This window comes from Pogoniulus pusillus, chromosome 16 (genome assembly GCF_015220805.1).
Source record: "Pogoniulus pusillus isolate bPogPus1 chromosome 16, bPogPus1.pri, whole genome shotgun sequence".
NCBI classification, from domain to species: domain Eukaryota; kingdom Metazoa; phylum Chordata; class Aves; order Piciformes; family Lybiidae; genus Pogoniulus; species Pogoniulus pusillus.
Window position 1 is genome coordinate 20,743,760 of NC_087279.1, and position 1,022,130 is coordinate 21,765,889.

General features: G+C 45.6%; 1 protein-coding gene across 7 annotated transcripts; it reads right to left on the reverse strand.

Annotated features, from left to right (window-relative positions):
• Nucleotides 1–18,645: 18,645 nt before the first annotated feature.
• On the reverse strand, nt 18,646–940,355 carry FHIT (fragile histidine triad diadenosine triphosphatase). Of its 7 annotated transcripts, XM_064156966.1 has the most exons (9): nt 940,261–940,355; nt 831,041–831,089; nt 712,631–712,706; nt 683,811–684,013; nt 253,162–253,307; nt 250,419–250,448; nt 169,761–169,829; nt 31,077–31,177; nt 18,646–18,895 (listed from the first exon to the last, which is right to left on the reverse strand). In XM_064156966.1, exons 4-8 carry the CDS (start codon nt 683,989–683,991, stop codon nt 31,079–31,081), a joined length of 525 nt encoding a protein of 174 aa, XP_064013036.1. In that variant the 5' UTR covers nt 683,992–684,013; nt 712,631–712,706; nt 831,041–831,089; nt 940,261–940,355; the 3' UTR covers nt 18,646–18,895; nt 31,077–31,078. The 7 variants fall into 7 exon arrangements, with proteins under 7 accessions (XP_064013036.1, XP_064013035.1, XP_064013037.1 ...); XM_064156965.1 differs by lacking the exon at nt 712,631–712,706; XM_064156967.1 differs by lacking the exons at nt 831,041–831,089; nt 940,261–940,355 and adding an exon at nt 733,427–733,511.
• Between the last annotated feature and the right edge of the window lie 81,775 nt (nt 940,356–1,022,130).

Here is a 1,022,130-nt window from a genome sequence, read left to right on the forward strand (position 1 = left end):
TCCTCACCAGCTCAGAAAGCAGATGAGAAATCACTAAGCAAAGAACCAAGCTTGAATGAGTAGAAGTTAGAGAAATAAAGCCATGCCTTGCTGGCCCTTCGGTAAGTAATGCACAATGTTCTGCTGAGGCAGAGCTCTTTGTGCACATAATAAGTAATGTTCCACTGAGATGAAACCTCAGGCTCCTGATTCAGCTGATATTTCTGGCAAATTGTTGACCTATTGCAGTTTATCCAGGCTTATTTTTTTCCTAGTCTTGGTAGAGTGGCTCTAGCAGTGGTAGATTTGTCACACTGTGTCTAACAGATATGCAGCTTTTGTCACTCTGAAAGTTCTAATATCTTGGAGCACCCCAGATAGTAATTGCCTCTGTGCTCTGCAGCAGCACTCTGTGTTTGTAGGCAAGGAAAAGAATTAATTATTAATTAATAGGATTTCATATAGCCAGTGCTAGCTGGTGTCATGGAATAAGTCATAGGGACAATTTTAATTTCACCTGACATATGTATATTGATGATTTCTCTCCTGGGCTGGAACCAGAGGATGGTGTGGCTGTGCTGTGGGCAGGGAGAAGGGCAGCCCAGCTAATGAAAGGTGGCTATGGGGAGTGGGTTCAGCAGAGCTGTTTGCCACCTGGAAAGAGGTATAAAGGAGCAAACATTGCTTGCACTGTTGTAATACTTCCCCTGACAGCAGAGGGATGGTCTCAGAGTGCAAGGGGAAATTGCTTTCACTATTGTGATGCTTTGCCCAACAGCAGAGGGATGCTCTCAGAGTGCAGGGGAAAATTGCTTTCACTGTTGTGATGCTTTCCCAACAGCAGAGGGATGCTCTCAGAGTGCAAGGGGAAAATTGCTTTCACTATTGTGATGCTTTGCCCAACAGCAGAGGGATGCTCTCAGAGTGCAAGGGGAAATTGCTTTCACTGCTGTAATTCTTCCCCCAACAGCAGAGGGATGCTCTCAGAGTGCAAGGGGAGATTGCTTTCACTGTTGTGATGCTTTGCCCAACAGCAGAGGGATGCTCTCAAAGTGAAAGGGGAAATTGCTTTCACTGTTGTGATACTTTGCCCAACAGCAGAGGGATGCTTTCAAAGTGAAAGGGGAAATTGCTTTCACTGCTGTAATTCTTCCCCCAACAGCAGGGGGATGCTCTCAGAGTGAAAGGGGAGTAGGAAATCAAGAGCTTATCATTTGGGAAGAGGCTAAAAGAACTTGACATTTGAAATGGCCTTTCCTTCTGTTGGCCTTGGGAGGGAACAAAAGCAGAAAGTGCCTCTTTGCCTCCCTGAAGGGAGGCTGTAGCCAGGTGGGGTTGGGCTCTTCTCCCAGGCAACCAGCAACAGAACAAGGGGACACAGCCTCAGGCTGTGCCAGGGGAGGTCTAGGCTGGATGTTAGGAGGAAGTTGTTGTCAGAGAGAGTGATTGGCATTGGAATGGGCTGCCCAGGGAGGTGGTGGAGTCACCATCCCTTGAGGTGTTCAAGCAAAGCCTGGCTGAGGCACTTAGTGCCATGGTCTAGTTGACTGGCTAGGGCTGGGTGCTAGGTTGGACTGGATGATCTTGGAGGTCTCTTCCAGCCTGGTTGATTCTATGATTCTATAGCTCACTGCTCAGGCAGTGCACAGCTCCCCCTTGTCTGCTGTTGGGAGGATCTCTGGTGTTGCCCAGCCTGTGTGGGTGAGGATGCTTGCAGACAGCTGTGGTCTTGGGAATTGCTAATGAAACATACCACTCTGCCAGCAAACTATTCTGGCTCCCCCACTGGCTGTGTAATTAAAATGGGGACTGTAGGATGTGGAGTTAATGCTGTATATGTAATGTATCTGTCCCAAGGTGAGCCTCCATATCTGTTCTCTGTAAAGCTGTTAAGTGCAGGATATAACTGAGAGAGTGAGAAGAGTCTGAGCAGAACATAGTGTTGTCCACCAGCAGCTCAAAGCACCTCAGCAGCACGCTGAGTCTAACCAGGCTGAGTTAGGGCTGCCATCAAAACCAGGCTGCTGGTTAAAAGCATTCATGGGGCTGGGGGCTTTTATATCTTCTTGCCCTTTATTGTCATTGAGCACAAGGAGAAACTTCACTTGTTAATGCCACCAGCTCTCCATTTCACACTGATGGTCTCAGGGACAGTGAAACTGCCTGTAAAGTGTCTGTCACCCGAGGAAAATTGGAGGGGGGGGGGGGGAATAATCTTTCAAGCCTCTGCATGTCCCAGGCACTCGTAAATAAGCTGTCACTTAACCCTTGCCTGCCTTCCTCTTCCTGCTGCTGAAGCCAAAGCTGGTTGAATGCCAGCCTCAAAGTAGCCACACTTTTGGGTGCAGGCAGTGCTGGGAGAGATGCTAATGAGACAAAATGAGAAATACTTTCTGTGGCATTTTGGGAACGTGTCTGGAAGTGTTTTGTTATGCTGGGGAGGCAGAAAGGCTCACCCAATGCTAAACTACCCACCCAGGCTCTTCTTCCCACCTCCCCTGGTTTTGTTGTTGTTAAATGTCAGTTAGCTTGTCAGCCTCTGGCTGGGGTTTTGATGTTACTGCCTCCCTTCTTTCAGCAGAACTCCTTAGCTGGAGAAGGAGAGAAATGCCACAGCATGACAGCTTGTCCTTCCTGGATGGGGTTTCGTGGGTGTGCAGGGAGCTCTGTCAGCGACCAGGCACATGGGCTGGACAGACAGACATCACATCTGGTTGTGCTGGATGCAGGAGAGGGAAGGAAAGGTGTCAAGGCACATGTCAGGTCTCCAAGCAGCAGACAGGAGATTTAAAAGTAAAATGTGCAGGCTGGATGCACACTCTCAGGTGGTTTCTCCTGGCACAAAGCAGGAGGATGGCACGCACAAACCGGCCACTTTTCTCACCCACCATCAGCCCCAGTGCTGGCTCCTTGGCCCCTGCCTTGCCAGGGCTGCTCAGAAGTCACTGGTTTGTGCTGTATACACATTGCAGTCTTAGCCACTTATGCCTCACTTCATTTACAGTGCACACTCACTTCTCATGTATAGACCTCTGCAGAACTACAGAGAGCAGCATTATTCCTCTTCTCCTTCGGCACAGGTAATCTTGATGGCTTGATGGCCACACCCAAAGAGTGGCTGTCAATGGCTCCATGTCCAGGTGGAGGGCAATGACAAGAGAAGTCCCTCAGGGATCAGTTCTGGGACCACTCTAGCCCAGCATCTTCATAAGTGGCATGGACAGAGGCATTGAGTGCACCCTCATCAGGTTTGTTGACCACACCAAGCTGTGTGGTATGGTTGACAGCTGGAGGGCAGGGATCCATCCAGAGAGACCTGGACAGGCTGGAGAGGTGGGCACAAGCCAACCTCAGGAGGTTCAACAAGACCAAGTGCAAGGTCCTGCATCTGAGTGGAGCCAATCCCAAGCACAACTCCAGGCTGGGCAGTGAGTGGCTGGAGGGAGAGCAGCCCTGAGGAGAGGGACTTGGGGGTGCTGGTGGATGAGAAACTCAACAGGAGCCAGCAGTGTGCACTTGCAGCCCAGAAAGCCAAGCAGAGCCTGAGCTGCATCAGGAGAAGTGTGGCCATCAGGGCCAGGGAGGTGATTCTCCCTCTCTGCTCTGCTGAGACCCCACCTGGAGCACTGTATCCAGTTCTGGAGCCCCCATTACAAGAGGGGTGTGGAGATGCTGGAATGTGTCCAGAGAAGGGCCACTGGGATGCTCAGAGGGCTGCAGCAGCTCTGCTGTGAGCACAGACTGAAAGAGTTGGGGCTGTGCAGGCTGCAGAAGAGGAGGCTCCCAGGTGACCTTCTTGTGGCCTTCCAGGATCTGAAGGGGGCTACAAAAAATCTGGGGAGGGACTTTGAGGCTCTCAGGGAGTGCCAGGACTGGGGGGAGTGGAGCAAAGCTGGAGGTGGGGAGATTCAGAGTGGAGGTGAGGAGGAAGTTGTTGAGCATGAGAGTGGTGAGAGGCTGGAATGGGTTGCCCAGGGAGGTGGTTGAGGCCCCATGGCTGGAGGTGTTTAAGGCCAGGCTGGGTGAGGCTGTGCCCAGCCTGATGTAGGGTAGGGTGTCCCTGCCTATGGCAGGGGGTTTGGAACTGGCTGCTCCTTGTGGTCCCTTCCAATCCTGACTGATTCTATGGCCATACAAATACATTTTAGGCATTAACAAATCACAATGTCTTTATTAGGCATACAAGCACCTTTATATGTACATGCTTGAACACTTTAGGTCTCTTCCAACCAGGCTGATTCTATGATTCTATATTGTCTAATCTATATCTGTGCCTATATCACCTCTATCTATAGCTATCTAATGTGTGTGTTTTGCTGGGAGGGCTGTGGCCTTGGTGCCTGGCTCAGCTGTGCTCAGCACTGCCTACATCACCTGCCAGAGGGTCTGGGGTAAGCTGCTGCTGCTGCCCCTGCTCTCCAGCAGCAAAGTGTAACTAAAATGTGCATGGATGCTTGATCCAAGCTTGTTCCTGATTGTTTGTGTTTGATTCTCTGTCCTTTCATTCCACTCTACAGGGAAAAGATGGGATTTCCATTCTCCCCCATCCCTCCACTCCCCCTTCCCTCCCTTATTTGCAGGCATCTGTCTGTGTTCAGACCTGACAAGCAGGAGCTGTGCCAAGGTGTGTCCTATGGGGGACACACAGATGTGCACACGCTCCCGGGGCTCGCTGTCTTGTGGCTGTTAATTCTCCTCTCTTGTGTTACTGACAATTGTTGCCTCAACCTAATCAAAAAGTCACTGCAGAGAGCTGCTGAGGATGACACAGAGCCACAGCCCTTCTCCAGGGTCAGCAGTCATGGCTAGGTCTTTGCAGAGGAGACCAGTGGGTGGAAAGAGAGGTTTTCTTTCCTCTTGGCTGCTGGATTTCACTAGAAATCGTCTCTCTGGTCTTTTTGCACAGATACTGAGGGGCTGCTAATGATCTGCAGCCTGGTTTCTGCCAGGAGAGGTTTGGGATTCGGTGGTCCCTTCCCTTCTGGTGATGGGGCTCAGAGGGGCTGGTGATTGCTGCTGGAGGAGAGCAGCGCTGCAAGCAGGAGCTGGGAAACTCCATGTAGCTCGGGCACAAACAGCTGTGCAGGCTCCAGGCACTGCAGCATTTCTGCCTGCATGCAGCTAGCTGAAGTTCGTCTGTTGATTTTGTGCTCCCTGGAAAGATCTCTCTCTCTCTCTTTTTTTTTTTTTTTCTTTTCCTTGGCCACTTTTGTACATCTCTGGCTTGGAATTCATAAAGTGCTTGATCACCCAAGGAGCTCCACCATCTGTATTGCCTCATGGGGAGCAGGCAGGGACAGGCCACCTGCTTCAGCTCTGGAAAGTGCCTCTTAGTATGAGGAGAAAAAAACTTTTAGGAAAGGAGTTGGCCACAGAACTGGATGAAAAATGCCTCCTTGGAAAGACTAATTAGCAGAATCTAAGTGGTACAGAGAGGGAAATGCTGGGACCTGGACAGCCAGGATGAGCAGGCAGAGGCCAATGGGATGAGACTGAACAAGGCCAAGTGCAGGGCTCTACACTTTGACCACAACAACCCCAAGCAGCACTACAGGCTGGGGACATAGTATCATAGAATGGTCTAGGTTGGAAGGGAACTCAAGGATCATCCAGTTCCAATCCCCTGCCATAGGCAGGGACACCTCCCACTAGAACAGGTTGCTCAAGGCCTCATCCAGCCTGGCCTTGAACACCTCCAGGCAGGGAGCAGCCACAACCTCCCTGGGCATCCTGTGCCAGTGTCTCACCACCCTCACTGCAAACAACTTCCTCCTAACATCCAGTCTAAATCTCCTCTCTGCCAGTTTAAACCCATTCCCCCTTGTCCTGTCACTACAAGACCTTGTCAATAGTCCCTTCCCAGCCTTTCTGTAGCCCCCTTCAGATACTGGAAGGCCACTCCAAGGTCTCCTCAAAGCCTTCTCCAAGCTGCAGAGCCCCAACTCTCTCAGCCTGTCCTCATAACAGAGCTGCTGCAGCCCTCTGAGCATCTTCATGACCTTTCTCTGGACTGGCTCCAACAGTTCCATGTCCTTCTTGTGCTGGGGGCTCCAGAACTGCACAGAGTACTCTAGGTGGGGTCTGAGGAGAGCAGAGCCAAGGGGCAGAATCCCCTCCCTTGCCCTGCTGCCCACTCTGCTCTTGCTGCAGCCCAGAGAGATGCATTTACAGAGACATGAAGGCAAATGGGATAAAATGCAAGATCATTTATCAAGCAAGATTAACCTGAAATCCCTAACTGATCTCACAGATAAAGGAAATCCAACACTTCTCTTCCTCTGGGATTTCAGTGAATCCCTTACCTTCGTGCTCTGACTAGCCAACAATATGAACCCTGCTGGAGCAGAGAGTGATTAATTGAATCCCTCAGAAGTGGGTGGGGAGGTGGCTAATAGGGCCCAGCAATGGTGAAAGAAGAGGTTTTGCAAGGAGTGGGCTGAATCTTACTTGGATTGCTATCTATCTTCATTAAGGCCCTCAGCAGAGAAACACAGGCATTTGCTGATGGTATCTGGTGAGGATGGCACAAACTCACAAGGAGCTTCAGGACATTTCAGTGAAAGAGCCCAGGAGACCAAAACTCTCTGCTACAGGATGGTTGGGTCATCCTCTTGTCCTCCAAAAGTCCCATTGCAAGAAGGAACACGGTCAGCTCATCACACGTGGTGAGGTATCATGTAGGCATGCACCAAGGTGCTGGCTGTCTTAGTGCCCTGCTCCAGCCTTCTATCTGGAGGCAGTCAGAGCTGCACATTAGATGCCACCAGCTGTGTAAAGCTATGCAATCATCAAGCACTGCTGAGACTACCCACTCGCAGGCAGCTGTCGCCTCCGTGGGGTGGACCACTTTGTGGTGCACATGCACCTGGTGCTGGAGAGCAGCCTGGGGAAAGCTGCACATTGACAGGCAGGGTACGTACAGGAGACTAACCTGACTGATGGGAGCGTGGCTCTTGGGAAAGGCATGGGCTGTGGGAAGGTGTCTGGGGAGAAGCAGTGGTGCTGGTGCCATCACACCTGACTTAGCATCCTCTTGTTCACAGCCACAACCACAGGCTGGGTTTCCCTGCTATGTTCCTCCTTGCTGTCACCCTTCTCTCTGCATGACTGATGTCTGACTAAAGCAAATACTCCCTTCTGTAGATTAATGAATACTAATTCCTTAATGTGAGTTATTTTCTACTGTATCTCCATTTTCCTGCTACCTATCTTAAGAGCACCAACAATTGTTAATCACCATTTGTCTGCTGTCTGCATATAATTAGAACAGTTGGCTCAAGTAATTACTTTTTACTTCCTTTGGTTCCTCCCTCTGCTGTACTCTAGTCTGCCTTGTTGGGGTTTTTCTTCATTTCAGGCTTTCTGGAAGGTGTTTTCAAAGCAGGGTGTGTGGCTTTTAAACTCTACCAGCCACTGGACTGAAGACCACCAGCTGCTAAACCCTCTAAAACCTCTGAGTTTGCTAAAAACTCCTGAGCAGTCCAATCTTGTTCTCCATTTCTTATCCCTGAGGGTCTAGGTGGAATTTGGTAAATGAGATTTCTGCAGGTGTATTGCCTGGCTGAGAAAATTGTCCAGCTGGTTTCATTCCTCCAGGGGTGCCGAGCATCCAGCACTGCTAGTGCTCAGCTCACCCTCACTGTGTCCAGAGAAGGAATGTGAAGAAGGCCAGCCTCTGGCTTTCTGTTGGCATGCCCTACCTGCACGGAAATCAGAAGGCTGTCCTCACTCCAGCAGCAGGGCAGGGAAAACTCCAGCTAAACAAACCCATTCTGCAGACCTGGGAAATTCCTTCTCTCCTCTGCCACCACATCAAAATCTGTGTTGAAAGATTTCCTTTCACAGGTAAGTATCTGTTTAATTACAGCTATTGCAAAGACAGTTAATAACTGATGAACATGCCAGTATATTTTAATTGAATATATTGAGCACACTGAACAAAACCTCAGCTCTTGACTTTCCTGGCAAGTGAAAGCTTCTCTGTACTCAAAGCCTAGAGAAAACAGAGGGGGCCCATCCGTTGCTGCTAATGGGAGCCACCCCTGTAAGTCCTCTTTGTGTCAGCACAAAACCAAGGTGCTTGATGTCCAAACAGTTTAGTTTTGTACAGTTATTTTTCTTGTTGGAGGGCAAAAAAAGTGGGGAGGAATGGTCTCTCCAAAGCAGAGTGCTGCAGGTTGCACCACCTCTGGCTACTGCAACCTCAGTCATGCCACAGGAACACATTGGTCACTGACTTGAAGCCCTCGGGTGATTTAATGCTGGTGATTACAGTTTGTCATTAAAATGGGACAGATCTGTGAACTAATCACCCTCCTCCTGCCTTCCAGGATCATGACAGGACAAACCCAGATGTATCCTGGATGCTGACAACTGTTAGTCTTCTCACAGAATGGCTTAGATTGGAGGAGCCCTTCAAGCTCACTGAGTGAAACTAATGTTTTGCACTGACAAGTCCTTGACTAAACCAAATCCCTCAGCACAGCATCTGAGCACTGTGAATCACTGTGCTTGGAGAGGACCACCAGGATCCTTGCCTGCCTGAGTGCAACCACTGCAAGGATGCAGAACCTACACCCCTCGTTGTCCCCTTGTCCCACACAGCTTGTGTCTTTGATTCCTAAGGAGCATGAGCCTGTGATTACAGTTTGCTTGGGCTTAGCTACTTTCCTGAATTGGTGCTTGCATCCTTACTCCAGCAGAAACTCCCCCTGAGGTCCTCCCCTGGGGACCAGCTGTACATTTATTTACAGCATGGTGGTCTTCAGACACACAACCAATTTCAGGGCAGTTTCATAACACTAAGCCAGCATTGCTGGGGTGTCTTTAACTGGCCATAAATACGAGCCTTGACTTGTCTGTAGTGACTCGATATTCCAAGCTAGCAGCAGTGCTCAGTCCTGGCTCACAATCTCTTTCAGACTTGATATTCCAAGCTAGGCAGCAGTGCTCAGTCCTGGCTCACAATCTCTTTCAGACTCGATATTCCAAGCTAGCAGCAGTGCTCAGTCCTGGCTCACAATCTCAGACTTGATATTCCAAGCTAGCAGCAGTGCTCAGTCCTGGCTCACAATCTCTTTCAGACTCAATATTCCAAGCTAGCAGCAGTGCTCAGTCCTGGCTCACAATCTCTTTCAGACTCGATATTCCAAGCTAGCAGCAGTGCTCAGTCCTGGCTCACAATCTCTTTCAGACTCAATATTCCAAGCTAGCAGCAGTGCTCAGTCCTGGCTCACAATCTCTTTCAGACTCGATATTCCAAGCTAGCAGCAGTGCTCAGTCCTGGCTCACAATCTCTTTCAGACTCAATATTCCAAGCTAGCAGCAGTGCTCAGTCCTGGCTCACAATCTCTTTCAGACTCGATATTCCAAGCTAGCAGCAGTGTTCAGTCCTGGCTCACAATCTCAGACTCGATATTCCAAGCTAGCAGCAGTGCTCAGTCCTGGCTCACAATCTCAGACTCGATATTCCAAGCTAGCAGCAGTGCTCAGTCCTGGCTCACAATCTCAGACTCAATATTCCAAGCTAGCAGCAGTGCTCAGTCCTGGCTCACAATCTCAGACTCGATATTCCAAGCTAGCAGCAGTGCTCAGTCCTGGCTCACAATCTCTTTCACCACCAAAAAGGAATGTTTTGCAGGTAAGAGAAGTCAAGAGCTCACTCTTGCAAAACTTCAGCCTGTGTCTGTGAGTTGAGGGAGGCTGCAGCCAGGCTCAAGTGCAGGAAGAAGGGGGAAGGCTCTTTATTAGGCTTGTTAGAGATAGTGAAAAGATACAAAAAGGACCAACTGCATTTTGCACTTGTAAAAATACCCCAGCAGGTTCCTATCTTTTAATCTTCAGCACAAAAGCCTCATAACTGCAGCAAGGCATTAGTTTTCCATGACTAGCTACCTTTTTTTTTTCTCCCTATAGCCTCTGGCATTAAAGCTCTCAGTGAAGAGACACTTTAGAGCTAGTTGAGGCAGTTCATTTTCTGTCAATCAGCTCTCAGGCTGGAAGCAGAAAGGCAGTAACATGACATGACTTCTATTTTAATATCTTTACTCTTGATAAGCTAATCCTAGAGGAACGGTGCTGATCAAATATTTACAGGCAGTGCTTGCTGGCACAGGCTTTTGTAAAATTAAATACACAAAATTAAGTGGGGGTAATATTAATGTTGTGACAGGAGGACAAAAGGCAGCATGCCTGGAATGAAGCTTGACTCTTCTTAACGCCTCTTCCATTGTGGCAGGACCCAGTGCTGATGGAGTGGAGAGCAGAAGTCCTGCTGGAATCACAGAATCATAGAATCACCCAGGTTGGTAGAGACCTCCAAGATCATCCAGTCCAACCTAGCACCCAGCCCTGTGCAATCAATTAGACCTTGGCACTAAGTGCCTCATCCAGGCTTTGCTTCAACACCTCCAGTGATGGCGACTCCACCACAAGCCCTGGAGCACAGCCCTGTGAGGAGAGGCTGAGGGAGCTGGGGGTGTGCAGCCTGCAGAGGAGGAGGCTCAGGGCAGAGCTCATTGCTGTCTGCAGCTACCTGAAGGGAGGCTGTAGCCAGGTGGGGTTGGGCTCTTCTGCCAGGTAAGCAGCAACAGAAGAAGGGGACACAGTCTCAAGCTGTGCCAGGGGAGGTCTAGGCTGGATGTTAGGAGGAAGTTGTTATCAGAGAGAGTGATTGGCATTGGAATGGGCTGCCCAGGGAGGTGGTGGATGGAGACTCACAGCGAATATACTCAGGGAGAAGACTTTGCAGAAGTAGCTCTTTGGGTTCCCCTTTTCTCTGCACTGCTCTAGTGTGCATGTTGGGACATATGCTGGCCTGAAGACCCTGTCCCTACCCAGGCTGTCTCAGATGAGCTCCAGCAGCACCGTGATGCACTGAGGACCCTTCACCTCTGCCTTTTCATGCTGCTGTGCTAGGGCTCAGCTGGAGCCCAGGGAAGAGGAAGCACTGATTCAGGCTGAAAGGCCAACACTAGCTAATATGGGAAATTACTCCAGCAATCATCACTCTTTTCCTGTCACTATGGTGACAAAAGAAATGACAAAAGCCTGAGCAGATAGAGATAGAGTGACACAAGTAAAGAGGGTCAGAGTAAATGCTCAGCAGCTGCAGCTCAGTCAGGGGCAGAGCCAAGGAGGGGGCAGGCAGTGCTCAAAAACTGTGCTGAAGCCACCTCCCACTGATAGATGCAATTGTGTCCTGCCTGGGCATGCAGGGACTGGAAATTGGCACAGGTACTACAGCTGTGTCACACTAAATGCCACAGTCAGTGCAGCTACTGCAGGCCTGAAGCCATAAAAGAGAAGTTTGGTCATCCTGATGAAAGGTTAGAGATTAAAACAAGAAGAATTGGCTCATGAAAGGTGGCTTTGAGAGGGGACACACAAAGGTTGTCAGAGCCCTGCAACACAAAGACATAAGAAACAAGTGGAACAAGGCAACCCCCCTTGGCCGTGCTGTTGTGGAAAGAAAAGAGTTACTGGTGCCAAAAGTTCCAGGTTTCACCTTAGGCAAGGAGACAGCATAGAAACATAGAATCAACCAGGCTGGAGGAGACCTCCAAGATCAGCCAGTCCAACCTGGCACCCAGCCTTATCCAGTCAACCAGACCATGGCACTAAGTGCCTCATCCAGGCTTTGCTTCAACACCTCCAGGGACAGCAACTCCACCACCTCCCTGGGCAGCCCATTCCAATGCCAATCACTCTCTCTGCCAACAACTTCCTCCTAACACATCCAGCCTAGACCTCCCCTGGCACAGCTTGAGGCTGTGTCTCCTTCTTCTGTTGCTGCTTGCCTGGGAGAGCTGAATTTTCACTTTCACTCTTAAATGATAATGATTTTTTTACCCCTCTAAAGTGGCAGCACGAGGCTGCCATGCTGCACTTTTAATCCCAGTGCACTAATGGCTGGTTTTTTTTCCACATCCTTCCTCCACAGCTCTTCTTCCTTGTGAACTGCCATAAGGACAGGGCTTACAGCCAGCCTGGTCTCCTCTCCATGTTCCAGCTCTGGGCATCACCAGAGGACACAATGAGGATGTTTGCTCTTTCCAGCCAAAGCAAAGATCAGCTGTGACTGAGAAACACAAGTCCAAAAGAAAGAAGGAAGTCTGAGGGATGTGTCTGGAGGCAACCCAACACCAAGACCAGCAGCTGAAGCCAGGTCAGCAACTCTTGCTTTTTGCCCCCTTGTCTCTGCAGTGCTACTGGTTTGGTTTACTTTGAGGCACTTCCAGCACTTACCATCTCCTTGTGACAGATACAGGGTCACAGATGCCTAAACAGCAGGGGTTTGAGCTGCTCAAGGAGGGGAATATCTCAAAGAAACTCCAAAGAGCAAACTGGGCAGTGGCAGTAAAAACTGCAAGTCCAAGTACAACTTGCTCAGGAGTCTCAGATGGAGAAGGTCCCAGCAGGCTGATGCCCACCCCACAGTGAGACCCCTAGCTCTGGGGGCTGGGAGGAGGTCACCAGCAGATCAGAAGCATCCACTGCCTATGCCACTTTGAGCAGGGCTTTTTACTTCCATAGGTCACCTTCCAAAAGATGGGGTTGAGAGGAAAATGGGTGGAGTGCTGGAGGGAGCAGTGGAGAGATGCCAAACCAAACATCCCCTCCCACCCCACCCCACCCCACCCCACCAATTTTTAAGGTGCTTTTTCATCCTAGAAGGAAAATTGTGTTTTCCAGCCAGCTCTATTCAGGACTGATTGTGTAGAGCTCTGCTAATGGGCTATGCCAAGCTGTGGTCACCCTACAGAGCTATTGGCAGGAGAGGTGGCAAGTTGGAGAGGACTACAAGGGAACTCTGCATGATATTTTTTGATGAGCTGATTATTCAGGAATTTCACAAGAGCTGAAATACATCACTCTGCTCTGAAACTCACAGCCCTGCCAGCACACAGGACAGCTTGCATGAGCAGCAGCAGGGTTTTTTTTCCACTTCACAGTGCTGTTGGCCTCCGTTAAGAATCAGATGCAGGGATGGGATGAGGGTTTTCAGCAGCCATTGACTGCAGTGACAGAAGAGATGGAGAGTGGATAGGAGGACACACAAAGCTGAGACAGAAATTGTTTGGGTACTTTCATGATGTGCACTGTGTGTGTGTTTGGGCTGGAAAGCTTTTCATTAGCTCCCTCAGTACCAGGGCATTGTGATTTTTATTGCTTTACAGCTAGGATGTGAGCTTTTGCCCAAATACCAGAGGCATTTTGATTTCAGGGGGGGTCTCAGTCTCCAGTTGCATTTCAGGATGCAGTCACAAGCCAGGAGCCGACCTTGACTTCCCCCATTACAGCCAGGAGCCTCCAGTTAGATGTTGTCCTGAGTCTGCAGCCAAGTTAGACTCCCATAGAGACCAAACAATCATTTTCCTTTCTCTGCAACATTAATTAAACCCACAGCACCGTGTTATTTGTGCAGGGGATCAGATAAGAGCCTGAGACCTGAGGGGTGGGGGTCCATGTGTGCTGGGGGAGGTTGCAAGCAATGCAGAGATCACCTGTGGAATACTGCCCAAAGACTTCCAGGACCTGATGTGGCACATCCTGAGCACATTGATCTGCTCCACACACAAGCCCCTTTGAGCTGCCTGGGGTGGCAGTGGCTGTGCATCTGCATCTGGGGCAAGAATGATGCAGAACTGCTGAAAGTCAATAGGGAAAAAAGTCTCCTCTCAGGCTTCATTGAAGGCACTGTAGAATACCTGAGTGCCTTAGGGCAGCAGATTTGCTGCAGGACAATTCACCACCTAAGCTGCCTTTCTGCACAAGCAGATTTGTGTCCAGATGAGCACTCTGGAAAACCAAACAGGAATGTGCAGAAGCTGGGTACCTGGGACCTTGCACAGGAGGCCCATGCTAGTGCTAAAGCCTTCAGAGCTCATCTCTAGTGCTTTTTGCCTGGCCTTAAACACCTCCAGCCATGGGGCCTCAACCACCTCCCTGGGCAGCCCATTCCAGCCTCTCACCACTCTCATGCTGGACAACCTCCTCCTCATGTCCACTCTTCTGCAGTTTCTCTTTCAAGGCAGGCAGGGGAAAGAGGCCATGTGGAACCACATTGTACTCCCAGCCTAATCCTACTCAGGTCACTGGAGAGCACTGTGGCTGAACCACAGCTGTTTTGCTAATGCACAGTTGGAGGAACTGCTTGTGTCTGCCAACTAAACTTCTAGTAAGCAAAAAAGCCTGGGGAACTTACTTGCAGGTAAGGACAGTGTGCCCAGGTGGCCAAGAGAGCCAGTGGCATCCTGGCCTGCATCAGGAATGGTGTGGCCAGCAGGAGCAGGGAGGTCATTCTGCCCCTGTACTCTGCACTGCTTAGACCACACCTTGAGTGCTGTGTTCAGTTCTGGGCCCCCCAGTTTAGGAGGGACATTGAGATGCTTGAGCATGTCCAGAGAAGGGCGACGAGGCTGGGGAGAGGCCTTGAGCACAGCCCTACGAGGAGAGGCTGAGGGAGCTGGGATTGGTTAGCCTGGAGAAGAGGAGGCTCAGGGGAGACCTTATTGCTGTCTACAACTACCTGAGGGGAGGTTGTGGCCAGGAGGAGGTTGCTCTCTTCTCTCAGGAGGCCAGCTCCAGAACGAGAGGACACAGCCTGAGGCTGTGCCAGGGGAGATTTAGGCTGGAGGTGAGGAGAAAGTTCTTCCCTGAGAGAGTCATTGGACACTGGAATGGGCTGCCTGGGGAGGTGGTGGAGTCGCCGTCCCTGGAGCTGTTCAAGGCAGGACTGGACGTGGCACTTGGTGCCATGGTCTGGCCTTGAGCTCTGTGGTAAAGGGTTGGACTTGATGATCTGTGAGGTCTCTTCCAACCTTGGTGATACTGTGGTACTGTGATACACATGAAATCTTCCACGCAGCTCAGCACTCAGCCGTTTGGCAGCCCCCATGCCAAAGGGCTGGCGCTGAGCCCACCCGGTGCAGGCTGCGGAATTAAGAGAGGATATTCCACACTTAACAGGAAGCCATCGAGCACCAGGTTGGGAAACACTTTGCAAACACAACTGATGCTCAGCTTTTTCTTGCAATGCCACCATTGTCTTCCTTCTGTGTCAAGTTATAGCTGCTGGCAATACTGCAGGGCAAAAGGACAACCACTGCCCCTCTACGCTGCCCTTCCGAGACTCCATCTTCAGCACTGCATTCAGGTTTGGGCTCTCCAGTTTAAGAGGGACAGGGATTTGCTGGAGAAGGTCCAGCAGAGGGAACAAGGATGATGAGGGGACTGGAGCACTGCCTGGTGAGGAGAGGCTGAGGGACCTGGGGCTGCTTAGTCTGGAGAAGAGAAGACTGAGAGAGGCTTTAATACATGTTTATAAGCATCTGAGGGCTGGGGGTCAGGAGTGGGGGACAGGCTCTGCTTACTGCTCCCTAGGATAGGACAAGGAGCAGTGGACATAAGCTGCAGCACAGGAGGTTCTGCCTCAACACAAGGGGAAACTTCTTTAGTGTAAGGGTCCCAGAGCACTGGCACAGGCTCCCCAGAGAGGTTGTGGGGTCTCCTCTGGAGACTTCCAAGGCCTGTCTGGATGTGTTTCTCTGTGCCCTGAGCTAGATTGTATATTCCTGCTCTGGCAGGAGGGTTTGACTTGATGATCCATGGAGGTCCCTTCCAACCCCTGACATCCTGTGATTTGTGTTGGCCCATTTGCCAGCATCTTTGACCATCCTGTCACCCTGCTTACCCTCTCCTCTCTGTTGCTTCTTGTCCTCAACCTTAATTTCCTGTTTATTCAGCCCTTGTTTAGGGTGTAAAAAGTGCAGACACTATCAAAGTAGACTTTTCATTTTCTCTGCATGGAAAAAGAAACGGCATTACAATCTCCACAGCTTTTAAGAGGGCTAGTGGAGGATATTGGTAATCACACAGGGTTAGAGTAAATCTTTGATCAAACTGGCTTTTAGAATTTTAACAGCACTACAGTAAAATCTGGACTCAAACATCAGTGATTTCTGCTCCAGTGTTTATATTTGACCAGCACAAAGGATTCACTTCATTGGTTTGAAGTCCTCTGAAGTATACAGTAGAGACTTAGAGATAATTATGGGGTCATCCACTGCACATTTGCACACTTCTCAGGTCAGGTTGTAACTCTATGGGACAGACTATGATGGAGCATTTTCATTTAGAATAGAATCATAGAATCACAGAATCAGTCAGGGTTGGAAGGGACCACAAGGATCATCTAGTTCCAACCCCCTGCCATGGGCAGGGACACCCTACCCTAGATCAGGCTGGCCACAGCCTCACCCAGCCTGGCCTTAAACACCTCCAGCCATGGAGCCTCAACCACCTCCCTGGGCAACCCATTCCAGGCTCTCACCACTCTCCTGCTCAACAACTTCCTCCTCACATCCACTCTGAATCTCCCCACCTCCAGCTTTGCTCCATTCCCCCCAGTCCTGTCACTCCCTGAGAACCTAAGAAGTCCTTCCCCAGCTTCTTTGTAGGTCCCCTTCAGATCCTGGAAGGCCACAAGAAGGTCACCTGGGAGCCTCCTCTTCTCCAGACTGCACAGCCCCAACTCTTTCAGTCTGTCCTCATAGGAGAGGTGTTCTGGACAGCAACCATACTGCGCTGCCAGACATGCAAACCACTGTAGGCTGCGGTGTGGACCTGACCTTGACCTCCTCAAGCTTTCAGGTAGACTTTGCACTCTCTGGCTCCCCCTCAGTGTGGCTGTTACTGGAAGACTTGCCACGCTCTGCTTTCCATCCCAAGTTCAAGGGACACAGAAAGCTTCAGCTGTCACTTCCCCACAGTTCAAGAGCAAGCTTCTGGGTGCTTTTTTTCCCCACGCTTATCTGGCAGAGTTATTTCTTCTCTGTCCCATCTGTTGTTTGAGTTCTTTTCCTTCATTACATGTTGGCAATCCACAGCTAACCCATGGCAGGCTTCTTCCTGTGCAGGGCTCCAAACACAGCATTTCTTGCTGCCGGTGCCTTCCGCGCGGGCGGCTCCTACTCGTGTTGTTTGCTGCTGTGAGCAGCACATTTGTGCCTGGTTGTGTCTAACCTTCCTGTGGTTACTAACCCACGAGCAGCTTTACATGTTCATTGACTTGCAGAAGTGTTCTGCAACACTTTTAAGCTCCAGAAGCATCGTGACAATGCATTAAAAGGAACAGAGGAAGGGGAGGTCTTAAGAAGCATTGTATTTCTGGTTCCACTACCTTACCTGACAAAACAGTTGCTCTCTCCAGGTTTCTCTTGGCTGGTCTGTGGGAAGGATTATCCAGAAGGAATAATCTGTGTTAATTTTGATATCCAGGTGATGATTGTTACTATGAAAGCTGTTTATGAACGTTAAAACTCGACAGAAACTTATTTACAGGTTCAAAAAACATTACACAGGTTGGAAATTTATCCAGGCAGGGCACAGGCAGAATTAGAGCACTTATTTCTTAAAGTGGCAAAAGCAAATATTATACTGGAAGAGGCTTTTAAGTGTTTACTCACCAAGGATAAATCAGGCAGTGCCCAGAGCAGGTGGAGCTCTGTCTGATTGGCTGCTGAGACTTGATTTCTCCCAGGCTTCTGGGGAAAGGAGGCAGACAGTCTCTGACCTGGTCCCTGGCTCCTCTGGATGATCTGTGTCTCTCCAGGACTTGCAGCCTTAGCAGGAAGACTTTCAGAGGCAGGTAAGATGTCTTGAGGTGTGCATGGTCTCAGCACAGTGTCACGCTGGGGGCTATGCAAGGCGACCGCCTGCAGGCATTTGGAGCCTGTTCCTGGTCAGCTCTCCAGGCAAATTTGGGATGCAAAATGAGGCAGCAGCAGCCTCGTGCTACCTGCTCACCTCTTCATCAATAGCCACTAGTGGGGGAACTAGTGGGGCATTGGACATTGATTAGGCAATTGGAATGGCATTTTGCCAGGCCTCACCATGTTAAGCAAAGCCAAGGCTTTTGCCCTCCCCTCCCAAGGCTGCTTCCCCAGCACAGACAGAGCAGGGGGCAGGCAAACATGTCTGGGCATGGATAAGCCCATGTTTGCCCCATCAGGCTTACCACCACAGTCTGTGCCAAAGCCTGGGGCTTTGTGCATTGTCACAGTATCACAGTATCATCAGGGTTGGAAGAGACCTCACAGATCATCAAGTCCAACCCTTTACCACAGAGCTCAAGGCCAGACCATGGCACCAAGTGTCACATCCAGTCCTGCCTTGAACAGCTCCAGGGACGGCGACTCCACCACCTCCCCGGGCAGCCCATTCCAGTGTCCAATGACTCTCTCAGGGAAGAACTTTCTCCTCACCTCCAGCCTAAATTTCCCCTGGTGCAGCCTGAGGCTGTGTCCTCTTGTTCTGGTGCTGGCCACCTGAGAGAAGAGAGCAACCTCCTCCTGGCCACAACCACCCCTCAAGTAGTTGAAGACAGCAATAAGGTCACTTCTGAGCCTCCTCTTCTCCAGGCTAACCAATCCCAGCTCCCTCAGCCTCTCCTCGTAGGGCTGTGCTCAAGGCCTCTCCCCAGCCTCGTTGCCCTTCTCTGGACACGCTCAAGCATCTCAATGTCCCTCCTAAACTGGGGGGCCCAGAACTGTACTGCTAAAAGATCTAATTCTTCTCTGACACAATAGCCCACGTACAATAACCACATCAAAAAGCACAACATGCAGTAAACACTTTGTAATGCACCTAAAGACAGAACCAACCTGATTTTGCCAGCACTTTATTTCAATTTAGGCCAAGGGACGATTTAAAAAGATTCATTCCCAAGCAGACACTTCAGCAATAGATGAGATACTACTCAGAGCAATGTTTTGAATCAGTGCTGTTAGTTGTTGTCTTAGCTGAAATTCAACCTTGATGATCTCCAGAGGTCCAATAAAATTTTTCATGGAAGAATCCCATTTTTGCAGAGGGTAATAAAATTGTCCAGCTGCAGCTCCAGGGCCACTGAGCACTGCAGAGAGAGAGAGAGAGAGAGAGGTTTAGTGTTTGTTTTTTTTGCTTTCTGAGGAGTTTCATATGCCATGGGATGTGTTTCAAACACTTTGCTACCTGGGAAAGATCAAACAGAGCAGACAGTGACACATAATGGGATGTCTGATCTTTGTTAGCAGTGCAAAACGCCAGGCTGTTTATTGCTAATGAGTGAGGTGCTCATTAGTGCCTTCCAACAGGAAACACTGACAGCGACAGGCAGAAGGGAACCTTGGGTGTTGAATCCACACACAGCACATTTCAGCTCCTGTTACAGCCTGTCTGACAGAGAGAGGAGGAAACTCTTGCATACAACTTTTTGACTTCTCTAGCAGAGCAAGAAAGAGGAGCATTGGACTATTATCTGCCTTTGCACTAAAGTCCCCTTCCAAATTATCCTAGTGCCCGCATTTCACACTCTGCTTTTCATTCCTAACTCACAAAGCACCCTCCAAAGGAGATCAGGATCATTTTACAGCAACCAAACATAAAGCAAAGCCACCTCTGTGATGCTCCTGAGTGAGACAGTGTGGTCCCTGCTCTGCTGACAGCTACTCATAGGAACAAAAGATGAGAAAGGGCATCTTGTGTCATCAAATCGAGCTTCTTCCTCTTCAAATCAATTTTGCTATAATCATCTCGTGCAAGAGTCTTTGGGGCACACGATGGCTTATATAAGCTACTGCAAATGCTCTTTCAAAATCACCATCTTCTGTATAGCCTCATCCACCCTGCCCCTGCAGTGGGAGTCTACCTAATGCCACACACCAGTGATTTGTGACTGCTGCTCCCAATGTGCCACCAGCCTCACAGCCTGCAAAATGAACCTGATATTTCTTCCCATGTCTGCTCCAATTTTTTTGCATCTCATGGTGGTCCATCCTAGTAAAAGACCTGTAATTGGTACCATGACAGACCTAGTAGGTGTTTCTGAAGCAGAGGAATAGGAATCACAGAATCAGTGAGTCTGGAAAAGACCTTCAAGATCATCAAGTCCAACCAGTATCCAACTCCACCAAGGCCACCACTATCCCATGTCCCTGAGCACCATACCTAGATGGCTTTTAAATACACCCAGGGATGGGGATTCAACCACTGCCCTGGACAGCCTGTTCTGGTCTTCGAGGACCCTTTAGGTATGGAAGCCTTTCCTAATGTTCAACTCAAACCCAAAATGCTGCGAGCCTGACAGCTGCAGCCGACTGCAAGTGGGCAGACTTTGTGTCAAATGCCTGCACAAACTCACTGTATAGCTGTTACTGCAGAGTTCACTGCAGGTTTGTAGCTGCCCCACGTGCCAACCAAATAGGGCATTTAAGTTTACCCTTGCTCATACCTGTCCTTTTGTATAGGCACTGACATCCTGGCAAACAACAAAGCCAAAGGATTGCTCATTCCTCTACGTTTCCAACGTCCATCACCCCCTTCTTTTTTCAAGTGACTACTTAGTGGAGTTTTTATTAATGCCTTTCCACCTACACAGCCCAGATACTGAAACTCACACAAAGGCAGCTTTTAAGCTTGGAGGTCACGTTTGAGTTGCTGGTTAGAGTCTCTCTGGGCAGTTCTATTATGCAGCAGCTATAGCAATAGGATATCAGGATACAAACCTTTGCTAATAATTGAGCGTGAAGTGGCCTTTTTGCTTGGCAGCTCCAGTTTTGTACCTTCACTTCAGAGCATGTTTAGAGCTGGCTTCAATACCCAGAAAATTATATCAGCTTATTAAACACAAAGCTGTTACCCAACTGCTAGACGAGGGCACAGCCTCTGACCTTGTTTCCTGGGGCTGTGTGAGGCTTGGAGCCTCTCTGCTGCCGTGGCTTTAACTCCCCAGCCACCCACCTCTGTGTTTGATTGTCTTTTCTCACTGAAGCATATGCTGCCTCTTTCCATGGCATTTGTGCAACAGTTTCCATTGTATGCCCCTCTTGACTGACAGTTTGATGGCAGCCTGTAAACAGCTTGGCACATGTGTTGGGAATCTGCTCGAAGGAGGGTCTGTCTGCTTAGTAAGTGCATCCTTCTGCAGCTTTAGGGGCAAGAGATTAGCACCATTTCAGCACAGGTTTGGGCATAAAAGTGCTTGGCAAGAGCTGAAACCATCCTAATTTGAAGCTCTGCACTGTCCTCTACCTCAGCTCTTTAATCCCTTGTCCTGGGACACAACGTCCATCCGTGACACTCAGCTTTGCCCGTACTGATCTCCCGCAGAGTGACACACATAAAGCTTAAGGATGAATCAGGAATGGATCAGACTGAAAATACTTTGACAGACAGCCCAGGCAAGCACTCAGGCTGCTGGGTGTGCAAGTTAAGAGAACATCTGGCCCTCTGTCAGCTTTTTTTTTTTGCTAACAGTAACACGTTTGATGCTTTGCCTTTATACAGTACAATCTTGTCTGTGTCTCTGGCCGTGATGGTTCTGCTGTGGCTCTAATTACAGGATCCAAGCAGTGCTGTATGGAATTCCTGTGCTCTTTACAGCTGAATTAAATGACCACCTATAGGGAATGGAAGTCCGGAGAATGAGGGGTATGACTTTCAGCAGAAGTAGAATCATAGATAGTGATAACCAATAATGCAGCAGATGCACAACCAAGGCATAAAATCAAATTCTGTTTGTGGCAATGATCATACAAAACATCCAATGAGAATATGTTAACTTGCCCCAAACTTACACTTGCTAGAAATTAGGCAGCTAACAGACTTCCCTGCAGACCATTGTTCAACTGCATCAGGAATGGTGTGGCCAGCAGGAGCAGGGAGGTCATTCTGCCCCTGTACTCTGCACTGGTTAGACCACACCTTGAGTGCTGTGTTCAGTTCTGGGCCCCCCAGTTTAGGAGGGACATTGAGATGCTTGAGCGTGTCCAGAGAAGGGCGACGAGGCTGGGGAGAGGCCTTGAGCACAGCCCTACGAGGAGAGGCTGAGGGAGCTGGGATTGGTTAGCCTGGAGAAGAGGAGGCTCAGGGGAGACCTTATTGCTGTCTACAACTACCTGAGGGGAGGTTGTGGCCAGGAGGAGGTTGCTCTCTTCTCTCAGGTGGCCAGCACCAGAACGAGAGGACACAGCCTCAAGCTATGCCAGGGGAAATTTAGGCTGGAGGTGAGGAGAAAGTTCTTCCCTGAGAGAGTCATTGGACACTGGAATGGGCTGCCCAGGGAGGTGGTGGAGTCGCCGTCCCTGGAGCTGTTCAAGGCAGGATTGGACGTGGCACTTGGTGCCATGGTCTGGCCTTGAGCTCTGTGGTAAAGGGTTGGACTTGATGATCTGTGAGGTCTCTTCCAACCCTGATGATACTGTGATACTGTGATACTGTAACTTCTCAATCTGCCAATTTCATTGAATCATAGAATCAAGCAGGTTGGAAGAGACCTCCAAGATCATCCAGGCCAATCTAGCACCCAGCCCTATCCAGTCACCTAGACCAGGGCATTAAGTGCCCCGACCAGGCTTTGCTTGAACACCTCCAGGCACAGTGACTCCACCACCTCCCTGGGCAGCCCATTCCAATGCCAATTACTCTCTCTGTGCTACTCACAGCTTCAAAATAGAGCCCTGAAATAGGTGTGAGGTGGGCATGATATTTGTGCTGGCCACCTCCAAGAGGAAGACGTTTCACTCATGGGCATAGCTAATGCTATTGCAGCTTTGTTCTCATAAGAGTAATCATATGCCTGAACCAGAAAAACAATCACCCTTGATGCTGCTGCTGCTGTGCATTAGCACATCACATTTATTTGGAGAAGCCTTTTGCCCCAAGCCTTCTAGGGTGGGTATTACTGCTCTACACAGTCACTGCCCTTCTCCTGGCTGTTTCTATCTTCCCTTGAAGAGATAATTTAATTCCCATGCATAAACCTCCTTCCTGCTGCAGAGGTGGTGTGCCTGGGTGCTTTGCACTTCAAAAACACCAGGAAGGGCCAGATTATGTTTGTCTGTGGGATTTCTGTTGATATTAACTTCCCTTGCCTTCTGTTGAAATGACAGAAAGATCAGTTTATATGTACTTACTGCAGGAAAAATAAAGAGAGGTTTGGGTGAAAAGCATAGACCCCATGAGCTGATTCATCTTTTCTTTGCTATTTCCAACTACTTAAAGCATAATGTCACACCAAAATGCACACTTTGAGCACTGAGTTCCCTTCTGACAGACTGTTATGATGTTTTCCAAGGTGACCTTCACAAAACATGTTTCTTTTGAAGCTCATATTTCTCTCTCAGGTCATAATAGTTTCACACAGACAAGCGAAACATTAGGTCCTGCCTTCTAATTAATGGTTCTTGGAGACTTCTGAGTGGAGGATGTAATTAATAGCACTTAAATCTGGAGTGCAGAGAGATCTATAGTTGATTACTAGGATGTGTATTTACTTAGGTATCATGTGTGAACAGCTCTTGCATGCAGCCATGAACAGCTCTTGACAATGCTGTTTGGGAAGCCCCCAGGATGAGGCAGCACCTCATCCCTGGTTACAAAGTGAGGCTCTGCACCTGAGGAGTCCCTGTTTGCCTGCTGAACCTCTTTCCTCTGCTCCCATTCTCCACACCAGAGTTGTATTTTCTGTGACTGCATAGTGATCCTGCCCACAGTGAGTGGAGCAGCATCTATGGCAGAGAATCTCTCTGACTGTCTGTGTTGTCACTATGGCACCCACCTAGAATACCATCTAGACTGTGCTCCACACAGGCACAAGATCTGAGACAGGTTATCCACACTGCATGGCATGTGTCCCAGATCCACTCTAAGGCACAGCCATTACTCTGTGCTTTTATCCCATTTAAAGCACCAGAACCAACAGAAGGGCTTCTCTTACAGCAAAGCAACCAAAGCAGGGTGTTGTCCTACTTATCTATATTTAAGGGAAGGGATGAGATTGCTCTGGGGCTCACTCTCATACACTGCAAGCTTAAATACATTCAGAGGTGCAAGCTTAAATTCCCTGCAGTCATCTGCTGCTAGCAGTGGTAGTTTTCACAGTGTCACAGTATCACCAAGGTTGGAAGAGACCTCACAGATCATCAAGTCCAACCCTTTACCACAGAGCTCAAGGCCAGACCATGGCACCAAGTGCCATGTCCAATCCTGCCTTGAACAGCTCCAGGGATGGCGACTCCACCACCTCCCCGGGCAGCCCATTCCAGTGTCCAATGACTCTCTCAGTGAAGAACTTTCTCCTCACCTCCAGCCTAAATTTCCCCTGGCACAGCCTGAGGCTGTGTCCTCTTGTTCTGGTGCTGGCCACCTGAGAGAAGAGAGCAACCTCCTCCTGGCCACAACCACCCCTCAGGTAGTTGTAGACTACCTGAGGGGAGGTTCCTTGCTGAAGTCAAAGGTTTTCACACATGCTGAGATTTTGGTGTAGAATAGGCAGCTGTAAAGTAGAATAGGCAGCTGTAAGGCAGGATGAGTGCTCTCAAAGCATGAGATCATCTCTCTTTCTGCAGTGGGGGTGAAAACAAACGAATACCTTTCATATCCTCTGACAAATCTGAAGAGACTGCACTGCCAGACTGGGGATGAAAGGGAGAGCTGACATCAGAAACCCTGCACGACTGTACAGCCTGCATTATTTGGAGAGGTTTGTAAATGAATTTTGCATGTTGAATGGCACAAAATATTCAGCTGGTTAAGCAATTAGAAGCTATTGAATATGTGTAACTCAAAAAGCACTAGGCAACAGAACATCACTGCCAAGCCCTTTATGCAAAGGGGCATTTTGACACTGTACTTGAGGCTGACTACTTTTCTAATGGCATGAAAAGTATTACTTCAGTTATAAATAAACCAGGAGAACTTCTGCTGGAACATGTGCAGCCTGGTTCTTCCTCCAGAAACAACAACACAGAGTCAAACTGCCTTTGAAGGGGGAAAACTCTTCCTATACTATCTGAAGGTTAGCAACTCTTTTAATCTTTAGCCTTTTTTTGCAGGCATGTGTCATTTCAAATGCACAAACCAGACTATCAAAACATCCAGCTAGTTAGGAAGTTTAAAAGGTGCATCTGAAAATAGGTTTGGAAGTTAAGATGATGCACCAAATCTTGCTCTTTGAGGAAGGAATCTCCCCGTGGATCCACCTCAAAGAGCAACCAGCTATCAAACACAGCTGACCATATGAAAGCCAATGCTGAATGAAAAATGGCTCCTCAAGAGGTTTAATCTCAATATTGCTAAGCAAAAGAGTGACTAACTGGGGCAATTAAATAGACATGGAGAGGTTTTTTCCCGTTTCTTCTTTGCCTCAAGAGCCACTTGAAGCTCTACTGAACTTGGAGTCTGCAGAAAGCAGAGCCTGCACCTGCTGGGGTTGTTCAAGAAGTGCCAAGTCCCTCTGATGAGTTGGGACACAGTGGTGTGGTTGACATACAGGGAAAGACCAGAAACAGGTGCAAAACACAGACCACAGAATCACAGAATTAACCAGGTTGGAAAAGATTTTTGAGATCATTGAGTCCAAATCTGGAAGACTGTGTCCAATTTTGGGCTCCCCAGTTCAAGAGAGACAGGGACCTGCTGGAAAGAGTCCAACAGAGAGCCATGAGGATGACTGGGGGGCTTGAGCATTTGCCTACAAAGAGAGGCTGAGAAACATGGGGCAGTTTAGTCTGGAGAAGAGAAGGCTGAGAGGAGATCTCATCCATGTCTACAAATATCTGAGAGGTGGGTGTCAAGTGGCTGGGGCCAATCTCTTTTCAGTGGTCAGCAGCAATAAGTCAAGGAGCAACAGCTACAAACTGGAGCACAGAAGATTTCAGTTCAACATGAGGAGAAACTTCTTTACAGTGAGGGTAACAGAGCCCTGGAACAGGCTGCCCAGAGAGGTTGTGGAGTTTCCTTCTCTGGAGACTTTCAAAACCTGCCTGGATGCATTCCTGTGCAAACTACCCCAGGGGATCCTGCCTTGGCAGGAGGTTGGACTTGAAGATCTCTGGAGGTCCCTTCCAACCTCTAAAGTTCTGTGATTCTGTGTGTCCAATCTATCACCCAATCCCTTCTAATTAAACTATGGCACTAAGTGCCTCAGCCAGTCTGCTTTCAAACACCTCCGGGGATGGTGACTCCACCACCTCCCTGGGCAGCCCATTCCAATGCCAATCACTCTCTCTGGCAACAACTTCCTCCTAACATCCAGCCTATACTTCCCACAGCACAACTTGAGGCTGTGTCCCCTTGTTCTGTTGCTGCTTGCCTGGCAGAAGAGCCCAACCCCACCTGGCTACAGACTCCCTTCAGGTAGTTGTAGACAGCAATGAGGTCTGCCCTGAGCCTCCTCTTCTGCAGGCTGCACACCCCCAGCTCCCTCAGCCTCTCCTCATAGGGTTTGTGTTCCAGGCCTCTCACCAGCTTTGTTGCTGTTCTCTGGACACATTCCAGCACCTCAACATCTCTCTTGAATTGAGGGGCCCAGAACTGGACACAGCACTCAAGGTGTGGCCTGAGCAGTGCTGATCACAGGGGCAGAATAACCTCCCTTGTCCTGCTGGCCACACTGCTCCTGAGCCAGGCCAGGATGCCACTGGCTCTGCTGCCCACCTGGGCACACTGCTGGCTCATGTTCAGCTGCTATCTACCAGTACCTCCAAGTCCCTTTCTGCCTTGTTTCTTGCCTTGTTCATGTATTTCTTAGGGAAAAGAAAAGTCATTGATTTTTTTTTCCTAATCAGATGGTCTATAAATAGAGGCAAAAGGTAAGACATACAGGATTTGTGACAGTTGGTAAAGAGCTTGTCATAAATATAGAATAGAATAGAATAGAATAGAATAGAATAGAATAGAATAGAATAGAATAGAATAGAATAGAATAGAATCAACCAGGTTGGAAGAGACCTCCAAGATCATCCAGTCCAACCTAGCACCCAGCCCTAGACAATCAACCAGACCATGGCACTAAGTGCCTCAGCCAGGCTTTGGTTGAGCACCTCCAGAGATGGTGACTCCAGCACCTCCCTGGGCAGCCCATTCCAATGCCAATCACTCTCTCTGCCAACAACTTCCTCCTAACATCCAGCCTAGACTTCCAGGGTGTCTGGGAAAACTCCTAAACACAGCTCAGTCTGTCCAGGCTAATCCAGCTGAGCTGGGCTTCTCTGAACAAAACACTTAAGCATAATGCATAAAGCCTTAAAAATGGGCAGTTACTGGCCCCAGAATGACATTCAGCTCTTTTTGACTTTCTCTGTGCTGCATAAAAAATCCCCCACAAAACAACCACCTCGAGTCAAATAGCATCCAGGTAAACTTACAAATGGCAAAATAAAGCCTTTGTAGGTGAAAATCAAAAACAGCTTCAAAAAAGGATGCACAGAGCCTTGCTAATTTGCCAAAAGTTTTCAATCTTCATCTCTTCAGAAGCAAGGTTAAGAGAGTAGATAAAAGTTGAGAGATTCAGCAGGTGCTCAGATATATACCTTTATCTCAGGTTCAGAGCTTTATACTTCAGAAGAAAAACAATGTCAGGGAGAAGAGATTGGCAGTGATGTCTTGGGAATCAAAGGTTGGAAGGACTACCTGTACTAGGCAAAACACTCACATGATAATGATGGCAGTGAGATTTAATTTAGCAGTCTGTTCTAGGAAAGGTAATGACCTTACTGCCATGGAGAACTTATCAAGAGGTCACCCATGCAGACCCAGGCTGATTTATTTTCATAATAAATGGAAATAAAAGTCCAGCCACAGGAATTTGCTTGCAGGAATGAATTCATCCCATCTATCCAGCTTGGTGTTTCGTATTGGAAGGGCCTAAGAGCACTTTGCTGATGTGTGGGGATTTTCTTCCAACCCCTTTGAGAACCTCTGCAGAAATGCATTTCAAATTCAATTCTAAACAGCCAAAAAAACCTCACCTCCCAAATCTTACCAGATATATACAGGGGAACAACAGCACATTGGAAATAGGGTGCATGGTTGGATCCCCATTAGTGTTCATCTGCTGCTGTGCCATAGATGAAGCACTGGCTAATGCCTCTGCCAGCAGAGAAGAGTGCTTACATGTGCAGTACCTAAGGATATGCCCTTTCTGCATGAGGAATTCATTTTGAGAAGCATATTTCTGAGCTGAAAAGGGAGTGTCTAAATCCAAATCCACAAGTCACTGTGGAAACTTGACTGTATAGCCTAAACTCTGCTGCTCCTGCTGGTCCCCAGGTCCCAGATACCAAGGATGATTTCCTTCACAGATGGGAATGATGTGTGGTTGCACAGCATTCTCTGTGCCTGTCCACAGAAGGCTTGGCACAGCTAACTTGACTGGAGAAGACAAGAGCATGGTCATCGTGGAAGGGGAAATGGAAAGTGTCATGGCTTAGATTCACTCCATGCTGGGTCAAGAACTGGCTGGATGGCAGAGCCCAGAGAGTGGTGGTGAATGGTGCCACATCCAGTTGGCAGCTGTCACTGGTGGTGTTCCCCAGGGGTCAGTGCTGAGCTCAGTCCTGTTCAACATCTTTATCGATGATCTGGATGAGGGGATTGAGTCCTGCATCAGTAAGTGTGCAGATGACACCAAGCTAGGAGCAGGTGTGGATCTGTTGGCGGGGAGGAGAGCCCTGCAGAGGGACCTGGACAGGCTGCATGGGTGGGCAGAGGCCAATGGGATGAGACTGAACAAGGCCAAGTGCAGGGTTCTGCACTTTGGCCACAACAACCCCAAGCAGCACTACAGGCTGGGGACAGAGTGGCTGGAGAGCAGCCAGGAAGAAAGAGACCTTGGGGTACTGGTGAACAATAGCTGAAGATGAGCCAGCAGTGTGCCCAGGTGACCAAGAGAGCCAATGGCATCCTGGCCAGTATCAGCATTGTGGCCAGCAGGACAAGGGAGGTTATTCTGCCCCTGTACTCAGCACTGCTCAGGCCACTCCTTGAGTCCTGTGTCCAGTTCTGGGCTCCTCAATTAAAGAGAGATGTTCAGGTGCTGGAACATGTCCAGAGAAGGGCAGCAAGGCTGGTGAGGGGCCTGGAGCACAGCCCTGTGAGGAGAGGCTGAGGGAGCTGGGGGTGTGCAGCCTGCAGAAGAGGAGGCTCAGGGGCAGACCTCATTGCTGTCTGCAGCTACCTGAAGGGAGGCTGTAGCCAGGTGGGGTTGGTCTCTTCTGCCAGGCAAGCAGCAACAGAACAAGGGGACACAGTCTCAAGTTGTGCAGAGCAATTAAAGGCTGGATGTTTGGAGGAAGTTGTTGTCAGAGAGAGTGATTGGCATTGGAATGGGCTGCCCAGGGAGGTGGTGGAGTCGCTGTGCCTGGAGGTGCTCAAGAAAAGCCTGGATGAGGCACTTAGTGCCATGGTCTGGTTGACTGGATAGGGCTGGGTGCTAGGTTGGCCTGGCTGATCTTGGAGGTCTCTTCCAACCTGCTTGATTCTCTGATTGTATGAAAAACTTTGATGGACCAGCCCAAGTGGAGATGAGAGGACGGCACAGGCGATGTGAGCTGCCACCTAACTGTGCCATGTGCACACTGTGTACTTTAGCGCAAGATTTCTCAAGCTGGGCTGCAAGCAGTGAGTCACAGCAGAGAGGAAGGATATTTATGGGATTTCAGCTCTTCAGAGCAAAAAAATATAGAAGTCAGAGATGACAGAGAAATGAGAATGCTGGATGATGGCAAACAACATATGGGGAGTAGGGGAGAGGGAGCTTTTGGCATCATTGCTGCAGCACACATCGCAGCCTAACTCATATTGATCTCCAGGGACCACTTCATTTCTGCTGGAAGAATCTGGCTTCTGGGACTCCAGGTACAAAATGAAAACCTCTCAATTCCTAGAGCACCAATGTCAGTGTTTGCCAAGCATTTTCTCTTCTCTATTCCTTCCTTTCTTTTAGGGCCAGTGGAATATTTGGCAGAAGAGGCATTTTTGCAGCAGGCTTAATTTTGAAAGTTGAACTGATCAGATTATTTAAGTTCTGACAGATGAAGTTAGCATTTGCTTATCCACTCTAGAAGCCTGAATTCTGCTGGGTATATATAGGTGCATATGTATATCTGAGTGTACATAGGCATAGCAGTTTTTAGCTCTTCACAGAGGTTCCTCTGTTCTAAAACCAGAGGAAGAGTATAGGATGTTAAACACACCTCTTAAGATGCTGATGACCTGGGTCAGTGCAATCCCAAGCACAAATCCAGGCTGGGTGGGGAATGGCTGAGAGCAGCCCTGAGGAAAAAGGACCTGGGGGTCTGGGGTGATGCAAAGCTCAACAGGAGCCTGCAGTGTGAGTGCAGCCCAGACACAACCCTGTGCTGGGCTGCAGCAAGAGCAGTGTGGGCAGCAGGGCAAGGGAGAGGATTCTGCCCCTTGGCTCTGCTCTCCTCAGACCCCACCTGCAGTCCTGCGTGCAGTTCTGGAGACCCCAGCACAAGAAGAACATGGAACTGTTGGGGCCAGTCCAGAGGAGGCCACCAAGAAGCTCAGAGGGCTGCAGCAGCTCTGCTATGAGGACAGGCTGAGAGAGTTGCAGCCTGGAGAAGAGAAGGCTTCGAGGAGACCTTATAGTGGCCTTCCAGTATCTGAAGAGGGCTGCAGGAAGGCTGGGGAGGGACTACTGACAAAGTCTTGTAATGACAGGACAAGGGGGGATGGGTTTAAACTGGCAGAGAGGAGATTCAGTTCTTTGCAGTGAGGGTGGTCAGACACTGGCACAGGTTGCCCAGGGAGGCTGTGGCTGCTCCCTCCCTGGAGGTGCTCAAGGCCAGGTTGGATGAGGCCTTCAGCAACCTGCTCTAGTGAGAGATGTCCCTGCCTATGGCAGGGGGTTGGAACTGGATGATCCTTGAGGTCCCTTCCAACCTAAACCATTCTATGGTTCTATGATTCTGATTTCCAGATATGTTCTTTTTCAGTGTGTAAACTAAAACCCTGCTCTAGGGTAGGGTGTCCCTGGCTATGGCATGGGGGGTTGGAACTAGATGATCCTTGTGGTCCCTTCCAATCCTGCCTGATTCTATGATTCTAAATGCTGTAGGGCAATGCTGATCTGTTCAAAAAAGCAACATCTTATCTCAGGCACTGCTGGAATGCCTTCTGGAAACAATGCAAACCTAAGTCTTTCATTTCTTTTGTTCCATTCTATATGCTCCACCTCAGTCCTCAAGAAGCCTGTGGGGCTTTGAACAGTTTTGGGTGCTGCAGGAGTAAGTCAAGGTGTAAATTGTTACCTCTAATCTTGAAAATACTTCTTCAGAATTGCTGCTTCAGCTGCCATTTCTTCTTCTGTCCTCCACTTGTCAGGGGACTCCTCTTTGTCATGGTGTTGCAACTTTTTTGAGGGAAGAAGAAGAAGAAAAAAGTATCTTGATTATTTTCCCCCTCACTTTTATTGTCAAATTCAGGGCATGGCTGTATGGAACTGTGATGGTTTGGGTGTTCCCCCCCACACACACTTAAGAAAATCACCCAGACTAGATTCAGTCAGTCTGGAAGTTGAAGAGTGAAGCTTTATATTTACAGTTGAGCACAATAGGCAAGCAGAGAGTTACAACCCATGTAGAAATATGCAAGTTTAAAAGGTAATACAGAAACACAACAGCCCTGCCAGAAGCCAGTCCCCAGGAGGGGCTCCCAACCACCCTTCCACCTTCTCCCCACCCCTCTACCTTACCCCAGACTTTGCCTTACAGTCAAAGTGAGTTTGGAGGGTCAGCCAGGGGGGTTAGGAAGCAGATGGATTAGTCAAGGAGGTTAGAGAGAGAAGTGCAGCCCCAAAGACAGAGAGCAAACAATTGCCTTATCTATATTTATGCTCTTGTTCTTATCCATCTCAGCAAGCCTATGAGAGCAGCAGACATGACCACTGTTTCCTTTTCACAGCCTAGCATCTCATTCTTCTCACCACAATACCCCAGCTAGGCTCAAACTAGCACAGGAACCAACCTAACTATTCTACATGCCTGTGGGACAGAGGAACCACGGCATGAAGAGATGAAGGGTGAAGGTTACTAGTTTAAAGTGGCAACAGTGCTTATTGGCTCCAATGGATTGATGAGGATAATTCAAGGTGCCAGGCAGTGACAGAGTTCACCTCTGTGAGCTGATGGTCAGATTCCTTGCAAGCCTTTGATGCAAAGCTGGTAGGTAAGATAATAGGTTACCAGACACGCTCAGGTGTTTTGGAGTGCCCATTACATCAACACTGGTCAGGCCACACCTTGAGTGCTGTGTCCAGTTCTGGGACCCTCAATTCAAGAGAGATGTTGAGGTGCTGGAAGGTGTCCAGAGAAGGGCAACAAGGCTGGTGAGGGGACTGGAACACAAACCCTATGAGGTGAGGCTGAGGATGCTGGGGGTGTGCAGCCTGGAGAAGAGGAGGCTCAGGGCAGAGCTCATTGCTGTCTACAACTACCTGAAGGGAGGCTGTAGCCAGGTGGGGTTGGGCTCTTCTGCCAGACAAGCAGCAATAGAACAAGGGGACACAGTCTCAAGTTGCACCAGGGCAGGTCTAGGCTGGATGTTAGGAGGAAGTTGTTGTCAGAGAGAGTGATTGGCATTGGAATGGGCTGCCCAGGGAGGTGGTGGAGTCACCATCCCTGCAGGTGTTCAAGCAAAGCCTGGATGTGGCACTCAGTGCCATGGTCTGGTTGATTGGCTAGGGCTGGGTGCTAGGTTGGCCTGGATGATCTTGGAGGTCTCTTCCAACCTGGTTGATTCCATGATTCTATGATTCTATGATCAATGAAGTGAGCTAGACAGAAGCTGCCTGGGCACAAACTGATGTAAAATTTTCCTTCTGGCTTTTCCTCTGCCCATGGTTCCACCTTTCCATCAAAGACCTATTGTGATAACAAGGCCCTGCTTCAGCTGCTTCCCACTGTCAGTTTCTATCAGTAGATTTCAGAAGAGACACATTCCGTCCCTGCATGCAAGTGATTAGTCCTTCCTTGCCCTTCTTGAAAGTGAAATGCATCCCTGCTCTAGGAACAAAATCTGCTACTTTAATGCATGCCATTGATGAGCTACCCAGGAAGAAAGAGGAAAAAACACATGAACTGTTTAATTTTTGAATCTAGTTTGCTCAATATGCCCTCCCCCCCCCCAAAGAAGTTATCACAGACATGAGTGTCTCAAATACATCCTTTGCCTCTCCAAAAGATGGGAGAAATGGATAGTTTTGCTGCTTTCCAGCAGGGAGTTCTATTTTAATGGCAAATACAATGTGCCAGCAGTTGGATGACTATAGGTGCACTTGTCCATGTGCCAAAGAATGCCTGATACTCATCAAGGGAAACCTACATTTACAAACAGGAAAAAACCCATTTGCATTAATGACTTAAATATTGAGATTTGCAGGATGCCTCCAGGTAGAGAGCACAGCACAGACTGTACTAACAGCATGGGTGCTTCTCAGGGACATTACAGTATTGACTATTTTGTTAATGCCACAAAGTTGGGAATGAATGAATTTATACCTTTTAGTCCTGGACAAATTTTAGCACCAAAATGAAGTGGTGAAAAAGCAGAGATGAATCAATACTGAACCTGCTATGCAAGCTGCAGTGCTGTACAGGGCATGCTTAGCAATAAAATAGGATTGTTAGCATACATCCAACTCACAAATGCTTTTATTTGTGCTGTGCTTTCCCTACTCTGAATTTTGCTGCCAGCTACAGTCCTATGCAGTTTCACATTCTGCAGCACAGATTTCTTCCTGCTCAGCAGATGAAGCTGCATTAGAAAGCTATTGCCTTTCATGCCAATACAATACAGTAGCTGTAGGCAAATTGAAGTGCATTACTGTGTTCAGTTCTGGGCCCTCCAGTTTAGGAGGGACATTGAGATGCTTGAGCGTGTCCAGAGAAGGGCAACGAGGCTGGGGAGAGGCCTTGAGCACAGCCCTACGAGGAGAGGCTGAGGGAGCTGGGATTGGTTAGCCTGGAGAAGAGGAGGCTCAGGGGAGACCTTATTGCTGTCTACAACTACCTGAGGGGAGGTTGTGGCCAGGAGGAGGTTGCTCTCTTCTCTCAGGTGGCCAGCACCAGAACAAGAGGACACAGCCTCAGGCTGCACCAGGGGAGTTTTTGGCTGGAGGTGAGGAGAAAGTTCTTCCCTGAGAGAGTCATTGGACACTGGAATGGGTCCTTCTTAAGCTGGGGGGCCCAGAACTGGACACAGTACTCCAGATGTGGCCTCACCAGGGCAGAGTAGAGGGGAAGGAGAACCTCTCTCAACCTACTAGCCACAGCCTTCCTAATCCACCTCAGGAAGGGCTCCAGCAGGCAACAGCTCAAAGGCAAAAGAAGGCAGCCCCTCTTCCTTGCTGCTTAGCCTGCAAGAAGTGCTTTTAGTGATGTGATTTGCCTGCTGTTGTCCCTTGCTGTTCTGTTTCTGCCCAAGTCAGACCTGCCTCCAGGAAGAGAGTAGTCAAGTGAGGATTTGGTTTGCAGTTTTTCTTTTCCCTGTTCAAAGAAACTGAAGTGAACAGTAATAAGGAATCAAATCTTGAAATGGCTGCTCTTGTTTCCTAAATTAAAGCTGTGTGAAGTCGCAGAACCAAAGCCGGCAAAGGAGGAGGTTTCTTTAGCTACACAACTGCTAACCTTTAAAAATAATCAATCCTTGACTTAAGGTTAAAACAGTTATATGTGGAACAGTAATGATTTCTGAAACTTGCCTGGAAGCCAAACCTACCCTAGCCCTGGCTGCTGACTATACAGCCCCCAGTCCCACACGGCGAGAGCCAGCCCGGCACCAAAGTGCTCAGGACAGCCTTGCCCTGCTCTGCCACAGCAGGTGCTCACAGCCTCTCATGCCCAAAGGATGCTTCACATTTTGTGGGCACAAGCCCAACATGTCCAGAGAAGAGTGATGAAGATGGTGAGGGGCTTGCAGCACAGCCCTGTGAGGAGAGGCTGAGGGAGCTGGGGGTGTGCAGCCTGCAGAAGAGGAGGCTCAGGGCAGACCTCATTGCTGTCTGCAACTACCTGAAGGGAGGCTGTAGCCAGGTGAGGATTGTTCTCTTCTGCCAGGCAAGCAGCAACAGAAGAAGGGGATGCAGTCTCAAGTTGTGCCAGGGGAGGTCTAGGCTGGATGTTAGGAGGAAGTTGTTGGCAGAGAGAGTGATTGGCATTGGAATGGGCTACCCAGGGAGGTGGTGGAGTCACTGTCCCTGGAGGTGTTCAAGCAAAGCCTGGCTGAGGCACTTAGTGCCATGGTCTGGTTGACTGCCTAGGGCTGGGTGCTAGGTTGGATTGGCTGAACTTGGAGGTCTCTCTCCAAGCTGGTTGATTCTATGATTCTATGCAGCAGCAAAAGTGCTGATCTCCCCTGCAGACATCCCCACAGCAGTGATGGTTTGTCCCAGCACAAGTGGCCATCGTGATCATTCTCCTTCTGAACTGCAAGGCCAGGTTACAGGAACCATCCTTACCCTGGGTGGAACTTCAGTATGCAGTTAACATAAAGCTTGTGCTGCTATCATGACTGGGGAAATGGAGCAAAGCTGGAGGTGGGGAGATTCAGACTGGATGTTAGGAAGAAGTTCTTCACCATGAGGGTGGTGAGAGCCTGGAACAAGTTTCCCAGGCCAGGACTGAGTGATAGGTTGGACTGGATGATCTTGGAGGACTCTTCCAACCTGTTTGATTCTATGAGTCTATGATTTTGTGGTATGGAAAACAACAGACTGTGGTGTTACATCACTGCCAGAGTCAACATATTCATTGTTCACCTGACTCAGAAAATCTATTGCAGCATAAAATTGCCATCTCTACCAAAACCAGCTCCCAGGACTACTTCAAAACCTCTTCAGACTGTATCAGTAACTCCTGAAGGGCAGTAAGCAATTATCAACCCAACACCACTTAGCTTCTGATATTATCCAACCACTGCTGCAGAGATTTGGAACTCTGTCTCTGGTGGCTCTCTTCTCCACTACCAGCACCCAGCAGCTCCAGTACCAGCCAAACCATTTAACAACCCACTCTGAAGCATGACAGTTAAAATATGGATAACCTGGCTAGATGATGCTCTGGCTGCTATGTGCCTTATGTGCCTTCAAGATCAGTGGTAGCAATCCAAAGGAAAACAAATAAACCAAGGGCTGCTGCTATCATCTCTAGCTCAGGCATTCTGCATGCTGCAAATTAAAGGAGGTTGGAAAGCACAATGGAGGCACAAATTTGTGACTAATCCTGCCCAGTTCTTTGAATCTCATAGCATCTGCTAGCAGCCTCCAATGGTGCCAAGATATTTTGGTCCCTCATCTGTGGTCTGGTCTCACCTGGTTATTTCCTGTGTGTGGTTCTATTCAATGGACTTCAGCAAAGCCTTTGACACTGTCTGCCACAAGAAGCTCCTAGTCAAGCTGGCAGCTCATGGTTTGGACAGATTCACTCTGATATGGGTCAAGAACTGGCTGGATGGCAGAGCTCAGAGAGTGGTGGTGAATGGTGCCACAGCCAGTTGGCAGCTGTCACTAGTGGTGTTCCCCAGGGATCAGTGCTGGGCCCAGTCCTGTTCAATATCTTTATTGATGACCTGGACGAGGGGATTGAGTCCAGCATCAGTGAGTTTGCAGATGACACCAAGCTAGGAGCAGGTGTTGATCTGTTGGAAGGTAGGAGAGCCCTGCAGAGGGACCTGGCCAGGCTGGATGGGTGGGCAGAGGCCAATGGGATGAGATTTAACAAGGCGAAGTGCAGGGTTCTGCACTTTAGCCACAACAACCCCAAGCAGCACTACAGGCTGGGGACTGAGTGGCTGGAGAGCAGTCAGGAGGAAAGGGACGTGGGGGTACTGATAGAGAGTAAGCTGAAGATGAGCCAGCAGTGTGCCCAGGTGGCCAAGAGAGCCAATAGCATCCTGGCCTGCATCAGGAGCAGTGTGGCCAGCAGGACAAGGGAGGTTATTCTGCCCCTGTACTCAGCACTGGTCAGACCACACCTTGAGTACTGTGTCCAGTTCTGGGCCCCTCAATTCAAGAGAGATGTTGAGGTGCTGGAACATGTCCAGAGAAGGACAACAAAGCTGGTGAGGGGCCTGGAGCACAAATCCTATGAGGAGAGGCTGAGGGAGCTGGACTTGTTTAGCCTGGAGAAGAGGAGGCTCAGGGGTGATCTTATTACTGTCTACAACTACCTGAAGGGGCATTGTAGCCAGGTGGGGGGTGGCCTCTTCTCCCAGGTAACCAGCAATAGAACAAGGGGACACAGTCTCAAGTTGTGCCAGGGTAGGTATAGGCTGGATGTTAGGAAGAAGTTCTTCACAGAGAGAGTGATTGGCATTGGAATGGGCTGCCCAGGGAGGTGGTGGAGGCACCGTCCCTGGAGGTGTTCAAGCAAAGCCTGGCTGAGGCACTTAGTGCCATGGTCTGGTTGACTGGCTAGGGCTGGGTGCTAGGTTGGACTGGATGATCTTGGAGGTCTCTTCCAACCTGGTTGATTCTATGATTCTAATGAGGTTCAGATCTCAGTGTGAGTGCCTCTATAAGCAAAAGCTGCTTTACTCACACTTGGACAAATCATTCCTTATAAAGAGGCTAAGGGAGCCTCCATAGGTTCTTGGCTGGGCTGTAAAGCTGCTCTCAGGAAAGAATACCACACATATTTGAGTATCAAATGGTATTGATTTAGAACCCAGGTGGGAAACAAACATAGCAGTCGATAGTTGTTTCTAAGGGACTGCTGTGCCTTGGGGTGTGTTCACATTCACATGCACATCCAAATCCCAGCTCTGCATCTTTACAAACATCTGTTTAGATTTGTCCCAGGTTGAGGCTATAGGGTTATTTTTTTTTTTTTCTGGGACTAGAAGATTGTTATTCAATCCCATAATTCTGCTATCTCTTTATAGACTGACAACAAGGTCAGTTCGTTCTCCTTTCCTCCTCCTCCTGCCCTGAGTGTGTGGTGGGAGCCACTTTATCAGGAACATGTAAGCAGTAGGCCTTTTGGATGGTGGAGGCATTGGAGGCAGGGGGAGGATTGGAGCACTGGGGAAATGTAGATTTAGTTTTTTGGGGATGGGGGAAACTTCAAGGGGGTTTGCCATGGTAATTGCTTCTGTAATGTCTATTGCTGTTCTCTCTCTAAATATAATTCTGTGTTTTCTCTCCAATTTGATTTAAGAGTTTAATCTCTGTCATGCTCTCTTTAAAAAACCCACGACAAGATTATACAGGGGAAGCAACACACTCTTGCAGAGAGAGTGATTGGCATTGGAACGGGCTGCCCAGGGAGGTGGTGGAGTCACCATCCCTAAGGGTGTTTAAGAGGAGACTGGATGAGGCACTTAGTGCCATGGTTTAGTTAATTAGAAGGGTTAGGTGACAGGCTGGACTGGATGATCCTAGAGGTCTTTTCCAGCCTGGTTGATTCTGTGATTGATTCAACTCTTGGGCATGGATTGGTCTCAGAAAGCCTGCACAGCCCTGCAGGTCTCCCTGGTAGCAGAAGGTACCTACTAGATCAAACTCAAGAGTTCCAAGTTCTGCAATCCTGCAGGTGTTTTAAGACCTTTGAGCTTTCAGTGGGTTGAGAGGGTGAAGACTTTCAGTCCCACTGTGCAACTGGAGGTGTTGAAGCAAAGCCTGGATGAGGCACTTAGTGCCATGGTCTGGTTGATTGTCTAGGACTGGGTGCTAGGTTGGACTGGCTGATCTTGGAGGTCTCTTCCAACCTGGTTGACTATCTGATTCTATGATCCTGTAGCTCAGCTAACTCTGGAAGGAGAGGACAGGCTGAGCCAGCAGGAACATTTCTTTTAGCCAGTCTCCATGCTGTTTGTTTTGTTAGCATTCTGAGCAAGCACCGAGGCTCACATTAGTCAAGTCTCTAATCGCCCCTGCCCAGCAAATTACACACTGTAGCTGCTCAACATTCTTCAAGCACTAAGACCCTTGTTTATAACTTAGTACATCTTCCTGCCTTGCAGTACAAATACATGCACTGCTTCTAAGATATGCCCTTCTTTAAGCAGATCATTACTGATGTCTGACTTCTTGGGCTTCCTGATAAATTATCCTCTTCTTTCACCTCAAGCAGAAAACGCTCTCCCACCAATAATCTGTGACTGTCAGTCTTGATTACTCCTAAACAGTGGAGCTCTTTGAATATTTCTGCTTGTGGAAAGTCCTCATTTTCTCACTCATGTCTGCCAGTGTGAGATGCTGGCAGACCTGACAGCTGTGCTTTATGTTACTTTATTAAAGTTGTTAGTGCTGCAGAACGCTCCACGTTTTTACCATTGCATCTCTGCAGGGAAACTCAATATTGGTTCATAGCACACGTGCACTGGGGAGCCTCTGCTCCTTGCCCTTCGTGGAGGAGTCCAGAATTCTCAGGGCAACAGCCTGCAGGGGACCTGGGTCTGTGGCTGGATATTAGGAAGAAGTTCTTCACAGAGAGAGTGATTTCCCATTGGAATGGGCTGCCCAGGGAGGTGGTGGAGGCACCGTCCCTGGGGGTCTTCAAGAAAAGCCTGGATGAGGCACTTAGTGCCATGGTCTGGTTGATTGGATAGGCTGGGGGATAGGTTGGACTGGATGATCTTGGAGGTCTCTTCCAACCTGGTTGATTCTATGATTCTATGATTCTCTGTTATGGTTTGTTCTTCTTATGCTGCAGAAAAGCAACTTGTGTTAATAGAGAAGGCTAGCCAGAAGTGCTGGGGAAAAAAGCTTTTGTGATAGCACTATTTTCACTCCCCATGAATGTTTACTCTTGTTGGTTATGTTTATAACCTCCAATGCATTTAACTGAAAGAAAAATTATAGTGATGCAGAGTACTCGTTCAGTCTGCAGAAGAGGAGGCTCCCAGGTGACCTTCTTGTGGCCTGCCAGGATCTGAAGGGGGCCTACAAAAAAGCTGGGGAGGCACTTTTGAGGCTCTCAGGGAGTGATAGGACTGGGGGGAATGGAGCAAAGATGGAGGTGGGGAGAGTCAGAGTGGAGGTGAGGAGGAAGTTGTTGAGCATGAGAGTGGTGAGAGGCTGGAATGGGGTGCCCAGGGAGGTGTTTGAGGCTCCATGGCTGGAGGTGTTTCAGGCCAGGCTGGCTGAGGAATGGGCTGCACAGGGAGGTGGTGGAGTCACCATCCCTGGAGGTGTTCAGGAAAAGCCTGGATGAGGCACTTGGTGCCATGGTCTGGTTGACTGGATAGGGCTGGGTGCTAGGTTGGATTGGATGATGGTGGAGGTCTCTTCCAACCTGATTGATTCTGTGATTCTATGGATTCTATGATTCTATGAATGATCTGCTGGTCCCAATGGTGACTTCCAGCTTTTACACCAATTTAACTCCTGTGTTGCCACCTTTGTCCTCTTTACCCTGGTTTGTTCTCTTTGCTCCTTTTACCCAGTGCTTTCTTTCCTTCCACTTGTCTTTATATTTAGCTTTATCCTCATAGTAAGACTTCATTTCTACCCCTCCTCATGATGTGATTAGATGTGACATTCACTGCTATTATCTGTACCTCCTGCTATGCTCTATCCTTTCTTCACCCTCTGCTGTCGTGCTAAAGTGAGCTTATTGGTGGGCAGCCTCCTCTGCTAGTCCATGCCTCCTGTCTCCATCCCATTTGCTTTCAGTTGTGGTCAGAATCTCTACTTGATCAGCAATGCAAAGTGAAGGATTAATGGATGAAGCACAGTGGTTTTCTGAGGCAGCACCTCGCAGATGCTGCAGCCACCTGGCCCTAAAGCCCATTTTACTTGTCATTTACACAGCCATTGCAGGAGCCACAAGCCCTGGCTGTGCCCCAGCTGGGATCCCCCCTGCAACTGCTACAGGCAGGGCCACACGACAGGCAAACCCACGGGCAGAGAACACGTGTGGCATGCTCCCCCCTGCTCACCTAAGAGATCACCTGCAAGATACTGTGTTAAAAAGGGTGCAAAAGGTCTGCCTGCCTCCAGGACTCATTTCCAAGTCTTTCTCCCATTGCTCCCACCCTGCAGCTGAGCTGCTCAGGCACTTTAGTGCTTTCCACATTCAGTCCTGGTTAGCTGCTGCAGGACCAGGACTCATTTCCAAGTCACAGTATCACAGTATCACTGTATCATCAGGGTTGGAAGAGACCTCACAGATCATCAAGTCCAACCCTTTACCACAGAGCTCAAGGCCAGACCATGGCACCAAGTGCCACGTCCAGTCCTGCCTTGAACAGCTCCAGGGACGGCAACTCCACCACCTCCCCGGGCAGCCCATTCCAGTGTCCAATGACTCTCTCAGTGAAGAACTTTCTCCTCACCTCCAGCCTAAATCTCCCCTGGCGCAGCCTGAGGCTGTGTCCTCTTGTTCTGGTGCTGGCCACCTGAGAGAAGAGAGCAACCTCCTCCTGGCCACAACCACCCCTCAGGTAGTTGTAGACAGCAATAAGGTCTCCCCTGAGCCTCCTCTTCTCCAGGCTAACCAATCCCAGCTCCCTCAGCCTCTCCTCGTAGGGCTGTGCTCAAGGCCTCTCCCCAGCCTCGTCGCCCTTCTCTGGACACGCTCAAGCATCTCAATGTCCCTCCTAAACTGGGGGGCCCAGAACTGAACACAGCACTCAAGGTGAGGTCTAAGCAGTGCAGAGTACAGGGGCAGAATGACCTCCCTGCTCCTGCTGACCACATCATTCCTGATGCAGGCCAGGATGCCACTGGCTCTCTTGGCCACCTGGGCACACTGCTGGCTCATGTTCAGGCGGGTATCAATCAGCACCCCCAGATCCCTCTCTGTCTGGCTGCTCTCAGCCACTCCGACCCCAGCCTGTATCTCTGCATGGGGTTGTTGTGGCCAAAGTGCAGCACCCTGCACTTGGAGCTATTGAACCCCATCCCATTGGACTCTACCCATCTGTCAAGGCGGTCAAGGTCCCACTGCAGAGCCCTTCTGCCTTCCAACTCGCTCCCACCCTGCAGCTGAGCTGCTCAGGCACTTTAGTGCTTTCCACATTGAGTCCTGGTTAGCTGCTGCAGGACCAGGACTCATTTCCAAGTCTTTCTGCCATTGCTCCCACCCTGCAGCTGAGCTGCTCAGGCACTTCAAGGCTTTCCACATTGAGTCCTGGTTAGCTGCTGCAGGACCAGGACTCATTTCCAAGTCTTTCTGCCATTGCTCCCACCCTGCAGCTGAGCTGCTCCAGCAGTTCAATGCTTTCAGCATCTCTGGGCCTGTCTCCATATTTAATTGGAGCTACAAGGCTGCAGTAATTTAATTGCACTCATTTACAGTGAATGCTGCAGAAAAGAAACCTCACATCAGACTATTTGCTCATCTGCTGATGTTGCTTCAGGTGCTGCATCATTCCAATATCTGCATTTGCATGAATCAGAACTCCCTGATTTGGGAGTGGGTTTTAACTCACTGCATTAAATATCATATATATATATCATAGAATCAGGCAGGTTGGAAGAGACCTCCAAGATCATCCAGTCCAATCTAGCACCCAGCCCTATCCAGTCAACCAGACCATGGCACTAAGTGCCTCAGCCAGGCTTTGCTTCAACACCTCCAGGGACTGTGACTCCACCACCTCCCTGGGCAGCCCATTCCAATGCCAATCACTCTCTCTGACAACAACTTCCTCCTAACATCCAGCCTAGACCTCCCCTGGCACAACTTCACACTGTGTCCCCTTGTTCTACTGGTGGTTGCCTGGCAGAAGAGACCAACCCCACCTGGCCACAGCCTCCCTTCAGGTAGTTGTAGACAGCAATGAGGTCACCCCTGAGCCTCCTCTTCTGCAGGCTGCACACCCCCAGCTCCCTCAGCCTCTCCTCATAGGGTTTGTGTTCCAGGGCCCTCATCAGCTTCTTTGCCCTTCTCTGGACACCTTCCAGCACCTCAACATCTCTCTTGAATTGAGGAGCCCAGAACTGGACACAGCACTCAAGGTGTGGCCTGACCAGTGCTGAGTACAGGGGAAGGAGAAGCAGCCCAACTTTCCTGTGTACTATATGAAAGGTGACAATGAGAGACAACGACCCACTGGAAAAATCCTTCTCCAGTTGCTCCCCAACTTCTACCCAAAATATGCTGCCACCTCACAGCTGTTGGTATTGCTGCTGCAGAGCAGAGCTTCCACTGGAAATCTCAGTTTCTCAAAGCTGTGTTTTAGCAAGCAGTGGGTTGGGTTTGTTGTTGCTTTTACTTTGTCTCTTGACTGTCACAGTGACTGCAAATACTTCTTTTCAGTTTCATTGTGGTGCTTTGGGGAAAGACATGAAGCTCATGCTTTACATGGATGTAGGAAGAACTGCATCCTTTTCATCAAAGCACTCAGATGAAGAGGATTTTGTGTAAACTCACATGGAGGTTAAGTAAAACCCTTTAAGCGTATGTGTTTAAGTGCTCTGCTAAAAGAACCTCTACAAATGCTGGTTTCTAGCCACTCTGCATACAAAAATGATAAAGAATGATTCTAAACTCACAGGCTCACAGGATGTCAGGGGTTGGAAGGGATCCAAAAAGATCGAGTCAACCCCTCCCTGCAAGAGCAGGACCATACAATCTAGCTCAGGTCAGCTGTTGCGCTGTTGCAGCTCCATCTACAGCAGTAGCTTTGAACACCTCCAGAAGTTCCTCAACTGGAAACCAGCAGGGTTCAGCATCTCTGTGAACACAGCACTACATCTCTTCTTAATGTGTTAGGGAGATGAGAGCCTGCAGAAGCAAATGTCCCCACTGAGGGAAGGCAAAGTGGTTGCCTCATGACTTGGCAGAACACTGACAGCTCCCAGATGGGTGCAGGCAAACTGCAGCAAGATCCTCAGCCAGCAGTGACCCCCTCACACACATGGAAAGTGCTTTAAAGTGATACCTTCGGCACAACTCTTCCCCACCATCCCTCTGCCTCTACCTGAAGGGAGGCTGTAGCCAGGTGGGGTTGGTCTCTTCTGCCAGGCAACCAGCAGCAGAAGAAGGGGACACAGTCTCAAGTTGTGCCAGGGGAGGTCTAGACTTGATACTTAGGAGGAAGCTGTTGGCAGAGAGAGTGATTGGCATTGGAATGGGCTGCCCAGGGAGGTGGTGGAGTCACCATGCCTGGAGGTGTTGAAGCAAAGCCTGGCTGAGGCACTTAGTGCCATGGTCTGGTTGACTGGCCAGGGCTGGGTGCTAGGTTGGACTGGATAAGCCTGGAGGTCTCTTCCAACCTGGTTGATTCTAATGATTCCATAATCCTGTGCTGCCTGTGCACTGTGAGCACCTGTGTTTCGCCAGAGGATGCACTGGACAGGTCAGATGGTGCTAATCAACTGCCTGAGGTGGGAGCTCTTTTCCTAAAAAAGCAATGTCTTGCTCATTTGAGCTGGCATCAGAATCACAGCATGTCAGGGGATGGAAGGGACCTTGAAAGCTCATCCAGTCCAACCTCCCTGCAGAGTAGAATCTCCTATACCAGATCATACAGGAGCACATCCAGGCAGGTTTGAGTATCTCCAGAGAGGGAGACTCCACAACCCCCCATGGCAGCCTGTGCCAGGGTTCTGACACGCTCACAGGAAAAAATATCCTCCTCCTATTTCCATGAAAATTGGACTGGATGATCTTGGAGGTCTCTTCCAATCTGGTCAATTCTATAAGACATCCTAAGACATTTACTTTTGAAAGTATAGAAGACAAACACTATTTTCACTCCCCATGAACATTTACTCATGATAGTCATGTTTATAACCTCCAATACATTTAACTCAAAGAAAAATTATAGTGATGCAGAGTAATTGTCCAGTCTGAAGAAGAGAAGGCTCCCAGGTGACCTTAGAATCATAGAATCAACCCGGTTGGAAGAGATCTCCAAGCTCATCCAGGCCAACTTAGCACCCAGCCCTAGCCAGTCAACCAGACCATGGCACTAAGTGCCTCAGCCAGGCTTTGCTTCAACACCTCCAGGGATGATGACTCCACCACCTCCCTGGGCAGCACATTCCAATGCCAATCACTCTCTTTGACAACAACTTCCTAACAACATCCAGCCTAGACCTCCCCTGGCACAACTTGAGACTGTGTCCCCTTCTTCTGTTGCTGGTTGTCTGGCAGAAGAGCCCAACCCCACCTGGCTACAGCCTCCCTTCAGGTAGTTGCAGACAGCAATGAGGTCACCCCTGAGCCTCCTCTTCTGCAGGCTGCACACCCCCAGCTCCCTCAGCCTCTCCTCATAGGATGTGTGTTCCAGGCCCTTCATCAGCCTTGTTACCCTTCTCTGGACACCTTCCAGCACCTCAGCATCTCTCTTGAATTGAGGAGCCCAGAACTGGACACAGCACTCAAGGTGTGGCCTGAGCAGTGATGAGTACAGGGGCAGAATAACCTCCCTTGTCCTACTGGCCACACTGTTCCTGATCCAGCCCAGGATGCCATTGGCTCTCTGGGCCACCTGGGCACACTGCTGGCTCATCTTCAGCCTACTATCCACCAGTACCCCCAGGTCCCTTTCTTCCTGGCTGCTCTCCAGCCACTCCAGCTCTCCACAAGAAGGTGGCCTTCCAGTATCTGGAGGGGGCCTATAAAAAAGCTGGGGAGGGACTATTTAGGCTATGAGGTAGTGCTCCCACGAGCAGGATGATGGTCATACAGAAACCACATTTGCCATTCCATGGAATATGTAGATCACACTGTGAGGAGCTCAGATTTTGACAGAACTCCAGTTTGGCTCCAACTGAGACAAAATGCTTGGAAAGTGAGCACATTACAAAGAAGGTACTTGAAGGAACATCCACTGGGATAGGAAGCCCTGCCAAAGACATAAGGAATTGGTATTTACAACCTGATATGAATCCATACAAGAATCTATAAAGAATCATAGAATCAGCCAGGTTGGAAGAGACCTCCAAGCTCATCCAGTCCAATCTATCACCCAGCCCTAACCAATCAACTAGACCATGGCACTAAGTGCCTCATCCAGTCTTTTCTTGAAGACCCCCAGGGATGATGCCTCCACCACCTCCCTGGGCAGCCCATTCCAATGGGAAATGTGCTAGTTTGAAGCAAGCTGGAATGTTTTGGTAACAGAACTAGATAACGGGCAGTGAAATGAAAACAATTGATGTCAACTTCTCTCACAGTCTCGCTGAGAACTCTGGGAAGAAGAAAGACTTTTTCTCCATTTTTGTTTCTCTCTCTTGCTTTTGCCTTAGACCTGGTCACATCTCATTAACCCTGCTCCTACTAACCTTGCTCCCTAACCTCTTGGCTGCACCTCTCTTCTTCCTGAGAACTGGGGTAAGGTTGAGAGGGGCCGGGGGGAGGTGTTGGGGTGGTTTGAAAGCCCCTCCTGGGGACTCAGGTTTCTGGGAGGGGAGTTGTGCTTTTATATTGTTTATCCTTTGTATATTTCTGTATATAATTGTATATAACTGTATAGATTGTAAATAGCTGCTTGTAAATTCTGCTAGCTGTAAATAAATTGCTTCATCTATATTCCCAGGGTCCGTCTGAGTTAGCTGGGGCAAATACAAAGTGTGGGGGGGCGGGGTAACCCCCAAACCATCACACCATGGCACTAAGTGCCTCATCCAGTCTTTTCTTGAAGACCCCCAGGGATGATGCCTCCACCACCTCCCTGGGCAGCCCATTCCAATGGGAAATTCTCCCCATGCCCATTAGCTGCCTAGTTAACAGATAATGCTACAAACACCTCTGCAGTCTTCCTCCTTCAAAAAGCAAAGGATTGCAGGGAGCTGCCTAATGGCACCAACTAGAGAGGGCTGCCTGCACGAGAGAAATGTGTTGCACAGAGAGGTGGGGATGAAAGAGCAATGTCATCAATGTGCTAATGCTGGAGGAAACGTTATCCTGTGTGCACAGCCTGCCCTGCAACATCACTCATTTGGAATCAGGCTATTTTTAATCAGGGAAAAGCACTTTAATCAAGGATAGAGTCACTGATTCAAAAATTTCATGCAAGTGCATGTATCACTTGGCTGAAAGCCTTTCCCCCAAAGGTCAGAGCTGCAGAGCATGTCCCACTCCAAGAGCAGAGATAACCTCAAGGTGCCTGTATCAGGCTGATGTATTCTGGCTCCTGATGGGGAGTCTCAAAGTCAGAAGTACCCCTGCTAATCTTCTTAACTTTAGGTAAATATTTGCCATCCCATAAGCACACTCAATAAGATTCATGATGTGCCAAGGAAGACAGGTGTGTTAAGGAGGTGGAGTTGATTTGTTTTCTTTGTACTTTTCTGCCAGCACAAAGAGTATCAGATGCAGGTCATAGAATCATAGACTCAACCAGGCTAGAAAGACCTCCAAGATCATCCAGTCCAACCTAGCACCCAGCCCTATCCAGTCAACTAGACCATGGTTCTATGGCATCTGCACACAGCCAATTCATAAGCAGGGCAATGGGAGCCCACCACATCCAGCAGGAGCAGGGAGGTGATTGTCCCCTTGGACTCAGCTCTGGTGAGTATTGTGTTCAGTTTTGGATACCTCATTACAAGAGGGATGTGGAGGTGCTGAAGCCAGTGCAGAGGAGGGCAAGGAAGATGGGGAAGGGCCTGGAGAATAAATCATATGAGGACTGACTGAAGGAGCTAGAGATGACTAGTGTGGGAAAGAGAAGGCTGAAGGGAGACCTCATGGCTGTCTACAGCTTCCTGAAAGGATGTTGTGGAGAGGCTGCTGCTGGTCTCTTCTGACAGATAAATAGTGACAGAACAAGAGGGAATGGCCTCAAGCTGTGACTGGGGAGGTTTAGGCTGGGTATTAGGAAACATTTCCCCAGCAAAAGTGGTCAGGCATTGGAATGAGCTGCCCAGGGAGATGGTGGAGTCACCAACCCTGGATGTGTTTAAAAGTCATTTGGTTGTGGTGCTTGGGAATTAGGAGGTTTAGGGTGGACCTTGTAGAGTAGGGATATGGTGGTCCTGAGGGGCTTTCCCAACCTGAATGTTTCTGTGATTCTGTGGTCTCTGGGAGCTGCAGGAAGAGCCTGCAATGGTCAGAGCAGAGAGCAGATCTCTTCTCTGGGGAATCAGCTCATTCCTTATTAGCTTCTCTTCCCATTAATCGAATTCCACCCCCTGCCCCTGCAACACTTTCTGAAATTCAGAGGAAAGCTTTCACTCAATGTGTCCTGGAGTAAGTCATGTTCTGAGTCACTCTCTCCACTGACTGTAGGATGTCAGGGAGCCTTCAGATGTCTAAAATGACACATCCCTCATGCTTGAGGCAAACCACTGGGGTTTCACAGCCTGCTTTTGTGTGTGCCTCTCAGGGGACCCCTCACTCACCAACTGACCTTCCCAGGATAGCCCTGTCTGTGTTTCTCACAGCACTCAGGATCATGGCACTCCTGGATGAAGCTACACCCCCAGGGCAGCCTTTTTGTCCTCAGGCACCCTTCAAATAGTTCTTTAGCTTGCAGCCTTGCACATGCAAAGCTACCTCACCTCTGAGATTGCCAGCCCGGGATCTAAGCAGCCAATACCCTCTAGTAAGTAGGCACTAAAATAGGTTGAGGAATAAATTGCTCTCATTTAACATTCACTCCTAAAAATATGGCTGCATTTATGATGTAGCATATTGTTTTATATACTGTTTTGCTATAATAAGTCATGTTTAAAATGTCATGACATTTAAATCAACAGCAGTAAGAAGGAAAGGCTGAAAAAAAAGAGCAAGATGATCAAAAAAAAGGATTGGAAAAAATCCTGGTGAAATGTTATGGGCCAAATCCCCTCATTATGGTAAAAAAATGAAGTCACAAAGGAGCTGGAAACTCCTCTTAGAGGAGTAAAGAAGCTCAGGCCACCCCTTCAAGTTTCAGCATCAGTGTGGTTGTCCCTGCTAAGCAGTGGGTGTCGCATCCAGGCTGGGGCTGGCTGTGCTCCAGGGACTCTGGCACCCCTAGCAAAGCTGTCTCAGTGCTCTGCAGCCCCCTTACAGGTTTAGCCCCTCTCTGTGCTGCCCTTTGCCACTGAGCCACCACAATACTCAGGAAGACTCTGCTGAATGTGTCCTTGGAACTTGTTAATGCCACTTGTCTCAGTGAGGAGCTTCATTTCAATGCCTGTGCTAAGTTATACGAATGAACTTTACATGTAATATAAAAGTCTACTTTAATGTGGCTTCATAGCCTTTGAGGAGACACAGAGACTATCTCCCAGTGATGATCTACATGCATAATGGCAGGTTTGCACCAGAAAGACTTTTAATGTTAAGAAGAACCTAGCTTGGATCAGAGAAGCTACTCCTTCCCTGCAGATTCAGCACTCATCTTTTATATCAGGTCTGGACCCATATGCCAGCATCCCTCACTGCTGCCTCCATGCTCCCTCACCCCCTCCACCAAGGGAAAACAACCACCACCACCAACTGCAACAAGAAAACAGATGGTGATGCAACGAAACATTAACCCCAGTCCCAATACCTGAGCCATACCATGAATATTTCACTGAGGCATGGGGTAGAAAAGACACCAAAATGACCTTTTCTAGCATCTTGAGGGATATCTAACCTGGTAACTGCTACAGACACACTGAAGGCACACAAGAGGGAGACCAAGACTATTTAAAAGAAGCTGTGTATCTATTTTTTTTTCCCATTAGCATCTCAATGTTCCCATTATAAGCTGCCAATATGAATGACATTTACTCTTGCTCTGAGAAATGAAAAACTCTAAAAGACAGACTGCATTAAGAGACTATTGATATTCCACTGACCTAGTGGCAAAAGAACCAGACGAGTTTTGTCAAGGGCAAATGCCCCAGAGCCTGCAAATTCACCTCTTAAAGTAGCAGGAAAGGGGAAAAAATATCTTCAGTGCCTAGAATATTTGTAAAACTGAGTGGAGGTTCAAACTTCCTGATGCTATGAGGGCAGGGGATGGCACCAGACCCAGCTATGGGAGCAGAACAGGAGATTTCAGATGGTCAATCACCTCTGCCAGCTTCTTCCAGACAGTTAAAGCTGCAGGAAGTTCTCTTGAGAGACACCATATGGGGTTTTACCCAATTAGCTTTTTTCCTGGTTTGCAAACTTCACAAATGTGTGTTACCCACAGCAGAATATGGCCCAAGATTCTCTTTGGGATGAGTGGATGCGGGAGGCATAAGCTATGCAAGAGCTCCTGCAAAGCTGGCAGCTCGTGGCTTGGGTAGATTCACTCTGATATGGGACAAGAACTGGCTGGAGGGCTGGGCCCAGAGAGTGGTGGTGAATGGTGCCACATCCAGTTGGCAGCTGTCACTAGTGGTGTCCCCCAGGGAACAGTACTGGGACCAGACCTGTTCAATATCTTTTTTGATGGTCTGGATGAGCAGATTGAGTCCAGCATCAGTAAGTTTGCAGATGACACCAAGATAGGAGCAGGTGTGGATCTGTTGGAAGGTAGAAGAGCTCTGCAGAGGGACCTAGACAGGCTGGATGGGTGGGCAGAGGCCAATGGGATGAGACTGAACAAGGCCAAGGGCAGGGTTCTGCACTTTGCCCACAACAACCCCAAGCAGTGCTACAGGCTGGGGACAGAGTGGCTGGAGAGCAGCCAGGAAGAAAGAGACCTGGGGGTGCTGGGAGAGAGTAGCTGAAGCTGAGGCAGCAGTGTGCCCAGGTGGGCAGGAGAGCCAATGGCATCCTGGGCTGGCTCAGGAGCAGTGTGGCCAGCAGGACAAGGGAGGTTATTCTGCCCCTGTGATCAGCACTGGTCAGCCCACAGCTTGAGTGCTGTGTCCAGTTCTGGGCTCCTCAAATCAAGAGAGATGTTGAGGTGCTGGAACATGTCCAGAGAAGCTGGTGAGGGGCCTGGAGCACAGCCCTGTGAGGAGAGGCTGAGGGAGCTGGGGGTGTGCAGCCTGCAGCAGAGCAGGCTCAGGGCAGAGCTCATTGCTGTCTGCAACTACCTGAAGGGAGGCTGTAGCCAGGTGGGGGTTGGTCTCTTCTCCCAGGCAACCACCAGTAGAACAAGGGGACACAGTGTGAAGTTGTGCCAGGGGAGGTCTAGGCTGGATGCTAGGAGGAAGTTGTTAGCAGAGAGAGTGATTGGCATTGGAATGGGCTGCCCAGGGAGGTGGTGGAGTCTCTGTGCCTGGAGGTGCTCAAGAAAAGCCTGGCTGAGGCACTTAATGCCATGGTCTGGTTGACTGGATAGGGCTGGGTGCTAGGTTGGACTGGATGATCTTGGAGGTCTCTTCCAACCTGGTTGATTCTATTCTATTCTATTCTCTCTTGAGGAAGAGGAATCAATTTGTTCCTTTTCCAAGATGCAGCATTGGCAAAGTTGTTTTTCTGGGGAATAGGACCACAGTTGTACCCACAATGCCCATGTGGAAGAATAGGGATGGCAGAACAGCCTGGGAATGAAAGCCTTTGCAATTAATCTCAGTGAAGGGGCTGTGAATTTGGGGAGAATTCATTTTAGCTGGATACATGTTGCAGTTAATTAAGGCTGATAGCTGCTGCTAGTAGGAAGGTGGTTTTGATGAAAACACATTGAAGCTCTTATTAAAGTGCCTTGGAAAAAGCCAGTTGCCACTGCCCATGCTACAACCTGCCAGACTTCCCCACGTTGCTGTACAGGACTTATGCACTGAGAGCATTTGCATAACAATTGTTGGTTAATATGTAGACTTCAGTAGTGCTGCTTTTGGACAGAATTAGTATTCAAACTTTGGAGCACAGATGAGGTAGAAAGATTAATCTGGAAAAAAAAAACCCTGGAAGCCTTTTTTTTGTCTACAGTAGTTGTGCAGCTTCTGCTCCTGTGATATCACCTGAGAGTGACAAAAAGCTCTCCATGGCACACCAATGTGCTCTTGTGGCCAAGAAGGCCAATGGGATCCTGGGGTGCATTAAGAGGAGGTGCCCCTGCCTATGGCAGGGGGGCTGGAACTAGATGTTCTTTGGGGTCCTTTCCAACCTAAACCATCCTATGATTCTGTGAGAGTGGCCAGCAGATCAAGGGAGGTTCTTCTCTCCCTCTACTCTGCCCTGCTGAAACCTCACCTGGAATATTAGGTTCAGTTTTGGGCTCCCCAGTTCAGGAGGGAAAGGGATCTATTCAAAAGAGTCCAAGGGAGGGCTACGAAGATGATGAAGGTGCTGGAGCACTGCCCTGTGAGGAGAGGCTGAGTGACCTGGGGCTGTTTGGTCTGGTAAAGAGAAGACTATCAACCCACATCTGTACATGACCCTTGGAAAGAAAGAGTCTTTGAAAGATTAAGAGATGTAAAAGGCTCTATAATTAATTCTGACATCCCAAACTACTACTTTCTCTGTAAGCACCAACCAGCTCACTGTCCTGTAACTATAGTTTATCTAGGAACTTACTATAATCTTCTTTCCCCATACACATATTCTACCAATCTCTTGGGAATGTGATAAAATTGGACTTGAGCTCAAACATTGGCAACTTCAAGGTAAAATCCATATGGAAATAGTATGTGGGGAACAGGAAAAAAAAGGAGAGAATCAAAGTGCCATGGTCTGGTTGATTGGCTAGGGCTGGGTGCTAGGTTAGACTGGCTGAGCTTGGAGGTCTCTTCCAACCTGCTTGATTCTGTGATTCTATGAATATTGTCTATTTCTGTCTATAACTGTACATACTGTAAATATATGCTTGTATATTGTGCCAGCTGTAAATATAGGCTTCATTCATATTTCCAGAGCTGGTTGAGTCTAGTCTGGGCACTGGTCAGGCCACACCTTGAGTACTGTGTCCAGTTTGGGGCTCCTCAATTCAAGAGAGATGTTGAGATGCTGAAAGGTGTCCAGAGAAGGGCAACAAAGCTGGTGAGGGGCCTGGAGCACAGCCCTGTGACGAGAGGCTGAGGGAGCTGGGGGTGTGCAGCCTGCAGCAGAGGAGGCTCAGGGCAGAGCTCATTGCTGTCTACAGCTACCTGAAGGGAGGCTGTAGCCAGGTGGGGTTGGTCTCTTCTGCCAGGCAACCAGCAACAGAACAAGGGGACACAGTCTCAAGTTGTGCCAGGGGAGGTGTAGGCTGGATGTTAGGAGGAAGTTGTTGTCAGAGAGAGTGATTGGCATTGGAATGGGCTGCCCAGGGAGGTGGTGGAGTTGCTGTCTCTGGAGGTGTTGAAGCAAAGCCTGGCTGAGGCACTTAGTGCCATGGTCTGGTTGATTGGATAGGGCTGGGTGCTAGGTTGGACACTGGATGCTCTTGGAAGTCTCTTCCAACCTGCTTGATTCTATGATTCTATGATTTCTGAAGTTGGGGGGGCAGGGAACACCCAAACCATCACATCAGTGGTTGTAACTATATAAAGCTGAGGGTCAAGATAAAGGACAGAAACTCTTCTCAGCTGTGCCCTGTGATAGGACAAGGGGCAATGGGTATAAACTATAGTACAGCAAGCGCCACCTCACCATGAGGGCAAACTTCTTTCCTGTAAGGATGACAAAGCACTGGAACAGGCTGCCCAGAGAGGTTGTGGAGTCTTCTTCTCTGCAGACTTTCAAGCCCTGTCTGGGTGCATTCCTGTGTGACCTGAGTTAGAGTCTATGGTCCTGCTCTGGCAGGGAGGTTGGACTCGATCTATGGAGGTCCCTTCCAACCTCTGACCTCCTGTGATGCTCCAACCTTCTCTCACCATGATTCAGAGCACATACTCCAGAGCTATGGAAAATCCCACACTGTGTGGATCACATGGACATTGGGGGATGGAGGGCAAGAAGGGTATGAAGACCTAAAAAAGCAACCCAAACATTTCCAATTTTCAGAGACAAAAGAAGTAATTTTGTTTGCTTTCAGTTCAATCAGTTTGTTCATGCCTTAGGAAACAATGAGATCAACAGAAATGAAAGCAATTTCCAGCAGGTATGAATAAAACACATGGCTCAGCTAAGAAGAGGTTAGGCATTACTCCAGAAGCTCAGCCAAATACTAGTGCATTAAGTGCTCTGAGAATGGATCTAGCATAGGTTTGCTTCATCTCAATTTGCCAGAGCAGGAATTTGCAGGTTTCCCACTCATCCTTTAGGAGGCAGTTGATTGAGGGATAGGTTATAGAGTCACAAACTCTGTGCTGGACTTGCAAAATAATTTGATTTATTTAGATACAATTTGAAGTCAGAACAGGGTACCTTGCAAGCAGGACTTCCACAGAAGGTTTGTTACATTTTCCTTTCCTTTCTTTAGGTAATTTTGTTTGTTTCTTTGCTTTTCCCCTTTTCAAAAAGGCAAAAACTCCACAAAACTCATCACCTTCTCAACCTGTGCTTGCAGGCTTTGCCTGTGCATGCACTTCACAGGCTCACAGGAGGTTAGGGGTTGGAAAGGACCCAAAGAAATCATTAAGTCCAATCCCCCTGCCAGAGCAGGACAATACTATCTGACACAGATCACTGAGGAACACATCATAGAATCAGTCAGGGTTGGAAGGGACCACAAGGATCAGCCAGTTCCAACCCCCCTGCCATGGGCAGGGACACCCTACTCTAGATCAGGCTGGCCACAGCCTCATCCAGCCTGGTCTTAAACACCTCCAGGGATGGGGCCTCAACCACCTCCCTGGGCAACCCATTCCAGGCTCTCATCACTCTCATGCTGAACAACTTCCTCCTCATGGCCAGGCTGAACCTACCCATCTCCAGCTTTGCTTCATTCCCCCCAGTCCTGCCACTCTCTGAGAGCCTGAAAAGTCCTTCTCTGGCTTTTTTGTAGCCCCCCTTCAGATCCTGGAAGGTCACAAGAAGGTCAACTGGGAGCCTCCTCTTCTCCAGACTGAACAGCCCCAATATCCAGACAGGCCTTGAAATTCTCTGGGCAGCCTGTTCCAGTGCTCTGGGACCCTTACAGTAAAGCAGTTCCCCCTTGTATTGAGGCAGAACTTCTTTTGCTGCAACTTACACCCATTGCTCCTTGTCCTATCCCAGGGAGCAGTGAGCAGAGCCTGTCCCCTCCTGGCAGCCCTCAGATACTTATAAACATTTATCAAATCCCCTCTAAGTCTTCTCTTCTCCAGACTATACAGCCCAGGGTCCCTCAGCCTCTCCTTATAAGCCATGCCCTCCAGTCCCCTAATCATCCTCCTAGCCCTCTGCTGGACCCTCTCCAGCAGATCTCTGTCCATCTTCAACTGAGGAGCCCAAAACTGAACACAGTATTCAAGATGAAGTCTCAGCAGGGCAGAGTAGAGGGGGAGGAGAAACTCCCTTGATCTGCTGGACACACTCTTCCTAATACACCCCAGGATCCCATTGGCCTTCTTGGCCCCAGGGGCCCATTGCATTCAAGATAGGGTCTGAAGACCTAACAAGCAACCCAAACATTTCCAATTTTTGAGAGACACTTGGGTGTACAAAGGCTCCCTCTGACCCGTAAGCACCCTTAGGTTCCATTTAACTGCAGAAGACCACTGTCTTCACAGCTTCACTTCTCATGTGGCACCTTGTGAATTGCCTTTAAGAAAAGCCATTTACACGACTCCTATATATATGTAAACTAGAGCCCTAATGTCACATTCCTGTTTGCACATAGCCTGCTACTCCTGTCAGCTAAATCCTAATGCAAACCACAAAAGCCAGTGGCCCTTCATGCGCCTCACTTAGGGACCAGCGGCGTGGATGGTCACAAAACAAAGGTTTGATAGCTCCAAGTGCAGGGTGCTGCACTTTGGCCACAGCAACCCCATGCAGAGATACAGGCTGGGGTCAGAGTGGCTGAGAGCAGCCAGACAGAGAGGGATCTGGGGGCACTGATTGATACCCGCCTGAACATGAGCCAGCAGTGTGCCCAGGTGGCCAAGAGAGCCAGTGGCATCCTGGCCTGCATCAGGAATGGTGTGGTCAGCAGGAGCAGGGAGGTCATTCTGCCCCTGTATTCTGCACTGGTTAGACCTCACCTTGAGTGCTGTGTTCAGTTCTGGGCCCCCCAGTTTAGGAGGGACATTGAGATGCTTGAGTGTGTCCAGAGAAGGGCGACGAGGCTGGGGAGAGGCCTTGAGCACAGCCCTACGAGGAGAGGCTGAGGGAGCTGGGATTGGTTAGCCTGGAGAAGAGGAGGCTCAGGGGAGACCTTATTGCTGTCTACAACTACCTGAGGGGAGGTTGTGGCCAGGAGGAGGTTGCTCTCTTCTCTCAGGTGGCCAGCACCAGAACAAGAGGACACAGCCTCAAGCTGTGCCAGGGGAAATTTAGGCTGGAGGTGAGGAGAAAGTTCTTCACTGAGAGAGTCATTGGACACTGGAATGGGCTGCCCGGGGAGGTGGTGGAGTCGCCGTCCCTGGAGCTGTTCAAGGCAGGATTGGACGTGGCACTTGGTGCCATGGTCTGGCCTTGAGCTCTGTGGTAAAGGGTTGGACTTGATGATCTGTGAGGTCTCTTCCAACCCTGATGATACTGTGATACTGTGTGAATCTATTCCACTGGAAAGCTGGCACCTTGCCCATCATCTTCCACAAAGTTCAGTGTCTCTGTCAGTGCTCATCTACTTGACTTCTTAATTGTCTCTGCTCACTGGCTGTATCCAATGGAGCTTCCTTTTTGCTTTTGCTCACTGTGTATTACATCTTTTAATCGGTCTATTTAATTACTTGCCACAATCTGCCATGCCAGATTTTCTAAGCATTAGTCTAATTAACTTAAGCTTGATAATTATGTTTCAGATATCCTAACAGTACGCACAGAACTTGCATATTCTGCTCTTGGCTGAGCTGCTTCTGATAACATTTTTCTTCTACTCGTTCTTTTCACTTCTTCCTTTTGCCTTTTCTCTTTACGTGTGGGGTAGCAGGGCAAGAAGTTAGAGGGATTGCTGCTCTGGTTCAGAGACTGAAAGGTTCTCCAAAAGCAAAAGCCAGCTGTTTCTAATAAGAACTCACCAAGGAAGTCAATGCAAATTAGAACAGATCCACAAGGCAAGGATTTTCTCTTTCTAAAGGAGTGAAATGAAAATATGTTGAAGAAAGGAAGTTGAGCTTCTGCTAGCAGAAATCATGGAGAAGTCAAGTACAGAGCACTTAGTGGACAGCTGTGAAAGTACTCAGACTTTCTGCAGGTCTCCAGCCTGAGCTATTGTAATTATATGCCTGTTGGTGACAGTGTGTCACCAGGGAGGCAATAAATAAGTGCTAAGATGCATGGGACCTGGCACACAAACCTCAGCACAGAAAGATCCTCCCTCACAAAGCAATGCAGGCCATGGCTGGGGTAGGAGTGGCTGGAGAGCAGCCAAACAGAAAGAGATCTGGGGGTGCTGATTGATACCTGCCTGAACATGAGCCAGCAGTGTGCCCAGGTGGCCAAGAGAGCCAGTGGCATCCTGGCCTGCATCAGGAATGGTGTGGCCAGCAGGACAAGGGAGGTTATTCTGCCTCTGTGCTCAGCACTGCTCAGGCCACACCTTGAGTGCTGTGTCCAGTTCTGGGCCCCTCAATTCAAGAGAGATGTTGAGGTGCTGGAAGGTGTCCAGAGAAGGGCAACAAAGCTGGTGAGGGGCCTGGAGCACAGCCCTGTGAGGAGAGGCTGAGGGAGCTGGGGGTGTGCAGCCTGCAGCAGAGGAGGCTCAGAGGCTCAGGGCAGACCTCATTGCTGTCTGCAACTCCCTGAAGGGAGGCTGTAGCCAGGTGGGGTTGGGCTCTTCTGCCAGGCAACCAGCAATAGAACAAGGGGACACAGTCTCAAGTTGTGCTGGGGGAGGTCTAGGCTGGATGTTAGGAGGAAGTTGTTGTCAGAGAGAGTGATTGGCATTGGAATTAGCTGCCCAGGGAGGTGGTGGAGTCACCATCCTTGGAGGTGTTGAAGCAAAGCCTGGGGGTGGCACTCAGTGCCATGGTCTGGTTGACTGGCTAGGGCTGGGTGCTAGGTTGGCCTGGATGAGCTTGGAGGTCTCTTCCAACCTGGTTGATTCCATGATTCTATGATATGGAGACATGGACAGGCAGCTCCTCTTGTCAAAATCACCCTCATTCAAGCCCTTATTTTCAAGTGACTGTCACCCTTGACAGAAAACATTACCAGCAGCCAGGGATGCAATCAGGGTGGCCAGTACATAAATAAGCATAACATAAATCTGAATATTAGCAATTAGCATTTGATTCAATCAGACTAAAACGTTAGACCACTGTAGCAGTGATTCCTTATGGGAAACTATTTAACATTCCTGTTACCTTTAATGAATTAACCTCAAAGGATGGCTGAGGTGCAACACCCTAAGAATCCCTTTGCTCATCTGCAAGTTCACTTGCAACTAATTTCACTCCATGAGCCTACCTTAATTAGCATTTTTCTGCATTTCACACATGAGTAACTGCAGTACTGAAAAATGCAATCCTTCACTAAATTCCTAAGCTCAGCTGCCTCATTTTTTGTTTTGATTCTAGAAATGAAGGAAAAGAATTTCCTGCCACTATCTCAAACCAATTAAAATGCCTTTTTTTAAATATGGGCTTCATATCTCTTCCATGAAAGAACCAAAAAGATCCTAATTTTTTTTTCCCCACAATAATTGGAATTGATCTGCCATGTCCAGGGTGGTAGTGGAGTCACCATCCCTGGAGGTGTTCAAGAAAAGCCTGGATGAGGCACTTGGTGCCATGGTCTAGTTGACTGGCTAGGGCTGGGTACTAGGTTGGACTGGATGATCTTGGAGGTCTCTTCCAACCTGGTTGATTCTATGTCCAGATCCAAAGACAAAGGGGTTTACAATCAGCAGATCTGAAAGCTTAGTTCACATTTTTCATTGCTAGAGTTTTCAAAGAGTGGGTTTGGTTGAGTGTTTTGTATTAAGCAAGGAAACTCCATCAGTGGAAGTGAACCACCTGAACTTGAACGAGGGATTTTAAAAGGTGCAAATGTGTAGGTAGGCTTGGAAAGAAAAAAACCCACCATCAACCCACATAACCTTATTGGCAACTGATGCTGAGGTACTGGAACCTGTCCAGAGAAGGGTGACAAAGCTGGTGAGGGACCTGGAGCACAGCCCTGTGAGGAGAGGCTGAGGGAGCTGGGGGTGTGCAGCCTGCAGAAGAGGAGGCTCAGGGCAGACCTCGTTGCTGTCTCCAACTACCTGAAGGGACATTGTAGCCAGGTGGGGTTGGTCTCTTCTCCCAGGCAACCAGCAACAGAACAAGGGGACACAGTGTGAAGTTGTGCCAGGGGAAGTATAGGCTGGAGGAAGTTGTTGTCAGAGAGAGTGATTAGCATTGGAATGGGCTGCCCAGGGAGGTGGTGGAGGCACTGTCCCTGGGGGTCTTCAAGAAAAGACTGGATGAGGCACTTAGTGCCATGGTCTGGTTGACTGGCTAGGGCTGGGTGCTAGGTTGGCCTGGATGAGCTTGGAGGTCTCTTCTAACCTGGTTGATTCTATGATTCTATGCTAAAACAAAGAGCACATTTGTATAACAGGCTTTGTGTATCAAGTAGCATGGATAGAATGGCACATGTCTAACTGTATGATCTCAGAATGTCACCAAATGTCTCTGAGATAGCTTAGACAGGTCAAAGGCTTTCTTATTTCACAGAATCACAGAAATATCCAGGTTGGCAAAGCCCCTCAGGATCACCAAGACCAACCTAGATCTCTACTCTACAAGATTCACCGTAAACCATAGCTCTAAGCACCACATCCAAATGATCCTTAAACACATCCAGGGTCAGCAACTCCACCACCTCCCTTAGCAGCTCATTCCAGTCCCTGACCACTCTGCCCATGAACTTTTTCCTAATGTCCAATCAAAACCTCCCCAGTCTCAGCTTGAGGCCATTCCTCCTTCTACTGTCTCCAATTACCTGTGAGCAGAGCCCAGCAGAAGCCCCTCCACGATGTCCCTTCAGTGTGCTAGTTTGAAGCTAGCTAGAATGTTTTGGGGAGAAGAACTAGATTACAGGCTGTGAGAGAGAAAACAAGGGTGATGTCTACTTCACTCATAGGCTTGCTGAGCAGTATAAGAACAAGAATCCAAACACAGATAAGGCACTTCTTCTTCCTGGGGCATTGCCTGAGCTGCACTGCTCTCTAGCCTCTCTGCCATCTCTCTGATTAGTCCACTTTGCTTCCTATCCTCCCTGGCTGAACCTGCATTCTTCCTTGGGATTGGGGTAAGGTTCAGATGGGTGGGGGAAGGTGGAAGGGTGGTTGGGAGCCCCTCCTGGGGACTCAGGTTTCTGGGAGGGTTGTTGTGTTTCTGTGTTACCTTTTACCTTGTCTATTTCTGTCTATAACTGTATATCACAGTATCACAGTATCATCAGGGTTGGAAGAGACCACACAGATCATCAAGTCCAACCCTTTACCACAGAGCTCAAGGCTAGACCATGGCACCAAGTGCCACGTCCAGCTGTAACTATCTGCTTGTCTATTGAGCTAAGCTGTAAATATAAGCTCCATTCCATTTCCAGAGCTGCCTGAGTCTAGTCTGGGTGATTTCCAAACCATCACATTCAGGTAGCTGTAAACACTAATGAGGTCTCCCCTCAGCCTCCTCTTCCTCAAACTAAACAACCCCAGCTGCATAGCAGGGCAGCTGCTGGAGCTGACTCTTTCCCTCTCTTTGTAAAAGACAGTGCCACCTCGTACAGTGCCTGCTTTAACTGGGAAGGGTGGTGAGGCAGCGTTCGCTTTGCGCGGTGGTCGTGGTAAAAGGAGCAGCATTCCTGAACAGATCAGAACTCTGATGTTATTTTCCTTTCCCTTGCATGTTTGCAGCATTATTTAGCGTGAAGAGAAATGAACACACATGCAGATAACAGCATGCATGCAGCAATATGGCATAGCTGGTATTCTTCTCACAAGCATCCAATTTCATTTGAGCAGTAAACACCACACATTACAAATTCCTCTGTTCTATTCCTTACTGATTTTAACCTCACTTTCATAGAATCAGCCAGGTTGGAAGAGACCTCCAAGATCATCCAGGCCAACCTAGCACCCAGCCCTAGCCAATCAACCAGACCATGGCACCAAGTGCCTCACCCAGGCTTTGCTTCAACACCTCCAGGGACAGTGACTCCACCACCTCCCTGGGCAGCCCATTCCAATGCCAATCACTCTCTCTGACAACAACTTCCTCCTAACATCCAGCCTAGACCTCCCCTGGCACAACTTGAGACTGTGTCCCCTTGTCCTGTTGCTGGTTGCCTGGCAGAAGAGCCCAACCCCACCTGGCTACAGCCTCCCTTCAGATAGTTGTAGACAGCAATGAGGTTACCTCTGAGCCTCCTCTTCTGCAGGCTGCACATCCCCAACTCCCTCAGTCTCTCCTCACAGGGTTGTGCTCCAGGACCCTCACCAGCTCTGTCACCCTTCTCTGGACACCTTCCAGCATCTCAACATCTCTCTTGAATTGAGGGTCCCAGAACTGGACACAGCAGTCAAGGTGTGGCCTGACCAGTGCTGAGTCCAGGGGCAGAATAACCTCCCTTGTCCTGCTGCCCACACAGTTCCTGATCCAGGCCAGGATGCCATTGGCTCTCCTGCCCACCTGGGCACACTGCTGCCTCAGCTTCAGCTACTGTCTACCAGCACTCCCACGTCCCTCTCTGCCTGGCTGCTCTCAGCCACTCTGTCCCCAGCCTGTAGACCTGCCTGGAGTTGTTGTGGCCAAAGTGCAGAACCCTGCACTTGGCCTTGTTCAATCTCATCCCATTGGCCTCTGCCTACCCATCCAGCCTGTCTAGGTCACTCTGCAGGGCTCTCCTACCCGCTAACAGCTCCACACCTGCTCCTAGATTGGTGTCACCTGCAAACTTACTGATGCTGGACTAAATCCCCTCGTCCAGATCATCAATAAAATTTGGATCTCAGCACTCTGTGCTGTGCATATCAGCTAGAGTTTGCTGCAGAGGAGAGTGTTACCAGTAGAGAGAGGTGGGGATACAACACATGAGCCCTTCTCATATATTGGGACCTGGATTTTTCCCTCTCCATCTAAAATACTCACATGGTGCCACTGAGTTTCTCTGTTGTTTCTTCCCCCTGCTACCAAATAGTCACAGAATCACAGATTGGAATTCTTAGATTGGAAAAGCCCTTCAAAATCTTTGAGTCCAAGCATTAGTTTCACACTGACAAGTCCTTGACCAAACCAAGTCCCTCAGCACAACATCTAAGCACTATGAATCACTATGGTTAGAGAGGACCACCAGCATCATCCAGTCCAACCTTCATCCCAGCATCCTTCATCACCAGATCATAGGCTCAAGTGCCACAGCCACTCTCCTTTTAAACACCTCCAGGGATGATAACTCCACCACCTCCCTGGGCAGCCTGTTCCAGTGCCTGACCACCCACTCAGTAAAGAACTTCCTCCCAACATCCAACCTAAACCTCTCCTGATCCAATTTGAGTGTTACACAGATAGGGACCGGATACAACTCGCCCATATAGCTACATAAACAGAGTTTACTTTCTCTCTCTCTGATTTTTAATAACAAATAGGGCTATGCATGGCCTATGTGGTTCCATGAGCAAATCCGTGCCCTGAAAGCTGATGTTCTCATTAAGTGAAGCTGCAAGTGCAAATCTTATCTAAAGTGCTGTTTACTGCTAGCAGCCAGCATGCCACGGAGCATAAATCTTTCACTGTTGCCACTCAAACTGAGAGCACCCCACAGCAAATTCCAGCAGCTGAAAAGATATTAAATAATAAGGCAAGAGGAGAACATATATTAATAACCAATATCTGCTTAATTTAGCTAACATTAGAAGCAAACTTTTTTAGACAGAGTAAGTTCTTTCTTATCACACCCTTTCTCTCAGAGAATACTCAATATTGTAACACAAACCCTATGAGGAGAGGCTGAGGGAGCTGGGGGTGTGCAGCCTGCAGAAGAGGAGGCTCAGGGCAGAGCTCATTGCTGTCTGCAGCTCCCTGAAGGGAGGCTGTAGCCAGGTGGGGTTGGGCTCTTCTGCCAGGCAACCAGCAACAGAACAAGGGGACACAGTGTGAAGTTGTGCCAGGGGAGGTCTAGGCTGGATGTTAGGAGGAAGTTGTTGGCAGAGAGTGATTGGCATTGGAATGGGCTGCCCAGGGAGGTGGTGGAGTCTCTGTCCCTGGAGGTGTTGAAGCAAAGCCTGGCTGAGGCACTTAATGACATGGTCTGGTTGATTGGCCAGGGCTGGGTGCTAGGTTGGACTGCATGGGCTTGAAGACCTCTTCCACCCTGGTTGTTTCTATGACTTTATGATTTCACCCTCACCTGAATTTTTACCAGCCCTTGGTTTTCATCGCGTCCTACACTTGGCAGAGTCTAAATAGCAGTTAAAAATAAACTCTTTGCTATCATCCTATTTCCACTACTTCCATATATAACCAACACCACACTACATTTATGCATGAATCTGTTCTTCTTTCAAAACCTGTTTCAAGCCTGATTTTACTGGTGCTCTTTGTCAAATGTCACTGAGCTCCTGGAATGGATTTGGACCACACAGCGAAATCAGAGAGAAATTCTTTACATCAGGTGGGCACTTTTAATCCACAGCAAGTGTCCAGGGCAGCAGTTCACTACTTCCTATCATGGCTTAGTGGCACTTCCATATGAACTGATGCCCTCTGCCCCCCTCTTTTTTCTTATTTATGTTTGTAAAGTTTGCTTTAGATGCCAGGATGACAGTGCCAGTCACCCAGAGACATTTCAGGAGGTAGTGTCATCTCAAGACTGGATGTCATAACAGGACCTTGTAAATATCACAGTAGCACCAAGGTTGGAAGCGACCGCACAGACCATAAGCCCAACCCTTTACCACAGAGCTCAAGGCCAGACCATGGCACCAAGTGCCACGTCCAATCCTGCCTTGAACTGCCCCAGGGACAGCGACTCCACCACCTCCCCGGGCAGCCCATTCCAGTGTCCAATGACTCTCTCAGGGAAGAATTTTCTCCTCACCTCCAGCCTAAATTTCCCCTGGTGCAGCCTGAGGCTGTGTCCTTTTGTTCTGGTGCTGGCCACCTGAGAGAAGAGAGCAACCTCCTCCTGGCCACAACCTCCCCTCAGGTAGTTGTAGACAGCAATGAGGTCTCCCCTGAGCCTCCTCTTCTCCAGGCTAACCAATCCCAGCTCCCTCAGCCTCTCCTCGTAGGGCTGTGCTCAAGGCCTCTCCCCAGCCTCGTTGCCCTTCTCTGGACACGCTCAAGCATCTCAATGTCCCTCCTAAACTGGGGGGCCCAGAACTGAACACAGGACTCAAGGTGTGGTCTAAGTAGTGCAGAGTACAGGGGCAGAATGACCTCCCTGCTCCTGCTGACCACACCATTCCTGATGCAGGCCAGGATGCCACTGGCTCTCTTGGCCACCTGGGCACACTGCTGGCTCATGTTCAGGTGGGTATCAATCAGCACCCCCAGATCCCTCTCTGTCTGGCTGCTCTCCAGCCACTCCAACCACAGACTTCCTCTAGGCCCCTGCAGATACTGGAAGGCTGCTACAAGGTCTCCTTGAAGCCTTTGCCTCTTTCAAGCAAAGCCTGGATGAGGCACTTAGTGCCATGGTCTGGTTGACTGGACCGGGCTGGGTGCTAGGTTGAACTGGATGATCTTGGAGGTCTCTTCCAACCTGCTTGATTCTATGATTAGGAAAGCTAAGTATTTCTGTGACACAGATCAACTCAAGAGTGTCCATTCTTTCAGCTCATCTCTGGAGTTTTGGAGCATCAGTAAAAATTTGGCTGAATTCATTATTACAAAAGAAAACAAACAAACAAACAAACAAAATCCAGTTCACAGTTAAAAAAAAGCCTCCTGAACAATAACATTGCCAAGCATCTTATGTCCAGTGCTCAATAAAGGGGGAGGGAGAGGCTGAGAACAAACTAAAGAAAGCAAAACAGTTTGTACCAGCCTGCTTACCACATGAAGACAGACCTTGTGCTGATTTTGGCAGCAGTAGGGAAAGCCTATTATCTCCAGCTCATCTAATAAGACCCTACAAAGGAAGGACCTTTTCTCTGGATAACAATTTTGTCAGTAAATCAGAAGCTGATTCATGTCCCCATTCAGCAGCGCATTTAAGTTCTCTTTTAATACTCAGTGCATACTTAAATCCTGCTTGAACTCACTTAAACTGATCCCTTGCTGAAATGCTGAAGTGAGATTGCACTGAATATCAGTAGGCATAGATATATAATTAAATAAAACCCCTTCTGAGCCTAACAAGCATAGCTGGCTGTGTGTTACTCATTGTCCACATCTGAGGGTAAGGACTCTTGCTTTAATTAAAGAGATAGAGCAAAGACATCTCAGTATTCACTTACTGAGGCAGTGAGCACAGTGCAGCATGAGAAATTAAGCCATAGTGTGAGCCAGAAAACTCCATGCAGAGCTGGATTAAAGCAGGGGAAAATGATGACAAATTAGTTTAAATTCTTCTGGAAGATGTTATCTGCTAGTCCAAAATAAAGCATTCTGAGAAATGTTAGGAAAGCAACACTCATTCTTAGCATCTCTTCCACCTTCAGAAGCTTCTCCTCTTATCACACTATTCCTTTGTTGGGTTCCAGACTCCTGCATCTGGGGGGGGGGGGGGGGGGGGGGGGAATAATAAACTCCACCAGTACAGGCTGGGAGGTGATCTGCTGGAAAGCAGTCCAGTGGAGAGGGACCTGGGGGTCCTGGTGGATAACAAGTTACCCATGGCACAGCAATGTGCCCTTGTGGCCAAGAAGGCCAATGGGATCCTGGGGTGTATTAGGAAGAGCAGATCAAGGGAGGCTTAGGAGGAGTGTGTCCAGCAGCTCAAGGGAGGTTCTTCTCCCCCTCTACTCTGCCCTGCTGAGACCTCCTCTTGAATACTGTGTTCAATTTTGGGCTGCCCAGTTTAAGAGGGACAGAGATCTGCTGGAGAGGGTCAGCAGAGGGCTGCGAGGATGATGAGGGGACTGGAGGGCATGGCTGATGAGAACAGGCTGAGGGACATGGGGCTGCTTAGTCTGGAAAAGAGAAGACTTAGAGGGGATTTGATAAATGTTTATAAATAACTGAGGGCTGATCAGGAGTGGGGGGACAGGCTCTGCTCACTGCTCCATGGGATAGGACAAGGAGCAATGGGTGGAAGCTGCAGCAAAAGAAGTTCTGCCTCAGCACAAGGGGGAATTTCTTTACTGTAAGGGTCCCAGAGCACTGAAACTCCCAGAGAGGTTGTGGAGTTTCCTTCTCTGGATGTGTTCCTCTGTGATCTGTGTTAGATAGGATTGTCCTGCTCTGTCAGGGGGGATGGACTTGATGATCTCCTTGGGTCCCTTCCAACCCCTAACATCCTGTGAGCTGTGATGTTTCCATTGTAGCTAATGAACAATTACTACCACTTATTGTCTTCTTCTGCCTCAGCATCAAAAAAAGATGCATGGCACTTAAGGAGTGAAACAGAGACCCAGACAGGGAGGACCACATCTTGCAGTGTTTACTCATAAGCACTGTCCATATTCACCAGCATGTCCTCTGACCCACTGTGATAATTGGGGTCTGCAGGTCTTCCCTAATTGTGAGCTCAGCACAGGAGAAGGTGAGGTTTCACACAATAATCTGTAAGGCTGTAATGATCACTGTTGATAGAAACAGCACATAAAGGAAGGAGCCTGCATCCATCCAAACGAGATAGGTCTGTATGTAAACTCAGAACAGTAATTAACACAGAATAAATGAGGAGTGGCTCATAATTGGCACACCCACATTTACACTGAATTTGTGAAAAAAAAAAGCATAAGGTGAATTACCTACTCTAATATTTCCACCTGACTTTGGAGCTTCAGAAAGTAGTGTGAGGACAAAAGGGGTGAAACAGGCTCCAGTGAAAGCAGGGAGAAAGCTCCAATTTGCTCCAGCTACTTGATTTCTGTCCCAGCTATGCTGAGGCCAGCACACTCATCAGGGCTTTTATCTGTTGCACTTCAAAGAGGTACACCACCAGCCTGGCCATCCTCCCCTTCCTTTCTGTGTGTTCTCCTTCCATTGTGCTCTTCTTTTTCTCTCCTCTTAATCTGATCATAGAATCAAGCAGGTTGGAAGAGACCTCCAAGATCATCCAGTCCAACCTAGTACCCAGCCCTATCCAATCAACCAGACCAACCTGATGCTGTGCAGCATGACTGAAGGAGGTGCCTAACCCAACAACCACTTCCAATGCAGTTTGAGAGTTTCCCACCCCCTCCATGAACACACCAGAGCATATAGACACAATATATATTATATCAGCACTGCTCAGGCCACACCTTGAGTGCTGTGTCCAGTTCTGGGCTAATCAATACAAGAGAGATATTGAGGTACTGGAAGGTGTCCAGAGAAGGGCAACAAAGCTGGTGAGGGGCCTGGAGCACAGCCCTGTGAGGAGAGGCTGAGGGAGCTGGGGGTGTGCAGCCTGCAGAAGAGGAGGCTCAGAGCAGACCTCATTGCTGCCTAACAACTATCTGAAGGGAGGCTGTAGCCAGGTGGGGTTGGTCTCTTCTCCCAAGAAACTGACCTGTGAAATGAACCCCAAAACTCCTGCAGAGCTCTGCAGTAGGTATGTTTTATTACAGCACTGGGTGCAGGCAGGATGGCTGCATCAATCCTGCACAGCCCATGCTGGCACAAGCCACAGTTTATGGCACAAGAGCAGGCACACTGATAACAGGAGGTAGGGTTATTACAATTACTTCTTGCAGTTCATTAACAAAAGTATTTTCCCATTCTCCACCCCAATTCCAACCATTCCAACCCTGGTGGTCTGGAATGGTTATCTGTGATGAACATCCCACTCAGACTTCCTTCCAGGGTCTTTCTCATCTCTGGTCAAGCAGACCCTTCTTTGTTGCTGATGTCAGGACACCCCTGCTTCTCTTTTATCTCCTTCCTGCTTTCCTTAGTCACTGCAGGCCTGGGTCTTTCCAAGATTGCTTCTCAGAGATCTCCAACGAGTAGCTGCAGACACTCCTACAGTAGCCCTTGTGTAGGTTTGCAGATTATCAACTGATTGCTATAAGCAAACATCTCTACAGAGTTTGGTACCTTATGGTTTGTCACAGACAACCTCAAAATGAGGTCTATGAGACCTTTTTACCAGCATCCCTTGATTTTCCTTATGTCAGAACCAGCACAGTCTCAAGTTGTGTCAGGAGAGGTCTAGGCTGGATGTTAGGAGGAAGTTGTTGGCAGAGAGAGTGATTGGCATTGGAATGGGCTGCCCAGGGAGGTGGTGGCATCACCATCCCTGGAGGTGTTGAAGAAAAGCCTGGATGAGGCACTTAGTGCCACGATCTGGTTGATTGGGCAGGGCTGGGTGCTAGGTTGGACCAGATGATCTTGGAGGTCTTTGCCAACCTGCTTGATTCTATGAATGTATTTAGAACTATGTACAATTATATACAAGTTAAAAGTAGTACAGAAATACAACCCTCCTCCCAAACAGGAGAGCCACCCAGGAGGGATTCCAAACTAACTCCCTTCTTTCTTTCCACCCCTCCTCCCTTATCTCAGAATGTCTTATGTGCAAGGGGTGAGATGCAGGAAGCCAGATAAGGAGTGTGATTAATTGAGGTTGTACAGGTCCAGGCAGAAGAATTAGTGAAGTAGGAGGCAGCCAGCCAGAGACTTTTGTTTATGTTTCTTGGTTTATATCTCTCAGCAGAAGAAATGAGTGATATAGACATCACTATTATTTTCTTTTCACAGGCAATGATGTCATTTCTCTCATTAAAATATTCCAATTAGCTCCAAACCCAGCACAAAAGCAAGAGCTGGGAAGAACCAATTCACAATCCAGTCTTGGTGTCCACAGGATTGTTTCTTCTATCAGACATTTGAAAGCATATTCAAATTAATACCTCCATACATCATTTACCACTGCTGTCAGAAGGGACATGGAGTGAATGTGATGCATTTGTCTGTGAGGGGAGGTGTACTGCTTCCATTTCTACTGCAAACCCAGATGAATAAGTCCTGCTGTTTCTCCGTGCCTACAGAGATACTATTCAATATTCACAGGCTCTTTCCTTTAAAGGCTCAATTTTAGTAAAAACTGAATCAAAACACCAAAATTACATATTTGCATGCTTTCCCCAGCAGCCACTTTTGTATTAGATCAGCCTTTGGCTGCCTTGCCAAATAATAAAATCATAATGGGGCTGATCGTGCAAACAAACCCTGTCCTGCCAGGCAGCTGCTGCTGCTCACAGCTGAGCTGCTGCTAGCAGAAGTGTGCAGGGCACCTCTTGCTGCAGTGTGGAACTTCAGACAAAGCAAACAAACCCTGTCCTGCCAGGCAGCTGCTGCTGCTCACAGCTGAGCTGCTGCTAGCAGAAGTGTGCAGGGCACCTCTTGCTGCAGTGTGGAACTGCAGACAAAGCAAACAAACCCTGTCCTGCCAGGCAGCTGCTGCTGCTCACAGCTGAGCTGCTGCTAGCAGAAGTGCAGGGCACCTCTTGCTGCAGTGTGGAACTGCAGACAAAGCAAACAAACCCTGTCCTGCCAGGCAGATCCTGCTGCTCACAGCTGAGGTGCTGCTAGCAGAAGTGCAGGGCACCTCTTGCTGCAGTATGGAACTGCAAATAAGGCAAACAAACCCTGCCCTGCCAGGCAGATGCTACTGCTCACAGCTGAGGTGCTGCTAGCAGAAGTGCAGGGCACCTCTTGCTGCAGTGTGTAACTGCAGACAAAGCAAACAAACCCTGTCCTGCCAGGCAGATGCTGCTGCTCACAGCTGAGCTGCTGCTAGCAGAAGTGCAGGGCACCTCTTGCTGCAGTGTGGAACTGCAGACAAAGCAAACAAACCCTGTCCTGCCAGGCAGATGCTACTGCTCACAGCTGAGCTGCTGCTAGCAGAAGTGCAGGGCACCTCTTGCTGCAGTGTGGAACTGCAGACAAAGCAAACAAACTCTGTCCTGCCAGGCAGATGCTGCTGCTCGCAGGGCACCTGCAGGGCACCTCTTGCTGCAGTGTGGAACTGCAGACAAAGCAAACAAACCCTGTCCTGCCAGGCAGATGCTGCTGCTCACAGCTGAGCTGCTGCTAGCAGAAGTGCAGGGCACCTCTTGCTGCAGTATGGAACTGCAAATAAGGCAAACAAACCCTGTCCTGCCAGGCAGCTGCTGCTGCTCACATCTGAGGTGCTGCTAGCAGAAGTGCAGGGCACCTCTTGCTGCAGTGTGGAACTGCAAATAAGGCAAACAAACCCTGCCCTGCCAGGCAGCTGCTGCTGCTCACAGCTGAGGTGCTGCTAGCAGAAGTGCAGGGCACCTCTTGCTGCTGGTTACTCTGCGTTATCTGGGATAAGCCCTGGAGCCAGCAGGGAAACTCTGGATTTGCAGAGATGTAATGGAGCTTTGATCTAATGCCACAACAGGCACAGACAGCAAGTCAGGCCCCACTGGTGGCAGAACTGGACCCAGCCAGGGTCAGTGGAAAAACACCCACTGGCTTCACCAGAAGCTCGTTCAGCATTTCAGTGCCAGCAGGGGGGAGAAAGCTCAGAAGGTCACACAGAGAAAACACAAAGGAGAAATTGTTCCAAAGCACAAGGAGCTGCTTCAATTTCTGCTTCTATTTTTTGCTCAGGCTGGCCTAGCAGTTTGATTTTCAGCAGATGTGCAGCCTCCCCTAAGTAACTAAACTGAGCAGGAGCATGATCAGCTTTAAAGACAGTCCCAGGCTAGTCTGCAGACGGCTCAATATTGCACTGCATCAGGCCCTGTTCTCTCATACCATTTTTTATTGATCAGAATACCTCAGGCTATTAAGTTTATTAATTAAATGATAATTTTTTTTTTCCTGGTGAGTATACAAGGAGACAAATGTCTTGCAAATAAACTCAGAGCTTGCAGGCTGAGTCATGTGGTGAATTTGAAGTCATTTATCTTTTACTCTCCCCCTCAGCAAAAAAAAATACTCAGTGCCACGATGCTCTGCAAGTCTAATGCTGCTGTGAAATGTGCCACATGAAGAGATGTTTTTTCATTCCCAGCACAATTATACCAAGCTTTTATGTTACCCTAATTTGTAATTGCAATGCTAACAAGAGGATATGGATAGCTGCTAATCCATTTAAGCTCAAATTGCCACCCTTCTGAAGTAGAGTCATCTGACCTCACTGGCTGAAGCCAACCTTTGTAGAGGTTGCATTCAGATTCAAATGTCTCTGTACTTCAAAGACATGCAAGTTTGAATGGGTCTGATTTTTCATTTCTCTCCTGAACCAGGCCTGAGGTTGATAGGTGATGCTTTAAATCTGAGAGAACTTACCCTCAGTGCTGTTTTTCCTGCACTAAGCTGCTGGAAACCATTCCCATGAGAAACAAGTGCCTTCCACCACCCACCTCAGGGTGGTCAGGTGCCTGCTAAGCTCATATGGAAACTGCCCAGTTATTGGACCAAAGCCTCAAGCAAACTGGGCATGTCAACTGAAACCAAGTAGAAGGGCCAACTAAGAGCAGAAACTCAAACAGCAAGTGTTCAGATGAACAGAAAAGGGTGTAGGTACAGTCTGGAAATGATAGGAAATGTGCCCAGGTGGCCAGGAGAGCCAATGGCATCCTGCAACAGTGTGGCCAGTAGGACAAGGGAAGTTATTCTTCCCCTGTACTCAGCACTGGTCAGGCCACACCTTGAGTGCTGTGTACAGTTCTGGGCTCCTCTATTCAAGAGAGATGTTGAGATACTGGAACATGTCCAGAGAAGGGTGACAAAGCTGGTGAGGGGCCTGGAGCACAGCCCTGTGAGGAGAGACTGAAGGAGCTGGGGGTGTGCAGCCTGCAGAAGAGGAGGCTCATTGCTGTCTACAACTACCTGAAGGGAGGTTGTAGCCAGGTGGGGTTGATCTCTTCTGCAGGCAACCAGCAACAGAAGAAGGGGACACAGTCTCAAATTGTGCCAGGGGAGGTCTAAGCTGGGTGTTAGAAGGAAGTTGTTGTCAGAGAGAGTGATTGGCATTGGAATGGGCTGCCCAGGGAGGTGGTGGAGTCGCTGTCCCTGGAGGTGTTCAAGCAAAGCCTGGATGGGGCACTTAGTGCCATGGTCTGGTTGATCGGATAGGGCTGGGTGCTAGGTTAGACTGGATGAGCTTGGAGGTCTCTTCCAACCTGGTTGATTCTATGTGAGGACATGTTCAGATACAGCAGTGAATGCAATTCAACAGCATGGACACTCAACCTAAACAAAACCTCTAGACAGTAAAAAGGCTGCATGAAGCTCCCACTCACAAGTAGTTTTAACACACAGTAGCATAGCTATGCTTTAGGCATTCATAACTGTATGCACAGTGAAGCTGAACCCATTCCAACATCCCTTATTTTCTTCTTGCTTCAATAGTGCCTTTATTTCAAAAAGGTGATGATTAGGAGAAGTACACAGTGTGCAGGGTGACAGCTGGAAGCTTGGGCAGTCAGAAGAATGCTGGCAGAGGGGAAAATTGTATGAACTGAGAGCAGCTTAAATAATTAGTCTGAAGCAGTACAGATTGGGAGGTGATCTGTTGGAGAACAGCCCTATGGAGAGGGACCTGGGAGTGCTGGTGGAGAATCACAGTATCACAGTATCATCAGGGTTGGAAGAGACCTCACAGATCATCAGGTCCAACCCTTTACCACAGAGCTCAAGGCCAGACCATGGCACCAAGTGCCACATCCAGTCCTGCCTTGAACAGCTCCAGGGACGGCGACTCCACCACCTCCCCGGGCAGCCCATTCCAGTGTCCAATGACTCTCTCAGTGAAGAACTTTCTCCTCACCTCCAGCCTAAATCTCCCCTGGTGCAGCCTGAGGCTGTGTCCTCTTGTTCTGGTGCTGGCCACCTGAGAGAAGAGAGCAACCTCCTCCTGGCCACACCTCCCCTCAGGTAGTTGTAGACAGCAATAAGGTCACCCTGAGCCTCCTCTTCTCCAGGCTAACCAATCCCAGCTCCCTCAGCCTCTCCTCGTAGGGCTGTGCTCAAGGCCTCTCCCCAGCCTCATTGCCCTTCTCTGGACACGCTCAAGCATCTCAATGTCCCTCCTAAACTGGGGGGCCCAGAACTGAACACAGGACTCAAGGTGTGGTCTAACCAGGTCAGAGTATAGGGGCAGAATGACCTCCCTGCTCCTGCTGACCACACCATTCCTGATGCAGGCCAGGATGCCACTGGCTCTCTTGGCCACCTGGGCACACTGCTGGCTCATGTTCAGGTGGGTATCAATCAGCACCCCCAGATCCCTCTCTGTTTGGCTGCTCTCAGCCACTCCGACCCCAGCCTGTATCTCTGCATGGGGTTGTTGTGGCCAAAGTGCAGCACCCTGCACTTGGAGCTATTGAACTCCATCCCCTTGGACTCTGCCCATCTGTCCAGGCGGTCAAGGTCCCGCTGCAGAGCCCTTCTGCCCTCCAACCCAGCCACATCTGCCCCCAGCTTGGTGTCATCTGCAAACTTGCTGATGACTGACTCGAGCATTGTTTCTCATTGATGGTACTCATGGTTTTGGGAAGTAGTTTGGAGTAAGATAGGCTGATTTGCAATGTCTCATTCAAAGCCAATAAGAGCCAATTTCTCCTGCATTTGCGGTGTCGCTCTACTGGTTCAGAGCGGGGAGATGGACTTAGCAGAAAGAAGCATAAAGAGGCAATGAAAGCAGTGTTCACAGGGATACACTTTAAAAGAAATGGCACAGGAATATAAGGTGAAGGCCTCTAATTTTCCATCCTCCTTTCTGCAAGGAAGCAGCTGCCACAGCACCAGCCTACAGGCAGCTAAGGGACATCTGCAATTCCTTGGGGGTGACTTTGGATGTTGTTCTGATAACACGTTTGACAGTAAGTGCAAGAGGCCTTCCTGACATCCTCCAGCTAGAAAGTAGGGCATGGTGTTAGCATCGTGCACATGTGCACTACACACAAGTCCTTTGGCCTTGAGCACAGGGACCACGTTCTCCACAAGTCCACAGCCATCCTCCCTGTGCCAGTAGCACACAGGTCAGACAGCTCCTCACGCTCTAAACCAGGATTCTTCCATCGAAGCTGCTGGAGTGGGGGGGGGTATTTTTACAGTCACCCATCCTGCTCTCCAGAGCTGTCTGCTTACTGTTCCAAGTCAACTACAGCTTAAAAGAAGCAGAAAGTGTTTAAAGAAATCAAGGCCATGAAGATCCTGTGAGAGGGCTGCTAAGAAACAGCGACGCTGCGCTGAGTGCTAGTTTGTCAACCTTTGCTACTTACGCAATTCACAGCCAATTTAATTAAAGCCATCACAGATCTGAAAGCTGCTAAAAGACTTGCAATGACAATCAGTCATTTGATAATGGTTCAAAAGAGCTCTTCAAAGAGAACTAAGTAAGCAAAGGGTTTTTTTTTTCTCTCCAGGCCGAATATAACAAGGGCATTACAGCTCCAGCCATTAATGTCATGGGGTTGAAAAACTTAGCTGTCCAACTCCACTTAGAAACTAAGTATTTTTATTCCCCTCCCCCCCCATTTACAATCAAAATATATTTAGAAAAGGTACAGTTAATGTCATGTTTATGAGCTGCACATTTTGCATTCCAAACACTAAAACAGCCTCTGCTGGCTCACTTCATCATTTAGTTGATTTAATGCAGAACTTTTTGTCCTCCTCTTTTTCTGCTTGTTACTAAGATGAATATTCTGTATTCATTAGCAATGAAATGCAATGGAAAATGGGGTACTGTTGCACAGATGAACTCCTCTTATTACCACTTAATCACAGATTCATTTTGGTCAGAAAACACCTTTAAGATCATCCAGTCCAACCATTACATAAGTCTGCCAAGTCTGGTCCCTCAGCACTGCATCTCTGCCTCTTTGAAACACCTCCAGGGCTGAGGATTCAACCATCTCCTTGGAGAACCTGTTCCAGTCTTTGAGAACACTTTCTTCTACTCTCCAACCTAAACCTTCCCTGGTGCAACTTGAAGTAATTTCCACTTGTCCTAGCACTAGTTACTTGTAGAAGAGATTGACTCCCACCTCACTCCCACCTCAGTTACTTGTAGAACAGATTGACTCCCACCTCACTCCAACCTCCTTTCAGGGAGTTGTAGAGATCTCCTCTCAGCCTCCTTTTCTCTAGAATATAATAAAGTTGCAGCCACTTTATTATGCACATTTTACTTGGCCATTGTGGGGTTTCAGTGTGTTGCTTCACCTGGCTTTTCCACATGCATCAAGGTGAACTTAACAGTGCTGTTGTGAGGTTCAAACTGCTGCTCTACCACTCAGACTCCATAGAATCATAGAATCAAGCAGGTTGGAAGAGACCTCCAAGATCATCTAGTCCAACCTAGCACCCAGCCCTAGCCAATCAACCAGACCATGGCACTAAGTGCCCCCTGCAGGCTTTGTGCAGCCTGGAGAAGAGGAGGCTCAGGGCAGACCTCATTGCTCTCTATAACTACCTGAAAGGGAGGCTGTAGCCAGGTGGGGTTGACTTCTTCTCCCAGGCACCCAGTGACAGAACAAGAGGACACATCCTCAAACTGCACCAGAGCAGGTTCAGGATGGATGTTAGGAGGAAGTTGTTGCCAGAGAGAGTGATTGGCATTGGAATGGGCTGCCCAGGGAGGTGGTGGAGTCACCATCCCTAGGGGTGTTTAAGAGGAGGCTGGATGAGGCACTTAGTGCCATGGTTTAGTTAATTAGAAGGGTTAGGTGACAGGCTGGACTGGATGATCCTAGAGGTCTTTTCCAGCCTGGCTGATTCTGTGATTGATTCAACTCTTGGGCATGGATTGGTCTCAGAAAGCCTGCACAGCCCTGCAGGTCTCCCTGGTAGCAGAAGGTACCTACTAGATCAAACTCAAGAGTTCCAAGTTCTGCAATCCTGCAGGTGTTTTAAGACCTTTGAGCTTAAGGTTGAGAGGGTGAAGACTTTCAGTCCCACTGTGCAACTGGGAGGTCAGAACATTATGAGCAGTGTTATCTGCCTGATCAGAATTCTGAAGACTGAACTGTGCACATAACTTTCATGTGAGCAAACAAAGCCAGAGAGATTTGTTTTATGAGAAACATTTCTCAAGTCTGTCTTCTGACTCCAGGACCTCACATTATCTGCAAAGCCAGAGAGGAAAGGAGCTTTGGTTCAAAGAAGCCCAGGTGTTGTGCCCACAGCAAACTGCCAGTACACGAGCACACAACTGCAGATGTAAAAGGCAGCTTGCACTCCTATGAGCCAGGACAGCTGGAAACAAAGCATCCCTACTGAGAGCTCAAATCTTCAACATTGACAGAAAAGATGAAGCAGAGGAAGAAAAAAAAAGAAAGCAGCAACTTCCTTTGATCACTTAGCTCCAAGGATGGAGATTTTTAACAGTAGACTATTACACATGAAGCATGAACATACACAAACAGACGTGCACAAATACATATTTGCATGACAGAAGAGTTAATATAAACCTGGTGCTGGAGATTAAGCCCTACTCATAAATGCTCTGATATCTGTTTTCAGGTTAGCTTTATATCTCTGATCAGAGGGAGTTTATTCTGTTTAAAACTAGCCCAGATAATAGAATCATAGAATCATAGAATCAACCAGGTTGGAAGAGACCTCCAAAATCATCCAGTCCAACCTATCACTCAGCCTTGTCCAATCAACTTGACCATGGCACTAAGTCCCTCTCCAGTCCAACCTATCACTCAGCCCTAGCCAATCAACCAAATCATGGCATTAAGTGCCTCAGTCAGGCTTTGCTTCAACACCTCCACCACCTCCCTGGGCAGCCCATTCCAATGCCAATCACTCTCTCTGACAACAACTTCCTCCTAACATCCAGCCTAGACCTCCCCTGGCACAACTTGAGACTGTGTTGTCCCCTTGTTCTGTTGCTGCTTACCTGGCAGAAGAGCCCAACCCCACCTGGCTACAGCCTCCCTTCAGATAGTTGCAGACAGCAATGAGCTCTGCCCTGAGCCTCCTCTTCTGCAGGCTGCACACCCCCAGCTCCCTCAGCCTCTCCTCATAGGGTTTGTGCTCCAGGCCCCTCACCAGCCTTGCTGCCCTTCTCTGGACACCTTCCAGCACCTCAACATCTCTCTTGAATTGAGGAGCCCACAACTGGACACAGCACTCAAGGTGTGGCCTGAACAGTGCTGAGTCCAGGGGCAGAATAACCTCCCTTGTCCTGCTGGCCACACTGCTCCTGAGCCAGCCCAGGAGCTTGTTGTGGCAGGCAGTGCCAAAGGCTTTGCTGAAGTCCAGGTAGATGACTTGCTTTACTCAAGTGCTGCAAAGTTATGATATTTACACATGTAACAGCAGATGCTACTGTATCTTTACACTATATAATAACATTTTATATCATATATTGTCTTGATTTTCTGTTGTATTCCAAAGCACTGAACAGAATTTAACACCATGAAGCAGTGGATGCAGGCAGTATGCTGTATAAATTAGAGAAACCAGTGGTGTAGAGACACTGTATGATGAATAAATTAAGGCTCTGAGCCATAAGGCCAACAAAAGTGTGAGAAAAAAATTAAGAGGCATATGCAGATGAGAAAATCTACTTTGAAAAAAATAGAAAGTTGAAGAGACAGAGAGTTGATGAGGCAGAAAGGTACATGGAGGCTGCTCCAGATGGTAGAAACAACAGCAAAGGTTTCTATACCAGAGTGGCAAGACTCTGTACGAAGCAGCACGGGGTGCTTGCAGAGTCTGCAAAAAGACAGCAAGCAAAAAAGGGGCTGCATGCATTGCTGGAACGAGTCACTCCTGTTGGAAACCATGAGGGAAACTGAAAAGACCTAAGAACTTTTTCTGAGCATGGCCACAGTGCTTCAAGCACACATGAAGGCACCTGAGACTACGGCTGCGAAAGCTCTGGCCCTTGGAGAGCCTCTGCTGCCCTGCCAGGGAGAACTGCAGACATAAGGGAACATATAACTATGTAGTCTCATAACCACTGATTGAAAACTAGGACAGACATCTGCACAAACCCATGCACTGAGCACAAGGAATCACTGAGCTGCATCACAAACGTTGTCTCAAAGGTATTTGCCCAGATGTGTGTCTGACTGACATCCCTGTAGTACTCACTGCATACACAGAACAGACACACTAGACACGTAGGACATGGAATCACAGAATGGTTTAGGTTGTAAGGGACCTCAAGGATCATCCAGCTCCAACCCCCTGCCAGAGGCAGGGACACCTCCCACTTGAACAGGTCACTCAAAGCCTCATTCAGTCTGGCCTTGAACACCTCCAGGGAGGGAGCAGCCACAACCTTTCTGGGCAACCTGTGCCAGTGTCTCACCACCCTCACTTTTAACCCATTCCTAACATCTAGTCTGAGTCTCCCCTCTGCCAGTTTAAACCCATTCCCCCTTGTCCTGTCATTGTCAATAGTCCCTCCCCAGCCCTCCTGTAGGCCCCTTCAGATACTGGAAGGCCATTATAGCTCTCCTTGAAGCCTTTTCTTCAGGCTGTAGCCTGTCCTCATAGCAGATGCAGCCCTCTGAGCATCTTCATGGCCCTCCTCTGGACTGGCTCTAACAGTTCCATGTCCTTGCACTGGGGGCTCCAGAACTGCACACAGGACTCCTGGTGGGGTCTGATGAGAGCAGAGTAAAGGGGCAGAACCTCTTCCCTTGCCCTGCTGCCCACACTGCTCTTGCTGCAGCCCAGCACAGGGTTGCTGTCTGGGCTGCATGTGTCAGCCAGGTTGGAAGAGACCTCCAAGATCATCCAGTCCAACCTAGCACCCAGCCCTAGACAATCAACCAGACCATGGCACTAAGTGCCTCAGCCAGGCTTGGATTCAACACCTCCAGGGACAGCAACTCCACCACCTCCCTGGGCAGCCCATTCCAATGCCAATCTCTCTCTCTGACAACAACTTCCTCCTAACATCCAGCCTGAACCTCCCCTGGCATAACTTGAGACTGTGTCCCCTTCTTCTGTTGCTGGTTGCCTGGGAGAAGAGACCAACCCCACCTGGCTACAGCTTACTGGCTTCAGGTAGTTGTAGACAGCAAAGAGCTCTGTCCTGAGCCTCCTCTGCTGCAGGCTGCACACCCCCAGCTCCCTCAGCCTCTCCTCACAGGGCTCTGCTCCAGGCCCCACACCATCCTTGTTGCCCTTCTCTGGACACTTTGAGGCACGCTAGACACATTACATGCACACTGGGTTCTCCTTATGGGCCTCACATATTTTATGTGCAATAAATTGAAGTCAATCCCTCAAAATCTCCTGCTCCCTGAACAGTTTTTAGCAGAGACCCCCAAGGATGCCCCAGTGCCCCCATGTTGCTCACCGCTCACACGAGTGTGCTCTGCTACACTGTTTGAAAAGATCAATAAACAAACATTCAACATTTTCAGATGCAGCTCTCAGGCCCCAAGCTATGCTACACGAGTGGCAAACTGGCATAGATGTGTGGGCCAGAATTTACTCAGCTCTGAACTAAGTGGCAAAAGTGAAATCACCAAGCATACACATTCGTGAATCCACTGCACCCTGAAGTCATCCGTGTGAGAACAGCGCTGAAAATAAACACTCCTCCCTCAACCTCCACCAAGAAGCCTGCAGAACCTTTAGGCTTTCAGACTAGCAAGGTCTAGTGCTCATACATAGTTTCCTCAGAGGCATTTTCAAGCAGAAAACTACAGCAGTGACACATTTAAATCTCCTTTCTATAGCCAGCTTTATTTCCTTGCTCGTCATCTGGAGCCTCTGCCAGCTGACTCCCCAAGTGGTGCTGGCCTATCAAAAGAGGATTTAGTTGCAATGCTTGCACACGTGGTCTTGCACACCTCAGAAGGCCCAAATATATAAATGCTGTGCTTAACATTCATCAGACAGATCCAATAAAGCTGTAAATGAAAAGAAATGGAAGGGGCTATGTGCCTAGGAATACAACTAAATTAAGTAGCAAGCGTTTATAAGATCAAGACCTAAACCACTAGCTCCTGCAACATGGAATCAGTCACTTTGGCACATCTGGGCATTCAGTGGCCAGAAACGAGCTCTGTTCCTACACAGAAACTCAGTAAATAACCTGCAGGTAATTTAAAGGCCCTCAAGAGGGCACACAGAAAAAGACTTAGTGAATTAGTGGGGGGACTATATCTGATAGCTAAGCATCCATCTCTCCGGTGTCAGCTATGGAAAGCAGTCGATGTAAAGCATCCAGTGCACTCCAAACAGCATGCAAAGAATTGGTAGCAATAGAGATTCACTTCCCTCCTAGCTTTTGAAGTTGGGCATTTCATTTTAACTACAGATGCTTTTGGTGTTCCCCAAGGATCAGTGCTGGGCCCAGTCCTGTTCAGCATCTTTATTGATGATCTGGACGAGGGGATTGAGTCCAGCATCAGCAAGTTTGCAGATGCCACCAAGCTAGGAGCAGGTGTGGATCTCATGGAGAATAGGAGAGCCCTGCAGAGGGACCTAGATATGCTGGATGGGTGGGCATAGGCCAATGGAATGAGATTGAACAAGGCCAAGTGCAGGGTTCTGCACTTTGGCCACAATAACCCCAAGCAGCACTACAGGCTGGGGACTGAGTGGCTGAGAGCAGCCAGGCAGAGAGGGACCTGGGGGTGCTCGTAGACAGTAGATGAAGATGAGCCAGCAGTGTGCCCAGGTGGCCAAGAGAGCCAATGGCATCCTGGCCTGGCTCAGGAGCAGTGTGGCCAGTAGGACAAGGGAGGTTATTCTGCCCCTGGACTCGGCACTGCTCAGACCACACCTTGAGTGCTGTGTTCAGTTCTGGGCTCCTCCATTCAAGAGAGATGTTGAGGTGCTGGAAGGTGTCCAGAGAAGGGCAACAAAGCTGGTGAGGAGCCTGGAGCACAGCCCTGTGAGGAGAGGCTGAGGGAGCTGGGGGTGTGCAGCCTGCAGAAGAGGAGGCTCAGGGCAGACCTCATTGATGTCTACAACTACCTGAAGGGAGGCTGTAGCCAGGTGGGGTTGGTCTCTTCCCCAAGGGAAGCAGCAACAGAAGAAGGGGACACAGCCTCAAGTTGTGCCAGGGGAGGTGTAGGCTGGATGTTAGGAGGAAGTTGTTGTCAGAGAGAGTGATTGGCATTGGAATGGGCTGCCCAGGGAGGTGGTGGAGTCACCGTCCCTGGAGGTGTTGAAGGAAAGCCTGGCTGAGGCACTTAGTGCCATGGTCTGGTTGACTGGCTAGGGCTGGGTGCTAGGTTGGACTGGATGATCTTGGAGGTCTCTTCCAACCTGGTTGATTCTCTGATTCTCTGATTCTCTGATTCTTTAGCTCTCTTGGTGTTATCACCTATGGGGAGCCAACTTGGCTAGGCAAGTAAATAACTCCTAAGGATTCTATTTATTTCCAGTTTGGAGAAACAGGTCATTACAAGGGGCATGCATTAAACAAATGCTGTTTGATGTGCTACTGGGTCATATCAACATGACAGCACAGGATACAAACCAGGATATGAATCAGTGCACTGAAAACCAACTCAAACATAAATAATCAGACTTCACATTGAAGACAGGATGGAGCTTGGCTTAGATGAAACAGCCCTTGGGAGAAGAAAAAAGTTACATTATTAATCCAGAACCTAACTTGGTGTTTAAATAAACCTGATACCTATTAACACTCAGACATTATTGAGTTGTTTTGCTTTAACTCTTCAAATAAATTTCTCATTAGTAGACTATTTCATGGCAGAGTGCTTTAAGGAGCATGGAAATGTCATGTGTGTCCAGTGCCTCTGCACTAGAAATATGAATCACCCCCTGACCAGAAGAATTGTATGTTTTCATAATGAATTTAGGATACTGTCAGTCACATTCCTGGGGTAGTAACACCATGCTGAGATGCCAGCTGAGATCCTCAGACTCAGCAGGAGCTTGGGCTGTCAGAACAGTCCACATCTGAACACTGGAAATTATTAGGTCATCTCCTGACTCACAAGCAAGAAGGCAATGTAGTTCCTTACAAAATTCAGAGTAATCTCTAGCCAAAACTACAGGGAAAATGTAATCTTTAACAAATCCAGAAGGAAGATGCAAACAAGGCAGGATTGGACATGGCACTTGGTGCCATGGTCTAGCCTTGAGCTCTGTGGTAAAGGGTTGGACTTGATGATCTGTGAGGTCTCTTCCAACCCTGATGATACTGTGATACTGTAACCTGGGCTCCTCATACACCCTGAGTGCTGTGTCCAGTTCTGGGCTCCTCAATTCAAGAGAGATGTTGAGGTACTAAAACGTGTCCAGAGAAGAGCAATGAAGCTGGTGAGGGGCCTGGAGCACAGCCCTGTGAGTAGAGGCTGAGGGAGCTGGGGGTGTGCAGCCTGCAGAAGAGGAGGCTCAGGGCTGACCTCATTGCTGTCTACAACTAGCTGAAGGGAGGCTGTAGCCAGGTGGGGTTGGGCTCTTCTGCCAGGCAACCAGCAACAGAACAAGGGGACACAGTGTCAAGTTGGTGCTGGGGGAGGTCTAGGCTGGATGTTAGGAGGAAGTTGTTGTCAGAGATAGTGATTGGCATTGGAATGGGCTGCCCAGGGAGGTGGTGGAGTTGCTGTCTCTGGAGGTGTTCAAACAAAGCCTGGATGAGGCACTTAGTGCCATGGTCTAGTTGACTGGCTAGGGCTGGGTGCTAGGTTGGCCTGGATGATCTTGGAGGTCTCTTCCAACCTTCTTGATTCTATGATTCTATGGTTTTATTCTACAGCTAGTTGCACATATAATCTGGAAAAAAGAAATCATCAGGCACACATAATGCACTGGGTAGATAACTCAGCTGCATTTATTCAATCTGATTGAGCAGAAAAAGCATTATTAAAAGAATTAATACATCCCATCCTGAGATTTATGTGCATGGAAACAACTGGTGAGTGAGATCATGTACGAATCGATTCTCCTGCCCTACTTAAAAAATAAGGTTATGTAGAGACTAAAAATCATTACCTAAGGTGCTTAGAAAGTCTTAAACAAAACTAAATCATACCTATAATTCACCAAGTGCATGCAAACGTCTGATGAAGGGGTGGTAAAAGTTACAGGAACTGAGAAATTACTAAATACTTTTAAGTCTTAAAGTACAGCACAGATTTTGAAGACACTGGGACTACCATGAATTTATTTATTAACTAGGTCAATAAAAATGGCTGTAGCCAAGAGCTCTATTAAAAGTCCATAATGTTACCTTAATGGAGGAAAACTAAGAGAAGTCTTTTGGAAGCCCTCCATAAAATGAATACTGTAGAATTTTAGTGGGTGTCCTGAATAGTTTAAATAGACATTTTTATTAGTGGACCTAAGAGCAGAATTAAGACATATTAAAAGCTTTTCTTTCTCTAACAGGAAGCATAGGCTGGATGTGAGGAGGAAGTTTCTTCATAGAGAGAGGGATTTGCCATTGGAATGGGCTGCCCAGGGAGGTGGTGGAGACACCATCCCTGGAGGTGTTGAAGCAAAGCTAGGATGAGGCACTTAGTGCCATGGTCTAGATGACTGAATAGGGCTGGGTGCTAGGTTGGACTGGATGATCTTGGAGATCTCTTCCAACCTGATTGATTCCATGGTTCTATGATTCTATGTCTGGCACCACTAATGCTGTCTGTAGCCAGTCCAACTGAAATATAAAGGTTTCATTCAGCTGCAAATATGCATAGACTAACAGCAAGCAGTTAGCCCCAGAATTAAGGGATAAAGCATAGCCTGGGATAAAACAAGGGCATAAATATAACAGACCCAATCAAAGTATTGACTTTGATTGAACCAGCAATGTGGCCTTGTGGCCAAGAGAGCCAATGGCAGCCCAGGTTGCATCAAGAAATGTGTGGCTAGCAGGTCTAGGGAGGTTCTTCTCCTGGATGAGGCACTTAGTGCCATGGTCTAGACGACTGGATAGGGCTGGGTGCTAGGTTGGACTGGATGATCTTGGAGGTCTGTTCCAATCTGGTTGATTCTATGATTCTATTTACATTCCAAGCATCTTAATGGAATTTAGTCTTTAAAGAGTTTAGAAACAATGCTCATGATTCAACACTGTGAAGTGGGAATTGGCTACCTGGCTTTCAGGCACAGAAGATCTGCCAACTCACAACTACTGTAGCACTGACTCGGAGCCTCTCTGTCTAAATCACTTTGCATGGCAGGCATCCAGAACCCCAACCAGCAACATAATCTATTGCCTTGTCAAGAGGTCTCCTTGTTGGAAAGCATAAAACTTGCCCAATAAACAAATAACATTTTTTTTAAAGCCTAACCCAACCCAAACCCCCAAACCCTGAGTAATCCACAAGGCAGGTAACTGAGAATCACAGAACTTTAGAGGTTGGAAGGGACCTCCAGAGATCATTGAGTCCAACCTTCCTGCTAAGGCAGGATATCCTAGGGTAGTCTGCACAGGAATTCATCCAGACAGGTTTTGAAAGTCTCCAGAGAAGGAGACCCCACAACCTCTCTGGGCAGCCTCACTCAAGGTGTGGCCTGACCAGTGCTGAGTCCAGGGGCAGAAGAACCTCCCTTGTCCTACTGGCCACACTGTTCCTGAGCCAGGCCAGGATGCCATTGGCTCTCTTGGCCACCTGGACACACTGCTGGCTGACATTCAGCACCAGAAACAGTAGGGCACAGTTCTTTGTCATCACGTAGGCAACAGTGACAACCACATTTTGCTGCTTCTTCCCAAAGTCAGGTTGGAAGAGATATTGGCAGAGGTATAATAGCACATAATAATTGTTGACAACCCTGGGAAATGATTTCATTTTCCCCTCTGAGGCAGCTTGCCAGGCAGTTCAAGCCCTTCCCCAGAAACTGGCAGCACTACAACATTAGGAGAACAGACCACAGCACTGGAAATTATTTCAACCATTACCTTAGCAGCCACACGAAAGAACCAGACCCAAAGGCCCTCGAAGCTGCAGGAAACTTTTTGTAGTCTATAGCAAGGTTTGTATCAGGCTCCAGGTCCCCAGTGGCCTTTCCTAGTTTTGGTATTCATGTTTGCTAAAATTACAAAATGTCTTTCATTCCCCAGCATCTTATCAGAAAATTGATCTCTTTATATATAAAGTCCTCAGCCAAGGTAAAGTCCTTTCAGGAGTTTTACAGTTTCCTATCATTCTTTTCCAAAGCCTCTGGAAACTGGAAAATATGCTGATACTGTCTCTATGCTAAAAAGAATGCTTAAAGGAAAAGAAAACTATGCTTCTCAAGTGTTTGCAGCTACCCAGCCTTTTCTTGCTTCTCTGGCAAAACTGGCAAAGGTCATAGAATCATAGAAGCAACCAGCTTGGAAGAGACCTCCAAGATCATCCAGGCCAACCTAGCACCCAGCCCTAACCAGTCAACCAGACCATGGCACTAAGTGCCTCAGCCAGTCTTTGCTTCAACATCTCCAGGGATGGTGACTCCACCACCTCCCTGGGCAGCCCATTCCAATGCCAATCACTCTCTCTGCCAACAACTTCCTCCTAACATCCAGCCTAGACCTCCCCCAGCACAACTTGAGACTGTGTCCCCTTGTTCTGTTGCTGATTGCCTGGCAGAAGAGACCAACCCCACCTGGCTACAGCCTCCCTTCAGGTAGTGGTATACAGCAATGAGGTCACCTCTGAGCCTCCTCTTCTCAGGCTCTTTTATTACCAAAGACACATAGCATGGCACGCCACAAAGATTTCTAGGTATGCTTTATGCAGTGAAACTAACTGAACAGATCACTTGGTTCAAAAAGTTCCTAGAATTCACAAGCTCTGGAGAGGGGAAAAACAATTTTGTCAGGACCACTGGAGGAAGAAAGCAACCACAAAGCTCAATTTTACAATTCTGAACATGGCAAAGCTTTCACTGTAGACAAGGAGAGCTTTGCCTAAGGATAGCCTTAGCCTGTAATATATGATGTCCAGGTAAGCTCAAGAACTCCTGAAGGGAGAAATAAAACCACTGTGTTGGTTATTCCATCCTCACGGCTCATTTTTCAGCAATGAGCATCCCACAACACAATAAAGCCTGGAGCACTATTAGAAAGCTTGGGCACAGCTACCTTTTACTTACAGATCTTCTTCTACACAAATGTATTGGGCAGGCAGCACTCTGGGCTTGCCAGCTCTTCTCACTCATTCCTCTAGCCCAGAAGCTCTAGTGCTCATCAATCTTCCTTTACACCTAATGTCTTGTGTTGTTTTGGGGTTTTGGGGGGTTCTTCCTTTGTTTTGAGGGTTTTTTAGGGAGTGTTTTTGTTTGTTTGGGGGTTTGGTGGGGTTTGTTTTTTGTTTGGTTTGGGGGTTTTGAGGTTTGGGGTTTTTTCACAGTATCACAGTATCACCAAGGTTGGAAGAGACCTCACAGATCATCAAGTCCAACCCTTTACCACAGAGCTCAAGGCCAGACCATGGCACCAAGTGCCACGTCCAGTCCTGCCTTGAACAGCTCCAGGGATGGCGACTCCACCACCTCCCCGGGCAGCCCATTCCAGTGTCCAATGACTCTCTCAGGGAAGAACTTTCTCCTCACCTCCAGCCTAAATCTCCCCTGGTGCAGCTTGAGGCTGTGTCCTCTTGTTCTGGTGCTGGCCACCTGAGAGAAGAGAGCAACCTCCTCCTGGCCACAACCATCCCTCAGGTAGTTGTAGACAGCAATAAAGTCTCCCCTGAGCCTCCTCTTCTCCAGGCTAACCAATCCCAGCTCCCTCAGCCTCTCCTGGAGCAGCCAGGAGGAAAGGGACCTTGGAGTACTGATAGACAGTAAGCTGAAGATGAGGCAGCAGTGTGCCCAGGTGGCCAAGAGAGCCAATGGCATCCTGGCCTGCATCAGGAACAGTGTGGCCAGCAGGACAAGGGAGGTTATTCTTCCCCTGTACTCAGCACTGCTCAGGCCACACCTTGAGTGCTGTGTCCAGTTCTGGGCCCCTCAATTCAAGAAAGATGTTGAGGTGCTGGAACATGTCCAGAGAAGGGCAACAAAGCTGGCGAGGGGCCTGGAGCACAAATCCTATGAGGAGAGGTTGAGGGAGCTGGGGTTGTTTAGCCTGGAGAAGAGGAGGCTCAGGGGTGATCTTATTACTGTCTACAACTACCTGAAGGGACATTGTAGCCAGGTGGGGGGTGGCCTCTTCTCCCAGGTAACAGCAATAGAACAAGGGGACACAGTCTCAAGTGGTGCCAGGGTAGGTATAGGCTGGATATTAGGAAGAAGTTCTTCACAGAGAGAGTGATTGGCATTGGAATGGGCTGCCCAGGGAGGTGGTGGAGGCACCGTCCCTGGGAGTCTTCAAGAAAAGCCTGGCTGAGGCACTTAGTGCCATGGTCTGGTTGACTGGATAGGGCTGGGTGCTAGGTTGGACTGGATGATCTCGGAGGTCTCTTCCAACCTGCTTGATTCTATGATTCTATGATTCTAAGTGCTGCAGAGAGCTGTGGGCTCTGTGAACCTCTCCCAGATCTCAAAGCAGATCTTCCAGGCAAGTGTCAGAAAAGAATCAAAGGGTGATTGATACCATGAATGATAGAGAAAACAACCTTCAGCATCACTGAAACTGTCACAGATCTACCTCTTTACCTGAAACAGTTGGGCATGACTGCTCTACCACCTCAGCAGCAAATAGTCCTCACTGTGAACTCTTTCCCATGGGAAGCAGATTTCTTAAAAGCTCCAAAATGCCATAGCTAAGGTTTGGATGAGACTCAGTATCTCTGTCCTCTAGACCCTAACATATGCATATATTAATTGAAGAGACATATCTTTTAAGCAACCAGTTAATTGAACAGAGCTAAGCTGCAACATGTAAGAAATATGCAACATTTATATACAGAGTAATGAGATCAATTACTTGCAGCTCATGTAGACATAGAGAGAACTAATGAGGTACTTAAAACATAGCATGGAGAAAGTCTACTTTCCATTTCCATGCTGTAAGTTAGAGCTTGTTAGGGATTTAGCTCTTTATCAGTTTGAGCTATGGCACTTACACTGATAGAAGGTCTGTTAGCTGTGGCTCCTGACTGCATTAAAAAGTCCTTTAATGCAGTTTTGTGGTGGCAGACGTCTCATTACAGCGCAAAACCAGGCAAACACTGAAGGCTATGTTGTTGAAAATACTTTGTCTGAGAACACAGTGAGCAGAAAGCTCATCCTTTGAAGGATAACATCCACCTCACTCATAATTTAGATAAGTAATCCAAAGACCTTTATAATGAGATAGCCTTTATCATTTTTTTAAAGCTATTTAAAAAGACCTGCAAAGGTAAAGTGCCAAATTCTAGAACTGTTATCTTTATGGGTCACTTTTAACAGCAAAACACTCTTTCTCCCCATCCAAAACACAGCAGTAATATATTTCTTCAAAGAAATTGCACTGAGAGAACATCTACAACACGCTACACTTCATACACTGAGCTCCAGGTTATTACCTGGGAAGCCAATTTTCAGGCACCGATTTCAACATCTGAGCGCAGCCTTGGATACAGCTCCAGGCACATCCAAAGTTTCTCATTAAGTTAGACATGCAATGAAAATGTTGAAAGTTGTTTAAAGGGTGAGGAGAAAGGGGATACAGATATTGTAAAGGTACAAGAAAGAACAGAAAGAAGTGGAGAAATCTTCAAATTCAGCATGAGGAGTTACAGGGGAAGTCAGCCCTAGACAGCCTCACCACACAGCAGGTCTGCGGGTCCACTTTCTGCACAAGCATCCTGGCCAAGCCAGAGCAAAGATTCAAATCATAGAATCAACCAGGTTGGAAGAGACCTCCAAGATCATCCAGACCAACCTATCACACAGATGGGTTTAAATGGGCAGAGGGAAGATTCAACTAGATGTTAGAAGAAGTTAGTTGCAGTGAGTTTGGTGAGACACTAGCACAGGTTGCCCAGGGAGGCTGTGGCTGCTCCCTCCCTGGAGGTGTTCAAGACCAGGTTGGATGAAGCCTTGAGTGACCTGTTCTAGTGGGAGGTGCCCCTGCCTCTGGCAGGGGGTTGGAGCTGGATGATCTTTGAGGTCCTTTCTAACCTAAACCATTCTATGATTCTATAACCTACAACATAAGTTGAGAGAGTGATTGGCATTGGAATGGGCTGCCCAGGGAGGTGGTGGAGTTACTGTTCCTGCAGGTGTTCAAGCAAAGCCTGCATGAGGCACTTAGTGCCATGGTCTAGTTGACTGGATCAGGCAGGGTGATAGGTTGGACTAGATGATCTTGGAGGTCTCTTCCAATCTGTTTGATTCTATTATTCTATGATTCTATGACTTTATGAACACAGGGGAGAAGGAGACAGCTATGTAGGCTCTGCCTGGCTCTGATTTCCCTTATGCTCAGTATGCATATGTTCATATACAGTATGTTCAGCCTGAATATACTGCTTTCTGTTGCACTGATCATACATTTTCTTGTCATTACAGTGCCTACAAGTAAATACAGAGAAATAAATAAGAACACTTAGCACTTTAAGCCCATTAAAGCATTGGCAAAGTTTCACACGAGATGGTCTTTAAAGCTTGATGTATGGCAATAAAATGAGTTCAGAAAGAGACAGCTGCATAAAAACAATGTATGCCTACACATAAAACTGGGAGAAATATTTTGACTGGCACAGATTTTAAGGTAGGCTTATTTATTGGAGCTATGCTTGGGTAATTTAGAAAACACAGAATCTGATAAACAGGAGTGTTGGATGCTCGCAGAGGAGAAGTCCAACATGTCCTCATTTCAGCCCATGGGTTTGCAAGCACATTAGGCTCACATCAAAGATTTATACCCAGCGTTGGGCAATCATCACACTTTACAGAAACTGACAGCTAACAAAGTGAAATTAAAAGTAAGTGGAGTAGCAGGCTGAAAAGATTATCTCAAAATATGATATGGAATGAATCTCTAATAACTAAAGATTAATTATTCCTCCCCCCCCCAAAAAAAAAAAATAACCCTCACCTCTAGGAGCTTTGAGTTTGAATTAAAACCAATATATATATTTTAAATTGTGCTTCTGGACTACGTGTGTCACAAACCCCATCCAATCTGTGTCTTTGATCCAGTTAGCAGTAATAGAAAACACTTTCCCAGAGAGTGGTGCAAAGGGAAAACAGATTCATGAGAGCCTCCGTTCCTTTTTATAGCTTTATGCAATTTTTATCTCGTATGCTGCCTCCTGTCCTTTAATTGAAAAGCAAAATTTATACCTAAGAGCAACAGTGCAATGAGAGATGGTGCCTGTAGATTGGATCTGAGTCTCTAAAGTGAACTGACTCACATGAATGATGCAGTGTTCTAGTTTTGGTGTGCTCTTTGCTATCTGGTTAATGATGTCAAGGCAAAGACACAGGACCAGCAGCAGTAGGCTCAGCTGGCTTTTTTTTTTTAACCCTGTTTTAAAGTGGTGACTACAGAGACTCAGTCCATGCAGCACAAAGGGAAATCACAGAATCATAGAATCAAGCAGGTTGAAAGAGACATCCAAGATCATCCAGTCCAACCTAGCACCCAGCCCTGGCCAATCAACCAGACCATGGCACTAAGTGCCTCAGCCAGGCTTGGCTTCAACACCTCCAGGGACAGCGACTCCACCACCTCCCTGGGCAGCCCATTCCAATGCCAATCACTCTCTCTGACAACAACTTCCTCCTAACATCCAGCCTAGACCTCCCCTGGCACAACTTCACACTGTGTCCCCTTCTTCTGTTGCTGCTTGCCTGGCAGAAGAGCCCAACCCCACCTGGCTACAGCCTCCCTTCAGGTAGTTGTAGACAGCAATGAGGTTACCTCTGACCCTCCTCTTCTGCAGGCTGCACACCCCCAGCTCCCTCAGCCTCTCCTCACAGGGCTGTGCTCCAGGCCCCTCACCAGCCTTGCTGCCCTTCTCTGGACACATTCCAGCACCTCAACATCTCTCTTGAATTGAGGAGCCCAGAACTGGACACAGCACTCAAGGCCTGACCAGTGCTGAGTCCAGGGTCAGAATAACCTCCCTTGTCCTGCTGGCCACACTGTTCCTGGTCCAGGCCAGGATGCCATTGGTTCTCCTGCCCACCTGGACACACTGCTGGCTCATGTTTAGCTAGTCTCTACCAGTACTCCCAGGTCCCTTCCTTCCTGTCTGCTGAGGGTATCTTACTCTCTGGAAGCTGTATCACAAGCCAGAAACTTCATATTTTGAATTAAATATTTAAGTTTTATGTCTTTTGATGAGATCTTTGGCTCAAGAAAATAGATTTCTCTCCTTTTCATATCAGATAAGAAATGTCAAGTATCTGATGATAATTTATACTGGTTTACCAGTCACCAGGGCCACCACTGGAGCCAGTCTTGCACAAGAAAAGTCCTACTTATGCATCCTCTTTGCTGCTCATCCAATGAATCCTCATTACAATCCCAAGTCTGTGCAGTCACATGAAAGTCCATTTATGTTCTGCTACGTATATATGTGTTAACTCAGGCTACATTCCTCTAATTGCACAAATTAATTGCTCTCTGATGAATTTTACACCACCTCATTTCTAAGGGCTTCTCCTGAAAGCACACTGAGAAGGTCAACAAGAAGATCACGCACCACCCCGCTCAACATGCTTTGAAGATCATAATTACATCTAATTAGAAGGTTTTGCAATTAGCACATATTGTAATTTTCCCATTCTCTGCATTGATAAGATTCTTTTGTATTTATTTACCCTGCCTGTGTGCATTTCCCACCCAGCTGCTGCTGTCAGTGGGTTACTTCAGCTCAGTGAAGACAACGGGATGTCACCTTTGTTTGGTATCGTTCTCAGACAAGGATCTCCTGCCTGAAAATTTGCTCCCAGTCTCTGTAACCTGGCCAGGGCTCCTGGGACTGAAAAAGGATTACACAAATGAGCTGACATTTAATGTCACTGATATTAGCAGCAGTCTATGCCTTTGTGTAATTTCGTTTTCCCATGGAAAAATGCTAATGCAAGGAGAAAACACTGAGGTGTCAGGGGCTCAGTGGTGACCGCTGTGCCTAGCCACTAAGTGAAGGAGAGGCAAGAAACCAATGCCTGTCTGAGTCTGCCAGGAGGCATATTTTTCTCACTCAGAAGGGCACAGAGAACAGATTAGTATTCCAGATACTGGTTGATTTTCAGCTCTTCTCTGAAAGCTACACATGCACTTGTACCCCAGAGAGCAATAGAAGAGGAAGACTGTCAAGCTTCATCTTTGCTGTAGACTAATTACCCAAGCTAGGAGCCTAGTTTGCAAACCCAGGCTTCCTTTGCTGCCTATCCCTGTTAGTTTATGTATCTTAACAACATGGGGGATATTTTATTATCATAGCAGATGTGCTCAGTTTCTGAGTATCTTTAAAACCAGTCAAACAGAACAGTGACAGTATCAGCAGAAGGAAAAGCTGGCAGCGTCGTAAGTTCACCTCACATTAACTACCTGTTGAAAGCACAACAGCAATTAGTTTGATCATTTGATTTGTGTCTAGGATAGAAACATTAAAAATAAAACAAAATAAAACAAAATAAAACAAAATAAAATAAAATAAAATAAAATAAAATAAAATAAAATAAAATAAAATAAAATAAAAATAAAATAAAATAAAATGAAATATTTAAACAGTGAAAAGCAGTCATGGTGAAATTGAGGCTTGATTTTTATCTCCCAGGACAGGATCTCTCACTAACACTCCAACAAAACCATACATGGCTATGATTGAAAGCCCATTGCTCTCAAGGAGATTTGATTACTTTCCAAACACAGGGAGGAAGCATCATTCCTCAAAAACCTGTCTGCCAGAGTATACCTGGGGCTTTCACATCGCCATCCATTTAGAGTAGCAACTCACAACATAGTCTGTCCCACAGCAACATCATATCAAACTTCATTTAGAGAATGGCTCATCTGTAAACCTGTCTGCTGCTGCAGCATGCCTAAGACTTCCCAGAGAGCTAATGACTACTTTAACGATCAGATTTTAACATTCCTGAGTTGCCACAGCACTTCCCTTTCACTGGAACGCATTCACAGGTAGCCTACAGAGCCATTTGGGTATCTGCTTTTATATCCTCAGGCATGTTCTGTGCTGAGTTGCTCATTGTCTTGGATGTAGTATCTCTTTGGAACAGAAAATGTTCATAGAATCATAGAATCAACCATCTTGGAAGAGACCTACAAGCTCAGCCAGTCCAACCTAGCACCCAGCCCTAGCCAGTCAACCAGACCATGGCACTAAGTGCCTCAGCCAGGCTTTGCTTCAACACCTCCAGGGACAGTGACTCCACCACCTCCCTGGGCAGCCCATTCCAATGCCAATCACTCTCTCTGACAACAACTTCCTCCTAACATCCAGCCTAGACCTCCTCCAGCACAACTAGAGACTGTGTCCCCTTCTTTTGTTGCTGGTTGCCTGGCAGAAGAGACCAATCCCTACCTGGCTGGAAGAAGAGACTAAGATCATCCAGTCCAACCTATCATCCAGCCCTATCCAACCAACTAGACCATGGCACTATGTGCCTCATCCAGTCTTGTCTTGAAAGAGGTGAAGACTTCGAGGAGACCTTGTAGTGGCCTTCCAGTATCTGAAGAGGGCCTACAGAAAGGCTGGGGAGGGACTTTTTACAAGGTCTTGTAAGGACAGGACAATGAGGGGAGACTCAAACTGGATGTTAGGAAGAAGTTCTTTACAGTGAGAGTGGTGAGACACTGGCACAGGTTGCCCAGGGAGGCTGTGGAGCACAGAATCACCCAATGTGATCAAAGAACGTGATCACATTCTGTGATTCTGTGCTCCACAACCTCCTTGGAGGTGCTCAAGGCCAGGTTGGATGAGGCCTTGAGTGACCTGTTCTAGTGGGAGGTGTCCCTGCCTCTGGCAAGGTGTTGGAATGAGATGATCTTTGAGGTCCCTTCCATTTCTCTCTCTAACCTAACCTGATTAATCCACCTGCTTCCTAACCGTCCTGGACAAACCTCCATTCTTCCTTGGGCACAAGGCAACATCAGGGGTAAGGTAGAGGGGTGGGAGAAGGCGGGAGGGTGGTTGGGAGCCCCTCCTGGGGACTCAGGTTTCTGGGAGGGTTGTTGTGTTTCTGTATTACCTTTTACCATGTCTATTGCTGTCTATAACTGTATATACTGTAACTATCTGCTTGTCTATTGAGCTAAGCTGTAAATATAAGCTTCATTCCATTTCCAGGGCTGGCTGAGTCTAGTCTGGGTGATTTCCAAAGTGTTGGGGGGGCAGGGAACACCCAAACTACCACACATAAAGTAGTCACTCTCTGTCTGGGCTTTGAGCTGCATTTCTCTCTCTAACCTAACCTGATTAATCCACCTGCTTCCTAACCTCCCTGGCCAAACCTCCATTCTTCCTTGGGCACAAGGCAACGTCAGGGGTAATGCAGAGAGGTGGGAGAAGGTGGAAGGGTGGTTGAGAGCCCCTCCTGGGGACTCAGGTTTCTGGGAGGGCTGCTGTGTTTCTGTATTACCTTTTAACCAGTATATTGCTGTCTATAACTGTATATACTGTAACTATCTGCTTGTCTATTGAGCTAAGCTGTAAACATAAACCTCATTCAATTTCCAGAGCTGCCTGAGTCTAGTCTGGGTGATTTCCAAAGTGTTGGGGGCGGGGGGGGAACACCCAAACCACCCCACCCAGAAAATTTAGGCTAAAGTGGAATTTCATCCATTGCCCAGCTACAGCCAGCTGTGACATGACTTCTAATTGGCCTTGACATTCAAGAACTTCACAAGATGGAAAATTATTAAGAGGACCTCTAAGTCAGGCAGGTTAAGAGAAGTCAAATAGCAAACAGCAAGAAGGGCAGTGCAGCCAATGGTATGTAACTTAGGAATTGCATTTAAGCTAACACACTGCATTATGCATGAAAAGGTGAGAAATAGCAAACAGTTTAAGAAATCTGTCTGCAATTAATGAATCCTAAATAGCTTTATTAATGTAGGTCAAATTCTGGCTCCTCGTGGGAATTTGACATTTACTAATATGCCCCATATGAATTATTCAAAGAAGAGATATTGAATATATATATATATATACACACACCCAAATTGTATTGAGAATGGTCTTCAAAAAGGCTGCATTACAAAAGCTGCAGGGGCTACTTAATTTCTAATCCAGTCATCATTAATTAAAATATATGCAAATCATACTCTGACATATAGAGCTGTGCAGAACTCTGCAAAGCTGCTTTCTCTTTCAGTTGTAGCCTGCAGCTCAATGTCATCACCCATCCTAGGGCAGGTGTTCAAGTTCTGTCTTTTGTTCTGGTAAAATATAAACCCAGTATCAATTCCTACTGTGAAGAAAAACTATGATTAGTAATTAAATTACAGTGCATTAAACTTACTTAACTTAAGTTCACCAGCTGGGAAAATTTGATGCCTCTGGGCTTAACAGTAAAGTCCTAATCTTGCTGTTGCCTCTGCAAGTTGCATTATAATTTGCTTTATTGGAATTCCATTAAAAATGGAAATGGCATTGCTCCTGCTAATGCTTAAAACCAACACCATAAGCCTGAATTCTAATTAGTAATTATAATTAATCATTATTTCATTAATTAAATGTTTAGTTGCTAATTGTCTTTGAGCACCCCGGTCCCTAGGCTTATAAGCATTTCATAACATCTAATGTCTCACCGTTTCTGATTAAGTGGAACCATCAACCTTGTTCACATTTAACACATTCATCTGATGCAGTTCTTTGGGCCTTTTTTTTGCTGTTTACACATGTTTAAATGGATGGCTTCAAGCCCTGATTAGGGTTTTGTTAGTGGAGAAACAAATAACTCAGGCATGCAGCAGAAAACATAGATATGTGGGAGGTAAAAGTAGTTCATCTGGGTTCTTTCCACTCAACTTTGTTTTAACTGGAGCTATAGATCTTAATTTGCTCCTATCCCAACATAGAATCATAGAATCAACCAGGTTGGAAGAGACCGCCAAGATCATCTAGTCCAGCCTAGCACCCAGCCCTATCCAGTCAACCAGACCATGGCACTAAATGCCTCATCCAGGCTTTTCTTGAAGACCTCAAGGGACAGTGCCTCCACCACCTCCCTGGGCAGCCCATTCCAATGCCAATCACTCTCGCTGACAACAACTTCCTCCTAACATTCAGCCTAGCACCCCCCCCCCCAGCACAGTTTGAGACTGTGTCCCCTTGTTCTATTGCTGGTTGCCTGGGAGAAGAGGCCACCCCCCACCTGGCTACAATGTCCCTTCAGGGAGTTGTAGACAGCAATGAGGTCTGCCCTGAGCCTCCTCTTCTGCAGGCTGCACACCCCCAGCTCCCTCAGCATCTCCTCATAGGGTTCGTGTTCCAGGCCCTTCACCAGCTTTGTTGCCCTTCTCTGGACACCTTCCAGCACCTCAACATCACACAGGGCCACACTAGTGTCAGATCTCCAGCTTGTTCTGCCTGGAGAAGAGGAGGCTTAGAGGTGACCTCACTGCTGTCCACAACTACATGGAGGAAGGTGTATCCAAGTGGGGGGACTGGTCTCTTCTCCCACGCAAGCAGCAACAGAACAAGGGGACACAGTCTCAAACTGTGCCAGAGGGGGGCTAGGCTGGATGTTAGGAGGAAGTTGTTGTCAGAGAGAGTGATTGGCATTGGAATGGGCTGCCCAGGGAGGTGGCGGAGTCGCTGTCCCTGGAGGCGTTCAAGCAAAGCCTGGCTGAGGCACTTAGTGCCATGGTCTTGTTGATTGGACAGGGCTGGGTGCTAGGTTGGACTGGCTGAGCTTGGAGGTCTCTTTCCACCTGCTTGATTCTATGATTCTATGATCATTTCCAACCCAGCACTGACAGCTTTAGAGATGATCACAAGTCACGCCGATAATTACTTTCTGAAGCGGCAGGGTTGTACAGCAGTTGGCTCACTGATGAACAAATATATCACTGCTAACACTAATTTATTAACCTTCAATTTATAAATGGAGCTCAGTATGGAGTACAGCCAGTTTGATCTGCAAAAGGGGCTGTGAATCTTAGGAGGAATGACTGATATTCTGCATCGCCATTTCCTGAGTTAAGGTTACTGACAAGCTGTGCAGCCCTTGCTGGAAGCCTTATCTGATCCACAGAGGTGTAATGTCTTTGGGTATTTTTAGTTTGGCAGTCTTTGACGAGGCTGGAAAGCTGAGGTTCTTAGGTAAGCATAAACCACGAGAATGATTTGGAGATTGAGCATCTCCCCTGCAAAGAGAAACTGAGAAATCTGGGGCTGTTTAGTCTGGAGAAGAGAAGACTGAGAGGAGATCTCATCCATGTGAACAAATAGCTGAGGGGTGGCTGTCAAACGGATGGGGCCAATCTCTTTTTGGTGGTCAGCAGCAATAAGACAAGGAGCAACAGCTACAAAATGGAACAGAGAAGGTTTCACCTCAACACAAGGAGAAACTTCTTTATAGTGAAGGTCTCAGAGCCCTGGCACAGGCTGCCCAGAGAGGTTGTGGAGTCTCCTTCATTGGAGACTTTCAAAACCTGCCTGGATGCATTCCTGTGTGAACTACCCTAGGGGATCCTGCTTTGGCAGGGAAGTCAGACTTGATGATCTCTGGAGGTGCCTTCCTACCTCTAAGGTTCTGTGGTATAACTCTGACGGAAGCATAGACCCCAAGCACCAGCTTCCCAGCCTTTAGGATCAGTATTTGGAAGTGGTGGAGTCACCTTCCCTGTCTGTGTTCAAGCAAAGCCTGGATGAGGCACTTGGTGCCATGGTCTAGTTGACTGGACAGGGCTGGGTGCTAGGTTGGACTGGATGACCTCAGAGGTCTCTTCCAACCTGGTTGATTCTATGATTCTATTCATTTTTTAGCCAACATTCACTGCATAAAACCTTGGAAATTCAAGTAAGGATAACCTAAAATTTTGGTGAAAAACTAATATTATTGTTTTTTCACAGGAGAACTAAAACAACAGAAATATCTACTATTTTAAAGTCTAAGTTTTGGTACAACAAAAAAGTAGCATTCCTTTCACTTACACCACTTCAGTGTCTACTTACCTCGTGAATGCAGGCAGGCAGAACATTTGCAGTGGGAAGAGATGCTTCTGTAAATTAGTTTCTGCATATTTTATACTGCCTTTAATACATTTAATAATATGCAGTCTAATACAATGAAACACAAAGGACTTGCTTTCTCCTTTTCTGAATATGACACAAGATATTTGATGGCTACCCAAGAGAAGGTCAGCAAAAGTGTCTAGGATTGTGGTGAGATTTACATATAAAGAAGGGATGGATTTTGAAAGAGGCATATTGTGCACCTCAGCTGGTGCTCGAGTCTATTGGCACAAGCTAAACTTGGAGGATTTGTCTTAAGGCTGAAGGTTCAGAATACAAATCTTGGCCCCAGTGGGTTCAGGGACTCAGAACTGCACGAAATACAGTAACAGAAAACAGACTCCTTCATGGTTCACCATCTGCATATTATCTAATTATTAATTAGGAGACTCACAGAATCATAGAATGGTTTAGAGTGGAAGACCTTTAATATCACAGAGTCCAACTGTTTACCCAGCATTGCCAAGTTCACCATTAAACCACGTCTCTGAGCACTGCATCTACACATCTTTTAAACACCTCCAAGGATGGTGACACAACCACAGAAAAGAAGAAGATACAAAGATACAAAATACCTCTCCACAAAATGCAGTCTGAAGCCAGTAATATCTGACAACACACCCCCAAACCCATGATATTTGCAGACAAGGGGATTTAATTGAGAGTTATACCATATCTTCTTCTTCTCACAGGAAAGAAACATGCAGAAGTGCAAGGTCCTGCATCTGGATCGAGGCAATGCCAAGCATACAGGTGGGCAGTGAGTGGCTTGAGAGCAGCCCTGAGGAGAGGGACTTGGAGGTGCTGCTAGATGAGAAGCTCAACAGGAGCCAGCAGTGTGCACTTGCAGCCCAGAGGGCCAAACAGAGCCTGGGCTGCAGCAGCAGAAGTGTGGCCAGCAGTGAGAGGGAGGTGATTCTCCCTCTCCACTCCACTCTGCTGAGACTCCACCTGGAGTACTGCATCCAGTTCTGCAGCACTCATTACAAGAGAGATGTGGAGATGCTGGAGAGTGTCCAGAGAAGGGCCACGAGGATGCTCAGAGGGCTGCAGCAGCTCTGCTGTGAGGACAGAGTGAAAGAGTTGGGGCTGTGCAGTCTGGAGAAGAGGAGGCTCCCAGGTGACCTTCTTGCGGCCTTCCAGGATCTGAAGTGGTCTCCAAAAAAGCTGGGGAGGGACTTCTTAGGCTGTCAGGGAGTGCCAGGACTGGGGAGAGTGGAGCAAAGCTGGAGGTGGGGAGATTCAGCCTGGATGTGAGGAGGAAGTTGTTGAGCATGAGAGTGGTGAGAGCCTGGAATGGGTTGTGGAGGGAGGTGGTTGAGGCCCCATCCCTGGAGGTGTTTAAGGCCAGGCTGGCTGAGGCTGTGTGCAGCCTGCTCTAGGGTAGGGTGTCCCTGACCATGGCAGGGGGCTTGGAACTAGATGGTCCTTGTGGTCCCTTCCAACCCTGACTGATTCTATGAGAAAGCCAAGAGCAATTCTCCATTTTATGGAGGAAGACACATTTCTGTTTAGTGCACCTCCACGATGGGATGCAACTAGGATGCTGCTCTCTGTACAATGCTGTGTTACTAATGTAGTACTTGATTCAGTGAGAGAAATTCTTGAAAGATCACTTCGAAGCAGATGGGGGATCAATAGTTTCCTGTACAGTCTGTACTCTCTATAGACCAAATAGTATTCATACATCTGAAGTTTAGCAGATGGTGTTTTTGCATTAATTTTCTCAACTACCAACTGCAGGATACTCTGTTTTCAGAAAACCAGTTGCCTAAAGGCTTGAATTTTAAAGAGTATTTCAAATGTTTTCATCTGTTGTAAGCACACCTCTTGCTCAGGTTTTCTCTCTCAAAGGTGCTGTTCTGATTTTGGACCTGAAACCAACCCCCAAAAAAGAACTGGCAATGGGTTCAGGCATGTGGGCTCACACTAGGGTTGTAACAGGAGGGTGGAATTATGCAGCAGCCTTTCACTGGAGGGCATTTGCTCCACTTTGGCCACAGAGCCGTTCCCTCTGTCACTGCGCTCTTTGCTGCTTAGAAGGAAGAAAAGCAAATTGGTTGGTGGAAAGTACAATGAACCCGTTCCACACAGGATGCCAGGACTGTTTGCTTCTGTTTCAAATCAGTCTCCAAAGCCCTCTTCACATTTGGAGCACCTGTGTGGGAATGCAATGTGAGAAGGAATAATAACAAGCGGACTGAGCATTTTGACCTTGGTTCCCATGGCTTTGGGATGCCTCCCACAGGGGAGAAGAGATAGTGGACACCTGGTTAACGAGAAAAGCAAGGCATGATGTATGCAAAAGACTGGGTTGTGCTTGCCTAGATTATGCTAATGTGTAGGTGTGTGCTCCATGCTCAAGACTATATAAGTGGAGTCAGAACAAACAATAAAGGTCTCAGGTGGAACTTACATTGAATTGTGTGGAGTCCATTGTGGCATCCCTCACCAACAGGTGGTGACCTACACCACGTTCCTAAAGCAAAACTAGCAGCCAACACACCTGTTTTCATCTACCTGCCCCTCTTTTCTGATTTAATTTTATTTATGTAAACAAAAGAAAACTTAGAATCATAGAATCATGGGCACACCATGGAAGCACAGCCTTAGCCTCCACCGTGGTAGCTGAAGTGACCAGAGTAAGACAACATGAAGTGATGCCCTATAAATCATGGAATCATAGGATCATAGAATATAGAATCAACCAGACTGGAAGAGACCTCCACGATCATCCAGTCCAATCTAGCACCCAGTCCTATTCAATCAACTAGACCATGGCACTAAGTGCCCCATTTGGAAAAGACCTCCAAGATCATCCAGTCCAACCTAGCACCCAGCCCTAGCCAAACAACCAGACCATGGCACTAAGTGCCTCATTCAGTCTTCTCTTGAACACCTCCAGGGACAGCAACTCCACCACCTCCCTGGGCAGCCCATTCCAATGCCAATCATTCTCTCTGTGAAGAACTTCTCCCTAATATCAAGGTTATACCTCACTTGAGGATTTATGAGAAGGCAGAGCACCTCTGAATATTTTAAGGAGGATGGATTCTATTTTTTTTGCCAGCTACTGCAAGCAACACTTGCAATTTGACTATATCTATCAGTGGCATGAAGGTCACCATCTCACAGGCTTTCTCAGTTCCTAAAGAAGCCCCCAAAATTGGGAAGTCTGTGATCCACAACAAAGGGGGAGAAGAAGCAAACTTCAAAGAAGAATCAAAACCCTCCTACTTTTCACCTGCTTTAACTGCAGACAGTTTGTATTATTTATCATCCCCACCTCACTTCTGCATTGCTCTAAGCATGCCCAAGTCATTCAATTTAGCTTTTCAGTTTGGTCAGCCTGCCAGGAAGGAGTAATCTTGCCTTCACCTTCTCTAGCCCTCTTCTGAACGTAAATATAGTGTGACTGCTAATTTGTTGATTTATACAAGGTTTAATCCACTAGAGTCATAAAATATTAAAGGAATCTTTCTTCAGTAAATTTACAGCTAAATAAAATCGGAGCTCTCAAGACTTGCAAGAAACTGGAGTGACATTTTATTTGCTTGAAATGCATTTTCTGATTCAGTGAGGTGGACTGACAGGGGCAGCTTGATTATTTAAACCACAGCTTATGCAGTGTGTTCGGGTAGAATCTTCTTGAGAGAGGAAGAATTGTTTCTTCATTTCACAGCCCAATGCAGCTAATGCCTCCATCTCCTCATTTACTGTTGCTGCTAAATAATAGTGATGAAAAAAAAGCAGAGAGTTTCTGCTATAATTAATGTGAGTGAAATAAGAGAAACCCCTCAATTAGTGCAAGATGGAAGCCTGGCTGACTTTGGCTGAAAATGCATTCCCAAGCACTCTGGAAAACCTCAAAATAAGATCTCTCCTTTCTCTTCCCAATTAACAGCTAATGAAGTGGGTATCCATGCCTACTGCAAAGGGAAGACTGTGGTGGAAATACCCAAAAGATAACATAAGGGAGATCAAGTTCCCTGCAGCACAACTCCAAACATGATTTCTATCAATGTCTTCTTTTGCAATCACCAACATTTTAGGCAGAACATAATGAAATAGAATTTAACCTCCTGTTTACTTCAGATTGGAGGGAGAGCAGGCAAAGCATGGGAGAAACAGTCTGATTTTAAACCCATCATTTTAAAATCAAACCTGTGTAAATTTCATCCCCAGAGTGGCCCTGTCCATTTTTTATTTCCATGCTTTGTTTTATTTTTCAGCAAGGTCAGGCTATTCCTTTTGGCTTTCTTGGGTACAGCACAGGAGGTCAAATGCAGCATTTGTAGCTGTGTATATCCAGCACTGGATTTCCATTACACAGGGTAATATGCAATGACTGCACAAAAAGAATCACAGAATTAAGCAGGTTGGAAGAGACCTCCAAGATCATCCACTCCAACCTAGCACCCAGCCCTAGCCAGTCAACCAGACCATGGCACTAAGTGCCTCATCCAGGCTTTGCTTGAACACCCCCAGGGACAGTGACTCCACCACCTCCCTGGGCAGCCCATTCCAATGCCAATCACTCTCTCTAGCAACCAATCTTACAAATCCTCTATTTCCTATGCAGTTTCCAGAATCTAGCAGTTTCTGAATCCCCAGACCTTGCAGTACTGCAGAGAATCTGTTCAAAGTATGTCTGCATTGCTCAGGATAACCTCTTTGATACAACAAAACCAAACCACAAAATAGAAAAAAACAAACTCAAACTCTCCTCTCTCTGTTTTGTTTGTTTTTTGGTTTTTTTTTTTAAGGGATTTAAAACATTATCATCTTTAGCTGTTCTTCTAATAGCAAGCCTGCATCAGAAGGAATAATCTTCCTTGCCTCTTCATCACAGAAACAAGAGTGTTTTCTCAAGGATATAATCAGATTTACAACCGAGATCACTCAGAACTTTAAGGTTTCAGAACTTGCTGCAGATGAAGAGCATTGGCATCCTCCTGCAGGGACTGAAAGCCCTGGCACTGTCCCTGTTGCAACTGAACTGCAGCCACTCCCTGGAGTCCCTCACCACTCTTATCTCTACATAAAAGCATAGAATCAGGCACGTTGGAAGAGACCTCCAAGATCATTCAGTCCAACCTAGCACCCAGTCCTGGCCAATCAACCAGACCATGGCACTAAGTGCCTCAGCCAGTCTCATCCTGAGCACCTCCAGGGACAGTGACTCCACCACCTCCCTGGGCAGCCCATTCCAATGCCAATCACTCTCTCTGGCAACAACTTCCTCCTAACATCTAGCCTAGACTTGCCCCAGCACAACTTGAGACTGTGTCCTCTTGTTCTGTTGCTGGTTCCCTGGCAGAAAAGCCTAACCCCACCTGGCTACAGCCTCCCTTCAGGTAGATGTAGACAGCAATGGGATCTGCCCTGAGCCTCCTCTTCTGCAGGCTGCACACCCCCAGCTCCCTCAGCCTCCTGGCCCTTCTCTGGACACTCTCCAGCATCTCCACATCCCTCTTGTCCCAGGGGCTCCAGAATTGGATGCAGTACTCCAGGTGGGGTCTCAGCAGAGCAGAGCAGAGTAGAGGGGGAGAATCGCCTCCCTCGCCCTGCTGGCCACACTTCTCCTGATGTAGCCCAGGCTCTGCTTGGCTTTCTGGGCTGCTAGTGCACACTGCTGGCTCATGTTCAGCTTCTCGTCCAGCAGCAGCCCCAAGTCCCTCTCCTCAGGGCTCCTCTCCAGCCACTCACTGCCCAGCCTGGAGTTGTGCTTGGGATTGCCTCGACCCAGATGCAGGACCTTGGACTTGCTCTTGTTTAACCTCCTGAGGTTGGCTTGTGCCCACCTCTCCAGCCTGCCCAGGTCCCTCTGGATGGATCCCTGCCCTCCAGCCTGTCTGCTGCACCACACAGCTTGGTGTCATCAGCAAACTTGCTGAGGCTGCACTCAATGCCTCTGTCCATGGCATCCACAAAGATGTTGAGCAAGACTGGTCCCAGGACCAATCCCTGAGGGACTCCACTTGTCACTGGCCTGCACTTGGCCATGGAGCCATTGACAGCCACTCTGGGTATGGCTATGAAGCCAGTTCTATATCCATCTCGTGGTCCACCCATCAAACCATGTGCAACCAGCTTGGAGACCAGGATGTGTTGCAGGACAGTGTCAAAGGCCTTGCTCAGGTCCAGGTTGGGGTTGTAGTGCACTCTCTGTCTCTCTCTCACGATTCACACTGTTCATACAAACACACATGACTGCAAAAAAGCTTTAAGGCAGCACCACAGATAAATCACAGTTATCAAAGCTCCTCTTTTAAACCAGGAAGCAACAAAGCATACACACACAAACACTGCAGTTAAAATTTAAACTACAGTACTTTTCCCATTTATATATAAATTATGCATCCAAACAGAAGCATTAAGAGTTTAAGAGAGTTGCTCAGCTAGCATCAGAGCTTAATTAGTCTTCAGTATATCTGTAAAGTATAAATAGGTTGATTAGAAGATGAAAATTTATTACATGTTGTGCTGGTTTGAGCCTAGCTGGGATGTTTTGGTGAGAAGCATTAGATGCTAGGCTGTGAAAAGGAAACAATGCTGATGTCTGCTGCACTCATAGGCTTGCTGAGATGGATAAGAACAAGAACACAAATATAGATAACTCAGTTGCTCTCTGGCTCTGGCTGCCTGCACTTCTCTCCCTAACCTACTGTCTGTGTAACTAATCCTTCTGCTACCTAACTCCCTTGGCCAGTTCTCTAAACTTACCTTGAATGTAGGGCAAAGTCTGGGATAAGAACAAGAACATAAACACAGATAACACAGCTGTTTGCTCCCTGTCTTTGGGGCTGCACTTCCCTCTCTAACCTAACTTACTGCCTGACTAGTCCTTCTGCTTCCTAAGCTAACTTGCTGCCTGACTAATCCTTCTGCTTCCTAAGCCAACTTACTGCCTGACTAATCCTTCTGCTTCCTAACCCCCCTGGCTGACCTTCCAAACTCACCTTGAACATAAGGCAAAGTCTAGGGTAAGGCAGAGGAATGGGGAGGAGGTGGAAGGGTAGTTGGGAGCCCCTGCTGGGGACTCTGGTTTCTGAGTGGGCTGTTGTGTTTCTGTATTGCTTTTTAATTTGTATCTATTGTAAATATCTGCTTGTGTCTTGTGCTAAACTGTGAATACAAAGCTGCATTCCATTTTCCAGAGTGGCTGAGTCTAGTCTGAGTGATTTTCTTAAGTGTGTGTGGGGTGGCTAACACCCAAACCATCACACATGTCTTTTCAGCTCTTGGGACAAGTGAAAATTGGGGGTTTTTTTGGCTTGTTTGGGGAGTTTCGATATCCCAATCACCAGGTACACTCCACATTCTGTTGTTATTTTCTCTGACAGGCAGCAAACAGTGAGGAACTGAAAGAAATACTTAAATTTGGAATTTTCCTTGTTAGAGGCTTAGGCCATGCCTGAAACTTTCACTGTAAAACACGCTCGGAGAGAATGAAGTAAAGATTTACTGCCATGGAACTAGCTGCAAGCAAATATTGTGGTGCAAAAGAGTGTACCACAGTCGAATCAGAAACAGGACCTCAGGTTCAACAACCCTGGGGAAATAATGATGGGGGGGGGGGGGGGGGGGGGAGGGAAAATCACTGATTTGAAAAATGGAAAAGCCTTTTGAAAGCTCCTTCCCTCGCCTTGAAAAATACAGCGAAGCCAATAGTCACATGTTAGATCTTTGACCACCAAGAGATGCCACTTGCTTGGTTGCTTGCAGTAGACCTTTCTTTATTTGCATATCAACTATTTCTAAGTGATGCTTATTCAGCTTTGGGTTCTACCTGGGGGTGGAGAGAGCATTAATTTAAGTACAAATGTGGAAATGCTTTGATTATGCTGGTTTGAGGCTAATTGGAATGTTTTAATGAGAGAAATTAGATCATTGGTTGTAAAAAGAAAATAATCATGAACTCCACAGCATTCATTGCTTTGCTGAGGGGGATAAAAAGCCAGAAAGGAAACAATTTGTGTCACTCTGCTCTGCAACGCTCCTATTCGCTTCCTCTTTGTTCTGTTCTAATATCTCCCCTCTGATCTTGGCTAGCAGAAAAGAACAAGCAATGTAAGCTTTGCTGGGTGTTTATCTTTAACCAACCAGGTTAGAAGAGACCTCCAAGATGATCTAGTCCAACCTAGCACCCAGCCCTAGCCAATCAACCAGACCATGGCACTAAGTGCCTCAGCCAGTCTCATCCTGAGCACCTCCAGGGACGGTGACTCCACCACCTCCCTGGGCAGCCCATTCCAATGCCAATCACTCTCTCTGACAACAACTTCCTAACAACATCCAGCCTAGACCTCCCCTGGCACAACTTCACACTGTGTCTCCTTCTCTTGCTGGCTGCCTGGGAGAAGAGGCCAACCCCACCTGGCTACAGCCTCCCTTCAGGTAGCTGTAGACAGCAATGAGCTCTGCCCTGAGCCTCCTCTGCTGCAGGCTGCACACCCCCAGCTCCCTCAGCCTCTCCTCACAGGGCTGTGCTCCAGGCCCCTCACCAGCTTCATTGCCCTTCTCTGGACACCTTCCAGCACCTCAACATCTCTCTTGAATTGAGGAGCCCAGAACTGGACACAGGAACATGAGCCTAGTGCAAAGTGCAAAGGCATGAGTGCACCTTGCCCGTGCAGCACCTGATGCTCAGCACCTCCAGCCACGTGCCCTGTGGAGCAGTGAGCTGCCATTCAAAGGCACCACTGCTGTCTGCAGAAAAATGAAAGCTATGAAGAACCTCCACAGTGTCATGGATGGGCTCAGCTGGCACTGTTCATCAACTGCTGGGAATCATCAACCCCCTAAGCTGTGACACTGGTGATTCTGAACAGACTCTAATGTCGATAGCTCTCTCAGCTGAACCACTTCAGCCTGTTCCTGTGTCCCTGCAGATGAGGCACAGACCTGCATCTCATTTTCTTTTTCCTTTTCACTTGGACTAGGTCCTTTGTCACTCTCCTTCTAGGTAGGACTATAGCTCTGCAAGACTTGGGTCCATTTGCTGTCAATCCTGAAGGTTCCCTGCCCACCCCTTGCAAGAAGCCACCTCACAGCATCCAGAAATATAGGTGGAGGTTTGTTGTCTTTTTTCCCTTCCTACATCTAAGTCATTTTCTTGGACATGAGAGTTGTATTCTTCAGTACAAAGTCCTTCTGGGTGAACTGTAAGAGCCTTGCTTCACTCACTACTGCTACTACTACAGTTTCAGATTCATTTTTCATCCTCTGCTTTCAGTACCTTTTATTTTTTGCCAGTAGTTTTGAAAAGCCATGACTATGGAAGGCTTCTAGATACTGCTCTGTCAGCTTAAAGGTATATTTCATCTCTTTAGTGCTTGATTTTCTTTTCAGGATGTGATAATTACACACCCCCCCTCTCCCAAACCCCCAACCCAGTAAACAACAGTCTGTGTACCTCTGCAGAAGAATGCATATGTGTATGTGCACAAATATATCTGCAACTCAAGGAATAAACTCCACTCAGTCCATAGGGATGATATTTTCTAAACTACATGATCTTTGACAGAAGTCCAGCTTTAGGGGGAGGAAAAAAAAGCAAACAAAAAAAAAAAAACATTAAGAGTTCTCCCACCTGGAGTACTGTGTACACTTCTGGAGCCCCCAACACAAGAAGGGCATAGAATTGTTGGAGCCAGCCCAGAGGAGGCCAGAAAGGTGATCAGAGGGATGGAGCAGCTTTGCTATGTGGACAGGCTACAAGAGTTGGGGCTCTTTAGCCTGAAGAAAGGAAGGTTTCAAGGAGACCTTGTAGCAGCCTTCCAGTATCTGAAGGAGCCTACAGGAAGGCTGAGGAGGGACTATTGACAAGGTCTTGTAATGACAGGACAAGGGGGAATGAGTTTGAACTGGCAGAGGGGAGATTCAAACTAGATGTTAGGAGGAAGTTCTTTGCAGTGAGGGTGGTGAGCCACTGGCACAGGTTGCCCAGGGAGGTTGTGGAGCACAGAATCACCCAATGTGATCAAAGATCTTTGCAGTGAGGGTGGTGAGCCACTGGCACAGGTTGCCCAGGGAGGTTGTGGAGCACAGAATCACCCAATGTGATCAAAGATCTTTGCAGTGAGGGTGGTGAGACACTGGCACAGGTTGCCCAGGGAGGTTGTGGAGCACAGAATCACGCAATGTGATCAAAGATCTTTGCAGTGAGGGTGGTGAGACACTGGCACAGGTTGCCCAGGGAGGTTGTGGAGCACAGAATCACGCAATGTGATCAAAGATCTTTGCAGTGAGGGTGGTGAGACACTGGCACAGGTTGCCCAGGGAGGTTGTGGAGCACAGAATCACCCAATGTGATCAAAGATCACATTGGGTGATTCTGTGCTCCACAACCTCCCTGGAGGTGTTCAAGGCCAGGTTGGATGAGGCCTTGAGCGACCTGTTCTAGCAGGAGGTGTCCCTGCCTATGGCAGAGGGTTGGAACTGGATGATCCTTGAGGTCCCTTCCAACCTAAACCATCCTGTGACTAACTGATAACACAAGGTGGTCAGCCTTTACATGCCAGTTCTAGAGAGTAACACCCTCCATAGCAGAGAAATCTATCAACCTTCATTACATGTAGGCAAATGACTTCATGCTAAAGTTGTGCAAGGAACTTTTCAAACAACAACTAAGTCCCTTCATCAATTTTCACCTTCATTCCTGATGCTGAGCTTCACAAATACACTCCCTGAAGCCATCAGATACCAATCACCCCACAAGCAAAGTCCTGCGACTGCTGAGCTACTGCATTACTGTGAAATTCAAACTCCAGAGGACCTTGGCCCTCAGATTAAAAATGATGTACATATCTCCTCCTAAATTACAGGAAAGATGTGATATCTGCCTCATCAAACAGTGAGGAGATCCTAGAGGGTGAGCTACTGCAGCTAATGAGGCAGTCCCAGATGAAGCACACTAACCTAAGAGGTCAGAAACTGAGAATGTGCCCATCATTTGCAAAGTTTTTAATTTAGCATTTCAATTAAATTCCCTCCCTCACAGACCTCTTGCTGATCAGGGCACTTTGATCCATTCAGGAAACATGAGTGGGGCATCTCTGCTGCCAACGAGCAGGTTCTAAGTGCAGTGTTGCTGAGCCCAAGGCCCAGCCGCAGCAGCCAGGCTGATGCTGGCAGTGCCAGCTGGGAACAACTCAGCTACAGACAGGCTTCAGAAAAGGGAGTGAACCTCTGCTTGCCAGGGCTGACAAATGTCTGAAGCAAAAGTTCCTCTGGCAGACTGCTTTGCTTCCTCTCCCAAACTTAATAGAGGTTAGCAACAAAAAGTACTTTCTATTGCTTTTGGTCCTCACATCTAACCCTTTGCTTCCGAGATAAGACTCCTTATTCAGGGGTCAGGGATTTCCACTCAAACCTAGGCACAAGACCTGTGGTATGGAATAATCCTAACCCAGCACACACTCATTTGGGTATCAGTCTGTAATCACAGTATCACAGTACCACCAAGGTTGGAAGAGACCTCACAGATCATCAAGTCCAACCCTTTACCACAGAGCTCAAGGCCAGACCATGGCACCAAGTGCCACGTCCAATCCTGCCTTGAACAGCTCCAGGGACGGCGACTCCACCACCTCCCCGGGCAGCCCATTCCAGTGTCCAATGACTCTCTCAGGGAAGAACTTTCTCCTCACCTCCAGCCTAAATCTCCCCTGGTGCAGCTTGAGGCTGTGTCCTCTCGTTCTGGTGCTGGCCACCTGAGAGAAGAGAGCAACCTCCTCCTGGCCACAACCACCCCTCAGGTAGTTGTAGACAGCAATAAGATCACCCCTGAGCCTCCTCTTCTCCAGGCTAACCAATCCCAGCTCCCTCAGCCTCTCCTCGTAGGGCTGTGCTCAAGGCCTCTCCCCAGCCTCGTCGCCCTTCTCTGGACACGCTCAAGCATCTCAATGTCCCTCCTAAACTGGGGGGCCTAGAACTGAACACAGCACTCCAGGTGTGGTCTAAGCAGTGCAGAGTCCAGGGGCAGAATGACCTCCCTGCTCCTGCTGACCACACCATTCCTGATGCAGGCCAGGATGCCACTGCTAATCCAGAGAGGCCCAAATGCTCACTCTCCAGAAGACAGTGAGACCCCAATGTGGCTGCCCCCTGTGCTCTGCTGAAGCTGCTCACCTCCACGGGGTGAGAAACGTGAGCCCTCACCTACATGAAAGTCACAGTTCTCCACTGCTGCCATTTCCCACTGGCCAGGAGAGCCATCACAGCTCCGAAACTGCTTCCAGTCTCCATGGTTCAACTTTGCATCCCCTAAATCTACTGCTTGTCTCAAATACAGTGCTTCCAAGTTTCACTACAAGTCCCTTTCTGCCCTTTCTTTGGAGGAACAGTCAATAATCACCTCCTGGTCACCATCTCCATGTTATGAGGAGAGGCTGAGGGAGCTGGGGTTGTTTAGCTTGGAGGAGGCTCAGGGGTGACCTCATTGCTGTCTACAACTACCTGAAGGGAGGTTGCAGCCAGGTGGGGTTGGTCTCCTCTGCCAAGTAACCAGTAACAGAACAAGGGGATGCAGTCTCAAGTTGTGCAAGGGGAGGTCTAGGCTGGATGTTAGGAGGAAGTTGTTTGCAGACAGAGTGATTGGCATTGGAATGGGCTGCCCAGGGAGGTGGAGGAGTTGCTGTCCCTGGAGGTGTTAATGAAAAACCTGGATGCCATTACAGGACCTTGTCAAGAGTCGCCCCCCCCAGCCTTCCTGTAGGCCCCCTGCAGATACTGGAAGGCTATGACAAGATCTCCTCAAAGCCTTAGCCCCTTTCAAGCAAAGCCTGGCTGAGGCACTTAGTGCCATGTTCTGGGTGATTGGACAGGGCTGGGCACTAGGTTGGCCTGGATGAGCTTGGAGGTCTCTTCCAACCTGGTTGATTCTATGGTTCTACAATTCTACTATTCTATGATTCTGAGACCTGTGCATTTAATTCCTCCTGTGCCTCTTTTCCAGCTGGAGAACCTTATCCTGCTTAGCCTGCCTTCCCAGAGAAGTCGAGTGGATTCTTCTGAGGCTGTTTAGTTGCATGGATTCCACTGAAATCTCCTTGCAACCAAAAAATTCAATTCTGTTCTTGAACCCATGTATAAGCACAATATGCCCAAGAGGAGGTTTTGTTTACAGAAAGCTGGGAGCTCAGGGAAGGAAACTTCTAATGGATGCTGCATTTCAACATTAATTGCATCAAAAACGTTTCCGGTTTCCTCTGCCATTCCACATCTTTGCTGTGTTTTCATTTATTCTGCAGTTCAAATGCAGATCTCTCTCCACAGGCCTTTTTTAATTAGCAGGAGTGGTTTTTTTTCCAGCAAACTATTACCTCTTGCAGTGAACTCAGGCAGCTACCCCCTCACCAAAACACAGGCTCAGAGCAGGAACTCTGCTTTAGCTAAAGGCAGAATCTAATTTGCAAGCCCGATGTGGGGCACAGCAGTTATATTTTGAATCATTTCAGAGGCAGAGTTCTTGCTAGCCATAGCTGATGAGAAAAATCATCCATTTTTAAAGTTAATTTGGAGGGATGGAAACAGCTCAAAGAGTCAAATTCAGGCTCAGGCAGCAAACACGTACCTAGGTGACAGATTGTAATTTACACCTTCCAATTGGTTTAATAAATATGTAATGCTAAAAGAGGGATACTTTTGCTAGGCTTTTAAAAGTTTCATATCTTGAATAAGTTATTTCAATAATTTACTTAAATTTCCAGCAACTGAGCTATGTTTTCTTCACACATGGTTTCAAAACTTAGGACCTTACAAGGGAAATTGGATCTAGAGAGGGAGGGGAGGAGATTTGAGGACAGAAAGTGAGACAGAGAGTGGCTGGAGAGCAGCCAGGAAGAAAGGGACCTGGGGGACTGGTAGATAGTAGCTGAAGATGAGCCAGCAGTGTGCCCAGGTGGCCAAGAGAGCCAATGGCATCCTGGGCTGGATCAGGAACAGTGTGGCCAGTAGGACAAGGGAGGTTATTCTGCCTCTGTGCTCAGAACTGGTGAGGCCACATCTTGAGTGCTGTGTCCAGTTCTGGGCCCCTCAATTCAAAAGAGATGTTGAGGTGCTGGAAGGTGTCCAGAGAAGGGCAACAAAGCTGGAGAGGGGCCTGGAGCACAGCCCTGTGAGGAGAGGCTGAGGGAGCTGGGGGTGTGCAGCCTGCAGAAGAGGAGGCTCAGGGCAGAGCTCATTGCTGCCTACAAGTACCTGCAGGGAGGCTGTAGCCAGGTGGGGTTGGGCTCTTCTGCAGGCAACCAGCAACAGAACAAGGGGACACAGTCTCAAGTTGTGCTGGGGGAGGTCTAGGCTGGATGTTAGGAGGAAGTTGTTGTCAGAGAGAGTGATTGGCATTGGAATGGGCTGCCCAGGGAGGTGATGGAGTCACTGTCCCTGGAGGTGTTGAAGCAAAGCCTGGCTGAGGCACTTAGTGCCATGGTCTGGTTGATTGGCTAGGGCTGGGTGCTAGGCTGGACTGGATGCTCTTGGAGGTCTCTTCCAACCTGCTTGATTCTAGGATTGATCTGATTTTAGGCATCTAATTCAAATGCCACTGCCCAGCAGCCCTCCTCCTGCAATCAGGACAAGCTGAGATCCTTGCCATCCAGGAGGGCACTTACCCAACTTGAAGAGATCTGCAGGGATTAATAGCACTGTGACACAGCACTCAGCCCCATGAAACACTCACAGATAGATAGATGAGAAACAAATATTAGGGAGAAACTGAGTCCCTTGCTTATTTCCCCTGCATTGTATTAATGAATCTGTTGCTCTGCAGTCGTGCCAGCTATTGTTCTCAGGCAAAAGGGGAGCTTGCCCTGGTGGTCTGCATGTCACATGCTACAACGAATCATAGAATCAGTCAGGGTTGAAAAGGACCTCAAAGGTCATCTAGTTCCAACCCCCCTGCCATGCCCAGGGACACCCTACCCTAGAGCAGGCTGGCCACAGCCTCAGCCAGCCTGACCTTAAACACATCCAGCCATGGGGACTCAACCACCTCCCTCCACAACCCATTCCAGGCTCTCACCACTCTCCTGCTCAACAACTTCATTCTCACGTGCAGCCTGAACCTACCTATCTCCAGCTTTGCTCCATTCCCCCCAGTCCTGTCACTCCCTGAGAGCCTAAAAAGTCCCTCCCCAGCTTTTTTGTAGCCCCCTTGAGAACCTGGAAGGCCACAAGAAGGTCACCTGGGAGCCTCCTCTTCTCCAGCCTGCACAGCTCCAACTCTTTCAGTCTGTGCTCACAGCAGAGCTGCTGCAGCCCTCTGAGCATCCTCATGGCCCTTCTCTGGACACTCTCCAGCACATCCACATCCCTCTTGTCCCAGGGGCTCCAGAACTGGATGCAGTACTCCAGGTGAGGTCACACCAGAGCAGAGTAGAGAGGGAGAATCACCTCCTTCAATCTGCTGGCCACACTTCTCCTAATGCAGCCCAGTGAGACCGGAGCAAGTAAACCTTGCAGCCAGATCCTCCGGGCAGGTCCCTTCCACCACTGCCACAGGACTTGCTGCAGCTTCAAAATGATTTCTGAAGTGCATTAATGGAGCTCATTTTGCCTCAGAACACTCTTAGGAGGTTAGCATGCCACTGACTTCATTTTCTGGGCAGAGTGGATTAATTGCCATTGTTAAGCTATCATTACTGAGGAAAAAAAATTACTTTCACTGGGAATAACTCCCCCAGGCACCACCAAGTTGTCTTATGATCTCCTAAGTTGTTCACTTACTGGTAGAAACTTCATCACTTGCCCCTAATTTATACACACTCACATATATTATATATATATATATGTATTCTAGAGCAGTGACAGGTATCTTCTCCAACACCTAGCAGCCCATCAGGGTTAGTAAGAGAGGCTTTAAGACATGGAAAACTACCTATCTCATTTTCCCCAGTGGAATATGGCTTTATTTCTAGCCTTGAAAGGCCATGAAATGATAGGCTATAAATTGCAAGTTTTAATATCTATTTATAGGCACTTCAGTGGAGCACATCTATGTGTATAACAAAAAAAAAAGAGACCCAAAACTTTCTGATGTCTAAAGTCCTAAAAATATATTACTGTCCTCTACTTCCAAGGTCTTTTTGGTAGATCTAAAGCAGAAAGGGTTTGCAAATGGGAGAGATTCATAAGACATAGGTAAGTTTGTGCCAAAGTGCACCTCTCCAGACACCACACTCAGTTAGAGACCTTGCACACACCAGCATCATTTTAAGACTACCTATCCCACCAGTATCTGATAAACAGTGAAAAGGAAACACAGAGCAAGTGGCCAGGACAGATGATGTAGTGAGCACCAGACACTACACTCTGTTAGAGATCTTGCCCACACCAGCATCATTTTAAGACTACCTATCCCACCAGTATCTGATAAACAGTGAAAAGGAAACACAGAGCAAGTGGCCAGGACAGATGATGTAGTGAGCACCAGACACTACACTCTGTTAGAGATCTTGCCCACACCAGCATCATTTTAAGACTACCTATCCCACCAGTATCTGATAAACAGTGAAAAGGAAACACAGAGCAAGTGGCCAGGACAGATGATGTAGTGAGCACCAGACACAACACTCTGTTAGAGATGTTGCCCACACAGCATCATTTTAAGACTACCTATCCCACCAGTATCTGATAAACAGTGAAAAAGAAACACAGAGCAAGTGGCCAGGACAGATGATGTAAAGAGCACCAGACACCAGTATCTGAAGGAAGCCTACAGGAAAGCTGGGGAGGGACTTTTTATGGCATCAGGCAGTGACAGGGCTGGGGGGAATGGAGCAAAGCTGGAGATGGGTAGGTTCAGGCTGGACAGGAGGAGGAAGTTCTTCACCATGAGAGTGATGAGACCCTGAAACAGGTTGCCCAAGGAGGTGGTGGAAGCCTCATCTCTGGAAGTCTTTAAGGTGAGGCTGGATGTGACTCTGAGCAACCTGACCTAGTGTGAGGTGTCCCTGCCCATGTCAGGGGGGTTGCAGCTAGATGATGCTTGAGGTCCCTTCCAGCTCTGACAGTTCTATGATTCTATGATGCATCAGGGATAAACAATGAGAAGACATTGTGCCAGAGTCTGGGGCATCATCCCAGCTGGGCAGCTACTCTCCACTGCACATTTCCATCTCTGTTTCTCTCATGCAGCAGTACAATAATTTCATAGAATCATAGAACCAAGCAGGTTGGAAGAGACCTCCAAGATCATCCAGGCCAACCTAGCACCCAGCCCTGGCCAAGCAACCAGACCATGGCACTAAGTGCCTCAGCCAGGCTTTGCTTGAACACCTCCAGGGATGGAGACTCCACCACCTCCCTTGGGCAGCCCATTCCAATGCCAATCACTCTCTCTGACAACAACTTCCTCGTAACATTCAGCCTAGACCTCCCCTGCCACAACTTGAGACTGTGTCCCCTTGTTCTGTTGCTGGTTACTTGGCAGAAAAGACCAACCCCACCTGGCTACAGCCTCCCTTCAGGTAGTTGTAGGCAGCAATGAGGTCTGCCCTGAGCCTTCTCTTCTGCAGGCTGCACACCCCCAGCTCCCTCAGCCTCTCCTCACAGGGCTGTGCTCCAGGCCCCTCACCAGCTTCATTGCCCTTCTCTGGGCACATTCCAGCACCTCAACATCTCTCTTGAATTAAGGAGTCCAGAACTGGACACAGTACTCAAGGTGTGGCCTGACCAGTGCTACTGGGGAAGAATAACCTCCCTTGTCCTGCTGGCCACACTGTTCCTGAGCCAGCCCAGGATGCCATTGGCTCTCCTGCCCACCTGGGCACTCTGCTGCCTCATCTTCAGCTACTCTCTACCAGCACCCCCAGGTCCCTCTCTGCCTGGCTGCTCTCAGCCACTCTGGCCCCAGCCTGTAGCACTGCTTGGGGTTGTTGTGGCCAAAGTGCAGAATCCTGCACTTGGCCTTGTTCAGTCTCATCCCATTGGCCTCTGCCCACCCATCCAGCATGCCAGGTCCCTCTGCAGGGCTCTCGTATCCTCCAACAGATAAACACTTGCTCCTAGCTTGGTGTCACACTGAAACCACCCTCTTCACAGAAGCCATTGTGCTACCCAGAAGCAGGGGTTTCAATAGGCCACTTCAGCCTTCACAGGAAGTCCAAAATGTGTCAGAAACAAGACCTGACTCCAATATCAGCTAATGAGAAAGGTGGACTGGACTTATTCCTCTCTGCCTCATGGAAATCAAGGGAGCTATTCCAGGTCTGTGTCCATGCATCAAATTGAGGGGCTAACCAGCAGCACCTTTAGGCAGGACCTGCTGTAGCAGCGCACCAGGAGACGACAGCTGCAGAGCTGATTTGAGAACTTCAAATTATTCCTCCCCCCCTTCCTTTTTTTTTATGTCAGCACAGGCCTGAGCAGAATGCTTAATGCTGGTGCACACAGCTCCCACAGCATAAGATTTATGATTATTTTCATAACATAGGCCTTCTCAGGGATTTCTGATTTGATTTTGGTCGGATTATCTATTGCAATGCCAATAACATGTTTCACAGGGTTTTTAGGATGCAATGCAGTCAAGGCTGGTGGAAAGCAGGCACAGACTCACTTAAATGCAATTTGTTGCTGTCCTCAATTCCAGGAGCTTGCTCCCTATGGGCAGTGAAGTTTGCAATGCTCTACAAAGGAGTTTCTTTTTTCTTTTTCTCCCCCACCCCCAAGTATTTCCATTAATTATTTGAATAAGATTTAACTGAGATGAAAGGCTCTGCTCTGCCTTTGATGTGAAAGCAAAACTATCATTAGCATTTTATTATTAATGGGAGTTAGGCACATACAGGGGGAAGAATAGATCCCTTCCTATTTTAAGCTCAAGCTTTTCAGGCTTGGCATTTCTTCCTCCCTCCCCATTCTTTTTACCTCTAATGAGTAAACCAAAGGATGAACAGCTGGACACACACCTCACTCATGTCAATAGTTCACAACACACCCTTGGTGTAATGGGAAGCATTTGCCAGCCTCCCATGCAAAGCAGGCAGAGTGACTAGCAGCATGGTATCAGCTTGTGCTGGTTTGAAGCTAGCTAGAATGTTTTGGTGAGAAGAATTACATTGCAGGCTGCAGAAGGAAAACAAGGGTGACATCTACTTCACTCATAGGCTTGCTGAAATGTATAAAAATATGAATCAAAGCATAGATAAAGCACTTCTGCTGGGGAACTGGCTGAGCTGCATTTCGCTCTAGCCTCTCTGCCATCTCTCTGGTTAATCCACTCTGCTTCCTAAACCCCAGGCTGAGCCTCCATCCTTCCTTGGGACTGGGGTAAGGTTGAGAGGGGTAGGGGGAAGTTGAAGGGGTGGTTGGGAGCCCCTCCTGGGGATTCAGGTTTCTGGGAGGGTTGTTGTGTTCCTGCATTACTTTTATCTTATCTATTTCTGTCTATACCTGTATATACTGTAACTATCTGCCTGTATATTGAGCTAAGCTGTAAATATAAGCTTCATTCAATTTCCAGAGCCTGCTGAGTCTAGTCTGGGTGATTTCCTAAGCATAGGGGGGTGGGGAACACCCAAACCATCACACAGCTTTTGAGTAACATCCTCATATGCTCACTGGAAGGTCACAGCTGGCTGACTCCTGCCCCACTAGCTACCTTTTGCTGGCAAATTTAGGCAGTAATTTGGTTGTTATTTTTATGTTGCAGGACAACAAAAGAATCCCAGACCTCTTTGTTAGAGTTAGGTACAAGCTGCCACCTGAACCCTAGAAAGCATTTATCTCCTGCAAAGACCTTACCTGCAGAAGGAAATTGCACTATAACCATGACAGTGAAATTTGCTGCATGAGAAAACTAATTCAAGGGGAAAAAAAGTGTAGTCTAGGAAGAGTTACATTATAATGGTTTAACAATAGCAATGCAAGTATTTTACTACACTATTACTGACTGGTCTACAATGGACAGACTTTGTACTGGAGACATTCATTACCCTTTAGGAAAGACTTTAAAGGGTATAAACACTGGGAAGAATTACTCTGGCATAAGTAGGGTTGACAACTCTTAGGAGTTTGATCAAGCCTTAAGACCCAGCTTCCTCCTAATAAAATGTGTGTTCTCCTGCTCATCTATTACAGGATCACAGGATTTTAGGGGTTGGAAGGGACCTCCAGGGATTATTCAGTCCAACCCCCCTGCTAGGGGAGAGCCACAGAATCTATCACAGGCCACACAGCAATGCAACCAGACAGGGCTGGAAAGTCTGCAGAGAAGGAGACTCCACGACCTCTCTGGGCAGCCTGTTCCAATGCTCTATCACCCTTGCAGTAAAGAAGTTCTTCCTCATGTTGAGGTGGAACTTTCTGTGCTGTAGTTTACACCCACTGCTCCTTTTCCTATCAGAGTGCAACTGAGAAGAGTTTGTCCCTTCCTCTTGACTACCAGCCCTCAGCTACTTATAACCACTGATTAGATCCCTTCCCAGTCTTCTCTTCACCACACCAAACACCCCAGGTCCCTCACCCTCTCCTCATAGGGCAATGCTCCAGCCCCTTCATAGAATCATAGAATCAACCAGGTTGGAAGAGACCTCCAAGATCATCCAGTCCAACCTAGCACCCAGCCCTAACCAATCAACCAGACCATGGCACTAAGTGCCTCATCCAGTCTTTTCTTGAAGACCCCCAGGGACGGTGCCTCCACCACCTCCCTGGGCAGCCCATTCCAATGCCAATCACTCTCTCTATGAAGAACTTCCTCCTAACATCCAGCCTATACCTACCCTGGCACAACTTGAGACTGTGTCCCCTTGTTCTATTGCTGGTTGCCTGGGAGAAGAGGCCACCCCCCACCTGGCTGCAATGCCCCTTCAGGTCGTTGTAGACAGTAATAAGATCACCCCTGAGCCTCCTCTTCTCCAGGCTAAACAGGCCCAGCTCCCTCAACCTCTCCTCATAGGATTTGTGCTCCAGGCCCCTCACCAGCTTTGTTGCCCTTCTCTGGACATGTTCCAGCACCTCAACATCTTTCTTGAATTGAGGGGCCCAGAACTGGACACAGTACTCAAGGTGTGGCCTGACCAGTGCTGAGTACAGGGGAAGAATAACCTCCCTTGTCCTACTGGCCACACTGCTCCTGATGCAGGCCAGGATGCAGAAGGGGAGGAGAACCTCCCTCCATCTGCTTTGACTTTAGAGGAGGAGATTGTGCTTCCTCCTCAGAAGCACAGCCTGAGCAAACGAACAAAGCTACCAGCAAGTTAACTTTTTCATTGCCAGGCTATATCATGTGAACTGTGCTGGTTTGATGGTGCAGCAATGTCATTGCTGGCATTTATACGGCATATTAATTGCGCCGCACTCCGTTATTTTCTCTGCTAGACTTAAAAGGTCATCTCCTTTGTGGATACTTTTCTATATGGAAATTCGATTTCTTTAGCATATCAAATAGAAGATAAATCATGGAAATAATGCATTTTCTGTGAAATGAGTAAACAGTATTCAGTGAAAGGACAGTTAATCTACAGGCTTCTTGGGAATGCTTGAGCAATAGGATTAATGTTTCATTCCATTTCCTGCAGCAGAGGATCTGTGCCACTCCTCTGCAGCACTGCACACGTTCTGCCAGTGCCTCACCAGCAGGTTGAGGGAGGTGATTCTCCCCCTCTACTCTGCTCAGACCTCACCTGGAGTACTGCATCAAGTTCTAGAGCTCCCATTACAAAAAGGATAGGGAGATGCTGGAGTGTGTCCAGAGCAGGGCCATGAGGATGCTCAGAGGCTGCAGCAGCTCTGCTGTGAGCACAGACTGAAAGAGTTGGGGCTGTGCAGGCAGGAGAAGAGGAGGCTCCCAGGTGACCTTCTTGTGGCCTCCCAGGATCTGAAGGGGGCTACAAAAAAGCTGGGGAGGGACTTTTTAGCCTATCAAGGAGTGACAGGACTGGGGGGAATGGAGCAAAGCTGGAGGTGGGGAGGTTCAGGCTGGACATGAGGAGGAAGTTGTTGAGCATGAGAGTGGTGAGAGGCTGGAATGGGTTGCCCAGGGAGGTGATTGAGGCCCCATGCCTGGAGATGTTCAAAGCCAGTCTGGCTGAGGCTATGGCCAGCCTGATATAGGGTAGGATGTCCCTGCTCATGGTAGGGGGGTTGAAAATGTATGATCCTTGTGGTCCCTTCCAAGCTTGACTGATTCTATGATTCTATGTTTCTATGAATGCTCACACCTGAGAAAGAAAAGGAGGCAGTGTATACAGTTTTATACGTGGTATAGAAATACCTTCCCCAGGAAGATGGCAGCATAGAAGACATCTGATATAGTACAAGCTATTAAGTTGTCACTAAGTCTACTCTGTGTATCTTCCCTGGAGTACAATTCTTGGATGTTTACCTTTTTTTTAAAGAAAAAAAAAGGTTCTATTTCACCCCCCAAAACATTCCCTGCACAAAGATCAATGTGGTGAGGGGAGAAGTGTAAATATTGTCTAGTGGAAAAGCAGTCAATGCATAAAAATTATTGACAACAGCTGGAGCAACCCAGCGATTTTCTACAGAGGTGAGACCATTTCATCATGAAAAGTTGGTGTAACAGGAAAAGAATATTCACTCTGCTTGAGCCCTGCTACACAGCATTTTTCACAGATTTCCAGCCTGCCCCAAGCTGACAGGCAGGGCATGGGTGATAACTGCAACATTTATGTGCATTTGGAGTCTTACAGGTCAGGAGTAGGCATGGTTGGTGGTGTTCTGCTCCTGTGCTTGGCATCACATAGGGAGCTTGCAAGCTACAGAGGCCCTGTGGTCTTTAGAAGCATGACCTTAAATCCATAGAAATTGTGTCTGAGGGAAGCAGCAGGGTGCAGGATGCCAGCAACTGCTGGCAGCTTCAAAGAGATGCCACCTGTGATCACAGGTGCTCTGACCTTGATTTCTCAGCTAGAGAAATGGCTCTGAGCTAATCAGAGAATCACAGAATCACTCAGGTTGGAAGAGACCTCCAAGCTCATCCAGTCCAACCTAGCACCCAGCCCTAGCCAGTCAACTAAACCATAGCACTAAGTGCCTTATCCACTCTTTTCTTGAACACCTCCAGGGCTGGCGACTCCACTACATCCCTGGGCAGCCCATTCCAATGCCAATCACTCTCTCTGCAAACAGCTTCCTTCTCATATCAAGCCTAGACCTCCCTTGGCACAGCTTGAGACTGTGTCCCCTTGTTCTGTGGCTGGGCAGCCTCCCTGGGCAATCTATGCCAGTGTCTCACTACGCACACTGCAAAGAACTTCTTCCCAACATCTAGTTTGAATCTCCCCTCTGCCAGTTTAAACCCATTACTCTTTGTCCTGTCATTGCAAGACCTTGTCAATAGTCCCTCCCCAGCCTTTCTGTAGGTCCCCTTCAGATACTGGAAGTCCACTCCTAGGTCTCCTGCAAGCCTTCCCTTCTCCAGGCTGCAGAGCCCCAACTCTCTCATCCTGTCCTCACATCAGAGCTGCTCCAGCCCTCTGAGCATGTAGTTTCCCCAAGCCATATCTGTTTTCCATCTTACAATAGGCTAAGCAGAATGTTTTTTCTCTGTTTCTGCTAAAATGCAGAGAGAGTTATGGCTGCAATTAGAAAAAAACAACAAGCAAACAAATATGAATTAGAAAAGCAAACAGAAAATAATGAGATATACTGAAACACCCAGGCAAGCACACTGAGCTACAGCGCTCCTTCAGCAGCTTAGGCTTTGAAAAGATATTTCCTTTGAAGAGGGTGGATCCCTCCTATCACAACAAATAGCTTGAAGGGCAGGAAACTGCCAGCAGTGGCAAGAGCAATATATGAAATTGCTTCTCAATTCTTCCTATCTCCAGTATGCCAGCAATTGTAAATCTAGCAGTGGGAAAGCAGTATGAACCCACTGGGCTCCAGTGGTGCTTATTGTAGTGTGCAATGGCCAGAAACAAGAAGTGAACTTAGAATCCAGTGACCATACTTGTGCCACACTTCTCTACTCCAAGTAACTCAAATCAGAATTAGGAAAGGGTAAGAGGAATTGTTTGATCCTTTTCATTCAGTTTGCAAGTTTCTCCTTTGTTACAAGGCTACCTGCTCCTCCATAAGGAAGTGATAGGGCAGGAGAGGTCTAGAGGCTCCTGATGCTTAAGAGTGGGTGCATGCAGCAGGGTTTTGAGGAGTTCCTCTTTGGCAATGCAGTATTGACTTGGCTCTTGTCCCAGATTTTGGTCATAGGGCAGGAATGCCACACCCCTCTGCTGCATTGAAGCAGGCAACTGTGGTAGTTTGAGGAATCCCAGGTTCCCTTAAGAAAAGTATAGGGATGGAAGCCCTATAGCAAAGGCATCTCCCCTTTCATTACATCCAGTTCTCATACATCCTCTTCAGGATGTGCCAGAGGATGTTTCTTCCAGCTGAGGAAGTATCATAGAATCCTAGAATCAACTAGATTGGAAGAGACCTCCAAGATCATCCAGTCCAGCCTAGCACACAGCCTAGCCAGTCAACCAGACCATGGCACTAAGTGCCTCATCCAGGCTTTGCTTCAACACCTCCAGGGACTGTGACTCCACCACCTCCCTGTGCAGCCCATTCCAATGCCAATCACTCTCTCTGTGAACAACTTCCTAACAACATCCACCCTAGACCTCCCTTGGCACAGCTTCACAGTGTTTCCCCTTCTTCTCTTGCTGGCTGCCTGGCAGAAGAGACCAACCTCACCAAGCTACAGCCTCCCTTCAGGTAGTTGTAGACAGCAATGTGCTCTGCCCTGAGTCTCCTCTTCTGCAGGCTGCACACCCCCAGCTCTCTCAGCCTCTCCTCATAGGGCTGTGTTCCAGGCCCCTCACCAGCTTCATTCACCCTTCTCTGGACAAGGAGGGGATACCTCTTTCCCAGCTGCTAAAACAGGGCTGTGATATTTAGGGGAGAAGGAAGATGAGGGAGGTCAGCTCTCTCAGTGTGTAGTGCTCCCTCCTCCCTCCCTGGCACACAGCAGCAGTGCAGACTGTGCTTTGGGGGCTGAACGACTTGCTGGAGATTAATACCCCAACCTGCCTGGAGCAAGTAAAGCTGGGCTCTGAACACACCAGGACTAGGTCAGCAAGGTGCATGATAGTTTACATTTTGGAATGGGCTGAAACTCTGTTGGAAGCAGTGAGACTTGGGCACAGAGCTGAAAGCTTTGCTGCATCACTGACTGGATGATTCTGTGATCAAAGAAAGGCAGGCTCAAAATTCAGGGAGCTCACTCAGGCACTCATTCTGCCCCCAAGATGCTGCATCCAGAGCTCTTAAGCAGCATTCCCTGCTCTAAACCCAGCCAGCTGTTCCCATGTCACCACTTCCCAAAACTTCAGCTTTCCTAAAGAGATAAAGAGGAGGCTTGGAAATCAGAAAGGGCATTTTCTTCTCACATGTCCAGCAGGCTACCAACATGAGAAACTTAAGGTAAATTAATAATATCAGATTAGTACTACAACAGAGAATTAATTCAGTCTTTATTTTTTCAAGCAAAATTCCTTTTATGCTGCCTGTGTCACTGTGATATTAACAGTGTTGGAGCATAAATCCTTCCCTCCATGAAGCCAGCATAATTGCACTCTGCATGCAAGCTATTCCGTTCACATCAGAAACGCATCCTTAAAACATTTCAGCTTAAGCCTTGTCAGTACTAATCCTAATGCCTGATGCTGAGATGTGTATTTTATTACTGTGCCTAAATGAAAACAGAAAACCTTCATGGAGGATTACAGGGTGCAGTAATGACCTCCACAGCATTACAGCACGGGGATGCTCCTAGGCGCCAAATGGGATTCTGGGCTAGAAGTGACATGTGTCTATATAACCTTGGCACTCGCTCCCGGTACACATGTACCTACCAGCTGTGGGATTGTAAACATATGTCCCTTCCAGTGAGCTGAATTTTCATTTATGAGGAGGCTAAAAACGAGGAGTGAGCAGGGGAGATGAATCTTGTCTGAGGCAGCTAATGGGCTCTTGCTTGCCCCTAGCTGGGAACAACGCTGTTGTTGTTGCGTGCTGTCGTGAGAGTGTGGACTGAGGGATGGCAGTGAAAACAAAGAGCAATGGCAGGAGAAACTGAAAAAAGGGAGGAGGACAAAGCTGGAGGGGTAGAAGAGAGAAGGAGGGGTAGAAGAGAGGAGAAGGGAAGGAAGTGGAGGAAGGTGCAGGAAGAGGAGAGAAAGAAGCAAAGGTTTGGGGTGGAGGATGCATCTTTCTGCTTTCATGTCCCACTGCTCCAAGAGGACTATCCCTCACGTGCATTTTTAGGGGTGCTTTGGAGAGGAGCTATGATTGGTCCACCCTATGCTGGGTTGCTCCAGCCTGAGTAACAATTGTGCTTGGAATTACCCCCAAAAAGGAGGGGGAACCACACATGGAGAAGGGGAGATGGGAAAGCAGTGATAGAGGCAAGGTTTATGTCATAGAATCATAGAATCAACCAGGTTGGAAGAGACCTCCAAGAGCATCCAGTCCAACCTAGCACCCAGCCCTAGCCAGTCAACCAGACCATGGCACTAAGTGCCTCAGCCAGGCTTCTCTTGAACACCTCCAAGGATGGAGACTCCACCACCTCCCTTGGCAGCCAATTCCAATGGCAAATCACTCTCTCTGTGAAGAACTTCCTCCTAACATCCAGCCTGTACTTCCTTTACTGCCTTTTCCAACAGCAGTGAAATGGAAGTGAGATGCTTTGAAGTCTCATTTTATTTGGTCTAGTTTTCCTCTAATCTAACCTGGGCCCAGAAACACAGCTTTTCAATCTGTCAGAAAGTTGTTCTGCTGACCCTGAAATGTCAAACAGTTATAGGGGGCTGAATCCAAAATTGATTACTTGAGAGGTCAGGCAGTAGCCAGTTTCATAGTGATTTTTTTCTGAAGTCTTTCCTATGAACAAAAATAAAAAGGAAGAAACACTTTTGAAATAAGAATAAGTAACCAGAAGTACAAAGGAGGGAAAGGATGTGCAGACTGATGCTGTAAGCTGACCTTAGGGAAGACCAAGATCCCAGAGATATAGCATACTGGGTGGTGTTGTCAGCCCAATAATGGTACACAGACACAGATTTAGGGCCAGCTGGCTGCCTTGACTGCCTCCCTTTCCATCACAAGCTTACCCCTTACAGGCTTTGCAAAGAGCAGTGTGGCTTTTCCCTCCAGCCCACAGCTATCCCTGTCATTTCAGGATTCATCCCTGTTCCAAGTTATTGTGCTAGTTTGAAGCTAGCTGGAGTATTTTGGTGAGAATTATTAGATGCTAGGCTGTGAAAAGGAAACAGTGGTGATGTCTACTTCACTCATAGGCTTGCTGAGATGTATAAAACCAAGAACATAAATATAGATAACAGAGTTCCTCTCTGGCTCTGGCTGTCTGCTCTTCTCTCCCTAACTTACTGTCTAACTAATCCTTCTGCTTCCTAACCCCCCTGGCCGACTCCCCAAACTCACATTGAATGTAAGGCAAATCTGGGATAAGGTAGAGGGGTGGAAGTGAAGTGGAAGGGGGGTTGGGAGCCCCTCCTGGGGACTCTGTTTTCTGGGGGGGCTGTTGTGTTTCTGTATTACTTTTAAGTTGCAGCTGTATATACTGTAAATACCTGCTTGTGTATTGTGCTAAGCTGTAAATATAAAGCTTCATTCTAATTTCCAGCTCAGCTGAGTCTAGTCTGGGTGATTTTCACAAGAGTGGAGGGGCAGGGAACACCCAAACCATCACAATTATGCAACAAGAATAATCTGTATTAATTGTGATATCCAGGTGAAGATTGTTAATAACCATGAAAGCTGTTTATTAACATTAAATCTCACCAGAAAAACTTATTCACAAGGTTCAAAACTGCAGGGTTTGGAAATCTCTACACACAGGGAACAGGCAAAACTAGAGCACTTATTTCTTAAAGTGGCAAATGCAAACATTGTACTGGAAGAGAAGGTTCTTGCAGTTAATTATGCTGCTTATCACCCAGATGGACACAGGAAGCTCCTTTGTGTTTATGGCAAAAGGCAATTAGTGAATTACAAGAGGCTTTAGGTATTTACCCACAAAATATTATCAGACAGTATCCAAAGCATTTGGAGGGGTTGCTGTCAATGGTCTCAAAGCCACTAGAGGCTTTGTTGTTTCTCAGGCTCTCCTCTTAGGAAGCTGGGAGTCTATACCATAATCTCTGACCTGGTTCCTCTTGATACCCAATTCAGCAGAAGCCTTGCAGAGGGCAGGCAGGATGCATGTGCAGTCTTGGCACAATGTTATGCTGGCTATGCAGGCTGACCACGTGCAGGCATTTAGAGCCTGTTCCTGGTAAGCTTGAGGCAGTGGAGTTTCCAGACAGTTCAGGATGCAGTGAAGCAGCAGCACACACTGTGCTACCTGCTCATCCCTTTTTATCAATACAGCCCAAGACAAATCATAGAATCAACCAGGTTGGAAGAGACCTCCAAGCTCAGCCAGTCCAACCTAGCACCCAGCCCTAACCAGTCAACCAGACCATGGCACTAAGTGCCTCAGCCAGGCTTTGCTTCAACACCTCCAGGGATGGCAACTCCACCACCTTCCTGGGCAGCCCATTCCAATGCCAATCACTCTCTCTGCCAACAGCTTCCTCCTAAAATCCAGCCTATACTTTCCCTGGCACAACTTGAGACTGTGTCCCCTTGTTCTGTTGCTGGTTGCCTGGGAGAAGAGTCCACCCCCCACCTGGTTACAATGTCCCTTCAGGTAGTTGTAGACAGCAATGAGGTCTGCCCTGAGCCTCCTCTTCTGCAGGCTGCACACCCCCAGCTCCCTCAGCCTCTCCTCATAGGGTTTGTGTTCCAGGCCCCTCACCAGCCTTGTTGCCATTCTCTGGACACATTCCAGCACCTCAACATCTCTCTTTTGAATTGAGGGGCCCAGAACTGGACACAGTACTCAAGGTGTGGTCTGATCAGTGCTGAGTCCAGGGGCAGAATAACCTCCCTTGTCCTACTGGCCACACTGTTCCTGATGCAGGCCAGGATGCCACCCTTGGACATAGATGAGCCAATCAGAATGGCACTTAGCCAAGCTTGACTATATCAGGTGAAGCCAGGGCTTCCGTTTTCCCTTCCTGCAGTTGCTTCCCCCAGCACAGAAGGAAGGGGAGCAGGGGAACATGTCTGGACAAGCCAGAGTCCTTAAACTCAGTGGCTCCAGGTTCTTTGTCCTGTTTCCTGTGGTTGCTTCTCTCCACAGCAAAAGGAGGGAGAGCAGAACAACATGCCTGGGCAAGCCAGGACATGGATAAGCCCATTTTTGACCTATCAGGCATACCACGACAATCCTGCAAGATCCAGACCTGCCAGAGCCATTGCTAAGCTACTGCACTCACTGTGCCCTACAAAATTCCCTCTGCCAAAGACCCTTACTCAAGTTCCTCTCGAGAGGTGAGAAATGCCCAGAGGAAGCATTTGGATTACTGTCTCCTGCTATTAGACCATCCCAAATACTGTCATCTGTATGTTCATGCTCTGCAGTAAATATGTGCTCTTGCTAAATATCTGCAATTACAAGTGCCTCATCCTTTTCTTTAGCCAGCCAGCAATATAAATACATTTAATTAGTTCCCACCCCTTGCCAGTTACAACATCTGAGGAAAGTATTGCTGAGATTGTTGGCCCTAATTATTTTAATATTCAGGAGAACCACTTTAACATAACAAGATAATTACTCACGGATAAGGGTTTATGAGAGCTTCAATCCTTTATTTTACACACTGCAAGCCTGGGCCTAGTTAAATTTCTGGACACACTTTCAATTTGAGATTAAAAATCATAATTTCTGAGAAATCATCAAAGCACCACATGTTGGAAGCAAAAGAACTATGTGCAATCTCTGCTAACACTAGAGCAGAATCAATTCATTGTGTATTACATGTGATTAACAGCAGAACCTAGGGGAACTGGCTTATTTCTCTTTAAAAAGAGCATTTTACATGAACTGAATTGATCAGCTAGGAGAAAAACCCAGGCTGTTCCTCATTTTAGACGGAATGGGAGTTGTCCTTTATCAAGGTATATTGCATCCTTTTGTCACTCCTCCTTCCCTGCTCGAGTTCAGCAGAAAACCTGGGCTGCCTTCTCTACTGCATAGCCAAGAAATATTTAACTTGCTTTTCTGTTGTTTGCAGCATGCTCATGAGTGGAAGAGCTAGCCAGCTGAGAAAAGGTTGGTTTCAGTACCTGTTATATGTTAATACCAGTGTGTACCCAAGAGATAGCCCACAAGGATGTTTTGCATGCCAAAGCCCAGAACTGTATGCATGTATTCATTTAAAACTAGTTTGGCCAGGGCTGTCGAAAAATAATTGTGTGCTGTTGCCTTCCTGTGCATCCAGAAGGGAGCTTTCTTCCATGCCCTTAAAGACAGCTTTGAAATGTATCTGGTGAAATGCTTCAACGTTTCTGTTTCTCTTTCTGCCTTTGTACTCATGGAAGTGCAGCCTGTTTACAGCAGAAGCACATTTTCAAAGGAGTTTTTCTGTTAAGAAAGTAATTTGCCTGTAACTCCCATGTTATGCATTTGATTGGTCTCTGTACAATGCACTAGTGGGAAAACAGGAAGATGGGAAATCAGCACCACCATTAAATATCTCCATTTGCTCTGTGTGTATAGAAGGCACCTGATGACACAGCCCTTGCTCAGGACATGCTGCACTGGCTTTTGTGTTTTCCCTACCTGACTGTTTGTCTTTAGACTCAGGAGGTGAACAGGATCACAGAATGTCAGAGGTTGGATGGGACCTTCAAAGCTCATCCAGCCCAATTCCCCCTGCCAGAGTGGGACCACCTATAGGAAATCACACAGGAATGCATCCAGGCAGGTTTTGAATATCTCCAAAGGAGGAGACTCCACAACAACCCTGGGCAGCCTGTTCCACTGTTCTGTCACCTGCCACGATGAGAGACAGGGAGCAGCTGAGTTCCATTTATTGTACTTTCAGCACTTGGTTATATACCTTAACATACAAGCTAAAAGATCATGCCAAATCCTAACTGGTCATTAAGACAGACCTCAGTATATACCTGGTACCTTAGCAACTAGATGAGCAAGGATTAACAAAACCACAGGTTCATGCTTCACCTAGTTTCATCTGTTGCAACATTCTCTAAGGTCATTTTGACCCTCTATTTTACTTAACTCAGTACTTTTCCACTTAGACATTCTGAACCCAGGGCTTATGTTCCAGTGTGTCAAGATCAAGCAGCTGTACAGCACTGAAAGTCCTACCATTCCCAACAATCACTCTCATAGGTTAAAAAATCCTCCTCCTGTTTCCATGAAAATTCCTATGTCTCACATTCCACCCTTGCCCCTTGTCCTGTCAGTGGGCATCACCCAGCAGAGCCTGGCTCCAGCCTCCTGGCACTCACCTTTACATATTTATAAATACTGATGAGATCACCTCTCAGTCTCCTCCCCTCCAAGCAGCACAGCCCCAGCTCCCTCAGGCTCTCATAAAGATGATGTTCCATTCCCTTTAACATCTTTCTGGCTCTGCACTGAACTCTCTCAAGCAGTTCTATGTCCTTCTTGAACTGGGAGGAGGGGGGCAAAACTGGACACATCCAGATGCACCAGAATAGGCACCAACAAGAAACACAGGCCCATCATCAGCTGTACCTTCACTACTGCCACCACCATTTGAGCTAACATTAGGTGAAAGAGGTTGGCTTCCAGTTAGGTATTTAAATAATCAGGTTGGAAGAGACCTCCAAGATCATCTAGTCCAACCTAGCACCCAATCCTAGCCAGTCATCTAGACCATGGAACCAAGTGCCTCATCCAGTCTTTTCTTGAACACCTCCAGGGACAGAGACTCAATCACCTCCCTGGGCAGGCCATTCCAATGGGAAATTTAGAATTTGACACCCACCCCCCACCCCAACAATGAAAAACACAGCATTACCCATTGCTTTTATTCTATAATCACAACAATCTGAATTTATCTAGCACAATATTTGCCGTTTTTACAGTGAACTACCAGAGCATGCAAGAAAAAGGCTGTCTGAATAAATATAGAATCATAGAATCAACCAGATTGGAAGAGACCTCCAAGATCATCCAGTCCAACCTAGCACCCAGCCCTAGCCAGTCAACTAGACCATGGCACTAAGTGCCTCACTCAGGCTTTTCTTCAACACCTCCAGGGACAGTGACTCCACCACCTCCCTGGGCAAGGAAACTTTGCCTTTGATGTAACAAGTGTGCTCCAACTCAGTTTCAAATGTTCCATAAGCAATGCACAACTAAACAGGGGTGATAAATTAGTGAAATCAATCCAGATAATAGGCAAAGGTTAGGAGCAGCATGTGTAAAGTTGGATTAATTTAAAATGAACCCTGGAGTTAAGTAACCAATTACAAAAATTGCATTTAGCAGTAAAAGAGCAGCAAAAACAAACAAAAAAATGCCCTAACTGAGAGAGTCATTGGACACTGGAATGGGCTGCCAGGGGAGGTGGTGGAGTTGCTGTCCCTGGAGCTGTTCAAGGCAGGATTGGACGTGGCACTTGGTGCCATGGTCTGGCCTTGAGCTCTGTGGGAAAGGGTTGGACTTGATGATCTGTGAGGTCTCTTCCAACCCTGATGATACTGTGATACAGTGATATTATGTGCTCAGAGAACTTGGAGGTGGGCTGGAAAAGCAACTGAACAGAAAGTCAGTCTGGGTTTACCGTGTTATGGAACCAAAGTGCTCAGATACAGCCTCATAATGCCCAGATGAAAGGCTTCTTTCTCCCCAGATGGGGCTCAGTAATCAGATATAGAAACAGCTATTTTTAATGAAGACCTGCAAAATCATCAAGGCTTAGATGTTGCTGGCTGGGATGAAACAACGGGAGGCAGACGAAGCAATTTGCTAATCTGCCTGGTGGCACTAAGTCAAGCCCCATCAACACATTTTTCATAGCAAATCACATTCCTTCAGCAGGGCTGGCCCAGAAAGGCAGCCATGCCAAGCAAGAGGGGAGTCTTGTGCCAACTGGCACATGTGCCCCTCAGGTGGGAGAGTCCAAGCTGCATTACAGCCTTATATGTTAAAAGACAGAAAACACCTGCTGTATTTTTCAGTCCATCATCCTGACAAAGTGTTCACATCAGTTCTGTTTTTTTTAAAGGCTCTAGTCCAGTCTGTTTAAACTTTCTCCAGTTGAGGGTATTCCTTTGGTATGCAGGTAGATATCCTGGTAGCTACAGCAAGAGGAAACATCTCTGCCTTAACTCTTTATTTTCCATTGCATGCACTGCATATCCTTTAAATTCAACATGCTCTGATGTGCAAAACAACATCACAGAATCATAGAACCATAGACTCAACCAGGTTGGAAGAGACCTCCAAGCTCATCCAGTCCAACCTAGCACCCAGCCCTGTCCAATCAACTAGACCATGGCACTAAGTGCCTCATCTTTTAACACAAGAGTTCTATCTTTTTTGTGGCAAGTATTTTGAAAGGTAGTGCCAGGAAAGATCTCTTTCTCTTTGTAGTACACCAGAATGCTTGCCCTGAAGTGTAAAGGCACCAAAGAAACAAGCACTGAGTTCCTAATAACAAAATCTTTGTGAAACAAATAGAGTCTCAGGCAAGCCAAATAAATAATTACCACACTAAGCAAATACATCCTTAAATTGCTGTCCAAACCAAGCTGAAGTTTTATAGGTACAGTTTTATACAGCTGAAGTTTTATAGGTATAGGCTCAGGAAGTGTGGGATATAAGAGCAGACAGTGAGGTGGATTAGGAACTGGTTACAAGACAGAGCTCAAAGAGTGGTGATCAATGGTGCCAGGTCCAGCTGGAGAGCTGTAACCAGTGGAATTCCCCAAGGATTGTTGCTGGTCCAACATTTTCATCAATGACACTGAGGGGACAGACAGACAGACAGAGTCTGCTCAGCAAGTTCGTTGATGACACCAAACAGGGAGGCTTGACTGATACAGTTGAAAGCTGTGTGGCCATCCATCAAACTTTAGACAGACTGAGGGCTGGGCATAGAGGAACCAAATGAGGTTCAGCAAGGACAAGTGCAGAGTCCTGCACCTGGGGAGGAAGAATAAACTGCACCGGTACAGGCTGGGAGGTGATCTGCTGGAGAGCAGCCCTGTGGAGAGGGACCTGGGAGTGCTGGTGGATACTAAGTTACTCATTAGACAGCAATGTGCCCTTGTGGCCAAGAAGGCCAATGGGATGCTGGGGTGTATTAGGAAGAGTGTGTCCAGCAGATCAAGGGAGGTTCTCCTGCCCCTCTACTCTGCCCTGCTGAGACCTCATCTTAAGTACTGCATTCAGTTTTGAGCTCCTCAGTTTAAGAGGGACAGGGATCTGCTGGAGAGAGTCCAGTGGAGGGCTATGAGGATGATGAAGGGACTGGAGCACTGCCTGATGAGAAGAGGCTGAGGGACCTGGGGCTGCTTAGTCTGGAGAAGAGAAGACTGAGAGGGGATTTGATAAGTGTTTATAAATATCTGAGGGCTGAGGGACAGGCTCTGCTCACTGCTCCCTGGGATAGAACAAGGACCAATGGGTGTAAGCTGCAGCACAGGAGGTTTCAGCTCAACACAAGAGGAAACTGTAAGGGTCCCAGAGCACTGGAACAGGCTCCCCAGGGAGGTTGTGGAGTCTCCTTCCCTGAAGACTTTCAAGGCCTGTCTGGATGTGTTCCTCTGTGACCTAGGCTAAATTGTAGAGTCCTGCTCGGGCAGGGGGGTTGGACTCAATGATCTCTTTGGGTCCCTTCCAACCGCTGATAACCTGTGAGCCTGTAAAGACTTGCAATGTGCAGGTTCTCTGTGGCACCCATGGACACAATGCATGGACCAGGAACCAAAGATTCACCACCATTCCCCACCTGTTGCAAATAAAACAACTCAAAAAACAGCTCCACGAGAAAGAAGTGGTGTCAGATTCCTGGCAGTAGTGACATACATTGTTCTTGGCAAAACAAAGTCAGGCTGATCCTGCCAGAATAGAAAGGGAAGCGTGAGCATCAGATCCTGGCAAAGCAAAGCTAGCAGGATGAACTTTTGTTCTGGAAGAAACAACAAAACAAACACAAACAAACAAACAAACAAAAAAAAACCCTAACTAATAAAATGAAGCAAAGAGAACTTTACATAATTCTTGGCAATGAAAGCATATCGTGTGGGTTTGATTTCCTGACAAGACAATCTGGCACTTGCAGACAAATAATACTACATAGACATGCTACAGAGTTGCCAGCCCACCACAAAGGCAAAAAAGCAGCAGCAGTTCTGCAAAAGCATTTTCATTTCTTTGGGAATCCTGGCCAAGTTATGTATCTGATGCCCACCACAAAGTCAGTCCATCTTTCCCATGTGGAGGGTTTCTTAGGAGGGGAAATTGAGGGAGGTGTGCTAGTTTGAACCCAACTAGAATGTTTTGGTGAGAAGAACTAGATTACAGGCTGTGAAAAGGAAGCAATGGTGATGTCTGCTGCACTCATAGGCTTGCTGAGATGTATAAGAACAAGAACATAAATATTGATAACAGAGTTGCTCTCTAGGCTGTGTGGGCTGCAGCTCTAACCTAACCTGACGTCTGTGTGACTAATCCATCTGCTTCCTAAGCCCTCTGGCCAACCCTCCAAGCTACCTTGAGCATAAGGCAAAGACTTAGGTAAGGTGGAGGGGTGGGAGGAAGGTGGAAGGGTGGTTGGGAGCCTCTGCTGGGAACTCAGGTTTCTGGGAGGGCTGCTGTGTTTCTGTATTACCTTTTGCCTTGTGTATTTCTGTCTATAGCTGTATATACTGTAACTATCTGCTTGTCTATTGAGCTAAGCTGTAAATATAAGCTTCATTCATTTTCCAGAGCCACTGAGTCTAGTCTGTGTGATTTCCAAAGTGGAGGTGGGGGGGGAGCCTGGGACACCCAAATCATCACAGGAGGAGTGGGCAGAAGGGACTAAGGTATTCCAAAGCCATGGCTGTAACGTTCCTGTATAAAGAAATGAAGAACCATGGCTAAGCTTCATAAAAAATAATTCTATGCACTATGAGCAAGAAATCAATGTATGGACTTAGCCACAGCAACCTCAAATCCATTACAAAATAAAGTCATGGCTATCAGAGATACAGGACATTACCAAATGCCCATTAGCAAAGGCCAGTGAACTCCTGTACGTGGGCTGTCAAGCTTACAGTGAGCAAAGCTCAGGATCTGCCTATAACCTCATTTGAGTTCAGGGTGCTGCTGACTCACTTGGGTACAACTGGCTTTCACATGCCTTGTTCAGCCTTTTTCTCTCTCAGATTAAAAATATCTTCTTCCTGATGTTGTATGCCAGCAATAAAAGAAATGAAGTAAAAAAGAAAAAAGCAAACAGACAAAAATATTGGTTTGATGATAGTTCACCTTACTGCTGGCAAGATGGACTGTTTTCACACTTGCTGCTGCTTCTTTGTCAGATATCTATTAATAAGGCTGTGTGGAGGAAGAGAAATCATGGAAATGCAGCAAATTACACTTTTGTGCTGAAATATCTTTAACTTTCAATTCTTGGTAAAGCATACACATTATAAAGAAGGTCACAGCATTTCTGGCATACAGATAGAATCATAGAATCAAGCAGGTTGGAAGAGACCTTCAAGATCATCCACTCCAACCTAGCACCCAGCCCTATCCAGTCAACCAGATCATGGCACTAAGTGCCTCAGCCAGGCTTTTACTGAACACCTCCAGGGACAGCAACTCCACCACCTCCCTGGGCAGCCCATTCCAATGCCAATCTCTCTCTCTGCCAACAACTTCCTCCTGACATCCAGCCTAGACCTCCCTGGGCACAACTTGAGACTGTGTCCCCTTGTTCTGTTGCTGCTTGCCTGGGAGAAGAGACCAACCCCACCTGGGTACAGCCTCCCTTCAGGTAGTTGTAGAGGGCAAAAGGTCAGCCCTGAGCCTCCTCTTTTCTAGGCTAAACACATCCAGTTCTCTCAGCCTCTCCTCATAGGGCCATTAGATGAAATCTGCCTTTACTGTGAAATAAACACTTCAGCAGCTAAAGCAGGGAAGAAGCCCTATCAGGCAGAGAGTCCAAATTCTCCCTGAGAGCTGAAGTCAAGGAACTGTCTTGGCTGATCTTTGACCTTGCTGCCTCAATGAAACCAGTGGATGAGCCTCCAGCTCACCCTCCTTTTTGCCTTGTACACACCCTGGGCTGGTTTGAGACTAACTGAAACATTTTACTGAGAGAAATTAAATCCTTAGCTGTGAGAACAAAGAAAAACAACAGTAAGTTATATCACTCATTCTTCTGCTAAGAAAGACAACTAGTCAAAAACATAGATAAGAGGAGCACTTCACACACACTGCTCATCTCTCGCTTTGGGCTGAGGGTCTCTGGCTGACTCTACCTTTAACTCTCTAATCCACCTAACCCCTTTTTCCTCTCACTTCTTTGTCATTTTTTTTTCACCATCTCACTTCAGATCTCCAGATTTATCACATGAGATATCTGTGGGTTGATCTGGTTATTTCCGAAGGGAGGGAAAGAGGGAAGGGGAAGGGGGGTTGGGAGCCCTCCTGGGTACTTGGATTGCTTCTGGGAGGGGCATTGTGTTACTCTTAATTTGTCTGTAAGTGTATATATTTGTGTCTAGCTGCTTGTACGTTGTACTAAGCTGAAAAGACAGCTTCATTCCTTAATTTCCAGCTGTCTGAGTCTAGACTGGGTGATTTTCTTAAGTGTGGAGGGGCTAACACCCTAACTATCACACACTCTCAAGGTGGGAGGATGAGGAGACATAGCAGCACAGATAGGGCTGTAGTTCTCAGACTCTGAAGTGAGAAATTGCAAGGCATTCAAGCAGACTTCTTAAATGAGCTGTGTTTAGTCTAGAGAAAGCTCTTAGCGAATGCAAAGGTTCTAGCAAGAAGCTGCTTACTGAATCATAGAATCAAGCAGGTTGGAAGAGACCTCCAAGATCATCCAGTCCAACCTAGCACCCAGCCCTAGACAATCAACCAGACCATGGCACTAAGTGCCTCAGCCAGGCTTTGCTTCAACACCTCCAGGGATGGTGCCTCCACCACCTCCCTGGGCAGCCCATTCCAATGCCAATCACTCTCTCTGCCAACAACTTCCTCCTAACATCCAGCCTAGACCTCCCCTGGCACAACTTGAGACTGTGTCCCCTTGTTCTGTTGCTGGTTGCCTGGCAGAAGAGCCCAACCCCTACCTGGCTACAGCCTTTCTTCAGGTAGTTGTAGACAGCAATGAGGTCCCCCCTGAGCCTCCTCTTCTGCAGGCTGCACACCCCCAGCTCCCTCAGCCTCTCCTCATAGGGTTTGTGTTCCAGGCCCCTCACCAGCTTTGTTGCCCTGCTCTGGACATGAACTGCTTCTTAAACTCTCAATGATTTAGATCTCTGCTTCCAAGGTGCATTGGACTGTAGCTCATCTTTATGCATATCAAATCTGCTAGTCAACAGAACGGCTATTTTGGACCATCACAGGACCAAGCCCTCACTTGCAAGCATGTTGCCAGGTTTTCCAGCAAGCATTTGCTCAAAGCCATCAGAAACCACAGATGTCCACTAAACAAGACCTCTCTTTTTGGTGGGTGGGTGTTGCTGAGTTTTCAGGTTGTTTGGTACTGGGATAGTTTTTTGGGGGGATCCTGAGGGGTGTGGGTTTCTTTGTTTTTCTGTTTGCTCAATTTTTATTGTAGCAAAATAAAATGCAAATGCAGGGAAATTTTGTGCCTGCAATTGCCTGAAAGCCTTATTTCATGGAAATTTGAGGACAGGAACATTTGCTTATTGCACTCAGCCCCAGACAAGCTGAGCTAACTGTTGAAAATTTTATTTTATATATAGGTTTATAAAGGAGGGCCACAAAGATGCTCAGAGGGCTGCAGCAGCTCTGTTATGAGGACAGGCTACAAGAGTTGAGGCTCTGCAGCCTGGAGAAGAGAAGGCTTCCAGGAGACCTTGGAGTGACCTTCCAGTATCTGAAGGGGACCTACAGAAAGGCTGGGGAGGGACTATTGACAAGGTCTTGTAATGTCAGGACAAAAAGTAATGGGTTTAAACTGGCAGAGGGGAGATTCAAACTGGATGTTAGGAAAGGGTTGTTTGCAGTGAGGGTGGTGAGACATTGGCACAGGAGATGTTCAAGGCCAGGTTGGATGGGGCCTTGAGTGACCTGTTCTAGTGGGAGGTGTCCCTGCCTATGGCAGGGGGTTGGAACTGGATGAGCTTTGAGGTTCCTTCCAACCTAAACCATTCTATGATTCTAAACACCACCAAGACTCTCACAAGAGAGAGAAGGTGCAATCTGACAGCATGCAGCACACTGTCTGATTATATGCTCTTCTGCCAAGAACTACAGAGTGAACAGGAGGGTCAAGACTCAAGCCTAGGAAATTTCTCTGTACCAATGACAGCAAAGAAGAGATGCCAAGAGCCCAAAATGAGGAGTTCCATCACTTACATAAAGAAGAAAGAAAGGGATCAGCAATGCCACTGCACTCACTGGGGAACTTATAATTCAAGAGACCAGTTTAATGCCAGCCAAGCTTAATATATCTCTGCACTGGTTTAAATAGGAACAGGACAGGACTCCAAGGAGCCTGTGTGAGCACAGATGTCCTCAGCTCCCAATGCACAGAACAGAAGCTGGTGGTCTGCATTCCTTCAATCAGGCACTAACCACCCCCATATGCTATCTCAGTCAAAAGTGTTAACCATCTTCAGAGTCTAACATTAACTCCTGACACAGCCATAAATGAGTTCCCAGGAATAATCTGCTCTGCATTATTTATTTATTTAAAGAACAACCCAAAAAACCCCATCTTACTCTAATTATCAAGGAGCAAACCACTGATGAACAACACTGATTGCATAGTCTAAAAAAAGAAGTCCCACCCTCCAGCTGCTCTTCTGGTGAATCCCCTGCTTGCTGCTTGTTGGGATTTACTCTCAGCCCGTTGCATCTCAAACTAATTACTGCAACACCATCCTCAACATGAATTCTCTTCTCCTCTCTGGAATCAGAAGCAATATGGGACATTCAGAAGATAATTTTTCATCTCTCCTCCTTAGAAGATTTTGGCTGTTCAACAGAGATAATGGGAAATGAGTCAGGAGGTGAAGCTTTCTGACATTCCTTTCACTGTCCGAAATTTCAGCTGGTGATTTAGGAAACCTTCTTATATGAATGTCACCAAGACCTAGAGAAACCTGTCAGCTCTCTGTGTGATCTTAAAGACAAATTGCAGCAATATCTTGTCAACCACCTCTCTCAAACTAATTTCACTCACCACACTGGTTTCACCATGAGTTTATCTCCCAGAATACATTTTTGTCCAACTTCCTTTAGCAACAATAGCTTGAATTAACTTTTTTTCTTCCTTTTTAATGAAATCTCTTTGTTTTCAGTTAGAAGAAGCACTTACTACGTGACCAGGCTTATCTGGCAGTTGTATGTATGGTGCACAAATATTACAAAGAAAGATTGTGCTGTTAGACTCCAACACATGACAGAATCAGAGAATCAACCAGGTTGGAAGAGACCTCCAAGATCATCCAGTCCAACCTAGCACCCAGCCCTAGACAATCAACCAGACCATGGCACTAAGTGCCTCATCCAGGCTTTGCTTGAACACCTCCAGGGACGGTGACTCCACCACCTCCCTGGGCAGCCCATTCCAATGCCAATCACTCTCTCTGCTAACAGCTTCCTCCTAAGTATCAAGTCTAGACCTCCCCTGGCACAACTTGAGACTGTGTCCCCTTGTTCTGTTGCTGGTTGCCTGGCAGAAGAGACCAACCCCACCTGGCTACAGCTTCCCTTCAGGTAGTTGTAGAGGGCAATGAGGTCACCCCTGAGCCTCCTATTTCCCAGGCTGCACACCCCCAGCTCCCTCAGCCTCTCCTCATAGGGTTTGTGTTCCAGGCCTCTCCTCAGCTTTGTTGCCCTTCGCTGGACATCGGTGAGATACCCTTCTCCAGCTGCTGTCAGGATGGAAAGCCACTCCTTGCCACTTGCCTGAGCTCAGTCCTGCCACCTTATCAGTCCTACTGCTGTCTGGTCTCTACGCGCTTGTGCACCTAAATGTCCTCTCCCGTTAGAGATTTTCAGCTTACACTTCAGCAAGCAGCAAATGTGCTGCCACCCACCTACTTTCTTGGACCAGGCATCTGAAAAGTGGCTTTTAAGATTCAGAGCCTTTAGTCTGAGAGATATTGCCATAGCAAATATGTACTCATACATTTTCTGCTCTTCAACCAGACGCTAAAAATAAGAGGAAATGAAAAATCAGTAATTCATTCATTTCAGCAAGCAGATGTAACTTGTGCCCTTCCACATAAATTTTCCTATGCTAATCATTAATCATAACAATTAGACCTTCCAGCAGATGACATTGTGCTTTCTCAAATAGCTGCAGAGCACTCAGACTCGCTGCTCCAGTTCTCTTGCACCTCGACTACTGCATTTCTATACAGAACCTAAGGAGAACTAAACAATTCTGTCCTGTTCTGACCAGAGTGACACAACCAAAGCAGCTTTCAGTTTTCATGTGCCTTCTCTGAATATGACCTGAGCCTTTCTACTAATATGTACAAAAACATTGCCAACCTGGCAATGCACTGCAGAGGAAGTTAGAAAAGCATCAAGATGAAACCAAACTCAGCTGAGGATCAGATATCTCTGGTCCTTTAGGTGGAGATGAGAACAAAAAGCTGAATCAATTCAATAAAACTGTAGTACAAGTGCTCTCAAGCTCTACTCCTCCACCACGTACAGCCAGCATTTTTTAATCTATCAGGTCACAAAGAAGAACTGCCAGCTCTCCCCCCCATTTTTTTTTCCAGTACATTGGCTGAGAAGTGACATTTGACACTTGCTACTTGTGGCTCACTGAGATTTTAAACAAGCGAGAAGTTTTCAATGGATGAGACTGAAAGAGAGTAATTGAATGGAAGCAACTTCCAGCTGCAGAATTAATGCAAGTCCTGGAAGCAGGGCTATTTTTTGGTTGTTTTGCTTTGGTCTGATGTGGTACTGATCTAATGTTCGGGTCACACACACCTCCTTTGTGATTTTGCATCATTGCTGCCCTACACAAATCCTCCCATGGACAAGCCCTTCTTAATGCCAGGCACAGAGATGGTTAACCACTGTATTGCTCCAGGAGGTAACATCCCACTTTTCGTTGCCCCCTTCATTATGTTCGTGGGCTGTGCAGATGAGTCATCGGCACCTCGAGAGGACTCTACTGCATTAGGGGCTGTAATTTCCCCCTGAGTAACCCACTTGTGTTTTGAGCAGAGCTTTTCATGCCCACGCTTTGGAATGACAGAGCTGCAGAGCTGACAGCCGAGCTGAGAGCAAGCTTTGACTGTGAGGATTAAGGGGGAAAATCGCAACGTTGTCTTTGTAGTGTGTTGTACTCCTTTGTTCCAAGAGATAATGCCTTCGCTTTTACTTGCAAGATCTTCGTGCTCCCCGCTACAATCAAGGAGAGGAGATCTGACTGTAAATCTTTGTGTTCTATATTATCATTTCTTGTTGGTTTGCTGTGTTATCAAAGCGTCGGTAATGGCTGCAAAGCGAACTCCTTCAATTCTCCAACGAAGAGAAATCTGAGCCTTCTAACCCTGGTACATTTTCCAGTGGATAAGCTCTTCCACAAAGTAATTATTCCATTTTCCAGAAAGATTACTGATTACATCACACCAGGAAAAAAAAAAACCAACAACTAAGAGAGGGGCCCTTTATCTTCCCCATGTTTCTGCAATTCTTGTACAAACTTAGACTTGTTACCATGAAAAATGACAAATTTGCCATCTGATCAAAATGTTAACAAGGTAAGTGTCAGCGAGATGGATCACTGACTGTCACTGCAAGCCAGAACATGAGGATACATTGATATTTCTCAATATATTCACTGCTTCCCCAATGTTCGCTAACAACATTTCTCCTGCGAGTGTAATAAATCACGCAGGAGTAACAAGCTGCATAGGATCTCCTGCATATGATAGATTTGTTGTAATGGCAGTATCTGCAAGGTAGGAAACAATTGGTAATGATCTATAGAAAGACCTAATCAACTGTCATTTACTATAATGTGGCAGATGAAGCGAAGATACCAAAGCCATAACACTTCCTTAGCCGCTGCCCTCCCCCTAGACATACACAGGCGTCAAGAGGGGAATAGCAAAAAGAATGAATGAGCTTTGGGGTCACAGAAGTAGAAAAGAAAGTTAATAGCATGCCCTGGATGCAATCATTAAATTATACACTGCTGAACGAGGTAAGGGATAATCACAAAAGCTGCAGTCTTGTAACAACAATAAAAGCTTTTAGCAAGCCTGCTCCTCCCTCTCCCTTGCTTTCTTTTTCATTGATTTCAGTGTTTTATAAAGTACTTGTGTCAAAGCCAAACCAAATGCAAGCAGGGCTGGATAGTCAAAGGAAAAGCCCTCTTTTTCCACAGAGAGTCTCAAAGGGCTGAAGGCAAGAGGTTCTGAGACTCTCCAGGTATTTTGTGCAGCTCCAGAGACTAAAATCAAATGCCTGTTTTACACTGGCCTGTGCCATGTCCCAGACTGGTTACTGATGCTTTAGCGCTCCTTTGCCTGCTCCCCTGTGGGAATGAGACACCAACCTTACAGCTTCAGTTTGCTGAAACTCAACAGTTTATTAGAAGTACTGTCCAAGCAGCTTGAGAGACTGAGAAACCTGGGGCTGTTCAATCTGGAGAAGACTGAGAGGAGATCTCATCAGTGCCTACAAATATCTGAGGGGTGGGGGGAAAGTGGCTGGGGCCAATCTCTTTTTGGTGGCCAGCAGCAGTAAGACAAGGAGCAACAGCTACAAACTACAACAGAGAAGGTTTCACCTCAACACAAGGAGAAACTTCTTCATAGTGAAGGTCTCAGAGCCCTGGAACAGGCTGCCCAGAGAGGTTGTGGAGTCTCTGTCTCTGGAGACTTTCAAAACCCTCCTGGATGCATTCCTGTGCAAACTACCCTAGCAGATCCTGCCTTGGCAGGAGGCTGGACTTGACCATCTCTGGAGGTCCCTTCCAACCTCAAAGGTTCTGTGATTCTGTGAATGTTGCCTATGGTTAAATCCTAAAGTCTTGCATTTCTATTCATTAAATGCCCTCCCTCATTGCCACCTGTCTGCAGTAACCTCCAGGTCAAGAACTCCTGTGATCCTGCAAACTTAACACTCATCATATAACCCACTACCTACATTTAGGCTGGATCCCTGGCTAAACTACAGCAGTCATTCCAGCATTCAATGACTCCTTCCCAGCCAAGATGGGGAATCAGGAAAAGGAGAGGAAACCCATCAGTTAAATAAGAACAAATCTAATGACAGAGCAAAACTAACATTACCACTAACCCAAATATAAAGCATACAAAGCTATACTCAGCCCATGGGATTCACTGCATGTGCTATGTTCAGTTTTGGGCTCCCCAGTTTAAGAGGGACAGGGATCTGCTGGAGAGGGACCAGCAGAGAGCTATGAGGATGATGAGGGGACAGGAGGGCATGGCTTGTGAGGAGAGGCTGAGAGACCTGGGGCTGTTTAGTCTGGAGAAGAGGACTTAGAGGGTATTTGATAAACGTTTATAAGTATCTGAGGGCTGGCCAGGAGCAGGGGCCAGGCTCTGCTGACTCGCTCCCCGAGAAAGGACAAGTTGCAGCACAAGAGGTTCCAGCTCAACACAAGGGGGAACTTCTTTACTGTAAGGGTCCCAGAGCACTGGAACAGGCTCTCCAGAGAGGTTGTGGAGTCTCCTTCTCTGGAGAATTTCAAGGCCTGTCTGGATGTGTTCCTCTGTGATCTGTGTTAGATTGTGTGGTCCTGCTCTGGCAGGCGGTTTGGACTTGGTGATCTCCTTGAGTCCCTTCCAACCCCTAATATCCTGTAAGCCTGTGAATAAATGGGAAAGCAGACCCCAGGAGCAGAATAAGCAAGATACTCTGGGATAGAGATCCTTGAGAGAAAGGGGAAGAGAAGCTCCCTTTCCCAGCAAACCTCCCCCTTCATACAGAGCATGGTGTTTATGATCTGAGATACACCAGAGAGCAGCTTGGGTCAGCTGCCCTGGCTTTTGCCATTCCCAGTTGAAGCTCCTGGTTACCTCAAACCTGCTAATGTCCTGCATTCCATGGCTGGCCAAAGGATTCTATCCCATTGAAACCAGAAATCCTCTAAGCCTCCAGGTTACCAAAACTGTTCTGCTGAGATTTTTCTTGCTAGCCACATCAGGGAACCCTCTCTGCAGAACAAGGCAGTGCAGTGCACAAAAGGGGAATTTTGGGTTTAAAACTTCAAAAGACAAAAATCCAACTCATTATTATAAGGTACAAATTAATTCTATCCCTTTCTTTTTTTTCCTTTCATTTTCCCTTTCTTCCTCTGGAAGGATGGTGGAAGAATAATGGCTGCTTTGTGTTACTTTGCTTGCAAATCACATTTTGCTAAGTGAATGCATTTTTGGGAACACAGGAATTGTCATGCTGCCTCAGCACAGCAGTGCTCTGCTTCAGCATCCTGCCTGGCAGCTGCTGCAGGGGAATGTGCAGGAAATCTCCTAGTGGGCAATTATGGGAAAACCTGTTCAGATCCAAAATATTCTCCCAGCCTCCCTATCAGTCAATAAAAATTGGCACTCCTTGAAATACAGAGGTTTGTCTTCTTCCAAGACCTTCCCAAGGTCTGTAGCTTACTATTCCCCATATCAGAGAGTTTGCTAAAAGCCATGTTTGCAAAAGTCTTCATCTCCCAGCTCAAAACTGAAAACAGCTGGACAGACTTTGGAAAGGTCTCAGCTCCTTGGTGAAAGGGAACTGCTGAATAGCTTTGCAAATCTGTTCTTAAAGGATCACCACATGAGCTGCTCTGCATTGAGCACCTTTGAAAATCTGCCCTCACTGGGAGGTGCTAAGCCTTGAGCACCAGCTTCCCAAACAGTTTTGATAATCTGGCTCCAAGTTAAGGAACAGGGGCCAAATGATGGGATTTAGAGGCAAAAAAATCCCTAGGGACAGCAGTGGAGATCTCCACTCAGCAATGAATGCCTCAACAGGGTTCTGGAATAATAGAGCCATGAAAAATGGATAATGCAATAAACATCAAAGAGTAGGACTTTCCTTTTCAATCATGTTCCCTCACATTCTACATAAAAGGGCTGAAATACTCTGACATGAAAGAAGGAGAAGGGATGGTTAACTGTACAGCCCTGCACTTTGAAGATAAAAACACTTTTAGGAAGACTATATTCATATAACCAGTAGTTTACATGACATAGAAGACACTGGTGCTACATGGACTAGCCTCTTCTACGTACACAGGATGTGCACCAAAGAGACTTGCTTTTCTCCAGTGGGAGCGAAGTTATCTCATTCAACTCATCTCTCTTCTGCTTCTCTGCAAATCACAGAATGGTCCAAGCTGGAAGGGACCTCAAGAGGTCAGCCTATGAGGAGAGGCTGAGGGAGCTGGAGGTGTTTAGCTCAAAGAAGAGGAGGCTCAGGGCTTACCTCACTGCTGTCTCTAACTAACTGAAGGGAGGCTGTAGCCAGGTGGGGTTGGGCTCTTATCCCAGGCAAGCAGCAACAGAACAAGCTTCAAGTAGTGCTGGGGGAGGTGTAGGCTGGATGTTAGGAGGAAGTTGTTGGCAGAGAGAGTGATTGGCATTGGAATGGGCTGCCCAGGGAGGTGGTGGAGTCACCATCCCTGGAGGTGTTCAAGCAAAGGCTGGATGAGGCACTTAATACCATGGTCTACTTGATTGGACAGGTCTGGGTGCTGGGTTGGACTGGATGATCTTGGAGGTCTCTTCCAACCTGGTTGATTCTATGATTCTATGATCTAGTCTGCTCCAAAACGGAATGGGCAGTTCTGAACCCAGGACCTTAGGTGCTGCTGCTGCCTGTTTTGACCCCCTAGGCCACTGCAGTTGGTTCAGAAGATCTTCTCTCTCTTTTTGATATTTTGAACATTCATCTACTTCCTTCAACAACTCTGATTAAAAAATGAGGTATGCACACAATCGCTTTATGATTGCTGGTGACATTGCATTTTTTAGCTGAGAATTTTAGGGATGCTTGCTGGTACCCACAGCAGTTTGGCCATCACTGACCTTGAACCTCAGGCAATTTCCTCACATTCACATGGCAGTTTTGTCCCTACTTACTATTATAATTAAGATCTAGGGAGGTTCTTCTCCCTCTCTACTCTGCCCTAGTGAGACCACACCTGTAATACTGTGTCTAGTTCTGGGCTCCCCAGTTCAAGAGAGACAGGGACCTGCTGAAAAGAGTCCAGCAGGAAGCCACGAGGATGATTTGGGGAATTGAGCAACTCCCCAGCAAAAAGAGACTGAGAAACCTGGGGCTCTTTAGTCTGGAGAAGAAAACTCATCAATGTGTACAAATACCTGAGGAGTGGATGTCAAGTGGCTGGGGCCAATTTCTTTTTAGTTGTTAGCAGCAATAAGACAAGGAGCAACACTACAAACTAGAACAGAGAAGGTTTCATCTCAACATGAGGAGAAACTTCTTTATAATGGGGGTGATAGAGCCCTGGAGCAGGCTGCCCAGAGAGATTGTGAAGTCTCCTTCTCTGGAGACTTTCCAAACCTGCCTGGATGTATTTCTGTGGGAACTCCCCTAGAGGATTCTGCCTTGACAGAGGGGTTGGACTTGATCTCTGGATCTCCCTTCCAATCTCTAAAGTTCTGTGGTTCTGTGACCTCTGTCCTTCAGTTCTGCTGAAGTACCCAGTTAACAGGTTGCTTGTGCCTTTAGAGGGGTAGGCTTGAGCATGGAGCTAAGAAAGGTATGTGTGTTGTGGGCTGGATGGGAGTATATCACACTTGCTCATATTAGGATGGACTGGAGAGGAAAGTTGAGCATTGGACTAGCTATCATAAAACCATAGAATCAGTCAGGGTTGGAAGGGACCACAAGGATCATCTAGTCCCAACCCCCATGCCATGGGCAGGGACACCTCACCCTAGAGCAGGCTGGCCACAGCCTCATCCAACCTGGCCATAAACGCCTCCAGGGATGGGGCCTAAACCACCTCCCTGGGCAACCCATTCCAGGCCCACACCACTCTCATGCTCAACAACTTCCTCCTCATGTCCAGCCTGAACCTCCCCACCTCCAGCTTTGCTCCATTCCCCCCAGTTCTGTCACTCCCTGACAGCCTAAAAAGTCCCTCCACAGCTTTTTGGAGGCCCCCTTCAGATACTGGAAGGTCACAAGAAGGTCACTTGGGAGCCTTCTCTTCTCCAGCCTGCACAGCCCCAACTCTTTCAGTCTGTCCTCACAGGAGAGGACAGAAAAAGATTCTTTAGCAATTGCTAATGGCAGCTTTCTGTTGCAGAATTCCCTTGCCTTGGTGAGACCATGGGGTAAGGCAGAAGTGACGGAGATGTGGAAGACACTGTGCACCCCTTCCCCGAAGCAAGGCAGCATGGCAGAGGACTGATATTTCTTTCCACCAAAGGAGAGCCCATTCTCAAGATGTAATTTGCTAATAAATGCTGTTCCATGTAATCAAAAGGAAACAACAACAACCAAAAATGCCTGTGGACCAGCAGGAAACAAGAAACCCTCCATGGAGAGTGGCAGTTCAGAGAACACCCACCAGGCAGCCCACCTTCCCCACGCTCTCTCCCTCTAGAAACAGACCCATTCTGTACATGGTGATTAAGGCACTACAGAAAAAAGTATTAACATGGTTCACATGTAGAAAACAAGGTTATTAGGAGTGGGGATCATTTCAGCATATTGTTCTGCCTAATAAGCATAGCAACAAGTAATTGAGTCTGAGGCAATCTCCAAGGTGGCGCTTTGTAGGAGAAGACAGAACTTGGCATGATGTCTACTTTTCCTTTAATTACATTGCCCTAATGAGCAACTTTCTTTACTCTCAGCAAATTTATTTCTTCAGAAGAAGCAACAGTAATAAATGCATTCAAAGGATCACCAGGTAATACCAGAGAAGAAATATCAGCGGCTTAAAATGACAAGAGGTTGGTAAAGTCAGGGGAAGCCTCTAGGTTTTTCTTAGCTTCATTATGTTTACTGCATTTAAAAGTGCAGTAAAGGATGTTAATCAATGGAGCACATTATCTAGCATGCAATTGCCTTTGTTTTACTCTTACTTTCCTTCTGCACGTGTTAGAATCATAGAATGGTTTAGGTTGGAAGGGACCTCAAGGATCATGCAGCTCCAACCCCCTGCTGCAGGCAGGGACACCTCCCACTAGAGCAGGTTGCTCAAGGCTTCACCCAACTTGGCCTTAAACACCTCCTGGGAGGGAGCAGCCACAACCTCCCTGGGCAACCTGTGCCAATGTCTCACCACCCTCACTGCAAAGAATTTCCTCCTAACATCTAGTCTAAATTCCCCCTCTGCCAGTTTAAACCCATTCCCCCTTGTCCTGCCATTACAAGACCTTGTCAATAGTCCCTCCCCAGCTTTCCTGGAAGCCCTCTTCAGATACTGTAAGGCCACTATAAGGTCTCCTCAAGTCCTTCTCCTCTCCAAACTGAAGAGCCCCAACTCTCTCAGCCTGTCCTCATAGCAGAGGTGCTCCAGCCTTTTGATCAACCCAGTGGCCCTTGTCTAGACTGGCTCCAACAGTTCCATGTCCTTCTTGTGTTGGGGGCTCCAGAACTGCACACAGTACTCCATGTGGGGCCTGATGAGAGCAGAGTAAAGGAGGACAGTCATCTCCCTTACCTTGCTGGCCACACTTCTCTTGCTGCAGCCCAGGACACAGTTGGCTGTCCGGGCTGAGCAACCCAGAAACATGAAGTGCTGATACATCAACCCAAAGTTTCTCTGCTCACACACAGCAGAGGGCAATTCCACTTCATTCCCTTGAACAAGACAGAAGAGATAGCATCTTGAGTGCCAACACTACTCCCCATAACCTAATGCAGAAGGATAAAGAGCTGGCTTTTCAAAAATCTTTAAGGCATTTAGACATCTCACTCTTGAAAGTCAATGATAGGCAAGGCCCTGGCTGATTTGCCATGCTTTCTGTAGAAAACTCCACTTGAAAATCCATTTAAGTCAAAGGACTCTCTGGATGCAAAGGACTTTCTGGAGAAGACAAAGCTGGGACACTCTATATATGTTCATTTTCATGTTTTTTTCCCACCACACCAGTGAAGGCAGGCCCACAGGCCTAGTAAAACCACTTTTATCTACAGGTGGGTGAACATGTCACCTCTTGTTAAAATATCTCAGGTGTCCAACTTCAGATAGTAGCAATTGCTGCAGCTCAGAGGTTTCAGCTGTCTACAACTACCTGAAGGGAGGCTGTAGGCAGGTGAGGGGTGGCCTGTTCTCCCAGGCACCCAGCAATAGAACAAGGGGACACAGTCTCAAGTTGTGCTGGGGGAGGTCTAGGCTGGATGTTAGGAGGAAGTTCTTCACTGAGAGAGTGATTGGCATTGGAATGGGGTGCCCAGGGAGGTGGTGGAGTCACCATCCCTGGAGGTGTTCAAGAAAAGACTGGATGAGGCACTTAGTGCCATGGTCTGGTTGGCTGGCTAGGGCTGGGTGCTAGGTTGGACTGGATGATCTTGGAGGTCTCTTCCAACCTGGTTGGTTCTATGATAAGCCAGTGTGTATTCCTGAGGGATGATGTGACTTCGTAAATGACAATAGTATTAATCTCCTGGGGAAAAAAAAAGCTAAAGCAAAGTTCTTTAGAAAGTTCTAAAGCAAACCTCTTGCTCAAAGCTGGGGAGCACATCCCAGCACATATATCAGCTGGTTTAGGGCCTGTTTCCTACAAGGAAACATGAGCTTCCCATGTTGGATTACCCCATGTAGCTGTAGAGGAGTGATCAATCCACCTCCCTCCTTTTGTTTGTTCAGATGTTAATAGATATATCTGCACTCAGCATCTTTACCTTCACTCATTCCATCATTTCACCATGTCCCTTCACCTCTTTGCATTGCACCTGCAAGTACTGTTACTTAATGCAATCACAATGCTGGTAGGAAACTCAGTTAGCATATATGAAGAAAAAAATACTCTTGAGGTCTCCAAAAACCAAGCACTTCAGATGTAAAAGTGTGAAATGAAATTATCTTCCAACAGAACATTTGAAAGTGCCAGTGGAAGCAGACACCTAAGACCTTGAGTGTTTATGCAGCTTTATGTATTGTTATTTCTTCTGTACGGCTGCCACAGAAATGGCAGGGCTATGGGAAGAAAGTATGTCAGCACTTAGAGTCTACTCATAAATGCATTAAGTGCCACTATTTTACTGAGAAAAAAATGAGGAGGAGAGCACAGTCCTTTCTCCTGGGGAGTTCATCTCAATTACTTCTCACAATCATGCCTTAGCTGAAGAAAACCCTGCATAACTCCCATGCCGTATGTGATCTGGCGGTGGTGTGCATTTGCCACTTCAAAGGCCCTAATGCAGTGAACGCGAGTAGAGTTTTTCCTCACAAAAAGGAAGAAAAAAGTGATTGTCCAAGGGGAAAAAAAATCATCTAAAAATAGGTATCCATTAAAAACTCTACTTAAAATCATAGAATCAACCAGGTTGGAAGAGACCTCCAAGATCAGTCAGGCCAACCTAGCACCCAGCCCTAGACAATCAACCAGACCATGGCACTAAGTGCCTCAGCCAGGCTTTGCTTGAACACCTCCAGGTACAGCAACTCCACCACCTCCCTGGGCAGCCCATTCCAATGGCAAATCATTCTCTCTGAGAAGAAACTTCCTCCTAACATCCATCCCACTTCTACAGAGATTACAATCCCTGGATGCATGTCATCAATAGACAGAAGTCATTTACTTAGGCAAAAGTGAGGCACAAATGTTTAGTTAGATTTACTTGTCTATTTTCCACAAGCTCACCATCAGTTTAAATGCAGAAAGGGCTTCTTGGCCAGCCCCATACATGATGCTGCTACCATCTGGGCAATATGGGACAAAGGCTGCCTTATTTTTTCTGCTTTCTCTGGTTACTGGAATACCTGCATCTAGGCAGTTATAAGTGGGTTGTAACTCAGTCATAGAATCATAGAATCAACCAGGTTGGAAGAGACCTCCAAGATCATCCAGTCCAACCTAGCACCCAGCCCTAGCCAGCCAACCAGACCATGGCCCCCCAAAAGAAACACTGCCAGCTCCTCTCTTCTGGGCATCTTGTGTTTTAAAACACAGGCTTAATTCCACAGAGAATCAGCAGTTCTGAAGATTTTGCAGTGACATGGGCATTTTACACATCACCAAGAATGGAGTGTAGGAGTTAAAGCTCTTCATTCTCTGCCCCTGATGGGGAGGTTGAAAGCTGGGAAACTTGGTCACTGTGATCTGCCGGTGGCAGGGCTGAAGCCTACCTGCTCCTGCAGCACCACACAAACCCTGTGCAGGGTTATAAGCCTATGTAATAAATTTGCTAACAGTAGGAGAGAAGGGAGCAGATTCTCACATCATCAGGAGGGAAATAGACTTTTAAAAAGCCAGTTGTGCCTGTGCACAACAATGAAGCTTTATGTCTATATAAACTGACAAGTCAAATTGTCCTCCTGGGCCCAATTCTCAACATCAGTGCCATTTGATGGTGATAGCTGCCTCCTGCCTCTGCAGCCTAATGGCTTTGTCTGCCAGGAGGGGCAGGCAGGATGATTAAAATAAGCATTAACAGAATGGTTTGGTAATTAGCTTCTTCCTCTCTTTCTCTTTGCTTTCTCTATTTATTTTTTTGTTGTTGTTGCATATAGTTTTGGTCTGCCAAAGATTGCTAAAGCCTTTTCTTCATTAGCAGTGTGCTTAACAAGTGTAAATTTAAAGTATTCATTTTCTTAAAGCCAAGGATTAAAGCAATTAAGGAAACCTGCTGCAACCTAGCACTCAAGTCAGTCCTTGACAGGAAAAGAAACAATTGTGCTTAACATATTTAAACAAAACCGAATTGTGTATCATTATCCTGACACTCTGTCAAACTAAGTTTTCACTCTGCTCCAATGGTTTCTTAAAATCTCCTTTCTGAAACTGAAAGAGCCATTTTTCTTTCCAGTATGGGAACAGGTCTGTGACTCTCTGGACTACCTCCACAGCAAAACCATTGCAATGAAAGCTAACCCTCTTGCTGAACTTATTTTGCCATTAGTCTTCCTGATATCATAGGGGCTTAATCCCTCACCAAGTCTGCCCACAGGAGAGCTCTTGCCTGTGTACTCCTATCATTGGAGCTCAAAGCAGAGGAAAATAATTCTGAGCAAATGCCTTATTCCAGCAGTATGTAGCCTAAAATAATTTTGTACCTTTGCCTTTTATGCACATTGAGTCCTTCTCAACATATGGCAACGATGGTATAGAATGGGGCCTGAGTCTATCTTTGGCAATGAATTTTTTAGCTACTGTTTTCAATGCATGAAATTAAGACTTGCCTGTGATAAACTCTACAGCATTTTTGCCAGACCAGAAGCTGTAATGTAAAGTGTTGTCTTCTACAGAAAGAGGTGAGGTGCTAACTGTGAAGCCACAGCGAGCTGGTAACAGAGGGGTGTTAACTACAGAGCCTCAAGGATGGCAATTTATATTTCAATGTTGTTAGCTGCTTGACTGATGACTTTGGTAGCAGAAATCCTGAGCAAAGGCATGACATGATCAGCTCCTGCCCAAAGATATAACTGCTCAAATTCCATTAATTTCTGTGGAAAATAGAAGGTCCACAAGTTCCCACAAACACTAAGTTTATGAACCACCTCCAAATACAGAGCTCCATCATTAGCTTGGTTTTGCCTGGGCTAGAGTTAAGGGTTTTTTTTTTCATGTTAGCTAGCATGGGGCTGTGCTTTGGATTTGTGCTGGAAACAGTGTTGATAATAGAGAGATGTCTTCATTAGTGCTGCAGTGCTTGCACAGTGTCAAGGGCTGTTCTGCTTCTTCAGACAACCCAACCAGCAAATAGGGTGGGGGTGTACAAGGAGCTGGGAGGGGACACAGCTGGTACAAATGATCTCAAATGATCAAAGGGATATTCCAGCCCATATGATGTCATGCTCAGCATATCACAGGATCACAGAATGTTAGGGGTTGGAAGGAACCCAAGGAGATCATCGAGTCTAACCCCCCTGACAGAGCAGGACCACACAATCTAGCTCAGGTCACAAAGGAACCCATCCAGACAGGCCTTGAAAGGCTCCAGAGAAGGAGACTCCACAACCTCTCTGGGGAGCCTGTTCCAGTGCTCTGGGACCCTCACAGTAAAGAAGTTCCCCCTTGTGTGGATGCAGAACCTCTTTTGCTGCAGCTTACACCCATTGCTCCTTGTCCTATCCCAGGGAGCAGTGAGCAGAGCCTGTCTCCCCCTCCCCAACCCTCAGATATTTATAAGCATTGATTAAATCCCCTCTTAGTCTTCTCCAGACTTAACAGCCCCAGGTCTCTCACTCTCTCCTCATCAGGCAGTGCTCCAGTCCCCTAATCATCCTCACATCCCTCCCTTGGACTCTCTCCAGCAGATCCCTGTCCCTCTTAAACTGGGGAGCCCAAAACTGAAGGCAATACTCATGATGAGGTCTCACCAGGGCAGAGTAGAGGCAGAGGAGAACCTCCCTTGATCCCCTGGACACATGCTTCTTAATGCACCCCAGGATCCCCTTGTCCTTCTTGGTCACAAGGGCACCTTGCTGTGCTGTGGACAACTTTTTATCCACCAGAACTCTCAGGTCATAGAATCATATAATAAAAAAAAAAAAAAAAAAATGGAGGAAGAAAAAGATATAAAGCTGGAGGAAAAAGAAGGAAAAGGAGAGGTTCACAGTGCTGGTATTTCATCTTCCCAAATCACTATCACATGTGATGGAGCCTGGCTCTCCAGGAGATAGCTGAACACCTGCCTGCTGAATGAATTCCTTGTTTTGCTTTGCTTGCCTGAGTAGCTTGTGCTTTACCTATAGTCCTTATCTCAACCCATGAGTTTAATCACTTTCATCACTCTTCCATTTCTCTCCCCCATCCCACTGTGGGAAAGTGGCTGTGCAGAGCTGAGTAGCCATCCGGGGTTGAAGCACAACAAGTATGCTGCAGCAGAAAATGTAAACATGCAGCATTATTCCTCATCTGAGAGGGGGCCAAAATAAAGACTCCATATGCTTCTCAGACCTCTGCTCTCGCCGTGTGTGCCTGTAAGTTTATGTTCATGAAGTACAGGTCCATAAATATATATGTGCAAATGGATAAATACCTGTCTATTAAAACCAATTCTTTTTATTCAGACTTTACAGTTTTCACTTTTAATAAACACTTTCATATTTAAGAGTGCCTAAATATGAGGTTTGGGGATTTTCATTTCAACTTCAACTGTCAGCATATCATTTTGTTTCCTGAAAACCTCCAGCATTCACTTCTTTATTGTGGGATTACTCCCAGTCTTTTCTAACTCTCTTTCAGATCAGCTTCCTTCTACAGTTTTATGTCCACAGAAGGAAAAAAAAAACCCAAACACAAAACTAATAAGGAAGAGTGGCAAATCATAGAATCAACCAGGTTGGAAGAGACCTCCAAGATCATCCAGTCCAACCTAGCACCCAGCCCTGGCCAGTCAACCAGACCATGGCACTAAGTGCCTCATCCAGGCTTTGCTTGAACACCTCCAGGGATGGTGACTCCACCACCTCCCTGGGCAGCCCATTCCAATGCCAATCACTCTCTCTGACAACAACTTCCTCCTAACATCCTTCCTATACCTTCCTTGGCACAACTTGAGACTGTGTCTCCTTGTTCTGTTGCTGCTTGCCTGGGATAAGAGACCAACTCCACCTGACCACAACCTCCCTTCAGGTATATAAAGGGAGAGAAAAACAGATTGGGAGTTGGAGCTGATTTTGGGTGGTTGGTTGTGGTTTTTTTGCTTTGTTTAGTGGGTTGGGGTTTGCTTTTTGTTTGGGGTTTCTTTCTTTTGTTTTGCCTTTTTCCTCACAAAGGTAACAAAACCAGAATACAAACATATATCTGGAAAGCTTATTTATCTCTTTTTTTCCCCCCCATTCTTTTGACTCAAAAAATAGCTTAACTTGATCTTGATGGGTAAACCCATCCCATCAGATTTTTATTTACTTCCCAAATGGGAAGAAGCCTTCTGTGGAGATTTCCAAAACCTCCCTGGATGCATTCCTGTGTAGCCTGCTCTAGGTGATCCTGCTTTGGCAGGAGAGTTGGACTTGATGATCTCTAGAGGTGCCTCCCAGCTGCTGACATTCTGTGATTTTGCCATCCTGTGGAGAGCACTTGGCTTTATTAATATACCTCCACTTGCAAAAGCTTAGGAAGTGTCAGCATTGTGACTGAATCATTGAAGCTGCTGATTCTGTGCTACCTGAGCCAACAAAACTGCCAACAACAACCAGCTCACTCAGACGGTGCCTCCTATGAGATGATCACTTTCCAAGTACCTGGTACATGAACTTCCACAGGACAAAGCTGATTCCTCAAAATACTGTGCTCCACTTTTGTAAGATGGCAGATAAAGGAACTGTCCCAGAATAAAACAGAAGAGCTTTCTCCTTGTGGGATCACACCCCAAACCATAGGTGAGGGAGTTTTTAAGATGTCAGGTAGTGATAGGACTAGGGGGAATGGAGCAAAAGCAGAAGTGGGTAGATTCAGATTGGATGTTAGGAAGAAGTTCTTCACCACGAGGGTGGTGAGACCCTGGAACAAGTTGCCTAGGGAGATGGTAGAAGCCCCATCCCTGGAAGTCTTTAAGACCAGGCTGGATGTGGGTCTGAGCAACCTGATCTAGTGTGGGGTGTCCCTGCCCATAGCAGGGAGATTGGAACTGGATGATCCTTGGGGTCCCTTCCAACACTGACAATTCTATGACTTTACATGGCTGCATGTGAGTCAGAGGCTTGGCCCATTGTGAGCTACTGGTTGTATCAGAAACAGTCCTGTGGGTTGAGAAGGGACTCTCCACACTCTAGCTCTTGGTAGAACAAATTGCTGAAGTCATCTGTCACGCAGTGCATTGGATTTCAGCATGGGTTTATGACTTACCAGCTAGCTGCTCCCCCAAACCTGAACCTTAAGCCCAATGCAGAAGAGTATTTAATCTTAAATTTTTTGCAACATTTCAGTCCAGAGAAGGAAAAAAAAAAAAATCTCTGTTTGGATAATGCCAACCCCCTGATAGGTTTGTTTACTTTCCATCTCATCAATTCAATAAGAGTTGGGTATCTAGGACACTAATGGGTCACGTTCTCCCCACTAGCACGAATTCAGTTAACACTGTATCAAAAGATAAGCACAGGTCTGGAGACAGTTTTACCTGAGGGACTGGGAATACAGGAGAAGCACCTGAGCAGCCAAGTAAATCCATGCTCCGACAGAGTAAAAGGGCCTGGGAGACCTTGCTCGCTTTAATCCTCTTATCAGCAACTTGTCTTTAGTTGGAGGCTCTTTGTCACTAAGTCACTTGCCAATGAACTGCCATCAAGGACACAAAAGAGCAAATACTCCATGAGCTATACATAGCAAACATCTCGCAGAAGGGGCCAAGAGATCCTTTGTAATGGTCACAATAATTTGTCTCCGCTAGGTTATAGACCAAATGTAAGTGATTGCGGATTGGTTTTTTGCTATGAGGAAAATGATTGTAGAAACCTTGAGGCAGGAAAGGATAAGAAGCACCAGAGCAGTGATGGAATGCAGAGAGACAGCTGGGCTAGAGGGCAACGAGACTACACGATGATATGTAAAATGCCAAGTGCACATTACCTTCCAGACAAAGACTAGGTGGAAAGGGCTTGTGTGAGTGTGAGGGATGGCTGCCTTAATAGGAACCCTTCTCACCACTTCTCATTTGTTCCTGTGCTAGCTTGAGCCTAGCTGGTGATATAAGAAAAGTCAAGGGATGCTGGTAAAAAGGTCTCATGGACCAGATGCTCATTTTGAGGGTGTCTGTGACAAACCATAAGGTACCAAACTCTGTAGAGATGTTTGCTTATAGCAATCAGTTGATAATCTGCAAACCTACACAAGGGCTACTGTAGGAGTGTCTGCAGCTACTCGTTGGAGATCTCTGAGAAGCAATCTTGGAAAGAGCCAGGCCTGCAGTGACTAAGGAAAGCAGGAAGGAGATAAAGGAGAAGCAGGGATGTCCTGACATCAGCAACAAAGAAGGGTCTGCTTGACCAGAGATGAGAAAGACCCTGGAAGGAAGTCTGAGTGGGATGTTCATCACAGATAACCATTCCAGACCACCAGGGTTGGAATTGGGGTGGAGAATGGGAAAATAGTTATGCTAATGAACTGCAAGAAGTAAGTGTAATAACCCTACCTCCTGTTATCAGTGTGCCTGCTCTTGTGCCATAAACTGTGGCTTGTGCCAGCACAGGCTGTGCAGGATTGATGCAGCCATCCTGCCTGCACCCAGTGCTGTAATAAAACATACCTACTGCAGAGCTCTGCAGGAGTTTTGGGGTTCATTTTGCAGCTCACTGGGATGTTTTGGTGAGAAGAATTAGATGATAGGCTGTGAAGAGGAAACAATGGTGATGGCTGCTTCACTCATAGGCTTGCTGAGATGTATGAAAACAAGAACACAAATATAGATAAGGGCTCTCTGTCTCTTGGGGCTGCATGAACTTCTCTCTCTCCCTAACTTTCTGCCTGACTAACCCATCTGCTTCCTAACTCTCCTGACTCATCCTCCAAACTACCTTGAAGCGTAAGGCAAAGTCTGGGGTGAGGTAGAGGGGCTGGAGGAAGATGGAAGGGCAGTTGGGAGCCCCCCCTGAGGTTTCTGGGAGGGCTACTGTGTTTCTGCATTACCTTTTTAACTTGTATATTTCTGCATATATTGTAAATAGGTGCTTATATATTGTGCTAAGCTGTAAATAGAAAGCTTCAAGTTTCCAGAGCTGCTGAGTCTAATCTGGGTGATTTTCCAAAGTGTGTGTGTGGGGGGGGGGGGGGGCAGGGAACACCCAAACCATCACAGTTCCTATAGTGAAGCTGATTCTGCTTCTCTATATTTGACTGAAGATAGCAGCGAACGAAACAGCTCTCAATGAGAATCTGATTATCATATCCTGCTAGAGTAAGTGCAGCAATGTACACAGCATAGAGGAAGGTCTCAGAGATTTCAGGTGTCAAATTAAGAAATGCCTTAGAAGGTTAGAAAGGGCAGAAAATACCAGGAACAGCAGGGTTTCCATCGAGAGAGATATAGATGATGATAGAATGTCTCCCAGTATTCCTGCTGAGCCCTGCTGACAAATTTCTCAATTTGCTTTATGCAGGCTGGGCACATGCAAGGACTTGCTGGGCATGCCAGCAGGCTTCAGGGGGTTTTGAATCATAATTGGATAAAATCTCATGGTCCAGAAAACAAATTATCCTGTTTAACTGGAAAAGGAAATTTGTTTGATGGGGGGGAAAAAAAAAAAAAATATATATATATATATAGTTGTCCCAGGTCAACTCAAAATCCCTCTTTGTCTGCTCAGCTACCAAATCCAAAGCACAATTATTTGCACAGTTCTAGCTTCTCCTGCAATACTCTCAGTTGGAAATATTCATGCACAGTTAATCTGGCTTGCCCCGCTGGAGTCGCTGTAATATCATAAGACTCATGAAGCAACTGGGAAAGGCTTATGCTCCTTGGCTAGCAGAGCCTCCTCTGATGCTCTCAGTCAGAAAGAACAACATTGGCAAGGCCAGGATAAAACCCACAGCCTACTGGGAAGAATTTATTTGCTGTCACATCAGAAGAGAGGAAAATAAACTTGTACCTGGGAAAAACAGAAGTGTTTTCTTTGCAAATGAAAAATACCAGTTTAGATTCCACGATGCTTCCCTCCCTTTCCATGGTTTACACAAGCAGGGTGCAAAGAAAGCAGAGTCTGGCCCCAGGGGAGTTCAGAAGCAGCAGACTGATCTACCATCAGGCTGCAATATGTTCCCAGAAGGTGCAATAGAATTCTGAGGCCAGGGAACAGCCTATTAGCTCTGCATGCCATTAATTTTCATGAATAGTTCAATCCAGTGCTCACAGAAGCTGTTGGGCATCTTTCCATTTTGTCTAGCAGGACGTGGATTGAGACTTAGGTATCATAGGATCATAGGATGTTAGGGGTTGGAAGGGACACAAAGAGATCATCGAGTCCAACCCCCCTGCCGGAGCAGGACAATCCTATCTAACACAGATCACAGAGGAACACATCCAGACAGGCCTTGAAAGGCTCCAGAGAAGGAGACTCCACAATCTCTCTGGGGAGCCTGTTCCAGTGCTCTGTGACCCTTACAGTAAAGAAGTTCCCCCTTGTGTTGAGGTGGAACCTCTTGTGCTGCAACTTACACCCATTGCTTCCTGTCCTGTCACAGCCAGCAAGTGGGCAGAGCCTGTCCCACTACTCCTGGCCAGCCTTCAGACGCTATAAACATGCCAGCAGGTATACCTTAAAGATAAGTAGGAAGCAGCCCAAAGAGTTCAGTGCAGCAGTATACATGTCAAGCCTGGCACCAGGCACTGTGCCCAGCCAGCCTGCAGGTCAGAGTGAAGGCACGGCACAGCCAAAGCCACTCATGGAGAATTAAACTCCAGGCTTGTTTGACTAAACTTCTGAATTCAGCCCAGTTCTCCTGTGTCACCAGGCTGAAGTAGCAGCCCAGCAGGTTTTGAGTCACATGCCAAAATGTCTCCTTCATCCTCCCTGGAATTAGAAGTGATTACTAATAAGTATTCTTGCTGAAATGATTTAACATAATGTGCTGAATGAGATCACTAAGTCAAAAAATCTTCCCCTAAGTGAGTCTCTCGCAGCTTGCCTGAATGCCAGAAGGGAGGGAGGACAGTATGAAGCAAATTCTTTTGCTGGCTTCTGCACTTTACAAAATCGTTGTAGTTACTGAAGAATTCACATTAGAAAGTATCACCCAGGCTCATTACAAAGGGTCCATGATGCAGGTCTGGCAGGCAGTCAAGGGGTGAAGGCACAGGGCTTTGTAATAACCTCACTCATGCTTTCCCCTTTCACAGCATCACAGAATCAGAGAAACATTCAGGTTGGAAACACCCCTCAGCATCACCAAGTCCAATCCATGTCCCTACCCTACAAGTTGCACTCTAAACTGTATCTCCAAGCATCACAAGCAAATGCTTTTTAAACACATCCAGGGTTGGTGACTCCACCACCTCCCTGGGCAGCCCATTCCAATGCCTGACCACTCTTGCTGGGAAAAAAAAAATCCTAATATCCAGCCTAAACCTCACAGCTTGAGGCCATTCCTTCTTGTTCTGTCACTATTTACCTGTGAGAAGAGACCAGCAGCAACCTCTCCACAGCATCCTTTCAGGTAGCTGTAGACAACCAGGAGGTCTCTCCTCAGCCTCCTCTTTTCCAAACTGAAAGTATTTTCAGTGCTCTCCAGTCTAGGCTGGGAACTGAAGACAGGCCAGGACATGAGGTGGGCACAAAATCAAAGCTGGCAAGGAGATGGGCACCGTTTGCCCTGCATGCACAAACCTGGATGTGCACTGCCATTGCATCTGTTACAGCAGGCTACAACCACGAAGAGAAACACCGCATCTGGGAAGGAACAGGGGTGTGCACCACACATCACTGCATGCCAAGGATGCTCAGGGTTTTGCTGAAAAGCCAGGCTGCCCTTACCCACCTGAGTCTGTCAGCCTCAAAATTAACTTGTTGAGGTCAGTACTCATAAGAACAGCTGCAGACTTCTGGCTCAGTCCTTCCGAGCGAGCCCCATACTCTTGCCCGGTACAGCTATTACCTGCCAGCCTAAAGGATGATGAATGTTATTTATAATGCAGTAATGGCTAACCACTCAGTAGAGACCAGGGACAGGCTGTGCAATGGACTTTTCAAATACACTCTGAATGAGGACTGCCCACAGATGGCTGAGTGTATGAAACTGCTGAGACATTTCAGGATAATGCTCTCGAGCGCCTTGGACACGATGACCTCCAGCAGCTCCGCAGTAGTTGTGCTGACTGCAACAACACAGGGTGCTGTTCTACAGTAAAGACATCCACTCAGGTCAAATTCTTATCAGTTACTGTGACATGCCCTTACAAGAGCAAAAAAAACCCTGTCTACTTCATCCTTGATAGGATGGCCTTTCAGTTCCTTGATTGGTAAATGTAAAAATAACCTATTGCAAATCAAACAGAAAATATAGAGACTTTCCAAACCTGCCTGGATGCATTCCTGTGTGGACCACCCTAGGTGATCCTGCTTTGGCAGGGGGGTTGGACTCAATGATCTCTGGAGGTCTCTTTCAGCCTCTGAAGTTCTGGGATTCTGTGATTCAGGTCAACCAGACAATCAGGTCTGGATTTAGTCCTGTCGAAGGCAGGAGGCTGATGAGAGGCCAGATTGGGGTACACTTTATTAGGGCAGCACAACATCTTAAATAGTACTCAGAGAGTACTCAGAGAGGGCTTGCACAATCAGCTTGGGGCTGGTACAAGTGGACAGCACAGATTGGCTCGGAGTTATGCGTAAGGTGCAGATAGGCTGCCCTGTGTCAAAACAACCTGCGGTGTCCACCCCAGGGGGCTGGCAGGCTCAGCCCCCTGCAGGTGTGTGTGGGTTGCTCACTGTTTTCAACTTAGCTTCCTTGAGTGAGCAGTTGCTCAAGGACACTTCCCAGCACGAGTTCTCATGTTTATCAGCTCATGTCTCCCACATAGTCCCTCTCTTTTTACAAGCGAGCAGAAAAGCAGCAGTTAAACAGAGAGGAGCTCAGTCTAAGTAGGGAGGCCCACTCAGCACCTGTGGGTGATATTAAGAGTAACCATCAACTCTCTATCCTGCCACCAGGCCCCCCAGCCTTTGTCCCCTTCCCATTCATCCAGTGTTCACCATGGGCACCCACCCGTGGTGACAGAAGGAGGATCCCTCTGCCCAGTTGGGCACAGCTTGGGGTTCTGCCTTTCCTGGTGGGGGGGAATTAAAAAGGGGAGTGGGCAGGGAGGTCAAAGTGACCACACCTGGGGTAGGAGTAGACTCCAACAGAGCCCAGATGCTCTGGGATGTGGGGAGAAAATATGGTGTTCCTGTGTGATCTGGTATAGGTGATCCTGCTCTGGCAGCGGGTTTGGACTTGATGATCTTTCAAGGTCGGTTCCAGCCCCGGACATTCTGTGATTCTCTGTGATTCTGTTGCCAATTCTCCTGATATTTAGCTACTACAGTTTTGCTGTCCAAGAAATAAAGTGAACCAATGAATAAGAGCTACTCAAGATGTAGATGAGAAAAGTAATCCAGTGAGAAGGAACTGATCTTATGAAAAAAAAACAACTCTGTAACAATGCTGAGCCCAGCTGGGATATTTTGGTGAGAAGAATTAGATGATAGGCTGTGAAGAGGCAACAATGCTGATGTCTGCTGCACTCACAGGCTTGCTGAGATGTATAAAAACAAGGACACAAACACAGATAACAGAGTTTCCTCTCTGGTTTTTGGGCTGCACTTCTCTCTCTAACTTAACTTGATGCCTGACTAATCCTTCTGCTTCCTAACCCCCCTGGCTGACCCTCAAAACTCACCTTGAACATAACGAAAAGTCTGGGGTGTGATGGTTTGGGTGTTCCCTGCCCCCCCACATTTGTGAAAATCACCTAGACTAGGCTCAGTCCATCTGGAAATTGAATGTGTAAGCTGCAGCAAAAGAGGTTCTGCCTCAGCACAAAGGGGAACTTCTTTACTGTAAGGGTCCCAGAGCACTGGCACAGCCTCCCCAGAGAGGTTATGGAGTCTCCTTCTCTGGAGCCTTTCAACACTGGATGCGTTGCTGTGTGATCTGTGTTAGGTAGTATTGTCCTGCTCTGGCAGAGAGGTTGGACTGGATGATCTCCTCGGGTCCCTTCCAACCCCTAACATCCTGTGAGCCTGTGGTCCTGTGAAGCTTTATGTTTGTAGCGTAGTACAATATACAAGCAGGTATTTACAATCTATACAGAAATATACCAGTTAAAAGGCAATACAGAAACACAACAGCCCTTCCAGAACCAAAGTCCCCAGGAGGGGCTCCCAACCACCCTTCTCCCCACCCCTCTACCTTACCCCAGACTTTGCCTTATGTTTAAGGTAGTTTGGAGGGTCTGCCAGGGAGGTTAGGAAGGAGAAGCACAGAATCAAGCAGGTTGGAAGAGACCTCCAAGATCATCCAAGTCCAACTCAGCACCCAGCCCCAGTCAACCAGACCATGGCACCAAGTGCCTCATCCAGTGTTTTCTTGAACACCTCCAGGGATGGTGACTCCACCACCTCCCTGGGCAGCCCACTCCAGGATCAGGCAGGTAAGAAACAGAAGTGCAGCCCAAAAAGCCCAGAGAGAGACTCTGTTATCTATATATTTGTTTTCTTGTTCTTATACATCTCAGCAAGCCTATGAGTGCAGCAGACATCAGCATTGTTTACTTTTCACAGCCTGCCATCTAATTCTTCTCACCAAAACATTCTAGCTAGGCTCAAACTAGCACAGTAAGGTAGAGGGGTGGGAAGAACTTGGAAGGGTGGTTGAGAGCCCCTCCTGGGGACTCAGGTTTCTGGGAGGGCTGTTGTGTTTCTGCATTACCTTTTAACTGGTATATTTCTGTCTATAGCTGTATAGATTGTGAATATCTGCTTGTATATTGTGCTAAGCTGTGAATATAAAGCTTCATTCTCCCAAATCTCAGATCGACTGAGCCTGGTCTGTGTGATTTTCCTAAGTGTGTGTGTGGGGGGGGTGGGTGACACTCAAACCATCACACCAATTTAACTTTGACATGTGCACATTTGGAGGATTAGGCTTCAAGTAACTGCAGGAAAATATCAGAACTGAAAACCTACACCTTTAGCTTTCCACTAGAGAAAGCCCAGAGGGTGGATAGCTAACACTGCCTGGGAAATACTCTTCCAAGAAATAGCCTCACAAAGACACAGATTAAAACCATCTAAAACATTCAAGGCAGATCTTTTTTTTTCCCATTATTAATCACTCTCTCTGTAGCTGTGACAGTGACTTCTTTCATATGCACTGAGGTTCAGAAACCTAAAATATTAAGTGACATATTCCACTAAGAAATGCCTGAGAGGAGCTGCTGTGGAGTTAAGTGTCAGCCTTTCTTTTATCCCTTCTACAATTAATGTTCCAATGTTGAAGTTCTAAATATACATCCAGAAACCACCAGACATTAGTGTCCATCAGCAACCCTGTTAAAACCAAAGTGCTCAAGATACACCTTCCCTTCAAGTATACTCTTTACACTTAAAAGCTGCTTTAAACAAAGATATGTCAGAGCTTCAGAGACAAGACCCAGTAAACAGACTAAGCAAGCATCCTGATGGGCTGGTTTCTGCCTTTTCTATCAGATGAGTGGTCACTCCCAAACCAAGTGGGAGAAATAAAGCATAAGGCAAGAGACTGCAAGTACTTTCTAGCTGTCTCAGCTCTAGAAGTCTCCTAAGAGAACTGATGCCTCAACATCTGGGCATTCTTTTCACTGTCGAACACTCACAGAGCAATGGGATTTGTCAACAATCTGCTGAGCATATACAGATGACAACTGCTGGGCTTGGAGAGCTCAAAGGCATTTACAGATAGATAGGAGTTTGCAATAGATGTGTTGAACCAGAGCTGAGATGCAGGACCTGTGGAAAATTACACCCAGTGGCTGTAAAGTCTTTAGCTGCTGTAGCTAAAGCAGGCACCACAATATGCAGAATGTAGCCTAGATGTGCTTTACACCTACACAAATTGTTTGGGGGGGGGGGGGGGGGCTGATAAGCCTCCATGTCACAAACCAGAAAGAAAAGGTTGTTGGAATGATTTTGGAAGGTGGTCTTTGCTCTGTAAACTACAACTCCATCTATCACTCCAATGCATGCAAATGAGGCATCATTTATAAACAGGTTTTCGATTGCTCCAAGCACAAGTTTCATGGATGATGGATTTAAAGCTCTCTCCAGCTTCTCCATCTCACCCAATGGCACTCTGTCCTTCCTAGATTTTCAGCCTGTTGCCCCACCATAACCTACATATCTTCTTAAATCTCTTAAAAGATCTTGACAAAGGGCTGTGTCTTGTTGGTACAACACAGAGGTGCATTACATCAAAAGATTTTTGCTTTACTGTCATAAGCCCCAAATGATTTCCAAAGTCAGATGTACTTCCAGTAGTTTGTCCATTTTGTATTGCCCATGCTCATTGCCTATGTTCATGCCTACATTCATGTCCAATGCTGGACTATGGCACTGATTCCCTCCCCAGCAGATGGGATGGGAAATAGAGAGGGGACCCATGGGTTGTATCAGGAGCAGTGTGGCCAGCAGGACAAGGGAGGTTATTCTGCCCCTGTACTCAGCACTGCTCAGGCCACACCTTAAGTGCTGTGTCCAGTTCTGGGCCCCTCAATTCAAGAGAGATGTTGAGGTGCTGGAACACATCCAGAGAAGGGCAATGAAGCTGGTGAGAGGCCTGGAGCACAGCCCTGTGAGGACAGGCTGAGGGAACTGGGGGTGTGCAGCCTGCAGAAGAGGAGGCTCAGGGCAGAGCTCATTGCTGTCTACAACTCCCTGAAAGGAGGTTGTAGCCAGGTGGGGTTGGTCTCTTCTCCCAGACAACCAGCAACAGAAGAAGGGGACACAGTCTCAAGCTGTGCCAGGGGAGGTGTAGGCTGGATGTTAAGAGGAAGTTGCTGGCAGAGAGAGTGATTGGCATTGGAATGGACTACACAGGGAGGTGAAGGAGTTGCTGTAGGAAGTGTTCAAGCAAAGCCTGGCTGAGGTACTTAGTGCCATGGTCTGGTTGACTGGCTAGGGCTGGGTGCTAGGTTGTACTGGATGATCTTGGAGGTCTCTTCCAACCTGGTTGATTCTAGGATTCTATGAAAAAAGCACTCCACGAAACAGACAAACTAATACCTCTTCCAATATAAAGTACACAGGGAATATAGGGTGGTTACCATAAATGAGAAAGCAGTTCTTGGAAGCAGGAGGAGCTCAAGCTGAAGATAAATTAGGAGGTCCCCTGATCTTCAGCAAGCTTCCTCCTTTGTACTGGGTGTGGTGCTTATGGTCTGTGTAGCCAGCCCAGGTCAGCTGCCTTTGCTGACTCTGCATTGCTAATGGCCTGAACTGCTAATGGCCCAGGAATATGTCCCAGGCAAACCTACTCTTCAAAAACAGATCTATCCTTTCCAGGAGAGTATATTGCCTCCACTCCATCCCCCAATCAAGCCACAACTTTACATCAGGGTTTTTTTTATAGCAACAAATAAGTTGTTCTTGTTTTTTCCCTCTGGCACCCTAAAAAATTGAAATCTTTGTCTGTACAAAAGCCTAAGTTAGCTTTGTGCTACCAAAGGATAGCTCTGAAGCTATACATTCTTCTGCTACAAGATATATTACAACCTCTCTGTCTAAATATTTTTGTTCCCTGTGTGCTAAAAGCAACACCTACAATTTCTATAGCTGAAAATGACAAGATGAAATATTTTTTTCCCACCAATTTGTCACCCTTTTGCATTTAACAACACTGTATGTAAAGTCTAGTTCATTAACAGAGTTTTGTCTGTATTTACATATAACAAGGGAGAAAGAAATGTGTTAGAGAAGAAGAAAATGGAATTGTAAATGTGGCAAAAATGGCAAGGGAGTTTGTGGGCTGGCTCAGCATCCAAAAAATCACCTAACATGTTTGAAAAGGGAAAGAAGTTGTAGCATCATTGAGGATGAACCTTTAAGGTCATCGAGTTCACCACTAAAACACGTCCCTAACATTAACAAGCCTTTTAAATAGCTTCAGGAATGGCAACTCCACCACTTCCCTGGACAGCCTGTTCCAATGCTTCACAACCTTTTAGGGGCTAACTTTTAAGCTTCCTCACGTAATTGCCTTTAACTACGGCAGCACAACAGATGATGATCACATATTTTCGCAGAATCACTGGATTAACCAGGTGGGAAAAGACCTCCAGGATCATCCAATCCAACCTATCACCTAACACCTTCCAATTAACTAAACCATAGCACTAAGTCCCTCATCCAGCCTCCTTTTAAACATCTCCAGGAAAGGTGACTCCACCACGCCCCTAGCAGCCCATTCACAGTATCATCAGGGTTGGAAGAGACCTCACAGATCATCAAGTCCAACCCTTTACCACAGAGCTCAAGGCCAGACCATGGCACCAAGTGCCACGTCCAATCCTGCCTTGAACAGCCCCAGGGACGGCGACTCCACCACCTCCCCGGGCAGCCCATTCCAGTGTCCAATGACTCTCTCAGTGAAGAACTTTCTCCTCACCTCCAGCCTAAATCTCCCCTGGCACAGCCTGAGGCTGTGTCCTCTCGTTCTGGTGCTGGCCACCTGAGAGAAGAGAGCAACCTCCTCCTGGCCACAACCACCCCTCAGGTAGTTGTAGACAGCAATAAGGTCTCCCCTGAGCCTCCTCTTCTCCAGGCTGAACAATCCCAGCTCCCTCAGCCTCTCCTCGTAGGGCTTCCAATGCCAATCACTCTTTTCTAACATCCATTTCTTCCCAACATCCAGCCTAAACCTGCCCTGGTGGAGCTTGAGACTGTGTGCTTTTGTTCTGTCACTGGGTACCTGGGAGAAGAGACCAACCTCCACATGGCTACAACCTCGATGGGTGTAAGCTGCAGCACAGGAGGTTCCAGCTCAACACAAGGGGGAACTTCTTTCCTGTAAGAGTCCCAGAGCACTGGAACAGGCTCCCCAAAGAGGTTGTGAAATCTCCTTCTCTGAAGGCTTTCAAGGCCTGTCTAGATGCATTCCTCTGTGATCTGTGCTAGATTGTGTGCTCCTGCTCTGGCAGGACAGCTGGACTCAATGATCTCTTTGAGTCCCTTCCAACCCCTAACATCCTGTGAGTTGTACAGAGCAATGAGGTCTCCCCTGAGCCTCCTCTTCTCCAGGCTGGACACCCCCAGTTCCATCAGCCTCTCTTCATAGGGCTGTGCTCAACCCCCCTCACCAGCCTTGGTGCCCTTCTCTGGAAGGGCAACATTTGATCTCCTTGCTCAGCCACCTTATTTTAAGGTTTTACCCCTATATATTTGGGTTCTCAGTTTCTAGGCTTCTTGTAGCTAGTCAGTAACAAATGTTTTCCACCACTTTTGAATATTTAAACCATCATAAAACTTTCAAACACACTCCCACTTTTTTTTTTTTCCCCACAAGTGAGGAGTTGTCTCCATGTATATATCACAAAGGAAAAAAAATACAAAAGCAGAAAATGTCATGAATTCTCCTTCAAGTAGATGGTATTGCAGTAGCACTGAACAAGTTGATATTAATTACTTTCAGAAAGAAAAGGCAATGTCATATCTGAGACAGAGGATCCTACCAAACTCACGAAGAGCCATCTATAAACCTAACAATGGGGAGACTTTTTTCATTAACTCATTGTGACAGCTGTCAGGCTGGGGAAAACTTTTTGTTAATGCCAGTACAATTGTTCATTTAAACAAAAGCCTGTAATTCAGTCACACTGCAACAGCTTATGCCCCTAGCTCTGCTGTATGATCAGCATACTTGCATATATTACAAGTGTGGGATGGGGTTCAACAGCTCCAAGTGCAGGGTGCTGCACTTTGGCCACAGCAACCCCATGCAGAGATACAGGCTGGGGTCAGAGTGGCTGAAAGCAGCCAAACAGAGAGGGATCTGCGGGTGCCGATTGATACCTGCCTGAACATGAGCCAGCAGTGTGCCCAGGTGGCCAAGAGAGCCAGTGGCATCCTGGCCTGCATCAGGAATGGTGTGGCCAGCAGGAGCAGGGAGGTCATTCTGCCCCTGTACTCTGCACTGGTTAGACCACACCTTGAGTACTGTGCTCAGTTCTGGGCTCCCCAGTTTAGGAGGGACATTGAGATGCTTGAGCATGTCCAGAGAAGGGCGACGAGGCTGGGGAGAGGCCTTGAGCACAGCCCTACGAGGAGAGGCTGAGGGAGCTGGGATTGGTTAGCCTGGAGAGGAGGAGGCTCAGGGGAGACCTTATTGCTGTCTACAACTACCTGAGGGGAGGTTGTGGCCAGGAGGAGGTTGCTCTCTTCTCTCAGGTGGCCAGCACCAGAACGAGAGGACACAGCCTCAGGCTGTGCCAGGGGAAATTTAGGCTGGAGGTGAGGAGAAAGTTCTTCACTGAGAGAGTCATTGGACACTGGAATGGGCTGCCCGGGGAGGTGGTGGAGTCGCCGTCCCTGGGGCTGTTCAAGGCAAGGTTGGATGTGGCACTTGGTGCCATGGTCTGGCCTTGAGCTCTGTGGTAAAGGGTTGGACTTGATGATCTGTGAGGTCTCTTCCAACCCTGATGATACTCTGATACTGTGATCTAGACGCATAGCTGCTCTTCCATTTTCATCTTTGGTTTGTCCAGAGCCTGAAGGCAGCTCGACATAGAGCAGGCCAGAAGGCAGTTTGTGAGTGGGTTGTAATGAGCCAAGTTGTGCTAGCTTGAAGCAGGGTAGAATGTTTTGGTGAAAAGAACTAGATCATAGGCTGTGAAAGGAAAACAGTGGTGATGTCTACTTCCCTCAGAGTCTTGCTGAACAAGAAAAGTAAACAGTAGATAACACTCTTGCTATTTTGTCACTCTCTGGCTGGGCTTTGACTGAGCTGCATCTCCCTAACCTCACCTTCCACTCACCTTTGCTTCTTAACCTCTTGGCTGAACCTCTATTCTTCTTTAGGACTCAGGTAAGGTTGAGAGGGGCAGGGGGAAGGTGCAGGGGTGGTTGAGAGTCCCTCCTGGGGACTCAGGTTTCTGGAAGGGCTGCTGTGTTTCTGTATTACCTTTTACCTTGTATATTTTTGTATATTTCTGTATATACTGTAAATATCTGCTTGTATATTGTGCTAGCTGCAAATAAATAGCTTCATTTATATTCCCAGAGCTGGTTGAGTCTAGTGGGGTACTTCTAAAGTGTGAGGAGGCAGGGTACACCCAAACTCCCACACCAGTGTATTTACCCAGGGTAAGACACACTCCCTGCATGCCAGGCTAACCATGTGGTCATCCTTTTACCTGTGCCTAAGAGGAAGGAGTTGGTATGTGTTCTGATCAGAAGTAGACAACAGGTTGAATAGTTGACAGGTTACCAGAAGATAAGACTTGGAAACTACTGGGTCTTGGAGCTTGCAAATGATAAACATCCCTGTAATCAGAGGCTGGAATGCAGTGTTGGCTAAAAACAGTATGTGGAGCCAGCAATGACCTTGAAAGGCTCCACAGAGGGCAGCTGGCTGCAGAGGGAGCTGAAGAATGATGAAGGCTCCCCTTGCTAAAGGGGGTGCACAGCCACCAAAGTCAACAACGTGCATGGGCAGCAGGGATGGTTGTTTTGTAACAAGCTGTGAAACAAGGGAGCAGTTTGGTTCTCCTTGGTTCAGCCTTCTGGGATCTACTGGACACACATCACAGAATTCAGGACATATCTAAACTGAGAGTACAGATAAGGGAGCTGGAGCAGCACCAGTCTTACCACCATGCTGGTGTGCTCCCCAGTGGGGACGCCTACCTTCTGCGGTGGCAGCTGACCAGCTCTGCTTGCTACACGTCTCAGAAGCTCTGCTGACCAGGGGGATAGGGTGAGTATAACCTGTCCTCTCATCAATAGAGCTACTTGGGATTGTGTGTCATTCCTTATTCAGCATTGTAGATTCTCCCTATGGCTGTAGCAGGTGAGCCATAGGTATTGCAGTTTCCAATATACCTTTCTCATGATTGTTTCAGTGTTTAAGCTATAATAAAGTATTGAAACTGTACCCAGAGAGTGGTGCACATATGTGAGAGACTTCCTTGGCCCCAAGGACTCACTGCAACACTGTGCCTCCAAAATAAGAGAATGTAACTATTTGGAGAGGTATCATCTCCTTCTGTGAGCAGAGACAGACTGAAGTACCAAAGACGTTGGCTGCATCCTCCTTCAGGATCCTGTGTGACCACAGCTTGACCCAGAGATTACAAGGAAATTCTAGTACAGGTTTTGGTGCTATTGCAGGGTCTTTGCAAGCAACAAAGATGCAAAGATTTCATTAACTATCTCCACTCAAGGCAGAGCTTGTAGCACTGAGGTGACTTTTCTAAAAGCAAAATCAAATCCGAAACAGAAATGAATTGCAGCCCTTACCTCCTTGTAGACATCGTCATTCCTGCTGAAGTCTCCAGCCCTCCTTGGAAGCACATGGACATGAACATGCTGAAAAAGTGAAATAAAAAGAAGAATGGTGATTATTAAGCTCATAACTCTTTTTTTTTCCTTGGATTGTCAGCATTATTCTCCACACATACAAATAAGCACGCATGGGCTCCCACAGCATTATTGTCAGAGGAAAACACATTAACCTGTTCCATAAGTGTATCTCAACTCATTGCAGAAAATAAGAGATGAAAAACAGGAGAAAGCAGCTCTGCTGTATTATCTGAGCTTCTGTGTGAAATGCCTGGAAATTTAGGGGCTCTGAGGAATTATTCATAGTTGTCAGTATTTAGCCACAGCCTTGAAACGACAACGTACCTCAGAGCTGTGTGTCCTGGCTTCAAAAGTGAGAACAAAAAGGTGCCATGGCTGTAGGAAGCGTGGGCAGAGGGCTCACAAGAGCAACCCCAGGCTGTGCTGCACAGGCTGGAGGAAGGACTGAGGTACATATCTGAGACTGTGCAGGTAGAAAGCTTGTCAGAAGAGGACCCTTGCCAGGCTGCACAGCACAGCTAATACCATGTCTTTTGCAAGGCTGAAAGGATTCTAGTGTTTTTCCTTTTGCCCATAAAACATGTAGCCTTAACATAAACAGACAGAAGGCCCCAGTGATATGGGTTGTGTGCAGGGGACACACCTGCAGGGACATTGACCCCAGTCCACCAGCTGGTCCTACAACTGCAAGGCACAAGAATGACCAGCCCAGTTTTGCAGACTGAAGCGTAAGTGTCATTCTCCTGATGGCAGGGCCAGCACTTGGAGGGGCAGCAGAGCTAAGGACCATAATCTGGAGAGGCAGCTTCAGGCTCCCTGCTGTGGGAAGGAGGTGAGGGGCAATGTATTTTTGTCACTGGCGAGTTTGCTGATGAGTTACGGGGGAAAGGAGCAAAAATGTGAAAAGAAGGCAAATATATGACATGTCACTTGGCCAGCTCTTTGTGATATTGCTACTATTACTGCCTATGTTTTTCTTCTAAGAGATGATGGCAGTCTTCATATCACATAGAAAGAATAGCTTAAGATTTTTGAGACTCAAACTCCACTAGGAAATCACAAAAATGCTCATTTATCTGCTTTTCTGCACTAAGTTCTGCTACAATATTGCAAAGCATTCTTTTCTCTTTTCCCCTTTCTCATTCACTCCTCCTTGAGAAAGGAAAAAAACAAAACCAACCAAAAAAAACACCAAATCAAACCAAAGTGATACAAACTTAAGCAAAACAAAACAAAGACTCTAATCCCCTTCAAACAAACAAACACCTCAAACAAAAGGAAAAGAAACAAACCCACAACTGAGAACAATTCTTCAGGAAAAATTCCAACACCACCCCATTAAGGAGAAGCAGCAAATGATCTGAGTGACAGAGAACATTTCTGCATCTCCAGATCTTTGGGATGGTGCCTAAATCCTTCCAAAAAAAAAAAAAAAAAGGGGGGGGGGGGGAAAAGAAAAACAGGGGAAAAAAAGACTGCATCAGAAACAGCACCAAATTCTCTGCAGAGAATTTAAATAGCTTACATGTGACTCAAGTTGATGAGGTGGAAACCAGTGGAAAAGAATGCACCTAGCTGAAACAGTCTCAAAACATAGCTCAAGTCTATAATGAAGTCTATACTGGCTGGAGAGTAGTCAGGCAGAAAAGGACCTGGGGGTGCTGGTAGATAGAAGCTGAAAATGAGCCAGCAGTGTGCCCAGGTGGGCAGGAGAGCAAATGGCATCCTGGCCTGCATCAGGAACAGTGTGGCCAGCAGGACAAGGGAGGTTATTCTGCCCCTGTACTCAGCACTGCTCAGGCCACACCTTAAGTGCTGTGTCCAGTTCTGGGCCCCTCAATTCAAGAAAGATGTTGAGGTGCTGGAACACATCCAGAAAAGGGCAACAAAGCTGGTGAGAGGCCTGGAGCAGAGCCCTGTGAGGAGAGGCTGAGGGATCTGGGGGTGTGCAGCCTTCAGAAGAGGAGGCTCAGGGCAGACCTCATTGCTGTCTACAACTACATGAAGGGAGGTTGTAGCCAGGTGGGGTTGGGTTCTTCTCCCAGACAACCAGCAACAGAACAAGGGGACACAGTCTCAAGTTGTGCCAGGGGAGCTCTAGGCTGGATTTTAGGAGGAAGTTGCTGGCAGAGAGAGTGATTGGCATTGGAATGGGCTGCCCAGGGAGGTGGTGGAGTCACTGTCCCTGGAGGTGTTGAAGCAAAGCCTGGCTGAGGCACTTAGTGCCATAGTCTAGTTGACTGGCTAGGGCTGGGTGCTAGGTTGGACTGGATGAGCTTGGAGGTCTCTTCCAACCTGCTTGATTCTATGATTCTGTAAAATCCAAAATAATAATAAAAAATATTTTCTGAGGCTATTTGTAAGAAAATTCCAGCAGACCTACATTGTTTCAGCTCCCATCCATAAATCCATTTGCTCAGCGAATAAAACACAATCAAAAAGATATTTCAGCTAATGAAATATTCCAAATTCCACTCTTCTTTCTTTTTTCCCTCAGCTTGCCCTAGAGAAATCAAATATGTGATTGCTATTCCTATTATTATCCATAGCTTTCAGTGTGTTCAGCTTAGAGATGAGGATGATTCTTGAGGGTTAAACCCCTTGTTTTTTAGTACTGCATCAGTGATAGTGTTCTGATAGTGTATTATACTAATATATTATGAGAGTGATAGTGCTCTTGTGATGTATTAGTGCAATGTATCATCTGAACATCACTGCTCTCATGATGTATTGCTCAAAATCACAAGGAAGTTTAAAGATGGTCTTCAGTAGCCAGGGGCCTGCAGTTATGCTTTTGCACAAAGACAGACTTCCAAGGAAAATCAAAGTGAAAATTGAAGGCTGCAGTGGTACTGTAAGATTTCACTAGTGGGTCACATCTGTGCTCCTCATTAGATTTTAAATGTGTTCATGAAGGTAAAGAATTATCTACCAGTCAGTTTCTCTTTATTCTGCTACAAGAATTTACAATTTTGCCACAAAGAAATTTGTTGGGAATCTCTCTTGTCACAGAATCACAGAATGTCAGAGGCTGCAAGGGACCTCGAAAGCTCATCCAGTCCAAAACATCTGCAGAGCAGGATCTCCTATACCAGACCACATAGGAGCACATCCAGGTAGGTTTTGAATATCACCAGAGAGGGAGAATCCACAACCCCCCTGGGCAGCCTGTTCCAGTCTTTGCCTCACAGGCAAAAATTGCTCCTCACATTTACATGAAACTTCCTATGCCTCAACTTCCATCCACTGCCCCTTGTGCTGTCATTGGGCATCACCCAGATGCTACTGCGTACTGCCTAATTGCATCTTGCCATGCTATGCTAAGCTATAAGCTAGCTCTGCCACAGAGTAACTAACTTTGATGCTAGGAGTTTGTTTGCTTGGCAACTCCACTGCCTTGAGTTTGCTAGGAACAGGCTTTAAATGCTTCCACATGATCGGCCTGCATATCCAGCGTGACATAACACTAAGACTGCACATCACAAGACATTCTGTCTGCACCTGAGAGTCTACTGCCAAGATGGGAAGTGCTGGAGATACACAGCTCATCCAGAGAAGCCAGGATAAGGTCAGAGATTGTTTGCCTCCTTTCCAGCACTCCACAAAGCCTGGGAAGAATCAGAAGCCTCAGTAGCTGACAGTAACAGAATTCCATGAGAGCATGTGGGTACTGTCTGAAGCTGTAGCTATCCCTACAAGTTGGAAAATAATATTGTATGAGTAAATACTTAAAACCTCTTGTAATTCACCATTGCCTGCTGCCATAATCAGAAAGGGGATCCTTGAGTCCATCTAGTGGGCAAGCAGTATATTGACTGCAAGCGGCATTTGACCACAGGAACCTTCTCTTCCAGTTGCCCCTCAATTCAAGAGAGATGTTGAGCAGCTGGAACGTGTTCAGAGAAGGGCAACAAGGCTGGTGAAAGGCCTGGAACACAAACCTTATGAGGAGAGGCTGAGGGAGCTGGGGTTGTTTAGCCTGGAGAATAGGAGCTTCAGGGGGGACCTCATTGCTGTCTACAACTACCTGAAGGGAGGTTGTAGCCAGGTGGGGTTGGGCTCGTCTGCCAGGCAACCAGCAATAGAACAAGGGGACACAGTCTCAAGTTGTGCCAGGGGAGCTCTAGGCTGGATGCTAGGAGGAAGTTCTTGCCAGAAAGAGTGACTGGCATTAGAATGGGCCGCCCAGGGAGGTGGTGGAGTCACCATCCCTGGGGGTTTTCAAGAAAAGCCTGGCTGAGGCACTTGGTGCCATGACCTGGTTAACTGGCTAGGGTTGAGTGCTAGGTTGGACTGGATGAACCTGAAGGTCTCTTCCAATCTAGTTGATTCTATGATTCTAGGGACCGTTCCAGTGAGCCATAAATGATGGAGAGCAGCTTGGCCAGCTCATCTGCCATCTACTGAGAAAACTCAGTCTATCTTATTTAGAAACACTGCATGACATCAGCACTATTCAGTTCAGTTAATGTTGCTATAGTTTTACTAGTTTCTTCTAGACTTAGTTATTCCTCTCTATGTTTTCATGACCATGCAAAAAAATGATTGTTATTAAAATTAGTGGTTGGGGTGGTGAGAGTTTTGAATATCAAAATTAATAAACAATATTGACTTTGGACACATACAATCTCACATTAATTAATTATCCCTCCACTACAGCACCTACAAGTATTTTTTTCTTTTGAAATTCTGTGCATGGAACACAAACCCAAATCTGGATTGTCCCTGCTGTTTGTTTAATAGAAACTAACAGGACCAGCAGTAGTGTCTCAAGCAATTTGCTTCTCTTCAGCTTTACCAAAACCCAGGGAAACAGAAGCAACGCAGCAGCTACCACACTGTGAGAAACACTGAACAAGGGGATATCACACCCTCTCTAACCTGCCTTTCAGCTTCTGGCCTTCCCAACTGAGGGATGCTGATATTTAGATTCATTAGAAGTTATTTAATTGATCATTTTTTGCTCCATATTGCTGTTTGTTATTGCTGGAGCCTCAGTCCACCAAGGCACTTAAGCACCAGTTCAATTTTCAACCTGTGAATTGGTTCAGTGGGAGTATTCGCACCTCAGATATTATGTATATGTCTCAGTGGTTTGTGTCCACTGATGGCTACAGGGAGGTCTACCCAACTGGAGTCAGCAGAAATAACTTCAAGGTACCTGTAAATTAGAATTGCTTCCTTCTAGTTTGTTTTCCAGGCAAAACATATATCTATATGCCTCAAAAAGGTATTTGCAGTTGACTGAAACATGTCAAACCAAGACATTTGGCTGCATTTGTTTGTTTTAACCAGACAAACAGATCTAGGCAAATCTTTTCCTCAAAACACTGCTTGCAGACCAAAAAAAATAGGTAAAGAGAAGAAAAACAAAACAAAAATCAAACAAACAAAAAAACCCACCCCCAAAAATCAAATGCTGTGAATACAAAATGCCAAAACAAAGCTTTTCAATTTTCATCATGGTTATTGGGGGTATCCTCATGTCTGGGGGCTGGCAGAGAGCCCCATCACATTCCAGCAGGCTCTACTTAATCACTGTTGACTACATTTCTTTATTTTCCTCCTAAAAACTCCTCTGCCCTCATTTTTCATTCTTTTTGTTCAATAAGCACAAAAAAGCAAGATACAACAGCAGAGACATTTAAACCAGTGGACCAGTCAATATCGCCCACATCAGGGTAGAGAAAATTCAGCCATGTGCTTGTATACTGCTTGCAGTGTTAGCAATCATCCCCTCTTCCTGTCACATAGTGATGGAGAAAGCTGTGTGCCCAGACAGGAGGTGACCACACTGGGTATGACAGCATGAGTACACATGGTAATACGGTCTCAGGTGGGAGACATCAAAGATGCTTGATCTCCATCATCTGCTTCTCATTCTAGGGACAGTCACTAGTGGTGTCACTCAGGGATCAGTGCTGGGCCCCATCCTCTTTAACATCTTCATAGATGATCAGGATGAGGGCATGGAGTCAGTCATCAGCAAGTTTGCAGATGACACCAAGCTGGGGGCAGATGTGACTGGGCTGGAGGGCAGAAGGGCTCTGCAGCAGGACCTTGACTGGCTGGACAGATGGGCAGAGTCCAAGGGGATGGAGTTCAATAGCTCCAAGTGCAGGGTGCTGCACTTTGGCTACAACAACCCCATGCAGAGACACAGGCTGGGGTCGGAGTGGCTGAGAGCAGCCAAACAGAGAGGGATCTGGGGGTGCTGATTGATATCCGCCTGAACATGAGCCAGCAGTGTGCCCAGGTGGCCAAGAGAGCCAGTGGCATCCTGGCCTGCATCAGGAATGGTGTGGTCAGCAGGAGCAGGGAGGTCATTCTGCCCCTGGACTCTGCACTGCTGAGACCACACCTTGAGTGCTGTGTTCAGTTCTGGGCCCCCCAGTTTAGGAGGGACATTGAGATGCTTGAGCGTGTCCAGAGAAGGGCAACGAGGCTGGGGAGAGGCCTTGAGCACAGCCCTACGAGGAGAGGCTGAGGGAGCTGGGATTGGTTAGCCTGGAGAAGAGGAGGCTTAGGGGTGACCTTATTGCTGTCTACAACTACCTGAGGGGTGGTTGTGGCCAGGAGGAGGTTGCTCTCTTCTCTCAGGTGGCCAGCACCAGAACGAGAGGACACAGCCTCAGGCTGTGCCAGGGGAGATTTAGGCTGGAGGTGAGGAGAAAGTTCTTCACTGAGAGAGTCATTGGACACTGGAATGGGCTGCCCGGGGAGGTGGTGGAGTCGCCGTCCCTGGAGCTGTTCAAGGCAGGATTGGACGTGGCACTTGGTGCCATGGTCTGGCCTTGAGCTCTGTGGTAAAGGGTTGGACTTGATGATCTGTGAGGTCTCTTCCAACCCTGATGATACTCTGATACTGTGACAAAACTTCTGGTGTGCCAGGAATGTCTGGGGGAGGAACAGCTGGAAGGAGTCTCTGGGAACTGAATTTTACAGGAGATTCAAAATGAAAACAAGAAGTCTGACAATTTCCTAGGACTGCATCTGTAGCTTCCTCTGTTTTCACATTATAAAGGAAATCTGAGGCTGAAAAATTCCTGAAGGTGAGAATTAACAATTGATGCAAAATCACTCTGAAGAGATTCTTTCTCCAGACCTTTAAACTCATACTGACTAGAGCATTAGAAAACTTACTGCAAGCAAGAATCCATAGAGCCAAGGGGAAATTGTGAGCCAGAGCCAGCACATGCTGGCTTTCACCTCCTAATACAGTGAGAGGATCCTCCAACTTGAGCCCCCAGAATTCTCAGCATGACTGCAGGAGCACAGAGATGCTGATGGGTAGATAGATACTGTGGAGCACACCCACACCACCACTGCTGATATCTGGCAGGAGCACAGGCGTTTGTGAGATTATACATCTAAAGTCTAGTAAATGAGGGATGCAAAATGCTCACAAAAGTCTCAGCCAACAACAAAAAACCAAAACCCTGGAGCCTGTTTTGTTGGAAAAACAGCCATGCAGGTCAGGTGAGTTTTGCTTCAACACTCAAGGCCATGCAGAAAGCAATGTTCTTAGTTATGGCTGTTTTAATATACTGAATTATGGTCAAATAACCGATGTGTCACCACTGCACTGGATGTAAAGCAAAACTACAGGGTAAAAATAGGCACTGAAAGAGATTTCCCTGGTAGATCAGAACAGTGAAGAACAGATGACCCTGCCACACACCACTGGGGAGGACATGGACATTGCCTGCAATAATTCATGAACATTATGTTGTATTCACTCAGCTGCTGGGCTGGTGAGCAGAGCAACAAAGCTCAGCATCCAACAGAAAGGGAGGCAATAACCTGTACAAGAGCTCCTCAGCATGTATCCAGGGCCTATTAGTGGTAAATGTTGCTATAGGATGAGTACATAAGAACTGGCAACAGGTCATGCAACCTTGAGGAGAGGGGGGCTGCCAAAAAGTTGGCAGAGGAAGGGCTGTTCCACCCTACACCTGCAAAGGCAGTACATGGCTGAGCTGTGCCTTCATGCAGCGCAACCAGATGCCTTTCAGCAGCTTAATCCTTTCCCTCATTACTTTCCATTCTTTCTATAGAGACAAAGCTTTGCAGTTCTGGGCTTCCAAGGTCTCATGGTGCAGCAAGATTAGGAAAGGCATGGAGGGACATCAAGGCCAGGAAGAATAAACTCTGATGTCCCTACCTCTGTAGAGTTTGGGCAAGAGGAAGGGCAGGAAGGGCATTAGCAGTTGAAGGCAGCAAAACTTACTGGCTAGGAGACCCCCATAAGCCAGTTCACTGGGAAAAAGGCTTGCAGATAAGACCTTGTCTGCTGCAAAGTCCCCTGTTCATTACAGAGGCATGGGATCCTCATGGGAGGCTGTGATAATGCAGCTTCAAAAGTACCAGATTAACTGTAGAAATTCCAAACTAATAACCATTCTCCAAGTAAGACTGTTAGTGCATGATAAAGAAAATCAACCATAATACTGAGATAGCCACATGAAAAATAGGGCAATTTTGTCCTCTCTGTAAACTGGGCTTCCATGGGGCCCTTGTTTGCTATTCTTGATTAACTGCTCAATTATCCCTGTTACAAAATTATCCCGTGGAAAGCCCTGCCTGTATATCCAGAGCTCATTAACAGAAAGCACTCCCTCTGCTGTCTCTGAAAATACATCACATTACCCAGGCACAGGCTCACATGGTACAATCTCTCTTTCTGGGCATTGACAGCCTATTTGTAAGTACTTTGTCTTGCAGGCCCTGGCAAAGATGTCTCCATGGGAAAGGAGTTTGTATTCAGTGAGTATTTATAAATCCCTGAGTTTGGTTGGAATTGAGAAGTGTCCTATCCATCCAACATTAACAAAGAGTTTTGCTCAATGAAATACTCACTTTTCACAGTGTCACAGTATCCCCAAGGTTGGAAGAGACCTCACAGATCATCAGGTCCAACCCTTTACCACAGAGCTCAAGGCCAGACCATGGCACCAAGTGCCACGTCCAGTCCTGCCTTGAACAGCTCCAGGGACGGCGACTCCACCACCTCCCCGGGCAGCCCATTCCAGTGTCCAATGACTCTCTCAGGGAAGAACTTTCTCCTCACCTCCAGCCTAAATTTCCCCTGGCATAGCTTGAGGCTGTGTCCTCTTGTTCTGGCGCTGGCCACCTGAGAGAAGAGAGCAACCTCCTCCTGGCCACAACCTCCCCTCAGGTAGTTGTAGACAGCAATAAGGTCTCCCCTGAGCCTCCTCTTCTCCAGGCTAACCAATCCCAGCTCCCTCAGCCTCTCCTCGTAGGGCTGTGCTCAAGGCCTCTCCCCAGCCTCGTCGCCCTTCTCTGGACACACTCAAGCATCTCAATGTCCCTCCTAAACTGGGGGGCCCAGAACTGAACACAGGACTCAAGGTGTGGTCTAACCAGTGCAGAGTACAGGGGCAGAATCCTATTTTAATTCCCAAGAGTCATAAACCACACAAGGTAACACCACTTTAAGAGGCCTGATTCTCATAAAACACAAAAACATGGCAGGAAACTACTTGAAACAATTCCTTTCCTACAAAAATGCTCCCACTTTTAAGAATCAGTGTTTGCCCTTCCAGCTTCACTGAAATCTCATACATGAAGCCATACAGATACAGACTCTCAGCATCTCCTCACCAGATGGCAGCTCTGGCATTCTGGTAGTAAGGGCTGTGCCCCACCCAGGAAGGCACACATTAAACACGTTAAACTGAAGCTTGCTTTTCTACCATCATGAGAGATGTAAGGATGTCATATAGACTGAAAGCAATGGCACAGGCTGTCAGGCTCAAGAGCAGCACGTGCAGGGGCACAGAGAAACACTTTGGAAAGGAAAGGAAATGCTCATCTGTCTCAGAGAGCCCAGGGAATCAGCAAAGATGTGAGTGGGAATGGACCAGAAGAGCTAACAGAGAAAAGGAATGATCATAGAATCAATCAAGCTCAGCCAGTCCAACCTAGCACCCAGCCCTGTCCAGTCAACGAGACCATGGCACTAAGTGCCTCAGCCAGGCTTTGCTTCAACACCTCCAGGGACGGTGCCTCCACCACCTCCCTTGGCAGCCCATTCCAATGCCAATCACTCTCTTCCTCCTAACATCCAGCCTAGACCTCCCCTGGCAGAACCTGAGACTGTGTCCCCTTGTTCTGTTGCTGGTTGCCTGCAGAAAAGACTAATCCCACCTGACTACAACCTCCTTTCAGGTAGTTGTAGACAGCAATGAGATCACCCCTGAGCCTCCTCTTCTGTAGGCTAAACAACCCCAGCTTGCTCAGCCTCTCCTCACAGGGCTGTGCTCCAGGCCTCTCATCAGCTTCAATGACCTTCTCTGGACATGTTCCAGTATCTCAACATCTCTCTTGAATTGAGGAGCCCACATCTGGATATGGCACTCAAGGTGTGGCCTGACCAGTGTTGAGTACAGGGGCAGAATAACCTCCCTTGTCCTGCTGGCCACACTGTTCCTGATCCAGGCCAGGATGCCATTGGCTCTGCTGCCCACCTGGGCACACTGCTGCCTCATCTTCAGCTACTCTCTACCAGTACCCCCCAGGCCCCTTTCTTCCTGGCTGCTCTCCATCTACTCTGCCCCCAGCCTGTAGTGCTGCTTGGAGTTGTTGTGGCCAAATTGCAGAACCCTGCACTTGGCCTTGTTCAATCTCATCCCACTGGCCTCTGCCCACCCATCCAGCCTGTCAAGGTCCCTCTGCAGGGCTCTCCTGCCCTCCAACAGACCAACACTGGAGATGCTGGTGGGAGTTTTGTGAATTGAAAACACTGTGCAGAAAGAGGGAGCAAAGAGAGGAAACAGAGTAAACTGGAAAAGCCCTGGGAGAGGAAGCCACACAGTCTGTCCACATGCCACCAATCTTGAGTATGGCAGCCCTTTCACAAGACACTTGTGTGCACATGTACCAAACACATATTCTTGGGAGGAAAAAGAATGTTTTGCAATGGTCCCTGCCCACATTTGTGCCATGAATTTGCCTCTGGAACAGCAAGGATCAAGATACTTGCTCAGCACAGAGAACACATACTTCAGAAAGCCATGAAATGGAGAGAGTTTGCAATTATATAGGAAACCAAATGAAGTGAGGGACTTGCAGCAGAGTACATCTTCAAACACGTGGATTGAGAAATGTGCAGATTCAGCATCCTCAATAAATAATGCATCTGTCAACTGGTATAAAGTTTTAAAGAAATGAGCTGTGAAAGAGCTAGAAAAGGGATGTAGGCCTAATGAAAAAATGTGCAGAAATAATTTTAAACCCACTTGAGAGCTGCAGTTATAATTTCCACCCCAAAAGTAACTTTAGCATTTGCAGGAAAACTGCCAACCCCTTCCCCTCAACACCAGACTCAAGAAAACTGGCACAATAATGAGGGTAATTAGTCTGTTTATAGGAAGGAGTGATCCAAATGTAATTTTGACATCTCCTATGAGATTCTCTGAAAGGCAGTAAATGAATAAACTAGGCAGAAATAAGGGAGTGATTGTGCTTCTGAACTTGCACTTCCTCACTTCTAACTTGGCCCACAACTCTAGGAATGAGAGTACACCCATAGTGACCTATGCCCATCACCAGCTCCTCTCATCCGCCACTGTCCAGTGTCAGTCCCCTCCCTGGTACCCACACTGGATGGGACAAGCAGATCTACAGGAACATCAAGCATTGCTCTGTGTGAATCGTTAGAAAGAGCACCTTGCTCCCACCGAGGACCTCGATGGGGAAACTGCTATGCTGGATTGTACATCAGCAACACTGCTATGGACACTGTGAGACCTTCACAGCATCTTCTACTCCCTGAATACCAAACAACCAACCCAAAACCCTGGCACAGCCTCTACAGAATTTCTCACTTGCATTTTACAGATGGGAAGGCTAATGCACAAAGCAATGAAGCTGCTTGGGAAAGAGGTGCAGGCTTAGGGACGGCTGCAGATCACCTACCTGGAGGTTCCACAGTATCACCAAGGTTGGAAGAGACCTCATAGATCATCAAGTCCAACCCTTTACCACAGAGCTCAAGGCCAGACCATGGCACCAAGTGCCACGTCCAATCCTGCCTTGAACAGCTCCAGGGACGGCGACTCCACCACCTCCCCGGGCAGCCCATTCCAGTGTCCAATGACTCTCTCAGGGAAGAACTTTCTCCTCACCTCCAGCCTAAATTTCCCCTGGCACAGCCTGAGGCTGTGTCCTCTTGTTCTGGTGCTGGCCACCTGAGAGAAGAGAGCAACCTCCTCCTGGCCACAACCACCCCTCAGGTAGCTGTAGACAGCAATAAGGTCTCCCCTGAGCCTCCTCTTCTCCAGGCTAACCAATCCCAGCTCCCTCAGCCTCTCCTCGTAGGGCTGTGCTCAAGGCCTCTCCCCAGCCTCGTTGCCCTTCTCTGGACACACTCAAGCATCTCAATGTCCCTCCTAAACTGGGGGGCCCAGAACTGAACACAGGACTCAAGGTGTGGTCTAAGCAATGCAGAGTACAGGGGCAGAATTATCTCCCTGCTCCTGCCTTCCCTCAGGGTCACCTTGCCCAAGTGTTTTTATGCAACTTTGGTGTTACTGAGATGCAAATGAAAGCACAACTGCATTTCCTCTCACCTCTGATCTTTAGTTAAGGCTTGATAAATGCATATTGTTAGAACACTTGTGATACGTATAATTAGGGTTCTTTAATTTATGTTTCAATAAAACGTTCTATAATAAACATTTACTGCTCTGTGAATAAACATTTAAATGAAGCTCCTAATGGGGGTTACATGTTTTGAAGCAGTTCATGGCTTTACCAAAGTCTCTCCCTATATTTAATGAGAGTCATTTCCATAATCTCTGCATTATTGCTTAAGCCTCCCTTTAGGAACATTTTACAAAGTAAAATTCTGTGAAATATTATCAGCCACAAGAGAAAATGCTAAGAGGATTATCAAATTGTCCCGTTAAAGGGACAGCACAAGCTTTCAATTCCCCCCTGAGATGCTAACATTGTAATTATGGAGAATGTGCTTACTAATTATCACACCAGTGTGTTATTACTGGCTTTTTTGCCTCAGAGATCTGGTCTAAATGAAAAGGATGGGAGAATCCTAAAAGGTCTGATATGAAGGGCAATGTAATGTTAATTTACTTTTGGATATTAATAAGGATCTAACCCCTCAGGTGAATCTTGCGGCTTCCTCAGAAGGGGCTGAGTGCTGTTACATACAAAGTGGTGCACAGTTTCTCCCACAACAGCCCTGCAGCCCCATGATTAACAGCCAGAGCCTAACCCCCATTTTGCTGAAACTTCCACCCATTTTCTCACTGACTCCAATAAGGGCAGGACTTGGCACCCTCGCTGAGGGAGAAAGTACACTAAGGTTGAGGGAAAGATTATTGCAGGAATACAGAGGGATTTCAACTCTCCTGAGTATCTGCAGTGATACAAACACCTGTAAGATATTACTTCTGTGTGTCTGAGTACATTTGAGGAGAGCATAAAACTGAAATATATCTCCTCTCCACTAGCAGGGAGTAAGAGCATTACAGCAGCAATGCCCCACTCCTCCTTTAATGCAGCGGGCAGGGGAGAAGGAGAGAAGATAAATTAGGAGTGGTTGTGGCAGGGGGAAGACAAGCCCTGCATACCAGTGACTCATTCTGAGAGAGAAGTCATTATCTCTAATTTTTGTCCTTATTGTGCTTTCAGACAACTGTCGTTGCATGGAGGATGATGACAGCAGCATGAAAATGCAGTCCCTGTCTCCTGTCTCCTTAGTTGAAGACCCTCACTGTTTTGGGGGGAGGGAAACTGAAGGGCTGGGTTCTGTGAGAAGCTGTTAGAAGCTTCACCTGTGTCAGACAGAGTCAATACCAGTCAGCCCCAAGACAGACCTGGCAGTGGCCAAGGCCATGCCCATCAGTGGTGGCAGTGCCTCTCTGATAATATATATAAGAAGGGAGGGTGTGTGTGAACTCTGCAGCAACAATTTCAGCCAGAGAAAGGAGTGAGGCTACATGAGAAACAACGCTACAGACATCAAGGGCGGTGAAGAAAGAAAGGAAGGGGTGCTCCAGGTGCAGCAACAAAGACTGCCTTGTAGCCTCTGCTAAAGACCATGGTGAAGCAGCCTGTCCTCCTGCAGCCAATGGAGGTTAATGCTGGAGGTTGTGACCCCATGGGAATCCTGAAGGATTCCCTAAGACAGCAGACTCCTGGCAGGACCTCTGGAGAGAAGAATCCATGCTGGGGCATGTTTACTGGCAGGACTTGTGAGCCTACCAGGGACACCTGCAGGAGCAGTCTGTTCCTGAAGGACTGCATCCTGTAGAAGGGACCCATACAGGAACAGTTCCTGAAGGACTGCGCCCTGTGGAAAGTTCTGCATGAATAAAGTTAGAATCATAGAAAATCAAGGGCTGGAAGGGACCTTGAAAGATCATCTGGTCCAGCCCCTCTGCCAGAGCAGGTTCACCTAGAGCAGATCACACAGGAACATATCCAGACAGTTCTTGAATATCTCCAGAGAGAAAGACTCCACAACCTACCTGGACAGCCTGTTCCAGTGCTCTGTCACCCTCACAGTGAAAAAGTTCTTCATCAGGTTCACATGGAACCTCCTCTGCCTCCTCTTCATGAAGGAGGGCTCACACTGCAGAAGTTTGTGGAGGACTGCCTCCCATGGAAGGGACCTCACACTGGAGGAGCAACAGAGAATGAAGAGTTTTCTCCCTGACAAGGAAGAGGCAGCAAAACCAGTGTGATGAACTGACCACAGTCCCCCACTCCCTGTTCCTCTGTCCAGCTGCAGTGGGCAGGTAGGAAAACCCAAAAGCAAAGTTAAACCCAGGAAGAAGGGAAGGGTGGTGGTAAGGTGTTTTTAAGTTTTGGGTTCATTTCTCAATATCTTAATTTGATATGATTGGAACTAATTTCCCCAAGCTGGGTCTGTTTTGCCTGTGATGGTAATTGGTAAATAACCTCTCCTTGTCCTTATCTCGACCCACAAACGTTATGATGCATTTTTTTCCCCCTGTCTAGTTGAGCACGGGAGTGATAGAGCAGCCAGCCAGGGTCAGTCCATCATAGGATGGAAGAGAAGTGCTACTACAAGGAGAAAGAAAAGGTTTCTAATGACAGGAACATAACAGAGCCTCATAACTTTCTGTGGAGGATGAAATGCAGTCAAGCCATGGTGCTTTCCATCACAGCATCCATCAGTGCTAGGGGAGATTTCCAAGGCTCCATGTCGCTACTGAGGCACTTTAGACCCTGAATACATTTCCCAAGAAGCAGCAAATGTCTCTGTGACTACCTATAGCACTCACTGGACTGTATTTAGTTATTTATAACGTTGAAATTATATCTAGCAGCCATAGGTTCCAAAACATGGGCTGCTTCTCTGCTTTATTGCCGAATGTGCACATTCATCATTAAGGTTTAGCTGCTTCAGTTAAACCTTTTAAATGTAAATGATTTTACTGTTATAAAAAGCTGATTGTGGGAGTTTTGGTATTTCAAAGATGGTAATTTATGTGACTGGAACAAAATAAAACATTCAACAGAAACAGAATTTGACTTGATCAGAAACACTTTCATGTTGCAGTATAGTTTTCTTTTCATATTTTCCTCCTGCAGCAGTGGCTTCTGTCTTTCAATTAGCTTGAAACAGAAGATCTTAGATAAAGCCATAATTTAATGCAATTTGCATATGTGTCATTCCACAACTCCTTCACCTCACATTTAAAGTACTTTAAGATGTTTTCAACCAATGCCTGAAATTCATTAGGCAGCTGCTCAGCTGTTCAACTCTCAAAGAGTCCACGAAAGCTTCTGGGATGATGAGGAAGTAGGACCAAGTCTCCAAACACCCCACAGAACTCTCTTTCCTTATCACTCCAAAATGTTTCAATGGGATAGCCAGGGAAAGAGCTGAGAATCAAGGAACTAGATTTCCAGCACAGACTAAGTATGACTGCTGATCGATCCTATTTTTCACTTCTTTCCTGCACACCCTGATGACTTAGGGTTTTGTGGAATAAATAGGCTCCTTGAAAAACAAACTTCATAGGTCACCTACAACATCACCCACAGGTGACTGAAATCTCAGTAACGACTTCTTGGCCTTGGCAGGTATTGGATTAGGCCTTGCAGAATACCACGGAATCAGTACTGACATAAGTCACCTTTGAAGATCTTGACATCAACAACCTGTACAAGCTAATATCTTCTCTCAGGCTATCAGTGCAAAAGTACTTTTGCTCTTGCCTTCTGAAGTAACTAGGAGTTTTCTTGCCATCTTTCATAAAATGCAGCCCTGCTCCACTCCCTCTTCTCCTCAAGCCAGAGGCAATACTTATTAATGTCAGGTTAAGCCCTTCATGATTTGAAGAAATCTGCCAAGCTGATGTGCTAATAATGGCAAAGGATATACAATAATAGCTCTAAAAACTTTCAAGCAAAATAATATGCATTACATCACCTTTATTCACTGTGTATCATTTTGAAATCAGGTTAGAAAAGGCACCAATGTCCCTGTCTCAGATTGATTTTTAACTTCTTAAAGTACTTCTTCTGTAAGCCCTTGCATGGTGTTGTGGTAGGCCTGATAGGCTGAAATAGGCTTATACGTGTCCTGGCTTGCCCAGACATGTTTTTCTGCTCTCCCTCCATCTGTTTTGGAGAGAAGCAACCATGGGAAGAGGATAAAGAACCTAAAGCCACTGAGTCTAAGGACTCTGGCTTGCCCAGACTTGTTTACATCCTGCGGTAGACAAGGCACACACACTTAGCTTTTGCCTGCCTTGTGCAAGGCCTATGCTTTTCCCAATTTGGGTAAAGCAAGCCTATGGTTTCACCTGATATGGTCAAGCTTGCAGAACTGCCATTCTGATTGGCTGTTCTCTGTTCAAAGGCCCATTATTCTCAGGCTACACTGATATAAAGAGATCCGCAGGTAAATGCAACATGCTCTGCCATTGTATTCCTGCCTGCTCGTGCTTGCTACTATTGCTTACTGCCTCAGTGCATCCTGAATTGCCTGGAAACTCCATTGTCTTGAGTTTACCTGGAACAGGCTCTAAATGCCTCCATGTGATCAGCTTGCACAGCCAGCATGACATCGTGCTAAGACTGCACATCACAAGACATCCTGCCTACATCTGAAAGTCTCCTGCCAAGACAGAAAGTCCTGGAGATAGACAGATTATCCAGAGGATCAGGTCAAAGATTGTCTGCCTCCTCTCTCCAGCCTGGGAAGAATCAGAAATCTCAGCTGTTGACAAGACAGCAACAGAATTCCCTGCAAGCCTTTGGGCACTGTCTGAAGCTGTAGCTAGCCCTGTGAGTCAGGAAATAACATTTTGTGAGTAAATGCTTAAAGCCTCTTGTAAGTCACCATTGCCTTCTGCCATAAGCAGAAAGAAGCTCCCTGAGTCCACCTACTGGGCAAACAGTATTTGACTGCAGGAACCTTCTCTTCCAGTTCAATTCATGTTTATCTATTTTTGCATTCAATTTGTGTTTCTATATTTCTGCAAGTTATTTCTTTCTTTAGTTATTCCTCTGTACAATGTTTCCATGACCACGAGAAGAACTGATTATTATTATAATTAGTGGTTGGGGGTGGTGAGACTCCAGAATATCAAAATTAATAAACAATATTAATTTTGGAACATATCACCTTACTTTAATTAATTAACCCCTCCACTACCACCTTACTTTAATTAATTAACCCCTCCACTACATGTGGCAGGCAACATTTGCACATCTCTCACCACTCAGTGTACTGAGTGGCTGCGAGGCATAAGCACACAGAAATGCATCTTCCACTGACTGCTTGCTAAAACAAGAACTCAATCATTTTAGCTTACCAATTTAATTACAGAAATGTATTATTGATTCAATCTTTCTTCATATTCACAAGCTGGCTAGAGAGAAGAGTGAAGTGTTCTGCTTAGTACACTTTCACCTTGACAAGCACGAATTACCCTAATTTGGAAAGGAGTTCTTTCAAAATTGGTTAAATCCACAAAATCCTTTCAAGCAGGGAACTTTGGTGGATTTGTAATGCGCACTTGTGTTTGCCAGGAACCCAGCTGAAACCACCAGACTTGCTGTCCTGGAGACCTTTCAACAGGCAGTTTGTCCAAATGGACTTTGACTGTGACTAGCAGGGCCATATGGGCAGAAAGGTAGCAGAGGTGAACACTTTGTGATTGCATCCCTAAGTCGTTTAACCTTCAGAATTACGATTCCACACACTCTGCCACCCAACAGGAGGCTGTACAAGCAGGTGAAAAGATAGATGTCTATTCTTAATGACTGTTTAGGAGACTGCTGTGCTCTGGTCTGTGCCCATGTTGGTTCAGTTCATTAATGTAATTAACCAACAATCAATCTTTTTAAATTAGTTACACAAAAACAGCTACTGCCAGATCAACTGACATGAAAGTTAGGTCACGCTCAGTTTCTGCACGATTTAACATCCACACTGGAACACAACACAGGGCATGGAAGCATCAGAAACTGGAGCCAAATTAATTTGAGGCCCTACAACTTAATTAAAGGGTGCAAAAATCTGTGCAGCTGGCTTGGTCTTAGTTGCATGGCCTTCCACGTTTGCAGCTAAACACCTTGGCAGTGTAAAAAAGCGCTCAGAAGACAAAAGAGGGAAAGAAATAGTAGTAAAGGAATTTAAATCGTTTCAAATAGTAAAACTTTACAGCTGGAAACTAGACTTTAATGGCAGCTTACATGATTCATCAGTGTCTCTCTTCACAAAATAAAAGCACAAAAGGAGATGAAGTAGATTTTAGTCTGTCCCCTTTCTCTGGGCTAGGAAGAGACCAGCAAAGCAACCTTGCTTTTCACACAGCACAAAGGTTAGCTGTGAAGGGTTACAGCACAGTTTGTCAGCCTCAACATGCTGATCCACTGTCCCAGGATCAGAGCCGAGAGCAGCTTATAACTCAAGCCTACAATCCTCTCTCTTTCCCCTTCCTCTGGGGCTTGGAGAAAGCATTTGGTTGGCCTAAACCTGGTGCATTGTGTTCCCCAGAAGTGCCGGATGAAGGGTTGCTAAGGTGACCAAATCCTGCCCCTGCTCACCTTCCAGCCCCGTGCTGGAGGGATGAGGAGCAAACAGCAGTCCTGCAGAGTCTGGTTCAGATCTCACAGACCTCACATCATACAGACGTGCCCTGTTTGCACCAGTCTGAGCTGTCTCAGGAGCAGCATCTCTGCGACCTCTGCACAGCAGCTTGTGCAACTCCGCAAGGCTGAGCAGGGCTGCGAGGGGAAGCGCCTGCCCCACATTGCTGGCAGGTTAATGTCAGCTCTGCCTGGCGGGTGTGGAGCATCTGTGAGCTCGGTGTGGGTGCGCTGTCAGCCTGGTTTGAGACTAATAGACAATTTCTTTCTCAACCCTCTAATCTGAACCTGAACTAAACTGCTTTCAATTTCCCCAAAAGGCCAGGTTTGCAGCTTTGCCTTATGCTTGTCCATTAAGACAGCATCTGGCTTCTTTTAATCCCTTGCACTAACTGAGTTGATCCAATCGCTTCCACCAGGCATAACACAGACATTGCTGCTGGATGACTGCCATGAAACCAGGTTCCTTCTCCTAAATCCACCGCAAAATGGATGGGTAAGAGCCTCTCTGTGATGCAGTGCTGCAGGAGGGTACGGCAGTGCCCAAGCTGTGACTCTGCAAATGGCTGAGCACATCCTATAAAATCCTGCATGCCCACCCTGCCATTTGCCAGAAAAAGACACTGAAGGCTGTAGAATCAGGTGCAGAGATCCTCCTTAAGCAGAGAGTAAGTGGAACATTCACCTGGTTTTTCACTGTTGTGAAATCAGGCGATGAGACTGGTGGCACAGAAAAGGAGGAGTGGGAATCAGGGCAGATGGAGAAGGAGAGGGAGGATGCCTGATCAAGTTTCTTTTTGAAAGCTGCATGTAAATTAACATGACTAGAGGAAAAAAAAAAAGTCACTTCTAGAAGACGTAGAAGGAATGTGCAACCTGTCACTTAACACTCCCTACCCTCTGCAGGATTGCTGCCAGAAACTTACCAGAACAGGTGCCTCTGGAAATGAAACTGAAGCAGACGTAAGTGAATTTAAAACCAATATCAGCAAGAAACTTTAATGAAAGTCTCTCTGAGTAGCTAGAGCAGCTTTTCTCATAGAGGATTTTTTTCATACTTCTGCACACAAAAAGCACCCTAAAAAAGTTGCAGGCAGCATATCATCATTTTGCAGGCAGCATATCATCATTTGGTGCCTCTGTGTGAGCATACATGCACCTTTCCTGCAGCACACACATAAGGGGAAAATGGAAGGAGCCCACTGTGCATTATGTCTAATTCATTACACATTGAGGTCTGCTTTCACAGTGATTCTGAGTCACTGCTTTATGATATATACATTGCTAATTGTAAAAGTGCTGCTACTGTAACTGGGGACTAGGCTAAAGGAGCAAGAGGACTGGACATCTTGCCCCAGGAAAAGCTCTCAGTTTGGTTTGTGTCTGCTGAGCAGGGAGCCTGAGCTATTCATGATTTTAGTATCCAGCACTGCTGCCAGAGTCGAAAGCAGGCTGCAATGCACAAGGAATACAAAATCAAGACCTAGAGGGCAGGCAAAACTTTCATAAATTCAGCTCATCTACCAACATTGAAAGAATTACTAATCAGAGAAAGAAAGCCACAGAAGTGCTAACGTTAATTCTCCTCTGTTCTAAGTCACGTGGCTAACACCGTGACACCTTGCCATTTACTAAGGGAGAGCTATTTATTTATGTAACCTATAACTCTCATTTAAATAATTAGTCTGCCTGATACATTTTAGAACTTGCAATCTGTGTGCCACGTTTGTGTAGGCACAGCATATTTAATTCAGGTACAGCTGTTTAACACCTCCAGAATGGTAATAAAGAGTTTCATATCATTAGCAGAGTTAGCCCCTCCGACTTCCAGGCCAGTTGCATGGTTTAAAAGATGTGCTAGTTGTACAGGGAGAAGCTGCTGCTCCAGAAATGTAGCCTGCACTCCTAACAAGAGGTTTTCAGAAAGTGCTGCCTAGGAATAAGCAAATCAAGTCTTGATCCAAAGTTCCACACAAGCTTTATCTCCAAGAGTCTGGATGCTCCCCAGATTGCTTTGCTGTCTTTAGTTTTCTTTCAGCCCACCAGGAGCAAAGGCTGAATTTATGAGATGCTGACTACTTGTTACTCTCTTCAGCATCAGAAGCTCAATGCTTCCTTATAGACAGATGCTAGAACACCACCTGCAGGACTGTGGATCAGAGCTGAGGGATTTCCACATCACAACATCTTTGTTTTTAGGGCAGGTTTCTAGAAGATGAAGTGTAACACTCCCGGGATGCTATTCGGGATGCAGACTGACTTTTGTTCTGACTCCTTAATACACAGCAGAAGTAGGAGTTGCATAAGGATACAAATAATGAGCCATATACACTGCTGTATTCACTTCTCAGCAGAATGGTCCTCACTTCCAGCAGGTGCATCATGGATGAACTTGATCTTTGTTGCTATTATTTTGACATAGTCAAGTGAGCAGAACCTCAGCTGTGTGAATCGTATCATGGCAATCTTTTGGCAACTCAGAGGAAGAACACAATAAGTACAACCCTTGTAGTTCACATTGTAAACACAAAAATAAACCTGGATTTCAGCTTTAAAATTGAATCAGTGAAGAAACCTGAGGTGAAACCTACGCTCACAAAGAATGGATGCCATTGGCATTCCTACTATACTGGAGTTTGCTAAGCAATGTGAAGTGAACAAGCCTGTACTTTAGAACTTAGGGTGTGCACAGTGACAATTAGAGGGCAAGGTGACATGCTGAAAACCAAATCACAAATTCAGACATCAGAAATGCTCACTTAAGAGCTTTCCTTTAGGTACTTCATTTGAAAAGAAGGCCAAAATAAGTCTATTTGCTTCTTTGGTAAGTGTTGCTCTTAGGCCAGATCTTCAAACACCCAAATTTAAAGCCAGATTCTGCAACCAGCAGCAACTGTGACACTGACACTTGTTGTCAGATTTTCAAAGCACTTCAACATTCAGCACACTTCAGAGGAATTAGCCACCTGCGTTATTGCCAATCAGCTCTGAAAACTCTGCTTCGCCTGTGTTCGACTCTCACGAAAACCCTCTACCTATATGTCTTTCCCAAATGGTGTTTAGACACTTCAGAAGCTATTCTAAGTTTGATGACATGTCAAGGTCCTTTGTACAGGGAATTATTTGCTAGTTCAGTCTATATAAAAATTGTAAAGGACTGACATCAACCCCTGCCATACCTGTTTATCACAAAATCTTCTATCATCACATGACAGTCATCCCAGACAAGTAAAATGAAGCCCAATTTTAGCTTAAAAATAGCACTACACAGACTCCTACTCCAGTAATGTGGTAATGTTAGGAGCATTCACCTCTACAGCATACCAAACAAACATCCTCTTAGTTCTGCTGGAGAGAAGGAGTAAGGACCAATATGTATTGAAAGAACCTTGATATCTCTGGGAATTAAGTACTTATCAGGTGATAAGAATTATATTCTCCAAGGAGAACTGATACCAGCAACAATGACTCTCAGGAGATGAGAGAAGAACTACATGATACTATAAGGGACATCAAAGACTCTTCTAGTGGATGTGATGGTTTGGGTGTTACCTGCCCCCTCACTCTTATGAAATCACCCAGACTAGGCTCAGCTGGCTGGAAGTTAAGGAATGAAGCTTTATGTTCACAGCTTAGCACAAGATACAAGCAGACATTTACAACAGTTACAGCTACATACAGAAATATACAAGTTAAAAGTAGTACAGAAACAAAACAGCCCTCCCAGAAACCAAAGTCCCCAGCAGGGCCTCCCAACCACACTTCCACCTTCTTTTTTGGATGATCTTGGAGGTGTCTTCCAACCTGGTTGATTCTTTGATTCTACCTTATCTTAGAGTTTATCTTATGCACAAGATGAGTTTGGAGGATCAGCCAGGGGGCTTAGAAAGCAGAAGGATTAGTTACACAGAAGCAGCCCAAGGAGAAGCAGCACAAGCTCCCAGAGACCCACACCAACTGTCTTATTCATGTTTACATTCTTGTTTTTATACATCTCAGCAAGCCTATGAGTGCAGCAGACATCAGCATTGTTTCCTTTTCACAGCCTATAATCTAATTCTTCTCACTAAAATATTCCAGCTAGCCTCAAACTAGCACACTGGGAAAACAAAACCATGAGAAAATAAGTATGAGAGATTCTATATTAAGTGTGAGAAAGGAAGTAGTCTGCATTCAGACATTCAAGGGAAGAGGATGGACTTAATGGTTGGACTCAATGATCTTAAAGATCTTTTCCAACCAAAGTGGTTCTATGATTCTTTGATTCAAGCAACACAGAAAACAGAGTCTGGAAAACAGGGACACTCTTTTTCCACAGAGAAAACAAAAACAACCAACCAACCCAACTCAACAAAATTCTCACCTGAACAAGCATTTTAAAGGAGAGGGTTTTCCCCAAATTTTCTCAACGACCTGAAAATTACTTTCCTCCTGCTGCCATGTCTATGAGGAAGCAAACTGCCCATCTCCTACCTTTCCAAGCACAGAATCAGATCCCTGCCCTCTCCATAAAAGAGAAGAGGCAGGGAGACAAAGGAGGGAAACCTCTGCTTTGCCTCTTTAGAGAGCTTGCTCAACCAGAGAAACAGGTACTCTCTTGCCAAGGAAGGAGGATGATTGGAGTGGGTTGATGGTGCTGCAGCATGATAATGAGCAAGGCTGAGACCATCCAAACAGTGCGAGGTCCATCTATGTGGTGCACTTCAATGTCATGAATCATTTCTCATGTTGAATCAAAGCCAGAGTAAATATAATGGAGTAGGCAGGGAAATCATCCTTTGTAATCTGCAGCTCACAAAAATCAACCACCCAAAGGGTGCTGAAGCTGTTTGACAAAACCTGTACATTTCTGAAATGCTAATCGTGGCAGAATTAGCTAATCAGGGAAATGCCAAGTTAGACAAGGACAGGAGGCCAGCAGCAGATTACAGACTAAAAAGGTTTAAATAGAGTTGTTAACATCTGCTTAGGGTGCAACTATAATTAGAGGTCTCCCTTCTTTGGTTTGGGGTATGAGAATTTTGTTTGTTTGGGGTTTTGTCTTTGCTAGTTTTTTGCCTTTCCAGTTCTGACAACGAATTTTGTATCAGGACCCTGGGGAAGCAGAGCAGACTTTCAGCATTCACAATCAGCAGAAGGAGAAGATCATGACAACAGAGAGGCAGTTTAGTTTCAGAGTTGTTACATTCTTGCAGAAGCTTTTCTTCTTATGAATACAAATCTCTAAAAATTCTCTTTGCTCATGGATATGCTTCTTTGGACAATTGTATCAGTAAACAAAATCTGCATGTTGTCATTGTTGCTTGTTTGTCCAGAACAGCTGTTCTGCTACCTCAGTCAGAAAATAGTTAATTAGTTTCTTCCAAGTGCATAGGCAATTAAAAGCAGCTGTGCAAATTGTACAACCCTCACTTGATTTCCCATTGGAATGGGCTGCCCAGGGAGGTGGTGGAGGCACTGTCCCTGGAGGTGTTCAAGAAAAGACTGGATGAGGCACTTGGTGCCATGGTCTGATAGATTGGTTTGGGCTGGGTGCTAGGTTGGACTGGATGATCTTGGAGGTCTCTTCCAACCTGCTTGATTCTATGATTCCTTATCTCCTTCAAAAGCATAAACTTGCTTGTAAAAGTTTTTATAGTGCCCAAATACATTTCAAGGGACAGATTTTGAGAGGTAGACTTTCTTTTGACCATCCTGACCAGAGGCCATGCATTGGTGATAGCCAGAGGGCACAGCCTGGAGGTACAGTGGCTAACCACTGCATAACAGGCCACCTAGACAATGGAAAACTAGCATTTGACTTTGGTAAGATAATACACATCTTCCCAAGTAACTGTAGTGGTTTGGGTGTTCCCCACCCTCCCACACTTTGGAAATCACCCAGACTAGACTCAGGCAGCTCTGGAAATTGAATGAAGCTTATATTTACGGCTTAGCTCAATAGACAAGCAGATAGTTACAGTATATACATAAATAGACAGAGATATACAAGGTAAAAGGTAATGCAGAAACACAGCAGCCCTCCCAGAAACCTGAGTCCCCAGGAGGGGCTCCCAACCACCCTTCCACCTTCTCCCGCCTCCACCTTGCCCCAGTCCCAAGGAAGAATGGAGGTTCAGCCAGGGGGTTAGGAAGCAAAGTGGATTAATCAGAGAGACGGCAGAGAGGCTAGAGAGAAGTGCAGCTCAGGCAGTGCCCCAGGAAGAAGTGCGACTCCCTTATCTATGTTTGGATTCTTGTTCTCATACATCTCAGCAAGCCTATGAGTGAAGTAGACATCGCCTCTATTTCCCTTTTACAGCCTGTAATCTAGTTCTTCTCCCCAAAACATTCTAGCTAGCTTCAAACTAGCACAAGTGCCCAAATACATTTCAAGGGACAGATTTTGAAAGGTAGACTTTCTTTTGACCATCCTGACCAGAGGCCATGCATTGGTGATAGCCAGAGGGCACAGCCTGGAGGTATAGTAGCAAACCACTGTATAACAGGCCACCTAGACAATGGAAAACTAGCATTTGACTTTGTAAGATAATATACATCTTCCTAAGTAACTTTTTAGGGCCTACTTTTGCTTCAGGCTGCTGAACCTCATAGATTCTTTTAGCATGGGCAGTAGGATGGATCCAATTGTTAGGGGGCAACTTGATGGGATACTCAAGAGGATGTTATAACATGAATATCTAAACATAAATGCCATCTTATTTAAAATGATGATATTATTATTATTGTTGTTGTTGTTTCTGGAAGAAAAAGGAAAACACAACAGAAGTGCAAAGGGCTAGGGAAAGACTGTATGGTCTCAACTATCACTGCAGGACTCAGTGATTAAACAGAGCTGGCAAATGCAAGATACCTGCACCTAAATTTAGCTACCTAAATGATTGGCTTGATTTTCAGAGGTGATGAATGCCTGCAGCTCCTGTCGACTTCGGGTGCCCACATTTGAAATGTTTGGCCTTTAGTCTTCAACTCAAACTAATTGAAGGATTTAACATTTCAAAGCTAAGGGGATTTATCCAATCCAAAGTGCCATAAAGCTGCAGTTCCTAGGCATGAGAGATATGACACACGAGCAACTCAAAGGCAAAGCAAGAGAAGAAAGATGATTATTCCCCAAAGTGCATACACTTGAAAGACAGGCTAATGAGTTCTTAAATGAAATAATTTAATCCTGAGGCTTCTCAAATACAATGCTGGAGTTTTCCCTTCCTCAGTCATTACAGAGCACATAAGGAATTTTAACTCCTGGCCCTTGAAATGGAGGAAAAAAATGTGCCCTTAAGTTTAGTTCCCCCTGAGCTGCATAATAGATCAGATTAGGCAGACAGTCCTGCATCACAGCAGGGCAAGGAAAGCCAGCCCAAGGATCCTGCCCTCCCAAAGAGGCACATTTCCACAGAGACCTAAGGCCCAGCAACCCCTGAAAGCAACCTGTAAAAGGCCATTGCTAGGGGATGTGACAGGCTGTCAAGATGCCTTGCAGAGATTGGGACACCTCTAAAGAGGGGATACTGATACAGAGTATTGGGTCCTCAAGGTGCTCACAGAAGAGATGAGCAGGCTTTCAGGAGAGCCTTGCAGGCCATTCAGTTAGCTGTAGTGCAGGCTGTGGGGTTTCATGATGCAGCTGTTGCTAGGAGCCTCTTCCTACCCGAGTCCTCACTAGCTTTGCACCAGCTTTACTTGGGAACATTAAACTTATATTGGTCTATATGGTGATAAATAATACTGTATAGATGATTAACTATCAGTTAAAGCATTTAGTCAAATGCAAGAACAGTGAAAATGTTGTTTTTAGAGAGAGGTGTATCACCCCCTCAACAGCTCAAGAGACAGTTCTGGCAGCAGACTGAGGTCAAGTGAGGCTTTCTGCAGTATGATCCTTGCTCTACCTAGCAGAGACATTTGAGAGCACAGAGTAAATTATGCATTAAGACTGTTACAAGAAAAAAGGTGAAGGACAGACCCATGGATAAGGTAACCAAACACTGCTTTACAGACTGATCCTATCCTTTTCTCTGCCACAATTTTGTACTTCTAGATTATTTCACTTTCCGAGCATCCACATGTAACACTCTGGCCTGGACTGCAGAAATCCTGAGCAATGACAAGTGTAATGATAGTCTCCGAGTGCCATGAGCTGGATCTGTCATTTAAGTAGCTAAGTATGCAAAAGAAATCAAGCTCTAAAGCTAAGTTGTCACCCAAAGAGAATGAGCATTACTTAAAATATAAAATAGATGTATTAATGCATCAGAGACTTTCAGATACTCTGCTGAGAAGCTCTGTATGTAAGCTCAAAGGACATTAATAACCTTGCATTCAGGGCAGAGTTGGGATGGCATCTTAGCACTGGAACTTCACACTGAAAGATGCAGATTAAAATAAACACTTGATCTTGTCCACCCTCTGCACAGAATAAAGCAGCAGTCCTTAAGACTGCATCACATTTATGTTCCAAATTAAAGCTACACAGGCAGTCTTAATTCTGCCTTTTCCTAATCCTTCCCAGTTTAATTTTACAGTTCTAACTTTCTTTAAACATGGAACTTTTTCACACATCAGTAGTAGTTCACCCATCTCTGGCAAGAATGATTTACATCCAGTAGAGCAGCACAGTAAGTCCCAATGAAAGGACCTGATGAATCACAACACAGCATAACATTTAATTGCTATATTTGTTACCTAAGAACATTGCAAGTTTTTTGGGGGTGAAATTGGAAAAATCTGAGGTGCTACCAAGTAAGATGAAACTAATCAGATCTGATTTAACTGGAGATGTAACTTATATAAATAAGATTTTATGCTGTGCTCAATTCTAGCTCTATTTTAATTTGATTTAGGACAGGAGCATCAAACTCTCAGCTTTCAGATTTGTTTCAGTCAATTTCATGCTAGCTTTAAGATGGTGCAGGTTTTCTGAGCAACACCACTATCACTCTGCAGAAAACACAAGAGGTGGGTAGGATTTGTCCAGGTGCAAAAGAGGTCTGCTTATACAATGGAGAGCTTATTATATAAAAAGCATCAGATTAAATTGGTGGTGATGTTTCTGAGGCATGTAATTGCAATTCCCACCTAGGTGCAAAGCTGCTATAGGATGTAAGATCCTATGGTGACAGCAATAGTGCTGATAAGGTGGCTGCTGATGCTCATTTGTACAAAACTATTTCTGTGTTTCTTACTCCATCAGTGACTGGCTCACAGACCTACAGAGCAGAAAGGTCTGGGCACCTGTTGGAGAGAAATATCTCTCCTTTGCCCCAGGTCCTGCCTTCCACGAGTACAAAAACAACTCAGAGCCCTAACATTAGTGCAAACTATGACAATCTCCTCTGCTTTTCTGTGAGAAACACTGCTTTGAGCACCATCTACTTAGCTACTACAGAACATTAATGTGTATAGTGACTCTCACAAGCACCACAGCTTCCTTTGACCACCATCTACTTGGTTACTACAGAACATTAATGTGTATATTGATTCTCACAAGCACCACAGCTTCCTTTGACCACCATCTACTTGGTTACTACAGAACATTAATGTGTATAGTGACTCTCACAAGCATCACAGCTTCCTTTGACCACCATCTACTTGGTTACTACAGAACATTAATGTGTATAGTGACTCTCACAAGCACCACAGCTTCCTTTGACCACCATCTACTTGGTTACTACAGAACATTAATATGTATAGTGACTCTCACAAGCACCACAGCTTCCTTTGACCACCATCTACTTGGTTACTACAGAACATTAATGTGTATAATGACTCTCACAAGCACCACAGCTTCCTTTGAGCACCATCTACTTGGTTACTACAGAACATTAATGTGTGTAGTGACACACAAGCACCACAGCTTCCTTTGACCACCATCTACTTGGTTACTACAGAACATTAATGTGTATAGTGACTCTCACAAGCACCACAGCTTCCTTTGAGCACCATCTACTTGGTTACTACAGAACATTAATGTGTATAGTGATTCTCACAAGCACCACAGCTTCCTTTGAGCACCATCTACTTGGTTACTACAGAACATTAATGTGTATAGTGACTCTCACAAGCACCACAGCTTCCTTTGAGCACCATCTACTTAGCTACTACAGAACATTAATGTGTATAGTGATTCTCACAAGCACCACAGCTTCCACCCACAGCAAACGGTTGCAAGTCCATTTCAATGACTCTGGCATGCTCTTTCTGTTTTGTGGGAGAAGGTTCTGCAATGTCTATTTCTCATGTGCAGCTGAACAAAATAGATGCAGAGACTGGCAAAGAACTATGACACAAATAGAACAAATACCTGGGAACATCTAGAAGTGAGAACACAGAAAAAGGAGGTTCTGTTACCTAGTGAGTATTAAAAGTCAGCTTCAGACTGCTGAAATTAGCCTTGAGTTAAATGGGCAAACCGTGTAAATGAGTGACACTGGAGCATGTGAGCAGCACAAAAATCAGCAGTGTCAGATGAGGAGCCCAGTGGGGCATGATATAGAAAAGCAGGGAGCCTTTTGAAACAGGAATTGTAATGAGCCAATTGCGAAGAATCTGGGAATGAAACCACTTTTGTAGTTGCAGGCACTGCCACTTGACAGAGGACTTCAGAAGCATCAAGCAAATGTTATCTCCAAGTCTCAAGAACCAAGGAGGCATCAAACAACGACAAAAAAGTCACAACTGAAAGAGCCCTCAAGATCATCAGCAGCACAATGGGGGCAGAACGGCATCACAAAGAGAAACACACAGCCACTTTGCTGACTTGAAATAAAAGCTCTAGAGCTTATCTTATGTAAACTTAGATGTTTATGACTCACATCAGAAAAACGATATGCCTCTTACTAAGGCCAAGCAATTCAAAGTAAGTTCCAGGACATATTCCTACTAAATGGAACAGATGAGTGACCCTGGCCACAGCCCCACTGAGCACAGGCACCAAGGCTGTGGGGGGATTAAACCTCCTCCATCCCACTATTCCCTGGGTCAGGCTGGCTCCAAGCCACTGCATCCCATTGAGGGGACCTATGCCAAGCACATGCCCAAAGGGCTGGACATACAAATTCTGACACTGGAGTACTGCATCCAGCTCTGCTGCCCTCAGTACAAGAGAAACATAGATGTGATGGAGCAGCTCCAGAGAGGGCTGTGAAAATGATCAAAGGGTTGTTCAGCCTGGATAAGAGAAGACTCCTGGCAGGCCAGAGAGACTGAGGGAGGTGGGGATGTCTAGCTTGAAAGAGAGGAGGCTGAGGAGAGACCTCATTGCTGGCTACAGCTACCTGAAGGGACACTGTGGAGAGGCTGCTGCTGGGTTCTGCTCACAGGTAACTGGAGCCAAAACAAAGGGGAATGGCCTCAAGCTGAGGCTTTGGAGGTTTAGACTGGACATCAGGAAGAAGTTTTTCACAGAGAGAGTGGTCGTGGACTGGAATGGGCTGCCCAGGGAAGTTGTGGAGTCACCCAGCCTGGATGTCTTTAGGGATGGTTTGGATGTGGTGTTCAGGGCTATGGTTTCAGGTGAATCCTGTAGAGTAGGGTTCTAGGTTGGACTTGGTGCTCCTGAGGGGCTTTGCCAGCCTGCATGGTGCTGTGATTCTGTGAGTCTGTGATTGTAGCCCTCCTGTACCTGAAGGGGTTTAAAAGGAAGCTGCAGAGGGACTGGTTGCAAAGGCCTGCAGGGACAGAATGAGAGGCAATGGTTTGAAATCAGAGAAGAGAAGATTCAGATCGGATGTTAGGAACAAGTTCTTGACCATGGGGGTGGTGGAACACTGCAAGAGGTTGCCCGGGGAGATAGCTGAGAGCCCTTCCCTGGAGGTATGCAAGGTGAGATTCCACAGGGCAACCTGATCTAATGGAGGATGTCCCACGGGGGTTGGACTGGATGATCTTTGAGGTCTCTTCCAAACTGGTCGATTCCATGATTCAATAAATCTCGTCTGTTCACACACTCTTTGCAGGCATAGCCTGAACAGCAACATACATGTTTGGTCCTGCCAACTTCATAATTCCTTGTATTTTCAAAAGGAAAAGCACTTCCTGGGCTTTTCCTGTGCTGGAACTGCATACTCAGCCACAGACTTTTCTACATCTGCCCTTCTGAAGGGCAGATGCTCATGCTCTGCTCATGCTTCTGCCCATGCTCTACTTTTGATCCAACTATGCCTTTCTTAAATAGAAATACACAACCCCCCTATCTCAGTTTTCAATTTTCGTGCCTTGGTTTATATTTACTCAAAATATAAAATATGGAAAAGTCAAAAGACTCTACCACGAATTCTTTAATGTTGGGATCCCTGCCTTCCTGCCATTTCACTGACAGACAAGTGGAGAGTTTGGGAGGAAATACCAGTGCAGATTATGGTTTTGTTTCTAGGCTAATAAATGAAGCAACATAGCACCTCATTAACACTTACTTTGATTAATGTATTCTATAGCTTACCAACCCACTTACAACAATAAAGAAGCTTTGGAAAACAGTTCCATTTCAAAAGAGAGAAGACACCTCCTGCTGTCCACAGAAGGTCAAATGAGAGTCTCTCTCTTGGAAAACATCTCACCCTCTCTCTAGCTACAGTCTTTTGAAGACAGACAAGACCTCACTTTTTGCATGGTCAGAAGGTAAGATGCAGGCCAGCAGAGATTCAAGCATCACAACACTTACAAGGTACATGGCCCAAGCTTGCTGAGTTTATTAGCTTGTGTTCACCGTGATGCTAGCAGTGTCTCAGGGCTTTGGACCAGCGCTGCCTTGCATCCCTCTGACCTGCACCTCAGGCAGTGCTCACTTGCAGCTGTCTTAAAAATACAGGCAGCCCAAGGCCTTACATTACCTTCTGTGCTTGTGACTTTGGGCTGTTTATTTGTCAGACTATCTTTCACAAACGGCTAAGGAAAAACATGAGACAAATCACTACAGACCATTACTGTGGCTTCCTGCTTTAGAAGCAATAAACAGACCTTTCGTGCCCTGAGCAACCTTCCACATCAGCTGTGCTCTGCGATGCCAACATTATTCAAGTGTGAATCTGGTTTAAATTTTACAGGAGACAACTGGATACCATACTAGAGCTTTGTATCAGGCATTGTAACACTGAGTGGATAGGGCTGGGAGATAGGTTGGACTGGATGATCTTGGAGGTCTCTTCTAACCTGGTTGATTCTATGATTCTATAAGGTCTTTTGTTTCCACACACAAATTCATATCCATATTAGTATCCTGAAATAAGTGAACACAAAGGGGCTGTAAAACCATGATCCACCTAAAACCTAACTAATTAGGTGGAGAAATCTAAATATCTAGCTGCTTATTTTTTCATTAAACCTGCAACATTTATGGGAAGAAATAATTCCTACTAAAATGGAAATTCATTTTGCATGTATACATAATTTACATGCTACAGGAAGCTCCTCTGGAGGATAAATAGTGTGTGAAGAGGACAGACAATAACACTGTTTGATGGTCTATGACATACAGGGGTACCTTGTCATAGAAGAGATGCATATGGCTCTGATAAGAGTGAACAGTAGGTCCTATTGATATGGAAGGTTTGAGACCTCCCACAGTAGCGAGCTGTCACTTTAGGTGCTCCATACAACAGCGACTTGTGTCAGATGCACAGTCATTTCCTTCCATGAGACAACCCAACAAAGGCCAGAGAAGTCTCTGGCTGTTGGTTATGCTGATTTTACTGCTTGAGAAGGAGCTATTAGCTAACAAATTTCCTTTGTAATCTTCCATTCATATTGAGGGGAAAACCCAAAATCACCAGTCTAAGTACTCCAGCACTGCTTAGTTCACTATTTCTGTTTTCAATTAACCTGTGTTTTGCTTAGGTTTCTAAGAAAGCCCAGTATCCATATTTCAGTTTGCATGAGAAATAAACCACTAAACAACAAAAATGTTTATCTTAAGTCTTGCCTGGCATTAACATTTATCCTCTTGTCTGAATTCTGGATAAGAACGTTATCTTGCTTCCTCTCTATTGCCATGGTTATGGCTGTGCAGGTCACCAAGGGCTGTACCTGCATAATCTACACTGAAGCAGCAGCAATTCTTAATCTCTTTTGCATAACACAAAAGCATTACTAACATTTAGAGTACTTCTGTGCTACCCTCATGGGGCATTTCATTTTTTCACTGATGGCTTTATGGTAGTGCTCTCTCCAGCTGACATTCAGTTTAGTCTCCTCTTTGAGTTTATGCACAGGATTAAACTGAACAGAATTGTTTATTTAAAGGAGATCAACTTGCTATTCACCCAGGACACTCTAAAACTGAAGAGTAGCTAACTTTACAATAAGACAATCTGTAGAATAAAGCAGTACTCGGTGTTATGGTAGTAGGGTGGAATCCAGACCTTTACACTGCAGGTTTATAATGTGGCTATTTATGATCAATCCCAGCAAAATGAAAATGTAAGTGCTTCATTTTCTCTGAAGTAAAAACAGCTTCACTACAATCACTGCTCAAGTAATTTGCCACTTGGTACATTCCATTCAGGTGTACGTAGAAAGAATAAAATTACTCAAAGGTGACAGAATTCAGTGCAGATAAAAATTTCTGTAAAAGTAAAGGAGGAAGATAATAGCAATCTTTCCAGCCCAGAACCATTCTAATGTGTACAGAACAGCTTTACCTGGTCTCAACCCACATATATTTTCATTTGAATCCAGTCCTTTGCTAATTCTACCACTCTCTAAAGTTTACTGCAGGGAGCACGAAAGAGATGGGCTTTACAAACAGATGGTCTTTGCAAGGAAGTGCAGTTACACTTAAATACAGACAAATGTAGTGCAAACTAATGGTCCTGTTAGAATGCATTTCTGAAAAGGCAAAATACCAGACCACATAATATGCTAGCCCTTAATTACAGAGAGTTTCTTCCCCTTCTGAAGACAAACTAATCACTAATGAAACTTAATTAGCAGTAAACAGGTACCAGCGTGCAGCCATTCACGTACAAACAGATGTCTATTGATTTTATTTGACTGAATACAAATGTGAGTAACTGTTGCTTAGGTATTATTAGTGTAGGATGGGAAAATGTAGCACAACTGCTACCTCTTCTACGGCAGGCAACAAATTCCACCTGCCATGCATAGCTGCATTCATTCAGCTTACAACTGAACACTTGGTAGCAACCTCTTAGTCCCCAGGATGCTGCCTAGTTATATCTGAGAGCAAAAGTGGAGAGGTTTTTCCAAACTGCAGTACAAATGCAATTGGACTTGACAATCTTAGAGGTCTTTTCAAGCCTTAATGATTGAGACAGTTACAGCTGTTCAGTCTGGGGAAGAGAAGGCTCCCAGGAGACCTTCTTGTGGCCTTACAGTATATAAAGTGGGCTACAGGAAAGCTGGGGAGGGTCTTTTTATAGGGTGTCAGGTAGTGATAAGACTGGGGGGGGGGGGGGAGAGGAGCAAAACTAGAATTGGGTAAATTCAGATTAGATGTTCTTGGATTGGATGTAGGAAGAAGTTCTTCCCCATGAGGGTGGTGAGACACTGGAACAGATTGCCCAGGGAGATGGTGGAAGCCTCATCCCTGGAGGTCTTTAAGGCCAGGCTGGATGTGGGTCTGAGCAACCTGATCTAGTGTGAGGTGTCCCTGCCCATGGCATGATGATGATCCTTGAGGTGTCTTCCAGCCCTGATAATTGTATGACTCTATGAGTCTGTGACTGTAATATGCTGGGGTATTTTTACCACCTGAGACACTTCCAGTTTCCACTTTTGGGAGAGACCTTGCGATTTTGTGCACGGCATTTCGGCCAGCTGCAGTGTTGAGAGCAAAAACGAACTAATTGGAATATAAAAGCCTGGCTCAGTTTTTTTGGGGCACTGGGAATTTTTAAGGAGCTGTTCCTCCCTCAACAGGGTTCATTTATCATGTCCATCAGACCTAAATCTGTGAAAGGATACCTCAACTAAGGAGACAGATGACTTTCACAGAAGTAGAATACCTGGGAGTAAACACTGTTAGCTGAGCAACACAATCATGCTAGGGCAAAGATACAAAGAAACCTTGAAATTGAGAAGAAATTCTAATCTTTAAACCATATTGCTTTTTGTGTTCATGTGTGGCTGTTTACTGTGAAAAGCATCATGACCTCAGTGGCTGAAGTTTAGGGCAATGCCTTTCAATCCTCAGCAGCCAGAACCCACTTTCAAGTCTACGAATACAACAGAACTAAATCATGGAAAATATAACCCCACTCAGTTCTTATTTCGACTGACAGTTTCCTGTTAATTATAATGTGTTGGGATTTGGGGGCTTTTTTGGAAAACATATGAGCCAAAGTAGAACTATTTTACCTTTTTTTTTTGCTCTCTAATGAGATTGGTGAACCTTTCAGCTTGCAGAGATAAGCCCTACAGTCTTCTCTATGGGTCACGGAAAAGAGCAAAATTATGGGAGTACTAACAACAGCCAAGTTCATTCTCCTGCTGTGTTTGCAATAGGAACAGCAGCACAAACACAATTCCATACTTGCTTGGTGCCTCCTGCTGCAGGACTCCAATTTCTAGAGACGAAAAGTGAAGTACAACTTGGAGCTGCACCCCCTCCCCAGGAAACCCCACTCTCTGGTTGCAATGGCTCAAACGCACCAGGCTCTAACTGAGGGCAACAAAAGTCTGACATGATGAGGACAGAAAGGTATCAAGAGCTACTCCCACTCCTACAGTTATCCAATGTCAGGAGGCTCTCACAGTCACCAGGAGGCACTTGAGAAGTCAATACCAAAGAAGGCCATATGAAAGGTCTGAGCCACTCATTTCTTCTTCTCTAATAGCTTTTTCAAAAGTGAAAGAGGCAGTGACTCTGGAAAGGATGACAAGATGTGCAGTGTTACAGCACTGGACCAGGACTTAAAGGTATCAATTGATTTCAAGTTCTGCCTGACATTCCATCTCTAAATTTCAGCAAATCACTTCTTTCCCAGTATCCCTCCATAAATCGAGACAGCAATACCTCTTTCACCTGAGCAAGCTCAATTCTAACTCCCAAGTTGTTATGTATTTCATTAAAGTACTTCCAGATATTGGAGGGAGGCTGTGTCTGTACAGCACATACAGTCACTTCAAATGCTGCTGCAATATTAATAGGGATACCTTATTTAATAATGAAGCAAGATGTACATGATGATGCCAACAGGAATTTTAATAACTATCAGGTTTCCACTTATTACTTCTTCTAGCCTTATAATAGAGAATGAAACATTAATTTTAAAGTCACATAATGATGGAGATTTTAAAAAACAACAACAAAAAAAAAAAAAAAACAAACCAGTGATTAATATACTGAGTAAAGAAACTAACACTATAAGGCAAATCTGTAAGTTTGCAGATGACACCAAGTTAGGAGCAGGTGTGGAGTTCTTGGAGGGTAGGAGAGCCCTGCAGAGGGACCTAGACAGGCTGGACAGCTGCACAGAGGCCAGTGGGATGAGACTGAACAAGGCCAAGTGCAAGGTTCTGCACTTTGGTCACAACAACCCCAAGCAGCACTACAGGCTGGGGACTAAGTGGCTGGAGAGCATTCAGGCAAAGAGGGACCTGGGGGTACTGATAGAGAGTAGCTGAAGATGAGCCAGCAGTGTGCACAAGTGGCCAAGAGAGCCAATGGCATCCTGGCCTGCATCAGGAACAGTGTGGCCAGCAGGACAAGGAAGGTTACTCTGCCCCTGTACTCAACACTGCTCAGGCCACACCTTGAGTGTTGTGTCCAGTTCTGGGCTCCTCAATTCAAGAGAGATGTTGAGGTGCTGGAACGTGTTCAGAGGAGGGCAACAAGGCTGGTGAGGGGCCTGGGGCACAAACCTTATGAGGAGAGGCTGAGGGAGCTGGGGGTTGTTTAGCTTAGAGAAGAGGAGGCTCAGGGCTGACCTCATTGCTGTCTACAACTACCTGAAGGGAGGTTGCAGCTAGGTGGGGTTGGTCTCTTCTCCCAGACAACCAGCAATAGAACAAGGGGACACAGTCTCAAGCTGTGCTGGGGGAAGCATAGGTTGGATATTGGAAGGAAGTTGTTGTCAGAGAGAGTGATTGGCATTGGAATGGGCTGCCCAGGGAGGTGGTGGAGTCACTATCCCTTGGAGGTGTTCAAGCAAGCCTGGCTGAGGCACTTAGTGCCATGGTCTAGTTGACTGGATAGGGCTGGGTGATAGGTTGGGCTGGGTGATAGTTTGGACTGGATGATCTTGGAGGTGTCTTCCAGCCTGGTTGGTTGATTCTATGGTAGTGCACATACCAACAGCCAATGTCACAGCTGAGAGGAAGCACCTCACAAAGGAAAATATTCTGTCCTATCACAATATCTTATTTCTGTTTCTTCCCCTTTTTTTTTTTTTGAGGAAAAAGACTCACCTAAATAACAGCAATGCTGCACTCTCTTCAAAATCACATGAATGAATACACTCAAAATTGTCTTCTCTTCCCTTGGGCAAAAAAAGGGATGATATAGCTAAACTGAAAATCGGATTTGGCAAAATAGAACAAAAAACTGCAACTAAAGGACTGCCAAATCTATTAGTATGAAGAAAAAGCAACTGCAATATGCATTATAAAATAGAAAGGCTCATTTGATGCCAGTTGAACTATCCATTCTATCCTTTTAGCTGTGGCCAGTATTTCAATTGAAGTTCTAAGTGAGTGGGACAAAATTTGGTCTTGCCTCTTGGGTACATCAGTGAAAATCCAGAATAAATTGACTAAAGGATCACAATCAGTCAGGATATCCTCTGCTGTTCATAGAACACGAGGCCAGCTGTGCTTCCCTCTTTTAACTTCTGGGTTTAGTTTTAAACAAGTACAGAAAGGACTTCTTACAGTAGAGGACTATGCTCACACCATCAGTGTTCTGACTGTCCAACAACCTTATTTCACAGTATCACAGTATCACCAAGGTTGGAAGAGACCTCACAGATCATCAAGTCCAACCCTTTACCACAGAGCTCAAGGCTAGACCATGGCACCAAGTGGATCCATAGAGCCATAGGGGCCAATATGGGCCCATAGGGGTCTATAGGTGTTATAGGATCCATAGGATCGATAGGGGTCTATAGGTGTCTGTAAGATCCATACGGTCCATAGGGGTATATAGGTGTCTATAGGATCCATAGAGCCATAGGGCTCTATGGATCCTATAGACACCTATATATTCTCTCCCTCAAAACACAACTCGATCCAGAAAACATGGCACACAGACATGCAGGTGTCACATCCAAGTTCCTAGCTTGAAAAGAAATGGTGAACTAGAGTCTCATTTACAGCCATCTGGGGCTCTGCTATTGATTTCACACAGCAGTCACTCAACTTCTCTAAAGTGTGGGTCGGCTGTGTTAGGGAGACATAGGCATATCCAGTCTCCAATTCCTGTTCTCTTCCTGCATTTATCTGTTTCTCCCCACTGATGCAACAGAATGTTTACAGAAGAGTTAAAGCTTAACATCTCTACCCCTTTGATGGCTTTTGACTACAAACTTTGTGAATCATAGAATCAGCCAGGTTGTAAGAGAACTCCAAGATCATCCAGGCCAACCTAGAACCCAGCCCTGTCCAATCAACCAGACCATGGCACTAAGTGCCTCAGCCAGGCTTTGCTTCAACACCTCCAGGGATGGTGCCTCCACAACCTCCCTGGGCAGCCCAGTCCAATGCCAATCACTCTCTCTAGCAATGACTTCCTCCTAACATCCAGCCTAGACTTCCCACAGCACAACTTAACACTGTGTCCCCTTGTTCTTTGGCTGCTATTTCTGTGGAGACAAGAATGAACTCTGTGGCAGCTTTTAAAGGAATGGTAAGTACTGAACTAATTCAGTTTGTGCACTTACTACTGGAAGCTTGGCTCCAGAAATCAGCCAAGTGGACACAGGGGGATGATTAACACCGGTAAAAAACATCCTTAATTTGTATATATATACACACCAGCACCAATTCTTTGACCACTGGCCTGTTAGAAACTTAATTTTTCTCTTGATTTGGAAGTGAACATGCAGAAAGCTGACAATTTCTTTAGACTTTTCATATTTCTACTTTAAGAATTGCTTAAAAAGAAATAGCTTAGAGACTATTTAAGAGTTTCTAGCAACTTCCCATACATTTCCCCTCAGATTTTACTTTGATTCACAAATCTCATCATTTGCACTGTTTCTGAAACAGGTGACGTGTACCAGTCCTGCCCAATTTTAGGTTTACAGATCCAAGACACATTTGTAACTGATTCTGTAGCACAGCCACAGATCAAAGTGATGATTAAAATCCAAGTTCTGGTGGGAGTTCAATCACTTCAAAGCCTATACATAGCAACATTAACATCCATTCATGCATAGTTTTAAAGAGCGTATGGCTGAGTTCAGAAGTCCCAGAGGGAAATAAGGCAGTGCTTTTATGGAAGCAGATAGCACTCACAATGCTCAAAGGTTTCAATCTCAATTCCAGTTAAACCTTCCTGGACAGTAAGAAATCCTTTTTTTTTGCTTATCTCAAGAAGAGTAACATTTTGTAGGCTTTTGTTCACTCTTGCTAAAACAGTAACAACAGAATTTCCATATGTGACATTAAATGCAGTGCTGTTGCCATCCAAATGCTGCATGAAGAGCAGTCCTTGCATCAATTGCAAACAGACATCTGGCTCCACAAGTGCAAAAAGGTTCTTTTACTCTATCATTCTCTACTGTATGTTCTGGTGGGCCTGACAGGCCTAGAATAGGCTTGTGCATGTCCTGCCTTGACTAGGCATGTTTTCCTGCTTCACCGGAGAGGCAAGCATGGGAAACAGACACAAAAGAACCTGGAGCCATAGGGTCTGTAAGGTACACACACTTTGTTTGTGCCTGCCTAGTGCAAGGCCTGTGCTGTTCCCAAATTAGGGAAAAACGAGCCTGTGGCTTTGCCTGATATGGTAAGGTTTGGCTAACTGCCATCCTGATTGGCTATTCTTGTGTCCAAAGGGCAATCAATCTCAGCCCACACTGAACAACCTGCTTTTGCTTCCCTGCTATGCTTCCCTGCTCTTTGCCTGCTCTCTCTGCTGTGCCCAGCCCTGCTGCTATTGCACACTGTCTTATTGCTTGCCTGTTAAACTCCACTGCTGCCAGTTACCAGGAGAGACCTCCAAGATCATCCAGTCCAACCTAGCACCCAGCCCTAGCCAAGCAACCAGACCATGGCACTAAGTGCCTCATCCAGGCTTGGCTTCAACACCTCCAGGGACAGACACTCCACTACCTCCCTGAGCAGCCCATTCCAAAGCCAATCACTCTCTCTGGCAACAACTTCCTCCTGACATCCAGCCTAGACCTCGCCTGGCACAACTTGAGGCTGTGTCCCTTTGTTCTGTTACTGTTCAGAGTTACTGGGCTGCAGGTTTGCCTGGGCAGCACTGAAAATATATTTATTTATTCATGCCTATCTCACTGGCACAAGGAATTGCTTATGGGGATTGAGTGTGGAAGTCTTCAGCCATTAAAGAACATAGCATGGAGAAGAGCTCTATCACCTTCACCACTCCTGAAAGACTCAGCCTAGTTAGGCCCATCCGTTCATGCAGAACAATGTTAATTCACCCTAAAAAGGATGGCAGGAGAGGTGAAAGGTGGCTACATGTCCCCTGAGCTTACATATGGCACTGATAAGCTACAGCAGTCTGAAATAAAAACAACAAAACTGGAACTGAGTGTGAAAGGGCCTTGGACCACAATGTGGCTGGAGGTGAAACATCTGTCACAACCAGCTTTTACAGAACCAGAAAGATTCATTTATCACCAAGTCTTCACTTGGAGATTTACATGCACAATAACACCTAACAGATGAATGATATAAAACTTAATAGTTACAGCTAAAAATGCAGGGAGACTCAGGAAACCCTCACCAAAGCCACAAAACACAAGTGCTGACTCCTGGTCATCCCAGGTTGGATCCCAGGTCTCTGTTCCGTGGAAACAGACAGGCTGGCACCAAAGTCCTGGGCAAATAGTGGCAAATAACATCAGATTTTTCTTATCATGTTTTCACCTGCTGCTTTTAAGTGATAGCACTGTGTTTTTCCAAATAGGTGGCTCTGTCTTGTGACAGATGGAATAATTTTTATATATTGTTTTACCTCTCTCACCAGGGAGCTCTGCAGCATAATTAAAACACAGGACAGATGAAGAGGTTTACAGCACAACTACATCACTGCAACATAATGGTCACTAGAGCATCATTTATTTCTTCCTGCTTCCCAAGAGTGCAGCAGACAATGCAATGCTTGCTGGGTGCCAGGCTGTGTGACTCCTCCTGGGCAGTGACTGGAAGCTAAAAGCAAATGCAATAATTCTAGCTCACAGCTGCTTGGCACCAGCTCAGAATCAAGACCTCTGTGCAATTCCTAACCTAAAATATTACCTATATCAGAAAAAAGCTGTTCCATGAGAAGACAGGTTCTCACAATATTAGGCATGGGATAAAGAAGAAACAAAAAAGCAAAACCAACAGCACACAGAACAGCCCAGCAGAACAGCCCATACAAAGCTGTTTGGCTGCCTTGGGGCAACCATGACCCTACCATTGGTTACCTATTAGTGCTGGGATTTTCAGTGGTACTGCCCAAGGAAATGTGTGCATCTAAATCTCTCTATCTTCTTCAAAATCCCAACCTGAAGGTTGCTGTGCTGGTTTGAGGCCAATTGGAATATTTGAATGAGAGAAATGAGATTGCTGGCTGTGACAGGAAAATAATGGTGATATCTATATTACTCATTTGTTCTGCTGGGATATATATAAAAACAAGGACACAAAGATAAGGGCAGCCTGTGGCTTGCCTGCTTGCCACATTAACTTCTCTGCTTGACTCTGTGTTCCTTCTTAACACCTCCTGTCAACTTTGTACAACTCATAAGGGGGATCCTGAGATAAGGGAGAAGGTGAAAAGAAGGCAAGGACTTGGTTGGGAGCCTTCTTGGGCAGTCTGGCTGCTCGGGAAGGGGGTTTGTAACTCTGTATTACTTTTAACTTGTATAGAGCTGTAAATATTTGTAACAGATTGTATAGATATGCCTGTAAATTGTGCTAAGCTGTAAATATAGTTTCCTTAACTTCCATCTGACTCAGTCTGGTCTGGTGAATTTGGGGTGGGGAGGGCAGGTAACACCCAAACCACTACAGTTGCCTATAAGCTTAGTATTAAAACCTGTAACAGGAAGCATAAAAAAACAACAACAACTACCACTCAAACCAAAAACCAACCACCCAAGCCCACAACCCCAAACTAAAAACTATTTAGAAAGAGCTACAGTAACAACTTTCTTAGCCTCTAGAGATTATACCAACATCAAAGAGCTGTAAAGAGTGCATCCAGAGGGCTGGATATTGTATCATTATCTACAACAGGGTTTCATCCTGACACACACGAGATTAGTTGTTTGTCATGGACTGAGTTGAACCTGCAGCTGTTATCCAGGCCATGCTGCAGTCAAGCCAGCTTCAAAAATGAAAGCTCTAACTGGAGCAGGGTATGATGGGGCTTGAAGTTCAGACTGCAACATGGAAGGCTTCCTGTTCTGGTTGCTGCTTCTGGGTTCTAGGTTCTTGGGTGTTGGATCTTTTATGCTGGCATAGCAGCCAAACAGGTGGGAGTCAGGCAGCTTCTGGTTTGGGGTTTCTGCTTCATACTGGCTTGGGGTCGTTTTCAGTGTTTCACTGCACTTCTGCAAATAGGCTAAGCTAAGGTAATCATGCATTGCATTGTTAGATTAATTAGATTATTAGCTAAGGTAATTATACATAGTGATTATGACATCTCATGTTATATTAAACTCCTATTTTATCTCATTATCTCAACCCTGAATTTTGTATGTTACTTTTCCCCTCGCTTGTGTGTAGCAGGAGCAGGCAGTTTAGCTCTTGTGCTAAACCATTACACCATTATTGATGAGAAATTGTTAGAACAAAAAAGAAACACCAGAAAAAGTCACTGGTGTGAGCCAGCCATGCTGCATCTCCTAGGTTATTTCTTAATAATCTTCTCTTAGTTTCTGTCTTTCATCACTCATCGGGCATGCTGTGCATGGGACAAAGAAGCAGCAAGAAATGCCAGCAAGTTTCTGGATTGAGTGAGCTTCTAAAGCTACTATGATAAAATCAGCCCTGTTACTGCTAACAATGTACAGTTTCAAGATGTAAGCAGCAGAGAAATAAGATTCTACCGCAGGATATTAGGGTATAATCCATAAATGTGACAACTGCCCATCTCTGATAGTCTGATAGAATAAAGCTTAGCATTTTCACATGGGCTTCAGTTTTCTAATGGTCTTTTCTTCACTAGTCCACAAAGACAACATAAACCACACACAATATTAAAAATGATAAATGAACCTACAGGCAAATATCTAGGGAGTTTTGCAGTGAAGACTTCATTCCTAGAGCACTGACAAAGCAGCTTCACAACGCAGAAAAGATAGACAGAGTCTGCCTTATTTTTTTCCAAAGAAAGGAAACAACAGAAAAATTTTAGCATTTGATATTTTTTGTCTATCTTAGAAAGAAAATTAAGTCAAAGTCTTAATCAGCAAATCAGCATAAACCAGATACTTAAAGTGAAATGAGTGGTTCAAATGGACTCAAGTAGATGGCATTAACTTAAAAATCCATAAAGTGAAAAAGCAGTAGAACACAGATGAACCACAAAGGCCTTGCAGACAGATGTTATTGAGGTCAAAAAACACTTTACCTTGGCATACATTAATAACCCATTGACTACTCAGACAAAACTCTCTATCACACTTGCCTTAGAAATATCAGTGTTCTGGGAAAAAAAAATATCAAGGAATACCTGATGTTAGACAACCTACAGTGTGTCATTAATTTGGCTGGAATTTTAAGTTTCAGTGTTGGTAGTTCTAAAATAAAAGCCCCTGTAGGGAAAAATTCTGACATGATATTATTACAAAGGGCCAGGTGGGGTTGGCCTCTTCTCCCAGGCAACCAGCAACAGAACAAGGGGATGCAGTCTCAAGCTGTGCCAGGGGAGGTCTAGGCTGGATGTTAGGAGGAAGTTGTTGTCAGAGAGAGTGATTGGCATTGGAATGGGCTGCCCAGGGAGGTGGTGGAGTTGCCATCCCTGGAGGTGTTCAAGAAAAGCCTGGATGAGACACTTAGTGCCATGGTCTGGTTGATTGGCTGGGTGCCAGATTGGACTGGATGAGCTTGGAGGTCTCTTCCAGCCTGGTCGATTCTATGAAATCCTATGAATGTAAGAAACAAACAAACAAAGCAACCAAACCAAACAACAAAACAACAACCCAAACCCCAAAACCTCTTTGCAAGGCAATATGCAGAGGAAGCAGAGTAAAAAAGTGGATGGTTTCTGTATGTTAGCAAATGAAGCAAGCTCTGTTGTCAAAGAAGTTTTTTGCTATGATTTTATTTTTAAATAATTCATGCTCTTTTTTGCTCCTTCTTTTACTAACAGGCTTATGTTTCCTGGGTTTGTGTTTAGCAAAAGCAAAAAGCATATTTTCTTATGTAAAGCTAAATATATTCTGGTGTGGTTGAGTTTTCTGACATGCACCGTGACAGTTTCTCTACAAAAAGTCTTTAAGACACTAGGGGAGAAATGCAACATCTGGAGCCACATTCCTGTTCAGCTGTCTACAAAATTCACATCTCAGCAAACCTACAGAGCAACAGGATATCTAAGAAGCCCTGCTGGCCATAAACAAAGTTTACTGTTACAGAAATATGATAATGTGAAGAGTTCCTGAATGAGGAAGGCACCCTTGTACTTCTAGCCACCTATTCCTAGTAAAATCTCCTTCTCAGTCTGTGTTTCTCCTTGGAATCTTGCCCTTCTTTTACTAGTCTCAGTTAACCTTCTCTTGGGCCACCTTCTACTTAGCACAGCCTTAGAAAAACTGCCATTTCCCCTGTCATTTCTTCATCGAGGCTCTGTTGGACCTGTGGCTCCTTCCTTTTCTTTGGCAATCTTACACATGCCCAGCAGCTGTTACCTGCTCTTGTAGAGAACTCGCAGGTGTAGAGTTTTCTGCACCTGACCACAGCTACTGCTGCTTGTCCTGCTGGGTTGAGGCACTGTCTGAGACTGTGGCAAATTTAATCTCCCCATTTACATCTATTGCCAAAGCCTGGCAAAGATCTTCCCTTAGCCTGATATTTTTGCTGTTCTACCTCTTTGAGTCCCTGCATTCTCTCACTGCCTCTACTCGATTTCACCAAACATTCAAGCTTTTCCTTTCAAGAAAGATCTACTTCCATTACCAACTGCACTTTCCTGTAGCATTCTCTTCTGCTACCAAATGCTTTACTTCAAGATAACATTTGTTTGATTGCAAGTATGATTGCAAGCAAGACTTCTGCTATGACAGAGACAATTCCTGATAACCATTTTGGTTTGCTTTTTAAACAGTAACAGAGTCATCACCTGGAAGCAGTCACAAGGTAAGCAAAAGTGCTTTCCATTGAGCTGAGGTGTAGAAAAATAAAAGGTGGCACTAAACAGGTACCGCCTGATGCCATCTGAACATTTGTCATTCAATTTGAACATTTATCACCCGATTAGATGGCATAAAGCCTGAAACTCTCCCATCAACCAAGCTCTATCACTAGTCCGTTGTGCAGGGGACTGCAGAGCAGCCAAATCTCAGCAAATGAAACTACGTAGTCGCACAACAGAACACTTTAAATGAAAAGTTGTTAAGTGGTATTCAAGAGACATAAAACGAACAGAACAAGAGATGTGTTGTGATAAGAATACTCCTTTTGATCAAAGAGCTTCTCCTTTTCATCTAAGATACAGCAGAGGCAGCTCTGACTTCTATCACCTTGAACACTTTTGGGTCTACAGAAGAAAGATGAGGAGCATCAGTTAAATATTGCAGCCTGTACCAGGCATCACCTAAATCATTTTTACAGAGATGAGCACATGCAAATCCAACAGAGATTTTTGCCTTGCAGTATGTGTTGGGCTGTGGACTGTAGACAGTAACCTAATTGAATTTTGCTGTATATGCAAGCACTTTCAGCATGCCTCTTGCTTGGGGTGCTAACTTAAGCATCATTAAATTGACATAAATGCAATAAACTTCAAATAGAAAGCTGAAGCATTAGACCTAGAATAAAACTCTTAGACCGTTCTGTCTGGACCCCTACCCCTCCAGGACTGCTCACTGTGATATGTGTTGAAGCACTGTTTTACCTACTCCTGTTGTACCTTTTCTCACTCTTGTGTAACATCAGCGATTACCACCTTGTTAGCATTCCAACAAAGCAACATTCAAGGGCAATATTTAGTACACTAGCAGCACCCTTTCCCAAGGCACCACCCTGTTTGGAGACATTTGTAAACTTAAGCCTTGGTATTCACTTTTTAATTAACAAAGAAAGCTTAATATGCGATTTTTTTTTCCATCCATCTGGCACTAAAATTGCTGAGTTGCTTCTGTTGCATTTTCAGGAAGAGTTTGGGGCTATTAGAAGAAAATTACAGTGTATTTCTCTCTCTAAGGTCCACTTGCCTATTTCAAAGGCAAAGTGTTTGGAATTGAAAAAAAAAAAAAAAGGTGTTACTGACAGTAGAAAGTTCTTTTATTTGCCTATTCCTACGTTTCTAATATTTCATATCAGGTCTGCATTTTTACCTCTTGAAATCTGAACATGCAAAAAAAAAGAAAGGAAAGGGGGGGGGGGGGGAGAAGTTGCAATTAAGGCATTGTCCACAGTTTGAAAAAAAAAAAACCTTGACTCCACTGTTTCAATTTAAAGAAAGTGTTGTGGTGAGATAACCTAGAAGTAGACTATTTCTACATTGCAATGTACCACTTCCTCTCCTCAGCGACTCCTTTATCCTCATAAGGGTACTGTCAGGGACTGAATATTGAGTTTTTAAATGAAACTCTCTGAGTCTTTTCTTTCTGATACCTTCAAAATGTTCACTGAAGGATAGGCCTGTGAGCTCGACAGAGTATTCTGTAGTACTCCTCTATCCATATTCAAACCTTGACTGTTAAACTTCACCAAGTTCCAACTTAGAGAGAAATTCAAAGACAGTAGAAACAACTCTGTTTCTAACTGAAAACAGGAGACCATGCAAGGAGCATCTTAGAAGCTGCTCTTTTTCTGACTTAGTTTCATTAGATATCCCAGTGGAAATATCACAGGGAACATATGTTCATAAAGTGAACATCTGATTAATTCTGTTTCTAAGTTTTTAATTGATCCATTTCTGAAACCATAATGCACAAATTACCATATCTAGGTTGCACTGGAAAGCCCACATGAAACTCTAAAATATGCAGTGGAAATGGCTTTGGGGACTTTTTAGCACAAGGTAAGCTTTAGTTAAGTTCATTTCCCACCCAACCCCCCCTTTCTGAAAGGCATCCCGTGCAGCCCATCTTAAAAGCTCCCTGAAAGGCACCACTCTGTGACACCCTCTGTATCAGAAGTACTACCACCCCCTCCCAAGCCAGCCAAGTAATCCACCAGGGCCAGTCTCTTGCTGTGGGACGGGCAACTGCCAGATGCTGCAGTAGAAGCTGAAGTATCTCTTAGCAGTACATCTAATTATCTATATTATCCAGGGGAGGAAAAGAGATTTCTTTATATCTCCACGTGGCAATCGATAGGAGAGATCATCTTTGATTTAACTATAATTCGTAACTTGCCTAGCGCCACTGTAAATGTTATTCTTCAAACAGGAGCTACCAAACACGAGATAGAAACTTCTGAGCCCATTACTGCAGACATCGACAGTACCATCAGTGGTTGCTTCCCCTGGGAACAAAGGGCGTGTCTATATGGCTACCTCTGCAGTCCATCAAATGCTGAGTGTTAATTGCCTTCCCTCCACAGTCATTTACTGCAGGACCTAATAGCTTCTCTAAGAGCAAACACAGAGAGATGGAAAATACAGTTCTAGCTCAAGGAGGTTTTTGTCTAGTTATGTTTTCCTTCATTAATAATCTGTGTATGAAGGAACACATTTGCAAAGCTATAGAGAGCTGTCAAGGAAATCCTGAGTTTTCCAGGATGGCCTTGAGTATCAGGAAAGAAATCACAAATACCAATTTCTCTCGTGAGAATTTTCTTGCTTATGTTGCCCCGCTGTGATAGCTTGGGTGTTGCTTAACCCACCACACACACTTAAGGAAATCACCCAGACTAGATTCAGTCGATCTGGAAATTGGAAGAATGAAGCTGTATTGACAGCTTAGCACAATATACAAGCAGATATACAATCAGCTTCGCACAAGATACAAACAGATATTTACAATCAGATATACAATCAGCTTAGCACAAGATACAAGCAGATAATTGCAATCTATATAGCCATAGACAGAAATATACAAGCTAAAAAGTAATACAGAAACACAACAGCCCTCCCAGAAACCAAAGTCCCCAGGAGGGGCTCCCAACTACCCTTCCACCTTCTCCCCACCCCTCTACCTTACCCCAGACTTTGCTTTACATTCGAGTTTGGGGGGTCGGCCAGGGGGGTTAGGAAGCAGAAGGATTAGTCAGGCAGAACATTACAGAAAAAAGTGCAGCCCAAAAAGCCAGAGAGCAAACTTTGTTACCTATGTTTGTGTTCTTGTTCTTATACATCTCAGCAAGCCTATGAGTGAAGCAGACATCACCATTGTTTGCTTTTCACAGCCTGTCATCTAATTCTTCTCACCAAAATATCCCAGCTCGGCTCAAACTAGCACACCCTCAATAGGCTGTGCTCCTTTATAACACTCAGAATTCATTCTTTCATTCCTTACAAACCAGTCAGTAAGATTTGAAAAGAGTGTGAAAGCAAGTATCTTTGTCTTTTAGCCCAAAAGGCTGAAATGCAAAAGGCTGCAGATCTAGGTGTGATGGTTTGGGTGTTACCCACCCCACACACTTCAGAAAATCACCCAGACTACACTCAGCAGCTCTGGAAATAGAAAGAAGCTTTATATTCACAGCTTAGCACAATATACAAGCAGGTATTTACAGTATATACAGAAATATACAAGTTAAAAAGTAATACAGAAACACAACAGCCCTCCCAGGAGGAGTCCCCCAGTTCCACCTTCCTACCACTCCTCTACCTTACCCCAGACTTTGCCTTATGCTGAAGGTAGCTTGGAGGGTTGGCCAGAGGGGTTAGGAAGCAGATGGATTAGTCTCACAAACAGCAGGTTAGGTTAGAGAGAGAAGTGCAGCCCACGAAGCCCAGAGAGCAAGTCTGTTGTCTATATTTATGTTCTTGTTCTTATACATCTCAGCAAGCCTATGAGTGCAGCAGGCATCAGCAGTGTTTCCTTTTCACAGCCTGTAATCTAATTCTTCTCACCAAAATATCCCAGCTCTGCTCAAACTAGCACACTAGGCCTACTTCAGAGTTCACTGTAACCAGCATGAAAAAAAGGCTACAAACTGATGCAGCTTATTCCCCTGGAAACAGGAATCTGAATTTACATTCCTTTAATCTAAACACATCAAAAGGAGCATCTTAAAGCAGAGTGATGTTCTGCAGTTCATGTGGCAATTACTGTGGGGTCATGTTGTCCATTACTGTGGCTCTTTCTCCTGTACTGGAAGTTTTCATTGCTTACTAATTACAGGAATGCAGAATCAATTAAGAGAAAATAATGAAAGGGAATATATAATTTCCATAAATAGAGAGAGCCACTTTCTTTCCAAACCTTATATAAGCAAATGAAGGAAATCAGCTTTAATTTAACAGATGGCAATCCATTTGAAGACACTGCTCACCACTAAGCCTTACTTCCTAATTAGAGAGTTTTGTCTCTGTGAACCTTTACTTATTACTGCGTCATGATCTTTCCTGCCTAATCTGCTATGAAGGGCTAATTAATAATAACCCACAGTAGCCAATGCAGATAGACTAAAGTGAAAAGAGAATTAGATCTACATTATCTGGAAATAATGCTCACTCTGAAAACCAACCAAAGGACTTTATTGACCTCACTTGTTTAACAAATGACACTTAAGTAATTCATTGACAAGCCAGAACAATGGCAGGAATGAAAGCCTATTCAGTGATTTTTCTAACAGACATCACGTTGCATCAGCTGTAAATTTCTGGTGTAACTAATTAATTAAAACTTAAATATTTCAGTGATTAATATCTATGAAAAAATAATAAAGTATAATGGTGCTTAAGGGATAGAGATTAAGGTTACCAGCACTTATTGACTGGGTTATAAAAAGAAGAAAGAAAAAGATCTATTGAGAAAAAAGCCCTTCTAGTTCAGCCTCATGACACTGAGAGCATTTACTGCAAACACTGGGAAAACAAAGTGTTGATGCTGTTCTTACTTTTGGTGCATTTTCAGTTTTCATTTGAGGACTGCTTTAAGCAGATTTCATTTAGGGAATTATATTCATAGAACGGTTTAGATTGGAGGGGACCTCAAAGATCATCCAATTCTAACACCTCGCCATAAGCATGGACATCTCCCACTAGAACAGGCTACTCAAGACCTCATTCAGCCTGGCCTTGAACACCTCCAGGGAGGGAGCAGCCACAACCTCCCTGGGCAATCCGTGCCAGTGTCTCACCACCCTCATTGTAAAGAACTTCTTCCTAACATCTGCTTTGACTCTCCCCTTTGCCATTTTAAACCCGACACTCCTCATCCTGTCATTACAAGACCTTGTCAGTAGTCCCTCCCCAGCCTTCCTGTAGGCCTCCTTCAGACACTGGAAGGCTACTACAAGGTCTCCTCAAAGCCTTCAATTTGATTTAGATACACACAGCCTTCTCAAGTCGCTTCATCTCTAAGCCTGTCTGATTAAGGGTTTGTTTACAATGGCAGTGCATCCTGTCCCTATATACACCAAATATCACAGCTTCATCTCCTCTGGTCACTGCTGAGCTTGTGCCACATCCAACCTAACTGATAGACAAGAATATGCGAGGTCTTCCTACTTAACCTCATCCCTGTGTCACTCTTCACTGTATCTTGAACCTCCTCTCTTCACAGTCTCATATCTTATGTAGTTTCTGCTGTCCAATATAAATTAATCTCCTCTTTGCAGGAAGTGGAGATATGTTTTCTTTCCCCCCTCTCTTTTCCTTTACCACCTTAAAGCAAGCCACCCACCTCAGCTTACTGACTAGAAACAAAGCTTATTTGCTTTTATCCCTCTTCCACATTAAAGCCCCAGTCACACACAGAGGGACCTGGATAGCAGAGCAAAGAAGCAGCGGAGTCATGAAGGCACACAGTGTCTGCATAGATAAAATTTCCTTCCAATCCACAGGAGATACTCACAGCTTTTAAAACCAGCAGGGAACTCGAGATTACCCACGCTGACCTCTCTTTCATGGCACATTAGATTTCTCCCAATTACCATTCCACTGCGATCTGCAGGTTTAGGCCAACCAGCTGACATTGCAGGATCAGGCTAACCTCTTCCATCCCACAGGAAGAAATAACAAGAAAAAGAAACTTAGGGGAAAATGAAAAGAAAATAATTTCCTGGTATTCTAGCCTTAGCTGTTATCAATGCATATTGCATTTCACTTCATCTTCTGTAAAACTTGTAGCATATTCAGCACCTCTGATGGAAATCAGCATGGTAGAATGACAACAAACATGCCCAGGGCTCTTCAACCCTCTTGGCTGTATCATTTTTATTTATCTGTTGTCTGTCTAAGTCTCTTTATAATAGATTCTTTCTTGAGGCTAAACCTTAATGAGAGATATTGCAAACTCAAAGCTGAAGATTTCTGCAAGCACAATAGAATTTATAATAATTGTAAATGGGTTTTATATCAAAAGCTAATATTTTTGCTATTTTTCTTTCTTTTCTTTTTTCAATTAAAAGTCTCTTTCATATTTGATGTATTGACTGTATTAGCATTTGTTCTCCATGGATATGAAATCTTGATGTTTTGAGTTGGGGCTGTGCAGTCTGGAGAAGGGGAGGCTCCCAGATAACCTTCTTGTGGCCTTCCAAGATCTGAAGGGGGGCCTACAAAAGAACTGGGGAGGGACTTTTCAGGATATCAAAGAGTGACAGGATTAGAGGGAATGCAGCAAAGCTGGAGGTGGGGAGATTCAGGTTGGACATGAGGAGGAAGTTGTTCATCATGAGAGTGGTGAGAGCCTGGAATGGGTTGCCCAGGGAGGTGGTTGAGGCCCCATGGCTGGAGGTGTTTAAGGCCGGACTGGATGAAGCTGTGGCCAGCCTGATGTAGGGTAGGGTGTCCCTGCCCATGGCAGGTGGGTTGGAACTCGATGATCCTTGTGGTCCCTTCCAACCCTGACTGATTCTATGATAATTATTTGCATCTTAATGCTTATTAGTACCTTCAACTGGATGTGAACAATAAATAGGAAAAAAGGTGTGAAGTGCAAAACACTTCATATTATGTATTGCTGGAAAAGGATGGGAAGCTGTAATTACCAGTGATTGCAGCCAAGTCTGCAATAATTGGAGTGCAATCTAAGGTGAAGCTAATGTGAAAACTGCAACATAGTTTAAGGTAAGTTAGAGGGTTATGGTAGTTTATTAAATTTGGCTAGAAAATAACATAAATTCAGCTTCTGTGCATTTCCTCTGGCACAGCATTATAAATAAGATAAGCAGTTGAATAATGCTGTCCCCATAGTCTCCTTGATTCTCTTAGTAAAATTCACCTGTTCTGTGAAGCCCACAAAATACCAACAGTGCTGGAGCTGGAAAGTGGCTATAAAGGGAGCTGAAAGCTGTGCTGGTAAGCACAATGTGTGACCACACAAGCTGGGTGGCCCTGGTCACACTTCAGTTCCTCATCTTTCTGGTTTATCAGATCTGCTTTCATCTGGTTTTATGCCAGTTTAATAGTTTATTTTTGTGTTGTTGATTGTCTGTTCATTCATTTTTGTCTGATTGATTTTGGCTTGTTTTCATAAATGAATTAAAAAGTATTAATTAGGGTCAAATTAAAGGCCTAGAAGGATCTTGGTCAGCTTGTTCTTTGAGGTCATTGTACTTTTGTCTGCTTTTGCTCCTCAGGGATGTTATCTTCTCCCTCTCACAGATCACTGCAGAGTTCCCTTCTCTTTCAAGGTCAGAAGCTTCCCTCCCTGATGCTCACTAGCATGGTAGGCCACGGGCACAATGAGAAGGATACCCAGAATGCCTCCCACGGCAGGGTAAGATCAAACAGGGCTCTCTCCACCCCATCACCTGTCATTTACAACAAAATTATCAGTGCTTTGGGATAAAGCCTGTGCCTTTGTGTATAGCCTCAGATAAGAGAGGCTGGCTCTGGATCCCACAGCATATTGGGGAGCTGCTAGCGTGGGGGAAAAGATCACCCCATGCCCACTCCAAAGTGACACACCACCAGCTGCCAGGGAAAGCTGAGGATAAAGGGTTATGCCTTGCTGATTGTTTACACAGAGTGTGCTATGAGATAGTGAACATATACTTGGACTGCACCACTGTGATTTGGACTACAGTTCTTGAGGGCACTTAAAAGTCTCAGCATTGTCCTAGTCAAAGACAGCTCTGATGTAGGACTTGACACAATCTTGGCCTGAAGGCAGAAGTACCAACCAAGTAAAGCAAACTTACACCTATGCTACTACAAGATAACCTCTTCTTTCTTTGTGAAAACTGAGTTTAATTGCAGCTACATTCATGATAATGACCTGTATAATTTGAGACAATTTCTCTTTTCTTAATGAAAAAAATGGCAATTAGGAAAGAGAGAGGATATTGAAAATGCTTCTTTTGAAACCTCTGCTTTAATTATGAGGCTATATAAACACCATTTTGAGAACTGGACTTACAGAACAAGAATACAACTTTTATATATATATATATAATCATAGAATCAACCAGATTGGAAGAGACCTCCAAGATCATCCAGTCCAACCAAGCACCCAACCCTACCCAGTCCATGGCACTAAATGCCTCATCCAGTCTTATATATCATTGCTGCTTATAACTACCTGAAGGGAGGCTGTAGCCAAGTGAGGTTGGGCTCTTCTCCCAGGTAACCAGCAACAGAACAAGGGGATAGAGTCTCAAGCTGTGCCAGGGGAGGTCTAGGCTGGATGTTAGGAGGAAGTTGTTGCCAGAGAGTGATTGGCATTGGAATGGGCTGCCCAGGGAGGTGGTGGAGTCACTGTCCCTGAAGATGTTCGAGAAAAGCCTGCATAAGGCACTTAGTGCCATGGTCTGGTTGATTGGACAGGGCTGGGTGCTAGATTGGAGTGAATGACCTCAGAGGTCTCTTCCAAGCTGGTTGATTCTATATGCATATAATTTTTTTTTTCACTCTTCTGCTAAGTTTACTGTAATGGTCCATTTAAAAAGCAGCACCTACTTCTAGGGGTACTTGTCTTATTTGGGTACCATTAGCCCCACATCTGAAGTGAGTGGTAACTCCACACATCTTTTCCTGAGCAGGCAGCACAGTCACCAGTACAAACACATATGCACACTCTGAATTCACTAAATGAAGATCTTTAGGCCTTACTGACATCCTTTAAATTGGTCAGATCTTCCCAGACTCATTTAATGGGCTTTGTATCAACCAAAGAACTCTTTACATCTTTATTTCAAAATTAATTGTTACATTTCACAGCATGCACCTTATGAGTCTGACATCAGCAGGTGATGGATAAACCAAAACAAGGCTGACTTTGAAAGGAGTGCTATAGCTGTTATATTCTTGCAGATGACAATGACAAATAAAGCTCAGTGCAACACTATATCTACCAAGGCTCATTTTACGTTTGTTGACTTACCAAATTACTTTGACTATCTCCAGTTCATGTTCTGCTACTGAAGGATAACTACACAACAGATGGCAGTGTGTTTGCATAACAATATTTTTTTCCAGCAGGTCAATCTACAAGGTGGTTTTAGGGATGGAAATATATCAGTAAGCATGGGGTTGTTGGGGGTTTTTTAGCAGTATCAATCAGACAGTCAGTCAGTTGATGTGGTAATTTCTATATTGCAAAGGAGAGGCTTAGTGAGCATATATCATTATGGACAAATCTTTAAAGAGCAAACCTGTAGTACCAAGGACTATGATTAGAGTAGATCCAGCTGACAGAAAATGACATTCCTAGATAGAATCATGTTTTCCAAAGCGAGACTTGAAAGCTTTGAATCTCTCCCAAAAAAATATTAACAAAGAATGGCTATGAAATGATACTGGAATTCATTTGGTGTGTAATTAAATATCTATAGCTACATCTATTGTGTTCTTCAGCAATAAGCAATGCATAATTACAGACTATGTCATGTCAAGTGAAAATAATATCTTGCAAATAATGAAACTATCATAAAGGAAAGCGATGCTGCTCCAAGAGCCATGTTATTTATTTATCTACAAACAAAAAAGCACATCTGAAACAACTCCCAAAATCCTTGATTCTTGGAGTACATCCAAAGTCATGTGAATGAAAATTTACATTTTCCCTTACACTGCAGACTGAATCAAACTTCTCAATCAAATGGGAATTACTTCGCTTGTCTTACCTCAGCTACCACCCTTCAATGCTACATAACAGGATGGCACTGATGAACAAATCAGAATAGACTGGTCCTGTGTTAAGATGTTGCCATAGGAATGGGCTGCCCAGGTGGTGGAGTTGCCATCCCTGGAGGTGCTCAAGAAAAGCCTGGATGAGGCACTTAGTGCCATGGTCTAGTTGATTGAATAGGGCTGGGTGATAGGTTAGACTGGATGAGCTTGGAGGTCTTTTCCAACCCAATCAATTTTATGATTCTAAGACAGGATGACTGTAGAGAGGAGGTAGAAACTGAGTCATTCTGCAGCTCAGGATGCCTGGCTTCAATTTTCAGTGCCACTTTTGCACTGCTATCTGGCCCCAGACAAGCGACTTTTAACTGTTTTGCATTTCAGTGATTCATTCTCTGAAACCTAAGAATATAAAGCATTATATCAAAGCAAGCTACAGAACAAGGGGACACAGTCTCAAGTTGTGCCAGGGCAGGTCTAGGCTGGATGTGAGGAGGAAGTTCTTGTCAGAGAGAGTGATTGGCATTGGAATGGGCTGCCCAGGGAGGTGGTGGAGTTGCCATCCCTGGAAGTGTGCAAGCAAAGCCTGGATGAGGCACTTAGTGCCATGGTCTAGTTGACTGGCTAGGGCTGGGTGCTAGGTTGGACTGGATGATCTTGGAGGTCTCTTCCAATCTGCTTTATTCTATGACCTGTGTATTTTGTCTGGCTGTAACTGGTAAGTGATATTCCAATTGACTTTTCACCCAAAGAGAAAGCTACTACTAATGACTTTCTCTCCAAGTCTTGAAATGAAATACTAATAAAAGAGTTAACAAACCATTGTTATTGTGTGTTCTAGCAAGGAGCAGCACAAAGGCAAAGTTCTGATTAATTAGTACAGTTGGAAAAAAAAGTAATTCTTTTTGGCTTCCTACTCCAATCTATGGCTGCCTTTGGGGAGGGCAGGGAACAGATGTTTTCCATAAGAAATCCTAGCTTGTCTCTGTGGGTGAGTATTTCTATTTGTGATGTACCCTGCTTAGTGCCAGACCACTAATTTTTAGTAATGTAGACTCTGTCTTTGAGGCACAAGAAGGGTGAAGTGGTGTAATAATTTGGAGGTTGAAAATTCACTGCTTGATGGCTCCTGTAGTAAATTTGACCCTGGAATATTAAGGGGTGTTAAATAAATTGGACAAAGAGGTGTTTGGGGAGTAAAAGTGCCAGACACATTGCCATGAATGAGCAATTAGATGCTCATGAACCAGCTTATCACAAATTACATGCCCACAATATCTATTACTGTAATGACCTTGAGAGTTGACTCATATTCTCCCTTAACCTAATGAGCATGCTGAGTATAATCAATTACATCTGCAATTAACATTATAATTCATCTAACAAACTCTTCTTTGCTTTCAGACATTTTAAAACAAAATCTGTTACACCCTGGTAAAAGATAAATATTAATTTTCTGTTGTGTTCTCAGAGTTGGTTGTTGGTTTTTTTTCCCCCACTTACTCCATGGTTAATTTATTAAACTCCATGGTTAATTTATTAAACCATATTACCTCTCTCTATTCTTTTCTTTTTTAAGTTTCAGCTAAATTTAAGTTTCAATCCCAAATGTCATGGGATAATTATGACATTTAACAGCAATTTATCACTTCCCAATAGGGATTGCAATCTGTTTGTATGTTCCACTCAAGAGTTGCTGCAAATACTCTGCCTTTTGCTTCTACAGATACACATACATTGCTTCACTGGAGTGACCAGCAGATACTCTGCTAAACAGAGCTGACATTGATCACAAGATCACAGGATGTTAGGGGTTGGAAGGAACCCAAGGAGATCATGGAGACCCAAGTCCAACCCCTTTGCCAGAGCAGGACTACACTATCCAACACAAATCACAGAGGAACACATCCAGACAGGCCTGGAAAGGCTCCAGAGAAGGCAACCCCACAGCCTCTCTGGAAAGCCTGTTCCAGTGCTCTGGGACCCTTACAGTAAAGAAGTTCCCCCTTGTGTTGAGACAGAACCTCCTGTGCTGCAACTTACACCCATTGCTCCTTGTCCTATCATGAAAAGGCAAATGAATACATACAAATATTTTTCCATACATTAAATTGGAGGTACATAACATCCCAGACTACAGTTCCTGTTGAACTCAATTGAAAATACTGCTTATATTAATAGAAAGGACGCAATAAGACTAAAACATATAATTCTCTACACATGGTAATCACAGAGGAACACATCCAGACAGGCCTTGAAAGGCTCCAGAGAAGGAGACTCCACAACCTCTCTGGGCAGCCTGTGCCAGGGCTCTGGGACCCTTACAGTAAAGAAGTTCCCCCTTGTGTTGAGGTGGAACCTCTTTTGCTGCAGCTTACACCCATTGCTCCTTGTCCTATCCCAGGGAGCAGTGAGCAGAGCCTGCCCCCCACTCCTAGCAGCCTTCAGATACTCATAAACATTTATCAAATCCCCTCTCAGTCTTCTCTTTCCCAGACTAAAAAGTCCCAAGTCCCTCAGCTTCTCATAAGCCATGCCCTCCAGTCCCCTAATCATCCTCACAGCCCTCTGCTGCACCCTCTCCAGCAGATCCCTCTTCAACTGGGGAGCCCAAAACTGAACACAGTATTCAAGACAATCTGCCAGCCAAGACATGCTGAGGTCAAAGCCAACCCGACATAAGCAAGACACAGCCCTAACCATTAAGTAACATGGTGGCATTTCATTGCAATCTGCCACTAATTACAGAGTCAACCAAGAAGGCAGCTGCAGAATCACAGAATCAACCAGGTTGGAAGAGACCTCCAAGATCATCCAGTCCAACCTAGCACCCAGCCCTAGCCAATCAACCAGAGTAACTTTTTGCTTATGTATCCAGGTGTTCAACAAAGGTTTTGAAAGAACCACAGGGAAATTCAACGTGTTAGTGCTAAGAAACTACAGACAAGTAGAAGAGGGGTTTAAAAAATAGGTCCATGTATTTTAGTCAAAAAAACCCCAAACCTAAAGGAAGCCCTTTGAGTTCTCAAGAGTCACAGAATGTCAGGGGCTGGAAGGGACCTCGAAAGCTCATCCAGTGCAACCCCCCCTGCACAGCAGGATCACCTGCAGCAGATCACACAGAAATGCATCCAGGTGGGGTTTGAATATCTCCAGAGAGGGAGACTCCACAAACCCCCCTGGGCAGCCTGTTCCAGTGTTCTGTCGCCCTCACAGGGAAAAAAATTCCTCCTCGTGTTTCCATGGAACTTCCTATGCCTCAGCTACCACCCATTGCCCCTTGTCCTGTCCCTGGGCATCACCCAGCAGAGCCTGGCTCCAGCCTCCTGGCACTCACCTTTACGTCTGAGGTCACCTCTCAGTCTCCTCCTCTGCAAGCAGCACAGCCCCAGCTCCTGCAGGCTCTCCTCCTGACAGCCATGTTCCATGCCCGAGGTTCCCAGAGGGGGCCACCTTGTCTCTCTGAACGTGCTACAGCTCCAAAGGCCCTGCAGTGAAGGAGCCTTGCACTAAGCTCAGAGAGTTTTGAGTGAAGCCACATCTCTCTCACAGCCACCTCTCTCTGCCAGGGCCCTTACTGCACGCACTGCCTGGGAACTGCGCCCACCGCGGCCAGGCCTGGGAACTGCATCCACTACAGCAAGGCCTGGGAACAGCGCCCACACAGCAAGGCCTGGGAACTGCATCCACTACAGCAAGGCCTGGGAACAGCGCCCACACAGCAAGGCCTGGGAACTGCATCCACTACAGCAAGGCCTGGGAACTGCATTCACCACAGCAAGGCCTGGGAACTGCATTCACCACAGCAAGGCCTGGGAACTGCGCCCACACAGCAAGGCCTGGGAACTGCATTCACTACAGCAAGGCCTGGGAACTGTGCCTACCCCAGCAAGGCCTGGGAACAGCAGGGCCTGGGAATGGTGCCCACACAGCAAGGCCTGGGAACGGCATCCACCACAGCAAGGCCTGGGAGTAGCAAGGCCTGGGAGCGGCACCCACCACAGCAAGGCGTGGGAACGGCAAGGCCTGGGAACGGCAAGGCCTGGGAACGGCATTCACTACAGCAAGGCCTGGGAACAGCAAGGCCTGAGAAGAGCAAGGCCTGAGAAGAGCAAGGCCTGAGAAGAGCAAGGCCTGAGAAGAGCAAGGCCTGAGAAGAGCGCCCACCACAGCAAGGTCTGGGAGCAGCAAGGTCTGGGAGCAGCAAGGTCTGGGAATGGCACCCACCACAGCAAGGCCTGGGAGCAGCAAGGCCTGGGAGCAGCAAGGCCTGGGAGCAGCAAGGCCTGGGAGCAGCAAGGCCTGGGAGCAGCAAGGCCTGGGAGCAGCACCTGTGAGAAATATATGTTTGATCTGCTCAATTTGTGGCAAGAGGTCACAGACAGGGAGGAAGGGGAATTTTGAATGGAGCTGCATTCCTGCTTGCACCACCATCACAAAGGTACACAACAGGCTTAAGATAACAGCAATAAGTAACTAGAAAGGTTGGTGGAGGAGGGAGGCATGTGGAAGGGACAGCCTTTGTGCATGAGCAACCAGAGGAATATAAAGGACACAACTAGTTTGGAGTTCATGGAAAGGACACTTGAGGAAGATCCCTTACTTCATCACTGAAGACCCCTTACTTCATCACTGAAGACCCCTTACTTCATCACTGAAGAAGACTCCTTACTTCATCACTGAAGAAGACTCCTTACTTCATCACTGAAGACCACCAGATAAAAAGAGACATGCGTGGAAGAGACACCTCCCATTCCTAAAACTGCTAAGGAAAACCCAACCTTTTCTTAGAATTAGTAATGAATCTGTAATGGAATAGGCTATAAAAAGAGAAAACTGAAGGCAAAGGCTGTGCGTTAGGGCGGAGCGGAGTCTCCCCCCACACCCAGGCCTGTACACTGCTTGGTTCCTGCAACTCTATTAAAACCTTATTTTGCATGAATGCAAGTTTATGCCTGTTATTTGTGACAGCACCCATCACAAAGATGTTGAGGTGCTGGAAGGTGTCCAGAGAAGGGCAACAAAGCTGGTGAGGGGCCTGGAGCACAAATCCTATGAGGAGAGGCTGAGGGAGCTGGGGTGTGCAGCCTGGAGAAGAGGAGGCTCAGGGGTGATCTTATTACTGTCTACAACTACCTGAAGGGTCATTGTAGCCAGGTGGGGGTTGGCCTCTTCTCCCAGGCAACCAGCAATAGAGCAAGGGGACACAGTCTCAAGTTGTGCCAGGGTAGGTCTAGGCTGGATGTTAGGAGGAAGTTCTTCCCAGAGAGCGTGATTGGCATTGGAATGGGCTGCCCAGGGAGGTGGTGGAGGCACCGTCCCTGGGGGTCTTCAAGCAAAGCCTGGCTGAGGCACTTAGTGCCATGGTCTGGTTGACTGGCTAGGGCTGGGTGCTAGGTTGGACTGGCTGATCTTGGAGGTCTCTTCCAACCTGGTGGATTCTATGATTCTATGAATATGCTCTGCCAAACCCTGCTGCTGGCCTAGCTGCATCAGGCCAGCTCAGTGCCAGCATGTTCCCAGCATAAATGTCTGCCCAGGTCCACACAGCTGTGCAGACTCCTGCACAGGTAGACTCAGCACTTCCTACAGCAGAACCAGCAACCTGCCCCCTGCTTCGATCTGCTGCCAGGCAAACCCAGCAAATGCAAGCAAAACACAGCCCTAGCTGCTAACAAATGAGATTCTGCTGCTTGCTCTGCAAGCTGCTGTTAATTATGGAGCCAAGCAGGTAGGCAACACCTGAGCCACCGATGCCATCTGGGCATTGCTGTGACACGGTGCTGTGCTGAGGAATATCTCACCCAGTACAGCAGCATTTGCAGCATTTCTCATGCAGAAGGGAATTAACTGAAAGGCTCATTTCCTGCTCCCATTATCTGCTCTTAAAACTCCCAATTAAGTGAAAGCATGTCAAACTGGAGAGCTTTATTTGCTTACTTTCCTTCTCCAATGTGTCTTTTTCCCAGGACTTCCACACACTTAATGCTCTCTATGAAATATTGATGCCTGCCTCAGAAAAAGAGGAATGATGACATTGCTCTTTATGCAAAATGAATTAAGCTGGCCACAGAAGTGAGTTTTGTTTCCCCTGGATTTTGGATCTTTGTAATGCACTACACCTGGATGTGGCCTGGATTGATGACTGACTGCTGTGGAATACAGCATACACATTAAAAAATGGGGGGAAAAAAGGCCCCTTTAGGTCCAGAAACACCCATGAGTCACTCCTCTCAATATGCTACAGATAATGAATAAACTACCCTATCTTTGGTATTTATTTTTGCCAACAAAATCTAATCAGAGTTCATCTCTTTTAGAAACTCAATAGTTACACTAAATTAGATCACAAAGAAAATTAAATCATAAATCCATGTAACTGAGCCCTGCCTCTGTTTCTCTTGCTCAGAAGCACAACTTCACTCTTTCGAGCACCTCATTTAAATCTAAAGAGGCTGAGCTCCCAAATTAGTTATGGATTTGATCATTTAATAACACGAAACAAGTAATTGTGTGGGGGAAAAATTATTATTTAATTAGACCTTACTGGTAATCAATAGCAGTCTATTAATTCACTAATTTGCATAACCCTCATTTTTATCTGTGTCCACAAATTCTGTTAGGGCTTTTTTTTATTCTTTTCATTGATGAACTTTTTACCTTCACTATACAACAGGAGGTGCTCAAATATATTAAGCACCCTCAGCAAGTGTGCAGATGGCACCGAGCTATGTGGCACAGATGACTTGCTAGAGAGCAGGGATCCATCCAGAGAGACCTGGACTGGCCTGGGCACACCTGTGCAGTCTAACTCATGACATTCAACAAAGCCAAGTGTAAGGTCCTGCACCTGGGTCAGCACAAACCCAAGCATAAATCCAGGCTGGGTGGGGAATGGCTTAGAGCAGCCCTGAGGACGAAGCCCTGGGGATTTGGGGTGATGAAAAGCTCCACATGAGCCTGCAGTGTGAGTGCAGCCCAGACAGCAACCCTGTGCTGGGCTGCAGCAAGAGCAGTGTGGGCAGCAGGGCAAGGGAGGGGATTCTGCCCCTTGGCTCTGCTCTCCTCAGACCTCACCTGGAGTCCAGTGTGCAGTTCTGGAGCCCTCAACACAAAAAGGGCATGGAAGTGTTGGAGCCAGTCCAGAGGAGGGCACCAAGATGCTCAGGAGGGCTGCAGCAGCTCTGCTATGAGGACAGGCTGAGAGAGTTGGAGCTCTGCAGCCTGGAGAAGAGAAAGCTTCGAGGAGACCTTAGAGTGGCCTTCCAGGATCTGAAGGGGATCTACAGGAAGGCTGGGGAGGGACTACTGACAAGATCTTGTAATGACAGGACAAGGAGGAATGGATTGAAACTGGAAGAAGGGAGATTCAAACTAGATGTTAAGAGGGTGAGGGTGTTAGTGAGGGTGGTGAAACACTGGCACAGGTTGCCCAGGGAGGATATGGCTGCTCCCTCTCCGAAGGGGTTCAAGGCCAGGTTAGATGGGACCTTGAGCAACCTGTTTTGGTGGGAGGTGGGGTTGGAACTGGGTAGTCTTTGAGGCCCCTTCCAACCTAAACCATTCTATGATTCTATAAGTAGAACAAGTAATTGAACAGCAGGAATGCATGTATGCCCTAACACATGTATGCCCTACAGAGCTGACTGCTGGCCAAGATGACCCTTGTGGTCCCTTCCAACCCTGACTGATTCTGTGATTCTATGATACTGTCCTTTCCACCTGGGACTGCCACCATAGCAAAGGATCCTTTCCACAACCTGCACAAAGCCAAGGCCTAAAAGGGATGCGAGACAGAAAAGCTCAAAACAGAAGCAAGATGTGGTGCAAATACAAAACTCAAAGAAGAAAACCTCTCAGATAGTGGTGATCATCCCTGGCATGGGGAAGGCTGGGCAGTGCCCTGCCACTCTGCACTGCCTGTGAAGGACAGAGCTGCTATCAGTCCCAGCTTCTTCATCTGCTCAACAAAACAGAAATAATGACTTGGCCCTGCCTTAAATCACTTTTGCTGCAACAATTTGGTTGGTAAAATTGAATTAGCAGTCTGCTGCACCTATCAAGGGACTGAGAACTCCTCAAAGAGACCAAAGCATTTCAGGCTCCAGAAAAAAGGCAAATTGTAACAGAAAAGAAAAACGTGTGTGGAGACCTAATGGCCAAAGAACAAGCTTCAGAATGAATTTTACTCAGCTGCCTAATTATTACAGGTGAATTTTCCTCTCTGAAAGTGAGCAGCATATCTCCAAAGTAAGTAACTCTGTCAAAGTATCTAAGGCATCTAAGCTTCTCTCCTCAAATCCTTCCAGCTACAATTTCAGTTATGGGGATAGTGTAATTGTTAAAAGATTCATCTGATTTTCCCCAGTCTATGCCAGTTGTGGCATCATTCTTAGAAATCTGAAACATTACTAGATTAAAAGAAACTTAAAAAATACAGAGAAATGCTTTTATTTACAGAATTTAGAGCTTCTAATTCTATACCCTCCTCCCCCCAAATCCAGGGGCTGCAGAGTGTTTATGTACTAAAGAAAATCATGAGCAGCAGGAGGTAATCCAGGCACAGAATAATGTCTATATAAAAAATAAATCTTAATCCTGACTGACAAGTTATCTACTAGTTAAGATGGGAATTTCTCTCCAGAAAAGGCCTGGCTCTTGTGCTGAGCTGCACCCACACAGTCATAGAATAGCTCCAGCTGAAAAAGGCCATCATCTAACAACTCCGGTGCTAAACCATGGCTCTTGGCTCCACAGCTCTGTCTTTCAAAAACCTCCAGAGATAGGGAATCAGGCACCTTCCTGGACAGCCTGTTCCAGTGTTTGGGAACACTTATCAGTGAAGAGGTTTCTTCTAAAATCCAGTTGAAACCTCCTCTGGTGCTACTTGAAGCCATTGCCTTTCATCCTCACCCTTGTTACTGGGGAGGAGAGACCAACACGCACCTCACTCCAACTGCCTTGCAGAGTCATAGAATCAATCAGGCTGGAAGGGACCTCCAAGCTCATCCAGTCCAACCTATCCCCCAGCCCTATCCAGTCAACTAGACCATGGCACTGAGTGCCTCATCCAGTGAGGAGGTCTCTCCAGGGTCTCACTTTCTCCAGACTAAAGAAGCCCAGTTCTCCATGCCTCTCTAGATGCTTGTTTCTTTTATGCAATCCAAGGAGGACAAACCTACCAACCAGAATTTACCAGGCAAATGCTTACATTTAAGCAAGAAACAATCTTTGTTCAGGACTACCCCACTTTCTATTTAAAACCCATCTCTTAACATTTGGTATGTGTGTGTGTGTCTGGTGACACTGGCACTCATCCTCCTGCAAAAAGGAAAGCTGAGAGTGCTTCTCCAGCTCTTCAGGGAGTGCTATACCTGTGATGGTTTGGGTGTTAGCCACCTCTCCCACTTAAAAGTCACCCAGACTAGACTGCTGGAAATTAAATGAACTTTTACACTTGGAGCTTAGCACAATACACAAGCAGATATTTACAACAGTTACAGCTATAGACAGAAATATACCAGTTAAAAAGTAATACAGAAACACAACAGCCCTCCCAGAAACCAGAGACCCCAGGAGAGACTCTCAACCACCCTTCCACCTTCTTCCTACCAACTCTACCTTACCCTAGACTTTGCTTTACATTCAAGGGGGGTTAGGAAGCAGACAGACTAATTAGGCAGCAAGCTAGGTTAGAGAGAGAAGTTCATGCAGCCCCAGAGACAGAGAGCAACTCTGTTATCTACATGTTTTGTTCTTACACATCTCAGCAAGCCTCTGAGTGCAGCAGACATCAGCATTGTTTCATTTTCACAGCCTATCATCTAATTCTTCTCACCAAAATATTCCAGCTAGGCTCAAACTGGCACAATACCTCACCAGCCTAACAAAGCACTGCAGTGCCAGCAGCAAAGCATTGCTCAATAACTGTCACTGAAAGAGTAAAACAAAACAGCAGTGTGGAGTCATGGACATCTGAAATGCTCAGCTAGCTGAGGCACTGCCTTGTAGGGTCACCACATGAGCAGCATGGCATAAGCTGCAGGTTTTTACTCCCATCAGTATGTGAGAAAGGAACTCACTCTACAAGTTTAGTATAAAACAAAGGCAAACAGTGTTGAGTGCACAGCATATAACAAAATTGCCAGAGACACAGCCTAATGAAAGTTAATACTGCTTATACAGGGTAAGGACTAGAGAACATTGTATTAGCTTTGCACATATGCATCAATATTCCTTTACATTTTCTAAGCACTACTCCTAACCTCCTTAACCCTCAACACTGAGCCCATATGATATAAGCAAGATGAACTTCACAAAATGAACTTACCCTCTTGTCTTTCCTCTAAACATCAAGCAGAGTGGCCTCCTGGATCCTCCCAGCTTCACCTCATCACCTTATCTTATCTTCAATCAAGGCCACCCCTGGCAACTCCCAACACCTGTGGCTACCTTGTTATTTTTCTGAATAAGTCTTATGAATATCTCATTGTGTGAAAGCCAAATCTCCATAGATCACAACTACAAGCAAGCAAAAGGAAAAATGCAAAATGGGGAGCGCTACTCAGGAGGTGCACAGGCACCCATCCTCCTTCAGCCTCAGAACAAGCAATATTTCCTTCACCAGCCAGGGTGGGCTTCTCTTACCACTAACCAAAAGAGGAGAGGTGTGATGGTTTGGGTGTTCCCCACCCCCCTACACTTTGGAAATCACCCAGACTAGACTCAGCTGGCTCTGGAAATGGAATGAAGCTTATATTTACAGCTTAGCTCAATAGACAAGCAGATAGTTACAGTATAGACAGTTATAGACAGAAATAGACAAGGTAAAAGGTAATACAGAAACATAACAGCCCTCCCAGAGACCTGAGTCCCCAGGAGGGGCTCCCAACTGCCCTTCCACCTTCTCCCACTCCCCTACCTTACACCAGACATTGCCTTGTACCCCAACAAAGAATGGAGGGTCAGCCAGGGGGCTTAGGAAGCAGGTGAATTAATCAGACAGACAGAGGGTGAGGTTAGAGAGAAATGTAGCTCACAGCCTGGACAAAGAGCAACTCCCTTATCTATGCTTGGATTCTTGCTCTTATACCTCTCAGCAAGCCTATGAGTGAAGCAGACATCACCCTTGCTTCCCTTTCACAGCCTGTGATCTAATTCTCCTCACCAAAACTCTCTAGCTAGCTCCAAACTAGCACACCAGCAGGCCAGCTGCTGCTGAAGGCTATCATGCCCAGCGAGGGAAGAGCTGCATGCTGGATGTGGACAACAGAGCCACATGACTTTTAGTGTCTGTATAAGAAGAGGCTATTTGGAAAAGCTTGCAGATTCTGGGTTTTAGAGGCAAATTTCAAATTCTTTCAAACTAGAGCTTAGCTTTATGGAATGAGCAGCATGCCAGTGTATGTACAGTCGTGCCAGAGTGCACTCAAGCAGCTTTCAGGAGGAAATGGTGGAAATGAAGCTTGAGAGAGGGGTTTTACTTGGTTATGCAGGAAGCTCCTGGCTTGCCCAGCCTGGATTGCAATGAACGTGATACAAAACCCACTGCAGTACCCAGGATGATTGATCTGTATTTTTTAACCTGTAAAAGTATTACATGCTCTTTACCCTGTCACACTGTCTGGAGCTTGATGTGCAAGTTTTATTCCATTACTTTAACCATAGTTTTTCATTACTAAACCATCCCAAGCAGAGGCTCTGAAATCCCTCCATGGGCTAACACGGCGCTGCCAGAACAGGTTGGATTAGATCAGTACTCCACACCTGTATTCAAGGTCTGCTCAGAACTTCAGCAGGTTACAAGACAGTGGAACCACCTACACTTTCATGTGATAAAGGACCACAGGGCTAGGAAAGGCCTCCATTCCCCTGCTATCACATACAAAAGCTTTACATGCACCCTGTCCCTACTGACATTTTAAAGCAACAAACTCATTGAAGCTGTGCAGGCTTGTGGGAGAAGCTGCAGGGACAGGTTTAATTAGTCAGCTTTCCTCTTTTCAGAAGGGGAACTGACTTGAAGGAAAATAAAATAAAATAAATAGAGCTAACTTAATATTCTCCTTATGATTGCACTGCTAAGGCAGCCAGGACTCATTAATAAATGAGTTCTCTTTAGCTGAAAATGGGTCACTAACATGAGCAAAGCACTGTGATTCTGCCCTTCCCTGGGAGGCTCTGGATGTCACAGCATCCAGCCAGCCAGCTGAGGCACCAACACTGAACACAGATCAGTCAACTGAAAATGCCTTTGGGCAACAAACTCAACCACAAAACAGTTTAAGGGTGGGTAAATGCCTGCTTACACAAGGCACAGGTTGGCATGAAGAAGTCTGGTTTGCACATCCCTTCTAATCTGTCATCAGCACAGAAATCATGCTATGCCAGGGAAAGTTGTGCCTGGGAAAGTCTAGGCTGGATGTTAGGAGGAAGTTGTTGGCAGAGAGAGTGATTGGCATTGGAATGGGCTGCCCAGGGAGGTGGTGGAGGCACCATCCCTGGAGGTGTTCAAGCAAAGCCTGGGTGAGGCATTTAGTGCCATGATCTAGATGACTGGCTAGGGCTGGGTACTAGGTTGGCCTGGATGAGCTTGGAGGTTTCTTCCAACCTGGTTGATTCTATGATTCTATGGTGGATCACTGAAGGAAGCAAAAGCAGTAGCTGGTAGGTAAGAATGCAAAGGCAGAAGTGCAGAATCACATGAAGTCAGAGCATTCTGCTGTAAGGCACTATAGTACTTTTTAGAAAGAACTAATCAGAAGCCTATTAAACTGGCATGCAGCTTTGCAACACCTGCTTAATAAACAATTTCCACCTACTGCAAAACACTGAACACCATCGAGTTACACTTCTGGAATGATTGGGAATGCTTTTGGACATTTCTTGTTGAGTTATACTAGAATCATAGAATCAGTCAAGGTTGGAAGGGATCACAAGGTTCATCTAGTTCCAACCCCACTGCCATGGGCAGGGACACTCTAGCCTAGAGCAGGCTGCCCACAGCCTCAGCCAGCCTGGCCTTAAACACCTCCAGGGATGGGGTCTCAGCCGCCTCCCTGGGCAACCCATTCCAGGCCACTCCCATGGTGAATATTCTAGTTGGAAAAGAAAGAAAGAAAGAAAGAAAGAAAGAAAGAAAGAAAGAAAGAAAGAAAGAAAGAAAGAAAGAAAGAAAGAAAGAAAGAAAGAAAGAAAGAAAGAAAGAAAGAAAGAAAGAAAGAAAGAAAGAAAGAAAGAAAGAAAGAAAGAAAGAAAGAAAGAAAGAAAGAAAGAAAGAAAGAAAGAAAGAAAGAAAGAAGAAAGAAAGAAAGAAAGAAAGAGAGACAGAGAGAGAAAGAGAGAAAGAAAGTGATAAAGAGAGAAATGAGAGAAAGATAGAAAGAAAGATAGAAAGAAAGAAAGAAAGAAAGAAAGAAAGAAAGAAAGAAAGAAAGAAAGAAAGAAAGAAAGAAAGAAGAGAGAGAAGAAAAGAGAAGAAAAGAGAAGAAAAGAGAAGAAAAGAGAGGAAAGGAAAGGAAAGGAAAGGAAAGGAAAGGAAAGGAAAGGAAAGGAAAGGAAAGGAAAGGAAAGGAAAGGAAAGGAAAGGAAAGGAAAGGAAAGGAAAGGAAAGGAAAGGAAAGGAAAGGAAAGGAAAGGAAAGGAAAGGAAAGGAAAGGAAAGGAAAGGAAAGGAAAGGAAAGGAAAGGAAAGGAAAGGAAAGGAAAGGAAAGGAAAGGAAAGGAAAGGAAAGGAAAGGAAAGGAAAGGAAAGGAAAGGAAAGGAAAGGAAAGGAAAGGAAAGGAAAGGAAAGGAAAGGAAAGGAAAGGAAAGGAAAGGGAAAGGAAGGAAGGAAGGAAGGAAGGAAGGAAGGAAGGAAGGAAGGAAGGAAGGAAGGAAGGAAGGAAGGAAGGAAGGAAGGAAGGAAGGAAGGAAGGAAGGAAGGAAGGAAGGAAGGAAGGAAGGAAGGAAGGAAGGAAGGAAGGGAGGGAGGGAGGGAGGGAGGGAGGGAGGGAGAAAGGAAGAATTCTCTCTTAAGAGGTTTCTGATATATAAGTTTGGCAAAGGAAAGTATTATGGATGCAATGGAGCTTGGAAAGAAATTCATGCACTAACCACACAAACTAATCAGCCAGCCTTGACTATGCTATTAATTATTTTAGACCTGATGCATTGTCTGGGATTTCTAGAGGGTCTGCGTGTAGAGTACAATAGGGTATTTGTAGGACCTGTAGTCAAGAGTGGCATTTGATTGATGGTATGTACTCTGAGAGAGTGAACGACTTAAATGCAAAACATATTGCTGCCACTGGGGAACAAAGACGAGAAAGATTCTTCCTAATTAAACCATGGGATTTTTGATCCTAATCTCACTCATTGTGGGGCAAATGAAGAGCAGCAGACAGAACAATTCGTGGATTTCTCAACATCCTGCCCCACAGTGCTGGTTTGCTTTTGGGTTTGGGTTGGGTTTTTTTGTTGTTTGGTCACTTGTTTTGCTTTGTTTGCTACAATTTAGTAAACCAGAAAGCATTTCTGGAAGAGGTTTTGTTTCCATAAAGAAAAGAGTTTTGTTGTCAAAATACTCTGGCATGCCATTTTTATAAGAAAACTTTTTCACCTTGCTGCTAGGAACACTTTCTCATTTTGGAATGTAACTGTTCACTGAAAAAAAAAAACAATGAAGAGCTTTCAACCTCTTAAATAAATCTTTCTGAATGACTGATTTGTTCAAGATTCTTCTGTTGTGAAAACTGTAAATATCTGAACACGTCCCAGGAAAAAAAAAATGCATAACGTGTATTTAAAGTGCTTTTATAAAAGCAAGAGCAGGCTCTTCCAGAGAAGAGAAGAGAAGAGAAGAGAAGAGAAGAGAAGAGAAGAGAAGAGAAGAGAAGAGAAGAGAAGAGAAGAGAAGAGAAGAGAAGAGAAGAGAAGAGAAGAGAAGAGAAGAGAAGAGAAGAGAAGAGAGAAGAGAAGAGAGAAGAGAAGAGAAGAGAAGAGAAGAGAAGAGAAGAGAAGAGAAGAGAAGAGAAGAGAAGAGAAGAGAGAAGAGAAGAGAAGAGAAGAGAAGAGAAGAGAAGAGAAGAGAAGAGAAGAGAAGAGAAGAGAAGAGAAGAGAAGAGAAGAGAAGAGAAGAGAAGAGAAGAGAAGAGAAGAGAAGAGAAGAGAAGAGAAGAGAAGAGAAGAGAAGAGAGCAGGTTGGAAGAGACCTTCAAATCTAATCTAGCACTCAGCCCTAGCCAATCAACCAGACCATGGCACTAAGTGCCCCATCCAGGCTGTGCTTGAACACCTCCAGGGATGGCAACTCCACCACCTCCCTGGGCAGCCCATTCCAATGCCAATCACTCTCTCTGCCAACAACTTCCTCCTAACATCCAGCCCAGACCACCCCTGGCACAACGTGAGACTATGTCCCCTTCTTCTGTTGCTGCTTGCCTGGCAGAAGAGACCAACCCCACCTGGCTACAACTTCCCTTCAGGTAGCTGTAGAGAGCAAAAGGAGGGCAGAGTGTGGGGAGCCAGGGCAGTGTTTAACCCTTCCCTGCAGTAATCACTGTGGGCAGCAGGAATCAGCATCCCAGCATTACTACAGCTGCTGGGGTGACTGCTCTCTTCCCACATGAACTAGCTACTGGCACCACTACCCCCACACAGCCTTGGCCTCTCCAGGGCTTGCAGATCTCTGCTGGCACATCAGGTAGCTGCTGGGGACTGGGACAGACATATCCATAGCCCCACTGGCATTCCTGGAAAGTGCAAACCCTTCATGTCAGCAGCCTGCAGGCACTACCTACAGTTTAGCTCTCACCTATTGATCTTTGTGAGAACAAAAAGGCCTGCTGTGGTCTTTGGAAATCACCCAGACCAGACTCAGCTGGCTCTGGAAATGGAATGAAGCTTATATTTACAGCTTAGCTTAATAGACAAGCAGATAGTTACAGTATAGACAGTTATAGACAGAAATAGACAAGGTAAAAGGTAATACAGGAACACAACAGCCCTTCCAGAGACCTGAGTCCCCAGGAGGGGCTCCCAACTGCCCTTCCACCTTCTCCCACTCCCCTACCTTACCCCAGACATTGCCTTGTACCCCAACAAAGAATGGAGGGTCGGCCAGGGGGCTTAGGAAGCAGGTGAATTAATCAGACAGACAGAGGGTGAGGTTAGAGAGAAATACAGCCCACAGCCTGCACAAAGAGCAACTCCCTTATCTATGCTTGGATTCTTGCTCTTATACCCCTCAGCAAGCCTATGAGTGAAGCAGACATCACCCTTGCTTCCCTTTCACAGCCTGTGATCTAATTCTCCTCACCAACACTCTCTAGCTAGCTCCAAACTAGCACACCAGCAGGCCAGCTGCTGCTGAAGACTATCATGCCCAGCAAGGGAAGAGCTGGATGCTGGATGTGGACAACAGAGCCACATGACTTTCAGTGTCTGCATAGTAAGGAATTTTAAGCAAGCATGTGAGCCCACTTCCTTGCTTATTATAGTTTGATTTAGACAGTGTCAATAACTCTGACTAGCTTTAGGGGTATTTTTGGAATCAAACTACCTCAAGAGAATATTATTCTAAGAAATCCATATGGCAGGAAAGAAAGGTAGAGAATAGTGAAATCTTCCTCCTCATTGCCATTCTTCAATGATCTATTTTGCACCTTCTTTTCCTTTTCTGGCTTAGAGTTACAGGTTAAAGCTGTGTTCCATTTTTTCCCCTTTACATTCTAGTCAAACAGACTGTTCTGTGTTTGTCCAGGGACAGAGAATGATGTTACAAGTCAGGGATATACTATGCCATGACATTCACTACTGGAAATTCAAAACCAGAAATGCCATAAGTCACTGCTAAAGGAGAATCTCTCAAAAATTTCTGTCCCCATCCCTTCAGGGAACCTCACAGCCTGATATTTCTGGATCAGACTTCATTATCCAGGTCATCATTGCAATTTATCAGTGCCTTGGAGCCTTTGGTATTCTCAGTTAGGATGGTGTCATGTCCATCAATCACTAGGCTGTTTCCACATAGCCAATCTTCTTTCATCTTCTTCAGTCCTCAAAAAACCTTTATAACTTTGCATGGCTGTTTCCTGAACACAGACACCTCTTACTTTTGCCTTTCTTTTGTTACCATGCTTTAAGCACAGGAACTGACTTGTACAAATCATGGGGGCCTTAAGAATTGTTTTCATTCTAGTCCTGCATGTGATTATTTGTATTAAGGAAGCATTTTACAGATTCAGCAGTGCCTTTTTGGACTATAATCATTGCAAACAAAAAAGGCAATCTGATGCTTTTCCTAGAAAGCTGATAGTTCAATCAAAAACTAAATGTACATGGAATCAACAGAAGCAAAGAAGAACTCAGGGCCCTGAGACTGTATCTATTAATTGCATCATAGAAAATATTGGTCTAGGCAACAGCTAATTAGACCATCACAAGGTAGACTTTAAAGAGGGCCCTGAAGGACAAGGCAAGAATTATTAGAGTGAGCAGAAAACAAAGAGCTAGCAAAAGACTTTGAGGGATGTGGGCAAATTACCTGGATGTAGACTCATAAAATCATAGAATCAGACAGGGTTGGAAGGGACCACAAGGATCCAACACCCGTGCCATGGGCAAGGACATCCTACCCTAGATCAGCCTGGCCACAGCCTTATCCAGCCTGGCCTTAAACACCTCCAGGGATGGGGCCTCAACCACCTCCCTGGGCAACCCATTCCAGCCTCTCACCACTCTCATGCTCAACATCTTCCTCCTCACCTCCAGTGTGAACCTCCCCACCTCCAGCTTTGTTCCATTCCCCCCAGGCCTGGCACTCACTTGATAGCCTCAAAAGTCCCTCCTCAGCTTTTTTGTAGGCCCCTTCAGATCCTGAAAGGCTACAAGAAGGTCACCTGGGAGCCTCCCTTCTCCAGACTGAACAGCCCCAACTCTTTCAGTCTGTGCTCACAGCAGAGCTGCTGCAGCCCTCTGAGCATCCCAGTGGCCCTGCTCTGGACACTCTCCAGCATCTCCACATCCCTCTCGTAATGGGGGCTCCAGAACTGGATGCAATACTCCAGGTGGAGTCTGAGCAGAGTGCAGTAGAGGGGGAGAATCACCTCCTTCAACCTGTTGGCACAGGATATCCCTGCTGCTTCCTCCCCTCTGTAAAGTGGCTTAGAAAAGACACACCACTAAAATCACACCAAAACCCATTGCAGCCTACAGACAGAAAATCAGGAGCTCAAAACAGCCATAGCAGCCCTGAGACTGCTGAATTTGCTGCACCAATTAGCTATCCATAGCACTATGGTCTTCAACCAAATACTATTAGTGTGTTTCTCAAAGCAATTCAGAGAGACTGCTGTACTTCATCAGACCTTTTTGGACACCCCACAAGCTTTCAGCAGAATCATGGTTAGTAAGGAAACCAGACCATTTGTTCACATGCCAGTATGGGCTGGCTTTCAGAAACTCCCTTTCTTCCATTTTTTCTCTGCTTGAATTCTCATATCTCCTTAGATGTAAGAACAATCTTTACATTTCTCAGATGCCAGCTTTGTTGCTGTTTCTGTTGTTGTCTTTTAAGAGAGCAAAAGGTGGTTTCCAATAGTCCATTAAACAAGGACTCACATCTGCCAGTCTGCAGGGAAATCAGGCTGCGGCGTCGAGGGTACTGCAGTTAGTGAATTTAATCCTTCTGATGTAATCAGTCTGCAATGTGATCTGATTACATCTAGAGACTTCAAATTTGAAGTCCAGCACTTCATCTCCAGAGATAAGCAGACAAATAGTATGAAAGAGCAGTCTGCTATGGACTTAAACTCTGGATTGTGTCCAGTTCTGGGCCCCTCAGTTTAAGAGGGACAGAGAGCTGCTTGAGAGAGTTCAGTGCAGAGCTGCAAAGATGATTAAGAGAGTGGAACATCTTCCTTACAAGGAGACCCTGAGGGAGCTGGGGCTCTGCAGCTTGGAGAGGAGGAGACTGAGAGGTGACCTCAGTCGTGGTTATAAAGACGTAAAGGTGAGTGCCAGGAGGCTGGTGCCAGGCTCTGCTGGGTGATGCCCAGGGACAGGACAAGGGGCAATGGGTGAAAACTGAGGCATAGGAAGTTTCATGGAAACATGAGGAGGAATTTTTTCCCTGTGAGGGTGACAGGAGACTGGAACAGGCTGCCCAGGGGGGTTGTAGAGTCTCCCTCTCTGGAGATATTCAAAACCTGCCTGGGTGTGTTCCTGTGTGATCTGCTCTAGGTGATCCTGCTCTGGCAGAGGGGTTGGACTGGATGACCTTTTGAGTTCCTTTCCAGCCCCTGACATTCTGTGATTCTGTGACCCCACAGTTCAGGTTGAGACTCCTAAAGAATGCAAGCTAGGTAGATTGTTTTAACACAGCATTAAAAACCCATCTGGGAAATAAAAACCACGACACAGACACCGAAAAATAATCCTGAGACAATCTTCTGCAGTGTAAAATAATTAGTGCCATATAAACCAAACTTCTGCACCTGTACCCACACTGCCACCTCCAGCCTCGGGTTCTCACTTATTTAGGTGAACCTGTCATTGGCAAACAGACACTTACTCATGGATAACAGTGGAGCTGCTGAACTGCTGGAGACTTTAACACTGCTGCAGGAGAGAACATGTATTCATATGTGTTTGTGCAAGGGACACTTGCTGTGCAATATTATCTTGTCTCTGCAGATAAATTAGTTGCATCATGTTCCTGTCAGCTTGATTTGTTTAGCCTTTGCAGAGCACAGAGTACATGGAGTTTCTTGTGATTGAATCTCACATAAAAGGTAGACCTGAGAGTTTATTCTGCACTGTGCTATACATCCACCAGGGCAGCTAGACCATTTGCTGTCTTGATGTTAAAAAAAAGGCTATAAAATACACTGGAGAAATCTGAAAACATCACTCACTTGACATAGCAGCAAGAGTCCTGCATTAAGATGCAGACTTGATTTCCCTGATCCATGAAATTGCCTGGATATTTAAGGCATTCTTAAACAGAAGCTGTGTGAAACTCATAGAATCATCATAGAATCATAGAATCAAGCAGGTTGGAAGAGACCCTCAAGATCATCCAGTCCAACCTAGCACCCAGCCCTGAAGGGGGCTACAGAAGGGCTGGGGAGGGACTACTGACAAGGTCTTGTAATGATAGGATGAGTTTAAATCCAGAAGAGAGGAGATTTAGAGTAGATGTTAGGAAAGGGTTCTTTACAGTGAGGGTGGTGAGACATTGGCACAGGTTGCCCAGGGAAGTTGTGGCTGCTCCCTCCCTGGAGATGTTTAAGGCCAGGTTGGAGAAGGCCTTGAGCAACCTGTTCTAGTGGGAGGTGTCCCTGCCTATGGCAGGGGTTAGAACTGGATGATCTTTGAGGTCCCTTCCAACCTAAACCATTCTATTATTCTATACCAATCACAGACAATCTTATCCCTAATCTATATCCAAAAATCATGCCTTAAGGGCAGTCTTTACAGTTGGTACATGAAATGCACATACCATTTTCTTTGTCTCCATAGCAAAGGAAGCCCTAAGCTAATACTCAAACTGAGGTTATGCTTTTTCTTGGGCATGGATTACCATTCCTTTATTGCTGACAAAGAGAACTTCCTCATCTTTTTAAAAAAAAAAAATAAATCTCAGTCAGTTTTTGTCTTCAGCTATTTCCCAGTGAAGCTTTGTATTGCCCAGTTCAAGAACTAGTAGTCTTCCCCTGCTTCCTGTAGTCCTCTTCCTACACAGTACATACAGCAGCCTGTAGAACCATAGAACTCTTATGTGACCCCATACTCACACTTTGAAGTCACTCTCTAGCCCTATACTCATCTTCCTGTAACATAAATCCAATTCTTATTCTGGGAGACTCCAGCTATAGGTCTGATGTGCTAGTTTGAAGCTAGCTAGAATGTTCTGGTGAGAAGAACTAGATTACAGGCTGTGAAAGGGAAACAATGCTGATGTCTGCTTCACTCATAGGCTTGCTGAGAGGCATAAAAGCAAGAATCTGAACACAGATCAGGCACTTCTTCTTCCTGGGGCATTGCCTGAGCTGCACTGCTTTCTAGCCTCTCTGCCATCTCTCTGATTAATCCACTTTGCTTCCTAACCCCCTGGCTGAACCTGCATTCTTCCTTGGGACTGGGGTAAGGTTGAGAGGGGTAAGGGGAAGGTTGGGAGCCCCTCCTGGGGACTCAGGTTTCTGGAAGGGCTGTTGTGTTTCTGTATTACCTTTTACCTTGTCTATTTCTGTCTATAACTGTATATACTGTAACTATCTGCTTGTCTATTGAGCTAAGCTGTAAATATAAGCTTCATTCCATTTCCAACTGGCTGAGTCTAGTCTGGGTGATTTCCAAAGTAGGGGTGGGGGGGAACAGGGAACACCCAAACCATCACACGTTGCAGTCATTGAATTTATAAATCCTTATCTGTCTCTCTGGGATCGAATCATAGAATCAGTCAGGGTTGGAAGGGAGCACAAGGATCATCTAGTTTCAACCCCCCTGCCATGGACAGGGACACCCTACCCTAGATCAGCCTGGCCAGAATGGTGCAAAACAAAAGTGGAAGGACTCCTGAAACCATCTGGCATATGAAGCCATTCAAAGTAAGATCAGCCACACCTAATTAGCTCCTGCCATAGCTTGCCTGCCCTCCTGAAACACAGCATCCACAGACTCCCTTGGGTATTTACTGTGCAGCTTTGTTGTTCTTACTGCTAGGATGCTTTTTCTGCTGTTTAGTTTGTTCCTGGAAATTTAATTGTAAGTTCCCTTAGAGGAACACTGGATTATTGTGTGCTCTGATACATGAAGAGAACACATACAGAAACGTGGTGACAGGTTGAATTTAAGTTTCATAAGATATTTGTAGATCACAGGTGATTTTTCAAACTTCCTGTCTCAGAACAGTTTAAATGGAACCAGCTATTTGTGTGTCTCCTGTACTGTTCACTTTACAGATCTTGTTCATAGTGGAGAGGTGGGCACAAGCCAACCTCATGAAGTTCAACAAGACCAAGTGCAAGATCCTGCATCTGGGTCGAGGCAATGCCAAGCACAAATCCAGGCTGGGCAGTGAGTGGCTGGAGAGCAGCCCTGAGGAGAGAGACTTGGGGGTGCTGCTGGATGAGAAGCTCAACAGGAGCCAGCAGTGTGCACTTGCAGCCCAGAAAGCCAAGCAGAGCCTGGGCTGCACCAGGAGAAGTGTGGTCAGCAGGGCCAGGGAGGTGATTCTCTCCCTCTACTCTGCTCTGCTGAGACCCCACCTGGAGTACTGCATCCAGTTCTGGAGCCCCCATTACAAGAAGGATGTGGAGATGCTGGAGTGTGTCCAGAGAAGGACCACTGGGATGCTCAGAGGGCTGCATCAGCTCTGCTGTGAGCACAGACTGAAAGAGTTGGGGCTGTGCAGGCTGGAGAAGAGGAGGCTCCCAGGTGACCTTCTTGTGGCCTTCCAGGATCTGAAGGGAGCCCATAAAAAAGCTGAGGAGGGACTTTTGAGGCTATCAAGGGAGTGCCAGGACTGGGGGGAATGGAGCAAAGCTGGAGATGGGGAGGTTCAGACTGGAGGTGAGGAGGAAGTTGTTGAGCATGAGAGTGGTGAGAGGCTGGAATGGGTTGCCCAGGGAGGTGTTTGAGGCCAGGCTGGCTGAGGCTGTGGGCAGCCTGCTCTAGGGTAGGGTGTCCCTGCCCATGGCAGTGGGGTTGGAACTGGCTGATCCTTGTGTTCCCTTCCAACGCTGACTGATTCTATGATTTTCCCCCCCAGATTCCAGTTCTGAAAGCTCTAAGTTCTTTGAAGAAAATGGTCGTTGGCATTTGTGGATGATAAACATCCCAAAGTGATGATGATAAATTACAGTGTTGCCCAATGATGCAGAAAAGTAGAGAAATGCAAACTGCTAACCTCTGATTTATGACTACACACTCTTTATTAGAGTCCAGGGGTTCACAGCTGTAGGAAAGGGTCATTTTCATCTCATTGCTTATTAAAAGTGTGAGAAGGAAGCATGAAGGGTGGCTACAGTTTTGCAATGTACTGGACACATTATCACCTAATGCTCTTTGTCTCCAGCACAGATACAAAATGATACAGAAATTTCTTGGCTTTTTAAGGCCTGCCTAATAATTTGTAACTGTTCACATTTGCAGGCAATGGGAATTATTATGTCAAGTTTTCTCATTCATAGCAGCAAAATTTCTCACTTCTTACCATAATAATTCCTGTAAACCCTTCTTTACACAGAAAAAAACCCAACAACTTTTGCCTAAGATATTAAAAAGAATCTTATGATCTTCCTGTGAAAATATAGAATCATAGAATCAGTCAAGGTTGGAAGGGAACACAAGGATCATCTAGGTCCAACCACCCTGCCATAGGCAGGGACACCCTACCCTAGAGCAGGCTGCACACAGCCTCAGCCAGCCTGGCCTTAAACACCTCCAGGGACAGGGACTCAACCACCTCCCTGGGCAACCCAGTCCAGCCTCTCACTCTTTCATGCTCAACAACTTCCTCCTCACGTCCAGGGTGAATCTCCCCACCTCCAGCTTTGCTCCATTCCCCCTAGTCCTGGCACTCCCTGGCAGCCTTAAAAGTCCCTCCCCAGCTTTTATGTAGGCCCCTTCAGATACTGAAAAGCCACAAGAAGGTCACCTGGGAGCCTCCTCTTCTCCAGACTGCACAGTCCCAACTCTTTCAGTCTGTGCTCACAGCAGAGCTGCTGCAGCCCTCTGAGCATCCCAGTGGCCCTTCTCTGGGCACGCTCCAGCATCCTTGTTGTGATGGGGGCTGCAGAACTGGATGCAGGTGCTGGTGTTAATGACAATGATAATGTTAATGATAAATCTTACTGCAGAAAGTATTTAAACTGAGACCTTCACCCCCCAACAGGCAGGCCCAATGAAACCCACCCAATGCACTCTAAGACACAAGCCAACTGGTTTGTTGCAGTACTGAGGTGAATTGTTTTACGTTTCCTCATCGCTCCTCAGCTTTTCAAAGCTTGAGGAGTTTCTGATTTCTCTTTATCTCTCTGTGCTACCTCTCTGTTAAGCATTCAAAGCAGGCAACCAAAAGGAGTGAGGAAAATAAGGTCAAGACAGCAAATTGGAAAGAAGCAAAACGCTTCTCTACGCCCTCATTTGGTTGTTGCAGTTATCTTAATCAAGCCAAACAGCTTCTTTGAGACAGCTAATTTGATTTTACAATGTGCTAACCCAGAGCCATATTTGACTTTCCTTTGATTCCAAATGTAAAAAATATCCTTTATCTAATGTTCAGGCATATAATCTAACTACACATGCATTTGCATTTGCATTATGAGGCAGTGAAACATGGCTGGAGAGCCATCTTGGATGTTATCTATGTTATTACTCAAGTGGAGAGTACAATAATAAATCCTCTCTTCCCCTCCACCCTCCCATCTCTCTCTTTCTCTTCCCTCACCCCCCCTTTTTTTTTTATTTTTGTTTCCAGAAGCACACTTAAAACCTGGTTTGAAGCTTCACTGGCTCCATTACACTTGAACTTCAGTTACAAGAATGTGGTATGAATATGTAGAGAGGAAATATAGACAAAAGGTATATTTTTTCCTAATGTGGTTCAGTTTAACTGTTCCTATAATTAGCTACAACTCATTAGGCAATGAAAAAGGCAAACAAAGAGGCTATGAGTGGAAGGGCAATATTTTCTCCATAAACCAAACAAAAAAAAACTTAAACAGATGCCTCTTTTCTAAGGCTTTCCTTGTGTAAATACACCCAGCAGCTCAGAAAAGATATTTTCATGATTGAAAATGTTTGTCTAGGAAGCAAACCTGCAAACATCCTCTGCAGTTTCCATTGCCTGTATTCACAGCTACTGTACACTTGGGATTTTTTTTTTGATCTCAAGGATGAAATCATGATGCAGCAATGGTCTGCAGATGACTAGTTTTGATCTTTTATTAGTTCTGATAATTGTCTCTTAATTGGTATTGTGCATAATAAGCACTCACCTTCACCGTTTGTCCAGCTTCGGGGCCATCCTGTAAGCAAAGGGAGAAGCCTCTGGTTAGAGCAGCTAATGAGGAGAACAGGGGAATTCAGAACTCTTCCTCAGTAATCCAATTTCACTGTATCATAATTCCATCAGTTTTTCGTGGGGACCACTCAACACAACATTTTATTCCCCTCAGAACACGGCAAAGTGCAGAACTGCTTAGACCTGTGGGTCTTTGAGCTAGATTTCTAGCTCAGACACAGGGGAGAGGTGAACATTCTAGAGACAGGTCATAGAATGACAACCATGGATAAGTTCATATCATTGCGTTGGAGCATCAAGAGCTTTATGTCTGGAAGCACAGCCTGGACCCTCCCCTTGCTGCTTCTGCTGCTTCAGCTGCACCTACTGCTACCTTAGAATCATAGAATCATAGAATCAACCAGGTTGGAAGAGACCTCCAAGATCATCCAGGCCAACCTAGCAACCAGCCCTAGCCAGTCAACCACACCATGGCACTAAGTGCCTCATCCAGGCTTTTCTTCAACACCTCCAGGCATGGTGCCTCCACCACCTCCCTGGGCAGCCCATTCCAATGCCAATCACTCTTTCTGCCAACAACTTCCTCCTCACATCCAGCCTAGACCTCCCATGGCACAACTTCACACTGTGTCCCCTTGTTCTGTTGCTGCTTGCCTGGCAGAAGAGCCCAACCCCACCTGGCTACAGCCTCCCTTCAGGTAGTTGCAGACAGCAATGAAGTCATCCCTGAGCCTCCTCTTCTGCAGGCTGCACATCCCCAGCTGCCTCAGCCTCTCCTCATAGGGTTTGTGTTCCAGGCCCCTCACCAGCTTTGTTGCCCTTCTCTGGACATGTTCCAGTACCTCAACATCTCTCTTGAATTGAGGGGCCCAGAACTGGACACAGTACTCAAGGTGTGGCCTGAGCAGTGCTGAGCACAGGGAAAGAATCTTCCCCCGCTGCTGTTTTGGCTGCCACTTGACCCCTTCCCCATCTTCCTTAAAGCTATTCTATTTCTCTAGTAGTTTATTTCTCCTTATACTGTTATATTTAAACTACAAGAAATACAATTTCATCTTTTCCCTGACTTTCCAAAAAAACCTCTGTATTGTGGTGAGTTTATTCCACTGGGGGAGGGATCCCCCTTAACCCAGGGCAGATCATAAAACTGACTAGCTGTTATTTTTCCTTCCCTCAGATCACATTTCTGAATAGCTAGCAATAGATCCTTGTGAATATAAAATCAGACATGTAAGCAAGAATTTAATCAAAGCATGCCTGCTTAAATTCTCATCCTGCTGCGATGGGCTTAGTCTCTTGATTTGCTTTAAACAGAGCTTTTTTTTGTCTTCCTTTTTTTCCCCCCTTGGTATAAAAATATCCTGCACAAATAACAGGAAGGTCATCATTGATAACATATTTACATGGCTACATGTCTTTGCCTCAAGTAAACAGCAGGAATGATCCATTTCCATCACAAGCAGCGGGCTACCTGCTGAACGGGGAGATGTGGCTGCCTTCCCCAGGTCAATACTAGAAGAGTGTTTGCTGAAGTACTCACAAGCAATCAGTGTGCTCAGGAAAGCTCAGAGGCTTATTCCAAAGTTTTGCAGCTATTATTTACCCACACTTTTCTGCTGCTTTGTCTTTGCACTTCTTTCAGTGGCAAACCTGCCATGGCTGCAACACAGTTACTGCAGTCCTTGGTTTATTACTATGATTTTAGTATCACAGTATCACAGTATCATCAGGGTTGGAAGAGACCTCACAGATCATCAAGTCCAACCCTTTACCACAGAGCTCAAGGCCAGACCATGGCACCAAGTGCCACGTCCAATCCTGCCTTGAACAGCTCCAGGGACGGCGACTCCACCACCTCCCCAGGCAGCCCATTCCAGTGTCCAATGACTCTCTCAGGGAAGAACTTTCTCCTCACCTCCAGCCTAAATCTCCCCTGGTGCAGCCTGAGGCTGTGTCCTCTCGTTCTGGCGCTGGCCACCTGAGAGAAGAGAGCAACCTCCTCCTGGCCACAACCTCCCCTCAGGTAGTTGTAGACAGCAATAAGGTCACCCCTGAGCCTCCTCTTCTCCAGGCTAGCCAATCCCAGCTCCCTCAGCCTCTCCTCGTAGGGCTGTGCTCAAGGCCTCTCCCCAGCCTCGTCGCCCTTCTCTGGACACGCTCAAGCATCTCAATGTCCCTCCTAAACTGGGGGGCCCAGAACTGAACACAGTACTCAAGGTGTGGTCTAAGCAGTGCAGAGTACAGGGGCAGAATGACCTCCCTGCTCCTGCTGGCCACACCATTCCTGATGCAGGCCAGGATGCCACTGGCTCTCTTGGCCACCTGGGCACACTGCTGGCTCATGTTCAGGCGGGTATCAATCAGCACCCCCAGATCCCTCTCTGTCTGGCTGCTCTCAGCCACTCCGACCCCAGCCTGTATCTCTGCATGGGGTTGCTGTGGCCAAAGTGCAGCACCCTGCACTTGGAGCTATTGAACCCCATCCCATTGGACTCTGCCCATCTGTCCAGGTGGTCAAGGTCCCGCTGCAGAGCCCTTCTGCCCTCCAACCCAGCCACATCTGCCCCCAGCTTGGTGTCATCTGCACACTTGCTGATGACTTTTGCATTTACTGCCCCGCATAGTTTGAATGTCCTTTCATCGTTGGACTAGGGAAGGAGGCTGAAAGCTTGATAAAGCAAACCATTAAAGCTTTTTGAGCTGGCTGGTTTACAAACCTGAATGGAGATGGTGAGCGAGGTGCCGCAGAAGTGTTTCTCCACCACATTGCCGACTCTTTGCGCCGTGAGAAATAGATCAGCCACTTCCTCGGGGCCCAAGTCTCGGAAGCGCTCCACTGGCCGCAGAGGACACACAAGGACATCTGAAGGTGGTATTGTCAAGGCACATAAGCAAGTCTGAGTAGTTCCAGAGAACATGCATCTCAATCCCCAGTTTGTAACCTGCTTCTGATCACCTTTGGACTGGCTAAATCCTTCCTTTTTGAGGATTTCAGCAAGAGCCATTAAAGTGTAAGGCTTTGGTTGCAGAGAATCATATGATGCTTCATTCAGACATTTCCTTAAACCCTTCAGATATAGGTAAAATGACTAAACTAAACTCCATGTGTTAATAGGGGGAATGAAACAAAGCTGGAGATGGGTAGGTTCAGAGTGGAGGTGAAGAGGAAGCTGTTGAGCACGAGAGTGGTGAGAGCCTGGCATGGGTTGCCCAGGGAGGTGGTTGAGGCTTCATCCCTGGAGGTCATAGAATCATAGAATCAACCAGGTTGGAAGAGACCTCCAAGCTCATCCAGTCCAACCTATCCCCCAGCCCTAGCCAGTCAACTAGACCATGGCACTGAGTGCCTCATCCAGGCTTTTCTTGAAGACTGGTGAGCTGAGGGTCAGGTGTTTAAGGCCAGGCTGGAGGAGGCTGTGGCCAGCCTGCTCTAGGGTAGGGTGTCCCTGCCTATGGTGGAGGGGGGTTGGAACTAGATGATCCTTGTGGTCCCTTCCAACCCTGGCTGATTCTATGATTCTATAATATTGAGACATCCTAAACCATTCTATGATTCTACTCTGCTTTGGCAGGGGGTTTGGACTTGATGATCTCTGGAGGTCCCTTCCAACCTCTGAGGTTCTGTGACTCTGATTTAAAGGAGAGCACATTTTCTCCAGATTCAAAGCTACCATTTCTCATTTAACACATCTGAGAGCCAAAGACATTTCCTTTTGTGATTAAAAATGGGAGAAAGCCAAAGGAATTTCTGAGGGGTTAGTGTGTGTCATGGGAGTCAGCAGTGTTACAATGCTTTCCACATCCCTGCTTTGGATTTGTGAAAATCTTGATCTTACACTTTTAATTTTAGGTACCTCAAATGTGAAAAGCTGCCACTATGCTGATAATAGCAGATGCCTTATTTCTACATCACCTGAATTATCATTCACAAGGAGTGCTCACCTGTTAAAATAACAAAGCCTGTTCCCTTTTGGGATGAGATTGAACAACAATCCCAAGCAGCGCTACAGGCTGGGGACTGAGTGGCTGGAGAGCAGCCAGGAGGAAAGGCACCTGGGGGTACTGATAGATAATAAGCTGAAGATGAGCCAGCAGTGTGCCCAGGTGGGCAGGAGAGCCAATGGCATCCTGGCCTGTATCAGGAGCAGTGTGGCCAGCAGGACAAGGGAGGTTATTCTGCCCCTGGACTCAGCACTGATTCTATGATTCTATGATGGATTTCTTGCTAACAGAAGGACATGAATAGACAAACAATGAGTGTCCTTGAGTCTATCTCACAGGCAGGAACTAAGCCCCCCACATGCAGCTGCAGGAGGCAGGATCTGCTGGCTGCAGGAGGCTGACCCTACAAGTTGTTTATGTAAGTTAACCTATCTGTACCTCGCACATAACCTTAAGCCAATATGTACCTTCCACATGTACCATAGCTATGTACACCTCTTCCAAGTTAGCATATAAGTTACTGTACCAAGACAATAAAGAGGATTTGGAGAACAATTATCTAACCACATTGGTGTTACAGTTATTACTCTGGTGGTGCAATGCCAGCACTTCCTAACCGCCCCCCCAGCCAACCCTCCAAATGACTTTGAGCATAAGGCAAAGTCTGGGGGGAGGTAGAGAGGTAGGAGGAAGGTGGAAGGGTGGTTGGGAGCCCCTCCTGGGGACCCTGGTTTCTGGGAGGGCTGCTGTGTTTCTGCATTACTTTTTAACTTGTCTATTTCTGTTTGTATTGTAACTATCTGCCTGTACATTGTGCTAAGCTGTAAATACAAAGCTTCATTCCACTTCCAGATTGACTAAACCTAGTCTGGGTGATTTTCTCAAGTATGGGGGCCAGGTAACACCCAAACCATCACACAGTATTGGGGTTTTTCTGACTTACAGTTTTGTGTTTGCAGAATGAAGACCTTAAAATCACCTTTAGCACCATTTGAACTTTCATGACCAAAGGCTATGAGAATTACCAACTTCTCCTTCTTCTTTTTTTCCCCAGTATTAAAACAAGTGTTCAAAGGACTGAAGAAAATGAAATTCTATGTCATTGTATTACAGTCAGCTTAATTTATTTTTACTGAGTCTTGAAGCCTGCAGGCATCAGGAATATTCTCTGTACTCCAGGAAAGGTAACTAGGAGGTGCTTTGCAGTTAACAGGTTCACACAAAGGTTACATCAACCTGATTTTCAAGAACCACATGAGACATTTGAAACAAAGAAAGATTAGTACATGGGAAAGATGATTTATTTCCATCAACACAGAGACAATATGCTTCCCTTCACCAGGTTTATCATAGTAATCACATTTATAATTCTGATTGGAGAGAAAAAGACATTTTCTGGAAATAAAGAAGGAGTGGCATGTTTTGATCATTTTTCAGAGTCCAGATGAGAAGAGACAAGATTGTAATCACACAATCAGAGAATTTCTTAGATTGGAAAAGCCCTTCAAGCTCATTGAGTCCAATCACTGGTTTCACACTGACAAGTCCTTGACTAAACCAAATCCCTCAGCACAACATCTAAGCACTGTGAATTGCTATGCTTGGAGAGGACCGCCAGCATCATCCAGTCCAACCTTCATCCCAGCATCCTTCATCACTAGACCATAGCCTCAAGCACCAAATCCACTCTCCTTTTAAACACCTCCAGGGGTGGCGACTCCGCCACCTCCCTGGGCAGTGTGTTCCAGTGCTTGACCACCTGCTCAGGAAAGATCTTCCTCCCAACATCCAACCTAAACCTGCCCTGATGCAACTTGAGGCCATTTCCTCTTGTCCTATCGCTAGTAATTCAGGAGAAGAGATCAGCTCCAGCCTCACTGCAACCTCCTTTTAGGTAGCTGTAGAGGGCAATAAGGTCCCCTCTCAGCCTCCTCTTCTCCAGACTAAACAAGTCCAGCTACTTCAGCCACTCCTCATAGGTCATGTTTGCCAGACCTCTCCCCAGCCTTTTCGCCCTTCTCTGCACCTGCTCCATGACCCCAATGTCCCTTCTATACTGTGGTGACCAAAACTGGACACAGTACTCAAGGTGTGGTCTCATGAGTGCTGAGCACAGGGGCATGATGGATATTTGCTTAAGTGGGAACAGATTTTTTTCCTCAGGTCATCTCCACATCTACCAGCTCACACTAGAAGCAAACTGGCCCCAGATTCTGGTGCTAATCTGCTCTGAAAATCTGCTTCTTGCTTTTATTTTTCAGTAAAGCATCACCTATGCCACTACTATTCTCTTCTTCTCTTGTTACAACTTGAAAAGGAGAAATATGTATTTAGAAAGCAGGTACTTGGAAATAAGCCAGTTCTGGGTGGGGAAACCAGCTAGTTTTGTGAGCTTTTACTTCTAAAATGCTGCACCTCTTGGCAAGCCACTGGGTGTAATAAAACTCCTGTAATTTATTTGTGCCTTCCCGGCACACTGTACAAACTTCCATAAAGAACGCTATTGGCTGAACTCAGGGCCCAAGGGAAGGGTTGGAAACTTGCTTAGCAGATCTGATTTCCATACCAAGACTAAAGGAATAGAAAAACTAATTAATTTGACTCATATAAAGGAAATCCATGTCAACACTAAACCAGGAGAAAGGACATTCTTTTAATCTGAGTTCATTTTTCAAAAGGAGAGAAGGGAAGCTTTTACCCTGAGGGCATCTGATACTTAAGTAGATAATTACCCTTCTTCTGCAGCACTGCTTTATTATCATGGGTCAATGAACCATTTAGAAATGAAGAATTTCCCCTCACTTACCTCTAGCAAAACTGCTGCTTACATTAAGACAAGTTTCCTTTAGAGTTTCTCCCCACTTGAACACGCCTCACCAGCAATTGTTTGTTCTCCACCTAGCTTGGGGCCACAGCCACAAGTATGAATTTCTGCATTAATCATGGGGTTTGCAACCTTCTGTTAGCACTGCAATGTTTGCCACCGTGATGCACCGTGGAAAGCATGGGCTGAAGGCTGCTTATGAGAGCTTTTGTTTCCACAGCACATAGGAGAGGGAGAGCGCGGTGTGAGCGCTGGTCATGACAAAGGCAACACATCTGTTTTCTCTGCTTAATTCTGTCACTAATCTGGCATTTCAGCAAGTTTTCTCTCCACCTGTCTCTCTCTTCCCTCTCTCTCTCTCCCCTTCCACGCTATATCTGGCTGTTACAGAGGGGTTTGAGGTCTGTGTTTGGGGTGAGATATGAGGCCGATGTGAAGGTTATTAAATAATTTATTAATATCTACAAAGAGGAGTCCTGTTCAATATCTTTACTGATGATCTGGACAAGGGGATTGAGTCCTGCATCAGTGAGTTTGCAGATGACACCAAGCTGGGAGCAGATGTTGATCTGTTGGAGGGTAGGAGAGCCCTGCAGAGGGACCTAGACAGGCTGGATGGGTGGGCAGAGGCCAATGGGATGAGATTGAACAAGGCCAAGTGCAGGGTTCTGCACTTTGGCCACAACAACTCCAAGCAGCACTATAGGCTGGGGACTGAGTGGCTGGAAAGCAGCTAGGAGGAAAGGGACCTGGGGGTGCTGGTGGGTAGTAGGCTGAAGATGAGCCAGCAGCGTGCCCAGGTGGGCAGGAGAGCCAATGGCATCCTGGCCTGTATCAGGAGCAGTGTGGCCAGTAGGACAAGGGAGGTTATTCTGCCCCTGTACTCAGCACGGGTCAGGCCACACCCTGAGTGCTGTGTCCAGTTCTGGGCTCCTCCATTCAAGAGAGATGTTGAGGTGCTGGAAGGCGTCCAGAGAAGGGCAACAAAGCTGGTGAGGGGCCTGGAGCACAGACCCCATGAGGAGAGGCTGAGAGAGCTGGGGGTGTGCAGCTCAGGGCAGACCTCATTGCTGTCTACAACTACCTGAAGGGAGATTGCAGCCAGGTGGGGAGTGGCCTCTTCTCCCAGGTAACCAGCAATAGAACAAGGGGACACAGTCCCAAGTTGTGCCGGGGGAAGTATAGGCTGGATGTTAGGAGGAAGTTCTTCACAGAGAGAGTGATTGGCATTGGAATGGGCTGCCCAGGGAGGTGGTGGAGTCACCATCCCTAGAGGTCTTCAAGAAAAGACTGGCTGAGGCACTTAGTGCCATGGTTTAGTTGACTGGATAGGGCTGGGTGCTAGGTTGGACTGGATGATCTTGGAGGTCTCTTCCAACCTGCTTGATTCTATGATTTTCCCCAAACTTATGCACAGTTAACCCACACAAATTCTTTGTGTGAGGTTGGTGGAACTATTTTACAGAGCGTCTATTTACAGCCGAAGTAAGCAACTTGGTAGAAGTTTAGAAATGTCCTGGTCAGAGAATGGACTGGATGACCTTGGAGGTCTCTTCCAACCTGGTTGATTCTATGATTCTATCCTGCTTGACCTGCTGCTCACAAATAGAGAGGGGCTGGTAAGGGGATGTGGTGGTTGGAGGCTGCCTGGGGTCCAGTGATCATGAAAATTATAGAGTCTTGTGGCATAAAGTGCCACTGGTAAAGTTAGTAAAATTCCCTAGCAACTTGAATCAAGAGAGTTCGAATACTCACTAATTGGAAGTCTCATATCTGTGGTACCCAAAATATATATAGCAAAAGTCACATGGTTGATTCTCGTGGAGCTAATAGTTCGATTTGAATTTGGGGCGTGCTGTCTGAGAAGATCACAGTATCACAGTATCGGAGTATCCCCAAGGTTGGAAGAGACCTCACAGATCATCAAGTCCAACCCTTTACCACAGAGCTCAAGGCTAGACCATGGCACCAAGTGCCACGTCCAGTCCTGCCTTGAACAGCTCCAGGGACGGCAACTCCACCACTTCCCCGGGCAGCCCATTCCAGTGTCCAATGACTCTCTCAGGGAAGAACTTTCTCCTCACCTCCAGCCTAAATCTCCCCTGGCGCAGCCTGAGGCTGTGTCCTCTCGTTCTGGTGCTGGCCACCTGAGAGAAGAGAGAAACCTCCTCCTGGCCACAACCTCCCCTCAGGTAGCTGTAGACAGCAATAAGGTCTCCCCTGAGCCTCCTCTTCTCCAGGCTAACCAATCCCAGCTCCCTCAGCCTCCTCGTAGGGCTGTGCTCAAGGCCTCTTCCCAGCCTTGTCGCCCTTCTCTGGACACGCTCAAGCATCTCAATGATGGGGCTGATGCAGCAGGCTGGAGCAGCGGCCGGCTGGGAGCGCCCCCTTCGGTCATCCACTGCACCAGTGCAGAGTGCCATGGAACAAAGGGTTACGTAAAGTGCACAAAGGTAGTGGCCCCAGGCAGCAGGCAGGCTGGCAGAGGCGAGCAGAGTAGGTGACCAGAGCCCCTTTTTTACCTGGATCGCCCTATTTATCAGATGTGGGCCGAGATTGATGGTCCTTTGGCCACAATATTGTCCAATAAGCTTCTGGCAGTCAGCCAAAACACACCAAATTAGGACGGGTCCACAAGTCTGGTACCCCCAAATATGAGAAGAGCATAGGTGGGCCACACGCTAAGCACTTGGGCTTGTGCCACCTCTTTTCATCAACATTATAGAACCTGGGCAGGCCAGACTTTATGGCACCAGGCCTATTGTGCCCCTTTTGTCCCTTTGATGTGTTCACCTCTGGTTTGGGCAGAAAAACATGCTTGGGTGGGAAAACATGTCCAGGCAAGCATAGGCATATGTAAGCCTATTTGGGCCCATGTGGCCCTCCTTTACACTGTCTTAGCTGCTTAGATAGCAGCTGCCAGTCAGTGCAATGGATCTTCTCTTACTAAGCCGTGAGGCTTTCCACCCATGTGGGGCTGTGAAGTGCTCCCACAATATCAAACACAATATCATAGAATCATAGAATCAAGCAGGTTGGAAGAGACCTCCAAGATCATCCAGTCCAACCTAGCACCCAGCCCTATCCAGTCAACTAGACCATGGCACTAAGTGCCTCAGCCAGGCTTTTCTTGAACACCTCCAGGGACGGTGCCTCCACCACCTCCCTGGGTAGCCCATTCCAATGGCAAATCACTCTCTCTGTGAAGAACATTCCTCCTAACACCACACCCACAAACCCTGTTGTTCTGCAAAAAAAAAAAAAGGATTTTCATTTCCTCCTTACGTTACCAAGCCTCATTTACAACTCAAACTAGATCTTAACCATATTTCTGACTTTGAATGTGATAAATAATTCAGAGGCACAATCAGGCACTGGAGCATCTTTGCTCAACTTTCCCTCATTTCAAAATAATTCTAAAAGAATAATGATAGAAATTCTGAATCAGAGCTAAATTAACATGAGAATGTAATTAGGACAACATTCAAGTTATATTTAACTATGAATATATGAAGAGGGAAATGTTGAAATGAATTCATGGATTTGAGGTCATTGAGAGAACAACCATCCACTGTGACGTGACACCGGAGTTTTTAGCTACCAGTTTTAATGCTAGGATCATTTTTAACCTTGTATCCCAGGCAGATTAAAATCTGAATTAGTGCTTTTCTCACCTCAAAATTCTTCCAAAGCTTAAAATTAGATAAACTGGTTATTGCTTCCTGCAGTTACCCATTGCAGATGTGCTTCATGTGACTGTGTATGAAAGACACAAGTGAAAGCGAGTCTGTGCTTACCTCTGTGCGCAATTACTCCTTAGACACAAGCATCTAATGCCACCTGAGATGCCTCAGGGCATCCAGCTGCCACTCCAGAAGGGCAAGAGTCTTTCATATGCCCTGTGCCACATCTGCCAGCCAGGTGGGAAGCCTGAGCCATCTTAGGACATTGGAAACTGCAGTAAGTGCTGATGTTTGGGCAATGGCCCTCACCTTTGCAGAGTGGCTGCGCAGGACCAGGGGCTGATACCCAGCAAACATGCTGCACGACTGAAGACACCATTCTGCCTTCAGAAAGTCAGAACCACCATAATTAATCATCTTTGTGATTTCTTCATTCATCCTAAACTGCTACTGACTGATGAAGTTTCTATTTTTAAGCTCTGCTGTGCACAGCTGTTATTTCCTTCAAATTCTCTGAGTCACTCCACATCATCAGAGTATGTGCCATTTAATATGTCAATTTCTCCACTTTAAGGGGTGGAAAACCTTTACACCTAATCACAATTTGTGACTGTACATCCCACTCTAGATCTTGTAGGAGCCTCTCAACAAACTTACTTTTCCCCTAATACTGAAATACACAAATCAATATGCATACCCTCGCACACACTAGAAGCCTCATTAAAGATTTATTAAACAATTAGGAATGTCAGTATTTTCCAAAGACTACCAGTAGACAGCAGCCTAAAACTCCAGGCAGATTAGTGGAAGTGCATAAACACGAAGTAGCAGTAACACAACAGCAGATCAGACCTTCATGCTGAGCTGAAAACTAGAGATGGAGCTGTTCAAGGCAAGATTGGACGTGGCACTTGGTGCCATGGTCTGGCCTTGAGCTCTGTGGTAAAGGGTTGGACTTGGTGATCTGTGAGGTCTCTTCCAACCCCAATGATACTGTGTGATACTACTGTGTGTGTGACCTTTCTGACAAAAGCATGCAGATTTGGGTGGAACCTCCAGCAATGTCTTATCAGTGACCAGCCCAGCCCACAGAATCATAGAATCATAGAATCAAGCAGGTTGGAAGAGACCTCCAAGATCATCCAGGCCAACCTAGCACCCAGCCCTAGCCAGCCAACCAGACCATGGCACTGAGTGCCTCATCCAGCCTTTTCTTGAAGACCTCCAGGAATGGTGACTCCACCACCTCCCTGGGCAGCCCATTCCAATGCCAATCACGCTCTCTGACAACAACTTCCTCCTAACATCCAGCCTATACCTACCCTGGCACAACTTGAGACTGTGTCCCCTTGTTCTATTGCTGGTTGCCTGGGAGAAGAGGCCACCCTCCACCTGGCTACAGTGTCCCTTCAGGTAGTTGTAGACAGTAATAAGATCAGCCCTGAGCCTCCTCCAGGCTAAACAGGCCCAGCTCCCTCAGCCTCTCCTCATAGGGTTTGTGTTCCCTCAGCTCCCTCAGCCTCTCCTCATAGGGTTTGTGTTCCAGGCCCCTCAGCAGCTTTGTTGCCCTTCTCTGGACACCTTCCAGCACCTCAACATCTCTCTTGTATTGAGGAGCCCAGAACTGGACACAGCACTCAAGGTGTGGCCTGAGCAGTGCTGAGTCCAAGGGCAGAATAACCTCCCTTGTCCTGCTGGCCACATTGTTCCTGATGCAGGCCACAGATATCTCACATGATAAATCTAGAGATCTGAGGTGAGATGTCAAAAAAGACCACAAGGAGGTTAGAGGAAAAAGGGGTTAGGTGGATGAGAGAGTTAAAGGCAGAGTCAGCCAGAGACCAGAGCTCCAGAAGGAAGGCGCAGCCCCAAGTGCGAGCTGAGCAGTGTGTGTGAGGTGCCCCTCTTAGCTCCATTTTGACTAGTTGCCTTTCTCAGCAGAAAACTGAAGGCTACAGATTACTGTGGCTTTTTTTTCTGTCTTCTCACAGCTAAGGATTTAATTTCTCTCAGTAAAAATTAGCCTCAACCCAGCACACCTTATATAGTGGGCACAGCAAAGCGCTCTCTGAACAACCTTGGGCAGGTTGTTTAACGCACCAAAGCCCACGAGCCTTGCCTGTAACTCAAATTAACAGCCTCTGTCTGCTGGCCTATTAAGACTGTAACCTGCTTGGGAGAGCTCAGACTCAGGGCCAAGCAGGCATGGTTCAACACGTTTCTACACAGCAGCAGAGCAGGGATGCAGAAACACGTGCCAGCTCCCAGCCCTCGACAGTCAAGGTTGCACACATGTCTGTAAAGCTCACTCATTTACTAACTTTTTAGACCACAGGAACTGGAGCTCTTTGAGACTGCCACTCAGGGGCATTTACTGCAACGTGGCTCTGCCATCAGCACCTGGACACTGCCAAAGCTATGCTCAGTTGTGCTCAGCACAAGTACAAATTCCTGAGCTACAGCTAAGGGTTTAAGGATGTGTTCAGCCCTGGAGATGAACACATCCGTAAAGTATGGAGGTGACTACTGAAAAGTGAGCATTTGTTAACCACATAACTAATGTCAGTTGGTCAGACAAGAGAGGGCTCAGATTACAATCATAGAATCAGTCAGCGTTGGAAGGGAACACAAGGATCAGCCAGTTCCAACCACCCTGCCATGGGCAGGGACACCCTACCCTAGAGCAGGCTGCACACAGCCTCAGCCAGCCTGGCCTTAAACACCTCCAGCCATGGGGCCTCAAACACCTCCCTGGGCAACCCATTCCAGCCTCTCACCACTCTCATGCTCAACAACTTCCTCCTCACCTCCAGTCTGAATCTCCCCATCTCCAGCTTTGCTCCATTCCCCCCAGGCCTGGCACTCCCTGACAGCCTAAGAAGTCCCTCCCCAGCTTTTTTGTAGGCCCCCTTCAGATCCTGAAAGGCCACAAGAAGGTCACCTGGGAGCCTCCTCTTCTCCAGACTGCACAGCCCCAACTCTTTCAGTCTGTGCTCACAGCAGAGCTGCTACAGACCTCTGAGCATCCTCCTGGCCCTTCTCTGGACACTCTCCAGCATCTCCACATCCCTCTTGTGATGAGGGCTCCAGAACTGGCTGCAGTACTCCAGGTGGGGTCTCAGCAGAGCACAGCAGAGAGGGAGAATCACCTCCCTGGCCCTGCTGGCCACACTTCTCCTGATGCAGCCCAGGCTCTGCTTGGCTTTCTGGGCTGCAACTGCACACTGCTGGCTCCTGTTGAGCTTCTTGTCCAGCAGCACCCCCAAGTCCCTCTCCTCAGGGCTGCTCTCCAGCCAGGCACTGCCCAGCCTGGATTACCCCAACCCAGATGCAGGACACTTTCTACAAGAGACACAAAACACATGGCCGGCCACTTCAAGTGCAATTTCCCTTCCACTAATACACTCAGTGGAGAATTCAGAGGCACAGTAGCAATTTTTCCTTGCTGTATCTGAGTTTTACTTCAAAGCCTAAATGATTGTAATTCTGTCTTTAAGGTCTAAGTCAGGCTCTGTGCTGCCTTCATTGGGACTCTGATCGACGCCACAAAGCGCCCATTAGACATTTTCACACACATCTATCAAGGTGCACATTTTCTGTTCTGAAATGACCAAAAAAAATGCCTTTGGGGGAGGGAGGTGTCAAAAAAAGAAAGAAAACAAAAAAAGAAGAGAAACCCTAAAGAGGTTAAAATCCCTTTTATGCCACAAGCTTTGCAACTGTGCTGATTGATACCCACCTGAACATGAGCCAGCAGTGTGCCCAGGTGGCCAAGAGAGCCAGTGGCATCCTGGCCTGCATCAGGAATGGTGTGGTCAGCAGGAGCAGGGAGGTCATTCTGCCCCTGTACTCTGCACTGGTTAGACCACACCTTGAGTGCTGTGTTCAGTTCTGGGCCCCCCAGTTTAGGAGGGACATTGAGATGCTTGAGCGTGTCCAGAGAAGGGCAACGAGGCTGGGGAGAGGCCTTGAGCACAGCCCTACGAGGAGAGGCTGAGGGAGCTGGGATTGGTTAGCCTGGAGAAGAGGAGGCTCAGGGGAGACCTTATTGCTGTCAACAGCTACCTGAGGGGAGGTTGTGGCCAGGAGGAGGTTGCTCTCTTCTCTCAGGTGGCCAGCACCAGAACAAGAGGACACAGCCTCAGGCTGCGCCAGGGGAAATTTAGGCTGGAGGTGAGGAGAAAGTTCTTCCCTGAGAGAGTCATTGGACACTGGAATGGGCTGCCCGGGGAGGTGGTGGAGTCGCCGTCCCTGGGGCTGTTCAAGGCAGGATTGGACGTGGCACTTGGTGCCATGGTCTGGCCTTGAGCTCTGTGGTAAAGGGTTGGACTTGATGATCTGTGAGGTCTCTTCCAACCTTGTTGATACTGTGATACTGTGATACTGTGATACTGTGACACTGTGACACTATGAACTGGCACTGTTTTTTCCCACCGGTTGAGTGGATCAGTTTGCCGCACAGAACATGGACTTTGCGCTTCAGCTTCTGCTTTGTTTCTTCATTTGAACTCCAAACAGGACAACAGAAAGCATCAAAAGGGAAAACAAAATGCAAGTGCCAAGGTCTGCAGGGGCTAACCCTCTAACAGCAGGGCTGGAATGTGTAGGCTCTGTGGGGTTTGGGGTTTTTGGTTTGTGTTTTGGGTTTTTTTTATTTGATTTTTTGTTGCTTTTTTTGTTGTTGCTTGGGGAGGTTGTTTTTTTTTTTTCTTTTTTTGTTTGTTGTTTTGGAATTTCTTTGGCTTTATTTGAGTTTGTTTAGTTGGTATTTTTTGTTTGATGGGTGGAGTTTTTTGTATTGATTTGTTTTTTTGGGTTTTTTTTCTAATTTAGAGGGTTTTTGTCTTTTTTTGTTTGTTATTTTGGTGGTGGTTTTTATTTGTGTTTGTTTAATTGTGGTTTTTTTTGTTTGTTGTTTGGCTTTTTTCTTTTTATTTGGGTTTTTTGTTGGGTTTTTATTTTGTTATTTTGGGATTTCTTTGTTTTGATTTGGGCTTGTTTAGTTTTTTTTTTATATTTGGGGCTTTTTTATTGATTTGGGTTTTTTGGGGGTTTGGGGTATATTTTTTTTTTTTACTTAGATTTTTTTGGTCTTTTTAATTTGTGTTTGTTTAGTTGGGTTTTTTGTTTGTTATTTTGGTGTTTTTTTAATTTGGGTTTGTTTGGTTTTTGTTTGTTAGTTTTTTGGAGTTTTGTTATTTGTTTTTTTTCTTTTTATTTGGCTTTTTTTGTTTCTTATTTTGGGATTTCTTTGTTTTGATTTGGGTTTGTTTAGTTGGGTTTCATTGTTTCATGTTTGGGTTTTTTTTGTTCAGATTTTTTTCCTGTTATTTTATTTTTTTTATTTAGAGTTTTTGTTGCTTTTTGTTTGTTATTTTTTTTTTTAATTTGGGTTTCTTTAGTTGTTTTGTTTTTTTGTTTGTTTGTTTGTTTGATTTGGGTTTGTTTAGTTGGGTTTTTTTGTTTGTTGTTTGGGTTTGGTTTTGTTTTGATTTGGGTTTGTTTAGTTGGGTTTTTTTATGTTTAGGGCTTTTTTGATCGATTTGGGTTTTTTGGGGGGTTGGGTTATTTTTTTTTTTTACTTAGATTTTTTTGGTCTTATTTAATTTGTGTTTAGTTAGGTTTTTTGTTGTTGTTTGGGGTTTTTTGTTTTGATTTGGGGTTTTTTTGTTGGTTTTTTCTTGTTATTTTGTTTTTTTTTATTTAGAGGGGTTTTTTGTTTGTTATTTTGGTTGGTGTTTTCTTAATTTGGGTTTGTTTGGTTTTTGTTTGTTGTTAGGTTTTTGGGGGTTTTCTTTGTTTGTTTTTTTCTTTTTATTTGGGTTTTTTGTTTGTTATTTTGGTGTTTTTTTTAATTTGGGTTTCTTTGGTTTTTTGTTTGTTGTTAGATTTTTTGGGGTTTTGTTTGTTATTTTTTTCTTTTTATTTGGGTTTTTTTGTTATTTTGGGATTTCTTTGTTTTGATTTGGGTTTGTTTAGTTGGGTTTCATTGTTTGATGTTTGGGGTTTTTTTGTTTAGATTTTTTTTCCTGTTATTTTGGTTTTTTTATTTAGAGTTTTTGTTGCTTTTTGTTTGTTACTTTGTTTTTTTTTAATTTGTGTTTGTTTAGTTGTTTTTTTTGTTTGTTGTCCAGGTTTGGTTTGGTTTTTTTTGGGTTTCTTTAGTTGGCATTTTTGTTTGTTTGTTTGTTTTTTGTTTGATTTGAGTTTGTTTAGTTGTTTTTTTTTTTGTTTGTTTGTTGTTTGGGGTTTTTTGTTGTTGTTTCGATTTGGGTTTTTGTTTGCTCATACATTGTTTTGGGTGGTTTTGTTTGTCAAGATCCCATTGGGTGATTCTGTGCTCCACAACCTCCCTGGAGGTGTTCAAGGCCAGGTTGAATAAGGCCTTGAGCAAACTGTTCTAGTGGGAGGTGTCCCTGCCTATGGTGGGGGGTTGGAATTGCATGATCCTTGAGGTCCCTTCCAACCTAAACCATTCTATGATTCATGTATTTCATAAGTGTGGGTGACTTACTTAAAGCACAGTAGCCTCTTTTATTCCCTCTCCCAGATGCAAATGCCTCAGTCATTTACAGATCAAAGTCTCTTCCCTTGAGGATCAGGGCTTTGCTTACTTTAAGGTTCACAAAGACTGTAACACCATGGACATCTCAATTGAACAGCAAGAAGCACTGCAGTGACATACAGAGATGATGTCCCTTGAGCACAAAGCTGCTCAGTGGCCAGTTCAGCCCTCTCTGAGGTGTGAAAACAATACTGTGGTGTGGCTGCTGGAAGCTCAGTGTCTAGCAGAACCAGCTGCAGAAGACTGCAATGAATGATTCTTCCTAACTACCTCATCCATCTGTAGGAAAGACTTTTCCTGCACATCCATAAGTTAGTTGATGGGAAGGCAGAAATGATCTTCTGTGGGGAGCTGAGTGAGGGATTATCCTTTTCCTACACTCTGTTTTACATGAATGTGCATCAAGGGCCCCAAGCAGAGAGAATCAGTCAGATGAAGCTTGGGGTATTAAAACTCACCACAATGCTGTCCCTTGACTCAACTAAGGAGTGTAGGCATGGGCATTGAATTCATCACTGCATCTAAGCAGAAGTTTTCATTGTTCAGAAGCCCTAATTGCTAACAGAAAGAAGTCCCACAGCTCAGAGGAAAAAAAACCCACTGGAGAATGCATGACTAATAAAATTCATATAACTGAAAAACAACTGCCACTCATTTCTCTTTTTTTTTCCCTGCCCTTGAGCAATTCTTCATGTTTTGAAGGCTGCAGGAGCAATTGCTCTGTGTGAAGAAAGCAAGAAAAGTTCCACAGACACTGCTTACAGGAGGAGGTAAAGCAAAACCAACTGAACTAGCACATGCACACTCATAGGCCAGGCATCAAAAAGCCTTTAAAAAGAGAATCCAATGCATCATCTGCTTCATTGTGATGATACCTTTCAGTCCACTCAATGCAACCCAGAGCACCATTGGCCTTCTTTGCCACAAGAGCATGTTGCTGCCTCACGATGAACATAGCCAGCAGCACTCCCAGCTGCTTCTCTGTGGAGCTGCTGTCCAGCAGGTCAGCCCCCAGCCTGTACTGGTGCAGGCAGTTATTCCTTCCCAGGTGCAGGACTCGACAGTGGTCCTTGTTGAACTTCAGGAGGTTGCCCTCACTGTTAGGCTTCTCTCCAGCCTGTCCTCAGATCTAGCACACCCATAACAGCTCCGGAAACACAGAACATTCCCCTCCCAGGGCACAGCACATTGCTGGGATCACAGCTCACACGATATTAGGGGTCAGGAGGGACCCAAGGAGATCATTGAGTCCAACCACCCTGCCAGAGCAGGACCTTCTGTAGATGTCCCAATCACTTGGATGCTTCCATACTGGCAGCTCCTCTCTGCTGCAAATGCAGCTCCATGGAGCAAGATTTAGTGGCGCAAATTACTCTCTTCTCATAAAAGCTCCATGTTTATTGCTCCAAAGTAACAGTGGCTGCTGCTCAACTTTATATTTCAGTTGAGAAGTACAGAAACAGATGCAAGGGAGCTGGGGGTGTGCAGCCTGCAGAAGAGGAGGCTCAGGGCAGAGCTCATTGCTGTCTACAGCTACCTGAAGGGAGGCTGTAGCCAGGTGGGGTTGGTCTCTTCTGCCAGGCAACCAGCAACAGAACAAGGGGACACAGTCTCAAGCTGTGTCGAGGGAGGTATAGGCTGGATGTTAGGAGGAAGTTGTTGTCAGAGAGAGTGATTGGCATTGGAATGGGCTGCCCAGGGAGGTGGTGGAGTCACCATCCCTGGAGGTGTTCAAGAAAAGCCTGGCTGAGGCACTTAGTGCTATGGTCTGGTTGATTGTCTAGGGCTGGGTGCTAGGTTGGACTGGACGATCTTGGAGGTCTCTTCCAACCTGGTTGATTCTATGATTCTAAATCCATTGTATTAGGATATAGATAAAACTAAAAATGCAAGAACTGACATTCCCCCACACACACACCCCCTCCCAAAGTAAGCCTTATTCAATGAGACAGAGTGACTCACTTGTGGAAGGAAACCTGTAGAGACTGCTTGGATTATAAGTAAGCATCTTATAGCAGGAAGAAGTGGAGGAGCACTCTTTAGTGTGTTTTACAGATAGAACTGGATTGAAATCTGTTTTAGAAGGGTGCTTTGGTACAACACAGGAAATAGCATGAAAGAGAACTTGTTAGATTGGGAGAAAGCTTAGCTGTGAATGATGAAGATGATTAATAAGGAATGAAAATTACTAAAATTAGAATAAGACCTTTAAAGTTGCTTCAGACTATCATAACCACACACAACTCTTCTTTTTTTTTTTTTTGGTTGATTTTGCTATGCCATATCTTAGCATTAATGAAACAGTAAGATAAGACCAGTTATCCAAACAGAGTTGATTGAGACATTGGCCTCAAGTTGCATCAGAGGAGGTTAAGGTTGGATATTAGGAGGAAGTTCTTTACTGAGCAGGTGGTCAGGCACTGGAACAGGCTGCCCAGGGAGGTGGTGGAGTCACCACCCCTGGAGGTGTTTAAAAGGAGAGTGGATGGGGTGCTTGAGGCTATGGTCTGGTGATGAGGGATGCTGGGGTGAAGGTTGGATTGGATGATCCTGGGGGTCCTCTCCAACCATAGTGATTCATAGTGCTTAGATGTTGTGCTGAGGGATTTGGTTTAGACAAGGACTTGTCAGTGTGAAACTAATGGTTGGACTTGATGGGCTTGATGGGCTTTTCCAATCTAAGAAATTCTGTGATTCTGTGATTCAAGACAAAAACCAATGTGGCCCTAGGCAACCTGATTTTGTCTCTGCTCACAGCAGGGCTGGGTTGGACAAGATGACCTTTGAGGATCCCTTCCACCTCAGTGCAACCTGCGATGTAGCTCAGCACATATTTACATCAATACTGAAGACCAGATTCACACAATGGAACAGAGAATTAGTGGCTCCAGTGGACCCACGAGCAAGCAGTGCAAATCTTTGGCACAGAATCATAGAATCTCTGCACTATGATATGTAACAAGACCACACAGCAGCTTTTGCACACTATGATGTGTAATAAGACCACACAGCAGCTTTTGCACACTATGATGTGCAATAAGACCACACAGCAGCTTTTGTACCCTATGATGTGCAATAAGACCACACAGCAGCTTTTGCACACTATGATGTGTAATAAGACCACACAGCAGCTTTTGCACACTATGATGTGCAATAAGACCACACAGCAGCTTTTGTACCCTATGATGTGCAATAAGACCACACAGCAGCTTTTGCACACTATGATGTGCAATAAGAACACACAGCAGCTTTTGCACACTATGATGTGCAATAAGACCACACAGCAGCTTTTGCACACTATGGTGTGCAATAAGACCACACAGCAGCTTTTGCACACTATGATGTGTAATAAGACCACACAGCAGCTTTTGCACACTATGATGTGCAATAAGAACACACAGCAGCTTTTGTACCCTATGATGTGCAATAAGACCACACAGCAGCTTTTGCACACTATGATGTGCAATAAGACCACACAGCAGCTTTTGCACACTATGATGTGCAATAAGACCACACAGCAGCTTTTGCACACTATGATGTGCAATAAGAACACACAGCAGCTTTTGCACACTATGATGTGCAATAAGAACACACAGCAGCTTTTGCACACTATGATGTGCAATAAAACCACACAGCAGCTTTTGCACACTATGATGTGCAATAAGAACACACAGCAGCTTTTATACCCTATGATGTGCAATAAGACCACACAGCAGCTTTTGCACACTATGATGTGCAATAAGAACACACAGCAGCTTTTGCACACTATGATGTGCAATAAGACCACACAGCAGCTTTTGTACCCTATGATGTGCAATAAGACCACACAGCAGCTTTTGCACACCATGATGTGCAATAAGAACACACAGCAGCTTTTGCACACTATGATGTGCAATAAAACCACACAGCAGCTTTTGTACCCTATGATGTGCAATAAGAACACACAGCAGCTTTTGCACACTATGATGTGTAATAAGACCACACAGCAGCTTTTGCACACTATGATGTGCAATAAGACCACACAGCAGCTTTTGCACACTATGATGTGCAATAAGACCACACAGCAGCTTTTGCACACTATGATGTGCAATAAGACCACACAGCAGCTTTTGCACACTATGATGTGCAATAAGACCACACAGCAGCTTTTGCACACTATGATGTGCAATAAGAACACACAGCAGCTTTTGCACACTATGATGTGCAATAAGAACACACAGCAGCTTTTGCACACTATGATGTGCAATAAAACCACACAGCAGCTTTTGCACACTATGATGTGCAATAAGAACACACAGCAGCTTTTATACCCTATGATGTGCAATAAGACCACACAGCAGCTTTTGCACACTATGATGTGCAATAAGACCACACAGCAGCTTTTGCACACTATGATGTGCAACAAGACCACACAGCAGCTTTTGTACCCTATGATGTGCAATAAGAACACACAGCAGCTTTTGCACACTATGATGTGCAATAAGACCACACAGCAGCTTTTGTACCCTATGATGTGCAATAAGAACACACAGCAGCTTTTGTACACTATGATATGTAACAAGACCACACAGCAGCTTTCATACAGCATTTTTACTCTACCTATTTTACTTCTAACCCTATTGAAGCTACTTAATTCTTCACGTCAATGAAAGCTGCAATAGATCCAAGTAATGAACAATAAATATTACTTAACTTCTTCTATAGAAAAAGAAGTCCACATGTCTCATTTAAATATACACCTGGCTGGCAGTCTAAGCCACGTTGGATAGCACACCAGAGTACAAAGTACTGCTACTCAAAGTACAGTAAGTCCACAAGACAGAAGGCCACAGCAGGGAAATGTGAGATTCAGAACTGTTGGCTTTTCATTTTAAACAAGGCTTTCATATACTTGATATTCCCTTTAAATGCCTTTAGGGTATGTCAAGTAGGTCACTAAAAGCTCAGTTCCTCATAGTGAGTGATATTTTACTGTAGGATTCACTCTTTTCTGCTAGCTACTGACCTCAGGGGCAGCCTTGGGCAATAGCAGGTGCCTAAGTGGAACCACAGTGAGAGTAGCCACGGGAGAGTTTGTGGCTCAGAAACATGCCTCTGATGCACTTCTTTTCCTGGGAATTTACTGCAGAGCTAAACTCACATTTGTACCAGGAATCACGATCTCACTCTACAATCATGCTAAGCTTTTGATCTTTGAAGGCCCAAAAGCAAAACCCAGCGGCCAGACTGAAGACATGAAAGTCTCACTATTAAAGGGCTTCGTCTGCAGCTGTTATGATGCTCTGAGAAGAGCAGGTAAGGAAATTTCAGCTCAGAACTATGTCTATATTGCTTTGGATCATATAGCCTACTTCTAAATATACAATGAAAACTATCCACACCAACAGCCATACCTGGAGGGGACAAGCAGAAAGCTACTCATAGGGAGTGACACTGAAAGGGGTTTTTAGACCTAAACATAGGAGCAATATCATTTGCCATAAAAACAGCAGTGTGCCCAGGTGGCCAAGAGAGCCAATGGCATTCTGGCCTGGATCAGGAGCAGGGTGGCCAGTAGGATGAGGGAGGTATTTCTGCCCCTGGACTCAACACTGGTCAGGCCACACCTTGAGTGCTGTGTCCAGTTCTGGGCTCCTCAAGTCAAGAGAGATGTTGAGGTGCTGGAAGGTGTCCAGAGAAGGGCAACAAAGCTGGTGAGGGGCCTGGAGCACAGCCCTGTGAGGAGAGGCTGAGGGAGCTGGGGATGTGCAGCCTGCAGAAGAGGAGGCTCAGGGCAGACCTCATTGCTGTCTACAACTACCTGAAGGGAGGCTGTAGCCAGGTGGGGTTGGTCTCTTCTCCCAGGCAAGCAGCAATAGAACAAGGGGACACAGTGTCAGGTTGTGCCAGGGCAGGTTTAGGTTAGATGTTAGGAGGAAGTTGTTGGCAGAGAGAGTGATTGGCATTGGAGTGGGCTGCCCAGGGAGGTGGTGGAGGCACTGTCCCTGGAGGTGTTCAAGCAAAGCCTGGATGAGGCACTTAGTGCCATGGTCCGGTTGACTGGCTAGGGCTGGGTGCTAGGTTGGACTGGCTGATCTTGGAGGTCTCTTCAACCTGATTGATTCTAGGATTCTAAGGAAAGCAGCTTAGCAAGTGTGAGTCTCATTCAAATGACCTGCACCCCCAGAAAAGTGCACCTGAATCCAATTTACCAAACTGAACCCTGCTGGAATTGCAACTCATTGTCACAAAGCCTCCTTTCAAACAGAGGAAGCAGCCTCTCCACCTGAGAATAAGAAACAACTTGTGATGAAATGCTTCAACACCCAGCCTTAATTAAAGCTGTGGCACCATCATATTCAAAAAAATAACATTATCATTATGAAGTTGTGTTCTAGCTCATGATTGAGGAACCAGGAGGGAATAATTAATTTCTGAGTATTAGTCGTGACAAATTTACTTCCTTGCAATTTATTGGATGCCATATTTCAGACAAAGTTTTATTAGAAGCTTTAACTCTGTAGAAGAATGGCACAGAATGTGTTGGGAATTAAAGTTCTGCACATGCCACAAGAATTATTGACGTTTTTGTCTGCAGGATTTGGAAGCATGAGCTCTTTCTGGTTGTTTTGGGCATCTATGGCAGGAGACTGCAGCAAAACAGATGGACACTTGGTGAATCTCCCCAGGATTCAGCTTGTCTAATTTTGAAGGTAAGTGGTTTTGCCCAACACTACAAACCACTGCATTTGGAACTGTGAAAAGGCTGGGCTGTAGGGCAGTGTTACAGGATTTTGCTGCTTAAGAGGTTTCACTCCTCACACCCTCTCCTGGAGTCTCCAGAACTTAGCTATCTCAAGGCAGGTTCTGTTGGACCTCCTGCTAGAGAAGATGGTAACAGATCCACTTCTTCCAACTATCTATCATGATAGCAAATGACCATGAGCTTTACACCAACCAATGGCATCCTGGCCTGGATCAGCAATTATCTGTCATGATAGCAAATGATCACCAGATTTACACCAACCACTGGCATCCTGGCCTAGATCAGCAATTATCTATCATGATAGCAAATGATCACCAGATTTACACCAACCAATGGCATCCTGGCCTAGATCAGCAATTATCTATCATGATAACAAATGATCACCAGATTTACACCAACCACTGGCATCCTGGCCTGGATCAGCAATTATCTATCATGATAGCAAATGATCACCAGCTTTACACCAACCAATGGCATCCTGGCCTGGATCAGCAATTATCTATCATGATAGCAAATGATCACCAGATTTACACCAACCAATGGCATCCTGGCCTGGATAAACAATTATCTATCACGACAGCAAATGATCACCAGCTTTACACCTATCAATGGCATCCTGGCCTGGATCAGCAATTATCTATCATGATAGCAAATGATCACCGGATTTACACCTACCAATGGCATCCTGGCCTGGATCAGCAATTATCTATCATGATAGCAAATGGTCACCGGATTTACACCTACCAATGGCATCCTGGCCTGGATCAGCAATTATCTATCATGATAGCAAATGATCACCAGCTTTACACCAACCACTGGCATCCTGGCCTAGATCAGGAGCAGTGTGGCCAGCAGGACAAGGGAGGTTACTCACCCCTGTGCTCAGCACTGCTCAGGCCACACCTTGAGTGCTGTGTCCAGTTCTGAGCTCCTCAATTCAAGAGAGATGTTGAGATGCTGGAACATGTCCAGAGAAGGGTGACAAAGCTGGTGAGGGGCCTGGAGCACAGCCCTGTGAGGAGAGGCTGAGGGAGCTGGAGGTGTGCAGCCTACAGAAGAGGAGGCTCAGGGCAGAGCTCATTGCTGTCTACAACTACCTGAAGGGAGGCTGTAGCCAGGTGGGGTTGGTCTCTCTGCCAGGCAACCAGCAGCAGAACAAGGAGACACAGTTTCAAGTTGTGCCAGGGGAGGTATAGGCTGGATGTTAGGAGGAAGTTCTTCTCAGAGAGAGTGCTGGGCATTGGAATGGGCTGCCCAGGGAGGTGGTGGAGTCACCATGCCTGGAGGTGTTGAAGCAAAGCCTGGATGAGGCACTTAGTGCCATGGTCTGGTTGACTGGACAGGGCTGGGTGCTAGGTTGGACTGGATGATCTTCAAGGTCTCTTCCAACATGGTTGATTCTATGACTCTTTATAGCTTTGCACTATGTGAACAGCACAGAGGAAAATGAGCATGTGTTATTGCATGCCAGACCCACAGTGCCTTCATTTCATAACCAGTCAAGCATCAGCTGGAGGAATGCAGAGTGAGATCAATTATCAGAGTATCACAGGGGACAAGGAATAGGTTTGGATAACCAAGGTTTCAGGTAATGAAGGTAATTGCTAGATAATGAGTAACATGAATAAGAGGGAGTTTTGGAAAACTGAATTTGGATAATTCAGAGTGTCTTACACTAAAGTGTATTCCTCAAAGAATAGTGTAATATATGCTGGGGTTTTCAGATCTCTAAAAGGAACAAACCACCTGGTCCCCATTAATTCCTCAGAAGTGGTTATGCAGCTACTTCTCTCAGAGTGCTCAGAAAACTGCTCCAATTAAAGCCAATGGAGAGCTGTGTTTGTTTTAAACTGGAAGCTGTCAGGGTACACTTTGCAATACTCAGTTACTGAAATTGCTTCCAAAGCAGGAAGATGAGCTGTGCTGTTCCCTGGAACTATTCCATGGAAGCAGAATGCACCTCAGTTTCAATGGTGAGAAAGAGACTTTCTTGCAAAGAAATGAGTGCTCTCTACACCCCTTGCAGGAACGGCTTAGTCCTCTGTGAGAACACCTTTAGGAACAGACAAAAAAACCCATCTGCCTTCTGAAAGCTGTTCAGCACACTCACACAGCAGAAAGGCAAATCTTCACCCTCCAACAGCACATCTTTGCTGCTGCACCTAGAAATAAATCTGCCAGCGTATTTCCACCAGTTCCTTTGAATGCTTCAAATGCAAAGTCCATGGCAAAGACCCCAGATGAGTATCTTTACTGCACTGACATAGCTAAAGCGACTGTAGTAGAGAGATGACTTTGCAAGTAAAAGATTTCGCTTTTGCTTTTGCAGTTTCTTTTTCCCTGTTTAGAAGGACCTAGTGAAAACTGTGCTGCTTTAATCTCAAGGAGTTCTACATTATTCACCAGTGAAGCCCAGGAGCATGCACATACCCTTCTGGGCATTCAGGAGAACAAAGGGTGACCTTTAGAAGCCTTAACAGTTGGAGAACAAGGCCATTGAAATGAGGAACAAGGGCAGTGCGAACTGGAGGCTGACAGAGGTATTTGAAAACGATGGGGAACACAGCAATAGCCTCTTCTGCAGTTTGCTTATCAGAGGATTAGACCAAGCAGCGCAGCAAAGCAAGGAATCAGCTTTCACTCAGCCGCAGTGGAGGAAAGGTGGGGTGGAAATACCAAAGACCCCTGCCTGGTGTTTGAGCAGAGATTCAGAGGCAGTCAAACATGAAAAGAAATTATTTTAAGACACTGTTCTTTAGCTACTTCATTTTGACAACTCATTTCATAACTGCTTTAGCACAAAAAAGCTTGGTATTGACAAGAGTGTTCACACAAAGTGCCTGTCCCAGGGGAAAACACTCCCAGAGATGTATTTTCCCTCAACTGCCAGGGAAGGTGGTTTTGGATAAGTCATACTTAAGGACTAATATAAACTAGATGTAAATGACATCTACAGCTGTACTGTGCACAGTGCTGGAGCCCCCAACACAACAGGGGCATGGAATTGGAATCATGGAATCATAGAATCAAGCAGGTTGGAAGAGACCTCCAAGATCATCCAGTCCAACCTAGCACCCAGCCCTAGCCAGTCAACCAGACCATGGCACTAAGTGCCTCAGCCAGGCTTTTCTTGAACACCTCCAGGGATAATGCCTCCACCACCTCCCTGGGCAGCCCATTCCAATGCCAATCACTCTCTCTGACAACAACTTCCTCCTAACATCCAGCCTTTAATTGCTCTGGCACAAATTGAGACTGTGTCCCCTTGTTCTGTTGCTGGTTGCCTGGGAGAAGAGACCAACCCCACCTGGCTACAGCCTCCCTGCAGGTAGCTGCAGACAGCAATGAGCTCTGCCCTGAGCCTCCTCTTCTGCAGGCTGCACACCCCCAGCTCCCTCAGCCTCTCCTCACAGGGCTCTGCTCCAGGCCCCTCACCAGCTTTGTCACCCTTCTCTGAACACCTTCCAGCACCTCAACCTCTCTCTTGAATTGAGGAGCCCAGAACTGGACACAGCACTCAAGGTGTGGCCTGAGCAGTGCTGAGCACAGAGAAAGAATAACCTCCCTTGTCCTGCTGGCCACACTGTTCCTGATCCAGGCCAGGATGCCATTGGCTCTGCTGCCCACCTGGGCACACTGTTGGCTCAGAACTGTTTGAGCCAGTCCAGAGGAGGCCATGAAGATGCTCAGAGGGCTGCAGCAGCTCTGCTATGAGGACAGGCTACAAGAGTTGGAGCTCTGCAGTCTGGAGAAGAGAAGGACTTGAGGAGACCTTGGAGTGGCCTTCCAGTATCTGAAGGGAGCCTACAGGAAGGCTGGGGAGGGACTATTGACAAGGACTTATAATGTCAGGACAAGGGGAATGGGTTTGAATTGGCAGAGAGGAGATTCAGACTGGATGTTAGGAAGAAGTTCTTTGCAGTGAGGTTGGTGAGACACTGGCACAGGTTGCCCAGGGAGGTTGTGGCTGCTCTCTCCCTGGAGGTGTTCAAGGCCAGGTTGGATGAGGCCTTGAGTGACCTGTTCTAGTGAGAGATGTCCCTGCCTCTGGCAGGGGGTTGGAGCTGGATGATCCTTGAGGTCCCTTCCAACTTAAACCATTCCATGATTCTCTGACATCTTTGACATGAAACTGTCTGTAAGAAACCCTTTTATTAAAAATAAAAACTCAAACAGGGATGGCAAAACATAGCTTATGAAGTGTCTGGTACAATAAAAGCTATAAAGGAAGAGGGAAGCAGAACACAGGCCTCTGCCCAGCTTTTCACTTGCATATTCATAGTGTAGTTTGGTTTTGAATGTACCTTAAGGCTGATCCAGTTCTAATCTGCTGAGCATTGCTTGTTTAGCCTGGTTAAAGAAAACTTTGCATATCTGGCTACGTATTTCTATGTGTGTCTGAAGAGAATCATTGAATCAGTCAGGGTTGGAAGAGACCACAAGGATCATCTAGTTCCAACTCCCCCTGCCATGAACAGGGACACCTTCCACTAGACCAGGCTGCTCAACCTGGCCTTGAACCCTTCTAGGAATGGAGCATCCACAACTTCTCTGGAAGCCTCTCTACCCTCTTAGTGAAGAATTTCCTCTTGCATCTAATACCAAACTACCTTCTTCCAGTTTGAAGTCACAACCCTCCTCGTCCTATTGCTGCGTGCCCTTGTAAAAAGCCTTCTCCAGCCTTCCTGTAGGCCCCTTTTAGATCATAGGATCACAGGATGTTAGGGGTTGGAAGGGACCCAAGGAGATCATTGAGTCCAACCCCCCTGCCAGAGCAGGACAATCCTATCTAACACAGATCACAGAGGAACACATCCAGACAGGCCTTGAAAGGCTCCAGAGAAGGAGACTCCACAACCTCTCTGGGCAACCTGTTCCAGTGCTCTGGGACCCTTACAGTAAAGAAGTTCCCCCTTGTGTTGAGGCAGAACCTCCTGTGCTGCAACTTACACCCATTGCTCCCTGTCCTATCCCAGGGAACAGTGAGCAGAGCCTGTCCCCCTCTCCTGTCCAGCCCTCAGATACCTCAGCCCCAGGTCCCTCAGCCTCTCCTCATCAGGCAATGTTCCAGTCCCCTGATTGTCATCATAGCCCTCCACTGGACCATCTCCAGCAGATCCCTGTCCCTCTTCAACTGGGGAGCCCAAAACTGAACACAGTATTCAAGAGGAGGTCTCAGCAGGGCAGAGTAGAGGGGGAGTAGAACCTCCCTTGATCTGCTGGCCACACTCTTCCTAGTACACCCCAGGATCCCATTGGCCTTCTTGGCCACAAGGGCACATTGCTGTGCCATGGGTAACTTGTTAGCCACCAGGACCCCCAGGTCCCTCTCCACAGGACTGCTTTCCAGCAGATCACCTCCCAGCCTGTACTGGTGGAGTTTATTATTCCTCCCCAGTACAACAATCCCTCCTGGACAAGGAAAACAGGACCCCGTGTCATGACTGCCTCTGTAGATGCTGTTCTAATGCTATCATGGTCATAAATGCTCATTGTTCCCAGCTCTGCACATCACAGCTGGGCCTTTCAGCATGCACACCACATAAATCCCTACTCTCATCCAGGACTCCTGCAATAGTCAAGAACATGAGAATGAAGAAGACAAACTGGCAGTTTAACTCCAAATAACCTTATTTTGTATGTGTATCATCTGAAACCATCACTTCAATGTGATTATCTGCTTTTATTATTTCCTTTCTGTGGACTTGGAATAAAGACACAACTGAGACTCTTTCAGGCAGAGTCATTGGCATCATTACAGTCTTTCTACTGTCATCAACAGAGATCTGATCTGTAAATCAAGTTAAGACTGTAAGGGCTACTGAAGAGCAAGCATTCTTTATCATCCTATTACATACCCAAGCTACCCCTTCCACTGGCACACTGAGAAAAACAGCCTGGTTTAGTTCCTTTACATAAGCAGAGGAGTTCTTAATGCACAGATTATTGACTTAGTGGGGTTTTGTCATGTCCCCGTGTACCAGGGGATTCCTTAATCCAGGACTTCTTTACATGATCTATTTTCATGGCTCATTTTATTGTCACAGTCTGTCATTTTAATGATTTGCAAATCCAGAGCCACTGTGTGCTTAGCTCCTTAACAGGTGCTCAAGGAGAGGAGGGGGGAAAGGCATTTCCCCCAGCTCGTTTAGCCTCTCACCCTTCACAAGCACCAAGCCCCATCACACACAGCATGATGAGTCCCTGCAGGGCTGGGTGCAGCAGGGTGCTGCATGGCACAGGGTTGGCTTTCTGCACACAGGAGTTGAATCTTAGGATGCATTGGGTTGGAAGGGGCTTTTAAAGGTCAACTAGTCCAATTCTCCTGCAGGAACATCCCCAACTAGATCAGGTTGCTCAGAGCTCCATCAAGCCTGATCTTGAATGCCTCCAGGGATAGGGTCTCTACCACCTCCCTGGGCAACCTGTTCCAGTGTTCCATAACCCTCACAGTAAGCAACCTCTTGCTAATGTACAATCTAAGCCCACTCTTTAGTTTTAAAGCATTGCTCCTCATGCTGTTGCCACATGCCTTTGCAAACAGTCTGTCCCTCTAGGCCCTCTTCAGGTATGGGAAAGCTGCTATAAGGTCTCCCCCAGGTCTTCTCCTCACCAAACAACCCCAACTCAGACTCCTTTTGTAGGAGAGGTGCTCCACTCTCTCACTACTTTTGTGGCACTCCTCTGGCCCCATTCCATCAAGTCCATGACCTTCTTGTGTTGAGGGGCACAGAGCTAGGCACAGTATTCCCAGGTGAGGTCTCATCAGAGCAAAGCAGCATGGCATAACTACCTCTCAGTCTGCTGGCCACACTTCTTTTGATGCAGCCCAGGATGTGATTGGCTTCCTGGGCTGCAAGTGTGGTTTTTTTTTTGCTCATGTCCAGCTTTTTGTCCATCAGTACCCCCAGGTCCTTCTCCAAAAGGCTGCTCTTCATCACATCATCCCCCAGCTTGTATTGATAAGGAGGATTGCCCCAGTGCAGGTGCAGGACTTTCCACTTGTCCTCGTTGAAACTCATGAGGTTCACCCAGGCCCACTTCTCCAGCTTGTTGAGCTCACTCTGGGTGATATCCCACCCCTCTAGCATATGGACAGCACCACTCAGCTTGGTGTCACCTGCTAAGTACTGACATATGGAGTACTTCCATATGCATCTTCATGAAGAGCAGGATGGAGATCCTCTGCCAGTCTCAACAGAAGTCAGCCTCTGTGAAGAGGCACAAAACATGCAGATATTTGTAGGGAGCCAAGTCAGCCAGACTAATGCGTTACAGAAACAGGAGTATTCAAGTGAAAATGTGGGTCTTAAAATAGTCTGCTTGCACATCAGCTGCTAGTAAAAGCCACCAATGTTTGGCTGCTTCGTTGCTATTACAGGAAGCAGAGAAAGATGTTCAGCCCCAGTACAAGGTCACAGCTGGAAAAAACAAATCTTCCTAAGCAAATCAGTGGCCTCACACAGCTGTCAAGAGGAGATGCTGAATGTCTTGTAGTTGTGAGATCAACAAAAAATCAACTGAGTGAGGGGTAAGAAAAAATGCTTGTAGAGATGAAGTCTCCTGTGGGTTTTTCCTCTGCAGATGAACCTGCTTTCCTCCCTCTCATTCCCTTCTTCAGTGTATTGAGCCCCAGTTCTTCAAGCCCAAATAGAAACATCTATATGAACCTCAATACTTGCATGAAGCTCCCTAGAAGTGCTGTACAGTGTGAGTAGAGGATTCAACATTATCAGATGTTTTAGGCTGACGTCCATAGAATCATAGAATCATAGAATCAACCAGGTTGGAAGAGACCTCCAAGATCATCCAGGCCAACCTAGCACCCAGCCTTATCCAGTCAACCAGACCATGGCACTAAGTGCCTCACCCAGGCTTTGCTTCAACACCTCCAGGGACAGTGACTCCACCACCTCCCTGGGCAGCCCATTCCAATGCCAATCACTCTCTCTGACAACAACTTCCTCCAAACATCCAGCCTAGACCTCCCCTGGCACAACTTGAGACTGTGTCCCCTTCTTCTGTTGCTGGTTGCCTGGTAGAAGAGCTCAACCCCTACCTGGCTACAGCCTCCCTTCAGGTAGTTGTAGAGGGCAATGAGGTCACCCCTGAGCCTCCTCTGCTGCAGGCTGCACACCCCCAGCTCCCTCAGCCTCTCCTCATAGGGTTTGTGTTCCAGGCCCCTCACCAGCATTGTTGCCCTTCTCTGGACACCTTCCAGAACCTCAACTTCTCTCTTGAATTGAGGGGCCCAGAACTGGACCATCAAGTCAAGCATCTGATTTCATGGCCCTTCAACCCGTGCATCCTATCTCCTCACTTTTAGATGTTTCCTTTGCCTCTGTTGGAACCAGTGTGGGAATCTGTGAGGTTGTTTTGTGCTTCAAACTAATCACAGGCCTAAAAGTCTCACTGGAGCAAGATCTGAGTAGCTGTTAGCACTTCATGGCACAACTATATATCCCTAAAGATTGTGGTTCCCAATTTGGACCTCCCAGTTTTGCAGCAATTCAAGCTGATAACAATAGGTCACTGCGCTTGTTGCCAGCTGAAACTCCTAGATTGAGGAGACAAAAATGGTTTAAATGTGATATAGAATCATGGAATCAACCAGGTTGGAAGAGACCTTGAAGATCATCCAGTCCAACCTAGCACCCAGCCCTACACAATCAACCAGACCATGGCACTAAATGCCTCAGCCAGGCTTTGCTTCAACACCTCCATGGACGGTGCCTCCACCACCTCCCTGGGCAGCCCATTCCAATGCCAATCACTCTCTCTGCCAACAACTTCCTCCTAACATGCAGCCTAGATCTCCCCTGGCACAACTTGAGACTGTGTCCCCTTTGTATGTTGTTGATGTTAAAAAATAAGTGAATTTATGCCAAAAAGTGCCAAGCAAGCCCAACAAAGACAGCAATACTCCTACCCCATCCTCTCTGTGAGGGAAAAAACTGATGCTGAATTTGGTATCACAAACTTCCTTCCAGCAAATACATATCTAGATCTCTGTTGCTTCCTTAAATTACAAACACAATGTGTTTCCTGGAGGTTTCTGATCACCATCAAAGCAGCCTTGCTGAGAAACATGGATGTCTTTTCTCTTTCCAAAGGTCACAGAGTAGATAGCCCATATCTAGGGGCTGAAAGAGTAGGAACATTTGGTGCTTCTCCAAATGAAAGCATCTCCACTGTGATTTGTTCAGTCTCCTCTTGTTAAGCTGCTGGATGTACATCACCCAGTGACCTCCCACCACGTCAGGGCTGGATGTGGATGAGGCTATAAAACCCAGTCCTGCAGCAGTGATGCTGCTCTGGAAATTGAACACATGTTCTCTACAGAGGTCTCCTGAAAAATGCCTGTCTGCATTTCACATGCAACCCCACAGTGATACTTGGCCACTGGTGTGAAAATCACTTGTGACTCATTTTTCCTGGGCTTTGTATTACTATCTGAGGCTTCTTATCAGATGGGTCAGAAACTGGTGGCACACTGGTTGCTGGCTGCATGTCACTGATACAGGATGGAAGACACAGGAGATGCTGAAGCAGAAGCAAGCAGACTACCAGCACTATAACTAAAAAAGGCAGAGAACACTGCTCTTTGGTTGTTTATAGGAACTTCAAAGTTCTCCTCAGTTATAAATCATTCTGAGCTACCAGGCTGCCCAAGGATGGCTGTGCTTTTGAAGGTGAAAGCTTGAATATCAGACCTTGGGTGATAAAAAGAATGTTGGTTCCACTACCAACAAAGCTGCTTGCAGAGGAGATAAAATGATGTCCAAGAACAGGACAGATCAGGCTGAAATGTTCTTGCCAGGCTACGAGTCACCAAGAGATAAAAATGCTTCCATAAGATAGATTTCCAGTAGGAGGGAATTAAGCTCATTTGAGTCATATTTACGATCAGAAAGAGAAGGAATAAATACAATTTCCATTTGAATACCACTTTCTTGGGACATTTGATTATAATGGAATGCAACTGAATAAAAAAAAAAAAACAAGCCTTTTAAGCCAAAATTAACAAAGAAGAATCTTAAACCAATAATTAACTAAAAAAAAAAAAAAAACCACCTAGCAGTCATGATGCCAGATCCAGTTATGTTTGTACTACTGATTTCTAAGTGCAAGACAAACAAAATTGTCAATGGAGATGAGAAGCCAAAGAATTCTAAGAGGGGAGGAAAATTGTTCTGTAGAAAAACATGCTCAGGATGTCATAGAATCATAGAATCAACCAGGTTGGAAGAGACCTCCAAGATCATCCAGTCCAACCTAGCACCCAGCCCTAGCCAGTCAACCAGACCATGGCACTAAGTGCCTCATCCAGGCTTTGCTTCAACACCTCCAGGGATGGTGCCTCCACCACCTCCCTGGGCAGCCCATTCCAATGCCAATCACTCTCTCTGCCAACAACTTCTTCCTAACATCCAGCCTAGACCTCCCCCAGCAGAACTTGAGACTTTGTCCCTTTGTTCTATTGCTGCTTGCCTGGCAGAAGAGACCAACCCCCACCTTATTGCTGTCTACAACTACCTGAAGGGAGGATGTAGCCAGGTGGGGTTGGGCTCTTCTCTCAGGCAAGCAGAAACAGAAGAAGGGGACACAGTCTCAAGTTGTGCCAGGGAAGGTCTAGGCTGGATGTTAGGAGGAAGTTGTTGTCAGAGAGAGTGATTGGCATTGGAATGGGCTGCCCAGGGAAGTGGTGGAGTCACCATTCCTGGAGGTGTTCAAGTAAAGCCTGGCTGAGGCACTTAGTGCCATGGTCTGGTTGATTGGCTAGGGCTGGGTGCTAGGTTGGACTGGATGAGCTTGGAGGCTCTTCCAACCTCTTTGATTCTATGATTCTAAGAATACCTTGTCAGCAACTCCATCTTACAGGTTTTAGATGTGTTAGAAACATCCAATACCCCTCTCTGCTCTTTTTAATTGCAAACTGTGCATTTTTCTCTGCACTTCTGGCAATACTGAAATAATCAAACCCTTCTCTTCTTCTCCCAGTAATTTTGACCTCAAGATGTACTGGAAAACTGAAAAGACCTGCTCAGACTTAGGAAAGCATCCACACCTCCAGATGCTATCACCATTGCTCTGCAATAGTCAATATCTGATTGATTCCCTTTCGACTCCTGTGAGCTATAGATATATGGAAGTGTACGTGCATTGAAACTCAAAGTGTGTTTCCTTGTTCCCCTCTCTCATATCACAACATCTACAATCTCCCCAAGCCTGTGCTAGGACAACCTACAGGACAAAAGTAAAGCAGTTTTAACAAAGCAGGAGAGATTGATAGAGAAATGAACATCTGATGGTTCGGGTGTTACCTGCTCCCCCCCCCAGCGCTTGTGAAAACCACCCAGACTAGACTCAGTCCATCTGGAATTGGAAGAATGAAGCTTTATATTTACAGCTTAGCACAATGTACAAGCAGATAGTTACTATAGATACAGATTAACTTAAAAAGTAATGCAGAAACACAGCAGCCCTCCCAGAAACCAGAGTCCCCAGGAGGGGCTCTCAACCACTCTTCCACCTTCCTCCCACGCCTCTACCTTACCCCAGACTTTGCCTTATGATCAAAGGTGACTTTGGAGGGTTGGCCAGGGGGGTTAGAAAGCAGATGGATTAGTCACACAGACAGCAGGTTAGGTTAGAGAGAAGTTCATGCAGCCCCAGAGACAGAGACAGACTCACTTAGCTGTGTTTGTGTTCTTCTTCCTATACATCTGTGTGCAGTTCTGGAGCCCCCAACACAAGAAGGACATGGAACTGTTGGAACCAGCCCACAGGAGGACATGAAGATGCTCAGAGTGGACAGGCTACAAGAGTTGGGGCTCTGCAGTCTGGAGAAGAGAAGGACTTGAGGAGACCTTGTAGTGGCCTTCCAGTATCTGAAGGGGGCTACAGGAAGACTGGGGAGGGACTATTGACAAGGTCTTGTAATGACAGGACAAGGGGGAATGGGTTTAAATTGGCAGAGGGGAGACTGAAACTAGAGGCCAGGAGGAAGTTGTTTGCAGTGAGGGTGGTGAGACACTGGCAGAGGTTGCCCAGGGAGGTTGTGGCTGCTCTCTCCCTGGAGGTGTTCAAGGCCAGGTTGGACGAAGCCCTGAGTGACCTGTTCTAGTGGGAGGTGTCCCTGTCTATGGCAGAGGGTTGGAGCTGGATGATCCTTAAGGTCCCTTCCAACCTAAACCATTCCATGATTCTCTGATTCTATGACCTCAGCAAGCCTATGAGTGCAGCAGACATCAGCATTGTTTCCCTTTCACAGCCTGTCATCTAATTCTTCTCACCAAAACATCCCAGCTAGGCTCAAACTGGCACAATCCTAAAATGTAACTTTTCAAATTCCTTTTGTGCCTTAACTCACGTAGCTTCACAACAGATGTGTTTTAGGGGATGATAATTCTGAGCCTGCCACTGATAGATCAAAACCAAACCAAAACCAAACCAAACAAAAGAAAATTTACAAACAGGCAGAGGACTCTCACTTGGTGGTTTAGGTTACCTGCCTGCTTCCTCTGTTTGCATTTTAATAAGATTTTCCAGAAATAAGAGCCCTAATAGGTGAAGAGTGAAGTAATTCAACTTCATCTTGAGCACATCAGAGGAAACAAACAAACAAAAATGTTCCCATGCTGGCCAACGCAATGCAAAAGAATACAGCTGCACATAATGGCAATTAAAACCTTGTGGAAGCAGATAGCAAGGGAATGGTTTTACCTTAGAATTATAGAATCGACCAGGTTGGAAGAGACCTCCAAGATCACAGGATGTTAGGGGTTGGAAGGGACCCAAGGAGATCATTGAGTCCAACCCCCCCTGCCAGAGCAGGACAATCCTATCTAACACAGATCACAGAGGAACACATCCAGACAGGCCTGGAAAGGCCCCAGAGAAGGAGACTCCACAACCTCTCTGGGCAGCCTGTGCCAGGGCTCTGGGACCCTTACAGTAAAGAAGTTCCCCCTTGTGTTGAGGCAGAACATCTTGTGCTGCAACTTACACCCACTGCTCCTTGTCCTCTCCCAGGGAGCAAGTGAGAAGATCATCCAATCCAACCTATCATCCAGCCCTATCCAATCAAACTGCTCCTAGCTTGGAGTCATCTTCAAACTTACTGATGCAGGACTCAATCCCCTAGTCCAGATCACCAATAAAGATATTGAACAGGTCCAGGCTGAGCACTGATCCCTGGGGGACACCACTAGTGACAGCTGCCAACTGGATGTGGCACCATACACTCTCTGGGCTCGGCCCTCCACCCATACCAGAGTGAATCTGTCCATGCTATGAGCTGCCAGCTTTGCCAGGAGCTTCTTGTGGCAGACAGTGTTGAAGGCTTTGCTGAAGTCCAGGTAAAATACATCCAGCCTGCCCCACATGCACCAGGGAGGTAACCTGGTCATAAAAGGAGATCAGGTTGTTCAGGCAGGACCTGCCCTTCCCTAAACCCATGCTGGTTGGGCCTGATCCCTTGGCCATCCTGCAGGTGCTCTGTGATGGCACCCAAGATGACCTGTTCCATGACCTTGATTCAGTTTCTTCAGGCAGAAGAATTGCAAAGCAGTTTTTCAAATCATAGAATCACCCAGGTTGGAAGAGACCTCCAAGATCATCCAGTCCAACCTAGCACCCAGCCCTAGCCAGTCCACCAGACCATGGCACTAAGTGCCTCAGCCAGGCTTTGCTTGAACACCCCCAGGGATGGTGACTCCACCACCTCCCTGGGCAGCCCATTCCAATGCCAATCACTCTCTCTGCCAACAACTTCCTCCTAACATCCAGCCTAGACCTCCCCCAGCACAACTTGAGACTGTGTCCCCTTGTAGTAGTTATACTCTGTAGAATTGCTAACCCTTGAGATAAAGGGAAGGAAAAGCAAGAGGGGAAGGGGAAGGGGAAGGGGAAGGGGAGGGGGGAAGGGAAAGCGGAAGGGGAAGGGGAAAGGGGGAGGGGAAGGGGAAGGGGAGGGGGGGAGGGGAAAGGCAGGGAAGGGAGGGGAAGGGAAGGGGAGATAGGAGGAGATAGAAGGAGAGAAGAGAAGAGAAGAGAAGAGAAGAGAAGAGAAGAGAAGAGAAGAGAAGAGAAGAGAAGAGAAGAGAAGAGAAGAGAAGAGAAGAGAAGAGAAGAGAAGAGAAGAGAAGAGAAGAGAAGAGAAAAAGTTTTCTAAGACAACAACATTTTTTAGCTAAAACAACACTTAAGACCCAACAGAAAAGGAGAGAAGAAAGGATCCAGGGATCCATCCATCCTGCCCCATATAATCCCCAAACAGGCTCTGTGCAATAAGGAATATATTACTATTTAATATTTGTTCCTTCCATAATTTAGTACAGCACTGGATGTTGTGAAACCTTTTAACCCCTGCATTTTTTTTTCCTCACTCTCAGCTTCCACAAAACTCGGTGGCTTTTCTCTAAGGAAGTAAGGCATACAAGTTCAGAAGTTGAGTAGTATTTCATCCTCCCAAAATAAAAACCCATGCAGAATTCTTTTAGAAACCAGACCAGAAGAAATCCCAAGCAGAAGAGTTTCAGCAGCAGATGGCCTCACTTGGAGCACAGCCCCTCACTCAAGAGACAAATCAAAGGTATCTCTCGCCTCTTCCAAACGCGGTTTGGGAGCCCCATAAAAGCAGGTGTAACACCATGTCAGGCAATGTAAATTTGCAGGTAGGTGTCTAATTACTGCAGCTTTAAAGATCAGTGCAGAGTCTCTCTTTCTAAGCAGACAGGGTGCACTGAGGGTTTGCTACCTATGCTTGATGTATTTCCCTTTGAAATCTGGCGCTGCTGGTGGCTGCTGTTGTGCAACCAAAGCATATGCACGCAAAACTGAGATCGTTTTCATTGTGCTGTGCAGGGTAGAGCTGTGCCTTTCAGACTACCTATCTCTACTGATGAAGAAAATGCCCTTTTTCTTCTGCAGCAGCAGAGCACAAACCTCAAAGGTTTGTTCCTTTGCAACGACTGAGGCTCTAATGAGCATAACCAACACACTACGATGCTAGCTCCAGCGTTACAAGCACATATATCCAAGGCAGGTCTTTGTCAATACAGCTCACAGCAAAACCCCACATCACTGAGAATAAAGTTGATATAAACTATGCTTTCATTTATTACTTCATATTGAAAGAAATATTGGTGACCTTATCCAGCATGACTGTTAGAATAGTAATAAAACTGAATCTTGGAAGATTACACTTCTGGTCCAAGTAGTAAAATATGACCTTCTGCTATTCAACGTTGACATTTATTATATTAATTCAGACACAAAAAACTGCATTAAAATGATGTTAAGTGTCTGGATTCCAAGCACAATAGCTATGAAATTTGATCTGCAAGTAAAGACTTCTTCACCAATTCATTTCACCATTGCACAAAATCCTTGCAGTCCCTGAATCATAGAATCAGCCAGGTTGGAAGAGACCTACAAGATCAGCCAGTCCAACCTAGCACCCAGTCCTAGCCAATCAACTAGACTAAGTGCCTCAGCCAGGCTTTTCTTCAACACCCCCAGGGATGGTGACTCCACCACCTCCCTGGGCAGCCCATTCCAATGCCAATCACTCTCTCTGACAACAACTTCCTCCTAACATCCAGCCTAGACCTCCCCTGGCACAACTTGAGACTGTGTCCCCTTTGTTCTATTGCTGGTTGCCTGGCAGAAGAGACCAACCCCACCTGGCTACAGCCTCCCTTCAGGGAGTCGTAGACAGCAATGAGCTCTGCCCTGAGCCTCCTCTTCTGCAGGCTGCACACCCCCAGCTCCCTCAGCCTCTCCTCACAGGGCTGTGCTCCAGGCCCCTCACCAGCTTCGTTGCCCTTCTCTGGACACCTTCCAGCACCTCAATATCTCTCTTGAATTGAGGAGCCCAGAATTTGACACAGCACTCAAGGTGTGGCCCGAGCAGTGCTGAGTACAGGGGCAGAATAACCTCCCTTGTCCTACTGGCCACACTGTTTCTGAGCCAGGCCAGGATGCCACTGGCTCTGCTGCCCATCTGGGCACACTGCTGGCTTATGTTTAGCTACTATCTACCAATCATGCAGGGAGTCTCAAACTTAGTAGTTTGAGGTCCTTAAATAAAAACCTACTTGCATCCCAGTCACAGGAATCATGGCAGGTGCATCACAATATATTACATCTTCAGTGTTTATACACTATGGCATCAACATAAAATAAAAAATGAATAAAAGAAACAATCCCAGAATCAAGAATTCATCTTTGCTCTTCAAGAGGACATAAAAGAGACTAAACACAAAACTTTTACGAGCAGGCTGCAACAAGAATGGAATTTTTCAGTCATATTTAATATTGCAGCAGTGTGTCCATTTCAGGCACAGAAAATAAAACCATCTAGTCCCAGGCCAGGGAGGAAGATTGAGGTTTCTGCAGTCCCACATGCTCTGAACTCCCACTGATTTCACTAAAAATACAGGACAAACAGAGAGAGCAGCATATCAGAGCAGAGATGTGCGCTGCAGTTCTCAGAACAGAATGAGGTCTGGAGCTATTTTAGGGTATAGCAAAAGCTGAAAAGCAGAGCTATCTGGTATGCTTTTTCACTCTGGAGTGAGGGTTTAATCACAGGCAAATATTGCTATGCCAAAAAGATTTTTTTTCAGGATTACAAGACAACTCCTGCTTTAAAATAATAATCAAATACTACTACTTTACTGCTAATCATTTTAAAAGACTTCGGAGTCTAAGCACAAGTAGGACAAGGGAGGTTCTTCTTCCCCTGTACTCAGCACTGGGCAGGCCACACCTTGAGTGCTGTGTCCAGTTCTGGGCTCCTCAATTCAGGAGAGATGCTTAGATACTGGAATGTGTCCAGAGAAGGGCAACAAAGCTGGTGAGGGACCTGGAGCAGAGCCCTGTGAGGAGAGGCTGAGGGAGCTGGGGGTGTGCAGCCTGCAGCAGAGGAGGCTCAGGGCAGAGCTCATTGCTGCCTGCAACTACCTGAAGGGAAGTTGTGGCCAGGTGGGGTTGGGCTCTTCTGCCACACAACCAGCAACAGAACAAGGGGACATTCTTAAGTTGTGCTGTGGGAAGTCTAAGCTGGATGTTAGGAGGAAGTTGTTGTCAGAGAGAGTGATTGGCATTGGAATGGGCTGCCCAGGGAGGTGGTGGAGTCACCATCCCTGGAGGTGTTGAAGCAAAGCCTGGATGAGGCACTTAGTGCCGTGGTCTGATAGATTGGTTCGGGCTGGGTGCTAGGTTGGACTGGATGATCTTGGAGGTCTCTTCCAACCTGGTTGATTCTATGATTCTATGACTTGCACATTGCTTTGGAGAGTGGCAATCCTGCACAGAAATCCTGTCTCCTGCTATGCCTCTCTGCCTGTTCTGTGCTGTGTTACAGGCTCACAGTGATTTTTGATGAGAAACTCAACACTTCACTGACACCACATAACAGGACATCAGCTATTTTTTTTTCCCAGAACAGAACTCTTATTTTGTGGCCAGCTCCAATTTGCAAATGTGCCTAACTTTAACAATTCTGAGAATTAAAGAAGACCACTAATGCTCCCCACTGTGCTGGCAAGCTGCAAATTTCTGGTTTAAATCTCAGATAGCATGAAAGAGAAAAACGTTGGGTTTTTACAACCCAACTTGCATAATCTGTCAGGAACAACGATTTGCATCTGGCAAATGCTGATACACAATTTTAGCAGAGCTATGCAACATCAGCTCAATGAAGAGAGCAAAATCCCACTCTTTCTCCTCATCCCATGGGCCAGACAGTGCAAAATGAAGCTTGAAAAGAGAGGGGGAAAGTAGGTTTGCCATCAGGGTGACAGACAGCCACATCTATTTCATTTCAGTAGCCTAAAATACAGACTTTGCTTTTATAGGCTACAACTGACAGATCCACAGCTCTTTTAGAGGAAGGGTAACATTTAATTCCAACAGCAGCTTCACCCTAAGACATTTTCTGGGTGTGTACACCATAAATACTTTGTTTTCAGATGCTCTAACTTTGCTGCAGCATCTCAACAGCACTGTTCCTCTGCCTCAGCAAGAGTTGTTCCCCAGGGATGGGCTGACAGCACAGTGCTCACTATCTATGCAGCTTCCCTGACTTGGTTGCCTTCCCCTCTCAGGGGTGGATCTGGGTCAGGCTTTTATTATTAAATTATCACAAAGTCACAGAATCACAGAATTTCTTAGATGAGAGAAGCCCTTCAGGATCACCAAGTCCAAGCATTAGTTTCACACTGACAAGACCCTGACTAAGCCAAATCCCTCAGCACAACATCTAAGCACTGTGAATTGCTGTGCTTGGAGAGGACCCCCATCATCATCCACTCCAACCTTCATCCCAGCATCCTTCATCACTAGACCATAGCCTCAAGCACCACAGCCACTCTCCTTTTAAACACCTCCAGGGGTGGTGACTCCACCACCTCCCTGGGCAGCCTGTTCCAGTGCCTCAGTAAAGTGACTCAGTAAAGAACTTCCTCCCAACATCCAACCTAAACCTTCCCTGATGCAACTTGAGGCCATTTCCTCTTGTCCTATGATTAGTAATTTGGGAGAAGAGACCTGAATTATCATTATTTATCTCCTTTTTGACACATTTCAGCAGATTTCATAGAATCATAGAATCAAGCAGGTTGGAAGAGACCTCCAAGATCATCCAGTCCAACCTATCAAACAGCCCTAGCCAGTCAACCAGACCATGGCACTAAGTGCCTCAGCCAGGCTTGTCTTGAACACCTCCAGGGACAGTGCCTCCACCACCTCCCTGGGCAGCCCATTCCAATGCCAATCACTCTCTCTGACAACAACTTCCTCCTAACATCCAGCCTAGACCTCCCCTGGCACAGCTTGAGACTGTGTCCCCTTGTTCTATTGCTGGTTGCCTGGGAGAAGAGGCCAAGCCCACCTGGCTACAGCCTCCCTTTAGGTAGTTGTATACAGCAATAAGGTCACCCCTGAGCCTCCTCTTCTCCAAGCTAAACAACCCCAGCACCCTCAGCCTCTCCTAACCCACCCACATTTCTGCCTCATCTTCATACAAGGCACTCTCTTAACAATGCACCATGCACAGCTTGCTCCAACACCTGGGCCTAAAAGCCTTCTTTCTTTGCTCTTTAGCTCTTCTCCTGCATTATTTGCATCCTGCCACAATCCATCTCCTCTTATTTAAGAGGCCAGAAATGTGACTAGTAAGGCATGTTATGAACTAGAGTATTTCAGAAGCTATCTGCCAAGCGCTCCATGGCCCAACTAATTATAACTGAGCTCTCTCAGGATTGATGAAGCTAAATGGAGACATACAAACTGGCTTTGAAAATAGCATAAAAAAACCCCAACCCAACCCCATGCAAGTGAAAAATGTTCCTATGGAGGAAAACACACAGAGCATCCAGGCTTCAGGAACAGCAGTTTATAGACCCAGTTACTACTACATGCATTTTGAATTTGAATGCCTCCTCAGTATTCATGAAGTGTACTACAGTTCAATAGTTGTTTTCATGAGTTGTGCCTTCATTAGGTGAACAACATTAAACACCTGGGATACTGTTCAAACTAGTCCTGAGGGGCAAATTTTCATGACAAATGAGCTGAGATAAATTTTACAACTGGAGGGGGAAAAAAAAAATAATAAAGAAAAAGAAAGGAAAAGGGAAAGGAAAAGAAAGAAAATCTCAAATCTGCCATGGTAAATTTACTACTTGTTACCAAGCAATAAAGCAACAAAAGGCACAAAGTTCATATTAATATTACTCCTGCAACATCCACACAGAAAAGCTTTCAGTTAGCTATGTAAATCAGAGCACTGTCAAATACCAGAAGGAAGGTAAATATTTATTGACACATCTTTTTCTCTCTCTCTCCTTTCGGGTTAATGGGGTTAATTCTGCACTACCTTTGGAAATGGCTCTGTGCTCACCACCAGCATGACTTCTTTTGCCTCTGTGGTGAACAGTACCTTACAGATTTTTATAGAATCAGTCAGAGTTGGAAGGGACCACAAGGAGCAGCCAGTTCCAACCTCCCTGCCATGGGCAGGGATACCCTACCCTAGAGCAGGCTGCACACAGCCTCAGCCAGCCTGGCCTTAAACACCTCCAGCCATGGGGCCTCAACCACCTCCCTCCGCAACCCATTCCAGCCTCTCACCACTCTCATGCTCAACAACCTCCTCCTCACCTCCACTCTGACTCTTCCCACCTCCAGCTTTGCTCCATTCCCCTCAGTCCTGGCACTCTCTGATAGTCTAAGAAGTCCCTCCACAGCTTTTTTAGAGGCCACTTCAGATCCTGGAAGGCCACAAGAAGGTCACCTGGGAGCCTCCTATTCTGCAGACTGCACAGCCCCAACTCTTTCAGTCTGTGCTCACAGCAGAGCTGATGCAGCCCTCTGAGCATCCTCATGGCCCTTCTCTGGACACACTCCAGCATCTCCACATCCCTCTTGTAATGGGGGCTCCAGAACTGGATGCAGTACTCCAGGTGGGGTCTCAGCAGAGCACAGCAGAGGGGGAGAATCACCTCCCTCCACCTGCTGGCCACACTTCTCCTGATGCAGCCCAGGCTCTGCTTGGCCCTCTGGGCTGCAAGTGCACACTGCTGGCTCCTGTTGAGCTTCTCATCCAGCAGCACCCCCAAGTCCCTCTCCTCAGGGCTGCCCTCCAGCCACTCACTGCCCAGCCTGGATTTGTGCTTGGCATTGCCTTGACCCAGCTGCAGGACCTTGCACTTGTTCTTGTTGAACCTCCTGAGGTTGGCTTGTGCCCACCTCTCCAGCCTGTCCAGGTCTCTCTGGATGCCATCCCTTCCCTCCAGTGTGTCTGCTGCACCACATAGCTTGGCATTGTCAGCAAAGTTGTGCTTGGGATTGCCCCAACCCAGATGCAGGACCCTGCACTTGGTCTTGTTGAACCTCCTGAGGTTGCCTTGTGCCCACCTCTCCAGCCTGTCCAGGTCCCTCTGGATGGATCCCTTCCCTCCAGCCTGTCTGCTGCACCACACAGCTTGGTGTCATCAGCAAACTTGCTGAGGGTGCACTCAGTGCCACTTTCCATGTCACCCACAATGATATTGATCAAGATTTTGTTCAAACCTGCTTTCTTTTTATTTAAGGCTTCCAGTGTGCCTTTTTTGTTTTTTAATTCTTCTTAGGATAATGCTTCATTGGAGATGCTACCAAATACACATTTTAAGTGTCCTCTCTCTTATTTGGAGCCTTCCTTATTCATCATCGAGCACAACATGCCTCAGTGCAAGCAGAACCCTCTGGCTTAGAGTCAGCCCAAAAGGGTGTTTTCCCAGTCAAAAGTTTTGGGAAGACACAGAGGAAGTCCTTTTGCCTTGCAGAGCTGCCAGAACTTCCCACAGTTCTGGCCATCCCCTCTGGGTTGATTCCTCTCTGAGTACTGCTGTCAGGACAGAGAAATGTTTTGTGTATGGGTTTTTCTTTGCTCACAGCTGGCCCTGTCCAAATGAGTGTTAAACTTTGGCAGCTCACTGAATGCTAAAAGTATTTAAAATCATTTGCATAGGAAATCCAACAGCTCAACACTTCTTATCAGGAGGTCCAACAGCTCAACACTTCTTATCAGTCTGATGTCAACGTGTCTGAGGCAGGACCAACCTTTTTCAGCTGGCTCCATATGATCCAGGTAGCACAAGAACCTCAGTCCCACATCCTGCAGAGAACTACTGACACAGTCACTGTGAGCTGACACTCATGCCAGAGGCAATAAGGACACAGAGACTTACACCTCCATCCTGTTCAGACTCCAAGATGATGAAGAAGACATTGTGGAGAGGAAGAAGAGGCAAAGAGATCCAGACTGCTACTCCTAATGCTGCTGGAATCATTCAGCAAGTTTCATCCTGTGGTCCTTGCATCTGATGTCTTTTCCTCAGCACTACAAAAGTTACCTATAAGGAAGGGCAGCTGGATTTTGAGATTATTCCAGCAGCAATCACTACTTCCATAAACCTGTATGCCAGCTTCTTAAGTCACACTCTGTCAGTGACACCATCAGAGAGAGATTATGCTGCCTAGCTGAGTAATAGATGACCATGAGCAAACACTCCTAGCACAGCAGAAGCTCTCTAGATTTTTCCCCCCTCTTTTTTACTGTCTTTCTGGTTTATTACACCCTAAACAAGTCCTCCCTCAGGAGGCCTTCCAGCTCTCTTCCAAACAGCCACTGAGCCTTTCATACTTAATAAAACACACAAATGAAAGCAATGAATATTAGAAATATCCATCTTACTCGATTAGCTACTCCATAGTGGACTGCAACCCTTTGAATGTGGTTGGCTAATCCCATTAGCTGGGCAAGCAATTTTCTCTATTGCTTCTAGGAGTGGAGAGCTCACTAGAAAATACATTTAGAACCATGCTCACCCTTTAGATTAGATTAAGCTGCCTATACAACTCCAAAGTGTTTCCCTAAGGTTTAAGACCTATATAGTAATCCCTGTATTTTTCACAGCTCAATGAATATTCACTGCTCCTAAAAATTACTACAGGCTCAGTTTCACTTAAAGGTTAGACCCTCCTTCAAAGGACTGATTATTGGGGAATTACAGGCCAAGGGAACCAAGACTTTTCTTTAAAGGCTACTAAAATGATCTTTTTTAATTTGTGGAGAGTGTTCAGCACTGCTCAGGCCAGACCTTGAGTGCTGTGTCCAGCTCTGGGCCCCTCAATTAAAGAAAGATGTTGAGGTGCTGGAGCATGTCCAGAAAGGGCAACAAAGCTGCTGAGTGGCCTGGAACACAAACCCTATGAGGAGAGGCTGAGGGAGCTGGGGTTGTTTGGTCTGGAGAAGAGGAGGCTCAGGGGTGATCTTATTACTGTCTACAACTACCTGAAGGGACATTGTAGCCAGGTGGGGTTGGCCTCTTCTGCCAGGCAACCGGCAATAGAACAAGGGGACACAGTCTCAAGTTGTGCCGGGGTAGGTCTAGGCTGGATGTTAGGAGGAAGTTGTTGGCAGAGAGAGTGATTGGCATTGGAATGGGCTGCCCAGGGAGGTGGTGGAGGCACCGTCTCTGGAGGTCTTCAAGAAAAGACTGGATGAGGCACTTAGTGCCATGGTCTGGTTGATTGGATGGGGCTTGGTCCTAGGTTGGACTGGATGATCTTGGCGGTCTCTTCCAACCTGGTTGATTCTATCATTCTATCATTCATTCAAGAAAGGCTTCAAAATGAGCAGGCTCTCTCCTCTGGCTTGCCTGACTGCTGGCCTTTGCTGCGTTGCTGCTTGCTGGTTTGAGGCTGATTGGAATGTGCTAATGAGAGAAATTAGATCATTGGTTGGATGAGGCACTTAGTGCCATGGTCTAGTTGACTAGATAGGGCTGGGGGATAGGTTGGATTGGGAGGTCTCTTCCAACCTGGTTGATTCTATGATTCTAAAAGGAAAATAACAAGAGAGTCTATACCATTCATTGGTTTGCTAAAAGGGCTAAAAAGCCAAAGTATAAACAATTTGTTCTCTTTTGCCTTTCTTGGCTCCTGAGCATTGGATCCCTTCTGTCTAATCTCTTCCACTAACCCTGCCTAACATTTCCAGCTGACAAAGTAAGCTTTGCTGAACATTTTGTTTGCTGTTTGAGAAAGAGAGGGAGAGAGAAAGGGTGGCTTTGAGCCACTTCTGGGCAGTTTCTTTGTCCAGGAGGGAATTTGGATTTCTGTATTATTCCTCAATGCAAGCACAGAATGAAGATTTCAGCTTAGCCCAGGTAATACATGGTTATGGGGGGACTCTGCCTGGCTCCTGGCTTTAACACTACAACTGCTTTCTGATCAAGAAAGAAAAGGCTGCCTCTGGCTTTTAAAGACCCTCAGATCCAGGCCTGACAGGCTCCATTCAAATGGAACAGCCATCCATTCCTGGCCTCTGCAAACTGCACTGGAGCAGCAGAGGAAAGCAGAGAGCAGAAACGGTGGCAGTGTTAGCAATCTGTGCTGAATTACAGCCTCGTGTACTGGGACAGCAGCCAGGTACACAGTGTGGGCTACAGAGGCAGCACCAGCTCTGGGAGCAGCTCCTAATTCCTAACACTTGGATTAGGTACTGTGTCCAGGTTGCTTTGCATTAGGAAGCCATCCTGTTACTGGTGTCACCTTGCTCTGTGTCACCTGCAAAGCTGAATAGTAAGCCTAGAGCTTTCATCCTGGCAAACGTCTGCTGGTCTGAGGCTGATTGGAATAACCTAATGAGAGAAATCAGATCACTGGTTGGAAGAAGAAAATGGTAGAGTTTGTATCCTTCATTGGTTTGCTAAAAGGGATAAAAAGTTAAAGTGCAAACAATTTGTTCCCTTTTGCCTTTCTTGGCTCCTGAGCATTGGATCCCTTCTGTCTAATCTCTTCCACTAACCCTGGCTAACATTTCCAGCTAACAAGGTAAGTTTGCTGGTTGTTTTGTTTGCTGTCTGGGAAAGAGAGGGAGAGAGAGGATAGTTCTGAGCCCCTTCTGGGCTTCTTTTGTTTGTCTGGGAGGGAATATGAATTTCTGTATTATACCTAATTTGTATCTAATTGTAACTACTTGCAACTATAGTGTGTATAGATGCTTGGGAAATGAGCTCTGCTGTAAATGCAGCTTTGTCTTACTTCCAACCCATCTGAGCTGGTCTGGTAAATTCCAACAGCGAGGGAGAAGTTTCTCAACCTGCCACAGGCTGGTTGCAAAGTCTCCCCTGTGCTGGTCTGTTTGATTGCAGTAAGCATGGGAGAACAGGGGAAATGAAGGTGGACAGACAGAGATAGCTCCTGCAGCCAAATGTCTCCATCCTATTACCAGAGAACCTCTAAGAACATAATATCCTCCTTCCCAGCTCAATACTTGAGACCACTTCCCTGTCAGACTTGGTTAATGGATTCAAAGCATGAGCAGGCTCCAGAGGATGCTTGGATCTGAATCTAAGTTTTACCTTGGTCTGAAGGTGGACAAGGTGGTGCATTATCAACATCAGTTGTCTGTTGTTTGGGTTTTGTTTTCTGGTTTTATTGTTTTATCTGCACTACAAAATACAAATCCCTTCAGGCCTCAAAAGGAAAACTTGAAGCAAGGTCCTAGGTCCTGCACAGCTGATAGGAAATAGTCCCTGCTCAAAAACCACGCAGGGCAGATGGGAGAGGAACAAAGAAGAACAAAAAATAAAAGAGAGGAACAAAGAAGAACAAAGAATCACAGAACTCATCTGGTTGGAAGAGACTTCAAAGATCATCCAGTCCAACCCTCAACCCAGCATGTCTGTGACCTTTATGTCCCCTCCTTCTACGTGTCCAAAGACCAGGCTGGACAAAAAGACAGTGGCTGTTACATCACTCTCTCACCCATTACAGTGTAGGAGCATGTGTTCAAAATAGACACATGCAGGACAAGCAAATAAACAGCATTTCCTAAGGAGACTGCACTAAAAAATCTGTCATAGTCTAGTTCAGCCAAACAGGCTGCAGATGACTGAAAAACAAAGCATTGCATGCAAAGCAAACTCTGACCGTGTGGGCTCATTTTAGGAGAGTAAGGAAGCAAAACAGTGCCAAAGTTTAGCTACTGACACAGATAAAAATGCCAGACACATGTTATGTGACTCCGTCTTATCTGCCTAAGCAAAGGATGCTAAAAGAGCAGCAGAAAGATATTTGAAACCAGCAACTGGAGAGGCAAATTCTCTTGATTTTAAAACAGTGACACCTTGAAGTGTGTTTTTCATGGTTTTGAAGTGTGTTTCCTGGCCTGGATCAGGAGCAGTGTGGCCAGTAGGACAAGGGAGGTTATTCTTCCCCTGTACTCAGCACTGGGCAGGCCACATCTTGGGTGCTGTGTCCAGTTCTGGGACCCTCAATTCAAGAGAGATGTTGAGGTGCTAGAAGGTGTCCAGAGAAGGGCAGCAAGTCTCAGGAGGGGCCTGGAACCCAAAACCTATGAGGAGAGGCTGAGGGAGCTGTGGGTGTTTAGCCTGGAGGAGAGGAGGCTCAGGGCAGAGCTCACTGCTGTCTGCAACTACCTGAAGGGAGGTTGTAGCCAGGTGGGGTTGGTCTCTTCTCCCAGGCAAGCAGCAACAGAACAAGGGGACAGAGTCTCAGGTTGTGCCAGGGAAGGTCTAGGCTGGATGTTAGGAGGAAGTTATTGGCAGAGAGAGTGATTGGCATTGGAATGGGCTGCCCAGGGAGGTGGTGGACTCACTATCCCTGGATGTCTTCAAGCAAAGCCTGGCTGAGGCACTCAGTGCCATGGTCTGGTTGACTGGATAGGGCTGGGGGATAGGTTGGCCTGGATGATGTTGGAGGTCTCTTCCAACCTGCTTGATTCTATAATTCTATGATTCTATGATCCAGGAAAGGTTCACAAATTGGCTGGTATTAAAGCTGGGTTTAGTTCAGAATGTTCTTCACAGCTGAACCACCCAAGTGACATGAGGCTACTGAGAAAACATCCTCTGAGCTGAACCCCAGCTGCAACACAAAATGTACAACCGTACTAAAAGAGCACAACTTCCAGCAACCATTGCTCCAAAAAACTGCTACTTTTCGTAATATCTGTGGGTTTTCTACACTTTTCCAAGCAGCAGCAGAGTAATAGTAAATATTTGGCTGGCACAGCCTCAGCACACAGACCACATACGCTGAGGTATGAGGGCTCTGAGTCGAGGAAACGCCTCAGCGAGTGTTTCAGTTGGAATATTTACACATGGGCTGCCTCCTTCCCCCACAGTGGCTCCCCGCATGACAGCACAGCCCAGCGGATCAGACAGGCTGTGCTCCACCTAAATCCAAACCAGGTACTGCTGCAAAGCTGGCAGTGTCTGCAGAACCCTCACCCAGGGACACAAAGGCCTTGTTTTCATCAGTGAAATGTTTTCATGATGTTCTGGAGGGCCTGTAGGCACAAAAGCAGGCTTATTTATACCTGCCCTGCCTGGACATGTCTCTCTGCCTGCACCAGGGGCAAACGAGCACAAAGGGGCACAACAGACCCGGGCCATAAAGTCAGTTGCCCAGGACACCTGATTGTGTAAGCCGCCACATGCCCAGCTCGTGTCTCCCTGGTGTAAGCCCATGTGATCCCCATATTTGGGATAGTTCAGGCAAGTGGAGAAGAGGAGGCTCAGGGGTGATCTTATTACTGTCTACAACTACCTGTAGGGAGGCTGTAGCCAGGTGGGGTTGGGCTCTTCTGCTAGGCAACCAGCAACAGAACAAGGGGACACAGTCTCAAGTTGTGCCGGGGTAGGTCTAGGCTGGATGTTAGGAGGAAGTTGTTGTCAGAGAGAGTGATTGGCATTGGAATGGGCTGCCCAGGGAGGTGGTGGAGTCACCATCTCTGGAGGTCTTCAAGCAAAGCCTGGCTGAGGCACTCGGTGCCATGGTCTGGTTGACTGGATAGGGCTGGGTCCTAGGTTGGACTGGATGATGTTGGAGGTCTCTTCCAACCTGGTTGATTCTATGATTCTAAGTGCCTTTTGCCCAGTATGGTAAGGTTTGGCTGACTGCCAACCTGATTGGTTATTCTAGTGGCCAATGAGATCATCAATTCTCGGCCCACATGTAACAAATAGGGGTACACAGGCTCACGTGTTTGCTCCCCCACATTACTTGCGGCTCCCCCACATTGCTTACTTGCCTGCCTGCGTACCCCTGGAGAGAGCAGCCAGCAGAAATCAGCAGCACAAGGTCAGAGACTGCCATTTCCCCTGAAACCAGAGGATTCCAGCCTCAAAGTCCACAGCCAAGTTCTTCACAGAGAGAGTGATTGGCATTGGAATGGGCTGCCCAGGAAGGTGGTGGAGTCACTGTGCCTGGAGGTGTTGAAGCAAAGCCTGGCTGAAGCACTTAGTGCCATGGTTTAGTTGACTGGATAGGGCTGGGTGCTAGGTTGGATTGGATGAGCTTGGAGGTCTCTTCCAACCTGGTTGATTCTATGACTCTATGATCAGCCCTGAGTCATGCTGTTTTTAGACCTTGCCACCTCTAGCTCTCAGACAGCCAAGCTGAGCTCTGGAACAACTGAGGATGTGCATCACGATGGATCACCCGGTACCAGAAACACCAGCCACTTCACTGACTCCATAAGCAGGGTGATACAAGTAGATTCATCTCCTTGCAGACATCTTTTTAGCTACTTAGCAACATTTGACATGTTAAGAGAGCCAACATGCACGGAAGAGAAAATGCATTTCAGCTGGTGACATTTTCACTACAATACTGAGAGTTAAAAATGCACTAGCAGTAACTTTCCATCTATCAAGAGCATGAGGCAGGAAGCAACATTTGCCTGGCAAAGCCTAAGAACGCTATTAAATGTGCCAGAGGCTAGGCTCTGTCCCTTTTTTATGATCCATTTGCATAAGTAGGACATTTCCACATAAGTCTACATGGCTCTAGGGCAGCATAACTTGCCACCTCTCTACCTGACTGCTACTTGCATTTCCTGACTACCAAGCATCAAGAGCTAACTAAACGTTTTAAGAACCTCAATGTTTATACCCTGACCCACACAGTATTTGCTTCTTATTTAGATAGCTATAGCATACAAACAGCAAGTAATTACAATGTCTGCTGTAAACTGGAATGACTGCTCTGGGCACGAAGCTGCCACACATCAGATGATTTTCAGGAGCTGTATAAGCACTCACTATCTACCCTCAGTGAATATAAGAAGCTTAGCCTGTGCTCAAGGGAAGAGAATTACTGTTTAGCAGTCAGGTCTGGAAACTCCCCAGGGGACACCCCTCCCTCCATATGTGGGATCACTGAGTGTCCATATTGCCATGGTCACAGTATCAGAGTATCATCAGGGTTGGGAGAGACCTCACAGATCATCAAGTCCAAGCCTTTACCACAGAGCTCAAGGCCAGACCATGGCACCAAGTGCCACGTCCAATCCTGCCTTGAACAGCTCCAGGGACGGCGACTCCACCACCTCCCCGGGCAGCCCATTCCAGTGTCCAATGACTCTCTCAGGGAAGAACTTTCTCCTCACCTCCAGCCTAAATCTCCCCTGATGCAGCCTGAGGCTGTGTCCTCTCATTCTGGTGCTGGCCTCCTGAGAGAAGAGAGCAACCTCCTCCTGGCCACAACCACCCCTCAGGTAGTTGTAGACAGCAATAAGGTCACCCCTGAGCCTCCTCTTCTCCAGGCTAACCAATCCCAGCTCCCTCAGCCTCTCCTCGTAGGGCTGTGCTCAAGGCCTCTCCCCAGCCTTGTCGCCCTTCTCTGGACACGCTCAAGCATCTCAATGTCCCTCCTAAACTGGGGGCCCCAGAACTGAACACAGCACTCAAGGTGTGGTCTAACCAGTGCAGAGTACAGGGGCAGAATGACCTCCCTGCTCCTGCTGACCACACCATTCCTGATGCAGGCCAGGATGCCACTGGCTCTCTTGGCCACCTGGTCTTGCCTTGATTTGCAAACCACTCAAGTGCCCTCTCATCCTTGCTCCTTTCCAGCTACAAAGAAGTGCAAGCCACTTGCTATCCCACAACAACAGCTCATATTTGCAGCTCCCCACTTGATGCAGGCAATGCAGCTCCCATGAGACCAGCAAAAGCCCTAGGACAAAAGACATTAAGTGTAGGAATTACCACTCCACAGTGCCACCTTGTAAAACATTAAACTGCCACATTCAGAAAGGTTGTGAAGTTTGCTACAAAAGATTAGCAGCCAGAAGTCCACCGAAGCCTGCTGTGTTGTGGTGGGTTTAAGAAACCACACCCTTGACCTGGAAGGTTAATAGGCCTATTAGATGTCCTGGCTTGCTCCACCCTTCTGCTGATGGGGGTAGCAAGGGTGGGAGGAAAACAAAGGCTTGGGCCATTATGTCCCCTCCCAAAGTGATAAATAGGTACCCACAGGTGTTTGGGTACTTGCTGGTGTCCTGTCCAAATAAGGGTGAGCAAGCCCTGGGCTCACCTAATATGGTCAGTTTGGCAATGCCATTTTGTTGGTGAATCTCTGTGGCCAAAGGAGCCTTTACACTCAGGCAAGTAATAGGAAGCAGAGGGATTAGTTAGCAAGTTAGGGAGAGAAGTTCATGCAGTCCCAGAGCCCAAGAGCAACTCCCTTATCTGTGTTTGTGTTCTTGTTCTTATACATCTCAGCAAGCCTATGAGTGCAGCAGACATCACCATTGTTTCCTTTTCACAGCCTAGCATCTAATTCTTCTCACCAAGATAGCCCAGCTAGGCTCAAACTAACACAAGCAGGGCCCAGCACAGCCCATAACAGTGGCCAAGGCTTTCCTGGTTTGGCTGCCAGTGCTCCACCTGCATTAGCTGCTCCTTCCCAGGCACTTCTGTGTTTACCGAGTAAACACTCAGCAGAGTCCAGCATCCTGCATCACACAGCACATTCAGTCAACTGCTCTCTGCATGCTTAGCTCTCTGCAGAAGCCTTGTGTAAGAGACTTGCAAAGAATCCTCTTTGAAGTGGCATGAGGTAGGAACCAGCCACAGGCACACTTGCTCCTACTCTCCGTGGGAGGAAAGGAGGAGGGCTGGCAAATACCCTTGGTGTCATTGCTTTCTCAGCTACCCTAATGAATGCTCTTCACAGCTGCCTTTCTGACAGAAAGCTTGTAGGTTCTTTACATAATGACTTCAGAATAAATTGCATGGGGATCAGAACAGAGGGAAAATTATAACTTGCAAGTACAGCTCCCTGTCAAAGGCTTCTTAGTTACTTCTTTATGTGGATCTGAGTCTCCATATTCCTGATGATACAAATACATAGATGTGTGTAGTGCCTTTACTGTGACTAGCAGTTACTCTGGGGTAAAGCCACACGTGTGTGGGCAGGCATTTGAAGTAGCCACTTGCCTAACGTTGATTAGAATCAAAACAGGTCTTCTTGGCACTTCTTAGAATCATAGAATCACAGAATCAACCAGGTAGGAAGAGACCTCCAAGATCATCCAGTCCAACCTAGCACCCAGCCCTAGACAGTCAACCAGACCATGGCACCAAGTGCCTCATCCAGGCTTTTCTTCAACACCTCCAGGGACGGTGACTCCACAACCTCCCTGGGCAGCCCATTCCAATGGGAATCCCTTCTTTGGGATCTCAAAAGTTAATCCTAAACCCTGTTACCTGACAGTGAATTTTAGACACTACTTGAAAGCAACTCAGAGCTTCAGAGCAAACTATCTTTTATGCCTTCTTTAGACATCCCTGTTGAGTAATGTTCTTTAGGATCTGTTAAAAGCATCTAAAGTTTTGGGCAATGTAGATTCATCTCAGATAATGTTCTTTTGCAGCCAGTGAGATGGTCAAGAGTTACTGCAAGTCTTGCCTAGGAGCAGCTGGAATGGCAAACTTACTTCTTTTACTGAGGGGAAGGAAAGGAAAGGCACTGTTTAAAAACTTAGCAGGCAGCTTCCTGCAGATGCAAGTCCTCAAAATGCTAAGAAAGAAACATTCCTTCTGCTCTTGAACCCAAGACATGCTGTGGGGTGAGCCAAGGGAAAGTTCTCCCTGGGCCTTAAATATAACAGGATGAGAGTCATAAACTCCCCCACTCATATCTTCCTATACCTTGGGCAAACTTCACCTAACTTTAGCCATCTAAATATTAGGGTAGCTTAAATGTGCTTAAATCTAGTTTAAACCTGTCCTCAGGGGAAAGAGAAAGACTTCTCTAGAATGCAATTTTCCTGTCCTATGGCAGCTGTCTCAGGTAACCAGGATAAATTGTCTCCTGGAATTATCTGCTTCTTTTCAGCCTAGATGACTGCCAGAGAACAGAGCTGATCCCTGTGAAATGCAGGGCTGGGTAACTACAGGGTGTGAGCATGTCAGGAGGTGATACAGTTAGGTTTTCAGCAAGCACAGAATGAAGATTTCAGCTTAGCCCAGGTAATGCATGGTTATGGAGGGACTCTGCCTGGCTCCTGGCTTTAGCACTACAACTGCTTTCTGATCAAGAAAGAAAAGGCTGCCTCTGGCTTTTAAAGACCCTCAGATCCAGGCCTGACAGGCTCCATTCAAATGGAACAGCCATCCATTCCTGGCCTCTGCAAACTGCACTGGAGCAGCAGAGGAAAGCAGAGAGCAGAAACGGTGGCAGTGTTAGCAATCTGTGCTGAATTACAGCCTCGTGTACTGGGACAGCAGCCAGGTACACAGTGTGGGCTACAGAGGCAGTACCAGCTCTGGGAGCAGCTCCTAATTCCTAACACTTGGATTAGGTACTGTGTCCAGGTTGCTTTGCATTAGGAAGCCATCCTGTTACTGGTGTCACCTTGCTCTGCATCATCTGCAAAGCTGAATAGTAAGCCTAGAGCTTTCATCCTGGCAAATGTCTGCTGGTCTGAGGCTGATTGGAATAATCTAATGAGAGAAATTAGATCATGGGTTGGAAAAATAAAATAATATCTATATCATTCTATATCTACATGACATAAAGTCTATATCCTTCATTGGTTTGCTAAAAGGGATAAAAAGCCAAAGTGCAAACAACCTGTTCTCTTCTGTCTTTCTTGGTTCCTGAGTACTGGATCCCTTCTGTCTAATCTCTTCCACTAACCCTGGCTAACATTTCCAGCTAACAAAATAAGCTTTGCTGGTTGTTTTGTTTGCTGTTTGAGAAAGACAGGGAGAGAGAGAGAGAGAGAGAATCATAGAACCAACCACATTGATTCTATGACATCCTATCATATAGGACCTATAGATGTTCCAGGTGGGCAAAGCATGCCCTTAATAATACAATATAACACACATATGTAATACAACAATAATATTTTGAATCACTAGGATATAAGGCTTAGAGGAGACAGAGAAAGCATGAGTGAGCTAGCAGAATGGCAGATATATTTGTAGGAACCACATAACATAGAATCATAGAATCAACCAGGTTGGCAGAGACCTCCAAGATCATCCAGTCCAACCTATCCCCCAGCAACATGTCCAGATTGATAAATATATCTGTCTGCATAGGCATTTATCTAACAAAGGGAAAGAGATAAAACATGCAAAGAGAAATGGTAATTGTAAGTAACAGTCTCAGTTGCTCTTGTTTCTTTCTAAAATGAACCAATTTGATTTCTGAGGTCTTGATCTACATTTGCTTTTGCAGAGTATTTATTCCAAACAGAGGAAGTCAAAGCATCTACAGAACTTCAGTCTATTATTAACCTTGGGACTAACAGCTTATTAAAAGTCATAGGTTGAGTATTCCAATTATCAGGCAAGGAGATAGAAAGAAACAAACACTGTGACAAATGACAAGGGCACTGTGACCCATCATATGCAGTAAAATCTTGGCTTGTTTACTGTCTACTATCCTAGAACAGAGATCTCAGAGGCTGGAGATTGGAGATATTGTGCTCTTATTCAGACATTCTTGTATGTTTCCCTGTGTTATGTAAACCCCTGCCCTCATCAGGGATGGGAGCTATGAACAGAATCATAGAATCATAGAATCAACCAGGTTGGAAGAGACCTCCAAGATCAACCAGTCCAACCTAGCACCCAGCCCTACCCAATCAACCAGGCCATGACACTAAGTGCCTCAGCCAGGCTTTGCCTGAACACCTCCAGGGACAGTGACTCCACCACCTCCCTGGGCAGCCCATTCCAATGCCAATCACTCTCTCTGCCAACAACTTCCTCCTAACATCCAGCCTATACTTCCCCCAGCACAACTTGAGACTGTCCCCTTGTTCTGTTGCTGCTTGCCTGGGAGAAGAGACCAACCCCACCTGCCTACACCCTCCCTTCAGGTAGTTGTAGAAATAGAGATCACAAAGACTCCAAAAATGGCCTATTTCTCTTCTTGCACCACTTTAGGCTTTCATCCTGTAAGCACCGATGCACACTGCAAGCCCCACAAACCTGCAGCCCTTAAACGTGCAAGTGTCCATCCCAAAATGCTTCCTCTACTTCCTCCCTCACTTCTCACCTGCTCACAAGGTTGTATTTTTCGTTTCAAAGATTGGCCTTGTGTACTGCAGGATGGAAAGCCTTGCTCTTGAAACCTGCCAATTACAAGCTTGAAACCCATGTGTTAAGAAGATGCCTGCTTCCAGAGGCCTAATAAACTGTAAGTGTTGGCTACTTCATGTCACACAGAGATCACAGTTGTTAGCTTACAGTATCACAGTATCCCCAAGGTTGGAAGAGACCTCACAGATCATCAGGTCCAACCCTTTACCACAGAGCTCAAGGCCAGACCATGGCACCAAGTGCCACGTCCAATCCTGCCTTGAACAGCTCCAGGGACGGCGACTCCACCACCTCCCCGGGCAGCCCATTCCAGTGTCCAATGACTCTCTCAGGGAAGAACTTTCTCCTCACCTCCAGCCTAAATCTCCCCTGGCACAGCCTGAGGCTGTGTCCTCTTGTTCTGGTGCTGGCCACCTGAGAGAAGAGAGCAACCTCCTCCTGGCCACAACCTCCCCTCAGGTAGTTGTAGACAGCAATAAGATCACCCCTGAGCCTCCTCTTCTCCAGGCTAACCAATCCCAGCTCCCTCAGCCTCTCCTCGTAGGGCTGTGCTCAAGGCCTCTCCCCAGCCTCGTCGCCCTTCTCTGGACACGCTCAAGCATCTCAATGTCCCTCCTAAACTGGGGGCCCCAGAACTGAACACAGCACTCAAGGTGTGGTCTAACCAGTGCAGAGTACAGGGGCAGAATAACCTCCCTTGTCCTGCTGGCCACACTGTTCCTGATGCAGGCCAGGATACCATTGGCTCTCCTGTCCACCTGGGCACACTGCTGGCTCATCTTCAGCCTCCTAACTATCAGTACCCCCAGGTCCCTTTCTTCCTGGCTGCTTTCCAGCCACTCCTTCCCCAGACTGTATCTCTGCTTGGGGTTGTTGTTGCCAAGGTGCAGAACCCTGTGTAGTGTGTGTAGTACTTTTGTGTTTCAATTCCACTATAAATTTCTTATACCCAGTCACTTTTAGAGAGTCAACAAGAAATAATGCATATTTTTAAAGATGAAGCTAAAAATGAAGCAAGCACAAGTTGGGTTTGGTTTTTTTTTCCCCTTACCACACCCTAAAAGAAGAAATAAATACTAAAAAGGGATTGTTCTGCAATGCAAAATGGAGAATAAGCTCCCTAATGTGGAACAGCCACACAGCACAACAGTAACAAAGAGTAATAAGATCTGAATGTCATATCATAATATGATTCTCTACAGAAACAAAATACTTTATGAATAATAGAACACTCCCATTCAGAGTTACAGCCTCATTCTTTTGTATTTTTAACCTCTCTTCTTCTGTGATAAGGAAGGTACCCTTGAATGCTTTGTACTTCTATGCTCTTGAAGCTGAAACGCACTGGCGTATCGCCTATGAGGCACAGAAGAGACTTCATTAGCAATTCCAGGTTCAGAATGCTATGAACTGACAGCTCCAGTGTGCATCTCCTTGTCACTTTACCCTTCCTTAGCACATATGAAACATACAAGGAAATTAAAACCAAATTACAGATCCTGGCAAACATTCTTCTAGATATTTGAGGCTCTGGATGGGAAAAGAGTATTTCAAAACCAAATCTTCCAACCAAAAGAGGCAATCAGAAAACCAGTTAGTAATGCACAATGATCAGTTTTCACACTGATTATGAGTCTTCAAGCCCAGTAGTATTAATCATAGAATCAACCAGGTTGGAAGAGACCTCCAAGATCATCCAGTCCAACCTATCCCCCTACCCTATTCAGTCAACTAGACCACAGCACTAAGTGCCTGTCATAGAAGTAGTAAAAGTAGCTGCTTAAGGAAATCTACCTACAGACTAAGTGGAACATTTGTGATCAAATAAAACTCCCTGAAAGTCCTCATAAGCTGAATTACACTTTGGTGATCACCATAATTTTTCACACTGATTATGGATCCTCAAGCCCAGGAGTATTAATCTGAAGGTTTCCTATCTGTCATAGAAGTACTAAAAGTAGCTGCTTAAGGAAATCTACCTACAGACTAAGTGGAACATTTCTGATCAAATAAAACTTTCTGAAAGTGCTCAAAAGCTGAATTACACTTTGGTGATCACCATAACACCCAGATGTTGAGGTGCTGGAATGGGTCCAGAGAAGGGCAGCGAAGCTGGTGAAAGGCCTGGAGCACAAACCCTGTGAGGAGAGGCTGAGGGAGCTGGGGGTGTGCAGCCTGCAGAAGAGGAGGCTCAGGGGTGACCTCATTGCTGTCTACAGCTACCTGAAGGGAGGTTGTAGGCAGGTGGGGTTGGTCTCTTCTGCCAGACAAGCAGCAACAGAACAAGGGGACACAGTCTCAAGTTGTGCCAAGGGAAGTATAGGGTGGATGTTAGGAGGAAGTTGTTGTCAGAGAGAGTGATTGGCATTGGAATGGGCTGCCCAGGGAGGTGGTGGAGTCACCGTCCCTGGAGGTGTTCAAGCAAAGCCTGGATGAGGCACTTAGTGCCATGGTCTAGTTGACTGGCTAGGGCTGGGTGCTAGGTTGGACTGGATGATCTTGGAGGTCTCTAGCACCCTATCCAGTCAACTAGTCCATGGCACTAAGTGCCTCAGCCAGGCTTTGCTTGAACACCTCCAGGGACAATGACTCCACCACCTCCCTGGGCAGCCCATTCCAATGCCAATCACTCTGTCTGCCAACAACTTCCTCCTAACATCCAGCCTAGAACTTCCCTGGCACAACTTGAGACTGTGTCCCCTTGTTCTGTTGCTGGTTGCCTGGCAGAAGAAACTAACCCCACCTGGCTACAGCCTCCCTTCAGGTAGTTGTAAACAGCAATGAGGTTCCCCCTGGACCTCCCCTTCTGTAGGCTAAAGAACCGAAGCTCCCTCAGCCTCTCTCGTAAAAGATGTCAACATTTTGGCACTAAAAGCACAAAGCTCTTCTAAAAGATGTTAACATTTTGGCACAAGAGCTCAAAGCTCTTCTGAAAGAAGATGTTAGCATTTTGGCATTAAGAGGACACTTTTTACATGTTAAAACACAAATACACACTTGTTGGAAAGATTTAAAATGATCATCAGGACAGATGTTGCATGACTGGAATTCTATATTTAAACATCTACGACTTGCAAACATGACATGATAAAAAAACTCTCTGCTGTTTAAACACTGTGGTCAGAAGACAAATCTTGGCACAGCCAGGTTTAATTTTTTTTGAATTAAAATGTTAAGAGGAGGGATGATACCAAATTTGTAACAGCATCTTTACTCTTCAGGCTTATATATTGTTCCTATCAGTTTCATCTGGAAGATAGATGGCACTTTGCATTCACAGAATACCATGAGAAACATTAATCACATAATCCTCACTGGCTGCTCTGTAAAATGTATTAGTAAACTCATTTCACAAAGGAAGGCTCTGGTCGACCACAGGCAAAGCTGCCGTTTATGTTTAAGCCTTTCTAATGCCACTCTCAGCTCAGCTTCGTGCACCCCTCTAGACTCTGCACAGCCTTCTCCAGTAATGCATCTTCAGCTTCTCGGTGTTCACAGGCTGTCTCATTTCCAGGTGGGTTTGGTTACTTTAAAGAAGCAAGAATCATAGAATGTCAGGGGCTGGAAGGGACCTTGAAAGCTCATCTGGTGCAGTGCCCCTGCCAGAGCAGGATCACCCTGAGCAGATTGCACTGGAACACATCCAGATGGTTCCTGAATACCTCCAGAGAGGGAGACTCCACAACCTTCCTGGACAGCCTGTTCCAGTGTTCTGGCACCCTCACAGGGAAACATTTCTTCCTCAGGTTCACATGGAAACTCCTATGCCTCAACTTCCACCCATTGCCCCTTGTCCTGTCGCTGGGCATCACTGAGCAGAGGCTGGCCCTCGCCCCTTACGTACTCATAAGCATCATGAGGTCACCCCTTAGGTATCCTGACTCGTATCAGGAATAGGTCTAGGCCTGTGAATGTCCCCTTCTACTTGGCACAGATGAGGTCACACCTCAAATACTATGATCAGTTTTGGGTCACTCACTGCAAGAAGGACATTGCTGGAGTGTGTCCAAAGAATAGCAGTGAATCTGGTGAAAGATGCTGAGCATGAGCCTGAAAGAATTCGTGTTGCTTAGTCTTCAGAAGAGGAGGCTGAGGGGAGACCTCATTGCCCTCTACCACTAACTCAAAGGAGTCTGGAATAAGGTGTAGGTCAGTCTCTTCTCACATGCAATAAGTGGCAGGACAAAAGGAAGCATCCTCAAGTTGTGCCAGGGAAGGTTCAGGTTGGGTGTTAGGAAAAATTTATTCCCAGAAAGGATTATCCTCAAGTTGTGCCAAGGAAGCTTCAGGCTGGGTGTTAGGAAAAAAATATTCCCAGAAAGGATTATCAATCATTGGAGCAGGCTGTCCAGAGAAGTGGTGGAGTCAACATCTCTGTAAGTATCTAAAAGATGTGTGGATGTGGTCCTTAGGGACATGGTTTAGTGGTAGTAAGTCAGCAGTAGTGATGGGACTGTGAGCACAGGCTTAGTGGTTGGACTTGATGATCGTGAAGGGTCTCTTCCAATCTCAGCAGTTCTATGGTTCTGTGGTTCTAATCAGAGATACTTTAACTACCAAGACAGAAAGGCACTCTGCCCAGCACAGAAGGATCAGAGGACACAGCCAGCCAGCTAACTACCCAGATACCTCTTTCCAAGTTTCTTTCTAGGTTTCAAATACCTGTGGCCCACAAACTGGTGTGATGAAACACTACCAGGTGAACTTGTTCCAGCTTTACTGCAAAAGCTGTGGCTGAGCTGAGATAGAGACCATGAACTAACGTGCAGCAAGGTAAAAACAGTCAAAAGACCAAAATGTCAGTTCAGAGTTGATAATCATTATCTCCTCAAGTGAAAAATACCAACATGAAAATATATAAAACTGTAATAATAATAAAAAGGTCAGAAAAGCAGAAGGCAGCAACTCACCAAGACTGAGCATCAGCCTCTTTGAAGAGACAACAGAGGTCAACACTTCCTCTCCCTTCTGCACAGCCATCAGAAACTCTTTGGTGTCTCCTTTGTGGTGTCAAGCACACTTGTGCTAGATGCATTATACTTATGTGCTTTTCCATATGCTGCAGAGACACTACAGTGTGCTGTCATGCAGCCCATTTCATAGAACCATAGAATCAAGCAGGTTGGAAGAGACCTCCAAGACAATCCAGTACAATCTAGCACCCAGCCCTATCCAGTCAACCAGACCATGGCACTAAGTGCCTCATCCAGGCTTGGCTTCAACACTTCCAGAGACAGTGACTCAGCCACCTCCCTGGGCAGCCCATTCCAATGCCAATCACTCTCTCTGACAACAACTTCCTCCCAACATCCAGCCTAGACCTTCCCTTGGCACAACTTGAGGCTGTGTCCCCTTGTTCTGTTGCTGCTTGCCTGGCAGAAGAGACCAACCCCACCTGGCTGCAGCCTCCCTTGGGGTAGTTGTAGACAGCAATGAGCTCTGCCCTGAGCCTCCTCTTCTGCAGGCTGCACACCCCCAGCTCCCTCAGCCTCTCCTCACAGGGCTGTGCTCCAGGCCCCTCATCAGCCTTGCTGCCCTTCTCTGGACATACTCCAGTATCTCAACATCTCTCTGGAATTGAGTAGCCCAGAACTGGACATTGATGTCTGATCTGAGACCATTTAGACTCCAAAGTCTTTTAAAATTATTAGTAGTACCTCCTCTTATCCAGGCTAAACAAGCCCAACTCCCTAGCTCTCGTATGTGATTGCTTCCAATCCAATCCAGCCTCTGAGTAGGAAGTGCATTATTCCACTCCCAGACAGAGGTTCAGAGCTGCCACATCTCATCCCACCAACCTGCACCATTGTTTCTACAGTAGAAAGGAGGAACAACCTCTAAAATCCGACTTAAGGACCACAAGCAAAAGCTGAAATTATGATGTGGACTGGGAATTTGCACAGTGAAATAGTCAACAGGATTGAAAACACCAAACCAGCACAACTTTAGCACCTGCCAAGAATATGTGGGACTCTAACATTGCTAGAGTTTGCAATGAGTACAGCAGAAGAGACAATCTCCTCCTCTAACATGCATACTGGCAGGCAAGTGTCCCTGAACATGACTTGCTCCCCATTCCTCTTCAAGCCAGCACAAAATTGCCTCTGGTGACTGGCAAAATACAGTCCAGGCTCAATCATCTGTAACTTCACAAAGTGTTGAAGGATGTTTGGGCTTTAGGTGTGAAAGCAAAGTGTGATATTTTGGTCATGGATCTGAGTAGGTTCAAAGAATTGATAAAAACCCTCTTCTTGAGACTGCTGGAGTCATGGAGGCCTGTACCACATCTAAAGGCAGACTGTGCTCTCCATCTCTTCACATCCAGGCAGGATTTGAAAGGCAATTAATTTCATTCCTGTTCTCCTTGGCGTGACAGCAACTTCTTTTTATGCCAAGATTCAAAACCCAAGTAAACAGGATGCTCTTCTGGTCAAGAACATGCAACATCACTTTTTTTCTCACAGGCTCAAATGTGGAGACACTAATTATCTAAACATATTTCTTCATTCCCCTTTCAAACCCCAGTTTGGTGAGAACACAACTGAACCAACAGCGTGTGAACTGATAACACATGGCATGGATTTGAACTTGCAGCCTAAGATGCTGAATTTCTAGAGCCAAGCTCAAGGAAATTTCATTTCACTTCACCTTTTGCGTCTCTCCTTCAGCAGCAATAGTCTAGAACTTACTACACTTCCCTAGGAGAGCACTGCCTTTCAAGGCAGACTCCAAAGAGCCTAGGGATGACTAGACAAAAATGGGAGAAGGGACAAAAAGTAATTAGGTTTTTTGTTCATATTCAATCCGAAGCACAAATCCAGGCTGGGCAGTGAGTGGCTGGAGAGCAGCCCTGAGGAAGGGACTTAGGGGTGCTGGTGGATGAAAGGCTTAACAGGAGCCAGCAGTGTGCACTTACAGCCCAGAAAGCCAAGCAGAGCCTGGGCTGCAGCAGCAGAAGTGTGGCCAGCAGTGAGAGGGAGGTGATTCTCCCCCTCTGCTCTGGTGAGACCCCACCTGGAGTACTGCATCCAGTTCTGGAGCCTCCATTACAAGAGGGATGTGGAGATGCTGAGTGTGTCCAGAGAAGGGCCAGGAGGATGCTCAGAGGGCTGCATCAGCTCTGCTGTGAGCACAGACTGAAAGAGTTGGGGCTGTGCAGTCTGGAGAAGAGGAGGCTCCCAGGTGACCTTCCTGTGGCCCTCCAGAATCTGAAGGGGGCCTACAAAAGAGGTGGGGAGGGACTTTTTTTAGGCTCTCAGGGAGTGACAGGACTGGGGGGAATGGAGCAAAGCTGGAGATGGGTAGGTTCAGGCAGCATGTGAGGAGGAAGTTGTTGAGCATGAGAGTGGTGAGAGCCTGGAATGGGTTGCCCAAGGAGGCGTTTGAGGCCCCATGGCTGGAGGTGTTTAAGGCCAGGCTGGCTGAGGCTGTGGGCAGCCTGCTCTAGGGTAGGGTGTCCCTGCCCATGGAAGGGTGGATTGGATCTGTATGATCCTTATGGTCCCTTCCAACGCTGACTGATTCTATGATTCTATTTAGACATACATAGAAACACATAGCCAAGCATGCAAAATTTTCTTTAATGAGGCTAAACAAGCAATGCTCAGCAGATGTCTCCTGGGCAATTGCCAACAACAAAGTCATGCCTTGGGCTGCTGTGGTTTCCTGACTGACCCTGAATATTTGATTTCTCTTAAGCACACCTCTGTTCCCATGTGCAAATAAGTAAAGGCCCCTTAACTACTGCTGCATTTTGATATTCGAGGCTGAGCCTTTTGTTTAGCACTTGACTACATTTGGGGGTTGTTTGGGGGCTTTTGGGGGTTTTCTGTGGTTTGGGTTTCAATTTGAGCATTTTTGACCATGCTTAATATTTTCTGAGAGCTTTCCAAAGTCACTGGAAAGGCTTTCAATGAATTGCATGAGTTTCAGGTCAGGTCCTTTGGAGCTTTTTCCACTAAAGTATAGCACAGCCCCAGGCTTCAAGCAGCAGATAAACAACAGTGATAGATTCACTCTAGGCAGTGGTATTTGCTGATTTTTGGGGCAAGAGAGAGAACATCTTAAATAGTTCTAGAAGTCTTGTGACTTCATATGATCAAGCAGATAGTATGATACAAGTTGGGAGCATAAATAATATGCATACAACAGACAGAAGCTGAGCTGCTGATACTACCTGCCTGAAGCAAGGCAGTCCAAATGTGGAGATCATGTAAAATATACATGAGACAAACTAGTTTGAAATAGCACATTTCACATTTCAAAGGTGTATCTAAGTCACCTATTTCCTCATATGTGCCTAACACTTCCCTAACTGTAGCAGCAGCAATGTAAACTGGACCAATGCGTTCTGTAAATGCAATGGTTGCAAGACAGAAATGCAGCTGTTCTGGGAGCAGCTGGCTGCTCATTTCAAGTGACTTCAGAAGCAGAGTAAAACTATTGTCTGTATATCATAGAATCATAGAATCAACCAGGTTGGAAGAGACCTCCAAGATCATCCAGTCCAACCTAGCACCCAGCCCTAGCCAGTCAACCAGACCATGGCACCAAGTGCCCCATCCAGGCTTTTCTTGAACACCCCCAGCAGGGTGTTGAAATAAGACAGGTTGTGTCCTCCACTGAAGATCTCAGACTGGTTCTCAGCAGTTCATGGCTGGGCTTAAACATTCAAAAAGGAGCTTTTTCCCACTTCCAGGCTTCCTTGGGTTCTAACAAACTCTGAACATACTTTAAATACACAATCCTTCTAAGAAAATTGCCTTGACATCATTTGGTGCATAATCCACACTCACCACATGAAAGCATTAATGAAAATGAGCTCCAACACCCTTCTGAGATCACAAAGCACCCTCACTATTTCCCACTGCAAAACACTGATGGGGACTTGCCTTCAGGAAGACTTTCAAAGGACCTCTCACACATGGAAAACCTCTGCTTTGTTAAAAGGCCACCAAGAAACGCAACCTTTTCAATTTTTATCCAATCAATCAATACCAGAAACCATGGTTAAGAAATTCACATTCTCACAAACACCCCTTTTGAACTTAGCTTCCTGCTGGCAGCTCCTGAGTGATAATTCATAGCTCAAGACATACTTCACAATACTGTCCTAAATAATGTTAAATTGGTATTCTCTGCTCCACTGGGCAACCTATCTAGATGTGTAAAGAAAAATCAAGACAGTCACAATTATTTATGGTTGACAGACTCTGGCAACAAGAAATTGCATCATAACTCTTGAAAACTCTGTGCCTTGTTTGAACCATAAAAGGATGAAGCTTCATAGCAAACTGATGATTATGATTAGAAAGCAATAGTCACCACCTCAAGCCGAGCAACTGCTTCAACAATCAAGCATCACTGGGGTTAGTTTATTCATTTGACATCTCTCCAATGCAGAATACACATTACTACTACACCCAGGATTTCAGAGGACAGCACTCCAGTGGAGGCTGAGAAAAATCAACTTCAAATGAATTTAGATCACAAAATCGATATCTTAGGGATTAACTAAGGATCACTGAATCCCTCACTATCGATCCACCAAAATCCTGTCCTTTTACTATGCAGCACACAATTACTTGTTATTTTCACAAATTCACACAGCAAGAATCAACAAGCTGGGTGCTAATTACAACTCAGTGCTGAAGAAATTACTGGAGGAATTAAAGCAATGGCAAAAAAAGAGGGTGGGTTGTTGCAAAATGCCTAAGCTTCACGTTTTCAGCTAAGGATACAAAACCTGTGCTTGCTTCCTTGTCATCTCAGTTCAGTCTCCCTGAGACTTTGATACTGGCCAGTCCTCTACACCAGCTTCTAACATAGACCTGTATTTTAAAATGAAAATGAGTCAAAGAAACACTGTGACATGTTTTAGCTACGTATTTCTGCTCTGTAAACACAACTGGCCTGACCTAGCTTTCTGCTAAAAATCCATTATACTCTGTTGTATTTTACTGAGGCACTTAGTGCCCTGGTCTAGTTGATTGGATAGCCCTGGGGGATAGGTTGGACTGGATGATCTTGGAGATCTCTTCCAACCTGGTTGATTCTATCTATTCCAACCTATCACCCAACATTATCTTATGAACTAAACCACAGCACTAAATGCCTCATCCAGACTCTATTTAAACATCTCCAGGGACAGGCACTCCACCACCTCCCTGGGCAGCCCATTCCAATGCCAATCACTCTTTCTGCAAAGAACTTCATCCTAACATCCAGCCTTAAGCTACCCTAGAACAGCTTGAGACTGTGTCCCCTTGTTCTGTCCCTGTGTGCCTGGCAGAAGAGCCCAACCCCACCTGGATACAACCTCCTTTCAGGTAGTTGTAGACAGCAATAAGGTATTCACTGAGCCTCCTGCTCTCCAGGCTAACCAATCCCAGCTCCCTCAGCCTCTCCTCGTAGGGCTGTGCTCAAGGCCTCTCCCCAGCCTCGTTGCCCTTCTCTGGACATGTTCAAGCATCTCAATGTCCTTCTCAAACTGAGGGGCCCAGAACTGGACACAGTACTCAAGATATGGCCTAACCAGTGCTGAGTAGAGGGGAAGAACTTCCCTGCTCCTGCTGGCCACACTATTCCTGATACAGGCCAGGATGCCATTGGCTCTCTTGGCCACCTGGGCACATTGCTGGTTCATCTTCAGCTGTCAACCAGTACCCCCAGGTCCCTTTCTTCCTGGCTGCTCTCCAGCCACTCTGTCTTCAGCTTGTAGCACTGCATGGGGTTGTTGTGGCCAAAGTGTAGAACCCTGCACTTGGACTTGTTAAATCACATATAGCTTTGGACTGTGCCAATCTGTCCAGGCTGTCCAGTTCTCTCTGCAGAGCCCTCCTGCCCTCCAACAGATTGGCACTTGCTCCTAACTTGGTGTCATCTGCAACCATACTAATGATGGCCTCATCTAGATCACTGACAAAGATATTAAACAGGATTGGGGCCAGAGTTCTGTGATTCTGTGATAGGCATTTTCCAATCTCCTCTTCTTCCAAGTGACTAACTGCGTTACAGAAAATGACCACTACCAATCAATTCAGATTGCTAATAAACTGTATCATGGTATCCTCCTCTCAGTTTAGCATCTTACCTTGAAAAATATAACATGGAGTAAGACTGGTAAAAAAGAAAAGGCTTTCCTGAGAACAATATTAAACTGAAATTCTGTTCTCCACCAAGCAGCTGTACATCCATGGAGCATGCAGCTTGTCACCGACAAAAAAAGTTCCAGACATGCACTGAGGACTGAAAGGTCCTGGCTGAAAAACTCAGAGGACAGCTGAGTTAAACCCACTAAATAGTTTTCAAATAGTTAAGGTTTCATTAATCAGCTACGCTTGGAGAAAAAGATGATAAAAGCTATTTAACCAAAAATCGACCACACTTAGAGGAACAGCAAAGAATGGTTTAGGTTGGAAGGGACCTCAAGGATCATCCAGTTCCAACCCCCTGCCATAAGCAGGGACATCTCCCACTAGAACAGGTTGCTCAAGGCCTCATCCAACCTGATCTTGAACACCTCCAGGGAGGTTGTGGAGCACAGAAGCACCCAATGTGATCAAAGATCACATTGGGTGCTTCTGTGCTCCACAACCTCCCTGGGCAACCTGTGCCAGTGTCTCACCACCCTCACTGCAAAGAACCCTTTCCTAACATCTAGTTTCAACCTCCCCTCTGCCAGTTTATACCCCTTGTCCTGTCACTACAAGACCTTGTCAATAGTCCTTCCACAGCCTTCCTGTAGCCCCCCTTCAGATACTGAAAGGCTACTATAAGGTCTCCTTGAAGCCTTCTCCAGGCTGCAGAGCTCCAACTCTTGTAGCCTGTTTTCATAACAGAGCTGCTGCAGCCCTCTTTGTGGCCCTCCTCCGGACTCACTCTAATGGTTCAATGTCCTTCTTGTGTTGGGGGCTCCAGAACTGCACACTGTACTCTAGATATAAAGATACAGCCAACTGGTTTTGAACAGGAACCTCTCAAATGGCCTAAAGCATTTCTTTTCCATGTTGTTTTCCCTGAAATAATTATTCATTATCAGAATGCCATGGGGATATTGTCAGTGAGTGAGTGAGTATGTTTTTAGTCTTCTCTTTTTACATCAGACAGAGAGAGCAGCGGATGCTAAGACCATGCCACGGTTATGATGATTACAATAGTCTCTACCAGAAACAGATAAGACATCTTATGTCTGGTTTACATTTGTCTGGGCTTAATGCACAAAGGGAAATCTGTTGATACATAACAACTTTTAGACCAGATCAAATTGAAACCCATTAGCTCTCTGGTAGTCAAGAGAGCCAGTGGCATCCTGGCCTGGCTCAGGAGCAGTGTGGCCAGTAGGAGGAGGGAGGTTATTCTTCCCCTGTACTCAACACTGGGCAGGCCACATCTTGAGTGCTGTGTCCAGTTCTGGGCCCCTTAATTCAAGAGAGATGTTGAGGTGCTGGAAGGTGTCTAGAGAAGGGTGACAGAGCTGGGGAGGGGCCTGGAGCACAGCCCTGTGAGGAGAGGCTGAGGGAGCTGGGGGTGTGCAGCCTGCAGAAGAGGAGGCTCAGGGCAGACCACATTGCTCTCTATAACTACCTGAAGGGAGGTTGTGGCCAGGTGGGGTTGGTCTCTTCTGCCAGGCAACCAGCAACAGAACAAGGGGACACAGTCTCAAGTTGTGCTGTGGGAGGTCTAGGCTGGATGTTAGGAGGAAGTTGTTGTCAGAGAGAGTGATTGGCATTGGAATGGACTGCCCAGGGAGGTGGTGGAGTCACCATCCCTGGAGGTGTTGAAGCCAAGCCTGGATGAGGCACTTAGTTCCATGGTCTGGTTGATTGTCTAGGGCTGGGTGCTAGATTGGACTGGCTGAGCTTGGAGATCTCTTCCAACCTGCTTGATTCTATGATTCTATGAACCCCATGCTGAAACATTCACATCGGAAGGTCCTCACGTAAACAAACCCAAAAGGAACAAACAAATGCTCATCCTGTGAATATTCTTAGCACACTCATAGATAGGTTTTAGGGCTTTAAGCAGATGCAGTCCCAGGACACGCAGTCCCAGATCAGAGTGTGCACAAAGGAGGAGAGAAAATCAAAGAGCCCAGGGTGTCAGAACAACAGCGGAATTTTGTGACGCTCTGTTTGGTGGAATAGAAAGAATAAGGAAGTTTCCAAACGTGCAAAATAACAGTATCCCAGAAAACCCAGATCACAGCAAACAACAACAACAAATGAAAGTGCTTTATAGCTAATTTTTTTTTGAATGGTGAATTAAATTAAGCAGTGAGGAGAGGCAAATACTCTCACTAGCCTGCTAAATTATCCTGCCTCCTATCCAGAAATCAGCCTCCAAAGCTTCTCAAATCTCACCTTGCGAGGCACAGTTCCCAAAGGATGCCTATAAATACAGCCTTGCTTGACAAGCTTTCCACTCAAATGAAAAAAAAAAAAGCTGTTGCACTGCAAGTAAATTTAATTCCTCAGCTTTCCTTCCCTAGCACAATCCCTCCATCCTTCCAACATCCCAACCAAGACAAAGAACAAATAAATCATTATCTGGAGGCAGTAAAACAATATGGTTTATAATTTTCCTTTTTCTGACCTTTGAATGTGTGCAGCTCTTTCTGAAACCTCCTTCAGTGAGCTGTGCAGTGGTTGGCATTTTTCAATTTGAAGCAGTAATGAAGGAGTGTAACTATGACTAATGTGCCATAGTTGCCTTGCTCTCTTCTGTCATTTCCTTCCGTCGTAAATGGTAATATCTACCATGCATTTTAAAAGTACACAGCCCAGCTTTTCAGCACACACTCTATACCATCCTGCCACTGCTTTCAACCCTGTCATAAACAAGCTGCAATGGTATTCACCAAGGAAAACAGGTTGGCTGCAATCTAAGGAAAGCAACTGCCACTGAGAGAGGAGCGAATGCAGATGTCTCAAGGATAGACAACAACAGCTGTTGACTTTAGAATCACAGAATCATAGAATGGTCTAAGTTGGAAGGGACCTCAAAGATCATCCAGCTCCAACCCCCTGCCATTGAGAGAGGAGCAAATGCAGACATCTCAAGCATGGACAGCAACAGCTGTTGACTTTAGAGTAATAGAATCATAGAATGGCCTAGGTTGGAAGAGACGTCAAAGATCATCCAGTTCCAACCCCCTGCCACTGAAAGAGGAGCAAATGCAGATGTCTCAAGGATGGACAACAACAGCTGTTGACTTTAGAGTAATAGAATGGTCTAGGTTGGAAGGGACCTCAAAGATCATCCAGCTCAACCCCCTGCCATTGAAAGAGGAGCAAATGCAGACATCTCAAGCATGGACAACAGCAGCTGTTGAGTTTAGAATCACAGAATCATAGAATGGTCTAGGTTGGAAGGGACCTCAAAGATCATCCAGCTCCAACCCCCTGCCATTGAAAGAGAAGCAAATGCAGACATCTCAAGCATGGACAACAGCAGCTGTTGAGTTTAGAATCACAGAATCATAGAATGGTCTGGGTTGGAAGGGACCTCAAAGATCATCCAGTTCCAACCCCCTGCCACTGAGAGAGGAGCAAATGCAGATGTCTCAAGGATGAACAAAAGGAGCTGTTGAGTTTAGAATCAAAGAATCATAGAATGGTCTAGGTTGGAAGGGACCTCAAAGATCATCCAGCTCCAACCCCCTGCCATTGAGAGAGGAGAGAGGAGCAAATGCAGACATCTCAAGCATGGACAAAAACAGCTGTTGAGTTTAGAATCATAGAATGGTCTAGGTTGGAAGGGATCTCAAGGATTATCGAGCTCCAACCCCCAGATGTAGGCAGGGACACCTCCCACTAGAACTGGTTGCTCAAGGTCTTATCTAACCTAGCCTTAAACACCTCCAGGGAGGAAGCAGCCACAACCTCCCTGGGCAATCTGTGCCAGTGCCTCACCACCCTCACTGTAAAGAACTTCCTCCTAACATCCAGTCTAACTCTCCTCTCGGCCAGTTTAAACCCATTCCCCCTTGTCCTGTCATTACAAGACCTTGTCAATAGTCCCACTCCAGCCTTGCTGTAGCCCCCTTCAGATACTGGATACCTGGGTTTAGGTTTTATTACGTTTCCATTTTTCCATAATGCACCTTTAATGCATCACACAAGATATAACATGTTTCAAGGTGCTTGAGCATGTCCAGAGAAGGGCACCAAGGCTGGTGAGAGGGCTGGAGCTCCAAGATCATCTAATCCAACCTAGCACCCAGCCCTGTCCAATCAACCAGACCATGGCACCAAGTGCCTCATCCAGTCTTTTTTTGAACAACTCCAGGGGTGGCGACTCCACCTGGGCAGCCCATTCCAATGCAAATCACTCTCTCTGACAACAACTTCCTCCTAACATCCAGACTATACTTCCCCCAGCACAACCTGAGACTGTGTCCCTTTGTTCTATTGGTGGTTGCCTGGCAGAAGAGACCAACCCCACCTGGCTACAGCCTCCCTTCAGGTATTGTAGGTAGCAATGAGGTCTGCCCTGAGCCTCCTCTTTTCCAGGCTGCACACCCCCAGCTATTCCTCCCCAGATGAAGGACCCTTTGTGTTTCTCCTTAACAGGCAGAGGAATATAGTTCACCACTCCTTCTGAGCAGTAAAGTATGTTGTCTGTGCTCAGACTGAAATCCTTTATTATAATACTTCCCAACATTCTAGTAGCCTGCCAGGAGATATTTAGAAGAATAATAAATCTTCTTGGTGCCAGGGAAGTGGGAGAAGGGCTCAGGACTAATGCAGAGATGTGTTTTATGAGTGTCATCTGTTCCTGTTCTGCCAAAGGAAGAGTGGCATATTGAAATAACTGTGCTGTAGGCAAGGACAGCACGTTATCCTCTGTTGGCACCCAGGGAAAAAAAACAAGAATAGAGAAAGACACAGGGATGCTACCACTAGGAAACAGAGCAAATGATATAGCAGATGATGTGGTACAAGTTTAAAGATGAAGTTGCTCAAATGGAGAAGCACTTAAAAAATTAAAGGAGTTGCACATAGTAGTCTGCTGTTCTGGTTCTCTGTGATAGAGGAAAGGTTTTCAGTGGTTTTACAGCAAACAGGCTTGAAAGCAGGAGAGCTGAAGAGATGCTAGTGAAAGCAAAATGGTTCTCTTCATTCAGATGTCTGCTAAGGGAGGCAAAGGACCCTGGCACAGCTGAAGCAAACAATCCATATCGACTGTCCAAATTGCATTGAAAGCCATTAGCCCTCTGGTAGCCAAGAGAGCCAGTGGCATCCTGGACTGCATCAGGAACAGTGTGGCCAGCAGGACAAGGGAGGTTATTCTGCTTCTGTGCTCAGCACTGCTCAGGCCACACCTTGAGTGCTGTGTCCAGTTCTGGGCTCCTCAATTCAAGAGAGATGTTGAGGTGCTGGAAGGTGTTCAGAGAAGGGTGACAAAGCTGGTGAGGGGCCTGGAGCACAGCTCTGTGAGGAGAGGCTGAGGGAGCTGAGGGTGTGCAGCCTGCAGAAGAGGAGGCTCAGGGCAGACCTCATTGCTGTCTACAGCTACCTGAAGGGAGGTTGTAGCCAGGTGGGGTTGGTCTCTTCTGCCAGGCAACCAGCAACAGAAGAAGGGGACACAGTCTCAAGTTGTGCCAGGGCAGGTCTAGGCTGGATGTTAGGAGGAAGTTGTTGTCAGAGAGAGTGATTGGCATTGGAATGGGCTGCCCAGGGAGGTGGCTGAGTCACTGTCTCTGGAAGTGTTGAAGCAAAGCCTGGCTGAGGCACTTAGTGCCATGGTCTGGTTGACTGGATGGGGCTGGGTGCTAGGTTGGCCTGGATGATCTTGGAGGTCTCTTCCAACCTGGTTGATTCTGTGATTCTTCACAAAAGGACATAATGAGCTTAGGAAGATTTTATTGCAAAATTAAAGAGATCTTGCACATCGTTAATCTCACTTGGCAAGGAAATTAGAACAAGGGCAGATACTTGTTTTATACTGTCTAGGAGAAAGCATTTAAATCTTTAATAGGGAGAATACAATAAGCAAAGTTAAGAGTAAAGGGATTTTTCTTCTCCTTTGTATCAGATTTTGGTCAGTATCTACAATATCTCTATTGGTGATGTTCATTTCTGATGAGCAGTCACACATCAGTGACACTGAGCTCTTTAAAATGTCTTCTGCCTAAGGTGGGTGCTAGAGGCTTTAGATAAACATCTAAATGACATCACTGCTTATGGGCTCAGGGCCTTAAAGAAGAAAATGTGGGAGCACAACAATCTTGGCATAGACATGTATATGTTGCAAAGAAGAGACACTTCTCCCTGTGCCTGATGGTCAGAAAATGAGAGTTTAAACTGAAGCAGAAAGGAGGCACTGGAGACAGGAAAATCTGTTGGTATCCCCCAGCAGTCCAATCCCACAGCCTGAAGAGGCTTTTGGACCTTGCACTGGTGACAAAGGCATAGGTGATTCTGCCCTGGGGCAGAGAACAAATTAGACAATCTCCAGAAGTCTCTTTCAGATGTCTTTATGTAATTCTGACACAAGAACACGTTGTATGCTGCATGCTGGAAGCTGCAATATTTGATAAAGCCACAGCCAGTGTCTCCTATGCCCAGCTGAGGCAGTGGATGAGTTCTAGACAACAGAAGATGCTAAGGAGAAGGAGAATTCAAAGAAAGATGTTCCATTTTCCATTGAACAACGATAATAATTTGGAGTAATTGGATAGGAAGCAGACATTTGTGGCAAGAAGGACCAGTTGAGATGTCATCATTTGGCACACTGTGCACAGATATCTGCTAAGACAGCAAATGTTGAGTGCAGAAGATGACTGTAGACTGGCACTCCTGAGACTTCCCCATGATTTTATCTAAGATGATGGTCTTCTTCCCCAGCCTTCCCATTCCCCACCCCCAGAGACCCACAAAGGCTTAAAGTAAGAGGCTATTTTCTTGCAACTGCAACATTCAGTACACACCTTGACATATTTTTTCAAGCTTCCAAAAGATGTCATTTCAGCCTGTAGAACAGGCTTGGCTGCTTCTTAGCATAGCTGCATCGAGTGACCTACCAACAGCAGAAACGAATTTCCAAAGGCACAGCTTTCAAGCATGGCTTTCACCTCCCAAGGAGGAGAAGAAAGAGTTGCCTTTATGTAGAGATCCTAAACCCAGTGCCAATTATTTATAGGAACCAGACAGGAAGAATCTCTTCAAATAAAAGCATGGCCACACAACAAGTGGTATTTCAAGTGAAAACATCTCTTGTTTCTTCTGAAGAAACCCTGGTAAAAAAGGGGAGCTCCATATGTTAATATATTCCAGGCAGTGAAACCCTTTAGATTCAGAGTATCACAGTATCACCAAGGTTGGAAGAGACCTCACAGATCATCAAGTCCAACCCTTTACCACAGAGCTCAAGGCCAGACCATGGCACCAAGTGCCACGTCCAATCCTGCCTTGAACAGCTCCAGGGACGGCGACTCCACCACCTCCCCGGGCAGCCCATTCCAGTGTCCAATGACTCTCTCAGTGAAGAACTTTCTCCTCACCTCCAGCCTGAATTTCCCCTGGCACAGCGTGAGGCTGTGTCCTCTCGTTCTGGTGCTGGCCACCTGAGAGAAGAGAGCAACCTCCTCCTGGCCACAACCACCCCTCAGGTAGTTGTAGACAGCAATAAGGTCACCCCTGAGCCTCCTCTTCTCCAGGCTAACCAATCCCAGCTCCCTCAGCCTCTCCTCATAGGGCTGTGCTCAAGGCCTCTCCCCAGCCTCATCGCCCTTCTCTGGACACGCTCAAGCATCTTCACAGCCCTCTTCCCTTCTACTCATAGTCCAAAGACTTCACCATTCAGCTGAGGGTCTTTTGTAGCATAGAGCCAGCACTGCAAGCACTCCTCATGCAAGGGAGAGTGCATTCAGAACAAGAGCTGAAATATCAAGGCTTGCACGTAACAAAGCACGGAGTGAAAACAGTGTTCTGCTTTGGGGACAAGGCACAGACAGGTGTCACAGAGTTGCACTTTTTGCAGGCAGAAGAAGTCTATTTTTTTCAGCATGCCAAGCAAGTGATGTTCTCACAGACTGAAATGGGATCAAATCCTCAGTCAACGCACTGCAGGCACTCACTGAACTGTTCTCATTAAAACACTCTCCCTCTGCCCATGCTAACACTACCTTCCTTCAAAAAAAGCAGAAAGCAACCAAACCAAAACACACAATCAGCTTTCATTTTCAAGGGACCTTGCTAAAAAAGGAAATCATTTCTATGAAATATTAAAAACAGTGCTGAAAAAAAAAACAACCACTCCCATTTCTGTGCTGATAAAACCACACAGGCTGATTATAAACCTTCCTGGGTTGGTTGTTTTCTCCTCATCTATTAAGGTAGCATTGTGCAATTGTTTGTGCTAGTTTGAAGCTAGCTGGGATGTTCTGGTGAGAAGAATTAGATTGCAGGCTGTGAAAAGGAGACAATGGTGATGTTTGCTGCACTCACAGGCTTGTTGAGATGTGTAAGTACGAGAACATAAATAGAGATGACAGAGTTGCTCTCTGCCTCTTTTGGGCTGAACGTCTCTCTCTAACCCAACCTGCCATCTGTGTGACTAATCCATCTGCTTCCTAACCCCCCTGGCCAACCTTCCAAGCTACCTTGAGCATAAGGCAAAGTCTTGGGTAAGGTAGAGGGGTGGGAGGAAGGTGGAAGGGCAGTTGGGAGCCCCTCCTGGGGACTCAGGTTTCTGGGAGGGCTGCTGTGTTTCTGCATTACCTTTTACCTTGTCTATTTCTGTCTGTAGCTGTATATACTGTAACTATCTGCTTGTATAGTGAGCTAAGCTGTAAATATAAAGCTTCATTTCATTTCCAGAGCTGTCTGAGTCTAGTCTGAGTGATTTTCCAAAGTGTGTGTGGGGGGGTGGGGGACACCCAAACCATCACACTGTTGCTGACCTGGGATGAAAAGAAACAAACAAGCATATCACAGTATCATCAGGGTTGGAAGAGACCTCACAGGTCTAGTCCAACCCTTTAGCACAGAGCTCAAGGCCAGACCATGGCACCAAGTGCCACGTCCAGTCCTGCCTTGAACAGCTCCAGGGACGGCGACTCCACCACCTCCCCGGGCAGCCCATTCCAGTGTCCAATGACTCTCTCAGGGAAGAACTTTCTCCTCACCTCCAGCCTAAATCTCCCCTGGCACAGCCTGAGGCTGTGTCCTCTTGTTCTGGTGCTGGCCACCTGAGAGAAGAGAGCAACCTCCTCCTGGCCACAATCTCCCCTCAGGTAGTTGTAGACAGCAATAAGGTCACCCCTGAGCCTCCTCTTCTCCAGGCTAACCAATCCCAGCTCCCTCAGCCTCTCCTCGTAGGGCTGTGCTCAAGGCCTCTCCCCAGCCTCGTCGCCCTTCTCTGGACACGCTCAAGCATCTCAATGTCCCTCCTAAACTGGGGGGCCCAGAACTGAACACAGCACTCAAGGTGTGGTCTAATCAGTGCAGAGTACAGAGGCAGAATGACTTCCCTGCTCCTGCTGACCACACCATTCCTGATGCAGGCCAGGATGCCACTGGCTCTCTTGGCCACCTGGGCACACTGCTGGCTCATGTTCAGGCAGGTATCAATCAGCACCCCCAGAAAGCCACAACTAGCATTACCCATGTAAGGCTTACCAGGCTGGTGCTGGGATATTAGCCTGGATAACTACGGGAGAGGGAGAGACTGCAACAGAAGAGGCGATAACGTTGGACAATGTCACCTAGCAAATGGTGATCGCCCTGCTCGTAGGCAGCTGAACAGCCCTGCTGATATCCAGCAGCAACGTAATTATACTTCAAATTAGTTTTCTGCAATGTGAAAGGGAAAACAGGAAAGATCATCTGATGTGATCAAGCTACTGAAAGAGACCTGAGTAATGCATTTGGGTTTCTGGTCCATTATCGTATGCGGAAAATGAGGCTGTGCAATTCCAGCTCATTTCTGAAGGTTCAGGGTCATCTTATTAGGAACAACATATTTACTGTGAACCTGAAGAGCTGGTATTGATTTGAATATAAGTGTTTATGCTTGGGTTTAGGATCTCTCTTTTCCTGTCCTGTCCTAATGAGCCATGAAAACAACCTCAGCTAAACCAGAAATGGCCAACCCTGGATGAAATAGGTCTTCTAACTGTGCTATCATTTTGACACCAGTAACCTCAAAGGAACAAATTTCCAGCTCAGTGGGTCTTAGGGGATACAGGAAAGCAGCAAGAGTAAAAACCAGCAACAGAACAAGGGGACACAGTCTCAAGCTGTACCAGGGGAGGTTTAGAATCATAGAATCCACCAGGTTGGAAGAGATCTCCAAGATCATCCAGTCCTACCTATCATCCAGCCCTATCCAATCAACTAGACCATGACACTAAGTGCCTCATCCAGGCTTTGCTTGAACACCTCCAGGCTGGATGTTAGGAGGAAGTTGTTGCCAGAGAGAGTGATTTGCATTGGAATGGGCTGCCCAGGGAGATGATGGAGTGGTGGTGGCATGGTCTAGTTGATTGGATAGGGCTGGGTGATAGGTAGGACTGGATGATCTTGGAGGTCTCTTCCAACCTGGTCAATTCTATGATTCTCTATGGGAACACCAAGTTTGATTTGCTGTATAGCAAAATGCCTAATAACAGAAGCACAATCCATGCCTGCCACATACCTGTGCTCATAGATCCAGCCCACTTTTGTGCTTTGTCTGATCTCCTGCATTGCCCTAAAATGTATCATCACTGTGTCCTTTTCACAGCCCATAATCTAATTCTTCTCACCAAAATATTCCAGCTAACCTCAAACTAGCACACCATTAGTCAGTGTGGCGGTGTTAGGTCACAGGCTGGACTTGATGATCCTAGAGGTCTATTCCAGCCTCAACAATTCTGTGATTCTGCATAAAAAAAGTTAGCATAGTTACTGCCAGCACCTGGAGTTTTGAACCAGCTCACACAGGCATCAAGGAAAAGCAGAGTACAGCTGAGCACTATCTGAACTGACACAGGCTTGTATTAGAAACTCCATGCTAAGACAAGACAGGGAGGCTTCACAATGACAGAAATAGTGTTCACCTAACCAAGGCACCAGTCTGCTGGCTCTTTAACTAGACTCATTACAAAACCAGAGCCATTTAGAGGACTCTTTGTAAGTAATGTATTAAAAAAAATCAGCATTCCTTTTTAGTTTAATGTATTTCCCACTTCTTATGTGGCATTTTGCTGCAAAGAAAACGCCCCCCCTTTATGCAAGGAACCTAGGAACTGAATCACAAGCTGCTGTTAAGGGTGATATCTATTTGAAGTCGATGCATTTGGCAGCATCATTTCATTTGGACAGATTGCAGGAAGCAGTCAGAAAGCAGAATAATTGAAACAATCCTGACTCACCTACCCAAACAGATTTCAGGAAAAGATATTTGGTAATCAACCTACATGGATAGGAAAGTTTTGCTAGAAATTACTGGCATGAGGGTTGAATGCAGGTAGAAAGCAGAAAGAGAAGAAAAAGAACTTCAATCTTTTGAGTGTTAGCCAGAGAAGAGCATTCCAAAAGTTAAATAAGAACCGAACTGGAAAAAGTTGCCCTGAGTGACCAGAAACAGAGCCTTTGAGCAACGCACTGAGGAAGAGGCCTGGCCTTAGAGACAAAGAAAAGTAGTCTTGTTATCTGCTGCCCCAATGTGTCTGGGGAAACAGGTCACAGGGGGCTTGCTTTGTGAATAAACTTGATGGCAGCAAAGAAATTCCAAAGCGCATCATCAGCTTCTCCTCCCCGCGGGAGGAGTCTGCTAGACTCCAAGTGCTGGCTGCCTCCTTGGTACCTCCTGATTTATGCCTACAGGTTATTTTAAGCCTAGGCACTGTGTTTAAGCACCTTGCTGCACAAGATAAAGGAGAAGACTAATTTTTGCAAGTCATTTCCTTCTGGTTTGGTATCAAGTTGCAATAGGAGTGCAATATGTCACTTCTGTGCGTAAATGCAAGCTGCAAGGCGATGCCTTTTCAAACGCAGCTTCTTTACCCACCAGCACCAGGCAAGCACTGTTCCTGCTGAGCTCGTTGGCAAATCTGCTGCTTTCTGTAGGGCTAAGGTCAGACCTGTGCTTGTGAATCCTGTCACACAAATAAGCTCTGTAAAATAAAAACACAAGCCTGGCAGCTCAGGGGCACCATGAGACTGATGGGGGCAGGAGGCCTTATTTAATTTCATCTCTGAAGACATCACCATGTTTCCTTCTTTCTGCTTTATTTTCTTTCTTTCCTTTCTCTCTGTCCAAGACCTTTCTGTCCATCTTTTATTCCATCCCTCATCTATTTCTTTGCTGTGGTCTGCTGATTTTCTTTTGTCCCAGACCACCCACTTTGTAACTGCTTCTTTTAAACACTAATTCAAGGGTGAAAAGACAAAAAAGAGAAACATATGAAAACTCATGGGGAAAAAAACCAAGCTGGCTATAGCTGCTAGAGGAGTTTATAACTCATTTCTTCAGCTACCCCCTGTTGTGGAGGCAGGGAATTAATGTGGCCAAGACAGGAATTACAAAAACAGAATTATTTTACTTTCCTGGAATCCTGCCCCCAAACTGTATATAAAAATTAGTTTAGTTTATTGACAGCTTCAGTTTGATTGAAAATTTCTTCCAAAACCAGGCTGTGATAGACAAATGTAGATATTTAGGAAGGCAGGAAATGGAAAAGGCTAAGCTCCAAACACAGCTTTACCCCACTAGCAACCAGGCTGAGCAGAAGATTAAGGGAGCAGCAGCTCTTACTCACAGAGGTGAGACAGGCATTGGGCAAGGATCCCTTGCTGGATTCCTCTGTGGAAGCAGCCTTGTGACGCTGCAGGCAATATCCAACAGTGTATGCCCATGCAGCAGAAGCCCAAGGTGAGTGGCAGAGCTGCCAAACTCAGAAATATCTCGAGCACTCCTTCCATGAGTGGGATAATTGTGGAATGACACTGCCTTCACAGTGGCAGGGGAGAGCCAAAACCTGGGAGGCAGCCAGGAAGTTGGCTGCTGATATGGTCCAAGAGGGGCCAGGCTGGGTGTTGCCAGTGGCTCTCTTCAAGGACCCCAGGGTTTGCCAAGCGTGCAAGTTTGCACAGAAGGGTGCAAAAGTGGGGAGAAGCATCCAAAAGCAGGGACAGAGTAAAACCAAGAGACATACAAAAAGGTAGGAGCTGTCCAAAAGCAGGAACAGGGTAAAACCAAGAGATGTACAAAAAGGTAGGAGCTAGCCAAAAGCAGGGACAGGGTAAAACCAAGAGATGTATAAAAAGGTAGGAGCTATCCAAAAGCAGGGACGGGGTAAAACCAAGAGCCATACAAAAAGTTAGGAGATGTCCAAAAGCAGGGACAGGGTAAAACCAAGAGATGTACAAAAAGGTAGGAGCTATCCAAAAGCAGGGATGGGGTAAAACCAAGAGCCATACAAAAAGTTAGGAGCTGTCCAAAAGCAGGTATGGGGTGAAGCCAAGAACCATACAAAAAGGTAGGAGCTGTCTAAAAGCAGGGGTGGTCCAGTCACAGCAGGAACCTGTCCTGTCAGGCACTCAATCAGGAGCTGTTTATCAAGGTGAGGAACTCTCAAGATGGGAACTCTCAAGACAAGAACTTTTTTCCCATTCTCCTTTGCTCTCTTTAAGCTTTTCTAGACCAAGTGTCCATTTACCATTTTATACTGGGTGCAAAACCACAGCCAACCACCAGCCCAACTCCAGCATGGGCTTCCACACAGGTCAGCCCACATGAAGAAAGGAGCCCTTTGCTGTTCCCCCTTCAAGCCCATGGCAGGGGTGGGGGAAGCAGTTTTTGTGCCTTCTTCTCCCATTCAAACCCATCGAGGGGGAGGGAGAAGAAAGGAATTTGGACACCCCCAAACCCTGCAACACTCTCCAGCCATCGAGGAGTATCAATAAAATACAACCCCAGATTATGAGGGTGGGGAAAGCAAGTGACACAGGAAAGCTGATAATTCTCATCTAAGGGCTTCAGCTATCTACCATCAGCAGGACTGCAGTGACACAGTTTGTGATTTAGGGTCCTTACCAGAAAGTACACTGATGTTACACCACCTAATACAGAGTTGCAGCAGAGATGTGCTAATTATATTTTTCCACTTCAGTGTGTACTGAACGTAGTAAACTATCATTTAGTGTCATTATTTTAATGATATATTATGTTGATAATACAATCTGGGTTAATTCTCAAATGTGAAGTCTAGGGAGAAAAAAAGCTACTCTGATATTTTTTAGATGGGATTTCTCATTAACCCTAAACCAGAAACTACTACAGTCACAGCTCCAGAGAAAGTATTCATTTAGCAGCAAAGGTAGCAGCTATAATTACTCTGGAAAGAGTTGTCCCAGAACAATTGTAAACTGATTGTTTTGCTTCTTTGCTCATCTTTTTTGTCTTCTCTTTTTTGGGGTGGGTTTTTTTTTGGTGGAGAGCAGCCCTGAGGAGAGGAACTTGGGGGTGCTGCTGGATGAGAAGCTCAACAGGAGCCAGCAGTGTGCACTTGCAGCCCAGAAAGCCAACCAGAGCCTGGGCTGCAGCAGCAGAAGTGTGGCCAGCAGGGCCAGGGAGGTGATTCTCCCTCTCTACTCTGCTCTGCTGAGACCCCACCTGGAGTACTGCAGCCAGTTCTGGAGCCTCCATTACAAGAAGGATGTGGAGATGTTGGAGTGTGTCCAGAGAAGGGCCAGGAGGATGCTCAGAGGGCTGCAGCAGCTCTGCTGTGAGCACAGACTGAAAGAGTTGGGGATGTTCAGTCTGGAGAAGAGGAGGCTTGCAGGTGAACTTTTTGTGGCCTTCCAGGATCTGAAGGGGGACTACAAAAAAGCTGGGGAGGAACTTTCTAGGCTGTCAGGGAGTGACAGGACTGGGGGGGAATGGAGCAAAGATGGAGGTGGGGAGATTCAGCTTGGATGCAAGGAGGAAGTTGTTGAGCATGAGAGTGGTGAGAGGCTGGAATGGGCTGCCCAGGGAGGTGGTTGAGTCCCCATCCCTGGAGGTGTTTAAGGCCAGGCTGGCTGAGGCTGTGGCCAGCCTGATCTAGGGTAGGGTGTCCTTGCCCATGGCTGATGCTTGTGGTCCCTTCCAACCCTGACTGATTCTATGATTCTATGGTTTTGTTTTGGTTTTTTTTTTTGGGGGGGGGAGGTGGGGGAAAAGAAGAGCTCAAAGCAGTATTTTCCATATTAGGCTTTCTTTTCAGGCGTCTCTCATCTTTCACTGACAGAAGGCAAATAGTCAGTAGTGCATACAGCACTGGCACAGAAGGGGAAAACAGATCTAGTCTTGCATGCCTGTCTCAGAAGTACGAGTATAAAGTGTAACAAAGTGAAAGCAAAAGACACAATTCTAGGCACCCTTGTTGCTCATCATTTTAAGCAGTACCAGGCAAATGAAACTCTAAACACCAGTAATTGTTACCTCTGAAATTCCACCCGTGCCAGGAGACAGGGATTTTCTTATCTGTTCAGTCAGTCAATGACTCCAGCACAACCCAGGACAGGACTACCTCTCACACAGATATTTGCTGCTTTATATTTCATCAACAGAGATCTCCAGGCTGCTGCAGAAGCATGGAGCCCTCTGTGAGCTCACTGCCTACAAAGAATTTAACTCATTGCACAAGAGATGGAAATGTTTAGAATCCTGACTATTTGATGGTGGAGGATCTCTGGAGGTGTTTAAGAGGAGGCTGGGTGAGGAATTCAGTGCCATGGTTTAGTTAATCAGAAAGGTTAGGTGATAGGTGGGAGTGCAGGGTGCTGCACTTTGGCCACAACAACCTCATGCAGAGATACAGGCTGGGGTCGGAGTGGCTGAGAGCAGCCAGACAGAGAGGGATCTGGGGATGCTGATTGATACCTGCCTGAACATGAGCCAGCAGTGTGCCCAGGTGGCCAAGAGAGCCAGTGGCATCCTGGCCTGCATCAGGAATGGTGTGGCCAGCAGGAGCAGGGAGGTCATTCTTCCCCTGTACTCTGCACTGCTTAGACCACACCTTGAGTGCTGTGTTCAGTTCTGGGCCCCAGTTTAGGAGGGACATTGAGATGCTTGAGTGTGTCCAGAGAAGGGCGACGAGGCTGGGGAGAGGCCTTGAGCACAGCCCTACGAGGAGAGGCTGAGGGAGCTGGGATTGGTTAGCCTGGAGAAGAGGAGGCTCAGGGGTGACCTTATTGCTGTCTACAACTACCTGAGGGGAGGTTGTGGCCAGGAGGAGGTTGCTCTCTTCTCTCAGGTGGCCAGCACCAGAACAGGAGGACACAGCCTCAGGCTGTGCCAGGGGAAATTTAGGCTGGAGGTGAGGAGAAAGTCCTTTCCTGAGAGAGTCATTGGACACTGGAATGGGCTGCCCGGGGAGGTGGTGGAGTCGCCGTCCCTGGGGCTGTTCAAGGCAGGATTGGACGTGGCACTTGGTGCCATGGTCTGGCCTTGAGCTCTGTGGTGAAGGGTTGGACTTGATGATCTGTGAGGTCTCTTCCAACCCTGATGATACTCTGATACTGTGATACTGTGAGTCGACCCTAGAGGTCTTTCCCAACCTGGGTAATCCTGTGGTTCTGTGAACACACTGCTCACAAAGGGAAGCAATCACAGGCTTTGGAAACTAAGAACAAGGTGGGTGGTGCCTGTCTGCAGATAAATGAATCATGTAGGCCACAGAGAACTTTGTGCCAGATGAGGTATTCCAGGAAATCTAACGACCTCGGTGATCCTGCTCATAGCACACAGCACTCAGCTGTCTTTTCCATCAGCTTACTAATGCCTTGAGGCAAGAATAGGAGGAAAACCTTTCCCAGCAGCTGCACTCCAACAGCACAGCAAATGTTCTCCCTAACAGATCCTGAGCGTTATGTCCAAACCTTGCAGAGTCAGGAAAGGAACTCACAACAAATGAAATCTCTCCAAGGAAGCCATTCCTTTTCCATCTCAGAACACTGCTGACTTGGGAGTTTTGTCTGGGGGATGCAAGCAGGGTGGGGGATTTGTTTTGAAGCTGCCTAGTTTGTCTTTTTTTCCCCCTCAGACTTCTTGACCCCTTGGGAAGCTTCTGCTCTGTCAGGTACATAATCAAGCCCCAGGGGAAATCGAATGAGCTCACTTACTTAGTCATTACTGGTCTCTACAAAACCCAGAGGGCTCATGCTTCCTGAAGTTCGTTAAATAAATCAGGAACAGGCTGTAAAAGACAGAAGATGAAGGTGGGAGACAACTTGGAACAGAAGATCGAGGAGGTGTGTTGGAGATACCCTGGTTTTTGTAGCAAACCCAGCAGCCTCTGCTAAGTGTCATTGCAATAAAAGAATCATCATAGCTGAATCATTTGCCCTTTGCAAAGGTGTTTCAGTGTGCACCACGTGTGTAAAGGGCTAAGCCTTGACCCTGACCCCAGGTCCTCCCTACTCCTCTCCAGGGGTGGCTCTGATCCTTACTCCAGGTGTAGTTTAGCCCACTCCCACTTCCAGTCTAGCCCCCATATAAAAACAGAGGAACTTCCAGTTTCATACTCTCTTGCCCTGCCTCCCTGCCTGGCAGCATCACCATTCTGTTCCAGCAGCTCCTTGTTTTAGCACGTGGCCAAGAGTCTACAAGGGTGGACAAAACCCACTGCCATCAATCTGGTTGTATATATCTAATTTGTATAGAACCATAGAATCAGTCAGGGTGGGAAGGGACCACTAGGATCAGCCAGTTCCAACTCCCTTGCCATGGGCAGGGACACCCTACCCTAGAGCAGGCTGGCCACAGCCTCATCCAGTCTGGCCTTAAACACCTCCAGCCATGGGGCCTCAACCACCTCCTTTGCAACCCATCCCAGGCTCTCACCACTCTCATGCTCAACAACTTCCTTCTCATGTCCAGCCTGATCTCCAGCTTTGCTCCATTCCTCCCAGTCCTGTCACTCCCTAATAGCCTGGAAAGTGCCTCCCCAGCTTTTTTGTAGCCCCCCTCAGATTCTGGAAGGCCACAAGAAGGTCACCTGGGAGCCTCCTCTTCTCCAGACTGCACAGCCCCAACTCTTTCAGTCTGTGCTCACAGCAGAGCTGCTGCAGCCCTCTGAGCATCCTCCTGGCCCTTCTCTGGACATGCTCCATCACATCCACAACCCTTTGACTGCCAGAGCATCGAGAAGACAGTTGAACTTGACTATCTAGAGGAAGTATCTTGTTTTTCCTTCCCTATATCTTTTTGTCACTCCCCTACTTCAAATACCTTTTATTTATTGTTACAGTTCTCTCTCTCAACTTCCAAATCAAAGTGAGACTTTATTTGGGTGTGTTTTACCTTTTCCTCTCTACATCTAATTCCCTTTCTTTGAACAATTAGGGGGAGAGGGAAAGGCATCCTACAAATTGTTATTGGTTCTATTAACTATATTTGAGTCTCTGGGAAATCTAAACTAGAACTGAGACAAGAAGCTTCATGTGAACAGGCCAGCTGCAGTCAGCTGGGGTCTCTTTTTCTCATTAAACAGACTGGAAAAAAGCACCACCAAAACAAATCCCAACAAAACCCATCATGAGCACAGGCATAACCTGTTAGGAAGGGCTGACAATAAATCTCTTCTCTCTTCTCTTTATTAAGATTCAAATCTTGCTCCACCCCACACTCATCGAATCTATTGATTTCAAAGCAAACAAAACTCTCTGTATAGATTGGATGAAAGGGGGATCTTGAGTTTCATCTCAGTCTGCAGGCACCATGATTTAAGCAGTAAACAATTGCACCATCACAACAGGCTAGGAAATCATCTTGGCAAATTTGCATTCAATCAGAATGTCTGCTGGAGGGCTGGGCTCAGAAAGTGCTGGGGAATGGTGCCACAGCCAGTTGGCAGCTGTCTCTAGTGCTGTCCCCAAGGATCAGTGTTGGGACCAGTTCTATTAAATATCTTTATTGATGATCTGGACCAGGGGATTGAGTCCAGCATCAGTGTTTGCAGATGACACCAAGCTAGGAGCAGGTGTTGATCTGTTGGAGGGTAGGAGAGCCCTGCAGAGGGACCTGGCCAGGCTGGATGGGTGGGCAGAGGCCAATGGGATGAGATTTAACAAGGCCAAGTGCAGGTGGCCACAAAAATCCCAAGCAGTGCTATAGACTGCGGACAGAGTGGCTGGAGAGCAGCCAGGCAGAGAGGGACCTGAGGGTGCTGGTAGAGAGTAGCTGAAAATGAGCCAGCAGTGTGCCCAGGTGGGCAGAAGAGCCAATGGCATCCTGGCCTGGCTCAGGAACAGTGTGGCCAGCAGGACAAGGGAGGTTATTCTGCCCCTGTGCTCAGCACTGCTCAGGCCACACCTTGAGTGCTGTGTCCAGTTCTGGGCTCCTCAATTCAAGAGAGATGTTGAGGTGCTGGAAGGTGTCCAGAGAAGGGCAACAAAGCTGGTGAGGGGCCTGGAACACAAACTCTATGAAGAGAGGTTGAGGGAGCTGGGGGTGTGCAGCCTGCAGAAGAGGAGGCTCAGGGCAGAGCTCATTGCTGTCTACAACTACCTGAAGGGAGGCTGTAGCCAGGTGGGGTTGGGCTCTTCTGCCAGGCAACCAGCAACAGAACAAAGGGACACAGTGTGAAGTTGTGCCAGAGGAGGTCTAGGCTGGATGTTAGGAGGAAGTTGTTGTCAGAGAGAGTGATTGGCATTGGAATGGGCTGCCCAGGGAGGTGGTGGAGGCATCCTCCCTGGAGGTGTTCAAGACGAGCCTGGCTGAGGCACTTAGTGCCATGGTCTGGTTGATTGGCTAGGGCTGGGTGCTAAGTTGGACTGGATGATCTTGGAGGTCTGGTTGATTCTATGATTCCATGATTCCATATAAGTTATTTGCTAGATTCTGCCCTATTATTATTTTTAAATCATTTTACCCCCTCCCAAGTGACAGAAGCAGACAATGGTGAAGCATTTATTTGCCTAACAATCTAGGAGTAAAAAAGCAGACTGACGAGTTGATCTGCAATTTGTTTGGGGAAAAAAAAATTGTTACCCACTTCATATCATCATTGGAGAAACTGCTTTTCAAATCTCTTACATCTCAGGCCTACTAAGTACACTCTAATGAGTTCAAAATGTGTAATGGCACTGCTAATTCTATGGCTAGCCTGGAATCAAGACTGTTTCTTTTCTTCAAAGGAAAACAGGATTATCAAGTGCACTAGGATAATTTTCTTAACATGATTGATAGGAAGAAAGAGTAATCACCTTTGAAGTGCCACTACATATAATACCTCTCCAGTGTTCTCTTTCTCCTCCTGACATCCATGAGTAATTGAAAGTAAAGAAGCTTCTTAGTGTGATCAATGAAGCCCAGATGACAGCCACTTCTACAACACCTACCAGCACTGTCAGGTGACAACAACATCATCTTTGATACCTTAGAGTTGACACAGGGCAAGATATTTTTGAAGTGCCAGACTTCAGTTTGGCAGGTATCACATTTCCAGGAACACTAATGACTTGTATTAGGTGCTCCTCTGTCAGCACAGTGGGCATGACACTTTGTGGCAGGTAATGCTGGAAGCTTGGTCAGAAAGCTGAGCCAGGCACCTGCTGGGCTTGGAGTCAGCCTCAATACCATCAGGATTCTGCCATAGAAAAGCCTCAGGTTTGTGGTTACCACAAATCATAGTCATAGAATCAAGCAGGTTGGAAGAGACCTCCAAGATCATCCAGGCCAACCTAGCACCCAGCCCTATCCAGTCAACCAGACCATGGCACTAAGTGCCTCAGCCAGGCTTTGCTTCAGCACCTCCAGGGATGGGCACTCCACCACCTCCCTGGGCAGCCCATTCCAATGCCAATCACTCTCTCTGACAACAACTTCCTCTTAACATCCAGCCTAGACCTCCCCTGGCACAACTTGAAACTGTGTCCCCTTGTTCTGCTGCTGGTTCTCTGGCAGAAGAGACCAACCCCACCTGGCTACAGCCTCCCTTCAGGTAGTTGTGGACAGCAATGAGCTCTGCCCTGAGCCTCCTCTTCTGCAGGCTGCACACCCCCAGCTCCCTCAGCCTCTCTTCATAAGGTTTGTGTTCCAGGCCTTTCACCAGCCTGATTCTGGCTATAACATCAGCTGCTGAAACTCTCCTAAACATTATCCCTCTGTACAGTACCTGAAGTCAAGGTAGACAAAGAGGGGAGATGCTAACTCCCTACCAGTGTGTGATAAACAGACCAAGCTCTGTAATTACTTTGTTAGTCACAAATTCTGTTAATTGGACAAAATAAAACAAGATAACAGGCCCATCCCTGGAGGTGTTCAAGCAAAGCCTGGATGAGGCACTTAGTGCCATGGTCTAGTTGACTGGGTAGGGCTGGGTGCTAGGTTGGGCTGGATGAGCTTGGAGGTCTTTTCCAACCTGGTGGATTCTATGATTCTAAGTAGATCAGAGTTGACTTACTGAAGATTCCTGAGGAATCTAAAGGTCAAGGGGAAAGAAAAAGGAAAAAGAAAAGTGCTTGCATTGCTTCAGTTGTAGCCATGTAGCATTCTCTGATAGTGTTTTGGCATTAGCAGCTTACATATTGATAACAAATTCAATTATCATCACATAAGGTGGGAGTTATGCAGGAGGAGGTATGTAAGGAGGTAAATAAGGAGGTAATTCTTTTAATCAACCATCTGCAAGGTGACAGCCTGTTCTGAGCTGACTTTTTGGAGAGTCATAGAATCAAGCAGGTTGGAAGAGATCTCCAAGATCATCCAGTCCAACCTAGCAACCAGCCCTAGCCAGTCAACCAGGCCATGGCACTAAGTGCCCAGTCTTTGAACAATTCTCTTAAAAGATAACTTCCAAATCAAGAAAATGTGAACAAGTTTGGCTTCTATCCTGAGCACCAGGGGAAAATCCAATTAAAAACTCCAACACAGAGCATCTCTTCAAGAAAAATAAAATTAAATGCAGCCTTATTGAAATTTCAGCAGCTCAGATCTATTGTGTCACAGTCCTAGGCACTGAAATTGGAGGTGACATACCAAGGTTAAATCACAGTATTGACAGCTCCTTGTGTCAGACACTTGTCAAAATGTAATGAGAGATCCATGAAAAGAAATAAGATGCCAAAAGCACATCACAAACTGTTTTTTTTTTTTCACTTTCATACATCACAATTCATAAGGCACAAGAACTGTATGCCTATGAAAACAAGGTGGCAGCTACATGCCACCGCTTCTTGTTTGGCAATAAAAACAACCTAGACTGAGTCAGCCCCAAAAGTCCTGGCTGGGCACCCTCTGGAAGGCTGCATACACTTGCACGTGGGAATAACCTACACAGGGCACTGGAAAGTGGCAGAATCCTGCTTCTCCTGGTAGGACTGGCAGAGGTAGACTGCTGAAGTCTGTCCAAATCGATACCCCAACTCAGCATCCCATGTCTGCTCTGCATGCAGCTTCTCCGTGGGGGTCTCCTGCACAGCTCATTTGCATGAGTCCTAGCACACACTTCAAACCCAAGCTCCCTTTCCCTTATAAAATAGCTCAATGAGACTCAGACACACTGACCTGAAACAATAGAACTGCTGGAGAAGAATCAAAGCCATTAACTGAATCGAGCCTACATGCTCAAACCTGTATTTATTTAGTCAATCTATTTATAAGAGTCCTATCATTACAGCAACTGGGCTAAGGCACTGGGGTTCAGGGGAAAAGGAAAAATCACTAGGAGATGAACACTTTCAAAGCTGCAGATGGGTCCATGAGCACAGGGAGGGAATAAATCCAGGGCAAGGACATGGCTGTAGCACTGCCCGCTCTTTGTAACTAAAGTGAAGACTTTCACACAGATGGGGGTTCTGAATAGCATTCAAGTCACCAAATGCTGCAGTCACAGAAGAACTTAAACACCATGCACACCTCCTGACTTCCAAGACTGCTTGGAGAATCATAGAAGCATAGAATCAAACAGGTTGGAAGAGACCTCCAAGATCATCCAGTCCAACCTAGCACCCAGCCCTAGCCAATCAACCAGACCATGGCACTGAGTGCCTCAGCCAGGCTTTGCTTCAACACCTCCAGGCACAGAGACTCCACCACCTCCCTGGGCAGCCCATTCCAATGCCAATCACTCTCTCTGACAACAACTTCCTCCTAACATCCAGCCTAGACCTTCCCTGGCACAACTGCACACTCTGTCCCCTTGTTCTACTGCTGGTTGCCTGGCAGAAGAGCCCAACCCCACCTGGCTACAGCCTCCCTGCAGGCAGCTGCAGACAGCAATGACCTCTGCCCTGAGCCTCCTCTTCTGCAGGCTGCACACCCCCAGCTCCCTCAGCCTCTCCTCACAGGGCTGTGCTCCAGGCCCCTCACCAGCTTTGTCACCCTTCTCTGAACACCTTCCAGCACCTCAACATCTCTCTTGAATTGAGGAGCGTGGAACTGGACACAGCACTCAAGGTGTGGCCTGAGCAGTGCTGAGCACAGAGGCAGAAGAACCTCCCTTGTAATCAAGTTTCCAAATGCTGCAGTCACAGAAGCACTTAAACACCATGCACAGCTCCTGACTTCCAAGACTGCTTGAAGAGATTCTGGCTTTACAGCAATAAGCAACCTCAAATGAATTCTCTTCTCTGTCCTACATTACCTCTATTTATATGAGAAGAATCATGACAACAACAGCCAAAAGATGTAGATACATTATGTAGAGGCAATATTCAGTTCCATATAGACAAACATGGCTCACAGAGCCCAAGCAGCTCTGCCTGGCTTGTTTTCACATAGCCCTATTCTGCAACACAGGACAGTGCTGTGCTTGCTGTAAAGTCTGCTTCTTCAAGTCGATTTCTTTAGAGCTGTGAGTGATGCTATCTGTTGTGAACCACCTATGCCAGGCTTTGGCAGAAAGACTCCCACTGGCAGGCAGAGGAGTTTACAGCTGCAGCTTTGCAAGAACCAAATCACTTTTTTTCCTGTGATTATTGATTGCCATCTATTTTTATGGCACATCTGTGACTTCCAGTGACTTACACAACAAGTGTTCTGCATTAATAATCTATCTGCTCCAGCTATTTATGTATTTACTTGATACATTAAAACAGATATACTAAAAAAAAAAAATTAAAAAGCCAAAGATTTTCCACTGAGAAGAAAATATTAAATGATGGCTTTTCTATGAAAGGTCACAGAGTAACTCCCAGCAAGAGATCAGTTTGTTAGTTGTAGGTACACATAGAATCATAGAATTAAGCAGGTTGGAAGAGACCTCCAAGATCATCCAGTCCAACCTAGCACCCAGCCCTATCCAGGCAACCAGACCATGGCACTAAGTGCCTCAGCCAGGCTTTGCCTGAACACCTCCAAGGATGGAGACTCCACCACCTCCCTGGGCAGCCCATTCCAATGCCAATCACTCTGCCAACAACTTCCTCCTAACATCCAGCCTATACTTCCCCCAGCACAACTTGAGACTGTGTCCCCTTGTTCTGTTGCTGGTTGTCTGGGAGAAGAGCCTGTCATGGAGAGTAGCAGAAGCTCTTAGCAAGCCTCCCTGTTGTGAAAGTTATAGTGTCTCACATTAATGCCAAGAGCATCACCAAACCAAAACAATCCTTCAGTCCCACGAGAAAGTCCCTCTCTAGTCGAGATAGAAGGTAAACATTGGCCACTGTTTTCCTAACTGTCGGCCTTGCTTCCCAGGCATGCTCTGCACCTGGTGTGGGCCGAACTTGAGGTGGTGTTAGAAATTACAGTATCACAGTATCACCAAGGTTGGAAGAGACCTCACAGATCATCAAGTCCAACCCTTTACCACAGAGCTCGAGGCCAGACCATGGCACCAAGTGCCACGACCAGTCCTGCCTTGAACAGCCCCAGGGACGGCGACTCCACCACCTCCCCGGGCAGCCCATTCCAGTGTCCAATGACTCTCTCAGGGAAGAACTTTCTCCTCACCTCCAGCCTAAATTTCCCCTAGTGCAGCTTGAGGCTGTGTCCTCTTGTTCTGGTGCTGGCCGCCTGAGAGAAGAGAGCAACCTCCTCCTGGCCACAACCTCCCCTCAGGTAGTTGTAGACAGCAATAAGGTCACCTCTGAGCCTCCTCTTCTCCAGGCTAACCAATCCCAGCTCCCTCAGCCTCTCCTCCTAGGGCTGTGCTCAAGGCCTCTCCCCAGCCTTGTCGCCCTTCTCTGGACACGCTCAAGCATCTCAATGTCCCTCCTAAACTGGGGGGCCCAGAACTGAACACAGTACTCAAGGTGTGGTCTAAGCAGTGCAGAGTACAGGGGCAGAATGACCTCCCTGCTCCTGCTGGCCACACCATTCCTGATGCAGGCCAGGATGCCACTGGCTCTCTTGGCCACCTGGGCACACTGCTGGCTCAAATTGTTTTGGTAAGAATTCTCCAGTTGTATGGATTGATTATAGCTTTGTGCCAACCTGTAAGAATAACATAAAATAGCCTGGGCTGGTGGGATACACCTCTTTGAAAGCACTATAAAATGGTGTGCCTGCCTGGATCGGGAGCTCTCACTCTCTGCTCGCTGCTCGCTCTGCTCGCTCTGCTCTCGGCTCTACCCTGCTCGCTGCCTGCTTCGTTCCTGCCTCGGCCTGCCCGACGAAGGCCCCGCAGAGGCCTGAAGCCTGCTTAGGCCTGATCCTGACAAACAAAGGGACACCACCCAAAGCTTCGGACTTCACTGAAGTGACTGCTGAACAGTGAGTAAATCAAAGAAAAGACTCTCCTACCTAAAGACTGAGTAACTTTAAAGACTCAGTTCAAGGCAGGATTGGACGTGGCACTTGGTGCCATGGTCTGGCCTTGAGCTCTGTGGTAAAGGGTTGGACTTGATGATCTGTGAGGTCTCTTCCAACCCTGATGATACTGTGGTACTGTGATATAGGCCTGGGGCAGTGTGGCTGGAGAGCTGCCTGGCATAAAGGGATCCAGGGGTTGTAATAGACAGGAGCTGAATATGAACCAGCAGTGTGCCCAGGTGGCCAAGAAGGCCAGTGGCATCCTGGCTTGGATTAAAAATGCTGTGGCCAGCAGGAGCAGGGAGGTGATTGTCTCCTTGGGCTCAGCTTTGGTGAGGCCACACCTTGAGTACTGTGTTCAATTTTGGGCACAGCAATACAAGAGAGATGTGGAGGTGCTGGAGTGGGTCCAGAGGAGGGCAACAAAGCTGGGAAATAGCCTGGAGAATAAATCTTATCAGGAGCAAATGAGGGAGTTGGGGATGGGTAGTGTGAAAAAGAGGAGGCTGAGGGCAGACCTCATTGCTGTCTACAGCTACCTGAAGGGACATTGAGGAGAGGCTGCTGCTGGGCTCTTCTCACAGCCAACTGGAGACAGAACAAGGGGGAATGGCCTCAAGCTGAAACTGGGAATGTTTAGATTGGACTGGGTTGCTCAGGGAGGTGGTTGAGGCCCCATCCCTGGAGGTGTTTAAGGCCAGGCTGGATGAGGCTGTGGCCAGCCTGCTCTAGGTCCCTGCCTATGGCAGAGGGGTTGGAACCAGATGATCCTTGTGGTCCCTTCCAACCCTGGCTGATGCTATGATTCTATGACATTAATAACAGGTTTTTCACAGAGAGAGTGGTCAGGCACTGGAATGAACTGCACAGGGAGGTGGTGGAGTCACCCAGCCTGGATGTGTTTCAGGGTGGTTTGGATGTGGTGCTTAGGGCTATGATTTAAGGTGAACCTTGTAGAATAGGGTTCTAGGTTGGATTTGGTGATCCTGAGGGGCTTTGCCAACCTGGGTGTTTCTGTGAGTCTGTGAGTTTACACCATAAGCAGGCAACAGAAAAAGAAGAAAAGGGGAAAAAAAGTCATCTGAAATAATATGTTTCACCTCCAAAAAGTTTTTTTCTGCTTCTGCCTATAGCACTGCTTTCCATGCTGGTGCTTACTCCTTAAAGCACCCATACAGGATGCTATCCTCTATGCATTTTCAAGTCTGCTTGTTCCTCAGCACTTCCCATTCCCAGCAGTACTAGATCTGGCCTTCCCCTGGCTGCTGCAGTCTGATGCAGCACTGTTAAGCTAACCTGTAGCTTGCTAACAAAACAAACTTTCACCAAACAAGTTCAGAACAAGGGCGCATGGGTGTTGGGTTTTGTGCTTAGAACTGCAAAAGGTCAAACCTTATGTGACCTTTTATGTCCACATTAGTGATCAGCTCAGGCAGAACGTTAGAGGATATGACACTCCAAACCCTGCCTTGCTGCTTGGCTAGTGGTAGCTACAGCACAGAAACATCTTTTCATCAGTTATCTTGAACCATCTCCTAGTGCTCTGCATTTGCTAATTAAAACATGCTAGCCAGAAGGAAATGTTAGATTAGCTAGCACTCACAACATGCCTCTGAGCAGAGATTTACTGGGAACAAGTCATTTGAAAAGGAAAAGATAGTCCAATCCATTTGCAAAGCTCTGCAGAACACGAGCAGAAGTGCTAAGAGAATAACCAGAGCTATTCATACAGACTGCTAATGCCAAAGATGATAAAAACACAAACTTGTGTATTCCTCTTACTGGAGGAAGGAAGATTCTGCTGTGCACCAGAGCTCTGCTGTCAAACCTGCCAGCAGCCTGGCAGCTCACCCTGGAAATCAATTCCTTCGCCTGCACTTCCCGTTGCAGAGAGGTTCATCATCTCTTTGCTCATGTGGTTGTCCTTCTAAAGAGTGCTTTAGGTAAGATCTCCTGAGCATTTGACCCTATATTTGTGAAGTTGGTCATCTATATGATGGGTTGTGGTCTGCCAGGGAAGTCCCTTGATCCACATCACCATGCTGTGCCACCGTAGAACAATAGGTGGCATGGAGTCGAGAGCAGGAGATGGGGGAACATCAAGGACAGAAAGCATTAAGCTGCCACTAAATGTGAAACCACAACCTGACAGAAATGAACTGGGCACCTTTTCAGTGAAATCACAAAGCAGAGGACTTCAAAAGTCAGGCTGCCAGGGGAAGGAGCAGGTGTCACAGACGCTGTAGCATTATGTGTGTCTGAGTTGATTTATGTGCTCCTAACACTGCACAATCCATCACTGCAATCACCCACCTAAAAGAAGCCCCTTCACACTGAGGTCCCTCAATATTCTGTTAAGAGACCCTTTCAATCCTGTGGAAGTGCCTCTGTCCATCAGCTTTGGAGGAAGCATTCCAGGTTGAGCTCTGTGCCTGCTGCTAAAGCAGACTGAGCTCTGTGCCTGCTGCTAAACCAGTTGAACTCTGAGCCCAGAGTTAAACATCCTCTCCTAAATTCAGACAGGCATTCCTGGTGATGCTATGGGAACTGTTGCTTTCCTCTACAGGAACTCAAAGCTGCATTAAATACTTTCTTTTACAAGCTAAGCATTCCTTCCTTCAATGTTGGTCCCATTATCAAAGTGGATGCTGACGGGCTTTGCTCTTGACCTCAGTTCAAGCTCCCTGTGTTTCTCTCTGTAGTCCAAACAAAGAAGTAAATGTTAAAGGTGGCCTACAAACACTAATGTCTTGGGAAAGAGTGAAGAAAAAACTGCTTATATTATCACACTGCTACTGCATAAATAGTTAAAGCAAGAGACTAGGTTAGATGCTACATTTAGCAAGCTATAAATCTGGAGGTTTCAGCCTTAAATCCCAAGGCAAATGTTTTTCAGTCAACTCTTCTCTTTCCAGCCTTTAGTGACTGCACCTTTTGCTCAGTCCTTGATAACATGCAGCTATGCAGAAGCAGGAGCTGCTACACTTCCATTGCTGAGCCCTTTCTTTCCTTTTCCTCAGTCCTTGATAACATGCAGCTATGCAGAAGCAGGACCTGCTACACCTCCATCACAGTATCACCAAGGTTGGAAGAGACCTCATAGATCATCAAGTCCAACCCTTCACCACAGAGCTCAAGGCTACACCATGGCACCAAGTGCCACGTCCAGTCCTGCCTTGAACAGCTCCAGGGACGGCAACTCCACCACCTCCCCGGGCAGCCCATTCCAGTGTCCAATGACTCTCTCAGGGAAGAACTTTCTCCTCACCTCCAGCCTAAATTTCCCCTGGCGTAGCTTGAGGCTGTGTCCTCTTGTTCTGGTGCTGGCCACCTGAGAGAAGAGAGCAACCTCCTCCTGGCCACAACCTCCCCTCAGGTAGCTGCAGACAGCAATAAGGTCTCCCCTGAGCCTCCTCTTCTCCAGGCTAACCAATCCCAGCTCCCTCAGCCTCTCCTCGTAGGGCTGTGCTCAAGGCCTCTCCCCAGCCTCGTCGCCCTTCTCTGGACACGCTCAAGCATCTCAATGTCCCTCCTAAACTGGGGCCCAGAACTGAACACAGTACTCAAGGTGAAGTCTAACCAGTGCAGAGTACAGGGGCAGAATGAGCTCCCTGCTCCTGCTGACCACACCATTCCTGATGCAGGCCAGGATGCCACTGGCTCTCTTGGCCACCTGGGCACACTGCTGGCTCATGTTCAGGCGGGTATCAATCTGTACCCCCAGATCCCTCTCTGTTTGGCTGCTCTCCAGCCACTCCGACCCCAGCCTGTATCTCTGCATGGGGTTGTTGTGGCCAAAGTGCAGCACCCTGCGCTTGGAGCTATTGAATGCCATCCCCTTGGACTCTGCCCATCTGTCCAGGCAGTCAAGGTCCCACTGCAGAGCCCTTCTGCCCTCCAACCCCGTCACATCTGCCCCCAGCTTGGTGTCATCTGCACACTTGCACTGAGCCCTTTCTTAAAGGACAGGTATTCTTCTATGCCCCACACTTCAAAACTAGCATAATTGGGTCAGCAAAAGGAACATGGATTGCTACTCCTTAGGTCCTTCAGTTTAAGCTTCTGGGTCTGAAACACATCAGCCTTTCTAATTGGATATTGGCTCTGTTGCTGTTTTCTTGATCATTTTACATATATCCATTTGCTTCAAACAGACTAAGATGAGAAAATGGGTCACACACCTACAACTGCTGAACAGATAGCATCTACCAAAGTAATATTTGTATGCACAACATGATGTTGCAAACACTGAAATAAAATGCATGTTTCATGGCCTGTAAGCTAAATCACAAGAGAAGAGGGGGAAAAAAAGCAGCTAATTAAAATACAAAGGTGAAAGACAAAACAAACATAACAAGCAATGAGCCAGATGACAGCATTCTTTAGGTCATTACAAGGAGGCTACCTCTCTGTACGTGCTTCATGAAAGCACTCATCTCTGATAGGAAGATTATTGTCTTCTGTAAAGGCTTTTGGTTTTATTGGCACCAATCCTACTTTCCAAATGTGTGTTACATGGGTCAGTGCTGAGCACAGTGGAGTCTAGAGGCCAGCTGGGGCCTGTATGGTGGACACTGCAGCTCAGTGGGTCACCCAGCCAATTCCCTTTATAGTGGCTGAAGGAAGCTCTGGCTTTTTGCTGATGTACATGAGTCAGAGGAAACCTTGCACTGCAAAACCTCAGAGATAAAGCCACTGGAGTTCATCTTCCCTTGTACAACACACATGCCTGCAGCCAAGCAGACAGACAAAAGAGACAATTTGCCTCTTAACTCTTAATTATTAATGCTTATCTTCTGCAGCAAATTCCAGCTTCTAGATACACCTCTGTAAATCACTGAATGAGGAGAGGCTGAGGGAGCTGGGGGTGTGCAGCCTGCAGAAGAGGAGGCTCAGGGCAGATCCCATTGCTCTCTACAGCTACTTAAAGGGAGGCTGTAGCCAGGTGGGGTTGGTCTCTTCTCCCAGGCAACCAGCAACAGAAGAAGGGGACATAGTCTTAAGTTGTGCCAGGGGAGGTCTAGGCTGGGTGTTAGGAGGAAGTTGTTGTCAGAGAGAGTGATTGGCATTGGAATGGGCTGCCCAGGGAGGTGGTGGAGTTGCTATCCCTGAAGGTGTTGAAGCAAAGCCTGGCTGAGGCACTTAGTGCCATGGTCTGGTTGATTGGCTAGGGCTGGGTGCTAGGTTGGGCTGAATGAGCTTGGAGGTCTCTTCCAACCTGGTTGATTCTATGATTTGCACCGAGGCACTCGGTGAATGAAAGACAAATGTCTGGTTTTGGGTCAACGTACTTAAGGTAGAATGTGGGGGTTTGATAATGAAGAAATAGAACTGTGTCCTGAGCAGTGCTCTTGCCTTTACAAGATGTGAAGGGACAGGACTATGTTCCATTAGCAGGATAAGGCATGGCTGAGTGCTGGACTGCTTGGGAATTTCCAGTGATTTCTAGAATAGTGCTTTCAGGAAAGGAATTACTTTTATCACTTTCTATTCTGTTATGAAGCAAATAATGAGATGCATTTTCCAACAGTGCTCTGTTTTCCCCTTCCCTGTTTAACAAGAAATAGCCCAATTACTAGATACACCCAGAACTAAGCCCCAGAAGCACGCTGAAGAAAGATCTTTGCTAACTGCAGTAGTCAGGAGTTTCTGCCACCTTTAGAATAGCTTCTGCCACCTTTAGAATATCCTTGAACAGGTTTCTCAGGAGAAGTTTGTTTATTAATTAAATCTGTCACACCAGGGACACGAATAACATTCAGATTGTTTCAGAGAAGGACCAAAAAAAGCCAATGTCACCTACTGACTACTGAAAGAAGCAGAGAAGAGAGTCTACAAATCCCCATTTCCACTTTCTTTGTCTCCCTTTGACCACTTCAGCTCACACCAATTCACTGCCACACATTAAAACGCCAGGAGCAAAAGCCACAGCTGCTAAGAAGGAGGTAGCAGAGAGCCAGTTAAGTAATAGGATGGATTCTAAGACATGAAATGGATTAGGAATTCCAAATATAGGTTAGATTTCACTTACTTCAGCTCTCCTAGAGGGGATCTACTGTCTCCAAGTCCTTAAATTAAAAAGTCAGCAAAAGGATGTGCTGAATCCCAGATGTTAATTGCACGAACTCACTGGATTAGAACTGCAGATAATTAATTGCCAAATTTTAATACATACTGAGCTAAATGAATGAGATTTCCAGGAGGTAGCTCTGAAGTCCAGCAGGAGAAGATTATTTCTTAAAATATGAGAGCCCTAGAGGCTGAAGTCATCGAAAATGTCTGATTTCACCAAGTTAGAGATGCTTGGGAGGCCAGTGGAAAGAGCAAGTCAGGAGCTTTAGTGCTTGGGTATACAGTGGAGCAGCTTGGGGGAATTGGATGCTGTTAAATTCCTTCTGGTGAGAAGGAAGCAGCTTTTCAGCTTTCAGAAACTGGCAGTCATTGTTTGCTATGCTTCCTGGAAGGTCACCGACACAAAATGCTCCATTAGATTTTGCTTTACAATGAAAAACCCCAACCCACAAACACCCAACAGATAGTACACATTTGCTGCTGTGATACCATAATCTCATTGTCCCAGTTCTTAGGGATTCAGCTGGTCAGTTAAACCTCAGAGTCAAATAATGTAGTGACAGCAGAACTAAGATATAAGCCTTTTTAAGGGGGAAAAAAATACCTATTTTTATGATGATATTTTTGTCTGGAAAGTGCATACAGCTAAAGCAAGAAGATTAACAGGGTAAGGAATTATTTTTATTGTTTATCAATGGTAGATGTGGAAAACATCAGCCATGGTAAAAGCCACACTGTGGCTGGTGTTACCTGCTCATTAAAATCTCAATGGAAACAGAAGAACAGAACTAAACAGTGGCATAGGCTTTAGAATCAGAATTAGTCAGGGTTGGAAGGGACCACAAGGATCATCTAGTTCCAACCCCCTGCCATGGTCAGGGACACCCTACTCTAGAGCAGGCTGCCCACAGCCTCATCCAGCCTGGCCTTAAACACCTCCAGCCATGGGGCCTCAACCACCTCCCTCCACAACCCATTTCAGCCTCTCACCACTCTCATGCTCAACAATTTCCTCCTTGCATCCAAGCTGAATCTCCCCATCTCCAGCTTTGCTCCATTCCCCTCAGTCCTGCCACTCTCTGACAGCCTAAAAAAGTCCCTCCCCAGCTTTTTTGTAGTCCCCCTTCAGATACTGGAAGGCCACAAGAAGGTCACCTGGGAGCCTCCTCTTCTCCAGACTGCACATCCCCAACTCTTTCAGGCTGTGCTCACAGCAGAGCTGCTACAGCCCTCTGAGAATCCTCATGGCCCTTCTCTGGACACACTCCAGCATCTCCACATCCTTCTTGTAATGGAGGCTCCAGAACTGGATGCAGTACTCCAGGTGGGGTCTCAGCAGAGCACAGCAGAGGGGGGAGAATCACCTCCCTCCACCTGCTGGCCACACTTCTCCTGATGCAGCCCAGGCTCTGCTTGGCTTTCTGGGCTGCAAGTGCACTGCTGGCTGCTGTTGAGTTTCTCATCCAGCAGCACCCCCAAGTCCCTCTCCTCAGGGCTGCTCTCCAGCCACTCACTGCCCAGCCTGGATTTGTGCTTGGCATTGCCTTGACCCAGCTGCAGGACCTTGCACTTGTTCTTTTTGAGCCTCCTGAGGTTGGCTTGTGCCCACCTCTCCAGCCTGTCCAGGTCTCTCTGGATGCCATCCCTTCCCTCCAGTGTGTCTGCTGCACCACATAGCTTGGCATTGTCAGCAAAGTTGCACACAATGCCTCTGTCCATGGCACCCACAAAGATGTTGAACAAGACTGGTCCCAGGACTGATTCCTGAGGGACTCTGCTTGTCACTGGCCTCCACTTGGACATGGACCCATTGACAGCCACTCTTTGGGTGCAGCCATCAAGCCAGTTCTTTATCCATCTCGTGGTCCACCCATCAAACCCATGCTTTAAGGGTTAAACAGTCTGTAACAGATCAGGGAATCAAACCTCAGCCTCAAGTCTCTTGCCCAGGTTCTTACCCTCATCATGTTTTCTGAGCCGCATGCATAGAGCACCACCCAATTGCATTCTGCCTCTCTGCTGTATCTACTGACAAAGGCAGAATGAGAGTTTTATCTTTTTGGGGTTTTTTTCTCTTTCCTTTCTCTCCAGAAATGTGCTACAGAGACCTTCAGCCCCAAATGCACAGGTGTCTGCTATGCACTGCTAGGCTTTTATTAGCAACTAGGACTGAGAGGTATAATTTGAAACCATTGTTACACTGATAAGGCCACAGCTTATTTTCCTACAACAAGTGACCCAAGGGAAGTAATTTCCTGTTTGATGAGACACCTAAATGATGTTTAGCTGTGGGTATCAGAAAAAACATGCCCTGCAATTAGATTTAAGGAATATTGAGCTTGTTTTGGTTGATGCCTGATATCTTTTGAATTGTACGTCATCCTTTGCAGCCTGTAGACCCAAAAGTAGGCTTATTTATGACTTGCCCTGTCTGGACATGTTTCTCTGCCTGCACCAGGGGTAAACATATTAAACGAGCACAAAGGGGCACAGCAGACCTGGTGCTATAAAGTCAGTTGCCCAGGACACCTGATTGTGTAAGCCCCCACATGCCCAGCTTGTGCCTGCCTAGTGTTAGACCCCTGTGATTCCCATATTTGGAGTCCAGGCCTGTGGCTTTTGCCCAGTATGGTAAGGTTTGGCTGACTGCCAACCTGATTGGTCATTTCAGTGGCCAATGAGACCATGACTCTCAGCCCACATTTAATAAATAGGGGTGCACAGGCTCACGTGTTTGCTCCCCCACATTGCCTGCCTGCCTGCGTATATACTTGCAGGGCTCACCTATGGCTGCCTTTCTATGATTACCTGGTGTGTGCCATTGCCACAAGCTGCCAGGAGCAGACCCATTTGTCTGCACACAATCAGCCTGAGGAGCCAGCGTTAGACCTGTGCTCAGACTGCACAGCATCCTGCCTCTGCACCTGGGATCCTGCCTACGTATCCCTGGAGAGAGCAGCCAGAAGAAATCAGCAGCACAAGGTCAGAGACTGCCATTTCCCTGACGCCGGAGGAGTTCAGCCTCAAAGTGCACAGGCAGAGACCCTGGAGAACTGGACACTAGGCATAGGCTGTGACATAGCCCCAGAGGGTGATTATTGATTGATCAGAATTGTCAGTAAATACTTGAATGCCTCTGTAATTTCTATTACCTCTGCCACAGAGCAGAAAACAGCTTTCAGCCCACCCTTGCTGAGCTGGGGTTGTTTAGCCTAGAGAAGAGGAGGCTCAGGGCAGACCCCATTGCTGTCTACAACTACCTGAAAGGACATTGTAGCCAGGTGGGGCGTGGCCTCTTCTCCCAGGCAACCAGCAATAGAACAAGGGGACACAGTCTCAAGTTGTGCCAGGGTAGGTATAGGCTGGATGTTAGGAGGAAGTTCTTCACAGACAGAGTGATTGGCATTGGAATGGGCTGCCCAGGGAGGTGGTGGAGGCACCGTCCCTGGAGGTCTTCCAGCCAAGCCTGGATGAGGCACTTAGTGCCATGGTCTGGTTGACTGGCTAGGGCTGGGTGCTAGGTTGGACTGGATGATCTTGGAGGTCTCTTCCAACCTGGTTGATTCTATGATTCTATGACCCCAAGCGGCATTAAGCCGAGGGGAAAACTCTCACTGTGAATAGTTTGAACGCCTGCTGGTTGTTATAATAGTTACTGTTTGATATATTCCCATAATGTCTTCATAACCGTGTAGAACAAATACTAATATCAAAGTTCAGTGGTTGGGGGTGCCAAGAGCTGAAAATATTTGAGTTAATAAATATATGTATTTGCATAAATATCCTCTCCCATCAATTAACTTCTCCCCTCCGCTACAACCGGCGTAGGCGGCAGAATCCCCCTCCGCGACAAGCTCCCCTTAGAGGAAGTTTCACAGCACCTGGTTTGCAGGTTCACGACGTGGAGGTCGCTTTTGACATCAGCCCAGCTTTTGATTATCAGTTTAGCTACATGACAAAACCTACACCTGCAGAGGATAGTAAGTGTGGTTCCAAGTCAGGCTGTCTCAGGAGGGAGCTAGGCTATCATTCATGCTTTCATTACATCTCAGCTGGATTATTGAAACACATTGTTCACAGGCCTTCCAGAGCAGACACTTCAGAAACTGCAACACAGCAACAATATTGAAGCTGGAAGGATAAGTAGCTGTCAGTGAGTACAGCCCACTGCACCCATGCAGAGAGCTTAACAAGAACCTCAGGCAAGACAGCAAATTGCACTTTTGATCTGCCAACCACACCTCTAATAATAGTTCTCCACATCTGCACCAGAAGTCAATCCAAGAAATAGATTTGGGCCCTATGGGGTTTATTTGGTTATTAATGAGAGAGGTTCAAGGTTGAGGACAGTGTGGTGCCCTGCACATCAGGCACCCAAGAGGAAAGAAGATTTGCCTTCCCTCTGCCCCAGGCCTTCTCCTGCCAAATAGAACCAGCAGATCCACTTTTCATTTACTCAGACCTATTTCTTTTGTCAAAGAGAAAATACCCTGGACCAGCTGGGCTTATCAGTTCACCTGCTTCACCTGAGTTAACTCCAGCTCTCTAGTTTGCAACTAGATCTGTTCATTCAAAACTACAATTTTGATATTAAACCCAACTTATTTATGTAAAATGAGAACTGTACTAACCATGCAAGAGCTTAACATGCTACTCATCTATGTAGTTCAAAATACAGAGCAGATCATTCACCCTGGTTTCAGAGTGCTGCAGCTATTCTGGGCCCCCCAGTTTAGGAGGGACACTGAGATGCTTGAGCGTGTCCAGAGAAGGGCGACGAGGCTGGGGAGAGGCCTTGAGCACAGCCCTACGAGGAGAGGCTGAGGGAGCTGGGATTGGTTAGCCTGGAGAAGAGGAGGCTCAGGGGTGACCTTATTGCTGTCTACAACTACCTGAGGGGTGGTTGTGGCCAGGAGGAGGTTGCTCTCTTCTCTCAGGTGGCCAGCACCAGAACGAGAGGACACAGCCTCAGGCTGTGCCAGGGGAGATTTAGGCTGGAGGTGAGGAGAAAGTTCTTCCCTGAGAGAGTCATTGGACACTGGAATGGGCTGCCCGGGGAGGTGGTGGAGTCGCCGTCCCTGGAGCTGTTCAAGGCAGGACTGGACGTGGCACTTGGTGCCATGGTCTAGCCTTGAGCTCTGTGGTAAAGGGCTGGACTTGATGATCTATGAGGTATCTTCCAACCTTGGTGATACTGTGATACTGTGATATTCCTCAGCATTCAGCAGGGAGCCTTGTGTCAGATTGGCTTGAGCTACAGGTGTTGCACCAACCAGCTCCACCAGCACTCTCATCACCTGGCAGCACGGTTACTAAAAGGTTGTACAGTTACTTTCAGTCTGCATAGAAATACAGCAAAGTTACCCCAAATGCTCATAGAATCATAGAATCAGTCAGGGTTGGAAGGGACTACAAGGATCATCTAGTTCCACACCCCCTGCCATGCCCAGGGACACCCTACCCTAGAGCAGGCTGGCCACAGCCTCATCCAGCCTGGCCTTAAACACCACCAGGGATGGGGTCTCAAAGACCTCCCCGGGCAACACAGTCCAGCCTCTCACCACTCTCATGCTCAACAACTTCCTCTTCACATCCAGTCTGAACCTACCCATCTCCAGCTTTGCACCATTCCCCCTAGTCCTGTCCCTACCTAATAGCCTAAAAAGTCCCTTCCCAGCTTTTTTGTAAGCCCCCTTCAGATACTGAAAGACCTGTTTGGAGAACAAAAACTAAGACAGACCAGAGATGACCCAAACACAATCAGGACTTAGAATCATAGAATCAACCAGGTTGGAAAAGACCTCCAAGATCATCCAGTCCAACCTAGCACCCAGCCCTACCCAATCAACCAGACCATGGCACTAAGTGCTTCATCCAGGCTTTGCTTGAACACCTCCAGAGACGGTGACTCCACCACCTCCCTGGGCAGCCCATTCCAATGCCAATCACTCTCTCTGACAACAACTTCCTCCTAACATCCAGCTACTTCTGTGTGAACAGAAAAGCTGAAATGTTCAGTGTGTGTCTAAGGTAGATGTTTTTACATTACAGACAGGCCAGAGATGACCCAAATACAATCCAGGACTTCTGTGTCAACAGAAGAGCTGAAATGTTCAGTGTGTATCTGAAGTAGAGGTTTTCACATTAAAGTGAGTTGAGCTATCTTATCCCACCACATCTCATCACACACCACATCCCATCATGCACCATATCTCAACACACACCACATCCCATCACACACCACATCTCATCATACACATCTCAACACACATCCCATCCCATCACACACAACATCCCATCATACACCACATCTCATCATGCATATCTCAACACACACCACATCTCAACACACACCACATCTCATCATACATCTCTCAACACACACCACATCTCATCACACAACACATCCTATCATACACCACATCTCAACACACATCACATCCCACCACATACCACATCTCAACACACACCACATCCCATCATACACATCTCATCATACACACCTCAACACACATCCCATCCCATCACACACCACATCCCATCACACACCACATCCCAACACACACCACATCTCATCATACACCACATCTCAACACACATCACAACACACACCACATCCCATCACACACCACAATCTTGGGAGAGATCTAAACATCATCTGACTTTATTTATTCAGCTGTACGTATTCACAATGGTATTTCAAACACCTCTTCCCCTCAAGTACTACCTCAGCTTTCATTCTGTTGTTTGTTACTTCTGTGATTTTCTTATATGGTGGTGGCGTCACCATCCCTGGAGGGGTTCAAGAAAAGACTGGGTGAAGCACTTAGTGCCAGGTGGGGTTGGGGTCTTCTGCCAGGCAACCAGCAACAGAACAAGGGGACACAGACTCAAGTTGTGCCAGGGGAGATCTAGGCTGGATGTTAGGAGGAAGCTGTTGCCAGAGAGAGTGATTGGCATTGGAATGGGCTGCCCAGGGAGGTGGTGGAGGCACCATCCCTGAAGGTGTTGAAGCAAAGCCTGGCTGAGGCACTTAGTGCCATGGTCTGGTTGATTGGCTAGGGCTGGGTGCTAGGTTGGACTGGATAATCTTGGAGGTCTCTTCCAACCTGCTTGATTCTATGATTGTATGACATGAAGGGCATTCAGAAATTTACTGTATTGTGTAATGTATTGGTATAATTACAAAATCTCATTAAGGAGGGCTTTATTATTGATTTACTGGTTTTCTATTCATTAAATCTCACTATACAAAGGATTATTACTTTTAAAGGCAGCATGCTTAAGCACAAATGGAATTATCATAAGAGAAATACCATAAAATGGAGCTATTAATATTAAAGCAGCTATAGTTTGAAGAGTATTCATTCAATAAATCTTTGTGATATTAGCAAGATTGATGAATAGTAGTACAAATGAGGGGAACATGGGAGAGATGATCATTTATTATCATTACAGAGATATAAAGTATGATTCAGTGTTTCATAATGGATTTTAAATTTGATTTAACATATGGCTGACTCATTCTCTGAAAACTATTCTTAAAGACATAAACTCATTGAAAAGTCAAATCCATTGTCTTAATAATCCACATGAATTAGCTTTTGATGAGAAAATAACTACTCTGTCCTAAGACAAATCAGGCATGCGCTGGCAGAGCTGCCATGCTGTATGCCAGCAGCACAGAAAATGGGCACCTGGAGGAAGAAATGATGCCTCAAGCATGCTACAGTAAACAAGAACTGAAAACAAGCAGAAAATACCTTCTTTTGCAACAAACCCCTGTGCCCACAGGCTGCCTGCCAGTTGTGCTGTGCACAGGCACCAGGTACTGCTTTTACCCATGCAAAAGACCACAGCAACAGCAAATCTGATTGTGAACGGGGACGAGCCTGAGGCACTTAGTGCCATGGTCTGGTTGACTGGTTAGGGCTGGGTGCTAGGTTGGACTGAATGATCTTGGAGGTCTCTTCCAACCTGGTTGATTCTATGATTCTACATGACCTGATGGCACTTTTTTGATGTGCAAACAGTATCACAGTATCACCAAGGTTGGAAGAGACCTCACAGATCATCAAGTCCACCCCTTTACCACAGAGCTCAAGGCCAGACCATGGCACCAAGTGCCACGTCCAGTCCTGCCTTGAACAGCTCCAGGGACGGCGACTCCACCACCTCCCCAGGCAGCCCATTCCAGTGTCCAATGACTCTCTCAGGGAAGAACTTTCTCCTTACCTCAAGCTTAAATTTCCCCTGGTGTAGCTTGAGGCTGTGTCCTCTCGTTCTGGTGCTGGCCACCCGAGAGAAGAGAGCAACCTCCTCCTGGCCACAACCACCCCTCAGGTAGTTGTAGACAGCAATAAGGTCTCCCCTGAGCCTCCTCTTCTCCAGGCTAACCAATCCCAGCTCCCTCAGCCTCTCCTCGTAGGGCTGTGCTCAAGGCCTCTCCCCAGCCTCGTCGCCCTTCTCTGGACACGCTTAAGCATCTCAATGTCCCTCCTAAACTGGGGGGCTCAAGACTGGACACAGGAATCACTTCTCCACACACACACAGCTCACTCCTTACTTGCGCAGAATAACTCTTAGCTGACACCAGTGGGCTTTGAGTTAGGTTTCTGCACAAGAAAAACTACACTGAAGAGATGTACCCAGCCCATCAAGGTTCACTGAAACAACACTTTGACCCATCCAATTCTGGTGTTTGTATGTATCTAATAGTACCTTGGAGACAGAAACAAGCAGGGTTAAGTTAGAACATCTGCACAACTGCAATGCTACAAAGCCTGAGCAGCAGGAAGGGAATTTTGCTACCCTGTTAACACTACTCAAAATCATACTGTGAGAAAGGACCATTAAGCACCTGATCACTAGGAAATACTACTCCTTGTACTATCCCAGCAGATTAAAACACACAAATGAGTCAACTTCAATCAATAATTACAAACATCTGAGGGCTGGGGGTCAAGAGGGAGGGGACAAACTCTTCTCAGTTGTGCCCTGTGATAGGACAAGGAGCAATGGGTATAAACTACAGCACAGGAAGTTCCACCTCAACATGAGGAAGAACTTCTTGACTGTAAGGGTCATGGAGCACTGGAACAAGCTTATCAGAGAGGTTATGGAGTCTCCTTCCCTGGAGACTTTCCAGCCCTGCCTGGATGCATTCCTGTGCGACCTGCACTAATTCTATGGTCCTGCTTTGGCAAGGAGGTTGGACTCGATCTCCAGAGGTCACTTCCAACCCCTAACATCTGCAATCCTGTAATGATTGGCTGGTATCTCTTGTTGAATGAAGTCCTAGCAGACATTTTCTGAGTGTGCATCTGAAAGGACCACAACCCAAATTAGCTGTGTGTCCATAGTGATGCTTTAACTTAGTGATCTGAAAATGCTTCTGTAGATCCAGTAAATTAAGAGCAAACAGAATGGCTTCTCCCCCACCCTGTCCCCAAGAATTTCACCCTGACATAAGCAGAGTACAGACCAGACTGAATGAATGCCATGTAGCACCCTAGGCACATTCAACACCTGTATCATGTGCCAAGCACCCCTATTTTCCATAGAGGGTTCTTGGATTGCCTCTTTCCTCAGCTGTAGTTATTTGCAATACTTTTTAACTAGGAAAATAGCTGAACCAACACTTGACCACCTACCTGTTCCTCTCCCCTGAAATGTACTATTAATAGGACTTTAATTTATTTCTTCCCCCCCCCTATTGTGAGACTCTAGTCCTTGCTAAAACACTGGCAGCACAAGTCCCAGCAGGTGATTTACTGGAAGGTTTACTGTTCTGGCCTACCAGATTCCTGCTCAGAAATCATCCTCATAAACAGAATCCAGTAAAGGTCTGATGCTTTAATTACTTCCCTCTACAGAATTTTGCTTGTTTCTACACCCTGTTATATGCTATAACTAATTCAGACTTGTACTTAATGCTGAGCTGCTCTGTTACTGCTTCTTAGGAAGCAACTTAAATGGCTAAAGAATCAGAGTCACCAATTCTGGAAAAGACCTCTGAGATCATCCAGTCCAGCCTACAACCTAACACCATGCCATCAGCTAAACCATGCCACCAAGTGCCACATCCAATCTTTTCTTAAAGACCTCCAAGGATGGTGACTCCACCACCTCCCTGGGCAGCCCATTCCAGTGTCTGATCTTCCTTTCTGTGAGGCAATGCTTCCTAATGGCCAACCAAAACCTTGCTCTCTACAACTACCTGAAGGGAGGCTGTAGCCAGGTGGGGTTGGTCTCTTCTGCCAGGCAATCAGCAACAGAACAAGGGGACACAGTCTCAAGTTGTGCCAGGGGAGGTCTAGGCTGGATGTTAGGAGGAAGTTGTTGGCAGAGAGAGTGATTGGCATTGGAATGGGCTGCCCAGGGAGGTGGTGCAGTCGCTGTCCCTTGAGGTGATCAAGCAAAGCCTGGCTGAGGCACTTAGTGCTATGGTCTGGTTGATTGTCTAGGGCTGGGTGATAGGTAGGATGGGATGAGGTGGGAAGTCTCTTCCAACCTGGTTGATTCTATGATTCTGATCCCCTGGTGCAGCTTCAGACCATGCCCTCTTGTCCTGTCACCAGTTGCCTGGAAGAAGAGCCTCACTGCCCACCTGACTACACCTTCCCTTCAGGTAGTTGTAGAGAGTGATAAGGTCCCCTCTCAGTCTCCTTGTGCTGGTTTGAGCCTAGATGGGATATTCTGGTGAGAAGAATTAGAAGACAGGCTGTGAAATGGAAACAATGCTGGTGTCTGCTGCACTCATAGGCTTGTTGAGATGGATAAGAACAAGAACACATAGATAATAGAGTTTGCTCTCTGGCTTTGGGCTGCACTTCTCTCTCTCTAACCTGCTGTCTGTGTGACTGATCCTTCTGCTTCCTAACCCCCCTGGCCAACTCTCCAAACTCACCTTGCATTTAAGGCAAAGTCTGGGATAAAGTAGAGGAGTGGAAAGGAGGTGGAAAGGTGGTTGGGAGCCCCTCCTGGGGAGTCAGGTTTCTGGGAGGGCTGTTGTGTTTCTGTATTACTTTTAAACTTGTCTATTTCTATCTGTAGCTGCCTAGATTGTAACTATCTGCTTGTCCATTGTGCTAAGCTTCCCCCTACCCCTCTCAACCTTACCCCAGCCCCAAGGAAGAATGGAGGTTCAGCCAGGGGGCTAGGAGGCAAAGTGGATCAGCCAAAGAAATGGGGGGTGAGGTTCGAGAGTAAAATGCAGCTCAGAGCTCGCCAGCAGCAGAAGTGAGAGTGGTTATCTAGGTTATTATTTCTTGTTCCTACACATCTCAGCAAGCCTATGAGGGAAGCAGACATCACTCTTGTTTTCCTTTCACAGCCTGCACTCTAGTCCTTCTCACCAAAACATTCTAGCCTGCTTCAAACTGGCACAGTTATAATAATGTCATCATCTGCTAAAATGTCCTGCTCACTGCCTCTATTCAGCCACTTGTTTATTTAGGCAGGAAATGAATCTGCATTACAACATTCCAGACACTGCCATACTTTGCCTGCTGCACCTTTCCTCCATCTCCTCTGGAAGGATTGATCTTGGAAGTCTCTTCCAAGCTGGTTGATTCTATGATTCTATTTACTTTCTCTTATGCAGCACTATTCAGGCAAACTTCCTAGTTGCTAAATGCACTAAAGAAGTATGAGAAGAAAATTGTGACAGGATGAAAAGGTTTCAGAACATTTGGCAATGGATGGATATGCAGATAATCTACTGAGGCAGGGATGATTTGTAATAGGACATTTCTAGCACCTACATAGGTTTTACCTCACTCCTCTTTGTAATTGTACAGGCTGACAATGGATTCAAAAGCTCCCAGGAGAAAGTGAGCACGGCTGAAACGTAGGAGGTCTGCTACAAAGATGAACAAGCCTTGTTAAGTGAAACCTTTTGAATACCTCTTCCCTTTTTTTCTGTTTGCTGTGGCAAGTTTCTCTGCTGCTAGTAATTCACTTCTGCTTGCTTACAATTAAAGGATAACATTCATGCTAGAATACACCAAGAGGAAAAAAGTGTGCCTTCTGCAGGTGCTTAAATGTCACAGGAAGATAAGGATGTAAGTTAGCTGTGAAAGCTGTTAATTGCAAATACACTCCAGCATTAGCAATGCTGTCCTAGCTGCAGTCTCTTTCCCAGCAAATCACACCAGAAAAAAGACATGTGCAAGCCACACGGAGGTATGGGAATGCTTTACTAATGCTCTCCTGGACTGGCCATTCATTCTCATGCTGTGCAGTTTCCCACAGTTGAGCAAACTGCCCAAAGGTAAAGCCCTGCATACTCAGTGAAGTGCTGAAGAGATAGAATTAATAAAGAAAGAAAAAAAAAAACCCAACCTTTAATTACTTTAGCTTAGTTGGTAATTAATCAACATTATGCCTCTTTTCCTGATAACATAGCAGGTATCTGCAAAAATCTTACATTTTAATCAGATCCATAATCACCTTGGGCCAAATTAATCAGGGGAGAAATAGCAGATCAACCAGATTCAACCAGCAATGAGATTTGCCTGAGTGTTAGAGAAGCAGTAAACATAACCACAAGATTTGCACTAATGGACAATTTGGTGCTTATGTAAAGATCAAAAGGATACTTAATCATGCAAACTGTGGCTTCAATCACACTTTATCCCAGCATCATTTATTGTGGTGTTGGGCCCATCCCAGGTCATTATCCCTGTACCAACATCTCTTTGTTAAAGTAAGCATGCAAGGCTTGCAATGTTTCACACTGTCAAGTACAAGTTCACAGTATCATCAGGGCCTGGAAGAGACCTCACAGACCATCAAGTCCAACCCTTTACCACAGAGCTCAAGGCCAGACCATGGCACCAAGTGCCACGTCCAATCCTGCCTTGAACAGCTCCAGGGACGGCGACTCCACCACCTCCCCGGGCAGCCCATTCCAGTGTCCAATGACTCTCTCAGGGAAGAACTTTCTCCTCACCTCCAGCCTAAATCTCCCCTGGCACAGCCTGAGGCTGTGTCCTCTCGTTCTGGTGCTGGCCACCTGAGAGAAGAGAGCAACCTCCTCCTGGCCACAACCACCCCTCACGTAGCTGTAGACAGCAATAAGGTCTCCCCTGAGCCTCCTCTTCTCCAGGCTAACCAATCCCAGCTCCCTCAGCCTCTCCTCGTAGGGCTGTGCTCAAGGCCTCTCCCCAGCCTCGTCGCCCTTCTCTGGACACGCTCAAGCATCTCAATGTCCCTCCTAAACTGGGGGGCCCAGAACTGAACACAGCACTCAAGGTGTGGTCTAAGCAGTGCAGAGTACAGGGGCAGAATGACCTCCCTGCTCCTGCTGGCCACACCATTCCTGATGCAGGCCAGGATGCCACTGGCTCTCTTGGCCACCTGGGCACACTGCTGGCTCATGTTCAGGTGGGTATCAATCAGTACCCCCAGATCCCTCTCTGTTTGGCTGCTCTCAGCCACTCCGACCCCAGTCTGTATCTCTGCATGGGGTTGCTGTGGCCAAAGTGCAGCACCCTGCACTTGGAGCTATTGAATGCCATCCCCTTGGACTCTGCCCATCTGTCCAGGCGGTCAAGGTCCCACTGCTGATGTTACTTTGCTTTCTTCAGGTTTTTTTGTTGCCTTTATTACAATTTAGTATTGCTCTCTTGTTGCTGTTGTTTGTTTCTCCCCTTTCTTCTTTATTTCTCTCTTTTTCATATGATGGAAATATTTTATTCCAGGTCACCATTCCTGGAGGTGTTCAAGAAAAGACTGGATGGGGCACTTGGTGCCATGGTTTAGTTGACTGGATAGGGCTAGGTGATAGATTGGACTGAATGACCTTAGAGGTCTCTTCCAATCTGGTTGATTCTATGATTCTTTAGTCTTATTCCATCTGCTTGAGCATTTGTAGGTGGAATAAGTGTCATGTGAACAAAAAAACCCCTACAACTGGTTCACCAGAATTTTGGTCATTCAAATAATGTTACTCTGGTTTTGATGCTTGTCATCTTTGGCCAAGTTGTCAGACCTCATAGAATCAGTCAGGGCTGGAAGGGACCACAAGGCTCATCTAGTTCCAACCCAGACTTCTAATTAGCAAGTAATTCTTGTACATCCAATGTAGCTTTTTCCACCTGTGTAGTATGGTGTACATAAATATATATATATATATAAATATACACCTCCTGAATATTGCAGTTCAGAAATCCATACAATTTACTTTAAATTATTGGATTATACCTCCATTGTTTTTACAAGTTTTTGAGAATGAAGAGAACCAAAAGTGGTTAGTTTTTGGAACACACCAAATACCAAGGACATGAAGTTTATAATCCTGACAATTGCTTTCTCCCAGTGTCACTTCAGTGAGTCTGCTTTAACTACTTTGCACATCTAGTCGTTATCAGACATGGTGACTTGCAGCTAGCAGTTGGACCTTCACCCACCTTGGGTGAAGAATGGGGCACAATTGCATCACATTTGCACCACTGGTAAAGTACTACTAGCCTGTGAAAATCATCACAACTCTAAGAACATGAAGTATTGGAGCACATTTGCACCACTGGTAAAGTACTACCTGCCTATGGAAACCATCACAGCCCTAAGAACATGAAGTACTGGAGCACATTTGCACCACTGGTAAAGTACTACCAACCTATGGAAACCATCACAGCCCTAAGAACATGAAGTACTGGAGCACATTTGCACCACTGGTAAAGTACTACCTGCCTATAGAAATCATCACAGCCCTAAGAACACGAAGTACTGGAGCACATTTGCACCTCTGGTAAAGCACTCCCTATGGAAATCATTACAGCCCTAAGAACATGAAGTATTAGAGCACATTTGCACCACTGGTAAAGTACTACCTGCCTATGGAAGTGACCACAGCCCCAAGAACATGAAGTACTGATGTCTGAAAATGTTAGGCATAGATATTGTTAATTTTATCTCTTCTTTCTCATGGTCCTAGCTTCTAAAAAGTCTTTCCAAAGAGGAGGTGAGGATGTAAATGAGATAAAGACTTCTTGTGGGTGTGTGCAGCACCATGTTTTAGCTGGATCTTTTCATTCTCTCCTAGCCAAGCATAAATGTCAGGTAGCTGATGTTCAGAATATATGGCTTTTCTGTTCTTTCTTCTTGGGCTTCCAACACCAGTGCTATTGTTGAGCACTCAAAGGCTCTTTGTAGCCCGAAATAGCTGTACCAAAGGCTTTGTCATATTCAGTCCTTTTACGCAGACCCTGATTCTTATTCTGTGGAGTGGTGATGAGTCTTTCAAACCCTGCATGCTTTTGCAGGCATTTAAGGTTCAAAAATCCCTGATGCCTGGTTAATCAATACTTTAGGAAGGTCTCAAGTAATGCTCATTAAAGTCTAATGCATTGCATTTCTCCAGCTCCTCTGTGCTCCACTCTCAGAACACCCTGCAGCTTCTCTCCCGCTAAATGGCCTTCGAGGTCCTCACACAGCTTGCTGAGATGTTTTCCTGCCCATTTTTCAGTGATACAGCTTAACGTCTTCAATAAATCTTTTTGTCCTAAATCCTCCCTCTCCTAGAGACAATCCACTGAGAAAGCAAGTTGGGGGTGGGGAGAATCAACTTTTCAAGTGTTAATTCCTGGAGCTGCTGCTGTGATTTCTTTGCTCTCAAGTGAAAAACCTGCAGGCTGCCAGAGGCAGCCGAGCACACAGCAAGGACATCCCCACGCTGCACCAGTCCACACAGATGAATGGCCTGATGTCTTTGAACGACAGTTATTTTCTCCTGCTCACTCTTTGAACTCAATTGTGGGCAAAGCTGACAAAGGCTGTATTGCCTCCTCTTCTGTCTGCTGCCACCAATACCAGACAAAGAGGCTCCAGGTGATGCCAGTGCAAAGAACACCGAGTCTCATTTAACCCTTAGCCAGAATGGATTGCTCTGTGCAGGGTAAAACCAGGCTTATCCACTGCCTATTTACTAGCTCTAGGCAATTAAACATGTTTAAGTTGTCCATGCATACAGTTGATAGCTACCTTCCCAGTCAAATATCTGCTACATCTCTGCACAGGACTACATTTCACCTCAAACTAATCCCCTGTACCATGAGCAGGGAGGTCATTCTGCCCCTGTACTCTGCACTGGTTAGACCACACCTTGAGTCCTGTGTTCAGTTCTGGGCCCCCCAGTTTAGGAGGGACATTGAGATGCTTGAGCATGTCCAGAGAAGGGCAACAAGGCTGGGGAGAGGCCTTGAGCACAGCCCTACGAGGAGAGGCTGAGGGAGCTGGGATTGGTTAGCCTGGAGAAGAGGAGGCTCAGGGGTGACCTTATTGCTGTCTACAACTACCTGAGGGGTGGTTGTAGCCAGGAGGAGGTTGCTCTCTTCTCTCAGGTGGCCAGCACCAGAACAAGAGGACACAGCCTCAAGCTACGCCAGGGGAAATTTAGGCTGGAGGTGAGGAGAAAGTTCTTCCCTGAGAGAGTCATTGGACACTGGAATGGGCTGCCCGGGGAGGTGGTGGAGTCGCCGTCCCTGGAGCTGTTCAAGGCAGGATTGGACGTGGCACTTGGTGCCATGGTCTGGCCTTGAGCTCTGTGGTAAAGGGTTGGACTTGATGACCTGTGAGGTCTCTTCCTACCCTGATGATGCTGTGATAACCTGTAGCCTGAGCTGCCCACGGTTGGACTTCCAACAGGCTACTTTGCAAAATCTGACTTCAGCAGTAACGATTTGGAGAGATGTAGGAGCAGCAGCCATGCTGGGCAGAAGGGTTGCTCTGAGGAAGCATTATACTACAGAACTGTCACTTGGGCATCATTTGGCATGTCACTGGCTTGAGAGAAATATGAAATAGTGGAGCAAATAAAATTCCTATTGCACTACTTCTGGCTGTAAACCCAACCCATCTTCCATTCCATTCTGTTGGGGTGGCACTCAAATGAACATGCTGTGTGCATTTTCTCCCTTCCTTCCCTCCTAGTTACGTTGTTGTGGGTCAAATGAGATGTTAGCCAAACTAAACATCTGACAGGGAATGCAGAAATGAAAGGTCAAAATAATTTCTGACCATAAATTTACATTCTCCTAACTGAGAAGAAAGGATTATAAACTAGCCAAACCAGTGGCTAACAGCTATTTGGATAAGTTAAAGCACCAAAGCAGGCTGCTCCCTTCAAGTCAGAACGGCAGGGCTGTGTCTAACCTCAGCCTGTGCTTGTTTTATCACGCATAAGCTAGGATACACTAAATGACCTAAACTGCAAGCTACTGTCATTCTTATTTGTAGCTGTGATGCTTAAAATAGCCGCTCAGAAGACAGATTTATCTCTTGCCACCTTATCTGGAAAGCACTATAAAATGACCACCAGCCAACCTCAAATCAGAGCTCGTAACAAGTGCGAATCAAACCCGGTATTACTTGAAGAAAATGATTCTGCATTCAATTGATTTTTTTAAAAGTAGATGTTACAGAAATCAAGCAGCAATATAATCATGCAGGTAACAGCTTCCCAACGTAAGCCAGGATGCTTCTTGGGGTGTAAAGACACTTAATTAAAAGACTAGATGAAAACCACATCTCAGAACCAGATGCGTCTATTTTCGGGCACAGAGGTCACATGCCTGCCCCACGAGTCTAGCAAAACCCTAGTTTGATGAGGCAGGCATGGATTTGGGAATGTGAAGTACATAAATGCAATCTATACTCCCACACACAGCCAAAGCATTTCCCCAAAGACAGCAGAAAGATCTCCATCCCACAGAATATCTATTTGCATTCCTTTCTTCTGGATGTTATTAATAACAGGGCGTGACAAATTACCCGAGGGGAGAAACGTAGAATAAAACTTCTTTAGCCAGAGATGCTTTGCTAGGCTGGGGTCGGAGTGGCTGAGAGCAGCCAAACAGAAAGGGATCTGGGGGTGCTGATTGATACCCACCTGAACATGAGCCAGCAGTGTGCCCAGGTGGCAAGAGAGCCAGTGGCATCCTGGCCTGCATCAGGAATGGTGTGGCCAGCAGGAGCAGGGAGATCATTCTGCCCCTGTACTCTGCACTGGTTAGACCACACCTTGAGTGCTGTGTTCAGTTCTGGGCCCCCCAGTTTAGGAGGGACATTGAGATGCTTGAGCATGTCCAGAGAAGGGCGACGAGGCTGGGGAGAGGCCTTGAGCACAGCCCTAGGAGGAGAGGCTGAGGGAGCTGGGATTGGTTAGCCTGGAGAAGAGGAGGCTCAGGGAAGACCTTTTTGCTGTCTACAACTACCTGAGGGGTAGTTGTGGCCAGGAGGAGGTTGCTCTCTTCACTCAGGTGGCCAGCACCAGAACAAGAGGACACAGCCTCAAGCTACACCAGGGGAAATTTAGGCTGGAGGTGAGGAGAAAGTTTTTCCCTGAGAGAGTCATTGGACACTGGAATGGGCTGCCCGGGGAGGTGGTGGAGTCGCCGTCCCTGGAGCTGTTCAAGGCAGGACTGGACGTGGCACTTGGTGCCATGGTCTGGCCTTGAGCTCTGTGGTAAAGGGTTGGACTTGATGATCTATGAGGTCTCTTCCAGCCTTGATGATACTGTGACACTCACCCCACCTCAGCCTCACTCTAATTAAGCAAGGCCCATACAAATGTTGAAAGGAAGTGTCCCCACAGAAAGGTCAGTTAGAATCTCACAGTGGCACTGCTGGCCTTGGCACAGGGCACAGCTTCCTAGTGGCAATGGCTGCTGACTGCAAGGAGCTGCTGGTTTCGGTGCTGCCTGACCCGAGCTGGTTAATGCCATCAGAAGCAGCCATTTCACCAAATTAAATCACAGCTCTCCTCTGGAGAGTGGCTGGCATTTCCAGAGCAAGTTTGCTCAGCTCTCTGCAAACTCAACCTCAGGCATATGAAAGTCAAGCTGTGCTCTTTCTGCTTCACACCGCAGAGGTGGCATCAGCGACAAGCTTCTCCTGACCAAATCCTGCCCTCAATTACGCTTGTGCCATCCTGGATCTGTGTGGCTAACTGGAATACAAAGCAAGCTTAGAGGTGACAAAGGCAGCACATATGGCTCAGGATACACACAAGACTGGTTTGTTAGCAAAGGTGGTGACACTCTCAGGTTGATGTTTTCGGTCTACTCTAACTTTCAATGCCTGTAGCAAGCTATCTGTAGCAGAGTCAAAAACTACTGCAATCTGAAGAGAGTTTAAGTAAGGATTTTTAAGATTAAATCCATTCCAAGTCCAGAGAATTCCTTTGAGGACACATTTGAACGTGTTTAATCATGCCTGTGAACACTGAAAGAAGGGTCTGCTTGTTCTCCCAGTACCCAGCAGAGGGGAGCTGACCATGTTCTAAAGAGGGCATGTGCCACAGGAAGGAATGGGATTCCTTAATTCCCCTCCAGTCTTTATCTCCAAATCAAAACACCTTAGTCTGAGACTGAGTGTTCATAGAAGCATCAGGTGCCAACTGTTCAATTCCTTCTCTCCTAAATGAGGTTTACCCTTTCTATTGCAACCCAGTGTCAGGTGAAGTAGGTATAAAAAAGTCAGACCTATGCAGCAAGTTCCCAATCACTCTTGATTTCAACTTTGGGTAATCCCAGTGATTTCCTAAGGTAATGCTTGAGGCAGAAATGCTTAGAGCTGATTTTGTTTTCTTCAAGAGAAAGAAACACAGTACACCTGCTAATTTCTGAGGGTGTTGGAAATAATTGCTCTTTTCTTCAGCTGATGCTTCTTGTTCTCGGTCACATGGAGGTAAATCCAAAGCAACTACTTGAAATCAGTGGAATAACCTCTTCAATTTCACCCTTTGGTCTCACAAGCTTTGATAAAAATCCTTGGCTAGCAAAAGCTACAAATCATTAATAATGATAAACTGCAATTTGATTTTGACTGAGAGGAAAGAATTGCCCTAATTTTACCTTTAAGAATAGAAACCAAAGCTTTTCCAAGGGTTGCCAAAAGATAATGGGAACTGTGCAGCAGTAACTACAGCAGGAGCAGCAAAACAAGAGTGGCCTGAGGCTCGACCACAGACGTGAAAAGTCAAACCTCTGGCTGCCCACACAGCTCCACAGGCTGTGCACTGCCCCCCAAACAACAAAGAGCTTCCAAACACCTTATAAAAGAAAGAACTCGGTTTTACCATGAGAGAAGCAGAGAAGCAGTATCCTGTCTCCAGCCAGGTAGAATAATCACAGAATCAATCAGGTTGGAAGAGACCTCCAAGATCATCCAGACCAACCTAGCACCCAGCCCTAGCCAGTCAACTAAACTATGGCACTAAGTGCCTCAGCCAGGCTTTGCTTCAACACCTCCAGGGATGGTGCCTCCATCACCTCCCTGGGCAGCCCATTCCAATGCCAATCACTCTCTCTGACAACAACTTCCTCCTAACATCCAGCCTAGACCTGCCCCGGCACAGCTTGAGACTGTGTCCTTTTCTTCTGTTGCTGGTTGCCTGGCAGAAGAGACCAACCCCACCTGGCTACAGCCTCCCTTCAGGTAGTTGTAGACAGCAATGAGCTCTGCCCTGAGCCTCCTCTTCTGCAGGCTGCACACCCCCAGCTCCCTCAGCCTCTCCTCACAGGGCTCTGCTCCAGGCCCCTCACCAGCTTTGTTGCCCTTCTCTGGACACCGTCCAGTACCTCAACATCTCTCTTGAATTGAGGAGCCCAGAACTGGACACAGCACTCAAGGTGTGGCCTGAGCAGTGCTGAGTCTGGGGGCAGAAGAACCTCCCTGGTCCTGCTGGCCACACTGCTCCTGAGCCAGGCCAGGATGCCATTGGGTCTCCTGCCCACGTGGGCACACTGCTGCCTCATCTTCAGCTACTCTCTACCAGCACCCCCCCAGGTCCCTTTCCTCCTGGCTGCTCTCAGCCACTCTGTCCCCAGCCTGTAGCACTGCTTGGGGTTGTTGTGGGCACAGTGCAGAACCCTCCACTTGGCCTTGTTAAATCTCCTCCCATTGGCCTCTGCCCACCCATTCAGCCTGTCCAGGTCCCTCTGCAGGGCTCTCCTATCCTCCAACAGATCAACACCTGCTCCTAGCTTGGTGTCATCTGCAAACTCACTGATGCTGGACTCAATCTCCTGGTCCAGATCTTCAATAAAGATGTTCAAAAGGACTGTGCCCAGCACTGATCCTTGGAGAACACCACTAGTGACATCTGCCAACTGGATGTGGCACCATTCATAGAATCATAGAATCAACCAGGTTGGAAGAGACCTCCAAGATCATCCAGGCCAACCTAGCACCCAGCCCTAGCCAATCAACTAGACCATGCCACTAAGTGCCCCAGCCAGTCTTTGCTTCAACATCTCCAGGGAGAGCAACTCCATCACCTCCCTGGGCAGCCCATTCTGATGCTAATCACCCTCTCTGGCCCTCCAGCCAGTTCTTGACCCATTTCAGAGTCAATCTGTCTAAGCCATGAGCTGACAGCTGTGCCAGGAGCTTGTTGTGGCAGACAGTGTCAGAGGCTTTGCTGAAGTCCAGGCAGACTACATCCACAGCCTGCCCCTCATGCACCAGGCTCTTATCTGTTCGAAAGGACCATATCCATTTGTTTATTATAATACTGAGCTTTTCTCACACCTATTTCCATGAGCCAAGAGTAAATACTATCCCCTTACCCACTTTTAATCATTGCTTTGGTATTTTGTTGCTCGAAGCTATCAAATCCAGTTCCATTCCAGTCTTGCAGAGAGAAGAAATAGGAATGTGATGATTATTAGTAGAAAGGTTTGAAGCTAGCTGCAAAAAAAATATATATATATAAGGGTAAGAGTGAAACACTCTCCCAAAGATGCTGCATATCACCTTTGTTTAATATTTTTGTCAGTTGTGCTTAGAAAAATTAATGCCTTGGGAAAAAAAAAGAATCTAAAGTGTCTTTCTGGAGTACTGTAAGCATACCCTTGGGTTCTTTATTATTCTAACAGCTTCCCATTTGAAAACACACAGGTACTAACCACCAACAAATTATTACATTTCCTTTAAATGAACTGAAACAACAAAGATAATTAACTAAGAACATAAGCCTGCTTTCCATATGGTAATACACATCCCAAGGGCAAAGCACTTCTCTTTTAAGGAATTCCCCACAGACTTCTTATCCACCTTGTAGGGGTAATTAACAACTGCAAAACACAACTGAACTTGCTTCATGTCACAATATTGTGCCAAGCATTACTTTTCCATGGAAAACAAATAGGATCCATGGAAAAGGATATAGGACCTTGGAAGAATAAGGTGCTTTTCTCTGTCATGTAGCTAGCAGTGTGATTAAAACTCTCAGAAGGTGTTTAGAAACAGAGGTGTTTGCCCAGGGAGGTGGTGGAGGCACCATCCCTGGAGGTCTTCAAGAAAAGACTGGATGAGGCACTTGGTGCCATGGTCTGGTTGACTGGATAGGGCTGGGTGCTAGGTTGGACTGGATGATGTTGGAGGTCTCTTCCAACCTGGCTGATTCTATGATTCTAGAACAATGTTTGCATTCAGGGTTGTGGCAAAAGGAAAGCTAAAATGGAAAGTGTGTTTCCCACTTAGCTAAGTAGTAGTTTATGGTATCTCCTGTGAACAGCAATTCTGGGGGGAAAAGAGAAAATAACATCTTTGTTACTGGATATCTGATTAGTTAAATTTTAAGTTGTGTAAGGTTTGATTGTAATTTCATTAGCTGGAGCAAAGAGGACACAGAATATTACTGCTTTCTTGGAGTGCACAGTGGATATTAGAGTTCAAATGCATCTTGTCTACACTGCAATTTTAAGCTTGGCAGGTGCACTAGGCAACAGGACTATTGTTACTAGCAATAACATAAAGAAGAGGGTGTTAAGTGAAATGAAATTAAAACTCAAGAGCTAACAGCAAGGTAAGCACAGGGGAGCAGGGAAGGTAAAGAAATGTCTTTGGATTGGCTGTGGATTTGATGGGAATACAGCTAGAGACAAAAGCTTGCTTGAAGGGACCCCAGAGAGGAAAGATAAGCCACAAGTAGATCAAACTGCAACAAGAAAAACTATCACTTCTCTTTCACTACACTAATGGCTTGCTTGATTTTCCAAGAGAACTTCTGCATGGCTGTACAATCCCTTCAGACTGACAAGTTATCTTTCACCACACAGGTGACCAAACTAGAAACTTAAGCTTCCTGTGCCAAAGTATTGAGGCAAAATTATAGAATCATAGAATCACCAGGTTGGAAGAGACCTCCAAGACCATCCAGTCCAACCTAGCACCCAGCCCTGTCCAGTCAACCAGACCATGGCACTAAGTGCCTCATCCAGGCTTTGCTTCAACACCTCCAGGGACAGTGACTCCACCACCTCCCTGGGCAGCCCATTCCAATGCCAATCACTCTCTCTGCCAACAACTTCCTCCTAACATCCAGCCTAGACCTCCCTGGCACAACTTGAGACTGTGTCCCCTTGTTCTATTGCTGGTTGCCTGGCAGAAGAGCCCAACCAGTCAAAGTAAACTTTGCAATCAACTTCCATGGCACAATTTGCTGTATATGTCTTTGAAGCAAACTAGCACCCCTCACACACACAACCCTACAAACAAACCTCACCTTTCTTATTTCTCCAAGGAAGATGTAAAGTAAGACTTCATCAACGAATTCTTACTAGCTGTCAATAATTGCAGGGAAGCAAGCAGACAGCCTATGCAGTGATGAACAATCCAACTCTGGTTAGTGTTCAAGGTTTTCCCTTTTATTATGTTGCTTCAGTGAGGGATTTGACACCTTACCATAGGGGCAATGTGGACCAGTTTTAAATACAAGAACATTTTACATGGTATAAATCACTGAGCTGGAAGAAACCGAATGATTGGCACAGGGCAGAAGCACTTTTTGCTTCAAGGCTCTGGCCTGTCGTGTGCTAGAAAATCTGTTTTATTAAATGCCATTCACACTTTCCAGAGAAGTCACAGAGGGATATGCCAGATCCATTCCCAAATACTACTTGATACTCAGTGCTGATCACTGATGCGAGCACAACATCTCTTTTGATGTTCCTAAGCAGTGAAGTGTATACATATCCCAACATACCAAATGTTTATGAGGCTAAAAGGGAGAAAGATATCACAGTATCACACAGTATCAGAGTATCACCAAGGTTGGAAGAGACCTCACAGATCATCAAGTCCAACCCTTTACCACAGAGCTCAAGGCCAGACCATGGCACCAAGTGCCACGTCCAGTCCTGCCTTGAACAGCTCCAGGGACGGCGACTCCACCACCTCCCCGGGCAGCCCATTCCAGTGTCCAATGACTCTCTCAGGGAAGAACTTTCTCCTCACCTCCAGCCTAAATTTCCCCTGGTGTAGCTTGAGGCTGTGTCCTCTTGTTCTGGTGCTGGCCACCTGAGAGAAGAGAGAAACCTCCTCCTGGCCACAACCACCCCTCAGGTAGCTGTAGACAGCAATAAGGTCTCCCCTGAGCCTCCTCTTCTCCAGGCTAACCAATCCCAGCTCCCTCAGCCTCTCCTCGTAGGGCTGTGCTCAAGGCCTCTCCCCAGCCTCGTCGCCCTTCTCTGGACATGCTCAAACATCTCAATGTCCCTCCTAAACTATCAACCCTTAGGAGAGAGCAAGAGCAGAAGGAACTGTGGTTTTATTTAAATCAGCATAGCAGATACCTAAAGAAGTGCAAGAAAACCCAAACCAGCTGCCAAATGCCTCTGAGGTTTTTTTTTTCACTGGGTACTACTTCAGTGTAGTTTTAGACATCAAGTAAGCACTTACTAGCAGGAGACAGGATGTGAAATGGTACTATGGTTTACTGTGTAATATAGCAAGAGTGCTCTTTGTGGCTTCTGATGTGCTCCTGGAAAGTCTCTCTCTCTAAACTACCCCTGAAGAGCAGGGTGTAGGATCATCACCTAAGCTTGCAGGTGACTGTGAAGGTCAGAGGAGTAACTGGAGGCTGATTTATACAGATCTGACTGTAGATGCATACAGAGAAGGGTGACAAAGCTGGTGAGGGGCCTGGAGCACAAACCCTGTGAGGAGAGGCTGAGGGAGCTGGGGGTGTGAAGACTGCAGAAGAGGAGGCTCAGAGGTGACCTCGTTGCTGTCTACAACTACCTGAAGGGAGGTTGTAGCCAGGTGGGGTTGGGCTCTTCTGCCAGGCAAGCAGTAACAGAACAAGAGGACAGAGTGTGAAGTTGTGCCAGGGGAGGTCTAGGCTGGATGTTAGGAGGAAGCTGTTGCCAGAGAGAGTGATTGGCATTGGAATGGGCTGCCCAGGGAGGTGGTGGAGTTGCTGTCCCTGGAGGTGTTGAAGAATAGCCTGGCTGAGGCATTTAGTGCCATGGTCTGGTTGACTGGATAGGGTTGGATGCTAGGTTGGACTGGATGATCTTGGAGGTCTCTTCCAATCTGGTTGATTCCATGAAAAGGATAGATGCATCTCTTTGAACTGAGGCCCCTCATTTGACTCAGCTGGTCTTTGTCAGGTGTGACAGCTAAACACACAGATATCATCCACCTCAATGGCTGCCTTTCACTTCTGCTGTATATATGCCAAAAGAAAGCAAACCTATTCCAATGACATCTAGCAATCAGGTAGGTATCATTAGCATGAAAATACTGCTGCTATTCAGGGATCACAGGAAATGTTTTTCTGCTCAGTGCTTTTCCATCATACACCCCACTCCCCCCCAAAAAAATGGGCTTAGATCACCTTCAAACAACTGCCAAGTACTCTTACATCAGAAGTCCCCAACACTGATCATTTAGCATATATATTATCTGCAGCAACAAATGAAGTAACTTGCCATTAAAGCTGGGAAAACCAAAGAGGTTAGTGCAGCAAGTCAATCCATCACCAGGAATGATTTCAAATGGCCTTTTCTGCAGCTTAGGCTTGTAGGAAAATTGCTCAGACCAGGCTCTGCACGTATTTCAGAGTGATGTGTGACACCAATCATGCTTTACTAGAGTGTTTAAAAAGATAATGTGAAGATTCAACCAAGTCTTATTGAGTCTTTCAGCTAGATCATCTGGATTGCTGTTCTAACCTCCCTTTCCCCTTTGCATCAAAACCTATGACAAGCTGCATGCCCACAGGCACATTACCAAGAAGACTCACAACTAACCCCAATACATTATTCTAACTATTTGCTACAAAGGAGTGCATTATACTTGATAATAACCAGCAGCAGATCATTACAAATTGAATTCACAAAGAGTAGAGGCAGGAAATAATCATTTAGAATGCAAGCAAAGACCACCTCAAATGTAGCTCAGACTATGGAGTGGAAGCCCACAAGTGTTTCTAAGGACTCTCAGCAAATGGAGTCTATCCCATGTCGCAGACATGGTCACATGGAATGCTAACTATCAGTTAATAGCCAAGTGAAAACAACATAACAGTAAAGGTTCTGATTCCTGGCAACTGCCATAAAAGCTTTATCCAGGCTGAAAATGCAGCTTCATAGAATCACAGAATCAACCAGATTAGAAGAGATCTCCAAGATCATCCAGCCCAACCTAGCACCCAGCCCTAGCCAATCAACCAGACCATGGCACTAAGTGCCTCAGCCAGGCTTTGCTTGAGCACCTCCAGGGATGGTGACTCAGCCACCTCCCTGGGCAGCCCATTCCAATGCCAATCACTCTCTCTGACAACAACTTCCTCCTAACAACCACCCTAGACCTCCCCCAGCATAACTTGAGACTGTGTCCCCTTGTTCTGTTGCTGCTTGCCTGGCAGAAGAGCCCAACCCCACCTGGCTACAGCCTCCCTTCAGGTAGGGCACTGCACAGCCCAAGAGGCCAAGCCCGTGGGCAGAGCTGAAGTGAGACTATCAGCAGCAACATGCAAGGCAAGGGAAGGGGTCAGTGGAAACACACAGCAGAGAGGTTTTACAGTTGCTCTGGGTAAAGCTTTGTATCCGCTTGCAAACAGGTGATTAAAGGCAAAGCAACTTGCTCTCGGGGCAAGATTTATTACAAGAACATGGGTTTTCTCTACTCCTCTTTCCTTCATAAACCTGGCCCTTATCAAACATGTTAGCAGTGTGCTGCCTCAGTGCATCATAAAATATGCAAGAGTATACACAGCAGCACAGTGAACAGCTCCAGAAGAAGCAAGGCCCTTGATGTTCCCTGCCTTTGCAGCACTTTCATTCTTAGTGCTGCATTAGTCAGGGACCAGCCTTACTTAACATCTTCCTCAGTGATCTGCATGAGGGGAGTCAGTGCACCCTCAGCTAATTCTGCAGGATTGGGTGGGAGTGTAGACCTGCTGGAGGGCAGGAACTCTCTGCAGAGGGATCTGGACAGGCTGGGGCTGAGGTCAGTTCTACGAGGTTTAACAAGCCAGCTGCCAGATCCTGTAATTGACTCATGACAACTCCATGAACGCTCCAGGCTTGGGGCAGAAAAGGCTGGAAAGCTGCTTGGCAAAAACAGACCTGGGGGTGCTCATTGACAGCTGCCTCAACATGAGCCAGCAGTGGCTGATGCTCTGAGGACAATGAACTCCAGCTCAGCCAAGCCCAATACAGGGGTGCTGGGCTCTTCTCCATAGTGTAAAACCATAGAAGAAGAAAAAGTGGCCTCAGGTTGTGCCAGGGAAAGTTTAGATTGGGTATTAGAGAAGATTTGCCATTGGAATGGGCTGCCCAGGGAGGTGGTGGAGTCACCATCCCTGGGGGTGTTCAAGCAAAGCCTGGATGAGGCACTTAGTGCCATGGTCTGGTTGATTGGCTAGGGCTGGGTGCTAGGTTGGACTGGATGATCTTGGAGGTCTCTTCCAACCTGCTTGATTCTATGAAAGAGTGGTCACACATTGGCATAGGCTGCCCAGGGAGGTGGTGGAGTCACCATTCCTGAAGGTGCTCAAGAAACATGTGGACACATCACTTTGGGACAGAGTTCTATGGCCACAGTGGTGTCAGGTCAATGGGGGGACTCAATAATCTTAGAGGTCTTTTCCAACCCAAACCATTCTGTGATTAGTGTTATTTTCAGGTCTTTGATGCAGTATTGCCTAGTGTCATGTTTTGAGAAATAGAACTGTACAATGCTGCCTGGAGGAAAGAGAAATACCTTGAAATGAAATGTGTGATCATTTCCAGTGCCAAAAGCTTTTTAGCTATGGGCATTATTTCATAGCCAAGGTAAGCACTCTCTCCTGTGGGTACCACTACACAGCTGCTGTTTAAAGAGGATAGAGGGTTTCTGTTGCCAGCCTATTTTTCTGTCTGAAACTCATATTTGTGAGAATTGATCTCCTTGCTCTGGAGGTGACAGAGTTATCCCCAAACCAGGCCATGAGCAGCTACAAAGGGTCTTTCCTGCAGGCAGCCCCTCCAGCCCTATGCAGCACATTCCCTGCACACAGAAGTGAAGACAGCTGTAGGGAAACTCACAGAGCTGGTGTGATGCTGCTTGAAGGCAGGAAGGTGCCACAGGCAAATCAGTGGTGTGAGGCCAGCAGGGTACAACCAGCAGGGAGCAGCTGCTCCACAGGGAAAATGAGCCACTGGCCACTCCAGAGACCTCACCCTCACCCAGCCCTGAGCTATGTGCAGCTAGGCACAACAGCAACATCAGATAATCCTTCAGGAGAAAATCAAGCATCATGGAGACAGTAAGTGACAGACCAAAATCCACCCAGGACCAGAGACAGGCACACCCACAGCACAGCTCACAGCTGAAAGTAAAGAGAGGCTCAGAGCAACAAGTTAAGGGTGAGGTGTGGGAGGTCCCAGATGATGCTGGTCAAGGGCAGTTAAGCTGCTGGCTGCACATGGATGCCAACGCCTTGGCATGGGTGCCTACATCTTTAACCCAGAAAGAAGCAGGAGGCAGCAATTTTCAAATACCCCTGTTTAAATATCTTCTGAAATGCAGATCTAAAACAAAAGGCTTCTGTAAACCTTTCCTTTGCCTTTCAGCTCTTCAAAGCCACTCTTCTTTGTAGAAAGCACAGCGTGAATGAATGCATACAAAACCCTCTCCATCAGCACAAGCATACAGTGGAAAAATAAGTTAAAAGTTGAATTAGAGTAAATAAAGCCAGCAGTGTGCACTTGTAGCACAGAGGCCAAGCAGAGCCTGGGCTGGAGCAGCAGAAGTGTGGCCAGCAGGTAGAGAGAGATGATTCTCTCCCTCTGCTCTGCTGAGACCCCACCTGGAGTACTGCATCCAGTTCTGGAGCCTCCATTACAAGAGGGATGTGGAGATGCTGGAGAGTGTCCAGAGAAGGGCCAGGAAGATGCTCAGAGGGCTGCAGCAGCTCTGCTGTGAGCACAGACTGAAAGAGTTGGGGCTGTTCAGCCTGGAGCAGAGGAGACTCCCAGGTGACCTTCTTGTGGCCTTCCAGGATCTGAAGGGGGCTCCAAACAATCTGGGGAGGGACTTCTTAGGCTATCAGAGAGTGACAGGACTGGGGGGAATGGAGCAAAGCTGGAGGTGGGGAGAGTCAGAGTGGAGGTGAGGAGGAGGTTGTTGAGCATGAGAGTGGTGAGAGGCTGGAATGGGTTGCGGAGGGAGGTGGTTGAGGCCCCATGGCTGGAGGTGTTTGAGGCCAGGCTGGCTGAGGCTGTGGCCAGCCTGATCTAGGGTAGGGTGTCCCTGGGCATGGCAGGGGGTTGGAACTGGCTGCTCCTTGTGGTCCCTTCCCACCCTGACTGATTCTATGAAATGCATATAGCATTCCCAGTCAGATGTTGTATTAATTTCTCAGGTTCCTTATCCCTGAACCAGAAATGAAGTTTCATCTCATGAAGACCTGAAACCTGGACAATCTCTGGAAAAAATCTGCCTTTCAAGGAAGCTAGCAAGTGGAAAGATCTATTCTGTGCAGCATAAATAACCCTCAGTCTACAGAGAAGCTGCCTTCAGCTATACATATATGAATGTGCAAACATGTAATTGATGCATAAACTTATTAATGCAAGCTCAGAAGCTGTAAAGCTTCCTAGCCAAGTTGACATATGATCTTTTTATTTCATTTTCCAATAGGAGAAAAAAGAAGTAGTGCAGGACTGATAAACCTGTTTGAGATTAAATTGGATTTTCCACTACAGAAAGCTGTTTGGAGACAGGTACTCCAACAGTGAGACATGGTATAAAAAAGCCTCTCAGAGACTTTAATGAGACTGACAAGGGGAAAAGAAAGTGTCTGTGCTCTTCTAGAATGTTCCTCCAAATGCTGCTTTTGTCATAAAAGACCTCTGCTTCCTTGCAGAACTATTTTCTTGTTGTCATTGTTTTGCAGTATTTAGCTGAAAGGCTGGAACAAGAAAGCTGCATCATAGAATCAATCAACCATGTTGGAAGAGACCTCCAACATCATCCAGGCCAACCTAGCACCCAGCCCTATCCAGTCACCTTGACCATGGCACCAAGTGCCTCATCCAGGCTTTGCTTGAACACCCCAAGGGATGGTGTGGTGGTTTTTTGACCTGTGTGAATTTGTATTCATTTTGTGACATAGCAATGCTGAACTGGTTCCTTCAGCCAAGTGTGGTTTAGGTGAAATCTTCTTGGTTTCATGAACTTTTCTGCCCTGCACTGACACGGGAAATTTAGGCTGGAGGTGAGGAGAAAGTTCTTCCCTGAGAGAGTCATTGGACACTGGAATGGGCTGCCTGGGGAGGTGGTGGAGTCGTCGTCCCTGGGGCAGTTCAAGGCAAGGTTGGATGTGGCACTTGGTGCCATGGTCTAGCCTTGGGCACTGTGGTAAAGGGTTGGACTTGATGATCTGTGAGGTCTCTTCCAACCTTGGTGATACTGTGTGTGTGACACCAGAGCAATCTGAGCTGGCTGGGAAAAAAAAAGGTAACATCACATTCCTGGCCACAGCTGCTCATGAGCCACCATTTTACCTTTTTGCCAGCTCCAGCACAGATCAAACTCACATAAAATCACAGAATAACTCAGATTGTAAGGGACTTCACATCTTCAATGGGATTTTCAATTTGGCTAAGCTTCAATGAGAGCTCAGCTCTTACTAGACTGCAGAGATCTGGGAGTTGAAGGAAAGGATGTTTTTCATTTGTCCTGCTGTTCATGACATGAATTAGAGATTTGTGGTTTTCCTTTTTTGTCTTTATCCTAGAATTTTGAGTGTAGCTGATAAAAGGAATAAAAGATTTTGGACATCTTGCAGGAACAGGAGGTAACAGGGATGATGAAGGAGGAGGAAACCCATAAGTAGTAACCAGAGATGAGGTGGAGTCAAGAATGCCATGGAACAGGAGGTAACAGGGATGCTGAAGGAAGAGGAAATGCATAAGTAATAACCAGAGATGAGGTGGAGTCAAGAATGCCATGGAACAGGAGGTAACAGGGATGCTGAAGGAGGAGGAAACTCATAAGCAATAACCAGAGATGAGGTGGAGTCAAGAATGCCATGGAACAGGAGGTAACAGGGATGCTGAAGGAGGAGGAAACTCATAAGCAATAACCAGAGATGAGCTGGAGTCAAGAATGCCATGGAACAGGAGGTAACAGGGATGCTGAAGGAGGAGGAAACTCATAAGCAATAACCAGAGATGAGCTGGAGTAAAGAATGCCATGGAACAGGAGGTAACAGGGATGCTGAAGGAGGAGGAAACCCATAAGTAGTAACCAGAGATGAGGTGGAGTCAAGAATGCCATGGAACAGGAGGTAACAGGGATGCTGAAGGAGGAGGAAACCCATAAGTAGTAACCAGAGATGAGGTGGAGTCAAGAATGCCATGGAACAGGAGGTAACAGGGATGCTGAAGGAGGAGGAAACTCATAAGTAGTAACCAGAGATGAGGTGGAGTCAAGAATGCCATGGAACAGGAGGTAACAGGGATGCTGAAGGAAGAGGAAACCCATAAGTAGTAACCAGAGATGAGGTGGAGTCAAGAATGCCATGGAACAGGAGGTAACAGGGATGCTGAAGGAAGAGGAAATGCATAAGTAATAACCAGAGATGAGGTGGAGTCAAGAATGCCATGGAACAGGAGGTAACAGCGATACTGAAGGAGGAGGAAACTCATAAGTAATAACCAGAGATGAGGTGGAGTCAAGAATGCCATGGAACAGGAGGTAACAGCGATACTGAAGGAGGAGGAAACTCATAAGTAATAACCAGAGATGAGGTGGAGTCAAGAATGCCATGGGCTAGTTGATTGGATAGGGCTGGGTGATAGGTTAGACTGCATGATCTTGGAGGTCACTTCCAATGTGGTTGATTCTATGATTTTATGATTCTATTAAATGAAACATCTTGAGATTTGCTGGAAGGTGGTATGTGTGGAGGAATGAAAGCTGTCTTTGGCACAGCAGAAAGCAGAAGAAACTGCTCCTGCTGACAGAGAGAAAAGTGAAACAGGAGAAGAGAAAGACAATTGAAAGGACAGAAGTGTTGTGCGTTGGAATGGGTTGCCCAGGAAGGTGGTTGAGGCCCCATGGCTGGAGGTGTTTAAGGCCAGGCTGGATGAGGCTCTGGGCAGCCTGATCTAGGGTAGGGTGTCCCTGCTCATGGCAGGGGAGTTGGAACATGGTAAGCTGCCTCTGTCCAGGAAGGAGGTGGCAGGGGACAAGCTGTTCCCCAGTGACAGAGAAAGGGTTGTGGACTTCACGCAGCCCTGATGCTGTGGAGGAGAAGCTGTCTAGCTAGGAAGGCAGAAGCATGAAGGAAGCTCTGGACTTTTGCAGTGAGCTCATTCTATGGAGTCAAGACCAACTTCAATCCCATATTTCTTACACTACCTTCACTACAATGCCAACTCCTCAGTGCTGTCAGGTGAACCCAAACACACCAGATTCATTCTATTGACTTGAGATCTTGGAATGCATCTGAATTCATCATGAGTGCATTAATCACTGCTCTCAGAACTGCTGCCATATTTTCCTTGAGCCAGCAGTGTGCCCAGGTGGCCAAGAGAGCCAATGGCATCCTGGCCTGGATCAGGAGCAGTGTGGCCAGTAGGACAAGGGAGGTTATTCTGCCCCTGGACTCAGCACTGCTCAGGCCACACCTTGAGTGCTGTGTCCAGTTCTAGGCCCCTCAATTCAAGAGAGATGTTGAGATGCTGGAAGGTGTCCAGAGAAGGGCAACAAAGCTGGTGAGGGGCCTGGAACACAAACCCTATGAGAAGAGGTTGAGGGAGCTGGGGGTGTGCAGCCTGCAGAAGAGGAGGCTCAGGGGTGACCTCATTGCTGTCTACAACTACCTGAAGGGAGGATGTAGCCAGGTGGGGTTGGGCTCTTCTGCCACACAAGCAGCAACAGAACAAGGGGACATAGTCTCAAGTTGTGCTAGGAGAGGTCTAGGCTGGATGTTAGGAGGAAGTTGTTGTCAGAGAGAGTGATTGGCATTGGAATGGGCTGCCCAGGGAGGTGGTGGAGTCACCATCCCTGGAGGTGTTCAAGCAAAGCCTGGCTGAGGCACTTAGTGCCATGGTCTGGTTGACTGGCCAGGGCTGGGTGCTAGGTTGGACTGGATGATCTTGGAGGCCTCTTCCAACCTGGTTGATTCTATGAAGCATTCGAAGCCAGGCTGGTTGGGGCCTTGAGCATCCCAGTTCAGTAGGAGCTGTCTCTGCCCATGACATCAGAGGTGGAAATAAATGACCTTTAAGGTCCCTTGCAATGATACCAAGAGATGACTCCTAGGGAGGATGCATTTCAGGGCTTTCATTTCCCACTTTCCATTGCAATTTATTTGTAGGTTTTCAGAAAAAAAAATATACTGATATTGAAATGAAAACCCAACAGTAAGCTCAACTGAATTCCTCTAGAGCATATGTATATTGATCAGGGATTGATCTGGAAAATGGATCAGATCAAGCCAAGGGAAGGAAGGGTGGCTATTAACCTTCAGGTCACATTAGCAAGACAGTGAAGAGGATTCTATAACAAAAAGGTAGTAAAATAACTACAGTGTGCCAATGTCCATGTCTAGCTCTCTGTTTAAGCCTACAGCACATATTTTGCCTGTTGGAAATGTGTGGAGCCTTAAAGTGCTGGAAGAAATATTAAGGGGTACTCTGAAGCAATTCTCTGCCCAAACAGACTGACAGGAAGGAAAGACTAAGATCCCACATAGTAAGAGCAGAAAGTAGTGAGAGCTACCATATACATCATAATATCACCTGAAAAGTTTGGTGCAAATTCTATTTCAGAGCAAGAACAAACAGGGCAAATTTCATAGAGGTGAGGTGAAAATGAAGAGACTGTCCCAACACTTCAAACAAATCAGCAAAGGAAGACAGTCATGGATATAGCTCAAAGAGCACAAAGCCTGAGATTTCTGTGGCCCTAAAACCTACTGAAACACCTACTCAGCAAAGGCAGCTCTTTCTGTGCCCCTAAAACCTACTGAAACACCAACTCAGCAAAGGCAGCTCTTGCTGTGCCCCTAAAACCTACTGAAACACCTACTCAGCAAAGGCAGCTCCTTCTGTGCCCCTAAAACCTACTGAAACACCTACTCAGCAAAGGCAGCTCTTGCTGTGCCCCTAAAACCTACTGAAACACCTACTCAGCAAAGGCAGCTCTTGCTGTGCCCCTAAAACCTACTGAAACACCTACTCAGCAAAGGCAGCTCTTTCTGAGCCCCTAAAACCTACTGAAACACCTACTCAGCAAAGGCAGCTCTTGCTGTGCCCCTAAAACCTACTGAAACACCTACTCAGCAAAGGCAGCTCCTTCTGTGCCCCTAAAACCTACTGAAACACCTACTCAGCAAAGGCAGCTCTTGCTGTGCCCCTAAAACCTACTGAAACACCTACTCAGCAAAGGCAGGCCTTGCTGTGCCCCTGAAACCAACTGAAACACCTACTCAGCAAAGGCAGCCCTTGCTGTGCCCCTAAAACCCACTGAAACACCTACTCAGCAAAGGCAGCTCTTGCTGTGCCCCTAAAACCTACTGAAACACCTACTCAGCAAAGGCAGCTCTTGCTGTGCCCCTAACACCAACTGAAACACCTACTCAGCAAAGGCAGCTCTTGCTGTGCCCCTAAAACCTACTGAAACACCTACTCAGCAAAGGCAGCCCTTGCTGTGCCCCTAAAACCAACTGAAACACCTACTCAGCAAAGGCAGCTCTTGCTGTGCCCCTAACACCTACTGAAACACCTACTCAGCAAAGGCAGCTCTTGCTGTGCCCCTAACACCACCTGAAACACCTACTCAGCAAAGGCAACTCAAGGATCACTGGACACTCAAACCTGCTTTGCTTAGAGGAACACCACTCTGTATAAAAATTAAAGGTAGGGAAGGAACTTGGGATCCTCAGTTGGCAGAAATTTCATTCCAGTTAGCATTCAGTGCCATTATTTGAGCCAAGAAAGTAAGAGTTGAAGAACTACACCACAATGGTTTGAACAGAGGTGGCATAAATGCTGCCCAGTAATGAAGTGAACTACTGAGGAGAAACTTTGCAGAGAAGCATGAACAAGGGGCCTGAGACCCTTCCCTTTGGTTAACTCAGAATGCAGTCATACAAAATCTGCCAGCACATAATCACATTTCACCCACTGTGAACTACTGAAGTGGTGTCACTCACTTTGCTGTTCTGCACAACCACTGCAACAGGCAACTATCTGTAATTGATTAGATGAAGAATTACTTTGCTTTGCCCTGCACTTCAGGTCTACACACAAAGAAACACGACCTGCAGTAAATAGAACATTTTAGCTGTAGTCATAAAGCTTGTAGGACACATTTAAAATGAGAAAGTAGGGTACTGACTACCAAACCACCACTGGAATGCAATCCAAACCTATTTCTGCATTTCTTGAGGTCAGCCTTCAAATAAAGGGAAAGCAAATTTGGTGGAGGTCTATGGTTAGACAGTATCACTGTAACACACAGTATCACCAAGGTTGGAAGAGACCTCCCAGATCATCAAGTCCAACCCTTTACCACAGAGCTCAAGGCCAGACCATGGCACCAAGTGCCACGTCCAGTCCTGCCTTGAACAGCTCCAGGGACGGCGACTCCACCACCTCCCTGGGCAGCCCATTCCAGTGTCCAATGACTCTCTCAGGGAAGAACTTTCTCCTCACCTCCAGCCTAAATTTCCCCTGGTGCAGCCTGAGGCTGTGTCCTCTTGTTCTGCTGCTGGCCACCTGAGAGAAGAGAGCAACCTCCTCCTGGCTACAACCACCTGCAGCTTCTGAAGAATGTGTGTAGCTTACAGCAGCTTCCCAAAATGAAGCCCTTTCACCTTACAGATTCTGGCATTCTAATTCTCTCAATATCTAAAACAGTCTTTGCTCAACATAAATTCACTTCCCCTGCAGCTGGAATTTTGCTGAAGTATTTTCTACTTCATGGAAATTCATAAGATGCTAATAGGGAAACAAAGAACACAACAAAAAGAGATTTTAAATTTTCCTTTGTCTGTTGTGTGTGTGAAAAATAGAATCAAGCAGGTTGGAAGAGACCTCCAAGAACATCCAGTCCAACCTAGCACCCAGCCCTAGCCAATCAACCAGACCATGGCACTAAGTGCCTCAGCCAGGCTTTGCTTCAACACTTCCAGGGACAGCAACTCCACCACCTCCCTGGGCAGCCCATTCCAATGCCAATCACTCTCTCTGCCAACAACTTCCTCCTAACAACCACCCTAGACCTGCCCTGGCACAACTTGAGACTGTGTCCCCTTCTTCTGTTGCTGGTTGTCTGGGAGAAGAGACCAAACCCCACCTGGCTACAGCCTCCCATCAGGGAGTTGTAGACAGCAATGAGGTCACCCCTGAGCCTCCTCTTCTGCAGGCTGCACACCCCCAGCTCCCTCAGCCTCTCCTCACAGGGCTGTGCTCCAGGCCTGTCTAACTGGATGAAACTGGAAAAAGAGTAAATCAGATAGAATTTTGCCTGTGATATTATTAAGTCAGATATTTGTCATTTAAATTTATATTCCAAGCTGGTCAATGAGATATCTTCAAAGGTTAGAGCAGGTATAATGTTTCAGGGAGACAGAGTTTAAGAATACGGATAGTTTGGATGCAATTCACAGCTAGTATTCAGAACCTGAAATCTCAGCTCAGTTTTAGGTCTCTTCTGCCAGGCAACCAGCAATAGAATAAGGGGATGCAGTCTCAAGTTGTGCCAGGGGAGGTCTAGGCTGGAGGTTAGGAGGAAGTTCTTCACTGAGAGAGTGATTGGCATTGGAATGGGCTGCCCAGGGAGGTGGTGGAGTTGCCATCCATGGAGCTGTTGAAGCAAAGCCTGGCTGAGGCACTTAGTGCCATGGTCTGGTTGATTGGCTAGGGCTGGGTGCTAGGTTGGGCTGGATGAGCTTGGAAATCTCTTCCAACCTGGTTGATTCTGTGATTCTATGAAGCTGCATTTTCAGCCTGGACAAAGCTTTTATGGCAGTTGCCAGGAATCAGAACCTTTACTGTTATGTTATTTTCACTTGGCTATTAACTGACAGTTAGCATTCCATGTGACCATGTCTGCAACATGGGATAGACTCCATTTGCTGAGAGTCCTTAGAAACACTTGTGGGCTTCCACTCCATAATCTGAGCTACATTTGAGGTGGTCTTTGCTTGCATTCTAAATGATTATTTCCTGCCTCTACTGTTTGTAAATTCAATTAAGTGCCTGAATGAGGCACTTAGTGCCATGGTCTGGTTGACTGGCCAGGGCTGGGTGCTAGGTTGGACTGGATGAGCTTGGAGGTCTCTTCCAACCTGGCTGATTCTGTGATTGTGATAGCCTAAAACCAGTAAGATGTATGTGTGTGTGCATATCAGGCACATGCATGCTTAACATACTCTGTGTAATAAACAGAATTTAAAAGCTGTAGAGAGAGCATTTTTTAATTGTTGCCTAGTAACAGTTCCAGTATTGGAGCTGACCTTCAGCTAAAAATAAGGACAATATTTTAAAGAAAGAAAAAAAAAAAACCAGAGAGAAAGACAGCACTACTATTTTACAAATATTTATTTTCACTCCTGTGCTACTCCTCATAAAGGTTCTTTTAAACCTCTTCCTATTAATATGTCTGAAAGAGTTAAACACTCTCCCCCATTAAACTATTCCCAATTTCACCACCCAAGCTAAGATTTTATGAAGTGTTGCTAAAGCACGACGCAGAGGATGAGTTTGTCACCTTGACAGCAAAAATCCAATGGAAACCTAACACAAGTGAACTTCAGCTGTCTCAGAATCTTCAGAGGACACTGTGAAATACAGATTTTTGTGCCTGGTGTTTGCTACCTGCCTGCTACCTTTTGTTTTCACCATAAATCAGATCACAGAGCCATAGAATCAACCAGGTTGGAAGAGACCTCCAAGGTCATCCAGTCCAACCTAGCACCCAACCCTATCCAGTCAACCAGACCATGGCACTAAGTGCCTCATCCAGGCTTTGCTTGAACACCTCCAGGGATGGTGATTCCACCACCTCCCTGGGCAGCCCATTGGGGGTACTGCAAGCATTCAGCACCTGAAATCTCAGCTCAGTTTCCGGTCTCTTCTGCCAGGCAACCAGCAATAGAACAAGGGAATGCAATCTCAAGTTGTGGCAGGGGAGGTCTAGGCTGGATGTTAGGAGGAAGTTGTTGGCAGAGAGAGTGATTGGCATTGGAATGGGCTGCCCAGGGAGGTGGTGGAGGCACTGTCCCTAGAGGTGTTCAAGCAAAGCCTGGATGAGGCACTTAATGCCATGGTCTGGTTGACTGGCTAGGGCTGGGTGCTAGGTTGGACTGGATGAGCTTGGAGGTATCTTCCAACCTGGTTGATTCTATGATTCCATTTGCTCCTTTGAGCTCATGAATGATTTAGCATCAGCAGATCTGGACACCTACTGTAAAGCAGCAGTCCTCTTTAGGCATGCTACGTGCAAAACATACTTGCTTCCAGAGTTCTGAGTGAGTGTTACCCATAAAGGGAATGCTGGGCATCTGCAAACTATCTGCAAGGCAAAAAGCACACCCAGGAGATATTTTGTGGAAATCTTACTCACTGACTTTTGGGTTGTTTTTTTCCTCAAATGCATTATTAATACATTCTCCAATAATAAATCTTTTAACTCCTAAGCCAGCTCTGTAGAATACAAAATATGTATAAAGTTGGCACTCACCAAAAGAAATTAGCAGAGTCTGGGGTAGTTCTTATTTGTTAGACTGTGCTTACAGGCATCTCTGGCTGGAAATTCTCTTTCTATGTAACTGGGCTAAACCAGAAGCATTTTTATTAATACAAATATTTTTCCATACATTAAATTGGAGGTACATAACATCCCAGACTACAGTTCCTCTTAGCTGTTGAACTCCTCACTTGTAAATACTGCTTCTATTAATAGAAAGGATACAATAGCACTAAAACATGTAATTCCACAGGCTCACAGGATGTTAGGGGTTGGAAAGGATCCAAATTGATCATCGAGTCCAACCTCCCTGCCAGAGCAGGACAATCCTATCTAACACAGATCACAGAGGAACACATCCAGACAGGCCTGGAAATGCTCCACAGAAGGAGATTCCACAACCTCTCTGGGAAGCCTGTTCCAGTGCTCCAGCATCCTTACAGTAAAGAAGTTCCCCCTTGTGTTGAGGTGGAACCTCCTGTGCTGCAACTTACACCCATTGCTCCTTGTCCTATCCCAGGGAGCAGTGAGCAGAGCCTGTCCCCCCCTTCCTGGCAGCCCTCAGATATTTATAAACATTTATCAAATCCCCTCTCAGTCTTCTCTTCTCCAGACTAAGCAGCACCAGGTCCCTCAGCCTCTCCTCATCAGCCATGCCCTCCTGTCCCCTCATCATCCTTGTAGCTCTCCACTGGACCCTCTCCAGCAGATCCCTGTCCCTCTTCAACTGGAGAGCCCAAAACTGAACACAGTACTCAAGGTGAGGTCTCACCAGGGCAGAGTAGAGGGGGAGGAGAACCTCCCTTGATCTGCTGGACACACTCTTCCTAATACACTCCAGGATCCCATTGACCTTCTTGGCCACAAGGGCACATTGCTGTGCCATGGGTAACTTGTTAGCCACCAGGACCCCCAGGTCCCTCTCCACAGGGCTGCTCTCCAGCAGATCACCTCCTAGCCTGTGCTGGTGGAGTTTATTATTCCTCCCCAGATGCAGAACTCTGCACTTGTCCTTGTTGAACTTCATCTGGTTCCTCTGTGCCCAGCTCTCAGTCTGTCCAGGTCTCTCTGGATGGCCACACAGCATTCAGCTGTATCAGCCAAGCCTCCCAGCTTGGTGTCATCATAGAATCATAGAATCAACCAGGTTGGAAGAGACCTCCAAGATCATCCAGTCCAACCTAGCACCCAGCCCCAACCAATCAGCTACATTCTTTCTGTGGATGAGTATTTCAGGATTGAAATAGATCCTTCAAACTTCAGAGTTAATAATTCTGGGGTCCCTTTGCAGCAGCCATATGGATTGGAGAACATATATCTCCATAAAAGAAATTTCACAGGGATAAAGGTGGCTTTTCTGTTAACCAGACCTATAGCTAAAAGCCATTCCTAAACCTCTGGTCTGTTTTCAGGTCAGTTCCCTTGCTTGGAAGGCTCAGCTCTAATTGAAGCAGTAAGTTAACTGATTTTACACATTTGGAGGGAAGAGGAAAATGGCTTTTGTGATGAGCATCTGCTGTTTTGTTAAAAATGTGGTTAAAGACATTAACAAAAGTGACATTACCAGCTGTTCTAATGTCAAACAGCTTAGTAAAACTGTTTTTTTGTCAAATGACAACATATGACACCAAAATCAATTCCAAACCAATAACACTCTCTTAGTTGCAAAACAGGCTGCAGTCTAGGAAAAAAAAAATGTTAATTAAAGTAGAAATTATACTTTTTTCTCCCCCCTTTTAAAGAACAGAACTCCAAATTTACTGACAAAACTCGAGCTCCTTTCTGAATTCATAAAAGGCAGTAAGTTCTCTGCTGTATAACTAACACCTTAGTCCCATAACATACTCATAATAGCAATGGAACATGACAGGCTGTGCCTTTCAGGATAATTAAAGCATGCCTCAGGTGGTTCAAGTACTGTGGCCTTTAGTCTAGCAGCTTACAACCCCCCCCTGCCCACCCCTGCCCTTTTGTGCTGTAACCATCAGGCAGGCAATGCCTGTTGTGTGCTGCTGTTCAGCTACCCCACGCTTGTGTTGCCATCAGTTATAATTAGCAGATGATTAGAAGGTGACACATTAGCAGCCTTGTCAGCCAGCATTCTTCTAAGGGGAAGATTACAGCCACAGCTAAACTGCATGCTTGGGCCAATGCCCTTAACATTCTCTCAAATAAATTCCTTGGAAAGAAAGAGGAAAAGAAATTACCCAAATGCAAATCACATCATTTAGACCTTAAAGTCAGGTGCTGAGATTTGCCTTTGATACCTTAACCTGGTAAGATCAGAGAAAATGGAATTCCAAATGACCTCCTAGTGCAAACTTTACTGAAGGGGTATAACCTGCTGGGGTTTGGGGTTTTTTTCCCCCCTCTCCTTCTTCTCAATTAGGAGTTCAAGAGAGATGTTGAGGGGCTGGAACATGTCCAGAGAAGGACAACGAAGCTGGTGAGGGGCCTGGAACACAAACCCTATGAGGAGAGGCTGAGGGAGTTGGGGTTGTTTAGCCTGGAGAAGAGGAGGCTCAGGGCAGACCTCACTGCTGTCTACAACTACCTGAAGGGAGGCTGTAGCCAGGTGGGGGTTGGTCTCTTCTCTCAGGTTACCACCAATAGAACACGGGGACACAGTCTCAAGTTGTGCTGGGGGAAGTATAGGCTGGATGTTAGGAGGAAGTTGTTGGCAGAGAGAGTGATTGGCATTGGAATGGGCTGCCCAGGGAGGTGGTGGAGTCACCATCCCTGGAGGTGTTCATGAAAAGCCTGGATGAGGCACATAGTGCCATGGTGTAGTTGATTGGCTAGGGCTGGGTGCCTGGTTGGCCTGGATGATCTTGGAGGTCTCTTCCAACCTGCTTGATTCTATGATTCTATGATTCAGAAATGCTTGGGCAAATGCCCTGCTGAAACATATGGTGAATTCCATGAGTAGAGAGACTCCAGGTAAGTTTAGTCCTCTGAGACAACCACGCTGCAAAAGAGATTGGTGGGAGAGGCAAGCAAACAGCTGTGCCTTCTTGTTAACTAAATAAAGGCCAAATGCTTTAAATCATGATCGATGCATGCAAACTCCCAACCCTTGAACAACATGGAAACTGGACTGATGGCTTCCAGATGGAATTGCCAATGGTGCTTAAGTGACCGAGGTACAGAAGTCTGGTGGCATCTGCTGGATGCGACGCTTCTGAACATAAACTCAGCTTCTCCAGTATGCACCGTGGCAGTTTCCATTTCTCTGTTAAACTCAGCCCACTGAAGGGCTGATTTTTTATTGAAATCTTTTTTTTTTGTAATGGATGTTGTTTTCCATTTGAAAAACCCAAACACATTTCAATACAGATTTCTAGCCAGCTCCAGCAAAGCGACAGGATATGTAACATAAGTGTTTGTTGCTGTCCCCTCACACCACAGCATATGGTAGGTGAGTTGCATGCACTTGTGTTGCTGCTGCAGCTCTTCAACACTAAATTGTTACATTAAAACCTTAAGCATATGGTATTTTCAAGTTGTAAAATACCTGCTTACTTAAACACACGGATGCCAATAATCCCCATATGTCTTGAGAAGGTCTGGAATGACTTTTAATAATTGATTAGCTCTGCACAATGCAAATTTGAAAATGGAATGAGAAGAAGGGGGGAAAAAAAGAAGAATTCCTCATATTTGCTACAAATAAATGAAGTGTAGAATCCATCCCCCTTTGCAAGCTGGATGCTCATCTAGGATGCTGGACCAGGTCATTTCAACCTTTGTCACGTACTCAGAGCTGCATCATCTCTGCTATAGGTACCACTGATCTTTTCCCTCTTTATAGAATCATAGAATCAGTCAGGGTTGGAAGGGACCACAAGGATCATCCAGTTCCAACCCCCTGCCATGGGCAGAGATGCCCTACCCTAGATCAGGCAAGATTCTTCTAAGGCACGAAACTGGAGAGTGCAACTGTTGCACCAGCACAGGAAGCCTGGAAAACAGTTGCTTAGGGTCCCCCTTGGAACCCTTCCTGATGCTCCCCTGGACATGGCAGGGAAAGGAGAATTAGCTGTTAGAAATCACAGTTATCTGAATGCACTGTCTCTACAGACCTCTCTGCAAAGCCTCACTTACATATAAGCAAATCATCAAGTACAGCAAATATAAGGGACTGGAATCACACAGTGAAGCCATTACTCTAATGCTCCCACTGCATCCACCTAACTAATGAGATGCTTTTCTTTCCAGCCATCTGCAGAGCTATGGACTCTCCTCCCACAGCTTCTTGGTTTAAGTTTGCTCCAAAAGAAAACAAAAATCACATACACACTCAGAAACAAATCAAGACACACATCTCCCATAGCAATTTGATAGGATTTCCTAGCTGCTGTTACTATTGATTACTAATTGTTTGCCCCCTGCAGCAAGTGGCATTTATATTCTGCATGTTTAAATGAGATACCACCAAGGGAACTGAGGAAAAAAAAAGGCTGACAATACAGTAGGACAAGGGAGGTTATCCTGCCCCTATGCTCAGCAGTGGTCAGGCCACACCTTGAGTACTGTCTCCAGTTCTGGGCCCCTCAATTCAAGAGAGATGGTGAGGTGCTGGAACATGTCCAGAGAAAGGTGATGAAGCTGGTGAGGGGCCTGGAACACAAACCCTATGAGGAGAGGCTGAGGGAGCTGGGGGTGTGCAGCCTGCAGAAGAGGAGGCTCAGGGCAGAGCTCATTGCTGTCTACAACTACCTGAAGGGAGGCTGTAGCCAGGTGGGGTTGGGCTCTTCTGCCAGGCAACCATCAACAGAACAAGGGGACACAGTCTCAAGTTGTGCCGAGGCAGGTCTAGGCTGGATGTCAGGAGGAAGTTGTTGGCAGAGAGAGTGATTGGTATTGGAATGGGCTGCCCAGGGAGGTGGTGGAGTGCCCATCCCTGGAGGTGTTGAAGCAAAGCCTGACTGAGGCACTTAGTGCCATGGTCTGGTTGACTGGCTAGGGCTGGGTGCTAGGTTGGCCTGGATGATCTTGGAGGTCTCTTCCAACCTGCTTGATTCTGTAATTCTATGATTCTACAGGTCAAATAGTCAAAACTAAGCACACAAAAGGACAATAGCAGTGAAGAATAAATCTGTAAATTTAAAGCTTAACCATTTTGTATGTTTGGACCAGGACACAACCTTATTATGAAACACACACAACAGTGGGCTGTGTGCTCCCAAGCCTGCCATTTCTCCCCAGCTGTGCAGCAGCATGTTATGCTGGTGAAAATTAGAAGGCAATGTAACCTCAGCTGACAGGTTTATTAAGACACAGAAGACATTACACAAGCCCCTTTGACATTATAATCACTAACTCAGTCAGGAGTAGAAACCTACTTGCTGCCTTTATTGGAAGTAATTGGGGAAAAAAAAAAGAGGAAAAGAGTAAGCAGTCTTGTAAATGCCATGTTAATTATTTAGGATACAGGTGCTTTCAGACATATAGATTGTGTCCCCTTTGTACTTCAGCAGTTTTCAGTGATCAAAAGACCTAGTAAAAGGAGTCTGCTTTAACCTTGCTCCATTAGTTCAACTGCTCTTATTTACAGTAATGAAACTGTTTGCACTCCTGTTCTGCAGCTAGTGTTGTTTCATTGCTACTGGTTGCTGTGGAGGCAGGGAATTAATGTGGCTGAGTCAGGAAATATACAGAAATAGAATTAATTTATTTTCCTGGAACTCACCCCCAAAACTATATACAAAATTAGTTCAGTTTATTAGCAGACTCAGTTTGGGAATATCTTACAAAGGATATTATAGATAAATCTGGATATTTAGGAAGTCAGAAAATGGAAAATGCTAGTGACTGTCCCTGAAGGTGTTCAGTTTTGGGCTCCCCAGTTCAGGAGGGACAGGGATCTACTCAGAAGATGCTAAGGGAAGGCTACAAAGATGATGAAGGGGCTGGAGCACTGCCCTGTGAGGAGAGGCTGAGGGACCTGAGGCTGTTTGGTCTGGTAAAGAGAAGACTGAGAGGGGTACTGGTGGATAGTAAACTCATCCAGTAGACTGGATGAGGCACTTAGTGCCATGGTCTAGTTGATTGGCGAGGGCTGTGTGATAGGTTGGACTGCATGACCTTGGAGGTCTCTTCCAACCTGATTGATTCTATGATTACATTCTACCATTCTAAAACCACAATTCCTGCTTTTAGAGGTTGTAGTCTTCATACAATTGTTTAAAGACAAGAATGAAAGGGGTCAATGGGAAGTACAGACTGGAACAGAGATGATATCATCTCTCTAACAAGGAGAAATCTAATTGCCATTTTTGTTGACAAAGGACAGAAGTTGTGCAGATTCCTTAGAGATGGGGTTGGCTCCTTATGCTATACACTGTCTGAAGAGTGGGGTGGAAGACTGTCTAACACCTTTTCATTCTCTGCTTTATCATTTAAGAGAGACTCAAACACTCTTATTCCAACTATTTCCACATCTCTAGAGAATGCTTGAAAACAAGACTAAGAGCCAGATTTTCAAGAGTTCTCAGCCACTGTCCCAGGGGGGTGTGAGCACATGGAAGTTTTTCACAGTATCACAGTATCATCAGGGTTGGAAGAGACCTCACAGATCATCAAGTCCAACCCTTTACCACAGAGCTCAAGGCTAGACTATGGCACCAAGTGCCACGTCCAGTCCTGCCTTGAACAGCTCCAGGGACAGTGACTCCACCACCTCCCCAGGCAGCCCATTCCAATGCCAATTTCTCTCTCTGCCAACAACTTCCTCCTAACATCCAGCTTAGACCTCCCCTGGCACAACTTGAGGCTGTGTCCCCTTGTTCTGGTGCTGGCCACCTGAGAGAAGAGAGCAACCTCCTCCTGGCCACAACCTCCCCTCAGGTAGTTGTAGACAGCAATAAGGTCTCCCCTGAGCCTCCTCTTCTCCAGGCTAACCAATCCCAGCTCCCTCAGCCTCTCCTCGTAGGGCTGTGCTCAAGGCCTCTCCCCAGCCTCGTCGCCCTTCTCTGGACACGCTCAAGCATCTCAATGTCCCTCCTAAACTGGGGGGCCCAGAACTGAACACAGCACTCAAGGTGAGGTCTAACCAGTGCAGAGTACAGGGGCAGAATGACCTCCCTGCTCCTGCTGACCACACCATTCCTGATGCAGGCCAGGATGCCACTGGCTCTCTTGGCCACCTGGGCACACTGCTGGCTCATGTTCAGGCGGGTATCAATCAGCACCCCCAGATCCCTCTCTGTCTGGCTGCTCTCCAGCCACTCTGACCCCAGCCTGTATCTCTGCATGGGGTTGCTGTGGCCAAAGTGCAGCACCCTGCACTTGGAGCTATTGAATGCCATCCCCTTGGACTCTGCCCATCTGTGCAGGTGGTCAAGGTCCCACTGCAGAGCCCTTCTGCCCTCCAACCCAGCCACATCTGCCCCCAGCTTAGTGTCACGTTTTCACACAAAGTGAGTAATATTCCAAACTTGACTCCTCCTGAGAGGGAATCAAACAGTAATTTTAAACAATTTCAGTCTCAACATGCTTGAACTTCTGCTTTTTCTATATTTTGTTCTGCTTCTCCGTGCAAGACCTCTTTTGCTCCATGTGTCCTGAGAGAGCCCAGAGCCACAGGCACATCCTGCTGTAGACCTACTGAAATTGCCTCTGGCTGGACTGATTGTTTCTCTCTGCCTTCGGGCACAACACAGGTATCTGGCATGAACTCCAATGGACAGCAGTCTCCCTACAAAGGGGAATATATTTGCAGTCTCTTCCATAGATTTTTGTAAGACCCAAAACCAGTTCACTTACAACTCTAACCCAGCTCTCTAAGCCACAGAAATCAGGCAGTGCTGATAACAGCCTGTGAGTTTATGAGCGCAGAGCTCCTCTACTACCTTCAAACAGGGACCATCTTCAGATGAACACCATGCCAGTGTTAACTGCAGCACACAGATGAAAAGAAAGATGAGTTCAGAGCAGCACACTCCACTTTATCCTCAGATTCTTCTGAATAATAATACTGCAAAGCTAACAAACACCACAGCAGATTCCCTGACCTCCGCTAGACTGTGCCACAAGGCTCCACTTAATACAAAGGAACAGCAAACATTTGCACATGCAGGGTTTTGATGCTAAGCAGCCACTGCAAGCATTAAATCTTCACTATACCTGCAAACATGCTTGAAAGGTGTTTCTAAACACATGGAGTGACATGACTCAGCTAGCTTTAAGAAGAAACCAAAGGCCTTAGATGCACCTGTTTGCTAGACGTGATAATGTACACCAACATCTGTGCCCTGGAGGGACTCAGTGGATGATTTGGTGAGTCTAGGAATGCTTATGCTAGGGAAATTCCTTTCATTTGTTTGTTTTGCCTTTCAAGGCTTATACTGAAGAGCACTTTGTGAAGGTATCTCTGAGAAGGTCATACTGCTTGTATTTTTACACCTTGTACAGAAAGTCCTCCAGAGAGCTACCTGCAAACCAGCAGTAAATAAACATTCTTTAGTGATGTTTGCTCCCAACATTCCTCAACAGCCTTCGAGGCAGCGCAGGGCTCTGCTTTCCCTTGCAGAATGCATGCTTTTCAATTTTATGTGAGCTGAGACAAGATCTGCTTTTTGTTTCCTCTCATTTCCAGCTGCCTTTTCCCTTTGTCAGAACTGACAACTTAGAGGACAATCAAAACACTGAGTAAGAAACCCTGTTTGACCTTACTGCCAGGAGTCTTAAAAAATTAATGCTTACAGTTCCTTATATGCATTGGGAAATTGCTCTTTCACCTTTGAGTTTTAGATATCTCAAAATGCCTTTTTCAAGCTCGCTGGACCAACCATCACCAAACTTTAAGAACTTTTCACAAGCCATGATCTTCGTTGTGATGGTTTGGGTATTACTCACCCCCTCCCACTCTTATGAAATCACCCAGACTAGGCTCAGCTGAGCTGGACATTAAGAATGAAGCTGTATTTAAAGCTTAGCACAATATACAAGGAGATAGACACAAATATATATATATATATATTTATAGACAAATTAAAAGTAACACAGAAACACAATGCCCATCCCAGAAACAACCAAAGTCTCCAGGAGGGCTCTCGACCCAAATCCCCTTCCCCCTGCTTCTTTCCCTCCCTTCAGAAATAACCAGATCAGCCCATGGATGTCTCATGGGATAAATCTGGAGATCTGAGGTGAGATGTCCAAAAAAAACAAAAACAGTCAAGGAGGCTAGAGGAAAAAGGGGTTAGGTGGATCATAGAACTAAAACCACAGAGACCAGACCTCCAGAAAGAAAGGCACAGCCAGAAGTGAGAGCTAAGAAGTGTGTGAAGCGCCCCTCTTAGCTCCATTTTGACTAGTTGCATTTCTCATCAGAAAAATGAGGGATACAGATTACTGTTGCTTCCCTTCTGTCTTCTCACAGCTAAGGATTTCATTTCTCTCATTAAATGTTAGCCTCAAACCAGCACATTCATTAAAAGGAAAAAAAAATAAGACAGGAAACTGATGAGAAACTGATGAGAAGCTGATGTTTCTCAAATACTCAGAGACCTTCCAGCCACCTGTCCAGTGGGTAGCTTCACTCTAATAGAATTCCAAGCAAAAAATCACAGAACCATAGAATCAAACAGGTTAGAAGAGACCTCCAAGCACATCCAGTCCAACCTAGCACCCAGCCCTAGCCAATCAACTAGATCATGGCACCAAGTGAGAATAGAATCACAGAATCAAGCAGGTTGGAAAACACCTCCAAGATCATCCAGTCCAACCTAGCACCCAGCCCTAGACAATCAACCAGACCATGGCACTAAGTGCCTCATCCAGGCTTTGCTTGAACACCTCCAGAGACAGTGACTCCACCACCTCCCTGGGCAGCCCATTCCAATGCCAATCACTCTCTCTGCCAACAACTTCCTCCTAACATCCAGCCTAGAACTTAAGACTGTGTCCCCTTGTTCTGTATTTCCCAAGCATACAGCTCCCAAACCCACCTATATAACACAAAGTATTTTTCTGCTCCATCACCAGTCATTAATCCAGCAATATTTTCTTCATACCCAAACCACAGAGGCACTCTCTTACCTGTCTTTTTAGGAGCTACAGTTGCTCACTGTGCCAATCATATCACTGGAACGTTTTGCAGGCTCAACTTACTTTTGTTTTCCAAATCAAAGATATTCTTTTAGTAGCAGTTGCAACAACTGGCTGTTAAAAATGCAAGAGCATCACGAGGAAATATAATTACATGGTTGCACACACTACTGTGTTCCACACTGAAAAGCATTTGTGTTCAACTTCTGTGCATCCCTATTGCTTAGCTTGTTCAGTAGAACTGGCCACAAAGCCATTTGAAGCTTGAAGGTCAGAGGATGCCTCTTTAACAATTGATACTGCTCTCTAAGAAAACACTGGAGTTTGAACAGCTATGGTTTTCATTCCTTAAAAAGAAAGGAAAAGGGGGAAGGGGGAGGGAAAGGAGTGTTATTTTAGAGCTCCTAAGGAAGAGCACCAAAAGCCCTGCAGAAATCAAAGTAGAAAGGACCATCTTGACACACTGTGATTCATCAAGCAAACTTTATCAGACACAAAGTCTTTGTCTAGTGCTTGGAACTATGTGCCAGGATGTCATAGAATCATAGAATCAACCTGGTTGGAAGAGCCCTCCAAGATCAGCCAGTCCAACCTAGCACCCAGTCATAGAATCAACCTGGTTGGAAGAGCCCTCCAAGATCATCCAGTCCAACCTAGCACCCAGTCGTAGAATCATAGAATCAAACAGGTTGGAAGAGACCTCCAAGATCAGCCAGTCCAACCTAGCACCCAGCCCTAGCTAATCAACCAGACCATGGCACTAAGTGCTTCATTCAGGCTTTTCTTGAACACCTCCAGGGATGGTGACTCCACCACCTCCCTGGGCAGCCCATTCCAATGCCAATCACTCTCTCTGCCAACAACTTCCTCCTAACATCCAGACTATACTTCCCCCAGCACAACTTGAGACTGTGTCCCCTTTGTTCTATTGCTGGTTGCCTGGGAGAAAAGCCCAACCCTACCTGGCTACAATCTTTCTTCAGGTAGTTGTAGACAGCCATGAGGTCACCCCTGAGCCTTCTCTTCTCCAGTCCTGTAACATCAGGTGAAACCATGTACCCAATGTAAACAGTGAAATGGTCCTCATGGCCCTCTATGAAGAGCAACTTATTCTGCGGCCCATGATGATGCTAGACATCAGCTTCACACAGAAAGGGAAAAGAGATAAGAAAGGGAATGCACAGACTTAATAAGGACACAGATGTCATTTCCTTTCTAGCAGGAGGCTAGCACCAGAGAAAAACATTGTTAAATCAACTGCTGTGGCAGCTGAACATCCTTAGCCAATGTGATCTAAGCCTTCACAATGGCATTTGAAGATCCCACAAAGCAACCTGGATTGGAAATTGCAGTGGGGGTGAAAATATAGCTCCTAGGTCTTTAAGTGCCAGGTGGAGATTGTTCTTTACAATTGCTTCCTGCAGAGGAGGAGTTGGAAACAGAGGCATTGTGAAAGGAAATTCTGTCAATCAAATTTCACCATTTATTTTTTCAATGGTTCATTTTCACCCCAAAGCAATACAATTCACTTGAGCAGGAAAAGTGCTTGAAAACCTTTTCAAATGTCAAAGGCCACTTCTGTACAAGAAAAGTAGGGAACATGCCTAGTGTGTGCCATTAGGCTGATAGTCAAGACAGCATCAGTACAAGGTGGACCATGGCATGGATGTTGGTTTTTCATCCTGTTGGTTTTTTCAAGCAGTAGAGCCCCAAAAGAGCCATTACTGAGCAACAGCAATGGAGTAAAGCTAAGCAGAGTGACACACTGCCAATGAAGTGAAAAATAAAACTTCATTGCTTTTGTAGACATGCTTAGATTTCTGAGTACAAGATTACATCTCCATAATGCCTTTCATTTCAGACTGGAGAGATGAGCAAAGAGGAACCTAATGAGGTTCAACAAGGATAAGTGCAGAGTCTGGCACCTGGGGAGGAATAATAAGTTGCACCAGTAAGGCTGGAAGGTGATCTGCTGGAAAGCAGCCCTCTGGAGAAGGATCTGGGAGTGCTGGTGGACAAGAAGCCCTCCATGGGACAGCAATGTGCCCTGATGGCCAAGAAGGCCAATGGGATCCTGGGTGCATTAAGAAGAGTGTGGCCAGCAGATCAAGGCAGGTTCTCCTCCTACTCTGCTCTGCCCTGGTGAGACCTCACCTGGAATACTGCATTCAGTTTTGGGCTCCCCAGTTCAGGAGGGACAGGGATCTACTCAGAAGATGCTAAGGGAAGGCTACAAAGATGATAAAGGGGCTGGAGCACTGCCCTGTGAGGAGAGGCTGAGGGACCTGAGGCTGTTTGGTCTGGTAAAGAGAAGTCTGAGAGGGGTACTGGTGGATAGTAGTGCCATGGTCTGGTTGATTGGCGAGGGCTGGGTGCTAGGTTGGACTGGATGATCTTGAAGGTCTCTTCCAACCTGCTTGATTCTATGATTCTGTGGTCTAGTTGACTGGATAGGGCTGGGTGCTAGGTTGGACTGGCTGATCTTGGAGGTCTCTTCCAACATGCTTGACTCTATGCTTCTATGACACTATGCTGCAAAGAGCAGTCTCACAGGATAATTGTTGTTCCGTTGGGTTTAGGTTAAATATTTACCATTACTTTCGAACCACATCCTGAACAGGAGCCTTCACAGATGTATGTGCTGTGGGCAACTCTTTTTAACCAGCAAAAAGAATATGGGTGTGTGGCACAAGGATTAAGATCTGTCTTGCCCACCTCTCGCAATGGGTAGGAGAAATCTTGTGCTCGTCTCCTCAGCTTTCCTGCCGCGCTCTCTCCAAGCAGCATTTGCGCTTGTCAGAAAGCCCTGCTGTTGCTGTGCTCTCACATTTTATCTCACGTTGCCAAAATGCTATGTTCTGCCTATCTCCACCTCTCAGCACAGTGCATTGCAGCACGTCCATAAACCAGAAGTTCCCCCACACAAAGCCGACATTAATATGCAGCAGCTGCAAATGGATAAGCTCAGCACACTGAACGCCGGCATTGTAAAACTGTGAGATGCTCTCAACTTAGATATACTGTCAGCCTAAATACAAAACTAATGTTACTTTAGTGGTGAAAGGGAGCCCTGGAATTACCAAAAATATGTTCCTGCTGTTACAGTGGGAACAATTACAGAGTATTGAATATGTCATAGAGGGAACTTGACAATGAGCAGCAGTGATGTAACAAGGGAAGCAGGTTCCATACAGTGTCTAATCTTAATTCCTTTGGGTAGCAGCAATAGAAAAAATATAGAGGGGAAGAGACAGAGAAAGAGCACTAAACTATTTCTAATCACCTTAAGTGTACATTAGAGAATCTGACTCCCAACATTAGTGAAATTACACAGCATATCTCAGATCAGGGGGACTGGATTTAATATACAGAAGCCCTTTCTTAGGCTGTGCTGAGGATAATATGGTAAGGAACATTGGGCTGGAAGTTTGCAGGGTGAAAAAATGAACAATGTACAGTCTCGTTAAAAGTTTGAGAACAAATCACAGTCTCAGTAACAAATCTTTTAAGAAGTTGCAGCAGCAAGACAAAAACTGAAAGAGCTTTAAAGCTGCTAACAATTGTACCCCAGTTTAAATACAATACGTGCTTGGCCAGGACAGTGAATACTGAATTGAGCACAGACTGAAAGAGTTGGGGCTGTGCAGCCTGGAGAAGAGGAGGCTCCCAGGTGACCTTCTTGTGGTCTTCCAGGATCTGAATGGGGGCTACATGAAAGCTGGGGAGGGACTTCTGAGGCTATCAGGTAGAGACAGGACAAGGGGGAACGGAGCAAAGCTGGAGATAAGTAGGTTCAGACTGGATGTGAGGAGGAAGCTCCTCAGCATGAGAGTGGTGAGAGGCTGGAATGGGTTGCCCAAGGACGTGGTTGAGGCCCCATCCCTAGAGGTGTTTAAGGCCAGGTTGGATGAGGCTGTGGCCAGCCTGATCTAGGGTAGGGTGTCCCTGCCCATGGCAGGGGAGCTGGAACTGTATGATCCTTGTGGTTCCTTCCAACCTTGACTGATTCTATGTATCCATAGGCAGTCTGGACAGCCTGCCTTGAAAACATAAGGACTAGTTTGTGCTATAAATTATTAGAGACCTCAAAAATGATCTTTGATAAAACCACCCTAGATGGAACAAAAGCAGTAGAAATTGCCTAAAACACAATAACTGAAGAGAAAATAATGCTGACACACTGCACTTCTAAGGCTGGGCCAGCCACATGTGTCTGCTTTCAGTGCATCTCAGAAAACAAGAAACATCTGGGAAGGCAAAGGGAAATGGTTAGGGTCACACAGGAAAATGTCTATTTGTGGGCAAAAGGCTGGGAATGTGCAGAGGGGAGAATGTCTGTCTGCATAACACAGAACATGCTGCACTCAATATTTAGACAAAGGTCTTTCCTAGTGAGAAATTTAGCTGTGCAGAAGTGGTGGATCACGACACAGCTCAAAGAAGGGAAGCAGAACTTTTACTATGGCAATTGGCTTTAAACCAGGTCAGTGTCAAGGCTATCAATCTTGACCAACAAAAGGTCAGCAGATGAAGTTTGTTGAGGAGGATCACCAGACTTCTCATCCCATCTCTCCACAGCTTTCCCCTCTTCTCACAATTAGCAGTAAGAAGAGAAGCACTGGATTTGTTACTGCACAGATTACAGAAGAGACTGGTCCAGCCACACCTTGAGTCCAGTTCTGGTGTACTCAATTCAAGAGAGATGTTGAGGTGCTGGAACATGTCCAGAGAAGGGCAACAAGGCTGGTGAGGGGCCTGGAACACAAACCCTATGAGGAGAGGCTGAGGGAGCTGGGGGTGTGCAGCCTGCACAAGAGGAGGCTCAGGGCAGAGCTCATTGCTGTCTACAACTACCTGAAGGGAGGCTGCAGCCAGATGGGGTTGGGCTCTTCTGCCAGAGCAACCAGCAACAGAACAAGGGGACACAGTCTCAGGTTGTGCTGGGGGAGGTCTAGGCTGGATGTTAGGAGGAAGTTGTTGTCAGAGAGAGTGATTGGCATCGGAATGGGCTGCCCAGGGAGGTGGTGGAGTCACCGTGCCTGGAGTTGTTGAAGCAAAGCCTGGCTGAGGCACTTAGTGCCATGGTCTGGTTGACTGGATAGGGCTGGGTGCTAGGTTGGACTGGATGATCTTGGAGGTCTCTTCCAACCTGCTTGATTCTGTGATTCTATGATTCTATAAAAGAGCAAAGCACAAAAATACTATGTGGAGAGGGACACAGAATGATGGGCAACAGATAGGAGCAGAACATCACTGGAAGGAGAGTTCTGTATGGAAAAGGAGGGTTTACAAAGACAGGTGTTCAAAGGAGCTGGAATCTGTCACACAAGTAGAAAGAGTAGAAACACAGAAAGACCTGAGCAGGTGGCATTCATCTGGAATAAAAGAACAGGCAATGAAACATGTAACAAAGACAGAGAGAGAGTGGGGCTGGCAAGAAATGTGTGTTTGCACACTTTTCCAGAGGGTGAATAAAGTTCACGAGCACACATGGAGGCTGCAGCAAAGGACTGAATGCTGAAATCCACTTCTCCCTCCAGTACCTTGGTCCACATCAATGAGACTTGCTATAAGGCTGGCCAGGTGCTGTAGTGTTAGGTGGAGGCTGTGAGACGAGGAGAGTCATTCATTAAGATGGAGCAGTAGTTTATAGCGTGTAGGAGGGTGTTGAACTAATATGATGCACTGGGTAGCACTTACAGGAGTGCCAACAGCATAGACAGGTGCTCCATGAGGCAAACTACTAACACCTTAAAAGTTAAAGATATACAGATAGGCCAACTACTACCCTTGCCTTCAAAGAGCATGAGCAGCCCATTCACACAGATCAAACGTGGTTAAGAGCAAACACAACTAAATAAGGCCAAGATTAAGGCTGACATATTCTCCATTTAAGCACATGCAGAAGAAATGCCTGGCAAATTTAGTGCCTTTTTATGATGAAGTCAAAGCAACAGTGGACAAGGGAAGGGCAACTAACATCATTTACCTGGACCTGAGTAAGGCATCTGACTCTGTCCCACATCACATCCTGCTCACCTAACTGGAAAAACACAGACTGGATGGGTGGAGCACTGCTGGATAAGGAATGGGCTGGATGGTGGCACACAGAGAGTGGTGATCGAGGGCACAATGTCCACCTGGATATCAGTGCCAAGTGGCATCCCTCAGGGGTCAGTGCTGGCACCAGTGCTGTGTAACATCTCTGTCAGTGCCATGGACAGAGGAATCAGTGCACCCTCAGCAAGTGTGCAGATGGCACCAAGCTGTGTGGCACAGTTGACTTGCTGGAGGGCAGGGATCCATCCAGAGGGACATGGACAGGCTGCAGAGGTGTGCCCAGGCCAACCTCATGACATTCAACAAGGACAAGTGTAAGGTTGGTGCAATCCCAAGCACAACTCCAGGCTGGGTGGGGAATGGCTGAGAGCAGCACTGAGGAACAGGACCTGGGGGTCTGGGGTGATGAAAAGCTCAACAGGAGCCTGCAGTGTGAATGCAGCCCAGACACAACCCTGTGCTGGGCTGCAGCAAGAGCAGTGTGGGCAGCAGGGCAAGGGAGGGGATTCTGCCCCTTGGCTCTGCTCTCCTCAGACCCCACCTGCCCCCAGCACAAGGAGGACATGGAACTGTTGGAGCCAGTCCAGAGAGCTACAAATATGCTCAGAGGGCTGCAGAGCTAGGGAAGAGAAGGCTTTGAGGAGACCTTAGAGTGGCCTTCCAGTATTTGAAGGGGGCTACAGGAAGGCTGGGGAGGGAGTATTGACAAGGTCTTGTAATGACAGGATAAGAGAGAATCGGTTTAAAGTGGAAGAGGGCAAATTGAAACTAGATGTTAGGAAGAAGTTGTTTGCAGTGAGGGTGGTGAGACACTGGCACAGGTTGCCCGGGGAGGTTGTGGCTGCTCCCTCCCTAGAGGTGTTCAAGGCCAGGTTGGATGTGAGTGTTGAGTGACCTGTTCTAGTGGGAGGTGTCCTTGCCTATGACGTGGGTTTGGAGCTGGATGATCCTTCAGGTCCCTTCCAACCTAAACTGTTCTATGATTCTATGACTCTTCTTGTCAAGAGTAATCCAGAAAGAAGCAGAAGCATAAAAACAACCACGGGGTAATGCAAATTTTCACAAGCAAAGCAGGAACAGCTGCTCCAAGTTTTAACCATTCTATGATCAGCCATTTACTATCTCCCACGGAAAATGAAATGCCCTGAGCAACTGAGGTTGGGAAGAGCATAGACAGGTAGGGAATATCCCAGAGCAGCATCTCAGAAAGTGACAGTGAGGACAGATTGTGCATCATTTTAGCCAGGTGTTGCCAGACCAAATCAGAAATGCTGCTGCTATCCAGCTTCGAGTCAGGGGAAGGGAAGGGCAGGGCAGGGAAGACCACAGAGCAGCATCTCAGAAAGTAACACTTAGGCCAGGTTATGCATCATTTTAGCCAGGTGTTGCCAGATCAAATCAGAAATGCTGCTGCTGCTACCCAGCTTCGAGTCAATGAAGGCAAGGCAAGGCAAGGCAAAGGAAGGCAAGGCAAGGCAAGGCAAGGCAAAGGAAGGCAAGGCAAGGAAAGGCAAGGCAAGGCAAGGCAAGGCAAGGCAAGGCAAGGCAAGGCAAGGCAAGGCAAGGCAAGGCAAGGCAAGGCAAGGCAAGGCAAGGCAAGGCAAGGCAAGGCAAGGCAAGGCAAGGCAAGGCAAGGCAAAGGAAGGCAAGGCAAGGAAAGGCAAGGCAAGGCAAGGCAAGGCAAGGCAAGGCAAGGGAACATAGGGAAGATCACAGAGCAGCATCTCAGGAAGTAACAGTTAGGACAGATTATGCATCATTTTAGCCAGGTGTTGCCAGACCAAATCAGAAATGCTGCTGCTGGGAAGGGAAGGGAAGGGAAGGGAAGGGAAGGGAAGGGAAGGGAAGGGAAGGGAAGGGAAGGGAAGGGAAGGGAAGGGAAGGGAAGGGAAGGGAAGGGAAGGGAAGGGAAGGGAAGGGAAGGGAAGGTCACAGAGCAGCATCTCAGAAAGTGACAGTGAGGACAGATTATGCATCTTTTCAGCCAGGTGTTGCCAGACCAAATCAGAAATGCTGCTGCTACCCAGCTTTGACTCCATGTAGGTCAAGGCACTCTGTTCCTCTCTTCTATATAATCTCCCCCACTTGTTATGTAGAGAAATGCAAAACAAACAGTACACTAAAAATAGTCTGAAAAGCCAAAAAGATTACTCAGTTCATGCTACAAGCATTTAAACCAGCAGGAGAGCAACTGCTCTCAGATTTGGGAGGTGAGGTATATTCATGTTGTTTCAGAGTATTTGGCCTGTTTTCAGGGTACCATTTAATTGTTCTTAGCTGATGGATCAGAGAGCAATGTCACAGTGCATACTGTATTCACAATAAATAAAGGTATATGAGCAATGCAAAGCCTTTCAGTGGAATTTACAGGGGTGATAAAATGGATCACTGCAGAGAGGCAGTGACCAAACCAAATTAGCAAGCCTTTCATGACAGAGTGTGCACTCAGATACATACAAATGAAGTCCCTCTGAAACAAACCCTTTTTAAAACAAGCACAAGCTAAAAGCAGCCAGAGAAGCTCCATTGCAGCTGTGCTATACTGTTATCAGTTAAAAGACTTAATTCAAAAAGATTCATTCTAATCTTTAATTAAAGACAGGGAATAAGGCTATATATTGGCTCAGTGTTGCATAAAAACATGGTGCATGGGGAGATGTTATCAATATCCCAGGTAAATGATCAAAACCAGTACAAGCTTCTGCCTCACACCTGCAGTGGAGTCACCATGACATAGAATCATAGAATCAAGCAGGTTGGAAGAGACCCCCAACATCATCCAGTCCAACCTAGCACCCAGCCCTTAGCCAGTCAACCAGACCATGGCACTAAGTGCCTCAGCCAGGCTTTCATAAAATCATAGAATCAGCCAGGTTGGAAGAGACCTCCAACATCATCCAGTCCAACCTAGCACCCAGCCCTAGCCAGTCAACCAGACCATGGCACTAAGTGCCTCAGCCAGGCTTTGCTTGAACAGCTTCAGGGAAGGTGACTCCACCACCTCCCTGGGCAGCCCATTCCAATGACATGACATAGGAGCTTTGTCTTGCCCAGGTTAAGGACACATTTGCTCTTTTCCTCATTCCCTCTCTATGGCATGGCTTGAGAAAATGTGAGAGAAAGAATTACAGGATCACAGATGCTAGTGGTTGGTAGGGACCTCCATAGGTCATTCAGTCCAGCCTCCCTGCCGGAGTAGAACCACAGAGTCTAGCTGAGGTCGCACAGGAATGCATCCAAGGCAGGATCTCCCAGGATAGCTTGCACAAGAATGCATCCAGGCAGGTTTTACAACTCTGCAGAGGAGGAGACTCCACAACCTCTCTGGGCAGCCTGTTCCAGTGCTCTGTGACCCTTACAGTAAAGAAGCTCTTCCTCAAGTTGAGGTGGAACTTCCTGTGCTCCAAAGTAAAGCAGTGACTAATCCAGCTTATAAGAACTTCTGCTACTTGGTAAACTGTCACTGCAAGCACCAGGGTACACTGCTTCAAACAGCAACTCTCCAGCATCTTCATAGCCCTCCCTTGGGCTCTTTAGAGTAGATCCCTGTCCCTCTTAAACTGGGGAGCCCAGAACTGAACACAGTAGAATCATAGAATCATAGAATCATAGAATCAGCCAGGTTGGAAGAGACCTCCAAGATCATCCAGTCCAACCTAGCACCCAGCCCTAAGCAATCAACCAGACCATGGCACTAAGTGCCTCATCCAGGCTTTGCTTGAAGACCCCCAGGGACGGTGCCTCCACCACCTCCCTGGGCAGCCCATTCCAATGCCAATCACTCTCTCTGGGAAGAACTTCTTCCTAATATCCAGCCTATACCTACCCTGGCACAACTTGAGACTGTGTTCCCTTGTTCTATTGCTGGTTGCCTGGGAGAAGAGGCCACCCCCCACCTGGCTACAATGTCCCTTCAGGTAGTTGTAGACAGTAATAAGATCACCCCTGAGCCTCCTCTTCTCCAGGCTAAACAACTCCAGCTCCCTCAACCTCTCCTCATAGGATTTGTGTTCCAGGCCCCTCACCAGCTTTGTTGCCCTTCTCTGGGCACCTTCCAGCACCTCAACATCTTTCTTGCATTGAGGGGCCCAGAACTGGACACAGTACTCAAGGTGTGGCCTGAGCAGTGCTGAGTACAGGGGAAGAAGAACCTCCCTTGTCCTACTGGCCACACTGTTCCTGATGCAGGCCAGGATGAGGTCTCAGCAGGGCAGAGTAGAGGGGACCATATAGATAAAAAACCCCTCTGAAAGACTTGCAACAGGAAAGTGAGTAGCCTTACAGCTTTCTCTTGCAGAAGATGGAAAATATCAGTGTTGGCTTGCAAAGAACTAAATGGAATTTCAATGCTTTTGATGCACATAGCATAAAAAAAGAAGTGCAGAAACAAGTCAGGTAGGTGGTTTGAAGCACTCTGTAAACAGCAGGAATTACCCAAAGCGATATAACTGAGGTATTACTGTGGAAAACCACAGCTTACATCTCCATCTTGGCATATTATTTTTCAGTTAAACCAATTACACACAAATCCCCTTTTGATGGTTATCAGGAGCTGGTAAAAATATTCCATAATGGGATTCCAAAGTGAAAAAAAACCAAAACCAACCCAAGCAAACCACCCCACCCACACTACATGGCTTTATCATTTCTTTTCCAAGTAAACATCCAATGAATTTGAAATGCACAGCCTGAGCTGCAAGTTGACAGGTACCATCAAATTACGAGGCACTAAAAATTTTTAACTCTGGATTTTTAATCAAATTTTCTACCCTAAACATCAAACAGATTTTATGCCTAAAATATCATGTCAAAATGACACTCTTCCCTAGGAGATTTATTACTTGGGAGCACAAGCACAGAATCTGAGCTTAGGATCATAGAATGGAATCATAGAATCAGTCAGGATTGGAAGGGACCACAAGGAGCAGCCAGTTCCAACTGCCTTGCCATGGGCAGGGACACCCTACTCTAGATCAGGCTGGCCACAGCCTCATCCAGCCTGGCCTTAAACACCTCCAGCCATGGGGCCTCAAACACCTCCCTGGGCAACCCATTCCAGCCTCTCACCACTCTCATAATGAACAACTTCCTCCTCACCTCCACTCTGAACCTACCCATCTCCAGCTTTGCTCCATTCCCCTAATCCTGTCACTCCCTGAAAGCCTCAAAAGTCCCTCCCCAGGTTTTTTGGAGGCTACTTCAGATCCTGGAAGGCCACAAGAAGGTCACCTGGGAGCCTCCTCTGCTCCAGACTGCACAGCCCCAACTCTTTCAGTCTGTCCTCACAGCAGAGCTGCTGCAGCCCTCTGAGCATCCCAGTGGCCCTTCTCTGGACACTCTCCAGCATCTTCACATCCCTCTTGTAATGGGGGCTCCAGAACTGGATGCAGTACTCCAGGTGGGGTCTCAGCAGAGCAGAGTAGAGGGAGAATCACCTCCCTCATCCTGCTGGCCACACTTCTCCTGATGTCCTCTGGGCTGCAAGAGCACACTGCTGGCTCCTGCTGAGCTTCCCCTCCAGCAGCACCCCCAAGTCCCTCTCCTCAGGGCTGCTCTCCAGCCACTCACTGCCCAGCCTGTGCTGAATCATGAGAATGCTCTCACACAAGTAGCCTCTGTGATACACATTGTCTCTCAAATAACTGAAAGGCATGGATCTAGTCGAAGGTGGCAAATACCCTAGCCCAATGTACACTACCTGAATGCACATCTCAGTTTCTACAGAATGAAACCCAACCTGGCTGAAGAACATAGCTGTTATTCAGTGACAATAGTAACTGCTGCAGACAGCTCTCAGGCAGAATCAGAGCCCTGCTAAAAAGCCTTTCCCACACAGAGCTTTCAATGCCATGCATGAGCAGTGCATTTTGCCAATGCAACCTTTTAGTACCAAATGTGGAAGGGGCAAGCAACTCCCCAGTATGATGTGATGGATATGACTAAGGGAAATAGATAAAACTATCCAGCAGCAGCAAATAAGGGGGAAGAGAAATCTTGCCCATGATAAATGAACAATAGATTCATACTGCTGAGGAAGCTGGGAGTGTGCAGCCTGGAGAAGAGGAGGCTCAGGACAGACCTCATTGCTCTCTACAACTACCTGAAGGGAGGTTGCAGCCAGGTGGGGTTGGTCTCTTCTCCCAGGCAACCAGCAACAGAACAAGGGAACACAGTCTCAAGTTATGCCAGGGCAGGTTCAGGCTGGATGTTAGGAGGAAGTTGTTGGCGGAGAGAGTGATTGGCACTGGAATGGGCTGCCCAGGGGGGTGGTGGAGTTGCCATCCCTGGAGGTGTTCTGTCCATCTGACACTCCTGTGCACACTTTTTTTTAGCTTGCACGTGCAGGAAACAATTTTAGAGTGACTGTACTCACAAACCCTAAACCCTTGTGATCCAGCTGTAAAGAGATGGTTGCAAAGATCTGTTCATTTCTGTGTGCATCACAGAGACCAGCAACAGATCCCCTTGATGAATCCCCTCGTCAGAAGCTCAACAGGAAGACACTGTAGCTACCACTGCCTTTGTCTTGCTACCAACAGTATTGTAAAGGAGCAGATTTGAATGCAATATGTCTTTTTTCAACACATTGCTCAGCACCAGCATGCATAAGCACAACCAAGACTGTAATGTTTCAGACGACAATCCACTTCCAATTTCAAGCCTCACAGGGTGCTATTACAAACAGCAGGGAAAAATTACAGGAGGTACTTTGGCACCTTTAACTTTTAATAGTCATTTTAATGCAGATTATCTTGACATCATTTTACTGCCTATTAGGTAATCTCATTGGGGAAATGGAAAGCACAGAAGAACATGTTGCAATCTACAGGAATATTTGTTTTTTTCAGTATCTGTTTTCACATAATCACAGCATCAACCAGGTTGGAAAAGACCTCCAGGAGCATCGAGTCCAGCCTGTCACCTAACCCTTCTAATTAACTAAACTGTGGCATTAAGTGTCTCATTCAGCCTCCTCTTAAATACCTCCAGGGATGGTGACTCCACCACCTCCCTGGGCAGCCCATTCCAATGCCAATCACTCTCTCTGTGAAGAACTTATGATAAGATCCCTTAAAAAGGTGCTCAAGAAAAGCCCATTGGAATGGGCTGCCCAGGGAGGTGGTGGAGTCACTGTCCCTGGATGTGTTCAAGCAAAGGAGAAGCTGAGAGAGCTGGGGCTGTTTAGCCTGGAGAAGAGGAGGCTCAGGGGTGATCTTATTACTGTCTACAACTACCTGAAGGGGCATTGTAGCCAGGTGAGGGGTGGCCTCTTCTCCCAGGCAACCAGCAACAGAACAAGGGGACACAGTCTCAAGTTGTGCCAGGGGAGGTATGGGCTGGATGTTAGGAGGAAGTTGTTGTCAGAGAGAGTGATTGGCATTGGAATGGGCTGCCCAGGGAGGTGGTGAAGGCACCGTCCCTGGAGGTCTTTAAGCAAAGCCTGGCTGAGGCTCTTAGTGCCATGGTCTGGTTGACTGGATAGGGCTGGGTGCTAGGTTGGACTGGATGAGCTTGGAGGTCTCTTGCAACCTGTTTGATTCTATGATAAGTTAGTACACCCTGAATTGCTGGCATTTATTTGACTGTGCTGGTAGCTGGTGCTGATAGTTACAAATGTGAGTCACAGAACTGTAAATTAGAATATAGTGCATCAAAGCATTTCTTTAGGTGGAGTCACAGGAGTGACTGCATTTATTGCACAAGTGGTGTCTTGAGTTCTTTCCAGCTTAATTTGTCAAGTCAGTTGAATCACAGAATTAACCAGGTTGGAAAAGCTCTCTAGGTCATAAAGTCCAACCTATCACCTATCCCTTCTAATTAACTGAACCATGGCACTAAGTGCCTCATCCAGCCTCCTTTTAAAAACCTCCAGGGACGGTGAATCCATCACTTCCATGTACAGCCCATTCCAATGCCAATCACTCTCTCTGCCAACAACTTCCTCCTAACATCCAGCCTAGACCTCCCCTGACACAACTTGAGACTGTGTCCCCTTCTTCTGTTGTTGCTTGCCTGGGAGAAGAGCCCAACCCCACCTGGCTGCAGCCTCCCTTCAGGTAGTTGTAGACAGCAATGAGCTCTGCCCTGAGCCTCCTCTTCTCCAGGCTGCACACCCCCAGCTCCCTCAGCCTCTCCTCACAGGGCTGTGCTCCAGGCCCCTCACCAGCTTCACTGTCATTCTCTGGACACATTCCAGTACCTCAACATCTCATTAGAAATCAATCACATTAGAAATCAGAGGGAAAATTAAGTTAAATACTTAGATCATCCAATGCTGATGATTAAAAAAAAAATTATAAAAAGTAGTTACAGAGGGAAAAGAAAACAATTATCATAGATACCATATCATAGAATCAACCAGGTTGGAAGAGACCTCCAAGATCAGCCAGGCCAACCTAGCACCCAGCCCTAGACAATCAACCAGACCATGGCACTAAGTGCCTCATCCAGGCTTTGCTAGAACACCTCCAGGGATGGTGACTCCACCACCTCCCTGGGCAGCCCATTCCAATGCCAATCACTCTCTCTGAGAAGAACTTCTTCCTAACATCCTGCCTACACCTCCCCTGGCACAACTTGAGTCTGAGACAAGGTTGGAAGGGACCAGAAGGATCATCTAATTCCAACCCCCCTGCCAAGCCCAGGGACACCCTACCCTAGAGCAGGCTGGCCACAGCCTCATCCAACCTGGCCTTAAACACCTCCAGCCATGGGGCCTCAACCACCTCCTTGAGCAACCCATTCCAGCCTCTCACCACTCTCATGCTCAAAAACTTTCTTCTCATGCCTAGTCTGAATCTCCCCACACCCAGCTTTGCTCCATTCCCCCCAGTCCTGTCACTCCCTGAGAGCCCTATAAGTCCCTCCCCAACTTTTTTGATACTGGAAGGCCACAAGAAGGTCACCTTAGAGCCTCATCTTCTCCAGACTGAGCTGACATAAATAAAGGCTGCCTGAAATGAATACTGCAGAGGTAGCAGGTATTTAAATGGGGACTTCTCAAACGTCAAGATTAAAGTTTCTCCTCTTATTCAAACTATGTGATCATTTTGGTCTCTATCTGCCTATATCTCAAGATGAAAACTTCTCTTACTCAAGGTATGTGGCCATTTTGGTCTCTATCTGCCCCACAGCTCTGGCTGCCTTTAAAAAAAATCATTATTACTCACATAAGAAAATGTAAATGATCATAATTAGAGACAGCTGGAAGCAAGCAAAGCCCAACCAAGGTCAAATAAATATTTTTCTCTCCCAAGTGCACCAACAAGAACAAAGCAGTGGGAATTCTGAACCACTTCCCTGCCCTCTTTGTGCTTATCCAGCAACGATAAAGCCCTCAACATCGTCACAATGGACTTGAGTTATCATACATTCAGCCTCTTTCTCATGCTGGGTAAAAGAAAGGAGGATAAATAGATAAAATTACAGATATCATGCAAGAAGAGAACTCAAAGACACTGAAGTTCTGCTAACAGGCTGCCCTTTGAGAATGGAAGTGTATAACTTTGTAATTAGACTTTGGATGAGAGGACTACCATGTCTCAGTCTATTGTTGTTTCTATCAGTGCTCTCTAGAGACTGTGGACAACATCCAGTAATGATTGCAGAATTTGATCATGTTTCTAAATTAATTGGGCTTTGGCCTGTTGGGAGCAGGCAGTCATAGCCAGTGGAGAGGGTGGGAATAAGGCTGCATCGTGCCAAATAACCCCAAACAGTCATTGTACTCAGCCTAGGCTGTGATCTAAATCATCTCAATTTACATAATCAAGTTGAATGGATTAATTTACATAATCAGGGCTTGGTACAGGAAAGGTATGGAACTGCAGCACGAATCACTCAGAATTTGCAGCCATCTCCTTGTATTCTAATGACCTGGAGGCTTCAACGTTTCTCCACGGTGTTAGCATGGCAAAGAAAGGGATTTATTCTGCTGGATAAAGTGGGGTTGAGAGGGAGATTAAAGAAAATCAAACATTCCACCTTCTTTTTCTTTAACATTCCTTTGTTGGCTGACTAGACTGTGCCTAATGATTATGCACCTCAGCATCTATGACCACCCTAGCATAGAATCAGATCACAGAAGCTACCAGGTTGGAAGAGACCTCCAAGATCAGCCAGGCCAACCTAGCACCCAGCCCTAGCCAGTCAACCAGACCATGGCACTAAGTGCCTCATCCAGGTTTTGCTTCAACACCTCCAGGGACAGGCACTCCACCACCTCCCTGGGCAGCCCATTCCAATGCCAATCGCTCTCTCTGACAACAACTTCCTCCTAACAGCCAGCCTAGACCTCCCCCGGCACAACATGAGACTGTGTCCCCTTGTTCTGTTGCTGGTTGCCTGGGAGAAGAGACCAACCCCACCTGGTTGCAGCCTCCCTTCAGGTAGTTGTAGACAGCAATGAGGTCTGCCCTGAGCCTCCTCTTCTGCAGGCTGCACACCCCCAGCTCCCTCAGCCTCTCCTCATAGGGTTTGTGTTCCAGGCCCCTCACCAGCTTTGTCCCCCTTCTCTGGACACATTCCAGCACTTCAACATCTCATAGATTCTCACAGGGAAGCAAGCAGCTGCAGAAATTCCCCCCAATAAACAGTCCAAATAATTAACATTATGATACTGTGAGTGAAAAAATAATTAGGAAAGGACTTTAAGAGATCATGGAATCATTAACGTTGGAAAAGACATCTAAGATCATTGAGTTGTCAGCCTAGCACCACCATGGCCATTAAACTACGTCTCCAAGTGCCATTCTGCACAGTTTTCACCACCTCCAGGGATGGTGATTCCACCACCTCCAGGGATGGCGATTCCACCACCTCCCTGGGTAACCTCCTCCAGATCACAGGATTGTTTCAGTTGGAAAAGAGCACTAAGGTCACAGGCTCACAGGGGTTGGAAAGGACCCAAGGAGATCATTGAGTCCAAACCTCCCTGCCAGAGCAGGACCACACAATCTAGCACAGATCACAGAGGAACACATCCAGACAGGCCTGGAAAGATTCCAGAGAAGGAGACTCCACAACTCTCTGGGGAGCCTGTTCCAGTGCTTTGGGACCCTTACAGTAAAGAAGTTCCCCCTTGTGTTGAGCTGGAACCTCCTGTGCTGCAACTTACACCCGTGGCCATTGAGTCCAACCATTTATCTAACACCACAATGGCACACAGGGCTTATGAGGAGCTGCTGCTTAGAATTCCTGGGTTAGGGCACTTCTACTTGTACCCACTGGTTCATCCCAGGACAAAGGCTAGTGCAGAAGCATCTTCTTCCACAATGTCTCCATACCCTCCATCCTGAAAGCACAACTCCCACTGCTGCACTGCTTATGCCATTTTTATGCTTGAGAAGCCATCTCAGTTCTAATTTAAATTCCCAGAGACTCAAATACATTTGATAGAACCAAACCCAATTTTTTTAGAGTGCCCTTCCCTCTTCCCCCTTCTTTCCCAAAAGAAAGAAAATTAAATGGAGAGAGAGGAGAAGGTAAGCACAGCCAAATAAATAATCTCACTCTGATTTGGAAGTTAAGAAAAGAAGAAAAGTTTGACAATAAATTAAAAAGGTCTCCCAGGTGAGGAAGTTACAAAGGCATAGGGGAGGAAAAGACCAATACAAAATGTGTAAATGCAAGCAGATTTTGGATGGCAATGGGTTTGTCTGCCTCGTGGGTGATGGATGGCCAGGTGGTGAAACAAAGAGAAGCAGGAACAGGATGGTGATGCTGGTAAGCAGGGAGAGCAGAGAGCAAACAGAAGTCCCTCTGCTTTTACAGCCCTTTAGACAGGAAGGGGGAGTGAGCTAACCATGAACCACCTGGGGGTGTTCAGACTCACCCCTGGGGAGTGGGTCAAGACCATCTAGGGTCAGGTTCAAGGTCACTCCCTCTGGAGAGTTAACCTTGTACAGAAGCACCTGGACTAGATTTACCTGGACTCCACTTCTCACCAAAGACTCTCAGTGCTGAGCCAATAAACTCATTCATTCTAAGCACTACTTCAGAGAAGCCCTAAAATTCTTCCTTTGGCAGCCGTGCCTCCTCTTGCCAAGCATGAGCTGATGGTAAAGCAGCTGTCAGCATCAGCTGTCTGTGCCACATGTCCAGCCTAGGGCAGCTGAGCTCTCCTAATCAGTGCTTCATCACTCAGAGAATACACTGCATTTCTGGGCTCCTTCTCCTGTTAGCTGCAGGGCACCCCAGGAGATGGTAAAAATTGATTACACTTCAAGCCATTTTTGGAAGTAACTCTGCTGCTTAAAATGTGACTGCTTCCATTCCACAGTTGTTTCATTGGGTACAAAAGACCAGCAACAACCCCAAAAAGTATTCTGTAAGCTCACAAGGCACTCAGAGAGTTTCTAACATTTCCATTCTGGCCCAGCCTTTGAAAGCCAGTTTGGAACAACCCCTGCCTACCAAATTGCAGGGAGATTGCTCTCAGTTACAGCCCTCCACCTGTTAAAAAGTATAGTCACTGATCAGCCCTGACCTCTCCTGTGACAGGTCAAGCAGATGAAAAATTCTGACAGCCACTTCATTTTGAGAGTGAGACACAAGGAAGGAGAAGAAAAGGAATAAGGCTCCTTTGTTCAGTTGGATTTCAGTCTTCTTTCTTCTTCACACTTTTGTTGGGTGTTCTAAGCAAAAGCACATTTGCTTTCTTGCTACTCAATAAATTGCACATGGCAATGCAATTTTCTTTAAAGTCATTAGCTTAATGTTTTAATTTAGGTATCATTTGTGGAGATCTTCACCCAATCAATCACTTCAGCTTTTGTTTCCTGGTTGTGGACAGTTTTGCTGAGCAGCACAACTTTCCTGCTCTCTGTTCAGTACCTATATAAGTAGGTTGCATATAAATCTGCTAGGATTCAGCAATGTCAAACTACTGGAAGAGACCTATTGCTGAGGACACCTTGCCAAGCTACAGAGTAATCACTGAAACACTCCTTCCAAGCAGATTTGGGTTAATTAAACTCAAATACATGAAGAGAGAGAGAGATACATGAGAGTGGTGAGAGCCTGGACTACGTGAAAAGAGGAATTCAAATTCAGCTGGAACTGCCTGCAGCACACAGCTTTGGGATTATTCTTGGACTTGCACAGTATTTAACATGACTTCTGAGATGTTCTTCAGCTTCTATTCCCAACCACAACACAGAGGTGCTTTAAAGATGGGATTGGCTACTTTGAGTATTTTCTGTATGGTGTCATGTATGTGGCACTTTTTCCTCCCCCCACCCCCCGTTATCAAGGGAAGGTTAAACAGTTTGGGGACTGAATTAAAACAAGTATATTGAGTTAGCACTTCATCTGCCAGAGTGGCTTCACAAATTGCATGCTGATGGCAAGATGAAAGAGCCTGGAGAAGAGGAGGTGACCTTATTGTGGCCTTTCAGTATCTGAAGTGGCCTGACAAAAAAGCTGGGGAAGGACTTTTCAGGCTCTCAGGGAGAGACAGGACTGGGGGGAATGGAGCAAAGCTGGAGATGGGTAGGTTCAGACTGGCCGTGAGGAGGAAGTTGTTGAGCATGAGAGGGGTGAGAGGCTGGAATGGGTTGCCCAGGGAGGTGGTTGAGGCCCTGTCCCTGGAGGTGTTTAAGGCCAGGCTGGAGGAGGCTGTGGCCAGCCTGATCTAGGGTAGGGTGTCCCTGCCCATGGCATGGGGATTGGAACTAGATGATCCTTGTGGTCCCTTCCAACCCTGACTGATTCTATGATTCTGTGATTCTATTCAGTGTTTACAGGGTTATATTATTTTACTATGAGGTCACAGAGCAGCTGAAAAAGTCCTAAAGAACTCACAGCTCACCACATCTCCAAATCATGTACCCAGAAAGCTGGTTGTGTTTTCTTCTCATCCCCTCAGAATCTAAGATACAGTGATTATGTGGGATGGGATTCTGAGGCTGAAATAAACATGGGTAGATTCAGATTGGATGTTAGGAAGCTCTTCACCATGAGGGTGGAGAGACCCTGGAATGGGTTACCTAGGGAAGCCCCATCCCTGGAGGTGTTTAAGGCCAGGTTGGATGAGGCTCTAGACAGCCTGATCTAGTGTGAGGTGTCCCTGACCATAGCAGGGTGGTTGGAACTGGATGATCCTGTGGTCCCTTCCAACCCAGGTGGCCAAGAGAGCCAATGGCATCCTGGCCTGCATAAGGAACAGTGTGGCCAGCAGGACAAGGGAGGTTCTTCTGCCCCTGTGCTCAGCACTGCTCAGGCCATACCTTGAGTGCTGTGTCCAGTTCTGGGCTCCTCAATTCAAGAGAGATGTTGAGGTGCTGGAAGGTGTCCAGAGAAGGGCAACAAAGCTGGTGAGGGGCCTGGAGCACAGCGCTGTGAGGAGAGGCAGAGGGAGCTGGGGGTGTGCAGCCTGAAGAAGAGGAGGTTCAGGGCAGAGCTGGCTACAACTACCTGAAGGGAGGCTGTAGCCAGGTGGGGTTGGGCTCTTCTCCCAGGCAACCAGCAACAGAACAAGGGGACACAGTCTCAAGTTATGTTGGGGCAAGTCTAGGCTGGATGTTAGGAGGAAGTTGCTGGCAGAGAGAGTGATTGGCATTGGAATGGGCTGCCCAGGGAGGTGGTGGAGTCACCATCCCTGGAGGTGTTGAAGCAAAGCCTGGATGAGGCACTTAGTGCCATGGTCTGGTTGATTGGCCAGGGCTGGGTGCTAGGTTGGACTGGATGAGCTTGGACGTCTCTTCCAACCTTGTTGATTCTATGATTCTAAGAGAGCTTTCTCTAAAAAAATAAAGCAACAAAATCTGATATTTACCTGTGACTGTTCCCTCCAAGGAAAGCTCCTGTGGAGGGAAGAAACAGTGACCTAATGAAAGGAAGAACGAAACAGCCTCATGTGTGGCTCCCTTAGCAAAGCCTGCGCACTCCTGCATCCACAAGGTAGAGCTGTTAATTAGGAGTGGGAAGTATGCATATAGCTGGGCTGCCACTTCTAAGGATTCAAACAAAAAGATTAAAAAGACCAAAGAAAGAAGTGTCCCCCCAGGAGCCCTTCCAACCCACATTTAGGTCATTGCACTGCAGATCCTTCAGCTATACCAGATGTGTTTTATTAGAGGATCCTGTGTTCTGCCCCCAAAAGGAATGCACTTACTTAATCTCACTGGCAAGACTAGAATCCAGCTAGTGCACACTGGGCAGGCCAAAGGGAACAGGAAGGCAGCATGTTAACACTGTGCTTATGAATGACTTAGAGAAAGTGCTGATATTCATCTGCTACTCTGCTACTTTCTCCACAATTAAATTAAACATGACCTATGAGGAGTGGCTGAAGGAGCTGGGGGTGTTTAGTCTGCAGAAGAGGAGGCTGAGAGAGGACCTTATTGCCCTCTAAAGCTACCTAAAAGGAGATTGTAGTGAGGCTGGAGCTGGTCTCTTCTCCTGAATTACTAATGATAGGACCAGAGGAAATGGCCGCAAGTTGCATCAGGGAGGCTTAGGTTGGATGTTGGGAGGAAGTTCTTTACTAGGCACTGGAACAGGCTGCTCAGGGAGGTGGTAGTGTTGCTATCCCTGGAGATGTTTAAAAGAAGAGTGGATGTGGTGCTTGAGGCTATGGTCTAGTGATGAAGGATGCTGGGATGAAGGTTGGAGTGGGTGATCCTGGTGGTCCTTTCCAACCATAGTGATTCATAGTGATTAGAATCACAGAATCATAGAATCAACCATCTTGGAAGAGACCTCTAACATCATCCAGTCCAACCTAGCACCCAGCCCTAGCCAGTCAACCAGACCATGGCACTAAGTGCCTCATCCAGTCTTTGGGGCTGCACTTCTCTAACCTAACCTGCTGTCTGTGTGACTAATCCATCTGCTTCCTAACCCCCCTGGCCAACTCTCCAAACTCACCTTGCAGGTAAGGCAAAGTCTGGGATAAGGTAGAGAGGTGGGAAGAAGGTGGAAGGGTGGTTGGGAGCCCCTCCTGGGGACTCTGGTTTCTGGGAGGGCTGCTGTGTTTCTGTATTACTTTTTAACTTGTGTTTTTCTGTCTATAGCTGTATAGATTGTAACTATCTGCTTGTCTGTTGTGCTAAGCTGTGAATATAAAGCTTCATTCTTCAAATCTCCAGTGACTGAATCTAGTCTGGGTGGTTTTCTGAAGTGGACACACACACACGCACAGGTAACACCCAAATCATCACAACTGGGCACTGTTAAATGATTTCCATCTCCTTCCCTGCAAGTATGAGCATAGCAGCTGTTGTAAAACCTCTGGCTTGCCCCACACCCCAGCTCCCATCTTTTGAGAGGCTGTCCTGACCAAGGCAGCAGCAAATGACCTGTGTTTCACCCAGTCCTTGAGAACAAATCCCCCACAATAATTATCTCCAATATAATTGCAATTTCAATAATCTGACAAGAGACAGAGCTCAGAAGATACTCTGGAGAGCTTTATCAATTAAACTCACCTCTTCAGTTACTGTTGCTACTCATGCAAGGTCTGCAGCATGTTTTAGCTTTGCTGGCCTGGGTAATGATAAATACACTTTTATGACTTTCCAGATGTTAGTGTACAAAGTCCCTTTCATTATTCATGCTCCATAAAGCCATGTGAAGAGATGGGTACAGACCAAGCACGCCAGAAACCTAATTCCAACTATCTTCCCATATTTAAGAAATAATTTAGCAGCAGCACACTCAGTGCCCTTATTTATGAAGGTTTTCAATGTTTCTAAGGCAGATAACCTTTACTTGTCCTTTGACAGAAGTTTTTTGGTGCTGAAGGTGTAGCATATCATGCTAAGTCATGCAGAGCAGGATAATGCTCACATGCAATAAAGAGCCTGGTTTAACTGACATTCTCTGTTTTGATGGTTTGGGATTAGTCCCAAAAATGGAAGGTGAGGTTAGAGAGTAAGATGCAGCTCAGCCAGCAGCCCAAGCAAGAGTGGCATCGAGTGTGTTATCTATGTTTTGACTTATGTTTTTATACATCTCAGCAAGCCTATGAGTGAAGCAGACATGACCACTGTTTCCCTTTCACAGCCTATAATCTAGTTCTTCTCACCAAAACATTCTAGCCTGCTTCAAACTACCACATCTGTTTCAAAAGTAAAACTTCCCAAGGACTTTAGGCCTAGAAGTTGACCTGAAGACTCTTCTACCAGGACTTGTTAAACATGAAAGACTCAAAGACTTAAACATCCCAGCTATGGAACCATGACTGCAACTCCTTTTTTCTTTCTCACCTAGAACTTGCAAAGGTTTATTTTGCATTTTGGCAGACTGGAGGCTGTAGTTTAAATCATTTCTTAGCAACCTCATTGACCAGACTACATCATGGACCTTCCAAATAGAAACCCAGGTTTTTGTTAGCCAGCTACGCACTGTTTTATAGCACCATCAGCACAGACTGAAATACTGCACAAGATAAAAACCTGTGCTTACATTTTGCATGCTAGCAGCATGGTCTCCTCTCCACAGATGTGCTCCAGCCTCTGGGAACAGAAATCCCCAAACCACCAGTCAGCAGCAAGCAGATCAGCAGAGAGATCTTCAGATTCAAACTAGTTTCCCCTCTTACTACAGGCTCTAAGTGAAAAGCAATATCCCTAACTACTCTGATGCATCCCTTACAACTGATGTGTGTGAAGGCAGAGGGAGAAAAGTTACAGCTATCATTGATGCAGGGTGTGCAAACTGTCCAGTGAAATGAATGATGCTCTGGGAGAGTCAGTGTCTCCCAAAGACAAGGACTAGGACTGAAGCAAACCTGCAAGGATAAAGAATGAAGGAACTATTCTGCTCTAAGTAGTAGAAAATGAACCAAAATGCTACACCACATGGATCTGTACGTAGGTGGATGCTACTATATTTAACACACAGTGCTTCATTGCCAAGAGATCAGTCAGAACATATGTATCAAATCATCACTTTCACAGAGCCAACTGTGAAGAAGAAAAAAAAAAAGAAGAGAGAAAGAGAGAAAGAGAGAAAGAGAGGGAAAGAGAGAAAGAGAGGGAAAGAGAGAAAGAGAGAGAGAAAGAGAGAGAGAGAAAGAGAGAGAGAGAAAGAGAGATAGAGAAAGAGAGAGATAGAGAAAGAGAGAGAGAGAGAAAGAGAGAGAGAGAGAAAGAGAGAGAGAGAAAGAGAGAGAGAAAGAGAGAGAGACAGAGAGAGACAGAGAGAGACAGAGAGAGACAGAGAGAGACAGAGAGAGAAAGAGAGAGACAGAGAGAGAGAAAGAGAGAGAGAGAAAGAGAAAGAGAGAAAGAGAAAGAGAGAAAGAGAGAAAGAAGAGGAAGGAAGAGGGAAAAAGGGAGGGAGGGAGGGAGGGAAGAAGGGAGGGAGGGAGGGAGGGAGGGAGGGAGGGAGGGAGGGAGGGAGGGAGGGAGGGAGGGAGGGAGGGAGGGAAGGAAGGAAGGAAGGAAGGAAGGAAGGAAGGAAGGAAGGAAGGAAGGAAGGAAGGAAGGAAGGAAGGAAGGAAGGAAGGAAGGAAGGAAGGAAGGAAGGAAGGAAGGAAGGAAGGAAGGAAGGAAGGAAGGAAGGAAGGAAGGAAGGAAGGAAGGAAGGAAGGAAGGAAGGAAGGAAGGAAGGAAGGAAGGAAGGAAGGAAGGAAGGAAGGAAGGAAGGAAGGAAGGAAGGAAGGAAGGAAGGAAGGAAGGAAGGAAGGAAGGAAGGAAGGAAGGAAGGAAGGAAGGAAGGAAGGAAGGAAGGAAGGAAGGAAGGAAGGAAGGAAGGAAGGAAGGAAGGGAGGAAGGAAGGGACTTTGTTCCCATTCCTTTAGGGGACACCACCAGGACAAAAAAATCGCAAGCCTTTACCTGTACTAAACATCCTTCAAATCCACTCCTTGCCTACCACTTGGATAGTCCAGCTCAAGGGACTGTGCCCCTTGATTTGTGGACCAGTAAAATCAAAGCAATGAATCCACAGCAGGTCTACTGTGAGCTCTGACTTTTGGTTCTCAGCTTGTGGAGTGTGCTGAGGTGAATCCATGTTTTCTGTCCTCTCTCTGTTGCTGACATAACCCCTGCACCATGCAAAGGAAATTAGAAGATCAATGCTCTCTGGGACACACCATCGTGTTCTGCACACTCTGCAAAAGCGTAACAAGGTCACTCATACACTGCAGGCAGGGCTCCCTGGAACAGAGGGATAAGACCAGCTCCAGTCAAACGGTGTTATATCAAAGAATCCACTTTGCCTTTTAAACTAAACCAAGGTAAGTCTGCTTTGATGTACCCCAGACACCATTGTAGGTGCAAGAATGTCAAACCAGCTTCTGACCGCTTCATGTTAAATGACAGTTCTGCAGAAATTAAAGGGACAAACATAGAATTAATAAAGACTAAAACATTTAGACAATTTCAGGGGACTCTGTCACTCTGAGAAGCTCCCAGCTCCATTTATGACCCAAAAGGAATTTCATAAGTGACCAAAACAAGAGCTTAAGGAACTCCTGAGGAACCACGAAGCGATCGCGTGTTCACAGCTCTCATCTATGAACTCAGCGCTGTTACTACAAACTTTTGTCTGCCTTTCCTGGTGATGAATGTAACAAAAGTGTAAAGAGAAATGCAAAATGCATTCATTCATGCAAGCTGAGATCTGGGATACAGCCATTTTGTTTTGTTCTGTTATTAAAAATAGAAACTTTAAATAAGATGCAAATTTAGTACGGAACATAAGCCTGAAACTCTTAGGGTCCACTACGACGCCTGGACCAAAATCAAATACATTTTATCCAAAGCATGGCACCAGCTTCTATCCAAAAATTATATGTTCAGTCACAAATGGTTATTGTAAAATCTTTATTAACCTAAGTGCATATAAAAATGGTGAATTCTTAATACAAAGCAGTATTTGACTTTTAAATTTCATTTGAAGCTTGCCCTGTTCACTTGGAATGTGATTACAGAGTAAATTAAAGAGTAATCACATGTGAATTACATTTCCTCATGAATGTAATGACTTCAGTAGGCTGATTAATGTTAAGCAGTGCCTGTCCTACCTCATGCATACCTTCCCAGGTGAGATGTACAAGATAGCTGTCGTGAGTTGATTTAATTTCCTTTCTGTGGTAGTCCAGTGAGAGATGCTGAACAGAAACCAATTCAGCGCCTTCATTAGATCTGTGTATGTTCGCTTCTTTTGTCCACCCAAGCACCATCTGCAAAACGCTATCAGTGTCAGCTTATGATTGTCACCAAGACCCAAGAGACTTAGCTCATCCTGTACACTGTATTCTAGCCAGGAAAACTCTTTACATTTAGATAGAGCAACTCAGCTGGTGCACAGAGCAAGAGGTACATATATGTTGGCATATTAAAGGCTGATGAAAAAGAATACCCTGACAATAAACTAGGAAATAGGCCTGCCTAGGAAAATACACACAGGTAATTATATATGTATGTATTTTAAACAGCTGTCTGATGGTTTGGGTGTTACCTACCCCCCTCACACTTAAGAAAATCACCCAGACTAGACTCAGCTGAGCTGGAAGTTAAGGCATGAAGCTTTATATTCACCGCTTAGCACGATATACAAGCAGATAGTTACAGTATTTACAGCTACAGACAGAAATAGACAAGTTAAATAGTAAGGCAGAAACACAGCAGCCCTCCCAGAAACCTGAGTCCCCAGGAGGGGCTCCCAACCACTTTTCCACCTTCTTCCCACCCCTCTACCTTAGTTACAGTATTTACAGCTATAGACAAAAATAGACAAGTTAAAGGTAATACAGAAACACAACAGCCCTCCCAGAAACCTGAGTCCCCAGGAGGGGCTCCCAACCACCTTTCCACCTTCTTTCCAGCTCTCTACCTTATCCCAGACTTTGCCTTATGTTCAAGGTGAGTTTGGAGGATCAACCAGGGGGGGTAGGAATCATAAGGATTAGTTAGGCAGCAGGTTAGAGAGAGAGAAGTGCAGCCCAAAGCCAGAGAGCAAACTCTGTTATCTATGTTTGTGTTCTTATTCTTACACATCTCAGCAAGCCTATGAGTGCAGCAGACATCAGCACCATTTCCTTTTTTCACAGCCTATCATCTAATTCTTCTCACCAAAATATCCCAGCTAGGTTCAAACTAGCACAAGCTGTGCATAACTCAAAACTTGCCTAAAACTCTTTCTGGAAAATATCTTTGATTTGGAATGTATGCATGAAGCAGAGCTCAGATTTTTACAGGTATAACTATACCTGTATAAATATCTATGTGTAAAAGAGATGCCAAATAATTCTGTCTCTAACACAACAATCTCACAATGGCCCTCTTCAAACTCTTTTCCTCGGGTATTAATTTCAGTAGGACCCAGAAGGAATATGAAGAGGAATTTTTTTCCCTGTGAGGGTGACAGAAGACTGGAACAGGATGCCCAGGGGGGTTTGTGGAGTCTCCCTCTCTGGAGATATTCAAACCCCACCTGGATGCATTTCTGTGTGATAGGCTGCAGGTGATCCTGCTGTGCAGGGGGGGTTGCACTGGATGAGCTCTCGAGGTCCCTTCCAGCCCCTGACATTCTGTGATTCCATAATCAAAGCATTATCCTCCATTTGTTCAGATTGGTTCTCCTTACATCTCCTCCTCTCCCAGGGAAAGAGTCATATCCCTTTGGCATTCCTGACTTCAGCAACAAATAAGAACCCATTTAGTATCACAGCTCCAGTGAACCACATGAAATAAATCTCCCTGTCTACACAAGTTTGTATGTTTCTGCATGTGCCTTCTATCCAGGTGATCACACTTCTGCACCCTTTGCAAGCAAAACATTCCACAAGATACAGAGAATCAGAAGGATGTTTAATGCTTATGAGAGTAAGAGTTAAGGAAAGGAAGAGGTCTCAAAGGAACCAGCCCTGCCTGCCTCATCGCAGATGATGACACTGATGTAGATGTCTTAGACACCTCAAAGGGCAATAGTATGAAGGAGAGATGAATCTATAGAGAACAACACTGACATGCAAACCTCTCAGTTTCTACTCAGCCAGAAAAGAACAAAACATGAAATTAAATAAGTACAGACCCAGCAATGATTTTAGACCAACCTGTCAGAAAGTAAAAGGCTAAAATATTCATTTTGCAGCTTCATTCAGTCTTGCAAACACTAAATGCAGGAGCGTTGTCTAATTGCTCCAGAGCACAGTTCATTTCAGCTGGCAAAAGGACTGCTCTAAATTCTAAGTGTGCTTTTTTAGTGGCAGCATGACAATAAATCCCAGCATCTTAACGAGGCTTTTTACAATTATATATGTGTGTGTGTGTATATTCCTTTTCATTACTTTGTGCTCTCACTTTCCATTATTTGTGTGGCCTCAGCACTAAGGCTTTGTTTCTTATTGATTTCCCTCCCACCCCCATCCCAATCTTGCTTCATCTCCTCCTAGCAGTGTTCCTAACACAACAAAGCCCAATGCTTCACCTACTTTTGCTGTCCAGGTTAGGTCCCAGGTGAAGCAGTCTTCTGATAGCCTCATTTATTGGCTCGTGCTGCAATAAGTTCCCTTCCAGTGTCCAGCTCTGTCCAAACAGCTCCCATTTTGGACTTAGAATCATAGAATCAACCAGGTTGGAAGAGACCTCCAATCTCATCCAGTCCAACCTAGCACCCAGCCCTATCCAGTCAACCAGACCATGGCACTAAGTGCCTCAGCCAGGCTTTGCTTGAAGACCTCCAGGGATGGTATGAGATAGTAACTACCCTATTTAAAAATCTATCTCTGTTCTAAAGCAGAAACAAATAAAAACCCTGCAGACTATTTTCTGAGAGGAATAAAATCCCTGCAGATAATCAATTTGCAATCTATTTTTATATGTGAAAGTTAAAAATGGCTAAGCCATCTGCTTGAAAACAAAAGGTCACCTGTAACAAGAGAGAACATCATTATGTGACTATTAATACAACTATTTTCTCAAAGGGGAGCCTTTACATGCTGTGTAATATCATGGTCATTTCCCAGCCCATGAGATTACTGCTTTCAACTTTCCTCTTGACAGGCAGCACTCCAGTTTTGCTTCCCATGAAGGGCACACAATCACAAGACACCATTTTCCAGACAACACAGAAGGATGCTCTGCTTGTAGCAGCTTCTCTTTCATTTCTCAGGAGGCTCTTCATAGAGACAGCAAGAGACTGCTCTGACTATCATTCTGTCTCTTAAATAATATAACTGGAAATTAATTGGCATTAATCCACTTGTCCAGAGCTGGACAGGAGGTGTTGTTTACAAACAGCAGTCAGGGTTGACTGATTACAGATAGGTAATTAATTCAGAGAAAGGAGATTGTAAAACAAGAACCCAATGTAACCTTAGCAGGTGTTGCTGTAGTAAGAAGGACCTATCAGAGGAAGAATGCTCAGTGTCAGACTGGATTGGCATCACATGTCCTGCACAAAGCAAATCCTTTTTGTTCTATTTACCTGTCCTCTTCCAGTTGTAAACATATTTGTAATCACAACTATTAGACTCAGAGCCTCACTTAAGTTAGTTGTTTACTGGAATAAAAATTCAGAGTGCAAACAGAGTATTTCTCTGCCCAGAATGAGGCTCCTACAGCACACACTGCTCGGAGTGAGTCTTACCATTGAAACATCTTCCTGCAAAACGTGTTTCTTGAATTATAAATGAAACTAAAATGAAACATCTAGCCTGGCACAGGCTACTTCAGTATGCACCTACTGCCATTTCTCAGGGCAGGCAGTTCTCAGAGGCAAGGCAGTGAAGGGGCCAGGATGTAATTGTGGATGTCACGATGCCTCAGTCTATTTCAGCTCTGCCATTCACGTACCCTACCTCTTTTCCAAGTGACGTCTTACCTCTCTGCTGCTTTCTCCTGTCTTATTTGCTTAGCATACTTAGTTTTCAGTCTCTTAAGTCACTAAGGGCGACGAGGCTGGGGAGAGGCCTTGAGCACAGCCCTATGAGGAGAGGCTGAGGGAGCTGGGATTGGTTAGCCTGGAGAAGAGGAAAGATTTCAGAACAGAAAGGCCAAAGGTTTATCACATTGTAACAGTTTGGGGGTTGCCTGACCCCCCACTCTTATGAAATCACATATATGAGATACATATATGTTGGCATATTAAAGGCTGATGAAAAAGAATACCCTGACAATAAACTAGGAAATAGGCCTGCCTAGGAAAATACACACAGGTAAATATGCATGTATGTAGTTTAAACAGCTGTCTGATGGTTTGGGTGTTACCTACCCCCCCTCACACTTAAGAAAATCACCCAGACTAGACTCAGCTGAGCTGGAAGTTAAGGAATGAAGCTTTATATTCACCGCTTAGCACGATATACAAGCAGATAGTTACAGTATTTACAGCTATAGTCAGAAATGGACAAGTTAAAGGTAATACAGAAACACAGCAGCCCTCCCAGAAATGAGCCCCAAGGAGGGGCTCCCAACCACCTTTCCACCTCCTTTCCAGCTCTCTACCTTATCCCAGACTTTGCCTTAAATGCAAGGTGAGTTTGGAGAGTTGGCCAGGGGAGTTAGAAAGCAGAAGGATCAGTCACAAAGACAGCAGGTTAGAGAGAGAGAAGTGCAGCCCAAAGCCAGAGAGCAAACTCTGTTATCTATGTTTGTGTTCTTGTTCTTATCCATCTCAACAAGCCTATGAGTGCAGCAGGCATCAGCATTGTTTCCATTTCACAGCCTAGCATCTAATTCTTCTCACCAGAATATCCCAGCTGGGCTGCCCAGGGAGGTGGTGGAGGCACTGTCCCTGGGGGTCTTCAAGCAAAGCCTGGATGAGGCACTTAGTGCCATGGTCTGGTTGATTGGATAGGGCTGGATGATAGGTAGGATGGGATGAGGTGGGAGGTCTCTTCCAACCTGGTTGATTCTATGATTCTAAGGAGACTAAGAGGGGACCTTATCACTCCCTACAACTACCTGAAGGGAAGGTGTAGTCAGGTGGGCAGTGAGGCTCTTCTTCCAGGCAACTGGTGACAGGACAAGAGGGCATGGTCTGAAACTGCACCAGGGGATCAGAATCATAGAAGCAGCCCCAGGGAGAAAGCACAGAAACACACACACACTGTGTCTGACCTATATTTTATGTTCCTGTTTTTATACATCTCAGCAAGCCTGTGGGTGCAGCAGACATCACCACTGTTTCATTTTCACAGCCAATCATCTGATTTCTCTCATTAAAATATTCCAATTAGCTCACACATACTCTAGTGACTGCTTTCTATTTATTTTTTGAAGGGAGCAAATGAGATGGGATTTCAAAAGGCATATTTAAAAGGGACATTTCTGGAGCTTTCTCCTCTCATATAAGGCAGAGAAAAAGAAGAGGGAAAACCAAAACCACTTCCCACAAGGTGCCACCTCCTTTCTGAGCTATGCCATAGCATGAGCATGTCTAATACATAACCACTTTCCAGATTAGTTGATCTCACTGACTTTACACTGAAGATCTACCCAGCTCCCAGCACTATCCATTGCAGTAGGCTACTCACGCCCTACCAAAACCTCACTTCAGCTACTGAGTGAACACAAAAGCTCAAAGGCATTATTTGCTTCCAAAAAAAAATCCCCACCCTGGTGCTCTTTTCCTTAACAGCTTGGAAACTCAACTTTGAGGCCAAAAGAGTGAAGAGAGAGTGCTCCAGCTACTCCTGTAGATTTGCAGCTTGGTATGCCAGAGCAAAATTTATCCCAGAGAGACTTTCTAAGGAAGCTGAAGGAGCTAAAGGAAATCAATATCTCCTCACCAAAGCCCTTTTATTGTTATGGAGCTCCACAATACTGCACATATGGCTACAGTGCAGCACTATGGCAATTCAGATCTTCTCAACAAGGTCAAGTAGAGAAGCCCCCAAAGGATGGGCAAAACCTGAACACACATCTCTTGAAAAACATATCTGACTGGTGTTATAGGACAGGAAATAACTTTAACTGCCTATGCTCAGCCTCTGAAAGATCAAATCCATTAAGCTGATAACACAAAGAGAACAAACAAACTCCAAAAACCCACACAGAAACCCAAAACCACCCAAAAATAGCTCAAAGAACACACCAAAAATGAAACCGAAACAAAGAACAACAAATAAAAGGACAAAAAAGCCTCCAAACAAAACAAGGGACCTGGGGGTGCTGGTAGACAGTAGCTGAACAGTAGCCAGCAGTGTGCCCAGGTGGGCAGGAGAGCCAATGGCATCCTAGCCTGAATCAGGAGCAGTGTGGCCAGCAGGACAAAGGAGGTTATTCTTTCCCTGCACTCAGCACTGGTCAGGCCACACCTTGAGTGCTGTGTCCAGTTCTGGGCTCCTCAATTCAAGAGAGATGTTGAGGTGCTGGAACATGTCCAGAGAAGGGCAACAAAACTGGTAAGGGCCTGGAGCACAAATCCTATGAGGAGAGGCTGAGGGAGCTGGGGGTGTGCAGCCTGCAGAAGAGGAGGCTCAGGGCAGAGCTCATTGCTGTCCACAACTACCTGAAGGGAGGCTGTAGCCAGGTGGGGTTGGGCTCTTCTCCCAGGCAAGCAGCAACAGAACAAGGGGACACAGTCTCAAGCTGTGCTGGGGAAGGTCTAGGCTGGATGTTAGGAGGAAGTTGTTGGCAGAGAGAGTGATTGGCATTGGAATGGGCTGCTTGGGGAGGTGGTGGAGTCACAATCCCTGGAGGTGTTCAAGCAAAGCCTGGATGAGGCACTTTGTGCCATGGTCTGGCTGACTGGCTAGGGCTGGGTGCTAGGTTGGACTGGAAGATCTTGGAGGTCTCTTCCAACCTGCCTGATTCTATGAAAAACTCAATATGGAAAAGGAATGAAAAAAAGATGAGCAATAGACTTCTGAAAGACACCGATGCAGAAAACTCAGCTTCAAATCCCTGCTCTGTTTCTTTCCATGTCTTGAATCTGGTTCATGCCAAAATAATGCCCTAAGCATCCAGTAACTTTGAAGTGCAGGAGGTTACTTGCTCTTTTATTTTGTAAAACCTTCCAAAAGACCTTTTCATTGCAGTGAAAATGAAGCTGATTTCACAGTGCCATGTTTTGGTGCACCTTGGAATTGGCAGCTTCCAGCCAGCCATATTAAACTTCCTTCAAAACTTCATCCAATTGTGAGTGAAATTGCCTCCAGCCTCCTCAAAACACTTAAAAGCTATTTAGGATTCATGTTCTCAAGAGCCTTGATGTAAAATTTCAAATATGGATTGATTCATTAAGGTGCTAAGGAAACATTTCTTTTACAACTGAATTTATCTCAGCATCTGCCTTTACTTCCTATTGTAATAAGCTGAACTCATACAGAAAACCCAAGGACTTTGAATAAGGAAATCAAAGTCTGTTGTTGTTCTAACTGGCCTTAGAATCCTATTGTCTTGCCAAGACAGCAGTTATATTCCCAGCTGTTACAACTCAAGAAACAGCCTTTTTTAATGCATTGATCCCTGACTTTTGCAGTCAGGCCTTTTGCTACATTAATGCTCAAGGGCAGCAGAGAAAGACACAGTAATTGCTCCAAGTGGCACCACAACCTTTAGGCAGCATTAGGGAGACCAGCTAGCTTTTTGAAGGTAATAATTACATCCTTACACCATGTAATTTGAAGACAACTGCCTGAAATACCAATTCACATCTTGTGTTCTTTGTCTTGCTAATAAACTAAATAAAACATACTCCCCTACTTACAGTATTAAGAGGTACATTTCCCATTTGACAGAGATATAAAACTGCCATTAATATGTTATAAGGGAAGATTATAGTCCTAAATGTAGCTATCCTTTCCACTTCTGACATGGCAAATTAATCTTTGCTTACACCATTCCATGAACTAGACAGAGGACAAAAATGCATGCCTCTGTAAGAGGCACTGTAAGACCTCTGCAGTACTCAATTTCCACTGTAAGTGCTAAGTGAGAACATGGAGCTCATCGCTCCTGCCAGCCTCCCCTGAAAGGCTCACATGTGTCTAGAACTGCCAAGGTAACCTCCTAAAACTGCTAGCAAGATGGACAAAGCAGTGCAAGTGGAGGCACCATCCCTGGAGGTGTTCAAGAAAAGAGTGGATGAGGCACTTAGTGCCATGGTCTGGTTGATTGGCTAGGGCTGGGTGCTAGGTTGGACTGGGTGACCCTGGAGGTCTCTTCCAACCTGGTTGATTCTATGATTCTAAGTACTCTGTACAGTTCTGGAGTTCCCAACACAAGAAGGACTTGAAACTGTTGGAGTGAGTCCAGAGGAGGCCATGAAGATGCCCAGAGGGCTGCAGGATCTCTGCTATGAGAGTTGGGGCTCTTCAGCCTGGAGAAGAGAAGGCTTTGAGGAGACCCTCCAGTACCTGAAGGAGACCTACAGGAAGGGTGGGGAAGGACTATTTACAATGTCTTATAATGACAAGACAAGGAGTCATGGGTTTAAAATGGAAGAGTGAAGATTTAAACTAGATGTTAGGAAGAAGTTCTTTCTAGTGACAGTGGTGAGACACTGGCACAGGTTGCCCAGGTGGGTTGCAGATGCTCCCTCCCTGGAGGTGTTCAAGGCCAGGTTAGATGAGGCCTTGAGCAACCTGTTCTAGTGGGAAGTGTCACTGCCTATGGTGGGGGGGATTGGAAGTGGATGATCTCAGTGCCATGGTCTAGCCTTGAGCTCTGTGGTAAAGGGTTGGACTTCATGATCTGTGAGGTCTCTTCCAACCCTGATGATACTGTGATACTGTGATCTCTGAGGTCTCTTCCAACCTGAACCATTCTATCATTCTAAGTGTTGCCTGCGTTTCTTGAATTCTACATACTGAGGTCAAATTACATATAGAGGATGTACTATGAATCATATCATAGAATCATAGAATCAACCAGGTTGGAAGAGTCCTCCAAGATCTGCCAGTCCAACCTAGCACTCCACTACCTCCCTGGGCAGCTCATTCCAATGCCAATCACTCTCTCTGTGAAGAACGTCCTCCTAACATGCAACCTATACTTCCCCTGGCACAACTTGAGACTGTGTCCCCTTGTTCTGTTGCTGGTTGTCTGGCATAAGAGACCAACCCCACCTGGCTACAGCCTCCCTTCAGGTAGTTGTAGACAGCAATGAGCTCTGCCCTGAGCCTCCTCTTCTCCAGGCTGCACACCCGCAGCTCCCTCAGCCTCTCCTCATAGGATTTGTGTTCCAGGCCTTTCACCAGCCTTACTGCCCTTCTCTGGACACCTTCCAGTACCTCAGCATCTCTCTTGAATTGAGGAGCCCAGAACTGGACACAGCACTCACGGTGTGGCCTGAGCAGTGCTGAGCACAGGGGCAGAAGAACCTCCCTTGTCCTGCTGGCCACACTGTTCCTGATTCAGGCTAGGACGCCATTGGGTCTCTTGGCCACATCTATGTTCAGAGTTGTTAGCTCATGATCCAGATAAAAAGACCCACATAGTTAATAATCAAACAGAACTTGAAGTGCCTGACAAGCCACACAGCAGATTATAAAGCAGTTTGACTACACATAACACAGCCCTAATCTTCACTTCTCCGTGACAATTGCTTCAGTCAAAGCCAGGCTGCCGAATGTTGAGATGAAAAATGAAGCAGGGTCCAAGATTAATTACATTCACACAATTGAAACAAAGATTGCCAGCTGACAGCTTTGAAGGAAAAGGTTCAAATGACTTCTGACAGCTTCCTTCTATATGATAGGTGCCAGAGCGATAAGAAGAGCAATGCTCATGTTTTAGAAGTCGACTGTGGGGACGATCAGAAGACCTGGCCAGAGGTGTGTCTTAGAGGCTCCAAAGGAACAAATACAGAGAGTGATCACCACAGTTCATTCCTACAGCTTCCTGCCATGGCCATGTGTGCTGGTTTGAGGCTAACTGGAATGTTTTAATGAGAGAAATTCGATTATAGGCTGTGAAAAGAAAACAACGGTGATGTCTACTTCACTCCTAGGTTTGCTGAGATGTATACAAACAAGGACACAAACATAGCTAAGGCAGCCTGTGCTTCTCCCTGGCTTCTGCTGTATTAACTGCCTCTAGCTGGATCTGTGTAACCCAACTAATCATTCTGCTTCTAACCCCCCTTGCCAATCCTTCCAACTCACCTGGCACGTAAGGCAGATTCTGGGATAAGGGAGGGGATGGAAAGAAGGTGGGAGGGTGGTTGGGAGCCCCTCCTGGGGATTCTGATTGCAGGGAGGGGAATTGTGTTTCTGTTTTAAGGGGACACAGTTATGCCAGGGGAGGTATTGGCTGGGTGTTAGGTGGAATATCTTGTCAGAGAGAGTGACTGGCATTGGAATGGGCTGCCCAGGGAGGTGATGTTGTCATCATCCCTGGAGGTGTTCAAGCAAAGCCTGGCTGAGGCACTTAGTGCCATGGTCTGGTTGACTGAATAGGGCTGGGTGCTAGGTTGGACTGGATGATCTTGGAGGTCTCTTCCAACCTGGTTGATTCTATGATGCTGTGATTTCTGTCTATAGCTGTAAATACTGTAAATCTCTGCTTGTATATTGCACCAAGCTGTGAATACAAAGCTTCATTCCTTAACTTCCAGCCAGCTGAGTCTAGTCTGGATGAATTCATTGTGTGTGGGGGCAGGTAATGCCCAGAACCACTACACCATATAAACTCTAATGCCCAGAACCACTACACCATATAAACTCAGTTCTTCTCTAAATACAGTGTAAATTACAGGGATGCAGGAAGCAAGTAAAAGGAAGATGAAGTGAGGCTGCTTCATCATCAAAAGTTTAAAACAACTGCACTGCTCCATTAGGCCTTGTTTAGGATGAGAAATTCAGACTGTTCTGACTGTGCATTGATTGGTAGCTGGAGGGGAGGGAGAATTCACTCTGTCTCTGTGCTGTGTGGTTTAAAAACACCACATTTCTGCTATAAGGAGGAGATCAATGTTACCAAACAAAACCCCTGAAGTTTTAAGTTGGTGTGACTATTCCAAAGGAAGATTGCTCTTCTCATCAACCCCCCCCCCCCAGCCATGTGGTAAACACATAAAAGGACTAAATCACTGAAATTTGGGGAGTTTTTCCTCCACTGTTGAACTTCCTGCTGCCATCACACAGTCTTTTCACAGTGTTCAGCAGCATTAGCTGAAGCAGACCCCAGACAACCTCATCCTGGGGAACCCCATGCAGCACCCTAACTGCGTTTGGAGAGGCACTGCCAGCCTAAAACCACACAGGGAGGAAAAGGGTCTGCACAGTGTCCCACATGCCAGCATGCTGTCTAGACAGTTTGGCAGAATCACCCAAAAATAAGCAGCTCACAGGAGCTACTCATCATTTGCTTTATGTCCCCCCCCACACACCCCCCCCTGCACTTCTGATCTTACTGAAGTAGTGCAGCTGAGAAATCTTCTTATGCTGATTTTGGTACAGCTGATCTGATGTTCATCCAGAGCCATTGTGGGACCATTCATGTTGAAACAGGAGCCTCTAGGAAATTGGTTCTTTGCAACTATTCTCATCTCAACATGTCTGCTTGTGAAGGGAGGACTTGAAGTAATCTCTTTACATGAGAATGTCACAGTTTAAAGCACCTTTTCTCCACACCTGCCAGGTTTAAGCAGGCTGGCAGAAATCTCTGCTACCAGTGCTGAAAAGTTAAAGCAAAGATTTGGTATGGTGAAAAACATTGTACCTTGAATGAGTCCCTGACTTGGAATTCAGTATTATCTTTCAGCAGTGAAATCCCTCACTTGGATATGAAATGATGAAATCTCCATGGCATGCAGATGTTTTAAAGAGCAACCCTAAACAATCTGTTACCAGACAGAGAGTTGCATGTGCCCAGTCCAGCTGGAGAGCTGTAACTAGTGGAGTCCCCCAGGGATCAGAGGTGGGTTCAGTCCTGTTCAGTGTCTTCGTCAATGACACTGATGAGGGGACAGACAGACAGAGTCTGCTCAGCAAGTTTGCTAATGATACCAAACTGGAGGGCTTGGCTGACACATGTGAAGGCTGTGTGGCTATTCAGTGAGACTTGGACAGACTGAGAGCTGGCAAAGAGGAATCTAAGCATGTAGACATGCTTAGATTTCTGAGTACAAGATTACATCTCCATAATGCCTTTCATTTCAGACTGGAGAGATGAGCAAAGAGGAACCTAATGAGGTTCAACAAGGATAAGTGCAGAGTCTTGCACCTGGGGAGGAATAATAAGTTGCACCAGTAAGGCTGGAAGGTGATCTGCTGGAAAGCAGCCCTGTGGAGAAGGACCTGGGAGTGCTGGTGGACAACAAGCTCTCTGTGGACAGCAATGTGCCCTTGTGGCCAAGAAGGCCAATGGGATGCTGGGTGCATTAAGAGGAGTGTGGCCAGCACATCAAGGGAGGTTCTCCTCCTGCTCTGCTCTGGTGAGACCTCACCTGGAATACTGCATTCAGTTTTGGGCTCCCCAGTTCAGGAGGGACAGGGATCTACTCAAAAGAGTCCAAGGGATGGCTATGAAGATGCTAAAGGGGCTGGAGCACTGCCCTGTGAGGAGAAGCTGAGAGACCTGGGGCTGTTTGGTCCTGTGAAGAGAAGACTGAGAGGGGATCTGATCAATGTTTATAAGCATCTGAAGGTTGGGGGTCAAGAGGGAGGGGACAAACTCATCTCAGTTGCACCCTATGATAGGACAAGGAGCAATGGATATGAACTACAGCACAGGAAGTTCCACTTCAACATGAGGAAGAATTTCTATATTGCAAGGGTCACAGAGCACTGGAACAGGTTCCCCATAGAGATTGTGGAGTCTCCCTCTCTGGAGACTTTCCAGCCCTGTCTGGATGCATTCCTGTGGGACCTATGCTAGATTCTATGGTCACGCTCTGGCAGGGGAGTTGGATTCACAGTATCACAGTATCATCAGGGTTGGAAGAGACCTCACAGATCATCAAGTCCAACCCTTTACCACAGAGCTCAAGGCCAGACCATGGCACCAAGTGCCACGTCCAATCCTGCCTTGAACAGCTCCAGGGACGGCGACTCCACCACCTCCCCGGGCAGCCCATTCCAGTGTCCAATGACTCTCTCAGGGAAGAACTTTCTCCTCACCTCCAGCCTAAATCTCCCCTGGCGCAGCCTGAGGCTGTGTCCTCTCGTTCTGGTGCTGGCTGCCTGAGAGAAGAGAGCAACCTCATCCTGGCCACAACCTCCCCTCAGGTAGTTGTAGACAGCAATAAGGTCACCCCTGAGCCTCCTCTTCTCCAGGCTAACCAATCCCAGCTCCCTCAGCCTCTCCTCGTAGGGCTGTGCTCAAGGCCTCTCCCCAGCCTTGTTGCCCTTCTCTGGACATGCTCAAGCATCTCAATGTCCCTCCTAAACTGGGGGGCCCAGAACTGAACACAGCACTCAAGGTGTGGTCTAACCAGTGCAGAGTACAGGGGCAGAATGACCTCCCTGCTCCTGCTGGCCACGCCATTCCTGATGCAGGCCAGGATGCCACTGGCTCTCTTGGCCACCTGGGCACACTGCTGGCTCATGTTCAGGCGGGTATCAATCAGCACCCCCAGATCCCTCTCTGTCTGGCTGCTCTCAGCCACTCCCACCCCAGCCTGTATCTCTGCATGGGGTTGTTGTAGCCAAAGTGCAGCACCCTGCACTTGGAGCTATTGAATGCCATCCCCTTGGACTCTGCCCTTCTGTCCAGGCGGTCAAGGTCCTGCTGCAGAGCCCTTCTGCCCTCCAGCCCAGCCACATCTGCCCCCAGCTTGGTGTCATCTGCAAACTTGCTGATGACTGACTCCATGCCCTCATCCAGATCATCTATGAAGATGTTAAAGAGGATGGGGCCCAGCACAGATCCCTGAGGGACACCACTAGTGTCTCTGGAGATCCCTTCCAACCCCTAACATCCTGTGATCCTGAGATGTCCAATGAGACCATATACATCAGGAAAAGAGAGAGAAAAGCACGGGTGTACGCTGTCTATTAATACCTACAGGTATATCAACACATACACATGTGCAGGCGCTGATCAACTCCAAATGTGAAAGTCATACACTCAAAACATACAGATTCCATCTGATCAATCATTCAAGATGTGTTTGCCTTTAACCTACATAAAGAAAATGACAAGAAAGCCAAATATGTCATCATGAATATTTCCTAAGCCAAAGAAATTCAGAATGCTTTGGACAAGCCCCCGATGTTATCAAGCATTTGAATGGCATTTTTACAGGGGCAGTCACACAAATGTTTGTCATTGATGAATTCTGACCTTTTTTTTTTTTTTTTTTTTGATGGTCTGGTAAATGTAAAATGAACCAAGAATACCCTGGAATCACCCAACTTCATTTGCAAACTTACTTGGAAAAATTAGATGCTAGCCTAGAATGAAAGAGTGTCACAAAACCCAACTAAAACCTACAAAGTCTACTTAAATAAGAAGTTATCTAAAGTAATTAAGAGCACAACAATTACAACCTTAACTTTGACTTCATCTTTCAACTTAAATCACTATAGACCTTCCTCACTTGGTCCTTTTCAGGCATTTCAGTGCCTTGGAAACTGAAATAGTGTCTTGAAAGAGCTTCCTTAGAAGCAGTGTAGCGAAAAGCAGCCATAGAAATAGCTCCTGGACATCCATCCTCCATGTTACAGTAGAATCAGAGAAAGGCCAACATACCAAGAAACCTGTAAAACAGCATGGGAAGCTACTACCACCTTTTAAACTCTCCCAACCATCCAGTTTGGTTATTCCAAGTCTCTTCCATCCCTAAATTTGCAGAGTCAGAATGCTAGATAAAAGCCAGCATGCCTTTCTTCTGCCTAGGCTGACAAAGACAATCTCAACACAGAATTGCACTCATTTCCAATCACAGCCATTTCTTGCAATAGGCAGGTTGGTAAGATATTAAAGAACCAAAACCAGAGGTAATTGGACCATCAGAAAATCCATTTGCACCTTGACAGCTGCAAGAAGTGAAAGGTCTAGGAATGGGAGGTGAGCTAACACTAGAACATAGAAAGGTGTGTGAGTGTAACTGAGAGAGAACATGTATACACCAACTAACAGAAATTATCAATGCCAATCCATATCATGGAAGTTTTATTTAAACATGAGGAAGATTTTTTTTCCCTGTGAGGGTGACAGAGCACTGGAAGAGGCTACCCAGAGGGGTTGCAGAGTCTCCCTCTCTGGAGGTATTAAAAACTGGCCTGAATGCTTTCCCGTGTCATCTGCTCTGGGTGATTCTGCTCTGGCAGGGGGGTTGGACTGGATGAGCTTTCAAGGTCCCCTCCAGCCCCTGACATTCTGTGATTACAGACACTAAAACAAGAAAGAAGCGTGGGAATGCAAAGTGAAGAAGGGTAATAACAGGCGGATGCTGACCTTGGTCCCCACCAGCTGCTGGCTACCTTATCTCAGAAGGGATAGATAACAGACACCTCGTTAATGAGGAAAGCAAGGCGTGGTTTATGCAGGTGGAGTGGGTTGTCCTTGTCCAATTATGCTAACGTGTAGGTGTGTGCTCCATGCTCTGAGGCTACACAATGAGAGCTGAAATAATCAATAAACATCCAATTAGAATCATAGAATCAACCAGGTTGGAAGAGACCTCCAAGATCATCCAGGCCAATCTAGCACCCAGCCCTAGACAATCAACCAGACCATGGCACTAAGTGCCTCAGCCAGGCTTTTCTTGAAGACCCCCAGGGACGGTGCCTCCACCACCTCCCTGGGCAGCCCATTCCAATGCCAATCACTCTCTCTGTGAAGAACTTCTTCCTAACATCCAGCCTAGACCTACCCTGGCACAACTTGAGACTGTGTCCCCTTGTTCTATTGCTGGTTGCCTGGCAGAAGAGGCCACCCCCCACCTGGCTACAATGCCCCTTCAGGTAGTTGTAGACAGTAATAAGATCACCCCTGAGCCTCCTCTTCTCCAGGCTAAACAGGCCCAGCTCCCTCAACCTCTCCTCATAGGATTTGTGCTCCAGGCCCCTCACCAGCTTTGTTGCCCTTCTCTGGACATGTACCAGCACCTCAACATCTTTCTTGAATTGAGGGGCCCAGAACTGGACACAGCACTCAAGGTGTGGCCTGACCAGTGCTGAGTACAGGGGCAGAATAACCTCCCTTGTCCTGCTGGCCACACTGTTCCTGATGCAGGCCAGGATGCCATTGGCCTGCATCAGGATGCCATTGGCCTGCATCCTGATGCAGGCCAGGATGCCCTGGCATAATTCGCACTGAACTGTCAGGAGTCCACGTGGCATTGCCTTTGATCACACTGATCTATGGGGGCCATTGACCACAAGCTAGCAGGCAAGTTAGCAGGTTTTCTGCAACAAAGAAACACTGCACAACTAGCTTTCACTCAGCAAAGCTGTTGCCCACTATATGATGTGATTAAGTAGTCTCCTGGCAAAGTTCTGGAAGGAGTTTTTTAAGGCAGGTTAACATTCCTGGTGGGCAGGAAATCAGTTTCTTGGTGCACGCTTCCATGTGTCTAAACAAGCTCTTGTTTTGACACATGGAAATGTGCACCAAACCTGCTGTTCAACAGCATTGTTACTAGGCTGGTGTCTCACTGAGGATGCAGAAAACCTGCCTGAGTGCTTTTATATCTGCCCTTTCTAAAACACAGACTTTCAGTACTTAATGCAGTGTGTTCAATATTACATCTTAAAAGAAAAGAGATCATCCCATGATTAAGATATTTGCCAGGAAATGAGAGAATCTTGCTTGAACTTCTTTCCTCTGTCATAAACTTAAGTGTGTGACATTAGCAAACAGTTTAATTCCTCTATGACTTCATTAACCTTTCCTGTTACAAGTGTTTCACGCTGTTTAGTGCTATACATAGCCTCAGAACCATTATTAAACATGAATACCCATTTATTCATAAGGTTAGAATCAAAGAATCAACCAGGCTGGAAGAGACCTCCAAGATCAGCCAGTCCAACCTATCACCTAGCCCTATCCAGTCAACTAGACCATGGCACCAAGTGCCTCATCCAGGCTTTTCTTGAACACTTCCAGCTGCTATCTGAAATCAGTGCTGGAAATCAGGAAGGACAACAAGAAAAAAAATCATATGAACAATTCTGAAGGCAAATTGATGCAGAATGTACTATCCAGAGCACAATGTTTTCCATATTCTAATAGCACTCCTCATCCTTCTGCTAACAAGAGGAGTGCTTTCTCTAGCATTCTGTAATTGTTATATGAAAATCTGATGGCTGAATGCTGCCACCAATTTGTTTGTTTTGACTGAGACAGGAGAAAAAGAAATGTAATTGTTGTATAAAAAGGTGAAATGAAAGTTGGCTACTTTTAGTGAAAAAAAAACCAACAACCAACCCCACAGTGTTTTTCTTTTCAACTCCTTTTGCAAACCTTCCCTAACTTGTTTAAAAGATCTCTTGATTCTCATGGGATTAAATCATAGAATCATAGAATCAACCAGGTTGGGAGAGACCTCCAAGATCATCCAGTCCAACCTAGCACCCAGCCCTAGCCAGTCAACCAGACCATGGCACTAAGTGCCTCATCCAGGCTTTGCTTGAACACCTCCAGGGACAGCGACTCCACCACCTCCCTGGGCAGCCCATTCCAATGGGAAATCACTCTCTCTGGCAACAACTTCCTCCTAACATCCAGCCTAGACCTCCCCTGGCACAGCTTGAGACTGTCCCCTTGTTCTATTGCTGGTTGCCTGGGAGAAGAGCCCAACCCCCACCTGGCTACAGTGTCCCTTCAGGTAGTTGTAGACAGCAATGAGCTCTGCCCTGAGCCTCCTCTTCTCCAGGCTAACCAACCCCAGCTCCCTCAGCCTCTCCTCATAGGGTTTATGTTCCAGGCCCCTCACCAGCTTCATCACTCCTTTCTGGACACGTTCCAGCACCTCAACATCTCTCTTGACTTGAGGAGCCCAGAACTGGACACAGCACTCAAGGTGTGGCCTGAGCAGTGCTGAGTACAGGGGCAGAATAACCTCCCTCATCCTGCTGGCCACACTGCTCCTGATGCAGGCCAGGATGCCATTGGCTCAGCTGCCCACCTGGGCACACTGCTGGCTCATCTTCAGCTACTATCTACCAGCACCCCCAGGTCCCTTTCCTCCTGGCTGCTCTCCAGCCACTCTGTCCCCAGCCTGTAGTGCTGCTTGGGGTTATTGTGGCCAAAGTGCAGAACCCTGCACTTGGTCTTGTTCAATCTCATCCCATTGGCCTCTGCCCACCCATCCAACCTGTCCATGTCCCTCTGCAGGGCTCTCCTACCTTCCAACAGATCGTCCCTAATGTTTGACAACTGAATACAGGTTGGTACTATGGATAAAAGTAACATGAAAATATATTAAAAAATAACTCCTAAGCTTACAACTCTATTAAAAAAATAATATTAATGCTTAGATACTTTGCAGTAAACTTTGTGCACAGTGGCAGAACAGCAGCCTACCAGGGGAAAGCAATCTACCAAGGAAAAACTAGATTTCATCCACACGACCACATAGATTACCCAAAGACCATAGGTAATTTCACAGCATTACCTCCAAGAAAATAAGAGTAATCTTTCCTACAGGGAGGGGTCCTGATGGTGAGGGGATGATGGTGACCTTGAAGTATAAGTGGAGAAGAACAGATGAAAGGAAAATGATCTGTAATTTTTTGTCCTCAAGCACTGGTAATTCTAAAGAATCCCTAGGTGAACTCCGTGCCTCGTGATTCTGACAGGAGCAAGGCAGTCTGAGCTGCTTAAGCATCATTCTGGTGATGGAAACCTGTTTATCTTAATGCCATGTCTTTTAGAGGAAATTTCAACCAGTGACTTTGTCTGCTCTGCTCATGGATGCACAGAAAGCTTGCTCAAACAACAGGTACGCTTCAGTCAGTTCGCCGAGAAACTTTGTTATTAAGAGCTTTTGCCAAGAGATATCAAATGCTAGGCTACTGCAACTACTCCTCCCTGGAAATAAAAAGCAATAGTTAGAGTGGTGCTCATTTGGAAACAGAAACAACAGTACATTTTTCCCCCCTCTTTCTATCTGCTTCGGTTTAGATCTCAAGACGACTCACATGAAAACACCCAATCAGAGTTTTCTTTGACCAGTGTTGCCTGCTTTGACACTCTCCTGGTTCTGTTATGCAGTTTGCTGTCTTCCTTACTCAGAATATATATATATATAGGTTGGATGTTAGGAGGAGTGATGTGCCATTGGAATGGGCTGCCCAGGGAGGTGGTGGAGTTGCCATCCCTGGAGGTGTCCAATACTCGATGAGGCACTTAGTGCCATGGTCTGGTTGACTGGCTAGGGCTGGGTGCTAGGTTGGACTGGATGATCTTGGAGATCACCTCCAACCTGGTTGATTCTATGATTCTATGGTCTAGTGAATTGGCTAGGGTTGGGTGCAAGGTTGGACTGGATAAACTTGGAGGTCTCTTCCAATCTGCTTGATTATATGATTCTATGATTTTTTTTCTATGAAAATGGTGCCATCTTTAAATGACACTGGGTGAAAGATGCACTCTAACCAACAGAAGATATTGCATTCCTGGCACAGTGAAACAGACATTTAATATTCCCTTTTACATAGTCCCCAAGAGACTTAGTCCTCCTGGTCAGAAAGCAGTGCTATAATTCAATTCAGGTGGTAGCCTACTGCACTCATAGAATCATAGAATCAACCAGGTTGGAAGAGACCTCCAAGATCAGCCAGTCCAACCTAGCACCCAGCCCTAGCCAGTCAACTAGACCATGGCACTAAGTGCCTCACCCAGGCTTTGCTTCAACACCTCCAGGGATGGTGACTCTGCCACGTCCCTGGGCAGCCCATTCCAATGCCAATCACTCTCTCTGCCAACAACTTCCTCCTTCCTCACTTTCCTTTAGATTCAGTATCACAAACCCTTCAGGCTGCAGAGTCACTTCAGTCTGAAGTCTGGGCCAATAAAATGCTGAGGAGTAACTAAGAAACAGCTGCATAGCAGACAGGAGCACATGCAGAAATTTGCAATGAGACACAGAGAAGGGGGGACAGAGTATGAGTAATGTTCAGGCAATGTATACAGAGCAGGCCAGAATGTACAGTGAAGCATGATGCATCTAAATAGCCAAATTACTCATACTGTATTTTAGCAAAATTAATGACAAACTGAACTCAGAAGCACCTCATCTAAATTTGAAATGGAAATATACATCTGCCATGTTTATTTCATTATTATTTCATGAGGAGCCTATGCTTGTTTATGAATTCTTAAAGTATATTTAAGCAATCAAGCATAATAGTGGGGTAATTATCTCAAACCTATTGCAGTTCCCAGGACTTTATGAGAAATCTAAGTGCATTTCATGCAGCTAGCTCTAAGGTGTCTCACTCATGAGCTTATTTCCTGCTGTGTCTCACTGGAAAAAATAAAAAGAGAGAGACTGGCAATTGCTGGACAAGAAAAAAAACAACCCAGCATGTTACCTGAACAGGGAAGGCAGCCCAGCAGTCACATAAACTGACATCAGTCCCATAAACTGTGTCCACATCCTTCACTGCACCAGCCTGGAGCCAAAGCAGAGATCTTACAAGATCGTATTTTTATTGGGTTCAAAGCTAACTCTGTAATGCATTTCTGAACCTGGCATCTGTGCCTTGCAGCCAGCTTGCAATACAGTTGCCACCTTTAAGGGAAAAGAATGCTGTTGAGGAGTTGGTATATAATGAAAATGATTGAAAAGAGGCTTTGCACTTAATAACACTGCTGCCATGGTGATACCTTTTCCATTCTGCTGCTCGCTGGGTAGAAAGCACTCGCCTGTTCCCCTTCACATGTGCTATCAGCTCTTTTTTAGAGACAGAGGTGGTAATGCTTGGCAGCTTGCATATCAGTAGGGCAGCATAAAGCAGGAAAAACTCTGTTGGGCCATAAAGAGAACAGGCAAAGGAAATAACTGCAACTTGCAAAGAGGTTTTTTTTTCAGATGCGAGCAAAGAGCTCCATTTCAGGGATTGTCCCCAGTGCAGAAACAAAAAGGCAACCCAAAGGATGGTTTGGTGTTCAGTGCTTGTGGAAGACTCACTTTCTAATATTCTCAAGCTCCTGTGAAACATTAAGAATTTCTAGGAAGAAAGATAAGGCACACAAGGGAAAGTGACAGGCATTATCAGAGAGCAGCAAAGACCTTTGCCTGCCTTCCAGACTGAAGCAACTATCAAGGCTCAGAAATCAGCTTGCTCAAGCTAGGCAAAATTCTTCTCTGAGTTTACTACTAGCAGGGCACATTCATAGAATCAACCAGGTTGGAAGAGACCTCCAAGATCATCCAGTCCAACCTAGCACCCAGCCCTAGCCAAATCAACCAGACCATAGCACTAAGTGCCTCATCCAGGCTTTGCTTGAACACCCCCAGGGATGGTGACTCCACCACCTCCCTGGGCAGCCCATTCCAATGCCAATCACTCTCTCTTGAAGAACTTCCTCCTAATATCCAGCCTAGACCTCCCCTGGCACAACTTGAGACTGTGTCCCCTTGTTCTGTTGCTGGTTGCCTGGGAGAAGAGCCCAACCCCACCTGGCTACATTTCCAGTAGATGTGGACCACTTTTCCTGGGAAATAAAATATGGAGATAGGATTTAGTTTCAGAGTAGGACTCTGAAACTCTCACTTTGTATTGGACTCCAGCTCCAGCATGTAGTATAGAATCATAGAATCAACCAGGTTGGAAAGGACCTCCAAGCTCATCCAGTCCAACCTAGCACCCAGCCCTGGCCAATCAACCAGACCATGGCAGTAAGTGCCTCAGCCAGTCTTTTCCTGAACACCTCATCCAGCTAACAAAACTCTTTCCACTCAGAAAAATGAGTCCAAATGAAGGAAAGATCATTCACTGCCCAAATTATTCTCATGCTAAGCTGTTCACAGACAACATATCTAATTGTCAATGATTCAAAGAGTGTGGAAAGCGAGCTGCAGGAAGAACACATTTATAAATGTTGCCTGGAGATCTACCTTAAACTCAGCTCCAAGAGCAACTGCTGCTCAAAATTCTGTTACACACCTTTGAACTTTCAGTCTTGCTGTGGTACAACCAGGACAAATGGGAGGTGACAGCTAAAGTAGCAATGGCTCTTTAGTATAAAACAAAATTAATTAGATGAACTTTCAAAGGCTCTACACAGTGTTTCCTACTGAAAGAGCAGCTTTTCTACTGCCTGTTTCATTCCTGGCCTGCATCAGGAATGGTGTGGTCAGCAGGAGCAGGGAGGTCATTCTGCCCCTGTACTCTGCACTGCTTAGACCACACCTTGAGTGCTGTGTTCAGTTCTGGGCCCCCCAGTTTAGGAGGGACATTGAGATGCTTGAGTGTGTCCAGAGAAGGGCAACGAGGCTGGGGAGAGGCCTTGAGCACAGCCCTACGAGGAGAGGCTGAGGGAGCTGGGATTGGTTAGCCTGGAGAAGAGGAGGCTCAGGGGAGACCTTATTGCTGTCTACAACTACCTGAGGGGTGGTTGTGGTCAGGAGGAGGTTGCTCTCTTCTCTCAGGTGGCCAGCACCAGAACGAGAGGACACAGCCTCAGGCTGTGCCAGGGGAAATTTAGGCTGGAGGTGAGGAGAAAGTTCTTCACTGAGAGAGTCATTGGACACTGGAATGGGCTGCCCGGGGAGGTGGTGGAGTCGCCGTCCCAGGAGCTGTTCAAGGCAGGACTGGACGTGGCACTTGGTGCCATGGTCTAGCCTTGAGCTGTGTGGTAAAGGGTTGGACTTGATGATCTGTGAGGTCTCTTCCAACCCTGATGATACTCTGATACTATGAAGACATCCAAGACTGCCATGTTCCAGGACAAGTCTGGCTGCAGGGGAGTTCATCAAAAAATTCTCAACTGACACAACTGGATGCAGTCACTGACAGGGATTAGGAAGCTTCCTCTATGGTGCTACTGTAAAAGGATTAGTTCTCTGGTTTTACAGTGCAAATCCTTAAAGGGGGTTGTGTGGCTGTGTTTCTTTCTAATATATGAACCAGAAGCCCAGCACAGTATCTCTTTGTGAGGATATGAACTTGTTGCAATTTTGAAAACACTCTTCATCCTTATCTTTATTGCTGTATTCCAATCAACAAACAACATCTCCCATGCAGCCCTTCCCTTTTGTATCACCCTTTGCTTTATTAGGTCTGTCTTTTCTAGCCCTAGTTCTACTTTTCAGGTGATGCTTGATTAATCTGTGATCACTGCTCCTGGGCATTGTGTTCTTTAAAATACACTGCTGTGCAGAGGATTATACATGGGAAAGAACACCCTTTGTGCTCACTCTGTTTATTAACCTTGCTCATTGTTCAGTGCCTATTTTTCCCTTTGTGCCATGGATACTGTATCTTATTTTGTGCTAGCCCCTGAGTTTTTGTCTCTAGTAGTTGAAAAATTCTTTACCTAGTGTTACTGCATTTACTGTAGTCAAAAGCTCTGCACTTCTCACATTTCTATAATGCACTCAATGACATGGGCAAGTATTAAATGAATTAAGTGGGACCTGCACTAGATTCTATGTTGAGGTGCTGGAACATGTCCAGAGAAGGGCAACAAAGCTGGTGAAGGGCCTGGAGCGCAAATCCTATGAGGAGAGGTTGAGGGAGCTGGGCCTGTTTAGCCTGGAGAAGAGGAGGCTCAGGGTGATCTTATTACTGTCTACAACTACCTGAAGGGGCATTGTAGCCAGGTGGGGGGTGGCCTCTTCTCCCAGGTAACCATCAATAGAACAAGGGGACACAGTCTCAAGTTGTGCCAGGGTAGGTATAGGCTGGATGTTAGGAAGAAGTTCTTCACAGAGAGAGTGATTGGCATTGGAATGGGCTGCCCAGGGAGGTGGTGGAGGCACCGTCCCTGGGGGTCTTCAAGAAAAGACTGGATGAGGCACTTAGTGCCATGGTCTGATTGATTGGTTAGGGCTGGGTGCTAGGTTGGCCTGGATGATCTTGGAGGTCTCTTCCAACCTGGTTGATTCTATGATTCTATGATTCTCTAACTCCCTGTGATCCTGTGAAGTATACCTTCAGTTGCTTAAAAGAATCACACACAACTGCTTTTTAATCAGCAAAGACTCTTCAAAGCAGTTAACAGCACTGTACTGTCAGAAATGGTGGTTTAGATGCCAATGCTAAAAGCATAAAGATCATTCAACTTGCTTTAATCTAAAATAAACTCATAGCACCTGGCATCAAAGCAATAGGTACAATATGTTTAGCCTAGAGGAGGCTCAGGGGTGACCATGGTGATGTCTACAACTACCTGAAGGGAGGCTGTAGCCAGGTGGGGTTGGTCTCTTCTGCCAGAGCAACCAGCAACAGAAGAAAGGGATACAGTCTCCAGCTGTGCCATGGGAGGTCTAGGCTGGATGCTAGGAGGAAGTTCTTGCCCGAGAGAGTGATTGGCATTGGAATGGGCTGCCCAGTGAGCTGGTGAAGTCACCACCCTTGGAGGTGTTCAAGCAACACCTGGATGGGGCACTTAGTGCCATGGTCTGGTTGACTGGCTAGGGCTGGGTGCTAGGTTGGACTGGATGAGTTTGGAGGTGTCTTCCAACCTGGTTGATTCCATGATTCTACATAGTGCAGTCCACACATTAGAAGTACCTGGGCTCACAATATCTTTTCTACTAACCCTGTAGAAGGAAAAACATACAGTATGTTCCTTTGAGACAGGGAAAGAAACAGAGTCTTGGACCCAGTACTGCTGTATGTTAAAGGACTTATTAGAATCTAAATTGCTATTGTGTATTGGTTTAATATGCCTTCACAGCATGTGCCCTAACAGTTCCTTTGCAGCTATTATACCATGCTTTGGCTACATCAATTAACAGAAATGCACATTATATATTATGGACCTATATAATACCCAATACATTTTTCCACAGTCTATTTGCTCTTCCTAATATGGATCCAGAAAACACACACTGAGTTCCCCTAAGAAAGGCATGTATCTGTGCACTGGCTCCAAGAGCAATGTGCATGCATGCCACATCTGCACCTGGTGACTCCTTTTCAAAGCAGAGTTTTGCTGTTCTCTTTCCTTTTGCAAATGGGATTGGAATTCCACTGTGCTTCTTTTAAACCAGGCAATTTTAAAAGTATGGAATTGAATTGATGCTTTGTCCCTAATTCAGACTGGATGTGAGGAGGAAGTTCTTCACAGTGAGAGTGGTGAGAGCATGGAATGGGTTGCCCAGGGAGGTGGTTGAAGCACCATGCCTGGAGGTGTTTAAGGCCAGGCTGGATGAAGCTGTGTGCAGCCTGCTCTAGGGTAGGGTGTCCCTGGGCATGGCAGGGGGGTTGGAACTGGCTGCTCCTTGTGATCCCTTCCAACTCTGACTGATTCTGTGATCCCAAACCTTATTAAAGGCAACCTGTGCAAGTTTAAGTAACTTTATAAATGTGAAAAAATGTCACATATAAGTCAATATAGAATCACAGACTCATAAAATGGTTTAGGTTGGAAGAGACCTCAAAGCTCATCCAGTTCCAACCCCCTGCCATAGACAGGGACACCTCCCACTAGAATAGGTCACTCAAAGCCTCATCTAACTAAGCCTTGAACACCTCCAGGGAGGGAGCAGATGATTATATTTTATATGTAACATCACACAATAAACAGACTGAAATACATTTAAATGCATTTCCCTAAATCAAGGCAAAATGTTGAAACTGGCTCCCTTACAGGCTGTCATTTCTAAAGTCAATATTTTAACATTAAACTTGGTATTTGTGACTCTGCCCAGAAAGAAGAAAATAAACCCCTTAAAGCAGTTCTGAGAATTTAAATATTTAACTTTGACAGCCTGAAAAGAAAAGAAAAAAAAGGCATTTATGAGAAGAACTTGAATTGTGTAAGTGAAGAGACAGTTTATACACATCTGACAAAACCAGCTGGGGGTTTTGGTGGCCTATTAGTATTGTATTGCCAAAGCAAAGTCACTCTCATGTTGATCATGCTGACTTAGGATCATACACTGACTTAATGGTAAAGCATCAGATATACATAATGCTACTGAATGCAAAACCCTTTAAGCATCTCCAGGTTTGAAATGAAGCATACATATGCAAAGGGGGGAAAAAAAAGGAGATATAAAAAAGAAGCTTTTCTAAACTTTTTTTTTGTAGAGGGTTAAGCAGCTCTGGCTGTTTACAATAAAATAAGACAGCTCTCATTTTGAGGCTGCTGAATTAAACTCTGCCTGTGTTAGAAGTCATAGAATCATAGAATCAACCAGGTTGGAAGAGACCTCCAAGATCATCCAGGCCAACCTAGCACCCAGCCCTACCCAATCAACCAGACCATGGCACTAAGTGCCTCATCCAGTCTTAAACACCTCCCTGGACAGCAACTCCACCACCTCCCTGGGCAGCCCATTCCAATGCCAATCACTCTCTCTGCCAACAATTTCCTCCTAACATCCAGCCTAGACCTCCCCTGGCACAGCTTGAGACCGTGTCCCCTTGTTCTATTGCTGGTTGTCTGGGAGAAATAACCAAAAGCTGCTTAAATGTGACATGGTCTGGGTGGAAAAAAAAACATTGCTGCTTTGCAGTGGTGGATAAAGACTCCAACCTTGGAAAGTTTCCTTGCCAGGGCTAAAAGTCAGGGCCACCTCCCAGAGAGAGGCTCAGCTCCCTTCTCCAGGCTCTAATGCATCCTTGGCAGCGTCTGGTGTGCTTGATGCTAATGTTAGAGTGAACAATTATTTTAGTGGAAAGCCATGGCTCACACTGGCTCTAAACTCTAATTGTGGCTCACAAAACCCTCCACGTGCAGGGTACAAACCACTCAAAGGTTTAGTATTAAGGCAACACTTTTCAGAGGTCTTCAGCAGGTCTTTCAGTGCAGAACAGCTACACACAATCCTCTTTTTGCCCTGTGCAGAGGACATCCTATTGGCCTGGCATATGGATTTAACATGGTTTGAGGAGGGTACAAAGGGGGGAAAAGTGTGGATTCCTAACACTGCCACAAATCCTCATTTCCTGCCTCCTTCTCCTCCTTTAATCTTCCCTTTCATGTTTCTTTTCTTCTTCCTCCATACCCGAGCAGTGGTGCTGAATGCTAACTAGACCTGACTCAGTCAGTTAGTGGCTTTCATAGAATCAAGCAGGTTGGAAGAGACCTCCAAGCTCAACCAGTCCAACCTATCCCCTAGCCCTGGCCAGTCAACTAAACCATGGCACTAAATGCCTCATCCAGTCTTTTCTTGAACACTTCCTGGGATGGTGATGTGTGTACTCCACCTTTCCATTTGAAACACAAACCCAACTAGCAACAAAACTGCACTGCTCAAGTAAGTAGATGCCCCAAAAATCATTCCTGTGAGCTCAGATATTTAGAACCACCAGTTCAGAAAGCTGCAAACTGAAAGCAATGTTTCTGGTCTCCAATTTTCAAACCCATCCTACCTGATGGCAATCTCCTGATTCCATATCTCTTGTAGCTTTGGTTCTCTTTCACCAAGCCCTTTTTTCATTTTCTCTTCAGAGTGCTACAATCTCCCTCACATTTTAATTGAATCAAATTTAATTTAAACCAAATCAAAGGTCCTTTCAAATACATCTACATAAGAAAGCACTTAATCTTAATAAACTACCATTTAAGATGGAAAGGCAACCTACAGCAGCAGCGAAATATATAGCAAATCAAAATGCTCTCTGTTCATATAAAGGAATGAAGCCAAAATAAGCTCACTCTGCTGTTTAAACTGTGCTGCATGGAAGGTGTAAGGAAGAGCAATGTGCTGCTAAAGTAATGCACTGTGACTGTGAACTATTCACTGAAATCTGAAAAGAATCCCATTTCCCAAAGCAGCTTAGAAAATGACATTTGCTGGGACCCTGTATTAATGAGATGAAGATCCTTACCCCCTTCTGATTTTATTACATTTCAGAAGACATTTCAAAAAGTCAAATAATTTACTTTGCTTAGGTGAGGAGGAGTTAACCCCTCTGGGATTCTCTGTCTCTTTAGCTCTAGAGTTGTCTAGCACATGAATTTTACTAGAGCTGTTAACTTTTATTTCCTGCAATGCATTGATATGAAATACTAACTGCTCCTCCTTCCTCCTCTCTACCTTTGCACTGAGAAGTGGGAGCAATTCTTCAAACCCAAACACTCTGTAGTCTTACATTAGCTGGCCTGTATATTACCATATCATTTGCCACAAGTTACATAAGAACTAGTTCACATTGAAGAAATATCTGGGATCTTTCAGCAGGAATGAATAAGATCACAGGATGTGAGGGGTTGGAAGGAATAAGATCACAGATCACAGGATGTTAGGGGTTGGAATGAATAAGATCACAGATCACAGGATGTTAAGGGTTGGAATGAATAAGATCACAGATCACAGGGTGTTAGGGGTTGGAATGGGTACGATCACAGATCACAGGATGTTAGGGGTTGGAATGGATAAGATCACAGATCACAGGGTGTTAGGGGTTGGAATGGATAAGATCACAGATCACAGGACGTTAGGGGTTGGAATGAATAAGATCACAGATCACAGGATGTTAAGGGTTGGAATGAATAAGATCACAGATCACAGGGTGTTAGGGGTTGGAATGGGTACGATCACAGATCACAGGATGTTAGGGGTTGGAATGGATAAGATCACAGATCACAGGACATTAGGGGTTGGAATGAATAAGACCACAGATCACAGAGTGTTAGGGGTTGGAATGAATAAGATCACAGATCACAGGGTGTTAGGGGTTGGAATGGATAAGATCACAGATCACAGATCACAGGATGTTAGGGGTTGGAATGGATAAGATCACAGATCACAGGATGTTAGGGGTTGGAATGAATAAGACCACAGATCACAGAGTGTTAGGGGTTGGAATGAATAAGATCACAGATCACAGGATGTTAGGGGTTGGAATGGATAAGATCACAGATCACAGATCACAGGATGTTAGGGGTTGGAATGGATAAGATCACAGATCACAGATCACAGGATGTTAGGGGTTGGAATGAATAAGATCACAGATCACAGGATGTTAGGGGTTGGAATGAATAAGACCACAGATCACAGAGTGTTAGGGGTTGGAATGAATAAGATCACAGATCACAGGGTGTTAGGGGTTGGAATGGATAAGATCACAGATCACAGGACGTTAGGGGTTGGAATGAATAAGACCACAGATCACAGAGTGTTAGGGGTTGGAATGAATAAGATCACAGATCACAGGGTGTTAGGGGTTGGAATGGATAAGATCACAGATCACAGATCACAGGATGTTAGGGGTTGGAATGGATAAGATCACAGATCACAGATCACAGGATGTTAGGGGTTGGAATGAATAAGATCACAGATCACAGAGTGTTAGGGGTTGGAATGAATAAGATCACAGATCACAGGATGTTAGGGGTTGGAATGGATAAGATCACAGATCACAGGATGTTAGGGGTTGGAATGAATAAGATCACAGATCACAGGATGTTAAGGGTTGGAATGAATAAGACCACAGATCACAGAGTGTTAGGGGTTGGAATGAATAAGATCACAGATCACAGGATGTTAGGGGTTGGAATGAATAAGATCACAGATCACAGGGTGTTAGGGGTTGGAATGAATAAGACCACAGATCACAGAGTGTTAGGGGTTGGAATGGATAAGATCACAGATCACAGGATGTTAGGGGTTGGAATGAATAAGATCACAGATCACAGGGTGTTAGGGGTTGGAATGAATAAGACCACAGATCACAGAGTGTTAGGGGTTGGAATGAATAAGATCACAGATCACAGGATGTTAGGGGTTGGAATGGATAAGATCACAGATCACAGGGTGTTAGGGGTTGGAATGAATAAGATCACAGATCACAGGATGTTAGGGGTTGGAATGGATAAGATCACAGATCACAGGATGTTAGGGGTTGGAATGAATAAGATCACAGATCACAGGATGTTAAGGGTTGGAATGAATAAGACCACAGATCACAGAGTGTTAGGGGTTGGAATGAATAAGATCACAGATCACAGGATGTTAGGGGTTGGAATGAATAAGATCACAGATCACAGGACGTTAGGGGTTGGAATGAATAAGACCACAGATCACAGAGTGTTAGGGGTTGGAATGGATAAGATCACAGATCACAGGATGTTAGGGGTTGGAATGAATAAGATCACAGATCACAGAGTGTTAGGGGTTGGAATGGATAAGATCACAGATCACAGGATGTTAGGGGTTGGAATGAATAAGACCACAGGTCACAGAGTGTTAGGGGTTGGAATGAATAAGATCACAGATCACAGGATGTTAGGGGTTGGAATGGATAAGATCACAGATCACAGGATGTTAGGGGTTGGAATGAATAAGATCACAGATCACAGAGTGTTAGGGGTTGGAATGAATAAGACCACAGATCACAGAGTGTTAGGGGTTGGAATGGATAAGATCACAGATCACAGGATGTTAGGGGTTGGAATGAATAAGATCACAGATCACAGGGTGTTAGGGGTTGGAATGAATAAGATCACAGATCACAGGCTGTTAGGGGTTGGAATGGATAAGATCACAGGGTGTTAGGGGTTGGAATGGATAAGATCACAGGGTGTTAGGGGTTGGAATGGATAAGATCACAGGGTGTTAGGGGTTGGAATGAATAAGATCACAGATCACAGGATGTTAGGGGTTGGAATGAATAAGACCACAGATCACAGAGTGTTAGGGGTTGGAATGAATAAGATCACAGATCACAGGATGTTAGGGGTTGGAATGGATAAGATCACAGATCACAGGATCATAGGATGTTAGGGGTTGGAATGAATAAGATCACAGATCACAGGATGTTAGGGTTTGGAATGGATAAGATCACAGGGGTTGGAAGGGACCCAAGGAGATCATCGAGTCCAACCCCCCTGCCAGAGCAGGACAATCCTATCTAACACAGATCACACAGGAACACATCCAGACAGGCGTTGAAAGGCTCCAGAGAAGGAGACTCCACAACCTCTCTGGGCAGCCTGTTCCAGTGCTCTGGGACCCTTACACTAAAGAAGTTCCCCCTTGTGTTGAGGCAGAACCTCTTGTGCTGCAATTTACACCCATTGCTCCTTGTCCTATCCCAGGGAGCAAGTGAGCAGAGCCTGACCCCCTTCCTGCTCCTGGCCAGCCTGGATACATCAGTTTATGGTAGACAACTCAATTATATTTCAATAAGAAAAATCATTAGATTTCTCCTTTGGAAAAAAACCCAAACATTTCTATAGATTAGAAATGAAGAAGGAAGCAGTTGTTAGGTAGAACTTCTTAAGTTAAAGAAATTTCAGAACCTTAAAATAGAGCAAAATCTATTTAAGCTTCTGGAGTCCAGAGAGGCAGCTCTGGTGTAGACTTCAGCTAGATTTTGTAGCAGGGAGCAGAGAGCAAGCAGGCTCTTCAGTAGCCTCTGCCCTGAGTTCAGGGTCACTCTGTGATGATAGCACACAGCTAAAAAGTAGCTGCATGTGCTCTGAGTGAAACCTTGGGCACAGCAGTAAGAGCATTTTTGCTCTCAGTGGTAAAGATGCTCTCATGCATTTGGCCCCACCTGACACAGTCTTTAATGCAGTGGCTGATAGAAAACCCAGACTTTGTTCATTCCCCCATAGCTACTATTCACTTGAAGCATGTTTTAGCCAGAGAAGAGGAGCACACACCAGAGAGACACTACTGTTCCTAAACTTCCCATTCTGAAAGGTGCTGCTGAGACTGCACTTCATTGACCACTCAACAGCTTAGATGCTTGGGCAAACAAAAAGAACAGATTCTCCCAGAAGGAAGCTTCCCTTTTATGCAGGACACAAACAGCAAACTAGCTAAAAAGAAGCTTCCTCTTCCTCCAGCCAGCAGCCCTGCTCACTCAGATGTGGTATTAGCATTGTACAACTCATGGATTCCTGGCTGTTTTCCTCACAGTTGCAAGGCTTTGACTGACCTGCTCCTCTTGAGTCAGTCTCAAAGACAGAGGAGAAAACATGAGAAGAGTAGGTTTAGATTGTTAGGAACATGTTCTTTACTGTGAGGGTTGTGGAACACTGGAACAGGTTGCCCAGGGAGGTAGTTGAGGCCCCAACCCTGGAGATATTCAAGGTGAGGTTCAACAGGGCTCTGAGAGAACCTGATCTAGTTGAGGATGCCCCTGCTGACTGCAGAAGGGGGTTGGACTGGATGATCTTTGGAGGCCCCTTCCAACCCAGGCCATTCTATGACTCTTCCCTAGAACATACAGTAGATGGGAACAATGTCAGTGGTGCAACATCAACTCGTATGGTTCAAAACAGACCTCTCTCCCCCATCACTAGGCAGGAGACTCAACCCAACTTCAAAGCTCTGCCACTGGCTCTGCTGCCTCACTGTGAAAAGCCAGGTCATACTCCCACATAAGCAAAAATTATTTAACCCACAGTCAGAGACAGCATGGAGCAGCTGTACAGCTAACAGGAATAGCCAAAGTAGTTAATGGTAACCAAAAACCAAAGCAAAATCACAAAATCATTTCCAAGTAGTCAATGGTAACCCAAAACCAAAGCAAAATCACAAAATCATTTCAAAGTAGTTAATGGTAACCAAAAACCAAAGCAAAATCACAAAATCATTTCCAAGTAGTTAATGGTAACCAAAGCAAAATCACAAAATCATTTCCAAGTAGTTAATGGCAACCAAAAACCAAAGCAAAATCACAAAATCATTTCCAAGTAGTTAATGGTAACCAAAAACCAAAGTAAAATCACAAAATCATTTCAAAGTAGTTAATGGCAACCAAAAACCAAAGCAAAATCACAAAATCATTTCCAAGTAGTTAATGGTAACCAAAAACCAAAGAAAAATCACAAAATCATTTCAAAGTAGTTAATGGTAACAAAAAACCAAAGCAAAATCACAAAATCATTTCCAAGTAGTCAATGGTAACCAAAAATCAAAGAAAAATCACAAAATCATTTCCAAGTAGTTAATGGTAACCAAAAACCAAAGCAAAATCACAAAATCATTTCCAAGTAGTTAATGGTAACCAAAAACCAAAGCAAAATCACAAAATCATTTCCAAGTAGTTAATGGTAACCAAAAACCAAAGCAAAATCACAAAATCATTTCCAAGTAGTCAATGGTAACCAAAAACCAAAGAAAAATCACAAAATCATTTCCAAGTAGTTAATGGTAACCAAAAACCAAAGCAAAATCACAAAATCATTTCCAAGTAGTTAATGGTAACAAAAAACCAAAGCAAAATCACAAAATCATTTCCAAGTAGTCAATGGTAACCAAAAATCAAAGCAAACTCACAAAATCATTTCCAAGTAGTTAATGGTAACAAAAAACCAAAGCAAAATCACAAAATCATTTCCAAGTAGTTAATGGTAACCAAAAACCAAAGCAAAATCACAAAATCATTTCCAAGTAGTCAATGGTAACCAAAAACCAAAGCAAAATCACAAAATCATTTCAAAGTAGTCAATGGTAACCAAAAACCAAAGCAAAATCACAAAATCATTTCAAAGTAGTCAATGGTAACCAAAAACCAAAGCAAAATCACAAAATCATTTCCAAGTAGTTAATAGCAACCAAAAACCAAAGCAAAATCACAAAATCATTTCAAATCTCATGAATTATGAACTACATCAACACAACTGCTTAGTGCACCATTCTCTGACACTACTGGTGGAGCCCAAAAGCAGCTGCAGGATGCTGTATTGACTGGACCTGAAGCTGTTTATTCTGGTCTAGAGAAAAAAAGAGTGGGTTTTCCAAAGCACTTAGAAAGATGGCTCTAACAAAAGGAAAAGGAAACAAGTCCTGCAAAACGAGTTGGAAAATGATGAGGACAATGTCTGATTCTATTTGTTCTTTGCATTTCCAGCTGGAACTCAGGCATAAGGATAAAGTAACTCATTAATGTCTCCAATCTTTAGTTTTCAGAGTATTTATATTTGGGGCTCAAGCAGGGATGTTATACAATCATAGAATCATAGAATCAACCAGGTTGGAAGAGACCTCCAAGATCATCCAGTCCAACCTAGCACCCAGCCCTAGCCAATCAACCAGACCATGGCACTAAGTGCCTCAGCCAGGCTTTGCTTGAAGACCCCCAGGGATGGTGCCTCCACCACCTCCCTGGGCAGCCCATTCCAATGCCAATCACTCTCTCTGTGAAGAACTTCTTCCTAATATCCAGCCTAGACCTACCCTGGCACAACTTGAGACTGTGTACTGCCCTAGGAAATGCACATGGAATCTTTCAAAGGAGAGAATGCAAAATATTGCTCATGCTTGATACTTGTTTTAATTTCTGGCCCTCTTCTAGGTGGAAATGATATATATAAATATACCCAGGCACTTTGAACTAACAACTGAGGCTTAAAAGTGGATAGAGATGCTAACAGAAGGATGAGTCTTTCTTTCAGTGGTTCACAGTAGTCTGCATTAAAGTTTCTTGTTATTGTACTGTTAACTACCTATTCACAGGAAACAAAATCTGACATCTTCACAAAAGATAATCATTTTTATGCTCCTTTTGTGACATCTGATCAAAGTGTATCATCTATGACAAAATTCATTATATGGCAGATACTAAATAAAAGGAGAAGTCCCTTAGAGATAAATAACAGCCTATAAACTAGGTCAGCTCTTCCTCTTTAAGCTGAAAGTTTCCTGTGAGGGGGCAGAAGAAGAAGGAGGAAAAAGAAAAGCAAGAAATATTCTTATTCTGCCTGACCAAGATGTGGGTAAAGATTAAAATAAGCCAGAGGAGATCTGAGCCAGAGAAAGAGCAGGTCTATTTAAAAGCATTCATTGGCAGACAGTTATAATGACTCTGTCTGGCTTCAGTCTAATCAGAAAGATGAAGAAGAATTCATAGGCTCCCTTCAGCAGTCCTGAGGACATTATGTGGCAGCTGTTTGTTGGTAGGGTAAATGTATAACATCATGTCTTGATTATTAAATATGTATTTGCAGCTTTACAGGAATATTCCTCTGTCAGACTTCAGCACACTTTATATTCAGGTGCAACAGCCTTATCTACTGTTAAGCAACATCAGCATATTAAGTACACTTTGATTTTCTTGCAGTTATTCCACCATGCTCAAAAAAAAATTGATTCTTAAGATTTTTATCAGTGACCTTTCAGGGTCTTTTGGGGATGGTTCTCTGCTGTTAGGAGGATTCACAACGAACTTGCATGCCTGGTTGTTGCCCACCACTCCTCTGCAACACTTAACTCCAAACTCTTTGGAGAGTTACTCTTCTAAAACTAATGAGCAGGAGCTTGCACTACCTGATTACATTGCATGATAATGAATTTCTCCTTTAATGCAATGATCCAATTACACAGGCCCAGTGTATAGATTTTTGCTTGCATGCATAATTTCTTTGCAAAAGTGTAAATAGAAATTGCCCAAAGCCTTCATTAAAGAGAAGCTTTGTACCAGACTCCAGCCTAGGATTTCTGTCTGAAAGGGCTGCCATTGGTAGCACATTGCCACATCAACTCCCTGTGTCACACAGAAGAGCAGACTACCTTTATCTTAAATCTCTTTTGCAGTCTAAGAATCAGCTGTGATCTTAGTATGGCCATTTTCATTCACCATTGCAAGAGGATGCTCAGCTCAGAGTCCAGAGGTTCTTGCCTTAGCAAATTACCCTGATCCAAGAATTCATAGGATGTTAGAGGTTGGAAGGGACCCAAGGAGATCATTGAGTCCAACCCTCCTGACAGAGCAGGACAATCCTATCTAACACAGATCACAGAGGAACACATCCAGACAGGACTGGAAAGGCTCCAGAAGAGACCCCACAACCTCTCTGGGCAGCCTGTTCCAGTGCTCTGTGACCCTTACAGTAAAGAAGTTCCCCCTTGTGTTGAGGCAGAACCTCTTGTGCTGAGGCAGAACCTCTTGTGCTGCAGCTTACACCCATTGCTGCTTGTCCTATCCCAGGGAGCAGTGAGCAGAGCCTGTCCCCCCCTCCTGGCAGCCCTCAGATACTTATAAACATTTATCAGATCTTCTCAGTCTTCTCTTCTCCAGACTAAGCAGCCCCAGGTCCCTCAGCCTCTCCTCATCATCCTCCTAGCCCTTCGCTGGACCCTCTCCAGCAGATCCCTGTCCCTCTTCAACTGGGGACCCCAAAACTGAACACAGTGTTCAAGATGAGGTTTCACCAGGGCAGAGTAGAGGGGAAGGAGAATCTCCCTTGCTCTGCTAGACACTGGACAAAATCCTCCCAATACACCCCAGGGTCTCATTGGCCTTCTTGGCAACAAGGACACATTGCTGTGCCATGGGTAACTTGTTAGCCACCAAGACCCCCAAATCTCTGTCCACAGGACTGCTTTCCAGCAGATCACCTCCCAGCCTGTGCTGTCTCAACAGAAGACTCAGTGGAGCAAAATTATTTTCACAGTCCTATGCATACTCTGGAAAAAGGAAGTATTAACTCTCCTTTTCCCTACAGACATCTACTTCTCTAAAACTCAGACACCAGTGCTCACAAATTAAACATGCAAACAAAACTAGAATGTACCTTTCCTACATGATAACCCCTAAATGTAATGGCATCCTCAGTCTGTTTGTCCTCTCAGCCACAAGTGAGCTGAATCTGGCATCTGAACTCCTTTTTCACTCACGAGGAGAGGCTGAGGGAGCTGGGATTGGTTAGCCTGGAGAAGAGGAGGCTCAGGGGTGACCTTATTGCTGTCTACAACTACCTGAGGGGTGGTTGTGGCCAGGAGGAGGTTGCTCTCTTCTCTCAGGTGGCCAGCACCAGAACAAGAGGACACAGCCTCAAGCTACACCAGGGGAAATTTAGGCTGGAGGTGAGGAGAAAGTTCTTCCCTGAGAGAGTCATTGGACACTGGAATGGGCTGCCCGGGGAGGTGGTGGAGTCGCCGTCCCTGGAGCTGTTCAAGGCAGGACTGGACGTGGCACTTGGTGCCATGGTCTGGCCTTGAGCTCTGTGGTAAAGGGTTGGACTTGATGATCTGTGAGGTCTCTTCAAACCTTGGTGATACTGTGATATATAGGTCAAAGGAAAATTGCTTTTTGAAAGACATTAATTGAGTAAGGAACATAGGACCCAGCATACAAGGAGCAGGATGCAGTATGCTTCAGGGAGATTATGCAGTTTAGCTATCCATCTCCTCAGTGCTCAGCTTTCTCTTGGCAAGAGACACTGCCATGCAGCCTACACACATTGCACATTTCAAATGCTGGAGAGAGTTTCAAAAGCAACCAAGTGAAAACACCACTCGATAGAGACACAAGTGGAAAGCTCCTACCAAGACAATGGAGTCCAATTAAAAGTGCAGGCAGTGACTTCGGATAGGCATCTCCTCCTACTGTGACCATGTATGTGGGCTTTTCTCTTTTTGCCAGAGGCATGGTGTATGGCCCTTAGTGTTCTCTCCAATCACAACATAACTCAGCTGCTTTGCTAAAGAAAGAGGTGTGCTAGAAGCTAGGAATCATCATGAGGAAACCCAACTATTTCCTTGCCCTGTTCTGCTGGCCCTTTTCAGGAACCTCTGAGTGTTGTACTAGGTCATTAATGCTCCTTTTAGGCAGAAGAGCAATAGAACAAGGGGACACAGTCTCAAGTTGTGCCAGGGTAGGTATAGGCTGGATATTAGGAAGAAGTTCTTCACAGAGAGAGTGATTGGCATTGGAATGGGCTGCCCAGGGAGATGGTGGAGGCACCGTCCCTGAAGGTGTTCAAGAAAAGCCTGGATGAGGCACTTAGTGCCATGGTCTGGTTGACTGGCTAGGGCTGGGTGCTAGGTTGGACTGGATGATCTTGGAGGTCTCTTCCAACCTGGTTGATTCTATGATTCTACAAGAGAGGCTAAAGTGAGTAATAAGGAGTAAATAAGGCAGTACAATAAGTAGTAAATAAGGGAGTATAATCCATACTTGACATGATATTGTCTTTTAAATGTCTGTACAGCTTGTACTTAGAATCATAGAATCAACCAGGTTGGAAGAGACCTCCAAGATCATCCAGTCCAACCTAGCACCCAGCCTTAGCCTATCAACCAGACCATGGCACTAAGTGCCTCATCCAGGCTTTGCTTGCACACCTCCAGGGACAGTGACTCCACCACCTCCCCGGGCAGCTCATACTTCATACAACTGCTAAGAAACCAAAGTGGATTGGACATATTTACAAAGCCTTAATGATACCTTGAGAGTAATTGTAAAAGGATTTTCACTTCTAAGATCTGGTAATAGAAGAGTGAGGGGAAAAAAAACCAACACAAAGACCTTTTCAGATTTACTTTTCCCCAATAATAAAAACACTGAAAGGGAAACGTTTCAAAATGACTCATTTGTAACCTCACAATTGAAATAAAAATTACTTAAAAATCCCCCCAAACTTGACAGGCTACAATCAAACGAATCAACTAGGAACAGAACCCAGCCAGAAACTCTACCACATATTGATGTCTGGAAAATGTGACTCTGGGAAGCCATCATTCTTCAGCTACAATGGCCTGAAATTATTTGGTAAACAACATGACTGCAATGTAAAGGTACAATAAACAGAGCAATATTAAAAATTCAAGGATGACTGCAGGGACCAGGGAAATTATTACTCTATGGGTTTTGTTTTATTCAAGTGCCAACAATATTTAGTCATCTCTCCTGTTTTACTTTCTTGTGTTCCTCTCAAAATACGCTTGTTGTGAGAATGCAGTAGGTTAACCCTAAGCATAGAATCAAGCAGGTTGGAAGAGACCTCCAAGATCAGCCAGTTCAACCTATCCCCCAGCCCCATCCAATCAACCAGACCATGGCACTAAGTGCCTCAGCCAGGCTTTGCTTCAACACCTCCAGGGACAGTGACTCCACCACCTCCCTGGGCAGTCCATTCCAATGCCAATCACTCTCTCTGACAACAACTTCCTCCTAACATCCAGCCTAGACCTGCCCTGGCACAACTTGAGACTGTGTCCCCTTCTTCTGTTGCTGGTTGCCTGGCAGAAGAGCCCAACCCCACCTGGCTACAGCCTCCAGTCAGGTAGTTGTAGACAGCAATGAGCTCTGCCCTGAGCCTCCTCTTCTGCAGGCTGCACACCCCCAGCTCCCTCAGCCTCTCCTCACAGGGCTGTGCTCCAGGCCCCTCACCAGCTTTGTTGCCCTTCTCTGGACACCTTCCAACACCTCAACATCTCTCTTGAGTTGAGGAGCCCAGAACTGGACACAGCACTCAAGGTGTGGCCTGACCAGAGCTGAGTACAGGGGCAGAAGAACCTCCCTTGTCCTGCTTCCCACACTGTTCCTGATGCAGGCCAGGATGCCATTGGCTCTCTTGGCCACCGCAAGGGCTAGCGTGAGCATCACACACCACAGCCTTTACAGCAGCAAGGAAGGTCTCAGCATCTACTCTTTTCTTTAAGAAAAATACACTCATTTTAATTGCAAAAAACCCCAGATTTCCATGCAGACTCCATTGAGGGGAACTGTTAGTCAAAAGTGCAGACATACCCATGCTAAGTTTTTCAGTATGGAGGAGAAAAAAAAGCATTGCCTTCAGAGAAACTGTGCCTTCCTTAAAGGCTTACTAATATGCTCAGCTGAAGCATGCACCAAAATCACCTGCAGACCTCAAACTCTGAAGAGCACACTGCTGGCCCAGCACAGCAGATTGCTGAGTTGGATTCCAGCAGTGTAATTGAGGCACATTCTATATGCCCAGGTAAAACCTGTGAGAAATATATGTTTGATCTGATCAATTTGTGGCAAGAGGCCATGGGCTGCCCAGGGAGGTGGTGGAGGCACCGTCCTTGGAGGTCTTCAAGCAAAGCCTGGATGAGGCACTTAGTGCCATGGTCTGGTTGACTGGATAGGGCTGGGGGATAGGTTGATCTGGATGATCTTGGAGGTCTCTTCCAACCTGGTTGAACCTATGATTCTATGACAGGGGGGAGGAGGGATTTTGAATGGAGTTATACAGTCCCTTGCACCACTACAAAAGTATGCACTTAGCTTAAGATAACAGAGCAATAATTAGAAACTAGAAGGAGTGATAGAGGAGGAAAACAGGTGGAAGAGAGAGCCTTTGCACATGAGCAAACAGAGGAAGAGCCATACAAAGGACACTACTAATTTTGAGTTCATGAAAAGGTCACTTGAGGAAGACCCCTTACTTCATCAATGAAGACCACCAGAGGGACCACTGGATAAAAAGAGACATGAGCAGAAGAGATACCTCCCATTCTTGGAACTGACAAGGAAAATCCAACCTTGTCTTAGAATTAGTCATGAATATGTAATAGAACAAGATATAAAAAGAGAAGACTAAAAACAAAGGCTGTGTGTTAGGGTAGAGCAGAGCCTCCCCACGCACCCAGGCCTTACATTGCTTGGTTCCTGTAACTCTATTAAAAGCCTTATTTTGCATGAACCTAAGTTTATGCCTGTTATTTATGACAACCTGAATAAACAGACTGGGAATGCTCATTAATAAAGTGCTCTGTCTGATAGAGCTCCGACACCAAAGGACCAGAGATGCAGCTGCTTCACCTGCATGCAGCCATGCACACAGCTTCGCTGACACCAGTGACACCAGCCTGCAGTGATAATCAGCTGACTTCACTAAGGACCTTCAGCTAATAAATAGAAATAGGAGATGTTCATACTCAGCTGGAAGAGTCTGGATCAAGACACTGCCATGCTGTCCAAGCTACAGGTAAGAAAATTTCAACACGACTCTGCCTTCCTCAGCAACCACAGCAACGTTTGTATTTTTGCCATGGGAGTTTGGGTAACTAAAATCTGTGAGGTTTAGGGCACAGGAGGGAACAAATCTGCACCAAGGACACAAGCATCTCACTTCAGTGCATGATTTCACCATGACTCTACTTTCCTCAGCAACGTTTGTATTTTTGCCATAGGAATGTTCAGAGTTTGGGTAACTAAAATCTGTGAGGTTTAGGGCACAGGAGGGAACAAATCTGCACCAAGGACACAAGCATCTCACTTCAGTGCATGATTTAACCATGACTCTACTTTCCTCAGCAACGTTTGTATTTTTGCCATAGGAATGTTCAGAGTTTGGGTAACTAAAATCTGTGAGGTTTAGGGCACAAGACAGAACAAATCTGCACCAAGGACACAAGCATCTCACTTTAGTGCATGATTTCACCATGACTCTGCCTTCTTCAACAACCACAGCAACGTTTGTATTTTTGCCATGGGAGTTTGGGTAATTAAAATCTGTGAGGTTTAGGGCACAAGACAGAACAAATCTGCACCAAGGACACAAGCATCTCACTTCAGTGCATGATTTCACCATGACTCTGCCTTCCTCAACAACCACAGCAACGTTTGTATTTTTGCCATGGGAGAGTTTGGATAACTAAAATCTGTGAGGTTTAAGGCACAAGACAGAACAAATCTGCACCAAGGACACAAGCATCTCACTTCAGTGCATGATTTCACCATGACTCTGCCTTCCTCAGCAACCACAGCAACGTTTGTATTTTTGCCATGGGAGTTTGGGTAACTAAAATCTGTGAGGTTTAGGGCACAAGACAGAACAAATCTGCACCAAGGACACGAGCATCTCACTTCAGTGCATGATTTCATCATGACTCTGCCTTCCTCAGCAACCACAGCAACGTTTGTATTTTTGCCATGGGAGAGTTTGGGTAACTAAAATCTGTGAGGCTTAGGGCACAGGAGGGAACAAATCTGCACCAAGGACACAAGCATCTCACTTCAGTGCATGATTTCATCATGACTCTGCCTTCTTCAACAACCACAGCAACGTTTGTATTTTTGCCATGGGAGAGTTTGGGTAACTAAAATCTGTGAGGTTTAGGGCACAAGACAGAACAAATCTGCACCAAGGACACAAGCATCTCACTTCAGTGCATGATTTCACCATGACTCTACTTTCCTCAGCAACCACAGCAACGTTTGTATTTTTGCCATGGGAGTTTGGGTAACTAAAATCTGTGAGGTTTAGGGCACAGGAGGGAACAAATCTGCACCAAGGACACAAGCATCTCACTTCAGTGCATGATTTCACCATGACTCTGCCTTCCTCAGCAACCACAGCAACGTTTGTATTTTTGCCATGGGAGTTTGGGTAACTAAAATCTGTGAGGCTTAGGGCACAAGAGGGAACAAATCTGCACCAAGGAAACAAGCATCTCACTTCAGTGCATCCCTGACAAAGGTAGAAGGAGACATCAGCCTGTGACCCCTGGGGATTTAAACTGCTAGTTAGTGCAGGTTTTAAGTGCATACACATGGCAACTAATAGAAGTGCAGGAAACTTGGCAAGGAGAAGATCACAGAACCAGTTTAATTTTGCTTGACAACAGTTGATACATCTTGTCCATGCAACCTCTGGGTCAGAAGATAATGCACTTGGAGAAAGACACAGAGAGGCTTGTTGAATTTGCAGTTATCCTCACTAATGCATCTTTTCCTTTTTTTACCCCTTTAATCCATGCATTGCTACCCTTCAATAATGACCTTTCTGAGTTAGAGAGTAAGATATGTGTTTTAAGTGGAAAGCCATTTTCTTTCCTTCAGTTCTATGGAAAGAGGAAACCTTTCTGTAGATAAAAAGGGAGTGAGAGTGACTATCTCCCTCTTAGCAATCCCAGTTGTGTTCATTTTTCAACATGAGAAAAAACCAAAATCCAAGGATTGAACTTCACCCCTCTGTAATAGGTCACCCTCATGCCAAGGCTCTTGAGCTTGGAAGTTAGAAACTTCCAAGTGTGCAGACTCACCCCATGCTAGCAGTGTGAATCAAACTCAGACTTAGGATCCTGGGTTTCATTTACCTGCAGTTGGAAGTTAACAATGAACTGCTAGGAAATTCTCTAAGTGCACAGCCCTCAAACTCTTCACTCTTAACTCCTGTTTCTCTCATCCCAACCACAAAGCAGTCTCAAGTGAATATCATTACCTTTTTTACCTTTTATTATTCCAAACACCTGCTGATTTTTATTGTTCTTGACATAATTTAAACTAATTCCAATCACCTCGTTTTCTATGTTGCCTTAAGAAAGCTCTGCATTCCCTTTATGATCTATCAGCAACCTCACAGGAGAAAACATTTGGCCCAGCTGAAAATATGAAACAAGAGCTTTTCACAGTATCACAGCATCACAGTATCATCAGGGTTGGAAGAGACCTCACAGACCATCAAGTCCAACCCTTTACCACAGAGCTCAAGGCCAGACCATGGCACCAAGTGCCACGTCCAGTCCTGCCTTGAACAGCTCCAGGGACGGCGACTCCACCACCTCCCCGGGCAGCCCATTCCAGTGTCCAATGACTCTCTCAGGGAAGAACTTTCTCCTCACCTCCAGCCTAAATCTCCCCTGGCACAGCCTGAGGCTGTGTCCTCTTGTTCTGGTGCTGGCCACCTGAGAGAAGAGAGCAACCTCCTCCTGGCCACAACCACCCCTCAGGTAGTTGTAGACAGCAATAAGGTCTCCCCTGAGCCTCCTCTTCTCCAGGCTAACCAATCCCAGCTCCCTCAGCCTCTCCTCGTAGGGCTGTGCTCAAGGCCTCTCCCCAGCCTCGTCGCCCTTCTCTGGACACGCTCAAGCATCTCAATGTCCCTCCTAAACTGGGGGGCCCAGAACTGAACACAGTACTCAAGGTGTGGTCTAACCAGTGCAGAGTACAGGGGCAGAATGACCTCCCTGCTCCTGCTGCACCATTCCTGATGCAGGCCAGGATGCCACTGGCTCTCTTGGCCACCTGGGCACACTGCTGGATCATGTTCAGGCAGGTATCAATCAGCACCCCCAGATCCCTCTCTGTCTGGCTGCTCTCCAGCCACTCCCACCCCAGCCTGTATCTCTGCATGGGGTTGCTGTGGCCAAAGTGCAGCACCCTGCACTTGGAGCTACTGAACCCCATCCCCTTGGACTCTGCCCATCTGTCCAGGCGGTCAAGGTCCCACTGCAGAGCCCTTCTGCCCTCCAACCCAGTCACATCTGTCCCCAGCTTGGTGTCATCTGCAAACTTGCTGATGACTGACTCCATGCCCTCATCCAGATCATCTATGAAGATGTTAAAGAGGATGGGGCCCAGCACTGATCCCTGAGGGACACCACTAGTGATAGCTGCCAGCTGGATGTGGCACCATTCACCACCACTCTCTGGGTCCGGCCCTCCAGCCAGTTCCTAACCCAGCACAGAGTGTTGCCATCCAAGCCATGGGCTGACAGCTTAGCCAGCAGTTTGCTGTGGGGGACAGTGTCAAAGGCCTTGCTGAAGTCCAAGGCCTTTCCCTTCAGAAAATTACTTTGTGGCTAAAAAACAATGCACATGCTTTCCCAATCTGACCATGGAAGTTTCTAACATCTTTCCAAACACCTGATACATTAAACAGTCAAGAACATAGAAAACTGAGCCTGGAGCAATCACTTCTCTTCTCCTGATGCATAAAGTCATTGCCCTCTGGCAGAAGCCCAAAAGAATTTCCCTGTGCCTTTTGTCCTGAAACACTGTAATTTGCCTTCTTACAACTTCTACTACATGAGCAAGGAAAACTAAAGCTAAGAGAATCCCTGACTGATGAAATAATTAAACTTTACTGAGACCTCAAAGAACACTCAAGTTCAGCACACTGAAGAAAGTAAAACTGGGTCAGAATGGCAGAGGAAGCAAAGGTGTGTCACTAGCATCTTGAAGTGGTTGAAAAAACACAGCTACAGAATTCTTTGAAGTTGAAGAAGCAGGACACATTCTGAGAGAGCAATTCCACAGTGACACAGGTTGGATCTTCCAAGACCTTTGTGATGCATCCACTTCCAGAGCTTCCAGATTCAGAAAACTGAAGGTAAGGTTACTAGAGATTAAAATCATCAGGATTCACAACCATTTTATTCTGAAGTCTCCCTTGTAGAAACTGAATTATTTGTCTGAAACCTTAGTTTGAGGCAAAATTTAGGAAGCAGACAGATTATTAAAGTAAGCACCTCCCCCCCCTCCAAATAAGCCAAACTCCCCTTCTGAACAAAAAGAGAAGAATGAATTGTGTAAAAAAATGGAAGTAAGGATTTTTAGTTGCTCTTCTGAGAGATTGATGTATTAAAGAGAACTCTGTAAGAAGGTAGCTCATGATACAAATCATGTCTGCTGCTTTGCTTTCTTTTTAGTGCTGGAGAAAAATAATAAAGGCAATTGTCAGGTTGATGAAAGAACTTCTGAATGACACACAGGTGACACCAAGCTAGGAGCAGCTGTGGAGCTGTTGGAGGGTAGGAGAGCCCTGTAGAGGGACCTGGCCAGGCTGGATGGGTGGGCAGAGGCCAATGGGATGAGATTGAACAAGGCCAAGTGCAGGGTTCTGCACTTTGGCCACAACAACCCCAAGCAGCACTACAGGCTGGGGACTGAGTGGCTGAGAGCAGCCAGGAAGAAAGGGACCTGGGGGTGCTGGGAAAGAGTAGCTGAAAATGAGCCAGTAGAGTGCACAGGTGGGCAGGAGAGCCAATGGCATCCTGGGCTGGATCAGGAACAGTGTGGCCAGCAGGACAAGGGAGGTTATTCAGCCCCTGTACTCAGCACTGCTCAGGCCACACATTGAGTGCTGTGTCCAGTTCTGGGCCCCTCAATTCAAGAGAGGTGTTGAGGTACTGGAAGGTGTCCAGAGAAGGGTGATGAAGATGGTGAGGGTCCTGGAGCACAGCCCTGTGAGGAGAGGCTGAGGGAGCTGGGGGTGTGCAGCCTGCAGAAGAGGAGGCTCAGGGCAGACCTCATTGCTGTCTACAATTACCTGAAGGGAGGCTGTATCCAGGTGGGGTTGGGCTCTTCTGCCAGGCAACCAGCAACAGAAGAAGGGGACACAGTCTCAAGTTGTGCCAAGGAAGGTCTAGGCTGGATGTTAGGAGGAAGTTGTTGTCAGAGAGAGTGATTGGCATTGGAATGGGCTGCCCAGGGAGGTGCTGGAGTTGCTGTGCCTGGAGGTGTTGAAGCCAAGCCTGGCTGAGGCACTTAGTGCCATGGTCTGGTTGATTGGCTCAGGCTGGGTGCTAGGTTGGACTGGATGATCTCGGAGGTCTCTTCCAACCTGCTTGATTCTATGATTCTATGAAACCTGGACAGTAAACTGGAGCAATAATGGCAAATATTTCAGTAATTGGTTCTTATGTTACTAGGACATAGATGTGTTTGCATTAACTAGATGGTCAGAACAAGTAAAAGAGCAGTAACTACTACTACTAATTTTTTTTTTTTAAGAATAAAACACCATAACAGAGGAAAATATTGTTGTTTTCGTTGTCTTCTTGCTTTGTATTGACACAAAAGTCCTTTTCAGTAACATGAACTGAGAGAAGCTCTGCTTTCTCAAGCTCTGGACCTTAGATAAATATTTGGCCATGCAGTGACATTAATAAGGCTTTTGGTTACTATAGGGACCTGTCTTTGTCTAGAGAAAGCAAGATCAGAGTGCCCATCACAAAGGTCAGGGACTATTCCAGTTATGCACAGCTCTTCCCATTGTTTCTCAGTCATACACAGCTGGTTTTGATTAGAACCCACTTTGAATAAGCTCATAGGCAGCCATCTATAGCTTGCTGCTACAGATCTGTTAGTCCAACTTTATTTCCAAGACTGTTTCTTGACACTTCTGATTAAAACTCCAGCACTGAGTTTCCAGATTTTGACTCTAACTCCACTCTCTCTGGCAAGAACTTCCTCCTATCATCCAGCCTATACCTTCACCAGCACAACTGGAGACTGTGTCTCCTTGTTCTGTTGCTGCTTGCCTGGGAGAAGAGACCAACCCCATCTGGCTACAGCCTCCAGTCAGGTAGCTGTAGACAGCAATGAGCTCTGCCCTGAGCCTCCTCTTCTGCAGGCTGCACACCCCCAGCTCCCTCAGCCTCTCCTCACAGGGTTTATGTTCCAGGCCTCTCACCAGCTTCGTTGCCCTTCTCTGGACACATTCCAGCATCTCAACATCTCTCTTGAATTGAGGAGCCCAGAACTGGTCACAGCACTCAAGCTGTGGCCTGAGCAGTGCTGAGTACAGGGGAAGAATAACCTCCCTCCTCCTCCTAGCCACACTGCTCCTGATTCAGGCCAGGATGTTCATTGTAAAAGGTTAACCCTCCTGGGAGATGGTCTTGAAGCTAACCTCAAGTCCTCCTGACTCCTCCCCAGGGTGGGTCTGAACCTAGCCCCATGTGTAGTGGTTGGCCCACTCTCACTTGCTGCTAGCCCCCTATAAAAACACAAGAACTTCCTCTTTCTGTCTCTCTTTCACCTCCCTGCCTGCAAGCACACCCTTTGTTCCTGCTGCTTTTGTTTCTTTATCACAAGGTCATCCCACCACACGGTGGGCAACTGCCCTGAAAATCTATCTCCTTCCATTGCCATCAATCTGGTTGTCTGTATATATATATATACTGTATCTTGTTTTACCTTTCCTACACCTCTTTGCAACTCCCCTACCTTCCATACCTTCTATTTATGGTTTTAACTTCCAAATCAAAGCAAGACTCTTTTATTTGGGTGTCTTACACCCTCTTTCTCTATATATCTAACTCCTTTCTTTCCAAAAGTAGGGGAGGTGGGGGAAGAGGAGAAGGCATCCTATTACTGTATTGGTTCTGTTAGCTATATTTTGGGTCTCTGGGCAATTTAAACTAGAACCAAGACATTCATGGATACTCTCAGTTATTTAGCAACCCTCACTCCAAGAAAGGAAAAAGTAATCAATGGCTTCAATATAAACCTTAACCATATATAAGCAATTATTTCAGCTGCACAAATTAATTCTTGTTGATGACAGCTCCTTTACTGACTGATTTGCCTTAATTATACCATAAAGAAATATTCTGTGCATTCACTGCAGTTCCCACAAAGCAAGACTCCTAAATGTATATTCATTTTGACACTTAAATTCCCAGTATCACACTGTTTTGATCTGAGCATGATGCTCATTAATCTAGCACAATTACCACCTTTTAAACATTACTGCAGTGTTTACACTTGGATGTAATGAGAAGGACACTGTAAATTGGACAACACACTGGGGCAATAGAATACTATGGAAAAGAACAAAACCACCTCAAACATTTTGCCAAGAGCTGCAGAGCAAATTTAGGTGACAGACATGTTCTTAGACAGCCTTGGGTTTTAATTTGCTTTACATATTTCCACGCTGTGGGAAAACACTTTAGCCTCCTAGAAAGGATATGTTATTAGTGGCTGTTGATTGATCTGACTAAAGCCTTCATCATAAAAAATGCATGGCTTCATATAATTAAAAAAATCCAGGCCCTGTGAGTTGACTAAAATACTGTGGACTCTTAAATAATTGAAATTTGTGTTTAGTTGCAGCAGCTGTTTAATTAAAAGGTAGAAACTGCAACTAATCCACTACGCTTGAACGAAATATAATCTATAACAGAGTTTAATCCCCCTAAGACAGACAGCAGCGATATGGATTCCAGAAGTCAGGGGCTCTATTTAATGACTCTCACAAAAGGGATCATCACACATCTGAGCCAGTGCATCTTTGTTCCTCTGATTATCCAACTAATGAATCATTTCCTAGCTTGGTGCTGAAATGATGATTTCATAGTAAAGAGACAGGACTTTCGCGTGCATGCCTCAAACTCTTCTGCCGGCATTCGTACTCAAAGCTTTACCAGAGTGACAAATTAGATGGACAAGAATAGATGAGATGCATTTTTTGACTCTTAGTTAACTACCTAATTGCTCATACTTAAACCATTTTGTAACAGAATTCTTGCATGAATGGCCTGTAAATATCTTCTGCAACTTGGAGATCAACTAAGGAAAGTGCCGCACGCAGGAGTTCTGCGGTCGCCTGCTCTCGCTCAGCTGCAACGATTCAGGCATGATTTCAACTTCATATCAGTTCCCAGAAGGACACTTCAAGGCAGCAACTGAACAAAACACTTTTTCACAGTATCATCAGGGTTGGAAGAGACCTCACAGATCATCAAGTCCAACCCTTCACCACAGAGCTCAAGGCCAGACCATGGCACCAAGTGCCACGTCCAGTCCTGCCTTGAACAGCTCCAGGGACGGCGACTCCACCACCTCCCCGGGCAGCCCATTCCAGTGCCCAATGACTCTCTCAGTGAAGAACTTTCTCCTCACCTCCAGCCTAAATTTCCCCTGGCGCAGCCTGAGGCTGTGTCCTCTCGTTCTGGTGCTGGCCACCTGAGAGAAGAGAGCAACCTCCTCCTGGCCACAACCACCCCTCAGGTAGTTGTAGACAGCAATAAGGTCTCCCCTGAGCCTCCTCTTCTCCAGGCTAACCAATCCCAGCTCCCTCAGCCTCTCCTCGTAGGGCTGTGCTCAAGGCCTCTCCCCAGCCTCGTTGCCCTTCTCTGGACACGCTCAAGCATCTCAATGTCCCTCCTAAACTGGGGGGCCCAGAACTGAACACAGCACTCAAGGTGTGGTCTAACCAGTGCAGAGTACAGGGGCAGAATGACCTCCCTGCTCCTGCTGGCCACACCATTCCTGATGCAGGCCAGGATGCCACTGGCTCTCTTGGCCACCTGGGCACACTGCTGGCTCATGTTCAGGCGAGTATCAATCAGCACCCCCAGATCCCTCTCTGTCTGGCTGCTCTCCAGACACTCCAACCCCAGCCTGTAGCTCTGCATGGGGTTGTTGTGGCCAAAGTGCAGCACCCTGCACTTGGAGCTATTGAATGCCATCCCCTTGGACTCTGCCCATCTGTGCAGGTGATCAAGGTCCCACTGCAGAGCCCTTCTGCCCTCCAACTCAGTCACATCTGCCCCCAGCTTAGTGTCATCTGCAAACTTTTCCTTCACTTCCATATTTTTAATTACCAAAACAGAATGAACAAAGCTCAAAATCACCGTGTTTGCCTTCTCAGACCCAGAAAGCATTCATCAGTTGGAGATGTTTGCAATCACACTGAACTTTGTTTGTGCCGGGGCAGACAGGCTATCAAAGCACAAAATGCTAGTCCTTAATTAGAGAGGCCAGGTGGCACACAGGCTCACAGCACCAGTGCTGCTCTGCATCCCTGCCAGTGATCGAAGACTTGACCTCAGCAACCATTCTTCAGGGGTGAAAAATAATACAGTCACCAGGTGGCCATCTCTTCAACATAGACAGCCATCTGCACCAAAATGTGCTAAATTATGTTTAGCTGCTTTTAATGTGAACCATTATCCATTAGAGTCACAGCAGGAAACCGTGAGGTCCTGTTAATTGAAACTTCAACTGTGACTTAAACCTCTGTCCCAGACAGGAGACAGACACTTCGCCTGCTGAGTCCTTCGGTTTAACATGGTTAACATTTACTCAGAAGTGTCTGAATAGATACAGAACCAAAAAAGGCCTGGTCTGCAAAACAGTCAAGGTTTTGTGGAAGGAGTCATTCTATGGAAGAGTTTTTATAAGGTTTCTCAGTGCTGGATTTTGTAGCCCCCAAATCGGTTTGAATTTGCATACCGCTGTTTATTCTACTGATGAGCTGAATCACAGCTGCAGTTGTGGCTTGTGAACTGTTAACTAATCCTCAGCAATGCTCTGAAAAGATGCAACAGAATGCAGTGCAAGCTGAGATATATAAAGAAGAGGGTTCTATTTCTGCCAAGAGAAACCAAAAATTCTGCCCTGGTCTGTCACCTCTCCCAGGAAAGGGAAGGCACATGGTTCATCATTCCTCAGGTATGGGGAGGCTGAAAATGTACACCATGATGCAATCAGATGGCAAAGGTGTTGGATAAAAATAGAGACAGGAAAAATAAGAGACATGTCTGTACCTATTGTAGAGATCCTCCTTCCACTGCTCAAATCTCCCCAGGTACCTTGACTGCTGTAACCAGGAGAAGCTTAATGGGTCTTTCCAACTCTGGAACGTGTCCAGAGAAGGGCGACAAAGCTGGTGAGGGGCCTGGAACACAAACCCTATGAGGAGAGGCTGAGGGAGCTGAGGTTGTTTAGCCTGGAGAAGAGGAGGCTCAGGGCAGACCTCATTGCTGTCTACAACTACCTGAAGGGACATTGTAGCCAGGCAGGGTTGGTCTCTTCTCCCAGGCAACCAGCGATAGAACAAGAGGACACAGTCTCAAGTTGTGCCAGGGGAGGTCTAGGCTGGATGTTAGGAGGAAGTTGTAGGCAGAGAGAGTGATTGGCATTGGAATGGGCTGCCCAGGGAGGTGGAGGAGTTGCTGTCCCTGGAGGTGTTCAAGAAAAGCCTGGCTGAGGCACTTAGTGCCATGGTCTGGTTGACTGGATAGGGCTGGGGGATAGGTTGGACCAGATGATCTTGGAGGTCTCTTCCAACCTGGTTGATTCTATGATTCTATGAACAACCACCTGAGAAAGACCACTTCAAGAGCTCTGACAGAAGGTGCACCAGCAAGGCAAGGCAAGGCAAGAACTGAGGAAGCTGAAAGCTTGGGACACATTGAGTCACTGCATTCTGTGAAATAAAACACACTTGACATCTCTGGAAAGACTTGATTAAAAGTGCATGGGCACCTCATTGTTTGTAATGAACCAGCAGGATCATCATCACATTATCATCAGGGTTGGAAGAGACCTCACAGATCATCAAGTCCAACCCTTTACCACAGAGCTCAAGGCTAGACCATGGCACCAAGTGCCATGTCCAACCTTGCCTTGAACTGCCCCAGGGACAGTGACTCCACCACCTCCCCGGGCAGCCCATTCCAGTGTCCTATGACACCTGTGGTTCCTGCATATGCAGTGCCACATTAAGAGTCCTCTATTACACCACTGAGGGGCCAGGCCACCCTTGTGACATAGGCAATGGAGACAGACAGAGAAGACAGTGGATCTTCTCTCAAAGATGGTTTTTATTCAAAGGAATAAAACAGTAAAGACACAAAGTGCCACGACTCCAAACCTGCGCATTAACAGAACCACGCTTCATCAATTTTTAAATCCACATTTAAAGCTTCCTCCTAAAAGCCAAAAAAAAGGAGCTACAATAGATAGTCTTGCAAAACACAGCATCTGTTCTCTTTCATTCCATGGTTATAGATAACCTTCATAAGCTGATTTGCTCATGACAATAAATTTATTTTCAGGAATTATACTCCGGATCTAATATGAAACAATAAATAATTCAGAAGTTTCACATTATTACAGGGAATTATATTTAAGATCAACTAGGGATCTCTGTAATGAGAAACATTCACCTTGCTAAAGGAATGCTACTCTGCATTTAATCTTATAATATTCCCTTCAGGGTGTACAAGACAGCTTGCTGGAAAATATAATGACTCCTTGACTGCTTTCTGAAGGGAAAAAAAAAGAAGGGTAAAGAGTAAAGAAAACAGGGATATGGAAATGAGAGCTTCATTTCATTTGAAATTCCACATGCACCATTTTAAAGCCACCTTGTTTCAATGTGCAGAAAATCAGGAGATTTTGATGGGCTTGATGATGTTATTCAGAAAAAAAAAAGAGATGAAAACCACACAGAAACAAAAAGATCTGGCATGTGTGGTCATATTAAATAGAATGTCACTTATATTTCATAGCCAAGAAGAGATCTATTCCAACTGGGTGGAGTTTTCTATTAGAAAGAGAACTTTTAAAGCCACCTTGTTTCAATATGCAGAAAATCAGGAGATTTTGATGGGCCTGATGATGTTATGTAGAAAAAGGAGATGAAAATTACAAAGAAACAAAAAGATCTGGCATGTGTGGTCATAGCATCACAGTATCATCAGGGTTGGAAGAGACCTCACAGATCATCAAGTCCAACCTTTTACCACAGAGCTCAAGGCTAGACCATGGCACCAAGTGCCACGTCCAATCTTGCCTTGAACAGCTCCAGGGACTTATATTTCATAGCCAGGAAGAGATCTATTCCAACTGGGTTTACTTTGTTATTAGAAAGAGAACTGCTGATTCACAAAGTTTCCACTGGCCAAAATGTAGAAGTATCTGTTGAAGTTTCCAGTCACCTGTTAACCAGAGCAGCAACAGCGCTGCTTACAGCAGCACAGCTTCAGTAGGCTTCCAGGCAGAGTTCTCAGCTGGATATAGGAGAATAATTCAGAGTACTGTCATATGAGCTGCCCAGAGAGGTGGTGGAGTCACCCACCCCAGATATGCTTAAGGGATGTTTGGATGTGGTGCTTAAGGGTATGGTTTAAGATGAATCTTGTAGAGTAGGGTTCTAGGTTGGACTTGGTGATCCTTAGGGGCTGGATGTTGAAAAACAGCCATGTTCCAGCCATCAGTAGTTCAGCAGGTAATTGCCAGCAAGATGATGTTCCCAACACTCAGAATCATAGAATCAATCAGGTTGGAAGAGACCTCCAAGATCATCCACTCCAACCTATCCCCCAGCCCTATCCAGCAGCAGGACATCAGCTGAACATGCCAACTACCTGAGGGGTGGTTGTGGCCAGGAGGAGGTTGCTCTCTTCTCTCAGGTGGCCAGCTCCAGAACAAGAGGACACAGCCTCAGGCTGCGCCAGGGGAAATTTTGGCTCGAGGTGAGGAGAAAATTCTTCACTGAGAGAGTCATTGGACACTGGAATGGGCTGCCTGGGGAGGTGGTGGAGTCGTCATCCCTGGGGCAGTTCAAGGCAAGGTTGGATGTGGCACTTGGTGCCATGGTCTAGCCTTGGGCACTGTGGTAAAGGGTTGGACTTGATGATCTGTGAGGTCTCTTCCAACCTTGGTGATACTGTGATACTGTGATACTGTAAAGGCAGGCCATTCCCTGCTAAATCACACAGAGCAGTTACTATACCGTGCTTTTAGTTAGTGGATAAGCACATAGAGAAGAGCATAGGACAGTAAAGAGCGTGTGTATTACATCCATTGTCAGAAAGACAAAAAGGTCTGTACATAAATACAGCTGATCTGGATTTATGAAGTAAAGTCAAGCTCATGAATGAAGTGTAGGGATTGGTACTAATTTAGGGGCTTTTCCAACCTGGATGTTTCTGTGATTCTGTGATATGTGGGTATGCAACTCTCTTGGCCACCCCTTCCAACCATTGTAATACATGTTGGTCAAAAGAAGGAAAGTAATTTTTCCAGACAAAGCTAATGTTGGGTGTCTGCTGTAGGCAAGGTAATGAATCCTAGAATCAACCAGGTTGGAAGAGACCTCCAAGATCATCCAGTCCTAACTAGCACCTATATTATCACAGTATCACAGTATCACAGTATCACAGTATCATCAGGGTTGGAAGAGACCTCACAGATCATCAAGTCCAACCCTTTACCACAGAGCTCAAGGCCAGACCATGGCACCAAATTGCTCCAAATGAAATAAGAACACATATGTAGTTTCCACCAGCCTGGAGTCTCCAAGAAAAAAATCATTGCATTGTCAGCATGTGTGATCAACTCTAAAGGAAAAATAAATATTGTTGATGATGACAGTGTGCTATTATATCTCTGCATCATTATGCCAGGGGTGTGCATCTTAAAAGCATCCCATGAGAAGCATGAAAAGCATCCCATGAGAAAGCAGACAACACCACTAATTGCCTGTGGGATCTGGGTATGTCATTTAGATGTGACAGCCTGAAAAAAACAAAACCAAACATGTCTAAACCTTCTCAATCTTCTAAATGTTTTTGGTTGTGGGGGTTTTGTTGGTGGTGGGATTTTTTTTTAGCATGGTACATTCTGCCTCAGTGTATTTCAAATTAAGCTCCTTGGTGTAATCAAAAATCTACTCGCGGTTAACTTGGTGGCAAAAAGAAAGAACAAAACAAAGCCACACTAAAATTTCTCTTCACGACTAAATATGATTACCTAAAAGATCAACTTTGATACTTTAAAAAGTCTACAATGCAAAAGAGTTCCAGGAACAGGGATCTCAACCATTTCCACTCCAGTCTCTAGCCCTGCTATTACACATCAACCATACATAAACAACTGCCATCGCAAAAACCATCAGGGCAAAAACTTCTACTGAAGGACTAATTGCAGGGTGGCACTTTGAAACAAGGATTCTGACATTATGAAGTCTTACTGTGACTTTCTTTGTCTCAAAAATCAAGTGCCTGTGTTATATTTATGCAGTAAGCTGTAGCTAGTTGAGCTTTCTTCACCCAAGCTTCCGTTCCCTATTTCAAAAGGTTCCATGCAATAATATGGAGACATTGACCCTACAACTACCTTTATTTACACTTCCCTGGGGTTTTAGCAGTTTTCCACCAGATCTAATTTATCAAACATATTCACAAATTATCACCAAGGTTGGAAGAGACCTCATAGATCATCAAGTCCAACCCTTTACCACAGAGCTCAAGGCTACTTTCATTCTAGTTAATTGGGGAGCAGCTTTACTACATACAAGTAGCATTTTGTAAACAGCCTAGCAAAATACACTCTGCAATCGAAGTGCTCTGGCAGGGGGGGTGGACTAGATGATCTTTCAAGGTCCCTTCCAGCCCCCTGACATTCTGTGATTCTGTGAAATGCAGGATCAAGATGCAATTCTATCATAGAATCATAGAATCAACCAGCTTGGAGAGAGACCTCCAAGATCATGCAGTCTAACTTAGCACCCAGCCCTTATCCAGTCAACTACACCATGGCACTAAGTGCCTCATCCAGGCTTTGCTAGAACACCTCCAAGGGATGGTGACTCCACCACCTCTCTGGGCAGCCCATTCCAATGCCAATCACTCTCTCTGACAACAACTTCCTCCTAACATCCAGCCTATACTTCCCCCAGCACAACTTGAGACTGTGTCCCCTTCTTCTGTTGCTGGTTGTCTGGGAGAAGAGACCAACCCCACCTGGCTACAGCCTCCCTTCAGGTAGTTGTAGACAGCAGTGAGGTCTCCCCTGAGCCTCCTCTTCTCCAGGCTAAACAACCCCAGCTCCCTCAGCCTCTCCTCATAGGGTTTGTGTTCCAAGCTTTTCACCAGCCTTGTTGCCCTTCTCTGGACACCTTCCAGCACCTCAACATCTCTCTTGAATTGAGGAGCCCTATCCCTAGATAGTCAAAAGAATGCAACAGATTCACTGCAAACCCTCAGCCAAAGAAGTGTTCTTTACCATAATTATAACAGCCTCATTTCTCCTGCCCTGGCAAATGCAGCTGACCTATTTGTTACTAGTGTTGGTTAACAGCATCCACTACAAAGATGTTAAAATGGCATATATTACAATTAATTAGATTTTCAGAGTACTAATGTGGTATTTGGGCTTTGACATTAAATCAATTCAAGCTTTAGATATACTCCTGACAACCCCAGCCATAAAATCAATAGTAAAATCTTGCATCACTTGGAAAGGACAATGATATCTATGTGAAAAGAGGAATTCAAATGCAACTGGAACTGTCTGCAGCACACAGCTCTGGGATTATTCTTGGACTTGCACAGTATTTAACATGACTTCTGAGATGTTCTTCAGCTTCTATTCCCAACCACAACACAGAGGTGCTTTAAAGATGGGATTGGCTACTTTGAGTATTTTCTGTATGGTGTCATGCATGTGGCACATCTTCTCCCCTCCCCACACCCCTGCCCCATCATCAAGGGAAAGTTAAACAGTTTGGGGATTGAAGTAAAACAAGTATATTGAGTTAGCACTTCATCTGCCAGAGTGGCTTCACAAATTGCATGCTGATGGCAAGATGAAAGAGTCTGGAGAAGAGGAGGTGACCTTATTGTGGCCTTTCAGTATCTGAAGAGGGCTACAAAAAAGCTGGGGAAGGACTTTTCAGGCTAGGAGGGAGTGGCAGGACTGGGGGGAATGAAGCAAAGCTGGAGATGGGTAGGTTCAGACTTGTATAGGGTTAACACTCCAGGGGGGGCGTAACCCTGAACCTGACCCTAGGGGTCTTGGCCCCTCCCCAGGGGTGGGCCACACTCCAGGGGATGGTTAGCCCACTCCCCCCACTTCTGTCCTATAAAAGACAGAGGAGCTTCCTTGCTTGCTCTCTCTTTTCTTTGCTCCCTCTCGACACACACACTGCATACAGCACACCACGTGGCAGCGACACCATCACATTGCTCGGGTTGTATCCATCCCTTGTTTTTGTATTTTGCTGGTTTCCCTTCCTTACCCTTTGTAAACTCCTCTACCTCCAATACCTTTTCTAAGTTATTGTTAAACTTTTCCTTTTTAACTTCCAAATCAAGTGAGATTGATTTATTTGGGTGTGCTTACCTCTCCCTATATATATATCTAATACCCTATCTCTGGGAAAGGAGGGGGAAGAGGGGAGGGCACTCTATAAATTGTCATTGGGTCTATTCAATTTATTAGAGTCTCTGAGAACTTGCATTTGAACCCAAGACAAGACTGGACGTGAGGAGAAAGTTGATGAGCATGAGAGTGGTAAGAGCTTGGAATGGGTTGCCCAGGGAGGTGGTTGAGGCCCCATGGCTGGAGGTGTTTAAGGCCAGGCTGGCTGAGGCTGTGGCCAGCCTGATCTAGGGTAGGGTGTCCCTGGGCATGGCAAGGGGGTTGGAACTGACTCCTTGTGGTCCCTTCCAACCCTGACTGATTCTATGATCATTTATAATAGGCAGCTGCTGTGACAATGCCTATGGGATCAGCACTAGGAGACTTCTGTTCCTCTGCACAGAAATAAACTTTTTATCTTTGTGCCACATGATAGAAATTACTACTTTTTAAGATGGCTTTTATTACTGTCAGCACTCCCCTTCCACTTTCTCATTATGTTAAACAACATCAAAGAAAAAGTGGTGTTTTGTTTTTGGTTCTCCCCAGAAAGATGCCCTGAGCATCCATCTAGCAACCAAGAGCTGACAGTGACAGAAGGCACTGGCAAGAAACACTTCCCCAACCACTGGAAAATATTAAGACTTGAAACCTGAAACAAAATGAAAGAATCTTCAAGGAGGCAGCTCCCCCAAAACAACTCCAAATCTCCCAGAGAAGAGTGGAACAACATAAATATTCATTGTGCTCACCAGAGGATAGCACATTGCATGCTCCCTGCAAAACACAGACACTTTAGTATATGTCGAGGCCTCATAACAATGGGATTTGCCAATTAAATCTGAGGGGTGTGACTGTTCCTGTTGTGATGTGGTGAAAAACATGCTGAGAGACACCCAGATGAAAGGGGTTTGGATCCCTGCAATATTCTGTTTCAGGCTTGCTTTTTTTTTTTTCCAGCCTGTGTAAATGTGAGAATGAAATGTGGTAGACAAGCCTGAGGAGACTTAAAGGAAGGTTATTTTGAGGTTGTTTTTCTTTACTTAATATGGCTAAATGCTAAACTAATACCAGCTATATTTACTTTTCTTTTACAGCCTGCAAATAGCACTAATTAATAGATGCTGATGAAATAAGATACCTGCATTTCCTCTGATTTGTATCCAATGGAAGTTTTCTGTTATGGCTCATGATTAAATCTTTGCACTGTGCTGTGCATACTGAAGAAACAAATTTCCTTGGTTTCTTCCACCAAGTACAAAGGACAGAGGGTGGCCACCCTGCCACTCCTGTAATCTTAAATCCTTTCATTGCAAGCAGCATAGAAGCCTGTGACTCTTGAGGCTGAGATGGGACAGGGAGGTCTTAATGCAACCTGGCAGCATTCACAGAGAGCATCACTGAAGAACTTATCACATTCATAGAATCAGACAGGTTGGAAGAGAACTCCAAGCTCATCCAGGCCAACCTAGCACCCAGCCCTAGCCAATCAACCAGACCATGGCACTAAGTGCCTCAGCCAGGCTTTGCTTCAACACCTCCAGGGATGGTGACTCCACTACCTCCCTGGGCAGCCCATTCCAATGCCAATCACTCTCTCTGCCAACAACTTCCTCCTAACATTCAGCCTGCAGGACTCACTGCTAAGAACCCTCACAAAGAAGTTAGTGGGTTCCACACCCTGTCCTTTTCCAGAAGGAGTTACTGAAATGCCAGACACAAAATTATCATCACCATCACTGCTTACATTAATAGTACCTGGGAGCAGAGTCATGGACCACTGCCCCCAGAGTAAGGGCAGTTCAAGCTGTCTTCCCTGAAGCTCTTATAATCCAGAAGACAACAGTGAGCACTAATAGATGGAAACAGGTTACAAAGCTGCTGTCCAGCATCTCTACAGCAGACTCCAACCTATCTCAATAACCTTAAACCACTCCATTTCTGGAGTATACAGCATGGGATAGGAGATGTTTGAGGAGAGTTCTGAAGGAGAATCGATATCACTTTATGGGAGAACGTTGGAAGCTGCTTTGCCTGAGGGCATGGAACCAGGTGCTGGCAGCACTGCTGACAATGTGGTCCATTGCACTCTGCATTCAATTCTTTTCTGAGGTGATCTGAGGGTCCAGTACAGTCATTGTTACTGTGCACATGGCAGGCACAGTTAAAGAAGCACAGATGGAAGATTCCTTCATGTATGTCTATATTTCTTTTGCCTTTATTATTCAGATGTCTTGTATAAACTCATAACCACTGGATTATTTCAAACCTCAGCAGATTCTCCAAGACATTTCCTGTCATCTTGCACTGATTTATTCAGAAAGTGAAGCATCCAAACCCTACACTGCTTCTAAAAAGATATCAAGATGTATCAATGACAGTAAGTGCCTCTGTTCCATAGAATGGTTTAGCTTGGAAGGGACTTCAAGGATCATCCAGCTCCAACGCCCTGCCATAGGCATGGACACCTCCCACCAGAACAGGTCACTCAAGGCCCCATCCAGCCTGGCCTTGAGCACCTCCAGGGAGGGAGCAGCCACAACCTCCCTGCTATAGAACATGACCTGAAGTAACATGCATCCTGCTTGGTGAAAACTCTTTGCTGGTTGGCACTAAATACAAGGCACAATGCTAATGAACAAACCATTGGTAATTAAATATATAAGCTGGGCACACTGGTTGATTTCTGCTAAATGATCTCCCAGAAACACTGCAGAAGTGTGCCCAGGCCAACCTCATGACATTCAACAAGGCCAAGTGTAAGGTCCTGCACCTGGGTGGGCACAACCCCAAGCACAAATCCAGGCTGGATGGGGAATGGCTGAGAGCAGCCCTGAGGAAAAGGCCCTAGGGATGTGGGGTGATGAAAAGCTCAACAGAAGCCTGCAGTGTGAGTGCAGCCCAGACACAACCCTGTGCTGGGCTGCAGCAAGAGCAGTGTGGGCAGCAGGGCAAGGGAGGGGATTCTGCCCCTTGGCTCTGCTCTCCTCAGACCCCACCTGCAGTCCTGTGTGCAGTTCTGGAGCCCTCAACACAGGAAGGACATGGAACTGTTGGAGCCAGTCCAGAGGACATGGAACTGTTGCAGCTTCAGAGGGCTGCAGCAGCTCTGCTATGAGGACAGGCTACAAGAGTTGGGGCTCTGCAGCATGGAGAAGAGAAGGCTTCAAGGAGACCTTGTAGTGGCTTTCCAGTATCTGAAGGGGGCTACAGAAAGGCTGGGGAGGGACTATTGACAAGGTCTTGTAATGACAGGATGAGGAGGAATGGGTTTGAACTGGCAGAGGGGAGATTCAAACTGGATGTTAGGAAGAAGTTGTTTGCAGTGAGGGCGGTGAGACACTGGCACAGGTTGCCCAGGGAGGTTGTGGCTGCTCCCTCCCTGGAGGTGTTCAAGGCCAGGTTGGATGGGGCTTTGAGTGACCTGTTCTAGTGGGAGGTGTCCCTGCCTATGGCAGGGGGTTGGAACTGGATGGGCTTTGAGGTCCTTTCCAACCTAAACCATTCTATGATTCTATGACTCTTCTTGTCAAGAGTGATCCAGAAAGAAGCAGAAGAACAAAAACAACTACAGGGTAAGGACAATTTTCATAAGCAAATCAGGAACAGCTGCTCCAAGGTCAGTAACTGGAAAAATGATGTTAATGATGCTGCATTAGCTCGGTAAAGTGTTACTGTGCAAACAAATCAGTCCAGATTTGAACCACTGTGTGGCTCAACATCAGTACCAATTAAGGTGGCAGATGATGTATAAAGAGCCTGGACAAAGGATATTATTATGTTACAAGGTGTATTGATTCTTACAAGGCTTGTTTGATTGACCGACTGATACTATCAAGTAATTAGCTTTAATCTTGAGTGAGGATGAGCAGAAGAAATCCTGAATCAGGTTATATTTGATCTTTGATAGTACTTTACTGATAGGAAAGTGCTTAAATAAGGCAGAAGCCTAGTTTCCTGCACCCAGCCACTGTTACCCTGGCAATCTGTCTGCGGAGGACTTGGTGCACCCAGGAGGTGCCTGGGCTGAGTACAAACTCTGGTCACATAGCAGTCAGTAAAGGACAACCTGGAAAGTGACTCCAGCAAAGGAGTCCTTGGTTTGACTTTTTAAATGACAGAATCATAGAATCAATCAGGTTGGAAGAGACCTCCAAGCTCAGCCAGTCCAACCTAGCACCCAGCCCTATCCAATCAACCAGACCATGGCACTAAGTGCCTCATCCAGGCTTTGCTTCAACACCTCCAGGGACGGTGACTCCACCACCTCCCTGGGCAGCCCATTCCAATGCCAATCACTCTCTCTGGCAAGAACCTCCTCCCAACATCCAGCTTATACTTCCCCCAGCACAGCTTGAGACTGTGTCCCCTTGTTCTGTTGCTGCTTGCCTGGCAGGAGAGACCAACCCCCATTCACAAACACAAAGGCACATTTCTTTTTGCTAAAAGGCAGCCACCAACACTAAAGTGAGAAGATGCCTACCCCACTTGTCCCACTGATGAAGTTAGGGCACTGACAAGTGCAACTACAATTTGCAAGCTCAACAACCATAAGAAAACCAGACTAAGGTGGTGTCAGGGACCTGGCTTAACAAGTGAGCCTCTCTAGTGCATTTCTGATCTCAAAACCTAAGATGACACTTTGCTCTCTGGAAGGAAGGTTGGTGCTGGTCTCTTCTCACAGGTAAATAGTCACAGAACAAGAGGGAATGGCCTCAAGCTGTGACTAGGTAGTTTTAGACTAGATATTAGGAGTTTTTTCAGGGAAAGAGCGGTCAGGTATTGGAATGGGCTGCCCAGGGAGGGAGTTGAGTCTCCAACCCTGCATGTGTTTAAAAGTCATTTGAATGTGATGCTTGAGGATAGGGTTTAGGGGGTCCTTGTAGAGCTGTGGGAATGCAATATGAGAAGGAATAACAGCCAGTATGTGACCATTTGGCCTTGATTCCCATAGCTTCAGGATGCCTCCCACAGGGGAGGAAATAAAATAGGACTGCCCAGGGAGGTTGTGGCTGCTCCCTCCCTGGAGGTGTTCAAGGCCAGGTTGGAGGAGGCCTTGAGCAACCTGTTCTAGTGGGAGGTGTCCCTGCCTATGGCAAGGGGTTGGAACTGGATGAGCTTTGAGGTCACTTCCAACCTAACCCATTCTATGATTCTGTGATTATTTCTGCTACTCTGCTACTTATGGACTTGTATTATACCCAGGCTCCAGTGCAACTTACTTTCATTAGGATAATTTAATATTCATAGCATTTAAACAGTTGGACAAGCAGAGGTAGTGTGAGACAGTTACAGCTCAAGTTATCCCTGTAGTGCTTTTAACAGAAACCCATAGCTCTGAGCCACTGGGGCTGGAGGCTGGGGTGGGTGGTGGTGTTGAAACACAGTAAGTTTTCCTCCTAAATCTCTTTTCTCCCCCTTTTATATTGATCTGCAGATCTTTGCTCCCAGAATGAATTCTCAGTTCCTTTTCTGGTGACACATTTTGTGCATTGATATTTATTGTGGCTTTGGCTATATATATGTATGCCCCAGGGCTTCAGCTCTTATCAAGAGATTCAGCTTCTCAAAGCTGCAGGGTCTGTTTTTTTCTGGTTCAACACATCTTTGCTCTGGAAGTTTCTGGCTTTGCTTGCCTCCTGAGAATTCACAAACTAAGACAAAGCTCCAGAGTAAAGATAAATGTCTGTATATGCAACAGAAGAAAAAGAGCAATGAAAATCACAGCTGTTCTGATCAAATATCCCTGCTAGATCTTTTGGAAGCTACTAATTCAGGTTGAAATACCATAAGCTGATGCATGAAGGCAGACATTTACAACCATTCTGGACCCCAAAACAAAGCTTCCACCCTAAGGACCTGCTGAGAGTCAGGTGGCCTTCACAGCCAGGGATAAAAAACTTGCTTCAGCCTTTCCACAGCCCAGCTCATGCCTTTGTGAGAGTGAATGGGAGGTTTGTCATTCACCTCAAAACTACACTGGAGTAAAACGTCTGTCAGCAACCACTGAGTGCATGCCTAAAAGGTGAAACTCTGTGTTTTCACATACAAAGAGACTCTGGGAGTGCAAATTACACACAAAAAGCTCTGGTAGCCAAATCTGGAAAACTTAATTCCATAGAAAAGGAACTTCCTTCATTTCTTCTCTTTAAAAGGAATTTGTATGAGCTGCCACTGTTGTTACAGTCATTCTTAAGGTGACAGGGAATATTAATAAGGAAATCTGGGGAAACAAAGGAGGCTGTTCCTTTTGCAACCTGTGAATGTTGCACTAGTGCTGCTGGAAAAGCATCCCTGGTGTTGGTTGGGGATCAGGGAATGGGGAGTGTTTGGAATAGTAATATTAAATGTAGTGATTCTATAGAATTGTCTGAATATGGTACACTGGAACATAAGCCATGGCCAGGGCTGCCCGGGGAGGTGGTGGAGTCGTCGTCCCTGGGGCAGTTCAAGGCAAGGTTGGACGTGGCACTTGGTGCCATGGTCTGGCCTTGGGCACTGTGGTAAAGGGTTGGACTTGATGATCTGTGAGGTCTCTTCCAACCTTGGTGATACTGTGATACTGTGTGTGCATGAGCTCAGAAGTGCTGAGTTAAGGTGAAGTGGAAGGTTGGAATGACCTTAGAGAATAGTGTGACCCAATGTAAGGCTGGAGCCTGTGGTTTTCACCTATCTCTGCTGACTTAGATGGCTCAGACACAATGTGTGTGTTGTTGAGTGTGATGAATGTCTACACCAATCAGTATGTAATTTCTAACACAAGTACATGTAACCAATTACTGTTTAGTACAGTTTGTAGCCTTCTGATGAAAGGTATAAAGACACATGCTTGGAATGCAATAAACAGATTGGATTGAACTTGCTTACATTAAGCATTGCCCCATCTCTTCTGATGCCTGTGGCATTCAGCCCATGGCAGGGGAGAACAGTGTAGAATCATAGAATCAACCAGGTTGGAAAAGACCTTCAAGCTCATCCAGTCCAACCTAGCACCCAGCCCTGCCCAGTCAACCAGACCATGGCACTAAGTGCCTCAGCCAGGCTTTTCTTTAACACCTCCAGGGATGGTGTCTCCACCACCTCCCTGGGCAGCCCATTCCAATGGCAAATCACTCTCTCTGTGAAGGCATCAGGTACAAAATAAGACAACTGAGTTTTGCATCTCTTGTGAAATCATTTTTCTTCACTTTGAAGACTGTTGAGCTGATAACACATTTATCAATTTATTTATTTATTTTAACATCATGGCAGCCAGGAGAGAGTTAAAAAGATTTTGAAGTGGATAAATGTTTGAAGTGGATAAATGCTTTTGCCCATAAGGACAGAAATGGCTGCAATGTATTCTCAGGGATTTCCCTTCCTTTGTCACCCAGTGCTGTGTTCTTTGTTCATAGAACCATAGAATCAAACAGGTTGGAAGAGACCTCCAACATCATCCAGTCCAACCTAGCACCCAGCCCTGGCCAGTCAACCAGACCATGGCACCAAGTGCCTCATCCAGGCTTTGCTTCAACACCTCCAGGGATGGTGACTCCACCACCTCCCTGGGCAGCCCATTCCAATGCCAATCACTCTCTCTGCCAGGAACTTCCTCCTAACATCCAGCCTAGATGTCCCCTGGCACAACTTGAGACTGTGCCCCCTTGTTCTATTGCTGGTTGCCTGGGAGAAGAGCCCAACCCCCACCTGGCTACATTTCCAGTAGATGTGGACCACTTTTCCTGGGAAATAAAATATGGAGATAGGATTTAGTTTCAGAGTAGGACTCTGAAACTCTCACTTTGTATTGGACTCCAGCTCCAGCATGTAGTATAGAATCATAGAATCAACCAGTTTGGAAGAGACCTCCAAGCTCATCCAGTCCAACCTAGCACCCAGCCCTGTCCAGTCAACTAGACCATGGCAGTAAGTGCCTCAGCCAGTCTTTTCCTGAACACCTCATCCAGCTAACAAAACTCTTTCCATCCAGAAAAATGGGTGGCTACAACCTTAAAGAGTGCTAAAGCATCTGCATAGCCTCTTACAACAACTGTCCTTTTCCTTCCTGATGGGATAACAGGTAAGCTAATGGGATAACCTCAGGAAGCCAAAACTCAACATAAAGTAGGCAGCAGGTACTTACCAAGCAGATTGTTCTGAAATAGAAGTAATGCCACATATCTCCCAGAACATTATGAGCTTCCATCCAAAGCACCAAAAAAAGCTAACCAAGTTCCTAGTGCCTAAAACAGCTTTTAGCTTGAAAACAGAGGTTGCAAAGACTCCATGAAATTAAAGGATTTGGATTTTCTACGGACAGCATTCAGCTAATAACAGAACATGCAGCAACAGAAAAGCTTGAGACAAATTAATTTAAAATAAAGCCAGCAAAAGTCAAGGTTAAATTTGTACCAAATGAATACATTACACACTCAGCAGCAGGAGAACATCTCATGTTCATTCCGTTTTGAGGATGACAGGCAAATTATTCCTTCTTGGGGTGAAAGCTCAGCCCCAGAGAAATCGATGGCTGTGTTATCAGAGATTGGCCATCACCTCAGTCTCTGTGATTTCCAGGGCCTGGAGCACAAATTGAGGGGCCTGGAGCACAAATCCTATGAGGAGAGGCTGAGGGAGCTGGGCCTGTTTAGCCTGGAGAAGAGGAGGCTCAGGGGTGATCTTATTACTGTCTACAACTACCTGAAGGGGCATTGTAGCCAGGTGGGGGGTGGCCTCTTCTCCCAGGCAACCAGCAATAGAACAAGGGGACACAGTCTCAAGTTGTGCCAGGGGAGGTATAGGCTGGATATTAGGAAGAAGTTCTTCACAGAGAGAGTGATTGGCATTGGAATGGGCTGCCCAGGGAGGTGGTGGAGGCACCGTCCCTGGGGGTCTTCAAGCAAAGCCTGGCTGAGGCACTTGGTGCCATGGTCTGGTTGACTGGTTAGGGCTGGGTGCTAGGTTGGACTGGATGAGCTTGGAGGTCTCTTCCAACCTGGTTGATTCTATGATTCTTTGGACAGTGAAACAAAATGTCATGGGAAGAATATTATCTTCAGAGGATCTTTCTGCACTCATGGATCCAAAGTGCATTTTCATACTATTATGACAAACCTGACGTTCGTTTTTTGGTCATATGGAAAACAGCAGATGCCTCACTGGGCAAAATGGGAAAGACAGGAAGGGTAACAATGCTTTGTAGGAGGGGAAAATGTATTCTGGTGGGTTTGGGGAGTTTTCTTCTATCTGCTTTACTGGAAAGAATAGTATATTTGTGAAACAGCCAGTATTCAGTAGCTGTGTTTGTCCTTTTCCCTTCTAAAACAGCTGAGACCAACTACAGGTGAAATGGAAGACTTTAGATTTGCTCTTACATTCCAGCTGTTGGACTGGCTCTGAATTTACAAGCAGAGGTAATTAAACACCACTGTAAGACTTCCCCACTCCCTCTGCCTGCCCCCCTGATTTATATGGAGAAACAGAGACCAGAAAGAGAAACGGCAGATGCCAGATAAACTCGTGCAAGCCACATGCCAAGGAGCTGTGACAGTACAACTGTAAAGTGAGATGCTGTGAGGCAGCAGCAGCAACTGCAGCTCGTTCAGCCCTGCCTAGGCTGGACACTCTTGTGGTGTAGTTGCAGTGCTGATGCCTGCTGTGGGTTACACTTCTGCCTTAGCCATGCCAATGGCAGGTCTCTTTCAGTAGTCCAAAGATAATACAGGTCTGATACAAGCTACATGAGCTACAATATAGAGCTGGACACTCTTGTGGTGTAGTTGCAGTGCTGATGCCTGCTGTGGGTTACATTCCTGCCTCAGCCATGCCAATGGCAGGTCTCTTTCAGTAGTCCAAAGATAATACAGGTCTGATACAAGCTACAATATAGAGCTGGACACTCTTGTGGTGTAGTTGCAGTGCTGATGCCTGCTATGGGTTACATTCCTGCCTCACTCATGCCAATGGCAGGTCTCTTTCAGTAGTCCAAAACTAATACAGGTCCTATACAAGCTACATCACAGTATCACAATATTATCAGGGTTGGAAGAGACCTCACAGATCATCATGAGCCACAATATAGAGCTGGACACTCTTGTGGTGTAGTTGCAGTGCTGATGCCTGCTGTGGGTTACATTCCTGCCTCAGCCATGCCAATGGCAGGTCTCTATCAGTAGTCCAAAGCTAATGCAGGTCTTATATAAGCTACACAAGCTACAATACAGAGGTGTCCAGGGAGATTGTGTTTCTCTTAAGCCAGAAAACAGTGAACTAATTTGGTGTTTTTCCTATTTCAGTTGCTAGTGCCTCATTCCTACAGTCAAGATTCAGTCACAAAGCTGTTCTTTGAAGCTGTTATGCCACAATAGCTGCTTTAACAGTAGATACCAAAAGTCATCCTATTTCATATTCTGTTACACTGTCTTGAAAAAGCACAAAACTCCCTGAACAGAAGGGCAAACCCAAAGTAATTCAGGTTCTTAAAGCCTAAGCAACTACCAAAAGGGCTTCCCCACATACCACCTATGCAGAAGAAGGTAGCTGTCTTTATTTCCAACTTTAGCTGCATCTGGTATGGATACTTTCATGATAAGAAAAAAAAAAAAATAATCTCCCAGCATTTCCTTCTCATCTTTATTACCTTTACAATGAAACCTTAGCATTAAAAAGCATTGCAGCAAATTAGAACTGAAATGCCTTTGTTTAAGCAACAAAACCTGCTCTCTGGTGATTCCAAGAGCACTACGAATCCAGTCAACATTAACAGTAATCACAGCCAGCATCCATTCAAAGCAGCAATTAAAATCATGTCATCTCCTGAGTTTTAAGAGCCACTTACTTAACAGGAAAGGACTTTATATATGCACTGACACGTAGATGGCAGTTTAGTTCTTAGGAAAGAAACAGCCTCAAAGACCTTTCAGAAACATTCAGAACCCAACTGGTAATTTGAACGTCTCCATTCCCCAGAGAACTGTATCTGAAGATCAATTATCAAATCACATGACTATCAGAACTTGATTTCACCTAGAATTTACAGCCATAATGTCAAATTATGTCTTTAACAAGTTCACTACAGGCTAGGGAAGGGTTTCAAATCGCAGCACCCTGTCCTACAGCACTGCTAGCAAAAGAATCACCAAAATGGGACAAGCTGAGGGACCAGCACAAAGAAGGGGAGGATGACCTTTCAGAGTATGCCCCAAGGCCAGTCTCACTTGCTTTTGCTAGCCAAGAGCCTCAGCAACACACAGAGAGGAGGTGGGATAGGCTGTGCTGTCCACAGCAGCATGGGATCAAGAACAGACTGTCTCTGGATCAGCTTGGAAAGAGAGGCTGAGAAACCACATAGGCTGCAAGTCAGCAGCATGGAATGGGCTGCCCAGGGAGGTGGTGGAGGCACCGTCCCTGGGGGTCTTCAAGAAAAGACTGGATGAGGCACTTAGTGCCATGGTCTGGTTGATTGGATAGGGCTGGGTGCTAGGTTGGACTGGATGATCTTGGAGGTCTCTTCCAACCTGGTTGATTCTATGATTCTATGTTAACTCTCTCCTTTAGCCCACGTTTTCATGGACAACTATCCACAGCACAGCTGCAGCCACTAGCGACGTTCTGACAGTTTCATGGCTAAGCAAGATTCATGGAGGCTCTCTCTGGAAAGAGAATGAAATGTGCTTGTTGTTGGCTGGTTCTGCAACTGCATGGAGACTTCCTCCTCTGAAACTGCTCATTCTCACCTTTTAAAGGTGCTAAATCTACAGCTGCACAGGCACAGCACGGACAGGCAGAGAGAGAGTGGGAAATAGCATTCTTTATGGCACAAAGAAAAGGTTATGTACTTTGAGAACTTAAAATGCCACTTTTCTAGGTAAAAAAAACAACAACAACCAAACCAGGTTATTCATTTTTGGCAGACACAGTCAGCTTTGAGCTTCCAGACAGAATCAAATAATAGTGAATAAAGGATTATTTACTCTGAACTCAGTGTTTCTCTGCCAGCACATCTGCACCAGTACTATTAACTCAGCAAAATGCAACTTTGCCTCCTCCACTGGGCAGCCTCAGCACAGCACCAGAATGTACAGTTACTTGGTAGACATCAGAAGAATTTTTAAGCAGGAAAAACAAATAATTGGGAGCATTTTAACAAAGCAGCACAGATGCACAGATTTGGTTTAAACTTAGTTTAAGTCAGCAGAGTGTAGTGGGAACTTCACCCCCCCCCAGCTGAAGTTTACCAGACAAGCTCTGGCAGCTTGGAAGTGAGACAAAGCTGTATTTACAGCAAGCTACCTTTACAAGCATATATACACAATATATTTACAGGTATTTCCAATTAAATACAATTAAGAAATAACACAGAAATCCAATCTTCCCTCCTGGACAAAGAAAAGAAACCCAGAAGGGGCCCAATGCCACCCTCTTTCTCTCCCAGACAGAAAACAACCAGCAAGGCTTACTTGTTGTCTTGTAGCCAAGGATAGTGGAAGAGATAAGAGCAGAGTGAAGGAGAATCAAAGGGAGCAAGTACCCAAAAGCAAAGAGGGAGGAATTGTTTGTACTTTGGTCTTTTATCCCGTTTATCAAACGAATGAATGATATGGAATTTAATGTTATAGAATCAATCAGGTTGGAAGAGACCTCCAACATCATCCAGTCCAACCTAGCACCCAGCCCTGTCCAGTCAACCAGACCATGGCACTAAGTGCCTCATCCAGGCTTTACTTGCACACCTCCAGGGATGGTGACTCCACCACCTCCCTGGGCAGCCCATTCCAATGCCAATCACTCTCTCTGACAACAACTTCCTCCTAACATCCAGCCTAGACCTCCCCTGGCACAACTTGAGACTGCATCCCCCTCTTCCATTGCTGGTTGCCTGGGAGAAGAGACCAACCCCACTTGGCTACAGCCTCCCTCTAGGTAATTGTAGACAGCAATGAGCTCTGCCCTGAGCCTCCTCTTCTCCAGGCTGCACACCCCCAGCTCCCTCAGCCTCTCCTCATAGGATTTGTGTTCCAGGCCCCTCACCAGCTTTGTTGCCCTTCTCTGGACACCTTCCAGCACCTCAACATCTCTCTTGAATTGAGGAGCCCAAAACTGGACACAGTACTCAAGGTGTGGCCTGGCCAGTGTTGAGTACAGGGGAAGAATAACCTCCCTTGTTCTGCTGGTCACACTATTCCTAATGCAGGTCAGGATGCCACTGAATCTCTTGGCCACCTGGGCACACTGCTGCCTCATGTTCAGCTACTCTCTACCAGCACCCCCAGGTCCTTCTTTGCCTGGCTGCTCTCAACCACTCTGTCCCCAGCCTGTAGCACTGCTTGAGGTTATTGTGGCCTCTCATTAGAATATTCCAGTGAGCCTTAAACCAGCACACAGAGACCAAACCAATGGTGAGTAGCCAGTGTGAACTGGAACTCCTGAAATTTCCTCACATCCCTCAGCCAATTGACTGCTCAATATGAGCCACAAGGTGTTAGGATTCAAACACACAGATTTTCAGCTAAGTAGTGGGAATGTGATTGAGGCATGCTATACTAAGTGAGAATGAGAGAGAATCTGGGAATATGCATATGCAACAAGGAATATTAAAAAGTTTCTTGGGCACTGCAGTATGACAATGCACTCTGATGATTATCTCTATTAGATAGTGCTGGATAAGGAGCCAATTCATTAAAAATTAATGGGTCACTATTGCAATCCATACATTATACATCCCCATAAAGTGGATGCAGACAGCTAAATGTTAAATCTGGTGGAAATAACTGCAAAGTGAAGTAGGAGAGTTTGCCATAAAATAAGAGGAACCATGTAATATGAAGGCCATGCACTAAAGTGGGGAGAAAAGAAAGACAACCTCACTGTGTAAGTCTGCAAAATCAAATAAGGGTATTAGAAACAAACACAATAGAATAGAATCATAGAATGATAGAATCAACCAGGTTGGAAGACACCTCCAAGATCATCCAGTCCAACCTAGCACCCAGCCCTATCCAATCAACCAGACCATGGCACTAAGTGCCTCATCCAGGCTTTTCTTGAAGACCCCCAGGGACGGTGCCTCCACCACCTCCCTGGGCAGCCCATTCCAATGCCAATCACTCTCTCGGTGAAGAACTTCTTCCTAACATCCAGCCTATACCTACCCTGGCACAACTTGAGACTGTGTCCCCTTGTTCTATTGCTGGTTGCCTGGGAGAAGAGGCCACCCCCCACCTGGCTACAATGCCCCTTCAGGTAGTTGTAGACAGTAATAAGATCACCCCTGAGCATCCTCTTCTCCAGGCTAAACAGGCCCAGCTCCCTCAGCCTCTCCTCATAGGATTTGTGCTCCAGGCCCCTCACCAGCTTTGTTGCCCTTCTCTGGACATGCTCCAGCACCTCAACATCCTTCTTGAATTACAGTATCACAGTATCACAGTATCACCAAGGTTGGAAGAGACCTCACAGATCATCAAGTCCAACCCTTTACCACAGTGCCCAAGGCTAGACCATGGCACCAAGTGCCACATCCAACCTTGCCTTGAACTGCCCCAGGGACGACGACTCCACCACCTCCCCAGGCAGCCCAGAACTGGACACAGCACTCAAGGTGTGGTCTGACCAGTGCTGAGTACAGGGGAAGAATAACCTCCCTTGTCCTACTTCCTGAAATGGGAAAAATGATTTCCAGAAGGGTACAACAGCAAATAAAAGAACCTTATTAAAGAGTGACACTGGAGAGTGGTGAATACAATGACAAATGGCAGAGAGAGGTTTGATTGCAAAACAGCAGAGCTATTCATGAAAGGAAAACAATTTTATTGTGCCTCTTGATGAAAGCTCAACAACATCACTGAGGTAGAATCAGTAATAGGTAGCAAAACAGATAAACCTTTTTTTTTTTGGTTGTTATTCAATCACAAAATGAAAATTTCATTTCTACCACCTTCTCCAAATGAGTTTCATGTTAGGGCCATTAAAAAAATCACGTTTATGAGCTCGTCAAGGGTTTGCTTCCAAAATAGGTGCCTGGGAGGAAATCCAAGATTTGGGATTAAAAGCACTCTTCAGAACAGCCATCTCTGCTAGAATGATTATTTCTAGGGTTTGCAGAAAGCTTTAGGGTAGACTTCACCTGTTATTAATAAACAACTACTTGGTATGTGCAGTCCTAAAAACATATGTCAGTAAGATACTGTATGGCAGTAAGATATCACTGGCATCAGAGCCCAGCTGATCTGGGTGCAAGGCACTGCTGTTCCTGGAGGTGTTTAGAAGACACAGAGATCATAGAATCAACCAGGTTGGAAGACACCTCCAAGATCATCCAGTCCACCCTAGCACCCAGCCCTAGCCAGTCAACCAGACCATGGCACTAAGTGCCTCAGCCAGGCTTTGCTTCAACACCTCCAGGGATGGTGCCTCCACCACCTCCCTGGGCAGCCCATTCCAATGCCAATCACTCTCTCTGACAACAACTTCCTCCTAACATCCAGCCTAGACCTCCCCTGGCACAACTTGAGACTGTGTCCCCTTGTTCTGTTGCTGGTTGACTGGGAGAAGAGACGAACCCCACCTGGCTGCAACTTCCCTTCAGGTAGATGCAGACAGCAATGAGGTCTGTCCTGAGCCTTCTCTCTTCCAGGCTGCACACCCCCAGCTCCCTCAGTCTCTCCTCACAGGGTTTATGCTCCAGGCCCCTCACCAGCTTTGTTGCCCTTCTCTGGACACCTTCCAGCACCTCAACATCTCTCTTGAATTGAGGGGCCCAGAACTGGACACAGCACTCAAGGTGTGGCCTGACCAGTGCTGAGTACAGGGCAGAATAACCTCCCTTGTCCTACTGGCCACACTGTTCCTGAGGCAGGCCAGGATGCCATTGGCTCTCCTGCCCACCTGGGCACACTGCTGGCTCACCTTTAGCCCACTATCTATCAGTACCCCCAGGGCCCTCTCTGCCTGGCTGCTCTCCAGCCACTCAGTCCCCAGCCTGTAGTGCTGCTTGGGGTTGTTGTGGCCAAAGTGCAGAACCCTGCACTTGGCCTTGTTCAATCTCATCCCATTGGCCTCTGCCCACCCATCCAGCCTGGCCAGGTCCCTCTGCAGGGCTCTCCTACCTTCCAACAGCTCCACACCTGCTCCTAGCTTGGTGTCATCTGCAAACTTATTGATGCTGGACTCAATGCCCTCGTCCAGGTCATCAATAAAGATACTGAACAGGACTGGGCCCAGCACTGATCCTTGGGGCACACCACTAGTGACAGCTGCCAACTGGATGTGGCACCATTCACCACCACTCTCTGGGCTCTGCCATCCAGCCAGTTCTTGATCCAGCACAGAGTGAATCTGTCCAAACCATGAGCTGCCAGCTTGGCTAGGAGCTTCTTGTGGCAGACAGTGTCAAAGGCTTTGCTGAAGTCCAAGTAGACTACATCCACAGCCTGCCCCACATTCACCAGGCGGGTAACCTGATCATAAAAAGATGTGATGCTAAGGGACAGAGCTTAGCACCAGCCTTGGTACAGGTTGGATTCAATGATCTTAAAGGTCTTTTCCAACCAAAATGATTCTATAATCCTGTGAAAAATGTTTGGTTTATATCTGGTATGAACACTCTGCCATCACTCTGGCTCAGTCCTACAGCCCTTTCTAAATTGGTGTGAAGGTTTGGCTGTTACTCACCCACCCCTCTTATGAAATCCCCCAGAGTAGGCTCAGCTGAACTGGAAGTTAAGAAATGAAGCTTTATATCTACAGCTTAGCACAATATACAGTATCACAGTATACTGTGATACTGTATATTGTGCTAAGCTGTATACAAGCAGAGATTTACAATAGTTACAGCTATAGACAGAAATATACAAGTTAAAAGCAGTACAGGAACACAAAAGCCCTCCCAGCAACCAGATTCACCAGAAGGGGCCCCCAACCACCCTTCCACCTCCTTTTCACCCCTCTACCTTCTCCCAGACTTCGCCTTACGTGCAAGGTGAGTTTGGAGGACTGTCCAGGGGGGGTAAGAACAATGTCCCAGGTGATGCTGGTTAGATAAGGTGGTTAGATTCCATGATCTCTGGACATCCCTTCCAAACTCTTATGTTCTGTGACTCTGTTAACATTCATAGCTTCACATATCTATGTAGTAAGATGCCTTCTGGAATTATTTTGCTACCAAATGATTCCTTCACAGGGCATTGAGAATCAACACTGCTACAAAGTGGTGATGAAGAAGAAGAAGAAATGCAACTCTGCAGAGAAACTGCTTAGCTCCAGTGCAGATGTACTTTCTTAAACTCTCTTAAATCTTAATATTCCCAGGACTCATTCACAAGGCACCAAGTTAAACATATTCAAACAACTTTGCAAATCAAATTTCAAGAGGAAAATTATATAAAGCAAAGCACCTATCTGCTTATCTATGAAATAGAACAACCTGGCTTAGGAATGCAGCAAATACACAGGGGTGCAATTTAAGAGCACAGACAGAAATTGGAATTATAATAGTTAGCATAAGGACAATAGTAAATTGTGCCCTGGCTGGGGCACAGGAACAATGTTACTCATATTAAGAATGCCACTTAAAAATACATCCAAAACACTTAAAGCTGCACTGATTTCTACAAACCTAACATGAAATTGTGAGCCTGCCACTTAAAGAACTACTAGCTTGCCAGGGACAGCAGGACAAACATCTCAGGTCATCTACAGATGCCAGGCACTGGCATTTCTGAGCTTCTGCAAGTGACTACACTTTGTGTTTCCAGGACATATTTGGCTTTTACTGATCATGTTGCACTGCAGTAGAAGTCACCCTAAAAATGTCATGGTGCACCTCAGTGGAGCTTAATTCCCTGGACTGAATCTGAGCCTACCATTCTGCTGTTTGCAGACTTCTCCCTTCTAGAGCCATGTGTTGCACATCTGCTTGTATGATGCATCTATCAGCACGGTTAGTCTCATGCTTTGATAGTCCAAATCCCTCAGACAACTGACAAGCTTTGCATTTTAGCATCTTCTAATGACAGTCCTTTAGAAGAAGTGAGACATAGACAAAGAGAACTTGAAGAGCAAGTTTTGAGTTTGGGGTAGCAAAGACCCTTTCCACTTATACCTCTGGAAAACATCTGTCGCATGCCTCAAAGATCCTTGTGGATTATAAATGTGGAAACTATGAACAGAAAGGAATTATTCACCACATTATTAAACATGACAAAAAGCTTCTGAATTGAAGCTTAGAACAGGCTATTTAAGATTCCAGCAATCCCTAGGACTTTGGCAACAAAAATGTTCAAAAGCCTTTTATAGTTGCTGTCAGATTTATGTAAAGCATTTGAGATTCCTGTGAACTTATTTATATAACAACCTAAAACTTGAAGCCAACTTGAAAGTCTTTCCACTCTAATTATTCAGAATCAGAGGTGCTGTACAAAAGATGCAGAGTGTTCCTTCTGGAACACCTCCTAAAATGGTGGCTAGCAAAATGAGGTGAATGTTTTAGGGGAAATGGATGTTGCTGCTGTTAGGCTGCATCACTCCAAGCAAAATTTAGTTGGTGAGATTTTTCCTGGTTTCTGTTCAGAGTTAAGAAAGGAAGATGTCATTGTGTGCTACACCCAGTTCCAACTGACTGCTTGCATAGAATCACAGAATCAAGCAGGTTGGAAGAGACCTCCAAGATCATCCAGTCCAACCTAGCACCCAGCCTGAGCCAATCAACCAGACCATGGCACTAAGTGCCTCAGCCAGGCTTGGCTTGAACACCTCCAGGCACAGCGACTCCACCACCTCCCTGGGCAGCCCATTCCAATGCCAATCACTCTCTCTGGGAAGAACTTCCTCACAGTATCAATTCCAGACCACCCCTAGCACAGCTTGAGACCATGTCCCCTTGTTCTGTTGCTGGTTGCCTGGCAGCAGAAACAAACCCCTGCTGGCTACATCCTCCCTTCAGGTAGTTGTAGGCAGCAATGAGCTCTGCCCTGAGCCTCCTCTGCTGCAGGCTGCACACCCCCAGCTCCCTCAGCCTCTCCTCACAGGGCTGTGCTCCAGGCCTCTCACCAGCCTTGCTGCCCTTCTCTGGACACCTTCCAGCACCTCAACATCTCTCTTGAATTGAGGAGCCCAGAACTGGACACAGCACTCAAGGTGTGGCCTGAGCAGTGATGAGTCCAGGGGCAGAATAACCTCCCTTGTCCTGCTGGCCACACTGCTCCTGAGCCAGCCCAGGATGCCATTGGCTCTCCTGCCCACCTGGGCACACTGCTGGCTCATCTTCAGCTACTCTCTACCAGTACCCCCAGGTCCCTCTCTGCCTGGCTGCTCTCAGCCACTCTGTCCCCAGCCTGGAGCACTGCTTGGGGTTGTTGTGGCCAAAGTGCAGAACCCTGCCCTTGGCCTTGTTCAATCTCATCCCATTGGCCTCTGCCCACCCATCCAGCCTGGCCAGGTCCCTCTGCAGGGCTCTCCTACCCTCCAACAGATCCACACCTGCTCCTATCTTGGTGTCATCTGTACACTTAGTGATGCCAATCTCCTGGTCCAGATCATCAATAAAGACACTGACCAGCACCAGAGCCAGCACTAATCCCTGGGGAAATACATCTTCTATTCATTAATCAAAGCAGGAAGAAAGTTTGAATTGAAATGTGACCAGAAGCAGCAGTACACCAGGTCACAAAACTCTTTTCCTTTATCAAAACATTGCCATACCATCAAGAACTGGAAATGTGGTTGCAATACACCTAAAAAAGAAATGCAAGCAGTAAGTATGCTAAGCCTGGTTTGCTTGGGCTTTTCATTTGTTTTTTGTATTGTGTTTTCTTTCTAATTGTGCTGATGAGCATGTTTTAACACCCAGGGTTGTTATAAGGCACTGTGGCTTCTCTCTCTTCCTGTTTTTCTTTCATATAGGATTATTCCATGTACATACCAGCTGTGGGATTTTTATGGATTAAGACCAAAGCCAGCAGCATTCTTCATTCGATGCTTTTGGCATTAAAACACCACTTTGATTGCTTTCCTTTTTTTTTTTCTACTTAATCATGTTTTAGACAGACAGCATCCAGATTTGACTCATCCAGGCTCTGCTTTGTCATCTCCCTTTTGCCAGGAAAGCTAGAGAGAGAGAGAGGTTACAAAGAGAGAGGAAAAGGTAATGTAATATTTAGTTCAGTGAGTCTTGTGGAAGAATCTTGAGAAGCTATGCTGAGATTTCAATGCAACACCACTGACTTGTGATGCAAAAGCAGTGACATGAATGGGTAAGATGGTCATAAAGTCTTTAAAAGTCTATTAGCTACTGGAAATAGAATATTAATATCTCTGATATGACCTTTCCTAAGACATGCACAATGCATTGTGGGCCCTGGGTCTATCTCATGCAATTTATACCTGTAGGGATCCTCTAGAGGGTTGGAAACCTGTCCACATAGGAAGCATAATAAAAATAAGCACCTCTCTTTTCCCTTGGATCACTTAAGTTAAGCAAATGCCTTCTGTGCTACTTTGAAGCTAGCTAGAATGTTCTGGTGAGAAGAACTAGATTACAGGCTGTGAAAAGGAAACAGTGCTGATGTCTACTTCACTCATAGGATGGTTGAGAGCTATAAGAACAAGAATTCAAATATAGATAAGCCATTTCTTCTTGGGGCATTGCCTGAGCTGCACTTCTCTCTGGCCTCTTTGCCATCTTTCTGATTAATCCACTCTGCTTCCTAACCCCCTGGCTGAACCTGCATGCTTCCTTGGGACTGGAGTAAGGTTGAGAGGGGTGGGAGAAGGTGGAAGGGTGGTTGGGAGCCCCTCCTGGGGACTCAGGCTTCTGGGAGGGCTGTTGAGTATTGTATTACCTTTTACCTTGTCTACTGCTGTCTATAACTGTATATACTGTAACTATCTGCTTGTATATTGAGCTAAGCTGTAAATATAAGCTTCATTCCATTTCCAGAGCTGGATGAGTCTGGTCAGGGTGATTTCCAAAGTGAGGGGGTGGGCAGGTAACACCCAAACCATCACACCTTCACAATTAGATGATCCTCGTGGGCTCTTCCAACCCAGACTGATTCTACGATTCCATGATTCCAACTACCTGAAGGGAGGCTGTAGCCAGGTAGGGTTGGTCTCTTCTGCCAGGCAACCAGCTACAGAACAAGGGGACACAATCTCAAGTTTTGGCGGGGGAGGTCTAGGCTGGATGTTAGGAGGAAGTTGTTATCAGAGAGAGGATTGGCGTTGGAATGGGCTGCCCAGGGAGGTGGTGGAGTCGCCATCCCTGGTGGTGCTCAAGAAAACCCTGGCTGAGGCACTTAGTGCCTATTTTACAGGCAGGTGTAAGACCAATCCCAACTGAAACTTTTTTTGGAGCAAAAGCAAGCTGCAGTGCCTTTTACCTCCTATATTAGCTCCCAATACCCAGGGACAGATCTGCATTCAAAGTGAATTAGAACATCTCTCATCTGCCAAACCACCCTTCTAAGAAAACAAAAGCTTTGAGAGAAAACATTTGAGGACAAACCACAAGGGTGGGGTACATACATCTCATTCTTCCTTGCAAAAGACATATTTTTCATTCTGGAAGCAAGAATATCCAGCAATACTCTACCCAAGACAGGCAGGCATGACCTTCCTAAGCATGCTGATCCACACAATAAGCTTGCACTTGCTTCTAAGAAAGGCTTTTTCATGCTTTTTGATCAGGAATGATTTACTTTGGGGGATTGTATGATACTAAGATTGCTAATAGGATACAGAGCCTTTCACCTCTAGGTCAGTGCCTTCAATTTCACCCCAGATTATGAAGCTTGATCTTGCACCATGCTGCGTGCTCCGTGGTGACTGCCCTCAGCTCCTGCAGACACCAGGAGCTGCTCCGGGCGCTCGGCAGGGGACACGAGAGCTCAGTGCTTGGGAGAAGCAAGCTCCTGCTGGCTGAAAGTCCACAAGTGCTGCACAGAAACCGAGGTGAAACACAGAGCCCTTCACAGTACCACAGTATCATCAAGGTTGGAAGAGACCTCACAGATCATCAAGTCCAACCCTTTACCACAGAGCTCAAGGCCAGACCATGGCACCAAGTGCCACATCCAGTCCTGCCTTGAACAGCTCCAGGGACGGCAACTCCACCACCTCCCCGGGCAGCCCATTCCAGTGTCCAATGACTCTCTCAGGGAAGAACTTTCTCCTCACCTCCAGCCTAAATCTCCCCTGGTGCAGCTTGAGGCTGTGTCCTCTTGTTCTGGTGCTGGCCACCTGAGAGAAGAGAGCAACCTCCTCCTGGCCACAACCTCCCTCAGGTAGTTGTAGACAGCAATAAGGTCTCCCCTGAGCCTCCTCTTCTCCAGGCTAACCAATCCCAGCTCCCTCAGCCTCTCCTCGTAGGGCTGTGCTCAAGGCCTCTCCCCAGCCTCGTCGCCCTTCTCTGGACACACTCAAGCATCTCAATGTCCCTCCTAAACTGGGGGGCCCAGAACTGGACACAGTACTCAAGGTGTGGTCTAACCAGTGCAGAGTACAGGGGCAGAATGACCTCCCTGCTCCTGCTGGCCACACCATTCTTGATGCAGGCCAGAATGCCACTGGCTCTCTTGGCCACCTGGGCACACTGCTGGCTCATGTTCAGGCAGGTATCAATCAGCACCCCCAGATCCCTCTCTGTCTGGCTGCTCTCAGCCACTCCGACCCCAGCCTGTATCTCTGCATGGGGTTGCTGTGGCCAAAGTGCAGCACCCTGCACTTGGAGCTGTTGAAGCCATCCCCTTGGACTCTGCCCATCTGTGCAGGTGGTCAAGGTCCCGCTGCAGAGCCCTTCTGCCCTCCAACCCAGCCACATGATTCTATGATCAGTTTCCCTGGCACTGAGGACCCTTCTCAGGCTTATTCTTATTACATTAAGAGAAGAAAACACCAGGGCTGCCCCATTTGTTGGGTGAACCTGTTGTGACAAATGAGACATCACCAGGTACACACAGGGCCTCAATCACTTTTGCAGCCCAGAAGAACCTGTTCAGAGCACAGCAGCAATGGTGTGCTCCAGCCAAAGGTTGATGGTGCCTATGAGCAGCCAAACAGAGTAGCTCTCCAACAACATCAATTCAGGGCTTTTTACACACATTAAGTCTCTTTTCTTTTTTTTGTATTTAAAAACAGGATAATGATGTCTTGAATAAACTAATGGCATCCTGCAGTTAGGGTAGAGTTACTCATATGTATGCATTATTTAGACTAATCTTTTCCCCAGGCAATAATGAGCTGAGTAAGACCCTAACAATTCCAGCCTGAGGTATAATGGTGAAGAAAGTCACCCATTCATTTGCATTTAACTGTGTAACAGCTTTCTCAGTGCCTGCATTATCAGTTGGGAAACACAAGTCCCTGGGTAAAAAAGAGCAGAGTTATGCAATGCAGCTGAACTGTTCAGTTACAGATAATGCCTCTTGGACAAGAAACCATCAGAATCAGCTAGGAAAATATTTCTTTTCCTTAGAAAAAGCTTTAACAATTTCCAGGGAAAACAAATACAACTGCTTTGTGCATGGGAACTGGTTAACTCATCTGAAAAACTAATGCATTTAATTTTGACTGAGCTCAAAGTTTCGCAGCATTGGAAAGCCAAAACTGAAACTCTGACTCATATAAAATGGGATCTTATTTTGTCTTTCAATCTCCAAAACTGGAGTTAAAGTGCTTTGTAAGTCAAAATGAAATTAGCTCATAAGATTCCCTTCTAGTTATTATAGAGAGATGTCTTTTGACCAAATAAATATTTCCTATTAAGTAGAAAATTTGTTTTGACAAGATCATATTTTTGCTCAGAAAGTATTTTCCAGAGGTAATTCAACCTGCTTCTAAAAAATAAACCAAACCCAACAAACCAGGTGGTTTTGCATATGTTTGCTCTTTCATAAAAGAGGTGTCTGCTCCTCTTTTCTCTTGCCCTGTTCTCTGTCATATGAAGCTGCTGTTAGAGTTGCCAGCACTCAACGATGGCTCAGAGCAGTCGGCATTCCCCAGCCCAGTGTTCCAGTACATGCCTAAGTTTTGGCAGGATTTGACTAGGGTGGGGGGGGGAAGAAGAAATACTTTCAGCATGAAGAAATAAAGACTGAGAAGAAAATCTGATTTCATAGTTGCACTTTTTCAAGTGTAGAAATGTACAATACCTTAATATGAAGCTAGAGCCATCAGAAAACACAACCCCACATCTAAAATCCTGAGCAGTTTATCAACTCTAATCCTATGACTGTGATATTTAGAGCTTCCTGCTTGGTGGCCAGTCCCTAGTGGTGTCCCTCAAGGATCAGTGCTGGGCCCCATCCTCTTTAACATCTTCATAGATGATCTGGATGAGGGCATGGAGTCAGTCGTCAGCAAGTTTGCAGATGACACCAAGCTGGGGGCAGATGTGGCTGGGTTGGAGGGCAGAAGGGCTCTGCAGTGGGACCTTGACCGCCTGGACAGATGGGCAGAGTCCAAGGGGATGGCTTCAATAGCTCCAAGTGCAGGGTGCTGCACTTTGGCCACAGCAACCCCATGCAGAGATACAGGCTGGGGTTGGAGTGGCTGGAGAGCAGCCAGACAGAGAGGGATCTGGGGGTGCTGATTGATACCTGCCTGAACATGAGCCAGCAGTGTGCCCTGGTGGCCAAGAGAGTCAGTGACATACTGGCCTGCATCAGGAATGGTGTGGCCAGCAGGAGCAGGGAGGTCATTCTGCCCCTGTACTCTGCACTGGTTAGACCACACCTTGAGTGCTGTGTTCAGTTCTGGGCCCCTCAGTTTAGGAGGGACATTGAGATGCTTGAGCGTGTCCAGAGAAGGGTGATGAGGCTGGGGAGAGGCCTTGAGCACAGCCCTACGAGGAGAGGCTGAGGGAGCTGGGATTGGTTAGCCTGGAGAAGAGGAGGCTCAGGGGTGACCTTATTGCTGTCTACAACTACCTGAGGGGTGGTTGTGGCCAGGAGGAGGTTGCTCTCTTCTCTCAGGTGGCCAGCACCAGAACGAGAGGACACAGCCTCAGGCTGCGCCAGGGGAGATTTAGGCTGGAGGTGAGGAGAAAGTTCTTCCCTGAGAGAGTCATTGGACACTGGAATGGGCTGCCCGGGGAGGTGGTGGAGTCGCCGTCCCTGGAGCTGTTCAAGGCAGGATTGGACGTGGCACTTGGTGCCATGGTCTGGCCTTGAGCTCTGTGGTAAAGGGTTGGACTTGATGATCTGTGAGGTCTCTTCCAACCTTGGTGATACTCTGATACTGATCTATATTCTGCTTGCTGTCACATTGTATTTCTAAATTGTTTTGGGGACCAAAAAAAAATAAAACCAATATAAAAATACACCTTACCTATCAGCCCCTAAGGCATTCCTTTTTTCCCCTGGACTTTATAAAAACTAGAATATGTTTCTGTGATATTTCTTTTACAATAGGAGACCTGTTAAAAAAAAATACCCCAGCATCATGAATATTCTAGTCCTGACAGATATGAAAGGACATAATATCCAGGAAACAGTTCTTTCTTAACATATTCATGAAGAGGTCCCTGTCAATCACAGCTCCTGAATTGAATTAAAAAATAATACTTGGAGTCCTAGGAGGATACAACTGAGTTTTACATGCTGCAGATATAAAGACTGAAGCGAGACCAGGTTCCACTAACAAGATTCCTGGCCTGAAGTGCCTTTGTGAAATTATTCAGAAGCCTGCCAATAATGCAGCATTTCAGGCTGCAGCTCTCTTCTCTATGGTGGTGCTGTGTGTGGGTCCACGTGTTGTTGTCACACAGTTAATGGAGTCTCTCAGCTGGCACTTTAAAGGAACAATGTCTCCGATCATCTATTCATCTCAGAGGTTCCAAACAATGTGTTTTATGTCCCTACTTCTTCTGAATATTAGGGGAAAAAAATAATTTACATCTTCAATAATTCTGGAAATAAGAATTAAACTGCCAACGTGTGCAGAGAAGGGCAACAAAGCTGGTGAGGGGCCTGGAGCACAGCCCTGTGAGGAGAGGCTGAGGGAGCTGGGGGTGTGCAGCCTGCAGAAGAGGAGGCTCAGGGCAGACCTCATTGCTGTCTGCAGCTACCTGAAGGGAGGCTGTAGCCAGGTGGGTTTGGTCTCTTCTGCCAGGCAAGCAGCAACAGAGTGCCAGGGGAGGTCTGGGCTGGATGTTAGGTGGAAGTTGTTGCCAGAGAGAGTGATTGGCATTGGAATGGGCTGCCCAGGGAGGTGGTGGAGTCGCTGTCCCTGGAGGTGTTCAAGCAAAGCCTGGATGAGGCACTTAGTGCCATGGTCTGGTTGACTGGATAGGGCTGGATGCTAGGTTGGACTGGATGATCTTGGAGGTCTCTTCCAACCTGCTTGATTCTATGAAATGCCTTAAGCAGAAATTACAAGGCTACTTACATCCATTTTCAAGTACAAAAGCAACACTGTTTAGCACTTCTGCTACGTCATCACTTTTTCAGTGGTATCTGCATAGCTAATTAAACAAATGTTTATATTAATACATTTGCTGCCTTTGCTACTTTTAATTCTGAAGCTTAAAGTGTATCACGCAGCCAGATGAAACTACAGCAAAAAGAGAGAACACAGGCAAACTTGCAGGCTAATGCAAATAGCTGTCCTGGTGTCCTGCATACCCCAAATTCCTCTCACTCCATGGTTTGAATGGGAGAGGAAAGGTGCAAGAAACCTGCTTCCCCCCTGCCCTCCAGACTTGAAGGAGGGGAGCGAAGAGTCTTTCTGGCACAGGGGGTGACCTGTGCAGATGCCCATGCTGAAATTGGGCTGTGATTGGTTGTGCTTTCACACCTAGAAATGGTAAATGGACACTTTGTCTAGGGAAAAGTTATAAACAGGGGAGGCTTCCTGCCTTGGGGCTTCCTGCAGAGGGAGTCCCCTGGCACTGCAAAGGACAAGCTCCTGCCACGACTGGATCGTCCCTGTTTTGGGCAGTTCCCCCACAGTAAGCACTCTTTTGTGCAAGCTCAACAGGCTTAACGAGCCTCTGATATCCTTTTGAAAGCCAGAGAGCAGGCAAGCACCTGGACTGCCCTCTCTCTCAGGCCCTATTCAGTAACTAATTGCTGACTGCCTGCCAGACAGGGGGATCCTAGCAATTTTGGCTCTCCCCCTCCTGTTGTGAGAGCAGCCTTGTCCTGTGAACAACCACTCAGGAAGAAGTGCTGGAGACACTTCTGAGTTTGGCACTCTGTGACTCATCTCGGGCTGCCGTGGCACAGATCTCTATTGGATATCACTGATAACATCACAGGCTGCCCCTGCAGAGAGAATCCAGCCTAGCTCACATCCATGAGTAAGCTTTTCTCTTAACTTCTGCTCAGCCTGATTGATACTGGGGGAAAGCTGTGTTTATAGCTTAGCCTTTTCCATTTCCTGACTTCTAAAACAGAGAAATTATCTATAGTGTCCTTTGTAAGATATTCTCAATCAAACTGAGTCTGCTAATTAAACTAAATTAATTTCTGTATATAGTTTTGGGGATGGGGTTTCAGGAAAATACAATAATTCTACTTTTATATATTTCCTGACTCAGTCATGTTAATTCCCAGCCTCCAAAACAGTAGCAAAGTAAAGCTGCATGAAATGGCAGCTTCACTGGCATTTTGGCATGGAGATCTCTTGGGCAAGGTTAGTTTAGATAAAATTAACCTTTAAGCCTTCCAGCCTGACTCCAAAAGTTTGCTACTAGACTCAAATGCTAAGTCTATACTTAAAGCAAACAAATAAACAAACACACACTTCCCCCCCCCCCCCAAAAAAAAACCCCAAACCAAAAAAACAACAACAAAAAACCAAAACCTAAACAATCTAAATCCTTCTTGAAGATAGAAATTCCCTAAACCTAAAACACTGGAGTAAATTTCTATCAGCTTTCAAATTGAGACCAACCATGAAATGAAGACTAATGCACATCTGGAATTTCACAGCCTTGCTCCTTCACAGAGAAGGCAAAAATCATGCACTGCTGGGCACCTCAGCTTAAAGGGCAATACGGAGCGTTGACAGCTTTCACAGATTCAGTGTTTGCACCCTTTGAACAGTGCATCTGATGCAACCCAGTGGGGTTTCTTTCAATAAATAAAGAAATAAATAGGCTTCCATGCCTAGATTCCAGTAAAGAGCTGTGGGAATGCAAAGTGAAGGATGTGAGAATGGAGCAAAGAAGAATAACAGATGGATGCTGACCTTGGTTCCCACCAGCTGCTGGCTACCTTATCTCAGAAGGGACAGATAACAGACACCTCGTTAATGAGAATAACAAGGTGTGGTTTATGCTGATGGAGTGGGTTGTCCTTGACTAATTACGCTAATGTGTGTGTGCTCTACTGGCTGAGTGTATCTATATTCAGGCTGTAATGAAATAAACATCTGTGGTATAATCCACACTGAATCATCTGGAGTCCTGCGTGGCAAAGCCTTGATCACATTGATCTGCAGACCTTTGACCACAGTTCCCGTGGCAAGCAATCATAACAAGCAGCTGAGTCTGCAACAAGTTCACAGTATCACAGTATTATTAGGATTGGAAGGGACCTCACAGACCATCAAGTCCAACCCTTTACCACAGAGCTCAAGGCTAGACCATGGCACCAAGTGCCACGTCCAATCTTGCCTTGAACAAGTTGCCAACTCCTATTGCAGACACCTTTAAGGCTCACAGAAATAGCAGTTTGGTTTTGTTTGCTTCAGGTTTTTTTTAATCAGAAAACAAAAGATCATGTGGAAAAACATCACAGAGCACATTGCAGTGAGACTTGAAATATGGGTTACTGAAACCTCGAGGCAGAATACCACATTGCCAGGAGATTGTTATATGGAAGTGCCTCAGACTTTGCTTTTCACCTACTAGTGGCAGAGTACACTGAGTTGCAAACAGGAATATCCAAGCACGTTTTGGAGGTCATTTGTAAGTACCAGTGGAATGAAATTAAAAACCCCAACCAACCAAACCTCTAAATATTTAAAAATATGTCTGTCTGGCCATCATATAGTAGCAATAGTTACTATAGGTAATGTCTAGCACAGTATGAGGAGAGGCTGGGGAACCTGGGGCTGTTTAGCATGGAGAAGAGAAAGCTCAGGGGTAACCTCATTGCTGTCTACAACTTGGCTCTGGACACCCTGATCTAGGGTAGGGTGTCCCTGGTGGAACTAGATGATCCTTGTGGTCCCTTCCAACCCAGACTGATTCTATGATTCCATGATTCTAACTACCTGAAGGGAGGCTGTAGCCAGGTGGGGTTGGTCTCTCTCCCAGGCAAGCAGCAACAGAACAAGGGGACACAGTCTCAAGTTGTGCCAGGGGAGGTCTAGGCTGGATGTTAGGAGAAAGTTGTTGCCAGAGAGAGTGATTGGCATTGGAATGGGCTGCCCAGGGAGGTGGTGGAGTCGCGTCCCTGGAGGTGTTCAAGAAAAGCCTGGATGAGGCACTTAGTGCCATGGTCTGGTTGACTGGACAGGGCTGGGTGCTAGGTTGGACTGGATGATCTTTGAGGTCTCTTCCAACCTGCTTGATTCTATGATTCTATGAAAAGCCTTAAGCAGAAACAGAAATTACAAGGCTACTTATATACATTTTCAAGTACAAAAAAAAACACTGTTCAGCATTTCTGCTACATCATCAACTTTTTGGCTAGGGCTGGGTGACAGGTAGGGCTGGATGAACTTGGAGGTCTCTCCCAACCTGGCTGATTCTATGATTCTATGATTATATTTATTATGTGTCACACCCTGTAACGACAGCTCTTCATCTGTATAACATCTAATATAGGACTGAATGAAACTGAGCCTTGGTTTTAGACCCTTCTCAAGTTTGCACTAAATACTCAGATTTTTCTGAATCACAGAGGTAAGATTTAACCACAGTTGAACAGTTTAAATGTGCCAGCACAGCATCAGCATGCAACAATGTGAGAATTGCAAGAATAATGAGGAATCACAGTTTGAAAACAAGACAAAACAGACCTGAAACATACAAGGATGCATTTTCTGTGCATGCAAGCAATGTATTTCATACTTTTCCACTGGGAATCTAAGTTGATTCACCTTTGGTAAACTTGTTTCATTAGTGTATTAATTGACAGTTGTTTCCTGGTCTAAGTGATTGCTTTCTAGTTCTATTAGGTACTGTCAGACAACAGCACATGATTAATCACAAATAAACCAACAACTCTGCCAGCAATCACAGTATCACAGTATCACCAAGGTTGGAAGAGACCTCACACATCATCAAGTCCAACTCTTTACCACAGAGCTCAAGGCTAGACCATGGCACCAATGAGATGTTTCAAAGCCTCCCACCTTCAGAAAAGGACATCTGCTACTCTGGTGGCTGGGACCTTTTCTGCAGCTTCTCTTACAGTGTTTCAAACCTGTTCAGCTGCAGTGGTCTCTGAAGAGCACTTGGCTGACACCTGAGGTTGATACAAATGGTTGGGAGGTTTCGGTGCTTTCCAAACTGACTCCTTAAACACACAAAGCCATATACCAGTGTTGGTCAGCACAGAAAGCATCTACCAAATGAGAAATTAGATGTTAGGGGGAAGTTCTTGACAGAGAAAGTGATTGCCATTGGAATGGGCTGCCCAGGGAGGTGGTGGAGTCACTGTCCCTGGAGCTGTTCAAGAAAAGACTGGATGAGGCACTTAGTGCCATGGTCTGGTTGCCTGAATAGGGCTTGGTGCTAGGTTGGACTGGATGAGCTTGGAGGTCTCTTCCAACCTGCTTGATTCTATGGTTCTATGATATATGGAGGACAACAAAAAGCTATATTTTAGCCACTTTGCAGCCCTTCAGCATGAAGTTCAGGTCCAGCAGAAAGCTATGCCAGTTCTGAAGTCTCCCAAAGAATCCTCTGATCGATAATGTGAACTTAAGATACTTCATTTTGCTGTCAATATAATTAATATGCACTCCACTGGAGTGAACAAATTATCTACGGTCTCACAGCTCACCAGAAAGAACTGGAAACCGAATATGTTGCAAGACCAAAGATATAAAGGAAGACAGCTGGACAGAGGCCTCAGACAGGATATTTATCACCCACCTCAGCACTAATGGCAGGAGTTCATAATGATTAAGAAGATACATTCTAGCTGAGGTTGAAGTTGAGGTGGTTTAACTTTCCCTTTCAAATCTGTTTGCAATGGATTTCCAGGGCTCTTCTATGAACAGTTACTTGAATTACAGACCAAACAGAAGTCCCTTAATCAAAACCTGAGCTTGAATTCCTCCTGAAATGTTCATGAGTTGATTGCTTCATTGCATATTAGTGAATATTAAGTCAGAAAGTATCCCTCTATACATTTCTTTGGGGTTTATCTGAAAACAAGTTTCAGTAACTGACAACCCTGAAATGACAATGATAACTCCAGAAAGAGCACCCTGCTGCTCCCTTTCAGAGCCTGTCCAAACACTGGAATCACCTAAACTGGAACAGCTTGCTACTCATACTGTCCAATTTGAAGAGACTACATCTCCAAAGGAATAGAGCCACTGTTAGGAAAAGCACATTCCATAAGTGAAACATTTTTCATCCACTTCAATAACATGAACATTTATTACCTCTTGGAAAACAGTTATGGTCCTCATATTGTATCTGTGCTAGTTTGAAGCAAGCTAGAATGTTTTGGTAACAGAACTAGATAACAGGCAGTGAAATCAAAACAATTGATGTCAACTTCTCTCACAGTTACGCTGAGAACTCTGGGAAGAAGAAGAAAACATTCTCCATTTTGTCTCTCACTCTTGCTCTTGCCTTAGACCTGGTCACATCTCATTAACCCTGCTCCTACTAACCTTGCTCCCTAACCTCTTGGCTGCACCTCTCTTCTTCCTGAGAACTGGGGTAAGGTTAAGAGGGCCGGGGGAAGGTGTTGGGGTGGTTTGAGAGCCCCTCCTGGGGACTCAGGTTTCTGGGAGGGGAGTTGTGCTTTTGTATTGTTTATCCTTTGTATATTTCTGTATATAACTGTATATAACTGTATATATTGTAAATAGCTGCTTGTAAATTCTGCTAGCTGTAAATAAATTGCTTCATCTATATTCCCAGAGGCCGTCTGAGTTAGCTGGGGCAAATTCAAAAGTGTGGGAGGGGCGGGGTAACCCCCAAACCATCACAGTATCACAGTATCACAGTATTATCAGGGTTGAAGAGACCTCACAGATCATCAAGTCCAACCCTTTACCCATTCCTGATGCAGGCCAGGATGCCACTGGCTCTCTTGGCCACCTGGGCACACTGCTGGCTCATGTTCAGGCAGGTATCAATCAGCACCCCCAGATCCCTCTCTGTCTGGCTGCTCTCCAGCCACTCCGACCCCAGCCTGTATCTCTGCATGGGGTTGTTGTGGCCAAAGTGCAGCACCTTGCACTTGGAGCTGTTGAAGCCATCCCCTTGGACTCTGCCCATCTGTCCAGGTGGTCAAGGTCCCACTGCAGAGCCCTTCTGCCCTCCAACTCAGTCACATCTGCCCCCAGCTTAGTGTCATCTGCAAACTTGCTGATGACTGACTTGATGCACCCAAGATAGCTCCACACCGCAGAAATGGAGACTACTGAATATTTGTTCTGAAACACAGAACGTGGGGGAGTAACCCAAATCATTCTATGGTTCTATGATTTATTTCAGCTCATGTTAAGATGAAAAGAGGAGGCATTTTTCTGGCTACAGTCTTCACTTTTATATATATATATATATATATATAAATTTACCAAAGTAGTGAGAAAAAAAGATGCATGGTAAGTGGTATCATAGAATTGTAGAATCAACCAGGTTGGAAGAGACCTCCAACCTCATCCAGTCCAACCTAGCACCCAGCCCTAGCCAATCAACCAGACCACGGCACTAAGTGCCTCAGCCAGGCTTTGCTTGAACATTGCCAGGGACGGTGCCTCCACCACCTCCCTGGGCAGCCCATTCCAATGTCAATCACTCTCTCTGCCAACAACTTCCTCCTAACATCCAGCCTATACTTCCCCCAGCACAACTTTAGACTGTGTCCCCTTGTTCTGTTGCTGCTTGCCTGGGAGAAGAGCCCAACCCCACCTGGCTACAACCTCCCTTCAGGTAGTTGCAGACAGCAATGAGCTCTGCCCTGAGCCTCCTCTGCTGCAGGCTGCACACCCCCAGCTCCCTCAGCCTCTCCTCACAGGGTTTGTGTTCCAGGCCCTTTTGCATATTTCTGTAACAGCCACTCAAATTCCTACTGAAATTATGTCAGACAACATCATCCCTGGAACCTCTTTCATAACTATAGAAGGAGCATTTTAAAAGATGAATAAATCACTCACAAAACCTTTCCTTCTATCACAATATCTTCCTTTTTCTGACAGGATTTTCTCAACTAAGTAATGATTTATTGCCAGAAAGCACTAAATATTCATCTGGAAAAAATAAATCTATTCACTTTTGAGAAGAACATTATCTGTTTTATCAGAAACATTAATCTAATTTTTGTTATTATTAATGTTCTAAAAAGCATTCTACTTACACCCTCCCTAATCCCTTCATCCATACACCTTTTCTATTGCAGAGATTATCCTGCTTTTGGGATAATTCCCTACAATCTCATCGCACTTCCATACAGTATCTCACTGCCAACCTACTTCAGGTCAGATGTAAAGCCCAATAGAATCAGCCAGGTTGGCTCATCCAGTCCAACCTAGCACCCAGCCCTAGCCAGTGAATTAGACCACAGCACCAAGTGCCTCAGCCAGGCTTAGCTTCAACACCTCCAGGGATGGGGACTCCACCACCTCCCTGGGCAGCCCATTCCAATGCCAATCACCCTCTCTGCCAACAACTTCCTCCTAGCATTGGATGCTAGACTTTCCCCAGCACAACTTGAGACTGTGTCCCCATGTTCTATTGCTGCTTGCCTGGGAGAAGAGACCAATCCCACCTGGCTACAGCCTCCCTTCAGGTAGTTGTAGACAGCAATGAGCTCTGCCCTGAGCCTCTTCTTCTCCAGGCTAAACAACCCCAGCTCCCTCTCAGCCTCTCCTCATAGTGTTTGTATTCCAAGCCTCTCACCAGCTTTGTAGTGAATAAAGTCAATTGAGCTCCTTTCCTCCATATAAAGTACACTTGGATCTTTCTCTCTTCCTTCAACAGCTGCAAAGCTACATTCAGAATCTTAAAATCAACCAGACTGGAAGACCTCCAAGATCATCCAGCCCAACCTAGCACCCAGCCCTATCCAGTCAACCAGACCATGGCACTAAGTGCCTCAGCCAGACTTGGCTTGAACACCTCCAGGGACAGCAACTCCACCACCTCCCTGGGCAGCCCATTCCAACGGCAGTTCTCCATTGCTGCCTTGCTTCCATGCCTTCATGTTCAGCATCTCTCTCCAAAACACCCTCCAACACCTTCCATTCTGTAATTCTGTGATCAATTTTCAGAAGGAACTTACTCAGAAAGAAACCCCAACAGAGGAGCTTGCTTGCCTGTTGCTGGCCCTGAAATGTAGGTTTCAACATCCCTACAAGCCATGGAAAACTACTACTTAAAAAAAATCATTTAAGAGACATGCAATAAAATCAAGGGTTCAAAAACCCTCAGCATTTGGGAAAGAAAAGACAATGCTTGTGTATATATTTTTTTTGGCTTAATCTTTTCTGCCTAGCATTTAGGCACACAGTGGAAGGCTATATAATCCTTTCACTCCATTTCACTGCCTTTTGTAATTGTTTAATGTTTCTGGGAATAAGCAATTTAGAAATAACTTGAATGTAGAATTTGAAGATATCTCAGGGTGTTGTGTTTTGGGTTTTTTTTTTTAAAGATAACTTGGAGAAATGAAGTAGCAGATGTGGGCAGCAGGACAAGGGAGGTTATTCTTCCATTGTACTCAGCACTGGTCAGGCCACACCTTGAGTCCTGTATCCAGTTCTGGGCTACCTCAATTGAAGAGAGATGTTAAGATACTGGAACATGTCCAGGGAAGGGCAGCAAGGCTGCTGAGAGTGCTGGAGCACAGCCCTGTGAAGAGAGGCTGAAGCAGCTGGGGGTGTGCAGCCTGGAGAAGAGGAGGCTCAGGGGGAATCTCATTGCTGTCTATAACTACCTGAAGGGAGGCTGTAGCCAGGTGGGGTTGGGCTCTTCTCCCAGGCAAGCAGCAACAGAAGAAGGGGACACAGTCTCAAGCTGTGCCAAGGGAGGTCTAGGCTGGATTCTAGGAGGAAGTTGTTGGCAGGGAGAGTGATAGGCATTGGAATGGGCTGCCCAGGGAGGTGGTGGAGTCACCATTCCTGGAGGTGTTGAAGCAATGCCTGGATGGGGCACTTAGTGCCATGGTCTGGTTGACTGGCTAGGGCTGGGGGATAGGTTGGACTGGTTGATCTTGGAGGTCTCTTCCAACCTGTTGATTCTATGATTCTATATTTAGATCATATAACTGACAGAACTTTTTGTAATTCCATTTCTCAAATCAGCTAAAAATAAAAATCATTTTGTGCTTTGTCAGGAACCATCAAGGAGCAGAGAATGAAAACATAAAGGACAAAGCCTTGAATAAATAGGATGAACCAAAACAGTGCATTGTGCATGATGCAGAATCAGTCCTTACTTGTACAGCTGACATTCAGCGCTGCCAGGGAACAAGTGTCTTGACCAGAAATGAGCCAAAGGAAATGCTGCTGAATTCCTCTGAGCTTTAAAATCCAGCTTTGGAAACAAACCCACTAGGTCAAGCCCTCTCTAGGGGCATTTTGCAACCTTTCTGAAAGACTTTCACTGGGTGGGGTATGGATTGCAGGGGCTGAGTGCAATGAAAGGGAACAGACAGTTAGGAGCTCATGAGACACAGAGAACCAGAGTTAAAGCTCGTGCTTATAAGAACATCTATGCCTTTATATAAGCATCCAGAGAGAGGTTAATGCAAATGAACACATATGGAATCCAGGGGATGCCTACCTAACCCAGAATGTCGTTTCGGAGCTGTCAATAGTTAGTTTGATTGATTTTTCACACAGAGGAGAGGGGGTGTTTTGCCTCCCCACCTCACCCTGGTTTGGTTGGTTGGTTGGTTTTAAGAACTAAACAAAGCAAAGAGCACATTTTAAGGAATCCTGTCCCTTTGGAGGCAGGCATAGAAACATGGTATTTTTTTCCACAAAGGATTTTTATGAAGCTAAGACTCTAAAAGCCACAAGAAAAAATAGAGGAGAAGATGAAGAAAAAGCACTAAATGGGCAGTACTGCTCAAGTGCTTAATTTGAAGCACCAGACTTTGCCTCCCTCAGTAGAACACATGCATCTGAAAACCCTTTGATTTAAAGATGTCAGCATCTGAATAAAAACCTTTGCTGATCTACTGGAACCTGCATGCAAGAGAAATTACAGTGCATTTGACCACACTCATGTGACTCCTCATGAAGCCCACAGGCTACTGAACCAGCAGAAGCCCAGTCAGCCAAGAAAACTAAAGTTTGAGCTATCTAGTTTCAGGATACCTTCAGTTGGCTGCAAAAGCACAGAGCTCAGCACAGGAAACTAAGTGAATATTTGTTTGCTTAGACCACAGTGAGCTCTATGCTACCATAGTGCCTAACAAGGTAAAACAAAGCCCAGATCTGTAGGACTAGCAACCTAAGCCATGTTAAGTATGATTGCCCCAAGCCTCATTTTGGTGGCATATTTAAACTGTCCTCTTTGAACACTTCCAGTGTGCTGCCTGTATTTGTAACTAATTCAGTACTGCTGTCACCTGCAGCACTGCAGTTCAGCTGATTAGGCACTGCCCATTTCCACTCCCTGCCATGCAGGCAGGTCAGTTCCAGCATCCTACCAGCCCTGTGCAGCAAGACATCAGTCTCCACTGCATGCAACACTCAACCTGGTGGAATACCTGGACACTGTAGTCCAGCTCAGTGGAAGAGCACCACCTGCATCATACTTTATTTTCCTTGGAACACCAGAAGAAAAGAGCAAAACTTAGTCTTACTTATAATTCTGATGTCACACTCAGTTCAAGCCAAAAGGTCAAACTAGTAACTAGCCTTTAATGCTTCCCAGCAGCATCTCAGGATCAGTGGTTAAATGAAAGCTTTAAACATGTGATCCTAGAAAACATGTATGAAAGAACAGAACTAATCCTCAGCAAGATCTAACCCATCCTAATGCCATAATGCAATTATCCTCAATTCTATTTCAGCCATTAATGGCTACTTAGATATTTACCAGAGCACCTCCATTAATGTAGGCAGTTGCCTCTTGAAGGCAGGCAGGCAGGCACTGTGTTATTTAACTGTCTGATAAGTACCAGGAGCAGTTAGTGCACCACATAAACAACAGGACATATACAAGACACATGAGAGACACTGAGCCCAAACTGCTAGCTGTCTTCCCCAAAACCTATAACCAGTGCCAAAATCTGTTCAGTGAGGGCACACAAGACAGAGAATTTAAGAAACAGATCTGTCTCAAGTGTAACCTACTTTTTTTCTTAAGAAGAGAAAAATCCAGCACAGCTCAGAGATACTTTATCTATCAATAGACCAGGGGTCCAGAAGCTTGGTACAAAAACGATTGCCCTGGAACCACCTACTTTGTGGCTACTCCTGGATGGGAGGAAGGGCAGGAAGAAACCTTTGTGTTATTTTCTGGGCAAAGTCTCAAACTAGAGACTCCTTCATTTCAACCTTAGTCAGGTTCCCCCTCCCTAAAAGCCCTGCACCTTGGGTAGTGGCAATGCAACAACCTGAGTCCTTCACCACTCTGTTATCTAATGGGTCAGACGCATTTTGGGGCTGGTATCATGTGGGATCTTTTAAACCTTGCACAGAACACAACAGAGGATGCCTTCCAAAGAGCCTGTGCTCATGTGGGCTCAGCTGTCAGGAACATTTTCCAGGAAAAGCCCAACATTCCATCCCCTCCATACTGCCATGTGACCTTTAACACTGACAGAAGCATCCACTGTATGACTGCACCTCCAAGAATCACAGAATGGTTTAGGTTGGAGGTGACCTCAAGAATCACTGATTTCCACCCCCCCACTACCATCCTCCCCCACCATAGGCAAGGACACCTCCCACAAGAACAGGTTGCTCAAGGCCTCATCTGACATAGCCCTGAACACCTCCAGAGACAGCGCATCCACAACCTCCTTGTGCAACATGTTCCAGTGTTTCACCACCTTCCCTGCAAATAACTTCTTTCTAACATCTAGTTTAAACATCTGCAGTTTAAATCTATTACTCCTTGTCCTGTCATTACAAGATCTTGTACATAGTCCTTCCCCAGCCCTCCTTTAGGCCACCTTCAGGTACTGGAAGGCCACTACAAGGTCTCCTCGAAGCCTTCCCCAAGCTGCAGAGCCCCAACTCTCGTAGCCTGTCCTCATAGCAGAGCTGCTGCATCCCTCTGAGCATCTTTGTGGTCCTCCTCTGGACTGGCTCCAACAGCTCCATGTCCTTCTCGTGTTGGGGGCTCCAGAACCATACACAATAGAAACCATTAATCACTAAGCAAGACACTTCCTACTATGGGCTCCAAAGCAGAACTCTCACCCATTTAAGAGGAAGTTCTTCACAGAGAGAGTTATTTCCTATTGGAATGGGCTGCCCAGGGTGGTGGTGGAGGCACCGTCCCTGGAGGTGTTCAAGCAAAGCCTGGATGAGGCACTTAGTGCCATGGTCTGGATGACTGGATAGGGCTGGGTGCTAGGTTGTGCTGGATGATCTTGGAGGTCTCTTCCAACCTGCTTGATTCTATGTCTGTGCTTTAAATTTTGGACAGCATTAACTACATTTTAAAAACAAAACAAAAACACCACCACAAACAGAAAACACCACCACTTAAAGAAAGATGTGGCTTGCTCCAGGGTTTCAGCTTGTCCTGCATCTGACCTGCAAAGCATTCTTCAACAAGTCATCTGCAGTCCACCTGTAGGCTCAACAACACGAAGATCTAAATACTGAAGAGCTTCAAAGCATATGGAGATAAAACTGTGCAGGAAGAATTGATCACCTAAAAATTACCACCAATAAAAGCAGTTCTACCAGAATCCAGATATCATCCCTGACAACGTTTCAGTACCAGAAGACTGCAAGCAAGCACAGACGAGGTACCAAATTCTATGCCTCGTCAGCCTGAGTACAAATAAAACAGAGCATCCACCAGCTCCAGACCCACACTAAATTAGTGTTTGCTGCAGTAACACATCCTCACTACTACGCTGACAGATGTTTAGGTAAAGTGTGCTTTAGGGAAGTGTTTTGTTGACTGCTCATTACAGAGCAAAAGGCTGGTTTAGATGGATTTCCCGGATAGCAAATGCTGCTTCAGCTGCTACACTGCACATTCACAGTATCAGAGTATCATCAGGGTTGGAAGAGACCTCATAGATCATCAAGTCCAACCCTTCACCACAGAGCTCAAGGCCAGACCATGGCACCAAGTGCCACGTCCAATCCTGCCTTGAACAGCTCCAGGGACGGCGACTCCACCACCTCCCCGGGCAGCCCATTCCAGTGTCCAATGACTCTCTCAGGGAAGAACTTTCTCCTCACCTCCAGCCTAAATCTCCCCTGGTGCAGCTTGAGGCTGTGCCCTCTTGTTCTGGTGCTGGCCACCTGAGAGAAGAGAGCAACCTCCTCCTGGTCACAACCTCCCCTCAGGTAGTTGTAGACAGCAATAAGGTCACCCCTGAGCCCCCTCTTCTCCAGGCTAACCAATCCCAGCTCCCTCAGCCTCTCCTCGTAGGGCTGTGCTCAAGGCCTCTCCCCAGCCTCGTTGCCCTTCTCTGGACACGCTCAAGCATCTCAATGTCCCTCCTAAACTGGGGGGCCCAGAACTGAACACAGGACTCAAGGTGTGGTCTAAGCAGTGCAGAGTACAGGGGCAGAATGACCTCCCTGCTCCTGCTGGCCACACCATTCCTGATGCAGGCCAGGATGCCACTGGCTCTCTTGGCCACCTGGGCACACTATCTCAGGGTAGGTGAGGACTACAAAACATACACAGCAAAAGGTGTTAGTACTTTTGTTTTCTTAAACAGCGTTTCTTTAAAAACACAAAATTAAAACAAAACAAATTTTACCAGACTCTAACATCAGAATCAACACCAAACCAAACCCCCAAATGACCTCAAACACAGAGCTTCTGGAATTGTGACAGGATGGTCAGGCTTGACACCACAAAAAAAGCCTTCCCCTAGTGCAGAATCAGCAAGTGGCTGGGTTGAAGGGGACCTTAGAGATCATTTAGTTCCAACCTCCCCTTCCACGGGCAGACCAGGCTGCTCAATGCCCCATCCAACCTGACCCTAAACACTTCAGCACTGGAGACTCCACAATTTCTCTGGGCCACCTGTTCCAGTGCATCACTACCCTCATGGCGAAGAATTTCTTAATGCCTGACCTAAATCCTGCTTATTTGAGTCTGAAGCCATTGCTCTTTGTCCTGCCATTGCATGCCTTTGTAAAAAGTCCCTCTCCAGCTATTCTGCAGGCCCCCCTCAAATATTGGAAGGCTGCTATAAGGTCTCCCTGGAGCCTTCTCTTCTCCAGGATGAACAACCACATCTCTCTGTCTTTAAAGCATAAGTGCTTCTGATCTTGGATCACCTCTGTGGTCACCCTCTGGATCCACTCTAGCAGTTCCATGACCTTCTTGTGTTGGGGGCACCTGGGGAAACACATCCCCAGATGATCAGTGTTACAATGAATTTACCTCGAGATGTTGCAAAGCCTCCATTAGCAAAGATCAGAAAGGAAAAAAGGTTAAACATCTGAGATGCAGAGTATCAGCATAACCTAACACGAGCTGATACTACCCTGGGACAGCAGGGTACACTAAACTATCTCTTGAGACCTTCAACTCTAATTTAATACGATTCTAATTTGTCTTTGTATGTGTTTTTCCCCACAAAAGGCAAACATACATAGCCCAAGAGAAAGGCAATGTTTAGCTCCATAATATAAAAGAAAGAAGTTCAAACATGGCTGAAATATCACAGCATCACCAAGGTTGGAAGAGACCTCATAGATCATCAAGTCCAACCCTTTACCAGAGAGCTCAAGGCTGGACCGTGGCCCCAAGTGCTTATTCAATACCTGCTGGAGGTTTTCTCAATTAATGATGCTAAATAAAAACTTGATGCAATGTTCTAATCTCTGTGGCACAATGAAATATTCAGTGGCACATTGATTTGGAAGTAGCACAGATGACAGTGCTTTATAGCTCTTTTGCCCAAGTAACTGTGAGATTTTAGTTGTCACTTGTGCTAGATTGAAGCTAGATAGAATGTTTTGGGGAGAAGGACTAGATCACAGGCTGTGAAAGAAACACAAATGATGATGTCCACTTCACTGATAGGCTTGCTGAGAGGTATAAGAACAAGAATCCAAACATAGATAAGGGAGTTGCTCTTCACCTGAGCTCTGAGCTGCATTTCTCTCTAACCTCACCCTCCATCTCTCTGATTAATCCACTTTGCTTCCTAACCCCCTGGACAACCCCCCATTCTTCCCTGGGGCACAAGGCAACGTTTGGGGTAAGGTAAGAGAGTGGGAGAAGGTGGAAGGGCAGTTGGGAGCCCCTCCTGGGGACTCAGGTCTCTGGGAGGGCTGTTGCGTTTCTGTATTACCTTTTACCTTGCATATTTCTGCATATAACTGTATATACTGTAAATCTTTCACAGAATCATAGAATCAACCAGACTGGAAGAGACCTCCAAGATCATCCAGTCCAACCCATCCCCCAGCCCCGTCCAGTCAACTAGACCATGGCACCAAGTGCCTCATCCAGTCTTTTCATAGAATCATAGAATCATAGAATCAACCAGGTTGGAAGAGACCTCCAAGATCATCCAGTCCAACCTAGCACCCAGCCCTAGCCAGTCAACCAGACCATGGCACTAAGTGCCTCATCCAGGCTTTTCTTGAAGACCCCCAGGGACGGTGCCTCCACCACCTCCCTGGGCAGCCCATTCCAATGGGAAATCACTCTCTCTGCGAAGAACTTCTTCCTAACATCCAGCCTATACTACCCTGGCACAACTTGAGACTGTGTCCCCTTGTTCTATTGCTGGTTGCCTGGGAGAAGAGGCCACCCCCACCTGGCTACAATGCCCCTTCAGGTAGTTGTAGACAGTAATAAGATCACCCCTGAGCCTCCTCTTCTCCAGGCTAAACAGGCCCAGCTCCCTCAGCCTCTCCTCATAGGATTTGTGCTTGAAGACCTTCAGGGACAGTGCCTCCACCACCTGCCCAGGCAGCCTCTGCTTGTCTATTGTGCTAGCTGTAAATATAAGCTTCATTCAAATTTCCATTCAAATTTCAACTATTTTCCACACTGGCTTGACTACATTTCCCATTGCTTCAAAACTTTCAGATATAGAAATAAACTGTGAGGGAAAAAAAAGCAGCTTGCTTATGGCTCATCCTATAGGCAGGAGCCTGTGTGTCAGAGGATGATTTCTGTGTAAAGCTGTGTCTGCCATAAGAATGCAGCTGAGCAAATAAGCACGGGTGCTTGCAAGCGGTCACATTTCTACTTCTCAGCGCATCAGTACTTGCAGTTATGAGCAAACCATGTGCACACAAAGGATTTCACCTCATATTGTTTCCAAAGAGCCTCCATAGCATGGCAGCTGATGCACAAAGCACAGCTGCACGTACAGCCACTGGCCTCTCCTCGCCACCTATTAATATGTATGGGCTGAAGTTTGGCAGACTAGCGTTAAAAGTTTCTCCAAGTGGAGAGGCAAGGAAGGAGGTGTGACAAGAATTCTTTAACAGGTAAGAGGGGACACAGGAGGTATTTTAATCTCTGCCTTTAAGGTGTCTGTCAAACCTTCCTGCAGACTGGAGGGCTTTCTGGTCAGCACTGCAGTTAGCAAGGCACACACAGAGGCGACCCCAACCTCGACAGAGCAGCGTTTGTTCTGGGAGAGCAATTCCAGTCCTGAAGTCTTTCAGGCTGGTAACAGTTTAAGTCCAGGATATTATTCCTGCATAATTTCTAGAGTCAGAGACTTCTATAAATTAGACATGTCACGAAAAAAATCTGAATTATGTGTGGCAGAGAGTTACACACAGACCTTTATTATGTAATAAAACAATTGGGTGCCAGGGAGATATTTATGGCTTAATCCTCTATGTCCTCATAGCAGACTTGGAAAACATATAATTTAATACATACTGTATATTTTGTCTCTGTGTGTTTACATTTGAAGAAATGTGAACTTTATTCTCTAAAACCCCAGCAGTATATCTGGATAGGTTACTGCATGGCACACCAGAAGCCACACACCCTTGAAAGAGGCCACTTACTGCTAGTGACTCACTCTGCACAGTTCTTTAGAATCATGGAATCAAGCAGGTTGGAAGAGACCTCCAAGATCATCCAGGCCAACCTATCCCCCAGCCCTAGCCAGTCAACTAGACCACGGCACTAAGTGCCTCATCCAGGCTTTTCTTGAAGACTGGAGGAGGTTGCTCTCTTCTCTCAGGAGGCCAGCACCAGAACGAGAGGACACAGCCTCAAGCTATGTCAGGGCAAATTTAGGCTGGAGGTGAGGAGAAAGTTCTTCCCTGAGAGAGTCATTGGACACTGGAATGGGCTGCCCGGGGAGGTGGTGGAGTCGCCGTCCCTGGAGCTGTTCAAGGCAGGATTGGACGTGGCACTTGGTGCCATGGTCTGGCCTTGAGCTCTGTGGTAAAGGGTTGGACTTGATGATCTGTGAGGTCTCTTCCAACCTTGGTGATACTGTGATACCTCCAAGGACGGTGCCTCCACCACCTCCCTGGGCAGCCCATTCCACTGCCAATCACTCTCTCTGACAACTTCCTCCTAACATCCAGCCCATACTTTCCCTGGCACAACTTGAGACTGTGTCCCCTTGTTCTATTGCTGCTTGCCCGGGAGAAGGGGCTACCCCCCACCTGGCTACAATGTCCCTTCAGGTAGTGTTTTAATGTTTTAGCTTCCCGAATGCTTAATGAGCAGGCTCCAAGGCTTTAATTTTCAGCCAATCCAAACTTTATTATGAAAGTTTATCAAGCTATAAACACACTACTTCACTACACTGTCATGTTTTTATAAAGTAGTTTATAAAAGGTGACATCTGGCAAAGAGGCAGATCTATAAAAATCATGCTGGTGGATGTAGTGTCATTTTTCCTGCCATCCTCCCAGAAAGAGTAATATTATTTTGACACACACATTCATCCCCACTGTCAAGCTTCTATTTTTATAGTTAGCTTACTGCACATATCCTTAAGCTATACAAAACCTTTGGGCTAATGTAAAGAATGACATTTCTGCATATTTATTCTAACACTTATTTTGGGGGTTGACTTTGCCTGATAGGATTTTTCCAAGTACAATGTCATTTTCATGACAATGCACTTAGTTCACCAACAATAAATAAAGATGCCCAATAAGTCACGAAAGGCCAAATACGCACGGACAAGTTTGCAGCAGCTCAGCTTGGCAAGCCCTACAATTGTCCTTCTTTAATATTTTATCAGATGTGTGAACTGTATGTTGGAGCTTAATGCAAACTTCAGTGTATAAAACATAATGAAATCTCTCTAGGATATTGTAGACTCCAGCAGAGGATAATTTTAATACTGCGGAGTTTTTACCTCTGACATGTTGGGAAATAATTTCCTTTCAAAGAGTTCAGCTTTTTCTATGTTTATGCAGGCTCAAGCACAGCCAGGAGATAAACAAGCAAAAGAGCACTGAAATCAGGAGGCTGATGAAGCATTTTTGTGGTTTAATTACAGCAAATAACTGATTAATCTCTGCTATGTCTTAGGTTATCTCCAACCTTAACGATTCCGTGGTTTGACAAAAGGACTCCACACATAGTGCAGAAAGTTTGTTTCATTTGATAGCACTACAGGCTGGGGACAGAGTGGCTGAGAGCAGCCAGGAAGAAAGGGACCTGGGGGTACTGGTAGATAGTAGCTGAACATGAGCCAGCAGTGTGCCCAGGTGGCCAAGAGAGCCAATGGCATCCTGGCCTGCATTAGGAACAGTGTGGCCAGCAGGACAAGGGAGGTTATTCTTCCCCTGTACTCAGCACTGGTCAGGCCACACCTTGAGTGCTGTGTCCAGTTTTGGGCTCCTCAATTCAAGAGAGATGTTGAGGTGCTGGAAGGTGTCCAGAGAAGGACAACAAAGCTGGTGAGGGGCCTGGAGCACAAATCCTATGAGGAGAGGCTGAAGGAGCTGGGGATGTGCAGCCTGGAGAAGAGGAGGCTCCAGGGTGACCTCATTGCTGTCTACAACTACCTGAAGGCAGGTTGTATCCAGGTGGGGTTGGGCTCTTCTCCCAGGCAAGCAGCAACAGAAGAAAGGGACACAGTCTCAAGTTGTGCCGGGGGAAGTATAGGCTGGATGTTAGGAGGAAGTTGTTGTCAGAGAGAGTGATTGGCATTGGAATGGGCTGCCCAGGGAAGTGATGGAGTCACCATCCCTGGAGGTCTTCAAGAGAAACCTGGCTGAGGCACTTAGTGCCATGGTCTGGTTGACTGGCTAGGGCTGGGTGCTAGGTTGGCCTGGATGATCTTGGAGGTCTCTTCCAACCTGCTTGATTCTATGATTCTACGATTTCCCTTTCAAAACGTGAAGCCTGTCATCATTCACCTCACTGCAAAGCTAGAACTCCAGCTCTAAAGCACAGCCTCTATTCATGCAAAGCCTTTTAATGCCCTTTGCCCGTATTTCAGTGAGGAAGGGGAGTGTGTATTCACGCCAAGAAGCCCAGGAATTGGAGTTATTTTGGTGCTTTTGAACATCACACTGCTGCAGAGAAAACCAAAAATAGGAGCAAGAATTTATTCATAGCAGCATTATTCTGCCATCAAAAGAGTTCAATACTAGAACATTCCTGAGCAAGGATGGTTATTGGCAGTTCACTAAATGATAATTTGGGTTAGAAGCAGCATTGTGATCCTCAGAGCACAATCTTTGAAGTTGATTTCAGGCTGTTCATTTTACTCTGCTTTTTTTTTACTGCTGTATTCAAACCAAGGAATCTCACAAATCTGCTAAGAAACCAATGTCACCCTCAGGATTGCTCACTATAATTGTGCTACAGATCAAGTTTTGTCTAACTTGATTGTTTTAGGTCAGAAATAAGGATTCAATGCATTTTTTTATTATTGTTGCCACTGCCCTTTTGCAAATGCTATTTTCAGATGCAATTAACCACAACACCTCACTTTCTGAGATCCCAGTTCTACAGCTGCACAATGAATAGCCAGATCTTAACATCTATATGGTACTCCTACAAGCTTCAATTACAGAATCAGGGATTGCTTCCTAATTAAAATTATTTCTGAGCCATATAAGCAGAAGTCCTCAAATGGACTAAGCCTGGAGTGTCATAGGATTTTGGTTTCTAGGGCACAAGTGAGAATAGAATCATAGAATCAAGCAGGTTGGAAGAGACATCCAAGATCATCCAGGCCAACCTAGCACCCAGCCCTGGCCAATCAACTAAACCATGGCACTAAGTGCCTCAGCCAGGCTTGGCTTCAACACCTCCAGGGATGGGCACTCCACCACCACCTCCCTGGGCAGCCCATTTCAGTGTCAATCCCTCTCTCTGCCAACAACTTCCTCCTAAAATAAAGCCTAGACCTCCCTCGGCACAACCTGAGACTGTGTCCCCTTGTTCTGTTGCTGCTTGCCTGGCAGAAGACACCAACCCCACCTGGTTACAGCCTCCCTTCAGGTAGTTGTAGACAGCAATGAGCTCTGCCCTGAGCCTCCTCTTCTGCAGGCTGCACACCCCCAGCTCCCTCAGCCTCTCCTCACAGGAACTCTCTCATGAAGCCATCCTCACATCTGCTGCTGCAATGTTTTTTCCACCTTTATATACAAACAATGGCTAAACCCCAGTCTTCAGAAACACCACAATCATTGCCTAATTGTACTGAAATATATCTATTAACATCCAGGTTGCCAGGCTACCTTCCCAAGGTACAGTCACAGCCAATTCACATCCAAGTGACCCCTGCATCGTATTTAGTACAGAAATTCCAACTATCAAACACTATTGACTGCCTACATTGCATATGCATCCTCTGAGGACTTGAAACAACCTTTCACTTCCAAACATTCTGGCTTGTGCTGTTGTGCTTGGATCTGTGTAACCCAACTAATCATTCTGCTTCTAACCCAACTCACCTTGCACATAAGGCAGACTCTGGGATAAGGTAAAGGGATGGAAAGAAGGTGGGTGGGAGGTTGGAAGCCCCTCCTGGGGACTCTGATTTCTGGGAGGGTTATTTCTGTATTACTTTTTAACAGAAGTGTTTTTGCTGTCTACAACTACCTGAGGGGAGGTTGTGGCCAGGAGGAGGTTGCTCTCTTCTCTCAGGTGGCCAGCACCAGAACAAGAGGACACAGCCTCAGGCTGTGCCAGGGGAAATTTAGGCTGGAGGTGAGGAGAAAGTTCTTCCCTGAGAGAGTCATTGGACACTGGAATGGGCTGCCCGGGGAGGTGGTGGAGTCGCCGTCCCTGGAGCTGTTCAAGGCAGGACTGGACGTGGCACTTGGTGCCATGGTCTGGCCTTGAGCTCTGTGGTAAAGGGTTGGTCTTGATGATCTGTGAGGTCTCTTCCAACCCTGATAATACTGTGATACTGTGATGATTGGGGGAATCACTCTTCTTTTAGGCAAAACTCTCGAGCGCTGTCTCTAGCATTCAGTATCGTCAAACACAAGTCAGCACATCATGTTTGAATGGTGAGAAAGGACAAAGGGGGCCACATACTGAGAGGTGAAAAGCATCACAGGAAGATTGAGGAAGGAATTCTGAAAAGCCTAGCCTGAAAAATACTTTGCTGGAGAGTCATGTAAATATAATGCACTGTGAATACTCTTGATAGAGCTGATCTATTTTGTATTAGTTTGGTGGTGGTTTTGTGAGGCAGTACATTGTAGTGCCATGGTAATCAAGGACTGGAAGTATTATTATTACCTAGAGCCAGCAATAAAGAGAATAGAACCTTTAATTTCAAACCATAAGATAACACATTGATTAATAACCATGGGATGATTAGTCAATCCAAGACCTTAATGCACAATGGAGAAATTCATCCATTATCTGTTCAGTGCAATTCTTCTTTCATCTTGGTGACTTTAAAAACAACCAAGGAAAATTACTGTCCCTCAGTAAAGGCTTTTGAATTTCATATGCATTTAATTAGATAACTGCCAGCCCAAGGACAGGAACCATGACAAATAGTTGTTCTTTTCAAATTAGAAGAATAGACTGTTCAATGAGCAATATTGATGTTCTCTTGTACTGAGTTATACAAGAGTTCTGCTACTACTTCCTTTAATTTATCTAACCTTTTTAAACATTTAATGAGCTTCTGCAACACGATTTTAGTTACATGTGCTAGCTGGTCACTTAAAAAACCTGTTGCTAACAGTAACAGATACAAACCTCACCACCATTTTCTTGGAATTAAGCATGAAAGTACAATTTACATAGGAAAAAGAGCACTGGAAATTAAGGGGCCATCTTTATGTTGGTAGAAAAACAACAGTTAATCCTGCTTAATCTGTTTAATTGCTTCAGTAGCCATAATAATAAAGATTAGCTGGCTGTGAAACACTAACTATAAAACAAGGGAGGATTGTTTTCCATTTCTGGTTTTGAGATGTTTTCTGCTCTGGTGGGATGAGGATAGAATGGAGGAGAGGCTCTTTTTCAGGGTTTGTTCTTGTGCTTTTGGGGTTACTAGGATTCTGGTGGTAGGTTGGCTTTTATGCTTCTAAAAACTTTGCAGCAATAGTCTATCACCTTCCTTCCTGCAATACACAAAGACTTAGCAGATAAGAGATGGTTCATTTATTCATAGGAAGTCCCCACACCTATTTCACTTGACCATCCTGAGGACTTGAATTTGAAATGGTCAATGTCAGAAAATAAGAGACAACTCCCAAAGAGCTTCCTGCAGTTTTCAAAAGCAAGTTAAAACGACGTTGTGCTGTCAGGCTTGTCCTACACAGACACAGCAGAGGGGCAGGTTAAGGAGAGGCAGTATGGAAAGTAATTCAGACAAAAACCAAACAACTCTTCACTATTCCAATAAATACAAACCCAAACCCTCTCAGAGTTCAAGATATTGTCTGGAAAAGCCAGAGACTTTTCCTCTCAACCTGGTCCTGTCTAGCAGCCACTGTTAATGCTACTAATGAGCAACTAATTTCCCCTGTCATCTGCCTGTGCTCTGTGCTAAGAACAGCAGCTCCCAGCTTGTGGACGTAAGGGACTACACTACAGCATCTGCACCCTGGGCACTGCAGAACTGGCATATGCCATTCTTGGTGTCTGCCTGAAATGATCACTCAAAAGAGGATTACAACATCCTGGCCTGCATCAGGAGCAGTGTGGCCAGTAGGACAAGGGAGGTTATTCTGCCCCTGTACTCAGCACTGCTCAGGCCACACCCTTGAGTGCTGTGTCCAGTTCTGGGCCCCTCAACTCAAGAAGGATGTTGAGGTGCTGAAACATGTCCAGAGAAGGGCAACAAAGCTGGTGAGGGGCCTGGAGCACAAATCCTATGAGGAGAGGTTGAGGGAGCTGAGCCTGTTTAGCCTGGAGAAGAGGAGGCTCAGGGGTGATCTTATTACTGTCTACAACTACCTGAAGGGGCATTGTAGCCAGGTGGGGGGTGGCCTCTTCTCCCAGGCAACCAGCAATAGAACAAGGGGACACAGTCTCAAGTTGTGCCAGGGTAGGTCTAGGCTGGATATTAGGAAGAAGTTCTTCACAGAGAGAGTGATTGGCATTGGAATGGGCTGCCCAGGGAGGTGGTGGAGGCACCGTCCCTGGGGGTCTTCAAGAAAAGCCTGGCTGAGGCACTTAGTGCCATGGTCTGGTTGATTGGTTAGGGCTGGGTGCTAGGTTGGACTAGATGATCTTGGAGGTCTCTTCCAACCTGGTTGATTCTATGATTCTATCTCAGCCTGCAATGCCCTCTTGAACTGTCTCTTCCCAGGATTCCCCACTGCTGAGATAGGATTCCAACTTCACCCTTGCCATGGACTTACAAAGCCTTCTCTATGATTAGAAAAACTATAAAGGCCATGGCCATGGTAACTGCTGCCATCTGCAGCTGCCAGCCTGACTTTAACTTAGGTTAAGTCAAAGTTTAACCTGAAGCCATCCCAGATCCATGTCTTGCTGGGGGGTCCCATGGAAGGGTAGTGACAAATCCCAGAAGTGACTTTTGGCCTCAGGCTTCCTTAGAGCTCTGGGCACCCATTTTTCTGCCCATGAGGAGATGAACTGCATTCAGTAGTCACCTATCAGACTCATCTGCCTTTCATACATTAAATGTCACACCTGAAATAATCTATTCCTGAAAGGGTTAAGCCCACAGTCCATTTTACCTGCAAAGTAAGACAGTGTGCTCTCTAAACATGACATACCCATACCCAGTGATAAAATAGTTCCTGATCTTTGCACCAGTTGATAATTCACTGTGTGTGTGTATTACACACAATCAAGATGTACAGGTTTCAGAGGGATTCTGAGCACATCCCTCAGCCTGACAGAGCAAGTATTCCAGACAATTGGCTCCCTGAGGGTCAGGACAGTGATGCTCAATCAGGATTCAAACGGGTCATAAACCCTTCATGGATCTCGCTCAAGTGGGTGGTGATGTCTCCCTGGGGCAGCTCATCATTTTCTGCTACAGTCAAGCACTTGTCATTACAGACAAACTCCCCGTCAGTCTTCAGCACTCATTTAATCGAGCCTTTGTGAGAACAGCAAATATTATCAGTGTCACAAAAACCCTAAAGAGACAAATGTATTAATCATAAATGCTGGGACGGTAATTTAAGACACTCTCAAAACTCTGCTGGTGGTCTTTATACAAGGACTGCTTTTTAATGTAGACTCAGCCCATTCCAATGCCAATCACTCTCTCTGCCAACAACTTCCTCCTAACATCCAGCCTAGACCTCCCCTGGCACAACTTGAGACTGTGTCCCCTTGTTCTGTTGCTGGTGTCTAGCAATTAAGACTATACTCTTAAGAAAAGGGGTGTGAAGGGCACTGAAAAATATCACAGTATCACAGGATGTTAGGGGTTGGAAAAGACCCAAGGAGATCATCGAGTCCAACCCCCCTGCCAGAGCAGGACAATCCTATCTAACACAGATCACACAGGAACACATCCAGACAGGCCTTGAAATCCTCCATAGAAGGAGACCCCATGACCATTCTGGGCAGCCTGTGCCAGGCTATGGGACCCTCACAGTAAAGAAGTTCCCCCTTGTGCTGAGGCAGAACCTCCTGTGCTGCAACTTAACCCCCATTGCTCCTTGGCTTATGCCAGGGAGCAGTGAGCAGAGCCTGCCCCTCCCTCCTGGCAGCCCTCAGATACTTATGAACATTTATCAAACCCCCTCTCAGTCTTCTCTTCTCCAGACTAAGCAGCCCCAGGTCCCTCAGCCTCTCCTCATAAGCCATGCCCTCCAGTCCCCTAATTGTCATAGCTCTCCACTGAACTCCCTGCTCCTCTTTAACCGGGGAGCCCCAAAACTGAACACAGTATTCAAGATGGGCTCTCACCACAGCAGAGTAGACTCAAGACTAGTGAACTTGCTGCTGAGACAAAAAGGGGGCCAGAGCACCCAGTTGCTGAGCATGGGAACTGTGAGGGTTGCAGAGTGCTCCCAAAAGGTAGGAATTCTTTCATTAAAAACTCAGGTCAAGATTTAACACACTAATTTTAACAACACAAAAAGGAAACTGTTCTTCCAACATCCAGAAATGCTCAGAATAACCCTAAACATTTGCTTTTGCAACAGTTCAGATAACCTGGCGTGTAATCAAAGCAGCTATAACACACTACAAGCTTGAAATAAAAGAAACCCAACACAATCCTGGCAGCTTGAGACACGATGTTTTTATTGTTCTGTTTTCCCATCTAATTATGCTCCCACCAAAAAAATAAATAATCCAAACACACACACACAAAAAAACCCAACAACCACCCAAAAAAAAAGAGGCCAACAACCCAAAAATGTTATGCACTAGAAAAAGATTGTGATTATCCAAAATTAGGCTTGACTGCCTTTACCAAACCTTCCACACATGGTTTGCTCCTTTTCCCCACCGCTTTCTACAGCTACACAATTCCTCACTCATACAGTCCTAAATTTAATCTAGCTCAGAATCTCTGCACTGCTATAAACAGCTAAGGTTTTTATGCTCAGATCATGTTTTAGCTGAACACATGATAATTTATTTCTTGGCTTGCTGTAGCATGCAGAATGAGCTCCTCACTCATTGAGCTGCACACACACACAGGTGTAAACTTAAGGCTGGATTATTTTTTCTTCTCCAGCAAAGGAGTCAACCGATGCAAGAGTGATGTTGTGTTCCCATGAGGACAAAAACCCACAGTGATATAAATTACTGCTCTTCAGCTACAAACTAAACAACTCACTCAAAACAAAAGGCCCCCAAACCCAATAGTTTCCAGCCATTCATTTCCATCTGGCTCTGGTCTAACAGGATCTCTGTCTCTATTTTCACTCGTGACATTCTTCTCACTACCTGCTATTTTTCTCTTGCCTTCCTGAGGAATTTCAGTGCTAACATGCCCAAAGAGGCACTGGTGCACACCAATAAGCAAACCAGGCTCTGCCTTTGCACCTAGTCTCCAGGAGGCTGTAGCCAGGTGGGGGTTTGTCTCTTCTGCCAGGCAACCAGCAACAGAACAAGGGGACACACTCTCAAGTTGTGCCAGGGGACATCTAGGAGGAAGGTGTTGGCAGAGAGAGTGATTGGCATTGGAATGGGCTGCCCAGGGAGGTGGTGGAGTTGCTGTCCCTGGAGATGTTCAAGCAAAGCCTGGCTGAGGCACTTAGTGCCATGGTCTGGTTGATTGGACAGGGCTGGGTGCTAGGTTGGACTGGATGAGCTTGGAGGTCTCTTCCAACCTGGTTGATTCTATGAAGCCCAGTTAACACACACAGCCCTAAATCTTTTGCAATTACCAAGGTCTAACAGCTTGACTGATCCATCTGCTGTCTCCAGGTATGCTCCCCACAGAAAAGCATCAGTATCCTTTCTGTCTGGTCTCCCTGAGGGATGGTTGACACTCCCATGAGCCTAAAACTGCTTACACATCAGAGGGCTGTATTTAGCACCCATCAGTTCCCTTCACACACATCTCTTAGATGCCTCAATCTTCTGCCTGTCTGGAAACAGGAAAGTTATTCTTATCACTTCAATTCTAAACCAAATTTCTTCACACTGCACATTTATCAGGAAAGCCAGGAATACATAAAATAAATATCTACATAGAAGGTGGGTAAGATGTGTTTTATTAATGTAAAACTCTTTTTAAAGTTGAAAATCTTGGGCCTATATTCCAAAATATTAAAGCATAAATCAAAGCAGCATTTAGCAGGATAAACAAAATCAGAAGGCATATTTCAACCATGGGGTTTCACAAGCTGCTTGTGCTTGGTTTTCAACACTAGCATCAGCAGCACAATAAAAAGCAATGAGGCTAAGGTGGCTGCTCCTGCTGTTACATAAGCTCCTTGATCCTAAACTTCTTGACACTTTCCTTCCAAGACCTAGAACTAAACAGGTCTGAAAATCAATCTATTTGTGCTCTCAGTCCTTCATATTTTATGGAAAAGAAATAAACCATTGCATGCAAAACAAAAAGCAGATAACCCCAAAGCAATCTGAAACCTTTGTACAATACTCAAGACAGATTACTGTAAACAGATTCAGTGACCTTATTTAATAATAGATAATAATGTTATATGCATTGTGACCACACCAGAAAACTCGGCAAGTAATACAAAGCTAATCACAGACAACTAAAAATTTCATAACCCCTGAAAAGAATTGCAATGTTGGATATTAAAGCATGGTTCAGCAAAGCACACCAAGTTTGGATTGATGCCATGGTCTAGTTGATTGGTTAGGGCTGGATGATAGGTTGGACTGGATGATCTTGGAGGTCTCTTCCAACCTGGTTGATTCTATGATTCTATGATTCTATGACTGCTCACAGGTCCTGAATCAACTTGCATAGTATTTGTGTAACAGCTTCCTGAAAATAAGCTACCTATAACAATAAAGCTTTGTTTCCTAAACCAGTAAAGGTAGGAAAAGATTATCACAGTATCACAGTACCACAGTATCATCAGGGTTGGAAGAGACCTCACAGATCATCAAGTCCAACCCTTTACCAGAGCTCAAGGCTAGACCATGGCACCAAGTGCCACGTCCAATCCTGCCTTGAACAGCTCCAGGGACGGCGACTCCACCACCTCCCCGGGCAGCCCATTCCAGTGTCCAATGACTCTCTCAGGGAAGAACTTTCTCCTCACCTCCAGCCTAAATCTCCCCTGGTGCAGCCTGAGGCTGTGTCCTCTCGTTCTGGTGCTGGCCACCTGAGAGAAGAGAGCAACCTCCTCCTGGCCACAACCACCCCTCAGGTAGTTGCAGACAGCAATAAGGTCTCCCCTGAGCCTCCTCTTCTCCAGGCTAACCAATCCCAGCTCCCTCAGCCTCTCCTCGTAGGGCTGTGCTCAAGGCCTCTCCCCAGCCTCGTCGCCCTTCTCTGGACACGCTCAAGCATCTCAATGTCCTTCCTAAACTGGGGGGCCCAGAACTGAGCACAGCACTCAAGGTGTGGTCTAACCAGTGCAGAGTACAGGGGCAGAATGACCTCCCTGCTCCTGCTGACCACACCATTCCTGATGCAGGCCAGGATGCCACTGGCTCTCTTGGCCACCTGGGCACACTGCTAGCTCATGTTCAGGTGGGTATCAATCAGCACCCCCAGATCCCTCTCTGTTTGGCTGCTCTCAGCTACTCTGTCCCCAACCTGTATCTCTGCATGGGATTGCTGTGGCCAAAGTGCAGCATCCTGCACTTGCAGCTATTGAAGCCATCCCCTTGGACTCTGCCCATCTGTCCAGGTGGTCAAGGTCCTGCTGCAGAGCCCTTCTGCCCTCCAGCCCAGCCACATCTGCCCCCAGCTTGGTGTCATCTGCAAACTTGCTGTTGACTGACTCCATGCCCTCATCCAGATCATCAATGAAGATGTTAAAGAGGATGGGGCCCAGCACTGATCCCTGAGGGACACTGCTAGTGACAGTTGCCAGCTGGATGTAGCATCATTATCCTTCTAATAAAGAACTCCATCAAAAATCAGAAGAAATTCAAAGCCAACCAACCAAAAAACCCAACCAAACAAAAATCACCAAACAAAAGGCTCGTAAAGAGCTGTCCAGTGATAAAGAGCCTAGAAGTGTTGGAGAGGTTTAAGCTGGACAAGCATCAATCAGGTATAATTTAGGCTCAGCTGAGCATCCCTTTTGCAGAGGGATAAAATGGATAAACTCTCAAGGTCTCTTCCAGCCTATGGATTTTCTGAAGTGACTTGGGATCTATAAAGACAAAATCCATCCCATAAACATGAAAGGGCACAATTCTACTCTTTCTCTAGTGTGGAAGGCCTCAGTGCAGCGGGAGAAACAAGCTTTCACTTCAAAAGCATGAAAAGCTTTAGTGCAAAGCTTACTGCTATGATCAAAAGGAGGCCTGAGGTCTTGGATTGGACAGGAGAGAAGAGAGCCTATCACTGGTGCTGCAAAGCAGGCAACAAGGAGGGCCAAGGGTGCATACTTACTATTGCAAACTAAATATGCATCATGTAATAGGGAGTGTCTTCCCTTAATTTCTTGCAGGCACAAGAAAAAGCAGCTTGCTACCTGAGCCTGCATTAGCTGAACACACCTACAAGCAACTGGCAAAGCAGAAAGCATGAGCTCACCCTTAAAACTCTGCCAAAACTCTGCATGCCAGACCACAGTTAAAACACATCATTGGAGACCACAGAAATTGTAAAATGACAAAATATTTCTCTATCAAACTTTTTTTTCCCTCCACTGCCTATTAGTTATGATATGAAACCATAACCTTGGGTCTTTAATTTCCACCTATTTGATTTTTTAGTGTCCTGCTTGTGATTTTACTGAAATACTAAGAATGAACATGCAATTTGTTGTGTCACCAAGGGAGCACTTAGCACACTTATAATTGAATAGAAAAATAGCCTGCTAAGTGTACAAGTTTCTTTCCACAAACAAGTTCCATTTCTCTTGGCTAATAACAATGTTCTGGATTGATCCATGCATAGCAGAATATTGCTGCATTGCAAAAACACAAGAGGAAAAAAAAAAGACTTGAAAACACAAACTCTAAAATAAACAGAGGAACAAAGCAGCTGTTGAGAAACATCCACTGATTTAAACACTAAGCCTGTTTGCTTGGTGCCTATTGTGCAACTCAACACCATTTTAAACAAACCACCTTTTTGCTTGGCCTCAGCTCCTTCAGGTTCCTTTTTGGAGTTCACAGTGACAGTCCTATAGCATAGAAGGACTTACAACAGTGTAGATCATTTAAATAGCAATATGAATTAATCCTCAATGATTGGAGATGAGAATTCATGATAAGCACAATCACAGCATCTGCCTTGTTGGACTAAAGCAACTCTTCCCATTGGAACCATTGCACAGGTTCATAGAATCATAGAATCAAGCAGATTGGAAGAAACCTCCAAGATCATCCAGTCCAACCTAGCACCCAGCCCTAGCCAATCAACCAGACCATGGCACTAAGTGCCTCAGCCAGGCTTTGCTTCAACACCTCCAGGGACAGCAACTCCACCACCTCCCTGGGCAGCCCATTCCAATGCCAATCACTCTCTCTGTGAAGAACTTCCTCCTAACATGCAGCCTAGACCTCCCCTGGCACAACTTGAGACTGTGTCCCCTTGTTCTGTTGCTGGTGTCTAGCAATTAAGACTATACTCTTAAGAAAAGGGGTGTGAAGGGCACTGAAAAATATCACAGGCTCACAGGATGTTAGGAGTTGGAAAAGATCCAAGGAGATCATCGAGTCCAACCCCCCTGCCAGAGCAGGACAATCCTATCTAACACACATCACAGAGGAACACATCCAGACAGGCCTTGAAAGGCTCCAGAGAAGGAGGCTCCACAACCTCTCTGAGCAGCCTGTTCCAGTGCTCTGGGACCCTTACAGTAAAGAAGTTCCCCCTTGTGTTGAGGCAGAACCTCTTTGCTGCAACTTACACCCATTGCTCCTTGTCCTATCATGAAAAGGCAAATGAATGAATAAAACCAGTGCAAGAGGGATGAATGGAACCCTAACAAGTATTACTTATGCAGATTGGAATTTATTCTGATGAACTTTCCTTCACTTTCAAACCCAACTGGATGTGTTCTTATGTGATCTGGTACAGGAGATCCTGCTCTGCGTGGGCATTGGACTGGATGAGATCTTTTTTCAAGCTCTCTTCCAGCCCCTGACATTCTGTGATTTCCATTTGTGACCATAGTAAGAGAGCAAAATAGACACGACAAAAATTAACTCTAATGCAAAATAGGCATTTAGCTCAAGAGTCAGACTCACTTTGGTGATTGCCAAGCAGTACAGCAAAGGCAGAAGGAGATGAGACAGAGTTACATTTGCAAACAGCCAGTCTTTTACTACCCACCTTCAAAACAAAACCAGCAGAGCACCAAAAGTCATTTTTCTAGTAGTGAACAACACTGAGTACCTTCACAAAGAGACACCCACTGAAAAGAAAGGACCATCTCTCTGAACTGGGCTTCTCAAGTGTACTGTCTGGATAGGTGCATGTGGCTACAGTATTGAGGGCATATTCACAAGTTCTTCCACTTTGTACCACAGGCACCTTTCTTTTTCCTGGTTGCACTGTGTAATGACAGCTGCCAGTCTTGTGACCTGGAAGTTCTGTTTCCTGCCATAATCCCTATTCTTTGCTGCCTGCACGGAGAGTAAGAGTGGGTAGTCAGTGCTGCTTTATTGAATGAACACTAGCTCTGAGTGCATGGAAAATTCTGCTGATGCCAGGAAAGGAGGAAAGGTGGAATTTCAGCTCACCCAACTAGAACACATGCTAGAGTATGCCTGTGATAGTCATAGAATAGAATCATAGAACAGAATCAACCAAGCTGGAAGAGACCTCCAACCTCATCCAGTCCAACCTAGCACCCAGCCCTAGCCAGTCAACTAGACCATGGCACTAAGTGCCTCCTCTAGTCCTCTCTTGAACACCTCCATGGGTGGCAACTCTACCACCTCCCTGGGCAGCCCGTTCCAATGCCAATCACTCTCTCTGGCAAGAACCTCCTCCCAGTATCCAGCCTATACCTCCACCAGCACAATTTGATACTATGTCCCCTTGTTCTGTTGCTGGTTGCCTGGGAGAAGAGGCTGACCCCCACCTGGCCTCAACCTCCCTTCAGGTAGTTTACCAAGATCCCACCTCTAGATACTGCATTCAGAAGCACCCAACACAAGAAGGACATGGACCTGTTGGAGTGAGTCCAGAGAAGACCCACAAAGATGACCAGAGAGCTGGAGCAGCTCTCCTATGAAGACCAGCTTAAAGAATCGGGGCTGTTCAGGCTGGAGAAGAGCAGGACCCAGGAGGACACTATAGCTGCTTTCCATTCCCTCAAGGGACCCACAAGAAGGCTGGAACAGGATTCCTTATAAACACAGTGACAGGACAAAGCAGCAGCAGCTTTCAACTGAATGGAGTTGGATTTGGAATAAACATAAGGAAGAAGTTCTTTACTATTAGGGTAGTGGGGCACTGGAACAGGTTGTCCAGAGATGTCCCATTCCTGGAAGTGTTCAAGGTCAAATTGGAGAGGGCTTTGAGCAACTTGTTCTAGAGCTAGGTGTCCCTGCCCATGCCAAGGGGTTCGGAACTAGATCATCCTTGAGGTCCCTTTCAAACCAACTGCCCAATGATTCTATGCAATGGTCATGACAAATTCAGCATCCATAGCACGGGGTTAAGTTTTTCACTACTGGGGAGAGCTTTAAAATGTCATGGCAAATATGAGTTTTCATAAGCCAAACCTTTGGATTTTCTGTAGAAATAAACTACATCTTTTACACATTGAGTTATGCTTCAGAGAAGTTCTACAGATCTGAACACAGAACTAGTGTGCTAAGTTTCTATATCATGGGACCTCTCCTTCACAAAATCTTTAGTTTCCTGTAGGAACTGCACAGGGGAAAGAACCAAAAATAAGGCATCAGACTCAACACATGGAATTTAACTCTCTAGCTTCCCTTCCTGACATGGAATTGTCCACAACAATGAGGAGTATCAATTCAGCATGTAGCCACTCACAGTGCATTTCATGAGATTAAGAGGGGACAGTTCTGTTTCAGAAACAGAAACATTTGCCTAAGGATCTCATCAAACCCCCTTATTTGGGAGAGGAAAGCTGCCTCCTCACAAAGTTACAAGAGAACAACTACCTGTATTTTGATCAGTCACTGCTCTGACCATTTTGTATTCACACTCAGTCTTCTCCTTCCTCCCGTTGCTGGAAGTCCACAGGGGACAGAATTAGGTGTTAGTGGGTTGTCCACTAACATATAATAAAGCAAGAAGACTGAGAAAATAAACTTCTCTTCCCTGTCTGACCCTTGTCTCTAACACTGTGAAGATAAAATGATCAACTAGCCAGTTATTGCAGAGAGAAATAATGGACATCCAACAAGTATCCAGATGCTCAGAAGTGCGATTGTGTGTTCAGAATTCATTGATCCATCTCTCCTTGCTGGCTTAAAAGGCCTGAAAAGGCAGAGGGGAGCAAAGAGAAATCCAGAGCTTGCAATCGAGCTGGTTTGTGCTTCGAGTTAATACTTTCCCATGCACTGCAATTTAAAGACATTCAGATCAGCACTGCTTTGGCAACACATAATGCTACTTCTTACAGTTTGTCACTTGCTTTCCAGACAATAATCACAGTGTCACAGTGTCACAGTATCACAGTATCACCAAGGTGGGAAGAGACCTCACAGATCATCAAGTCCAACCCTTTACCACAGAGCTCAAGGCCAGACCATGGCACCAAGTGCCACGTCCAATCCTGCCTTGAACAGCTCCAGGGACGGCGACTCCACCACCTCCCCGGGCAGCCCATTCCAGTGTCCAATGACTCTCTCAGTGAAGAACTTTCTCCTCACCTCCAGCCTAAATCTCCCCTGGTGTAGCTTGAGGCTGTGTCCTCTCGTTCTGGTGCTGGCCACCTGAGAGAAGAGAGCAACCTCCTCCTGGCCACAACCTCCCCTCAGGTAGTTGCAGACAGCAATAAGGTCTGCCCTGAGCCTCCTCTTCTCCAGGCTAACCAATCCCAGCTCCCTCAGCCTCTCCTCGTAGGGCTGTGCTCAAGGCCTCTCCCCAGCCTCGTCGCCCTTCTCTGGACATGCTCAAGCATCTCAATGTCCCTCCTAAACTGGGGGGCCCAGAACTGAACACAGCACTCAAGGTGTGGTCTAAGCAGTGCAGAGTACAGGGGCAGAATGACCTCCCTGCTCCTGCTGGCCACACCATTCCTGATGCAGGCCAGGATGCCACTGGCTCTCTTGGCCACCTGGGCACACTGCTGGCTCATGTTCAGGTGGGTATCGATCAGCACCCCCAGATCCCTCTCTGTCTGGCTGCTCTCCAGCCACTCCGACCCCAGCCTGTATCTCTGCATGGGGTTGTTGTGGCCAAATAATGTCATGTTGTGTCTAAACATGGCTCTCACAGTGGCTTTCTCACTCTGCCTGTCCTGCAGCTCACTCTGTTTTACACAGCCGCGCTCTGATGTCTTCTCAATTACAGTCACTTTGGATAACTTTGACATTCTTAAAAGTATTAGATGTTAATATATTAATTTAAAGATGAAGTGTGCAGACTTTGCACAGAATGGATTCTGACAGACCTGACAAGGGGAAAAAAAACAAACATACAACATGAAAAATGTGTGCTTTCTATCATAATGATTATTTTTCAGATAACACCAGCTGTGCAACTATTAAACCAAGTGACTGCTTCCCCACATAACACCCAGTACCAGCATTCAATCATGAAAGAAATATAAATCTCCATGGGCTTTTCCCACATGCTTGAAATCAGCAGCAATCTGTGCATTTCTATCTGCACTGAAAACATGGTAAAAACTAGGAATGTCTTCCAGCTGGAAACTTTTTGGCATCTTTATTGGTGGAGACTACGAATGGTTAGGTAGTTCAATGGTTGTAGGGATGTAGTTCAGTTTTAATCTAAGTTCCAAGTTAAACATCTCACACGTGCACAAAAGAATTCAGTAAGAAATTAGTATCAGCAACTCCAGGAACTACTGAATCTTTCATTTCATCCTTCCCACTACTTTATTCTGGAAGTCTTGGCTTTGGCATCAGTTTTAGGTTGAAACTGTTCAACTCAAATGGACAACAAAAGGGATCATTACACTTACAAAACACAGGGTTTTTTTTAGAGGGATCTTATCATAGAAACAACCAGGTTGGAAGAGACCTCCAAGATCATCCAGGCCAACCTAGCACCCAGCCCTAGCCAGTCAACCAGACCATGGCACCGACTGCCTCATCCAGACTTTTCTTAAGACCTCCAGGCACGGTGACTCCACCACCTCCCTGGGCAGCCCATTCCAATGCCAATCACTCTCTCTGCCAACAACTTCCTCCTAACATCCAGCCTAGACCTGCCCTGGCACAACTTCTGACTGTGTCCCCTTGTTCTGTTGCTGGTTGCCTGGCAGAAGAGACCAACCCCACCTGGCTACAGCCTCCCTTCAGGTAGTTGTAGACAGCAATGAGGTCTGCCCTGAGCCTCTTCTTCTGCAGGCTGCACACCCCCAGCTCCCTCAGCCTCTCCTCACAGGGCTGTGCTCCAGGCCCCTCACCAGCTTTGTTGCCCTTCTCTGGACACCTTCCAGCACCTCAACATCTTTCCAGTAATTCTTGGGTACTAAAACATTTTGCTCACAAGCTGCATGGCTAAGGAGAACCTTTCCTGACTGCTAACTAAATGAATAACATCAACCTACACCAGATGTTACAAGGCAAAAGTAACTCTTCTGATTTTTTCCCATCCTAGTCATTAGAGTTCAAATATGCTTATTACACACCCTGAATCCTATTTTATGTTAATTTCTGCCTCAATCACACATGATCACTGTACCTTAGATCCTGAGGAGATGAGAAGAAAACACAACCAGCTTTCTGGGTACATGATTTGGAGATGTGGTGAGCTGTGAGTTCTCTAGGACTTTTTCAGCTGCTCTGTGACCTCATAGTAAAATAGCATAACAATGTAAACATTGAATAGGATCATAGAATCAGTCAGGGCTGGAAGAGACCACAAGGATCATCTAGTTCCAACCATCCTGCCATGGGCAGGGACTCCTCATCACTAGATCAGGCTGTCTAGAGCCTCATCCAGCCTGGCCTTAAACACCTCCAGGAATGGGGCTACTCTAGGCAACCCATTCCAGAGTCTCACCACCTTCACAGTGAAGAGCTTCCTACCATTCAATCTGAATCTATCCATTTCCAGCTTGGTTCCATTTCCCCTAGTCCTATCATTACCTGACATCCTAAAAAGTCCCTCTCCAGCTTTCTTGTAGGCCCCCTTAAGATATTGGAAGGCCACAATAAGGTCACCTCAGAGCCTTCTCCTCTCCAGACTGAACAGCCCCAACTCCCTCACTCTCTCCTCATAGCAGAGCAGCTCCATCCCTCTGATCATCCTTGTGGCCCTTCTCTGTACATATTCCAGCACATCCATACCCTTGTTGAAAGAGGGGCTCTTGTAATAACTACTTTAAGAGATCTGCTTTGGACTAGGACACCAATTCTGGACTCAGAAAAAGCACAAAATATTCTGCAAAGAAAGTTTGTGGGTTAGACTGTGGAGAAAATGGCATACTTCAGGTTTGGCTTAGTACATGTAGGGCATGTAAGTGTGGCTTGTGAGCAATATGGCTCATAAAAGGTCTGATCACACTGAGTGATAAACAGCTGCTTTGGGGCAGCATGAATTAACCAAAAAAGCAAACTAATGTCAAGGCAAAGCAAGAGCAAGCTTGTGCAGTGCAATGAAAGATGAGCAAACCCCTTCCCTGGAGCTTCTGCTGGCTCTCTCCCAAATCTGCCAGATTCTGATGCATTTCTCTCATTTATATCTATGGAAGAGAAAATTAAGACCTTTTGCAAAAGTTTTCCAAACCTAGTTGGGCTAAGCTGGCTGCTTGCCACAAGTGTTGCTATCTCTTAGTGTTTTACAGAAATATGGTATTAGAACAAAACAGACAGGTAAAAATAAAGGAGGGGGGGAAACAGGGTTATCTTCAGTCTTCTTTTCCCCACTCTCAGCTTAAGGAACCACAGAGAAAAAGAGTCCCAGAAGAGTAGAAGTTCATATACAGGTAAGAGACCTCATTGGCAAAAGCACAGAATCTCAGGCAATATGAACAAATGTGAATCAAATGCTTCAGGAGGTCATTGTATTTAGGCAGAAAATGGGGTCAAGCTGTGCCTAAACACACTGGGTAGTAACGTTCCCATCCTTTAATGGGAGGATTCTTGTGACCTGTATATTGGACACTCAATACACTCCACCACCTCCCTGGGCAGCTCATTCCAATGCCAATCACTCTGTCTGACACCGACTTCTTCCTAACATCCAGCCTAGACCTCCCCCAGCACAACTTGAGACTTTGTCCCTTTGTTCTGTTGCTGCTTGCCTGGCAGAAGAGACCAACCCCCAAGTAGATAGAACTCCCCAGGTAGCTAGAAATTCCCTTCAGGTAGTTGTAGACAGCAATGAGGTCACCCTGGAGCCTCCTCTTCTGCAGGCTGCACACCCCCAGCTCCCTCAGCCTCTCCTCACAGGGCTGTGCTCCAGACCCCTCACCAGCTTCATCGCTCTTCTCTGACCATGTTCCAGTATCTCAACATCTCTTTTGAATTGAAGAGCCCAGAACTGGACACAGCACTCAAAGTGTGGCCTGACCAGTGTTGAGCACAGGGGAAGAATAACCTCCCTTGTCCTGCTGGCCACACTGTTCCTGAGCCAGGCCAGGATGCCATTGACTCTCTTGGCTAGAAGAGAAGCTCTGAGGACTACCCATGAATGTTGTTCACTCTGTAGAAGCAGCTGAAAATTCAGAGGAAACAACCACTAGGAATCAAGCATATCTTGAATCAGATTAATCAGGTTCAACCACGTGTTCCTTCTAATTCCTTTGTTGTGTCTGTAAACCTAAGAAATTAATATTTGCAAAGAGAACTTCCCTTTCACTGAAGCCATGAAGGTCACAAAGCTGGTCTTTGAGCTCAATCAAATCTGTTCACCCTTTAGATCTGTCTTTTCCTCTCACTCTTTCGTGGGTTATACCTTTTTGAATGGTACAATTCTCAGCCCAAGGGATAATATCTTTCCAGGTACTCAAATACTTGGCTTGCAGCATTAAACTTTAACAAACAATAATAAACATTTCCAGAGCTAGTTTCTTCATTTTCCAGCTGGCCTAAAGAGGGACACAGATAAACTCTAGTCCAAGGTAGAAAAAGAAATGCAGTAAATAATTCAGTTCCTTAGTCCACAGTAGAGAATGACAAACATCTACAGTGCGTGTGGCTGCACACACAGGCTTGTCTGACTCACATACACATTTCCAGCCCTCTGTAACAGTAATAATGACTTTCTAAGGTATAGAATTGCCATAGAAGTATTACAGAAAGAGATAACCACAGCCTTTAGAGGCAAGTGGCCAAGTGTTTGTTGTTGCAGAGCAACCATCATGCACTCAGCAACTTGACCTACAACCGTGAAAGTCAGTGTCAGTGTCACTGCTTTATCAGAGTATTAAGTGATGGAGAGGCTGTTAGGCAGAACTTCTCTATCTGCTTTTATTCTGAACCCTGTCACATTATCTCTCAAATTTATCTACACCACCATGACAAACAAGCAGACAGGCTCTCAGTTTTCAGCTGCACTTCAAGCAGCTTAATCCAGAGCACTGCACTTCTTATTGCCAGGCACGAGATGGAGAGCACAAGTAGCTGAGTTGTCTGCCATCACCCAAGGCAGGCCAAGAACACTGAAGCACAACCATCTCCTCATTTTTTATGGCATCTGCTGTTAAACACTCCACAGAATCCCAGAATGGTTTGGGTTACAAGGGATTTCCACATGTCATCTAGTCCAGCTGCCCCCTGCAGTGAGCAGGGACATCCCCCATTAGATCAGGTTGCCTTGTTGAGCCTGACTTTGAATACCTGCAAGGATGGGGCCTCAACTACCTCCCTGGGCAACCTCTTCCAGTGTTCCACCACCCTCATGGTAAAGAACTTCTTCCTAATGTCCAACCTAAATCTACTCTTGTCTAATTTCAAACCATTGACCCTCATCTTATTACTACAGCCCTTTACAAACAGTCCCTCTCCAGTCTTCTTGCAGACCCCCTTCAGGTACAGGAAAGCTGCCATTAGGTCTCCCCAGAGCCTTCTTTTCTCCAGGCTGAACTACCCCAGCTTCCTTCAGCTCCAGATTTTGAGCACACCAAGAGGAGCAGCAATTGGTCTGACCAATACTCTTCCATTGGCCTTGGTATTTCTTTGCATGCTTGCATTGGTTACTGCCTCTTGCACTGTGTACTGCCTGCTCAGCCTGTGGCAGCACAAAATACTTGGGATTGTATTGCACACAGCACAACTCAGGTGGATAACAAAGAACCCCAACAACCACTATGAAAATACCTGACTGATTTTCCATGCCTAACAGCAGACCTACATGAGGATTGTGTTTCTCAAACACAGCAGACAGGTTGGTCCTTACTCTGGATATGGATTTCACAGTTCAGTTTGTGCCCAGGTTGGTGGAGGAGCAACAAGGGTTTTTTTTTTCAGTATCAGCTATATAAGAGTCTTCTCTATAAAACCTAGCCAAAACAGTTCAAGATACTGAACTTAAATCCATTTTTCTCATCTCATAAACGCTTAAGGGATGGAATAGGATAGATTAAAAACCAAACCAAACCCCATCATATTTTCTCATCAATTCCTTTGTCCAGGTTTGACACAGTGAATTATTTTTCCTGTAACAGAATCAGGAGGCTTGGAAGTGCAATATTATGGGTTTCTCCTGCCAGCATACCTAGCAGATTGGTCTAACAGACTGGTAACACAGTCCTGCATTCTTTTCCAATGGGTGGATTTCTCCTTCACTACAGTATCACACAGTATCACAATATCATCAGGGCTGGAAGAGACCTCACAGATCATCAAGTCCAACCCTTTACCACAGAGCTCAAGGCCAGATCATGGCACCAAGTGCCACGTCCAATCCTGCCTTGAACAGCTCCAGGGACGGCGACTCCACCACCTCCCCGGGCAGCCCATTCCAGTGTCCAATGACTCTCTCAGTGAAGAACTTTCTCCTCACCTCCAGCCTAAATTTCCCCTGGCACAGCCTGAGGCTGTGTCCTCTCGTTCTGGTGCTGGCCACCTGAGAGAAGAGAGCAACCTCCTCCTGGCCACAACCTCCCCTCAGGTAGTTGTAGACAGCAATAAGGTCTCCCCTGAGCCTCCTCTTCTCCAGGCTAACCAATCCCAGCTCCCTCAGCCTCTCCTCGTAGGGCTGTGCTCAAGGCCTCTCCCCAGCCTCGTCACCCTTCTCTGGACATGCTCAAGCATCTCAATGTCCCTCCTAAACTGGGGGGCCCAGAACTGAACACAGCACTCAAGGTGAGGTCTAACCAGTGCAGAGTACAGGGGCAGAATGACCTCCCTGCTCCTGCTGACCACACCATTCCTGATGCAGGCCAGGATGCCACTGGCTCTCTTGGCCACCTGGGCACCTGCTTACAAGCAAGAGAAAAGCCTACATTTTCTTCACCTTTTCTGGAAAGCAATTCTATCATTTCTGCAGTTCAGTAAAACCACCTGCACTATTTCTGGGTTTTCCAACTGTGTTACACTTTACTTTGCTGCACAGAAATTCTTGTACGAGGCGATTCAGTGCTTTGCACCGACCTCAACCCTCTCTAGAAAACTGGTGCTGTTGACTGCAATAGATTTTTCAACAGAGCAGTCAAACAACACAAGTGATTTGCAACATTGCAGGACCCAGTAATTCCCACTATTCATCTTTTCAGAAGAGCCATGAATCCAATGAAGATTTATAAGCAGAAAGTCACTTTCATTCTCAAAGAACGTACAGCTGGCACTACAACGCACACAGTTAGAGCAGGCTCTGCTTAGAAGATGCTGCATCACTTCGTGTTATGATATGCTCTAAAGTCTGACCTAATTTCACACAACAGCTAAAATTTAAAGGATGACATTTCCCACTTCACTTCCAAATGGAATAACTGCAATGTTCCAACAACAGCTGGCCAAAGGAAGAAGGGCAGACAGGAAAGCGTCCATGGTCTTCCAACTTCAAATTACTCTTGAATAGTTCAGCCTGCCTCTAGAAAACTTCAGTGTACCTCTAGAAACAAACTCTTAAAGGAGTGATTAATCACATTTAGGAAAGGCCTTTGGCATAGTGCATTTATTGTCTTTTAGTCAGGACCTCCAAGATCATCCAGGCCAACCTAGCACCCAGCCCTAGCCAGTCAACCAGACCATGGCACTAAGTGCCTCAGCCAGGCTTTGCTTCAACACCTCCAGGCACAGCGACTCCACCACCTCCCTGGGCAGCCCATTCCAATGCCAATCACTCTCTCTGACAACAACTTCCTCCTCATATCCAGCCTAGACCTCCCCTGGCACAACTTGAGACTGTGTCCCCTTGTTCTATTGCTGGTTGCCTTGCAGTACAGAAGAAAATAATCACATTTGTTGTAACTTCTTAACATTAATTTCCCTCCTCACCAAAATAGTGTTAAAATAACATATCAATCCCATTTGCATCAAAATCATAGAATCAGCAAACTAAATCAAAACACCACTTGAAAGTTGTATTTAGCTCCATTAAATCAATATAGAATCATAGAACAAACCAAGTTGGAAGAGACCTCCAACATCATCCAGTCCAATCTAGTACTCAGCCTTGTCAAATCAACCAGACCATGGCACTAAGTGCCTCAGCCAGGCTTTGCTTCAACACCTCCAGGGATAGCAACTCCATCACCTCCCTGGGCAGCCCATTCCAATGCTAATCACTCTCTCTGCCAACAACTTCCTCCTAACATCCAGCCTAGATATCCCCCAGCACAACTTGAGGCTGTGTCCCCTTGTTCTGTTGCTGCTTGCCTGGCAGCAGAGACCAACCCCACCTGGCTACAACCTCATTTACAACATACACATCCCAATCCCCAACTGGCTACAACCTCATATACAACATCTACCTCCCTGCACTGGAGAAGCTAAAAGATGGTTTAAAAAAAATTAATTTCCATAAATCAAAAACTTCAACCTAGCAGCTGCAACCTGCACTGTACTTCAATTCCCAGCCAAGCAGACATTTGAGTTCAGAAGACAGCCAAAGCCCAAGAAAAACACCACTCCATCAAAGCAAATCCTAATCTTTTGTGCACTTGATGATGGTGGGACATTTAGAAAATGGGATAATTTTCCCAAATCATCTTAATGTGTGGGAGTCATGTGAAAATCTCCATTTTCCACCACCTCTTTCCCTGAATGAATGCCTGAGGCAATCTTTTTCAAGTGCTGCTGGAAAAAAAAAGAGCTGGGGCAGAGGATGCATGCTTGCTGGCAACGCTTGCCTTTATCTGCTTCAGAATTAGGAGTGATTGGAGAAGACCCTAAGAAACACTACACTCATTTTTCATTCCTAGTGACAGACGCCTTCAGAATCTTGAGGGGAGTGAACTCTTGCTTGTGCTATCTCATTTAAGTCTTAATAAAACACTTAGAGCAGTGCAAAGGCACTACTTTCTCCAAAAGAGATAAAAGAATCATTTTTAGAGTAACTCTCCTTTCTTCAGTGAATTAATAACATGGCAAAGAAGACTTCTGACCTAGCCTCTCAACCTAAATCATCCAATTATAATTACCTGGTAAAATATTGTGGCATTTCCATACTTGTGTCTAAACCTGGTCTTCTCTTGACTGTGTCTCATTACATTCTAGAGCTCTAAATGACATATTTCTGATACCCTCAGAAAATTAAAAGATATTAAAAAATAAATCAAGCACTGTGAATCTCATTAGGGAATCATCTCTGGTAGTTCAAGCAAATATCTCATTTATAACTTATAGCCAGCCTGATTTTCTTTTTATGCCATTGGCACATCCCTAGAAGTTTTGCACAGGGACATTTGCCACTGATCTCTCATGAATTCAAAGGAAATGTCTCTCTCTTCATTAAGAAAATTCCCCCTTCAGTATGGCACAGGCTACGCCTTTATCCTAAACATCCCTCTCTGCTATCCACTTTCAGGTATTCCCATGAGTGCTTATCTTGAAAGTATTACAATAAAGCAATGGAAATCTATAATAATGGTAAATATTTTGCAACCTGAATACTTTCCCCACCTCCAACACCTCTTTTAATAGAGGTACTGAGCTGTAAATCCTTCTGGATCAAAAGAAGGTTGGTTTTTCTTAGCCATTAAAAATGGGTGTGATGGGAGTGCCAGTTTGGTTATGTTCCATGACCTATCCAGGATGTTATTTGAAATTATGACCCTACCAGATGTTTCACAGGGATGAGTAAGAATCATAGAATCAACCAGGTTGGAAGATACCTCCAAGATCATCCAGTCCAACCTAGCACCCAGCCCCATCCAGTCAACCAGACCATGGCACTAAGTGCCTCATTCAGTCTTTTCTTGAACACCTCCAGCAGTGTGTTGAAATAAGACAGGTTGTGTCCTCCACTGAAGATCTCAGACTGGTTCTCAGCAGTTCATGACTGGGTTTAAACACTCAAAAAGGAGCTTTTTCCCATTTCCAGGCCTCCTTGGGTTCTAACAAACTCTGAACATACTTTAAATGCACAATCACAGAATCAAGCAGGTTGGAAGAGACCTCCAAGATCATCCACTCCAACCTAGCACCCAGCCCTAACCAATCAACCAGACCATGGCACTAAATGCCTCATCCAGGCTTGGCTTCAACACCTCCAGGCACAGCGACTCCACCACCTCCCTGGGCAGCCCATTCCAATGCCAATCACTCTCTCTGCCAACAACTTCCTCCTAACATCCAGCCTAGACCTCCCCTGGCACAACTTGAGACTGTGTCCCCTTGTTCTGTTGCTGCTTGCCTGGAAGAAGAGGCCACCCCCCACCTGGCTACAGCCTCCCTTCAGGTAGTTGTAGACAGTAATAAGATCATCTCTGAGCCTCCTCTTCTGCAGGATGCACACCCCCAGCTCCCTCAGCCTCTCCTCATAGGCTTTGTGTTCCAGGCCCCTCACCAGCTTTGTTGCCCTTCTCTGGACATGCTCCAGCACCTCAACATCTTTTTTGAATTGAGGAGCCCAGAACTTCCTTCTAAGAAAATCCCCTTGACATCATTTGGTGCAAAATCCACACTCACCACATGAAAGCATTAATGAAAATGAGCTCCAACACCCTTCTGAGATCACAAAGCACCCTCACTATTTCCCACTGCAAAACACTGATGGGGACTTGCCCAGCTGCAGCCTGTGACAAATATAACAGTTTCTCACTGAAGATTTTCCATCCATGGGACCTTTGTTTTCCTCCCCATATTGCACACCCTTAGATTCGGCAGCTGAAATGCCACTTTCAGAGACGGCTTCAAACAATGCAATAAGGTAAGGGATTCAGTTTTAGTATTTCCATCAAAGACTGGGCAAAGGGTGCTCTAAAACAGCTAGGATGCTTCAGAACATACTGCTGAGGTCAAACTTATGCCTTCCATTGCAACTCAATTCAAAATTTCAAATTCTTTTGTATATAAATTATAGTTTGCAACATTCTTTGAAGCTCTTCCACTGAATCTAAATACCAAGACTCTCAGGCTGTCTACAAACTGAACTCTTCTGGTCATGAAACATTACCTTCCCAGCATGTGGCATGCCTATCAGCAGAAAAGTGGTAAAAAAGAACTGACTAACTTTATTTATTACATTTGTATTGCTTACAAAACCATTTACTTAATGTATGAGTGTCATTAGCGGTCCAAGCACAAAACAAGAAGAGTACAATGATGTGTTTCATAGGTTCATTAAAATAATATTTCAAAGTGATCATTAGAACAAGGAGCTAAAGATCCAAGAGACAGTAAGTTATCTGCAAAGAAATGAGGCAGAACAAACATGTTTTGAAGTTAAGAAACATGTTGACAAATATATTGCGCCATAAAGAAAGCAGGGCATGAAGTTTGGAGACTGCTGCTCATGTAACTTACTAAACAGAAGTGGTAGTAGTTTTGAATCAAGGGTCCACAGGCATGATCAGTCTTCTCTGCTAAAGAATATGTGCTTGAAGACATGGCACACAAGAGCTCATAAAGCACAGGGAAGGGAGGGTTATGCATAACACTCCCTTTGACTAAACCCTGTGTGCTGGTTTGAAGCTAGCTGGAATGCTTTGGTGAGAAGAATTGGATTACAGGCTGCAAGAAGAAAACAATGGTGATGGCTACTTCACTCATAGGCTTGCTGAGATGTATAAGAACAAGAACACAAATATAGATAACAGAGTTGCTCTCTGGGCTTTGTGGGCTGCATCTCTCTCTAACCTCACCTGCCATCTGTGCAACTAATCCACCTACTTCCTGACCCCTCTGGCCGACCCTCCAAGCTACCTTGACCATAAGCCAAAGCCTTGGGTAAGGTAGAGGGGTGGGAAGAAAGGTGGAAGGGTGGCTGTGAGCCCCTTTTGGGGACTCAGGTTTCTGGGGGGGGTGCTGTGTTTCTGTATTACCTTTTACCTTGTCTATTTCTGTATACACTGTAACTATCTGCTTGTACATTGTGCTAAGCTGTAAATATAAAGCATCTTTCAATTTCACAGTATCACAGTATCACAAAGGTTGGAAGGGACCTCATAGATCATCAAGTCCAACCCTTTACTACAGAGCTCAAGGCCAGACCATGGCACCAAGTGCCACGTCCAGTCCTGCCCTGAACAGCTCCAGGGACGGCGACTCCACCACTCTGGTAGCAGTGCCACAAGGCAGACAGCTCCTCACACAGTGTGAGGCTGAGCTATGAGTAGTCTTGCCCTGCAGTACTAAAGATTGTAAAACCAAGAACAGAATCATAGAATCAACCAGGTTGGAAGAGACCTCCAAGATCATCCAGTCCAACCTAGCACCCAGCCCTGGCCAATCAACCAGACCATGGCACTAAGTGCCTCAGCCAGACTTTGCTTCAACACCTCCAGGCATGGTGCCTCCACCACCTCCCTGGGCAGCCCATTCCAATGCCAATCACTCTCTCTGCCAACAACTTCCTTCTGACATCCAGCCCAGACCTATTGTAATTTACAGGAGTGGCTAAACATAGATGAGAAATTCACTATCAGGTGTAACACATACAGATGTACTCTGGCTCTGAGTCTAGAATTGCAGTGCAAGATAACAGCTTCTTTTGTGTCTTCCCTTCCTTCTTGTATCCCTTGCTATGAGCCTCTCCTCTCCATGTCATTGTTGAATGCCTCAGGCTCAAGCAGCCATCAGTGAGACAAGAAGAAATAATCAGCACACAAGCCTGCCCTCCTTGCACCCAGTGGTCCTTTCTGCTTCCCTGTGCCTGCTTGACTTCAGAAACAGGATCAGAGTTGAAAAAACTTCTGGTGCTAGTGCTTCCACTTCACTTTAACATATGCTGCTGCTTCTCTCTAAAATGTGACTGTGAAAACCACTTCTGGTCATGATTTTTAAATAACATTTAGCCTAACTAGAGGGAAAAGAAATAGAGAATATCATTAGCATGAAAGCTTTCCTTGTTTCATCATGTATTAAATGCTCCAGCTGATTTCCACTGTTTTTCTGAATCTTTCATCTTTAAAAACCATAAACAATTGTTGCTGTCATGAAACCACAAGGACTAATAACTCCAGCCTATAATCAGCTGCTTAGAATTGTCAGCACCTTTCATTTTCTGGACCACCTCCTATCTAATGAAATTAAGAAAGCTGTCTTCCAGGCATCAAAACACAGAGCAGCTGACTGCTTGAGAGGAACTCTGGTGCTCTCCAAACCACCTGTGCCACAAATGTTCTGAAAGGGCCAGCAGTTACACGACTATGCCTACGTCAAAGGAGGAGGAATGATTTAATAAGGAATATACTGAAGGAGGGAGCAAAGAACGTTATGGAGAGGAAGTAACAGCTCCTGTGCTAAAGCTGCAATCAGTGCTTCGTGCAAAGCTCTCTTTCAGAAGTCTTATCACCAAAACCAGACTGAAAAAAAAGTGCTCAGCTCAAAAACTGTCAGATTCACTCTGAGATCAAAAGGGAAAGTTTACACAGGCCTGAGCCTTATCCTGTTAAACTGCAGAGGGACCTGGCCAGGCTGGATGCATGGGCAGAGGCCAATGGGATGAGATTGAACAAGGCCAAGTGCAGGGATCTGCACTTTGGCCACAACAACCCCAAGCAGCACTACAGGCTGGGGACAGAGGGGCTGAGGCACCGAGGAAGGCAGGGACCTGAGGGTACTGGTGGATAGTAGGATGAAGATGAGGCAGCAGTGTGCCCAGGTGGCCAAGAGAGCCAATGGCATCCTGGCCTGCATCAGGAGCAGTGTGGCCAGCAGGACAAGGGAGGTTATTCTGCCCCTGTGCTCAGCACTGGTCAGGCCACACCTTGAGTGCTGTGTCAGCCTCTCCTCAATTCAAGAGAGATGTTGAGGTGCTGGAGCATGTCCAGAGAAGGGCAACAAAGCTGGTGAGGGGCCTGGAACACAAAGCCCACGAGGAGAGGCTGAGGGAGCTGGGGGTGTGCAGCCTGCAGAAGAGGAGGCTCAGGGCAGAGCTCATTGCTGTCTACAACTACCTGAAGGGACATTGTAGCCAGGTGGAGTTGGTCTCTCCTCCCAGGCAAGCAGCAACAGAACAAGGGGACACAGTCTCAAGTTGTGCCAGGAGAGGTCTAGGCTGGATGTTAGGAGGAAGTTGTTGGCAGAGAGAGTGATTGGCATTGGAATGGGCTGCCCAGGGAGGTGGTGGAGGCACTGTCCCTGGAGGTCTTAAGAAAAGCCTGGCTGAGGCACTCGGTGCCATGGTCTGGTTGACTGGCTAGGGCTGGGTGCTAGGTTGGACTGGATGATCTTGGACGTCTCTTGCAACCTGCTTGATTCTATGATTCTATTTCCATGTTTCAAAACTGCCTATCACATTTCTTAGCCCCATTCCCTCTTTAAAAATCATTAACCTTTCTCCAGCCCCAGTATATCCTGCAGCTCTATACCATACTTCCCCCTCTTTGAGCTGATGAGCACTCATTAGACACAACAGTAATTGAAAGCAAGCCTATGTATTACTGCTGTGGATAGTTGGGATCATATTTAAGGTATCTGGGAGTCTTGCCATTTGCTTTGGTAAAATTTTCTGCATGCATGAGCATGCATTATCTAGTGGAAAACAATAAAGGGCCCAGGGAGAACTATAACCACTCAAGAAAAACACTTTTACAAGTGACAGAGACCTTCCTGCAGAGTGAGAACAGACATTTATTTGGAGAGGGAATGTAAGTGTTCCTGAAACTCATAACTGTCTGCTCTCACAGAGGGTTAAGTGACAGTTCTTTACAAGGAGCAGAACAATTCAGATTCACTTCAAATTCCAAACCAAGAAAGATTACAGAATTTCACAGAATTGATGTCTAAACAAGAGATCTCCAAAGTGGGGAAGTCTTTTGCCTCAGTTCCAGCAAGAAGAATATGTTCTGAATACAGATGAGTTTAAGGTATGGGAGCTTACTCCTTCCTAAAACGTTCATAATGTACAGTCCATTATAAACCTGCACCAGCCCAGCAAATCAAGCACTGATACTGGCACTAGACATGGAACAGGCAGTTTTGCATCCAGAAACAGCATGTTCATAGAATCATAGAATTGTCAGGGCTGGGAGGGACCTCAAGGATCATCTAGTTCCAACTCCCATGCCATGGGCAAGAACATCTCACACTAGATCAGGTTGCTCAGAGCCCCATGCTGTATTGCTGTGAATTGAATCAATGTTTTCAAGGCAGATGCAGCCACATCAGGAGACTGCATGACATGCACCACAGCGGACAGTGCCAAAGAACATGCCAAAAAAGCCAGCTAGAATGTTCCTTCCATCAGTGAATCACAGAATGGCTCGAGTTGGAATGGATCTCTGGGAGTCAGCTTATCCACTCCTGCTGAACCCCTCTGTTCAAGCAGGGCTTTATATAGCTGCCTGCCCAGGACCATGTCCAGAAGATTTTTTTTTATCACAGAATCACCAAGGTTGGAAGAGACCTCACAGATCATCAAGTCCAACCCTTTACCACAGAGCTCAAGGCCAGACCATGGCACCAAGTGCCACGTCCAGTCCTGCCTTGAACAGCTCCAGGGATGGCGACTCCACCACCTCCCCGGGCAGCCCATTCCAGTGTCCAATGACTCTCTCAGTGAAGAACTTTCTCCTCACCTCCAGCCTAAATCACCCCTGGCACAGCCTGAGGCTGTGTCCTCTTGTTCTGGTGCTGGCCACCTGAGAGAAGAGAGCAACCTCCTCCTGGCCACAACCTCCCCTCAGGTAGTTGTAGACAGCAATAAGGTCTCCCCTGAGCCTCCTCTTCTCCAGGCTAACCAATCCCAGCTCCCTCAGCCTCTCCTCGTAGGGCTGTGCTCAAGGCCTCTCCCCAGCCTCGTCGCCCTTCTCTGGACACACTCAAGCATCTCAATGTCCCTCCTAAACTGGGGGGCTCAGAACTGAACACAGCACTCAAGGGGTGGTCTAACCAGTGCAGAGTACAGGGGCAGAATGACCTCCCTGCTCCTGCTGACCACACCATTGCTGATGCAGGCCAGGATGCCACTGGCTCTCTTGGCCACCTGGGCACACTGCTGGCTCATGTTCAGGCAGGTATCAATCAGCACCCCCAGATCCCTCTCTGTCTGGCTGCTCTCCAGCCACTCCGACCCCAGCCTGTATCTCTCCATGGGGTTGTTGTGGCCAAAGTGCAGCACCCTGCACTTGGAGCTATTGAACTCCATCCCATTTGACTCTGCCCATCTGTCCAGGCGGTCAAGGTCCCACTGCAGAGCCCTTCTGCCCTCCAGCCCAGCCACATCTGCCCCCAGCTTAGTGTCATCTGCAAGCTTGCTTAGATCTGTAAGGGCAGAGGCTCTGCAGCCTCCATGTCAGCCTGCTCAGCCACCCTGAATGAAAAGACTTTCTTCTGAGATATGAATTCTTCTAAGAAATTATTTTTCTTCTAAGAAATGAAAGACTTCTAAGAACTCAACCAAAACCTTAGAAAAAACAAAGTTGACCCCAAGTGATTTTCTATCACCAGCTTCTAAACTAGTGTAGGATCTTACTCAAAAAGCCTTTCACACCTGGGAAGTTGTGTGTTTGTTATTTCACACCAAAGAGTCTGCTCATCAAATCAAAATGTTTTGTGTCTTTTTTTAAGGGAAGAGGTTGTGGTGTTGCATATAAGCAAATTTAAGTGATTTACTAATACATACATACAAAAGATAACACAGACTAGAGAAAAACAACACTGATCTTTTAATTTTAGTCAATTAAGGATTAATTCAATGCATTACATTTCAAATCAATGAATCTTACTATTGGAAAACTCAGACTTGTTTAGTATATTGGAATAAAGGCTGACAAAGAGATCTCTGCTGTTGCAATATTTATACTTGTTTAGTATAGGGATCACAAGGATCACAGGATGTTAGGGGTTGGAAGGGACTGAAAGAGATCATTGAGTCCAACCCCTCTGCCAGAGCAGGACCATAACCTAGCTCAGATTTCAAAGGAATGAATCCAGATATTTAGTATCCAGATTTATTTAGTATACCAGAAAAGAAGCTGACAGATCTCTGCTGTTGCAATATCATAGAATCACAGAATCAGTCAGGGTTGGAAGGGACCACAAGGATCAGCCAGTTCCAATCCCCCTGCCAGGAGCAGGGACACACTATCCTAGATCAGGCTGGCCACAGCTTCATCCAGCCTGGCCTTAAACACCTCCAGGCATGGGGCCTCAACCACCTCCCTGAGCAACCCATTCCAGCCTCTCACTCTATCATGCTGAACAACTTCCTCCTCACATCCAGGCTGGACCTACCCACCTCCAGCTTTGCTCCATAATAACTACAATATGAGAAATTGGGATGAGATAGCAAAGGAGGTAAGAGCTGTTAAACTCAAGAGCAGGGCATGCAAAAAGAGAAATAATTCTAAGTCAGTAAAGGGTTTTTCATTTGTTTAGAATTTAGGTATAAGAAATGAAGCTATAAATCACACCTTAGGAAATCTGAAATGATGCCCAAGGAAAAAGCTTGCTATCACACGATGAAAACACTTGGCTAGGTAATGCTCCAAGTGAGGGCAGTTTCTGCCCCAGGCAAGGAAAGCCCTGCTCAGCACATCCAGGTTTGCGTGCAGCTGCCCAAGGCAATCACCGTCAGGCTTCAGACCTGATGTTCCTTGTCTGAGGACAATTCGTGGGCGCAATCGTGGCCTCAGCCTATGCAAGAATGCCCAAGGATCTTTGAATAAATAAAACCAGGAAAATACAGAGCAAGCAAGCAAGCAACCCACCCTGCTGGGTCATGCCATTTTCACTGACTGCCCTCAAGCTAATGCAGATTTGTCTTTTCCTCTGAATAAAAACATAATTAAAGAAAATGAAGTGCTCCAATTTGTGTGGAGTGTCAGCATCTGCCTATTGGCACAAAGGGCAGCAAATCCTGGCCAGTACAGGGCATGGTGACCTCTGTGCACATCTCTGCCAGAGCAAGGACTGCACATGTTGGAAAAAACAAACTCAGACTGCAGAGTACCATGAAAATTTGTAGAAAAAGAGATGAGGAAATTCATGGAACTGTTGGAGCGAGTCCAGAGGAGGGGCACAAAAATGATCAGAGGCTGGAGCACCTCTGCTATGAAGACAGGCTACAAGAGCTGGGGCTCTGCAGCCTGGAGAAGAGAAAGCTTCAAGGAGACCTTATAGTGGCCTTCCAGTATCTGAATGGGGACTACAGAAAGGCTGGGGAGGGACTATTGATGAGGTCATGTAATGACAGGACAAGGAGTAATAGATTTAAACTGGCAGAGGTTTAAACTGGATGTTAGGAAGAAGTTCTTTCTAGTGAGGGTGGTGAGACACTGACACAGGTTGCCCAGGAAGGTTGTGGCTGCTCCCTCAATGGAGGTGCTCAAGGCCAGGTTGGATGAGGCCTTGAGTGACCTGTTCTAGGGGGAGGTGTCCCTGCCTATGGCAGGGGATTGGAACTGGATGATCCTTGAGGTTCCTTCCAACCTAGACCATTCTTATGATTCTATGGACCTGCTCATCTTAGCAGCATCCTCACTGTGCAGTTGTGATTTATTACACAAGCAGCAAAAGAGCAATCAAGCTAAAAAAAACAAACAAACAAAACAAAAAATCTATTTTCTCTTGCCCACAGGCATCCACAGGATGTGAAAGCACAGAATTTACTCTAATACCTATCCTGCCTATGGCAGGGGGTTGGAACTGGATGATCCTTGAGGTCCCTTCCAACCTAAACCATTCTATGGTCAGGCCACACCTTTAGTACTGTCTCCAGGTCTGGGCCCCTCAATCCAAGAGAGATCATAGAATCACAGAATCAACCAGGTTGGAAGAGACCTCCAACATCATCCAGTCCAACCTAGCACCCAGCCCTATCCAATCAACCAGACCATGGCACTAAGTGCCTCAGCCAGGCTTTTCTTGAAGACCCCCAGGGACGGTGCCTCCACCACCTCCCTGGGCAGCCCATTCCAATGGGAAATAGATGTTGAGATACTGGATCAGATCTCCTCTCAGCCTTTTCTTCTTCAGACTAAACAGCCTCAGGTTTCTCAGCCTCTCTCCATAGGGGAGATGCTTAAGCCCCTGAGTTAGAAAGACCGTACACAGTACAGCAGCATGGATAAGGACAGGCAATTTCATTGCTCCTACAATGGGAAGCAGTTGGAATTCAGCTGTGCTTATCTGTACAACAAAGTTTGTCCTCTATGCTATTAGAAATCTGATACATGAAAGTGAAACTATTAAAAACCACAGAATCAGCAATCCTGTAAGTGCTGGTAAGAGAGGGGACTTGTGACACTGAACCAAACCAATTTGATGAAGTGAAACACTTGATGCCTAGTTCCAGGCTGGTTTTCTTGACTGTGCACTGAACACAAGACATGAAAAGCACAAAGAAATAGATTGTTGTCTTGGAAGGCTCTGATCAAAGTTTGCTTGCTCTCTCTTCTTGGGCTAGAACTATTTGACCTAAGATAGTTTTCTTCAATGAAATTTATGCCACCTAAATGAGGGTATTGCTTAGTCAATTCCAGTGGATTTCTGACCTGCACAAAATTTGATGCCTATGGTTTGGAAGCAATGCAGTCTTGGAGAAATACTGAGAAACTTCATTTCAGAAGTGAAGAGCAGACTCAGCAGCAGGGCTGGACAGAGAGAAGTACTTTTTCCTAGGCAAACAGATACCTGCACACACTCTATTCAATATCTGTTGCAGGTTTCATCACTGTTTTACAGGTGAGAATGAAGAACTTTATAGGCAAAAAAGCACTCCACAGAAACATCCTGTGCCCCTCCTTTAACGTGATAGTAAATTGTTCCTTATGCAACAGAATGATTGCCTTCAAGGAGTCTGTCCATACTTACTGCTTACTACATTTGGTAGTGGCTTTAGGCTGTTTTTGCTTGAATAGAAGGGACATGATCTGGCCCAAGAGAAACAAGTAGGATCTGCTTAGTTGTACCACTTACTCATGACTGGGGTTCTCTCTTTCAGCAGTCAGGCAAAGCTCCTAGCCACAGCTTTGCTTCTGTACAATGTGTGCAGTTAATAGGACACTGTGCTAGTTTGAAGCAGGCTAGAATGTTTTGGTGAGAAGAACTAGATTACAGGCTGTGCAAGGAAAACAAGGGTGATGTACGCTTCCCTCACTGTCTTGCTGAGGAGTATGGGAAGAAGAAATGAAAACATTAGATAACACTCTTGCCATTTTTCTCTCACTCTGGCTTGGGCTGCTGGCTGAGCTGCGTCTCTCTAAGACACCCTCCACCCACCTTTGCTTCCTAACCCCCCTGGCTGAACCTCCATAGAATCAACCAGGTTGGAAGAGACCTCCAAGATCAGCCAGTCCAACCTATCACCCAGCCCTAATCAATCAACCAGACCATGGCACTAAGTGCCTCATCCAGTCTTTTCTTGAAGACCCCCAGGGACGGTGCCTCCACCACCTCCCTGGGCAGCCCATTCCAATGGCAAATCACTCTTTCTGTGAAGAACTTCTTCCTAACATCCAGCCTATACCTACCCTGGCACAACTTGAGACTCCATTCTTCCTTGGGACTGGGGTAAGGTTGAGAGGGGCAGGGGGAAGGTGTAGGGGTGGTTTAGAGTCCCTCCTGGGGACTCAGGTTTCTGGGAGGGCTGTTGTGTTTCTGTATCACCTTTTACCTTGTCTATTTCTGTCTATAACTGTATATGCTGTAACTATCTGCTTGCATATTGTGCCAGCTGTAAATACAAGCTTCATTCAATTTCCAGAGCTGACTGAGTCTATTCTGGGTGATTTCTAAAGTGTGGGGGGGCAGGGAATACCCAAACCATCACAGACACACACTGCTGCTTGGCGCAGCCCTCCAGTTCCATAGCCTCACAGCTCTTCAACAAGCAGAAAGAAGCCCAAGGAGGGGAAGTGGATGTTTGAAAAAAGAGAAAAGCTTTCAAGGAGTGCTCTTAGCATTGCTGACTCCCAGAGACCCATCTCAAGGCAGACAAAGAATTAATTACTCCATGAGGTTCACAACTACACCATCACTCGAAACCATGTGACATTTTGGGATAGTTCCCAGGCATTTGTAGCCAGCACAGGCCTTGTAGCTGCACAATTTCCTAATTAGTTCATGTGCTACACTTCAAAACTAATTACTGAAATGGCTGGATTATAACGTTGCAGGGAGTCATTCATGTGCCACCTACCATTAAGGGGAGGGAAGTTTTGTGAAGGTTAATTAGCATTTTTAAAGTACTTTGGAGATGAAAAGCTTTAACTATATGCCCAATAAAAGAAGTAAAGGTAACACTTTCTATTCTCTGAATTCCTTTCTGAACTGTGTGATGGTTTGGGAGTTACCCACCCCCTCACACAATGAAATCACCCAGACTAGATTCAGCCAACTGGAAGTTAAGCAATGAAGCTTTATATTCACAGCTTAGCACAATTTACAGCTATACACATAAATATACAACTTAAAAAGTATCACAGTATCACCAAGGTTGGAAGAGACCTCACAGATCATCATGTCCAACCCTTTACCACAGAGCTCAAGGCCAGACCATGGCACCAAGTGCCACGTCCAACCCTGCCTTGAACAGCTCCAGGGACGGCGACTCCACCACCTCCCCGGGCAGCCCATTCCAGTGTCCAATGACTCTCTCAGGGAAGAACTTTCTCCTCACCTCCAGCCTAAATCTCCCCTGGTGTAGCTTGAGGCTGTGTCCTCTTGTTCTGGTGCTGGCCACCTGAGAGAAGAGAGCAACCTCCTCCTGGCCACAACCTCCCCTCAGGTAGTTGTAGACAGCAAAAACACTTCTGTTAAAAAGTAATACAGAAACAACCCTCCCAGAAATCAGAGTCCCCAGGAGGGGCTTCCAAACTCCCACCCACCTTCTTTCCATCCCTTTACCTTATCCCAGAGTCTGCCTTATGTGCAAGGTGAGTTGGGTTAGAAGCAGAATGATTAGTTGGGTTACACAGATCCAAGCAGAAGAGCAGAAGCCCAGGGAGAAAGCACAGACACTAACAGACTCCAACAGACAGACAGTCTTATCTACGTTTGTGTCCTTGCTCTTATACATCTCAGCAAACCTAGAAGTGAAGCAGACATCAACAATGTTTTCTTTTCAGAGCCTATAATCTGTTCTATTCTCATTAAAATAGTGTAATTAGCCTCAAACCAGCACAAATTGAAAGAGAAATAGAAGGGTTGCTTTAAGTCTAAGAACATAAATTTTCATGCACAAGGAATTAAATCATAGAATCATAGAATCAACCAGGTTGGAAGAGACCTCCAAGATCATCCAGTCCAACCTAGCACCCAGCCCCAGCCAGTCAACCAGACCACAGCACCGAGTGCCTCATCCAGGCTTTTCTTGAACACCTCCAGGGACAGCAACTCCACCACCTCCCTGGGCAGCTCATTCCAATGCCAATCACTCTCTCTGCCAACAACTTCCTCCTAACATCCAGCCTAGACCTACCCCAGCACAACTTGAGACTGTGTCCCCTTGTTCTATTGCTGGTTGCCTAGCAGAAGAGGTCACCTCCCACCTGGCTACAAATCATCTCCCAACAGGATCAATCTGCTATGGAGAGGAGAACTCCAACAAGATTCAAGTCAACAAGGGTGACTACAGCATTCTGGTGCAAGAGGGGCTAGTGCTGGTTCCCAGACAGAGGTTCCATGCAACTAAAAGCAGACATTTCTCTATGATATGTCATTAAAGAGGTCAAATAATCAAACAATTATGAATGGGTACCCTTTTAATTAAGGCACAGACACTTTATTTCTCTTAGGTGATCTCCTGGTTGTTCCCTGTTCTGATAAAACCCAATGGCCTTTCCAAAAGGGAACCTATGTTTATCCTTAACTGAAGTTGCATCCTCAGCATTCTGCACTTTTCTTGACTACTGGTTTTTTTTTAGAGTGGCAAAGGACTTTAAACACATTTTCTGTAAACAAAAAGTTATTTTCCCTAGACTTAGACTTACATATATTATTTTTAAACAACTTATGATTGCTTTTAGTGAGATTAGGAGATAATATACAGGTCATTATTAAGCATACATGCAAATATTGCCTATGTATTTTGTTCCTTCACAAGAGCAACAGGACAAAAAAAGGATTTAGGCTGGAGGTGAGGAGAAAGTTCTTCCCTGAGAGAGTCATTGGACACTGGAATGGGCTGCCCGGGGAGGTGGTGGAGTCACTGTCCCTGGAGCTGTTCAAGGCAGGATTGGACGTGGCACTTGGTGCCATGGTCTGGCCTTGAGCTCTGTGGTAAAGGGTTGGACTTGATGATCTGTGAGGTCTCTTCCAACCCTGATAATACTGTGATACTGTAATTTTAAAAAATCCCATATAATCCAATTATTTGTTTCATATGATTACTATTTGCTGTCTACAACTACTTGAAAGGAGGCTGTAGCCAGGTTGGGGTTGGTTTCTTCTCCCAGGCAACCAGTAACAGAACAAGGGGACACAGCCTCAAGTTGTGCCAAGGGATGTCTAGGCTGGATGTTAGGAGGAACTTGTTGGCAGAGAGAGTGATTGGCATTGGAATGGGCTGCCCAGGGAGGTAGTGGAGTCACTGTCCCTGGAGGTGTGGAAGCAAAGCTTGGATGAGGCACTTAGTGCCATGGTCTATTTGACCATAAGGCTGGTGCTAGGTTGGACTGGATGATCTTGGAGGTCTCTTCCAACATGGTCGATTCTATGACTCTATTAATGGTGCAAACCCAAAACTGTCACTGCCTTAGAAAGTTATTACTGCCATCAATAGAAAGATTATTTTTCTGCTACAGATGGTTGTCCTTTTATAGGTCATTTTAATCACTTTCTCTTATCTAATCTGTCTTGCATTATTTTGTTGTCATTGTGAACTTGTAAAGTTTCATATCAATCCACTTTGATGTTTACTAAGCAGATGGTGTTACCAAGAAAAAAAGGAAAAGCACAATAATGACATTTAGTTTACAATAAATACTCAAACAGCTACACGTTTATTTTGTCAAGTCTGAAATCTGTCATTTCATTTGGGGTTTTATTGTTGTTTGGGGGTTTTTTCTTTAGATAATTACATCAGAAACAAAAGTATTCCTAAATTGTGAAGTCAAACAGCTTACAAAGCTGAGCATGAAATCGACTGAAAGGAGGTTATTGAACTTCAAAAATGCTTGTCAATTAAGATACATTAGTAACCTGTTTACAGTAGTTCTGGGTGCTCCTTTCTTTGTACAAAACACTATCAGCAAATAGTTGCAGTAATTGCTAAGTGATGTAGATGATTATTTGATACACAAGTGTCACTCAAGTCTGCTGCTTGAAATCTGCTTGTGAGTTGCAGTAACTCTGTAAGCATCTTGATTTACAGAAAGTTTTGCCTTAGCTGTTTAGTCTTTATCACAGTATCACTGAGGCTGGAAGAGACCTCATAGATCATCAAGTCCAACCCTTTACCACAGAGCTCAAGGCCAGACCATGGCACCAAGTGCCACGTCCAATCCTGCCTTGAACAGCTCCAGGGACGGCGACTCCACCACCTCCCCGGGCAGCCCATTCCAGTGTCCAATGACTCTCTCAGGGAAGAACTTTCTCCTCACCTCCAGCCTAAATCTCCCCTGGTGTAGCTTGAGGCTGTGTCCTCTCGTTCTGGCGCTGGCCACCTGAGAGAAGAGAGCAACCTCCTCCTGGCCACAACCACCCCTCAGATAGTTGTAGACAGCAAGCCTCCCCCAAGCCTCCTCTTCTCCAAGCTAGATGCCTTTGTTGTACCAACACCAAATAGACACAGAGACTTGGAGAGCTGAGCACTACAGCAAACAAAATTGCTCATGCCTAAATGAACTAAGAGCTCAGAGGGCTGTAAATAACATTCTGTGTTAGAACAATAACACAGTTCAATCCAGCTTCACCAGGATGAGCTGAGAAACTCTTCCCTCCCCCAGCTACAACTTCTAAGACTTTGCAGAAATCTATCTAAAAATTGATTTGACAAAGTGAAGCACTCTTAGATTAGGATACTTCAGTGTTCAGGATCTCTTAACTCTACATCTTCCACAGCTGCATTACAATACAGGCTACACTACTGCAGTTACCTTGCTCCTACACAGACTACCTACAAGACTCCAAACAGCAAACAAAAACTTCATCAAGTTCATCTGACCAGTCTTCTCTTTCCAACAGATACTCTAGTGGCTAAAAGGGAAGCATCATAATAATCATTGGAAAATATCTCACAGCCTTCCCAAGCTTTGGATATCTCCAAGGATGGGTATCCCACAGTGTCTCTAAGCCTGAGTTTCAGCTTGTAAATACACCAAGAAAGAGGTTCCCCCTGACATAGAATCAAAATCTGCCTTGCTGCCACTTGTGCCTGTTGTCCTCTATCCTTTCAATATGCTCCACCTCTGAAAAGAACCTGGCTCCACCTTCTCTCCAACCTCATCCCAGTGGTCAAGGACAGTAACTGGATGCCTCTATTATAACTCTGCTGTCCTCCAGGCTCAATAAACCCTATCTCTCTGCCCCTCCTTCAGTCAATGTTTTCTCTAAAGAGTTCAGAGGGCAACATAGGAGAGTTCTAATGTGTATATCCAGTCTACCTGTTCCTCATCAGAAATAAATCACCTTCAGGTGACAATCAATGGAACAAGAACAACAACATCCCAATAACCAATTGTCCTGGAGTCCTATACCCCTAAATTCCTCTCCTGCCCGGACTTCGGGGGGAAAGGGGAAAAGCCGCCTGGTTTCCCCCCCCCCCGCCTGCCCTGCAGCCGAGAAGGGGGCGGCGACTGCCCCGTGAGTTCCCGCGCTGGAGCCAGGCTGGGATTGGCCGTGCGCTTTCGCGCCTAAAGTGTGGTAACTCTGCCCTTTGTCTAGCCAAGGTTATAAATATTGGGGGTCTTCCCGCCTTTGGGGGTTCCCGCTTTGGATTTTGCCTGTGCCTGGACGAGTTCGCTCACTCTCCTGTGCCTGGACTGCGGAGAGACTAAGGACTTGCTTTGGTGTTAGGCACACACCTTTGTCTGCCTAACGACCCTTAACGACCCTTAACAACTCCTGTAGCCGCTGGAGGAGGAAGACAGACCGCACGAGCCAGCCTGAGTGAGTTATTTGGCTTAGCTTAATTTAGTAAGAAAACCGCTATTAATTAATAGCTAAAGCCTTTTCCAAAAACTGACTTCCAAATATATATAGTCAGATTATTAATGGTATCCTCGTAGAATTCTCATGCAACTTAACCTGTTTATCAAACGAAATTAATCTTTGTATATATAGTTGTGGGGGCGGGTTTTGTAAAAATAAAAAATATCTATTTTTGATAAATTTTCTTCTCGGCCACGAATTATTACTGCCCTCCGCAACATTATGGCGCAGCGAGCAGGGTAGTTCAATCATAGAATTTCTACAAGAAAAGGGATGCCTAATCACAGGTCTTGATTTAATTTGGGCTCAGAAAAATTGTAAAAATCCGGAGAAAATCCTGGGAAAATTAGCTGAGCGCTCAGACCCTGTGATTACCGAGTCTCCAATGGAGCATTTCTCTGTTGTTCTGGGGTCAGTCGTGACCCAGACTCTGGCCGAATTTGAAAATTATGAAAAAAGAATTCAGGCCTTGGAAAAGGACTTATTAGCAGAAAAAGCTAAATGCCAAAGTATCTGGGAAAGCATGCTGGCGCAGACAAAGAGCCTGACCGCGGCACTGACTGCCCAGATGAAAGAAAGGCTTGTAACGCCTGCAGACACCACCTCTTCGGTCTCCGTGTCTGAATTTGGATGGAGTGATTCGCGGGAATCGGGGAGAAAGGCAGAGAATGCCCCGAGGGGCTCTTCGGGGGAGAGGAGTTCCCCGAAACCAGGCACAAAAGACTCTGCCAGAGACGCAGAGAATTCCTCTGCACATGCCTCTGCGCGGCAGAAAGCCTCAAAGCCACGCAGAAAGCGCAGGTCCCGACCGGACTCTCCCGTAGCTAGCGGAGAAGAGAGCTCCGGTGAGGAGGGCGCCGCGGTGCACAAGCACGTGTTGCCTGTGATCAGGACTGAGTCCGTGAAGGGCAGGAAAGGCGGTGCAGGGACCACCGTGATCAAAAAACAGTTCACAGACGCACAGCTCAGTGACTTACAAGTCAAATATGCGAGAGATCCTGGGGACTCAGTCGCTGACTATGTGTATCGAGTGTCCCGAGCCGGTGGGGACCGGGTCCTTCTAGACTCGCAGGAAGCTGCTGGAGACTGGGGGGACGATGTGTTCCTGACATGTGAACCCGAGGGGACACACAGCCTCACCGCCCGGATAGCTTACTGGGCAAGCAGTGTCCGCCCAGCCTACCGGGGGGAGCCGACGGAACTAAAGGTCACCAGCTCCTCTGAGCTCATCACTGCTCTCCGCAGACTTGCCTGTGTCCAGGCTATCTATGATAAGGGACATTACGATTGCCCGTTTTATGCCCCTGTGGACCCGGAGAGACTGCACCCTATTATGAAGGGTTTGCCAGCAACTCTGCAAATCCAAGTAATGAAGAACGTTGAGAAAATTGAACGTGTGATTGCAAAGAATGCAGAGGGTGATGCTACAGAGCACGTAATGACTTGGGCTGAACTGTTAACTGACTTGAATGCCCACGGGCTGCAGTTTGGGTTTGGGTCTCCTGAAGGAAAAGGGGCTGGGGAGAGACAGCCTCGTGCTTCTCCCCCAGAAAATCCCAGGACTCTGCACAGGCAGGTCCGGCCAGTGCAGGACTGCCCCCGCAGGGGGACCGGTCCTTCAGGCTTCTCCCCGAGGGGAAGGGGCAGAGACCAACAGAGTGGCTGGAGACCCAGAGAAAAGAACAGTTGGTATAGACAAGCCCTGACTTTAGGGGTACCAAAAACTGTTTTAAGGCAGCTGGCAGACTGGCAGCTGAAGGATCTAGTGCGGTGCCTTCAGAAATCGGCTGCAAAACCCAGAGGCAGCCGAGAGAAACTCAGGGCCAGCGACAGCGGCACGCCCAGCGGTGGCTCCCAGAGCGGCTCGCCCAGAAGCGGCAGCCCCCCCGCTGGGAACTGCAGCTCGTCCCCAGACAGAAAGGTTAACCCTTTCTCGTCTCCCACACGGGAGGCAAAACACTGAATTAGTGTAACGGTGGCTCGGCAGCTTTTAATGGTCAGCAGTCACGGGGAGAGCTACAGAAGCCCCCAGAATAAAGACCTGCTGCCTAGGTGAGCCACGTGGTCACTGACCACCTGCCCCAGTACAAAAGGCCAACCTATAGGGGTAGTGCCAATGGCATGGGGTAAACCCAGAGGCTTATATGCCTGGGAAGCCCTAGATGCAAATGGAAAAGGCCACCGGATCAGTGCACGGTGGATCGTCCCCAATTATTAATTGTCAAGCCTGGCCTTTATAGGCCGAGGCAGGTCTTGTCTCCTTACAGGTTAAGGCCGAGGCAGAGGACCAGTTCCTGACCACCTGACCAGCACCTGGGAAAAGGAGAACCAGCTACACGAGAGATGGAGTCATATCACCGGGGTGGCCAGTGGATGATGGCATCCGGACCCACGGACTGTGACCTCCAGCCATGGACTCAGAGCATCTAAGGCTCTGCCATGAACTTGGTTGCTCTACCAGGAACAGAGCAATCTTCAAATGGACTGTGTAGCTTTATTTAATACTGTTTGGGCTATTGTTAAGCCTTGTTAAGTATTGTTAAATATTGTTGGGGCGATTAATGTGTTACATATTGTTAATGTTGAAAAAGGCTAAGCCATATATATATATTAATAGGTTCCTAAATTGAAGGGGGATCACCTCTCACTCAAGTTCTAGACAAAGATGCTCATTACCACCGGGGTGGGATGTCCTGGAGTCCTATACCCCTAAATTCCTCTCCTGCACGGACTTCGGGGGGAAAGGGGAAAAGCCGCCTGGTTTCCCCCCCCCCCGCCTGCCCTGCAGCCGAGAAGGGGGCGGCGACTGCCCCGTGAGTTCCCGCGCTGGAGCCAGGCTGGGATTGGCCGTGCGCTTTCGCGCCTAAAGTGTGGTAACTCTGCCCTTTGTCTAGCCAAGGTTATAAATATTGGGGGTCTTCCCGCCTTTGGGGGTTCCCGCTTTGGATTTTGCCTGTGCCTGGACGAGTTCGCTCACTCTCCTGTGCCTGGACTGCGGAGAGACTAAGGACTTGCTTTGGTGTTAGGCACACACCTTTGTCTGCCTAACGACCCTTAACGACCCTTAACAACTCCTGTAGCCGCTGGAGGAGGAAGACAGACCGCACGAGCCAGCCTGAGTGAGTTATTTGGCTTAGCTTAATTTAGTAAGAAAACCGCTATTAATTAATAGCTAAAGCCTTTTCCAAAAACTGACTTCCAAATATATATAGTCAGATTATTAATGGTATCCTCGTAGAATTCTCATGCAACTTAACCTGTTTATCAAACGAAATTAATCTTTGTATATATAGTTGTGGGGGCGGGTTTTGTAAAAATAAAAAATATCTATTTTTGATAAATTTTCTTCTCGGCCACGAATTATTACTGCCCTCCGCAACATTATGGCGCAGCGAGCAGGGTAGTTCAATCATAGAATTTCTACAAGAAAAGGGATGCCTAATCACAGGTCTTGATTTAATTTGGGCTCAGAAAAATTGTAAAAATCCGGAGAAAATCCTGGGAAAATTAGCTGAGCGCTCAGACCCTGTGATTACCGAGTCTCCAATGGAGCATTTCTCTGTTGTTCTGGGGTCAGTCGTGACCCAGACTCTGGCCGAATTTGAAAATTACGAAAAAAGAATTCAGGCCTTGGAAAAGGACTTATTAGCAGAAAAAGCTAAATGCCAAAGTATCTGGGAAAGCATGCTGGCGCAGACAAAGAGCCTGACCGCGGCACTGACTGCCCAGATGAAAGAAAGGCTTGTAACGCCTGCAGACACCACCTCTTCGGTCTCCGTGTCTGAATTTGAATGGAGTGATTCGCGGGAATCGGGGAGAAAGGCAGAGAATGCCCCGAGGGGCTCTTCGGGGGAGAGGAGTTCCCCGAAACCAGGCACAAAAGACTCTGCCAGAGACGCAGAGAATTCCTCTGCACATGCCTCTGCGCGGCAGAAAGCCTCAAAGCCACGCAGAAAGCGCAGGTCCCGACCGGACTCTCCCGTAGCTAGCGGAGAAGAGAGCTCCGGTGAGGAGGGCGCCGCGGTGCACAAGCACGTGTTGCCTGTGATCAGGACTGAGTCCGTGAAGGGCAGGAAAGGCGGTGCAGGGACCACCGTGATCAAAAAACAGTTCACAGACGCACAGCTCAGTGACTTACAAGTCAAATATGCGAGAGATCCTGGGGACTCAGTCGCTGACTATGTGTATCGAGTGTCCCGAGCCGGTGGGGACCGGGTCCTTCTAGACTCGCAGGAAGCTGCTGGAGACTGGGGGGACGATGTGTTCCTGACATGTGAACCCGAGGGGACACACAGCCTCACCGCCCGGATAGCTTACTGGGCAAGCAGTGTCCGCCCAGCCTACCGGGGGGAGCCGACGGAACTAAAGGTCACCAGCTCCTCTGAGCTCATCACTGCTCTCCGCAGACTTGCCTGTGTCCAGGCTATCTATGATAAGGGACATTACGATTGCCCGTTTTATGCCCCTGTGGACCCGGAGAGACTGCACCCTATTATGAAGGGTTTGCCAGCAACTCTGCAAATCCAAGTAATGAAGAACGTTGAGAAAATTGAACGTGTGATTGCAAAGAATGCAGAGGGTGATGCTACAGAGCACGTAATGACTTGGGCTGAACTGTTAACTGACTTGAATGCCCACGGGCTGCAGTTTGGGTTTGGGTCTCCTGAAGGAAAAGGGGCTGGGGAGAGACAGCCTCGTGCTTCTCCCCCAGAAAATCCCAGGACTCTGCACAGGCAGGTCCGGCCAGTGCAGGACTGCCCCCGCAGGGGGACCGGTCCTTCAGGCTTCTCCCCGAGGGGAAGGGGCAGAGACCAACAGAGTGACTGGAGACCCAGAGAAAAGAACAGTTGGTATAGACAAGCCCTGACTTTAGGGGTACCAAAAACTGTTTTAAGGCAGCTGGCAGACTGGCAGCTGAAGGATCTAGTGCGGTGCCTTCAGAAATCGGCTGCAAAACCCAGAGGCAGCCGAGAGAAACTCAGGGCCAGCGACAGCGGCACGCCCAGCGGTGGCTCCCAGAGCGGCTCGCCCAGAAGCGGCAGCCCCCCCGCTGGGAACTGCAGCTCGTCCCCAGACAGAAAGGTTAACCCTTTCTCGTCTCCCACACGGGAGGCAAAACACTGAATTAGTGTAATGGTGGCTCGGCAGCTTTTAATGGTCAGCAGTCACGGGGAGAGCTACAGAAGCCCCCAGAATAAAGACCTGCTGCCTAGGTGAGCCACGTGGTCACTGACCACCTGCCCCAGTACAAAAGGCCAACCTATAGGGGTAGTGCCAATGGCATGGGGTAAACCCAGAGGCTTATATGCCTGGGAAGCCCTAGATGCAAATGGAAAAGGCCACCGGATCAGTGCACGGTGGATCGTCCCCAATTATTAATTGTCAAGCCTGGCCTTTATAGGCCGAGGCAGGTCTTGTCTCCTTACAGGTTAAGGCCGAGGCAGAGGACCAGTTCCTGACCACCTGACCAGCACCTGGGAAAAGGAGAACCAGCTACACGAGAGATGGAGTCATATCACCGGGGTGGCCAGTGGATGATGGCATCCGGACCCACGGACTGTGACCTCCAGCCATGGACTCAGAGCATCTAAGGCTCTGCCATGAACTTGGTTGCTCTACCAGGAACAGAGCAATCTTCAAATGGACTGTGTAGCTTTATTTAATACTGTTTGGGCTATTGTTAAGCCTTGTTAAGTATTGTTAAATATTGTTGGGGCGATTAATGTGTTACATATTGTTAATGTTGAAAAAGGCTAAGCCATATATATATATTAATAGGTTCCTAAATTGAAGGGGGATCACCTCTCACTCAAGTTCTAGACAAAGATGCTCATTACCACCGGGGTGGGATGTCCTGGAGTCCTATACCCCTAAATTCCTCTCCTGCACGGACTTCGGGGGGAAAGGGGAAAAGCCGCCTGGTTTCCCCCCCCCCCGCCTGCCCTGCAGCCGAGAAGGGGGCGGCGACTGCCCCGTGAGTTCCCGCGCTGGAGCCAGGCTGGGATTGGCCGTGCGCTTTCGCGCCTAAAGTGTGGTAACTCTGCCCTTTGTCTAGCCAAGGTTATAAATATTGGGGGTCTTCCCGCCTTTGGGGGTTCCCGCTTTGGATTTTGCCTGTGCCTGGACGAGTTCGCTCACTCTCCTGTGCCTGGACTGCGGAGAGACTAAGGACTTGCTTTGGTGTTAGGCACACACCTTTGTCTGCCTAACGACCCTTAACGACCCTTAACGACTCCTGTAGCCGCTGGAGGAGGAAGACAGACCGCACGAGCCAGCCTGAGTGAGTTATTTGGCTTAGCTTAATTTAGTAAGAAAACCGCTATTAATTAATAGCTAAAGCCTTTTCCAAAAACTGACTTCCAAATATATATAGTCAGATTATTAATGGTATCCTCGTAGAATTCTCATGCAACTTAACCTGTTTATCAAACGAAATTAATCTTTGTATATATAGTTGTGGGGGCGGGTTTTGTAAAAATAAAAAATATCTATTTTTGATAAATTTTCTTCTCGGCCACGAATTATTACTGCCCTCCGCAACACCAATTCCACCTGATGAACCTAACCATCAGTTTAGATGGCCAAGGAAGTATTTTCCACCAGCTTTGCAGCACAGGAAAAAGAAGAACAATCAGGAAACCTGACATTTCACATTCCAAGTATTCTCTCTTAGCAAGCTTGTTACTGAGCTTTACAGAAGTTTAGGAGGTTTCATGGTTTTATGCTAAAATGCTAAGCATAAAATGCAACTAATTAGCCTCCTTAATTGTTACCTGTTTATGGTACGTTGCAGTATCTTTGTATATCTGCTCTCTTAGCTAACAGATGTGTCCCCAGCAGGAAGTTCCTTCTACAATATATACTTATAATTCCCACATAATGTGGATTTCTCTTGGCATAGGCAAAAAACTGGAAAGGAAGTTTAAAAAAGGCAGGTTATAGATGTGGGGCTTTTGCCCAGGGAAATGAGTAAAGCCTGCCAGTTTGTATCTCACAGTATCACAGTATCACCAAGGTTGGAAGAGACCTCACAGATCATCAAGTCCAACCCTTTACCACAGAGCTCAAGGCCAGACCATGGCACCAAGTGCCACGTCCAATCCTGCCTTGAACAGCTCCAGGGACGGCGACTCCACCACCTCCCCGGGCAGCCCATTCCAGTGTCCAATGACTCTCTCAGGGAAGAACTTTCTCCTCACCTCCAGCCTAAATTTCCCCTGGCGCAGCCTGAGGCTGTGTCCTCTTGTTCTGGTGCTGGCCACCTGAGAGAAGAGAGCAACCTCCTCCTGGCCACAACCAACCCTCAGGTAGTTGTAGACAACAATAAGGTCACCCCTGAGCCTCCTCTTCTCCAGGCTAACCAATCCCAGCTCCCTCAGCCTCTCCTCGTAGGGCTGTGCTCAAGGCCTCTCCCCAGCCTTGTCGCCCTTCTCTGGACACGCTCAAGCATCCTAGAATCATAGAATCAACCAGGTTGGAAGAGACCTCCAACATCATCCAGTCCAATCTATTCAGTCAACTAAGCCATGGCACCAAGTGCCTCATCCAGTCTTTTTTTGAAGACCTCCAGGGATGGTGACTCCACCACCTCCCTGGGCAGCCCATTCCAATGCCAATCACTCTCTCTGCCAACAACTTCCTCCTAACATCCAGCCTATACTTCCCCTGGCACAGCTTGAGACTGTGTCCCCTTCTTCTACTGCTGGTTGCCTGGGAGAAGAGACCAACCCCCACCTGGCTAAAGACTCCCTTCAGGTAGTTGTAGACAGCAATAAGTGACTCACTGGACATAACATGGGCCTTGGTGTTTATATTCCTGGTATCCAAGCCGGGCAAAATATATCTCTGGTACAGCTCTGTTTAACTTATTTGAATGCCACCACGTCTGCATTTGATATGATGGTGATTGTTAACAGTAAGCTAAAGGAAGGGCTATTAACAAGGCTGATGTCATTGCCTTTCATCAGTCTCCTACATGGGAAAAATCAGAGCTGCCTTTAACTCAAGATGACTCTGGTTTTCTTTTTAATGTATTTGGACTAGTACAGTATCAATTTCTCATTAAACTGAACTCGTGCAGGTAATGGTTGCAGGGAATAGAAGCAAGTTGAAAATTTTTCACCTTCTCTAAATAATATATCTATTTTTAAAGCACTTCAGATTATCTCATTCATTACAGAACTACAACCCCAAGTCATAGAATCATAGAATCAACCAGGTTGGAAGAGACCTCCAAGATCATCCAGGCCAACCTAGCACCCAGCCCTAGACAATCAACCAGACCATGGCACTAAGTGCCCCATGTGGGATTTTCCTGCACACCTCCAGGGACAGTGACTCCACCACCTCCCTGGGCAGCCCATTCCAATACCAATCACTCTCTCTGACAACAACTTCCTCCTAACATCCAGCCTAGACCTCCCCTGGCACAACTTAGGACTGTGTCCCCTTGTTCTGTTGCTGGTTGCCTCGCAGAAGAGCCCAACCCCACCTGGCTACAACCTCCCCTCAGGTAGTTGTAGACAGCAATGAGGTCTGCCCTGAGCCTCCTCCTCTGCAGGCTGCACACCCCCAGCTCCCTCAGCCTCTCCTCATAGGGCTGTGTTCCAGGCCCCTCACCAGCTTCATCACTCTTCTCTGGACACCTTCCAGCACCTCAACACCTCTCTTGAATTGAGGGGCCCAGAACTGGACACAGCACTCAAGGTGTGGCCTGAGCAGTGCTGAGTACAGGGGAAGAATAACCTCCCTCATCTTGCTGGCCACACTGCTCCTGATGCAGGCCAGGATGCCATTGGCTCTCTTGGCCACCTGGGCACACTGCTGGCTCATCTTCAGCCTACTATCTATCAGTACCCCTAGGTCCCTTTCATCCTGGCTGCTCTCCAGCCACTCTGTCCCCAGCCTATAGTGCTGCTTGGAGTTGTTGTGGCCTAAGTGCAGAACCCTGCACTTGGCCTTGTTCAATCTCATCCCATTGGCCTCTGCCCACCCATCCAGCCTGGCCAGGTCCCTCTGCAGGGCTCTCTTACCTTCCAACAGATCAACACCTGCTCCTAGCTTGGTGTCATCTCCACGTGCACTCATATAGAAGTGAATGAAAGACACAATACCTCTGGCTGCAAACCTGTACTTCACGAACAGCCTTTAGGTTCCTAAAGGGACAAAATCAAGTTCTTCTAACACACCAATTGCTCCCTGCTTTATCTCCACAGTCTTGCTCCATTTCCACGTCTGGTGTGCCAACTGTTATCCTTTAAATTAACGCAATCATCTGTTCATGAGAGAAGAAAACGCTGAACTACATTTAACAAGATGAAAGGGTTGGAAAAAAGACATCTCAGTGACAAGCTTTATGCTACGTCAGTGATGAGCTGTGCCTCCAACAACCCTGGCTGTAAGCACATTGGTTTGAAAATGGGATCCCTCTCCCTGCGTTTTATCTGGGCTATGCTGAGTGGCCTCGATTCAGGGCACTCTGCTCCAGGTCTCAGTGGAGGGCAAAAAGAAGACTCATATTCCCTTGTCTGCAGCCTGGGAGAGGCTGAACGTGTCACAAAGAAATATGAATGCTGAGTATCAGAATTGACACACGTTTATCACAGTATCCCCAAGGTTGGAAGAGACCTCACAGATCATCAAGTCCAACCCTTTACCACAGAGCTCAAGGCCAGACCATGGCACCAAGTGCCACGTCCAGTCCTGCCTTGAACAGCTCCAGGGACGACGACTCCACCACCTCCCCGGGCAGCCCATTCCAGTGTCCAATGACTCTCTCAGGGAAGAACTTTCTCCTCACCTCCAGCCTAAATTTCCCTTGGTGCAGCCTGAGGCTGTGTCCTCTTGTTCTGGTGTTGGCCACCTGAGAGAAGAGAGCAACCTCCTCCTGGCCACAGCCACCCCTCAGGTAGTTGTAGACAGCAATAAGGTCACCCCAGAGCCTCCTCTTCTCCAGGCTAACCAATCCCAGCTCCCTCAGCCTCTCCTCGTAGGGCTGTGCTCAAGGCCTCTCCCCAGCCTCGTTGCCCTTCTCTGGACATGCTCAAGCATCTCAATGTCCCTCCTAAACTGGGGGGCCCAGAACTGAACACAGCACTCAAGGTGTGGTCTAACCAGTGCAGAGTACAGGGGCAGAATGACCTCCCTGCTCTTTGTTCAGTCTCATCCCGTTGGCCTCTGCCCACCCATCCAGCCTGTCCAGGTCCCTCTGCAGGGCTCTCCTACCCTCCAACAGCTCCATACCTGCTCCTAGCTTGGCGTCATCTGCAAACTTACTGATGCTGGACTCAAGGCCCTGGTCCAGACCATCCATAAAGATATTGAACAGGACTGGTCCCAGCACTGATCCCTGGGGCACACCACCAGTGCCAGCTGCCAACTGGATGTGGCACCATTCACCACCACTCTCTGGGCCCAGCCCTCCAGCCAGTTCTTGACCCATTTTAGAAAGACTCTGTCAATGCCGCAAGCTGCCAGCTGTGCCAGGAGCTTGTTGTGGCAGATGGTATCAAAGGCTTTGCTGAAGTCCAGGTAGACTTAGATTAGATAAAAGGAAGACATTCTTGACACTGAGAGTGATGAGACACTAGAACAGAGCAGCTGTGGATGCCCCATCTCTGAAAGTAGTCAAGGTCAGGTTGGCTGGGGCTTTGAGCAACCTGATCTAGAGATCTGGAGTGCTGGAAGTAGATGATCTTGTAGCACCCTTTCTACTCAAACCACTTATTATTTCCATCCTTTGATTCTGCTTTTGGTTGGGGGCTTTAGCTTTACACTGTGTATTTTACCTCTAGTGGAGCTCTCCTCGGGGCTCTCTACTCAGTGTCTGGGCTTCAGACAAGACAATGGTAATTAGAGGTAAGCAAGCATTGCCAAGAAAAGCAGGAACAACACAAAGACTTATGGAGGCAGATGCTCTTAGCAAACAGTTGTTCCAAAGTGGGCCTTCTGACACAGCACAGAGCACACAATTCAAAGACAGTAAGACACAGAGCCGAGAGCACCCCAAGAACACTCAAGATGTTTCCAGAAGGCCTGCAGCATTCCTTGTTTTATCTCGAAAGCATCACAAGTCCAAGGACTTCTGGCCACCCATCTGCTTCTCAGAATAGGCAGAACAGCTTCTGCTCAGTTTAAGGTCTGCAAATCTCTCTTTACTGGGAGGTAGCAAGGCTGAGCTCCAACCAGGCTACCCTAGACATGTGGAAATCATCATTCTCCCAGGAGCTGCAAATGGCCTTCTAACAGTTTTGTTGCACCAAAATGAAATCAGTCAGTAACTGTAGAGTTTTCCTCTTTCCCCACTCTTCACTTCACAGGCTCAAAGGATGTTGGGGGTTGGAAGGGACCCAAGGAGATCACTGAGTCCAACCCCCCTGCCAGAGCAGGACAATCCTATCTAACACAGATCACAGAGGAACACATCCAGACAGGCCTTGAAAGTCTCCAGAGAAGAAGACCCCACAGCATCTCTGGGGAGCCTGTTCCAATGCTCTGGGACCCTTAGAGTAAATAAGTTGAAGTGGAACCTCCTGTGCTGCAGCTTCCCCCTACACTTACCATTCAAATGTAAAGATCCCTCTTCTCACTTCCCTCTGCAAAAGGAATTCCTGCTCAATTGTAATAGTAAGGTTATAGAATCATAGAATCAACCAGGTTGGAAGAGGCCTCCAAGATCATCCAGTCCAACCTAGCACCCAGCCCTAGCCAATCAACCAGACCATGGCACTAAGTGCCTCATCCAGGCTTTTCTTGAACACCCCCAGGGACGGTGCCTCCACCACCTCCCTGGGCAGCCCATTCCAATGCCAATCACTCTCTCTGTGAAGAACTTCTTCCTAACATCCAGCCTATACCTACCCTGGCACAACTTGAGACTGTGTCCCCTTGTTCTATTGCTGGTTACCTGGCAGAAGAGGCCAACCCCACCTGGCTACAATGCCCCTTCAGGTAGTTGTAGACAGTAATAAGGTCACCCCTGAGCCTCCTCTTCTGCAGGCTGCACACCCCCAGCTCCCTCAGCCTCTCCTCATAGGGTTTGTGTTCCAGGCCCCTCACCAGCTTTGTTGCCCTTCTCTGGACATGTTCCAGCACCTCAACATCTCTCTTGAATTGAAGGGCCCAGAACTGGACACAGCACTCAAGGTGTGGCCTGAGCAGTGCTGAGTACAGGGGCAGAATAACCTCCCTTGTCCTGCTGGCCACACTGCTCCTGATGCAGTTCCTACAGCAGCAGGGTTCATGTTATTAAAATAGGAGGAGAACATTTGTAGCAGCTTTTCAAACATGTTGGTCCTTTGCTTAAAGAATAATCTTCCCACTTTCTGTCTGCATGAAACTTCACTGTTAACCTTTAGAACTAGGTTGAAAAAAAAATCCCAAACCCCAAAACACCAAACCAGGGTCTGAAGAGCTGCTGCTGCTGTCTGGAACAATTCAGAACAATTTCATGGAAAGGTTAAACAAATTTTGCTGGATGCCTGATTTAATTCTCTCCCAAAGATAATGAGACCACCTTGCTGCCTGTAATTTTCCATTATTATTTAACACACTCTCTGGCAGCTCTGCCTATAAATATTCCTATTTTTCATAATTCTGTGACTTCCACAGCCAAATCCATTACCAAGTTGGTTTGGGTTGGGTTCATTTTTACTTTTCCACTGACTGTACAGAGAAGCTTCACTTGGGGTCTTGAAAGTTATTTTATTAGGAGAGGTTGAAACACACAGAAATTGCAGAGAAATATACAGGGGAGGGGGGGGGCATGGGGGAAACTAGGACTGCATGAAAATGAGAACATCTTTCTGATGTGCCTTTTGGTACTCTATCTCTTTCATCAGTGAGAAAATCTCTTCTTGCCTATGAGGCCAAAAGCTTGAAGTGAAGTTTGATTGGGTTTTCAGCTCCTCTTGTGCTTAATTTCAGTGCTGTCTCTTTCTCTCTCTCCTTTTTCATCTTTATTTTCAAGCAGAACGAGGGGTGTGAACACTTCAAGTGAAGACTTCTCAAACACTGTCCCTTAGGAGATGCTGACACAGCTCAGTATCTGAATTTCACAGAGCCTATACTTATTTTTCCATGGGAGAAACCAGTGGAACATTTTCCTTATTACTCTTTTTGCAAAGAGATTAATAATTCCATCTAAATTTTGCAATATAACCAACAACAAAAAGGTAGCCCTACAATGAAACCACTCAGCCTAGGATCTAAAATGTGTCTGCACCTTGCATGAAAGAGCTTAGCTCTGAAGATAAGACCTGGAAGAGTTACAAGCAAATGTAAACAAGATGCTTGAGTGGGATGCTTTGGATATCTCTACACAAGGGCCATGTATAAAAAATGGCAGTTTGTAATTTTAGAACAGTTTTGAATGATGCTTGCAAAACTGCAAGTCCAGTGTGTGAAGCTGGCCACAAGTTTCTGTTTAATAAATATCAAGCTCCTGCTCACAGTATCACAGTATCATCAGGGTTGGTAGAGACCTCACAGGTCATCAAGTCCAACCCTTTACCACAGACTCCACCACTGCCCTAGATCACAGAACCACAGAATGGTAGGGGTTGAAAGGGACCTCTTGAGCTCATCCAATCCAACCCCACTGCCAGAGCAGAAGGATACAACCTGGTGCAGATCACACAGGAGTGCATCCAGATGAGTCCAAAAGCCACTTTACAGCACTGTGACAACTCAGCATGAGAGGGTACAAGTCACTCTATAGATGTGGTCAAAAGGGCACTGTTGACCCTTATTTGGTCAATAACAGGAGCTATTCTCATTTCCCACAAGTCTGAAAGAACTGTTATGAGAAAGAATTGTGCAACCCAACGTGTTATGAATATGTAAATTAATTGTTAAGTGGCAGCAATGTATTGTGCCTTGAAGCCACGGAATAACTATGGGCCATAAACCACTGTTGGCTGGCACACAGATCTCTCGCTGTTGTCAGTGGGAATCTCAGACACAGACTGAGCTCTCTGTGTGCCCCTGAGAGCCTTTATTCCAATAAGAAATTTAAATGACTGCTGGTGCTACAGGAAAAAAGCAAACACAAACCCTACTGCCTTGAACACTGGTAGTTGAAAATCGTGCTCTGTGCCAATTTGATCTCAAGTTTCCTTTTTAGATGCCATGAAAACAGAGACTCAATGCTTCCAGCTTTCCTTTCTTTCTGCTAGAAGCCATGTTCTGGTTGTAAAAACAATGAAGAATCTCTTTGAAAACAGCAAAGTTGTACTTTGGGCCAAAACATCTCACGCTGCCTAGAGTAGAACTTTGCTTGTTTGATACTAAGAAAAATGTTCATTGACAATTTGGGCTCTTTTTATTGTATCAGGCCAAGTCTACTAAATTTTATCAAGTGTGGCCAGCAGGTTGAGGGAGGTGATTCTCCCCCCTCTACTCTGCTCTGCAGTGCCCCACCTGGAGTACTGCATCCAGTTCTGGAGCCCCTATTACAAGAGGGGTGTGGAGATGCTGGAGTGTGTCCAGAGAAGGGCCAGGAGGATGCTCAGAGGGCTGCAGCAGCTCTGCTGTGAGCACAGACTGAAAGAGTTGGGGCTGTGCAGGCTGGAGAAGAGGAGGCTCCCAGGTGACCTTATTGTGGCCTTCCAGGATCTGAATGGGCCTGACAAAAAAGCTGGGGAGGGACTTTTCAGGCTATCAGGGAGTGACAGGACTGGGGGGAATGGAGCAAAGCTGGAGGTGGGGAGAGTCAGGCTGGACATGAGGAGGAAGTTGTTGAGCATGAGAGCGGTGAGAGGCTGGAGTGGGTTGCCCAGGGAGGTGGTTGAGGCCCCATCCCTGGAGGTGTTTAAGGCCAGGCTGGATGAGGCTGTGGCCAGCCTGATCTAGGGTAGGGTGTCCTTGCCCATGGCAGAGGGGTTGGAACTGGCAGATCCTTGTGGTCCCTTCCAACCCTGACTGATTCTATGATTCTTAGAATTGTCATGAAGAACAGTTTCATTTCTGATGGGGGAGAGAATAACTTCCTATAACCCAACCCAAAGCACAACAAGTTAAAACAAAGAAAAAAAAGCATCACAGAACCACAGCAGATGAATCTCCCACTAGTTTGACATGTCACACACAAGAATTTCACTTCCATCAAAGACAGCTTTCCCTTTCATGCAATGGGAATTAAGCAATTTGCCAGCTAGTGCTGCTGTCTAGAAAAGTGAACGTTTTCTAATAGGATAAAACCTTCTACAATGAGGACTACAAGCCAATCAATTAGACCTTAGAGGGGAATTACTGAGGTAGTAAAAAGTATTTGCTTTCTGTAAGGATGTCTTTATAAGTAGATGTGATCCAGAAAATGTAAGCTAACAGCGAGTGAATTGCTCCATGTGCGTATGTGTGTCTAAGTAAAATGAGGATAAACCTGAAGCTAATGGATATTTAAGGAACTCCAACTCTGTGCTGCCAAGACAAATCCACCCTATCCTTCAATAGCAGGTCAAAGAGTAGTTCTGGGAATTCAAAATCTCTGAACTAAATGACTTGAATCAATAGGAGTGAATGCAGAAACAGGGTAAGCACTGACCACAGTATGCTCCTGCTTAGCCAAGACTTACCTCTGCTAAATACTAGCTTTAAATTACACAAAGTATTAGAAAATTCACTGTGAGCTTGATCAATGTGACCTATAGCAGCAATGAACTGCTCAGAAAGCCTGCCATTATGTTAAGCACAAAATATTGTTCCTTTGTACTAGTCCAGCAAGCGTTGTCTATACTACATCTGACACACTGAGGTAGGAAGTGTTCAATTCTCTCAAAGGTATAATAATTTAGTAAAATCACAGAGCAAATTTGTGAAAGTTTAACCTGTTCTTGTAACTACTGCAATCCTTTTCAGAATAAGGATGATGTATAGATGCTATCTTTTGTTCACCTTTAAAACACATAGGCAGAACGAATGGTTTAGGGTTAGAAGCCTTAGGAAGTGATCACACCAAATAATCTCATGCTGGTGGAGAAGCTTACAGCAATGATTTGCAAACCACTGAAATTCATAGCCCAAATTCTGAAACTAAAAATGAGACTTGTGTTCCCAATGGTTCTGCTTTGCCCCTGTCCTTAGCCTGTATACTGCATGGCTCACATCTAACTTCAGAGAACTGGAAACCTTAAGGGTTATCTTTTAACAGTATCACAGTATCATCAGGGTTGGAAGAGACCTCACAGATCATCAAGTCCAACCCTTTAGCACAGAGCTCAAGGCCAGACCATGGCACCAAGTGCCACGTCCAATCCTGCCTTGAACAGCTCCAGGGACGGCGACTCCACCACCTCCCCGGGCAGCCCATTCCAGTGTCCAATGACTCTCTCAGTGAAGAACTTTCTCCTCACCTCAAGCCTAAATTTCCTCTGATGCAGGTTGAGACTGTGTCCTCTCGTTCTGGTGCTGGCCACACCAGGAGCAACCTCCTCCTGGCCACAACCACCCCTCAGGTAGTTGTAGACAGCAATAAGGTCTCCCCTGAGCCTCCTCTTCTCCAGGCTAACCAATCCCAATGTAGCAGAGATACCCTTCTTCAAGAGCAATGTATTTTCAGTTGTTAGAAGAGCAATTCCTGACATTCATTTGCTCTCCCCTCAGCCATGACATCAAAAGCCCATCAAGGATAGGGTCTCCAAACTTCAGAACAGCAACTTGATAGAAACAGATCTCAGAAACAGATGATTGCCCAGGGAGGTTGTGAATGCTCCCTCCCTAAAGGTGTTCAAGGCTATGCTGGATGAGGCCTTGAGCAACCTGTTCTCGTGGGAGATGTCCCTGCCTACGGCAGGGGCATGGAATGTGATGATCTTTGAGGTCCTTTCCAACCTAAACCATTCTGTGATACCTAAGGCAAAGTGTAGGGACAGCAGGAAGAGGGAGAGCTGCACATTCACACATTTTAAGCACGAGAAGACAACCACAATGTCAGAATTTTTCTTCCTAACCTTTACCAAGGACCATGTCATACAGTAAGTGAATTGTTTCCTTTTCCTTGCAGCATTTGATTTTCAGCAGTGTTAGAGAAATAGGATAATGGGTAAGATAGACTGCTAGCACACTACTGTAAAGCAATTCTTACATTCCCAGGGTACATTAAAAGGATCTGTTCTTCACTGAAGCACTGAAAGCACAATTTGTTTATCAGAATTCACACCACCATGACTGATTAACAATTAATACATACCAGAGAAATGAGACAACACTGTACACTGAAAAGGAGAGGTGTTTCTGGTAGCAGTTTGTTCAGCCTGCAGAAGAGGAGGCTCTGTAGAGCTTACTGCTCTCTACAACTACCTGAAAGGAGGCTACAGCCAAGCAGGGGGTGGTCTCTTCTGCCAGGCAACCAGCAATAGAACAAGGGGACACAGTCTCAAGTTGTGCCAGGGCAGGTCCAGGCTGGATGTTAGGAGGAAGTTGTTCACAGAGAGAGTGATTGGCATTGGAATGGGCTGCCCAGAGAGCTGGTGGACTCACTGTCCCTGGAGGTATCACAGTATCACCAAGGTTGGAAGAGACCTCACAGATCATCCAGTCCAACCCTTTACCACAGAGCTCAAGGCTAGACCATGGCACCAAGTGCCACGTCCAGTCCTGCTTTGAACAGCCCCAGGGACGGCGACTCCACCACCTCCCCGGGCAGCCCATTCCAGTGTCCAATGACTCTCTCAGTGAAGAACTTTCTCCTCACCTCCAGCCTAAATCTCCCCTGGCACAGCCTGAGGCTGTGTCCTCTTGTTCTGGTGCTGGCCACCTGAGGTGTTCAAGAAAAGACTGGATGAGACACTTAGTGCCATGGTTTAGTTAATTAGAAGGGTTAGGTGACAAGATGGACTCAATGATCCTAGAGGTCTTTTCCAACCTGGTTGATTCTGTGACTTCAGCATCATTTCTAAGAAGGAGTGAGAAACAATCACACAATGTCAGAGGCTGGAAGGGACCTCAAAAGATCACCCAGTCTACCCTCCTGCCAGAGCAGAACAACCTACAGCAGATCACACAGGTATAAGACATAAAGCATTTTGGAATGGACACCATCTCACCTCAGCATCAGATGCTCCTCTTAAAAACACACTTAACTTTAAATGAGATTTTTTTTCTTTTTAAAGAGAGTTGAAAAAATTCATTTTGTCACCAGGATTTGACAGTGAGATGACACAACCCCTGGTTGCTATCTGTCAGACTATATCAGTATACTGCTATGTGACATCAACCACGTTAAATCTTTGTCGTGTCCCCAAAATATTAGACCAGAGGAGCAGCACATCACCACTGTGTTGTGCTGCACTTTGCAATGCATATGATCATTACTATACTCTCTGTTCTCCATAGTGCATTTCAAGCATGATAAGAAGTAAAATTCTGGGGGATTTCTGACTAAGGTTTTTTACAGTCAAGAAGAGGTGAGCTTCAGCAGAAAATTAGTACATTGAATGACAGGTAGGGAAAACAAGAAGTGGGGACATGAAGTGGAGGTGAGGAGGAAGTTGTTCAGCATGGGAGTGGTGGGAGCCTGGAATGAGTTGCCCAGGGAGGTGGTTGAGGCCCCATGCCTGAAGGTGTTTAAGGTCAGGCAGGATGAGGCTGTGGCCAGGCTGATCTAGGGTAGGGTGTCCCTGCCCACGGCAAGGAGGTTGTAACTGGCTGATCCTTGTGGCCCCTTCCAACCCTGACTGCTTCTATGATTCTATCACATCTGGCTTTTATGCTTTTATAACCATCTCCTAGTAAGGGGGCAACAAAAATACATCCAAATAAAAAATGAATGTAAAAGTAGTTCAAAGTCTTCAGCTCTTCTCTGGAGGTTCTTCACAAACATAAATCTGCATCAGCTCCTTAGATGAGGCTATGAAAACGTTAAATACCAATGACAACCTGATGTTGTGCTCAGCAATACCTGATGTTTGAACTCCTGATAAAATTAAGACTTGGAACCCTTAGGACACTGTGAAGTGTCACATGTCCAATGATTCCGTGAGCCCTGGACAAACCTCAAAGTACTTCGACTTCATTGAAATGCTTCCCTGAGCGCAAGCATAATCCAAACTGTCCATCAAGGGAAGATAAAATGTATCAACTGCTTTTCCTGGGATATCTTTTACATCTCTCAAGCACCTGCTCTCCTGAAACTGTAATAGTTCAATCACAATTCTCAGCTCCACAAAGTCAAAATAAATACCAATAGGCAGAAGATGCAGGCAATCTGCTTCAACTATTTCAGCTATAGGAAATGTAATTGGTGCAAGAGAAGACATTGTTTGAAAGTCTATATACTGTCCAAGACTTGGACAGGTTTTCAGTTAGAGTATCCTTTCATTAAAAACAGAACTAAAACTATCAGGTGTAAGCTCTAAGCATACATGGAATCACAGAATCAACCAGGTTGGAATCACAGAATCAAGCAGGTTGGAAGAGATCTTCAAAATCATCCAGTCCAACCTAGCACCCAGCCCTAGACAATCAACCAGACCATGACACTAAGTGCCTCAGCCAGGCTTTGCTTGAACACCTCTGGGGACAGCAACTCCACCACCTCCCTCCAATGCCAATCACTCTCTCTGCCAAGAACTTCCTCCTGACAACCAGCCTAGATCTCCCCTGGCACAGCTTGAGACTGTGTCCCCTTGTTCTGTTGCTGGTTGGCCTGGGAGAAGAGCCCAACCCCACCTGGCTACAGCCTCCCTTCAGGTAGCTGTAGACAGCAATGAGCTCTGCCCTGAGCCTCCTCTTCTGCAGGCTGCACACCTCCAGCTCCCTCAGCCTCTCCTCACAGGGCTGTGCTCCAGGCCCCTCACCAGCTTTGTTGCCCTTCTCTGGACACCATTCAGCACCTCAACATCTCTCTTGAATTGAGGAGCCCAGAACTGGACACAGCACTCAAGGTGTGGCCTGACCAGTGCTGAGTACAGGGGAAGAATAACCTCCCTTGTCCTGCTGGCCACACTGTTCCTGATGCAGGCCAGGATGCCATTGGCTCTCTTGGCCACCTGGGCACACTGCTGCTTCATCTTCAGCCTACTATGCACCAATACCCCCAGATCCCTTTCTTCCTGGCTGCTTTCCTGTAGCGCTGCTTGGGGTTGTTGTGGCCAAAGTGCAGAACCCTGCACTTGGCCTTGTTCAATCTCATCCCATTGGCCTCTGCCCACCCATCCAGCCTGTCCAGGTCCCTCTGCAGGGCTCTCCTACCTTCCAACAGATCCACACCTGCTCCTAGCTTGGTGTCATCTGCAAACTTACTGATGCTGGACTCAATCCTCTGGTCCAGATCATCAATAAAGATATTGAACAGGACTGGACCCAGCACTGATCCTTGGGGAACACCACTAGTGGCAGCTGCCAACTGGCTGTGTGAACAAGAGTTCCAAGGACAACACCATCTCCACTACTAGAACCCTCAAATCTAAACAATGTGAGACAGAACCACAAGTGACCTACCACTCTCCTACCAGAGAAAATTAATTACCCCTTGACATGAAGTATCACTTTTATGTACAGTCTGGACCATAATGAGGTCTTTACTATGCAACCATATTTCAGGTAATTGTCATCTTAAGTAAACATGTTTTAATTACTGTCACTTTTTTCATTACTCATTCTCAAGCCTACAATACCTGTCAGGGTTTAACGGATTGTCATCTCCTGCTACTTCCCTCTGGCAACATATGTCCCCATTTATTTCACCAGCAAACTAATTAAAACACCCAGACTAGGCAATGAGTTTAGGATAATTTTGATGGTGATGGTGATGCAGTTGTCCATCCTAACAAGTCTTTGGGGCTTTTATCTACTTCTCTGAATACTTCCTTGGTTCCTTATAACTGGAAATAAGGTGTTGGGTGGCTGTTGTTGATGAAGTGACTTTTGCAACAGGGACTGTCATTCTGAAGAATACCCAAGGAGCAAAAAAGGAAATCAATGTGACTTCCAGATATCTGCTGGAAAGCAGCCCTGTGGAGAAGGACCTGGGAGTGTTGGCGGACAAGAAGCTCTCTGTGGACAGCAATGTGCTCGGGTGGCCAAGGCCAATGAGATCCTGGGGTGCATTAAGAGGAGTGTGGCCAGCAGATCTGCTCTGGTGAGACCTCACCTGGAATATTGTGTTCAGTTTTGGGCTCCCCAGTTCAGGAGGGACAGGAATCTACTTGAAAGAGTCCAAGGGAAGGCTATGAAGATGAAATAAGGTCTGGAGCACTGCCCTGTGAGGAGAGGCTAAGGGACCTTGGGCTGTTTGGTCTGGTGAAGAGAAGATGAGAGGGGATCCAACCAGTGTTTATAAATATCTGAGGGCTGGAGGTCAAGAGGGAGGGGACAAACTCCTCTCAGTTGCACTCTGTGATAGGACAAGGGGCAATGGGTATAAACTACAGTACAGGAAATTCCACCTCCACACGAGGAAGAACTTCTTTACTGTAAGGGTCATGGAGCACTGAAACAGGCTGCACAGAGAGGTTATGGAGCCTCCTTCCCTGGAGACTTTCAAGACTTGACTGGATGCATTCCTGTGCAACCTGAGCTAGACTGTATGGTCTTTTTAGTCCCTTCCAACCCCTGACATCTGTGATCCTGTGGCATCAACTTGAAATTTCCATTCAATTACATGCTACAGAACAGAACATTCCAATTCCAGTTCACCTAGGGAAAGAAGTGTACCTTCTGGAATAAAATACTGTCCTCTATCATACCTAATTATTAATACCTTTAAAACTAAACAATTTCACCATATACAGAGGCTGCTTGATTCTTTTATTTATATTGTTTCTCACTGCTAACTGTGGTCCACTGAGAACCTGAAAGCCAATTCAATCTGCCACTTAATGATCCTCCTAAAATCTCTACTACTAAAGCATCTCAAATATTCAACTAGCTGCCATATTCACACTTGTTAAATCTGCTTGGTCCAGCAGTCTGTTATCAATTCCTGATAAATGTTTTCCTGGATTACTGAATGGAAGGCAACAACTAGGTGTTGGTGTTCAGTTCTGTGCCAATAATTCTGATGAAAGCAGCTTCAGAAGCATTATCTCCATTTGTTGCATTTAAAAGGCAAGTTAAAAACTGAATGTAAGAGGGATCACAGCAGGACAAGAGAAGAAACACTAAGGAAAATAGTAGTAGTCTGGATTATATCTACTTTAACCTCACTGACTACAGTGTTTTTATGTGAGAGATGATACCAGATGCATTCTGCTCCAAAAGGCTTAATACCTTATACCTGTGTGATCTGCTGTAGGTTGTTCTGCTCTGGCAGGAGGGTAGACTGGGTGATCTTTTGAGGTCCCTTCCAGTCCCTGACATTCTGTGATTGTTTCTCACTCATTCTTAGAAATTATACTGAAATTACAGGATCAACCAGGTTGGAAGAGACCTCCAAGATCATCCAGGCCAACCTAGCACCCAGCCCTAACCAATCAACCAGACCATGGCACTAAGTGCCTCAGCCAGGCTTTTCTTCAGCACCTCCAGAGATAGCAAATCCAACACCTCCCTGGGCAGCCCATTCCAATGCCAATCACTCTCTCTGACAACAACTTCCTCCTAACATCCAGCCTAGACCTCCCCTGGCACAACTTGAGACTGTGTCCTCTTCTTCTGTTGCTGGTTGCCTGGAAGAAGAGGCCAACCCCACCTGGCTACAGCCTCCCTTCAGGTAGTTGTAGCCAGCAATGAGGTCAGCCCTGAGCCTCCTCTTCTGCAGGCTGCACACCCCCAGCTCCCTCAGCCTCTCCTCATAGGGTTTGTGTTCCAGGCCCCTCACCAGCTTTGTGGCCCTTCTATGGACACCTTCCAGCACCTCAACATCTCTCTTGAATTGAGGAGCCCAGAACTGGACACAGCACTAAAGGTGTGGCCTGACCAGTGCTGAGTACAGGGGAAGAAGAACCTCCCTGCTCCTGCTGGCCACATCATTCCTGATGCAGGCCAGGATGCCACTGGCTCTCTTGGCCACCTGGGCACACTGCTGGCTCATGTTCAGGCGGGTATCAATCAGCACTCCCAGATCCCTCTCTGTCTGGCTGCTCTCCAGCCACTCTGACCCCAGCCTGTATCTCTGCATGGGGTTGCTGTGGCCAAAGTGCAGCACCCTGCACTTGGAGCTATTGAAGCCATCCCCTTGGACTCTGCCCATCTGTCCAGGCGGTCAAGGTGCTGCTGCAGAGCCCTTCTGCCCTCCAACCCAGCCACATCTGCCCCCAGCTTGGTGTCATCTGCAAACTTGCTGATGACTGACTCCATGCCCTCATCCAGATCATCAATGAAGATGTTAAAGAGGATGGGGCCCAGCAGTAAAAGTGCAGTGCCTGCAGAAAAGCAATGCCCCTGCCTTAGCGGGGCAAATCCTGATTAGCACTACGAAGCACAAGATTCATTTAATGCTTTCAATCACACAAAGACTTGGTGGTTTGTTTCTCTAAGTCACACATAGAGAAGTATCTACTCAAAAGCCAAGTTTTGAAATCAGCATCTGTCTCTTTCAACCTAACAAACACAATCACACCTGGCACAGCTGAAACTCTCGCTGCTCTCCTGACAGACACCTAGAGCCGGTGCTGTCGTTGCTCCTTGTTGTAAGCAGTGAGGAAGTGAATGAAAGGGACAGTTCTTCAAAGAAATGTTCAACAAAAAGCAGACTGGAGCCTTTTACAAGGACATCACCTTTTACAATTCAAAAAGGTTCCTTTTGTTTGACTTTCTAGCACTGTCACATTTAGCGGTTCACCTCCTCTCTTCTCAGACGATTCTCCCCTGTGATGAACCTACAGTGTGAAGAAGACCAAGATAACCACTAAAAAGCTGATGGAGGAATTCAGGTCAGGTTGTGAGGGTGAGGTAAGGGGGAAATGTGATTCAAGTAGAGGCCTGTATGGGCATTATCAGGTCCTGGAGCAGCACAAGCAGAAGATGAAACCCTGCTGTACTTCTGAGGAGCACACACAAGATGATTCTTCAGTTCCAGGGTCATTGGGGCAGCGGTCAAGGCTCTCACTTCACCTCCTGCTCTCTCTGGGACAAGAACTAGCCATGAATTACCCCAAGCAAGTCCTGCATTAGTAGAGAAAGTGCTTAAAATGTTCTTCTTTTTCCACCTGACACTGCAGAAACTGGACTCTCTTCATGCCTGATAACAGCACACTGACATCACTTCTGGGCTAGTGAGCAGCTGTAGGAGCTGGGAAGTTCACAATAATTCTGGTCCTGTTTGGATGCCCTTAATCCGTGTCAAATAGACCACACTGACTGCTGTGATGATACTGCAAGCATGCCTGTGGCATCCCAGAAACCTTTAAAAAGGTTCAGTCAAGCCTCTATTGGTTTATGTGCTGGAGAGCTAGTGCCAGGAACAACCCAGCACAGTAAGGACTGGGATACCTTAGGACAGTATCAGCACACCACTGAATAAAATCTTTAGAGGACCAACAGTATTTTGCAACTGCCAAGAGGAAGATTCATTGATCCCTAACTACAGCCTATTTCTGATCACTGCTCCCCTCCCTGGGTGATAAAAAACACTTTCTCTTCTTCAGTAGCTGCTGGAGCCACAGAGAATTATTTCTTTCATATCCTTGGAAACATATTATACAGCCTTAATTAAAAGAGATTTCCAAAAGAATAGTAAAACACTCTTAATGGAAAAAGGACATTCTGGCTTTCAGCAGCAGGGAAAATAGAACACATTTGTTTACTTCCCTTGCTATTTTACAAGCCAAGAAAGGTCTTCTCTCCTTATCTCATCTCCCAAAGCTTTGATTTGGTCTATCCTACAGTATTTCACTTCCAAGGAAGATCAGGGGCTGTGACATGACAGCTTTCTCATACAATAATTTTATTTCCCTTCTGCACCTACATTTAATACAAGCCTTTCTTTAAAAGGAAGAAAAATATGTCAGGAAACTAGGCTCTGCAAGGCCTCAGGATCTAGAAGGGTGGCCAGGATAAAAGAGAAACCCAGAGCAGACTGTAAATCAAACACTAATTTCATTAAATTGGAAAACTCTAACCAGCCCCTTGAAAAGCTTCTTAGCAGAGGAGGCAGAAACAAGGCATAGAGTGGTGCAGGTTACACATCACTGAATCAGTCACAACACTGACATATGAGCTACATTCCTACCTGTGTGAGAAGGGAGATAAGAAATTACTACTACAGTGCAAACAGACCCAAGATGGTCTGAAAGCAAAAAAGACCAATGGGAGCAATTACTCAAATAAGATTCATCTCAATGCAGTGCCTTCTCCTCAGTCCTTTCACTTCAAACAGTCTGAAAATGTACTTAGTGAGCAAACTCTTGGAGAATTCTTGCTTCTAGGAAAGCAAGTCTATCAAATACTGTATCTTATTTTGCTACCATGATTAGAGCCTCGTTACCCAGGAGCTGTTCTCCAAAGCAAATCCACACATACCTTCCACCAGCATATATCCATGAAAGCTCTTTAATAATTTTTGGGTTCCTTTTTGTTTTTTACTACATGTATCACAGTATCACCAAGGTTGGAAGAGACCTCACAGATCATCAAGTCCAACCCTTTAGCACAGAGCTTGAGGCCAGACCATGGCACCAAGTGCCACGTCCAGTCCTGCCTTGAACAGCTCCAGGGACGGCGACTCCACCACCTCCCCGGGCAGCCCATTCCAGTGTCCAATGACTCTCTCAGGGAAGAACTTTCTCCTCACCTCCAGCCTAAATCTCCCCTGGCGCAGCCTGAGGCTGTGTCCTCTTGTTCTGGTGCTGGCCACCTGAGAGAAGAGAGCAACCTCCTCCTGGCCACAACCTCCCCTCAGGTAGCTGTAGACAGCAATAAGGTCACCCCTGAGCCTCCTCTTCTCCAGGCTAACCAATCCCAGCTCCCTCAGCCTCTCCTCGTAGGGCTGTGCTCAAGGCCTCTCCCCAGCCTCGTCACCCTTCTCTGGACACGCTCAAGCATCTCAATGTCCCTCCTAAACTGGAGGGCCCAGAACTGAACACAGCACTCAAGGGGTGGTCTAACCAGTGCAGAGTACAGGGGCAGAATGACCTCCCTGCTCCTGCTGACCACACCATTCCTGATGCAGGCCAGGATGCCACTGGCTCTCTTGGCCACCTGGGCACACTGCTGGCTCATGTTCAGGTGGGTATCAATCAGCACCCCCAGATCCCCCTCTGTCTGGCTGCTCTCCAGCCACTCCGACCCCAGCCTGTATCTCTGCATGGGGTTGTTGTGGCCAAAGTGCAGCACCCTGCACTTCGAGCTATTGAATGCCATCCCATTGTGACTAAGTTTCTCCTGAAACTTGAATAAGGGACAAATAAAATGAGCTACCTTGGGAGAAACCACAGCAACCCCACGCAGAGATACAGGCTGGGGTCGGAGTGGCTGAGAGCAGCCAGACAGAGAGGGATCTGGGGGTGCTGATTGATACCCACCTGAACATGAGCCAGCAGTGTGCCCAGGTGGCCAAGAGAGCCAATGGCATCCTGGCCTGCATCAGGAACAGTGTGGCCAGCAGGACAAGGGAGGTTGTTCTTCCCCTGTACTCAGCACTGCTCAGGCCACACCTTGAGTACTGTGTTCAGTTCTGCGCCCCTCAACTCAAGAAAGATGTTGAGGTGCTGGAACATGTCCAGAGAAGGGCAACAAAGCTGGTGAGGGGCCTGGAGCACAAATCCTATGAGGAGAGGTTGAGGGAGCTGGGCCTGCTTAGCCTGGAGAAGAGGAGGCTCAGGGGTGATCTTATTACTGTCTACAACTACCTGAAGGGGCATTGTAGCCAGGTGGAGGGTGGCCTCTTCTCCCAGGCGACCAGCAATAGAACAAGGGGACACAGTCTCAAGTTGTGCCAGGGTAGGTATAGGCTGGATATTAGGAAGAAGTTCGTCACAGAGAGAGTGATTTCCCATTGGAATGGGCTGCCCAGGGAGGTGGTGGAGGCACCGTCCCTGGGGGTCTTCAAGCAAAGCCTGGCTGAGGCACTTAGTGCCATGGTCTGGTTGAGTGGTTAGGGCTGGGTGCTAGGTTGGGCTCGATGATCTTGGAGGTCTCTTCCAACCTGGCTGATTCTATGAAACCCAAGGCTGATTGAATGCCACTACCTTGCCCTACCATTTGCACTAAAAAGACACAGCTAATCAGCACATGCTACAGAGAAGCAGCAATGCTGCTTGTTCTGGCTAGAAATACACTAAAACACCTCCAAAAAGAGATCTGTTAATCCCAGTTCAGAAGCACACTCCTTCCTCCTGAGGTTGTTCTCAGCAGCTAAACATTACAGCAGCAAAGACAAACCTTATTCTGTTCTTTTTTTTTTCCCCCTCCTCAGACAAATGCAATCAAACAAGGACTTTCTGAAACATATTATAGCTTGTCTCTCAGACATCTGGAGCCAGGGCTGCCACAGACTTTCTGCTGTTCAGAAGAAAAGTGAAAAAGACAGACAGCACTTCAAAATAAATCAATTGCATTTATTATCTTCTTCTGCTGATGTTTTTTTGGGAAGGAAGGGACGGAAGGGAGAAGAAAGGATGAGGTTTTCAGCATTGAAGGTCTTATTTTCTTTGCTATTTAAAACTCCTATTAGTTCTAGTCAGATCAATGGCATTGTACATTTTCCAGTAATTTGTCTGAGATAAAACTAGAGCTATAAAAGCTTTGGGATTTACTAAGGACATCTCTTTCCATTCCAAGAGCCAAATAAAACCAGAAAGACAGATCAATCTGAGCCCAGCACAGTTGGGTATACAGTTCCATTTCCACACACCGAAGCCAAGTCAGACTCTCAAGTTTGCCTTGAAGAAGTTCAAAAGCCAAAATGTTTGCTTGCAGAGATTTAAGAATGTAGTTTGTAATAGTTCACACATTGCCTTATACTGATGATGGGACGAGACTGAACAAGGCCAAGTGGAGAGTCCTGCACTTTGGCCACAACAACCCCAAGCAATGCTACAGGATGGGGACAGAGTGGCTGGAGAGCAGCCAGGCAGAGAGGGACCCTGGGTGCTGGTAGAGAGTAGCTGAAGATGAGGCAGCAGTGTGCCCAGGTGGGCAGCAGAGCCAATGGCATCCTGGCCTGCATCAGGAACAGTGTGGCCAGTAGGACAAGGGAGGTTATTCTGCCCCTGTACTCGGCACTGGTCAGGCCACACCTTGAGTGCTGTGTCCAGTTCTGGGCTCCTCAATTCAAAAGAGATGTTGAGGTGCTGGAAGGTGTCCAGAGAAGGGCAACAAAGCTGGTGAGGGGCCTGGAACACAAATCCTATGAGGAGAGGCTGAGGGAGCTGGAGGTGTGCAGCCTGCAGAAGAGGAGGCTCAGGGCAGAGCTCATTGCTGTCTACAACTACCTGAAGGGAGGCTGTAGCCAGCTGGGGTTGGTCTCTTCTCCCAGGCAAGCAGCAACAGAACAAGGGGATGCAGTCTCAAGCTGTGCCAGGGGAGATCTAGGCTGGTTTTCAGGAGGAAGTTGTTGCCAGAGAGAGTGATTGGCATTGGAATGGGCTGCCTGGGAGGTGGTGGAGGCACCGTCCCTGGAGGTGTTCAAGCAAAGCCCGAATGAGGCACTTAGTGCCATGGTCTGGTTGATTGGCTAGAACTGGGTTCTAGGTTGGACTGGATGATCTTGGAGGTCTCTTCCAACCTGGCTGATTTTATGACACCTTGGAAGCACAACTGATAAGCATGTACTTGAGGAGATACCTTGCAGTCACTGCAACATTTTGGGAAGTGGACTTTTTTCCCAGCTAAAACACAAACCTGAGTATTTTATGAAGCCCACAGGGAGCTGACCACCAGAGAGAACAAATGCAAAATATTGTAATAATTTTTGAGAACTCTTTCTGGATTGGAAGAATATGTCCACATGCTCAAGGCTTCTCACAGAAGGCTGGAATACCACACACTGTCTGCCTACTCAAAATGAAGTCTTCTAGCCATTCTTTCAGACAGCAAAATACAACCTGATAAGCTGTCAGAATGGTTGAGCTTTCTGAGCTGTATGCAATTGCATTGTCTCATTTCTCTTAAAATACTGCTTGTCAACACAATTAAACCCAGAAATAGAACAGTCAATTCATTAGATTCAGCTTTCCTTTACAGCACCACAAATTGGGAGAGATGAGGTGAAATAAACTGAGTTAATTCCCAGTTTGAGCCGATGACAATCAGAATGTGGCTTAAATATGATCATCTGTTAAAATACATGAACTAAGAATTTCCAAACAAAACAAAGTCTCTTCCTACAGAAGGCAACTGTGAAAAACAGATGTCTCTGCTGTAAGAATGTTCAGTTTGATGCTATTTATAATTCCAAAACCCAAGATCCATGCAAGCTTCCTTCCTGCTGGAAAATAGAATATGGTTCACTTCAGTAAAACAAACAAAATCTGCCATGTAAAAAGACCAAACAAACCTACACTGCTGTTGCAGTCATTAACAGCACCTCCTCCATTCCAAATTTCACTGGGTCTTCTCATGACCTGAATAAGGTCCCAACATACTAAAATGTTGTTTTGAAATATTTATGATTCTGCCTGGCTTCATAGTGAAAGTGAGTTGGTGTATGAGTGGGAGTAGAATGGGAAGGCAAGAAATAAGAGAACTGTGAACTCATTTCTGAGTACAAATAAGCTGTCGCTGTGGGCATCACACTAATCACTGACAAAGGCTACAGGCAGCTCCGTATAGCTACGCAGAAAAGAGGTCAACACTTCCTCAAACTGCAGACACTGAGTTCAAAGCAGACCAGAAAGCTAATCTGAAACAAATTCTGTAGCACCAAAGTTCATAAACACAGTAAATATTAAGAATAATGAATGCATCTTCTTGTTACCTACAATACTGTGATGGTTTGGGTGTTCCCTGCTGCCCCAAACTTTGGAAATCACCCAGGCTCGACTCAGCGGCTCTGGAAATTGAATGAAGCTTATATTTACAGCTTAGCTCAATGTACAAGCAGAGAGTTACAATCTATACAGCTATGAACAGAACACACAAGCCCTACGAGGAGAGGCTGAGGGAGCTGGGATTGGTTAGCCTGGAGAAGAGGAGGCTCAGGGGAGACCTTATTGCTGTCTGCAACTACCTGAGGGGAGGTTGTGGCCAGGAGGAGGTTGCTCTCTTCTCTCAGGTGGCCAGCACCAGAACAAGAGGACACAGCCTCAGGCTGCACCAGGGGAAATTTAGGCTGGAGGTGAGGAGAAAGTTCTTCCCTGAGAGAGTCATTGGACACTGGAATGGGCTGCCCGGGGAGGTGGTGGAGTCGCCGTCCCTGGAGCTGTTCAAGGCAGGATTGGACGTGGCACTTGGTGCCATGGTCTGGCCTTGAGCTCTGTGGTAAAGGGTTGGACTTGATGATCTGTGAGGTCTCTTCCAACCTTGGTGATACTGTGAAATACAGAAACATAACAGCCCTTCCAGAAACCAGAATGCCCAGGAGGGGCTGTCAACCACCCCTCCACCTTCTCCCACCCTTCTCTGCTTTACCCCAGACATTGCCTTGTGCTCAGAGTAGTTTAGTGGGTCAGCCAGGGAGGTTAGGAAGCAGGTGAATTAGTCACACAGATGGCAGGTTAGGTTAGAGAGACAAGTGCAGTCCACAAAGCCCAGAGAGTGACTGTTATCTATATTCACGTTCTTATACATCCCAGCAAGCTTATGAGTGAAGTAGACATCCCCACTGTTTCCTTTCACAGCCTGTAACCTAATTCTTCTCACCAAAACATTCTAGCTAGCTCCAACTAGCACCAATACTAATCAGCACTCCTGTGACTGTCTACCAACTACAGCTACTTCAAAGCAGGCTCAGTAAAGCAGTCCCAGCCACATTCCAATTTTCCCTCCTTCAAGCTCTAGGGATTCTCAAGTCTGGCTGAAGCAATACAATTATTATTTTCCCTACCCAATATTCACTTTAAGAATTCCTTTCCCAAAAGACTTTCCAAAATAAGCTTTTACATCTTTATCTTTGCTTTGAAGCTGACACCTGTCAGATGTGCATCAATTTACAGGCAGAAATAAAGAGGGTTTTGCTCAGATCCAGTTTAATTGAAAGCAATTCTTTTATAGAGTCTCAGAAGCAGCATTCCAACCAAGCTACATCCACTGCACTCTCTTCCTCTAGACAAGAAGCAACTGCCAGAACTCTTGCTGCTACATAAGCCTGGGGTTCTGAATGCTTCCTGTTGTCTGCCACAGGTTTTGGATTGAACCATACAAACCATCTCACACTCCCATCATAAATGGACCAAATGAGACTGAGTTTACAAAATGTCTGGTGCAGCAACAGTTAACTTTAGTTAAAACAAAACTGAACCTTCCACTTGCAAGCAGGTGACTCAAACAGACCAATTCTAGAAACTAGAATTCATTACTTGCAGCAACAGATACTGGTTGCAAAGAAGAAAGTGAATTTTTGCTGGTTGATCTCTGCACTTGTACCTATATAGAGACAGAGATCACAGAACCATAGAAGCAACCAGGTTGGAGGAGACCTCCAAGCTCAGCAATTCACACAGACAAACCTGTATGGTTATACAATGGTTAATTGTTGACTGAAACAACACAGTTAATGTAACACACTCTCTTGGGGTTTTTCTGAGTCATTTAATGATACCAGGCAGCTCTGCACATCCAAAATGCAGTGGGAATAGTGGAACACTCCTAAGATTATGCAAAATAATACTGGGAAAGTTTTGGCATAGAGTTTCTTGTGATTGTTCTGACTCCCTGATAAAGCTGACATTATCAAAAATACATGGTACAGACATCCAGGGGAAATGCAAAAGGACTTGAATTTTTTTTCAACACCTTGAGTGATGAAAGCAGTGTGCCCAGGTGGCCAGGAGAGCCAGTGGCATCCTGGCCTGCACCAGGAATGGTGTGGTCAGCAGGAGCAGGGAGGTCATTCTGCCCCTGTACTCTGCAATGTCCCTCCTAAACTGGGCGGCCCAGAACTGAACACAGCACTCAAGGTGTGGTCTAACCAGTGCAGAGTACAGGGGCAGAATGACCTCCCTGCTCCTGCTGGCCACACCATTCCTGATGCAGGCCAGGATGCCACTGGCTCTCTTGGCCACCTGGGCACACTGCTGGCTCAAAATCACTTTCACTGTGCATTCACAGAAAGACAAAAGAAGCCCCCAACACTGCCTGTTATTAAAGCACTCTGAGCATAACAAACATTTGAAGTGCAAAACAAAACCCTGAAAAGGCACAGAAAATGACACTTGTGACTAATCATTTCAGACTTGCTAAAGAATCACAGACCTCTGAATTACTAAAACCTACTCTGCTTAGCAAAAGCATTTATACAAAAGACATTGCTGTGGGGGGAAAAAAAAAAAATTCAAACACTTCTTAGACATTTCCAGGAAGTGATTTATCTATTGGAGCAAAGGTTAAGGGCTCAGAGGAATAGATAGGTTAATTTTGAATGCAGGGAAGAAGACTACAGAGCCTGTTCTATAGACGTAGGTAAAAATAACATCAAGGAAGAGAAATCCTAAGTTTTGATATCTATTCCCAATCTCTCCAGAGACACAAAATGAAAATAAAAATTAAAAAAAAAAATCTGTGGTTTTAGAAAGTTTAAGATGCTTCAGTGAAGCAAATTTAAAGGAATGCATGGTTAAGCAGATGGCAAAGAGCTATGCAGAACTTCAAGCCTCCCAAAGGTTAAACAAGGCAATGCAGAAGAGATGAACGAGGTCTCAAAATGAACTGGAGAAAAGAAAACACAGATCCAGCAGCCCTGCAAACAGTCACTTGCAAAAAAGGCACAAGTTAATATCACACTTGTCATGAGAATCAGTGCAGTTTCTCAGAGGGTCTTGTAGTAGATCACAGCACTACAAGCCAGGAATTTAAAATCATTTGGGAAGTGGTAAGTCCATAATAAGCTCTAATCACTTTTCATATTTTTGTGGGGAGAAGGAAAAAAGGCCAAAAAAAAAAAGATATATCAAATATTGATGATTGAGTGATGGCTACTTTGGATTATGGCTACTTTGTATGTATTCACCATTGGAATGAGCTGCCCAGGGAGGTGGTGGAGTTGCTGTCCCTGGAGGTGTTCAAGCAAAGTCTGGCTGAGGCACTTGGTGCTATGGTCTGGTTGATTGGCTAGGGCTGGGTGCTAGGTTGGCCTGGATGATTTTGGAGGTCTCTTCCAACCTGGGTGATTCTATGACTCTATATTAAGAGCTTTCCCAAGGAATTTTATCATAACTTTTAATGCACATAATAGACAGGAATGTCTCTCCTTAAGAAAAAGATCTATGTCCTTAATAAAAGCAATCAGAAAGGTATTTCTTTCATAGAGCAGCCAAGTACCACTCAAGACTGGCAGAATTGGACACTGGAATGGGCTGCCCGGGGAGGTGGTGGAGTCGCCGTCCCTGGGGCAGTTCAAGGCAGGACTGGACGTGGCACTTGGTACCATGGTCTGGCCTTGAGCTCTGTGGTAAAGGGTTGGACTTGATGATCTGGGAGGTCTCTTCCAACCCTGATGATACTGTGATACTGTAATTTTCAAAGACAAAATCACACATCAGATATTATACAAGCCTAAGAAAGCAGCACACCACACATTCTCTTGCTCCTTGGCTCTGGTTATTGTCCTCCACTACCCACACTGGGGATGCTTTCTCTCCATCCCCAGATTACTCCCTGGTCCATATTCCTCTCCTGACTTTCTCCAGGTGCTGCTTGCAGAATGTTGCAATCCATGTGATCCTTTTTCTCTTCTAAGCACAGTTTCCAAGTTTCCTCCTACTCTCTCTGTAGCTGTGTGATATCTTTACCTGCCTCATTCAGAATTCCCATGTACTGACTCTAGACTTATTTCCTGCCTCATTTGTTGCATCATTTTGTATCAGTTGTACTGAGTTTCTCCTAACTTCCTGGGTAATACTTAAAACCACCTGTGGTCAGTGAGGAGAAAGTTCTTCACTGAGAGAGACATTGGACACTGGAATGGGCTGCCCGGGGAGGTGGTGGAGTCGCCGTCCCTGGAGCTGTTCAAGGCAGGATTGGACGTGGCACTTGGTGCCATGGTCTGGCCTTGAGCTCTGTGGTAAAGGGTTGGACTTGATGATCTGTGAGGTCTCTTCCAACCTTGGTGATACTGTGAAACTCACAGCTGAGTCCATTGGATCAGAACTTTACTCTTCATGTAAGGCAACACTGCAGATGATTCTCTAATCCCCATGATCACTTCAATGTTCTGTGACCAAAATCTCAGATTGTAAGTCCTAGATGACAGCATCTCTCTCACACCAACCAAAAGATATGTGCCAAACACTGCTAACAGCAGAAAGAATAGTTGTTTCCTCTTCCAGGAACATTGGAATCATCCAGGTGCAATTAACATTCTTTGCACAATGTTAATTAGGGGATACACAAGTCCATGTTGTGCTAACAGCAGCATGGCTGGAAACACTGCTACGAATTTGATCAGCAAGACACATAATGATCAGTATGGGTATCTTAGAGAAGAACTCTGAGCAAAACAGCCACTAGTACAACCATCTTCAGTGGCAAAAGAGATCTAAGACTATCAGACTTTGTTACAATGGCAGAATTACAGCATTGGACAGCTTTAACTTCCGCTTGGAATAGCTCTGATTCATCTTGTAAGAAGAAGTTTGGTTACTATCTCCTTTTGGGCAAAGGCTGGAAAGAGATGTAAAGGCTAAATCAACTAACTCCAAGGAAAAGGAACAAACACATGGAAATAAGAGAACTCATTCCCTACTCTGATAGCACAGAATTCCCCATCCATGCAAACTATTTGATTGAGCAAAAGTGGTGCTCTACCAAGCCATTCTGCTAGCTTCAAACTTGCCATCATATTCAGAGCTCACCATCTACTTGGCAGACAGTGCTGGGAAATCCATGCAGCTCAGTGGTGATGTAGAAATGTATACAACAGTGGAAATGTTGGAGGTGCTAGTTGGTGCAATGAATTGTAAAGCCAGGATCTCTTAAGTGAAATAATTCAACACAGAACTTGCAAAGAAATCTTGTAAATTAAATACTGAAGCTATTTTTGCCTAAGACATTGACAATGCTCTATAAGATTCTCTTTAGGCAGTACTCTATGAGGAGAGGCTAAGGGAGCTGGGGTTGTTTAGCCTAAAGAAGAGGAGGCACAAGGGTGACCTCATTGCTGTCTACAACTACCTGAAGGGAGGTTGTAGCCAGGTGGGGGTTGGTCTCTTCTGCCAGGCAAGCAGCAACAGAACAAGGGGACACAGTCTCAATTTGTGCCAGGGGAGGTCTAGGCTGGATGTTAGGAGGAAGTTGTTGGCAGAGGGAGTGATTGGCATTGGAATGGGCTGCCCAGGGAGGTGGTGGAGTCACCGTCCCTGGAGGTGTTCAAGCCAAACCTGGCTGAGGCACTTAGTGCCATGGTCTGGTTGACTGGACAGGGCTGGGGATAGGTCAGACTGGATGATCTTGGAGGTGTCTTCCAACCTGGTTGATTCTATGATTCTATACTCTAAAATGTTTTTCATGAAGGCAAAGAGATATAAAGATGGAGAATAGTTCAATTGCTGTCCAACTTGGCAAGGAAAAACAATAAGGACATGTATTCACTGAGAGTTCCCACCTTGGGTATTTTGGATTGATTTCTTATGTATTCTAGTGCAATGTCATCATTCTTTAATGATCAGGAGACTGATGGAAGCATTAGGAAAATGTAATGTGGATCTCACCATAAAGCATTCTGGGCTCCAACTGGCATTAGGTTCCCTAACCAGATTAGAGTGAGAGGCCGGTCACAGCAGATGCCCTGTCTTGGTTCATTACTCAACACCTGTTAAACTTGATTAACAGCCCCAGCTAATTACCTGTTAAGAGTAACTCATGCTGTAACTGATCCCAGAGGTCTGAGAAGCTGACTTCATTTACATGTTTGTTCCCTCTCACAAGGTCTCAGTTAAGCATCACCCAAAAACACCTTCCAGAAAACAATAAAACCCTTTTAACTAGAATACTCCTGGCACTGATATGACCTACTTTATAGTTTCAGATGTATACCTGCAGGGAAAGCTTTACAACAGGATTTGAAATGCTCAGAATTCACACCTGCCCTGCAATTTAAAGCTGTCTCCACACAATGTGCAATAAACTACAGCCATGTGCACCATAGCAGCTGAGACAGATGTCATGGCAGCCAAACAAGAGTATATTCTAATTTCAAATTGAAAACTCTGTGCTTGCACAAAGATGATTTCCCTAACATTACTCACAAGAAGTGATATTTCCAGGTGCTGAATGCAATACAGATAGGTACCATAAATTCTGCCCGTTAGCAAGGCAGAGTTGACACCATCACTCTATGCAGGCTTACAGTTATCACATCTGTTTCAGTACTTTTCTAGGTCTAAAAATAATTTCAGATCAGGCTCTGCTACCAAGACCTACAGTCCATGAATTAAGAGATTCTGGGTTTGATGGTTACAGTGTTTTTTTAGGATGCTGACTCCTAACAAACATGATGACTTCCACTCAGTAAGCAAGCTGGATGTCTGCTCACACAGATATATGCACCACAGATTGCTTTCCAACATTTGTTACCCTGCTTTGGTGAAACAAATCATGCTGGGGCAGTCATTTTACTCTGTTCTACAGATGTGTAACAACATGCCATAAAACAAATTATATCCTCTTCTTTTTCACTGAATTGATATTGCTTCCTCAAAGCAGTACACAAATGCCTAGACTATATCAGTGGTTTCCTTCCTTTCCCAAGCAAGTCTCACTGACAGCATTAAACCTCCTTTCTCTCCTAAGACAAATTCCCTTTGCTCTGGGAAGAGTGGCAACACATTGTTCTGAGCTGCTGCTACTTCCTCCTTGCACAGTTTCCATCTCTTGATCTTCCAAGATGACTGGCTACTAGATGAGATGTGTCATCTTTTGTTTGGCACTGGTGTCCTTGGAGCAGAGATTTGTGTATTGGCAGCACTCACTGCTGAACCTTACTTGTCTCCATCCCAGGGCACCTCCTCAGCTCTGCAGGACAACTTAACTGCTGTTATTGGCCAAAGCTCTACACCCAAAACTTTCCTCTATGATATAGTGTAAATGCTAATTGAGCTCACCACAAGCACACTTGCTTACATCCTGCAAAAATACTTCTCTCTAGATTCTTTCCAACTGCAAAGTGATTTTGCTCAGATCCAAAATTCAAAAGAACTCTCTGGGTACTACCCTCACACATGTAGGTGCCTGATTTCACATACAGGTGCCTGATTTCACATACAGGTGCCTGATTTCACATACAGGTGCCTGGTTTCACATGCAAGTCCACTGTGCTTGTATGTTTACAAAACAGCAGGGCACCAGGCCCTAAAATTACTGAATCATAGAATCAGGCAGGTTGGAAGAGACCTCCAAGGTTATCCAGTCCAACCTAGCACCCAGTTCTATCCAGTCAACCAGACCATGGCACTAAGTGCCTCAGCCAGGCTTTGCTTCAACACCTCCAGGGACAGTGACTCCACCACCTCCCTGGGCAGCCCATTCCAATGCCAATCACTCTCTCTGACAAAAACTTCCTCCTACCATCCAGACTAGACCTCCCCTGGCACAACTTCACACTGTGTCCCCTTGTTCTGTTGCTGCTTGCCTGGCAGAAGAGACCAACCCCACCTGGCTACAGCCTCCCTTCAGGTAGCTGCAGACAGCAATGAGGTCTGCCCTGAGCCTCCTCTTCTGCAGGCTGCACACCCCCAGCTCCCTCAGTCTCTCCTCACAGGGCTGTGCTCCAGGCCCCTCATCAGCTTCATTGCCCTTCTCTGGACACCTTCCAGCACCTCAACATCTCTCTTGAATTGAGGACCCCAAAACTGGACATGGTACTCAAGGTGTGGCCTGACCAGTGTTGAGTAGAGGGGAAGCTGAGATGTAGGAGTGAATAAAGCAGCATAAATGCTGCTTCAAGCAGCTAGAAAACACTCTTCAGATACAGATTAGGTTACCCTGACTTGCTGCATCTTTTGCAGCTCTTCCCTTATAGTTGTACTAAACCTTACAGCAAAATGAAGGGGGAGTGCCAGCTTTAGTGCAGTCTCATTACTCAGGCAATAAGCAAAGAAAAGATTGTTTTGTGGTCATTTTACCACTTACAATATTCATGTAGACATGACAATTTTAGACCATACTTAGAAAAGTCATAATCCAGTCATTTTCCTGAGTGTCAGTATTCCTCTATCTGACTGTGCTATTTTGAGGTTAGAGTGTTTTAGTGAGAGAAATTAAATGATAGGCTGTGAAAAGAAAACAATGCTGATGTCTACTTCACTCATAGGCTTGCTGAGATACATAAAAGCAAGAACATAAACATAGATAACACAGTGGCTCTCTGTTGCAATTTTTTTTTTCTCCCTAACCTGATTTCTGTTTAATCCTTCTGCTTTTTAACCTCCCTGGCCCATCCTCCAAACTCACCTTGCATGTAAAGCGAACTCTGGGATAAAGCAGAGGGGTGGGAGAAGGTGGAAGGGTGGTTGGGAGCCCCTCCTGGGCACTCTGGTTTCTGGGAGGGCTGTTGTGTTTCTGTATTACTCTTTAGCTTGTCTATAGCTGTATTATATTGTAACTCTCTGCTTGTATCTTGTGCTAAGCTGTGAATATAAAACTTCATTCCTTAACTTCCAGCTGGCTGAGTCTAGTCTGGGTGATTTTGTAGACTGCCTTTCAGAGTAAATCATCACATTACAATAGTCACATCAGTGCCACTCTATACAACCACACCTCACAGATGGAAAGCAGAGGTTTAAAATTGCATCAGTACCCTTTAAAGATAACAGGCCACAAAAATCTCAAAAGACAAAACATCTTAACTGGTCCTAGTGACAGAAGAAGAAATTTCTCCATCTGAGATGAAACTTCTCAATCTGTTCATGTGAATTTTGAAGACAGCATGTGCAAAAAGCTATGAAAAATGAAATCATCTACAAACCCAGTGCCAAACAGCCACTTCAGTTTGTCATTAGATATTTACTCTAATTAGCCACTGTATTTCATAAGACTGAACTTGAACAGTTCCCAACACAACTAAAAGATGAATGATTGTGTCCTAAAAAGACAGGCTAAGAGAGCTGGGGTTGTTCAGCCCAGAGAAGAAAAGGCTCCAGAGAGATCTAGTAGAGGCAATCCAGTACCTGAATGGGACCTGTAATAAGGCTGGAGAGGGACTGTTTACAAAGACCTGTGGTGATAAGACAAGGGAGAGTGGTTCTAAATCAGAGAAGAGTAGATTTAGGCTGGATATTAGGAACAAGTTCTTTACCACGAGGGTGGTGGAACACTGGAACAGTTTGCCCGCGGAGGTAGGTGAATACTCATCCTTAAAGGCATTCAAGATCAGGCTTGATAAGGCTCTGAGCAACCTGATCCAGCAGAGGATGACTCTGCTGATGGCAGGAGGATTAGACTAGATGACCTATGGAGGTCCCTTCCACCCCAAACTATCCTGGAAAAGATCAACCCCATGGATAAGTATAAGCTGGGGACTGACCTGCTGGAGAGCAGTGAAGAGGATAAGGACCTGGGAGTCATACTGGATGGCAGCTTGAGCTAGCAATGTGCTCTCGTGGCCAGGAGGACCAATGTCATTCTGGGGTGGGGTTAGTAGGTTGAGAGAGGTTCTCCTGCCCCTCTACTCTGCCCTGTCGAGGCCACATCTGGAGTACTGTGTCCAGTTCTGGGCTCCCCAGTTCAAGAAAGACATAGGACTGCTTGAGAGAGCCCAGCACAGAGCCACAAGGATGATTAAGGGAATGGAACATCTTCCTTATGAAGAAAGGCTGACAGAGCTGAGGCTCTTTAGACTGGAGAGGAGGAGGTTGAGAGGTGACCTCAGGTTTATAAAGATGTGCAGGGTGAGTGCCAGGAGGCTAGAGCCAGGCTCTGCTGGGTGATGCCCAATGACAGGACAAGTGGCAGTGGTGGAAGTTGAGGCATAGGAAGTTTCATGTAAATGTGAGGAGGAATTTTTTCCCTGTGAGGGTGACAGAAGACTGGAACAGGCTGCCCAGGGGGGTTGTGGAGTCTCCCTCTCTGGAGATCATCAAAATCTGCCTGAATGCATTTATGTGTGATCTGGTATAGGTGACCCTGCTCTGGCAGGAGGGTTGGACTGGATGAGCTTTCAAGGTCCCTTCCAGACCCTGACATTCTGTGATGCTATGACTGTGCAAATGTAAGAGGAAAAGAGCTTACTAAGCAGATCAGGATACATATACTGCAAATGGATGATTACTAAAGAGCTAAAACCACAGTTTTGCCTCAAAATATACTGTGAGGTTTTTCCCCCCCAGCAATTCCAGCTGAGGTAATGAGAGTCCTTGCTTCTTGCAACTATTATAATACTTATGATTAGTGTAGCTTTTCTTTAGCATCTTAAAGGTCATACTAGAATCACTTTTACATGTTCTTACTCCTTCTATGTATTCCATCCCCTTGATGCTATTGGAATCACCCCAGCTACAATCACAGAATCACATTAGAATCAGTTTTACCTGTTCTTAACTCTTTTCATGTATTCCATCCCCTTGACACTATATTGGAATCACCTCAGCTACAATCACAGAATCACATTAGAATCAGTTTTACCTGTTCTTAACTCTTTTCATGTATTCCATCCCCTCGATACTATTGGAATCACCCCAGCTACAATCATAGAATCACATTAGAATCACTTTTACCTGTTCTTAACTCTTTTCATGTATTCCATCCCCTTGATACTATTGGAATCATCTCAGCTACAATCATAGAATCACACTAGAATCACTTTTACCTGTTCTTACTCTTTTTATATATTCCATCCCCTTGATACTATTGGAATCTCCTCAGCTACAATCATAGAATCATATTAGAATCACCTTTACCTCTTCTTACTCTTTTTATATATTCCATCCCCTTGATACTATTGGAATCACCTCAGATACAATCATAGAATCATATTAGAATCACTTTTACCTGTTCTTACTCTTTTTATATATTCCATCCCCTTGATACTATTGGAATCACCTCAGATACAATCATAGAATCACATTAGAATCACTTTTACCTGTTCTTACTCTTTTTATATATTCCATCCCCTTGATACTATTGGAATCTCCTCAGCTACAATCATAGAATCATATTAGAATCACCTTTACCTCTTCTTACTCTTTTTATATATTCCATCCCCTTGATACTATTGGAATCACCTCAGATACAATCATAGAATCATATTAGAATCACCTTTACCTCTTCTTACTCTTTTTATATATTCCACCCCCTTGATACTATTGGAATCTCCTCAGCTACAATCATAGAATCATATTAGAATCACCTTTACCTCTTCTTACTCTTTTTATGTATTCCATCCCCTTGATACTATTGGAATCACCTCAGATACAATCATATTAGAATGACTTTTACCTCTTCTTACTCTTTTTATATATTCCATCCCCTTGATACTATATTGGAATCACCTCAGCTACAATCACAGAATCACATTAGAATCACTTTTAACTCTTCTTACTCTTTTTATGTGTTCCATCCCCTTGATACTACTGGAATCACCTCAGATACAATCATAGAATCATATTAGAATCACTTTTACCTGTTCTTACTCCTTTTATGTATTCCATCCCCTTGATACTATTGGAATCACCTCAGCTACAATCATACAATCACATTAGAATCACTTTTACCTGTTCTTAACTCTTTTCATGTATTCCATCCCCTTGATACTATATGGAATCACCTCAGCTACAATCACAGAATCATATTAGAATCACTTTTACCTCTTCTTACTCTTTTTATGTGTTCCATCCCCTTGATACTATTGGAATCACCCCAGCTACAATCATAGAATCACATTAGAATCACTTTTACCTGTTCTTAACTCTTTTCATGTATTCCATCCCCTTGATACTATATTGGAATCACCTCAGCTACAATCAGGACTCTTTTGTTTTGCCTTTCTTTGTGCTTTGTGTGTATGATTTAAGACATGAAATAACTGGGTAAAATGTGCTGGAAGAAAGGGTAAAAATTTAAAGCACCTGTATTTACAGTTAGTTTTGCCTGCATTACAGACAACAAATTTCTACATTGCCAAAACTGCACAGTTTTTTACACCAGCTACACAGATAGAGAACAGTTAAGAAACCTGAATTTCTTCTGTGAACTCAAAACAAGCAAACAAAAAAGCTTCTTTAGCTTCAGATATTGTTCTGTTTCTCTGGAAGAGCTGCACATGAAATGGTGTAACAGAGGAAGGCAAATAAATGGCACTGCTTTCAGAAAGCCATGTGTTCCTGTACTTTGTCTAGATTTCCTAACAGCAGCCAGTATCCAAGTCATTAAACTATTTTTCTCTTTTATTCAGACTATCACTTTCAGCTTTACATTTTTACTTTCATCTCCTTCCATAGTACCTCATATATAAACATATTTACTAACAAGCTCTTAAATCAGTTCTGTCCTTCAGCTAGATCAGCACTGCCTTGTTACTGTTCTCATCCTTTAGAAGCAACATCTAAATTTCTAATTTTCCCTTTCTTGTATCACATCAAAATGTAGATTTGTGATTTAACATTCCAGATCCTGTATTATCAAACAGTAGCTACCTCAGTTATGGAACATTTCCTGTCCCTTCAAAAACTAAACACTTTTCCCCCCCATACTTCCAGCTTGTAATGAGAAAAAGGAAGGAATATTTCATAGGCTGTCTGTAAATGCAGACACTGCACACGTTCATTTCACACCTACAGAAGATTCCTCTGACAGTGCATGATAGTCCAAGACGTGCTCCTCTCAGAAACAACAGATCATAGACATATAAAAAGATGCAATTTCAAGCTCTAGGAGCAAGAGTGAAATTATCATGTCACCAGTCTAAATGTCACCTTTTGTTTTACCTCCTACCACCAGGTTCACGTTCAAAATGCATGTGTTAGCTAGCCTGCCAAAGACATCAGCACATTGGTGGTTGCCTTCTTTCTTTCACTTCCTTCTTTAGCTAAATTAAGTTCTGAATCACGTTAAACTCTTCTTTTTATCCTCATATTTCTGCAAATATCACTTGTTGCTCAGCATATATGTCTCTCTATAAATAATACACAGACCTATGAAATAGTCACACACAGTATCACACACAGTATCATCAGGGTTGGAAGAGACCTCACAGATCATCAAGTCCAACCCTTTACCACAGAGCTCAAGGCCAGACCATGGCACCAAGTGCCACGTCCAATCCTGCCTTGAACAGCTCCAGGGACAGCGACTCCACCACCTCCCCGGGCAGCCCATTCCAGTGTCCAATGACTCTCTCAGTGAAGAACTTTCTCCTCACCTCCAGCCTAAGTCTATGCTGGTAACAGTGAAACAGAGAAAGCTCTTTTTCATCACTGTTATGCCTCTGTGAAAGAAGTAGTACTGACCTGTTGGAAGGCAGTGAAGGACGAAAGGACCTGGGACTCCTAGGAGATGGCAGCTTGAGCTTGAGCCAGCAGTGTGCTCTTGTGGCCAGGAGGGCTATTGTCATTCTGGGGTGTAGTAGAAGGGCTGTGGCTAGTAGGTTGAGAGAGGTTCTCCTATCCTCTTCTCTGCCCTGGTGAGGCCACAACTGGAGTACTGTGTCCAGTTGTGGGTCTCTCAGTTCAATAAAGACACAGAACTGCTTGAGAGAGTCCAGTGCAGAGCCACAAGGCTGATTAAGGGAGTGGAACATTTCTCTTACATGGAGAGCCTGAGGGAGCTGGGGCTGTGCTGATGCAGAGGAGGGTACAGAGAGGTGACCTCATTCATGTTTAGAAAGATGTAAAGGTGAGTGCCAGGAGGCTGGAGCCAGGCTCTGCTGGGTGATGCCCAGTGCCAGGACAAGGGGCAATGGGTGGAAGCTGAGGCACAGGAAGCTTCATTTAAACATGAGGAGGATTTTTTTTTGCCCTGTGAGGGTGACAGAAGACTGGAACAGGCTGCCCAGGGGGATTATGGAGTCTCCCTCTCTGGAGACATTCAAAACCCACCTGAATGCATTCCTGTGTGATCTGGTACAGGTGAATCTGCTCTGGCAGGGGGATTGGACCGGATGAGCTTTCAAGGTCCCTTCCAGCCTCTGATATTCTGTGATTCTATTTTATATATATATATAAATAACACACAGATGCATGAATAAGTCCCTATTTATAACAGTGAAATAGAGAATGGTCTTTTTCATCACTATTACACCCCTGTAAAAGCAACAGAAGGCAGTCATTCTATGGGCAACATCCAACTTGAGTCCATAGCAGAAACAAGTAGTAAGTGGCCATGGCAGCAAAAACTGCCATGTAATCCTCCCGATGACCTTTCCCCAGTTCATGAGATGAATGTTTGGAGTATTCTGTTTTTTTCTAGGGGGCTGGGGTGCTTTTCAAATGTATCTGTTCCACTGAATGAAAAGAGTTGAAAATTTGCTTTTGCTCAGGGAAAACAACAAGTTTCTGCACTCGCAGATGTGACACAACAAAGGGAAAATGGCAAACAGGAGAATAAAGATGTTGCTGTCAGAGAAAGTAAAGATTAATAAGGACCCTGCTGATTTCCTTGGAAGACAGAGCTAGCAAAAAGGAAGAAACCAGTTCATTAGTAAATACATATATTCATAAAGCAAGAAAAAAAAATGACAAGGATAGGCTGAAAAATAGTTTAATGCTGTCAGGTATTTTTTAATATTCAGAATAAAAGCCCTCATTTCCTTTCACCATTTTGAAAGTCATCCTTTATGGAGTATCAGACCTATCTAACTTGCTTTGGTAGCTAGAAGGAAGACTAATGGCCATAAAATGAAGTGGCAGAGAAGTAGAATAAAGTGGAGGGGAAACAATGCTGAAGGAGAAAAACAAATTCAAATTGGGGAAGCTTCTTTAGCAAGAATAAACAGTGGAGAAGATGGCTGCTGCCTAGCACCAGTCCTGCTCTGTGAAAAGATTCAGGCTCACAGGATGGTAGGGGATGGAAGGGACCCAAGGAGATCATCGAGTCCAACCCCCCTGCCACAGCAGGACAATCCTATCTAACACAGATCACACAGGAACACATCCAGACAGGCCTTGAAAGGCTCCAGAGGAGACTCCACAAACCCTCTGGGCAGCCTGTTCCAGTGCTCTGGGACCCTTACAGTAAAGAAGTTCCCTCTTGTGTTGAGGCAGAACCTCTTGTGCAGGAATTTACACCCATTGCTGCTTGTCCTATCCCAGGGAGCAGTGAGCAGAGCCTGTCCCCCTCTCCTGGCAGCCCTCAGATAGTTATAAACATTTATCAAATCCTCTCTCACTCTTCTCTTTTCCAGACTAAAAAGTCCCAGGTCTCTCAGCCTCTCCTCATCAGCCATGCTCTCCAGCCCCCTAATCATCCTCACAGCCCTCCACTGGACCCTCTCCAGCAGCTCCCTGTCCCTCTTCAACTAGGGAGCCCAAATCTGAACACAGTATTCAAGAAGGGGTCTCAGCAGGGCACTAAACCAACAGATTTTTGACTTGAAAACTGAATTTCAGATGGGACAACAGGAAAGAAATTGCAAGCTAAGGGAAATAAAGCATTTTACCTGAGTGAAAATCATGTAAATTCCAGGCATAGAAATTCCATTTTCAATATGCAAGCTCTAGGCTTGGTTATGAATAGGAAATGATAAACAAAGCTCAAAAAAAAAAAATAGAAACAACCCCCAAACCTGTCTCAATATTGCAAACAGCTAATGAAATAAAGCTATTCCATGAAGCAGAGGCAGCAGGCAGAACTGATCTACTGCAGAGGAGGCAGAGCATGTCTCTGATATCACAAGAGCACCTAAAATATACAACTTTATGTGTGACACAAACATGGCTAAAAGAAAAGAAAAACTGGGGGGGGGAAGGAGTGTTAATTTGGGTATTTTTCCTTAGGACAAGAGAGGTTCTTCTTCCCCTGCACTCAGCACTGCTCAGGCCACACCTTGAGTGCTGTGTCCAGTTCTGGGCTCCTCAATTCAAGAGAGATGTTGAGGTGCTGGAAGGTGTCCAGAGAAGGGCAACAAAGCTGGTGAGGGGCCTGGAGCACAGCCCTGTGAGGAGAGGCTGAGGGAGCTGGGGGTGTGCAGCCTGCAGAAGAGGAGGCTCAGGGGTGATCTTATTACTGTCTACAACTACCTGAAAGGAGGCTGTAGCCAGGTGGGGTTGGGCTCTTCTCCCAGGCAAGCAGCAATAGAACAAGGGGACACAGTCTCAAGTTGTGCTGTGGAAGGTCTAGACTGGATGTTAGGAGGAAGTTGTTGGCAGAGAGAGTGATTGGCATTGGAATGGGCTGCCCAGGGAGGTGGTGGAGGCACTGTCCCTGGAGGTGTTCAAGCAAAGCCTGGATGAGGCACTTAGTGCCATGGTCTGGTTGGCTAGGGCTGGGGGATAGGTTGGCCTGGATGATCTTGGAGGTCTCTACCAACCTGGATGTTTCTATGATTCTATGATTTCAAATATCACCACTTATCACTCACCTCCTGAGCTGCTGGTTGTGCAGACAGAGGCATTTTTGGTTTATTTGGATTGTTTATCACTTCTGTTGAAGTTCAGGATGCCTCAGCTTGCAATGTGGCTTCCTGCCAGGCCCACGAGAGATTGACATGCAAACCACAAACACCTTCTGCTACTTCACACCAAGCTTAAGATAGAGGATATAAAAACATGTCCAAAAGAAGTGCAAACCCTCTCCTTTTATTTTGATGGATGTTAGGCTAAACTGGTAGGTTAAACAACTGCAGGAAAACCACAGTCATATGTAACATGCTTCCCAGCTCTGGGGATTATCTCCCATACATCCAGCACTGCTGTAGCAAACTTCCTACTTGCAAGCAGCTCTTTTCCTCCATCAGAAAGGCAGCAGATAATGCAAATACCTCAAGGTTAATGGAAGCAGAACGATTTATACCTGCTGGGGCCCCAGATACTTATTTTACTATAAATACCTTCTTAAACTGTGCAAATTATTTAAAAGCTACACATTCATCCTTTTCAGCTCCAGTGCATAGAGCAAACTGTTACTCTCTATTTAATGTTCCATGTCCAACCTTTTCTTTTTTCCCCTTTGCCCTAGACTTTTTTGGGGTTTGGACACAACCCTTTCATTTATGTTTAATTTTAGCTTTTAAAACTGCATCCATGTTTTGTCACTTAAGAGTTTTATGAAGAATAATGCAAGTGTGCAACCTCCAAATATCAAAATAAAACATTTTCATTTCCCTGGGTAAGGATGCATGAAGGCAAATGTCTTTCACAACTTGATAAAGGTAAATTCACTCTTTTGGAAATGCTTTATAATGATGATAAATGAAGACATAGAGAGTGTTTGAAGCACACTGAATGACTCTACATCCTCATGGGCTGAGATAATTGTTTTCCTTTCTTCTTTTGCCTCATAGCAGCACACTGTACTATGGCCAACATCTTTTTAAGTGTCTTTGACATTATCTGTCACACACAGTGAAAAAAGTAGATGGGTACTGCTTCTGACACCACCTCAGGTTTCAGTGCTGAATAAATATTCACAAGCTGGGGTTACTGATTTCACAGACTCAATCAGGTTGGAAAAGACCTCCAAGATCATCCAGTCCAAGTTATCCCCCTGCCCTATCCAGTCAACTAGCCCATGGCACTAAGAGCCTCATCCAGGCTTTTCTTGAACACCTCCAGGGACAGTGACTCCACCACCTCCCTGGGCAGCCCACTTGTGGAAAAAAGTCCACTTGTGGAAAACTGATTCCATGTATTCCATCACAAAGCACCTGAATACCACATTAAGCACAAAAGCAGTGTGCAGTCTGCCTGCTCTCCCATAGCATTACTTATGGCACAAGCAACCTACAGGAGGTTACTGTGCTGTGTACCACCATGAATGAATATTTTGCCAGTAAGCTGTGTGGTGAATCAGTTCATGATTTGATAATAAGTGGAACAGTGTAAACAACTGTATTTCTAGCTGAATGCTGGAACTGGGAAGTAAAAAAAAACCAAACCAAGCAAATACCAGTCTGAAAAAAAAACCCCAAAGTGATTTTGATTAAGCTGTTCCATTATTTATCTTGTTTTTCCCCATCAGACTTCAATGAAACAGCACTAGATTTTCTCACTTCAGTACAAGATGGTTAATTCAACTCGACATAAAATATTTATCACAGGTATCTATAAGAAAAGTGAAGGGAAAACAAGCACATGCTTCAAAAAAGTTGGAGGTAGAGCCAGTTCCCTTTTACTGGTACAGCTGAGAACTTAAAATGCCCTTCCATAAGCCTAGAGATCTGTGCTCATTATCCTCCTCTCAACCTCCCTGGAGATGTATTGTGGACTACTCTGCTGATGAAGTATTCTCATTCTCACAGTTAATGCTGTACTGCGTTCAGTGAAGCAGGTTTGGTACTCCAGAAATCCTCCAGAGTATGAAGCTATTCCTTCTCTCTCCTTAAATGATTGCTTCAGTATTTCAAGCCAAAGAAAACATCTCCAGAAGGAACCAAAGGTGCTCAAATAGCTTCTGTATTGACCTAAGCAAAATTCCACAGGATCACAGGCTCACAGGAGGTTAGGGGTTGGAAGAGACCCAAGGACAGCATCAAATCCAAGCCCCCTGACACAGCAGGACAATCCTATCTAACACAGATAGCATAGCCATAGGATCATTAAGACTGGAAAAGACCTCTAAGATCATCAAGTCCAGCCTTCTACCCAACACATCTATGACCACCAGACCACGTCCTGAAGTGCCATGCCTACACCTCCCATGGATGGTGACTCCACCACCTCCCTGAGCAGCATCCCTGTGCACAGGCCTTGAAAGGCTCCAGAGAAGGAGACCCCACAACTTCTCTGGGCAGCCTGTTCCAGTGCTCTGGGACCCTTACAGTAAAGAAGTTCCCCCTTGTGTGGAGGCAGAACCTCCTGTGCTGCAACTTACACCCATTGCTCCTTGTCCTATCCCAGGGAGCAGTGAGCAGAGCCTGTCCCCCCACTCCTGGCAGCCTTAAGGTACTTATAAACTTTTATCAAATCCCCTCTCAGTCTTCTCTTCTCCAGACTAAAAAGCCCCAGGTCCCTCAGCCTCTCCCTATAAGCTATGCCTTCCAGTCCCCTCATCATCCTCCTGGCCCTCTGCTGGACCCTCTCCAGCAGATCCCTGTCCCTCTTCAACGGGGGAGCCCAAAACTGAACACAGTATTCAAGATGAGGTCTCACCAGAGCAGAGGGGGAGGAGAACCTCCCTTGATCTGCTGGACACACTCTTCCTAATACACCCCAAGATCCCATTGGCCTTCTTGGCCACAAGCACACATTGCTGTGTCATGGTTAACTTGTTATCTATCCATCAGGACCCCCAGGTCCCTCTCCACAGGACTGCTTTCCAGCAGGTCACCTCCCAGCCTGCACTGATGGAGTTTATTATTCCTCCCCAGACACAGGCCTCTTCAGCTTAATCATTACTGTGCTCCCTCCAAAGAAAGGATTTGGGTGGTTCTTGTACAACTATTCCCTAGAAGGGTCTGAAGCAACTGCAGCTACACAACACTCCAAACTTCATTCTCCAAAGAGTGCACACAATTTAGTGAGGCAAAGAATAACATAAACCATCATTTTCTATACCTTTATTTCCTAGCAATGATGTTTTCTGCCATTACTGAAGGACTTGGGAAGCTACAAGAGCTGATAAATGTGAATATTCATGCACACAGAAAACAAGGAATGAGAAAAACATCTGTGGACATGGAAAAGCTCTAAGTCAGAAAAGACATGGAAGGAAACGTGGCACTTGGTGCCATGGTCTAGCCTTGAGCTCTGTGGTGAAGGGTTGGACTTGGTGATCTATGAGGTCTCTTCCAACCTTGGTGATACTGTGAAAATGTTACAACTTGTATCTTCTAAAGACTCTGATATCATTGAACATTTATTTTTATGTGAAGACAAGTTCTAGAACTAGGACAATATTTTCTGACTTGCATCTATTGCTAGTGGAGAGAGTCCATTGGAGAGCCATGAGGATGACTGGAAGACTTGAGCATCTCTCCTACTAAGAGAGACTGAGAGGCCTGGGGCTGATTAGTCTAACGAGTAGAAGACTGAGAGGAGATTTCATCAATGTGTACAAATTGGTCTGAAGAGGAGGCTCCCAGGTGACCTTATTGTGGCCTTTCAGTATCTGAAGGGGGCCTACAAAAAAGATGGGGAGGGACTTTTTTGGCTCTCAGGGAGTGACAGGACTGGGGGGATTGGAGTAAAGGTGGAGGTGGGGAGAGTCAGACTGGATGTGAGGAGGAAGTTCTTCACCATGAGAGTGGTGAGAGCCTGGAATGGGTTGCCCAGGGAGGTGGTTGAGGCCCCATTCCTGGAGGTGTTTAAGGCCAGGCTGGCTGAGGCTGTGGCCATCCTGATCTAGGGTAGGGTGTCCCTGACCATGGCAGGGAGGTTGGAACTGGCTGATCCTTGTGGTCCCTTCCAACCCTGACTGATTCTGTGAATATCAGGGGTGGGTGTCAAGTGGATGAGGCCAATCTCTTTTCTGTGGTCAGCAACATTAAGACAAGGAGCAACAGCTACAAACTGAAACACAGAAGGTTTCACCTCAACGTGAGGAGAAACTTCTTTACAGTGAGGGTGACAGAGCCCTAGAACAAGCTGCCCAGAGAGGTGGACTCTCCTTCTTTGGAGACTTTCAAACACCACTTGGAACCACTCCTGTGTGAAGTACCCTAGAGCACCCTACCTTGGAAGTGGGGTTGGATTATATGATCTCTGGAGGTCCCTTCTAATCTCTAATATTCTGAGATTTGTTCAAACTTCACAACTGACCACTTCAATCACAGTATCACAGTATCACCAAGGTTGGAAGAGACCTCACAGATCATCAAGTCCAACCCTTTACCACAGTAAAAGTAACGTTCAGAGTTTTGGGAACTTAAAACATCAGAAATATTAAAATGCTTTTGATTTATATTTTTTTTTGTTTGCAAATACACTTCAGACTGTCACTTAAAATTGCTCATGACAGAGTCATCTTCTTTAGCTTGCTCTGCTTGAACCTGAGGAAGTTCCATTGCTTTATACGATGCAGCTTGACAAGCAGCATCGGATGTCATCGTATTCGTACAGAAGAAATCCCCAAAGTTGTTTATATGCAAAAACACAGCAGCAGATATCAAATTTGTGACTGGCAATTCATAAAGAATAGATGCAGATGCTCCTTTCAAAGACAATCACATCTGCACAAACGGTAAAACCAACCCTACCTAATTTAAAGATAAAAAACAAGCGCACAGAATCACTTAGAACAATCAGCTAGGGGACACAACATGAGCATTCGTCTCATTTATCAGCTCAATTTGCTTCCCAAACCTACTATTTCTTCCCCCACCATGGAGAACAGTCAGCTGAAGAAAATATTTGATTAATGTTCCATTACTTAGACCAAATAAATACAACACAGACAACTATATCCTCATTACCATCTAATGAAGTGGTCTGTAGATGAGCCCTCTGGCCAGTTGCTTTAAAAATAGGCAATAACACTGGAAAATGGGAAAGAATGAAAGGCACAACTTCAAGTTTGACTGTAAATTACTCCCCACTGTTACCAAAGGTAAAAATTTTGCGTCTTACCTACTCAGGTATTACTTTTAGGTTGTTGGGTAGTGATAGGACTAAGAGGAATGGAGCAAAATTAGAAGTGGGTAGACTGAGATTGTACCAGGTGGGGTCTATCTCTTCTGCCAGGCAACCAGCAACAGAATGAGGAGACACAGTCTCAAGTTGTGCCAGGGGAGGTCTAGACTGGATGTTAGGATGAAGTTGTTGTCAGAGAGAGTGATTGGCATTGGAATGGGCTGCCCAGGGAGGTGGTGGAGTCACCGTCCCTGGAGATGTTGAAGCAAAGCCTGGATGAGGCACTTAGCACCATGGTCTGGTTGATTGGCTAGGGCTGGGTGCTAGGTTGGACTAGATGAGCTTGGAGGTCTCTTCCAACCTGGTTGATTCTATGATTCTATGTTCCTCACCATGAGGGTGGTGAGACACTGCCACAGGTTGCCCAAGGAGGTGGTAGAAGCCCCACTCCTGGAAGTTTTTAAGGCCAGGCTGGATGGGGCTCTGAGCAACCTGATGTGAGGAGTCCAAGTCCATGGCAGGGGGGCTGGAACTGGATGATCTTTAGGGTCCCTTCCAGCCCTGATAATTCTATGATTCTATTGTTTATAACTTGACCAGGTATTTTTATAACACCTGAGATCAATGATTTTAGTTTAAACTTAGTTACTGAGAGCATACACACCCCCCACACCCCTCCTTTCCACACACACAGACACAGGTGCCTATGAAACCATAAGTTTTCAGTGAAGCTCACAAAGGACTGCAGAACAACCTTGCAGAAGCCCAACCAGGTTACTCTCCCTGCCTGCTCTCCCCATACTGATTGTTAAATAATCACAGTGAATGCAGGAACTTACTGAGGAAAAAAAACCATCCCAAGCACATCTTTGCTGAAGATTGATTTACTGTCCAATATGCACAGACAAACCAGAATGTGCTTTCTGCAGCAAATGGATTAGAGCCAAGCCTCATTGTTGTATATACTCTATTTTGCAAATTGGACTATTTGTAATACATTTAGTAATCAAATTATTTTCTTCTCCTGGTAAAGATGATTCACATACCAATTTTCAAGAAGCATGTATGACTACAGGATGGCACAACACATTTGGCTAATTTGTGTTTATCATATTAAGCTTAGAAAACAAAACAAAAGAACACCACCAAACCCCCCCCCCCACACACACACACACCCCCACCAAACAAGCTCACAGTTCACTCATGTTCTTCAAACTATCAATTTCTACACTTCATGCTAGAATAAGTTTGCAGATGACACCAAGCTGGGGGCAGATGTGGCTGGGTTGGAGGGCAGAAGGGCTCTGCAGCAGGACCTTGACCACCTGGACAGATGGGCAGAGTCCAAGGGGATGGTGTTCAATAGCTCCAAATGCAGGGTGCTGCACTTTGGGCACAACAACCCCATGCAGAGATACAGGCTGGGGTCGGAGTGGCTGGAGAGGAGTCAAACAGAGAGGGATCTGGGGGTACTGATCTAAGATAAGGTGTCCCTGCCCATGGCAATGGGTTTGGAACTAGATGATCCTTGTGGTTCCTTCCAACCTTGACTGATTCTATGATTCTGAGTGATTCTGACATCATGGTTCAAATCTCTAGCAGAGACTCCATGTGCTGAAGATTGTTGCTTCCACATCTCTTAAAGCTAACATTAAAGGGTTCACTCCATTCATGAAAACTCTCACAGGTTTTCCTTCCTCTACCTCCCACCCTTCTACTTCACCCAAGACTTTGCCTTACGCTCAAGGTAGTCTGGAGGGTCAGCCAGGAGGGTTAGGAAGAAGATGGATTAGTCACATAGACGTCAGGTTAAGTTAGAGAGAGAAGTCCAGCCCAAAGCCCAGAGAGCAACTCAACTCTGTTATCTATGTTTGTGTTCTTGTTCTTATATATCTCAGCAAGCCTACAAGTGAAATAGACATCAGCATTGTTTCCTCTTCACAGCCTGTAATCTAGTTCCTCTCACCAAAACATTCTAGCTAGCTGCAAACTAGCACACACATACATCTCTCATGAGATACAACTGCTTGCACACCACTCTTACCACACATTCTCTCTGAAGTACTACTTTTACCACCACTAAAGATCAAGCCAAAGCAGAGGAAGAAATAAACCAATTGGGGGAAAAAAAGTATCTTTAGATAAGGACTGCAGTATGATAAATAAAAAACATTTAGGCTTCTTTATCCTGTTAAGAGCTCAGAGACCAAAAGAAGAAAGGGGAAAAGAGGAGTCAAAGGTGAAGCCTTTAGAAAGGACCAAGTGAGGAAGTCAGCTGCCCATGAAAGAAAAGGATGGAGAGACTATCTGAAGTGAATGGACTAGGAGGACTGTGCACTATCTAGAACAGACCAGCAGAAATCACACCTGCAGGGTATGATGCAAAATAAGTTACTTCTGCTTTTTGCCCACTGAATATTCCTTACTTTGGTGTAGTCCTGACCTGAAAAACTGCTTCTGTTTTCCTCATAGCAGTGATGTTTATGTTCAAGCAGTGATGTTATGTTCACTCTTCCTCAGCTTCGCTTGCATATATGAGGATAAACACCATCAAATCATTTCCCAACAGAGACAGTGTGAGTAGAAGTTCATTACCTTTGTGAAGTTCATACATACAGTCGTGGTAAGTGTCACCAGGAAGTCCATAAAGCAAAGAGTGCTGCAGAAAGTCCTAGTGCAGTGCATAAAAACTAGGGCCATATACTGAATCATGCAAGGAAGCAAAACTCCCAACAGCTGCTCCTGAAGCTAGCACTACTCTTTCTGCATACTGAAAGATGCAGAGATCTTAAAGAAAGAAATAATGTGCTCATATAATCTGAGATTATACACATACACAGGAACTAAAAAAACCAACAAACCAAACCAAAAAATATCTTCATTCTGGAATTTCCTAACTCCTGACTGGCTCTGCAGTGCCAATTATGTTCTAGGTTTTCTCTGTTTGTAGAAATACAGATAAGATTGAGTTATCTCAGAAGGATAACTCTCCTCTCCTTTGCAGACTTCATTAGCTGTGGTTGGACTTCACACAGTCTGACAAGCTGCATCCAGTAAATAAGACCTGTGCTATTTTCTGGCAATAATAATAGCTTCACTTACTCCAAAGGAAAAAAAAAAGCTACTGTTATTAAAGTGATTTACAGGACGACAGATATGCTGACATGGACTGCATTGGAACAAGATTATTGCTATTGAGATTATAATTAGAGCTTTCAAAGTTGACATGGGAGAAAGGAGGACTCTGAGCAGTTGTCATTTGGGGAAAATGATAGGACTGTCATATATAGATAAAATACTCAAACACAGAAGCGATTTCTGGGCACACTGCATTGATATGTTACAGTTTAAATTACTGCCTGCAAGGATATGCTGGGCTGGAGGGCAGAAGGGCTCTGCAGTGGGACCTTGACCGCCTGGACAGATGGACAGAGTCCAAGGGGATGGCTTCAATAGCTCCAAGTGCAGGGTGCTGCACTTTGGCCACAACAACCCCATGCAGAGATACAGGCTGGGGTCGGAGTGGCTGGAGAGCAGCCAGACAGAGAGGGATCTGGGGGTGCTGATTGATACCTGCCTGAACATGAGCCAGCAGTGTGCCCAGGTGGCCAAGAGAGCCAGTGGCATCCTGGCCTGCATCAGGAATGGTGTGGCCAGCAGGAGCAGGGAGGTCATTCTGCCCCTGTACTCTGCACTGCTTAGACCACACCTTGAGTGCTGTGTTCAGTTCTGGGCCCCCCAGTTTAGGAGGGACATTGAGATGCTTGAGCATGTCCAGAGAAGGGCAACGAGGCTGGGGAGAGGCCTTGAGCACAGCCCTACGAGGAGAGGCTGAGGGAGCTGGGATTGGTTAGCCTGGAGAAGAGGAGGCTCAGGGGAGACCTTATTGCTGTCTACAACTACCTGAGGGGTGGTTGTGGCCAGGAGGAGGTTGCTCTCTTCTCTCAGGTGGCCAGCACCAGAACAAGAGGACACAGCCTCAGGCTGCACCAGGGGAAATTTAGGCTGGAGGTGAGGAGAAAGTTCTTCCCTGAGAGAGTCATTGGACACTGGAATGGGCTGCCCGGGGAGGTGGTGGAGTCGCCGTCCCTGGAGCTGTTCAAGGCAGGATTGGACGTGGCACTTGGTGCCATGGTCTGGCCTTGAGCTCTGTGGTAAAGGGTTGGACTTGATGATCTGTGAGGTCTCTTCCAACCCGGATGATACTGTGTGATACTGTGATATGGCTTCTGGTGGTTCAAAACATACCATAACACACAGCTTGCATACAAGTTGACTTCAATTCTCCCTATTCCTCACAACACATAAAGTATCAACGACCTGAAGAATCTGCCTATTGAAAGACATAATTCCTGACAAGTGCCACTTCTGCACACAGAGGTGATTCTTCTGCCAGTGAGATATGGCTTCTGGTGGTTCAAAACACACCATAACACACAGCTTGCATACAAGGTGCTGCTTACTCTAAGTTGACTTTAACTTCAGTATACAGTGGTATATTTCTTGCTCTAGAATAACCTGACTTTATAGCAGCTGGACATATGCCAGTTTCTAATTGTTTGCCTTTAGACTGCTGGCATTCTTCTAATTCTTCTCATTCTGGGACACTTGGCTCATCTGCTCCTCACCTTGAGCTAAGTATTTCTTATAGAGTATTTCTAAGCTTTCTCCCTTTCTTGTATGACTGACATTTTCACTAGGAAATAAAGCCTTTGGTTACTCTAAGCCTGGCAGTCAAAACCTTTCCAAGCTTTAAAAGCCCATGCTATCTCAATTTTCCTTCTTTTTAGCCAATAGGCATTTCAGTGACTTCTTAGCACCTGAAACCTGCAGTCCTCTCTAATGAGTTAGTAGGACATTTTACAGTATGTAACAGGGAGTTTGCAAAGCCTCGTTTTTCCTGCTGTACCTTGTGCCCACTTTGATGCTGCATTATGATAAACAAAGACATCTTCCTGGCACTCAGACTGTAAATTGTCTTCCCATTTCTTCTTTTGTCTGGTCAAAGTTCCATACATAGAAAGGTCAGGGGACAATGGGCTTCCACTGTTCATAGACACTGCTATTAAAAGAATTATATGCAATTTGTGTGTAATTTGCACTCATCTTTTTGGGGCAGGAACATCTTTTGTTCAGTGTCTATACTGTAATTAGTATAACAGCCCTCCTGAATTCCAGGCTGTGTTCCCAGGAGCTAATGTAAAATGAATATACACTAATATTAAACCTGTGAAAAGGATCTGGTTTTAAAATGCTATTATATTCTGTTGGTTTGTGGTGCTAGTTAATAATTTGGCATCATATTCACCACGTTCATAGAATCAAGCAGGTTGGAAGAGACCTCCAAGATCATCCAGTCCAACCTAGCACCCAGCCCTATCCAGTCAACTAAACCATGGCACTAAGTGCCTCATCCAGGCTTTGCTTGAATACCTCCAAGGATGGCAACTCCACCACCTCCCTGGGTAGCCCGTTCACTACACAAACAGCAAAATGGACATCTCAAGAGGTCAGTTGGCAACAGAGCTATGGCTAGCTACCAGTATTCTTGAAGGAATCAAAGCTGCCCAGTATTATAATTTATTACCCCACTTTTCTTCTTGATGAGAATTGCAGCTGGTATTTTACACCCTTCTAAAGAGAAAAACTTTGTGTACAGATCTCAAACCATCTCTCTGGCTTCCAGAGTGAGAGCTCATCTGCTAATGAAATTCACAGGTTTTATTCATCTTTTAAACTGAGACCATTTAGGAATTTATATATTAATTTATACTAAAAATAGCTCCTTATTATGCTTCATGCATACTAAGGGAGAATCTGTCTCAAAAAGGTTACAATTTAATGAGTACATATAAAATAAAACATGGGAGAGAAGTAGAACAATTATTCTGTCCTGGTATATGGAGAAACTGAGACACAGAGTCTTAGATTCTACCTAATTAGCAATCTTGCTGCTTTAGGCTCACTACCATCCACAGAGAAATTGGCACTTCTTCCACTGCATTTCAGAACCTAAATGACATCTGAGTTCTTGGAATTACACTGACCATGATTACAGTTTCACTGTTACTGAAACTGAGAAAATGAGACAGAAAAAGGCAAAAGTCTTTTCAAGGTCAAAATTGGTCACAGGAAGACCTGAGACTACCTCATGTTTGGTAAGAGTTATAGAATCAGCCAGGGTTGGAAGGGACCACAAAGATCACCTAGGTGCAACCCCCTTGCCATGGACAGGGACACCCTAACCAAATCAGGCTGGCCACAGCCTCGTCCAGCCTGGCCTTAAACACCTCCAGGAATGGGGCTTCAACCACCTCCCTGGGCAGCCTATTACAGGCTCTCACCACTCTCATGCTCAACAACTTCCTCCTCACCTCCACTCTGAACCTACCCACCTCCAGCTTTGCTCCATTCCCCCCAGTCCTGTCACTCCCTGATAGCCTAAGAAGTCCCTCCCCTGCTTTTTTGTAGCCCACTTCAGATCCTGGACAGCCACAAGAAGGTCACCTGGGAGCCTCCTCATTTTCAGACTGAACAGCCCCAACTCTTTCAGTCTGTCCTCACAGCAGAGCTGCTGCAGCCCTCTGATCAACCCAGTGGCCCTTCTCTAGACACACTCCAGCATCTCCACATCCCTCTTGTAATAAGGATTCCAGAGCTGGATGCAGTAGTCCAGGTAGGGTCTTACCGGAACAGACTAGAGGGGGAGGGGATAAGATTCAGTGCAACTTTCAATCCTATTTTCCATCTTGATTCAACCCCACTAAATTCAAAGGTCAGCATCTTGTCAGCAACAAAGACCAAAACCTCTACTAACTCCTCCAAACCACAGTGCTACTCGCTCCCACTTCATACAACACATTCAGCTATAAGAGTGGGTTTATATCCCTTAAGATTCCAAGGTACTACAGTACTAACTGATCACAAGTCTTGAGGCACATGGCTGCTTTCAAATGCATTTCTGCAAAGCAAAAAAGAAAAAATAAAAGACAACTGAGGATGGCACAGGTATATTTTAAGATACACCTCTCTCTTTTTTCAAACTAAACAACTGAGAGCACAGCATGGAGAACAAAAGCCACATTAGACTGTTGTACAGTTGATAACAGTCAAATGGCACTTTCCATACTGGATTTCTATGTCAAATCTCACAGCAACACAGAAAATTTCTGGATGTGATTACAAACTAAGAGTTAAAGTACGAATTCATATTGTAAAAAAATAAATCATAGAAACATAGGATCAAGAAGGTGATACTGTGATCATCCAGTCCAACCTAACACCCAATCCTAGACAGTCAACCAGACCATGGCACTAAGTGCCTCATGCGGGATTTTCCTGAACACCTCCAGGGACAGCGACTCCACCACCTCCCTGGGCAGCCCATTCCAATGCCAATCACTCTATCTGACAATAATTTCCTCCTCACATCCAGCCTAGACCTCCCTTGGCACAGCTTGAGACTGTGTCCCCTTGTTCTGTTGCTGGTTGCCTGGCAGAAGAGCCCAACCCCACCTGGCTACAGCCTCCCTTCAGTTAGTTGTAGACAGCAATGAAGTCCCCTCTGAGCCTCCTCTTCTGCAGGCTGCACACCCCCAGCTCCCTCAGCTTCTCATAGGGTTTGTGTTCCAGGCCCCTCACCAGCTTTGTTGCCCTTCTCTGGACATGTTCCAGAACCTCAACATCTCTCTCGAATTGAGGAGCCCTGAACTGGTCACAGCACTTGAGGTGTAGAAATCACTTCATCCTGTATTTAGGCTCTTAAAAACAGTGAGGAAAATCTAAAGACCTAGGGTAACCTAAGTCCTGCATGCCTGTTACAATGAAAAGTGTTCAAGAAAAGACTGGATGAGGCATTTAGTGCCACGGTCGAGATGACTGGATAGGGCTGGGTGCTAGGTTGGACTGGATGATCTTGGGGGTCTCTTCCCACCTGGTTGATTCTATGAAAGAGAGAGATCAGAGGATGTGGCAGGTAATGACTGCATTATCAAACCCATTTAGAAAGGTAGTTGTAACTTAGATATTTCACACAAACTTCAAGGGGTTTTCCAAGTTTTTGAGGTTTGAAAATAAACTCACAGCAATTCCTCTAGGAAATGTTAAAATCGAATTAAACATCATCACAGAGTTTTTGACACTTTGCCCTCCACTGATCCAAATTACAGAAACAGGGCTGTGCACATAATGATGTAATTACATGCAGTCGTGAACAGTTTAATTACTGCATGCCTGAGCGAGCTTCAGTTCTTGAGATCTGAGGACATAGTTGGAGTTTTCTTACTTTTACACCTGACTGATTTTGAGTATATCAATAATATAATATAGACCCAGATTACAGCATCAGCATAGAGAGATTATTTTCACAGTATTTTCACAGTATCACCAAGGTTGGAAGAGACCTCACAGATCATCAAGTCCAACCCTTTACCACAGAGCTCAAGGCCAGACCATGGCACCAAGTGCCATGTCCAGTCCTGCCTTGAACAGCTCCAGGGACGGCGACTCCACCACCTCCCCGGGCAGCCCATTCCAGTGTCCAATGACTCTCTCAGGGAAGAACTTTCTCCTCACCTCCAGCCTAAATCTCCTCTGGCGTAGCTTGAGGCTGTGTCCTCTTGTTCTGGTGCTGGCCACCTGAGAGAAGAGAGCAACCTCCTCCTGGCCACAACCACCCCTCAGGTAGTTGTAGACAGCAATAAGGTCTGCCCTGAGCCTCCTCTTCTCCAGGCTAACCAATCCCAGCTCCCTCAGCCTCTCCTCGTAGGGCTGTGCTCAAGGCCTCTCCCCAGCCTCATCGGCCTTCTCTGGACATGCTCAAGCATCTCAATGTCCCTCCTAAACTGGGGGGCCCAGAACTGAGCACAGTACTCAATTAATTCCTGTCTGAAGCAGCACAGCACAAACAAAAAGGGAGGACACATCACTGATTAAGAAATCAGTAATCGGCACTAAATGATGCTTAGTGCTTCCTTTTCTTCTCAGAAAATATTGCCTGTGGTCAAACAGAACTAAGAAAGGTCTTCTTCAAAAATTAATATGCACCAAAGTAATTTGGAAGCTGTTGCTGGATAATCAGCTGCATGTACAGTGCCTGAACACTTCTTAAAGCCTCTCCTCAGCTCTTACACCGTTCAATAGAAAAAGCACAACGCATCTGACGCACACAGCAGGTTCCCCCGAGGACTGCACCGTACTGCAAAGAAAGCTTCCAAAGCCCATTTTGGGACAGGCTGATGCAAGGCTGTTCTTTGAATAACTACATTGCAAAGCCACTTGCATTAAAGAGGAACGTGCACTGTCAGTGAAGGGCTCCACACAAGGCTGTGTGCAGTTTCAGCTGGTGAGCTAGGAGCTGTTTCAGGTGAACATAGAATCAAGCAGGTTGGAAGAGACCTCCAAGATCATCCAGGCCAACCTAGCACCCAGCCCTAGCCAGTCAACCAGACCATGGCACAAAGTGCCTCAGCCAGGCTTGGCTTCAACACTTCCAGTGACAACGACTCCACCACCTCCCTGGGCAGCCCATTCCAATGCCAATTACTCTCTCTGCCAACAACTTCCTCCTAACATCCAGCCTAGACCTCCCACAGCACAACTTGAGACTGTGTCCCTTTGTTCTATTGGTGGTTGTCAGGGAGAAGAGACCAACCTCTCTCTTCTGGTAGTTGCAGACATCAATGAGGTCACCCCTGAGCCTCCTCTTCAGGGTGCACACTCCCAACTCCCTCAGCCTCTCCTCATAGGGTTTGTATTCCAGGCCCCTCACCAGCATTGTTACCCTTCTCTGGACATGTTCCAGCACCTCAACATCTCTCTTCAATTGAGTGGCCCAGAACTGGACACAGCACTCAAGGTGTGGCCTGACCAGTGCTGAGTACAGGGGCAGAAGAACCTCCCTTGTCCTACTGGCCACGCTGTTCCTGATGCAGGCCAGGATGCCATTGGCTCTCTTGGCCACCTGGGCACACTGCTGGCTCACCTTCAGCCTACTATCCACCAGTACCCCCAGGTCCCTTTCTTCCTGGCTCCTCTCCAGCCACTCTGTCCCCTGCCTATAGTGCTGCTTGGGCTACAAGATTGTTACCAGGATCACACTATTTAAGTCAGGCAATAACAGTATTCCCTGGAATTTTCCTGAATTTCAGTAGTTTCATCTGATCTATAAATTAATTTGAGAATTTTTACTTCTTTCTCTTTTTTTTTTGAGCACTCTCATTAGTGCTTTCTCTGGGTTAGCCAAACCCAGTGAGAAATGCTTTTCATAAAACTGCCTCAGGTTCCTGAGACAGCAAGGAATGAACTGTACAGCATTGCAAAGCAGGAAGAGAGCACTGAACTGGCTGTCCTTCATTACAGGAAAAGCCAGTGGGATTTGTGGATGAGAAAGTGAAATCAAAGGCAGATCTTCTATTTTCAATTAAAAAGAGAAGAGACAGATGCATGTCTTAACACATTGGTACACTCTGCACTAAAAACGATGAGAAGTCTTGTTTTACTTTGCAGCACTGCAAGCTACAATTAAGTTGAATCTCCAGCATGCATAACTCCTTAATTAATTAGCATTCACAACCACGTTTCATACACTAAAAATACATCCTTGCTCATCCAAGCATCTGAAAATATCACACAAACATGTTAATAACCTGCAGCTGCACTGGCGATCCCACACTGCCACCGACAAGGATTTCAAAGTCTACTCCCTTGTGTGAGCAGTCTCACCACACAGAGCAACATTTGCATCCATATAAACCCCTCCTCTGTCACAGGAACTCTACAGTTGCTAGCCCCAGTCTCCCATCTGCCAGGGAGAGGACAACAAAACAAGGAAGCATGTTAGAGCAGAGATGGAGAGCAGGCAGAGGGCAATTTACAACTTTAAACCATTAAGAATCTATTTGGTTCTGCTGTAAGCTTGGCTGTGCCTCAAGCCAATTCTCATTATTAAATGTAATCAATTTATCATTCCATAAGTGGGAATATGCATTGCCAGAAGTGAAAGCACCTAACTTTGCTGACCAAGAAATTGCTCAAAAACTCTTGCAGAGGAATATTTTTCCTTAAGAAGAGCATTCATTTTCTGTTCCTGATTAAAACAGAAAGACACCTTATGCAACCAGCACTAAAGTCCTGCTTCTATTCATGTTAAGACCAAAAGTAAAATGTCTTTGAGACTGAAAGGAAGGCAGCTCTGATTAACATTCAGAAACCTTCCTCAAGCTGGAATCACTTCAGACCCACACAGTACTTTCTGTTCAACAAGAAGTCGCTTTCCCCCCGTATCATCAGCTCTCTACATTCCACTAATAATTTAAGCACTGTCCTGTCTAGTAATTAGCTTTAAATGTAATTAAAAGGGCAGTAGCACTTCCTGGAGGGAAAAGCATCTGCAAATTCAAACTGCAATTTTAGGAAGAGGAGGATGGCAGGAGCAAGGCAGATGATGGAGTGAGTATTACCACCCCACCATGCACTAGTGGCTCAAGTTACATCCATTTGGTAGTGTCAGCCCATTCACTGGAGCTACTGCAGGACGTTGGAGTAACGAGTGGTACATCACATGGAAATGCAGATGATAACCCATCTTAGCTCCACCAGGGCCTGCTTTTAAAACATACTTTAAGACAACACTAATTGCAGAGAAAACCCTATTTGCTTTGGATTTTTTTCCTTTCCAAGGGTTCAGCTGTTTATCTCCCTGCAGATCCAAACATTTACTGTACTCTGAGAGTTCACTGTACTCTAGCAATTAAATTAATGGCTGCAGCAACAGCAAGAAATCCTTTAAACCCCTGTGGGCTTGTTCCTTTGATTAGACTAGATCAGTGGAGCTACAGCTATTTGCAGGCAGATTAGATAGGCTAGGTTTTTATTGCCATTTGCACTAGAGATTGAAAGGTCATGTTTGTTGACATCTTAGCAAAATCCATCTGCAAAAGTTGACTTGAAAAGTTATTCTTCAGGAATGTTTTTAATTTTTAAAGAGTACCATATGGATGTAAGAAGAAAAAGAATGGCCTAACCCTACCAAATACAGAGCAGAATACGACAGATTATTTTGCAGGGAGCAGCAGAACATATCTAACACCCACACATTTATTTCCTCTTCTCTAAAAGCAAAGTTTGAACAAATGACAAAACCTAGGGCACAGTCAATGTTAGGCTTTGGGCATGAATCTAAGGTCTACATCTCTTACCATGAATCACAACACACATCCCAGGCTTTCTTATGGCTGAAAGAGTGGATTCATGGAATCACAGAATCAAGCAGGTTGGAAGAGACCTCCAAGGTCAACCAGTCCAAACTAGCACCCAGCCCTAGCCAGTCAAACAGACCATGGCACTAAGTGCCTCAGCCAGGCTTTGCTTCAACACCTCCAGGCACAGCGACTCCACCACCTCCCTGGGCAGCCCATTCCAATGCCAATCACTCTCTCTGACAACAACTTCCTCCTAACATCCAGCCTAGACCTCCCCCTGCACAACTTGAAACTGGAAGGCCTTTATCTCCTGTTCAACTATGCCATTTTTTTTTACCTGCATCATCTTTCTCACAGTAATTAAGAATGATTGTGAGGACAGAGCTGTAGGTACAAAAAGCATCTTAGGACATCTTGCAAACATTAATGTTCCTATGCAATCAAGACACCAAAAGACAAATGCTGTGGTATAAGAAAGTACCTTCACAACCATGTTAGAGCAGCCCCTGGTTTGAGACAAAGACAAAATACCATGAGGCTTAGTGGCAGAGCTGGGATCTGAATCCACTCTTTGAAGACTTTATCACCTACCTTAACGAGATGCTCACTGTCTCAGGTGGTTTGCTGCTTTGCAGCAAGACAACATTTGTGCTTTGAACAGTAATAATGCTTTAAGAACTTCTCCAACAAACAGCAAGATGACACCAGAAGCTAAACAAAACCCTATAAAAAGAGAGCTCCTCATACTCTGACTTGCAGGGAAACAGCACTAAGCTAATGTGGTTTTGATTAAAATGTGTTAAATTCTACACAACCAATCAAGACAAGGCCTTTCCCCCTACCTATCCACTCCTTAGGCAGTGGACTTCACTGAGCTCTAACTACTGAATTGATTTGTTTGCTTTAATATCAACATTGAAGTCAACAAATAAAAGACATGGGTTAAAAAGAAAGCTCTGTGGATTCTGATACCACATTATTTATGTCACCTAAATATTTGACTGTTTTCTTTCAGATTTAAATTAAGCTCTAAAGCAATTAATCCTCAGAATTAGTGTTAGAAAAGATGGGATTTCCACCCCCTAAATCAGATAACTTCAAGAAACACTTGGCACATTTTGAGCTCTCAATACTTGCTCATTTTTAAAGGCAAATTTGTTCAAGCAAATAAAGAGGAAAAAAAACCTCAAATATATTTGCTTGTTTTAATGCAAAACATTTTGCATTTTGTAGCATCCCAGCTTCATAGAATCCTACAACAACTGGTGTTGGAAAGAATCTTCAAGGTCTAGTTCCAACCCCTTTGCCATGAGCAGTGATATCTCTGACTTCACACCAACTTCTACTCCTGCCACTACTAGGATGGTTTCAAGAAAACAAAACCTTTAATTAAACTCTTATGAGAAGGTTAACATAAATTACAACCTGTTTTTTTCTTGCTGATATTAGACTCAGGCCATTGTATATAACTACCTGAGGGGAGGTTGTAGCTAGGAGGAGGTTGCAGCTAGGAGGAGGTTGCTCTCTTCTCTCAGGTGGCCAGCACCAGAACAAGAGGACACAGCCTCAAGCTACACCAGGGGAAATTTAGGCTGGAGGTGAGGAGAAAGTTCTTCCCTGAGAGAGTCATTGGACACTGGAATGGGCTGCCCGGGGAGGTGGTGGAGTCGCCGTCCCTGGAGCTGTTCAAGGCAAGGTTGGACGTGGCACTTGGTGCCATGGTCTGGCCTTGAGCTCTGTGGTAAAGGGTTGGACTTGATGATCTGTGAGGTCTCTTCCAACCTTGATGATACTGTGATAACTCTGCCACCCCACTCACTCCTTGTGCTGCCAGTGTGAAGGAGATGCTTTCCACTCCACTCACAAAGGCCTTACCTTCTGCATGGACTTAGGTCTCCTAAGGAGAAGAATGATTTCTACATCTCATTTTGAAGCATGTAACTTCACCTGAAATTGTCATACCTCTAACTCCTTTCCTCCAACTCAGTTGCAGCCTGCAAATTCCAGTGATATTCCCTTCTAACTGATAATACATGGAACAATGCTACAACCACAGCATAGTGTTCTCTTAAGAACACCTCCAAAAGGTCAGGTGGTGACTTCCCAGCAGGTTGAAAATTATCTACCTTGGGATATATCCTATTTTCTTAAAAGGCCAGGCAAAAGTAGATCCAGAAACAACATTTTTTCTTTGACCAATCACCACCTCTTGGAAAATTCCATTTTTGCTGTATTCCTGCTGTTTAAAGACTTGGGAGGCCTGGAGGGTGTGGAGTATCTTTTGGATAGGCTACAGAAGACTGCAGACCACTGTCACATATCTTCTTAGTAGTCACACAGATCAAGAAACTCTCTTGAAATGTCTCCCAAAGCCTCCAAAGGCAAAATTCCCAAACTGTTGCTTACATGCAACCATAACAGCCTGTTTTGTGAATCTTTGGCAACAGCAATCCATGAAAGTGATGGGAAAAACTAAGGGAAATCAAACTTAGAAAATATTAGTGGTAAATTTCATCATTCTTTCTTCTACCTTCCATTTTAAAGAAAACAAAGTAGAATCCTTGAGGAAAAAGCCTGGAAAGAAGCTGGACATGCAATGCATCAGCTTCCTGAGACTGGGAATCAGTGTGGGAACAGAAATCAATTTGAGACCAGATTGATTGCTGGCTTCCCAAATGAATGCTATGTGAATAGCCAGTACTGAGCTTCAGGGACTAAATTTCAGACTACGAGGCACAGTCACAACTCATCCTTACTTCCACATGGACAGCAGAGAACACAAGATTTTAGGGGAATATAATTCAGTCCCTAATACAGATCAGTTGTTTTCAACTTCTACAAAACACTCATCTCAAAACCAAGTGCAAGTAGTTCTCCCTTTCTACTTGAGTTCTTAAAAACATTTATATGGCACTACAGAACGTGTCCTAAAGCAAAAAATAGAACATAATTGTGCCTTTGCCTTCAGACCTAGTCACATCTCATCAACCCTGCTCCCACTGACCTTGCTCCCTAACCTCTTGGCTGCACCTCTCTTCTTTCCTGAGAACTGGGGTAAGGTTGAGAGGGCAAGGGGAGGTGTTGGGGTGGTTTGAGAGCCCCTCGTGGGGACTCAGGTTTCTGGGAGGGGAGTTGTGCTTCTGTATTGTTTATCCTTTGTATATTTCTGTATGTAACTGTATATATTGTAAATAGCTGCCTGTATATTTGCTGCTTGTAAATAAATAGCTTCATTTATATTTCCAGAGGCCATCTGAGTTAGCTGGGGCAATTCCAAAAGTGGGGGGGGGGCGGGTAAGAGCCCAAACCATCACAGTAATAAAACTGATCTTAAACATTTCCCATCTCAAAAACCACACCAAGTATTGTACAGTTTATACACCTCCAGTTTTTCAGGTTGCCATAAGTGCAGGAATCCACTGAGCACAAGCATGTCAGAAAACCACAACGCAGTGAGAAATCTGAGTTGTGACTTACCTCCTGACAGCATCACTCCATTTTTTCACAGCCTGCAGCACACTCTACTAGATCACACATGTGTTAAATAGTCTTAGGAAAGGTGTTACCATTTCATATGTAAGGCAGTAGCCACCAAAACATCTCTCAGACTTAATTTTTTCACTTCTCTGCATTCTAAAGGGAGAGCAAAAAAAAGCAAGAAACCTCCTGGGTAAAGTTTCTGGATTGGTTTTCTAAAGAACAGCTGCCTCCCACCAAAGAATAAAAACCTTTGCATTCAAGTGGAACTCTCTAACTCTTCCCCAAAATCTCCATTATAGCTGCAAAGGAAAAAATTACTTGGTTCTCTACCTAAACAATGAAGTTCACAAAAGAGAAATAAGGAAATACATCAACTCTATGGCACCTTGGATTTTCTTTATTTGTATTCTACCTTTATGCTGTGCACTGGTAATAAAACAGAGAAGTTAATCATTTGGTGAACTGATAGAATTCAATAAATCACTGAAGTTGAATACTCATCTTGGGTAATAGTGGTTTACTACTTCCATGATCCGTGCAGTTCTTAGGGGAGAATTCAATTATCAAAACCAGATTTTCTCTGCTTTTCTCCTAGGCTCTATCCTCTCTCATTTTGATTTGATAGCAAAAATCAACACCAACAACAACAGAGCACCTTGATTTGGGTTTTCTCATGCTATGCCATCTCCAGAAGTCAGCCATAAGTAACCCTTAACTCAGACTGAGTAAGGAAACACGGCCCAATAACTTTAGTTTAGAAAACATAAATACAATAGATGTATGAAATAAATATGACATACAGAAGAGGGACAAAAATATGTTGTTGAAATCACTACATGTACTCCAGAAGCACAGCATTACATACCAGCTACAACTCCTGGATGAGTTCTTGTAGGAAGTTAACTCATTCCTTCCACTGAGCTTTCACATTAACCAAGTTTTAAACCTTACCAGATGTTCTCTCTTTCTCCAGTTTGGAATGCAAGGCTTTATCTCAGGCTGGAAAGGAAGTTTTTATACCTAGCAAAGCCCATTTGCCATTGCTCTGCAGTGACACAGCTTCCCAGAAAATTCATCAAGTCTATGACACCCACCAGATGTTGCTTCTCTGTAGGAAGCCTCTCCAATTGCCTAGCAGATACATTTCCCTTCCTCACAGGGCTGCTCTCTTAAGACTTTCTCTCCTAATTTTATGGCATTAAAAGATGCCTCAGTTATGAATTGTTTTTCTTTTTGCAGACATGAAAATAGTTTAGCAACCAATTCATAGAACTATTGGGCTCCTATACTATCATTAGACTGGGAGGCAACATTTTTTGTGATGCTTTCTGTCCTAGACTAGCTCTAGTTAATTGTTTTCTAATATTCATCAGCCTAAAAGACCTTTTCAGGTTTTACCATCACCAATTAAAAGCTTTCTTTCCAGAGAAAGCATGAATGGCATTTGAATTCTGCAGTCTTCCTGCTTAAGGACACCAGAAGATGACAGTTAAGTTTCACACAAGTGATATTTTAATATACTGATAAATAGGCAGAGGGAATGAGGCAATACTCTGGAAAAGTTGTTGTTAAATGCAATCAACAAATGGGTTGTAAATTTAGGTTGGTAGTTTGTCATGTTTCAGCTTACTCAGTATCATCCAGCAAAACAGAGATGTAGGAGGACTCAGATGGAAATGCTTTCATTCTTGGCTGATAATACTGTATTGTTTAAATCTGTAATCTGGTTGTGCTGAGTGAGGCTCTTTCTCTAGATACTTAATTGTATCTATCTTTACTGATGAGTTGGACCAGGAGACTGAGTCCAGCATCAGTAAGTTTGCAGATGACACCAAGTTCAGAGCAGGTGTTGATCTTTTGGAGGGTTAGAGAGCCCTGAGCCCTGCAGAGGGACCTGGCCAGGCTGGATGGGTGGGCAGAGGCCAATGGGATGAGATTGAACAAGGCCAAGTGCAGGGTTCTGCACTTTGGCCACAACAACCCCAGGCAGCACTACAGGCTGGGGACTGAGTGGCTGGAAAGCAGCCAGGATGAAAGGGACCTGGGGGTGCTGGTAGAGAGTAGCTGAAGATGAGCCAACAGTGTGCCCAGGTGGGCAGGAGAGCCAATGACAGGCATCCTGTATAAGGAACAGTGCAGCCAGCAGGACAAGGGAGGTTATTCTTGCCCTGTACTCAGCACTGCTTAGGCCACTCCTTGAGTCCTGTGTCCAGTTCTGGACTCCTCAATTCATGAGAAACACTGAGATACTGGAACATGTCCAGAAAAGGGCAACGAAGCTGGTGAGGGGCCTGGAGCACAGCCCTGTGAGGAGGGACTGAGGGAGCTGAGACTGTTTAGCCTGGAGAAGAGGAGGCTCCAGGGTGACCTCATTGCTGTCTACAACTACCTGAAGGGAGGCTGTAGCCAGCTGGGGTTGGTCTCTTCTCCCAAGCAAGCAGCAACAGAAGAAGGGGACATAGTCTCAAGTTGTACCAGGGGAGGTCTAGGCTGGATGTTAGGAGGAAGTTGTTGGCAGAGAAAGTGATTGGCATTGGAATGGGCTGCCCAGGGAGGTGGTGGAGTCACCATCCCTAGAAGCATTAAAAAAAGAAAACTGGTTGAGGCACTTGGTGTCATGGTCTGGTTGATTGGCCAGGGCTGGGTACTAGGTTGGACTGGATGATCTTGGAGATCTCTTCCAATATTGTTGATTCTATGATCAGACAGTGACAGGCACAGGACTAAGACAAATTGTCTCTGGACCTAGTTGACAGCAAAAGCACTTCCTAGGGCAAATATATATGAATACATATTAAATTTCCCATTGCTTAATCCCAGTCATCTTTGCATAAAAACAGATATGTAAAGCTGCATATACTAGAGCCCTATCTTATAACTATGCTGATGACAAACTACCACATGTATGGCCCACAACAGGCTGGAGCATGGACTTCATTCCTGACCACATCACTTCAAATCTGTCATTGGCCACACTGCACAAACTTCCATTGCTCCTAGTAGCTCTACAAATCCTTTAGAAGTTGCCAGGATGCCATGCAATATCAACCCACCCTTGTGTTAACATCAAGTCTGAGGCAACAGATCTCATGGCAAACTGTTACCAAAGCAAGATTTGATCAATCAGTGCAGAACAGTTTTTTCAGGAAGGATGTGAAGCAGGATGGACTGAACAGCTAGAATTAAGTAAGCTGTGCTAAACACAGCTTGATAAAACTTCAGAACCAGCATTTTTCACAGCTGTTGTCACCAAACCAGAGCTTGTGCTATGACCAGCATGTCCTCATGCTGTCTCCCAACAAGACCTCATAGGACACAGCAATTTAACCAGTAAAAGGCTGCAGATACTTCTGCAGTGCTGCAGAGAAAGTACTGAGCTGCTCTGCTTTAGAGGACATAGCACAGAATCACAAAGTGTTAGGGGTTGGAAAGGACCTTGAAAGATCATCTATTCCACACCCCCCACCAGAGCAGGATCACCTAAAGTAGGTCAGACAGGAACACATCCAGGCAGGGCTGGAATGTGTCCAGACTCTACAGAAGCTTGTGCCAATGGCTGACACTCAATAAAGTGCAGTGAGGCAGCTGCTCCGCTACATACAAAACCCTGACCCAGAATCAGATTGTTGCAGGTTAAGGGCAATTAAGAGTTAATTGGTATAAGTATAAAGAAAGTCCTCCAGAGGACACAGGTCCTCCACAAATCACAGTATCAGAGCATCACCAAGGTTGGAAGAGACCTCACAGATCATCAAGTCCAACCCTTTACCACAGAGCTCAAGGCCAGACCATGGCACCAAGTGCCACGTCCAGTCCTGCCTTGAACAGCTCCAGGGACGGCGACTCCACCACCTCCCCGGGCAGCCCATTCCAGTGTCCAATGACTCTCTCAGGGAAGAACTTTCTCCTCACCTCAAGCCTAAATCTCCCCTGGCACAGCCTGAGGCTGTGTCCTCTTGTTCTGGTGCTGGCCACCTGAGAGAAGAGAGCAACCTCCTCCTGGCCACAACCTCCCCTCAGGTAGTTGTAGACAGCAATAAGGTCACCCCTGAGCCTCCTCTTCTCCAGGCTAACCAATCCCAGCTCCCTCAGCCTCTCCTCGTAGGGCTGTGCTCAAGGCCTCTCCCCAACCTCGTCGCCCTTCTCTGGACACGCTCAAGCATCTCAATGTCCCTCCTAAACTGGGGGGCCCAGAACTGAACACAGCACTCAAGGTGAGGTCTAACCAGTGCAGAGTACAGGGGCAGAATGACCTCCCTGCTCCTGCTGGCCACACCATTCCTGATGCAGGCCAGGATGCCACTGGCTCTCTTGGCCACCTGGGCACACTGCTGGCTCATGTTCAGGTGGGTATCAATCAGCACCCCCAGATCCCTCTCTGTCTGGTTGCTGATTTAGCACTGGGTGCCCCAAGCAGTACACAATGGGAGAGCAGCAGCACTACACCTGTCTGCTCCTCCATGTTTGATCACAAGTGGTGTTGGCCCAGTGAGCCAGCCCAGGGGGGGCCAGCCAGCTCCTGCAGGTGCACTGCTGTGGCAGCACAACATCTGGGTAGGATTCTGACTTAGAGGTGTACAGTGATTGTGCTAGTTTGAAGCTAGCTAGAATGTTTTGGTGACAACTAGATTACAGGCTGTGAAAGACAAACAAGGGTGCTGTCTACTTCACTCATAGGCTTGCTGAGATGTATGGGAACAAGAAATAAAAACATAGATAACCACTCTCACTTGGGCTGCTGGCTGAGCTGCATCTTACTCCCTAACCTCACCCTCCAAAAACATAGATAACCACTCTCACTTGGGCTGCTGGCTGAGCTGCATCTTACTCTCTAACCTCACCCTCCATTTTGGACTAATCCACTTTGCTTCCTAACCCCCTGGCTGAAGCTCCATTCTTCCTTGGGACTGGGGTAAGGTTGAGAGGGGCAGGAGGAAGGTGCAGGGGTGGTTGGGAGCCCCTCCTGGGGACTCAGGTTTCTGGGAGGGCTGTTGTGTTTCTGTTTTACCTTTTAACCAGTATACTTCTGTCTATAACTGCATATACTGTAAATATCTGCTTGTATATTGTGCCAGCTGTAAATATAAGCTTCATTCAATTTCCAGAGCCAGCTGAGTCTAGTCTGGGTGATTTCCAAAGTGTAGGGGGGGATAGGTAACAACCAAACCATCACAATGACAAAGAAGCAGATGGTAGCCTGGGCCAGGGGGTCTTTGGCCAAGCACACACACCAGGAATTTGAACCTGTGGCTCCTCTTGTACTGAGCAGGATTACTGCTGCATCAACACATCACCAGCAGGGTAAAATTAACCTGTCTCACAACAACAGGATGTCTGTATGACGCTCACAATGAAGAGACACTTTAATAAGCACACTCCTGAAAACACAACAAGTGAGTACAGCACTACTGCTAACTGTGTTTCTAGTCCATGCATATCAATCTGGGAGTATCTTTTTCATACACCTTTTATTTGCAATGAAGAATAATAGAATGGTTTAGGTTGGAAGGGACTTCAAAGCTCATCCAGTTCCAACCCCCTGCCACAGGCAGGGACACCTCCCACTAGAACAGGTTGCTCAAGGCCACATACAACCTGGTCTTGAGCACCTCCAGGGAGGGAGCAGCCACAACCTCCCTGGGCAAACTGTGCCAGTGTCTCACCACCCTCAATGGAAAGAACTCCCTCCTAATATCTAGTTTAAATCTCCTCTCTGCCAGCTTAAACCCATTACTCCTCATCCTGCCATTACAAGACCTTGTCAGTAGTCCCTCCCCAGCCTTCCTGCATGCCCCACTTAGATATTGGAAGGCCACTCCAAGGTCTCCTCAAAGCCTTCTCTTCTTCAGGCTGCAGAACCCCAACTCTTGTAGTCTATTCTCACAGCAGAGCTGCTGCAGCCCTCTGAGCATCTTTGTGGCCCCTCTCTGGACTCGCTCCAACATTTTCCATGTCCTTCTTGTGCTGGGGGCTCCAGAACTATTTTTTATCTCTAATTGCACATTTGTATACATATAGACACATCCTCTTCATTTCAGATGTGTTGTACTGAAGCTCAGTACACAGACATTTCTCTATTCCAACGCTGGCATGTCAGAGATTTCCAGCGTGCTTAATTCTCCCCTACTGCCAGAGCTCTCTGTGGCACTCATTTCACACAGAGACCCATCATATTTCATGCACTTCCTCAAATATATTATCAAATTGAGGATGCTTTTTAATGCTTTTGTACATTTTAGATTAATAAAAAGTCTCACAAACACCCAAATGATATTAATGATGGCACGAAGGGGAATGGCAATTATCATATTTCATAAACTGCAGCAAAACCAAGTGGCTTGAATATGCACTATTTGCTTCCCCTCACAAGAAATGGCATCTAGCATCTGCCTCCCTGAATACTGTCTACAACTACCTGAAGGGGCATTGTAGCCAGGTGGGGGGTGGCCTCTTCTCCCAGGCAACCAGCAATAGAACAAGGGGACACAGTCTCAAGTTGTGCCAGGGTAGGTATAGGCTGGATATTAGCAAGAAGTTCTTCGCAGAGAGAGTGATTGGCATTGGAATGGGTTGCCCAGGGAGGTGGTGGAGGCACCGTCCCTGGGGGTCTTCAAGAAAAGACTGGATGAGGCACTTAGTGCCATGGTCTGGTTGACTGGATAGAGCTGGGTGCTAGGTTGGCCTGGATGATCTTGGAGGTCTCTTCCAACCTGGTTGATTCTATGATTCTATGAAGCATACAAGAGAACAAGCTGCTGTCTTTTCTTTCTGTATGTTATCTGATGCAGATCAAGTGTCATTGTCATTAAAAATAATATGTGCACATTATAAAAAAAAAAATCCTGTTATGTCTTGATTTTTCAAGGAAAAAAAAAAAAGACAAATCAGGATTATTAAGTCTAATTTGTTACCATCAATAAGCCAGCAAAAGATGCTGCGTAAAAGCAGAACCCTTTTTAGCACTGAAGAGCTCTGGGATGAGGTCCCCCAGGCCTTAATTTCCCAGATGCCAAAGACTCTCAGGAATTTTTTAAATGCTTATTAAATCCTCTAATAGAACTTGTCCACAAGCACAGAACTCTTCTCCCATTATGCTGCAGTGTTGGTTTTAACTCTTTAAGTTTTACAAATAGAAAACAAAACAGCCTGGAAAGACAGTGGTGGTATATCTTACTCTCACAAACTTTTCTGAGGCACAAAATTTCTGCTGACTCTTTCTGCCACCCCATTGTATCTCATTAACCACCACATTGCTTTTTATGACTTGCTAAAACTTTCTTATATATCTGAACATTCCATAACAATCCATCATTGCCTTCGGCAGGGTGGTTGTAAGGTGCACCTCTCCTGCTATCAAAGAAGGCAGTGAAGCTGTTCCTTGAGCATCCATTGTGACAGTATTTATGACAACAGAGCGTCTGAAATGGAGCAGCATTCTCCTCCCTCGTGACTGCTGAAGTGTAAGAAGTTACACAGCAGAGACTAAGTTGAGCCAGCGTGCCAGGTATTCTCAAATTGGCACCAAATATAGATGGCTTCTGGCTTGGTACCACTGCACCATGCAGTTCAAACCCATAATTAGTTGATCAAATCACATGACAGGTTTGTGTATTCGCCATCTGTCAGGACCTCTATGTGGTTACCTTCTTCCAGAGGAATATCTACACCCATATTCTTGCCCTCCCAGATGTTATGGTGATTTTTCCTACCTGTATCCTATCCATGAAAGCCATGTAACAACCTGCTGGAAGCACACACGTCAATGTCGGACAAATTTACTGCAAAGCCTTTTGCTATCTGCTGGGAGGCAACAACAGATTTAGCACAGCTCAGCTTAATGATACTCAAACATGATCCTCCAGCTGGAATGCTCAAAGACACTCTCTGAGCATTATGAATTGTTTGGGAAGGCAGCAAACAACTCAAAGTCTCATTCTTGGGACTCTGCTGTTCTGGAGACATGCTGTCCTTTCAGTGCCTAGAAAATGTATCTCTGTTCTGCTAATGGCCTTGAAGAAAGCTAAGGGAAACGTGGCTACTGGTTCAGAAAATGAATCTCTTCCTTCCACTCCAACAGGAGAGATGCATATGGGTTTTTTTTCCCCCCTTTCCTTACTATTTATGTGAGTACCTGGGACAATATTCTTACAGCCTCTCCAGCACAGATGCAACAGCAATAAGACAGATGTTTACAGCCTGAATGCTGAAATAGCAAAGCACAAGGATATAAGAGTAGAAATTCAATGCAGACTGGCTGGAGAAGTCTGTCAAGAAAGGAAGGAGTTGGATATATCCCTTTGAAAAATGAAAAGTTCAGGGGAAAAGGGTTTTAAGCATTCTTTTAAAAGGTACACTAGAAGAGTTTTGATTAACAAAATATTTCTGTATTTTCAGAAATAAATACTTTTGTAACTTAAAAAAAAAAAATCTTTACTATTCAAGAAGAGAATCATAGAATTATAGAATCAACCAGGTTGGAAGAGACCTCCAACAAACCCTTTGGATAGAATCAAAACATTGGAACGTTTTCATTCTGTTCTCAACAAGCTAAAATACAGAGAAGGAAAATGTGGTTAAGACCACCATTAGCTTCTAAGGTCTGCGAAGGATTTTTGCTAGTGTTGTCTTAGTTACTGACTTTTTCCATCAGCAGATTTCTCTGTCTTCATATTTTACTGTGTCTCTTTTCATGTCCAGCATGTCCTGGGGTTTTGGTCTCAAGCTTTGCAAACAGCTATACAGAGCATCAAAGGGTACATGAGCCAGCACAAATAAACAAGTCAGAGAAAACACCACTCCAGGTGACAGCCTCTCAAGCATCTTTGTGCTTACCATTGCACAACTGCAATTAAACCTACTGATCAAAAAAGGTTACGATGCAATTGCAAGTTTTCACCTTCTGACATCAATATGGTTTGCTGACAAGATTTTTTTTGCTGTTTTGAAAGCAGGCATCAATCTGATCAGCAAAGCTGTGACTTCAGTTCAGCTCGTTAGCTGTGCTTCTTTAAGAGAGTATAAAGAGCCAACTCAAAACTCAGTGTTTCTACTTGCAAAGTTCAATGTAAATGAAAGGTTTAGACAAGACTTTCACTATCAGTTCAGTGTATCAAAGATAACTTGGATGGAATGAAGTTGTGCCAGGGGAAGTATAAGCTGGATGTTAGGAGGAAGTTCTTCACAGAGAGAGTGATTGCCATTGGAATGGGCTGCCCAGGGAGGTGGTGGAGTGGCCATCCCTGGAGATAGAATCATAGAAACATGGAATCAAGCAGGTTGGAAGACACCTCCAAGATCATCCAGGCCAACCTAGCACCCAGCCCTAGCCAGTCAACCAGACCATGGCACTAAGTGCCTCATCCAGGCTTTGCTTGAAGACCCCCAGGGATGGTGCCTCCACCACCTCCCTGGACAGCCCATTCCAATGGGAAATCACTCTCTCTGTGAAGAACTTCTTGCTAATATCCAGCCTATACCTACCCTGGCACAACTTGAGACTGTGTCCCCTTGTTCTATTGCTGGTTAACTGGGAGAAGAGGCCACCCCCCACCTGGCTACAATGCACCTTCAGGTAGTTGTAGGCAGATGTTCAAGAAAAGCCTGGCTGAGGCACTTAGTGCCATGGTCTAGTTGACTGGATAAGGCTGGGTGCTAGGTTGGACTGGCTGAGCTTGGAGGTCTCTTCCAACCTGGTTGATTCTATGATTCAAAGCACAGTGGCACATCAAAGAATGAAAAGTTAGTAGTTGTCTTTAACATTTATTAGTTTCTCAATTTAATGTACCTGATACATGTGGATCTCTTTCACTGCTTGGAAATCTTCATCATCTACTCCTTGATTAATATTCAGCAATGCAAAACAGAGTACATGGGATTCAGCACCTCAGTCACACCAGCTCTAGATAAATTAACCCTCCACTACTTATGCGCCACTCTATGACATGAACACTGCCAACCATAGTGCTCATGGCATTAAAAGAAAGGAGGAGAGCAAATCAAAACAGCTCTGAAAGCTGCATTTTTCATCAATTATAAAGTAGCATAATCTAAATCCCTTCCCTGGAGCTGCTGCAAAACAAACAATCACCTCAGCTCTGGGGAAAACACATATATATATTCCAGGCAGTGCTTTTCTCAAGCCCTGAGTAACCTTGCTGGGTTCAGTGGGACTGGTTTGTGTACGGTTTGTCAAGTGTGGGAATGTTGCTCTACAGGAAAGGGGAGCAAGGAGAAACACATGAAAAAAGGAAGACAGCTGAAGGGAAAATCCTGTAACACCAAACCAAGGTTTATTAGGCCATGGCAGATTTTTCTGCATTCAGACATAGCCCAAAGTTTGCTATCAGTTTGGTGTATTTTCCTTCTTCCATTTGTGGTAAGAAGACTACAATAGACTCTCTAGATGTTCTCATTTGATGCAATTGCAAAATTCCTGGTTGCCTATTTATTGTTTTTCTAAATGAACATTTCTGAGTATCAAGCCTTCCTCAAAAAGCAAGAAATATTCCTAGGACAGGGGTTTTTTTTGAGTCCTTTCCTGTTCAGAACCTTACATCCAACCCACTGCACCCCACAGTCTGGCAACATTGCCAATGGCCCAACACCTGTACTTCCAAAGTCCATTCACTTCTCTACCAGGACCATGGGAGAAATAAAACACAGAATTCTTGTGTGCTACTCAGACTAGAGTATGAAACAGCTCCAGTCTCATGCTTTTTCCATCAATACACGATAATCATGTGCTTGAGTAAGACATACATCATCTACAATAAATACCTTAACCTTAGCAAGGTGTCCAAGATATGCTTGCCCCACACCTCCTGGACAGCTGCTGCCTTGAGGGAGCAAAGGATTTTATCTTTGTTGATTTACATGTACAAGATTTAGTCGCTCACACAAGGTGAGGCAGCAGGTGTCAGAGAGATGAAAAACGTAGGGAAGCATATGGAGTGTGGTGTGTATTCCCCATCACCAACCCTGACTGACTCTATGATAATAGGGAAGGGACATCAAAGTCAAGGGTGGGACTGGATGATCTTTGAGGTCTCTTCCAACCAGATGTATTCTGTTATTTACTTGCTTTTGTGAATTAGAATAAGAGCTTGAGGTTTATGTTTTCATTTTTCACGTTCAGCACTCTTAATTGACTTCCAACTAAACGAGAATCATAGAATCACAGAATCAACCAGGTTGGAAGAGACCTCCAAGATCATCCAGTCCAACCTAGCACCTAACCAATCAACTAGACCATGGCACTGAGTGCCTCAGCCAGGCTTTTCTTGAACACCCCCAGGGACGGTGCCTCCACCACCTCCCTGGGCAGCCCATTCCAATGCCAATCACTCTCTCTGGGAAGAACTTCTTCCTAACATCCAGCCTAGACCTACCCCGGCACAACTTGAGACTGTGTCCCCTTGTTCTATTGCTGGTTGCCTGGGAGAAGAGGCCACCCTCCACCTGGCTACAATGCCCCTTCAGGTAGTTGTAGACAGTAATAAGATCACCCCTGAGCCTCCTCTTCTCCAGGCTAAACAGGCCCAGCTCCCTCAGCCTCTCCTCATAGGATTTGTGCTCCAGGCCCCTCACCAGCTTTGTTGCCCTTCTCTAGACATGCTCCACACCTCAACATCTTTCTTGAACTGAGGGGCCCAGAAGTGGACACAGTACTCAAGGTGTGGCCTGACCAGTGCTGAGTACAGGGGAAGAATAACCTCCCTTGTCCTACTGGCCACACTGTTCCTGATGCAAGCCAGGATGCCATTGGCTTTCTTGACCACTAAGTTTTTTTGTTTGCTGGAATATAAATTCAAACATTCTCTGTTAGCTCCTGATTAACTTCTCTTAGCTCAGTCTCAGCAAATGCCTGTGTTGTCTTAATCTATTTCTAATTAAAAATCTGAAGCTCAAGAATTCAGAGCCCAGCAGATTCTTATGCCCAAATTACATGCCACACTTATGCTTTGAGAGAAACTGGCTTTTCATTCTCGGTTTAATCAATCCGTGATACCACCCTGAAAGAGCTGGACAGAAAAGCAGCATAAAGTCAGCCGAGAGGTGACTTCAGGGTTGCCATGGCAATTTGTCTGTGCGAGTTCCTCTGTGTGTACTTGGACGTGGGGAAATTCTGTATTGAGTACAGTGAGCAGATAAGAAGGTTTAGTTTATTTTAGGCTAAAGAAGCTCGGAGAAAAAGCCTGCATCCCACAGCCAAATTATGCAAGGAACTTGGCATTAGGAATGTTTTTTAATTTCTCTAAGCATCTTACAACTATGAATAATTGATGCCTAAAACCAAAAGCACCATATCACCCTCATTCAACCAGAGAGCCCAATGATGACTTCAGCCTCTAGCCGCGTTTCGCACGCTAAGTACCCACCGATGCGTTCAGAGCGCTTATACACTGATCAGATCAGTGATCAGCAACGCAGCAATCACTCTCTGGTGCTAATAAAAGAAGTTTGAAATGGAAAAAATAATTTCCAGTGACTACTTTTCAGAGAGCTTACAGGCAGACATTTTCTTGCTGCAGTTTTTGTTTCTGCCCTCTAAAATGGCCCAGTTCACAGTTCTGAATAGAAATATCACAGTATCACCAAGGTTGGAAGAGACCTCACAGATCATCAAGTCCAACCCTTTACCACAGAGCTCAAGGCTAGACCATGGCACCAAGTGCCACATCCAACCTTGCCTTGAACTGCCCCAGGGACAACGACTCCACCACCTCCCCGGGCAGCCCATTCCAGTGTCCAATGACTCTCTCAGTGAAGAACTTTCTCCTCACCTCCAGCCTAAATCTCCTCTGGCGTAGCTTGAGGCTGTGTCCTCTTGTTCTGGTGCTGGCCACCTGAGAGAAGAGAGCAACCTCCCCCTGGCCACAACCACCCTTCAGGTAGTTGTAGACAGCAATAAGGTCATCCCTGAGCCTCCTCTTCTCCAGGCTAATACTCACATTACAATTACCTGTAAACGTAGAGGGTAAGTAAGCACTGACTTGCACCTGTCAAGTTGCTCCTACATGAAGTCTCTGTTTCTAAATAGCTCTAAATGCTTCTTTTAGAGTAATATCCTAAGAAGACATTTGTATACAGGCATTATGAAGGAATGGTCTTTTGCTAAGGACTGTGCTCTTCTTCCAGGAAACCAGCAACAGAACTAGGGGGCACAGCCTCAAGTTGTGCCAGGGGAGGTCTAGGCTGGATCTTAGGAGGAAGTTCTTCACAGACAGTCATTGGCATTGGAATGGGCTGCCCAGGGAGGTGGTGGAGGCACTGTCCCTGGTAGTGCTCAAGAAAAGCCTTAATGAGGCACTTAGTGCCATGGTCTGGTTGATTGGCTAGGGCTAGGTTGGACTGGATGATCTTGGAGGTCTCTTGCAACCTGGTTAATTCTATGATTCTATGACTGAGGCTTCCTCATCACCTTCCTGACAATCTGTTAATTCTAAGCAAATAATTACAATTTTATTGTGTTTACAAAAGTTTTGTTTTGTTTTTCCCCAAAATGAAAATGAGTCACATAAAAATGGAAGCATTTTTTCAAGAAGAGCTTGTTCTGACTAACATTTCCTACAGGGAAATTCTCACCTTACAATAACCTCAACAATTCTGACTATCATTTAAATAACTTTTATTTTAGTCCTCCTAAAAAGTAAAATATTTCAGTTGAGTCACACTCATACTTGGTGTGAAAGATTAAATTTGTCAGCAGGAGCTATTTCTATACCAGAGAAATTATAATTGCATACCACATAAATTATACTTTCCCTGTGAATCCAAACACTCTATTTTCATTATTCAGGTTGAAATCAACCTAAGTTTGTGTTGTGGGAATTTCACATTCAGACTTTTCTTTCTGATTTATTTCCAACTATTTTCATTTGTTTATTTATGTTTAAATGAAGAAAACTCTTCATAGGATAAAATTGCTACTTCCTCCAACTGTGTTAAGAGCACTGTCTTACTCTAGAGATATTCCTTGTCAAGATATAGAGTCATAGAATCATTAAGGTTGGAAAAGACCCCTAATACCTCATCAGGTCAACACCACCAATTCCACTAAATCACATCCCAAAGTGCCATGTTGTTGCCATTTGAGGTAGATTTCTAGCTCAGACATAAAAATATTCAGAACAGAGAAACTCAGAAGTAGAAGCTCTAAGGGGAGAAGTGAACATTCTAGGGACAGGCCATATAATGGTAACAATGGAGAAGTTCATATCATTTCATTTTTTCATTTCATATTTGACACTATATTTATTTCAACATATTGAGGAAGAGGTTCAAAATATATACTCAAAAATATTCACCAAAATAATTACTCCTTTGAGAAATTATGGGCTTCTTTAATTTCATATTTGACATTATATCTTTTTCAACACATTGAGGCACGTCCCTGGGCATGGCAGGTCCTTGTGGTCCCTTCCAACCCTGAGTCTATGATTCTAATTTCTCTTTTGAGATATTATGGGGTTTTTAGTTTCATATTTGACACTATATCTATTTCAACATATTGAGAAAGAGGCTCAAGATATATATTCAAAATATATATACACAAAAATATTCCCCCAAACAATTCCTCTTTTGAGATATTATGGGGGTTTTTAATTTCATATTTGATGCTATATCTATTTTAACATATTGAAAAAGAGAATCAAAACATATATTCAAAAATATTCCCCAACAATAACACATGTTGAAGTGTGTCCAGAGAAGGGCCACTGGGTTGACCAGAGTGCTGGAGCATCTCTCCTATGAGGACAAAGTGAAAGAGTTGGGGCTGTGCATTCTGGAGAACAGGAGGCTCCCAGGTGACCTTTTTGTGGCCTTCCAGGACCTGAAGGGGGCTACAAAAAAGCTGGGAAAGGACATTTTAGGCTATCAGGGAGTAACAGGACTGGGGGGAACAGAGTGGAGCTTGAGATGGGTAGGTTCAGGCTGGACATGAGGAGGAAGTTCACCATGAAAGTGGTGAGAGCCTGGAATGGGTTGCCCAGGGAGGTGGTTGAGGCTCCATGCCTGGAAGTGTTTAAGGCCAGGCTGGATTTGACTCTGGCCAGCCTGATCTAGATTAGGGTGTCCCTGGGCATGACAGGTGGGTTGGAACTGGCTGATCCTTGTGGTCCCTTCCAACCCTGACTGATTCTATGATTCTAATTACTCTTTTGAGATATAATGGGGGTTTTAATTTCATATTTGCCACTAAATCTATTTCAACATATTGAGAAAGAGGTTCAAAATATATATTCAAAATATATACTCAAAAATACTCCCCCAAACAATTCCTCTTTTGAGATATTATGGGGGTTTTAATTTCATATTTGACAATATATCTATTTCAACATATTGAGAGAGAGGTTCAAAATATATACTCAAAAATATTCCCCCAAACAATTCCTCTTTTGAGATATTATGGAGGTTTTAATTTCCTACTTGACACTATATCTATTTCAACATATTGAGAAAGAGGTTCAAAATATATATTCAAAATATATACTCAAAAATACTCCCCCAAACAATTCCTCTTTTGAGATATTATGGGGGTTTTAATTTCATATTTGACAATATATCTATTTCAACATATTGAGAAAGAGGTTCAAAATATATATTCAAAATATATACTAAAAAAACTCCCCAAAACAATTCCTCTTTTGAGATATTATGGGGGTGTTAATTTTCTATTTGACACTATATCCATTTCAACACATTGAGAGAGAGGTTCAAAATATATATTCAATATATATACTCAAAAATACTCCCCAAAACAATTACTCTTTTGAGATATTATGGGGGTTTTAATTTCATATTTGACACTGTATCTATTTCAACACATTGAGAAAGAGGCTCAAAATATATATTCAATATATATACTCAAAAATACTCCCCAAAACAATTCCTCTTTTGAGATATTATGGGGGTTTTAATTTCATATTTGACACTGTACCTATTTAAACATGTTGAGAAAGAGGCTGAAAATATATATTCAATATATACTCAAAAATACTCCTCAAAACAATTCCTCTTTTGAGCTATTATGGGGGTTTTAATTTCATATTTGACACTGTATCTATTTCAACATATTGAGAAAGAGGCTCAAAATATATATTCAAAATATATACTAAAAAAAACTCCCCAAAACAATTCCTCTTTTGAGATATTATGGGGGTGTTAATTTTCTATTTGACACTATATCCATTTCAACACATTGAGAGAGAGGTTCAAAATATATAATCAAAACACATAATCAAAAATATTCCTTCAAACAAATATTCTTTTGAGATATTATGGGGGGTTTTAATTTCATATTTGACACTGTATCTATTTCAACACATTGAGAAAGAGGCTCAAAATATATATTCAATATATATACTCAAAAATACTCCCCAAAACAATTCCTCTTTTGAGATGTTATGGGGGTTCTAATTTCCTATTTGACACTGTATCTATTTCAACATATTGAGAAAGAGGTTCAAAATATATATTCAATATATATACTCAAAAATACTCCCCAAAACAATTCCTCTTTTGAGATATTATGGGGGGTTTAATTTCATATTTGACACTGTATCTATTTCAACATGTTGAGAAAAGGCTCAACAATGCTTTCCAAAGAACCCCTTTCCAGAGTGATCATGCTGCTGTCCACAGCACTGCTGAGAATCCTATCTTGTGTACTACACAGCTTTGAAAATAGCCAGTAAAACCAGGGAGAACAGAAGGTGCATCAAAGCTAAAAGGGAAAGACCCTTCTGCATGCCTGCCAGAAGGAGGCAAGCCATGCAATCACGACCAAGAAATGGAGACAATTTTCTTTCATGCTTTCTGCTCCTCCATTCACGTAGCAAACATTCCAGCTCCTTTCCTGATGCTCCTGTTTGAGATAGCGTTTTAACAAATGCCCCTCTGATCCCACTAAGTGGTACAACATGTCCTTTTCAGATCCATGCTTTCTGGAACATAATGTTTCCAGTCTAATTACAAAATTCATAGGAAATCCTGATACTACCTAGGGCAATAAAGTCCTGGCTAACAGAAATGGCTTCTCTATTTATTTTCAGGGAGTGAGAGTCAATAATTAAAGCCTGGAGCTTACCCACTTCTCTGAGCAGCTGTAATAACTAAAGGAAAGCTCATTTAGTTGGAAGCAGCCTGGTGAGATAGGCATTTTAACAATAGGCAGGGAAAAAAAAAAAGGAGTGGGTATAGGAGTCCTATTTTCAGCTTTTATTTCATATTTCTCTCGTGAAAAGGTCAAGCATGGGCAGCAGCATGCAATTGTTTAATGAACAAGGCCCATAGTGTTTTCTCAGCTTTCTTTTTGCTCTAATATGTGACACATCCTCACTTTTAAGAACACCAAGTCTAAAATATATTGGGTGCTACGTTCCAAAAGTCAGTCTCAGTTTCTTCATCAAATTTACTGATCTCAGGACTAATTACCTCAGAACTGCTGATACTGGTTACGTAGTGGTTAAAATTGTCATAATTACTCAGGTCACATCACGGAATCAATCGGGTTGAAAAAAGCCCTTCAAGATCATCAGGTCAAATTTGTCACCCAACGTTATCTCATGAACTAAACTATGGAACCAAGTGCCACATCCAGTCTTTTTTCAAGCACTTAAGGTATGGTGACTCCACCACCTCCCCAGACAGCCCATTCCAATGCCAATGACTCTTTCTGCAAAGAACTTCTTCCTAACATCCAACCTAAATCTGCTCTGGCACAGCTTGAGACTGTGTCCCCTTGTTCTGTCACTGGGTGCCTAGGAAAAGAGACCAACCCCAACTGGCAACAACCTCCTTTCAGATAGTTGTAAAGAGCAATAAGGTCTGCCCTGAGCATCCTCTTCTCCAGGCTGAACATCCCCAGCTCCCTCAGTCACTCCTCAGAGGGCTGTGCTCTAGCCCCCACACCAGCCTTGGTGGCCTTCTCTGGACACGTATTGAAACTTCTTTGACAATACTATTAAAGAACAATTCCATTTTATCTTCTAAATGAAGACAGATAAATCACAGTACATTGTATCAGATTTGTTAGTGTAGTTCTGGTTAATAATCTAAATAATGCACTTGAAAAACAACCAACCAAACAAAAACAACAGGATTTTATTTTTCTTGCTAATGGATAGGGAATGTTTTGTCATTTTTAGTTTGTAATTTCATCAAGACACAAGATGTCCTACCAAAAGCATAATATATCTGATAATAACATTACCAACAATCTGCACATACACTTTCAGAGGCTCAGAGGTAACCTCATTGCTGTCTACAACTACCTAAAGGGAGATTGTAGCCAGGTGGGGTTGGTCTCTTCCACCAGGCAAGCAGCAATAGAACAAGGGGACACAGTCTCAAGTTGTGCTGGGGAAAGTATAGGCTGGATGTTAGGAGGAAGTTGTTGGCAGAGAGAGTGATTGGCATTGGAATGGGCTGCCCAGGGAGGTGGTGGAGTCACTGCCCCTGGAGGTGTCCAAGCAAAGCCTGGATGGGGCACTTGGTGCCATGGTCTGGTAAATTGGTTGCTTGATACGCTGGACTGGACAATCTTGGAGAACTCTTCCAACCTGGTTGATTCTATGATTCTCCATCCTTTGTTACACTCCAGCTCCTCGAGGAAGTAGAATTTTTTACTATAAATATGTGGAATCATTGGCTTGTTGAAAATCCATTTACTGTTATCACAAAGAGGACCCATTTGGACACACATTAAGTCACTGTTACACTCACAGACCCATCTTTTTATAAAGACAGTTCTACTGGAGATATCAACTAGAAAAGTATCAGAAAGCACCTTTTTGCTGATGATAATAAAAATTCAGTTACAACTGGAGATATCATCACTACAATTCCTTTATACAAGCATATTTTAAGGGCAATTAAGCCTTAATTCTTTAGAAAGCAAACCTCTTGCATCAGCTACGTTTCTATGACACAAGTGGTGGCCCGAAAGAAAGGTTTACATTGTAATCACTTAATTTAAATAACACTTCTTAGATTAAAGAAAAAAGAGAAATGATCAAATAAAGACATAGGGAATTGATTTATCAAAGGCTCCAGGAGGCTTCTGTAGATCACAGTATTATTAGGATTGGAAGAGACCTCACAGATCATCAAGTCCAACCATTTACCACAGAGCTCAAGGCTAGACCATGGCACCAAGTGCCACGTCCAATCCTGCCTTCAACAGCTCCAGGGATGGAGACTCCATCACCTCCCTGGGCAGCCCATTCCAGTGTCCAAAATTACAAATTAATAGAGGAGATGAAATGCCTGCTTTCATGGGCAATAAAAAGTTATGTTTAGACTATGAGGACTTTGAAAAGTTGTATGGCTCTATACCTTGCAAGTCTACTACAAACAAGTATCTAACAAAAACTGCAGGCCCTTAAGTCATCATCTCAATGTTTCCTCATACACAACATAACAAAACTTGAATCAGTTCTCAAAAATAACTCTTTCTTGATCTGGAAACTGAGGCATACACCACCTCAGAACACACATACCTGCAGTTAAGTCTGCAGACTTGATTCGCACTCTCATTTGCTTTGGACCAAAGATCCTTACACTGGGTTTGCCACCTAATAACTCTACTTTTGTCCCTTGAGCTACTTTGCCTTGCCTTTTCAGTGTTTTCCATTAAGAATATAATGACTCAGATGCCAAGCAAGAGGAAGTAGCAGAGAGCATTGGTATAAGAAGTCATGGAACATCCACCAACTCCCTGTCTTTTAATCTTCTGGATTCCCTCATCAGTGATGATTGGGAAGACAAGATTGCTCAGGTTTTGTATCCTGAGGAATACTTCACTGTTGCTAGAGTGTCCAAATAACTTCTCTAACCTGTTAACATAACAGAATACCTGTCAATATTCACTTGCTTTCCCCTGGTCTTGCCTAAAACATATCAACTAGTAAACAGTAACACAGAGGGGAAAGGTCTGAAATCATGTATGTTTATTAGGTTTCCCTAATAAAGGACCTGATGGGTTAACAGAATTTAAACTAGCACTTTTAATTAAGAAATATCATTTATAGAACAGAATCCCACATCTCCATAAGAAAATGAAAGAATGGAAGGAAGAAAGATTAATTAATAGGTCAAAAATGTTGTCACTGTAATTGTCAGATCTGAACATGATTTTATGCCCAGGTTATAAGCCTTGGGAAAAAAGCCACTCTTGAACTAAATGCTGGTATAATACCATGGCTGGTAGAAACACAACACTCTAATTATGGTTTTTGGTTGCCAACTGGTTGAAAGACTTGCCACCCAGAACAAAACTGCCATTTCTTGCTAGAAACAGTCAGAGTTCTTGGATCACAGCAGACTCATAGAAGACACTACTATCTATACAGCCACAGCCAGAAGATGTCAGGGAATCAATTCATAGAACATGCCAGCTTAATAAAATCTGCATACAAAATTTATGGATCCAGTAATATTCCTTTATATCACAAGTTATTAATGGTCAATTTAATGAATATCTACAGCTGAAGTGCTTTGGTTCTGTATGATATTTTAATCATCTTCAAGCATGTATTTAAATGCATTTCATTTTATAGCCACCAGCTCCTTACAGATAAGGCAGGCTTTACATTTGCATGGAGACATTTGAGGGAGCTACTAATTCTATCTTTATGCTGTTATTGATTCCCTTAAAATTTACTACACCAGGAAGAGAACTCCACATGCCTTTACAACACTACTTGTTTTAAATCCCAAACTAGATTTAAAAGGTGTTTACAAGAAATACTACATGCATAATCATTCTAGTAGTACTTTACCTTTACAATAAGCAGCTCTACAGTGCAGGAAATTCTACACTCCCCTCACACGAAGGAAAAAGGTTGAATTTCAAAGCCAGTATCCTTAAGATCATAGAATCAACCAGGTTGGAAGAGACCTGCAAGCTCATCCAGTCCAACCTAGCACCCAGCCCTAGCCAATCAACCAGACCATGGCACCAAGTGCCCCATCCAGGCTTTGATTGAACACCTCCAGGGATGGCGACTCCTCCACCTCCCTGGGCAGCCCATACCAATGCCAATCACTCTCTCTGCTAACAGCTTCCTCCTAACATCCAGCCTAGACCTCCCCTGGCACAACTTGAGACTGTGTCCCCTTGTTGTATTGCTGGTTACCTGGGAGAAGAGGCCACCCCCCACCTGGCTACAATGCCCCTTCAGGTAGTTGTAGACAGTAATAAGATCACCCCTGAGCCTCCTCTTCTCCAGAATCCCTACAGGACAGCAGAAAAGACTGAGACTTCAAGATTGGACATAGCAGGCATAGTTTTACTAAAGAACTCCAGCTGCTGAATCCTAACAGCCTTTAAAAAATAGGGTTTGTTCATGGTCATTGAATTCTTCATCTGAAAGTGTCAAGATCTATTGGGCTCTGCCATATGCATCTCTATTGCCCTTCTGGGACAAGAGTTCTTTTGAAATGGGATACCAATCCAAAACATGCAAACAAAATTGTGATGATAAATGACAGATCTCATTCTGATCAAGCTTGAGCCTTTACTAACCTTAAAATGAACAGTTTTTTCTGAGGAGCATACTTTCTAGTGGGAATTTCATGTCCTACTTATAAGCAAATGTAACCCTAAAACCAGATTTGTTTCCATAGTTGTTAATGACTGAGTTACAACACCTGACCTGACTCTATGCCTGAAAAAATAGCTTATGAGATCCAATTTTCATGCTAATATATTTGGAGGCAAGTAAATAATCATAAAATCAGGACATTCTTTTCACTTGCTATTTGTTTGGCATGTGTAGTCGAGGGGAAAAGAGTTGACACTTGGCAAAAAGAGGTAGAGGACATCACATGGGACACTTAGCCATGAAGAGTCTTCAAGTCAAGTCTGCAGTAAATAGATACTCCTATGGAAAAGCTAAGTCATTTGGACTCAGAAGGATGGAGAACTACAGCTAAATGTCATTCTTATTTTCCATAGTGTCAATCAATTTCTCTTATAGAATCAACCAGGTTGGAAGAGACCTCCAAGATCATCCAAGTCCAACCTAGCACCCAGCCCTATCCAGTCAACTAAACCATGGCACTAAGTGCCTCAGCCAGGCTTTTGTTGAACACCTCCAGGGACAGCGACTCAACCACCTCACTGGGCAGCCCATTCCAACGGCAAATCACTCTCTCTGATCACTCATTTTGAGCTAAATAAAAATCTCTGCACTCTTACAGAGTTGTAGGAGCAGATCTAAATTCTAACAGCCCACAAAGCAATTTCTCCTTCAGTATATGTTACAAATAGAGATAATTATAATTCATTAAAATTCATTTTAATCCATTTCAATTTTCCCCATTGCATCAAGCAAGATAATATATGCACAAGCTATTGGACTAAAGCAACAAACTAACCTGTGAATGGAATCAGCTAAATTATATTGTTAAGTGCTCAAAAATAAAGCCTGTGCCTGATAAACAATACAAGGAGTATCTGAGGATATTAATCACATTCTCATACAGGTATAATTGGAATAGGCTGCCCAGGGAGGTGGTGAAGTTCTGTTCATGGAGGTGTTCAAGAAAAGCCTGGATAAGGCACTTAGTGCCATGGTCTAGTTGATGGGATAGAGCTTCATGATAGTTTGGACTGGGTGAGGTTGGCAGTCTCTTCCAATATCCTGTGTCCAGTTCTGGGCTCCTCAATTCGAGAGATATGTTGAGGTTCTGGAACATGTCCAGAGAAGGGTGACAAAGCTGGTGAGGGGCCTGGAACACAAACCCTATGAGAAGAGGCTGAGGGAGCAGGGGGTGTGCAGCCTGCAGAAGAGGAGGCTCAGGGCTGACCTTATTGCTGTCTACAACTACCTGAAAGAAGGCTGTAGCCAGGTGGGGTTGGTCTCTTCTGCCAGGCAAATAGCAACAGAACAAGGGGACACAGTCTCAAGTTGGGCTGCGGGAGGTGTAGGCTGGATGTTAGGAGGAAGTTGTTGGCAGAGAGAGTGATTGGCATTGGAATGGGCTGCCCAGGGAGGTGCTGGAGTCACCGTCCCTGGAGGTGTTCAAGACAAGACTGGATGAGGCACTTAGTGCCATGGTCTGGTTGACTGGATAGGGATGGACTGAAGGATCTGGGTTGGATAGGTTGGACTGGATAGATAGATTGGACTGGATGATGTTGGAGGTCTCTTCCAACCCGTTTGATCCTCTGATTGTCTGTTTTAAGCTACTGTGTGATTACAACGTTCTATACATATCATTAAAACATTTCCAAGACTTCAGGAGAAATACTCTTCCTAAAAGGGAGTACACTTTCTTAATTTCTATATCATTAATGATACTATAAACAGGGGTTTATGAGCAGAGGAAATTATAGAAATAATAAAACCAAAGCAGGCTTAAACTATTTTCTTGTGGATTTATGCCTCAGGGAATCAGTTTAGCATGATTTCTCTACTGCCTAATGAATGGAAAGACCCTATCAAATCTTCACTATGGGATGCCATTAGTATCTTTCACTCTGCTGCCTGCTTACATTTGACATAGACTCTGCCTCTCTGCCTGCTTCTTCATCTGCAAGTTTAGTCAGAACTGATACCCTCACTTAGGAAAGCAGCTCAATCTCTGAAACAGTAACATACTGTCCTTGCACATGAAATCAATCCTCCCATTTTGAGCCATTTTTAAACATGTAACCAAAGGCAGCAAAAAGCAATAAGGTATTTTTTATTACTGCTTTTAAAACCTCAAAATACTGTTCTTGTTGTATAGATACAGCACCAGCCCCTACAAAGTTTCAGTCATGCTCGTTTAAGTGACCTCATTTCAACCAGTAGGAAAAGCTTAAATTAATAAGCACTATCCATAGCTCTACAGAGAAGTCAAAATAGCATCACCTCTGCTGCTCTTTGGTGTTTGTTTTGTTCTGCTCTGTAAGATTTGCACAATAAGGTAACAGAACATGGCTTTTAATATCACATAGGAAATGCTCAGCACAGGGCTCTGACCTGCAGTTGGCTAGCACAGATTTTGGTTCTGGGTCTCCTTTGCAAGCCAAGGTCCTTTCCATTCAGAAAGGCAACACACTGTGCCTGTATGCACAAGGTAGCTTGCAAGCATCTGATAAACACTGTTACCACTCTGCTACAAACCCATACCTTTGCTGTAGGTGCAGCTCTCTGCAGGATTGCTCAACCAAATACTGGAGGGATAAACTGACAAACTCTTCCAGTTTGGAATTATATTCCAGTGCTTTAAAAATTAATCAACAAGAATAAAAGATGGCAACAATAGCATCTCCACTCCCCTTTGCCAGACTTCCATGATCTGGAAAAGGTGATGTCTCACCATCCTCTGCATAATCAAGGATAGGCTACTTTTCAGCTCCCTGGTAAAAGCACATACTTCAAATCACACACACCATGTTTAAGGTTTCCATTTACTGCTTGAGCAGTCATTTGACAACCTGTGAAGTGGGAGTTCTGGTGAGATTAAAAACCTGTTGACTCAGGTAGAAACCCAGAGCAGCAGGGTGCAGAGGAAGATTCAGAAGTTTTTAACACCCTGAAAATAAGCATTGGAAATCACACTGCAAATCACCTAGCCTTCTGTTAGCCTGTTCAAGCACACACACACCTTGTAGAGGGAACTGAGAGAGAACACACTTCCACATCAATTCTAAAGCTGCCAACTTCAGCTTGGTTTTAGACTCACAAATCAGGAGCAAAAGGTAAATCTCATTATTAGGATTGTGTCTTAGGCTTAATATACAAATCAAAAAGCATTCCAAATTACTGTGAGGATACCTAGAAGGAAGAAAAGATAAAAAGAAGGAAAAAGAGAAATACTTCAGCTGATGCTCCATAGAGTTCAAGAGAAATGACAGAACTCACCAGTGATGTAAAGCAGAAGCTCATCTTACTGAACTCCATGTTGTATGTGGTTCACCAGTAAGAGTACTTATAAAGGGAAATAATTTTGGTATCTTCAGATGTACTGCACTTACTTAAGTGCCCACAGGATTTAGGAGAGTTGATTAACTTAGCCATGGCTCAACATGGCTTTTTTAAAGTTTCAAAACACAGAAGTGATTGTGCTAGGATGCAAATACAGAAACCTATCCCTGACTAAAGCTAGAACACACCCCATACAACCTAAAGCTAAGGCACAAATCCATAGAATCATAGAATCAAGCAGGTTGGAAGAGACCTCCAAGATCAGCCAGTCCAACCTAGCACCCAGCCCTGGCCAGTCAACCAGACCATGGCACCAAGTGCCTCATCCAGGCTTTTCCTGAAGACCTCCAGGGATGGTGCCTCCACCACCTCCCTGGGCAGCCCATTCCAATGCCAATCACTCTCTCTGTCAACAACTTCCTCCTAACATCCTGCCTAGACCTCCCCTGGCACAACTTGAGACTGTGTCCCCTTGTTCTATTGCTGGTTGCCTCTCAACATAAAGGTGTGTGATCCTACAGCATGCCATGCAATTGCCTCTGCACAGATTTCCTCTGCACTGTGTTTGCTCTGCTCCTGGCTACACCACACTGCTACCACTGTCCTAACTATACACAATCTTTTAACAATAAAAGCCAATTTGTAAACCAAGTATGCATGATAGGTCCCTCTCCAGTCCTACAGAAACTCAAGGAATGGAGACAATTGGCTGTCAGTTAAATAATTTTAAGCTTCCTCCTGTTTCCACTGTGAAGATAGCAGTTGATTATTTAGCCACTTAAGTATGCCACCTCCCACTGACAAGTGGGATAATATCTGCAGATCAAGGTGTCTACAAGTACCTGAAGGGACATTGTAGCCAGGTGGGGGGTGGCCTCTTCTCCCAGGCAAGCAGCAACAGAACAAGGCGACACAGTCTCAAGTTGTGCTGGGGAAAGTATAGGCTGGATGTTAGGAAGAAGTTCTTCACAGAGAGAGTGATTGGCATTGGAATGGGCTGCCCAGGGAGGTGGTGGAGTCACCATCCCTGGAGGTGTTCAGGAAAAGCCTGGATGAGGCACTTGGTGTCATGGTCTAGTTGACTGGATAGGGCTAGGTGCTAGGTTGGCCTGGATGATCATGGAGGTTTCTTCCAACCTGGTTGATTCTATGGTCTCAAAATCATCTTTGGGCAAGACTCAGATCCAACAGAAAGCACATCAGAAAACAGTATGACAGTTTTTATCCTGCTACACAAAATTTATTTTCACAGCTTATCCATGTCTCAGGTGCAAGATTCTAATTACCCAAATCAACACAGGTTACTCATCCCTTATTTCCATAGGCTCTAACTCCACAAACTGCACAAGTGTGTGCTCAGCTTTAGCATCTGGATAGCCTTTGTAAATGCATATGGCATGTTACAGACCATCAACTTCTTGTGGATTTAAGTGAAGGAAAAATATATAGTTAAGATTTCAGCTTGGAGTCTAAGCAGTGACCTTATGGAAGAAAATTCTGAACTCTGCATTTAGGCTTCTGAGAACAGAGGGTGAAATTGCCATTCTACTGCAAACAGCCTGTATGGTAGCTTTTCTTTGTACTGGTGAGAAATGTCAACCAGAAAACTGTGATTATTGATATATTCTTATGCTGCAAACCCCTGCAATCTACAGATGCTCTCAATATATAACACAAGTAAAAGCAAAAGTTAAAATATTATCAGTAGTAGTTACTCTTAGACACTTCATACACCACCTGACCTACTGAAAACACTTTTTCTGCTCTTATTGACATTTGTTTAACCTATAACACTAATTCTTTGTAGCTCAATAAATCTGAGTATCTTCCCCCTGTATCATCAAGAGATTGGCACTGACAAAGAAAGTCAATCTGTGGCCCACACACAAATAATAGCTTTCCATTACATTTGCCATTTCACCTGAATAATTCCTGATAATCATGAATAATGATGTTATTTGACATTCTAATGATATCATGCTGTGCAACTTCAATCCATCAGTCACTGTCAGGGAGGTCAAATATTTGTATTCCATTACATTATGCAGAGTTCATTAAACAGTTAAATGACATTATACACCTTAATTATACTTCCAAATGAAACTAGCACATATAATTTAGATTTTAGAGTCTATGTGATGCATCTACATTTAAAAGGCAGCTCAGGAGTTTGAATATTCATTTGCAACAATGAAATACATTGAAACTTCACACAATCCTTTTTCAGCACTATCAACTCCTGATGTAAAGTGAATTTCCTTTATATACCTAAGCACAACGTTCTTTGCAGCTAAGAAAGTCTGTTGTGTTTTCTATATGTTACTATGGATTGCTACTTAGTGATCCTAACAAGAGTTTAGATACAGAGACATAACTGATACAGGAAACCAATTCTTAACTAGATCTGGATGCAAGACAAGAATATGAGATTTATGTAACAAAACAGGCAGAGGAGAAGAGGAGAGTTTACTTTATACACCTAAGCACAATGTTCTTTGCAGCTGAGAAAGTCTGTTGTGTTTTCTATATGTTACTGTGGATTGCTACTTAGTGATGCTAACGAGAGTTTAAACACAGAGACATACCTGATACAAGAAACCAATTACTAACTAGAACTATCTGAATGCAAGACAATAATATGAGATTTATGTAACAAAACAGGCAGAGAAGAAGAGGAGAGTTTACTTTATACACCTAAGCACAATGATCTTTGCAGCTGAGAAAGTCTGTTGTGTTTTCTATATGTTACTATGGATTGCTACTTAGTGATGCTAACAACAGTTTAGATACAGAGACATAACTGATACAGGAAACCAATTCTTAACTAGAACTATCTGGATGCAAGACAAGAATATGAGATTTATGAAACAAAACAGGCAGAGAAGAGGAGGAGAGTTTACTTTATACACCTAAGCACAATGATCTTTGCAGCTGAGAAAGTCTGTTGTGTTTTCTATATGTTACTATGGATTGCTACTTAGTGATGCTAACAACCGTTTAGATACAGAGACATAACTGATATAGGAAACCAATTCTTAACTAGAACTATCTGGATGCAAGACAAGAATATGAGATTTATGAAACAAAACAGGCAGAGAAGAAGAGGAGAGTTTACTTTATACACCTAAGCACAATGTTCTTTGCAGCTGAGAAAGTCTGTTGTGTTTTCTATATGTTACTATGGATTGCTACTTAGTGATGCTAACGAGAGTTTAAATACAGAGACATAACTGATATAGGAAACCAATAATTAACTAGAACTATCTGGATGAAAGACAAGAACATAAGATTTATGTAACAGAACAGGCAGAGAAGAAGAGGAGAGTTTACTTTATACACCTAAGCACAATGTTCTTTGCAGCTGAGAAAGTCTGTTGTGTTTTCTATATGTAACTATGGATTGCTACTTAGTGATGCTAACAAGAGTTTAAATATAGAGACATAACTGATACAGGAAACCAATTCTTAACTAGATCTGGATGCAAGACAAGAATATGAGATTTATGAAACAAAATAGGCAGAGAAGAAGAGGAGAGTTTACTTTATACACCTAAGCATAATGTTCTTTGCAGCTGAGAAAGTTTGTTGTGTTTTCTATATGTTACTATGGATTGCTACTTAGTGATGCTAACAACAGTTTAAATACAGAGACATAACTGATACAGGAAACCAATTCTTAACTAGATCTGGATGCAAGGCAATAATATGAGATTTATGTAACAAAACAGGCAGAGAAGAAGAGGAGAAATGTTGTTGTCAGCATTATCTTATCCTTGAAGCAGCAACTTGAAGTATATCCCAACTCAAAATCTACTGTGCATCAAAACTGTCTTAAGGAAACAGGAGGACATTAAAAGACTACTATTTTATTAATATCCAACATCTTAAAACATCAAACTTGCCTCAGGTTATCAGTGTAAATATTTACTAGGGCAAGTCATCTACAAGAGTTGTTTTACATGAATAGAGCTCCCCCACCCCACCCCCCACAAAAAAACACCAACCCAAAAAAAACCCCAAAAATTCCAACGATATGAGGTTCTAAGATGGTCACTAAGTGGCCATCAGAAGCTATGTATTGATTCAAACAGGCTTAACAAATCATAGCCTTTGTGATTGTACTGAGACTCTCCACTCAATCACAGCCTTCTCAACGAGACACACAGGCAAATGCAAAGAGTAACCCAAGGAAAACCACATTCTAAATCCACAAAAAGCACAAGTAGGGACAAGACCTTTGTTAGATTAATGTAGTTTACCATCTTTAATAAGGCTCATTAAAACACAGCCTTTGTCTTTATTTAGCTACAAATTGCCTGCTCCCTAAACCAGTCTAATATTAATAGACCAAACACAACCTTTTCATCAGATCCACTTTAACTCATTACAGCATTTTTTTTTCATACAAGAAAAGCAGCAAATTCACTGGATTAGAAGCAGACACTAGGTGTGCTCTTCAGTTCTGTAAGCTACCTTGAACCACTGATGGGCAATGTGATTTTCAGCAATCAAAATCGATTCAATTATGCATGAAACAGCAGAAAGAGCAACCAAACACCACAGGGGGAAAAAAAGGATATGCTCTCCTCCCCCCAGAACTTGATATAGTGCATTCATAGCCTAAATTTGAAGGCTTCACATGTGGAAATCAGATTTGAAAGGTCAGCTCAAAAAAAAGGCAACTAATGTTTGCTTATTCATAAAAAAGGATTTTTTTCAGCTTAGCAAAATCTCATGAACTCTGTGGCATGAGACCTGAGTAAATAATAGGGTTCCCTTCTCCCTGTTAGCTTAGACTCCCTTGTGAGGTTATGTATGTAATGTTGGCACCTCTCATGGACAGAAATAGAGTTGAAACAGCCAAACCAATAGCGCTTTGGAGAATAAATTCAGACATTAATTGGGTAACTACTTCCAATGGAAAATCACTCTATCTGTGAACAGGCTGCCCAGGGAGGTGGTGGAGTCACCGTCCCTGGAGGTATCACAGTATCACAGTATCACCAAGGTTGGAAGAGACCTCACAGATCATCAAGTCCAACCCTTTAGCACAGAGCTCAAGGCCAGACCATGGCACCAAGTGCCACATCCAACCCTGCCTTGAACTGCCCCAGGGACGGCGACTCCACCACCTCCCCGGGCAGCCCATTCCAGTGCCCAATGACTCTCTCAGTGAAGAACTTTCTCCTCACCTCGAGCCTAAATTTCCCCTGGTGTAGCCTGAGGCTGTGTCCTCTCGTTCTGGAGCTGGCCACCTGAGAGAAGAGAGCAAGCTCCCCCTGGCCACAACCACCCTTCAGGTAGTTGCCTGGCTGGGGCACTTAGTGCCATGGTCTGGTTGATTGGCCAGGGCTGGGTGCTAGGTTGGAGTGGATGAGCTTGGAGGTCTCTTCCAACCTGGTTGATTCTGTGATTCTATGATTCTAAGGCACCGAAAGAAAATGGCAGAGCTTACATCATCAGTATTGAGTGTGGGTAACACAACTCATTCCAAAGAGCACAACAACAAGATGATGGCTGCTTTATTCTTTTGTGTGGGATGGATTTTTTTTCCCCAGCTTAATTTTCAACTCAAGCTGCTCAGGAAGTTTCAGAGTTAAATCCAGCCTTAAAAAAAGAAAAAGGTTAAAAATTCAGGCTAACATTTTTCCATCAAGAGTCACAAAAAACAAGTAATATCATAAGATGAAACATGCCTCTGAAATCAATCTTAAAATCCACTAATTGGGCAAATTGAATTGCTCTCAGTATGTGCAGCAGACTTCAATGAAATACAGACGATCCGGTAGTAACTAAGGTAATGATATTTAATTACTCTGTGTGAATGGCAGTTTTTCAAGGTTTATCACTCTGTTGCATACATTAGATGTTTGTCTTAGAACTAATTTTGGAAGTTTTCTGGTTGGTTATTATACTGAACAAAGCAGGACTGTCGTGAAATAGAATTACGAAGTCACCAAGGACCTTCTTAAACAGATATTCAGAATTCTGTGGCTCTGACAGCAGAGGCTTTGCAGAGTGCAGCAGCTCAGCTGACAATGGACACAAATTAGATTTGAGATTAGGAGTGACATTAGGTTCATAGGAGTCTGCTGGCTTTCACTGCACTCCTGTGCTCACCCTACAGTAAGACAGTCTAACATTCACTGTCTCTCAGGAGAAAGACAGAACACATCAGCGCACCACCACCCCGCTCCTCACATCAGTACACTGCCACATTGCTCCTCTTTTCTGTCTAGCATTTGCATTAGCATTTTTAGGTATGAAACTGATAGAATCATAGAATCAACCAGGTTGGAAGAGACTTCCAAGATCATCCAGCCCAACCTATCATCCAGCCCTATCCAGTCAACTAGACCATGGCACAGTATCACAGTATGACCAAGGTGGGAAGAGACTTCACAGATCATCAAGTCCAACCCTTTACCACAGAGCTCAAGGCCAGACCATGGCACCAAGTGCCATGTCCAATCCTGCCTTGAACAGCTCCAGGGACGGCGACTCCACCACCTCCCCAGGCAGCCCATTCCAGTGTCCAATGACTCTCTCAGGGAAGAACTTTCTCCTCACCTCGAGCCTACCAAGTGCCTCAGCCAGGTTTTGCTTCAACACCTCCAGGGATGGTGACTCCTTCCAAATATCTGCATTCCAATTGAAAAACATTCTCAAATTCTTTAGGTTGAAGAGCATCTTACACTACCTTCTACCTCTTTTTGTGGGTAGAAATGGACAACAATCTCTGACTACTGGCCAACTGGTGCAGTGGAAAGAACAAGAAGAATACACATCTTAAGAACAAATACTGATCATAAGGTAATAAAACTACTGTCTCCCCCAGCTGCAGGTGATAACAATTATCATAGGAGTCACTTATCCTAATTTCAGTAATGCATTTGAAAATCTATGGTACCAAACATACATGGATTAGAAACCTTAATCACCATTTTAAACAACCACATGAATAAAAACCATAATTAAATTAGGGAGTTCATTACTTTTCTTCTGAAGGCTGCAGGGATAAGTGTGCTAGTTTGAAGCTAGCTAGAATGTTTTGGTGAGAAGAACTAGATTACAGGCTGTGAAAAAGAAATAAGGGTGATGTCCACTTCACTCTATGTTGCCAAACATAGATAAGGGAGTTGCTCTTTGTCTGAGATTTGGGCTCCATTTTTCTCTCTAACCTCACCCTCCATCTCTCTGATTAATTCACTTTGCTTCCTAACCTCCCTGGCTGACACTCCATTCTTCCTTGGGGCACAAGGCAATGTCTGGGGTAAGGTTGAGGGGTGGGAGAAGGTGGGAGGGTGGTTGGGAGCCCCTCCTGGGCACTCAGGTTTCTGGGAGGGCTGTTGTGTTTCTGTATTACCTCCTACTTTGTATATTTCTGTCTATAACTGTATATATACTGTAACTATCTGCTTGTATATTGAACAAAGCTGTAAATATAAAGCTTCATTCAAATTTCCAGAGCCAGCTGAGCCTAGTCTGGGTGAACTCATTGGGGGAGAACACCTCAAACCACCACAAGAAGAAATACAGGATGTATCTGTGAGAATTGAGGACAATATTCCCTCACCACAAAAATCACCACTTCAGCAAAAAGATGTTCAAATAAGCACGGATCCTCAAGTTGTGCAGCAAATGGGCACAGCAACGCTTCAGACCTACAACAGTTGACAATTTTCCTTACAAAGATTAAAAAGTTTCAAAAGGGAAAAGGAAGTAATGAGATAGAAGACAGTTACTGCTGCTGAACCCTCTGCCAGATCAGATGACAATCCTGACTCAGCTTTCATTATTTCCAAAGACAAATGGAGCATCTCTCAGTGACTTTTCAGTTGTGACAACACACAATAATCAAATCATGTTATCTGCTTTACCCTGGTAACTTGTAGGCAATATAATACAATCCCCGATGGACAACACTAACTGAGCTACAGTTAATTCATTCAGGTACCATCAATGTGACAGAAAAGATCAAGGAGGATCTCAGTCAAAGCTGGACTGCACATCATTTCCTTTCCCCTGTCAGCTCCCTTTCCCCTTCCCTAGCTATATTGGGAAAAGATGGAGAAATGCCTCAAAGCCATTAATGCTTTGAATGCAAAAGGTGTAGCAGCAATCCAACCATTGCACAGAGTGGGGCCTTGCATAGCTATTTCTTTTTTGCCCCCTTCCATATAGCAGTGCCAGACTCTTTGTATGCATTTCACATCAAAATACTCATTGTTATGCATCCTGTTTTTTCATCTAGGGAAAGAAATGAAAATAGGGTTGGAGCACCTCTGCTATGAGCACAGACTGAAAGAGTTGGGGCTGTGCAGTCTGGAGAAGAGGAGGCTCCCAGGTGACCTTCTTGTGGCCTTCCAGGATCCGAAAGGGACCTACAAAAAAGCTGGGGAGGGACTTCTCAGGCTGTCAGGGAGTGCCAGGACTGGAGGGAATGGAGCAAAGCTGGAGATGGGGAGAGCCAGCCTGGAGGTGGGGAGGAAATTGTTGAGCATGAGAGTGGTGAGAGGCTGGAAGGGGCTGCCCAGGGAGGTGGTTGAGGCTCTATCCCCGGAGATGTTTTAGGGTAGGGTGCCCCTGCCTATGTGTCTTGGGTTCAAATGCAGGTTCCCAGAGACTCTAATAAATTTAATAGACCCAATGACAATTTATAGAGTGCCCTCCCCTCTTCCCCCTCCTTTTCCCAAAGATAGGGAGAGAGAGAAAGATAAGCACACCCAAATAAATCAATCTCACTCGATTTGGAAGTTAAAAAGGAAAAGTTTAACAATAACTTAGAAAAGGTATTGGAGGTAGAGAAGTTTACAAAGGATAAGGAAGGGAAAACAGCAAAATACAAAAAAAGGGATGGATACAACCCGAGCAATGTGATGGTGTCTCTGCCTCGGGGCTGCCATGTGGTGTGCTGTATGCAGTGTGAGTGTGGAGAGGGAGCGAAGAAAAGAGAGCTAGGAGCAGGAAGCTCCTCTGTTTCATAGGACAGGAAGAGGGGGGAGTGGGCTAACCATCACCTGGAGTGTGGCCCACCCCTGGGGAGGGGCCAAGACCCCTAGGGTCAGGTTCAGGGTTACTCCCCCGGAGTGTTAACCCTACACACTATAGCAGGAGGATTGGAACTAGATGATCCTTGTGATCCCTTCCAACCCTGACTCAATGTACGATTCTATAATTCCTCCAATTCTGAACCAAGGCAGCTACAGAAGTAGCATCCCTGTAGTTTTAACAGTCAGTGTAACAAACTACCCCTTGCTCTGCAAGCACTGGAACACATGAATAAGGAGATGAATCTGTGGCTTTCAAGGAAACCAAGGAATGCTAAAAAAAAAACCAGCTAATACAAAGAATCCACAGTACAGATCAGGATTAGACTAAGCCAAACAGTGCTGCTGTGAATGCCATGTCAATGGATCTGATTTTTCTTGTCTAAGGATGAATAAAGCCTGACCCTGATTCTCACTAAGGATCTGGATTAAGTGCACCATTCACATATACAGTAAACCCCACCAGAATGTTATCCTGACATTGCATCCCTGCAGTTTAAAAATGGGCCAAACAAGTTTCAGATTTGTTTATACCATCCTAGGACTCTATATATGGACAACAAATGTTACAGAAACAATCACCACAAGAGAGATCTCACTAGCAAAGGAATGGCAGACTACACACACTCGTGCAGCTTCAGAAACCTTGATACAATATGAGTGATAAAGCAAAATGTACCTGATTAAACGAGTTATGCACTCCATTTCCTACTGTAGCCTTATTTTACAAGAGAGCCTCCATTCTCTGCTATGTTCACATTTAACTTTACACCAGACAACTTATTAAAACACAATTTACCCAATTACCTTGCTCAGAGAAGGTGCTTGACCCTCAGCTGAAGCTCTGCAAAGCAATTACAGGGCCACTTGGAATCACTGTCTTTGAGAGTCTCCCCTGTCAGTTATTGCAGAAGAAAACATTTCCTAAACAAACAAAGGAGCACAAGTGAGCAGCTCTGGGCACAGAGCTACGTGGGAGGCATTGCATGTACTACCTCCTGAGCAGGCAGTAGAGGAAAGCACACCTCGAGTCAGCCAGTCATCATCCTCAAGTCAGTCATCAGCAAGTTTGCAGATGACACTAAGCTGGGGGCAGATGTGGCTGGGTTGGAGGGCAGAAGGGCTCTGCAGCAGGACCTTGACCGCCTGCACAGATGGGCAGAGTCCAATGGGATGGGGTTCAATAGCTCCAAGTGCAGGGTGCTGCACTTTGGCCACAACAACCCCATGCAGAGATACAGGCTGGGGTCGGAGTGGCTGGAGAGCAGCCAGACAGAGAGGGATCTGGGGGTGCTGATTGATACCCACCTGAACATGAGCCAGCAGTGTGCCCAGGTGGCCAAGAGAGCCAGTGGCATCCTGGCCTGCATCAGGAATGGTGTGGTCAGCAGGAGCAGGGAGGTCATTCTGCCCCTGTACTCTGCACTGGTTAGACCACACCTTGAGTGCTGTGTTCAGTTCTGGGCCCCCCAGTTTAGGAGGGACATTGAGATGCTTGAGCGTGTCCAGAGAAGGGCGACGAGGCTGGGGAGAGGCCTTGAGCACAGCCCTACGAGGAGAGGCTGAGGGAGCTGGGATTGGTTAGCCTGGAGAAGAGGAGGCTCAGGGGAGACCTTATTGCTGTCTACAACTACCTGAGGGGTGGCTGTGGCCAGGAGGAGGTTGCTCTCTTCTCTCAGGTGGCCAGCGCCAGAACAAGAGGACACAGCCTCAGGCTGTGCCAGGGGAAATTTAGGCTGGAGGTGAGGAGAAAGTTCTTCCCTGAGAGAGTCATTGGACACTGGAATGGGCTGCCCGGGGAGGTGGTGGAGTCGCCGTCCCTGGAGCTGTTCAAGGCAGGACTGGACGTGGCACTTGGTGCCATGGTCTGGCCTTGAGCTCTGTGGTAAAGGGTTGGACTTGATGATCTGTGAGGTCTCTTCCAACCTTGGTCATACTGTGATACCTCTGGGCATGACTTAACTGCTACACAAATGGAGGCAAGGAAAAGGGAGAAGGAAGGTCTTTGTCCTACCTGGAAAAAAAACAGCGGGGGGGGGGGGGGGGGGGGAGGGGAATCCCAAAGTATTTGGGGAATTGTACCTCAAAACTCTATTTTGCATAAGAATCCAGAAGTCTACTACTGCTTCAAAGTAAAGCATTTGTCTTCAAAATTACTCCTTTTGTGAACAGTGTTCCTTAAGTAGCCTCTGAAGTAATCTGTGTCAGTGACCAGACTCTATTTGGACCTCTGGGTCTGCACTCACTGGGAGAATACAGTAAGCTTTCTTTACCCTCAAAAGATTGACATCCACACCAAGTGCTCTGATGATCATTTATCATTCTATGTCACGGTATGTTGATGAGAGGAAATGGCCTCAAACTGCAGCAGGGGAGGTTTAGGTTATAGATCAGAAGAATATTCTTTGCTGAGAAGGTTACTGAACATTAGGTATGCTCCCCAGGGAGGTGGTTGAACCCCCATCACTGGAGGCATACAGAAGACAGGGATGTGATGCTAAGAGATACAGTTTAGCATTTGTGCTCCCAAACTACCACAGTGTCAAACTTGCTAAAATTAGATAACAGGTTTAGACTTGATCTTAAAAGTCTTTTCCAACTGAAATGAATCTGTGATTCTGTGGTCTTTTCCCCTTCTTTATGACTGGAGGTTGTACTGGCTTTGTCTGGGAAAGAGTTACTGTATAGGGGCTAGCATAGGGCTGTATCTTGTGCTGAAACTAGCACTGGTAACACACTTTGGTTACTGATGTAAAGGCCTGTTCTGCTTTTCACCAGCAAGAAAGCTGGGGGTGTAGAAGGAACTGGGATGGAACACAGCTGTGACAGCTGACTCCAACTGATCAAAATGATATCCCAGACCACATAAAATCATGCTCAGCATATAAAGCTGGAGGAAGAAGGAAGAAGGGGAGAGGTTCAGACCAGTAGCATTTGTCTTCCTAAGTCATAGTTTCACATGATGGAGTCTGGCTTTCCAGGAAATGGTCTGCTGATGGGAAGCAGTGAATGAATTCCTTGTTCTGCTTTGATTCTGCACACAGCTTTTGCTTTGTCTTTTAAACTGTTCTTTATGTTCACCTGTAAGTTTTCCTCACTTTCACCCTTTCACTTCTCTCCCCCATCGCCCCAGGGGGAATTGGGAGTGGCTGTGCAAGCCTTAGCTCCTGACTGCTGTTAAACCACAACACAGATCCTTTAAATACAAGGACTACAAGATGATTACTTGTGAGATTATGAAATACCTTCTTAAGATTATAATTACAGTACACCAAGGAATATTAATGTCAGCTTCAAATTAAAACTATCTTATATTAGGCTCTTTGCAGCAAACAGAAGAGTTGATAGTTTAGCATCATATCACTGGATTTCCTCCAAGGAAGCACAGCAAGAAATACACATCAGATGCCTCTTAAAAACATGTACTTGAAGAAAACACATAGTATTACACTGAACAGCACAAAAGACTCCAATATGCTAGAAACAATAAGCAAGAAATGAAATTTCCAATTGAGTTTCCAGCAAATCTATTTTCATTACAAATGGAGATTTTGCATGTATTGCATTGCTTATGGTAATTGTCTGACATCTATTATGAATAACCATGTATTCCAATCATCTCTTTTAATTATATCCTGCCACAAAAGCAAGCCATGCAATACCTTGCCTGGACTCAGTTAACTGTGTGCATGCTGCAGATCACATTCTGAGGTCTGTGCTGAGGACAAAAGGTCTGACACTCACAAACTTGAACAGCTTGTAATTGTCATCTCCTCCATCAGCCACAAAGTATCACAGTATCACCAAGGTTGGAAGAGACCTCACAGATCATCAAGTCCAACCCTTCACCACAGAGCTCAAGGCCAGACCATGGCACCAAGTGCCACGTCCAGTCCTGCCTTGAACAGCTCCAGGGACGGCGACTCCACCACCTCCCCGGGCAGCCCATTCCAGTGTCCAATGACTCTCTCAGGGAAGAACTTTCTCCTCACCTCCAGCCTAAATCTCCCCTGGCACAGCCTGAGGCTGTGTCCTCTTGTTCAGGTGCTGGCCACCTGAGAGAAGAGAGCAACCTCCTCCTGGCCACAACCTCCCCTCAGGTAGTTGCAGACAGCAATAAGGTCTCCCCTGAGCCTCCTCTTCTCCAGGCTAACCAATCCCAGCTCCCTCAGCCTCTCCTCGTAGGGCTGTGCTCAAGGCCTCTCCCCAGCCTCGTCGCCCTTCTCTGGACACGCTCAAGCATCTCAATGTCCCTCCTAAACTGGGGGGCCCAGAACTGAACACAGCACTCAAGGTGTCCTTAGAAGAATAATAAAAGCTGAGTTTAAATCCAATTATTCACTGAGGAACTAAGAGAAATATCTTTTTATTCCTCTTTTTTTATGAAGTCCATGGTAATTGGTACTCAAATGCAAAGCACATGGCCATCTACTAGTCATGCAGGTACTTATATTTCCTGTAGTGTCAAAATTGCAATGCAGCAAATACCTTCTTTGTTATCTAGTGTCCATTTCTGGCTGTTAAGTTTAGGTTTACTGATGTGATAAAAAGGATAAAATTACAGGTTTGTTCAATAACCACACTGATTACAAATCTGCTCTACCAGACTAGAAAGCAACTGATGGACTGGAAGGATTTATTATTTATGAACAGGACTTCATGCTTTTTAAACAACTATGCCAATTATTGTGTTAAACCTCAAAGGAAACATTTGTTTTCTCTCTTCTGAATCTTGCCTCAGTCTCTCTGCCACTTTGTATGAAAAGGTCTCAATTTTACCTCCTTCTAGAATCATAGAATCAAACAGGTTGGAAGAGATCTCCAAGATCATCCAGTCCAACCTAGCACCCAGCCCTAACCAGTCAACCAGACCATGGCACTAAGTGCCTCATCCAGGCTTTGCTTGAACACCTCCAGGGACAGTGCCTCCACCACCTCCCTGAAAAAGCTACACAGCTTTGCTCCTCCATCTTTTAAATGAGGTTCTTCCAGCTCTTTAGAAGGAGGTTTTTCTCACTAAACATTGTGCCAGGGTTATTGCTATGCTAAAGTACAACTGGGTAAACTTTTTTCCCAGGTATCTCTATCACTCCAATGACAGAAGCTTCAAAGTAAATTTACTTAAGTCAGTTACTATAAGCCAGTAGCTGTAAGTCAATGTGAAATTGTTATCATGCTTTCCAGATTAATGAAGGTAAACATGACAAAACAGGAGGCTGTAACTAGCCTAACACACAGTGAAATCATTTTAAAGATCAATTTAATTATTTTCAGCCAAAAAGTGGCTGCTTTCATATAAAACAGTCTTAATAATTATGTCATAAACCCTCTAAGAGACAGTAGGCAGCCTTGATGAAATCTGATCTATAGCAATCACCAGCCAACTGACCTAAAATATTGATGTTCTACATATTCCCATGATAACAAGAACAGGTTTTCCATTCTGTTCTTTACTTTTTGGGCATGGTGTTAACCATGCAGATACCACAACAGTAAGATTAGGTTTCAAGACTTCTTCTGCATGTTTCTGGAGGTTTTAAGGACAAATAGTTCCACTTCTAGAGGATGTACATTAGTGACATACCTTTCAAACTGAACAGTGAGTGTCCTTGTAGTGCACGAAGCAGTGAAGGGGTTCAGTGTATATAACATGGTTTGAAATAATTTACAAGACACCCAACAGGTGAATAAAAGGCACTGGACAAAAATGGAACTGGAATTTTTGGATGGGTTCCAGCATGTGTTAGTGATGTGGCCCAGAACTTTAATTGCACAGGTACAATCTATTATGACTCGAACCTTGTGAGTCCATTTGTCAGAGATCACAATGCTCTCTGTGTAGCTAAGTGTGAAGGTCAGAGCTGAACATCTCACTAACAAGAGACTGATCCATGGTATGATTTGGTAAGATTCACCAGGATTTCACTTGAGAGCTACTGCCTCTCCCAGGTGTGGCCTCTAAGTCAGACTTCTCAACACTTCTTCCAAAGCAGGGTGTGCTACAGCCTGAGAAATTCTTTATCATAAAGCTGCTGAATTCACACAGAAAATTCAATTGGTAACTCACTCTGTTCAGAAAAAAAACAACCTTTCTCATTTCATTACTTACCTGTTTTCTTTCCATTTCAAATACTGGCACCAGGCATTCAGAATGGGATTTCACCAGCACCATTACACTAATACGATTATAACAATGTAATATAAGAGAAATCCTCATGGCAAAGTACCTTCTCCTTCAACAGTGAGCACCTTTCAAGCAACAGAAGAGTCATAGAATCAACCAGGTTGGAAGAGACCTCCAAGATCATCCAGGCCAACCTATCAAATCAACCAGACCATGGCACTAAGTGCCTCATCCAGTCTTTTCTTGAACACCCCCAGGGACGGTGCCTCCACCACCTCCCTGGGCAGCCCATTCCAATGCCAATCACTCTCTCTGTGAAGAACTTCTTCCTAACATCCAGCCTAGACCTACCCTGGCACAACTTGAGACTGTGTCCCCTTGTTCTATTGCTGGTTACCTGGGAGAAGAGGCCACCCCCCACCCTGGCTACAATGTCCCTTCAGGTAGTTGTAGACAGTAATAAGATCACCCCTGAGCCTCCTCTTCTCCAGGCTAAACACCCCCAGCTCCCTCAGCCTCTCCTCATAGGATTTGTGCTCCAGGCCCCTCACCAGCTTTGTTGCCCTTCTCTGGACACCTTCCAGCACCTCAACATCTTTCTTGAATTGAGGGGCCCAGAACTGGACACAGCACTCAAGGTGTGGTCTGACCAGTGCTGAGTACAGGGGAAGAATAACTTCCCTTGACCTACTGGCCACACTGCTCCTGATGCAGGCCAGGATGCCATTGGCTCTCTTGGCCACCTGGGCACACTGCTGGCTCATCTTCAGCCTACTATCTATCAGTACCCCCAGGTCCCTTTCCTCCTGGCTGCTCTCCAGCCACTCAGTCCCCAGCCTATAGCGAAGGGAAAGTGCTTTATCAGACCAAATAACACAGTTGAACTCCACTTCCACAAAGAAGACAAGCAGACAAGCTTTTGTGCACAGAGCCCTGAGTCTTTTCTCTCCAGAAGCAGCATTTCTTAATGCGAGCCAACCACTGGCCCTTTGTTTGTAGACTGCAAACACAATGACTCCAGCCCTGAGATAATTAACTGGCCTCTCTATCACCACTAAATTCAAGTGCTTTGCATACACAGAGCAGAGCAGTTAGGCTTTGAGCTGTTTGAGGAGACCCTTTTCCCAGAAGGTGTTTTGAGAATACAGTGAAGCTGAGCTACTGGCTACCAGGAGTGCAATCTTACTCCATGTCCTCTGCACAGCATAGTTTCATTTAGTTAGAAAGGATTCAGCATAGAAATTGGTTTTCTTACTGTCATCTGTGTGAGGAAGCATTATGGCATTAATAACTTCTACCTGAGGAATCCTAACTGCTCATCTAAGGAAAAGCCATAGTACAGCTTTATTTGGGATCCCCAAGAAAGGGGAAAAAAAACAAACCTGGGACATTCCATTGATTCTCAACAGCTTCAGTCAGATAGCTCAAAAAGGATTTACCAAACAGTGACAAGACAAAGCCTGAATCTCTTTAGTATTCCTGGTGAAAAAATAGATTCTGTATTTTCCCCCACCTTTTCACACAAGATCCATCATTTATATACCTGTTTCTCTCTTTCAGGATGTCTTCCCTACACCAGCAAAGGTACTTCATCCTCCTCCTAGTATTGCCTTTTAGAGTTACTAGACATCTGGAGAAATTCAGCTACACAGTTCACTCTTTGTATCAAATATTTGCTGCCTCCAAGCTGGTGAGGGGCCTGGAGCACAAATCCTGTGAGGAGAGGTTGAGGGAGCTGGGGCTGTTTAGCCTGGAGAAGAGGAGGCTCAGGGGTGATCTTATTACTCTCTACAACTACCTGAAGGGGCATTGTAGCCAGGTGGGGGGTGGCCTCTTCTCCCAGGCAACCAGCAACCGAACAAGGGGGCACAGTCTCAAGTTGTGCCAGGGTAGGTATAGGCTGGATGTTAGGAAGAAGTTCTTCACAGAGAGAGTGATTGGCATTGGAATGGGCTGCCCAGGGAGGTGGTGGAGGCACCATCCCTGGGGGTCTTCAAGCAAAGCCTGGCTGAGGCACTTAGTGCCATGGTCTGGTTGATTGGATAGGGCTGGGTGCTAGGTTGGACTGGATGACCTTGGAGGTCTCTTCCAACCTGGCTGATTCTATGATTCCCCTGCTGTCCCCAGCATCACACAGGTTACAGAGTCTTTGCCAAGCCCTTTATTTTTAGGTCTTCCCTAAACAACTGAAAAGAGCACCACTACTCCTTAGTCTTGTGCTAAAGCAAACTAGTAATAATAGCAATGCACATAAGGCTTCTGTAACAAGCACTAAAGAGTATTACCCCACAGGGTTCAATATGTGTAACGTACAGTTGTAAAAGTGCAGTGAAGATTATTGCAATATGTAAATGCAAATTTATACATTCTGCAATATAATTGAATTTTATTTTCCAAAACTTAGTTTTATGGAAAATATTCCCTTTTTTTTTTCTTTAAGGCTAAACCCCATAAAACTCATAATTATGCAGCATAAATACAGATGTGATAAATGCACAATGCACAAACTGACTAAATCACAATAAAGAGCAGCACTGGTAACTTTATGAAGAATTAAAATTTCATATGCATGCTAAGCACCATGGTTTTAAACTAAACTTGTAAGAGATTACTGCTGCTCTCTCCACAGCCAGTGTGCTGTCTTCAATGGAAATCTTCTCAGGACTGTATTGAAATTAAAAGTTACTTTGAAAATATATTATAAACAATGTTACTAATTTTTTTTAACTGCAAATATTTTATTTCTTGTAAGAAAAAAAATCATTTGGGCAATATTTGTGCCAATACAGAATATGCCAGTCTCAAGGAATACAGCAATTTTCACAGTATCACACAGTATGGCCAAGGTTGGAAGAGATCTCACAGATCATCAAGTCCAACCCTTTACCACAGAGCTCAAGGTCAGACCATGGCACCAAGTGCCACGTCCAGTCCTGCCTTGAACAGCTCCAGGGACGGCGACTCCACCACCTCCCCGGGCAGCCCATTCCAGTGTCCAATGACTCTCTCAGGGAAGAACTTTCTCCTCACCTCCAGCCTAAATCTCCCCTGGTGCAGCCTGAGGCTGTGTCCTCTTGTTCAGGTGCTGGCCACCTGAGAGAAGAGAGCAACCTCCTCCTGGCCACAACCTCCCCTCAGGTAGTTGCAGACAGCAATAAGGTCACCCCTGAGCCTCCTCTTCTCCAGGCTAACCAATCCCAGCTCCCTCAGCCTCTCCTCGTAGGGCTGTGCTCAAGGCCTCTCCCCAGCCTCGTCGCCCTTCTCTAGACATGCTCAAGCATCTCAATGTCCCTCCTAAACTGGGGGGCCCAGAACTGAACACAGGACTCAAGGTATGGTCTAACCAGTGCAGAGTACAGGGGCAGAATGACCTCCCTGCTCCTGCTGACAGGAAGCTCAGAGAAATCCCACAGCAAAGCTGATATTAGTCTTACATTGCATGACCCTGGATCCCACCCTGCCCATGCAACAGACCCAGAACAATTACACTGCAGCAGCTAAGGGTGTTATCAAGTCTTTGAAGGAGCATCTGGCTCAGCTAATGCTTCCTCTACTCATTAATAAAAGGAACAAGCTGCAGTAACTCACAGCACAGCACACTGTCTTGGCGACAAATAATAACCATTAACTTCATACAGCTGCCAGAAAAATATCACATGCTTTGGGGATTTATCTGTGGTCTGTTCCCCACAGCCAGAATATTTTTTTCTGGTGGGAAACACTGAGTCTCTGTGAAAATAGCAATATCTAATAGTCCAGCAAAATCCAGTCTCTAACAGCCAAGCAGTGTATCTTTTGTTTCCTTTCTAAAACACAATAAATAGAAAACCCTTTTCCTAGTCAGGCCCAGACAAGAAGTTACTGCAATGTGTTTATCCTAATTCACACACACAAACACTTCCTGAAGGAGTCAAACTCTCCACCACAAATTTCCATAGAATTGCCTGGTCCTGATCACCCTCAGCTCACTGCTCCCAGTTAGAAAGCCTGATCTTTTTAATAACCAACTCAATAAACTGTTGAAAAATACTTTGTATAATATATATTGCCATAGAGCTGATGTTGGTCTCTGTCATTATATATTGCATTCAAATCCATTTACAAACGTTGCTGTGTTCCTTTTCTGCTAGCATCCTGAACATAAATCCCAAGATCAATACCTTGTCTATTGGGGGGAAAAAAAAAATAGACTTAACAAATGAATAATTTTATGTATAATAAAAAGTCTTAGACCCCAAATGGATTCTACTAATGTTCAAATTCATCTGTCATGTTTAGCACGAGATAAAAGCAAGTACAGTGCACAATGCAATGGGAAAGGCAGTAGTAAAAAATCCAGTTCATCTTTCTCGAAGATATGAGCAAAACCATGTAAAGCTATGGCATATGGCTAGGAAAGCATCAATAAAATGCCAGGTCGTTCACAAAGTGCTTGTTACCACATTAAAGAGCACGAGTCCATGCCAAAGAGTAGATGGATTTTGTTTACCAAGGCACTACAGTTGGGCTGTGAACTATGGAAGCGCAAGGCTCTGAACCAAGTCATTTAAGTAAGAAGATAATTGTAAGTTTAGCTCACGCTGGTTGCAGGAGCAGTTTCCATTTGTCATGTACTTTTTGTGTGACAGAAGCTATGCATCTACTGACAATAGACACATCCCTGCACTATGCCAGTTATTGAATGACTCCCTCCTCTAAAACAACACAGTTGTTCAAGGGAGCCACAAATGACTTCTTTCACAGTCACTCTTTGCAGAGCAGCAAGCTAATGGAATCGAGAGCAAACAGGGACTCTATTTTTCATAGGGAACTGTACTGGTACCTGTGGAAGTGCACACATCACAGCAAGCTCACAGAATATGCAGCTCCCCTCCTCCCCACTCCCAGGCTAACTGCTACAACGTGCATTTCACAGGGTATTCCCACCCAAGCTCTTGGCTCCACAACGATTCATAGGCATTAGGAAAACAAAATCATACCATTTCTGTACAAACCAGAAAGCCAGCATGAAACACACTTCAAAACACATCTAATCAATCAAGACTGTCCCAAATATCGTGTGCCTGGGCACTCTGATAGAAGACAGACAGGTAGAAGGGGCAAGGCAGCCCCTTCTTGCTCTTGGAAGAGAGAAGGTATACACTCCTCACGTAGTCATGGGAGTCAAATGACTTGATGTTTTCAGACAGTGATCAGACACCTTAAATCTTAGCCATTTTCCTATTTGGGTGTCCTGAGGGAAGCATTCAGTAACAGTGATCATGCAGAGCCCTCTCCCTCCATTTAGTTGTGCCAAAGGTGAATGAGTTTGCTGCTACGTTCAAACACATGCACAAGTTTAGCTTGCACAGCAGAGATTCTGATTTCATGTCAGATATCCCTTACTCAACAGTAAGATCCCAGTTATTTCCTGAGAATCTGCAATAATCACTCAAGAGGATCCTATCACCAACATATTCCTAAGTCCAAGAAATAGAGGGCACCTATTAGACACAAGTCTAATGCTGGGGAAAACGAGGCAGCTCTCTCCAGGAACAAGACAACTCCTTTACCATGAACTCTATGTTCTTGCTACTCTACTATTGGTTACCATTGGCACAGTTTGACTTTCAGCTGTCAAATGGAATTCACATGATTGACAGCTGAACATAAACAAGCCAAAAACTTTCTAAAGTGCTAAATGAACAAGCATACTTCAGCACTGCTCACATCACTAACTCTGAACTCCACAAGACTATTTTGACTGATTTTATCCCAGAGTGTAGCCTTATTTTTAAACTATTACAGCAAATTCACAAGTTCAATCCTACTCTCTGTTTCAAGACTGAATTTCAACCTTACTAGTTAATTAAAGCCACCACCTGGAGTGAGCTGGCTTTCAAACTGATTTCCTTTGTCTCTTTAATTCACATACATTAATATTTTATTTTCTACTGGAAAGAAAAAAAAAAGGAAAGAAAGAAAAGTAATGTCACAAGTGTGCCAAAGACAAGGCAGATAAAATTATTGCAATAAAACAAAGAAAATACACTTGTTACTGCCAGATCTCAAGATGAATGCTCATTATGCAGACAGTTTAAAGGCTCACAACTGCAAAATGCTTTTTTTACATACCCTAATCTAGCCTTCACATCAAGATCATTTCTAATTTTCTCTTATTGTAATGAGAGAGGGAAAGGGTTGAGTTTTTATTACCTGAGCATTCATTCAAGGGAGAAACAAAGACTACATCATACATTACAACACACGAGCTATTAAAACAATGTGGCACTATAAAATATGCTGCAGTACTCATTAGGAGATAACAAAGCCGAACCTGAGCAAATAAATCTACCTGCCAAACAGTCAGAAATAACTATGCAGCCAGAGTTTGTAATCTTTAATTATTTAAGAAGGAAAGAAGCTTGTAATAATTAAGTTTTATAGGCTTCTTAAACTGTCATTACTAGGTCCTCACAAACTGGTAAAACGAGTATCTTCCATCCAACATAACACTTCTTTAATTCTACCAACAGATGCCATTGTTCACTTCCCTGATTAACTAACTACAATACAACCACCATCCCCAAAGCCCCAACAACAACAAACCACCAACCAAAACCAACACCTAAACATGAACTATTGCTTTTAAACCTTCCGCTGCCCTCTGTTCTGGATGATGCATAGAGCAGCACACTGTGCAGGCACTTACAGGCTCAGTGTAAAACCACAGAAACCCAAGAAAGCTTTCAATAAACACCTGATGTCTTTTCTTCTTCCTCTCTCAAAACACATTCAGCCATTGCCTGTGTTCTCGCTAACATTTTACCATAGACCTCCACAGAAATGATCACTCTTGAGCGTTTCTGAACACTTCCACCTCTAACCACTGAAATCAGCACAAGTTACACAGCTGCAGGGTTTTGACTGGAAAGCAATATGCCACACTACAAAACACACCAAATTCAGCATCCTGCAGAATCAAGTTCCTAAATCGACACCTTCACTTAAGATGAAGGGCTTCACTTCTCCTCAGGAAATGTGTGACTACACAGATGGTTTATTTAATCCATTCCTACCTAAATTAATCAAAGCAATCTGTTCCCAAAGAGAAAAGTCTTCATAGAGGATTCTGCTGCCATTTGACAAATCATGCACGTTTAGCAAGAGAAGTTGAAACTCCTCCATGAAGAAGCTACCACGTCTAAAAATAACTGACATTATTACAGGAGAAGCAGGATGTGCTGTTTAGCATAAAATGAAATTTAAACAGTACCACCTCAGATACATTTTAAAATGCTTTGAGTAGCACCTGGTTGTTTATACATCTTCCGTGGTGAAAAGGTCAATAGAAATTCACCTCTAAGGTCACAGTTGCTAAGCAACCGTTTTCGGCAGTTCTGCAACACTGATCAAGCGTGTTACGTTCCACTGCCTGTTTTCAGAGAAAACCCCCATAGCATCCTACCTGGCCTCTGAAGTGCAGAGCTCCTCCTGCCTTTCTCCTGAGTACAGGCATCCATGGTGCAGGCACTGCTCAAAAGGATACGCCCCGGGACCACTGGCTTCCGATTCACGAGAGCAAAGGAGAGCTCAGTCTTCAGGAAGACCGCAGAGGGCTTGATGAGATGCTGCCCAAATCTCAGCATGGCAAATGGGAATCTTTGGGGTCTGAAAGAAACAACAGTACAAATAATGAAGGGACTGAGTTCGACTTTCCAAACAGCAGGAATAAGGCAACAGAGTCACAGAATCTCAGAACCTTAGACGTTGGCAGGGACCTCCAGAGATCATCCAGGCCAACTGCCCTGCCAACAGCAAGATCACCCGGGGTAGCTTGCTCAGGAATGCATCCAGGCAGGTGTGGAAAGTCTCCAGAGAAGGAGACTCCACAATATCTCTGGGCAGTCTGCTCCAGTGCTCAGTCACTCTCACTGTAAAGAAGTTTCTCCTCATGTGGAGGTTAACCCTTCTCTGTTCCAGTTTGTAGCTGCTGCTCCTTGTCTTATTGCTGCTGACCACCAAAGAGATTGGCCCCAGGCACTTGACACCCACCCCTTAGGTATTTCCACACATTCATGAGATCTCCTCTCAGTCTTCTCCAGACTAAACAGCCCCAGGTTTCTCAGTCTCTCTTCATAGGGGAGATGCTCAAGCTCCTCAATCATCCCCATAGCTATCCACTGGACACTTTCTGTGAGGTCCTTGTCTCTCTTGAACTGAGGAGTCCTAAATTGGACACAGTATTACAGATGTGGTCTTACTGGACCAGAATAGAGGAGAAGAACCTCTCTAGACCTGCTGGACATACTTTTCTTGATGCCTCTCAGGGTGCCATTTGCTCTCTTGGCCACAAGGGCACATTGCTGGCCCATGCAGAACTTGCTGTCCACCACCACTCCAAGGTCTTTCTCCACAGAGAGGCTTTCCATCAGGGTATGCTTTTCATCAGGGCAGCCCCCAACCTGTACTGGTGCCTGCTGTTATTCCTCTTTAGCTGCAGGACCCTGCACTTGTCTTCATTGAACTTCATGTGCCTAGCCTTGGTCCAGCACTCAGCCTGTCCAAATCACGTTGGATGGTATCAACCAAAACATCTAGGCAGCATCTGAGAGAAAGTGCCTCCTGGCCTCACCAAGGCGTTGGGCACTTGGGAAAGGTTGATAAGCCCTTCCTAACAGTATCACTTCTAAATGGTGATGGAAAAGGCTTCTTTCCCACAAAAAAAAAACCAACAAAGACATTAAATTTTTCCTTAAGGCTTTTCTCATCATCTTGGCAGGGCTACATAACTCCAGACAGTTTCTCCCTCAACTTTTCATTTGCTCTGCATGGTGTGCATCTGGACCATAAGTGTTTGGAGTTCAACAAACAGCATTTCATATGTCCTTTGCCCCAACTCAGGCCAATGCACACAGGACTTGGCAAAATAAAGAAACTCCTTTTTCTATATCAATTCCTCCACTAAACACCTTGACTGAAGACATATCACTGAGATAAGGAGAGCATACTCAGTTATTTGCCAGTTACGTTTTCTAGTTTAAGCATCTGAAATGCAAAGGAAAGCCAACAGTTGTGTACAACTGTACTCAACACAGGTCAGGCCACACCTTGAGTGCTGTGTCCAGTTCTGGGCTCCTCAATTCAAGAGAGATGTTGAGGTACTGGAACAAGTCCTGACAAGGGCAACAAGGCTGGTGAAAGGCCTGGAACACAAACCCTTTGAGGAGAGGCTGAGGGAGCTGGGGGTGTGCAGCCTGCAGAAGAGGAGGCTCAGGGCAGAGCTCATTGCTGTCTACAACTACCTGAAGGGAGACTGTAGCCAGGTGGGGTTGGGCTCTTCTCCCAGACAACCAGCAACAGAAGAAGGGGACACAGTCTCAAGTTGTGCCAGGGGAGGTCTAGGCTGGATGTTAGGAGGAAAATCTTCACAGAGGGAGTGATTGGCATTGGAATGGGCTGCCCAGGGAGGTGGTGGAGGCACCGTCCCTGGAGGTGTTGAAGCAAAGCCTGGCTGAGGCACTTAGTGCCATGGTCTGGTTGACTGGCTAGGGCTGGGTGCTAGGTTGGACTGGATGATCTTGGAGGTCTCTTCCAACCTCGTTGACTCTATGATTCTGTGAACATTATTCCCTACACAGAGAAATCAAAGATTTCTACTGTCATTCACTATTTTTTTCCCTCACTGATAAAGATGAAAATCCTCCTTAAATAACTAAGGCACAATCCTAAGAGTGTCTATTTTAAGTCTTTAAGCCCCAGAGTATATGAAGTATTTAATTCAATCAGAAATACCCAAGGTGCTGCAGGGTAAAACATGAAGTAATGAAGAATTTCATGTGACAATACTTTAGACACATGGAAAGCACTAAACTAACATTACCTTGCTTGAACTAAGTGACTCATCAGAAAACTCAGTTTTACAAGTTGCTGGAGATGGAGAAATCTTTTTGCTGTAGTTCTTTTGTTGCCAGTCTACTAGCAGCTTTCAATAAGACACAATCTTGGATCTCGAGCTAAAAGATTTATTCTAATTTTAGGTCCCACTGCTTGGATCTGTTTCAACAAAAAAAAAAACCACCCATGCAGAAACCTCTTCTAAGTACACAGCTTGAAAGCACCTTTGAGAAGTGCTTGCTCTTTAGAATGAAGTTCTGGCTTTTTAGCTCTCTGATTCCACCAAATAGCTCAACTACATGAAACTACAGGTAGCATATGCAGCTAGCCAGGCTTTCAAACCACAAAAACCATGGCTAAAAGTTGGTAGAAAATACAATAATCAATCAGATTATTACATATTCAAGTAAGAGACATTTTCTAAGCAAAACCCCAGGTCTTCACAGAGTTACAGAACCTTAGAGGTTGGAAAGGACCTCCAGAGATCATCCAGTCCAACCTCCCTGCCAAGGTAGGATCCCCTAGGGAAGTTCACACAGGAATGCATGCTGGCAGGTGTGGAAAGTCTCCAGAAGAGACTCCACAACCTCTCTGGGCAGCCTGCTCCAGGGCTCTGTCACCCTCCCTGTAAAAAAATTTCTCCTCATGTCAAGGTGAAACCTTCTCTGATCCAGTTTGTAGTTGTTGCTCCTTGGCTTATTGCTGCTGACCACCAAAAAGAGATTGGTCCCAGTCACTTGACACCCAAGCCTTCAGATATTTCTACACACTGATGAGATCTCCTCTCAGTCTTGTCTTCTCCAGACTAAATGGCCACAGGTTTCTAGGTTTCTCTTCATAGGGGAGATGCTCAAGTCGCTCAGTCATCCTCATGGCTCTCTGCTGGACTCCAGCAGGTCCCTGTCAAACTGGCAGCCCAAAACTGTATTCTCCCCAGGGTAGAGCAGAGAGGGAATCTTGTTTTATATTCAAAAATCACAGATATAAGGAAACCCCTGAGCAGACCAATCTGAGAGCAAAGACATTAACCATCTACTAGAAGAACTGCTTACAGTGGAAACGCTATCTTGGACTGGTGTCTGAGAAAGACATTCACTGTTAGGATCTGCAATCAGTCTTCCTCATTTCTCTTAAGCAGCTCATCAATAACCATCAGTTGGGGTTTCTCTGATGAAAATCACAGAGAGTGATTGGCATTGGAATGGGCTGCCCAGGGAGGTGGTGGAATCACCATCCCTGGAGGTGTTCAAGCAAAGCCTGGATGGGGCACTTAGTGTCATGGTCTGATTGACTGGGCAGGGCTGGGTGCTAGGTTGGACTGGATGAGGTTGGAGGTCTCTTCCAAACTGACTGATTCTATGATTCTGTACTGCTTTCTGCCCTGATGATGCTTCGTGTTTTTGTGCAAGGTGTGATTGTCTGAATTCAGAACCAATACAAAAGCTAAAAAACACATCAGGGGAGTGAGCAATGGGTACAACTGAAAACACCCTGGCTGTGCAACAAGGCTGGAATGTTCCAGAGTGCAGTGAGGCAAGAAACTGCTACCAGCAGAGCAAGGTTTTAGTCATCTGAATTATACCTACTTATTGCTTGAGTAGCCTGTAAACAAGCAGAAATCAATGCAATACAGGCACATGCATGCAGGTCATGAAATGCAAATAGTGCATGCACAGTTTCCCAGCTGATTGGAATTACTACACTGAGTCTCTTCCTCTGGGGATTTCCATTTCTCACCTAGAGAGGAGATCATTCCCAGCTAAAGCAGGAACTAAACATAACCGCTGAAAGGTATTTCTTCTGTAATGGGAGTAGTCTTTCTAATCCCCCATAATAATGAGAACAATTACATGGTGATAGCAGAAAATGAAAGAAATCCATTTCTGATAAAATTTCAGCCCAGTTTAAGACAGTTTCTATTCTGACTGTTCAGATGAAAGTGTATTTACTCCTCATATTGCACATATACATTACATGACCTATCTCACCTGCCTCATTTACCTAATTAAATTTCCTTCAAGCTTCACTCCTGCAGCTGTAGGTAGGAATACAGTGTTAAAGGTCAACATAGCAAGTAGACTAATTTTACAGCCACAACAGACCTTGTACAGTTCTGGAGCCCCCAACACAAGAGGGACATGAAACTATTGGAGCGAGTCCAGAGGAGGGCCACAAAGATGCTCAGAGGGCTGCAGCAGCTCTGCTATGAGGACAGGTTACAAGAGTTGGGGCTCTTCAGTCTGGAGGAGAGAGGGATTTGACAAGACCTTTCAGTGGCCTTCCAGTATCTGAAGGGGACCTACAGGAAGGCTGGGGAGGAACTATTGACAAGGTCTTGTAATGACAGGATGAGTGGCAATGGGTTTAAACTGGCAGAGGGGAGATTCCGACTGGATGTTAGAAGGAAGTTCTTTGCAGTGAGGGTGGTGAGACACTGGCACAGGTTGCCCAGGGAGGCTGTGGATGCTCTCTTCCTGGAGGTGTTCAGGGCTACATTAGATGAGACATTGAGCAACCTGCTCTAGTGAGAGGTGTCCCTGCCTACAGTGGGGGGTTGAAGCTGGATGATCCTTGTCATCCCTTCCAACCTAAACCATTCTATGATTCCATGAATTTATTATTACACTGGTACTGTACATGAAACCCTAAGAAATAACTACTAAAATTAAGAGAAACTTGAAATATCTTCATATGCTATTACAGTTCTTCAAAACCTCAAGAAGAGGCACACTTCACTTGCTATACTACTTACACACTTCATGTACTTTTGGGAGGAAAACTGAACACAGGTCTGAAATCTCCAAGTTTGTGTTTGTTTGTTTTTTTTCACATGGCATAAGCTGTAGAATCTTTGGTGTCAAATACACAAGAACAACTTTGAACAAAGATAAGGTTCACCTAAAGACAGAGCCCTAAGACATCAAGATAGGCATCTGCTTGCTACATGTCTTTAGAGTCAGAGACCAATAGCCTGGAATAGCAGAGAAAATTGCTTTCTCTGCACTGCCTCTACAGACAGAAGCCACTAGTTCTTTAAGGCTGCCTCCCTGACAGACCTCCCCATTGGATGCTTAGTTCAGATGGTGCTGGTACTCCAAAACGTCTCTTTCTTTAATCACACAATTGCTTGCTCTTAATGACAAGGTGTTCAGATCATCACCTGCTGGAAAGAAAGCTCAAGGCTTTTGCTAAGCAGTCCCATGAGCACTGCTCTGGGAAAGTTACAATCTGCTTGTCATGAGAGAACATAAAATAATGCAAAATGGGCTCCTACCTTCAAATGTGTGTGTTAGAGGAAGCCAATTACAATACCACTAATCCTCTGTGCTCAAACAAATCAACATTGTAGGAACAATCTGAGGACCTGCCTTAAAATCTCAAGTTCATCATTTTACCACATTAACATCACCTGTTCATTAGTTTTCATACTACTGACTCTGCTCCTCAGTTCCACTGCAAAAACAATCCAAACTTACAGGGCTGAAGAACTTAACTGAATTTCTTCCTTCCTTTTTCAAGTCTTAGCAAAAACTTCCTTTGGAATACAGCAAAACAGGACAACTCCTACCACACACTAAGGGAACAGAGTAACTCTCCAGCAACTCATGTTTATGGCTAGCTTCAGAGTTTCCACTGCTGCCCTTTAACCTACAAAACACTACTTTCAGGTGTGTATTTGGCATTTTACCCTCTAACAGATTTGATTACATGGAAGTAATAATCCTGCTTATACATCTGAATCCTGCACCATGCTCAAAAAGCAATGAAGAGCAGCCCTGCCTGCTACCTCCCCTCTCCTTCACACTTTGTTATTCTCTACTCATGCCCTCCCCTCCCTGCCACTTTGTGACCATGAAATCCACAGTTCAGAACATAACCTATTCACCATGAGGGCACAGCAAGGAATGTCCTTGCTTCTAGCAGCTGGGACTTGCCATTTTGATCAAAGAATACTTCAAAACACTAACAAAAAGAATTCATGTTATACTAAAATCACTCCTTTTTTCTACTGGCCCTTTGTCCACAGATGAGCTTTCTCTCTCAGCATTCCCCACTCCCACCTGGTACAAGATTTAACTACCTATTTTGAGTTCTTTCAGATGCAGGAGAGGACCTTTAACTGAAAATAAAAGTACATAAGGAAAATGTTTCCTTCTCAGTGACAAAATATAGCACACTACTGCTATTCCTGTTCTAAAAAAGCCATGAAGAATTAGAACAGTAGAAAAGGTGCTCAAGTGTCTTTGACAGCCATAGCCCAGATTCTCTCCATGGAGATGTTATTTAATGCTCTACACGAGATTGAGAGGGAAAGCTTGTGTGGATTCTTGTCTATTTGCACCACCCACCAAAGCAACCCAACAGAAAACCCATTAAGTGTGATGCATGCAGTGTCAACAAGGACTGATTTCTTATGTCACATGCAGATTATGATGGACTTCAATCCACTGCATGTGGCTTCCTCTGCTTAATCTAGCAGGGAAGAAAACATCAAAATCATTACTCTTTTGATACACTGCCATTTTCTTAGCACAGTCAATCAAGTTAAATTATCTACACTTAAAACAGGCTGTAGTCTGTTGCAAAGTGCTGAAGTACCTTAATGTGTATCATGGCAGAAGTAAACCACTTCCAATCCTATAGCCAACCCTCCCCTTGCAGGTCTGCTCCTTTTGACTCAAGCTGCAGCAGCATTTCACAGGTGCTCTGGGACACTATTTTAGCTCCTTCTCTCTCAGTGCTGATCTCACATATCTGCACCTGAAAGCCCTGGCTGTTACAGCACACTCTACTAGGGCATGGCTGTGACTGCCTTACATGTTCGTAGCTCTTGGGTTACACCAGCAGACTCCAAAATGTGCCTACACAAAGCCTGACTTGGCAGCACTCAACCCCAAGCACAGCACACTCCAGTTAACATTAATAGCCTCATAAGCAGGAACTTGAGGGAGTCCTGATGAAAACCAAACAATTCCCAGTTGTACTGGGTGTGACTGGGATGGGTTAACAGGAAGACATTGATTACTTTTGCCTTTCTTGGAGTAAGGGTTGCTAAATAACTGAGAGTATCTCTGAATATCTGGGTTCTAGCTTAAATTTCCCAGAGACTCAAAACACTGTCTGCCACGAGAAGCTCCTGGCCAAGCTGGCAGCTCGTGGTTCGGACAGATTCACTCTGTGCTGGATCAAGAACTGGCTGGATAGCAGAGCCCAGAGACTGATGGTGAATGGTGCCACAGCCAGCTGGCAGCTGTCACTAGTGGTGTGCCCAGTCCTGTTCAATATCTTCATTGATGATCTGGATGAGGGCATTGAGTCCAGCATGAGTAAGTTTGCAGATGACACCAAGCTAGGAGCAGCTGTGGAGCTGTTGGAGGGTAGGAGAGCCCTGCAGAGGGACCTGGACAGGCTGGATGGGTGGGCAGAGGCCAATGGGATGAGATTGAACAAGGCCAAGGGCAGGGTTCTGCACTTTGGCCACAACAACCCCAAGCAGCACTACAGGCTGGGGACAGAGTGGCTGAGAGCAGACAGACAGAGAGGGACCTGGGGGTACTGATAGATAGTAGCTGAAGATGAGCCAGCAGTGTGCCCAGGTGGCCAAGAGAGCCAATGGCATCCTGGGCTGGCTCAGGAGCAGTGTGGTCAGCAGGACAAGGGAGGTTCTTCTGCCCCTGGACTAAGCACTGCTCAGGCCACACCTTGAGTGCTGTGTCCAATTCTGGGCTCCTCAATTCAAGAGAGATGTTGAGGTGCTGGAAGGTGTCCAGAGAAGGGCAACAAAGCTGGTGAGGGGCCTGGAGCACAGCCCTGTGAGGAGAGACTGAGGGAGCTGGGGGTGTTTAGCCTAGAGAAGAGGAGGCTCAGGGGTGATCTTATTACTGTCTACAACTACCTGAAGGGAGGCTGTAGCCAGGTGGGGTTGGTCTCTTCTCCCAGGCAAGCAGCAACGGAACAAGGGGAAACAATCTCACGTTGTGCCAGGGGAGATCGAGGCTGGATGTTAGGAGGAAGTTGTTGTCAGAGAGAGTGATTGGCATTGGAATGGGCTGCCCAGGGAGGTGGTGGAGGCACCGTCCCTGGAGGTGTTGAAGCAAAGCCTGGATGAGGCACTTAGTGCCATGGTCTGGTTGATTGGCTAGGGCTGGGTGCTAGGTTGGCCTCGATGAGCTTGGAGGTCTCTTCCTGCCTGGTTGATTCTATGATTCTATGAACAGAGCTAACAGAACCAACACAATAATGGGATGCCTTCCCCTCTTCCCCCCTTTTTGGAAGAGAAAGCAATCAGATGTACAGGGGAAGGGGGCAAAATACCACACCCCAATCAATCGCCTTGCTTCGATTTGGAGGTTAAAAGAAAAAGCTTTAACAATAAAGGCATTCAAGGCAGGGGAGTTACAAAGAGGTACAAAAAATCATACATACAAGCAGATTGATGGCAATGGGTTTGTCTGCCACGTGGTAAAACAAGAGCAGCAAGAACAAAGAGTGGTGCTGGAAGGCAGGGAGGCAAAAGAGACTGGATGATCTTGGAGGTCTCTTCCAACCTGGTTGATTCTCTGATTCTACCCACAAAAGCACACACACACACACCCCTGAAAATCACTTCAAAAGATCTAGATCTTTTGTTGACCCAGAAGGATGTGACCTAAAAGGAAGTGAACAGCTCTGTAGCAACACTCTAAAGCAATCACAACACGGACAGGTTAGTCAACAAGCACAGAATCAAGATATGTATCCCAGGCAATAAACCATCCCTAATAGATTTAGAGGGCATACATATTTTTAAATGATGCAGAAGTAGTTGTCACAATCATTTCTAGAGTGAACATTTTGGAATACAGATTAGGCAGACTTGTTTGTCTCTTGTAATTCAGGTAAAGAGTGCAAAGTTACACACAATAAATCACACAGAATCACAGAAATATTCCAATTGGAAAAGACCCTCAGGATCATCAAGTCCAACCATTATCCCTACACTACAAAGTTCATCCTTAAACTGTATCCTCAAGCACCACATCCAAATGACTTGTAAGCACATCCAGGGATACTGACTCAACCACCTCCCTGGGCAGCCCATTCCATTGCCTGACCACACTTCCTGGGATAAAAAAAAATGTTTCCTAATGTCCAAATCATAAAATCAACCAGGTGCAAAGAGACTTCCAAATCATCCAGTCCAATCTATCCATCCAGTCCAACCTATCTAACCCAGATCATTCAATCCAGCCCTATCCAGTCAACCAGACCATGGCACTAAGTGCCTCATCCAGGCTTTGCTTGAACACTTCCAGGGATGACAACTCCATCACCTCCCTGGGCAGCCCATTCCAATGCCAATCACTCTCTCTGGGAAAAAATTCCTCCTACCATCCAGCCTGAACCTCCCTTGGCACAACTTGAGACTGTGTCCGCTTGTTCTGTTGCTGCTTGCCTGGCAGAAGAGACCAACCTCACCTGGCTACAACCTCCTATAGACAGCACTGAGGTCACCCCTAAACACCCTCTTCTCCAGGATCTGTGCAACTAATCCTTCTGCTTCTAACACCCTTTGTCAATCCTCCAAACTCATCTTGCACATAAGGCAAATGCTGGGATAAAGCAGAGGGGTGGTTGGGAGCCCCTCCTGCGAACTCTGGTTTCTGGGAGGGATGTTGTGTTTCTGTTTTACCTTTAACTTGTATATTTCTGTCTATACTTCTATATGTTGTAAATCTCTGCTTGTGTATTGTGCTAAGCTGTGAATATAAAGCTTCATTCCTTAACTTCCAGCCAGCTGAGCCTACTCTGGGTAAGTTCATACGAGTGGGGGAGCAGGGAGCTCCCAAACCATCCCAGTGCTAAATATGTACAAGCACACACATGCAAATCTTTTCTTAGTGTTAAGCTCCAAGAAAAACAAACAAAGCACAACAATAACAACAAAAGCCCCCAAAGCAAACAAACTAACTAAAAAAACCCAAGCAAACAGAAAGCCAAAAGAGCAAACTCCCTCATTATATTTTAAACATTCTTTAACACACTGCATGCAATGCAGCTATTATCCTGATGCATGGAGAAATCAGGGCTTTGGGTTTGCCTCTGCAAGTCATTCTGACGAAGGAGACCTTTAGTGTTGTAATAACTATTGTGATTAATGGAACAAGCAATGGCTTTTACTAAGAAGGAACACTGAATAATGTATTGCCAACACTAAGATCAAGAAAAAATACTTTTTTATCAGGGAAAACATATTCATTTCAATCATGCCTTTTTTTAAAGCAGAAAGGTGAAAGGCAGAAAAGGAAAAAATGAAGAAAATGCTACACAGCTTGAAGGAAATGGCAGAACTTATACTGTGAAAATCCTTTTTTCTAGGGTGGCTTCCTAGGGCTATGTTACATGCCAAAGGAGCAATAAGAGATTGCAATATTTCTTGAGAGAGATAAATGTAAGGAAAACTCTGCCCTGGTGATAGGGAGAGATGGGAGGTGGAAGGTCGCTACAGAGGCTAGCACAACGCACACAGAAACACTTGAGTTGAAGCTCATTTCTTTGGAGGCAACAAACTAAGAGAGCTGACATGATGGAGCAACTAGGAATGGTCTTTGGCTATATCCTTCAGTGGAAAAAGGTGGCTGTAAAAGTGTGGAGAAAAGAAAAAGCTGTCGCATTTTAGCATTCTTATTTATTGCTTATATAACACTACATAAAGTCACTTTATAGGCTTTAGAAATACACAACAAGACTAAGCCTTCCCCTGAAGTGCCTTACTATTTCCTTTGAGTGATTGCAATTTGGACATCAATAGCACTGGACAGATGAGATGGGGCAAATAGAGTTGCAAAAGAACAGCTGCAGGTTGGTAAGTGAAAAGATTCAAGGAGTAAGAGTCTATGGGCAGAAGACAGAAATGCACAAGCAAAAAGAGAGAGAGCACAGGATGACACCAATCAGGACCAGCAACAAGACCAGGTAACATTAAGCATGCAATGAGCAAGAAATGTTGCATAAAATCATTGGTTCCAACAAGGTTGGAAGAGACCTCCAGGATCATCCAGTCCAAACTATCACCCAGCCCTAGCCAATCAACCAGACCATGGCACTAAGTGCCTCATCCAGGCTTTCCTTGGACACTGGAATGGGCTGCCCGGGGAGGTGGTGGAGTCGCCGTCCCTGGGGCACTTCAAGGCAAGGTTGGACGTGGCACTTGGTGCCATGGTCTAGCCTTGAGCTCTGTGGTAAAGGGTTTGACTTCATGATCTGTGAGGTCTCTTCCAACCCTGATGATGATACTGATACTGATACTGTGAAAACCTCCAGGGACAGTGACTCCACCACCTCCCTGAGCAGCCCATTCCAATGCCAATCACTCTGTCTGTGAAGAGGTTCTTATATCAAGCCCACACCTCCCTTGGCACAACTTGAGACTGTCTCTCCACAATGTTTAAACTGACACCACTGAGAAATCAGCAGCATCACTCCAGAATCCCCTATGAGTCAGCATGCACTCCTAAAGACTCCTTTTCTCTATTTGGAGGTTTCATCTTTTAAACCTTTTTGATGCTTAGCAATAGAAAAATTGAAAGATGCCAGAAGTTTCACCTTCTTCATATGAAACTGCTTTTGAGGACTGCAAAGTGGAACCAAACACAGCCTTGCTAAAAAGAAAATTATCAACAGAAAGATTGAGGCAGTTGACACTCGAGAGCAAAGAAAAGAATCAAGCCACATTCCTACAGTGACTCCTGACCATGTATTTTGCCCATGTAAGGCACAATACCACACAAGCAGTACAAGTCTAAGATGAGTGTTCTCATCCTTCATCCTGAATGCAAGGTATTAATATGAGACTGGGAGTTTACCTCTATGTAATGCTATGAATTTGTTATATTTGGAGCAATTCCTGCAATGCCCAAGAGCTTCCACAAGCATTTTCTCTTGCTGAATTAATAAATATAACACAAATATTTAGAGGAAAATGCAGATGCTGTGCTTTACCTAACTGTTCCTCAGGCATACAGATGAAAAGAGTCATTTGAAATAAAATTTACTGTCAGATTTACATTGATACATAGCTAATCATACTAGATAGTGGGTTCTTTACATTTATGTGCAGTGCATTTATGCCTAGGTGCTAGATGCTGGCATCTTTAAGACATCTCATTAGCCTTCATTCTGCCACCTTATACATTTTGGTGTTCCAAAATAAAGCCATCTAAACTAAGGTGTTCCCTGTGCAGTGGTATCAATGAAGGCTCATTTTAAAGGATTTAAGGCTCCATCTTTACCACATTTCTCTTTGTTCCCCCCCGTCCCCCCCCCACCTAAGAATGAGAGCCCTCCCCTGTGGCCCTTCTAGTATCTCAGCCAGGTGAGTTAACAGCAGTGCTGTGGTTAACTGAGGCTTCTCTGTGTGCTGAGTTGCCAGCACAGAGGTGCAAGTGCCCACCAGCCACTGCATGATGGAAACCTACTTGAAATTTAGTGTGGCTGCTTAGAGAAATCTGAACGTGACAACCTCAGTAAATTTAACCAAAAATACAGTCTTGGGAAATGATTTTTCAAGAGATGTTGCATATCTGGCAGCAGAAAATCAACCCCACTAGGTTTGTATCAAAGTAATCTAATAGATTTCAGCAATAAGACTTGACTGTTGTCTTCTTCCCATCCAAAAGGAGATAAATTTCTTTCTCTCTGTCAGACTTCACTGGACATGGACCTCAAAATACAGATGACAAATGCTTACAGAAAAAGGGTCAATGCAGGATTTGTCCATTTCAGCCCAAGCTTTTGTTTGGAACACAGCCACAGCCACAATCATGGCTGGGACAGTTTACTTTTCATCTCTTCTAGAAAACACTGCTACAGCAAAAGGTCTGAGTACACACACAATGACCCCAAGCACTGCTACAGGCTGGGGACAGAGTGGCTGAGAGCAGCCAGCAAGAAAGGGACCTGGGGGGTATTGGTAGATAGTGGCTGAACTTGTGCCAGCAGTGTGCCCAGGTGGCCAGGAGAGCCAATGATGTCCTGGCCTGGATCAGGAACAGTGTGGGCAGCAGGACAAGGGAGGTTGTTCTGCCTCTGTGCTCAGCACTGGTCAGGCCACACCTTGAGTGCTGTGTCCAGTTCTGGGCCACTCAATTCAAGAGAGACACAAGTACTAGAGCATGTCCAGAGAATGGCAACGAAGCTGCTGAGAGGCCTGGAGCACAGCCCTGTGAGGAGAGGCCGAGGGAGCTGGCGGGGTGTGCAGCCTGAAGAAGAGGAGGCTCAGGGCAGAGCTCATTGCTGTCTACAACTACCTGAAGGGTGGTTGTGGCCAGGAGGAGGTTGCTCTCTTCTCTTAGGTGGCCAGCACCAGAATGAGAGGACACAGCCTCAGGCTGTGCCAGGGGAAATTTAGGCTGGAGGTGAGGAGAAAGTTCTTCACTGAGAGAGTCATTGGACACTGGAATGGGCTGCCCGGGGAGGTGGTGGAGTCGCCGTCCCTGGAGCTGTTCAAGGCAGGATTGGACGTGGCACTTGGTGCCATGGTCTGGCCTTGAGCTCTGTGCTAAAGGGTTGGACTTGATGATCTGTGAGGTCTCTTCCAACCCTGATGATACTGTGAAGTCCAAGGAAAAGTCAAAGATAATACTGTCAACACACTTAAATTTTAAAAGCATAGTTGCAACATGGCACTTTCTCCACTGTAATACTTGCAGCAGAAATTCAGTGAAGTCAAAACCAGAGGAGAAGATACCATGGGAAAGAGCATGGACATGAATTTTCCATGTGCTGTCCTGCACCTTCTCTGGTAAAAAACTAAGGGCTGCTTAATGTTTCTTTAAAGATAGGAAAAATTCTCAGTGCACATAATTTCTACAACTATATTATTGTAATGATTTAGAAGTATGGCACCACACTAATTATAACACCCAGGTGTGCAGACATATCATTTCCCAGCTTGCTTTACAAGTTGGGAGGTGATCTGCTGGAGAGCAGTCCTGTGGAGAGGGACCTGGGAGTGCTGGTGGCTAACAAGTTATCCATGGCACAGCAATGTGCCCTTGTGGCCAAGAAGGCCAATGGGATCCTGGGGTGTATTAGGAAGAGTGTGTCCAGCAGATCAAGGGAGGTTCTCCTCCCCCTCTACTCTGCCCTGCTGAGACCTCATCTTGAATACTGTGTTCAGTTTTGGGGTCCCCAGTTTAAGAGGGATCTACTGGATAGGGTTCAGCAGAGGACTATGAGGATGATTAAGGGACTGGAGCACTGCCTGATGAGGAGAGGCTGAGGGACCTGGGGCTGTTTACTCTGGAAAAGAGAAGACTGAGAGGGGATTTAATAAATGTTTATAAACATCTGAGGGCTGGGGGTCAGGAGTGGGGTTAGGGGTGGGACAGGCTCTGCTCACTGCTCCCTGGGATAGGACAAGGAGCAATGGGTGTAAGTTGCAGCACAGGAGGTTCCACCTCAACACAAGGGGGAACTTCTTCACTGTAAGGGTCACAGAGCACAGGAACAGGCTCCCAGAGAGGTTGTGGGGTCTCCTTCTCTGGAGCCTTTCAAGGCCTGTCTGGATGCATTCCACTGTTATCTGTGCTACATTGTGTGGTCCTGCTCTGGCAGGGGGATTGGACTCAATGATCTTGGGTCCCTTCCAACCCCTAACACCCTGTGAGCCTGTGCTCTTCACTTCATTGCCAAATATCCTGAAAACCTTAAATTTTAAATCTTTCTGTAACTACCCTAAGCATCCTGGATTTTGGGGGGTTGGGTTTGTTTTTTTTCATCATTTTACACAGTAGTTTGATCTTTTTCTGCCCAGCATCACCACACAGAATGGCACAGATCAAATAATTAAGCCACCAAGCAAGCAAATGTTTTTGTCTGTTTTCGCTGTATTTCTGGCTTCTCCTCCACCTCTGCACCACTTCAGGCATCAACCAGAAAAAAAAAATCACATTCCAATGTTACTTCTTTTAACTTTTCAAGGTTTAGAAACAACATTTATGGCCACCTAGTGAAGTGGAATGGCTGAGACAGTATTACCCTCTCATTTGTCAGCAAACCCAATGACATTTGAAACGAGAACTGGATGCCAGATGACTCTTCTGCAACTAATTCTGGAAGAGATTTCTGTACAATCTATGGAAAGTACTTCGGCATTGCTTGCCAGCAAGGCTTTCTAATAAGATATTCCTGAGCAATTAGAAATCTATAGACGTGATTAAATCTTAATCTACAATCTTCAGGGCAAATGTGTAGGCTGGAGCAAGAGTTAAGTTGGCAGAGAACTCAATGGGAGATCCCAAGAATTTGGCTGGCATTTGTCAAAGCTGAAGCTCTCGTTTACTTGTGAATTCCTCAGATTGCACTGGCTTCCAATGGATAAATAACTCATAAACCAGACTGCTAGCTCAGTCCCACAGCTCTCCACTTACAGCCCTGACTGCTTGACTACCACACCACATATTTCACAGAAGATGGGCATGAACTAGTTAGTGTTTAAAAAGGTTGGACTACTACTGCACCTCTTAAGTAATGGTTGTAATTTGCCAGGTAATTATTTAAAAGGTCATCTACATGCTACATATGTACCACACAAAATACCCAGTAGGTAATTATACTCAGAATCATAGAGTCATAGAATCAACCAGGTTGGAAGAGACCTCCAAGGTCATCCAGTCCAACCTAGCACCCAGCCCTAGCCAATCAACTAGAACATGGCACTAAGTGCCTCAGCCAGGCTTTACCTGAAGACCTCCAGGGACGGTGCCTCCACTGCCTCCCTGGGCAGCCCATTCCAATGTCAATCACTCTCTCTGCCAACAACTTCCTCCTAACATCCAGCCTAGACCTCCCCTGGCACAACTTGAGACTGTGTCTCCTTGTTCTATTGCTGGTTACCTGGGAGAAGAGGCCACCCCCCACCTGGCTACAATGTCCCTTCAGGTAGTTGTAGACAGTAATAAGATCACCCCTGAGCCTCCTCTTCTCCAGGCTAAACAACCCCAGCTCCCTCAGCCTCTCCTCATAGAGTTTATGTTCCAGGCCCCTCACCAGCTTTGTTGCCCTTCTCTGGACACCTTCCAGCACCTCAACATCTTTCTTGAATTGAGGGGCCCAGAACTGGACACAGCACTCAAGGTGTGGCCTGACCAGTGCTGAGTACATGGGAAGAAGAACCTCCCTTGACCTACTGACCACACTGTTCCTGATGCAGGCCAGGATGCCATTGGCTCTCTTGGCCACCTGGGCACACTGCTGGCTCACCTTTAGCCTACTATCTACCAGCACCTCCAGGTCCCTCTCTGCCTGGCTGCTCTCCAGCCACTCAGTCCCCAGCCTGTAGCACTGCTTGGGGTTGTTGTGGCCAAAGTGCAGAATCCTGCACTTGGCCTTGTTAAATCTCATCCCATTGGCCTCTGCCCACCCATCCAGCCTGGCCAGGTCCCTCTGCAGGGGAGCAAGGTTCTCTTGCATTTTTTTCCTCAACAGCCAGCAGCTGTTCAGCAACTAATACCACAGCAGTATCATAAAGCTCTGGGAATAGCTGGTTCTAAGCAGCCTGGAAATGGTTACAACTGTCAACAAAAGAGACCGACTCAAGCTACTGAAAAATTCATTTTCACTTGTTGTAAGAGATGTTTTGGTTTACACAAGTGCACTTCCTAGCCAGGAAAAAACCTCCCAACTTCCAGTTCACAGAACAGCCTAACGGTTGCACAGCGGCGATGCGCCTGGCGCGGTGTGAGGAATGCAGTCTAACAAGGAGCTAACCATAAAAAGGTGTTTGAAGAAACTGCTTCTGATAAGCCAGAGCCACACTGAACCCAAGAAACATTTCACTTCTCTAAGCATTGTCTGCTAAAAGCTTCAGAGAGCTCTGGGTAAATAGAGAGAATCATGCATGTTATGGAGAAGAAAATCAAGTGCACACAGACTCAGGAGAGAACTAACTGCCAGAAAGGGATACAGTATAATCTTGCTTCCTTGGTCACTTTCCAATTACACTAAAATTCTCCCAAATTAACAAAAAAGACTACAAAAAACCCCACAATATTTAGCCTTGGTTGAAATCCATCCTGCTGGTTCAAAAAGACTATGAAGAACTAAGGTGCTATCTTGAATTATTTATGCTACACTTTCAGGCAGCCAAAAAGGCTAAAAGAAGAAGAACTAACATAAAACAAACTGCCAGTGGAGAAAATATGATTAAGATCAGGTATTTGCTATACAAAACGTAGGCATAACACACAAAAGTCACCAATTAAAGTTCTCCTGAGCAAAGGAATATCATTTTGCTAGGCTCAGACAAGCAGCTTATGGTATTTAGAATGTCTTCCAAGAGGAAAGAAATCTGAAACGTGCTATGAAAAGTGCATTTGGAAAGATCCTCTTAATATTTATGATAGAAAAACAGTACTACCTTTTAGACAATAGAGTCTCCCAATCAATATCCATCCCACAAATAAACTGGGTCACAAATTTCAATATCCTCAATCAATCCTCTCCACTGCAAAAATCAAAGAGTAATCAAACAGAGGGATGAGAATTTGGGTATCTTGTGTACTCCCAGTTGATGAGCAAGTATTAAGAAACAGCCTTTAATGATAAAATGATGCATTAGATTTTTCAACCTGACCCACCATAAGTGATGCTCTCAAGTGTTATCTCCTTCAGAGAATGCTCAGGCTGGGGTCGGAGTGGCTGGAGAGCAGCCAGACAGAGAGAGATCTGGGGGTGCTGATGGATACCTGCCTGAACATGAGCCAGCAGTGTGCCCAGGTGGCCAAGAGAGCCAATGGCATCCTGGCCTGCATCAGGAATGGTGTGGGCAGCAGGAGCAGGGAGGTCATTCTGCCCCTGTACTCTGCACTGCTTAGACCACACCTTGAGTACTCCCAGTTCAGAAGGGACATTGAAATGCTAGAGCGTGTCCAGAGAAGAGCGACGAGGCTGGGGAGAGGCCCTACGAGGAGAGGCTGAGGGAGCTGGGATTGGTTAGCCTGGAGAAAAGGAGGCTCAGGGGAGACCTTATTGCTGTCTACAGCTACCTGAGGGGAGGTTGTGTTCAGGAGGAGGTTGCTCTCTTCTCTCAGGTGGCCAGCACCAGAACAAGAGGACACAGCCTCAGGCTGCGCCAGGGGAGATTTAGGCTGGAGGTGAGGAGAAAGTTCTTCCCTGAGAGAGTCATTGGACACTGGAATGGGCTGCCCGGGGAGGTGGTGGAGTTGCCGTCCCTGGGGCTGTTCAAGGCAGGACTGGACATGGCACTTGGTGCCATGGTCTGGCCTTGAGCTCTGTGGTAAAGGGTTGGACTTGATGATCTGTGAGGTCTCTTCCAACCCTGATGATACTGTGATACTATGCAAGGTGTCATCACAAACTTCCTCTGCAATCATCAGTGCCATGTAAATATCCAGTTGATATACCTGAGAGTCTGATGAAGAGCTCTACACACAGGAAAAACATCCCTGAAGTAGTAGGCACTGTGTTCTGAACACAGTATACACTATGTTATCTGAATGGCTCTAAAAATCCAATCTTATGTCTTAAAACAGCCAAATTTGGTGAATGTTTCTGACTTTAATCTCTGTTGGTTCCCCATCTGTAGAACAGAGATAATATTGCATGCCTCACTGGAGTTCTGTGAAAATAAACTTACTTTAAGACCTGTGAAGTACTTGGATACAGTTGTGATGAGCAGCACTCAGAAGCCTACAAGGAAATTAGTAATTCTGACTTCTGAGCAGGGCCTGAATGATGTGCTGTAAATCACAGAATCAAGCAGGTGAAAAGAGACCTCCAAGGTCATCCAGTCCAACCTAGCACCCAGCCCTAGCCAGTCAACCAGACCATGGCACTAAGTGCCTCATACAGGCTTTGCTTGAGCACCTCCAGGGACAGCAACTCCACCACCTCCCTGGGCAGCCCATTCCAATGCCAATCACTCTCTCTGCCAACAACTTCCTCCTAACATCCAGCCTAGACCTCCCCTGGCACAACTTGACACTGTGTCCCCTTGTTCTATCGCACCTTGCCCGGCAGAGAGCCCAACCCTACCTGGCTACAGCCTCCCTTCAGGTTGTTGCAGACAGCAATGAGCTCTGCCCTGAGCCTCCTCTTCTCCAGGCTGCACACCCCCAGCTCCCTCAGCCTCTCCTCACAGGGTTTGTGTTCCAGGCCCCTCACCAGCTTTGTCGTCCTTCACTTGACACCTTCCAGCACCTCAACATCTCTCTTGAATTGAGAGGCACAGAACTGGACACAGCACTCAAGGTGTGGCCGGACCAGTGCTGAGCCACACTGTTCCTGAGCCAGCCCAGGATGCCATTGGCTCTGCTGCCCACCTGGGCACTCTGCTGCCTCATGTTCAGCTACTCTCTTCCAGCACCCCCAGGTCCCTCTCTGCATGGCTGCTCTCAGCCACTCTGTCCTCAGCCTGTAGAGCTGCTTGGGGTTGTTGTGACCAAAGTGTAGAACCCTGCACTTGACCTTGTTCAATGTCATCCCATTGGCCTCTGCCAATATAGCTTAGGGCCACCTATCAAACACAGAGGATAAAACTACATCACTGAGTACTGCCCATCCTGTGTAGAAAGAAGCCTTCTGCAGAAGCATTGTGTTCTTACAGTGAAAGACTTCATCACAATGCATATATGCAGCTGAATTTAGGTTGCAGTGCCAGCCTTTATGTTCACCTTCTTCTTGCTTTTGCATTCTTAATAATGTTCTCTCTCTAACACACACAGAGAACGAATTATCATCTCAATCAGGACCTGTGATTTTCATGCACAAGTGGTAACAAAGCTTGTTTAAAAAGATCCCTTAGGAGAAGACAATGCCAAGCTTGCCTAGGCTTGGGAAATTCAGCAGGCCTTCTATGGAGTTTTCTCTTCAACTGCTTGAATTGGTCCAAGTGCTACTTCTGTTAGCACTTACTACCCAATGCCAAAAGAGACAGGGGAAAGCAAAATCTATCAGGAGACTGTCCTTTCAAATTTCCATCACAGGCATTCAGTTCTAATACTCAACAATAACAGAAACTGACTTATTCCCTTTGCTAGTTCCTGGGAGAATAAATCTGGCAGAAATTCATCTAGAAGTGCACACGGGAATCAAGAAGAAATAGAATCTCCCACATACTGCCCAGCATTTTCTTCCCCTTCCAAAAATGTCCCTCTGTACCTCTAAAGAGCAGGTGACAGCTGATCTTGTGAGGGTTTACACACAAGTTCTTTTCCAGTGGTAACCACCACCTCCTTCTCCAGGCTGCACAGACACACTCTTAAGGCAATGGATGCCATCACAGCAGCCCTCTGACAGCACAGCTCTTAGAGACAGTCCTAAGCAGGACAGCAGAAACCTGGACAGCATCCAGTCCTGATTTCTTGATTCAAGAGAGATGTTGAGGTACTGGAATGTGTCCAGAGAAGGGCAACAAAGCTGGTGAGGGGCCTGGATCACAGCCCTGTGAGGAGAGGCTGAGGGAGCTGGGGGTGTGCAGCCTGCAGAAGAGGAGGCTCAGGGCAGACCTCATTGCTATCTACAACTACCTGAAGGGAGGCTGTAGCCAGGTGGGGTTGGGCTCTTCTCCCAGGCAAGCAGCAACAGAACAAGGGGACACAGCCTCAAGTTGTGCTGAGGGAGATCTAGGCTGGATGTTAGGAGGAAGTTGTTGCCAGAGAGAGTGATTGGCATTGGAATGGGCTGCTCAGGGAGGTGGAGCTGCTGTCCCTGGAGATGTTGAAGCAAAGCCTGGATGGGGCACTTAGTGCCATGGTCTGGTTGATTGGCTAGGGCTGGGTGCTAGGTTGGACTGGATGACCTTGGAGGTCTCTTCCAACCTGGTTGATTCTGTGATTCTAAATTCAAGAACTAAATCTTTAAAAGCAAGAGTTACACCTAGCAACAGATGACCAGAACCAGATCCTGCAAATTACAGCTCACCAAGTTCCCTAGAATTCAAGTAGTGAAATAACAGAATGTATCCAAGCTGAAAAGAAATTCCAGAATAAGAAATCAGGTGGCAGTGATGGTAACTGGAAGAAACACATTGGATTTCTGAGGTACTAACTGCACAAAAGCTGGATAAATTAAGATTCTCTTTTAGTCAATTTTATCTGTGTAAAATGATCAGTGGTCTTAAATACCATCAAAACAAGTGAATTCTATTACATTCCACCTAAAATACACCTTTGGAGAGTATTAGAAGACATCATGTATCCAAATCAACAGCACTCACTACACTTTGTCAACAGAACTTAGAATCATAGAATCACTCAGGGTTGGAAGGGACCACAAGGATCAACCAGTTCCAACCCACCTGCCATGGGCAGGGACACCCTACCCTAGATCAGGCTGCCCACAGCCTGAGCCAGCCTGGCCTTAAACACCTCCAGCCATGGGGCCTCAACCACCTCCCTGGGCAACCCAGTCCAGGCTCTCACCACTGTCATCCTCAACAACTTCCTCCTCACCTCCAGTTTCAACCTACCCATCTCCAGCTTTGCTCCATTCCCCGCAGTCCTGTCACTCCCTGACAGCCTCAAAAGTCTCTCCCCTGCTTTTTATAGCCCCTTTCAGATCCTGGACGGCCACAAAGAAGGTCACCTGGGAGCCTCCTCTGCTCCAGACTGCACAGCCCCAACTCTTTCACTCTGTCCTCACAGCAGGGCTGCTGCAGCCTCTGAGCATCCTCTTGGCCCTGCTCTGGACACACTCCATCATCTCCACATCCTTCTTGTAATGGGGGCTCCAGAACTGGATGCAGTACTCCAGGTGGAGTCTCAGCAGAGCGCAGTAGAGGGGGAGAATCACCTCCCTCCACCTGCTGGCCACACTTCTGCTGCTGCAGCCCAGGATCCAGTTTGCCCTGCAGGCTGCAAGTGCACACTGCTGGCTCCTGTTGAGCTTCTCATCCAGCAGCACCCCCAAGTCCCTCTCCTCAGGGCTGCTCTCCAGCCACTCACTGCCCTGCCTGGATTCGTGCTTGGCATTGCCTCGACCCAGAGGCAACTTACATGTCTGTAATAATTTTTATAATAATAGGAATCCAGAAGATGTTGTACATAAAATATTCTACCTTCTTAGAAGGGCAACTGAAAGCCAACATCTTTTAAATATTTAATTAGGAGTGAAATCAAATTTGCATAGCAATGTGTCACATTTGCAGCTCCTGATGAAGACAAACATCTTTGCATGCTATCAGTACTTGAAAGAGTAACCATTTCTATTTCACTCTGCTTACAGAGGGCCTCCAGAGATTTTTTTCATGCAATTGCCCATCATCTCAAATGCTTCTTTTTAGCTTTTTATTTAACCAGTTCATTGTTGATACAAGTTGGGGCATGGCAGTTTCAACAGTAAAATATTTGGCACTTGTCCAAAGTCTGAGATATGCCCTAAAATAATTGTATTTGTCTTCAGCAAACATTTTATTTGACTTTTGAAGAGAACTGCTGAAGGAAGCTAATGAAAACGACTCCAGATTGGAATACACTGGCAGATCTGCTATATACAGCAAGGGATTTCCCCTGGAAATGCTCTCATTTTCTTTCCCTAATTTAGAAAAGGTTTGTTTTAAAGCTGCTACCATGGGTGACATATGTGAAGGAGGAGAACAGGGACCTGAGAAACCTCAGCTGTGACACTTTGAAAGGGTAAAAATTTCTTCAGAACCCCTAAATATTTTTTTCTACCAAAACCAAACTGACCTAGCAACGATTCTACAATTGAAACATTTCTTCAATGCCATTACATGAAGAATTAGTAAAATAGACACACAACCACACAATCAACCAGTTTGGAAGACAGCTCCAAGCTCATCCAGTGCAACCTATCACCCAGCCCTAGCCAGTCCTCTACACCATGGCACTGAATATATTTCACAGTATCATCAGGGTTGGAAGAGACCTCAAAGATCATCAAGTCCAACCCTTTACCACAGAGCTCAAGGCTAGACCATGGCACCAAGTGCCATGGCCAATCCTGCCTTCTCACTTCATAAGCTCTTGGGACAAAAGGAAAGGGGGGTGGGGGGGAAATCATAGGATGTTTTCCCCTTTTTCCTCTCTGTTAGAGTACAAACTTGCCAGGAACCCACATGTCAGTAAATGACAAATACACAAGCCCACAAACACGGCAGGGAGACAGGGCAAGAGTTTTTATAGGGGGGCTGGAAGGAGTTGGGAGTGAGCTAACCACCACATCTGGTACTGTTCAAACCCAGCTCTGGGGAGGGGTCAGGAGAACATGGGGTCAGGGTCAAGACCACTCCCCCAGGAGGGTTAACCCTTTACATCATTACATGGAAGGTTGCGTTTTCCCCAAGTCTTCTCTTCCAGTCTCTTTCCACTGCTCCCTTGCATGATAAGCAGAAGCAAAAGGATTCACATCTCTTTCCCTGAGTACTTTACAAGTGCACTGAAGAAAGCTCCTTTCATATTGTTGTAATTAAGTTCTCCCAACTTGCCTCACAATGACATTGGAAGACAAAAACCCTTTCTCTGCAGCAGCTGATATTTTACTCTTTGATTAGACAAGATGTTTGTACACGTGGATTTGTAGCAAGGTGAATTTCCAGACACAGATCTTTGTCTCTAGATCAAATTTCTGAAACTCTTAAACTTTACCTATTAAACTGCATTAATTTGTAAACTACTTCATCATTTCCAAGATTTTCTCTTTGACAGTAAGTTCTAACAATTCATTCTCATGCTCCCTCAAGTCACAGCATTAACAATATAACCCATTCTGAGCCAGCTTATCTAGTATTCATCTTGATAATTGATGCTCATTTTAACATATACAAGGGGACACAGTCTCAAGTTGTGCAGGGGGAGGCCTAGGCTGGATGTTAGGAGGAAGTTGTTGGCAGAGAGAGTGATTGGCATTGGAATGGGCTGCCCAGGGAGGTGGTGGAGTCACTGTCCCTGGAGGTGCTCAAGCAAAGCCTGGACGAGGCACTTAGTGCCATGGTCTAATTGATTGGCTAGGGCTGGGTGCTAGGTTGGACTGGATGAGCTTAGAGGTCTCTTCCAATCTGGTTGATTCTATGCTGCAGAATGGTTTAGGTTGCAGGGAAAATTGCATGTGCAATTCATGTACCAAGTGTAAAGATTGCCCTTCAGGCATGAATTTTTGGTATAGATTAGGGATAATATTGTCTGTGATTGGTATAAAATCATAGAATGGTTTAGGTTGGAAGGGGCCTCAAAGCTTATCCAGTTCCAACCCCCTGCCATAGGCAGGGACACCTCCCACTAGAACAGGTCACTCAAGGCCTCATCCAATCTGGCCTTGAACACCTCCAGGGAGGGAGCAGCCACAACCTCCCTGGGCAACCTGTGCCAGTGTCTCACCACCATTAATGCCAAGAACCCTTCCCTAACCTTTAGTTTCAATCTCCCCTCTGCCAGTTTAAACCCATTACTCCTAGTCCTGCCATTACAAGACCTTGTCAATAGTCCCTCCACAGCTTTCCTGTAGGCTTCCTTCAGATACTGGAAAGCCACCCCAAGGTCTCCTCAAAGCCTTCTCTTCTTCAGGCTGCAAACCTCCAACTCTTGTAGCCTGTCCTCATAGCAGAGCTGCTGCAGCCCTCTGAGCATCTTCATGGCCCTTCTCTGGACTTGCTTTAACAATTGAAAGTCCTTATTGTGTTGGTAGCTCAAGAACAGCACCTAGGACTGTCAGGAGAGCCAAGGGGCAGAACTCCCTCCCTTACCCTCCTGGCCACACTGCTCTTGTTGCCGCCCAGCACACGGTTGGCATACACTCATTAACTTTACACTGCACACATCAAGTGAAGCCCCTAGCCTCTAACAAACCACTGTGTTCTCTATAGGCGCCCCTTTGACCTGTTCAATGGCCCTTAAGTGTGTAATACAATATAGGTGTTCACTTTCCACTGTCACATTGATATATATATATATATACACACAGCTACACACAGGAATACACAAGTTAAAAGGCAACACAAAAGTACAAACAGCCCTCCAGAAACCAGAGTCCCCAGGAGGAGCTTCCAAACACCCTGCCACCTTCTTCCCACCCCTCTACCTTACCCCAGACTTTGCCTTACATTCAAGGTGAGTTTGGAGAATTGGTCAGGGGGGTTTAGGAAGCAATCAGATTAGTCAGGCAGGAAGTTAGAGAGAAAAATTCATGCTGCCAGAGAGAAGCTCTCTTACCTATATTTATGTTCCTGTACAACTCAGCAAGCTCATGAGTGCAGCAGACATCACCATTGTTTCTTTTTCACAGCCTACCATCTAATTCCTCTCACTAAAACATCCCAGCTAGGCTCAAACTAGCACATCATCCCCAGTTAGAATGTACTAGACCAGCTCAGAAGGCTTGGAAATAAGATAAAGCTGTATTGACAGCAAAGCTAAGGTTACAAGCATACATGCAAAATATAGTTAGATGTAGTTACAATTATCACAGTATCAGAGTATCATCAGGGTTAGGAGAGACCTCACAGATCATCAAGTCCAACCCTTTACCACAGAGCTCAAGGCCAGACCATGGCACCAAGTGCCACGTCCAATCCTGCCTTGAACAGCTCCAGGGACGGCGACTCCACCACCTCCCCGGGCAGCCCATTCCAGTGTCCAATGACTCTCTCAGGGAAGAACTTTCTCCTCACCTCCAGCCTAAATTTCCCCTGGCGCAGCCTGAGGCTGTGTCCTCTTGTTCTGGTGCTGGCCACCTGAGAGAAGAGAGCAACCTCCTCCTGGCCACAACCTCCCCTCAGGTAGTTGTAGACAGCAATAAGGTCTCCCCTGAGCCTCCTCTTCTCCAGGCTAACCAATCCCAGCTCCCTCAGCCTCTCCTCGTAGGGCTGTGCTCAAGGCCTCTCCCCAGCCTTGTTGCCCTGCTCTGGACATGCTCAAGCATCTCAATGTCCCTCCTAAACTGGGGGGCCCAGAACTGAACACAGCACTCAAGGTGTGGTCTAAGCAGTGCAGAGTACAGGGGCAGAATGACCTCCCTGCTCCTGCTGACCACACCATTCCTGATGCAGGCCAGGATGCCACTGGCTCTCTTGGCCACCTGGGCACACTGCTGGCTCATGTTCAGGCGGGTATCAATCAGCACCCCCAGATCCCTTTCTTATATACCATTTAGAAACCATGCAGAAGTCCAATCTCCCTCTTTCGGAAAGAAACAGCCCAGGAAGGGCCAAATGCCATCCTCTCTCCCCCCCCCCAGGTAGAAAACAACCAGTAAGGCTTAATATGTGATCTGGTCAGCCAACATTAGTTAGAGAGAGAAGCAAAGGAATAGCAAACAGAGACAGTGCCCCAGAGCCAAGAAGAAATAATTGTCTGTATATTAGCTTTTTATATCTCTTAGCAAACCAATGAATAATATAGACTTCATTGTTGTTATTCTTTTACAACCAGTGATCTCATTCAGTTAGATTCCACACTGAACATCCAGGAAAGTACCAAGTCCTCTTATTAGGATATCCCAATAAGCCCTAAACTACTCCACACACTCCTAATGCACTTCACTAAGTGGGAAAGTCAATTGCTACATAGCAACATGCACCAAAACACCTCAGTTCTGGGTGCAGCACATGCTGCCAGATGTGACTGACCTCTGTCTTGAAATGATAGGATTTGGGGCTTTACTCTTTCAGACATAAGACAGACAGTTTGCAATTCCTTGTTTAAACTGAAGGGTGTTCTATCAGCAGCTGAAATTACTACTATAACAAGGTTCTGTGCTATGACTATATTCAGAACAAGCAGCACAGGATACTACCTCTCCAGATGTGAACAGATGGAGCTTCTCTGTTTGCACTTGTGCCCTGCACATTTGAACTCTCAAGGTAGGCAGGTACGCTCTGAGAGTCTTTGTATTGTGTGCAGGCTGGGCAGTGAGTGGCTGGAGAGCAACCGCTCACTGAGGAGAGGGACTTGGGGGTGCTGCTGGATGAGAAGCTCAACAGGAGCCAGCAGTGTGCACTTGCAGCCCAGAAAGCCAACCAGAGCCTGGGCTGCAGCAGCAGAAGTGTGGCCAGCAGGTGGAGGGAGGTGATTCTCCCCCTCTACTGTGCTCTGCTGAGACCCCACCTGGAGTACTGCATCCAGTTCTGGAGCCTCCATTACAAGAAGGATGTGGAGATGCTGGAGTGTGTCCAGAGAAGGGCCATGAGGATGCTCAGAGGGCTGGACCAGCTCTCCTATGAGGACAGAGTGAAAGAGTTGGGGCTGTGCAGTCTGGAGAAGAGGAGGCTCCAAGGTGACCTTCTTGTGGCCTTGCAGTACCTGAAGGGGGCTACAAAAAAGCAGGGGAGGGACTTTTCAGGATATCAGGGAGCAACAGGACTGGGGGGAGTGGAGCAAAGCTGGAGGTGGGGAGACTGAGACTGGTGGTGAGGAGGAAATTGTTGAAGATGAGAGTGGTGAGAGCCTGGACTGGGTTGCCCAGGGAGGTGGTTGAGGCCCCATGCCTGGAGATGTTTAAGGCCAGGCTGGATGGATCTCTGTCCAGGCTGATCTAGGGTAGGGTATCCCTCCCTGCCCATAGCAGAGGGGTTGGAACTGGCTGATCCCTGTGGTCCCTTCCAATCCTGACTGATTCTATGATTCTGTATTACTGATAAAGAATCTGCTCTATGGAATTAGCAGTTTAGGATGAGTAATCATAGAATCAACCAGGTTGGAAGAGACCTCTAAGCTCATCCAGTCCAACCTATCCCCCAGCCCCACCCAGTCAACTAGACCATGCCACTAAGTGCCTCATCCAATCCTGCATGAAAGAGTTGCATATCTCACCAGAAGTCCCTGAAGCAATTGTATCTCTTGAAGTGTGATTTCAAACTCAGAAGTGGCTTAGGGAGCAGCCACATTCCCCCATGGTGAACCCCTGTAGTTCTGCTAAGAAGTATAAACACAGCACCATGACCCTATTTTGCAGGAGAGGTACCTTCTGAAAGGATGGATATTTGTTGGTCAGCTTACTTTTCTCCTCTTTCCCCACATCCACAGAGGCAAGCTGGCTTCACTTGCAAAATAGCCTTTCTATTAAAAGAAGTGATATAAATAAGGTGAATTATTTGGGGCATTGCATCTCATGGCAGAACTCTGAAGACAAACCAGAGCATATCATCAGTACATCATTAATTTTACTATCATTTGGGGCACACACATGGCCACTCAACAAAATGAGGGGGGAAAAAAGGCAGTTTTGTTGCAAGCTTTTTGTCAGTTTTTAATATGATGGAGAAAATACCTCAGTAAAGTTTATTTCTGCAGCTAACTCCAATCCCTTTTGTCTTCCCCATATTTCAGTATTCCCTATCCACACACAGAGGCAAACATTTATTGGGTAGACAGGAAACAAGCCAAGGCACCAGGAGGCAGAGCTATTTCTTAAGTTCAGAATGTGGAGTCTACCTACCCTGGTGCAGGATGTCCAGGGGAAAGGCAGAAGAGAGCAAGATGATAGATGAATCTGGACTGTGCAATCCTTTATCCTGCAAAGAGATCTTGCTACTACAGCTGCATATGAACGATCAGCTCTTCCCAAGAGGCAACCCTGTCCCCCAACAAAGGTATGGAATCTGACATGACAAATATTTATTCCCCCAGAGGAATTCATTTTCCAAACACGAGCAAAGTATTATCTCAAATCAGCAATCAAAACTCGGCAGCTGTTTGCATTTAGAGACATTTAAAACCATTATAGTGTAGTGCCTACAATATGCAAATAACCAGGTAAGCCTCAGAGAAATGTCTATTTACATACAATTCTGGAGTGTGCTGGATATGTGTTGTCATACTTCATTATTTCTGAATCAACACTGTGGAAAATTAATTTCTCAGTTTATTTTGGTTTCTTTACTAAAGATGGCATCCAACCAACCAGGCTGGAAGAGACCTCCAAGATGAGCCAGGCCAACCTAGCACCCAGGCCTAGCCAATCAACCAGACCATGGCACTAAGTGACTCATCCAGGCTTTGCATGAACAACTCCAGGCACAGCAACTCCACCACCTCCCTGGGCAGCCCATTCCAATGCCAATCACTCTCTCTGCCAACAACTTCCTCCTAACATTCAGTCTAGACCTCCCCCGGCACAACTGCACACTGTGTCCCCTTGTTCCTTTGCTGGTTGTCTGGCAGAAGAGCCCAACCCCACCTGGCTACAGCCTCCCTTCAAGTAGTTGTAGATAGCAATGAGGTCTACCCTGAGCCTCCTCTTCTTTAGGCTTAACACCCCCAGCTACCTCTCAGGAGCTCACAGCCTCTCCTCACAGGGCTGTTCTCCAGGCCCCTCTCCAACTTTGTCACCCCTCTCTGGACACATTCCAGTACCTCAACATCTCTCTTGAATTGAGGAGCCCAGAACTGGACACAGCACTCAAGGTGTGGCCTGAGCAGCGCTGAGCACAGGGGCAGAAGAACCTCCCTTGTCCTGCTGGCCACACTGTTCCTGAGCCAGCCCAGGATGCCATTGGCTCTTCTGCCCACCTGGGCACACTGCTGGCTCATGTTCAGCTACTCTCTGCCAGTATCCCCAGCTCCCTTTCTATCTGGCTGCTCTCAGCCACTTAGTCCCCAGCCTGTAGTGCTGCTTGGGGTTGTTGTGGCCAAAGTGCAGAACCCTGCACTTGGCCTTGTTAAATCTCATCCCATTGGCCTCTGCCCACCCATCCAGCCTGGCAAGGTCCCTCTGCAGGGCTCTCCTACCTTCCAACATATCAACACCTGCTCCTAGCTTGGTGTCACCTGCAAACTTACTGATGGTGGACTCAGTCCCTGGTCCAGATCATCAATAACAGGACCATTTGCACACATTTCTGTTTAAAAACTTACTAGGAAGTGGAAATAAAGGTGATAATGTTTAACAAAAAGATAGATCAACCAAACCTAGACTGAAACATAAAGACATTTGTTAGCAGAGGTTTTTGAGGGTAAGTATCACCATCTTGGTTTTGCTTGTAAAGAAAGATTCAGATATACAAAACAAAACTAATCACAATGCAAGAAAACAAACACAGAAAAAAGGGTGACAGTAAACTTTCAGAATAAGCCAGTGGGAATCCTTCATTTCAGAAGTCAGCTGAGAACAAGTGTATGAAGCCAAGCACTGGTTAAGAACATGTCACAAGGTCATGAATAGAAATTAGGTCAGAATGATTGGAAATAAGTCAATAAATAAGCTAACTTGGTTTAGATGAGTAGTGGAAGATACATAATCACTGGAAGACTATAAAGCTGTTCCTAGCAATATATATGGCTCAGCACTAAGCAGTTACATAACTGAGAGGGAAATATTAAAAGACAGACAAATGAATGGCCAGCAGAGCTGAGGACACTAAGTAAGCTTTCATTAAGAACACAGAATTTTTAGTGTGCTGTATATCTGCATGGTTTGGGGCAGGAGTACCAGCAGAAATATGACTACACTAAAGTCAGAAGTATTTACAGGCTCAGAGGATACTAGGGGTTGCAAGGGACCCAAGGAGATCATTGAGTCCAACCCCCCTGCCACAGCAGAACCACACAGTCTAGCACAGATCACAGAGGAACACATCCAGACAGGCCTTGAAAGGCTCCAGAGAAGGAGGCTCCACAACCTCTCTGGGCAGCCTGTGCCAGTGCTCTGGGACCCTTACAGTAAAGAAGTTCCCCCTTGTGTTGAGCTGGAACCTCCTGTGCTGCAGCTTACACCCCTTGCTCCTTGTCCTATCCCAGGGAGCAGTGAGCAGAGCCTGTTCCCCCCTCCTGGCCCCCATCCCTCAGAGATTTACAAACGTTTATTAAATCTCCTCTCAGTCTTCTCTTCTCCAGACTAAGCAGCCTCAGGTCTCTCAGCCTCTCCTCATCAAGCAGTGCTCCAGTCCTCTAATTGTCCTCATAGCCCTCTGTTGGACTCTCTCAAGCAGTTCCCTGTCCCTTTTCTACTGAGGAGCCCCAAACTGACCACAGTATTCAAGATGAGATGGCAAATCTCCACAACCTATACACCCAAACTGAACACAGTATTCACTAAGCATTAGCCTTCAAGAAAAAGTTGGGCAATGTGGTTGCAGTGTGAGGTGGTTTCTAATTAGGAAAATAAAGGGATAAAATGACTCAATAAATTAAGGAGACCTGGGTAAGGTGCACCACAGAGTTTCAAGACAGCTATCCAAGCAGCATCAGGCGTGTCAGAAGATTACACTAAGCCTTAAAACAAGCCAAACACATAAGCAAGCAAAATCCAACTGCACAAATTGGGCAAGCCATGTAATTACAGTATCACAATATCAGTATCACAGTATTATTAGGATTGGAAGAGACCTCACAGATCATCAAGTCCAACCCTTTACCACAGAGCTCAAGGCCAGACCATGGCACCAAGTGCCACGTCCAGTCCTGCCTTGAACAGCTCCAGGGATGGCGACTCCACCACCTCCCCGGGCAGCCCATTCCAGTGTCCAATGACTCTCTCAGGGAAGAACTTTCTCCTCACCTCCAGCCTAAATTTCCCCTGGTGCAGCCTGAGGCTGTGTCCTCTCATTCTGGTGCTGGCTGCCTGAGAGAAGAGAGCAACCTCCTCCTGGCCACAACCTCCCCTCAGGTAGTTGTAGACAGCAATAAGGTCATCCCATTACATTCTTGTTAGCCTGAAATCAGCTAATGGCAAAATACTGGGCTGGTTGATATATGGCTTTACTAATAAGCCATTAAAATAGAGTAAAACTAATGCCATTGGAGATGGATTTATGGGACCTCAAGTTAGCTAGCCACCCTCTAGAAAAAAAATTCCAATTGCTTGAAAGCTTGACTGACAAAAAAGGCTCAATCTCCAAAATGATATACATATATCAAATGAAAGAAACCCCCAAACCAGCCACTTAGCAGCCTGTGACATTTTCATTAAGGCAGTGGGACTGAAGTCAACATGATATACATAAAATGTACCTAAAAAAAGATCATTAATAAGCACCAATAACTGACTGTAAATAAGGATGTTCTGGTTTTACCTCAACACTGCAGAATTTGGCACTTAACCCCTTACTAACATTTTCAGTGGCATTTAAAAGGGAGCTTAAATCACTACAGATAAGGCTTGTGCATAATGAAGTGCCAAGTGCTCTAATAGAGTATGACACCAAGGCTAAGAAAGAAAAGGGGCTGCCTGGGAAAGCTGAGCGAAGAAGAGCAGAGGCTGTGTCCAACATCAAGTTTAACTCAAAACGTCATATTTGCATATCAAGAAACTACACTGTGAATCAGCAGCTTAGGAAAGACCTGGCAACATCACCATTAATCTGACAGCAGAAGTTCAGCATCATTGCTGGATGTGCACTCAGGGAAATCCCAAGCACACAGAGGGATGTTAAGCCACTGTCTGTACTAGGCACTGCCACAGCCACAGCTGGCATAGGGCCACATGCAAGGATCTGTAACTTTTTTCATCAAGTGGAGACACTGGAGAAATTTCAAGGAAGACAAACACAACAAATCAATTAGAAAACCTACTTTGCAAAAGGGCACAGAATTCCATCTGTCTTGCTTACTGAAGGGAAGTTTTAAGAGTGTCTTGAGCGCAAAAGCCGCTACAAGCCACACAGATCACAGGCTCACAGGATGTCAGGGTTTGGAAGGGATCAAAAGAGTCCAATCCCCCTGCCAAAGCAGGGCCATACAAGCTAGCTCAGGTCACACAGGAACACATCCAGACAAGCCTTGAGTCTCCAAAGAAGGAGACTCCATAACCTCTCTGGGCAGGCTGTGCCGGTGCTCTGGGACCCTTACAGTCAGGGAGTTCACCCTTGTGATGAGCTGGAACCTCCTGTGCTGAGCTGGAACCTCCTGTGCTGCAGCTTCCAGCCACTGCTCTTTGTCCTATCCCAGGGAACAAGTGAGCAGAGCCTGCCCCCTACCTCTGACCCCCAGCCCTCATATATTTATAAACACTGATTAAATCCTCAGTCATTCTTCTCTTCTCCAGACTAAGCAGCCCCAGGTCCCTCAGCCTCTCCTCTTTGGGAAGTGCTCCAGTCCCCTGATCATCCTCATAGCTCTCTGCTGGTCCTTCTCCAGCAGATCCCTGTCTCTCTTAAACTGAGGAGCCCGAAACTAAACACAGGACCCAAGATGAGATGGCAGATCTTCACAATCTATACACACAAAGGCTGATGGAAAATGGTTAACTATTAGAAAACATCAGATCAGAAATTAGGAGTATGCTTTGTGTGTTTCTCTTCATGAAAACTTACTATGTGAGTAAAGTACCCAGAGCAGTGGTTTGCTATCACAAGTAGTTTTTAATAAAGATTAAAAGCTGTTCAGAAAGGTCTAGTTCAGCTGCAAATTCATTTGGGGAAGTCATCTGGCCTTGTCCATAGAATCAACCAGGTTGGAAGATATCTCCAAGATCATCCAGGCCAACCTAGCACCCAGCTGCATACAAACAACCAGACCATGGCACTAAATGCCTCGGCCAGGCTTTGCTTCAACACCTCCAGGGATGGTGACTCCACCACCTCCCTGGGCTGCCCATTGCAATGCCAATTACTCTCTCTGGCAAGAACTTCAATAACCATGAGTTGGAGTTTCTCATTCTGATCAAACCATGGAACCATGCTTTCACATAATCATAGACCCAAACAGGTTGGAAGAGACCTCCAAGCTCATCCAGTCCAACCTAGCACCCAGCCCTATGCAGTCAACTAGACCATGGCACTAAATGCCTCATGCAGGCTTTTCTTGAACACCTTCAGGGATAGTGACTCCACTACCTCCATGGTGGGGAGGAGCAACTGTGGAAGCCAGGCTAAGGTGACCACACCAGTCCCTGCCCCTCTACACTAGGAGATAGTTCTTTTAAGCAATCTTACTGCCATGCCCATCAGGTTCACTAATATTTTGATGCTCTTATTGTCATGACAATAACCATTGAGCAGACAGGTGTGGTAGGAGATTGAGTAAATGAAGTAATTTGTAATTAAAATTAAATGTGAGTTGAATTCCTGTTACCCCTTGGATTCTGTTATGAATGCTAGCCCAGCACTTATGTAATAACCCACATTAATCAGCATTATCTTTGCACCTTTTAACAACTTGCAGTACAGCCTCTTTTCTCACTGCCAGGAAAGTTTGCCACCAAAAGCAGCAAAACTACTGATTTACCTTCAAATACACAACTTTTAAAGATTACATATGTATTTTGTAATGACTGTTGGAGGGCTGGGCATCGCTAATGATGCACCTCTTAATTGGCAATCAGGTATGAAGCTGAATTTTAACAGCTGATTAAAATCTAAATACTTGAGGCACAATATTTTGGTTTGTGAAAAAGTAAACAAACATTTGGAGCTTTCTCTCTAAATTCTACTCTTCCCAAATTGTGTAGTTCAACTCAGCAAAGCTTATTCAAGTGACAGTAAATGAGGCAGATGGTTAAATGTCTGCATTGTCTGGAATTCCATTAACTAACAGCCACTAAATTACCACTAGGTACAATCACCAGTACCAGAAAAATTAATGAACCCCTGGAGAGTTGTGTAAAGCAGCACATTGAGTCACCATCCCTGGAGGTGTTCAAGATGAGACTGGATGAGGCATTTGTGCCATGGTTGATTGGATAGGGCTGGGTGCTAGGTTGGACTGGATGAGCTTGGAGGTCTCTTCCAACCTGCTTGATTCTATGTTTCTATGGAAGAGTGGCCTCTCATCTCCAGGGGTCTTTTTCAAGTTCAGATTCCCAATGGAATTCATGTACCATACCTCTCAGTTCTCAGAGATTCAAATCCTGCTGCCACCACCACCACATGACACAGTGTGTCTGCAGGCAGAAGAAAATGGTGTTTCCAGAGTGTGGGGATCCATGCATGAAATTCAACAAGGCCAAGTGTAAGGTCCTGCACCTGAGTCACGGCAATGGTCAAAGCATGCTCACTCGTGTTCCATTACAACAATGGCTCCATGAGTCCAGATAAGCAATGCAAGTGTCTCTCTGTCAACTTCTGAAACGCATATCCACATCCTACAGAGCTGCTGCAAGGCTTATCAAAAGTCTGTGAGACCTCCAGGAATCTTAAGAGAAAGGTACTTCAAAAAAAGCCCTGGTAGTAGGGTTGAGGCTGAGGGAGCTGGGGGTGTGCAGCCTAGAGAAGAGGAGGCTCAGGGCAGACCTCATTGCTGTCTACAACTACCTGAAGGGAGGCTGTAGCCAGGTGGGGTTGGGCTCTTCTGCCAGGCAACCAGCAACAGAACAAGGGGACACAGCCTCAAGTTGTGCCAGGGCAGGTCTAGGTTGGATGTGAGGAGGAAGTTGTTGGCAGAGAGAGCGATTGGCATTGGAACGGGCTGCCCAGGGAGGTGGTGGAGTCACCATCCCTGGAAGTGTTTAAAAGGAGGCTGGATGAGGCACTTAGTGGCATGGTTTAGTTAATTAGAAGGGTTAGGTGACAGGTTGGACTCGATGAGTCTAGATGTCTTTTCCAACATGGTTAATTCTGTGATTCTATGCCAGCACACCCTAACCATATCCTAACCTCTGGTTAGGATAAAAGGCAGATGGAATTCCTGCAGACCTGTGCAAGCTAAAACATTCCAAAAGAAGTCTAAAGGAGTTTACAAGGCATAGAGAGTTCTAAGGAAGAAAACCTGGCTACACACAGAGCTCAGTAAGGAACTCTTGCATCAATAAAGGTGTATTTAAACAGATCATATTATCGACCAGGTTAGAAAAGACCTCCAAGCTCATCCAGTCCTCCAAATAACCCAGCTTTCTAGAGAAAGCAGAAACCCCCAACGTTATTTACAAGTTATTTACACAAGAGTAATTTCCTGGACTCTGGAAATGTGGTCATCTTTGGGATAATATACAGCAGCTATAGCACCCATCTGGAGACTGTCACTATCTTCAGCTAGCAGCAATCAGCAATGACATGTACATCTATGTGCTCCACACCCCTTAAAGGTGAATCACAAGTACCATTACTAATCTCTTGTAAGAAACTAGCACTTAGCAGACTGTAGTTCTCCTTACTATCTACAAGCCTCTGTTGTCACCTGCTCAATCTCACCCAGCCCTAAGCTGTTGAGGAAAAATGAAACAGTCTCCCGGTCTAGAGAGCTATGCAGATTCTGCTTTCTTCATGCTCCCTTCCACTAGGATGTGGAAAAAAAGAGGTCATTTCTCAGCACTGCAGGAAAAAGAAGATCCCAAATCCCCAGAAAAGTCAGGAATGCAAGGTAGCATCCTCAGCATAACCTAATTCCACAAGGCAAGAGATGGATCCACAGACAGCCAAAAGTGGTCAAGAGAGCCAATGGCATCCTGGCCTGCATCAGGAACAGTGTGGCCAGTAGGACAAGGGAGGTTATTCTGCCCCTGTACTCAGCACTGCTCAGGCCACACCTTGAGTGCTGTGTCCAGTTCTGGGCTACTCAATTCAAGAAGGATGTTGAGGTGCTGGAACATGTCCAGAGAAGGGCAACAAAGCTGGTGAGGGGCCTGGAGCACAAATCCTATGAGGAGAGGTTGAGGGAGCTGGGGGTGTTTAGCCTGGAGAAGAGGAGGCTCAGGGGTGATCTTATTACTGTCTACAACTACCTGAAGGGACATTGTAGCTAGGTGGGGGGTGGCCTCTTCTCCCAGGCAACCAGGAACAGAACAAGGGGACACAATCTCAAGCTGTGCCAGGGGAGGTCTAGGCTGGATGTTAGGAAGAAGTTCTTCACAGAGAGAGTGATTGGCATTGGAATGGGCTGCCCAGGGAGGTGGTGGGGGCACCGTCCCTGGGGGTCTTCAAGCAAAGCCTGGCTGAGGCACTTAGTGCCATGGTCTGGTTGATTGGCTCGGGCTGGGTGCTAGGTTGGACTGGATGATCTTGAAGGTCTCTTCTAACCTGGCTGATTCTATGATTCTATGATTAAGATGCAGGCACTTCTTGGCTTTCTTACATCGGATCTACCCACAGGTAATAGGAAATACTCTCTGGCAACAGCTGATACCTAATGACTTAAACCTAGTGGTTTTCACATGTTCACCAGGTCAAAGCCAGCCAAACATGACCTCCAGGCAAACCATGCTTTGGCATATAAAGAATCAACCAGGTTGGAAGAGACCTCCAAGATCATCCAGTCCAACCTAGCACCCAGCCCGAGCCAATCAACCAGACCATGGCACTAAGTGCCTCGGCTAGGCTTTGCTTGAAGACCCCCAGGGACGGTGCCTCCACCACCTCCCTGGGCAGCCCATTCCCATGCCAAGCACTCTCTCTGTTAAGAACTTCTTCCTAACATCCAGCCTATACCTACCCTGGCACAACTTGAGACTGTGTCCCCTTGTTCTATTGCTGGTTATCTGGGAGAAGAGGCCACCCCCACCTGGCTACAAGGTCCCTTCAGGTAGTTGTAGACAGTAATAAGGTCACCCCTGAGCCTTCTCTTCTCCAGGCTAAACAGGCCCAGCTCCCTCAGCCTCACCTCATAGGATTTGTGCTCCAGGCCCCTCACCAGCTTCGTTGCCCTTCTCTGGACATGTTCCAGGACCTCAACATCCTTCTTGAATTGAGGGGCCCAGAACTGGAAAGGCTTGAGCAGGGTTTCTTTCAGTGCACAGAGGAGCCTGACACAAGATTGTTCTTGGTTTGCTTCTCCCTCTTAAATTATGACACCATGCTAATGAATGCAGACCAAAAAGTCACCAACATCTCTGAGACTGAAACCCAAAACAGAACACACAGAGGAAACTCCTTAAGCCCAGAGCAGGAGCGATTTCACCTGCCACACACTGGCTAAGGCAAGGAGATAATTTGGGCCAGTGGAGCTACTCAGTTGCCACCATGTATTCTTTAATCATTTCTCCTGTTATATTTTTGGGGCCCACCATGGAAGGACACAGGCTGATGTCTGCAACCCCTGTCACCTAACAGAAGCTTCCATTGCAGAGTGCTCAAGGCACCATGCTGCCTCAGTAAGGGGAATAAGCACAGGTTGACTTCTTTCTATCCTGGGGAAGTACCTAAGGTTCTTTCCTCTGGTTACTGCACTGGAATTGCTAAGCAAGGTTTTACTACTTGGGATGCAGCAGCTTCTGTGAGAAGCTGCTAGAAGCTTCCTCTACATTTGACAGAGTCAGTGCCAGCCAGTTCCAAGACAGACCTAATCCTGACCAAGTTTGCGCCCGTCAGTGGTGGTGGCCACTGGGACACCAAACATAAGAAGGGAGAAAAGTCAGTGCACAATTTCAGCCAGGGAGGGTGAGAGTCTGTGAGAGAGAAAACTCTGCAGACACCAAAGTCAATGAAGGAGGAGAGTGAGGAGGTGCTCCAGAAACCATGCAAGTGAAAACCATTGTGAATCAGACTCTGCCCCTGCACCCCAAAGAATCACAGAAGGGTTTAGGTTGGAAGTGACCTCAAAGCTCAGCCAGTTCCAACCCCCTGCCATAGGCAGGGACACCTCCCACTGGAACAGGTCACTCAAGACCTCATCCAACCTGGCCTTGACCACCTCCAAGGAGGGAGCAGCCACAACCTCCCTGGGCAACCTGTGCCAGTGTCTCACCACCCTCACTGCAAACAACTTCTTCTAATATCCAGTTTAGAGCTCCTCTCTGCCAGTTTAAAACATCTCCCTTTGCCTGGAGAAAATCATTGTCATGACTACACTGTTGTACCCATTACTCCTTGTCCTGTCATTACAAGACCTTGTCAATAGTCCCTCCCCAGCCTCCCTGTAGGTCCCTTTCAGATACTGGAAGGCCACTCTAAGGTCCCCTTGAAGCCTTCTCTTCTCCAGGCTGCAGAGCCCCAACTCTTGTAGCCTGTCCTCATAGCAGAGCTGCTGCAGCCCTCTGAGCATTCTCATGGCCTCCTCTGGACTGGCTCCAACAGTTCCATGTCCTTCTTGTGCTGGGAGCTCCAGAACTGCACCCAGGACTGCAGGTGGGGTCAGAGAAGAGCAGAGCCAAGGGGCAGAATCCCCTCCCTTGCCCTGCTGCCCACACTGCTCTTGCTGCAGCCCAGCACATGGCTGGCTGCCATGGATGTTAACATGGAGCTAACCTGAAGCCCATGGATGGCCCAACACTGGTGCAGCAATACACCTGTGACCCCATGAGAAGTCTGTATTGGAACAGGCTCCTGGTGGTAACTGTGGAGCACTTGAGACAGGAGCCCACACTGCATCAGGTTTCCAGGCAGGATTGGGACAGGGAACCCACATGGGAGCAGTCTGTTACTGGAGGGACCCACACTGCAAGCCACGGGAAGGACTCATCTGGGACAAGATAATGGAGGGCTTCTCCTGTGGAAGGGACAGGCATGGGGTGTGCAAGGAGTCTAAGGAGCTGTGAGACAACCACCACTCCCTCCCCCCCTGCCACTGCACAGGAGGGAGACACCAGAGAATTCTGGAGTGAAGTTGAGTCTAGGAAGAGGGAGGGGTGAGGAAGAAGCTGCTTTTAACAATTCCTTCTCTTTCTCAATACCCTACCCTGATGTTTATGGTAACAGATTCGAGTCTGTTGGGCCTATGATGGTAATTGGGAGTGGTCTCTCTCTGGCTTTATCGCCATTGGTAAGCCTCTAGTTAGGTTTTTCCTCCCCTATGCAGTTGAGCAGGGGAGTAACAGAGCAGCTCTGACGGGCACTTGGCATCCAGTCAGGGTCTGCCCCTCACAGTGCTGCTGAGTACTTCTGCCAAAATCTGTTCTGAAGGCTGCAGATGTGCAATGTGACAGAGCAGCCCTTTGATAAATGGGAAAAGGAGAAGGAGGAAAAAAATACCTTCAGCAGACCACTTTCCTGTGCCAGATTTAGAAACTGCTTTCCATTCTAATTAGTTTTAAAGTATTTCTTGTAAACACTTCTCTATTTTTCCTCAAAGTTGTCAGCACTGCATTTTACAGCAGTGCCTCTACTCCATTTTTCTCTTGGAGAAGCCCAGGGAATTTTTCATCCAGGAGAACTGAGGAGTTCCCTTCCCTATGGAAGTTAAGGGTAGTCAGCCTGTGCTGGCTAAGGTGCACCCTCAAAGTCCGCTTCAGTTCAGTGCAAAACTGTTGCTTGTTTCCCAAGCTGAGATGTTTGACAGCCCAGACACAACCCTGTGCTGGGCTGCAGCAAGAGCAGTGTGGGCAGCAGGGCAAGGGAGGGGATTCTGCCCCTTGGCTCTGCTCCCCTCAGACCCCACCTGCAGTCCTGGGTGCAGTTCTGGAGCCCCTAGTACAAGAAGGACATGGAACTGTTCGAGCCAGTCCAGAGGAGGCCACAAAAATGCTCAGAGGGCTGCAGCAGCTCTGCTATGAGGACAGGCTATGAGAGTTGGGGCTTTGCAGGATGGAGAAGAAAAGGCTTCAAGGGGACCTTATAGTGGCCTTCCAGTATCTGAAGGGGGCTACAGGAAGGCTGAGGAGAGACTATTGACAAGGTCTTTTCAAGATAGGATGAGGAGTAATGGGTTTAAACTGGCAGAGGGGAGATTAAGACTAGATGTTAGGAAAGGGTTCTTTGCAGACACTGGCACAGGTTGCCAAGGGAAGTTGTGGCTGCTCCTTCCCTGGAGGTGTTCAAGTCCAGGTTGGATGAGGCCTTGAGTGACCTGTTCTAGTGGGAGGTGTCCCTGCCTATGGCAGAGGGTTGGAACTGGCTGAGCTTTGAGGTTCCTTCCAAGCTAAACCATTCTATGATTCTGTGCTGCACTCCATGGCTGTCTCAATCATGCAGTTGTCTATGTCTACCTCTGGAAGGATTGCATCTTGGAACCCAGCAGAACCACATATGCACACATCAGAAGCTTCAGAGGCTTGCAAGGGGGACACTGCATTTCCTAGCAAATTCAAGCCACTTCACTTAGTTATAATACTCCCATATGGAGCCACAAAAGGAGACTGTGTAAGAGAGCCAAGAGATGAAATGATCCTATCAGTCTTTAAAGAAGCAAATCAAATTAGAGGCAGATCTGATTTACACAAAGAAATGTAAACAGAATTGGACTCAAAATTCACAGCTACCCACAAAAAGCTCTTCTTGGTGCATCAAGAATTTTAGACAGAGGCCATTACCTACTGCTGTTTTATTTTGGTGGGGTTCAGCCTCGGAAAACAAACTGCTTAGCAGATGCTGAAAAAGCATCCATTGTTCTCTTCTCATTACCATGGTGCACATGAAAAGTACTTCCCCTTGACTTCAGTGCAGTTAGATGACTACAAACCAGGAAGAGGAGAAACAGGCCCTATGTTTTATTAAACACTTGAAAAATTGATACAGAGACAGCTGCAGTAAGGAGAGCTGACAGCTCTAACGTAGCCACATTTGCTTCTGACCCCCATACCATAGACACTGTCACTTAAAAAAATCACAGAATCAACCAGCTTGGAAAAGACCTCTAGGATCACCAAGTCCAACTTATCACCTAACTCTTACAGTTAACTAAACCCATGGCACTAAGTGCCTCAGCCAGCCTCCTTATTAACACCTCCAGGGATGGTGATACCACCACCTCCCTGGACAGCTCATTCCCACAAGCAATCTCTTCTTCCCTGAAGAATTTCTTCCTAACATCCAGCCTAAATCTGCCCTAGCACAGCTTGAGGCTGTGTCCTCTTGTTCTGTCTATGGGTGCTGGAAGAAGAGACCATCCCCACCTGGCTACAGCCTCCCTGCAGGTAGTTGTAGACAGCAATGAGCTCTGCCCTGAGCCTCCTCTGCTGCAGGCTGCACACCCCCAGCTCCCTCAGCCTCTCCTCACAGGGCTGTGCTCCAGGCCCCTCCCCAGCCTTGCTGCCCTTCTCTGGACACCTTCCAGCACCTCAACACGTCTCTGCAACTGAGGAGCCCAGAACTGGACACAGCACTCCAGGTGCGTCCTGACCAGCGCTGAGTACAGGATGGTTCAAGAATCATAGAATCAACCAGGTTGGAAGAGACCTCCAAGATCATCCAGTCCAACCTAGCACCCAGCCCTAGCCTGTGAGGTCTGTGAGACCCTGCCCCGAGTTGAGCTGCCCAGGTTGGTGGCTGAGTCACCCACCCTGGATATGTTTAAGGATCACTTGGATGTGGCGCTGAGGGGTATGGTTTAAGATGAATCTTGCAAAATAAATAACACCTCTTTCTACTCCAGAAAGTTGGTGAAACATCTAAAAACTACCCATTTGTAAATCCAAACAGATAGTAAACCTAAAACTTCACTCCCCATACATGATGCAACATAAAAGGAAAGAATCCCCTACCACTATCACGTGGTTAAACATTAAACACTTGAACACTTGTCTCCAGCCACTACATTACATCCAGACAGAAGGAGCAGCATAACCTCTGCCCTGGACCACACTGCAGTGTATATTAATGTTCCTAAGTTGAGCTTCAAAGTAAAACCTCTGGAGAAGATTTATTTATAACATAAACTGAGCTGCAAGGAAAGCAGTGTGAAGAGTTTGTGGTTGACCACTGGGGCGGTAGAGCACAAAAGGAGTGGGGATCATTTAAATGCTTGAAGTTTATACTTTAACTTACAACACTTAAGATGATTGAAGTGACTACTTTAATGTATGTATAAACACTAACTGTGGCAGCAGTAGCTCAAGTCCAATTACCAGGGCATGCAGATGTCTACATGCTTCCAGCACTGGAAGTGCTCTGCTTTTGTGGGCAGAAATGTCTTTTGTTACTCAGTGACAACTTTTAATAGTCAAATTCATTTCAGTAGGATTATTCCCATGCTCACCAACATTTTAACTGTGTGCATTACCAGAACACAACCAAGACTTTATTTTCCTGAGCTCTTTTGGAAGCAGTTTGGAAGAGAATTTCTAATAATGAAAAAATAACACAGAAAAGAATCACATCTAATGCAAAAAAATAACAGGATCAACCAGGTTGGAAGAGACCTCCAAGATCATCCAGGCCAACCTAGCACCCAGCCCTAGACAATCAACCAGACCATGGCACTAGTCTAGGCCAGGTATTTTTTTAACACCTCCAGGGATGATGACTTCACCACCTCCCTGGGCAGCCCATTCCAATGCCAATCACTCTCTCTGACAACAACTTCTTCCTAACATCCAGCCTAGACCTCCCCTGGCACAACTTGAGACTGTGTCCCCTTGTTCTGTTGCTGGTTGTCTGAGAGAAGAGCCCAACCCCACCTGGCTACAGCCTCCCTTCAGGTAGCTGTAGACAGCAATGAGCTCTGCCCTGAGCCTCCTCTTCTGCAGGCTACACACCCCCAGCTCCCTCAGCCTCTCCTCATAGGGTTTGTGCTCCAGGCCCTTCACCAGCCTTGTTGCCCTTCTCTGGACACCTTTCAGCACCTCAACATCTCTCTTGAATTGAGGAGCCCAGAACTGGACACAGCACTCAAGGTGTGGCCTGACCAGTGCTGAGTGCAGGGGAAGAAGAACCTCCCTCATCTCACTTGATCCAAGTACGTGTAAGTACTTGGACCAAATGGAGGTTACAGAGTGGATAACTCAAGGTGAGGTGCTAGTTCTGCTAAGAGAAAGCTATAAAGACACATGCAGCAACAGTAAATTCAGATCAAATTCACCAACTGAAGAGAAACTCTTTTCCTGGTTGATGCACACACTCTCCGAGTCTACAGCCACAGCAGATGAAATTGCAGCATCTGTTCCCAAAGCAGCAGACATGAAGCCTAATAAACCTAACCAAGAGACTGAATTGGATCAACTTGCTGTTGACCAGCCAGTAGCCTTTCTCTGATCCCCCTTAATGATTGACTTTTCAAATGGTAGTGGAAAGATTTGCAGGTTCCTGGGGCCTAACAGAAAGTGCACATATTTCACAGCAACCATCCTCCTCCTGCTTATTAGGGTGGAAAAAGCAAGAGGGAAAAACAAAGCTATTTCAGTCAAGTTAACTAAATTCTGAGTCAAGTGAAGTATAACTTGAGCACAATTACATGCTAGATTCAATAAGAATCAAGAGCAAAGCAGGGGCAGAGTTCTCAGCATCCTGTTCATCTCCATCTCAAACATATACTTCTTATTTGAAGAAACTGAAATCTCCAGGCTACTGCAGCTCTTCTCTAAGCTAACAAACAAGGGGAAAATACAACTAAATGATCTAGGAGTGAGAGCACACAGAATAAAAACAGCCAACTGACAACTGATGCTAGGAAGAGGATCATTAAGACTACAGGTCATTACCTATGTTGCTGTATACTCTTCTTGATGGAAGATGTAAAGCATTACAACACGGACAGGACACACACTGCCACTGAGCAAAACATGCATGCAAGAGTGCAGCCAACAGCTTGCAGCTGTTTAAGGCATGACATTGCAGATAATTGTTTGAGTAGCTTGAAAATCTCCAACTTAAAACACGGATTTGTACAAAAGAAAGGAGAAATCTTGGGTCAGAAAATAACTGATAGCATTCTATAAGAGTTACAGCACAGGGAACAGTAGAATCATAGACTGGTTTAAGTTGGAAGGGACAACAAAGATCATCCAGTTCTAAACTCATGCCATAGGCAGGGACATCTCCCACTAGAACAGGTTGCTCAAGGCCTCATCCAGCCTGGCCTTGAACACCTCCAGGCAGGGAGCAGCCACAGCCTCTCTGGGCAACCTGTGCCAGTGTCTCACCACCCTCACTGCAAAGAACCCTTTCCTAACATCTAGTTTCAATCTCCTCCCCTCCCCCATTACCCCTTGTTGTGTCATTACAAGACCTTGTCAACAGTCCCTCCCCAGCCTTCCTGTAGCCCACTTCAGATACTGGAAGGCCACTACAAGGTCTCCTCCAAGCCTTCTCTTCTCCAGGCTGCAAAGCCCCAACTCTCTCAGCCTGTCCTCATAGCAGAGCTGCTGCAGCCCTCTGAGAATCCTCATGGCCCTCCTCTGGACTGGCTCCAACACTTCCATGTCCTCCTTGTGCTGGGGGCTCCAGAACTGTACACTGGACTCCAGGTGGGGTCTGAGAAGAACAGAGCCAAGGGGCAGAATCCCCTCCCTTGCCCTGTGCCCACACTGCTCTTGCTGCAGCCCAGCACAGGGTTGTGTCTGGGCTGCACTCACACTGCAGGCTCCTGTTGAGCTTTCCATCAGCCCAGACCCCCAGGTCCTTTTCCTCAGGGCTGCTCTCAGCCATTCCCCACCCAGCCTGGAGTTGTGCTTGGGATTGCTCTGACCCAGGTGCAGGACCTTACACTTGGCCTTGTTGAATGTCATGAGGCTGGCCTGGGCACACCTGTGCAGCCTGTCCCCATCCCTCTGGATGGATCCCTGCCTCCTAACAAGTCAACTATGCCCACACAGCTTGGTGGCATCTGCACACTCGCTGAGGGTGGGTTGGGAATGGTAGGACTTTCAGTGCTGTACAGCTGCTTGGTCTTGACACACTGGAACATAAGCCATGGGTTCAGAATGTCTAAGTGGAAAAGTACTGAGTTAAGTAAAATAGAGGGTCAAAAAGACCTTGGAGAATCTTGCAGCAGATGAAACAATGCAAAGCATGAACTGGCAGGGTTTTCTTAATCCTTGCTTATCTAGTTGTTAAGGTCTGTCTTGATGTCTGTCCTGAGACCTGTCTTAATGACCAATTAGGCTTGTATGTTAAGGTATATAACCAAGTGCTGAAAGTACAATAAATGGAACTTAGCTTGCATCAAGCTGCTCCCCGTCTTTCATCGTGGCAAGGGTGCACTTGAATCCTCTGTCCATGGCACTGACAAAGATGTTACACAGCACTGGTGCCAGCACTGACCCCTGAGAGACACCACCTGGCACTGGTCTCCAGGTGGACCTTGTGCCCTTGATCACCACTCTCTGTCTGCCACTATCCAGCCAATTCCTTATCCAGCAGTGCTCCACCCATCCAGCCTGTGTTGTTCCAGTCTGGTGACCAGGATGTCATGTGGGACAGAGTCAAATGCCTTAGGTCCAGGTAGATGATGTCAGCTGCCCTCCCCTTTAGTTCTGTCCTTATTTCTGCTAACAGGTTATGTTGTGTTTCCTGTACTCTTTTTTTCCTAGCTACCAAAGGAGAGCTGCAGTAAGCAATATCTCATCAGACCTGCTTATACTAAAATTGTTGTATCCCTAGGAGCAGCCATAGCACAAGAATCATTCAAGGCCAGGACAGGTGGAGCCTGAAACCTTAACAGGCTGTGACTGTTCAATTGAGAGACAACAGGTGTGAAATGCAGGTATCTCAGACACCTGCTGGCTAGCTTCAGGCATCAGGTACTCCATGCTCAGTGAAGAGACAGCCATGCAAGCAGCCAGACAGTTTACCTGCTCAGCTTCTTCTAAGCAAACTATTCTTTGGGTTGGCAGATTATTGAGAACACGATATAGTTTTAAAACAGCAATATACTGAACCACTTAAAAGTAAAAGATGAAAAGGAAACTTGCCTCTTATTCACTCAGCCTTACTGGAGTCCGCTGGAGAGGCTGATCAACAGGGAATGCCAGCCAGTTTCATCAACACAAGACAACAAGAGGCATTTTGAAGTTACACTTAAAGCAATGTGTGTCTCAAAGACTGACACAGAAAACCTTCAGAGAGATGATCTACCACTTACTTTTAAGAGACAGTCAACATAGCTGAACTTCAGCCTTACAATTTGGATGTTTTTTTCCCTGCAGTCAGCAACAAATTTTCCTTTGTCCACAAAGGAGACTTAATCAGTGCTACTTTTCCCTAATAAGGTAGTATCTGGCAAGAACAATTATGCTGATTTCTCGGTTCCAGCTCGCTTTGCAGGACAAAGCCTTGGCCATGAATGAATCATCCTTTTCCCCTCTATCAAGGTTTATTAGGTGCTAAGACAAGGATTGAGCTGGCGAAGGAAGCTTTCTGCTGCTAGTCTGTCAGTTCTATTTAACTACTACCTAGCTTCTCTTCCTAATAAACAGACAGTGACTGGACAGTTAAGCCTTATGCAATGTTTGCCAACCAAATGAGCATTCAGGGCTTGTTTCTCTTAAGCTCCTCCCATAAAAGCAGGCACAAAAACCAGCCTAGGTGAGTAACCCTCTGAAGTGCTTCACGATCAGAAGCATTTTGCCTTTATGACAGCAAAATTCTTCAGAAGAGATACAAAAGGCATGAGCTTTGAGAAATCCTCTTTTCCAGACCCCACCTTTTCAACTGGTAGAGAGTGGATTAAATTATGCTTCTAGTTCATGAGAAAAAGGAACCCTCCATCTCACGTCTTCCACTTTCTCTCTAAAGTTCACTAGAAATACCCCCAAAGCCACTCAAAACACCAGATGCCTTCACCACCAGCATAGTGCAGGATCACTAGTTCATGAGAAAAAGGAACCCTCCATCTCATGTCTTCCACTTTCTCTCTAAAGTTCACTAGAAATACCCCAAAGCCACTCAAAACACCAGATGCCTTCACCACCAGCATAGTGCAGGATCATGAAGACACCTGGGCTAAACATCTAGATGCAGTTTGACACTGGGCTCCTGGCAGTTCACACTATGAAAAATTCTCCATAGAGAGGGCCAGGAGGATGCTCAGAGGGCTGCAGCAGCTCTGCTGTGAGGACAGACTGAAAGAGTTGGGGCTGTGCAGTCTGGAGAAGAGGAGGCTCCCAGGCGACCTCATTGTGGCCTTCCAGGATCTGAAGGGGGCTGGGGAGGGATTTTTTTAAGGATATTAGGTAGTGACAGGACTGGGAGGAATGGAGCAAAGCTGGAGGTGAGGAGGAAGTTGTTGAGCATGAGAGTGGTGAGAGTCTGGAATGGGTTGCCCAGGGAGATGGTTGAGGCGCCATGGCTGGATGAGGCTGTGTGCAGCCTGATCTATGGTAGGATGTCCCTGTCCATGGCAGAGGGGTTGGAATTAGATGATCCTTGTGGTCCCTTCCAACCCTGACTGATTCTACGAGTCGCAGCTAACGTCAACAAAGAAATACAGCAGCAACACAGGGTAACATGCAAGTGATGTTTGTAATTAGTTTGTAACTTGTTCCAAAAACACTAATTCCATTCTGTAGATTGATTAATAGCAAACTGAAGAGATGATTTTTATTGCTGTACCATAGTCTGGGCTGTGTGCATTGTGCAGCTAAACAGCCTTGATAAAACTACCACACTGTTGTACAGAAATGCAGAGTGTAATTAGTATTCCACTTTGCACCTGCAATTGCTGCTAGACTATAATAAACAATTAGCTGATACACAATATTCAGGATGCAAACATTTGCCCTCTTTCCAATTACTGTATTTTGTAGTGGAACAGCACTGCTCAATTTAGCTTTTAAGTATCTTGAGAATAACAAACTTGAGATGTTCTGGAAAGGTTAAGAAACACTGCCTTGGGTTCCCATGACAAGAATGCACTACTGAAGGCCACAAGTGCAAATACCATGAAACACTCAAGCCTGCAGAAGCTTCACAGTTTGATGCAATTTTAGGTTCACAAAAAAAGAAGAGTATAAACTAGGAAGAGATGCCCATGTGTGGTGGAAGGTCCAAATCATACCTAGAATACATACCCTAAGCACCTGCCTGAACATCCACCCTGGCATCAGTATTGCAGATATTGTAAAGTCTCCTTCTCTGGAGGCTCTCAATGCCTGTCTGGATGTGTTCCTCTGTGATCTGTGTTAGATAGGATTGTCCTGCTCTGCCAGGGGGTTGGTCTCCATGATCTCCTTGGGTCCCTTCCAACCCTTAACACCCTCTGAGCTGTGATTTCTGTCTGGAGCTGTAGATACTGTAAATACCTGCTTCTATCTTATGATAAGCTGTGAATATAAATGAACACAGAGCTTCATTCCTTAACTTGCAGCTGAAAAGCTTACAAAGCTTCATTCCTTAACTTGCAGGGTGATTGCCTCCTGTACTGCAGATATAGTGGAGTCTCCTTCTCTGGAGGCTCTCAGTGCCTGTCTGGATGTGTTCCTGTGTGACCTGAGCTAAATTCTATGGTCCTGCTCTGGCAGGGGGGTTGGACTCCATGATCTCCTCGGGTCCCCTCCAACCCTTAACACCCTGTGAGCTGTGATTTCTGTCTGGACCTGTAGATATTGTAAATACCTGCTTCTATCTTCTGCTAAGCTGTGAATGTAAAGGAACACAGAGCTTCATTCCTTAACTTGCAGCTGAAAAGCTTACAAAGCTTCATTCCTTAACTTGCAGGGTGATTGCCAACAGGTGGGGCAGAGGGGAGGGGGAACACCCAAACCATCACAACGGCTCACCAAAGAAAGTACTTGAACGCCTCAAAGACCTGAAATGCAGACACAATTTGGCTCCCTTACCTCAAGTCGCAGCTCTCGGTGCTCCCAGACTCATCTGCATCGGCAGCCAGAAAAGCACAGAAGCAGCATTCCAGTATGTTTTCCATGGGATCCAACCAGATCTACTCAGATGCTGCTGTTAAACCAGAACTAACAGCTGTGGCTAAGTGCCATCCCTTCTCTTCACAGGTAAAAGACTTCTCTAAACTAAAACAGAACTGTGACACTAAAGGACATTCCCAGTGGCAGAGTACACCACTGGACACCAAAAGCAAGAGCTTGTGGCAGGGCTGGAGCAGGAAACAGAATGGCAGAGCCCAAAGCAAGCTGGGGTTAACGACCCACAGCTGCCTCCAGTTACCTTGCTAATTGTTGGCTTCTCTCCTTAAAGAGACCACAACCCTGCATGATGAATTAAACCAAGATTGTCCAACTTCAATAACTCCAAATAAAGATTAGCTTCAGAAAATCCTCAACCCATCACCAAAAACTGAAGAGGACTGCCAGAAGACACAGGGAGCAGTTGCTAATTCAGCGTGGTACAGGAAGAGCTCACCCTCAGCAGCACTTTGCAACAGGGCTCTCATTAGCTCGCCCAGAGCACACCTGCTCCTCAAGCCTTGCAAGCAGGATAGCCATTAGAGAATGTCCCCTCCCAAAAGATCACAGCTGTTTTCAGAACTGAAGTTTGCCACTAGCACACTTGGAAAAGCAAAGGCACCACACCAAGAGTTCACATCTTGGAAACAGTTTACAACATGAAGCCACTGCCATTGGCCCTTTTTTACTGATGAGCAAGCTATAAAAATGAGATGGCAAAAGTCTTTGAGAGTGGCACAGCTGCAGACAGACTTTAGATAGGACATCCTGGTCTTGACCCTACTGCCAAGGCTACACAGCTTCTTGTTTAGCTTATTAGTTACCTGAAAATACAAAGCCTACTGGCAATAGGGGAACTTCCTTCCCCCTCTGCTCTGCCCTGCTCAGACCTCACCTGGAACACTGGGTTCAGTTTTGGGCTCCCCGGTTCAGAAGGGGCAGGGATCTGCTCAAAAGAGTCCAAGGGAGGGCTATGAAGATGATGAAGGGGCTGGAGCACTGCTCTGTGAAGAGTGGCTGAGGGACCTGGGGCTGTTTGCTCTGGTGAAGAGGAGACTGAGAGGGGATTTAATCAGTGGTTATAAATATCTGAGGGCTGGGGGGTCAAAAGGGAGGGGACAAACTCCATGATCTCCTTGGGTCCCTTCCATCCCCTAACATCCTGTGTGATCCTGTGAACCTCTTCTCAGTTGCATCCTGTGATAGGACAAGGAGCAATAGGTATAAACTACAGCACAGCAAGTTCCACCTCAACACAAGAACTTCTGGACTGTAAGGGTCCCAGAGCACTGGCACAGGCTGCTCAGAGAGGTTGTGGAGTCTCCTTCTCTGGAGGCTCTCAATGCCTGTCTGGATGTGCTCCTGTGCGACCTGAGCTAAATTCTATGGTCCTGCTCTGGCAGGGGGGTTGGACTTGATCTCAGGAGGTCCCTTCCAGGCCTTAACATCCTGTGATCTTTGTGCCCAAAGACAGTTAAAGTAGATCTAATATAGTGGGGCAGCAGCCTGTAAAACCTTCCCTGAAGAGGTTCTACTATATGTTAGTGGGAATATTTCAAGCTGGTCTGTAAAATTAGTTCCTTTTTCTTTTTAGATGAACTTATCTGGAAGCAGAACCAGTGTTAAGACATGTGAAAAGAGGAATTGCAATGTCCTGTTCTACACTTCATCTGACATCAAATCTGTGCTGGATACAGATCTCAAATATTGATTAGCTCCTAGCACAGAAGTTTGTAACATCTAAATTCTGGCTGCTTCTAAAGCATTTCAGAAGGGAAACAGCTATCATAGAATCAACCAGGTTGGAAGAGACCTCCAAGAACATCCAGTCCAACCTAGCACCCAGCCCTAGCCAGTCAACCAGACCATGGCACTAAGTGCCTCGTCTAGGCTTGACTTCAACACCTCCAGGGGCAGAGACTCCACCACCTCCCTGGGCAGCCCATTCCAATGCCAATCACTCTCTCTGACAACAACTTCCTCCTAGCATCCAGCCTAGACCCCCTCTGGCACAACCTGAGGCTGTGTCCCCTTGTTCTGTTGCTGGGTGCCTGGCTGAAGAGCCCAACCCCACCTGGCTACAGCCTCCCTTCAGGTAATTGTAGACAGCAATGAGCTCTGCCCTGAGCCTCCTCTTCTGCAGGCTGCACACCCCCAGCTCCCTCAGCCTTGCCTCAAAGGGTTTGTGTTCCAGGCCTTTCACCAGCTTTGTTGCCCTTCTCTAGACACATTCCAGCACCTCATCATCTCACTTTTATCTCTCTATATCTTCCAAGGGAAGTGAAATAGAAATTGTTTCTTTCCTAGCACACTTTCATTTTACATGGAGACAAATTAATCTCCAGTGTAATTTCACTCATTAAAATGGGGTTGGCTGGTTATGTTTCACCAAAGCCCTACTACTACCACACTACTGCTTCTAGATTTGTTAATTAAAAATACAAGCCCATCAAACTAGCCAGAAAATGAAAAACCTTCTCAGAAATGGTAGTGTCTATAGCTGCTAATTTTTGCATGCCTCAAGCCAGTTGAGTACACAGGAGAGTAAACTGGAAAAAAGAATTCTTTTTCTTTATGCCAGAGCAATGAACAATGAGTAATAAAAGCTATCAATTATTCACATTGCTTTCCAGCAGTTTAGAATTTCAAAAGGTAAGGGGGAAAAGAAAGGACAGGGAGAAAGAAATAGAAGAAGCTGTACTCCTGGTGAGTAAGGAGTATAAATGGTTTGGTGAGATGCAGATATGGCTGAACAGAGAAGTTGGATAAATGGATTACCATTCATTTGGAAGCAAGAAAGATACCCCCAGCTTTGTGTTTTTCTCCCTGTTCTAACTATATGGATCCTTTGCCAGAATATAACCTCCAGAATTGCAAACTTAGATCAGAGAAACCACTGAAGAGCTCACACTTGATGTTACCCAGCACTTTGGCCGCAACAACCCCATGCAGAGATACAGGCTGGGGTGGGAGTGGCTGAGAGCAGCCAGACAGAGAGGGATCTGGGGGTACTGATTGATACCCGCCTGAACATGAGCCAGCAGTGTGCCCAGGTGGCCAAGAGAGCCAGTGGCATCCTGGCCTGCATCAGGAATGGTGTGGTCAGCAGGAGCAGGGAGGTCATTCTGCCCCTGTACTCTGCACTGGTTAGACCACACCTTGAGTCCTGTGTTCAGTTCTGGGCCCCCCAGTTTAGGAGGGACATTGAGATGCTTGAGCATGTCCAGAGAAGGGCGACGAGGCTGGGGAGAGGCCTTGAGCACAGCCCTAGGAGGAGAGGCTGAGGGAGCTGGGATTGGTTAGCCTGGAGAAGAGGAGGCTCAGGGGAGACCTCATTGCTGTCTGCAACTACCTGAGGGGTGGTTGTGGCCAGGAGGAGGTTGCTCTCTTCTCTCAGGTGGCCAACACCAGAACGAGAGGACACAGCCTCAGGCTGTGCCAGGGGAAATTTAGGCTGGAGGTGAGGAGAAAGTTCTTCCCTGAGAGAGTCATTGGACACTGGAATGGGCTGCCCAGGGAGGTGGTGGAGTCGCCGTCCCTGGAGCTGTTCAAGGCAGGACTGGACGTGGCACTTGGTGCCATGGTCTGGCCTTGAGCTCTGTGGTAAAGGGTTGGACTTGATGATCTGTGAGGTCTCTTCCAACCCTGATGATACTGTGATACTGAAAAAAGCTATTGTCTTGTGAGAGCTGATGCTTCTGGGGATGTTCACAAACTGCACCTGGCCCTTTGCCTCCTTGGCTTGAGTCTGATGCATTTATGCACCAACAGCTGAAGATCTGAAGAGCTGTTTCCACAGATGTGGGGCCTGTCTCCAGCTTACTGACACTGCAAACAGTACAGAAGTCAGCTCCCCTTAAGTTTGGAGGGTTTTTTTTGTTGGCTACTTTGGTTTGGCTTCATAAGTTTCAGTTTTGTTTTCAAAAGAGATTAGCAACAGTAATGAAAGAAACAGAATAATTGGAAGGGAGATTATTGTGCCCCTGTACTCAGCACTGCTCAGGCCACACCTTGAGTGCTGTGTCCAGTTCTGGGCTCCTCAATTCAAGAGAGATGTTGAGGTGCTGGAAGGTGTCCAGAGAAGGGCAAGGAAGCTGGTGAGGGGCCTGGAACACAAACCCTGTGAGGAGAGGCTGAGGGAGCTGGGGGTGTGCAGCCTGCAGAAGAGGCGGCTCAGGGCAGACCTCATTGCTGTCTACAGCTACCTGTAGGGAGGCTGTAACCAGGTGGGGTTTGGTCTCTTCTCCCAGGCAAGAAGCAACAGAACAAGGGGACACAGTCTCAAGTTGTGCCAGGGGAAAGTATAGGCTGGATGTTGGGAGGAAGTTGTTGTCAGAGAGAGTGATTGGCATTGGAATGGGCTGCCCAGGGAGGTGGTGGAGTTGCTGTCCCTGGAGGTCTTCAAGAAAAGCCTGGATGAGGCACTTGGTGCCATTGTCTGGTTGATTGGCCAGGGCTGGGTGCTAGGTTGGACTGAATGATCTTGGAGGTCTCTTCCAACCTGGTTGATTCTGTGATTTTATGAAGTCTCAGGAATGCTCCAAACCATTACTCATGAGCTAGCAGATCTCACCTACTGATGAAGTAAACCTTTCCACATGAATGCAGATTACACACTCCATATTTACAAAGTTTGCATCTTAGTATACACAAAGGGAATAGCTCAAGTGAACATTTCTTTATATTCCAGCATTAACCCATTTTCCTCTTGCAGTATTAACTCATTCCCTTCCACTTAACCCACACTGAAAATGCATTGCTTTAGATTTAGGCTTGGTGGCCACACCGTAACTCATTTCAAACATCAAAGAGTAGGTGCTGAGGTGGATTGGGAACTGGTTGTTGGACACAAGCCAGAGAGCTGTGGTCAGTGGGATGGAGACTAGTTGGAGGCCCGTGACTAGTGGGGTCCCACAGGTGTTAGTACTGGGACCAATTCTGTTCAATATATTCATCAGTGACCTGGATGAGGGCACAGAGTACACTGTCAGCAAGTTTGCTGATGATACCAAAGTGGGTGGAGTGGCTGCCACAGCAGAAGGCTGTGCTGCCACTCAGCCAGACTGGGACAGGCTGAGGGTTGGGCAGGGAGACATTGAATGAAACTCAACAAGGGCAAGTGTAGAGTCTTGCACCTGGGAAAGAACAACCCCAACGATCAGTATAGGTTGGGGACTGACCTGTTGGAAGGCAGTGAAGGGGAAAAGGATTTGGGGGTCCTAGTGGATGGGAGGTTGACCATGAGCCAGCAGTGTGCACTTGTGGCCAGGAGGAGCAATGTCATTCTAGAGTGGATTAGAAGGGCTGTGGCTAGTAGGTCGAGAGAGGTTCACCTGCCCCTCTACTCTGCCCTGGTGAGGCCACACCTGCAGTGCTGTGTTCAGGCCTGGGACCCCAGTACAAGAGGAACACAGAACTGCTTGAGAGAGTCCAGCACAGAGCCCCAGAGGTGATAAAGGGAATGGAACATATTTCTAATGAGAAGAGCCTGAAGGAGCTGGGGCTGTGCTGCTTGGAGAGGAGGAGACTGAGAGGTGACCTCATTCATGTTTATAAAGATGTAAAGGTGAGTGCCAGGAGGCTGGAGCCAGGCTCTGATGGGTGATGCCCAATTCTAGCACAAGGGGCAATGGGAGGAAGCTGAGGCACAGGAAGCTTCATTTAAACATGAGGAGGATTTTTTCCCCTGTGAGGGTGACAGAACCTTGGAACAGGCTGCCCAATTATTTAATTATTATCAGATATTTAAAGGATCTTAATTAGGTCTGATAGGTAAAGATCAAAACTGGCTACTGCAGATAGTAGAAGGATGTGTTAGTTTGAGCCTAGCTGGGATATTTTGGTGAGAAGCATTAGATGCTAGGCTGTGAAAAGGAAACAGTGCTGATGCCTGCTGCACTCACAGGCTTGCTGAGATGTGTAAGAACAAGAACTCAAATATAGACAAGGGAATCTCTCTCTGGGCTTTGCACTGAACTTCTCTCTCTAACCTGCTGTCTGTGTGACTAATCCATCTGCTTCCTAACCCCCCTGGCTGACCCTCCAACTTACCTTGAGGCATAAGGCAAAGTCTGGGGTAAGGTAGAAGGATGGGAGAAGGTGGAAGGGTGGTTGGGAGCCCCTCCTGGGGACTCAGGTTTCTGGGAGGGCTGCTGTGTTTCTGTATTACCTTTTTAACTTGTACATTTAGAATCATAGAATCACAGAATCAGTCAGGGTTGGAAAGGACCATAAGGATGACCTAGTTCCAAACCCCTGCCATGAGCAGGGACTCCCTACTGTTTCTCTATATATATTGTAAATACCTGCTTGTATATTGTGCTAAGCTGTAAATGTAAAGCTTCATTCAATTTCCAGAGCCACTGAGTCTAGTCTGGGTGATTTTCCTAAGTGTGTGTGGGGGCAGGGAACACCCAAACCATCACAAAGGATGACAAGGATGGACTACAGTTAGGGAGCAGATTCTCTCCCTGGAAAGCATCTCAGATTTCTCCTGTCAAACAGAATGCTGTCTTAGATGTGCCACTGCACTCATGAAGGAAGATGTTTCACATAATATAAGCCAACTGAATTGAAACAGAAATGTTGAATATGACAACAAAGCAAGGACTGAAAAAAAAAAAAAAAGCAAAGGCATAGAGGGGGAAAGCACTGCCCTGGAAAGTGAACAGAATTCTTTGTGAATATGATGATAAAGAATCACTCATAAATCTCAAGACAACAGCCTATGGCAGGAATCATAAAGAGACCTAGTTGTGTCCAGCTCAAAATGTTGAAATCAGGTTTTGGGGAAGACACTTTAGCACTAGAGTTAGTCTTAAAGGAGTTTATGCAAAATAACTCAGAAAATAAAAGCAGTATCACAGTATCACCAAGGTTGGAAGAGACCTCACAGATCATCAAGTCCAACCCTTTACCACAGAGCTCAAGGCCAGACCATGGCACCAAGTGCCACGTCCAGTCCTGCCTTGAACAGCCCCAGGGACGGCGACTCCACCACCTCCCCGGGCAGCCCATTCCAGTGTCCAGTGACTCTCTCAGGGAAGAACTTTCTCCTCACCTCCAGCCTAAATTTCCCCTGGTGCAGCCTTGAGGCTGTGTCCTCTTGTTCTGGTGTTGGCCACCTGAGAGAAGAGAGCAACCTCCTCCTGGCCACAACCTCCCCTCACGTAGCTGTAGACAGCAATAAGGTCTCTCCTGAGCCTCCTCTTCTCCAGGCTAACCAATCCCAGCTCCCTCAGCCTCTCCTCGTAGGGCTGTGCTCAAAGCCTCTCCCCAGCCTCGTCGCCCTTCTCTGGACACGCTCAAGCATCTCAATGTCCCTCCTAAACTGGGGGGCCCAGAACTGAACACAGGACTCAAGGTGTGGTCTAACCAGTGCAGAGTACAGGGGCAGAATGACCTCCCTGCTCCTGCTGACCACACCATTCCTGATGCAGGCCAGGATGCCACTGGCTCTCTTGGCCACCTGGGCACACTGCTGGCTCATGTTCAGGTGGGTATCAATCAGCATCCCCAGATCCCTCTCTGTCTGGCTGCTCTCAGCCACTCCGACCCCAGCCTGTATCTCTGCATGGGGTTGCTGTGGCCAAAGTGCAGCACCCTGCACTTGGAACTATTGAACTCCATCCCCTTGGACTCTGCCCATCTGTCCAGGCGGTCAAGGTCCCACTGCAGAGCCCTTCTGCCCTCCAGCCCAGCCACATCTGCCCCCAGCTTGGTGTCATCTGCAAACTTGATGGTTGCCCTGCCCTGTATTCAGGCAGGTGCCATACCCATGGTAACAGCATTACAGGCTTTGCAAAAGCTGCAAGGAAAAAGCACCTCAGCTTTCTAAGCCTTAAATGGTAACCACCCTACCCATCAGGCATTTGATGAATTTGTCCATTTTAGCTCTTTTTAGGAGGATGAAGCCAAAAAAAGACTGACTTTGGGTGGGGTTTTTTTTTCCTTCCTCAAAGTCCTTAAACGATTCCATTACAGTGGTTGAGAATATTTATATAGCCATGCATCTTTCTGAATAATAAAACATGAAGTAGGGCTAGCCTTTGCTTTATGGTATTTTCTTAATGAATTCAAGAGGGGAAAAAAAGGATATCAAGAGTTTATGAACTGTTTAAACATAAAGCTGAAGAATTATAGATAAAGTTCCAAACCATTAATCCATTATATACTGTGAATTGGACAACCCCAGCGAGATATCATTCCCAAAAATGAATCCAGCAAAGCCATCAGCAAATAGTTAACACCCTGAACCCCTGAAATAGTCTTTGATTCAATTCAAGCTGCAAACCTCTATGTTTAGAAGCTAATTTACACTGAAATCTGGAATTTAATCATCTCTTCTCATGCATCTGAAGAAAAAAAAAGAGATGACTTTACTTCACATAGTCTAAATTAACTCTGAAATTTTGCTTGGCTTACTAATATAATATCTAGTCAGATATGCTGATCTTACCTTGAACAAAATTAATTGCTTGATTCCTCCTCTTAATGTTATCCTGCTGCTGATAAAATTTCCCTAGGCAGCACTATGAGATGCTCTGGACTTTGCTCAGCTAGGGTAGGTTGTATATAAAACCACATAAAGATCATCAGTGATAGAGAAAGAAGCACTTTGTATAGCCATGTCCCGGGTTAAGGTGGATCTCTCCCCTGGTAGAATCAACTCACCACAACACAGATTTTTTTGGCAAGTCAGGGAAAAGATGGACTTCTACTTCTTGTAGTTTAAATAGTATAAGGAGAAATGAACTACTAGAGAAATAGAATCACCTTGATGAAGATGGGGAAGGGGTCAAGCGGCGGCGAAGCAGTGAAGCAGCAGCAGTCAAAACAGCAGTGGGGGAAGAGAGCACTGGAAGCAGCAGAAGCAGCAAGGGGAAGGTCCAAGCTGTGCTTCCAGACACAAAGCTCTTGATGCTCCAATGGAATGATACTAACTTATCCATTGTTAACATTCTATGGCCTATCCCTAGAATGTTCACCTCTCCCCTAGGTCTGAGCTAGCAATCTAGCTCAAACAGCCACAGCCCAGGGAGAAAGAAGAGATAGAAAGGAGATCATTTTCTGTTTGATTCAAAACTTACTGTTTATAGCCAAAGCCTACTCAAATAAATAAGAAAAAAAAAAAAGTTGCATTTGCAGAGTGACTGAGATGTTAAATTCTCCTTTCTCTCCCTACACCCCTTGTTTTTGGTGATTATAAGTCCATAAACCTGTGCCACTATCTTACTGCAGGAACACTACCAGAGTGATTAGCTACAGATCTCTGAGAAGCCCAGATGTTCATGGAGTAGAGAAAGAGGAAAGCCTGATTCTTCTCTCTTCCTCCAGAAACAAATTCTGCAATCAGTTACAAGGGAGAAAGAAAAACTCCACATAATCAATGTGAAGAGAGTCTTCCTATGCTTCAGACTGCACAAAGGCAGATGTGGTTTTTGACAAGAGTCCTCTAGCTCAGGAAGAAAAATGTCAAGTATTAGCACGATCTAGTGGGTTTATTCTTGTCCCACATATGAAGAGAACAGCAAGTCCTTTGATCTTCCTAAGCCAAAGTCCCTTTGCAGTCACAACACAGTCAGGCTCTCTCTTAATAGAATAAACCTGTGCAATATTAGAATAAGTTATTATTAGTTAACAAAACAAACACTTAAACTGGATGAGATGCTGGAGAGCAGCCAGGAGGAAAGGAATCTGGGGGTACTGATAGATAGTAGGCTGAAGATGAGCCAGCAGTGTGCCCAGGTGGCCGAGAGAGCCAATAGCATCCTGGCCTGCATCAGGAACAGTGTGGCCAGCAGGACAAGGGAGGTTATTCTTGCCCTGTACTCAGCACTGGTCAGGCCACACCTTGAGTGCTGTGTCCAGTTCTGGGCTCCTCAATTCAAGAGAGATGTTGAGGTGCTGGAAGGTGTCCAGAGAAGGGCAACAAAGCTGGGCAGGGGCCTGGAGCACAAATGCTATAAGGAGAGGCTGAGGGAGCTGGGGGTGTGCAGCCTGCAGAAGAGGAGGCTCAGGGCAGAGCTCATTGCTGTCTACAACTCCCTGAAGGGAGGCTGTAGCCAGGTGGGGTTGGGCTCTTCTCCCAGGCAAGCAGCAACAGAACAAGGGGACACAGTCTCAAGTTGTGCTGGGGTAGGTCTAGGCTGGATGTTAGGAGGAAGTTGTTGTCAGAGAGAGTGATTGGCATTGGAATGGGCTGCCCAGGGAGGTGGTGGAGTCACCATCCCTGGAGGTGTTCAGGAAAAGACTGGATGAGGCACTTGGTGCCATGGTCTGGTTGCTTGTCTAGGGCTGGGAGCTAGGTTGGCCTGGATGATCTTGGAGGCCTCTTCCAGCCTACAAGAAAGCTGGGGAGGAACTTTTTAGGCTGTCAGCTAGTGAAAGGACTAGGGCGAAGAGAACCAAGCTGGAAATGGGTAGATTAAGACTGGATGTTAGGAAGAATTTCTTCACTGTGAGGGTGGTGAGACCCTGGAATGAGTTGCTCAGGAAGGTGATCAAAGCCCCATCCCTGGAGGTGTTTAAGGCCAGCCTTATCTACTGTAGGGTGTCCCTGCCCATGGCATGGGTGTTGAAACTAGATGATCCTTGAGGAGGTCCATTCCAACCTTGACTGATTCTATGATCAATACATTTCTGCCTTCAGAAAACAAACAAACAAACAACAACCTGATAACTAATTAAAATAAGCAGATATAAGTTTCAAAGAAAAACAAACAAACAAACAAATGGACAAACAAAATAAGAAGCTTCTACAGTAATTTTGCAGGAAAAATGTGCAGCTGGGGGGGGCAATAAAAAATGTTGAAGGAAAATGGAATGTAAAAATAGAAGGAAGATAAGTTGTGGGGAACAATTAGAATCATACAATAGAATCATAGAATCAACCAGGTTGGAAGAGACCTCCAGGATCATCATCCAGGCCAACCTAGCACCCAGCCCTAGCCAATCAACCAGACCATGGCACTAAGTGCCTCATCCAGGCTTTGCTGCAACACCTCCAGGGACAGCAACTCCACCACCTCCCTGGGCAGCCCATTCCAATGCCAATCACTCTCTCTGACAACAACTTCCTCCTAACATCCAGCCTAGACCTCCCCTGGCACAACTTCACACTGTGTCCCCTTGTTCTGTTGCTGCCTGCCTGGCAGAAGAGATTGACTCCCTCCTGGCTACAGCCTCCCTTCAGGTAGTTGTAGACAGCAATGAGCTCTGCCCTGAGCCTCCTCAGGGGTGATTACGACATCAGTTCTCAACAGAAATGCTGTGGGTAACAGATGCAGCAAATCCAAACATATGCAAACTATCTTGACTTAGTATTCTTTTTCATTTACATTTGGCAAATCTCACAAAGTGAAAGGCTAACCTGAAAGAATTATTCCCCAGTTGGATTCCTTTCCCTATAATCTTTTCTGTATGCAGAAATGGACCTTTATAAGTCCAAGGACTCAAAAGGACTAATGACCCTTGACATTAGGATTTCCAAATGTCCTTTGTGCACATACAGTGCTTCCTTGATTCTTTTGTAATACAATTGCAAGGAGACATTAGAATGAGGAGGAGGAGGAAAGCAAAAGGAGATGCATGGAAATGCCACAACGAAGTAGTTTCATTATGCTGTTGAGAGGAGTATGAAATGAACACAAGATACAGTGATAAAAGGGTCCAGCAAGCCTTTTCCTCTCAAACTATCCATTCACTTCAACTGCAGTCATTGCAAAAATAAAACCCCAAACCATTCAAAAGATACACTATTTCATCTTTTAGCTTAAATAGCAGGAAACAACATTTTAGGGAGAAAATGAGAAGCTTCCCCTTGGTGTTATAATGCCAAGCAAAAGCAGTCCACAACTTACCTACCTTTCAGCTCAGGGAAGGCTGCACAACAGAGTTTTGATGTTTTAAAACCCTAGAAGATAACATCTCATTGAAGTCCTCTGCCTTTCAGTACTTACAGCACACAGACAGCTGCACTCCATCACATCAAAGATCACACATGGTGATTCTATGCTCCACAACCTCCCTGGAGATGTTCAAGGCCAGGTTGGATGAGGCCTTGAGTGACCTGTTCTAGTGGGAGGTGTCCCTGCCTATGGCAGGGGGCTGGAACTGGATAAGCTTTGAGGTCCCTTCCAACCTAAACCATTCTCTGACTCCGTGATCCTATATTTTTAAGTATTTTCAGTTATACACAAATGAGAAACAATACAGAACTCCAAATTCCCTCCTGGACTAACCAAGTGAAGCCCAGAAGGGGCTCAAAACCACCTCCTCTCTCTCCCTTTCTTTCCCAGACAGAAAACAAACCCACAAAGCTTAACTTTGCTACCTGTTAGTGGAAGATATTAGAGTGGAGCAAAGGAGAAGCGAAGGAAGAAGCATCCCAGAGCAAAGAGGGACAAACTGTTTACAGTTTGGCTTTTTATACCTTTCAGCAAACCATTGAGTGGTAGAGACTTCATTGCTATTCTTCTTTTTACAACAAATAATCTGTTTTCTCTCATTAAATAGTCCAATTAGCCTCCAATCAGCACACAAACTCAAATATTACCTGGCAAGATGTGACCACGGTAAATTAACTTTAAGATGGAAGAAAGTTGCCTAGCATGGGGCAAGTTGCCTACTATAAGGTGAGCAGGAAAGACACTGGAATGGTTCTTTTGATCATATCAAGAGCAATGAGAACATATTACAGCAGTGCAGACATTAGACATTTACTGTGCAAATAAACTGGTGCCTAAAAATGTGACTAACACACATTAAAATAAATAAATCAATGATTACAAAGCACAAAAACCAGAATAAAAAATCAATTCTCAGACCTTGTAGGCCAGACTTCTGTGTATCCCAAAAGAGAAAGACACTGGAACATGAGTGTTTGCCTTGATCCCAAGCTGCTTTGTTGTACTCAGTGGTAGTAACAGCTACCTTGCCAATAATCCAAACCCAAGACTCAATTGCTGCTCAGCCAGAGCCATGCTTAAGATTTGGAACATACCCCAGATCTCCTAACTATATCTAATGTAGAGTGCTATAAGCAAAAATAATCACTTTGGGGATAAAACTGAAACAGAATCAAGTTGTTATAGACAGGTATTAGAGCAGTCAGACAAGTTTTTGTCTGCAGCAAAGTCAGCATACGTACAAGAATGATTAGAAGATCATAGAATCAACCAGGTTGGAAGAGACCTCCAAGATCATCCAGTCCAACCTAGCACCCAGCCCTGTCCAATCAACTAGACCATGGCACTAAGTGCTTCATCCAGACACTCTATTTATTCCCTCACACAATTTAAGGTTCTATTAGGGCTTGATTGCTTTCTCCTCAGACCCCTGTGAGGAGAATGCCTTCTTCATCCCTATACAGCAGAACCTGGATGAAATTATGTCTAGCAGTGTCCAAATGAATGCCACAAACAGAGACACGATCCAAGAATTCATATGAGAACCAGAGAATCAAAGAATCAAGCAGGTTGGAAGAGACTTCCAAGATCATCCAGTTCAACCTAGCACCCAGACCTAGACAATCAACCAGACCATGGCACTAAGTGCCTCATCCAGGCTTTGCTTCAACACTTCCAAGGACAGTGACTCCAGCACCTCCCTGGGCAGCCCATTCCAATGCCAATCACTCTCTCTGACAACAACTTCCTCCTAACATCCAGCCTAGACCTCCCCTGGCACAGCTTGAGGCTGTGTCCCCTTGTTCTGTTGCTGGTTGCCTGACAGAAGAGACCAACCCCACCTGGCTACAGCCTCCCTTCAAGTAGTTGTAGACAGCAATGAGCTCTGTCCTGAGCCTCCTCTGCTGCAGGCTGCACACCCCCAGCTCCCTCAGCCTCTCCTCACAGGGCTGTGCTCCAGGCCCCTCACCAGCTTCATCACCCTTCTCTGGACATATTCAAGCACCTCAACCTCTCTCTTGAATTGATGAGCCCAGAACTGGACACAGCACTCAAGGTGTGGCCTGACCAGTGCTGAGTACAACATGCTACAGCACAAATTAAAGCAAGATGAAACTGGATATATAAACAAGAAAACTCATTCTGCTTCATTTCCACAAAGAGTAAATAAACTGAACTTCACAGTATCACACAGTATCACAGTATCACAGTGTCACAGTATCACCAAGGTTGGAAGAGACCTCACAGATCATCAAGTCCAACCCTTTACCACAGAGCTCAAGGCCAGACCATGGCACCAAGTGCCACGTCCAATCCTGCCTTGAACAGCTCCAGGGACGGCGACTCCACCACCTCCCCGGGCAGCCCATTCCAGTGTCCAATGACTCTCTCAGGGAAGAACTTTCTCCTCACCTCCAGCCTAAATTTCCCCTGGTGCAGCCTGAGGCTGTGTCCTCTTGTTCTGGTGCTGGCCACCTGAGAGAAGAGAGCAACCTCCTCCTGGCCACAACCTCCCCTCAGGTAGCTGTAGACAGCAATAAGGTCTCCCCTGAGCCTCCTCTTCTCCAGGCTAACCAATCCCAGCTCCCTCAGCCTCTCCTCGTAGGGCTGTGCTCAAGGCCTCTCCCCAGCCTCGTCGCCCTTCTCTGGACACGCTCAAGCATCTCAATGTCCCTCCTAAACTGGGGGGCCCAGAACTGAACACAGTACTCAAGGTGTGGTCTAATCAGTGCAGAGTACAGGGGCAGAATGACCTCCCTGCTCCTGCTGACCACACCATTCCTGATGCAGGCCAAGATGCCACTGGCTCTCTTGGCCACCTGGGCACACTGCTGGCTCATGTTCAGAATCAGACAAGGATATGCCTCATGGTTAAAGCTCCACACATCCTGAGAATTAGCTTCAAAATAGCTACTTTGCCTAAACTATCCAATAGGAGGCATTAATGAAAGGATGAGTGACCCTCAAACTTTAGTTCAACTACATATTCCGCAAGACAAATTGGAGAAGCAAACCAATTTGCTTTGCAGAAGTTCCAGAATGAAATGCTATTTGCAGAAGGCTGAAAGTCTTCATACAATATTGTATGGTATTTGGATTATTTAGTGTATCAAGAGGCCAAAAAAAACAACCCTGAACATCTCAAAAAGCAGATCCACTTGTCCTGAAAAGAAAGTTCCTGAGGAACAATAAAAGTGAGTGTAAATTGAACTTAATCAAAAAACAATTAAGTTTGTCTAGTAGCAAAGTTGAAATGGGAAAACACAGGCAAGACATAAAGGTGCTGAGGGAATTTCTTATCAATTAAAAGGATGAACTTTACTAAGTTCTTCGCTCAGTGTTTCTGCACAGCAAGGACTAGAGGTACCAGGACATTGGCTGTCATCTAACAGAGGATCTAGGAAGCATTGTTAAAATTCCTAGTTAGGATCCATGATTCCTACTGATAAATATGTTGAAGAAATTCAGAACTCAATAAAACAAAGTCAGTGTTGAAGATGAAACTGGGGAGAGGCCTGGAAAATGAACCTTATGAAGAGAGGCTGAGGGAGCTGGGGGTGTGCAGCCTGCAGGAGAGGCTCAGGGCAGAGCTCATTGATGCCTACAACTACCTGAAGGGAGGCTAGAGCCAGGAGGGAGTCAATCTCTTCTGCCAGGCAGGCAGCAACAGAACAAGGGGACACAGTCTCAAGTTGTGCCAGGGAAGGTCTAGGCTGGATGTTAGGAGGAAGTTGTTGGCAGAGAGAGTGATTGGCATTGGAATGGGCTGCCCAGGGAGGCGGTGGAGTCACTGTCCCTGTAAGTGTTCAAGAAAAGCCTGGATGAGGCACTGTTCTGGTGCTGGCCACCTGAGAGAAGAGAGCAACCTCCTCCTGGCCACAACCACCCCTCAGGTAGTTGTAGACAGCAATAAGGTCTCTCCTGAGCCTCCTCTTCTCCAGGCTAACCAATCCCAGCTCCCTCAGCCTCTCCTCGTAGGGCTGTGCTCAAGGCCTCTCCCCAGCCTCGTCGCCCTTCTCTGGACACGCTCAAGCATCTCAATGTCCCTCCTAAACTGGGGGGCCCAGAACTGAACACAGCACTCAAGGTGTGGTCTAACCAGTGCAGAGTACAGGGGCAGAATGACCTCCCTGCTCCTGCTGACCACACCATTCCTGATGCAGGCCAGGATGCCACTGGCTCTCTTGGCCACCTGGGCACACTGCTGGCTCATGTTCAGGCGGGTATCAATCAGCACCCCCAGATCCCTCTCTGTCTGGCTGCTCTCCAGCCACTCCGACCCCAGCCTGTATCTCTGCATGGGGTTGTTGTGGCCAAAGTGCAGCACCCTGCACTTGGAGCTATTGAATGCCATCCCCTTGGACTCTGCCCATCTGTCCAGGCGGTCAAGGTCCTGCTGCAGAGCCCTTCTGCCCTCCAACCCAGCCACATCTGCCCCCAGCTTGCTGTCATCTGCACACTTGCTGATGACTGACTCAATGCCCTCATCCAGATCATCTATGAAGATGTTAAAGAGGATGGGGCCCAGCACTGATCCCTGAGGGACACCACTAGTGACAGCTGCCAGCTGGATGTGGCACCATTCACCACCACTCTCTGGGCTTGTCCCTCCAGCCCGTTCCTAACCCAGCACAGAGTGTTGCCATCCAAGCCATGGGCTGACAGCTTAGCCAGCAGTTTGCTGTGGGGGACAGTGTCAAAGGCCTTGCTGAAGTCCAGACAGACCACATCCACAGGCCTCCCCACATCTACCAAGCGGCTCACCTGATCATAGAAGGAGATCAGGTTGGAGAGGCAGGATCTGCCCTTCCTAAATCCAAGTATACAGCTTAATTAGTAGATGGCTAAGCCTGTTGCTAATGTTTGTCAGTCTCTTCAAAGCGCTGGCTTGCAAAGTAGTGTTTATACACACACACATATATATTTTATCTAAGTTGGCCTCTGAAGTTGCCTTTGTGCTGTCAAATTGCTTGTCTTTAAAAAATATGGGTATGCTCTATTTTGCAGGATGAAGAGTAGAAGGTTTTTAATGGGATTAATAAGGAAGACAAAATATTTTGGTGTTTTCTTTTACGTGATGAGATTTCTTTGAAGGGCTTGGATTCTGTATTCTAATGGCTTCTGACAGAGCAGCATTAAATCAGCCAGCCAGGAATGAAGACAGAAAAAGGCACATCATTACAAAGCCACAGAATAGATCTGGTTGGAAGAGACCTTGAAGATCATCCAGTCCAACCCTTGATGCAGGACTAAACCATGTCTAAGTGGCAGGTCTACACACCTCTTGAACACCTCCAGGGAGGCTGACTCCACCACTGCCCTAGATCACAGAACCACAGAATGGTAGGGGTTGAAAGGGACCTCTTGAGCTCATCCAATCCAACCCCACTGCCAGAGCAGAACGATACAATCTGGTGCAGATCACACAGGAGTGCATCCAGACGAGTCTAGAAAGTCTCCAGAGAAGAAGGCTCCACAACCTCTCTGGGCAGCCTGTGCCAGTGCTCTGGGACCCTTACAGTAAAGAAGTTCTTCCTTGTGTGAAGGTGGAACGTCCTGTGCTGCAGCTTATATCCTAGGGCAGGCCATACAGGAACACAGCCAGGTGTTTGGAATGTCTCTAGAGAAGGAGACTCCACAACCTTTCTGTCTCCTCTCTCCCCAGATCCTACTGGTTCGATTCACACCTGAGGTTTCCCCACCACCACCACTGGATACCGCAGCACACTGAAGTTTCCTACTTCAACATGCAGACCATTCCAGTGTTCAAGAACCTTTTCAGCAAAGAAATACTTCCTAATACCCAGCCTAAACCTGCCCTAGTGCAGCCTGAAACCACTTCCTCTTGTCCTGTCACTTGTCATCACAGGGAAGAGGCTGGCCCCCTCCTCACTCCAACCTCCCTTCAGGTAGCAGTTGGGCACAATAAGGTCTCCTCTCAGCAACCTCCAGAGTGAACACCCTCCAGCTCCTTTGGATGCTCCTTGCAGGCCATCTGGTCCTGACCCTTCATGAGCCTTGTCACCCTTCTCTGGACATGCTCCAGCCTCTCAATATCCTTCCCACAGCAAGGGGCCCAGAACTGAACACAATAGTCAAGGTGTGGCCTCACCAGGGCTGAGTACTGGAGAATTCATTCCTAAAATACCAACCACAGATCATAGAATCATAGAATCAAGCAGGTTGGAAGACATCTCCAAGATCATCCAGTCCAACCTAGCACCCAGCCCTGTCCAGTCAACCAGACCATGGCACTAAGTGCCTCAGCCAGGCTTTTCTTCAACACCCACAGGGATGGCAACTCCACCACCTCCCTGGGCAGCCCATTCCAATATCAATCACTCTCTCTGCCAACAACTTCCTCCTAACATCCAGCCTAGACCTCCCCTGGCACAACCTGACACTGTGTCCCCTTGTCCTATGGTTGGTTCCCTGGCACAAGAGACCAACCCCACCTGGCTACAGCCTCCCTTCAGGTAGTTGTAGACAGCAACGAGGTCACCCCTGAGCCTCCTCTTCTCCAGGCTAAACACCTCTAGTGAAGTCGGTCTGAATGCTTGTGGCAGTGCATTTTATCCTTCCATGTTCTGTCAGCTAAAGGCTGTGAGTTTTGTAACAGAAGTAGGGTTTGCTACTGATGAAACAGGAAAGAATGTGCACAGTAAACCCTCCAGAGGCCTGGCACCCTGTAAAACGATCCCCTGCTGCTTGAATGGCTTTATTAGATGTTCCCTTCTAGTGGAGAAGAAAGAGAATCAGCATTTATCTTCCTTCCCTTGTCCCTGGCAATACTGAATCCTAAAAGCTGTGAGTGACTGAACATGTAGAGTTGAGTCATGCTCTTCAGAGCAAGGTATATGGACTACTCTCTCTTCATAGGACGTTCAAGACAGGAGGATCCATTCTCACTTGAACCTTAGTCACTGACACAGTAAACTACTTCCATTAGCAAAAGAAGTAAAAGTAAGAGTCAAAAGCAAGCAAAAAACTGCTTGTAACTGTTAATGCTGTCACAGGTAATGCTGAAGATGGATTCCTGAGGAAGCCTCTCAGTTTCAGAAAGTTAGTTCTCAGTGTTTTGACCTTCCTTTGAAGCCTGGTACTGGATTCACTGCTTGTTGCTGCTTCCCTCCAGACTTTGTTTCCCAGAACTGTTACCTGCTAAAATTCAATTACCCATGCATTAGTTTACTCTTATTTTCCCTTAGAGGTACTTTTATCATCTTCTCAGCCTCAGAATGATCTTTTTTTTAGTGCATATCCTCGTCTAGACATGGTACTCAGGACTGCTGAAACTTGTCAACAGAGTATGTTGCTCTGGCAGTGCTCCCAGTAGCTGATATTAAGGCAGTCCCAAGTGATCTTTTCAGGGCATTTTCAGTTAGCTCTGCAAATCCAGACTCTGGAGATCAACTTTGACATCTGCCAGTTATGACCTAGGTACTAGTACTAGAGTGAACATCCTAGAGTGGTGGATTTGTCAGGGCAATTGATGAGGCAGGAATATTATTGCTCTTCCCAGGCAATTCTGAAATCCTCTCTGCTAAAGACTTCTAAGTTGCCTTTTCTTCTGTTAGGTAAAGATTGAATATTACATAGGAGAGGCCTCCTGCAGCCTCATGTCAATGCATATTTCTCATATGAGTGTGCCAGAGATAAGAGACCTATTCAGTGATTTATTTGTGTGGTTCTATGATGGTTTGGTGTTACCCCCCCCCCACACACACACACTTTGGAAATCACCCAGACTAGACTCAGCAGCTCTGGAAATTGAATGCAGCTTTATATTGACAGCTTAGCACAAGATACAAGCAGATGGTTACAATCTATACAGCTATAGACAGAAATAGACAAGGTAAAAGGTAATACAGAAACACAGCAGCCCTCCCAGAAACCTGAGTCCCCAAGAGGGGCTCACAACCACCCTTCCACCTTTCTCCCACCCCTCTCCCTTACCCCAGATCTTGCCTATGGCCAAAGAAGACTGGAGGGTCAGACAGGGGAGTTAGGAAGCAGATGAATTAGTCACACAGACAGCAGGTTAGGTTAGAGAGAGATGCAGCCCAAAGCCCAGACAGAGAGCAACTGTATTACCTATATTTACATTCCTGTTCTTAAACATCTCAGCAAGCCTATGAGTGAATTAGACATCACCACTGTTTCCTTTTCACAGCCTGTAATGTAGTTCTTCTCACCAAAACAGTCTAGCTAGCTTCAAACTAGCACAAGTTCTAACAGTAATTAACAAACAAATCATAGAAGCATAGAATCAAGCAGGTTGGAAGAGACCTCCAAGCTCATCCAGTCCAACCTAGCACCAAGTCCTGTCCAATCAACCAGACCATGTGAATAACAAAATTCACACAACACATACCCATTTAAGTATCTATTTAAACAGTGTTTGGAAACACCTTTGGGGTGAAAAACCCACCTCAAACCAGGTAAATCATGTAGCAGGAAGCTCTGTGAGTCTCTAAGTCTGCACATCTTGCCTTTGAGCTGGGAATGCAATCTTGTGCATCACAACACGTTAGAAAGAAGCAGAAGGACTGCAACAGATCCAGCAATGCAAACCAGCTGTAGGTACTCGGGGCACAGGCTGTGTATAAGACTTTTCATTTGAATAAAAGATTAGGCTGGAGAGTCCAGTCCCCAGTAGGCAGAACTGCTGTGCTAGTTTGAAGCTAGCTAGAATGTTTTGGTGAGAAGAATTAGATGCTAGGCTGTGAAAAGGAAACAGTGCTGATGTCTGCTGCACTCAGAGGCTTGCTCAGATGGATAAGGACGAGAGCACAAACACAGATCACGCAGTCTTTGGGGCTGCACTTCTGTCTAACATAACCTGCTGTCTGTGTGACTAATCCCTCTGCTTCCTAACCCCCTTGGCCAACCCTCCAAACTCACCTTGAACGTAAGGCAAAGTCTGGGGTAAGGTAGAGGGATGGGAAGAAGGTGGAAGGGTGGTTGGGAGCTCCTCTCTGGTTTCTGGGAGGGCTGCTTTGTTTCTGTATTGCTTTTTAAGCTGTATATTTCTGCACATAGCTGTAACTATTGTAAATACCTGCTTGTCTATTGTGCTAAGCTCTAAGTATAAAGCTTCATTCAATTTCCAGTGGCTGAGACTAGTCTGGGTGATTTTAACTAAGTTGAGGGGGGGAGGCAGGTAACAGCCAAACCATCACAGCTGAAGTGCTGGCTATTTCACAATCTCCAATGGAGTTTATTCCTCTGTATCTCTTGCATAAATGCTTTAATCCCATCACAACAGCAGGTTTCATGAAACTTTGGTGGCTTGGGATCAGTAAATAGAATATTCAGCTGTAGCCCCTAACCTCTGCAGAGAGATTGACTTCCTGATGAAACACGATGTGAGACAGTCTCAAATACAGACCTTCTCCTGCTCTCTTCTGCTTTTCCTGCCTCTAGCCTTCTGGGTCTTCTAATTCTTTGCCAAGGTAATGTGATTTAATGGGGAGCTGAATTGTGCAGCTGGTGTGCCTATGAGAGTTCTGAAATTAATCTTTAGTCCAACCAGAGCATCTCCAGATACTGGAGCCTTCAGTCTTTTTTTCCATTCAAATGTATGTGGCAATAATGGGACCTCAAGTGGGTCATGTTAGTGAGCTGGTAACTTAATAGTAATTCCCTGAAGAAATTATGTAGTGAAATCAAAGCCTTTCAGTACTGAATTGTTACTTTGGGAGGGAGAGAAAACCTCACTGGTTTTAAAGGTAAAAGGAAAAAAGATAATATAAAACTACTCTCACTTTGTGTAAGGAACCACCATGATGCTTCTGATTTGGGACACAAAGAAAGGGTCTCATATTTCTGTTTCATTGGCCCTGCTCTGATGGGATTGTGGATTTCTTATGGAACATTTTAGTGGAGTATGATGGAAATGATCCAAGGAAGTAAGAGCTCATGTATGTGGCTGGCAGCACAATGTGTTTAAGTATCAAAGCCTTGGGTATATCATCAATTAATCATCTATGGTCTCAGATACTGTAAGTGGGGTGAAGTATGCTGTGTTCCTACTTTGTACATTTCTTGGCCTTTGGTTAAAGTGGAGACTCACTTGATTGTCATTTCTTGAGTACACCATAGGCTCCAGATTCCTAAGCATGAATGTTGTTTGGCAAAAGCAATGACAAAAACAACAACAAAAACCCACAACCTTAGAATCATATAGAATCACAGAATCAACCAGGTTGGAAGAGAACTCCAACATCATCCAGTCCAACCTAGCACCCAGCCCTAGCCAGTCAACTAGACCATGGCACTAAGTGCCTCAGCCAGGCTGTGCTTCAACACTCCCAGGGACAGCGACTCCACCACCTCCCTGGGCAGCCCATTCCAACGCCAATCACTCTCTCTGGAAAGAACTTCTTCCTAACATCCAGCCTAGACCTCCCCCAGCACAACCTGAGACTGTGTCCCCTTGTTCTGTTGCTGCTTGCCTGGCAGAAGAGCCCAACCCCACCTGGCTACAGCCTCCCTTCAGGTAGTTGTAGACAGCAATGAGCTCTGCCCTGAGCCTCCTCTTCTGCAGGCTGCACACCCCCAGCTCCCTCAGCCTCTCCTCATAGGGCTGTGCTCCAGGCCCCTCACCTGCTTCACTGCCCTACTCTGGACACATTCCAGCACCTCAACATCTCTCTTGAATTGATGAGCCCAGAACTGGACACAGCACTCAAGGTGTAGCCTGACCAGTGTTGAGTACAGAGGCAGAATAACCTCCCTTGTCCTGCTGGCCACATTGCTCCTGAGGCAGGCCAGGATGCCATTGGCTCTCCTGCCCACCTGGGCACACTGTTGGCTCATGTTCAGCTACTCTCTACCAGCACCCCCAGGTCCCTCTCTGCCTGGCTGCTCTCCAGACACTCTATCACCAGCCTGTAGTGCTGCCTGGGGTTGTTGTGGCCGAAGTGCAGAACCTTGCACTTGGCCTTGTTCAATCTCATCCCACTGGCCTCTGCCCACCCATCCAGCCTGATGTCCTCAAAACCATAAATGACCATTGCAAAGAGGGGAATTTGTTTTGTTTTTCCTAGGCTGAAACAGAATTGCTGAAAAGGAACACACTGAAATGTAAACAACATCTTAGGTTAGATTCAAAGTACAGCAAAGCTAGTTAAGCATGCAAATGCATCAGAAACTCAGTAATCCTCCCATTATGTATATGAATTAGTTAGGACAAGACTTAGAATCATAGAATCATAGACTCATAGAGTTAGTCAGGGTTGGAAGGGACCACAAGGATCATTTAGTTCCAACCCCCCTGCCATGGGCAGGGACACCCTACCCTAGATCAGGCAGCCAGAGCCCCATGCAGCCTGGCCTTAAACACCCCCACGGATAGGGCCTCAACCACCTCCCTGGGCAACCCAGTCCAGGCTCTCACCACTCTCATGCTCAACAACTTCCTTCTCATGGCAAGTCTGACTCTCCCCACCTCCAGCTTTGCTCCATTCCCCCTACTCCTGTCACTAGATAATATCCTGAAAAGTCCTTCCCTAGCTTTTTTGTAGGCCCCCTTCAGATGCTGGAAGCCCACAATAAGGTCACCTCAGAGCCTCCTCTTCTCCAGCCTGCACAGCCCCAACTCTCTCAGTCTGTCCTCATGAGAGAAGATTTCTGCCAGCCTACCTTGCAGCTCTTAGCTTCTTTGATCATCTCAAATAACTGTAAGAGCCAATAAAGAAATTACCTGGGTTTATCCTGCTGGAGGGTGAAAAAAGGAACTAGATAATACCCACAGATAGTTGCTTCTGCTTGGACTCACTGGATGGAATGAGAGTGGGATATTGAACTTCTCTCCCCTCCATTTGGATTTTCAGGAGCACAACAATTTATCATCAGTCCATTTAAGAACAAACCCATTGTTAGCTGTGTCATGTGAAAGGCAAAACAGTTCATTTGCAAAGCAGTGGACATCATTTGATTAATTGTTAAGCATTATGTAAGAAATTAGTTTTGCAAGCACTACTTGTGCAGTACTTTAGCTACGGAACGAGCAGCTCCAGCAACTGATGTATTGGCAGACACACACACAGTAAATGAGTTCTAAGTGGTTCACTCTGGCAACCAACAGCTATCACATAGGTTGAGATTCAACCCTTTTCCCTGGTATAAAGCTGTGGATGATTGTTATCAACTCTTGTGGGAAGCTATTATTGCTGTTTGGTGATGGGGAAGAGAAGCTGTTTATAGAATCATAGAATCAACCAGGCTGGAAGAGACCTCCAAGATCATCCAGGCCAACCTAGCACCCAGCCCTGTCCAGTCAACTAAACCATGGCACTAAGTGCCTCAGCCAGGCTTGGCTTCAACACTTCCAGAGACAGTGACTCCACCACCTCCCTGGGCAGCCCATTCCAATGCCAATCACTCTCTCTGCCAACAACTTCCTCCTAACATCCAGCCTAGACCTCCCCTGCCACAGCTTGAGACTGTGTCCCCTTGTTCTGTTGCTGGTTGCCTGGCAGAAGAGACCAACCCCACCTGGCTACAGCCTCCCTTCAGGGAGTTGTAGACAGCAATGAGCTCTGCCCTGAGCCTCCTCTTCTGCAGGCTGCACACCCCCAGCTCCCTCAGCCTCTCCTCACAGGGCTCTGCTCCAGGCCCCTCACCAGCTTTGTTGCCCTTCTCTGGACATGTCCCAGCACCTCAACATCTCTCTTGAATTGATGAGCCCAGAACTGGACACAGTATTCAAGGTAGTTTGGGTTTATTAAGTTTGTGCTTTGTTTGAGGGATTTCTACTTCCTTAACTGTAAGCAGATTTTTTTTTGTTTCAAAATAGGTCACTTGCAAAGGGGAAACAAAATGCACAGTTGCATCCCTTTCCTTTTCCAAAAATCATTTCTTCTGCTTTTTGCCCCTTAAGCCATGCTTTACTCTAGAGAAATGGGGTCTTGGTCAGCAGAGGGATAGTCAAAGCTGACCAAATAGCAGGAGACATTTTCATTGTGGTGAAAGAGGGGAACAAGTAGATGTCTTCCCAGGTGCCAGCTTTACAAGCACAGTGAGAGAGAGGCAGGCAGTGGAGACCGAGTCTGTCAGAGCCAGCCTCCTCCCCAGGGAATGTTAAAAGAACAGTTGTTGAATGCTGAGAATAGTTTGGAGAGAAGCAGCAGGGGTTCTTTCCCTCCAGTATGCTTCCTTTGGGTTTGTGGGGTTTTTTTTTGGTAGGGGGGCGGTTGAGTTTATTTTGGCCCTCCCTTCCCTTTCCCACCCCCACAGAAAGGGGCTGGAAGATGCTATTTGTACTCCTTGCACTGGTTTTCACTAGCTGCAACAAGGCAAGGCTGCTGTTAGTTCTCCTGAAAGGAAATTGTAGCCAGGTGGGGTTGATCTTTTTTGCCAGACATCCAGCAATAGGACAAGGGGACACAGTGTCAGGTTGTGCCAGGGGAGGTCTAGGCTGGATGTTAGGAGGAAGTTGTTGCCAGAGAGAGTGATTGGCATTGGAATGGGCTGCCCAGGGAGGTGGTGGAGTCTCCATCCCTGGAGATGTTTAAAAGGAGGCTGGATGAGGCACTTAGTGGCATGGTTTAGTTAATTAGAAGGGTTAGGTGACAGGTTGGACTCGATGATCCCAGAGGTCTTTTCCAACCTGGTTAATTCTGTGATTCTATCCTTATATTGGAGATGTGCAAGGGTCAGGTGGCCCCTGGGAAGATGAGCAGCAGTGTATTTTCAGGCAGCATCAATATTGTCTTGCCCAACATACACAGCAACTTCTGGTAGCCAAGTATATTTGGTTTAAGCTCCGCTTTCAATGTGTGAGTATGATTGTTCAACTGCAGTGGCCTGCAGTTATGAATCAACTGAAATGACTCTCTTTAGCTGTCTTGATCTGCAAAGTACTTTTGACAGATAAGAAATGTGCTATTCCTTATCTTACTAGATCACCTCGAGGACACACCTGGAATAATAGAACAAGTTTGGCTTTGGTTTGGGTTTTGTGGGTTGTTTGTTTTTTTTTCATTGAAACATTTTGAGAAGTTATAAATGAATGGTAGAGATTTTTCATACCTGGTGCATTTGACATCAGTTTAGTGAATCAGACAAGAGATGCTTCTGAGTGGCTGCCAGCTGAGAATAAAGCACCTGGGGGAAGTATTTAGAAAATACCCTCTTGTTAATGACCTACTGGAGAGCAGCCCTGAGGAGAGAGACTTGGGGGTGCTGCTGGATGAGAAGCTCAGCATGAGCCAGCAGTGTGCACTTCCAGCCCAGAAAGCCAACCACAGCCTGGGCTGCAGCAGGAGAAGTGTGGCCAGCAGGGCCAGGGAGCTGATTCTCCCCCTCTACTCTGCTCTGCTGAGACCCCACCTGGAGTACTGCATCCAGTTCTGGAGCCTCCATTACAAGTGGAGATGCTGGATTGTGTCCAGAGCAGGGCCACGAGGATGCTCAGAGGCTGCAGCAGCTCTGCTATGAGCACAGACTGAAAGAGTTGGGGCTGTGCAGTCTGGAGAAGAGGAGGCTCCCAGGTGACCTTCTTGTGGCCTGCCAGAATCTGAAGAGGGCTACAAAGAAGCTGGGGAGGGACTTTTTAGGCTAACAGGGAGTGACAGGACTGGGGGGAATGGAGCAAAGCTGGAAGTGGGGAGGTTCAGGCTGGATGTGAGGAAGAAGTTGTTGAGCACGAGTGTGGTGAGAGCCTGGACTGGGCTGCCCAGGGTGGCGGTTGAGGCCCCATGGCTGGAGGTGTTTGAGGCCAGGCTGCTCTAGGGTAGGGTGTCCCTGGCCATGGCAAGGGGGCTGGAACTAGATGATCCCTGTGGTCCCTCCCAACCCTGACTGCTTCTATCATTCTACTGCATGATCTACAATCTTGGCAAACTAATATATTGTTGCCTTTAGGATGAAAGTCATCAGGAATCATTAAGATATTAAGAACCATTCAACTTCTTTATGCCTTCAAAAGCACCCAGAGCACTGTAAAGATCTCTCACATTAGCAGCATCAGTGTGTGATGGTAACCCAAGACCAATCTCCCAGTAGACTCCGTTAGCACAGACAATAACAGATGTTCATTCCAGAAGTAGTTTCTCTCTTAAGCAAGCAGGGGGCTGTGGTTAGTAGAGGGTGTTTTCTGTATTGCATATGGTGGGACAGAGTGGAGATATTTTTTAATGGAATCCTGTAATTTAAACTCTTTTATTGATCCCATCACTGAAGAAGTGAGCATCTGGAGCTGCCTTGATTATATTTGTTTCAGTGAGATTTCTCATGGTGAGAGTTATTTTTTTTCCTTTTGAAGCTGTGTATGTTTGCCCTTGAATATGTAACAAAGGTGATGCCAAGCTTTTTTACAACTTGCCTGAGGATACAATTCCAAATGTAGCCTGGGCTGTCTCAGAGCCTTGCCTGCATTAGGAGAGTTTCCCTTACCCCTCTCAAAGATGGTTAGAACTCTAAACTTAGCATTCAATCTGATAGAGTTGACTTTTCCAAGTGTGGGATTCAGGGTGATGCCATTGCAGTATATTTGTGAGGGGCAGACATTTAAGATGATATGCTTGGTATAAATTATGAAATCAGAACTTGTTAAACTGGAAGAATCGTTAAAAGAGAAAGGAAGGCTCTGAAATAGATGGCACAGGATTTATCCTTTCACTGAAATGAGCAAGCTGAGGCAGTAACATTGGGAGATGGAATCTCTAAGACCTATTTCAACTGTCAGGATCTTCTTGTTAGTACCCTCAGCTTAGTTTGGTGTCAATTTTCTCTTTTAGTGGGCTTAGGAGGCAGCAGACAGGGAGGCAACGCTGGTGATTTCAGGAGGGCTGGACGTGAAGCCCACATTTGAAAAGGCCAGACATCCATCTCTCCCTCTTTCTCTCTCTGCACAATAACTGCCTTTCAAATGCCTGCCACCTTTTCAAGTTTATATCACTTGTTGCAAAGGTTGTCATAGTGGTTTATTTGCCATCGCAACTATTATGTGCAAAGCATTTCTTCCACTATTCCCTTTGAAGATGACCTTTCCTTAGCTTAAGTTCATGCTCTTTGTTGCTATATTTGACACAAGCTCCTATAGCCTTATAAACCATACCACTGTTCTTGTACAAAGTCATGTGTAGCTTGGCAAGATCTACTCTTTAGTTGTTTTTCCACAGGCTAGACCTCCTCCCTCTATTTTTTTTCTGTTATTATTGTTGTGGTTGTTGTTGCTGCTGCTGCTGTTACTTTCTTATTGCTAGTTCTTTATTATTATTTTTATTATTATTATAGTAAGATATTATATAATTATTTCAATATATCTTAATATCACAGTATCATAGAATCAAGCAGGTTGGAAGAGACCTCAAACATCATCCAGTCCAACCTAGCACCCAGCCCTGTCCAATCAACCAGACCATGGCACTAAGTGCCTCAGCCAGGCTTTGTTTGCCAGGCTTTGTTTGCATGCTTACAGGAATGGCGACTCCACCACCTCCCTGGGCAGCCCATTCCAATGCCAATCACTCTCTCTGCCAACAACTTCCTCCTAACATCCAGCCTAGACCTCCCCCAGCACAACTTGAGACTCTGTCTATATTCTATCATACTCTATATTATATATTAATAATTATAACAAGAGTAATAGTAATAACAATAACAAGTATATTACCATAGTAAATAATCATATCAATATATTGTAATAGATAATATCATACTATATATTCATAATATAGTTTAATATAGTAATAGTAATCATAGAATCATAGAATCAACCAGGTTGGAAGAGTCCTCCAAGATCATCCAGTCCAACCTAGCACCCAGCCCTATCCAGTCAACCAGACCATGGCACTAAGTGCCTTAATATTATAAATGATACTATTACTAATATTATTATTAATACTGTTAATGCTACTACTACTACTGTGTCCGGTTCTGGGCTCCTCAATTCAAGAGAGATGTTGAGGTGCTGGAAGGTGTCCAGAGAAGGGTGACAAAGCTGGTGAGGGGCCTGGAACACAAACCCTATGAGGAGAGGCTGAGGGAGCTGGGGGTGTGGAGGCTCAGGGCAGACCTCATTGCTGTCTACAACTACCTGAAGGGAGGTTGTAGCCAGGTGGGGTTGGGCTCTTCTGCCAGGCAACCAGCAACAGAACAAGGGGACACAGTCTCAAGTTGTGCCAGGGCAGGTCTAGGCTGGATGTTAGGAGGAAATTGTTGGCAGAGAGTGATTGGCATTGGAATGGGCTGCCCAGGGAGGTGGTGGAGTCACCATGCCTGGAGGTGTTGAAACCAAGCCTGGATGAGGCACTTAGTGCCATGGTCTGGTTGACTGGACAGGGCTGGGTGCTAGGTTGGACTGGATGATTTTGGAGGTCTCTTTAAGCTTTGTTGATTCTACAATTCTGTGAATAAAAATAATAAATCATAATCTTCCAGTAGCTGCATTCTATCTTTATTTTTGCATACATCTCTTAAGGCAGTGATTCAAAACATGAGTGTCCTCCTGTGCTCAGATTCTCATATATATATATATGCAAAAAATATAAATACATATATATATGTATTAGATATATATGTATATATATGCAAAAAATAATGTTTCTGCACAAAACCATTCAAAACTAAGTCATATTTGTTGCATTTGAACCCATGGTACTAGAGGATTAAGTCTTCAGTATTTTTATTTCATGGCAGCTTTTACTCAAAGATTTCCATGTAATTGGTAACTAAAGAAATAATCCAATTTCTGGATGCAATCTGCACTGGGGAAAAACAAACCAGTAAGTTACTGCAGTCTTGGGTTAGAACTGTTGGAGTTAACCATCTTAAACTGTCCTTTACATTTGAGGGCCCAGGTAGCTCCTGTGATAAGCAGTCCTTCTACAAAAGAAGTGTCCCTTCCTCCTTTATGGTTAATACTCTCTGTAATAGCACAATTCTTTATCAAATTACTAGCAAGCATTTTTCTCTTTTAAGTATTTTGGATATGTTTTAATATAAATAACTAATTTTTCACAAGCTAAACTGCCTGGAGTGTGGAGGAGGTTGTGTTCTTCAAGGTTGCCTGGGGAGGCAAGGGAGGGGATTGTGCCCCTTTACTCTGCTCTCCTCAGACACCACCTGGAGTCCTGTGTGCAGTTCTGGAGCCCTCAACATAAGAAGGACATGGAACTGTTGGAGCCAATCCAGAGGAGGCCATGAAGATGCTCAGAGGGCTGCAGCAGCTCTGCTATGAGGACAGGCTACAAGAGCTGGAACTATTCAGCCTGGAGAAGAGAAGCTTCCAGGAGACCTTATAGTGACCCTCCAGGATCTGAAGGGTACCTACAGGAAGGCTGGGAAGGGAGGGTTTACAAGGTCTTGTAATGACAGGATGAGAGATAAGTGGTTTAGACTGGAGAGTCATTGGACACTGGAATGGGCTGCCCGGGGAGGTGGTGGAGTTACCTCCCTGGGCAGCCTGTGCCAGTGTCTCACCACCCTCACTGGAAAGAACTTCCTAACCTCCCGTTTGCATTTCACAATATCACAGTATCACAGTATCATCAGGGTTGGAAGAGACCTCACAGATCATCAAGTCCAACCCTCTACCACAGAGCTCAAGGCTAGACCATGGCACCAAGTGCCACGTCCAATCCTGCCTTGAACAGCTCCAGGGCCCTGGGGCTGCTTAGTCTGGAGAAGACTGAGAGGGGATTTGATAAATGTTTATAAGTATCTGAAGGCTGCCAGGAGTGGGGGACAGGCTCTGCTCACTGCTCCCAGGGATATGACAAGGAGCAATGGGTGTAAATTCCTGCACAAGAGGTTCTGCCTCAGCACAAGGGGGAACTTCTCTACTGTAAGGGTCCCAGAGCACTGGAACAGGCTCCCCAGAGGGGTTGTGGATTCTCCTTCTCTGGAGCCTTTCCAGGCCTGTCTGGATGTGTTCCTCTGTGATCTGTGTTAGATAGGATTGTCCTGCTCTGGCAGGGGGGTTGGACTCGATGACCTCCTTGAATCCCTTCCAACCCCTAACATCCTGTGAGCCTGGGAACTAACACTACCACTAACAGTCTGTGGGCACGTTCTGTGCCTTACTTTAAGACTACTTTTATGTGTCCTTCAATTCTATTTGTATCTGTACAACTTCTTTTTTTTTAATCCCCTGAAATCAACTCAAACTATAATATTTTCTTGGTTTTGATTGTGCCACACTGCAGGGCTCACTGCAAGCATCTGTTGATTTCTTTTGCCTTCCTGTAAGGGAAGGGACCAATTTAATAATTGTCACATAAAATTCAGTTTTGCACTGCACAATATGATAGAAAACAGGCTTTAAGGAAACCATCCCAAAGGCTGATTAGATCTTTTTTTCCTCTAATTTCATTTTTTATTCCTGGTAAGAACCCTTCTCTCTTTTTATCCCTAGCAGAGTTGTGAAACACACCAGTGAGATGAATATGACCCATCTCTGCCAACAAAACATCAAGCCAATGGCACAGATGCTGAGAAAGAAGAAGGAGCATTAGTAAAATGACTTCAGCTACCTAAAGGGAGGCTATAACCAGGTGGGGTTGGGCTCTTCTGCCAAGCAAGCAGCAACAGAACAAGGGGACACAGTGTGAAGTTGTGCCAGGGCAGGTCTAGGCTGGATGTTAGGAGGAAGTTGTTGTCAGAGAGAGTGATTGGCATTGGAATGGGCTGCCCAGGGAGGTGGTGGAGTTGCCATCCCTGGAGGTGCTGAAGCAAAGCCTGGATGAGGCACTTTGTGCCATGGTCTGTTTGACTGCATAGGGCTGGGTGCTAGGTTGGACTGGATGATGTTGGAGGTCTCTTCCAACCTGGTTGATTCTATGATTGTGTGATTAATTCCTGGATGATGCCTTTGTCTGTGGCATACATTTGGACACAGGCATAATTTCATTCAGGTTCTGCTGCACAGGGATGAAGAAGGCATTCTTCTCACAGAGGGCTGAAGAGAAAGCAATCAAGCCACAGTGAAACTTAATTTGTATGAGGGAGAAAACAGAGAGACAGATGAAAAGTCTCTCTAAGATTCTACAGGGATTAGACCCTATAGGATTTTTTCCAAGTGTCCCTAAGACTGTATAGGATTTTTCCAAGTCTCTATAAGATTCTACAGGGATTTTTCTAAGTCCCCCTAAGACTCTCTAGTTTTTTTTCCAAGTCTCCCTAAGATTCTGTAGGCTTTTTCCAAGTATCCCTAAGACTCTATAGGCTTTTTCCAAGTCTCCTTAAGATTCTACAGGGATTTTTCTGAGTCTCCCTAAGACTCTATAGGATTTTTCCAAGTCTCCCTAAAATTCTACAGGGATTTTTCCAAGTCTCCCTAAGACTCTATAGGATTTTTCCCATGTATCCCTAAGTCTCTATAAGATTTTTCTAAGTCTCCCTAAGATTCCATAGTTTTTTTCCAAGTGTCCCTAAGTCTCTATAGGATTTTTCCAAGTCTCATTAAGATTCTATAGGATTTTTCCAAGTATCCCTAAGACTCTATAGGATTTTTCTAAGTCTCCTTAAGATTCCATAGGCTTTTCCAAAGTCTCCCTGAGACTCTATAGGATTTTTCTAAGTCTCCCTAATATTCTATAGTTTTTTTCCCAAGTCTCCCTAAGACTCTGTAGGATTTTTCCCAAGTATCTCTAGGTCTCTGTAAGATTTTTCTAAGTCTCCCTAAGATTCCATAGTTTTTTTCCCAAGTCTCCCTAAGACTCTGTAGGTTTTTTCCAAGTCTTCCTAAGACTCTATAGGATTTTTCCAAGTCTCCCTAAGACTCTGTAGGCTTTTTCCAAGTCTCCCTAAGATTATATAGGCTTTTTCCAAGTCTTCCTAAGACTCTATGGGATTTTTCCAAGTCTCCTTAAGATTCTACAGGGATTTTTCTGAGTCTCCCTAAGACTCTATAGGATTTTTCCAAGTATCCCTAAGATTCTACAGGGATTTTTCTGAGTCTCCCTAAGACTCTATAGGATTTTTCCAAGTATCCCTAAGATTCTACAGGGATTTTTCCAAGTCTCCCTAAGACTCTATAGGATTTTTCCCAAGTATCCCTACGACTCTGTAAGATTTTTCTAAGTCTCCCTAAGATTCCATAGTTTTTTTCCCAAGTCTCCCTAAGACTCTGTAGGTTTTTTCCAAGTCTCCCTAAGATTCTATAGGATTTTTCCAAGTCTCCCTAAGACTCTGTAGGCTTTTTCCAAGTCTCCCTAAGATTATATAGGCTTTTTCCAAGTATCCCTAAGACTCTATAGGATTTTTCCAAGTCTCCTTAAGATTCTACAGGGATTTTTCTGAGTCTCCCTAAGACTCTATAGGATTTTTCCAAGTCTCCCTAAAATTCTACAGGGATTTTTCCAAGTCTCCCTAAGACTCTATGGGATTTTTCCCAAGTATCCCTAAGTCTCTATAAGATTTTTCTAAGTCTCCCTGAGATTCCATAGTTTTTTTTCCAAGTCTCCCTAAGACTCTATAGGATTTTTCCAAGTCTCCTTAAGATTTTACAGGGATTTTTCTGAGTCTCCCATAGACTCTATAGGCCTTTTTCTAAGTCTCTCTAAGACTCTATAGGATTTTTCTAAGTATCCCTAAGATTCTACAGGGATTTTTCCAAGTCTCCCTAAGACTCTATAGGATTTTTCCCAAGTATCCCTAAGACTCTGTAAGATTTTTCTAAGTCTCCCTAAGATTCCATAGTTTTTTTTCCAAGTCTCCCTAAGACTCTATAGGCTTTTTCCAAGTCTCCCTAAGATTCTATAGGATTTTTCCAAGTCTCCCTAAGACTCTGTAGGGTTTTTCCAAGTCTCCCTAAGACTCCAGAGGCTTTTTCCAAGTCTCTCTAAGATTCTATAGGCTTTTCCAAAGTCTCCCTGAGACTCTATAGGATTTTTCTAAGTCTCCCTAAGACTCCACAGATTTTTTCCCAAGTCTCCCTAAGACTCTGTAGGATTTTTCCAAGTCTCCCTAAGATTCCATATCTTTTTTCCCAAGTCTCCCTAAGATTCTCTAGGGTTTTTCCACTATGTCATAATCTTCCCTGATTTGGACTAATTTCCTTTTAGCTTTGCCTTCCAAACCCAGCAATAATAAAAGCATTTCCCTTCCTAAGTCTTAGAGCATGTTCATCTCCAAGCTGATCTCCCTAGCATGGCTCCTTCTTCAGCACTGGCTCACAAACAGCTGGCAGCAGCTTTCTGAGCAGCACAGGCTGTGAATACAAAACCCCAACAAACTAAGGATGTGCAGCTCCAAGAGAAGCAGTTTTTTTTCCAGTTGCATTATGTATACTTAATGCCTAACTGACCTTTTCTGCTGTTTCTTAAATCTCTTAAAAATTCATCTCATTCCAAAGCCAGAGTATTAGCCCATTTATATGTAAATTGCCTTTAATTCATGCATTGATTTGAGAGACTAATCCAAAAGATCCTTTACCACAGGTGACCTTTTTGACACGCTACTTCTGGGAAGACTGTGAAGTGGTTTCTTATGACCTCACATCCACATGTTGCATGACATGTGCCTACTTCAGTCTGGATAAATCAGTCATACAAGAGTGGTGTTCAACCAACGTTGAATTATTAACACTAGAGCTGTCTTGGTTACAGTTCCAGTTTAAAAAGCTCCCATTTAAAGGAATTATTCTTTTCTGTTGGCATTCTTGCTTGCTGGAGGTGTTAAGTGCAGTTAAGGTGTTCTCTGATTATGTCTCTGGCATAACAACTACTACTATTATCTAACTTCCAAATGGCAGCCTCCCAAGACTGCAAGTTTCCATTATTAGTTCTCAGAACATCACAGAATCAACCAGGTTGGAAGAGACCTCCAAGCTTATCCAGTCCAACCTAGCACCCAGCCCTAGCCATTCAATTAGACCATGGCAATAAGTGCCCCAGCCAGGCTTTGCTTCAACACCTCCTAACTATATCTAATGTAGAGTGCTATAAGTAACAATGATCACTTTGGGGATAAAACTGAAATAGAATCAAGTTGTTATAGAGAGGTATTAGAGCAGTCAGACAGGTTTTTGTCTGCAGCAAAGTCAGCATATGTACAAGAATGATTAGAAGATCATAGAATCAACCAGGTTGGAAGAGACCTCCAAGCTCATCCAGGCCAACCTAGCACCCAGCCCTGTCCAATCAACCAGACCATGGCACTAAGTGCCTCAGACAGGCTTTGCTTCAACACCTCCAGGGACAGTGACTCCACCACCTCCCTGGGCAGCCCATTCCAATGCCAATCACTCTCTCTGACAACAACTTCCTCCTAACATCCAGCCTAGACCTACCCCGGCACAACTTGAGACTGTGTCCCTTTGTTCTGTTGCTGGTTGCCTGTCAGAAGAGACCAACCCCACCTGGCTACAGCCTCCCTTCAGGTAGTTGTAGACAGCAATGAGCTCTGCCCTGAGCCTCCTCTTCTGCAGGCTGCACACCCCCAGCTCCCTCAGCCTCTCCTCACAGGGTTTGTGCTCCAGGCCCCTCACCAGCTTCATTGCTCTTCTCTGGACACCTTCCAGCACCTCAACATCTCTCTTGAATTGAGGAGCCCAGAACTGGACACAGCACTCAAGTTGTGGCTTGACCAGAGTTGAGTACAGAGGCAGAACAACCTCCCTTGGCCACTATTCCTGACCCAGGCCAGGATGCCATTGGCTCTCCTGCCCACCTGGGAACACCTGATCCATTTCAGAGTGAATCTGTCCAAACCATGAGCTGCCAGCTTTGCCAGGAGCTTCTGGGGGCAGAGGGGTCAAAGGCTTTGCTGAAGTCCAGGTAGACTACATCCACAGCCTGCCCCACATTCACCAGGTGGGTAACCTGATGATTAAAGGATGATGTTACCACATCCATGTCACCACAAGAGCTGCCAGAACAAATGGGCTAATGCTAAATGATTCCCTTTGCAGATGAGAGTACACAAAACCAGCATGATGTGTGTCAAGGATTATGAATGTACATTTTCAGCCATTTGTGCTCTAGGTGATTCTTAATCTACACCTTCTGCAGCATACACTTCACTACAGAGAGTGAAATCTCTCCTGCCTTGATGGGCAGTTTATTATTCAGTATTTTCTCACTGTGGCAGGCTCCATATCAATTCTGCTCAATTCCCACAGATTTGTTCATTGCTAATATTTCATGTTAAAGAAAATAAATGCTATTTTGTTTCTGATTTCACTTTGTTTTTCCCCCAACAAATAAAGCTTTGGAAGAAAAATGGTACAGAGATCTAATATCAAAGACTGTTGCCAACTTGTATAGTCATCAATAAGACAACAAACACTCTGGTGTTCTGAAAATGGATTTTAGGTCAGTTATGATGAAGTTTTTTGAGTAGAGAAAAACAAAAATCTGTCTTTTGGAATCTATTCAGGCAACAAAGTCTACCAGGGTAGGTATAGGTAGGTTGTGCCAGGGTTAGGTATAGGCTGGATATTAGGAAGAAGTTCTTCACAGAGAGAGTGATTTCCCATTGGAATGGGCTGCCCAGGGAGGTGGTGGAGGCACCGTCCCTGGGGGTCTTCAAGCAAAGCCTGGCTGAGGCACTTAGTGCCATGGTCTGGTTGGTTGTCTAGGGCTGGGTGCTAGGTTGGACTGGATGATCTTGGAGGTCTCTTCCAACCTGGTTGATTCTATGATTCTATGATTCTATGATTCAAAGAGTGTATTGCTTTACTTTTATTATTATTATTAAGTAAGTGAAGATTGCTTCTCATAGTTTCAGAGAATAATAGAATGGTTTAGGTTGGAAGGGACATCAAGGATCATACAGCTCCAACCCCCTGTCGTAGGCAGGGACACCTCCCACTAGAACAGGTTGCTCAAGACCTCATCCAACCTGGCCTTGAACACCTGCAGGGAGGTTGTGGAGCACAGAATCACCCAATGTGATCTTTGATCTTTGATCACATTGGGTGATTCTGTGCTCCACAACCTCCCTGGGCAACCTGTGCCAGTGTCTCACCATCCTCACTGCAAAGAACTTCTTCCTAACATCCAGTCTGAATCTGCCCTCTGCCAGTTTAAACCCATTCCCCCTCATCCTGTCATTACAAGACCTTGTCAATAGTCCCTCCCCAGCCTTCCTGTAGCCCCCTCCAGATACTGGAAGGCCACTATAAGGTCTCCTCGAATCCTTCTCTTCTCCAGACTGCAGAGCCCCAACTCTTGTAGCCTGTCCTCATAGCAGAGCTGCTGCAGCCCTCTGAGCATCTTCATGGCCCTGTGTTTTTGTGCTGCTTTTGTGTTGCATGCTTCATATGAGAAGACATAAAATACTCTACCCTGAGATATAATACAGGAATAATGTTTTGCCAAATTATGTATAGTAGTGGGGGAAATGGAGTAACAGAAACACAAATATGTGGAGATAATGAGCTTCAAATTGGCCTGTGTCTATAATGATCACAATACTTTCTCTGGTGTGTCAGAATGGATAAGTATTAATGGTCTTTGTGAGAGGACAGCCCTGGCTGCTTTGGTGCCTGAGCAGGTTATTCACAAGCCTGAGAACAAGCTGGCATCACTAAGTGCTGTGTTATCACTTGCTGTTAACAAACACCTGAAAGAAAACCAACCCAACCCCACTACTCACCACTGTCTGCAGGATAACAGAAGTTACTTTAAGAAGAAGATATGATAAAACCACACAAGAGAAGTGGGTGTTGGAAACAAGAACATATCCTGACAGACATTCTTAGTAATTAAGCTCTCCCCTTACCTGCTTTTTTAGGCATGAGTTGTTAATTGTATCCTGACTTGGCTAGTGGAGACTTCCTGTCATAAATAAAGTATATATTGCTACTGGATATATATTTTTTTCCTCCCCTTCTGAAATATTGATCAAGCATTTAGTTACCCTGAGTAAACAGTGTTGTCTTGGCATATAAGGATCAAAAGGAGTTCTATTTAATGCAAGTAAAGATGCAGGGACACTGGCAGTACATACTTGATGAAAACAGAAGCTGGCACTGTGATGAGACTTGGAAAGTTTGCCAGAACTGAACAAAAGCACAGCAAGAATGTTTCCAAAAGATTCAAAACCCACAAACCAACCAACTAAACCCAAACAAAAGGCCCCACACAAAACAACAACCACCTCAAGCTCCCATAGATAGTCATAGGATCACAGAATCAAGCAGGTTGGAAGAGACCTCCAACATCATCCAGCCCAACCTAGCACCCAGCTCTAGCCAGTCAACCAGACCATGGCACTAAGTGCCTCAGCCAGGACTTGCTTGAACACCTCCAGGCACAGCAACTCCACCACCTCCCTGGGCAGCCCATGCCAATGCCAATCACTCTCTCTGACAACAACTTCCTCCTAACATCCAGCCTAGACCTGCCCTGGCACAGCTTGAGATTGTGTCCCCTTGTTCTGTTGCTGCTTGCCTGGCAGAAGAGACCAACCCCACCTGGCTACAGCCTCCTTATAGGTGGATGTAGACAGCAATGAGGTCACCCTGGAACCTATTCTTCTGCAGGCTAAACAACCCCAGCTCCCTCAGCCTCTCCTCACAGGGCTGTGCTCCAGGCCCCTCAGCAGCTTTGTTACCCTTCTCTGGACACCTTCCAGCACCTCAACATCTCTCTTGAATTGAGGAGCCCAGAACTGGACACAGCACTCAGGGTGTGGCCTGACCAGTGCTGAGCACAGGGGCAGAATAACCTCCCTTGTCCTGCTGGCCACACTGCTGGGAGGATCTAGCAACGATTTGGCCTTGTATTGAAAGCCTGAATGATTGTAGATATAAAATTGGCAGGCACAAGGGAATCAGACACGGATGTGTGTCAGTATCCATGTCTGCTTTGTTTATGCTTGTGATAACTCTTATTTGCCATGGTGATGCAGCTCTCTGCTCAAAATCTCCAAACTAATTAAAGAAATGTCTCAGAAATTAACTGCTGCCAAAAATCAGCAACTCATGCCTACAAATCCCAGGATCACAGAAACTTGCTGATGAGCAAAGCCCCTCAGGATCACCAAGTCCAACCTAGAACCCTACTCTACAAGATTCACCTTAAACCATAGCCCTAAGCACCAAAACCAAACCACCCTGAAACACATCCAGGGTGGGTGACTCCATCACCTCCCTGGGCAGCTCTGTCCAGTCGCTGACCACTCTCTCCATGCAAAACCTTTTCCTAATGTCCAATCTAAGCCTCCTCAGGCTCAGCTTGAGGCCATTCTCCCTTGTTCTGTCTCCAGTTACCTGTGAGAAGAGCCCAGCAGCAGCCTCTCCACAACGTCCTCTCAGGTAGCTGCAGACAGCAATGAGGTCTTCACTCAGCCTCCTCTGTTTCACACTAACCATCCCCAGCTCCCTCAGTACCTCCTCAAAAGATTTATTCTTCAGGCCCTTCCACAGCTTCATTGCTCTCCTCTGGACCTGCTCCATCACCTCCACATGTCTCTTGTATTGTGGTGCCCAAAACTGAACACAACACTCAAGGTGTGGCCTCACCAAAGCCGCAAGGGGACAATCACCTCCCTGCTCCTGCTGGCCACAGCATATTTAACCCAAGCCAGGATGCCACTGGCCTTATTGGCTGCCTGAGCACACTGCTGGCTCATATACAGCTCCTATCTATTACAACCCCCAGATCCCTTTCTGCCAGGCAGCTCTCCAGCCACACTGCCCCAAGCCTGTAGCATTGCTTGGGGTTGCTGTGACCCAAAATGTGGTGGTGTTTATGGCTGAGCCAAGACCAAGAACTAAGCTGCCTAATGTGAGACTGCTAATTCCAGACATTCTTCTGGGTTTGAAGCTGCCATGAAGAAGTTGCAATGGAAGTAGTGGATTTCATTAACAAACCCAGGATATCAGGGTCAGCACTCTCTGCAACTACCTAAAACGTGCTTGCAGTGAGGTGGGAGACAATCTGTTCTCACAGGACCACAGGATGTCAGGGGTTGAAAGGGACCTCTTGAGATCATCAAGTCCAACCCCCCCTGTCAGAGCAGAACCATAGAATCTGGTGCAGATCACACAGGAATGCACCCAGACAGGGCTTGAAAGCCTCCAGAGAAGGAGGCTCCACAACCTCTCCGGGCAGTCTGTGCCAGTGCTCTGGGACCCTTACAGTAATGAAGTTCTTCCTCATGTGGAGGTGGAGCTTCCCAAGCTGCAGCTTATATCCACTGCCCTTTGTCCTACCACAGGGTGCAAGTGAGAAGAGGCTGACCCTTCCTTCCTGACACCCAGCACTCATATCTATAAACATTTACAAAATCCTCTCTCAGTCTTCTTCTCTCCAGACTGAACAGCCCCAGGTGTCTCTGCCTTTCCTCATAAGGCAGTGGTCCAGTCCCTTAATCATCCTTACAGCCCTCCCTTGGACTCTCTCAAGTACATCTCTGTCCCTCTTGAACTGGAGAGCCCAGAACTGGACACAATATTCCAGGTGAGGTCCCAAAGGTGCTCTCAACAAGAGTAACAAGTGACAAGACAAGAAGAAAGAGCCTCAAGTAGCACCAGGGAAGATTCAGATCTTACTTTAGCATATATTTGTGTACAGAAAGGGTTGTCAAGCCCTGGAACAGGCTGCTCAGGGAAGTGGTGGAACCCCCATCTATGAATTTAAAAGATGCATGGGGGAGGTCTAGGCTGGATGTTAGGAGGAAGTTGTTGGCAGAGAGAGTGATTGGCATTGGAATGGGCTGCCCAGGGAGGTGGTGGAGTTGCCATCCCTGCGGGTGTTAAAGAAAAGCCTGGCTGAGGCACTTAGTGCCATGGTCTGGTTGACTGGCTAGGGCTGGGTGCTAGGTTGGACTGGATGATCTTGGAGGTCTCTTCCAACCTGCTTGATTCTATGAGTCTATGATTCTATGGTGCTGAGGGTCATGGTTTAGTGGTGAGTTAATGGCTGAACTTGATGGTCTGGAAAGGTCTCACCCAAGCCAAATAATGCTATGATTCTATGTTATTTTAGTTTGCTGTCATTATGGGGTGGTGTGATGAAGAGTAAGACACTGTTTACCACTATAGAATTTGTTAGCTTTTGGATTGGTTGCAAAGAAAGAAGGATTTTAATCTGCCTTACACTAGTGAAAATACAGACATAAATGTATCATAAAATCAAAGGATGATTCTGTGCTAGAATCTATCACAAGCTCTAGAATCATAGAATCATTTTCTCCTCAGTAAGAACGGGGCAGGGGGGGAGTTTTTTATTATTGCTGGTATTTAAATATTCACAACATGTTTCCTCTGGCTGGATAATTGCATGGTTACTGAGAGGTGTTTTTCATCATATTCTGGAGTGTACATGAGAAGGATGGAAAGGGAAAGCAGAGACAAACACCCAATTTTGAGTGGTTTTTGAATTAGTGAAAAATGCCTTGCACTATGAAGCGTGGTGAGCAATAATACTCTTAAAGCTTTACTACAGTTTACTGCAGCTATGAATCTGTCCCAGTGATGGCTGTTTCTGAAAGCTATGTCCGTTATCCTCCTTTCAGCTCTAGGCTGGGCTCTTTCAGCTCTGTTAAGCTGATCTGAAAAACAGTGGATATGGATACAGAGTAGCAGTGCAGAAAACAAAGACTTGAATTTTCAGTTGTTTTAAAGGATTCATCTTCATGTTTTTACACATGCAAAGATTTGTAAGGTCTAAGCATGACACATACAAACACTCATCTCTTATCTGACTGTGTGCATAGTATACAGAACCACAGAATCAACCAGGTTAGAAGGACCTCCAAGATCATCCAGTTCAAGCTAGCACCCAGCCCTAGCCAGTCAACCAGACCATGGCGCTAAGTGCCTCATCCAGGCTTTGCTTGGACACCTCCAGGGACAGCAACTCCACCACCTCCCTGGGCAGCCCATTCCAAGGTAATGTCTGAGGTAAGGTAGAGAGGGGTGGGAGAAGGTGGAAGGGCAGTTGGGTGCCCCTCCTGGGGACTCAGGTTTCTGGGAGGGCTGCTGTGTTTCTGTATTACCTTTTACCTTGTAGAAGATCTTCACAGAGAGAGTGATTGGCATTGGAATGGGCTGTCCAGGGAGGTGGTGGAGTCACCATCCCTGGAGGTGTTCAAGAGAAGACTGGCTGAGGCACTTAGTGCCATGGTCTGGTTGACTGGACAGGGCTGGGTGCCAGGTTGGACTGGATGATCTTGGAGGTCTCTTCCAACCTGGTTGATTCTATCTGCTTGCATATTGTGCTAAGCTGTAAATATAAAGCTTAATTCAATTTCCAGAGCCACTGAGTCTAGTCTGGGTGATTTCCAAAGTGTGTGGGGGGGGGAGAGAGGGGAACACCCAAACCATCACAGATGTGAAACATAAGCTGGAGCTTCCATTATCCATGACTTGAACTTCTTGTATTCCCACTTGAGTGTTGCTGAATGGTTCTCTTCAGCACTGAATGCATCAAATGTGTCTCAGAAGCGCTGCTTTCAGGTAATGTCTCTGTTGGAGCAGCTAGCATTTAATGGGGTGGGACTCACTGCTTTATGGAAGCCAACTCCTGAGAGGTGAATTTATGTATGAACCTGGGAGGATCAGGGAGATTGATAATGATATATTCACACAGTAACTGTCAGGAGGGACAGGACTGCAATACCAGGGATAAATGAAGATCTTTGCCCAGCAACATAATACTTCACAGAGTGACAGCAAAAATAAGATGACAGAATAGATTTATATTGATCAGAAGAAACACTAGCCTTGGGCTAAAGGAGCAAAGGGATTAACAGAAAGTGATGCAACTGGCATTCAATGACTAAATTCTGACATGATTCACTGGACACACCTTGGAATACCTGTGAATTCATGTGCTAAGGAGAGGGTTTGATGGCTGTGTTAGTGCTGAAGCATTCTTCAACTGGATGTAAACATCAAACAAAAAAGAGTATGTAAAAGGGAATGTAAGCTTATGGAGGGAGCTGCTTTCTAGGTTTTAGACTGTGGCAGTGATGCCCACAAGGAGCACAACTGAGGAAGGGCTGCATTAACTTGAGTGCCATGGAGAGAGCTTTCTTCTGTGACTGCACTGTGTGCATGCAGGGTGGTGTAACCTACTGCCCACTGAACAGATGACTGGACTTGCCTTCATAAAAGATGTTCCAGTTCACCAGGTTTAGTGTGCTGTGCTAGGGTGCTTATGTTTTATGAGAGTTACACAGGTTGCAAGGAGAACTGGGGCCCTTTCTCTAAAGACAGATAGATGGCTGTTATCCCTATTTAATTTCCATGGCTGGAGTTGTACCTAATGCAGTAGTGCTACACTAGTAAAGCAGGAAATGGACTGTTCCTCTCTAAAGGAAGGGGTGATCCCATCTTGTCACATCACCCAGGCATTTAGTGATATGGTGTCTTGGCATACATGTCAGCTGTTTGGTGACAGGTTCACTGCTCTCTCTGGTCATCTAGTAAATGAAGTGCTTTCATCTCTGTGCTCCCTATAAATCCCTATCGACAGGCTGGAGAGGTGGGCACAAGCCAACCTCATGAGGTCAATGAGACCAAATGCAAGGTCCTGCATCTGGGTCAAGGTAATCCCAAGCACAAACCCAGGCTGGGCAGTGAGTGGCTGGAGAGCACCCCTGAGGAGAGCGACTTGGGGGTGCTGCTGGATAAGAAGCTCAACATAAGGCAGCAGTGTGCACTTGCAGCCCAGAAAGGCAACCACAGCCTGGGCTGCAGCAGGAGAAGTGTGGCCAGCAGGGCCAGGGAGCTGATTCTCCCCCTCTGCTCTGCTGAGACCCCACCTGGAGTACTGCATCCAGCTCTGCAGCCCTCATTACAAGAAGGATGTGGATGTGCTGGAGTGTGTCCAGAGAAGGGCCACTGGGATGCTCAGAGGGCTGGAGCAGCTCTACTATAAGGACAGACTGAAAGAGTTGGGACTGTGCAGTCTGGAGAAGAGGAGGCTCCCAGGTGACCTTCTTGTGGTCTTCCAGTATCTGAAGGGGTCCTACAGGGGAGGGACTTTTCAGGATACCAGGGAGTGCCAGGACTAGGGGGAATGGAGTGAAGCTGGAGACAGGTAGGTTCAGCCTAGATGTGAGGAGGAAGTTGTTGAGCAGGAGAGTGGTGAGAGGCTGGACTGGGTTGCCCAGGGAGGTGGTTGAGGCCCCATGCCTGGAGGTGTTTAAGGCCAGGCTGGATGGATCTCTGTCCAGGCTGATATAGGGTGGGGTGCCCCTCCCTGCCCATGGCAGAGGGGTTGGAACTGGCTGATCCTTGTGGTCCCTTCCAACCCTGACTGATTCTATGATTCTACAAAGCTTCTGAAATTAAGAGCTCAAGACTCTGAAATGCATTCTGTATGACTTCTGCTATCTCTGAGTGGAGCAGCAGGACTATATTAAGTAAGTGTATCAAAGATAACATTTAGCTGATCTAGCTAATTCAAGTAGGTGAGCTGTGGGTGAACAGCCCTTTCTGCGCTGCCAGCAGTGTGCCCAGGTGGCCAAGATGAGCCAGCAGTGTGCCCAGGTGGCCAAGAGAGCCAGTGGCATCCTGGCCTGCATCAGGAATGGTGTGGGCAGCAGGAGCAGGGAGGTCATTCTGCCCCTGTACTCTGCACTGCTTAGACCTCACCTTGAGTGCTGTGTTCAGTTCTGGGGCCCCCCAGTTTAGGAGGGACATTGAGATGCTTGAGCGTGTCCAGAGAAGGGCGACGAGGCTGGGGAGAGGCCTTGAGCACAGCCCTACGAGGAGAGGCTGAGGGAGCTGGGATTGGTTAGCCTGGAGAAGAGGAGGCTCAGGGGAGACCTTATTGCTGTCTACAACTACCTGAGGGGTGGTTGTGGCCAGGAGGAGGTTGCTCTCTTCTCTCAGGTGGCCAGCACCAGAACAAGAGGACACAGCCTCAGGCTGTGCCAGGGGAGATTTAGGCTGGAGGTGAGGAGAAAGTTCTTCCCTGAGAGAGTCATTGGACACTGGAATGGGCTGCCCGGGGAGGTGGTGGAGTCGCCGTCCCTGGAGCTGTTCAAGGCAGGATTGGACGTGGCACTTGGTGCCATGGTCTGGCCTTGAGCTCTGTGGTAAAGGGTTGGACTTGATGATCTGTGAGGTCTCTTCCCACCTTGGTGATTCTGTGATGCTGTGAAATTGTCACCCACACATTCCAGGACCCTCTTAAGATTGCTAATGCCCTGCTGTGTTCTCCTTCAAACAGGTATCCAGGTGGTTGAAAGCTCTCACAAGAGCCAAGCCCTGTGAATACCAAGCTGCTCCTATCTGTTTATAAATGGCCTCATCCACTTGATCCTCTTGGTCAAGTGGCTTGTAACAGACTCCCATTATGACATCACCTTCCCTTGCTTTCCCTAATCCTCACCCATAAGCTCTCTCTCACCTCTTCCTCTATCCCCAGATGGAGCCCCGTGTACTCCAGTTGGTATTTGATGTAGCAAGCCACACTCCCTCCCCTCCTCCTCTGCCTGTCTTTGCTAAAGAGCCTACACCCATCTAATCCCACACTCTGTGCTGGGTCCTGCCCAGGGCTATGTCCACAAACCCCTGCCTGCCATTACCCCTTGGTAAATCCACGCTGACTACTCCTGATAACCTTCATCTTTCCAAGTGCCTTGAGATGCCCTCCAGAAGGAGCTGCTCCATCGTTTTTCCAGGGATGGAGGTGAGGCTAACTTGTCAATAGCTCCCTGGAACCTCTTTCTTGCCCTTTTTGAAGACTGGAGTGACATTGGCTCTCCTCCAGTCCTCAGGCACCTCTCCTGTCTGCCATGATTTGGCAAAACCAATGGAGTGGCAGAGCAATAACCTCAGGCAGTTCTCTCAGCACTCTTGGGTGCATCTCATCAGGGCCCAGGGACTTGTGAATGTTCAATTTGTGTAACCCATCCCTAACCCAGTCTGCACTGACCATTCTCTCCTCCAGGCTCCCTCTCCTTTATCCAGGGTCTGCAGTCCACAGGGGAGTTCAGCCTCAGGTGCAAAGACCAAAGCAAAGAAGGCATTCAGCAACTCTGCCTTCTCTGCATCCTCAGTTACCAGGATTCTGTGATCCTGTGATTTCAGCATCTCACTCCTGAGAAGCAGCTGACAATTGCAGCTCTCAGAAACCCAAAATCCAAATGCTACCTACAGAGGTAGCTTTGCCATATGCTTTAGTCATTCTGTTAGTCACAGAGTTTGCTTTTTTATGAAGACATGCAAACCCAGACTCTTCTAATGAAGCACCAGCAAGCTGACAACACTTGAAATTGCTTCTCCTCTGTAAGGTCAAATGGGAGTATTTAACATTTTGCTGTAATTGTTAAACCAAAGGCTCAGCAGAGCCACCTGTGACAGCTAATGGGTCTGTAGGAGTTAAACTAGTCAGACAGAGTTAACCTTCATTCTGTTCAGGTGATGTCCACAAGTCCTTAAAGGACAGGATTTGGTGCAGAGTAGCCAAGCAATACACTGCAATTTAGGGATGAGAGCTGCTTAATAGCTCTTGAAAGAAGAAAAAGAAAATATCTTCTTCAGTTTCTTACAGATTCACTAAGCCACATGTCATACCCACAAAAAAAATCAGAGTTTGGCCATTCAAGAAGACTGCACACCTTATTTCTGTGCTTCCATATCTCGACCTCTATGCCTGCACTGATTCTTTCCAGACTTCCACTCAGAGGCCTTAACCTCTCTGGATCAGGTAACCTTTTCCCTCAAGGCAGCTGTCAAGGTGGGCCCCAGTTTGCAACTTGATTACTCAGTGCCACAATAATTCCATTTAGGAGAGTGTGCCAAATGCATGAGATCTGACAGGCTGGATGGGTGGGCAGAGGCCAATGGGATGAGATTTAACAAGGCTAAGTGCAGGGTTCTACACTTTGGCCACAACAACCCCAAGCAGCACTACAGGCTGGGGACAGAGTGGCTGAGAGCAGCCAGGCAGAGAGAGACCTGGGGGTGATGATAAACAGTAGGCTGAAGGTGAGCCAGCAGTGTGCCCAGGTGGGCAGGAGAGCCAATGGCATCCTGGCCTGCATCAGGAACGGTGTGGCCACCAGGACAAGGGAGGTCCTTCTGCCCCTGGACTCAACACTACTCAGGCCACACCTTGAGTGCTGTGTCCAGTTCTGGGCTCCTCAATTCAAGAGAGATGTTGAGGTGCTGGAAGGTGTCCAGAGAAAGGCAACGAAGCTGGAGAGGGGCCTGGAGCACAGCCCTATGAGGAGAGGCTGAGGGAGCTGGGGGTGTGCAGCCTGCAGAAGAGGAGGCTCAGGGCAAAGCTCATTGCTCTCTACTACTACCTGAAGGGAGGCTGTAGCCCGGTGGGGTTGGGCTCTTCTCCCAGGCAACCAGCAACAGAACAAGGGGACACAGTCTCAAGTTGTGCCAGGGGTGGTCTAGGCTGGATGTTAAGAGGAAGTTCCTCCCAGAGAGAGTGATTGGCATTGGAATGGGCTGCCCAGGGAGGTGGTGGAGGCACCCTCCCTGGAGGTGTTGAAGCAAAGCCTGTCTGAGGCACTTAGTGTCATGGTCTGGTTGATTGGACAGGGCTGGGAGCTAGGTTGGCCTGGATGATCTTGGAGGTCTCTTCCAATCCGGTTGGTTCTATGATTCTATGTTTATGTCCTTGTTTTTACACATCTCAGCAAGCCTATGAGTGCAGCAGACATCATCAGTGTTTCCTTTTCACAGCCTATAACCTAATTCCTCTCACCAAAATATTCCAGCTGGCCTCAAAGTAGCACACAGTCTGTACCCAGAACTTTTACACCTAAACTTAAGAGCGCTTGGAGGGACAACAGAAAAACAAACACACAAAACCAACCAGATCAAACAAAACCAACCACAGAAGACCCCAAACTAAACCCACGTTCTCTGCCTTAACAGGGTTTTTTTCTTCTTTTTCCCTTCAACATTTGTTAAAAAATCCTTCATGATAAGATAAAGATCTCTTGGAAGCTGCTGAAGATAAATGTGGGAGCTGTTTAAATATGCAAGAGTGCGTTCTTTCAGGTACTTGGCTTGTGCTGAAGAGTGTATAAATATTAAGCAAGAATGCATTAGATTGACAAGAACTATCAGTACAAATTAGGAGGGTTGTGATGGCTTGGGTGTTCCTCACCCCCCCACACTTAGGAAAATGACCCAGACTAGACTCAGCCGAGCTGGAAATTGAAGAATGAAGCTTTATATTAACAGCTTAGCACAATATATAAGCAGGTATTTACAACAGTTACAGCTACAGACAGAAATATACAAGTTAAAAGCAATAGAGAAACACAGCAGCCCTCCCAGAAAGCAGAGTCCCCAGGAGCGGCTCCCAACCACCCTTCCACCTTCTCCCAACACTCCTCTACGCTACCCCAGACTTTGCCTTGTGCTTCAAGGTGAGTCTGGAGGGCCAGCCAGGGGGGTTAGGAAGCAGATGGATTAGTCACACAGACAGCAGGTTAGGTTAGAGAGCAGTGCAGCCCCAAAGACAGAGAGCAAATTCTGTTATCTATGTTTGTTCTCTTGTTCTCCTCAATTCAAGAGAGAGGTTGAGGTGCTGGAACATGACCAGAGAAGGGTGAAGAAGCTGGGGAGGGGCCTGGAGCACAGCCCTATGAGGAGAGACTGAGGGAGCTGGGGGTGTGCAGCCTGCAGCAGAGGAGGCAGAGCTCATTGCTGTCTACAACTACCTGAAGGGACGTTGTAGACAGGTGGAGTTGGTCTCTTCTCCCAGGCAACCAGCAACAGAACAAGGGGACACAGTCTCAAGTTGTTCCACAGGAGGTCTAGGCTGGATGCTAGGAGGAAGTTGTTGGCAGAAAGTGATTGGCATTGGAATGGGCTGCCCAGGGAGGTGGTGGAGTTGCTGTGCCTGGAGGTGTTGAAGCAAAGCCTGGCTGAGGTACTTAGTGCCATGGTCTGGTTGATTGGCTAGGGCTGGGTGCTAGGTTGGACTGGATGATCTTGGAGGTCTCTTCCAACCTGGTTGATTCTATTCCATTCTATTCTATTCTATTCTACTAAATGACCACGTGTTTGGATTGACAATGAAGCAAACTCCACGCAATGTAAATGTTACCAGAGGAACAGCCACTGTCAAGTCCACGCTTTCTATTTTTCCCAGATGATTAAAACGATTCCCCACATGGAAATTAGATTCTTCAAAGCTACCACACTGAATCATTTAATTTGTCTAAGTACTCCTAATGCAGTTGCACACTGCAATGAGCATTTGAATTTTAGATTAAGTAAAGGAAGGGCAAGGTAGTCTTCATAGACAGAAATACTACTTAATTGCAGAATGCCACACAACTACTAACAGAGAGTATTCCATTGCAATTTAATCTAGCAATCAATTTACTTTTACTATTAGTGCTGGTACTTAAATATTTAAATTGAAGCCCTTTTACAACTCTCTCTGACATGTAACAGTGTCTCAAAGCTAATGCATGGAATCATAGAATCATAGAATCATAGAATCAACCAGGTTGGAAGAGACCTCCAAGATCATCCAGTCCAACCTAGCACCCAGCCCTATCCAATCAACCAGACCATGGCACTAAGTGCCTCAGCCAGGCTTTGCTTGAACACCTCCAGGGATGGTGACTCCACCACCTCCCTGGGCAGCCCATTCCAATGGGAAATCACTCTCTCTGTGAAGAACTTGATTCTATGATTCTATATGATTCTACTAACCCTAAGCAGCTCAGATTTTTATTCCATTTAAAATAATAACAGAACAGTAGTAAACTCTAGGGAAAAGGTTTCTAAGCTATATAATAAAGCATTTATTAATAAGCTGAGCACTTACTACCTTTTGATGCCAACAATTAAAAGTAAGTGCCCATTAATGGAACTAAACATAGATCATGCAGGAACTCAGCTGTGACCTAATAATACTGCAAAGAAGTAAAGCCACCTTTAGTATTTAGCTAATTATGAGGGAACACAGAGAATCAGTAGAAACTGAGTATGCCATCTCCTTCTGGAGAAAGAAAGATCCCTATCACATTTAAGAGGCCAGAAATATTTTGACAGCAAAACATCATCAGACAGATGAGAGGGTGGTGTGTTTGGGAGAGAAATTTCTAATATGAGGAGCTGAGTAGAATACATTTAAATCCACTTGACACCTTCTTTCCCCAGTCCCATCCCCTCTACCAACTGCTCTGTTTCATGTGAGTGTAATACATATTAGTCATTCTCATGTTGCCATGAGCAGGATGATATTAATTGTAAGCAAGGAACTCAGTCCTGTGTTAATCACCTACAGACTGGCAGCTGTGCAGGCACTTTGTGGTCCTCACAAGGTAACATGCTCTCCTGTGTTCAGTAATGACATCCCAATCATTATGAAGATGGGAGGAGGCTGACAGTTTTCTGTAGGCATCAGAAGCATTCATGTGGTTATTACAGAGGTGCAACTCTACAGTCCTGCAGAGTAGACAAGAATGGCTCTAATCCATGAAAAGGATGAGAAACAGCTCAAAGATTAAACATCTGCACACTATCCAAGTGTACTTTGTCCCAGGTACAGTTACATATCTTGGAAAAGACTCAGTGGATAGGCTAGGTTAGCATTAAATGTTTTAGTACTTTATCTTTCAGAAGCAGTTTGATTGGTTGAATGACATTTTCTTATCCTACTGCACTATTTAAGAGCTGCATAGAATTAAGTTAGCAACCCCCTGGATATCCCCAATAGCTATACACAGAACAGTTTACTGCAACTACCAGTACTAGTTGGGAAAGGATTATTTATAATCTGCAGAGCCTCAACCTGCAGAAGAGGAGGCTCAGGGGTGACCTCGTTGCTGTCTACAACTACCTGAAAGGAGGTTTTAGCCCAGTGGGGTTGGTATCACACAGTATCACAGTATCACAGTATCATCAGGGTTGGAAGAGACCTCACAGATCATCAAGTCCAACCCTTTACCACAGAGCTCAAGGCTAGACCATGGCACCAAGTGCCACGTCCAGTCCTGCCTTGAACAGCTCCAGGGACGGCGACTCCACCACCTCCCCGGGCAGCCCATTCCAGTGTCCAATGACTCTCTCAGGGAAGAACTTTCTCCTCACCTCCAGCTTAAATTTCCCCTGGCATAGCTTGAGGCTGTGTCCTCTTGTTCTGGTGCTGGCCACCTGAGAGAAGAGAGCAACCTCCTCCTGGCCACAACCTCCCCTCAGGTAGCTGTAGACAGCAATAAGGTCACCCCTGAGCCTCCTCTTCTCCAGGCTAACCAATCCCAGCTCCCTCAGCCTCTCCTCGTAGGGCTGTGCTCAAGGCCTCTCCCCAGCCTCGTCGCCCTTCTCTGGACACGCTCAAGCATCTCAATGTCCCTCCTAAACTGGGGGGCCCAGAACTGAACACAGCACTCAAGGTGTGGTCTAACCAGTGCAGAGTACAGGGGCAGAATGACCTCCCTGCTCCTGCTGACCACACCATTCCTGATGCAGGCCAGGATGCCACTGGCTCTCTTGGCCACCTGGGCACACTGCTGGCTCATGTTCAGGCAGGTATCAATCAGCACCCCCAGATCCCTCTCTGTTTGGCTGCTCTCCAGCCACTCCAACCCCAGCCTGTATCTCTGCATGGGGTTGCTGTGGCCAAAGTGCAGCACCCTGCACTTGGAGCTATTGAACACCATCCCATTGGAGTCTGCCCATCTGTCCAGGCGGTCAAGGTCCCACTGCAGAGCCCTTCTGCCCTCCAACTCAGTCACATCTGCCCCCAGCTTAGTGTCATCTGCAAACTTGCTTATGACTGACTCCATGGTCTCTTCTGCCTGGCACCCAGTGACAGAACAAGAGGACACAGGCTCAAGCTGTGCCAACACAGGTATAGGCTGGATGTTAGGAAGGAGTTCTTCACAGAAAAAGCTGGAATGGGCTGACCAGAGAGGTAGTGAAGTCACCATCCCAGGAGGTGTTTAAAAGGAGACTGGATGAGGCATTTGGTGCCATGATTTAGTTAATTAGATGGTTTTGGGTGATAGCTTGGACTTGATGATCTCAGAGGTCTTTTCCAACGTGGTTCATTCTGTGATTCTGTGTAAAGAGCCCAGACCCTCTAATACAAGATTTCAAGTCTACTACCTGCAAGTTTCAGGCAAAAGAAACTGAAGTTAGATTTGCTAGCACTGTATAAGACAAGCTGTCAGTGTCAAATGATTTCTTACTAAACCTGAGTGCAAGCACAAAGCATTAACATAAGTTATTAGAACAATTAGAATGCATCCTTGCTGTCTTCTAATCAGATTATTCCTTGTACTTGTAATTACATGAGACAAGAAAAGAAGAGCAGCTTCAGATTTCTAAACCCATCTGTAGAACATGTGAGGAGAGAATGATCAATACTGTTAAGCTACTGGAACACAAATTCCCAGAAAGAGCTGTTTTATCACAAGTGATCCTTTAAGTAATCAGCATTATCTCTCAAAGTCCATTTTACTCTCACTCAAGGGAATAAACACTGAAACAGACATAAAAAACACTGGATAATTGTACTTGGAGTGCCACAGGTTGAAGGGCAGATTACCATCTTCGTCCACTGACCACAAAGGGAAGGAGATACTGGTGCAGAGCACTCCTCCTCCCCATCAGATATGTTCCAAAACACCTGATTACTCCTAGCATCCAAAGAGTTAACAGCATATGTTTACAATCATTCCCTCAGTGGGAATGCCATCAACTGTAACAGACAACTGTTCACCCACGCACTCTTTTCTGTTCCCAGACACCTCTGAGAGTTGTTATCAATCTGCATAGACTATGTCAAAGTTGCTTGAACTTTAGCAGTCATTAAATATCTTACAGCTAGGGGAAAAACAAAAAAAGCAGGAAGGGAAACAGGTGAGAATGCAAAAAGTCTAAACATGAAAGCCAGTGAAAATATGACAACCAAGAGGAGTAAAAGGTTCAACAGCAAAGCACAAAGATGCCATTGGATATCTCCACATTAATGGAACTAAGCCTACAGTTGTAGAACATGTCCAAGAGCAAAAGAAACAGGAGGGTAGTGCCAACTTTCATTATATGTTGGGTCCTTCCTTTTCCTTCCAACATGAAATGTACACAGATGATAACATCAGTGTTGGTTTGTCAATGTAACGTTGCAAACTGCACAGTAGGTTGAGCTCATCATTATCAGCACTACCTTGAAGAAACAAGTGACACCTGAAATACTACATCTGCTCTATTACATCCTTCAAGCCATCCTATTCACTTCAAAAGGTTCAGATTTGGATAATATACCAAATCCTTAACAGTCTTCCATTATAAGGATGGTACTTCTTTTTCTGAAGTGCAGGGTGCTGCACTTTGGCCACAACAACCCCATGCAGAGATACAGGCTGGGGTCAGAGTGGCTGAGAGCAGCCAAACAGAAAGGGATCTGGGGGTGCTGATTGATACCCACCTGAACATGAGCCAGCAGTGTGCCCAGGTGGCCAAGAGAGCCAGTGGCATCCTGGCCTGCATCAGGAATGGTGTGGCCAGCAGGAGCAGGGAGGTCATTCTGCCCCTGTACTCCGCACTGGTTAGACCTCACCTTGAGCACTGTGTCCAGTTTTGGACTCCTCAATTCAGGAGAGATGTTGAGATACTGGAACATGTTCAGAGAAGGGCAACAAAGCTGGTGAGGGGCCTGGAGCACAGCCCTGTGAGGAGAGGCTGAGGGAGCTGGGGGTGTGCAGCCTGCAGAAGAACAGGCTCCAGGGCAGAGCTCATTGCTGTCTACAACCACCTATAGGGAGGCTGTAGCCAGGTGGGGTTGGGCTCTTCTGCCAGGCGACCAGCAACAGAACAAGGGAACAAAGTCTCAAGTTGTGTCAGGCAGGTCTAGGCTGGATGTTAGGAGGAAGTTGTTGGCAGAGAGAGTGATTGGCATTGGAATGGGCTGCCCAGGGAGGTGGTGGAGTCACCATCCCTGGAGGTGTTCAAACAAAACCTGGATGAGGCACTTAGTGCCCTGGATGAGGCACTTAGTGCCATGGTCTGGTTGACTGGCCAGGGCTGGGTGCTAGGTTGGACTGGATGATCTTGGAGGTCTCTTCCAACCTGCTTGATTCTATGATTTTTTGGTGGGTTTGGATGGCTTGTGGGGAAGGTTTTGGGGGAATTCCTATGTATCCTCTACCTGCATTAGGTGTTAGGGATTCATATATGCCATGTCTTTTCCTGCACATCTTTAAATACAACCTCTCTGTATATTCTTCTCCAATTCAGCAAGAGCCTTATTACTTCACTGCCCTTTTTCCTATGATTCTATGACATTACTGAAAGCTTGAGCCTTTAAAAAGCCATCAGCCCAATGAAAATCATAACAGTCAATGAGAAATCAGTCATGAAAAGTTCTAAGGCAGGCACAACCATCTTCTAATAAAACACAAATCATGTAAAAGAATTAATAGAAAAGAATATTGGACCAGGAAAAAGCAACCTAGCAGCCAGAGAGCTCATGAAGAAAAGTAGAACATCAGAATTAAAAGTGGTATTTAGAAGAGGGAAACACTGAACTCAGGTAAGTCACAGAAGTTGAGAAGGAAAGCTAGGGATGAGACTGGAGAAAGAAGGTAATAGAAGAGTGTCACTGCCTTTAGTGAGCATTTTAGTCAACTTAGCTGGGATTGGTTCCATTACTCCTCTGTAAAGGATTCTAGAATTTATGGCAGTAGATAGTGCAATGCAACAGGAAGTTCTGCAACGCCTCTGAAACTCCTACTCCATCTCAGCTGAAGACAAAGCCTGCAGAGAGTTTGAACACCAGGCAGCATTTTGTTCATTGTCTTAAATGATGCATTTTAGAAAAGCTTTCTTTCCAGGAGATTAAAGACTTCCAGTTTATTTCCTCTGAGCAGTGTTTTGTACCTTGGTTAAAGGATCCCCATCAACTTACCCCAACTGACAATATCCAGGTAGACAACTCCCCCTTCCTTCCCATTATTTCTTCTCATATATCTATTCTAGGATCTTCTATAGAGTTTTGCAAGCCTCAAGCCTGCCACCAGATAGTTGTAGCTTCCCAATTCAAATAACCAAGTAGTCCAAAGGCAAGAGATCTTTGAACATCCTGAGGCATACTTAGCCCTTACCTAACCTAAGAGGAAAAACTTAATGGAAATAGGTAATTCATACCATACATTCTCTGCTTGGACTTCCTTTTGGAGAGATTATATCACAAGATAAGCTTTATATTTTTTTTCCAGATAAATCCAAAAATTCAACAAACAAACACACACTTTCCACATCACAGCTTCTACACAAATCATAGAATCATAGAATCAACCAGGTTAGAAGAGACCTTCAAGCTCATCCAGGCCAACCTAGCACCCAGCCCTAGCCAGTCAACCAGACCATGGCACTAAGTGCCTCATCCAGTCTATTCTTGAACACCTCCAGGGATGGTAACTCCAGCACCTCCCTGGGCAGCTCATTTCAATACCAATCACTCTCTCTGTGAAGAACTTCCTCCTAACATCCAGCCTATATTTTCCCTGGCACAACTTGAGACTGTGTCCCCTTGTTCTGTTGCTGCTTGCTTGGGAGAAGAGACCAACCCCTCACCTGGCTACAATGTCCCTTCAGGTAGTTGTAGACAGTAATAAGATCACCCCTGAGCCTCCTCTTCTCCAGGCTGCACACCCCCAGCTCCCTCAGCCTCTCCTCATAGGGTTTGTGTTCCAGGCCCCTCACCAGCCTTGTTGCCCTTAAATCACTCATCTTTTACCCAGAAAGCTACCTGGAGAACTGCTTGCAATACAATAATGGCCTTCATCATACCCTGCTAAAACTGAAGTCTGGGCCAAAGGTTTGATCCTCTATGGTTTCCTAAACACAGAGCTTCAAATTTGGATGCACAGTCTGCCCAGGGCAAGCCTGAAGTCATCTGAAAGCTTCACCTGGCACTCAAGCTGTTCATGTATGCCTTTCACACTCAGAAATAAGAAATAACATTTGTCAGTTATAAAATGAAGCACAAAAGAGTCCCTTTCTCAGGACACAAAGCTCTCTGGTTTGGATAACAGACCTTCTGCTGGGGACAAGGCACGATAGTGTGCCATGGTTTAACTCCAGCCAGCAACTAAGCTCCACGCAGCCACTTGCTTACTCCCAGTGGTGGGCTTGGGGAGAGAGATAGAAGACTAAAAGTGAGAACATTTGTGAGCTTGGAGAAAGTCACTTTAATAGGAAAGCACAAGCCACACATGCAAAGGAGCAAAGCAAGGAATTCACTCAGTGCTTTGCACCAGCAGGCAGGTGTTCAGCTATCTCTGGGAAAGCCAGGCTCCATCACATGTAAGGGTGACTTGGGAAGACAAAATACCATCACTCTAGATGCCCTCTCCTTCTCTCTTCCCCCAGTTTTGTATACTGACCATGATGTCACACAGTATGGGATATCTCTTTGGCCAGCTGGGGTCAGCTGTGTCCCCTCACAACTCCTTGTGGGGTGAAAAGCAGAATAGATCTTGATGCTGTGCAAGCACTGCAGCACTAATGAAAACCTCTCTGTATTAGCAATACTGTTTCCAGCACCAATCCAAAGTATAGCTCTATTCTAGCTAATATCAAGAAAACTGACTCCAAAGCAGCACAAAAAGATAGAGGGTTACAAGAGCACAGACTTACACACATTTCTTTCCCTGCTGAGGGGTACCCACTGGATCCACACTTTGCAGGCCCTGAGTCTAAGACGTTTCTTTCCCCCTAGGGCTACTGGGAATATAGGAACCTAACTGCTGATCACAAAAACAGAAAGAGAAGGTCTAATCTATCCTAAAGGTCCAAAACTTGATAATGCAGTTTTGTGGCAGAGTAACTAAGGAAACCTCAGATCAGAAAGTGGTCCCTAAAGTAGTGTGTTACCTTAAAAGCAAGATTGTAATGTTATATGATCAAAAATAAATGCCCTCAGCAGCTTTCATCATCATTTCAGCAAAGAAGATCTGGAGAAAAATATGCAGTAGTTATTTCATTGCCCACTCTGGAACAACTAGCAGCTGTTAAATTCAAGTAGAAAATTCAGTCTTCCACATTCTTTACTTTCAAGTGTACCTCAGAAAAGTAGAGACCTGACTTACCCATTGATAAGCCACATTCCCCAGGTGGACTGCAAATACTTTCCCAAAAGCTTCATCAAGTTCTAGGGTTTTTTTTCAGTGTAGTAAAAAGAAAAATCTTGAATTTCTTCTCCATCAGACATTTCCACTTCACTACAACGGTGAAGCATTAGGCAGAAAGGAGATCATAGAATCAAGCAGGTCCAATCTAGAACCCACCCCTAGCCAATCAACCAGACCATGGCACTGAGTGCCTCAGCCAGGCTTGGCTTCAACACCTCCAGGGACAGCAACTCCACCACCTCCCTGGGCAGCCCATTCCAATGCCAACCACTCTCTCTGACAACAACTTCCTCCTAACATCCAGCCTAGACCTGCCCTAGCCCATCTTGAGACTGTGTCCCCTTGTTTTATTGCTGCTTGCCTGGCAGAAGAGACCAACCCCACCTGGCTACAGCCTCCTTATAGGTGGATGTAGACAGCAATGAGGTCACCCTGGAACCTATTCTTCTGCAGGCTGCACACCCCCAGCTCCCTCAGACTCTCCTCACAGGGCTGTGCTCCAGGCCCCTCACCAGCTTTGTTGCCCTTCTCTGGACACCTTCCAGCACCTCAACATCTCTCTTGAATTGAGGAGCCCAGAACTGGACACAGCACTCAAGGTGTGGCCTAACCAGTGTTGAGCACAGGGGCAGAATCACTTCCCTTGTCCTGCTGGCCACACTGCTCCTGACCCAGCCCAGGATGCCATTGGCTCTCCTGCCCACCTGGGCACACTGCTGGCTCATCTTCAGCTAGTCTCTACCAGCACCCCCAGGTCCCTCTCTGCCTGGCTGCTCTCAGCCACTCAGCCCCCAGCCTGTAGTGCTGCTTGGGGTTGTTGTGGCCAAAGTGTAGAACCCTGCACTTGGCCTTGTTAAATCTCATCTCATTGGCCTCTGCCCACCCATCCAGCCTGTCAAGCCTCTGTAGGGCTCTCCGACCCTCCAACAGATCAAAATCTGCTCCTAGCTTGGTGTCATCTGCATGATACTGTCACCTGTAGGTGATACTGTCACCTATAGGTGATAATGTGCAGGTGAGTGCACCTCCCTTCACTAAAGATATTGGCAATAAGGTTTTTGAAGATTCATCCCAAATCTAAGATTCATTCCAATTCTAAGATTCATCCCAAGGTCTTTCACCTTCCTGCTTGTTTGTTGGGGTGCTTTTGTTTTTGAGGATGCTGGAAAGAGAAAAGGGGAGTTGTAAGCCTTTCATAATGCAACAAAACCAAAACCAATCACAGCGAATTGCATCTTCTGCATTTAATAGAGACATGGAATTAAAGATATAAATAAGCCACAGAGAGTTACTTACCATTTAGAAAACAGACCTAAATCTACTCTTAATCAACTCTTCCCAGCCTACTAAAAGCGAGGCACCCTACAGAGAGCCAACATGGTTAACTGCTGCTGAAGAGTTCACATTTTATGAACCCAATGAATTTGGAGCTGAAACAGCTACAATATTATATCCATGGTTTCTACATTTGGAAAAAAAAAGGGCTTTTACATGGTTCACTCAACCCTAGAACAGATCTAACTCTCACACCAATCAACTGACAGTAAAGGAACAAAACATGAAGTTGCACAACTAAGTAGAATCATAGAATCAGTCAGGGTTGGAAGGGACTACAAGGATCTGCCAGTTCCAACCCCCTTGCCATGCCCAGGGACACCCTACCCTAGAGCAGGCTGCCCACAGCCTCAGCCAGCCTGGCCTCAAACACCTCCAGCCATGGGGCCTCAACCACCTCCCTGGGCAACCCAGTCCAGGCTCTCACCACTCTCATGCTCAACAACTTCCTCCTCATGTCCAGTCTGAACCTACCCACCTCCAGCTTTGCTCCATTCCCCCCAGTCCTGTCACTCCCTGCCAGCCTATAAAGTCCCTCCCCAGCTTTTTTGTAGACCCTTTTCAGATACTGGAAGGCTGCAAGAAGGTCAGCTGGGAGCCTCCTCTTCTTCAAACTGAACAGCCCCAACTCTTTCAGTCTGTGATCACAGCAGAGCTGCTGCAGCCCTCGTATAGAACCACCTAAATAGAATCACAAAGACACAGACACATACAAAGGAAGGAAAGAAATACATGAAGAAAACAACAACAAACAAACAGAAAAGAAACCCCAAGTTGCAGTTAAATTAAATATGCTTGATAAAGAAGCTTACTAAAAAAAAAAATTACCCATGGAATTCCTGACACATTTCCCATTCCTCAGTGGTTTTGTGCAACATTTCCCATTAAAAATTCACCCCCAGGAGCAGAGAGATTTAATTGGGAGAGCAAAGCATAACAGAAAGGTGTTGCAGATTATTTGCAGTAAGAATTGGCTTTAAGTATTATAAATTCAAAGGTCAGAACACACCTGGAAGCCTGTCTGGTAAGGAAGCACACACATACATATGCTTCCATGTGGCTTGTTCATTCAGACATTATTTATAAACAGCTTTAAACCTCTTACAATAAAAGCTACAACCAAGCTCATCCAGTCCACCCTACTTATCACCCAGCCCTATCCAAGAAACCAGACCATGGCACTAAGTGCCTCAGCCAGGCTTTGCTTCAACACCTCCAGGGAGAGAGACTCCACCACCTCCCTGGGCAGCCCATTCCAATGCCAATCAGTCACTCAGCCAACAACTTCCTCCTAACATCCAGCCTATACACAAGACCCAGTAGGAGAGGCTGAGCAAGATGGGGTTGCTTAGCCTGGAGGAGGCTCAGAAGTGATCTCATTGCTGTCTAAAACTACCTGGAGGGAGGCTGTAGCCAGGTGGGGTTGGGCTCTTCTGCCAGGCAACCAAAAACAGAACAAGGGGACACAGTCTCAAGTTGTTCTACAGGAGGTCTAGGCTGGATGTTAGGAGGAAGTTGTTGGCAGAAAGTGTGATTGGCATTGGAATGGGCTGCCCAGGGAGGTGGTGGAGTCACCATGCCTGGAGGTGTTGAAGCAAAGCCTGGCTGAGGCACTTAGTGCCATGGCCTGGTTGATTGGCTAGGGCTGCATGCTAGGTTGGCCTGGATGATCTTGGAGATCTCTTCCAACCCGCTTGATTCTGTGATTTGATGAAAGCTTCCCATTAAAAATTCACCCCCAAGAGCAGAGAGATGTAATTGGGAGAGCAAAGTATGACAGAAATGTGTTGTGCATTATTTGCAGTAGGAACTGGCTTTAAGTATTGCAAATCTAAGAGGTCAGAACGCTCCTGGAAGCCTGTCTGTTAAGGAAGCACACATCTACATATGCTACCACTTGGCTTGCTCATTCACACATTATTTATAAGTAGCTTTAAATCTCTTACAACAAAAGCTAGAACCAATAATCTCAATGAAGCAGCTGTCAGCAGTCAGCAGGAAGGCTGACAAAAGAGGCAGTAGCATCAAATCTTTCAAAGCTCTCCTCTATCACCATCCACAATTACCTTAAATATAAACAAAAGTCTCCCCAGGGACTGCTCCAAGGAAGGCATTTCTCTATTTTTCTCTTTTCCCTTTCATATTTTCTGTTTCCATTTTCTATTTCCTCCCTCTTTTAATTCCTTTAATGACCAAAAAAAGTAAACATATTGTTTTTCAAAGAGAGGGGAACAAAAACCACCCAAAACTTAATGCTTTTCTTTAAGGGCATCCCTGGAGAGGTTTGCCTCCTGAACTGCCTTTTCTTAGGAGAATGCTCAAGTTATGCTGCAGATAAATTCTGAGGTTTAAAATAGCTTAGAAATAAACAAATTGTTTAAAAAAAGAAAAGAGAGAGGAAACTTTACTTGGTTTAGTTGGCACTTCACTAATTCCCTTCCAGGCCTTATTGCAGCCTATCTCATTTTATCCTCCAAACACTGGATTGAGATTCATGTTACTCAAGTGCAGTGCTTTGCTCTGTGACAGACTTCAAGAGAAGCTTTTTAACACATGATCTGATCTTTCTCTGGCTGTAATGAGGGTTAGCTCATTGAGGGCTGGGGCACATTCAGATGGACAGAGTAGAAAGAAGGGGAAAAATGAATCCAGGCATGTCTGCAATTCTCTCTAGGACCCGAGGCTATTCTAGCAGCTTGCTACCTCAGAACATTGCTGCACTCCAAACCAGCAATTGTTATTTTTCAGAACTAGAGAACACAGAAAATAGGAATTCACTAAACTGAAGTCGGCAACTATGGAGGTTTTAAAAATCAAGGCTTAAAGGCACACTTGAGAACTTCACAGACTCACAGAATCAAGCAGGTTGGAAGAGACCTCCAAGATCATCCAGTCCAACCTAGCTCCCAGCCCTAGCCAATCAACCAGACCATGGCACTGAGTGCCTCAGCCAGGCTTGGCTTCAACACCTCCAGGGACAGCAACTCCACCACCTCCCTGGGCAGCCCATTCCAATGCCAATCACTCTCTCTGACAACAACTTCCTCCTAACATCCAGCCTAGACCTCCCCTGGCACAACTTCACACTGTGTCCCTTTCTTCTGTTGCTGCTTGCCTGGCAGAAGAGACCAATCCCACCTGGCTACAACCTCCCTTCAGGTACTTGTAGACAGCAATGAGGTCTGCCCTGAGCCTCCTCTTCTGCAGGCTGCACACTCCCAGCTCCCTCAGCCTCTCCTCACAGAGCTGTGCTCCAGACCCCTCACCAGCTTTGTCACCCTTCTCTAGACACCTTCCAGTACCTCAACATCTCTCTTGAACTGAAGAGCCAAGAACTGGACACAGTACTCAAGGTATGGTCTGACCAGTGCTGAGCACAGGGAAAGAATAACCTGCTGGTCACACTGCTCTTGAGCCAGCCCAGGATGCCATTGGCTCTCCTGGCCACACTGCTGGCTCATATTCAGCCTACTATCTATTTACAGGGCATTGAACATGAAGAAGCCTAAACTAACTCACTCTCTGCACAAATAACAATGCAAATCAATAACAGTCTAAGAAATATGAATCTGTATTATTATGTGCAATAGCAAAAGCCAAAAAATTCACCAACTTCAAATACATTTTTCAGCTATTGAAGTGGCAATAGATTCATTTTAATACATCAAAAGCCAGCTTTTAGTTTTGCACTGCAGCAATAAAAAATAAGTTTTATGGAAGAAAAAGAAGTGGTGTATATTACCCTAAAATGATTTGCTGATGTTTTACTTTGTAGGTCATAGACAAAACAGAAGCACAGATTTTAAACTGAATCCAACTTTGCATGCATGCTTAAGGAAGCCACTGCTGAGAATCAGTGTCGTACAAATTGTGCCTCGCATTAAATGAACAAGGAACACCTCAGGGAAAAAAAATCTCCTATCACAGATATTATACAACTACCTGAGGGGTGGCTGTGGCCAGGACGAGGTTGCTCTCTTCTCTCAGGTGGCCAGCACCAGAACAAGAGGACACAGCCTCAAGCTATGCCAGGGGAAATTTAGGCTGGAGGTGAGGAGAAAGTTCTTCCCTGAGAGAGTCATTGGACACTGGAATGGGCTGCCCGGGGAGGTGGTGGAGTCGCCGTCCCTGGAGCTGTTCAAGGCAGGACTGGACGTGGCACTTGGTGCCATGGTCTGGCCTTGAGCTCTGTGGTAAAGGGTTGGACTTGATGATCTATGAGGTCTCTTCCAACCTTGGTGATACTGTGATACTGTGATACTGTAAGTGCTGCAGGTTCAATTAAGAGCTGTTCTTTAGTAACTGGATTCTACACAAGATACTACAAACACTTCAAATGTCCTCATGGTTTTTCTTTTCAATACACAAGCTTTTATCATAACATAGCAGCAATACTGCTACAGCACCACTTCACTCTTAGGTGAAGCATAATTTGCACTAACATAGAATGAAAGAGATGTAGATCCCACAGCTCACATAAACTAACTTATGATCACACAAACTAAGATCTAAGATATGAGGCAGATAGGAAGTGGTAGCTGGTTTAAGTCTTCTGGCTGAATTGGCTCTCTGAAGTCAGTGGGAGTTCAGGAAATTAACTCAGAAACTCTCCTGAAGGAGGTCTAGAGAGTGCTCCTTAGTGAGGAGCCACAAATCATCCCAAAGCTGAAGGAAACTAAACCCACTCTTTCTACAGCTGAAGCTCTTCAGATCTTAGAATCATAGAATCAACCAGGTTGGAAGAGACCTCCAGGATCACCCAGTCCAATCACCCAGCCCTGTCCAATTAACCAGACCATGGCAATAAATGCCTCAGCCAGGCTTTGCTTCAACACCTCCAGGGATGGCAACTCCACCATCTCCCTGGGCAACCCATTCCAATGCCAATCACTCTCTCTGCCAACAACTTCCTCCTAACATTCAGCCTATACCTCCCCTGGCACAGCTTGAGACTGTGTCCCCTTGTTCTGTTGCTGCTTGTCTGGGAGAAGACCAACCCTTCCTGTCTACAACTAGTCCAGTGCAAAAGTAGAAAGTCTAAAACAGAACTTGATTATTTTGCTCCCTGCAAATGAACAACCAAACTGCACTCTGAGTTAATTTTTCACATGTTTCTGCATTTTCCAGCTCTTCTCCTCATTCAACATGCCTGCTGCACGTGTTGTAGGAATAACACAGCAAGTAAACGTCTTTGACACTTCTAATTCTCCAGTCTGGTTCTCCATTCATCTTTACCTCTATCTTAAGCACCAGCAACTGGAAGCAAACTGAGATTCCACAGAAATTATCTATTTGAAGTGTTTTCATGCCATGCAATCTTGAGCCAATTCTAATTAGCTTCTCTGTGAAGGCAAAACAATCTGTGTACCTGTACAGTAACTAGAGTAGTGCAATGAAAAGAGGGATGTTAATTTCATCTTAGTCACTGTGTGGATTTATAGTAGATAATTAGCATTTTGCACCAAGATCTGCAAAAACAAGGATTAGACACTAAAAGAAAGAATATGTAACATCTTTAGGTGAGAAGAATATTACCTGAAACTTAGGAGACTTCATGCATCAATTCAAAGTGAGAACTTTGGAAGCCTCTCCATGCTAGTTTGCCTAGACCACTATGACTCCTACAACATTATATGGTATGCAGCATCATTAAATACACAAATCTCTAAGCCATACATATGAATTTCTGCACTCTAAAGAGCAGAGTGCTTAAATCATTTGAACTAAAGTAGAAGCCTGATAAATCTCTAAAGCTAACTGGATTGCTATGCATTGCTAAAGCAATCTGTTGATCGGTTGGAGGGTTGGAGAGCCCTGCAGAGGGACCTGGACAAGCTGGTGGGCAGAGGCCAATGGGATGAGATTTAACAAGGCCAAGTGCAGGGTTCTGCACTTTGGCCACAACAACCCCAAGCAGCACTACAGGTGGGGGACAGAGTGGCTGAGAGCAGCCAGGCAGAAAGGGAGCTGGGGGTACTGGTAGAGAGTAGATGAACATGAGGCAGCAGTGTGCCCAGGTGGGCAGCAGAGCCAATGGCATCCTGGCCTGGATCAGGAACAGTGTGGCCAGCAGGACAAGGGAAGCGATTCTGCCCCTGCGCTCAGCACTGCTCAGGCCACACCTTGAGTGCTGTGTCCAGTTCTGGGCTCCTCCATTCAAGAGAGATGTCGAGGTACTGGAAGGTGTCCAGAGAAGGGTGATGAAGCTGGTGAGGGGCCTGGAGCACAGCCCTGTGAGGAGAGGCTGAGGGAGTTGGGGGTGTGCAGCCTGCAGAAGAGGAGGCTCAGGGCACACCTCATTGCTGTCTACAACTACCTGAAGGGAGGTTGTAGACATAGAATCATAGAATCAGTCAGGGTTGGAAGGGACCACAAGGATCTGCCAGTTCAAACCCCCTGCCATGGGCAAGGACACCCTACCCTAAATCAAGATGCCCACAGCCTCATCCAGCCTGGCCTGAAACACCTCCAGGCATGGGGCCTCAACCACCTCCCTGGGCAACCCAGTCCAGGCTCTCACCACTCTCATGCTCAACAACCTCCTCCTCATGTCCAGTCTCAGTCTCCCCATCTCCAGCTTTGCTCCATTCCCCCCAGTCCTGTCACTCCCTGAGAGCCTCAAAAGTCCTTCCCCAGCTTTTTCGTAGGTGTCCTTCACATCCTGGAAGGCCACAAGAAGGTCACCTTGGAGCCTTCTCTTCTGCAAACTGAGCAGCCCAAACTTTTCAGTCTGTGCTCACAGCAGAGCTGCTGCAGCCCTCTGAGCATCCTCCTGGCCCTTCTCTGGACACACTCCAGGATCTGCACATCCCTCTTGTAATGGGGGCTCCAGAACTTGATGCAGTACTCCAGGTGGGGTCTCAGCAGAGTGGAATAGAGGGGGAAGATCACCTCCCTCGAACCTGCTGGCCACACTTCTCCTGATGTAGCCCAGGATCTGGTTAGCCCTCTGGGCTGCAAGGTGGGGTTGGTCTCTTCTCCCAGGCAAGCAGCAACAGAAGAAGGGGACACAGTCAGAAGTTGTGCCAGGGGAGGTACAGGCTGGATGTTAGGAGGAAGTTGTTGGCAGAGAGAGTGATTGGCATTGGAATGGGCTGCCTGGGGAGGTGGTGGAGTCACTGTCCCTGGAGGACTTCAGTGAAAGACTGGATGAGGCACTTAGTGCCATGGTCTAGTTGATTGGCTAGGGCTGGGTGATAGGCTGGAGTGGATGAGCTTGGAGGTCTCTTCCAACCTGGTTGATTCTGTGATTCTCTGACTGAAGCACAAACCCTTCAGTAAAGAAAGGGCAGCTTTCAGAATTGCTCATCTGAGCTGGTAAGAAGGAAAGAGGCTGTTATTAAGACAAGACAAAAAAAGGTTTATCCATTTGACATGGCAGTCTCCCCTCCCTTAAAACAATGCCAGCTGTTCAGTGAAACGTTACCCCATCTATGCCATTTACTGCAGTCTGCTGTCAAGATCTTCAGCAAACCTCATTACCTCTTTTGGCAGTTCTGCTACTGTGCTGAAGGCTGATCTGAACACCACATAACATCTTCTTCTGCAGTAAGGTCGGGTAATGTGAGGCCAACGCTGCAGCCTTCATTTTCCACTAACTTGCTTTTATTAGCATCTTTCTCAGTTCCAACGTTTCAGAGATAATGATTACATCACAGTTAGCAAGCAGATGTTTCAGCACTTATAGAAATAGAATTTGCCCAAATAATCTTATGAGTCTATGGCTGGTGTGCTTAAGCCAGCCTGATAGTCACAGCTCAAGGCTTCTTGGGCTTTAATGTTCTTAGTTGATCTCCTTTTTCTTTACATGCATGAACAGAAGGTCTTAGTACTACTCCAGATCTTGACCTCCAAGACATAGGAACAAAGGCAAAATGATCTTAAGATATTTTCACAACTCCCTCTAAATTACAGTCACTTTCCACCTTTTCAGAAACCACTGTATATATATGGAAGGAGAAAGCTCTTAGAAACCTTCTCAAAATGAAGCTACTTAGACCAATACTAAGTACTGCTAATTATTTATTAATCTTTGTGACCAAAGTCTTCTCTCTCTGATACCTTCTTTTATTTGTCAAAACTGTGACAGAACCATTGCTAGGCTTAGAAGTCTAATCTAAGCAATAACTCAGACAATGAATTTAAGTCTCAGTTGTGGCCAGAATTCAACATTCACAGTCAGACAAGTCATATAATCTGTGTATATGTAAAACAAGGTCTGCACTAGGTCTGCTCAGTTCTATAAGACACAAGGTGAAACCTACTGATCAGACCTTTTGTGCCAGTTTGAAGCAGGCTAGAATGTTGTGGTGAGAAGAACTAGATTACAGGCTGTGAAAGGAAAACAAGGCTGATGTCTGCTTCACTCATAGGCTTGCTGAGATGTATGAGAACAAGAAATAAAAACATAGATAACCTCTCTCACTTCTGCTGGGGAACAGGCAGAGCTGTATCTCTCTCTAGCCTCTCTGACTTTGCTTCCTAACCCCCTGGCCAAACCTCCATTCTTCCTTGGGACTGCGGTAATGTTGGGAGGGGTGGGGAGAAGGTGGAAGGGTGGTTGGGAGCCCCTCCAGGAGACTCAGATTTCTGGGAGGGCTGTTGTGTTTCTGTATTACCTCTTAACTTTGTATATTTCTGTATATAACTGCATATACTGTAAATATTCATAGAATCATAGAATCAAGCAGGTTGGAAGAGACCTCCAAGATCATCCAGTCCAACCTATCCCCCAGCCCTAGCCAGTCAACCAGACCATGGCACTAAGTGCTTCATCCAGGCTTCTCTTGAAGACCTCCAGCTGTAAATATAAGCTTCATTCAATTTCCAGAGCTGGATGAGTCTAGGCTGGATGATTTCCAAGGTGTGGGGAGGGCAGGAAACACCCAAACCATCACACTTTTTTGTAAGGAAAATGAGGAGCACTCTAGAGGTAACAGAAAGAATAAACTACAGCAGCAACACCACATTATCTGCTGCATTTACCACCTATGGGTGCTACAGCAGCAAACTCTCCCTTATCCATACCCACCAACAGAGCAGTAAACAAAGAATTTTCTAAGTTGAAATATATTAACTAGCGATGTAGTATTACCTTGATCCTATCAACAAAAGGCATAGAATGGATATGCACTTTTTAGTGATATCAATCATCATTACAGAGAAGTCATTTCTAAGGAAAAATATTAGGCCAATGTAGAACCATAGAATCAACCAGGTTAGAAAAGTTCTCCAAGCTCATCCAGTCCAACCTAGCACCCAGCCCTAGCCAGTCAACCAGACCATGGCACTAAGTGCCTCATCCAGGCTTTGCTTCAACACCTCCAGGGATGGTGACTCCACCACCTCCCTGAGCAGCCCATTCCAATGCCAATCACTCTCTCTGTGAAGAACTTCCTCCTAACATCCAGCCTATACTTCCCCTAGCACAACTTGAGACTGTGTCCCCTTGTTCTGTTGCTGCTTGCCTGGGAGAAGAACCCAACCCCACCTGGCTACAGCCTCCCTTCAGGTAGTTGTAGACAGCAATGAGGTCTCCCCTGAGCCTCCTCTTCTGCAGGCTGCACACCCCCAGCTCCCTCAGCCTCTCCTGTTTTCCAGGCCTCTCGTCAGCCTTGCTGCCCTTCTCTGGACACCTTCCAGTATTTGAAAAAAATCAGAGGAAGCATCTTCTTAATAAAAAAAAAGCTGTCCTAAGAAAAGCAGAAGAAAGATAGCAAAACTGTGCCTTTCAGCACAGCAGAAGCAATGCCTCCATTTAACAAGATGCTTTAAGTTTGTCTGGAGAGTACTTTATATGTAGCACAAAACACTACCCACTTCTTGCTTCCACTGTGTCATGTGTCATTTGTCTCTCTGAAAGGAATCTCTGTTGTCAATATCTGGTGTATTGTTCAGTAAACTTTCAGTACACATGCCACTATGTGTACAGTCTGTTATTTCCCTGCCATACTCACCATTTCTATTTTTATTTCCCTGACAGCAATATATATTTAAATTCACCCCAAAAAAAAACCCACCCCAAACTCTAATTTTAGAAGCAGCCACCCCACCCTGGCAGTCTTTTGACCAACCATCAGCATTTCTTCTTAAAATAATATATAAACCACATAGATATCATTTGTTCCTTAAAATGTACTATTTCATTTCCTTGGAAAAGGACTCATAGGTTCATTTGGTTTATTTTAAAGGATGAAAAAAGTTCTTATACCAGCACCCAGCAATGAAAATCAGCCAAAAACTCAACCTGGAACCTCTTACTCTCCTTCAGCTAAAGGAAGGGAGGCTGTAGCCAGGTAGGAGTTGGGCTCTTCTCCCAGGCAACCACCAACAGAACAAGGGGACACAGTCTCAAGTTGTGCCAGGGGAGGTACAGGCTGGATGTTAGGATGTTATTTAGGCTGTCAGATGGAGCATGTACATTGCTTAGAACTAATTGGCAGGATCTACCTGTCCACCTATTGTAGACTTCTTAGAGGCCAATAAACCCTTATTGCCAATTAAAAACGTCTGCTCCATTTGGACTAACATGAGACTCTTAGAATTATGGAATCAAACAGGTTGGAAGAGACCTCCAAGATCATCCAGGCCAACCTAGCACCTAGCCCTATCCAGTCAAGCAGACCATGGCACTAAGTGCCTCAGCCAGGCTTTGCTTGAACACCCCCAGGGACGGTGCCTCCACCACCTCCCTGGGCAGCCCATTCCAATGCCAATCACTCTCTCTGTGAAGAACTTCTTCCTAACATCCAGCCTATACCTACCCTGGCACAACTTGAGACTGTGTCCCCTTGTTCTATTGCTGGTTACCTGGGAGAAGAGGCCACCCCCCACCTGGCTACAATGCCCCTTCAGGTAGTTGTAGACAGTAATAAGATCACCCTGAGCCTCCTCTTCTCCAGATTAAGAAAGATCCTAAGAATCACAGAAGTTATACCTCTAGAGTAAATCAAGGCTGCTTATGCTTCAGACAACAGGCCACCCAAAGCATTCTAAACTGAATTTAACACCACAGCAGGAAGGTTGAACAACAGCCATACCCCTGAGGATCCAGACCAAAGAAGGTGGGAACAGGTACAAGAGTAGTGTAAGTTTGAGTAGCAGCCCACTGGAATCAATCCAGTGACAAATCTACCCTGAATGTCAGGTAGTGTGAATTTGCTGATGTCAGGTACAACTGCAGCTTTAAGAGGAAATAATAAGAGAAGGTCTTTTTTCAGACCACACCTTGAGTGCTGTGTCCAGTTCTGGGCTCTTCAGTTCAAGAGAGATGTTGAGATACTGGAATGTGTCCAGAGAAGGGCAGCAAGGCTGCTGAGGGGCCTGGAGCACAGCCCTGTGAGGAGAGGCTGAGGGAGCTGGGGGTGTGCAGCCTGCAGAAGAGGAGGCTCAGGGCAGAGCTCATTGCTGTCTACAGCTACCTGAAGGGAGGCTGTAGCCAGGTGGGGTTGGTCTCTTCTGCCAGGCAATCGGCAATAGAACAAGGGGACACAGTATCAAGCTGTGCCAGGGAAGGTCTAGGCTGGATGTTAGAAGGAAGCTGTTGGCAGAGAGAGTGATTGGCATTGGAATGGGCTGCCCAGGGAGGTGGTGGAGTTGCTGTCCCTGGAGGTGTTGAAGCAAAGCCTGGATGAGGCACTTAGTGCCATGGTCTGGTTGACTGGCTAGGGCTGGGTGCTAGGTTGGACTGGATGATTTTGGAGGTCTCTTCCAACCTGGCTGATTCTATGATTCTATGACTGAAATCTGTTTACCAAATCAGCTGTTAAGACATCTGCAGCCACAGGCACAGGGTAGAAGTCTTTTACACCCATCATAAAGATAAACAAACCTCCAAGTCAGCAATCCTATGTGCTACATAAAACCACTACTTCAAAATTCAAAGGTGCACCTCTCTTAGGCCTGTAGAAGACTGCTGATGCCTGAGCTTTGGAGCTGTTCTCCTGCACACATTTCAGAGTGTTTCAGGTGACAGAAACAGTTTCCATTTTCTTTAAACAGGGATCTGCTTTCCAAACCTCCCTTGCGACCTTGCTCAGAATGACACTACAAATTTAGAACTGAAAACCAGTTGGGAAATCATCACACCAGTGTCACATGTTTCTTCTTAGGTCTAGGGGAATCTTGCCTTCTGAGGAAAAGCAGCTGTGGCCCAGATCCTTCTGGCATCCATGGGAATGATATTTTTATCATTTGAAACACCAGAACTAAAGCTCTCACAGGAATATTACCCTACAAAGACTCTCTGGAAGACAATGATACCAGCTTAAAAATATAAATCAATCAATCTAATAATTCCTGCTCATTCTGTTGTAGAACAAGACAAAACTTAGGAAGAAGTTCTTCAGTATGAAGGTGATGGGACTCTGGAATAGGCTGTCCAGACAGGTTACGGATGCCTCATTCCTGGGGGTGTTCAAGGCCAGATTTGATGAGACCTTGAGCAGCCAAATCTAGTTGAGAGGCTGTTCCAGTATGTTCTTTGGGACCAGGGAACACATGAACACATAGGTACCCTGCTTGGGGTAGAGATTCACCACTTTATTATAGCTCAAATACTAAAACCATGCAGAGAAACCATAAAGGGAAACTACAACACTTACCCCTCACATACTAAAATCATAGAGAGAAAGGTATATGACAAGGAGTGCAGAGTAACTCTATTGATCAAAGAGCAGCTCATACTCACCCTGTCCAACTGAGCAGAAAAACTCCTGAGATGTGCAGGGCTGGCAAGCACTTATCTTCTTAAGGTAGGCATCCCCATCAGGAACTGCACCATCATGGTGGTCAGCCTGGTGCAACTCCAACCCAGCTCCCTAGGCTCTTGGTATACATGGGTTCAGAGCTCTGTGATGCATGGCCAGGACATCCCAGAAGGCCAGATGAAGGAGAACAGAGCTCCTCCTGTACTTTGGCATCTCTTACACATCTTCTTTCCCTACTGCTCATGCACATATGTGCTAGTTTGAGCCTAGCTAGAATGTTTTGGTGGGAGGAATTAGATTATAGGCTGTGAAAAGGAAACACTGCTGATGGCTGCTGCACTCATAGGCTTGCTGAGATGTATAAGAACAAGAAGATAAACATAGATAACAGAGTTGCTCTCTGTCTCTCTTGGGCTGCACTTCTCTTTCTAACCGAACCTGCCATCTGTGTGACTAATCCATCTGCTTCCTAACCTACCTGGCCAACCCTCCAAGCTACCCTGGCCAAAGGCAAAGTCTGGGATAAGGTAGAGGGGTGGGAGGAAAGTGGAAGGGTTGTTGGGAGCCCCTCCTGGTGACTCTGGTTTCTGGGAGGGCTGCTGTGTTCCTGTATTACCTTTTGACTTGTACATTTCTGTATAGACTGTAACTATCTGCTTGTACATTGTGCTAAGCTGTTAATATAAAGCTTCATTCAATCTCCAGATCAGCTGAGTCCAGTCTGGGTGATTTTCCAAAGTGTGGGGGGCTGGGGAACACCCAAACCATCACAACATACTTGCAAACCCTGGATCTTATCTCTACTAACCTAGTGATTATCAGCCAGTTGTAACTTCTGATCAAACACATACCAACTCTTCCCTCTTACAGAGGCATCCCTGCCCATGGTGCTGAGGCTGGAGTCGATGATCTCTAAGACCCCCCACAACCTAAGCCATTCTCTATGAAATCAGGGAGGGGAAACAGACAAACAAAGTTTTCAACACTGTTGACAAGTTTCCTGTCTCAGATGAAGAGACCCATGATCAGGTTACCCGCCTGGTGAATGTGGGGCAGGCTGTGGATGTAGTCTACTTGGACTTCAGCAAAGCCTTTGACACTATATGCCACAAGAAGCTCCTAGCCAAGCTGGCAGCTCATGGTTTGGACAGATCCACTCTGTGCTGGATCAAGAACTGGCTGGATGGCAGAGCTCAGAGAGTGGTGGTGAATGGTGCCACAGCCAGTTGGCAGCTGTCACTGGTGGTGTTCCCCAGGGATCAGTGCTGGGCACAGTCCTGTTCAATATCTTTATTGATGACCTGGACGAGGGCATTGAGTCCAGCACCAGTAAGTTTGCAGATGACACCAAGCTAGGAGCAGGTGTGGAGCTGTTGGAGGGTAGGAGAGCCCTGCAGAGGGACCTGGACAGGCTGGATGGGTGGGCAGAGGCCAAGGGGATGAGATTTAGTAAGGCCAAGTGCAGGGTTCTGCACTTGGGCCACAACAACCCCAAGCAGCACTACAGGCTGGGGACAGAGTGGCTGAGAGCAGCCAGGAAGAAAGGGAGCTGGGGGTACTGATAGACAGTAGGCTGAAGATGAGCCAGCAGTGTGCCCAGGTGGCCAAGAGAGCCAATGGCATCCTGGCCTGGGTCAGGAACAGTGTGGCCAGTAGGACAAGGGAGGTTATTCTGCCCCTGGACTCAGCACTGCTCAGGCCACACCTTGAGTACTGTGTCCAGTTCTGGGCTCCTCAATTCAAGAAAGAAGTTAAGGTGCTGGAGCATGTCCAGAGAAGGGCAACAAAGCTGGTGAGGGGCCTGGAGCACAAATCCTGTGAGGAGAGGCTGAGGGAGCTGGGGCTGTGCAGCCTGGAGAAGAGGAGGCTCAGGGGTGACCTTATTACTGTCTACAACTACCTGAAGGGGCATTGTAGCCAGGTGGGGGGTGGCCTCTTCTCCCAGGCAACCAGCAATAGAACAAGGGGACAGAGTCTCAAGTTGTGCCAGGGTAGGTATAGGCTGGATGTTAGGAAGAAGTTCTTCACAGAGAGAGTGATTGGCACTGGAATGGGCTGCCCAGGGAGGTGGTGGAGGCACTGTCCCTGGGGGTCTTCAAGCAAAGCCTGGCTGAGGCACTTAGTGCCATGGTCTGGTTGATTGGCTAGGGCTGGGTGCTAGGTTGGCCTGGATGATCTTGGAGGTCTCTTCCAACCTGGTTGATTCTATGATTCTATGATTCTATGCCAGAATGGTTTGCTAATAGAAACTACGTTGTCATTGTTTTTAAAGTCTTCAGTTTTTTTGGAGCGATGTTTTGCCACTATTTGTTTTTCAAGCACTGAGGGAATGCAATGTGAGAAGAATGATAACAAGTGAATAGTGGCCTTGATTCCCACAGCTGCTGGCTACATTGTCTGAGAAAGGCTAAGTGGACATCTTGTTAATGAGAAGAACAAGGCGTGGCTTATGTAAAGGACTAGGTTGGTTTTGCCTAATTATGCTACTGTGTGGGTGTGTGCTCTATGATCAAGACTATATAATGAGAGCCAAAATGATCACTAAAGATCTCCAGTACAATTTATACTGAATTGTGTGGAGTCCATGTGGCGTTGCTCTGATCACACTGATCTGTGTGAGCTTTGATGATGCTCTCCCGCAGCAGCAAACAGGTAGCTGCAACAGAGCACCTCCCATATAATAAAATCCATTAAATCCTTGCTCACAACCTCTTCAGGAGAGACCATTTGTAAATTAAAAATGTAAGGAAGGCAAACAGCATAATATAAACAAAGCTAGTCCAAGTAACACTGCCTTTTTATCTTCAAAATATCATCAGTCTATCAGTCAATCCTGACAGTGACATTCCTCTTTCTCATTTTATTATGTCCAAGTGAATCATAGAATCATAGAATCAACCAGGTTGGAAGAGACCTCCAACATCATCCAGTCCAACCTAGCACCCAGCCCTAGCCAATCAACCAGACCATGTGTCATGGAGAGTAGCAGAAGCCCTTAGCAGGCCTCCCTGTTGTGGAAGTTATAGTGTCTCACATTGATGCCAAGAGCCTCGCAAAACCAAACCAATCCTTCAGCCCCATGAGAAAGTCTCTCCCTAGTCGAGATAAAAGGTAAACAATGGCCACTGTTTGGGTTAGGGGGAACGGCAGTTCTCATGCCTGCTCAACACCTGGTGTGGGCTGAGCTTGGGGTGGTGTTAGAAATTGTTTTGGTAAAAGTTCTCCATCTGTATGGATTGGTTATAACTTTGTGCCAACCTGTGAGAATAACGTAAAATAGCCTGGGCTGGTGGGATACACCTCTTTGAAAACATTATGAAATGGTGTGCCTGGATCGGGAGCTTGCAGGTACCTGCTCCTACCTGCTCGCTCGCCTGCCTGCCTGCCTCGCTTCTGCTCCGGTGACCTCTCACTCCTGATCGGCCCTGCCCGACGAGGGGCTCGCAGAGGTCTGAGGCTGCTTGGGCCCGATCCTGAAGAACAAAGGGACACCGCCCAAACTTTGAATCCTGCTAACCTGAACCACTGAATCGTGAGTAAACCAAAGAAAGAACTCCTCACCTAAAGACTGAGTAACTTTGAAGACTCAAAAGAACTCTAAAGAAATCACAGACTCTCCTTTATCTGCTATTTTTCTGAAATGTTATTCTACAACTTCAAACCTAAAAGAACTCAGGTGGGGAATTTAGTTCGGGAGGGGATCTCCGTGTTTGAGCAATGAATCACTTGAACTATGCAAGTGAGCCTCCGCGTGTTTTCCCCTAATCCTCCCAAACTACCTTCCGTGACACCATGGCACTAAGTGCCTCAGCCAGGCTTTGCTTCAACACCTCCAGGGACAGCGACTCCACCACCTCCCTGGGCAGCCCATTCCAATGCCAATCACTCTCTCTGCCAACAACTGCCTCCTAACATCCAGCCTAGACCTGTCCTGGCACAGCTTATTGCTGTGTCCCCTTGTTCCATTGTTGGTTGCCTGGGACAAGAGCCCAACCCCACCTGGCTACAGCCTCCCTTCAGGTAGTTGTAGACAGCAGTGAGGTCAACTCTGAGCCTCCTCTTCTGCAGGCTGCACACCCCCAGCTCCCTCAGCCTCTCCTCACAGGGCTGTGCTCCAGACCCCTCACCAGAGCTTCATTGCCCTTCTCCGAGGGAGCTGGGGTTGTTTAGAAGATTCTGATGAACAGAGTCCAAGGAGGCAGTACAAAAGAATAAGTAATTTCTAGTTTTGAAGACTGTTATGAGTGATTGGATTTCAGTGATTATTTGTATTTATATGCTCAAGTTTGTCAAGGCTTGATAAACACTGTCTATAAATGAGATGTCTGTAGGAGCTCTATTTACTTACATTGTCTGATCCTGCCTTCAAGCATGCTTAAGTACAGCATCCTTGAAGGAAACCCATCTATTTTGTTCCTATTGAAAAAGGCAGCAGCATTAAACTTCCTGCTCTCTCAGCTTTGCACTTCTACACAAAACAAGCCAAGTAGAAAGACTCACAAAGACACCAAAAAAAAAAAGCTATTCCTCCAAGGAAATGCTTTAATGAAGCAGAAAAAGGCACACACACTTCTGGATGCCTTGAATGGAACATGGGAAGTCACATGAAGAAAAGAATACAAGGAACTTGAAAGCTTAGTAAGGTATTCTGTGTCCTATCACAAAATGTCTGATACATAAAAGCAAACGTTTTTGCCCTAAGGGAAGCCTGCATTTTCTTTGCTGGCTTTTTGTTTTCTGTCAGGTTTTCCTGCTGGAGTGACACTTTCCAGCAAGAGAGAGCATGGAGAGGATTCAATGTATGCAGAATCAGCACACAACAGCATTTATTTAGGCTGTCAGAGGGAGCATGTACATTGCTTAGAACTACTTGGCAGGATCTACCTGTCCACCTATTGTAGACTTCTTAGAGGCCAATAAACCCTTATTGCCAATTAAAAACATCTGCTCCATTTGGACTAATATGAGACTCTTCAGCTGATCACTTCACATTAAGAAAGATAGTAAGAATCACAGAAGTTACACCTCTAGAGTAAATCAAGACTGCTTATGCTTCAGACAACAGGCCACCCAAAGCATTCCAAACTGGATGTTAGGAGGAAGTTCCTTCCAGAGAGAGTGATTGGCATTGGAATGGGCTGCCCAGGGAGGTGGTGGAGTCACCGTCCCTGGAGGTGTTCAAGAATAGACTGGATGAGGCACTTAGTGCCATGGTCTGGTTGACTGGATGGGGCTGGGTGCTAGGTTGGACTGAATGATCTTGGAGGTCTCTTCCAACCTGGTTGATTCTATGATTCTATGAAACTGAATTTAACACCACAGCAGGAAGGTTGAACAACAGCCATACCCCTGAGGATCCAGACCAAAGAAGGTGGGAACAGGTACATGAGCAGTGTAAGTTTGAGTAGCAGCCCACTGGAATCAATCCAGTGACAAATCTACCCTGAATGTCAGGTAGTGTGAATTTGCTGATGTCAGGTACAACTGCAGCTTTAAGAGGAAATAATAAGACAGGGTCTTTTTTTCAGGCCACAACTTGAGTGCTGTGTCCAGTTCTGGGCTCCTCAATTCAAGAGAGAGGTTGAGGTGCTGATGAAAGGCCTGGAGCACAGACCCTATGAGGAGAGGCTCAGGGAGCTGTGATTGTTTAGCCTGGAGGAGGCTCAGGGCAGAGCTCATTGCTGTCTACAACTACCTGAAGGGAGGCTGTAGCCAGGTGGGGTTGGGCTCTTCTGACAGGCAACCAGCAACAGAACAAGGGGACACAGCCTCAAGCTGTGCCGGGTGAAGCATAGGCTGGATGTTAGGAAGAAGTTCTTCACAGAGAGAGTGATTGGCATTGGAATGGACTGCCCAGGGAGGTGGTGGAGGCACCGAGCCTGGAGGTGTTCAAGAAAAGAGTGGATGAGGCACTTAGTACCATCATCTGGTTGACTGGATGGGGCTGGGGTATAGGTTGGCCTGGATGATCTTGGAGGTCTCTTCCAACCTGGTTGATTCTATGATTCTATGTTTTCCTGAGCCAGGTTAACTTGAAAAGCTTACCAAAACCAGCATCTTGACCACAATACTCATTCCAGTGCTCAGACAAGCAACCCCCTAAACCAGCAGGTTGGAAAACATAGTAACTGGCATAAGCAGTAGTGAGGTAAACAGTCTCTAGAGCTCAGCAGCACAGACAGCTCTGGAAAAGGTCACAGGCTCACAGCCCAAAATCACCTCTATTCCCTGATAGCATTTCTGTGCACTGCAGCAATGCAAGACAAATTAAGCAACTTGAAGGTCTCCCTTTCTGCTGAAACCCACCCCATTTGTCCTGAACAGAACAGAGGTAGTTTAAATGATGTCTGTGAGAATGACATACAGATCTGCCATGATTTTCTAACTGGCCTTCTTCCACCCCAATAAATAGATTCATATCCAAGGAAATACATAGAGAAATGGATAAATGAATAAGCAGACAGATAAAGAAATATATAGAAACATAGAAGGGTTTAGGTTGGAAAGGACCTCAAGGATCATCCATCTCCAACCCCCCTGCTGTAGGCAGAGACACCTCCCACTAGAACAAGTTGCTCAAGGCCTCATCCAACCTGGCCTTGAACACATCCAGGGAGGTTGTGGAGCACAGAAGCACCCAATGTGATCAAAGATCAAAGATCACATTGGGTGCTTCTGTGCTCCACAACCTCCCTGGGCAACCTGTGCCAGTGTCTTACCACCCTCACTGCAAAGAACTTCTTCCTAACATCTAGTTTCAATCTTCCCTCTTCCACTGATTCTCCCTTGTCCTGTCATTACAAGACCCTGTCAATAGTCTCTCCCCAGCCTTCCTGTAGCCCCCTTTACATACTGGAAGGTCACTCCAAGGTCTCCTCAAAGCCTTCTCTTCTCCAGACTGCAGAGCCCCAACTCTCTAGCCTGTCCTCATAGCAGAGCTGCTGCAGCCCTCTGAGCATCTTCATGGCCTCCTCTGGACTGTCTCCAACAGTTCCAAGTCCCTCTTGTGCTGAGGGCTCCAGAACTGCACCCAGGACTGCAGGTGGGGTCTGAGGAGAGCAGAGCAAAGGGACAGAATCCCCTCCCTTGCCCTGCTGGCCCAGCTCTGCCGAGTTTTAAATTGCTTGATCAGGTAATTCAGAGATGAAATTTCTACTTGAGGAAAGAAGATGAAGAAAAGCTATGCTGAGCCTTTAACTGGAAGTAATTTTCATTGTATCACGTTGATAATACATTTAGTGACACTCCTACTTGTAGGAAATCGAGTGACTAGGGGTTGGGTTTGGCTGGGGAGCAGGGGATTGTTAGTTTGGAGAGGGGTTTTGTTTGTTCTGTTGGTTTTGTTGCACTTTGGGGGGCTGGTTGTTTGCTTTTACAGACAAAGAAACATTTTTTTATCACAGGCTTTTTTTTCTGACAACAGTGGGCAGAAACGTGCTGCACTTCTGGGCTGTTTATAGACAGCACATAGAATCCACATAGAATCAACCAGGTTGGAAGAGACCTCCAAGATCATCCAGGCCAACCTAGCACCCAGCCCTAACCAATCAACTAGAGCATGGCACTAAGTGCCTCATCCAGTCTTTTCTTGAAGACCCCCAGGGACGGTGCCTCCACCACCTCCCTGGGCAGCCCATTCCAATGGGAAATCACTCTCTCTGTGAAGAACTTCTTCACATGCTTACATTAGAAGAAAAGAAAGCAGATGTGCCTCTGTTTCAGGCTCCTTTCAGGCACCTGCTGTGCGCTGGTGCTGCTTCTCCTGCTAGGAGGAATCAGAACTTAATTTTAGCAGATTTTTCAAGTGAGCCAATGGAATGAGGATTCATTCTCAGCAATTGTTTATGGGTTTCTAAGTTTCTTTTTTGTTTCCTTGTTAGTCATCTCTTCGAGTGCCATTAAAAAGCTCCCTGCAACCTGTTAGTACCTGCAACCTGTTAGTAGTAGATCAGCAAATGTTCTTATTTCATTGAAAGCAGGCAAGATAACTAATCCAGTTGGCAAACTTGACTGCACTCAATCACCTTGCTGCAATTTGACTCAGACTATGGAGCAGACAGGAACAGATTTATCTGTGCAAATCAACAAGTATCCTTTCCTACACATTGCTTTGTGTAGTTATGCTACTGACAGTAAGCAGCTCTCCAAATTCTATCTAAAGAAAGGACAAAAGACAATAGCCACAAGCTGTAGCATGAAACATTTTTAGCATGCAAGGAAAACTTCTTCACAGCAAGAAAAAATTAAGTAGTGCAACAGAGAGGCTGTAGAATGTCCTATCCTCAAACTGAAACAGGTTCTGAGCAACTTGCTTCACTTTCAGCTCTGAGCAGGCAGTTGTTCTAGACACTTCCACCATCTATGACTCCACAAAGTAACAGGGAGAGGCAATTCAAACATTGTAATAGCTTTTTAAATGACTTTTCTGTTGGTTTTAATTTTTCTATGCCTTCTGCCTTACTTTTGATCATTGCCCTGAATGGAATTAGCAGTGTTTCTAGTAGTCAAGTTCTTTATTCTATCAACAGAAAGATTCTATCAACATGTCAGACTAAATGTTCAGAAGAAAAGCACCCAAACTGACTGCAGTATTCTGCTGGAGGATAGTGAAGGGGGAATGAACGGAGAGGTCCTGGTAGATGGAAGGTTGGCCATGAGCCAGCAATGTGCTCTGGTGGCCAAGAAGGCCAGTGCCATTCTGGGGTGTTTAAGAAGGGCTGTGGTTAGTAGGTTGGAAGAGGTTCTCCTGCCCCTGGTGAGACTACATTTGGAATATTGTGTCCAGTTCTGGGTCCCTCAATTCAAGAAGGACCTCAGGGAACTGCTTGAGAGAGTCCAGTGCAGAGCCACAACAAAGATTAAGGGAGGGGAACATCTTCCTTATGAGGGAGCTGAGGCTCTGCAGCTTGGAGAAGAGGAAACTGAGAGGTGACCTCAGTCATGTTTATAAAGATGTGCAGGGTGAGTGGCAGGAGGCTGGAGCCAGGCTCTGCTGGGTGATGCCCAATGACAGGACAAGGGCAATGGGTGGTAGCTGAGGCATAGGAATTTCCATGGAAACATGAGGAGGAATTTTTTTCACTATGAGTGACAGAAGACTGGAACAGGCTGCCCAGGGGGGTTGTGGAGTCTCCCTCTCTGGAGATACTCAAAACCCACCTGGACACATTCCTGTGTGGTCTGGTATAGGAGATCCTGCTTTGGCAGGGGAGCTGGACTGGAGGAGCTTTCAAAGTCCCTTCCAGCCCCTGACATTCTGTGGTTCTTGAAGGTAAAATAGTGGTCTTACTGGACAAAATCATGTGTCACACCATGAGACTTAGAGCTAAACTTTTGTTTTGCTTTCCATTACACAGTGAAAGCCTCAGTGTTCAGAAACTGTGTCAATTTCTCAGCACTTTGCAAGGGAATGCCAAAAGGTAACATTAAGCAGCAACTTGTAAATTTTTCTCTGTGTAAGAAAAGCAACTCCAATATACCTTCAGGTGTAATAGAACAGGCTCTTGCCATGTTGTATGAACTATGTACTACAATCAGAGATGTTTTTTTTTCCTCCAGAGGATTAAATGTGTAGGTTACTGCTATGTGATGCTTCTCTGTGCGTTTGGTTTCCTAAGGAAAAGCAAAATGTATAAGTTGCTGCTTAGTGCCATCTGAAGTGCCACTTTCCTCACACTGAACTGTGAAATCTGCAAGCAGCTGTTTAGTGGTAGCCATGGCACTGTTTGTTCCTTGAGGAAGAGTACAACAACTATGATGGGAAGAGAGTTTTATTGCTAGTATGGTCCAACACTACTGCTGACTATGATGCAGAGGGTATATTTCGAGGGCACCCTGTGGTAAAGGCACAGCAGAAGCTGTGGAAATGGGGTGATGTTGCTGGGGTTTATTGACAGGGGTGCATACTCTGGCTGTTGATGCATGTACAGGAAAGTTAAGCTTCTTTAGGACATTGGATGTGAGGAAGAAGTTGTTGAGCATGAGAGTGGTGAGAGCCTGGAATGGGTTGTCCAGGGAGGTGGTTGAGGCCCCATGCCTGGAGGTGTTTAAGGCCAGGCTGGATGAGGCTGTGGCCAGCCTGATCTAGGGTAGTGTCTCTCTGCCCATGGCAAGGTGGTTGCAACAGGATGATCCTTGTGGTCCCTTCCAACCCTGACTGATTCTGTGATTCTATGATTCTGTATCACACAGCACAGCAATGTAATAAATATGTAACTATTTAATGGGTTAACAACACTGAAAAAAATATTAGAACAGCTTTCAAAATTGCAATAACCACTTTGCAATCTCAGTTAGAAAAGAGAAAATTGAATTTTGTATTATTTTTATCAATGGAGACCCAGATCCTCAGCACAGCTTTGAAGTTCTTTAACTCAGAAGTCATTCTTTAAGAAAGCAGGGGTTAGCAGCAATAGAACAATCACTTAAAATAAGCTCCACTACTTTGCCAGTTATATCAACTGTGCTAGTGTGCAGCTAGCTAGAATGTTTTGGTGAGAAGAACTACATTGCAGGCTGTGAAAAGGAAACAATGCTGATGTCTACCTCACTCTTAGGCTTGCTGAGATGTATAACAACAAAAAACATAGATAAGGCAGATGCTGTCTGGGCTTTGGGCTGCATCTCTCTCTAACCTAACCTGCCATCTGTGTGACTAATCCATCTGCTTCCTAACCCCCCTGGCTGACCCTCCAATCTTCCTTGGGTGTAAGGCAACATCTTTGGTAAGGTAGAGGGGTGGGAGAAAGGTGGAGGGGTGGTTGAGAGCCCCTCCTGGGGATTCAGGTTTCTAGGAGGGCTGTTGTGTTTCTGTATTACCTTTTACCTCATCTATGTCTGTCTATAACAGTATATATTGTAAATACCTGCTTGCATATTGTGCCAAGCTGTAAATACAAGCTTCATTCAATTTCCAGAGCCAGAGTCTAGTCTGGGTGATTTCCAAAGTGTGGGGAGGCAGGGAACACCCAAACCATCACAGCAATAGAGCAAGATAATTAAGAATGTTTAACACAAAGGAGTTTCCCTTCCTGCCCACCCTGGCTTCTTCAGTTAATTCAATTTAACACTCATAGCTGAACACATGCATGTGACATGCCAAGTAAACAAGAAGTTGAATGAACTTCTTTTAGCACCAAAATAAAACTAAAACTACCCAGAAGCCTTCAATACTCAAATAATCATTACTCCACTGAGTTTAGAACTCACCTCATTCAAACACTGAACAACTGGGGAAAAAAGAGTTTGAGAGGAAATCTGTGCCCTACTTTTCACTTCTCCCTTGTCTGTGCAGCAACTGGAGTGAACAATTTCCAATATAACCACTTCTGTGTTCTTTGAAAATAATAAAGAGGGCCAAAGGTCCCATTAAAATGGCTCTCATTGTCTTCACTGCAGAACATCAACATCTTGTTAAGCACAAGCTCTACCATTTCTGAACTTTCTGTATCTCTAAATAATGACAAACATTAAACCTCTTAAACTAAACGTTGCACAGCAGGAGATAGTTTTCTAAGACTGTTACTGACTTCCTTTGTATACAGAATTGGTTTGTACGAGCCACTTCATTTTGACAGAATTACATCTTTTCCAGTCATGTTAACTATTACTTGCTCTGACACCCATTTAGCTGGCAAAGATTCAGTCACTCACTTGAAATAATTCCATTTGCTATTAGTAATTCAATTTTTTTTTTGCTGTCACCTATCTCCTAGGGCCACAGAGATGCTGAGAGGGCTGCAGCAGCTCTGCTATGAGGACAGGCTACAAAAGTTGGGGCTTTGCAGCCTGGAGAGGAGAAGGATTTGAGGAGACCTTATAGTGGCCTTCTGGTATCTGAAGGGGGCTACAGGAAGGCTGGGGAGGGACTATTGACAAGGTCTTGTAATGACAGGATGAGGGAGAATAGGTTTAAACTGGCAGAGGGGAGATTCAAACTGGATGTTAGGAAGAAGGTCTTTACAGTGAGGTTGTGGAGTCTCCCTCTCTGCAGAGTTTCAAGCCCTGTCTGGATTCATTCCTATGCAACCTGAGCTAGATTCTATAGTCCTGCTCTGGCAGGGGTGCCAAGGTTTGGGCAGAACTGAATAGTCTGAGAAAATAAGGAGAGTAAGCAGGATTGAGTAACTGAACTGATAAGGAGGCACAGCTGTAGATGGGTGGCCTTGGGAGCTTTGAGATGAGCATGGAGGGCAGGCTGCTCAGCCCTGGGAACAAGCAATGTTGAGGCTAAGTTCTTGCAAAGGGGAGTAAGGGGGGGAGGTTGGTCAGGTCTGCCTCTGTGCATGTGGACAGCCCATCTCTGCTTTGTAAGCCTATCAAAAGTACACACCCCTGTACCCAACTCCACTCTATAGGTATCAGGCTTAGCTTTAATAAACAGATTGACCTTTATGCATCACACACAGTATATCACACAGTATCACACAGTATCACACAGTATCATCAGGGTTGGAAGAGACCTCACAGATCATCAAGTCCAACTCTTTACCACAGAGTTCAAGGCTAGACCATGGCACCAAGTGCCACGTCCAGTCCTGCCTTGAACAGCTCCAGGGACAGCGACTCCACCACCTCCCTGGGCAGCCAAACTGGTGAAAGTCTGTGTCTCTCCATCCAGTCCCAAACACATACACTGAGGAGACATTAAGTTCAGAGAAAGGCTGTTAAGATGATTAGATGAACAGAGGATCTCACTACTTCTATTTTAAAAGTGCAAGGCAGAAGCAACTAGCTCGTATACAATTGGTTAGTCAAAAGTGTATTTATTTCTGCACACAACTTCCAAGTGATGCAATATCTAGTACCAGTTACCCTCAGTTAAAGTAATCTACATGTAAAACATAACATACATTCCTGGAGTATACTGTTTGCCTGTTTCTGTCTTTCCCTTACACTCAGATTTACTTATTTCCCCCTCCAGAGAGGATTGTGATTCTCCCCCTCTGCTCTGCTGAGACCCCACCTGCAGTACTGCATCCAATGCTGGAGCCCCTGTGACAAGAGGGATGTGTGGAGTGTGTCCAGAGAAGGGCCAGAAGGATGCTCAGAGGGCTGCAGCAGCTCTGCTGTGAGCACAGACTGAAAGAGTTGGGGCTGTTCAGTCTGGACAAGAGGAAGCTCCCAGGTGACCTTCTTGTGGCCTTTCAGGATCTGAAGGGGCCTACAAAAAGGCTGGGGAGGGACTTTTTAGGATCACAGGTAGTGACAGGACTGGGGGGAATGGAGCAAAGCTGGAGATGGGGAGAGTCAGACTGCATGTGAGGAGGAAGTTGTTGAGCATGAGAGTGGTGAGAGCTTGGAATGGGTTGTCCAGGGAGATGGTTGAGGCCCCATCCCTGGAGATGTTTAAGGCCAGGCTGGATGAGGCTGTGGCCAGCCTGGTCAAGGGTAGGGCATCCCTGCCCATGGCAGCGGGGTTGGAACTAGATGATCCTTGTGGTCCCTTCCAACCCTGACCGGTTCTGTGACTCTACGACTGCTCAGCAAGACAGCTGATAGCAGCAGGATAAGCTAATGCACAGCCCAGAACTGCCATGCTACCCTGAACGTTTCCAGACATGTTATTTCCTCTATTAAAATCAATCTGCATTATGTTTCATTACCTCGCTTTAGCTAATGCAAAACACTTAGACAGTTAAAAGCAAGGCTGATGGTGGCGATAATCATTGCGTACAAAATTAATCTCAAGGGGCCTCAGAGCACTGCAGATTTACCAGAGTGAACACCTATCCCATTACACCTAGCAGTCTTAATTTAAGCACTTAAACACACAGCCAAATTCCACTTGTGACAGGTATTTAAAGTTTGGCATCTTTCCAGAAATTCCAAGCAATCACACTCAAGCACTGCTTTCAGGAAAATCTAAGAGCATTAAGTTTAGAGAAGTCTTTGACAGCTTTATAAGCATTCATATGCAGCTCTTCTCCTATAGGAAGAGGCTTTGAGTCATCCCTTTTTGTTCCTTCTCTCTTTCTCAGCGCTCCAGCCCTGACACCTTCAGAGGGATTTACCAAGGTGATTTGTCTGCATTATAGCCTCTAGATTTCTAACATCACAGAATCACAGAATTAGCTAGGTTGGAAAAGACCTCTAAGATCATTGAATCCAATCTATCACCTAACCTTTCTAATTAACTACACCATGGCACTAAGTGCCTCATTCAGTCTCCTTTTAAACACCTCCAGCAATGGTGACTCCACCACCTTCCCGGGCAACCCATGCCAATGCCAATCACTCCTGTGAAGAATTTCTTCCTAGCATTCAGTCTAAATCTGCTCTTGTGCAGCTTGAGACTGTGTCCTCTTGTTCTGTCACTGAGTGCCTGGCAGAAGAGACCAATCCCACCTGGCTACAGCCTCCCTTCAGGTAGTTGTAGACAGCAATGAGCTCTGCCCTGAGCTTCCCCTTCTCCAGGCTGCACACCACCAGCTCCCTCAGCCTCTCCTTGTAGGGTTTGTGTTTCAAGCCCCCTGAAGGAAGGTTGTATCCAGGTGAGGTTGGTCTCTTGTGCCAGGCAACCAGCAACAGAACAAGGGGACACAGTCTCAAGCTGTGCCAGGGGAGGTCTGGGCTGGATGTTAGGAGGAAGTTCTTCACAAAGAGAGTGATTGGCACTGGAATGGGCTGCCCAGGGAGGTAGTGGAGTCACCATCCCTGGATGTGTTCAAGCAAAGTCTGGCTGAGGCACTTAGTGCCATGGTCTGGTTGATTGTCTAGGACTGGGTGCTAGGTTGGCCTGGATGATCTTGGAGGTCTCTTCCAACCTGCTTGATTCTGTGATTCTAAGGATGTGTCACATTCAAATCAACAGTGGTAGTCAAGCAACTAATGTGGAAAAGCAGCTTCTGTTTTTCCTGTTAAAAGCAGAAGCTTTACTTCCATACTGCATACAGAATCTGCAGCAGCCATTCTTAGCACTTTTATGAAGTTTTTAAACATTGACTGCATTAACTGATTAATTTGATATTAACTAATTAATCTTCTGACCAAAGAGAGAAACTGGCACTGGGAAAAAAAAATTAATTTGGAGGTGAAATTAATTAAAAATAGTACAGTCATGACAGAATTTAATCTGAAACTTCTCAGGAGACCATGGAATCACTCATAGCTGCAGCAGTTTGTGAGAAATCCATTGAGAGAGTGCATAGTGGAGGGGAATTAATTTGTGGTACTCCTAAGAGTATATGTGCTCATTCAACAGTGTTTGCATTAAACAGTATTAGAAATACACAACCAGAAGAAACCATAAGAAGCTGCCAGTTGAGCTGGCATGTGAAACATGCCCTTCAATAGCAAGATACAACTATTTGCATCAATAAAATGACCAGGGATCACAACAGTGGTCAGGAGGACCAGAACATTCTTTCCAGTCCCTCTTTACCTGTGTGAGGTGTGAATACAAATCTCCTTGACTAGTTCAAGCTCATTCTTTGCATTCTGCATTTCTCATGATAGCTTTTAATCCAATAACTTGAACATTGGGGAAATAACTTTAAAACACAGTGTGCTAGTTTGAAGCAGGCTAGAATGTTTTGGTGAGAAGGACTAGATTACAGACTGTGAAAGGAAAACAAGGGTGATGTACACTTCCCTCATAGGCTTGCTGAGATGTATAAGAACAAGAATCAAAACATAGATAAGGCACAGCTACTCCTGCTGGGGAGCTCTGAGCTGCACCTCTCTCTCTTAACCTCACCCTCCATTCTGGGACTAATCCACTTTGCTTCCTGACCCTCTGGCCAAACCCCCATTCTTCCTTGGGACTGGGGTAAGGTTGAGAGGGGTAGGGGGAAGGTGAAGGGGTAGTTGGGAGCCCCTCCTGGGGACTCAGGTTTCTGGGAGGGCTGCTGTGTTTCTGTATTACCTTTACCTTGTCTATTTCTGTCTATAACTGTATATGCTGTGAATATCTACTTGTCTATTGAGCTAAGCTGTAAATATAAGCTTCATTCAATTTCCAGAGCCGGCTGAGTCTAGTCTGGGTGATTTCCAAAGTGGTGGGGGGGCAGGGAACACCCAAAGAATCACACACAGCCAAGACAAAAATCTACTTTGTGCTTGAGGGTTGGAAAGAAGAGAGAGAGGAAGATAAACAGAGGTGGGGACAGACAGACAATCTCACGAGCAACATTCTAAGCAACAGTGCCTTATTTCCCAGCTGAAAGAGAAAGATGAGAGTGGCACTCATCCTTAGTATATAAATACACTGAACTGAACGATGGACAATGAAACATACAAACTATACACACATTGTACTCTTTCAGAGCTACTTTTGATGCTGATGAATAAAAAGCCAGACGTTATTTTCTTTCTGATTAATGCAGTTCTTAAATTAACAACAACATTGTCCTTTAGTGGGAGCTCAGTTACATCAACAAGCTCTTACCTACAACCTAAATGAGGGTCATAGTTCAAGTTATACTCCCTCTTGATGAATAGGTAAATGAAAAGCTAGTATTTCATATTCTGTGTCTCCAAAATGTCTTGAAAACTGTTTTATACTCAGCTGCCACCACCACTCAGACAAGAGCAGAAGCAGAGCAGATTGAGCTGCAATGAACCTGCCCATTAATCATCAGGCTGCTCAAGGGCTGGCTCCATGAAAAAAGAGCTCAGTCTGAATAAGGCTTTGCAGGAACATAGTGAGCCCTGAGCAGTGGAAGAGCAGTTCCACATCCTGTAGTTTAGAGTCAAGAGCAGAGGAATAAAACACTAGGGACATACATTCACAGAGATAAAGTGGTCATCATCCTCCACATTTTGTTTCTTCTCACTAACTTACCTATCACTACCTGTAAGTAAGAGTACACGAAGGTAAAAGAAAGCAATCTTACAAGGAAGCATCCAAATATCTTCCAATCTGCACAACTTCTTTTCCCATCCTTAGACTTGTGTTCAAGACTGGATGATCTTGGAGGTCTCTTCCAACCTGGGTGATTCTATGATTCTGTGATTCTATGATTCATGTTGGAGTGCAATTCCAAAAAGAAATGAAATAGCATTTATAATGGTTTGGGTGTTACCAGCCCCACACACACAATGAAATCACCCAGACTAGACTCAGACAGATAGAAGTTAAGGAATGAAGCTATATGTAGAATCACAGAATCATAGAATTATAGAATCAACCAGGTTGGAAAAGGCCTCCAAGATCATCCAGTCCAACCTAGCACCCAGACCTAGACAATCAACCAGACCGAGACACTAAGTGCCTCATCCAGTCTTGTCTTGAATACCTCCAGGGACGGCAACTCCACCACCTCGCTGGGCAGCCCATTCCAATGCCAATCACTCTCTCTGACAACAACTTCCTCCTAACATCCAGCCTATACTTCCCCCAACACAACTTGAGGCTGTGTCCCCTTATTCTGTTGCTGCTTGCCTGGCAGAAGAGACCAACTCCACCTGGCTCCAGCCTGCCTTCAGGTAGTTGTAGACAGCAATGAGGTCACCCCTGAGCCTCTTCTTCTCCAGGCTAAACAACCCCAGCTCCCTTCTATGATTGTATTCTATTTACAATTTGGCACAATTTACAAGCAGATATATACACAAATAAATACAGTTATATACAAGTTAAAAGTAATACAGAAACACAGTACTTCTCCCAGAAATCAGGTTGCCAGGAGGTTCCCAACCCAAACCTCCTCTGCCCCACTTTCCCCTCTTTCCCTCCCTTCGGAAATAACCAGATCAACCCACATATATCTCATGTGATAAATCTAGAGAGATCTGAGCTGGGATGTCAAAAAAACAAAAAGATGACAAGGAGGTTAGAGGAAAAAGGGTTAGGTTGGATTAGAGTTAAAGCAGAGGCAACCAGACTGCCAGAAAGAAGGAACAGAACTGCAAGCTGAGAAATGTCTCATCTAGTTTTTGACTAGTTGTGTTTCTCAGCAGAAGAATGAATGACACTGGGTACTGTTGGGGCTTTTTCTTTCTTCTCACAGCTAAGGATTTAATTTCTCTCAGTGAAATATTCCAATTAGCCTCAAACCAGCACATCATGGCAGGAAACTTTATTCATATCCTCAACAAAAAGACGACCAAGGCTCTGTTAGCACTTGGTAAAGACCTAGCAACACACATGGGCAGTGAACAGACATGACACTGTGAAACTCTACAATGCCTTCCCCACCCACCCACCCCCATTGTGAAAATCAATAATCAAGTATGAATTATGAATGTTAGTTTTGGTATGAATATTGATTTTTATTATCAATATTTTAAAAAACAGGAAAATTCCCTAATACTCTTTTGGATTTTCTGTCAACAGGAAGTAATTGCACAAAGGGTATTTTATAAACATGGAATTAAACAGTTTAAAGAATCAGAACTTGGAAAGCAGGAACACAAACCCAGGAAAATTCTAACCATGCTTATAGAGTCTGTGCTAGTTTGAGGCAAATTGGAATATTTTAATGAGAAAAAATTGATTATAAGCCATGAAAACGAAACAATGTTGATGTCTACTTCACTCATAGGCTTGCTGAGATGTATGAAAACAAGAACACAAACACAGATAACACAGTGGGAGACAGTGTCAGTGTGTGTGTCTCTGTTGCAGTTGGTGCTCTGGGCTGCTTCTGTGTAACTAATCTTTCTGCTTTCTAACCTTCCTTGCCAACTCTCCAACCTCACCTTGCACCTAAGGTAGGGGGGTGGAAAGAGGGGGAAGGTGGAATTGTAGTTGCGAACCCCTCCTGGGGACTCTGATTTCTGGGAGGGCTGCTGTGTTTCTGTATTACTTTTAACTTGCATATTTCTGGATATAGCTGTAAATATTGTAAATCTCTGCTTGTATCTTGTGCTAAGCTGTGACTATAAAGCTTCATTCCTTAGCTTCCAGCTTGGCTGAGTCTAGTCTGGGTGATTTCATAAGAGTGGGGGGGCAGGGAACTGCCAAACCATCATAGAGTCTTAGCATTAATTCTGGCATATTTACTCATGACACATTGATCCCTGAGTAAATTTCCTGTACAAAGACACCTCCAAACCCATGATTATGACCCTGAGGTAATATACAAAGTATTCCAAACAGAGGGAATGAGAGAAGAACTGGATTGCTGCTAAGCTGCTGGTGCAAGCTGCAAACAGGTGGCCACCATGATTCCCAGTTAAATGAGCTGCAAATGGGGTGCTCCTCACAGTGCAGAGTCAGCACTGAAAAGGGCATGGCTTCTAAATCATCCCTCATTAAATACATCAGCCTGAAAATCAAACTGGCCAATAGGCATTAGAATCATTGTCCTGGCCAATGAATTCAAAGCTTCCTGCCTCGTGTGACGATGCAGGCATGTTGCTGGCAGCACAAGACACCTGACTTGGTGGTGCTAAGCTCCTAGCCCTCAGGGCTTTGCTGGGGCCAAAGCCTCCATGATTTGCTCATCCACTCAACTCCTGAACCTGCAACAGGAGGAGGAGAGCAAGGGTTAAACTGGTCTGGCAGGATTTATACCCTACCAGGACATCCCCCCCAAACCAACTCACTTTTATGAAAATACTACCAACTCCTAAGTCTGAAAGAAGAGGAATCTCTGGATGTAAATAGATTCACAAACAAATTCTGTGCCAAAGAAACTGTGAAGGTGGAAGTACAAGCTACTCTAACCCCAAGGAGTTAGGTTTCTATAGCAGCTGTTGCTCCCTCCTCTCAACTCTATTCAAGCCTAGAACAGAACATCCTGAATCCAAGAGCCTTCTACCAAGTAAAGCACTAATTATCCAAGTACTTGGATTATTTTGAATGGAGGAAGAAAACATGCAGCTCAAAGGTTCTTTTGTCCCTGCCACAAGCATAAAGCTGATGACAGAATCTGCTACATCTTCGAGGTGCACTGCAGTACAGTATAAGTACAGCTGAAAGCAAGAGAAGTCCAATCGTGTCCTGGGCTGCAGAAAGAGCAGTGTGGGCAGCAGGGCAAGGGAGAGGATCCTGCCCCATTACTCGGCTCTCCACAGATCCCACTTGGAGTACTGTGTACAGTTCCGGAGCCCCAAACACAAGAAGGGCATGGAAATGTTGAAGTGGGTCCAGAGGAGGACCATGAGGATGATTAGAGGGCTGGAGCAGCTCTGCTATGAGGACAGGCTACAAGAGTTGGGGCTTTGCAGCCTGGAGAAGAGAAGGATTTGAGGAGACCTTGGAGTGGCCTTCCAGTATCTGAAGAGGACCTACAGGAAGGCTGAGGAGGGACTATTGACAAGGTCTTGTAGAATCATAGAATCATAGAATCATAGAATCATAGAATCAACCAGGTTGGAAGAGACCTCCAAGATCATCGAGTCCAACCTATCACCCAGCCCTAGCCAGTCAACTAGACCATGTCACTGAGTGCCTCATCCAGTCTTTTCTTGAAGACCCCCAGGGACGGTGCCTCCACCACCTCCCTGGGCAGCCCATTCCAATGGGAAATCACTCTCTCTGTGAAAAACTTCTTCCTAACATCCAGCCTATACCTACCCTGGCACAACTTGAGACTGTGTCCTCTTGTTCTATTGCTGGTTACCTGGGAGAAGAGGCCAACCCCCACCTGGCTACAATGTCCCTTCAGGTAGTTGTAGACAGTAATAAGATCACCCCTGAGCCTCCTCTTCTCCAGGCTAAACAGGCCCAGTTCCCTCAACCTCTCCTCATAGGATTTGTGCTCCAGGCCCCTCACCAGCTTCGTTGCCCTTCTCTGGACATGTTCCAGTACCTCAACATCTTTCTTGAATTGAGGGGCCCAGAACTGGACACAGTACTCAAGGTGTGGCCTGACCAGTGCTGAGTACAGGGGAAGAATAACCTCCCTTGTCCTACTGGCCACACTGTTCTTGATGCAGGCCAGGATGCCATTGGCTCTCTTGGCCACCTGGGCACACTGCTGGCTCATCTTCAGCTTACTATCTATCAGTACCCCCAGGTCCCTTTCCTCCTGGCTGCTCTCCAGCCACTCAGTCCCCAGCCTATAGCGCTGCTTGGGGTTATTGTGGCCGAAGTGCAGAACCCTGCACTTGGCCTTGTTAAATCTCATCCCATTGGCCTCTGCCCACCCATCCAGCCTGTCCAGGTCCCTCTGCAGGGCTCTCCTACCTTCCAACAGATCAACACCTGCTCCTAGCTTGGTGTCATCTGCAAACTTACTGATGCTGGACTCAATGCCCTCGTCCAGATCATCAATAAAGATATTGAACAGGACTGGGCCCAGCACTGATCCTTGGGGAACACCACTTGTGACTGGCTGCCAACTGGATGTGGCACCATTCACCACCACTCTCTGAGCTCTGCCATCCAGCCAGTTCTTGATCCAGCACAGAGTGAATCTGTCCAAACCATGAGCTGCCAGCTTGGCGAGGAGCTTCTTGTGGCAGACAGTGTCAAAGGATTTGGTGAAGTCCAAGTAGACTACATCCACAGCGTGCCCCACATTCACCAGGCGGGTAATGACAGGATGAGTGGCAATGGGTTTAAACTGGCAGAGGGGAGATTTAAACTGGATGTTAGGAAGAAGTTCTTTCCAGTGAGGGTGGTGAGACACTGTACAGGTCGCCCAGGGTGGTTGTGGCTGCTCCCTCCCTGGAGGTGTTCAAGGCCAGGTTGGATGAGGCCTTGAGCAACCTGTTCAAGTGGGAGGTGTCCCTGTCTATGGCAGGGGATTGGAACTGGATGATGCTTGAGATCCCTTCCAACCTAAACCATTCTATCACTGTATATTTTTGCAGCTTTACACATATATAATCCAAATGGCTTCAAACTTAGTATTGCAAGAACTAGTGACAAGGTAGTTGTGGCAGCACATTTTGCAGCATGAAGCATACAATTCTGCCTAAAAGCAAAGGTAAATACTCACATTAAGCATGCCATCTGTAAAAGGGAGATAATATTTTGTCCTGCTTTTGGTATTACATGCAAGGTACCTTACATGTCTGAGCAGAAACTTCCATTGCAGCTCATGACAACAGCCACATTCGCTAGGTGGTACTGTCAAACAAATAATACTAAAGCTAATAACTAGAAGGAACTATTAAGATGAATCAATATAAAAAGAAATGGCAATGCTTATGTAAAGCATTATTACCTATTCACTGAAAAAAAAAAAAATGAATACAACTGATCTGGCCACAGCTAAATTGTTATTGATTTGCATTGAGAAATTTTCCCTTCTTGACACTTCTAGAATTTTTATATAACTATATATTATGGCTCATAGTGAAGATGAAATCTATTAGAAATTCCACACATCTGCTGAGATATGTAATTTTTAAATTAACTGTCTTGAAACCCACATTTGGAGCACATGAAAGTCATTCAATTTTCCAATATTAACTTCTCTTGCATCGATACTTCAATTTAAGACGGTTGGCATTCTTGTTCACGTGGCAGAACAAAAACCAGAGACTCTTTCCTGTGGGGCCACGAGAAATAAAGCAGAACTTGTAATGTTGGAACAGTTGTTCAGAGGAACAGATTGAGCTGAGAAGGCTAAATGCAAGCGATTGAATAAATCAGAGGCTTACATTCTAAGTAAAAGTATGATGGAATCAAATCTTTTGAAATTTAAGTCATGCAAAATCTGTGATTACATCTGAGGCTTTGTTACTATTAACATCATTCGTGTTTCATACACAAGCATTGTAAGTCAGTTTTAACAAGGACACCATGCCTGGAGGTATCACAGTATCACAGTATTATTAGGATTGGAAGAGACCTCACAGATCATCAAGTCCAACCCTTTACCACAGAGCTCAAGGCTAGACCATGGCACCAAGTGCCACGTCCGATCCTGCCTTGAACAGCTCCAGGGATGGCGACTCCACCACCTCCCCGGGCAGCCCATTCCAGTGTCCAATGACTCTCTCAGGGAAGAACTTTCTCCTCACCTCCAGCCTAAATTTCCCCTGGCACAGCCTGAGGCTGTGTCCTCTCATTCTGGTGCTGGCCACCTGAGAGAAGAGAGCAACCTCCTCCTGGCCACAACCTCCCCTCAGGTAGTTGTAGACAGCAATAAGGTCACCCCTGAGCCTCCTCTTCTCCAGGCTAACCTATCCCAGCTCCCTCAGCCTCTCCTCGTAGGGCTGTGCTCAAGGCCTCTCCCCAGCCTCGTCACCCTTCTCTGGACATGCTCAAGCATCTCAATGTCCCTCCTAAACTGGGGGGCCCAGAACTGAACACAGTACTCAAGGTGTGGTCTAACCAGTGCAGTGTACAGGTGTTCAAGAAAAGCCTGGATGAAGCATTTACTGCCATGGTCTAGATGACAGGATAAGGCTGGGTGATAGGTTGGACTGGAGGTCTCTTCCAAGCTGGTTGATTCTATGATTCTAGTTTGGTCTAATCTAATGAGTTTATGCATAGCTACTCAGGACCAAAGAGCACATCAATGATCAGTTCAAGGTGCAGGTCAGAACTTCTGAAGAAGGGTACTTCTTAGCATGCATTGCAAATACCTAACCATGTAAATATGCACCAACAGAAAGCTACAGCAGTGAGGGGACTCTGGTGAACATCAGGTACCGTCAGTTACAGTGCTACTGTCAACCTCAAAGAGGTTTGTTTCAAGCAAACATCATTGTCACTTAACCTTTTACAATTCTTTTTCTCCTTTGCTGCTGTAATTTCCTGTTGAAGAAGATATGATTATGAGATACCAAATAATATCTGAGTTTTATTATGCATGCTATTTGTCTTACTACCTTTAGCTTTACGTTAGCTATCCTCAAAACTCAACTGTGACCTATTGCTAATGGATCTAAACACCACAACTATCACTTTTGTGAGGGAGGTGAACATTTAAGCTTCCAAATCAGCAACCTACTTCCTGATTACTCTCCCTCAATCCTTATCACTAAACTTATTTATCACACCTTTTGTCAGACGTTGTTTATCTCATACTCCTCCACAAGGAATTAAGCAGAGAGCAACAAACTGATACCTATGTCATCTAATACTATTAATGACACATTTCTTATTAGCAAGCAAAATCTATTCATCAGTGTTCCACCTTCAGATTTTACAAGCAGCTGATAGGACAGTTGTGGGTGCAGCTTCAAGTACAGCTCAATGTGGAAGGGGCTATCAATGTTCCACTATCAGGTTTTACAAGCAGCTGATAGGACAGTTACAGTGTCACAGTATCACAGTATTATCAGGGTTGGAAGAGACCTCACCGATCATCAAGTCCAACCCTTTACCACAGAGCTCAAGGCTAGACCATGGCACCAAGTGCCACGTCCAATCTTGCCTTGAACAGCCCCAGAACTTGCCTTGAACAGCCCACAGTTGTGGGTGCAGCTTCAAGTACAGCACAATGTGGAAGGAGCTATCAATGTTCCACCTTCAGGTTTTACAAGCAGTTGATAGGACAGTTGTGGGTGCAGCTTCAAGTACAGCACAATGTGGAAGGGGCTATCAATGTTCCACCTTCAGGTTTTACAAGCAGCTGGTAGGACAGTTGTGGGTGCACCTGCAAGTACAGCACAATGCTGAAAGGGCTCAGAAAAGCACTTCCTTTGATCATTAGCTGATAGTCCTCCCAGTCATCTGGACAATTTCAGCCTTGGACTACCATCCAACCTTGGCACCTCTTTGATCTGTAACACTCTACATGCTGTAAAACATTAGCTCACTAGTTGAAGCTGGAGATACCTGACAAGGAAAACACTCAATACAAACAAGTAAATGCACTACAGCTGCACAGAGGCCGAGGTCCAAGAACCAACAGGCCAGAACTTTGCAAGACACAAGAACTGGGCCCCCCAGTTTAGGAGGGACATTGAGATGCTTGAGCGTGTCCAGAGAAGGGCGACGAGGTGGGAAGAGGCCTTGAGCACAGCCCTACGAGGAGAGGCTGAGGGAGCTGGGATTGGTTAGCCTGGAGAAGAGGAGGCTCAGGGGAGACCTTATTGCTGTCTACAACTACCTGACGGGTGGTTGTGGCCAGGAGGAGGTTGCTCTCTTCTCTCAGGTGGCCAGCACCAGAACAAGAGGACACAGCCTCAGGCTGTGCCAGGGGAAATTTAGGCTGGAGGTGAGGAGAAAGTTCTTCCCTGAGAGAGTCATTGGACACTGGAATGGGCTGCCCGGGGAAGTGGTGGAGTCGCCGTCCCTGGAGCTGTTCAAGGCAGGACTGGACGTGGCACTTGGTGCCATGGTCTGGCCTTGAGCTCTGTGGTAAAGGGTTGGACTTGATGATCTGTGAGGTCTCTTCCAACCTTGGTGATACTGTGATACTGTAACTAAATTAATGTTATAGACGAGAGTACCAATTAAAGGCTAAAGCAAACAAAGAGTTGTTGTACTAGTCTGAGCCTAGCTGGGATATGTTGGTGAGAAGAATTAGATTACAGGCTGTGAAAAGGAAACAATGTTGACGTCTGCTGCACTCATAGGCTTGCTGAGATGTATAAGAACAAGAACATAAACAGAGATAACAGAGTTGCTCTCTGAGCTCTGGGGCTGCACGAACTTCTCTCTCTAACCTCACCGTCTGTGTGACTAATCCTTCTGCTTCCTAACCCACCCCGGCCTGCCCTCCAAACTCACCTTAAATGTAAAGGCAAAGTCTGGGGTAAGGTAGAGGGGTGGAGGGAAGGTGGAAGGGTGGTTGGGAGCCCTTCCTGGGGGTTTCTGGGAGGGCTGCTGTGTTTCTGTATTACTTTTTAACTTGTCTATTGCTGTACATATTGTAAATACCTGCTTGTATCTTGTGCTAAGGTGTAAATACAAAGCTTCACTCATCCAGTTTCTAGATTGACTGAGTCTAGGTGAGTGATTTTACTCAAGTTTGGGGAAGCAGGTAACATCCAAACCATCACAGTTTTTCAGGGGATATTAAAGCACAGAATTTACTAGGGGAAAACAACCAGTAGGTTGGCTTTGCTGAGAGCATCAGTGCTTTCCCCCCTCACCCCCCCACTTGGGTTAAAGTTAGATAGCATTTTTTTCCCCAAACTGTTTTTAACATAAAAGGCAGGTCAGAAAAGACTATGAAATTGTTGTTTCTTCTACACACCTCTGCAAACTACCTAAAGAAATAGCTGAATACAGTATACTGCAAAGGTCTTACACTTCTATCTGATCACTCACGTGGTACTCAAGGAGAAAACTGTGTGTTACTTTGAAGATGCTCCTAAATTAAAATTCCTTGTACACATTAGAAACTTTGACATTTAAAAATCATTTTCAAAGGGTAATAAACTCAGGAAATTTCATAACTCCATCCAAGATATGAGGCATCTCTGACCTGCTGACAGCTTACTCTGAATGGAAGTCATCATTAAACTCTTACGAGGCAGCACACCAAGACATACTTTAGAGTGACTTATTTAAGTGATAAAGATCAATATGAAGGGGGGAAAAAATCCAGTTCAGCCTATATTTAGCACTGTCTTTACGAGGACTTCAAAAACACTTCACAAAGTTGCAAGTTCTGCACTGTACTCACAACTGTACAGCAGGATGCAACATCTGGTATTTTTCTTAAACACCTAATTAGGCAAAGCTTTTCAGAGAATTCCATTCTCTCCCAGACTAAAACTTGAAAGCTGAGACTAGGGCAGGCTAAGTGCTCAGACACCAGGAAGACATAAACAAGAACATCAAACATTAAACATTTCCCACTTACCAGTTCCTTGGAGCCTGACTTCTTAAGGGACGTTCTCTCTAGAATTAATCTGTAAACCAAGAAACATCATATTCAGTACTTCTTGGCCAGCCACACAGGATAAACACAAAGCTTTGATTTGTTTTATTTGTAGAGGCCACCTATAAGCCAATACTTCTCCTAATTACATTTCTCTACTGAACCTTAATGCTGCACAAGGCACTTAAACCCCAGTGCTTGCACTGCACTTTTGTGTGGTGTGCTGTTAAGAGACCTTGATCCAAGAAGTATTCAGGATCATCCTCACCTCAAAATGTGAACAGTCACTTGATAAACTGCTGCTCCTCTCACAAGCTTCACTAAGAGCTATTTGTCCAGCACCCCTTGGAGCTGAGCTCTCTTCCTCACAATCCTGCCTGGCAGAGCTTCCCTGGGTATCTCCCTCACAAATATAACCTCTGAGTACAAACCAAACTTAGCTATTTAGATGCTCTGATACTGATGACAGACTGACATTAGAAGCAGTATAAAAATAAGCTGAGGTGATTTTATAGATTTTTTATATTCCCAGAGGTAACATTCCCCATGTTTATCATCCTTAATTTGCTAGGATTTTGTCAGACCCCACCTGGAGTACTGTGTGCAGTTCTGGAGCCCCCAACACAAGAAGAGCATGGAACTGTTCAAGCCAGTCCAGAGGAGGGCCACAAAGATGCTCAGAGGGCTGCAGAAGCTCTGCTATGAGGACAGGCTACAAGAGATTCTGGCTCTGCAGCCTGGAGAAGAGAAGGATTCAAGCAGACCTTATAGTGGCCTTCCAGTATCTGAAGGGGGCTACAGGAAGGTTGAGAAGGGACAATTTACAAGGTCTTGTAATGACAGGATGAGGGCTAACGGGTTCAAACTGGCAGAGGGGAGATTTAGACTGGATGTTAGGAGGAAGTTGTTTGCAGTGAGGGTGGTGAGACACTGGCACAGGTTGCCCAGGGAGTTTGTGGCTGCTTCCTCCCTGGAGGTGTTCAAGGCCACATTGGATCAGACCTTGAGCAACCTGCTCTAGTGGGAGATGTCCCTGCCTACATCAGGGGGTTGGAGCTGGATGATCCTTGAGGTCCCTTCCAATCTAGACCATTCTATGATTCTATTATTTCTTGTGCTAGTTTGAGGCTAACTGGAATATTTTAGTGAGAAGAATAAGATTACAGGCTGTGAAAAGGAACAGTGGTGATGTCTACTTCACTCATAGGCTTGCTGAGACGTATAAAAACAAGAACACAAAACACAGATAAGACACAGTGTGTGTGGCACTTTGTCAGTGCCTGTGCTTTCTCCCTGGGTTGCTTCTGAGTAACTAATCCTTCTGCTTTCTAACCTCCCTTTGCAATTCTCCAACCTCACCTTGCACATAAGGCAAACTCTGGGATAAGGCAGATGGGTGGAAAGAAGGTGGAAGGGTGTTTGGGACACCCTCCTGGGCACTCTAGTCTCTGAGAGGGCTGTTGTGTTTCTGCATTGCCTTTAATTTGTATATTTATGGATATAGCTGTAACTATAGTAAATATCTGCTTAGATATTGTGCTAAGTTGTAAACATAAAGCTTCATTCCTTAACTTGCAGCTCAGCTGAATCTGGTCTGGCTGATTTCATAAGAGTAGGGGGGGTAGGGAACTCCCAAACCATCACACTTCTACAGAATATTTCTCAAAAAAAAAAAAAAACAACCAATGTGAGAAACAGAAAATAATGCCACAGAATTTAAATAACCAAACAAAACGCAGTAGTATCACAGTATCAGAGTATCATCAGGGTTGGAAGAGACCTCATAGATCATCAAGTCCAACCCTTTACAACAGAGCTCAAGGCCAGACCATGGCACCAAGTGCCACGTCCAATCCTGCCTTGAACAGCTCCAGGGATGGCGACTCCACCACCTCCCCGGGCAGCCCATTCCAGTGTCCAATGACTCTCTCAGGGAAGAACTTTCTCCTCACCTCCAGCCTAAATCTCCCCTGGTGTAGCTTGAGGCTGTGTCCTCTCGTTCTGGCGCTGGCCACCTGAGAGAAGAGAGCAACCTCCTCCTGGCCACAACCTCCCCTCAGGTAGTTGTAGACAGCAATAAGGTCACCCCTGAGCCTCCTCTTCTCCAGGCTAACCAATCCCAGCTCCCTCAGCCTCTCCTCGTAGGGCTGTGCTCAAGGCCTCTCCCCAGCCTCGTTGTCCTTCTCTGGACACGCTCAAGCATCTCAATGTCCCTTCTAAACTGTGGGGCCCAGAACTGAACACAGTACTCAAGGTGTGGTCTAAGCAGTGCAGAGTACAGGGGCAGAATGACCTCCCTGCTCCTGCTGGCCACACCATTCCTGATGCAGGCCAGGATGCCACTGGCTCTCTTGGCCACCTGGGCACACTGCTGGCTCATGTTCAGGCAGGTATCAATCAGCACCCCCAGATCCCTCTCTGTCTGGCTGCTCTCAGCCACTCCGACCCCAGCCTGTATCTCTGCATGGGGTTGTTGTGGCCAAAGTGCAGCACCCTGCACTTGGAGCTATTCAAGTACCTTCCCTTAGTAGCACAGCTCTAAGGGAAGGTACTTCACAAATTATGCTCAAAAAGATTTTTCAAAAAATACCTTTTTTTTAGTTCATCTTGTCTCAGCTACTCGACCTTCCACTTACCAAAGGCAATCAACTCCACTCTTGCCTGGACTACAGAGTTACACTAATAGCCACAGACTGTGGATATGGAAGCTTGGGGTTTTTTGTCCTGGCAGTTATTGTAGAATCAGAAGATTTCTAAATAAATATTTGCAATTAACTTTTTTCTAGTAGTTCTTTCACAAGCCATCAGTAGAAATGTCTGCCACTTATTTATCTCTTCCCTGATATAAGTACCTACTACCAAATGAAATAAAGGATATTCTCTATCCCCCTGTGTGCTAGTTTGAAGCTAGCTAGAATGTTTTGGTGACAAGAACGAGCTTACAGGCTGTAAAAGAGAAACAAGAGTGATGTCTACTTCACTCATAGGCTTGCTGAGATGTATAGGAACAAGAATCCAAACACAGATGAGGGAGATACTCTCTGTCCAGGCTGTGGGCTGCATTTCTCTCTCTAACCTAACCTGCTGTCTCTGTCTGATTAATCCACCTACTTCCTAACCTCCCTGGCCGACCCTCCAACCTTCCTTGGGCACAAGGTAAGGTAGAGAGGGGTGGGAGAAGGTGGAAGGGCAGTTGGGAGACCCCCCTGGGGACTCAGGTTTCTGAGAGGGCTGCTGTGTTTCTGTATTACCTTTTACCTTGTATATTTCTGTATGCAACTGTATATACTGTAACTATCTGCTTGTCTATTGTGCTAAGCTGTAAATATAAGCTCCATTCAGTTTCCAGATCCACTGAGTCTAGTCTGGGTGATTTCCAAAATGTGGGGGGGTGGGGAACACCCAAACCATCACACCCTGCCAGACAGTTATATGAAGCATGTCAAAAATTGTTCCAAAGCAATCAATAGCTCCAATTTCTGTGTGCCAGCTGCCTATAAGGAACATTTCACATCCCTTTCTAGATATCAAGCAAATGTATAAAACAGAACCAGACTTGTTACAAGAGGTAAGTATAGAAAAAGCCAAGTCAAAATGCTAAAACTTCTTATTACAAAGCCCTTCTTCTACAAGTTGCTGAAGTGCTTTAAGTCAGATAGAAATCTCACAGTATCACAGTATCATCAGGGTTGGAAGAGACCTCACAGATCATCAAGTCCAACCCTTTACCACAGAGCTCAAGGCCAGACCATGGCACCAAGTGCCACGTCCAGTCCTGCCTTGAACAGCTCCAGGGACGGCGACTCCACCACCTCCCCGGGCAGCCCATTCCAGTGTCCAATGACTCTCCCAGTGAAGAACTTTCTGCTCACCTCCAGCCTAAATCTCCCCTGGCATAGCCTGAGGCTGTGTCCTCTTGTTCTGGTGCTGGCCACCTGAGAGAAGAGAGCAACCTCCTCCTGGCCACAACCACCCCCCAGGTAGTTGTAGACAGCAATAAGAACACCCCTGAGCCTCTTCTTCTCCAGGCTAAAGAATCCTGCACACTCTACACCAATGCAGCTTCTTACTAGCCTTACAATAAAAGAAAGGTCTGAAAATCAGCTGTTCCATAGGCAGCCCTCATCCCTGTTACCTAGGATGGTCTCTACTGACACCCCCATTCCAGCATTGTTGGAATGGGGAAGTTGCTTCAACTCGACTGATCTGTACCAATAACAGAGTAAGATTCCTGAAACCACTAAATCTCTCAAGTGCTTCCTGACAGAAAGAGGTTGCAGAAATGCACTTGATCTAGAAACTGATCTGCTTTACCAAAACTGGATTTAAGCACACAGCCACAATAGCTACTTTTAATGGAATGCTATAGCTTTAGAAACAAATTGGAGTTTACTGCATTATAAAATGGAAAATGTGAATTGTGCAACAGAAGGATGTTGTTGAAGACTCTTAGAACTGAAAGAGCAACAGTAGCCTTGGAGGAGATACAAAGACCACCAGTGGCATTGCTATTCACAGTCTGCTAGTAAAGTCATGGAAAAGCATTTGCCAATGGCTTTTTAAAGGCCACTTTGGCACTTTTCCAACAATAACAGCTTATGGGAAAGAAAGAAAAAAAAGTGATGATTAAGGGAATGAAAATTGTTTCAAGACTAAAATCTTCTCTAAATGACAAGAACAGACCTTAATTAGTAACATGAGTTTCTTTTGCAGAAAAGCTCAAAGCACCTGCACATTAATCATAGAATCATAGAATCAAGCAGGTTGGAAGAGACCTCCAAGATCATCCAGTCCATCCTAGCACCCAGCTCTAGCCAGTCAACCAGACCATGGCACCGAGTGCCTCATCCAGGCTTTGCTTGAAGACCTCCAGGGATGGTGCCTCCACCACATCCCTGGGCAGCCCATTCCAAAGGGAAATCACTCTCTCTGTGAGAGAGTACCTTGTCCAGAATATCTCTTTGTTTATCACTGCTACTGCCATCCTAGGAGGGGAGATAAGTACTTTATGCACAGGACACACTGTGTGTGCTAAGGCTTTTTCAAAGGACAGGATTTTATGCAGAAAATAGATTCAGTGCTGCTGGCCAGGTCACTGGTCAAATGTAAAAGTGTTTGACTCCCACGTGTCATAATCCACACTGTAAAAGCAAATATGGAAACTGTTTGCACCTGACTGTTCCTGTGGAAGACTGTTGCTGGAAGAAGACAAGAAATGGAACTGGTATCTCTGAGGGTATGGATATAATAATCAGCACAACTGTGTTACATCATTACTTTTTCAAGCCCAAGATTCAAAGCATGGCCTAAAAAGGGATTAAGCAAATTAATTGTCTCCAGAACATTTCTAGGCATTGGCTCTGTGTGTGACCATGAAACAGAACAAGATCTATATATGCAAACTTTTGACTGAAGTTCAAGCTGTGCCTGCTTTGCAACAAATCTCGTCTCAGAGATTTGAGATAGAAATCAGACTCATAAATAACTACATTCCAGAACTAAGAATCAAGGTTGTGTCAAGAAGGGAGATGAAAGCCTTTACTAAGGCTTGTGAACGAGGTGCTCCCAATGGACCATGAAACTATTCCTGCTTTTTCTGTTAGCAGGAAGCTTCCTAAAAGAGAGGGGGAAGGGAAGAGGAGGAGGGAGGAGAGGGGAGGGGAGGGGAGGGGAGGGGAGGGGAGGGGAGGGGAGGGGAGGGGAGGGGAGGGGAGGGGAGGGGAGGGGAGGGGAGGGGAGGGGAGGGGAGGGGAGGGGAGGGGAGGGAAGGGAAGGGAAGGGAAGGGAAGGGAAGGGAAGGGAAGGGAAGGGAAGGGAAGGGAAGGGAAGGGAAGGGAAGGGAAGGGAAGGGAAGGGAAGGGAAGGGAAGGGAAGGGAAGGGAAGGGAAGGGAAGGGAAGGGAAGGGAAGGGAAGGGAAGGGAAGGGAAGGGAAGGGAAGGGAAGGGAAGGGAAGGGAAGGGAAGGGAAGGGAAGGGAAGGGAAGGGAAGGGAAGGGAAGGGAAGGGAAGGGAAGGGAAGGGAAGGGAAGGGAAGGGAAGGGAAGGGAAGGGAAGGGAAGGGAAGGGAAGGGAAGGGAAGGGAAGGGAAGGGAAGGGAAGGGAAGGGAAGGGAAGGGAAGGGAAGGGGAAGGAAAGGGGAAGGGGAAAGGGAAGGGGAAGGGGAAGGGAGGGGAAGGGGAAGGGAAGGGAGGCTACAACAGATTTCAGTCAAACCTACAACCAACCTGGTTGTGAGTTACAGAAGTTTCTAACATAAGCATTAGAAAATAAATGGCTACAGTCCCCTGGTCAGCTGCAACTGAGCTCTACAGATTGACCATTCTTACCATCTGTATGCAAACAACAATGTGCCCATCAGGCTTATCAAAAGAGGAAACATTTAGACAAAAGCTGTACTGGTAACACCTGCAATAGCATCAGTCACACACCTCTCAATTAATGCTCCTTCCAACTCACCTAATTAAATCTACTCTATTAATTTCACTAGAGATCAACAGATCTGCCAAAGCAGCAGTAGTCTGGACTCTTGGATTAATAAAATTTGTCATCTACATATTGATAACTGCATGTTCCCCAGTTACCTCCCAAAAAAAGATGTGAAAGAGTCAGAGACAGATGGAAACACTCACAAGTATAAAAATACAAACGTGTGTGCACTCCTGTGTGTGTGAATGACAGCTACAACACACCAGTAACAACCAGGAATTGCAGCTGCATTACACAAAGAGCTTAGAATACTAAAAGGCAAACGTAAAGTACCTAAATAGTCCAGGATTACCAAAATAGGCATGTTGTGAGTAAAAAATGTCACCAAAGATTAGCTCCCAAAACCAGAACAAACTTTGTGAGCTTGAATCAGATTCAACACTTGGCACTCTCAGTTTGCTGTTTAGAATACAGAAGGAAGAAGAGTTTGGGGGAAGCAGGAGGAAATGAAGTGGGGGGGGTGGGGGGGAGGGATCACAAATGTCATCTTTTCATCTTTATTCTATTTTGATTTCACCACTAAGCTGAAACATTCATCTCATTGTGAGGTGTAGCAGAAAGGAGTCCTACAAATACTTTGTGCTAGTTTGAGCCTAGTTGGGATGCTTTGGTGAGAAGAATTAGATGCTAAGCTGTGAAAAGGAAACAGTGATGATGTCTGCTGCACTCATAGGCTTGCTGAGATGTATAACAAGAACATAAACAGAGATAACAGAGTTGCTCTGTCTCTTGGGGCTGCATGAACTTCTCTCTAACCTAACCTGCCATCTGTGTGACTAATCTGCTTCCTAACCCCCCTGGCTGATCCTCCAAACTACCTTAAGCATAAGGCAAAGTCTGGGTTAAGGTAGAGGGATGGGAGAAGGTGGAAGGGTGATTTGGAGCCCCTCCTGGGGACTTCTGTTTCTGGGAGGGCTGTTGTGTTTCTGTACTACCTTTTTAACTCGTATATTTCTGTAAATACCTGCTTGTATCTTGTGCTAAGCTGTAAATATAAAGCTTCATTCAATTTCCAGATTGGCTGAGTCTAGTCTGGATGATTTTCCAAAGTGGGAGGAAGGCGAAGAACCCCCAAACCATCACATACTTGCATGTAAGATTCTCAGACAAGTACTGCTAATACCTTTTATTTCAGGGAAAAATTATTTGCAAGGCTACTTAGTCTCCTTGTGCAGGACTCTGCAAATTAGTAGCATTACTCACATGACCAGTAATATGAGAAGCACTTAAGAAATACAAGCAAAATCCTGGTACTATTACCACTGCTTATTAGTCAGTTCCCAGCAAGTTGACACACTCCTTTGAACACAGATGGATTTTTGCCATACAGCCTGTGAAAGACTGCCAACATCATTTGAGTTACCATCACTGTCTACAGCTACCTGGAAGGATGTTGTGGAGAGGTTAGTCCTGGTCTCTTCTCACAGGTAAATAGTGATAGAACAAGAGGGAATGGCCTCAAGCTGTGACTGGGTAGGTTTAGATGGGGTACTAGGGGAAAAAAAATCCCATCAAGAGCGGTCATACATTGGAATGGGCTGCCCAGGGAGGTGGTGGAGTCACCAACCCTGGATGTGTTTAAGGGTCGTTTGGATGTGGTGCTTGAGATATGATTTAGGGTGCACCTCAGGGGTGATCTCATTACTGTCTACAACTACCTGAAGGGAGGTTGTAGCCAGGTAGGGTTGGTCTCTTCTGCCAGGCAACCAGCAACAGAATGAGGGGACTCAGTCTCAAGTTGTGCTGGGGGAAGTCTAGGCTGGATGTTAGGAGGAAGTTGTTGTCAGAGAGAGTGATTGGCATTGGAATGGGCTGCGCAGGGAGGTGGTGGAGTCACTGTCCCTGGAGGTGTTCAAGAATAGACTGGATGAGGCACTTGGTGCCATGGTCTGGTTGACTGGATAGGGCTGGGTGCTAGGCTGGCCTGGATGATCTTGGAGGTCTCTGCCAACCTGCTTGATTCCATGATTGGACTTGGTGATCCAACCTGAATGTTTCTGTGATTCTCTGACTGTGAGCAAACCCAGCTGGAGAAAGGGCTGTCTAAAAGCCAGCCAAGAATGTTGCACAACACTATCTCATATAGATCCTGAAAAGACAGGGAGATGGCAACTCATGCACCATTTTCCATCAAGACATTGCCACTATTCATTAAGGCCTCAGCGTCAGGGTTCCATCCTGCTCTCTGTCAATGTCCCATGCACATCATTAATAAGCAAAGGGAGGGGACTAACATCATCTTCCTATCCTCCCCAAGGCTCATTTAAGCAGTTTCCCCTTTGACTTACCTCCCAACTTCTTACCAATCACTTAGATGTGCTCATAAAACAAACACTATGGGTTTTTTTCCTCTTGTCTTTAAGCATAGCCATCATCTAAACATCCATGTTTTGCAAGAGACTTATGAAGAAATTCTCTCATATTTATTGTGCAGAAAATGCCAGCCCTTGTCCTTCTCCTTGTTGTACATATTTAATGAAACCAGAAGAGGTTTTAAAATTGTTCCACATCCTCACACTTCATTATTTAATCTCTTACTCATCTTATAAAAGGGTTGCTTTAGAGATGTCTTACAATCACAGCTGTTAGGGCTTTTTTTACAATATCAAAGGCTAAGATTCAAATAAGAAAAAAAAAATCCTCATTTATTGTATGTCAGATAGATTTAGTTTGCAATTAAACACCTTCTGGTATGCCAGCAAATATGCAGTAGGAAGAGAGATGTTCAGGTGCTGGAATGTGTCCAGAGAAGGGCAATGAAGCTGGTGAAAGGCCTGGAGCACAGCCCTGTGAGGAGAGGCTGAGGGAGCTGGGGGTGTGCAGCCTGCAGAAGAGGAGGCTCAGGGCAGAGCTCATTGCTGTCTACAACTACCTGAAGGGAGGCTGTAGCCAGCTGGGGTTGGTCTCTTCTGCCAGGCAAGCAGCAACAGAACAAGGGGACACAGTGTGAAGTTGTGTTGTGGGAGGTCTAGGCTGGATGTTAAGAGGAAGTTGTTGGCAGAGAGAGTGATTGGCATTGGAATGGGCTGCCCAGGAAGGTGGTGGAGGCAGCATCCCTGGAGGTATTCAAGCAAAGCCTGGCTGAGGCACTTAGTGCCATGGTCTGGTTGACTGGCTAGGGCTGGGTGCTAGGTTGGCCTGGACGATCTTGAAGGTTTCTTCCAACCTGCTTGATTGTATGATTCTCTTTTTCTGACTTATCTAATTAGATGAGTGTGATTTCATCCTGGGTATTTCAACTTGTTATTGTCAAACACTCTCTGAATTTCAAGGACTGATAAATAATCTCAGAGAAATGCTATTTTATAAAACATGGCTATGGAAAAAAATACAAAACCCCAACAACAACAAAGAAAAAAGAGGGAAAGAAAGAAAAGAAAAATTAAACTAATTTCCAGACTTTCATATTTCTCAACTTCTTTTTCTAGCATTGCTTTTTGCATTTTTCTGTTAGAAGCTCTGTCAGTTTAGGAAATTTTCATTGTGGCTAACACTTCCCTTTGTGGTGTCTTAGTATTACAAGTCTAAGCAGGGAATAAAGCTGCTGTCAGATGGATCAAAGAAGGATCAAAGCAGGATAGTTCAGTTGAGAGACTGTAAAAGGCAGATGAGATTTTAAATGTACAAGAAGCTTAACATGAGCCAGCAGTGTGCACTTGCATCCTGGAGGGACAACCAGAGCCTGGGCTGCAGCATAAGAGTGGCCAGCAGGACAAGGGAGGTGATTCTCCCCCTTTGTTCCGCTCTGCTGAGACCCTACCTGAAGTACTGCATCCAGTTCTGGAGCCCTCATTACAAGAAGGATGTGGATGTCCTGGAGTGTGTCCAGAGAAGGGCCAGGAGGATGCTCAGAGGGCTGCAGCAGCTCTGCTTTGAGGACAGACTGAAAGAGTTGGGGCTGCTCAGTCTGGAGAAGAGAAGGCTTCCAGGTGACCTTCTTGTGGTCTTCCAGGATCTGAAGGGGGCTACAAAAAGACTGGGGAGGGAAATTTTTAGGCTCTGAGGGAGTGACAGGACTGGGGGGAATGGAGCAAAGCTGGAGATGGGTAGGTTCAGACTGGATGTGTGGAGGGAGTTGTTCAGCATGAGAGCGATGAGAATGGGTTGCCCAGGGAGGTAGTTGAGGCCCCATCCCTGGAGGTGCCCCAGGCTGGATGAGGCTCTGGCCAACCTGATCTAGGGTAGGGTGTTTGTGCCCATGGCACGGGGCTTGGAACTAGATGATCCTTGTGGTCCCTTCCAAACCTGACTAAATCTATGATTCTATGAACATCATTGTTGCAGCCATGCAGTAGCATTAAGCAAACCTGAAGCCTACTTACTGTTAAGAGCTGTGAGACATCTCAGTTAGATAGACATGGTCAGGTTTCAACGCAGGTAATTCAGGAGCAATAAATGCATTTAATGGGAGTCACTCCTGAGTGTAAAGGGCAGCATGACAGAAAGCACAAAAGGTGCTGATCAGTAAATTTACATCTATTTAATTATTTAAATTTCACTAAAACTAGTGGGCAGAAGTGCTGAGCTGACACCTAGGAATAAGGAGAAGTCATTAGATATCTGCCTGTGCAGAGCACTATAGGTCACCACCCATAATTCACACTTGCACTTCAGGACCTCAGAGAAGCTCTGCAACTAACACACAGGCCAATTCTTGGGCATGGCAGTAGATTCCAGTACTGCTTTTTTTGTAGTTTTAGAAAATGCCATTAGAAGACAGTAGAGATTTTATGAGTGATGCCCTTTTAAAAGTGTAACATACACTGAGAGATTTTATATGGCTCATAGAGAACTTAACATAGAACCAGCTTCACTTCTCAGAACTTGCAGAATCATAGAATACATTGGGACTTTGAAAGGCCAACTACTTCAACCCTCCTACAATAAGCAGGGACATCCCCAACTAGACCAGGTTGCTCAGAGCCTCTGCCTTTAATGTCTCCAGGGACAAGGGCTCCAACACGTCCCTGGGTAGCCAGCTTCAGTATTCTGCCACCCTCATGGTAAAGAACTTCTTCCTTATGTCCAGTCTAAATCCACTCCTCTGTAGGTTAAACACCATTGCCCCTCATCCCATTGCTGCATGCCCTTGCAAACAGACCCTCCCCAGCACTCTCACAGTCCCCTTCCAGCTCTGGAAGGCTGCTCCCCACAGCCTTCTCCTCCAGGCTGATCAATCCTAGCTGTGTTGGTTTGAGGCTAATTGGAATATTTTAATGAGAAACATTAGATTATAGGCTGTGTAAAGAAAACAATGGTGATGTCTACTGCACTCCTAGGCTTGCTGAGATGTATAAAAACAAGGACACAATTATAGATAAGATTGTCTGTCAGAGTGTGTCAGTGTCTGTTTTCTCCTTGGGCTTCTGCCATTCTGCTTGTATCTGTGTAACTCAACTAAGCATTCTGCTTCTAACCCCCCCTTGCTCATCCTTGCAACTCCTCTTGCACATAAGGCAGACTCTGGGATAAGGTAGGGGGGTGGAAAGAGGGGGAAGTTGGAAGGGTGGTTGGGAGCCCCTCCTGGGGACTCTGGTTTCTGGGAGGGCTGCTGTGTTTCTGTATTACTTTTAAACTTGTATATTTCTGTATATAGCTGTAAATATTTGCAATATATTGTCAATATCTGCTTGGATCTTGTGCTAAGATGTGAATATAAAGCTGCATTCCTTAACTTCCAGCTGGCTGAGTCTAGTCTGGGTGATTTCAGGGCGGGGGGGGGAGAGGAGGGGAGAGGGGTGTAACTCCCAAACCATCACACCAGCTCAGCCTGCCTTAATGGGTGAGGCGCTCCAGCCTCCTGATCATCTTTGTAGTGTCCTCTGAACTCACTCTACCAGACTCATATCCTTCTTGCACCAAGCCCCAGAGCTGGACACAGCACTGCCAGTGAGGCCTCATGAGGGCAGAATGGCAGAATCATCTCTCTGCTGGCCATGCTTCTTTAGATGCAGCCCAGGATGCCATTAGCCTTCTGGGCTGAAAGTGCACAGTGTTGGCTCATATCCAGCTTTTCATCCACCTTTCTGGCTGTCCCAGATCACTTCCCTGCCTCTCCATGTACCTTATCAAAGCTTCTAGGATCTGTTCCATGATCTTCTCAGGCATAAAGGAACATTTCTGTGCAATGAAATAGACAGAGATTGCAGCTGCACATAGTTATCTCCATGTAACTGATCAGAGTGCTGAGTTGTCAGAACACAGTCTGGTTTTCTCACCAGGAGAAAAAGACATTAGTTATGCTCAACAAGTAGCAGCACAGTTTTACAGCACTGTGGGGGTTCTAAAGCTTTTGGGGATACTACAACTACTTGGAAATTTTCCAGAGGACACTAGGTATCAAAAATAACTAAGCTAGGCTGAATTAATCTTTACCACTCATGAAGCCACGCTAGGAGCAGGTGTGGATCTGCTGGAGGGTAGGAGAGCCCTGCAGAGGGACCTGGACATGCTGGGTGGGTGGGCAGAGGCCAACAGGATGAGATTTAACAAGACCAAGTGCAGGGTTCTGCACTTTGGCCACAACAACCCCAAGCAGCACTACAGGCTGAGGACAGAGTGGCTGAGAGCAGCCAGGTAGAGACAGACCTGGGGGTACTGATAGATAGTAGGCTGAAGATGAGCCAGCAGTGTGCCCAGGTGGCCAAGAGAGCCAATGGCATCCTGGCCTGCATCAGGAACGGTGTGGCCAGTAGGATGAGGGAGGTTATTCTTCCCCTGTACTCAACACTGGTCAGACCACACCTTGAGTGCTGTATCCAGTTCTGGGCCCCTCCATTCAAGAGAGATGTTGAGGCTCTGGAAGGTGTCCAGAGAAGGGCAGCAAGGCTGGGGGGGGGGGGGGGGGGGGGGGGGCTGGAGCATAGCCCTGTGAGGAGAGGCTGAGGGAGCTGGGGGTGTGCAGCCTGGGGGAGGCTCAGGGGTGACCTCATTGCTGTCTACAACTACCTGAAGGGACATTGTAGCCAGGTGGGGTTGGCCTCTTCTTCCAGGCAAGCAGCAATAAAACAAGTGGACACAGTCTCATGTTGTGCCAGGGGAGGTCTAGGCTGGATGTTAGGACGAAGTTGTTGTCAGAGAGAGTGATTGGCATTGGAATGGGCTGCCATGGAGGTGGTGGAGATGCCGTCCCTGGAGGCCTTCAAGCAAAGCCTGGCTGAGGCACTTAGTGCCATGGTGTGGTTGACTGGATAGGGCTGGGTGCTAGGTTGGACTGGATGATCTTGGAGGTCTCTTCCAACCTGGTTGATTCTATGATTGTATGAAAGCAAAATAATTTAACACCATGCAAAACTCAGTGATAAAGCTAACATTAGAGACTAAAGATCCAGAGACCTTCTATAGTTGTCTCAAGTATTAATTTTACATGCCTAAGTTTGAGAAAATTGGTTAGGAAAGGACCTGGACAGTTTTATAAATTAGGAAAAGAAGTTTGTGTTAAATTTTTATTGGAGGAATTAGATTTTAATGGCCAACCTATGTAATATTCTGTAAATCTCCAGCAGAGCCTGGCAACAAGAGCATAACAGCACGGGGATTTAACACCATTATCTTGCTAATTGAAGAGACCTGACTTGTCAGGGTCATGCACTGCCAAGTCACAATGATAACACTGCAAATTATCACTGCTTTGCAGCTGACAGCGTCTCCTTCTAAAGAGAGTGTAACTAAGGATGTTACATTCTATCAATCCTTTTTTTTCTCTTTTCCCCAGGCTACACAGTCCGTAGAAGCTTCATCAATAGACAAACACAGTATCACAGTATCATCAGGGTTGGAAGAGACCTCACAGACCATCAAGTCCAACCCTTTACCACAGAGCTCAAGGCTAGACCATGGCACCAAGTGCCACGTCCAACCTTGCCTTGAAGTGCCCCAGGGACGGCGACTCCACCACCTCCCCAGGCAGCCCATTCCAGTGTCCAATGACTCTCTCAGGGAAGAACTTTCTCCTCACCTCCAGCCTAAATCTCCCCTGGTGCAGCCTGAGGCTGTGTCCTCTCATTCTGGTGCTGGCCACCTGAGAGAAGAGAGCAACCTCCTCCTGGCTACAGCCTCCCTTCAGGTAGTTGTAGACAGCAATAAGGTCTCCCCTGAGCCTCCTCTTCTCCAGGCTAACCAATCCCAGCTCCCTCAGCCTCTCCTCATAGGGCTGTGCTCAAGGCCTCTCCCCAGCCTCGTTGCCCTTCTCTGGACACGCTCAAGCATCTCAATGTCCCTCCTAAACTGGGGGGCCCAGAACTGAACACAATACTCAAGGTGTGGTCTAACCAGTTTAACCTCAGGTTAAACAAAATGTTGCGGTGTGCAAAGGTTTTTTCACCACACCAAAAAGGTCCCAGTCTTTCAGAAAACTAGTACACTGTTCCACGTATCATTGATATTGATATTCAAGTTAGTCCTGGAGCTTTCTGGGAGATGACAGATGAGAGGTTTGTAAGCAGTGATGCATATACGCAGCATCGATCCACTGTTACAAACTTCACTCGTGCAGTTTGCCTCTGCTTTTGCAAACAGTACCACTGAAGACAATCCTACAACTTAAGCTAAAAAACTGACCCATGCAAGAAAAGTTCATTTTAAAAATGATATTACTTAGGTACATGTAGGTTTAGGACACTCAATTGCCAAGATTTCACAGTATCACCAAGGTTGGAAGAGACCTTATAGATCATCAGGTCCAACCCTTTACCACAGAGCTCAAGGCCAGACCATGGCACCAAGTGCCACGTCCAATCCTGCCTTGAACAGCTCCAGGGACAGCGACTCCACCACCTCCCCGGGCAGCCCATTCCAGTGTCCAATGACTCTCTCAGTGCAGAACTTTCTCCTCACCTCCAGCCTAAATCTCCCCTGGCACAGCCTGAGGCTGTGTCCTCTTGTTCTGGTGCTGGCCACCTGGGAGAAGAGAGCAACCTCCTCCTGGATACAGCCTCCCTTCAGGTAGTTGTAGACAGCAATGAGGTCTGCCCTGAGCCTCTTCTTCTCCAGGCTAACCAATCCCAGCTCCCTCAGCCTCTCCTCATAGGGCTTGTGCTCAAGGCCTCTCCCCAGCCTCATGGCCCTTCTCCCCTGTTTTAGGAAAAAAAAACCCAGAATTCCAACCACCTAAACAAGAAGATGTAGCTGCCAGGAATAAAGTTTCAGTTCCCTGTAGGAAATGTGCCTGTGATAAAGCTACACCCAGCATATGGATACACTGCACATTTTACATTGCTGTTCTTGGCATTTAATTAGAGGTAAAGGAAAATGTGCAGGACTAGAATTTTAAGTGTTAGTTTAATAACCTTTATCCAGCTCATTTCTAAATGATTTTCTTCCTCTCTGGAGAGATTTCTAATGTCAAACTCTGGTATTAAGGTGAGTCATGGTTACTGAAGAGGCATAGAGAAGGCACATGACAAAATTATTAATTATAGAAAAGGAAGGAGTCACAGTATTCTTTTTACTCCATAAATGTCCTCTTAAATGGAATATTTAACATGGAAGTTGAATACAATTTCAGTAGTCAACAGCTGTTAAAGTCTTCCTGGTATCAATATAAATTCCAGATTTAAGAATGTAATTTAGAACCTGCAGTAAATGAGACATTTAGAAGGCATTGGAGATTTTGAGATGGCATAATTTTTTTTGTCCAGTACAACAAAAGAAACTGAGCAACTGTTATATATTTAAGATATATAGTTAAGTTAACCTCGATACACTACACTCATTCATACTGCTGGCTGTTATTGTTCAGCTTTCAGATTCCTTCCTTTCACAGCAAACCAATTGTACCCATGAAAAGACCAACAGGAGAGGCTGCACAGTGCTATTTTCTGGTAACCAAAACACAACAGCTCGTGTTCTAAAGACCAGAAGGTGAGAAGGTGAAAAAATTGAGAAGCCCTTTTGACTACAGAAGGTAGTCTGTAGTGCTGCTGCTCCAGAATGGGGATTGCCTTTGATTTATAAAACATTGAAGAATAAGCTCTGCTGCCAGTCTCACATCTGCTAATCTTCAGAATCAGAACAACATGTTCTGTCATATAGAAGGCCACTTCCCATTAAGAGTCCACACCTCTACTTTTTCTCTTGACCAACCTCTTGCTTCCTATTTCCTCCAGTTTTGACTCTTCCTTGTCCTGTGTCTTCCCCAGTCTCCAGCTAGGTTTGACCACCCGTATGCTTTTTCATTGTGTTGTAATTCTTCTCCTTAGAATAGACCTTCTCTTCCACAGTCCTCAATGCTATCAAATCCAAACTCTTTAGCATCACCACCTTTGCCCAACTAACACAAAGTGGTTGACTCTTTGTGTTGTGTTTCACCTGGTGAAATATATGCACTAAACATTGATTTTATTGTGACTATTCATCCTGAGACCAAAGCAATGATCTCTGCCCTACTGGAGTTAGTCTCCTGTTTTATACAGCCAGGTCCTCAAGAACCATCTCACCCTGGACTACAGACTGATTATTTTCAACATAATGTTTCACATCTCATGTAGAGCATTTAACAGGATTTTAAAAGACCACACTGAATCAAGTAAGAAGCATATCCAACTTTATCTAAAACCAAACTCTCTAAAATATCCCCATGGATATCTCACAGAAGAGAATAAAACCTTCTATAAATACCACACAGCAAAGAACTTTCTGCATTGCCCATTTGCATGATTCCAAAAACTACCAAATGCTTGTTTAAAAAATGCACTATTTCCTCTTTCATGGGGGGCAACCTTATTTTGCCAATGTTCACTTCAAAGGCAGAATTTGCTTGAAAAGCCACAAAAACATAGATTGAGTGCGACAAAGACACAATCCATGATTGGAAGTCATACAGACCCAAAACTTAACCTGCCAGTGGCAGTGAATTATAGCCACAACAGTAGTTGCTACTGCTTAGATATTATTACTGTCTACAACTACCTGAAGGGGCATTGTAGCCAGGTGGGGGGTGGCCTCTTCTCCCAGGCAACCAGCAATAGAACAAGGGGACACAGTCTCAAGTTGTGCTGGGGTAGGTATAGGCTGGATGTTAGGAAGAAGTTCTTCACAGAGAGAGTGATTGGCATTGGAATGGGCTGCCCAGGGAGGTGGTGGAGGCACTGTCCTTGGGGGTCTTCAAAAAAGACTGGATGAGGCACTTAGTGCCATGGTCTAGTTGATTGGTTAGGGCTGGGTGCTAGGTTGGACTGGATGATCTTGGAGGTCTCTTCCAACCTGGTTGATTCTATGATTCTATGAAAGCATAGGCATATAACATATTCCTTTGGAATAATCTATGGCAATATCATATATCATCTCAATACATTTTCAGAAAGTAGTAATAATCTATTTATAATTAATCTGTCATAGCCTACATCTGTGTATTAATTTGTTACTAATAGCAGTTGCTGCAGCATTGAACCAAACAAACACTGTTCTGAACCAGAGCCAAGGAGCTGCATTTTAGCCTCCCGTCTATTAAGCTGAGCAGGCTTCACTACGAATTGTATCTTTGAACTAACACTCTAATCACAATTGAAGCAAGAAGCTCAAGTAGAAGAAAGCACAAAATCACACATCAAATGTAATTTAGGCTTCCAAAATGAAATATTCCCATTCAAAGTAAAAAAATCTGCTGAGGTTTTTGTCTAGGAGACACTTCATTTGCATTATGACGACTCCGTATTATCCTGCACTCAAGTGATTCTTCAACTTAGTTGGCCTGATGCGATCCCACTTCTTTCAAACCTCAGAAAGCTCAACTGCCAACAAACTGCACAAGCTGCAAGTGTCAAAGGCCACATTCATAAATGAGGAGAACAGCACAAGCCTTAAAAGATGATAAACATATTTTATGAAGGCCATTATTGCTCTTTCCATTATGGGGGGGGAGAGGGGAGGAGAAAAAGAATGATAATACTAAGCTCAGCATATATTGGGCAGCACACTGAGCAGACATGCTATTAGCTACAAAAAGAGGCTACTTCTGAACTTTTTCATTAAAGAAAGGTTTGGGTTTTTTTTTCAGTAATTGCTGAGATCCAATGAAGGGTGCAAATGGAAGCTACTTACTAGATGTAGTATGCTGTCATCCCTGCTCTCTCAGTTTGACCATTATCTCCTACGACAAATGCATTTCTTCAGCAGCTTCATTGATGCTACAAAGAGCCTAGAATTTCCTTAGCATTCCTCATCTTATTCCCAGTTACCCCTCATTCATTTCACAGTATCACAGCATCATCAGGCTTGGAAGAGACCTCACAGATCATCAAGTCCAACCCTTTACCACAGAGCTCAAGGCTAGACCATGGCACCAAGTGCCACGTCCAGTCCTTCCTTGAACAGCTCCAGGGACAGCAACTCCACCACCTCCCCGGGCAGCCCATTCCAGTGTCCAATGACTCTCTCAGGGAAGAACTTTCTCCTCACCTCCAGCCTAAATTTCCCCTGGCGCAGCTTGAGGCTGTGTCCTCTTGTTCTGGTGCTGGCCACCTGAGAGAAGACAGAAACCTCCCCCTGGCCACAACCACCCCTCAGGTAGTTGTAGACAGCAATAAGATCTCCCCTGAGCCTCCTCTTCTCCAGGCTAACCAATCCCAGCTCCCTCAGCCTCTCCTCGTAGGGCTGTGCTCAAGGCCTCTCCCCAGCCTCGTCGCCCTTCTCTGGACATGCTCAAGCATCTCAATGTCCCTCCTAAACTGGGGGGCCCAGAACTGAACACAATACTCAAGGTGAGGTCTAACCAGTGCAGAGTACAGGGGCAGAATGACCTCCCTGCTCCTGCTGGCCACACCATTCCTGATGCAGGCCAGGATGCCACTGGCTCTCTTGGCCACCTGGGCACACTGCTGGCTCATGTTCAGGCGGGTATCAATCAGCACCCCCAGATCCCTCTCTGTCTGGCTGCTCTCAGCCACTCTGACCCCAGCCTGTATCTCTGCATGGGGTTGTTGTGGCCAAAGTGCAGCACCCTGTACTTTGAGCTATTGAACGCCATCCCCTTGGACTCTGCCCATCTGTCCAGTGGTCAAGGTCCTGCTGCAGAGCCCTTCTGCCCTCCAACTCAGTCACATCTGCCCCCAGCTTAGTGTCATCTGCACACTTGCTGATGACTGACTCGATGCCCTCATCCAGATCATCTATGAAGATGTTAAAGAGGATGGGGCCCAGCACTGATCCCTGAGGGACACCACTAGTGACAGCTGCCAGCTGGATGTGGCACCATTCACCACCACTCTCTGGGTCCGGCCCTCCAGCCAGTTCCTAACCCAGCACAGAGTGTTGCCATCCAAGCCATGGGCTGACAGCTTAGCCAGCAGTTTGCTGTGGGGGACAGTGTCAAAGGCCTTCCTGAAATCCAGGTAGACCACATCCACAGGCCTCCCCACATCCACCAAGCTGGTCACCTGATCATAGAAGGAGATCAGGTTGGAGAGGCAGGATCTGCCCTTCCTAAATCCATGTTGGCTTCCCTTCACTTGGCTCTCTACTCTTCCACCATGTCTACCTGCAAGTTTTGATGCTGAAAAACTCAGGGAACCTCCTTCACTGGTCCTTTAAAGGCATAATCTGTTCATTACATGAGCTCTTTCTCTGGCTGCCTTCAACAGTATTCAAGCTCACTCTTTGTGTGACAGCAATCATTTTTGACCTTATCTCCTGGAGACAGAGTTTGTTGTGGTGGTTCAGTCGTGGTTTGCTTTTCAATATAAATATAAAATAATGTGCCCTTTCCCTTCATTTTGCCACACTCAGAATTTGTATTTCTAAACCTCACACTTCTATTTGATTTAAATTCAGAATTCTTACCTAGTGTCTGCAGGGAAAGTAGACTTTGGAGAACACGAGAAAAATACAGGATCATAAATGGAGAAACTATCTGTGAACATATACAGCTCAGCTTAAAAAGCAAGAATAAGAAGTTTAACCTTTCTGCACGGCACAATTGATTAGAACAAAACCAAGTGATCTGGGTAAAGCAAGGCGGAGGAAGAAAGGAGGGAGAAAAGAGAAGATGACTTCACCAGCAGCATTTAGATAGACTGTTTCAATTATTACATTCCTCATAGGAGCAGTGAAAGAAAACAACAGTTCTGTATATAAGAGAGATGCTTGCTGTCATTAAGTGGAACTTGAAAGAAAGGTACCAACCACCTAAAATTTAACATTCACATGGTATTTCCCAACACTGAGTCACGTTAGGTAACACTGGCAGGGGCTCACTGAACTGAAGGTACAGAACAAATTCAAGATGACAAAGTCCTGTGCATGACTCAATTCTAAGAGTTTAACATTTTTTAAATCCATCCTGGTTTGTCAGCAGCACATGACATAACCAATGTAAAAGCTCATCTCCTAAGACCTGATGTGAAGCTTTTGTCCTTATTTGTATTCATTTCTTTTGCAGAAGTAGGGAAGGGGCTGGGGGAGGTTTTCTTTTTTCATTATCACTAAGGAAGAAAGGATACAACCAAACAATTTCACTAAGCAAGAAAGGACACAACCAAACCATTTCACTAAGCAAGAAAAGATACAACCAAACAATTTCACTAAGCAAGAAAGGATACAACCAAACCATTTCACTAAGCAAGAAAGGATACAACCAAACCATTTCACTAAGCAAGAAAGGATACAACAAAACCATTTCACTAAGCAAGAAAGGATACAACCAAACCATTTCACTAAGCAAGAAAGGATACAACAAAACCATTTCACTAAGCAAGAAAGGATACAACCAAACCATTTCACTAAGCAAGAAAGGATACAACAAAACCATTTCACTAAGCAAGAAAGGATACAACCAAACCATTTCACTAAGCAAGAAAGGATACAACAAAACCATTTCACTAAGCAAGAAAGGATACAACCAAACCATTTCACTAAGCAAGAAAGGATACAACCAAACCATTTCATTATGCAAGAAAAGATACAACCAACCACTCTCTTTATTAAAGTGTTGCCACTAGGAATGAACACTGTCCCCATCAATCCTGTTCAAAAGTGGCTCTTTTAGTTACTAATGACCATCAGTAGGAGCCTCAAACTCCACACACACACACTTAAAAAGAACAATTTAACAAATGTAAAGTTTCTTTTGTTTCAAATTGCCATAATATTGGATTTGGGAGACAAAATATATGCTAGCATCCCTATTAAGGTCTTTAAGATACTAAAAGCAAAAGCAGCCCTTTTCCTCCTGAGTTTATTTTGAAGAATCACCTGTCACATTGAAAGTGATTCTCTGTGTGAAATGATACCACACAAGTGATAACATATTTGAATGATAACAAAACCAACGGAAGATTGTTGTTCCATATTTTATTGCCTTTGATATTTCTTTAACAATCATCACTGCAGCCTGTCTAAACAATTCTCTGTGCACTGACATTCACAATAATGTGTTTTCCTCATGAAGTTAGACACTCTCATTAGGTTTTGCAAAAGGAAACACTTCACAGTTCCCAGCCATTTTTTTCACACCTCACTGCATCATTGGGATGTGAATGCAACAGTTTTCACATCTGTCAGCTTTGGTTATATTTACTTGAATACAAGAATTAATAACAGATTACTGGAAATCTGTAGAGGAATGATGAATTAGTTATGTTCTTATTATCCAGCACTGGAATAGAACCAAGAGAGGAGTGTTTCTGACATTCTCTGCTAAAAGAGAATCTTATCCATCAGCCATAACAATCCCCTACAAAGCTTGAGAAACACAGCTTGTAAAAGGAACAGTTACTCAGATCTCACTATTTCAAAGCCAGTGTTTTGCATACCAGCTCTTACAATACCTTTTGATTTCTTAGAACTGTTTCATAAAAAAAACTTGATTGCCAATAACTGCAATAACTTGAGATACAAATAGAAAGTGTACTTAACCTACTCTAAAGCCTTTCCATGTTCATCTACTAGTGTGCAGAGGCTTCAAATACAATCCCACCCTCCTCTTTTATATTTGAAAGTGATTGTCTATGATGGAACTTTACCTAAACAGTGGAAAGTGTAGGGAAATTTTATCAAATACATTGAAGTGCACTAAAATAATAGAATCACAGAATCAACCAGGGTGGAAGAGACCTCCAAAATCATCCAGTCCAACCTAGCACCCAGACCTAGCCAGTCAACTAGACCATGGCACTAAGTGCCTCATCCAGGCTCTTCTTGAACACTTCCAGGGATGGTGACTCTACCACCTCCCTGGGCAGCCCATTCCAATGCCAATCACTCTCTCTGTGAACAACTTCCTCCTAACATCCAGCCTACACACACACATTCGTGCACACAGACCACAAACTGTCCATTGTCAGTGAGGGTCTTTGCCTCAGAAGGATCTACCAGCTCTGAAATAAACTGTCTCCTACAAGGGGTGAAGAAATAGGCATTCCCTAAAACACTTAGACCACCCCAGCTAGAAAAAATGAATATGTATTTATATGGAAGAGGGGAGATCTGTAGTTATGTAGACTGGTTGTTATGACTAAGATAAATAGTAGTAGCCTTTGAAGTCTAGACTTCACTTAGACTCAAGCTGAAAACTGTCCTCTTCTAAAACCTCAAGTAATACAGATTTAGATAGATAGATAGATAGACAGATAGATATAACATATACATGTAATACTGTTTTCTGTGTATCAGACTCTGCTAGTTTGAGCCTAGCTGGGATATTTTGGTGAGAAGAATCAGATTACAGGCTGTGAAAAGAAAACAATGGTATTATCTACTTCATTTATAGGCTTGCTGAGATGTATAACAAGAACACAAACATAGATAACAGTCTCTTTCTAGCTTTGGGGCTGCACTTTTCTCTCTCTCTAACCTGCCATCTGTGTGACTAATCTTTCTGCTTCTTAACCCCCTTGGCCGACCCTCCAAACTCAACTTGAACATAAGGCAAAGTCTGGGGTAAGGTAGAGGGGTGGGAAGAAGGTGGAAGGGTGGTTGAAAGTCCCTCCTGGGGACTCAGGTTTCTGGGAGGGCTGCTGTGTTTCTGTATTACTTTTTTAACTGGTGCATTTCTGTCTATAACTGTATGTACTGTAAATATCTACTTGTATATTGTGCTAAGCTGTAAGTATAAAGCTTCATTCAATTTCCAGCAGCTGAGTCTAGTCTGAGTGATTTTCTTAAAAAAGATGGGGTGGGGAACACCCAAACCACCACCCAAACCATCACTGAATTAATGTTAGAAAACTCTCAGGTAAGAAATATGAAAAGCTAGGAGAAAAAGGCACAAATGGTTATTGTCTTGAAGTCTTTTTAAATCTCAACCAATTAGGCATCAACTGTCAGTGATTGCAAACTGCTTTGTAAGCTTCTCACAGATCTGAAAATCCTCCTCATTTATTCCTGTCATTGGCGAGTTCTACTCCAGGGACAGTTGAAGTTAGGTACCTCCACATTTGGCAGCAAGTGTCATTTCTATGTAGCCTAATGCCTAAAATGTTCAGAAGAACAAAGGAAGATTTTGACCCAATGAGAAAAAAGGCATGACAAGTTGAACATCAAACCAAGAAACTTCTCTTTTATGTCTGCCTGACAGCTGTGGCTTTTTCCTCTGCAACTGCACTGCTGATTCTAATAGTAAAAGGAATGGTCATAATTTAGGCTACGCAGGCAGTAATAAGGAAATCAAAACCAAGCACGAATATACCTGACTGACAAAAAGTTTAAAAGCATAAAGCTAAATCATCTGAAAGATCACATCAGTGATAATTGCATTCTACACATTTCTTGAGCAGCATCATGAGAGAAGACAGCTACCTTCTTGAAATTTTATCTTTCACTTCAGCCCTACAGTAACAATTCCACCCACAGTGCTGCTGAGCTCTGCAGGACCACATTTGTTCCCACGAAACCCCTGCTGGGACTGCAGCATAGGATTCTCTCTATGACAGGTTCGCTGTCTACCCAGTAGCAGAGTGGAATGGGACAACTATGCACTGCCAGCTGCATGTGGGGACAGTACTACATGAATCTCTGCAGGAGGTAGAGAGTTGGCCCAATTGAGAGAAGGAATGGCAGAAAAGCATCTCCAAAGAAAGCAAGCTGTTAGACAACTGGCTTCTCATTCACGTGTCATCGGTCCATTTGTGAATGGGGTAGAGGAATAAGAATGCACAGAAATCTGGTTAATATCAGTCTAAAGGAGTCAGACATCCCTAGAAATTATCTCAGGTTGTGTGTGAGATCTTAATCAAATATAGAAAGTTTCTTCAAGACATTTAGACTGAAAGCTTCACTTCATATAAAGTCGAGACAACTTTGAAAGTGGACTCAAGAAAACAGGCTCCATCCAGGGAGGGAGCAGCCACAACCTCCCTGGCCAGCCTGTGCCAGTGTCTCACCAAACTCACTGCAAGCAACCCTTTCCTAACGTCTAGTTTCAACCCCCCCTCTGCCAGGTTAAACTCATTACTCTTCCTTCTGTCATTACAAGATCTTGTCAATAGTCCCTCCCCAGATTTCCTGTAGGTCTCCTTCAGATACTGGAAGGCCACTACAAGGTCTCCTGGAAGCCTTGTCCTCTCCTGGCTGCAGTCCCAACTCTTGTAGCCTGTCTTTATAGCAGAGCTGCTGCAGCCTTCTGAGCTCTTCTCTGGGCTGGCTCCAACAGTTCCATGTCCTTCTTGTGCTGGGGTCTCCAGAACTACACACTGGAGTCCAGGTGGGGTCTGAGAAGAGCAGAGCCAAGGGGCAGAATCCCCTCCCTTGCCCTGCTGCCCACACTGCTCTTGCTGCAGCCCAGCACAGGGTTGCTGTCTGGGCTGCACTCACACTGCAGGCTCCTGTTGAGCTTTTCATCACCCCAGATCCCCAGGTCCTTTTCCTCAGGGCTGCTCTCAACCATTCCCCACCCAGTTCCTATCTGTGTTTTTTATACTTACAAAAGAAGACACTATGAGGACAAATTTATTGGCTAATTAAATTCTTAGTCACGTTTACTAAACATATCACTATCAGTGCAACTGAAACCACATTAGCTTGTTTCAACACAGCAGTGATATACAGTGTGTAACAAGCTGAACAAATCCTGCAACAGTAGCTAAGAATTATTTCTTTTAGGAGTTAACTTTTCCAATTGCTCACAGCAATACACACAGATCACCTCACAGGGAACTTCTCATACCTACAGCTCACAAACCAAATACTATTGGGGTTTTTTAACAAGCTGATCACACAGAGCACATTTTTGTTGCTAGTATTTTCATATATACTCCCTTAACACTAGACATGAAGCACATGAAGCACATTGCCATTGAAATGGGCTGCCCAGGGAGGTGGTGGAGGCACCATTCCTGGAGGTGTTCAAGAAAAGACTGGATGAAGCACTTAGTGCAATGGTCTGGTTGATTGGGCAGGGCTGGGTGCTAGGTTGGACTGGATGATCTTGGAGCTCTCTTCCAACCTGATTAATTCTATGATATCCTTTGTCACCAGCTCTTCTATGATGCTAAAGTGAAAAAACAGAACTTGAAGCATCTTTCATAAGCTAAAGACAGTTTAAAAAAGACTATATGTAGTGTCCTAATAATTTTTCTTGATGATATTTATTTCATTCTGAATGCCAAAATAATAAATATTGGGGTTTGTTTCTTAATTCAAAGCAAAATTGAATGGTTTTGCATCAGCACCTTTTGGTTCATCTTTTAAAGCCATTCTAAATGCAAAGATCTACAGAGAACCTGATGACAGGATAAGGGGCAATGGGTGGAAGCTGAGGCATAGGAAATTTCATGTAAAGATGAGGAAGATTTTTTTCCTTGTGAGAGTGACAGAAGACTGGAACAGGCTGCCCAGGGGGGTTGTACAGTCTCCCTCTCTGGAGATACTCAAAATCTGCCTGCGTGTGTTCCTGTGTGGTCTGCCAGAGGTCATCCTAATCTGCAGTGGGTTCGGACTGGATGAGCTTCGAGGTCCTTTCTAGCCCCTGACATTCTGTGATTCTGGGAACTCTTTGGAATCAGGAATGCATAAACAAAGACTCAGCTGTCACTGCACTAATGGAGCTTCTGTGATTACATCACATTTTATTCACAGACCTGGTCCATTTTTTATCTGTAAAATTCCAATAGCTCATTGTCAGTTCATACTCAACTTTTTAGCCCAGAACACTTCAGCTTTTCTTCATGCTTCAAGAAACTTCTCCTATGTCAATGCTCTACACAGACAAGAGCCATCCTACTTTCCCAATATTTATCTATTTTAGGCAATTACTTTATTTCTATTAACAAAGAAACAGTCCATTAAAATGCTTAAGTGAAGGGGAGTGGGGGGGCTGGCACATGAAGGGAGAGGAACAAATTAAGTGTTAAATCCAGAGATATGCCTAGTTTCCCTTGCTATTTTCAAGCACCACTTTTCTCTGGGAAGTATGTATCTTTTTAGTCCTCTGTATCTTGGAGGGAGAAAAGAAGAAAAGAAAAAAGAAAAGACTCTTCAGGGATGTGCTGCCAAGGTGAGAATCTCAAAGGCTACATTAATCAAGGAAAAGCTATGCTTTCAACACTTCACAACTTTCACACTGAAAAAATGTCAAGAGAAGGGGAAAAAAAGCACTAATCCCAAGAATCTTGAAGCCTGTTAAAGCATATTTGTAAGAACAAAAAAATCTACAAGGAATAATATTCACAAACCATTTTCCTTATGTCACGTTCACTCTAAGAGCAAAATAGTCCCTAGAAGAGTGTCATGGTGGTCAGCTGTCTAAATGGAATTTAATCTAGCTGTAACAATAGGCAAGGTATGGCAGCATAAGTGCTCAATAATCACATGAAGACCTCCTTGAATGAAACATTTTTAACATAAGTTGTGTCTGTAATAAATTTTTAGTTTACAGAGGTGTGCCCAGGCCAACCTCATGACATTCAACAAGGCACCTGGGTCAGAGCAATCCCAAGCACAACTCCAGGCTGGGTGGGGAATGGCTGAGAGCAGCCCTGAGGAAAAGGACCTGGGGATCTGGGGTGATGAAAAGCTCAACAGGAGCCTGCAGTGTGAGTGCAGCCCAGACAGCAACCCTGTGCTGGGCTGCAGCAAGAGCAGTGTGGGCAGCAGGGCAAGGGAGGGGATTCTGCCCCTTGGATCTGCTCCCCTCAGACTCCACCTGGAGTCCAGTGTGTAGTTCTGGAGCCTCCAGCACAAGAAGGACATGGAACTGTTGGAGCAAGTCCAGAGAAGGGCCATGAAGATGCTCAGGAGGCTGCAGCAGTTCTGCTATGAGGACAGGATGAGAGAGTTGGGACTGCAGCCAGGAGATGAGAAGGCTTCAAGGAGACCTTATAGTGGCCTTCCAGTATCTGAAGGAGACCTACAGGAAGGCTGGGGAAGGACTATTGACAAGGTCTTGTAATGACAGGATGAGGAGGAATGGGTTTAAACTGGCAGAGGGGAGATTGAAACTAGATGTTAGGAAAGGGTTCTTTGCAGTGAGGGTGGTGAGACACTGGCACAGGCTGGCCAGGGAGGTTGTGGCTGCTCCCTCCCTGGAGCCTGTTCAAGGCCAGGTTGGACAGAGCCTTGAGTGACTTGTTCTAGTTGGAGGTGTCCCTGCCTATGGCATGGGGCTGGAACTGGATGAGCTTTGAGGTCCCTTCCATCCTAAACCATTCAATGATTCTCTATCTCTGGAATGCAACAAGTGCTACAGAATTCTTGCTGCTGCTTATAAATTTTAACATACCTACATTTGAAATCTGCCATTTGGGTTTTCTTCTGAAAATGTCCATTTTTCCCTCTATTTCTCCATATATCTTTGTAAAAGGTATTGCTAATTTATCCAATAACAGACCAATCACCTGGACAGACCTGAGCACATGTCCTTCTCTGCTGCTCCTAATCAGCAGACATCTAGCACCAAAAGTTAAGAGCTAGGCTCTGCAAATAGTTTGTATCATTTACTGATGTTGATTGTTTTTATATTAGATTACTAAACCACCTGAATTTAGCTAAAGAGTATAAGAAGATAAGCACCTTAATACAGTCCTGTAGCTGCTTACCAAGTCACTGGATCAAAGAAAGGCCTGTGCTAGAAGTTACTCTTGGAAAATAATCAAGCTTTAAGTGCTAGCAGCATTTCCACACAGCCTGGGGCATTTCACTGATTTAGCATCCCAAGGCCTCACCCCAGCTTTGCACAGCTGTCTGGAGGGAGAAAGAAAAAAGGAACAACTTTCAAAGGACACATGTAAGAATGAGTAATCCTGAGAGTGCAGGAAATGAGACCAACCTAGGGAGCCAGTTCAGAAAGAGTGAGCAAGGATTTCCTTACTGAAGCTGGAGAAGCATGTACATTGTATTAGGGGGTTATTACTGAAGAACCAGCTGCCTTGGATCATCATTTTCTCCAGGAAGAACACTAGCAAGGCAGCTTGTTGGCTAACCACTGATCAGAAGGACAGGGCACCAGCTTCAGAGCACCACAACTCCTAACCTAGCTCATTACTTCTAGAAGCCAAAGAAGAAAGGTCTGAGATTTCTCTTATTCTTGTCCCTGTTGCTAAAACAGCCCAACAAGATATAAACTGCTGTTGACAGGCAGCACAAATCAGACCTGAAAAAAAGGCAATTCTGCAGGGAGTTATCACTGCTATGTTAAGACATTACCATAGTTTACAAGAATTTCAGATTTAAGGGAAGAGACAGAGATAACAGCTTGCTCAATGTGCCTCTTTTTCAATTAAATTGGATAGGAAAACTAACCTCTTCTGAAAACATTCAGCTCTCAGGCCTGCTTTTTGCCTTGCTTCCATGGGCTTGTTTTCATACAAATGCCATAACCTTATTAGGAGGAAGCTCTTCACAGAGGGAGTGATTTGCCATTGGAATGGGCTGCCCAGGGAGGTGGAGTTGCCATTCCTGGAGGTGTTCACAGGGACAGTGACTGGCATTGTGTACAAGGTTAACTCTCCTGGGGGAGTGATCTTGAACCTGACCATCTTAGAACTGAAACACATTGGAATGGGCTGCCCAGGGAGGTGGTGGAGTCGCCATCCCTGGAGGTGTTCAAGGAAAGCCTGGATGAGGCACTTAGTACCATGGATAGGGCTGGGTGCTAGGTTGGACTGGATGAGGTTGGAGGTCTCTTCCAACCTGGTTGATTCTATGATTCATTCATTTGAAAATAGGTAACATGAATTAAGGTGACTAAGCTTTACAGTATCTGAACACAAGGACTAAATAATTGTATCAGCTTCACTGAAACTTTTGAAGGCTGAAAAAATGGAATTTAGGGAGTTGAGAATGGAAAGGAAATGGAAAGGAAGAAGAGGAGCTGGCTGAAGATGGCAGGAGTTACTCCCTTGCAAACACTGATGCCATTCCACTGTCCAGCTAATAAACCAACAAACACACCACGTCTCTCAAACCACTCATTTAGCAGTCAAGTTGCTTGCTGTCCAAAATGACCCTCTGGGATCTTTTTGTGCAGCACAGAAGAAAAACCAGTGACTGAGAAATCACTTTGATTGAGGAATTTCCTCAACACTGAAGTTAAGAGGCTGCTGCTCTGAAGAACTTTTAACACTGTTTGAAAGAAGTGCTGTGAAGAGTGCCATTATGCAGAGATGTATAGCTTCCAACTGTCTATCTTTTACTTCTCTTCCCTAGGGTCAATTCTATTCCTTACAGGCATTTCTATTTCAGGTGATTTGAAGGAGAAGATTAAACCCTATTTACAACCATCCTGCTTTTCATCTGAATTTGCACTATAATCTTCATTATTCACAGGAGGAAAAAGAAGGGGGGAAAAAAGAGAATAAGAAATTACATTGTATAGACTGAGGATCAGGCATACATCATGAGAAGTCCTCTGAATTAGATAATGTTCACTATTCACTGCTACTTTAATTATTAATATATACTAAGAAAATTAAATAGAGGTACAAACCAGATTAACACAAGTGACAGAGCTCACCTAGACAGGGTTTGTATTAATGAGGAGCTAATACGATAAATCTGCAGCACACAGAAGCGTGAACAAAATTGGAAGCTTGAAAGAGTAATTGGGAGGTTTTCTACAGGTGGATTGCACAGGTGCAGGCATGTACAGCATCTTCCCAAAATTGTATTTGCAGCATTCAAAAACCAACCACACAAAACCTTTCTGAATCCAATTATTCTGCTCCTTGATCAGTGTTTTTGCCAAACACACTTAAGTTGAATGGCTATAAACACAGAGGGTTCTCCACAAGTTAGAAGAGAAGCTTTTACATTGATCTTTTTCACTCAGAGATGCAAGATACAGGAAAAAAAAACCCACCAAACTACATTACCAAATCATGCTGTAAGCAAAAGCAGCTCCCCAAGTTATGTAGTACCATGGTCTAGTTGACTGGTGTAAAGGGTTAAGATTCCTGGGGCAGTGGTCCTCTCCCCAGGGGTGGGTCTGAACACTACCAGGTGTGTTGCCCACTCCCACTTCCTGTCTAGCCCCCTACAAAACAGAGAGGATCTGCCTGTTTCTCTCTCTCTTGCCCTGCCTCCCTGCATCACCATCCTTTTTGCTGCTACTCTTTGTTTTACCACGTAGCCATAACACATGAGGCAGCCAAAACCACTGCCATCAAATCTGGTTCTATTTATGTATTTTGTACCTTGTTTTTCCCTTCCCTATACCTTTTGTCACTCCCCTACCTCAAACACCTTTTATTTACTATTAATTTTTTATTCTTTTAATTTCCAAATCCAAGTGAGACTTTAATTGGGTGTGTTTTACCTTTTCCTCTCTACATCTAATTCCTTTCCTTTGAAAAAGTGGGGGGAGAGGGAAGGGCATCACATAAATTGTTATTGGTTCTATTAACTATATTTGAGTCTCTGGGAAATTCAAACTAGAACTGAGACAATTGGATAGAGCTGGGAGATAGGTTGGACTGGATGATCTTGAAGGTCTGTTCCAGCCTGGTTGATTTTGTGGATGCATTTATACACTCCTGCACAAGTTTGGAGCACTCAATAGATTTATAGGAACTTCCTTTGTGAAAATACCTGTAGAATCACAGCCTAAACAATAAAAATAACAAAAGCTAATAATGCAAGGGCCTTAATATTATCACATAAACACTGATTTGGTTTTATTTAAGGGTAAAACAAAACAGCTTATGGCTAAATATCAAATCAGACTCAAACTTCTATTGGAAAATGGAAATACATCAATTAAATTGAATTCAAACACTAAATTAGAACAAAATTACTGCTACTCTGTGATACCTTATTTAGAAACAAAATAGAAGCAGAGTGAAAATAATCAGGATTTCAGAGCAACTGCCTAATTTCACTTTTGGAATTTAGTATTGAAGAAAAATATTACTGATTGGCTACTGGAATGGGCTGCCCGGGGAGGTGGTGGAGTCGCCGTCCCTGGAGCTGTTCAAGGCAGGATTGGACGTGGCACTTGGTGCCATGGTCTGGCCTTGAGCTCTGTGGTAAAGGGTTGGACTTGATAATCTATGAGGTCTCTTCCAACCATGATGATACAGTGATACTGTGAGTAAGACTTTCCAATAAGGCTGATTTAAGACTTGTGTGTTCCAAGAAGGACAAGGAAAACCTAGAGCTCAGAATGAGAAGATCTGTCCAGGTCAAAGATTTGCCACTCTTCTTTTTTAAATGCATTTATAATTTTATCCTTAAGTGAGAGAGATGGGCAAAAGACAAAGGTGGAAAGCTTTTCCTCTTTGACTAGGCAGTTCTCTCATTTCCACCCTGTGGGAAAGCTTCTGGAGAGATCAGTTCCAAGGTCCTCCAGAAGACACCTGCCTGGCAAAACCCAGCTACTGTCACCATCTTCACACTCAAAAAAAGCAAAAGGCACAGACACAGCCCTAACAATCCACACTCCCCTGTCCAAAGAACTGACTTGCAGCCCTGTGCTTAGTAACCAGAGGGGCAGTTTCTTCTTAAACTTACTCAAAAACATTGCCTCTTGCAAGTCATCATTCCCCCATTTCTCCTGAGAGAATAGGCTTCACAATATATATTCAAAGCTCTGACTGTGTATGTGTGTATATATATACACATACATATACATACACACTCATATATCACAATAACCTCTCTATATATCACAGATCCAAAACCCTACCAGAAACACAGCACTGTGTTCTCACCAACCAACAGTCTAAAATCTGGTTTCTGTGCTGTACAGAAGCAGCTGTTATTTAAGGCAGCTTGCACACAGTGGGTAAGGACATGGATGAGATAAGCTTTTAGGCAAGCCCCTAAAAGTGAGTGAGTAACTCTGATGAGGAAATTAAACCAGCATCAAGTCAGGTAAATAAATACTCATAAGGCAGGTCATATAATGGCACAGGGATACACAACTGTTATGTCCTTTTTGCCAGGTTCACACAAAATCCTGGGTAATCAGAGCCAGCAAAGTTTGTGTCTCTGTAGTGAAGCACAAAAAGGTCACCTTTAGTGAATTAAACACCCAATAAATCAGGAAGCAAAGCTGCACAGTCACTGTGACTTTCTTAGCTGTCCGTGTACACGTTCAGGAGTGAGGGAGAAACAGAGGGAAATACACACTCAGTATTTCAGCACAGTTTTGTGCTATTCCTCCTCACCTAAAAACACCAAACACCTTTCTAACCTTCTAGTTACATCTGTAACACTTCAGAATTTCTAACTGAATTAACTGAATGTGTGTTTTCTAAGAATTCTAACAACATAACCATTTGTGTAGTTACTACAACAATTTTATTACCTGGCCCCATCAGATAGTTTTCCATGTTACTAAAAGCCTTTCATAGGCTATCAGACCTCTTACCAAAAGGCTTCAGTGTTATCCAGCAGCATTTCTGATTTTTGAATACACACAACCTAGACAGCAGCCACATCCCAAACCATAGCTTTCCTAAGGAAGCAGCCACCATTAAGTCAAACATAAAGCTGTTCTGCATAGTCATAAGTAAGAGTCCTGCTTGTTCTGTTAATAAAAGCCTTGTTGTCTTAAATCTCTTTACTCATTATTAAAAACCTTACATCTCAGTGGGACCCATTAATGCTTCAAGGTGCTTAGGGTTTTGTTTCTGACATTGACTTCTGGAAAGGCTTGTGCAAATCTCCTCGCAGTATCTCAGGTTCTTGGACTCATCATCAAATGCACCCTGGGGCTCATTACAATGCAGAAAGCCCTAATGTGTCTTTCTGTTCCTACACTTCTTTTTCAGATCTTCATGTCTTTTACAGCTAATTGGACATGTTTCTGGAGGGTAGGTAAAGAGGAAGAATTAAACAAGTACTTAATAAGAAGGGAGAGCAACACCCTCCAGTGGATATTGATCTAGGCTGTCTCCTAAGCAGGTCTGGAAAGGAAGGAAAAGTAGTCCCTTGAGTTCTGTAGAAACAACCTCCCCAGGCCCACCAATCCCCTCATCAGCCAGGTGGGCAGGTTACCCTGGGTGGACACCAGGTGCCAGTTCTTAGAGTGAGAAATGAACTGAAGTGACTCCATAGCTATCAATAAGCAAAGCACAAACTGATTCTGCCTTCCAAATAAATCAGCTAGGAAGCTACTTTTTTTCCAAACAGCACAAGCCAGTGGCCAGGCTTATGGCTGGAAGCTGTTCCCTTCCTGTTGGCACAACCAAGTGCCTATTTTAGTCTCCAGTATTTTGTGCTTCAGTTAGAATCATTTTGATGTGAATCTATTAGTCTTCTGAAGACACCAAATACATTTCCATATGACTGCAGGAGTCACAAAGTCTCAGAGAAAGACAGTATTTCCTGGAATTCCTGACATGCCAAGGAAGCACTGTTATTACTATGACTCCTTGCTAAAAGCTCTTATTAGCAGTTCTGCTATTAATGTAGACAGAAATCCAGTTCTGGCTAGCTCCTTGACAAGACATCTAAGACATGCAGATCTTACCAGAACTCCTTTCATACTTTCTGCATCCAGGCTAATGGAGCTGTTGTTTGTGCTTTGTTCTTTTGATTTTCTACTAAAAAGCTAAAGCAGAAACTTACTCCTTGAAATTTTCATGCAGAGGTTACAGTTGGCCAGGACATTTTGCAAAATATTTCACATACATCAAAATTGGTTTAGATTGTTTGGGGTTTTTTTCAGCTAAAGTACTGCTCAGTGTACCTCTAAGAAATCTGCTGATGCAATAGTAACTTTTTGCTACACATCTGTACACATGCACATTATCTGAAAAACAAAGTCTTTATTTTGCAGTTTTTGAGAGGGCAAAGAACTTTACACAACATGGTGCACTTCCATAAATGAACCTCCTATAACTTTCTGTGAGTTCAACAACTCTCAAACTGCCCTGGTCCTGCTGCGATGGGCATTGTTCACATGAAGGAGCACAGTGCCTCTGTCCAGCGAAGACAAAAATACAATCATAGAATCAGGCAGGTTGGAAGAGACCTCCAAGATCAGTCAGGCCAACCTAGCACCCAGACCTAGCCAGTCAAACAGACCATGGCATTAAGTGCCTCACCCAGGCTTTTCTTGAACACCTCCAGGGATGGTGACTCCACCACCTCCCTGGGCAGCCCATTCCAATGCCAATCACTCTCTCTGACAACAACTTCCTAACAACATCCAGCCTAGACCTCCCCTGGCACAACTTGAGACTGTGTCCCCTTGTTCTGCTAATGGTTGCCTGGCAGAAGAGACCAACCCCACCTGGACTACCCTTCAGGTAGTTGTAGACAGCAATGAGGTCACTCCTGGGCCTCCTCTTCTCCAGGCTGCACACCCCCAGCTCCCTCAGCCTCTCCTCACAGGGCTGGGTTCCAGGCCCCTCATCAGCTTCATCATCTTTCTCTGGACACGTTCCAGCATCTCAACATCTCTCTTGAATTGAGGAGCCCAGAACTGGACACAGCACTCAAGGTGTGGCCTGACCAGTGTTGAGTACAGGGAAAGAATAACATTCCTTGTCCTGCTGGCCACTGTTCCTGATACAGGCCAGGATGCCATTGGATCTCTTGGCCACTTGGGCACACTGCTGGCTCATCTTCAGCTACTCTCTACCACCACCCCCAGGTCCCTCTCTGCCTGGCTGCTCTCCAGCCACTCTGTCCCCAACCTGTGGTGCTGGGGTCAATAATCTACTTCCACATGTAGATTCCTTTGGCTTTGAAAGTCAGTGGGATTTATGAAGAGGTTCCCCATAATACTGGAGCAAACCAAACTGAGTTTCCCAGTAGCAAGCAGAAAGTCAGTAAGGCGCAAGAACAGGAACTAAGTTCATATCTGCTGAATTTAAATCTACTACTTTCACCCCAATCTTTCCTTTATTCTCCAGCACTACTGTGATATTTGCAGCTCTAGGGCTAAAGACTAAAAATAATCTTACATCTCAAACAGCTGTCTGTCACACCTGATTAATGTGTTCCAGAATCCAGAAGAAATTTCACTGCAGCAGAGTTAAAAGAGTTGTAACTTGCTGGGGCTGGAGGAGAAGCCTTCAGTTAACAGTAACAATAATGGGCAAGAGAAATTTTCAAAGGAATGTTTGTTTAATTTTCAGTAGTGTAGTTTAAGTCTCTCTGAGCAACTTTCACTCATTCCCTTCTCACACAGAACACAAAATCTACTCATTTAGACTCGGAATGTTAGTGTCAATTCTTACTTGCAGCAGTAAGCTGTACTTTCACCTCTATTTAAACACTGTCTAGCATCAGTATGTTCACATGTTCCACTTAAGAGCTGAGTCTGTTCTCACAGCAAAGGCTGACAAGTCCAGCTGAACAAGGAGGGTCCTGACCTGCTACAAAAACCAATCATAGAATCAAAAATTACTTGACCAAGTCACCTATTGCAATGTCAGCACTGAATGAGAGGCAGGGACCCACAGCCCAAGCTGTGTCCCTACCACAAACCAGAACTGCACAAGTTACCTAAAGCATGCTTCCAACAAACAATGCACAGAGACAATAGATGTGTAAATATATCCAATTTATACATAGAATGGTTTAGGTTGGAAGGGACCTCACAGCTCATCCAGTTCCAACCCCCTGCCATAGGCAGGGACACCTCCCACCGGAACAGGTCACTCAAGGCCTCATTCAACAGGTTGCGGATCACAGCTGAAACATTTGATCCTCATCTATATTCACGGTCTGTATCTATCCATCATCTCCTAGAACACCTCATTCTATGTGTCTTTTCTTCCCTAGGTTCTCCTCCAAACCACTGTGAAATTGTTCAGGAAAGGCTTTACTGAGGATACTTGCAGATGTAGCTGCATCAGGATTTCAGCTGAAAAGAAGCTTCCTCCCACATGACAGACTCTGTGATTCTGTGATCCACAACCTCCCTGGGCAACCTGTGCCAGTGTCTCACCACTCTCACTGGAAAGAACTTCTTCCTAACATCCAGTCTGCATCTCCCCTCTGCCAGTTTAAACCCATTAGCCCTTGTCTTGTCATTGCAAGACCTTAAATTGTCCCTCCCCAGCCCTCCTCCAGGCCCCCTTCAGATACTGGAAAGCCACTCCTATCAATAAGACTTTCTCCTCTCTAACTAATACACATCTAAATTAACTACTTGCAAATAATGAAATGAAAGAAGAATTAATGGGGATAGGTTGGACTGTATGATCTTGGAGGTCTCTTCCAACCTGGTTGATTCTATGATTCATGAACAAAAGTCTGACCTGCAATGAAAGAAAACTGAGGGTCTGGGGGAAAAGCAGTTTGGGGGCTGGGGCAGGGCGATGAGAAAATAAGTAACCAACATAAAACAGAAGTGAAAGTTCCTCCAGGGAAAAGAGCTGCATAAATCTATCCAAAAGATTGAGAGACTGCTAGGTTGCAGAAAGAAAACTGTACATGAGAGGATTCAGATGACATACACAAATGCTTCCATCTGGCATAGATATTGAAGAGTTTTAAAACATGTAAGTCACATCCACAATATAACCACACAAAGATGTAAAGAGAAAATAAAAAGGGGGGAAAAGGCACACCTGCTACCAACAGAAATAGTTTCAAGGTGAATTAAGTATGAAAGATAATTTATTAGAAAGAAGACCAGGATTGATCAACTACAGAGCCCCTCAACCTGCTCAGGGAGATAGGAAGAATAAGGCAAAGAATAGTTACAGACTGAAGGGCAAGGGCTGGTAGAATGAAGTCACCACTCTACACAAATGGTATTTAAAAAGTTAGAGACTGGCATCTGTCCCAAATCAAATGAGTAAATTCTAGGATAGGGTATAATGGTCAGGTAAAATAATCTAAACCACAAATAACTTAGCACTAAACAATGTAGTTCCTTTAAATGTGAGACAGCACTAGAAAGTCTATCCACCAAATGCTATGGCATAGGTTTTAATCTGCTGTCATTCCCTTTAATGAAGCCCATATATATCAAAGGGTGCTTTTCCTTTTTGAGAAAAAAGAAACCCACAGAACTTGCAGATGACTTGGGCTGGAGTCTATAGAACTGGTTCTCTGTATATAAAATGGAATTTAGCCTAAAAGCTTGATTTCTGGAGATATTAGTCACTCCCCATTCTTTGGGGCTCCTAACTGCATGACTTATGCACACAAAAAACTTAACAGCTAATCAATGACATGATGAGAACTGCACACACAATTCTCAGCACACTTAATGAGATGTTATGAGCACAGTTTAAATACACCAGAAAGTTAAATAACACAGCTGATAGGAATTAAATATCTTTATACATATTACAAACAACATCTACAGCATCTTGAACTCCAACTACTCCCGACCTCAGCAGCTGAAACATTTGATCCTCATCTATATTCACAGTCTGTATCTATCCATCATCTCCTAGAACACCTCATTCTATGTGTCTTTTCTTCCCTAGGTTCTCCTCCAAACCACTGTGAAATTGTTCAGGAAAGGCTTTACTGAGGATAGTGACAGATGTAGCTGCATCAGGATTTCAGCTGAAAAGAAGCTTCTTCCCACAAGACAGACTTGGATTCTTTGGTGTTAAGAAACTAAACCCTTTTTTTCCCCCCTCATTTTAAACAGCTTCACTTAAATCATACTATAAAAAACTCAGCATTTAAGTACAAATTTATTGAAGGCTAAGAAATTTCCTGGGGGAAAAAAAGCTTTATTATAAACTGATTCCCATTTCATTAAAATTATACTGCTCCTTGATGCAAAGTGCATCATCCATCTCCTGTTAAATGGTAAGTAAAATGCCTGTTAATCAGAAAAGGATTTGCAAAATTCACAGTAAAATTCTAAACCAAAAAACCCTGTGACGTTCGTCTGGTTTTTCTTCCTCCCCTAGCCTGTTAATCAACCTGTTCTTAGAAACCAGAAGAGATAATACCCTACTCCTTTCACACCTAATCACATGAAGACAGGCAGCGTGACTACAAAAGGAGGAAACAATGCATCAGGTTGTGCTAGGGTGAGCAGAGTCCCACGGTGGGGTAGGTGTCTGTCACATAGAGCGAGCACTCCACAGAGAAAAATTCTCCCATAACTTTGAATAACTCATTAATTCATTCCATTTACTTTTCTTCCCCTGGTGCTTTTAAGTTTTCCAAGGGGTACTTGGAGGTTTCATGATTTCTTTAATAAAAAGCACTTGAATAACAATGGTTGCTGAGGCAGACTCAATTGATCAAAACGCTACCTCAATATACTCAGCTCAACTCTTTCGGCCCAATTTTGTGCCATTACAGACAAGTCCTCTTGAAGAGAGCCAGAAGTAATCAAGCACCTAGAAGCAATCAAGACCTAGAGTGATAAAAAAAAAAAAAAAAAAGAAAAAAGAACTAAAGAGGTTGTTCTCAAACTGGCTACCCTGCCCAAAGGGGAAGGACTGGAAGACAAACCCTATGAGAAGAGGCTGGGGGACTTGGGGTATAGAATAGAAATAGGAGTAGAATAGTGGGGAAGGACTGGAACACAAGTCCCTGTGAGAAGAGGCTGAGGAACTTGGGGTATAGAATAAAAATAGGAGTAGAATAGTGGGGAAGGACTGGAACACAAGCCCTAGGAGAAGAGGCTGAGGGACCTGGGCTATAGAATAGAAATAGAATAGGAATAGAAATAGAATAGAATCAATCAGGTTGACCTCCAAGATCATCCAGTCAGAGGTGACCTCATTACAACTACCTGAAGGGAGGCTTTAGCCAGGTGGGGTTGGTCTCTTCTCCCAGGCAACCAGCCACAGACCAAGGGGACACAGTCTCAAGCTGTGCTGGGAAAGTATAGGCTGGATGTCAGGAGGAAGTTCTTCACAGAGAGTGTGATTTGCAATGGAATGGGCTGCCCAGGGAGGTGGTGGAGTCACCGCCTCTGGAGGTGTTCAAGCAAAACCTGGCTGAGGCACTCAGTGTCATGGTCTGGTTGACTGGGTAGAGCTGGGTGATAGGTTAGACTGGATGAGCTTGGAGGTCTCTTCCAACCCAGTCGCTTCTATGACTGCAAGACCTAATGCTGTGAAGCTGTCAATAAGGGCAGATAAGGGTGGTTCAAAGTCATCCTTATCGACAGCTGTGGACATCACCCGGTTGCACTGTTGTCAGGATAAAAGAAGACTATGAACTGAAGTAGACGACTTTTGGTAAGATCACATCTTCAGAAAATCCAGAGGACCTCTATTATCTGATGTCCTCTTCCAAATCTGTTTGACACTAACACAAGAATTTGAAGAGAGGACTGCCAGATAGAAAGACAGCACATTACACAAGGTGTGTAATCCAGCAGAGGATGCCAGAGACATATTAATGCAGTAAAGGGAAGAGGGGGCTTTTAAGTTCCACATTTCTTGGTGAAAGATTCCTTGAGAGTTTCACAAACTATAATTTAACAAAAATGTCAAAATAACAGCATTAAGAAAATTGCAATATTGGATGCTGGAGCAATTCTTACTTGATTTTAGTAACCTTCTAGGGCTTTTGGAAAACAAACTTTCAGTCATGCTGTGCAGGTCAAATCTGGCATGACTAAAACAGTAATAAAGAGAAGCTTATAGAGGACTACATGGTGCCATGTGTATGACTACAGAGAGTCATGTCCTGGAAAGAATACAGAGCAGAAGTAAGGGAGAGAAAGTAACAGATGAGTTTCACAGTTGTGCTTTCCTGACTCCTGAACTAGAGCAAAAGGAAAAAAGATGATGTGTTTTTATTACTCTGGGAAATTTAGGCAAGGTAGAATATTGAATCAAATAAAAATTGCTACATTTTCACATGAGAAGTCTCAGTTCAAAAAAAGCAAGCAACACGTGGCTTCCTGAAGCTAAAAGGCAGAGAATTGATATAATGGCTATGGGGCTTCTACACACTAATTAAGGCAGTAAAATGCTATAAACCAGAATGGAATCCATCTCACAACCACAGCCATATAGCCTGAATGCACAGAAAACCACCTCGAATCCACAATTCATCTATCTTTTTATTGAAGCTTCTATGGTGTGCACAGTCATTGTAACAAACACATCCTTAGAAATCAAGGGTGGTATATCCCCATGGGTACCTTGAAAAGTGTTTTCAATCACTTCTAGTTCTAGGGCTGATGCCACTTTATTATCCTATGTAGATAACACTCCTAGATCAGCTATGCACTACAGCAGTTTGTCAACATGCAATATTATCATTTTTATTTCTATTGCAAATACAAAACTAATGGGTTTAGGCCAAAGAGAAGGATTCAAACATTTGTGTAAATGCTTCACCTTATAAAATGCTTCTTTTCCCACCACTTAACTATACTGTGTACTTTTTGTTAACTATATATACACACACACATATATATTATATATGCTTTGTATACTGTATACTTTTTGTCTAAAAATAAAATCACTCTTTACTAATAATGTCATTTACACTTTAGCAAATTAATCATCTAAAAAAATCTACTACCATATGGTAGAAGACATACAAGAGAGTGATTTACCATTGGAATGGGCTGGCCAGGGGGGTGGTGGAGTTACCATCCCTGGAGGTGTTCAAGAAAAGCCTGGATGAGGCACTTAGTGCCATGGTCTAGTTGATCAGCTAGGGCTGGGTGATAAGTTGGACTGGATGATCTTGGAGGTTTTTTCCAACCTGGTTGATTCTATGATTCTATGACACCGAAACAGCTGAGTTTGGCTTCCATGCTAAAGTTACAAGCAACATGAACCATAACTGAATTACGTGTTCAGTTTCCCAGCTTTAATCTCAATGTTTTTTTTCTTAATGAAAAGTCTTTAAAGAGTCAGCAGCACCTCACAGAATTAAGCAGAACAAGTAGTAAGGTCTGGATGACATTCACCCTGTTTTAAGAGATTTTGAACATGAGATCATATCCCAACTGCAATACTGCAAAATAACTGGGTTTTGTGTGCTTTGTTTTTTCCCTACAGAAAGGGTGTTTCAAGCCATTTCACAGAATCACCAAGGCTGCAAAAGACCTCTGAGATCATCAAGTCAGCCTATAACCTAACACCACCACATCAGCTAAACCATGCCACTAAGTGCCACACCCAATCTGTTCTTAAAGACCTCCAGGGATGGTGACTCCACCACCTCCCTGGGCAGTCCATTCCCGTGCCTAGTAATCTTTTCCATGAGGAAGTGCTTCCTAATACCCAACCTAAACCTCCCGTGGCACAGCTTCAGACCATGCCTTCTTGTCCTGTCACAAGTTGCCTGGGAGCAGAGCCTGACCTCCACCTGACTACAACTTCCCTTCAGGTAGTTGTAGAGAGCAATAAGGTCCCTTCTAAGTATCCTCTTGTGCTAGTTAGAAGCAAGCTGGAATGTTTTGGTAAAAGAACTAGATAACAGGCAGTGGAATGAAAACATGGTGTCTCCTTCTCTCACAGTCACGCTGAGAGCTCTGGGAAGAAGAAGTAAACTTTCTCCATTTTGCTTTTTTTTCTTCTGCCTTTGCTTTCAGACCTGGTCACATCTCATTAACCTTGCTCCTACTAACCTTGCTCCCTAACCTCTTGGCCACACCTCTCTTCTTCCTGAGAACTGGGGTAAGGTTGAGAGGGCTGGGGGAGGTGTTGGGGTGGTTTGAAAGCCCCTCCTGGGGACTCAGGTTTCTGGGAGGGGAGTTGTGCTTTTGTATTGTTTATCCTTTGTATATTTCTGTATATAATTGTATATAACTGTATATATTGTAAATAGCTGCTTGTAAATCCTGCTAGCTGTAAATAAATTGCTTCATCTATATTCCCAGGGTCCGTCTGAGTTAGTTGGGACAAATACAAAGTGTGGGGGGCGGGTAAGAGCCCAAACCATCACACCTCTTCTCCAGGCTGAACACTCCCAGCTCCCTCAGCCTCTCCTCAGAAGACTTCGCCCCCAGCCCCCTCACCAGTCTTGTCACCTTCCTCTGGACTTGCTCCAGCACCTCAATATCCTTCTTTTGACTTGCCAAAATTAAACAGCTCATTTAGCATAATGGCTTCATCCTTTCCTTTATAAATCTGAGCCTATATACCCCAGAAAAGAGACAAAGCCATCTTTTGTGTATGTGTGTGTGATACCTCCTGTGCTCTTAGTTAACAGTGTAACTTTCATAAGCTATTTAAATAAGAGAAATTTAAGTGGAAGTTTCAAGAACACAAGGTAGGAATTCCTAGAGCTCAAAACCACCATTGACAACTTGTTCTTAATCATTGCTTTAGGCAGGTTTAAAGTAGTTAAATTGATTGGACAAATATGAACTCAAAGTAAACAGCTGCTTATTCTGGTCTGGAGACAAATGAGAGACACTTGCAATCCATGGGTCACTAGACACATGAAGTAATTGATATTAACCAAGCTGCACACAGCATTTCCAACACCTGCTAATATCATTCCTTGAACCATAAGCCACGAAAGCATTTAATTTCTGCTTTTTCTGTTCACTAACAATCTGACAACACTGCTATGTCAGAGAGGCTGAGACCTCTGGCAAAATGAGGCAGGTTGCAGTTACATACTTTATCTGTTTCTTTGCTCTCAAATAAAGGAAGACGTAATCACTGGTTTGGGGTAGGGTTTATTTTGGTTTATTTTTCAGGGGGTGAGTGGTTGGGGATCTTTTTGGTGTTTGTTTTGGGGTTTTTTTATTCATTGTTTGGGGTTTTTATGGCTGGTTAAGGTTGTTCAGGGCTTCTGGTGTTGTTGGAGGGTTGGGGGGTTAAGTTATCCTTGTGCTAAAAGAAGAATGTCAAAAAACCCAGAAAAATTAGCTCAGGGTAAGAAAAAAAAAACAAGACACAGATGAAAATTAGATTGAAGCTGATTCAGACTTGTCCACAGCAAAATTCTAGGTAGAAGACAGTTAACTTCTTTGAGAACTCCTATTATATAGAATCATAGAATCAAGCAGGTTGGAAGACACCTCCAAGATCAGCCAGGCCAAGCTAGCACCCAGCCCTAGCCAGTCAACTAGACCATGGCACTAAGTGCCTCAGCCAGGCTCTTCTTGAACACCTCTAGGGACGGTGACTCCACCACCTCCCTGGGCAGCCCATTCCAATGCCAATCACTCTCTCTGCCAACAACTTCCTCCTAACATCCAGCCTAGACCTACACCAGCACAACTTGAGACTGTGTCCCCTTGTTCTATTGCTGATTGCCTGGCAGAAGATACCAACCCCCACCTGGCTACAACCTCCTTTCAGGTAGTTGTAGACAGCAATGAGGTCACCCCTGAGCCTCCTCTTCTCTAGGCTAAACAATCCCAGCTCCCTCAGCCTCTCCTCATTGGGTTTGTGTTCCAGGCCTTTCACCAGCTTTGTTGCTGGTGAAACGTTCCAGCACCTTAACATCTCTCTTGAAAAGAAGGGCTCAGAATTGGACACAGCACTCAAGGTGTGATCTAACCAGTGTTGAGTACAGGGCCAGAGTAACCTCTCTTGTCCTACTGGACACTCTTCCTGATACAGGCCAGGATGCCATTGCCTCTCTTGGCTACTTGGGCACACTGCTGGCTCATCTTCAGCTACTATCTACCAGTATACAAATGGATAATGCCTCTTGTTTTGATGGTTGTAATATACTCGTTTAGGTCAGCTGCTTCTCGTTTATTTTGATTGATTTAGGAGAATCAGACATTAATCTTAATCTTCTCCTGTCCTAGTGAGAAATTACTTGAAATCTTTCAATAAGAAAACTTCCATTGTCTTTCTGATAATATTTAATTATCCTTATATTACTGTATTCAATTTCATGCTCCCATGAGAGAATATGGAGCAGATGAGGTGCATGAATCATATAAATGCCTTGTTGAGTGGTATAGGCCATTCAACAAATTTTTTGTAGTTGTGTAAAAACAGATCTACAAGAGAATGAGTACAAATGAAGGAAGAGAACTTTATATATACTCTGCCAAGTGTAGACTTCCAAATACATGGAAATGTAGGATGCTCAGATTTATTTTGAGGAAGTTTACCAAAATGAGTGCAGTAGCAACTAAAATATTTAATTTGGCACTTAGCTGACAATTCTGCAAATCTTATGTACTTGGTTATCTTTAGATACTCCAGCAGTTGCCTTGGGATAAGTCCATAAATTCTACACTACCAGTATCAGAGGAGCACAGTTTCCATCCTTAGCCATTTGCCTGCCACCATAGATTTCTCCTTTCTCTCCACTGGCTTAACTGTAAGATTAACTTTGAAATTCATATGAATACCTGTCCCAGGTTGAGGTGATGGGGTTAAATTTTTTTCTGGGGACTAGAAGTTTGTTATTCAATCCCATAATTCTGCTATCTTATTATAGACTCACAACAAGGTCAGTTTTATCTCCTTTCCTCCTCCTCCTGCCCTGTGTGTTCTGCAGGAGCCACTTTATCAGGAAGAACATGTAAGCAGGAGGCCTCTTAGGATGGTGGAGGTGTTGGGGTCAGAGGGGGAGGACTGGAGCACTGGTAAGTGTAGATTTAGTTTTTTGGGGATGAGGAGAAATTCATTGGGGTTTGCCATGGATGGGGAAATTGCTTTGTAATATCTACCTCTGTATTTCTCTCTCTAGTTCTGTATTTTGTCTCCAATTTGATTTGAGAGTTTAATTTTTGTTGGCTCTCTTTAAAAACCATGACAATACCTATATAAAAATATAAAGGGAGGAAAATTAAAACATCTTCCCTATGCTAGGTGCTATATTCAAGGTGGAGACAAGATATAGTAGTAACATAATGTTTAAATGGAAGGAAAACCATTTTTAAGCCTCGGTAACGGCATGGCATGTTTCCTCAATTCAAGAGAGATGCTGAGGTGCTGGAACATGTCCAAAGAAGGGCAATGAAGCTGGTGAGGGGCCTGGAGTACAGCCCTCTGAGGAGAGGCTGAGGGAGCTGGGGTTGTTTAGCCTAGAGAAGAGGAGGCTCAGGGCTGACCTCATTGCTGTCTACAACTACCTGAAGGGAGGCTGTAGCCAGGTGGGGTTGGTCTCTTCTGCCAGGCAAGCAGCAACAGAACAAGGGGACACAATCTCAAGTTGTGCCAGGGCAGGTCTAGGCTGGATGTTAGGAGGAAGTTGTTGGCAGAGAGAGTGATTGGCATTGGAATGGGCTGCCCAGGGAGGTGGTGGAGTCACCATCCCTGGAGGTGTTCCAGCAAAGCCTGGATGAGGCACTTAGTGCCATGGTCTGGTTGATTGTTTTGGGCTGGGTGCTAGGTTGGACTGGATGAGCTTGGAGGTCTCTTCCAACCTGCTTGATTCTATGATTCTATGAAAAGACAAATTATCCCAGGGCAAAAAATAAGATATCAATATGACTGTGCAGTAATTAGTTCATTTACATATGTCTTAGAAAACTGTATCTACCACAACTTCAAGTAAAACTTAGTCCCAATAGAATTTAAAAAAAAAAAAACAATTAATTTCCTCAGAATAACTTCTTAGTGTATTCTACCATCTGTAACTCACTCCTCACACAAAGAAGTTCTGAAATTTAGAACTGATTAAAAACCATAAGACTCAAATTGCAAGTGATGGAGGATCAAAGTATTCCCTGTCAATCCAAAGAAAGGCTATTAATATCACTTACCCCATTTCAAGTTTGGAGAAACTTCATCTTTATTTCAGGCCAACAACTTTAGCAATCACCAAAAAGACATGCTTGGCAATTTACACTTCGCTTCAGAGGGAAAAGAAAAAGCAAAAACAAAACCAAAGGAAAAAAAAAAGCAGCTCCTGATGGCAAAGAACTTGTTCCTAACATCCAATTAAAATCTACTCTTCTCTAATTCCAAAGCATCATCCCTCATCCTATCACTACAGGTCATTTTAACAGTCCTTCTCCAGCCACCCACTGTGCACTGAAAGGGCACTATAAGGTTTCCTCAGAGACTTCTCACAGTCTCATAGGATGTCAGAGGTTGGAAGGGACCCAAAGAGATTATCCAGTCCAACCCCCTGCCACAGCAGGACCATACTATCTAGCTCAAGTCACACAGGAACACATCCAGACAGGCCTTGAAAGTCTCCGGAGGAGGAGACTCCACAACCTCTCTGGGCAGCCTGTGCCAGTGCTCTGGGACCCTTACAGTAAAGAAGTTCCCCCTCGTGTTGAGCTGGAACCTCCTGTGCTGCAGCTTACACCCATTGCTCCTTGTCCCATCCCAGCGAGCAAGTGAGCAGAGCCTGCCCCCCCACTTCTGACCCTCAGCCCTCATATATTTATAGAGATTTATTAAGTCTTCTCTTCTCCAGACTAAACAGCCCCAGGTCCCTCAGCCTCTCCTCATCAGGCAGTGTTCCAGTCCCCTCATCATCCTTGTAGCCCTCTGCTGGGCCCTCTCCAGTAGATCCCTGTCCCTCTTCAACTGGGGAACCCAAAACTGAAGGCAGTACTCAAGATGGGGTCTCACTAGGGCAGAGCAGGAGGGAACGAGAACCTCCCTTGTTCTTCTGGACACACTCTTCCTAATGTACCCCAGGATCCCACTGGCCTTGTTGGCCACAAGGGCTCATTGCTGTGCCATAGATGTTACTCACCAGCACTCCCAGGTCCCTCTCCACAGGGCTACTCTCCAGCAGATCACCTCCCAGCCTGTCCTGGTACAGCTCATTATTCCTCCCCAGGTGCAGGACTCTGCACTTGTCCTTGTTGAACCTCATTTGGTTCCTCTGTGCCCAGCTCTGTCTGCCAAAGTCTCGCTGGGTGATGACCACACAGCCCTCAGCTGCATCAGCCAAGCCTCCCACTTTAGTGTCATCAGCAAACTTGCTTCTATGTATTCTAAGTATTGCTTCTAAGTACTTCTCTTCTAAGTATTCACAAACTCCACTGCTACTTTAAAGTCAGTCTGTCAAAAGGTACCATCCTTCAACACTACCAGGTAAGAAGCTGAACTATACACCACTACATATCTTAACACATAGCTCTGAAATTACTTCAGTTCACACCTCTCCAATTTGTCCCTGCTGTGACCTCTAAAAATAGAGTCATGCAAAAAAAAAAAAAGCCAACCCATCATATTCAGAACAATTCCCAGCATCTCTGGGGAGGAATTCTTAACCTTTTTTTTATATTCTACTACACTGAACATCATTATGAACTTTACCTCCTTATATGCATAACTTAATACCAGGAGAGCAAATGCTCTCTGAGCTGCCAGAACTCAAGTCCAAATCACAAATTTCTGACCTTCTCAGTTATGCAAAGTTTGACCCTATGTCTACTATGTGAAAACACACATTAAGTTGAGTCCTGCTGTAAATCTGGGCACAAATGAACTCAAAATACCAAAGTCTGTAAGCAGTTTCTCTAACTAGCAAGAAAATATTTTACAATGGTAGTATCAGCTTGTTATAAAAGCCTCTGCAATTTCAGCCAGGTCTTAAAATCATGTACCTCACTTTCTAGCAAAAAAATCAACTCTGTGACATTGAAGGATGTCAGCAGTCTGTGTAGCTTTAGTCATGCATAGTTAGATTTTCAGCCTCTTAGGTGCCATCTGAAGGCAGCAGAGACCCAGCTTGTGGAGATGCTCTAAGTCACACATTGCATCAGCTTTCCCCCCCTTCTGAATATGAAGGGAGCCAAGGACAATTAGTCAACTCACTGGGCTAGGGTATGTGCCTAGAAGGAAGATAAAATGTTCAAGTCTTGATCAGAAATGTGACATGATAGATGAGAGTACCAAAACAGACATATGGCAAAGTAAGAACGATGGGATAAACACAGTTACTGCCTTTTACCAAGACCCTGTAGGTAAACAAGCTTTTTCCCTACAGGGAGAGCAAACCAGCAAGCAATACAAGATCCTCATTAAACAAACGTGCTCAACTCACAGGCTGTGCAAGGCTATACCCATCTCAGCTAAAAAAAAACCCAACCAAACAACCACAACCAAAACCCAAAGAGTACATCAGAATTATTCAGCCCTAAAAGCCCAATTTATTTTATCTCCTCAAGACGACTTAGAACTTATCATTGTTCATAAAACTCAGACAACTTCCAGTGCCATAAAGAAATTATAGATTGGTTTACAAAAATGTTAAGTATAGAACTATAAAAGTTTACCATTTTGCATTTAATGAACTGCTACAGCTCCACTCTTGCAAAGATTTATGCATACACTCACTACAGGTGAGGTGTTCCACTCTGAAGGCTACTACACAGAGGCAGTAATAGCTGCTAGGAGCCAACATTAATTTAAAGCACATCTTTGTTAAAACACTTACAAGGAGGTTTCATTTATGATTAACATCACTTTTATGAATGAAACACGTTATTATTAACAAAAAAATAACACCTTCATGGAGTTCAAAGCACGGCCAAACCACAGAAATAGCACTGGGGTTTTGTTCAATTTCACTCTTGATTCTTATCATTGTTTCTCAGCCCTGACTTTCATTATTTCTCAAGTTGTGCTGAGGGAGGTCAAGGATGGATGTTAGGAGGAAGCTCTTGCCAGAGAGAATGATTTGCATTGGAGTGGGCTGCCCAGGGAGGTGGTGGAGTCACCATCCCTGGAGGTGTTCAAGAAAAGCCTGCATGAGGCACTTAGTGCCATGGTCTGGTTGATTGGCTAGGGCTGGGTGCTAGGTTGGACTGGCTGAGCTTGGAGGTCTCTTCCAACCTGTCTGATTCTATGATCTAAATCCATGTTTTTTCACCTTCAGACCTTAGATATAAAGTACTTGATAAAATGTGCAATAGAAAACTAGAAAGCAAGGAGCACAGGGTGGAAAAAAAAAAAGTGGAGGATACAAAACCTCACAAACCTTTTTCTACAGCTTAATTGTCTTTCATGTTTGAATCAGGTAGGACCATACTCTTCCTCTTATATTGTTGATTTCTGCAATGTGATTCCCATACACAAGAAGGGTCATAAGGAGGAGCCAGAAAACTACAGACCTGTGAGCCTGACCTCAGTGCCAGGCAAGGTCATGGAACAGGTCATCTTGGGTGCCATCACAAAGCACCTACAGGATAGCCAAGGGATCAGGCCCAGCCAGCATGGGTTTAGGAAGGGCAGGTCCTGCCTCACCAACCTGATCTCCTTTTATGATCAGGTTACCCGCCTGGTGAATGTGGGGAAGGCTGTGGATGTAGTCTACTTGGACTTCAGCAAAGCCTTTGACACTGTCTGCCACAAGAAGCTCCTGGCCAAGCTGGCAGCTCATGGTTTGGACAGATTCACTCTGTGCTGGATCAAGAACTGGCTGGATGGCAGAGCTCAGAGAGTGGTGGTGAATGGTGCCACGTCCAGTTGGCAGCCAGTCACAAGTGGTGTTCCCCAAGGATCAGTGCTGGGCCCAGTCCTGTTCAATATCTTTATTGATGATCTGGACGAGGGCATTGAGTCCAGCATCAGTAAGTTTGCAGATGACACCAAGCTAGGAGCAGGTGTTGATCTGTTGGAAGGTAGGAGAGCCCTGCAGAGGGACCTGGACAGGCTGGATGGGTGGGCAGAGGCCAATGAGATGAGATTTAACAAGGCCAAGTGCAGGGTTCTGCACTTTGGCCACAATAACCCCAAGCAGCGCTATAGGCTGGGGACTGAGTGGCTGGAGAGCAGCCAGGAGGAAAGGGACCTGGGGGTACTGATAGATAGTAAGCTGAAGATGAGCCAGCAGTGTGCCCAGGTGGCCAAGAGAGCCAATGGCATCCTGGCCTGCATCAGGAACAGTGTGGCCAGCAGGACAAGGGAGGTTATTCTTCCCCTGTACTCAGCACTGGTCAGGCCACACCTTGAGTACTGTGTCCAGTTCTGGGCCCCTCAATTCAAGAAAGATGTTGAGGTACTGGAACATGTCCAGAGAAGGGCAACAAAGCTGGTGAGGGGCCTGGAACACAAATCCTATGAGGAGAGGTTGAGAGAACTGGGCCTGTTTAGCCTGGAGAAGAGGAGGCTCAGGGGTGATCTTATTACTGTCTACAACTACCTGAAGGGACATTGTAGCCAGGTGGGGGTTGGCCTCTTCTCCCAGTTAACCAGCAATAGAACAAGGGGACACAGTCTCAAGTTGTGCCAGGGTAGGTATAGGCTGGATGTTAGGAAGAAGTTTTTCACAGAGAGAGTGATTTCCCATTGGAATGGGCTGCCCAGGGAGGTGGTGGAGGCACCGTCCCTGGGGGTCTTCAAGAAAAGACTGGATGAGGCACTCAGTGCCATGGTCTAGTTGACTGGCTAGGGCTGGGTGATAGGTTGGACTGGATGATCTTTGAGGTCTCTTCCAACCTGGTTGATTCTATGATTCTATGAATGCATTATGCACAAAGCAAGTCAGTGAAAAAACTGAACATTCTTGCTGCTCTGTTCCACTTTTCAAGTTCAACTGAAACCATTGAGTCCTTTTGCCAAAGTGGCCACTCATACCAAAAGGAGCCAACATTTAAGCTTGAGAATGCAATATGTGACCAAGACTACCTACAGTACAAGGTTAAATACTCTGAAGCATAAACCCATCAGTTTTCTATTGTTTACATTAAAAATAGAATTGGACAAATCTCAGAGCATACCTTTGGCTGCCATTCTGGGTTTGTCTGCAACATTTCCTTTAGATTTCTGAATTGTTTGACTAAGAAGTTTGTATTCACACAGAGCTACTCAACATTGTGGCTCTGTGCCTCAAGCAGCAATCATAGTCTGCTGAAAAGAACAGCCTGATGAATACAGGAAGCTTTTACTTGCTATTAGTTTTACATTTGCGTAACTGAGTGATCCAGACTACTCTCAGAAGCCTGAATGGCAGCAAGACTAAACATCTCCTACTCAATCCACTTCTGAAGGAAGTCATTTTTCACACAATACACAGAGAAAAGAGAACCTGAAGGAAATACAGAAAAGTAACTTACAGAATACATGACTGACAAAATCTCAACAGCAGCCACCCTACAGCTGTGCATCTTCTAAGGCTCCAAATAATTCTATGCAATGAATGACTAATATGTTTGAGGAACATTTGTCAGACCCAAGTGTATTTCTTTGTTAGTATGTTGTATGATTGTATTACATTCACACATCATAGTGCCATTACAGAAACAAGACACAGGTTTTAAGTGCACTAACTAGACTGCTACCTTCAGAACAGTTTTAGAAACTTCTTCAGTGCTTATAGAATAGAATCATAGAATCAACCAGGTTGGAAGAGACCTCCAAGATCATCCAGGCCAACCTAGCACCCAGCCCTGTCCAATCAATTAGACTGTGGCACTAAATGCCTCATGCAGGCTTTTGTTGAACACCTCCAGGGATGAGGACTCCACCACCACCTCCCTGGGCAGCCCATTCCAATGTGTTTCAGTTCTAAGGTAGTCGGGTTCAAGATCACTCCCCCAGGAGGGTTAACCTTGTACACAATGCCAGTCCCTCCCCCTGGCAAGAACTTCTTCCTAACATCCAGCCTAGACCTCCCCTGGCACAACTTGAGACTGTGTCCCCTTGTTCTATTGCTGGTTGCCTGGGAGAACAGAACCACCCCCATCTGGCTACAGCTTCCCTTCAGGTAGTTGTAGACAGCAATGAGGTCAGCCCTGAGCCTCCTCTTCTCTAGCCTAAACAACCCCAGCTCCCTCAGCCTCTCCTCACAGGGCTTGGACAAAAACAAAGAAAGAAATCTAGGAAAAACATTAGAGTTGGAGAGATACAGATACATGCTTGCCTTCAACAAAAACCAAGGTACAGGGAAGGAGAGACAAGGAGAAAGAAGTAAGATTCGTTGGTCTCCTTATTTCTGCACGAGGCAAATGTCCTGAACATATTAACTTGGCTGTTAAAAATGTACTGCATTTGAAGCTGTAAAATGCAGTTCAAATTAGGTGAAAATACCACATGACATGATTTCTGTACTTAAAACTCCAGCACTCACTTATGCACTTCTTGCACTACTTCAGAGACAGAAACGCTCAAAGATGAAAGAAAATCACATTGTGCTACAATTCTATGGCCCACATTGGGGTTGCATTACTGGTAATCAGCACTCAAACCCAGACATTTATACAGCATTTCCAATACTTTTATGCCCTTTCTTTGTATTAATTATTTATTTTTTACAATGCAAATCAAGAACAGTTTTTAAATCAGGCATTTTGGTCCATAAAGTCAAGTACTGCTAATTAACAGGATGAGTGATGAATTCCAGGCTCATACATTAAACAAAACTGCATTTAACTGAGATTTATTAGATAGAATCTAAAGTTTGAAATAAAGGTTATTCTATTTTGAAAAGCTTCTAACACTTTTATAATACAAACTACTTTTCCTGATGAGAACAGATTTCAGACTTTCACAAGTCTTATGCTGATACTGCAAATCCAGAAACTGTATTAAAATCACTTTAAATGACCTGTCAAAGGACACATAAAGAACCAACAGCAGGAGTCTGAAGAAGTTGCAGGTTTGTTAAGACCTAAGTATCATCACTTTTACTACCAAATCTGCATATCTGGGTGCAGGAGCAGGGGAAACAGGGCTATAAATCAAACAAAAAAGTGTTCTCTCCTCAATTACTTTCTTTCCTATCAAGCCAGAAAAACTAGAGAGATGGATTCTCCCAGGAATAAAATTTTACTAATAAGTTTCTCCAGCCAAAGTTTTATCTTTCATTAATGACAGTGAAAACATTTTACAGGAAACTATGTTTTATATCTTTTTTTTCTGATTAGAAGTGGTGGTTATTCAACTTAAATAATTGAAACCAAGAAGACAAATGACTGAATGACATTTGAAATTATCTGACAAATGTCTTTTCCTCTCACTTTTCTATGTATGTGTTACCTATGCTAAACTCAAGTGAAATTAGAATGTTCCTATTAAAATCTCAGGCCAAACTGGAAGGGTTTTAATTTATACTTTGACATAAGCCAGTGCAAATTTGCACACCAACAACTCAGCATAAAGACTGTTTTCTTGTTGTCTAATTTAAGTTTCTTTTAGACTAAAATCAGCTCAAATGCAACTCCATTCGGTTGTCCATACTCCACATCTGCAAAAGGACCTACATAAAGTTAAAACTGATTTGATCTTAGAGTGGCCTTCCACTATCTGAAGGGGGCCTCCAGAAAGGCTGGGGAGGGACTACTGACAAGGTCTTGTAATGACAGGACGAGGAGTAATGGGTTTGAGCTGGCAGAGAGGAGATTCAAACTAGATGTTAGGAAAGGGTTCTTTGCAGTGAGGGTGGTGAGACACTGGCACAGGTTGCCCAGGGAGGCTGTGGCTGCTCCCTCCCTGGGGGTGTTCAAGGCCAGGTTGGATGAGGCCTTGAGGAACCTGTTCTAGTGGGAGGCATCCTTGCTTATGGCGGGAGGTTGGAACTGGATGATCTTTGAGGTCCTTTCCAATCTGAACCATTCTGTGATCACTTGAACTCCATTGTGCACATAGACAAAGATTGCTATGACTGAATAAGAAGGCAAACATTCTTTTCAACTACAAAAATTATTTTGGAAACACAGCCTAATGGTTCAAGCACGAGACTGCAAATCCAGGCATTTTTAAATAGAAATCAATTTCACCACAAATCACTCAGTGACTCTGGGCAAGTCAATTAACCTCCCCAGAATCTGTGAAATTGGAATAATACCTACCTTGCAGTGACAAGTCATTAATGCTTATGAAATACTCTGGGATCCTTAGATGGGTGTGTTATAGAAAAACAAACAAGCTTAATATTTCAAACAGGACTTTGGAACTTCACTGGTATTTAAAAACACACCTCACTGTCAAGTAAAACTTCAGTTTGTAAGTAGCATTTGAGAGACCTGAAGTACAATCCAACTACAATCTACACCATATAAAAATCACAAGCCAAACAACAGAAAACTGCTACAGTATTACATGGCTTTTCCTTCAAGCATACACAGAATGTATTAGTCTGCATTTACAGATCCTAGTCAGCTGCAACTACATACAGTGCAATTAACTTTGAAGGGCTCCTCAGAGTCTGCCAGTGCACCAGCATTCTTCTCAATTCTGAAGCTAGCTCTGACTGAAAAGCTGTAAAGCTGATTTCCAGGGTAGCTCCAGTGCAACTATTAAAGCTCTTTGCTGTACCTTATTTTTATATATTGTGTAGGCCAATGATTGTTACCTGCCTACAAGAAAAGAGTCCAAGAGGGAACAATTCATGCCAAGAACTATGAGGTTAGAGGTGAAACCTGAATGGACAAGGTAAGTGGCAGCTATCACAAGATGTGGGAATTCTGAGAAGATGCAGCAATCATTATGAGGATCAATACTCTTTCAGCTACAACAGCTGGCAAATTCTTGGAAGCACACTTGGTGGCACGGGCTATCAGTTCTTCACAGAGTGAGTGATTTCCCATTGGAATGGGCTGCCCAGGGAGGTGGTGGAGGCACCATCCCTGGAGGTGTTCAAGAAAAGACTGGATGAGGCACTTAGTGTCATGCTCTAGTTGACTGGATAGGGCTGGGGGATAGGTTGAACTGGATGACCTTGGAGGTCTCTTCCAACCTGGCTGATTCTATGATTCTATCCCACAGGCATCAGAAGAGACGGGGTGATGCTTAATGTAAGCAAATTCCAATCCAATCCGTTTGTTGCATTCCAAACATGTGTTTTTATACCTTTCATCAGAAGGCTACAAACTGTATTAAACTGCAATTGATTACATGTACTTGTGCTAGAAATTACATACTAATTGGCGTAAACTCGCATCATACTCTCTCAACAATACATACATTGTGTCTGAGCAATCTAAGTCAGCAGAGATAGGTGAAAACCACAGGCTCCAGCCTTACATCTGTTTATATTTGTTACACCATTCTCTAAGCTCATTCCAACCTTCCACTTTATCTTAACTCAGCACTTACTGAGCTTGTGCACTCTTGCCTGTCCATAGCTTATGTTCCAGGGTATAATATTCAGACAATTCTATAGAATCACTACATTTAATATTACTATTCCAAACAACTTGGACTTTGAGCACTCTGTTATCTCAAAAGGAAACCTGTTTACATCACAAAAATCTCTGCAAAACCTAAATTGAGTAGTAGGTCCAAGTTCCATCCCCCTCAAACACACGTACATCATTCCTATTAGACCACTTGCTCTCCAATTAAAACATGCTCTTATGTTTCTAAAGTCATTAGTGCCTGCACCTATTTTCAGTTTGGTTTGTTTCTTTTTATAGTTCCAGTAAGAATCATCGAATGGTCTAGGTTGGAAGGGAACTCAAGGATCATCCAGCTCCAACCCCCTGCCGTAGGCAGGGACACCTCCCACTAGAGCAAGTTGCTCAAGGCCTCATCCAACCTGGCCTTAAACACCTCCAGGGAGGAAGCAGCCACAACCTCCCCAGGCAACCCAACAAAGATTTATAACTCCCTTATCTAACTACAAGCTGCTGCTGCGCACCAGGTTATATTTTAACAACATTAGTGTTTCACTGAGCATTTGCAATCTCCAATACATTTAGGGTCAGGAAAGATAACCTACAGGCCACTAGGTATGTTTAAGACTTTTTTTTCCATCCTCTAAACACCTGCTAGTACAAATACTGCATGTGGATCATTCAGTGCATTTTCAGTACTTCATTTTCGATCCTTACTGAAGCTAATTTAATGGCTAATGGTTTTGTATAAAGGAGAGTGCACCTAGAATGATTCATTATTTAAATGATAAAAAGATCATTCAAGTTTTTCTTTTTAGAAGGAGACTTCCTGGGAACTTATCTCTTGCCCTCTGTTAAAAGTTTTAATCTTCTGATAACAGTTCCATCTAGCAAAATTTCAGCATCAAACAACACTATCACTCATGGCAATACTTTGTTGCTAGTATACAGACAAATCAGTTAATCAAATTAAAAGCAACAATATTGCAATTCCATGTTATGACTACCGTGGCATGCTTTAAAGCTCCTGAATGTATTCAACCTTGCAGAAAATAGGTACCAAAAACTCCCACACCAGATGCAGTACTTCTAAGGACAGGCAGAACATTTACATTTCCAGTCTTTAAAAGTACATTGTTACCACAAAGTCTTTAAGGCTCCAGCTAATGCATTTCTCAGTTATCCTTCATCCTATAGTGGGCCTTTCTTTTTCTTAATGCTTTTGAGAAAGTTCTCTTTAACATATTTTAAATGAGCTACAGAATGCAACTATCCTAATTGATGGAACAATTTCATGCATTTTTGTCATGTCTTCTAGCAACCATTTTTCTGCTTGCGAATCAATCCCTTGTGCGTGACAGAAAGCCCAAGAATAAGTAAGAGAGGCCACAAAACTGTCAGCTATTTTTAGAAGGAGTCACTGATGTCTAACAGAAGATTTTTACCCAAAGACAGCAAATATACAAACAATTGTTTGACCATGGGCCAATAATTTCAAGCCAAATCACGCAGGCCCTGATACAAAAATCAATGCAGACATTACCAAAGAAGCAGCGGCCACTACTTTGCTCCAAAGTTAAGAGTAAATTGTCTACAAAGAAATACTAAGCAGCAGCTCAGCTTGACAGGCAGGCCCAGCAGGTTTTTGGTCTATGATTCAGTGCTGTGAAAGCCCCTCTTAGCAATTGTATTTTCTATTTTAAATACAGAATAATGGGACTGTTACAGGAAATGGCAAGCAAAAGCCCAGAAAAACCGATGGCTCCAGGTAGATTGTGACTTGCACCTCTCCTTGACAGTTCATACTTGGAACAGTGTTGAAACAGAAAAACAATGCTTTGCTATGTATTTCAAAAGGTTACATGAAAGATCATTAGAACATTACACACAGACCATCCTAGACTAGACTTTTCTGCAGTCCTTTCCAAATGTCACAAGTGTTGATGACTGAACATACCCTCAGGATGTCCAAGAGGTTAGAACATTTAGACAAAAGCACCAATCTTGGAACAGAAGTGCAACATAGTTTGCTTATTAAACTCTTCCACATTCTTCTTCCTAAAGAACATTATACTTCAGGGCTAATGCTTTTATAGTATCACAGTATCACAGTATCATCAGGGTTGGAAGAGACCTCACAGATCATCAAGTCCAACCCTTTACCACAGAGCTTGAGGCTAGACCATGGCACCAAGTGCCACGTCCAACCTTGCCTTGAAGTGCCCCAGGGACAGCGACTCCACCACCTCCCTGGGCAGCCCATTCCAGTGTCCAATGACTCTCTCAGGGAAGAACTTTCTCCTCACCTCAAGCCTAAATCTCCTCTGGCGCAGCCTGAGGCTGTGTCCTCCTGTTCTGACGCTGGCCACCTGAGAGAAGAGAGCAACCTCCTCCTGGCCACAACCACCCCTCAGGTAGTTGTAGACAGCAATAAGGTCTCCCCTGAGCCTCCTCTTCTCCAGGCTAAACAATCCCAGCTCCCTCAGCCTCTCCTCATAGGGCTTGTGTAAGTGTTTACATAATGCATATAAACTACACGGATGACAAACTTCTTCCCCAAGCTTGGAAGCTAACAAAAAAGTTCCTGTTACTCATATACACAAGCAAATTTATCTTTGCAGCTTCTGTTCCTCAAGTGCCGATTCACAGCCTTTAAGACTTCACACACACTCTGCAAATGACAACATAATACTGTGACTCTTAGAAACACAAGCCAAGTAATTACCATTCTTTAGAGCTTGATGACTCCTTTCTTGGCCTACTGAAACACAGTTTACAGAAAACTAATTTTGCCAGTGATTAAGGAACATTATTAAATAACTTATTCCTCTAAGTCAAGAGTTACTGAATACTTAAGTACAGCAGTGATCAATTATAAATGCATAATAATAATCTGTCAGCTAAAGACAACTGAACTGCAAAACCACATCATTAGGACTGCTTGGAGCTTCTACTTCAACTCTCTCTTGTTGGATTGTGTTTCAAGCAAATTAAATACTTGCCAACCTATTTTTTGTTTCCCCAGTAAGAACAAAAAAAAAACCCTACTAATTTCTACTGTTTGTTCAAAAGCCAAGTATTTGGGGGACTTGGTTTACTAAAAAGCAAAGTTTTTCAACTCAAAGGTTTTAAAGTTTGTTGTCTTCTGAACCTTCAACTCTTTAACAAATAAGCCAATCCTGAGAAATTGCACATAAGCAGAGGGAGCTCAGTAATCTGAAGGAACAAGGGTGATGAGGCAGGTGAGAGGTCTGGCAAACATGACCTATGAGGAGCGGCTGGGGGAACTGGGGGTGTTTAGTCTGGAGAAGAGGAGGCTGAGAGGGGACCTTAGTGCCCTCTACAACTACCTAGAAGGAGGTTGTAGTGAGACTGGAGCTGATTTCTTCTCCTAAATTACTAATGATAGGACAAGAGGAAATGGCCTCAAGTTGCATCAGGGGAGGTTTAGGTTGGATGTTGGGAGGAAGATCTTTACTGGGCGGGTGGTCAGGCACTGGAACAGGCTGCCCAGGGAGGTGGTGGAGTTGCAATCCCTGGAGGTGTTTAAAAGGAGAGTGGATGTGGTGCTTGAGGCTATAGTCTAGAGATGAAGGCTGCTGGGATGAAGGTTGGACTGGATGATCCTGGTGGTCCTCTCCAACCATAGCAATTAGATGTGTTGAGGGATTTGGTTTAGTCAAGGACTTGTCAGTATGGAACTCATGATTAGACTCAACAATCTTCAATGTCTTCTCCTATCTACAAAATTCTGTGATTCTGTGAATTTCTCAACAAGAGGTAAAGGTAGAAAGGATTTTCTGAAAAGAGCACTGAGGCAGAACCTCCTAGGACAAGGAGCAATGGGTGTAAGTTTCAGCAAAAGAGGTTCCACCTCAACATAAGGGGGAGCCTCTTTACTGTAAGGGTCACAGAGCACTGGAACAGGCTTCTCAGAGAGGTCGTGGAGTCTCCTTTTCTGGAGACTTGCAAGGTCTCTCTGGATGTGTTCGTCTGTGATCTGTTTTAGATAGTATTGTCCTACTATGTCAGAGGGGTTGGACTCGAAGATTTCCTTGGGTCCCTTCCAACCGCTAATATCCTGTGATCCACTTTTGCTGCAACTTTCATAGACTCATAGAATCAATCATGCTGGAAGAGACCTCCAAGATCATCCAATCCAACCTAGCACCCAGCCCTAGACAATCAACCAGACCATGGCACTAAGTGCCTCAGCCAGGCTCCTCTTGGACACCTCCAGGGACAGAGACTCCACCACCTCCCTGGGCAGCCCATTCCAATGCCAATCACTCTCTCTGCCAACAATGTCCTCCTAACATCCAGCCTAGACCTCCCCCAGCACAACTTGAGCCTCTGTCCATTTGTTCTATTGCTGCTTGCCTGGCAGAAGAGACCAACCCCACCTGGCTACCACCTCCCTTCAGGTAGCTGTAGACAGCAATGAGGTCACCCCTGAGCCTCCTCTTCTCCAGGCTAAACAACACCCATTAGTATTTGACGTTTCTGCAAACAAAGCATGTCCATTTTTTTTTACAAGCACTTCTCTAAACTTCTAATTCTGAACAATCACCAGTTCATAAAAAATCAGTGTCACACTAATTCTCAAAATGATCCAAAAACTCATCTCATTTCCTTTAAAACTGAGTAATATACATCTTTAAAACTTTTGAATAACAAATTCATAACTTCTTTCATTTTCACCGCACTCCACATTTTTCTTGTACTCTAGACCAATATGTAAACATCTCTCAATATAAAAAGACTTAAAACTCAAAAACCTGTTAACACTCTTAAATGAAGCATATGTTTAGCCATGAGAAAAAAAAAACAACAAACCACCATTACTCTGCTAGAATTACCTTGCTGAAATCAGTCAAGTAAAAACATAACCAAAAAAAAGTGGATTTTGACATTTCATATTTGGTTGAATACCACTACTGCACAGGCATCACTGTCTCTTACATATAAATTAACATCCTACCATCTGTCAAGTGTTCAGATAATCACAGGGTTTAATGCACAATATGGTTATTAGAATGTGACCCTACACAAAGAAAAAGAACACAACCTAATTTGGACTAGGAAATCTATGATCTCACTTGCAAATGACAGTTTGACAAGCTATTATTCTGCATTTTGGCTTCTACACTAAAAGCAATTTTACGCATACGTAATTCTATTAGTCACACAGCCAACTGCCTGTGGAAGATTACTTCCAACTATGAAATGTGCTTGGTCATTCAGGATTTTGAACTTACACAAATATTTGCACCACGAGTAGGAATTTAATGATCTGTATATATACAACTAGGAATAAAACATAAGTTGCTATGTAAAAGAATCCGCTGCGATGCTGCCGGGAGCTACACAGAGTTCCCATGCCAACTTTAAAGAAAGCATCTGAGTAGTCATTAAACTCATTAATTATCTATCAACTGACACCAGCTGTTTCAGAAGTACAGAGCACAGGACAGTTCTCTGCAAAGTTTTTCACATGCAACTGTCACAGAATCATAGAATGGTTTAGGTTAAAAGGGACCACAAAGCTCATCCAGTTGCAAACCCTGGCCATAGGCATGGACACCTCCCACCAGAACAGGTTTCTCAAGGACTCATCCAACCCGGCCTTGAATGATTGCTTTTATTGACAATATTGCTTACATACTATAGTCAAGGTTTATTCTGCTTGCAGTATCTTATTTTCACCAAAGTGAATAGAACTGACAGTTGTTGTCACTCAAGGGAGGATTCCAGGATGTTAGCGGTTGGAAAGGACGCAAAGAGTCCAACCCCCCTGCCAGAGCAGAACCATACAGTCTAGCTCAGGTCACACAGGAACACATCCAGACAGGCCTTGAAAGTCTCCAGAGGAGGAGACTCCACAACCTCTCTGGGGAACCTGTTCAAGTGCTCTATAAAGAAGTTCCCCCTTGTGTTGAGGTGGAACTTCCTGTGCTGCTGCTTGTATCTATTGCTCCTTGTCCTATCCCAGGGAGCAAGTGAGCAGAGCCTGTCCCCCCCCCCCCCCAGTCCTGACCCCCAGCCCTCAGATATTTATAAACATTTATTAAATTCCCTCTCAGTTTTCTCTTCTCCAGAATAAACACCCCAGGTCCCTCAGCCTCTCCTCATCAGGCAGTGGTCCAGTCCCCTAACCATTCTTGTAGCCCTCCACTGGACCCTCTCCAGCAGATCCCTGTCCCTCTTAGACTGGGGAGTCCAAAACTGAAGGCAGTACTCAAGATGGGGTCTCACCAGGGCAGAGCAGAGGCAGAGAAGATCCTCCCTTGGTCTGAAAACATCCCAATATTCACTACTAACAGAAAAGTGTACTTGGCAAGCCTTATGTGTTCACAGCTCCCACATTTTTCAGTGATTCAAGCACATTGCTAATACTCCACTGAAGTGTATTTCTAAAGGATATACTTTAGCAATCACTTCCAAGTGCAAATGCATGCTTGGGAAAAGTTAAAAACCCCAAACCAAAACCATAGAACTAAACTAAACCAAACCAAACCAAAAATTCTAAGGTGATACCAAAAATAGCCACAACAGAAAGTTTAGCACAGTTTTATCACTTGCAGAACTTCAGAAGGATAACAACTATGTAAAAGTTAAAGCCAAGAAGTCCAGAAGTAAATGATATTTGTTTGGTTTTTGCCTTCATTCAGTGTCTAGAGTTTTAATTGTCATGTTTTCTTCAGTCACAAAAAATGATCCATTTGCCTGTCACATTCCAAGTCTCTGCAGCAGAGAACTGTGGGATCAGCTTGGCACTACAAAACCCATAGAAATGAAATGTAAAAACTATGTGATAGATTTTTTTTCAAGGTTTAATTACATTACACAAGAATCTGATTCAAAGCATCGTGATCTTGTCTTGCTGGAAGGCAAGAAAAATCAGATCATGGTTTATGCAAGGCCTGTCAGCATTTCAAAGCTTAGCACTACTTAGAGCTGTACAAAACAGCTCCCACCAGGCAGAGGTCTGCTATTCCCATTACCAGTTTCTACTAGAAAGGAAGTAAGAAAAACAAGAACTGTTAGGAAGGAATATTTAGATTACTTTATTCAGGTGCAGTCACACATGCAGTAAAAAAAAAAAATCCCTATTACATGCCAGAAAGTATCTGCTGTACAAGATAAACATCAAAAAGTACCATCCTCTAAAGCACTTGAGTGACCTAAAAGCCTTATCCTTGATTTGAAAGATCACACAATCTAATTACCCCAGGTCAAACTCTCCAATGCCTATTAATACAGATAGTGGTATTTATAAGACATGCTTAGCTGCATCATCCAAACCCATAATTGCTTTGTGAAACTTGTTCCTATGTACTGATGAGTCTCTGAGATTGTCTTCATGGGGAAGTTACAATGATAAAGAAAGATAAGAATAATCACAATGCAATCTACTACTTCTCTGTATGCCTCTTTGGGTGTATTAAGTGTGAAGTAATGCAACCGAAAGATCTTGTGCTACTGTGCTCTACAAATGTTTACCTGGGGACCACGGAGTAGTATCCACCAAGCACTACATTCAGTCTCTTACTGTTCATTGAATTCATGAAGTGAAAAAAGCATTAACCTTACTGAAAGGCAATTCTCTCCCCAAACTGGAAATTTAGGCACTGCAGACAGTTGAGTATATCTGAAAAATTTACCCTTAAATTTATTTGTAACATTGGTCCTCCCTAATAATAACTGACAACTCTAACCAGCTTCAGGCTTTAACCAGAAAACCCTGCACTGAAATCCAAGATGATGAAAGTTACAGAACAGAATTGTATTTGCCTAGCTACAGTTATTAGTGTTTGCCTCTTCAGGGCACACTTGCATTGAGACTAACACTGAAGTTAACCTTCCCTGATGGCTTCTAACTGCTAGTTCTCCAAGTGACTGAAAGCAGATTCACACGATTGCTGTACATGACACTTTGAATAGAACAGAATCATAGAATCAACCAGGTTGGAAGACACCTCCAATGTCATCCAGGCTAACCTAGCACCCAGCCCCATCCAGTCAACCAGATCATGGCACTAAGTGCCTCATCCAGTCTTTTCTTGAACACCTCCAGGGACGGTGACTCCACCACCTCCCTGGGCAGCTCATTCCGATGGCAAATCACTCTCTCTGCCAACAACTTCCTCCTAAAAAATGTAGCTGGCTAGCCTTAAATAATCACACAGATGATGATTTTAAGTTGCAGCCTTTGCTGGGAAGCTGTGAAAACCACTAGAGTCCTAACAGAATGTTCTAGAGACTCACGTCAAGCGAAACGTTTCTGGAGTACATCCTCTGCTGCACTTCTGGAACTTACAGCTTGTCCTGGCAGAAGTAAGGCCAGAAATGACTGGTCAACGAAATGCTTCCCATAGATAGTGTAGCTTTCAGGTGGAGGAATAGCAGTAGCAAGGCTTACCAAAGATTGTTTACATCTTTGTAATTTTGGCTGGGTCTGGAACAGTCACTTCTACTGCACTGCAAGGAACCTCCTCTAGCACCACCCCTAGAACACCTGCTTAAAGAAAGCACCATCCTCACACAGATAACATACTCCAAGAGACACTGGCATAACACCAGAATGCACAGTGTAGGTAGGAAAGGAATAATACCTGCCAGCATTTTCTGCTTGGACTTGGCAAGAATCTCTCTTTATGTACACTAAACAAATCACCTGCTCTTCCCTGTTTAGAGGCAGCACATAAATTCCTTCTTCATTTCAGGGCTTGGGGCTTTTTTATATACAATTACAGTTCTGCAAATGAACTTCTAAGGATGAAGTTTATGTATTACATAGAATCACGGAATGGTTTGGGTTGGAAGGGACCTGAAAGGTCTTCTGCTTCCAACCTCTCTGCTGTGGGGTTGCTCGATGCCCAGTCCAACCTGACCTTGAACACTCCCAGGGATGAGGCATCCACAACTTCTTCAGGCAACTGGTTCCAGTGCCTCATCTCTCTCACAGTAAAAAAATGTTGGCCTTATATCTAGTCTAAATACACATTCTTTCAGTCTAAAGTAAGCCTCAGTAAAATGTAGGCCTCACTTTAAATACTGAAGACTGCTGTAAGGACTTCAGTGTGAGGTATCCCTGCCCATGACAGGCAGGTTGGAATTAGATGATCCTAGTGGTCTCTTCCAACCCTGACTGATTCTATGACTGTTCTCCAGGCTGAGCAATTCCTACTTGCAGTCTGTCTTCATAAGAGAAGATCTCCAGTCCTCTGATGATTTTCAATCATCAAAAGATTTACAAATGCTTTCTTCTGTTTATACACCCCAGCAAAGAAATCATAAAAATAAAAGGAAATAAAGGAAAAGAGAGTGTACCAAAATACATCAAAAGCTATTTACAAGATCCTTACACTCTCAATCCTGCAAACAAGGCTGAGAACCTTAGGCACCTGTAGGGTACTGTATTTTACAGACTTTGGTTTTAAGACCAAAATGCATTTAAAAGAAACTGTGTATACACAGGTCTCCTACTCTTCCTTTTCTTTCTAAGCACCTGGCACATCAAGATGCATTTCATTTACCTATGGAAAAGTTTCATCCAGGACATCATCTTTTTAATTTTCTTTTGTTGAGAGAAAAGAGTGTTCTCACAGGGAGCTGATCAAGCTTTTGTGTTTTAAGGTCAATCTGCAAGTACTTTGGCCTATACGACTCAACAAGGCATTTATATGATTCATGCACCTCATCTGCTCCATATTCTCTCATGGGAGCATGAAATTGAATACAGTAATATAAGGATAATTAAATATTATCAGAAAGACAATGGAAGTTTTCTTATTGAAAGATTTCAAGTAATTTCTCACTAGGACAGAAGATTAAGACTAATGTCTGATTCTCCTAAATCAATCAAAATAAACGAGAAGCAGCTGACCTAAACTAGTATATTACAACCATCAAAACAAGAGGCAAGGAGAACACTTTTGTATACTGATAGATAGTAGGCTGAAGATGAGCCAGCAGTGTGCCCAAGTAGCCAAGAGAGGCAATGGGATGAGATACAACAAGGCTAGGTCCTACACTTTGGCCACAACAACCCCAAGCAGCACTACAGGCTGGGGACAGAGTGGCTGGAGAGCAGCCAGGCAGAGAGGGACCTGGTGGTGATGGTAGATAGTAGCTGAAGATAAGCCAGCAGTGTGCCCAAGTAGCCAAGACATCCAATGACATCCTGGCCTGGATCAGGAACAGTGTGGCAAGCAGGACAAGAGAGGTTATTCTTCCCCTGTACTCAACACTGGTCAGGCCACACCTTGAGTACTGTGTCCCATTCTGGGCCCTTCGCTTCAGGAGACATGTTGAGATACTGGAACATGTTCAGAGAAGGGCAACAAAGCTGATGAAAGGCCTGGAACACAAACCCTATGAGGAGAGGCTGAGGGAGCTGGGGTTGATTAGCTTGGAGATGAGGAGGCTCAGGGGTGATCTTGTTGCTGTTTAGAACTACCTGAAGGGAGGTTGTAGCCAGGTGGGGGTTGGGCTCTTCTACCAGATAACCAGCAATAGAACAAGAGGACACAGTCTCAAGTTGCGCCAGGGGAGGTCTAGGCTGGATGTTAGGAGGAAGTTGTTGGCAGAGAGAGTGATTGGCATTGGAATGGGCTGCTCTGGGAGGTGGTGGAGGCACCGTCCCTGGAGGTGTTGAAGCAAAGCCTGGACGAGGCACTTAGTGCCATGGTCTGGTCGACTGTCTAGGGCTGGGTGCTAGGTTGACCTGGATGATCCTGGAGGTCTCTTCTAACCTGGCTGATTCTACGATTCCATGATTCTATTGCATAAAGGCAAATACTGTGGGTAAGTAAAGCACTTTTGAAAGGGTATTTCTGGTAATTGAAGGAGCTTCTGCTCCTCCAAGAACAGTCACTAAATTACATTTGCTTCTCTATAATAATTTTCATCCCTAACAAAATCAGAAGAAATGATATATTCCACCCCCAGTCTTCCTACATTTGTACATCATCCTATGGGACACTGACATTCTGAATTGCTTTTGGCCATGTGATACTTTATTACTGCAGCCTTCTGCAGAAGAAGCCAGAAAAGAAAAAAAGAAAAGAAAATAATAAAAATAATTACATGGATGCTGGGAATCAAAGTTTATTGACTCTCCCTTGAGCTGTAATACCAAAAAGCTGGTTACAGAAGTTAGCAACTTATTTAATGATACCACCAACTCCTCCCTGAACTCATCAAAATATCTTCTGAAAACATTTGCAAAAAAAGAGTTTGATGTACAGTGATAGCAGCTGAGTTCATCTCAATGCTGAAGTTAACTTCAGCTGCCTCTGCCCCTTCTACTTATTTGTGCCTACAAAACACAAAAAGACACTACTACTGTACTGAAAAAGAACCTTCAAGGGTGCTCTGAATCGTTGTGTTCCCAAACAAACCAACACCACATTTGCACATCTCAGGTACCTTCTGCTTATCCTGCAACACCTAAGAAAAGCTTTTATTAGTATACAGTTCTAATAAAAGCAAACACCTCAGAGCTACATGGTAGCTTGGCTTGCAGACTTAAGCACATAACATGGTATTCTGCAGTACAAATGCTCCAGTGGACAGTTTCTTCATAGATCATAGAATCAACCAGGTCGGAAGACACCTCCAAGATCATCCAGGCCAACCTAGCACCCAGACCTATCCAGTCGATTAGACCATGGCACTAAGTGCCTTATCCAGTCTTTTCTTGAAGACCTCCAGGGATGGTGCCTCCACCACCTCCCTGGGCAGCCCATTCCAATGCCAAGCACTCTCTCTGACAACAACTTCCTCCTAACATCCAGCCTAGACCTACCCCAGCACAACTTGAGACTGTGTCCCCTTGTTCTGTTGCTGGTTGCCTGGGAGAAGAGGCCACCCCCCATCTGGCTACAATGCCCCTTCAGGTAGTTGTAGACAGTAATAAGATCACCCCTGAGCCTCCTCTTCTCCAGGCTGCACACCCCCAGCTCCCTCAGCCTCTCCTCATGGGGTTTATGTGCCAGGCCCCTCACCAGCTTTGTTGCCCTTCTCTGGACATGCTCCAGCACCTCAACATCTTTCTTGAATTGAGGAGCCCAGAACTGGACACAGCACTCAAGGTGTGGTCTGACCAGTGCTGAGTACAGGGGAAGAATAACCTCCCTTGACCTACTGGCCACACTGTTCCTGATGCAGGCCAGGATGCCATTGGCTCTCTTGGCCACCTGGGCACACTGCTGGCTCATCTTCAGCTTACTATCTATCAGTACCCCCAGGTCCATTTCCTCCTGGCTGCTCTCCAGCCACTCAGTCCTCAGCCTATAGCGCTGCTTGGGGTTGTTGCGGCCAAAGTGCAGAATCCTTTCTTCTGTTTTCACTCTCACTGTGAGTGTGCTACCTACACATTTATGTTCCATAATCTGCTAATATTTCTTTCCCAGATGTTGCCTGGAGAACAGAATTCCTCTCCCAAGACTTTTTTTCCTACACCAATAGTGTCAAAAACATCTTTTTCTTTTTCAAACTGACTTTAAGGTGCAATGTGTGTTTGTGGGAAGAAGGAAATAGTTAACTAGAGAGCAAGAAAAGACTGGCTGAGGCTCTTGGTGCCATGGTCTAGTTGACTGGATAGGGCTGGGTGCTAGGTTGTACTGGATGATCTTGGAGGTCTCTTCCAACCTGCTTGATTTTATGATTCTATAAGAAATTTAAAATGTCCACAGCAACTTTTTTCCACAAGGGTCACCTGTGCAACAGAAGACATCACCTTTAACAAAAAAAAAGATTTGTCCCAGTATCATTTACAATACAGCTTATTGAAAACTTGCTGAGAAACAATAAACAGATTCACAAGACAAAACTGTTGTCAGTATTTGTAAATACTAATAAAATTAGTAAGTATTTAATTGAAAGAAGCTGCTATAGCTAGTTAATCACTTTCTCTTTCAGTATAATTGTGAGCATATTGCAGTGCTTACAGTAAACCCCTCCCTCCTATAAAGGCAGGGGCTAAGAATTAACTCTTTTTTTAAATCTAAGAAAAAAATATGACTTATTCTGAATGTGAAATTAGAAACCTCATCAAATACAGAGTGCATAAAATGTAATGTTAATCATCACAGTATTGGATAAAGGAAAGACAGAATTTCTGAAGAAGCAACTGACTGAAATCCTTCAGCAAGATCTCCATTAATGAATCTGTTTCCTTAATTCACTTATATGGGACAAATCAGATTTGTTAGTTTCATTAGCTGGTGACTGAACAAGGGTGTTTATGCCAGAACACTCTTCCCAGGATATGATACCTGCACGCCTGCAACTTAATCTAACAAGGTTTAGTAGCAATAGATACACTCTTTGATCTTACAGTGAATAGGCCCTTTGATACTCATTCACAGTCAATCACTGCATATAAGATCACTCTGCAATGGAAAACTGCTTTGAAAGTTGGATTATTCAAGAAAACTGTTCAAACAAGGTATCCTGACATGACACATCAGAAGGAGCTTCCAATAAAGGCAGATGGGGCACGCTTGCCTTTTGCAAGGCAATTTGTTCTGTAACATTAGAAGGGACAACATCAGACAGAACCAACAACCTGGTCAACCGAATTGGTGTCAGTGCCTCCCACTACAAGTAGAATCTCTTCCATTTAAGCATAAATCTGTCTTATGAGAGGAAACTGACAAAGAGATTATTAGAGATAGAGATCAAGAGAGAGAGAGAGAGCTCCAGGGAGGAAGACTCATAAATAGGACCAAACTTCTGTACATTTCTAAAGTGTAGTCTCGTTCACTTAATTCAATTATCTTTTGCCAGGTAAGAGAAAATGAAAATATTAAAAGTTTATGAGAGGAAAAAAGCAAACAAACAATCAAAAAAAGGGCATTATAATATTCTCCAATCTCTACAGTGAAGCCACTCCTTAACACTCAGCCTCACTGTCCCAGGTTAGGGTGGATCCCTCCCCTGGTAGAATAAACTCACTACAGCACAGATTTTTGGGGAAAAGTCAGGGGAAAATGAAACTGGACTTCTTACCATTTAAATATAACAGTACAAGGAGAAATTATCTACTAGAGAAATATAATAAACTTGGCAAAGATAGGGAAGGAGTCAAGCGGCAGCAAAGCAGCCAAAGAAGCAGCAGCCAAAACAGCAGCAGGGGAAGATAGCAGCAGGTGCAGTGGAAGCAGCAGGAGCAGCAAGGGGAAGGTCCAAGCTGTGCTTCTAGACACAAAGCTCTTGATGCTCCAATGAAATGATATTAACTTAGCCATCGTTGCCATTATATGGCCTATCCCTAAAAAGTTCACCTCTCCTCTAAGAGCTTCTATTTCTAAGTTCACAGTATCACAGTATCACCAAGGTTGGAAGAGATCTCATAGATCATCAAGTCCAATCCTTTACCACAGAGCTCAAGGCTAGACCATGGCACCAAGTGCCACATCCAATCCTGCCCTGAACAGCTCCAGGGATGGCGACTCCACCACCTCTCCAGGCAGCCCATTCCAGTGTCCAATGACTCTCTCAGGGAAGAACTTTCTCCTCACCTCAAGCCTAAATTTCCCCTGGTGCAGCCTGAGGCTGTGTCCTCTTGTTCTGGTACTGGCCACCTGAGAGAAGAGAGCAACCTCCTCCTGGCCACAACCTCACCTCCCCTCAGGTAATTGTAGACAGCAACAGTTTCTCTGTTCTGAATATTTTTATGTCTGAGCTAGAAATCTAGTTCAAACAGCCACACTCATACAACTCAGCTCAGTTACCTCAGATTAGTACCCAGCACAAGGAGGGACAACTACCAGAAGGCCATATTCCAAGACAGTAGCTGTAACAAATGGGTCCATTCCTGCCTTCTTTCCTAATCTCATTCCATTGAGAAGATTAGCAGAGATTCCAATAAGCTGTTCATTTTGAAATGAAGATGGAAGACAATAGTTTGAGACACAAAAACATGGTGTGGGTTTAAGATGGTAATCAGAAGATCCTAACCAATCATTTAATGAAAAGTAATTTCTTTGAGAGTTGGACTACTGCAGAATCACTGAGTGATCACTGACTTATTTAGCAGTAACAAAATACTGCAACTTTGACTGAAATAGTTATCAATTTACATTCTTAAATATGAAATACTGTAACATGCAATACTGCATTTGCAGTAATAGGCTTATTTGGATGAACTTTATCATCATACCAAAATGGCACTATATACATCTAGTATGGATAATCAGGAATGATGTCCAGAGAAGGGCCACGAGGATGCTCAGAGGGCTGCAGCACCTCTCCCATGAGGACAGACTGAAGGAGTTGGGGCTTTTCAGTCTGGAGAAGAGAAGGCTCCCAGGTTACCTTCCTGTGGCCTTCCAGTATCTGAAGGGGGGCTACAAAAAAGCTAGGGAGGGACTTTTGAGGCCATGAGGGAGTGACAGGACTAGGGGGAACAGAGCAAAGCTGGAGATAGGGCGATTCAGACTGGACGTTAAGGAGGAAGTTGTTGAGCATGAGAGTGGTGAGAGGCTGGAATGTGTTTCCCCAGGGAGGTGGCTGAGACCCCATGCCTGGAGGTGTTTAAGGCCAGGCTGGATGAGGCTGTGGCCAGCCTGATCTAGGGTAGGGTGTCCCTGGGCATGACAGGGGGCTTGGAACTAGATGATCCTTATGGTCCCTTCCAACCCTTACAAATTCTGTGATTCTATCTAATGCCTATCCTATAGCAATAATGAAAATTAAAACTTCTAGATATGAATTGAAACTCTCACCAAATTAACTTGGCTTTTTATACTGCCAGTGTACAGTAGTGAAGACAACATTAAAAACTTCATTTCATTTCTAAGAGTTCAAAACTGCAATTTCAGAAGTGCTTGATAAAGAATGTCCTTTTTGAAAATTGATTTGCATTAACCTTTTGACAATGTTGTAAACTGAATTATTTTAAAGGGCTCCTAACATCTGCAGTGACATGTACCCATCCCTGTTTCTGTTCCTAACCAAGTTCCCTTGACAAAGTGATGATGCCTTTCAGTGGCTTTTCCTTAAAAAAATATTTTCCTTCAAACAATAAATACATAGCAGAGGTTACAGAACCAAGGGTGAGCAGTTCTGCTTCTTTTGGTATTTTTTATCTTCTCATTTAGTTTAAGCATAGCTGAAGAAAATCAGACCTCGCAAAAAATGTTTATTTCCTTGTTCTTGATGACAAACTGTGGCTTTGCCATGCCTCAGCTTTTGAGTCCAGCCTCTGCTCAAGAGGCAGCTTCACAGATTAGCTTCATCTTCATGCTGAAGGTATATGAAATGGAGGTGCCTGAATGAGTCATGTTCTTCTGAAAAGTATTCCAAGCCCCTTGCTAAATCTTTCTGGTGAATTGACCTCTCTGCAACTCATCTAGAGTACCTTTAAAGAAGTGATTTCCCAATAATCATAGAATGATGTAGGTTGGAAGCTACCTCAAAGCTCATCCAGTTCCAACCCCCTGCCACAGGCAGGAACACCTCCCACTAGAACAGGTTACTCAGAATCTCATCCAACCTGGTCTTGAACACCTTCAGGGAAGGAGCATCCACAGCCTCCCTGGGCAACCTGTGCCAGTGTCTCACCACCCTCACTGTAAAGAACCCTTTCTTAACATTCAGTTTAAATCTCCTCTCTGCCAGTTTAAACCCATTACTCCTCATCCTGTCATTAGAAGACCTTGCAAATAGTCCTCCAGCCTTCCTGTAGGCCCCCTTCAGATACTGAAGGCCACTCTAAAGTGTCCTCAAAGCCTTCTCCTCTCCAGGCTGAGAATAACATCATTCAGCCTTGCTGCTCTCACACAGAAGTCTGAGAGTTATCTTTCTGACAGTAAAAAGTGTCCATCGGTTTGAGCTGGATGAAGCAGTCATAATGCAGGTTTCATTAGTGGAAAACTTTAAGTAATGGGAATAATAATTTCAGCAGGGCTGAAATTATAACAGGACAAAGGGCAATTGTTCTAAATAAAGAAGGGAGGACAGGCTGGTCATGGCTCTGAGCTTCATGATCTTGTTGAAGATGACTCTACTCACTGGATGGTGGTTGGACTGGATCATAGAATCATAGAATCAGTCAGGGTTGGAAGGGACCACAAAGATCATATAGTTCCAACCACCCCTGCCAATGGCAGGGACATCCTACCCTAGAGCAAGCTGGCCACAGCCCCATCCAGCCTGGTCTTAAACTTTTCCAGGCATGGGGCCTCAACTACCTCCCTGGGGAAACCCAGTCTGGGCTCTTACCATTCTCATGCTCAACAACTTCCTCCTCACATCCAGCCTGAACCTACCCATCTCCATCTTTGCTTCATTCCCCTAGTCCTGTCACTCCCTCATGGCGTCAAAAGTCCCTCCCTAGCTTTTTTGTAGACCCCCTTCAGATCCTGGAAGGCCACAAGAAGGTCACCTGAGAGCCTCCTCTTCTCCAGACTGAACAGCCCCAACTCTTTCAGTCTGTCCTCACAGCAGAGCTGCTGCAGCCCTCTGATTAACCCAGTGGCCCTTCTCTGGACACACTCCAGCACACCCACATCCTTCTTTTAATGGGGGCTCCATAACTGGATACAGTATTCCAGGTTACAAGTCCCTTTCAACCTAAAGCATATCATGATATTAAACAAAATTAAGCACTACTATATGATTTAACTACCTTATAAAACACAAGCCATTTCTTTACAAAATGCTCAGTATGCTAGCATAAAGAGCCCACTGCTCTGCAGTGTCAGCCAACACATACTTACCCAGACCAAGGGTTTTTTTTCCTACTGATCTTCTCGTGTTAAAAAACATAGGTCAAAAGCTTTAATTGAATGATTAAAGTTTAATCTCTTACTAAATATGATTATGTGGAATCCCTTTAACTGTAATCTGAAAATCTTTTTGCAATTTCTGCCCAGGAGAGTATAGAGAGATTTTTGTTGAACATTACAGTTTGCCTAAGAACATCAAGCAGAACATCAAGCATGATACATTTTTTTTATATTTAGCCCAGGAAAGAAGCTTCTTTCCCAAGACCGAGAAGTTGGCCTTTAACAAAAGCAACTCAGGGCAAAAGGATTATGAGAAATATATCAGCATTGCCAATGGGCTTTCAAGTAATCTAATTAGGTAGCCACATGCTGTTTTATGAACAGCAACCTAATAACCAGACTGTCATCAGCAAATGAAAAATGCATACAAGCAGGGAGATACTGGGTTTTCTTCTACCATCTGCATCCTATAAAACCCTGTCAATATCTGACTGGGCTGATAGATTGTCCACTAAAGCTTTTAGTTTGAATCACAGAATCAACCAGGTTGGAAGAGACCTCCAAGATCTCCAAGATCTTTTCCCTTTGGAAAAGAGGGGAAGTGTCCCAGGAAAAGTTCAAGGAAGTTGTTAGGTCTTGTAGAGGAAAAATTAGAGGCAAAAGCCCACTTGGAGCTTAGGCTGGCCACGGCTGTCAAACAAAATAAAAAATGTTGCTTTAAATATCTGAATGGCAGAGAAGGGCCAAAGACAACCTCCAGTCCTTATTAGATAGAGAGGGGAACATAGTGACAAAGGATGAGGAAAAGGCAGAGGTGCTTAACACCTTCTTTGCCTCAATCTTCAATAGTGGAACAGGTTGTCTCCAGCACAGCTGGACTCATGAAGTGGTGGATGGAGTCAGGGACCAGTACAGTCCCTCTCTAATCCATGAGGAAGCAGTAAGAGACCTGCTGCGTCATTTGGATCCTCACAAGTCCATGGGACCGGATGGGATCCACCCTAGGGTGCTGAGAGAGCTGGCAGCTGAGCTGGCCAAGCCACTCTCCATCATTTATCAGCAGTCCTGGCTCACTGGAGAGGTCCCTGAAGACTGGAAGCTGCCAATGTGATACCCATTCACAAGAAGGGTCGTAAGGAGGAGCCAGAAAACTACAGACCTGTCAGCCTCACCTCAGTGCCAGGCAAGGGCATGGAACAGGTCATCTTGGGTGCCATCACACAGCACCTACAGGATGGCCAAGGGATCAGGCCCAGCCAGCATGGGTTTAGGAAGGGCAGGTCCTGCCTCACCAACCTGACCTCCTTTTATGATCAGGTTACCTGCCTGGTGAATGTGGGGCAGGCTGTAGATGTAGTCTACTTGGACTTCAGCAAAGCCTTTGACACTGTCTGCCACGAGAAGCTCCTGGCCAAGCTGGCAGCTCATGGTTTGGACAGATTCACTCTGTGCTGGACCAAGAACTGGCTGGATGGCAGAGCCCAGAGAGTAGTGGTGAATGGTGCCACATCCAGTTGGCAGCTGTCACTAGTGGTGTTCCCCAGGGATCAGTGCTGGGCCCAGTCCTGTTCAATATCTTTACTGATGACCTGGACGAGGGGATTGAGTCCAGCATCAGTAAGTTTGCAGATGACACCAAGCTAGGAGCAGCTGTTGATCTGTTGGAAGGTAGGAGAGCCCTGCAGAGGGACCTGGACAGGCTGGATGGGTGGGCAGAGGCCAATGGGATGAGATTTAACAAGGCCAAGTGCAGGGTTCTGCACTTTGGCCACAACAACCCCAAGCAGCGCTATAGGCTGGGGACTGAGTGGCTGGAGAGCAGCCAGGAGGAAAGGGACCTGGGGGTACTGATAGATAGTAGGCTGAAGATGAGCCAGCAGTGTGCCCAGGTGGCCAAGAGAGCCAATGGCATCCTGGCCTGCATCAGGAACAGTGTGGCCAGTAGGACAAAGGAGGTTCTTCTTCCCCTGTACTCAGCACTGCTCAGGCCACACCTTGAGTGCTGTGTCCAGTTCTGGGCTCCTCAATTCAAGACAGATGTTGAGGTGCTGGAAGGTGTCCAGAGAAGGGCAACAAAGCTGGTGAGGGGCCTGGAGCATAAACCCCATGAGGAGAGGCTGAGGGAGCTGGGGATGTGCAGCCTGGAGAAGAGGAGGCTCAGGGGTGATCTTATTACTGTCTACAACTACCTGAAGGGACATTGTAGCCGAGTGGGGGGTGGCCTCTCCTCCCAGGCAACCAGCAACAGAACAAGGGGACACAGTCTCAAGTTGTGCTGGGGTAGGTCTAGGCTGGATGTTAGGAGGAAGTTCTTCACTGAGAGAGTGATTGGCATTGGAATGGGCTGCCCAGGGAGGTGGTGGAGGCACCGTCCCTGGAGGTCTTCAAGAAAAGACTGGATGAGGCACTTAGTGCCATGGTCTAATCGACTGGATGGGGCTGGGTGATAGGTTGGCCTGGATGATCTTGGAGGTGTCTTCCTCCAAGACAGAGGAATGGTCAGAGATGGTCGACGTCCTGTCCCCAGAAGCTGGGAAGGTTCAAGTCTCAAAGTCTGAGAAGACAGAGCCCTCTGAAAGCATTTGGGCACTGTCTGGACTGTGGCTAGCCCCTGCAAGTGAGTAATTATAATAATAATTTGTGAGTAAATGCTTAAATGCCTCTTTGTAATTCTTCATTGCCTTCTGCTATAGAGCAGAAAGAGCTCCCTGAGCCCATCTACCGGGCAAGCGACATATTGACTGCAAGCAGCATCTGACCACATAAATCTTCTCTCTTCCAGTTCAATTCTTGTTCATATATTTTGCTGGTTATTGCTAGATCTAGATATTATCAACAAAATATTTCCATGACTGTGTAAGAACCAAATTATTATTAAAATAAGTGGTCACGGATGGCCAGAGTTCTGAGTATCAAAATTAATAAACATATTAATTTTGGAAGAAATATCATCTTGCATTAATTCATTTTCCCCTCGACAACACCAGACCATAGCACTAAGTGCCTCAGCCAGGCTTTTTTTCAACACCTCCAGGGATGGTGACTCCACCACCTCCCTGGGCAGTCCATTCCAATGCCAATCACTCTCTCTGACAACAACTTCCTCCTAACATCCAGTCTAGACCTCCCCTGGCACAATGTGAGACTCTGTCTTCTTGTTCTGTTGCTGCTTGCCTGGAAGAAGAGCCCAACCCCACCTGGCTACAGCCTCCCTTCAGGTAGTTATACACAGCAATGAGGTCACCCCTGAGCATCCTCTTCTGCAGGCTAATCAACCCCAGCTCCCTCAGCCTCTCCTCACAGGGCTGTGCTCCAGGCCCCTCACCAGCTTCATTGCCCTTCTCTGGACACATTCCAGTACGTCATCTCCTCTCTTGAATTGAGGGGTCCAGAACTCAAGGTGAGTTCTGTGCTCTGAAGGGCACAGAACTCAAGGTGTGGCCTGAGCAGTGTTGAGTACAGGGGAAGAATAACCTCCCTTGTCCGACTGGCCACACTGTTCCTGAGCCAGGCCAGGATGCCATTGGCTCTCCTGCCCACCTGGGCACACTGCTGCCTAATCTTCAGCTACTATCTACCATCACCTCCAAGTCCCTTTCTGCCTGGCTGCTCCCAGCCACTGTGTCTCAAGCCTGTAGCACTGCTTGGGGCTGCTGTGGCCCAAGTGTAGAAGAACGTATAACATTTGGAAAACTACTTTAACTTATGAAAAACCTGCCCTACTCTTGGAACTACAATGAGAGGCCTTTCAGTTTAAGCACTAGCTTCCAACAAAGAGGATTCAACACCTGTCAGATGCAGAATTTCAACGTTATGGTAAAGTCATTTTGCATTACATTTATGATTAAAGTAAGATAAGATACAAGGTATTAGTTCTCTCCACTTCAAACTTGAGGAATGCATTATTAATGTCTGTTTGTATTAAATTCCTCTAAGTAGCTTGGTTACAGATAGTAGTTTACAAACTTCAGAAAAGTGAATGCAACATATCTCCATGATCACAGTTTATGAAAATTAACTGCTTTGTTTCATTAAGAGAATAAATAGCATCCATAAGTTATTTCAGTAAATATTTCCACCCTAACTGGACTACCAATGGAACACTAATGAGACAGCTGCATGTCTAATACCATCTGAACCTTCTATATCAGAAATAAGTGTTATTCAACCTGAATCTCAACGTAAATTCACATTTCAGGTGGTATAGAGCCATTAGATTTTAGTCCTGTCATCATATACAAAATTTTAAGACAATACAATGCTGTCAGCTGCAAAACAGATTGCCACTGCAGTTATCTCATTCTCTCTCCATCCATATTTAAATTCTATCATAAATTTGGCAACTAGCATGTTGAAAAACCTTTACAGTTAGAAATCAATGTGGTATACAGCTTGAAAGGTGTAATCCCAAATTTCAAGGTGCAAAACATATTAATCTTCAGAAGGTTGAAGGACAATGCCTGCTAAGCTTATGCAGTAAATACACTGGCAAAGATGATTAAGCAAGAAGCCAGAAAGTCCATCCACTGTTTCTGCACCAACATTCAGCAGTAAGAGGGAACTCTTCTATAGATGGAGACAAACCCCTTGTGGAAATACCTCTTTTCTTTTTTTCTCTTATTAACACTACATATTTTAAATCCTTGTAGCATATGAAAAGTATAAACTAAATGTTAGTGAAAACACTACATAACAGCTGCTTTCCATCCTTGGTAAAAATCCTCCTCTTCTTCAGCAAAGTGTCCTTGAAAAAGCATGACATCACAACTGATGCATCAACAATATTTTTCCATACTATCCAAAAATCAGGAAGCATCTCACCAGTCCTCATCTGTGAGCAGTGACTTCAAAACTACCCTGTGACTGGAATATCACCCCAGCTGTATAAGAAGTATTTAAGACAACATGATACATGAAAACTATTACAGAAAGTAATAATGCAAAAAATACTTGTTTAGCTATTCAACTTCTGCACACAAAACCATACAGTATCAACACATGCACTGAACTTGACCTGCTCTACTTCATTTTTACTTCCTTTCTCAACAATTCATCTTAGTGACATCCAAAAAAATCCATGCACTGCAAAGTGACAAGTGTTCTTCAAATGATGTAATGATTTAGGTTCCTGTACTGCGGGGCTCTGACTTGGTGGCTGTTGCAAATACCATTTCTTTTCAGCCTCAAAGCTTGATGATGGAAACAGGATGTGAATTCCTTTCTTTTCACCTCACTGTCATTGATTTTTTTCTTCCTTCCCCAACTTTCAAAGAACCCTGTTGTGAAAACCTAGTTTACCCTCCAATGCTCTATTTCAGGAACATTTTATTTCTGTCCAAGTTATTTAAAACTATGTACATGTTATCAATTCACGGCAAAGCTCCTATTGATGCCATCTCTAATACTGTTGTAGAATATTTACTTTATAAAGCCCTGAAGCAGCATCATTTTGTTTCATCTACCCATGATGGTTTGGGTGTTCCCCACCCCCCCACACTTTAGAAGTAACTCAGACTAGACTCAGATGGCTCTGGGAATATAAATTAAGCTTATATTTACAGCTAGCACAATATACAAGCAGATATTTAAAATATATACAGTTATATACAGAAATATACAAAGTAAAAGCTAATACAGAAACACAACTCCCCTCCCAGAAACCTGAGTCCCCAGGAGGGGCTCTCAACCACCCCTGCACCTTCCCCCTGCCCCTCTCAATCTTACCCCAGTCCTAAGGAAGAATGGAGGTTCGGCCAAGAGGTTAAGAAGCAAAGGTGAGTGGAAGGTGAGGTTAGGGAGATGCAGCTCAGTCAGAAGCCCTAAGCAGAGTGAGACAAAATGGCAAGAGTGTTATCTAATGTTTTAATTTTCTTCTTCAGCAAGGCTGTGAGGGGAGTAGACATCACCACTGTTTCCCTTTCACAGCCTATGATCTAGTTTTTCTCACCAAAACATTCTAGCTAGCTTCAAACTAGCACACTACCAATTTAAGTGGTGCTATGATTTGCATACTTTATTCTTATAGCAAGAGCTTCCAAAAATTAGCTATTTAATTGCTATTAAGTACCCAAACACAAAGAATCATAGAATCAACCAGGTTGGAAGAGACCTCCAAGATCAGCCAGGCCAACCTAGCACCCAGCCCTAGCCAATCAACTAGACCATGGCACTAAATGCCTCATCCAGTCTTTTCTTGAACACCTTCAGGGACAGTGTCTCCACCACCTCCCTGGGCAGCCCATTCCAATGGGAAATCACTCTCTCTGTGAAGAACTTCCTCCTAACATCCAGCCTATACTTCCCCCAGCACAACTTGAGAATTTAAACAGAGCACACAATTCTAATTCAATACAGTAAAAAAAAAAAGAGAAGTTCCTTTACTGTCTCATTGCAGATGCAAGAAAGGCAACAGAAAATGTTGGGTTTGTATCCACAGAAAATACAGAAGACAATTCTCAATTATAAGCATAACATCTAGTCCTCATTTTCTTCCCCAGGACTCAGTAAAAGCGTGAAAAGATTTTTCTTCTTCCCTTCCCAGGAAATAGATTAGGTAGGCATGACATTTTTCCACTTCACTGTCGTATGCGTTTATAAGCTTTCCTTTTGTAGCATTTATGAATTCAAACAGTGCTAGGGTTAAGCTGGAGCAAAGCGATTTGGCATGCTTGCATCTGCTTTTATCAGGGAAAGCAAAAAGCAATCCATGAGGTCTGGGCTGACCTTAAAGCATGAGCATTTATCTGGAGATTCCAAGGCCTTACCAATTGCGTTTGGCAAGAGGGAGCCTAAATTCGATCAGGCACGCACACAAAGCCAACTTAATTCAAGCAATTGCCTCTCAGTTCTTCCTTCTGCTGCTTCAATAATACAACTGGCATTCTATTACTGTAAATACTGCCTCTTTAAAAAGGACCTGTTAACCAAACCATGGTGCTTTTCTACAGGACAGAGACAGGTTCTCCAAGTCAGCTATTTCCAAATTCAGATCATTTCTTTGCAAAACATTAAATCTATTCTGTTCAATGCAATTGTAATTTCTAAGTGTGTGTATATATTTATATATAGAAACAACCTCAGCAATGCATTCTATAAACAAATCATAGAATCAGTCAGAGTTGGAAGGGACCACAAGAATCATCTAGTTCTAATCCCCCTGCTATGGGCAGAGATGTCCTACCCAAGATCAGGCTGATCACAGCCTCATCCAGACTGACCTTAAACACCTCCAGGGACAGGGCCTCAACCACCTCCCTGGGCAACCCATTCCATGCTTTCACCACTCTCATGCTGAACAACTTCCTTCTCACCTTCACTCTGAATCTCCCCACCTCCAGCTTTGCTCCATTCCCCCTAGTCCTGTCACTCCCTGATAACCTAAAAGGTCCCTCCCCAGTCTAAATGCCCCAGAGAAATGTTGAAACCAATCATCTCATAAGCAAACAATTAATAAAGAATTTTTTCTTTGAAATCTCAGCTGTAAGAAGGAGGTAGTTTGGAGAACAGGTGCTTTGCTGCCTTCACTAGGTAAGCTATTTTTAATTTAATTTGTTGAAATACAAATCATAGACCCATAAAATCAACCAAGTAGGAAAAGACCTCCAAGATCTTCCAGTCCAACCTAGCACCCAGCCTTGTCCAATCAATTAGACCACAGGCTTCTCTTCAGTACTTCCATGTGTTGAAGACTCTACCACCTCCCTGGACAGCCCATTCCAATGCCAATCACTCTCTCTGCCAACAACTTCCTCCTAACATCCAGCCTAGACCTCCCCTGGCACAACTTGAGCCTGTGTCCCCCTGTTCTGTTGCTGGTTGCCTGGCAGAAGAGACCAACCCCCACCTGGCTACAGCCTTCCTTCAGGTAGCTGTAGACAGCAATGAGGTCTCCCCTGAGCCTCCTCTTCTGCAGGCTGCACACCCCCAGGAAACTGGACGCTCCTATTTTGTTTCAATCCATTTGTGACATTTGAGCAATTGTTAGTGTTTCTAACTTTCAAGACTACAATGAATTAAAAGAAATGCATTATGAATAATTAGTGGAGAAACTTCTGGTGTCTCCCAATGACAAAGATACTTGATCAAATTTAGACCTGCTGCAATGCAAGCTGTAACACAATAGGAAAACACAAACTGTTGCTTTTGTTGAATTGTTCTGTCTTTCCACCCAACAAGCATTACCATTACTGCCAGGTAGTGATGTGCCTGTGATTAAGATTTTATTATTCTTTTTACTAATTTAATCACTCTTAATTTATTTTTTTTTAACCTTCCCAGGTCATTTCCCTTAACATTTCCTTTGCAGAAGGAAAGATACTTGTGCTCCTTTCTTCTCCATGTTGCCTTTAGAGCTCCTATTCTTTATATTTGGAGCCAGACCAGTCCCAGTTCAACCACAAGTGTGCTTAGAATAGGGAATTCAAGCCACATTTTGGATTTAGGATATGAGTAATGTTGGTAACAAAATGATGGTTTTAGCTGTTGCTAAGAAGTGTTGGTACAACAGCTTTTCAAGTCCTTGTACTGCCCTGTCAGAAGAGACTGCAAGTGCACAAGAAGCTGGGAGGGGACACAGCCTGGACAGCTGACACAAATGAGTCAAGGGGGTATTCCATCCCATCTGATGTCATATCCAGTATATAAACTCAGAGGAGCTGGTTGGGTGACAGCATGGCTTGGGGGTTGGCTGGGATCAGACAGTGGGTGGTGAGCTACTATACTGTGCATCACTTCTTCTGTATATTCCGTTATTATTATTTCCCCTTCCTTTATCTTTCCTACTAAACTGTCTCTATCTCAACTCATAAGGGTTGTTTTTTTAGGTTTTTTTTTGCAATTATCTCTCCCATCCTGCTGAGGGGTGGGGAATGAGTGAGCATTTGTGTAGTGCTTAATTGCCAGCTAGGATTAAACCACAACACATTTCTACACTGCCCCTCAATCCAATGAACAGCTCCATGATTCCCTTAATTTGACATCAAATCCAGATCAGTAGCTTATGCTAAGGGGCAAATCATAAGAGCTTGAGCTCAGCTCAGCACTAAAGGGGTGAGACAATAGCTTCAGGATGGAGCTAGCTTGCATTCACCAGTTCACAAGGAAAGCGTGAAGAGCTTCTATTTGCATGGACTGCGACATCTAAGAAATCTCTTCATACTAGGGCAGAATTAATCACTGCATCCTCAGAGGAGTCTTTCCTCTTGCCTCCAGGGAGCAGCAAGTCTGACAATTAATGCAGGTAACAGCATCTGACAGCAGCTATGCAGATGTGCCACCTAAAGGATGTATATACTGAAAGGAATCTTACACACATTGTCGCTCCATACCCAAATAAAGAACAGGAGAAAGAACTGTGTGCATAAGAAATGGAAGCCAGAACTAGATAAATATAATAATGATACTTGGTTCACAGCTATCTATGGCATACAACACCAAAGGCAGCAGTTCAACAGAGGATTAAACAGGTACAAAGAGTTATGAATCTACCAAATGCTGCTGCCACATATATATGTACACTTTCTTGCTTCTCTCCCAGGTTTTCCTTTGAAAATACTCTCAGCACTACAAATATTTGCTCCATCTTTAATAATTCACCTACCTATAAAGAGCTTAAGTGCACATATAAATATTAAAAATTAATTTACCATGTCATACAATGCAAATGAGGTCAGAAAAAACAAACACAAACTCATACCACAGCATAGTACACATCTGTTTCTTCTATATTATACCAAATTGTGGTTTAACAAGCGTTTAAACAGTTTATTACAGTGATTCACAAGTTATGACACCACAAATTCCTATCAGTTTAAATTTTGCTGCATAATGTGATAGTTTGGAATTTCTGAATCTTCTCTTTGTGTCTAATTGTCACAGTTCACCTTTCCAAAACTGACAACAGAAAATCCTAAAATGAAAAGAAGCTGTTGAAAACAGATAAGAGACTACCTGATATTTCAATCTGACCAGAAAACGAGTCTCTGTCAGGCTGCCTGATGTGTAATCCAATCTCTTTTTGGCAAAAAAACTCCTATTTCTACTTGAACTATTAATTAAAGAGGAACATGTAACTTAATTGATAAGCAAGCAGAAAATGCTAATCTATCTTCAGAGGAAAGGCTAAAGTCAGTGTAATGTTTTTGCACACACACAACCTTTAAGCTCTGCTACTAAATTTTAGGTATTTATCCACTTAATACACAATGCAAAATCCACAGCTATGCAGTAGAATCATAGAATCAGTCAGGGTTGGAAGGGATCACAAGGATCATCTAGTTCCAACCACCCCTGTCATGGACAGGGTCAGCCTACCCTGGATCAGGCTGGCCAGAGCCCCATACAGCCTGGCCTTAAACACCTCCACACATGGGGCCTCAACCACCTTCCTGGGCAACCCAGTCCAGCCTCTCACCACTCTCATGCTCAACAACTTCCTCCTCACCTACAGGCTGGATCTCCCCACCTCCAGCTTTGCTCCACTCCTGCTAGTCCTGTCACTACCTCAGAGACCGAAAAGTCCTCTCCCAGCCTTCCTGTAGACTCCCTTCAGATCCTGGAAGGCCACAAGAAGGTCACCTTGGAGCCTCCTCGTCTCCAGACTGAACAGCCCCAACTCTTTCAGTCTGTCCTCATAGGAGAGCTGCTGCAGCCCTCTGAGCATCCTCATGGCCCTTCTCTGGACATGCTCCAGCACATCCACATCCTTCTTGTAAAGGATTTTGTACCTTAATTTCCCACTTTCTGGAGAAATGCTTGAAGCACACCACTACATAAGCAAACCTCATGCAAATTCCAAAGAACCATAAAAATGCCACTTTTAATTTATTTTTTCCCCACCTGGCATTACACAGCTGGGGACCAGAAGCAGCACCAGTGCATTTATTTTTAAATACACTAGCATCAATCTTTCCAAACACAACTATGCCAGAAAAACTTAATCACTGAGAACAAAGCAGAAGTCAGCAGCCATTCTAAGATTTGGCGACCCTCAGCACATCAACTTTCTCTACATTTTCCCTCTAACTATCACTCAGCAGGTGGCTTAAAGAAGTTGTCCTGTCAGCTTTATCTTTAATCTGCACACTCAGGTTTGTGAATATAAACAACAACAAAAAGTGTGCAAGGCAGTATTTGTCAATGCAATGTAATAAATACACTCTAGAGTATTTTCTTTCTGTACAGCATGGCTAGAAAGGGATAATAAATACATGTATTTCATAGAATCAAGCAGGTTGGAAGAGACCCCCAAGATCAGCCAGGCCAACCTAGCACCCAGCCCTAGCCAGTCAACTAGACCATGGCACTAAGTGCCCCATCCAGGCTTTGCTTCAACACCTCCAGGGACAGAGACTCCACCACCTCCCTGGGCAGCCCATTCCAATGCCAATCACTCTCTCAGTGAAGAACTTCCTCCTAACATCCAGCCTAGACTTCCCCCAGCACAACTTGAGACTGTGTCTCGTTCTGTTGCTGGTTGCCTGGGAGAAGAGACCAACCCCACCTGGCTACAGCCTCCTTTCAGGTAGTTGCAGACACCTATGAGGTTGCCCCTGAGCCTCCTCCTCTGCAGGCGGCACACCCCCAGCTCCCTCAGCCTCTCCTCACAGGGCAGTGCTCCAGGCCCCTCCCCAGCCTTGCTGCCCTTCTCTGGACACCTTCCAGTACCTCAACATCTCTCTTGAACTGAGGGGCCCAGAACTAGACACAACAGTCAACATGTGGCCTAACCAGTGTTGAGTACAGGGGCAGAATAACCTCCCTTGTCCTGCTGGCTACACAGTTCCTGAGCCAGGCCAGGATGCCATCGGCTCTCTTGGCCACCTGGGCACACTGCTGCCTCATGTTCAGCTACTATCTATCAGCACCTCCAGGTCCCTCTCTGCCTGGCTGCTATCTGCCACTCTGTCCCCAGCCTGTAGTGCTGCTTGGGGTTGTCGTGGCCAAAGTGTAGCACCTGGCCTTGTTAAATCTCATCCTATTGGCCTGTATATTGGTAAAAAGAGAACATTTGGTGTCTCTATGCTTACTTTATTGCGCCATCATTATAAGAAAAATATTTGTACTTATAAGACACTGCTTCTTTCTGCTGCTCTAATGACACTACAGTTCAGCTGCTAACACTAAAGCCATTCAGCAGTCTCTTATACAGAATGGGGAATCAAGGCTAAGGCCATTCTGGCCAGTACTGTTGTTCTCTAAAGTTACAGAGAAATGGCCCTCTATGTCTTGTCAGCAAGACAACTTGACATAGCCAAAAAACTGTCTTGTACAAAGCAAAGTCTAATCTGAAAGATAATTAGCAAGCAAGTAGAACAAATTAAGAAAGGAAGTGGATGCTCATCCCTCTCTGTTTCTTCATACCAAGACAAGCTTTCCAGCAGACACACTTTAGTCTAGCACAAGTTATCAGTCTCCATAGAGAGAAATGAACAAAACATACATTCCTGACAGGAGATCAAACTAAATGCTTCAATGATCTCTTGAAATCTTTACTATGAATCTATGCATCGCCCTCATAACACCATGTACACAATCTTTACTACCATGAATCTATGCATCACCCTCATAACACCATGTACACAATCTTTACTACCATGAACCTATGCATCGCCCTCAATAACACCATGTACACAATCTTTACTACTATGAAACCTTGCAACACCCTCATAACACCATGTACACAATCTTTACTACTATGAAACCTTGCAACACCCTCATAACACCATGTACACAATCATTAGTACTATGAATCCATGCATCACCCTCCTAACACCATGTACACAATCTTTACTACTATGAAACCATGCATCACCCTCCTAACACCATGTACACAATCATTACTACTATGAATCCATGCATCACCCTCATAACACCATGTACACAATCCTTACTACTATGAAACCATGCATCACCCCCATAACACCATGTACACAATCCTTACTACTATGAATCCATGCATCACCCTCCTAACACCATGTACACAATCTTTACTACTATGAAACCATGCATCACCCTAGTAACACCATGTACACAATCTTTACTACTATGAATCCATGCATCACCCTCATAACACCATGTACACAATCTTTACTACTATGAATCCATGCATCACCCTCCTAACACCATGTACACAATCTTTACTACTATGAATCCATGCATCACCCTCATAATACCATGTACACAATCCTTACTACTATGAAACCATGCATCACCCCCATAACACCATGTACACAATCCTTACTACTATGAATCCATGCATCATCCCAGTAACACCATGTACACAATCCTTACTACTATGAATCCATGCATCACCCTCATAACACCATGTACACAATCTTTACTACTATGAATCCATGCATCACCCTAGTAACACCACGTACACAATCTTTACTACTATGAAACCATGCACCCTAGTAACACCACGCACTACTTAAATCCTATTTTAGCAAAATAAGAAATAAAATTTGTCCAAAGCCAAATTCTTATGAGTCTTTCCTTCAGTTTTAATGGAGGAGGGAAAAGAATGAAGTGAGAGAAAACTACATCATGTCTTCAACTTATCAGTGGTCCACTGAGAAAAAAAAAATTCTCTACTCTCTTCTATTTTTTTACTTCCACAATTCCACCTCAATAATAAAATTTAAATTGTTTAGACTAGCAAGTCTGGACTACAGAAGAAGCAAAATACCCACTCCAGCAAAACAAATGGTTAAGTCAAGGGACAAAGTTGCACAAGTACTAGCTGAGGATTTTGGTTTAAATAACAGAATGAGGTTTCAGGCATATACAACTTCACTATTGCTGAAAACTTTCAGAGACTGCAAGTGAACATTTCTAAATTGTAGAGCCGTGTTATCGTGAGCATGCATTTGAGTCATTTCCTCAGACACCGCTCTGCTTCCTACAGAAAAACTGCTTCAGGTTTCGGTGTCTTGTTACAAAAGACCAAGCAAAGAAATCACCCCAAAATACATGTTAGTCTTTGTATGTTGTAGAGTTCATTTCAGAAGCAGCAGCCTTCTGCTGGCTTTTAAAAACGTTCCTCTTCACACATATTTTCCTTTGAGGCTGGGTTTGGATATTCTTTTTTACATCTGTGACATTACCATTGATATATCTGGGTCACAAGTCATAGCTTTTCTTTCCTCTGTGGAAACTAGTAAGCCTTCTGAATGTATTTATTTATTTGAAACTAAAGAGGCTAACAACTAGCAGTTTTACCAACAAAGTGCACTCTGCCAAGTTCATTATACTGTTGGCCTTCAAGGTCCCAGAATTCATTCTGGTTCTTCATTACGCTTTTGGTTATCATGCTGAGTGAAAGTGCTATCTAGAATGACCAGGTGAACAAAATCCAGCTGAAAAACTTTATCTAAATTTTCAAACCCAGAACTTTCTGTCTCAGTCCATTTTTATGAGATTTATTTCATTTTTCTTCAGATTTTTTTTCATAGCTAAGCCATCCACAGAACTCAGCTGAACTGTCATCAGCTGTTGTTGAGCTTTACAACAGTCATATTGATTGGTATCTCCCGAAGGCATATTGTAATCATTTTACCACTGATAGGGTTACAGGCAGACACACACTTTGACATTCCCCTTAGATATGATAAATGCAATCCTCATTTTCTCAGCTCTCTTGCAATTCACCACATATCCATCTATCACCACAGAATGACCCTTTCTATTTCCATCTAAGCTGTAAAGCCCGAAGATATTTATGTCTTCCCAATTCATATATATGCTATACAGTCCATATTCCTGACTAGTTCACTGTGGTTCAGCTCATCATTTCCTCTACGAATGTATCACCTGGTGTATTCCTTTTGAGTAATTGTGCACAGCATCACTTTGAACAGAACATTTTCAACAGGCTTCTCTCTATATAGAATCACAGAACCAAGCAGGTTGGAAGAGACCTCCAAGATCAGCCAGGCCAACCCAGCACCCAGCCCTAGCCAATCAACCAGACCATGGCACTAAGTGCCTCAGACAGGCTTTGACTGAACATCTCTAGGGATGGTAACTCCACCACCTCCCTGGGCAGCCCATTCCAATGCCAATCACTCTCTCTGACAACAACTTCCTCCTAACATCCAGCCTAGACTTCCCCCAGAACAACTTGAGACTGTGTCCCCTTGTTCTGTTGCTGCTTGCCTGGCAGAAAAGCCCAATCCCACCTGGCTACAACCTCCCTTCAGGTAGTTGTAGACAGCAATGAGGTCTGCCCTGAGCCTCCTCTTCTGCAGGATGCACACCCCCAGCTCCCTCAGCCTCTCCTCACAGGGCTGTGCTCCAGGCCCCTCACCAGTTTTGTTGCTCTTCTCTGGACACATTCCAGTACCTCAGCATCTCTCTTGAATTGAGCGGCCCAGAACTGGACACAGCACTCAAGGTGTGGTCTGAACAGTGTTGAGTACAGGGGCAGAATAACCTCCCTTGTCCTGCTGGCCACACTGCTCCTGATCCAGGCCAGGATGCCCAGCCATAATCCACATTAATTATCAGAGGCTATTCTTGACAAGTGCCACATATGGATCACTTTATTTGAGGACTGACATGATCATTATTATAAAAACCAGAAACCAGTTTGTGGTTGTTACTGGTGAAAGCAAAGATTTGATCTGTCTGCTATTAACAGCATGTTCTTCACTGATGCCTCTCTATCATCCTCAAATGATCACCAGTTCTAGTAATTGTCTAATATCTGAGAAGACCACCACCAAAGTAGCCTATTAGAGATTCACAGAATGCACTGGGTTGGAAAGGACCCTCAAAGGCCATTTTGTGCAACCCCCCTGCAGCTGGCAGGGACACCACCAATTAGATCAGACTGCCCAGGGCCACATGAAGTCCAGTCTTGAATGACTCCAGGGATGGGACCTCAGCTGCATCCCTGGGCCACCTACTTCAGTATTTTTAACAATGAGAGTGTTAAAGCATAAACTGAAGTGTTATGTACTTTGCATGGTCCCTATAATGGTCTATTCAATAGCTCTACATAGAGTGTTACTGCAGAGTATTCCAAGTTGAGTAAGACAATTTGACAGCTACTGAACTTTCAGATTTTGCTCTAGTAAAAACATTTTAAAAACTAGGCATAGGGCTACAAAACCTTCTTCCTAGGTTTGATATGAAGAACCCTCTAAACAACATTATGTTTTATGCTTCTTTTGCTAATACTCTCAATATTACGAGTAAAACTTGGTTATTGCAAGAGTGAAACATTCAAGCCAGCCATGCAAACTTCAGAGAGCCCTAACACTGCTACCATCACAGACCTTCAAAGAGCTGTGCATTGAGATTATGGCAAGGTTTAGCCCAGTGTGCAAAATTCTAGCTGCAATATTGTGGGAAAATGTAATAAAATCTCCATAAAACTTTGACCATTTTAAATGCTAAGGAATGGAAACAGAGATGACTGTCACTGCCCTGTTGAACTACAAAACTGATCTTGACAATGGGCTTTAAACAGGCAAGTAAAAGCTTTTCAGCTCTCTTTTCAGTCAAGCTAATTGCAAGCCTTCTTTAGAAAGTAACATTCCATATAATCCAAACTCCTTCATCCAGTTCCTGGCCATTATTTCCTTTCCTTTTTTCTTACCTACAACCCTGATAATTATTAAATATGGCTGATATTTGCATCCCTAACACTTCATTTCACTTTGCTACCAGGGGTGTGAGCAGGCTGCTGACTATGCCGATAGGCAGGGAACGAGAAGTACTCTCTCCACATTTCATTCAGATAATAAAAATCTGCAAGCTGCTCAGTGTGACAGATGAGCTATGTGAGCTAAAGCAACTTGTTCCGCTTGTCAGCCTCCAAGAGTCTACAGCAGCAAGATACAATTGCGATGACACCCCAATCACAGAACTAGGTCAAACATACGGTCACTTCACAACAGAATGTCAACCATTCTTTCTACTTGAGGAATTTGATTCAGTGACACTAAAAGCTGTTAGATACCATTAGCTTTATATCTAGGTTCAAAACGAAACTGTTACTGTGACAGTGTTTAAAGAATCCTCTTGCGAGCTTTCTGTTGCCACTGAAGTCTGTAGGAATCACAAACTGTCAAATAATGTCACTGTTGCCCACACGGATTGGGTTCTTCATGACCAAAACCACACTGCCTTGCACTAGGGGATCTGTGCATTTGGACTAATGCCTCCTTTGTCATTCCAATCTTCACAGAATTTTAAGGACTATACATGCAGGCTTCTTAATTGCAGAAATAAACACATAATAAACAAAGAATTCATGTGTGCTTTTGGAGTAATATTTCCACTATGGCCTTTGTCATTCCAATGGATTAAAAACCCTCACAGAATTTTAAGGACTATACATGCATGCTTCTTAATTGCAGAAATAAACATATAATAAACAAAGAATTCATGTGTGCACTTGGAGTAATATTTTCACTGTGACCTTTGTCATTCCAATGGATTAATGTGTTAGTTTGAAGCAGGGTAGAATGTTTTGGTGAGAAAAAGTAGACCAAGGGCTGTGAAAGGAAAAACACTGGTGATGTCTACTCCCCTCACAGTCTTTCTGAGATGTGTGGGAACAAGAAGGAAAACATCAGATAACACTCTTGCCATTTTTGCTGCACTCTCTGGCTGGGCTCTGGCTGGGCTGCATCTCCCTAACCTCACCTTCCACTCACCTTTGCTTCTTAACCTCTTGGCTGAACCTTTGTTCTTCCTTGAGACTGGGGTAAGGTTGAGAGGGGCAGGGGGGAGGTGCAGGGGTGGTTGAGAGCCCCTCCTGGGGACTCAGGTTTCTGGGAGGGCTGTTGTGTTTCTGTATTACCTTTTACCTTGTCTATTTCTGTCTATAACTGTATATACTGTAAATATCTGCTTGTATATTGTGCTAGCTGTAAATAAATAGCTTCATTTATATTCTCAGAGCTGACTGAGTCTAGCTGGGTATTTCTAAAAGTGTGGGCAGGTGGGGTACACCCAAACCATCACAATTAAAAACCCTCACAGAATTTTAAGGACTATACATGCCTGCTTCATCATTGCAGAAATAAACACATAATAAACAAAGAATTCATGTGTGCTTTTGGAGTAATATTTCCACTATGGCCTTTGTCATTCCAATGGATTAAAAACCCTCACAGAATTTTAAGGACTATACATGCATGCTTCTTAATTGCAGAAATAAACATATAATAAACAAAGAATTCACGTGTGCTTTTGGAGTAATATTTTCACTACGGCCTTTGTCATTCCAATGGATTAAAAACCCTCACAGAATTTTAAAGACTATACATTCATGCTTTTTAATTGCAGAACCAAACATATAATAAACAAGTAACTCATACCTAGACATTCTTTTGTTTATACCATCATCACTGTCTACAACTACCTGAAGGGACATTGTAGCCAGGTGGGGAGTGGCCTCTTCTCCCAGGTAACCAGCAATAGAACAAGGGGACACAGTCTCAAGTTGTGCCAGGTAGGTATAGGCTGGATGTTAGGAGGAAGTTCTTCACAGAGAGAGTGATTGGCATTGGAATGGGCTGCCCGGGGAGGTGGTGGAGGCACCGTCCCTGGAGGTCTTCAAGAAAAGCCTGGATGGGGCACTTAGTGCCATGGTCTAGTTGACTGGATAGGGCTGGGTGATAGGTTGGACTGGATGATCTTGGAGGTCTCTTCCAACCTGGTTGATTCTATGATTCTATGATTAAGTTTTATTTCACTGAAGTAGAATTATTAATAGAATAATAGGAGACATTTAAAGAGGACTGAAAATTGACATTTAATAATCTGTTCCAAAGATTTCTCTAAAACTTGCAAGATGTACTTCCAACATGCTGTGATGATTAAATAGAATCACAGAATGGTTTAGGTTGGAAGGGAGCTCAAAGATCATCCAGTTCCAACCTCCTGCCATAGGGAGGGACATCTCCCACTAGAACAGGTTGCCCAAGGCCTCATCCAACATGGACTTGAACGCCTCCAGGGAGGTTGTGGAGCACAGAATGACCCAATGGGACCAAAGATCACACTGGGTGATTCTGTGCTCCACAACCTCCCTGGGCAACCTGTGCCAGTGTCTCACCACCCTCACTGCAAAGAACCCTTTCCTAACATCTAGTTTGAATCTCCCCTCTGCCAGTTTAAACCCATTGCCCCTTGTCCTGTCATTACAAGGCCTTGTCAATAGTCCCTCCCCAGCCCTCCTGTAGGTTCCCTTCAGATAGTGGAATATAATTTCAGATACTGAAGTACTCCATGCAAAAGCAGCAGCACAAAGCAAATATTGAGATGAAGACGTTTTTTATCGAGGAGACCAGCTTTGTGAAGGTTAAGTCTGCATTAGTAGAGGGAATTGTGGCAAAAAGGGCCAAAAAGGAGCTCTTTGAGGGGCTTTTTGAGTCCAGAAAAGAGGGACACCTGTGCTAAGGGCTGGCACTGTGGATGGGCTGCTTGGGTGGCATGGGCAGAGCCAGACCCCAGCAGCACAGCTGAAAGAGGCAGAAGCAACCACACCTGATAAGAAGCCTCAGGGACAAAGCAACTCACACTGCTTACCGAGCACAGGGGTGAGCTCAGTTGATTGTAATTGATCCCTTCCCAGAAGAAGATCCAGCCCTTGCTGCAAGGAATTTGGGAACCCAAATGGAGGTCCCCAAGACACATGTAGCTGTTCAAGCATCCAGTTGCAGAGAGCTTCTGAGCCTGGCACTGGTATCAGAGGACAGCATAGAGAGCACCTGTGTGAGGTGTGAGCAGGTCAATGATCTGCTTAGCCAGGTGGCATAGCTGGAAGAGAAACTGGAAAGTTTGAAGGGTATCAGGGAATGCAAGACAGAAATAGACCACAGCTTGAGGCAAAGGCAGCAGATGCAGGTTCAACATGAGGCAGAGGATCCTCTCCCCTCCTGCCACCAGGCAAAAGGAGAATTCCTAAAAGACGGAGGGATCTCAGCCTCCCTCACCCGCCCAGTTGCCCTGACACAACAGGTGTGCTGCTCTGCAACTGGAGGGCCAGGTACAGAGAAAAGTAGATGAAGGTCCATCCAGAGGACTCAGCCAGCCTCACACATTAGGATTACTTGTGATAAGAAAAAAGGAGAGGGATCGTTGTAGGTGATTCCCTCATGAGGAGCACAGAGGGAAGTCTGTTGCCTCCCTAGCTCTTGGGTCAGAGATGTTACCAGGAACGTCCCTCATCAGCGTTCAAGAAGCGTGTAGATGTGGTGCTTCAGGATATAGTTTAGTGGTCACGGTAGCTAAGTTACGGTTGGACTTAACGATCCTAAAGGTCTTTTCCAACCTTAATGATTCTATCCTTCTGATATTTCTCTGACATTCAACCATCAGAATCTTTATTAAATGACACACAAAACTACTTTCCTTAACAGAATTACAATATGTACATTTCAGCACAGATAGCTTCTCTCCAAAGGGACTAGAAACACAGAAAGAAACCGCAGAACAGACATCCAGACGAAATTTCCTTCTCAATATTTCACAATTCATGTTGGCAGACTTAGTTAAGTTCAAATCATGGACTGTGGCCAAGCTCAAATTCCCAGTCTATTAGATTCCACATCTGAATTTATAGCTATTTCAATATGCCCCATTCAAACCATTTTATACCATTCAGGTTTTGATAGGCATCTTTTTCAGGGTTGTTTCTATTACAGAATTACCTTTCTAGCTCAACATAAATGTTTTCAGGAAAAAGATTTTCTAGAAAAACACATGGAGCAGCTCAGTTAAGAAGACTCATGGGTTTGTGCAGTTAAAACCTTACATAATTCTTAAAAATAATTGTTTACAAGCTTTGATTTCTAAATGTCTTTGATCTCATTCATTAATATTCATTAGTCTTCTGATGTTGGACTAATGAGAATCTTAAGCGTTCACGAGAAGCTATACAATGTTATCAGATTTTTTTTGTGTCTGATTTTTTTTCATCAGCACTGACACTACTTTACTTTTTGTATTCTCCAGCATCTTCTTCAAACTTTCTGAAGATAGTCTACATGCTCCATAACAAAGTGGAACTCAACAAACTGATGATCTGGACCAGAGGACTGAGTCCGGCATCAGTAAGTTTGCAAGTGACACCAAGCTAGGAGCAGGCGTGGATCGGTTGGAAGGTAGGAGAGCCCTGCAGAGGTACCCTGACCAGCTGGATAGGTGGACAGAGGCCAACAGGATGAGATTTAACAAGGCCAAGTGCAGGGTTCTAGACTTTAGCCACAGCAACCCCAAGCAGCACTACAGGCTGGGGACAGAGTGGCTGAAGAGCAGCCAGGCACAGAGGGACTTGGGGGGGCTGGTAGATAGTAGCTGAACATGAGCCAGCAGTGTGCCCAGGGATCATAGAATCAATCAGGTGGGAAGAGACCTCCAAGATCATCCAGGCCAACCTAGCACCCAGCCCTAGCCAGTCATCTAGAGCATGGCACTAAGTGCCTCATCCAATCTTTTCTTGAACACCTCCAGGGAAGGGGACTCCACCACCTCCCTGGGCAGCACATTACAATGCCAATCACTCTCTCTGCCAACAACTTCCTCCTAACATCCAGCCTAGACCTCCCTCAGCACAACTTGAGACTGTGTCCCCTTGTTCTATCGCTGGTTGTCTGGGAGAAGAGATCAACCCCCACCTGCCTACCACTTCCTTTCAGGTAGCTGTAGACAGCAATGAGATGACCCCTGAGCCTCCTCTTCTCCAGGCTGCACAGCTCCAGCTCCCTCAGCCTCTCCTCACAGGGTTTGACATTTTGGTAAAGAGAAAAGACAGTGCATGATACTAACAACAATGAATCAGTGGAGGAAGGCAGACAAATTATACTAATTAGTAAGAAGCAGGCAAGAAAAATAAGAACCTCAAAGCAGTAACAGCATCTTGGCAAAACTCCACAAGCAAACGCTCCACCAGCCTGGGCAGCACCATCCTTCTGTGCTTTTCAAAGCACACATACCCTGCGGTCAGCTCTTTGCCATATGAAATTAAAGTCAACCAGCCTGGTCAAATACCCAACTTACTAAGGCAATTTTTTAAACTCCAAAGAAACCTATGTGACCAATCTGTTGCTACTAATATTCAAGCTTGTTTATGTCCACACAAACCGAAGTGACTGCTGAATGAATATATACTAAATTAACCTTCGGCAAGGAAAATTAGTGCTCTACTTACAAAGAAGGAGCCACAACTTCCCACATGAGATTTGTATTCTTTTGCCCATAAACAGAGACTCAGAAAAAATTCTGCCCTTTCATGGCACTGTAAAATATGCATTTCCTTTCTATAAATCATGCAATAAAACAGATTTTTGGCCAGTTGTGATATGATGTTTGTTCAACAAGCATGTTCTGCTTCGCCTAGGTTTTGTGTCCTGAAGTCAGGAGAGAAGCAGATTACTTTTGACAGAAAAATTTGATTTGGTTAAACAGCTTGAGACCTTCCAAGTGAATGTAAACTTTGATCAAGTTTCTCATGTTTAAGTGAACAATTATTATTGTGAAAAATCTCTTTAGTGGTAGGATTTACTGTAAAAGAGAGATGTTGAGGTACTGGAATGTGTTCAGAGAAGGGTGGCAAAGCTGGTGAGGAGCATGGAGCACAGCGCTGTGAGGAGAGGCTGAGGGAGCTGGGGGTGTGCAGCCTGCAGAAGAGGTGGCACAGGGCAGACCTCATTGCTGTCTACAACTACCTGAAGGGAGGCTGTAGCCAGGTGGAGGTTGGTCTCTTCTCCCAGGCAGCCAGCAACAGAACAAGGGGACCCAGTCTCAAGTTGTGCTGAGGGAGGTCTAGGCTGGATGTCAGGAGGAAGTTGCTGGCAGAGAGAGTGATTGGCATTGGAATGGGCTGCCCAGGGAGGTAGTGGAGTGGCCATCCCTGGAGGTGTTGAAGCAAAGCCTGGATGGGGCACTTAGTGCCATGGTCTAGTTGACTGGATGGGTCTGGGTGCTAGCTTGGCCAGGATGATCTTGGAGGTCTCTTCCAAGCTGCTTGATTCTATGATTCTAAGTCAACAAAAATATTGCTACCGTTGTATAGGCAGAAGAACAACACAAAGTGACTTGTGCAACAGCCTTTTTTAGGACACAAATCAGGATGCAGTTTGTCTGCATTTCACAGAAGCCCAATTCCTTACTAATTGCCATTGATAGTATGACTGAAAACTATAATTAGTTATGCTTCACTGACACACACAAATCCTTTTGTGGTTATGCAAGTCGACCTGAACATTAATAAGCAAGACAAAGTCTAAGCAATTGCACTGTCACTCCTATTTTATTAAGCCATTTGTGGCAAGAGACAATTAAAGACTGTCTATATTTAAATACATTTTTCTGGCTAGAGGAATGTTAGGTTGGCATGCAAATGAAGCAAGTCAAGTAACCAAAACCCAAATAAGTCTAATGTTTAATTTGTGCAAATAGTACTTAATTTTTAAGATAACATACACCTGCACCAGTACAGGCTGGGAGGTGATCTTCTGGGGAACAGCTCTGCGGAGAGGAACCTGGGAGTGCTGGTGGCTAACAAGTTAGCCATGGCACAGCAATGTGATCTTGTGGCCAAGAAGGCCAATGGGAACCTGGGGTGTATTAGGAAGAGTGTGTCCAGCAGATCAAGGGAGGTTCTCCTCCCCCTCTACTCTGCCCTGGTAAGATCTCATCTTGAATACTGTACTCAGTTTTGGGCTCCCCAGTCTAAGAGGGACAGGGATCTGCTGGAGAGGGTCCAGCGGAGGGCTATGATGATGATCAGGGGACTGGAACATTGCCTGATGAGGAGAGGATGAGGGACCTGGGGCTGCTTAGTCTGGAGAAGGGAAGACTGAGAGGGGATTTAATAAATGTTTATAAACATTTGAGGGCTGGGGGTCAGGAGTGGTGGGGACAGGCTCTGCTCACTACTCCCTGGGATAAGACAAGGAGCAATGGGTGTTAAGTTGCAGCACAGGAGGTTCCAGCTCAACACACAAGGGAACTTATTAACTGTAAGAGTCACAGAGCACTGGAACAGGCTCCCCAAAGAGGTTGTGGAGTCTCCTTCTCTGGAGACTTTCAAGGCCTGTCTGGACATGTTCCTCTGTGATCTGTGCTAGACTGTGTGGTTCTGCTCTGGCAGGGGGGCTGGACTCAATGATCTCCTTGGGTCCCTTCCAACCCCTAACATCCTGTGAGCCTGTGATACATAATCAAAAATTAAGATGCATTACTCTTTTATTTTCAAATCGACCTGATCACTATAAATGACCTCTGCTATAGGAGTAAAACTGACAGCCACAAAAAACAAAGGCAAACAATCTTCATTAGTTCAAATGAAACTAACAAGGACTAGTAGCAGTAAAAACTTATCTTCTTTAAATTCCAAAATGAATCTCCTCTCCTGACCTTTATAGAGCTCAGGATGCATATGTACACAGAATAAACAAAATCATTTCAAAGCAAATTCACCAAGTGTGCCTGACCTTTGAAACAGCACAGATTATTTTAATCAGATTTGCACAATATTAGTCTGTCTCAGTTCCATGCAGCAACACAAAGATGACAAAACTACTTAAGAAAAAAAGACAACATTCAACCAAAATAAAACCATCTTTAAATATATTCTGCAATAGCCAACAGTCCTAAGAGTCTCAGGTTCAGCAATGATTCCTTCCAAAACTCTACTCCCCTGTGCAATCCTGCTCTAAAGAGAAAAGCCCTTTCAGCCAGTTACACAAGTTTCTGTCAGTCAACTGAAGAGCTGACACCTTGAAGAAAAAACATGTAAGTTAGACAACTATTTTTAAAACTGGAGCTTGTAAGAGTGGCCAATAGTTGCCTTCCTGATCACCTAACATAGAGTAGGCTATTTAAAGCTTCTCAGACATGTTGATTATCTTGGATTTTCAGACATGAAGAAAATTAAAACCATTTTAAATAAATTAAAGCGATATTTGCAGCATAAATAATCTGGCAAGCAGTGCTGAGTAGTAAAAATCACTACTTACAAAGAACAGAATTCTCAGAACTACCCATTAGTTGAAACCAGCTGCCAATATCTTCCTTTCCAGAAGGACAGATGTTAAAAGAAGGGTTATAAGCCATTTATCAGCCAGCAAAGCTGACCATGGCTTGTAGCACTTGGAAAAACAAAGCAAGTTTATCATTTATACAACCTCCAAATCAGCTTACTGCAAGTAGTTGTGTTATTTATGGCTGATGGAATGAGGATAAACAACATGGAGAGCTGAAAGCCCTGTTTGGATTCAGAACATGCAGATCAGATCTTCCACAATGGCAGTGGCATTAGGGTCCTGCCCAAGCTGGAAAATACAACATAAGAATAAGATATAACTAAACAAGGACACTTCTAAAATGCTTTGTTTGGCTTTGGTACTTCTGAGACACAAACAATGAGCAGAACAGAACTCTTCATTATGTACCCCAAAACCAAACTCTGTTAGAGGGATGTAATAGTACAATATAGCTTTGTCAAATGCAGTGTTTTAACCTAATGGCATTAGTTAAGTCACTTTTAGCCTAGCTGGTTTTAAAGCTCAACTTCTGAATAGTTACAGGGAGAAGATGTTCAATTTACCAAACCACTTTCATAACAGAGCAGCCCAAAAGGAAGTACCAAGTAAATACTGGTAACTAAAGGAACTTGACACTGTGTATGGCTCACAAATTAATTTTCTTCATTGGCTCTTTCCTTACAGAACCATCACCCCTCTGTACTACGTATGAGCAGCAAGGCAAATCTAATGTGTTTCTAAAGACAGAGTTTGACACCTTATCTGTGCTCAGATCAGAGCTAACATTACGACATAGCTTCTGAGACAATAAGGAACAGAAGAGGGTTTAAAAATCGTTTAAAACAAGTGTGGCTGAGAGCTAACACATGGTAAGGTGTGATCCAACAGCAGTACACCATTGCTGTGCCACTGATTAACTACCTGAATTTGCTGCAGATCAGCCAAGCCTTTTTGATTATAAGAATAAGCATGCTCCTCTTCTACCAGACTACTCTGTTCTTTTTCTCTCTCCTTTGCTCACAGAGGGTTTTATCCTGGAGTTTGTTTTCTGCCACAGCTATCTGATATCCTCATCTTTTCCTAATAAGGAGTTAACTTATATAGCTTATCAGGAAAGTTGAGAGGGGAGTTGATCACTGTGTACCAACACACAGTCTGACAATGTAAAGCATACTGATCTTGCAAAATCATACAGGATCACTTTGAAATAAACATGAGAGAAATTGAAACTGCATTAAGGTTCATTATAGAATCATACAATAGAATCATAGATTCGGTCAGGGTTGGAAGGGACCACAAGGATCATCTAATGCCAATTCCTCTGCCATGGGCAGGGACATCTAACCCTAGATCAGCCTGGCCAGAGTCTTAAACACCTCCAGGCATGGGGCCTCAACCACCTCCCTGGGCAACCCAGTCCAGCCTCTCACCACTCTCATGCTCAATAACTTCCTCCTCAGCTCCAGGCTGAATCTCCCCACCTCCAGCTTTGCTCCATTCTCCCCGGTCCTGTCACTACCTGAGAGCCTAAAAAGTCTCTTCCCAGCTTTTTTGTAGGTTCCCTTCACATACTGCAAGCCCACAAGAAGATGAGCCAGCAGCATGCCCAGGTGGCCCAGAGAGCCAACTGCATCCTGGCCTGGATAAGGAACAGCGTGGCTAGGGAGGGAGGTTTTTCTTCCCCCATACTCAACACAGGTCAGGCCACACCTTGAGTACTGCGTCCAGCTCTGGGCCTCTCAATTCAAGAGAGATGTTGAGGAACTGGAAGGTGTCCAGAGAAGGGTTACATAGCTGTTGAGGGGCCTGGAAACTCTATGAGGAGAGACTGAGGGAGCTGGGGGTGTGCAGCCTGGAGAAGAGAAGGCTCAGGGGTGACCTCATTGCTGTATACAACTACTGAAGGAAGGCTGTAGCCAGGTGGGGTTGGTCTCTTCTCCCAGGCAACCAGCAACAGAACAAGGGGACGCAGTCTCAAGTTGTGCTGGGGGAAGTATAGGCTGGATGTTAGAAGGAAGATCTTCACAGACAAAGTGATTTGCCATTGGAATGGGCTGCCCAGGGAGGTGGTGGAGTCACCGTCCCTGGAGGTGTTCAAGAAAAGCCTGGATGAGGCACTTAGTGCCATGGTCTGGTTGACTGGACAGGGCTGGGTGCTAGGTTGGACTGGATGAGTCTGGAGATCTCTTCCACCTGGTTGATTCTATGATCTTCCATTGTAAATTCTATGATTTGAACACAAGAGGTTTCACTTGAACTTCTTACTTTTGAGGGTGATAGAGCATTGGAAGAGGATGCTCAGAGAGGTTGTGGAGGTGGAGTCTCCTCTGGAGACTTTAAAAACCCACTGTGTTCCTGCCTGAGTTCCTGAACTTGTTTCTGTGCAACCCAATCTAAGTGCACCTGTGTAGGCAGGGTGGGTGGACTAGATTATCTGCAGAGGTCACTTCCAACCCTTACCATTCTGTAACTCTATTCTATGATTCTACCCCCACAATAAACAGTTTAATTACTACAGCCCAACTGCCAAAGATACTCTTCTAGTTCAATACTTAACTTACAATTAATAGATTTGCAATACAAATAGTCTAAATATTTAATAATATGTGCTACATAAATAATGATGCAGTTTTTATGACGCAAATGACTACTCTCACACAAGCCTGCAACGACAACTTAAACAACAAATAGTAGCTGATAATCTGCTTGCAGTTGCACACCAATAGGCACAACAGTTCACCAATCAACATTTCACAGCACAATCACATCCCTGTAGTCTCATGATGATTTAAATACAATGTCTATGCAGCTTTGCATAGCAATGAGAGCTGACATAGTTCTTGTGAAATACTTTGTAGTGTATTAGCTCCTCATTTGAAATGTGCCTGTTTGTGGGGGGGTTTCTTGGTAAATATGTGAACCAAATCATATTTTAAACTAGACTACACATTTTCCTCAAAACCAAAATATCTCCTTAATCAAAAATATGCCTGAGATTTATAAACCTTACATTCAGGCAAGCTCCCTTCTCTCCTTCCCCAGCTCCTTCTAAACCCGAATGTTCTAAAGCCAAAACTTCTCCGCGAGTACAATTCTGGTACTCCAAAACAGTATTCATCACAACCATATAATTCTTAAATATTTAATAATACAACATGCACTGAAAAGAAACTGAAAGCCTGAAATCATTAGGCGATATCCCAGCACAAGAAATAAAAAGGAGACACACATATCTCTGCAAGTGTAACTTCAAAGTTCCTTCACATAGGAATCTAAAGACTGTCAGTTTGGTTGCTCTGCTACTGTGTATTAAAGAAGCATATAATGAAGCTACTGGGTTTGATTAATTGAGATGCCAAAGATCACAAGTATATAAATCTAAAGTGGCTTATATTATTTTTTCAAGTGGATTACTGAGAAGGAGGTAAGAATCAGGTACACCATCAAAAAAAAAACAAAATAGCAACAACAGAAAACAACACAAAATCCAGTCCCAGATAATTTTACTCATTACTTAGAAAGGTAGCACATAAGGGTCATTTAAGAGCTATTTCCAACTAAAGATTTAAAAAATAAAAAAAAACACTATGAAATAATTTACTTCCTATCAGTTTAAGTAATAATTAAGAGAAGACTGATTCCCAATCTTAAAAGAAGCTAAATCACAGAATTTCTTAGATTGGAAAAAACCCTCAAGCTCCTGAAGTCGATCATTTCACACTGACAAGTCCTTGACTAAACCAAATCCCTCAGCATAACATCTAATCACTCTGAATCACTATGGTTGGAAAGGAACACCAGGATCATGCAGTCCAACCTTCATCCCAGCATCCTTCATCACCAGACCATAGCCTCAAGCGCCACAGCCACTCTCCTTTTAAACACCTCCAGGGATGGCAACTCCATCACCTCCCTGGGCAGCCTGTTCCAGTGCCTGACCACCTGCTCAGTAAAGAACTTCCTCCTAACATCCAACCTAATCCTCCCCTTACGCAACTTGAGGCCATTTCCTCTTGTCCTATCATTAGTAATTTGGGAGAAAAGACCAGCTCCAGCCTCACTACAATCTCCTTTTAGGTAGTTGTAAAGGGCAAAATGCAAATTTGAGCCTTGTATGTTACCCAGTGCTCTCTAACGTGCCTTCATTACGCCTCAGTTCTCAGTAAGACTTGTACCCCAATCCAGCAGAACAGTTTAGAAGGCACTTCATTTTCAGCATTTGCATAATACCATTGAACAGGACAAAGAATATGCATACTTAGTGCCAAATGTCAGCACTATGCCAATTTAAAGCTTTATCCTTTAACATTTCAGAAACGATTTTGAAAACAAATTGACATATATGCCAACAAGCCAGTGTGCAGTGACTGCTCAACAACACAGCACCTTCTGAGGCCAATACCTACCAGACACATCAGATTTTTAGCAACCTAAGACCTTGCTAAATCCATGAAAATGTTCATGCTAAAAAGCATTTAGGTTTAGAAGAATTAATATGTTTTTGACTATTTGTGCACTAAGCCCCAGCATTACTCTGATAAAATAACAGGCAGCCCTGCAGTGCCAATACAGAAAATCTATACTCTGCATGTGAAGCTGATAAATGTAGTTGTTGAGTTGGCTGCTTTATACTGCACATCTCATGATCCATACTGTGACTATTCAGCATTGCAGGGAAAACTCTTGAGAGGAAAAAGCACACATTATGATTAAAAGTAAAAGGTTTATTTGCATCTCACAATTAAAATGTTTTGATTAGTGTCGCCCACAAGGTTAAAACCAGTTCTTCCACTAAGTCACATTTATCATTTTGTGCTAGTTTGAGCCTAGCTGGGATATTTTGGTGAGAATTAGATTATAGGCTGTAAAAAGGAAACAATGGTGACATCTACTACACTCACAGGCTTGCTGAGATCCTATAAGAACAAGAACACAAACACAGATAAAACAGTTTGCGCTCTGTCTTTGGGTTGCACTTCTCTCTCTAATCTGCCATCTCCCTAACTAATACTTCTGCTTCCTAACCGCCCTGGCTGATCCTCCAAACTCACCTTGAATATCAGGCAAAGTCTGGGGTAAGGTAGAGGGGTGAGGAGAAGGTGGAAGGGTGGTTGAGAGCACCTCCTGGGAACTCTGGTTTCTGAGAGGGCTGTTGTGTTCCTCTATTACTTTTAACTTGTACGTTTCTGTCTACAGCTGTATATACTGTAAATATCTGCTTGTATATTGTGCTAAGCTTCATTCTTCAATTTCTAGATCAGCTGAGTCTAGTCTGGGTGATTTTCTTAAGTGGGGGGGGGGGGGGGGGGGGGCAGGGAACACCCAAACCATCACACATTTTTCAGGTTTACTACTAGAATAACACCACCACTTCCAAAGGAGCAAGGCTTTAGGAGCACGGTATCATTTTGATAGTTCAGAATGAGGGTTTGTTCTTGAAGAATCAGATTTGACATTACCCAGAAGATCTCTCTACCATCCAAAGATAATGTTTCTCATGGCATAATGGAGTATGACCCTTTATCATCAAAGGAAACACAGTATACAACACACATGGGTTTTAACATTAGTCAATGACAGCAAATATCTGGTTTCCCTACATTGAATTCATTAAATCATCACCATGCTAAGCATCATCTGCCTGAAGTTTGCACTTTGGCTATCTATTCATTATTGACCATTAAAATATGCCTGACCTTTCCAAGTTCATTCTAAGAAGAAACAGCAAATACCAATGCTTGACAGTGCTATGGAGTTGCATGTTGATAATTATTTACAGTAATTTCTCCATATTTCCTTTTGTCTTCTTGTGAATTCTTCCATTTGCTTGGGGGGTCCTGTGGTTTTGAGGCTTGGGGGGGTTTTGTGCGTACGTCTGATTTTGTGGGGGCTTTGTGTTTGTTGGTTTGGGGTTTTTTTATGTTGCAGGCCTGGAAAGGGACTTTTCATAAGGATGTAAAACAATAGGACAAGTGGGAATGGTTTTAAGCTGAGGATAAGTAGCTTTGGCCTAGATTTTAGGAAGAAGTTCTTCAGTAGAAGGGTGGTGAGAGTGACATAGGTTGCCCAGGGAGGATGTGGATGCCTCCTCCCTGGAGGTGTTCAAGGCCAGGATGGATGAGCAGCCAAGTGTAGCTGAGAGGCATCCCTGCCATCCCTGCTTTTCTAATACCAAAGGGATCCGTGATTCTTCTAGGGAAGACAATACTAGCAAACACATCAGTTTTCTAAAGCTTTCACTTCCACAAAGACAAATTAGCATTTTAGGTCTTTACACCACAATCCCCATTTCCATGATATGCACATACAAAGCAAGAATAAACTTTAATCTAGAAAGATGGCATCTCAAAGACAAACATCAGTATTTCTACAGCTACTTATACTTCCAAGCTCTCATATTCTGTACTCCTTGGTCTTCATTACAAATATTTGCAAGGAGAACATTTTGCTTGACATGTGTATCAGAACACTCTCTTGCCTGCGTTCTGCTCCAAGGAAGCTGAAACTTGGCAGATTAAGCAGAACAACTGGCAGAAGCAAGCTGAAGTAATCTTGTAAAATCTGGAAAAACAACTAGGAATGGAAAGGTCCAGAATCAGTGGCTGACTTTAACAAGGATAGTGTCAACAATGGAAAATAAAGTTCAAAAATAGTGTTAGATGTTTTGCTTATTCCATATGAAACCCTGCTTTGCTTTTAAGTCTGCTTGGTCTGTGACATCAGCCCATATATAACAAGAGGAAGAAAAAGAATCTTATAATTACTGCAATTAAAGGGAGTCTGGTCAACAAAGCATTTCCTTAGACAGGTCAGTAACATACTGCCCACAATTACAATAATCTGATTACTGCAAGATGTGCCTCCAAAGTGCTAGTTTTCCTCTACTTGTCTAATTCCTATTTTGATTAAGCTCCTCCTTCACCACCACCTAAAGTTTAAGCAGACTAAGAATTAAAGATGATTCCTTAATGTTCCATTTGTCAACCAAAGCAGATTCTCTGGCTGAGCATAGACAAAAATTCTACTAAAATGTAGCTAACTAATCATCTGATTACTGTACCCAATCCTTGAAATCAGCACAATGATACCCACTTCTGGTGGAACATCACAGAAGAGCAACATAAGTAAAATTGAAAACCCATGAAATAATATTCATTAAGTTTGCAGAGTCTATCTCCTGTGCTTCACCTGATGACAGGGGAAAACCAGTGAAATAGAAAACAGATCTTTGGTACATTGTGCTGCTTAGTAATAGGATTTCCTATGTTGACAATTTCAACTTCTGAGGGTGGGATGCTATTCTTCAAAAAACAAGGTCTAATATGCTCAAATTAAGCATTCAGTTCTTCACTCCCTTACCACAACTATGACCAGGACCTATCCATATGTCTACAGCTCTCTGAATATAACTTGAGGCCTCCTGTTCTGATACATCTGCCTGAGAAAGTACATCCTGTGAAATCTCCTTTTAGGGTCCTTCCATTATATGGAGTTCATTCTTACAATCTAAACAAGCTGAAAAGCAGTGCTCTTTTTAACAGCTCTCCATTCTCTCCTTGTAAGAATACAACATATTGTCTTTACATGTAAGGGAAGAGAAGAGAAATTAGTCTTAATTAAGGACTTCTGCAGAAGCTTTTTCAACAGTTGTTTTGAGAGCATCAACAAAATTTAATTGCATGCTCACCAATAAGACTGCATCAACACAGAAAGTGATGCAATCACTCTAGTATTGAAGTTTGAACTATGGGAAGTCAACAAGGGTTTTCTTGCAGGCATAACAGATAAACATTTGGGCCTCTGTAGTAAACACTACCAATTTGTCTGAAGCTGTTTACATACAACTTAAAGACACTACAAACAAATCAGCTGACAAGGCCGAAGTGGGAATGGTTTTGGTTATAACTACTGCAGAAATTGACAAAGTTATAAATACATAAAGTTATATAAATAAAATGCAGTTGACACAAATGGAGTTGCAGACACTAGAGAAGGATGGCATGCATAGGACTGAATAATTCTATTTACTGCAACTTCACAAAAGGATTCGTGCGACAGATGACAAAATGAGTGTGAGAGGATTACACACTGTAACTCTAAAAAGGCAAATCCTGTAAATACATACACAGTGTAATATGCAAGACAAGTGAATAATCCTGTGTTCAACATGAAGTTATATGACCTGACGCATGCCATTGTTTCCAACATCGTCTCTATATCCTCCAAGTCTCCCCACATTCCAAAATATCACAGTATCAGAGTATCATCAGGGTTGGAAGAGACCTCACAGATCATCAAGTCCAACCCTTTACCACAGAGCTCAAGGCCAGACCATGGCACCAAGTGCCATGTCCAACCTTGCCAGGGACGGCGACTCCACCACCTCCCCGGGCAGCCCATTCCAGTGTCCAATGACTCTCTCAGGGAAGAACTTTCTCGTCACCTCCAGCCTAAATTTCCCCTGGCATAGCTTGAGGCTGTGTCCTCTCGTTCTGGCGCTGGCCACCTGAGAGAAGAGAGCAACCTCCTCCTGGCCACAACCACCCCTCAGGTAGTTGTAGACAGCAATAAGGTCACCCCTGAGCCTCCTCTTCTCCAGGCTAACCAATCCCAGCTCCCTCAGCCTCTCCTCGTAGGGCTGTGCTCAAGGCCTCTCCCCAGCCTCGTTGCCCTTCTCTGGACACGCTCAAGCATCTCAATGTCCCTCCTAAACTGGAGGGCCCAGAACTGAACACAGCACTCAAGGTGTGGTCTAACCAGTGCAGAGTACAGGGGCAGAATGACCTCCCTGCTCCTGCTGACCACACCATTCCTGATGCAGGCCAGGATGCCATTTGCTCTCTTGGCCACCTGGGCACATGGGCACACTGCTGGCTCATCTTGGCCACTAGAAAAGTCAGCAGAATCTGCAAACACAACTGTGAGCCTATTTTACTATTGCTATAGTCTCAGCTTAACACACTCATGGCGCTGCTTTCAGAGACTTGAAACATAAACGGTAATGATGAGCAACAAACATCTTTAAAATAGACTCAAAACCACTGTTTAATAAATAAAACAAGTAGGTCTCAGAGTTTTCACATATTGCTGCCTTAATTCTTCTTCCTTGAGACTATAATACCAATCAAATTAGCGTTATTACAAACAGCATGTTTTGAAGAGACTGAATTAGAACTTGCATCAGAAGTGCTATGATTGGAAACATAACTCCCCAAATATCTTACAAAGTGAAAAAAAGAGACATTAAAAATACTCCAAGCTGAAATACACCTAAAGGTTTCATAGCAAGTGGCAGAATTGACAAGTGAACTAAATTCAGCTTTTACCACCATTCTATGCCCAACACACACACACACAAGGGGTGGGGGAGAACAGTGTGTGCATGTGTGCAGAGTTTCATTTCGTACAGAATGTAACTTTCAAAGACAGAAATAGGACTCTGCTGTCGCTCAAAAGATTTCAAACTACTCAGTATATCTAAAACTGCATTTTAGAGGCAATGTGAAAGCAGGTTATGAAATCAGGGGGGGGCCTGCTACTTATTGGAGATAAGAGACATCTCACCCTGCGGAAAAAAAGCAAAGTATTTACTGCCATTTTTTTTCCATTAGACATTTCAGCAATTCAATTTAGAATTAAGTAGACAAGACCTTAGCACATGCTCTGGAATGTCTTATTTGAATCACCAACATCCAACAGTTGAGAATTAATTACTCAGAAAACTGCTTACAGATGCCATACTGTGTGCAATTATTCCTGGCGCTGAACTTTGTATTCTCTTTTCAAGAATGTTATCATTTAAGATTTTTAATTACATTAAACTGCACAAAACTAATTTAAGCCTAAGCTGCTTTTTTTTTTTTTTCCTCGTCAAAAGCAATTTTCACCTGAACCTCCCCATGCTCACATTTATTTTTTTCAGCTTTAGCCTAAAACCAAGAACAGGATTACTACTACAGGATGAGTACTTCGGAGTTTGTTTGAGGGTTGGGTGGTTGTTTAAACTCTCCATCTTGATTTTAATTAATTCCCGAAGTGATTTACTAAGAAACTTCAAAAATTAAATTAAAAAGGAGCAAAAACAACAACAAAACAAACAAAAAAAAACAAACAAAACCCAAACCACAAGTGCTTTGTAGCTCTGTCACAGAGGCTACCCAGGCTCAGCTAAAATCCTTCACGAACCGGTGCTAAGAGCACCAGATGCATCACTTGGGCAAAGCACCGACAGTGCCTCTGTGTTCCCGTCCCACACGGATTGCCTGGCCAGGCTCTGCCACCCTAACACAGGCAGGTCGTTGTGAAGACTCATTCACTTGACCGAGAGGACTAACTAGCAGGCTTCACCCGAGAAAGCAGGTCCCTCCCACTGATCGCCAAGAGGCCAAAGGCAGGCGAGTTCGGAGGTGACGGGGTCAAAGGCAGACAGACGAATACCAACAGCAGGAAATGGCAGCGCAGCCTCTGTATATCACTGCCCTCCCGCCGCCAAACGCAAACCCCTGGAGGGGTCGGAGGACCAGGCACTCCCATCACATAAAACACTTAAACCAGTGCTAAGCATCCCCGAAACAGTTTTTCAATACGCCATCAGGAAGAAGCGGGGGAAGGACGGGCCAGAGACGCGGCCTCAGCCCCGATCGCTGACAGAACAGAAAGCAAGGCCAGCAGCGGCCGCCGGTCGCAAGGGAAGACGGCGAGCGCCAGCTCAGCGATTCCCCCTGCTCTCCTCCCCGCTGGAAAGCTCCGCTAGCGACCAAGCCGAAGGAGGGGAGAAAAGCACACAAAATGGAAACTTACACTCCCTCTCCTACCACGCAGGCGTGGCGCCGGACCGGAGGCGTGCCGCGGCGCGGAGCCCGGCGGGCGGCCGGCAGGAGGCGGGCGCGGAGCGGCGCTGGGCGCTGCGGCGATGGCGGGCGGCGGCGGTGCGCGCGCGTCGCTGTGTCGCGGAGGCGCAGCGGGGCGCGGAGCGTGCGGGCGCCTCGGGAGATCCGCCACCCCTGCCGCCCCAGTGCAGCACGGCCACGCACGAAACTGCGCCCGGGCGGGCTTGGAGCCTCTCCAGAGCAGGAGACTCCACGGCTTGGGCCTTGGCTGTGCCCGGGCTCAGCTGCGCCTGAAACAGTTTGATAGGAAAAAGGCTCGCAAGTTGCTGCCCTTTGCGCAGCTTTACAAGGAGGGAAAGTGGCATCGCAGAGCGTGTCCCATGCTTCTGCTTTTGCCCTGGGACCCGCTCTTGGCCCACAGTGGAGGCAGAGATGGATTACTGCCATCAAATTTCTGTGAGAAATATATGTGTGATCCAACCAGTTCGTGGCAAGAGGCCACAGATGGAGGGAAGGAGGACTTTGAATGGAGCTGCACTCGTCCTTGCACAGCCGCCACAAAAGTATGCACTTGGCTTAAGATAACAGAGCCATAAATAATTAGAAACTAGAAGGCCTGATGTAGGAGGGAAACAGGTGGAAGAGAGAGCCTTTGCACATGAGCAAACGGAGGAAGAGCCATACAAAGGACAGTATCACAGTATCACCAAGGTTAGGAGAGACCTCACAGATCATCAAGTCCAACCCTTTACCACAGAGCTCAAGGCCAGACCATGGCACCAAGTGCCACGTCCAGTCCTGCCTTGAACAGCTCCAGGGACGGCGACTCCACCACCTCCCCGGGCAGCCCATTCCAGTGTCCAATGACTCTCTCAGGGAAGAACTTTCTCCTCACCTCCAGCCTAAATTTCCCCTGGCACAGCCTGAGGCTGTGTCCTCTCGTTCTGGCGCTGGCCACCTGAGAGAAGAGAGCAACCTCCTCCTGGCCACAACCACCCCTCAGGTAGTTGTAGCAGCAATAAGGTCTCCCCTGAGCCTCCTCTTCTCCAGGCTAACCAATCCCAGCTCCCTCAGCCTCTCCTTGTAGGGCTGTGCTCAAGGCCTCTCCCCAGCCTCGTCGCCCTTCTCTGGACATGCTCAAGCATCTCAATGTCCCTCCTAAACTGGGGGGCCCAGAACTGAACACAGGACTCAAGGTGAGGTCTAACCAGTGCAGAGTACACGGGCAGAGTGACCTCCCTGCTCCTGCTGGCCACACCATTCCTGATGCAGGCCAGGATGCCACTGGCTCTCTTGGCCACCTGGGCACACTGCTGGCTCATGTTCAGGCGGGTATCAATCAGCACCCCCAGATCCCTTTCTGTTTGGCTGCTCTCCAGCAACACAGGACTCAAGGTGAGGTCTAACCAGTGCAGAGTACACGGGCAGAGTGACCTCCCTGCTCCTGCTGGCCACACCATTCCTGATGCAGGCCAGGATGCCACTGGCTCTTTTGGCCACCTGGGCACACTGCTGGCTCATGTTCAGGCGGGTATCAATCAGCACCCCCAGATCCCTTTCTGTTTGGCTGCTCTCCAGCCACTCCAGATGGACGTTACTAGTTTGGAGTTCATGAAAAGGTCACTTGAGGAAGACCTCTTACTTCATCACTGCAGACCACCAGAGGCACCACTGGATAAAAAGAGACATGAGCAGAAGAGATACCGCCCATTCTTGGAACTGACAAGGAAAATCCAACCTTTTCTTAGAATTAGTAATAGAACAGGATATAAAAAGAGAAGATTAAAAACAAAGGGTGTGTGTTAGGGTAGAGCAGAGCCTCCCCGCACACCCAGGCCTGTACATTGCTTGACTCCTTGAAGCCTTGTTTTGCATGAACCTAAGTTTATGCCTTTTATTTATGACATTTCCTTCTCACGTAGCTTTAATTTTCAGTGCTACGTAATGACCTCTTCCTGTCTCACTTGTAATGTACCTGGTGAATTCCCTGGCATAGCCATGGGTGCTGGTGCTCCTCAGTTCAGTTTTGGAGCCACCCAGGCCCCCCTGCAGCAGCAGGCAGCTTCCAGAGCAGTGTATCCAGCACTGTGCTTGGCTTCTGCTGTTATTTCTCTCTCCACCCCTTTCCTGAAGGGAAAAGGGATGTTTAGAGACACTAGCTTGGTTTGAGCTGAGCCTTTCTTGTGAAGGCAAGGACTTAAGAGTAGAAATTCAGCTTTTTTTAGTGGGTCTTTGGTTTGTAGGAGAGTTTATTTTCAGTCTGATCTCTAAGAAAGCTATTTTTATGCATATCCGCTGTAGAGGAATGAAGTTGCTGAAGATTACTGTTGCTTCAGGCAATCAGATATGCTGGGCTCAAGCCCAAAGCTTGAACTTTATATTCTAAAGAAAATAAATATAACAAATGGAAGACAGGTTTGATGTATTTGCTGGAGCTAGTACCGCTGAGAATTAATGCAAGACACTCTTCTTGTTGCCTGTTACCTACTGTAATGAATAATGACCAATACCTCAAGTATCATAGCTAATCCTGTATACTGATGTTGAGAACGTAGTTGTCACCAATCCATGGATGTGGTATCGAGTGTTGTTATTACTCAGTGACAACAGAGCCAAGATTGCCTTTTGATGCCACTGCTACAGATAATGCCTCAGTATGTCTACTTCCTTACAGCGAAGTCCTCTGCCTAATCCTCCAAATCACTCCATGCTGAAGTGACAGCATTAATTCTCGTTGGTGTTACAGTCCTTGTCAGCCCTTTGTAACAATGCAAAGTGACAGCAAAGGTACCCCAGATACGTGCCTTTTATGGTGCATGCACCTGTCTTCAAGGCTTCTGCAACTGATAATCCAGTACTGGCAGCTCTTCCTGTATCTACTTGATCCTGAGGAACATACTGAGCACTCGTTCTGTTTAGGAGTTACCTTCTGCAGTTGCACCCTGGATGATAGACAGACATTTCCCTCAGATGACCAGGCCATTGCAAATGCTGATTTCTCTGTGGTAAGTTTTGACTCTTTTAAAATTGGTTGGTACTTTCCTGGATTCCTGGTATGAAGTTCAAGTGTTTTTAATGATGTTACAGTTGTACATTGATTTTATTACCTTACACTGACTTGGTAGGCTGTTTTCAAGTCTTATTGATCTCACTGAACTGAGCTAATATACACAGCAGGGAGATAGCACCAACTCTTTACCCAAGTTGACTTGATTTGCCATGAAGAAGCATGAAGAGAGTGAAGTCTGTCTCTTTGACAGTCTGATCTGCATCATTTTTATGCCTTTAAGTTATCTGACTTTTCTGGTCATTCAGCCCTGTAAGGATCCGTGCTAGTTTGAAGCTAACTAAAATGTTTTGGTGAGAAGGATTAGATCACAGGCTGTGAAAGAGAAACAGTGGTGATGTCCGCTTCACTGTTAGGCTTGCTGAGAGGCATAAGAGTAAGAACCCAAACACAGATAAAGGAGTCACTCTTTGTCCAGGCTCTGAATTTCTCTCTAGCCTCACCTTCCGTCTCTCTGATTAATCCACTTTGCTTCCTTACCCCCTGGCTGACCCTCCATTCTTCCTTGGGGCACAAGGTACTGTCTCGGCTAAGGTAGGGGAGTGGTAGAAGGTAGAAGAGTGGTTAGGAGCCCCTCCTGGGGACTCAGGTTTCTGGGAGGGCTGTTGTGTTTCTGTATTACCTTTTACCTTGCCTATTTCTGTATATAACTATATATACTGTAACTATCTGCTTGTATATTCTGCTAAGCTGTAAATATAAGCTTCATTCAATTTCCAGAGCCAGCTGAGTCTAGTCTGGGTGATTTCCAAAGTGTGGGCGGGCAGGGAACACCCAAACCATCACAGGATCTTACTTCTCCCTTCACAACAAGCTTTACTGCCATTAATTGTAAAGAAGACAAGTAGGATCCTAGTAGACTAGGGTCACAAGTAAAAGCACTGACTGGCTCTTATCACTTCCATTTACTGATGAAATTCCATTCAAATCAAGGGATAGCACGTTAGATGATGTGCTGATCACACTGATGAAAATACACTCATTTGTCTTTCCATGTGTGCTGTGCCTTGTTCACTCAGTGTTTTAAAACAGTATTCAAAAAGATTCCATCTCTTGAGGTCTACAAACACAGATAAAAACGAGAGGCTGTTTTGTTGTCCCAAACACATGCTTGTGATACTGCGAAAACAAACACTCAAGTATATAGTGAAACAACTGAGGCTTCAGTAAAGCAGCACATCAGAAAATCTGCTTAAATGTGTCACAACGTTTTAAAAGCAACAAAAGGGGGGAGAAGCCTGAATGTTATTCAACAGTGTTGAAAACAAACTGCAAATCCTAATCTCTTTGAATAGCTCTAGTCATAATTCTCCGTTTCTAACGTTGCAACCACTGTCTGTAACCAGAGATTATGTGTTACATAAATACTTGCAACTGTTAAAATATGTAAAGAGCACAGGAAGAGGTGGGCTACTGCTACAGCAGAAGCTTTTCCTTATCAAAATACAGATTTAATATTCTGTTATTAACAGGGAAAAACAAATGCAATACATAAGCAAAAGAGAAGTGTGCTTCTGCATAATCTGTTTCTAACATCCAACTGAGCATCAAATCTCCTCTTGAGGAAGAATGGGGTAGAGATCCAAGGAGGACATTCTTTTAGCTCACTGCTGCTTATTTGTTCAGTGGTAGAGTTTACTTTGTTCCTGCCTACAGAGCTGCTTTATACTTATGCAGAAACATTTTATTTCTCTTAATCCTTAGCAGGAGCATAAGCCCCTAATATATTGTGTTTGCCGATTTTAACACTTTCAGTAAGTCAGGTCCTTGTAAAAGGTGTTTTAAGGCTATACATGAGGCTCTATCTGGCCATGTGATTCATGGGAATTAGAGATTCTTTTTCAGTGAATTCTGTACTTTCCACTGTGAAACTGTTTTTATTTTAAAGCACATGTCCTAGAGCTCTGATGTTCCATAGTATATATTTCAACCAAATTGTTCCTGGGTTTGCCTCGAATATGTGTTGTATTTCCAGCAGCTAGGAACACAGTAGTTCTGAAGAAGTAACAATGATATCAGCAAGTCAGAATCTTGCAATGTTGCTGTCCTTAATCTAACAAAGTGATTCTCGTGGTCTCTTTTCTGCTGGGTTCTGAGATTTGAAGTGTGCATTTATTTCTTCTTTCTATATGAGATGACATTATTCACAATCCTGAAACATCTATGAGAAAAAGGTATTAGCATATGACCATCAGAAAAGCAACAAAGAATCCTAGGAGTTTTGCAAGAAATTATTGGAGGTTTTTAGTATTCAATTCCAAAGCTAGCTTTTGTTGATTTTTTTTTTGAGGTGGAATTGAGAGAATATGCTGTGCTGGATTACCCTTATTTTAATACAGTTTCACTTTCATGACTACTTTATTACTGTGATGCAGGTTTGCTCTCACTATTTTCTTCAAGCCACAATGTATTTTCCACCGGTTAACACAACAGCTACCTCTTTAAGACCAATAGGCTGTTTCTTCTAACTCAGTCATTTCTTTTTTCCTCAAAACCAGGAACAGTATTCATGTTTTTGGCAGAGTAACAGTGATACTGCATCTAACCAAAACAGCCCTGTCTGTGAAGCAAGTCATTAATTCCTCCCTGGTAGCTTGTCATCACCAGATGTCTGCTGAGTTTACACCCTGCGCATTTCCCGTGACTGCACTCACAAGGCATCCACAAATGATTCTGTATTTTCAATAGGAGCACCACATCCTTTTGTGAACTTTGCACTACCTCAGCAGCTGCAGCTGCTGACCACAGAACTGCAGACTCTCTTTGCATTTCACGTTGAGCCTCTGTCTTGTCTTAAAGAGCCTACAAACAGCATCAGAGTAAGACATTACTTGGACTTTCAGGCTAGAGTTTCATCACGTAAGATTTCAGGAAGTGGGGTCTGCTCAGAAAGTAGTGAGAAGTATTATATGTCCTACACAGAAGAACATTTTCAGGTTTCTATCAACAAGTACAGAGTGGTTTTGTTTCTCAGAAGCACTGGCAGTGAAGTCTAACCCTGCCAATCACCAAGCATAGCTGAAGGAGGACTCACAGTTATGTGTAAGCATGAGGAGAAGTGTAGGCACATTTCCCTCCAGAAATCGGCACTCACTGAACATGATCACCAGCAGTGGATGCAATTAGCTATGCCCAATTTACATTTGGAGCACAAGGGACAAGCTTTCACAGCATGCTTAATACAGCAAACACCACAAACTAGGTTTTGTGAGCACAATGCACAGTTACTCACTTCAATGGGAAACTACAAAATATATATGCAAGGTATAATTACAGCATGCCACAAAGAAAAAATTCAGAGGGATAATTGAAACAACACTCATGTTGGAAAAGAAACTGGTTAATTGACGTGGGTTCACAGACATATGTCAGAGCATACAATACAATAAATAAAATATAAACACCAATTTTCAAATCATTCAGCTTGATAACTCTAATTCAGACTTTAGGAACAAGGAGAAAAAAGAACCCACAAACATAAAGTAAGCCCTCAATTACAATCCCTCAGCCAACTGATAAAGATGAGGGAAGAATTTGGAGGAACTGTAAATAGGTTTCTAAGTTGTTAGGGGTTTTCCCTTCCTCTGTTTTTGGTCAGGGTTTGCTTTGTTTTGGTTCTTGCTCTCTGTGGCCGCTGAGGCTAGGAGGAAATCAGTCAATTTAGGCAGAAAACTTTACAGAATAACAGGGAGTCTCATCTGTCATCACATGCAACAGCAGCTGTCTCCATCAAGAATGAAGTTAATCACTACAGACTATAGAATCATAGAATCCACCAGGTTGGAAGAGACCTCCAAGCTCATCCAGGCCAACCTAGCACCCAGCCCTAGCCAGTCAACCAGACCATGGCACTAAGTGCCTCAGCCAGGCTTGGCTTCAACACCTCCAGGGATGGTGCCTCCACCACCTCCCTGGGCAGCCCATTCCAATGCCAATCACTCTCTCTGCCAGCAGCTTCCTCCTAACATCCAGCCTAGACCTCCCCCAGCACAACTTGAGACTGTGTCCGCTTGTTCTGTTTGTGGTTGCCTAGCAGAAGAGGCCAACCCCACCTGGCTACAGCCTCCCTTCAGTAGTTGTATACAGCAATGAGCTCTGCCCTGAGCCTCCTCTTCTGCAGGCTGCACACCCCCAGCTCCCTCAGCCTCTCCTCATAGGGTTTGTGTTCCAGGCCCTTCACCAGCTTTGTCACCCTTCCCTGGACTACATAAATTAGGTGCATCTTTAGATGGTTAACAATGTACTTTGAATGTGTAAAGGCCAATCTTTGTCTCCTGACATTAGGAAAGTTTCGAATGTGCCAGTTCTCTGGTTTGAAACTAGGGAGCAGTGAAATTCCTTAGTGTATTTTTTGCACAAATATTTCTGGTAACTGAAGGTACATAAAGCTAATTTAAGTCAGTTACCAGTTTTAATTCAGTTCTGCCAGCCCTATTTAGAACTTGTCCTTTGAACCCATAAATTACCTGAAGGAAATTTACCTTGAGAACAGTACAATAAAGTGTCAACAAAAATGTAGCTCATCCTTTGACAATTCCCAGTGCTTCTGAAAAAAACATTCAGTGGTGGAAACAGCTGTGCCAGCAGCTACTAAAATGCATTTCCAGTCTTACTTGACCAAACCACAGAAAACTGAGAAAGCTGAAGGCTATTCATACCCCTGATAGCTTAAATACTTCGTGTTTGACTCTTTTTGCTCCAGTTTTAGTGGGTAAGAGGTATTCCAGTATTTGTAGATTTCCTTTTTCCTTCGGTTTCCCTGGAGATTTCTTTTTGCAAGGAGGAGACTGTAAGTTTCCTAAACTGTGTATGCACATACATCTGTGAGCACTCAACAAAGGACAAACATTAGAAAAGACAGCAACAGGTTTTAAACAGTACTAAAATGCTGTCTCACAGTGATTTTTTCATTGCATCACATCCCGACCTTTAAAAGTCTTAAGGAACTGATATTGCTGGAATTTTTGGTAAATGAAAATCATCAAACTACTGTTTCTCAAGATTGTTGGCAACAGTTGCTGCTGCAGGGGGATGAAGGAGTCCAGAGAGAAGCACAGTCTCTCCATGGTCACCCATCATGCTATCTATGCCAGGAAAGGCAGGAGTCCTCTGTTTACCAGTCCTTTCTTGCTGGGAGGGAAGATTAAGCCCCCACAGCACAAGTACCATGGTACAGACACACGGTACAATTTAAAACTTAACAAGAGGAAGCTTTATACTTGATGCCAGAATTATGATTTGGGCACTAAGCAACTTGACTTTGATTCTATTTCTTAACCAATATAGAATCATAGAATCAGCCAGGTTGGAAGAGACCTCCAAGATCATCCAGTCCAACCTAGCACCCAGCCCTAGCCAATCAACTAGACCATGGCACTAAGTGCCTCATCCAGGCTTTTCTTGAAGACCCCCAGAGATGGTGACTCCACCACCTCCCTGGGCAGCCCATTCCAATGGGAAATCACTCTCTCTGTGAAGAACTTCTTCCTAACATCCAGCCTATACCTACCCTGGCACAACTTGAGACTGTGTCCCCTTGTTCTATTGCTGGTTACCTGGGAGAAGAGGCCACCTCCCACCTGGCTACAATGTCTACAATGTTGTAGACAGTAATAAGATCACCCCTGAGCCTCCTCTTCTCCAGGCTAAACAGGCCCAGCTCCCTCAGCCTCTCCTCATAGGATTTGTGCTCCAGGCCCCTCACCAGCTTTGTTGCCCTTCTCTGGACATGCTCCAGCACCTCAACATCCTTCTTGAATTGAGGGGCCCAGAACTGGACACAGTACTCAAGGTGTGGCCTGAGCAGTGCTGAGTACAGGGGAAGAATAACCTCCCTTGTCCTGCTGGCCACACTGTTCCTGATGCAGGCCAGGATGCCATTGGCTCTCTTGGCCACCTGGGCACACTGCTGGCTCATCTTCAACCTACTATGGCCACCTGGGCACACTGCTGGCTCATCTTCAACCTACTATGGCCACCTGGGCACACTGCTGGCTCATCTTCAACCTACTATCTACCAGTACCCCCCAGGTCCATTTCTTCCTGGCTGCTCTTCAGCCACTCAGTCCCCAGCCTGTAGCGCTGCTTGGGGTTGTTGTGGCCAAAGTGCAGAACCCTGCACTTGGCCTTGTTAAATCTCATCCCATTGGCCTCTGCCCACCCATCGAGCCTGGCAAGGTCCCTCTGCAGGGCTCTCCTACCTTCCAACAGATCAACACCTGCTCCTAGCTTGGTGTCATCTGCAAACTTGCTGATGCTGGACTCAATCCCCTCATCCAGATCATCAGTAAAGATATTGAACAGGACTGGGCCCAGCACTGATCCCTGGGGAACACCACTGGTGACAGCTGCCAACTGGATGTGGCACCATTCACCACCACTCTCTGAGCTCTGCCATCCAGCCAGTTCTTGATCCAGCACAGAGTGAATCTGTCCAAACCATGAGCTGCCAGCTTGGCTAGGAGCTTCTTGTGGCAGACAGTGTCAAAGGCTTTTATAAATCACAGATTTGACTCACCTGATAAATTCTTTCTTTGGCATCTCTAACCAGTCAGTTTTCCCATCTCCTGTACAGACTGCATTAATTAACTGAATAATTAAACTGCTCCACAGTCATTTGTCGACTGGTTGCTTTGATATCAACATGCTTGTGATTTGTTTGCTGAGATTTCAATTAGTTGTAATGATATTATTAATCACTTAATAATAGCTTTTGTAATATGTCTTCTTATTTATACTGGAGAGTTTTAATGAAGCACGTAAGCCTGAGAGCAGAGTGGCAGCCTATGCTTAATTACTGTAAATCATTAATAAAACCACATAGCTTTAGATCCTCCTCTTCTCCAACCATCAGTAGAGGCACTTTTGCTGATAGCCCCCTTTGAAATCCTTTCCTTTGCTGATATTCCAGTTTGAAATCCTTTTCTTTCCCCAAAGGAGCAGTGCAAGTGGGAATAATGTGACAAGGCTGTGCTGAGACTGTGGCATTGAGCGCTGTGAATTTTTACCACTCTGCTTTTGCCTTCATCATTATTGTATGCTCCCTAGCAATTGTCCAGAAGTGAGCTGCACCATCTGAAACTAACCTTATAAAAATACATGCTGCATAAATTAATCAAAAGCTGTATTACTAAATTCAAGAGGAAGACCAAGACATTTGAGGTTTAGATTCAGTCCTTTCTAAGCCTCCCAACTGGATTTATTATGAGATGGCTTGTCTTCTAGAAGAAAATGATTCAATAGAGAAATTTACAGGCCTTTGTATTGTTTTCTTTCATCCTTTCTATGCAAGAAGATTACAAAGCAAAACTGCATAAATTGCACAAGAATCTTCTAAACAAAGCCAAAGTAACAAGAGAAGCAAGTAGAGAATTACAGAGGAAAATGGTTCTGCTAAAGAAGCAGCACCAGTAAGATCCCTTAGTTGGCAAGAGAGTGAACCTAGACTGGTTGCCAACAGAATGGCAACAAAAACATTCAGATAATTTCCAGTCTAACAAACATTAGACCAGGTGGGACCATTTAAATGCAATCTAGTATGCTTGCCTCCCTTATTTTGGTAGAGGATAATATATTTGGTAGAAGAGAATGGCTAAAAGCTACGGGCAGGTTTTTAACCTAGACTGGCATTCCACCCAGGCAGTGAGCATGCAAAAAGGCTTCTCCTAGCATATATAAATATATGTGTGTATATATATATTATGATTCCTGTAAGGTGAGCAAAAATTCTATAGTCTTCCTCAATCTCTAAACAGGAAGCTACTCTGCTTGAAAGAGAAGCAGCATGGAGTTTGATTTGGTGACATTATAACAATACACTGGGTAGCAAGAAATACCATGTAGATAACAGGATAAAAAGTCAGTAAAAGATTTTTCCTTCTTGAAGCTACAGTGCTCAAGTGAGTGCTGCTGTGTCCTTGAGGGCTGAGAAGAAACCATAATCAACTCTTGGAGGGGCCTGTAGTGATAGGACAAGGAGCAATAGCTTTGAGGTGGGAAAGGGTAGATTTAGACTGGATATTGGGAAGATACTCTTTACAGTGAGAGTGATGAGACACCCTCCCTAGAGGTGTGCAAACTCAGGCTGGAGGAAGCCTTGAGCAACCTGGTCTAGTGGAAGGAGTACCTGCCCAGGGCAGGGGAGCTGGAGCTTTAAGATCTCTTCCAACCCTATGAAACTATGAACTTACTGTGCTCAAAAGTTCAAAAGGTTTTTTCCTAATACCTCTTTTCTCACTTCTACTCTTTACTATGATCTATCTCCATGGAGAGCAGAACCTAGCCCTGCCTGCTCTCATTTTTTTATGTGATGTTTAATAAATGGCTCTTGTTTTCAGTTTTTTCCTCCATACAATGTCATTTGATTTTTAATATATTTAGCATAAACTACAAGACCTATCTCTGTGCAGGGATTTTCCATATTACAAAAACTGCAGACACTCCACTTGCATGCTGCAATTGATTATACCTGAAGAATACTAAGGTACATTAAAAAAAATGTTTTAAAATCAGGCTTTGAAAATGAAGCTGGAGTGATCACTTCTAGTTTTGTGACAGGATTCTTAACTTAAATTTCTTATATAGCTACCACCTCCAATATAAGTACACTGAAGCAAGAGCAGAATGATAGGCTACAAGTTACTGGCCTCCACATCTCCAGAGCTTTGAAGCATTATGCTTGAACAAAGAACCTGTGACAGGGACAGAGTAGCACCCAGTAATTACAGGCATCCTTCTGTTTCCAATCTCTCTTACAGAAAAAGAACACCTCTGGCAGCTGTTGGGCTTGGAATTCAGCTCACTTTCCTGGCATGGATTGCTGTTCACTCAGTGGAGGTGCAGTAAGGTAAACCCAATGCAAGAAAGCTGCAAAGCCAGCCTTTTGTGATACAATGGCAGGAGTAATACGAGGCCTTTAACTGGCTCATTGGCATTCTCTGTGGCATTTGGTGGCTGTGCCATAAAAACATCTGGTAGAAAGAAGCAGACTCTGAGCCCTCATTGACTTTAGTTGACTGCTACATCTAGCATGTCACAGTAAAGCCACACTAGGTACAACGGTGGAGTTAGAGCTTCGCAACAGTGGAGGAGTGATGGTGATCTTTTCTCATGTGTTCATTATTGCTGTTTGATGTATTTGGGGGCAGTTCAAGGCAAGGTTGGACGTGGCGCTTGGTGCCATGGTCTAGCCTTGAGCTCTGTGGTAAAGGGTTGGACTTGATGATCTGTGAGGTCTCTTCCAACCCTGATGATACTGTGATACTGTATTTGTGGTGTTTTGCAACAAACATTTAGTAAATATTTAGGAATCTTCATCTTATAGTTAGTTTGGCCCCAATAATCTGTCTATTACTTTAATTATTCTTGGTAGAAAAGGGTTTTTTTGTACTTGAGATAGCAGACAAGCAGATTGGAAAGTGTCTTTCTGGCACACCAAGATTTGGGAGAGGATACAGACAGTACATCCTTAGACATTTTTATTTATTTCCATCCTGCAAACTGGCTAAGATACTTTATTCTATGCAAACACTGGCAAGAGATCAATATAAACAAAATGATCCTGGATGAGCAGCTCCAGCTCATTGTTATGGCCATTTCTCATGCAACTGTCTGCTTTAGCTATTGAACAATTGCTGGTGCTCCTGACTCGAGAGTCTCGGTTACCTCTCTGTGAAGAATCTCACAAGCGAAGAGAAAGTGACAGAGGAAAATTGTATGCTACGATGATATAAACTAGATAAAAAATCATGGTTTGGAGGATAAATCTTTTATTCATAACCATAATTTTCATGCTATTGCATCTCTATTTATCAGCCTTCATAGTATGTCAGTTTTCACATTTATTCTTTTGGCACTATAGCTTCTAGCAGCTTAGCCAATAAGACAGATACTCAAGATCCCTATCCAAACCTGCATTTTCTAGAACATAAGGTAAAACCAGATGGAAACTGAATTACAAAACTACAGTAATCTCCATCCATATTAATTACCTGTAAAAGTAGTCTTAAGTCTTTGAAATGTAGTCTACATATATGCCTTTTATGTAGTGCCTCAAGGTCTTGTTTTATTTATCATTATCGATTCTGAAAGAAATAGTTAAGAAGGTTGCTTCTACTATAAAAAAGCTACAGCTGGACCCATGGTGTTTACAACAAGTGTTGGCTTCAGTCCAGTTAATATGGTGTCTGTTTTTCCCATGTTCAACTTAATTTTGAAGATGTTCAGAGTTTTCAGTATCTATTGAGTTGAAAGTAAGAAACAGCACATAAAACTTGAAAGAATAAATGCTGGTTTTGTCATATCTATAGAGAGAGTTCTAATTACACAGGCTTAGAAAACAGTTTCCTTAAAAACTTGGGATGCAGTTCAGAGAACTACGCCCAACTAGTAAATTTAAGTCAGATGAGAAAAAAAAATGCTGTATTCTTGGATCATAGTCCCACCTTAGCTTTAAGCCACTCTTGCAAATGCATATCAGCATCAATTGCATGACTTCTACAGAATGCCATACACTTGGCAAACATCGTGGCACTCTACACTGAGATGATTTACTACAGGAGTGTAGTTACCAAATTAGCTACAGAATCAAAGAATCACAGAATCAGCCAGGTTGGAACAAACCTCTAAGATCATCCAGTCCAACCTAGCACCCAGCCCTAATCCAGTCAACTAGACCATGGCACTAAGTGCCTCAGCCAGGCTTTGCTTCAACACCTCCAGGGATGGCAACTCCACCTCCACCATATCCCTGAGCAGCCCAGTCCAATGCCAGTCACTCTCTCTGGCAAGAACTTCCTCTGAACATCCAGCCTAGACCTCCCCCATCACAACTTGAGACTGTGTCCCCTTGTTCTGTTCCTGCTTGCCTGAGAGAAGAGACCAACCCCACCTGGCTACAGCCTCCCTTCAGGTAGTTGTAGACAGCAATGAGGTCTGCCCTGAGCCTCCTCTTCTGCAGGCTGCACACCCCCAGCTCCCTCAGCTTCTCCTCATAGGGTTTGTGTTCCAGGCCTCTCACCAGCTTTGTCACCCTTCTCCAGACATGTTCCAGCATCTCAACATCTCTCTTGCATTGAGAGGCCCAGAGCTGGACACAGTACTCAAGGTGTGGCCTGACCAGTGTTGAGTACAGGGAAAGAATAACCTTCCCACATGGAAGCATCCCTTAGACATAAATATGACAACACAGTCCATTTACAGCATGACAGGAGGAAAAGAACACAGAAGAGATCTAAAAATACCAATGACTCCATCTCTAATAGAGGGCAGTAGAAATAATAAGGATGGGAGAGTACAATACAGAATTCAAGTTCAGGATGCACCCTGGGATAAGAGAGGAAGAACATAAATACAGTGTGGATAAAAGAAAAACAAAGATTGTCTTAAATCAAAAGGAAGGTCAACTGGTACTGGCCAGAAAGAAAATGATTTGCTCAATATCTACATTTCCTCCCAATATTTAGTACAAAAGAAGAGGGAAAGGATTAAGCTCAGCCAGATAAATATTAATGAGGCTTTGGGACTATCTGGCAGGAGAATTAATAAAAAGCAGGTAAAAGGATATTTAGATAATTTAAATATTTATGATTCAAAAGGTCCAAATCATATTCAGCCAAAGGATCTAAGGAGAGCCTGAGAAGGATCTGACAGACATTTTTGAAAGTGCATGGAAAAAAGGTTAGGTACCAAAGGACTGAAGAGGTAAGACTCTTAAGAAGCAGAAAAAGGTAAAAAATGAAGACTTTCAAGCAAGTTGTCACTACTCCCTACCATGCAAAGTACCACAGTGAATATATAACTAATAGTGTATGATTTCATTCAGATTGTGCCATTTAAGTGCATCAGCACCATTAAGGCTGTAAATTCTGTGTCCCTGACCATCTCTCTCATCTTCATTAATGCCATTCAGTCTTAATCGTTGCTGGATCAAGCTAATGAGTTTCAAGAACTTCAGCCCAGGTTATTTGGAAATAAACAGACAAGAAGGTCCTGGCAAAGCTGTCAGCTTGAGGCTTGAACAGATTCACTCTGATATGGGTCAAGAACTGGCTGGAGGGCCAGGCCCAGAGAGTGGTGGTGAATGGTGCCACATCCAGTTGGCAGCTGTCACTAGTGGTGTGCCCCAGGGATCAGTGCTGGGCCCAGTCCTGTTTAATGTCTTCATTGATGATCTGGACCAGGGCATTGAGTCCAGCATCAGTAAGCTTGCAGATGACACCTAGATGGGAGCAGGTGTGGATCTGTTGGAAGGTAGGAGAGCCCTGCAGAGGGACCTTGCCAGGCTGGATGGGTGGGCAGAGGCCAATGGGATGAGATTTAACAAGGCCAAGTGCAGAGTTCTGCACTTTGGCCACAACAATCCCAAACAGCACTACAGGCTGGGGACAGAGTAGCTGGAGAGCAGCCAGGCAGAGAGGGACCTGGGGGGGAGCTAGTAGAGAGTAGCTGACCTGGCAGTGTGCCCAGGTGGGCAAGAGAGCCAACGGCATCCTGGGCTGGCTCAGGAGCAGTGTGGCCAGCAGGACAAGGAAGGTTATTCTGCCTCTGTACTCAGCACTGCTCAGGCCATGCCTTGAGTGCTGTGTCCAGTTCTGGGTGCCTCAATTCAAGAGAGATGTTGAGATACTGGAACTTGTCCAGAGAAGGGCAGCAAGGCTGGTGAGGGGCCTGGAGCACAGCCCTGTGAGGAGAGGCTGAGGGAGCTGGGGGTGTGCAGCCTGGAAAAGAGGAGGCTTAGGGGTAACCTCATGGTCTAGTTGATTGGACAGGGCTGGGTGATAGATTAGACTGGATGATCTTGGAGGGGTCTTCCAACCTGCTTGATTCTGTTATTTGCACAATAATGCAGAATATTTAGCTACAAGTTTGTAGCAACTGCAAAGTTACAGAAAAAGGTTGTAAAAGGCAACAAGAGGGTTACAAAGAAGAATACTTAGAACTACACAAGTATTTTACAGTACAGAAGTTCTTGTACAAGGTCAGTCCCAGCATAAAAGAGACTCCTGGAAATCAGTACCAGTTCTCATGGAAAGCAGTGCAAAACATGGCATAAGCCTGAATTAGTGACTGTCTGAACTACATAACCATGTGCCAAGATAACAATTTTCCCTCCAAGCATAGTTAATAAGACTACTGTAAGACAAGATTCTGGTTGTTCCTATCCTGTGGGCTTGCCACTACTATCTCCTGTTCATCCTATTCACAACTTTTTCACATTCTGTATTAGAAACCACTAGGTTTTTTACACTTACTCCTAATGGAAATTGTTTCACTATGTCAGTTCTTCAGTGAACAGAATCATCCTTCTCATCTCCACCTAAAAACTACACATTGCTAATGTCAAACTGTCCATTATGGGCAACACTCAAGGTTTAAATAGCTGCCCTTTAGGTCTGGGGTTTCCAAGTCTGCAGCTTTGTCAGACATTAATCAGAACCTATCTCAGCTTTGTTCTGCTGGCTAAACAAGTCAAATCACAGCATCACAGAACATCAGGGGCTGGAAGAGACCTTAAAAGCTCATCCAGTCCAACTTCCAAGCCAGACCAGGTTCACCAATACTAGATCACACAGGAATGCATCCAGGTGGGTTTTGAGTATCTCTAGAGAGGAAGACTTCAGAACCCCCTGGGCATCCTGTTCCAGTCTTCTGTCACACTCACATGGAAAAAAATGCCCCTTATGTTTAAATGAAACTTCCTGTGCCTCAGCTTCCACCCATTGCCCCTTGTCCTGTCATTGGGCATCACCCAGCAGAGCCTGGCTCCAGCCTCCTGGCACTCACCTTTACATCTTTGTAAACATGAATGAGGTCACCTCTCAGTCTCTATTTTTCCAAGCTGCAGAGCCCCAGCTCCCTCAATTTCTCCTCATAAGAGAGATGTTCCATTCCTGTCATCATCTTTCTGGCTCTGTGATGAACTCTTTCAAGCAGTTTTGTGTCTCTCTTGAACTGGGGGGTCCAGAACTGGATTGAATTTAAATTCTTTACATTTAAATTCTTAAAATGTTTTACAACCTGAAGGGAGGCTGTAGCCAGGTGGGGTTGGTCTCTTCTCCCAGGCAACCAGCAACAGAACAAGGGGACACAGTGTGAAGTTGTGCCAGGGGAGGTCTAGGCTGGATGTTAGGAGGAAGTTGTTGGCAGAGAGAGTGATTGGCATTGGAATGGGCTGCACAGGGAGTCACTGTCCCTGGAAGTGTTCAAGTAAAGCCTGGATGAGGCACTTAGTGCCATGGTCTGATTGACTGGCTAGGGCTGGGTGCTAGGTTGGCCTGGATGATCCTGGAGGTCTCTTCCAACCTGCTTGATTCTGTGACTCTCTAACCTTGTTAGTATTCTTTCAGTCTGTGATCCTCTGCCGCATTCCACTTCAGGTCCTACATCACTGTCTAAATGCAGTACTTTTTCTCATACCTTCTTGATACCCCTTAAAAGGCTGCTTTCCTTTCTCACTATAATTTTACATTGATCCTTACTACAGTCAGCTTGCAGCCAACTAAAAGCAAAAATTGCTTTTGTCTTTGAACCCATGACTTCACAGGTTGCAGTATTAAATGCTATTCTCCTTTTATTTCTGAGATCATCAAATCATCTAACTTGTCCCACATGATATTCTGCTCCACTTCTATATTGATTATATCTCCCCATTTTCTGTTTCCATTAATGCATTTTTGCTTTCTGCATGATGCTCATTAGTGAGAATACTCTCAGCCTTTGAAGATCTCCATTAGCATGCTCCTTTCATTGCAATGCTTTCCCTTTAAGTTGTCACCTCTTCTTTAGATATTTCCTTGCCTACTTAAGATTTCTTGCACTATTCCTCGACTTCTCTTGCTTAACTAGTCATTCCCCAAATGGTATTGGATCAAAAACCTTCATGAAGTCCAGATAAATGAGACCTGCTTCATTTCCTTTGTCAAAAATCAGGAACTTGATCTGAGAAAAAAAATAGCAGATGTTACTCAAGGTAACGTTTTGCTGGTGGATGTGTTGTAGTTTTGCATTCTGGTGACACTTCCAGTGCTGTGTCCTGGATTTAAAAAACAACTCCATGCTGCACTTATCCACAATCTGCATATTGTTAAAATTTTCATGAGGATTTTTAGTATGCAGAGGCTGTGCTGATGCTCATAGACTACATTAACACAATGGCTCTTTTGGAGCCATTACAGTTGAGCGTGCCAATGATCCATAGATTATATACTTTTATAAGGTCTGATGCACTTGCAAACAAAAGGGGGTTTCTTTTGTGTTTCTCAGGAGACATTCTTTTCCCCTTCCTCAAATCATTCCTTAATAGTAATGCAAAGCAACCAAACAAAGGAAGCCAGGCCACAAAAATTCTAGCTCTGTTGAGGTGATGAATACACTTAATCCTGAACAGAGAAGTAATTTCTGTCTCTTATGTAGGCTTTTTGTGCCTGCTTTTCTGTTCTGTGCTTCCACAGTACAGAAAGGCCTTGACCCACTCCTAGGATCATAAGCACACATGCAAATTTAGTCCCACTCTTAACTGTGGCTTCAAAACAAAACAAATGTTGAGTGAGAAGAGTACAGTTTTTGTGTCTTTCGTGTAAAAGGTTTCCACTTATCTTTGATTTTAACCATTCTCAAATAAACCCCTTCTGAATCAGGTCTATGCTGCCATCCATCTGTGCTCCTAATCCATCTTAGAGAGAGTGATTTGCCATTGGAATGGGCTGCCCAGGGAGGTGATGGAGTTTCCATCCCTGGAGGTGTTCAAGAAAAGTCTAGATGAGGCACTTAGTGGGGTGGTCTAGTTGATTGGCTAGGGCTGGGTGCTAGGTTGGCCTGGATGATCTTGGAGATCTCTTCCAACCTGGTTGATTCTGTGATTCTATGATCTTGATCACCATGGTCCCAGGAACAGAGGAACCCCTGGAGACTGATGATAGGCTAACAATACAAATTATTTAAGGTGTTTAGGAATTTGTTTGTCCTCTCTGATGGTAGCTTTCAGGCCATGCTCTAAAGCTGAGACAAATCAATAAGGGAATACAAAAAGAATGGTACTATCAAGAAGATTTTCATGCTTGTCTTCTACTAATCCTTTCTGCTGACAAGACATCTGTGAGGATCTGTAGAGACATGGATTTCATGAGTGGAGTGTTTGGTGGATTGGTTGAATGGGTTGCATCCAGAGGATAGTGGTAAATGGCTCTATGTCTTGGTGGAGATTGGTGACAAGTGATGTCCCTCAGGGATCCACACTGGGACCAGTGCTGTTTAACATCTTCATCAGTGACACAGACAATAGGAGTGACAGCAGGGGGTGGGGTGTTGGACTACATGACCTTTGAAAGTCCCTTCCAACACCAACCATTCTATGACCTCAAGGTCAAGGCCATGCTGGAGTCAGCCAAATACAAGCCCTGTGCTGAATGGAGAGATTCAATTAGCACGAACTGCACTGCTGTGCTGATTCACTTGCTTGTCTCTAAGGGGAAGCTTAGCTCCCAGTTGTCCCCACTATAATATACATTTGAGTTTCAGGCTTAACTCCATTCTGGGTAAAAACAATTCAGTTGTTAAACAGAGAAACCATAATACAGATTAAATTAGGTCAGTGTTACATTGTGTAGACACAGTGCAGTCTGAGACAAGATCTATTCCTTTCACATTATGCAGAGCACCACAGATGACTCAGCCAGAGTCACACACTCATTTTATCCCACACTTAGTGCAGATACAGCCAGTCTGCACCTGAAACCATTAACTCTGCTCATCATGGGCACAAGTTAGTTACTTGGATCAGGTACATGCTACATACATCATAAAGACAGTTTAACCAAGGACACTGGCCAGCAGTAGAGGGACAGCAAAGTCCAACAAAAGCAAAACAAAGCACCTGGAGGAATTCAGGTGTGATTTAATCATGTGTAAGACAAGAAAACCCACACAACTGGACAAAACCCAAAGCAAATCCTAGCTCCATGAAAATACAGTCACTGAATCAGCACTGGTGTGCTTGAAAGTGATTAGTTAGACTGTCATAGATGATTTCCATAAAAAGCCCTGCTCTAAGTTCCTTAAAAGAGAAAAATGTGATTTAACAAGAGCTTTATCACCCTTGCAACTCACAGTTCATAGACAACTCACCAAAGAGTGAAGGCTTTGTCTGGAAAATGCCTGTGCCAGAGACCTCCTGTGTAACCACAGGAGTGGATCTTACTTTCCCTGTACCTTTGTTACTTATCTATATAATGGGCAATACAGTCTTCCTTTTTTCATCCCTTTTCTCATCTGTTTAGATGTTAGTTTCTTTAAAGCAAAAAATGCCACTCACAGCAAGGGAGAAAGAGTGCAGGCTCAGGAATAATAACACTGAGACCTAGGCAATGGCTGACAAAGGAAGGTGGTTCATTTTTTGTCTCCTTGCTCATCAACCAGGGGTACCAGGGTGTGCAATTCTCTGGAGTCAGTGGGCAGATAATGGAAGACTACAGAGCTGGGTAACCACAGGGGCATTCAGTGGCTTTTACCATGGGACATAAACTGTATTTGAATTAGGAGCAACTGACATTCAGGGTCTCCAACAATACAGGTAATTTGGGTTTGTGTAAGGAAGTAAGAAGGACTTATTAAATATAGAAATCATGTTGAGTACTGACCAGGAAAAGAATATATAAGGGCTATTGTCAAGAAGTACTTGAAGTCATCATCCCAGTGAACTGGGGGGAAAAAACCCAAACCACACTTGCTGAAATACATCAGTAGGGAGAGGAAAACTCAAAGACACAGAATACTAATGAAAAGATGTAGTTCATAAAATATAGTGCCATCCACAGCCTTGCAGGCAGCTTTGGTTAGCTTACCATGTATTGGATGCCATCAGTCCTGGAAGGGTGCAGTGCAGCCAGTCAAGGCCCAGATTGTACTTTTGTCTCCCTTGTGCCTCATAGGTCCATTTGCCACTCTACTGATGGAGCTCTTAAGGATCATTGAAGTCACTTAATTCCTATTATAGGAACAGCACATTGTTAGGACATGTTCTATATCATCTTTTCGTTGTGATCCTTATGTAGGAGCAAGGCTGGGGGACCAGAAGTGTCAGAGAGGCATATAAAAAGCAGATTAGCTGAGGAACAAAGAGTTACTTTCCAGTGCTAAGGAAATGAATTCTTCCTGTGCCTAAGTAAACAGATGATAATAGGGCAGTCTTCTAGTTTGAATGTTTAAAGACCACAGGCACTTTTTGTCTCATTAGGACATCCCTCAGCCAGACAGATTTTTTTGGGGTGTGTGCAACAATTTCCCTTGCTAAGAAATTTGTCATTTGAGATTCCAACTTTCCATGGCTGGATATGCATCCTCTCAGATACCAAAACATTACAATTTCCTATTGTGATGGTTTGGGTGTTCACTGCCCCCTCTCTCTTTGGAAATCACCCAGGCTAGACTCGGCTGGCTCTGGAAATTGAATGAAGCTTATATTTACAGCTTAGCAGAATATACAAGCAGATAGTTACAGTATAGACAGTTATGGACAGAAATAGACAAGGTAAAAGGTAATACAGAAACACAACAGCCCTCCCAGAAACCTGAGTCCCCAGGAGGGGCTCCCAACCACCCTTCCACCTTCTCCCATCCCTCTCAACCTTACCCCAGTCCCAAGGAGGAATGGAGGCTCGGCCAGGGGGTTAGGAAGCAAAGTGGATTAGCAGAGAAAGGCCAGAGAGAGATACAGCTCAGCCAGATCCCCAGCAGAAGTAGCAGTGAGCGCCTTATTTATGTTTTGGTTCTTCTTGTATCTCTCAGTAAGCCTGTGAATGAAGTAGACATCACCATTGTTTTCCTTCCACTGCCTGTAATCTAATTCTTCTCATCAAAACATTCTAGCTAGCTTCAAACTAGCATACCTATGTTTGATAATTGCCATTGATAAGAGCAAGAAAATATGTATTTCATCCTTACAGACTTGTAAAGACTGTGGAAATGGACACAGGCTGTTAAAACCAATTTGTCTGGCAGTCTGAAAAACTCTAATCATTGTGGCAGGCTCAAACTCAGCACTTAAATTAGTTACTTCACCATTATGGGGCTGGCAAACAAACAGAATTAGTAATTCAGACCTCCTGGAAGGAGGAATACATTTCAGTGTTCCTCTTGTTAGGATGGCTGTGAAGTGCTATGGATACTTAGGGAATGAACAGAAGTAAAATACCAGAGGACTACATTTCATAGAATCATGGATTCAGTCAGGGTTGGAAGGCACACAAGGATCATTTCTTTCCAACCTCCCTGCCATGGGCAGGTTTACCCTACCCTAGATCAGCCTGGCCTCAGCCTCATCCAGCCTGGCCTTAAACACCTCCAGGCATGGGGCCTCAACCACCTCCCTGGGCAACCCATTCCCCCCAGTCCTGTCACTCCCTGAGAGCCTAAAAAGTCCCTCCCCAGATTTTTTGTAGCCCTCTTCAGATACTGGCAGGCCACAAGAAGGTCACCTGGGAGCCTCCTCTTCTCCAGACTGAACAGCCCCAACTCTGTCAATCTGTCCTCACAGCAGAGCTCCTGCAGCCCTCTGAGCATCCTCGTGGCCCTTCTCTGGACACACTCCAGCATCTCCACATCCCTCTTGTAATGGGGGCTCCAGAACTGGATGCAGTACTCCAGGTGGGGTCTCAGCAGAGCAGAGTAGAGAGGGAGAATCACCACCCTTGACCTTCTGGCCACACTTCTGATGCAGCCCAGGCTCTGCTTGGCTTTCTGGGCTGGAAGTGCACACTGCTGGCTCATGTTGAGCTTCTCATCCAGCCGCACTCCCAAGCCCCTCTCCGCAGGGCTGCTCTCCAGCCACTCACTGCCCAGCCTGGGTTTGTGCTTGGCATTGCCTCGACCCAGATGCAGGACCCTGCACTTGGCCTTGTTGAACCTCACGAGGTTGCCTTGTGCCCACCTCTCCAGCCCATCCATTTGCTGCTCTGTACCTTAGAATCCCAGCTACACAAATTACTTCACTTGCACACCTATTAAAGTATTGTGTTGTATAATTAGTTGTAACAGACTCCAGATTGTAATTTTTAGTCATTGTTCTAATCATAATGTAAAATATTTAGAAGTTAAATAATTTATCATTCCCATTCTATAGAGCTGCAGTGAAGGTGCCTCTCTTTTATTAACTGGTACAAGTGATATTATTGTAGTGACTCATAGATGAGAGTATGTAAAACATGGAATTACATCTTTTTCCAGCCCTAATTATTCACCTGACAACAGTCAGTAACAGCAAAATCTTATATAAGTGCTTATACTAGACTTAGATACCTGTCTTCAGATGCTCACATCACATTTAATCCTCTGATTTACTCTTCAGTTGCCACCTGAAGTCTATGAAGGTAAAACTTGTCCACCAGTAATTGTGATCAGAAATGCCTTTGCCAGTGCTGGACATAAAATGTTGGGATGTGCAAACTGAAGATGTGACAGATCCATTGGGAGATTTCCCTTTTGCTGGGGAGGACTCACCCCTGAAAATTCTGCCATGTGTCTCCTAAAAACCCAATTATTGATTACTTCACAAGAGAATCCTTGTCTCTTGAACTTGTAGCACATTGCATGGAATTTTTTTATATTAATGGGAAATTCATAGGATCAAGCAGGTTGGAAGAGACCTCCAAGCTCATCCAGTCCAACCTAGCACCCAGCCCTATCCAGTCAACCAGACCATGGCACTAAGTGCCTCAGACAGGTTTCTCTTGAACACCTCCAGGGACAGCGACTCCACCACCTCCCTGGGCAGCCCATTCCAATGCCAATCACTCTCTGACAACAACTTCCTCCTAACATCCAGCCTAGACCTCCCCCAGCACAACATGAGACTGAGTCCCCTTTTTCTATTGCTGGTTGCCTGTCAGAAGAGCCCAATCTCCACCTGGCTACAGCCTTCCTTCAGGTAGTGGTAAACAGCAATGAGCTCTGCCCTGATCTTCCTCTTCTACAGGCTGCACACCCTCAGCTCCCTCAGCCTCTCCTTATAGGGCTGTGCTCCAGGCCCCTCACCAGCTTTCTCATCCTTCTCTGGACACGTTCCAGTATCTCAGCATCTCTCTTGAATTCAGGAGCCCAGAACTGGACACAGCACTCAAGGTGTGGCCTGACCAGTGCTGAGTACAGAGGCAGAATAACCTCCCTCATCCTACTAGGCACACTGTTCCTGATCCAGGCCAGGATGCCTCTGGCCACCTGGGTACACTGCTGGCTCATGTTCAGCTACTATCTACCAGTATATTTTTGTAGATGAGAGAGATAAAAGTAGCAAGTGCAGCTAAAATCTGTCTCTCCATTTGGGAAGTCAGGAGTCCAAGGTTCTTTATCCAGTGACTTTGCATTTTTGAGTTAAGTACATTATTTCAGATAGGTCATGTCAAATGGAAATGATAACAGTCCAAATCAACCAGGCTGCTGGCAAACAGAAGGATGTTGGTGTGCCTTAAAATCTACTGATGGTAAACTGAGATTTGAGTCTGTGTTTTTCATGTTCTAACCCTCAATCACCTAAACAGTGGCAGCACCACTACAATCTGTTGCTGCATTTTGTGTAAAGGAATGGGAAGAACAGAGCTAGCCATTCACATCTGTAAAGCTCTGAGGGGGAATATGCCAGAAGAGAGTGGAGACTGGGAAATAACTTTTTCTCTCCTTGACATTTACTATCAGTCACATTAGGCAGCATCTTATTCAGCAGTGCAGCTTTGAAAGATACCTAGTTCTTCCCTGGCACTGGTGTAAGGAGACTAGTTACTGCAGTAAGGAACAAGAAACTCCAGTGGTAAGCCAAAAATAGGCATTTCTTGCTAAACCTAGGTCACCTCTGTGGAAGAGTTCTTAATTATTTAGTGTTTCTGAGGGATTCTGCCAGCTTCAGTTGTTCTGATGAATTTTTAATAAACGACTATTAACATAAATGGGAAGTATAAATTGCTTGCATAATGCTATGTGCAGTAGTAGCAGAGACTTCTGCACTGAGGTCCAAGATATGCTGCTTACCTAACAGAAACTGACAGTTGAATGATCCACTTCTCCTGGGAATAAAAAAAAGAGACCAAGTTTTTCCCACCATGAAGAAATTCTATTTTACAGTTGCCAAAAAGCACCTGAAGCAGTGAAGTTACCTGAAGAACTGACAAGCATAAGCAGTATTTTAGTGATCTGCTCCAAAGACTTACCTGGAGATGGAACTATGTGCTACGAGAAAATTCAATTGAGGCAAAAGGGACTTTGCTTCCTAATAACATCTGGGAAAAATAAACTTCTGGTAGGAGAATGTGACTCTTCCTGGAGCACAGTTCTTACTCAAGAGGTTTTTGTAAATACAATATGTTCTTGTGATGGTTTGGGTGTTCCCTGCCCCTCCACACTTTGGAAATCACCCAGACTAGACTCAGATGGCCCTGGAAATATGAATGAAGCTTAAATTTACAGCATAGCTCAATATACAGGCAGATATTTAAAGAATATACCGTTATAGACAGAAGTATACAAGGTAAAAGGTAATGCAGACACACAACAGCCCTCCCAGAAACCTGAGTCCCCAGGAGGGGCTCCCAACCACCCCTTCACCTTCCCCCTACTCTCAGCCTTACCCCAGTCCCAAGGAAGAATGGAGGCTCGGCCAGGGGGTTCGGAAGCAAAGTGGATTAGTCAGAGAAACAGAGGGTGAGGTGAGGTGAGAGAGAAATGCAGCTTGGAGCTCCCCAACAGGCTACAGCCTCCCTTCAGGTAGTTGTAGATAGCAATGAGCTCTGCCCTGAGCCTCCACTTTTGCAGGCTGCACACCCCCAGCTCCCTCAGCCTCTCCTCACAGGTCCCTCCCTGCAGAGGGACCTGGCCAGGCTGGATGAGTGAGCAGAGGCCAATGAGATGAGATTGAACAAGGCCAAGTGCAAGGTTCTGCACTTTGGCCACAACAACCCCAAGCAGCACTACAGGCTGAGGACAGAGTGGCTGAGAGCAGCCAGGAGGAAAGGGACCTGGGGGTACTGGTAGATAGTAGCTGAGCCAGCAGTGTGCCCAGGTGGGCAGCAGAGCAAATAGCATCCTGGCCAGGGTCAGGAACAGTGTGGCCAGCAGGACAAGGGAAGTTATTCTTCCCCTGTGCTCAGCACTGCTCAGGCGACACCTTGAGTGCTGTGTCCAGTTCTGGGCCCTTCAATTCAAGAGAGATGTTGAGATACTGGAAGATGTCCAGAGAAGGGCAACAAAGCTGGTGGGGGGCCTGGAACACAAACCCTTTGCGGAGAGGCTGAGGGAGCTGGGCCTGTTTAGCCTGGAGAAGAGGGGGATCAGGGGTGACCTCATTGCTGTCTACAACTACCTGAAGGGACATTGTAGCCAGGTGGGTGGTGGCCTCTTCTCCCAGGGAACCAGCAATAGAACAAGGGGACACAGTCTCAAGTTGTGCCGGGGTAGGTCTAGGCTGGATGTTAGTTCTTCACAGAGAGAATGATTGGCATTGGAATGGGCTGCCCAGGGAGGTGGTGGAGGCACTGTCCCTTGAGGTCTTCAAGAAGAGCCTGGATGAGCCACTCAGTGCCATGGTCTAGATGACTGAATAGGGTTGGATGATAGGTTGGACTGGATGATCTTGGAGGTCTCTTCCAACCTGGTTGATTCTATACCCTCCAACAGATTGACACCTGCTCCTAGGTTGGTGTCATCTGTAAACTTACTGATGCTAACTCAATCCCCTCATTCAGATCATTGGTAAAGATATTAAACAGGTCTGGGCCCAGCACCGGTCCTTAGAGGCCACACTTAGAACAGGCTCACCAGCTTCCCTGAGGAAGGCATCTGTGCAGCCTCTCTGCAAGGCTCCACCCAGAAAGGCTTCTTAAAAGAACATAAACACAGTTGTGAAGATATAAATAAACCAAATACCATCTGCCATGCTAGCATTGCCCCATATGTGTAGCTACCTTTTCTTAGTCCTTTCAACTAATTTTTCCACCAGACCCAAATACACATTTGGCATATTAAAAATTTTAGCACCTTCTGGATGGCATTGCCAGCCTATGTGCAGTCCATGCAAGTACCCAAATCATTCTGTATTTCTCTTGTCCAGCTATAGCCATTTCTGCTTACTGGCCAGTTGTAGATCAGCTCTACAGTTAAGCTCCTTTTATCTCAGTTATGTGTGCTTTTTCAGTCCTGTCTGTCTGAGCATCCCTTACCTCTTGCATCAAGGAAAAGGTGAATGAATCAAGTTTATCTGGTACAACTTTCCTGAAATCAGAAGTGTTACAACATACATGAAATCTGTTTTGCTGTGTTGCTGACAAATATTTTTTTTTCATAGAATGGTTTAGGTTGGAAGAGATCTCAAAGCTCATCTAGTCCCAACCCTGCACCATAGGCAGGGAGACCTCCCACTAGAACAGGTTGCTCAAGACCTCATCCAATCTGGCCTTGAACACCTCCAGGGAGGTTGTGGAGCACAGAAGCACCCAGTGTGATCTAAGATCACATTGGGTGCTTCTGTGCTCCACAACCTCCCTGGGCAACCTGTGCCAGTGTCTCACCACCCTCACTGCAAACAACTTCTTCCTAACATCCAGTTTAAATCTCCCCTCTGCCAGTTTAAACCCATTCCTCCTCATCCTGTCATTACAAGACCTTGTAAGCAGTCCCTCCCCAGCCCTCCTCTAGGCCCCTGTCAGATACTACTCTTAGTCCTTAGCTTCATGTCCCTTTTTATCTTTGGAAATGTCTCATGAAAAATGAGGTAAATTTTACTGCAAAGAACCATTGACTCAGCTGAGTGGCAGCTGTTGGGCAGGGGGAAAGTTAATTAATGTGAGATGATATTTTCCAACATTAATATAGTTTATTAATTTTGCTATTCAGAATTCTGCCACCTCTGACCACTAATTTGAATAATATTTTGGTTCTTACATGGTCATGGAAACATTCTGTGGATAATATCTACATCTAATATAACCAGCAAAATATAGAAACATGAATTGAACTGGAAGAGACTATTCCTGTGGTCACATTCTGCTTGTGGCCAAATATGCCATTTGCCCAGTAGCTGGGCCCAAGCTCTTTCTGCTCTATGGCAGAAGGCAGCAGAGAATTACAAAGAGGCATTGAGCATTTACTCACAGGTGATTATTATTGCCCACTTACAGGGGCTGGCCACAGTCCAGACAGTGCCCAGAAGCTTTCAGGGGACTCTGTCTCATTGGACGTTGGGGCTTGAATCTTCCTGGCTCCTGAGAAAGGATGCAGGCAATCTCTGACCTTGTCTCCTGGCTTCTTCTGGACCACCTGTGTACATGTCCAGGGATTCCAGGCAGGACCTTCAGGTGCAGAGGCAGATGTGGTGCAGTCTCAGCATGGTGTCACGCTGGCCACACAGGCTGATTGTGTGCAGGCATCCAGGGTCTGCTCTGGTAACTGGCAGCAGTGGAGTTTAGCAGGCAGCAGTAAGGCAGTGAGCAATGGCAGCAGGGCTGGGCACAGCAGAGAGAGCAGGCACAGAGCAGGGGAGCAGAGCAGGGAAGCAAAGCAGGTTGTTCACCTACACATCTCCTTTTATCAATGTGAGCTCAGATTAGTTGCCCTTTGGACACAGAACAGCCAAGCAGGATGGCAGTTAGCCAAACCTTACCATGTCAGGCAAAGCCACAGGCTCACTTGTCCCTGATTTGGGAACAGCACAGGCCTTGCACTAGGCAGGCACAAGCTAAGTGTGTGTGCCTCACACCACAGGACCCTGGGCAGGCCACACTCTGTGGCTCCAGGTCCTTTTGTGTCTGTTTGATAGGCAAACATGTATAAGCTTATTTTGGGCCTATGGGCCCTCCACAACAGCAGCAGAATCAGGGAAGCAACACATTTGCACCAATAGGTTGCAAAGCCAGGGACAGTGCATGAATCAGTGGGTAAACTGGTGTACCCCTTGGACAAAATTGAGAGGGAGTTGAAGCAGCAAATGAAGCTGCTCAGTATCTACCAGGTTTGGGAAGTATTACAGAAGCCAACCAATTTCCTTACAGCTGTTGAGGAATTTTTTTCTGTTGCAAGCTAGCTTTATTGCTGATCCCAAAGAGACAATCGCTAAGTAAGGTAAGCCTCTGCTACTTAGTGATTCAATTAAGCATCAGTTTAGCAGTGGTGTTTCACATTCATAGTGCAGAGAAATTAATTTCATGTAATTTATTAGTACATGTAATGCAAGATGCCTGAAACTCATACTGCTGCTTTCAAACTGGAGGCTAGAAACTGAGTGCCCAAGAAGTGTCCAGCTGTCCCATGGTGAAGCAAGAAAAGTTCTGACCATAGATGTCAGTCTGAAATTACAATTAGCCATGCTTACATAAAGTTATGCATCTAGACTAACAATTTCACCTTGTCACAGAATCACAGAATCAACCAGGTTGGAAGAGACCTCCAAGATCATCCAGTCCAACCTAGCATCCAGCCCTAGCCAATCAACCAGACCATGGCACCAAGTGCCTCATCCAGGCTTTGCTTTAACACCTCCAGGGATGGTGACTCCACCACCTCCCTGGGCAGCTTACTCCAATGCCAATCACTCTCTCTGGGAAGAACTTCCTCCTAACATCCAGCCTAGATCTCCCCTGGCACAATTTGAGACTGTGTCCCCTTGTTCTATTGTTGGTTGTCTGGGAGAAGAGACCAACCCCACCTGGCTACAGCCAGGTGATGGAAAAATGGACTTTAGGCTCACTTGCCACAGGCAGATATACAACCAGCAAAAGCACTCACCTCAGCCCAAACTACCTTTCAGTAGACATGAGGTATTTCCCTTTCTGCCATCACTTGTGTGTTTTTTCTTATCATATAGTGATCTGTTGTATTATAGGCCCTTAATTTTCTCATTTATTAGTGCAATATCAGAACACATTACAGCATCAGATCGTAATGTGAGAGCATGTTTATGTCTCTCTGCAAGCACAGCTGTATTGGTTACTTGGTACTCTGTAGGCAGGAGGGGGAATGACAGTAAATAATGAGGGAGGAAAATAAAAACAGATTTAAAAGCACATAACATTTGGGTAAGGAATTTATATATTTATATATATATATATATATATGGCCATGGCTTTGAGGGAAATTACTTTTATGGGGAGCTTTCCTACAGGCCTGCACAAATGTGCTTCTGCTGGTTGCAGGTGCAACCATTTGTATGCGAGGCATGACCATCTAAAGAAAAAGCTTTCAGCAGGCTGGTGAGAGTTTCTTTTTCTTCCTGCTTCCTTTTAAAACATTGGTCTTCTAGGTAAGAACAACCTCCAGCTGAGCTCTTTAAGCTGTGTGGTTGGAAGAGTGGGAAAGTCTCAGCGTCTTGGGTGTTTAACTTTCCTGAAAATCCAGTACTGAGTTCTTCTGAATGTCACAGTGGATACAGCTGGGTGCAGGAGCTTGGATAAGCTGACCTTAACATCTAGATCATTCCATCTAACTTAGCCTTGGTTTTTCTTTCCCTTTCTCTTTTCCTGCTCTCTCTTCCCTCGTTTGTGCGCACACATCTGTGTGTGTGGCCATCTATATGGGTGCCTGTGTTGAGGAGGCAGGGAATTAACCTGGCTGAGTCAGGAAAGAGATAAAAATAGAATGATTTTATTTTCCTGGAACCCCATCTCCAAAACTATACACAGAAATTAGTTTAATTAGCAGACTCAGTTTGATTGAGAATATCTTACAAAGGATACTACAGATAAATTTGGCTGTTTTGTAAGTCAGGAAATGGAAAAGGCTAAGCTATAAACACAGCTTTCCCCCAGAATCAATCAGGCTGAGCAGAAGTTAAGAGAAAAGCTTACTCATGGATGTGAGCTAGGCTGGATTCTCTCTGCAGGGGCAGCCTGTGATGTTATCAGCGATATCCAATAGAGATCTGTGCCACGGCAGCCCGAGACGAGTCACAGAGTGCCAAACTCAGAAGTGTCTCCAGCACTTCTTCCTGAGTGGTTGTTCACAGGACAAGGCTGCTCTCACAACAGGAGGGGGAGAGCCAAAATTGCTAGGATCCCCCTGTCTGGCAGGCAGTCAGCAATTAGTTACTGAATAGGGCCTGAGAGAGAGAGAGGGCAGTCCAGGTGCTTGCCTGCTCTCTGGCTTTCAAAAGGATATCAGAGGCTCGTTAAGCCTGTTGAGCTTGCACAAAAGAGTGCTTACTGTGGGGGAACTGCCCAAAACAGGGACGATCCAGTTGTGGCAGGAGCTTGTCTTTTGCAGTGCCAGGGGACACCCTCTGCAGGAACTATCAAGGTGGGAAGCCCCCACTATGTTTATACCTTTCCTAGACAAAGTGTCCATTTACCATTTCTAGGTATGAAAGCACAACCAATCACAACCCAATTTCAGCATGGGCATCTGCACAGGTGTGCTAGTTTGAAGCAAGCTAGAATGTTTTGGTAAAAGAACTTGATAACAGGCAGTGGAATGAAAACATGGTGTCTCCTCTCACAGTCACACTGAGAACTCTGGGAAGAAGAAGTAAACTTTCTCCATTTTGTTTCTTTCTTCTGCCTTTGCTTTCAGACCTGGTCACATCTCATTAACCTTGCTCCCACTAACCTTGCTCCCTAACCTCTTGGCCGCACCTCTCTTCTTCCTGAGAACTGGGGTAAGGTTGAGAGGGCTGGGGGAGGTGTTGGGGTGGTTTGAGAGCCCCTCCTGGGGACTCAGGTTTCTGGGAGGGGAGTTGTGCTTTTGTATTGTTTATCCTTTGTATATTTCTGTATATAATTGTATATAGCTGTATATATTGTAAATAGCTGCTTGTAAATTCTGCTAGCTGTAAATAGATTGCTTCATCTATATTCCCAGGGTCCGTCTGAGTTAGCTGGGTACCTACAAGTGTGGGGGGGCGGGGTAACCCCCAAACCATCACAACAGGTCACCCCCCATGCTGGAAGGGCCCTTTGCTCCCCCCCCCTTCAAGCCTGCAGGGTAGTGGGGGGAAGCAGGTTTCTTGCACCTTTCCTCTCCCATTCAAACCATGGAGTCAGAGGAATTTGCGGTATCCAGGACACCAGGACAGCATGTACCAGGTACCAGGACACCACGCACAGGCACACCTACAGAGAGAGAGAAACATAGACTGTGTCGTTCAAAAACTGCAACTCCTTCCTATTCATTCAGAATCTGCCTGCAAGCTGTGTGTTTAATCACACCAGAAAAGACACAAGTCAATAATTTTATTCAGATGAAGGAATCGAACGGAACTTAGAGGTTAGAAATCCTGAAGGCTGATTGCTAGAATTGAGACCATATATTTATAAGCAATTAATGGCATGCTTGGGTGTTTTTTTCTCCTACACATTTTTCTGCCAATGATAAAGGACTCCCTGTATGGTCTCCACCAGTTGTATTTTCAAATAGAAAGAAACAGATGAAAGAAAAAGCCTCCAAAAATCTTGGAATATACTTATTCTCTGCCTACACACAGCTATTCTCTCCTCCTTTCTCAGTGGGCTGTAATTTCTTCTTGCCCTTTGAAAGGAAGCAGAGCTATGAAGAAAGTTGTAAACATGCTTAAGAATTGGTCACAAAATGCTAGTGTTGTGTCACAACCTGTACCTGGTGAATGCATACACGTACGTGGTAGCACTGATTATCAGGGACATGGCCTGAAAGGAGGTAAGCAGGAGTGAATGCTCTTTTCATTGAATATTAGACAGGTATGCCTTTTAAAAAGGGAGGATAAAGAAGACAAAAATTACTGAGCTTTTCAGCTGTTAAATGAAATCCATAGTTCTCAGCTTTTCCCCACACAGAAAATGGTAAACCTTCTCTGCAGCACTTGGTTGGAAAAGAGTTGGAAACAAAACATTTCTTGGAAAACTAATGATTTCTCAAAAGGAAAAGCTTGCACAGGAAAGTCACTTTTTTCTTGACAGGCAAAAAAAAAAATGTCTTTAGGGTCAGAAATTTCTGAGGAAAACCAAAAGGCAGGAAAGAGACTGGGAGCAACTGCAGAATATCTTTAAGATAAGATGCTTGCACAGGGTACTGGAACATGTCCAGAGCAGGGCAATGAGTCTGGTGAGGGGCCTGGGGCTCAGCCCTGTGAGGAGAGGCTGAGGGAGCTGGGGGTGTGCAGCCTGCAGAAGAGGAGGCTCAGGGCAGACCTCATTGCTGCCTACAACTACCTGAAGGGAAGTTGCAGCCATATGGACTTAGTTTTCACACAATGTCTGCTCTTGAGTTTGTAAGCAAATGTGACAAATAGCCAGGTGGGGTTGGTCTCTTCTGCCAGGCAACCAGCAACAGAACAAGGGGACACAGTCTCAAGTTGTGCCAGGGGAGGTCTAGGCTGGATGTTAGGAGGAAGTTGTTAGCAGAGAGAGTGATTGGCATTGGAATGGGCTGCCCAGGGAGGTGGTGGAGTCACCATCCCTGGAGGTGTTGAAGCAAAGCCTGGATGAGGCACTTAGTGCCATGGTCTGGTTGACTGGATAGGGCTGGGTGGTAGTTTGGACTGGATGAACTTGGAGGTCTCTTCCAACCTGGTTGATTCTGATTCTGTGAAGTGTGGGAGAGCAGTCTGCAGCTTACCTTAAGGAACAGTTAATTTCTTTTAGATTGTTCCACTGTGAGAGACCCTTCTCATTACAGTCTGATACAGAGCCCTGTCTTGTGGCATGGGAGTACTGACTTACTCCTTGGTCTTCTTCCGTTGAGAATGAAGAATTAACATAGCTAAGTTTTTCATTAATTCAAACTCAGGGACTGCAATGACTTAAGAAAGAACAATGGGGTTGAAGAGAACTTCAGTAGATCTTGTAGTGCTCCTCACTGCATATGACCAGGTGACCACCTGGTGGACATGGGGAGGGCTGTGGATGTAGTCCACCTGGACTTCAACAAGGCTTTTGACACCATGTGCTATGGCAGACTCCTGGCCAAGCTGGCAGTCCATGACATGGACAGGGACGCTCTGTGCTGGGCTAAGAACTGCCTAGATGGCCAGGCCCAGAGGGTGTTTGCAAGTGGAGCCACATCTAGTGGGCAGCTGTCACTAGTGGTGTGCACCAGGGATCAGTTCTGGGCCCAGTCCTGTTTCATATCTTCACTGGTGTTCTGGATGAGGAGGTTGAATCCACCAGCAGTATGTTTACAGAGGACACCAAGTTGGGAGCAAGTGTGGATCTGTTAGAGGGCAGGAGAGCTCTGCAGAGGGACCTGGACTGGCTGCAGAGATGAGCATAATCCAATGCCAGGAGTTTTAACAAGGCCAAGTGCAGGGTTCTGCACTTTGGACACAATAAGCCCAAGCAGTGCTACAGGCTGGGGACAGACTCCTAGAGAGCAGACAGGCACAGAGGGACCTGGAGGGACTGGTCAACAGCTGAAGATGGGCCATCAGTGTGCTCAGGTGGCCAAGAGAACCAATGTCATCCTGGCGTGCATCAGGAACAGTGTGGCCAGCAGGACCAGGGAAGTCTTTCTGCCTCTGTGCTCAGCACTGCTCAGGCCACACCTTGAGTGCTGTGTCCAGTTCTGGGCCTCTCAATTTAAGAAAGATGTTGAGGTGCTGGAAGGTGTCCAGAGAAGGGCAATGAAGCTGGTGAGGGGCCTGGAGCACAGCCCTGTGAGGAGAGGCTGAGGGAGCTGGGGGTGTGCAGCCTGCAGAAGAGGAGGCTCAGGGGAGACTTCATTGCTCTCTACAACTACCTGACAGGAGGTTGTAGCTGGGTGGGGTTGACATCTCCCAGGCACCCAGTGATAGAACAAGGGGATGCAGTGTCAAGTTGCACCAGGGCAGGCTCAGGCTGAGTGTTAGGAAGAGGTTCTTCCCAGAGAGAGTTATTGGCATTGGAATGGGCTGCCCAGGGAGATGGTGGAGTCACCATCCCAGGAGGTGTTTAAAAGCAGGCTGGATGAAGCGCTTAGTGCCATGATTTAGTTAATTAGAAGGGTCAGGTGCTAGGTTGGACTCGATAATCTTAGATAGTTTGGGAGTTTCCTGCCCCCTAGCCTGGTTGATTCTGTGATTCTGCAATTCCATGAATACACAGCGAGTGGACTGGATTATGGTAGTCTGGAGAAAGGACTTATTGGTGTGGTAGTTCTTTACTTTGCCTTGTTTGAAACTGCAGCCACTTATTTTGGAAGAATGGTGTAATATGGAGTAGAGAGAAGAAAGTGAGATCCTTGTCCCCATAAATGCTCTAGAATTAGCATGCATTAAATTGACCCTGTGGATTTTTTTTCTTTAATCACCTCTATTTCTCCTCAGATCAAGTGACAAAAGTTACATATTTTACCACAAGTGCTTATCATGTCAAGATGTATACATGAAATAATGGCAGACTTATTGGTGGTTTCCAGTCAAAAGCATCCACCAGCACCACAGTTCTCTACTCTTTCAGTCTAAAGACTACAAGTCAACTGTGTTACTGGAGTCACCAGATCAGCACAGAGGCTTGTTTAAACTAAAGCATCAGAAGTCATCTCATCTCAAAAGTATGCACCTAGTTTCCTCTTGTACCAAAGACCTTCCTAAGGCATTTGTGTTTGGTAGTCATGTTTGTGTTTTGGCATTGAGAGTTGGTAGCCACAATGTCCTCATAACTTTCTGCTTTGACTATAAACAAACAGGAACCAGCCTGATGCAAAGCATTCATAGAATCATAGAATCATAGAATCAGCCAGGTTGGAAGAGACCTCCAAGATCATCCAGTCCAACCTAGCACCCAGCCCTAGCCAGTCAACTAGACCATGGCACTAAGTGCCTCATCTACTCTTTTCTTGAACACCTCCAGGGACGGTGCCTCCACCACCTCCCTGGGCAGCCCATTCCAATGCCAATCACTCTCTCTGCCAACAACTTCCTCCTAACATCCAGTCCTATACTTCCCCCAGCACAACTTGAGACTGTGTCCCCTTGTTCTATTGCTGGTTGTCTGGGAGAAGAGACCAACCCCACCTGGCTACAGCCTCCCTTCTCATTCTGTTGAACGTGAGACTTTCTGCCCTGCTGAACAGCACAGAAGTTGTGCAAGTTCCTTCACCATGTTTATGTTGGATGATGAAGTCCAAAGACTTTAGAAAGTCCCAAGACAAAGAAACTTCGTCTCACCTCTTCTTGCCCCAGGGGCTAACCTTAAAATTCCTGAAAACCTGTTTCCCCAGGAATTCTTAACCCATAGGAAAATACTGGTTAGGTTATAGATGTGTGTTGCTGTGCTGTCATCTAGTGGCAAGGATGAATTAGACGTCATTCAGTGTCATTCCGTGCCCGTGGTTGACAAGGTGTCCCTTTGCTGGAAACAAATGCATGAGGCTCGGAAGCTCTCCTCTTTGCTGCGTGCAGCCACTACAGCAAAGGGCACTTCCCCAGTCTGTGCTCTGCAGCAAATCACTCTCGCTCAGAGCCTGTGGAGTGGGCTGTGCCATGGAAAGTCATCATGCCAAAAACAGTCAACAGAACCCTGGCACTTCCTGCCACATGTCTTCCTCGCCACCTTCTGTCATCCATCTTGTCTGTTAACTATTTGCAGACAAACACTTGAAGCTGAATTTTAAGCAGTGATTGACATTTGCTTAACTACAGCCATTTGGAGCAATGTCAACTCATAAAATGAGTAATTAAACCTATCATCCTCAAAGATCAAGAAGAAACTTTCCCCTCAGCAGAACATCCTCCTTCCTACATTTGTTTTTAAGTGACTCTTGGGGAGAGATGAGAAGTGCCACAATGCAGTTTTGCAGGAGAAGAAAGGACAACCATCCCTTCCTGGATGGCTCCATTTGCTTTCATATTTAGCAAGCTGACTGATGTCACAGTATCACAGTATCATCAGGGTTGGAAGAGACCTCACAGATCATCAAGTCCAACCCTTTACCACAGAGCTCAAGGCTAGACCATGGCACCAAGTGCCACGTCCAACCTTGCCTTGAACAGTCCCAGGGACGGCGACTCCAATGTCAGTGGATGGAGGAACTGCCACTGATTTCTGAGGGCTTTCTCACAGATCTGTGCAGTCACAGAACAGGTAACACCACACTTACTTGTCCTTAGTGTGCACTGGTGATGACATTAAGAGCATACATAAACACTTACAGCCCTGAGTTTATTTTCAGACTGCAAGTTGCAATGATTGAATTAATGTCTTGCATTACATTTGTAAACTGCTTAGGAAATTAGGTAGAAACGACTGGAACCTTAACAAATACACTGGTCACAACAGCTGAAACATCTTTTTGGCATCACCTACCAAACACTGCTGAGCTTGGATGGATTAGATAAACCAGGTCTAGCACATTCTTTGCTCCTGAAATGCCATTTTGCTAGGAAGCTTGGCAGCTGCTTTTCAGAACCATCTTCTTTATAGATGGAATTGCCACTGGAATGGGCTGCCCAAGGAGGTGGTGGAGTTGCCGTCCCTGGAAGTGTTCAAGCAAAGCCTGGATGAGGCACTTAGTGCCATGGTCTGGTTCATAGAATCATAGAATCAGACAGGTTGGAACAGACTGCTGAGATCATCCAGTCCAACCTAGCACCTAGCTCTGTCCAATCAAGTAATCAAGAAAAGACTGGATAAGGCACTTAGTGCCATGGTCTAGTTCATAGAATCATAGAATCAACCAGGTTGGAAGAGACTTCCGAGACCATCCATCCCAACCTATCACCCAGCCCTATTCAGTCATCTAGACCATGGTTGGACTGGATGATCTCAGAGCTCTCTTCCAACCTGGTTGATTCTATGATTCTCTGAATGTATAATTTCTCATAGGAATGGAGTATCTGGAGGACAATCTGTCATGCAAAGGTGGACTCTTCAGAGTTACCAGACTCTGAAAAGGAACCATCAATGAGCAATCCTCACTGCAAAGCACTGCTATCAAAGCAGCCTTTTGCAAATATGCATAAATGGTCTATTTTCATTCCTGCCAAATGGAGTCAATGCTAAGATTCCTTTTTATGATATAGTTGGAATTTGTGCTTATATTTTCATGTCTTCTTAGAGTACAATCTCTGAATTTAGAAAGCTTCCTCAGTTCAACCAAGCAGAGTAAAAAGATACCTAAATCTCTGAGCAAACAGAAGAATGTGCTGGTATGGTTAACTGACAGGACATTTAAGCACATCTTAAGTATCTTGCCTCTGAGGACTTCAGTCAATTCTCCAAAGAGGAAAAGAAGAGTGCTCTACATGCATGTCCTTTCTTGTTTTGTCCAAATCACAGACCTCTATCCCTATAGTCATGGAAAATATTAATGAGGTTAAGAAACACTCTGTTTTCCAAATGAATTATAGGTAGTCAGAGGCAGTAAATCGGTGACCTTTCACACTGGGACATGCTAAGATGTTTCCTCTAAAATAAATTCCAGAAGAGGTTTAGTTTATTTTTAGCTCAGAATTTCATCTTCCTTAGGTACTTCAGAGAAACAGAATAGCATCTTTTTAATGAAGAAATTGAAAGATGAGCTGTAACAAGGTCAATGGGGTTAAAAAGGCTGAATCCTCATTATGATGTAAATGCTTCTTCTATTAACTTAGAATATTTTGATGTAGTAAATAGCTACATGCAGATAAAGTGTTAAATAGAAAGGCTTAGTGTCTGTGCTTTATTAAAAGAGTTAGGCTTTCACAGGGGAATAGAAAATAAAGCAAGCTCTTTGTTAGCCAGTGTTAAGAATGATTTAACACACAAGCATCCAAAAATGATGTGGAAAAGTTATCCAGAGCATTTCAGTGTCATGTTGAAACATCTGGGCATGGCTTTATGACTAGAAGCTAAATCTGGGGTAAAAGCAGTACATGAAGAAAGAGCTGCAACATTCACTGCCCTGGTAACTACAATTCTCTTGTGAGCACTGAATGTTGCTTTGCATGAATGACCACTTGTACATGTGTTTTATCCTTTCTGCAGTCTTCTTTTCAAGTTCTCATGTCTTTAAGTGGAGGTCCTTTGTTTCTGTTCTCAAATCCAGACCCTGCTCACAATCTTTGCTCCAGATGGTCACAATACCTCCGTAAATAAACAGAGTTTGGAAGTTCTGACACCAAATGGAAGGACAACTTGAGAATTACTATTTTTCATCACTTCTATATTGGTCATTTCCTCATCAGAGAAACAGAGAGAGGGGGGAAAAGTAGCAAGGATGTCTGTGATAGGACAAGGAGCAATGGGTGTAAATTGCAGCAAAAGAGGTTCTGCCTCAACACAAGGGGGAACTTTACTGTAAGGGTCCCAGAGCACTGGCACAGGCTGCCCAGAGAGGTTGTGGAGTCTCCTTCTCTCGAGCCTTTCAAGGCCTGTCTGTATGTGTTCCTCTGTGATCTGTGTTAGATAGGATTGTCCTGCTCTGGCATGGGGGATTGGACTCGATGATCTCCTTGGGTCCCTTCCAACCCCTAACATCCTGTGAGCCTGTGATCTTGAGTTTCACTTGATTGTGTCTACATACAGTTATACAAGGAAAGCAAAGCATAATTATTCCATTTAATGTCATGTTCTTCTAACAGCCTCCTACTTATAAGTTTATTTCTCTTTGTCTAAGCATGGAGGAGGTCCATAAAATTCTGTCCTTGCTGATGACTCTTTTGTATTGATAATCCTTGTTTTGACTTGGTTCTTTCTGAGGATGCTCTTAAACTGTAGGTCTCAGGCAGAGTTATTCACTGTGTGAGGCAACTTTCAAATGTTCTTTCTGTTTCACCTCTTTCTCAGCATAAAGGAAACTATTTTCCTCAGCTCTTTTCATCTGCAGAGCACACATTAAAGCTTTTCTCTGTTTCATAAACATGTTCAGCTTTCCCCCTTTACATGCATTTGGTCTTTGTCATGCAAGGGCACCAATGCTACTGTTCAACTCATACAGTGGAACTCTTAAGATGGACTTGTAGTTAAGGTTGATTATTTTTTATACTTGAAAGAAAAAATCATTTTTATATATATATATATATATATATATATATATATATATATATGAGAATCTCTACTTCATAGAGAGGAATTTGGTTGAATTCCAAGAAAACTGAATGTTAAAGTCTATAGTTTCCTTTATTAGCTGAGTGTGTAATTCCTGCACCCACAGAGAAGCTGTATAAATTCATCTGACTTTCTTTGGGTGTGCAAACAATACCAAAAAATAGCCAAAGTTAGCATATTCTATATAAAACACATTTGCATATGTCACACAGCTTCCTACGCTCTTCATCTTTAATTTAGCAATGGCTGGCTGATGAAGTCATTGAATGTTAGGAATGTGCTCAGGTCAGGGTCTAAAGCTTTATACTTCATCCAAATACCACTTGGAGTTGGCCCTTTTTACTCAGATGCAGTCTGTAGTGGTACAGATGATTTAAGTGAGCACCATCAGTAAATCAGTAAATCAAGATGAAACAAATGTTCTACTACAAATGATGTTGCAGGCAGCTGCAAACTCTGCATGACCAAGTGTTTATCTAAGGTTGAGGCAAAATCATGGGATTAAGGACTGAGTTAAGTTTTGTGGCTCCAGAGAGGAGTTCAGAAAGAACTTGGATGCATTACTATCTATGATGAGAACAGAATCTACACAACTACTTTGTTTTGTGGCTGTTGACAGTAGCTATAGGAAATGGCTTTGACTCAGCCTATGATTTGTGCATACTTAGACAAGTCTGCCTTGGTAAGTAACAAGGCTTTTTACTTCAGTGATTGATCTGTGCTGTTTTCATGACCAGAGTTAGTTCTGTTGTATGCCACCATGAAGACTATATTGTAGGTGACAAAGATTCTACTGCTTAGGAAGCCCTGATGAAAACACAGACCAACATTTTTCACATTGTAATTTGATGTAGCCATATTGACTTCAGGGAAGTTATTCTGAGGCACCACAGCCAAGGAAAAAGGCCCAACAGCTTTCCATCAGATTGTTTCTATTTTGCAGAGGCCTCCATTAGTTTCAGCAGTCTCTTTTCAGTCACTGGAGAAAGGTGAGAACATCCAGCAGGTCTTGTGAAAGCACCTAAGGTCAGACAGAGAGATTATCTTCATGTGTATCAAAGAGCCTTAGTAGTCCTGGAGAGTTCTGGGGAAAGGACACAGTTTCTGGGTGCAAATCTTTACAATGCTGATTGCTCCTGGGGTTCTCATCAGGCTGCAGGGTTTTCTCTTTCTCTCCTGGCAGGTCACAAAGCTGAAAGCAGGGATTTCCATTTCTGCAATAACAAAAAAATAAAGAGGGGTTCTGGCCTTTTGCATCAAGTAACCCAGTGATGTTGGTTTGCTTACTGCCAAATACCCACTGTCAGATCTGGAGATGTTCAAGCAAAGCCTGAATGAGGCTGAGGGAGCTGGGGGTGTGCAGCCTGGAGGAGAGGAGGCTCAGGGCAGACCTCATTGCTGTATACAACTACCTGAAGGGAGGCTGTAGCCAGGTGGGATTGGTCTCTTCTGCCAGGCAACCAGAAACAGAACAAGGGAACAGTCTCAAGCTGTGGCAGGGCACGTTTAGGCTGGATGTTAGGAGGAAGTTGTTGGCAGAAGAGAGTGATTGGCATTGGAATGGGCTGCCCAGGGAGGTGGTGGAGTCACCGTCCCTGGAAGTGTTCAGACAAAGCCTGGCTGAGGCACTCAGTGCCATGGTCTGGTTGATTGGGTAGGGCTGGGTGCTAGGTTGGACTGGATGATCTTGGAGGCCTCTTTCAACCTGGCTGATTCTATGATTCTCTTAGTTCCATGAAGTAGACTGAAGACTGTAAACAGGTTGTTCCAATTTAAATTTTCAACACAAAGTTGTAAGTGAGGAAACCACTTAAGTCTGGAACTTCAGTGGTGTGTGCTGGAGAGAAAGAGAGAACAATATCATAAATGAACCACTTGAACATTTCTCCTTGGGACCTGAAAGCTGAACATTTCTCTCAGCAATAAGGCTTTTTTTTTCCCAGTCCCATGTTGAAGCTAGGTCAGTCTTAGGTACCCAGGCTGTAAACCCAGAAATTAGATCAGAAAAAGATAAAGCCACAAAGCTGTGAGAATTGGATCAGATAGAATCTTAGTGTTTGGCTATTTAAAAACAAAGTTGTGTATTTCATAGACTCATAGAATCAATCAGGTTGGAAGAGACCAACATCAGTAACAATTTGCAGTAACAGACAACCATTTAGTAGGTATTTGCTACCAAGTGTGCCTTGCTCATGCAAGATTCCTGTATTAATTTAATGGGAATGTAATTGTGTTGTAAAATACATAATCTCAGGTAACCTACTATGACATTTACATTTGATTACCATATCAATGGCTGTTCCTTTGCATTACAGATACCTTTGGTGGTGCTCTTTGAAAAGTGCAGAGGCATAATGCAGTATTTCAAGCAAAGAAAGATCTCCATTAGGAGGGAACTGTGATAGCAAATGGCTCTCCAGTGCTTCAGCACCTTAATTGGGATGCTTCATGGCTGTATTTCTCCCCTCTCTTAAAAGAAAGAACACAGATAAAGCTTCATAAATAACTGCGCTTGTTTTCTGCTGCTAATGTCATAGACAGCAGAAGGGACTGCTGGAGCAGGTAGCTTGGTTGTCTTGTGTTAATACTCTTCCACCAGCTTGTAGGTGCATTATGACCCTGTAGCATGTGTTTTTCTAAGACTCTTATATCTTATGCCCATGAGAGACGTACTAAGAAAAAATACCCACATCAGTCAATGCACAGCTGCATAGGGAATGCTTTTCATTAACTTAGAACACTAGTAATAAAGCTAAATTAGACTTAAATATTTCCTGAAGCACCTTGTCATCATTATTTTAGGGAACAATTTCATTAAGAGACAGATGTTTCACATCAAATACTTGTAGCCAATCATCAGGGAAGATATCATTTACCATGTTTCCTATAAACTACATATTTTATCCTTCACCTTAATGTTGTCCAGAAATAGCTTCCAGACATCTTGGAATTAGTCAATTCACTTTAATTAAATAGGTTCTTTTTCCTCAGTTGAACAATGCACTCAATGTGGTGGTATTTCCTCTCCTCCTTTCCCAACTGAGCATTTCTTTGCAAGCAGAACTGCAGTGTGCAACACAGCGATGGAACCTGTGCAAACTTCTGTCTGTAAATACATTTGCATTACATAGTCATTTTGTAGTGCTTTGGGTGTTACTCTCCCCCCACACATGGTCAGGAATTCACCCAGACTAAGCTCAGACATCTGGAAGTTAAGGAGTGAAGCTATATTTATAGCTTTGCACAATTTACAAGCACATGTATACAGATATATTTACAACTTCATACAGTAATATGCAATGCTGGGTTAGGAACTGGCTGAAGGGCCAGACCCAGACAGTGATGGTGAATGGTGCCACATCCAGCTGGCAGCTGTCACTAGTGGTGTCCCTCAGGGATCAGTGCTGGGCCCCATCCTCTTTAACATCTTCATAGATGATCTGGTTGAGGGCATGGAGTCAGTCATCAGCAAGTTTGCAGATGACACTAAGCTGGGGGCAGATGTGACTGAGTTGGAAGGCAGAAGGGCTCTGCAGTGGGACCTTGACCGCCTGGACAGATGGGCAGAGTCCAAGGGGATGGCATTCAATAGCTCAAAGTGCAGGGTGCTGCACTTTGGCCACAGCAACCCCATGCAGAGATACAGGCTGGGGTCGGAGTGGCTGGAGAGCAGCCAGACAGAGAGGGATCTGGGGGTGCTGATTGATACCTGCCTGAACATGAGCCAGCAGTGTGCCCAGGTGGCCAAGAGAGCCAGTGGCATCCTGGCCTGCATCAGGAATGGTGTGGCCAGCAGGAGCAGGGAGGTCATTCTGCCCCTCTACTCTGCACTGCTTAGACCACACCTTGAGTCCTGTGTTCAGTTCTGGGCCCCCCAGTTTAGGAGGGACATTGAGATGCTTGAGCATGTCCAGAGAAGGGCGACGAGGCTGGGGAGAGGCCTTGAGCACAGCCCTACGAGGAGAGGCTGAGGGAGCTGGGATTGGTTAGCCTGGAGAAGAGGAGGCTCAGGGGTGACCTTATTGCTGTCTACAACTACCTGAGGGGAGGTTGTGGCCAGGAGGAGGTTGCTCTCTTCTCTCAGGTGGCCAGCACCAGAACAAGAGGACACAGCCTCAGGCTGCACCAGGGGAGATTTAGGCTGGAGGTGAGGAGAAAGTTCTTCCCTGAGAGAGTCATTGGACACTGGAATGGGCTGCCCGGGGAGGTGGTGGAGTCGCCGTCCCTGGGGCTGTTCAAGGCAGGACTGGACGTGGCACTTGGTGCCATGGTCTGGCCTTGAGCTCTGTGGTAAAGGGTTGGACTTGATGATCTGTGAGGTCTGTTCCAACCCTGATGATACTCTGATACTGTGTGATACTGTGAAGTAAATAGTAATATAGAGATGTAAAACCCCTCCCAGCAGCCAGACTGCCCAGGAGGGGAACCCCAACCACCCCTCCACCTTCTTTCCACTCCTTCCCTTATCTCAGAATCTATCTTATGTGCAGGGTGAGCTGGCAATGTCAGCAAGGGGTGTTAGAAGCAGAATGATTATTTGGGAATGGGCAGGTTCAGACAGAGGAGTTAATACAGCAATAGCCAGGCAGAGGCTGTCTTATAGAATCATAGAATGGTTTAGGTTGGAAGGGACCTCAAGGATCATCCAGTTCCAGCCCCCTGCCATAGGTAGGGACATCTCCCACTAGAACAGGTTGCTCAAGGCCTTATCCATCCTGGTCTGGAACACCTCCAGGGAGGGAGCAGCCACAACCTCCCTGGGCAACCTGTGCCAGTGTCTCACCACCCTCACTGCAAAGAACCCTTTTCTAACATCTACTTTGAATCTGCCCTCTGCCACTTTAAGCCCATTCCCCCTTGTCCTTTCATTACAAGACCTTGTCAATAGTTCCTCCCCAGCCTTCCTGTAGCCCCCTTCAGATACTGGAAGGCCACTATAAGGTCTCCTTGAAGCCTTTTCTTCTCCAGGCTGCAGAGCCCCAACTCTCATAGCCTGTCCTCATAGCAGAGCTGCTGCAGCCCTCTCAGCATCTTCATGGCCCTCCTGTGGACTTGCTCCAACAGTTCAATGTCCTTGTGCTGGGAGCTCCAGTGTTATCTTTGTTTGTGTCCTTGTTTTCATATGTCCCAGGAGAACAAATGGGCAATAAAGACATCACCATTATTTTCCTTTCACAGCCAATAATCTAATTTCTCTCATTAAATCAGTTTTTATTTCACTGTCAGGGTTCAGAATACTTTGAGTCTCTGAAAACAACTACATGTACAAACCAAACTTTCTTCAACATTGTATCTGTCAATGGCAATAACAGAGTGTGAGTGCCACATTTAATTGGCAGGTCTGGCGAAGGAGAAGAGCCTGATACTGTTATCAGCAGCTTCAGGTTAGCCTCTAGCAAAAGCATCTCTCCCTCTGGATGCAGGGCTGAGGGATTCAGTGTGCTTTTAGATTACTTGCTGAAGTAAGAGCAATTGCCCTTTCTGTTACACACTTCTAGAAGCCCAAAATACAACAAAAATACAATACTTTGAGTGACACAGACCCCTTAGATTGGCTCAAATTCTGACTTTTCTCATACATTACTTTCTACAGAGCAGCCTCTTTCTCTTATGAAACAGAGTGGAGCCATCCCATGGGCAGATAAGTGCCCAGCTTGATCTTTCTGTGCTTTCCAAACAGTTTCTGTAGGCACAGGTGCTCGTTACTTGCCTCACAAAGACTTTGATGATCCCAGGTATCTAACTTAATAAAAGTTAACTGTGGATCCACCACACTGTAGCCACAAAGCATCTTACAAACAGGCTTTGTCCCAAACAGCCAGGCAGCTTCATTAGCTCTGCCTTCTGTTTCTCTCTTTCTTTTTTGTTCTCTCAAAGCACATGCTACTCAAAAACATCATAGCTATACCCAATGTTATTGCTGCTTCTTTCACTCCTCAAGGAACTGGGCTCTTAGTTTACAGTAAGAAGTTCTTCACAGGGCCTTGCAGTTCCATAGTGCTCTCAAGGAGAAATGTTGAGACCTTAAGCTTCCTGGAGACCCAAAGCCTAACAGAACAATAATATAGAGGATGCCTCTGGATAGGGCTGGGGGATAGGTTGGACTAGATGATCTTGAAGATCTCTTCCAATTCTATGATTCTATGATAGAGAGAGAGAAAAGGGGTAAAGTACCCAAATAAAAGTCTTGCTCTGATTTGGAAGTTAAAAGGAAAAGTGTAACAATAAATAAAGGTTATTTAAGGTAAGGGGAGATACAAAAAGATTTAAGGAAGGGAAACAGATACAAAATATATATAAAACCAGATGGATGGCAAGGGATGGAGGTAGAGTCAGGAGGTGGGTGGTCCACCACAGGATTGGTTGGCCACATGGCAAAGCAGGAGCAGCTAGAAGAGGGTGTGCTCACCAGCCAGAGAAGGGAGAGAGAAACACAAAGGCCTTCTGCTTTTTAGGGTTCCCAGGAGGAAATGGGAGTGGGCTAACCATTGCACCTGGGATCAGGTTCAAGACCCAGATTCAAGACCATACCCAGGAGGACCTGAAGTCAGGTTCAATCCAGCTCCCCCCCAGGAGGGCTTTAACCTTTAACAGACCTGAACTGTAAGTAAATTGGTCTCCTGTGTTTAGTGTCTCTATTCTATGGCTTCCAGCTGAAGTTTTCATGAAGTGAATGGCCTGTGAGCTCAGAAATACAACATCTCAGTAGTGAGTTTTCCAAATACATGGTCTTGGAACTTAAACATCTTCTCCTGCAATGAAGATTTCTCTTTTTCAAAGTGAACTAAAATTAGTTCCCAGCCCGAATGGCATTTTGCTTCTGTGAAGTTAGATACACTTAACCTCTGGGATTCTGACTTGCATCTTGTCCTATACTCAAATGGTCATTAAGAGATAAGGTCAGTAGCATAGATCTAGTTTCAAATGCTTAGTAATAGAGAAAGAGGAAATCATCTTTGCAGAGACCAACTGTAGAGCTATCAGGAGAGCCACTGCACTGTATGGTTATTTATGGCTTCAGTGCCAAAATTCTTTGACCAGCTACAATTACTCCCTTCTCAAACTGGAGCATTTAAATATCTCTGCACTTCTCCTGGCTGCAGAGTCATGGTAGCTCTATGTTTGTGGCTCTGCGATGTGGAAGAGCAGTTCTGTGCAGCACTTTCATCTCTGAGTGGCAAGCACAATCCTCACTATGGTCAGTCTTGCTCACCAGCATCTTCCTCTCTCATTCAACTCCAGGAGTAGGAAGTCCCTGGGCTGAGATGTCCCTCTGGACTGTGTTGCCCCCAGAGAGGCTGCATCTTATATGCAAGGGCCTCTTTCACTGTCTATAGTGCCTTATTAAACTTTAGCTCTGCCATTCATGCAGAGCATTATAGTATATCAGTAGCAACTTTCACCCAAGCATATAAAAGTACTTATAAATATTAACATATTAAACCTAATAACACTCCTGGAAGGTAGATGAACATTTCAATGTACACTTTACTGGTACATAAACATGTAAAGAACCAATTTCAGACAGTGATGAAAGTCTAAGATGGTGAACAGAGTGCCTTTAGGAGTGAGTCTGGATCAGAGAGGCTCTGTGGCTTGCCTGTTTCCCACACTAACCCAGTGACTAGAAGTAGAAGCAAAATCCACAACTAGTTTCTACCAGTCATGGTTACTATTACCTCATTGCTGTCTACAGCTACCTGAAAGGAAGTTGTAGGCAGGTGGGGTTGGTCTCTTCTGCCAGGCAAGCAGCAATAGAACAAGGAGACAGTCTCAAGTTGTGCCAGGGGAGGTCTAGGCTGGATGTGAGGAGGAAGTTGTTGGCAGAGAGAGTGATTGGCATTGGAATGGGCTGCCCAGGGAGGTGGTGGAGTCACTGTGCCTGGAGGTGTTGAAGCAAAGCCTGGCTGAGGCACTTAGTGCCATGGTCTGGTTGACTGGCTAGGGCTGGGTGCTAGGTTGGACTGGTTCAGCTTGGAGGTCTTTTCCAACCTAGCTGGTTCTATGATTCCATTTCCCTGTTAGCAATTATAGCAGTACCTAGTCATTGCAGTTAAAAATCAGAGCCCTATAGTTTCAGGTACTGCACTGGGGCATGGCGGAGCTCTTACCCTAGAGAACTCAGAGCTGAAGGAGCTGAGGTATAGAAAGCTTAAAAGAATAAAAGAAATTCACACTGTGGAGATGGGAAGACACTCCCTGAGTCTGTATCCAAGGACCTTGCCTCTAGACATAATTGCTTTCCTTTATGTTAGTCAACAGATCGCTTACCCTCTCCCATTCAAATTAAACACTTGCACTAGTCAGGCAGACAACTCTCCTGATACCTTCTAACATTAGGAAAAGGTTATTTTTAATGTTTTCCAAACTGCAACATGACAAGGAGCAACTCAAAAGAATGAAAGGTGATGTTGAAAATGGTAGTTGAAAGGTGAGACTTGTATAGAATCATTTCATGCCCAAAATTCAAGAGGGCTTCTTGCTTGTGAAAGGGTGATAGGTTGGACTGGATGATCTTTGAGGTCTTTTCCAATCTCATTGATTCTATGATTCTATGACTGCTGAAAATTGTTTTCTCTGAGGTTGAGAGTTAGGATCTGGCTATGAGAAGAAGGGACTGATGTCAGCAGCTGGTGGATGAATATGGTGGGGATCATTGTGGGTAAAGTTGCACCTGGTATGCAGCAAGGCATCAGCTGATTGTAGCCTTCATGCTCAATGGAAGAAAAGAGACATCACAGCGTGAAAAAGGCTACAACTTAATCATGACTTTGGCACTTTCTGTTGCACAGAGTAAATGGGAGCAAATCTGCTGCAGCCCCGTGCCACAGGATGGGTGAAGGCAGCTTGTGTCTACCTGTGCTGGGAGTAGTTAGGACACTGCAGGGTGGCCCAAAAATGTGTAGATTTCATGAACATTAAGATGCCTGAGCAATAATGTTTCCTAGTCTATACCCACCAACTCCAAGGAGGGGCAGATACCTTCCCCATTTTGGAGCAGGGTGCTCCTCTGCAGAGCAGGAAGAAAGGTCCACAGCTATCATTTAGCACTTTCACACATAGAATCATAGAGTCAACCAGGTTAGAAGAGACCTCCAAGATCATCCAGTGCAACCTAGCACCCAGCTCTAGCCAATCAACCAGACCATGGCACTAAGTGCCTCAGCCAGGCTTTGCTGGAACAACTCCAGGGATGGCGACTCCACCACCTCCCTGGGCAGCCCATTCCAATGCCAATCACTCTGACTGTGAAGAACTTCCTCCTAACATCCAGCCTAGACCTCTAGACCTTCCATGGCACTACTTGAGGCTGTGTCCCCTTGTTCTGTTCCTGGTTGCCTGGCAGAAGAGACTGATCCCCATCTGGCTACAACCTCCCTTCAGGTAGCTGCAGACAGCAATGAGGTCACCCCTGAGCCTCCTCTTCTCCAGGCTAAACAACCTCAGCTCGCTCAGCCTCTCCTCATAGGGTTTGTGTTCCAGGCCCTTCACCAGCCTTGTTGCCCTTCTCTGGACACGTTCCAGCACCTCAACATCTCTCTTGAATTGAGGCTGTGTCCCCTTGCTCTGTTGCTGGTTGCCTGGCAGAAGAGACCAACCCCACCTGGCTACAACCTCTCTTAACATAGCAATGAATCAGGATCTGTAAAAGAGCTGCCTGGGAAACAGAAGAAGATCCTAATGCTGGCATGGTTTGAGGTTTGGATGCAGCCCCAGAGGAGAGCTTGCTACCTTTGTGTGCCTTGATTGTTGGCTTTTTGGTTAGAAATGCTGTGCTGGAGGAGAAGGGCAGGCTGACTGCACCTGTCATCCGAGTGCTGCTTTGTTCCCCAGGTTCCATCCGTGCGCAGATGTACACTGGTAACAAGACAGCACTGCGGAGCTAAATGGGCTTGTTTCTTCAAGGCTAAGAACAATTAATAACACTTGAGAAGTCCTGTACTAAGGGAATTTGTAACCAATTAATAAAAACCTGTCTGTTGCCATTAAACACAATAAGAATTACCCCTGATGCTCTAAAGGAAAGACAGATACACTTACATAATCATGTTCATGTCAGCATTGCTTAATGTATAAACAGTTTTGTGCATACATAGCTACGTTTGCTGCTGAAGTAATTATTAATCACTTTGTACAATATTACACTGAGAGTATGATGCACTTAACTGTTAGCAAAGAATGGGGTTTGGTGAGATTCAAAATCAAGCTATGGGAATGCTGTTGAGTTGTACCCACATGATGGATCTCTGCCAGCAGTGGCTGCCAGCCCTCACCTATCCAGCTCACTCATGCTTGCAAGTCTGCATGAATCCATTAGCTCTGTGATGAGAAGTAAACCTAGACTGAACTACAAATAATGAGATGTAGTAGCTTGGCCAAAATTAAGGACTTTAGACAGCTGATACCAAGGCAAAAGCCTATGCTGTGACATCAGTTTGTATTATTTGATTAGTTTTGTGCTGAAATGTCTAAATTCCAGGAAGCAAAAATGTACAGAAAATCTCTTGGAAGATTCTCTAGTGGCACTTGATTGGAAACAAGAGAAAGATCTTTAGTTTCCACTTTATCCAACAGACTTTATTCATCTTCTTCACCTGAATCTTTATTTCCTAGGGAACAGAGACCTTCTTTCATCTCATCTAAGGCCTGACCAGCTTCTTAGCACATTAGCATCTTTGCAGATTTAATATGATTTCCTCTTCAGGTTATCTGATTTTTTTTTCCCCTCACTAGTCAGAAAAGCAGGATTTGCCTGTATGCTCACAGTACTGTCACAGGAAAAAGTACCTGGCACTACAAACTGCAGTTATTAACTGTGGGGTGCAACCTTGGAAACCAGAACTTCCTTTCTGATTTGCATTCTCTTGGGTTGCAAAAGCCCCACTTGAAGAAGATGATTTCCTGGCAGAGAAGCAAGGATTGAGCAGTGGGAAGGCTATGGTTGGCTTTTAGCTCAAATTAAAATAGAAAATAAATTAGGAAATCACTGCAGCATATTGGCATTGTCCTTTAAAGGAAGTGGTGAAATAATTTGTGGGAGGGATGCTCAGACCACAGACAATATGAATTTCACCTTGATTTGGGCAGATATAGACTTGTAAGATCTCCATTTTTGAGGAACTGCCTCGTCTTGCATTTATTCTCTGTGAGTGTGAGGAAAGCAAATCTCAGAAGTAGAAAGCTGATGTTTTAATCTGATTACTGTCAGAGAGCAGATGATTCAAATCGTGACAAACCCTAAGCAATGGGAATGGAAGGCAGCAGAGGGAGAGGCTGGTAAGGAAAGCATAGAGCAGTCAATGCTTCAGTCTGGTGGCATCAGAAAAGAAGCTTCTGGTTTCTCAGAACTGGCAATTTTGGGTTTTGCTTTTCTAAGGAAAATAGCTGGGACTGAGGAACAGAGAGAGATTTGTGGGTAGTAAGACAGCAGCTTCTGGTTTTATAGAAGCGGAGAGGATAGTTCTGCTCCCTTCCTGCTCTTACACCTGCCCTGTCCTCTCCTGTGGCATCAGAAGGAGCTCTCAAGATGATTCTAGGATAAGCAAAACAGAGTCATGTCCCATAGCTGAGCCCTGGTAATTTTGACTCCAATGACTGCTGCTGTAGCTACCTGCTCTTTTTTAGCTCAAGCTCAGTTTGGAGGGTGCTGTGGGCACCACTGGATACCAGAACAAAAGAAAGGGAACTGAAAACCTAGAGCTATGGACAATACCAGGTGGCCAAAGGTCAAAGAAACAAAACCACATTCAGATCTTTGAAAGAAGAAGAAGTGAGTCTTCATAAAGGAACTTGGCAAGTCAGACACATTTGGAAAGCAATGGAAGAGATGTAAATACAAAGGCAGACATCAGAATGTAAATCCAGTGTGAGATAACTCTGCATCAGATCAAGGTGTAAGAGCATAGAGAGATACAGAACAATGTTATTGGTAGAGGTGTTTGGGAGAGAATTGCAAAAATCATCAAGGGATGAGGAAAAGAAAGGAAAAGACTAAAATGCTGAAGGAAGCTGTGTTCATACAGCTGCAGTTCCAGCACTGACTTCCAGCAGGCACACTTTGCTCAGTCAGGTCAGAGTTAAGAATTGTAATTACAAGGAGGAAGGTTCAGCTTTGCCACTATGTCAGAGTAAGAGAGACAGCAGGAAAAGGTAAGATGCCCACATTTCTCTTGTGATGGTTTGGGAGTTACCCACACACACACACTTAGGAAATCACCCAGACTAGACTCAGGCAGCTAGAAGTTAGGGAATGAAGCTATGTTTACAGCTTAGCACAATTTACAAGCAGATATATACACAAACATAAACAGTTATATACAAGTTCAAAGTAATACAGAAACACAAAATCCCTCCCCAAACAATCAGATTGCCAGGAGGCTCCCGACCCAAACCTCCTCCCCTCTGCCTCTTTCCCTCCCTTCAGAAATAACCAGACCAATCCCCATTTATCTTATGTGATAAATCTGGAGGGATCTGAGGTGAGATGTCAAAAAACATGACAAGGAGGTTAGAGGAAAAATGTTGAGGTGCTGGAATGTGCCCAGAGAAGGACAACAAGGCTGGTGAAGGGCCTGGAGCACAAACCCTATGAGGAGAGGCTGAGGGAGCTGGGGTGGTTTAGCCCAGAGAAGAGGAGGCTCAGGGGTGACCTCATTGCTGTCTACAACTACCTGAAGGCAGGCTGGAGCCAGGTGGGGTTGGTCTCCTCTCCCAGACAACCAGCAACAGAACAAGGGGACACAGTCTCAAGTTGTGCCAGGGGAAGCATAGGCTGGATGTTAGGAGGAAGCTGTTGGCAGAGAGAGTGATTGGCATTGGAATGGGCTGCCCAGGGAAGTGCTGGAGTCGCTGTCCCTGGAGGTGTTCAAGCAAAGCCTGGATGAGGCACTTAGTGCCATGGTCTGGTTGACTGTCTAGGGCTGGGCGCTAGGTTGGACTGGCTGATCTTGGAGGTCTCTTCCAACCTGTTTGTTTCTGTGATTCTATTTTATGATTAAAGAGTTAAGGCAGAGGAGACCATACAGAACCAGACCGCCAGAGAGGAGCAGAAGTGAGAGCTGAGCAGTGTGTGAGCAGTGAGTGTCTTATCTGTATTTTGACTAGTTTGTTTCTCAGCAGAAAGGGATACAGGGTACTGTTGGGTTTTTTTCCTCTCTCTTCTCACAGCTAAGGATTTTATTTCTCACAGTAAATTATTCCATTTAGCCTCAAACCAGCATATCTCATAAGCAAAGGCAGCTCTTACTGATATCAAGAGCAGTAGCTTGTGCATACTGAAGGCAGAATATGCCCAGGAATCATCCTCTGAGACTGTCAGCTAAGCACCTTCCCAAAGTATTAAATACACATTCTAAGTTGTATCCTTAGCTGCGTGAAACCACTTAGCACAAACCAAGTGGCAGAATTGGGGAGTGCTTTGCAAGATCAAAATCTAGGCTAATAAACCTACATTTTTTTCCCATTTGGCTATGAATCCAGCAGCGAAAATCACTTAAATAATAGGGAGAGCTGAATTCTCAGGTCCATGTTCATGGCAAGTATTTCCCTGAGCTGCAAGACCCAGCATTACCTGGTTTTCTGTGGATTACACTCCAATTGCTCTATGCAGTTCCCAGTATCTAATGAGGCATAAGCACCTCTTTCCTTGCATTGGCTACTACTGTGTGTGAAAGTCACAGCAATCAGAGGCTTCTATCCCTCTGCCCATTCCCACAATTGCATGATCCCAAGGAATAGGTCTGAAACATTGCCTGACCACGTTGTCAAGCATCACAGCTCTGTCTGCTGGCCCATAGCTTTAGGAAGTCTTATGTAAGCAAGAAAGTAAGCATTTAGTGCTTTAAATCCTGAAAGAGCAGAAGCTCTGGACACATAGAGGCTTTAAAGTATGGTGACCTGAAATGTTCAACATACTCATTCACAGCCTAGATGAAAAGATGGTGTACCCTCAGCAAGTTTGCTGATGTTACAGTTCTAGGAGTGGCTGACTCACTCTCAGGCTGTGCTGCCGCTCAAGACCTACATAAGCTGAAGAGTTAGGCAGAGGGGAAACATCATCAAGTTCAGCAAGGATAAGTGTAGAGTCCTGCACCAAGAGAGGAATAAGCCCATCTACCAGTACAGGTTAGAAGCTGACCTGCTGAAAAGCAGCTCTGCAGAGAAGGACCTGGGAGTGCTGGCAGACAACAATACTCAGCACTTGTGAGACCACACCTCGAGTACTGTGTCCGGTTTTGGTCACCACAGTATGGGAAGGACATTGAGGTGCTGGAGTGGGTGCAGAGAAGGGCAATGAGGCTGGGGAGAGGTCTGGCAAACATGGTCTATGAGGAGTGGCCGAGAGAGCTGGGGGTGTTGAGTCTGGAGAAGAGGAGGCTGAGAGGGGACCTTACTGCCCTCTACAACTACCTAAAAGGAGGTTGTAGTGAGGCTGGAATTGGTCTCTTCTCCCAAATTACTAATGGACAAGAGGAAATGGCCTCAAGTTGCATCAGGGGAGGTTTAGGTTGGATGTTGGGAGGAAGATCTTTACTGGGTGGGTGGTCAGGCACTGGAACAGGCTGCCCAGGGAGGTGGTGGAGTTGCCATTCCTGGAGGTGTTTAAGAGGAGAGTGGATGTAGTCTAGTGATGAAGGCTGCTGGGATGAAGGTTGGACTGGATGATCCTGGTGGTCCTCTCCAACTATAGCGATTCATAGTGATTAGATGTTGTGCTGAGGGATTTGGTTTAGTCAAGGACTTGTCAGTGTGGAACTAATGATTGGACTCGAGGAGCTTGAAGGGCTTTTCCAATCGAAGAAATTCTGTGATTCTGTGATTTAACCATGAGCCAGTAGTGTGCTGGCCAATGGTCTTCTGGGGTGCATTAAGAAGAGTCTGGCTATCAGATAGAGAGAGGTTCTTCTGCCCCTCTGCTCTGTCCTTGTGTCCATTTCTGGGCTCCCCAGTTCAAGACAAAGAACTACTGGAGGGAGCCTAGTGAAGGCTATGAAGGTGATGAGGAGAGTGGAGCATCTCTTACAAGGAAAGGCTGAGAGACCTGGGGCTGTTTATCCTGGAGAAGGTTGAGAGGGTATCCTAGCAATGCTTATCAGTATCTAAAGGGCAGAGGTCACAAGAATGCCCAGTGACAGTACAAGGGGCAACAGGCACAAACTACAACACAGGAAGTTCCATCTGAACACGAGGTGAAAGTTCTTTACTGTGAGGGTGACAGAACACTGGAACAGGCTGCTCAGAGAAGTTGTGGAGTCTCCTTCTCTGAAGAGATTCAAAACTCAGCTAGACACAATCTGTGAAACCTGCTCTGGGTGATCTTGCTTTAGTAGGGGGGTTGGACTAAATGATGTCCAGAGGTATGTTCCAACCCCTACCATTGGGTGATTCTGTGACCTAAGAATCATTCCAAGGTACCAAGAGAAAGATGCTAATTCAGAGAGATTTGGCATCTCCCTACAGAATCTGCAGAGATATTTCTTCTTTTTGCCTTTTGATATGTCCATCTCTATTTTATATTTCTAAGTGTTTTCATTGATTTCTTTTCATTTCATGCACAAACTGAACACAGTTCATCAGTAGGTAAAAATACATCCTGCAATATTGCCAGTAGCCTAACATAAGGGGATTCAATTGCTGAATTGAGGTAAGATTAGACCTAAGTCACAGTATAAGCTCCATTGATCCAAGCACAGCAAGATATCCATTCGATAATATGTGTTTTAGCAAGGTTTTCCACTTGTAAAGGCTTCCTGCAAATTAGAGTTCATCCAATATGTGCTATAAACATGGTGGATCAAATCTTGCATGGGTTTAAAAAAGCTCTCTCTCTCCTTAGGAAAGAAGTGGTGTAGCTGGGTGTATTGTGTAAGCAAAGAGGCACATGTGTAATGAAGGGAGCTAGCCAGAGAGCCAGACCTGTGTTTAATAGACACTGTGCTAGCTGGCAAGCTGTCTCTGAAAAGCCAAAGGATGAAAGAACAGATGATGGGCTGATGTTCATAAAAACCTAGGTTCATGTGATGGTTTGAGTGCTCCCCAGCCCCCACACACTTAAGAAAATCACCCAGATTAGGCTCAGTCAGTCTGGAAATTGAATGAAGCTTTATATTTACAGCTTAGCACAAGATACAAGCAGATATTTACAGTATATATACAGCTATAGACAGAAATAGACAAGTTAAAAGTCATACAGAAACACAGCAGCCCTCCCAGAAACCAGAGTCCCCAGGAGGGGTTCCAAACCACCCTGCCACCTTCTCCCCACCCTTCTACCTTACCCCAGGCTTTGCCTTACGTTCAAGGTAAGTTGGAGGGTCAGCCAGGGGAGTTAGGAAGCAGATGGATTAGTCACACAGACGGCATGTTAGGTTAGAGAGAGAAGTTCATGCAGTCACAGAGCCCAGAGAGCAGCTCCCATATCTATATTTGAGTTCTTATTCTTAAACATCTCAGCAAGCTTATGAGTGCAGCAGGCATCAGCAGTGTTTCCTTTTCACAGCTTAGCATCTAATTCTTACCAAAATATTCTAGCTAGGCTCAAACTAGCACACTGTGTCAGCAAGATGGACAAAAACTCAAATGGCAGAGATCATCCCTGGCCCTTGTCCAGCAGAGGGCTATGAGGATGATGAGGGGACTGGAGGGCATAGCTTATGAGGAGAGGCTGAGGGACCTGGAACTTTTTTAGTCTGGAAAAGAGAAGACTTAGAAGGGATTTAATAAATGTTTACAAATATCTGAGGGCTGGCCAGGAGCAGGGGGACAGGCTCTGCTCAGTGCTCCCTGTGATAGGACAAGCAGCAATGGGTGTAAGTTGCAGCACAGGAGGTTCCAGCTCAACACAAGGGGGAACTTCTTTACTGTAAGGGTCCCAGAGCACTGGCACAGGCTGCCCAGAGAGGTTGTGGAGTCTCCTTCTCTGAAGCCTTTCAAGGCCTGTCTGGATGTGTTCCTGTGTGATCTGTGTTAGATAGGATTGTCCTGCTCTGGCAGGGGGGTTGGACTCGATGATCTCCTTGGGTCCCTTCCAGCCCCTAACATCCTGTGAACCTGTGAGATCTAAATGCATCCAAGAGTTTGTGTGGCTCCCTGCAATGTTCATTGCCTAGCAGAAAGCATGCAATGACATGGTTGTGATTAGACCTCAAACTGAAGCCATGGCAAATGAAGTGGACCTGCTGACGCCAAAGGAAGAAGATGAATGATTACAGCTTCAGAATCACATACCCCTACCAGGAAGATAATGTTTTTTTAGCACCTAAGTCTGCTTTTTTCTTTAGAAGGTTTTCTTTCTTTGGATTTTGCCCAAACCACAACTCCTGTTTTGTTCTAAATACCTAAATGGAGATTTTAATTGTTTGGGTTTTTTTTTTTTTTTCCAGTCCTTCTTAAAGCCTTAAATGCACAGCATGCAGAGCTTGGCATCAGAAAGGACTGGCAGTAAAATGATTTCACAGAGACGTGAGGCTTAATGTTACCACCACTATGGTCTTATTCACTGGATGCTGCTCTTGAGAATAAGCTTGAGTCCTGGTAAACATATTCCTGAATAGATTCTCAGCTGGTACAAATCACAGTATCACAGTATCACAGTATCATCAGGGTTGGAAGAGACCTCATAGATCATCAAGTCCAACCCTTTACCACAGAGCTCAAGGCCAGACCATGGCACCAAGTGCCACGTCCAGTCCTGCCTTGAACAGCTCCAGGGATGGCGACTCCACCACCTCCCCGGGCAGCCCATTCCAGTGTCCAATGACTCTCTCAGGGAAGAACTTTCTCCTCACCTCCAGCCTAAATCTCCCCTGGCGCAGCCTGAGGCTGTGTCCTCTTGTTCTGGTGCTGGCCACCTGAGAGAAGAGAGCAACCTCCTCCTGGCCACAACCACCCCTCAGGTAGCTGTAGACAGCAATAAGGTCTCCCCTGAGCCTCCTCTTCTCCAGGCTAACCAATCCCAGCTCCCTCAGCCTCTCCTCGTAGGGCTGTGCTCAAGGCCTCTCCCCAGCCTCGTCGCCCTTCTCTGGACACGCTCAAGCATCTCAATGTCCCTCCTAAACTGGGGGGCCCAGAACTGAACACAGCACTCAAGGTACCTTACCATCTTTTCACACAGATTAAGAAAGTCCTTTATTACATAAATGTCCCCCACTTCTCTTTTTTTCCCCCAATTGGGAACTGGTAGCTTATGTATACCAAATTGTTGCCGTTGCTTGAGAGATGAGTCATCCTCATTTCCACTGAGAATTCCCCTGAACTGCTTTAGTTCCATGTAGGGAGCTGTATTATTTTGCTTAATTATATAAAGATTTCAGATCACTAAGATTTCATGTTATTAACACAAATGATTTAAGCAAATTCCTAGAATACCTAAGTGGAGAAATCAAAACAAGTGCCTTAGAGGAACTGCTGCTTGAGTTTTGCAAGGCTGAAGAAACGAGGGGGGGGAAAAAAAACCACCACCACCAACAGGAAAAAAAAGAGTCAAGTATTTTGCTGACAGGAAAAGTAATAAAGAGAAAAGCAGGGATATCTTCCTTTGAAGGTGAGAGCTCTTATGGATGTTTCACCTTTTATTTAAACCTAAAACCCCACCCTGCCAAAAAAAACAAACCCCAAACCATAAACACATCTTTAAATTTATGAGCTCGAGAAGCCTACCCACATGAGCTTTTTTTTTCCCCAGGATCAAGACCTGAGAGAACGATTTCTGTTCATAAAGCACTTTTAAAGTTTTATGTGCCAAATTTTGAGAACAATCTATTTTCACCCACCCACTCTGACCTTATTTGCTCAGCAGGCACTATTTCTAGAGCTGCCAGAAACTTCACCCTGGCCATACATTTTGCTGTCGACTCTTGAGGAGATAAGGTTAGTGTTTTCAAAGGCTTTGTGCACTTAGTCAGGTGCTTGAATGGCTCCTCTCAGACCTGCTGGGTATGGCATTTTCCAGTGAATGCAGATTCAGGGAGGCCTTGCATAGGTGTATTTATGCCATGATTACAGACCTGGGACAAATTTCCTTTCAAGGCAAAGCATGACCTGCACAGAGTCAAAACGGGGGGAAAATGACCTTAGATGCTCTTTAGTAGAGCAGAAAGATGATGAGCTCAGCTAAGAAGGAGTCTGGTTCCTCCTCCCTGCCCTCTCTCCAGGAGAACCAGGTGGCTTTTGTCACAGTGAAAATAAATCACTCTGTTCCCTGCCCCCATCTAGTTGCTGTGTGAAATAAACCCTCTTTCTAGGGTTTAAGTGGGATGTGCTGCCCAGGGAGGTGGTGGAGTCACCGTCCCTGGAGGTCTTCAAGAAAAGCCTGGATGAGGCACTCGGTGCCATGGTCTGGTTGACTGGATAGGGCTGGGTGCTAGGTTGGACTGGCTGATCTTGGAGGTCTCTTCCAACCTGCTTGATTCTCAATCCCTCAGCCTCTCCTCGTAGGGCTGTGCTCAAGGCCTCTCCCCAGCCTCGTCGCCCTTCTCTGGACACGCTCAAGCATCTCAATGTCCCTCCTAAACTGGGGGGCCCAGAACTGAACACAGCACTCAAGGTGTGGTCTAACCAGTGCAGAGTACAGGGGCAGAATGACCTCCCTGCTCCTGCTGGCCACACCATTCCTGATGCAGGCCAGGATGCCACTGGCTCTCTTGGCCACCTGGGCACACTGCTGGCTCATGTTCAGGCAGGTATCAATCAGCACCCCCAGATCCCTCTCTGTCTGGCTGCTCTCCAGCCACTCCGACCCCAGCCTGTATCTCTGCATGGGGTTGTTGTCTCCAAAGTGCAGCATCCCAGTACTAACTGTGAAATTTTACAAGGCTCAGGCAGATCCTCTGCAGTGCCCACCCATCCAAATACATTTTTTGGCAACCTTTATACTCAGAAGGAACTCAGTTAGCCGAGGTTCAGTTAGATGAAATAATTGCAAGCAAACACAAACCCTTGCTAACTAGCTCAGACCATTCATATGTTACAAGTAAAATTATCTCCTCTTGCTTTATCCTACAGAAAGTGGGAGAGGTTGGCCCACAGTTAAAAGCTGCAAAAAAAGCAGCAGAGAGGATTAGACAAGCTCAGTATCAAATTCCTGCCTATCTAATACAGCAGCCCAAATTAATTTAAATATTTTAAACCATGATTTTAAAGTAATATGAAATATTTATAGGCTGTAATTACAAATGAGAGTGAAAAACAGAGTTGGTTATTTTAGACAAAAGTATCAACAGACTGAACTGGGGAGCAAACACCTCCGCTGGGCTCGTGTGTCTTGTTATAAATATTTATATTGAAAACCCAAGAGCCTTTCCCATGTAACTCCTAGGAACAGACTTTTTCCCAGGTGTATCCTACTACAGGGATTGGGAATTACTTCAATGTGTAAGTAGCTCACCAGAAGGTGCTGTGCTAGAAATCTAAATATGGTTACAAGCTCTCTGCAGGGCATGAGAGAAGAAGAGATGCTAGGAGGACTTGGAGGTATCACCTCCTGGCAGTCTAATCACTAAGACAGCTCGTGGGTCTCATGTGCACTCAGCCATCAGCACTAAGCTGCTGTCACAGGGCTGGCAGCAAAGACAAAATGGGGAGCGGTGGCTGGCCTGATGACACTGTGCTCCTCTGAGCTCCAGCACAGATAGGGTTGGGAAAGAGCTTGCTTAGTTAAGGTCAACATACATCAGGGAAGAAGAGGAGGGCAATACTGCTCTCTTCATCTCTCAGCTGTGGAATACAGGTATTTTTAAACACAGAGTTACCATGTAGGAATCATTGATACGAATTGTCTAAAGGGAATCTACAGCTCAGCATAACTGAGCAAGAAAAAGAGGGTGTAAGCTCAATCTTCAATGCTTGCTGGATGCAGCTTAGAAAACTAGAAGTGAGCATCAACACCATGAGCTTTCAGAATGAAAAAGTATCATTCAGAGAAGCTGAGATCAAACTCCAAACATCACCAGATACCTCTGATAACTCACTTGTGAAATGGACATCTGCTGCTGTTGCATGAAGCTGAAGTAATGCTACCGAGACCCTGCTGGAGGGCCAGCAATTCAAAACGGTGTGCCAAAAGCCTGTACCATAAAGGTGGAAGCAGTGGGCAAACTCTCATCAGCAACAACAAGTAGCTGTCCAAATATTGCATGATAGGCACCATTATAAGAACATGGAAAAGCAGAATGCCTTTAGTGGAGGTATAAATAATGCAGACAGGCACAAATGCATAGGCTATGTGAGCTGAGATACACAACCTTTCAGGGCAAAATAGGAGTTATTTGCAAAAGGGCAGAGGACTATGGATTATAAACTAAGTGTTGAAAAGCTGATCCTCCATAAATATTGTAAGAGTAGTTTATCTGCAGGAGGATTCAAAGACCAAAGAGAATTTCACATGCTTAGATGAATGCATTCCTGTTCTGCAACTCAACTGAGGCTTCCCTCAGTGTACAAATGGAAAGCAGAAACTTGATTTATTTATCAATAAATCCACAGCGTAATTGAACATACAGGGGGAAAAAAATAGTGCCTGAGGATAGTTGAAGCAATATTAAAGTACCCCCCAACGTTTGCTGAATCTGCCACTTTTGTCCCTGCAAATTTCAGTGTGGTAGGACACCGCTGCGTGGGGAATGGGTTCTCTCAGTGCGGGGGAGGAATCTGCATCAGACACTCTCTTGCTCTCCTCTCCTGCTACCTTTACATACCATCTGAGCTAGGAATCTGCATCACTCTCTTGCTCTCCTCTCTTGCTGCCTTTACATACCATCTGAGCTAGGAATCTGCATCAGACACTCTCTTATTCTCCTCTCCTGCTACCTTTACATACCATCTGAGCTAGGAATCTGCATCACTTTCTTGCTCTCCTCTCCTGCTACCTTTACATACCATCTGAGCTAGGAATCTGCATCAGACACTCTCTTGTTCTCCTCTCCTGCTACCTTTACATACCATCTGAGCTAGGAATCTGCATCAGACACTCTCTTGTTCTCCTCTCCTGCTGCCTTTACATACCATCTGAGCTAGGAATCTGCATCAGACACTCTCTTGCTCTCCTCTCCTGCTACCTTTACATACCATCTGAGCTCCTTCAGAGGGATTCTCTGGTTTGAAACATAGGCTTTGCAATGCTGGAGAAGGACACAAAACCACCAGCCACAATGTTCAGAGAGATCTCTTTGTGTGCTCCCTTCAGCTTCAAACAAGTTCTTGCTCATGAATCTCATAGAGTTCCTTCCTGGACTCTCCCCGGACTCTCTGCAAGAAGAGAGACAAGGAAAAAAACAAACAAACAATTGAACAACAGAACAACAGGAGCTTCCCAGCTTTTCTGGGAGATAAAAGACACAGAGAGGGCCCTTAGAGGGCAGAAGAGATGTTTCTGCTGCCCCCACCTTCAGCATCTCAGCCCTATCTTTCTTTAAGATTTGTTTACCTCTGTTCAAACACAGCTGAATCTGAAATCTGCAATCATCAGTCAGCAAAAAGATACTGACTTGTTTTACTTGCCTCCTGTCATGTCTTGAGGGGTTCCAGGTTACCCCAGACTGAAAAAAAACTACAGAGACCAAGATCCATCCCAGGGGAGGGACAGGTTGCCCCTGGATATCATAATTGTGTTATTCAGTCCCATAAATGCTGCAAACACTTTAAAAGTAAGCAGCAAGGTCAATTTGTTCTCTTTTCTGCCTGCCTTTTCAGCTCTCCAGAGGGATCCTTATCTGGATAACTCAGTAACTACAGAGGAATACCTTCTAGGCTGTGGCCCTCAAGGCCATGGGCCACAGTGAATCCAGCCTGCTTGGAGCCTAATTGGGAGACAATGGGACATGGGAGAACATGAGAACCTGGAGGGAGGCTGTAGCCAGGTGGGGTTGGGCTCTGCTCCCAGGCAACCAGCAACAGAACAAGGGGACACAGTGTGAAGTTGTGCCAGGGGAGGTCTAGGCTGGATGTTAGGAGGAAGTTGTTGTCAGAGAGAGTGATTGGCATTGGAATGGGCTGCCCAGGGAGGTGGTGGAGTCGTTGTCCCTGGAGGTGTTCAAGAAAAGCCTGTCTGGCTTTGCTATGGTCTAGCTGACTGGCTAGGGCTGGGTGCTAGGTTGGTCTCAATGATCTTGGAGGCCTCTTCCAACCTCATTGATTCTATGATTCTACGATTTTTGGGTGGTTTTGGTTTGCTTGTAAGAAAGGTTTTGGAGGAGTTCCTATGTATTAGGTGGTAGGGATTTATGTATGCCATGTCTTTTCCTGCACAGTAGAGTAACTATGTTTGGCATGTTACAAGCAGTGCTACTGTTAGTACATTTTACAAGCTTTGCTTTCTTACAAGTACATCTCACGTCTCATTTACTGTGGATGTTATCACCTCCAGATCTTCCAAGCTTCTGATGCCTTTTTGGTATGTGGAGATTTGCCTTCTCCTGCCTATATGTAGTTCTTACTTCACTGGAGTGAATGTGACCTTGTTGAATTGGGATCATTTCCCTGGTTTACTAGAAGCACTAGCTCTAATCCTGGTGCTGTATTTCCCATCCCTTCCAAAAGTGTGTCATCCACAAATGTTACAATCTTTAATGTATTCTTTCCAGTTCTGGCTTGCTTAAAATTAGGCTGAGAAGTCCATGGTTTCTTGAGAGTTGCTTTTCTTTTCCATTTTCTCAAAAGCAGGTACTATATTTGCCCTCTTCCAGTTTTCTGGGACTTGACATATCCTCCACAGGTTCTGAGAGATGATAAGTAATAATTAGGAAATTGCACTGGTTAATTGCTTAACTGCTGTAGGGGAACAGGTCTTGCTGTCAAGAATATATGCAACTCAGCTGAATCTCTCATTCTTTCTCTGTTCCAGCTCACACTCCATTACCTGGTTAGAACAAATTGTGGTAAGGATTAACTTACAATTAACTCTTTTTGAGTTAAGACTCTGAGACAGCATTTCAGGAGTGAGCAAAAATTGCTACTGCATCCTCTTCGCTCCTTTCCCCTTCCAAATGGGAGGGGGAAAATCCCTCAAAGCTTCTGAGATGAAAGCAGCAGCAGCAGCAGCAGTAAGGAGAGTGAGAGAATAGCAAAAGCTGTTATGAGAACTTGATCTCTTCTTTATTTATCTCTGAATGTTGTCTGCTAGGCTTCCCTCTTTGTTCTAATTAATTGGCAAACCACTGCTGAAGCCATTCATTTCTCAAAATCTATTTATTTTGCCTCACATCACTTATTTGCACAGCACCACTGTTGTGTACAAAGATTACTCTTTAATGGAGTTCAGAACACCCTTTCACAGCATGCATGTCTCTTCAGCCCAAAGAATACCACAGACCATACACACGAGTCTCTAACTTAAATGAGTCTTATTTGCTTTTACCCTGCTTGATTACTCTTTATGTGCTTGCTTTAAGTCATGCGATTTTTACTCCTTATTTTGACTATTTTAATTACTTGTTTTCACAACATATTTACAAGGATGTTCTGCAGCTCTTTGCAGAACAGTTTGCATTACCTAACTGAAGTGGATTTGTTTTTACAAGAAGAAATTCAGATGAAGGCAGCCTTTTTAACACTCAGGTGCCTTTTTAAGGAGAAGTGAGTCAAAATCAGTAACTCCACACTACACATTTTAGCATTTGAGACGTTGGAGAAAATCTTGGCAACGTTTCAGCCTGTCTGGATGTGAACATACCCTGTAAGAAGGTCTGGTTTATAGGCTGTCTTGGCTGCTGCCATGCAAAGCCCAGCAGGAGGACACAGCTGCAAGAGGGTGCATATTCCTGGAGATCAATTTAAGCTGTCTCTTGGCTAATCTGAACCTCCACCCAGGTTTGGTCCTCAGTCCTAGCTTATGGACACAACACAGATGTGAAAGAAAAGGCTTTGAGTAAGCATCATGCGCAATAAGGCTGAAATCTGTAACCTTGGCAGAGGTAGAGATCAATACTGAGCAACTCAGAGCTGGTGCAGTCAGTCTTGGGAACTCGTGGAGGCAGCAACCAGACCGATCTGTCTTGATCAAGAAGAAATAACAATGAAGATGGACCCATGCTGGCTTAAGCAGGCTGCAGAGCCTCCAGCAGATCCTGGCATTCATTCAAGCAGTAGAAGTCAGCTGCCATGCTATCAATACTCAAACTAGCTAGGAAAAGCTATGGTAATGTGTCTGCTCACAGGGCAGGCCTGTTTCAAGACAGGTCTCAGGCTAGGTCTGTGCTGCAGCCCACGCAGCCACAGACTGCAAGCACTGGCTCGGCAACGTGCAACGGAGCAAAGCCCAGCACAGGCTGCAGCTGCCACTCAAGAAGCTCCTGTGGCCCCAAAGCAGTTGCTTTGGCCCCCCAACTACGCTGGTAACAGCACTGGCAACAAGGAGTCTGGAGGGTGTATGAGCACTGGGAATGTTCTACCTACCCTTACTAGCCAAGGGGAAGGCACCTTCTGCACCCTGACTCGTTGATTGTTTCCCTGAGGACAGTGCAACAGGCCAGGGCATAGGAGTTCTGCAGAGAGCAGTCAGAAGGAGTAAGAAAGATGAAGCTGTGTGTTATCTCTTATCATTGTGCTTTAAGTGACCAGTTAAGCCAATGTTTGTAAGTGATAGACAGACCTGATCTGAAAGTCTCAGTGGCTTTCACATGCACTGCAGATAAGCAGTATCTTGTTTGGTCATAGATGCACATATTAACAGTGCTGCTACTGCTGGTGTCTAAGAGGGCAGCTGTCCCCATCTGCACATCCAACAGATACACAGATGCTGCTGGTACCTCTGCTTGCTAGATAAAGCCAGCCTGTAATATCAGCAGCCTCCAAGCCAGCTTTATCTAGCCAGCATGGACACTAGTGACATGTGAGGGGCAGGCAGGTCTCAAGAGCTGCCCTCAGATACACTGTCAGATGCTCTGCTAAAGGTGGAGATGGCTGCTGCCAAGCATTTTAAATGCAGAAAGAAAGCCAAGTTATTTGTCTCATTTTATTTGCAGTAATAGAGGGCTGTTGAATGGCAGGTAAGTGCACTACAATAAAATCAATAGAGAATATTAAAAACAGAAATAAAGATCAGCCAACCTAAGGAAACTACTAACTTGAATGAAAGGATTCAACAGGCAGGCTTAGGAAAACCAACCCAGCAAACCAAAAGAGGACAGTTCCCAGTTCCCAGGTTTGATTAGGTAAATCCTGAGGCTTTCATGGGAACAAACTGCTCTTGACATGATGGTTTCTCTGATATCTTTAAAATCAATTTTGCTCAACAAGTACTTGGAAATGTTTCATCATCAAGGGCCTGAAAAATCACAGAATCACAGATTGATAGAGCTTGGAAGAGACCTCTGGAGATCGTTGATTCCAGCCCCACCTGCTAAAGCAGAGTCACCTTCAACAGGTTGCACAGGATGGTGTTCAGGTGGGATATGAATGGCTCCAGAGATGGAGACTCCACCATTTCTCTAGGCAGCCTGTTCTAGTGCTCCAACACCCTCAGAGTAAAGAAGTTCCTTCTTATGTTGTGGCAGAAGGTCTAAATTATACCTAAAATATAAATCCAAGACATGTCCTAAACATCTACCTGAATACTCACCTTGCTGCCTCACCTTCCCCACACACACTTCTTCTCCAGTGGAAGAAGCAGGAGAGTAGACAAAAACCTTGACACCTCTCAGTCTAGCACAGAGACCACATATTTGGCCTTGTTTTGCAGCCTGGTCATGGATGCTAGGCATGTGCATCTCCCTTTTTTGGTGAAATAACCTATGATTGGTTCCAGGGATGTTGCTATTGGTCAAAGGCACTGGTCAGAATGCTTAAAACCCCTAGCCAACTTGTTTGTTTGCTGCTGCTGCTGCTGCCTTTGTTTTGTGTGCTACCTGTTTGCCTTGCACCGTGTGTAGCTGGGGACTTGCTTCCCTCGCGAAAGGAAGACCTGACCCTACCTGTCTTCCACACTGAGCCAAGGGACTGGAACAGCTTACCCCATGCTGGGATACAGCTGCCCATTTGAGCTCAGCCCAGCCCGAGTCCGTTTGACTTTGGCCAAGTCTAGGCAACGTCCTAGCAATGATGTAGCAACGAGTTGCAAGACTGGGACCAGCTGCTGCCGCTCCAGTCGGAGGGACCACTCCTTTGCTGCGCACCGCAGCCCATCGGACTGCTCCAGCCATGGACCTGGATCCTGTTTGCCCAGGTGGCTGGCCACTCTGATGGCCTCCTGAGAGCCATGGAGGATTTGCCTCGTGTCCCTGGATCTTCTCAGACCATTTGTTCAGTTTGAGCTATTCAAACAGCAAAGCCACACTGCACCATCACTACACGGAAGGCCACCACGTGGCTGGGACTACATTTTTCCTCATTTATGCTTCTACAGATGCTTTTGGATTACAAATATTGAGACTCTGACCAGTGAGTAAACTAACTGTCCTGGCTGAGGTTTGTGAAAGTTCATCTTTAACCTTTAAGTGGCAGTTTGTGCTACAAGTCTCTCCAGTTGTGTAAACTTTCCCAAGACCATTTACATGTAATCTGACTGTGTAGATACATGCTGCAAAAATTAGTTTTACCAACTTGTGATGGTTTGGGTGTTCCCTGCCCCCCCCTTACTTTGGAAATCACCCAGGCTAGACTCAGCAGCTCTGGAAATGGAATGAAGCTTAATATTTACAGCTTAGCACAATGTACAAGCAGGTGTTTACAATCTATACAGCTGTATACAGAAATAGACAAGGTAAAAGGCAATACAGAAACACAACAGCCCTCCCAGAAACCTGATTCCCTAGGAAGGCTCTTAACAACCCTTCCACCTTTCTCCCACCTCCCTCTACCTTACCCTATATCTTGCCTTATGTTTAAGGTAAGTTTGGAGGGTCAGCCAGGGGGGTTAGGGAGCAGGTGGCTTTAGTCACACAGATGGCAGGTTAGGTTAGAGAGAGATGCAGCCCAAAGCCCTGACAGCGACTGTGTTATCTGCGGTTTTGTTCTTGTTCTTATGTATCTCAGCAAGCCTGTGAGTGAAGTAGACATCACCCTTGTGTCCCTTTCACAGCCTGTAATCTAATTCTTCTCACCAATACATTCTAGCTAGCTTCCAACTAGCACAGAACTGCATAGCAGAATCTGTGTCCTTGGTAAGTGAGTTTGGGGACATTTTCTTCATATAAACTATTTAATATTTTTCCTATCAGCCTCATTACAGTTCCCTTCTAACCCAGATTCAAACTCCTCCTTAACACGTTAGTCTGGAGAAGAGGAGGCTCAGGGGGGTCCTCATTGCTGTCTACAACTACCTGAAGGGAGGTTGTGGCCAGATGGGGGTTGGTCTCTTCCTCCAGGCAACCAGCAACAGAACAAGGGGACACAGTCTCAAGTTGTGCCGGGGGAGGTCTAGGCTGGATGTTAGGAGGAAGTTGTTTGCAGAGAGAGTGATTGGCATTGGAATGGGCTGCCCAGGGAGGTGGTGGAGTGGCCATCCCTGGAGGTGTTCAAGCAAAGCCTGGATGAGGCACTTAGTGCCTCATTGTCTGGTTGCTTGTCTAGGGCTGGGTGCTAGGTTGGACTGGATGATCTTGGAGGTCTCTTCCAACCTGGTTCATTCTATGATTCTATGTTTAGAAGGAACCTCCTGTGCTCAAGTTCGTGCCCATTACCTTGTTCTCCTGGCACCCATTGACACACAGAGAATAAAAGCTTTCTAACCCAGAAAGCTGTAAAGCAGGTCTGTGTATTAAACATGCAGCTGCACGGGGGATCTCTCCAGCAAAGAACATGCACACCCCAGACCCCAACCTTATGGTTTATATGTTGTTACTTATTACATATTCATGAGAGATCCAGGGAAGATTTATGCATATACAAAGTACTCCCAAGAGGTGTTTTACATCTGCCCACCCACGGTCCTTATCTTTTACTCAGGAAGCTGCTACCCGGTGGTGTTCTCTGGGGTCCCAGGGATGAAGGCTTGGTTGCAATATGTGCTGAGCTGAATAGCTTATCATTGAGACCAAACTGCCAAGTCAGTTCTAGCCAGTTTCAGGGGCTCTGTAAGCATCTTCACGTCCTTATCTTGATGTCTCTGGCTCTCACAGTCCCTGTGAGAGTTGTTGTTTCCTTATCTCAGTGCCTCCAGGTGGGCAGATATTTCACAGCTCGTCCTTCCTTAGTTTTAGGTACGCAGATAGGTAGAGTTAAATGACTGCAAAAATGTTTCTACTTCTAAACCGCATCACCATCCTGTAAGTACTGATATGTATTCAGAAGGTGCCCTCCAGTCTTCCCTTCTCCAGGCCAATGCTCCAGTGAATAGCAGTGTGCTCAGGTGGCCAAGAGAGCCAATGGCATCCTGGCCTGCATCAGGAACAGTGTGGCCAGCAGGACAAGGGAGGTTGTTCTGCCCCTGTACTCAGCACTGGTCAGGCCACACCTTAAGTGCTGTGTCCAGTTCTGGGCTCCTCAATTCAAGAGAGATGTTGAGGTGCTGAAATGTGTCCAGAGAAGGGTGACAAAGCTGGTGAGGGGCCTGGAGCACAAACTCTATGAGGAGAGGCTGAGGGAGCTGGGGTTGTTAGGCCTGGAGAAGGGGAGGCTCAGGGCAGACCTCATTGCTGGCTACAACTCCCTGAAGGGAGGCTGTAGCCAGATGGGGGTGGTCTCTTCTCCCAGGCAACCAGCAATAGAACAAGGGGACACAGTCTCACGTTGTGCCAGGAGAGGTCTAGGCTGGATGTTAGGAGGAAGTTGTTGGCAGAGAGAGTGATTGGCATTGGAATGGGCTGCCCAGGGAGGTGGTGGAGTTGCCATCCCTGGAGGTGTTGAAGCAAAGCCTGGATGAGGCACTTAGTGCCTCATTGTCTGGTTGCTTGTCTAGGGCTTGGTGCTAGGTTGGACTGGATGATCTTGGAGGTCTCTTCCAACTTGTATGATTCTATGATTCTAATTCCAGAAGCTGGTTCACCTACACTGTTACTGCAGGACTGCAAGCCAAACAGAGCATCTAACAAGTCAGCAAGTCACTCTGTACCTTCTGAAATTAACATGACTTTTGCTATTGGCCTTAAAATCCTGGGCAGAAATTCTTGCTCCATGCAGAGGAATGCTGGCTTTCTGAGTATTGACAAATGCTCTCCTTTCAGGTGTAAGCAACAGGGAGCTGCTATTCTGAGTTAACATGTCTGAAAGGTTTCTCTGTGGGAAAGATACTCAAAACCTGAGACAAAGTATAATTGGCAAAGTTCAGCTCTGACTAGAAAAGTGGTTATGTGGATCACTGACCCAGGTTAGTCTGGTCTGTGAATGATTTATATGATAATGTACCCAGAAATTTGTTTTTCAAAGGAAAAAAAAAGGTTTTCTTGTCAGTCTGCCTTCTCTTTGGTTGAACTGGACTGTAAATGAGCTGGCAAAGATAGCTGCCCATTAGCAGAGATTGGGAGAGCAATGTGCCCTTGTGGCCAAGAAGGCCAGTGGGGTCCTGGGATGCATTAAGAGGAGTCTGGCCAGTAGATCCAGGGAGGTTCTACTCCTCCTCTACTCTGCCCTGGTGAGACCACACATGGAGTATTGTGTTCAGTTTTGGGCTCCCTAGTTCAGAAGGGACAGGGATCTACTCAAAAGAGTGCAAGGGAAGGCTACAAAGATGATGAAGGGGATGGAACACTGCCCTGCGAGGAAAGGATAAGGGACCTGGGGCTGTTTGGTCTGGAGAAGAGAAGACTGAGAAGGGATTAAATCAATGTTTATAAATATCTGAGGGCTGGGGGTCAAGAGGAAGGGGACAAACTCCTCTCAGTTGCACCCTGTGAAAGGACAAGGAGCAATGGGTATAAAATACAGCACAGAAGTTCCACCTCAACATAAGGAAGAACATCTTGACTGCAGGGGTCACAGAGCACTGGCACAGGCTGCCCAGAGAGGCTGTGGATTCTGCTTTTCTGGAGACTTTCAAGACCTGTCTGGATGCATTCCTGTGTGACCTGCAGTAGATTCTATAGTCTTGCTCTGGCAGGGGGCAGATGATCTATGGAGGCCCCTTCCAACTCCTAACATCCTGTGATCCTGTAATTACAGCAGAAGGCACCACTATACTTTGCTGATTATCCTCTTGGAAATCACCTGATCTCCTCCAGTTTTCTGTAAGGTCTGAGCTCAACCATCTACCTCAGCTCTGGTTGCAGTATTTCAGCCTGCTGTCATTGCAGCAGTGGATTAGAGACATCACCTGCCTTGTCTCTAACCAAAGCCTGTATAAAACTGCGAGGACAATATAAAGATGAAAACTTGTAAGCAGGTTGAAATCTTTAACCTGAAACTATTTAGCCCATGAAGACTGCTTTGTGTGAAAATCTGACCCCTTCAAAGTTGCTGGGATCTTCTTAAAGCTACAGATGTTGAACAATCTTTGTTCAGTGGTGACTGGGTTTTAACTGTCATTTCCTTCATCTTTCATTCATTTTTTTCCTGGTACTGAATGTCTTAAAATGAGTGATCCAAGGGTTCCATTCTTTACTTTTCACTTCTGCTGTTTCTGTATTACTACATTTGCTCATTCTGCTGCTTTCCAGATTTTTTTTTCTCTCTCTCCAGTAAAGAACAGGAAAAAACAACCAAAACTTCTGTTGGTCTCTTGGTTTGGTAACTGGAAGTTCCAAAAAGTTGTTTTATCTGCACATTCCAGTTCCACTGATCCCAAATAACTGTCCAGGTCACTGAATTGTAAGTGCTTCACATTCCTACTCATAACTGCTAGGCCCAAAGAAAACAGCAAGTAATAAAAAAGAGCCATGTGCATTGCTGCTACTCAGAGTGGCCTGCACAGCATAGAAAGAAGGGTAGGAGGGGAGATCTAACGGGTAAAAATTGCAAGTCAGCTTCAAAGGGTTTCTATGAAGGCTGTAAATTAATATTTGCATAAAAGAGAGAGAGAAACTTTCAATATGAATGCAGAGTTGTGCATTTTAAAGGAGAAGTGTGTTCTACATTCTGCTTCAGCTGGAAATTCTGTGCCACAGAAAGCAGTCATTATTCTGGCTTTGCATATTGTAAGCCTGGTCACTGTCATTCTTCCTTTGCCTCCACATGCCTCAATGCCACTTTTTCTACAGTCGTGGGGAGATTGCCTTGGCTCTCACTCAGCTGGCTCAGCTAATGCAATTCGCAGGCCTTCAAATGTAAGCTTGTAAACTATTTAGTTCTTTTTCTCTATAACAGCTTGTCTATTAGCAGCTCATTCAATGGAGGAGGCAGAAGAAGCTAGTGACACCTCTTTGGGTATTGTTCAGCACTGACCCTGGCTTTCTCAGCCTGGTAGCCAATACTCACTAAGCAGCGTTTGTCAGGACGTCTTGTTTTGCTGGATAATGGCATACTGTGATAGCAACCCTCTCTATTAGTAGCAGGCCACAATGAGCTGGCTGGCAAAGTTTCCTCTGTGGCGGGGTAAGGTCACAGGAATGACGTGCACAAATCCAAGTTAGGATGTCTGGTGCAGTGTTGGAAATCCTGTGCCACCCTGAGAGACCTTTGTCAGCACTTCCCTTGGTACGTTGTTCAGGAGCCTCATCACTGCTGTATCTTCTGCATTGAGATGGACTTGGGGAAAGTGGATGGTTCACTTCTCAAGACATGCTATATGATTTCCAGGCTGTCCCTCTACTGCTCATGGCCTGTACTTCATGAAAGGTGTGCTTTGTTGAGATACCAGGCTTCCTAAATCCCAGGAGAGGTGTGCCCAGAGACTGCCCACGCTGCAGACCATACCTGTAGCTGTAGCACAGCTGTATATAGCTGTAGCCACTATAGCAGTTCTCCTGTAGCTGTATGGTAGAAGGCTGAGCTGTACATTGCAAGGAAAAACGTGATATTGGAAAGGCTGAATCCTGCTTTGCCACTCTTGTTCCATCTTTGCCGTGCTGCCGTAGCAGGCAATCGACCTGCCACACCTTCTGCTTTCCTGGATGATCAAATAACATCTGTAGTACCTCATGTACTTCATGTAACCTGATGGCTGAGATTTCTTGAACTTTCCTTGGTGTTCTATATGGAAATGCCAGGCGAGTTGGAGGCTTAAACAAAACTTAACAAAGAGGATGGTGCTTGACACAGATCTCTCCACCAACAAAACCCTCTCCCCCTTCCTTTAAAGCAAATCATTTATAGAAGCATCATGCTTTAGGCTTTGTTTTTCGCCCTGCCAAGTGTCGCAGATCTTAGGTTACCTCTCAGACAAACCGACAAAGCTGCAGCGTAGAGCAACCAGGTTTCAGAGCGAGTGATTTATGAAACGTGAACTTTCGCTGTGCACGCAGAGAGACTCCCCCGTGTGGTGCGACTGCTTCGGCCGGTGCCACCGACGGCGGCTCAAGCAGCCGGGCTGCGGAGCTGGGCAGGCTGACGGTCGGCAGTTAACGTCATGAAATGTGGCCCAGCGAAGACTCCCGTGTTCAAAAGTGGCCATCAGCTCGCAATTAATGTTGGCTGCTAGAGAGTAATGTTGTTCTGTTGTGGTTCTGCTGTAGAATAGAAGTGTAATATTTTACTAACGGGGATGCTTTGGGTAGAATTATGAGGCCTCGTATATCACAGTATCACAGTATCACAGTATCATCAGGGTTGGAAGAGACCTCACAGATCATCAAGTCCAAGCCTTTACCACAGAGCTCAAGGCCAGACCATGGCACCAAGTGCCACGTCCAATCCTGCCTTGAACAGCTCCAGGAGCAGGGAGGTCATTCTGCCCCTGTACTCTGCACTGGTTAGACCACACCTTGAGTGCTGTGTTCAGTTCTGGGCCCCCCAGTTTAGGAGGGACATTGAGATGCTTGAGCGTGTCCAGAGAAGGGCGACGAGGCTGGGGAGAGGCCTTGAGCACAGCCCTACGAGGAGAGGCTGAGGGAGCTGGGATTGGTTAGCCTGGAGAAGAGGAGGCTCAGGGGAGACCTTATTGCTGTCTACAACTACCTGAGGGGTGGTTGTGGCCAGGAGGAGGTTGCTCTCTTCTCTCAGGTGGCCAGCACCAGAACAAGAGGACACAGCCTCAGGCTGTGCCAGGGGAAATTTAGGCTGGAGGTGAGGAGAAAGTTCTTCACTGAGAGAGTCATTGGACACTGGAATGGGCTGCCCGGGGAGGTGGTGGAGTCGCCGTCCCTGGAGCTGTTCAAGGCAGGACTGGACGTGGCACTTGGTGCCATGGTCTGGCCTTGAGCTCTGTGGTAAAGGGTTGGACTTGATGAAGGGTTGGACTTGATGATCTGTGAGGTCTCTTCCAACCTTGGTGATACTGTGATAAAAAAAAATAGTTAATTAAAGTTTACTCTACTGTGTATTGTGTATCTTAAATATATCTATCTATATTTGAGTGTGGGCCAGAGGAAGAAATTCTGTTCTTCCAGATTAAAGGGCTTAACCTTGCCCCATAGTGTAGTGGCTCAAATCTACCTATCAGCTGGATGAAGAGACGTTAGATTGACAACAGCGTAGACAAAGGCATCATTTGGCCCAAAGTGTTAATCATTCTCTGGAACTTGGCATCCTTTTCTCCTGCTCTCCTCCTGAAATCGACATAAAACAGATGCTGAAATTCTGCAATGGTTTAAACCCTCCAATGCCATAGCTGTGAGCACAGTGCATTGTAACCACCAGACCTTGATGGCACAAAGATATGCATCATGAACATGAAATCTGGGTAGAAAAGATAAGGGCACAGTGTTGCAACACTTCCAAAGTAGCAAAACACAGTAGAAAGTAACAACTGCTGGGCTTTTTTTTTTGGTGGCATTTAGTCACATTCCTCCTTGCACTGGCAAAACTTTGACTTGGATCCAAGTAGGTGTTGTTCCAAGACAGTGAACGCCCAGTCATTTACATCAGAGGACTTGTGCCCAGCTGCAGTGGATCTATATTTGATGACAATTGAAAAGATGAATGAAAATCATTTCAATTGCATTAGGGATGTGAGCTGGCAGGGGTTTGGACTGCTGCTTATTGAACTTTTTCAACAGCAACTTTACACTTCTAAGAAGCCCTTTTTTAGATCAAGCGTCAAGAGGAGACAGGATGAACTCCAGCAATAAACTGTTTGAAGGCAAGCAGTGGATGCTTATGACACTGTTCTTTGTTTGGAGAGTAATGGTATGTGAAGTAGAGAAAATGAAGGATACTTTGTGGGTGTGCTGTACTGACAAACCTCAACGGCCTGGATAGGTTGTTGTCTAGCTGTTTCCATCAGTGCTTATGGGTATGTATTGATCTGACTAGCACTCATGTCTGTGGGGTCACTGTGGGTATCTGATTTTATCCCTTTCTGTGGAAGGTTTATTAATATTGACACTTCTTCATTTAATTGGGGTACTGGCTATGGAATCCCTTTTTAATGGAATCATATCAGCTAATGTACTGCCTGTCCACGCTGAAATCCAGAGCGCTTCACACAAGCCTATGTTTGAGTCACTGATAATAAGGAAAAAACCCTAAAGCCCACAGATCTGTGAAACCAGAGAGGAATGTCAAAGACAGAAGGGCGCTGCAGTCTGCAGCCTGCATGTCTCTGTTGCAGCACATGGGGCCCAAAATAAAATGAAGAGCTACTTTCCCCTGTAACACAGAACTATTGTTCTGTCAAGGCCTTCCCCCTCCAAACACACCTCAGAGGCTGCATTCATTTCTGGATGTAAATACATCTGAACGAGCTGATGTAAATGATTACCAACTAAAGAGGGTAGCCAGAACATACAAGTTTGCAGATCACCTTATACCTGCACTCAAAAAAAGCGAATCCATGAAGGCATATGGATTTGGCAAATGGTCCCCTTTAAATTCCTCTTCTGTCCTTAAACAGATTTGGAGGCTGGGTCTACCATTTATAGAACAGATTTATTTTTTTTCCCCCCTTTTAAAGTGCTCTCCTGGGATTGCCTTGGAAAGTGGTTTTTTGCAGTCTACTTGATTTGGTTTCATTGTGGAGCAATTTCGGAGGCCTGGCTTTGGACACCATTTGCAATGGGTTTATATTAGAAGGTCACATCTTGTCAGAGAGCCATTATTGCCTCTCCCCCTTGGGACTATTGCACTCCTGTGACTTTCCCCTTCAGAAGAAAGTTCTGACACATCTTTTTGACATCCATGCAGGAAGGCAGAGGCATGTTGCACTAACTCCTTTGTCAGAAAGCAGGGCTGAACTGGAAGAAGGGTAAAGGAATGGCAGTTCAATTAATTTATTCCTTGTCACTGTTTTACTTATGGGGAAAAGAGAGTATCTGGTATTTTGGCTGTAATGCATGAAGCCTTTGAAAGAGTAGATTTCATATTGGCTTTCTGGAGTTCTCTGCAACACAAGGGATCTGGAAGTTGAGGTGATTAGAGACAAGAAGATTGCTCCTATTAACTGTTTCTATGTCTAAGTCCAGCACACTTGCATGCATGCTGTTCTTTACAGGAGCATATACTCATCCTGAGTTCATGCTGCCTGCATGTTCTTGAGTCAACTTTAATGTGTAGAAAAAACTAACAATTGCAGTTATCTCACTGGCAAGCTGCATGATAGTGTTAAAAACATCAAGGCTGGATAGAGCTTTCCCAGTCAAAAGAATTTTTGCTTTTCTGCAACTGATGTTCCCAAGACTTAAATGAACTCAAATATTATTGAAACTGATAAACATTTCTTTTCACTAATGTGCTAATACTCTGAGCAATACTCTGAGTGAAGTAGACAGGGGTACATTGTGCTAGTTTGAAGCTAGCTAGAATGTTTTGGTGAGAAGAACTAGATTATAGGCTGCAAAAGGAAAACAATGGTGTTGTCTACTTCCCTCATAGGCTTACTGAGATGTATAAAAACATAAGTCAAAACATAGATAAGACTTTCAGCATCACTCTCACTTGGGCTACTGCTGAGCTGCATGTCTGTAACCTCACCCTCTGTTTTGGGCTAATCCACTTTGCTTCCTAACCCCCTGGCCGAACCTCTATTCTTCTTTGGGACTGGGGCAAGGTTGAGAGGGGTAGGGGGAAGGTGAAGGGGTGGTTGGAAGCCCCTCTTGGGGACTCAGGTTTCTGGGAGGGCTGTTGTGTTTCTGTATTACCTTTTTACCTTGTACATTTCTGTCTATAACTGTCTATACTGTAAATATCTGCTTGTAAATTGTGCCAGCTGTAAATATAAGCTTCATTCGTATTTCCAGAGCTGGCTGAGTCTAGTCTGGATGATTTCCAAAGTGTGGGGGGGCAGGGAACACCCAAACCATCACAACTAACAATGAAACTTCATCATTCTGCTGTCTCATTAGTTTCCACCTTAAATTCTGCATGTTCCTACTGAGCTACTTACACGGTAACAGAAAAGCAGGATACTGAGCTGGGTCTTGTATGCTCGTTCCTCAGCTCCAGTCATTAGCATGCTTGGCCTGCTCACTGCTACACTGATAATAGATTTTTTCCCTTCTTTTCTTTTAACGGGAGAGGATTTGTGAATTAAACACACAGTTACAGCCCTAGCAAGGTCATACCACAGGACTCTGAACTACAGTTCCTTTTGAAAGAGAGAAACTCACTGATCAGGCTGACCCTCCACCTTGCTGGTTACTAACACCCAGTTTGACAGGACACAGTCATTTGGAGGCCATTTCAGGAGACAAGAGAGCTATTTGACTTGAAGATTAAGATGAAACTTTCAAGCAGGCACTTCAGCAGTGACCAAGCCTTTCTTCTGAATGATTTAGCCTAAGGGTTCCTTAAGGTGGAGGCCACTTCCATAGACCACAAGTTCCAGAAGAACTCAGTGCAAAATCCTATAGGACACTGCCCAGCCAGGACGTCATAGAATCATAGAATCAACCAGGTTGGAAGAGACCTCCAAGGTCATCCAGTCCAACCTATCTCAGAGTGTCGCTACAGATGTGTGGCCTAATAACACATGCAGTATCTCTGACCTGCAGTGCCTTTCCCTAGAATCTGCATCAACACTTTTCATGGATTTTGCTTCACCTGCCTCTCTGGGTTATTCTGGTTTTGCATCTTCATAGATCAAACAGCAGAGCTCGTTGCTGTGATTGTATTGAACTAAAACCCTCTCTTTTTTTCACTCTTCTTGCCCTCTGCCTCTGCTTTTCAGCAGATTCTCAGGTGCCTTGCTAGGACTTTCCAAGCCTCACAGCATACTCTTACAAGAATGCATCTGTCCTGAGGCTATAAGTAACTTTGATAATATGATTTATGAAATTCCAAGTTCAGCATCCTTTTATTCCTTTCTGTGCAAAGCTAGGCAGGATCTAGGGCTGCTGAATTAACCTGGAAGTTTATATCTCACATTACTTACAGTCAGAACAGTAGCTGCTTCTTGCTACCTCACATTGATTTATCCTTTGAGGGATAGATCCTCACCTGGTATTTTCCTCACAGGTTAACCATTCCAGTGAGGCTGGTTGGATGTTAATCCTTTTCTCTCTAAACACAGAAAAATTGGTAACTTCCTATATCTGATATTTTTTTTTTGGTCTTTGATTTTTATTTCCCCAATCTTTTATATAGTCATTATAGATGTTAAGAAGCCTGGTTTGGAAATGATTAATGCTATTAATATTTATTTTTAATTCAATAAACCCTCTCATCTTTGAACTCCTGACAGTATTTTTTTCTGCTTTCTTCAGCTTTCCACTAATTCAAACATATGACAAACGCGAGTCTTCATTTCAGTTTTCTATTATTTCTCACATCTGATCAAATAAATTAACAGACTTTCATTTCTTTCCCAGGAGTGATGCCCATATGCTGATGAAGGCAGCATGAAAATATTACCTGTTCAAACAAGAGGGAGGGAAAAGTTAGCTTTTCTTCACCGCGCATGCAAACCAGAGATGCTGATCCTATTCCTTCCACCTTGGCAGCGCCCCCTATGTTACCGGTAAGCGTTGCAAGGTTTGCAGCACACCCATCAATGTGGTCTGACTGCGCTCTTTTATCACAGTATCACAGTATCACAGTATTATCAGGGTTGGAAAAGACCTCACAGATCATCAAGTCCAACCCTTTACCACAGAGCTCAAGGCTAGACCATGGCACCAAGTGCCACGTCCAATCCTGCCTTGAACAGCTCCAGGGATGGCGACTCCACCACCTCCCCGGGCAGCCCATTCCAGTGTCCAATGACTCTCTCAGGGAAGAACTTTCTCCTCACCTCCAGCCTAAATTTCCCCTGGCACAGCTTGAGGCTGTGTCCTCTCGTTCTGGTGCTGGCCACCTGAGAGAAGAGAGCAACCTCCTCCTGGCCACAACCTCCCCTCAGGTAGTTGTAGACAGCCATAAGGTCTCCCCTGAGCCTCCTCTTCTCCAGGCTAACCAATCCCAGCTCCCTCAGCCTCTCCTCATAGGGCTTGTGCTCAAGGCCTCTCCCCTTGCAATCTCTTCATACAGTAGCAGTCATTTTAATCACAGCAGAGTACTTCAGTCACTGGGAAAGAACCAGCTGTCCTGTCTGATGTCCATGCTCCCCAGTCACATGGCACCAGCCGGGCAGAGCAGCATGCTGCTAATGCAGTTTTCTCTGTTTGGATAGTTAAAGATACATCTCCAGGCCAATTTGTACTTGTGTATTGTTGATAGACAGCGTGCCTCAGGCAAAGAGATACTGCAGGAAATGGATTCTCATTTAACCGTGTTTAATTCTGTTCTCTGGATCCCCATCGTACATCTTTCCCTTTCTCTGCCCACCCAAATTGCTAATGCGAAACAAAGCTACTTCCGCCGCTGCAGCTCCTAAACTGATGTGTGATGATGCACTGATTGATTTGCCACTCCAGGAAAAGTGGGTCATTGGACACGTTGTACCACAGCACGCTGAACCCAGCTGGCCCTGCCAGCACCAGAGTTTTACAGACTGCTTTGGAGAAGTTCAGACCTGGCGGCACTACTTGTGAGCACTTCTGAGGTTTGAGGGGATCACTGCCATTCCAAAATCTTCCTTAGCAGATTACAGAGGTCTGGAGTCATCTCTGCTCCTTGGGAGACAGCATTCTACTTAAGTATTTTACATCTTATTTGCATGTTTGCTCTGAGGAGGGTGTCCAGATCCGGAGGAGCAGAGATGAACAGTCTCTCTGTCCAGAGGAGCAAGACCAGTTCTTATGGATTCCGTGTTGCGAAATTAAGGTGCAAACGAGACCATATATCACCATGAAACTATTTATTACAGGATAAGGTTGGGCAAAACAGAGGGAGAGAGGGAAGAAGGGGGAGAGAGAAAGATAAACAGAACGATGGAGAAGAGAAGAAGGAGCAGGGAAGGAAAAAAGCTGTGATCATATTACCCTCAGAGACGATGCAATCTTTATCTTTGTTGATGAACCAGAGAGAGGATTTAGACTCTCACAGAGGGGAAAATGTAGAATTCCTCCAATTCCAAGATGGATTTTTCATTTTCCAGGACAGGAAACTCTAAATTAATGTAAAAAAATATATTTTCAATATCAGGTGGTAGAATTAACAGCTTTTGCAAAGGATCCTCCATCAGTGAACCAGCTCCTTCAAAAGGACCCATTACTTCCATTCTTTTTCTGTGAGGTTGCAATAGGCTTTAATAATAACAACAACAACAACAATCATCATCATCATCATCCAACAACAACAACAACAGCTCCTCTCAGATAACGAGACCTGTTGAATCTCACTTCAAGATTGCCCCTTACAATACTCTGAAGAGATAAGTCTCATTACTGGAGGTAAACCTGTCTACCCATCTGCTGCACCGGATCAGTGAAGTTAGGATTCAGTTGCTGAAAAGGGAATATTTAGCATTTCTTTGTGGAGCAGCCCAAGAAATACCTGAGCAGGTGTCACTGCAGAATCCAAAAGGTCAGGGCAGAGGGTGTGGGATTTGTGTTTTGGTTTTCACAGGAGCAAAAAATTCAGGGAAATATCTTGGAATTTTATCTTAGTTTTTATGAGAGTGGAAACCAATCTCCAAACCCCATCTGTTTTGGGAAATGACTAAATGAACAATAAGTTGGACAGGAACTTTCTTCAGGGCCTGTGCAATTTTTGGTTTGTTTTAGATAACTCCTTATGCAAGTTCCTTCACCAGTCTTTGTACAACTGGAAGGGTGGTACCCTGAAAGGCAAAGAACATCTAATCAGGTCCTTAAGTCCTCACACTAGTAAAATCCCTGTTGGGATAAAGGGTTCTGCCCAGTCAGGACCACGCTATTAGCTTCCAACTGTAATTTTTGTCAAGCACAATCTAGGATGTGAAGAGAAAGTCAAGGAAAACCCCATGAAAATGCAGCGCCTCCTAATTAGGGAGTCTTTGGCTGCAGCCTAATCCACTGATTTGGCACCTTGTGCTGTGTAGGGCAAACCTGGCTGGACACAAAGCCGCTACCTCCTCCAGAAAAAGTCAGAGTGAGGCCGTGGTAAGTACCCAGCCCCCAAGGGCTCAGGTCAGGTGATCTCCAAACGGAGAGAAAATCACTGCCATTCCACTGAACTTGGGGCGTTCGGTGGATTGTCTTCTGAATTTTCCTGCTCTGCTCCTCCTGCTGCCAATCTCCTCCAGAAGCACCACGAATGTGAAAGGTTTGCAGGTAAGCAAAAAGGAGATGGTCACAGCAAATGACAGAGCCAGAGCTGAGCACAGCATGCGCTGATAAACCCCTGCCAATCCCTTTCCTTGCTGAAACAGAATCCCCATAATGGAAATAATTACCAAAGAAACAGACAAAAACTACTTCTGAATGAAATTTAAGCTTCAGCAGACCACAGCACCACCAGGAAATGCCAAGTACAAGCAACCATCCTTTCATCCTGAATTCACACCATTTTCTGCTTCTGTTTCCTATGCAAAGGTATCAATTACTCAGGAAGCACTGCTGGGGTGGGGGGCTGTGGATCTAGA

What these genes read in the sequence shown, in the direction of transcription:
- FHIT (XM_064156960.1), bottom strand. Translation starts at nt 733,512, where the DNA reads ATGGAAAACATACTGGAATGCTGCTTCTGTGCTTTTCTGGCTGCCGAT. An exon ending in ACCGAGAGCTGCGACTTGAG is followed by an intron (nt 684,014 to 733,426) that starts GTAAGGGAGCCA and finishes TGTTTCTTTCAG; the next exon opens with ACCCCAAAGATTCCCATTTG. An exon ending in AAGCTGGACAAACGGTGAAG is followed by an intron (nt 169,830 to 250,418) that starts GTGAGTGCTTAT and finishes TCACTTTTTCAG; the next exon opens with CATGTTCATGTCCATGTGCT.